This window comes from Gopherus flavomarginatus, chromosome 1 (assembly GCF_025201925.1).
Source record: "Gopherus flavomarginatus isolate rGopFla2 chromosome 1, rGopFla2.mat.asm, whole genome shotgun sequence".
NCBI classification, from domain to species: Eukaryota; Metazoa; Chordata; order Testudines; family Testudinidae; genus Gopherus; species Gopherus flavomarginatus.
In genome coordinates this window covers 116,395,482-117,478,192 of record NC_066617.1, presented here as the reverse complement: position 1 = coordinate 117,478,192, position 1,082,711 = coordinate 116,395,482, and the positions used below count along the sequence as shown (strand labels likewise).

Sequence of the window (1,082,711 nt, the reverse complement as noted above, 5' to 3'; positions counted from 1 at the left end):
GGGGGGGGGGGGGGTGTCAGGACCGATGAGATATATAAAAGAGATATGAATAAAGTAAATGTTTTGTTAGGATAATGCAAATTTAGCATAACGATAATGCAAGTTACACCAAAACATATAACAGGTCTAGATTTCTAAAAACATATTTTTTTTAAACATGTATTTAATTTAAATTGACTTATGAAAAGTAAGCCATCATGGGATAAGAAGAAAGCCCTCTCATGGGTTAGTAACTGGTTAAAAGATGGGAAACAAAGGGTAGGAATAAATTATCAGTTTTCAGAATGAAGAGAGAGAAATAGTGGTATCCCTGGGGGGTCGGTACTGGGACCGTTACTGTTCAACATACTCATAAATGATCTGGAAAAAGGGGTAAACAGGTGACAAAATTTGCAGATGGTACAAAACTATTAAAGATAGTTAAGTCCCAGGTAGACTGCGAAATGTTACAAAGGGATCTCACAAAACTGGGTGACTGGGCAACAAAAATGTAAGATGAAATTCAATGTTGATAAATGGAAAGTAATGCACATTGGAAAACAATCTCAACTATACATACAAAATGAAGGAGTCTGAATTAGCTGTTAACACCAAGAAAGAGATCTTGGAGTCATTGTGGATAGTTCTCTGAAAACATCCACTTAATGTGCAGCGGCAGTCAATGATTCCCAACATTGTTAGCTTTTTTAAAAAGAACAGAAGTACTTGTGGCACCTTAGAAACAAACAAATTTATTTGCCCATAAGCTTTTGTGGGCTCCAGCCCACTTCATCGGATGTAGCCCACAAAAGTTTATGCTCAAATAAATTTGTTAGTCTCTAAAGTGCTACAAGTATTCCTGTTCTTTTTGCGGATACAGACTAACACAGCTGCTACTCTGAAACTTTTTCTTTTTAAAGAAAGAGATAGATAATAAGACAGAAAATATCATATTGCTTCTATATAAATCCAGGGTATGTGTACACCTTGAATACTGTGTGCAGATCTGGTCATGGCATCCCAAAAAAGATACATTGGAAATGGAAAAGGGACAGAGATGGGCAACTAAAATGATTCGGGGTATGAAACAGGAGGAGAAATTAAAATGACTTTGAATTTTCAGCTTAGAAAAGAGCTGACTAAGGGGAGATATGATAGAGGTCTATAAAATTTTGACTGGTGTGAAGAAAGTGAATAAGGAAATGTTATTTAATCCTTCACATAAGACAAGAACTAGCAGTCACACAATGAAATTAATAGGCAGCAGGTTTAAAACAAATTAAAGGAAGTACTTCTCCACACACCATTAAGTCAATCTGTTGAACTCTTTGCCAGGGGATGCTGTGAAGACCAAAACTATAACAGGATTAAAAAAAGAACTAGATAAATTCCTGGAGAATAGGTCCATCAGGGGCTAATAGCCAGGATGGGGAGGGATGCAACACCATGCTTTGAGGGTCCCTAGCCTGTTTGCCAGAAGCTGGGAATGGGCAATAGGGAATGGATCACTTGATGGTCATCTGTTCTGTTCATTCCCTCTGAAGTACCTGGCCTTGACCACTGTCGGAAGACAGGATACTGGGCTATATGGACCATTGGTCTGACCCAGTATGACCATTCTTATGTAAAAATTAATTATAATAATAAAAATGTTTAGTACAGAAACTCCCCAACATAATGACCTCTCAAGATAGCAACAATGTGAGATAACAACCTTGGCAAATAATGCATTTTAAAAATCGTGGCCTGCTAGGAAACATATATATGTACGTTTCCATTCCCAGTCACAAATCTAGTATTCTGGAGCAAAGTCACTAAAATATAGTCCAACAAACAAATGTTTACTTAACATGCCCCTTATTTAAGCCGTTAGAGGTGCTTTCACATGAGTACACCTCCCGGGTGGGGGTCAAGAAGGCACCTTACTCGTTACTCCAGCTGCTCACTCTTCGCTCTGGCCACAGCTGTTCATTGTGCCACCGTTCACTCCACCACTCAGTTGCCAATGGCCCTGCGCAGTCACTTTCTACTGCCACCTGCCACTATGACCTCTGCAAGTTGGTCTCTTGAGGTTCTACCCAGCTCTCAGTAATTTCAGCTGAGCTCTCAGTGGGGGAACCTTGTTGCTAGTGCAGTCTAGGCTATCTTTTACACAAAAACACTGTCCCCACAGCAGGACTAAGCACTTGGACCTGATTATCAGTGATTTCAGCTGCAGTGGTCACTTAACAGAACAAAAGACTATCCAAGGAGCCTAATCAGCTCTGTTTTTAAACAGTGGAGAGGGACAGGTCCCCACCCTCTCTTTTGATGCCCTCAATCAGCACAAGCTAAGTACAGTTTAGAATCATAGACTAGAGTATCAGGGTTGGAAGGGACCTCAGGAGGTCATCTAGTCCAACCCCCTGCTCAGAGCAGGACTAATCCCCAGACAGATCTTTACCCCAGTTCCCTAAATAGCCCCCTCAAGGATTGAACTCACAACCTGGGGTTTAGCAGGCCAATGCTCAAACCACTGAGCTATCCCTCCCCCCTAAAAAAAGCTGAAACATCCAGACAGGAACATTAATGTTTTACAAACCCTGGTACAGGCAGAGATCCACATGTACTTCTTCTAGTGTTTGGAAAGGCCACTGACAGATGAGACAGTACTGTGACCGGGTAGCCAGGCCTCCACTGTCTATATAAATATGTAGCTCTGACCAGCATCAAAAGGGCTCCTTCCCCATGGAGAGGGGATCACAGACCCAAGTTCAACTGCCCTTTACTCATACAAAAAGAAGAACCACATTTCATTCCCAACCCCACCTCCACCCCCCGCATTCAAGTGATTTGTAACCCAACCCCAGCCAAAATCTATCACTTGGGCAACACAGCTCTGTTTGCTGGATACCTAGGTAGATTAGGTGTGAAAGTAAACACAATCTGGTCCTGAAGCCTTTCCCCCATATCATCATTAGCTGTCAGGGAGAGCTCATTTAGACTTTGCTTACAAATCATCATTTGAAATTATTAGGTTGCCAACATCACTGAAATGAATGCACTGACATTGTCATAAAACACAACAGCTGTATAAGGAAGCTACTCTATGTTCATACTTTTTAAAATCTGTTATACTTTCAGATACACGTATTTTATCATACACCGTATATGCTTTTAAAGTGTGTATTGTTTCAATTTCAATTCAAATTTCCAAACAGTCACTAAATTGGCATGTTTCAGAGTAGCAGCCATGTTAGTCTGTATTTGCAAAAAGATACACCTTAGAGACTAACAAATGTATTTGAGCATAAGCTTTTGTGGGCCCACTTCATCAGATGCATAGAATGGAACTTATAGTGAGGAGATATATATATACATACAGAGAACAGGAAAAGGTGGGAGTTGCCCAACCAACTCTAAAAGGCTAATTAATTAAGATGTGCTATTGTCAGCAGGAGAAAAAAAACCTTTTGTAGTGATAATCAAGATAGCCCTTTTAAGACAGTTTGACGAGAAGGTGTAAGGATACTTAACATGGGGAAATAGATTCAATGTGTGTAATGGCTCAGCCATTCCAGTCTCTATTTAAGTCTAAATTGATTGTATCTAGTTTGCATATTAATTCAAGTTCAGCAGTTTCTATTTGGAGTCTATTTTTGAAGCTTTTCTGTTGCAAAATTGCTACCTTTAAATCTGTTACTGAATGACCAGAGAGGTTGAAGTGTTCTCCTACTGGTTTTTTAATGTTATGATTCCTGATGTCAGATTTGTGTCCATTTATTCTTTTGCATAGAGACTGTATGGTTTGGCCAATGTACATGGCAGAGGGGCATTGCTGGCACATGATGGCATATATCACTTTGGTAGATGTGCAGGTGACCGAGCCCCTGATGGTGTGGCTGATGTGAATAGGTCCTATTATGGTGTCACTTGAATAGATATGTGGACAGAGCTGGCATTGGGCTTTGTTGCAAGGATAGGTTCCTGGGTTAGTGTTTTTGTTGTGTGGTGTGTGGTTGCTGGTGAGTATTTGCTTTAGGTTGGGGGACTGTCTGTAAGCAAGGACAGGTCTGTCCTCCAAGATCTGTGAAAGTGAAGGATCATCTTTCAGGATAGGTTGTAGATCTTTGAGGATGCGCTGGAAAGGTTTCAGTTCGGGGCTGTAGGTGATGGCTAGTGGCGTTCTGTTATTTTCTATCTTGGGCCTGTCTTGTAGTAGGTGACTTCTGGGTACTCTTCTGACTCTGTCAATCTTTTTTTTCACTTCAGTAGGTGGGTACTGTAGTTTTAAGAATGTTTGATAGAGATCTTGTAGGTGTTTGTCTCTGTCTGAGGAATTGGAGCAAATGCGATTGTATCTTAGAGCTTGGCTGTAGACAATGGATCGTGTGGTGTGTCCTGGATGGAAGCTGGAGGCATGTAGGTAAGTATAGAGGTCAGTGGGTTTCTGATATAGGGTGGTGTTAATGTGACCATCGCTTATTAGCACAGTAGCGTCAAGGAACTGGATCTCTTGTGTGGATTGGTCTAGGCTGAGGTTGATAGTGGAATGGAAATTGTTGAAATCATGGTGGAATTCCTCAAGGGCTTCTTTTCCATGGGTCCAGATGATAAAGATGTCATCAATGTAGCACAAGTAGAGTAGGGGTGTTAGGGAATGAGAGCTAAAGAAGCTTTGTTCAAAATCAGCCATAAAAATGTTGGCATACTGTGGGGCCATGCGGGTACCCATAGCAGTGCCACTGACTTGAAAGTATATATTGTCCACAAATGTGAAATAGTTGTGGGTGAGGACAAAGTCGCAAAGTTCAGCCACCAGGTTTGGCATATAACTAGTTCACAAAACGGGGCGGGGTGTAGGGAAATCACTGCTGAGGGGTGCTGCTTTGACACGAGGGGGGAGGTATCCCAGTGGGCAAGTCTCTCAGACAACCTATGGGGAACAAGTTTGTCACAATTCAGTTAGGGACAAGGGGGGTCTCTGCATAACACTGCTATCCCCACTTGGTGGAAGTGGTGGAGGGGTCACCGTTCCCTTTCACCCCCTAGAAGAAATCTCCACAGTAGTAGCAAAGTATCCACATGCATAAGTATATGCGGCATCTTGCCCAAAGCAACAAAGATTTAATAGAAAAACAAGGCACATTTTAAGTATATTTTTAAATAAAGTTAAGATTCCCAATATAACAGGCCTTGTTATAATATAAAACCCACCACAATATCACACCCAATCATATTTTTAAAATACAAAGTTCTGAGGGCAGAGGAACTTATACATTAAACTTTTATTACAGTTATATTTGTACATATATGTACAACATCCATCACACATCAAAATATATTTGAGACTTGCCTTGTCATGGTAAGCTCATATGTATACAGTGCAGTACAGTACATCAAAAAAGCAAATACAGATAGTGAGACAAATACTGTTTCGCTATATAATTTAAAAGATAAAATTTAAGAAGCAACTACTACACAGAAGTAGTTCAAAATAGAGGTACAAGAATGGTTCAAGGTCTCAAATACCTGCCTTACCATGAAAAATTTTAAATCAATTTATATCATACAACTGGCCAGAAAAAATTCTTTAAAAAATTTTTCATTGGCACAGGCCTGGCTACTGCTTCCCTCCGCTCCCATTGGCTGGAAACGCTGAAATGCGGCCACTGGGAGCTGCGGGTGGCTGTACAAATGTAAACAAACTCTGGCAGCCTGCCAGCAGATTACACTGATGGGCTGCAGGTTGCTCACCACTGATCTAAATCCTCTGTGAAACGGAATTAGCTTTGTCTGCCCAACTCTACTATTTAGTTATCAAAGAGATGGTTAAGAAGTGACTTGATCGCAGGCTGTGTAAGTACCTACACAAGAAGTTTTCTGATGGTAGTGAGGCTCTTTAATCTAACAAAGGCATAAGAAGATCCAGTGACTGAAAGCTGAAACTGCAAAATGGAAATCAGGAGCATATTTTTAACAGTGTGGGTAATTAACTGATGGAACAATTGACCAAGAGATGTGCAGTGGATTCCCCATGACCTGACATCTTTAAATTAAGATTGGATGTCTTTCTATAATATATGCGCTAACCCAAAAAATTATGGGCTAGATGGAGGAATTGTTGGCTAAAATTCAGGGGAGTAAAAAATAAGGAACAGGACTTGGACTGATTTTTAAAAGAACTAAATATGTCTATCTTAAATAATATTTTAAGAAAAGAAATGATAACTGTCTACAAGTTTTACTAAGGAAGGAGAGGAATTATTAACAGCAATGGAATTAAAATAAGCAAAGAAAAATATATGTATTCGCCAGCTAGTCCACAAAAACTGGCGCTAAAAGTATGGCGCGCTAGTGCAGGGCATTTGTTCCTTCTTGAAACTTATTCAGAATTGTTTTCTTAGAAGGGTTCTTGGTGTTCCAGGTTACTTACCGATTTGTGACAACTTACTACAATTTGTACTTAAGCAAATTCTGTATCCTAAAGGCAAACAATGTTGTTTTTCTTTTTAAATACTGTATTGGAGTTAATATAATGCTGGATACCAGACTTCCAAAAATGTTCATTTGCTGGAGGAGAAAATTAATACTTCTAATTGTCTAAGAATGGTGAGATTAAATTCAGCCTTCCATATCTCACATTCTTGGGTCTATGGGCAAAACTGCCATTTGTTCTTATGTGGCAATGCCACACCCCGTCCCAGTCATGATTCTGTGCTTAGTTAGGAAGAGAAAGCAGGCTCTTCAAAGAATCTGCTGCTTCCTTCCTGCAAGGAAGAGGGAAGAGAAAGGACAGAAGGGTTGGGGATTGGGGAATGCCCTGTCAAAGACTTCAGTAATTTGCTTCCCCCCGGGATCAGTTCCTTTCTGAGTGACAATTCCTCCCCAGAGCTGCTTCTAGGGTGGCACATAGTTGTGCTGTCCTTAAACAAGGCGAGAAGTTAGGTCATAATCTAGACTTTATTGAACTGATGAGACTATGAAAGAGTCAGTCAGTTGTTTCTTCGCTGGATTAAAAAAGGCAGTGTTTTTCTCTGGACACTGCTGTGAGCACAGAACCAAATTTACTGTTGTAGATGGAGAAATGGAAGTCTGGCTCTACATTAAACAGAAACACTAACAGATCATTTAACATACAAGCCCAGTCTAAAAAAGAAAATAATAATTTTACATTCATGTCCCACCCTGCGTGTATTGTATTGTAACATACTAATATGTATGTGTACCACTGCTCCCTACTGGTGGGATGAAGAAGTACTCATCTATGTGTCATAGGCTATATAAAGTAAATAGCTAATGGAGATTCTCCTGTAGTTCAGGTACTAGGAGCCTGTATAGTTTGTGTGAAGCACAGGACAATCACTAGGTGGCTATGGATTCATTGCTATATTATTCTAATTGTGCCTCTCATCCTGGTCATAAGCAGGGGTGCTGGAACAATTTGTATAGTGGGGGTGCTGATAGCCATTGAATCAAACTTTAAATCCTGTATATAATGGAAACCACGTCAAACCAGGGAGTGCAGCAGCACCCCAGCACTCCTAGTTCCAGCACCTATGGTCATAAGCAAAGATCCTGCTTTGTGCCCTTGATATCATCAGAAGATAATGTTGCTGAGCTTATAGCCTAGAAAATTTTGCCTCTTGCTGCTGCTTCACATCAAAGGAAATCTGCAGGTGATCACTCACCATACCCCTCAACTTCAGCGCATCCAGATGAGGGAGTACTCAGAGCAACTAGTGCTTCAATTGAACATGAGGACTATCCATTTCTAAGTATTGTCACAGATGGGTTGTATGGCAGGCTGATGTCTGCAGAAAGCCATGCCTGTTGAATGTAAAAACAACCAAACAATATGGCCCCATCCCTGGGGCATTTCTTTCTCTGTACAATCGAGACTCTTCCCAGAGATATGGTGGCAAAGTCCAAACAAACAGACAGACAGAAAGTCTTGTAATAAAGTATAAATCAAACAAAATGGTCCCATCCTCAAATATCTTCCTCCCAGGCATTCCTGGTAAGATTCCAAACTCTCCCCAGAGATCTGGTGGCTAAAGTAAATAATAAACACCTAGAATTTATTTGCAAAAAGAAGAGAACGCCACTGCAGAATCTCCCTACCTAGACTCTCCTACTATCAGGCAAGAGGCTGTGCCCTTCTCAGTATGTCTTCCTGTGGAGCCTACAAATCCCAGAAGCCCCAGGGGGATCTGTATTTCCCAGATTCTGTTTTGTTGAGAAAAGGTGGGAACATTGACCTCCCAAACTTCAAGCGTTCTTGACAGACTCAGCAGGCTGGGTTTTCTCCCAGAAACTACCCCCTCCCAAAACCATTTTTTCTCTCTCAGTGCTTGTGTCTTTTGACCCACACATTTGTCTTTGAGCAAGCCCCTTGGAATGAGGTAATATGGCTCTGCACACTTTCCCCCTAAATCTTAAGGAGCCAGTGTACCCCATGACAGTACACAATTTACAGCCCTCTGTCCCTCTTATGGCTGTCCAGTGTTGGGGAAGGAGGGGAGAAGTAGCTGTCCTCTGCTTCCCACAGAGAAACTGTTCCTGTTGTTGGTTCGCCTTCCTCTGTTCTAGCAGGTGCCAGTGTGCCTTTCACACTCTTTCATGCTCTCCTGATGAGAGTGGTAGATCTCCTGTGTCATCTGAAGAGGGAGAGGGAGAAGTGGGATGGCAACAGCTATCTCTTTATCCCCTGCAGGAAGAAGTCTGGCAAAACGGAGATATGACAATAAAGCTTTACGGTGATCTTCATATTTCTTATATTTTTAATTATTTTTATCCTTGGGTACAAAAGGACATGCTTGTGATCTGTTTTTCCTGGTGCATATTCGGCTGTAAGCATTTTGTTTTGTTCACCTTTGATAAGATGGGGAAGGTAGTTGCGGTCCAGTGGATATGGCACATGAATCGGAATCTGGGATCCTATTTTTACCTCTGTCATTGACTCACTGTGACCTTGGGAAAGTCAGTATTCAAACCTCTGGTTTCCAGAAATTTAAGTTTATAAAATCTACTTACCCCACCAAGCCATCTCCTCCAACCCTGCCTGAGGCAGAATATGTCAGATCAGATCATGTATATAACATTTCCCTTTGCAACTTACAATGCAATGGAACTTTATTTCTGACAGAGTCTTCAATACAATCTGTATCCTAAAATGCAGTTAAATAAAAGCAGAGTGAGAAAATGTGTGTAATTATACACAGCTGTGTGTAGATACCATTGGGACAGCCCCTTTAGAGATGATGATAGACACTTGCCCTGTACCAGATGGAAGATATCAGACTTCCTCCAAATGGAGACCTGAGGTTTCTTTGGGATGCTGTGTGTACACCGGCAGATGATGGCAATTGGCAATGCTGTCTCTATTTCTTTGGCCACAGGTTACAGCTTGGTCCCACAGGGTGCACATTCTTCACAATAGTTAAGGGATGGAAATGGCAGAATATCTTATGCATTTGAACTGCAAAATTTAGGCATTCAGGTATTTGGCTCAGAAACCAGACTAACATCTTTAATCTTACAGGCTACCATGAGCTATTTAATTACCATGAATGATCAAATGATTACTTTCACATTTCATTGAGAAAACAGCATCTCCCGCTAACACCAGGCTAGCATAGGGCATTTGTTAAATACAGACTCAGAGGAAAGAGTGCTTCTTGCTGAATCCCCAACACAACCTTAGTGTTTCTTTGAAGTCCTTCATCTAGGTAGCAATTTAGCCTGCCTCTGTGCTGTTTTGTTAGAGCTATGAGTGTTACAGCACAATGCCATATGGCTACAATAATTAATAATAGTAAATATTTGTTATTAGCATTCTTAATTCATACGTCTCAAAGTGCTTTACAGGGAAGGCAAGTATCATTACTCTCGTTTTATATATGAGGAGACTGAAGTACAAAGATGTAAAGTGACTTGTCTAAGGTCAGTGGCAGTGCTGGAAATAGAACCCAGGTCTTAACTCCCCATCCTGTGCCTCTGGATCACACTGTCTATCTAGCAATGTGAAAATTAAAATCCACTACTTTCTCCATTATTGGCAAGGGGTAGTTCCTCTTTGGTTTTCATCTGCTGCTTCCCCTTCCTTGGCTTTGCACACATCAAGCCAATCTAAATCTGCTCTGATTTGCATTCTTATTACTATCGCAAGGAGATTCTTTTGTGTGAGGGTGCTACATAAATTGTCCTTTAGCTAGAAATGGGCTGAACCAAACTTCTGGATCCCAACCCACCGAACTTTGGGAAAACTCAAAGCCAGATCATTTGAAAAAAATCCAGGGAAAATTATCTGAAAAACTGGAGGATGGCGATTTTTATTAGAATCCTTGTGAATGTTAGGTTATTTTTAATATAATTCTCAATGATCAAGGCCTCCAAATAACTGGGGTACAGAGAAGCTTCCAAATGTTTGGATACTTCTCTGAGCCTATAGAACAGGGTGGGCAAACTATGGCCCATGGGCTGAATCCAGCCCACCAGCCGTTTTAAGCCAGCCCTCAGGGTCCTGCTATGGAGTGGGGTCTGGGGCTTGCCCCGCTTCGATGCTCCAGCCGGGACGCAACGTCAGAGGCCGCTCCACGCGGCTTCTGGAAGTCTCATGACCCTTCTCCTGCGCTCCAGCCAGAAAGCGGGGTCAGGGGCTGCTTCACATGGCTCCTGGAAGGAGAGGCATGGCCCCCCTCTGTCTTCTACATGCTCCAATGGCCCTGCTCCAGTAGCCCCCTCCAGTGTTCCAATGGGAGCTGCAGGAGCAGTGCCTGCGGACGGGGCAGCACGCAGAGCCACCTGGCTGCACCTCAGCATAGGAGTGGAGGAGGGACATGCTGCTGCTTCTTGGAGCCGCTTGAGGTAAGCGCCGCCCAGAGCCTGCACCCCTGAGCCTCTCCACACAGCCCAATCCCCTGCCCAGCCCTGATTCCCCTCCCACCCTCCAAACCCCTCAGTCCCAGCCCAGAGCGCCCTCCTATATCCCAAACTGCTCAGCCCCACCCCAGAGCCCGCAGCCCCAGCTGAAGCCCTCCCCCCCCACGCCCCAGCCTGGAACGCCCTCCCACACCCTGAACTCCTAATTGCTGGCCCCACTCTGGAGCCCACATCCCCAACCAGAGTCCTCACCCCCTTCCGCACCCCAACTCCAATTTTGTGAGCATTCGTGGCCTGCCATACAATTTCTATTCCCAGATGTGGCCCTTGGGCCAAAAAGTTTGCCCACCCCTGCTATAGAAGAAGCCCTTCAATCAGCCTCATACAACTCCCTCCATCAACAGGCTCCCCCTACTGGATGTTGTCTTCATGAGGAAGGAAACTCAGTCATCTGCTACTCTCCTGATACCTTAAGGAGAAGATGGCAAGTCTATATCCTTTCTGGCATAGTCATGGAACATTTCCCACACTCTAGTTGGAGAAGGGGGTTGTGGGGCACCTCATGCCATATCTCTCCAACAGAAGGCCTCCAACTTCTTCCTGTTTATTTCTTTAAAGTTGAAGAGGCTTGACATTTCCCTTCTCCCTTGGGTCCCTACTGTGTCATCACTTCCACTTGCAATCATTTACACCCACAAAATGTACTGTGGTGCAGTGCTGGAATATGTGTTAAGATTCCCTTATATGAATGGTCTTTAATGTAAAAGCCAAGTGAAAAGACTTTGAATTACTGGATTTATTAGCAATGCCTGGGGGGTGTCACAAGTATGTAACACCTTTAAGCACTGATGCAGTGAGAATGGAAAAGAACAGGGGGGTGAGCTTAGAGGGAGGAAGAAATCTTTTTAGATATATCCAATGTGCAGTGTTTTATTACTGAACAGGAAATGTATAGTATCCCCAGACTGGATAGCTCACACATTTGAACTGATCTTGTGCTCAGGCTAGTTCCCATTGAGGTTTAATTGGAGTTGGGTCAGGGCACTGTATTCACATTTTTCCATGCATGGAAAATTATTTCTGTTACTTTGAATTACTATACCATTAGCTTTGGCTTTTATATAATAAAATAAAATCAGGCCACCTTTTGTATTCCAAGAAATTGCTCTCTTCAATGCCAACAAATATATTGATTGTTGAATAAGAAACAAAAATTGGATTACAAAAATAAAAAGTGGACATATCTGTAAAAATAGGCAAACTAATCACTAAGCATAGTTTTTCTTTTTTGTGGGTTTCTGGACTCTTCCAATACTTTAAATATGAAATATGCATTTGCAGGATTCTCTGATGGTTGAAATAGTGCGTTCTGTAAAAGCTGCCATGTTTAATCAGAAATAGAAGTTGTAAAGATTTAAAAATCTATTTTTCTGGACTATGGATCTTGTCCATTAATTGGAATTTTTTGTTCATTTGAAATTTGTCAATAAAAAACTTGGAATGTCAGTAAAAAAATGGGAAGTATATTAGTAAATGTTTACGTTTTGAGGTTTGCCTCTCTGATTCCTCTGTGCCTACAAATGAACTCTGAAGATGCCATGAAGGGCAGGAAATGTCCTGTGCTAGGATCAGCATATGTTCCATCCATATTTTACTAATTGAATTCTGTTATAATTGCAAGAAAGTTAAGAGAGATTAGTAGATTTTGCTAATGGGCCTCTGTTCAAGCACCTTTTCATTATTCTCCATTATCACCACAAGAGGGTGCAGACTGGATCTCACTCCTTGAAAATCTAGCCCACATTCTGGTGACAAAGTCATCTTTGGTACAGCTCCAATGACTGCAGTGGGTTTACACCAGAGAAGAGTTTGGCCCCCTGGGCTCTGAAATAAATAACAAAACAGAATAAAACAAAACACACACATACACAAGCAAGAGAGAGAGAAAGAAACCTCAGTGAGGGGTATTTAATGGTAAAGAGAAACTGTACATCTGAGGTGAGGAGGATTGAAAAGAGCTGGGCAACGTGACCATTCGTGTCCATGTCGAAGGGGAGAAATGGAAACAATGGTAAGGACTGAAGTGCAGCGTTCATCCAGTCCCCTGCGTGCATATATGGCTCTCTCACACACTCCACTGACATACACATGGAGTATATTTCTTTCCCAAAGAGCTCAATAGGGCCAGGAGACAGGTAGCAGGTCCTCATCCGCAAAGACAAAGTGGGTTACAGTGGAGGGAAAAAGGATCTCCTTGACAGACACCCTAGACAGGGCTTTGGCAGATTTTTCTCATTGCCCTTGAGGTACAGAAGAGCTAGATGCTAGTTTCTTTTAAACTCTCAGGATACAGTAGTCCTTCCCAATTGAAGATCACACCTTTCTCCCTCACTTAGAACAGGTGATCTCCCTACCACTGTGCAGGAGTCCTCATTCCAAGCACTCTACATGATACCTTGTATTTTAATCCATATTCTTCAGCACGAGACCTGAGTGACTTTCCCTCTTGTTTGACAAAGCACCACACTTCCTTTATAGGGAGCAGAAAATGGGTCCAAGTCCTCTTGTTTTGCTTGTCCAAAGGGCTTGGGGGCATGGAACATGAATAACTAAGACTCTCCCATGTCTGATTGTGACTCCAGATGTCCAACACCATGTAAACTTTTGAGTTTTAAACCACGAGATAGCAAAGGGAACCCACTTTTCTCTTCCATGTCTCTGACCATGAATCAATCCCCTGCTTCTGGAGTGAGGTGACTATGGGGGGAGTTCCTTTTGAGCAACTCTTTGGTTCCTTTCACTCTGGATTATAACATCCAGGGGGAGAAGGGTTGGAGGGCAAATTCCCCCTTTGCTCCACAGCTGAATAAAGGGAGTGGCAAACTGTCCAGTCCGATGGGGAAATTTCAAAACCAAAATGTCTCTTAAATAAGCTTCTTTAATTATTATCATCTATTTATTTATACAAATATAAAATATATTTATATAGATTTATATAATATAGATTTGTTGCTTTGGTGGCTCTTTCATTTACAGACATACTGGTCGACGATCTCTGTGCACTTTTTACACTTGACAAAGCAGCACCAGTGGAACTTGCAGTGACAGCGCTCCACCTGGATGCTCTTGAATTGGTCATAGCCCCGGCCACAGCACATCAGCTCACAGCCATCCATGCCCTCTGAGGTCTTGTTACACAGCCGGCCCTGAGTGCCCAGTGAGCCAGTGGTCTCATTGCGCAGGCAATAGTCAGGGCTGGAGTCAATGTAGACCAGGTCCTCCTGCGTAGGTGAGTTGAAGCGGTTGTTTACCAGCTCCAGCTTGCCCTTGCGACTGATCCTCATAGCAGCTGCACTGTCATACTTCTCCTTCAGCAGGTCACCCACCTTGCGGAAGTCTGCCAGCTGCAACCAGCAGGTCTTGAGGCTGCAGGAACCTGAGACGCCATGGCACTTGCAAGCCACATCTGCCAGCTTGTATACAGCCTGCAGGAAGAGCAGATGGAATCAAACAAGAGCTGCATTAACCTTTATAGCACTGGGAACTGGCATAATTGTGCTGAGCTCCTGTTACTTGCGTACTTGCCCTGACCATCCCCCCAGTTCTCTCTCTCCCCAGAACAGACACAATCCTCCTTAGTCCTTTGGCATTGCCATCCTCAGTACAACTGATCCCTGAACACTTCCACTTCTGTCCAGTGTCCACACAGATGTGGGTCTGCCAGCCACTTTATCTTTCCTAGCTCCTGACCTGAGGGCTGAGTCAAGCACAGGAAACAGCAAGGGGAGAGAGTCCTACTATTGGAAATGCTCCCCAGTTTTCTGGACTAACTTACTATATCCACCTCCCCTCAAAGTCCATAGAAGCAATCAATGCAACAAAACACCTGAGAACTTGTCAATTTCCTATAGGTAGAATAGGTAAACGATGCTATAGTTCTAGCATTATACCCCATATCCTCTTGGAATAAATTCATGTACACAGGCTCTTTCCCTCTATCCCCATTCAAGAGCTTTGTTCACTCTAAATAAAGTTTCTGGAGGAGTCACTCTCTGTCAAAGAGGAACAGCTGGGATGGTAATAACGATGTGAAAAATTAACAGATTCACACCAAGCGTGTATAAGCAAGGCATTCGCTCTCCAAGGACAATTCATGTTTCTTCAAAGCATCACTATTCTGTGTACTGCGAATAATAACAGCATAGGTTCTATAGATTTAAGTGCAACTTTTGCACCACCTTGTGTCAAGTTATTCCTCTACACCAAAATAATCCCTCAGGGCTTGTCTACACAACAGGGACTACAGTGGCATAGCCAAACTCAACCATAATATAGACGCAGCATACAGCAACAGAAGAGTTTTTTCTGTCACTAGATAATCCACTTCCCTCAGTGTTAGTAACTAGGCCAACAGAAGCATTCTTCATTGAGAGTAAGGTTGGCATAGCTACAGCATGAATTTTTCATACCTCTGAGAAAGTGTAGATATATCAATCTAAATTTTAAGTGTTGATCAGGCTTCAGTTTCCTCATCTGGTGTCACAGTATGGCTGGTCTAAATTTTAAACATTTAAAAAGCAACCACTAATTTTCAAACCTTCATTTAGGAGTGCTCAACTTGAACTACTTTGAGCCTGATTTTCAGATACCAATGGGTGCAATACATCTGAAAATCCAGCTCAAAGTATTTCAAGTTGGACACCCAAAATTAATTATTGCCTTTGAAAAATTTAGCCCTGTGTGCATTAATCTCTTAAAAGCATGTGTGGAGATGATGTGAGGAAGAAGAGTCATGATTCCTCTCACCCTAATAAGGAGAGAGACAGACATTAAAAAACCACAAGAATAGAAAAGCTCATAATCAGTGGGGAAAAAACTTAACAGGTTGGGTTTGTTCGTTACATTGAACAGAACTGTGTAAATGAAACCAATCTCTCAACTAGTTTAGAGATTCCACAGTATTGTTACTAAGACTACTAGTGAGCAGGTGTATAAAGTGTGCCTAAGCCCTAATATGGCTGACAGCTAGTAGAGATTCTACTTTAGCTCAAGTGGTAAATCCCTTAGGGCCCAGTCCAACTCTCAGGGTACGTCTACACTACCCACCAGATCAGTGGGTAGCGATCAATCTCTCAGGGATCGATTTATCGCGTGTAGTGTAGACACGATAAATCGATCCCTGATCACTCTCCTGTCAACTGCTGAACTCCAGTAGTGTGAGAGGCGGAAGCAAAGTCGACAGGGGAGCAGCGACAGTCGATTCAGCGCTGCGAGGACACAAAGTAAGTGATTTTAATTTGATCTAAGATACATCGACTTCAACTACACTATTCTCATAGCTGAAGTTGCCTACCTTAGATCGATTCCCCCACCCCCCACCCCAGTATAGACCAGGCCTCAGAGAAGACAATGCTCTGAGCCCCTAGAGAGGAGGGGCTTTAGTTCCATTCCTCTGTGTGTGATTTATTGGTAATTGCCCTTCATAGTGTAACATAACAGCTAAAGATCTGAAGCCTCTGGACTTGCCGTGGATTGGACTATAACTGTGCAACATCAACCACATAGCTACCTAAGGATCTTTGTGCTGAACTACACTTGAATTTTCAGAGCACCAGACACTTCCTATATCCTAACTGACTTGCCTGCCTGCTTGTTATATGTTTGTGTTAGCACTTCTTGGTTATTGTTGGGTTAAATCCCAAATTACTCATGCCTCTGTTGCCCTTGCATATGTTTTTATAAAGTAGTTTGTTTCTTCCTAATCCTTGCTTTGTTCCTTTAGAAAAACATTGCAACTTGATCCCCCTCAGTTAATGTCATGGGACCTTCAGCGTTTACTCTGACTTGGGTTTAAATGGCTGATTCTCAAAACATCTGGGTAATGATTATGCTGTGGAATGTGTATGCTACCAGTATGCACAAGCCCCTAAGGAGAAGTAAGCCTGGTCCCACTTTGCTTAGATACACAGTCCCCCATCCATTAACTGTGGAAGTCACCACTGCATTAGTCCGAAAATGACTCTCCCTTTCTCTATTCCTTAGCTCCTGGGATGGGGAAAGGGTGGGAGAAATTGTAGGTTCTTTACTGGCTGAGTTAAGATCAAGGTGAAGAATAACAGAGCCCATAGGAAGCTGTAAAAACTGGGTCTGATCAATGGGCCTGCCACAGAATCAGTCTGAAAGTATGATCAATAAAAATGTTTAAACTCCCCTCTCCACAAGCCCAAGTTCCTTTCTGATTCCTCTCTCGTAAGAAGGGGGATGGGAAGAGAATTAATGGAGAATTCCTATGTGGTTAATTAGATGGCCCCCTCCCAGCCTCACCTGGCACTGGATGGAGTGACTGATGATTGACGCCTGCTATATGTTGACTGGGTAAACAGTGTGGAAGGACAGACTGCCAAAGTCTGAGAGACAGAGAGATAGATAAGAAATTAGGGAAATGGAGACCAAGTGGAGAAAAAGACAGATGGAAGGAAAGGACATGTTGAGATAACAGTCAAAGACAAACAAACAAGAGCAATAAAGCCAGGAGCCAGTACCTCAGAAACTCCAGAGTGGAGTGGAGAGGTGACGGGGTCAAGACTGTGTCTGAAACAGAAAAGAACATTGTTCTCTTCACATCCCAACCCTGACCTCCCAGCTCCTCCCCGTTAACATGGGTAGGGGAAAATTCCCCCTCCACCATCAGAGCTCCACACACAAACCAGGCACTGGGGGAGGATATCTCAGTGGTTTGAGCATTGGCTTGCTAAACTCAGGGTTGTGAGTTCAATCCTTGAGGGGGCCATTTAGGGAACTGGGGTAAAAATCTGTCTGGGGATTGGTCCTGCTTTGAGCAGGAGGTTGGACTAGATGACCTCCTGAGGTCCTCTCCAACCCTGATATTCTATGATTAGGTAGAATTCTCTCACATGAGAACTCTGTCTCTTAACCAAGATGAGACAATATGGCAAAACTGCCCAGAAACCAGAGGGAAAAAATTTCTCCCTTCAATTCAAACTCTGTCTAGAAGACAGAAATCACACTCTCACTGAAAATCAGAATGGGGGTAGAACTTGAAGGCCACTTGCCAATGACCACTGGTCCCTCAGAGAATGGGTACTGCTTGTGGCCAGGTGAGCCACTCACTCATGCCCGTCACGCCAATCGGGGTATGGGCTGCCAACCACAGATCTTGAGAGTCCTCTATCCTGGGCCATTCGCTCTAGCTGGTTCCAGGTATAGCCCATTTTTTTGCTATCAGCCTCACGTTCCATGTGCCTATGGTAATCCTGGTTGCAAGAAGGGTAATCGGCTTAGTGGCTTCCTCACGGCTTTTACCACCCAGCGTCATGCATCTTCGAGTTGAAGACCGTTCTTTTTCCAGGGTAAAAGTCTCTGTTGTCTCTATTGTTGGCGTTTCTGTAGCAGGTTGATTTTTTACGAGGTGGAGTTGCTAGCCCCACGCCCAACCCTCCTCCTTTATCCTGACTTGAGACAGGCAGATGGCCCCAAAGGACCTCTCTGGTGGAGTTCAGGTGAGCCATGCTGTGGTTTTTTATATGGTCTCCACCCTTCTGACCGTCTCTTCCCCTTCCTTTCTGTCTCTATTTATAATATATGGAGTGCCATGATCCCATATTTCTTCATATTCCCAAGCACAAAATCTTTAATGTGAAAACTTAGCACAATATAGAGATTTACCACTGTGTTAGTAAGTCACAGGTATAGGGAGGCAGGCTGGGCCACTACTCCATGGACTGGACTCCATGGACTGCCACTCTGTGCATTGGCAGTATGCCAGACTCAAGCACAGGAAGCTATTCTTCTTGCTCTCTAATTGTTCATGTTCAACCTCATCAGCTAGAAATGTGTGTGTGTGTTTGAGAGAGGCAGAGACTTTCTGCCTCATTGGGTCTGATTGTGTCATTCTCCTCTAGACTGCTTACCTGCAGCTTCGATCACTCATTGAAGTGAGCAGCATATTAAAGGATCATTGTCCTGGAGACAGGCTACACATTTAACAGCAATCCCTAGAGGCTACACTTTTGTTTTAATTTTTCACCTAGTTATCTCACCTCTCCCCACATCACCTCTATTCAGAAGGAACAAGTAAGATGCTTGTTCCAAGGAAGAAACTCATGGGAATTAGTGTGTTCCCCGTGGCAACCCCTCATCACTAGAATTCAGCCCAGCCAAATACATCTCTTAGCTCAAACATAGTCACTTTTAGGCTATGTCTATACTACTGACTTTACAGTGGCAAAGCTGTACCACTGCAGCTGCACCTCTGTAAGGCCTCCTGTGTAGCCACTCTATGCCGACGAGAGAGAGCTCTCCCACCTCATAATTAAACCACCCCCACTAAGCGGCGGTAGCTATGTTGGTAGTGAGAGAGTCTGCCACCAACATAGCACTGTCTATACCAGCACTTTTGTCAGTGAAACTTATGACGGTCAGGAGGGTGTTTTTTTCACACCCCTGACCGACAAAGTTTTATCAATAAAAGTGCTAGTGTAGTCATAGTTTTAAAGTGAGATGTAAGATCATGCTCTTTTCTATATTTTAAGACCAGAAGGGATGATCTAGTCTGACGTCCTACATAACACAGTCAATAGAATTTCATCCAGTGATTCCCACATCAAGCCCAATAATATGTGGTTGATCTTCAGCATATCTTTTAGAAAGACACCCTGTCTTGATTTAAAGACTCCGACTGATGAAGGATGCACTATGTCCCTGGGTAAAGCCTTTGTTCAGGCTAGCTGCTAACTGCAGACCATGAATAATCTCCTAACCCTTAAAGCGCTATCTACAAATTCAAACATAACCACAACCATGTAGAAAACAGCAGCCCAAACACAGTTAAAATGCGATTGTGTCTAGTACTGAAGACAAGACCTGACTGTTTGGCCATGGCTACACTAGAGAGTTGCAGCGCTGGTGAGGGGGTTACAGCGCTGCAACTTAGGATGTGGCCACACTTGCAAAGCACGGCCAGCGCTGCAACTCCCTGGTTGCAGCGGTGGCTGTACACCCGGTCGAGCCTCGGGTGTAGCGATTCCAGCACTGGTGATCCAGCGCTGGTCAGCAAGTGTGGACCCCACCAGCGCTTTTATTGACCTCCGGGGTATAAGGAGGTATCCCAGAATTCCTGTCCACAACAAACCGGAAGAAAGGGAGAGCTCGGAGTTCAGCCAAACTGCTTATTTAAAAAACAAACACAGCTCCTGTTTGCTGAGCGAGCGGAGGCAGGCAGGGGAATTACTTTGAAATGTTCACAGCTGTTTGCTTGAAGAGAGAAACAGCACTCTCACACGGCAGAGGGGGAGGGAGAAGTCCATGTTGAGCAATTGCTTATCTGGTCTGACGGGTATTTAGGAGTACATAATTTGCATTTAGTGAATGAGAGAGGAGTGGGGGAAGGGAGTCAGAACTTTTAAAATGATTGAAGGTAGGCACTGTGTGTCTTCCAGTCCTTAGAACTTGCAAGGCAGGGAGCTGAGAACAGTGTCAACTCCAAAAATCCATTCTGTCTGTCTCCTCCACGCTCCCTGTCACATTCCACCCCACCCCCCTCTTTTGAAAAGCACGTTGCAGCCACTTGAATGCTGGGATAGCTGCCCACAATGCACCACTCCCAACAGCGCTGCAAATGCTGCAAATGTGGCCACACTGCAGCGCTGGTAGCTGTCAGTGTGGCCACACTGCAGCGCTGGCCCTACACAGCTGTACGAACACAGCTGTAACTACCAGCGCTGCAGAACTGTAAGTGTAGCCATGGCCTTTAAGCTGAATCCCTGAACTATGATACAACTCAGCTCTGTACAAAGCTATAGCACTGTTTGAGCTTGTGACACAGTTAGATTCCTGTTCACATGACAAGACAGAACTTGATGTTAACCATGTTGTGGGACAAACATCTACTAATTTGATCCCCTCACATAGCTATTATTGTAGTCTAGATGAACTCCTAGTCTACTGGCTGCTATTTGCTATGTTTGATCCTAGTGAGAATAATTAAACATTTACATGGTTATTTAATGAAAAAACTGCAGCAGCCTCTCCAAATATAGGGCAGTTAAACCCTCAGCGCTTTGAAGAATAAAGAAATGTTAGGTGCCAGAGCTGTCAGTCTGCTGCCTTTCACCAACTGCAATTTTATCTCAACATTGGTTTTCCAAAAGGAGTGATCAGAAATTCAAAAGCCCTTAGCAGTATGCTGACATCTGTGCTTATGACACATGATGATTCCACGGTCAAGAAAGAGAATTCTGGCTAAAAGACTGTTCTAGTTCAGTGGCAAAGTGAAAGCAGCAACTAGAAATAAAAAAGCAATATATAACAAATGGAAAAGGGGAGAAATAGATGGCAATCAATATAAATTAGAAGTTATGAAGTGCAGAAAATTGATAAGGGAAGCTTAAGACATCAGGTAAAAATCCATGTCTTGCACAGCTAAGGACAATAATGAGTTTTTTTAATATATTAGGAACAAAAGAAATCCTAGTAATGATATAGACCTGTTACTAACTAGAGAGAGTAAAATTGTTAATAATGATGCAGAAAAGGCAGAAGTGTTTAATAAATATTTCTGATATGTATTTGGAAAGAAGCAGGATGATTTACTCATATCACAGGATACGTAAATACCTTCTAATCCATTAGTAACTGAGGAGGATACTGAACGACATTTATTAAACATTTTAAAATCAACAAGCCTGAATAACTTGCACCCAAAAATCCTAAAGCTGGTTGAGGAGATCTCTGGCCCATTGATGTTCATTTTCAATAAACTTTGGAATACTGGGGAAATTCCAGAAAACTGGAAGAGAGCTAATGTTATGCCACTATTCAAAAAGAGCAAGAGGGATGACCTGGGTAACTAATAATAAGGTGGATTAGCTGGACATTAGTCCTAAGCAAAATAATGGGAAAACTGATAGAGAATTCCATTGATAAAGAATAGGAATACAATTAACGCCAGTCAACATGGTTTCTTGTCAAACAAATCTGATTTCATTCTTTAATGAAATTACACGTTTAGTTGATAAAGGTAATGGCATAGATGTAATATGGTTAGACTTTTGTAAGGCATTTGACTTAGTACTGCGTGACATTCTGATTGAAAAACTAGCAAGATATAATATCAATAGAACACTCATTAAATGGATCAAGAACTGGCTAACTGACAGATCTCAAAAAATAGTTGTCAATGGGAATCATTATGTTTCTAGTGGGTTCCACAGGGATAGGTGCTAGCCCCAACATTATTCAATGTTTTCATCAATGATCTGGAAGTAAATAGAAAAACACTCCTGATAAAATTTGCAGATGGCACAAAGATTGGTAGAATGGTAAATAATAAAGGCACGCATACAGAGCCATCTGGATCTCTTGGTAATACAGGTCTATTCAAACAAGAGGCATTTTAATACAGAAAAATGCAAAGTTATGTATCTAGGAATAAGGAATGCATGCCATACCTACAGAATGCCAGAAACCGGTGACTCTGAAAAGGATTTAGGGATCATAGTGGGCAAACAACTGAGCATGAGCTCCCAGTGCAATGCTGTGGCAAAGAGGGCTAGCGTGATCCTTGGCTATATAAACAGGAGAATAGTGAGCAGGAATGGAGAGATGATTTTACTTCTGTACACAGCATTGGTGAGACCAGTACAGAAACGATGCATACAGTTCTGGTGTCCACATTTAAAGGAGATGTTGAAAAATTAGAGAGGGTGCAGAAAAGAGATAAAAATTATGTGAGGGTTGAAGAAAATGCCTTACAGTAAGAGACTTAAAGAGTTTGATCTGTTTAGATTGTACCTCATCGAGGGGAAATACAGGGTACCAAAGGATCTTTAACCTTGTGGAGAAAAGCACAACAAGAACCAATAACTGGAAGCTGAAGCCAGACAAACTCAAATTAGAAATAAGTCACAAAATTTTAACAGTGAGGGTTATTAACCATTGGAACAAACTACCAAGGGAAGTAAGTGGTGGATTCTCCATCTCCCGATGTCTCCAGATCAAGATTGGATGCCTTTTTGAAAGATGAGTATTAGCCAAACACAAGTTATGTTTCAGTCAGACAAAAGTTATTGGGCTCAGTACAGGGATAACTGGGTGAAATGTAATACTCTGACAGACTGGATGATCTAAAGGTCCCTTCTGGCCTGAAACTCTGTGAATCTCTGAATGACAGGTGAAAGAAAATTCAGTGTCACAGGAATGCCCCCAACCCCATCCCACTACCAAGGTCACACTTTGGCAACCCCAGTAAGGTTGTATGTTGGAGGAAAAACTGGCTGAGGCCCAAATCCCCAAATGTGCCTGGGCAGTACAAAATTGATTTAACAGGGCTGAGGATCTGGCCCTGAATGTCCATGGCACCCAGTGGTTTAGCAGACAAAAGGCTTTGGACAAACCTTGGAGCTCTTCACTGGCCCTAATTCACTTGCTGGCCAGAGAAAACTACAGTAGAACCTCAAGATATGAACAGTGGGGTTACAGACTTACTCATCTACTGGACACCCTGTGAAACCAGAAGTCCTCAATCAGGCAGCAGAGTAGACAAAATAAAAAAAACCAAATACTGTACTGCCTTAGTGCTTCAGCCATTGGGGGGCTTGCGGCTGCAACTGCAGTGTCGGGGGGGTCAGGGCTCCAGAGCGGGGTTTTGGGGTTTCTGACCCTTGGGAGCACTGGGGCTCAGGGCTTTAGACTGGGGGGAGTGCTGGGGCTCATGGCTTCAGCCCCACAGCTCCGTTCCCAGCTTCAGCCCCGCAGGGGATGTTGGGGATTGGGTCTTCAGTCCCGCATCTCTGCTCCTGGTTTCAGGGGCCGGGGGGGGCGTGGGGGGGCGCCAGGGCTTGGGACTTTAGCTATGTGGGGAGCACCGGTTTCAGCCCCAGCGCTCTCCCCATAGCTAAAGCCCTGAGCCCTGGCTGCACAACTGCCTCCACTGGCTGAAACTGGGAGTGAAGCTGCGGGGCTGATGCCCCAAGCCCTGAAGCTGGGAACTAAGCTGCAGGGCTGAAGCCCTGATCCCTGGTGCCCCTTCCTCCCCCCCGGCTGTAATCAGGAGCGGACTTGTGGGCTGAAGCCCCGATCCCCAGTGCCCCTCACAGGGCTGGAGCCCCAAGGCCCAGTGCTCCCTCCAGGTCTACAACCCTGAGCCCTGGTGCTCCCAGGGAGCAGAAGCCCTGAGCCCCCCGCTGGGAGCCCTGGCAGCTCCTAGGGTCAGAAGCCCCAACCTTCCATTCCACCCCCCCCGAGCCCTGACACACACACACACACACACCCCGCTCAACCCTGTGGCTGCAGCCCCAACTCCCCCGAGGCTGAAATCTGCAACATCTTGTTTGGAGTTATGGACAACCTCCATTCCCAAGGCAAGACATCTATAACTCTGAGGTTCTTCTGTAAGTGCCAAACTGATCTTGACTGTAGGATTTACAAAGAAATGGTGAACCTAGGACACTGCACCATACCAAGGGAGTTACTGGTATCCTCTGGCCCGTAACTGACTGACTAATAGTGTTCATCACCACCCATGAGTGACTTGACACCCAAACACACGAGTTCTTGATCTGCCTCTGCTCCAACCAAAAGGAAAGGGCCAGCATCCAGCTTACCCTGCGACCAGCCTCATTGTTCTGCAAGTTCATGAGTGTGCGAGCCTGCTCCTCCGACCCCTTCGCGTAGTTCTTCTCCCTCTCCCTGGCATCCACAAACTCCTTGGCGAAACGGTAGCCATACTCCACATTATCCCCGCAGCCACCCCATAGCCAGTCTCGGGGCAAGTCCTTGGGACGGGCTGTCCGGCTGCAGCCACAGGTGGAAAGCTCTCCTTCGCGGCATGCACGGCTGATGGCATTCACCACCCCGGCGGCACTAACGGCATAGGTGAAGGCGGTCTCTCGACTACCTGGGAGAGCAGGAGGAGGAGAAGATTAACAAAAGACAAACCTCCTTTGATAAATACAACACCCGTCATGGGGAGACCTAATAGACTGTACAGCAATGGAAAGTGGTATGAGCCGAAAGGCACAGGACATTTGAAATTAGGTTGGGAAAAGGATGGGATAATGTATTGTAAGGAACAATTCTGCACTGGCAGATAAGAGATGGATGGGATGGGCAATTCAAACAGGAGCTGTTCATAACATAGGTTTGCATTCCTCACTTTGTTTGTATTTAAGGAGTCCATCCACAAGACTCCGACTATCCTATTCCAGCAATTTTAGTGTAGTCAGTACCAATAGCAAACCCAGCTCTCTGACATACCTGGGCTGGGGTCTCCTTTATGGCCTGAGGTTGTTTCCTGGTAATGATATACACAGTGAAAAATAAAACATTTAAGGGTCTCATTTGGGGAGGAGGTATACTTGTGGAGGGGCTGTCAGAGAAAGGTTACAATTATTATTAATTTTATTATTTATTATTTGTATTCCAATAGTGCTTGCGCTGTTAAGCACCCTGGAAGTGAAGTCCTTTATTTACAGAAGAGACAGCAGCCACCCAAGCTCTCTCCCCCTTTCCCCTCCCCCCCCCAACGTGGATCCATCAATATGTTTTAATCCTGACCTGGAGGTAATGCGCAAGAAGTGGGAGGGTAATTCACTCTCCATAAAAATTCAGTTCTTGACCTATTTGGTGAGACTGCAAATAAGTGGGGACGAAGTGCAAGTAGGCCTTATCTACACAAGAAAGTTGCTCTGGTTTAACTAAAAGTGATTTTAAACCAATTTAGTTAAACTGGTGTGAACCCTTGAATAGACGCTTTTGTTTCAGTTAAAACCTTCCTTATTTTATTTTAGCTAAAGTGAATTAGGAATTGGCTTAAGCTAAACCAAAATAAGCCATTCTTAAACCGAAGTAAGAATATCCACACAAGGGACTATGCTAGTGTAACTATAACCATACCTGTATAACTATATCAGTATTATTGTTAAAACTTTCCCATATAGACAAGGCCTATATTAACTGGTCGACAACCTTTTCGTTTAGACAAGGTCTTAGTTTCAATACCTGTCCTCTAGGAACTTCCCTGCTTTGAGGTGTCCACCTTCCTCTGCTCAAATTATGTATCTTAACTGTATTGTCTGTCCAGTTTAGATTGTAATGCTTTGGGGCATGAATCATAGCTCCAGCTGTGTATTGTACAGCATGGACAAGAATGTCAGCACTGAATATAAAAATAAGGAACTGAACTGAGACTCTCCAAGACTTCCATGTATGTCACCAAACAGCTTCAGGTGATACAGAGAATGATTACCTGAGCTTCATTTGCACCAGCAACCTAAGTGTGAAGAGCTACAGATCCAAAGTACTAGTACCAATCCCGATATCAAACTGCCCACTAATTTTCTCAGCTGAATTAGGCCTGGTCTACACCTAAAACTTAGTTCACCCTAGCTACGTTGCTCAGGGGTGTGAAAAATTCACCCCAAGAGACATAGGCTATGTCTACACTGCTCTCTCCTGCCAGCAAAATAAAACCAAGGAGGGGCAGTAGCTTTGTCAGCAGGAGAGCATCTCCCAATGACAAAGTGCTGTCCACACCGGGACCTTTTGTTGTTAAAACTTCTGTTGGTCGCGGTGTGTTTTTTTCACAGCCCTGACTGACAAAAGTTTTAACAACAAAAGTGCAGTGAAGACATAGCCTTAGCTAAGTCTAGCTAAGAACTAAGGTGGATGGAAGAATTCTTTCATTGACCTAATGACAGTTTCTTAAGGAGGTGGAGTTACTACAGCGATGGAAAACCCCCTTCCATCGCTGTAGTAAGTGTCTACACTATAGCACTACAATTGTAGTTCTTATAGTGAGATATACCCTTAGAGTATCACCAAAAATGGATATTTAAAGAATACATTGTAAATCATGCATCAGGCCTCCTTGGCAGGACTGAGCTGGTGGTTTGGGTGTCCTCTTTTTCCAATTTGCACATCCTGAGAAACCGTCATTATTAGCAACTTAACACCAGTTTAGTGGTTAACGACCCAAGACAAAGACAGGACTGTGAGGGGTACCACCCTTGCATAGAGTGGTTTGTTGGGAAAATTTTCTAGTGAAATGCAAACAAGGAGAGGACTTACCATATAAAGAGAACCCCCATGAAACCCAGTGGTACAGACATCTGTGACATTTTTCGGGAGTGTAGGAATGATTCACAGAATCACTTTCTCTTATGGCAAAGTAAGATGTGCTATTATGTCTAGCTTTTGTTTTTCTACTTAGTTCAACACAGCATGTCAACTGCTGTTATTGCATTGATTTCCTTGTTTCAGAAGGAGAGGAGGAATAGCTACCAAATAAGCTGTGAAAGAGGTCCACCCTTCAGCAGATAAGTATTTGTATGAATGTATAGCATCCATGCTGCAGCATATTTATGCCACAGTGCATGTGGTGTGTGCAGCAACTGTGCTGTAATGTATCTGAGTAACTATACCAGTATGGATAAGGCTTAAAAATGGTACAATGCTTATACAAGTGGAGTGAGAGAAGGTGGATGAGCTAATATCTTTTATTGGAACAACTTCTGTTGGTGAAAGAGACAAGCTCTCGAGTTACACAGAACTCTTCTTCTGGTCTCTCTAATAACCTGGGACCAGCATGGCTACAACAACACTGCAATATACAGTAGCCCTATCTGTCTCAGAACATTAAACAGACAAGGTGAGTGAGGTAATATCTTTTATAGGACCAACTTCTGTTGGTGAAAGAGACAAGATTTCAAGCTTACACAGAATTGAAGAAGAGCTCTGTGTAAGCTCCAACGCCTGTTGGTCCACTAAAAGATATTACCTCACACACATAGTCTCTCTAATATACAGGTATAGTTCATTCCTATACAGAGAGGAGAATAAGCTATACTGATATAAGGCACTTCTATATCAGTTATTATAATTATATCCACACTAGGGGTTTTACCGGGTACAGTAAAAGCTGTTTCTTCCAGCACTTCACCAACTGGGAAGCTCTATAAACCGGCATTTCTGATCTTCATTGAAATTCCAGTTTATAGTCTGATTGGCGCGGGTTCAGCAGGGGATTGGGGTGCAGGAGGGAGTATGGAGCACGGGCTCTGGGAAGGAGTTTGGTGCAGGAGGGGGCTCAGGGCAGCGGGCTGAGGCACATGATGCCGGATCCAGGGGGACGCTCACCTCGGGCGGCTCTCCGCAAGCAGCAACCTGTCCCGGCTGCTCCTAGGAGGAAGCGCTAGCTCCACAGCTCTCATTGGCTGACAACTGCGGCCAGTGGGAGCTGTGGGGGCGGTACCTGCAGGCAGAGGTAGTGTGTAGAGCTTCCTGCCGCGTCTCTGCCTAGGAGCAGCCAGGACAGGTTAGCGCTTGTGGGAAGCTGTCCAAGGTAAGCGCACCTTGAATCCAGCATGCCGTGCCCCAACCCACTGCCCCAAGCCCCCTCCTTCACCCAAACCCCACACCCACTCCTGCACCCCAGTGCCACACCCCCTCCCACACGCAAATTCACTCCCTCTTAATTAACCGGCATTTTTCACTTACCCGCACTCCCTATTCCCCCAACATGCTAGATAAAACAGCTTTTACTATATAACTATATCAGTAAAAAAAAAATTCACACCTCTAACCAACATAAGTATACTGGTACAAAATCTATAGACCAGGCTTTATAGCATATTCAGCTGAGGAGTCTGACAGCACCAGTGCCCTGGGCGCACCTGCCTGATGTATATTTAAGATCCAGGTCCTGAAAGTATAAAGTAGACATAAACCTAAGTTGCAAAATTCAGATCTGGATTTCAAACCCATTGAAGTTTGAGGGTGCATGGACCTACAGTTTTGATACACCCCAGATCAGTCATGAAGCTACAATCAGGTTTAGACCAGGATCATCTCTAGTACAAAGTAAATATGTAGATCTATCTATCGAGGTTTTTGTAAGGGATGGCACAGTGGTGTGTGAACACACGTGGGTGCACTGATATCACTCCATTCAAATGGCCTTCATTACAATGGTTAGCCCTCATTTCAGACCCAAATGTACCTCTGTTCCACACAGATATGGAGTCATGTCACATGTTTAGTAAGTTATTTTCATTAAAAGTGAGCAAACATGAACAGAGGTTACAGAAAATGTTATTTGGAGTAATGCGATAAACCCCACAGCATTTTAAGCTTCCTGTTTTTATATCCCCCATTCTCGGTCTGCATGCCAAGGCCATCTGAGTACTGTGATTGTCCGTGCAGCATTTGCTCTATACTCTGTTCCCAAGTTCTCTCTGCTTTCCTAGGTGTTTTTAAGGTCTGTCTTCTGAATGACATTAGCAATGGAGTGCTCCAGTACCTTCTCTATGGAGCTCTACTGCCCTCCAGTGTCCACTACACAATCAAAGCAGTGGGAATAAACTAGGGCGATATTGGGATGTGATAAGACAGGCTGTAGGCATCAACTGTGAAAATGCTAACTTGAGCTTTAGACTCTCCTTTCGGGACTCAAAGGTGAACCAATCCCAGCAAGTCTTTTCAAGGGGATTGCCTGGAAAGGAAGGAGAGGCAGACCTGAACTTGGTGGAAGAGTGAGGCAAAAAAGATAATGAGAGCTGCCTAAAAAGTGTATTTCTAAGTTTTTATGATGAAAAATTGTCTTATTCTTTTTTAAATTGCAGAACATGTTTATTTTTCTTACATTTTCCAATTTTGACAATTACTATAACAAATATTAAATACTAAAATTCTTTTGGTTTTTCCCCTTCTCTCCCTTTCACCTCTTTTTCCTTTTCTCCCCTTTTCCTTTTTCCATGTCACCACTGAAAAGAAAGGTGGGCAGAAAGGAAGGAAAACCAACTAAAAACTCAGACATTTTTCATGGAACATATCATTTTTCAACCAGCTCTAGAAATTATAGGGCTCAACTGGATGACTTGGGACAGCCCAGTCAGGAGAGAATGACTGGATTGGGGTGGGAACAGAATATGGTTTCCTCTCAGAAGATACTCCCAGTAGTAAATTCTTTACATTACATTATATGTTTCTTTATCCTCCCCTTTAAGAAATGCAGCCTTAAGAATATATGAAATCTATTATAGGGCAGGGATCAATTTCTGAAGGGCAATTTCTGTACTTCAGTGATCAGAAATTGCTCTTTGCCAAACTAGACTAGACCAAAACCTATAACAATACTCAAAGAAACAGTCGCTTAGAAAAACAAATATAACACAACAACCAGTTAAAGCGCTACACATCCCTGAACAAAATCTGCATGCTAGCAGACTGCCTTACCACTGTAAAATATACAAAACTAAGGCAGACTTACTAAACATAGAGCAAGGCTATGTCTGCACTACCACTCAAGTTGGCAAAATTTATGTTGCTCAGGGATGTGAATATTCCACCCCAGAGTAACATAAATTATGCTGACATAAGTGGTATTGTGCACAGTGCTATGTCCACAGGCGCTTCTCCCGCCAACATGGCTACCGCTGCTTGTTAGGGATGGATTAATTATGCCAAGGGGAGAGTGTCTACATAAGAAATCTTACAGTGCCACAGCTGTATCAGTACAGCTGCACTGATGTAAGCTCTCTAATGTAGACATAGCTCAAGTAACCATAAACCAGGGCCTACCATTCTAAGCTGTGGCCAAACTGTGCTTGGTGTAGTCTTTTGAGGGTGAAGGGAAAAGCTGCCTTCACACAGCTTTTCCCTTCACTGTACAATGTACTTCCTGGATTTGGGTGCTTATGGGCAGCCCCCAGCATGGCCTAGAACAGTGCTTGGGGCTTCTTTAATTTATGCCCTGATTGCTGGCTGACAGACCAGAACCATTGGAGCATTCTGGCCAGACCCTCTTTCTCCTTACTTATCCCTTCTCCTCTCCCCAGACTCTGACATGCTCTGTACCACCACTGGAGATATTCCCCAGTGAGGAAATGCATCTGGTTTCCAGCCCCTTTATGCCACTGGAACAGCATAAAGGAACCAGGATGCAATACAGAATTGAAGCCTACAGGTTAAAAATGGAATAAAACCACAAACTCAGAGAAGAATGACTTTACACCAACATGCTACAGAAGAGATTGAAATGGCTTGATTTCTACTCCAATATCAAAAACATATTTCCTCAAATTATCTGAAATTACAGAAGACATTTAATAAAAAATCAATCCAAAAGAACTGTACCTAAGCCTAGGAGAAGAGAGACAGCAGCAATAACATCACCCTATGTAGCAGCTTGTCATTGACAAAGGGCAAGTCTACATTCCCCCCCCCCCAAGCTGATCTAACTTATCTAGCTCAGGGGTGTGAAAAAGACAAACATACACCCCGAGTGATGCAAGTTACAGCACCCTAAGCGCTGACCACACCAGTGCTGTCAGCAGAAGATGCTCTCCCACCGACATAGCTTCCACCTCTCGCAGAAGTGAAGTAATCATGCTGACAGGAACGCGTGCTCTCATCAGCATAGAGCGTCTTCACCAGATGCACTACAGCAGCATAGCTGCATCAGTGCAGCTACACGAATGTAAGTGTAGTGTAGTGTAGACATGACCTCAGTAATAGACAATAATGATGAATTATCATAAAACTCATGACACTATGAAGCCCAGTCCTGTGCAAGAGACACCTCAGATTTATAGATTTGTAAACTTTTGCAACACCTATATCACTTTTCTTGCCATTCTACTGTTTTCAGTTTGTATCTGAGTGTGCACCCTCATGAGAATATACCAGGAACGAGGTACAGAGGGGACACGTTCAAATATCTGTATTAGAAGTTAAGTTTTTAAATAGTAGACACACCACAAACCATGTCCCCACCAGCCACCACCACCACACACACACAACTAGACACACATGCACACCACCACACATAAACACACCCCCTCTACCACAGACACCCACCACCACCTATACCATAACTAGCAAAAACATCTACACCAATACTGCCACCAGACATCCAACACCACAAACACCATAGCCATCAGAGACACCTATCACCACATCCACACTAGACACTCACACAGGCCACCACTGTTTTACCACCAAAACCAAAGAGTTGGCAAAGTTGCCAGGATCATTGTAATTGAAAGGATGGGGAGACAGCCTTTCTCTGTTTCTACCCCTTCTCCATTTCATTTTGGCTCCTTTCCCCCCATAAACCCCACCCTCCCTGTGTCCTCTGTTCATCCCTTGACCCCCTGTTCCTTCACCTCTGGCTTTTGCTTCCCTTTTGTTCACTCTGCTTCCCCACCCGGGTTTGGACTTGTCTCCTAACTCATGGACAAAACTGTGATGGGTGGAGAGGTACTGAAGGGGAAAGGAATCTGTCTCTACATGGGACACTTCCCAAGCCTTTGTTCCTGTGGAATTGCTGTAACTTTTTCTGGGAGCCAAAATTTACCCCAGGCTTTGAATCCCGCTGAGCAATGCCCACCAAACTAAGGGGTGTGTCAGAGGGGTAGTTCCTGTTATTGTATTACATAGCTCCATCCTCAAATGCATCCCTTCATGATGATTCACTTTTCATTCCCTGGAGGGCAGATGTTAAAGTTTTAGGTTCCTGTCCCTCCATCTGTCCTGTTTCCCACCTAGTGACTCAAGAACTTAAGAATGGCCATACTGGGTCAGACCAATGGTCCATCGAGCCCAGTCTTCCGGCAGTGGCCAGTGCCAGATGCTTCAGAGGTAATCACCAAAACAGGGAAATTATTGAGTGATCCATGTCCATCCCTTGTCATCCAGTCCCTGCTTCTGGGAGTTGGAGATATAAGGACACCTGGAGTATGCAGTTGTCCCCCTGACCGTCTTGGCTAATAGCTATTGATGGCCCTATCCACCATGAATTTGTCATCTATCTATCTCTCTGGCAGCTAGCTAGCTATCTAGCTAGATACACCAGATATACTTTTGGCCTTGGCAACATCCCCTCACTCTCCTTCCGGAGGAGCACAGGAACGTGCGTATGGCCCTGGGTACGTTCAGGAGAGTGGTGTGGGAGGCTGAAAGTTCGAGTCAGGGAGTGGGAATCAGAAGGGGTGTGTCCGGGAGAGGCAGAGGAATGTGAAGGGGCTGGACGGCGAGAGAGAAGCCGCTGGGGCTTGACAGGGTTGGGAACCTGCAGGCTCAGTGACAGTGACCAACCCTCCAGCGCGGTGACTGAGTTTGTCAGCAAAGCTCCGCCGGCGGCCCCTGCGCTCTGCAGCCTGGGACCGAGCCTGCTGCTTCAGAGCGGAGACACGCGGGCTGCTCTCGGGGCAAGGAGAAGCTAACGCTGCATGTATTGTTCCCGGGCCGCGTCCAAGGGAGCCTCGCTAGGAATCTCCACTCCCAGGCCTCGGGTGCTGAAGACCGAGGATTCACGCCATGCGCCATTAAATGGTATCCCTGAGCCCATCATTGGGGTGGCGGGGCTAGTGCTGCATGGGTCGTTCAATGGTAAATAATTGGCGTGGTGGGTGGGGGTGGGAAGCGTCCTGACTGAAAGGGGCGGGATGCTGGGGGGTGGCCTACTACCATTTTAACACCTTCTCTTTATTGTCCTGGCGGTCGGACACATCAAACTGCGCCCGGATTTCTCAGGGCCTTGCCAGCGGAGGATTGCATTTCAAAAGGAGCGGGGACAATGTCCCCAGGTCACACCTCGATTCAAGCGCGGCAATGGCCCGTCAATGCGCCTCTTACCGCCAGCGGGGTAGGAATTGTCCAAACCTCCCTCCCAGGTAAACAAGGGCTCCCACGCAGGGAGTGCACATCTCGCCGCTTAGCAGGGCTGCGCTCCCTGTAGCCGGGGGCTCTGGGGCCGTCAACCTGGATCGGCGGTTACTGCTTTTATCCTCTTCCCTCGCCACCCTCCCCGATCAATAAACACAATCAACGCCCCCCCCCCCCAAAAAAAAAGCCCGCTAAACCCCAGCTCCGCATTACGGCGTTCAATGGGCGAGGGGAGGCCATCCAGGCCGGTGCCCCTGGACAAGCGCGAACGGAGAGAGGTGGCTGGACGCGAGGGCTTATGCGCTCCCTGCTCAATTAAGAAGCACGCGCATTTCAGGAAATGGAAACGGTTCGTTCAATGCGGATTTCGAACCTCCGCTAATGGGTGGCCCTGCTGCTAAATGTGTATTTGAACAGACCAGCCTTGCTCTACGTCGCCATGAGTATAGGCAACAACCTCCGAGCCACCCGCTCCCCATCCTGCCTCTGCTGCCACCCTTACCTATTTTCATTACCCTGCCAAAGACAGAGGTATTGTCCACTGTGCTGCAGTTCCACCTCCTCTGCCGGAACTGGTACTGGCACTCCTTGATGGCATTTTTGGCTCCTTCTCCGATGTACACCATGTGTTCCTGGTAGAGCTGGCAGAGCTTCCTCTGGCCTGGGGAGAGCCCGGGGAGTTGGCTGCACACAGGCTGGGCTCCTATAATGTACATCTCAGGTCTCTGAACTGGGTTCATCGCCAAAGACCTGGAATGAGAAAAAAACATCAAAAAAGGGGAGAGAGGGAACCAAAAAAATAATCAGCGAGTTCCGATCTTGGGGTGTCTCAGGCCTAATCGGGAGTCCGTGCCAGTACCTTCCTGCCAGCCAGAGGCTGAGCCTGGGCAGATCTCTGGTGCGGCTCTACCAGATGCTAATCTTTTCCAAGGCTTTGGCAGGAACAAACAGCGCGTTTGTAACCTGAGTTAAAACATAAAGAGACACTCGGGATGGGGAAGGCAATGCGCTGAGGCTTTGCACACACAAAAAAAGAGTTCATCTGTTTCTGAGAACTGCTAGTAAGCGCTGCCTCCAACTTAGGACATTTTCCTCTCCTAGAAGAGGGGTTTGTCGAGAGTTGGACACTTAATAGGAAACCTTAACGATCCTTTCGCGTGGGCTTTACCGCAGAAGGGCAACCAGCCGAGATCCCTGAAATTCTCTCAAGCGGAATTGGGTGTGGAAGGGACGTGGGTTTCTGTGGAAGGGACGTGGGTTTCTCTCCAAGGTGGGAGGGGGGCGGATCTGAAGACTTCTTGCAGGTACAGCAAGAAAACCAAGAAACCCGCCGATTTTCCCTCGAACATGGGCACAAAGCCACCGGAGCCCGGGGGAAGAGCAGCCCTGACTCTCCTAGCGGGCTGCAAAGTCCCACTTCCCTACACTGGAAATCACCTGCACCCCAAAGGAGGACAACGAATGGAAAGCAGTGACTTGAGACTCACCACCAGGAATTCGCGTCCGCCAGAAGCTGGGTGCAGCTGCAGAGGAGAGCGACGGTGAGCAGCAGCCTTGTCCCGGTCATAGTGCGCTTTTCCCGGCTCCGGCGCCCTTGGAAGAGCCCTTGAACCGACAAGCTCCAAGACAAGGCTCCCTGCAAAACGAGGAGCAACCCCAGAGAGGGGCCTGAGTCCAACGGGCGTGCGGGGATCACATCAGGGTCGTGCTCCAGGGAAGCCGAGCGCCCCCTCCCAGGTCTCTCTGCTCCAAAGCTCTCCGGGCGGGACCCCTTGCGCACAGCCAGTCCTGCCTGCAGACCCCTCCCCCGCCCTGCTTCCTTCCCCAGTGACCGGCCAGCAGCACTCCGGGACCTGCAGGGCTTTTATGAGGGTCCATCTGCCTTTGATTGGTCCGCACTCCAGGGTCCCTGGGAATGCACACTTCCAGGGCTTGTCAGCTAGTGACACTTGGGGAGGGGAGGAGAGGGAAGAGCCCTGCAAAGGGAAGGACGAGGGAGTGTGAGGAGAGAGAAAAGGAAGGGGCAGCTTGAGCTGGGAGAGGGTGCACTGGAGAGAAAAGGGAAAGGAGAGAAAACCAGCAGCCTCCTCCCCATTTTTTTACATAGCTACCCTAACATCCCCACCCCTTCTTTACGTGCACAGTAGGGTGCGATCCAGCCCTCCCACCTAGCCAGCCGCCTGGAGATCTTCCAGGAATGAGGGCAACCAGGAGAGCCTGCAGAGCGAAGGGCAAAAAAGAGCTGCTAATGCGGCTAACGCTGGTGGGGGAAGAGTGAATCATGCACTCCCCTCTTCATCAGGTCTTTCTCCGCCCTGCCGCAAGCAAGACCCCTCCAGGGGCCCCTTCCCGGGTCGAACAGAAGGCGCTGAGAGTTGTAATAACCCCAGAGGGAAAGACCTGGCCTGAGGCCTTTTTGCAGTCGCAGATGTAATGATGAAGCTCCTGGGACACAGGAGTCACTGGGGCAAAGGGTCTGATCCCATCTCAGGCTGACTGCAAAGGAACTGGCTGCTGGCCAAACCTCTGTTCCAGAAGTGGATGGGACAGAGCTCGATCTAACAGTGGAAACCTGTATCCCTTCACCCGCCCAGACTCGCTGCCCTTCAGTGTGAAGCGCTGCAGAGAGGGGTGGGGGGTGGACAGGACAGCACCTAAAGGGCACCCATACCTAAGACCCCCACCACCCCCATCCCAAGGATGCCTCTCTCCTTGACATTCATATTCTCCAATGATAATACCCCCGATAAATACAGAGTGACAACCCCTGGTGTCCCAGGCACCAGCCATGCAGAAATGCACCCCCAGAGGCAATACCCCTGGACTCACGCAGGCTACTGTCTCTTCCTTTTATCTGCCCCCCTCACTGAACCCGAGAGTCTCTCCAAGTTACTTAGCCCCAGTCCAGAGTTGGGGATCCAGAGACAGCCCCCTTCTCATGGTATTTCTTCCTCGGGTATCGGTTTGCTGGAGGAGGGCGCACAGGCAGGTGTGTGGGGTTGGCAGGGGGGCCGATCAAAGGGAGAAACTCGCTCCTTCCCCTTTGTCATGCAGAACCGCTTCGGAAATGATCTGGCCTCTACGGCAGCAAATGAACAGCCCCCTCTCCTCCCGAAAATAGTTCTCCCCTTCAAAAGGACCCCATATAATACCCCCCAATCCCGTTCCCCCAGGGCAGGAGGTCTGTGAATGCACTGGCTGGAACAGCTAGAGATGGAGCAGAGATAGGGCTGGCACCAGAGCCTAATGACTTTATAGGGGGGAGGAGGGGAGCCGGTCCAGAGAAGAGGAACGAGAAAACAGCTTCAAAGGCTCCTCTTGTCCAAACATCCTTCGCCATCCCCTGCTCAACCGCACCAGGCAGCTCTGCGGCAGGAATAACCAGACAGATCCTCACCCGCTCCCAGCTCCACTCACTCCTCAGGTAGCCAAGGCAAACACCACACTTCCCCGCGCCATCCCCACCACTCCTGTCCGCTCATCGGCCCTGCTCGCCGCTCCCACTGCCCCCCCTTTCGCACCCCCCCAACACGCTCACAAATCCTTCTCCCCCTCCGCCGTCTCGCAAAGGGGAGGGAACCAGAAATCGCCACCCCAGACGCCCTCTGCCTCATTCCACACACAGCCCTGTCTCAGCCCACGCCTAGCCCGCCCCTCCATTCGCGCTTCTCTATCCCTTCCCAGCTCCAATGGAGGACACCCACAGACTCCTACGCCCCCAACCACGTCCTCCTCTTCCGGCCTGCCAGCTCCAGAGGAGCGCAGGTGGCGGTGGTTCTGCTGCAGTGAGTTTGAAAGGTCAGCCTGCCGCTCCCCTCCAGTGACTGTCAAGTTGTGCCAGAAACGTGTACGGTCCAAGCTCTGCAAGTTACCTGCCTTTCATACAGCCTCATAAACACCAGCAGGGACATTAATCACCAGACTCAGCAGCTCATTCCACCCAAGGGTTTTGGTGGGGGGGTTAACCCAAATTCCTATCTACGGTGAAGTTGCTGTGTTTGTTTGTACCAGGCTTCGCTTACTCCACAGTCCAGATGTGCTCTACCTGCAGCTGGTGACCTGTCTCACCTGGCAGGCAGATGTGAGGCTGCCAGCGCCAGAATTAGCCTCAGGACAAAAAGGCCTTGTGTGACCCAGATCCCAGAAGAGAGGCAAGCCACGCTGCCCAGGCACAGCAGGATCCATGTCTGAAGAAAACAGGACTACATTATTCCCCTCTTATACCTCTTCCCTCCTCCTACTTGTGTGTGTTGGAGGGGCTGTGAGAGTGGGGGTGTTTTTCAGGACTGTTTTTGTCAGTGATGGCAAAATGGATAGTTTCTCTTTCCAGTCTGGGGAGGAAGGAAGTTGTGGGGAGGTGAATGGTTTTTCCATGACAAACGATGAATCTGCACAGAGGTGGTGTGATGTCGCCCAAAGGTTTCCAGACAGCCTCAGGTATAGGAGCCCTTCTTCCTTAGTGGAGGAGAGACTGCCTATTATAAGTGAAGTCCCCCACCCTTAGCAACAGAGGCAGAAGGAGGGGAGAACTTTAAAAAAAAACAAGACAGAAAAGGGAAACAACAAGGATTTGTACCATGCTGTAGTAAATAAATGACTCATGCTGGGAAAGGAGTAACTGTCAGTTTACTCATAGCCAATACTCCCTATAGAGCCGTGTGCTGGAAGAATCTGGGAATGGAGTAAACTGTCAGCTCCCCACAAGCCATCCTCTTGATTCTTCCTGCTAAGAATGTGGGAATGGCATGGTATGAACCTCTGTGAATAAGTGTACATGTGCAGAGCCGTAGAAGTCCAAGGCACAACTGTGGAGCTACTTACCACAGGCTTCATCTGTGACTTTGGGCCTGTGGCTTAATCTTTTGCATAGTAGAACTGTGAGGCTTAACTCATTGAAGTTTGTAAAGTCTTTTAAATCCTTGAATAGACGTACAAAGTACTCACTATTAATTAAATAATTGTTAATAAAGAAAAGTTTTAACAAAGCTGATGATGACATATCACAGTGAAATATCCTGCAATTTCCCAGCATCAGTGGGTAGTAGCTGACAGCAAAGCAAAACAAAACAGAGCAAAGCAAAGCAGTGATCTCATTTTGAAGCATAAGAACATAGAAATTGCCATACTGGATCAGACCACTGGTCCATAGTCCAGTATCCTGTCACCGACAGTGGACAGCACCAAATGCTTCAGAGAAAGGAGCAAGAAACCCTGCAACAGGATTCTAGGTGGATTCTGCTGCTAATGACTGTCATTGTAGTGTGGTAATCTCTGTGGAGTTAAAATGTGAATTGTGAAAGTGATTCCTCCTTCAGATCCCACAGATAACTTCTTTGGTGACTCTGTTTATGGCTTCAGCTAAAGTGCTAATAGCAGGTGAGGTTTTGTTGAATAGCTCAGCCTAGGCAAGCAGCTCCCAAACTGTGGCCTGCAGAGAAGTTTGGTGGTGGTCTGCAAAAAGCTGTTTGGTCACATTGTACTATTTCATTTCCTTACTGCCAGCTGCTTCTAAAGATGTCCCTAGGGCCTTTGCTGCAAACTTCTTTTAAGAATCTTGTGCTACATTTTTTAAACCTGCATTTCTAAAGCTGACCCCTATATTAATATTTAGGCACTCGGATAAGTGTCCTGATTTTCAGAGGGACCAAATACGGATTGACCTAATTTTAGGCATCCTAGTTTGAACATTGTAGCCTTATTTCATTCAATATGATCTATCAAAGATCCATCACCACTTTCCTATTATTGGTGTATTTGCATGAGGGATATTGTGTGATCACAACTAGAAGAGGGGTGTCCATGAGAGAATCTGCTAAGATTTGATGCATACTATAGGAAAGTTGAATCCTGACCCAGGCGACCTTGAAATCAGACCTGACAAATCCAAAAAGCCACCCCTACAATCTTCTGATCTTCGCTTTTTACTTGGGGAGGTCCCAAGTATGATACTTTATCAAATGTGGTAAACAAAACACTGAAAGAAGTTTTAAGTCTCTTTCTGCTGCAACTTGTGTGATCATCATTCCTGCTTCTTGTCCAGTTTCCTCCAGACTGAGCGGGACTGGACACACATTCCTCCCTTTGCAATCAGAGCCCCTTTCAAGCTCCTGTTTATTCTCACAACTTGACTCTGGAGCAATTCCTGTTTCTAAGTGCTCACGATGTCCAATGAATCCAGGAGCATTTACTGCTGTCTAGATGGATCCTTCCTCCCAGTACGGGCATGAGACCACCTATTCATCAGGAATAAAAAAAAGATTCATATAAGCAGAGCCTCAGGAAACCAAGGTCCAGCAATGGTTCCATTATTGGGGAAAAAAGCCTCACTTCCTAGCCCAAAAGGGGAGCTCTGGGTCCATTGTCTGGCAGGAGTACTTCATGTAGCCATAAGGAGTGCTCTAACTTCTGTGTCTGTAGAGAGGATTCCTAGGTTCTGTTAAGAGAGGCACCACAGGTGGCCCTAGAGCCATAGGTTCCAGCAGCCAGATTTATTTTTACTGCTATTTTAGTGAAGGGCTTAAAAGCCTTGTTGCTACCATCAATTCAACTGAACTGATGTTAGAACCAGTGGAGAGGTTGCTTTTTTTTTAAGTTTCCCAAGGCCAAAGTGTCTCCACCAGCCAGAATTTTAAATCACCTTTTATTCTTCCACCTTGTGTTGGGCTGCAGTCTTCATCCAAACTTGCTGAAGTTGAACTCTTCAGCTATTGTTACTGAACTTTCAGCTCCTTGGGCCCAAGTGGGTTCTTCATTATAAATCTTTCGAATGCTAAGTTTGTTGTTTTGTCTTGTCTTTAATTATTATTAACTGAACAGCAACCAGGCTGACTGCATTATTTCAGCTCCAGCTGGGGTTTTACCAAGGTATTATAAAAATCTTTTGAAAATATCCCCAGACACAGATCCTCCATGTCTGGCTGTCTTGTGGCATTCCCTGCTTTGTTAAATTGCTTCTCCACACAATCTCTCCATTTCCAGAGAAAGGGGCTATTATTCTTGCCAGACTCCTCCAGCTCACACTGCTTCTTGTCTCCTTTGGTACTTGTGCACTGCAGTATTTATCTTTTTAAGTGCTCATATGCTACCTTTTTCTGCATCTCAGCACTTGTCAGCCTCCCTGGCACATCCACAGTTCCTTTCCTTGTTGCCTTGCTGCAACTTTAACCTTCTTCTTTTCCATACTTCCTCTGGTCAGTGTTATTTAGTTTCACTGTCATTAAGGTCAGATACAATCCAGAAAATGCCAAGATATACCTGCCAGACTCAGCATACCCTGTGACAGCTGTCTGAGGTGCATAACCAGGGAAAGAGAATGGAGGGGAATAGTGAGAAAACATGTTTGTTAAAAGCAATCAGAAAAGGACCCGATAATAGGCTGGATCAGCCATGTTGAAGCCAGAGAGGTGCATAGCAATAAAGCAGTAATAAAACAAAATCACTTAACACTTACATGACACCTTCTTCCCAGACCTCAAAGCATTTAAAAAGGTGGGCAAATCGTCTTCTACAAATGGGGAAACTGAGGCAAAGAGCAGCTAAGTGACTTGCCTAAGGTCACACAAACAAGTCAGGATTAAACTCAATAGCCTGTTCCTTCATTCCTGTGCCATGCACAGGAATTAGGGTGGCAGACAAAGTAGCTTTAAAACACCTTTGCTCTTACCAAGTTCCTGGCCCTGCTTGGGGCCCGCCCAGACTCCTGCTTAAATTAAAGCAACTTCAGGGCTGCTGTAACTGTAACATTCTCCTAGAGCTGCCCACTACCTAAGAAAAGCAGAGCTCAGTAAATTCTAGCCATGTCCTCAATGTCAGGGGCTAGGAAGGGGAGACAGCACAGAATCATTTTGGCAGCTGTACACCATCCTGGGAACCCCTTATGTTTGAGGTATTCCCCAGAGAATGAGGTCCCCGGTCACCTAATTCCCATCTCTGTGCTCAGTCTTCTAAACCACAGTTGTATGTTGGGTCCAGTAGAAGACCTGAATCAGAAATACTGGACTAGACACGTGTGAGCTGGATGGGGCACATTTTGCCCACACTTTGGACTTTGTTATTCCTATTACTGAGAGAACTCCCTGGTTTCTGGGAGAGCAGCATATCAGCTTTAAACATGGACTCACAACCTTCTTAGTTTTTTCTACTTAAATGAATAAATCATTTAAGATTGTAAATCAGTAATAAAATGTTTATGAACAGTCTAAAAATTACTGAACACTATACATTTTAAAAGACAAAATATTATCATTTAATGGCTGTTTGGTGATTTGACATAATTTTGGTGTCACAATCCAATTTCCACTCACAAAAACCACCTCAATTTGTACTAATTAACCCCTCTTCAGAGGGCTTCAGAACTCCCCTCTCACCCGACAGGAGATACATCAAGTCAGGGTTGAAACATAAGATAGGACAGGGTTGGGGAAGCATTCACTGCTGCTGCCCAATGCTATATGTGTTCTGTGCACAAAAGAGTCCAGTCCCCAAGGCTCTTTCACAAGTGCTAAATTTATATGGAGGATTAAACACTTGAAAGGGAAAACACATTACATTAGAATGAAAGCAACATGGAAAAGATTTTCTTCCTTTACTTGCCTGCCAACACCTGAGTTCAGAACTGATGTTTCACCTACAATAGTTGATATCATCAGTCCCTCAAGCTGTGTAAGGAATGCAGCTCCCTGCTCTGCTAGAGGGTTAGTGATGGCCACAATATTTGCAAGAGAATACAGAAATGTAAACTCAAATTTTGGCATGAAAGCAAGTATAACAGTCCCCATTTAAGATTAGGCTAGATACCAGGGCAACGTTCTTAACAGTAGGAGCAACTGGGCAGTGAAATAGCTTCCCCAAGGTGATGCACCTTCTCTGCAGAGATTCAAGAACAGGTCAAACAAGAGGAACATGCTGGATGACCATCAAGTGGTGTTTTCTGACCCTGATCCTGTAAGACCTTTAACTCCCACTGAAGTCAGTAGGTGCTGAGGACATTGAACATTTCTCAGAATCTCACAGAACTGCACCCCATGTTTCTGTTCACATATCTCAACTGAGTTTTGTTCCATAATTTGTATTAACGCTGTGAAAAATAGCAAAGAGTGTACAGTACACAAGGTACAGAGTTATGCTGTTGTTATACAGCTTCAAGTTCCCCATGAGCGAACAGCCTAGAGAAACATTTAGAAGCTCAAAACAAAAGAGTTACTATCTGTAAGTGTCAGTCAGAGGGATCAGTTGTCTCTCATTTGTTTCTTTTACTAAAACAACTACCAGTAATTCCTGACACATGACTACAGCTACCAATAACCATGAAAAATATTAAGCCCAAATCAGTTCTATTTCAATGTAATTTTTCTCTCTCTGTACTTTAAAATCTTTAGAAATAGTTCCATAAACTCCCTGTAATAATAATAATAATAATCACAAAACCTTACTAGCATTAAGAAGGTAATCCCCACAACACCTCTGTGAAGTATTATCATCCTCATCTTACAGATGAGAAAACTGAGGCACAGAAAGGTTGCGTGACCTGCCTAAGGTCACACAGAAAGTCTGTGGCAGAGCTAGGAATAATGACCTTGATTCAGCAAAGCACTAGAGCATAAACTTAAAGTTAAGCATGTACTTAAATGTTTTGCTGAACTGTGGCTAAAATCAAGATCTCTTGTCTTCCATTTCCATCCTTTGGCCATCCAATCATCCTCCCATTGATTAGGCAATATTCCTGCTTGGACACAAAGCACTCTATCCCATAAGTAATAAAGAAAATACATTGGAATTAAAGCTATAGTTATCTCATATTACCTAGTTACATACATTTACTGTAACTTGGCCATTTCCCAAGCAAAGAAAACCCTATTTGCACCACATATTTAATAAAGATTTTAGTATAAACAGAATTTGTAGAAAATACCAAAGCACTACAAATAAGGTCTTGTCTACATGAATTTTTTTTACCAATTTAACTAATTAGTTTAGAAACCTATGTGGTTAAAATCAGTGTAATTTGTGTGAACAATCTTATTCAGTTTAAAACTGTCTTGTATTGATTTAGCTTACATTGGTAAGGAGACAACTTAAGCTAAATCAGTAAGAGACACTCTTAGGACAGGTCCATACACAAACTTGCACTGAAATAACCAAATCAATTTTAATTCATCCCATTACTTATTTCTGTGCAAGTCAATGTGTGGACACTCTTATTGCAGAGCAAAAGTATCCTATTTAGAGCTGACAAAACTGAAACAGGACACTTTTACTCCATGGAGTGTTCATACATAGATTTGCACCAAAATGACTTATAGTGTGAATTAAAACTGATAAAGTTATTTTGGTACAAATTTATGTCTAGACAAACCCTTAAACTGAAATAAGAGTGTCCACACAATTGGGTTGCACTGATTTAATTCAATCGGTTTCTAAACTGATTTATTTAAATCAGTACATTTTTGTCATGCAGAGAAGACCTAACATTAAGGTGTATGGGCATGGGTACAGATACCTGAATTCACTCTCACAAAAAGGCACCTCTGCACACAAGTACCTGCTATTTCACATGTAAGGTTTTTGCAGTGGCAGCTGGTACACCCTTCTCTGAAGCTCTAAACTTCTGTTCTTCAAGACACAAAGGAAAGGAAAATTCAAAGCTAAATTTAAAAAATTACTAAAAATGCCAGTGTACTTCCCCCCCCATATTTCTTCCTTCTCAATGTCTGTCATATCCAGTTTGCTCAGTTTTCTAGTCAAAAGAGATTTCTTTTAACTGCCAGAGCTGTAAATACACTCAGAAGCTCAACATCTAGCTATCCTCTTTCCACTTCTCCCATCAGCACGAGGTGTAAACTGCCAGCTTTGTGGGTGTTGCAGGAACCATAACAGAATGCAGCTCACTCCCCCCACAGCTGTGTTGGATCTGCAGGGCTAAGAGGAATGAAAATTTGTTTTACATCAGTGAACTCAGCAGATATGATGAAGTTCTGGCAGGACTGCTCATCTAACCATAGGGACACTTTAAAGATCCAGTTCCGCCCTTTATTCCACACTGATGCCAGACTCTCAAAAGACCTCAGTCTCCTGTTTAGGCACCAAGATAAGTGGACAGATTTTTCCAAACAGCTCTGCACATTTTTAAAATCAGACGATAATTGCTGTAACAGGAATTTCCAGGTGCAGAACCCTTTGGAAAATTTAGCCTAAACGGATATCTAAGTGAGAACTGAACTGTTCGGAAAATCTGGCCTAGTCTGTGGATGCTGAGCACTTGAAAATCTGCTCTATAGTGCCTACATTTTGCAGCCCATGAATACTGATCTAAAATACGTGCAATTCCTTCACTAGGTGCAATGATGTTGGAAAAGGATGCCTTGTTTAGATTTCTATTTGTTGGTCTACAATGAATCTTGGTTATTTTCACACCTCAGATGTTACCGCACTGTCATACTCCCGCTTGGGGAAGAACAGAAAGTGTTATTGAGTAATTCTTATTCACAATGAAATGGAAATGTGTGTGTTGGGAGGACAGTGACGATATCATTAGACTTCCTAGTTCGTGACACTCGAGCTACAGTTGCGCTGGCAGTCTCAGCTACGAGATACAAGGTGAGATCTTCAGCTCATGTAAATAATCATAGCTCCACTGAGCTTACTTACATCAGCTGAGGATCTGACCCTGTGTATCTAATGGTAAGAGCAGTGGCCTTTGAGCCAAGACCTTAGATTTTATTCCTAGCACGTCTTCTGATATGCGGTGGGATTTTGGGACGCACAAGTTCATAGAGACTCTGATTCAGTTTCTTCATCTGTCAAATAAAGATATCTATTTCAACAGTGGTGTTATAATAGTTTGCAAAATGTTTCAAGATCCTTATATGAAATAAATTATATAAATGCAATCTATTATTATTATTAATTCCCTATTCAGAATTATGTCTAGGCAGAGAATTATCAAACACAAAGGATTAACTTGTGTGAGATAATTTTTTCCACTAACTTAATAAAACTGTTTCTTATGACCTTTAACTTAGAGGAAAAGCAAACACCCCCACAAAAAATTAGTGGGTAACAACTCAAATAAGGATTAATAAAAAAAAATCAAATCTTGGAAGGCAGTTATTTCATAATGTCATCCAAAAGGTCATTGACAATATTGAAGATTTCTTCCATGATTATCTTGTACACTTCTGTTCTTCTTGGTTAATGAAATATTAAATATGATGGATGGAAAGGGACAGGGGAAGTTCTGTGGGTGGAATGACTATTCATCTGGAATGCAAGCTGGCTTTGTTGACCAAATAAAGATTAATGTTCGTCCATTGGAATAAATGGTTCTCCCATGGAAATAAAGTAGGTTTGAGGCAGGAGATAAGTGGGGGGAGGGGTCATTTTTTGGCAGAGGAAGGGAGAAACGCTTACTGTTGTGCAGGAGAGTTGCATTTCATAACGTGTGTGTATGTGCATGTGGTTTGTGGGGCAGTGTAGTCCAGAACAAGCCTGTACCTGTGTCAGTGGATGAGTTTGTGCTTTGGAGTGTATGCTGGAGAATGCAAGAATTCCTATGTAGGATATATGCTCTTATATTACTACAGCTAGTAGAGATTTTTCTTTCCTTAAGTTGCAGCCTGTTTTTTAGAATGGAAAGTTCTTTAGTCTCTCTCTGATGCTACCTGTGTGTGGTTCAGCTGGCAAGCATGGTACCTTTTGTTTGCACTCAGAGATTCCTTACATGGGAAGTAATGTACCTATGGGTTAGACGGGAGACTGGCAGTCAAGAGTCCTAGGTTCTATTCCCAATGGCATTGTCTTGCTCTTTGCCCTTGGACAAATCGGTTAGTTTCTCTGTGCCTCATTTCCCCCATAACACTTACCAAGCTTTGTAAACATTTTTATGTCCTTGGGGTAGCACTGTATAAGTACACAGCGCTAACATGGTTATTTATTATTACATGGAAATATCTGAGAATTGTAGCAGTGTGTGTTCGAGACCATCTTCTAGGGGAAGCATATGTGGAACGTGATTGAGAATATATTTGTATGTTGCACATAATAATCATGATATATTTTCTTTTATGCGATGCTCCTTGCAGGCAGCTCTCTGGACATTTAACAAAATGTAACTAAAACCACGTAGTCTTAAAAATAAAGAGAATGAGAGAGAGTGTTTCATGCAAAGGTTAAACAAAAAAATCTGTTTAATATCACTTTGGGGATTAGAGAAGTTAGGGTAAAACAAATATCCAGAACAAAGTCTGAGCAATTGCTTCCAGGAAAGCATGTGTATGTGTGTGCGCCTGCACATCTGCATATTCAATATGTCTTGCTGGGAAAACCAGGGGAAAACAGGAAGCTGAGCATTTTCAGTGCGGGGATTAGATGGAAACATGTGACCCAATCTAAGTAAAATACAGTTTGGTTGCCAACTGACTTGCTAAGATGCCATTGCTCTCTAGTCTCCATTGAAACAGAGCAGGAGCTTCGCCTTGTGGTTAAAACACTGGATGGGGAACTAGGAGATCTGTGCTATAGGCCTTGCCCTGCCCGAGACTAAGTATGTGACTTTTGGAAAGTCACTTACACCCGGATCTTCCACAGTATTTAAGATCCTAGCTCATATTCATTTCAGTAGGAGTTTGGTGCCTCAATATCTGCGAGGATCTGGGCATTAGGCCAAAATGTCCAAAAATATCTAGTGATTTCAAGTGCCTATATTTTTGGCTGGAGAAAACTTGGGCCTGATTTTCAGAGGTGATGGATACCCAACGCTCCATATGAAGTCAACCAGCACCTGCTCAACACTTCTCAAAATCAGGCCCTTAAACTCTCTGTGCCTCTCTTTCACCATAGGTAAACAGGGATAATACTAAGCTGATTAGCCAGGGGTACTGTGAGGCTTGAAGCACTAATGGTCGTAAAGAGCTTTAAATGCTCAGCTGAAAGGTGCTAGAAACATGCAAAGGATTATTATTAGTCTCACGTTCCCATAGTCATTCCACAAATATTTTCACAAGTTTCAGTGTGTCTAAAGAGTGTGATTGTGTTTTCTGCTTCAGGGAATTAAGGAATAATCTTAGTAGTAGTAGAGAAGATTCATTGCTTCCAGGAAGACCAGGATGAACATACATTGGGGTGTACTGGCAATAGGGGTTGAACACCACTGCTAACAAGACTAGGAGGAAATGGAAGAGCTCACGGCTGAAAGAGTGGAAAGAAATCTGCTTTTTCATACAAATCAGTCATTTTGCAGACAAAGAAACTCAACTGAAACAACTATTTCTAGCCTGCCCCTCCCTTCACACACACATTTTGGGAGTTGGGAGTGGGTGGGGACTGAAGGAAGCTCTGCTCTCATTTTATACGAAAATGGCTTGTCCTATGGAAAAACATGATCTAACATAAAATGAATGTACTGTAAACAGAAGAGTATTTTGCATACACCTACATCCTCAAACAGCATGTCTAAGACTTCTGATGTACAAAGATAAGCAGCATGTTTCAGGCTAGGCTACGGCTCAGATCCAAGCACCAAGATTGCTCCAGGTATCACAGAATGGAAAGATCAGGGAATACAGTTTCTGAATGGCACTTATCTCTGTTGCAGGGCTTCTCAGGAAATGCAGTGATGAATTTCTGATAGCCTGGCAGATTTGACACCAGGAGCCTCTGGACTAACTATTGCTTTTATGAACAAGGTGTCAAACCACGCTTCCCCTAGCCAATGCTAATATAAACCCCATGGTCAGCTGAAGACAGCATTTTGTATATTTTACTTGGAATTTGTATTTGCTCTTCCTTCACAGTGGACTTGAATTGTGACTGATTTTCACAGCAAGTTCCCAGAGCAGTACTGCCCTATTTTGCAGCTTTCCTCTGAGACGTGGTTTGGAGCCAATATTTATTGGGCAGAGACATAACTTCATGAAATTCCAGTGAACTGCCAATTTTAGAATGTGATTTACTATTGGGAAATGTACTGATGGCTCTGTTCCAGAGAGGGAGTAGTTAATAGTTAAAATTAACTACTGCATGTAGTCCAGGGACAGGAGAATATCACACATTAAAATCCCTAGAGTTAAATGTAATTCTTCCATGAGCCAGCCTCACTCTTGCTAATGCGTGAATTACCCCTTCCTGTACCAGTATGGTCCCATGTGCACCCGAAAGGATTCATCTGGGGAAGGGTGGATATTGGTATTAGTGCATGCACTCCCTCGAGTTCTGCCAGAGGGGAGCAACTTTAAGTTCTACTGATAGCTGGACCACCCATGCCCTCAACCCAGCTGGTACTGCCCAATATTGGGGCTGCTCTGGCTGCAGGCAAGTTCTCTGGCAGAGGGGAAGTGGAGGACACTTTGCTTTGCCACAACCCCCTCCTCTGAGGGCTTGCCAATACTGGTGACCAAGGGCTTGGCTGGGCATTTGCACTGGCATGGACTGAATCTACTGGAGTTCCATCAGAGATGGTTTTGCCCTTCGTTGTAACATTCTGAACTAGGTGGGGGTGGCAGCCCATCCCAGAAGAGGCAGATTGTATAGTCATGTAATGATCTGTTCAATGTGTCCCCTCGAGTGACTGGTCCACAGAAGATAAAAATCTGGTACAACTACAGGAGCTACTCTTTTAGCTCAAGTAGCAGAAGCTTATGCTTTAGCAATGGAGGTCTTGGATTCAATCCTCCTTGCTGAACCATGAAGTTGATTACTACATGAGCAGTCTGTTTACTCTTCAAGACATTGCCATTAATACTTATCGCATCAGCCATTTTCCCCTTCTTTATCCCTTTTTGGTACCAAGAATGAAAGAAAGATACAGCCACAACCCTTTCATGGCTTCTACTACAATGAATTATCAGTGTTGCAGTTTGGGATTTCATACTCCACTTTAGTACTTTCCCTCTAATATTGATATTTTAAGCCTCATAAGTCCCCTTTTACACATGGGGAAAATAACACACAGGAAGGGGAGTGACTTGAGTATGCACAAGGCCCAAGTCTTCTAGAGCCCAGTCCCTTGCTCTAACCACTATACCATCCTGTCACACAATAGCAGAAAAGCAGCACATCCCCTGCGTACCATGGCATTTAATTGTAATTTCCTGGATCATATATTTTTGTTCATCAGACTGTCCTGTCTTTTTATTTATATGTGGCTTGATCCCTGTGTATTATAGGAGCATTAATCACATATCAACATGGTGGTAATGTAACTCCTTGCTCTCAGTCCTGTGTCTCCTGGAAGTATTGGCATTTTTTTTCCAAGGTCACATATTAACAACAAACCTTGTGCCCAACCGCCTTCGAAAAAGGCCCAAATTTAAACCTGGTGTTTACTCTGAGATATCAGGTCTGAATTTTTCCCCCAAACCTTATTGTACATCCACAGTGCCCTGTATGTTGAAAGATTCTATCAACACTGAAACAGGTCGATAATTGGCAAATCAGGATTACTTTATTCGGACCGACTTTAGAAAATGTAACAGAGAGAATATTAATTTTTAGCCCCTTAATGTATCATAACTGTATTATCTGTATTACACTTACACACACACACAAACACACTATCTGTAGGTTTTCTTTCACAAACTCTTCAATGTGATCTGATATTTAGAACAAAAGTCTGCAAGAGAAGAGGAACATTATGTTTTAATCCCAAAAAACACTGTCTGATTATATATTATTATAATAGCTGGCCAGAAAAAGGATCAAGTGGGATGATGCACAATGCAGATTCCAAAGTAATCCACCCATCTGACAGATCCTGCTCTGATGTATATGTAGTCCATAATCACCCTGGTTGCATTCATAGGCACAGATCTCTATTAATCCTGGAGACCTCTGACATGGAATTATTTATTACTGTACAGAGGTACTTCACAGAATCATTTGTGCTGAACATTTAAGAGATGAAAGGAAAGGAACCCCCACCTTACCCAGCTGCAGTTCCTCTGCCACTTTATTAACTGTAGGAAAATTCTTCAGTACTCCTGGGTGCAAGAACTAAGGATACTGGGAGTGCTGCCACACACCCCTGGCTTTAAGTGGTTTCTATCATATACAGGCTTTACAGTTTGGTTTAATGGCTCTCAGCATCCCTGTCGATATGGACTGGGTCAACTTAGCCTATGAAATGGAAGAGTAGCAAATGATCTCCAAGATACACCCTCCAGAAAATACCAATGCCATGAAATGTCAGCACCTTCTCTTTCCTAGTTCATGTCAGGAACTGGTGACTAGAACAACTTTGGCTGTAACTGTCATAGTGCTACAGGAGCATTGTGGCCTGGTCTACTTGGGAAAATTACCCCCAAAATTCATTTTAAAACTAGTTTAACTAAACCAACTTTAAAACCACTTGCGGCCACAGCATAGACAAGACTCCAGGTGGAACCTGCTGAAGGAGGTTCTAAAATTGGTTTGCTAAAGACAGCTCAGGCCACCTGGAGTGTGGTCTATGCTACAATTCCAGCCAGCTTTAAATTTGGCTTATCCGGTTTTTCAAGCCATTTAAAATTGAGGGAAATTTCCTCAGCATACACTGGGCCTTGCAGAAATGTCCCACACTTAGAAAACAAATATCCATTGCGGGGCGGGGTGGGGGGAATCTCAAGAGATAGAAAAGTTAAAGTCAGCATCAACTAATCACAGAAACTCAGCTAAACTCCTACATATGTGTGTGTGTGTGTGTGTGCGCGCGCATGAACCTCTGCTTTGGGGAGGCAAGTCCATCGGCCCCGCCCCCTGGCCAAAGCCCTGCCGGATCCCCAAAACCACCCCTGGAAAAGAAGCAGCCCTGACTCTGAGGGGCCCCTGCGACTGGAGGAGCCCTGGCCCACCCACCCCAGCCACATCGATCTGACCTGCTGCTGCCCACTCCCCGCACCTCACTGTACTGAATCGACCCACTGGCCTTTCCCCCAGCACTGGGCTGGCCGGGCAGGGCACTGCCGGCCTCTCCCAGTGCCAGGCCAAGCCATCATCTCTCCCCCCCCGGACTCCGAGTGCCTTCTGGGCTGAGCTGCCAGCCCCCCTCCCAGAGTTGGGCCAGGCCAAGCTGCCGTCCCCCTAACACCAGCTCCTCCTGTGCCTGAAGGCCCTGCTCCCCCGCCGAGCTGCTGGCCCCAGTGACCAGCTGAGTCTGCTCAGTCCGCCAGCCCTCCGCGTCCCTCCTCAATCCCCCACCCCTAGGAGAAGGGACACAGCGAGAAGCGGGGATGGGAGAGGGTGTGGAGTGGAGAAGGTGGTGGGGGTCTCGGGGAAGGGCTGGAGCCACCACGGCCCAGGTGTCCAGCAGCGGATTGGAGGCAGCGCCAGGGAAGGCAAGGTCTGGCCTATTATACGTGCCACCCGTGTGTGTGTGTGTGTGAGAGAGAGAATGTGTGTGTGTGAGAGAGAGAGAGTGCCTCCTGCAGGTTTCTCTGCCCTTTTGGGGAAAGCTGATAGCCCCTCTGAATCGAATGACTGCCCTTCAGTAGTTGGGGCTTGGTGACTGAAGGGAAGAAGAAACTGAATGTTAGAAGAGAAACAAGGAAGATGGAAACATCCTCATTATAAGGAGATGGGTCAGAGGGAATGGAGTTTATCAGGAAGTTAGTTTAGGGGCTGGATTAGGGTCAGCTAGGTGGGGTGAGGAATATATTGCTTTAGGAGCTGGATCAGGGTTCAATGGGAGTTAGAGAGCAAAAGGAAGAAAGGGGTCCGAAGAACATTATTGTTTTAATAGCTGCCAATAGTTTAATAGGTGCCATCATTCCCTTGGAATCACAGCAGCCACCACCCACTGGCAGGGGAGTTGGTATCAACTGGAAAATTTCTGTGGCTAAATTCAGGATGGATTTTTCCATATCCCTGGTTGACGCTCTATCACTTGGAGTGAAAGCGGGGAAAGAGCACAGGGATATGTAGTGGGACACATTTCCACCCATCAATAAGGGGTCAAAGAGCTCCTTTGGGCACAATCAGCCCAATCTGGCATACTTATGAGGCTTGTCAAATCTGCAGTCTCCTTAGAAAGGAGGATCCAAGCATGGGGCAGGATGGCACTCAGAGGGAAGCTGAGCCAGAGCTCCCTAACCCCACAGAATAGGGGCTGCTTACCCACAAAGCTGCTGAAAAGTGTCTGCCACCTGAACGCTCTGAAGATGTAAAGAGAGACCTTCTTCCCGTTGTTTTGCCTTTTGTTTGCAGGGTGCCCAGCCTGGGTCCTACTGGACACAAGAGAGTGAGTGGCCCAGACTCACTTCACAGACACTACTGACCTCTTATCTTTCGGGGAACCGCTGGGCGAGTCCAGATAGTTTTATGGGCTGCAGCATTATTTGGTTTGCCCTTACCTTTTTTTTTGGACTGCTTAATGCCTAGTAAAGAGTTGCTTTCCTCACCCCCAAGACTTTGGTCAGAGAATCTCACTCTGCACCTTAAACTGGCTCAACAGAGACACCTGAGGCTAGAGAAGGATGTCTGTGATGAGAGGCACCCACCTTCACCCCCAAAGGGATGCCCTAAGAGTACAATCTCTGACCAGACCTTTATTCACTATCTTTAATATATGCTTCATTTGAACCATGCCTGAAGGAGAAAGAGGGAGAGAGAATATTGTATTATGAATTAAGAGGCAGGGGAAACAAATAGGGACAGGCTAAGACAAGAACTGCAGAAAAGTCCATGGATATCATGACCACACATGTGATATAAGATATAGAATACATGACAGGGTAGTTTTATCAGCATGAATAACTCACAAGGGCTGAAGCCACAATGCAGTTATGCAGATCACCCTGAACAACTGCCAGTAAAAACTATCCAGCCTGCACCAAATACCAGTGTAATTTGGGGTGATCGGGAGGGGGGAGGGAATGAAACATTTATCCGTTAAGTCCTTTCAAAAAGAGATAGTGGCTGTTTGGAGTTGTTCAAGGGTTTGGAATGTTAAAAATAGTTCCAGGGGATAGATCAGCAGTCAGAGTGCCTACGCGGTTTTTGATAAATGCAGTTTATCAGGGGATGGTGCTAGCCATCTATGTGGTAAAAACATTTGTACCACATGAGGTCAGGATAAACATGGCATGAATGTCTTTATTTCTGCAACTATGGGTTAAACAGAGGAAATCATGTGATAAATTGCATTTATTGTGCATTTTGACCATTCCACTTGCATGCTGATATTTTAAAACTCTGAGTGGTTCCAAAAAGTCATCCTTTAGATAAAATAAAAGCTTACTATAAAAATGTTTTCTTTTCCCTCCTACCAAAACATGGTGGATCAAGGATTAAATTTCACAACCAGTCCAAGGACCAGAATTAGTTAATTTTAGATCGGTCACAGATTTAAAAGGTTGGATACCCTATGGTCAACCAGGATTTAAAGATTCTTGCTACATGCCATGGGAGAAAGAGATTTCAGGCTCCTCAAGAATATGCATCATCTGTTTGTAGCCTTTGCTAGGCACAGATGGCCTATATTAAAATCATGACACCCCAATACTGGATAGAAATACTGTTTTAAGTAATTTTTTAGGCCTTAAATGGCCATTTTTTCTACCACTCTAATTTGTAAGATAGAGGGATTGAAAAATAGTAATTAAAATACACAAAAACATTTATAGGATAGTTTTTTTTCTATCTGGAATACACTATAGTATAAAGGTATAAAAGTTACATGGACGTTCATTCAGGATGACACATAACTCACTTGTAGCTTTGCCACTTATGTAAGGCAACTATCCCAACATTCTGTAAAGTCATCCCATGTTCTGTTTCTTTCATCTTTTGCCCAATGTGCATAGAGCTCAATCCTGCAGACATCTCATACAAGTTGTTTCTCTGACTTTAACAAAACAATTCTTATAAATAAGGGTTGCATGACTGGGCCCATATGGTGTAAATATCATGATATGCACTTGGAATGGTTAATGTATCAGGACTTCCATTACAATCCATTTTCATTTGCTCCGATCTTTATGTAAAATCTCTCTTTTTGGCTGAGGTTTTCTATGATTGGTCTAAACAGAAAAGTGGATTTTATTCATTTAGAGTAAAATCTATTCACACAGGATATTTTATTATTAGGGAGAGGGTAGAAAATAGTCTTTCCTGTGTAAAACAGATAAAGCCTAAGGGCCTGATCCTGCTGACGTATCCACACAGGAAATCGCCACAAGGAGCCCCAGTTGACTTCAGTGGGGCTGCACATTCATGTTAGGGTCCCCCCAGGATAAGCATATTGCAGAATGAGGGCCTAAGTTTTTTTTCCCCACCTAATAACCACAAAACTAAGTTAAATTTTACAAGTTTAGATCCCAAACATGCAGTAAGATCTGCAATAACAGACTCTGAATGGCCACGCAGAAACCCACTCAAGTTAATATAAGAAATCACGTAAGTGGATAAGAATGCAGGATCAGGGCCCATTTATTTCCTGGTGTCTATTCATCACTGAGAACTAGTTTCCTAGCAAACATGCAGAAAGAATTATTATTATTATTATTACTACAATTATTATTTAAAAAAATGGCTTAACACAGGTGCAGTACAAAATGTCCTCTGAATTTAGAGTTAATATGCTATCAATGAACTACAGAATAATGTATAATTTATAATATCAATAGGAGTATGGGTGTTTTACAGCTATTTCATTGTGGAGATTCACAGTTATTTAATATTCAAGCCTGGCACTGCACAAATCAAGAGAGAGATTAGCTTTATAATCTCCCCTTTTACCTAAAAACAAAAAGTCCCAAGGGAAACAGATGTAAAACTATAACATTCAATTTATGGCTGTAAACACTTAAATCAGGAAATGCATCAGTGATGGTTCTCATAGTAAGCTTAATTTATGACTGCAACTTGTCTATGCTAGGTGAAATAACCATTGGTGAGATGGTTTTCACCAATTATCTCCCCAGAATCAGTACTGAGAACAGTTTAAATTCCTTTTCTACACTGGAGACACTGACAAAATAATTAAAACTAGTGCTATCAATTCAGCCAGGCTCATAGGAGCTGTAGTATAATCTAGGCTCCAGTAACCAGATCAGTTTTATTAGTGTTTTAGTTAAATGTGCTAAAACTTCAGTTACAAAAACAGTGTCAAGAATGAGTCCTAAGGCTTTCCCCTGGCTCACTGGGAATTTTGTTGTACTTTTCCAACAGAAAAAGGCAATATTGTTTTCTGAAATTGTTTTGAAAAGTTTTATCTGGCCTATACTAGCACTTAAGCTGTTTTTAATATAAGTGCAGCTGCATCCATGTTAACTGTTTACTAATGCACAAAAGGCTGTTAAGACCAGGCAACTACGAGTCTCAAGCACTCTTTCTTGAAATGCCTTTTAATGACCTCTGCCAGATCTACATTAGCACTTACACCACTTTCAATATTTGTTCACATGCCCCATTGCTGAAAACAATTTTCAGTCCTGGTTTCACTTCCTAGTGTGGAGCCAATGGACTAGCCAGCCTGGTGGTTTAATGTCACCTTGATATACAATTAACCAAAGCTCTCAGCTCACATATTCCTATGGAGCTTCATGGGAAATTAGGCCTAGACAAGGGTGGAAAAGGGTTTTTTAAAGGCCATGTTAGCTAGCACTTCCCCGAAAAACAGGGCAGCACCATGCTTGCTGGTGGAGTTGAAACCCAGAGCCCCAGGCCTGTTAAGACACAAGCTGCCCTGCCTACACCAGGGCTCTAGTTCTCCCAAATCGGGACAAAGCAAGGGCGGCTGGGGCCCTTAAAGCTGAGCTGAACTTCCCAGACATATGGCTACGGTGTTTCCTGGCTGGTGGGGGTTGGAAGCTGTGACCTTAACCTGCCAGCAGCCCGTAGCGATGAGTGGCAGCGGGGAGGGGGGGTGACACGCTGCCCTGCAGCGTGAGGGACGGCGGGGGCTCTGGGGACACTTGCGGAGGGCAGGGACCAGCGTTGTGGAAGGGGCAGCGCATGGCTCTTTCAGTGACCGCGGCCAGGCCCCTGGTCTGGGTCCCGGGGGCGCTGCTGGGCCGGACGGGAGCGGGGCTCGGGCTGCGGCCCGGGGACGGGGGGATGGTTCCGCCGGGAGAGGAAGAGGCGCCAGGTCTAGGCTGGCTGTGGGGGAAGGGAATTCCCGGCCGGGAGTTCCCGGGGAGGGGGCAGCGCGGTGGCGGCGGCGCGGCAGGGGTTAATCCGCGAGCGCAGAGAATGAGCCGCGCTGTTTCCAGGGTGACGGCTCGCAGTGTTCCGGATCGTACCATTGTGCGGGGAGGGGGGAGGAGAAGGCTTCAGCCGTCGCCAGACCCAGCCCAGCGCCGCCTCCTTCTCTCCCCCCTCCCCCCGGCCTGAGCGCGGCGCCTGGGCCCAGCGGCGAGCGCAGCGCGGAGGAGCGAAGCAGGCGGATCCCGTCGGCGGCAGCACGGAGCCTGGGCCCAAAGCGGCGGGGTCGGTAGCGGCGGCGCGGCCCCTTCTCCCCCCGCGCGGGGCAGCGGGCGGCCCCGGGCTGCGGGGCTCGGAGACAAAGGAGGCGGCGGGGCTCGGAGCCGGCACCAGGGACCGAGAGGAGCCTCCGGGAGCCCCCGCCCGGGGTAGGCGGCACAATGCGGCACGGGGCGGCCCGCCCGCACCGGCTGCAGCAGCGCAGGGGCCGCAGCGCGGCCCGCCCGGAGCGGGGATAGAGGCGGCGGCCGGAGCCCCAGAGCCGGGCCGGGCCCCTCCCGCGAGCAGCGTCCCCCCGGCCTGTCACACGGGGCGGCGATGTGAGGGCCCCGGAGCCGGCAGCAGCCACAGCCGAGCAGCCGGGACCCAGCGGAAGCGGCAGCTGGCCGGGCCTGGAGGAGCCGAGCGGCGGGGATCCGGCGGGCGCGGCAGCCGGCCGGGCCCGGAGGAGCCGAGCAGCGGGGATCCGGCGGGAGCGGCGGCCGGGCCCGGGTGTGCGATGGAGACGCACATCTCGTGCCTGTTCCCGGAGCTGCTGGCCATGATCTTCGGGTACCTGGAGGTGCGGGACAAGGGCCGGGCGGCGCAGGTGTGCACGGCCTGGCGGGACGCCGCCTACCACCGCTCCGTGTGGCGGGGCGTGGAGGCCAAGCTGCACCTGCGCCGCGCCAACCCCTCGCTCTTCCCCAGCCTGGCGGCGCGGGGCATCCGGCGGGTGCAGATCCTGTCGCTGCGGCGCAGCCTGAGCTACGTGATCCAGGGCATGGCGGAGATCGAGAGCCTCAACCTGAGCGGCTGCTACAACCTCACCGACAACGGGCTGGGCCACGCCTTTGTGGCGGAGATCGGCTCGCTACGGGCGCTTAACCTGAGCCTCTGCAAGCAGATTACGGACAGCAGCCTGGGCCGCATCGCCCAGTACCTCAAGGGCCTCGAGGTGCTGGAGCTGGGCGGCTGCAGCAACATCACTAACACCGGCCTCCTCCTCATTGCCTGGGGTTTGCAGCGCCTCAAGAGCCTCAACCTGCGCTCATGCCGCCACCTCTCTGATGTGGGCATTGGGCACCTGGCGGGCATGACCCGCAGTGCAGCTGAGGGCTGCCTGGGCCTGGAGCAGCTCACGCTGCAGGACTGCCAGAAGCTCAGCGACCTCTCACTAAAGCATCTGGCCCGAGGGCTGGGACGCCTCCGCCAGCTCAACCTCAGCTTCTGTGGGGGCATTTCAGATGCGGGGCTGCTCCACTTGTCCCACATGAGCAGCCTGCGCAGCCTCAACCTGCGCTCCTGCGACAATATCAGTGACACAGGCATTATGCATCTGGCCATGGGCAGCCTGCGCCTTTCGGGCCTTGATGTTTCCTTCTGTGACAAGGTGGGGGACCAGAGCCTAGCCTATATTGCGCAGGGTCTGGATGGGCTGCGTTCCCTCTCCCTCTGCTCGTGCCACATCAGCGATGAGGGCATCAACCGTATGGTGCGCCAGATGCATGGGCTCCGCACGCTTAACATTGGCCAATGTGTCCGTATCACTGACAAGGGCCTGGAGCTCATTGCGGAGCACCTCAGCCAGCTCACAGGCATTGATCTTTATGGCTGTACCCGCATCACTAAGCGGGGCTTGGAGCGCATCACTCAGCTGCCCTGTCTCAAGGTGCTCAACCTGGGACTTTGGCAAATGACTGAGAGCGAGAAGGTCAGGTGAGAGGAGGGGACACCTGGAAACCTCCATCCTCTCTGGAGGGACTCACTGACTGACTGACTGCTGCAATGGAGGGGAGAGAGAGAGAGAGAGAGCAGAGGCGGGGAGGGGGACCCACACATAGAGCCATGCTACCTGCCCACTCCAGCACTGGAAGGAGGGAGGGGTAGAGAGAGCCCACCCCTATGCTTTCCATGCCACCTACCCACCTCTGCACTGGCTGGGGCAGGAGAGGGAAGAGAGAGAACCCCCATTTCTTCCATGACATCCCCAGCCCTCCATTGGGAATACAGTACCCCTTTCCTCATCCTTCTCTGCATTGGGGATAGAGGCCTGCAATTTTATGCACTGGGGCTGGAGATACCCCTCCCCACTCCAACTCTGATTCTACCCCCTCATGCACTAGGGATTGATGAAGAAAGTCCCCCTATTCTTACTCACCTCCAGTCCTGCTCAGTTTTGGGAATAGGGACCTTCTTGAATGGGGGTGGGAATGGAAATGGGAACACCCCCCCAAAAAAAAAATATATAAAAAAAAGCTTATTAGCTGCATGTTCCATATCCACTGACCCCAGTCCTCCTGCACTGGGTACAAAGACACCCCCTTGTCATACCATTCCAATTCTTTTTTTTTCCCCATCCCAGCTGGGGACTGTGACAGAAATAGCCTTTCCCAGCTATACATATTCCATCAATTTCCAGTCCCACCCCCATCTTCACTTCTATCCCCTTTTGCCCTATGGTTGGATACTCCAGTGCATTGGATATAGAGAGAGCTACATTGGTCCCCTCCCCTCCTGAGTTGAGTATAGGGACATGATTTCTTTGCACCCTGAACTGTGGTTGGAGAGAGAGCCTAGACCCTCCACTCTTTTCCCATCTCCCTGCATTGGGGATGAAGATAGACTCCTAATACTTCTCCCTCCTCCTTGTACTGGGGATGAAGACACAATTTTCCCCTTACCCCATTCCCAGTAGAGAAGATGACAGATCCCAGTCTCTTCAAATGTCCCACCTGCATTGGAGGGATGGAGTAACCTTAGCCATTTATTTTCCCTTTCATTTTTCTCTCTCTTCCTCCCTGCCTTTTCTTTCTTGGAAGTGGGGATAAAGACATATCCAGCCACACATCCATTTCCTCTCTGGGGGTGAATGGGGCAGAGGGGATGACCAAGCTCCTATCTACCCAGGGGATTTAAGGAAGAAACTCCAGCTTCATTTTTGCTTTCATTTGAGATACTGTGACATGGTTTTATTTTGAAATGCGTACAAAAAAATTACTACTACAAAACAGCCTCTTACCACCACCACCATCCCCTTGCTTACATCCTGTTTCTGATCCTAGTTTTTCTCATCCTTTCTTTCTTCAGTATTCATTTTCTTCCATGGTTTTATTTTTAAAGACATTTGAAGTTGCTGTTCTTGTGGATTTTTAAGTACGTTTTTTTTCTGCTGAATATATTCTATATATATAAATATATATATAATGTCTGGCTACCTCGTTTTAATTTGTTACTTATTTTTCTCAAAAGCCCTGGAATTCTTACAAGAAAGAGATTTTGAGACTGAAACATTTTTGTGCCTAGACTGGAAAGATGCCCCTTGGGTTTGTAAATTTTTTTATTTTTTTTTTTAAAAAGCTTTCCCTAATGTGCCCGACCTTCACATTTTGACTGTGCCTCTCCCTCCCTCTCCACTGGGGTTTGGGGATCCAACTGTGCTTCTGCATTTTTATTCCCTTAGCACAAACATGTGTAACATGTGAGAATCCATACTGAGGATTGGGGTATTGAAATGTGTGAAATGCAAGTTCAGTTTCTTATATATATATATTCCCCTCTCCCTCTCAGTTCACCTACAAAAAAAGGTCACTGTGTGAGGCTTCCTGTTTGTAAGTGGGGAGAGGAGCAGAACAGGCCTGCAGGGCCTGAGGCTGCAATGTGAAGAGGAGGAAACAAATTCATCTGTCTTATCTCTGTTCTGTCAGTAAAATGGAGCTGGTTCTTTAGATTTTTTTAATTATTATTTCAAAGAGGAAGAATAATTGATTAATTTTTAAAGAAACAAATGTTGTCCTTCTTTCTTTACTGATTTTTTTAAAATTCAAAATCTCAAACCCTCCACAGTAACAGGCCAGACCATGGAGTTAAAGCAAACCCAGAGACCCCCTATGGATTAATTGTACTGTTTGTGAATTTGTATAAAAAATAACAGATCCTCTTAAAACATTTTATATTCTTACAGTAAAAGGTTAAACTGATATTTATATAATAAAAGAGGAAATATGAAGTATGTTTTTGAAAAAAACAACTGTATTTGTGTTGTCTTTGGTTTTTTAAAGGTAGGTATCTTGTCTATTGGTTGCAAGAAGCATGGTGCGTAGCTTATAGAGGGGTTTGGCCTGTGCTCTTGTCTTAGTCTTAGTAAAAGGAAACAGGGAGTCTGGTCAATCCTGTGCAGGATGTTGAGTAACATCATAATTAGAAGTTTACAAGAGAGCACTGCTTCCTTTTGGAAGGACCAATATCGTGTATGAGAACAGCTGACTTGCTCAGAGAAATTGAGTGAAAGTAAAGATTAATGTTGGGGTACTAGTACATTTTGGGGTTGGGTAAACTGCAACTGATAAAATTTGCTATGAAGGGACATGGGGTAAAGTGATGTATAGTAGATCAAACTTGACACTTTATGGGGAAAAACGTTTTAAAAAACGTGACACATGGCAATGTTCCCGTTTCATTTAAAAATCCATGAAAACTGGTTTTCTGCTCTTTCTCCACACCCAAAAAGACCCCAAATATTTTCCTGCAATATTAATAACAAACTTGCGGTCTTTTGCTAGTGCATGAGAACTTGGAAGTGAATAACTAGAAAACTGACTATGCTGTTTCACTTTTTCATTGTACACACTGAGATAAAAGTAGAGGAAATGGGAAAAAATTGAATTTTTAACATTGTTCTAATAATCTAAGATGTCCTTTTGTACCATAGAAATCTTTTTTAACGCATGACTTCTAACCTGATGCGGTCCCTTTTAGACTTCTAGGATGTGATGTTTGTGTTGTTTTTTGAGATAGGGGCTTAAGCTGTTTATAGGGCATGAAACAAAGCTTTTCTCCCCTCTAAGTACTGCAGCAGGGCTTTCTCTCCCCACCCACCCCCCTTTTTTTTTAAAAGAAGGGTTGGGGTTAGAGAGAATGTGAAATGATGGAAGGAGCAAAGCCATTGTTCAGGAAAGTTAAAAGAGGAGCTGTCCTTGCTTGCTTGTTCAGTCATGCATACTGAATCTTGCCATGTGAGGGTCCCTATGGAAAGGAGGAGGGTGATTCTTCCCCTCTTTTTAACATTCCTCTCCAGGCCTGGCTGTATTTAAGCTGCTTTCCTCCATGCAGAGGAGGGGCGGTGGGGGATGGTCTGGAGTTCCTGTACATTTGCATTTTAAGTACTTCTAGTGCTGTAGCAGGCTACTTTGTTTCATCCAAACTATTCTATCCTAGCCAGCTTCTCTCAAGTTACATCCATGTAGGTGAGCTCTCCACAATACAGCCCTAGCAAAGAGGTTATGGCTGTCTCCTGTTGTAATCTGTTCTGGCTTGTATATTTTGATGTATTTTTGACAAACTAGAACATTCATAATTCCTTCTTTCATGCTGCAGACACACACCCCCGCACACACTTTAAAAAAAATTCCACTTCCTGTTAGGACGGCAAAGTTTCATTGGGTTCTCCTCAGCACCCCAGGGAGAAGGGCCAGCACCTAGAGGGCTGCAGGATTATTTTTGTAAAACTACCAAGCTTTCTGTTGGGAGTTCATCACAAAAGCTGCATTGTTCCCTTTGGGGAAAGCCATCACAATTGGTTCTAATTGAGCCTGACACTATATCCATCTTGCTTTACTTGGAGAGGTACTGGATCTTTTTCCTTCCCTTTAAAAAAAAGAAAAAAATTACAATTATTTCTTGACCAAAAAGAGGATGTGTGAACCCTAGTAAACAATAGGAATTCCAGACCAGGTTCCAGTAGATATTTGATATAGCTAGCCATGGTCCTTGCGAGGGATAGCAAATTGTACCTCTCTTTTGCTAGGCCACAGGCTTACCAGATTCTGACAAAAATACAGACAGCAAGCTATAGTGTACAGATGATTTGTTCTCCCCAATCACAAGATAACGATAATATTTGAAGGCAGATATCAAAATTGCACATGCATGCATCTTCTGTGTGGTCCTGAAGTCCTTCTAAAGTCAGGAACAGGATGGCTCTGAGGCAAAAATGTTATTTATCACTTCATCTCAGAAACAAGCTAGGTGGACGAACATACTATTTAAATAGAACCCAAAATCTTTAGGAAATTGTGCTGCAACTAGAGTCCCGTAGTATTAGGAACAGCAGACATTGTTCCCTCTTGAAATGGACTACTGTCTCAGAAATGACAATGCTCTCTTGGTCCTAAACATAAGTCTTACTATTGGGAATGGTCTGAGCTGGAGCAACGTGTCTATTTACTTGTAAGGAGATGGTTTCTAAAAAAGAGACTGATGCTAGTAAAGGGGGAGAGGAGACTAACCAATGACTCTCCTCAATATATCATTCCCCAGTGTAACAGAGGAACTAATATTTTCGCCCTCCAGTCACTTCTGAATTCAGATCGAGGTCAGTGCAAAGTTCCCATCAAACATGACTCATTTAGAAGCAGAGATAGAGAATAGTAAAAATGTTATTTTGAAGTGAATTGGAAGGAGGAGAGGAAGGTGATCAGGAACAGTCAGCATGGATTCACCAAGGGCAAGTCATGCCTGACCATCCCGATTGCCTTCTATGATGAGATAACTGGCTCTGGGGATATGGGAAAAGCGGTGGACTTGATATATCTTGACTTTGGCAAAGCTTTTGTACAGTCTCTCACAGTATTATTGCCAGCAAGTTAAAGTATGGATTGGATGAATGGACTATAAGGTGGATAGAAAGCTGGCTAGATTGTCTTCCTCAATGGGTAGTGATCAACAGCTTGATGTCTAGTTGGCAGCAAGTATCAAGTGAAGTGCCTCAGGCGTCGGTCCTGGGGCTGCTTTTATTCAACATCTTTATTAATGACCTGGATGATGGAATGGATTGCACCCTCAGCAAGTTTGCAGATGACACTAAGGAAGGAGAGGTAGATATGCTGGAGAGTAGGGACAGGGTCCAGAGTGACCTAGACAAATTGGAGGATTGGGCCAAAAGAAATCTGATGAGGTTCAACAAGGACAAGTGCAGAGTCCTGCAATTAGGACAGAAGAATCCCACGCACTGCTACAGGTTGGGGACTGACTGACTGGCTAAGCAGCAGTTCGGCAGAAAAGAATCTGGAGATTACAGCGGACAAGAAGCTGGATATGAGTCAACAGTGTGCCCTTGTTGCCAAGAAGACTAATGGCATATTGGGCTGCCTTTGTAGGCACACTGCCAGCAGATCGAGGGAAGTGATTATTCCTCTCTATTTGGCACTGGTGAGGCCACATCTGGAGTACTGCATCCAATTTGGGTCCCTCACTACAGAAAGAATGTGGACAAATTGGAAAGAGTCCAGCAGAGGGCAGCTGGGGCACATGACTTCCGAGGAGAGGCGAAGGGAACTGGCCTTGTTTGGTCTGCAGAAGAGAAGAGTGAGGGGGGATTTGATAGCAGCCTTCAACTACCTGAAGGGAGGGTTCCAAAGAGTATGGAACTCAGCTGCTCTCAGTGGTGGCAGATGACAGAACAAGGAGCAATGGTCTCAAGTTGCAGTGGGGGGTGGGGGCAGAGGAGCAAGGTCTAGGTTGGATATTAGGAAAAACTTTTTCACTAGGAGGGTAGTGAAGCACTGGAATGGGTTACCTACGCAGGTAGTGGAATCTCCATCCTTAGAGGTTTTTAAGGCCCAGCTTGACAAAGCCCAGGCTGGGATGATTTAGTTGGTATTGGTCTGGCTTTGAGCAGGGGGTTGGACTAGGTGACCTCGTGAGGTCTCTTCCAATCCTAATCTATGATTCTATGAAGTCAATTCATGTCATCTAATCTTTACAATTGAAGTCAACAGAAAAATTCCAGTTAACTTCAGGTCATTATTATTAATCATGTTTGCTATGTCGCTGCCTAAGGGCCAACTAAGAATGAGAACCATTATGCTAGGCACTGTACAAACACAGCAGTTCTGTCCCTGCTTTGAAGAGCTTTCAATCTAAACCGACAAGACAAACACAGGAGGGGGGGAAGGGACGAAAACACAAGCAGAGTCAACCATGTGATGGCAGCATAAGGCAAGATAGTTCCAGGGTTTGTCTAGGGGGCTTTGGGTGTGTTTAGTTAAGAGGGGATGAGCTAAGTGGAAGAGTGATGGAGACAGAGGGTAAGATGGGCAGATACAGCTTGAAGATGAGGGAAAGACCTTGAAGGAGGGGCAGGGTGGAGCAAACAGCCACTCAGCACAGAGCAGAAAAAGTCTAGTTAAAACTATGGAAAATTCTCTGAAGGTCCCTGCTCTGGCTGCTTCTGCAGGTGCCCCTACTGGCTGATTACTCCCCCATGGAGGGTGGGGGGCACTACCTGCATTCTCATGTCCCCAGGTAGGTGATGATGGTTTCCCCTTCACAATTTTGAGTCAGTGTGCAAATGTATATTAAGAAGAGTCGTCTTGACTAAGGTCCCATTTTATGCTCTCCTCTCAATACAACAATCCCTATTTTGGGTGCTTGTCATACAGGATGAGGCCCCTTGTCTCCCCATCTATAAAATGAGAATAATTGCTTCACAGAGGTGTTGAGATTTAATATAAATGGCTCTATGATTTTAGGATGAAAAATGCTGTAAGTGCAAGTTATTCTGTAGTTGTACTACAGCTCGTTCTTGAACCTGGTGATGCATGGAAAGAGAAGGGTTAAGGTGAAAAGTAGGTGGCCAAGTCATCTAAAAAGTTTTTGGAATTGAAAACTGAAGTTAACACAAGCTGCTACTAACAACTCAAAGGTATGTTCTGTTAAATCTGCAAGTCTCACTACAAACACAGCCTGGTTCAAGCAAAGGGGAGTCTTTTGTTTTCTCCCTCTCTTCTTCCATAAACCCCACTTCTTTGGCCAGCAGCTCTTTAATATTGCCATCTGTGGAGAAAAGATAATCGATAAACTGAAATGAATGGCTAAGGCTGTATTTGAAGACCCCTAAGGATATCTGCTGGGCACTATGCCAATGCTGCTGGCATGATTGCATAATGCTCCTTGTCGTGTCCAGCCATAGAGTCCTTCCTGCTGAATTCCCCAGGCCTAAGCTGCATGAAATAAAGAATGAGAGTTTTTTCAGGTTTCTCTGCCAGAACTTAGATTCCTTCCACATTTGGCAGTGACACTAGTGCTTTTTCCCCTCTTTAATTAAATCTACCAAAGGCATTAACTAAATGTCAATTCAACCTTACATGGCATTGTAATGATTTCAAACCAATCCAGAGCTGACTTGTCTTTTCAAGGGGAAATGAAATTGGAGTGAGTTTGAGAGTGAGACTAATACTAGTGAGCAAACACTAAGCTTTTCACTCCATCCACGCTTGTCCAGGCTCTAAGCATAGATTTTCACATGGCAGGTTTCTAAGGGCTAGTCTACGCTGGCAACACTGAAGTGCTGCCATGGCAGTGCTTTAACGTGGCTTGTGTGGTTGCGGCGCTCTCCCAGTACTGTTGGGGGGGGGGGGGAACCACCTCCACAAGGGGCATAGCTGCCAGTGCTGGGAGTGTTGTCTACACTGGCACGTTGCAGTGCTGAAACTTGCGCTCGGGGGTGTTTTTTCACACCCCAGAGCGAGAAAGTTGCAGCTCTGTAAATTGCCAGTGTAGACAAGCCCTAAGTTAAAACCAAATTCTTTTCACTATCATCTAAATGAGGATTTAAACTGAAGTAGCAAGAGGTGTATGGCTACTGTATTTAGCAAAGATTAGATTTTTTTTTTATGTTCCTACCTGCAGAAAAAACAAGTTACTGGCCCAAGGACAGAGCTGTTCTGCTATAGAAGCAAACAGTCTCTCTACTAAAGGCTCTATTGTAGGTCAATTCCCTTCCCTCTTCATGATTCTAATTTCTCTAGAAAGAGCTATCCCAGCTGTGATTTGGAGATTAAATGATTTCTCCCTATCCTCTTCTTTTTAACTCCATCCCTTCTGTCTGAGGTGGTTTCTCTTTGCCTTAGTGCAAGGTGTCTAAACGTTTACAACACCATGGGTACCTGAAGAAGCTTGCAAAGTCTCCACCTAATTTGTAAGAGTGTAGAGAAACATCCTTTATCGGAAGTATACAACAAACCGTATTTACTTACAGCTGCCTTGAGGGGTAAACTAAAATGACTTGCATTAAGCAGTAATAGAAGCCCACCCACTCTCTCCTTCCTTGACAGTTACACTCATTTCTAAACACCCCTGGTTTAGACAGACTAAGCATGTGCATTTTTGCAACTTCCCCTGCCAAATGTGCAAGAACTGTTCAGTTAAGACACTTTTTGCTCCATCACAAGGGAACCATCTTTCCTCTCCCAGAATGTGCTTTAATTTGGAAGATGTAGTTATTGCTTCATAGTCTTCCCAACAGAAAACCCTGGACAAGCGCTGCCCTTTCTGTTACCTTTTGCCATTTGGCTGAAGTGACAAATGTGCTATAAATCCCTCTGTGTTTGTTTTTACAGTGAGAGAAAAGAATGGATCTTGTGAAATAGTGAAGAGAGAGAATTACTTCATCTGATTTCTCTAACAACTATCCTGAATACTGTAGCAAAACAGAATGGGGCAAAGTAAAGAAGATGCAGTTCAAGAACAACTTGGATCAGAGACTGTTACACTGAAATATTTCATCTGGGGCAGGGAGAGTGAGACACAGAATAGCTAACAGCTTTCCCAGCTGAGATCCTGGCTGGCACCCAGAGAGCAACTAAGTCAATTTTGCTTGCCAATTTATTTCCCTCCCTCACAGTAGCACCCCCTGCCAGTTACTGAAACAGCTGATATTAGGGTGGGGAAGGAGTGAATTAGCCCAAGGAGGTGCCCATCTTTACTCCCATATGCCTCCAAGGTTTGAAGTGCTGATTGCAGCAGCCCTTGCTCCATAGTGTTAAACTTGTGTGTTTAAAGGGTACTGCAGTCAATCTTGCACTCTGGACTACAATGGGCACAGGGCCCATAAAAGTATGGACCAAAAGTCTTGTGCCCTAGACCACAAATTGCTAGTGCAGAATCTCTTTGGTACGTTGTCCAGTACAGAAGAGGTGAGGTTTCTTCCCTGCTTGTATAGCCTCTCTGCTTATGCTTAATAGGTCCCTACGCTCTTTGGCTGGAAGAGAAGTGAATATACTCTGACTGCAGCTATTTCTAAGACAGCCCTTCCCCATAACTCTGGCCCTAGTGCTGGGTTCTGAGGCAGTCCCTTATTGGGATGGTACAATTGAATGCCAACTACCGCCTCCTTCCCTCAAAACCGCCCCGTCCTGTTCCTTCTGACAGCCAAGATGGGCCACGGTCAGGGCCGGCTTTAGGCCGATTCACCCGATTCCTGGGAATTGGGCCCCGCGCCTAAGAGGGCCCCGCGCTTTAGGCGCCTTTTAAATTTTTTTACTTACCCTGGCTGCGGTCTGCTCCGAGGTTTTCCATGGCCCCACTCCCCTGACCAAAGCACCGGCAGGAGCATGGCTGCCCCACAGCCCCGCTCTCCCAGCTGGAGCTCTGACCAGAGCACCACAAGCCCCACGACCCCGCTCTCCCGGCTGGAGCTCTGATTGGAGTGCGACAAGCCCCGCGGCCCCGCTCTCCTGGCTGGAGCTCTGGCCGGAGCGCGACAAGCCCCGCGGCCCCGCTCTCCTGGCTGGAGCTCCGGCTGGAGCGCAAGCCCCATGCCCCCGGCTGGAGCTCCGGGCCCTTTAAATAGCCCCCAGAGCCCTGGGATAGCAGGGGGCTCTGGGGGCTATTTAAAGGGCCAGGGCTCCAGCTGCCTCTGCCACCCCGGTCCTTTAAACAGCTGCTGGAGCCCTGCCGCCCCCATGCATCTCCTAGGGCTCCCACGGCTATTTAAAAGGTCCGGGGCAGGGTAGAAGCAGGGGAGTCCTGGGCCCTTTAAATAGCCCCCAGAGCCCTGGGATAGCGGGGGGTTTGGGGGCTTTTTAAAGGGCTGGGGCTCCAGCTGCCTCTGCTGCACCCCCTGCCCTGCCCGCACCAGCCCCGCCCTCCCGCTGCCTGCAGCCAGCTCTGCACCCCCTGCCCACAGCCAGCCCCTACCAAACCCCCTGCCCTGCCTCCAGCCAACCCCTGCCACACACCCCTGCCCGCACCAGCCCTGCACTGCCCGCCCTGCCCTGTCTCCAGCCAACCCCTGCTGCACCTCCCTGCGTGAAGCCAGCCAGTCCCATACTCCTGTCTCCAACCCTGCCAACCCCTGCTGCACCCCCCTGTGGCTCTGCCTGAAGCCAGCCCACTCCACACTCCCCTGTCTCCAGCCAGACCCTACCTCCAGTTAGCCCCTGCCTCGAACCAGCCTCATGTCCACTGCTCCCCTGCAGTTCCCAGGCCAGTAACCTGCACACCTGCTTCAATGAGGGGGGCAGGAAGCAGCGGGAACCCACACATGTGCACGCCCCCAGGGAGTGGCAGGGACCCACACATGTGAAATAGCAGTCATTAATAACCAATCAACAGCATATATGATGCAATGTACATAATATACAATTTCATTATTTATATAGTTATGGAAAGTAAATAATACATGGAAGAATTGGAAGGCTTTTTTTTTACACTTCTTTCTTTTTAAGTCATCCCTGCCAGGGCCCCACTGAAAGTGTTCGAATTGGGCCCCGCACTTCTAAAAGCCAGCCCTGGCCACGGTACAGGCAGGGATCGGGGTCACAAGGCAAGATGGCAGCAGAAACAAGAGTACGGGAAGGAAGACAGGAGGTAAAGACCAGGATTAGAGGGCAAGGGGTTACTAGCAGGAGGCAGACTCAGGGATGGTGGCAGGGGGGTAAAGAGCAGGGTCCAGCAAGTGGCAGGGGACACTAAGTGCACTGCCACAGCTGAGAAATGGGGACTTTATTCCACCCACCATTCAGCCCATCTCTTTATTCAGAAGATTGAGCTTCATTACTATTGGAGCTTTTGTAATTGCACAAGGGCATTAAACACCAAGTGGGCGCATTTTTATACCTGGAAATAAAATATTGCAAGCAGCCTCAATCCATTCTCTGCTATTCCTCACCATCCACCCTACAATTAGCTATGAACTGGCCCAGCTGAAAAATCGATTGCCAATGTATTTACTGGTTACATTATTACACTGCTCAGCTTCCTTCCGAAATACTGACAACCCCTAACAAAGCTGGTAGCGCCCACACTTCTCTCTCCGTTAAAGACCGTATACAGCTCCCTTCTAGCAGGAGGATGCCTGAGCAGCCTGTTCCCCCAGAGCCTCACTGCAGCCCGCCCCGCGCCGCCGCCTCCCCCCCAATCTGTCAAATAGCAGGAGAGGTGAAGGCGCCAGTGGTGCTGGTTAAAGTGCGGCTCCACTGTGGCCTCAGGAAAGAATTAGCCTGGCAGGGGCTGGTGAGCCTCCCCCGACTCCCGAGGGCAGCACATCCCACTGCGCGCAAAGCGGGGAGGTGGCCGCTGGCAGCACACGCCACGCTGCCGGGCTCCGGAGCTAACAAGCGAGCGGCCTCAGCGCGCTGCGGTTCCCACCGGAGAAGCGGAGACCCCGCTGGCGGCAGGGCCCGGCAGGGCGCGCTGCCCAGAAGCTCCCGGGGCAAAGTGCCTGGTCTGCCAGTGCGTGTGCAGCGGGGTGGGCGGGAAACCCACCGCCGCCCGCCCTCTCTGTGGCTGGCGGTGTTGCTGGGGGGTCCACGGGGACAAAGCCAGGAGCCTCCTTGCTCCAGGGCCCCTGCTCCCAGCAGCAGCGCCACGGCCGCGGGGGGCGGCGCTGGTTACTAAAAGCGTCCGTGGGGCGCTGAAGCCCCGTCCCGGTTTGCTCTGGCCGCACAGACCACGCAGCAGCACTAGGCGGCAGCATTGCCCACCAATTGGGGCCCGACTGCTCGCCGGCCCCAGATCCCCGCCAATCCCCACCTCGCCTCCTGCCCAGAACTGCATCCCTCAGCGCCCCTTGTCCTCACACTCTCCCTAGGCCAGGGCCGCCCAGACGATTCCGGGGGCAGTCGGCGGCAGGCGGCTCCGGTGGATTCCCGCAGGCGGGCCTGCCGAGGGTCCGCTGGTCCCGCGGCTCCGGTGCAGCATCCGCAGCCATGCGTGCGGGAATCCACCGGAGCCGCAGGACCGGCAAGCGGGCGCGGTGAAATGTCTAGAGCCGGCCCTGTTCGGCGGCGGGGGGGGGGCCTTCCGTTCCGGGACCCGCCGCCGAAGTGCCCCGAAGACCCGTGGGGGGCCCCCCGCCGGCGAATTACCGCCGAAGCGGGACCCGCCGCCGAAGTGCAGCCCGCTCGTCGGCGGTAATTCGGTGGCGTGGGGCCCCCACCGCGGGTCTTCGGGGCACTTCGGCGCCGGGTCCCGGAACGGAAGGGCCCCCCCGCCGAAGACCGGGCTGCACTTCGGCCGCAGATCCCGCTTCGGGGGCAATTCGCTGGCGGGGGGTCCTTCCCCCCGGAGCTGAAGGTCCCCCCCGCCGGCAAAGACCGGGAGCGGAAGAAGCTCTGGGGCCCGGCCCCGCAAGAGTTTTCCGGGCTCCCTGGAGCAAGTGAAGGACCCCGCTCCAGGGCCCCCAAAAAACTCGTGGGTGCCCCTGCGGGGCCTGGGGCAAATTGCCCCTCTTGCCCCCCGGGCGGCCCTGCCCTAGGCCAGCTCCCTGCATTTGCGGTTGTTGACCCAGGGCCGGCGCTTCCATTGAGGTGAATTAGGCAATCGCCTAGGGCGCCAGGATTTTCGGGGGGCGGCATTTTGCCGGGGGGGGGGGGCAGTAGGCGGCTCCTGTGTACCTGCCGCGCCTGCGGAGGGTCCATTGGTCCGTGGCTCCGGTGGAGCTGCCAGGCATGGCTACAGACGGTCCGCTGGTCCCGCGCCGCTCCGGTGGACTTCCTGCAGGCACGGCTGCAGCAGCTCCACCGGAGCCACGGACCAAGGGACCCTCCGCAGAAATGGCTGCGGCAGCTCCACCGGAGCCGCGGCAGCGGCGCGCAGGGCGGCAAAATGGCCGTGCGCCTAGGGCGCGAAAAACTCTAGCGCCGGTCCTGAATTGACCCACATAGCTCCAAGTCACCCAGGGACTGCCTTGGGCCCTCGCACTCATGGTTCAACTCCCCGCATTTGCAGGGCTGGGGACTCCTACACAGGATACACACACAGGCACACAAAAATCTCCATCCAGCTTCCCGAGCTTTGCATCTTCAGCGTTTGGGATGCAAAGAAATCACACAGGGATTCCCCCCACCTGGAACCTCTTCCAGGCTGATTAATAAATGGAAGACGAAGGACTTGAGCAATAAGGACTAGATAATAACATAAAAATGTATCACCTTGAACACTGCATGCAGTTCAGGTCACCCCATCTCAAAACAGATATATTAGAATTGGGAAAGCTTCAGAGAAGAGCAACAAAAATGATTAGGGATATAGAACAGCTTCCATCTGAAAAGAGATTAAAAAGACTGATATTGTTTAGTTTAAAAAAAAGACTACGAAGGGGATATGATAGAGGTGTATGAAATCATAAATGGTGTAGGGAAAGTGAGTAACAAAGTGTTCTTCATATGCTTGTTCATGTTGATTCCAATCAGTGCGTGCATGCCGCGTGCACAGTCGTCGGAAACTTTTTCCTTTAGCAGCTCCCGTCAGGTTGGCTGGGGAGCTCCCTGTAATGGCGCCTTTATGGTGCTCAAGATATGACCCTGCCAACCCAACCCCCCTTCAGTTCCTTCTTACTGTCCATGGCAGCTGTTTGAACTGTGTCTTGCTTGCCTTGCAAGTGCTCCCTTAGCTTAATTATCTAGTTCTCCCTTTGTTTCTTGTATAGTAGTTGTCCTTAGTGTAGTTTAGTATAGTTAGCATAGAGGTTAGTGAGCGGGATCATCCTTATCCCCTCACCCCCAAGGCTTTAAGTCATGCAGTGTATGCCACAAGCCCATGCCAAATAGCTACCCTCATGACTCTTGCCTGAGGTATCTGGGGGAGGTGCATCAGTCCGATGCAAGATTTGCAGGCTTTCAAGCCCAGAACTAAAAAGAAGCGGGATTTCCATTTAATGCAGCTGCACATGGAAGCTGCACTCCGTCCAGCAGCCCCTGACTGCCAAGGCCTGGGCCTAAGCACATCAGTGCAGAGCCCTCTGGCATCAGTCTGTGAATCGGTGCCGAGGAAGGACTCCAGCACGAGAGACCCTCAGCCCTGGCGATCCCCGGTGGCACCGCAATAAGGAGCAGTGGCCTCACACCACTCTACTTTTCCAGTGCCCCACAACCGCAAAAAGTCTGACAGAGGGCGCTCTCCTCAGAGAGCTGCAGGACTGCCAGGGGATGCTTCGCTCCACCAGAGGAAGGACCCAGCTCCCAGGCAGCAAGAGTCCATGCCGTTGACTCCGGCGCCCCAGAAGGCACCGTTGAGTCCGGCTCACAGCGACTCTCCAGCAGGGCAGTGCCATGTGGGGGTGTTGGAGCCGCCCTCCACCCAAAACACTTTTGAGGCTGCAGGAGATCTCATCGAGATGACTGCAGCTCAACCCCTGGCTATTAGAGACAAGCCTCCAGCACTGTCGAGACCTGTTACCATCCAGAGGCAAGCCTGCCATGATGTGGCGCTCCCAGTCGCTGGACTAGCACCGCACCTGAAGTTTGGCAAAAAGGCTTGAATGGAAAGGAAAGAGACAGGAAGGACCAAGGTCCACCTATCTAAATGAGGTTCACAATACAAAACAGTGCTACAGCTATTTGGAGAAAGTACAGGCATCACATCATAGATGAGGAAACAACAATCTCCCTCTCCATAGTTTGGCAGAGTTTTAATCTAGAATATTGCATGTATAGTTCTGCTGACAAAAGTACTAGAAATATATTGATAAACTGGAGGGAGTTCAGCAAAGAGCAACAAAAATGATCATGGGGCTGGAGGTGCTGAAATGTGAGGCAAGATGAACCATTAAATATAACAATCCCGATCTGCTCTGAACTGGGCTAGATGCTCCATGTAATGGGGCTGCCCTCTTTCAAAGGAATTTCCCACTCTCCAGTAGCCAGTACCCAGAGCCATTCCACCACTGGACTATAGGCTGATCTTTCCACCAACCAGGAATCCATCAAGGAGGCTAACTACTGTAAGACGCAACAAAGAGTCCTGTGGCACCTTATAGACTAACAGATAGTCTGTTAGTCTATAAGGTGCCACAGGACTATTTGTTGCTTTTTACAGATCCAGACTAACACGGCTATCCCTCTGATACTGTAAGACAGATCCCCACCTCAGTCCCAGCTGGACCTGAGACAGATCATACTTTTTGACTTGATGAAGAAATTGTTTCACAAAAGGATTGGCACTAAAACTGAGAGTGGGAGTGACAGTGAATGTTTGAATCTGTGGAATATGGGCATTGGGGAGGGAGGACATGGGGTGCTGAAATTATGTCAACTGTTTGAAATGGGCCACTTTGATTACATTGGCCTCATTAGCACTACACAAGTGATTTTTCCTACCTTGGTATTCACACCTTTGTGTCAACTATTGAGAATAGCCCACGCCCACCTTAATTGAGTTGGCTCATTAGCACTTACCCTGCACTTGGTAAGGCAACTCTCATCTTTTCATGTGCTGTGTATTTATACCCGCCTCTGTATTTTCCACTCCATGCATCTGATGAAGTGGGTTTTAGCCCACAAAAGCTTATGCCCAAATAAATTTGTTAATCTCTAAGGTGCCACAAGGACTCCTCACTGTTTTTGCTGATACAGACTAACATGGCTACCCCTCCGACTCCGGGACTGGTTTTGGTGCAGTTGTCTTCAGTCAGGTATTTGGGTTATCATGAACTAAACTGGGGATCAGCAAGGAGGTGGTGTAGTTGTGCCATTTGTGTCTAGGTTAAAACATCACTTGCCTCCGCACCTTGTATGCATGTCCTGGCATGGGTTTAAGATAGGACTTGTTTTAGTATACTGATCACCCTGCTGTACAGCAAAATCCCAGCATGAGCCAATTAGGTTCCTCACTTGCAAACTGCATGGAGACTATTTAAAAATACAGTAACAGAGGCTCAAACTAAATGTATACTCCAAACAAACAAAAAAATGCCACCATGGCTTAACAGCAGAGTAGAAGACGCAGTTAGAGGCAAAAAGTCATTCTTTAAACAACTGGAAGTCAAACTCCACTGAGAAAAATAAAAAGGAGCATAAAGTCTGGCAAGTCAAGTGTAAAAGACTAGGAGAGGATTTGATCAACTTAGCAAAAGACACAAAAACTGATAGCAATTTTTTTTCAACTACATCAGAAGCAGGAAGCCTGCCTAACAGTCATAGGGGCCAGAGGACAATCGAGGTGCAAAGAAGCATTCAAGGATGACAAGGCTATCGCAGAGAAGCCAAATCAATTATTTGCATTGGTCTTCACTGCAGAGGATGTGAGGGTGATTCCCATACCTGAGCCATTCTTTTTGGGTGACACATTTGAGGAAATGTCCCAGATTGAGGTGTCAGTACAGGAGGTTTTGGAACAAATTGACTAATTAACCAATAAGAAGTCACCAGAACCAGAGTTCTGAAGTAACTTGGATATGAAATTGCAGAACTACTAACCGTGGTATGAAACCTATTGCTTAAATCAGCCTCTGTGTCAGATGACTGTATGATAACTAATGTAAAGCCAATTTTTAAAAAAGGTTCCAGAGGTGATCCTGGCAATTACAGACTGGTAAGGCTAACTTTCGTATCAGGCTAATTGGTTGAAACTATAGTAAAGAACAGAATTCTCAGACACATAGATGAACACAATATATTGGGGAAGAGCCAACATCGTGTTAAGTAAGGGGAAATCATGCTTCAGCAATCTATTAGAATTCTTTGAAGATGTCAACAAGCATGTGGACAAAGGTGAGCCAGTTGATACTTGGACTTTCAAAAAGCCTTTCACAAGGTCCCTCAACAAAGGCTCTTAAGCAAACTAAGGAGTCATGGGATAAGAAAGAAGGTCCTCTTATGGATCAGTAACTAGTTCAAAGATAGGAAACCAAGGGTAGGAACAAAATGATCAGTTTTCAAATGGAAAAGGTAAATAGCAGGGTACTGGATCAGTGCTGTTCAATATAAATCATCTGTAAAAGGGGGTAAACAGTGAGGTGGCAAAGTCTGCAGACAAAATAAAATTACTCAAGATAGTTAAGTCCAAAGCTGACTGCAAAGGGATCTCACTGAAGTGAGTGACTGAGTAACAAAATGGCAGATGAAATTCAGTGTTGATAAGTGAAAAGTAATGTACTTCGGAAAACAATCTCAACTATACATACAAAATGGTGGAGTCTAAATTAGCTGTTATTACTCAAGAAAGATCTTGGAGTCATTGTGGATAGTTCTCTAAAAAATCTGCTCAGTGTGCAGCAGCAGTCAAAATAGCTAACATAATGTTAGGGACCAGTAGGAAAGGAATAAATAGACAGAAAATATCATAATGTCACTATATAAATCCATAGTATGCCCACACCTAGAATACTGTCTGATGTTCTGATTGCCCCATCTCAAAAAAGATGTATTAGAATTGGAAAAAGTACAGAGAAAGGCAACAAAAATGATTAGAAGCAGGTACAGTTTCCATAGAAGAAGAGATTAAAAAGATTGGTACTGTTCAGATTGGAAAAAAGACAACTAAGGGGGGGATATGATAGAGGTGTATAAAATCATGAATGGTGTGGAGAAAGTGAATAGGTAAGTGTTGCCCTTTCAGCTAACAGAAGAATCAAGGGTCACCCAATTACATTAATAGGCTGCAGATTTAGAAGAAACAAAAGGAACTACTTCTTCACACAATGCAGAGTCAACCCGTGGAACTCGTTGTCAGAGGATATTGTGAAGGCCAAAAAGTATAATTGGGTTAAAAAAAAAATTCGATAAGTTCATGGAGGGTATGTCCATCAATGGCTATTAGCCAAGATGGTCAGAGATGCAAACCCATACTTCAGGTGTTCTTAAACCTCCAACTGCCAGAAGCTAGGACTAGATGACAGGGGATGGATCACTCAATAATTGTGCTGTTCTGTTCATTCCCTCTGAAGCATCTGGCACTGGCTACTGTCAGTAGACAGGATATTGGGCTAGATGGACTGTTGGTTTGACCCAGTATGATCATTCTTATGTTCTTACTATTGTGGCATTAGGGTCACTGAATGCATCACTGAAGTGATTTCAATAACCATGTAGAGGATTTCATGCCACCATAGTGACCATGGGGACTATCGGAGGTAACAGACAGCTCAATTCATATAGCTGGGCACACTGTTGATCTGGTATCTGGATTGGAGGTTAATGAAATGAAGGTTACACATATACATCATGGACTGACCATTGCCTTTTACAATTTGAGGTAGGGGATTCTCTCTCTCCTGCTAGGGCAGGGAAATGTTTTGATGCTCCACCCTTGGAGGTTAATGGAATCAGGACATATCCCGGGGAAGAAAGTTTTGTTCCTCTGACAGATCCCTCCATCAAGAATTTCATAGGACTTTAAAATACTCTTTCATCCACCACTGAGTGAGCAGGAAATAGACATTTTCTTCTCCAGCTTCATCCTCACAGGCTTACTAATGACTTGCAACAAATGAAGTGAGAAGGAAGATGCTTAGGGCATCAGCAGCAGAAATTTCATGCCAAAGCTGATCAGCTGTAATATAAAGATTTTGAAGTTCGGCTGTGCGGTGAACAGATAACTGGTTCTTTACCTTCACCATATCATCCAGAAAAATCTCAGCCTGCAGATTAGTTTGGGATTGTCGATAGCTTGGTGGCTGGCCTGAATTCCCCCAGCTGTGATGAAATGTTTTATTTTGTGGACAAAACAAAACGGATCAGATTCAGAGTAAGCAACCTGCATCCATGGAGCAGAGCAATGTTTTTGGGGTGATAAATGATAAAATCATCTGTACTTGAATTTCAGCTAGTTTTGCTCACTAAGATATTGGAAGTAGAGAGAGAATTTTGTGTCACAACCTGTGATTTGGGTCTAAGCCCATTCTGACTGGAGAAGACTAGCGGGAAAATATTATGTCCATGACTATTTCCACCAGTAACCACCTTTCTTTGCTTTGAAAAAGCACTAGTTTGGCCTTTGTTCAAGAAACCATTGCTTGCTGTTGATGAGCTGGGCCAATTATCATCCAAGCTTTCATTCTTGAGTAAGATCATTGAGAAGACTGTGGCAAGAAAATTCACAGAGCATTTAGAGATCTCAGATCTCCTTGATCTTTATCAGTGAATGATCTTCTGGCATTGCACGAAGATCAGGTGTCCATGCTGATATTGTTAGAACCATCAACTGCCTTTGATACTGTTGGTTAGGAGGTGCCATTAACTTGTTTGGGAATGCTGTCAGGAGTGGATGGAGCTGCCCTTCTGTGGCTTCTTATTTTCTCTCAGAGATCACAACAGTTAGTTGCAGGCAGTTGCTTCACTTTCCAAAGGCAAGAAGCCGCAGGGGACCATTCTGTTACACCTTTTCTTTAGTGGCTATATGGGGCCATTGGGAGGGTTAGTAAGGAGGCATGGGCTGTGGTGCTTTCAGTATGTGAACATCATCCAGCTTTACGTCCATCTTGTTTGACCCAAACAATGTGATCACCCCCTTAAGACTGGAGCATAGAGGAGGGCTGGCTAGCTAAAGCTTGATCCAGACAAGATTCAGGTGATGATGGTGGGTTGAGGGAAGCAGTCAAAGGTGATGGAATAAAATCATACTGGTTCCTTTGATTGAGAGTGTTCAACTGCCATTGGTCACACCTGTTCACAATTTAGCAATGGTGTTAGCTTCCTAACTGCTTTTGAATTATCCCATTATAGCAAATAACCAGGACAGCATTTTTTCCATCTGTGCCTGACCTAGAGGTTGCTACCTTTTCTTTCAGATGTGGATGTGGTTACTGCTATCCACACCTTTGTCACTTCTGGATGACTGCAATAGCCTCCGTTGCTGAGTCTTCACTAGGAAAAAAGTGTGTTATCTCAACCTGCTCACTCATGTGAAAACTACTTACTGCCTTGTCTTCACTAGGTTTTCAAATCATGTTAGCTAACTCGAGATGAGAATGCACCTGTTTCCTGGTGAATACAAGGATCATATAGGGGGTAACAACTTGAATGCAGCTGAAAACTGAAGCTGGTACAGAAGGAAGTGGCCTGCTTATTAAACTGTGTTATCTTGTCTTGAGCACATATGATACCTCTGTTCCATGACCTACCCTAGTTGCCTGTGGGGTTTCAGGTGACATTGATTTTGACTAAAAAGCCCTAAACTGTTTGGGACCTGCCTGACTGAGACTGCCTCTTTCCCCATGCCACACCACCACAGATGTGAGAGCCCGAGATGAACCCTCTTTGGTATACAAAAGAGGGAGCTACTGATGTGGTGTTCTCTGTGCGTACGCCCAGATTCTGGATCCTACATCCTTACCCCAACGCCACTCCCATATAGCCCAAATCTTTTGCCATTAAGAGCATGCTGCAAAGACCATTTATTTGCAATGGCTTTTGGAGAGGTCTGAAGGTACAGAAATTATAATGGAATAGGCTATATTCTGTCACTTCAATGATTGTTTATGTTCTTTTAATTTTGTTGTGTGGAGGTTGTGCTATGTTGCTGGATGGCTGTTCTGCAAATATTAAGGTGCCTACAGATGTAGAGGGAAGTCCTCTTTTGCATTTGAATTGAAAGAAATAATAAAAGGTCATTCCTATCTTTTAACTTTTATGCAATAGTTATGCTGACACTGTCCTTTTCAGTCAGGAGGAGCGGAGAGAACCACAGGATTTAATTAGCTCTTTATAGCGCATTTCATTCACAGCTATCAAAGTACTTTACAAAGGAAGGGACGTATCATTATTCCAGTTTTTCTGATGGTAAACAGAGGTCCATGGATGTGAAATGGTTTGTCCAAGGTCATACAAGAGATTAGCAGCAGAACCAGGAAAGAACCCACCTCTCTAGACTTCCAGCCCAGTGCACTGAATACTACCTCACAAGCAGCAAAGGCTGCACTGCCTTTTCAGACTCTATAAAATAGCACCTAGAAGAGATAGACAGGACAGAAGAGCACTGACATGCAGGAAAGCTCCCAACTACTGCCATTACCAACCCCTTCCAGCAAGAGTCACTGTATGGACTAATACGTGAATGCTAGTTGTAGAGTAGATCCTAGCTATTATACTCGCAGTAGCAGGATTTGCTGTAGCATAAATTCATTTTTTTGAAGTTTTTCAGTCATTGTGGATTGATAAGTTTCCCTCGTAAAGTGAACTTAGCGCTGGTGAAAGGTGCTGACCAGACAGGCCTGGAAACGGACAATTTCTAGTTACAGAACAGGTCTGGTCTATAGCATAGGAAGCAGTACTGTCAGCTGCTCTGGCTAACTGTCCTCACCAATGTATCTTTGGCCTTGTCTACACTACACGGTAAGTTGATGTAAGTTACACAACTTATGTAACTTAAGTTGACGTAGTTTACATCCACTTCCCATGGTGTCTACACCACACTATATTGGTGGGAGATGTACTCCCATTGACATAGCTTCTGCCTCTCATTAAGGTGGATTACTGCAGTTGTTGGGAGAGCAGCTTCACCAAGCCCGTTAAATCGATGCTGCATCGATTGCAGCAGCGCTGATTTAGCCCCGTAGTGAAGACAAGCCCTTAGCCTGAACTTGGTGGGACCACATCTAGAGGTGAGAGGCCTAGACACAGTTTGGCCACTGGGATTGCTAACAATGTGTCTCATTAGTGCCAGTTATGGTGGTGCTTTTTAAGAATAAATGTCCTGAAACCCCCTTCATTTCATTTCACCAAACAGCAATCAGATCCCAGTAACTTTCATTCTAGTCACCTGGACACCACTGCATTAGAATCTGTGTCTGAGCTTTCCAGTCCCCACCCCCATCTCAGTAGATTTCTATGCCCAATATACTAGGATGACATCTCGGTTACACACCTGCCAGGAACTCAAACAGAAGGAGGCTGTATATGAGTGGCTGGGTGTAACTTGCATCCTTGTTCTTAGTGCCAAAAACAAGCACGTTAATGCTAATCTACCCCCGTCTCACAGCTCAACTGCTTTTCTGTGACTAAGCCCTTTATAATGGTTTTACTAAAATCCCCTTTTGATGGAGAAAATCCCAGCTGGAAGTTTCAGGCACCAGCACAATGTGCAAGTCTGCGGGTCCCTTTCCCTAGCCTCACAAAAGCCTCTAATCGAGTGGAAAATTTGCTGGAGGCCAGAGGTTTGGGTCTGCAATTATTTTTAAGGGATTACCAGGAGAGAATGGGGGTGTTTATGACCCTCCCTCCCTCTCTTTGTTTTTTGCTCTGCGCCGCTTTCAGACAGACCCAGCCAAAAGCCTTGACCACTGCAGCTGCAGAAATCACCATCCGTCTCAATCACAGTTTCATCTCTGTGTGCCCACAGGACCAGATCCCAAACTCCAGTTCTAAAGAACCACCACTCCACCTCTGTCATTTCCCCGGAAAGTCCTCACCAGTGAAGAAATGCAGCATTCTGAACACCTGTTGGTCAAAGCGCTTCAGAAACTGAACCAATTCCAGCTCTGTGTGCCTTGCTAAACTAAAAGAAAGGGATTGGGAGGCAGTGTGGTCTAGTGGATAGGACATGGGACTGGAACTCAGGAAAGGTGATTCTTTCTATTCCTGACTCTGCAAACATAACGTCCATGATGCCTTGGACAAATAATTTAATTTCTCTGTGTCTCAGTTTCACCATCTTTAAAATGGGGATAACAACACCTGCTTGTTTTTCAGAGAGTTATGAGACCTACAGATAAAAAGGGCTAATGGCCAAGATTATAAAAAGCAACTAGAGATTTTGGCTGACCTATCTGAATTACCTTAAAGGGGCCTGAATTTCAGACAGTGGGTGAATCAGCTCCTGTGAAAATCAAGCCCTTTTAACGTGTCTCAAGTTGGGCCATCCAAAAATTGAGGTACTCAGAATCAGCAATCATATTGAAAATTTTGGCCTAGTTGTTTATTCATTATTATTGGAAACATGGAGTTAGATAAAGAGTTAGTTCTCGTTCCACCTGCTCCTCTTAATAAAAAGTGACATCAAGTACAACAACGAGGAAACCATTATTTTCTAGTCTCTAAGCTGTGAATCTTTTGCATGGCCTACCATCCCAAAGCCTTCTATGACTGCTCCACTCTTCAAGATCCTTCTCTCTGTATCCACACAGAGTCTGCTCTCCACACATAGTGCTGGACACCTTCCAGTCTCCATTATGAAGTAAAGGCTGCTCTCCATCTACATAGCCAGAGATTCTCTTCCCTATATCAGCAAACAGAACTCCAAATCTCAACCAAAGCATCTCAGGCCTGATGTGGAGCATCCCTGGCTACTCAAGTCCTGGACCTCTCTTGAGAAGAGACTATTCTCTGTATTGTAAAAATAGGGGGGTTTTATGTGATATAGATAAATGTGCCCTAAATATTATTATGAGCCTTCCAAACATAAGGTGATGATAAACAGTCAACATGGATTTGTTAAAAACAAATCATGCCAAACCAGCCTATAGCCTTCTTTGACTGGGCAACAAGTCTTGCGGATACAGGAAGGGCGAAGCACTAGAAGTGATTTATCTCAACTTTAGTGAGACTTTCAGTACAGTCTCACATGCCTATTACAAACCTATTATAAGATGGGTATACAAGGTTGGGAAAGCATACTCAGAAAGGAGGGAAGCGTTAGTATCATTATACAAGGCACTAGTGAGACCTCATCTGGAATACTGCGTGCAATTCTGGTCTCCCATGTTTAAGAAAAAAGAACTCAAACTGAAACAGAAGCAGGGAAGGGTTATTAGTATGATCGGAGGAATGGAGATTCTACCTTATGAGAGGAGACTCAAAGAACTTGACTTGTTTAGCCTAACCAAAAGAAAACTGAGGGGAGGCATGATTGCTGTCTACATCAGAGGGATAAATACCAGGAGGGAGAGGAGTTATTTAAGTTATGCACCAATGTGGACACAAGAACAAATGGCTATAAACTGGCCATCAACAAGTTTTGGCTGGAAATTAGATGGAGGTTTCTAACCATCAGAGGAGTGAAGTTCTGGAACAACCTTCCAAGGAGAGTGGTGAGGGCAAAAAACCTAACTGGCTTCAAGACTGAGCTTGATACATTATGGATGGTATGGTATGATGAGACTGCCTACAATGGCATGTAGCAGATCTGCGTCTGCTAACAGCAAATATCTCCAACAGCTGATAATGGGACACTATATGGGGAGGGCTTTGAGTTGCTACACAGAATTCTTTCCCCGGTGTCTGGCTGATGGGTCTTGCCCACATGCTCAGGGCCCAACTGATCGCATTATCTAGGGTTGGGAAGGAATTTTCCCCTGGGTCAGACTGGCAGAGACCCTGGAAGTTTTTCACTTTCTGTGCAGCATGGGGCCCAGGTCACTTGCAGGTTTAAATTAGAGTAAGTGATGGATTCTCTGTAACTTGAAGACTTTAAATCATGATTTGAGGACTTCAGTAAATCAGTCAGCGGTTATGGGTTTATTACAGGAATGGTTGGGCAAGGTTTTGTGGCCTGCAATGTGCAGGAGGTCTAATTAGATGAACATGATGGTCCCTTCTGGCATTATTGTCTATGAGTTTATCAGTGCGTCACAATCAAGCTGGAAGGGTATATCAAGAGCGTCCCCAGAGATCTGTCCTGTGTCCGGTTCTATTCAATATCTTCATTAATGATTTGGATAATGGCATAGAGAGTACACTTACACAGTTTATGAATGATACCAAGGTGGGACCTATTGCAAGTGCTTTTGAAGTACAGAATTAGAATTCAAAATGATCTAGAAAAACTGGAGAAATGGGTCTGAAGTAAATAGAATGAAATTCAATAAGGACAAATGCCAAGTACTCCACGTAGGAAGGAACATTCACATATACAAACTGGGAAATGACTGCCCATGACGGAGTACTGCAGAAAAGGATCTGGATGTTACAGTGGACTACAAGCTAAATACAAGTCAACAGTGTAAAGCAAACATCATTCTGGGATATATCACCAGGAGTATTGTGAGCAAGACACAAGAAATAATTCTTCCACTCTACTCCACACTGATAAGGCCTCAGCTGGAATATTGTGTCCAGTTCTGGGCGCCACATTTCAGCAAAGATGTGGACAAATTGGAGAAAATCCAGAGGACAGCAACAAAAATGATTAAAGGTTTAGAAAATATAGCCAATGAAGAAAGATTGGAAAAAATGGGTTTGTTTAGTCTGGAGAAGAGACGACTGAAGGGGAACATGATAATAGTGTTCCAGTGCATAAAAGGTTGTTACAAAAAGGAGGGTGATAAATTGTTCTCCTTAACCACTTGAGGACAGGACAAGAAGTAATGGTCTTAAATTGCAGCAAGGGAGGTTTAAGTCAGACATTTGGAAAAACTTCCTAACTCTAAAGATAGTTAAGCACTGGAACACTTTACCTAGGGAGGTTGTGAAATCCCTGTCATTGGAGGTTTTTAAGAAAGGTTAGACAAACACCTGTAAGAGATGGTCTAGATCAGAGGTCCCCAAATTGTGGGCTGCATCAGTGAGAAAAGGAGAGGCTTATTAACTATCCTCTTCACCCCAGTTCCCCACTTTCCTTTAAAACAGTGTTTCTCAAACTGGGGTCGCCGCTAGTGTAGGGAAAGCCCCTGGTGAGCCGGGCCGGTTTGTTTACCTGCCCCGTCCGCAGGTCCAGCCGATCGCAGCTCCCACTGGCCGCGGTTCGCCGCTGCAGGCCAATGGAAACTAGGTGTTGCACACAGATGTACTTTCTCTGCAAGGGTGTATGGATTTCATTGCATCCACAGGAGCTTCTATACTCTAGCGATTACTTCGGTATAAGTCACTCAGGGATATGGAAAAGCCATCCCCCCTGAGTGACAAGTTACACCAACCTAAGCGCCAGTGTGGACAGCACTATGTTGGTGGAGGAAGCTCTCCCACTGACATAGCTACTGCCACTCAGGGAGGTGGGGTAAATGGGAGAGCTGTAGCAATTCTATTGTAGACTGGAGGTGAATTGCAGCTCTGGTTGCATTGTACATGGATCCTACCATGCTAGGAGAGTGACTCCCAGAATTAGAGCCCTAGTGCACAGACCCTGCTGTTCTCAGAAGCTAGGGCTGCGAATCCTGGCACTAGTGTCCTGGTGTTTGAATCCTCCTCTGTGGTGTTTTTAACAAGAACCAGTCAGGAGCTACTTGGACACAGAATGAAAAGTCTTATTTTTCCTCAGACAGAGATGACTTTGCTTATATTGGATTCAAGGTGGGGGTGAAGGCGGGTTCAGCAGAGGGATGCAATTCTGGAGGCTTTTTATTTTAATAGATAACTATAACTACAGGGGAAAACCTCTGTCAATACCAATCCTATGGAAAATATTGCTCTTGCAGGCAGAAGAGAGACTGGTTATGTTTGTGTATTCAGGCACTGTATATATGAAAATATTTTAGAGGCCTCTATACTTAGCCATTGTGGTTTAGATCTTTCCCAGGCCAGGGGTAACTGTGTAAGCATGTAGTCAGCACTAGCCAAACAAGTACTTTTAAAACTATACTATTATTAAGTCAGCTAAAGAAGGTTTCTTGTTTTTGAGATCTGTAACCCAAGATCCAATCGTTCAAAAAAACCTTCCAACATTTACTATGAAAACTGCTTTTTAGTATCTCTCTATATATATGCAGCCAGACCACCTTGGGGGTCATGATATCACCTGGTATCACCAGCCAGGCAGTGGTGAGGCTGGTCAGTACTCCAAGGAAAATCCAAGTGCTGCAGGAAGTGATGTGGGTGACTCAGTGGGCAGTACTCTTCCTCAAGTCAGTACTGAATCAGTGATCCAGCATGATGCTAGACAGTGCTAACCTGCTGGAGAGATGCTATCTTTCAGATGAGATAAATGAAGGCCTGACCACACTTGTGGTCATTAAAAACAACATGCCACTTCTCACAAGAATTGGAGTGTTAACTTGGCCAGATGCCAACATGAGTAATTACATTTGGCCTTGCTACATTTTTCCTGAAATTTCTGTTAGAGACAGTATTTTTCCCACTTTCTGGCCTAAATTGTTGCACCGTTCAATAGCAGCTGTGTTTCACTCAGAGGTGGTGGCACTTCGGTGATGGGTGAAGTGTTTCTATTGCATATATATTTGTGAACCATTCTGGGATTTTTCAAGATAAAAGGCATTAGGGAAATGAGAGATATTTTTAATGGTAGTTGTAAAGTTTTCTGCATTTGATATTTTTATAGCCTTTGGTCTTTTTTTCTATATAATCCAAGGGTGCCTTATTTCACACCTCCTTTCAGACATGAGTTTTCCCCTCTGATATACAGAAGCTCATGAATCCTGCATATACATAGTAAATACTGTAAAGGTGTTGAACATTAATGGGATAATTGACACTGACAACTCAGCAGTCTGGAATTAGATCAACAAATGTCCTCTTCTTCCCTAACACCACAGGCCTGTGATCACACACTAGGTTTGCTCTGTGGGGTAAATTTTGGAGATATGTGATACTTTCAGCAAGACGCCCCAAAACCATAAAAAGCAACTGGTTCTGGGATTTGGCACAAACTCAGCCCACGTTTGCTGAAAGGTGTGTGACCTTTCTCAGCACAGATGGGACTGAGCTACAGTTCTGCATTATAACCTGTAGTCTGGACAAACACAAAGCAAGATCAAACTCGGCAGCTATGACTGAGGAGCACTTTGAAATTTTATGTACAATCTAAGCAGAGATGTGTAGCAAAATTCAGAAATTACAAACTCCCATGAGTGGAAAGCAAATAAAATGCCTGCAGAGACCCCTTCAATCCAAATTGCACAGTTGCACACAGTTTGAATCAACCTGCTAAAATACACACATCCAAATTGCATGTGTAACTGCTCAGTTTTGCCTATAGGTTCTCCATTTGCAAGTCAGGTGCATATTTTGGAACATTTTATCCCATCTTTCTTATGTCAATTCAGTTGATAGGCACTGGGGCTTGATAGCAGACATGACAAATGTTATCACCTGGGCAACCACTGAAAAGAAGAAAACCACAGTGAGAGTTGGATCAGAACAGCTGCAGTGAACTAGCTAGTGTTTATATGTATGGGTACCCTCTACTGGATGGAATCCAGTTTGCTCTACTATGTGTCATAGGCCCTATACTGCTAACAGACATTCTCCTTTAATTAATTTGGTAAGGGCCTGGACTGTTGGAACAGGGAGACTTGAGTTCTATCCCAGCTGCCACTATGAAGTTCAAAGTATGCCTGGTATGCAATATAGGAGAACTTGGGAAGTCCTTAGGAGGCCACAGATTTGTTACAATATGAACACACTGTTTGGCCTAGCACAGTGGGGCTTAACACTCAGCTTGATGGCACTTTTGAAGACTGCAACTAATCAAGTTCCCTGGCACTTTTGAAGACTGCATGCAAACTGCCAGGGAACATTCTAGTCATCAGCGGGAAGAACTTGATTGATTTTGGTGTAGATAAGAAAAGCAGAACACCAGAAAAGCCTGATCTCCATGTCCTGCCCATTCGATGCTGCAGGCAAAATAGCATTTTGAGGTCAGAGGCAACTCTGCCAGTTACCATGTCCTCCCTCCTGTTTATTTGCATACTTCAATTTCATTGGTTGAAATGAGTCAGCAAATGAAACTACCGGTCAAGGCTGAGGTGCTTTGACAGAGTTGGGGGATAAAGGGATCAGGATTGGAATAGTAGGGATTGCTTCAAATCAGGACCTTTACTTGTCCAGTAGTAGCGAGGCTGGAGATTTTCACTATGGCTCCCTTCATTTATCTTTGCTTGGTCTGCCTGCAGTACCAAATGGGCACTGTCAAGGGGAGAGATGACCAAAGCAGGCAGCAGGAGGGAGGGGTGATGACTGGCTGATTTACCTCTGATGTCACGGTGCTATTGTGCAGGCTTCTCTGTCTGCAGCACCAAATGGGCACGGTGTCAAGGGGAATTTGTTGTTAATATTAAAGTGATAAAATAACAAGAGGGAAAAGAGTGGCTTAAACAACTTAACGACAAAAGTAGGGTTAGTGGCAGTATCCTGTGCAACTGTTACAGGTTCAAGGATAGAGACGTATTGATGACCAAAGATGTCAGACTGGCATTCCTGGAGAATGAAGTACTGTATTTATGAACAGAACAAGTGCAACAGTACAAGCTCTCTCAATTCTGATCTGCAGAGATCACTTGTAGGGCATGAATGTATGGCTCTGTCACACACCTCATTTAGTTCTCTGTCTCAGTGCTGAGATTGCCAGCAAGGGGGCAATTAATGCCAACAATGGCATTAAAGTAGTTTTGGCAATTTGGACAATTTTCTCCTAGGAGCTAGATTGAGACCATGAAATTATTTCTCATAAACCACAAATCAGCCTTCAGGTGATATGCAACATTCAGTTACCACTAATCTGGGCCAGATTTGTACTGATCACCTAGAGGTAGAAAATATTCTATTACCAAATCCCCATTTAAGAACATAGGGACTTGCATACCAGATCAGACCAATTATCTCTCTAGCCTGGTATCCTATCTCTGATAGTGACCAGTACCAGACATTTCAGAGGGGGTGAGGGAGAATTGTAACCTAAGGAAAATGTCTTGAAGAAGAAATGTTGATATTCCTTATAATAGATATTAATTTTAGCCTAACTGTGGATCACATTATTATCTATATAAATGTATAATCCTCTCTGAATCCTACTAAAGTTCTTGGTCTCACTGACATCTAGTAGCAATGAGTTCCACGTTTATAATGTGTTGTGTAAAAAGTATTTAAATTTTACCTATGTCAGCTTTATTGCATTTCAATTTCACTGAATGTTCTCTTGCCTTTGTATTATTTAAAAATATATACAGGAATGTCTGGTTTACTTCTCATTAATCTGTGTACTTCTGTCATGTCTCCACTAACTCATCTTCTCTCTAACTTACATACTCCTAACCTTTTTAGTCTCTCGATACCTCTAAGCATTTTTGTCACTTGTACCTGAATCCTTCTATTTCTGCAACTTTTGGGCGGGGGGGGGGGAGAAGGGGGCTATGGCGTGGCCAGAAGAAAAGTGTCCTAGTCTAGCACAGATCCCATTAGTCCTTAAACTGAACAGACCCAGTGCATCTCCACGCACTGTTGGCCTCTCTTCATCTAATGAGCAGGTCTAAAGGTTACGCAACAGAAAAAGGGAGCAATGGAACAGCATGGTATTGCACCAGATGCTTTCACACTGCAGTTCACACTAGTGCAAGAGAGGCAATGCCCTGCTGTTCCATGTCAGCCAATGCCAGGAAAATGAAATACAGCGGCAAGGCACAAACCTTATTCTCTGCTGAGAAATGGATGCAACAGTCCCAGCTGTGAAGTTCCACAACCACTCATTAGTGAACATCAGAGATAGTCATTTTCAGAGACTTGTGGGGTGGATAGGCATGTCCCATTACAGTTCTCTGTAGATTGTGTCTCCATATGCTCAGATAGTTGAGACACAGTTAGGGAGGTTCCCAGATGAAGACTGAGAACCCTCCTGGCCCTGTCTGGGCTGGGAGATGGAGTGTGAGCAATGGTCAGTTACAGGCTACCAGCTTTTGGCTCTCATGTAGTGAACACTGGGTATACAAAACCATTATACCACGGATCATTAAATAGCACCTTCTGTCTAAAGATTCCAAAGCACTCGACAATTTGATTACAAATTGTACAGGTCAGGATCATTTTACCCACTGGTGTAATGCAGCTATTCCTGAGGTGGAACACAGCAGCTGCTTAATAGCACGTGACACAATAAATTAGGAAGTGAAGAATACCTACTTGAAAGTACAGAAGTTTAAGGGGCCTGTGTAATTACCCATATTGGAATTTGGGCAGGATATTACGAATTAACAACCCTGGTTTTGTGAAAAGTGCCCCAGGATTTTTAATAAGAACAATTGGTCAGGCCCCTATTTTTACATCCCATGTGAATGATGGTGCCCTCCAACAGCACAGTACCCCCTAGCTCCCTGCTGAAACATTGGTTCAATGCTAATAAAGAAAAGGGCATCTCATGCATCACTTCTTCAGCCTGTGGGTCTTCCTTTGATGTTTCCTATCTAGAATACTAACTTAGTCCCATTTTGCTCAATTTAGGAAATCATAGCCTGAGATGACAAAGCAGGAGTGGGGAGCAAAACATAGGCGAGGAAGTTAGTGCTGAAAGCAGAGAGCTTATAGCAGTGGGTCCCAACTTTTTGTGTTAACTTCCCCCATGCCCTGCCCTGCTCTGCCCCGCCACACACAGTCTGCGTATTTATCCTACATTCACCACTATGGTAAAAGAGTGCAGTAGTGATGGCCCCTGTATTCTCTTGCACCCTGCCCCCAGATCAGTTGCCACATCACGTCTTTTTCTGTCCATTTTTTCTTTCATTCCTGTCCTTTTAAATCGCAGTTACCTTCTTTCTTGTTTTATTTCTCCTCTCCACTCACCAGAAGGCTACATGCTGCCTTGGGTAGAGTAGAGATCCTTTGGTGACAGCTGCTCATGCTCTCATGGCTGAGTGGAGTGCTGTCCTAAGCTTAGGTTGCTCCTTATAAGTGCTGCCCTGTATGCATGACCCATTCTCATGGCCACTGACATAAGAGGCCCCCGTAGGAATGAAAAGGAAAGCAGTGGCTTTTAAAAATATACCCATTGTTTTTTGTGCATATTTGCATAGGGAATTGAGATGAGGGGATGGGTGTAAATCACACTGATTTCCCTGCCCACACTGCTCCTTTTCACTGTCTAGTATGTATTCCCTCACGAGAAAGGGTCTGACTGACATGGGTGGGAAACAATAGTGTTGAGTCTCAGAATTCAAAAAGAGATTATCCTCGTGGTGCACCTATTTGTCTCTCTCCCTGGATCCCAAGCCATGACCTCAGCGTCAATATGCTGAAACCCTGATCTAAAGGCCAAAACTCCAAAACCCACCAATTGCCTTCAGACAGGCAAGGGCTCAGATGCTAGTTTCCATGTCAATAGCTTTATTGGCAGGACAAAGCATCAGATTGTTGCCAAACTTAAGTATTAACTATGGCACTATTACTTGGTGCTGTGGGATTTTATGTAACATGTCCATTGTTCCAGACGTGTTGACTGAGTCCACCAATTTCAGTTTTCACTGCTGGAATCAAAGGAGCCAAGTATGCCTCCGCCGGTGATTCTGGGTATATCTACACTATGGGCGCTACAGTATCACAGCTATGCTGCCACAGCTGTGCTGCTACAGCAGAGATGACCTGTATCCACTGATAGTGTGGGGGGTGGGGTGAGCCCACAACCCCAGCACAGTCACACCATATGACCAAACAATTTGGGGGGGGGGCACATGACCCTGCATGCCCCTCCATACGCCACCTCTGCACTGCAGCATTATAATGTAGACACTTCCCACACCAACAGAAAGGGATTGTCTTTCAGTGTAGTAAATCCACTTCTCCAGGAGACAGTAGAATTCTTCCATCTTCTGAGCCAGAACTTCACTATGGGTTAGGTTGAGCTAATAATATTGCACAGGGCGCAAATTTTTCCAGAGCCCTGAGCGATGTAGCTAGCATGATCTAATTTCTAAGTGTAGACCAGGCTTCAGCGTATGACCTTGGGCAAGTCATTTACCTTTCTATGATTCGGTTTGCCCATCTATAAAATATAAATGATAATACCCACCAAAAGGGGTTGTGAAGATGAATTAGTTTTCACTTCACTTTCCAGATGTAAAGTGCTATGCATTATTATTTAGAACTAAAGAACAGAAAATTCAAGAGACAGAGCTGATCGGTTTGTAAAATAATGTCTGCTAAAGACTATTAATTTATTAGCTTCCCTCCCTAACAACAGCAAAGAGGACAGGACAGGATGGCCAAAGGGACAGGATAGCCACAGTCTGCGATAAGGGCTGAAGAAAAATGTCACAGCCTCTCCTCTCAACAACACTATGTTATAGAGAGTATAAACAGCGCCCAGCTAGATGATAATGATAATGGTCTGCACTTCCTGCACCACCTCACAGACATTCATTTGCATTGCCGTTATGAGGCAGGCTTCACACACGGGAAAAATGAAGTACACAGATTTGTCCAAGGACAGAGAGCTTGGAATAGAACCCAGGAGCCCTGATTCCCAGTCTTCTGCTCTAACAACTGACACCTTCTAAAGAAATCTAGTTTTATAGGTCTGTATTGTTTTAGTGAGGAGTTCTGCAATTTATTATTGGAGGCCCCCAATGTACTAGAAATACAAAGGAAAGTTTCAGTTTTGTGGGTTACACATCATCAGAACCTTGGGATAAAAATAAAGCCATATATGGGATAGTTTGAGTTTTAAACATTTATCTTGTGTGCCAACAAGACAGCCAAACACACAGCTTGTTGCTCTTCTCACAGCAATGTCAATCAGGAGTCACTCAGCTAAAAGAGATGAAACAGAGATCAGAATCAGGCCTAAAAAGTGTAAATTTTAAACATCTTTAGCTGACAATTCACTTCACTTCATTGACTGTCTTTATGGATTTCTTAGATGTACAAATTTCGGTGTCCGAATACAACAGCAAATCCAAGAACTCCAGGAAAGTTTGTTGTCATGTCTGCACCTCTTTCTATTTAGAATTATACTTAGTATCATACCAACTCCTGTACCCAGTGAGCCAATGTGTTTAAGCTATGAACTTTTGTTTTTCTAAGGTGACTTGTCCAAAGACAACTCTTCGTTCTTATTGGTTGTTGACCAAGAAAAATATGGCTGTCTCAATTTTATTTTTGTAGCCAAAATTAGTGTGTTTTTTTGTTTAAAAATTAGATTTTATGTCCCTCCTTCAAAGACAAGCTGCTGATCTGAACTTAGAAGTCCTGTGTGAGTCGACTGACCATTGAATCCAACCAAAGGCTGAAAATTAAAGCTGGCTTCTCACCTTAGGTTCTACATGAACTCAACCAAACAACGCTGTGCACCATACCACATTTCAAGGAGAAGGTAGATATATTTAGCTTGGTGTACACCCTTCCCAAAATGCAGCATGGTGTACAAACGGTTGAGCAGAATAAAGGTAGGAATCTAGCAGAAATGTCTGTTACTTCTCGTGTTCAGTATGGTGGGGGGGGGGGGTTGTTGGTTTGGTTAGCTGGTTTTGTTTTGTTTTGTTTTGTTTTAAAAAACAAGGAACTTGAACTAGGAGACAATATTCATCTTCAGGTCAGCCAGTGAACCCAGGACTTGTGAGGAGATCCTGGAAAGCATCAGTTTTAATTGACCTATATAGCAGATTTGTTGATCTATATAGCAGATTTGAACAAATCTGCTATATAGATCATATAAAACTGATGTTTGCTGTGCCTGCAAGGCTTGCTGTGCCTGGAGGAGGAGCTTAAAAGGGAAAACCTACCACAGGAAGGGATGGTGAACAGGGAGGAGGCTGCCCCTGCCTTGGACAGCTGAGACAGGCCTGCCAAGAGGGAGACACCAACAAACCTCACTGCTCCTGAAGCTGCACTACCCAGCTTCAGATCAACATGCCCCATGAGGAGGAGTTGGAAGTAGACCCGTGTAGACTAAGTTCAAATGGCTGACCTAGGAATAGTGCCTGGATTCCAGGTGACACTTGCTTTTTTTCAATTTCCCATGGACTCCCCTCTCCCATAAGGGAAGAAAGAACAGAGAGGACTTTTATTTTTTTTCTGTTTGTTCCAAGAATCCCATGGGTGTGAGCTGGGGTCGGGGGGGAGAAATAAAGTACAAGGACCTGAAGTGGAGTCTTGAGGGGACCCCTGCCCCTCAGAGTGCCCTCTATCTACAGCAGTCCCATAAGATTTGAGGGGAGAGTGGGTGGAGAGGAGACTGCATCAGAAGTCTCCAATTAAGTTACTTATATGTCAATAATATTTGAACACCTCACATTCTTTTAAACGTATTTCTCCCATAACACGCCGGTGAGGTGGGGAACTGCCATTATTTCCGTTGTACAGATGGGGAACTGAAGCACAAAAAGGCTTACTAAGGTATTTAGGTGCCTAAATATACAGATAGATACTTTCATAAATCCTGTTAGGCACCTAAGAGAGAGTAGACTTTCAATGGGAGTTAGCGAATTAACCTGTTTAGACACTTTTGAAAACTCACTGCGTGCTTGTCTGCATCTTTAGGTGCCTAAATGCCTTTAAAAATCTGTCCTTAAGTGATTTGCTCAAATTCCCACAGGGAATTGAACCCAGGTTTCCTGAGTCCTGGGCTAATGCCCCCACTACTGGGCCATTCTTCCTTTCTCCATGTCAGCCCCAACGTAAAGATGTTTGGGGGGGGAAAATAAAGAAGCTGCAATCCTATATTGTGACAATTTATACTTTAAACCACATTAAAGGCAGGGAGGGAGCTGAGGGCAATGTAATAGAGGCTTTCCAGTTTGGAGGAATCTCTGTTTCAGATCATAATTTTCCTCTGTATACAGGAAGATGCAGCCCTGCCTTTATGGAAAGTGCTCCTACCTACAGTACAGTGGGAATCGGAAAGCCTAAGATTTTTGGATTGACAGCCTTACCCTGAATTTTTCTTGGTCATTTTAAAATGAAATAGACATTGGGAAAAAAAGCCCCTTTTTGTTTAAAATTGTTCAATCTGGAAAATAACCCATTATCTGTTGGAAGTGAATCTCGATGTCGGGGCATCTGGAATGCTCATAACCTGTCTCTGCAGCAGCATGAACGAGGCCTTTCTCTCTCTCCACTCAACAAATGAACCAAACTAAGGGCCTCAGCCTGCCACTCTGACTCACATGAGTGACCTCACTGAAGTTTAAGGGAACCCTCCACCCCACTGAGGGGAACTCTTCAGTTCAGGACAGGACTAGGCAGAGCATGACTGAATGAGAGGTTTTAGTGTAAATGCAGAGTAATTTTTCTTGTCCTCAAATAGAAGCTATGACAGGGCTTGGAAATGAGTATGGCCATTGTGCCAAAGGGCTTTAGCAACTCAATCAGTCCTCAAGTGCAAGTGTAACATCCACAGACCCAGTTGTTGGCAAGCGGGATTGAACCTAGCACCTCTGAAGTTTAGTATATGAGTCTCTATCCCATGAGCTAAAAGTCATCTGTCTCTTAGCCAAGATTGTAGCAGATTCATCAATCTCTAGATGTCTAGGAGCCACTAGAGGGGATGGAATGCCACTGCAAGCAGGCATGGGCTATATAAGGACTGTTGAGAAAGACAGAACGTTACCAATTCTTTCCTGTGACAATAAACGTGGATTTTTGTGGGGGAGGGACTGTCTTCCATGGAGATTGCAATCCAGGACAGAAAGGAAGAGGAGAAAGACTAGGCAATGACCTTCTTTTATACCATGAAGGCTGAACATAAACTTTTCCACAGCTCGTCAAATCTACTCCCAAGTCAGCCAGGGGTGAGAAGTGAGCATTGGTCTAGAATGATCCAATGTGCCCAGATGAACCAGGATTTATTACTAATCACAGAACCCTGACCATGTGGGCTGCCCTGGTGGCCCTAGAACAAAAGACCAGACTGGTGGGAAATGAATCAGGGTCTTCTATATGGGAAAATAGAGCACTTCTAGCGTACATGACAAATCTAAGAGTTAACCAGGCCTTAGAAATTGCTAGGTAACAGTGCCCTGCTTTAAGATCACTGATCAGTAGAGCTGCGTGAATAATTTGCAATCTATAATTTAATGAAGTTTGACTCTTTTTCCTCTTCTCAGATTTTTCAACAGCAATTTAGAATTTTCTCAAATTTTACTATCCAAAATTACTTGGCAGATAATTCCTACAAATAATTCCTGGTATATAGATTGTTCGTGAATATTTTGTTGCCAGTACACAATAAGTGAAATTCAACTACTTGGTTAGCTTTGATTGAACACATAGTTGACAGGTATGGTTTCCGTTCCTCAAATGGAGCAATGCAACTCTTGGAATCAGGTTTCTGATGCAAATATTTGCATTTATAACTTCAAAATACAAATTCCATCAACACTGTCTATTTGCTTATAATGTACTGTTTCTATGAACATTCCTGCCAGTAAACACATTTGCTAAAACATTAGTGGAGATCACATACAAAATTGTACAAAAACAATCAACCTGAATTCAATTTTTTTAATTCTAGAAAATATTAGTGGAAATGTTTGAGATATTCACCTAGCTTTACTGATCTGATCCAATGACGTAATGTTTGTAATAGTCTTGCCAGAGAATACACAGAGGAAGTTTCTGTGAGAACTAGTCTTTCTTCCTTTAAGAACATGTCTCCTTTTGGTGTAGATGAATAGATATCACACAACTGTTTGTGAATCTGGCCTCTGAATTTTCAATTGTCTTTGCTCCAGACACAATAGGTTGGTGATAAAAGTGGGACCAATTGCATTTTAGAAGAGGAGCGAGAACAAAGCAATGCAAAACAAAGAAAGAAATGGCTTGTTTCAGAGGTTGGTTTGGATTGTGCTTTGATGCAGCTTCAGAACAGAGTGTTAGCAATTCTGGGGAGAACCTGAAAGAATTTTTAGAAACAAATGTTACAGGGCCTGGCAAAAAACGGTTCCTGGCAGTAGTGGGACCAAAGGTGTGTTTTTTGTTTTGTTTTGTTTTGTTTTTTGTATGTGTGTAAGTGAGAGAGAGACTTCTTAGCTAGAAGATGTATGCTAGTTTTCAAGAGAGCCTGGTTTGGACAACAGCCAAGCAAAAGATTGTCTCAAATCATAGGTTTAAAACACCCAGCTTCCACATGAGATGTCTAACTACATTGGAAGAACAACAGAGATCTAATTTGTATATGGAGTATGCAGCAGGAAGCATAGGAAACAGTTTAGAAGGAAAATTTATTTTAGTTAAGAATTCTGAATATTCATTTGAAAGCACAACACAGAGTAAGAAAAATTAACTTCTCTCAGCCTCTCCAAACCAACTATGTGGACACAACCAAGAATTCAATTTGCAATGAATTACAAGTCATCACACACAAAACATTGGAATAGTCAGCCAGAAGAACCAGTGGGAATACACTTTCGTAGAGCTGGTCAGAAAATGAAATCTCTGTAGGGTTCCCAACTGTCTAATCACACAAACCCGAACACTCTTGCCCCACACCCTTCGCTGCCCCTTCCCCGAGCCCTGCCCCTTCTTTGAGGCCTCGCCCTTCTCACTCCATCCCCCCTTCCTCCATTGCTCACTCCAGGGCCGGCTCTAGCAATTTCGCCGCCCCAAGCACGGCGGCATGCCGCGGGGGGCGCTCTGCGCAGCTCCGGTGGACCTCCCGCAGGCTTCCCTGCAGGGGGTCCAGTGGTCCCGCGGCTCCAGTGGACTTCCTGCAGGCGTGCCTGCGGATGCGCCACCGGAGCCACAGGACCAGCGGACCCTCCGCAGGCACGCCTGCGGGAGCTCCACCGGAGCCACCTGCCGCCCCTCCCGGCAACCAGCAGAGCGCCCCCCCGCGGCATGCCACCCCAAGAACGCTCTTGGCGCCCTGTGGCCTGGAGCCGACCCTGTCTCACTCTCCCCCACCCTCACTCACTTTCTCTGGGCTGGGGCCGAGGGGTTTGGAATATGGGAAGGGACTCCGGGCTGGGGCAGGGGATTGGGATGCATGCTCTGGGAGGGAGTTTGGATGTTGGGAGGGGGCCCAGGGCTGGGGTTAGGGTGCAGGAGGGGATGTGGCGTGCAGGCTCCGGGAGGGGGGTCAGGAAAGGGGCAGCAGATGGAGGGTGCAAGCTCTGAGAGGGAATTTGGATGCAGGAGGGGGCTTAGGGCTGGGGCAGGGGTTGGGGTGCAGAGTGGGGGCTCTGGCCAGATGGTGCTTACCTTGGGCAGCTCCCAATTGGCAATGCAGTGGGACTAAGGCAGGCTCCCTGCCTGCCCAGGCATTGTGCTGGAAGCAGTCGGCACGTCCCTGAGGCCCCTGGGGGGGCAGGGGTCTCCACGTGCTGCCAGTGTCCTGAGCACTGACTCCGCAGCTCCCATTGGCTGGGAACTGTGGCCCCTGGGAGCTACAGGGGCAGCGCCTGCCTTACCCCTGCTGCGCTGCTGATTGGGAGCTGCCCAAGGTAAGTGGGGCCAGAGGGCTCCATGCACCGCCCCCCCCACACGCCACTCCTGGAAGTGGCCAGCACATCCTGTGGCCCCTGCGGGGAATAGGAGGCTCCCCGCGCTGCCCAGACCTGCAGGCACCACTCCCACAGCTCCCATTGGCTGCAGTTCCTGGCCAATGGGAGCTGTGGAGTCGGCACTCGGGGCGCGGGCAGCACACGGAGACTCCCTCTCCTCCCAGGGGCCATGGGGATGTGCTGGCCACTTTCAGGAGTGCTGGAGGACCAAGGCAGAGAGGGAGCGTGCCTTAGCCCCCCCTGCACTTCTGGACTTTTAGTGGCCTAAAATCTCCCAATTTGGGATCTGTGGCCTCCGGAAGATAGAGCCTGATTCCAGGAGACTCCTGGCAAAACCGGGAGGGTTGGCAACCCTAAATCTCTGTAAACCTCACCTAAACTCAACCACTTGTCCTGTGTAGATGCAGGATAACATCTTTAGCTCAGGTCTAGGCCTTAACTCAACCTGATAAAATTGATCTGAAGGTACTACCCTGCATCTACACTAGGACAAGTGTTGAGTTTAGGTGCGGTTTAGATAGTTTGTGTTGTCTAGGCTTGACCTAAACTTCATCAACATTTTTCTGGTCAAGGTGGGGCCCTAGTCTAACAAGTTCCCTTGGGACATTCTAAATCTTTCCAAAAAAGACACAAAAATGAAAATGTCAGCATAGTTACTGAATAAAACCATGACATTGTACCAAGCCCAGATCCTGCAAGATTAGAATGAATGGGTGGGTCAGCTAGATAGTGTACTAGGAAAGCCCCAGACTGGCTAAATTTGTAAAAGAAAAACACTGTGTAATTTCATTTTATTTGTTCATTGTATCCATTTTCTATGTTGAGTGTAAAACAAGATTTCAGAAAATTAGAAGTGTAGAATACATAACACCCATGAAATAATTAAACCATTTTAAAAAGTGAACTTCCAAGCGAGACAAATTTGGGTTTGTGTCCTTTTTCACTGTTCTGTGATGTACAAAGAAGTTCTGAAAGCTTTTGTGACCAAATAAGAGAATCCTCTTGGTTTTTTCTTTAAAAAAAGTCAGATCTTGTCTATCTTGGAGATGCTATGGTTAAGAACTAGTGAAACAATGACATAACACATAAGAAATGAATACTAAAATTTGAACAATTGACAAGGAAAGAATTTTAGTCAGACTGTTTAAAAACACTGATTTCTGTTTGTTTTTGTTAATGCCTGCATAACCCCAACAATTAAAGAACACTTGGGAAAACAATTATTTTATTAAATATTCAAACTCTAAGCCCTTCCCATTAAGCTGTAATAACTTGCAATAAACATCTTAGACTCTCAAAAAATCCTCCAACAAAACCAAGGAAGTCTTGACACTTCTAGATTTAAGGTAAAAAGCAAGCAGCCTTTTTTTCTACATCAGAGAGAAACACATTTTATTTCTTTTTCAGGTCACCTTTAAAAGTTGTATGCAACAATGTCTGGACACAGATTACTGATCTGCCTAGGACAGTTTGTTCTAATTGAATATCTTTGCAGGAGAGTCATGTAGTCAAGAGTTCTGTGAGTGTTGGTCTGAACTAGTCTCTCCTCATTAGAGATCGCATCAGCATTCTTGCTTGTGTGTGGTTGAATTAATCTCTCTCAATAACAAACAGTTTTTCTAATTCTCCTTTAGACCAATAGTTTTCAATCTTTTTTCATTTGCAGACCCCTAAAAAAATTTTGAATGGAGGTCCGTGGACCACAGGTTGAAAACCACTGTTCTATGGTAATGACTACCTTTCATGGACATAGCCTGCAGACCTCCAGGGGTCTGTGCACCGCAAGTTGAAAACCACTGCTTTAGACTCTTAAGCAAAAATTTTCAAAAGTGACTAATAATTTTGGGGAACCAATTTCAGATGACTTACAGGGGCCTGATTTTCAGAAAGTGCTAACCCCTCACCTCTGAAAATCAGGTCCTTTTAAAGTGGCTCAAGTCAGACAACTCAAAATTAGAACCACCCAAAATCAACAGTCCTTTTTGGAAACGTCGGCCTTAATTACCTCTACTCCAAATACAACAGCACTAACCACAAGGCCATTGGGTTAGTTCAAGGAGTTCCAGTCTATCATGCCAGGAATCAAACTATTTCTTTCATGTGGTAGACTAAATCAATCAAGAGTTTCTTGCATGGTTATGCAAGGCACTAATGATTTCATCTTTCAGTCTTTCTTTAGATATGTAAGGGCTGCAGGGTTGGACTGTAAAGGCTAGTCTCTGGAATAGGATTTTAAAACAAATTAATTCAACCCAGCAGAGAATTATGTCCTTCCCTTCTCCACTTCACTCCTCTCTCCCCTGCTCTTCAAAGGCTGAGGTGTATATAAAGGTTTTCCTATGTAAATTAAAAACTACAGCAAACTCAAAGGAATCAAATTCTAAACAAAATAGAAATAGACAAGGCATACAGTGGGAAATATCTGCCAACCGCATCTCTGAGATTCTGACAGAGGCTGAAAGAGAGACACTGTCCCTTTAAGGGTTGCCTCCGCATGCCTGATCTCTGGGAATGATCGGAGCTGCAGCATAAACTGTGTGGATTGTAACAGGCAGACAAGAGGTTTCCTGAAGCCCACTGTATTGTATATATTCAGAGAGGGAGTGAGCAATCAGGGGAGGGGGAGGAATAGGGACCCTCCACTCCTGAGAGCTGTTAGGTTTCTCATTGTACAGGCAGATTTAAAAATAAAACCTAGAAAAGGGAGAACTGGCTTCCCAAAGTCCTAGAGAGTATGAGTGTCTAACATATATCTGTTTGAGAGAGGGACTGAGCTACAAACTATGAGCCCAAAGCAGCCAGGAAATGCTGCAGCAAGAGCCAGACCCACAGCTCAGCCACAAGAGAACAGGTCAGTCTGGGATGCATGAGACTGGCTGAGGAGTTATATTTAGACAGGTAAACATACACAGTAGAAGAGATGGGATTCACACAGACCTAGCCATCTGCTTTTGCTGGGTACCAAGAGGAGCACCCACAGCAAAACCACTGAAGGATAAGAATCTGCAGCCTAGAGCATCACTGAATATGAAGTTATGGGACAGACTAACAAACTAGCACTTCTTCCCCATTATCCTCTGCATTCCCAGCGCCTCCACGTGGTTTTCATATTACATGGAAAGATTTTTCAGGGGTGTGTCTGTGTGAAATTGCAGTCTGAAGATAGCAGCAATGTTAAGAGCAAGGTGCCTATGGCAAAGTAGGACTGTACTTAGCTGAAAGACGTCTAAAGAAAACCATACTAAGAGATGCAGGAGGTGATGCTGACAATCAGTAGGCAATGCTTTCCCCCTCTGCTGCTTAATTCAGATCCAATACCACACCCTTGAATAGTCAATGTTGTTTAGACTGTTAAAAAAGCTGCCATGCTTTACCGTAGAGGTGGCTGCACTACCAAGGGTAAATTAAGTCAGCCCTATGTATATATAGCTTGTAGCATGTATTAGTTTCAGCTTGGAAAGCACTTTGGGATGAAAGGTATTTTATAAATATAAGATTTATATAGCTACTCTGTGAAATGTGAAACTGCTGTGCTAAATGACGACAATCTGCTTCCGGCTGCCCCATCACTCCACCTCATTATACACAGAAAAGTTCACATAAGTTTTCTAGATTGGGATGCCAGAAGGGGCCATCAGATCATCTAGTCTAACTTCCTGTAGAATACAAGCCATAGAATTTCATCCAGTTACTCCTGTAGAGACCAATAACTTGCGTTTGGCTAAAGCACATCTTCTAGAAACAGGGCGGGTGCAAGGATGTTTCACGCCCTAGGTGAAACTTCCACCTTGCACCTTGTGGCAGCTCTCCACCTCCCCTCTGCCCTGAAGCACTCCCCCTATCCCACGGCAGCTCCCCGCGGCCCGGGGAGCCGTGCGGCAGCTCCCTGGCCCAGCTCACCTCTGCTCCGCCTCCTCCCTGAGCATACCGTCACCGCTCCACTTCTCCCGCCTCCCACGCTTGCGGCGCCAATCAGCTGTTTGGTGCCACAAGCCTGGGACAGAGAGAAGCAGAGTGGGGCGGCGTGCTCAGGGGAGGAGGCGAAGCAGAGGTGAGCTGGGGTGGGGAGCCGTTCCCCTGAATGCCACACCGCCCCTTACTTGCTGCAAGCAGCCCTCCCTGCGCCCCTCTGCCCCAGGTTCCTCTGCCTAAATGCCGACGACAACCGGGGCAGCCGAAGATCTGGCCACCGCGGTTGCCACCGAAGGACCCAAAATGCTCCCCCCCAAATGTTAGCGACCTAGGCGACCACCTAGATTGCCTAATGGGTTGCACCAACCCTGTCTAGAAACGCATCCAGTCTTGATCTGAAGATTTTAAGAAATGGTTACTCCACCACTTCCCCCTTGGTAGTTTGTTCCAATGGTTAATCATCCTCACCGTTAAAAATTTGTGCCTTAAATCTAATTTGAATGTCTGGCTTTAATTTCCAGCCATAGTTTCTTCTTATGCCTTTCTCTGATAAATGAAAGAGCAGTATAGTACCTGCAGTTTTCCCCCCCATTAAGGTACATATACATCATAGTCAAGTCATCCCTTAATCTTCTTTTTGATAAGCTAAACAGACTGAACTCCTCAAGTCTCTCACTGTAAAGTACTTTTTCCAGCCCACAAACCATTTGTGTGTCTCTTCTCTGCACCTTCTCCAATTTTTCAGCGAAGTCTGCCTTGCTTTTATCAATAAGTTTATGTCCCTTTCTCTATAAAAATACTGTATGAGCCGCAGTTAGTTAAAATTGTGCTGCCGTGAAAGTTTTGGCTATTTGAATCCTGATTTTAAAAGGATTACTGAAGTGCTTGTTATGTGTTCCCAAGTTATTCTGAAATGGTTTAAGTGACACTCAGTCAATTTATACTTAAGTTTTGCTTTAAAAAAATAGAAAAAAAACTAATTAACACAAATGTTTATACTGATTCCAATAAACAGGGTATTTCTGATGATTTGCTGCCTTGCATTTTTGGAAATCCAAATCCAACACCATCATAGTAGTGCAGAAGCACTCTACAGAATGTGAAACGTACCAACCTTTTGATCCAGAGTGAAATGGAAAGAGCATTAAAGGTGAAGAGTAACAGAATTGCCAACTCTTGTGAATTTATTGCAAGTCTCACAATATTTGGCATTTTACTAAGAGCCTCAGCTCCTGTAGACAAGTGATTACATGAGAATCTTGGCTTTCATGTAAAAAGGTAAGTTTCAGGAAAAAAAACCTTGAAAATATTCTTTGCCCACTCCAAAATCTCAAAGAAACCCAAAACAAAACAAAAACCCAGAAGGGAAATAAAGAGAACCCCAAATTAAAAAAAGCACATGATTTTTAAGCCAATCACACATTTTGGGGGGCTTGATTTAAGATTTTTCAAATGTTTGAAGTTTGCAATAATGACGTGAACTAGATTGTAAAATCCTTTCAACTTCAATACTCTGAGGTGGGGATTAATAACATGTGAAGACACTGTAGTTTTAAGTACCGCATGTGATATTTATCTTAGAAAAAGGTGAATTCAGGGCGTGTTTAAAGAGAAGAGAGTGCTAATATTACAGCAACATAGTGAGCAAGGAGGAAACTACTTTCCAACAGGAAGGAATCCCTCGCTGACACTCCTGGGCATAAAAACACACGTGAGAGATGGAGCCTGGGAGCACAGGAAACCCACAGATGGAGAGAGGCCAGCTTGCCTATTCAATTCTGCCTCATACTCTGAATTGGCAGTTGGATCTCACAATGGTTTTCCTGCCGTATACTTGTCTAATTCTTTAAAAGAAGAAAAATAAATGGTAACATACACTAGTTTCTGACACACTTGGTAATTTATTCCATATATTGACAATGCTTGGTATATAATGAAATGCCATCTTACTTCATATAAGTTGATGACTAAGACAGTAGTGTAAAAAAGAACCTCTCTCTTTCCCCTCCATCCCCTTCTACTTTATTAATCCCTCCAGAACTTTGTAAACTTAGTCAGGCCTGAGTCTTTATTTTCTTTTTTCTAAAGGATATGCACTTTGTTTCACTCCCTTTTTAAAACAAAACCTGTGCATGTGATAGAGGATGGACATGTGCTAGCAAGCAAAAAGTGCTATGACAAAATGACAGCCATTTCAAATAGTCAGTGCATGGCCGCTGTGCATAAGTAAGTGCATGCATGAGGGAGAGAGTGTAAGAGCAAGAGTGTTTGTGCACATGGGTGAGAAAGTCTAAAAATGCGAAGTGAAGACCAAGGTGCTGCCAGTGTCCATGCACCCATGCATACTGGGTAGGGTAAGGGGATGTCTATGCAGACATGCAAAGGGAAACAGAGCTTGTGTGTCCCTGCATATGTGCATGCCTGAGATCATTTATGCACCAAGGCTCATATGAAACTAGAGAGGAGAGAGAGCTCAAATGTGTGTGAAAGAGTATGTCCTGGCACAAAAGAGAGTGTATATGTTAGAAAATATATGTGCCCATGTATATATTGGATGGGGGGAGATATGCTTACCAGTATCATCTAAGTGTGTTGGCATGTGCAAGGAACATGTTGATAGGCATATATAAGAGTTCTTTGAGTGAGCAAGAGAGAAAGAATTGGAGCAAGTGGAAGCATGAACACTGGTATATGAAGTGTTGTTGTGTGTGACACAGAAGGAATTGGCTCACATGAGAATGTGTGCATTGGTACAGATGTGAGCATCCACACTTGCATGCCTGGGAGAAAAGAGGAGTGTGTGGGCGCACGCACATATGTATGCCAGTGCTAGTGTGTATGTGAGAAAGGAGTGAGGTGTATGTGTGTGGAAGTATGTGCGTGTGCACACCAACAAATTCTGTGCAGAGGTGGGGGAACAAGTGTGTTGTGTACACATTCAATCAAGTTTGGAAAAAGAGATTTTGTGCAAATATGCATGTGACATTGCACAAGAGAATTGGTGTACTTGTGGAATGCCAGGATAAGAATGAGCATGGATGTTGGTACACAGGCAGATGAAAGCTGTTGCACATATTTATGCATGAGAGACTGAGAGTTCTAATTGGCATATTTTTGGGAGCATGTGTGTTGGCATACATGAAACAGATGGGACTATGTTGCTGTACGCAGCCACATAAGCCGTCAGTACAATGATGCTTGTAGAAAACATGTGTTGATGCACTTGTGAAGCTGGTGCAGGAGAGAAAGAATGCTGATGCATGATGATGTCATCATGTTGATGTGTGTGCAAGAAAGGCACACATATGTTTGTATTCTAACGTATATACAAAAGGGTGTATGCATGCATGTACATCATTCTGGGATGTATTAGCAGGAGCGTTGAAAGGAAGACACAAGAAGTAATTCTTCTGCTCAACTGGAATACTGCGTCCAGTTCTGGGTGCCACATTTCAGGAAAGATGTGGACAAACTGGAGAAAGTCCAGAAAAGAGCAACAAAAATGATTAAAGATCTAGAAAACATGACTATGAGGGAAGACTGAAAAAAATTGGGTTTGTTTAGTCTAGAAAAGAGAAGACAGAGGGGACACGATAACAGTTTTCAAGTACATAAGTGTTTTTTTACAAGGAGTAGGGAGAAAAATTGTCCTTTTTAACCTCTGAGGATAGGACAAGAAGCAATGGGCTTTTGCAGCAAGGGAGTTTTAGGTTGGACAGTAGAAAAAACTTCCTAACTGTCAGGGTGGTTAAGCACTGGAATAAATTGCCTAGGGAAGTTGTGAAATCTCCGTCATTGGAGATTTTTAAGAACAAGTTAGACAAACATCTATCCGGGATGGTCTAAATAATACTTAGTCCTACCATGAGTGCAGGGGACCAGACTAGATGACCTCTTGAGGTCCCTTTCAGTCCTATGATTCTATGAGGACAGTGAGGGGGTGCACAGGTGTTAATTTGCTCTCGTTCACGAGTTTGTGTGTGTTCCAATGTAGACTCACAGACTTTAAGGTCAGAAGGGACCATCGTGTCCATCTAGTCAGACATCCTGCACATTGAAAGCAACAGAACCTCACCCACCCGCTCCTGAAATAGGCACATAACCTCTGGCTGAGTTACTGAAGTTCTCAGATCCTGATTTAAAGACATTAAATTACAGAGAATAGACCATTTACTCTAGTTCAAAGCAGCAAGTGACCTGTGTCCCATGCTGCAGAGGAAGGCAAAAAAAAAAAAGCCCCCCAAAAACACAACCTATGGGTTTATATGCTTGCATCCATAAGCCATGACACAGGCACAAGGCAGACCTAGCCTGCCTAACAGAGGTACAGGAGGATGGGATTGCTCGGCAGGGTAAGTAATGGCAAGTTTCCACCTCTAGGTCACCAATTCAAATCCATCTCTGGTTGGTAGTAACTGAAAGCTATAACCTAGTAAAATCCGCCAGCAGCCTTAGTCCAGGTGCCGGTAGACAAATGCACTGAGCATAAAACCCACTATTCTGATGCCTCTGTCCCAGCAGAGGGGCCGATGATTGAATTAGTCCCAGAAACTGAATTCTCTCCCCAGGCCAGGGCACGCTGACAGTCAAGGTGGGAGCAAGGCAGCACTGCTCGCGCCCAGCTGTGGAGAAAGGACCGTAGTCTCAGTTTGGTACCTTCCCCCCAAGATTTAAATGTACCGCAACAGCCCCCGCTGGAGGTCCAGGCCTCCCGGAATAGCGGACACCTTCCCGCTCCCGGAGTCCAGGTTTCGAAGATGCCCTGAGCAGTCCCAAGTCGCGAGCCCCAGCCGGGGAGGGCTCAGAGCAGAGCCCGGCCCCCGCTACCCCGCGCCTCCCAGCACAACGTCCAGACGCCAGTTCGGAAAGCACAAAGTGACAGAAAGTTGCGGAGAGTTTCGCGCCCACCCAGCGCGTCTGGGCTGGCGAACGAGGCGGGGGGCGCGGGGCCAGGGCTGAGCAGCGCGCGCCGCAGCGAGACACCCCGGAGCACAACTCAGACTCCCCCGCAGCGACCCCGAGGGGCAGCCCCCCCCTCACCTGCCTGCTGCAGGGGCCACAACAACGCTAAGGGAGCAGGCAGGGCCGGGGGGAGCTCTCCTGCCCCCCCCCCCCCCAGCAGCAGCTCCAGCTTTGTTCCAGGAGGGGGAACAGCGCAGGGCTCCAGCCGTGCAGCCTCGGGGACAGAAACCGCTTCCCCCGCCACCTCATTCAACCTGAGCTGGGCCCAGGACGAGCTGCCCGCCCCTCTCCCTCCGCGGATCCCGCTGCTGCCCCGTGCCCCCAGCCGGCCGGGCGGAGTTCCCGCTCCCACCCGCTCAGCGGCACCCGGCCTGGGACCGCTCCTCGGACTTACAGCCTGGCCCAGTGCCTGGGGCTCGGCACCGAGAGGCTGGGCCAGAGAATGGGAAGGGGCCAGGCAGAGCCCCCGGCCGCGGGCTGGCAGCCAGCCCGCCCCTCCCCGCGGCCGGGGGGGATTAAGGCACCGGGAAAGCGTCCAGAGGCGGGGCTGGCTCAGCCCAGAGCCCCCGGGTCTGCCCATGGCTGTGACACCCTCCGGCCGGCCTCGCCCGCCCCCTCCTACCTGCATCTCGCGGCTCCTGTCAGGCTGGCTCCGCAGGCAGCAGGTGAGTCCCGTTCCCGGGCAGAGGGAGCCCGGCGGGGGGCGCGGGGGAGGCCGCTGCAATGTCAGGAGACGCACCTGCCCCCGGGGCCGACCGGCTCTCGCTGCCCTTTAGCCTTTAAATCCGAGGCTCATCCGAATCCCCCTGTCCCAGCACTTTGGCGCCCCCAGTGCCCGGGCCGCCCGGCTCCGCCGCTGGCGGGGGGCTGCTCCCCGGTACCCGCTCTCTCGCGCTGGGGCTGCCCCGGGCTCTTCTCCCTGCAGCCGCGGGGACCGGGCTTAACTTGCGGCCGCAGTTTGTGGCAGCTGCGGTGCCGAGTGCAGGGGCCGGAGCAGGGCAAGCAGATCCCGGGGGCTCTGGCAGCCTCCGCCCCGCCTCCCCCACGCCCTGCGCCAGCCCCCGGGCCGGGCCCGCCCCGCCTCGCACGGTCCGCAGCTACACAGACAGAGCCTGAGCCGCGGGGACTCTCCTGCCAGAGCCTGGGATCCCCGCCTCGCCCGGCCCAGGAGATACCCTCGATCCAGCTCCACTCCATCCCCAGCCCCCACATCCTCTGCAGGCCCAGGTCTTCTGGTCACATTCAGTCCCCAATGCCGGACCCTCCTGCTCCCCGGGGGACACACCCAGAGCCCCCCACTCCCTTCCGGAGACACCTCCCCATTGGGCTTTAAACTTCCTGTAAGAAGCCAAGCATGTCTACATCCCCTCTCCAGAGCCCAGGGCATGGCATCCTTCTCCCTCCGCCCTCTAGTGAAACAGACACCTCTCTGGGGCACCTGGCACTGGCCACTGTCGGTAGACAGGATACTGGGCTAGATGGACCTTTGGTCTGACCCGGTACTGCCATTCTTATATTCCAAGATGCAAAGTAGTCTGGTTAGGGAATGCAGATCCATAGGCCAGTGAAACACCAGATTATGTTCTATATACCCCTGACTAAATCTTGGGTAGTCTGGAGAGGGGGCTCTGTGGGGGACACAGCTGTCCTGGGGCAGAGGATATCAGCATGTGGCCTGAGACCAACATGGATGGGGGCAGTGGTGCATGGCCCGGGACCACCACTGGTGCTCGGGGGGAGGGTGGCAGCACGCAGTCCAGGACCACCATTGTTGCTCCAGGGAAGGAGGGTGGCCTTAATCAGGATACACATTCAGAGTGTATTAGGATTCACACTCAAAGGTAGGACTATCAGACTTCACATTCACACTGCAATAGGTTCTACATATTAGTTTCCATATTCAGGATCAGAGTCTGTTTTCATTTATACTGGTATAAATTTGGAGGAGCTTCAAATTTAGCAGAATCACTACAGATTTACTCTGGTGTACCTGAGATCAACATCTGGCCCTCAGGGTTACATACCAGCACACTAGTAGCAAGATTTACATTCCCAGTCTCTGAGTTCAGTGTCACTTACACACTAGTGCAATAATACCAGGATTTGCAGTCTGGCATATTGGGATCCTCGCATCAGAGCTCTAGTATCAGGATTCCAAATGCAGCAGGGCTAGCATACAAGTGCAAAGGTGCAATAAGTGGGCTAGATTCTGATGTCAGTTACACCAGTTCAAATCCAGAATAACTCTGCAAGGGAGTTACCCCAGGCATATATCTGGCCAACTGGAATCACTCTCTATTTAAACCATTTTTACTGAACTCAGTCTGGTTTAGCAAATGTAATTTGAGGCACACATCCGCCCATTAGTGTCTGCTTTCAAACAGCTTTGAGCTTCTGTTCATGTTCAGAGAGGAAATATTTATCTGGGCACTTTTAGAGAAATAGGTAAACATCTGAATGCAGGATATATAGTAAAAAAATAATTGAAGGTTTTGGCTGTCTTAATTTATGACCAAATAATCCAACGTTTCCCATCACTGCACTCAGTTATACCTTCTTTCAATGTGAATTAGGGAGAGCAAAGGTATGTCTGGGAATAAATAGTAACTCACTATTTTTGGTAGGAAATAAGGAACCATTGTCCTCAGGACTTTATAACCAGAAACATAATAGCTGTTATGGCAAATACCAGCTAATTAGAGGGAAACACCACCTCCAAATTGCACTGTCTGCAGTGAGTGGTGGGTGCCAGTTTTTCTCACCTGGAGCTAAATGTGTTTTATGAGATGGGAAGTTGTTCCCTGTGTGTTTGCAGAACTTTAACTGTTGAGCATCCAGTCTCCAGAGAACAAGGCACAGAGCATTTTGTTCACTAATACATATTGGGACTGGCTCCAAAGGATCCTCTTTCTGAGAAGTGGTGCTTCTCAGAGCTGATGTATCAATTTGTACTGGACCATTTGGTGTACTACCTAATTACTGTGCTGCCTGTCTACCCTGGTCTGGGGAGGTCCAGGTGCAATTGGTTGTTAGGGGCTATTGAGCCAAAGCTCCACCACTAATGCTATAACTGTGTAGTGTGTCTGATGTACTGCACAGGGACTCCTGTGGGGGTGGTACTTCTTTAAGCCCCTGGAGGCTGCAGTACAGCTGGCTACCGTTAGGAGAGTACTTGAAGGCAAAGGGAGAAGGCACAGAGCTGGGAATACATATAGAGCAGGGGTGGGCAAACTTTCTGGCCCAAGGACTGCATTGGGGTTGCGCAACTGTATGGAGGGTCAGGTAGGGAAAGCTGTGCCTCCCCAAATAGCCTGGTCCCTCGCCCCCATCCAACCCCTCCCACTTCCCACCCTGACTGCCTCCCTCAGAACACACAACCAATCCAACCCCCCCTGCTCCTTGTCCCCTGACCACCCCCTCCTGGGACCCTTTCCCCCTATCCAACCCCTCTACTCCCTGTCCCCTGACTGTGCTGACCCCTATCCACACCCCCACCCCCAGACAATCACCCTCTGCTCCTCGTCCCCTGACCACTCCATCCCGGGACTCCCTGCCCCTAACTTCCCTCTGGGATCACACACCCCTTATCCAACCCTCCCTGTTTCCTGTCCCTTGAGTGCCCTTCTGACCCCTATCCACATTCCCGCCCCCTGACAGGGTCCCCAGGACTCCCACTTCCAACCCTCCCCGTTCTCCATTCCCTGACCACCCCCCCAGAACCTCCACCACATCCAATCGCCCCCTCCTCCCTGACTGCCCCCCAGGTCTCCCCACTCCCTTACCCAACCCTCCTGCCCCCTTACCAGCAGAAGGAGCTCGCAGCTGCGACACCTGGCCAGAGCCAGCTGCACTCCCCATGCTGCCCAGTGGGAGTGGCAGGCCAGAGTGTGGCCCGCGTGGTGGTGTGGCTGCAGGGGAGGGGGGACAGTGGGCAGGGGGCCTGGGACTAGGCTCCCCAGCCAGAAGCTCAGAGGCCGGGCAGGATGGACCTGCGGGCCAGATGTGGCCCGCGGGCCATAGTTTGCCCATGTCTGATATAGAGGCTGCAGTAAAGCTACCTACAGAGGCAAAATATAGGGCTGGGTGCACGTGTTTCTGGTAGTTGCCAGCCATTGTAGTCCATTCCGCACATGGAAGGGGAGGAGAAAGGAATAGGGGTTTGTATGAGGTTAATTGAGAGCATATCACTCCCTGCTGCCACAGTCCTTCCTCAATGCCTCTGCTCCTGCTTCTTCAGATCTAAAAGAAGTAGGGGAGGTTTCTGATCCTGGTGGTAGTGGTGGGTGTCAGGTACAAGAGGGAAGAGTTCTGAGCCTCGACAGTTGTGTGTGTTTGTATGTGCATAGAGAGGGGTATGATGTTCTGGGCCTGGGAAGCGTTGGGTGAGAGAGAGTTTGGCACTGAGGGAGTGGTTCTGAGCTGTGAAGAGGTTGATGCGAAGAGGCAGACTTCTTAGCCAGGAAGGAAGAGAGGTGTATGAGTGAGGAGGTTCTGAGTTGGCGGGGGTTGGAGAGAGCTGAGGCGGTTTGGGGAGGTTTTGAACTGGCAAGGGAGCAGTCGTGGCTGGTAAGACTGAGTGCAGGGAAACAGAGTGGTTGGTGAATGAAGATGTGGATGAATTGGTAAGGCATGTGTGTGGGTGGGGGACACAATAGGGAAGATGGTAGGGAGTGATACGGGGATACATATGTTTTTTTCCTACCCAACCCCTTAGTGTAAAGTGTCCCAGTTTTTCATTCTGGAAGGGGAAGAGGGTGTCTCTTTTTCTTTCCACTGCCCACAAACTTCTCTTATCCCCTACTACAAAGATTTTCTGTGATACCCGGACCATACCATCATAGTTTTTGTACTTTAAATATATGATCTACTTTCGGGGGAGTTGGAATGGGAAGTACACTTACTACCTGGAACCTCACCAGCTACTTTGGGCACGCACGACAAGTGAGGAGATTTCCACTTCTGTAAAATCCATGGAAGAAGATGTCCAAACTCATCTAAAGAGCGAGATGACTCCTGCTTGGTTTAAAAAGCCTTACCAGTCAAAACTGAAACTGTGAGGAGAGTGAATTTTGTCCCATGACCAGAGATTAGGATGTGAATGATAATGAGAGGGGACAGTGTCACAACAGATCTATGCTTTGTATCAGCAGGATTAGGAAGCCTGCTGCATCACACCATTTGTAGTGTATGATTTAACCCTTACAGTACCTGGGGAAGAGTACAAGTCATGTTCAGTTCTTCTGTCCACCCTGTCTCCCAATGGCCATAAAAGTAATGTTTTCCCCACACCACTCTTTCTCTTTCACCAAGAGAATGGACATTGCCTTCCTCCCCCCAACATGAATGAGAATGATCTAAACTGCAGAAAGAGGGAGGGTAGATTTCTGACCAATCTGTGTTCAGTAAGAGATGAGACACTTAGACCCACTTGATAAAAGAAAGACATATAAAAAGTATATTGAATATAAGTCCCTCTCTTTATGCAGCATGAATCTACAGACTATTTTAATAATCTGTGCAGCCAAAGATGCTAACAAATATGAGATTGAGACCTTATAATCAGAGATCAAGCAACACATCCCCAAAGTACCTTTAGCCAAAGTTAGGCCCAGAGGGGTATTTCTGTGGTCCTCTTGAGCTTCTATCTCTTGAGCAGTTTCTCTGTCAATTTAGTGTCTGTTCGATAAGATGCCCTTTCTCCAACCGCACCAAACCCCATGTCAGGCTCATGCCTACTCAGTGCTACCTTTTAACATTTTACTTGTACCTTTCTTTACACTTCCTCTTACTGGGACTGATGCTTTGTTTTTAATTCCCATCCAGCTTTCTCTCTAGGTTGGAGACTGGTAGCAGGAGGCAGGTTAAGTGAAAAAGGTAGGTTGTGTGGATCTGTGAGAGTTTTCAATAGCAAAGGATGAGAGAGAAGACAGGACTTACAGAATCATTGAAATCAGAGCTGGAAAAGATATGTCCAGCTCCCTGTCAAAGCAGGCCTCATTCCAGACAAGATGCCTGACTTGCCTTGCCTCGCTGGTATTAAAACCTTCACTGCCCCACACCCATCTTCTTTTCTTGCCCCTTGTCATAAACAGATAAGAAAAGTTAATAGCACAGAAGTACTTTATATCTCTTTGACTATAAAGGGTTAACAAGTTCAGTAAGCCTGGCTGTCACCTGACCAGAGGACCAATCAGGAGACAGGATACTTTCAAATCTTGAGGGAGGGAAGTTTCTGTGTGTGCTATTAGAATTTGGTTGTTGTTCACTCTGGGGGCTCAGAGGGATCAGATGTGCAACAAGGTTTCTCTCCAATCTCTCCAATACAGGCTCTTATAAGTTCAGACTAGTGAGTACTAGGTAGATAAAGCGAGTTAGGCTTATGGTTGTTTTCTTTATTTGCAAATGTGCATTTGGCTGAAAGGAGTTCAAATTGGTATTTTTGCTGAAAAGATTTTAATTTGTACTTGTATACTTAGGCTGGGAGAGTATTCCCAGTGTCTATAGCTGAAAGACCCTGTGCCTATTCCATTTTTTAAAAATTTATAAAGATAATTTTTACTGTTTTTTCTTTCTTTAATTAAAAGCTTTTCTTGTTTAAGAACCTAATTGTTTTTTTATTCTGGTGAGACCCCAGAGGACTGGGTCTGGATTCACCAGGGAATTGGTGGGGAGAAAGGAGGGAAGGGGGAGAGAGAGGCTAAATTCTCTCTGTGTTAGGATTACTGTCTCTCTCAGGGAGAATCTGGGAGGGGAAGAGAGAAGGAGGGGGGAAGGTGCATTTTCCTCTCTGTTTCAAGATTCAAGGAGTTTGAATCACAGTGGTCTTCCAGGGTAACCCAGGGAGGGGAAGGCTGGGAGAGGCAACGGTGAGGGAAAGGGTTTACTTTCCTTGTGTTAAGATCCAGAGGGTCTGGGTCTTGGGGGTCCCCGGGCAAGGTTTTGTGGGGACCAGAGTATACCAGGCACTGGAATTCCTGGTTGGTGGCAGCGCTACAGGTTCTAAGCTGGTAATTGAGCTTAGAGGAATTCATGCTGGTACCCCATCTTTTGGACGCTAAGGTTCAGAGTGGGGATTTATACCATGACAAGGTGTGCAGCGTGTGGGATAGATAGATAGATAAGATAGAATCCAAAAGCCAGTGAGGTTTTTATTTCTCTCCCTGCTAACTATTTGCAGGCAGACTGAGAGGTTTGGGTTTAGAAGCAAAAGCCAGTAGGATTTTTTCTTTCTCTTTCCCTGCTAGCTGTGTGTAAAGCAGGCTAGAGGAGATTGTTTTAAAAGCAAAAGTCTGCAAGTTTTTTTTGGTCTCTCCCTTCTGAGTACTCTGAAGGCATAGGCATTAAGTTTAAAAAGGGTCTTTTGTTAAACAAAGGGACTCCAGTTGTGAGTCACCATACACCAGCAAAACACATTTGCAAATGAATGGTTTTTTTTCTTTCTAACTCTGTCGGGAATAGCTAGATAGAAGGAGTTAAAAAAAAAGTCTCTGTAGCTAAGCAACCTGAAGAAGGCAACAGAAAAGCAGCATTTCAAGCAGTAAACAGCAGAGGGCGCCCCAACACAAAAAAGCAGGAAACATGACTTCCAGGGCAAAATGGGATGCAGAGGAACAAATCAAAGACGCAGACCACAGGCGATACATGGAAAAAAAACTACAAGAGATGGAGCTGAGAGAAAGAGAAAGAGAGGCTACCCACAGGAGAGAGCTGGAACTCCTGAGGGAGGCCCACTGACAGGCCCTGGAATTAGAACAGGCTAAGCCACAGAACACAGCCAATCCTAACAACACTTCACCAGTTGTTGTTCCACATCCCAAAAAATTTCCCACCTACAAGGCAGGTGATGACACTGAAGCATTCTTAGAAAATTTTGAAAGGACCTGCCATGGGTACAGCATCTCTGAAGACCAGTACATGATAGAGCTGAGGCCACTGCTCAGTGGACCCTTAGCAGAGGTGGCGGCTGAAATGCCTAAGGAGAACATGAACGATTATAAACTTTTTCAAACCAAGGCCAGATACAGAATGGGGATAACACCTGAACATGCCCGTCGGCAGTTCAGAACCCTAAAATGGAACTCAGATGTGTCATTCCCCCGACACGCCTACCACATTGCAAAGAATTATAATGCCTGGATATCAGGAGCCAATGTTAAATCTCTGGATGACATGCACCTCCTAATACAATTGGAACAGTTCTTAGAGGGTGTTCCTGAAGAAATAGAAAGGTACATCCTAGATGGAAAGCCCAAAACGGTAACTGAGGTGGGGGAGATTGGAGCCAGATGGGTGGAAGTGTCAGAAAAGAAAAAAGCTACTATCAAGAGGAGCGAATATCACAGGGGTCACACTGACAATAAACCCTATACCCGAGGGCAACCCAAGACCCCACCTGCAACCCCAGGAAAGCCGCCGATGCCCTATTCTCTCACCTCACCAATCTCCAGTAACCCACCTCGGCCCAGTGACCAGTCAGCTGGGCGATGCTTCAAGTGTAATGAACTGGGACATATAAAGGCCAACTACCCCAAGAACCCCAACCGAGTGCAGTTCATTATATCTCCATCACTCCAAAGATCCCCAGGCCCAGATGCCTCTCGAATACCCTCGGAGCGAAGGGAAATTTTGAGAGTGGGCGGAAAGAAGGTTATCGCGTGGAGAGACACAGGGGGCACAAGTGTCAGCTATCCACCAATCCTTAGTGGACCCCAAATTCACCAACCCAAAGGCCCAAATGATAATTTACCCCTTCATGTCACAAGCGGTAAACTTGCCTACAGCTAAACTGCCTGTCCAGTACAAAGGCTGGTCAGGAATGTAGACTTTTGCAGTCTATAACAATTATCACATCCCCATGCTACTAGGGGAAGACTTGGCCAACCAGGTAAAGTAGGCCAAGAGGGTGGGAATGGTTACACGCAGCCAAGCCAGGCAAGCTTCCAGACCCATCCCTGTTCCTGAACCATCCACAGAGGCCCCGTCTGTGTTAGCAGAGACCCAGACAGAGGTAGTGGACCCGGATTCCCTGCCAACGACTGCAACAGCCATAGTACTTCCAGTCCCAGACCCGGACCTGGAAACACAACCAGCACCAGAACCATTGCCAGCACTGACGCCAGTGCTTGCAAATGCACCTTCAACCCCAACGCCAGAAAGCGCCAGCGAGTCTGAACTGGCAGAAGCAGCAGACAACCATACCCAAGAGGCTCAGCCAGAGCCTGAAATACCCCCTGGTGCACCAGCGGAGAGCGGTTCACCAGCATCGGAAACAACACCATCACCTACATCGCTTCCAGAGGGACCAAGCCCAAGTCCACAGTCTAAGGAAGAACTGGTGTCTCCAGCTTCAAGGGAACAGTTCCAGACTGAGCAGGAAGCAGATGACAGCCTTCAGAAAGCTTGGGCGGCGGCACGGAGCACCCCACCGCCTCTCAGCTCTTCTAACCGATCCCGGTTTGTTATAAAACAAGGGCTTTTATACAAGGAGACTCTTTCTGGTCCTATTGGCATCCAGCGGGGGTGGGTGGGCAAAGCCCGCCCACTTCTAAAGGACCTCCCCCCAGCCTGAGGGGAGGACCCACAGGTCTGGGACACCAAGTAATTACGGGGGACAACTAATGAAAAAACAGGATGGGGAGTGAGGTCAGAGGGCTAAACGAAGGGAACCTGAGACTCTTTCTGGTGGACACCGGGAAGACTGGCATCCACAAAAACAGTTGGTGGTTCCAACTAAGTACCGGGGGAAGCTCTTAAGCTTAGCCTATGATCATCCCAGTGGCCATGCTGGGGTGAACAGAACCAAAGACCGGTTGGGGAAGTCCTTCCACTGGGAGGGGATGGGCAAGCATGTTGCAAAGTATGTCCGGTCTTGTGAGGTGTGCCAAAGAGTGGGAAAGCCCCAAGACCAGGTCAAGGCCCCTCTCCAGCCACTCCCCATAATAGAGGTCCCATTTCAGCGAGTAGCTGTGGATATTCTGGGTCCTTTCCCAAAAAAGACCCCCAGAGGAAAGCACTACATACTGACTTTCGTGGACTTTGCTACCCGATGGCCAGAAGCAGTAGCTGTAGGCAACACTAGGGCTAAAACTGTGTGCCAGGCCCTAATAGACATTTTTGCCAGGGTAGGTTGGCCCTCCGATATCCTTACGGATTCAGGGACAAATTTCCTGGCAGGGACCATGAAAGAACTGTGGGAAACTCATGGGGTGAATCACTTAGTTGCCACCCCATACCACCATCAAACCAATGGCCTGATGGAAAGGTTTAATGGAACTTTGGGGGCCATGATACATAAATTCGTGAATGAACACTCCAATGACTGGGACCTAGTGTTGCAGCAGTTGCTCTTTGCTTACAGGGCTGTACCACATCCCAATTTAGGGTTCTCACCGTTTGAGCTTGTGTATGGCCATGAGGTTAAAGGGCCATTACAGTTGGTGAAGCAGCAATGGGAGGGGTTTACACCCACTCCAGGAACTAACATTCTGGACTTCGTGAGCAACCTACAGGATACCCTCCGACACTCTTTAGCCCTTGCTAAAGAAAACCTAAAGGATGCTCAAAAAGAGAAAAAAGCCTGGTATGATAGACATACCAAAGAGCGTTCCTTCAAGGTAGGAGACCAGGTTATGGTCTTGAAGGCGCAACAGGCCCATAAAATGGAAGCATCATGGGAAGGGCCATTCACGATCCAAGAGCGCCTGGGAGCTGTTAACTACCTCATAGCATTTCCCAATTCCCCCCTAAAGCCCCGAGTGTACCAAGTTAATTCTCTCAAGCCCTTTTATTACAGAGACTTACAGGTTTGTCAGTTCACAGCCCAGGGAGGAGATGATGCTGAGTGGCCTGACAGTGTCTATGACAAAGGGAAAAGTAACGGTGGCATGGGAGAGGTAACCCTCTCCACAACCCGGAAACGTCTGCAGCGGCAACAGATCAAGAAGTTGATGCACTCTGCCGTGAAAGTTCCCTAACATCAACTGGTTAAAAATTGTCCTTGCAATGTGAAGAATCTTGTAGTTTTACTTAATTAGTGGCATATGTAAGGATGCATGTGCTTATTGATCTGTTTATTTTAAGGGAGGGAAGTTTCTGTGTGTGCTTTTAGAATTTGGTTGTTCACTCTGGGGGCTCAGAGGGATCAGATGTGCAACGAGGTTTCTCTCCAATTTCTCCAATACAGTCTCTTATAAGTTCAGACTAGTGAGTACTAGGTAGATAAAGCAAGTTAGGCTTATGGTTGTTTTCTTTATTTGCAAATGTGTATTTGGTTGGAAGAAGTTCAAATGTGCATTTGGCTGAAAAGGAGTTCAAATTGGTATTTTGCTGAAAAGGTTTTAATTTGTACTTGTATACTTAGGCTGGGAGAGTATTCCCAGTGTCTATAGCTGAAAGACCCTGTACCTATTCCATTTTTTAAAAATTTACAAAGATAATTTTTACTGTTTTTTCTTTCTTTAATTAAAAGCTTTTCTTGTTTAAGAATCTAATTGTTTTTTTATTCTGGTGAGACCCCAGAGGACTGGGTCTGGATTCACCAGGGAATTGGTGGGGAGAAAGGAGGGAAGGGGGAGAGAGAGGCTAAATTCTCTCTGTGTTAGGATTACTGTCTCTCTCAGGGAGAATCTGGGAGGGGAAGAGAGAAGGAGGGGGGAAGGTGCATTTTCCTCTCTGTTTCAAGATTCAAGGAGTTTGAATCACAGTGATCTTCCAGGGTAACCCAGGGAGGGGAAGGCTGGGAGAGGCAACGGTGAGGGAAAGGGTTTACTTTCCTTGTGTTAAGAGCCAGAGGGTCTGGGTCTTGGGGGTCCCCGGGCAAGGTTTTGTGGGGACCAGAGTGTACCAGGCCCTGGAATTCCTGGTTGGTGGCAGCGCTACAGGTTCTAAGCTGGTAATTGAGTTTAGAGGAATTCATGCTGGTACCCCATCTTTTGGACACTAAGGTTCAGAGTGGGGGTTTAAACCATGACACCCTGCAGCCCCCTAGCACACTACATATTCTCAGCTGTTATCCACATGGGAACCAGATAGTTTCCCATAGGCTTAAAGCTCATGACCTGGGAACTCATGGTGCCCAACAAAAGGAAATTTCAGATAAATACCTGGAAATATTTCCTAATGTTGACATTTATTAAGCTGTGGAATAGTCTCCCCAAAGACATAGTTGAAGCTCCATCCCTTGAGTCATAAGAACAGGAATAGAGCATGGGAGAATACCGTGTATTATATGGAACATTTCTGCACTAGTCCCTGAGGAGATGTGGGAAGGAATGGACTAGAAGACTTAAGTAGTTTCTAGTTCTAATTGCTATGAACTTACAATGGCTCTTCTAGCCCCCAAGTGTAACCTTACTCATTAAAACACAATCTCATCCACTGTCAAGTGAAAAAGGATTCTTCCTGGCAATCATCACCAAGGGCTGGTAAAGTCTGTTCTGAATTCTGGAAGGCAGATGTGAGGAGAAGCAGAGGCCAAATGGAGGCTCCATGGGTCAGGCAGGACTTGCCCTCTTTTGAATCAGATAACCTACAGTATATGCTTTGGCTGCTGCAGTTAATTGGCTCAGAGTTCACTTATATGTATTAGTTGCATCCACACCTTTTCAGATAGCACCAGCCTCCAGTAATACAGACCATGAAGCAACTTTCTTATCAAGAAATCTTTGCAGCTATATGTCATATAACTTTTCCAGAGATAGAGGCTTTTCTCTTTCCTGCTCTGTGTGATGTGCTACTCTGCTCACTGGAAGGATTCCCTGGGACTGGGAGACATTTCCCTCAGCGGGCTGTTCCCAGCAAAGTCCAGGTTGGCAACTTGCCAGGAGACAGAGATTTACAGCTGTTTTGCATAAGGTTTTGCACTTGGAGCTAGATGGAGACACAGCTGATAGTGTTTGTTCACACTCATATCTTCCTTGAGAGACAGCCTGTTGTCTACATTCACCAGCTGTAAAATCTGTGGCCCATCTGCTTTGCCCTCACCGGGCAGTTACAGGGGAAGGGCAGTTGTGGGAAGCACATTAGGACTCCACAGCTGCTTGGGGCATTGAGTTGCACTTTGGCTACCCTGCTTCAGAAGCATCATAAAGACATACGAGGTACAGGAGCTTTGTCCTGTCCCCCCTCATCCACTTGATCACCAAACAAAGGGAAAAACACAATTGTTAAGGAATTACCAAAAAACAGAGTTATTAGCAACCTTTCACATGAATTCAAGATGAAAAGACTCTGTAGTAGCCAGAGAGATCCTGAGATTCAGGAGAGTAGGTTGTCTCTCTCTATTGACTTGCTCAGCATCATACACTAACCCTGTAGCAAAGCTGGAAATAACATGGAGAGCTCTTGATACCCAGTTCTGTGCTTTAGTCATTAGACAAGCTCCTCTCTCTCTGTGACCATTACAATGGAGTTTGTGGATTCAACAGTCCTCCTCTACCCCAAACAAGAAACCCCAGGTCATGTGGCAGCTGAAATGGGAAGGGTAAAACAAGGAAATTTCCAGAGAACACTGCAGGTTCAATGCCAAGTGAAGGACAGGAATGGATCAATGGAGTTGTTCATACACAGGGAACTAGTGTTTCCTCACTCATTTTTTATTGAAATTGATTCTTGGGCTCAATTCACTAGTGGAGAAGCCCGGGGCAGACTGGGCCAGACAAATCTCAGATGCCACAGAGGTCTCACAGACCCTAAGGAGTATAAAGGATTATCATTCAGGCAGATTTCTACCCCAACCCAAGAAAACCTATCATCTTTCTCTCTGATTTTAACGAGACATGGTGGTTATTTCTGTATTACAGCCTTGGAAAGTGGGTGTAGGCAAAACTTCAGGACCAACACATAACAGGGGCTTACCCTGAAATTGTGGAGGCAGAGATGCTTTCACTCTGCTCTGGAACAAAGACCCCTCCCCACATTCTGGAAAAGCTATTGCAGACCACTCCCATTCCTGCATTCAGAGCCAGATCTCAGGATAACAAGGACAACTAGGTGACAGGAACATAAGAATTCCCATACTGGATCAGACCCAAGGTCCTGCCAATCCAGTTTCTTCTCTCTGACAGTGATTAGCAACAGATGCTTCAGAGGAAAGTGTAAGAACCTTGTAGCAGGCAGATGTGAAACAATCTGTTCTCCACATAGGTCTCATCCTTATCTCTAACAGCTGGAGACTGGCTTAAGTCCTGAAGCAGGAGGTTTAATATCCCTTCCAAAATTAGAATATAAGAACTGACATAATGAGTCAGACCAATGGTCCATCTAGCCCAGGATCCTGTCTCTGACAGTAGCCAGTACCAGAGCTTCAGGGGGAGTGTACATAACAGGGCAGATGGAGAGATTTGCCCCATCTTCCCATCCCAGCTTCTGGCAGTCAGAAGGTTAGGGTTGCCCCGAGCACTGGGCTTCATCCCTGACCATCTTGACTAACAGATGAATTTATCTAGTTCTTTTTTGAACCTCAGTTATACTTTAGGCCTTCACAAGATCCCTTGGCAATGAGTTCCACAAATTAATTGTGAATTATGCAAAAAAGGACCTCTGTTTGTTTGTATTAAATCTTCTGCATAGTAATTTCATTGGATGACTCTGGATTTTGTATTGTGGGAAAGGGTTAATAACTCCTCTATTCACTTTTCCCACATCATTCATGATTTTATAGACCTCTGTAAAAAGATTCTCTCTGGGTGCCTCCCTAGTTGGGCTGGTGCCCCTTGCCACGCTCAGTTACTACAGAATCATAGAATCATAGAGTTAGAAGGGACTGCAAGGGTCATCTAGTCTAACCCCTGCCAAGATGCAGGATTTTTTGTGTCTAACCCATCCAAGGCAGATGGCTATTCAGCCTCTTTTTGAAAACCTCCAGTGAAGAAGATTCCAGGAGTTCCCTAGGTAGTTTGTTTCATTGTCCTACTTTCTTACCCTTAGGAAGTTTGTCCTGAGCTTTAATCTAAATCTTTTATGTGGTAATTTGAACCCATTGCCTCTTGTCCTTCCCTCTGTGACAAGAGAGAACAATTTTTCTCCATCTTTCTTATGGAAGGCTTTCAAGTATTTGAAGACCATTATCATGTTCCCTTCTAATCTTCTCTTTTCCAAACTAAACATACCAAGTTCCTTCAGCATTTGCTCATGTGGCTTGCATTCCATCTCTTTGATCATTTTTGTCATTCATCTCTGGATCCTTTCCAGTTTCTCTACATTCTTTCAATACAGTGGTGACCGATATTGGACACAGTACTCCAGCTGAGGCCTAACCAGCATCAAGTAGAGTGGTACTATCACCTCCTGAGAGGTGATACTATACCTCTGTTTATGCAACCCAAAATGGCATTTGCTTTTTGTGCGACAGCATTGCATTGTTGACTCATCTTGAGGTTGTGATCCAACACTACTCTCAGATCCTTCTTAGCAGTGGTGCTGCCAAGCCAGTTATCCCCCATGCGGTACTTGTGCATTTGGTTTTTCTCCCTAATTGTAGCACCTTACGTTTGTTTTTGTTGAATTTCATTTTGTTGTCTATAGCCCAGTTTTCCACTTTATCAAGATCCGTTTAAATTTTAGTTCTATCATCCAAACTGTTCACAACCCCCCAGCGTTGTGTCAGCTGCCAATGTGATCAGTATGCTCTCTATTTCTACATCTAGGTCATTAATAAAGATGTTAAATAACACCAGACCCAGAACAGATCGCTGTGGACCTCCACTTGAGACGTTCTTCCAATCTGATGTCATTCCATTAATAGCTACTCTTTGTTTGCGGTTGTTTAACCAATTATGTATCCACTTAATGGTAGTTCTACTGAGCTTGCCTTTCTCCAGTTTATGAGAATTACACATGGGACTGTGTCAAAAGCCTTGCTAAAGTCCAGGTATAGTATGTCTGCCACATTCCCTCTATCCAACAAACCAGTTACCTTGTCAAAGAAGGAAAGCAAGTTGGTTTGGCATGATTTGTTCTTAGTAAATCTGTGCTGCCTGCTATGATCACCCCTTCATACTACAGGTATTCATAAATTGAATGTTTTATACATTGCTCTAGTAGCTTTCCAGGTATCAACTGATCTATAGTTCCCTGGCTCCTCCTTTCCCCCCTTTTTAAAGATGGACGCTACATTAGCTCTTCTCTAGCCTTCCAGGACCGCTTCTGTCATCCATGAGTTTGCCAATATTATTGCCAGTGGTGTCAAGATTTCTTCAGCTAATTCCTGCAGCTCCCTGGAGTGAATAGCATCAGGCCCTCCTGACTTGAATTCATTCAAATTAGACAGATCTCTGACGTGTTCTTTACTTATCGTGACCTGCATCTTTTCTCCTTTATTGTCTTTGATAACTTCACTAGTTGTCCAGTCATATGTTCTTTTTTTTGGAAGACTGAAGCAAAGTAGGAATTGAATATCTCCGCCTTCTTATCATCTTCCATTACCAGCTCACCTTCTCCATTAAGCCATGGGCTCACACTATCCTTGATCTTTCTTTTTTGTCAGAGGGTTGGCCCAGTACAGGCCACAGCCTCTTAATCTTTGTAGTGGGCCCTGCGCTTCTGGGCCTACTTAGCTTACAGGTGGGGGACAAGCAAAAGTTCAGTTTCAGCACACCCCCCCCCGCCCGCTAAAGTCAATAAATAGCAAAAATGTCAGAGGCATCACCTTATTTCAGGCGTGCCTGGATAGCAGCTTTGTTGCAGTCCTTATGGCTGGGTAGCCAAGTCAAGGTATGTCTACACACATTTGGGGTCGGGAAGGAATTTTCCACCTCCCCAAGAGATGGTAGCTAGGTCAACAGAAGAATTCTTTTGTCGACCTAGCATTGTCTACATGGGGATTTAGACTGGCTCAACAATGCCACTTGGGTTATGGATTTTTCACACTCCTGACTGATATAATTAAACCAATCCAATTTTCTAGTGTAGACCAGGCCTCAGTCTCTCCCTACTGGCTCATCCCTGGGGCTCGCTGGACTCCTCACACAGCTGGCGGGTGTGTGTGATTGTGGATTCTGGCAGTAGAGGTCCTTTTGCTGTCTCAGGAGCCACTCCAGTGGTCCAGCTGCTCACTTAACAGGGCTTCCCCTGTTGCAGACTCCAGCTTCCTTCTTGTAAAGCCCTCCTCCCTACTATACATGACTGGCAGGGCTGCCTTATCACACACAGCCTCCCAAGCCCCTTCCCTCTCCGTGCAGGGTTTATACACCTCCTCCCAACCTTTATCATTGTAGTGCCCCTCTCTACCTGGTTACCTCCTTTAATGGCAATCTGCTTACAGGTTTTGATGGACAGGTCTGGGTTTTTTTGGATCCTGCCACCCACTCAGCAGGGTGTATCTTTTTTCTTTTTTTTCCTGTGAAATTATTTGGCAGTGCCTCCACCCCCTCGCTCCTTACTGGCAGGGGCACCAGGCAGCTTGGGCAGAAAATTCTAAATACAGAGTAATCCCAACTTACTTGCCAGATAGTTGGAGACTTCCAAGAAATAACACAAACACATAAAAATATATTCAACACAATAATTATATTAAACAGGAGACAAATACAACAGGGTGAAACACTATTTTTAGTGCCCACACTGAAAATACTCATTACTTGTGTAACAAGTGTAAAATTAGTGTCCTGTTGGTACGCATAATTTTTTTTTCATTAAAGTATACGATATTACCAGTGACCTGGAATATGAGGTGAATAGTAAACTAATTACATGTGGTGATGAGATAAAAGTAGAAGGAGTGGTTAATATTGTACCATGGAGTAAAACTGCAGAGGACCTAGAGAGTTTAGAAAATGGGCAAAGACTAATGGGTTGAGATTCCGTTAATGCAGATAATACACTAGAAGAGAAAAGGCATCAGGTCGAAATGCACAGAGGGAGAAAATTGCGTAGCACATAGTGATGCAGACAGAGTGTTGGAGAAAAGAGTGCCAGGAAGCACAGTACATGCAAACATGGCATGTGATAGTGTTGTTGTAAAGAGGCAAATGGTGCTCTGAGATGGATCTACACCTCTCCTAGGCAGCCCCAGCTAGCTGACAATTCCTTGTTATTCAGCAGTAGTAAGACCACAGCTAATTTCCTGTGTTCATTTCTGGGCCTCACAAAGGCCAGAGCTCAAGTAAAGAGCATAAACAAAGGCACAAAAAAAAAAAAAAAGGGGGAACGGGAAAGAAGGAAGTAAAATGAGGTGAGACCAAGAGTAAAAGACTGAGGTTAGAAAAAACAAAATCCAAGTTACATTGAGTTTACTGTGAAACTTTTGCCAATCAGACAATGGAGTGATCTCCCATAAGAAGCTGCTGACATACCATCACCATGTGTGTTTAGGGGATACCTGCATAAGGTTGAGAAACTAGTGTATGAGTTTCCATCAATAAGTTAGACAGAGGAACTCCTGTCATTATGTAAGGGTGGGTGCCTCTAGACAACACTTTCAGACCTAACCTCGCTACATATGTTATAACGGGCGTGAGGAAGAGATGTATACAATTTAGTGATTATAATTTCTCTCTCTCCTATGCAGGAGGACTTATTGCACCAAGGGTTTACAGGAAGAGTAATATGGAAAACAGTACCAATATTTTGCAGTTATACAACCCTCTACAATGTTTCTAAAAAAAGATTTTCTATAAAACGTCTCACAAATAGCTTACTCACTGGTGTGGTATGATACAAAGATTTTATTGGTACTCATTTGGGATGGTCTGTATAGGTCATGGCTTTACCACTGATGAGTAATTCCACACAGCAAATGCATGCCATTATAACCTTTGTACCAAACCACACTGCCATGCAGTCTTTGCTTTGAAGCTGCCCTTCATAGTTAAAAGTCCTTGCTTGGTAGCCATATCTTTACAATGCAAGACAAAGGGAACGTAATTAAATTGTTTAGACATTGTGTCTCCTAAACATAATAGACTCACACAAAGAAATTAATAGCACCAAGGCACATATGGTATGCTGAGAAAAACAAACCCTAATAACTAAACAGATTACCAGTCACAGCCACAAAATGAGGGAACTCTCTGGCAGTAGTGGTTTATTTTTCTTGTAAGATATTATGACGAGCGTGGCATAAATACCTGGGTACCAGCTAAACAGCTTTATACGGGATAGTGACACTCCAAATGCAGTGGGTCCCTTCATGCATGGAAACACTATTAATTCTAATGAAAGGACTAATTCCCAGTTTTTGAATGGGTCAATAATAGAGACGGGTATATGAAAGCACAAGGAAAAGTTCTAAATAAATAACTGAACCAGTTACTGGTGGGTCTGATTGAGGGCATGGAATCGCCAGCTGATAGGAACAGAAGCTGCCAAAGCAGGAGCTGCTGCACTAGGCAGGAAGGGGGTAAAATGGGGTTCAGACTGGACAACCCCTTTCAGCTCCTCTGTGAACCCAGAACTGTGCAGGGGAGACTGTGGGGCCACTAGGGTCTAGTTGATGCCTCCCCTCCCGTGGGGCGGGGGGGCATTAAAGAGAGCAGCCAACCAGAGACTCCAGCCAGTAGACACAGGAGCTGCCACAGGAAAGTCCTTTTTCACCTTTGGACATTCCAGTGAAACTGCAGAAAGGGCTCTGTCTGTCCCTATCCTGTGCTGTTTGCACCAATGCTCCCCCTGACCCCGCAGAGGTAGGGTGATCAGATGTCCTGTTTTTAAAGGGATAGTCCCATTTTTGGGGACTTTTTCTTATATAGGCGCCTATTACCTCCCACCCCCTGTCCCGTTTTTTCACAGTTGCTATCTGGTAACCCTACCCAGGTACATTTACACAGCCAAGGCAGCGAGCGTCTGAGCCTGAGGCGACAGGCTGGGGCTGCCCTGCTAAAATCAGCTGTGTAGAGGGTGTGGTCTGGTGGGGCCCTGGTTCTGAAGCCCAGGAAAGGGGTGTTGAAGTGTGAGCTGCAAAGTAAAAGCGCTGCCGAGTCCAACTCAGCTATGTGTAGTGTGGTAGCGGTGCACCTGGGCTGGGCAGCCACTGCCCCCACAGCACCTCACTGTGGGCGAGTTCACGCCACACCTGTCCCCCATCTTTGCATTTAGCTGGCCCCCACCCTCCTCGTGGCCCTGACATGTGGCGCTCTTTGCGGGCAGCCCCAGCTCCCGCGGTGCATGCGTTCTGCCCGGCCCCTCCTGAACCGCGACTTATGGCAGAGTGTTGGTGTTGCTAACGCTTGCGCCTTTTCCCATAGAGACGGGGTTGAGCCTGTTTGGTAAGGACTATTGAAGCTCCTGTCCTCGTGCAGATTTGAACCCTCTGATTGGCTGCCTGTCTCCCTCTTGCCTGCCTCCTCAGGCATCACAACCAATCACAGCCGCTGGAGGCTGAGCGTGCTCGCTCTCTCTCCCGCCTCAGCGACCCAAAAGCAAACTCACAAGAGGCGAGCTGGAGAGTCCCGCCCTCCCCACAGCACGTGGCCTGCCAAGGGTCAAGGAGAGCAGAGGCTCGGCTCGGGGCTGAACCAGGGCCTGCAGAGCACCACTTAGGGTGACCAGATGTCCCAATTTTATAGGGACAGTCCTGATTTTTGGGTCTTTTTCTTATATAGGTTCCTATTACCCCCCACCCCCTCTGGATTTTTCACATTTGCTGCCTAATCACCCTAGCGCCACTTAAAGTGCGTGCAGGCATCTAATGCTCCCCCCAGCTGAGCTTCCCCTTCAGGTGCTGCCCCCCTGGCCCATGTGCCCCACATCCCCCGCCATCCATCATAGGACATCCCCCGCCAACCCCTCCCAGGAGCTCCTGCTTCCCCTTTCCCGCCCTTACCGTACCCCTCCCTGCTGGTGAGCCTGGTGATGGGTCTGTCCCACTTCACAGCAACTCCCCAGTGCTGAGAGGAGCCATTGTGGGTTCGGCCATTGGCAAGTGAGGACCCAGCCTGTAACAGGCTTTGCACCCAGGGCAGGAGCCAGCTGCTGTGCAGGGTTGCCACCCATTCAGGTTTTACCTGGACAGTCTGGTTTTTGGCTTATGTGTCTGGGTGCCATTTAGGGCTGCCAGGTGTCTGGCTTTCAACTGGCAAGTCTGATCAAAAAGGGGACCTAGCAACCCTAAATGGCACCTGAACCAAAAGCCCAGGTATCATTGGGCGGGAGGAGGAAACAGGTCATTAACCCGTGTCAGCCCTTGTTTATCTGGGGCCACCTCCTACCTGCAGGTAGGCTCCTTGAGAAGATCCAGCAAGGGGGAGGGGACTAGAGGAGTGAGTGATGGGGGCGGGGTCTCGGGGGAAGAGGCAGGGTGGGAGCGGGGACTCGGAAGTCTGGTCACCAGCAATTAAAAAGGGGGCAACTGTACTGCTATGCACTCCTGCCAATGAAGTGCTGTGGCCACTAGTTACGAGACTGCTGTGTGTGCGGGCACACATGCGCACAGCAAAACCCCAGCAAATGACAGCTCTTGACTGGCAGCCACCAAACTGGTAGAAATATCTACCAGGCTGGTCAAAAACCGGTCAGGTAGCAACCCTTTTTTCCATGTACCTACTTAAAAGTGGTTGAGACATGGCCTGGGTGGGGTCCCTGGTTGTGTGGCCTATGAGAACTGGTGGACAGGATTGATTGGGAGGTTGCGGGGGAAGAATTAATTGCTGGGCCTGGGACAGGCAGATATGGGAGGTGAGAGCTCCTGCAATGGAGTCCCCAAATCCCCTTACCTAATACATATGGGAGAGTAGGCAACACTGAGTCTTCTCCCCCACAAAAATCAGGAGATTTCATTTTTAAAATGTTATTGTGTTTTTGGTCTGTCTTTTGATTTTTGAGCTCCCCCTGTCCATCCCTGCTCTGTATGAGTCACAATCATGATTTTTGGGGGTCTGGCTCAGGTTTTTTGATCTGTTGAGGTTGGCAATACTGCAATATTGTCTCACTTTCTTTTAATTCTCCTGTTGGCCTGTCTTTATCTATCTATTTTCTCTTACATTATCCTTCGATTGTGTGCACTTTGGAGCAGGGACTGTTTTTTTTGGTTTGTGTTTGTTCGCCACCTAGCACAGTGGGGTCCTGGTCCATTAAAACTGGCAGTTAATACTGTAGGGCATGTTGCAACACCATTATATTTTTAGGGGCAGAACCTCAGCTGGTGTACATGAACATAGCTCCTCTGAAGACAGTGGAGCTGCAGCTGCACCCATTTACATTGGCTGAGGATCTCGCTCTTGATTTCTTATTATGTTTATTTGGTGTGTCTCTTTTTTTCTTTAAGTCTCTCTTGGCCTTTTCCTATTAGAAACACAATAACTAACTATGGAAGCACTGTCATGGATGTGGACAGTGGTTAAGGATATCCAAAATTATGGCAGTAAAGTCAGAGTTGGAGTTTTTTTATATTCATTAACATTTTATTGAATTGTTTACACTAATTGCAATAATACCCAAACAATCAGTTACATGCTAACTGAACAACACTCTATAATACATTATGCCATGACAAAATTGAAGATCTATTAATGTCATGCTTGAACATGCCCAGCTATTGTGCTTAAAGCTGTAACATGATGAGCATAAGAAATATTTTAGTATTGAATAAGGGATTGTAACAACAAAACAAAAAATGGGGAAACTTGGCACATTCATCTCCAACCTGTCACTAGTTTGTTGCATGCAAACACAGACAAAGAGAAGATGAGGTCACAGTTACCTCAGATGACTTCTTATTTGCTATACGGATTTAAGGCTAATTTTCAAACGAGGTAGTAGTCCTCCATTTTGTCACTTAGCACAGAGGAAACCTTTGCTTTGCCCATATCAAGTAGCGTATTAACCTGCTCCTCCATTTCATGAAGATAAGTATTTGTATTGCCAATGTTCTCAAGAAACAGCTCTTTCTCCATTCATGACTGTACTGAATTAGGTCCCCCAAAAGGTAAGGGTGAATGTAGTCCATTAAATATCCTCCTTGAGACAACATCCCTAGCTGGGATTACCACCAGGCTGTCCCAGGTTGTGCAGACTAATGTTGCATTTTGTGCATTACACGTCTGACATCTATCATCTGGCAAAATGCTTACACAATGTAACCAGGTGGGGATCCAGCAGGCTCTGTAGTCCAGAAGCCCATTCCATACCTGAACATTGCTTTATGTGTCATTATTAGAGTATGTAGGTGTGTGATTGTGCTCACAAGACAGTCAGACACGTCCTCATTTACACCAACAAATAATTATGGGTGGAAAAATAGATGCTGTTTTAAAAAAAAAAAATTAAAAAATCATGCTGCTTGTACAATGTAAGGCTAAGCAATGGGAACTGTTGGGTGCTTAGTACTTAAGAGACTAACATTAGGCTCTTGTTTTTGAAAACTTGGCCATAGTAATTAAGTAGTAGTAATTACAGCAGATGACCATGGACAGAGAATTCCTTTTAATGGGATAAATTCACCTCCACAGAGGAAGTTATTGTAGTTTCCATTTGCTGATAGCCATTTGAATCTTGTTGATCAGTGGAAAGAAGTTCTCCACAACAATATGTTATAGATCAGCAGGTATTATTTATCCCATTTGCCATACAATTTTCCATTATGGGAATCAACTTTTTTGTACACAATCCAGATAACAGCCTGACTTCCAGTTTATCCTAAATTAAATCCCCAGAAGCCAGAGACACTTTAAAAGATAGGGACTAGACACTCAGGTTAGACAAAGTAAGCAAAACATCATGTGCACAAAGCCAAAGATTCTGCATAATCCCATTAACACTTTTGCTGTTCACTTAATTTTATATCATAATTGCTAAAAGTGCTACAGCTAAGAAGTGAGAAGAGGCCATCCTGTCCAAATACCTTTTCTAAAACTAAAAGGGGCATGAACACATACTGTTGATTAAGATAAGATTCAAATACATTGATGTTTAAGAGATTCACCCAAGAAATAAATTCCTCCTGAGAGCCAAAAGCAGGCAGATCATGGAACAGAAAAGGCTATTCAATATTGTTGAACCCCTTTTCTGCATCACATCAAGTGAAATAGCAACCAGGATATCAGATTTTTGTACTTCAAAAGGATAACCAGTAATCCACTCACACCATCCACTGAGTATTAAGCTTTAATAAAACAAATTGCTACAAGTCAGTAGGAAAAGAGAAATCCAATCCTAGAGTCCAATCTTTGGCCAGAATTTTACAATCAATATTGATTAAAGACAATACTGGCCTTTATCCATAACAATCAAACACAAAACAACATTTTTTAAGACTAACAGATAGAGCAAGATTTTTTTCCAGACACAATACATTTTTCTCTATTTGGCTTCACCTGAAGGTATCTAAAAGGAGATTTGATACCTATCAGGCAATAGCTTATAATACTTAGGTGGGACGCTGGTTGGATCAGGTAACTTACCAGTTTTTTTATGTGCATGTTTGATCCCCATCCACTGTAAGAGATGTATAAAGGGCTGAGCTGAGTACCGCACCCTTACTTTGGCTCTGGTAACACCATAACCCTGGAGAGTTTCCAAGCTTCTCAAGCTTCCCCTGGCTGCTGCTGCACCCTGGCTTCCTGAGTAAATAGTTGTACATGGTTATCTCCACAGCTAGGATAGAGTAAATAAAACTAAAGCCAAAATACACTAATCTACAGCAATAAGGGTATCAGCATTAAGTCTCCCTAATTTCAAACGTGGCAGTGGTTCAAGATTTCCAAAATAATTTTGTGAGTTTGTTTTCTTATATTTTAATGATTGAATAAAAATAACCAATATTATGAAAATACTAGACCATACAAAAACTACGTGAATCAAATTGCATGGTGACATTTCAAACGCATGATATGCCAAAGTTAAGCCTGCATGAATAACTTCTATCTCTGTGGCATACAGTCCTTAATCATATGCATCACAAGTCCTCTACATCCTTACGTAGCACTTTGGATGCCGCATACATATCCATAGTATATATGCATGGGAGGATTAATATGCTCCCTGAAAAGGTTCTGGCTGAAGGAGAGAGCTAATTTTCTAGTCAATAAGGAGCAATCATAGAATCATAGAATATCAGGGTTGGAAGGGACCTCAGGAGGTCATCTAGTCCAACCCCCTGCTCAAAGCAGGACCAATGGAGGAGATGCATTAGTTCTTTTGTATTAGTACCAGATTGGCTCTTCCTGTGTTTTTTTTTTCTTTTAAAGTGGCTTCGTGACAGCTCTCAGACAATCTATGTTGGACCCTGTATTTGCTGCACCATCAAGGTTAATGTTTAACTGCTTGAGGAGACAGGATTCTTATTCACTACGTGAAGATTTCAATTATCAAAGCCATTAGGTGTAACTCAGTGTAATTAAAGTTCAAAGTACTCAATGCACAGGGCAGTGTCAGTATGTACGGGGCTCCGCACTAGCAACTGTAATCTTCAGGGAGGTCTGCGTTCAGCACAGGAGTGGAGATGGAAGGAGAGGCAAACTCCAGGGCACTTATTCAATCAGAGGTGTTTTCTTGCTTTAGCCATCCTGCTCAAGTGTTCTGTATAGAAGGGCCAGATACTCTGTCAAGGGAAGTAGCTGAGCATATTAAAAACAAAAAACACTGCAGGCTTGGTGGGGCTCAGGATTAGGGTATGTGAAAGGCTTTAAATTACAGAGTCTACAAAATGATTGCACTGGAGTCCTGCAGCACAGCCTCTGGAACCAAATGAGTTTTATAGACCCATTAAAGGAAGAATGACTAAAAGGATAGAGGGGTTTGAACCAAACTTGGTTCTGGATCTGAATTAAATTTTTATAATGGGCTAGACCAAAACCCCAGCTCCAGGGCAGGTTTGGAGCTTGAAGTCTGAGCCTTCCTAAGTAGTCAGATCTGGCGCATTTTAGAGACAGGTGTGGACAGAGATTTGATTGAGGCTGAATGCTACTTGAAGACAGTATATGGGTAGAGCCCTGCGATACAAGTTTATATCCACGGATGCAGATATGTGTAATTCCTTATGTGAAGAAATTAATGTTTGTGGGTGTAGTGACTAACTTTTGGGAGAAAAAACATATACATCCTGTGCACTGAATGAGACAGGGGTCCTGTGGGGAAAAAAATAGAATGTTAGAATGTAATTAAAACCTGTTATCATACTGTATGTACACAAGGGTAGGGGCAAATTAAGGATAGACAAATAACCTAAATTCTGGCATTTCTAACTTTGGAGTGTTTGACTCTACAATCTTAACATTATTTTAATGTAGCTTTTAAAATGTAATTATGTACTATATAAAATAATTGGCTACACATAAAAGTGTGTGTATACGCAGGCATTGACTCCATGGGTCCTTCAGCCCTGGAGGACCCACAGAAAAAAATTACACCAGCAGCCAGCTCCCACTCCCCAGCGACTCCCGCCCACTGGCGGCCTTGCTGATCAAATCCTCTCCCTTGTTCCCAGTGCCTCCCGCCCGCTGCTATCAGCTGTTCCATGGCATGCAGGAGGTGCTGGGTGGGGAAGGAGCAGGGAGAGAGCAGAACTAGGTAGGAAGAGAAGAGATGGGGTGGGGTGGGGGGCAGAGTGGGGGTTGAGCATCCCCTGAGCAAGGAGGAAGCCGGTGCGCTTGTGTGCGTTGATATGATATACTGAAAAAAATCTATCTTTTTTTCCCAGTACTTAGCACTACAAGAAAATAGCTTACTCATAAAGTTAAAAACAGTCTGTATGTGTTGTATAATAGCATTTAAGTTGGTTCATGTAAATCCCCAAACTTGTGTCTCCCTAAAAAACACACTGTTACAGAAAATGAAAGATTTGTTCAAATTGGAAGATCTTTTCTGGAGAGGTTTTTGGGTTAGAGCAGCAACTTGCCCTTTTCTAAAGCAATCGAATGTCTGTCTTATATTTTCTCGGGGGCTGCTTCTGTAGACACTACACTTGCAGAATGTCTGTTAAAATAAATGATAGTTTTATATAAAGTGGTTGTAGGTTCTGATCCTAAATAGTTTGTCTAATTAATGACTAATTTAAAGCAGCTTTAATATTTATGATGGTTAAACACTAGATACTGATAATTTATTTACAATCATCCATATCTAAAGTAAACCCCCAATATCAGTTGCTGCACCCTAGAGCTTCACACTCACAATAGGTGTTTGGTTTACTGAAAGAAGGTCCTTAAATTAGGACCTACCTGTACAAGTCCTTTAGGCTTATCTACTATAAAGGGAAATTGGTAACCTAAACTATTTTTATTAAATATGTCTCTTTTCCAGTAAGAAGCTAAAAAGGGTTCAACACTATTTCTGTGACTGGTTTAACCCAGACCTACCATCTTACAAGCCATGTTCTAGTCTAGGATACATGATTTTAAACACTGTAACCTGGGAGACCTGGATTACACTGACTGGGAAAATGGTATTGAAAAACTAGTAGCACCTTGTAGGGAAAAACCATATTTAAACATGATTCTGCCTAACACTGGGACTTTATACACACACGTATACAGGACCCTAAAATACTGTAACTGTTGGCACTTTATACAGGATGGATTATATCAATCCGCCTTTATGTAATTTGCATTAATTCCATTCAGGGCCGTCCCTAGCCATTTTGGTGCCCTACGCAAACCCGCCGCGGGGTGTGTGTGTATGGGGCCCAGGCTGCTGGCGGAAGGTGGGGCTGGCCCCAGGCCTCCGTGGGGAGGCAGGAGCAGGCTTGGAGGATGGGGGGAAACTTCTCCCCCAGCACAAGCCGTCGGAGCGGAATGGGCTGGGGCCGGGTCACTACATTTCCTCACCCCACCTCACCACCCCCGCTGGTGAGTACAAGCCTGACCCTGTTGCAGTCTTCAGGGGAGTGGGGGCGGGGCTGGGGCAGGGGTCATGGGGAAGAGGTGGAGCAGGAGCTGGAGCAGCATGCAGCTGCTTAGGGCACCAGGAAATTTGATGCCCCAAAGTTCCTGGTGCTGTACGCAGCTGCGTACTTTGCGTATGGGTAGGAACTGCCCCGTTTCCATTGTTTGACAGGACAGAAAGTGCTTGTATCAAAAGCTGCGGGTGGTAGGTTTCTATTGTATATAGCACAGCACAAGTGATAGTCAATAGAAGTGTGTGTTGCATACAGATAAGAAGTGTAGGTGTGAGGGGAATGTGGGTGGCCAGTACATGTGGAGAGGGGCCGCTACTGTGACCTATGTTTGAATATAGTGTAAGAAGGAGTAAGAAAAAGTTTAAACTTGTTTGATCACTGGGTTGGGCATTCTAAAGTATCTAGCCTTTCATTTAAGTCTTGCTTGTTTTTTTATCACAATAACAGCAGTAAACACAAAAGCGTATTCAGGATGCCTTGTACTGGTTTACTGCACAACACATAAAATGTAACCCAATAACCAGCATGAACAATGTGTTATGATGGGCCATCCAAAACATAAATCAGACTGCAGGGATACAGCAGTTCAACATACCAACTAGGGTGAGTGTGCATTAGCACAATTGTACTCTGGCATTAATGGCTCTTGTCTGCTTGAAGATGTTCTCTCACAGTGACTTTCACTTGTCCTAGTGTTTGAAAGGACATATTCAGAAATAGCACTTGCATTATTTTTCAAGCTTACAGATATCCCATTTTACAGATTGGTTAAATTTACATGCATGTGATTTCATTCAGCTAATCCAGACTCCTACATGAGCACAAGGCACAACATTGCTTGACTGGAGTTGTGAGTTTCTCTTTTTAACCCAAGACACTAAAGTGAGCGAAAACAGGTTTAGGCCATGTTTACACTGACTGAGGATTAACACTGCTGCGATTGATGCAGCGGGGGTTGATTTAGCAGGTCTAGAAGTGAAGACCTAAATCAACTGCAGAGTGCTCTCCGGTCAATTCTGGTACTCCACTGGAACGAGAGGAATAAGGTAAGTTGACAGGAGAGCGTCTCTTGTCGACGCAGTGCTTTGTAGACACTGCAGTAATTGACCTAAGTTACATCAACTACAGCTATGTTATTCACGTAGCTGGCATAGTGTAACTTAGGTCGACTTACCCCGGCAGTGTAGACAAGGCCTTAGAATCAAAAGGCCGCTGGACTGTTCATAACAGAGAGCACTTGAAACTTTTAATTTCTGTATTATTTTTCCACACTGTCTGTGTTGTGTTTGACTGACAACCAAGTGATTGAAATCCAATTGGTAAAGGAAGTGGAACTGCCAGGGACGCAGAGACAGGATGCTTTCTCCTGTCACAAGTGAAAGTCTCCATCATAGAAACAATAATTCAAGGTCGTATGGGTCTCTTGAAGAGATGACAAATCAACAGAAAGCAGCAGACATAGAACCAGCAAAAAACTCGAGTGGAAAAATCTGCTGTGTAGATGGATAAAAGGAGAAAGCAACATTCTTCCAAAGAAAAATTCATTAGAAGCAAAAATTCATTAGATGTGACTTTGATAAGGAGCATCCTCCTCAAAGTGAGAGTATAGGTAGGAATGATCTGTTGGGGGGCATTTAAAAGGGATATTGTTCATCCCTGTGGAGACCTGGGACTCAGTGTTGCAGCTATGGCTAATTCCCTTTAGAAAGGTTATAAACTCCAGAAAAATGAGGATTTCTGAAGGCAGTGATGAAACAATCACAGGCAGAAATTGCTTGTGCTCACAACATGTTGCTGGAAATAGGACACTCAGTAGAACCCACTTTTTCCATTCTGCGAGGCCTGGCATAGATCACTTTGTGGGACCTAGCACCATTCTCCTCATGTTGTTGGGTATCTGATGCCTGGGTGATAGAGCTTTAATTTAGTTAGCACATGGGATGTGCTTGTGAGCATTTTATTCTATGGGATGACGACTTGTTAGTTTTGCACTAGATGTGCTTCCAGACATGTGACCACATAGGAGATGGTTCTGAAATCGTCTCCATATAAGGTGTTTGCTTGAGATTCAGGCCCTCTCTGGAGCAATTCTTTAAGTTAACTTACTTTGGAAAATATCAAGTGGGAAAGATGGGAGCGACTGAAATAGAATAGCTCATTCTGGATACATTCTGCATCCCCAGTAGGAAACAAGAACCCTCCCTAATACAAAATCTGTGGGGAGAAAACATTACACAAGAACCAATGGGACTGAAAGAAAGACAGAACAGAGTTTTTAAATAATTTTATAATTTCTTGATGAATTTAGTTTGTGAATAAAAAACAAGAAAAAATGAACAAAAAGTGTTTATAATTATCAAGGCAAAGTTGAATATAACACATTTTCTTTGCAATTTCATTATCCTGTCAGTAACATGACTCCAGCAATAAAACACATACAAGTTGAAGGCAGCGTGCACACTTGCATCACAAACATCAATGTCTCCTGCTGCTGCTTTTCCAAAAGGAACTCAAGTATGTCAGACTCTATATCCAAAGCCATCTCCTCCTCCACTAAAGTGCAACATGTCTCTTCCAAAGCAAATAAGGGACCCCTGGCTATAGAGTGGGTGTCCCACAAATTTTATTTCTTATGACAATCCACTGGGCTACCCCCAGGAACAATTTGGTAAATCAGAATCTGGTGTACTATCCATCAGTTAGTGAAACAGAGAGAAACATTAATACTGTTTTAGTGGGCTTGGAGCAGCATGTTGGATCAGCACAGAAATGGTTCCCCTGGCTGTGGACCCATCTGAGTTATCCTCCTTCAGAAATCTATATGCACTTTATCAGTATAGCAGCCCCAGGAACTACTGTAACAAATACATCAATAAATGTTAAGAGAGACAATTACTGAACTCAAAACTTAAATTCTGCAAGTCTGTCACAGGTACAGGCCAAATGGAAGTTAATGCTTTTCACAAATACTGAGGTTACTAGGTAAAAGCGAAAGTGTTATTACATACACTTCACTAAGACTGAGACCTGATCGGAACCATTGAGAGCTGCGTGAATGGGGAAAAGTAGAGCAAAGGGTAGGTGTCTAATTCATGTTTGGCTCGAAATTTAGATTTATAGAGCCAAGCTTTTACAAAGTCCCAGACTAGAGCCTATTAATAGAAATGGTTCCCTGATTTTTATTTTTAACTGAAACAGTTGGTTTTGAACAATAAACCCAAACAGTGCAGGACATGAAAGTGAAAATGGCTATTCAAAAAAGTGAAACTGATTGCCTTAGTTTGCAATGTCCAAACTAGAAAAAGTGCAAAAAGTAAACAAACAGCATAGTGAAAAATAGAATTGTAAAAAATACATTCATTTAAAATAACTTAAGGTGTCACTAACAACATGAGTACAGAAATGAGTCTGTTTACCAATATGCAGTTTTAAGTTGACAAAGTATTTTTATATAGTCCAGTCTTTGAAACAACTGGAGCAGAAAAAGGCTGGAAGCCCTTTATTGCTGCACAAAAGATGCTGGATACAGTTTTAAAAACAGGCACCTGCAACGTAAGCATTGCACTATGTGAACTGGTAACTGTAGAAGCCAATATACATTTGCACATACCCACATAATTTATAGGTGCAGTTCAAGTGCCAATGTCTGAAAATTTGCCCCAAAGCATCCAATCCATTTATATCAAGGAGTGATAACCTAAAGGACATGATGGGCTGATAACTTTACTAGTAAAGACTATTTCCCCCTCCCATTTCTATACTCTGTGGTTAGTATGTACAGTGTAAAACAGGGGGCGGGAACATACAGTATGGGGTTATTTCCTAAAGGCCAAACTAGTTTTGATGTTACTAGCCTGTTAAAGGCAATTGATTATTATGAGCCCACAAATCCTTTTCCTTACAAACCCAGGAGGAGGAGTCAGAGCTTTGCTGTGTCATAACTTGAATTCCTTTTATTTACATTTATTATTATATTTTTAAACACACATCTTTTTCAGTTCTACTACTATCGCTTTTTTAAAAAATCTGACAACAGACACACACTGTTGGTAACTGTCCCAGCCAAAAGACCACACAGACAATATTGACAAGCAGAAAACAAAACAGGAAAAAATACCCTGAAAAAGTCAGGGAAAATACCGATGATAGGATTACAGCACTCGCCACACACACTGGAAAAAGTCAGGATTCTTGTGTTTATGCATTTGACACTAAAAAGTTTTGAAAGTTTTCTTTTTTCTTTTTTTAAAAAAATTGCACTCAGCCATTTTGTTCAGAAGGATCTGTTGTAACATAGGGTTTCCTCCTCTTACATGGAAAAAACCCCCATTAAAAACATTATTTTGTTTTAAAAACCTAACACTCATTTTCTGCCATGACCATGTGATTGGCAAAGAGTTTATCTTGTCAGTTCAGCACAGTCCAAAAATTGCTCTTTGTCTGATCCTCCCACCCCACTAGCTTCACTGGGCAGTGTTATTTATCCAGAGCCTTCTGTTTCCGCTGTCTGGGTCAGTGCAGATGCTCAGTTGAGTAGGGGCTTCTTTTAATCCCAGATATCTTGATTGTACTACTTTCCTTTTTAGTTCAATAGAAGTCCTTGTGGAGTATGTATACTGGTGATGTAATAGAACTTTTGCTTTATATTGGAATCAACAGAGGATTCTTTATCACACCACCCTCTGTAAGGAAACGTTCATGGCAGTGATTGACAGTGGGATGTGTGGGGGCTGCTCCATTTACCCTTTATCAGATATGAGAATTTCCTAACACAAACATTAGCAGCAGCTATGGGTGGGAGCTATAAGGGTGAGGAAAAACAGATACCACTGGGTTTAGAAAACAGGGTGTGTGAGGCAGGGGAGGTCTATGACATTAGCACTCCTCTGAAGAGAGGTCTCCGTTCTTCCCTGGTACAAAATAATAGGAGACACAAAGTATCAAAAAATTGCTAGAGGAGGTATTAGTCCAGAAGTACACCTGGAAACGGCACATATAGATTCTTGTATCTCACAACCTTCATCCTCCACCCCTAGAGATTGGCTGAAGTTTGGATTTTTCAAAAAGGGTTTGGCATTTCTTAGGGGGAGATCTAGCCAAAGGTAGTCCACATAAGAGACAATACCACAAGTCTAGAGTTTCACCTGGCATGTAGCTCATCAATTCTTCCTCCAATCACAAACAGTGTCACTGGTTTTGCAGATCCAGTGTTGCAGTGTCCGTTTCATTAGTGTTTTTAAACCACATTTGGTGCAAAGGAAACGATCTTAGATTCTTGATGCTCATGACTAGGTGGGGTTTGAAGAGCTCCACTAGTATCTACACTCAAACCCTGATAACATATCCCATTTACTCTATTATTGAGAGTTTCTCCAGTTCTTAAACCTCTCAGCTTCTCTGCAAATAAGCACTTTAATAGCTTGAAAGAAAAAAAATAATTAAAATGAATAAAACTCCATCATAATTTTATAGCAAGCGGAACTCCATTAACGTGACAAGAATAAGCAAGATTCTGCGGATTCTTTTTGTAAGGTTGTCCTTGGAAACTGGACTCTGGGGCAGACAGGGCACATGAATTTGCTAGGAATACTACTGCATTGTAGAGCTGTCTTTCCTGGGTAATTGGCTTGGTCTCCCTGGAAGTTGAGATGGGGAAATACAAGTTTAAAAGAGCTGCGATAGGCTGGGCAACTGGGTGACTGCACACGTGCATGCGGGGACACCCTGCCCCCATGTGCATGATATGCCATCTCATGATTGATCCTATGTCCCCATAATCTATGAGTTACCCTAAGGGTAATGGCACGGCACTCCATAAAAGAAAAAATGTTGAGACGGGTCATGTTCAGAATTAATGGCCAGCCATCTCTCCCTGAATCAAGCAGCTCCCAGGGCTATTCAGCATGATATGATCTCTATCTAAGCAGGATAAAAGAGATTATCTGTAACAGTTCACTAGGGATCAAGTCAGATCAAGTCTGCTCCCAGATAAGATCTGGCTCACTCACTTCACTGAAGGCTTAGATCAAGGTTTACAGTGGCAGGGCTAGGAGCCCAACAAGACAACAGTAGGTAATGGAAGGAAATGCAGCAAGGCACAATATTTCAGATGGAGAAAAACAGCAGATGTGTTGCTTGAAGATGAAAACCAATGGCCAGTGTGAGAATTATCCCTGCTTGACAAATCCCTCCAAAGAACATGCTGGGAGCAGCATGGAGTGCAAACAGTAGGATTTACATGGCTTTCACTGCACAAACCTTGCACCCATTTCATGAGATTGACATGCCTTTGTTGAGGCAGTTCCAGTTGTACAGAAATGCAGCCACATGGTGGCAGCTGAGTTAAAGACCCTAGAAGTCCCAGCACTGAAAATCGGGGGTTTCCTGTGATGTATGGGCAGTGCAATAAAGGGAACTGAAGTAATAGCCACAAATGACCACTATTAACTCCACTCCCCTACACACAAACACTATCAAGGAGCATCTCAGTAAGAGGTTTACGAGTAGGAGTCATTTGAACCATCAATAAGGAAAATTCCACAGCTTCTGACAGAAAGAGGATTATTTTACAGCAGGGAACAAGGACAGCTGGAGATTTGACCATATAAGCTAATGGGACAGTCAGGAAGTGGTGGTGGGAAGATGCTACGATGATGGCTGTGATGGTTTTATAGACAGCATTAAATTCCTAAAGTGAGTAATTATAGGTGACGAAGAGAAACCAAGAGGAAAGATTTCAAAACAGTTTCAATCAAAACGTGCTGACTCAAATAATAAGGCCAAAGGAGCGGCTCTGGTATGAGGCATGGCTCAGTGGTATGTACAGTCACTGTCTATATGCCTTCCGGTACATGCTGTTTCACCCTTGCAAACAGGTTCCCACTCCTTTCCCGTTCAGTGACAAAAAAGCATCAGACACTGCCTATCACTGCAGTGAGAACTAAAGCTGTATTTCCTGATTTGCAAAGCAACAAAGGCTCAAAACAAATAAATGTGAACATCTTAGGAAACTCAGGAGGGAACACTGTTACTGATCCAGTTCCCTCTAAAATGTTCCCTTTTACACCAATGAGAGGAGAAGACTGAATACCTTTAGGTGATTTGCTGTTGACAACAGATGACCCACTACGTCCTTTCATAATGAGAAAGGTAGAATGAGCTTAGATATGGTTTACTTTAAATCTATTCATTATATTTTATGGGAATGGCAGTGAAAAGCCTTTTCCTGCCTTGACTTTCAGTGCTATTTTCAGATAAGCGCAGGGTGAGTGTTGACTCTTACGTCTTTGCCAATCATCTTCATATCCAGAGGGGTTAGTCAACCCAAATATGGAAAAAATGGTGGAGAAAACTGCTCTGCAGATTTGAAAGACGAGGAAATGGGTTAGCTTACTGGGACTACAGCATTTTGGGCAGTGAAAGGGCTCTGTGATGTGGGCTCAGAATTTCATGTGCGGGAGAGGAAATTAAACTGCAGGCTCCAAATGGTGAAAGGCATCTACTGAGAGACTGCCCTAAAGGCTTGGATTATGGACATTTAATATCAGATATTTCTAGACTGTGAAAGATCAGTCAGAGCTAGAGCCGAGGAATCAGGAGTCAAGACGTTGACTACTGATGCATACCTGCTGGGAAAGCAGCTGAAGAGCCAGCAATCTCTCCACTATGATATTGGTTTTCAAATCTTTCCACCTTCTTCTTTAACGTAACAAAACTCTGTTTTCTTAACCTGGAATATGAGAGCACCAAAAATTCAAAAGGGGATAATTCCTTTAAGGGGCATTTAGGGTGATGCCAAAAAGTTCTGTCCTGTGAATATTCACAGGGGCTCACTGAAGACTTGCAACAAAACCATGTCTTTAACATCAGTGAAAAGTGCATGAAAGAACATTCAGAGTCCTAGCCATGATGCAGATTCTGATTTGCTAATAGAATGACAAACAAATCAGCTATGTGAGATCACATTACTTAGCAGCAGGGGATTTAGTAAGGTAAGGGGTGGATGGACCTATGACTAAGGCCTCATCTACATACAAACATTGCACTGGTTTAACTAATGGTATGATTTTAAACCAAATTACTTAAACCACTGGAAAGCATAGTGTATATCAGGGGTTCTCAAACTAGGTGTTGGGACCCCTCAGGGAGTCATGAGCTGTCAGTCTCCACCCCAGCATTTATAATGGTGTTAACTATATTAAAAAGTGTTTTTAATTTATAAGGGGTGTGTGTCACACTCAGAGGCTTGCTATGTGAAAGGGGTCACCAGTACAGAAGTTTGAGAACCACTGTGCAGATACTCCTACTTTGATTTAAAAATGGCTTATTTCAGTTTAGCGTCAAGCGATTCTTGAGATAAATCAAAATAAACCTGATTTAAATTGAAGTAAGAGTGTTCACACAGCCTGTTCTACCAGTTTACCTAAATTGGTTTAAAAAAAATCATACTTTTAGTCAAACTGTTGCAACTTTCTCATGTAGACAATGTGTAGGACTCCTCTCCTGGAATTCACGAAAGCCACTGCCTGAAAAATTATCAATAGTAAGAGAGAAAAGTAAAGTTCAGGAACTTCCCTGCTGCCCAGAGCCTGTTTGAAGGAAGGAAGCTCTCTGTAAACAAGAATTTACAAGATACAGATGAGGTACACTATGATGCAAAATAACTAGGACAGACCAAGGAAGCCAACTAAAAAGAACATTCTTCTGAAACAAGCCATTCTCAGTACTTCAGAGCCAATGAACAACAAAAGTGAGGCTAAATAAACAGAAATCACCAATCAGAAATAACCCATATGCCTATCTTGTCCCACAGTTACTGCATGGAAGTGACCAATAGGACCACATAAGGAGACTTTCCATAAGAAATCACTAATTTAGAGACAGACAGCAAATCCTGAGATAGTTAGTGGATGCTGACCAGCTATGGGTCTTGATCGGTGTTCTCAGTTTTAGTATTAAGAAATTCAGACTTTCAGTTTGTATGGGAAAAAAAACCAGCAACAAAAGACAAGTGCTCCCCCATTCACTACCTCAAGAAAAAGTCATAGCCACTCATGTCCAAAAGCCCTCTTCTGTGCTGACTGGATTCAGCAAGTCTCTGCTTAGATGTATCCAAAAGCCTCAATACCAACAAGAGAAAGTTAGCTGGAAAGCGGATACCAAAGTAGAAAGGCAGTGAGAGGATGAATGCAGACACGATTCAGTAATCCGAGACTGGAAGAACCAAGATAACATGTAATTTTATAAAGTTTTTCTTTCTTTCTTTGTAAAAGGTGCACCAAAATTTCCTGTTCCCTTGTCCTTCTTTCACAATTCTCTCCATTCTAATGACCTCTTGGACAGATTGGGCTTGGTCACTGAGCGTGCTGTTCTGTTCGGGCTAGCAGCTGAGGTCATGATGACTCCTCAAGTGCATTGACGACTTGCTCCAGAATGTCAGGGCAGTGATCTGCTATCTGCTGTAGGATGGCATTGGCAAACTCCTGCAGCTCAGCGCTGTCCCTCTCACCCTTTTCTAATTCACCATGAAGCTGCAAGAAAAAAAATAAATCCATTTTAGACCATTATTATTATTTGTATTTTGGTAGCGCCTAAGGACCCCTTCATAGTTAGCATTATAAGGAAATTGAATAAATGAAGTCCTTGACTCAGAGACTTCACAATCTGGGTTTGAACATCAGCTTCAGAGAGGAAGCCAGCAGCAGTGTAACATTCTGATATTTTTCTCTAGTTACTTCTCCACAGGCTTGTTAGAGCCCTGAGGAGCCTGAGCTTTCCACACCCTTCTTTATGCTTTTTACCATAGACGACTAGCATTGTGATGCTGCCATCTTGTCTACAGGGAAATAGACTAGAATAACTATTGGGCAATATCTCCCTGTATCCCCTTGTGAGGATACACTATTTCAGAATAAAAGTCACTTTATTCCAGAATAAGTACTGTGATTTGTGAGTGCAGTAATTATTCTGGAAAAAAGTGTTAAATAAACTATTCTGGAATAGTGTCCACACAGGGAGCTATCACGGAACAGCTTATTCTACAACAGCTATTACAGTCAATTTTCCCTTGTAGACAAGCTCTTAGTCAATATGAGAGCCAGTTAACCCATCCTCTGCTAGCCACAAGAGTCCCTGTTAAGGTAGGAACCACATCTGTGGTATTAGTTGTGAATGTTTAGAGCTGTCATTATGGGGCACAGAGCAAGGAGGTAAGAGTCTGTGAGAATAGAAGAGTCGTGCACTGACCCCGACCATAAGGTCTCTGTAATTTCTACAGTTTCCACCTTGGGAGCTGAAGCACGCCGCCTTCTACTGTAGTTTTGGCTCCTGCAGGCATGGATTGTGACAGCAAGAATGGAATCAAGCACAGAAAGTAAGTTACAAAGCAATTTTTAATCCCTTTGCTTAAAAGATTTATAAGGGGGCCATTGTAATTTACATTTTTTCTGAAATTTGTCACAGTGCATGCTTCCAGCCCAGAAGTGTTTTTATTTGTTGAATATGTGCAGCAAAAATATGCTTCTCTTTATTACATATTTCATTAAAAAAAACCCTGAGAATATCAGAGAGGCATTGTTAAGTACCCAAATGTTAGAAAAAGCTAAAATTACAATTGCTTGCATAACCCTAACTCTTTCCCTTTGAGTGAACTTTAAATTACATGATACCATGCTACTACTTCTGCAGAACACCTTCCTTATTCAGTGTACACTGCATAGAAAGGATGGGGAAAAAACCTTCTTAAAACAGAAATTAACAGGAATGCTGCACACAGTACAGCCACTGTCAACCAAAATTTTATTTTCTCTATGGAAATTAAATACTTACTTTGTTCAGAGAGTACATCTCCTGTCTTATTCACTGTGCCTTGTCCGGGCTGTGCAATGAGGACCAAACTGTTTCAGTTACACCACTGTACGTTTCCAGTTCAATTACTCTGCATTCACACTATTATAATTGCAACCAGAATTTGGCTAGAAGGAATAATAGATTCTCAAACCCTTGCGTCATTCATTGCACAGTCTCCAAATTGTGCTTTTGAAGTAAGTGCTGTTATTTCATGATATGTGTTTAACAGGTTTCTATAGGTAGACTCACCAACTAGTTCTGTGTGTAATGATACTTGTGGAAGTAGTGGAATCTTAATAAAGAAAGGAAAATGACTGCCTTCTCAATGAGAATTATCTAACCAGGAATTGGCAAAGTATGTTCTTATCTGTGACCTGAGTATGGTCCTAAAGAAGGCAACCACTATATGATTAAACATAAGACATTCACATTTTTGTTTCGTTGTTAGGACTAACATTTGTTATGGGTGGATAAGGTTCTCTCAGCATTTCTGATGTTTCTCAGTACATTGCTCTGAAGGCAAAAGTTAGTGTTCTTTCAGGTGGCTGTTACTATGTTTCTATACTTTCAAAACTTAGGATTTTTAACACTGAATTTCCTGTTTCTAATACTATTAAACAAATATTACTACAACATTTTTGTAAGGTTTATGATTATGTAATATACTTTTGAGAGGGGCTTATGCCAAAAATCACAAATGCAAAAGCAACCTGATCATGACTCTCAAAATGACATGAGCTGGGTAAGTGCAGTGGAGGAGACAGAAGGGAATCTATAACTGCTCTCAAACGAGAAAGGAAGGAGGAAGGGCATTTAGAACAAACTCAGCATGGCTTGGAAACATGTTGGATATGTGATTAACTTGGCCCCAGTAGATGGATGACAGCCTGGCAGCTCTAATGGAATGGAAAAGTCTAGGAAATGTCCAGTACTCAAGCAGGAATGAAAGAACCAGCACAGTCACCTAAGCAGCACTAAATTGCAAGGCAAGATACTTGGCTTCAGGAGCTGCTTTAAGTCTCATGTTGCTCAGGTCAGTGAAACTCTAGCAACTCAGCTAGACTCTGAAGATGCTACAGTAAAGCACCCACTACTGTCAAATTCATAGAATAGCATTGATACTGACTTTGGCTTCACTCCCCCCCATCCCCCATATGCCAAAGTAAGTCTTCCTGGTGACAGTTACCAGAAGTGTTTATATGCATGGAGGTGGGGGAGAGGGAGGGCAAGAGAAGCTTAAAGAGAACAAAAGGGAAAATGACTTACATAATTCTGCTTCTTTGAAGAAACAACACCCTTGTAGGATTCCCATTAATGGATTTTGGCTCTTTAATGCAAGACCAGCAGAACTCCCCTAGCGAAGAGTTTTTTTGAAAGCAGTATTATCAAGGGAATGCATGAGCCAGGATCCCTACTGGTTGTCTTGCACCACCACTAAGAGTATACATACTGCCCTCTGGCCATTTCAGTCAGATGCTCCAACTGAGTGTGGGGTGAAGCTTCCAGGAAGAATGAACTAGTTCAAGGTGATCAATAGAAAATAAAACACACCTCAAAAGAGAGAACCTCCAATCTGTGAGGGGAAGTGGATGGACAAGTGAGACTTCTGCACAGTGATATCTTCAGAGAAGCAGAATTACAAGTTAAATCATCTCCTCTTTGTTAAACATGCTATTTGTGTCAGGAGTCTCATTTCTGGAGAATAATCTCTTCAAAGAAAGACAGAAGTAGAGCTCCAGTGAGCGACAATAGTTAAGGTCAATGCCAACAGTGTGAACAGGGAGGGTTTATCCATATGTATACACAAATTCATGTCTCAAGATTACTAAGATTCCTTGCAAACTCAACATAAAAAATGTACAACCTATAGAAATAGGTCACAACTGAAAGAAAATCCAACTGAAAATACGGGACTTAGTGAAGTAAAGCAAATCATTTTGTGGGTAGGAGATGTTTGGCCTTCTTTACCTTGGAAACTAGTTTTGGAGCATGAACAGTCTAGAACAAGATCCTTCCCTTCCAACATTGAATACATGCAATAATGCTTTGTAAATAAGCATGGGCAGAAGTCTGTATAACTATTTTGCAGATGTATGTGATGGAAACATTTCTGAAAAAGCTGTGGTGGCACAACCTTGCCTCGAACTGAATAAGCATTGAAAAGGCTAGTTTCAGGGCAGTCAGATTGAAATGTGAAATGTAATCAGATCATCCACTTAGACACTATCATCTTAGTAATATGACTGTCCAATGAATTGGTGTCAACAGAAGCAAAGTTGAGTGGACTGTCTATAGTCTGTGCCAAACAGAACCCCAAGGACCTTTTATCATCAAACTTATAGTGAAAGTTGTCCATCTTTGTGAAGCCAGAGTATAGAAAACTGTTGGTAAAACAATAGGCCCATTAAGATGGAACTTCATCATTATCTTGCAGAAGAATATCATATGAGTCCAAGCCCCACTTCATCCTTTGAAAAATCTATATAAGGTGTGGCAAGACACATCCTCTATCTTGCTGGACTTAGCGCTTCCCCCTCTGGCAGTGGTGGGGCCTAGGGTAAATCAACCCCACTCTGGACAGTGTCTGTCTTCCCCTTCTGTATTTTCTTATCAGTATTTTCAAAGTAGGCCTCAGGGCAGGCCCAAGGAGTGCTCCTCTAGCAAACAAAAAATAAACCATTTTACAAACACAAAACAAATGGGGATACCCTTCCCTGCTCCCTTGCTGGGGTGGTATTGTCCTATTGCTGCCCCTGGGGTGTCAGTCCTTCCTCTAAACGGGCACTCAGCTTTGGTTCTTTCCCCCCTGTAGGAAGGAGAGCAGCCTCTCTCCCTGGAGCAGCTTGCCTCTTTCTGCACCTCTCTCACCAGAGGAGAGGTTTTTAAAGGTCTCAGGAAACCTTAATTGGATTCGGGTGTTCCTAATTGGCCCAAGATAACCTTTCTCAGTTTATAGGAGAAAGGGCCTTTACCATTCTAGAGCTAATATACCTGCCTTCCACCACTCTCTTCCAATTGTCCTGCCTGACTTTGTCACAAAGGCAAATCACTCACCAGAGGTTCTCTTACTCTGTGAGCTGATGCCACTGTCATCAGGAAAATTACTTCTATGAAAGACAACTCACTTCTTCTGGGTTTGAGTTCAAAAGGAGCTTTCATCCACTATGTACGGACCACACTGATATCCCACAACAGAAGAAATTTTATAATGGAAAGTGGGCTTTAAAAGCCCCACATGAACCTGCTACTAAGGGGATATAAAGACAGTGGTCTACCTTAGGCTATGATAGACAAAAATAGCTATCAAATGTATCTGGATTGAGTTAGTTTTTAAGATGGATGCAGACAGATGAACAAGGTATTCCAGCAGTTTCTGAATTGTTCAAGTAAAGGGGTCTGACTTGAGCCTGATTTCATCACACTGCAGGCAGGAACCAAAGTATCAAGGAGAGAGTTTCCAAGATGGAATGGAACAAGATTCTCTTGTTCTGAAGGTGATCTGAGTGTGACGCTCTCCTGATGTTATCTGGACCTGTGATCTGCTAGGTCACTCCAATCCTCCAGACTTACCCTGCTCTGCTGTTCACGCACAGCCTCTGGCATGTAAGCTGCTTGGATTGTGCAATATCCAGTATCTCCAGTCCCAGACACAATCCTAGGAACCTCCGTCTTGCAGCGTCCAGTTATGTCCGCTGGATGCTGCAAGCTTATGAGAGTTCATCAATTTAACAAAGAAATTGATAAGCACCAGGCTTGTTATCCCACGGGGAATCTCTGACATGCTTCAGGTAGTACAAACAGATTTATTAACTACAAAGATAGATTTTAAGTGATAATAAGAGATAGGCAAAAAGTCAGAGTGGCTACCAAAATAAAATAAAATATAAGCATGCAGTCTAAACTCTCAACCCTATTAGGCTGGGCAACATCTAGACTAAGCAGTTTTTCTCACCCCACTGGATATTGCAGTCCTTAATATACAGGTTTGTTCCTTACACCTGGGCCAATCTTCTCTGTTGGAGTCTTGTCTTCTTCTCAGTATCTTGCTTGCAGAAAAGGTGGGGGCAGAAGGGCTCAGTATATGTCCACTCTGTCTGTTTTATACCCTCAGTCCATGTGCTTGGGGAGCACAAGTCCAGGCATGTCTGAGGAGCATTGATGAGTCTCTCCAGGCACGGTTGAGCAATTCCCCTAGTGTGTCCTCATGCAGGTGAGTCATTGCATTGTAGCTCCCTTGCTGGACAATGGCTGTGGATGGTTTGTTTGATACCCCGCCTGGGCACTGGTTACTTTCCTTGCTGTTGCTTCTGGGGAGCTAATATCTGGCTGATTCCCCAACTTACAGCATGTTTTAGTGACCACTCTACAACACAATTCTCATAACTTCATATGCGTTAATGATACACATATATGGATAGAGAAATGACTTTCAGCAGATCAATACCTTTCCCCTAATACCTTACAAAGCATGCTTTATATGTAAGATCACCGAAAATGAGGAAGATGGGGGTTACAGTACATTCCCCCAAGGTATAGAATGTCACACTGAGCCCTGATTCTTAGCCTGACAAGATTGGCTTTGGCCATTTACAACAGGGCTGAAAACCATACCTGGATGGGCCAGCATAAAGTTGTTAGGATAACTGAACTGCTTTCTCCCTTGAGATTTGCCAGTACTTTGCTACCAGTGGGACTAGCACAAAGGTGTACAGAAGCCACCTTCCAGAGTCAGTGGACAAGACATCTCTTCCTAGTGAAATCTTTTCATTGAATCATAGAAATGCAGGACTGGAAGGGACCTCAATAGGTCATCTAGTCCAGTCCCCTGCACTCAGAACAGGACTAAGTAATAGCTAGACCATTCCTGACAGGTGCTTGACTAAACTGTTCTTAAAAACCTCCAACGACAGATATTCCACAGCCTCCCTAAGCAATTTGTTCCAGTGCTTAACTACCCTGAGAGTTAGGAAGTTTTTTCTAATGTCCAACCTAAAGCTCCTTTGCTGCAATTTAAGTCCACTGTTTCTTGTCCTATCCTCAGAGGTTAAAGAAAACAATTTTTCACCCTCCTCCTTCTAACAACTGTTTATGTACTTCAAAACTATCATCATGTGACCCCTCAACCTTCTCTTCTGCAGACTAAACAAATCCAATTTTTTCAGTCTTTCCTTATTGGCCATGTTTTCTTTAATCTTTTTTGTTGTTCAACACTGGACTTTCTCCAATTTGTCCACATCCTTCCTGAAAGGTGGCACCCAGAACTGGACAAATACTCCAGCTGAGTCCTTATTAGCATGGAGTAAAGTGGAAGAATTACTTCTCGTGTCTTGTTTACAACACAGCTGGTCATACATCCCAGAATGATGATAGTTTTTTTGTTTTTGTGCAACAGTGTTACACTGTTGACTCATATTTAGCTTGTGATCCACTCTGACACCCAAATCCCTTACCGCAGTACTCCTTCCTGGGCAGTCATTTTCCATTTTGTATGTGTGCAATTGATTATTCCTTCCTAAATGGAGTACTTCACATTTGTCCTTATTGAATTTTATTCTATTGACTTTAGACCATTTCTCCAGTTTGTCCAGATCTTTTGAATTTTAATTTTATCCTCCAAAGCACTTAAAATCCCTCCCGGTAGGTATCACCCACAAACTTTATAAGTGTACTCTCTGCCATAATCTAAATAATTTATGAAGATATTGAACAGAATCAGACCAAGGAACGATCCTGGTGGGACCCCACCTCAATATGCCCTTCCATCTTGACTGTGAATCAGTGTAACTACTCTCTGGGAACAGGTTTCCAACCAGTTATGCACCCACCTTATAGTAGTTTCATCTAGGTTATATTTCCCTAATTTGTTTATGAGGAGGTCGTGGCGGACTGTATCAAAAGGCTTATTAAAGTCAAGATGTACCACATCTATTGCTTTCCCACTCTCCACAAGATTTGTTACCCTGTGAAAGAAAGCTATTGGGTTGGTTTGACATGATTTTTTCTTGACAAATCCACGTTGACTATTACTTATCACCTTATTTTCTTCTAGTTATTTGTAAATTGATTGCCTGATTATTTGCTCCATTATTTTTCAGGATACTGAAGTTAAGATGACTGGTCTCTAATTACCCAGACTGTCCTTATTCCTCCTTTTACAGATTAGCACTATATTTGCTCTCTTCCAGTCCTTTGGAATCTTTCATGAAGTAAAAAATTGGCACCCTCTTCTTCAGATGAGTTTTGAAGAGATCTACCTCTGGTGTTCCGTACTTGAGAAAGATCTAATCTGCCAGGATCCCTGATCCAGAGACCACTCATGAGAATCTATCACAAACTGAAAGTCTATCTGCTGTTTTGTTTTCCTTCCATGCCAGGCATGTGGAGAGCAGGGAGCAGGTTCTGGGACATAGCTCACTCCAACACCCAGAGGGCCTCCTAACATAGTAGGTACAAATGGATATCTACAAGCATGCTTATATAGGCTGTGATGGATCTGATTGTCCCTTTACACTATGACCTTATTGGACTCTACCATTTCTCAAAGTGCAGGGCTCCCATCATCTCCAAGATATTTATGTTCAAATGCTGTTCCTGGGGAACCCAATTTTTCTGGTTCCTCTATGTGGACTCTCTATCCTAGGTAGGATGCATCTGTAGACACTACAATTTAAATGTTCAGAAGCTCATTCCTAATTGCAGATTTCACCTAAATTATCACAATTTCAGAAAGATCCAAAGGTCATCAATTAGCCAGCTGGGATGCAAGAGTCCTTATGGGCTTCTTTTGGGATCACAGGGTGAACTGAGGTTGACTAATATGGAGGCATGCCTTAGGAACTTACATAAAACCCAATATACATAGCATGGTCCAACCTGTCATCCGCTGGTTCTTGCTTATGCTTTTTAACCAGACTGGGGATGTCTTAGATCCTGTATTTGGGCAGGAAGGCTTTGAGTTGATCCATATCTAGGAGTGTTCCTATGTACAAATAATTGTCAGCTGGGGACAAGCTGGGACTTTGAATAGCTTATGAACATTGGTGATCCAAGCGTGCAGTAGTGACCTGGATTGATTTTATAATACCCCTTGAGTTATGTCCTTGAATAGCCAATCATTCATATAGGGGCATGTGTGCATTCCTAGCCTGTCCACATAGGCCACAACTGCTGCCAAGCATTTCATAGCAACATATTGTGAAAAAGGTAAGGCACAAATCTGATACACTCTCACTTTGCATGAGATATATTTTTATTTAAACATAAGTAGTAGGGCTGTCGATTAATAGCAGCTAACTCACGTGATTAACTAAAGAATTAATTGCAATTAATTGCACTGTTAAACAATAGAATACCAATTGAAATTTATTAAATATTTTAGATGTTCTTCTACATTTTCATATATATTATATTCTGTGCTGTAATTGAAATCAAAGTATATATTATTTATTACAAATATTTACACTGTAAAAATGATAAACAAAATAATATTTTTCAGTTCACCTCATAAAAATACTGTAATGCAATATCTTTGTCCTGAACGTGCAACTTACAAATGTAGATTTTGTCTGTTCATAACAGCAAGCAAAAACAAAACTGCGAAACTTCAGAGCTACAAGTCCACTCAGTCCTAATTCTTGTTCAGCCAATCGCTAAGACAAACAAGTTTGTTTACATTTAAAGGAGATAATGCTGCCCTCTTCTTACTTACAATGTCACCAGAAAGTGAGAACAGGTAGTTGCATGGCACTTTTGTAGCTGGCATTGCAAGGTATTTACGTGCCAGATATGCTAAACATTCGTATGTTCCTTCATGCTTTGGCCACCATCCAGAGGAAATGCTTCCATGCTGATGACACTTGTTAAAAAAAAAATACGTTAATTAAATTTGTGACTGAACTCCTTGGGGGGAATTGTATGTCCCCTGCACTCTGCCATATATTTCATGTTATAGCAGTCTGGGATGATTACCCAGCACATGTTTATTTTAAGAACACTTTCACTGCAGATTTCACAAAACACGAAGAAGGTATCAGTGTGAGATATCTAAGCATCTGAAGTGCCTTCCACAATCTGAGAGGGATGAGGTGTGGAGCATGCTTTCAGAAGTTTTAAAAAAGCAACACTCCAATTCAGAAACTACCTAACCCAAACTACCAAGAAAGAAAATCAACCTTCTGCTGGTGGCATCTGACTCAGATAATGAAAAGGAACATGCATCGGTCTGCTCTGCTTTGGACTGTTGTTGAGCAGAACTCGTCATCAGCATGGACGCATGTCCCCTGGAATGGTGGTTGAAGTAGAAAGGGACATATGAATATTTAGTGCATTTTGTCTGAGCGACTGGCTGAACAAAGAGGAGGACTGAGTGGGACTTGCAGACTCTAAAATTTTACATTGTTTTATTTTTGAATGCAGTTTTTTTGTACATATTTCTACATTTTTAAGTTCAACTTTCATGATAAAGAGATTGCACTACAGTACTTGTATTAGGTGAATTGAAAAAACACCATTTCTTTTGTTTGTTTTTTTTACAGTGCAAATACTTGTAATTAAAAATAAATATAAATTGAGCACTGTACACTTTGTATTCTGTGTTGTAATTGAAATCAATATATTTGAAAATATAGAAAACACCTAAAATATTTAAATAAATGGTATTCTATTATTAAACAGTGCAATTAATCGCAATTAATTTTTTTTTCAATCTGTTGACAGCCCTAGTAAGTAGTATCCATAAGGTCCAGAATATGTTACAAATTGCCAGCCTCTAAGAGAAGCGCACTGACTGTTTCTTTCAAATATATTCTTTCAAAGGGACTGGTAAATCTCTCTTTGAAATGCAGTATCAAGAGTCTGGCTTGTCTTTCTTCCGGTCACTGCAGCCTCCATCACTAAGCTCTAACGAGGAAGGTGAGGAGACACAATTGTGAATGTTCTTGGGAAGGATGTATTTTCCGGAAAGCCTTTGAAACTGGGGCAGCTGTGTGAGGCATCTGCTACGCTTTCTTCCAAAAAAGAAACTAAAGGCATGGCAATTCTACTGGCAGAAGGAGGGAGTTCCTCACCCACATACCTCTCGACTGAGGTCATGTAGACACTTGGAGAAGTTTTCATTCAAAACTATCTTACAAACACTATCTCAGACAGTGTTTGTAAGAACTGGGGAAAGGTCGGATACTCTTCTGTGCAGTCACTGTCTTGGTGCTCCTCCATAGGATGACAGTAAAGAATTTGGCATTAGAAGGATCCTCCTTGTTATTTGAGTCCTTTATCCTCAACATGCCAACACTCAAGCAGCTGGAATGGTCTAGCCAATGTGAGGCTCTGGGAGAGAACAATAGCAGTTGTGCTGAAGCCTTTGCCACAAGAGGCAATAGCGTTAGGGTAAGAGCTTCCTGCATTGGCTTCACATATCTTAGGGTGAAAGAGTCAGTTTTTGTGTAAAAAGAGCTTCCACTATGCCAAAAATTCCTATAACCACTGATGCAGGGCCAGACAAATGACTCAAATCTGATATTGTGTGCTACCTTGCAGAGAATCAGAAGGGACTGGGTCACACCATCAAACATATACTGATGCCTAGAATGGCCATACCCCTCTCTGGTTTATGCACCCAAATGCAGGAAGGAGAAAATCTAGAGGCCCAGTACAGAGCCTCCCAGAGTTGGGGGCTTTGGTATCGGTACACTGGATAGCTCCTTGCCACTTCTTCGTGCCTCCTACCTTGATCACATGCATGGAGGCTTCAGTGAACCAGAGCCCACTACCACCAGCGTCAAGTGCAAAGGCCCCAGATATGTTGAGGAGCCATTGCTTGGTGAAGTCTTGAGTCCTGCTGGTGTCATATACTTTGATAGTGAAACTATCCTGCTCAGCTTATTTGGGGGAACAGGCACTGTGAATTGATTTGGGTGCAATGGCTCAGAGTCCTGGCACTCAGTGGTCTTCAAGTCAGGATTTAGCTTTAGAGTTTAGCCTTTGAAGCATTCCTTGCTGGTCTTGTGGCCGATATAATGGAGTCTTCCCAAGGTGCCTCAAGGAATGTTGGAGATGCATCCCACCTTTCTTCAGCACTTGGATGACATCTGCAAATGTATCTGATATCTTTATAGATTTTAACAGATTCCACGATAAATAATCAACATTCTTTCACCCTGCCTCACAAAACAAGGGTTGAAGCTGCTGAGTGGCCTTCCTTTTTCCTTGAATTCCACACCTTTTGGGAAATGGCTGACAGTGGTGTGGTGGGTCAGGGTGCCGCCCCTTGCCCCTATTCTTGGACATTGTGGGCTCCACTAGTGCCCAGGTGGGAGAGAAATGGGAATGGGGAAGGGACCCAGGTCTGCTCTCCTACCCTGGGTCTCAGCCCCTTCAGCTTTGTGGGCTGCTTACCCTCTCTCCCCTTGGGTAGGGTTACCCTGAGTTCCCTGAGTCCCTCTGCTCTGCTTGAGCAGGGTTTCCCTTCTCCTGGTCCTCTGGCTAACAGCAATACTCTCCAAACTCTAGTCAGCTCTCCTTCCCTCTCCCTGTCTGACTGAAGCAGAGGTTTTTTATTAGGTCTTGGGCAGGGCCTTAATTGACTCCAGGTGCTCCATTTACCCTGTAGTAACCTTTCCCTAGTCCACAGGGACTAAGGCCTTGATCATCCTAGGGCTTACATACCTCCCATCTACCACTCTCCTGCTGCTCTGTGGCCCTGCTGTATCACAACCTGAATAAAAGAAAAAGGCCCAGGTGTATTAGCTCCAGACCAACAGACACAACAAGCACCAAAATTTAACTGTAAGGTGCTGAGGCATGCAATGAACTTTGGTGCCGGAGCATCTAAATTGTGGTTTTGGTGTACTGAGAACAATGCCGTAGCAGGACCATCTTCCTTACCAAAAGAAAAAAAACATGAACACAAAAATGCTGAAAGAAGTACTGTGCACTCGAGTGCCTGAGTGTTGGGGTGGGTGCTGAAGTTCAAGAAAAACAGGCACCAACCAAAAATATGCAGAACCATTACAAAATTGTGCTAAAGCACCCAAGATGGAAGCCTAAAAAATTCAACAGCTATACTGGATCTTACTGAAAGACAAGGTTACAACAAGAAAAAGGATCCCTGATGAGGCATCCTTCCCATAGTCAGTCTATATCATTCCTTTTAGTGACAACCAGAGAAGCTAAGCTAAGCTTTCATTCAGCCAGACTCCTTAATAAGAAAGGAATGTCCAGTCCTCCATGCTATAAATCAGATAAACCTAGAGGTTCAGCAATCTCAAACTTTGGGGAAACATTCTCTGAAATGTCTGTTATACCTTGATCAAATTTTTCCCCTGGGCTCCCAGCTCTCGTGAATTGGATGCAAAAGGAAACAGTTCTATCTTTGCCCAGACTTACCTTTCCCTGTGGTGATAAAGAAGCACAAGAACATGTCAATGTTCACTCTTTTTTGTTTTCTTCCTCAGCCTGGGACATGATGAGAATTACACACTTCCCTTATGGAATTGACCAAAGACGGGCTAGGGTAAAAGGCCATGTGTGGGTGTAGGTGATGACAGGTAAAAAATAGATATCACAGGAAGAGAATGAATAACAAGGACCTCAGCGAGCAGCTTCACAATGATTTATATTTCATCTCCACATGAAGGAAGGGGAAGTCTCTGCCCGGGTCGGAGTAGAGAAGCAGTGTCCTCAGATAATGCATAACAGATTCAAACTCTCTCCCCTTCTACTCCCTACCTGGTTTCAGAACTACTTCCAGGAATGCTTCACATTTATTCCATTACTGAATAACAAACAAGTCACCAAGAGGTTAGTTTGCACTGTGCCGTATCTTCCGAGGTATTTCTCAACTGTGTGTGTGTTGGGTGGATGTAGTGCTGACATGTGGATAAGTTGGTGACCCTTTCCCACCTCCTCCTGCAATAGGGCACCTTTTGTTGTAGAATGTTAACGTTTGTTTTTATGGGGGAATTTACCCCTTAGACTCTCAGTAAATAAGATGTTACTTCCCTCCCATTACTAATCCTATATAAACACTGAAGGCAGAAAAACAAACAAGAGAGCTGTATTCAAAACAGGAGAGCAGGAGCTGTGGACAAGTAAAATAGAGCACAGGCAATTAATTACTGCAAAAGGAAAAACAAAAGATATCAACCAAAGGATATTCTAAAGCAGTGGTTCTCAGCCTTTCCAGATTACTGTACCCCTTTCAGGAGTCTGATTTGTCTTTCATACCCCAAGTTTCACCTCTCTTAAAAACTACTTGCTTAAAAATACAAAAGTGTCACAGCACACTATTACTGAAATATTGCTTATGTTCTTATTTTGTCTGTATGCATTTTAGTTTGTACTGACTTGGATAGTGCTTTTTATGTAGCCTGTTGTAAAACTAGGCAAATATCTAGATGAGTTGATGTACCCCCTGTAAGACATCTGCCAGGGCCGGCTCTTTTTGCCGCCCCAAGCAGAAACAAAAACAAACAAAAAAAAGAAGCTGTGATCGCGATCGGTGCCAGCTCTACTGCCGCTTCTTCTACAGCGGCAATTCGGCAGCAGGTCCTTCACTCCGAGAGGGAGTGATGGCCCCACCACCGAATTGCTGCCAAACAGTCCCATGTGCTGCCTCTCTCTTCATTGGCTGCCCCAGGCACCTGTTTGCTAGGCTGGTGCCTGGAGCCGGCCCTGACATCTGCGTACTCCAGAAGTACACGTACCCCTGGTTGAGAACCACTTTTCTAAAGGGACTGAGAGAGACTGGCCTACAGACACAATATTGGCTTCTGGATCTGGACTGTCCCCCCAAGTTTCGGTGTATTTGGATCAGGCCATATTGTATTTGTTGTTGAAGATGTGTTTAGGATCACAGAAGTGAGAGATGAAAAGATCTATTTGTTTGATCCATTTGGGCAATTTGCCCCCAAGAGAGGACATATTAGATGAAAATCAAACCATACTACATGTTATCCGAACAGTCAGAAGGCACACTTCAACTTCTACATCTCTTCAAAACCAATTAGTATGTGTATATACACAATAGAATCTATGATATATCACATAAAATCCTTTATTTCACAAATGATATATGTGATGCAGTAGGGAGCGGGGCGGATTGACCTGGGAATGTTGTCTAGTTTTGCTGGGACTATCTGCATCGCGGATGGGAGACCAGGGGATGACTCCACTTGAGCTTGAGCCTGAGCCTGTAACCTGAGCTGGGAGGGGGTTGGACCCAGGTGACACCTTTGCCTGGGAAACTGGACAAAGGCGGGGGGAGGAGCCGGGGGGAGGAGGAATGAGACTGCTGCAGTGGAGTTTCAATCCATGTGTCCCCAAAATCTCAGGCACGTGTGGGTGGTGGTGAGAGGATGGGCTCATATACACAAAATGGGGTCCGCTATGGCTTGGAACAGAGCCTTAGGGAGGAAGGCCCTGGCCTGACTGGAGTCGAGGACTGCCTCAATAAATTCTATGTGCTGCACTGGGATTAAGGTTGACGTTTTCTTGTTTATTACCAGCCCCAAGTGGAACAGACTAGACTGAGAGGCCTCTGCACCTAATCTCAGGACCAGCCCATTACCAACCAGTTGTTGAGGTATGGGTAAGTTAGGACTCCCCGACATTGCAGGTTAGTGGCCACTGGGGTTATATATTTTGTGAATGCTCTCGGGGCCGACGAGAGACCAAAGGGCATCACTGTGAACCGGAAATGGTGCTGGCCCAACATGAAATGGAGGAAGCGCCGGTGCCTTGGGAAAATGGAAATATGCGTCCTTTAAATTGAGGGTGGGGTACCAGTGTCCCGGATCCAGGGAGGGAATGATGGAGGCCAGGGAGACCATGTGAAATTTCAACCTCTTAAGAGATTTGTTGAGACACTGCAGGTCCAAAATGGGTCTGAGGCCTCCTTTTGCTTTTGGGATTAGGAAGCAATGGGAGTAGAATCCTTTCCTTGACATGGCCCAAGGGACTTCCTCCTCCGTCCTGAGGTGGAAGAGGTTTTCGACCTCTTGGATCAGGAATTGCTTGTCAGAAGGTTTCCTGAAGAGGGACGGGGAAGAAGAGTGAGAAGGAGGGCCTGCTACAAACTGCAGGGTATAGTCCGACAAAATCGTGTCGAGCATCCAACGGTCCGAGGTGATACAGGACCAGGCCAACTGGAAAGGGCGGACGTGGTTGAGCAAAGAGAGGGATGGATCCAGCAGATCGACTGGAGCATCATCTTCAGGTGAACCCTCAAAATGGCTGCTTTTGGCCTCCCTGGTTTCTGGAAGGGTCAGGCTGTGCAGCTGGGCAGGAAAATGACGGATATCTCTTCTTAGACCCCATGTCCTTCCTCCTGTAGGAATCTGATCTGGGAGCTCTCCAGGTTCTAGAGTGCAGAGGAGGCGGAGGGTGGAATGGCTTCCTGGCCTGCTGAGGAATGTGAAGACCCAAAGAGCAGAGGGTGGCTCAGGAGTCTTTAAGGCCAAGGAGCCTCGAGTCCATGAGCTCAGAGAAGAGCCCTGCACCATCAAACGGGAGGTCCTGAATAATGGCCTGCATCTCTTGGGATACCCCGGAAGACTGCAACCATGAGCCGCGTCTCATGGCCACTGCAGATGTGACTACCATGGCTGCTGAGAGAGTAGTGTCCCAGGCCATTTGAAGGACTCCCCTGACCACCACCGTGGCTTCGTCCACCAGAATGGCAAACTCCTGGACATGATCCTGTGGGAGGACCTCCCTGAACTTATTCAACGAGTCCCACAGGTTGAAATTATATCTGCCCAAAAGGGCCTAGTGATTCGACACTCTAAATTGAAGGCTGGCCATTGAATAAACTTTTCTGCCAAATAAATCAAGTCTTTTGGCATCCCTATTTTTGGAGGTGTCACTAACATGGCCCTGTCTGTCCCTTTCATTCACCGCCGAACCTACCGGTAATGTCTCTGGGGGTGGGTGGGGTGCTTATACAGGTATTAAAACCCTAATGCAGGGATGTAATATTTCTTTTCTGCTTTCTTGGAAGTTGGCGGAATAGAAGAGTGGGTTTGCCACAATGACCCGGCAATCTTGAGGACCTCTGGGTGGATAAGCAACGCAGCCTGGGCAGGGGTGTTGGCTGAGCCTGCTTCGATTTGTAAGTTCAAGTTCACAGCCACCCTTAAGGTGCTCCTTAATGTCATCGGGGGACTGCTTATATGGGATGGCTCTGTCTTCACCTCATCTGGGGTGACGACGATGACTGCATCACCTGTGGAGGAGTGTGTTCCCCTTCCTTGTCCGGGAAGGGGTCCCTGGGTGCTGGGGTCCAGTGCGCTGCCCTCATAACAGATGTGGCATCGTGCTTCGACTGCAGTGCCATGGCTGGTTTGTCCGAGGCAGCCAGGAGGGTTGGTGGGAGTACAGAACCGGCATCACTGGCATACCCCACGGGTTCCAATATGGCCACTGGAAGGGCCACTGCCCTTGCTGTGATGTAGCTGTGGTGTTAGCGTTAGCATCTCCTACGTTAGCGGTGAATCTCCCCTTCAAGGCAAAGGGCTGAACTTTCAGTCCAACTTGGACCACTGTCCTTCTGGAGATCACAGTGGAGCCATCAAGGCATGAGACTACTGGCTACTCTGGTTGGTGACTGCTGAGGCAAGGGTGAATAATGATGCCTGCTGGAGGACCAGTACCATGGGAAACCGGGGCCGTAACGACGAACGGCCCCTCCTGTGCAGGGAACAACATCTAGGAGACCATCTAAGGGAGGGCGATTGGCACCTTGGTGACCTGCAGCCAGAAGCTCGTCGGTATGGAGACTGGCACCTTAACTCCGATGTCCCATGCCTAGTAGGCACGGAGCGTGTCCAGGACCTGGGTCTTCTAGCTGGAGAGCCAGGATACAGTGTCAGGGTCCAAGGTCCTGGAGATGGGATCTGTGCCAGCAGTCCAGTCCACCATCCTATGAGGCTGCACCACGATCGGCTTGCCCTTAGGTGTTGGGGACTTAGCCGAGTCTGCCACCTGGTGTGGCACCTGTAGTGTTGGTTGGCTCATTTGGTCTTTAGATGCTGGGGCCGCTTTGGGCACTGATGGCCCTGGAAGAGGCCAGGGGGACCCTTGCCACTTCCCAGAGTTGGGGGTGGATCAGTGGCTGGGTTGGGTGGGGTCTGATCTCAGCGGTGCCCCCATTAAGTCCAGAAGTGGGTGCACTGCCTGACACAGATCCTTTGCTCAAAGTCCTCTTATTTTTCGGTGACGAGGGACTCCTCTTCTTTTGCCTCTTCTTCAGCATCGGTGAGGGGGAATGGTGCACTCCACACCAAAACCGAAGTACTCGGCACGGGATCCACAGTGGAGGGCTCTGATGCAGGGCAAAGCGCAGCCTCCATGAGGAGGGCCCTCAGGTGGATATCCTGTTCCTTCTGTGTTTGAAGTCGAAAGTTTTTACAGATCTGACACTCTCCTATGGGATTCCCCCAAACACTTCAGGTAGCTGTCATGGGAATCACTGACAGGCATTGGCCTCCCGCACCGCCGACTTGAAGTGGTTTCCATTATATACAGCATTTGCAGTTTTTTTCAATGGCTCTCATCATCCCCATTATGCAAATTGTTCCAGTGCCCCTGGACGGTGGTGCCTAATATACTGACGCATGAGTGTGGCACTCAAGGGGATGCTGCAGCCGACCCTATGGATACCGCTAAGGCAAAAATCTCCAACAACTGTGCACATGGGTGCGAACACACCTAGAATGGAATCAATATGAGCAAGCACTTGAAGAAGAACCAACTCTTATACAAAGGAGACTCTCTGAACAGCTTCAATAAAGGCTACATCCATTGAACAAGGCACAGGGCAACTGAACACCTTATTGCTAGTACTTGTGAAGAAGTGGGTAGCCCCTGGAGAGATCAAGCACCCTCCTCTCCTCTCCACCTGTTCGTAGTGGTCCTTCTTGAGAAAACACTGCAGCAGTCCTTAGGCACCAGAAATGGAAGCTAGGCAAGGACAAGGAGGACACCAAGGAGGGGAAGGAGGGCGGGATGTGGAATACGTCTGAGCAACACATCTCGAAGAACACCAGTTATGGAACAGGTAACTGTCCTTTCTTCTTCGAGTGACTGCTCATGTGTATTCCACAGTAGGTGACTCCAAGTTATATCTGTTGCAGGTGGGAAGGAGTTTAAGGGTTTCCGGGACACAGTACCGCCCTACCAAACCCAGCATCATTCCTTGCTTGGGAGATGATCGCATAATGCAAAGAAAATGTGTGGACAGAGGATCACATGGCAGCCCTACAGATATCCTGTATTGGGACATGAGCTACACAGGCAGTTGACGAGGCCTGAGCTCTCGTTGAGTGCGCCTGACAATTGGTGGTGGGGGAACCCTTGCCAGGTCATAACACGTGCGCATGCACAAGGTGATCCAGCAGGAAAGGCGCTGGGTGGAAATTGGTTGCCCTCTCATGCGCTCAGCCAATGCAACGAACAGCTGCGAGGATTTTCGGAACAGCTTGGTCCGGTTCAGATAGAAGGCCAGTGCCCTTTGCACATCGAGCGTGTGAAGGCGACATTCCTCGTTGGAGGAATGGGGCTTGGGACAGAGCACAGTGAGGAAAATGTCCTGTTCCAAGTGAAAGGCAGAGACCACCTTCAGGAGGAATGAGGGGTGTGGGCGAAGCTGGACCTTATCCTTGTGGAAGACTGTATATGGGGGTTCCGAAGTCAAGGTCCTGAGCTCCAAGACACGTGGGGGGATGACATAATAGCTACAAGGAATGCTACCTTCCATGACAGGTGAAACCAAGAACACGCGGCCAAGGGTTCAAAGGGAGGTCCTGTGAGACGGGATAACACTAGGTTTAGGTCCTGTTGTGGAACGGGGGACCTAGCATACGGGAATGAATGATCCAGGCCTCTTAGAAAGCAGGAGGTCATAGGGTGAGAAAAGATTGATTGGCCCTGCACCGGCAGGTGGAAGGCTGATATAGCCGCCAAATGTACTCTGACAGAGGCAGGAGCTAGTCCTTGGATCTTAAGGGACAGGAGGTAATCATAGATAATCTGGAGCGGTGCAGACGATGGAGAGGTTCCCTGCTTCACCGCCCACCTAGAGAATCTGGACCACTTTTCCAGGTATGTCCGCCGTGTGGACGGCTTTCTACTTTCCAGCAGGACTTGTCTGACGTCCTCTGAGCACCTACCCTCCTCTTCATCTAATCACTGAGCAACCAAGCTGTCAGGTGGAGCGCGGCTAGGTGGGGATGGAGAAGGTGGCCTCCTTCCTGGGAGAGAAGGTCCGGGTGAAGCGGTAGCCTCCATGGGGGGGCTGCTAAGAGGTGCAGGAGGGTCCCATACCAGTGTTGTCGGGCCCAGTCCGGGGCTATGAGGATAACTTGTGTCCTGTCTGTTTTTACTTTTTGCAGGACCTTGCTGATCAGGGGAAAGGATGGGAAGGCATAGAAAAGCTGGCCCGACCACTGCAGGAGGAAGGCGTCTGAGATCGTCCCCTTCCGCACTCCTCCCCTGGAGCAGAACTGGAGACAGCGCCGGTTCTGGTTGGTTGCAAAGAGGTCGACCCGGGGAACTCCCCACTCTCGGAAGAGCTGGTGGATGACCTCTGAGTGGAGTGACCACTTGTACTGGTGGGAGAAAACCCTGCTGAGGCAATCGGCTCACACAATGCGGACGCCGGGTAGGTGGAGGGCTCTCAGGGAGATATTGTGGGCTATACAGAATTCCCTTGCCTGTTGATGTACTACATCACAGCAGTATTGTCCGTAAGGACTCTGACCACCTTCCCACGAAGGTGCATGCTGAAAGGTACGCACGCCAACCATATTGCCCTGAGCTCTCTGGCATTTATGTGGAGGGACAAGTCTGAGGCCGACCATCTCCCTCGGGTTTGAATGTTCCCTATATGAGCTCCCCATCTCAGATCCAAGGCACCTGACACCAGGTCTAATGATGGGGAGGCTTCCCGGAAAGGGACCCCTTGCAACATGCTGCTCAGGAGGGACCGCTGCTGTAGGGAGGCAACTACCTGGGGCGGTACCGTGATAACCTTGTCCAGTCCATCCTGGGCCTGGGAGTACTGGGAGACTAGCCAGAGCTGGAGGGGCTTCATTCTGAGCCTGGCATGGCGGACCACATATGTGCATGCCGCCATGTGCCCAAGGATCTGAAGGCACGCTCTTGCCGTTGTCACGGGAAAGGCCGTGACCGAGGCAATCTGACCTTTGAGGGTCTCAAACCTGCCTGGAAGCTGTGGCCCTTAAGGAGTGCAGCAGCGCCCCTATGAATTCTATGCGCTGAACTGGGACTAACGTAGATTTGTTCTCGTTCACTACTAGGCTGAGATCTGCGCATCTGGACAGGAGCAGTTCCACATGGGCCTGCACCTGGGACCGAGAGCTGCCCTTGAGAAGCCATTTGTCCAGGTATGGAAAGGTATGAACCCCTTTCCGCCTGAGGTAGGTCGCTACCACTGCCGTGCACTTGGTGAAAACCCTGGGTGCTGTGGATAGACCAAAATGGAGGACCATGAATTGGTAGTGATCCAACCCCACCAGGAACCTGCGGAAGCGCCTGTGCCCCTCAAATATATGGATATGGAAATATGCGTCCTGAAGGTCCAGGGCCGCGTACCAATCCCCCAAGTCCAGGGAGGGAATGATAGAGGCCAGGGACACCATGCAAAACTTGGAGCGGACCATAAACCGATTGAGATCCCATAGGTCCAAGATGGGCTTGAACCCCCCTTTTGCCTCTGGGATCAGGAAGTACCGGGAGTAGAAGCCTCTGCCCAGGAAGTGTATTGGTACTCTTTCTACTGCCCTCAAGTGGAGCAGATGCGCCACCTCCTGCCCTAGGAGGCAGGCATGCTCCGGGTCCCTCGGGCTCACTAGGGGTGGTAAGATGGGGGCGAAGTGAACTGCAACACGTAGCCATTGGAAATGGTGTTGAGCACCAATTGGTCCGAGGTTATATGGGACTACTCCACTCAGAAGGCAGACAATCGGTTGCAGAACACAAACTTTATTAATTGAGGGGTCTTCCTGGCAACAGGCCTGGTGCCCCTCCGCAAATAGTCAAAATCGCCTCTTTCCCTGCCTCTTGCCCTTAGAGGGCCCAGGCTGCAGGGCAAAGTGGGACTGACATTGTGACCGATGCCTCTGGTCTCTTGGCCTCTTGGACGGGGGCTCATATCTGCTCCGTGCAGGTGGAGCCGAAGTTTGCGGCCTGCGCTTATCCTTAGCCACCAGGACATAGAGGCCCAAGGTTTGCAGGATGGTACGGAAATCCTTCATCCTGTGCAGATGGACATCCATTTGGTACACAAACGGCGCTTTCCCATCAAAGGGCAGGCCCTGCATGAGGGACTGGGCCTCCACCGACAGCCCAGACAGGAGAAGCCAGGACGCCCTGCGCATGGAAATGACGGAAGCCATCAAGTGGGCTGCTGTATCCAGTGCTGCCTGGAGGGTTGCTTTTGCTGCTGCCACCCTTTCATCTACCAGAGCCTTGAAGTCCTTTTTGTCCCACTCCGGGAGAAGAGGTTCAAACTTTGGCAGGAATCCCCATAAGTTAAAGTCATACCGTCTCAGTAGGGTCTGATTGGCCACCCCGAGCTGAAAGCTTGCCGAAGAATAAGCTTTCCTGCCAGAAGTATCCAACCTTCTGGAGTCTTTATCCTTGGAGGTAGGGCTGGCTGTGTCATTCTTGGTGGTTTATCGATTCCACCACCAGAGAGTTAGGTGCCGGGTGGGAATAGAGGTACTTATGGTCCTCAGCTGGCACAAAGTACTTCCTCTCCGCCTTTTTTGGAAATGGGGGCCAAGGAAGCAAGAGTTTGCCACAAGGTGGTGGAAATGTTGGCTACTCCCTGGTGGAGAGGCAGGGCTACACGTCCCAGTGCCGAGGATGACAGCACATTGAAAAGGGAGTCAGATGGACCTCCATCTCCTCTGCATGGAGCTGGAGGTTGGACGCCACCCTCTTAAGGAGGTCTTGATGTGCCCTGAAGTCCTCCTGTGGAATGGGCGGCAATGCCGTAATGGCATCATCTGGTGCCGGAGAGGGGGTCAGTGCAGAGCCGAGAGTCTCAGGCGATACCAGGGGTTCAGTCCCCAGGTCGGAGTCTGGGCGCGGGGCCACTGACTCGGGACCTGTTGACTTGTCCCTCTGCTGAGGAGGGGAGGCTGAAGGCACCTGGGAGTTCCCGAGTGGGTTCCCGTATGGGCAGGCATCTGCGGCCACGGTGCCCATTGACACCACTGTCCTTGCCATGGTGTCCCTTGTCACTGACTGATTTGGGGGCCCAGTGGTGCCGTCTGTTCCAGCTGAGCCACACAATCTGGTGTTCGGCGGCTAGGTGCTGATGCTGAGGTCATCATTGAGTGCACGGTCTCATAGGAGCGGCAAGAGTGACAGTGTCTATGACGGTGCCTTCCACGGGACCAAGACCTTGATGCCGAGGACTGGTACCCGTCGGAAGTGCTGCTCTGGTTCTCGACCCGACGCCAGGAGCTACGATGTTCCTGTGACGGTGAATTGCGAGAGGAGTCTCGAGTGCAATGCCTGGCAGAGTGGGAGCATTGATGTCGATGACATTGGGGCCGGCTGCGGTAGGCATCTGTGGGGCCTGTCACGGTGCCTGTGGCTGTCACCGCGCAGCATGGTGGGGCCTCGAGACTCCCGTTCGAGTGGCGAGCTGGTCAATCTGACTGGTGTAGAGGGCTGGCATGAGCTGCGAGAAGACCGTGTGGAACGACGTAAGGAGCGGTCCTCGGAGCGAGAGCTGCGCTGTGCCAGCGAGGTCTGATGAGCACCCATTGGCGGCTTGCCTTCAGACCAAGGGCCCGACACCAGCGGTGCACCGGGTATCAATAAGCTCAAGATGTCTCGCATGGCCTGTGCAGCCTCTGGCGTTGACGGAAGCCTTACTGCAGGGGAGGCACACGTGGATGGAACTGGGCTGCTCCGCTCAACACAAGTCCACTGAGGGTGGATCGAGGGCTGCCCGGCTCAGGACCAGCCTCACCCCCTCCTTTTCTTGGCGCCACTGTGAGATGGAAGTCTTCCTTTGCTCTTGGAAGGGAAGCGGTGCCGGCTAGTGGAGGGGACTTTGCTACACACCAAAGACTGGGTGCTGGGCGCCGAGTCCACTTGGCATGCTGGGGTAGGGGCCAGCGCCGATTCCATCAAGAGAGTGCGAAGCCTGATGTCCCTCTCCTTCTTAGTCTGTGGCTTGAATGACCTGCAGATCTTGCAGCGCTCACTCATGTGAATTTTGCCCAAGCAGCGGAGACACTCAGCATGCGGATTACTTCTGGGCATAGAACGGCGACAGGAGTCGCACGACTTGAAGCCTGGGGCACGGGGCATGCCCCGAGCCCACTCTAACTACTTGAAACACTACTAAACGTAAAAGTAACTGTACCACTAATGTCAACTAGAGAAGCTGCAGCAAGGCTGGAGCAAGATGTTCTGACTACCTTCACCGGCTGCAAGAAGGAACTGAGGGTGGGGGGAGCACACAGATCCCCTTATAACATGATATAGAGGCACCACTCCAGGGGTCACAGCGGTGCTCCCCCGCTACGGGTACTGCTAAGGGAAAAACTTCCAACACCAGTGCATGTGGTGAGCACGCGCACCTACTGTGGAATACATATGAGCAATCACTCGAAGAAGAACCAAATGATGTAGTGTGGGGAGTTTAAGAAAACTAGGTAATTATTGACATTTATGGAATCCTTCACCTCCCATACTAAGGAATTGTGCTATTGTACAGAATTTAGGTTTACAGCACAGCATAATCAGTAGCAAATGAAGCTCCAATAAGACAAATGGTGCCAGAGGCAGCTGTGATTATCATTTTATGACCAATTCTTGAGATTGTAAAAAAAAAACAACTGAGGATCAAGCTAAAATTATTTATGGAGATTCTAAGGTTTTATACTTCCTCAAAAATAAAAGAACTAACCTTCTATTAAAATGGACTATAACAAGTATAAATATTTGTTTATTGAAAGAAGTCATCACTGTTCTTATTACCCTATAGCTCTCTATAAAGCTTGACTGTATCTTGTAAGACAGTTTTATCTCCCTTCATTCCTGTTCTAAAGTTAAAAACATTGTTATTGGTTGGTATTGTATTATTTTAATTTAAAAGTAATGGATATTCTAGTACACCTCTACCCCGATATAACGTGACCCGATATAACACGGGTTCGCATATAACATGGTAAAGCTCTGATATGCTGCTCTGAACAGCTTGTTAAGGGTGCTGGACCAGGCCGGGGCCGAGGGGTTTGATAAGGGGCAGAGGGTCTTGGGGGTGGTCAGGGGCTTCCCCCCTGCCCAGGGTCTGGGGGGCAGGAGCTGTAGGAGGGCACTTTTGAGTGGCTTGGGGGATTAGCAGTGGGGGCCGAGAGCAGCACGTTCTGCTTCCCTCGCCCTGGCCCCAGCTGTGTCGCTTGGGGGAGGGCGTTTGGGGGAAGGGATCCCCCTCGCACTCACCAGCAGCGGTGGAAGTGGAAAAACCTGGCCCCAGCCTGCTCCATTCCGCCAGCTCCCAGCCGCAGTGCTCCGCTTCCCACCACAGGTGAGTACAGGGGCATCGTTTCCCCAAGCTCCCTGCACTCACCTGCAGCAGGAAGCGGAGCGCTGCAGCTGGGAGCTGGCAGAGTGGAGTGGGCTGGGGCCACCTCACTCTGCTTCCTGCCGCCGATAAGTGTAGGGGGCATCCTTTCCCCAACCTCCCCACACTCACCTGCATCGGGAAGCAGAGCGCCACGGCTGGGAGCTGGCGGAGTGGAGCGGACTGCTCTGCTTCCTGCCGCTACCGGTGAGTGCCTGTCAGGCGATGGGTGGGTGGATAGGGATCGGAGCAGTCAGGGAACAGGGGGGTTGGGTAGGAGGTGAGGTCCTGGAGGTATATTAAGGTTTTTAGTGTTAAAGAGATTAGGGAGGGAGTCTCTGGAGGGGGCAGTCAGAGAACAAGGAACGGGAGGGCAAAGCAAGTTTGATATAACGCGGTGAGATTTTTTTGTCTCCCAAGGACCACATTATATCGGGGTAGAGGTATATTTAAAAAATATGAAGTAGATCATCACAGGTTCTCTCCACCTGCCCAAGCCCAAAGCCTTAAATAAATTTGCAGATATGGATAACTATAGCTAATTACATTAGATAAATTCTATATTAATTCTTCTTCCTTGAATTTTGAAAATACTGGTTATACTCTGCAAATAAGTATGGATTAGTGTAATTATTATTATTAATTTTTTTTTTTTTTTTTTTTTTTTTTTACAGAATCCACGAGTTGGCCGGGCCTTAAAATACAGTACCCTTCCCTAAAGAGATTACAAAGTAAGAATACAAATGACGTGACAGGGGTAGGCGCAAGGAAGATAACAAGTTAATAGGAAAGAGGGCAGAGAAGCATGACAGGGTGAACTAGGTAAAATAATGTGGTAGGTCAGTAAGGGCTAGTGCAAAGTAGAGTAGAATAAAGATTTTTTTAAACAAAATAATTAAAAGTCTTTGTTGGCTAATTTATTGCAGAAGAAGAAGAAGTCGGTCTTAAGGGAAGATCTGAATGAGGAAAGGGTAGTTTATATAGTAACTATATATAAATTATGTTTATTCTTGCTTTCACTATTTTTCCCATGACATATGTTAAGATATATTTGTTTTATATGTTCAAAATTCATTCAGGATATATGCAGTGTTGAAAGGGTAGCCTAAATTAATGTATAAAGTGCTTTGATATCCTGTGGCATGAAAGGCATTAAAAATAGTAAGTGCAGAATATATTTTGGTTAAAAAACTGGAATTCACTTACAGTAACTGAATTTTGTTATACTGAAACTTTGCTGCTAGTAAAATTAAGTTAAAGACACAAATTGTGCCTCTAGGAATGCAACAATTCCTATCTATCTGATGATGAAGGTGGTAAGTGGTGCAGCCAAGAAGAAATATCACCTCCCTTTCCTTCTCTGCTGTGGGTGAGCAGGAGAGGGATACATAGGAGTCTCTAGCTGCTCCTGGTCTTACTGAAGCTATTCGCAGTGGAGAGGGAAGGGAACCAGGCCTTGCTACAATGATTCCCAAGGCAAACCAAAGATGTGTTTTCCTAAGGGTACATCTACACTACAGGATAATTTCGAATTAACTTAAACCGGTTTTATTAAACAGATATTATAAAGTCGATTGCACGCGTCCACACTAGGCACATTAATTCGGAGGTGTGCGTCCATGGTCCGAGGCTAGCATCGATTTCCGGAGCGTTGCACTGTGGGTAGCTATCACTATAACTATCCGGCCAATAACTTCGATTTGCGGCCTCACTAACCTTAAATCAATATGTTAATATTGATTTTAGCGTTACTCCTCTCGTTGGGGAGGAGTACAGAAATCGATTTTACGGGCCCTTTAAATCGATTTAAAGTGCATTGTAGTGTGGCTGGGTACAGTGTTAAATCGATTTAACGCTGTTAAAATTGGTTTAACAGTGTAGTGTGGACCAGGCCTAAGACTTCTCTTCCCTGTACACAGCCATCAGTGCCCTATGCAATTATAGGAGGCAAAGAGATTACATGCCACAACTCCCAAGTGCAGAAAAGGGATTATTTCACCAGGTAGGCCTTTCTTCTGCTAGAGAGAAGCTCCACTTATAACATCACCTTGCTCTTTATAAGCACCTTCATTTTAGAATCTCAGGTTTTGAGTAAAACCAAACCAAACAAATCCTTTTCACTATAATGGGGTGCCACTCTTTATTAGCTGGATTTGAGGCTTTTAGATAAAATTTATGACAGTAATTCAATTACCCCATGAACATTGTTTATTACTACTAATATAGCAGTTTTATTTGACATTCTGTGTCTTTCTGTCTCTCCCATTCCTGCCCTCCAACCTGTGCTGGTAGACACTATAGCAACATATTTAAACATTGTTTAATGATTGAGTGTCCCTTTATGACTTCCTTCTCTTTGTAAAAATACAAAGAAGAAGGAAAAACAAAAAGTGAACTATAAATCATAAATGTAAGGTATATTAAGGTTTTTAGTGTTAAACATCTTTATACAGGAATAAAAAGGAATCACTTATCCACCACTTATATATAGCCACCTTTAAAGTGAAATGCACTGGTTGCTATGTTTTGCTGGACAACACTATACAACAGGTTAAGACAAAAGATGAAAGACAATAGTATATCCAATGAAAAATGCTAGGTTATGATAGAACAGTATATCTGATGTTAGAAAAATAATAATGCCAGAATATTATATCCAATGAAAAATGCTAGGTTAATATAATTATTCAAGTTGGAATTTCTATTTCTACAGATGAAGACCTAATGCCTAACACCTCTTCTCTTTAAAAAGTTACCTAATTTGTTTAATGACAGGTTGTCAGGCCTAAGTTGACGAAGAGAGAACACATCCAGAAGCACAGTGCCCCTTAAAACATTTGGGGGCACTGATTCAGAACTGACTCAAAGGGAATGTTTCCTACCAAATAAATCAGCAACATAGCTCCTGGAAGCTCCCTGGGTTTTTCCTTTATTGTGCCTTATTCTGGTTCTAACCAGGCCCAATTTAGCTTAATTTCTAATATCTCCTATGATCATAAATCCGCGGTATAGGCTTCAGGCCTTCATTAGATATAGACTGGAATTCTACTACACTAACTCAACATTAAGAACTGTTTTTATTAATAATAATAATTTCAAAAAATCTGTTGCTAAACCAAAGGTTTATATGGCATCCCAATTGCATTGCCATTCAAGTGTAAGGTTGACTTCATGGTACTACAATGAAGCTGTATGTTATACAAGGAAGACACTAACTTGTCAGAAACACTTAATCTCCAGCATCCACATGACAGTTTTTATGTGAGAATGCACAAAGGTACTTTTCACCCACTTTCTGCTGAAGCATGTGGTGTATTGACAGACACTATTCCATTACCTATCTATATAATAGATTCTACCGGTCATTGTGTATTTGCTGGATGTATGGGAACTTTATAGCTACTTCTGTTCTAGACTCTCCTCTCAGGAGAAGCCCCAGGAAGTTGTGTAGGAGTGTTAGCCTCAAAAGAAGCTCACAGCATTCTTGTCCCAGCCTCACCCAGCAGGGTATTAAAAGCACTGGCTATGATGAAGCACAGAGCTTCTACTCACAGTTACAACCAATCCAGGACTAGCCTCTGCCAACAGAAGTTGCTGCACTGAAATCACAGCTAAAAAAGTGATAATATGTAAAAGAATTCTAAACAATTTATATTAAAAAAATCTGATTGGTAAGAGAGTGGGTACATTTCCCTTGTTCTTAAACACTATTGGTTTTCAGTTTAACATGCCCACTCTAATCACGTTAGTGTTATTAACATTCAAGTGGATTAACTTTTTTCCCACTGGGACTGGGGGAGTATTATCTCCTAAAGAGAATATTAGAGGGGACAGGCCTGAATTTAATGCACCAGATTTGAAGTAATTTACAAAACTTATTAAAATTCCAAGGTGTGAATGATTGCTCCTGTGGGGTCTTCTGTGAATATGGAAAACTAACCCTCTTTCTTCCATGGGAATACTTTAAATACAAAGGAAAAATGCAGTTACGCAGATAAAAGCACCAAGACTTCAATAAATAAAGTACTTCTTAATTTGAAAAATATTCTTTGTTTGTATTTTGACCCACAAATCCTGAAACAAAATCCAGTTGAGCAAGGGGAAGGTAGAACGGGCTGTGGCATTCTCCAAGCTGGAAAGTTACCTGTGCAGAGGTTAACAGCTTTTAAGGGAAAAAGGTGGAAGAATCAGATAGTTGTGTTTATGCAGCCATACAGGGTGAGGGTACAGTCTGGTGTATTTCTAATACATATGTCTACCAAGGCAGAGGACCTACCCCCACATCTAGGCAGGGCTGGTGCAAGGAAGTTTCGCGCCCTAGGTGAAACTTCCACCTTGTGCGCCCCCCGCCCCAGCCTTGCGGCAACTCCCCACCCCCTCGGCCCTAAGGTACCTCCCAACCCCCGCAGCAGCTCCCTCCCTCCGGGAAGCCATGCACTACCACCGCACCTCAGCTCACCTCTGCTCCGCCTCCTCCCCAAGCACGCCACTCCCTGCTCTAATTCTCCTCACAGGCTTGCAGCGCCTAACAGCTGATTGGTGCTGCAAGCCTGGGAGGCAGGAGAAGTGGAGCAGCGACCGCACGCTCAGGGAGGAACACTGTAAAAAAAAAATTGGGGGCAATGGTAGCACCGGCCCTGCATCTAGGTTCTGTTACAGACAAATTTACCTTCAAAGGCCTGTTCTTTCTGAATTTTTAGGGTTTGTTGGCATTTGAAAATTAATTTGGATTAAGGTTAGTGTGAATTTAAAGTACAATAGCTATTCCTGAGACAAGAGTGCTTTGTTCCTGTTTAGCTTAATCCATTTCAAAGCGGAACAAACTAAACAGGAACAAGGCATTCTTAATTCAGAATAAGAGTGTCCACATAGAGAGTTATTCAGGAATAGCTATACTGGAATAACTCCATCTGTAGACAAGTTCGTCCATTAGCCTCCTATAATTTAGCTGCTGAGTTGCTGCTTCATTTTTTTGGACTATAATTCAGCCCTTGAGCCAAAAGTTCAAGAAAGAAGTTCAAACATCACAAAAGAAGAAAACCAGAGCAAAATCTTCTGGCTAGAAATCAGGATAGAGCTCACTGCCCCACAAAACACCCTTTCAACAGAATACATCTTCCATTGGTGTGTGTATGTACTGGACACACATCTGAGAGTGTATATATGTGGAGCTCTTTTATGACCTGAAAATCAAAAAGCAACCCTACAAAAAGTGGAAGCCTGGACAACTTGCTAATGATGAGTGCCAAGGAATAGTACAAGTATGTAGGGGACACAATCAGAAAGGGTAAGGCACAAAGCGAGTTACACCTAGCAAGGGAAATAAAAGACAATACGAACAAGTTCTACCAATACACTAGCGGAAAGAGAAACATTTAATATTTAGTACTATTTAGTAGGGAGGGAGCTAATAATGGACGACATAAAGAAGGCTGAGGTGTTTAAGGTCTATTTTACTTCTGTCTTCGCTAAAAAAGTTATCTGTGACCATATACTCAACAAGGGGGAAGGAATGAAAGGTAAAATAGGAAAAGAACAGGTAACAGATTATATAAATTAGATGTATTCAAGTCGGCAGGCCCTAATTAAATTCACCCCATGGCTCCTGATTGGCTCTCCACCTATATAAACCTAAGAGGAGTTCCAGGAAGCGTCCAGGCAACAGTATGGATACCCTATAGCTGCCATGACCATAGGCACCAACTTTCTGGGCGCTGGTGGGTGCCCGTGCCCGCCCTGCCCCTTTCCCCACCCCTGGCCTCACCCCGACTTCACCCCATCCCTGGCCCTAGCCCCACCCCCATTCCAACCCCATCCTCAAAGTCCCTACCCTAACTCTGCCCCTCCCTGCCCCTATTGGATCCCTTTCCCAAATCCCCGCCCAGTCCCGCCTCTTCCCGCAGTGCGCCGGGTTCCCCTTCCCTCGTTCAGCTGTATCACAGCGCAAGTGCTGGGAGGGAGAGGGGAGAAGCAGGACGTGGCGGCCTGCACAGGGGAGAAGGTGGAGGTAAGCTGCAGCAGGGGGACAGGGCAGAGCCAAGAGGAGCTGCCAGTGGTGCTGAGCAGCATTGGAGCATCCACGGAGTCAGCACCTATGGCTATGACATTCCTGATTCTGACCTTTGCTTGATCTGGACTTTGCCTTCTGACTTAGACCCTGAAACCTGACTTAGACTCTGACTTTCAGTATCAACCCTGGCCTGGAACCTGACTACACACTCCTCTGCTACTCCCTGCCTCAGGTTTGCCACTGCTCTGACCCTTAGTCTTGAATGCCTGTATGGGATCCTGACAGGTTGCCTGGACCACTCTACCCAATGCTGATGGCTTACCCTGGGGCAGCATAGAGGCAGTGGGCCATTCACTGCCCAGCATGCCCCAGAGGATATTGGAGCTGCCCAAACAGGTGGACTACTCCCAGGAGGAGCTCCCCATGTCTTGAACCAAGGAGGACTATATGCAGTATGCTACTTGCCAGCGCCAGGAAGGTCCAGCATTTACTGTTGGCCAAAAAGTGCAACTGGCCATGTCATAAACTGGACCACCAATATCTCAGGCCATATCTCATTGGCCAGGTAATCAATTCAGTGACTATGAAGTTTCAGTTACTCAGATCCCTCAAAATACAACCAGTGTTTCACATATCCTTGTTAAAACCCTACAGACAATCCATTTGCTTAGCAGGCTCTACCACCACTCCTTCTGGTGCAGATCCAAGGACATGATGAGTATGCAGTCCAAGAGAGATACTGGACATGGCTCCCTCTGGTATCTTGCGGACTGGAAGGGCTGTGGCCCATAAGAGCGTTCCTGGGAGCATATGTCCCAATTCCATGCCCCATACCTTGTGGCAGCCTTCCCTGAAGCCCATCCAAACAAACCTGGGTCAGCAGCAGGCACTTTGTGTGTGTGGGGTAATGTAAGGTCCCAGGACCGGTGCTAGGGGTTTTAGTGCCCTAGGCGCATGGCAATTTTGCTGCCCCGTGCGCTGGTCCCGCGGCTCTGGTGGAGCTGCCGCAGTTGTGCCTGCGGAGGGTCCGCTGGTCCGCAGCTCCGGTGGGGCTGCTGCATTCGTGCCTGCGGGTGGTCCACCGGAGCTGCGCAAGCAGCCGACCGTCCGCAGGCACGACTGCGGCAGCTCCACCGGAGCCGCAGACCAGCGGACCCTCCGCAGGCACAACTGCGGCAGCTCCACCGGAGCTGCCTGCCGCCCCCTCCGGCAAAATGCCGCCCACCAATAATCCTGGTGCCCTAGGCGATTGCCTAGGCCGCCTAAATGGAAGCGCCAGCCTTGTAAGGCCCTGTGGGGCTAGAATCCAGGCCTGCAGCCTGTCAGCATTACATGCCTTTTCTATTCTATTATGATACAGGCTTTGACAAAATACCAAGCAAAATGGGATCCTCTGTTCTGTTGCTTGCTTATATAGGTCTCACGATGTCATTAGAGCCCTTTAATGTGAGATCATATTTACCTACATAACACTCTCTGTGTATTTCATGGACATGACATTATAGAGATGTGATATACTTGTAGCTAAACATATCGAAAATTAACTTCAGTACAGTGGTAGCTAGAAAGGCTGTGAATCACTATACAACATATGTCTGTTTGCACATATCTGTCCCATGGTGTGTGTTCGCTACAAGAATGTATAGCATTAATGTCAGAGTACATTCTTTCTCCTGGCTATACACATAATCTACTCCAGCTGTCTGAGTAAGCAGAATTTGATGGTCTTGGATAAAGAGAGCTTTGTATAAACATTAATGCTAAGAAGGGACCATGAGATGCCAGAAGCTCCAACATAATGGCTTCATTTCAACCCCAAGCCTCATCCCTCCATTCACTTTCATTCTCACAACTCACTGAGTAAAAAAAATTCAAAACACAAGTTCACATTCTCTGATGAAATGAATATTGAATTGTCCAGTAAGAAATTGTCTGGAGATGGGAGAAAGAAATATAAATATGGAAGTTAATGGACCACTCTGGAGTTCATAGACCACTATGGAGTCTTAATAACACACAATCTCAGACATGAACATAAGGCATCAGATCAATATTTTAAAAATAGGTATCTAAAGTTAGGCTCCTCAATATTTTGGCTCTTAAGCAAGAGCCCTGATTTTCAAAACTGCTGAACATGCAGCAGCCCATTTTAGATACTTAATTATGAATTTAGGAACCTAATTGAAGGCATCAATTTTTAACAATCTTGGTCTTCGTGCCTAAAGGTCAACCAGTCAGAACCCAGCATTAATATTGCCTGGCAGGCCCACACATTCACATACTGCAATGAGATCATCAATAAGGTCACGGCTTCCGTGACCTCCATGAATTTTGCAGCGCTGGTGTGGCTGACCCCAAGATCACCCCAGCAGTTGGGGAAGCCCTGGGGCCAGCCGCACTGGATGCTGCTCTGGCAACTCCAGGCAGCTGGTCCCCAGCGCTGCCCTGGAGTAGCGGTCTGGGACCAGTGGCAGTGGTGATGGGTCCCAGGTCGCCCCTGCCACAACAGTGGCAATGGTGGGGCTGCCCCCGTGCCCACAGCAGTGTGGCCACGGGCCGCCCCCTGCCCGGACCCGTGACGGAGGTGCCCCAGGCTGCCCCCACCCAGCAGCAGCAGGGCCCTGGGCTGGCCCCCACAGCAGAAGTGTCACCCCACGCTGCCCCTTCCCTCCAGCAGCACTCTTCAGGAGCCCCCCTCCCCAGCAGGTAAGATTTAGTCACAGGTATTTTTAGTAAAAGTCACGGACAAGTCATGGGCCATGACTTTTTGTTTATTGCCCACGGCCTGTCCATGATCTTTACTAAAAATACCCATGACTAAAACGTAGCCTTAATCATCAGACATACCTTCATTAATCACTGTATATATATTTGAGGTAATATGCTGGTTCCTAAGAACAAATTTGTTCTGTACTTTCCAATGTAAGTATGCTACCAACTACACAATATTTAAGATTAATGTGATTAGGTTATATTATTAAAAAAGTGGTTAAAATCTATTAATTGGTGAAAGTGAAGGGTAGTGACTTTTCACAGTGTTCCATCCTACAGAATTAAAGTTTAGGTAACATACAGGTGAACAGATTCAGAATGGTTCCTACTGAGCATATTGCCCAACAGTGAGTGAATGCAACATGCCCTCAGTTGGAGCAAATACTGTAAAACAGATACAATACCTAATAAAGATTAAATGGCTATTGTTTTAAAAAGTAACCCTCTCACAATCAACTGAAGAACGAGCCTTTTCTAGCTGCATTCACCTCTCATGGATTCCCTTCACAGCATCTCTGTCACATCAGCAAGGTCTGAATAAACACTTCAAAGGTTCTACTACTGATGGACCTGTAGAAGGCTCACCTGTTCTTGGGTCATCTTCTGCAGCTCTTTCTCCCAAGCTGCCCGGTCATCATCCAGGTGGTAGGAAGCAGGTGGGGTGAGTCCACGCAAAATCAGGGGGTCACGGTCATGGCAGAGGGCTGTCAGGTGTCCAATGTACAACTTCAATTTGCTGCGATTCTGGTCAAGTTCTAAAAGGGGCTGAATTATCTGAGATAAGAAAACAGGAATAGTCAGGGTCGGCCTGAGACCCAAGCCACTAAGGAGTCAAAGACCAACTCCTAAGTTATAATCTCAACATCCCATAATATTTTTAAAGCTGTAAGAACACTGAATGAAATCCCCAAACCCTTCTGTCCTGTAAAATCTGTTACACTGGACTAAAGCAGGAAGAAATGGAGCATTGAGGGCATGATGATGCTGGCTGGCTTGTTAGTATGAAAAGTAGAGTATTAACTGTATAGATTTAGTGTGTCTATTGCACAACACCACTCCAGTTATCACAATTCCCTGCTTTAATTTTTTTAAAGTGAATTTTGTGTTGGTGAAAGGTGCCAGATTGATAGACCTGGATAATGAAGTCTGGTATTAGCCACAGGACAGCTTGCCTGTCCACAGCAAAGGCAAAGGCACAACACCACTCCAGTTATCACAATTCCCTGCTTTAATTTTTTTTAAAGTGAATTTTGTGTTGGTGAAAGGTGCCAGATTGATAGACCTGGAAAATGAACTCTGGTATTAGCCACAGGACAGGTTGCCTGTCCACAGCAAAGGCAAAGGCAGAACAAATTCCTCCCATGTTGCTTTACACACATGCATCGATCTTTTTCTGAAGGGATCTCTTCTAATGATGCCAATTAGCATGAACTGAAAAGTCACGTTTCTGAAATACAGACACCTCTACATTAGAAACTTCACTTACACATCATGTCAATACACAGACCACCAAACAGTCTTGAGATGGTGATGACATTCAGTCATTACCTGAGCAAAACTTAATGTGATGGCCTAAAAATGAAGAGCTCTAACAAGCACTATTTTATTTTATCTAATCTAAATCTAATCTATGTTCTTACTTCCAGTCCTTTGGATCATCCAGTCTCTTCTCTGAAGAATCACTGTTTACCAAGAAATGGAGACCAGATGAATAAATGCAGAGTCTCACACTAGCATACTGGTTTAAACTGTTCTAGGTTTTTACAAAGGTATGTTTAAAATTTAAACAAGCAGGATTATGGCTCTGTGGAATGTGGCCAATCAAAAATTGAGGACGTGGAAGGGCCAGGCTGTGCACCTCCTCTCAAAGAAATGAGGTGCTGAATCTGTATCTGCTGACATGCACCAGCTGTGAGAGCTGCAAAGCCTTGCCAGAAAGCTGGCAACTGTCAAAATGTTCCCATTTAGACAAGGCAGAGGCTGCACCTGTTGCTTGTCAGCAGGCTCATGGTGTCTCTTCAATGGGACACCTCTGACCTGCTAATGAAGGAGAAGCGTGATAATCTCTGAGTCAACAGAAACAGGGTGCTGGTATTACTTTCAACAAAGACATTGAATCCTACCCCCTGTAACAAGCTGTTCTGGCTCACTTCTTTTGTTTCCAACACTGAATGGATTAAGTTCTGTGGTGTGAGAGGAGCTGAGAGCAACAGCTAAGTAGTTAATGGGTGTCAAAATCCTTCTGATGAGGACACAGCAGCACCCAGGAACCTACAGCAGAAGGTTAGGGTCAACAGCATCTTAACACCTCATAGGAAATAATCTGGGAGAAACCCTGGCCTAGATGACAAGCTGAGAAGTAGAAAGATGCAGGTGAGGGAGGCTGGACAAAAAGACTAAAGACTAGGAAATCTTTTGAGGATGACTTGACAGGCCAGAAGGCAGGAAAGCTAAAATGATGAATATTTACCTCATGTTTATGCATTTGCTTCTTGCACACAGATGACACAACATTAACCAAACTATAGAATGGGGAACATAAGGTTCTGTGTGAACCCCCATTTGTCAGTTTGGGGGTAGCAGTCACTAAAGGCGTACATATGTATATATAATTGATAGGTGTGATATGTCAAGACGGCAAGTCACAACAGGACAGGACTGATCCACTTTTGTACAGAGCAGTGGGAAGGTATATTCCAGTAGCAACACAATTCTTCAGGTTTCACTTCCATGTCCAAATACAACTGAATTTCAGTCCATTACACATTCATCAGATTTGTTTATTTAGTGAATACCTGACATAGTAGCATTCCATTCCCCCAATTTCTTCTAGTTTAGACCTTCCATACTATTTCCTACTAAAAACCCACTTCTGAGATTAATTGCATTTCCTAAAATGGCAGACTTGAGCCCTCTGATTCTCTTGATGTGTTCCCTATCTTTGTTGCTCTTCTATTCATCTGCAGGTTGAGATATAATGGAGACATCATTTTCTGTAAAATAATGACATGCAGAAATATGGACATGAACAAGCTAATGTCTAATGATTAGGTGGCTAATCAATAAACTTTCTAATCACCTTGTATTCTCTTTCAGATAACAGATTCTATTAGGCATGCATGGGATGTGTGGATTTCAAGCTGACAAGCCAGTGTCACAGATCTATCTAACTATTCTTATTCAGTACAGCCCTGTGTGATAAGGAAGTAGCAGGACTATCTGACTGATCATTATAATGGATTTTAGGATGGAAACTGAACTTGATTACTCAGGGACAAGATCCCTTGCAAACCAGAGCACATTTCTGACTGTCCCCTTCATCTGCTTACCTTGGGAAGAGGTGTGCCTCCCTTAGTGGAGATTAGCCATATGAGGCATGTGAAAGTTCTTAACTAACAGAGCTCCCAGAGCTCTTCACAGAGCGATCATTTCTGTCCCTTGGGACTCATTAAATCCTGCCAGTCAAGTAGGAAATGCCTTTATCTCTGCATTCCTCCCATATCTAATTTGAGCCGGCCACTTAGCAAAAGGCACTGTGCTTCCCACAGAGCAGAGCTGCCACTACCTTATCTCAAGAGGGTGCAAGAGCACTTGCTAAGTGGAAATGCAGAGCAGCACTGGATTCATAAACCAGGCCACATTTCTGCATTCAGCTGTAGAGCTTTCTAGGGAAACACTGGATGAACTGGCTTCCCTAGAAGCATAGAAATATTTTCCAAAACAACCAATCTTCAATAACTGTCATGATACAATTAGACCACTTCCATCAGAGCACAGAATAGAGTCTGTTTAACAATTCTTACACACACACACACACACACACACACACACAATCCTCAAGCTCAAAACAGTATTAATGCACAGTTAAGGTTGAAAATGTATTTTACCTACCACAAAAATGCACTACAATGTTAAAGTGGAGACATTAAATGCTTGACAAATCTAAAATAAGAGCAAACCATTTTAAAGTTATCAACTGACCAAGAAATGTGGGAATGCCTTTCAAAGCAAACTCAATTCAAAAATAACTTGTCCAGAAAGTTTCCAGAAAGTTTTAACTTTGGACAGAGTGAGCAAGACAAATTTAAATCTAAATGTAGTTTTGCAAAAGATATAAAGGAGTGAAAATAGGGCTTAGAATGAAATAGCTGCTGCTACCTTAACTGTGGAGCTGCTATTGCTGTATCTCAGTTAACCTATATGATAGTGACAGTATTTAATAGCTTTATTTTGGTAAAAGCTTGTCTTAGACTTGATAGTCATGAAGCATGGATAAGACAAGACATGATATTTGTCCTGAATGTGGTTGGACAGACCTATCCAAATGTTTGCTTATTTCTTTTACTGGGAGAAACCAAGACACCTCAAATATGGAGACTGTGGTGTCCAAATGTTTATCTGAGAGACGTCAAATATAAATATGCAAAAATATGTAGGAGGATGTGTGAAAGGGCCAAGTGTGATAGTAACTGTCTATAAATGGGTAGAGAATGAGAAATATTTTAAGGTAGGTGTAACTGCACTCACACTTGTCAGAACCTGACATGCTGATCAGATGCTGTAATGCTTTTTTGTGCAACTGTGTGTATATGACTCTGTGTGTATGGGAGGAGGAAATAGAAAAAATTAACAGAATCACATTGGCATTGCAGTCAGCACACTCTGCTATATTCATGCTTGGCATTGGCAGGACTGCTCTGGGTAACCCTTCAGCAGCATGACAGTCCTGCTATCAAGTGTGTGCATACTTACTGTGGATAACATTGTAATATCCATGAAGGAACAAAGCAGATAATGGGCCTTCAGTTTCACAATCAAATAATTCACTGAACTGATAGTATAGTGGGCTGGAGGACAATCTATAGCTTCTTTTCTATGCACTTTGGCTGAGTCCCCTTCCCCATGTCCTGTTTAACTCAAACACAAAATCATTATAATAAGGAACGCAGAGTACTGAAAGGACAGAAAAAGATGAAACAAAGAAAAGATAGTGAAATTGGGAGATACTCTGGAGGTCAAAATAAAATTAAGTGAGATCAGAAATATAAAATTGATCTTTTAGCCTCGTGGAGCAGAAACAGAAAAACGAATGGAGGGAACAGGAGCTTTCTAAGGAGTGAAACCATTCATGACACACTCTATATACAGTTTGCTATCTGGGATTACAGAGTTTTGGACTGATCCCGACCTGATGGTTTCTTTTGGTAGCCTGTAAGGATATAATCCTTAAAAGGAGTTCCAAAATAATGAAGAGATCTGACACAGTGCATGACTGAAATGCAACCAAGCTGAGGCTAGCCTCCTGTGGACAGCTTTTCCCCATCTATCAACCATTTCTAACAGAGGTATGCAGGGATGGGAAATTATTTTCAGCCACTCTGATGTTCAGACCTTGCTTCAAATGGATGCAAATATGCTGCACAGCAAGTGTACTCCTGAAACCTACCACTGAATACTTGCAGACAGGGACGAGGCCATAAGTGTCTATAAATCTGAGGCATCTGGCAATCATAACTACTTGTTAAAGAGCATGTAAGAAGGAAAAGGACCTAAAAAAAAGGAGTGCAGGTGGGAGGTAGGGATGGGTGGGAGAGTTTAGCTGGTGGCTGCAATCCCAGAGAAAACAAATGCATCTGTGATTTGATATTAATATTATCAGAAAGTGAGATCTTGGCTATTTGTTGAAATGCAAGCCAGAATGTTTTTCTTTCTCCAGTTGAAAGAGCTGAGAAAAAGCAAGAAAACAAAATGATATCATCTGGAAATATTTGCATGAGCGCCTGAATTAATCCTGCTCCTTGGTCAGAGGATTCCAGTTTGTTCAGCAATCACTGCAGGGGTTCAAATCCAGCCATGGTGTCACCACAAAATTCAGTGGAGTTATACAAGGCATGAATTTGGCTCAGGAAGTGCAAAGCTTTCCCCAAATCATAGCAATTTATCACTAATGTCTTCCCTTCATTATTTTAAATGGAAACAGAAGAAAGCTCTCAAAAACACACTGCCTGACCTAAGTTCAGCTGCTGCTGCACTGAGACACTTGGTTTCTTCAGAGAGACTGTATTACTGAAGCTTGGGGGCAGGTTCACTTTCCTGTAGATTTGTTTTTTTATAAGAAAAATGGGTTCAAATCTACCCTCCATCACACACTCCTCACAAAACCAAAACAAACCAAAACAAATGAACAAAAAAACCATGTGAGGAGTTGGAAGAGATCTTGGCTGCTTTGGCAGAGCTGCCTTTCTTAGTATCGTTTCTGCCAGAGTCAATCAGGAAATCATATTTATAAAACATTCTTTCTGAAATTTTTATACACCATGAACAAATCCCACAGATTAACATTTTCCAGAGCTCACTCCCTTCACCTTGGGAAAAATCCAGACTCTGGGGGGAAAAACAGGGAAAACACAAAAGAAGGTTGCGTTCTCCATCAACTCTCCCTGTTTAGAGAGTAAAATACATGAAGAAGATGAATCAAAAAGACTTGCAATGAGTTGCCCTAAGGATTTTTAATGTGTTTTAGAAACCCCTAGCTTTTCAGACGTTGGTCCACATAACAAATCTATTTTACTTGTTTAACCCCACTGGCAGTCTCCACTTACAAAAGGCTGTGGGGATCTGAACAACAGAGGAAAATTGAGGAGTACTGCCTGACTTAAATGGGGAACCAAGTTTGGAGCAGAAGAGACTTCTATAGGTCAGAACTGAGGCATACTGACAGAATTGTGTGTGTGTGGGGGGAAGGGGGGGTTATTACTAGAAGAGCAGGGAGTACTATAATTCAGGATGGAGGTGCTTTGGCAGAGCTGGAGGCGCTGTCTGCACACAGCCAGCCCTGCCTGAATTTAACTGTACTGTCAACTTGTCACTTTCATGAGCACTAACAGACAGTGAACACTCTCCCCCAAATGGCTAGTATCACAGTGCACACAATACAAGTGGTCCTGGTCTCCCTTTTCTGTAATGCTCCATACTGTTAATTGTCTGTCTCGTTCTTAACTGAGGAAAAGCAGAAAAGTTAGTGACTTAAGGGCAAGATGAGATCAGAATATGGCAACTTCAAAAATGTTTCTTTTTGTCTATTGTTTTTTCTCTTCTCAAAAAGTCTTGGAGTCTGGCAACTCTGCAAAATGGTTCTGGAACAAAACAGGATTGAGAGAGAGAGAAATGGGGGTGGCTAACCACATGAGTTCAGTGATGCTGTAGCTCCACACTGCAATTCAATGTGTCAGGAACTACTTGGTCTGGGAAATGTCATTTTGTTAGTTCCTTTAAGTTGTGACAGTTTTCAAGTTAAAAAGGCTACTTTTCAACACTAAATACAACTAACAAAAAACCACATAACAAACCAGGGGTTGGGGATAGATATACTTGTGAGGTATTTAGTGTGTGACAGTATTGGCATAGAAGAGGGAAAGTGTTCCCCCTGGCTAATGAAAATGGTAAGACAGCCACTCTGAGAAAACTGTTTGCAGATTGTGTGGTGAAACCACAGATTTAAATACTTGCTTCCCAACATAATTTTTCTGGGTGTAATCTGGGGGCAAGTGAAAGTTCTGATTCTACACACTTCATTAGATTTTATGTTGGTGGGATCCTTTCTGCATGATGGAGAAGGACTTTGAAAAGGGGGATAAGAAAGAAATAGGAGAGTCAGTTGATGTCTGTGCTTTCCATCACACACACTTTCCAGCATCTGATTCTCTAATATGTAACCGTTGAGTAGCCAGAGACCACACCTCTCAGTCCATGTTAAATATCAATTGTCCTTACTGTTCTGGTATTTCATCTGTTCCTCCTTCCCGTTACAAGGAATAATAGGGAGTAGTAGCAGATACAGCCTTTGCTTGCAAATATAACAATTGCATTGCATACACTCTGGGGATCTGTAGATGTGCGCGCTCTTATCAGGGCAGGCTCTAGGTTTTTTGCTGCCCCAAGCAAAAAAATTTTTGGCACCTCCCCCTTTTTTTGGGCTTTTACACGTGGTTGCACTTTTCAATGTTTTTTGTTGTTGTTTTGGTTTGGGTTTTTTGACTGGGTGCGGTACTGATGCAGCATTGGGCAATGACTGCATCTGAATCTGCTTGAGCTGCGTATATCTGCCTGAATTTCTTATCGAGACAAAGAAACTGAAAAGCCCCATGGGCCATGAGAGCATCTGAGTAACTTGTGCCGCCTGTAATACGCACGGAGGGGAAATACAGACTAGAGAGTGACATTTCAAGAGGCTTAAATCACTGCTTGCTTTGCTGCCCCGGTATCACGTCTGGGTCTCTTGAAGGAAGGCTACGGGGTTGTGCAGCTGCGATCGGAGGCTGAGCGAGAGCCCTCAAAAGGGGACAGTTATCTCTGGAGACAGCCCTTGGCTTTCCCGGGCACGCTCAGTATTTCAGTCCTAGTAGGAGCTGGGCTGCTGCTTCTGAACGCTTTCTGCTACTTTCGCTAATTAAAAATGAGCCTGACGTTCCCCAAATCATTAACTGAAACGGGTAAGGAGCACGCTGGAGAATTGCCTGCTGTCTGACGGGTGCTAATTCCGACACTGCTACTTGATCAAAGGGTCAGGTAATTGTCTTTAAAAAGTTGTGCCAGAATGACAGGCTTTCTCCCAGCTCAAATTCATTTCCAAGGGGGCGGGGGAGGGAGAGAAGAAGGGGGAAAGCCGGGCTAACTCTTGAAGGGGTATTTCATGGCACTCTCTCCTGGTGCGTCTCCCTGAGCCCCACTGGCTGTACTGCAAAACAGATGGTGTTATTGGCAGCCCAGGGCTTCCTTCCCGGCCCTAGTAAGTTCTCGGTGGCTTTCTCGTTGTTCCCTGGGGGACTCGGGCTGTAGGGTTTTAGGAACATGAAGTCGCTCTTGGTAGACTCCGGGTTCAGGCAGACTTTGTAGCAATAGCCCGGAGGGCCGCTGCCAGCCACATCCAGGCAGTTGGTTGACACTTTGTTGCCCGAGGAGAGCTGGGGCTTGATGTTGGAATTTTTGAAGATGTCAGCAGGAACGCCACTCCTGGAAATGTGCTGCCCCAAGCACGTGCTTGCTTTGCTGGTGCCTAGAGCCGGACCTGACTCTTATCACAGTTTCTGTACTCTTTTGTCCCTTATAGTCTGTTATAGTATTGATCAGAAATAGAAACCCTTCCCTAAGTAACTGCCAGGGAACACAGTCTGTGCTTTTCCTGTTCAGAGGACTTACAACTCTCCTGCCCATTGGTGAGATGAATCTGTCTCTCCTCCCGCTGACAGTCTGTGTGCACAGTGCTCTTCTAGCACTTCACCTTCCTCATGAACCTTTTCAAGCAATGTCACATGAAATCCACTGTATATCTGACTCCCTTGTCTCTTGGATTCATCTTTAGTTGCATGTTATGCAGTCAAATGGATATCCTAAGTACAGTAACATGGCTCATCCCTGTGTTATATTAAGCAGAGGGATGTGGTCTGATTGCCTGGGCCAGGCTACTGTGAGCTGGAACTGAATCTTGGTGCATCTCTCAGTAATTATAGTCTTTACCAGCCAGGAAAGTACAGCTTCTAGATTGGCTGCATGCCCTTATCAGCTCTTATTTTAGTAACTCCCCTCACAAACCTATTTTCACAGTTACTATTGGAAATGACTTCATTCTCTTATTAATGCTCCCCATATTGCTAGTCCCATTTTCTGTGTCATTTCCTCTTCTCCCAATTTATATCCTAATAGTATTGGAAGCAATGCATCCTGCCTTTCTTCAGCTATTCCCATACGTGTATCTATCTCATGGATGTAAGATGGGTACCTGAACCTGAGTCCAGTCTTTTTAATGGTCACAACTATTAGCTCACTGTTCACAGAAACTTCTAAGCTTGCATGTCTGTTCTCCAACAGACGGACAAGAACTACAAGAGCTCTGGATAGTGAAACAGTAGGAAAATGACCAGCGACTTCAACACAGTACCATAAGCCGCAACAGTTAAGCCTGAAAGAAACCACGATGTTTGGGTTCACAATGCACAGCTGGTACAGAAACCAAACCGCTAGCAGACGAACTTGTCAAGTGTAAGACAGAGAAGAAACAAGATAGTCATGGAACTCTGGGAACAATCGCCTTTGGTTTAAATGAATGAAATGATTTACTGAAAAGCCCAAATCTCTATCAAAATGAGCTATCTGTTCTGAATGTTTTAGAAAATATTGTTCTATCTGTGCTTTTCTTTGATATGTGAAGGTAGTAGGAAGATGATTCAATCGAGCTACACTTCAATCGTGATCATTTAATTCATCCCAGATTTACAGATAACAAAATTCCATCTGGAAATCTTAGTCTCATCATCCCAAAATCAGGAAGAAGAGGAATGATGCATCAAAAAAGATCAGTTATTTTGTGCTTGTTGATAAGACATAAAGGACAAGACATCTTGAGGATAGCAAATTAGCACAGAGTAAAAAACAAGTTAATGAAATAAATGTATGAACTAGAGAGAAGGGTAATGGGCAGAAGGCATTCCAAGGGCTGGAATGTATGTTAGTCTGGAATAGGAAAGCCCAGAAAAATGAGAGATGTTACATGTCAGGCTGAAGGACTATATGCTAAAGTGGGCAATGAACTAAGACAGAAGGTGGGAAGGAGATGACTTCTAAGCAGAATGGTAAATAATAAAACACAAGACAAAATTATCAGGTTCAGAAATTGCTTACTAAGAACTAGGACAGTAGTAAATATTTGCTTCACTGCTATGGCACTGGTACCTACACCACAGTACTCAAGTCACTAGGAAGGACAAGCTTTCAACAGAGCCAATGGAGTTATAGCAGAGAAGATGCAGTATTAATCCAGTAGGCGGGAAGGGCTTGGAAAGAACAGTTACTTACATTATAGTAACCACAGTTTGTCACGATGATGTCATCTGTATGCATCCCACTGTAGGTGTACATGTATCCTATGTGTGCAAGACTAGAACCTTTGGAATAGCAATGTCTCTTGTGCCCCACTGCCAAAGGTATAGAGGACAAACCAGATGAAGCCATCCCTCAGTTCTCCCACTAATTTTGAATCTCAGATAAGAAGGACAACAAAAAGTGGGAACGGAAGATGGGTTTCGGAATCCACCTGGATGACAGCATCTTGAAGAACCACAGTTGCTATAAGGTAAATAACTGTTCTCTTCTTCAAGTATGTGTCCATGGGGATCCCCACTCTAGGTGACTGATAAGCAGTGACCCATCTGGAAAGTGGGACTGAGGAGCCCTGACTGTCACTAACTGAAAAATGTTATAGCACTGATCTTCCAAATTTGGTATCTGATCTTGCAATCAGGTCAAAAACATTGTATTTAAGAAAAGTAAGATGATTATTCCACATAGTTGCCTTGCAATTTTTGCATACAGGAATGTTCCTGAAGCAAGCAGAGGACATATCTTATGCTCTAGTGGAGAGAGCTTGAATATTTGGAGGACCATATGATAGCACGTTGATATACACTACATAATCTATTTTGAACTTCTCTGAGAGGAGATGGTTTGACCCTTAGAAGCACTAGAGAGGGCAATAAAAAGATGAGAAGAAAGTATAAAAGGCTTTTATTCCATCATTAATCAATTAATGGTGATTAACTGTGTGATTAAAGTATCAGAGAGGTAGCCGTGTTTGCTGCTTTTACAGATCCAGACTAAGAGTCCAGTGGCACCTTATAGACTAACAGACGTTTTGGAGCATGAGCTTTCGTGAGTGAATATCCACTTCGTGCATCTGACTAAGTGGGTATTCACCCACGAAAGCTCATGCTCCAAAACGTCTGTTAGTCTATAAGGTGCCACACGACTCTTTGCTGCTTATGTGATTAAAAAAATGAATTGAGATTAATTGCACTGTTAAACAATAATAGAATACCATTTACTTAAATATTTTTGGATTTTTTCTACATTTTCAAATAGATTGATTTCAATTACAACACAGAATGCAAAGTGTACAGTGCTCACTTTATATTTATTTTTTATTACGAATATTTGCACCGTAAAAAAACAAAAAAAATTATTTTTCAATTCACCTAATACAAGTGCTGTAGTGCAATCTCCGTCATGAAAGTTTAACTTACAAATGTAGAATTATGCACAGAAAAATAACTGCATTCAAAAACAAAACAATGTAAAACTTTACAGCCTACAAGTACACTCAGTCCTACTTCAGCCAGTCGCTCAGACACTCTTATGTTACCATACATAAAACCATACTACTACTGGTAACAATGAGCAGTAACAAACCAACTATGGCACTCCCATTTCCAATGGCTAGCAGAATTTAACACTTGAGAAGGATAAAGGGCCAGCGTTGATGCTCATATAAAATGAGCATACTCTAATAACGAATGAAAGAAAAGGGTACCAAAATAGAAGAATAAGAGCACCTATGGGGAATGAAAGGATAGGGTGGAAAGAATCCAGAAGGTAAGGCAGTGAGGCTACAGAGAAGATTGTCATGGTGTATCACAGTTCTGTTAGATTTGCAGTCTCTGAGCACACAGTACCAAACATTGCAGCTGTATATACAGTACATACTTGGAGAGGCAGTGCCATGTATCAAGAGAGTGTGTCTACAATACTGCTGTCATGCACTGAGTTAAGTATAATTAAACATTACCAGTAATGTGGGTCAGGTTCAGATGTTACACTATAAACATTTAGTTACATGTAGTAAATGTTTTGGTGGCCTCTAGTGTGTGTTTGTCTGCACTACAGGGACATAAATTCTAGTGTGTACTGGCGTGTTATGCACTAACCGGACCATGTGGACGTGGCTGGCGAGCATTAAAAGTTCCCTACTGAGCATTAACGTAGTACAATTTGAAATGAGGCTACATCAACATGCACAGCAGAATTCTTAGTGTATGCCAGGAGGGTCCACACAGGCCACGGAGTGCCACAACACACTAGTGCGCACTAGAATTTATGCCCCTCTAGAGCAGACTAATGCACCATGTATAAAAGCCCTTTTACTTCAGTACTGAGCAGAAGTGTATAGATGCCCATGGCTAGAACAATTTCTGGAAAAAAACAAAGCTGGCTTCCTATACTATCAATCTCTTGCATTAATGAACTAAATAACTAAATTTTACAACTGCAAAAATAAAAAATAGACTCTGTGGCCAACAAACCTTCTCTTTCTAGCATATAAGAAGTGGGAAAGGCTGTGGCACACTCTCCCCTTCTAGTATACATGGAACACTCTGCTAAAAATGTTATCACACTAGGGACCACTGGCATGGGAGGCACTTATTACTCTCAACCCTGCTGGGGTATATATGAAGGGCTTGTGCTTGACAGTCTTCTCTGTTGGGATATATGGGAGGAGAGGCCTCTAGCTACCACATTATCCACAGAATATGCTGTTTCTTCTTTGCTTCTCTGCTGTGGCATGGAAGCTGAAGAAAATGTATGTGCTTAACAGACAGGCAACCCACATCTGCCTTAATTTGGCAAACTCCTAGGCCACGTCCAGACTAGGAATTAAAATCGATTTTAGATACGCAACTTCAGCTACGTGAATAACGTAGCTGAAGTCGAATTTCTAAAATCGAGGTACTCACCAGTCTGGACGGCGCGGCATCGATGTCCGCGGCTCTCCGCGTCGATTCCGGAACTCCGTTCGGATTGATGGAGTTCCGGAATCGATGTAAGCGCGCTCGGGGATCGATACACCGCGTCCAGACTAGACGCGATATATCGATCCCCGAGCAATCGATTTTAACCCGCCGATGCCGCGGGTTAGTCTGGACGAGGGCCTAGTCTGTGAAAATGGTAAAGAAATTCAGCACACTCATTTTCCTAAGATTTCTTCCTTTCTCAGTACATAGGATGGTCAACGGAAAGATCTTTTTGATCAGTATCTGCTACACTATCTTTTTAATTTGGAATGAACATCAGTTCGAATGACTCCTACCTTCAAAGTGCTTTCTTCCTTTTTGCCATCAACTTACCTCATCTCTCCATCCTTAATGGCATTCTTCAGCAAGAGCTTTACACACATCCTAATTGCTTTACACACTTAACACCAGACACTGACACACAAGCATTGCAAGAGAAGTGACTCAAAAGGAGTGTGAGATCACCAAGGAGTGTGAATTAATCACATTATCAATTTTTTTTCCATAAAAGGGATTTCCTCAATTCAAATCCCAAGGCATGAAATTAAAGTTTGACTGTCACAGGTGGAATAAATTTTCCAGCTGATTGACTTGATGTGCGCAATGACACATATGTAATGTGGCAATAAATCAGGGGAATGTAGAGAGAAATTGGAGAGTCTTATTTTTTCTATTAATTTTCTAAGAGTCCCCTATTCTGAGCAGTTGTTATTAATTGCTGCCTCCTCTGAGTTAATACATATTTGGGGCAACTTGGTGCTTTGGGTCATCTGTCTGGCACTGTTCTCAGCAGCAGAGCTCAACATGCTCAAAATATGTAATCTCCGGGTAGAAATATTACCTCTGAGCTCATTCATTACTGACCAGGATTTAAAAAAGGTTTGGTTACAGTGCAAATTGCTTTGTGAAAAAACAAAAAGAGTCTGACTGGAAACATTTTCCACCATGAGGTTAATGGCAAATTGTAGAGGACACATTTCCTGCTCTCTTTCACATGAATCATGGTGTTGCTTTGCATATACACATATAAACTCAATTACATGCCCTGGAAAGTTCTCCCGATAATATCATGAAACAATAACTTGATTCTTAACACATAGAAGAAATAAAAAACACAACAAATAAGTAGGAAACATCCACATGCATAGACCACGTGAGAAAGGGAAAGGAAACACACCCGGATTTCATGAATCACACAGAAGCAAGATGCAAGAGTGACTGTGGGAAACTTTTCTACTGGTAAGGAAAGCTGATTCTCACCATTCTGAACAAAATGGCTGAACTAAGAGCATCTGATTGGCTATGCCCAAATACCTTCCTCCTCATCCTATTGGTTGAGAGATGACAAGGGGAAAAAGCCCCAGAGCAGCATGGGAATGAAATAAAGAGTTGGTTAGTATTTAAAGCACAGACATAATTATAAAGTACTACTAGTAGAAAAAAGTGGCCTCCAACTCCCTATGTCCTCTGAACTGCTGCTTTCCAATAACTCGAACCATTGGAAATAGCTTTCTTAATTCTCTTTTAAACTTTGCTCAGTTACTCAGAATTTGTTTACGTAAACTGAAAATGTAACCTGTCCCCCACTGCGAGATCATACATGAAACTCTTTTGGTTCTTAACCTGTTCATGCTACCAAAGTCTTCATTTTCAGTCAGGTGCCATATACACATTTGGAAAATGCCCTTATTTCACTACAACATTTCAGTGTGTAAAATAGCAGATTCTTTTCTACTCCCCAGGAAATTGAGATTTGGAGACCACTGTTTTGATCTTCAAGATTGATAATCCTTCTCTCAAAGAAAATAGATCTGACACCTGCAAAGAATGTCCTGGAGGCCTGAAGCCACTCATTCATGATGTTCTTCATTTACAACACCAGGAAGGCGGTTAAGTAGTAAGAAAATTTTATACTCATTCCTGTGTTTGCATCACTTTTATCTCCTCAAGAGCAATGAACACCATGTCTTCAACAGTTTTTCACAATATTATTTTCAGAGAGAGTCTGGTGTAGATATGAAAGGAAGTTTTAAAATATGGGATTTTGGGGTGTGTGTGTATGTGTTTAGGCTCCTCCATTTTCTACTTTCATTCTCCTCAGAACTGCCATGTTACAATGACTCATTCTTCAGCAGACCAGGATGAGTTCCAGCTCCATTCAGAACCATCAGTGCTACTTACAGGTCAGCCAAAGGATTGAGAAAGGTAAGGTATTCCCATCTCTCAGTCTAGGGACCAATTACAGTTTTTGAATGTTTTAATTAACCTGGAACACGTGAGGTTTCAATGTGAAATTTGTAATTAGGTTGGCAGTCTCTGTGTTACCCAAGGGATGGATATCAAATACATGGCTGATCTTAGTAAATGACACATGAGGCTCTACTATGCCTTAGAAATGGTAAATTGATCTTCTTTCAGTTCATGACCCACTGAGCTTCAGAAGAAACAACTTGTGCTCATCTGGCATACAAGTTAGGATTCCTTCTGGGAAATGGAAGTAATTGCCCACACACAATCCAGAGACCAATAAGCTGACCCTGACCAAGATTTCCTGCTATTCACAGAGATAAATAGTTCAGGACCCTTCTTATTAGAGGTGATTATTCTCACGAGTCCCAGCAAGAATGGTGAAGCCACTCCAAGCACTCCAGAACAGGTGACTCGTATTACTGAAATCTGAACGTGCTTGGAGACAGCTCCTGCTTAAGTTTCATGGGATAGTCAAGACATTAACATTCCTTTGTCCCCTCTTCACCCCACTAAAGACAACTCAGCACTTGGGAGCATTTGTACATCTTGCAAGGGTCTTCAAGAAAGCCAGCAAAACAGCTGCAACCATTTCTATCTTCTAATTTCACTCTGGAATGTTGTTTTTGTTTCGGATACTTCATGCACGTTGGGAAAAGCTACATATGACTCAAAAATAATCAGGCCCGGTAGTTAAAAGTCATTTTAAAAGAGAAAAGGAGAGAAGTATTACCTGGTCTGGAGAGGGTTTGTGGTTGGTTTGGTTGGAATGGGATGAGGATTTGAGGTGGTCATCCTCATAGTTATCTGCCATTAACTTCATGCGATTCTGAGTCTATGAGGGAAAAAGAATGAGAAATACATTTACTTTCAACTGAGTAAATTGAAAGTGCTTTAAGGCAGAGGGCAATAGTCAAGGAAATGCATTTTATAACACTGTGCACTATTCGGTGCATGCCAGACAAAGCCCATGAAAATCATTGACATTCAAAGTACACAATACTTGTACAAAATACACAACGTACTATAGATTAAGTGTAGCCACAAAGCAAAAGTAAAAATTAGTCAGCACATACAGGCCACTTCACTTCACTGTGCAGCTAAATTAGCTTTGTAATTAACTCTCTCATCCTCTGAGTTGCACCTAATAACGATTGCACTGTGCAAATGTGTACAGGGGAATTAAGTTCTTGATTAAACTGCTTAAGAAAAAAGGCATCAATGTGGACAGCTCAATGAAAACATCTGTTAAATGCGAAGGGTTGGTCAAAAAGAAAACAAGCTATGAAGCCATGTTAATAAGGGGATACAAATCAATACTGAAGATATTATAAATGGCATAATATAAACCTACGTGCCAGAAAAAGTACACTCTCCATTTGAATACTCAAATTTAGTTTTCAAAAAGGACATAGCAGAAATGGAAAAAATCCAAAGAAAGGTAAGAAAAATTGAGAGAGAGTTTGTCATGTGAGAGTTTATAAAGATGAGAAGTAATTACTTTGGAGGGAAGATGAATTAGAGGTAACATAATAGAGATATATCAAATAGCAATTACATGAAGTCAGCTGGGAACTCCTAGCTACTATTTCATAATACAAGAACAAGGTATGTCCAATGAAATTAAAAGGAAACAAATTTTAAAACCGATCAAATGAATTACTTCTTATAATTTTTACACAAAGCATAAATCACATATGCAACTCATGGCAACATGATATGGAGCTTCAGGGTTTAGTAAAATAAAAAATGTTATATTATGTATATCAATAATACCACCACCCACAGTCAGATTAGACAGGATAAAATTTCCTTGACCAGGTACTAGCCACTGCTAGAGACACGATACTGGAGCAGACGTATCCTCAGTCTGGTCCAGTTTGATAATTCCTATGCTCCTCTTTCCTGAATTGCACTTAAGGTAAATTCTGAGGCAATAGTGAAAAAGTAAATGTGTTTTGTATGGGATTTATTTAGTCAGTGGTTCTCAAACAGAGATCCATGGAACACTTGCTGGTAGTCTGAGGAGAGTTGGCGTATGACATGGTGCCCGCTCTCTTTGTTTCCAGCTGCTGACCTGCTTTAAGAGACAGTTAAAAATATATTAAATACTAACCTAACATTACTATCCCAACAAGCAAACGCAAGGGGAGGTGTCCCTGAGACTAATGCTCTATTAAAAAGTGGTCCTCAAAGTGTGAAAAAGTTTGAGAATCCTACATTAGAGAAGATAAATAACAGTTTTATATACGTCTTTATACATTCATAGCTAAAGATTTACTAAATAATAATATACATTAAATGAATGTTCAAAGCTGTTTGGAGATATACCTGTTAGTGATTCACTCTCTCCATAACTGAATAGTTTCTCAGTAGATGCTGCCACTTTAATGATCCTTCTTAGGATAGAGAATTTAGATTTCATTTGACTGCATGTTGAATAGCAGGGGCTTTCAAAGTTGTTGTAGACAAGTTCTAAATTCTAGATTTTGGGTTAATTTAACAGTGGTTACCACTAAACTGCACTTGAAAAACCAACAACTTAACCTTACAGAAGGTTTTCTCCATTAAGGCAAATAAGATCTGAATTACCAGTCCCACTCTTCATCAGTCAATAGTAATACTATTTGCACTTTCACAGCACTTTACAAATAACTAATTAGTTAGTTGTCAAGATGGCAGCTTTCTCTGTGGTTACGGTTTTTATTATATTTAAGAGTAAATTGTTTTTAAAATGATTTCCTTTTAAGTAGATGCACAGATCAGAATCTCATCAATTACACTTGAAATATCTGATCTTGATTGTTGATAAATCAGAAAATAAATAAAACTGCCTCTCAGTTAACTTACATGAACTAGGAAGCATTTGTGAAAGAATGCATTATGGGAACTGATATATACTTAACATGAATTTCAGTACAGCAGCATTCATTGGCTGCACAAAATGAAAGCAATGACTTTGAGAAGCATTGCATGGTTGACAAGTTTCAATGCAGGCTAACACTTGTAAAAACCTTCTTAGAGCCATCATAGGAACAGAAGGCTATACAGAGATAAACATTGGAAAAAGAAGCCTCTCATTCACAAAACCTGTGATGTGGGACTGAAGACATTATACACATTACTGATTTGGTTTCAAGTGGCTTTCACAATGATTCAATAGGAAATATACTACTAGAACTTAGCAATTATACAGCACTTACTGTGTTTAGAGAATTTTACAGACTGTAAGGCTGGGTTTTTAAAGGAACCTAAAAGAGTTAGATCCTCAATCCATTTCAATTTGATTTAGGGGCTTAACTCCCTTAGGCTTCTTTGAAAATCCCAACCCAAATTAAACCTTGCAACACCCCGGTGATGAAAGTAACATATAAAACAGTTCACCTAGTCAGTTATTTTCTGTATTTCTGTTTTTGTTTTTTTAAGTTTTCAAAAAGGATTCTCTCCCTGATAGCCTAACTTCACTTTCTGCTACTTCTGCTGTTAAGCTTTAACCTTGTTCTGATATCCAAGGCTCAGCATGAAGATGTTACAAATTCAGCATTATGATTTCACTAGAAGTTCTAGATGACAGCCATTAAAGAGATGGAATACACATATTTTTGAAATTTAGCAAAAAAATCAAGATAGAATAACAAAAGTCTATTTACTGGTAGGATACCATTTGAAATGATTTTTTTTTCAAGTATGAAAGTTCTTTGTTAAAGAACTCAGTCAAAGCAAAGTCATTTGGTTAATAATGAATGATAAAATCTATTCCCAACTCCATGCATAGGGCTGAAGAATAAGGAGTATTTTTATAAGCCTCTGCCTATTGGGCATGGAAACTAAAAACTTCTATGGACTTCTGAAAGCTAATTGGGGACTTCTAATTAGGAGTCTGCTGAGCACCTGGAATAACTGTATTGAGTTCCTCTCCTACAGCTATTGAATACGCAGGATGGAAATTTCTAGAACATAGCCTTACATAGGTGGAAGTGTTTATGAGGAAAAACAGCTTACTATACTATGGGGAAACATGTGAGTAACTTTCCCCCCTCCCAACTCCAGCATCCTGCAGTCTTAACTGCTATGTCATTGGGCTACTACACAGTCACTTCCTTTCTCACCTTATGGGGTTGTGGTGTACCTCTCCTCAGACCCCATGGCAAGCATTCTTACGCCACTGTAAAAAATTTGCGAACACAGTGGTCTAACCACTATATCCTGTGGGAAGGGAATGAGTGAAGCAGACACATCTGTGGCATTGGGAATGCCTCAGGCGGGAAACTGCAGGGTTAGCTTTCAGAACGTGCACACGTAAGAGCTGCGCCTTAGACTGAAGTTTTTGCTTTATGTTTCTTTGGGAAGGTAACTGCTGTGTGCATGTGCCACTCAAAGTTAAAACTGAAAATGGATATAAAACAGCACTTCTGTGTTAGAAACTGACTATGCTAGGTGTCTCAGTTGTCCCAGATGTTTTACTGATATACTACACGCTTCCTCAGGTAAGAGATTCCTTCCCTGTGCACCACCAATCACTTAAGAAAAAAAGAGAAAACCAACAGAGGACATTCTTATATAATGATTAATATGAAATAAGATCCTCTCCATCAAAAAAATTAAGTCTCAATTATGGTATCCTTTTTCACATGACAGGGGTGTCAAAGCCTTCAACAGGCCTCCATGGACTCTCAGCTGTTAGTCTCTGAAGTATGACTTCTGAAAGAGCATTGGGTTTGTCGCTTGGTTTAAAATATTTCCTCCATTGCTATGATGAGCTATACCAGCAGCACTAACTCATCTTGTCCTCTGTTTGTAAAAGCCTCCATGAATCTGCTACTTTGTCACTACTTCCCTCCCTACTCCCTCCACTTACTCAACACTGGCCTCTATTCTGCCCTTTCACACAATCTCACCACTTCAGTTACAAGAACCATGCCTTCTGCATCTCAACATCTGGAACAGCCATCCAGTATCCATCTTCCTCACCGATTCTCCCTCTCAGTTCAAATCTCATCTGAAAATCTCTCTTTTCTTCCTTGCCTGTATCTCTTAATTTCTGTGTGTCTGTTCGTTTGTTTTAGTTAACCCAGTGGTTCTAAAATCTTTTCATACTGTACTTTACTTTTTTAGACAGGATATTCTCTGTAGGAATGTGGGACCTAAGTAGGGTGTTCAAAAAAGACACATCTCTCCCACTGAAATTACACCAGTTGGTTACATATAATGGGAAAGTATTAAAGAGAAAACATGATGGATGTAGCTGTTTGATGACACCTCTTTTAAATGTGTTACTTATTTCCTCTCTCCTGATGCAGGATTTCTCATTTATTAGTATGGGATTTCTCCCTGCCTTAAAGTCTACAGGTCATTCTATAGTTTGCTTCTGCTCACCTTTTGTGTTCACTAACACTCGAAATTCTGGTGTCTATCTACAGATTTTATCACAGTTAAATTAACCCTTAACAAAAAAGACTGATATGGAGCAGATGCACAGAATGTAGAGATGTAATATGGAACTTAGTGGTGAAATACTTTAGAAACTCTACAGGAGACCAACACAGGGGAGCAAATAGCCAGAACTACCACTACCTGAAGACTGACAGATGTTAGATCACTGAACATCACGGGTCAATTTAAAAACCACTGATTTAAATCTATATACACACTGTATTTAACTCTATACTACATATTAGGGCACAGTTTGTATAAAATGTTACATTAAATAAATTTATACTGGATCATGACCACACATAGCTTTCTTTAACATTTGTGAAGGATGCCCATTGCCTGGAAGACACCTTTACCTGGCAAGATTTTGAACTCAAATTTCAACTTCAGGGACAGATCGAGCTTTCTCTCCAGAGAGGCCTTTCAGAGACTAGGGAAAGCAAGAGAAGAACTAAGGCTATAAAAGCTACACACTGTCTGCATTCAGCCGGTTTGGTTAATATTCATATTGCACTAAGTTATTTTTATCAGATGTACAGAGAGGTTCCCAAAAGACTTGAATCAGGATGGGATACTCAGAAAATCTATTCTCCCATTACAAAGCATACTAGCAAAAATGACTATTCTCTGACCATGACATCAATGACTATTCTCTCAGTTTTGGTAAAACATCTGATTAGTGGAGTTCCTGGCTCTTCTAACTAGCCTAAACAAGCTTTGTTAATCCTTTAATGTAAAGTTTAAAAAAGACCCAGATTACATCATGTTAATATAATGACTATACTTGTGAGAAATGGATATGTGGTGGAGACAGTATGCCTGTCAGTGAGTTAAAGGAGTCATCTTCTACAGGCTGCTCTCTCACTTCATTTTTTTTAGTCAGAGTTGAGGGTTTCACTGAATGCACAGACATGCAGAAACAATGTGTAAATAAATCCTCCTCCTCACCGCTGCAAAGATAATGCACAGACAATCAAAAAAGGGCCTGATTTTCAGAGGTGGTGAACTTCAACAGAAGTTGTTGTGTTCAGCATCTCTGAAAATCAGGACACTTTGATTGTTAATGCCCTCTAGGGTGTCCCAGCAGGTATTCAACATGGAGACAGCAATGCCCTATACAAATGCCCTCAGGATCTCTCTACTGGTATCCACTGGGGCAGACACAAGCAGAAGACAATCCCTGTGTGAATCACCTTTCTACCCATGATTTCTTTGCAGGGATAATATAGTGCGATGCCTTGTTTAATGTCCCCTCATGATTTTACTGCAGAGATCAAGGAACGGAGTGAATTGATTTACATGCTTCACCCTCACATTTAAAATATTTAAGATCCTGCAGAACGTTCTCCAAACCTGATGGAGAGGTTACATTCTGACAGGTCATCTTTATTTGTGAGGCTTAAAAAAGGGACATCTTTAGCTGGGTTTAGATGCCTTCTGGGGATGTTCAGTATAACCAGTAGGGACCTCACTGCTAATTAAGAACAGATTGATGTGATCAGCAGGAGTCCAGGGAAAAGCCTTCTATGTTATCACTAAACTGGATTACCAGAACTGTCTTGCTTCATGAAGTTTCGTTTTTGTTATTTCAGCAAAACAGCATATGCACAATTCATCTGCCAGCATTTTCCAAGATATGCAGGACTGAGCATAGATTATATCTGAGGTAAAGACTTTCCAATCACCTGCTTATAATGTTATAGATTTGTTATATAACCGAGTGGTATACTTTGTCAGCCCAGTTATCATGTAGTTTTAATTCATCCATATTGCTGCTCATTTGCCCACATTTTTTTCCTGGAAAAACTTGGCTGCCACATGTTCGAAAAGTTCAACTTCAAACAAATGGAGGTATACCATGTAGTACTCCTGCAGCTCAGGTGTTCACTTATCTCCAGGGCAATACATAACATGTATATATAATATGTGTTGATCTTTTAAAAACTGAATTGAAATCTCCTCTGTTCAGGGATGCCTCTTGGAGCAATACTGGTGCCTTAGGAAAGGCACATGTTACTAACAAGATCTCCTGCTGAAAAGTCTACTGTGAGGTACTGGTTTGGATTCTGCAAAGCTAGCACCAGAGATATAAACGTCATCCCAAACCAGATCTTGAGTTTGGGATTCCCCATAATGGAGTATCCATAATTTAACAAGTTAGTATATGTTCTCTCACACTTCGTTTACAGTTCTCTGGTTTACTAAACAGCGATAATGAGACTTAACTCCCTTCTTCTCCAGCCATTTCTTTTACAAGAGCTCAAATCACCCCAATCCCAGCTTTCAAGTAATAAAGGTTGTGTGTTTTAGTTACATCTGTTCTAAAATAAATAGCAGTCCTGTTCATTGCTAATGATCCTGAGGGGTGAAAGGTATGTTGTATCTTTGACATCTCAGCACCACATCTAAAGATTCCAGGCAGGAAGGTGTTTTCCTTTATTTCTGAGACCTGTAAAGAAGGGTTGGAGTCTGAGAATGTTTACCACAGTGCTGGTTTACACAAATAGTGTGGCCTGTGATTCAAAGTCTTAAGACAAGATCAAAAGGACATATATAGCATCCCATGATTACAGCTTAAATAAGTCTAGGATCACTGATACCACACAAAGTCATGAAATACATCTATTGAAACTCATTTGAAGACGGTAACAATAAGTAGAATGAGTTGCTCATTTAATCCTTATGATAAGAATGAGACAGTTGGTTACACCTGCCCTTCTTAAAAGTAGCATATAAAAGCCTTAATAATCTATGCTTGAAATACATGAGAGAATGTCTCTGACTCTGTGCCCCTGCCTTAGTTGGCCAGGGCAAGTCTGATCCCAATCCCAGGCCACAGATAGGACTGAGGTTACTCTACTGTGGAATTATCTACCAGAAAAGGTAATACCAGTGTCCCTTGCTATAGGGTGCCCTAAAAGCAGGCAAACACATTTATTTAAGTTGACCCAGCCTTGATTATTTTCAGCTAAATCTCACCACAACTTGTTTTTCCTCTCCCATCTGTTGTTTCCTCTCCAGTATTTTTTGCACCAGTTGGGAATTGATTCCTTTTGCTGGTAGGATGGCTTACATTGAAGGTTTTGGGTGTTTGATTCTAAATTAGGTTCCTGTTTTTTCTGGTTGGATATTTGGTCTGTTTCAGTTTTTTTTAATTGATTTTAATGTTTTGAATGTTGGGCTTTTATTGTATGAAGCCTAGTAGCGTATAGAAAGCCTTCCTATAAAATGCGTTAACTACAGATCAATTTCACTGTAAACTCACGTTCAGAAGTTTGTATCACATTAGTTCATGGCTTAAGATGTATGCCAATTAACCTGCCTGCCTGAATCTTCCTTATGCTGCTGATAGTATCTGGGTAATTCTTTCCTGCTTTTGCAAGTTCAGTATTAGGAGTAATATTTAATAGAAGAAAGGTGTGTGGTATTTGATTGTCTTTAGTAAATTCATTTTCTCTTATGAATCTCTTCACTACACATTTTGTATTACATCAAAATCTGGTTTAAACTGTTATACTTTAAATTGTTTCAAGTTGTGACAGTTTGGAAACAGTCCCTAAATTTATCCTTGTATTAGATATAGCAATGCCATAGATGCTGCATTTTCTGACATTCTGTTCCAAAGTTCCTCCAAGGAAACTGCCATTCAGTAATATTCTGGGAGACCAGACTGCCACATATCTTCAGCTGAACAGCCTCTCATATATGTCTTGTATGTCCACTGGATGTTTAATATTTACAATTTACTCAAATTCTGTATTCTGTTTTGACCCATGGAAATATGGGACCTCATCTGAGAGCAAAAAAATACCACTATCTGTATCCAAAAGCATTTTGGTTTCGGTGTCAAGGAGTTCCTGTTCTTTATCCCAGGGTGCAATTAGTTTATTTGCAGGCTATAACAAAACTTAATACATTTTAGAACGTACAGCTCCCCTTATGTCAGCTATGGTTCCTTCCAGCCATTTTGCGGCACTGGGAAGGGAGATGGCAGCTGCCATGTCAGAGACCTTAAACCCAAACTTAACAGGCTTCTCGCTGTATTTCTCCCCTGGTCAGAATTCAAGTTTCTCTCTCCGAGATTCTAATCAGTAGCTGCTCCAAGCTAAAAGTTTCAATTTTTGTTTCTAAACAAGAGGATAATTTATTGGTAGAGTAAAAGAAATGAAAGAAACATAAAATAAAAGATAGGACTGTAAATGAACCTTTCTATAAAACGTCATTAGGTTATCGCTATACTTACGTTACAAAGCAGAGTTTAAGGTTTCTGGACAAATATCTTTGAGGTGAAGCCAAAGTCGTGAATATGTACCAGTAACAAGCATAAAATCCTTACAAGAATGTTTTAATTAGTTAAAAAGATGCCATTAAAAAGCCAGGGGTTTCAGAGACAAGGTTACACTTCTGAAAACCTCTATCATCTGAAAACAAAGGTAACCAACTACTTTAATTCTGTCCCCACAGAGGACAACGGGATTAAGGCTTAGCCACTCAGTTTTCATTAAAAAAAAATATTTAAAAAAAAAATTAGCCTCTATGATTGCAAAGAAAAGTATGTGATTATGCCTGGAGTGTATCAATGAAGGGACATCCTCCTGAGTCCTCAGACAGCCCAAACCACTGGTTCTCAAACTTTTGTACTGGTGACCTTTTTCACATAGCAAGTTTCTGAGTGCAACCCCCCTTATAAATATATAAAAATGTGGTTTTAATTTAACGCCATTATAAATGCTGAAGGCAAAACAGGCTTTAGGGTGGAGGCTGACAGCTTGCAACTCCTCATGTAATAACCTCGCAACGCCCTGAGGGGTCCCAACCCCCAGTTTGAGAACCCTTGGCCTAAACAATAGCTCTGAGAGGAGTGAACTTCCCTATGCATCTCAGTGGAATGTTAATTCCAAAACTCATTGTTCTGGTGGGCCCAGGCCAACACTTCCCATGAAAAGACTGTGTGGCAGAAGGAGGGCAGTGCCACAAGCCCAGCCCACTCAAGATGATGGACCCTGGCTGTGGATAAGTACTGGGGGTGCCTCCCTGCTGAAACTACTGCCTCTTCAGGAATGAAAAGGGATGCTAGCTCCCATTCCTGCTGCCCCAAGACAAGGAGGGCCTCTGCTTCTATTGCCAGCGCTGCCTCTTTGGGAAAGAACGGAGAGCCTCCTTGCCATATCTATTCCAGGTGGTGATAGTGGGGGACGGGGGGTATCACCATAATGAAGGGGCAAGGCCGTGTGGATGGAGCTTGAGATGCACCACATAATGGTGCATCCAAGGCACTGGACTGCCTTAATCCAGACCTGCTATAGAGTGATACAATCCTCCCATCTTCATTTCTTTGAAGCTGGAGTATAAAAAAAAGTGCATGGTAGAACACTGGTTTCATACATAGATGATTCCTTTACTAACTGTGATATTTTTGTTCTTTTTCTGTGTTTTTCAAGATCTAGGCCCAAGAGGTTTGAATATGGATACATGTTAGCACTTTTTCTAGTGACATCTAGGATAACTTGCTGGCAAATCAAATCATATAACCTAATGCTATGAAGTACTGATCACCTCCTGTGAAGTACAGTGCATCCTCAGCATGTTGTAAGATGGGAGGCCTTTATGAAGAGTATGGAATTATTGTCTCCTTTATGCTAATTTGCCCAATCAGGAATTTGCAAAGTAATTTTTTCCCCTGTGGATTGTGAAAAAGGCCAGAACTGGCACAACCACTCTAGAATTAAGGATGAAATATTCTTGTTTTTGTGGTTGCTGACAAGATGAAATTTTTTTTTAGAAATTGATAAAATAGTCTGCCTTTCTCATTTTCATGGGAAGAGATACAGAGTTAAGATAATCTGGGTATCTTCACTGAATTTTGACACTTACAAGAAACTCAAACATTTGAAAGTATAACCGTAACTCTGAATTTCCTGTCTTAAGAGGGGAAAAAAGAGAATTATAATCTAGATGAGTGTACACAACGACAAGCTGGACTCTGCTGCAAGGTCCTTAGATTTTGTGGCACTCTGATGGAAAAATTCTATAACTGTTTCAGGTATGGTACAAATAGAGATTTTTACTGATTTAAATATGAACATGAATGTAATCAGTACAGCTCCCTCTGTTATTTTTATATTAAATTCCATTTATTTTACACCTTCACATATTCAGTTTTTAAGATGCTGCAGAATGTTGTCTGGGGGCAGGGATCAACGCTCTGAGATTGATCCACTGGCAGTCGATTTAGCGGGTCTAGTAAAGGCCTGCTAAATCGACTGCAGATCACTCTCCAGTCGATCCCTGTACTCTACCTCCAATGAGAAGACTAAGGTAAGTTGATGGGAGATTTTCTCCTGTCAACCTCCCCGCGGTGTAGACCCCACAGTAATTTGACCTAGGAGTACGTTGGCTCCAGCTACGTTATTCATGATAGCGTAGACATAGGCTGGTTTCTCTGAAACTCAAGCTATTAAAATAAATGGGGCAGTTTTAATCTCTCAGTCACTGTTTCTCCCTGTCTGTGAAATTCTGGAGCGCATTTTTTTTTGTGTGGCAAGAATGAAACTCCATAGATGCAGAATACATGATAACTGACTACAATGTTCTTCAAAGGATTCTCAACCCTAAATTACTGACGTTTTCTTGCAACCTTAACTTCACTTTGAAGTTTATTTTTGTCAGGGATTTCCTTGGATTATTGAAATGGTCCACTAGAGATTAACCCCACTTCAGGTAAAATACTAAGAAGAGTTTATTTAGATAAGAGATATCAAGTGGTATTAAAATACTAAATAAATTGCCGTTACTTGTCACACAGATTCTAGGAGATGCATCTTCTATTCTTGGTCTCAGGCTGATCACTTCAGTATTATGGTATCTCATCAGGTCAAGTTTCGTTACTTTTAGACTATCAGACTTTGGTTCTCTAAGTATTTCACCTACTATACCATAGATCTTTCAAAGATCTGCTACTGTCAGAATGGCTATTCTTTTCTTTAGGAGAGTGGAAGAGCAAAAGTGAAGGATTCAAAAAGCCATATGGCAAGAAGATCTAACCAGCACAGAAAAATTAATGATGTGTGAGGAGTTTTCTTCAATTTCATTTTCCTAATCTGGGTTTTCTAGAGTTAGTAATTTACAGAAACAAAAACAGTGAGGGAAAGCAATTTGGATCCAAAAGATGGGGTGTTTTGTCAACTGAAGGGAAAGGTGAGAAGTACAGCTTTAAGTCTCAGACAGAAGTTGAAAGACACAGTTCAGCTGTCTGTGTGCTCTTACAGTAAGCAGTATTTACAAAATTGTAAAGTCATCACAGACCTTTGTTGTAACTATAGTTATGAGTCTGCATTAACACTCAATATGAATAAAATAGTTAGCAATATATTAATGGTTAATAAAGGAAAACAATCTATGACCATGTTTATGTTTGGAACTCTCACCCTAGTTTGGTACCGAAAAAAGCTGTTCCCTGTAGTTTTAAAAATCAGACTTAAGACATACTTGCTTTTTATGGATTACCCAATGACATCAGGAGAGTGTTAGCATGAAAAGCAGCGTGGGAAAGGTGTTAGAGAAGAATCGTTTGCATTGCAAAAGCATGGAATCTATAACACAATCAAGACTGTAATCATTACAGCACTCTAACATCAACACATTTCATTTTTTAACCAACTGTTCTTCTTGTCTTTGATTTTACAGAAGTTTCAGTTCAGAATGGAATTTTCTAAGCAAGTTGTGCCCCCCTGCTATATGTGGATTGCTCACAGACCCTTACACAGAGCAGCATTAGTTGATATTGTTAGAAAGTTTCAAAACATATGCTAGTTTGACAGTGCCTCTATAATAAACAACAAGGATCTTTCCTCAGCCAGAGAGGAACCTTAGATTTTATGCATTTAGATGGCATTAAACATTAGTGAGTTTCAGTAAGCTATTATCCCCAGTCCCCCCAGGTTTTCACCAGAACATTTTTAGCCTCACATTTTTGTTGTTATATGACCCAGCACTTCAATAGCCTTTGCCTGCAGCTTCAAAGAGTCCGTAGAGAGTAGTATACCCTCCTCGATGAGCTGTTCTTGGCGAAGACAAGTTGCCAATAGACACAAATTCCTAGATTCTAAAGTGATGTGAACTGCTCAATGTCATCTCAACATAGGCCGTCTGCAATAGCCCATAGCCCAGCTGTGTGTGTATAAATGTGTGTCTGTGCTTTAAGATATAAACAGCATTGATAGCAACATTATTTAAAAACTTTGTGCTTGTGATTTAGTTCTGACAGATTTTCAAAGTTGGCTGCAAAAAAACAAAAAAAGTATAATTTCAGCCTTCTCTCTCTCTGCCTCACTTTCAGCCTTTATGATAATTACTGGAGGGAGAAGTACAATAAACTGTCTTCCTAAGCAGCAGGAGAAGTTTTGCTACACTAAATTATATTAATGTTAGGAATTTTCTTTGTACAGCAACTTGCGAGGTCTGGCATCAGCTAAAAACAGCACTGCCCCATATGCAACATACAAACACACAGACATAAAATTCCTGTCTGTCCACACCATCCCTGTGTGTGGTCCACAGACAGAAAATTCCTATCCATCCACACTGTCCTTGTGTCTGGTCCACAGACAGAGAAAAAATTCCTGTCCATGCACTATCCCTCATATGCAGTATGCAGACAGAGGATTTCTGTCCATCTGCATGTCCCCCTCATGCAGTATATGAACACAGATCATTATTATGTATCAACTTTTTTTTTCTACTAGGGTTATTTTTTCATATCTAACCTTCATAACATTCAGGTAATGATGCCAAGTGGCAAGATTTAAAAAAAAATACAAGTTCTGTACTGTGCTTGTGTTGACTTTTTTTTTTTACCAAGAAGATCTCTCTCTCTCTATAAAATTTTTGACAGGAAAAGAGTGGGGACAAGTGTCAGTTTGGTCACATCAGCTTGCTCCAAAGTGTCTGAAAATCAGCCAGCATTCCATCTTGCACATCTACTCCCAATCTGCTGCTCCTCCTACAACCTGCAGTATATTACCCTTTCTAATCAATTAGAAGCCCACTCATAGGGTTGAAGGACATGATAACATAGTCCTGGAGCAAGCTCGGGTTATACAGTCCACCTCTCCTGTAGAGCCACCCACATAAAAAGAAGGTCCTTGGAACATGGGATGAAAAATCAAACCAATCACTCAGTCTTGCCTCTGCTGTTTTATCCTCTCAGTCTGAGGTCAGTAAGCCTATGTGAAGCAATGACACAAATCATGCAGCACTGACAGAAGCAGAGGAAAAAGTAGGGATGACGAAACAAAAGGATAGGGGCAGAAAACCTAGACTGATTTACTTGCAGCTGGAGGACTTGAGAGGGATCAGGGAAGTCAAAGGATTTATAAAATCCCCATAGTATCATAAAAGGCAGCAGGCTGACAATAGGAAGGACAAGCAGAGTCTGATGGTTGAGAAGGGTGGAGAAGAGGAAATGAAGAGTTATATCAAAATTTTGAAGAAGTATTTTTAAACATCTGGAAACGATGAGGAGAAAGATGGAACAGATGGACAAAGAGAAACTGGTCTGAGTCCAGATTTCCCCACATTTTTCAGCCTCTAGACTCTTACTCCAGTCAAGCAGAACTCACTGAAACCTAACCTGCCTCTTAGTGGGATATAGAAGAGGTTTGAAGGGGGACACAAAATAGATTTAAAAATCTTCCCAAAATATTAAGGTACATTACTTATTACTTCCACAGAGCAAGTAAACCTCTGCAGTCTTCCAAGTTTTACACAATGAATATATGTGTGTTTTTTATGGGATATTAATTTTTTTTAAACCAACATTTATGTTAGCAGTTGGCAGAATTTTGGTGTTCTGGTTTAGGTAATGGAAGCAAAGCCATGGTTTTATCTGTCAAAATCTGGGAGGCACTCTGGCATGGTATCAGAGTCCACAGCTGAGACACAGGCAGATTTGGGAAAAGATTTGTTTTTAACTTGTTAAAAAGATTAATCAGGGCACAAATGGTGAAATTATGCATATAAATTCCAAGTTCCTAGTGAACAGAAAAGAACAGCTTAGCAGTATCTTTGTTGTAAAAACAAGACAGATACCTGGACAACTCATGCCTTAGAATTTATGGAGAACACAAGCAAGCCCAAATGGGCTAGCTCCCTTTGCTTTTTATCCAAACAGCAGTTGATAAATATTTGCATGAAATGCAGCTTGGGTTGGCAGGTAAACATCTGTATGAATGTTTGTGAAGGTACTAGAAAAGAAACATCTGGAGCCAGGTAAAGGGCAAAGTCCTGTCATATATTAAGGTCAAACAATAAGAAATAGCAAACTAGCAAAATGGCTGTTCTTCATAGTGGATTCAAGATAAGAGATCTCCTGCTCCCTTCAGACATCAATATTGTGATAACGATTTCATCATACATTTGGGAATTCAAACTTTATGAAAGTTAAGATGTAAACTTCCTCCTAGACCATTAGCAATTGAAGGGCCTACAGTATGTTACTACAAAGGTCATTTACTCTACATTTGAATAATTTGTTAGAGCTGACCAACTATTTTCTTATGACCATGTGACAGCCATGCTTTGGCTATCCCCACTAGCAGTAGCGAACAAGAGTAAGAAGACTTTTGATATTTAAGACTGAAGCTTACTTTCCATTATAAATCTAATCTTTAGCTACTTCTTAGCCATTTCTGGGCGTGGAGAGACTCCAGGGAATGAAGCCTAACTCAATAATGCGATGAGGAAGCAACTCTCCCACCACCTTCATATCCCTGGATTTGAGGAATCATGTCACCTTCTCTTCTCAGAAGTAAACTTGTTTCAACACAGATCCACTTAGAGGCAGCTAGAGCTGGCCTAAATGCAGAATTTCTGGTTCACAGGAAATTTTAGTGTTTCAAAATTTGGGTTTATTCGAATGCAGAAAAAAATATTTATTGCAAACTGGAAATTTTTAAAACGGGATTTCAGAAACACCAACATGTGGTGTTTCCAAAATGAAATGTGCTTCCTGGGACTCTGAAATTAACATGATACTTGCCAGTTTCACTGCTGCCCATTACTTAATAGCAGCAATGAAACTGACAAGAATCATGTCAATTTCAAATAGCAGCTGCCAGGGCTTTGAGGGGCCACAACTCTAGGCAGCTCTTCCATATGGATTATTCCTTGGCCAGCTGGCTCCCTGGGCTGCCTGACTCTTGGAGTAGCTGACTCAGCAGGCCCCTGGTGTCATGCAGCCCAGGAGTCTAGAAGCCCTCTGTGTAGAAGGGCTATCGCTGAGCCAGGGACCCTAGAAGCCCAAGGGTTCCCAGCTCAGAGGCAATCTGTGTGGCACAACTGCCCCAGAACCGTGAAACCTGAAAAGCCAGGGTCCCAGTCTGTCCACACATTGGAGCTGCTGATCCTAGATGCCCTGAGCTTCCTGGCACTGGGACAGCCCATGAGATGGGTCTACCTTGGAGTCACAGACCCTAGAACCCTGGGGTCCCCAGCAGCCCACCAGGTGAGCTGGCAGGAAAGCAGGAAGGTTTCTGCTGGAGCACTGCCTGGTTCATTGAATGTTCATTGAACCTGATATGTTTGTGCAAAACATTTCAGGCTCAACAAATTGGCATTTTTAGACAAAACCCTGTTTCATCACCCTAGAGGAGTAGAGTACAGTATTTCTATTCTAATGGCAACATTTTGAAAAGGTCCACCCTGAATGGGAAGGAAGGAAATGACAAGTGGCAACAGAATCTTCACAGTCTCTTACACAGGCAGAAGACAGTAGATCTCTCTCTCTCTCTCTCTCCTTCCCCCCCACCCCCGCCAACATTTTCTCCCCTATAGAAATGACACATGGTAGCATCTTTCCTCTGGTAAAGAAATTCCTTTATCTCAACAGAACAGGGTGGAAAGGGAAAGTTACACGCCTAAGGAAAGAGAATCCATGACTTCTGTTGCGCACCAGTACAAAATTACATTTTTTATTGGTGCATAATGAGTGTGATTGGGCTCCCCCTTGCCTGTTTACGTAGAACATGCAAGCAGTGTTGTTGGTCATTACTTTTCTGTTCTGATTCCTTATGAACTGTAGGAAGTGGAGGCAGCCATTGTGGACAGCATGGAATTCTAGCAGATTTATGAGTAGCATTGTCTTTGCTGCGGACCATAACCCCTGAATTGTGTGATGTTGCAGGTGTGCTCCCCACCCTATGGGGGACACATCCATTATCATAATCTGTGATGGAGGATCCTGTGTAAATGGGATCCCCGAGAACACGTTGTGTGGTTGAGTCCAGCAGGCTAGTGATTCTTTGACTTTGGGAAGCATTGTTAATCGTCTGTGTAATATGTGCTTGTTTGGTCTGTATATGGTTCCTAGCCATCCTTGTAGGCAGTGCATATGTAACCATGTGTGTTTCACCACAAATGTGCATGCTGCCATGTGGCTCAGAAGTTGGAGGCATGTGTGGGCTATAATCTGTGGGCTTGTCCTCGCTATAGATATGAATGTCTTTATCATGTTGAATCTGTCTCATGGAAGTGATGCTTTCGCTGCCACTGAGTCAGGAGAACAGATCCTTCTGATACAGAAAGTGGTGCAGCACCAAGAGCTTCGGTACCAAACAGTGAGGCGCCAATTGTATTGCAAGTGCAGTGTGCAGAGCCGGTGCAGTCTGTGTTGGTGTTGTTGCACTAGCAGTATTGGGCTGTGGCATTGTAATTGGGGCGGTTGTCAGTGCAGACTCCTTTAGTGCTGTTGGTGCTGTGGTGGAGATGGGTGGCTAAGACCCAGAGGTGAAAGTAAGCTGGTATGGTATGGTACAGTGTCAGGACTGGACTGGCTTCTCCGGCGATAATTTAAAGGGCCCAGGGTGGCAGGGCTCTGGAGGTGATTTAAAGGGCCTGGGGCTCCCCACAGCGGCCCTTTAAATTGCCTCCGGAGCCCTGCTGCCGCTACCCCAGCCCGAGCCCTGACACCCCAAGGTAGTGGCGGCAGGGCTCCCACAGTGATTTAAAGGGCCCAGAGATCTGCGGTGGCTGGAGCCCCAGGCCCTTTAATTCTCCCCGAGCACTGGGGCTCCCAGCCACCTCTGCAGCTGGTAGCTCCGGGGTGATTTAAAGGCCCTGGTGCTCCCAGCCACAGTGGGAGCCCCAGGGCCTTTTAATCTTGAAAGGCCCCACCTCTTTTGGTTGAGGCCACGCCCTGCTCTGGCCTCCAGCGTACTGGTAAGTTCTTTAAGTTACTTTCAGCCCTGCTCAGAGCCCTTAGACTCCACACTGGAGCATTAGGCTCCGGCGGCAGCCGACGCACAGGCGGTGCCAGACATGCCCAGTGTGTCATAAGTGTTGAGCCGCAGTGCTGCAAGCACAGATGAGAGCAATTTGGTCGGGGACTGTTTTCTGCTGGTCTGTTTTCTCTCAGGTGAAGAGGATTTTTGTGTGGATTTTTTGGTATTTGGAGACGGTGGTGGTGAAAAGACTGGCCAGGAAGAGGTTTCCTGCCCTGGATTGGAGGCTGGTCTTAATGACTTTTCCATTAAAATGAGTTTCAGCTTCAGGTCTCTACCTCTGTGTGCCCTCACCCAGTTTGTTACAATGGGCACATTTCTGAGGAATGTGAGCTTCCCCTAGGCAACGAACACATTGAGTGTGCCCACTGACACAGGCATTGCCTCTCTGCACATGCATCTTTTAAATCCTGGTGAACCAGGCATTTCTCTAACTTAATACCAGTTGTACTAAAGGAACAAGAAATACAAAAATTGTTTTTGAAAGGGATGTAAAAGTCTAAGAACTGAAACTTAACCTATCTAAACTATCCTAACTCACTAATTTACCTAACAGTAGAAATGAAGGTTTTTAATGGGACTGCTGAGCTCTGTCTCAGGCCAGGGAAGGTTGAGAAGGAACTGAGGGGTCTGGGTCACACATGCTAGATGACGTGCCAATGGCACACGAGGCAGGCACCGTGCATGTGCAACCTGTACAGGCACTGCTACTAAAACTCTCAGAGCAAAGGTGCAGGGATGCACCATCGCCTGGAGTGGAGCACCCACAGGGATCTCTCTCAAAGAAGAACTATCACTTCCTTGCACTGTGACATGATTGATGCCTGTCATATGCACAGCCCAACACTGAACAGACTCTTTTTCGGTGGCTCGGGGGTGGCATGCTGCATTGCAAATTCAGAGTTAATTTCCGGATTTCTGCAACCTGCTGAATATCTGTATTTTGGTTTATTCTCCTCCATATATATTACTTTGTATTTTTCCCAATTCAATCTCATTTTGTTATTTCCTACCCAGATTTCTAACCTCTCTCTCTTTTTGTTTTGCATTTTTCCACTACATTTTCAGTCTCATTTAAAAATATTACCTTTATCTCCCAACCCTCTCTCTCACACAATTTTCTGGAGAAAACCCCCGCACTTCACTCTTCCACACTAGCCATTCTCTCTGTATCCTTTGTTTCTTCAGCCAGAATCTAGAGAAAGTGCTGTCATGTCTCCCAAGTCAACCCTCCTTAATAACTTTGTTTGTTTCTTACCTATTTTTTAAGTATGGAGACAGTTTCTTGCTGTACGGTGTGTTGTGATACTCTATTTAGGAAATGCTATTAAAAAGCTCTACTATATACTATGGAAAGATTCTATATGAACATGCATGTGCAAAAACATAGTTTGAGCCCCTATATGGGTATAGGGGCATCAATGTGTTATTGAATTGGAATCAGATCTAGTTTATATGTAGGCATGTAGAAAGCGTGGCAGGAGATGGTCATAAGGGTTGAAGATTACTGATGGCTAACGGTGGTATGTCATTCTTTTTGTTAGCTAGTAAGGCCCCATGCTACTGAATCACTGCTTTATTTAAGAGAAAGTTTTAAAGTCACAAGCATGTTATGCCTCTTACCAAGCTACATTTAATTGCAGACCTTCTGGCTTGTTTTATGGCTCCAGTATGAACCAGTGAGTGGTAGAAGGGTGGGTTGATGTTTTTGGATCCCTGTGCCCAGTGTTCCGGTATGGTATCTTATGCTTTCCAATGATAATCCATAATCCTTTTGGAATTGCATCCAGCTATTTTTAGGGCTCATACATAGAGTTGGGTGATATTTTTTGGCTGAAACAGTTTTTTGCCAAAAATGCAGATATGGCAACACCTAAATGTTTCATGGTTTTTTTGGTCAGTTTTGCCAAATTGTTCATTTTGAGAAAAACAAACTAAATTCAGAAAAAATCTAAACATTTTATTTTGAATTTTTAAATGAAATGTTTTGATTTTTCAATTTGAAATGACTTTTCCTTTCAAAATTTCTTTTAATTTTATTTAAAAAAACATTCAAAGACATTTTAAAATGGTCAAAAATGAAACAATTCATTCGACCCATTAATGAAGGTTACTTACCTATAACTAAGGTTTCTTCATGATGAGCTCTGTATATTCACACTTATGGAATGCTCTGACCACTGAACTGAATAAAGACTGCATGCAGTACGACTTTCACCTTTTTTTTTTCATAAGCAATAAACAACTTTGGGGACTAGCTAAATTGCTTAATCAGTCCTGTCTAAATAAAAACCTAAAGGCTTCTAACATCCAGAGTATGTAGGTTAGCCTCCCCCTCTTCAATATGAAGTTTGGGAAAGAACACTGGCAAAATTTTATAGACTGGTTTATATGAAAATATGAGATCCTTTTACGTAAATACATTGGGTTTGTACAAGAACTGTGTGAAAAACTAAATGGCTGATCAGCCATTAATGCACCTAATTCACTTTGGCTATGTCTACACTACAGCAGCACAGCTGTATAGACGGAGCTGTGCCCCTGTAGTGCTTCTAGTGAAGATGCTCTAAGACAATGGGAGAGAGCTCTCCCGTTGGCTTAATAACGCCTGCTTCCATGAAGGGCGGTAGCTATGTTGGCAGGAGAAGCTCTCCCACACAGCACAGACCACAATGCCGCTTAGGTTGCTATAACTTATGTCACTCAACGGTGTGGATTATTCACACTCTTGTGTGATATAAATTAAACTGAAGTAATTTATAGTGTAGGCATCGCCTTATATGCCTTGCAGAGGTAAATGACTATCAAAGTCACTGTCTAAATAGACAAAATAAATTACAGCTTCCCAAAGGCTCAGAGTGAGCTCTTATCAATTGTGAGAGCACTATGTTTAAATCCCAAGATCGTATAGGATATCTTATTGGAAGGTATAAATTACTGAGGCCTTTTAAAAACCTTTTAACTATATTATTACTAAAAATTGATTTTTCCCTCCACAGGCACATGGTATGCTGATATGGCTGAGAGATGAATCTTCACTGAAGATAGTGAGAGAGCTCATTTCTCAAGGTATAACAAACATTGTAAAATGAAACTAATTGGTGTTGCATATGGATCTGCATCAAAATATTTTCTATTTATGACTAGAACATCTTTGTGTTGACTCTTCCCTGGAATATGACAATCCATTTTGCACATCTAATGAACAACATTTTTCTAACAACCCTAGAGCCCTATTCCCCATGTTAGATGAAGAGACTGAAGATCTGGATGACAAACCATCCAGTGTTTTTTCAACAAGTCCTGTAGTAGCAGCAGAGGTGCTATTCGTCCTCTTGACAGGTGCATTAAGTCTGGATACCATTGTTGCCTGGCCCATACTGGCGCTACTAAAATTACATTGGCTTTGTCCTGTCTTATCTTGTTTATTACTCTCTGGATGAGTGGGAATGGGGGAAATGTATATATTAATCCCTGATGCCAGTGTATTTAAAAGGCATCTGATATTGAGTCCCTGTTGCTGTCTGGTCTTGAGCAAAATTTCTGACACTTCCTGTTGCTGTTGGATGCCCACAGATCTATTATCAGATTCCCCCATAAACTGAAAAGATGCACTACTGTTTTGTCGTTCAAAGATCACTCATGCATCTGACATGCTGAACAAATGGATTGCTGCTGGGTGAACATCCAAAGACTTTTGCCTTCCTCCATAACTATAGGGAATGAGTCCCCCCACCCCTACCACCTTTGCTTGTTCAGATCATACAACATCGTCATATTGTCTGTGACCAACTGAACTCCCTTGTGTTTTACCTGCTGTTGAAATGACTTTAGAGCCAATCTGACTGCTCTCAGCTCTAATACACTGATATGTAAATTCTTTTCGTTGGGTGACCAACGAGCTCTAACAACTCGTTGTTTAAGTGAGTCCCCCATCCTAGCGTGGATACATCAGAGGTAAGTATTGTTGGAGTATTGCCTTCATTACATTCTGATCATTTGACTGCTACATTAGCAATGTTAACATCTGCTGTGGAATTATTAATTTCTGAAGAATGTTGTCTAAACCTGGTTCAAAACTTACTGCTAACCAGTGCTGAATACCCCTTATCCTAAAACGAGAATATGGTATCACTAATGTGGTTGATGCCAACAGACCTATCAACCAGAGAAAGAGGAGGATTGACTGTTGCGGGAATTTGAGATAGACCTTTTATTTTTATAAATCTTTCCTCTGCAAGAAAAGCTCTTGCCATGGCTGAATCAAGTATGGTCTACAACGAGGGTCCTTGGGTTGGACTTGAAGACAACGTCTCGTAAATTATTTGTAATCCCAGACTGGCAAAGAGGACACATTTGTTTTTATTTAATGGGATGTCCTCTTATACAACACTGTTATTAACCAATCAGCCAGCCACAGATACACAAAGATCCTCTGCCTTCTTAGATATACTGCTACTACAGATAGGCATTTTGTGAACACTCTGGAACAAATCAAAAAGAGGACTTTGTACTGAAAATGTTCCTCATGACAAGGTCTTCCTGAAATATGGAAATATATGTCTTTTAAATCTAGATCTGCAAACCAGTCCTGAAGGGAAAGAGAAGGGATGATAGAAATTAGAGATAACATGTGGAAATGAAATTTCGTTATATAGTTATTAATTTTCTTAAAACCAAAATAGGGTGAAGATCCCCAGTCTTCTTTAAAATTAAAAAATAACACATATAAAAACCTCTCCCTCTCTGATCTGGTGGCATCACCACCATTGTTCTTAACTTCAGTAAAGATTGAAACTCCGCTCTTAGTAAACCAAGGTGAGCTCGATCCCTGGTCAGGGATGACATAGGGGGTTGTGGTGGGGGAAGACTCTTGAGCTGAATTGTACAGCTGCATGCAATAACTTCCAGGATCCACCTGTCAGATATTAACAACTCTCATTTGTGATAAAATTGGGACAAACAGTCCCCAAATTGTCCAGCCAGAATGGTTTATAACTTCTGTGACAAAGCTCCTCCTCTACCTTGGTGGGTCCTGTGCTTATTGGCAGATTTGCTCACCTCAGTGATCTTCCCCACAGTCTGAATCAATTCCTCCTGTGTCTGATCAGGAGTTGGGAGGTTTGGGGGGAACCCGGGCCCACCCTCTACTCCGGGTTCTAGCCCAGGGCCCTGTGGATTGCAGCTGTCTATAGAGCCTCCTGTAACAGCTGCATGACAGCTACAATTCCCTGGGCTACTTCCCCATGGCCTCCTCCAAACACCTTCTTTATCCTCACCACAGGACGTTCCTCCTGGTGTCTGACAACCCTTGTACTCCGTAGTCCTCCAGCAGCAAAGCCTCTCACTCTCAGCTCCTTGCGCCTCTTGCTCCCAGCTCCTCACACGCACTTCCTCTCCTCTAGCTCCTCCCCACCTGACTGGAGTGAGCTCCTTTTTAAACCCAGGTGCCCTGATTAGCCTGCCTTGATTGGCTGCAGGTGATCTAATCAGCCTGTCTGCCTTAATTGGTTCTAGCAAGTTCTTGATTACTCTAGTGCAGCCCCTGCTCTGGTCACTCAGGGAACAGAAAACTACTCACCCAGTGACCAGTATATTTGCCTTCTACCAGACTCCTGTACCCCACTGGTTTGGGTCTGTCACACTCCATAGACTTATGTAAAATCTGAGACTTTGTAGGAACCACAGCTGATGAAATAAAAGAATTCTTCCCCTTCTTACTACAAAGCTTATAAAATTTCTCTCCTGTTAATATTCACAGGCTTGATATCGAGGCTGATGACAGTAACTCTTCCTGTTAAGGAGCGAATGTAGATGATGATGAATACTGTCTTTGATAACTAAATGTTAGCGCTCTAGACTCTCTTATTCACAGGAATGAAACCTAGACATCTAGCTGTAGATCTCACATTTTTAATTATTTCTAGTATTTCATCCATCTGTATGCTAAACAGACCTTCCCCTTCAAAAGGCAGATCTTCAATCCTCACCTTCATTTCATGGGATAAGTCTACTGAACTGAGCCATGAATGCCATCTGAAAGCAATGGCTGAGTCTACTGCCCTAGCTGAAGACTCAAATGCTGCTCTCAAATGATGCTTGGCAACATTCTGTCCTTCTGTGAGCAGGTATTCACCAATCTTCTATGTTCCTGAGGTAAAGTATTAAGGAATGGCAACATCCTACCGCATAGATATCTTTTGAAACTGTTTTTTTCTTTGATTCCATACCAAACAGGTAACTATACTATTATTATAACAACTACTAGCAGTGTTTAACTGTGTAATAACTAACATTTTAAACTAGTGAACAATCACAGATCTGGAAGAATTCCAGAGCTCCACACACAGACTGTTCAGCTGGTCATGGTTAGAAGGAACTGTGGCAGCTGGAGCACCATGCCCTTTTATACCTCCACCCTGGAATGCTCAACATTCAATGAAGGGAGGGGCTAGTGAAGCCCCTGGGCACTCCAATGGATACTGCTAGCTATAGCTCTAATGTTCAGGCTGAAGCAGTTGGAACATCCCAAAAGTGGCAATATGCAAAGGACACGCGAAGGGGAATATTTTTTTTTAACTTCTCAAAACTGTAAGTGAACCAAAACATTTTCCATTCAGCTTTATTCATAAACTGTGTGTGATACAATTCTTCAGAAGAAGACAATACATTCTGTCTTTCCAGAGAGGGACATCTGGTTGCAATCTTGACATGTAAAATGAAAGAATATGGGAACTTTTTCTGATAAAACTGCCTTGTAGCGGATGAGATCCCATTTATTTTCCCCAATCCTGAATCCTTTAATACAGTGGTTCTTAAGCTTTTCCATATCAGTACCTATTTTTCCACATCATGACTGTTCTGAGGCTGCACTTCTTCCTTTTAGTTGCTATCCACCCATCCCATTTAGTCATGTAGGGAGTTGCACCTCATAGGCTGAGAACCTATGTCATATTCCACCCCTGAAAGAATCATTTAAAAATGCCAAAGCCAATCAGTAAAGTATTTAGCAAGGTTTGAGCCAGTTCAGCTAAGAAAACCTTGTATCTTTTGTGAGCTCACACAAGTGATTCAAAACTTTGTCACATGAAAGCCAACAAACTTCAGTGTGGAAGAGGAGATGTGGATAATGAGTGCTCATTTCTTCACACAAAATAAGACTGAGGCATAGATTGGCGGGCTTACCTTTAAAAAAATTCACAACTTTTAAGTCTCATCAAGTACGTTTTTCAGTTCCACTGGTATCCGCTTTGGCGCTATACTTTCCCAGTACACTGAACAATATGTTCAAAAGGCAAGATTGGGTTCTAGTCACAAAGTTGCTGAGTTTTCATGCCAAAGCTCAGGCGTCATCAATTGAAATACACAGTGATGTCAGTCTAACCCAGCTGCAAGAACTAATTGTTCAAAAGCTTCAATAAATTTCCCCTGAGGAGCATCCTGTCCGTAGCAAACAGGAAGTCCTTATATATGGACTATTCCCAAGCAAACCAGCCAAATGTTAAAAGTTGGGCACAATATGACATCTGCAGTTTTATCCAGTTGTATTGACAAGAACTGCATCTTCTGAACTCTTCTAAACAGCTATTCCTGAACAATCTGCAGGGATGTCATTAATTCATCAGCTAACTGCATCACTGAAGAGGGAAACTGTTTTTACCTGATTGGTGGCAGCAGTTCCCAGCATAACGTCCAAGACACAAAGCACAATCAACGTTTCCCCAATTACTTGAAGCTTGGTAGCTTTCACTATTTGTAGAACTCTGTGTAGCCCCAAAAGCTAGTCTCTTTCATCAACAAAAGTCAGTCCAATGAAAGATATTACCTCAATGAAAGATATGACCTCACCTACCTTGCCTCTCTAAGAACCTTTTGTCAGGTACTGCGACAGCTGTTCTGAAATACCCTGGTAGGTGACAAACGTTCTATTATATGCTTTGCTCCAAGTGCACCAGAGTGGAAAGTTAGATTGCAGCACAGATCCACAAAATAGAGGAAAGAGTAAGGAAGAGAGGATGGTTGCCACTGTCCTGCTGGCTCCATGGAACACACGCTATAATCCAGTCAGCTTCCTCTTGTGAGGAAGGTGGAAAGCAGGAGGCAGCTGCAGGCAGGTCCCATCTGGGCAGGGAGACGAAACAAAATGTTGGCCTCCTGGCTGCAGCAACATGGTGAACTCCATGCCAAAAATACTGCATTCTGTGGCTTATTGGAATGATGTCAAATTCTACGATCACCAAATTGCAGACTCTTTGACAGAGATGCATGGGAGCAATTCATACTTTTTAGAGTATCATTTCAGACAGTCTGCAGATTCAGGTAGGCACCACTGCATCAGATTAAACTTTCAAGATTCTCTCTGTCAGGGCAGGAAATATATCTATTTGTTATATAAAAAGGCAGGAAAGGAAAAGGGAAGGTGGCTGTTACCTGCTCAGGGGCTGTGACCCACAGGTTGAGAACCCCTGCTATAATGCATTCCCATGATTTAAGTGCAACAAACTGCCAGCAAATATATAATATAGGTGTGGTTTGTGCAAGGCTAGTAACAGGATGTATTCACAAACTAAAGAGTTACAATTTAAAATGACTGATCTCACAGTATTATTATTTATTATTGTATTACCATAGTCATGGATCAGGACTCCATTGTGCTAGGCACTGAAGAATATGACCTTCAGATTTCCATGTCATCAGCATAAACTTTTAGAAGAACCAAGCTCATTTTCAAGGCTCTTGGCTTTATCACTTTCCCCATATCTGAGATTCCTTCCCATTACAGACCTCTTAGGGTACAATTTCCTGGGCTGTCAAGTACCAGTAAGATGGTTATAGCTGAGAGGCTGTGTGGTCTAATGGCTGTGGCACCAGAGTGGGAGACAGGAACTCCTGAGTTCTAATCTGGCCTCTTCCACTGATTCATTGTGTATCTTCAGTTTCCCTATCTGTAGAGTAGGGATGATGATACTTCACTTCAGAAAGGGCTTTGTGATGAAGAAATGTTATAGAAGAGGCACTGGGTGTTATAAAAGCTATATATAGCTATCTAAGTGGCACTGGATGTTGTAAGGAATTATTTTATTTATTAGTATTTGTATGGGGCTTTGAAGAATTAAAATGCTGTACTAAAATTATACTGCAGCCATGAATCTTAATGAATGAGAGCAATATCTGTAATAAACCAAAACAGTTTTTCTTTGGGCTGAGAGTAAACACGGGAAATTTCAGCCCAAAAAATTTATTTTAAAAAAAGTTACAATTAACTGAAAACAAAGCTAATAATACTTTGCACTTCTATGACGTCTTTCATCTGAAGATATAAAATTACTTTACAAACAATTTATTAAGCCTCAGTACCTCAGTGAGGTAATGAACCTGCCTCCTCAACTAAAACTATGGAATCACTACTGAAATGTAACAAATAACAGACTTGACTGCTAGTTGAAGTACAGACGACATGCCTGGCTTGCCAGCATATTCCGTTGAGAGTAGGTGTGAAGGGAACTGAAGTCAGTGGCAGCAAGAATTTAACCTGTGCACAGTTTTATTTTAAAAATATAAAAGGACGAAGGGCAATGCTGAAAGGAGGAGGGCAAAAGAGTGAGAGTAAGTATTAATTCCATAGGAAGGTAAATCGCTGCCATAGGAAAAAATGTTGACACAGCATTGAATGTTGCTGTATGGCATTGTGGCATTTCTTGTGTTCTCTTGTGGCTATGTAGTCTGAGGAGCAAGGTTGCGAACAGATGTCACACAGGAAAATACAGGCTCCCAATGAAGACTGTCAATCATCCTTGGCCCTTTTTTCTATCAGTTTTTTGCATCTTTGTCAAAGTGTTTACAAATTTTATTGACAGTTGCTCTATATTCAGGTTTGCCCTTGGCTGTGTCTTTGAAGTTATCAATATTCATGAGGTGAGAGTCTCCTTAAGGGTGTTCTTGAAGCATTCACATTGACTGCCCTTCCTGAATTTTCTGAGTTTCAGCTTGCCATAGGACTTTTTCAGGAGTCTCCAATCACCCTTTCTGACAACTTGACTTGTCCGCCTAGGATGAGGTGTGATCATCATTGCCTCGATGCTGGTTGTTTTTGCTCTTTCAAGGATGTTAATGTTTGACACTTTGTTTTGTCAGTAGACCTTCAGAATAGAGCAAAGACATTGCATGTGACATTTTTCAAATTGTTCAGTGTGTATGCAGTATGCCATGTTTTACACCCATATAAAAGAGATGCTATCATTGCTGCATTGTATATCATCAGTTTTGTTAACAGTATGAAGGTGTGCTGGTTGAGTATCCTGTGGTAAAGTCTTCCAAAACCTTAGCTTGTCTTTTGCATTGTTTGATACTTTCTTGACCCAGGGAACTGTCACTTGAGATGGTATTGCCCAGGTATGTAAAGTGATTGATATTCTTTAGTTTTGTACCATCAAAGGTGATGTTTGGTTCAGTGATAGTGCCTCATGCCACTGGTTGGAACAGGACTTCAGGATTTTCCAGGCTGAAAGTGAGTCCAAACTGTTTAGTTGCCTCTGAGAACCTATCAAGGATAAGTTATAGGTTACTTTCACTATGACTAAATAGAGCACAATCAACTGCAAAAAGGGCGTCACATATGAGTTTCTCAAGGACTTCTGAAGAGTTATCCATCAGTCCTGCAGCTTATGTGGATATCCTTTTGAAGGTTGTCAGTTGTGTAGTTCAGAACCGCTGCAAAGAAGAGACCAAAGAGGACCAATGTCTCAGCACACAGTCTAGTTTCACCCCAGTAAATATGGGGAATGACTTAGAGAGGCCGTCATCTGAGAGGACTTGACCAGTCATGTCTTCGTGGACTTGACGTATGATGTTAACAAATTTGATGGGGCATCCAAACTTTTCTAGAATTTTCAGAGGCCATTTCCGCTCAGTGTCAAATGCTTTTTTTTTTTTTTTTTTAAATAAAGATCAATAAAGACAGCATATAGTTCCATGTTTTGTTCAATTAATTTTCCTGAATCTGGTTCTCAACAAAAAATCATGTCTGTGATGCTCCAAACTGATCTAAATCCACACTGGATCTCTGGCAGAAACTTCTCTGATACTGTTTCAACAGGCTGATTGAGCAAAATACAAGCAAGGATTTTACCATCTACAGATAGGAAGGCGGAAACCTGGTAGTTGTTGCAGTCAGAGTTGTTACAATTATGATTACATAAATAAAGGTATCTTTGAAATCCTGAGGACTTCTCAGTTTCCCAGACAGCCTTAATAATTTCATGTAGATAGTTGACAGTGTTGGGGCCTGCAAGTTTGAAGATTTCCGTGGTATGTTGTCTTTGCCTGGTGATTTACCTGACTTCATTTGTTTTTGCACTTTTTCAAAGGTAGGTAACTAGACGATTTCTTCATGCTGGGGGTCCTGGGTTCCTCTGCACCTGTGAGTTGACAACAGAAGGATGGCTGAGTAGCTCAGTAAAGTGCTGTGTCCATCTTTCACAGATGCCTCTCTTGTCCTTGATTAAGGTAAATATATCTAAATGCTTTAGTGGAGCTGGCACAAAATTTGATGGGCCATAAATGGTCTTCAGTGAGTTAGAAAATAACTTTGTGTTGTTAGTATTGGTATAATGCTGTATTTCTTCTGTCTTTTCCAGTCAGTTACCCTGTAGAACACGAAGCTATCTTTGAGCCTTGGTTTGCAGGTTGGACTCGTTGTTTCTCCAAAACTTAAACGCATTTTCTTTTCCTTGTGGATATTTTGGATTTCACCACCATTTTCATGAAACCAATCCTGGTGCTGTCTTTGATTTTTACATAGATTTGAATATATTCACTTTTCAAGCGCGTCATTAGGTGATGATATGATGCCATCAAATTTTCCTCTACGTTTCCCTGCAGTTTTATTGATGCAATGGATGTCTCAAGTTTGCAATGTCCAATTTCGGTTTAATCTGTACAACGTTTCATTGATCATCCTGTGGGGGATCCAAAAATTTGCTCTTCTTACTGCTCTGGTGATTTTCATTGTCATCACTGGGTATAGATTGGATTATGTCATCCCAATGAGAATAGAATTGTTTATTTCTTCTGTATTGTTCATGACTGGATCATAAGCATTGATAAACACTGATCTAAAAGTGACTGGAAAAAAAAACAACCCGGGGAAATGTGAGTGAAGGTGGTTTGTTTTTAATCAGTAAATGTGAGTTTTGTTGTTCTTCAGTAAGCTCTGTTCAAGGGTATGGGACCATCTTGCTCACTGTGCCAGCTCAGCCGTTGTCAGATTCCCTGGTTCTGCTCCTAGCATGGCTCCCTGCTAGACAGAAACAATTACTGAGGAGCAAAGAGTGGCAAAACAAGAAGCTTTGTGACTGATAATCTGCGTGGATTACAGGCCTACAACAAAAGCCACAATGCTTCAATTGTATAACCAGTAGCACTGGATAAGAGCCAATTACACTCACTTCAGCCAGAACTTTCTTATGTTCCTATCATAGAATCATAGACTAAGGTCAGAAGGGACCATTATGATCGTCTAGTCCAGGGGTGGGCAAATTTTTTGGCCCAAGGGCCACATCAGGGTTCCAAAACAGTATTGAGGGCTGGGTAGGGAAGGCTATGCCTCCCCAAACAGCCTGGCCCGTGCCCCCTATCCACTCCCTCCCACTTCCTGCCCCCCTCAGAACCCCTGACTCATCTAACCCCTCCTGCTCCTTGTCCCCTGACTGCCACCTCACGGGACTCCACCCCCTATTGGAATGTGGCCCTGCGAACATGGGCAGAGGACTTAGGAGGAGCAGGGGCAGCCACACAGCCAGAGAGAAGCAGTGGTTTCCCCTTCAAAGCACTGCTTCTCTCCGGCCAGCTGTGCGGCTGCCCGATGCTCCTCCTGAATCCTCTGCCTGCATACGCCGCGCTCCCGCCACCCGCACCGCCTGCCTGCTCCCCTGCCCTCGCAGTGCAGCCTCTCCCCCACTGTGGGAGGTACGTCGGTGCTGAGCTGCCCAAGTGCCCGGCCCTGAGCCCCCTGTTGTTGGGGGGCCCTGGACCGGGGCACCCTGTGTTCACTGGTATATCTGCTCCTGAGCCGCAGCGCCTGGCTGGATCCAGCCACGCCACCGCACTGCCAGCACAGTGAGCTGAGGCTGTGGGGGAGGGGAAACAGCAGGGGAGGGGCCAGGGGCTAGCCTCCCTGGCCAGGAGCTCAAGGGCCGGGCAGGACAGCCCCATGAGCCAGATGTGGCCTGTGGGCCGTAGTTTGCCCACCTCTGGTCTAGTCTGATCTCCTGCACAACACAGGCCACAGAATCTCACCCACCCACTCTCCTGTATCAAACCCCCAACCTATGTCTGAGCTACTGAAATCCTCAAATTGTGGTTTAAGGACTTCAGGGTGCAGAGAATCCACCAGCAAGTGACCCGTACCCCACGCTGCTGAGGAAGGTGAAAAACCCCCATGACCTCTGCCAATCTGCCCTGGAGGAAAATTCCTTCCTGACCCCAAATTAAATGGCGATCAGCTAAACCCTGAGCATATGGGCAAGACTCACCAGCCAGACACCCAGGAAAGAATTCTCTGTAGTAACTCAGATCCCACCCCATCTAACATCCCATAACAGGCCTACTTCAATAGCTTCTTGAATGGGATGTGTACGAACACAATGCTTTCCCTCACTGTCTGTCTGTTCACTCCTATGCCAGCCCCATTGTCAGGACACTTAAAACCATGCTACAAAGACAACGCATCTTGGCAGCTGAAGTATCTTTTTCTAAATCTTGATATAGCTGTACTTGCAGTGCTCGGATATCTGGTGATGGTTGTGGTATAAGAACCTGAATAGAACGCTTTACACTGAAGCTACTCCCTAGATGAAGATCAGGCTGTGACTGTACCAAAGCTGAACAACAATACTGTTGCCGCCAACAATATTTCTTACAATACTTCTCTTTGCATAAAATTTTCCACATGAAGAGGACATAAGTCTGTGCATACGCTGTGGTTCTGAACAGGATGAACCATAATTCAGAAATCATAGAGAGTTTTCAGTCTTATCCAATAAATGGTGGGAACTCTGATATACAAGTTTTGTAAATATCTAAACAGATAGATCCAAATTCCAGGAGCCACTTATTTTGAAACATTTATTTTAACTTCTCTCTATTCCATGCAGGGAAAACAATGGCAACAACTTATTTAAAAAATTCAAGTGTACTATCTAGATCACCTACTGGCATCCTTTGACAGGGCCACAATTATATGGCCTGAATCAAAGTCAGCAGTAGCTTGCTCTTTTGGAACTTTGACGATGTTTTAGTCTCATCAACTTTTCTACACTCGGATCTACTTGCTGTTCTACTGACTGGGATACATGATAACAGTGACAATGCTGCCATTTTTAGAAGAGAAGGTTACTTACCAGTAACTATGGTTTGAGAGTTGCCTTCATGCATTCACAATTGTGGGGGCACCATCTCACAAGAGCGAATACACAGACATTTCAAAGAGCATCAGTTACCAGAGTATCAGCATTTTGTGCTATGTCCGGGGGTGGCTCCAGGCCCCAGCACGCCAAGTGCATGCTTGGGGCGGCAAGCCACGGAGGCGCTCTGCTGGCGCCGCAAGGGCGGCAGGCAGGCTGCCTTCGGCGGCTTGCCTGGGGAGAGTCCGCTGGTCCCGCGGCTTTGGCGGACCTCCTGCAGGCGTGCCTGCGGAGGGTCCACTGGTCCCACGGCTTCAGCGGACATCCTGCAGGTGTGCCTGCGGAGGGTCAGTCGAAGGCAGCCTGCCTGCCGTGCTTGGGGCGGCAAAATGCCTAGAGCCGGCCCGGGCTATGTCATCAATTTTCTTTGTGGCAGATGAAAAGGGAATTCATTTTTGGATTGGGTAATCTTTAACAGCAGACATTGTCCTAAAACCTAAGACAGATAGGGCAAAACAGGATCTATCTGTAACCCTAAAAGGTTCTGTACAGTTTCCTCAATAAGTGTTAATAAAAACCTGCCAAAAGCATGGAAACTCTCATGTAGTTACATGGTAGTAAGAGAGGAAACTGCTCATCTATCAGTCTCTTCTGACCCAGTTTTACATTCTTCTATTACAAAGAGAAATGCCTCTACCAGTGGAACTTTACTTTGGAAAAGTTCATAGTAGGAGGAGTGTGTGCCAGGTGTCAAACTGCTGGGTTTCCAGGGAAACAGGTAACTATGGAAAACTAATATTTTGCATGAAAGCTATTCTAGAGTCTAAAAAGCTTCTCCTCTCCCCCATTTCCTAAAGAAAGAAATTAACTTAAGAAACAATGAAATATTTGCAATGCCTTAGCCTCATGAGGGAAGTCAGACAAATCCTTGTAGGGAGGAAGCATAAAGTAGTTCACAAAAGCTTGTTTCAGCACTTAGATGGCTATCCTGACATGTAAAATTCTCTGTAAGTGTTAGAAGGTATTATTATTACAGTCCAGTGTTTGTCCACACATGGCTCATTTCTATGTGGTGGAGCTCATGAGTGGTGAATAATGGCCCCTCATTTCATGCTGCTCTGTGTATGAAGGGGATGGGGGGGAGGAAGATACAGAAGGCCAAGGAGATTTTAATTGTATGTACTCAAACCTTCTGCAAATGCCAAACAGTCTGACCACAGAAGCTGAATTTTGGGCAGCTAGAGGCTTGTAATTGCTCTTTTCACTACCCGCAAGTCAGGGACCCTGGTGACCAAAGCCTGCTCTGCAATCATAAAATCACTGTGAAGTCTATAAGTAGTTATGGGCCAGTGACTGCAAATGTATTACAGCAACAACTGAAAGGTTGGCTACTTGACTGTATTTGCAGTATAAGCATTGTAGATCACTACAGGTACACAGAGGGTATGGAGTACAGGGCAGAGCCCTCTTGTTACTGAGACAAGCAAATGAGGGTTTGTCTACACAGTGGGAAATGTACTCTGTGGGGGTATGATTTCTATATCACACTAATGTATTGGACCTCATGGACTTTGCTGGTGCGCACTAAATATTCCCTAGTGCCCTATTCAAAACACACTATGTTAAAGTACACCAGCAGGGTTTACATGGAACAATTAATGTGCAACTTGTTAGTGTGCTTTAGAAATCACATTAAAGCGCATTAACCCACTGTGCAGACAAGCCCTGAGAGATCAGCAGTCAGGCACTATACAACACCAACAGTTAACCTCCGGAATAGTCAAAGAAGCATTTCACTTTTAAATGGAGAGGTTCTGAGAATGTCATTTTGTCAGCTATACATGTTCAGTGTCACTTTCTTCTGCCTTCTTTCTAAAACATGGTTGGAACTTTTTTTTTTTTTTAAAAACTGTCATGTGGTTCAACAGGATAATGCAGCTACGATGACAGTGGAGCAGATCCTGCCCGTATTGCTAGTGAAGCAAACAAGATCACCTTGCCTAGGCAGGTATGGGGAGGACGACCAGTGAGCCACTAGTGAGAAGTTTGAACAGATGTTTCTCATGCTGTCAGCGGGAAGAGATGGAGGCAGAGGGGAACGATGGCTCATTCTCCCTTCATCATTCCAGAGCAGAGCTTGTGAGAACTGACATGGATAGCAGAAATCTTTTTATAACTCAATAACAAACCCTCTTCTCCTACCTCTAGGTGAGATTTCTTCTTTTCCTGGACAGATATTCAGGATAGAAAAGCTCTAAGAGCAAACCTCAGCAAGTGACTAATTCCTCATGGACAATGGCGATGTTTTTGGTGAATATTATGCCTAGGGTGACCAGACAGCAAGTGTGAAAAATCAGGGTGGGGGTGGAGGGAGTAATAGGAGCCTATATAAGAAAAAGACCCAAAAATTGGGACTGTCCCTATAAAATTGGGACATCTGGTCACCCTAATTATGCCACTGAACACAATTAGTGTCTTTTTATAATTAAAAATGTACTGAATACTGGTGAAAGATGCCAGATTAATAATGCTCCATCTGTCCACAGGACAGGTACAGCACATGCAGCAGTAGTGTAAGCTTTCTTTATACTGTTTGACCCTTTCAAATATGCCTCAGATCTCCCATGGATGAGGAAGATCAGGGGTGAAAAGGAGTTCATTGATCATACGCATTTAATCCTTGGTACCTATTTTGAAATCACCAATAAGATTACAAAGGTATCACTTAGAAAACTGTAGTGGTGGTTTTTGTGATACGGACATCTCTCTGTCCACTATGAAATAAAAAGATTGCCAAGCACTGGTCATATCTTTTATTAAAAAATGCTACAGCATTCTCCAGTAATACTCAAAAACACCCCAGTAACATTGTTTTAAGCTGCTATGTTAATTTATATCAGGAGTTCTCACACTTTATTGCACCGCGACCCCCTTCTGATAACAAAGTTACCACATGACCCCAGGAGGGGGCTGGAGCCTGAGTCCTGCCGCCTTGGGTGCTGGGAAAGGGGCCGAAGATTGAGCCCCGCTACCCTGGGGGGGGGGGGGGGTAGGAGAGGGCCACAGCCCAAGCCCCGCTGTTTTGGCTCGGGGTGGAGCTCAGGCTGCAGCTTCAGCCTGGGATCCCAGCAAGTCTAATGCTGGCCCTGGCGACCCTATTAAAATGGGGTTGCAACCCACTTTGGGGTCCTGACCTGCAGTTTGAGAACCGCTCGTTTAGATAATTACTGCAGAATACTTATTTATTTTTTACGCACATATGGAATGGTTACAACAGCTGTTCACTACCGACCTGAACTGGATTCAAACCCGTGATCTACTACAGATATGAAAGGTTTGAGATCCCTTTATCAATTTATTGAGCCAACCTATTGCTACTTCTGTATTCAAAAGGGAGTGAAAGTTATTATTACACATTTATACATTACCACCAATATATATGATGCTTCTCAAACAATTCCAACTGAATAACAATCTGACTCTGAGCTCCCACGCTCATGAATTGAGAATCCCCATGGATTGGAGCCTCCAAGCAACAGCATTATTATTATTAAACATTTAAACTGTGGTTGCGCCTAGAGATCTCAACCAGCTTGGAGCTCTGCGGTGCTAGGCACTGTACACATATAGTAAATGACAGACCTTATCCTAGAGATCTTATTCCAGGAAACCTCCACAGGTCTCAGTATGAGCCCACAGAGACGAAAAATTCAGCCTATTCTCATATGCCTTCCATTTACAACTCACAGCTGTGGACCAGGACTTTAAGCTGTGATAATTACTGTATGCTGCTTGTTAAATCTTAGTTTGAGAAGAAAATGAATCACAGAAACACAGGCCATTCTTGGACAGATGGCTGGTGGATGAACTGCATTAAAGGAGGCCAAAGCTCTCTTGATTTACATTAATTCCAGTGTGGGTGCCCGCTTGACACGCACTGCAGGGGCTTCTCTCTGACTTATAATTAGAACACACTGGCTGGCACTGACCACAGCACATCTGGACTTTGTTAGACAACCTTCAGCTCTGTTTTCTTGCATCAGCCCTGGCCCCCTCATCTGAAGCAGACTCTCAACCACTGTTTCACCATGAACCAGTCAAGGAGACAAACTACTTTGGGAGCAAGTAAATTGGGACTACGTTAGTTGGTAACCCTTGCCTTCCAATTCGCCTCCCTTTCTTCTGATGATAGAGGAAATCCCTTCATGGAGGTTGACAACCAATCCTAAGCAGGCAGCTCCATTTACTGGAAAGCCTGGTCAATGCTGACTGCTTCATTAGGCAATGTTTCTATATCGAGGCACATTCCTGCAATTCAGGGACTAGAAGCTTTAAATTAAAAAAAAAATTGATGCCTTATCTTCTTTCTGAAATGCTCCCTCATCTAAGCTTTAGTGCACACAAATTAAAAAACCAAAATGTCTTTGGCAGGACTCCTTCCTTCTCTTTCACAGTAACACACAAGCAATGTCAGTGGGTGGGAACATGATATAGTGTGGGAGAGGCACAGAGCAAAGTTGAAGGAGAAAATTGCTACAAAATCTCTCTGAACCAAAGTACTTTCCTCCTTTGATGAATCCATGTCTCTCCACTGAAGTGTTTTAAATCAAAGAAAGTCTTGCTTAGTCTGAATGGCTAAAGAGCTCAGGAATTGCTTGTTGGGAAGTAAACTGGGGCTGATCCGTTCATGGATTAATTTCTGATTTGAGGAGATATAAACAATCTATATATGTTGTTCTCTTAAGAAAAGTCAATCTGTACACACATTACCAACAGCTATGAAATTATACAAACAACTAATGCTTTCTGCCAAAGTCAAAAGAAAAGCACTATTTGCATTCTACCATAGCCAGTTAAATGGATCTATTCAGGCCCACTATACTATCAGGACACGACATTACTTCCTCCCCCCAAAAGACTTCCCCCTAGAGTCCCTGTCTGTTTTGCAAAGGGATTCACAAGTCAGGCTCGTGTTGTCATATAAAGACATGCATGCCCTTAATTGAAAGCTATCCCTCACCATTATGTTCAGTATGACACTCTGGAAGCTCACATGCTGAGAAGCACTTTCCACCACGATCAAACTGGGTATATGCATATTACATTTGAGTCTCTTGCTAGCGGAATGTTATCTTGCTGGAAAGTGACAGTATTTATGCCTCTACCAGTAAAGTTGAATGTTATGAAATTGTAAAATCAGTTTCTAAACTGCTTTAATATTGGTTAAAAATCAAGAAAAGAACTTTACTATGTGAACATTAATCATTTTATTTCAATATTAAATGGAAAGTGTAAAACCATTGTCACTAGAGCACTACTGCCTTCTAAGGAGGAAGTGGAGAAATCTCTGATCAGAAAGCACCCCTGGTTCTGTCCCAGTACTCAGCAAGGCAGTATATTTTTAATTTATAAAGTTATATCACCCATGATAATAATTCCGTACCACCAGCCCACATGCCTGATTCTGTCCCTTCCCACCTGTTGCTTGAGCTGTTGCACCAGACGGTCCTTCTCTCGCTTCAGTGCAGCCACTTCATCTTGGGTCTTCTTCTTAGAGGATGAAAGCTCTAGCAGAGCAATGTTGGCATCTTTTTCACTGATGGCAGCTAGAAGAGCTTCTTGTCTGGGGGGGGGGGAAAAAAAGAATACAGTGCACTGGTGTCCTTAAAAAGTAAGGGGTATCTATGACAACCTGTACTCTTTGTTCATCCTTTTATAAAGTTATGATATATATATATTTACAAAATATGACTTTTGAGGTCTGACGTGAAAAATCATAATCTGCTGAACAGTATTGTACTGGTAAAATATGCGTGGCAACACTGTATGTAAAGTTACAAGACTCTACTGTATAACACTGTTATAACAGGCTCCAAGGTTAAGAAAAGCAGGACCAAACCAGTTTTTCAGAGACAAAGACACAGTGGCACTCCAGGCAGGTGCTAAAGGGCTATCACCTGCTTAAGCAGACATTCTCCAGCAGGGGGGAAGGGGTAAGTAAGAAAATTACATTCCATCACAGGGACAGTTTAAACTTCACGTCCACAAGAGCCTGTTTCGTTACCATAACTCAGCAAGGATATTTCTAGCACAAGAAACTGATTTATAAAGAGGGGAGGAAAATGCTGGATTTCACTATCCTTTTTCATCTCTGCTCATGGCATCAGTGACTCTCAAAGAACTTAAATTGGGGATGGGATGGGGGAATCCTGGATGGGGGGCCTTTTCAGCCAGTACAGACTGCTGTAAGCTTATGGTGAGAAAAACCTTTTGCTCTTAAATTCACTTAGCTTATTAAGTATCAGAGGAGTAGCCGTGTTAGTCTGGATCTGTAAAAAGTGACAGAGTCCTGTGGCACCTTATAGACTAACAGAAGTATTGGAGCATAAGCTTTTGTGGGTGAATACCCACTTCGTCAGATGCGTGATTATGTTCCAATACTTCTGTTAGTCTATAAGGTGCCACAGGACTCTGTGTAGCTTTTTAGCTTATTGAGTTAGTCATTTAGCTTGTGTATTATCTTTTTATTTTCTTTGTAACCAAATCAGACTTTTATGCCTCATTACTTGTAATCACTTAAAATCTATCTTTCTGTAGTTAATAAACTTGTTTTATTGATTTATCTAAACCAGTGTGTGTTTGGATTAAAGTGTGTGGGAAACTCCATTTGGGATAACAAAGGCTGGTGCATATCATTTTCCACTGATGAAATGATGGACTTTATACAAGCTTGCACTGTTCAGCAGTGTGCTGGGAAATAAAAGATGCACATTTCTGAGGGTACAGTCTGGGACTAGAGAATCTGCTGGTGTTCTTCTGCAGTGTAATTCGTGGGTGACTGCCTAGTAGCACTCAATGTTGTTAGCTGGGAACAAGTTACATGCTGGAGGGAGATTGTGTTAACTGGCCAGGACTGGCTGTTCACCAGTAAAGCAGTACAAAAGGGATCTCAGGTTGGAGGAGACACAGCTATTCAGCAGTCCAGACTGTACCCTGGGTATTGTCACAGTACAGAGTTGGATATATGTGTACTGTGGAATGCTGTGATAGGGAGTGTGATTCTAGGGCCAGGATTAATTATGACATTCACCAAGGTGGTATCAAACTCTGGGAGACTTACTCTACACCAGTCAATGATGCAAATGGCTTATAAAAGACCCTATTTTGCTGTGTATCGAGACTATTGATTCAGTAGGTAGGATCGATAACCAGGTAGGGTGGGAGAAGAGTGATGTGCTGTGTTCCTGTTCAGAACTTCCTAGTTTCTTAGACTCAGCTCAGCATTGTTTTAGGTTAGGTTTTCATCATTTCTGGGTACTTCAGACTGTTCTAAACAGATTCCCTCTATTGTAGGGATTTCTAATATATACTGGTGTGATATATAAATATATAACAGAGTGGACCATTGTGTTCCATCTTCTTAAAATATATTGGCTATTCGTGTAGCTATTTGAGGAGGAAAGTGGTCTGTGGCAAATTAGCTGCACTTATTTTTGCAGTGCACAGTATTCCCAGAAGCAAATGAAGATAACGGGAAGATACAGGCCCTGTTCTGTTATCAGAGAGATGATGAAGAGGCCGCTGGCAGAAAGCACTGGGGTTGACTGAGAGCTGGCAAAAGGGGACCCTCCCTTATCAAGGATGCTTTTGCTGTCCTATGACTTCCCCTGTCAATATTCAGGATGATGAGGAGCTTTTGTCGGCTTTCTGCATTGAGCGACTGAGACAAATGTCGGCTTGTCTTCAGAGCAAACCATTGATAGCTTAGAGAGAGCTGCATATTAGCTAAAAAACTAGTGCAGGATCCTGTGGTCACAGTTGTGTGATAATTAGACATAGAATTTTACCTTTTCCCAACAGCATCGAACTCTCTCATATTCTCCTGCACTTTGGGAGCATCTTGTGGATGCTAGGAGACAAAGACTATGACCTTGTTTCAAAAATCTACAGAACACATATCAATTGAGCATACTTGTATATGTTAAGGTGAATTCCTGTTTATTTTATATTGTTTATTTGCAATCATATCTCCTTACTTTCCTATTCAGTCTGAACTCTAACCTAAGTAGGGTTGAGCCTGGTCAGCGCTTGTAAGGAAATCCCTGGTGCTGAAGAAACTGTTGTCCTGTAGGTGGCCCTCTTCTCTGAGTCAGTATTGAAGAAAATACAGCAAGAGGTTCATTTGATAGATTAAAGATCACACAGCACATTGCATAAGAGTAGGGGTTGACAACTCTAGTGTCCCGGCCAAAATTCAACACAGACTTTCTGAAACAGAATTGCTGTATAAAGTTACATGTGTCTTTCCAAGAGAGAGGAGAACTGACCTAGAGTATGAGATTAATTGAACAAGGCATCTATTTTATTTTGATTCATTTAAATATGCTCAACAAACATTATGAAAAATTAAGATGAGGCCTTCAAAAATTAGTAGATTTTCGAATGCATTCCAAAGTTTTTCTGTCTCCTCAAATTAAAAGTGGCGATGTCAAGTGTTTAAACTTGGTTTATATATTAGTTCAATTATAACTTATGCACAGGACTATTACCTTTACCATATTGGATTGCAGAAAATTTTAGTTATTAGATGTTGACTATGTTTGGTCTCTGCATGTGTTACAATTTCTGTTGAGTCTGGTCAATGTTTCAAGATCCAATTAACCTATTCATTTGTTAAGTGAAAAGCATTTCTAGAGGTCATCATTGTGCAGACAGCACCTTTTGAATGCAAACTGTCATTAAGCTTCTAAGTTAATTGCAGTGATATTCTCTGAAAATCATGGGTTACTTATACTGCTTTTAAAAGAGAAATTATGTTCCCTTACTGCTGCTTGTAAACACATTCAATAGAAGATGGAGTCCCTGTGACTGAAGAGGGCAATGTCTACAGCAAGTTTTCCTTGATGCTGAAGAGAAGGGTACAGGGAGATATGCTCCACAAGTGTCATCTGAAGAGGTATATGTGAAAGTCTCTCTGCTGGTTTCATGCTCCTAAGTTAGAGGCTACCTCTGAGGCAGCTCCTCCTGCCTGAAACAGACTTGTCTCAATACGGTCCTATCAGAGTCAGCAAATACTACCAGTAAGGGAGAATCTATGCTGATGTCCTTGCAACATAAAGTGGAAGCCCTCTCTGTAGCAGGTGCAGGCTTGAAGGCTGTATTTAGATTATACCATCAGACAGCTAAAGACTATACTATTGGGCTATGTTTACACTAGAGAGTTTACAGCAGCACAGCTGTATCAATGCAGCCATAGGCACCAACTCTGTGGGTGCTCTGGGGCTGGAGCACCCACAGGGAAAAATTGGTGGGTGCTCAGCACCCACCGGCAGCTCCCCGCCCCAGCTCATCTCCATCTCTGCCTCCCTCAAGCGTGCCCTGTGCCTGCTTTCCCTCTCAGCTCCCAGCGCCACAAAACAGCTGTTTCACGCAGTGGTGGGGGAGAGAAGGGGGAACACAGCATGCTTGGGGAAGAGGCGGGGACGGGGATTTGGGGAAGGGGTCCAATAGGGCAGGGAGGGGGAGGAGTTGGGGGGGGCTTTGGAGAAGGGGTTGGAATGGGGGAGGGGCGGGGCCGGCACGAGCACCCACCAGTGCCGGGGAAACTTGGCGCCTATGTATGCAGCTGTGCCACTGTAAGATCTCTCATGTAGCTGCTCTACGCTGACGGGAGAGAGCTCTCCTGCTGACATAATTAAACCACTTCTAAAGAGCGGCAGTAGCTATGTCAGCAAGAGAAGCTCTCCTACCGACATAGCGCTGTGCACACTACCACTTATACCAGCATAACTTATGCCACTCAGGGGTGTGTTTTTTCATACCCTGAGTGGTATAAGTTTTGCTGACATAAGTGGTAGTGTAGACAAAGGCTCCTAAAGGACCACCCTCCAACTGGGGGAGCGCAGCTTGTTTTGGCGACACCCCTGACACATGGATGTTGCAAATTTAAAGAGAGGAGCAAGATTGTAAATCTAAGCAAAGTTAGGACTAAGCAAGATAACACGAAGAATCTTTCTTTCTGGCTTTTTGAGATAAAAGACTTACATAGAAGGCAGTGAGCACTAGGGTTGCCAACTTTCTAATCGCAAAAAACCGAACATCCTAGCCCCGCCTGCTACATTCCTCCTCCCTCGGTGGCTCGCTCTCCCCCACCCTTACTCACTTTCACTGGGCTGGGGCAGGGAGTTGGGGTGCGGAAGGGGGTTAGTGGTCTAACTGGGGGTGTGGGGTTTGGGGGTGGGAGGGGGCTCCGGGCTGGGGCAGGGAGTTGGGTGTGCGAGGGGCTGGGAACTCTGGCTGGGACTGCAGGCTCAGGGCTGGGGATGAGGGGTTTGAGGTGCAGGAAGGGGCTCCAGGTTGGGGGGTGGGGTCGAGGGATTCAGAGTACGGAATGGGGTCTGGGGTGGGGCAGGCGATGAGCAGTTTGGGGTGCAGAAGAGGGCTTCAGGCTAGGGGGTGGGGCCAAGGGATTCAGAGTAAGGGAGGGGGCTGAGGCGGGGGGTTGGGGTGCAGGAGGGAGTACTAGCTTTGGGCTGGGGGTGTGGGCTCTGGACTGGGGCCAGCGATGAGGGGGTTCAGGATGTGGGAGGGGGCTCTGGGCTGAGGTGCAGTGGGGGGTGAGGGCTCAGGCTGGATGTGTGGAGTCTGGGGTGGGGCCAGGGATGAAAAACTTGGGGGGGGGCTCAGAGCTGGGGCATGGGCTTACCTCGGGTGGCTCCCAGTCAGTGGTGCAGTGAGGCTAAGACAGGCTCCCTGCATGTCCTGGCTCTGCGCTGAGACCCAGAAGTGGTCAGCAGTAGGTCCGGCACCTGGGGCCCAGGAGGCTCCGCGCACTGCTCTTGCCCACAGGCACAGCCCCCCGCCCCAGCTCTCATTGGCCATGGTTCCCAGACAATGAGAGTGTAGAGCTGGTGCTCGGGGTAGGGGCAGTGCTCAGAGCCCAGGGTCTGCCCCACCTAGAAGCCAGACCTGCTGGATGCTTCTGGGGCGCAGTGCGGTGCCAGGACAGGTAGAGACTACTCTGTCTGAGCCCTGCAGCACCACCACCGGACTTTTAATGGCCCAGTCGGCACTGCTGACTGGAGCTGCCAGGGTCCCTTTTTGACCAGGCATTCCGGTTGAAAACAGGACACCTGGCAACTCTAGTGAGCATGTGCTCTGGAGGCCAGAAAGAAAGGTGTGTGAATAGAGGCACACCTCTCAAAATTTGATAATAAAGGGCTCTTCAGTCTAGGAGACAAAGGGATAACAAGATTCAATGGCTTGGAGTTGAAGCTATATAAATTTAGACTAAAATGACAGTGCACACTTTTAACAGGGTAATTAACCACAGGAACAACTTACCAAGAGTTGCAGTGGGTTTTCTCTCACTGGAAATTTTTAAATCATGACTGGATGTTTTTCTAAAAATGTGCTCTAGTTCAAACAGGACTTAATTCAGGGAAGTCCTATGACCTGTTATGCAAGAGATCAGACTACATAGTCAGAATAGTCCCTTCTGGCATTATAAATTATGAATCTCTGAAACACTGGTCTCCTGACAGATCGATTTGCTATCATAGACCTGACCAGAACTTCATAATAGCATCAATGAGTAAAAAGAACTCTAAACAACTAATAAAACCTTAAACCAGACTACACCAACATTAGCAACTATATATCATAGAATCTCAGAGTTGTGAACTGACCAGTCAACCACACACCTCATTTGGAACTGGAAATACGGAACCAGGCAGCAGCAGAGAAACAAACAAAAATTAAAGCAAATACTGTGCAGTACAGTACTGTGTTAAATGTAAACTAATAAAAAATACAGGGAAAATTTAAAAAAAAGATTTGATCAGGTTTCTGTGCTTGTTTAATTTAAATTAAGATGGTTAAAAGCAGCATTTTTCTTCTGCATAATAAAGTTTTAGGTCAGTTGTAAACTTTTTGAACAACCACCAAAACATTTTGTTCAGAGTTAAGAACAACCTCCATTCCCAAGGTATTCGTAACTCTGAGGTTCTAGCGTACACTAAACCTGATTAAGACCACAGAAAAAACTGAGGTCTATAAGCAGAACCAGCTGTACTGTTGCTTCCCAAACATTTGGAGCCTCAGGTAAAAGAAAAAGGCATCCATGCTGGCATGGTATTCTAGCAATACGTGAAATACGTGAAACACAACTCTACAGATGGTTTAAGTAATGGTAGGTTTATTGAAACAAAAATCTGGCAAACAATGAAGTAGGGATCAAAATCATATTAGCGTTGCTTAGAAAAGTCAAAAGTCAAAGGCATCTGTACTTGTCTGCTAACATTTTGAGTCTGGATGTTTCATCAGAGACTAATCTTAAAATATATATAACTGCTACTATTTTTCACTCCTCCATTCTGCCTCCCCTCCCCAAAATAATGTTTGACACGAATTTAGCTGCTAATATCTGAAGAGCATTAGGTTTATGAGGTTTAGCAGTTCAAAATAGTAATAACTAAAAATCATATCAGAATCTAAATAATAGAAATACAAGATAGTAATCAGAATGACATCATTTTAAAATTTGATCTCATTGTCTAACAGGACCCAGAAACAAATGCTATCCACAAATGGAAAGTGAAGACTTCAAGTTATACATAGTGCACAGAATTTCTAGTCGTGAGAGTTTGAGATATGTCAGACTGTAGCACTGTCACTTCTCTTTGGTCTAGCAGTGTTTTTTGCTATATGTCCAGAAATTGCTATATTAAGTCCCAAACCTTGGGCTACCATAATTTTCATTCCCTAACTTAAGGGTAATTGTCTAAAAATATCCACTTGACACTTGAAAAAGAGGAAAAATGACCTCTACAGTGAAGGAGTTTAAGATGTTCTCGTTAGGAAGTTTCCTGTTTATCCTTGTCTCAGAATTTCTCTATCACATATATAATCCTGCTTTGAAAGTACCTGCAGGAGTGGATTTACCATGAAACAAACCATGCGGTGGTATGGGGCCCCCAATGACAGGAGGCCCCCCAAAATGCAGGATAGATCTCACCTGACAACCTGACCCCGAGTCCTGGCCAGTGGTGCAGCAGGACTCGGTCAGGCACGTGGCCTGCATGCCGTGGCCAGTGGATCCACACTGCTCCCGGAAGCGGACGGCTGCTGGCATGTCTCTGCGTGCCCATGGCGAGGGGGAGGGTGGCTCTGCGCGCTGCCCCCTCCATGGCCAGTGCATGGAGACCTGCTGCTCCCCTCCCCCAAAGGGGTGTGCAGAGATGTGCCAGCAGAAGGGCTATGGTGGCCCTCTGCTTGCTCTGCCTCCCTCCCTCCACACCACACTCGGAAGCAGCTGGCATGTCCATGCGGCTTCTGGGGTGGGCAGGGTGGTGGTGTTTCCCTGCACTGCCCGTGCTGAGCGCCGACTCTGCAGCTCCTATTGGCTGGGAACTGCGGCCAATGGGAGCTGCGGGGGAGACGCCTGCAGGCAGTGGCATGTGGAGACCCCCTGGCCTTCTCCGCCTAGGAGACGCTGCCAGAGGGGTGTGTGTGCCAGTCATTTTGGGAGCTGTGCCATCTGAGGTAAATGCTGCCCTCCCTCCCCCCTGCCGCCCCCAATCCCCCGCCCCAGCTCAAAGACCACACCCAAACTTCCTCCCAAAGCCCGACCCAGCCTAGAGCCCACACCCAGCACCCAAACTCCCTCTCAGAGTCCAACCCATGCATCCTCTCCTGCACCCCTCCTGCAATCAAGGTACCTCACTTTATTTTCTTTTACTTCCCATCACTTATAAGATAGGAGGAGGATGAAGAAAAAAAGAATTAAAAACTGGGAAGGTGGGAGGGGAAGAGAGAATGTTCTTTTTCTCGGCTGGATCCTGAGGGGGGCTCCCAAAAAATGAAGCTGTGCACAGGGCCCCACAAACTCTAAATCCGCCACTGAGTATCTGAATTCTTAGTGGTAAGGCTGCTCTTTAAAGGGCCTGTCTACCTGGGGAATTTACTGCCATAATTATACCTCTACATTTATACTGGTATAACTCTATGGATGGACACTCTTATTCCAGAATAAGAGTGTCCACACAGGGAATTATACCAGTATAACTATAGCAGTATAATTATACTGGTAAATTTCCCTGGGTAGCCTTCAGATGACGTTTTCTCCTTAAGAGAACTGCATTTCAGGATACTGCCAGCTAAGCTCACAGCTGAATTATTTTAATGACAGAAGATGTAAGAGATTGAAAGCAGGATAAAAAAAAGATGATTTAAAATGTTTACAGGCTCTGGAGTGGTGGGCTCATGTAATTCAATTTTGATTTTACTGAAGTTCAGTGCTTTGTCTACAAGATACATTAGAAAGAGATACAGTTCCAGGAAACCTTGTTTGTTATATTACTTGGTGGCTCTATGGATAACTAGCAGGGTGATATATCTCTGTTGTCTTTGTGCATAAAAGTATAATCAGAAGAACTCTAGACCTGTCTCTCTATTTTTAATTTTTTTGAGGAATGAGTATTATTTAAAGGAATGCCTAGAGAAGGCCTCCATTCCAGTTCCAGAGGAACATGTGCTGTGTGTTCCTCCCTATCTGGAACAGCAGAGGGGATGTTTGGGGCTATTCCTGGAGGCAAATGTGTCTTCAGTGTGTAAGCCTCACTTGTGGAAGAGTTGTAGGATGAAAGGTGCATTCAGTACCACTGCGCTGATCTTGGCTCATCCTGCTAAGAGAGTCTGCCTGCACATTTTTCTCCTCTGCCAGGTGTAGAACCACTGGATGCATGTAATGTACACATCTGCTAGCATTTCATGGCCTCCTTGCACAGAAGAGAAAAGTAAGCTTGGCCTTGTTTTTTCAGATAATACATAATGGTGTTGACTATCATAAAGATGGTGGAAGGAGTTGGAATGTCAAAGAAAACTCTCCAAGGATGCAATGTCTGCTGTTCAATGAAGAGTTCCGCCTCTTCAGGGATGATCAAAGTTCTCTGAAGATGTCCATATTTGGTGAGTTGACTAGGCAATCCAATGTTGTAAGAGTCTCATGTGCAGCCATGCATATGGTGTCACATAGGAGAATAATGCCAGGGGTCCCATGTGCCTCAAATAATTTTATTCTTTGGTAGGGCTGAAACTTCAGTGTCTGATGTACGCTGATGAACCCTTACATAAAGTGGAGTTCAGCACTGGATCCATAAAAGTGATTCTCTGATTGGCAAACAGGGTAGCTGATAAAGTTTGCAGCGGACACAAAAATTGGGGGAGCGCTAAATAATGAAGAAGATATGTCATTGGTAAAGAACATTCTGGATTGCTTGGTAAGCTGGGTACAAGCAAACAATATATGTTTTAATATGGATAAATATAAACGTATACATCTGGAACAAAGACTGTAAGGTATACTTAGAAGAGGGGAGAAACTATCCTGGGAAGCAGTGATTCTGAAAAAGATTTTGGGGTCATGGTGGATAATCAGCTGAAAATGAGTACAGGGTGATGCTGTGGCCAAAAGGGCTAATATTTGGACGCATAAACAGTACTACTTCAGTAGAAGTAGTGAAGTTATTTTCTCTCTCTATTTTAGCAATGGTGGAAAACTGTGTCCAGTTCTGATGTCCACAGTTCAAGAAAGCTGTTGATAAATTGGAAAGGGTTCAGAGAAGAGTAAAGGGTTAGAAAACATGCCTTATAGTGACAGACTCAAGAAGCTCAATCTATTTAGTTTAACAAAGAGAAGATTAAGGGATGACTTGATTATAGTCTATAAATACTTTCACAGGAAACAAATATTTGATAACAGGCTCTTCAATCCAGCAGAGAAAGGTATAACAAGATCCAATAGCTGGAAGTTGAAGCTAGACAAATTCAGACTGAAGTAAGGCATACATTCTTAACAGTGAGGATAATTAACCATTCCAACAATGTCCCAAGGTTCATGGTGGATTCTCCATCATTGGCAATTTTAAAATTAAGATTGGATGTTTGGTCATGTGCGAATTGACTATTCCATGGTTCACAATGGATGCCTATGAAAAATCAGCAAAATGCTAATCACCAGTTTGCAGGGGCTGGAGGAAAAAACAAAATCAGAAAGGGTTACCTGGTTTAGGAGTAAAACAAACTTTTAAAACTATATCAGGGGTGCAGATGAACGCCCGCATCCCTCCCATGTAGTCCTTCAATCTGAGAGGACAAGCCACCAGTGGGCTTGATCTTATCAGAAGGGATCTCAGCCAACCTGGCTGAAAATGCAGGGCAAAGATCTTTTATAGGAGATAGGGGAATGCTTTGTTAGTTAAGGTTAGGCTCTAGAAAGTGTGTTTTATATGTAACATTTGTTTCCAAAATTCTTACTTTCTACCACTTGGATCTATGTTCTTTGATAATAAACTTATTCCTGTTTTCACTGTCTCTCTCTCTCTAGTTAGCTAGCTTGCTATGTGTTAAGTAAAGTGGTGATCGGACACTCAATCTGACAAGCTGGTGTGTATTATTCCTTTGGGAGTAGCAAATAGAGTTCTGTGAGTGTTCAACGGAACAGGGGCTGTGCATTTCAGAGGGACACTCTGAGGACTCAGGTGCTGGAGTGTGTCTATCACTAACCTATACAGAGATGGTGAGGTCTGTGGAGACCTGGAAGGTAGTGCTTGTATTGCCAGAGGCTGGTGGATTCAGGGAGCTGATCCACAGCAGGCACAGGCAAGACTTCCTCATGCTAAGTGCAGAGGGTAGCAAGGTGCCTCACAATACTGGGTACTCCTGGGCAGCATCACAGGAATGAAAACACAACAAAGAGAACTATGCCATCGAGTATGCCTCCTCCAGGCACTGAATGTGGACGTCTGACTCTAACTAGATAAGTGGTGCACTCATGTGGCTTGGTTCTCACTATAACTTCAGAACCAAACCAAAACCTTAAGGGACTCCTCAGTCAAAGGGAGAGGGTTTTGTGTGTGTGTGTGTGTGTGTGTTGTTTTTTTAAAACAAATCAATTATGTACAATTTAAAGACTAAATCCTACTAACACTCAGAGCTACAAAAAGAGAGCACTAAGTAAAGTTTGCAAAGCAAACTGGACACAGAAGGGTTCCCTAACACTTTCCATAGCAGAGGGAAAGGAACAGAGATGGTTGGGCATTGTATAAGTTCTGGCATTGAATGCTGATGTCATTGGGGGGGCTGAGCAGCCACAATGGACATGGCTTTGATAGAGTATCTGTTGAGTGTAAAGGTACCAACAGGCTGTGTGATGAGGTCAGTAATTGTGCATACAAAAAAAGAGTTAATCTACTTAATCTCTTCAGAGGGGTAGTCTGTATCAGCAAAAACAACGAGGAGTCCTTGTGGCACCTTAGAGACTAACAAATTTATTTGGGCATAAGCTTTCGTGGGCTATAACCCACTTCATCAGATGCATGGAGTGGAAAAAAAGTAGGCAGGTATGCACTCCATACATCTGATGAAGTGGGTTATAGCCCACGAAAGCTTATGCCCAAATAAATTTGTTAGTCTCTAAGGTGCCACAAGGACTCCTCGTTGTTTTTACTTACTCTGTAGATTTATATAGCCGATGACATGAGAGACCTTGTGTTAAAAGTTCTCCACAAGAAACCCTGCAGTTTTCTGTCATGGCACATCTAAAGTTGACAATTTTGATGCGATAGTGACAAAGGCTTCTTGTCTATAACTTCATTAATATTTTCCCTGTAAAGGCCCACATTGACTGAAAATGATTGAAATGTATGTAGAAGTATATTAAAGGCAAGACTTCATGGACTGAGGAACTTAGTCATATACAAAAAAAAAATTGCAAATAGCCAGTTTGGGTGAAATTTCTTTTTTGTACTTATGGACAAAAAATGTGCTAAAAACCTAAAAGTTCTTGTGCTACTGGGGTGTTTTATGAATCAATATTTTCTACAATCATCAGTTCAACAGGTAATGTGCAATAAATTAACATGTCTACCTTTTGGTAGAAAGTATAGGTCAAGATATTACCCAATGCCCATAATTTGTTTTTCTTGGCAATACTCACCTTTCACTGTAGGTTGGACAATGTTACCATTTACCCTCCAGAGAAGTGTTTGTACATCGACCTAACTACATGAAATGATAGTTTTTATACATCTGATACATTTTTCTAAGTAAATACCTAAAATATTACTATTTTCCTTGACAACTAGCATATTATCCTCAGCAGCAGCACTGAAAAAAGTACTATACAAACCTTTTTATTAGAATTCCCTTGTATATTGGCATTTATTTCTCAAATATTTATAAGTGAAAGCTTATCTGGACGGGTATGAATTGACTTAATTATTGATATAAATCAAAATGTTATTTTCTTATTCAAATCCAGTGTTCACTTTGAATTATGTATATTGCTGTTGGCACTGTAGTGGTTAATTCTCAGAATAAAATACATTTTTTAATTTCCCAGTCTGAAAATCATGGCATCCTATTAATCAAAGTCACTCTTGTTGGACTTGTCATCATTGTGAGTGACAGGTTCAGCAGCTTTTTTGTCAATGTTCTCGCACTTCTGACACTTACACAAGTCTGGGTAGGAGAACCCACCAGCAAGATAGGAAAATCTCCCTGTTTGACATTTTACATGCTTGCAGTCACAATACAATGTCTACAAAATATTAATCAATAATGTGGCTTTAATTCCCAACACCAGTCAAGAAATGCAAATTAACTAACAGTGTGACTTAAGACTGATGTTTATGTCTGCAACATCTGTAACAGGGCTCCTAATTATCACAGCCTGGTCGTCCCTGGCAGCATGTTTCACATGAAGAAATATACCTGTCACATTCTTCATCAGGGCCGGCTCCAGGCTCCAGCACGCCAAGCGCATGCTTGGGGCGGCATGCCACCGGGGGCACTCTGCAGGCTGCCGGGAGGGCGGCAGGCGGCTCTGGTGGACCTCCCGCAGGCGTGCCTGCGGAGGGTCCGCTGGTCCCACGGCTCCAGTGGAGCATCCGCAGGCATGCCTGCGGGAGGTCCACTGGAGCCGCAGGACCAGCAAGCGGCAGAGCGTCCCCTGCAGTGTGCCGCCATGCTTGGAGCAGAGAAATGGCTAGAGCCAGCCCTGTTCTTCATGGTCACATCTTAATTCATCAACAGCTGTTACTGTCTGTGAACCCTTTTGCACAGCGAGGCAGTGTCATTCCTCTCCATCGGCTATGTGGAGAGTGATGTCCTTGCTTACACCTTACATATCTGCATCCCTCCACGTGATGTACAAGAATTTCTGAAGTGCTTCCTTATTGTTGTCATCAGAAAGAAACTTCTTCCACAGACTGGGGATTTTCTGGTCTGTTCTGTAGCTGTGTCTAGTTTGGAAACCACTAGCTGCTTGGCATGATTGTTCCATATTTTTGATGCTAAGATCAGGGTACAGATCTGGGACAAAGTCTAAACACGTACACTTGTACTTTCTTGCAAGCTTAATCATGTACACTAAAATCGTGTCTGCAAGCTCACCAAATGTTGAAGGAACAACATGTAGTGCTTGTATGACAGCTACTCCATCAAAGATTATTTCACATTCTCTTGAACATGGTCAAGTTGACCATGAAGGCAGTCTCCAGCTTTGGACTGAAGAAGATTGAGCAGAGCTGATTTGCTGTTTTTTGCCAAAGTACTGTCAGCTAGCAAGAAGGTAGGAAACAGCTCCAAAAGAGTAGCACAAGATTTCTGAGAGATCAATTTTCCTCCTTTGACCAAATACAGTGGCCCACAATGTGCTACCTGGGCCACAGAGGTGGGTGGCAGGGCACCGGCAGCCTGGATCCCGACCCCGGATCTCTGCCACATGGGGCCGGCCAGCTGCCTGCCCTGGACTCCTGCCAGACGGCTGCCCTGGAGCTTGCAGGGCCAGCTGGATGCCCAGGACTCCACAGGGCAGCCCCAACCTTGGACCCCCACAGCATGGAGGTGGCCGGCTGCTCACCCTGGAGGTCGCGGGGCCAGCTACCCCTATCCTGGACCCGGGCTGCATGAGGCCAGCCAGTTGCCCCGATCCCGGACCCCCCGCCGTGCAGCTGCTCCAGACCCTGGAGCTCACAGGTCCAGGTGGCTGCCCCGGATCTTGGACTCCTGCCACATGGGGCGGGCCAGCAGCTCTGACCCCTCCATGCTGGGCAGATGGGAACCTGGCAGACCCCGGTACGTGGGCCGGCCTTTAATACAAAGCTGAGCTAGGTGGCAGCTGTGTGCTAATTGGGCTGCACGTGGCCTGCAAGTTCAGAACTGCTGACCTAATACAAGAAGCCTTACAAAGTGTTTCTTTAAAAGCAGCAAAGAATCCTGTGGCACCTTAGAGACTAACAGACGTTTTGGAGCATGAGCTTTCGTGGGTGAATACCCACTTCCTCAGATACATGTAATGGAAATTTCCAGGGGCAGGTATATATATGCTAGCAAGCAAGCTAGAGATAACAAGTGTTTCTTGTCATTATGAAGAATCAAGTGTTTGCCAGCTACTTTTGCTTTTGTTTTTACTTGATCACAGAATGTTTACAATTTCTGGCTTTTGATAAAAGAAAAAATGTCCTGAGTAACAGAAAGCAGCCACTGGTTCAGGAAGTCTATCAATCAGTGCAATTTCACCTCTCTCTGGAGCAGTAAACAAGTTGTTTGTTATCCTACTGGCAGCAACAACACCTGAACTCAAACATGTTAGTCCATTTTGAGGAGCATTAAAAGGACTGATCAGACATTCAATAGTGCACAGAATGCTCACTATGGCTGACTCATCATTCTGAATTCTTGTGCTATCAAGATTTTTCCGTTTGTGTACTTCTGGAGTCATGCCTCGGTAAATCTTGTTATCCACAACTCCTCCTGGTCTACAATGAACCTCTGGTGGATGATAGTGGCACGGAAAACCTTGTAGGCTTTGCTGTACATCTTCTCAGCACAAGAAGGTAACTTTGGATGTGCCGTGACAGAAAACTGCAGGGCTTCTTGCATTGAACTTTTAACACAAGATCTCTCAGATTTCACTGGTCTACAATTTTTGAGATGTCGTCTGCTTCAGAGATAAAATGTGATATTTATTATGTATTTTGATGTGCTGAATTCAAATATGACAATTAAAACAACTGATTGGCTACTGTTTCTAAGATATTTAAGTTTTTACATTTTATGTCTATGTATATTGTGTAGATAGTAGAGTTTTAATCATAAATTGTAAACTTAGGTCTTTTCATGTGTTTATGGTTGCTTTACATGATAATATTTCACCTCTCCTGTTTATGTAACACTTTAAAAATCAGCAAAAGGGTTATATAAATAAAATTTATTATGAAACAAAAGGCAAAAAACTATGATGTACATAGTTTAGTCCTATTCAGTGTCTACTCGGTGCTTCTTGGCTTGTCGCTTGTATTCATTAAATGGAGCATCTCTTGTCACTGTCCAGCAATAGTCTGCAAGCATTGATGGGCTCCACTTGCCCTGATAGCCTGACAGGAGATTCCACTGCTGTAGTCTGGAGCCCAACAGCTCTGCCTTACTCTTGGGTAGTTCCAAATCCCTGACAAGGTCATTCAGTTCACCTTGTGTTATGAGGTGTGGTTCAGAGGAGGAGGATGGGAGAAAATGTGGGTCCTGTGACATTGATGGTTCAGGACCAGAAGTTTCATCCTCTTCCTCGTCTGACTCAAGTGAGAATGATTCTGGTGCATCAGGAACCGGCAGTCCTTCTCTGTGGGGTACTGGGCGTATAGCTGATGGAATGTTTGGATAATGCAGAGTCCACTTTTTCTTCTTTGACACATCTTTCCCAACTGGAGGCACCATGCAGAAGTAACAATTGCTGGTATGATCTGTTGGCTCTCTCCAAATCATTGGCACTGCAAAAGGCATAGATTTCCTTTTCCTGTTCAACCACTGGCGAAGATTTGTTGCACAAGTCTTGCAGCATATGTGTGGGGCCCACCTCTTGTCCTGATCTCCAATTTTGCAGCCAAAATAAAGGTGATAGGCTTTCTTAACCAAAGTGGTTATACTGCGCTTTTGTGATGCAAAAGTCACTTCACCACAAACATAACAGAAGTTATCTGCACTGTTCACACAAGTACGAGGCATCTCTGCTCACTTTGGCTAAACAGAAATGTGTCCCTTTGCAAAATCAAACACTGACAAATAAGAGAGCACGACACTGCATGATTTCTAGAGCTGATATAGGGCAATTTGTTCAGCAGAGTGATGTAAGCTTCCCTATGATTGCATCATCCATGACTTCTAGGAATAACATGATGCAATTCATATCATGTATGATGCAATACCAGCTTCTGATTGCATCATTCATTGTTTTGCCTAAAAAGCAAGTACTGTCCAAACCCAGTCATAGATTTATTCATAGATCCAGTCAAAGATGTATTTTAGTCATTTTTGGTTTAAATTTAGATCTCTTCCCTTTATAACTCACTTATCCTCCGCCATTCCCAAGTCAAGGGTCGTATATACTGACCCAATAGCATATCTTGAAAACTAGAGCCAATCACCAATTTTAAGCATCATTTTCGTTCTCAGTGACCCAGAATTAGTAAAGTTGGATTACATTTATTTCAGAAGCATTTTGGCTGTAGAGCAGTGTTATTGGTTTTATCAAATTTCATAGAATTGCCCCTCTTGCTGGAATGGAATGACAATAGTAGGCCTCACTATATGACCTACAAGTGGCATCCCAAAGGCTCAAAGAAGAAATACACAGAACAGATGAGGCTTTTTATGCTCACATTTGAGGAAGCTGATTTAGTGGTTAGAGTGACCAGTACACTGAGATTTATTAAATATTTCTAACCCCCCTACTGGAAGAAAAAGCAAGTAACATATACTGCACCTCAAACAGATTCAACTACCATGTGTCATTAATACACAATATTAGTTGAAAATGCCAGAGTGTAAGATGTGAATGCAATCACTGTAATGTAGTGAAAACCATAGCGCACCCCCTACTATACTATAACCACCATTCTTGTTCTATTCCTATGCTTCCTCTCTGGTGAACCACAGAATACTGTTGAAAAAGGGAGTATAGGCCTTCCACACTATTAAGAAATCCACAACATTGCATGTCTAACATGCTGTATTCTTGGATAATGAGTTGCTTGCAGCAGAAGTCCAGTGAGAAGTCATAAAAATCATCCATTCACTGCACCACTGATGCTTTAACTACCAGACCAGCCAAGTTCGTCCTCTGACCTTTACATTACACCCTAATAGAATCAAGATGTCTTTAAAATTGTCCTACTGCAGCACTTTGGTTTCAGGAAACTATAAAGATTCCTCCCCCAGTTCCCATCCTGGCAAATCTCAAAAGGACGAAGCCTTTTGGTAAATATTAATGGAGAGAGGATTTCTAAAAGAGTTTTTCTACTCTACAACACCACTGCTTGTGACTGTGATGCTGGGGCACTTCATAAATGGTAAAATTAGGATGACAGGCTTTAATCAGTGCTGGACTGATGGTGTTTCAAAGGGTAAGCGCTGTGCATGTTCATACATACAGTGTATGTGTGTGAGAGAGAGACAGAGAACACGAATGCCATACAGGAATATTAGCAGTCCATCCCTTGAGTATTGTTTTACTTTGAATGATCTTTGACTTTACTCATGTGCAGAGTAACTCTGATAGCATGGATGGCACTATATGAAAGCTACACTAATATCAGCAGTTTGGGGAGCTTTCACTGTGAAACTGGGATAATCACATGTGCTCTAATCTCATCATAGGAATCAAATCTGGTTTCTTTCTTGGTAGAGGCATAGTATTAAACTGCAGTGTTAGAGAATCTGTGACTTGAATCCTTCTTTTAGGTGTTATTTTTAACTGATTTGTTGATGTAAGCAAGAGCATTGTGCTACTTTTGGTTACCTCTGCAAGCTGTCCAGTCACTTACCGAATGAATTTGCTGTCTCCTCACCCCAGAGACAACTCACTTATTACAGCGGCATCTCAATATAGTTTGTTACACTCTCCTCTCACTTCCTGTGGAGGTGGTGCTTTCCGAGCAGGAGTGCTGTGCACAGATACTTTTCACAGCCTTTACCCTAGTGACAGCAATATAACGAACTGCGGGGCAAAGAGTCTCTTTTAAAATTATCAGTACGGTGATGCTTGGAGAGAAATACAGGTGAAAGCTGAGAACACAAAATTGATAGACCTCATGTGAATTATCTATTTAATGAAATTTGAACTAACTGTACAAGACAGAATCAATTCCAGGCTCTCTGTGCGCTTGATAAATTCTTAAAAATACAATTCATACATAACACACAACAACTGACCCATAGGGATCACTATCCTGGCAGAAACATAATCTAAAATTAATAATAAACCCCACCAATAAAAACTACCACTGGAATTCCACGCTCATCTGTCTCTTATTTCTCTGTGGGCGAGGAAATAAATGCAGGCCTTACAGTATGCCTTGAAGGTTAAACTCAGGCAGTTACCAACCAATGAGTGAAAGGGATTCCAAAGGTATTGGGCCCAAACAGTAAATACTTCACCAGCAGCATCTTCTCTTTTATACCAGTGGAACTTTAGCTTAAGTGATAATGTTGACTGCAACTATAACAGTGTCTCATGAGAAGCAAGGCAGTCTCTTAAACAGGTGGGTGCCAGGCCATTTAGGGCTTCAGAGATCAAAACTAACATTTTAAAAGCAAGCAGGTAACCAACAGGGAGCCACTGCAGGCCAGAGCATTGGTTTAATATGCTCAGGAAACGACACCCCATTTGAGAAGTGAGTTGCCAAATTCTGCACCAGCTACAATTTCTGCATGGATTTAAGATGCAGCCCCATATAAAGCACATGGCGACCATTTAACACCAAGATGACAAAGGCATGCATGATAGTTTCAATGATCACATCTGAAATAAACAGGATCAAACAGTGGGCATACACCTTCACTCAAAAGGGCCAACATTATTCCTGCCATTCCCTCTGTTTGCTTCCCCCAACTAACCAATACCACTTTCTGTTTGTCTGGATTGTGTTTCAGCCATTGTGTTTCATACCCTAATCTCCCCCGGACACTAGGTAATGCAAATGACTGCTTCAGCAAGATAAACTGAGATGGAACTAAAAAGTTGTGTACTATGCGCACACTAAAGGTACCTCAACCTATACTTCTGCACTATCCATCCCAATGGCCTTCCATACAAAAGTAATGACACTTGAAAGGCAACAAAGGATCATCAGGTAAAATGAAGGTTACTTGTAACCAGAGTTCTTTGACATGGCTCTGCATATTCACATGTATGGGTATTGTGTTGCCTCATGGTGCCTAACAGTAGAACCTTCTTCTAGCAGTGTCTGTTGGAGCACTCACGCACCTCTTCCTATCCGTCTCCTCAGTATCCTCAAAAGTTCTGAGGGCAAGGTTATATAAGGGGGAGCAGCACCCTCTATCGTCTCACTTCCTTCCATCAGCAACACAGATACACAGAACAAAAAGGACTTTGAGAAAGTGGGAAAGGCATGTGGGAAGTATGAATATGCAAAGCCATCTCAAAGAATTTCAGTTACAAGTAAGTAACCTTCATTTCTTCTTTGAGTGGCTCTGCATATTTCCACGCATGGGCAGTTTGATAAGCAGTGCTGAAAATAACCTAGAGGAGGGAACAGAGCCCTAGTTGAATAGAGACTGAAGCACCACCCTACCAAATCTAACATCAGCCTTTGAGGCCAAACCAAGAGCATAATGTTTACAAAGGGCGGTCTACACTAGGGGCTAGTTTACACTGGCAACACTAAAGCACTGCTGCAACTGTGCTTGAATGTGCCTTGTGTCATCACAGTGCACAAACAATGACATTTTTTCCCACAAGATGAACTGATACCAGGCAATAACTGCTTGACAATTTGCCACCTTAATACCAAGAGAGGAAGAATAGAACACCTTTTTACTTAGAGACTCAATCTTCCCTTCTCCATCAGCAGCAGTGGAATGTACTTGTCTAGACTTCAACTTGCTACTGGCAGTAGCCATGACCAGTGAATTAGGAACAATGTATATGTGAAAATATAAAAACTCCTCCAAGGATATTTGATATAAGTTGTCTGCTTTCTTGGAAATAGGCTGGCAACAGTGGACCAAACAGACTTAGCAGGCTGCAGCACATTATCGAGAATTGGTGGTAACTTCCTGCTCTCAGAGGTTGCCCCAAGAATGCCAAACACCAGATTGGAGGTTTCCTCCACAGCTACTGAAGGCAAATTCAATGTGGACCACATGAAATCCACTAAGTCAAGAAACTGCAGAGCATCTTCAGAAGGGGAAGAGGCAGCAGCCACTCCAACATGTGCATCCAGTGACAAACCAGGATCATGGTCTGTATCAGCATGCTCTTGTACAAAAAGAGGCGCTATCTCCTCATCATGTTCTTCACACAGAATATCAGGCACCACTTGTTGAGATGCAGATGGATCCAGGGGAACTGGATCCGAGGATTCCTCTAGCACCAGATCCTTTACAAATAAAATATCACCTCTCCACTCATGAGGAGATTGACTGAAATAATCCTATGGCAGCTACCAACAAGGCCATGGAGCCCAGGACTGCCACTCTCCCTAGCAACTGGGATTCAGGAAGAGGAAAAGATGGCATAAACTGGGAAGAAACAGGTCTCTTTATTCTTACCAGGAGACCAGTGGCACCTTGAAGACGAACAGATTTATTTGGGCATAAGCTTTCGTGGGTAAAAAACCCACTTCTTCAGATGTATGAAGAAATGAAGAAGTGAGGTTTTTTACCCACGAAAGCTTATGCCCAAATAAATCTGTTAGTCTTTAAGGTGCCATCGAACTCCTTGTTGTTTTTGTGGATACAGACTAACACAGATCCCCCTGATACTTTATTCTTACTGCATCCTCCTCTAGATATGGATCCATGACAGAATGCACCAAAGACAGCAACAAACCTGGAGGGTGGACAGAAAAAGAGAGAGAAAACTCTTTGTGGAGACCCTAAGGAGTCTTAGGAGAAGAAAGTATAGATAGATGAGCAGAAAGACTAAATCTTCTCTGCTCTCTTTTTTTCAGATGAAGATGACACAAACCTTGGAACTGGTGAAAGTTATCTCTTCCTTGAGACTCTCTGTTTCTCACTTGGATTCAGGGAATGCATGGAAGCCAAACGATGTACATCAGCCGCCAAAGTCAAAGTCCTCATCAGATCTGAAGATGAACCTGGAACCCGATCAGGAGCTGAAGCCAGCGCTGAAGACTTGGATGGCATAAGATCTGAGGAAATACTAAAATCCACCTCTTTGGTTCTCAAAGGTGAAACCTGAACCAGCACTGGAGTCATTGAGGCCCTGCTAGAATTAGATGGATGTGACAAATCTGACGTGTGGTATCTGGCACTGATAGCAATGGCTTTCTTTTCCCTTGCCTTCCTCTTCAGAATTGACACGGCTAGAGCTGACAAAATGGTGCTCAGATCCATAATGGGTAGTCTACCCATCTCCATCAATGGTACCTTCAAAGACCTCACTGCTTGAGCAGCAAGATCTGGAGACTAATCTGATGAGAGTTCTGATTTGCTGCAACCTTTAAGCTGCTGCAGTTTTTGGAAGAAGTCATAGGAGCCAAAACTGGTGTCTTAGATCCTGGTGCCGACAAGTATACGCACTTAGAGAGTTTAGCGTCAAGGGCCTCTTAAGGAAAAGCACCTGTAACCTGTTCTGCCTCTCCTTGCGCATTCTGGTTGTGAAAGTCCAGCAGATGGAACATTCAGGAGAGTAGCCCTCTCCCAAGTACTTAGGCACCTAGCACGGTTGTTCAATGCCAGGAAGCCAGCTGGGCGCAAAGCATATCTCTTGAATTCCGACTTCTCCTACCTCTTTAATGATGCCATAAACTAATAGCTCAGCTCCAGGTTAACTATCTCCACTTAACACTAAACTAAAACTATACTAAACAATTAGCAAGACAGTAAGAATGGAGAAAAACCTTGGATCCAAACAGACTGGATAGGTTCACTTCCATCTGGCACAGTGATTGGAAGGAACTGAGGTGGGTAGAGGGCACTGCGCTCCCTTATGCAGATTCAACCTCAGAACATTTGGAGACACTGAGGGGAAGGGTACGACAGATGTGTGTGAGTGCTTTCATAGACACTACTAGAAGGTTCTACTTCTGAGCACCACTAGGCGCCTGTAAGTGGGAATACGGAGAGTCACTTAAATGAAGAAATACAAGTTTTCTCCACTCAAAAAGGGAAGCTATGGTCACATATTGGCACTCCCTTCACTCTTAGTACACAGAAGCTGTGTAACTGATGAATGTTAAATTTAGGAGGAGGAAAGAGAGCTACTTGGGCTGTCCTTATTCTAAAGGAGATACTAATATGTTTGGACTTTCCCTCATATACTATTTCCAACTCTCGAAATGGATACACAGCTGGTAGAGCCATCTGTCACTACTAAGATTAATAGGCAATGAATGCTTTTCAATGTTTTTGCGTTCAACGTATTCAGAATATTCATTATAGCTCTATAAACTTTATATACTACATTTTTCAGTATTTTAAACCTGGCTTTCCTTAAGGCTTTCCATCTTGTTTTTAGAGCTGGATTCTGATTCTGTTCATATTCCTCAATACTGAGCATACTTCTTGCCAGCTGTTCTGCACAGCTCTAGGCTCCTACCTAGCACAGTTCAGAAGCAGAGTTGCTAAAATCCTTTCTAGGACACAATCAGATTGCCATATATTCTTTTGTTGTCGATGGTGGTTCAACAGGACACAGAAGTCTAGGAACTGTTTCTGTAATGCATTAAAAGCATGCATGCCCATTTCAATAGGAAGAAAAGCTCAGTTTTCCCAGGTTTCACCGAAGCCACTGACAAAAATTATCTAAAACTAGAAATGAAGGACCGTCCATCCCAATCCAGTGCTAACCTGCCAATTTTCAGCTCCACATTGGTTTCCTGCCTGCCTCAAAGGAAAGCCTATTTAAATTAAATGAATAGTAGGCAATCAAGTTAGTAAGAATAAGCCTGTTAATACAGTCCATTTTGTAAACAGATCAGACCCTCAGTTAATCAGGAGAACCATAGTAAATGAATAGCTCAATTCATTTATGAGGAACTGGAAAAGGAACAACTCCCTTCCCAGTAAAAGTACTTTCAAAGGGGTAACAATAATTGGGCTCATTAGGTAGAGGAAATCATGCAGATAATACTGCTGGTGATATTTTAGAGGAAAATATTACCTTACATAGACTGTATCTAAACAGTTAAGGAATTTCCACAATTTTAATGGTTTAGGATTAAAGTGGGAACCCTAACCTGAAACAGCTCACATGTGGGCACCTGGTGGTGAGGGGAGGAACAAAACAGAGAAAAAACTTCCCATAATGCCCAATAAAGCAGAAACACCCTCACATACAGGAAAGCCAATCCTGTACTGGAGACTCTAGCAAAAGCATATCAAGATCTCTGAATGAAGATAGGCTGTTCAAGTATAAGGTTCTCCTTTCTCTGCTGCTGTGTGGCTTAACTATAATCTTTTAAGACAAAAGCAAAACACTTGTCACTTCATGACTTCTCAGGCTTAGTAATAATACCAGCTAGTCCTTAATACCACTTTTCATCAGTAGATCTCAAAGTGCTTTACAAAGGAAGTAAATAGCATTATTCCCATTTTACAGATGGGGAGTACATTAGAACAGTGGTTTGCAACCATGGGTATGTGTACCCCTGGGATATTCAGAGGTTTTCCAGCAGTACATCAACTCATCTAGATATTTGCCTAGTTTTACAACAGGCTACATAAAAAACACCAGCGAACTCAGTACAAACTAAAATTTCATATAGACAATGATTTGTTTATACTGCTCTATATATTGTACACTGAAATGTAAGTACAATATTTATATTCCAATTGATTTATTTTATAATTATATAATAAAAATGAGAATGCAATTTTTCAGTAATAGTGTGCTCTGACACTTCTTTATTTTTATGTCTGATTTTGTAAACAAATAGTTTTCAAATTAGGTGAAATTTGGGGGTATGCAAAACAAATCAGAGTCTTGAAAGGGGTACAGTAGTCTGGAAAGGTTGAGAACCACTGCATTAGAATTTCTATGCATATAAATTACAAAAATAAAAAGTTTACAATAGAAACCTCCTCTGGGAGGTAGGCTCTAGCTAATCAGGAGTCAATCATAGCTCCCATGAACTCTATTGTCTGTGATGGAGTAATTTGTAAGCAAGTCCTAGGTGAGAGAACATGGAATGACATAGGCTAAGGCTACACTTCAGTCTTGGACCTGCCTCTGATGAGTCAGCTAGGTATGGGAATATGTGGATTCCCTGCCTCTTTAATGTGCTGCCAGCGCTGCCAGGCATTTAGTGAATACTCTTGATGCAGTGGAAAGTCCGAAGGGCAGAACCCTATATTGGTAACAGTTTGGCCCCATTTGAATAGGAGGTACGTCTTGTGGTCTAGATGGGTGGCTACATGGAAGTATACATCCTGCAAGTCAAGAGCCATGAACCAGCCTTGAGCGTGCAGAGATGGAATTATGCAAAAAAGCATTACTATCCTGAACATGAGATAGCAAGTGTATTTGTCTAGTCTTCTCAGATCTAGGATAGGACGAGGATGCCCTTTCTTCTTTAGAATGATGAAATACTGGGAGTAGAAGCCTCTAAACTGAATTCTGGAGGAATCTCCTCTATGACTCTCATGAGAAGAGTGAGGAATAAAAAGTGGAACTGGATGGGGTAGCTATGGTGAGGATCTCTAACATCCATCTGTCCAATGTCATGGAAGATTATGCTTGGTGGAATGGGATGAAATGGCTTCTGAAGGTCACGCTTTCTAGATTGTTAGGAGCCACTTCAGAGCAGTCTTGTCAAATTTGCTGATGTGTCATAGGAGTGGGGTGCATTGTTGAGGAGAAAGAGGGCTATTGCCCTCTGAGGTACCTTGGTTGCTTTTTGGCATGATATTTGGTAAGATGGCATCTGATGTCTCAGATGGGCTGAAGACAGAATGACTTGTGATATGGAGATGGGGTGTAAATTCCTGGAGAGCAAAAATAGTAGCCTTTGAATTTTTCAGCAAGTGCAGAGCAAGTGTTTGTCCTCTTGCTGAACAGCTCTGATCCCTCAAAGGGCAAGTCCTTGATCATGGTTTGCATTTCTTGTGTGATGCTCAAAGGTTGGATCCAAATTGGCCAGCACATGGGCATAACAGTAGCCATAGGCCTGGCCTTGGTGTTGGGGGCATCCAGGGCTGCCTCCCGGGCAGCGTTGGTCACCAGTTGATCATCCTTAATTGCTTTTAAGCTCCTCTATGCTTTCATGCAGGATTTTTGTGAAGAAGGGTATCATTCTGTTCCATAACAAGAAATCATATTTGGGCAGTAAGGCCTGGCTATTAGCCATACACAACTGTAAGAAAACCAAGGAGTAGGACTTTCTCCCAGAAAGGCCAAGGTGCCCATTAGGGTCTTTGTCCTTGGGAATACTTTTGCTTAACTTCCACTTTTCTTGTAGTGCCAACAAGACTAATGCACTTGGGTTGGGGTAGATGTACTCAAACCCCACAGGAAGTACTTGGTACCTAGTCATCCTGGTGACAATCCAGAAAGCACTGGAGGTACTTTTTGAGAATCTGGTTCACCAACTCTGTCTGCCTCTTGGTGTGTGGATGATGAGTGGAGGAAAAGAAGAGTTCTACCCCCAAAAGTTTGAAGAGCTCTCGCCACAAATGGGAGACAAAGTGTGGATCTTCATCTGACACAATGATGGTCAGTAACACATGGAGTAGGAAGCTGTCTTCAAGAAAGAGGCAGACATTTTCTGGTGCAGGAAGAACCATGTGAGAGGGGATAAATTGTACCATCTTGGGCAGGAGATTGACAGAGACCAACACCACTGTATATCTATGGGAACAAGGAGGGAACCAGGGACACTACCAGTGCTGAGATGGGGTGGGTAGAGGCTGAAGGAGACTGAACACCCTTCCACTAGAGTTCTTGGTCCAGGAACAAAGGTTACAGGAGTCAGTGTATTTCCTGACATATGAATGTTTACTTAGCCACCAGAAATTTTGTAAAACAGAGTCCCTGGTTTTCATTCAGCCAAAATGGTCAGTGAGCCATGAATCATGACATAATTCAAGAACCTTGAGTCTAGGCTGGCTATCGGGAAAAAATGCAGTCACTAAGGTAGAGAATTCCATCCTGTAAGAAACTCTGAACCAGACTTGGTGTCTGCATCACCCAAGGTCTGGCAGGTCTGGGCTGTGAAGGGGTCATGAGGCAGCAAAGACTGAGTGAGTGACATTAGTTCTCTGTGCACTGTTTCAAAGGTGAAATTGGATGGCTTAAGGATGGTGGAACATGGTGCCATGCATAACTTGTCAAGTTCATCTTTGTGGGAAAGGGCATCTGCCTTCCTGTTTCTCATGGTATTTCAAAACAAAATCAAATCAAGCAAAGAAAGTGGGCCAATAGATCTAGCGCTGGTCTACATTTCTGGCTGTAAGAAGGTGATCCAGGTTTCTCTGGTCAATAAGGACCTGAACTGGAAATTGGGCTTCTTCAAGGAGTGATGCCATTCCTCAAAACCTTCCTTAATTGCAAGCAACTCCTTGTCTTAGCTTGGTTGGGGTTAGTTTTCTCACACAGAAAGAACAAATATGGAGTTGGTTTTGGGATCCTGCTTGTTGGGCCAACACAGCTCCTATAGTGAAGTTCAGTGCATCAACCTACACAATGAAAAGTTTGGTATGGTCAGGATGGACAAGGATGGGAGCAGTGGTAAAAGGCTTCTTCAGCTGTTCAAAGGCAGACTGGGCCTCAAGGGACCAAAAGAATCGGCTCCCCTCCTGAAACAGTGTCGTAATGCGAGCTACCGGGCGGGAAAAAACTCTTGATGAAATGACAATAGATGTTGGGAAAGCCAAGGAACCACTGTACCCCAGGAACATCACTTGGAGTGGACCACTTAGAGATGACACACTTTGATTGGATACATAGTTAACCTGTCAAAGGATACTATGCACCCAAGAAACTTGATTGTACTATGATCAAATTCACTTTTCTCTCATTCATAATAGACAGTTTTGGTAGAACCTCTCCAGAATGCAGCGTACATATTGGTCATGAAGGACCTGGTTCTCAGAAAAGATAAGGATGTATCTAGATAGATCACTACAAACTGGTCCATCCTGTCCCTAAACGTATCATTGATAAAGTGCTGAAAGATTCTGCAAGTACTATGTAGCCTCAGGAGCATCACTAGGTACTCGAAGGACCCACAGTGGGTGCAGAAAGCCATCTTCCATTCATCCCTTCCCCGAATACAGACCAGGTTGTAGGCCCTGCAGAAAATCCTTGTGGACATGCAGCCGATGAAGTGGGTATTCACCCATGAAAGCTCATACTCCAATATGTCTGTTAGTCTATAAGGTGCCACAGGACTCTTTGCCGCTTTTGTGGAATGAAGTCTCTTGAGATGTTCATTAATGAGTGGCAAAGGGTATCTATTCTGAGTAGTATCACTGTTCAGAGGTCGATAGTCCATGCAAGGGTCCAAGGGAGTCAACCTTCTTAGTGATCAAGAAAATTGGGGGGCCTGCTGTGACGTAGAGTGGCAGATGAATCTCTTTTTCAGGTTCTCTCTAATGTATTCTTTGAGTACCTCCTACTTGGGCTTTGAGATAGAGTAAATATGACCAAATGGAATTTTGACCCTTGGCTGGAGGTCTATTGGGCAGTTATAGCAAAAGGTGGGGTAGGAGTATGTCCACCCTTCCATTGTCAAAAATGTCTGCGAGGTCCTGGTATTTCACCGGAATTGTTTGGGTAGCCAATGTCTGGGTTTCAGAGTCCACCCCCACTGTTTTAGGGTCCCCAGAGGGATTGTGCATCCTTAGGGTCAAGCTGCAAATAGCTTCCGATTTGAACCTGGGTTGAGGGAGGCAGCACTGTACGCAGAATGTTGACCAGAATCAAACCTCACCAGCCTTCCAGAGGATATATGGCTCATGAGTGGTAAGCCAGGTGATCTCGAGGATGACCAAAGAATGTTGGGAACACATCAGACCAAATTGCAAGGTATAATGGCATCCCTGAAGGGCTGTGACTTGTCTCATGCAAGATAGAATCTGAGGAAAGGATGAATTGTCAATGGCTTCGACCAGGTCATGGATGGCTTTGTGCTGTCAGAATTCTATGTGCAAAATATGAGTCCATAAAACAACTGAAAGTACTGGAGTCTACTAGTGGTGTCAACTTGACCTTCGACATGGCAGAATGTCGCAGACAAAGCGGAAGTAGAAAGTGTATTGGATGTTGATGGACAGCCATGGGGGCCATATTCGGTCTTAAGAGGAAGACAGCCAGCCTAGTCTGGACCCCCTCTGCTGGGGCTAGGATCTGGTGTTTCCCAACCAAGATGCAGACCCAGCCCTTGCCAGGCAGGAGGAGGAGAAGTGCCCCGACTCCCTCACAGTAAAGACAGAAGCCTGATGGTCAGCACTGGGCTGTTTTAGGGTCAGAGAGTCAAAGCTGGGCCATGCTGACCTTCATGGATTCAGACTGGGCATACGTGGAGGGGCAATGAAGACTGGCTAACTAGGGTCATAGGGAGAGGCATGGATTGAGTGGTTCTCTTTCTTTCCCAGCAGCATCCTGATAACCAGTCATCGATCTTAATACATACTCGATAAATACATCCAGGCAGGTTAGGGGGAAAGGGTCTACCCACGCCAGCTCATTCTTGACATAATCACTCAGGCCAAGGCAGAAGTGGTAGCACTGAGTGGATTTCTTCAATTTGTTGTCTACTGCAAATCACTCAAAGTTGGCAGCATAGCTGCTACCAGCAGGACTCCCTGCTGCAAGGCCTGGAGAGTGGCTTCAGCTGTGTGCATAGAGTTTGGGTCATCAAAGATCACCGACAGTGTGGACAAACTCCTCAAACTGACCCTGGAGATGACTAGACTTCTCAAGCAAGGAGGATGTCCAGGCCAACACTTCCTCAAAGATCAGACTAAGAATGAGTCCCACCCGAGCACAGTCAGTGGGGAATGTCTGAGGATGCAGCAGGAACAGGAGCTGACACTGGTTCAAAAACCCATGGAACTTTCTGCAGTTACCATCAAACTTGTCAGGCAGCAGGATCTTTGGTTCACAGGGGGCATGGAGCATGGGGGTATGGTATTCACCTGCAAAACTGCAGTCTAGGTCTGCAGGGCTATAACCCAAGCCTGTAGACTCTGCAGCATCTCCACTAGTTCAGTCATGGAGATGTTGGCTTTCATGAGATCCATTGTGGCAGCATAGCCTGGTTCTGTCTTTTTTGGCTGCTCAAACAGTCATGAACCGTGACATGGGTAGTCATGCCTAATGGTTGGAGCAGGAGCCGGAAGTCAGGAGCAAGAACCAGGGGTCAGAACCAGAGCCAGAAACTGAAGCCAGGGATCAGAGCTGGAGTCAGGAAGCCAGTAGGAAGCAGGTCCAAAGAGGACTGGAAGAAGGCTGGGAACAAGACAGGCACAGGAGCAATCACAGCTGCAAGCATTAGTGTTGAGCTGCCAGAGATCAGGTGTTGCTGTTGTGCTTAATAGAAGGATTTCTGGTTTTCTTGACCAATCAACAGATTGGTCAACCAGGCGGCACTATTGTGATTGTATGCTGCCTGGAGACAGGACAGAGCAGCTGCAAGTCCTTGTTCCTGAAAGCCGTATTTGAACGGAAGTCACCACTTTATCAGGTGATGAAGACAAAAGATCCTTTGGTTGTGATTCAGGGAACTGGTGCTTCTCTGTCCCTATATCTGGCACTCTCTGTCATGGCTGCAAAGCAAACTACTCTTGAGATCTCTTTAGCCCCTCGGTGATGAGCCTGGCTCCCTGAACCTCACTCTGGGCAGAACCATGTAGTCCAACCACTCTTAGTTTGGATCTCTGAGCTGCAGCCTCTGTGGTTACCACCCTGTGTTACTGACATAGGCTCAACTTGGTTTTGGCACCTGTAATAGTTTCCCTTTGGGATCCTGTGACAGTATATTCTAAAAGCAATACAGAAACACCATCTTCAAAACACAATATTATTCATTCATTCCTCAAAGTTACAAAACCTGTATAGCAAAGGGTAAAAATAAGAAAATGCCTACATGTATGGGGTCCTATTTACACCCTTGACCTTCCCTGCTAGCTACTATAAGCTCCCCTCAGCCTAGCTATCTCCAACTCTGGCAGGGAGAAGCAGCTTGTCCTGCTGTAGGAGACTCTCTGTCTCTCAGTCAGTCTGTCACCTTTCACAGACCATAGGTAGCCTCTGGCCACTCACACTTGCCCACCTTTTTTTTTTTTTTTTTTAATAAAAGATCTTTGCGGTTTAGGATCCTCCCTAATCCCAGTCTCAGGCTTGGGAACAGTACACCAGTACACCCAGATGGAGCCACTAGTACACAAAGATGGAGCCAGTTGGGGGCATTCCCTAATTTATATTTGGGGATAATTCCCCAATTGATGGTTCCACTCTGTTTCCTCAAGGAGTCTTATCTTTGCCATTTTTTCATTTCTTGTGTGTGTCCCCATTTACAGCCTCCTTTGATTTAACTCCTGGCATTTGGGTAGGTTAATATCAAAACAGATTATCTGAAGGGCATATGATATTTATAAATGATATTTCACACAGCTCCCTCATTTTCTATGCTGGCATAGGTGGTCTAGCCAGGGATGCTAATTGGCAGACTGACCTTTTCCTTGAGTGCAGTGGAGACTGGCTTTTGGATGCCTGAGATTGTGGGCTGCAAGAATGTGACTGGTTTGTTGGGTATTGGCCAGTCCAGTGCCATTCCTGATGGGCCAGTGGTACCTGAGCCCTGTAGAGTAAGATGGTAGTCTCTCCTTAGTGTCAATCACTAAACTCAGAGAAGGCAGCTTTCTGCTGGAAGACAAGCAGAATTTGCATTGGTGATGGTGAGGAGGAGCAGACTTTGTTCAAGGGTTGCACCAAAGTACATGGAGCTCTTAATACCAGTGCCAGTAGGTGTTTTGGCTCCAGTGTCTGTCTAGGTTCTCTTCTGGGCTCATCATCTACAGTTTCATTGATATCAATGGATGTGTTTCAAGATCTGTGCAATAGAAGTTTGCTATGTTGTAGGCTGTTCCTTCTCCCCAACCCTTGATGCCATGTGGGGCATGGTGCATTTTTTTTCTGGAGGCTTCATGTTATTGGTCATTATGGGGGAACACTAAGCACTGTCTGGAGTCTCTACCTCTGTGTTCAGACTTCACCAGACTTCAGAGCCTAAGATGTTGGCACTGGCTTTGGTGATGATGTTTAGGATGACTTTGTTGCTGGTGATGTTGGTACTGGTGTCAGTGCAGGATCATTTCTCAATGTCGCCTTATCTGTTCAGTCTTTGGTGTCACTTGTCTGCTGAGTGGGCTTCTGGATGAAGCTGGCTTGTCTGCCAACAGAACTCTTGAGCTTGTCTACTCATGGACAGTTCCAAAAGATGGAGCTTTAGCCTCATGTCTTGTGACTTTTTAGTTCTTGTGGATAATGACAAGTAAAATAAGCATCTGCTCAGTATAGGAGATTTCCACAAACAGAAGTGACACCTGCTATATCCATCTTTCAGAGAAATTAGCCTACCAGCGAAGGACAGGGCTTAAAGTCCACATGTTTTGAGTTTCCATGTTAAGGGCCCTGCATGATCATGGGTGGGGGTGTCTGAAAGGTACAGTTCCATTCAGATAGATGTAAACAGTTCACAGCAGTGAGTAGAGAAGTACTTCTGAAGATTTCCTTTAAGATTTGTAGACGCTGAGTTGGAGTTAAGAATTAGCAGGTCAGACACTAGCCAGGTTCTGTCTTCCTGCTATAGGTGGTAAGAGGGAATTGAGGGATGGTCACATCCGTCCTGCCTTCTATGCCCTTGTATGGGAGCATGAGGTACATGAGTGGTCCCAACGGACACTGTTAAAAAAAACCACAACACCTTCTGGTTTAATGCGCATGAGGTGCATGTGCATCTTCAGTAGGATCCAGACAGACACATACTTGAAGAACTATTATTTGTCATTTAGTAACATTCTTGAGAGGAAAGCTGGGTGTTAGTGTGCTCTTAAATTGGCTGTCTTTGAGAATGACTAGCTCCATCATGTATCCCTGGCAAATTAGTTCTAAGAAACACTGACCTCTGGCACAGACCAAGAGAGAATAAGATGAGTCCAACCCTACTGACAAAAGGCTAAAGGGTGGACAGATGATGAATCCTATATACAGAAAATAGATATGAGCACTGTATACTAATTGCTCCAGAAAGCAATGGGACACAGGAAGAATTGCTAATTGCTCCTGGATGGGACACAGGAAGAATTTACCTCCTTGCTGGAATAAAAAGGTAACAAAAATGACTCATTTGAGGTTGATGTAATATTCAAGGTACACTGAGAAAATATTTAACCTAACAAGTTCAATCTTATGCACTCATGTAGCCTAATAATGGACACCTCTCTCCGGGATTTAGTCTTTTCCCAACCTGTCATCCTTTGTCTCTGCCCATAGCTCTGACTCCTGAAATCCTCCATTTATCTAGCTGCCTATTTAAAGTATTATTGACTATTTAAACACCTAATCCCTGCACTTTGTCACTGTTTTGGTATTTACTTAACCTTTCCTAGTCTGAAATGGATAATTCATGTTGTCCACACCACATTTCTGAGGGCTTATTGCTTTTTTCCTTCCATTTCCAATGCCTTCCAGGTCTATTTGCTGTGACACTAAATAGAACAACTACAGGGCTATATATTCATAGAGTTTACAGCCAAAAGAAACCATTATGATCATCTTAGTCTGATCTTCAACATAACACAGACCATGGAACTCAACAACGTAATTATTGCCTCAAGCACGTAACTTGTGTTTGAGCTATATTCTATCTTCCAGAAAGTTATCCAATACTGTGACTTGATTTAACTACTTCAAGTGTCCTATCTCCCTAGATCAGTTGTACCAATGGATAATTATCCTCACAGTTAAAATTTTGTATCTTATTTCTAGTCTCACGGTTTTTGGAATTTATTTCTAGTTTGTATAGTCCCTCTCACTTCTCCCTGCACTTCTCCCCATAGAAAAAGCAAAACAGTTAAGAGCTAACAATACCTTTATTTAAGGGCCCTTGATTTCAAGTTCTTTATTTAAGTGTCCACATTAAAAAAAAAATCTAGACTGCTGATTTTAACTGGAACTGCAGATTCCAATACATCACAATTATACACAACTACCATGATGTTGATTAAGGATCAGCTGGATGCTGATGTATAGACTGGGTACTCCCAAACAGAAAGATGCCTCCGTGCTGCTGGGATCCTCATGGGCTACTGATTTGTCCCCATAAAGCACTTGAGTAGTCTCCCCCTCCAGGACTTTGACCAACCACTGCTTTGTAACACCACTGCTCCATAAGATTCTCATCTGTCTGAAACACATCCATCACACAAACTATACATTCCAAAATTAAAATCTACAACAAAATGCCATGTTCCACCACAAGAACAGTTTGCTGGTCACTCATGGTTATCAAGTTACTGCCTCCACAATTAAAAGTTGAAAGACTGTTTCCAGTTCCAAGTTCTTACTCTTTTTCCAGCTTCTGCTGGATTGAAGGGGGCTCATGTGTGGTCTCTGCCCAAATGAAATTTCAGTGTGCTGGAAAGTTTCAGGTTAATCTGACAGCCACTTATGAAGCTTTATTAAAGGATATGAGTCAACCATATCACAAAATATGAGTGTCAAGTAATCTTCAACCTTTGCATTCAACTGGTGGATAAAGCTGTGTGATACACAACCAATTTGTTTGTTTTATAACAAGATACACATTGTGAAAGGTTTACTTAAATATCTAGGGCTGTATCTATACTAATACTTTGCAGGAAATCTCCCACCAACACAATATCACTGGTGACAGTAATATGGGAAGCACTGAAATAGGCAGGTCACAGCCATTTTTACCAGTATTTAACCCTACATGCCCAGAGGACACATTAGTAAAAATGCCTGCGCTCTATTAACACTAGAACTTCCACCAGTGTCTCCTCTCAAGGTGATGCACTGTTGGGGGAGACCTCAAAAATACTAGAGAACACAAGGTTTAGCAATGCAGTTACAAGAGTTGCTTGCCAGAGCTTTCCTGAGATGAAAGCTGCTCTTGCACACCTCATGATTATTGGATACTTAGATAGCAGATAATTGGTATATACACCTCTACCCCAATATAACGTGACCTGATATAACACGAATTTGGATATAACGTGATAAAGCAGTGCTCTAGCGGGAGTGGGGGGGGGGGGGGCGGGACTGCATGCTCCAGCGGATCAAAGCAAGTTCGATATGATGCGGTAAGATTTTTTGGCTCCCAAGGACAGCGTTATATTGGGGTAGAGGTGTAACTGCAATGGAATGGGACTAGGCAGCCCAGTCTAAGCTCTCTTTTTTAGGCCCATGTGCATCAATTCTCAGTCCTTTAATGCAAGTATAGACTTGTGTGAATTAACACTGCAGTATATTTTGACTCACTCATGGGCTCTGAAGATAAGCAACTTTCCAGAGGTTTCATTTAAAGCAATTTGCATGCTGTATCAAGTAAAGGTCACAATATCATTATGTTTTCTGTTTTTATTATATGAAGTTTCTGCTCACCACTCTTCATGGGAAGAGCCTGGAACTGAATGCTGTACAAACAGCTGGGGGAAGGGGAGATGTGTGTACACTGCTCCAGAGCAAGCACTGTGAGCCTGATATAAACCATGGAAATTTAACTCATGACAGTCTTTCATTATCAGATCATGGCTGGTCATAATAATTCCACATCTATACAGCTTTTCATCCACAAATCTCAAAGTGTTTTCCAAACAAATGAAGCCTCAACAATCCTATGAAGTGCACCATATTATACCCATTTTACAGGTGGGCAACAAGCACAGGCTAAAGGTCACAGAGAAAGTCACTGAGTTATTGATGGATCCTGGAATAGAGTTCAGAAGTAACAAACCCCAGTCCTCTAGCTATAACCACCAGATCTTACTGATCCGCAGGTTGCTACAAATTCTGATTAACACACTACCTAAGTCTGAAGTGCTATTGGTCCTGTAACAGCAAACAATATGAAACTGCCATAGGAACAGCCTACATGAGAAAACACTCTTCTGGATGCAAATTTATTAGGTACTGCTCTAGTACATTTCAACAAGCGAGAAAATCAAGCCCTCTGAGTTAGACAGGTGTGATACCTTTAAAAAAAACTAAACTAGCTCTATGCTACAGAAAGAGGATGTAGTGCCCATCTATGAAAAGGGAAATAAAAACAACCCAGGAAACTACAGACCAGTTAGTTTAACTTCTGTGCCAGGGAAGATAATGGAGCAAGTAATTAAAGAAATCATCTGCAAACACTTGGAAGGTGGTAAGGTAATAGGGAATAGCCAGCATGGATTTGTAAAGAACAAATCGTGTCAAACTAATCTGATAGCATTCTTTGATAGGATAACGAGCCTTGTGGATAAGGGAGAAGCGGTGGATGTGATATACCTAGACTTTAGTAAGGCATTTGATACGGTCTCGCATGATATTCTTATAAACTAGGAAAGTACAATTTAGATGGGGCTACTATAAGGTAGGTGCATAACTGGCTGGATAACCGTACTCAGAGAGTAGTTATTAATGGCTCCCAATCCTGCTGGAAAGGTATAACAAGTGGGGTTCCGCAGGGGTCTGTTTTGGGACTGACTCTGTTCAATATCTTCATCAACGACTTAGATGTTGGCATAGAAAGTACGCTTATTAAGTTTGCAGACGATACCAAACTGGGAGGGATTGCAACTGCTTTGGAGGACAGGGTCAAAATTCAAAATGATCTGGACAAATTGGAGAAATGGTCTGAGGTAAACAGGATGAAGTTCAATAAAGATAAATGCAAAGTGCTCCACTTAGGAAGGAACAATCAGTTTCACACATACAGAATGGGAAGAGACTGTCTAGGAAGGAGTATGGCAGAAAGAGATCTAGGGGTCATAATGGACCACAAGCTTAATATGAGTCAACAGTGTGATACTGTTGCAAAAAAAGCAAACGTGATTCTGGGATGCATTAACAGGTCTGTTGTAAACAAGACACGAGAAGTCATTCTTCCGCTTTACTCTGCGCTGGTTAGGCCTCAACTGGAGTATTGTGTCCAGTTCTGGGCACTGCATTTCAAGAAAGATGTGGAGAAATTGGAGAGGGTCCAGAGAAGAGCAACAAGAATGATTAAAGGTCTTGAGAACATGACCTATGAAGGAAGGCTGAAACAATTGGGTTTGTTTAGTTTGGAAAAGAGAAGACTGAGAGGGGACATGATAGCAGTTTTCAGGTATCTAAAAGGGTGTCATCAGGAGGAGGGAGAAAACTTGTTCACCTTAGCCTCCAATGATAGAACAAGAAGCAATGGGCTTAAACTGCAGCAAGGGAGATATAGATTGGACATTAGGAAAAAGTTCCTAACTGTCAGGGTAGTTAAACACTGGAATAGATTGCCTAGGGAAGTTGTGGAATCTCCATCTCTGGAGATATTTAAGAGTAGGTTAGATAAAAGTCTATTAGGGATGGTCTAGACAGTATTTGGGCCTGCCATGAGGGCAGGGGACTGGACTCGATGACCTCTCAAGGTCCCTTCCAGTCCTAGAGTCTATGAGTCTATGAGATGTGGTTCATTAGGTGACTAACTTAGATCCAGTCTAAACTACAAATATAACCATGTCAAGGGACTTTGTTACAATATAACTGCCATTTAGTTGGCAACAACACTGTGTGGGAGAAAAACGAGTCTGCGCTCTGAGTCTGAAGCAACAAGCCAGAGGCAGCTTTATTTTCGAGCAACTGCAAACTCAGAGTGAGGACTTGTTTTTCTCCCACAACTGTTAAAAAGTTTAGTTTGGATGGGATCCAACAATGTTGTTATTGGGTCTTCTGACAGGACTAATTTCTTACAGCAACTAAATTAAAAGATGATTAAATCCTAGCTACATTATGTGAGGATGTGCATATGTTTTCTTAAATTGGCTGCAGGAAGCCTGGCAGGAGGAGATCGGGGAAGGTTTGAGGTAGAAGCTCTACAGAGGAGTACAACATTGGTTTTCAACCTTTTTTCATTTGCGGACCCCTAAAACATTTCAAATGGAGGTGCAAGCCCCTTTGGAAATCTTAGACAGTCTGCAGACCTCCAATGGTCCATGGACTGCAGTTCTATGGTAACGACAACCTTTTGTGGACTCAGACATTCTGCAGCGGGTCTGTGGACAACAGGTTGAAAGCCACTGGACTAGAAGAAAGGGACATATTAAGGATAATGCTATTTTCTTCATTGTAATGACATTCCTTGTTATGTGATAGAATAATATGACTTTCTGTGAGACCTCCCCTAACTCCCTCCGAGCTATTAAAAATGGCTAGGTGGAAACACTCACTGCAAGGACATGCATGTGGGTCTGCACTGCTTAGGTGACACAGAGATTCAAATGTGGGCAGAAACAAGAGAGAAAGAGAGAATGAATACATGTATGATATTTCACATTAATCAGGCAGCAACTTTCAGTGCTGAGGCTGCCCTTGAGAGGTGGGTATGTTGCACAGGCCAGGGATAACTCAATGCTGTGACTGCCATAATATCATATCCACAAGGAGGGGGAAGCGTTCTGGCTGCTAGTGAAGGAAAGCAAGTAAAAAATAAGAAGTGAAAAATTTCTAAAGAAGTGAAAACATTTCCTGAGATTCCAAGAACTTCTGTACGTATGTATGTAAGTATGGAGCAATGTAAAGGTGTTCTATTCACATTAAATCTTCATAGTTAAAGCCAAGAAGCCAAGACTATTAAAGCAAAAAGCTGTTAGACTTATAAAAATGAGAACTGCTCACTCCAGCCCATGTAAACGAACTTTGTCAAATTAGAGAGGAAACATAGTCTAGTGATTAAAACAGAGACATGGGAATCAAGAGAAGTGGGAACTATTCCTGACTGCCATAAGATCTTGAGTGACCAAGGGCAAATCATGTAACTTATTATGCCTTTGTATATAGGGATAATATTATTTACCTAGTTTATAGGGTGGTTGTAAGGATTCATTCATGTTTATAAAACACTCTGAGATCCTGAGACGGAAGGCTCTATTAGAACGCAGTTGTTATTATTCGTAACCCAATAGCAAAAGGCAGTTACCAAAATCCCTGAGCTTTTACTGAGAGTAATATGATTGCAGAGACACTTCACTTTTTCAAACAAGCAATTCAAGGAGCTACACAGGCGACAAAATTAAGGAAATAGCATAACACCTGGGAAATGTAGGGATTACGCTATCCCCAAATGACTAACAGATACATTGCTAAGGTCTCTTGGGCAAGACAAGTGAAACTGTTGGTCCCGAACAAACTTGTTTTATGGATTTATGGCAGATTCCTAGTTAAAGGCTCATCCAGGGTGGGAGACCATGTGCTGGTTACATTTTTGCCATTCCTCTCGTCGTATGGCATGAATAAATCACAGAGCCGAGGTCAGAACAGCCAGCCCATAAAGTAATTCATGGAACCGTCTGTACTGTCCCCCAGGACTATGTAGTTTATTACTGTAAACCTCAGAACAAGATACAATTTCCTGTCTCAAGGAGCAGCCTTTAAATCAGGACACCTGGACAGCCCTGGAACTGCTTACAGAAACAATAGGTCTCAGCCCCACCATTGCCTCTTGCTGCTGGGTCTGCATTTGCCCCAGGCCTGTTGTATTTAACACTAAATACCAGCTTCAGAAATGACCTGGTTCTGCAACAAATTATTGCAGTGACAAAATGGAGGAGTAAATTTACTGTATTAATCCCATCCCCAGTTCTCCAGCAAGAAATAAATATTCTCCGTGTGCTATTTTTTCTTTCCCTTTTCAGTTCTGGGTCATTACAAATTATTTGCATTAAAATGTTCAGAAAACAGAGGAATACAAGACTTAGGGCATGTCTACACTACAAACTTAAGTCGACCTACATTAGGTCAACTTGCAGCCACCGCAGTAATTCCTGCGGTTGTGCACTTGCACACCACCTTCCTTTCACCGGTGGTGTGTATCCTCACCAGGAGCGCTTCCACCAACCTAGAACGGGTTAGTGTAGGGAGCTGGGAGCCCGGGTTTTCAGCTCCACTCACAGCTCCCCACTGGGAGCCTGGCTGCACCATGGGCTCACTTTGCCACCTGACCTCCGTTCCCTGTTTTCCACTAGAAGCCTGGCTGCCCCCTCTCTCGGTTCCCTGCTTGGAGCTCGGCAGACCCCATGGTTCTCAACTCCACACTTCCCACTGGGAGTGGGGCAGCTGCCCAGAATCTCACCTCCCTGCACCCCACTGGGAGTGGGGCAGCTGCCTGGCTGAGAGCAGCCAACTGGGAACACGATAGGGGCAGTTTGGCTTGGAGCGGGGAGCATGGACAGCAGCCTGCTGGGAGTGAGGAGGACTCTTTTGTCAGTTTCAGGGTCACAGCATGGAACTGTGAAATTGACAAAGAAGATAGTCAACAGCCAATGTAAGTAACGCAGAGTCTACATGGACAGAGTTGCCCTAACTGCACCAACATAAGCCCTACGCCTCTTGTGAAGGTGGAGTTCTGATGTTGGTGTAAAAGGGCACTTACATCGGTGGGAGCAAGGCTGTAGTGTGTACCCTGACAGTTAGGTCGACATAAGCTGCTTTATGTAGACTTAATTGTGTAAGTCACTCACTCGTTTCTCTAATAATGAGCAGGTTAGCAGAATATCTGCTGGAGCATTTTGCACATCTAAAGAACTTGCTGTGCAGCCTGGGTTATAATGTGCATGTTATGAATGTTATAAAGAGCACTTGGGTACAAGCCTTTGATGTAACAGCTTTATACTTTTGTTTTTTGGCACCTGGAAATAAAAACAAACAGTAACAGAGTACAGCGTTGCTAGACTCCTGAATGCTCTCATATTTAGCTCAAAATAATATGGCTCTAAAGCCATGTTATAAGTTTTCAGGCAAACAAATCAATTTGAGCCAAGAAATAAAGGAATAAACACCTCCCACTGTAAACACTAGATCCCTCTCCCTCTAACCACTCAAATTTCACAGTCCTTTAGGGCAGGAGAGGAGTTACCAGTCTTCCTTTGTGGATATATGGCAGTCTCCCAGTTAAGGACTAGCCATGTGCTGGTTGCATTTTTGACATTCCCCTCAGGGAACCACAGGGATTTATTTCAAAGAGAGGCCTCTTGAACTTATGCTATACCTGGCCACTAAAGTTGAACAAAATGAAAATTTACTCTGCTTCCTTCAAACCTACGGCTGATGTTACAATACACAGTGACTAATTGCTCAACTATCAGTGAGCATTTCATTCAAAGAAATCTTGTGTGTGTGCATGGTTTGTGAATCAGCAGTGTAATCAACAGTAGGGAGTGAAGTTGCAGTGTTCCTGCAAGAGCTGTGAGTTTGCTGTGAAGACAGTGCATTACACTGTACAGTCACTCTAAATCAGGGATCTCAAACTCAAATGACCACGAGGGCCACATGAGGACTAGTACATTGGCTCGAGGGCTGCATTTACTGACACCTCCCCCATGCCGCCCTCGGCCCCGCTGCTCCCACTCCACCCCTTCCATGAGGCTCCGCTCCTGCCCAGCCTTTTCCCTACCCACATTCCAACCCCTTCCCTGAAATCCCCACCCCAACTCCGCCTCCTCCCTGCCCCCAGGGGGAGCAGGAGGAGTGTGGCGGAGGCTCAGGGCAGGGAGTTGGGGTGTCGGGTGCAGGAGGGGTGAGGGGTGCGACAGGGGGTCAGGGTGTGCAGGGTGCGGCAGGGGGCTCAGGGCAGGGGGTTGGGGTGCAGAAGGGGTGCAGCAGGGGCTCAGGGCAGTGGGTTGGTGTGCAGGAGGGATGTGGGGTTCAGCAGGGGGTTGGGGTGCAGGGTGTGGCAGGGGGCTCAGGGCAGGGAGTTGGGGTAGAGCAAGGGGTAGGCTCCGGCCCGACGCGCACTGGGGGCAGGGCAGGCTCCCTGCCTGCCTGCCCTGCCCCCATGCCACTCCGGGAAGCCGACAGAACCTGGGGAAGGAGGGGCACAGGGATGTGTGTGGCTGTTGCTTCAGGCACCGCCTCCAGCAGCTCCTATTGGCTGCGGTTCTCCGTTCCCAGCAAAAGCCATAACTCAGAAAAAAAGGTAATAAACTGGCCGAAGTCTGAAGGACCTGGGTAATGTTATGGGAAAGAAGGGCATGTGTGTGTGAACAGGTGCAATGATTTGTTTTCACACCATGAACAGATACAAGCATTCGAAAAGTCATTAGCTCTGTTGCAAGCCTGACTGAAAAGTAACCATCTGAGCTACTACATGTTCCCACTACTGTTACAACACACTAAGGAGAACAGCATCAGTGAAGAAAAGTGAATGAAATGAGAAGTGTCATACAGTTACCTCGTGCTTCTCTGTTTGACAAATTTTAGTCACGACTTCCCTGCAGAGGAGTGTGAAAATCTGAAGGAGAAGTGTTGGATGAAAGATCTTTTTCCTTTCAAAAATCCTGACTCAATAACTGAGCTAAACTTGATGCCTACGCAAGAAAAAGAGCTCCTACAACTCACCTGCAATAGAACACTCAAAACACGCCAGAAGTCATTACATTTGTCATTGTTTTAGATAAGTGTTTTCAAAGACTATCTACTGTTAAGTCAGATTAGTGTTCTGTTGTTGCTACAGTTCACAACAATCTACATGTGTGAACTGGGATTTTTAACTTTGAGAAGTTGAAAACAAAAGAAAGACACCGACTCAACAGCACACTTGATATGCAGATGGCACTTTTATCTTGTGATCCAGATTGGAATAAGATCATGAAAAATAGGCAGGCCAACTGGTGAAATTAAGTAAGTGAAACTCAACCGGATAGTCTTTTTTACTGTATTTCAAAGTGTTTGACAAGTAACGCTGATGTCCAATTTTAGTTATTACTTGAAGCGAAGTGGTTAAAGCTAGCATGTACTGATTTCCCTTTATTGTGATTTTATGAAAACTCTAGTCATAAGATATTATTGTTTTGGGTTGTTTTTCTTCTACTAGGTCACAAGAAAAAAAGTTTGAAAACCACTGCTTCAGAAGGCTCAATTGACCGAAGAAAGAAAAGACAAAGTAATCTTACTTTAGAGTTTTCTTTTTCTTTACAAGAATTTTAATAAAAATGGCATGGGTCTATTCTAACAGAAAGTAGCAAAGCCACACATTTTAACAAATAGTTCTAATGATAACTTTAGATTTTTGTTGATAGAAAAATAAAAACCAAATAGTCAGAAAACATGAAGGGTGAAAGAAATACTGTCTGCATTGAAAACAATAGCAAAACTCCTACTGACTTCAGAGGGACCAAGATTCTATCTGAAGACTGTATAAGGAGAGCAACATTTTTTAAAAATGAAGATTTTAAACTATTCACTAAGAATCATCTGTGAAAGGAACTGTCAACATTACATCAATTTGTAAAAAAATACACAGAAAAATTACAGAAAAAAAGCATTATTAAGGCTGCAGTCAAGCACTCAAAAATTAGGAAGTGGCAGAATAAAGGTTGTTTGTGCAACCTTAATTCATCTCTCTTATGCGTATCCATTATGGTATGTCTAAGTGAACACACAACTGTTTTTTTTCCATCTTTAAAAACCTTCTTTTCCAGATGTAGCAACCTAAGCCACTATGAGAATGGAGTACCTTTAACTGCTTAACAAGTGATCCCTTAGTCAAACAAGAATCAACACCAACAGACTCCCCAAAATATCCTACCTAATCCTTTGCTTGAGGGATATTAGCCAGGACATAAAGTAGTGCCTCAAGGGTGCAGTGGGAGGGAAAGGTTGGAGCCTTATCTGGAATGCATGTCCCTGCAGCCCATGCCGCTTCCTGCAGCTCCAATTGGCCAGGAATGGCGAACTGCGGCCACTGGGAGCTGCTGATGGCCATGCCTGCAGAAGGCCGTGCCTGCGGATGGTCAATGTAAACAAACTGTCTCGCAGCCTGCCAGTGGATTATCCCAAAGGGCCATGTGCGGCATGCGGGTTGCCCACCACTGATCTAGACTATAGTCTCCTATTAAAATTTAATAACTTCAGACCTGTGTAAATCATGGAGTCCACTCAATGTGCTTTGACCCTGGTACTCAGGTATGTTACAACACAAAGGATATCAGCCAGAGATTCCATGAAAGGCTAAACAGCATTCTAAGTTTGCCAGTTCTTTCAAGTGATACTTTTCAGGCTGCAGTCAAGAGACAAGTGGACTGGAGTTTTTTTCTCCCAAGGCTAGTGTGTCCTATTAAACATTACCCTTGGTGTAATATGGTAACTGAAGTTTATCACAAACCATAGCAAGGGGATTAACAGTACTAACTTTCATGTGGTTCCAGAGCTGTGTTCCTAAGAGAGATCAACGCCTTCTCGTCTCACTGCAAAGAGAACAGTGTATTCAAAGATGTATGAAAGCCCTTCTTCCCCATTGAGATACTGACAGAGGCCAGTGCATGCTGAAAGCAGAGGTCATGCTGAGGGGAGAAAAGAAAAAACAGCCTGACTGGAACAGATAGTTTCTTCACAGAAAAGTCAGCCATTCACATTTTCTGTCCTGTACACCACACTGTGGAAAGACTTTGAGGTAGTTCATTTAAAAATAGAGTTAGGATTCTACTTTTAAAACTTAAATAAAAACATGGGCAAAAACTAAATATAATCTACACTCGCGTATCTGAAAATTTTGCAAAAAGTAATGCCCAAGACAACTCTCCATTGCCAGGTCTAAACTAGGAAAAAGGGTTTTTATTTTGGTTTTAAACAAGATCGCTATCTTGTAAAATATTAGTGTAGTCAAGGCAAGTTGTAGTTTTACACCTTGATGTAGCTGGCCAGGATGAACCTAAAACCACTTCCTTTGCCTACACTAGGATATTACAACAAGAAAGCTAACTCATATTAGCTATCTCACTCTAAAGAAGCCCACCTTTTTCCCTAGCGTAGGCCCAATGAATAGTGGAAGAGTGCTGCCTAAAGAGAAAATTTCAGCTATCCCAGCCCAAGCTTCCCACAGTGCAAAGTGATATAATGAATGAAACTAAAGCAGCAAATCTGGGGGAAAATAGGAGAGACGCGTGTATGATGAGGGTAATTGGTCAGAAGAAACAGATTCCCAAGGACAGGTTAGAAAAGGCAGCATATGACAGAGACCATAGAAGGTTAGTGGGAATCCAATTTCCTCTTTACCAAGAAGTATGCCACAAATGTTTGATGGGTGATGAACCACAACACAAGAGATCTGGCAATCTGCCTCCAAGAAGGGCACAGACAGAAGTTATTACTGATCTCAGTTTATATCCTACATTTAGTTTTCTAAATAAAGCACCAACAATTTTCATATTTGCACCTCAGGAAGCCTTACAGTCCTGAAATAACCGATCTCAGTCCAACAAGCTATAAGTGCACAGATCTAAACAAGGTATATATAGGACTTCAAACAAGTCCTGCTGATCCAGGGTCTGAGTCTCTCCCTAATCTCACACATCACTAATTTAGTAAAGACAGTGAGAATCCTTCCAGAATCAGTGTAAGTGGTAAAGGAACATCCATGTCAGTCAGTCACTTTTTTGGGGAGTAGTTGGAGAAGAAGGGGGCTTTGAGTGCAGATTGGTTACACAGCTTGTTTGCACAGGGTTGTGCTGACCTCATGGTAACTATTCATAAGAGATCCCCAGAAGAGTTGTAAAGTCTGCCTTAAGCCCAGGTGCTATAATTGCTGTCTGTCAAAACAGGGCTGTTTTCTTAGCAAACATTTCAGAGCGCCCAGTGCTAGGTTGATTAGTTGGGGGTGGGGTTGAAGAGAGGAGTGTATGCATGGTGAATGAGGGACAGAATAAGACTGATGACCTGTAGACGTAGAGATTTTATTTCATTACAACACTCGAGAGAGTCTTTAATTCTCCAATTTAGAGAGAAGTCGTGCCCTTTGAAGGAGAATGAAGTAGGCAACAGGAAGTAATTGTACCAATACCATATATGTTCCCAACACAGGAAATGCGAAGCAGTGCAGGAACCAAACAAACGAACAGAATTTATCAGTAGAATGATTGGTGCTGCTGCTCCTAGAGCATGGAGTTCACACAGTGAGGCAATTCCCCATATCTTAGAAAGGAAGGTTCTCTTTCACCATATTCTTCATTCAATGCTATAGAGGAGTTAATCTCTTCGGTGGAATTTCTGAGACTTTTCCTGTTTTGTGGCAGAGCACAACTGCTCTGTGGACCTACATTTGATGCAGAATTTGTCTCCAATCTAATCTGTTATGTGTTTGTAACGTGGAAAGAGAGCTCTGGTTCCCTTAGGTGCTGGCAGCAATACTGGCCACACAGACTCTGTTCAAACCACAAAGTCAGATCAGCTAAATGATTTTTTAAACACGCTGCGCCTCTGCAGGTCCCAGACACCTAACCATGTGAACACTAGAAAAACTACTTCTTGCATGAATGCTGACCTAGAAACTTAAGGACTTGGGAGAAGACAATATAGGGGGTCAGCACATGGGAAAATGGAAGAAAATTAGGAAATTGTAACAGAGCAAGACTTCAGACATCTTTTGCAATTAAAGAAACTCTTTATAGACCCTTGAAGTGGCAGAAGGCAGTAGCTGTACATTTAGCCTGTGACTTACAACTTCCTACCTTCACAGCATGGTTAGGAAAGGCAAAGCAGATGGAATTAATCTACAGCCATATTAGTTCCTCACAAACCTCCTTAGCAAAGACCCGCTGAAACAGGTTCACAATAGCTTTCCCTGTGCATTGTCTGTACTTCTGTGCTTTCCATCAGAAGGCGCAGCTCCTGAACATCCACAGTATTCAAGCGGCACTATTCATACTGCTCAAATTACTGCTGTGTCAACACTTACTTGAAGTCCTATGGTTTTAAGGGTTTGGCATTTGGCTGTAAAAATTCACTCCAGGCTGAAATGTAGAGCATGAGTGCTTAGCCCTCTCCTGACTCTCCAAGCCAGTTTTTCATATACAGCTTTTTAAAAAAAAGCATACAAAAGGTTGACCTTTTTGCTTTTCTATAACTCAAAATGGCTTCAATTATAATTACCACCTTTGGCAAATGATAATTGTGGAATATCAGAATACATACCAATATCTTTGCACTAAAAAATATCTAAAATAGTTTCAGTTGAATCCAATTTGGAGCAGGTTTCCACTGGAGTGTACACACCCTAATTACATTAATACTTGATGGATCTGAATGACTCCAGGGGGCTATGCCATTCTCTCGGGTAAATGATACCTCTCCAATCCCATTTAATTATACTTTGAAGGAACTGCTCAACAATATAGAAGAACTGGTCAATCCAGGCTTATCTCGCATGGTCAGCAGAGTAAATAATATGCATTTTATAAAACATTTATAACTATTTAAGAAAAAAAGAGAAAAAGATAAAACCCTATGTTTAAACAAAACATTAACGTTGTAAATCAGATAAATTAAAATAACGTAATAATGTGATGAAACAATTTCTCTGCCTTCAGTGGTATATGAGAGAAATAGAGCCATCAAATGTTTCTTTCACTTCTCTGGGTTTTTCAAGGGTGTAGGACATTTTGTTCCTAATTTCTTATAAATGAATTAAATGTGCGTGAAAAGAACTGGATTAACAGCATTGGTGACTGAAATCCTCTGTTTATACACAGGTTATTTTGCACTGCCACAGGTCATGGCAGTGCAAAATATTCCACATCTACTCATCAACAAATGTAAATCCTATTCTGGATGAACAATTTGTAGTCTGAGAGGAAAGTTCAAACTCCACAGCTCAGTTCTGTCACTGTCCTCTTGATTCACACCCTCCCTCTGAAGGTAAAATACTCCACTCATCCCTAAACCAAGCCCTTGAGCCAGCTAAGAAGAATTACTCACCAGTGACTGGAGTTCAAGTAACAACAGTCTTGGGATGCAAATATATACTTCACACCAAGCCAGGAACCAGAAAGCTCACCATTTGGGGGCCACAAAGACCCTGTTTTGAATGATGCAACACTCTCTGGGAAGATACATTAGGAAACTTTGTCTCCTACAAACCCTTTAGTTCCTTCCATCCTCTCAGAAGCTAATGCAGATTCTGAAGGAATGTGAGGAGTGTGTATACATACACATATACATACACACACACACTCTCTCTCTCTTTGGAGAACTCAAATTATGCAAGTAACAAATCTCCAAGTAGGTGGGAACAATGAGGATATTTAAACAATGACTGCTTTCCCAAACTGAACATCAGATGTCAATGAATAAAGATGTGTACTGAGCTGTAAGCAGCAGCTCTACTTGTTTCTACAAGTAGACATTTAAAAAACATATCCTAGAAGTTGCTTGAAACGGGTAGAATGTGCACTGATACCATTAGGGACTGGGACATTTACTAACAGGTCTTAACTTAATTTGACATGTGCTGGGAGGAGACAGTCTATTGTCTATCGGTGTAAACCCAAATAATCTGGGGTATTTACAAAATAGTTTTATGCCATTATGATTGTTTCTAAGGGTCGTTTTTAGTATTTTAAGTGCGTAACCTTGCACTTTTGGGAAACAAAACTGGAAAACAGATGGATTCAGATGACAGTGACCATTTTATAAATACATTTGGGGTGAGACTGCAGTATCACCTTGTGTTTATGGGAGATTAAGAAAGATCAGCCATTAAATTGAGGGATCGAGACAGCCCAGAGACAGATCCCCCTATTACATGGGTTCAGGTCTGTTCCGATGTTGGACTCTTGGGCCATCAAGCCCTTGTGGCCACGCAGGAACGGACCAAATAGTGAACGACTGCTATGGCCAACTGCTTGGCTAAGGGTTGAAGAAGCCATTAAATTCTGGATTGCACTAACTGTCCTGGTTGATGCTACTGCCATAAAGAAAGCATATTTAAGGGATAGCTAAAGGAGGAATTGATCTTTCAGAGGTACAAACGGTATGCCATTAGTTTTGCTAAAAGGCTTAATAAAAAGGCATCTGTCAGGGAACTGGAACTTGGTCCTTTTTCCAGGACTGGAGTTCTTCCATATTGCAAACAGATCTATTTTTGTTGTTCACTATCCATGGAAGTATTCTGAAATACCAAATTTATCTGGACTATAACTTACCTAAAAGCCTATTAAAACTATAAATAACTATTCCTAACAAAAATAGCTGACAAATTAAAAGAAGGACAACAGGGAGTTCTGGCTCACTGCTTCAGCGTCTGGAGAACAACGAATAGTTCTGGGGGCCATGACTCCCTATAACACCTCACATACAGTGCTCCGTCTGTGGGAACCTCACAGGTCTAAGCTTTCTAGGGAGCTCCAGACATGATGTGGAGTGTGTATGCAGACCCCTAAACCAGGGATCTTTACCAGCAATAATTAAAGAAGTTCCCCGTTTGCTTGTTTTTTGTTGGTCAGTGCTACTATCAAACGTTATTTTAGCCTTTATTTCTTTGATACTGCACATACAACCTATATAATCGGCTGTTAAATGTGCCTGTATCAGATGCTGCCATCTCTTGCAGGAAGAGGCATAAAGACGGCTTTCTTTACACAAACAGCAGAAAATAGTTTCACATTTAAGAAGAACAGGTAAGGAACAGACTGATTTTACACACTTTCCATGCAAGTTTCCTCTGTACCTCATAGCAGAGTTTAAGATTGAAAGTGAGCTCTCTGCAGTGCTTAAAAGAAATGTATCAGCTCTAATGAATTCCCATTGGAAACATTCTATTCCCCAGAGTTCTCTTCTGGATTAGACTTTGTTTTACTGACTAATTCCTATGGATTAGGACCTCCAAGTTCCCCGCTGTATTTGAAACCATAGTGACCACAATTGCACTGCATATGCTGTCCCCACCCTGCTCCAAAAAGGTCACAAGAAGATTATGAAATACCACAAATGTGGGTTTGGAATGCTGCAATCTAGCAAACCAAACACCAATAAAAGACAGAGCCAATGCCACTAAAGAAACAAAAGACTGAAGTGTAGTCAAATTATGAATCAGCCTGGCTAACCTTCCAAACACACAACCAGAGGGCATTTGGTTAGTAAGGAGAGAAGATACTATACAGAAACTGCAACTAGAAAGGTGTGACTCAATTACTCAATAAAAAAGGGAATCCAGCTATAAAAAGAAGGAATAGGATTGAGACAAGGAAAATAAGCACTAATGAAAAAGTATCAACTATGATTACTATATACAGTTTCATAAGCAATCACCATCATTGCTTGAGGCAGCATCATACACAGCTTCAGAAATTGGTGGTACAGGATCATGGCTAGGATTTAAAATGTGCTATGGTTCTATTTAAACTATAGGTTGATGAATATTTTCCAGCTGATGGCCAAATTGGCAACTCAAACGAGGCCCAAGGATGACACTTAATTTGAACAAAACAGCGCTTTTAACACAGTAATGTAGCCTGCAGAGATTATAGGTCTCAGCATGCAATACAGCAACTTGATTCATGTGGAAGGCTTATCAGATCACGACAGTGTCATGCTGGGACCTGTAATCTCTGTGACCTGCAACTCTGTATGGAACAGAGAAGTTACAGGTTACTTTTTATGGGGCACTCTTTGGACCTCCTGGATCTAAACCCATGTGCCAGTTTATGAAGGCCTGCACAAGATAAATGAATCAAATACCAATGGTCTATGACAGTGGTCACCAACCAATCGTGACCTCCGACGGCAGTGCAGTGGGGCTGCTGGTAAGGTAGACTCCCTGCCTACCCTGGCCCCACACTGCTCCCAAAAAGAAGCCACTGCAGCCTCGGGGGAAGGGGTCTCCCTCTGCATGCTGTTCCTGCCTGCAAGCACCGACCCCACAGCTCCCATTGGCCGTGAGAGCTGCAGGGGTGGTACTTGCAGAGAGGGACAAGTGCATGGAGCCACATGCCCCCCGCCCTCCCACCCCAGGGACCACAGGAGCACGTTGGCCCCTTGTGGGAGCAGTGTGTGTCTGGGGTAGGCAGGGAGCCTGCCTTAGCTTTGCTGCGCCTGGACCAGGAGCCACTGGAGATAAGTGCTGCCCAGCAGGAGGCTGCACCCCAATCCACATCCTTGAGCCCCTTTCCAGAGCCAGCACCCCATACCCGCTCCTGCACCCCAACCCTCTGCCCCAGCCCTGACCCCACTCGCAGAGCCAGCACCCCATACCCGCTCCTGCACCCCAACCCTCTGCCCCAGCTAGGAGCCCGCTCCTGTGCCCAAACTCCCTCCTAGAGCTTGGACCCCTCACCCACTCCTGCTCTCTAACTCCGTACCCCAAGCTCAATCCAGGGCCCGCACTCCCTCCCAAATCCAACCCCCCTGCCCCAGCCTGGTGAAAATGAATAAGGGTAGGGGAGAGCGAGTGATGTGGGAGGAAAGTGGAGTGGGCGGGGTGGGGCTTTGGGGAAAGTGTGAGGTAGATCCTGGGTTGCCTTTAGATTCAAAAAGTGATCTTGGGAGTAAAAAGGCTGGAGACCATTGGTCTATGATGTACTAGTTAATCTGGATTCACTCCTGGTGTGAATGGCTGCAACTCCTTTCAAGATACTAGAGTGATAACCAAGGCCAAATTTGGCCCTGTAACTGTAATGGGAAATATTTTCCTAGAGCTCTATGTACTGGATGACAGATTCATACTTTAGACTCATTCTCCTCAGGTCTGGGTTTGTGGTTAATATTTGTTGCTTCCTGCCAAAGTCCCATTACCATGCCAATTATTGTAATATCAAGTATGAGTGAAGAGTATCAGAACTGAGCATTGTTCACATAGAATTCAATGTAAAATTCAGGTTCACAAAAAGCTTATCAGTTGAGATGGAATATCTTCAAAACACTCCAGATTCTTAACTAGCATATCAATGAAAATTCCTTTGTATTCCTGACTTTTTCCTGGTTGAACTAAGGGTATCCAAAGTGTAGTATATGGAAATTTGAAATGTTGCCCACATCTTCCATAGTTTAAAATGATGTTAAAAGAGAGCAAATCTATGACTGGGTCCAAGTGTGAGTTCATCAGCTGTTGTAGCATCTCAGATTTGATTTACTCTCATATTCTGAAACTTCAGTAATTTGAGGGACCTTTGCGATATCCTTTCCCACAACATATTCTAAAGAGATCTTCTTTTAAATACAGCACTCATTATTTTTTGCATAAAAAAATAAACAGTAGCAAAGAGGACACGATGGGGAAAGTTCACCATGCAAAGGCTGAGATATCTCATTGCTTCAGCCACAAGACAATAAAAGAGATTGGTTGAGACTTTTATGAGTTCTGATGGCCAATTCCACTGCTGCTGGCTGGCTGGCTCACAGGATTTAAATATCTCCTTCTCAAGTTTTATAACTTACTTCCCCCAGGAATTGTTAAGCTATTTTCCAGAGTCTCCTTAGAAGGAAAACCATTCACTCTGGAAATGCAGGGCTAATGTGTTGCTCCCTTACTCTGGAGACTCTCGCCTTGGCTGAGCTTCCACTATTGCCTATCAGATAGCATAGGAGTGAAGCTGATTTCTGTAAGTCAACAACTCTAATCAATCAAACTCTAAATATCAGGATGCCAGGTACCAGACTTTGCTCACAAACATTACTAAAGGCAGGCTCTTATTTCCTGAAATTAATGGAAAAACTTCAGATAAATCAAAATAATAGTGCAACACGAAAGGGTGCAATGGGAAATTCTACTTAGAGAGGCAGTGGGTCAGCATCAGACACCCAGTGTACGGAAACCTACAGCAGATACCGCTTTTTCAGGATGGACAAAAATCAACCTGGCTCAACACTGGTGAAGAACTATATGAAATCATTCTTCCAATAAGCCCCCATACTGTCTCCCCTCAATTAATACTCCATTTCTTTATTAACAATTATAACTGAAATGGTGTTTCTGAGTTGTAATCAATTATTTTAACTGAATTTTTTTGGGGGGGCTTGCTGGTACACAACAATGTTGAGAAGCTTTGGAGGGAGATAAGATTAAACTTCAAAGTATTTAGAAAAAAATCATCCTCAAACTTATGAATGAAACCCCTCTTCCCCAATTCTAGAATGAGCCGAACACTGCTGTCTGCCTTTTTACACAAACAAATAAATGTGACCTCATCACTTCCATCCTCAAACTACACCACTGACTCCAAATTCATTTCAGTTCAAAGTTGTATTCTGTGTTTTCAGTGCCTCTATGGACTTACATCAACCTACTATACATGAACCACGTCTCTACCTCCCTTTCTGCACCATCATATCATCTAGCACCAGTTCTCTCTCTGCTCCTCTACATACTACTGGTATAGGAAACTTCTGCTCTGTAGCGTCTGTTGTCTGGAAGCACCTCTTGCATCTACCCAACTCACTGAATCTGCATCCCCTATTGCCTATACCTCCAAATTTTTCTTCCCATCTGTTAATTTCCTCTGAATGTCATTTGGGGACTATTTATATTGACAAGTTTATACTGTGTAACACAACAAAGTTGTATAGTATGAACTATGACCTTTCTGAATCCCTCCTCAGAGTGCTCCAATATATTTTTCCTAATTGTAGCCTTATAGACCTCAATGCCTTTCTTTATCCTGGGTGCAATCTTTCCAACTCCAAAGCACTCTCCATACAATCCTGAGCAAAGATAATAGAAGAACTCATGCACAACTGTTTCTATTGGCAATTGCTTTGTAACACAGGACTGGAACTGTAATCTTGGTTTTCATCTTTCAGCATGAGATTCATAGATTCCTAGGCCCAGAGGGACCATTGTGATCATCTAGTCTGACCTCTTGCAAAACAAAGGCCATAGAAACTCCACAAAATAAACCCTAGAGCAGATCTTTTATAAAAACATCCAGTCTTGATTTAAAAATTGTCAGTGATGGAGAATCCACCATGACCCTTGGTAAATTGTTCCAAGTATTTGCTGAGTTCCTATTATTGCATTCCAAAGGCTTGATTTTGAACTTCTGGCATCTGAACTATGTTTTTGTTCCCAGTATATTCAATGTGTCAGGTCCAGAGCCTAGCACTGCTATCAATTTATAATAAAACATTAGGGCAACCCCCATACAGACCAATGAGAGTTATGGTCTCTCGCTCAGAGCAGGCCACTGAAATTCAATTGTCAGACCAGCCACTGACTGAGACTTTAGTAAATGCATCTGTCTCTACTGTGACCCTTGTTCACCTATCTTCCTTGCCTGTTTATTCACTTGCTGCATTTTCTTAATCCAAGTTGTAAGCACTCTGGGGCACAGACTGTGTTGTTTGGATAGTGCCTCGTATAAGGGGCCCTTAACTCCTGTTGAATGTCCGCAGGCAATACCGCAAAAATAACATTAATAATTTCCACTGCCTGACTAGATTAGTAGAAAACTAAATAACATGTAGAGAGGGTCTTTTTGAGCATAACTAATTTACCACAGAGATTGGTAAATTTGAATGAACACTCCCTTTCTCCTGTGGGAAAAATTACCCTTTGTACTGACAGTTAGTCTCTTAATAAAAGACTAGAGAAAGAACACAGTTGTATTTATTTATCACAGACCTGTGAGACATCTAAGCTTTAAACAGTCATGACCAAATATAAGCCATTAACAATTTAAGAAAAAACAATCAGACAAATACAATATATAACCAGAAAGCAACACAGACCTCATTCTCCCAGAAGGATAAATTTCCAACCAATTAGAGGAATAACAAACCACAAAAAGGAATTGTCCTAATTCTGACTGAACCTAGGAACAGGGATTAAACTCAACTTTGCATTGACCATAACTGCTAAGCAAAGACATAGTTTGAGTGACAGTTGAAGTCCCTGAATAATGAACATGCCCAAGCTACCAGCAATTTCTTTAAAAGCTTTCCCCTATTCACAATATCATTTCAGTCTTGTGTGGTTGTGTTTCAACCAGCTCCGTGCCAGCCAAATAAAAACCATCAGCTAGAGTCTGATAGCTGAGACATTAGGTCAACCCGAAGAGGAAGTCGCTAATTGTGTACCATCATATTACTAATGATGCTGTGATCTGTACTCTCTCAATGATTTCATCCAGCAGTCCCATGCATGTTAGGCAGTGGGACACACAACATGAAACCCTGGAGATCATTTAAGTGAAGATGAGCAAGTGCCCATAATCACCCTTTGTGCCCGCCACTTCCATAATGAACATAGCATCTTGAGGGAAGCCACATAAGGGATGTGGCCTTGTCCGCATCATTGTATGATCAATGGGTCAAAGGCTGTAGAAAGGGTCTAACAATCTGCAAGGATATTTTTTGTTTTTGTTCTTTAGCAAGGGATAAACTATCACGTTAACCAAGATTGTTTCAATGCTACAACATGACCTAAAGTTGGACAAAGAAGCAGTTTGCATTTAGAGCTGGTTTTAAAAGCAACAAATCTCCAGAAGTGGAATTACCCTGATCTGGGGGAACGTAGTAGACTGGCCTATCCTTCTGTTAGAGTGGAAGGGGGAAAAAGCAGTATTTATAATAGAATGTGAAAGATGCGAGAGTCAGATTTTAAGTTTTACCACTATTCCTCTCTTTTTTCAAGCAGTTTTTTCTACTTTCTTCCCCCCAACCCCCCCAAAAGAAGCTGTCAGTCTGCTCACCACAGTTATAATGAACTGTGATGCCAGAAAACTTGATCATAACAGAAACTTCAACAAACTCATGGAAAAAATCCAGGAAGCTTTTGTCATAAACAGATAGCTAAGGGTTAATGTCTCTTTCACCTGAAGCACCTGACCAGAGGACCAATCAGGAAACCGGATTTTTTCAACTTTGGGTGGAGGGAATTGAGTGTCTTTTGTCTTTTGTCTGCCTGCCTGCTTTCTCTGAGCTTTGGAGAAGTAGTTCTACTTTCTAGTCTTCTGTTTCTAAGTGTAAGGACAAAGAGATCAGATAGTAAGTTATATGGTTTCTTTTCTTTGGTATTTGCATGAATATAAGTGCTGGAGTGCTTTGATTTGTATTCTTTTTGAATAAGGCTGTTTATTCAATATTCTTTTAAGCAATCAACCCTGTGTTGTATCATCTTAATACAGAGAGAACATTTGTATGTAATTTTCTTTCTTTTTATATAAAGCTTTCTTTTAAACCTGTTGAAGTTTTTCTTTACTTCAGGAAAATTGAGTCTGTACTCACCAGGGAATTGGTGGGAGGAAGAAATCAAGGGGAGATCTGTGTGTTGAATTGCTAGCCTGATTTTGCATTCCCTCTGGGGGAATAGGAAAGTACTTTTTGTTTCCAGGATTGGGAACAGAGAGGGAGAGTCTCTCTGTGTAGTTTCACAGAGCTTGTGTCTGTGTATCTCTCCAGGAGCACCTGGAGGGGTGAAGGGAAAAAGGATTATTTCCCTTTGTTGTGAGACTCAAGGGATTTGGGTCTTGGGGTCCCCAGGGAAGGTTTTTCAGGGGGACCAGAGTGCCCCAAAACACTCTAATTTTTTGGGTGGTGGCAGCAGGTACCAGGTCCAAGCTGGTAACTAAGCTTGGAGGTTTTTCATGCTAACCCCCATATTTTGGACGCTAAGGTCCAAATCTGGGACTGAGGTTATGTCATGGTGGCAGCGGTGGGATCTAGACAGAATCCAGAAGCCAGTAGGAATATTATATTTTTCTTTTCTCTGCTAAGGGCTTTTTAGCAGAGAGAAACAGTTGGTTTTAAAAGGGAACCAGAGAGAATTTTTTTTTCTGCTCTCTCTGGCAGTTTGTGGCTTGCATGTTAAGCAAGAAGCCATTACCAGACTGTTAAGGGTCTTTTGTCATGCAATAGCCCTCCCATTAGGAGGCAAGTCCAGCACTATATGAATGCAAATAAAGTGGTTTTTCTGGTTTACTTTCATTGAACATTAGCTAGAGAGAGAAAAGGAAAAAAGCACTGTTGCTAGGCAGACTTCAGGAGGCAACAGAGCCTGCAGTTCAGAAGATAAACACCGGAGGGCACCCCAACACAAGAAAACAGGAACCATGACTTCTAAGGCAAAAATTGAGGCCGAAGAACAAATCAAAGAAGCTGAACACAGGCGAGAGATGGAGATGAAAGAAAAGGAAGAAAGCATGAAACTGGCAGCCTTCCAAAGAGAACAGGCAGCCCAAGAGGCAGCACACAAAAGAAAACTAGAAGAAGAAGAGGTAGCCTACCGAAGGAAACAAGCAGAAGAAGAGTTGGCCCACAGAAGGAAGCAAGAAGAAGAGGAGGCGGCCCACCACCGAGAACTGGAAAAACAACAAAAAGAAAATGAAGAGAAGGAGAAACAGAGAAAACATGAACTGGAGTTGGCCAAAGCTGGGCTGCATGTGCCAGCCAACCCTAACAACCCGGCGCCAAATATTGCTCCACAGCACAGGAAATTTCCCACCTACAAGGCAGGTGATGACACCGAGGCCTTCTTGGAAAATTTTGAAAGAGCCTGTCTTGGGTACAACATCCCCGAAGACCAGTACATGGTAGAATTGAGGTCACAGCTCAGTGGACCTTTAGCAGAGGTGGCAGCTGAAATGCCTAAGCTGCAAATGAATGACTATAAACTTTTTCAAACCAAGGCCAGATACCGAATGGGGATAACCCCAGATCATGCCCGTCGGCGCTTCAGAACCCAAAAGTGGAAACCCGAGGTGTCATTTCCCAAACACGCCTACTACATTGCAAAAAACTATGAGGCCTGGATAACAGGAAACAACATTCAAACCTTGGAAGAACTAAACCTCCTCATACAAATGGAGCAGTTCTTGGATGGTGTTCCTGAAGACATCACACGGTACATACAAGATGGAAATCCCAAAGATATCGCTGAGGCGGGGGAGATTGGAGCCAAATGGATGGAACTGGCAGAAAGCAAGAAAGCTACTGTCAAGGGGAACGATTACCCCAGGGGGCACCCAGACCATAAACCCTACAACCGAGGACAGCCAAAGACCCCACATACCACCCAAGTAAAGCCACACATACCCTACCCTTCAACCTCACCAGTCTCCAGTAACTCACCTCGGCCCACTGACCCATCAGATGGAAGATGCTTTAAGTGTAATGAACTGGGACATATCAAGGCCAACTGTCCAAAGAACACCATGCGAGTGCAATTCATTACACCACCATCACCCCAAAGATCCCCAGGCCCGGATGCCTCTCAAATACCCTTGGAGCGAAGGGAAAATTTGAGAGTGGGCGGAAAGAAGGTTACTGCGTGGAGAGACACGGGGGCACAAGTGTCAGCTATCCACCAATCCTTCGTTGACCCCAAATTCATCAACCCAAAGGCCAAAGTTACAATTTACCCCTTCATGTCACAAGCTGTAGACTTGCCTACAGCTCAACTGCCTGTCCAGTACAAAGGCTGGTCAGGAATGTGGACTTTTGCAGTCTATGACAATTATCCTATCCCCATGCTACTGGGGGAAGACTTGGCCAACCAGGTGAGGCGGGCCAAGAGAGTGGGAATGGTTACACGTAGCCAAACCAGGCAAGCTTCCAGACCCATTCCTGTTCCTGAACCGTCCACAGAGGCCCCGTCTGTGTCACCAGAGACCCAGGCAGAGGTAGTGGACCCGGATTCCATGCCTACCACTGAAACAGCCACAGCATCTCCAGTCCCAGGCCCGGAACTGGAACAGCAACCAGCACCGGCGATTGCAACCCCATCTTCAAACTCAACGCCAGTGGGCGCCAGCGAGCCACAACTGGCAGAAGCAACAGACAGCCATACCCAAAAGGCTCAGCCAGAGCCTGAAATACCCTCAGGTGCACCAGCGGAGAGCGGTTCACCAGCAATGGAAACAACCCCATCACCTACATCGCTTCCAGAGGGACCAAGCCCAAGTCCACAGTCTGAGGAAGAACTGGTGACCCCAGCCTCAAGGGAACAGTTCCAGACTGAGCAGGAAGCAGATGACAGCCTTCAAAAAGCTTGGGCGGCGGCACGGAGCACCCCACCGCCTCTCAGCTCTTCTAATCGATCCCGGTTTGTTATAAACCAAGGACTTTTATACAAGGAAATTCTTTCTGGTGGACACCGGGAAGAATGGCAGCCGCAAAAACAGTTGGTGGTTCCAACTAAGTACCGGGGGAAGCTCTTAAGCTTAGCCCATGATCATCCCAGTGGCCATGCTGGGGTGAACAGAACCAAGGACTGGTTGGGGAAGTCCTTCCACTGGGAGGGGATGGGCAAGGACGTTGCCAAGTATGTCCGGTCTTGTGAGGTATGCCAAAGAGTGGGAAAGCCTCAAGACCAGGTCAAGGCCCCTCTCCAGCCACTCCCCATAATTGAGGTCCCATTTCAGCGAGTAGCTGTGAATATTCTGGGCCCTTTCCCAAAAAAGACGCCCAGAGGAAAGCAGTACGTACTGACTTTAGTGGACTTTGCTACCCGATGGCCGGAAGCAGTAGCTCTAGGCAACACCAGGGCTAACACTGTGTGCCTGGCCCTAACAGACATCTTTGCCAGGGTAGGTTGGCCCTCTGACATCCTTACAGATTCAGGGTCTAATTTCCTGGCAGGGACCATGGAAAAACTGTGGGAAACTCATGGGGTGAATCACTTGGTTGCCACCCCGTACCACCATCAAACCAATGGCCTGGTTGAAAGGTTCAATGGAACTTTGGGGGCCATGATACGAAAATTCATCAACGAATTCTCCAATAATTGGGACCTAGTGTTGCAGCAGTTGCTGTTTGCCTACAGGGCTGTACCACATCCCAGTTTAGGGTTTTCACCATTTGAACTTGTGTATGGTCACGAGGTTAAGGGGCCATTACAGTTGGTGAAGCAGCAATGGGAGGGGTTTACGCCTTCTCCAGGAACTAACATTCTGGACTTTGTAAGCAACCTACAAAGCACCCTCCGACACTCTTTAGCCCTTGCTAGAGAGAACCTAAAGGATGCTCAAGAAGAGCAAAAGGCCTGGTATGACAGACATGCCAGAGAACGTTCCTTCAAGGTAGGAGACCAGGTTATGGTCTTGAAGGCGCAACAGGCCCATAAGATGGAAGCATCATGGGAAGGGCCATTCACGGTCCAAGAGCGCCTGGGAGCTGTAAACTACCTCATAGCATTTCCCAATTCCTCACTAAAGCCTAAAGTGTACCATGTTAATTCTCTCAAGCCTTTCTATTCCAGAGACTTACAGGTTTGTCAGTTTACAGTCCAGGGAGATGATGCTGAGTGGCCTGACGGTGTCTACTACGACGGGAAAAAAGACGGTGGCGTGGAAGAGGTGAACCTCTCAACCACCCTGGAACGTCTGCAGCGGCAACAAATCAAGGAGCTGTGCACTAGCTTCGCCCCATTGTTCTCAGCCACCCCAGGACGGACTGAACGGGCATACCACTCCATTGATACAGGTAATGCTCACCCAATCAGAACCCCACCTTACCGAGTGTCTCCTCATGCCCAAGCTGCTATAGAACGGGAGATCCAGAACATGCTACAGATGGGTATAATCCGCTCATCTACCAGTGCATGGGCATCTCCAGTGGTTCTGGTACCCAAACCAGATGGGGAAATACGCTTTTGCGTGGACTACCGTAAGCTAAATGCTGTAACTCGTCCGGACAACTATCCAATGCCACGTACCGATGAGCTATTGAAAAAGTTGGGACGTGCCCAGTTCATCTCTACAATAGACTTAACCAAGGGGTACTGGCAAGTACCGCTAGATGAACCTGCCAAGGAGAGGTCAGCATTCGTCACCCATGCGGGGGTGTATGAATTCAATGTCCTTCCTTTCGGCCTTCGAAATGCACCCGCCACCTTCCAGAGGCTGGTAGATGGTCTACTAGCTGGACTGGGAGAATTTGCAGTTGCCTACCTCGATGATGTGGCCATTTTTTCAGACTCCTGGCCCGAACACCTACTACACCTGGAAAAGGTCTTTGAGCGCATCAGGCAGGCAGGACTAACTGTTAAGGCCAAAAAGTGTCAAATAGGCCAAAACAGAGTGACTTACCTGGGGCACCAGGTGGGTCGAGGAACCATAAACCCCCTACAGGCCAAGGTGGATGCTATCCAAAAGTGGCCTGTCCCACGGTCCAAGAAGCAGGTCCAATCCTTCTTAGGCTTGGCCGGATACTACAGGCGATTTGTACCACACTACAGCCAAATCGCTGCCCCACTGACCGACCTGATCAAAAAGACCCAGCCAAATGCAGTTAAGTGAACTGATGAGTGTCAAAAGGCCTTTACCCAACTTAAGGCAACGCTCATGTCTGACCCTGTGCTCAGGGCCCCGGACTTTGACAAGCCATTCCTAGTAACCACGGATGCATCTGAGCGTGGTATAGGAGCAGTGCTCATGCAGGAAGCAACAGATCACAACTTCCATCCTGTCGTGTTTCTCAGCAAGAAACTGTCTGAGAGGGAAAGTCACTGGTCAGTCAGTGAAAAGGAATGCTATGCCATTGTGTACGCCCTGGAAAAGCTACGCCCATATGTTTGGGGACGGCGGTTCCAACTACAAACTGACCATGCTGCACTAAAGTGGCTTCATACTGCCAAGGGGAACAACAAGAAACTTCTTCGTTGGAGTTTAGCTCTCCAAGATTTTGATTTTGAAATTCAACACATCACAGGAGCTTCTAACAAAGTAGCTGATGCACTCTCCCGTGAGAGTTTCCCAGAATTCAGTAGTTAAAAAGTGTTCTTAAAATGTAGAAGTCTGTTAGTTATATACTTAGGAGTATATGTAAAGCTGTATGTGTTGTATTAATCTGTTTATTTTCAAGTTCTAGAAGGAAATCGCCGCCAGTGAGCTTCCCCACTGTCTGCAATTTGGGGGGCGTGTCATAAACAGATAGCTAAGGGTTAATGTCTCTTTCACCTGAAGCACCTGACCAGAGGACCAATCAGGAAACCGGATTTTTTCAACTTTGGGTGGAGGGAATTGAGTGTCTTTTGTCTTTTGTCTGCCTGCCTGCTTTCTCTGAGCTTTGGAGAAGTAGTTCTACTTTCTAGTCTTCTGTTTCTAAGTGTAAGGACAAAGAGATCAGATAGTAAGTTATATGGTTTCTTTTCTTTGGTATTTGCATGAATATAAGTGCTGGAGTGCTTTGATTTGTATTCTTTTTGAATAAGGCTGTTTATTCAATATTCTTTTAAGCAATCGACCCTGTGTTGTATCATCTTAATACAGAGAGAACATTTGTATGTAATTTTCTTTCTTTTTATATAAAGCTTTCTTTTAAGACCTGTTGAAGTTTTTCTTTACTTCAGGAAAATTGAGTCTGTACTCACCAGGGAATTGGTGGGAGGAAGAAATCAAGGGGAGATCTGTGTGTTGAATTGCTAGCCTGATTTTGCATTCCCTCTGGGGGAATAGGAAAGTACTTTTTGTTTCCAGGATTGGGAACAGAGAGGGAGAGTCTCTCTGTGTAGTTTCACAGAGCTTGTGTCTGTGTATCTCTCCAGGAGCACCTGGAGGGGTGAAGGGAAAAAGGATTATTTCCCTTTGTTGTGAGACTCAAGGGATTTGGGTCTTGGGGTCCCCAGGGAAGGTTTTTCAGGGGGACCAGAGTGCCCCAAAACACTCTAATTTTTTGGGTGGTGGCAGCAGGTACCAGGTCCAAGCTGGTAACTAAGCTTGGAAGTTTTTCATGCTAACCCCCATATTTTGGACGCTAAGGTCCAAATCTGGGACTGAGGTTATGTCAGCTTTAAAATAAATAAAATAAAATCTATATGTACACATACATAAAATGAAATGTCCCCTGGACTGAAATCTGTCTTTTCACCTTCATTCACATACAGTTCCATGAGGCACGCCCTCACATAAATGTGCATTCTATGGAAGGCAGTGACCTTGAATTCTGATGCCAACCTTCTAAGGGGAGGGAAGAATTCATTAAGTAATAGAAAGGGACTAAGCCAGACTGAAATAGTTACTGGGTAAGATCAGCAACTCTGACCAAACCTCTTTCTTGGACATAGTTTAACAAAAAGATTTCTGGGCAGATAATCACTTGGCATTTTCCAACCTATAATCGTGTTTAAAAACCGCATTCTGGCTTCCTTGAGCTATGTCATCGGAAGCTTAATATGAAGAGGCTCTGAAAGCTTGACAATATTATTAATATGAACTCCTGGAGCACTGACAAATGCTTAAATTAAGTCATCTGTTTTTCTTCTAAAATTTTTCTTAAATAAGTGGTTTCTCTGACTCTCACATGTTAGGACCTTATTTGTTTGTTGTACACTCAGCTAACCCTGAAAGAAAGAGAGGGAAATGTGTTGGACTGAGGACAAAATGTTTAATGTCTCTAAGACCATGTCCTGCCTAATCAGGAAGGAATTTGGAAATGAATTCTGGGGCTTCTCTATGGGGCAGCTCTCACCTCTTGGGCTTGATTCCCTATTGCCCCTTTGTAAGGAAGGAGGGACAAGAGAGATTAGAACCATGCAGGATGCTGTGACTGAAAGGATGCCAGCATCATTTTGACATCTACACATACATGCCCCAGCAACCATTTTCCCATCCTCAGGGCAAACACCCATACTGTGATATACTGATATGATTTATGGTCCAGGCATTGCAATAACAGGAACAAATTAGGAATGCGTGAGGAGCCATCACTGTTGCTTTGTTTCAAACTACAAATTAGGTCCTTGATATTTAATTATGAAATGTTTGAAAAATTGAATCTCATGCTGGGCAGCAGAGTTTGATCTTAGTGTCCAAAATGATTCTGGGGAAAATTCTGACAATGCTGCATGGATTAAAGAGGACTATTCTGTGAAAAACTCAGGGGCAATAGCTGGCAATCTTTTAGATAGTCTTTTTTTGAGAACTGGCTTCTGGGGGCAAAGAAGAATAAAAAAAATTTGTGCTGAAAAATTATCAGCATCTATATGCAACACTAGTGTTGTTATTTTTTGGAAGGGAGGCCAGAGAGGCGAGTAAGGAATATGAGAATAAGTAATTTGAGTGGACACACCAGAAACCACTGTATGGGACTCATTACCAGGTAATTTTAAACCACTTTTCCATTCAAACTAAATATAGGAGAACAATGGGAAGTTTTAAGACAACACAAGCAAACCAAAATAGGAAGAATGCTAAAAACAGATGTGCTCACTGTTATATTAATTTATTTGCCAACTGCACACTAACCAAAATCACTTATATAAAAGGCATTATGTTTATGAGACCACAGATATGGTTTCCATATATTTTCTGCTTTACTAAATCTCCCACATTCATCAGTTTTGAAGACTACTTCTTCACTTCCTACATCAAAATACATAGGCTACAAACGAAACATTAAAGCAAGTTGCAGGTATTTCCCTGGTAGCAATTAGCACCACTAGTCAACTATAGATACTGTAATCCAGCTGAGATAGTGGTGCAATTAACATAAGAGACTAAGAAAAGGGTAAAAGAAGTAGGGAGCCAGTCTAAAAAAACAAGTCTATAAGGGCACGTCTTCACTACAAAAAGGGTGTGTTCTTAATCGGGTAAATTAACCTACATCAGCTAAATTCAAATTAAAACAGCAATGAAGACATGGCAACTTAACTTTTAACTCAAGTTCGCAGCTTGGGAGTTCAACCCCAGGCTCTCCCTATAAGCTTTAAATTGAGTAGCACACCCAAGTTATAAACCAAGTTGCTTTGTTTTTCCTGTTTTTTTTTTAACCCAAGTTTGCAACACACCTGAATTTCGCAGCAAAGACATACCCATAAACTGCACCCATGCTCAACAGTTTCATTTGTATTGTGGATAGCACTGGTGGAGCTGCACTGTGTCAGGCCAATAACAGGAGAACTTCTGAAAATGCTGTGAAGACAAGGGCCTTACTGATTTGCCAAGCGGACTGCATTAGTATGTTTGCAACATACAGCATCTTTACAGCCTGTCAAACAACCCATCACATTCACTAACAAACTGACATGCTTGAAATTGTTCATTCACAAAATTTTTTGATGACAATTGGCTTTTTATAACAAAACTTTTACGAAAAGCTTTTGTTTCTTTTTTTTTTAAAATCCTTTCCCTTTATGCCTTTCTGTTTCCTGTTGCCACTTAAACTTTTTTAAATTTCCCCAACTTTGAAAAAGTTACAGAATGAAAAATTAAAACTAACTCTGTCATACACAACAGTAAAAAATAAAAAACCCCACACAGCCTGAACAGTTATTTTTATTGTGGCAATAAAGGGGGAAAAAAAGTAGAAAGGGGAAAACTCCAAACATCTGAAATTACAAAAAATCTGAACTTTTGGAAAAATATTTAACAAACAATTGTTCTATTTCAAAGCCTATAACAATTTTTTGTGACATTTGTGACGGATTGGAGCCCCCTTTCGGGGTGCCACTGGATGTGCAGGGATCCCACTGAGCCCACCTCTCCTACCAGCCTGGGTTTCCCTTGTACTGTGTTCCTGTGACGGGCCCTCAAAGACCCTTTCCAGCACACATGCAGGCAGGGACATACCCAGCTGTAGAATCACAGAATCTACGATCAGCTCTCTGTGAGAGGACTCAGCTAGGGGATGCCCAGCACTCCTGTACACACACTCTCTGGAGTGCGAACCCAAAATTATATTGTATTGCTCTGTAGAGAGATCTGTACCATGCAAGCTCATAAAAAAAATCGCTCCCTCTCTCAATGTGGAGGGATATATGCATAGCTTTTTACCACTCCAGATATGAATTGCACAAACTAGGTTTTGAAATAAACAAAAAATAAAATTTACCTGTTGCAGTTAAACTTAAGTGATTGTAAGGGATAGCAAACAAATCAAAGCAGATTACTGAGCAAATAAAACGAAACACACAAACTAAGCTTAATACATTAAAGAAATTGGCTACAAATAGTAATTTCTCACCCCAAATGTTGTTTTATGCAGGTTGCAAAGTTTCTTAAAGGTAAACTGCACTGCTTGCAGCTTAAATCTCAAGGTATTTCCTTCACAGGCTGACCTCTCTCAGCCTGGTTCCCAGTCCTTCTCCCCAGATCAGTCTTAGGTGTTTACAGCAGTCATCCTGGGCGGGGATTCAGTGAAGAACCGGCAAGTGTGATTAACCCACTCTCCAGCCTTAAATAGAATTTCCATACGACAGAATTTTTTTTGTTTCCCAGTCTGACCCACCCTACACTCTCTTAATGGAAAGACACTGAAAGCCCAAGATGGGGGTCTAGTACCAAATGACACGATCACCTGACCCTGTAGTGTCAAAGCAGCAACCTAGGAAGCATACTGTCTGGTGGGCATTCCCCAAGTACACACACACGTGTGATGGTTACATAGTCAATATTCCTAACTTCAGATACAGAAATGATACATGCATACAAATTGGATAATCACATTCAGCAAATCATACCCTTTCCAATGATATCTCACATTACCTATTTTGCATAAAACATCTTACTTATGCCATATTCATATTATAAAAATATTTTTTATGAAGAATACGGGGTGCAGCGTCACAACGTTGTTTTCCATGTTTTGACCAGTTCTAACAATAAAGTCTATTGCTTGAAACTGATTCTTTTTCTTTGCTGTTTTAAATATGGAAGTAACTGAAGGTCATCACCATCATGTGGTTTTTCAAGAGCACATTAAATTCATTTATAAAAGCACACAAAATGAAAGAAAGTTTCCTATTGGATAGAGACACCATATCTTTCCTGTTAGGTCTTGTTTATCCACAAAAAGAGTGCCAATACAGATAAAATGGTGCAACTACTCCCACTTTGAACATAGTTATACCTGTATAAAGGTGCTTATACAGGTATAGCGTATTCCTATAAATTTAGAGAAATAAGCTATACCAATAAGGCACTTTTATACTGACATACCTGCACTCATATTTTACCAATTTTACTTTCAGTAAAAATCACACACCTAACCAAAATAGTTAAATTGGTATTCCCCCCCCCGCCCCGCCAAAATGGTTACTAACCTTTTCTTAACTGTTGTTCTTCGAGATGTGTTGCTCATGTCCATTCCACGTTAGGTGAGCATGTGCCGTGTATACCGTTGCCAGATATTTTTCCCTCAGTGGTGTCCGTTGGGCTAGCTCTAGCACCCTCTCATGCCATGTGCTCATGCACCAGTATAAAGGGCCTGGCTGGTCCTGTACCCTCTCAGTTTCTTTTTGCCAGCAAACTCTGACAGAGGGGCAGGAGGATGGGTCATGAAATGGACACGTGTAACACATCTCAAAGAACAACAGTTACGGAAAAGTTAGTAATCGTTTTTAATTCTTCAAGTGCTTGCTCGTGTCCATTCGATGTTAGGTGACTCCCAAGCAATACCTGAGGAGGTGGGCTCAGAGTTCATGGACTTGAGGGCTGCAATACAGCTCAATCAAACTTAGTGTCATCCATAGCTTGCTGGGTAATGGCATAATAGGAGCAGAAAGTATGTACGGATGACCAGGTTGCTGCCCTGCAGATGTCTTGAATGGGGACCTGGGCCAGAAATGCCGCTGATGAAGCTTGATCTCTCATTGAATGGGCTGTCAAGATGACATGTGGTGGGATGCCCACCTGCTCATAGCACATGTGAATGCGGGAAGTGATTCAGGAGGAAATTCTCTGGGTCAAAACTGGTAGGCCTTTCATTCTGTCCGCTACTATCATAATGAGCCAGGAAGATTTATGGCACAGCTTGGTTCTCTCAACGTAGAATGCTAGAGAGCGTCTAACGTCCAGTATATGGAGATGTTACTCCTTCACATTCTTGTGCAGTTTTGGAAAGAAAATGGGCAGGAAAATATCCTAATTACTATGAAACTCTGAGAACATCTTTGGGAGGAACATTGGGTGGTGGCACAGTTGAACCCTGTCCTCATATATGGAGGTCCTGACGTAAGGGTTCTGATTTCTGAGAACCTTCTGGCCAAGGTAGCTGCCACCAGGAAGGAGACTTTCCAGGGTAGATACAACAGAGGGCACGATGCCAGAGTCTCAGCAGGATCAGGTTTAGGTCCCATGCAGGGCCAGGCTTACGAATTTGAGGGTAAAGCCTCTTTAGACCTGTAAGTAAACAAATGGACATTTCATGAGAGAAGACTGACCTAACATCCACCAGAGGGTGGAAGGCTGAGATTATTAATAGATGCACCTTGATCGATGAAATAGACAGGCCTTGTTGCTTCAGATGGAGCAGATATTCCAGCACAGACTGGAAGGGTGATCGAGTTGGTGAGAGGCCTTTTTGGGAAGATCACACCGAGAATTTCTTCCATTTGGCCTGATAAGTTGCTCTAGTAGACAGGTTTCTACTACCTAGCAAGACCTGGTGGACTTGTTCCAGTTAGGCCATTTCTGTCAGACTCAACCATGGAGCTTCCATGCAGTCAGGTGGCAGGCCTTAAGGTCTGTGTGGTGCAAACAGCCATGATCTTGCAAGATCAGGACCAGGAGGGGTGGGAGAGGCAGTGGGTTCGCTACCAAGAGATCCAGTAGCGTGCCGAACCAATGTTGGTGTGGCCATGTAGGGGCTACAAGAATAACCCTTGCTTTGTCTTGCTTGACTTTCAGAATGATCACGTGTACCAGAGGCATAGGGAGAAATGTGCAGAACAGAAGCGCTGTCCACAGGAGTAGGAAGGCATCTGAAAGAAAGCCCATGCCATCACCACACAGCGAGCAGAACAGCTGACATTTCCTGTTCTGCTTGGTTGAGAAAAGGTCTACATGGGGAAACCTCAACCTCTGGAAGATGGATGTGGTTACTTTGGGATGAAGGGACCACTCGTGGTAGGAAGAGGAAGACCTGCTGAGGTGATCTGCCAGAGTGTTCTGGCTCCTGGAAGGTGGAAAGCTTTGAGGTGAACAGAGTGTTTCACATAGAAGTCCCACAGGCGAATGGCCTCTTGACACAGGGTAGTTGAGCATGTTCCTCCCTGTCTGTTGCTGTAAAACATGGCTGCCGTGTTGTCCATGAGCGCTCATACGACTTTGCCCATGATCTGGGGTAGGAACACCTGGCATGTTCAGGAGACTGCCCTGAGTGCTCTGATGTTTCTGTGCAAGGAGAGCTCTTCCTGTGACCACAGGTCCTGAGCTCTGAGGTGCAAAATTAGGGATACTGCTGGTTGAGGTAAAAAGAGAATGCCCATACACCCTGACCAGGGATCCCACCATCAGCTGAGGGAGGTGAGGACCAGGGCAGGAACTGCAAACACTGAGTCCAGGTGGCGATGGCTCGGTGAGCATACCGAGGCCAGCCAAGCTTGAAGTGATCTGAGGCGTAGTCTTGCGTGTTGTACCATGTAAGTGCACATGGCCACATGACTTAAAAGTTTGAGGCAAAAATGGGATGTTGTGAATGAGTGGGTCTTCACCTTGGATATCAGAGCCAATATTATCTGGAAGCAAGCCTCTTGGAGGAAGGGTCTGGCCCGGGTAGAATCGAGCACTGCACTAATAAACTCTATCCTCTGGACAGGGACGAAAGTTGACTTTTGCTTGTTTATCAATAGGCCTAGGGCATGGAAGGTAGCTTGGACCAGACTGATGCTGGCTTTAACCTGGGCTGTGGACCAGCCCTTGATCAGCCAGTCGTTGAGGTAAGGGCAGACTTGAATGTCTTGCCGTCTGAGGAAGGCCACCAGAACCGCCATGCATTTTGTGAAAACCAGAAGGGCTGCTGACAGGTCAAAGGAGAGGATGGTGAATTGGTAGTGGGTCTGGTTTACGATGAACCTGAGACCTTCTGCGGCTCTGGAAGATGGAGATCTGGAAATAGGCATCTTTCAAGTCAAGGGTGAGGTACCAGTCCCCTGGATCCAGGGAGGGAATAATGGAGGACAGGGAGACCATGTGGAACATCAGCTTCCTGAGACAGTTGTTGAGGTGATGCAGGTCTAGGATGGGTCAAAGACCCTCTTTGTCCTTCGGGATTAGGAAATAGTGGGAGTAAAACCCTTTCCTTCTCAAGTTCTGAGGCACCTCCTCCACAACTCCTTCCCTAACTTGGGCTTTCTGGACTAGAAGTTGCTCATGAGAATGGTCCCTGAAGATGGACGGGGATGGGGGATGGCAGCAAAATGAAAGGTGTAACCTTCCTCCACTGTACTCAGCACCCAACAGTTCCGCCGAGCTGAACTAGGATAGTCGGTCTAAAAAACAAAGGGCAGGGGGCAGGATTCAATATAGGAACTGCTGTAACGCCCTCAGGTGCCCCTTCAAAAGTTCTCCTTGGGGTCTCCCAGTTATCTGTGGAAGCCTAGTAACAAGGTTGAGATGAAAGTGGACGGTTGCTATTCTTATAACCTCTGCTCTTGGCAAGGTGGTGGAGCTGAGAAGTGGGCTGGTTGCTGAGATCGGAAATGTTTCCTCAAAGCTGCTGGGGAGTAGAGGCCCTGGGATCTGAGGGTAACTCTGGAATCTTTCAAGCCATGGAATTTCAAATCCATCTGTTCAGAGAAGAGAGAGGTTCCCTAAAATGGAAAATCCTGAATGGATTGTTGAACCTCCAGTATCAGCCCCAAGATTTGGAGCCAGAAACACCTTCTCAAGACCACAGCTGATGCCATTGTTCTGGCTACCATGTCAGCTGGGTCAAGGGTCACCTGGAGGAAGACCCTGGCTATGGTCTTTCTTCCTCCATTAGAGCAGAGAACTCTTGCCTGGATACCTGGGGAAGCGAGCCCTTAAACTTTGCGATTGAGTCCCAGACGCTGTAGTCAGACCTCTCAAGCAAGGCCTGCTGGTTGGAGATGCAGAACTGTAACCCTCCAGTAGAATAAATCTTTCTACCAAACAGGTCCAATTTTGAGTCCTTTGGTTTGGGGAGGTTGAATCTTGCTGTACCTGCCTGTCTCTTTTGTTGGCTGCTGTGATCCCAAGGGACCTGGGAGGGGGATGAGTATTGATACCCCTTGGCAGAATATAGTACTTCTCCGCTTTTTTTTTTTTTTGAAGTGGGGGGCAGAGACAAAGAGGTCTGCCATAGGGATCTGACTGGATCCATAATGGTCTCGTGAAGGGATACGGTCATCTTCGATGGGGCCACTGTGGTCAAGATGTCGATAAGGTTGTGTGAGGACTCTTTAGGAACCTTCACCTCTAGCCTCAAGTTAGAAACCATCATTTTCAATAGCTCCTGGTGAGCTCTAAAGTTGTCCTGTAGTGCCAAGCTGTTTGGTCCTGACACAGCTTCGTTTGGGGAGAAGGAAGTGGCCTGCACCATCAGGGGGCCTTCCTCCTCTTCTTCTGCAGTAACCACATCACACATGCCTAAGTTCTGAATGTCGGTACTGGGCTTGGTACTGGAGTCCAAGTTGGGTGTGGCAGAAGGGTCATTTTCTTGGACACCACTGAGTAAAATGTCTGGAAGGCAGTCCCTGTCTCGGGGGGAAATCTTACAGATTCCAAAATGCCCATTGGACCTGCATAGGTCACTGGCCTCTGCACCAGAGGAGGCACCTGCACAAGGATCTGGTGGGATGTATGTATACTGGTAACAGCCCCTTGATTAGGTGCAGGACTCCACCTCCGACTTTGAGTCAGTCTGTGGAGACCCTGGAGATGCGGTACTCCTCACTTCTGCTGACCAGTGTCAAGGGTTCAGAGATGATTGTCAGAGCAGTGAAGTCTTTATCGATATCAGCAGGGAAAGTTTTCCTGTGGTCAATACCTGAGGATCTGGTGCCAGATAAGAGCTTGGGGCAAAATGCTCCCTTTTGCGTGACTATCTCACTGGTGCCAGAAGTTGCCCTGCTGGGGTTGGTGGTATCAGGAGAGTCATCAATTCTCTGGCTGCTGCAAAGGCCTTGAGTGGACTGCATCACAATCCCATTGGTGCCACAATGTCCACTTACGGAGCGTGGGTGGAGGAATGGTGTAATGCAGGTCACACTCCGCTGGATAGCCCTTGCTTATCCTTCCTCAGTTCTGTGGAGTGTCTCCTCTCGGACCGTTATTTCTTGTGCTTCTTTCTCAGCATAGGTGAAGGCAAACAATGCCAAGAAACCTGTGCTGCTGGAGGAGCACTCTGCACTGATGTCGAGGTATTCAGTGCCAAGTCCAACCGTCTTGGCTCTGATGCTGGTCTGAGCGTGGCTTCCATGAGGATAGCCCTTAGTCTAGCCTCCTTGTCCTTTTCTGAATGAGGCTTGACCTCATGGCAGATCTGGTAACACTCTCATATGTGGGTTTCTCTGAGACACTTCAGAGAGCTGGAGTGTGGGTTACTCATCGACATGGGCTTGCTGCAGGAGGCACAGAGTTTGAAGCCCGTAGACTGGGGCATGTCTGGCCCCAGGGATGGATGATGCCCCTCTAAGCTAAATTAGGGAGTCTAACTATATACACTACTACGAAAGAATAAACCTGAAGGTAACTACATTTGAGAAAGAAAGGAGGGAATAATAGCACCACTGAATGAACGCCTTGCTGAGGCAAGAGAAGTTGTTCTAACAACCGCCATGAGCAGTAAGAAGGAACTGAGAGGTGTGGTGCTGGCTGGTCCCCTTATACCGGTGCATGAGCGTGCAGCATCAGAGGGTGCTAGAGTTGGCCTGACAGATAACACTGAAGGAAAAATCTCTGGCAACTGTGCACGTGGTGCACACGCACCTAATGTGGAATGGACATGAAGAAGCACTTGAAGAAGGAGTGTTTAGACCAGGCCTTAGAATGGAATGTTAATAAGCATTTATTTAATAAAACACTAGGTTTCAATCATGGGCTACAGAGGATTCTGTGTTCATGATCTCCCCCTGCACAACCCGCTAATTATGTAAATGATGGTCAGAGAGGTTTACTCTCTAAGAATGAGTTCTCCTTGCAAACAATAAGGATAGTGCAAGATCCAGAAGCTCTTATAATGGTTTTTAACAAACCAACCAACCAACACCACAGACTAAGGATCTCATGTTCATAATCCCAGTGGACTCTTACTGAAGACTAGTAAAACCTCGAACTGTCTTTAAGTCTGACAGGAATATGTCAGTCAAGAAAAAGGGTCTTGGTTCTACTGCATATTCATTGCTGGGTATATACAAGGAATACTTGGGCTATCACACTAACCTACAGCACTTTTTCTCAATGTTATGCTTGGACATACATACTACAAATGCCTGTGCGTAGGGTCAACTGGAAGGAGAAGGGGTTATCTTATATTAGAACTGAAAGGCTCTGCAGCTACAGGAACAAGTGATATGTTATGGTAGATGATGGAAGTATAAACATGAATAGTAGCGAAACAATAACAATAGAAAAAAGTGAGAAAAAATAATGCCTTTAAAACTATTTTTTTCATGCAAAAACTGTAACTAAGAAGCATTCATGACTGAATGTTGTGGTAAAGAACAGCTAGCAAACGTTGCCAGAAGTCAGGACTAACATCAGCTGCAAGAATTAAGTTCTGCAGAATTTAATTTGGTATGTTAAAGAAGACTCACATTTTATATTTGTATTTGATAAACAATTGTATGTTCCGGCCCTGTTTCTGTCACTGCCTCTATCCGAACGTACAGCCTGGTGACTGCAGCCAGCGACTGAATCCTCTATAGGGCTGCAGTGCTGTGAGTAACACAGTATATAAGCTTTGCTAATATCCACTGGTGATAAGTTACATTTCTGACGCTCATCCAGGAAAGTATACCTGTTAACTTCACTTTAGATGGATTCTATTACAAAGTGAAAATCTTGGCAAGAACTGGGGTGAGACTTGCCCACTTGTCTGGGTCCCTTTCCCATCCGGCCAACTGGGCAGACTTTTTAGTTCATTATCACCTCATCAGTGTTTCTGTCAGCTGCCAACAGTGAAAAAGACAAGCCACTTACTAATTCCTGGCCTTTCTGCCTCCTGTCAAGCAACAGTAAATCGAGAACAGATGGATGCTCTTTAACCCCCTACATCCAGTTGCCCTCTTTAATCAGTCCAATCAATCCAATCAACTCAGAACAAGGAATGACTGACGGACACTAGATATACCACCAAAGAGGGACCAGAAAAGCTGCTCAAGAGCTTCATTGTTACAAGTCAGAGCATGAGGAGAACAAGAATACTGACCCACCTTTGATATACTAATGATGAGAGAGACAGTCTGGCAAGCGCACTAAGCTTAGCAGGTAAAACAGCAGGAGGGATCTTCCGGTCAAAAGGGGGAAAACCAGTGGATGAAGGGGTTATGTGATGTGGGGAGATAATTAACTATTCAGGATCCCAATTAAAGGTTTGTTTTATTATGCAGGCTAGAAATGAAGAGCAGCGGCCCTTCAATCTCAGCAAACTTTGTTTCTTTTCTCTTTTTAAGTGGATACAATTCCTTAATCTTCCCCAGGGTATAGCTTTGCCTTGGCTGGTTCTTGCCTGCATTCCAAAGTGTTCTGCTTTACTCATACAGTCAGGACAGAATATAAGCTTGTAATGTAAAGCTTGGACCAGTGGGGAATGTTCCTAGGTAGGCAGCTCTTGTATTGGTGCAGCACATCAAGAGGATTTCTTCTACCGTCTACCTTTCTCTTTGCTGGCACATTTAATTAGCAAGGTCTAAACATTGCATGTGAAATACTTCTACAGTCTGAATACGGCAAACTGTAGGCAGTGGAAATGGAGGTTTGCTATGTACAGACCTTCCATAGCATTTTAATTATCCTAACATATTTCACGAGACATTAATAATAAAAATACTACTACTTTGCACTTCTCTAGTCTTGCATCTAGAGATCTCAAAAAAGCTTTACACACAATGAATGAAAGAAAACATTCACAGAAGCTATATGGCAATGCAGTATTATCTTAATTTTACAGATGGGGAAACAGAAGTTCCAAAGTGGTAAGTGACTTGGCCAAGGTGACAGAGAATCTGTAGTAGTACTGGGAACAGCATTGAGAACTTCTGTCTTTCAGTCCTGGGTTCTAACCACTAGACCATGTTTCTGCTTAATTAAAAAGAACAGCAAAGGACTTTCATCATTTTGATGTTTAATCATAATCGAGAGGTCCACTGGGGACTCTCTGCACAGCTTTGAATCCTGCTGTTTTACTCTTACTCATACTGGGGCACCATAATTTTAAAAAGATAAACAAGAATAAGTTCAAAGGACAATAACAGAAATGATAAAACATTTGGAATAGTAAGGAATATGGCAAGGGAAAGTTCAGATGTGAGTATAGCCGTGGATAAGGCCATACCTCTAGATTCATATTTCTGGATTTCTATGTTGCCTTAGATACAGATGACCATGGAACCAACCCTACTGTCCTAGATCAGACACATGTCAGGAATTGCATTGATCACAATGATGGCTTCAATCATACTTCTCAGACCATGCTTATAGCATTATGATGGGCACCTGCTATTAGCCTCCAGAGGTCTCACCTGTGAAATCTCACAAGTATCCATCCTCTCCTTGATTCTCTTCAGCACCTATATGAAATCATGGGATGGAGGAAGGTAGTGAAGTGGCTGTGAAACAGCATGAACTAAAAAGCCAGAAACACACAAGTGACATCCTGCCCTATATTACCTTCACATCAGATATAAGCAGTGACAAACCCCTGCTATTCAAGGGCTAGACTGAGATCAGCAGTTGGATGAAATGCAGCTGATTAAAGCTGAATCCTGGAAAAGCTAAGGTGATGTTGGTGGGGATAAGGAAACATTTAAGAATACTCACCACCTTTATAAACACTACTCTCCATTGAGAACATCTGAGCTCATATTAAATTAGTCCGCAGTCTTGGTGTCCACTTGGACCCCTCACTGCTTATAGTTTTCCCAGTAGCCATGGTTATAAAAAAATCCCACCAATAGATGGATAGTAAGACAACTGTGTCCCTTCCTGTTGGATTTGGACTTAGCCATGGCAATCCATGCATTTATGACATCTAGGCTTGATTACCGTAATTCTCTGTACCTAGATATGAAACCACTAACCTTAAAAAAGTTAAAATAGATTCAGCACACAACAGCTCATCTTCTCAGGAACTTTCACTGCTTAAAGCACCTCTCCACATTGCTCTGCTCTCTTACCTGACTCCCCACTGAATACTAGTTAAAATTCAAAATTATCCTCATCTTCAAAGCTTTCAGTGAGACAGGCCCACATATGATCATGACCTCAACGACAACTATGTTCTTCTGGAATAACAGAATTGGCAGTGTGATGCTGGTAGACCAGGTGAGAGCTCTTGCCAACATGGCTTTAGGCCTCTGCAGGCACTGACAGATTCACTGCTGGAAACCAGTCTGTTTCACCTGTGTGCTAATATGGTTAAGATGGTTTAGTGTTTAGACTTTATGAAATGCTTGTAAATTGCTGCCTGCATTAATCTCACGACTCTATGACATGCTATATGGTAATATTTAAATTTTTGCTTTTTTAACAGTAAAAAATGTTTGCTCTGAAATGGACAACCAAGTCAGAAGGGATCATCTCTTGCCTTTTAAGATGACCTATCAAAAATAAATGTGCCATGTGGCTTTGTTAATTGCCCCCTCACAATCACGAAGAAGCTACGTGCAAAAGGGCTTACCCCATCAGCTTGAATTCTGGAAGAAGGAAATAAAAATAGCTGACAATAGCTTTCACAGGGCCAGAGCGATGGAACAGAAGCAGAGATCCCCAGGGTCAAGCTGGGTTAGCCCTAAAAAGACATTCAGTGCTGACAGATTACTACATTCTGTCACCTTTTGAAATCATAGACTAACTCATTTGCTTATACATGTTTGTCTGTTTTAACCTTATAACAACGCTCTCATTTTTTTCGTAGTTAATAAATCCTTAGAAAGTTTACCATAAGAATGTCTACAAGCATTGCCTTTGATGTGAGATTTAAGATATAAATTGACCTGGGGTAAGTGACTGGTCTCTTGGGACCGGGAGCCATCTGAATATTTTGTAAACTTTGGTGTATAGCGATCATGGTAAGACTGTTATAGTGCTTTAGAAGTTCACATCTGTTGCTAGGTTGTTGAAATCTAATTATAGAACACAACCATTTTGGGGTCTCTGCCCTGATTTTTGACAGTCTGCCTGAGACTGGCACTCGTAGTCATGAGCCATTGCAGACAACGTGACAGTCACCTCTAGTGCAAGTCTTGTGTTTGAATGAGAAAAGAGGTCTCTTGGTAACTGGTCCAGGAATTTGGCACTTGCTCCCAGAAGATATGAAGATACAAACCTTTGCACCTTTAGTATAAAACAGAAACGCTACTCCTTCAAACTAGCCTTTCCCAAAACAGTCTTATAATGAACAAAATGGACGACAAAAAAAGGACGAAAGCCCCAATCCCAATTCCTGGTGACTGTTCAAGAGCGTGCGTGTGTGAGAGAGAAAGGTTTTGCTGTGTTTACTTTATATTTTGTGAAGTGCTCAGACACGATGGGGAAAATTTTGTCAAGTGCTTAGATACCATGGTGATGGGTGTTGTACAAGATCCTCAACAGAGGAAAAAAGATTTAGTTTGAGAAAAGATTACCTAAGGGAGAGAAAACGTCTGTCTTACAAATACAAATCTTACAAACAGATAGGGATCTCTTTTTCTCAGTTAAATGGTAATGGTCTTAAGCTGTAGCAGGTAGATTTAGATTAAATATTAGGGAAAACTAAGTACAGTTTAGTGATGGAAAGAGCTATCAAGGAATACTGTGGACTCACCATCACTGAAGAGGATGAAGGCTAATCCTGAGCCAGATACTAGGGATGCTTTAGGAATAAATTAAGACAGCCTTTCTGCAATATTGGAGGATGGAATAGGTTCATCAAAAATCTCTTTCAATCACTAGGATTCTAGTCACAGATATTGTGCGGGAGTGGTGTGAGAACCAGTGCTGTGGGATAAGACATTGCAAAGCATATGGGAAAGTGTGCAGTTTGAAATATGTGATGAGAACAGTGAATCCTATTCTCTGTGGAATTCCGGTTGAAACCATAGTGCAGAACAGAATTATCAGACACGTAGGTAAACACGGCTGTGACGTTCTGTATCTCGGAGGAATACCCTGTACCCCCATATTCATCCTTATAAAATGATTGTGTGGTATCTAATGCAAAGTTTGTCATGTTGGGTGTCTTCGGAAGGCTCATGATGCACAGAGCATTGTTGCTATAGTACTGTTATAGTAATTGTTGTTATAGTGATGTTATAGATTGTAATTTCATGTATATAGTTATGAGGCTGAAAATGTGTCCTCATGGCTTAAAACAAGCCCAGGGAAAACTCTCCAAGAGTAGAGGGGCAATTCACACCTCATCAGGGCATGTATGGGACAAACCCAGCCCAGACTCACAGGAACAAAGGACACTGGCCTAGGCAGCAACAAAGGATCTGTTGGACTCTCGAGTGAGTCACCTCCCTTCCTTTGGTCAGTTTGGGACTACGATGAGGTAATGCTCGCCTGACTCTGAAGGGGGGGAGACAAAGCCAAGAGGGAAGAACGAACATGATAAAGGGAGAGACGTTTGCCATGCTCTTCCTCTCTTTTTCAAACTCCATCTACAGACATCACAGCCAAGTGACTCAAGTGCTGATCAAAGGGGAGAGCCTGGCTGAAGGGCAACCAGCCAGCCTGTGGTGAGAAGCATTTAAGTTTGTAATGGCACTGAAAGTGTTAAGATCAGCTTAGAATGCATTTAGCTTGTATTTCATTTGATACAATCTGACTTGTTATGCTTTGACTTATAATCACTTGAAATCTACATTTGTAGTTAATAAATTTGTTTGTTTATTCTACCTGAAGCAGTGCATTTGGTTTGAAGCATGTCAGAGACTCCCTTTGGGATAACAAGCCTGGTACATATCAATTTCTTTGTTAAATTGACCAACTCATGTAAGTTTGCAGCGTCCAGCAGGCATAACTGGACACTGAAGGACGGAAGTTCCTAGGGTTGTGTCTGGGACCAGAGATATTGGCTAGTGTCATTCGGTTGCACAACCCAAGCAGTTTACATGCCAGAGGCTAGGAGTGAGAGTTCTCGCAGCAGAGCAGGGTAAGGCTGGCTCCCAGAATTGAGGACCTGAGTGACCTACCAGATCACTGGTCCAGATAACACCAGGGAATGTCACAATGATACGTTGGGGAAAAGCTAAAACGACTTTTGTAAAGGAAAATCCTGCCTCATCAATCTATTAGAATTCTTTGAGGGGGTCAACAAGCATGTGGACAAGTGTGATTCTGTTGATACAGTATACATGGACATTGAGAAAGCCTTTGACAAGGTCCCACACTAAAGGCTCTTAAGCACAGTAAGCTGTCATGGAATAAGAGCAACAGGCTTCTCGTGGATTAGTAATTGGTTAAAAGATAGGAAACAAAGGGTAGGAATAAATGGTCAGTTTCAGAGTGGAAAGAAGTAAATAGCAGAATCCCCCAAACTTCGAGTCACTCTGGATAGTTCTCTGAAAACATCGGCTCAGTGTACAGCAGCAGTCAAAAAAGCTAACAGAATGTTAAGGAAACATTAGGAAAGGGCATAAAACAGAAAATACCATAATGCCACTATATAAGGGCAACAAAAATTATTAGGGATATGGAACCGCTTCCATATGAGGAGAGAATAAAAGGACTGGGATTGTTAACTTTGGAAAAGAGATAACTAAGGGGGCGAGGGATATGATAGAGGTCTATAAAATCATGTATGGCATGGAGAAAATGAGTAGTTAAGTCTTCACATAACAGAAGAACCAGAGGTCACACAATGAAATTAATAGGCAGTAGGTTTAAAACAAACATAAGGAAAGACTTCACAGAATGCACCTGTGAAACTCATTTCCAGGAGATGTTGTGAAGGTCAGAAGTATAACTTGGTTCAAAAAAGATTGACATATGTCCATGGAGGATAGGTCTATGCATGGCGATTAACCAAGATGGTCAAGGATGTAATCACATGCTCCGAGTGTCCCCAAACCTTTGAGTGCCAAAAGCTGGGACTGGACAACGGGGGATGAATCACTTGATAATTGCCCCATTCTGTTCATTCCCTCTGAAGCATCTGGAGCTGACCATTTTCAGAAGATAGGATACTGGGCTAGATGGACCATTGGTTTGCACAAGAATAGCTATTCTTATGTTGCTATGTTCTTATGGACACATAAGTGGATCCAGCTAAAATGAAAATCCTAGCAACTACAATAATGACCACAGTTTGGAATTCAGTGGTGAGTGATGAGGAGAAATATTCAGAAATTGCAGAGTTTAGGCATATTAGAAAAACAGCTATTACCAATACTTCTTGCCTCATATGTAGAACACCTACATACATGTACCTCCAAGTATGCAGGACTTATCCAGATTACAATTTTTCCTACTCAGTTTTAGCTTTTTTTTAAAAACACAACACAGAATACCAAAAATGGTGGGAGAGATCCTATTTACAGTACCTTGCATTAGCTGCCTGGCTAAAAGTCAGTGGTAGGACTCAGACATTATGAACATGTGATCAAATGCTAGACCAATCCTACCACATCTCTGCTTTAAATTACATTTTGGCAAAAACCAGGAAGTTTTGTTGCTTCTGAGGTCTCTGATCATTGGAAAAACTCCGAATACTGTTTTGAGAAGTTTAACCAATTTACCTTAAGATTTAGATGGTATGTGAAATACTAACACTCACTTGGCTAACCTTGGCTTGGAACATCTCATTAACAGAAGGGCAATTTTAACCTAGCAGTTATCTTTAAGAATGCTTTTTTCAAGAGAAAGTTAAAATAATGCTTTGATAGCCTTATGGTTATGAATTAGGGCAATGTTGGAAAACGGCATTTGCATTGAATATCCAGTGTTATAATACTGCACAAGAGACTGACCATTACTCAGATGCAGACAGTGGTAACCTTCTGTAAAGCTGTGAGTTATGGGAGGAGAAACAGCACAGCACATGAGATTTCCCAGTAACACAATACCAATGAGGGTGGAGAGAAGACACGGAAAGGAAACCTGAAAGGCCCTGGATAATCTATATTTATTCAGGAAGATGACATTCTTGCTGTAATATAGTGTAAATTAATAGTTAAATACAGCAGCTAGAAATGTTGCCCTCTCACAGTTTACAGCACTGAAGAACTTTCCACCTGAGCAAAAATCACAAGAAGTTCTTAGACAGAGCCTGCCAGAGTCAGAGCTTTTTCAGTTACCACTGATTTAAACAGATATTGAGGACACTCAACATTTTGAAGGACTGATCCCCATTGCTATGTTTACTGCTCATGGCAGTGTGTAGGGATCAGGCATAATAGGTGTGGTTACATACAGCAATGAAAGGCAGGCTGTTTCCACACTTGTCACTGCGGTGTGTAGCTACACATGGCAGTGAAAGGCTCTGACAGCAGAGAAAGGTTTGGCAGCTCCCCGGTGCAAGAGCCTTTCACTGCAGCAAGGAAAGGCTCCAGCAAGGGGGAGGCAGTGTGACACTACACTGCTATAAATAGTGTGTAGATGTCAGAAGCACTGCTTGGGCATGTAGACAGCCATGCAGGGTATGTATACTGGGGGTAAAGGAGTGTAGGACACTCTACTCTTCTCACCTAAGCATGCCTCACTGTCTACACCACTATTTATACTCATGCTAACTGGATGTGCAGTGTCTGTACTTTACTTGCCACGATAAGTGTAGGTATACCCTAAGTTTGCTTGAGGACAAATAGGGGTAACACGAAGCTTTGACTCTATTGCTATTAGAATTCAGACTTTTTTATTTAACAATTCAGAATCCCTGGGCTCTTCATACTTCTGTGGTATCATAGCATATGTTTTTAAATAAAATATGTCTTACATACTTTACAAAGCCTTCTTACATGGTTTGCTTTCCCAGGAACATTTTCAGCTGGATATGCAGGCAAATTGACAAACACATCTGGTACAGAGGGCAACCTTAAAGAAGTTCCACTGGTTTCAAAGGGTCCACTGTTTCCAGAGATGATGATCTTATTTTTAAAATGGGAACTTCCATTAAAACCAGCAAAATCTTTAAAACCAATAGAACTTTTAAAGTATACTCACTATGCATACAGACACATATAGCAGGATCAGCAATGTCTATATATTATAGACTTTAAGGCCAGAAGGGACCAACTTTGATACATAACTTGATGACTGCATGTCCAATCTGGAGTTTTCCCTTCAAATTGCTCCACATTTCCAGCCAGGTTTGTGGGAATTTTGCTGTGCAATACTGAGTAATCACTAGACTGTGGAGTGTCTGGAATCCCCTCCTCCTTTTGCTTGTTATTTCTTTCCAGTTATTGCAAACAGAAAGCTACATAACTCATACATTAACTAAAATAAACATTTACAGGATACTTGCTCCTGATGTCAAAGTAAACCCAGGGCCTACACTCCCCAGTGATTAATTCAGCCTTAATCAGAACATTGTTTTCTTCAATAAGAAGAAAACACCAAATCCTGTAATAAAGTCCCTTAAGTTTCCACTGAAATACGAACTAGACCTGGGGTATGAACTCACCTCACTTCCCTGTAAATTTAAATCTTAAATTTGAATTAAACAGCTACAGACAAAAAAGTTTCTAATTGACCTTTTTTTTAATGCAATGTTTACAGAAAGGATGGTAATCACTGGAAGTCGAATCATTTTGCCCTTTTTGAAATGAACAGTTGTAATATTACAATTGGATTGCCCACCTACTCATCATTAAAAATGGACTTTTGGTTAAGACACATTACTTGGAATTATAAGATCTGCAGTTAATTTCTGGCTCTATTACAGATAGCCCTGTGTGACTTTGGGAAAGTCACTTAATTGACCTGTGCTTCAGTTTCCACGTCTATAAATTAGTACAATACTTAACTGCCTTATAGTAGTGTTTTGAGGACTATTTCACTTGATGTTTGTGAAGTGCTTTGAGACTCTTAGTGAAAAGTGCTACATAAATACAAAGCACTGTTGAAAAACAATGCTCTAAAACTGAAGAATGTATCTATAATAAAAATAGCAAACAAGCCTTCCAGGTTGTAAAAGATCTGAGAAGGAAAGATGGACCAAAGTTAATGTAATTCAAGACGAAGAAGGAAACAGTCTTACAGAAGAAAGGGACACCATCGATAAGTGGACAAACTACTGCTCTAATCTATACAACCACCAGACAAATGGAGATCCTAGTGACTTAGATAGTCCTGTTTCAACAGAGGAGGAGGACTTTCCAATACTACGTGAAAAAGTGGAGACAGCTGTGAAATCACTCAAGAATGGAAAGGCTACAGGTATTGACAACATCCCAGCCGAACTGATGAAATTTGGAGGAGAAATAGTAATAGATGTACTCACCAAAAACTGCAGCAAGATCTGGCAGACCAGTGAGTGGCCCTCCATGTGGACAGTCACTAATCATCACACTGCCAAAGAAAGGCAATCTGCAATTGTGTCAAAATTACCGGCGCATAAGTTTAATTAGGCATCCCAACAAAGTGATGTTGAAAGTCATATTGAAGAAATTGAAGCCACAAGCAGATAATATCATCGCTGAAGAACAGGCTGGCTTTCATGCTGGAAGAAGTACCATAGAACAGATTTTCAACCTTTGGTGTTCTATGTGAGAAGTACTTACAACACCAGCAGGACATCTACCACGTCTTTGTTGACTTCAAAAAGGCGTTTGACGGAGTATGGCATGAAGCTCTCTGGGCAACCATGAAGAAATACAATGTTAGTCATAAGCTTATTCTTACCATTAAACAACTGTATGCCAAGGCCAGCAGTGCAGTTCTCATCAATGGCACAATAGGAGAATGGTTTCACACCACTGTTGGAGTCAGGAAAGCTGCCTTCTTTCACTCACACTGTTTAACACTACTTGGAGCTCATGACTGATGCCCTAGAAGATCACATATGCACAGTCAGCATTGGGGGAGGGAGAGGGTAATCTCAAATATTTGTTACGCTGATGACATTGATGGCCTGGCAGGCAGCAAAGATGAACTTGCCAAACTTGTGAAACGATTGGATGAAACCTCTTTAAAAATATGGCATGGAAATCAGTGCAGAGAAAACCAAGCTGATGACAAACAAACGTGATGGGATCAGCTCACATAATCACTGTCAGTGGACAAGAGCTGGAGACAGTGAAACAGTTCAAGTATTTGGGGGCAATCATCACTGATGAAGGATCCAAGGCAGAAATACGGGCAAGATCTGCGGAAACAGCAGCAGCGGCAAAGCTAAAGCCAATTTGGAGGAATAAGAACATTTCCCTGGAATCCAAACTGAAACTGCTGCATGCATTGGTCATCTCCATTTTTCTTTGTGAGAGAGAGACATGGACCCTTACGGCAGAACTTAAATGGAAAATACAGGTAGTAGAGATGTTTCCGTAAAATCCAGAGCATCTCTTACTTCAACCACTTCACTAATGAAGGGGTCTGCAGCATCATCACCCAATGCGCTGGGTCATATGAAGACCTCCTCATGACTGTAACAAGATCATCTGGCCTATCCAAGATCATCCGGCCTATCCAAGATCATCCTTCAAGGGACAGTACAGGGGATCAGAAGAAGAGGTAGACAGAAGAAGAGATGGACTGACAACATAGGAGAGTGGAGAGGAATGGACTTCGTGGAGACTCATGCACTGACACACAATTGTCAGGGGTGGAGACAATTGGTTGATCGCTCATAAATGATGGTGCTCCAAGGAGCAATGTGTTTATGGGAGTGATGACGACAACGATGAAGTACAAAGAATCATAACTAAACTTGAAGGCAAACCAAAACTATAATACGGCAGCACAATTTAAAAACTCTCCCTCAAGCTGAAATACTTCAACACGATTGGGGAAGATGCTATTGTATCACATCTTGGGTTGGCAAGCTGATGCCTGTTGACTACAGATGCTGGGTGCACATTTTGCAAATCACAATGGGCTGTGATTGACTGCTAAAGAAGGCTGTCTGAGAAGCTAGTCACTGGAACTATTTCACAAGAATATTTTAAACTCTTTCCTCAAAGCAGAAATTATGGTTAACATTCAAGCTAGCAGAACTAGTATGACTTGTGAAGACATGGGTGAAAAAACAGTTACCTTTTCCATAACTGGTGTTCTTCAAGATGTGTTGTTCATTTCCATTCCATATTAGGTGTGTGTGCTCACCACATGCATTGGTGCCAGACGTTTTTCCCTTAACAGTATCCATAGGGGAGTGGCTCTGGTGGTCTCTGGAGTGGTGTCCACATGGCGTGGTATAAGGGGCGCCGCAGGCTCCCCATACCCTCAGTTCCTTCTTGCTGGAAACTCCGAGAGTGGGGAAGGAGGATGGGTTGTAGAATGGACATGAGCAACACATCTTGAAGAACACCAGTTACAGAAAAGGCGGGAAAGAGTTCTGTGGCAGCTTATAGACTAACAAACATTTGTTAGTCTATAACAGGGGTCGTCGGCAAGCTTTCAGAAGTGGTGTGCCAAGTCTTCGTTTATTCACTCTAATTTAAGGTTTCACATGCCTGTAAGACATTTTAACGTTTTTAGAAGGTCTCTTTCTATAAGTCTGTAATATATAACTAAACTATTCTTGTATGTAAAGTAAATAAGGTCTTTAAAATGTTTAAGAAGCTTCATTTAAAATTAAATTAAAATGCAAAGCCCTCCGGACCGGTGGCCAGGATGTGGGCGGTGTGAGTGCCACTGAAAATCAGCTCGCCTGCCGCCTTCGGCACCCGTGCAATAGGTTGCCTACCCCTGGTCTATAAGGTGCCACAGAATTCTTTGCCGCTTTTACAAATCCAGACTAACACGGCTACCCCTCTGATACTTACAGAAAAGGTAACTGTTTTTTCTTCTTCGAGTGCTTTCTCATGTCCATTCCACATTGGGTGACTCCAAAGCAGTACCCCTGGAGGTGGGTAGGAGTTCACGGATGTGTAGTTGCAACACAGCTCTGCCAAACCCAGCGTTGTCCCTGGCTTGCTGAGTGATGTCATGATGAGCCATGAATGTGTGAACAGAGAATCACGTTGTGGCTCTACAGATGTCCTGGATAGGGATGTGCGCCAGGAAGGTCGCCGAAGATGCCTGAGCTCTCGTTGAGTAGGCTCTGACACTTGGGGGTGGCGGCACCCCCACTAGGTCGTAACAGGTCCTTATGCACGAAGTGATCCAACTGGAAATCCTCTGCGAGGACACCAGAAGGCCCTTCATCCTGTCTGCTGCAGCAATGAAGAACTGAGTTGATTTACAGAAAGGCTTGGAACATTCTAAGTAAAAAGCCAAGGCCCTTCAGATCTCCAGTGCGTGAAGACGCTTCTCTTCACTGGTCTTGTGCGGTTTGGGACAGAACACCAGGAGAAGATGTCTTGGTTCATATGGAAGGTGCATACCAACTTAGGTAGGAAGGCCAGGTAGGGCCTCAGATGAACTTTGTCTTTGAGAAAGCCATGTACGGTGGTTCTGAGGTCAAGGCTTTAATTTCAGAGATCCGTCTTGCTGACGTCACCGCTACCAGGAACAGGAGCTTCCGTGACAGGTGGGAAAAGGAGCAGGAACCCAGCAGCTCAAAGGACAGGCTGGTGAGCCTAGAGAGGACCAAGTTAAGATCCCACTGCGGAACAGGAGCCTGTACCTGTGGGTAAAGTCTCTTGATCTCTCTCAAGAATCTGACCACAATGTCATGGGAAAACACTTATCTGTCCTTGGATTGGCAGGTGAAAAGCAGAGATGGCTGCAAGATGCACTCTAATGGAAGAGTGTGCCAGGCCCTGGTTCCTCAAATGAAGCAGGGTAGTCCAGGACAACCAGTATGCAAAAATGCGAGGGAGAAATGCCACGCTTGGATGCCCAGCGGGAAAACTTTGTCCACTTGCCCAGGTAAGTCAGTCTAGTTGAGGACTTTTTACTTCCCAGGGGCACCTGCTGGACTCCTTCCGAACAGGTCCACTCCTCTGGGTTCAGCCACACAGCATTCATACTGAGAGGTGGAGGAACTCAAAGTTAGGGTGCAGGTGACCCTGGTCCTGTGACAGCAGGTCCAGTTGGTTGAACAGGGGCCAGGGAGGGCCTGCTGTCAGGCTCATGAGCGTGCTGAACCAATACTAGTGAGGCCACGCTGAGGCAATCATGACAACCTGCGCTTTCTCTGTCTTGATCTTTGCCAGGACTCTGCTGATGAGTGAAATCGGAGGGAATGCGTACATCAGGTTCCCTCATCATGACAGGAGAAAGGCATCAGAGAGGGAGCTTTTGCTCAGACCTTGCCGAGAACAGAACAAGTGGCATTTTCTGTTCTGTCTGGGGGTGAACAGGTCCACTTGGGGAGTTCCCCACTTTGGAAGATCATGCAGGCTACCTCTGAATGGAGCAACAACTCATGGTGAGAGAAGAAGTCTCTGCTGAGCTGATCCACCAGCGTATTCTTGACACAGGGGTGCAGGTTCCAGGCAGTGCTTACCACAAGCAGCTGCCAGAAGCATGTCCTCCCTCCGGCTCTGAGGCGCAGCCAGGCAGCTCTGCGTGCTGCCCTGTCTGCAGGCACCACCTGTGCAACTCCCATTGGTCAGGAACTGCAGCCAATGGGTGCTGCAGGGGTGATGTCTATGAACAGGGCAACGCGCAGAGCTGCCTGACTACATCTCTGTGTACTACGTAGGAGCTGGAGGGGAGTCATGCCAGCTGCTTCCTGGGAAAGGCATGGAGCAGGGTAAGCCCCCGACCCTGCTCCCTAGTGGGAGCTGAGGACCAGATTAAATGGTCTGATGTGCTGCATGTGGCCCGCAGGCTGTAATCTGCCCACCCCTGGTCTGGTAGGTCACCCTCGGGTTCATGTTCAAAATGACCATTTGGCCCCTTGCTTGGCACAGGTCGAGCCTGACTGGGCAGAGGGTCGAGGTGGGTGGCTCCGGTGTTGCTTGTAGCCCTTGGCTCGTTTGTGGGGCTGGTCCTGCTGAGGCTAGCTCTCCTGGCCCCGAGGCTGCTGTGGTTTGAACTGCTTATGCACTGGGGCTGGGACGTAAAGACTCCGGGTTTTCAGGCTGGTACGGGAGTACTGGAAGCCATGCAACTTACTGTCTATTTGCGTTACAAATAGGGCTCAGCCGCTGAAGGGTAAAGTCCCGCATTGACTGCTGAGCCTCAGAGGACAAGCCAGATAGGAGCAGCCAGGAGGCTCGCCTCATGGAGATAGCGGAAGCCATGGTGCGGGCAGCAGCATCAGCGGCGTCTGACGCCACCAGGAGGGCTGCCCTGGCCACAGTTGTGCCCTCATTGAGGATTGCTCATAACTCTTTTTTGGAAGCCTCAGGGAGCGATCCTTCAAACTTGGCCATGGCTTGCCGTATTGAAATCATACCTGCCAAGGAGGGCTTGGTGGTTGGCCACTCTCAGCTGAAGGTTGGAAGGCAAATAAATCTTACAGCCAAAGAGATTCAGCCTCCTCACGTCTTTATTTTTTGGGGTGGCCCCAGGTTGCCCTTGCCTCACTATGTGGCTAACTATCTCTACCACAAAAGAACTGGGGACAGGGTGGGAGTATAAGTACTCATGCTCCCTGGTTGACACAAAGTACTTGCTTTTGGCCCTCAGAGATAGAGGCCAAGAAAGAGTGGATCTGCCACAGGGCATTAGAGATTTTAGAAACCCCTTCATGAAGGGGTAGGACTACCCTGGCAGGAGCCGAGGACATCAAACAGAGTCCAAGGGCTCTTCTAGTTCCTCTGCCTGAAGCTCCAAGTTGGAAGCTGGTTCGATTTGGTGTCATCCTGAGGAACTGGGTGAGGGGGCCCCATGATATCCTTGTCTGGCAATGACAAGGACAATGCTGGTGCCATTGGAACCTCCACGTCCATTGGTGATCCAGTAGCTTGCTCCCCCGGGTCCTACTGGACCAGTGGGGTCTTACTTCCTGAAGCCTTGAGCACCAGAGGGGGACGAGATATGGGTGATGCTCCCGACACGGATTGGGCAGCCTGGGACAGTTGGATGAACCCCCAAAGGTTCCCTGGGTACCAAGGCACTGGCCACTGCGCTTGGGACCATGGAACCAGTTTTGGTGCTGTTGATGCCGGCATCACCATAGGTATCGGGGTTTAACCAGCAGTCAGGGAACATCACTTTATGTCGGAGCTGTTAGCAGAGTGGTTAGTACGGGGCGACCAGGAACAGGCAGAGCGGTGGCTCTTGTCTGACCGCTGCCAGTTGCTGCAACCCGAAGCTGACCTGTCTGAGTGAGTCGGGCATCTTGGTCAGGGTTTCGGAGACTGATGGTGTTCAGCAGATCTGTGTGGGACACCCGGTGATCCACGCCCCATGCTGCTGAATTGGTACCAGGAGGCTGAATGGGACTGGGAGCTACTATGGGCTGGATGTTGGGAGGAACCTCCTGAGAAAGAAGATCTGCTCCTAGGAGACGGGGGATGATGGCCGGGCAATCGGTGGTCTTTGCTCCCCAATCAGTACAGTGATTGGTATTGGCCTTTGGAGACGGTCGGGGCCGGTCCCGGAGATCTTTCGGGGCGGCACGTGCCGCAGAGGGTCTGTGCCAAATGAATTCCTCAATCGGTGCCCCCAGTGCGGGGATCGAAGTTGGCTCAACTGAGCCTGCCTCTCTAGTCCCGAGGCGTGATGGCTTTGAGCAGGCGAGTAATGGTGGGATGTCCCTCTCGATGGAAAGAGTTGAAAACTACTACTAAGGTTTAACTAAGAAACTATTAACTATATACAACTATTTTTCAAAGTTCACAAGAACAGAGAACAAAACAACGCTAGCCGAAGCAGCAGATGTTCCAGCACCATCACTGGCAACAAGAAGGAACTGAGGGTGGGGGGAGCCAGTGGCACCCCTTACACCATGCCATGAGGGCGCCATTCCAGAGGGCGCCAGAGCCAGTCCCCTATGGATAGTGCTAAGGGAAAAACTTATGGCCCCAGTGCATGTGGCGAGCACATACACCTAATATGGAATGGATATGAACAAACACTCAAAGAAGAATTGGGTTTTTGGTCCTTCAGTTAAAAGTTCTGGAACGCCATGAAACTTGCTTGTTGTTTTGAACTGGCCACACAAACTAGGGCAGAAACAGAATGAATTCCATTTATAGTTAGCTCTGATTGGAGGATAACAGCATCTCCTCTTAGCCACTGAGAACTCCCATGCAGAGGCCAAAGTCACTGAGTTGCAAAAGGGAAAATGCATGCTAGGTGTATGCTAAACATATCTGCAATTACACATGGTAAGATATAGTTAGTACGTAGGAGGTAGCGTGGAAGGACAATTTTGTAGTTTGACCACCACATTGTAACTAGACGATGCATTTCCTCTTTTTTCTCCCTATACAAGTTGTGCTCGGGAAAACAAGCTACAGAGAGTTGCAGGAGAGTAGTATTTCATCTTAGAGCCCTGTTGCTGAGTGTAATTAGCTGGACAATTTTATACAATCAGAGTGAACTTTATTCTGAAGCAGACAGTAGGTAAAGTGTTTCTGCTGGCATGAGCTTTAGAGGAGAGAAAAAACAAATTAGAGGGGCCACCAAGCTGTTAAGCTTCCAACATGTGTATTTTGGTAATTCACTGGACAGCCATTTTCCAAATATAGCTCTCATATGTTAACTGACAACTTACAGCTCCATCTTGCACACAATCAAGCTAATATTCCTCAGAGAAACAGAATGGATCACAAATCAACTTCGTTTCAGTCTTGCAAAACTGGCATTTAATAAAACAATGGATGAAAGAGCAAACACACAAATTCAGAATGAGTTATCCCCAGACTACCCCTATTATATGCATGCTCCACGAAGAATGCTTAGATTGTGTTTCTATTTTTTAAGGTGCTTCACTCTGTTCTGTCACTTTAACCACTTCGGTATTATGCAAGTTAAACACAAAACATAACTAACAAAGAAACTAATCCACATGGACCTGCTAGAATCAACCTTCCCACTGGGAGCAGAGGAGTCAAAGAGCCTAGGGTCTGATTCAAAGCACACTGAAGTCACCGGAAAGACTTCCTGATATTGGCAAGCAGCATAAGCAGATTGGTGGAAGAAGAAAGCAGAAGAGGGGATATGATTTGAGAAGAAAGAGTGAAAGTTTGGGAGAAGAAGAAAGACAGCAGTAAGAAGGGAAAGAAAAATGTCAAGGGAGAATGAAGAAATGATGAGAAAACAGGACATATTTTTTCACTAGTTAGGGTAGGTTTAGAAATAGTGGCCAGAAATATTGATCTTGTCACATTTAAGTAGGCTTTATTTTTAGAAATAACCATTGAATGAAGATGAATTTTGGTCCTTCACCATACAGTTTCTAGGTCACTGACATACACAAGGTGCTTGGGAGCTTGACTGAAAAAAGATCTATGATTACAAGTCATTAGGAGCTAACGTTCACAGCAGTCTTTTCTAATTGGGCATCCCCTGACAAGAAAATTTGTATGAAGCATGAGGAACACCAGGGGGTTGAGCAATTTTGAAAGAACACTGGTCACTTTCATTCCACGTGGCACATTATCACCTGAAAATTATTACATACATTGTTATTCCTGCACTTCTTATGTGCAAATATCATCTTTAGTTAGAAATCCTTCCTCTTATGGAAACTTTCCAGAAACTACAGGGAGTTAATTGCACTGATTTATAAAATAAAGAGAACACATGTAGACCTCAAAAGGTGGTTCACACAAACACAAATGTCCACACATGCACTGTACATAAATGAGTATTCAAACACAGAAAAGGAGATCTACAAAAGGATAATGGCCTTCCCTTTATGGAAACTAAGGGCAGGCCTTCACTAACTGCCAGATCGGTGGGTAGTGATCGATCTATCGGGTTGATTTATCGCGTATAGTGTAGACGTGATAAAATTGATCCCTGATCGCACTCCCCGTCAACCTGGAACTTCAGTTGGGAAGAGGCGGAAGCGGAGTCGATGGGGGAGTAGCAGTGGTCGACTCACTTCCGTCCTCACAGCCAAGTAAGTTGACCTAAGATACACCAACTTCAGCTACTCTATTCGCGTAGCTGAAGTTGCATATCTTAGGTTGACCCTCCCGCTAGTGTAGACCTGGGCTAAGTCTTCAGCTTTCCCTCTCTATTCCCAGTGCATGAAAAGGGGACCATAATCCATGTGTAAATTTTGAACCACTAAAACTACCTCTTTGTTAATTGTGGTTAAAGGGCTGCTGGCTCTGCTTCAGTACACAGGATGATCTTCTCTCTCTCAGGTCTATCTGAGTTGCATAATGAATGAATACATCTGTTTGCAAAGGAATACTGGATAAAATCCAGTCCTGGTATAAATGGGAACAGCTGCATGTAAGTCAATCGAGTTGCACCCGCATACACCAGAGATTCATTTACTCCACCATATTTCCCAAGAGAGAGGAGAATATAAAAAAGTCTCCTGTCAGCCAGGCTGTTTCTAGGCACTGTTGACTGTACTTCTCAATTTCCCACAGTAAGGAAGTGCTACTCCCACACTACAAGTTGTAAAGGAGGTGAAAACTATGGCGGTTGAGACCACTGGGGCGAAGCATTGGTGTGAGGTTGCTTGAAGTGGTTGTTCACAAGTACAGAACTACTCGATTAACTGTATCTGCAGTCCAAAGCCTCTTTCTATTTGGGCCAAGTGAAAAGCTGACACATTCTAAAGCTCAGTGCCAAACACCCTTTTCATTCTCCAACAGTTCACTAGCAGTTCTGCATAAAATGCTGGTTTCTTTTGGCTCAAAAGAGAGCTTCACCTGCAGGGTTTCATTTTTCTCTTTGACACCTTGCTGTTGATTTTCCTTTAGAGCACAAAAAAATCCCTCTCCAGCACCTCTCTCACAATTACACAATAGCTCCTTTGTGGTCCATGAAAGCCTTAATGATTGTATTTTATTTGATTGTAGATCTGATTAATTTTGAGTTTAATTTGCAATCTTTGCTGGGATCTTGAGGGCTGGGAATCAGAAAGCACACTGCACCACTGTACTTTGGACACTTCTAGTCTGCCAATTTGTTTCAAGCCTCATTTGAAACAACAGTTATGAAACTGTAGTCCAAAAACAGCTCCACATTTATCAAGGCAAGGCACAATAATTGGTTTTGTTTTTGTTTTAAATGTACATGCCACTGGCTAAATTAATCTCTTTCTACAATTCCTATGCCAAGGCCCTCAGTAATACTGTGAACCTCACAAACAGCAAGGTAAGGCAAGTCTGAAAGACCAACTTAGTAAAGAAGTAATGCATACTGCTGTTCTCTTTTTAGAGTAAAGAACTGAGGATGTGAGCATTTTTAATTGTATATATTGACATTTACTAGAGGTGGAAACTAAGATTTAGAAGAGCCTGTAAGACAATGTCATTTGTGGGAGGAGGGTGAAAAAGAGACATGTATCTTATTTGCACAACAGTTTTTATTTTTTTAAATATGTTTGAAAGTCTACACCCTACAAAGCTGGGCAAAATTCATATTCTGCACTGCCTCTTGGGTGAAAGAAGGATGTGGATTACAAATATGTATTGTATAAATAAATGGAATTCCAACCTAAGATGAAAAATATTTGAGTGCTAAAGCAGAGAGGGATTTTGTTGTGGAGGGATGGCAAGAGATAGAATACATCCCCTCTTCAAATGGAAATCAAATGAAAAGCTGAAGAGTCAAGACAAAAGCAGCAGCAATGCTATGAAGTTTGAGAAACATAATAAATCAGGGACAGGCACATGGGACACTGATCATAGGATGCAGAAATAAAACTTGCCTTAGTGTCTGAGTCAAACTGTGGATCAGGTAGAAAGTTCAAGGAAAAAATAAAAAAAAGCCAGCAGAGTAGTGCCTTATAACAGATGTGATGAACAGGAGTGGGACCAATAAATGATAATTGCAAATCACTTCTGTAAACAATCACCCAACTTCTCTCTGTGCAGAGTATACATATTCAAACTGACTGCCATCCCCAGAGGCTAGAGGGTCACAGGGTCAGCCCAGCACTTCTTCCTCCTATGTTGGCTGATCTTCATAAGCTGCTCTGCTGGTTGAGACCTGAGGTCAAGCTAATCAGTCTGCAGGGCATGAGGGACAGTTTGTAACACTAACTGCAGGATGGAAACTATAATTATATATATAATCACACTCTTGAGCACAAATGCTTCAGCTTACAAGGCCCCTGCTTCTTTCTGTGGTCTAATGAAGACAGGGCTTCTGATGAAGCACTACAGAGCAGCAGTCACAACCAGCAGGAAGTGCATTCCAGTTAAAAAGAAAATAAATACTGTGGCAAATGTAGTGAAAAGAGGTTCTGACCCTTCCCTTCAGACAAAAAAATACTAAATTATATAGTTTAGAAAAATGAATCAATATTTTTCAATAATATAATTATTCCTTGATTGTTCACTAGAGCAGTGTAATGTATACTATTCAATTAGAACATAATTCATTACACGTCTAACCTGTAGCTGGACTCATTGTTACAATTCAAAGTTTACTGCATGGGCTGCACCACAATGCCTATATCTCACTTTGCTCCATTGTCTAACATACTTTCTTCTTTCGGACTAGATAGGGTTCTATTTTCAAAGAAAACAAAAAGAGGATTCCACAGAGAGAATAACTGAGTAGGTGACTGAACAGAAAGAGAATGATTTTCAAACTAAGAATGACCAGATGATGTTGAAAAGCATTCTGTGGTGTATTATATATGGCACCTAGACATGATGGCCATATTAAAATGTAAACATGTTAGTTTAGATAACTGCATAGTATGGACAAGTATCAGTTCCTGTAAGACTGTAATGTGAATTCTGGATTCTTTGAGAAATCGGTTAAACAGTCACTTCTTTAGATTCTGTTTGTAGCTTTCTAGACATTAATTTTAATGTCTGAAAACAGTAAAGACTGTTAGAACCGAACAACTCAGTCTTAATGCAGTAAAAACTGGGGGGTGGAAGGCAAGTCCTAGGAGCCAATGATCTAGAACTTATAACCTCCAAGATGCTTCTGGAGCACATTTACCAAGTCCGTTTGGAGAAATTACTCCAAGTGTTAGAAGCTGACAACAATGCAATAGTTTGATTGGGGAATGCACTTGAGGTCCTATTCCTGAACTATTACTGACTTGCCATGTGGTATTGAGTGGATGAGTCACTTTACCTCTCTGGTCTCGGCTTACTCATTTGTAGAATGAGAATAGTATTTACCCACCTTTATAAAATACCTTAAGATATTCAGATGAAGGACTCTATAAGTGCAAAATATTAATTATTATTATTATTATAACGACAATTTTCTGTTGTTGCTTAGTAGGGACCATAACTAGCCCAAGGTCATAGGATACCTCCTGCAAATAACAAAAGAGGACCTCTTCATTTTTACAAGATCACAAAAACTACATGTATGTTAAAATCTATTAACAATTGAGGGATAGAAGTGCATTGGGTGTCTCCATATATGCAAGTTCTAGGTATCTAGAACCAGAGGATTCAATAATTTGGACCTTTCACAATAAAAAGGACTTCCCTTATACTTATATAAACTACATACAAAGTGGATTGATACTCAAACCCAAAGTTTCAGTAACTCTACAAGCAAAAATCAGTGTCAAGAGAAAAAGAATTGTTCCCATAAGAATTATGTGGCTCAAAAAGGTTTTACTGATTTTGTTGAGACCAAATTAAAGACATCTTAATAAGAATTTTAGACACAGATCCTCTATGATAAATCTGATCATTACATGTTAGGTAGAAAATCAGCTACTGGTTTATAGAAAACTATAAGCTATGTAGAATGTCAGAAGAAGGCATTTGGAAAACAGATTTAGGAACACAGGAATTGTCATGCTATCTCAGACCACTGGTCAATCAAGTCTAGCATTCTGCTTCTATTTGTGGGCCAATATAAAAGATAACATCTCCCCACCTTCACAATTCACATAATAGTGTACTGCTACAAATTGGATTGGGGGAGGAGAAGGAGAAAGCTTGTATTGAATCTTGCACGCAATCAGCTTGAATGTGAAAGGATGATTTTTTTGTACTGTGTCTAATGTGTTCTCTTATGGTTCCTACATAAGCTGGTTTGATCAGCTCTCATGGACTGAACTCCGGCACATGCCCTCACATACAGATACTCCGCCCCAAAAAGCCTCACTCTCTTGAAGTAACCTCTACCAGGAAAAAAAGAAAATGTAAAAAGGAGATTTATCAAAAATTCCATGGACCTGCAGGTTGTTTTTTGTTTGTTTAGTTTTAATACATCTAATGGTGATTTTTCTGCTGGGAAAATCCCCCCCAGAGGTATACCCCAGATTCCCATGCAAAGTGAGGGCACAGGTCATGGGAAGTGAGGACAGTTCGGAAGATCTCCCTAATACTTTAGTCACTGCATCTACTGTCGAGTTGCTGGAACTCATCTTCCAAGATTCAAGGGAGAACCACCTGGCTCAGAGGTTATTTCTATTATTATTGCAAACTGACCCCACAGCTATGGAAAAAGGAATTTCAGACCAGCTCCAAACCTCATATGGAGTTAGGCTCTTCCTTATCCCTCTCTCTTCCAAAATACCACATTGCTATTTTAAAAATAATGAAAGAAAGAATGACTTACATATGCACAGCAGCTATATGAGCACATACAACCTTTGGGATTTCTCTCCTTGTATTCTGAACCATGTTGATGATGTCCGCATGGGATTTACAATGGCTCAAAGCTACTATTGTTCACACTACATTAAATCTACGATATATGCAATGAGATACCATAATATTTTCACTTGGAACTTTAAGTAACCCACAGTTTGGCTGTATTTAATGAAATATGCAGTGCTCTTAAGAGTTGATTTATACGAACCAATATTTACAGTGCACGTTTATCAAGGAGGAAAAAAAAACACAGAGGAACCTATGATCCTTTTGACTTCAACAGAAAATCAAAAGTGCTTGATTTGGTTTAGTTCAGCAAGGCCCCTGGAAACACCAAAATATTATGGAATTATAGATGGCGATGAGGTCAATGATGTGACTGAAATGTCCAGTTTAGGGAACATACTATCACTACAAATCCAAATCCAAATATAACTTCTGTTTGAAAAATAAAACAAAAAGCACAGGTGCGTGAAGAACATAATTAAAATGCATCATTTCTAACAGAACTGCGTAATGTGTCTGATTACAGAGACTGCGAGAGTATAATAGGAATATTTAGTGCTAAAGGATGAAGATGCAGAAAAAACAGGGAGAAGGGAGCAGATTGGCTTACTTTAGGGCTGTGTCACAAACAATCTATGTTATTCAATATCAGTCACAATAACACTGCCTTTTCTTTCATTCTTTTGATAAACCAACATAAAACAATTTGACTAACTGCCTCCAAAAAAAATGATTCCTCTATTTCTGTGACAAAAGTGAAGATCTGCCAAACCAACTCTGTTCTGAGCAGTGAGAGAGATTGGGCACTAATGACCCTCCAGATGTTATGCAGTACTGCACCTACCCTAAAGCTCATCTGCACACATGGATTCCCAGGATAGGGAAGGAGAAGAGGGACAATCGTTCATGCACAGTAACACTACGTAAATCTCCAGGAACAGTGGACAATAATATTCCAGCTCCTTGTACGCATGTATAAATGTTTTTCAACAGATGGGAATTTTCAAGAGAATTTCTATGAGCATTCTGTAATAATATGAAAGGAAAAATGACCACAAAGTAGGCTAGACCTAACTGAAAGATATACATCTATTCTAGCTAAGAAGCTTTCTGACCATGTCATCTTCCCTCACTTAAAACAAACAAACAAATAAATAAATATAAAAACCAGATTAAAATATTACAACAGGGTTTTTATTCTCAAGGCTGAGTTTGTGCACTCTCTTTTCATATTCTGACTTAAAAGCAGTCAATTACATTGAATTGTCTTTCTAGAAACCTGGTTCCAGGAGATACTGAAAGGATCAGTTACACTGAACTCAGCCCCTAGCAAAGAGATCCAGAAGAAAAAAATCTCCAGTGGAATAGCATGGAAACAAGAGCACAGTGTAACAAAATTCTCAGGAAGTTAACGGCTGAAAGAACCTCCTTTCTCAACTCCTCCCTACAACATTAATAGACTGAGCAATTACTGAGTGGAACAAACCCCTTTAACACCACCTGGTGCACTTTTCAGCAGTTGGTCTTGCTCCCAGGCCTGTCATGGCTCATTTAGATAGTATAGTGCATTCTCTCTATAAGGCTGTTCTGAGGGACCATGGAGTTCAAGATATAATGAGATATGGTGGTGTTTATCGTGAGACAGAATGGAACGGTGAGCCATAGTGCCAGGATTTTAGTATCTGAAGAAGCCCTGGAACAAAAACCTTTTAAAGGAAGGCGAACTATAAAAACAAACAATCTGTAGAAGATAAGAACAACTTTCTGGCAGTTAAAGATAAATGTGGTAAAGACAAATAGCCCTCTTTCTATCTAGGCACATGTGAGGTGGTACCATACTTACACGATTCATTACAGATATTATTTAATTGCTTCACAGATCACCTTTACTGTGAACTTTTGAGACCAAAATTCACAATACAGTTGGCTTATGCCAAATCATTTGATTAAGAGAGTTTTGTGCTATTACACAAATCATCATTCAACCTGTTCTAGGGTCCAGAAACCTTTTACTGTTGATATCACCAGCACAATCATTGTCCACCACATGCCAATATTTATTTCACTGGACACAAAGTGGTAAACTACCCACAGTGATGACATTGTGCTGACCATCTTTACAGGGTGCTTGGAGGCTGAATCTAACAGACAGTGTAGAAAAGCAATAGAAGTAAACAATGTCAGAAGCCCCAAACAAAAAAATGAGGAAAAATATAGATAAGGTTTTCAAATGAGACCTTTTAACAATATATTTTATAACAGTAATGAGAACTGAGGCATTCGGACTAGGGTGCAAAACTGGGTTTTTTTGAGTTGTAAAAGTAACCCCCAGAGACCACTAATGCCAGAAAACATGCAAAATCCATATACTCAGAGTATATATACACACAGACACACAGTAGGTGAACACTACATACGTTCTTTGTTTTTCATATGATTCTGAGAAATTCACTCTGAGAGATACAGCATTTCCACATAAGGAGCCAGGCACTCAGGCAGCGGCACAGACAGCTGCAGCGGCATAGGAGGCGGCGAACAGAGCGGCTAACAGGGGAGTTTCAGTGGGAGTGCTGTTGGAGGAGCAGGTTTTTGTAGTTTTTGTAGTTTGTGGATTGTATTGTGGAGTTTGTGTGTGAGTGAGTGTGTGTGCAGGCTGCTAGGGGCTGTGTGCTGGGAGCGAGGCTGAGCCCTGAGTTGGGGGCGGGGCTTACCTGATTAGGGGTCCTATATAAGGAGCCAGGCACTTAGGCAGCGGCACAGACAGCTGCATCGGCATAGGAGGCGGCGAACAGAGCGGCTAACAAGGGAGTTTCAGTGGGAGTTTCCAGGGGGAGGTTACAGGGGAGACCAAGGCAGAGAAACCAGGAAGGCAGACTAGGGAAGAGGCAGGGGTCTGCCAGCAGCCCAGCGCTTGTTGGTGGCCTGCGGTGCGGTGTGAGGCGTGGATTGCCAGGCACAGAGTTGGAACGATATGATGGAGGCGGAGGTAGCAGGTGCAGACACACTGAGGATGACCGGATGCGGTAGCTGCGGCATGTACATGGTCCTAGAGGGGGCACCTGAAAGGAGTTTCATCTGCATGAAGTGCTGCCTGATAGAGCTGCTCGAGGAAAAGGTAAGGGGACTGGAGATGCAAGTGGAAACTCTGGCTGAGTTTAGAAGGGGATTTGAGCAGATGATGGAACACAGACATGATGAGGCACAGGGGACAAGCTCAGACGAGCGGACAGAAGCAGGACCAAAGGACTCTGAGGAGGGGCTGCTGGGTGAGGAAAGTGGACAGTGGAAGCATGTGACTAGGAGAACCAGGCAGAGGAAAAGACAGGCCAGCGATGGAGAAATAGAACTCAGGAACAGGTTTGCTGAGTTGGAAAATGAAGATGGAGTACAGCAGGCTGCTGAAGGAGAAAGGGTGAGGAAGAAGAGGCGAGCAGCTAGTCCTGCAGAAGGAGGGGAGGAGTCAATGGAGGCGACACCAAGTACGAGCCCAAGGAGGATTGTAAGGGCGAATACAAATCGAGAGGAATTGCGGCCAGCTGCTGTGGGGGATAGACCGCAGAATCGCATTGTCGCCAGGAAAAGGCAAGTCTACGTGATTGGAGACTCTTTACTGAGAAGAGTAGACAGGCCTGTAACTAGACCTGATCGGGAGAACAGAAGGGTGTGCTGTCTGCCAGGGGCTAAGATACAGGATGTGGACCTGAGGCTGAATACAATCTTAGCGGGAGCGGGAAAGAATCCGTTGATTATCCTTCATGTGGGAACGAATGATACGGCTAGTTACTCGCTGGACTGTATCAAGGAGGACTATGCCAGACTGGGGAAGACGCTCAAAGAAATCGAGGCTCAGGTGATCTTCAGTAGCATTCTGCTGGTTCCTAGAGCGGGGCGACGAAGGAGTGACAAGATTATGGCGATCAACAGATGGCTCAGGCAGTGGTGTTATAAGGAGGGCTTTGGGATGTACGGTCACTGGGAAGCGTTTACGGATAGACGACTGTTCGCTCAGGATGGACTTCATCTAAGCAAGGAGGGAAATAGAATTCTAGGATGGAGGCTCGCCGACCTCATCAAGAGAGCTTTAAACTAGGAAGTTGGGGGAGATGGTTGGGAGATGTTCAGGAGATCTCCACGCCGGAATATAACCTGGAGAGGGAAGTAAACAACGTGAGAGGGGATACCCTTGCGGTCCAAAGAATTGATCCAAGGAGGAATAGTGGAGTAGAAATCAGAGTAACGGGTGATGCTGGTGGTAGAAGGTCTGTGCACGACGGGGGAAAGAATGTCACTGACGCCAAACGCCAAAAATTAAAATGTCTGTACACTAATGCGAGGAGCCTAGGTAACAAGATGGAGGAACTGGAGCTACTGGTGCAGGAAGTGAAACCGGATATTATAGGGATAACCGAAACCTGGTGGAATAGTACTCATGACTGGAGCACGGGTATTGAAGGCTATGTGCTGTTTAGAAAAGACAGGAAGAAAGGCAAAGGTGGTGGAGTACCCTTGTATATCAATGATGAAATTAACTGTAGAGAAATAAGAAGCAATGGAATGGATAAGACAGAGTCTGTCTGGGCAAAAATCACACTGGGTAAAAAAGCAACTAGAGCTTCCCCTGAGATAGTGCTTGGGGTGTGCTATAGACCGCCGGGATCTGATTTGGATATGGATAGAGACCTCTTTAATGTCTTTAATGAAGTAAACACAAAGGGGAAATGTGTGATTATGGGGGACTTCAACTTCCCGGATATAGACTGGAGGACAAGTGCTTGCAAGAATAATAGGGGTCAGATTTTTCTGGATGCGATAGCAGATGGATTTCTTCATCAAGTAGTTGAAGTACCAACGAGAGGGGATGCCATTTTAGATTTGGTGTTGGTGAGCAGTGAGGACCTCACAGAAGAAATGGTGGTAGCGGACAACCTTGGTTCGAGTGATCATGAGCTGATTCAGTTCAAACTAGATGGAAGGATAAACAAATGTAGATCCGGGATTAGGGTTTTCGACTTCTCGAGGGACAATTTTAAAGAGTTAAGGAAATTAGTTAGGGAAGTGGATTGGACGGAGGAACTAATGGATTTAAATGCGGAGGAGGCCTGGAATTACTTTAAGTCGCAGCTGCGGAGACTGTCGGAAGCTTGCATCCCAAGAAAGGGGAAAAAAACCACGGCAGGAGTTGTAGGCCAAACTGGATGAGCAAGCAACTCAGAGAGGGGATTAGACAAAAGCAGAAAGCTTACAGGGAGTGGAAGAAAGGCAGGATCAGTAAGGGAAGCTACCTTGGTGAGGTCAGAACATGTAGGGATAAAGTGAGGAAGGCTAAAAGCCGCATTGAATTGGACCTTGCAAAGGGAATCAAAACCAATAGTAAAAGGTTCTACAGCCACATAAATAAGAAGAAAACAAAGAAATGGGGCCGCTATACACTGAGGATGGAATGGAGGTTAAGGATAACCTAGGCATGGCCCAACATCTAAACAAGTACTTTGCCTGAGTTTTTAATAAGACTAGTGAGGAGTCTAGCGATGATGGAGGGATGATAAACGGGAATGTGGATATGGAAGTGGATATTACCGCAACTGAGGTAAAGGCCGTACTTGAACAGCTCGATGGGACGAAGTCGGAGGGCCCGGACAATCTCCATCCGAGGATATTAAAGGAACTGGCGCGTGAAATTGCGAGCCCGTTAGCGAGAATTTTTAAGCAATCGATAAACTTGGGTTGTGCCGTATGACTGGAGGATTGCTAATGTAGTTCCTATTTTTAAGAAAGGGAATAAAAGTGATCCGGGTAATTATAGGTCTGTTAGCTTGACGTCTGTAGTATGTAAGGTCTTGGAAAAAATTTTAAGGGAGAAAGTAGTAGTTAAGGACATAGAGGTCAATGGTAATTGGGACGAATTGCAACACGGATTTACTAAAGGTAGATCGTGTCAAACCAATCTGATCTCCTTCTTTGAGAAGGTGACGGATTACTTAGATAAAGGAAATGCGGTAGATATAATTTACCTAGATTTCAGTAAGGCGTTTGACACGGTTCCGCATGGGGAACTGTTAGTTAAATTGGAAAAGATGGGGATGAATATGAAAGTTGTAAGGTGGATAAGGAACCGGTTAAAGGGGAGACTCCAGCGGGTCGTATTGAAAGGTGAACTGTCAGGCTGGAAGGAGGTCACTAGTGGAGTCCCTCAAGGATCGGTTTTGGGACCGATCTTATTTAACCTTTTTATTACTGACCTTGGCACAAAGAGCGGGAATGTGCTAATAAAGTTTGCGGAGGACACAAAGCTGGGGGGTATTGCTAACATGGAGAAGGACAGGGATACTATTCAGGAAGATCTGAACCACCTTGTAAACTGGAGTAATAGAAATAGGATGAAATACAATAGTGAAAAGTGCAAGGTCATGCACTTAGGAATTAATAATAAGAATTTTAGGTATACGTTGGGGGCGCATCAGTTGGAAGCGACAGAGGAGGAGAAGGACCTTGGGGTATTGGTTGATAGCAGGATGACTATGAGTCGCCAATGTGATACGGTTGTTAAAAAAGCAAATGCGATTTTGGGATGCATCAGGCGGGGTATTTCCAGCAAGGATAAGGAGGTGTTAGTACCGTTATATAAGGCGTTGGTGAGACCCCATCTGGAATACTGTGTGCAGTTCTGGTGTCCCATGTTCAAGAAGGATGAATTCAAACTGGAACAGGTTCAGAGACGGGCTACTAGGATGATCCGAGGAATGGAAAAACTGCCTTATGAAAGGAGACTCAAAGAGCTTGGCTTGTTTAGCCTGGCCAAAAGAAGGCTGCAGGGGGATATGCTTGCTCTATATAAATATATCAGGGGGGTTAACGTTAGGGAGGGAGAGGAATTATTTAAGTTTAGTACTAATGTAGGCACGAGGACGAATGGGTATAAACTGGATATTAGGAAGTTTAGACTTGAAATTAGACGAAGGTTTCTAACCATTAGGGGAGTGAAGTTTTGGAACAGCCTTCCGAGGGAAGTAGTAGGGGCAAAAGACTTTTCTGGCTTTAAGACAAAGCTTGACAAGTATATGGAGGGGATGTTATGATAGGATCGTTAATTTGGGCAATTGATCTTGGATTACCACCAGACAGGTCTGCTCCATGGTCTGCGGGGAGATGTTGGATGGGATGGGAACTGAGTTACTGCAGAGAATTCCTTCTTGGGTGCTGGCTGGTCAGTCTTGCCCACATGCTCAGGGTTTAGCTGATTGCCATATTTGGGGTCGGGAAGGAATTTTCCTCCAGGGCGGATTGGCAGGGGCCCTGGAGGTTTTTCGCCTTCCCCTGTAGCGTGGGGCACGGGTCGCTTGCTGGTGGATTCTCTGCAGCTTGAGGTCTTCAAACCAATTTTGAGGATTTCAATAACTCAGTCCTGGGTTAGGGGTTGTTATAAAATTGGATGGGTGGGGTTCTGTGGCCTGCCTTGTGCAGGAGGTCAGACTAGATGATCATATTGGTCCCTTCTGACCTATGAGTCTATGATATTGCCACTGATCTGACCTGCATGTTTCCTGCAATCTGGAAAGGGACAACTTTTCATATTTCAGGACTTTGCAATTAAAATGTTTACAGTTCAGGTGTCAAAATCTAACAGATAACTATTTCCAAAGGAAAAAAAAATATATATATTTTATACTAGAAAATAAAAAGAGACAAAATGCAGTAGCAATATCCTGTATGTGTCATTTTCACCAAGTGCCTTCCCTTCCACAAGAGACATTTTCAGTCAGAAAACTAGGGCCTGGTCTACATTAAAAAGTTATGTCAACCCAGCTACATTGCTCGGAGTGTGAAAAATCCACATCCTTGTGTGATGTAGTTAAGCTGACCTAAGACTCAGTGTAGACAGTGCCAGGTCAATGGAAGAATTCCTCTGTTGACCTAAGCTACCACTTCTTAGGGAGGTGGATTACCTACGCTGATCAGAGAACCTCTCCTGCTGGTGTAGGTAGTGTCTACACTGACGTTCTACTGCAGCTGTGCTGCTGTAACATTTCAAGTGTAGATAAGCCCTAAGACTATGAGGGAAATAGCTGCAGGTAGAAATAGACTAACCAGAAATAGCTGCAGGCAGATGTGGTTATTCAAGTCTGTCCCAAACAGTAGTTCCACAGACACACGCTGCTCCCTGTAGGATTCTGGCTTGTTTAAAATTAAACAAAGTAATTACAGGTGAAGTGACAGCTACCATTGTTTTGTAAAGACTTGTCAGGGAATTAAGTGCCGAGTGGCCCATCTAACATATATCGCAGTATACAGTGGCATGGAGGGTTTTGTTTGGCACTGGAAGTTACACATTGTAGATGTTAAAACAATACTGCCATATGGAATAGGAAGAGAATGTGAAGTGACTGCATTCTACACCCACAATTGTTGACATATGTAGACCGTTTGCAAGCCTCTCCTGCAGTAAAGAATCCATTTTCTCTATTGCTCTGGAGGAATAAAGTGCATATAACTGAAAAGTACAATGAATACTTTTCACAGTGACCATTACCAATTAAGCTGGTATCTTTAATTTCCAAGAATCTTAAAGCAGAGTGGCAGCTTTTGAGTAGCTAACAAGCCTTGGTCAAAGTGTCTAAACATCCTGTAAACAGATGTATATCCCAGCTGGCTGTAAAGTTAATAAGGTATAGTATGTGTGTATATTACATCATTTTATTATATATAATGTACATAAGTTAACAAATACATTTATTCATCAGCTTCCTAGCTTATATACGTGCGCGCACGCACGCACACACACGCTTACCAAATGGAAACCAACAAGAAAATGCCGGAGATTAATTCTCATGGGATCAGATGTAAAAATGACACAGATCAATTCTCATCAGATCAGCAAGGTACAGCACTAATTTAAAAATCTTTAAATAACCCAAACAGGGATGATTCTTTAGATGTCATGGGAACTTAATAGAAATAACTCAAAACAAGAAAGACTCATTCAAATATTAAAGTGGAGTTTGCTTAAATGAACAAATGCTAAAGAATCCAAAATCAAGTCCAACACATTCCATTAATAAGCCATGCATTAAGAAAACAATCAAATCCATACCCCACCAAAAAAAAAAATCTAAAATAAAAACTTTATTAAAAATATCCATTAATTTAGTTTTCAGTACTAACAGAAGGCACCAATTTGAAGACTGAAGTCCTCTATTTATCCTTAGAATAAACTGATTCTAGATGGTGGTGGTTGGGTGAGTAAATGGAGACCAGCCAAGCCTGAAGGGGCCTGAGGCATAGCCTTGCATCCTGCACCACGTGTGTGCATGAGGCCAAGTGACCTAAAAATCTCAGACAGAAATACACTGTCATAATGGAGTGGTTCTTTAATAGTAATAGGATGAAATTTAATAGTGAAAAGTGCAAGGTCATGCATTTAGGAATTAATAACAAGAACTACTGTTATAAGCTGGGGAGGCATCAGTTGGAAGTAACAGAGGAGGAGGACTTTGGAGTATTGGTTGCTCACAGGATGACTATGAGCCGCCAGTGTGATATGTCTGTGAAAAAATGGTCTTGGGATGCATCAAGCGAGGTATTTCCAGTAGAGATAAGGAGGTGTTAGTACCATTATATAAGGCACTGGTGAGACCTCAGCTGGAATATTATGTGCAGTTCTGGTCTCCCATGTTTAAGTAGGATAAATTCAAACTGGAACAGGTTCAGAGAAGGGCTACTAGGATGATCCAAGGAATGGAAAACCTGTCATATGAAAGGAGACTCAAAGAGCTTGGCTTGTTTAGCCTAACCAAAAGAAGGCTGAGGGGAGATATGATTGCTCTTTATAAATATATCAGAGGGCTAAATATCAGGGAGGGAGAGGAATTATTTAAGCTCAGTACCAATGTGGCCACAAGAACAAATGGATATAAACTGGCCATCAGGAAGTTTAGACGTCTAACTATCTAACTATCACAGGAGTGAAGTTCTGGAACAGCCTTCCAAGGGGAGTAATGGGGGCAAAAGACATATCTGGCTTCAAGATTAAGCTTGATAAGTTTATGGAGGGGATGGTATGATGGAATAGCCTAATTTTGGTAATTAATTTGTCTTTGACTACTAGCAGTAAATATGCACAATGGCTTGTGAGGGGATGTTACATGGGGTGAGATCTGAGTTACTACAGAGAATTCTTTTCTGGGTTTCTGGCTGGTGAGTCTTGCCCACATGCTCAGGGTTTAGCTGATTGCCATATTTGCGGTTGGGAAGGAATTTTCCTCTAGGGCAGATCGGCAGAAGCCCTGGGGGTTTTTCGCCTTCCTCTGCAGCGTGGGGCACGGGTCACTTGCTGGAAGATTCTCTGCACCTTGAAGTCTTTAAACCATGATTTGAGGACTTCAATGGCTCAGACACAGGTTTGATACAGGAGTGGGTGGGTGAGATTCTGTGGCTTGCATTGTGCAGGAGGTCAGACTAGATGTACATAGTGGTCCCTTCTCACCTTAAAGTCTATGATTCTGTGATTCCAGCGACATAATAGTGTGAAACCGGCCTTCTGGGAGGAAGGCCTTGGCCTGGGTGGAGTTGAGCACTGCTCTGATAAACTCTATCATCTGCACCAGAGTGAGGATAGACTTCTGCTCGTTTATTAGCAGACCCAGGGCCTGGAAAGTTAACTGTATGAGGTGGATGCTGGATTCTACCTGAGCCTTGGACTGGTCAGCTAGCCAGTTGTCCAGGTACAGGTAGACCTGCACCACCACCTGTCTTTTCAGGAAGGTCTGCCGCTACCGCCATGACTTGGTAAACACTTGTGGGGCTGCCGATTGGCTGAATGGGAGAACTGTGAATTGGTAGTGGGCCTGGTTCACGACAAACCTGATACCTTTTGTGGCTTTAGAAGATGAAAATGTGACGATTGGTGTCCTTTATATTGAAGGTGTGTCATAAACAGATAGTTAAGGTTTAATGTCTCTTTTACCTGTAAAGGGTTAACAAACAGTGAACTGGACACCTAACCAGAGGACCAATCAGGAAACAAGATACTTTCAAATCTCGGTGGAGGGAAGCTTTTGTTTGTGTTTTTTGGGTTTTGCTTTGTTCTCTCTGGGTTCTGAGAGTAACCACACGTACCTACAGGCTCTCTAATCTTCTGTTCAAATTTAGTAAGTACAAAAGGTAGAAAGGCGGTTTAGTCTTTTTGATGGTTTTGCTTTATTTGCAAATGTGTATCTGGCTGGTAGAAATTTAATGCGTATCTGGCTGGTAGAGTTCTAATGTGTATTTGCCTGAAAGTATTTTAAATGGTATTTCTGCTGGAGGAGGCTTTTTCTCCAGTTTCTATAAGCTGACAGACCCTGTAACTTTTACCATCTAAATTGCAGAGATAGCTTTTACCTTTTTTCTTTTTATTAAAAGTTTTGCTTTTAAGACCTGTCTGATTTTTTTCCCCTTGTTGAGGCTCAAGGGAATTGAGTCTGTACTTAATAGGGAAGGAGAAGGGTGGAATCCCTTTGTTTTAGATTCATGGAGTTTGAATCTGTATTGCCTCTGGGTGAGGGGAAAAGAGGAGGGGGAGGAAGGTAATATTCCTCTCTGTGTGGTGATTCAAGGAGTTTGAATCACAGTGATCTCCTGGTGTACCCAGGGCAGGAAAGAGCTGGGAGGGAGGAAGGAGGGGGAAGGGAAATGGTTTATTCCCCTTTGTTGTGAGACTCAAGGAATTTGAGTCTTGGGGTCCCCAGGGAAGGTTTTTGGGGGGACCAGAGTGTATCAGGCACTGGAATTCCTGATTGGTGGCAGCTTATCAGATCTAAGCAGGTAATTAAGCTTAGAGGAATTCATGCTAGTACCCCAACTTTTGGACTCTAAGGTTCAGATTGGGGAAAGATACTATGACATGATGGCAGCGGTGGGATTCGAACCCACGCCCCCAAAGACACTGGAGAAAAAGCCTCCTCCAGCAGAAATACAATTTAAAATACTTTCAGCCAATACACATTACAACTCTACCAGCCAGATACACATTACATTTCTACCAGCCAGATACACATTTGCAAATAAAGCAAAACAATCAAAAAGACTAAACCGCCTTTCTACCTTTTGTACTTACTAAATTTGAACAGAAGATTAGAGAGCCTGTAGGTACGTGTGGTTACTCTCAGAACCCAGAGTAAACAAAGCAAAACCCAAAAAACACAAACAAAGGCTTCCCTCCACCAAGATTTGAAAGAATCTTGTTTCCTGATTGGTCCTCTGGTTAGGTGTCCAGTTCACTGTTTGTTAACCCTTTACAGGTAAAAAAGACATTAACCCTTAACTATCTGTTTATGACAAGGTGGCGTACCAGTCCCCGGCATCCAGGGAGGGGATAATGGAAGCCAGTGGACCATGTGGAACTTCAGTTTCTTGAGGTAGCCGTCGAGTCAGCACAGGTCTAGAATAGGTCTGAGACTGCCCTTGTCTTTCAGAATTAGGAAACAATGGCAGTAAAACTCCTTCCCTCTTAAATACTGTGGAACCTCTTCCATAGCTCCTACTTGGAGGAGGTCTTGGTCCTCCTGGACTAGAAGATGCTCATGAAAGGGGTCCCTTAAGAGGGATGGGAGGAAGCGTAGGTAGAAATAAATTGGAGTGTATAACTCGTTTCTGTGGCGTTCCATACCTAACAGTCTGTGGTGAAATGAGAACACGCTGTGCTGAAGTGGGACAGGTGGTCCGAAAAAAAAGAGTACCCGGGGTCTGGAACAGGAACTGGTATAACACCCTCAGGTGTGCCATCAAAAGGTCTGTTTCAAGCCCCCTGGGTGTCTGGGCAGAGCAGATTCTTGCAGAGAGGCAGATGGGAGTGGATATCTGCACTTAAAAAAACCCCTGCTCTGTCTCTTCTGCAAGTCCTGACGGGATGATGGGGCAGAGAACTGGGAGGGTTGCTGAGGCTTGTCAAGCTTCCTCAAAGTTGCTGGGGTATATGGTCCCAGGGACTTAAAGGTAGCTCTGAAGACCTTCAGCACATGGATCTTTTCCAAAAAGAGTGAAGCCCCTTCGAAGAGGAGGTCTTGGAGGGATTGCTGGACCTCTGTCGGGAGACCAGAGGACTGTAGCCATGAGCTCCTATGAGTGGCAACTGTGGAGGCCACGGACCTGGGTGTCGAGTCCACCATAATCAGGGCTGCCTACAAGGAGGCTCTGGCTATTACCTTCCCCTTCTCCACCAGCGAGAACTCCTGCCTGAACTGTTGGGGAAGTGAGTCTTTGAACTTCAACATGGAGTCCCACACACTGAAGTCATCTGCCCAGCAACACCTGCTGGCTGGCGTTCCTGAGCTGAATTCCACCAGTAGAATAAACCTTTCTACCAAAAAGATCCAGGTTTTTGAGTCTTTTGCTATAGCTGTCACCCCTTGTAGGCCCTACCTCTCCCTTTCACTGGTCACAGAGACTACCAAGGACCCCAGGTGGGGATGAGAGTATAGGAACTCATAACCCTGGGCGAGCACAAAGCACTACCTTTTGGCTCTTTTTGAGGTGGTGGGGAAGGGAGACGGGGGTTTGCCACATGATCCATAATGGCTTCATTGAGAGGTAGGGCCACTTTCGATAGGCCCGTAGCGGCGAGGATGTCAACCAGGCTATGGGAGGATTCTGTTACTACCTCACCTTGCAAGCTTAAGTTTGAGACCAACATCTTTAGCAGCACGTAGTGGGCCTCGAAGTCGTCTTGCGAGAGTGACATTCCTACCACACCACCTTGTCTAGGAAGGAGGCAGCCTGCACCAGCAGGTTGCCCTCCTCCTCGATCTTCTGTGTGGACAGGATCCGGCAGATCTGGATCATAAAGGTCGATGCCAATGGGATGGAAGTGCCTTTTTCTCAGAGGCCAACGACTAACAGTGTGTTGAGTGGGGTCCTGGCCCAGGGGGAATCCCCAGAGGTTCCAAAAGAGCCACAGATTTCAAAAGGATTGGCATAGGTCAGTGACCACTGAGCCAAGCACTTGATGGTACTCCTGTGCCTGGGTCCAGGGAGGGGTAGAGCTGACTGGAGGAATAACAAAGGCAGCTCCTTGGACAAGAGGAGTACAACCCAATCTCCGACTCAGATGATAAGCCCTCCTTTGGGGATCATGGAGGTGCAGTTTCTATTAGTGTCAGGGCGAGTAAGCTTGCACCAGGTCCACAAAGGACTGTTTCCCTCTGGGCAGTACTGCGGGGTGCAGAACTGGATGGCAGCTAGAAGCGACATGCTCTGTCCTGCCCACTGGCACCAAGGACACCAACTCTTGTACTGCTGGTGACAGGGGTACCGAGAATGCCAGCAGGTCTCTGGCCATGGCAAACACCTCTGGAGTGGACGACACCATGATACCGCTGGTGCTGAGCTGTCCCTCTGGTGCTGATGGCTCATCCGGGACCAGACTCAATGGTGCCTGCAAACAGACCAGGGTCAATGGGACTGCCTGTGATGCCAAGGCAGGAGAGTGGCTTGACTTAAGTAGCATTCCGCTTTGCTCTTCATGCCTGGCCTTCTTTAGAGTAGGGGAACCTCTCCTCTCGGCCATCTGCTTCTTATGCTTCTTTCTTAGCACTGGGAATGGTGAGTGGTGCTGGGACTCCTGCACGGAGAGAGATGTGCCCCACACCAACCCTGAGATAATCAGTGCTGAGTCCGACTGGCTCGGTTCGGAGGAAGGTCTGAGTGCCGCTTCCATCAATAGGAACTTTAACCTTGCCTCCTGGTCCTCTTAAACTTGTGGTAGATCTAACAGCGATCCCCTATGTGAGCATCCCCCAAGCACTTTAGGCAATGAGAATGCAGGTCGCTCAAAGGCAGAGCCTTGTTGCAGAAGGCACAGGGCTTGAAGCCCGGTGACCAAGGCACTGGGAACGGACAAAACTCCTCTAACTGACGGAGAAGTGCCAACTAAACTTACCTAACTAAACAAATAACTATTTACACTGCAACTATACACAATATGAAGAAATGAAGAACAATGAAGGCCACTGAGAACAGTTTGCCACCGCAAGGACAGCAGTTCCAGTGACCATTACAGATGGTAAGAAAGAAGTGAGGTGGTGCGGGGTCAGTTGGGCCCTTTATTCCGGTGCTATGAGCATGCAGCACCGCGGGATGCCAGAGCTGACTCGATAGGTACCACTGAGGGAAAAATTTCCAGAGACTGTGCTTAGGGCGCATACACACCTACAGTGGAATGGACATGTGCAAGCACTCAAAGAACAACATTTAAGTTGCAGTCAACCACTTGAAAGTTAAGAAATGCTAGAATTTAGGCTTCCTATACAATCTTAATTCTGCTCCCTTAGGCATATGCATTGTGATTAGGGTTAAGATTCTGTCACAAGTATTTTTAATAAAAGTCAGGAACAGGTTGTGGGAATAATCAAAAATTCATGGAAGCCCATGACCTGTCTCTGACTTTTACTAAAAATAACCTGGGACTGGGGAGGAGCAAACAGTGTGGTGCCAAGGCTTGCAGCTGCTCCAGCCCTGCCACTGATCCTGTGGCATAGGCTGACCGGCGCTGCTCCAGGCCCAGAGGGGCTGACCCAACCCCAGCTGCTGCTCCAACTGGCTGGGGACTGCTGCTCTGGCTGTTCCACCCCCACTCTAGCAGCCCCAGGGCTGGCAGCTGGCCAGCTGTTCCGGGGGCCACTGTTCTGGTGGCCCTAGGGATGACTGCTGCCTGGCTGTTCTGGAGGCCACTACTCCATGGCCCTTGGCCTGGCTGCCAGTCAGCTGTTCTGAGGGCCACTGCTCTGGCAGCCCCAAGGCTGAAGGCTACTTCAGCCATGCCCCAGAAGTCACAGTGATCTTGGAAAATCATGGAATCTGTGACCTCCGTGACAAAATCATATCCTTAATTATGATACAATCTTTAATTACAGAACTATATCATATTTTTCCATAGGACCCCTGCCTCATTCAGTGGACAGGCTGGACAGTGCTTGGGTAATGAGGTTGCTGTTCAATATTTCTTTGGGACTCATTACTCTGTGTGGCACCTACCTTTATTTACTCCATACAACCCAAACTCTGCAGTAAATACAGAAGTATTCATTTCTTTTCTAGAGCATTTATCACCTAGTGTGTGAGTGCCTCATAAATTAATGAATTTATTTTCACTGAGAGATAAGAAATCATTATCATCATAATTTTACAAATGGGGAAACTGAGACAAGACACTTGCTTGATGGTACACAATGAATCAGTAAGAGAGCCAGAATTAGAACTCAGGACCTTCTTGACTCCCAACCCTATGCCCATACCTCCAGACAACACTGCCTTATGGCAGAAATACTGAGAACAGTTCCCACTAATGTTTGTGTCAATTGTGAGTGCTCAGCACTTCTGCAAATCAGGTCCCAAGTGTCTCAAATTTGGCACTTAGAAAATGAGCACATACAATTAGTGTCCATCTGCCAAAATTTTTGGTTTAAGTGACTTGCATAGCATCACACAGGAATTCTGCGGCGGGGCTAGAAAAGAATCCTCCCTTGTGCATTCACCTGCATTGGCAACCTATCTCTTCCAGCAGCCTTTTGCCTCATTCTCTGTACACACTTCAACTTGTAGAACAAATGAGGTAGGAAAAAATAGCCTAATTTGCTGCTATGCAAGCCTGACTCATTCTCTGACTACTGTCCACTCTATGCACTGAATGAGGCAGGTATCCTGTGGAAAAATAGTATGTATTTGAGTAATTAAAGATAATATCATAGTGCATACACACAAGGGGGTTGAACTAAGGTTGCATGACCAACCTAAATAATGGCATTTCCTAACCTTTAAGTGCTTGATTTTATAATCAAAACGATGTTATTTCAGAGGAGATTTTGTATATACTGTCATAGGTTGTTGTTAGCTGTGTGGTTTATTTATTTTAAGAAAAAAGTAAAAACAAGTTCTATTACGTACAACTGTAATAACTGCTCCATTATCCATCATCATCAGGGCTTGAACTAAGAAACTTTGGCCTTGTATCACAGAGTTCTGCATCACTTGAGTTACCGGACTATATACATTAACTGCCTACAGGAGAAAGCTGTTATCTTGTAGGATGGGGTGGGAGATGGGCTGCTGAAGCCATGTTCTGAATCTGGGAGGGCAGCAGGAGGGAAACTCTTGCCGTGGCTCTCTTTCCTCCAGTAGGCAGGGCCGGCGCTTCCATTTAGGCGACCTAGGCAATCGCCTAGGGCGCCAGGATTATTGGGGGGCGACATTTTGCCGGGGGGGGTGGCAGGTGGCTCCGGTTGACCTGCCGCAGGCGTGCCTGTGGAGGGTCCGCTGCTCCCGCGGCTCTGGTGGACCTGTCGCAGGCATTCCTGCAGACGGTCTGCTGGTCCCGCGGCTCCGGTGGACCTCCTGCAGGCACGCCTGCGGCAGCTCCACCAGAGCCACGGGACCAGCGGAACCTCCGCAGGAACGCCTGCGGCAGGTCCACCGAAGCAGCGGGAGCAGCGCACGGGGTGGCGAAATGGCCCTGTGCCTAGGGCGCCAAAAACACTGGCGCCGGTCCTGCCAATAGGGATGTATGTGTGTGGAGGGAAACTCCTGCCCAATATAATCCCCCAGAGAATGGGGCAGAAGAGGCTACTGGGACCTTTTGCTGAATCCAGGGGAGCCTAGTCTGATTTCTTTTCCCCCTCTACGTCCCAATGCTGTTCTATCAGCAGTATGGCTGTCTGTTACCAGGGTTCTCAGTGCTGTTGCTTTGGCCATGACATGGGCTCAGCCTTAGATTAGACTGTATGTGTTCAGTTATTTTTGCATGTTGCCAAAATATTGATGACAATGCACAGAACAGAAGGGAAATGGTGATTTTCAACAATTTATAACCCAAGACTAAACAGAATGGAATGGGACAAAAAATAGGCATTTCACTATCCCAAAGGTTTTCTTCCTGCCAATTTTTAAAGACCTGCTGCAAACACTGGAGGTGTCAGAGTTTCTCAAAAAGGTCACTAGTATGTTTTATATTGGAAAATGTTAGGCAACCTAAATATAGGAATCCCTACCAGCTTCCTCTATAATGAGTTACAACAAAATGTAAATCCCAGAGTCAGATGAATAAGGGTATATGAGAGAATCATTTTCTCTAGAGACTGGATTTCCACCTTTGCAGCAGTTCACATTGTGGTAGAGGTGTATTTTAATGAGCATATTATTCCCTCACTAGTATAGAATGACTCACTCAAAACTATATAGTCCATTGAATAAACAAAAATTCTACTTTGAGTAACGATTTTGTAAATGCCTATTATCTCTGTAACATACTGTCTAGCATACTTATCTTTTCTACTTTGAAGATTGTCGCTATAGCCTGAAGTTAGCATTTAAGTCATCTGTATGAGGTGCACACACTCAAATCCATGCTTAGATCCCTTAATGAATTATTGCACAATCAGCAAACAACTATAGCTTGTTCTTAGGAATATCAAAACCAGGTGGCATTATAGTATAAAACTTCCTATTTACTTAAGAAAAGATACTTCTGAGTTGAGGAAATACAAATTCTATACTGAAGTATTACATTTAAAATACTCTTGGCATTGCTTCAAAACTGCAGAAGAGTCCTTTTCAAAAGCTATTTAAAAATAACTGATCCTGGTCTCACATTTCATGCATCAGTCTAGTCCTGAGCACATTTTTATGGTTGAGTTGAACCTCTGACTTGAGGGGATATAACAAAACACTCCAAAACTTCTGTAGCACATTCACTACAATATCAAACAAGAAAACCCTTCAGAAAATATGGCAATTAAAAATTAAAAATAAAGGTGGCCTTGCTTCAACCACTCAAGCCAAAAGAGATGAGTTACAAACTGCAGTACACTCTCTAGTTTATCTGAGAAGTATTTTTAAGTTTTCCAGTCTCAGTTTTCAGCACTCTCTTTCTCTTCAAAAGCAGTGGATTGTGAAGGTTGAACAGGAAAGGGTACACTGCAGTTCTTTCTTATAAATGTAAGGTACTATTTTATGGATTGGGAGACAACAGTAGAGACTTGTCCATAACAAAGAGGCTTATGGTAAGGGTGCATTCTAACATACTGAGGTTTAGATGCCTTTGTCAGCTTTACAGAACTTTAAGGAAGACTAAAGAAGTCTAAAACCTGTTCAACTACTTCAGTGTACAAATTTATAATGCTTTTTCCGTCTCTGTCCATGTGTTGACAGCATTAATTTTCTCTCTACTGCTCTCCTCCCTTCTTAGGTCACAATGGATCTATCAGTTTATTTGGTTCCTGAGACTCACTTTCACTCTATGCAATAACTTTCCAACAATAACTAACTAGTTAAGATAGGTCATCATTTAAAAGAAGTGAGTGGTATGTTAAAGGTACTACAGCTACCCAATTCCAAGTACATTTCAGGATATACTGAATATTGTATATATTTTAATGAGAAGGTTTGGCACAGCAATTTGGCAGGAGAGTGTGATGCCAGAAGACTGGATATGAGATGTATTTCAAGTTACTTTGGATTCCCACATCAACTTAAGAGCTATTCCTCCCATCCCCCAATACATCAGCTCTCAAGGCAGTGAAATTTATAAGTCAATAAATGTTTTATTAAAAATAAAAAGTATGTTTTTTAAGAACTGCAGTCTTGCAGTGTCCCAGTGCCAGAACTACGTCAGATTGTATTAGGTAGCTGAATATGAAGCTGTAGTGGGGTGGTCACTCGCTCCTGCCCTGAGGGGCTTAGAGCAGCTCAGCAGAGGGCTGTGGCTGGGGCAAGCAGTTCCCAGGCTGATTGGGGAAGTAGGCACAGCTGGGAACCATGCCCCAAACAGACCACAGCTGGCCCCTATAAAAAGGCTTTGAGCCAGGAGCTGGCAGACACTCTCTCTGCCTTTAGAGGGAGAAGGGCCTGGCTGCTGTGGAGTGTCCCTGGATACCCAAGGTGGAGCAGGGCTGGGAGAAGGCAAGAGTAGCTGGGGAGCTCTGGCCTGGAAACCTCCCAGGCTGCTGGCCTAGTGCAAGGCCAACAGGTACTGGGGGTTGCTGAGGGCAGCCCACGGGTAGGCAGAGGCAGCAGGTCCAAACCCTCCTTGATGAATGGCTTATACTGCAGTCTGCCCCAGGGAACAGAGGCTAGTTGGTGACTGGCAGTAGCCCATGATTGAGGCAAGGCAAGATTAGAGGGTTGGGGGTTCCCCTGGGTGGGAAGACCCAGAGATTGAGGGGTATTGCTAGGGGGCAGCATCCCAAAGACAAGGGGCACCAGGTCCAGGGAGGGACATGGGGGCGAGCGACAAGCAGGACACCAGCTTACAGAGGGCGCCCAAGCTGGAAAAGAGCTAATTTCTGAGCTGACCAGCAGGAGGCGCCGCAGGGGTGAGTCCTGCAACGCCACAGAAGCCATATTAAAAAGAGTGTGGGCTCTTAAGTTAGAGCTTCAAGACTCAAGCCACCTCTCTTTCCATTTTGTAAGAGCTGTTTTTCTATCATTTTGTTTCCTTTTTTCAAAAAGGAAAGAGGTTAACACAGAAAAGTTAACTAAATAAATAATGGCTCAAAAAACCACAGTGGAGAAACCACTGCAAGTCCTGCCAATAAAAATATTCCTTCTCTTCAGGGCTGGCTAAACAATTGGAAGTGTTTTTAATGAACTGCCGGCAGTGCTATCCGTCATTGTGCTAAATGGATTCATGCCTTCCTAAACAAAAGATAACCATTTATCTGTAAGGGAGGTCAGAATTTAGGAAGTATTTAAGTCTTATGTGGGATTAGATTTCTCTTTCCCCAACACTTCAATGCTTGGCCATACTGAAGACTCCATGTGTGAGGGGTGGCAGTGAAAAACATACACAAGTTCAAACTCAACTTCAGTTAGGTTTTAGCAGTGCCAATGGATCAGTCATACGATCTTGAAAAATCTTCATCTGGCAATACAGCAGCTGTGCTTTGATTCAGGAGATTACTGTTACCTTGGTACTTATTTTTATCCTTGTCTTTTCTTCCCTTCTATTGATTGCTACACTTACTTGTGCCTTGCCTTAAGTTAGATCATATGCTCTTTGAAGTAGAGCCCATGGGGCCATGATTCTGATTTAGGGCCTTTGGGAACTAATGCAAATAATATCACCAATGTATAGGAAGAAAGTGGATGACAAGGGAGGAAGAAATATATATTTCATTCCAAGTGGAAAATCTAGTCCTAGTCATGTACACAGCTCCTAGTCAGATGGTTCCTTTGAAGCTTTGAGTGAGAACACAGATAACTAATTATCTGTAAAGAAGTGCAATTTAGTAACTGTCTTTAGATCACCAAAAGCAGAGGTAACAGGAGAAGTGAGGAGATGGCAATACGCTGCAGGCATAAGAAATGGAAATAAATACTCACTTCATCTCCAGAACCTCTTCCAAATGTTTCCTCCTCTCTGCTCGTAGGTTGGTTAAATGGGTCTCCTTCTCAGCTAAAGACTGCTGGGTAGAGGACAGCTTTGCTTTCATGGACTCCAGCTCTTGCTTCACTTTCTCCATGGCCATCATCAACTCCTCTACCTAAGAGTTTTTTGTTTTGGTTTATTTTTGGGGTGGTGGGCAAGGGGGAGGAGAAGAGGAAAGACAAAAAACAGTACAACGTGATGAATAGAAATTTACTGGACATCACAACTGAGATTAGAGCCAAGAGTCTGCAAACAGGCATGTAAATATATGTGTACAGTGTACTGCACATAAGGAAGAGAAAGGGAGGGCAAGAAGGCGCAAGTAGCATCTGCATACATAAGCTGCGCCTACACATGACTTTTTATGATGTTTTAACACGTTAATTAGCAGATGTTGATTCACACAATTTGGTCACTTAAATCTACAATTTAAAGACCAAGTACAAACCTTCAATTCAAATGTTATTTCCACCTTAACGTATATATGTGAAAGCTGGAAATGCCACCAAAGATATAGAAAAACATCTAAACGCCTTCAGAGGCAAACATCTCAGGAAAATACAGGTATTAAATGGAATTAATTGATGATAAATACCAAGATTTTTCAAGGAATTCAGTAACTTCTTATCTGCAAAGTTATCCAGAAAAGAAGACAAAATATGTGGGATGTGTGTTAAGAATGAAGCCAGACAGTCTGGCAGGAGTGCCACTGTGCAACTGGAGGAACACATAAATGGGGCCAAATGAAAGAACCTCTCCATCAAACAGTAATTAGAGAGGGCTAATTTCTGGCACTTAACATAGAGGATAGGCAAAAATCAGCTCAGGATAGACAAGGATGGTGGAGCCTTGTTCTTGCTCTATGTGATGTTTGACAGTATGGGAATGATTCAAATTCAGAACTAACATGATTGTAAACTTTTGTGTAAACATTACATAGATGTTCCTTCCAAGTCATGTTTTACCCAAGGCTTCACTAGAAAAAATGTTTGGGTCCTACCTTAGCTAGAATTTACAATTGTGTTAATTAGCAGGTGTTAAAACACAACTAAACATTCAAATGCCAATGTATTCTAACACAGAAACATTACCAGATATTATTTTAATAATTTTGCAACAATCTCAGGAGGCATGAGGATTTCTTGCACCCAGACTCTTCAATTTAGGGTGCCCTAATCAACCCCCCAGTCACAACCAACTCCTCAGGGAGGGCTCAGCAAGGAATGACAAGTTTTATAAATGTGTCTCCAACTGGAAGAATACAGATCTTAATATTGCCTATAGGTAAAAATATTTTCTGGGTTAAACCTGTGACCACACCTCCTCTCCACACCTTAAATAAATTCCTAACATTACATTAAACTCAGCTCCTACCAACATCTCTTTACAAGGGTGATTCAGACTGGATACTGACTAGGCAAGCACTGAAAGATGTGCTGTATGAAGAACAGCAACCTGGTTTCTAGAAAATTCAGTATGCCTACATGTAAGTAGGCCCATTTGGCTAGGGTACAGCACATCTCTCTCTAGTCATACGTATTTGAGTACAAAATATATTTCCATTTTCTTACTATTTATTCTCAAGAAACATTTTACTTTCAAAAATAAAGGTTTCACTTTTCACCAGAGATCTTAACCATTATATTATAAATCTGATTTCCAAATAAAAACTGCAGTTCTTACAGATGTGAAGAAATGAGTTTCCCCAGAGATCAGAAAAATGAAAGAGACCTTAAGTGACACAAAGTTAAAATGAAACTCACTGTAAACTGGTTAATATATATAAAATAGCCAGTTTTATTCATCCAAACCAGGCTTTTCCTGTCTGAGGTGGAGTACTATTTTTGTGCAAAACAGATCAGATGCTTTGTCTGTCTTGAAACTGGAGAGAAAAATTCCACAGAATGGAAAAAGTAGTGTGGTTAAAAAAATGCAAATAAAAAGTGTGTAAGTAGTGGTGAAAAGCAGAAAGAAACATCAGCAAGGAAACCGAAGATAATGTCTAGAAAAAGGGAAAAGCAGGGAAGCCAAGGTGTATAGCAAGTCAGCCATTTCCATTTCATGGTTCCACAATCAGAACTATCTGGATAAACATTTTGTTTTTAATTGGGGGAGGGGAGAAAGGGTGTGTGCCAACCACAAAACCATCTTTTTAGTAACAAAAAGTAACCTCAACTAAACAAGTGCATAGCCAATGTCAACAAGCACAAGGGCTTATGTCAGTTTGCTACTTGCCAAGAAGCGGCAACAAACCTTTCTGTAATTAGGGGGGGAAGGTTTTCAGCATCCACCAATCCATTCCTAGTCATATTACAAGTCTGCAACACTAACACCAAGGGCTGGCTTAATGTAGCCTGCAGCATCCATGATGAATCTGGGTTATTCACACGGTACACTGATGCCAGCAGCTGATATCTGGGCCAAGGCTCCTCATGCAGAGTAGTAAGATCTAAACTCTGCAACCAGAAAGGATTGAATTCTTTGGAGGCTGCATTATCACAGTTTGCTAATCTTTTTGAAATATTCCATTTGGCAATTTTCTTAATTGTATGTTTTTGCTAAGTTACTGTACTCATGAAAAGCAAACAGAAAACTAGGTCTCCTAATGCCTCAGATAGGTGAAAAACAGCTGGACATTATAATGTGCTGATGAACTAGTTCACTGAACTGTCACCATCTCTCATTGTGCAGAAAGAGAAGTTATAGTCACCCCAGTGATTTTATGTTAAGCTTTTTCTTCGAAAAGATACAACTGTGCCAAATAGGGATGAATACATTTATAACAGAACTCTCTCAGATACACACAATTATGCACTGTGACAAAGTTCCTCCTTTACCTTGGCGGGTCCTGCGCTTATTGGTGGATTTGCTCACCTCAGTGATCTTCCCCTTTGGTGGAACCCACAGTCTGGGTCAACTCCTCCTGTGTCTGATCAGGAGTTGGAAGGTTTGGGGGGAACCCGGGCCCACCCTCTACTCCGGGTTCCAGCCCAGGGCCCTGTGGATTGCAGCTGTCTATAGTGCCTCCTGTAACAGCTGCATGACAGCTACAACTCCCTGGGCTACTTCCCCATGGCCTCCTCCAAACACCTTCTTTATCCTCACCACAGGACCTTCCTCCTGGTGTCTGATAATGCTTGATTGTCTGATAATTCCTCAATCCTCCGGAAGCACACCCTCTCAGTCTCAGCTCCTTGCCCCTCTTGCTCCCAGCTCCTCACACACGCTTCCTCTCCTCTGGCTCCTCCCAGCCTGACTGGAGTGAGCTCCCTTTTAAACCCAGGTGCCCTGATTAGCCTGCCTTGATTGGCTGCAGGTGTTCTAATCAATGCAGCTATCTCCACTGCCTTCTAGAAAGATCTTAATTGGCCCCAGGTGCCTTGATTAACCTGGAGCAACTGCCATTTGGTTACCACGGTACTCGGGATTTGTTTAGCTTGGGGCTAACATACCTGTTCCTCAGTACTTTACTGTAGCCATCTGGCCTTGCCCCATCACAGCACATTCAGGTCATTTCATTGGGAACATTTAATTAAAACTTAAACAGGAAAGAACAATATTAGTGACATGTTGACTCATCAATTTTACTGCACCCAAGTCCTTGCATATCCCAGGGCCAGTGCTGGAATAAGTGGCACAGAAGCATTGACTGAAGGCAATGTGTAGGTCTAATTTTATTTATTTATTCATAATTAATGCTACTTTTGATTTTTTCCCCTAAGATTTCATATAGTTACTTATGTAACAGGACATACTGAAGATAAATTTGAGGTTCAGAATTACGCCAGTGATATACATGTATCATCAAAAAAAAATTTTTTTTTTTTTTACTTTAATGCTGGGAATTGCACTTGACTAATATAATTTAGCCACTTGACAATTCAGCATACTGCATATTCACAGCATACAGCATATTCACAGCATGTGCTGGACTTTGAGGAACTTGGTATGAACTCAGGATATAGCAAGGTTTATACATGTCTTCCTCGCTTCTAAACAGACATTTTTCTTCATTGAAGTTACACTGGCTTTCTCAATCAACCCCACCTTCTTACTGATGGAGTCCAATTTGCCTTCCTCCAAGTTGTTTAAGATGCTCCTGAAGTCGTGTTATTTTTCTTTTGCTTCATTTACATCTACCCTCAAATTTGCATTGGGTTAACTTTGTCCATCTAGCTGAAGACTAGATCTTGCTCCTTCTTTGGTCTATTGACATACACCCAAAGGGCTCAGAGGTCATTTGAAAATGAAATATGCCATTCCCCTCTCAGATGAGTTGTCCATGCTGCTTTCACAGGTTTCAGATCCTGCTGTCTCATGAGGACGGGACTGAGCTTGAGTCCTGAATTCAGATCCCTGCATTGTAGTATATTGCCAGGACCGCACAGATATATTGCTTTTCACTTCATGAAGCATGAGAAATTAAATTTTAATATGCAATATTGCATCCTTAAAAAGAGCCAGTTTTTTTTTTTAAATCTTGCTGCTTTAAAATGGAAGAATTCAGTTGCTGATTTAAAGGACAATGGGACAGACATCTATGTTCAATATTCATTTCAAATGCTATTGACAGGATAAGAGTTGGAATTTGAGAGAATACAGATGGTAGATACTCACTATTAGCAACAATTTTAGCATTACCTTTGTGCAAATCCAGCACAGTGTTTATTTTCCAAAACTCCAGAGTGACCTGGTATATTTTCAATTACTGAACTTGATCACATTGAATGACACACTTTTTCAATATGATTAATGTGAAAAGCATCATGGGACACAAGAGACAAAAGATGTTATAAACCTCCACTTCTCATTAACAATAGAAAGCTCACACCAAATCAAAAAGGACTTGAAATCAGAAGTCAGGAATGAGATAAGAATTTGTAAGGGAAGAAAAGAGACTAAACTTCCTCACCATCTGTCATTCTATCTCTCTCAGAGAATGCTCTCCTAGTCCTTCAGGTCTGCTGCTATTTGCCGCCCTGTCCTGCCCCCTGGATTTTTTAAAACAGGACTGTGATTAAATAGGCACTATATATTTCTGCCATTATTTTTCACTGAATTGAACTGATGAGAGGGCATGGGAGACAGTCAGAGGGAAAGGAAAGAGTCCTGGCTCCATGTAAACTTACCTGGAACCCAGAAAGCTTTCCAAGAGCAGATGTTAAGACATGGAAAAAGCACAGGCCAAAGCTGGGACTTAAGTATGTAATTTAACTAACTTCAGAAACCTATTATAAGGAAAAAAACACTGGGCCTGACAGTGTGCAGTGCCAGCGGGACCAGATGGTTTGCTTAAATCATAAGCTAATAAACCTTTACGCAAAATAAAGAGGGAATGAATTATGGTTTCACAACAGACCCATTTTCTTTAAGAAAGCAGTGGGGTGTTTTAGGTGCTGTCAAAGACTACATCCAAGACATTTTTCAACCGTGTTGTCTATTGTGCTGAATAGAGAACACAATTTTCAGAACTCTCACACAGATACTTGGAAAACTGTCCAGTCATCACTTCTTGGGAGAGATGAATGCAAGAACTTCAGAAAAGGTTTCAGAAAAATGATTAACCAGTATCAAGTATAATTCTCATCAGTCAACAGAAGTTAAAATCACTCATGCTATTAGAAGCCAAGGAAGGCTCTCAATTCAACAGGACTGCTGAAAGTTCTGCTGTGTTGGCAGGGTATGACTAAGAAAAAAGCATGTAGTTGGGATTCTGCCTCCACCATGTGGGATGGAGCTTTGGCTCAGTGACAGCCCTGTCAAACCCAACACCCACATATGTGTTTGAAAGCCTTCCGATGAAGGGATTATGGCCACTGGTTTGTCAATTATGAAGCTCTGATAAACATTATAGGCATGTGGCCATTCTCCAAAAAATAATAATTGTATTTTTGGAGTTTAAAATACCCACCTGACACACACACATCATATATCATTTTAAAGCTTATTTTACCTAAGTTTAGATGAAGCATGAAGCGGAGCTGTCAAGTGCTGCCGCACACCTCTCAATGAGATGAAACAATGGTACTCAAAATGAGCAAGGGTTATTTTCTGCAGTTTTAGAAATACTGAACCATGACTACGACTACAGGTTTTACTTACCCACCTTGAAGTGGTGTTTATTGGTTAAAGCTACCAAATAACCACATATTAGAAGATTTTTCTGAGTTTTGCATGGGTATTTTTTTCCAGAAATGATGAAGTTGTTTTTATATGGCAAAAATGGTGAATACCAATATTTTGCAACATATAACATGAAATGTGTTCACATCGCATACTCTTAATTGTCAAAGTATCACAAATGTGACTAATAGTTTTCTATATTTTCAGTTGAAATTTGCTGACTAGATAAATCTTATACTGAAGGTTGTGTACCAGTAGCAATAGATTGCTTTCCCTCAGTTTGTAATGCATCCTGGGTAGATATAAATGCACATGAATCCTAATTTAATGCTTCTGCATCTGTAAACTTTTGATTGTACAATTTAGCATCTAGTCTGCCTTGTAGACTCAATGACTCAGACTTTAAGGCCAGAAGGGACCATCATGATCACTAGTCTGACCTCCTGCACATTGCAGGCCATAGACCATTACCCACCCACTCCTGTTATAGACCCATAACCTCCGGCTGAGTTACTGAAGTCTTCAAATCATGATTTAAAGACTTCAAGTTACAGAGAATCCACCATTTACACTAGTTTAAACCTGCAAGTGACCCAGGCCCCATGCTGCAGAGGAAGGTGAGAAACCCCTAGGATCACTGACAATGTGACCCAGGGGAAAATTCCTTCCTGTAGCACCATGGTGATCAGTTAGACCCTGAGCACGTGGGCAAGATCCATCAGTCAGACACCTGGGAAAGAATTATCTGTAGTAATTCAGAGCCCTCCCCATCTAGTGTCCCATCACTGCCAGTGGAGATACTTGCTGCTAGCTGTTGCAGACTGGCTACATGCCATTGTAGGCAGTCTCATCATACCATCCCCTCCATAAATTTATCAAGCTCAGCCTTGAAGCCAGTTAGGTTTTTTTGCCCCCACTGCTCCCTTTGGAAGGCTGTTGCAGAACTTAACTCCTCTGATGATTAGAAACCTTCAACAAATTTAGGTTTGAAATTAGATGATGGACTGTTTATATCCATTTGTTCTTGTGTCCACATTAGTGCTTAACTTAAATAACTCCTCTCCCTCCTGTTTATCCCTCTGATATATTTATAGAGAGCAATCATATTCCCTCCCTCAGCCTACTTTTGGTTAGGCTAAACAGCCCAAGCTCTTTGAGTCTCCTCTCATAAGGTAGGTTTTCTATTCCTCTGATTATACTAATAACCCTTCCCTGCACCTGTTCCAGGTTGAGTTCATCTTTCTTAAACATGGGAGACCAGAATTCATACAGTCTTCCAGATGAGGTCTTACCAATGCCTTGTATAATGGTACTAACACTTCCCTGTCTCTACTGGAAATAATGTGCCTGATGGTGAGGTATTTAATTTGCAATTGCCTATGCATACAGTACTAGTTTTTGAAATATTCTAGAAACTAGCTTTTTAATTCAGTGACACTTATGCACAGGTCAGTATTACTGTGAGAGATGACAATAAATGGCTTCACATTGGGCTTCAATCAAAGTGCTCACTAAACAAAAATGGCAATTGTGATACTAACATATAGATCTAATTTATCACAAGTCTGTATACTTGTACAAAATGAAAAATGGTGGTGGTAATGACAGTAATGCTAACAATATACGTTGGAATTTTACTTCTACAGGGAAGATACAGTATATTAAGACACGAAGAATACAAATCCCCTAAAGCTTACATCAAAGAGAGAAGGACTCTCCACAAACTTTGAAGAAAGCGTCGTTGTTTGTCAAGACAATCAAAAGAATGTAAAACTGTCAAAAGCCACCAGTGCTGTACAGAACTCTGTGATGCTGGCGTCAGAAATAAGGAGAGATTAATTGTATTGGCAACTACTGGATGAGTTTTCTAGTTTACTTGATGTGCCACTAATACTCTATCACAGGGGTTGCTTTCAGACATAAAACAAGTTGAATTTGACACATGTCAAAGTGGTACCTAACCCAGGAAAGAAAACAATCTGAATCTGATTGGAGAGCATCATGTTCACCTGCTTCTATAGCCACCAGAGCAAGCATGTCCTACAGTAATTGGTCCTGTTGCATTGTTTGCTTGAGAAAAACACACAAGAAAGGCAGGAAACTTCATAAAATAGAAACTTTTGAGAAAGCAACCAAGGGAGGCAGCACTTCAAAGAGATGACACGTTGCTCAGAGTATTGTGGAAGACTTGATTGTCAAGGATGCAGTTTATCACTCAACATGCCTTTCTTCCTCTGTGAGCAAAACAAATCTTAAAGCAAAACCATCTAGTTATGCTACAACAATACAGTTACCTTATGATATTGCATTTTATCAGCTGATTGAAGAGATGGACAGTGATTTTATGTTCAGCAAGAAGACTGTTCAAACTTCCATAAAGATACAAATCTCCATTACTGTCAGATACAGAAACTGCAATATATTCTAGTAGCAAATTACAGGCAAGATTAGAAAAACACTATGGTTCTGCAATTTCATTTGATGCACAGCATGGAGAAGGCAAGTCTACCATTGTTCTATGCAGCGCATAACATTAGCTGATGCTATCCTATCCAAGCCGCTAGTAACCTGAAATAAGAATTTAAGTCATTCAAATGTTTTGTGGATGTTATGGATAGCATTGTGGATGCCAAATCAACTGACATGGCCACAGTCTATACTACAATTCTGAAATACAAGGTAGTGTCAGCAGCTCTAGGACAGCAGCATGCTGATCAGACCATGGATCAGCAGCTATATGCTTAGAAAGTGAATGGGGACCTTCCAAATAAACTTAGTACCAATGCGATCCATGTGGTTGGTTTTCATACCTTGTACTGTTTTACTACACGTATTGGGAAATTTTTGGGGGATGCTGGATTGCTAGGCTTTCTTGTTGATTCCAAGGTGTATGCAGCTTGTACTGAAGATCACATGCTCTATGTGGCTTCACTCTAGCATTTGATGCTCTGTGTGCTCTGACACCTTTATTCATTTGTTAAATTGTATGACTAGGAAGGAGTATATTCATGTAGTTCCAGCATTTGTCTTGTAAATATTGGCTGACACTCAAAGGGTGTTTGAGTCTTAAGATATTGAATCCTTACAAAATGTCATTGAAGAGTTTGATGAGGCTGTAACAGCATATGCTACCACTACGGGAGGAATTTCAGGCCTGAGGGATGACCAGTCTCCCACATTCAAGTTCTGGGATCATTTTCTCCAGGTTATGCAGATACGAGTTCTAAATATCCACGCAGAGCAAAAGGGTTATTAGAAACTTCACCTAGATACACATAGTGCTATGCTTACATACTTCTTTACTGAAAACAAGCCTAGCTATGCGAGGTGGATACCAATCTACATCTTTGATATATTAAATCTCCCTGAAGTAGTACACAGTGCCTTTGAATCTGGAGAATTTGCTATGCATCAGACTCTTGGTTCTTTCAACTGAATTTGGAGTAACATGGGAATAGAGATAACTGTCATCAGAGATTCAAAGGCAGCAGTAGGATTGTAGGACTCACAAGAAAGAAGCCAGCCCCTGTCAAATGGACCCTCACAAGACATGTCCTCAGTGAATATACAAAAGCCATGAGAGAAAGAAGGGGCCTAAGAAGAAGTAATGAAGACGAAGTCCACAAACAAGTCCTTGCCTCTCCACTGCAGAGGGATGAGGAACACACTATACCTCTTACCAATGATGTCATTAATAATATGACAAACCCATTTGACCCTGGATCACATTCAGAGGTGCTTATCAACATTCCTACTGACCTGCAGGTAACCTCAGACGAATAAGATCTCTAATGAAAATAACAGATGTTGTGAAAAACAAAAGGAGAGATTTGTGAGAGGTGCTCTTAATTCTGATGGGACACATAGCTACTTTAGCTCAGTCAAGAAATCTGGCATTAAAACATTTGCTGATGAAACCAAGATCACCAAATTTAAGTGGGGGCAAGGAAGCACTGCTATGTAGCTTCGTTGGCCATGAAGTGATTATTCCTGTCAGTCTTTGTCTACTTAAAAAAAAAAATATAAAAAAAATAGTAAAGTAAAAAAGAACAGTACAGGAGCAGCATACAAAATTCCAAAACATAGATTCCAAACTTCATCACCTAATCTGAAATGACAAGGTGATTTTAAATGGGGAAAGACAATGTGTATTTTAGGCAAAAAGCTATAATCATCTCAACGACACAAAGTCTTCAACACACTCCCTGGCTTTTGCCCTCTGTATCAGCTTTACACAAGCACCAAATCTAAAAGGGCTCTGCTTCTGTTCTCTAGAAAAGCTTCTCTTCTCCCCCTCTCTTCCCTCCCTCCCCGTGCAACAGTGGAAGGTGAAGACCTAGTTACTAATACATCTCTCTTGGGATACGTTTTTATATCAGTGATAGTTTTCTTTTTGTTTTATTCTTTGTTTGGGTAAGGAAAATCAAATACAATTGACTAGTTAAAGGACAGAAGAGATTATAACTTCCATTTTTTGGGCTATTAGACCTATGTTGTCCCATTCAGTAGGAATTGCAGATGCGCCTATTCCAGTTGGCTATGACATAGATCAGATCTCACTTACAATGAAAGAAGTGTAAATCAGTATAAATCAAATGGCAAGTGACAGCTTAGGAGTAATTGATGGGGACATTTTATAATTGGTTTAAATATTTGCTTTAGGGAAAGAGTGAAAGCAATTCAATGAAGCTTCTAAAAAATGACTAGAAACCAAGTATTGATTGGCAAGAATGCAACATATGGTCATCTAACCTTACTAAAGGGCTTCTCCTAACCCAAAGAAAAGGATAGGAAAGGAGTATGTAATATCATAGGTTTTAGCCATTTTCAAGTTGCTATACCTGGAGGTGGTCTTCATTCATTTATATTTCAGAAGAAAATCAGAACTACATTTCTGGCATATAATCACCAGTTAAGTGAAAATGAATGAAATGTGTGTATGCATGTACATATATATATACACACACACACTTGCACTCTAAAACCAAATTTGAGTTGGCGGCATTTTATGAGAAGGAGTTTCACTGAAAACACCCAGGAGAGGTTCAGCCAAAGAGAATGTAAACTGCTTATAAAAATCAGTGAGAAGCCATCTGGCTCCAGTAGTTCCACCTCCAGCCATATCTTGGATTACTGCCTTGATCTTATATAATTTGGTTTATCAAACTTCTCAGTAAAAGATAACTGAAGAAGGGCCAAGGACTCATTAAAAGCAAACTATCCATCTGTTACAGATCAGAGTCAAAATACTGACTATACCTACAGGTACAGTCTCTAATTTTATAGAGCACTGCATTTCCCTTATAAACCTGCATTCCACCTGCATTTCCCTTATAAAAACATTATCTACAGTGACCTATATCTCTGGTCGAGGAACTCACTCAATTTACAAGAGCTCATACTGTTAAAGAATTTTCCCCAACATACAACACACCTGAAAAGGTGTATTTTGACTGCCTTTCAGTTACAGGAGTGCAAAGTAAAAAAGGGTATTTGGATTTCTTTTGTACTTCTGGAACATGTATGATTAAAATAAATTCTAGACGATAGATGATAATGCATAATAACCAAATTTTAATTTTGTTTAATTTCTCTATTCTTACAATATGGAAAGGCAGCCAGGGTAATAAGCATTAGGAAGTGATTATAAAGGGCCAGTCTGGTGGCCTAATGGCAGCTACTATTTTGGGAGAAGGTGCAAATCAGAATTTGGGTCTGAAATTCCTCTTGCATTGCTCTTTAGTGACTCCTTCTGAGTAATACTGAGGGCTGGGTTTTTGAGGGAGCTGAATCTAAACGGCTGGGGCTTCACACTGGAGAATCTCTGAAGGTGGTGGATGGCATTAGGGGAGGAAAATGAGTGAGGAGATCCCAGGTGAGTTTTTTTTTTTTTTAAATTCATTAACAAATTTTCAGAATTTTTCCTGATCATTTGATGCTATGAATTATACCATGGACACATATGATACAGAATTTTAGGTGCCTTGATAACATGTCAACATTCCTTACTGATATAACATGAGTCCTGAAAGAGTCCTGAATCTCATTAGAATAGTTTAAACAGAGGGCAGAGGAGGAAAGTATTAACACAAGAAAACGGCACACTTTTGATGTAAACTCTTAACAGCCAGGAAATCCACAATTTAGCCTCCTATGTCCTTATCAAACCCTTTTCAGTAAACACAGAGCAGAGATACATGCAATGGCCAGGCTTAATAGAGTTAAACATAGAAGCAACGTGTGCGAATCTGGGTGCATGAACTTAAGTACCTCAATTAAAATATCCTGATTTGCAGAGGTATTGAGCATCAACATCTTTAAAGGAACTCGTTGTTAGATTCAAAATCAGACCACTAATTTAGAAGTCTAACTTTAGGTCACTATATTTTAGAAAAAAAATGGCCACAGTTTCAGCCATATGTTTGAATGCTTTAGCTTCTCAAAGTGACAGGTCCTAATGCTATTTAAGGTTATTTTGGCTGGTCGGAGGAGAGAGATTCCATTACCAGTTGGTTCCTGTGAGAGAACAGAACTGGGTTATTGTCATTTACAACTACTGGCTAAATTCTAAAGCCCACTGCTCTTAATATTCCAAGGCAACAAATGCAAACAAAGTAATTTTTACCATAATGAGGTACAATCATTTCAATGACTTTCAAAATATTAGAGATGGCGCAATTTTCTTTCAAATGGCAGCAGTGCAGGCCTCTGATGTGCGTCATTGATTGCTTAATAGTTCTGACTGTCTTTATTTTTTCCTAGATTGCCACACCATGAAGTCAGACAATACTTGGATAATACAGCACCGTATTAGGGGATGGCAGCCCGATTTAAGATTTTAAAATTGGCCGTAGTTAAAAAGAAGCTACTATCTCATTATCTTTGGAATAGCAACCTACAGTGAGATTATCAAGGCCCAATCTGAAATGCAAACATTCTAATACAACGCTCAGTAAGCCAACAAAAATGAAAAGCTTCAGAAGTAGATCAGAGTGCTAGATGAACCAGCGTATTAGCAATTGATAGAGGCAAAAGATTTAGTGTTTCACTTTTAGGTCACTGGTTTGAATCCATTCCTGTTTATAATGAATTAAAACTATTTTATCTGATAACTGCTTGGTGTCTTATGTGAAATAAATTGGTAATTTCCTATTCCTAATAAAGAGATTTCCACTTGGGTCGTGTAAATGATGCAAAATCCAGGATATGTGGGGAAAATGAACTGAATCCTGCAGAATCTGTTCACAGGGGGTAGTAATGGATCAATCCCTGTAGGTTCATTTGGACACTTGGCTTTACAATAGCTCACATCTCTAAGAAAATCCAGACACCAACCCCGTGTGACATCTTACACAATTTAGATGTTCACAAGAGTAGCTCACTAGTCTTCTTGATTTGCCTTGAGCGTCTACTGTCTCCAATTCTATGGTTTCCAGGGTGAATGTGGCCACCCACCACTGTGGTTTCTTAGGGAAACTAGTTAGTATGGATTTCTGTTTTCTAGCTATTGTATTACAGATTAAAGACCTTTCTCATGGGTGTTGACTTAGAGCTGCCACCTCTTTCTCTCATTGCTATATGAAAAAGATACTCATCTTGCAAAGTTGCGATATAACTCTGAGAAGATATGTTCTCATGCAGCAAGGCCCAAAATAAATGCAAGACAAAATAATTTACCACCTAGGTATGTGCAAATGGGAGACCTATGAAATTGCACCCAGGTCCTTAACATTGCTCCCTCATAGCCTAAGGTCTCTTATTTGATGTTTTAGCTAAACTATAATACTGATGTTTGTAACATTGCACCAATTTCCATGCCAATTTAACAGGATTCCTTCCTATCTCCATTGAAGACCGAAAGAAGGGGAAGCTTGTCTGTGAGGAACAAAGCCCAGATGAAATTATTTGCAAAAATACTAAAAAGGCACAAAGTGACAAGCTAAGGAAACTGCATTTTGTATTTATACGTACATATCTGTTTGCGAGTACCTTTAAGTAGCGTGAATAATTTTTAAAAAATGTAAATATATTTTAAATGAAAATTCTGCTTTTATTTACATGTTGCTAGTTTACTTTCTTCCAATTTCATAATGTTAAATTGACAAAGTGGATGTTTTGTGCTTGTTTCTTTATTAGGTTTCCTAATTATCAGAAAAAATTCCAATGTTGCATAGACTTTTCATACTTAAAATGCTCATCTACAGTCCAGGGTCATAGTAACATCCTTGCCATGAGAACACCATCTTCAAAAAGAAGATTGACGAGAAAACAGCCAATGCACTATTTGCCAATGTCATCTCTTTCCAATATATTGAACTTTCACAAATCAAGAAAGCTAAAATTCTTTGACCAGGATAATCTCCTGCACCAGGATTTGCAGTAGCTGGCCACCATTTCAAAGTGATTCACAGAAAGACTGAATGTTTTCACAAAATGTCTGCTGAGTGACTACATGAGTAAACGCGTAGATGATTGGTGTTCTGTTCACAACAAACTTATTGTGTGTACAACAGCAACTGCTGAAGGAGGAGCTATTAACTTGTATAAAAACACAATTCCTCTGGTCTTCCAAATTAAACGGAATAGCTGACTACAATCCACTAGTGATACAATCAAAAGTTGTGACATATGTTCCATATGACTAGTTTTGTGACGGACAAAACCACCAAGGTGACTAAGAGGAGGAGAGATTTACCAGAAAAAGAAAAGTACTATACATTCTAAAAATATTGACAAAAGACATGGAAGAAAATAACAGATCAAACCTGCAAGTGTGCAACCTGCTTATTAGCAGATCCTTGTGCTCACATTGCACAGAGACCTATTGGCTTTAGTGGGCCTCCAGATAGATACAGGGTTCTGCCCAAGTAGATACAGTTGTAGGATTGGAGACCATGTGATCAAATTCTTTCCCCAAACTACTCTGCAGCTACCAAATACAAAAACAGCTAAGCGACTATTCTTGTGCCATGCCTCACAAGAAATAAGGCAGAGTACTCTTAAAGATTGCCTAGAAGTGCACTTATATTGCAAAGTGGCCCAAGTTAAAGAAAATATGGAAAGTGTAGAGTAAATATTGAATATGTTGTTTGACAGAAGGTAATAAATATTAATCTAAAGAATCACTCCAAATATTGAAATTGGTGGTAATAGCACTTGATTCTATTGAATTGCAATTAGATGGCAAAATGGGTGCATTCTGAAAGTGTTGCGTTATCAAGCTTTAGTATCATGTAACAGATGATCAATCACAATATATGCCACTTTTCATTTACCACAGAGGAATCAATACTTGCTTTTAAATAAAAGGCCTGTACTGGAAGTGGGTTTTTGCCAGCAGTAATTCAATGGCAAGCCAACTTTCCTGCATTGCACAAGTCATAGTCCCTCCAATTAAATACAGAAAAACTGTAAGTTAGTCAGTAGTGGAATGTTCAACTAAGTTTTCTGAGAGAAAACAAGATGTCTCAACTATTAACTTTTATAGTTTGTGCTGGTGTTGAATGAGTACAGTAACTCCTCAAATAAAGATGTCCTGGTTAACGTTTTGTTGTTACATTACTGATCAATTAGAGGACATGCTCGTTTACAGTTGCACAATGCTCCCTTATAAAGTTGTTTGGCAGCTGTCTGCTTTGTCCACTGCTTGCAGAAAGAACAGCCTGTTGGAGCTAGCTGGTGGGGGCTTGGAACCAGGGTGGACTGGCAGTCCCCCTGTCAGCTCCCCATTCCCCTAAGTTCCCTGTGCGCAGCCACCTAGCATGCTATCAATTGCTGACAGTTCAACTGTCCCTCCCCCACTGTCATGTGCTGCTCCCGCCCTCTGCCTTGGAGCTGCTCCTAGGAGCCTCCTGCTTGCTGTGCAGGGGGACTAATATCAGGGTGTCCCCCTCTCCCCTGCTTACCCCATCTCCATAGAGCAGGGGGGCACATGATAGGGCTCAGAACCAAGGGTGCTAGCAGCAGCTGCTGTCTCAACTTCCAGGTCTACTTAAAAAGGCATTCTACTTAGAGTGGGCAATGTGCATCTTTCACACACAGGGTATGTATCTCTGTTTGCCATGCTGTCTCCCCTCCCTCCATTCGTGCTGCTTTGTAGAGTATGAGGCTACATTAACAACAATGTGTTAACCCCTGAGGGTTTAGCCAAGTTCTAGTTCATCATTTAGCAGTAAGGAATTCCCTGCAATATATCTGACCCTCTGACTCCACCACCTCAACCAAGCTTCACAATTATCATTGCTGTGTACCATAGTAAATTGTTTGTTTAAAACTTATACTGTGTATACATATATATAATACATTCTTTTGTCCGGTGAAAAAATTTCCCTGGAACCTAGTCCTCCCCTCCTCCCACATTAATTCTTATGGGGCAATTGGATTTGCTTAACATAGTTTAGCTTAAAGTCGCATTTTTCAGGAACATAACTACAACGTTAAGCAAGGAGTTACTGTATCAGAGCAGCAGCCATGTTAAGTCTGTATCCGCAAAAAGAACAGGAGTAGTTGTGGCACCTTAGAGACTAACAAATTTATTTGAGCATAGTAAGGAATGGACACAAATCTGACATCAGGATTCATAACATTCAAAAACCAGTAGGAGAACACTTCAACCTCTCTGGTCACTCAGACTTAAAGGTGGCAATCTTGCAATAGAAAAGCTTCAAAAACAGACTCCAATGAGAAACTGCTGAACTTGAATTAATATGCATACTAGATACCACAAGTTTAGGCTTGAATAGAGACTGGGAATGGCTGAGCCATTACGCACATTGAATCTATTTCCTCATGTTAAGTATCCTTACACCTTCTTGTCAAACTCTCTGAAATGGGCCATCTTGATTATCACTACAAAAGTTTTTTTTTTCTCTTGCTGATAATTGCTCATCTTAATTAATTAGCCTCTTAGAGTTGGTAGGGCAACTCCCACCTTTTCATGTTCTCTGTATGTGTATATATATCTCCTTACTATATGTTCCAGTCTATGCATCTGATGAAGTGGGCTGGAGTTCATGAAAGCTTATGCTCAGATAAATGTGTTAGTCTCTAAGGTGCCACTAGTACTCCTGTTGTTTTTGCAAGTTACTATACGTTCGTGTACTGGTGTCCTGCATTCAAAGCTTAGAAAGAGCAATTGGAACAGACTAGGTTTCAAAAGCGTTTTTTCTTCTCAAGCGTTTTAATTCTGAAAGCCTTTGAAAACCCTCAGCAAACTTGAATAATGAGTACGTTTCTTCCTCTGAGGAAGGAGAGCCTCATTTTTCTCAGACCCCTTTCTCCGTGATTTGGACACTGGAGTCAACTAATGCAACAGCAGATGAGGTTAAGATCAGTTTTACACTAGACTTATATTGGTATAACTACATTGCTCAGGGGTGTGAAAAATCCACATCCACATCCACGAGCGATGTAGTTATACTGACCCAATACCTTGTCTAGACAGTGCCATGTCAACAGGAAAGGTTCTCCTGTGGACATAACTACTGGCTCTCAGGGAGATGGATTAACTAAGCTGTCGATGTTGTAGTGTCTTCACTAACGTGCTACAGCAGCGCAGCTGCACCACTGTATGTGAAGACAAGGCCTAACTAGCTCAGTTAATTCATGAGGTGCTGACAATTAAGGAGGTTAACTGCCTCAATCAAATCAACAGGTGCTGATAACTGAGGTGTTAAATGGCCCATTGGCAGGCATGTTTAGAAAGGATCTCATTAAAACGAAAAAATATAAAGGGATATTTCCCATGCTTTTCATGGTCCCGTTTAACTCAATTATTTGCACTGTTTTAGCTAGGAGTTGGTGGGTTCCATCTCCTGAACTTCTCTGTTCCAGACACTGATGGCTGCTAGCTGTTCAAGCAAAGCTAGTGTAATAACCTTAGTCCCAGATTTGGACCTTAGCGTCCAAAATATGGGGGTTAGCATGAAAACCTCCAAGCTTAGTTACCAGCTTGGACCTGGTACCTGCTGCCACCACCCAAAAAATTAGAGTGTTTTGGGGCACTCTGGTCCCCCTGAAAACCTTTCCTGGGGACCCCAAGACCCAAATCCCTTGAGTCTCACAACAAAGGGAAATAATCCTTTTTCCCTTCCCCCCTCCAGGTGCTCCTGGAGAGATACACAGACACAAGTTCTGTGAATCCAAACAGAGTGAATCTCCCTCTCTGTTCCCAATCCTGGAAACAAAAAGTACTTTCCTATTCCCCCAGAGGGAATGCAAAGTCAGGCTAGCAATCCAACACACAGATCTCCCCTTTTCTTCCTCCCACCAATTCCCTGGTGAGTACAGACTCAATTTCCCTGAAGTAAAGAAAAACTCCAACAGGTCTTAAAAGAAAGCTTTATATAAAAAGAAAGAAAAATAAGTACAAATGTTCTCTCTGTATTAAGATGATACAACACAGGGTCAATTGCTTAAAAGAATATTGAATAAACAGCCTTATTCAAAAAGAATACAAATCAAAGCACTCCAGCACTTATATTCATGCAAATACCAAAGAAAAGAAACCATATAACTTACTATCTGATCTCTTTGTCCTTACACTTGGAAACAGAAGACTAGAAAGTAGAACTGCTTCTCCAAAGCTCAGAGAAAGCAGGCAGGCAGAAAACAAAAGACCTTAGACACTCAATTCCCTCCACCCAAAGTTGAAAAAATCCGGTTTCCTGATTGGTCCTCTGGTCAGGTGCTTCAGGTGAAAGAGACATTAACCCTTAGCTATCTGTTTATGACACGCCCCCCAAATTGCAGACAGTGGGGAAGCTCACTGGCGGCGATTTCCTTCTAGAACTTGAAAATAAACAGATTAATACAACACATAGACCTTTACATATACTCCTAAGTATATAACTAACAGACTTCTACATTTTAAGAACACTTTTTAACTACTGAATTCTGGGAAACTCTCACGGGAGAGTGCATCAGCTACTTTGTTAGAAGCTCCTGTGATGTGTTGAATTTCAAAATCAAAATCTTGGAGAGCTAAACTCCAACGAAGAAGTTTCTTGTTGTTCCCCTTGGCAGTATGAAGCCACTTTAGTGCAGCATGGTCAGTTTGTAGTTGGAACCGCCGTCCCCAAACATATGGGCGTAGCTTTTCCAGGGCGTACACAATGGCATAGCATTCCTTTTCACTGACTGACCAGTGACTTTCCCTCTCAGACAGTTTCTTGCTGAGAAACACGACAGGATGGAAGTTGTGATCTGTTGCTTCCTGCATGAGCACTGCTCCTATACCACGCTCAGATGCATCTGTGGTTACTAGGAATGGCTTGTCAAAATCCGGGGCCCTGAGCACAGGGTCTGACATGAGCGTTGCCTTAAGTTGGGTAAAGGCCTTTTGACACTCATCAGTCCACTTAACTGCATTTGGCTGGGTCTTTTTGGTCAGGTCGGTCAGTGGGGCAGCGATTTGGCTGTAGTGGGGTACAAATCGCCTGTAGTATCCGGCCAAGCCTAAGAAGGATTGGACCTGCTTCTTGGACCGTGGGACAGGCCACTTTTGGATAGCATCCACCTTGGCCTGTAGGGGGTTTATGGTTCCTCGACCCACCTGGTGCCCCAGGTAAGTCACTCTGTTTTGGCCTATTTGACACTTTTTGGCCTTAACAGTTAGTCCTGCCTGCCTGATGCGCTCAAAGACCTTTTCCAGGTGTAGTAGGTGTTCGGGCCAGGAGTCTGAAAAAATGGCCACATCATCGAGGTAGGCAACTGCAAATTCTCCCAGTCCAGCTAGTAGACCATCTACCAGCCTCTGGAAGGTGGCGGGTGCATTTCGAAGGCCGAAAGGAAGGACATTGAATTCATACACCCCCGCATGGGTGACGAATGCTGACCTCTCCTTGGCAGGTTCATCTAGCGGTACTTGCCAGTACCCCTTGGTTAAGTCTATTGTAGAGATGAACTGGGCACGTCCCAACTTTTCCAATAGCTCATCGGTACGTGGCATTGGATAGTTGTCCGGACGAGTTACAGCATTTAGCTTACGGTAGTCCACGCAAAAGCGTATTTCCCCATCTGGTTTGGGTACCAGAACCACTGGAGATGCCCATGCACTGGTAGATGAGCGGATTATACCCATCTGTAGCATGTTTTGGATCTCCCGTTCTATAGCAGCTTGGGCATGAGGAGACACTCGGTACGGTGGGGTTCTGATTGGGTGAGCATTACCTGTATCAATGGAGTGGTATGCCCGTTCAGTCCGTCCTGGGGTGGCTGAGAACAATGGGGCGAAGCTAGTGCACAGCTCCTTGATTTGTTGCCGCTGCAGACGTTCCAGGGTGGTTGAGAGGTTCACCTCTTCCACGCCACCGTCTTTTTTCCCGTCGTAGTAGACACCGTCAGGCCACTCAGCATCCTCTCCCTGGACTGTAAACTGACAAACCTGTAAGTCTCTGGAATAGAAAGGCTTGAGAGAATTAACATGGTACACTTTAGGCTTTAGTGAGGAATTGGGAAATGCTATGAGGTAGTTTACAGCTCCCAGGCGCTCTTGGACCGTGAATGGCCCTTCCCATGATGCTTCCATCTTATGGGCCTGTTGCGCCTTCAAGACCATAACCTGGTCTCCTACCTTGAAGGAACGTTTTCTGGCATGTCTGTCATACCAGGCCTTTTGCTCTTCTTGAGCATCCTTTAGGTTCTCTCTAGCAAGGGCTAAAGAGTGTCGGAGGGTGCTTTGTAGGTTGCTTACAAAGTCCAGAATGTTAGTTCCTGGAGAAGGCGTAAACCCCTCCCATTGCTGCTTCACCAACTGTAATGGCCCCTTAACCTCGTGACCATACACAAGTTCAAATGGTGAAAACCCTAAACTGGGATGTGGTACAGCCCTGTAGGCAAACAGCAACTGCTGCAACACTAGGTCCCAATTATTGGAGAATTCGTTGATGAATTTTCGTATCATGGCCCCCAAAGTTCCATTGAACCTTTCCACCAGGCCATTGGTTTGATGGTGGTATGGGGTGGCAACCAAGTGATTCACCCCATGAGTTTCCCACAGTTTTTCCATGGTCCCTGCCAGGAAATTAGACCCTGAATCTGTAAGGATGTCAGAGGGCCAACCTACCCTGGCAAAGATGTCTGTTAGGGCCAGGCACACAGTGTTAGCCCTGGTGTTGCCTAGAGCTACTGCTTCCGGCCATCGGGTAGCAAAGTCCACTAAAGTCAGTACGTACTGCTTTCCTCTGGGCGTCTTTTTTGGGAAAGGGCCCAGAATATCCACAGCTACTCGCTGAAATGGGACCTCAATTATGGGGAGTGGCTGGAGAGGGGCCTTGACCTGGTCTTGAGGCTTACCCACTCTTTGGCATACCTCACAAGACCGGACATACTTGGCAACGTCCTTGCCCATCCCCTCCCAGTGGAAGGACTTCCCCAACCGGTCCTTGGTTCTGTTCACCCCAGCATGGCCACTGGGATGATCATGGGCTAAGCTTAAGAGCTTCCCCCGGTACTTAGTTGGAACCACCAACTGTTTTTGCGGCTGCCATTCTTCCCGGTGTCCACCAGAAAGAATTTCCTTGTATAAAAGTCCTTGGTCTATAACAAACCGGGATCGATTAGAAGAGCTGAGAGGCGGTGGGGTGCTCTGTGCCGCCGCCCAAGCTTTCTGAAGGCTGTCATCCGCTTCCTGCTCAGTCTGGAACTGTTCCCTTGAGTCTGGGGTCACCAGTTCTTCCTCAGACTGTGGACTTGGGCTTGGTCCCTCTGGAAGCGATGTAGGTGATGGGGTTGTTACCGTGGCTGGTGAACCGCTCTCCGCTGGTGCACCTGAGGGTATTTTAGGCTCTGGCTGAGCCTTTTGGGTATGGCTGTCTGTTGCTTCTGCCAGTTTTGGCTCGCTGGCGCCCTCTGGCGTTGAGTTTGAAGATGTAGTTGCACTTGCTGGTGCTGGTTGCTGTTCCAGTTCCGGGCCTGGGACTGGAGATGCTGTGGCTGTTTCAGTGGTAGGCATGGAATCCGGGTCCTCTACCTCTGTCTGGGTCTCTGGTAACACAGACGGGGCCTCTGTGGACGGTTCAGGAACAGGAATGGGTCTGGAAGCTTGCCTGGTTTGGCTACGTGTAACCATTCCCACTCTCTTGGCCCGCCTCACCTGGTTGGCCAAGTCTTCCCCCAGTAGCATGGGGATAGGATAATTGTCATAGACTGCAAAAGTCCACATTCCTGACCAGCCTTTGTACTGGACAGGCAGTTGAGCTGTAGGCAAGTCTACAGCTTGTGACATGAAGGGGTAAATTGTAACTTTGGCCTTTGGGTTGATGAATTTGGGGTCAACGAAGGATTGGTGGATAGCTGACACTTGTGCCCCCGTGTCTCTCCACGCAGTAACCTTCTTTCCGCCCACTCTCAAATTTTCCCTTCGCTCCAAGGGTATTTGAGAGGCATCCGGGCCTGGGGATCTTTGGTGTGATGGTGGTGTAATGAATTGCACTCGCATGGTGTTCTTGGGACACTTGGCCTTGATATGTCCCAGTTCATTACACTTAAAGCATCTTCCATCTGATGGGTCACTGGGCCGAGGTGAGTTACTGGAGACTGGTGAGGTTGAAGGGTAGGGTATCTGTGGCTTTACTTGGGTGGTATGTGGGGTCTTTGGCTGTCCTCGGTTGTAGGGTTTATGGTCTGTGTGCCCCCTGGGGTAATCGTTCCCCTTGACAGTAGCTTTCTTGCTTTCTGCCAGTTCCATCCATTTGGCTCCAATCTCCCCCGCCTCAGCGATATTCTTGGGGTTTCCATCTTGTATGTACCGTGTGATGTCTTCAGGAACACCATCCAAGAACTGCTCCATTTGTATGAGGAGGTTCAGTTCTTCCAAGGTTTGAATGTTGTTTCCTGTTAGCCAGGCCTCATAGTTTTTTGCAATGTAGTAGGCGTGTTTGGGAAATGACACCTCTGGTTTCCACTTTTGGGTTCTGAAGCGCCGACGGGCATGATCTGGGGTTATCCCCATCCTGTATCTGGCCTTGGTTAGGAAAAGTTTATAGTCATTCATTTGGTGCTTAGGCATTTCAGCTGCCACCTCTGCTAAAGGTCCACTGAGCTGTGACCTCAATTCTACCATGTACTGGTCTTCGGGAATGCTGTACCCAAGACAGGCTCTTTCAAAATTTTCCAAGAAGGCCTCGGTGTCATCACCTGCCTTGTAGGTGGGAAATTTTCTGTGCTGTGGAGCAATATTTGGTGCCGGGTTGTTAGGGTTGGCTGGCACAGGCAGCCCAGCTTTTGCCAACTCCAGTTCATGTTTTCTCTGTTTTTCCTTCTCTTCATTCTCTTTTTGTTGTTTTTCCATTTCTCGGTGGTGGGCCGCCTCCTCTTCTTCTTGCTTCCTTCTGTGGGCCAACTCATCTTCTGCTTGTTTCCTTCGGTAGGCCATCTCTTCTTCTTCTAGTTTTCTTTTGTGTGCTGCCTCTTTGATCTGTTCTTCTCTTTCTTTCATCTCCATCTCTTTTTGTTTTATTTCCAGTTGTCGCCTGTGTTCAGCTTCTTTGATTTGTTCTTCGGCGTCAATTTTTGCCTTAGAAGTCATGGTTCCTGTTTTCTTGTGTTGAGGTGCCCTCCGGTGGTTATCTTCTGAACTGCAGGTTCTCTGTTGCCTCCTGAAGTCTGCCTAGCAACAGTGCCTTTAGTTAATTTTCCTTTTCTCTCTCTAGCTAATGTTCAATGAAGGGAAACCAGAAAAAACCACTTTATTTGCATGCATATAAGTGCCGGTACTTGCCTCCTAATGGGAGGGCTATTGCATGACAAAAGACCCTTAACATGCAAGCCACAAACTGCGAGAGAGAGCAGAAAAAAAAATTCTCTCTGGTTCCCTTTTAAAACCAACTGCTTCTCTCTGCTAAAAAGCCCTTAGCAGAGAAAAGAAAAATATAATATTTCTACTGGCTTCTGGGTTCTGTCTATCTCCCACCAGCTGCCACTCATGTAATAACCTTAGTCCCAGATTTGGACCTTAGCGTCCAAAATATGGGGGTTAGCATGAAAACCTCCAAGCTTAGTTACCAGCTTGGACCTGGTACCTGCTGCCACCACCCAAAAAATTAGAGTGTTTTGGGGCACTCTGGTCCCCCTGAAAACCTTTCCTGGGGACCCCAAGACCCAAATCCCTTGAGTCTCACAACAAAGGGAAATAATCCTTTTTCCCTTCCCCCCTCCAGGTGCTCCTGGAGAGATACACAGACACAAGTTCTGTGAATCCAAACAGAGTGAATCTCCCTCTCTGTTCCCAATCCTGGAAACAAAAAGTACTTTCCTATTCCCCCAGAGGGAATGCAAAGTCAGGCTAGCAATCCAACACACAGATCTCCCCTTTTCTTCCTCCCACCAATTCTCTGGTGAGTACAGACTCAATTTCCCTGAAGTAAAGAAAAACTCCAACAGGTCTTAAAAGAAAGCTTTATATAAAAAGAAAGAAAAATAAGTACAAATGTTCTCTCTGTATTAAGATGATACAACACAGGGTCAATTGCTTAAAAGAATATTGAATAAACAGCCTTATTCAAAAAGAATACAAATCAAAGCACTCCAGCACTTATATTCATGCAAATACCAAAGAAAAGAAACCATATAACTTACTATCTGATCTCTTTGTCCTTACACTTGGAAACAGAAGACTAGAAAGTAGAACTGCTTCTCCAAAGCTCAGAGAAAGCAGGCAGGCAGAAAACAAAAGACCTTAGACACTCAATTCCCTCCACCCAAAGTTGAAAAAATCCGGTTTCCTGATTGGTCCTCTGGTCAGGTGCTTCAGGTGAAAGAGACATTAACCCTTAGCTATCTGTTTATGACAGCTAGTGATACCAGAGCTCCTCCAGAGTGCTGTGGATTTTTCAGGAATCTTAAATTGACTACACTGCTTTAGCTCACTTTAAAAAAATTCCTAAACTCACATAAAGCATTTATTTCAGTTTGATGTTACTTGTGACTTAACAAGGTTGTCAGCTCAGGGCTCATCTACGCAGCAAAGAAATGCTCTCTAGGGAGCTGTGATTCCTAAGGTGCATTAACATGTTGTACATTAACTATTCTGTGAATACCCTGCTGGTATGCACAAAAGATCCCTTAGTATGCTTTAACATAGTACTGTTTTAAACAGCACTGTGTTAAAGTGCATCAGAAGGGTCTACATGGACCAACATGTTAGTAGTGCACTTCAGAAATCACACTCAGGTAGAGCACATTATGCACCATGTAGACAAGCTCTCATTCTTTTCTTTGTATTGTACTAGATAGGAGACAACTGGCTGCAAGTCTGATAGGGTGAAACTCCATCTCTAGAACTCACTTGGATCCAGATTTCTTGTGAAAGTAAAACTCTTTGGGTAATCCTTAAATGCGGCCATCAAGAAAGCAGAAAGTAAAACTCTTTGGGTAATCCTTAAATGTGGCCATCAAGAAAGCAGACAATCTTGGAATGCTCCCATTTGAAGAAAAAGAGTAATACTAATATCCCTACGGCAAAAGCTACAGGTGAGACAAACCTTTGTGGTTTCCTCCTCTCTAGAGCAAGAAGGAAATGTTCTTGTCCTCTGACTCCTCTTAGGCTACGTTTAAAAGTTAGTGATGTGATCCCCCTGTTCGTGCAGACATACTCATGCTAATTCAGTGCAACTCTAAATATCAGTGCAGAGGCGGTAGCAGGCATAGCAGCTGTGGAGGTACAGTTGAGCTGCACTGAGTACAAACCCATCTGGAATGTGGTGGATATGTACTCACCGTGGTCCTGCTACCGCTACTAGTACTACTACGATTACACTGCCATTTATATTTGTACTGGGCTCGTGAAAATATGCATACACGAGCAGGGGAATGACACCCTTAGCTCATGGTGTAGACAGCCTTAGATGAGACAGTGCTCCAGTGGGTTTGATGTAGATTATGTATACAAATTCAAGATTAAATTCAATTATTTATGTTAAGGTCTATGATGGTATCTCTGCAGACATTGTGTGTGTGTTCTCTCCAGGCTTCATCCCTCACCCAATGTAAAGCTCAAACAGTTTTCTCTATACAGAGTGGGAAACATCAAATTGCAGTTCTGAGACATAGAAAGCCTCTGCAAGTACTCTTTCAGTTCCAAGCAATCCTTTGAGGGGTGGAGTACTTTCAACCATTGCATCCAGGAACTTACCAGTGGAACCACAGATTTGGGTAACTTATTTATGCCTGTGAAAAAGAAAGTAAAACTCTTTGACCCTTGTGGCCACCACTTAAAGTTGTTTTTTTTTTGGGGGTGGGGGGGGGGAAGAGAGAGGAGAATAATTTGTTCTTTTGATAAAAAAAAAAAGATCTTGCATATGCTTCCAGTAGCTCCTAAGAAACAAAAGCTTTTCTAACCTCCATCAATAAGTGCTAAAGCCTGTCCAGCCTAATTGGAGAGTAATTTTGAAATCTTCTCTCAGTTCTAGGTTCTTATTTGCACTGGAAAAAAAGGTCCTATATATCATGCATAAAGGATACATTTTAGTTTCTTCCTAAAGCTCATTTTCCTGCCCTTGGCTCCAGAAAGGGGAAGCCTTCTGGATTTGGGGTCCATTGCCGTACTTTATCTGGGCAGGAAGGTCTTGAGTCCTACCTTTGACAGCACTGGGTTCCTTAAAAATATAGGAAGGATTCTGTTCCATCCTATATTTGCCCCTTTACAACATGGCTATTGATACTCTCTCTTCAATATGGAATTTAATTCCTTACTTTTCATGGGAGATTATGAAAGGTTATGCTCACTAGTTGTTGAGGAAAGAATGGTTATTTACCCTACAGCAACTTGTGTATCTTTGAGATGTATTTTCCACAGATTCCACTCTTGTGCACCTGTGCCTGAGATCAGATTCTTTGGAACTGCAGTGTCCATCAGGGCCATGCCTGCACTCCGAGTGCACTCCTGTTCTCCACAACTGAAATCATAGAGGGTGGGGTGGGCCGCAATCCATATTAAGTTCCTTTGCCTTAGAATCCCATAGGAGTAGGACTCTGATCAGCAGGGATAGAGGACAGTTAGTGGAAACCACTTGGACAACTCATCTCAAAGAACCACAATTTCCATAAACTATTTAATCAGTATTTCTTCAAGTGATTGTCGATACAGAGTCTCTTCTTTGTAACTAACAGGCAGTTACCCTCATGCTAAGAGGCAGGTGAGCCTACTTGAAGAGTGATCGTAGGACTGCATCTGACCTGGAAACCTCCACCAGGGGATAATGAATAATAAAAGTTTGGATCAAACTTCAAATTGCTGCTCTACATATCTCTGATATGGGGACGTTATCCAAGTTGGTAGCAGACATCACCTGAGCCTAGTGGAATGAACTCTAACCTGTCCAGGGATCTCTCTCAAACAACACTCAGCAAGTCCTGACGCAGTCCGAGACTCACTTGGGTAGTCTCTGTGACAACACAGATTGTGTCTTAGCCTTTTCAGCACATGCCACGAAAAGTCTAGGTGTTCACTGAATGACTTGGTCCTACACATCGAAAACAGACAATGCTCTCACAACATCTAACATACGAATTTTCATTTTGCTCAGGGTGGAGTGTGGCTTCAGGAAGAAAACCAGAAGGTGCCTAGACCGATTGATATGGAAATCTGAAACCACAATAGGCAGAAACTTTAGGTGAGGCCAGAGAGGGACTATGCCAAAGACCATATATGGGGGAGGAAGGGGGAGCCCTGAGGGCCTAAATCTCTTCTATCCTCCTAGCTCATGTGATGGCCACCAAAAAGGCTGTTTTCATTGACAGGTGGTAAATAGAACAGGTCACCAATGGCTCAAAGTGGGGTCCATCAGTCTAGTCAACATCAAAGTCTCAGAAAGGAGGGGATTTCTGAACCATGAGACAAACATGGGAGAGCCCCGTCAGGAATCTTCCCACTGTAGGGAGCAAGAAAACTGTATTGCTTTAAACAGGAAGACAATTCACAAATATCGCTGTCAAGAGCACTCATATCAAACTAGAAGAGAGGGCTGATTGCTTCAGGGAAAGTAATTAGTTCAGTATAGCTAGAACCTTGGCTGCTACTGGCAAAAGATGATGCTGCACTGCCCAAAGAGAAAATCACTTCCATTTGGCTCTCTATGTCAGTCTGGTCGAGGAGTTCCTGCTTTGGAGCAAGATCTCCTGAAATTCACCAGACACACTTATTTCTGTAAATGTTACCCAGATGGCATCCAAGCTGTCATGTACAGGGTTGCTAGATCGGGATGCAGAATCCAGATGATGTTCTGAGAGACCAGATCTGGCACGACTAGTAAGGTGACGGGTCATCATAATGATAGATTCATATGGTACAAAACTCTTAGCTGCAGAAAGACGGTATACAAGCAGGTCGTGTGACCCAGGGTCCTTAGGTGGTCTCAGTGACATGCCCACGAGGTAGATTTGAAGATAAGCTTCACTACAGGTATGAGAGGGTTGGGTTGCTCTGCCCCTTTATGACTTTGGTATGGGGCATGAGGACTCGGAGCACAATGGAGACTCCTGTTCAAAAGACTCTGAATTCAAGTGTATGGGACACACTTGCACCGTAAGTGTAATGGGCATATGGATAATCACTTGAAGGAGATGGGAAACTCTTAGCTTATTAGCAGCTGCTGTGCTGTTTATGGATACAGTTAACCCAGTCAGTCTCAGACTAAAAAATTCTTTTCTCATGCAAAAATATAGTTGTGTTGTTTAAATTATTTATATGTTCTCGTCAAATTTTTGGGGATGAAACTTCAAAAGCACTCTCCTGAGGTTAACTTTTAATAAAAGTGCACCCAAGTTGCATGTGTGATTGCATATGAAACTGCAAAGGTAGCAATGGGAAACTGAAAATCTGTAGGTAAAGTAATTCATTTTACATTAAGTATCAGAGGGTTAGCCGTGTTAGTCTGGATCTGTAAAAGCAGCAAAGAATCTTGTGGCACCTTATAGACTGACAGATGTTTTGGAGCATGAGCTTTCCTGGGTGAATACCCACTTCGTCGGATGCATCATTTTACATCAGCAACTTTGCTGCACATTCTTGAAAATTTTGCTACTGCATGTGTCTTTTGGGCACCTAATTTACCACCAACTCACTAATTATTCTGAAAAATGCCCCCAACTTTATCACCATAGTGATTGTAACATTCCACTTTTTGGGGTGCTTTTTGTTTAGTGATATGCTATAATAGTGTGTTAAGTCAGTTATCTCCACACTTCAGTATTTGAAGATGCACAGCATCTGCTGCCTTTAATTATGGCTCTATACACACTACTATTGAAGCCATGCTAGCAATAACCACATTTAAGCAAACTTATTGTTTGTGGGGTTCCAGTATTGTTTTCCTGACCAACGATAGGTGGAGCAGTCCCCCCAAAACCTTCTAGTTCTTATATTAACTGTAAATTAGATGGCTTCCTTTGGCCTGAGACTAGTATGTTATACCTTTTCTCCCTCTCCAAAGAGGTAGCGGGAGTCTCCCTCTCCAAAGAGGTAGCGGGAGTCTCCCTCCAGTTATATTTTTGATACCCCTTTTTAGAGTCATTCAGCCACCAAAGTGTCAGTAAAAATTTCCCTGCCAACCAGTTTTATATTTAGAACAATATGGTTATGAACTACAGAAGCCAAATATATCAGCTCTTATAACATAAGGTGGGAAGAGATCTACCATGGCATTCTTTGCCTACGCAGCGGAGGATATTTTAAGCATGACAGGTAGAACAAACTCTCCTTCAGGTGAATCTTCTCTAAGAGGCCACTGCTCTTTTGGTTCCACTGCTCTAGAAAGGCCAGCATAAGTGGTCAGTGAGGACAGTAAATTTAGGGAACCAGCTTTATTAGAGAGAACTTAATGCCCAAGAGTTGTAGAATTTCTTGAATCCTGGGATAATGGGGCTGATATTCTTGGCCAGTGAGAATCTCTTGGTAAGATGTTGCTGTGACAGATGGACCCACATTGAAACTCTTGAAGACAGCTCTCTGTGTGGATGTGCAATTGGGTCATAATAAAGTCAGTCTTGACAAATGAAAAAGCTCTCATCCATCAGGAGTGCTACCATAGATTTCACTGCCAGAGTTACCTATAGAGCTGAAGAAATCTGAACCTGCCAATTGTCCAAGTAGAGTAGAATATGGATCTTCCATTTCCAGACAGCCACCGTCAGCATGATCAGGACACTGTAGAACAGTGCCAGACAGGATCAAAGACCAAACAGGAGATGCATATGACACCTTTATTTTCCTAGAGCAACCCAGAGGAGCTCTGATGTACAGGTATGCATCTTTTAAATCTGTTAATGCTAAAAAATACCCCGATTCTACTGAGGCTAAGATAATTCTGACGATCTCCATTTTTTAATAATTTTGATTGTACAAATGAATAAACTACCTGAGCTGAAAATCAATGTTATATTTCTAATAAATTCTTAGATACTGTCAACAGAAGGGAGACCATCCCCATAATCTCTTGGAACTAGTCTTACTGCTTGAATTTCCTACAAATGGACTGTCCTCGTGATCTTCTACCATTTCTTTGGGTCTGAAGGAAGAGGGGATGGATTCAAGTGATCTGAAGTCTACCTCCAGCAGAACCCAATAAGCAGTGGTTATCAGTCTACAGCTTATCAGGAAAATGACTACCTATCTCCCAATGGAAGGATGGAATTACAGATGGCTGTAGTGTCTGGTGGAATGTAGTTCACTTGTAGGACTCAAAAGACTTTAGGCCATCTAACCTTAGTTCAGGCTGGAAAGGATCTCCTAAACATATGTCTGAACTGGGACTTCAGTGAGCTGAATACAGTCTCTCAAAACGGATGACTAAGGCTTTCTATTTTCTTAAAGTCAGATCTCTGCTCTATCCAGGGTGGATAAAAATCAATGATTTAAAAAAAAATTTTTTTTTTGGATAAAATGCTATTTAAGGAAAAAATCTATCTAAGATACTGTATCTTAATTAAAACTATAGCTCAAAGATATCACCATGGAATAGGGATTATAAATTCTAATTCTATCGCATAAGATAATATATTCATATAATGTTTAAGAAAAGTTTTGTAAATGAGTTCCAATAGTTCATAGATTAGGGACCCAATCTTATGGGATTCCAGGGGCTTCTGTATAGATTATTTAGGTTCATCTTTCTATCTACCCAGTGGAACTCAGTGCTCAGTCTAGAAGATACCATCAGAGATGCTTAGTTTTGCAGTGGATTTGTCTCTCCAGAGATAACATGCTTGTTAACAGCAAAAATGTTTTTAAATAAAATAAATAAATAAATAAAATACAGAGGTGAGAAATAACAGACCTCAATCCTATTGTCCCTCTGAAAATTTGCGTACACAGAGTCAATCCCTCACCTCTCTCTAAAAGTGCAAAGTTTCAAAAAAGTTCAATGAATAGAAGATTGTTGGGGGGGCGGAATAGATCTGGACAAGGAGAAGAAATCTGGAGATAAATGTGAGAAGGGAGGGACAAGCAATAGAAACAAAAGTGAAACTGTTTGAGCAGCATATTCCAGAAGTCTTAAGGTCTTTCTGAGTGTAGCCTTCATAGATTTGAGATCTACCATACCATTCTCTCACTAGAAGGGAAAACCTATAATGGCAGCAGGCCATAAAAGAGACCCAGTTTGGGAATATTTTAATGAAGTTCCCTCTACCTGTGGGTAAATCAGGCATGCGTGCAAAATGCAAACAGTGCAACAAAGAAATGCAAGGCCTGGCTGCCCGAATGAAACAACACCATGCATCCGAAGAAGTGGGCTGTAGCCCACGAAAGCTTATGCTCAAATAAATTTGTCAGTCTCTAAGGTGCCACAAATACTCCTGTTCTTTTTGCAGATACAGACTAACACGGCTGCTACTCTGAAACCTATCATGAGAAGTGTTCCTTCTCAGGAGGAAGCTGTGTTGAAGATGATGAAAGGAATATGTCTGAACATGCTGGATCTTCAGGTTGGTAAACTTTTTCATTTCATACTTTTTTCTTACGGACTGCCTGTCTTCCTTCTGAACTATTCTTGAATTCTCATGTTTGAGCAAAAAGTATAGTTGTTACTCTATGATGCTATCATTTCAGATGCAGTAGTGATAAAAAATAAATAGCTGAAACAGGCAGATCTTTCTTTTACATTTCACCTTTAAAATAGTACTACGTGTAAGTGAATGCAACGAGTAATACTAAATGAGCAGTATGGTGGTAATAATTAAATAACTGCATTGACTTATTTTGTGTAGGAGAATCCATTCTCAACATACAGGATTCTGAAGACCATCCACCTTCAAGATCACCACAATTTTCTATATTTTCAGAGTTATCTACCAATGATAGTGTCTCAGTCACATCATGTAGGTCACATAGCCACAGTATATCATCTGTAGCAAAAAGAAAAAAAAATTTCCATTATCCAGAAACAACCACAGGTAAGTTTGTGATAAGAACCAGCAGATTACAAAAAGAGGTAATTGATGCATAAACAAACAGGGCAATTTTTTCAGCAAACTCTCCTTTCCATATAATTGAGAACCCACACTTCATTAACATGGTTCAATCGTTAAGTTCAGAATACAGTTCACCCAACAGAGCAGATGTCGCAGTCAAATTGCTGAATAAAGTGTATGAAAGAGAAATTGAGCAGTGTGCAAAAGGTCTAGAGGGTGAAATTGTTAACCTGAGTCTTGATGGGTGGAGCAATGTCCACAATGGTCCTGTTGTATGTGCTTATGTGACAACAGAAGAAGGGAATGTCTTCCTTACAGAATCAATTGATACATCAGGAAATGCACGCACAGCAGAATACTCACAAGAAGTAGCAGTAAAAGCTATAACAAACTGAAAAAAAATTCAAATGTCTAGTACACAGCTTGGTCACAGACAATGCTGCAAACATATCTAAGATGAGAAGACATTTAGAAGAGAGTCCCAAGCTAATAACATACGGATGCAGTGCTCATTTCATGCATCTCCTAGCCAAACACTTCAGTGTTCCAGAAGTAAAGGCTAATGTTGTTGAAATTGCAAAATACTTCTGTAACAACCACTCTGCAGCAGCTGCTCCAAAAAAAGTGGGAGGAACCAAGCTAACTCTCCCACAAGACGTGCAATGGAATTCAGTAGTGGACTGTTTTGAGCACTATATCAAGAACTGGCTTAATTTGATGACAGTTTGTGAACAAAACCATGAAAAAATAGATGGCACTGTCACAGCTAAAGTTCTCAACATTGGGATTAAGAGAAAATGTTGAACACATGTGGAGTACCCTGAAACCTATTTCTGCAGCCTTGAATCAAATGCAGGGAAATAGCTGTTTTATTGCTGATGCTGTTGAAATTTGGAAGGAACTGAGTGAGATCTTAAAAAGAGAAATATGCAATGAGAGAACTAAATTACAAGCATTAAAAAAACCGAATGAGACAAGCACTATCTCCAGCTCACTTTCTTGCAAATATTTTCAATACTCGGTACTAGGGTCAAACCTTAACTGCTGAAGAAGAGGAGTTAGCTATGACATGGACATCCAGCAATCATCCCTCCATAATGCCAACTATAATAAACTTCAGTGCTATGGGTGAACCATTAATGAAATAGATGTTTGCTGATGACGTTTTAAAGAAAGTCACACCAGTGAACTGGTGGAAGTCACTTAAGCACTTGGATTCAGAGACTGTTGAAGGTGATAATCTCACTTTTAACAGCAGTAACTTCCTCTGCCAATGTAGAAAGAATATTTTCTTCCTTTGGACTAATTCATTCCAAATAGAGAAATCGTTTGGGACCTGAAAAAGCAGGAAAGCTTGTTTTTCTTTTCCAGATTATGAACAAACAGGAAAATGAAGGTGAAGACGATTGAGTTAGCTGCACAAGCCAATATTTTAAGTTTTCCATGTTGACCTGGCTAACAGTCAATTTAATTTTTGTTTTCTTTTTAAAAAACTGTTTCATTTAACTATTTTAGTTAAAAACAATTTTAACAAAAACAAACCGGATTTTAAAAAACTTGAACGTTTAACTAATTTCAAAAATTCATATGCTTATTTTGTTAAAATATTATATGTTTGCTGTTGAAGAAAAAATCCAGAATACATAATGTTGTTGTTTTAGTTAAATAAAACAATTTACATGTCTGTCTGGTGATGTTCTCCTCCTAATACAGCATGGCAAGAAAATCCTCCAAATATGAATGATTAACCTGTTGAACTGGAGATGGTTCACCTCCCAATGACTTTATAAATATCTCCTTCAATTACCTTTGGTAAATGAAGTAACCAAATCATTCATTTTCTGATATAGCTGTAAAACTAATCTGAAAGTTTTCAAAATAAATTATTAAAAATGTACAGTGTGTACCTTCTAAAAATGAAACCTATTTCTATGTCTGAGTTGTGAAGAATATCTATTAAGATTATAACAACCAACAAGAACGCACTTTTGTAGAAATCCATGATTGAGTTTCTGTGACTAGTGATTTAAAACATGATTTAAATCAAATTGATTTAAATCAAATCCACCCAGGCTCTATCCTGCAGGACTTTATCCACAGAGCCCTGCAAATCCATGGGTATCCACTTTATATCCGTGGACCATTTTTTGTGGATAGCCACTTGGATGCGGATATAAATTCTGTATCCCCACAGGGCTCTGACGGTAAGAGCCGGGTGGGCAGCTGTGAGGAACTGCAGCACAGATCCTCCATCTGTTCCAAACTAGTGCCCTAATAATTGGACCATCTTTTCTCTCTCATTGGAGGGAAGGTATGTAATCTCTTCTGGCCAGGTTTGTGAGGTTAGCAAGACTCCTGATTCTGGCAAATGGAAAAAGATCCGACATGTCTTGTAATCTTCCTGCATTACTCTGATCCATTATGAGGACTTCAAACTTCTGAATTATCCTGTTACTCAGAATGGTGAAACCATCATTCAGTCTCTTTCTGTTTCTCACTCAGTCAGTCTGCTGTCAGATTGAGTTCTCTTATCTAAGCAGGAGTGGCAGTGATAGAATCAAAAGTCTGATTTACACTCAATTCTTCTGGTGTATGTAAGGCTGTGGTGGCTCACTGCAGTTGGTTTGGAACCACTGTCTAGGCACCGAGTCTGAAAATTTTGTATTCCTGAGTAGGTTAATGTAGTGCATAATTTTTGCAAAATAAGCATAATTTTTACTTACAGGGCATTTAGAAAGATTTACAGCGAGCACTACTGTACAGCAGAGAGGCACAGCACATGAGATTGCAGAGCGTACAGCTAGACAGGACTGGGGGTTAACACAACAGTATTAAAGAGAAGGGGGAGGGATGTACATAAATGAGGTTTCCTCATACCTTGAACCATTTAAAGCCAAAATGGTTGGCCTTATGCACTGTTTCATTTAATAGCTTCAGACAGGCAGTGAGTTGCAGAATGGTAGAAAATAAGATGAGCAGAATAGAGGGAAGAAAAAGCATGCAATTAAAAGCGAATTATAATTAGTATAGTCAACATTAACATTTAAAAAACCACAAACATACATCACACATATCCAATCTAAAGCTGACAATACATTATCATAGTTGCAACACATAAAAGAATCTGTCATTAATCTTCAAAACAAAAACAGAATCCCAGACTTATAAAATTCTCAATTTTCAGAGGAAGATTTTTTCATAATTTATATAAATCTCCACAGAATGGGAAACAACAAGGACATTTTTAAAGTGAAGAAGGGAATGTGAGAAGGTTAAACAGCTGAAAGGAAATCCCCTTCCCACTTTAGAACAATGGCTACTTGCCATCCCTCCCTATTACCTAATTGCATTTAATACATACTGAAGCAAAAAACTGTCAGGTAAAATAGGACAGGGCAGTCGACTTGGTGCTACGCAAAGTCACTGACTGACCAGGTTGGTTTTCTCTTAACACTGTCTGCGAGTAACATAGCATTAGTTAAGGTCCTCTCAGTTTACAACCTTGCTGGAAATAAAACACAGCTGTCATATATGACCCTGCTGGGGGTGCTAGTCTTCTCTCCCATTCCTGCCACTTCCCACTCCTCTCTCCTCCCCTTTTTCTTCTTTTCAACAGCAGTGCATTCAACCCTTCTCTTTCCTTCCATGTTGCTGTCATCTACCATCCATCCAACTCCTCCTTTGCTTTCAGATCCAGGCTCTCTCTCTTCCTCTTCTCTCAATCTCCCACATGTCCTCAGTCACTAACTTCCATGTTAATAACCCATCCAACCCCTTGGCTGCACATTTCTTTACCTTCATGTCTTCATTTGACCTGCAGCCCTGGTTCAACTCTTCCATTCACCAAAAGAGGTGTTCACTTGAGATGTTTTTCATCAAGCACTGAACTCTCTGTTGCTGAGTTTCCCCCTCTCCAATCATCACCTGGTCTCTCTTAGCATCGCCCTCCAGCAATCCCCATCATGCTTTGCCACCTTCCGTGCCTTGAAGTCCATCAGTATTGATGACTTCTCATTTGCTCAGAATGATCTTCACTTGATCTAGTTGTTGATACCTTCCATGCTTCTCTTTCCTTCACTCTTGATTCTTCTGCCCCTCTCTCCTACTTGTAAGTTTTCAGCACCATCTCTCAGCCCTGACTCACTCCCAACTTTTGCTTCCTCTGCTCCTACTCTTGTGCTGCAGAGCATCTCTGGTGGAATTCCTTTGACCAGACTGACTTCCTCTATTAGAAATTCATTCTCCTCTCTTTCAGTACTGACATATTCGTAACTAAACAACTCAACTTCCCCAGCTTAAACGAATCCACACTTGCAAACTCAACTGCCTTTTTGTCACCTTTGACTTACTCCTCAAACCCTTCACTTCTCTGATTACTTCCAAGAGGAAAATTACAAAACTATGCAACTTTCTCCCTGCGGCTTGCCTTTCCCACATCTCTCTCCTTCTCTGTAATAGATGCAGAAGCTTCTCATCTGCTTTCCTCCTGTAACCCCTTCACTTGCCACAATGACCCCATCCCATCTCCCTAATGCCCACCCTCATCCCTTTGCCCTTAACCTCTCTTTCTCCTCTTGCTCTTTCTCCTCACTATACAATCACACTTCAGTCTCTCCAATCTTAATACCCCACCATTGACTCCACTTGTTTCTCCAACTGCTGCCCCATCTCCCTTTCATCTGTAAGCTCACTGAAAGTTCTGTTTACAATTGCTATCTGGTGTTTCTCTCTTCAATTCCATCCTAGTCCCTCTCTGATCCTGCTTCCACCCCAATACTCCACTGAAACTGCTCTTGCCAAGGTGTCTAGTGACCTCTTCCTAGCCAAACTCAGAACCAGTATTCCATCCACATCCTCTTTGAATTGTCAGCTGCATTGACACTGACTATGCTCTGCTTCTTGAAATCTTGTCTTCCCTTGGATTCTGGGAGTCTGTCCTCTCCTAGGTCTCCTCCTAACTCTCTAATCTATCCTTCAGCATGTCCTTCAGAAGATCCTACTCATCCTCCCCCATTTCCTAAGACCTCTCTCCTTCTGTCCAAATTAAAATCTTGGCTTCTCTCTGACATCTCATGGATGTCTAGCCATCAGATCAAACTCAACATGGCTAACAGAGAGCTCTTAATCTTCCCTCCTCACTACCTCCTCTCTCATTTACTATGTTCACCACCACTATCCTGCCTTTTATTAATGCTAGCAACCTGTTTTCTTCAACTTGGACCTCACTCCAGGTCCTCACATCCCCACTATGTTTAAATCTCGCAGATTCTTTCTGTATAACATATCTAAGAAACAGCCTTTCCCCTCCATCCACCGAGTTACAACTCTTATGCCAGCTCTCATCATCTCGTGTCTCAATTACTACAATATCATTCTTACTGATCTTGATAAATGCAATTGTATCCTTCTCCCCACAATATCCATTCTGAATGCTGCCATGAAGATCAGTTTCCTAGTCCACTGCTTTGATCACAGAATCATAGAACTGGAACGGACCTTGAGACATCATTTAATCCAGTCCCCTGCACTCAAGACAGGACTAAGTATTATCTAGACCATCCCTGAAAGGTGTTTATCTAACCTACTCTTAAAAACCTCTAATGATGGAGATTCCACAACCTCCCTAGGCAATTTATTCCAGTGCTTTAACCACTCTGAAAAAGTTTTTCCAAATGTCCAACCTAAACATCCCCTGCTGCAATTTAAGCCCATTGCTTCTTGTCCTATCCTCAGAGGTTAAGGAGAAGAATTTTTCTCTCTCCTCCTTGTAACAACCTTTTATGTACTTGAAAACAGTTATTGTGTCCTCCCTCAGTCTTCTCTTCTCCAGACTAAACAAACCCATGTTTTTCAATCTTCCCTCATAGGCCATGTTTTCTAGACCTTTAATAATTTTTGTTGCTCTTCTCTGGACTTTCTCCAATTTGTCCACATCTTTCCTGAAATGCGGTGCCCAAAACTGGACACAATACTCCAGCTGAGGCCTAATCAGAGTTGAGCAGAGCGAAAGAATTATTTCTCATGTCTTGCTTACAACACTCCTGCTAATACATCCCAGAATGATGTTTGCTTTTTTTTTTTTTTTGCAACAGTGTTACACTGTTGACTCATATTTAGCTTGTGATCCACTACAAACCCCTGATTCCTTTCCACAATACTCCTTCCTAGGCAGTCATCTCCCATTTTGTATGTGTGCAACTGATTATTTCTTCCTTAGTGGAGTACTTTGCGCATTTGTCCTTATTGAATTTCATCCTATTTACTTCAGACCATTTCTCCAGTTTGTCCAGATTATTCTGAATTTGAATCCTATCCTCCAAAGCACTTGCAACCTCTCCCAGCTTGGTATCATCTGCAAACTTTATAAGTGTATTCTCTATGTCATTATCTAAATCACTGATGAAGATATTGAATAGAACCAGCCCCAGAACTGATCCCAGTGGGACCCCACTCGATATGCCCTTCCAGCTTGACTGTGAGCCATTAATTACTACTCTCGGGGAACACTTTTCCAACCAGTTATGCACCCACCTTATAATACCTCCATCTAGGTTATATTTCCCTAGTTTGTTTATGAGAATGTCATGCAACACAGTATCAAAAGCCTTACTAAAGTCAAGATATACCACATTTACCGCTTACTACTCTCCTCAAAGCTTGCTACCCTGTCAGGGTACTGAAGTTAATCTGACTGGTCTGTAATTCCCTGGTTGTCCTTATTTACCTTTTTATAGATTGGCAGTATATTTGTCCTTTCCAGTCCTCTGGAGACTCTCCTGTCTTCCATGACTTTTCGAAGATAATTGCTAATGGCTCAGATATCTCCTCAGTCAGCTCCTTGAATATTCTAGGATGTACTTCATCAAGCTGTGGTGACTTGAAGACATGCGTACACAACCATATCACTCTTCTCTTTGCATCCCTCCCATGAATTACTCTCTTCTCAACTGCATGAAATATCAGAGACTTTTCTTCTCTTTCAAGATCCTTCAGGGCCTATCCCCACCCTACCTATCATCTTTCATACTAAGATGTCAACTCTCACCCGACTCTGGCCCACAATACCAGTCTCTATCATCCATTTGTTATATTTTCAATCAAACACCTTCAAGCTTTCTTCCATGCTGCCCCTCGTGATTGGGAGGAGCTCCCCATAATCATCAACAAAGCTAACACATACTCTTCCTTCAAAATCCTTCTCACAACTCCTTTTCCGTTATGCCTACAAAGAACTTGACAATGACTAAGATGCTGGTCTGCTGAGACCATTGCCTATCATGCTGACCACTAATGTTTCACTGTTTCTTTGTACTCCCCATTCATTGTCCCTTGTCCTACACTTAGATTATAAACTCTTTATGACAGGGACCATCCTTTTGTTCTGTGTCTGTACAGCGCCTAGCACAGTGGTGTCTTGTGTCTATGTTTAGTGCTCCTATGTGCTAAGGTAATACAAGTTAATAATAATACAACATATATAGTACAGAGCGTGTGAACACGTTTACACACAGGAATATATATTTGATGTATACATGTCAGAGCGGAATGTCACACAAACCTCTCTTTCAAAGCACTGAACACCACACACTCATATTTAGTTTCAGGAAAGGACAGAAATGGATCCAATTAGTGAATGTCTGCACAGTGCTTTAGGATCCCCAGATGGCAAGGTACTATTCAAGGGCAAAGAATGATTACTACTACTTCATTGTCAGGCTGTACCTCTTACATGCCCAACGGCAACATCAGTGACTGTATAAGATTGCAGACCTGTTTCTCAGCATCAGTCCTGGCTGATTCCTCTTGTGCTAGCACCATTTCCCGCTCTGCAGTTATCTGCACACTCTCTCTCAGTGCCTCTTCCAATTCTTCAATCCGATCATCCTTTTTACGCAGGTTATCCTGGAAAATGATGGGAGACCAGGTGAAGTAGACTAATTTGGAAATAAGAATCAGAGCCCATTAACAACCAAGTGCTATGCCAACTAAATAGCTGCTCTCCCTCCCAGGATGCAATTCCACATCAAAATATCTTCGCAAAAAAGGAAGGAAAAATGAAGTGAAGGAAGAGGAGGAGGAATTGTATAATACAGTGAAGGAAAAATCTAGCAAAGCAAGACAAATGTGCTTGCCCTCTGCAACTGTGGTACCACAATCCTTTCATATCAAATAGTACAGGTATGAGAGGGTTGTTTGTAAAGAAAAGATTAGTGTGCAGTTCCAAAGAAGCTTAATAGCCAGCAGTGGTGGGACAATAGCAGCATTTGAATTCCCTCATGCACTCTCACTCTCACAGGCAGGTGTGGCAGAAGGGAAACATTGCATTGCAATTTTGCAATTCACTATGTCCAGATGGAAAAAAATATTTTATTGTCTGAAGCAAATGTTAACCTAACAAGAAAACAGGACAAATATCTGTACAGTTTCAGCCAAGTTTAGCTTCAGTTTTCCATCAAATACTGTTGCATGAAAAACCCACTTGAAGTTCTGGTGGGAAGTCCAGTTTGGATTTCAGGCATCTGAAGTGTAATATCCCCATATACTTCATTCTTTGATTAAGAATATCTTCACAGTTGCAAGTTTAGGTATACTGCATATATTCAAAGGCCACTGAAATGCACTACAGGGTCAGGAGGAAATATCAAAAACTATTTCTTTACACATACAATGTAATTTGGAAAAAGTAGTATCAAGGGAACTGCATTCCAGTTTTTACCAAGAGAATCTGCTCATGAGATATTTCTGACAGTAAATGCACTCCTGTGTTTGGAGTGGTAGCTTGGCCACAAGATTGAAAAACAAGCCATTTTAGGCTGGTCAGGATACTTTGATTTCTTGAAGTGTTGCAGCCGCTGATTTAAAAATAATCAACTAAAACAAGCAAGCTGGGGACACATTCTATGCATCTTTGGTGTTGCAGGCTATGTTAGCTCAGACAATAATCACCAGCATTAGAGATCTGATTTTAAAGTAACTACAAGGACTTCTCAGACTACTTCTCTGCAGTTGCAGGCCTTGTAATGGAGGGACCATACTTTCTTATGGTATGTCATAAGAGCAAGCATATGAACACCTTGCTTCTCATATCCCACTTGCTATCTGAAAAGCAGCTGAAATGAGGGAAGAAGCGGTGGCAAACTTATCCCTTTGTTTTCTGTCCTTTCAGATCTTCATGTTGAAATCTTCCCACTGTTCCTCTGGAAGTATTTTACAGCACACAAAGTGTGAGGAATAACAATTGATTTTGAAGAGGTTTGGAAAGAGGTTTGGTTCTGAATCCACCATTCTGATAATGTTATTAGAGTTTAAAGAAGGATCTTATTCCTAGATGTCCATCTCCAAGGAACTGGGCTGTGTCCCCCACAAGAGCTGAGCAGTGCAGATTGATGCTGGTTCTCTTTCAAGCTTGTCACTTCTAATCATCCTGTTCCAATACAGCTGCATATCAGCCTGCCAAGAGAGCTGTGCAGATCTCTGGCACCAGTGCCAAGTGGAGACAGTCTAATGAGACCTGTCCAGCCAGTAGGAATCTACAAAATGTGGCTGGCTTTCAAAAAGGTATTCGAGATACTTTCCTATAGTGCTTGCTGTTCAAAGAAGAACATTAATTAAATGGATTTACAGGGGGGCAATGGCCAGTTCAATTACAATAGAGTTTCCGACAAAACTAATGAACAGGTTCTCACATTAAAAATTTATGCTGCATGAGTCAAATTACACCTTTTGTTGAGTCCTTTTGATGCACTGATAAAATCTTCCAGTGTTCTCAAAACTACTTAGGGGTTGCAATTAGTCAACTCAAAGTCATCCCCTCAAAAAAGAATGAAACAGTGAGTTCCCAAAAAAATCATCATAGAGTGTTAATTCTGTCACGCTTGAAAAATGTCAATGTTGTTGACTACACTCTTTCAAATCTTCTCCCTGGTTAGGCTGTAGAGTTTGGGACTGTCCATTCCATTTCGCTGCACAGGATCTGGTAATGCTCATCTACACAGCTGTGTGCAACGGGAAAGTGGTTTATAAGAAGGAATTTGGCATATAAACTTAAATCTACACATATGCGCTCTTTTGTGCCCAAACATTTAAGAGCTCTAGGTACCCAGCCTAGTAAATTGCTCCATTCAGAAAAGTAAACTTTGGAGGACAGAAATAAGAGCTATTGGGTCCTATTGGTGATGCCAGAACAGGCTGGAACAGTGCTTTGGTACTTGCATGTGAAAATCTTTGCTGCTGTGTCTATTTGGAAACTGCTGTTTGAAATAAATGTGAGAAAGATATTTTGCATATTAATGTTATCAGCAAAATCTCTACAGCATGTGTTTAATTACTTTCCCTAAAATGACACTCAGACATACAGGCATCCTCTGAAAACATTTATGCAGATGCTGGAGTGCTAGGCAATACTGGAAAATGCACAGTGTGCATTCATGCAAACAACTGTCAACACCCTCTTCACCTTCAGCATATGAGCTACCTACAGTCTATTCAGTAAGTAGAGTTTAGTTATAACTTTGTTCTTCCAGTCTATCAGACAAACGTTCTGAGAAAACTCATGGTAATTTCCCCTAACTCATATTCACTCCACTATGAGCCTTCACACCTGTCCCTATAAAACAATGTCAAAGTCAGAAATGAGTAGCAGAGCTTGACAAATCCACACAGTACTGGCATTCCAAAGCACAGCATAGTGAGTTTTTGTTAGACCACAGCATTAATTATTCTGTTCCTCGCTCCTTGGTCCATCAAATAAAAAATTATGGTCCAAGTTGTTTCTAGATGTAAATCATGGAACTGGAGAGAAGAAAAATAGAAAAAAAAGTCAGTTCTGTAGTAAGTAGCAAAACCAAGTGATAGATGAGGCCCTTTATGGGAGGAAAATCTCTCTTGCAGATTTTTCTGTTTTGCACGTAGGTATCACAATGATTGGGCAATTTATAAAAACCTAAAGAGAAATCTCCAACTTTCACCAGAGAGCTACATGAACATAGAGGAGGAAAAAGTCGTCTTGTGCGAGTTTGATTTTCATAATAGTTGATATATGGGGGTCACAAATGGACTTAGACATTGCCCTTGAAGAAGGAAGAAATAAAAATGCTTTGCACTTTCAAGTGGATCTGAGTTGAATGGTGAGTGACATTTGCTTTTTGGTGCTTTGTTGACAAACTTGAGTAACATTTAGTAGTTGAGCAAAGTGACAAATGGATACAAATCAACATTTTTGTCCTCTGCAGAAACATCTACCACCTCAGCATTCTCCACTATGCTAACAATACTAACAGGACAGTTATAAAATGGTAGACCAAACTGCAAAGTACAGAAATTATATGTAAAATGTTCCCCAAGGCCATCCTTACAGAAAGAAAAGGAGGGCTGAGAAAAAGACAGAGATGGGAGCAGGTGTTTGGGAAGGTTAGGCTCCCAATTCAGGGATCACAGTCTTAGGGTGAACCCAAGGGTGGGCTGTTTTTATTTCTGCTTTCCATTTACATAAAAATTTTACTTTCAGTAACGCTGAGGAAAAAGATATTACTGACGACAACGGTCTTTTTCCTACTGAATCACTCCACTGGTTTATGGTGCCCTTGTGGAAAAAAATGTCAATTTTTAATTCTATGGATGTCCTGGGAAACTCAAGATGTATTTCTACGAGACACCTCTTTGGATAAAGGAAATCAGAAACAGGGCATGGCCCAAAGTAGTAAGAGAAAAATAACAATCACATGATTTTTCAGATGCTCATACATCAGACAAGTTAACTGATCCACTGGAGTAGTGGATTGGAGGGGAAGAAAAGCTGTCTGACACATGCATTCATTACGTTTTGATATTGATGGCAAAACTGCAGGTACGTAAAATAAAAACAATAAATTGTCAGTGCTTCTCCCTGAATTATACAACGCATCATTTGGTATTTTGACCTGCAATAAGCTGAAGTCCTGAGAGTTTTTACAGATTGACAGTAGTTTCTGACTAACTCTAAGAACACCATTCAGAAAATGCTGTTAAAATTATGCTGAGAAATTCCTTCAAAAGTTTCAGTGTGCGTGCACACACATATATATAAAATAGGAAAATGTTTGAAATGAAAAGTAAAAAAATAAAAATAGAAGAACCATAATTTAAAATGTTTGACAGCAGAAGTTAATGAAACATGGAAAGAAGAAAACAGTAAGAAAATTCTGCACTACTCAGAACAAAATCTCTACAACCACCTACCTCAGTGAGACAGAATGGGAGGGTGGGGAAGAGAGGTGAGGACAAGCCTCTCCACTTCCAGATAGTCAAATATGTCTGTAAAATGTCATGCCAAAGAATGTGATCGGAAACATACTTTTATCACCAAGAATTAATTACACAGAAGCTGACACAAATGTTAAGCATCACTGAAAAACACACAGTGGCCAATGTGGATGGGATAAATACAGATGAAACTAATTCCATTGCTGGAAAACAATTGAACTAAGTTTGCCAACTGAAAGAAACAGCACAGAAAAGCAGCAACAATTACACACAAAACTGTAGCCCTATAATGGCTTGTGCACTGATTAACAACAGGCAACCACATCTAGTCCCAGAAGAGTATAAAGCCCCACCAGTAGGTCTGAGATCAGAGAAACATCACTGAAGACAAAGTCCCTTTTGGGGTAAAATTATATCAAACAGAAGTAATCCTAGTAGCAAAATACAACTACATCTAAATGCTTCTCCCTAAAATATATATAAATTGAAAAACACCAGGAATTTGCAAACTGCAAAAGAATAGGCATACTAGAAAGACAGACTAATTGGATACATAATCCAGTCACAATACCGTGTTTGGCCATGGCACAAGTAGTGTGAGCCAATTAATTATTTTGGAGTTCGGGGGGGTGGGGAGAGGGACAACAACATTGAGACTAAAACTAAAATTAACTCAAGCACAACTTTATTCTTCACATTCCTGGAATTTATTTTCACCCTGTTTTGATAACTCATTTGGAAAATTCTTAAGAAAATCCATGGAAGGATGCACATTACTACTGCAGCCTCAAGGATTGCGGCAACTAGGTTTCAGAATATTATGCAAAGAATTGCCAACAATTGTCTGGGAAATCTGCAGAGTCAACCTTTGATTCCTTCAGAGTTTGTGTCCTTAGGCATCTTCTGTGCTATCACTCAAAGTTGTGAGAATTTTTAAAAAGACTATCTCTGAAAGCGAATCAGCCATATTCAACATCAAGAGCAATCTAAAGCACAGAGAGGTTTGTACGTAACAATGGAGCAGGATCCTGACCGATGCTAACTGAAATAACAGGTCTATTATAAAATTCTGTACTCCCCACATGCCTTGCTTCCCTCTCTGGATTAGCCTGAAAGTAGATTTTATTGAACCTTAGAAACTGGAAAAAAAGAAAGAAAGGAAGGAAGGAAGCTGTAGATAAGTGTTAAACAGAAGGCCCAGAATCAAAGTAAAAGGAAGAACAGGTTAAGTAAGACTAGCAGAAACTGGAAATTTCTCTCTCATATAGCTACCACGCATTGGACACTTCTTTCCTGTTAGTTTAAGTTTGGTGCCCCAAAAATGAATCGGAACAGTATGTTGATATTATACAGGTATTTCTCACTAGTAAAAGCCTAGACAGACGAAAAGTTCATGCCAATACTAACATCCAGGTTTACCATTTAGCAGTTCGTACAGGATGCCAACAGCTTTAACATTTCACTCCAGCTGCTGCAAATTACCACTTCTGTATTTGTTAAAGCCAACAGGGGCCATGATTCTGTACCACCACACTGGGTCACTGCCTCACCCATGACTGACAGCCATTGCTGAGATTGCTACTGGTAACAATGCTCTGAAATGAGCAAATAAGGCTTCCGTAATTGTGTTTTTGTGGGGGATAAGAGGGGGTAGACTACTGTAAAAAGATTTCATCACCTATAAATCAGAAGTGTGACTCAGACTCCTAAATTCCTGTGGGTTAAAGGCAAAACCAGCAACAGATGTAACTAACAGCACTTCAAAATACCAACGAGAAGCTTGAACACATAAGTGACTTCCCTGATGACCCCCATACACCCTGCTGAACTCTGCTTCCTGACGTCAGTCCTGTCATCATCATTGTACTAATATATCACAGTAGTTGTAAGACACACCTTCTGCCCCACTTCCAATCCAAACATTCAGTAAGAAGAGAGCAGGCAAAGAAACAGGCATGGAAAAATGTCTAAAAAAGTTCATTCCCATCCTCCCATACTTAAATTAAAAATAAAAATACTTGTTGGTACAGTAATTCTACAGAAGTGTTTACACAGCAATTAAATGGCTGAATTTATTGAGTCTCTTCGTTTCTCAGCTACAGACAACTATTTCAGAGGGTTTCACATTTATCACCCCAGACAAGCAGTTTCCTCCCCCTTCAACACTCCTTGTCCCTTTCTGACTCTTCACTATAGTAAAGTAGCAGATTTATTTGTTAAGACTGAAGAGCTGCTTCCTTTAGAACAAGCACCACTTACCAGATAGGACTAACATGTTAGGAGGATATTAATGTTAACCTCTGTTCATTTTCCTTAAAGTAAAGAGACAGTAATTCCTTATTACCTTTACCCTAAACATTCCTCCTCCTCCCTCTCCCATCCCAATAAAAGTTCATTCAAATCATTTGATATGTCAGATTCAAATACCAACAACCCTCATGCATGCTGGGGGAAAAAGAAACAACTGAAGACAGATGCATCAATGAAGCCAATTTCAAGAAAAGCAACTGTTTCGGGTGCAGACAGGATTCTGTTACACATCAGATATTTTTTATTCTTCTTCTTCTTCTAAGGAAATGCTTTTTCTTAAACATTAAAAGATGTCCTTTCTTTTCTCAACTCTTTTCAGTCAATGCACAGATCAGGATTGTCTCAACTATTAAAAACTGAAGTCATGACAAGAGATGCATTTGATTCTAAAAATAAAAACAACATACATTTGTACAGTCATACATTGTGTGTATAATAATGAACATTATAAAAAAACTGTCCTGTATCTTAATCCAGTTAGATCAAACAATATCAAGACTCTTTTTGGTTTAGTTTACTACATAATAACGAGGTACCATGCCTCTGGCCAACAGTTTAGTAACCATAAGCATAATTATAAGATGAAATAGCTTTTTGTTAAAAAAATAATAGACATTTACATTAAATAAACAAGATGGGCTACAATAATACAGGATAATTAGATTGTGAGTTTCTTGCATTGCTTTGGTAGAGAAGTCCTGCTTCTCCATAACTGAAAGGGTTCTGGTGACATTTTAGTTAAGATTTATTTTCTTAGGCGCTGATCCAAAGCCCATTCAAGTCAATGAACATCTTTCCATTAACTTGAATGGGCTTTGGATCAGGTCTCTAGATCTTCCCTGGCAGTTTATGTTGACACCAAGGTCCATCTATTGTTCTTGATATAGAACTCAAAGATGTTCCTTATCTTCAACGGCATGGCCACCTGCTTTAGAGGAATATTAGAATCTCAAATAAATTAGGGTCAATTGTTCAGGAAGAAAATGAATGATTTATAGGTGCTGCATTGCTCAGTTGACTTAATCATGCAGAATACCAACCTGTATAAGAACTGTGGACCTGAGCACAACACTGAAAAGGCAGAGTTAAAAATTGGGTTTTTAGAAATTAGAATAATGAAAAATCCTGAAAATGCCTCAGAAGATGGACAGGACCAACAGAAGACACTAAGCTTTTCCTTTTTGGTCATTCGTGGTGAATTTCCCACACTGTTTGAAGAAAAAGTTTCTTTTAAAGACATTTTCAGCTGTATGCCATCCAGATTATGTAAATATATGTAGATGTCTTCACCTGGGCTATCAAGATTACATCAGTACGGACTAAAAAAAATTCTTGTCATTCTGAAAATATTCCCTTTTTGCACAACACTTAAAATGCTTCTGTAGGTGGACTGGATTAAGAGGAGAAAGAAAAATGTTTATTTTCCCCCTCAGGTGATAGTACACTCCTGTTGATCTAAATGGCCTGAGGGATATCTGAAAGTTTTGGATAATGTGCAGTTCAGAGAAACTAAAGTGATATTAACTAACATAGGGCTACATGGGGACACACTGTGCATTCTGATAAACATAATTTTTTAATAAGCGGAATTTGGATAATTTGAATAAGAGAGTTACTAACCAGCTCAGAAATTGTTGTTCTTCAAGATGTGTTGCACATGTCCATTCCACTCTTGGATTTGTGTGCCTAGCGCAAGGGCATCACGAACTTTTTCCCTCAGCGGTACTCACTGGGACACTTTAGGGTTCCCTTGCTGTTACGTACTGGTGTGTGCAGATGCTCTGCATGCAGATACAAAGGACAGAGCCACCCCTAGACTCCTGCAGTTCCTTCTTGCCAGAGATCCGATGTAGAGGAATAGGAAGGCAGGTTGTGGAATAGACATGTGCAGCACATTTTGAAGAACAACAGTTACTAAACAGTTTTTTCTTCGAATAATTGTCATGTGCATTCCATTCTTGGTGATTCACAAGCCATAAGAACAGGAGATGTGATCACAGTCTATTTCAATAAAGATTGGAGAACAACCCGTCCAACTCTAGCATTGTCACTGCAGTCTTGAGCCACAGAGTAGTGGGAGAAAAATGTGTGGACTGAGGACCACATTGCTGCTCTACAAATGTCTGCAACTGGAACCTGTACCAGAAAAGCTGGATGAGGCCAACTGCAACCCTGTCAAATGAGCTGCAACTCTGCTAGACGGATTGACATTAGCTAAGTCACAGTACATATGTATATAGGAGGCATCCAGGAAGAAATTCTCTGGGTAAAGACTGACTGTTCTCTTATTCTGTCTGCCACTGCTACGAACAACTAGGAAGATTTATGGAAGTGCCTGGTTCTGTCCAGGTAGAATGCTAGAACTCTTCTGACATCCAAGGTTTGCAAACGCTCTTCTTCCCTGCTTGAATATGGTTTTGGTAGGATACAGGCAAATAAACTGGCTGATTGATGTGGAAAGATGACACCATCTTTGAGATAAACTTTGGATAAGGACACAGGTAAACCTTGTCCTTAAAAAAAAGATTGTATGTGGAGGCCGAACACTGAGAAATACAGCTCCCCTACTCTTCTGGCCAAGATAACGGCCACCAAAAATGCTACCTTCATTGATAGATGCAGCACAGAGCAGGTAGCCAATGGTTCAAATGGGGAACCCATAAGACTTGACAATACTAAGTTTAGATCTCACAGGGGAACAGGGTCTTGTACTTGAGGATATAATTTGACTAAGCCTTTCAAAAACCTTATGAACATGTCATTGGACGAAAAAGTGATTGTCCACTTTAGGGAGGAATGTTGAAACAGTTGTCAGATGTACTTTGATTGAACAAACTACCAACTCTTGGTGTTTCAGGTATAATAAGTAGTCCAGGATATGTTGAACTGAAGATTGGCCAGAGATACCCCATACTAGTGACACTATATGGAAAAAATCTCAATTGAGAGAGGTAATTAGCTCTTGCAGAAGGCTTTCAATGATTCAGCAGAATCTCTTGAACCTCTTTTGAGCAAGACTGCTCTCTAGTATTCAGCCACGGCACATCCTTGCAGTTAAATGAAGGGATCATGATCTTGGGAAATTAGGTTGAAGTGTAGGGGATGTGGAACTGGAGGCTTCACTGACAGCGCCAGGAAAGTGGACAACCAGTGTTGATGGGCCCATGGTGGGGCTATAAGTATGACTCTGGCATGGTACTGTCTTATCATTAGTAATACATGTGAATGAGCAGGATTGGTGGAAAAGGGTGGAAGAGTCAGCCTGATCATGACAATAAAAACACATCTGTCATATGACCCCACAGAGAACAGAGCTTCCAACAATTTCTGTTGGACTTTGTTGCAAACAGGTCTCCTTGGGGAAACCCTCACTGCTGGAAGATGGATCTGGCCACATCTGGACAAAGACACCACTCATGGTGACTCAAACAATTTGCTTGGGTGATCTGCTAGATCATTTTGGACCCCTGGCAGGTAAAACGCTTCTAGATCTATTGAGTTGGCAGTGCTCCCAGAGTAGAGTCTTCTCTTGACAGAGTGGAAGAACAGGCTCTGCGCTGCTTGTTGAGACAGAAAATTGCTACCATATTGTCTTGTGAGGACTAACATGCTGCTTCCCTTGAACTGCGATAGAACTACTCAGTACAGCAGTGTGACAGTGTTTAGTTCTCTGACATTGATATGTAAAGCTAAGTGTTCTGAAGCCATAGAACCTGACTCTATAGAGAACCCAGGTGGGCTCCGCATCCTAGGGCAGATGCATATGTCATTAGTGTGAGCATCAGTTGCGGGTGGGCAAATGGAATATCTATACTTACACTGGTTGAATTTTTCCACCAATCTAGGGAGGTAAGGACATGAGAGGTCACTCCCACCACTAAGTCTAGCTGATGGCGGTTTGGAGAGTAGACTGATGCCAGCCAGCCACTCAGAGTACTCAGGGGCAGTCCAATGTCTTGGATCACATAGGTGCAAGAGATCACATGTCCCAGAAGCCTCTAACGGTTTTGTGCTGTTGTGACCAGGTAAGAGTTCAAACTTATAACAATTGATCACATTGCCTAGAATCTGGAGTCCGGTAGAAAGGTCCTGCTTTGAAATGAATCCAGTACAGCACTTATAAACCCTATCCTCTGGACCAGGGAGAGGAGACTATTTTTCTGTGTTGATCAATAGTTCCAAGAAATTGAATGCTGAATGGATCAGGACAACACTGCTTTGTGCTTGCAGCGCAGACTGGCCCTGAACAAGTCAGTTGTCCAGAGAGGGGTAAACCTCAACTCCCAATCTTTGGAGGAATGCAGCTACTACTGGAAGAGTTCCTAAAGGGTCTAGTTCTATCCAAATCAAAGGGCAAAGCCCTGCGTATATCCAACATATGCATTGTGGATTCAAAGGAATTTGCATACGGTTTAGGAAAGAAGGTTGGTAGATGTACAGATTCATTGATGTGGAATGATGAATGTACTTTTGGAAGAAATTTGGGGTGTAGTCGGAGGATAACTTTGTCCTTAAAAAATAATGTGTAGGGTGGGTCCGCCATGAGAGCTGCTATTTCTCCTGCATGTCTGGTGGAGGTGATTGTGACTAAAAATGCTGTTTTCATAGAGAGGTGTAAGAGAGAGCAATGGGCTAGGGGTTCAAATGGTTGTTGTGTTAAGCAGGTTAATACTATGTGAAGATCCCAGGCAGGGGTAGGAGATTTAATGTCCGGGTATAGGGATTGGAGCCCTTTGAGAAAGTGCTTGGTGACTGGATGAGCAAAAACAGAAGTATCGTCAATTTTTTCGTGAAAAGTTGTAATAGCAGCTAAATGGATTTCGATGGAACTGAAAGAGAGGTGGATTGCTGAAGGTCTAATGGGTGATCAGGTATGGATGAGGTGTGGATGTGGGAAGAATTTGGGCTGATCGAGCATCATTGTGTGAATCGCTTCCACTTTCAGAGACAGGTGGTGCGAGTAGATTGTGTTCTGCTATGTAAAAGTACTCTTTGAACCTGTTCAGAGCATGTAGGAACCAAGCTTTGAGATGAAGCATGGATAGGTTAGGGTGAAGAAATCAACCGTGTTGTTGTGACAGGAGGTTCGAAGTGAGGGGCAATGAAAATTGGTGGACGAATTGACATTCTGGTGAGGAACGGATACCACGGTTGTCTAGGCCACAATGGGGCAATCAGAATTACCATGGCACAATCTGTTTGTATTTTTGTCAGAACTCTGTAGAGAACCAGTATCAGGGGGAAAGCATACATTAAGTCCTAAACCCATGAGATTAGGAATGCATCTCTTAGGGAAAGTTTGCCCAGTCCAGATTTGGAGCAAAATTCGGGACATTTCTTGTTCTTCACAGTCATGAAGAGGTCCAAGATTGAGTAGCCCCAAACGTGGAATATGTTGCATATGACTGTGTCATTTATCTCCCATTCATGATTCCAGGGAAAACCTCTGCAGTGGTATTCAGGCCCCCAGGAAGATAGGTGGCTGATATCTGGATGTTGTTCACGAGGCACTAATTCCAGAGCTTCATAATTCCTGTACAAAGCGAGTGAGATCGAGCCCCTCCCTGTCTGTTTGCATAGAACATGCTTGCGATGTTGTCTGTCATTATCTGAACATGTTGGGTTCCGAATGAATTGGAGGACGCGATGGAAGGTGTTGCGTATGGCTCACAGTTCTAGGATGTTTATGTGTAGGGAGGCTTCGGTGGAAGACTATAGCCCCTGGGCTGTGTCGTGGGACATCTGTGCTCCCCATCCTGTGAGGGATGCATCGGCAGTCATTATAAAGGATGGAGCATCCCTGGAGAAAAAAAGAGACTCCTGAACAGAGGTTGGAGGGAACTGTCCAACATCGGAGGAAGTCTTCAGCTCTGAAGAGAATGGATAAAGGCTTGTTTAGAGCATGTACATTTGGTCTGTAAACTGTTGCCAACCAAGCTTGGAAGCACCACATGTATAGGAGTGCATTTTTGACCACGAAAGTACATGAGGCCATGTGACCTAAAAGTTGCAGGCAGTCTCGAGCAGTGACCTGGGGACTGTGATGAAGTTTCGTGACCAGGAGTTTTATGGTGTTGAAACGGTCGAGCGGGAGAGTCGCTGTTCCCACCCGGAAATCCAAGTGCACTCCTATGAACTCCAGTTGTTGGGTAGGAGATAAGGTGGATTTGTTTTTGTTTATTTGTAGGCTGAGGGACAGGAAGCAAGTGATGGTAAGCTGCTTGGATTGAAGAGCTTCATCGAGCGTTGAGGAGACAATTGTCAAAGTAAGGAAATATTATAACTTCCTGTTTTCTGAGGTGGGCAGTGACTACAGCTAGGAGTTTGGAAAAAACTCGGGGGTGGTGGATAGGCCAAAGGGCAACATCCTGTATTGAAAACATGTCGCACTGAGGGTAAAACGAAGAAAATGTCTGTGGGCTGGGTGAATAGTCACATGAAAACAGGCATCCTGTAGACTGAGGGCTGAAAATCAATTGCCCTGCTCCAGTGCTGGGATTATGGTGGCGAGGGTAACCTTTTTGATAAATTTGTTTAGCCGCCTGAGGTCAAGGATCAGTCGCCATCCCCCGGTTTTATTTTCTGTTAAAAAGTAATGTGAATAGAAACCTTTCCCTCTGTGTTGTTCGGGCACAATTTCCACTGCTCTCAGTTGAAGGAGAAGATGTACTTCTTGGAGGAGCAGTTGCTCATGAGAGGGGTCCCTGAAGAGGGATGGGGTGGGTGGGTGGGTGGGAGGCAGGGAGAGGAAAGGGATGGAATAGCCAATTGTGATGACCTCTAAAGCCCCCTTGGTGGTGGTAATATTTCACCATTGATGGGAGAATGGGCACAGGTGCTGACCAAAAATAGGGGCAGGCAGTGTAAGCACTGAGGTGGGAGTATTGTTTTCCATACCCTCGACCAAGGCGGGGCAGCATGGTCACTGGTAAGGCTAGTATCTATATTGTCACATTCTGGTTGTAGGGGTTTGAATTCTTAGAGATTGGAGGGTTGCCGTTGAGTCCTCAATGGAATGGAGTACATCATTCATTGTGGAGGCAAAGAGTTTGCTGCCGTCGAAAGGGAGATCCTCAATGGTACTCTGGACCTCCCGAGGAAAGGAAGAGGATGAGAGCCATGAACCTGTGGCAGTGGATCTTGCTGCAGTATTGTTCGCATCAAGGGCAGCTTGAAGAGCGGTGTGGGAGATGATTTGTCCCTCGGAAACTATTGCTGTAAATTGTTGTTTCTTTTCTTCTGGAGTGTGATCGATAAAGTCCATGAATTTATGGTAATATTTTTCCAGAATGGCTGTATAATTAGCAATGCAAAATTTCAGTGTGAAAGAAGCATATACCTTACGTCCAAACAGATCTAATCGCTTACTGTCCTTGTCAGATGGGGTGGAGCAGGGAAACTGGTGTTTGTTCTTTTGGTTGACTGCGAGTTTGGCGCTGGATAAGTGAAAAGGAATTCCGAGCCCTTGGAAGGGATAAAGTACTTCCGATCTGCTTGCTTATGGATAGGTAGGCTTGCCACAGGAGTTTGCCAGATGGCCTTGCCAGGTTCTAAAAGGGCTGCGTTGATAGGTAATGCAATCCTGGAAGACGAAGAGGGCTGCAGGATGTTGGTTAGCTCATGTTGCTGTTCAGGGACTTCCTACAGTTTAATTCTTAGCTCACTGGCAACTCTTTTAAAGAGGCCCTGAAATTTTAAGAAGACAACCAATGACGTAGGGAGAGGAGGAGCAATGCTTCATTAGGAGGAACAACTGGTTCTATTTGGTTAGAGGCAGGCCTTGCTTGATCCTGTGGTTGTGACAGGACTGCCTGATGTCTTGAGTCAGTGCAGGTTCATCAGCTGGCGGTACCAAGCAGGTCTCATGCCTAACTGCAGTGGCATAATGAGTGTGGTCCCGAGTATAAGGTGCCCATGGAGCCCAATATTGCCACTGTGGTGGGAAGGGCATGGGTGGTGCCATCCAGGGGTTTACGCACCATGGGGAGGGACCCTCAGAGTAAGATGAGGTAGCTTTTTTATGACCTCTCTTGATTGGGGTCTGTGGACAGGAGATCTGATAAGATGAAAATTCTCCCTGCAGCTCAGATTCCTCATCACTGGAGGAAAGCTGTCCGGACTTTGCCTGAGTGTCCGGAGAGAAGTAGGTGTTAAGTAGGAGTGACTGCAAGATATGCAACACCAGTAGGTCCCTTGACTGTGCGAATTGCGGTGCCGCACAGCTTCTGTGAGGTGAGGGCTGCACGAGAGGAATTTGTTGAGAAGAAGGGTTCCTCTGCACCAGTGTCCTGAGCCTTATGTCACTGCCGGCCAGCTCAAAGGATGACGGTGCCGGGAGAATGAGAAGAGCCTGTGCAGGGTCAGGCAGGCTAGTATGCATCGACACTTCTTCCATTGCGGTGCCGAATGGTGCCATGAGAGAGGCAGGCAACTGGAAGCCTGAAGCCTTGGCACTGGAGTGTGGTTCTACTGCAACAGACACAGGTGGGTTTCGCCCAGCACGTCAAAAGTGCTCAGCTGAGGAAACAGCGTGAGGGAAGTAGTGGATCTGCCCGGTAAACTCTTGTCCCTGAAAATACCCTTTGCGGATGAGAGAGGCTGCCACTTTTTTAAAGTGTTCTTATCTTTTTTTTTGGGAGCGGGGGGGGGAGGATAAGCGAGGCTGCGGAGTGCAGTGGAGTCAGCGCCCGGATCTGAGGCTGGTCTGAGAGATTTTTGAAGCAGGAGGAATTTTAACCATAGCTCCCTGTCCTTGCGTGCCCTGGATTTTAACTTGATGCAGTGGGCACATTTCTGGGGGATGTGGGACTCCCCCAAACATTTAATACATTTTGAGTGGCCATCTGAAAGAGGGATGGCATCACTGCAGTTAGAGCAGTACTTAAAAACTGGGGAGCCAGGCATGTTGGAAGTGGCTGCCGCTGACAGGAACAAAAAGTTGTTTTGTTTGGTGGAGTTTTTTTTTTTTGTTGTTTTAAAAGAAAAGAGAAGGGAAAATGATATCTAACTATAACTGGGAAGTTAAACTAATGAAAATTAGTTGAACAAAGAGAGACAGAAATTTCTCTAACGAGTCTGCTGAGCTCTGTCTCAGGCCGAGGACAGTAGAGAAGAAACAGAGGAAACCAGTGGCGCATGTGTACTATTAAAGCACACTCAGTGTGGGGGGCAGGCTCTGTGCATGAGCGACTGCTATGAGTACTGCTGTGAAAATCTCCAAGCAAGGCACAGGGACACAGCAGCACCTGGAGTGGAGCACCCACAGGGACCTCTGGAGTGGAGCACCCACAGGTACATCTCTCGAAGAAGAATGATAGCATGGGATATTAGGGGGTTTGGAAGACACAAATGGTCTTTGCAGTGGGACTGGATTACAATCCATGTGAGCTATTAATGCAGATACTTAATCACACAAAAAGCTTTGATATCTTTGAACACAGGGTGCTAGACTACATAGCCTACCAACATAAAGTTTAATAAGCAAGGAAATGTTACTGAACACCCATCAGTGCCCCTTCTCAACCTTATAGTCCACCCACATATCTCCTTCTCTGGAACCATCAACTAGCAGCTTTATCTCCAAATAAATATCAATCACAGACACACGCAGATTTCATTTTTACATAATTAATTTCTACATAAAATATACCAGCTTTATATCAATCACTAATACTGATCACTTATTCAAGTAATTTTTCCTAAGCATTACAGAAAAACATATCACATTCACCAATTGCAATCTGGCATACTTCAACACAACAGTAAAAAAAAAAATCTGTGTACAATTTATGAAATCCACACTAACTGTATATTAATAAAAATAAACATGAAACAAATAAAATGTGATTGGCCTTCAAGGGTGTCAAACAATCAATCAGGAGGAGGGTGGGGATTGTGGACCATGGGTGACAGAAAGAAGGGAGTCGTGGATGAGAAGAGAACTGATGAGTTGAGTACAAATGGAGTATTGAATGATTTACCTGCTTATTTCCTTGCTATTTATCTTTCTGTCTCAATCTGGACTCTAAATTCCTGTGTTTTTGCGTGGAAATACAACAATAAAATGTAATGCCCCAGAGTTCAGGTTACTAATGAAATTTAATTATCTCTGGAGGGTTAAGAATTCAAAAAAGAAGCAGCTGCCAACAGATTCAGTAAGTTCTTTTCTTGCAGCTACACGTTCAACAATTTTCCAGAGAAGCTGAAAGGACTGATGCTGACTTACAGTGCTTTGCAGACTTTTGTCAGTCACTTTTTCCATACATGGGGCATAAATTTCTAGTCTAAGTCATTAATATTTGTTTAACGTTCCACAAAAAAGATAAGTGTTTTCATATATCCTGAAGTGTGTGCAAGCCTTTGCCTAGAGGGAAATCTAATAGAGAAAGCACTGGTAAAATGTAGAATAGGATTATTTCTAAAGAAAGGACAAAATAAGGTTGGGGGGAGGGGTGCGGAAAGCTTGATAAGCAGACACAGAAAGAATGTAAAAGCACAACAAGGGAATGTTTAGGTTTATTACCACGGGCAAATCAATCATGCTAAAAGTTTTAGAGTAAATATCGAACCACTCATCATAGAAAATGGAACTCAAAATAATTTATTCCAATTTATTTAATAAGCTTTGGAAAGAGTAAATTCCAACCTTCATATGAGCTGCACAATGAACACTCCCTCGCCCCCATCGGCCACAGCCAGTGAAAAACAGGGCAAAAGCTTTCTTCAGCAATGAAAGAACAGAATTCACTGCAGCAGAATGAATATTTTTATTCTCCAGAAGGGACTAGATTTCGAAACAGCAAATGAAATAAAGTTTAAAAAAAGAGAAAAAACAGAAGATGGTAAAACAGAAGATGGTAAAATGCAAATTTATTACCATCTTTTGAGCCCATGAAACAAAACACCAAAACGTAAAGATCTGGTTTTTCCCTTAAAGTATTTCTATTGTTTTGCTTAAACCTATCCCTTAATGTTTTCTATTCTCAGGAGAATTCTCTCACAGGAGTCACAGTTTGTTGTCAACAATCACATTAATCTCTCTGACAGTTTTCAGCAAAGGGTTTTGAACCAAGATACTAATCTTAAAAAAACCCACACACTTGCAAGGAATAACTAGTGGTTGACATTGTTGGCACAGAGTCAGCAGTACTATCTTCACGGTGTTTAATCTCTTGCCTGTTATAACGGGCACCAATGCATTTCCTTGCCAACTAGACAGCGGAGTGCATCTAGCTGGTCTCATCTTCCCAAACAACTAGCACTTTTACAGTCAAGTTTAAGAACAAAGGGAGTGTCTAGAGCAGGCCTGTACAACTTGTACTGTGGCGAGGGCCATATTACTTCAAAGAAAACAGCTGAGGGCCGTCCCTCGCCCCAGTGCCGCCTGCCCCACCCCTCCTCCTCCCGAAATACATCCCCCACCCCAGCGCCACCCTGCCCTATGGAAACACTCTATTCCCCGCCCCCCGAAGTATAAAGCCTCACCGCCACTGCCCACCTGCCTGCTCGTCATCCCTCCATGAAATAAGGGGAGGGGAAAAGGGGGACAGTTTGAAGGGATTTTCTGGGGCTATGAACTAAGCCGGGGAGGGGAAAGGGGGGCAGTGTGAAGGGATTGGATGTGACTGTCCAACACACAAACACAGGGGCCACAGGGAGCCTGGGGGGGGAGGGGGTGGCAGTGTGATAGGGGCTGGGGAGGGGAAGGTCCCTGGACCAGGGAAGGGGGCAGCAGTCAAGATAGGGCAGGTGCAGCACACACACACATCTCCCCTGGGGATTTCCTGGCTGCCCACAGACAGTTCAACATTCCCCCCTCTACACACAGACAGTTCAACATCCCCCCCCTCTACACAATCACTACGGAGGCTGCCCTGGGACCAACCAGCGCAGTAGCCACCCTGCTCCCAACCGAAGAGGGGGGTTGGGGGAGGTCTCAGCTCAGTCCCCTCCTCCCCCAAGCTGTGGCTCGAGCCCAGGCCAGGCGCCCCTCCTCTCGCTCTGCCCTTACCAGCTCTGCCTCATGCCCAGTACTTCCCACCTCAGTGGGCCCCGGAAGTGATGCACCCACTGTACGCCAGGCGGGGGGAGCGGGAGATGGAGACACGTGCGGTTCTGGCCATTAGGGCGGTTCTGGCCATTAGGTCACATGAGGGGCTGTGAGGTAGGGCCCCCCCACAGGCAGTGGGCGACCCCAGCAGCCCCACCCCGCCGCCTGCCCACAGGCCGCACAGTGAGCCTACGTGAGCCGCATGTTGTGCAGGTCTAGTCTAGAGAATAATAGTTCTGACTGAACAGAGAGCTATACTAAGATGCAGAGAGCCCTACTTCATCTGTCAAAAGGTGTCAAGTTTCTTAATGGCTTTCTCCTAATAAAAATCTCAATGTATAGTTATCAAGTACTGGGATACTTGAGATGCTGCCTATTTCTTGAATAAGCAGGGTTTACCCCACACAAAATTACTCCAAGAAGACTCTTAAATACTGCAGAGTATTTTTATACAATTCCAAAAGGCAGAATTAAATACCTAAGTATTACACTTTTTAAGGATACTCCACAAGGTAGACAAGGTGAATTTGTCTCCCCAGTACATGTTAAATATTTATATTTATACTTTATAAATATAAATATTTAAATCCGTTATAGAGCAAATTACAGAGTAAAAACAAATGGAGCAAATGCATATGCACCTGTTAAGGATCCACTTATTCTTTCTAAATGTCAAGTCTGCTCTCTCAGGCTTAGCCTTTGTAAATGTTATAGTAACAGGCCCTCTCTCTAGAGCATTATCTTCTAGACTAATAAAATAAGAGGCAATCCTGTAACAACCTAGGTAATACCATAAACACAGTCACCTAGAAATGACAGATACTACTTCTGTGTAACTGCCATATCAAATCAGACAACAGGACTGTCTGGTCTGATATTGGGTAATACCTTTTATACTTCAGAGGAATGCAAAATCTACACCTGCGTTCTTTAATAATACACCCAAACCATTCATACATGTATGTATGAGAAATAGCCACTATTTAAGTAGTCTTCATTAAAAAGTGTAAAATTTTTGCTTACCCTCATTATCTTGATGTGTAATATTACAAACATTAAAAGCAATAAAAATACTCAGACTTTTTACACATTTATCAGACAAAAAGCCTGGAGATAATATTGCTGTCATATTTCATGAACTGCTCAATATGTGCATTACAATAAAGTTAGTTTTTTAAAAAATCCCTCAAATGTTAGAAAACCAGGAAATGGCAGAGTTAGGGCTGTACTTCTTAAGCAAGGCACCCAAAGTATCTTAATTCTGCTCCTATTAAGATACACTGAAAAATGTAAATGAGACTTAAGGAAGCATTTTGCGGCGGGGAGGGTTAGAAGAGTGGCACTGAGAAGCCTCCTTAGGTAAATGTAGATTAAAACACCAGTAGGTTCACACGTAAGGTGGACAGGTGAGAACAAAGGGCTTGGGAAGATTTCTTCCTTTCCTGTGGACCTCCAAATGTGTCCCCCACCCCATCCTTGATTTGCTTGAGGTGACATGCTGGCACCCCTTATGATCTTCCTTGAGACCAAGTTATATTTTGTGCTCTTTCTGCAGGGAAAATGGCAGAAACTTTTGTTTTTAAAATCAAAGCTTATGAGCCCATCATTCACAATGTCGAATGTCAAGTTTCTTGGAGCCAAAGTCCTATAGCATAGATCCAAAATGAAAACAATCTGATATTTCACTTTATACTAATTTTTGGTACTGTGCATTAGTTCTCAACTAGTCCAATGAATAATTTCTCTGCGCAGCCATTTTTTTTTGTGCTATACATTTACAATACTCCCTTTGCACTACCTGAACAGTGAAAAAAAAAGCAGAACAGGGTAGAGACTGAGACTCTAAGCACTGATGAAGCCTTTTGAAATCAGATGTTCAGCCCTCAGGCTGAAAAGCCCGAACAATAATGCCCCAGATGCTATGTGGAATAATACACTGAAACAATTTCCAATACATTTTGTATTCCCAACAGAAGAACAATCCCTCACAATGAGACAGGCAGCCAAAAGGATATAATCTACTGCCTTTCCATAGGCCATTGACAAAGGACTTCGTGATCTTCCTCTCCTGCAAGCAGAGAGCTTGAGAATGGCAAGGGCAGGAGCGAATTTTTCTCCATGCACCTGTGAACACAAAACACGAATCTGTGTCTGTTGTAACTGGGTATTCTGTACTAGAAATTACAATCTACTAGAGTAGATAGTTGCATCTACAGAACATCAAATTCTTTGCAGTACACTGCAGTTGTTGATGGAGACTAAACCTGCTGCGGAGATTACATTTGTACAACATCTGGTGCAGTGTCATCCTTTCTCCACCGTAGACTTATATCCAATTCTCTGATGCATAACCAATTAACTGGTGAGTCTGATGCACTACCAATTTGCTTTCAGAGCTAATGAAGCATAGTCAGTTTGCAAGGAAATCTTAAATTTTATTTTTGAACAAAATGTCTTCAAACCAACCCCTGTACTTTATCCCATTAAATAGTAAGTACACTACAAGTTTTAATATTTGAAAGTTAGCCATTTGCATTATGGTATCCTCAAAAAGCTGATTTTTTTAAGAGTCAAAAAAGTTATATTTTCTAAGTTAAATCATTCCAAAAATGGCTAGAGCGATTAGTTTCAAGTATTTTAATAGTTCTCCCTGGATTGAAACTAAACATGTTGGTTTTCATATTGAAGGAGATTTTGAAAAAGTTAAAAGGGAGTCAAAAACAAAATAGACAGGGTTCCATAACCATTGGTCTAAAACCTTCATCAGTACTGCCACTATTCTGCACTGTTCCTTTTGAACTTTAAATGAAAACCATCCAGTCCTGGTGACTTACTACACTTGCATTTCCAAAATGCAGTCTCCTCTTTTAGTGAAACCTAACAATTGTGCAGTGTTCACTGTTACCCAGTGGAACTCCAACACATACCACCAAAATTAAATCCACCTTGCTCTACGAGGCTCTAAAACAAACTGCTCAAAAAGCAGTTGTTCATGATATCAATAATTTGCTTTAACAATCCCTGTCTCAACATGCCACTCAGCTAGCTATTATAGCAGTTACAAATTCTCCAATTTTACTATTTCAGTATATTTTAAAATTTTTTTATCTCTTTTGACATATTCTCGTTATCATTCTGATCAAAGTAAAATACTACTTTTTGTGCTTCTATCACCTGTGATTTATGAATAAACAGATTTTACCCATGAAATGATGGTCTTCCTTGTGTATAACTACAATTCTTTTGCCTCCCCCTAGTTAATTTATTTTTTAAAATTAGTTCACATCTTGAAGACACCAATTATTATGGTCTCCCTGACAAGTCAAACATTCCAGCATTGTATTTAAGCTTTCATTTTATGAATTAAATGCACAAATGCCTTTCTGATTATAGTACAGCTATGGTTAATAGGTCCATTCAGCTGAAATCTGAACCACTTGATCTTCAACTGCCCTTGGACTGGAAACAAGTTAAATTATTTTGTTCCTCATCACATCTACAGCCATATTAGTACATTAGTCATATTACTCTTAACGTTGTAGTTATGTTCCTGAAAAATGCAACTTTAAGAGAAATGATGTTAAGTGAATCCAATTTCCCCACAAGAATTAATGTAAATAGTGGGGGTTAGGGTCCAGGGAAATTTTTTTCACCAGACAAAAAACTATATATGTGTACGTACACACACACACTCCTCTATAAGTTTTAAACAAATAATTTAATATTGTACACAGCAATGACGACTGTGAAGCGTGGTTGAGGTGGTGAAGTTATAGGGTGGAGGAGGGTAGGATATTTCCCAGGGAATGCCTTACTGCTAAATGATGAACTGGCACTCAGCTGAGCCCTCAAGGGTTAACATATTGTCGTTAATGTAGCCTCACTCTACAAGGCAGCATGAATGGAGGGAGGGGAGACAGCATGACAGACACACACCGTGTGTGTATGTGTGTGTGTGAGTGAGAGAGAGAGAGAGAGAAGCGCAGTGCCCCTTTAAGTATGCTGACACTATTCTAAGTATATTGCCTTAAAAAAGATCAGGAAGTTGAGATAGCAGCTGCGGCCGCAAGCTCCCTCCGCCCTGAGCCCTGTCCTGTCCCCACCCTGATCTATATGGAGAAGGGGTAAGAAGGGGGCAGGAGTAGGGGGGAAGGGGACACCCTGACATTAGCCTCTCTCTTCCCCGCTCCCCTGCACAGCCAGCAGGAAGCTCCCAGGAGCAGTTCCAAGGCAGAGGGCAGGAGCCGCACATGGCAGTGAGGGGAGAGGACAGTTGAACTGCTGGCAGTTGATAATCTGCTAGGCGGCTGCTGCACAGGGAACTTAGGGAAGCAGGGAGATGATTAGGGAGCTAATGGGGGGCTGCTGGTCCACCCTGGCTCCAAGCCCCCACCAGCTAGCTGCAACAGGCTACTTTTCCTGCAAGCAGTGGACAAAGCAGGAGGCTGCCAAACAAAATTATAAGGGAGCACTGGGCAACTTTAAACAAGCATGTTCCTTAATTGATCAGCAACGTAACAACGTTAACTGGGACGACTTCAAGTGAGGAGTTGCTGTATTTCTATCCAGCCTGAACTGCCCTCTGCATCTGATGGCTTTCCTTCAAATCCTAGTTTTAAATTATTCCCCAAATTTCTGTATTCACTGGCAGCAATCTGGCATGCTTAAAAGTTTAGACTGAGCCCCTTCCAGCAGTGCAAGACTTCACTGACCCAAAAAATTCCTAATGAACTTTCACTCTTCTTCTCTGAAGTCTTCTTGTCCATGCATGGGAACATTCTAGTTCTCTATCTCACTGATGATAAGTGTGTATCTAGTAATACTTCTGTCTTGAGTTTCAGCTTTCTATGATAGATACTTTATATCCTAAACATTTCTTCCTTGACTCCTATCCTGCATTTCCTTGCACCTTGATATCAACATCTATGTAATCAGCTTCCTTCTCAGCACCTGTCTATAAAGTGACCAAACTTGCTGGAGAGAACCAGCATTCTTACAATAAATTTTCATAGCCCTCACAAAATAGTTCTCAACTATTCAGCCTCCTCTAGCATAATGCTCTGGTGCCCTGTTAACACCACAACTAGATGCTTCTGGTTTTTAACTGGCATGATTATGGCTACCTATTCAAAGAAATAGGGGCAACAAGCTCTACCACTCTCCCTCAAACAATCCTTAAAAATCAGTGAGTGTTGGGATTGAAATTTTCACTTTAGGAATTCAAGACTAGATGTATTCCACTTTGGCTCTCAGATCCTTGAGTTGCTTGAATTCATTATGTGCATATATATTACTTGGCCTCATGATAAATACTTAAAATTATTGAATCTGAAGTAACAAACTTGACAGCTTTATCCTGATTGAACTGCTATTCACCAATTTCCCCTAGTTTTGCTTGGGTCGCAGTGCAGTGGCTACTGACTTACCGTTTACTGTACAAGGGCTATTAAAACAAACAAAAACCGCACAACTGCTTGGACTGAAAATTCTTTTACGGATATATTCTCTCCCTAATGCTCAAATTATCATACAGGAGTTATATAAACAAACATATAGAGGGAGCAATATACTCATTACGCTAGATGCATGAAGTGAAAAATACAGTAAGCGATATATATATTACAGCACTACAAAAAGTAATTTTCCTTCTGTTGTTACTCACGCCTTCTTGTCAACTGTTGGGAATGGGCAATGTCCACCTTGATTGAATTAGCCTCCTTAGCACTGACCTCTCACTTGGTAAGGCAACTCCCATCTTTTCAAGCACTGTAATATATATACTGTTTACTGTATTTTTCACTCCATCTGATGAAATGGGTTTTAGTCCACGAAAGCTTATGCCCAAATAAATTTCTTAGTCTCTAAGGTGCCACAAGGACTCCTTGTTGTTTTTGTTGATACAGACTAACACGGCTACCACTCTGAAACCTATTACGCGAGATATTACTTCAGTACACAAGTGCTTAGCAACAGTCACTAAAGGCAACAAAGATGATGCTAGAACTGAAACAGTGACAGTATCTTCCTACTTCTGCCTGAAAACTCCAACAGACCCTGCTCTTGAATATCCACTCAATATTTCATGAAACTTTCATGATTTCAGATGTTTTCCAATGGGTCTGTGCCAATTTGCCAGTTCCTTGAAGCAAAAGTTTTTACGTTGCCCTTTTCTACTTAGGACCAGACGCCTATTTTATCATCCAGTTATAGACCAGGCACTCGTTAACCTCTCAGAACTCTGGAGAATTGTGGTTTTAAGGGAACCCAGAAGGGAGGGACAAATTTAGAAACCCATTTATCCAGTTCAACAGAATTGAGATGTTATGGTTTCCACTATTCCGGTGGCTCCCCTCCCCCCACACTCTCCCCGCCCGCGCTCCCCAAAATGCCAAATTTCCATCATCAGAGCTCTCTCTATAAACGAATAGTTTGTTACTGGACTCAGGAAGAAAGAAACCACAGGCCTGTTAGGGACAGAGACAGGAGTGGAATATATGCTTGAAAGCATGTTTATTCGGCTGGATTGCAGATGGCCAGTTTAGGAATACGGATATCATATTTTTAAGCATTTCATAATGTCTTCTTATTAATTCCAGCCAAAACCACCAAGACCAAAATTATCTGAAATTGGTGCTTATGTGTCCTGAACCCAAAACCAACAATGTTTGCATATAAAATATATATATTTCCCCCTAGATTTAATTTTTTTAATCAATTAGCAAACAGTGTTCCTGAGAGACTAAGGAAAAGACAGGCTTCCATGTCTAAGGAACTGAAATGTGGTATTTGGTAGATTCTACTTCCAGGAAACCAAAATGCTGAAGTCCTAGAGAGACAAGCTGCAAGCAAAGAGCCCTCCTAAAGGAAAGGGTTTTATTGGACCAGCCCCTTGCCATTAAACACTCCATATTTTACTTTAGTCTGATATTTTTATTTACATCTAAAACCCTTTCTCATCTCTGAATGAAAGCATTCACTTCACCCTTCTGTGAACATGGGGAAAGGCTCTCTATAAATTATCCCACCCAAATGAGATGCTGGCATCCAGGTGACAGGAAGCTGACATACCAGTAACAAAACGAAACTCCTTACCTCTCCTTAATCCAATTGACCTTTATGAGTGTTGCTGTGTACACATTTTGAATGGCTAACTGCTGGGGACCATTACAAAGAAACCCTGAAAAAAGACATATTATTCCCCCCCACCTTACCCCCAACAAACCCTCAAACCAACCCAACCTATCATAGCAAAAAAAAAGAAAAAAGAAAAACCATCACACCACACCAAAAGAATGCCACATAAGCTGGAAAAGGCTCCTTTGTCCTTGTCAAATAAACAATCACATTTTATAACTTCATCGCAATGTGCATTTTTGAAGGCTTTGGGTGGTGAGAGGTTATAACCATTAAAGTGAGAATGATACTGATCATAACCAAATAAAACTAATGCTGTACAGACTTCTGTACATATCTTAAAGGTTTTATATGTGCATCAGCTCATGCTATGCCAATCCTGAGTTCTCATATGCTTCTGCCAATGCATATTTTTATCTTAAATTTATTTATGCCTGATTAAGCAGAATATAACACGCTACAAGTTTCACTGGCAAGATGTACCGTACAAGAAGTTACCGCAGTCATCTGTCTCAAAATGAAAGGGCTGGATTATCACAAGGAGTAGATAATATGCCAACAAATTATATACTGTGGCATTCCCCTTCTCAGGTTTTGTTTCTTTCTTTATTCAGTTGTCTTGGTGCTATTATAGGAATCCAAATTAATATTGAAAAGCCAACCTTTCAGATAATAACAAACGAGTAAAAAGGTTATCCAATTCATTTAATTTCCTTCCCTATTAAAGGACACTGGTTACTTATTCCTAGATTCTCATTCATAGATTTAAGGTGGTTACTTATTTGCAGATTCAAATTTTAAATCTGTAAGTTTTCATACTAAAAATATGCCAATTAATATTTGTACTTATTTTCAGAAATACACTGTTCCATGACACCTTTACTGCACAAATGATCCGTAAGTACAGTAAGGAATCATAATACTACCTAGCTCTTATATGCACTTTTCATCAGAAGATCTCAAAGCACTTTACAAAAGGTGGGGAAAGTGAGGCCACAGGAAGGTGACGCAGCTTTCCCATGGTCACCCAACAGGCCAGTGGCTGAGACAGAAACAAAATTCAGGTCTCCTGAGTCCCAGTTCACATCTACAAGGCCACATCTGACCATACAAAGTATGAGTGACAAACCAGTTCTCTGTAAAAGGATATCTATAGATTATTTAGACAATTCAGGAAAGAAATTACACTTTTCCTTGACCTGATGCTTGATTTCTGAGCAAAAGCTAGTCACCTGACATCTCTTCCCCCTATCACTGCACAAATCCACAATAATCTGAGTAACAGTATGTGAATCTCTGTGTGTGGCAATTACCAAGCATACTACAATTTGACGGTGAATTTTCAGAGGAAAATATTCTGCACAGAAAACAAGTGTCACGTCAGTGGGCAGAATGCCATTTTCTATCCAGAATTGTATAACTTTACAGAAAACATTATATAACATATCACTTCTAGGACTAAGCCAACATCTTTAACATGTAAATAAGGAGTTGTGAGCTACAATAGAAGGACAAATTTCAGTCTACCCTTCCCTATATGCTCCATTTGCATGGGAGGGAAATAGTGATGAAAAGGAAGAAACAAGTGAGAAAAAAGAGTGCACTTTTGAAACCTGGAATCATTGCACAACAGAAATGATAACCTACCTGGGATGGCACAACTTGATAAGTACCACCATGCACTAGATTAACAACTCAGACGCCAAATACACATGTTTTCAGAATATTTACATAAGCATTGTTCAAAAACCTAAGTAAACAAAAAAAAATCTTCAAGGAAAATTTTTAAAAGACTTTGCAAATACAAAGATGATTGTGTAGTCTGAACATATGCTGTCACGTAGCTAGGGCCTTGTGGATTTCTGTAGCATTGTACCCACAGAATGCATTGGCATCTGTAGAACTCCCATATCCAAGGCTTTAAAAAAGTCTAGTCATGAGATCACTATGTGCACTTGGAAGTTAACTCTTTGAACACGTGCTCTGTACAGGACGGGCATTGATGGAAAAACCACAAGATGGCACGGCTGAGAACATTGTACACAGGGACAGACCCATGTCTCTGTAGCTCTCCCTGAAGTACTGAAAGGATTGAATCACCCTACCAGACTCCTACAGAATAGAGCAAAAAAAATGGCAATTTAAATTAACTGCGGAATTTGCCTTTTAATGAACAATTAGGATTATGTCCTATGTCTTTATTAGTTGAATGATATCAAATACCTGAGAATAATGAGATAGCTGTGGTCAGGGTTGGACCAATTGTGCAAAGTCAAGCAAAATATTTACAAAAAGGATTGATCTATAGAGTGTTAGAAATCATAACTTTTAGAATATGACTTAAAAGGCAGACTACTTCCACATTATACTTACGATGGGGAAAGGAAAAGAAAATGATTTTTTAAAAGCTGCAATTATTTTGAAATACTAAAGCAATTTTACTTGAAAGTTTTTTGAACAACTCTCTTCATTCTCTACCTTTACTTCACTGTAGCAGTTGTAACAGTGATATTACAGCACTTGATTATTCACTGTTTGACATAATTTCTGATGTTGGTATCAAAGTTAGGTGAATGGAAAAGTGTTTCTCTTGCTTTCAAATTGCCAACTTTATTTTGTGGGAGGCTGGTGACTTTATAGGTGGTGATACAGCAGTGCGTTGACAGTTTAATGGGTAAAGGGAAATATGTAGCAGACTAGTGGGTACATCTGGAACTGATGAGGAGTGGAGTAGGATTCAGTGCCAACTGGAAGCTCTTGGTAATCACAGAAAACATGTGATCCTCCACATGACCCACAATACATTTCCATTGCCACAGAAATACTTACTGATGCTGTTGTGTGTTTAATCCTTTATTTAATGAAGAAAATCCAGCAAAATAAGGTCAATCCTTTTGGAAAATACCCCAAAGCAACTAAAGAAAGAAGTCCTTAGAAGTAGTTATGATGCTGAAATCAACATCCTAATCGTAATATCCATTTGATAAAACCATTCCAGCGATCCACTTTACAGTTCAATTGAATCCCTGTTTACTTACCATAAAAATGAATGAAACTGCAGAAGACAGAGGCAGCTATCCGCAGTGCTGTGGAGTAAAACTGTTCTTTTAAACACATACCAATTAAAAGCAAGGCACCAGGTGCGGGGGGAAGAGGAGAGAGAAAGCGCACACGCATACAAAGGAGAGAAGACTGGCTATCAGCCATATCCTCCCAGTTCAGATTTTTATGCTACCTGAAGCTGTTGGGAGCTGTCATTGAGATTGTCCTCCCTCCGTCTGGCCTCTTCTAGCATCTGTGCGCTCTTCTTTTTCTCCACTTGCTCTTTGTGCTTCAGGTTTGCTACCTTCTTATTTTGGTCTTTGACTTGCCTGTGAAGTAAAAAACAAACACTCAGAGCAAAATCCAGAATACGTTTTCAGTCAGTTCTGGCTCTTGTGTGTCCTGGACCCAAGAACAGTGGAAAGACCAGAAATATTCTTCCTCATCTTGCAGAAGTTCACAAACACTCCAGCTTCCAACCCACACTCAATTATAAACTCCATTTAAAGAACATTTCATTTTACTCACCACTATTAAGAGAAGTGACTGGAAGTTCTTGGAGTAATTTCAGATTGCATCACCCCATTAATCTAAAACTTCAAACCGCTACATCTGTAGGACTCGTTGATCAAAGACATACCTGCTCTCTGGTGACTCATCACAGTGTATTATACACATATATAGAAACCCATATTACCTTGTGTATACCATTGTACTTTATTCAAGGAAGTGGGGGAAGCAAGAGGAATTTAAAAAAAATCTCACAACTCAAACATACAGGAACATCTTCAAGGTCCAGGCCATCTGCTTCAAGCAGTAAAACTATTTTCTCCAACCTCAAATTCTACTTGTTTACTAGATATTTTGTGGTATATTCCCCACCCCCATCTTAGAGAGACAAGAAAGTGTGCATAATTTCCTTTTTCACTTGCATCTGTGAATTATTCTTGATGGTTCTGGCAACTACCACTGCCCGCAGAAGGAGTTTGGCTTTTCTGGGCATTAAGACACATGGAGTATGGAACCTAATTACAGACCCTTTAAGATCAGTCTCCTGACCACAGAAAACTTAAGTCTAAACTTTTTGTCCAATCAAAATAAAACAGACCAGCTTTGCTTCCTCAGCCCTTTTCTCCATAATTACATTTGGAGTTTGGACTCTGGAATAAAAGACAGATTCTTTAGTCCCAAGCTTTCCCCCCAAATATCATACAACTAGCATAGAGAACTCTTTAATTTAATGTTTAGAAAAAACAATCATAAACTAGCTTCCTTTTTGGTGCATCACACACACAGAAGGAGAAGAATGTTCCTTCTGATAGCATTTCAGAAAGACATTTAGAATAGATCACAAACAGCTTTGGCTGCTTTGATATTTCCTTCAGAGCTCACAACAAAGAGATTACCTCTTCGCAGTATACACCAATTAACTGATTTATAGGCTGGTCACTGCTCTGCAGTGCCATACAAAGAATTTGGGTTCAATTCCTAGGCTATGGTTTTTGCTCCCTGAGCCAGCTGGGGCTGGAATAACTGCAGCGATAGCAAACTCATTGGTGTTGCTTTGCCTACATTCTCATCACAGAGGAAAAAACAGTGCTGATGGCTTCCAGAGACAGTGTCTTCTAGCTCTTCTCAATCAAGGAAGATGACCAAGATGAGGTGTCTTGAGAAATATGGAAGAGGAAATCCTTTGCTTATGACATTATAGAATCATTGGTGTACTTATAAGTGCTCTTTCCAAAAAACTACAGCTGATTCTACTAGGGATTCTACATGGACACAAGCAGTATAATTGATAAGTTGTTCTGGGCTAGTGCTGCATCATGGTAATGGGCACTGAGTCCACTCTGAAAGCTGATCTGGTCAGTGATTACATAACTTTTCTGAAATACTTTGTTAGCACTGAACTGAGCTTGTACAACACAGTTATTTCTGTACTGTTAAAAAAAAGATAGAAAGCAGAGTTAATTTATAGAAAATATAGTTAAATAATCCCAAAACACAGTTTCACATGGGTATGCTAATTACATTCCTACATTAAGGATAGGTGTATGGATTTGCTTTGATAAATTTGATAAAGCTAAATTTATCCATTAGAAATATTCCTTGTTATCACTATTTGCTGGCGCACTCTGAACTACAGAAATAAAGGCGTACCACTGATTAAAATAAAAAATAGATTATCTTCTGCAAAGTCCAAGTCCTCTGCATTAAAAGGTCCCTCTTGAAAAGCAAGCTGATTAAATGAACTTTTGACGTGAAGTTTGCTGCCCAGGGTCTGAGCCAAAAAGCAAGAATTGCTAATGAATTGGCTGCCACAGTGTATGTAAAGGATCATCTGAATGTTGAAGAAGCAGTCAGCCAGAAATTCTAAGGCAAACATAAGTACGTCCTAAAGGCAGATTTAGAGAGAGCCCAAACTCCCTAGTGCCTTAAACCACTTGATCCAAGCCAGAGTTATGGAAGCTGCATAAAGTGCAACCTAGGGCAATCCTACTGTATCTTTGATGGAAAAAATCATGTGGCTGTAGTGAAGACCTTGAATGAGAAAGGGATTCATAGTAAACTTGGTTGTAATGGTTCAACTATTGTAAAAAAAAAAAAAGGACAGGTCACATATGCCTTGGGCAAAGAAACCTATAACTTGAAAAAGTGAAGTAACTGGGAAGGTGTGGGGAATGTGACCCAGCCTCTTTCATTGCCCACATGAACTGCATGTTGCCTCTTACCCTGCCAATAGAAGCACAGATGATCATAAGCAGAATAAGGACAATGGACTTTAAAAAAGCAGACTTCAACACACTCAGAGAACTGGTAGGTAAGATCCCGTGGGAAGAAAATCTAAGCGATAAAATTATTAAATGTGAAACTGCCAATTATTCCAATCTGAAGGAAAGACAGAAAGAACAGTAAAAGGGCAAAATGGCTCCAATCAGGAACTCCTTAATGACCTGAAAATCAAAAAGGAATCCTACAAAAAGTGGAAACACAGACCAATTGCTAATGAGGAGGACAAACGAACAGGAGAATCATATAGGGACAAAATAAAAAAGGCTAAGGTGCAAAATGAGTTATGCTTAAGAAGGGACATAAAATCTACTAAGATGTTCTTTAAATACAGTAGGAGCAAGAGTAAGATGAAGGAAAGTGTAGGTCTTCTACTTAGTGTGGGGGGAGAGCTAATAACTGACTACATCAAACAGGCTGAGGTGGTTAATGTCCATTTTGTTTCAGTCTTCACTAGAAAGGTTAATTGTCACCAGATACTCAAGAAAATAAATATTTTAATAATAAAAGGAATGCAAGCGAAAACAGAAAAAGAACAATTTAAAGAATAGTTAGATGGCTTCAAGCTGATAGGGCCTGATAAAATTCATCCTAGGATACTTAAGGAACTTGCTGAAGCAATCTTGGAACCGGTGGCAATTCTCTTCAAGAGCTCATGGAGGATGGGAGAAGGGCAAACATAGCACCGATCTTTAAAAAGTAAAACAAAGAGGACCTGTAGAGTTATAGAACAATCAGCCTAACTTTGATACCTGGAAAGATACTGGAATAAACCAATGAACAATCAATGTGTAAGTACCTAGGGGATAATAGGGTTATAAGGAATAGCCAGCATGAATTTGTCAAGAACAAATCATGCCAAACCAACCTGATTTCTTTCTCTGACAGGTTTACTGCCCTAGTGGATGAGGAGAAGCAGCAGCAGCAGATGTGACACACAGTCCCACGTGACATTCTCATAAGCAAACTAGGGAAATGTGATCTAGATGAAATTAATTGAAAGATTGTATTAAAAAAGTAGTTATCAATGGTAACTGTCAAAATGGGACAGCATATCTAGTGGGTCCAGAGGGGTTGGTGCTGGGTCTGGTACAATTAAATATTTTCATTAGTGACTTGGAGCGGAGAGTATGCTTGTAAAAATTGTAAATGATCTCAAGAGGGGAAGATATGCAAGCACTTCGAAGGACAGGATTAGAATCCAAAATGACCTTGATAAATTGAAGAATTGGTCTGAAATCAACAAGGTGAAATTAAATAAAGACAAGTGCAAGGTACTTCATTTAGGAAGAAAAATCAAATTCACAACTACAAAATGGGGGACAACAAGCTAAGTGCTAGTACTCATAAAAAAGATCTGAATAGTGGATCATAAATTGAATATGAGTAAACAATGTGATGCAGCTACCAAAAAGGCTAATATTATTCCAAGGTGTATTAACAGGAATGTTGGATGCAAGATGCAGCAGGTAATTTTTCTGCTCTACTTGGCATTAGCGAGGCCTCAGCTGGAGTGCTATGTCCAACTCTGGATGCCACAATTTTAGGAAAAATATGGACAAATTGGAGAAAATCTAGAGAAGAGCAACAAAAATGATAAAAGGTTTAGAAAATGATCTATGAAGAAAGGTTAAAAAACTGTGCATGGATCGTCTTGAGAAATGAAGACTGAGGGAGGGACCTAAAGAGTCTTCAAATATGTTAAGGGCTCTTATAAAGAGGATGGTGATCAATTATTCTCCATGTCCACTGAACACAGGACAAATAGTAATGGGCTTACTCTGCAGCAAGGGACATTTAGGTTAGATATTAGGAAAAAAAACTTTCTAATTATAAGTGTAGTTAAGCTCTGGAACAGATTCCAAGGAAGGTTATGGAATCCCCATCACCGGAGATTTTTAAGAACAGGTTGGAAAAAAACATGTCAGGGATGTTCTAGGTTTATTTCATCCTGCCTCAGTGCACGGAGCTGGACTTGATAACCTCTTGAGCACTTCCAGCCCTACATTTCTATATATGAAGGCTTGTTATACATGCCCAATGTATGCCCTTCAACTATTTCCCAATTTTTTGCACAGAAAAGGTGTGTAAAACTCACTATACAAAGAAGACTCTTCCCTTTCCTTCAGAGAACTCTGCTTCCGGAGAGCTGGAACCAGAGCAACATTTATATAGTGCATTTCATCTCAAAGACTCTGAAATTTTGGACTCACAGGAAAAAATAGTTACCTACCTTCTCGTAACTGTTGTTCTTTGAGATGTGTTGCTCATGTCCATTCCAAGTAAGTGCATGTGTGCCGCATGCACAATTGTCGGAAGATTTTTGTCCTAGCGGGACCCGTTGAGTTGGCTGTAGAGGCCCCCGCAGTCACACCTTCATGGCGGTGTATATAGGTCCCTGTCAACCTGCTGCCTCTTCAGTTCCTTCTTGCCAGATACTCTGACAGAGGGGCAGGTGTGTGGGTCTTAGAATGAATATGAAGAACCCATCTCCAAGAGCAACAGTGATGAGAAGATAGATAATGAGTTTTTCTTCTTCGAGTGCTTACTCAAATAGGTGACTCCCAAGAATCTCCTAGAAGGAGCAGTCAGAGTCCAGCAGATCACAAATCGCAGCACTGCTCTGCCAAATGTGGCATTTGTAGTTGGCATCGAGATTTGTTGCATGGATTGGTTTCTGAGTTAGAGTTACTATGGTGCAGTGTGCAGTTACTGGTGAGAATATGCTTCAGGTTGGCAGGTTGTCTGTGGAGGCCCCTGGAGTCACGCCCCACTACATGCATCCAATGAAGTGGGTATTCACCCACGAAAGCTCATGCTCTAATACGTCTGTTAGTCTATAAGGTGCCACAGGACTCTTTGCTGCTTTTACAGATCTAGAGTAACACGGCAACCCCTCTGATACTTCTCAAAGAAGGAGATAAGTTTGGTTTGGCACGATTTATCTTTTATAAAACCATGTTGTAATTTGTCCAAATTACCATTGACCTCAATGTCCTTAACTACTTTCTCCTTCAATTTTTTCCCCAGAACCTTGCATACAACAGATGTCAACCTAAAAGGCCTGTAGTTGCCCTGATCACCTTTTTTCCCTTTCTTTAAGATAGGAACTATGTTAGCAATTCTCCTGTCATACGGTACAACCCCTGAGTTTACAGATTCATTAAATATTCTTGCTAATGGGCTTGCCATTTCATGTGTCAGTTCCTTTAATATTCTTGGATAGATTATCTGGGTCCCTTGATTTAGTCCCATTAAGCTGTTTGAGTTTGGCTTCTACCTTGGATGTGGTAATATCTATCTGCATATCCTCATTCCCATTCATGTCTGTTAGTCTCTAAGGTGCTACAGGACTCTTTGCTGCTTTTACAGATCCAGACTAACACGGCTACCCCTCTGATATTCATTCCCATTTTTCAACCTACCATTATCCCTAAACTCCTCATTAGTCTCATTAAAGACTGAGGCAAAGTATTTGTTTAGATATTGGGCCATGCCTAGATTATCCTTAACCTCCTCAGGAAGGTGGCTACAACAGACATGCACTTGGTGAACACCTAAGGGACTACTGATAGGCCAAAGGGGAGAATTCTAAACTGATAATGGGTGTTGCTGACCAAAAAGTGGAGGAACTGCCCATGTGACGGTACTATTGACCTGTGAAAGTACGTGACTTTCAAGTTGAGGACAGCGTACCAGTCCCCCGAATCCAGGGAAGGAATGAAGCCAGAAAGACCATGCAGAACTTCAACTTTTCCAGGAAATGTCAGGAATAAACAATCCCCTTGCCCCTGAACTCCTGAAGGACATCCTTTATCGCTCTGGCTTCTAGGAGCGTTTGCACCTCCTGTTTGAGAAGTTGCTCGTGAGAAGGGTCCCTAAAGAAGGACAGAGAAGGGGGTGGGAGGGAAGAAGGGAACAGAATTGGACAGAACATCTAATTCTACCATGTGTATGACCCATTGGTCCAAAGTGATTCAGGCCCAGGCATGTTTGAAATGGGATAGATGACTAATGAAATGGGGAAAAGGATCTGGGATTCTGCCTAGTGCATGGCCCCTGGGAGCACCTTCAAAAATTTTGCTTGGGAACTGAAGACTGCCTTTTTGAGCCCTGGCCCTGGCCGGAAGAGGGCCATAAAGAATTTCGTCTATTACTCCTGCCCCACTTTCTATTGTAATTTTATCTGGGAGGAGTAGGGGAGAAGCATGGTGGAGGCTGAGGTTTAAAATACTTTTTTAGTGGGGCTGGTGTATGGAGCCCCAGAGAGTTCAGTGTTGCTCAGGAGTCCTTGAGACAATGGAGCTTAGAGTCTGTCTGTTCTGAAAACAAACCTGAGCCAATGAAGGGCATGTCTTGAATTGTTTGTTGGATGTTGTGTGGGAGGCCTGAAACCTGCAGCCATGGGCTCCTTTGCATGGCTATAGCAGTTGACACTGTGTGGGTTGTTGAACCTAGTGCAGCTTGCAAGGAGGTCCTTTCTGTAACCTTGCCCTCCTTGAGGACGGCCCCAAAATCTGACCAAGATTCAGCTGGAAGCAACTTTTTGAAATTAGTGTTCCAAGAGTTAAAATTATAGTGATGAGGACCGCTTGCCTATCCTGAAGCTGGAATAGACTTTACGGCTGAAGAGGTCTAGCTTCCTTGCCTCCTTAGATTTGGGTGTTGGTCCCTGCTTCCGTTGTCTCTCTTTCTCATTTGCAGCTGCCATGACTAGTGTTCCCAGTTGAGAGTGGGTAAATAAGTTGTACCCGCACAAGGGTACAAAATACTTTCTTTCCACCCCTTTGGCTGTGGGGGGAAAGAGAGGCAGGAGTCTGCCATAGCGTCTTGGTAGTGTTTTGGATGGTCTTAATCAGGGGCAAGGGTACTCTTGAAGGACCCTCGGGAGTCAGAATACCCTCATAGGTTCAGTTGTCTTCTCTGACACTTTCTCTGCCTGAAGGCCCAAGTTTTGTGCCACCCTTCTGAGTAGCTCCTGGTGAGCTCCGTTGTCCATAGCCAGCAAAGTGGCAGAAGAGACGGCTACTGCCTCATCTTGGGAGGATGAGGATGCCCTTGGTGGCACTGGATCCTCTTGACCCTTCAAATTCACGGGGATCCTCCTGTGCTGATGTTTCTTGTACAGTTCCAGGGGTAGTACCGGTCCCTGTCTCTGTGCTGGCACCGGTGATGGCTGCAGTGCCAGCTTGGATGCTGGCGTTCAAGCCATGCAAAGGTTCTCATGCCATAGAAGATGTCAGGGGAGCCTGCCTTTCCAAGGTGTTCGACAACAATCTGGAGCCTGGCCCCTGGGCTTGATGATATGACCACGGGGTCCAGATGGGCCACTGGGTTGGTACCTGCCATTGGGGTAGCCAGGTCATCACGGGTATTTGTTACCCCTCTTGCTGCCTTGAACGGTGTTGAGGGCAGTGCCATCTCCACTTTGAGACTTACGACTCCGGTTCTGAATCTGAAGACAAGTTCAACCTCGGTGACTGGGGTGGCGGCGGAAAGCAGTGCTGAGGGGAGGGCAACCAGTGCTGCATCATGGCTGGTTTGCCCTTGGAAGGCACAGCGCTTTTCTGCAGTGCCAGTGCTGGGGACTGTGGAGCTGTTATTGCTATAAGGCTCCTAGCCCACCTCAAACATGTCCAGGGTGGATGGAACATACAGCTCCTCTACCTGGTTTTCCTGCGTGGGGGAGTCCACTAGAACCAGACTCAATGGACCTCTCTGAGAGGCTGGAGTCAACGGTGCCAGTTTAGTTGGAGCAGAGGCTGAGTGTCTCAGTATGGGATGCACTCCACTAGCATGTTTCCTCTGTGGCACTGGCAAATGCAAGTGGTGCAGGGTAGCTGCGGAGCAGGTCTTCAGTGCCAGAGAGTGGCGAAGCCGAGGGTCTCTAGACCTTGAGTCCTTTTTTGTCACTGCAGCCTCTCTTACTGAGGTTGGTGCACTCTGCACCAAAGTGCTGAATTCAGGTCCAATGAGGGCTGGGGATGGAGAGCTGACTCCACGAGGAGTCATTTCAACCTAAAGTCTCTCTACTTTTTGTTTCTTGGGCAGAAGCCTTTGCAGATCTTACAACTGTTGGTCTGGTGGGCTTTCCCCAAGCACTTTAAGCAGGAGTCGTGAGGGTCTCCCCTTGGCACAGGCTTCTGAGAGGGAAAGAACGTGGTGGGAGAAACCCCAACAGGAACTTATCTAACTATAAAACTACTTGAATACACTAACTGTACATTAACTATTTACAGCTACAAAGAAAAAGTCCATTAGGGGATCGCTTGCCATAGCAAGAGAGAAGAAAGCAGCTCCAATGACCGTCACGGATAGTAAGAAGGAACTGAAGAGGCAGCAGGTCAGCAGGGACCTACATACACCAATATGAAGGCGTGACTCTGGGGCGCCACAGCTGACCCAACAGTTACCGTTAGGGGGAAAGTCTTCCGATGACTGTGCACGTGGCACACACACACCAACTTGGAATTGATATGAGCAAGAACTCAAAGAAGAATAATCTACCCACTACTGAAATTAAGTAGATTCTATGGCAGAGACTGACAGTTAATAGACCTCTTGCATATGGGATGGAATAGGGGCATGATCTGATGGGGAGAGCACAGGAGCAGAGAGAGATAAGGACAAGCTGCGGGGGTGGGGGGCAACAGAAATAGAAGAGTTTATAACCAACAGAATACACTACCCTACAGAACCTGAATCAAACCACGGATTCCTATGTCCCAACATTTCCCCTCCTGCCAGCAAATACTTGTGAAGCCCACTGGCAAAGTGTGTTTTTCATCCCTTACTAGTGCTGGTCAACACACAAAATGACAGTCTTCTACTGCTGAGAATTACTCATTCAGTCCAAGTGGATGAAAAGTGTGCTGAAGATCTACCAGTTCCAAAGTTTAGGGGTATCAATGTGGTTACCCCTATGTGGTATGATAGTGTTTTTTTTCCACTTTCTTAAAAAACAAAAACAAAAAAACAAACAAAAAATGGTAGTAAATTACATGAAAAACCCCATATTAGAAGAATGTTGAAGTTGCAAAGTTAAGCACTCAAAATTTAGCACACGCCAGATTTAAGATTGTCTATGCAGCCTTAATTGTTCCTTCTTGATCACATACTATTTTTTCAACAAACTCTTTCTTCTTTCAGTGCATAGGATGGACCTGATCAGGGGACAAATCAGGACTGTGTAATAAAAGAGGATGTTGCCTGTGTCATTTGGTGCAGAAGTTGGAAGGCGTGTAGTGAACGAAGCAGGGGATTGCAGGAAGACAAAGGATGGTCTTTATGTGAATGTGGCCCTGGAAAAGTGGACGCTATCCTTGCCTCTGCCACAGAGTTCCTATGTGATCCTAAGCAAGTCTCTTAAACCAGACTTTACAGTGGTCACTAATTTTGTACACGTCATTTTCTGTGTACCAAACTTGACACCCTGTGGTCTGATCTGCAGAAGTGCTGAGCACTCATAGCTACAACTGAAGTCAATGGGAACTGTGCTCTGAACATATAAACTACTATATTATGCTAAATTCTCTGATGAATCAGGTCTGGTCATCTCAAATTAGGCACCCAAAATTATTGGAAACTTTTGAAATTTATCTCTATGCCTGAATTTCGCATCTGTAAACTGGGGATATTATCATCGCTTCTTCTCACAAGGGTGCAGCATATTCATTAATATTTGTGAAGCACTCAGGTACTATAATGAGGAGTACCACAGAAACGCTAATAAAGAAAACAACAACTGTCTTCAAAACAGGGTTTGACTAGCGTACAATAAATAAGGCCTGGGACGACAGATTTAACAAAGATAAAAAAATATTGAACAGCTAGCTGCTTATTGATTACCATCCATTCTACACCCTGAATGAGGCAGGGGTCTTATGGAAAAAATAGCATGTGATCATGTAATTAAAGACTGTATCATAATGCATAGACACAAGACAGCCGAATTAAAGTTGCTCAGGAAAGGACAGTTACCTGTTTCCGTAACTGGCATTCTTCGAGATGTGTTGCTCAGGTGTATTCCACTATAGATGTGCGTGCTTGCCATGTGCACCGGTTGCGGAAGTTTTTCCCTTAGTATCCGTAGTGGGGGAGCACCGCTGTGACCCCTGGAGCGACGCCAACATATCGCGCCATAAAGGGGGCTGTGCGCTACCTCCACCCTCAGTTCCTTCTTGCCAGACAACTCTGACAGACGGGAAGGAGGGTGGGACATGGAATACACCTGAGCAACACATCTCAAAGAATGCCAGTTACAGAAACAGGTAACTGTCCTTTCTTCTTCGAGTGATTGCTCATGTGTATTCCACTATAGGTGACTCCAAGCTATACCTGATGGATGCGGGTAGGAGTTTAAATGTAAAGTTTTCTGAAGACTGGATACCACTAAGGCTATAACGCTGCAGCCTAGGCTGGAGCAAGTTCCGACTACCTTCACTGGCAGCAAGAAGGAACTGAGGGTGGAGGGAGCGTACAGCCCCTTTTATTGCGCGATATGTCGGCGCCAGTCTAGGAGTCACAGTGGTGCTCCCCCACTGCACATCTATCATGGAATACACCTGAGCAATCACTCGAAGAACCTTAATTCTGTCATTTAATGTCCTTCTTGTGTAATTTTTTGTGTGTAATTATATAAATAAAACAATCATAATTTAGAATATTATCAAGTTAGCACCTCAGAACTGCACTCCCGGTGGCAACAATGTAGTAGCTTTATGACTATTTTCCATGTGGACATACTAAATACCTTCCTCTAGTTATCCTGATAGGAATCCAACAGGACTATGTGCTGCAACCGGGCACACTAATGATTAAATAGCATCAAGAAAGTCACCATTAATTAAAGAATGGATGAACTTGACTAAAAGATGTAGAGCATTAATTACAATAACTGGTAATTGCTACAGAAAAATCTTTGTTAAAGTGGAGTTCAGAGGAAAAAAGAATGGCATAGATTTTAATAAACATTGGAAAGCCAATACATTTTCATAAGGTAAAACTTTAAAGAAAGACAAGTATCTGAATGTATGGAAATGCCGAGTTAACTTGATCTCAGAAAGAAGCTTATCTGAGTTATCCACAAATCAGACAGTAAAATTAGTCTTTGGTTAAAGGTAACACAAGCCAAAATATGCTTTTTTAAAGCATATTTCATTAGGGAGGGAAACAGGACTTATACTGGAAATAAAGTTTCAATCTTAACTATGGATAGGCTTCTGCTTCCAGATCAAAACTCTGAAATATTATATGGTTCCCTAAAAACATTAAGGCCTCCAAAGTGACAGATCTTTTCCAAGGTCTCCAAACCTACCCTGGTTAGCAACTTCTCACACCAAATTCCAGGTAAAATGCAATCTATTGGAGAAAGACAAGGACAGTCAAAATCAAAGAAACAAAGCCCAAGATTTAAAAAAACGACTAATGATTCTGGGTGCCTCAATTTTTGGATGACCAACTTTTAAGACACTTAAACAGGGCTTAATTTACAGAAAGAGCTAAGCATACTTTTAAAAGGTCCGCAATAGAAAGAAGAGTGGAAAAGACCAGAAGACCAGTGGGAAGTGTGTAATATACAACTTTGGGGGTTCTTAAATAACTTTGATCCTGAAACTTAAATCATGGAAAAATTTCTATCCAGTGTTCCAAAAATGGACACCACAGAGGATGCTATCAACTTCTGAAAAGAGCCATGCTTAAATCCAAGAAATAAAAATATTGTAATTAATACCAATCTTGTCTTTTAATCAATCGATTAATCAGCCATACTTCTTGGCCACAATATTTGAATTCTTCAAAATCTTTATCCTCACAGAAGCTATTATCACCACTGGAAAAAAAGGTGGGTAACTGACGCACCGGGAGTCTAAGTGACTTGTCCAAAGGCACACAGGAAGTCTGTGACGGGGCAGGAAAGGTCTCCTGATTGCCAGGCTTGTTATCCTAACCACTAGATTATCCTTCTTCTCCATCTACCATCATGCATAAAGAAAAAAAAATCCTAAAAGCAGTTAATGTCATAAAACCTGTAATGGTAACAAAATCCTGATATTTTCTTACTTGAGCCCTGTCACAATGGCCAGCTGTCAAATGAATTATATCAAAGTAAGAATCTGAATTGGCAGAGGCACAAACAGCAGAAACTCCCAGCAAAGCTCTGAGTTGTTTATGATTTAAAATCATATAGTTTCTAGGACAACAATGCAGAAAAGACGTATTGAAAAAAAATCTCCAAATTCATTTGGATCCTTAAGCAATTTGAAAAAAGAGTACAAATCTAATTGTGTCTTTTCACCTGCAAACCTGTTGAAAGATTTTTTAAAAAAATGTAATTAAGGTTTATTCCTTTTGTTTACCAGTTCCCTTTTACTCAAACTGTGGATGAACTTGTAGTCTCTTCTATATTAAAAATAAAAAAAAAATCCAGATTAATGTTAATTTCAATTTTTCTACCTTCAGCAGCAACACACACACGTAGAAATAACCATAAGAAGCTTATTCTTTTTCTTACAGGAATTTTCATGCTACTTATTAAAGTGAGGTAAGGCTTTATCTTAATTATTTTAGATGGGAATCATATGTTTGTTAAATAGAAGTTGACAATCTTGTTAACACTGAAAAGAATGCAGAATGAAATTTCAATGTTGTTTATACTTTTATTCAGACCTTTGCTATAAAAATCTTTCCTATATATTTATGTGCCTAAAGCCCTACAAAATATTTTAAAAACCATGTATTTAATACTGTAAATTTACAGCACATTGCATAGTAACACACTTTCATTGCCTTAAATGGCTTACAATCTAAGAAAATAAGCAAGCACACAGGTTATATTTCATGTAAGAACTGTATGCTCCAGGATCTCAGGAAAAGACAGATTTTGTGCATAAGTAGCACAAAGCGTTGGTCCTGTTCATTAGGTTTAGGTACTTGGAAAAATGCTACTACACTGAGAAGTTTAAGAAGTAGACAGGGTGCCAGAGACACAGCGTGTAGCTAGTCATTTATTGGTGTAGCATTACCACCACCCACAGGACAATTCACTGTTCTTGAAACTACTACTCTTGACAGACAGCCTAGCTGCATGTGTTTCAGTCCAGAAAAGGATCACACACTTTATTCCTGGACATTAATTAAACTGCACACTGAATGTGCTCAGCAACTGAATCACTGGTGTAGAAACTACAAAAAAAACCCAACCTCTACACAACTACCTATTATCTTGGTTTAAATAGTTGGCAAACAACCCATACGTTATTAGATAATACAGTATTTTAAATTTATATAGCTTTTCATCCAACAAGGTCCTCAAAACCCTCTGCAGAATGGAGATGCACAGAGGGATGATTTCCTCCATCAGTGGGACAAAACAGAGCAACTATCTGACAGAACATAACACTACAAAATAGTTTAGGGACAGGAAATGAAAAATACTCTAAATCAACAAAAATTGTAAGATGAAACATAGGTAGGCAGAATGTAATTAATCAAGTTGGTCAGAACATCACTATTAGCAAAACAAACAAAAGCGTGAGATTTTGAATGATCACAAGTGGTCAGAACCTTGATGTTAGATTTCATTATTTATGCAAAAAATCAGCATCATCTTCAGCAGTACAGTGGGGCCCTGGGGTTGATTTAGTTCAGTACTAATTCAGAGGAAAGAGTCCAACCTGCTGAATCACCAATACCACTTCCTAGCTAAATATTATATATCTGGTCTTAGCCTTGCCTAACCTGTGAGCTAACATGAGATCATAGCACAAGATGGTATGGCTGCAGTGACACACAGTTGGATTTCCTTGCGTAATCATAGGACTAGAAGGGACCTCGAGAGGCTATCTAGTTCAGTCCCTTGCACTCAAGACGGGACGAAGTATTATCTAGACCAGAGGTTTTCAAACTGTGATCCACAGACCACCAGCATTCCACGAGCTACATTCAGGTGGTCTGCAGATAGTTCCCTGTAAGGTGTGTGACTGGGCAGCTGCACACAAGAGAATGAAGGGCCGCCCACCTAATTAACGGAGCCACGGCTCTGCTAATTAGGTACCTGGACTGTGGTGAAGACACACATGTAAGGTGAAGTGGTGGCTTTGGGGGGAATAAGAAGGAGGTGAGAGGGGGCAGTGGGGTAAGAAGAGGGGAATTTAGGACGTGCAGGGCTGCAGTGGCCAGAGAAAGAAACGTCTTTCCCGAGCTCCAGGGCTGTGGCTGCTGGGGAGAGACTGCCCTTCTTCCTAGCCTCAGCTCTGTGGCTGCTGTGGTGGAGGAGAGACTCCCTCCTTCCCAGTCCCAGTTCAGGGGCTGCTGCGGTGAGGGAGAGAGGCACATTCATTGCATTAGAAAGGTAAGACTACTGATATGAAAATATGAGTTGTGTACTTTTATTTGTAGAACAAAAAAGGTTGTTTTTTTTATATAGCACTTTTATCCAAAGTACTTTACAATAGTTAGCTAACGGTACAAAAAACATTTGGAAAGATCATTACGTTGTCCGCCGAGACCCGCAGCAATTTTCAAGTGGTCCACAAAAAAAAAAAAAGTTTGAGAACCACTGATCTGGACCATCCCTGACAGGTGTTTGTCTAACCTGCTTTTAAAAATTTATGATGGAGATTCTACAACCTCCCAAGGCAATTTATTCCAGTGCTTAACCACTCTGACAGTTAGGAAGATTTTCCTAATGGTCTACCTAAACTGCCCTTGCTACAATTTAAGCCCATTGCTTCTTGTCCTATCCTCAGTGGTTAAGGAGAACAATTTTTCAATTGCAGACTTAAACCCAATTTTTTCAATTTTCCATCATAGGTCATATTTTCTAGACCGTTAATCATTTTTGTTGCTCTTCTTTGGACTTTCTCCAATTTGTTCATATCTTTCCTGAAATGTGACACCCAGAACTGGACACAATATTCCAGTTGAGACCTAATCAGCGCAGAGTAGAGTGGAAGAATTACATCTCGTGTCTTACTTACAACAATCCTGCTAACACATCCCAGAATGACGTATTCTTTTTTGACCTGTAATCCTGATACATCGGATAAAATGTGCATATTTCAGAACATGTTGTAGTAAGAACCTAAGGAGAAGCTCTCTCTTGTGAAGAGGTTTTTACATTGAAAGAGAGGAAAAAGGTATTTCATGGCCCTATTGCTCCATCTTTCTGCTGTTCAAAATCTTATCTCCTTTTCCTGCTTTGTTTTACCAGTGTCTACTCTCCCAGATAGGAGAATCAGGGCAGTTTTTGAAAAGTAAAACAGCTTACCCTCAAAAATCAAAAGAAATGTTAAGCTATTCAAACACTCAGTCCTGTTTCCAGAGAATAGGCGATCACATCACACAAACTCATCACCATCACTTAGTAATAATATTTCATGGTGCAGTTTTTAATTGTAGTTATTACATCAGTGATTCAGCGGCTGAGAACATTCTGTAGGTAGGCAGGCAGTCTATGCAAAGTGGCCAAATACTAAATTGGCCATGGACACTAAGTTCCTACTCTTACTCCTAGAAAAATAAGATCAGGGTGAAAGCCCACTGGTGAGGCTGTGCATTGAAGCTTGTGTAGCTGCTGCCCATGTTGTACTAGCTGTGTGAATAAAAGAATATATAAGATTTAGCCTCCAGGGGAGTCAGTGCAAGAGAAGAAAGATGGATTAGGGGGGACGAGAGGTGAGACTGTGGAACCTTCTTCTGGAGTCTTGTACATTCATGCATCCACTGACTCCTTCTCAGAGCAATGGGCATTGTCTGCTGTTCTCTGCTTGGTGTTTCTCTCTGGACTCTGTTTAGACTTTGTGACCTATACCTCCAACACTGTCCTCCTCCACATTTTTTGCCCCTTTTAATCTACTGATTCCTGGGTTCTGTGCCTTCCTCCTCACCTGAGAGGATAGGTCTTTTGTTGCTTGGTTGATCACTGCCCATCAATCCAAGTTATCAAAAAGGCTGAGACTTTTCATCAACACTAAATTAATCTAAAAATAAAAAAGGTAGTTTTTGTAAAAACCATTGTATAATTAAAATACAAACCACCTTGCACTGCTATTCAAACAACTGATTTTCCAGTCTAGCATTTCTCGTCTCTATTCAGTTTTGGTTTTGAGCCACATATCTAACAGCTAGCAAGCAGTCATAGTTGTCAAGGAGTCACCCTTGTTCAGATTGGCAACTAGCAAGCTCAAGAATTCTATTAGAACTTCTGTTTGTGAGTTTCTCCTCCCCACAACCTGTCATCATTTTTTTACACTACTCCTCGCTGTTCAATGACATTTTTGAGACAAGGAAAGAGATGCCAGCAGTTTGTTGCTCTAACAGATCCTGAAAATTAAACTGGTCTGTTGTATATGTGCCAATAAAAAGCCTCAGGAGGGCTTTAAGAGATGAGAAAGGTGGGCTTGGTTTCCTGCAGCTAAGGAAACTCAGATTTTTAAAGCACAATGCATGACAGATAGCACAGGCTGGGCAAAGGAAGCCAAATAGAAAGGCTGGAAGATAGTAACTTGCCCCAAAATTTAGGAATTGGAGCTCTGTAGTGTTCAGACTAGCAGGTGCAGAAATCAGACTCCAGAAGCAGACCGCCTTGTGCAACTCTGCACAGGTCCTATGCTTTCCCTGTGTCATGATAAGAATTACCTACAAGATGCCATAGTCTTTCTGGTAGAGTCTACACAGCACCTCCCTAGTTAATCCTGTGGCCTTTACCACTGAAGAACCAGCTGAAGGAAAAAGAGTAATGAAGCAGAACACCAGATATAATGATCAGCTAGAATTTAAAAATTAAAAGCAAGAAAGTTTTGTAAATGGCATATTTATGGAAGGATCAGGAAGACGGTTGAGCATGAAAAGAGACCCTAGTGGTTAAAGCTACCTTGGGAAAAAAACCCCATTCACAAACTGTTTTATGGATGAAAACCCATTTTAGTTGAACTACGGCCACACAGTATTTTGGGCTGAGTGGGATCGTTACCAATAATATTTGGCCTCCTCTATCGAGGATACTGGCAAGCACCAACCAGTGAAGGGCCATGAAGATACAGTTAGTTGTACAGAGAGCTAAGAGAGACTGCACTCCATTTTGCCTACAGCAGGAGCAAAAAAAGATAGCTGGTCTCAGAACAGTTTGTGAAATTGGCACTCAGTCTATGCTTCTAGTCCAGCTCTCCTGCAGGAATACGGAATGAAGTGAATGCTACAGTGTCTTCTCTTAAAGGATGATAATGCCCTTTTTCTCACTCCTCATGGTTGAAGAGGCTTCCAGGAAGAGTAAACAAACTACTCTAGTCTCTTGGAACATTGACTGCTTCCCACAGCTTGCCATATATAACCTAACCAGAACTCAGGAGCAATTTTTAGCATTTTTTTTTCACATCCTTGTACTGAGCTCTTTGAATTTATAGGTGTAAGATCAAGTAAGGTAAATAAAACTAAAAACCTCAAAATCTTCATGTTACAGAGGCTGCTGTTATGAGGTGCTGTTTATAGCTATCATTGGACTGCTGACAAGCACAACGAATATGCAAGAGGAAGCTAAGTAGGGAGTATACCATTAATAAAATGGTTTTCGTCAGCGTGGATTGAGAAGATGTAATCTCATTAGACCAATGGATTTAAAAAAAGATACAAAGAATATACACCAAAGGAAAGCTGAACTTTTACTATGAATGAAATGGATAGATGGCAAATGACCTAGTGCATTAAGTGTCAGCCCCCTATTTGTTTTATTCCAGACTAACAAAGATTATAGATAGATAGAGATTTGGGGGCCCATTTGTTAGAAAAAAACAATACCAATAATTTAAGGACAGTGTTAACAAGGACAGTCAGTCTCCCAGCAGATACATCTGTTCTGATGTTTTCTTTCTTTTGTTTTTGTTCAATGTGCAAATAGATGCAAAGCCAAAAATGACATTTGTAAAATTATTGATAAGGTCTCACTGTACAGATTCCTTCGCTCTGCTACATGCTGAATTATTTGTATTTGTCCCTAACAGCGCAGGAAAAACTCCCCAAGGTGCTGTTCTTCCTAACTCTAACTCTGGTGTACAAGCCAACCACCCTGTGACTAGATCACATGAAGCCTGTTATTCTCTACTCAAGAGGCCTGTAAACTTCTGCACACTTTGACTGAAAAAAGTATTTTCTAAAATGCAATTAAATCTTCTTTATGAATGACATTTTATTGAGGTTTTAGTAGGTATTTTTGTTATCTGAAATCACACACATCTGCTTTTAACACAGCTCCCACTGGCCAGAAAAGAAAAGTCAAAAGACACACAGTTTCTTTTCCTTAAATGAGAGTATTCAATCACTTGATTCTTCCCCCTCCTAAAATCACTCGTTATAATAAATGAAATCTTATATTTTTTTAATAAAAAATAATTTAAAGATCTAATTTTTAAAATATGAAATGTCATTTGGGCAGAGTACATTTTTAAAACAAAGTCCAAAAGGTGCTATGCTAAAATAGGACAAACCCAGAATATGGCATATATTAAAGAAATTATCACTATGGAAATGTCCTCCACACTTTAAATATCTATTTTTGAAAGTCTACCAGAGTAGCTGCAAAACCTGAAACACTCAAAAATAATAACTACTATTTTTGTGGGTTTGCAATGTTTTGTCTTTGGTGTTGCAGAACCAGCCAGCTCAGGGCATGTAAATTAACAAAACTTATCCCACATACAAGACAACAGATAAAGAAAAGACTATTACTTAGTGTAAAACAATTATGGCTCTTTGAGATGTTACCCACATAGATTCCATTCTTGCTATGCATGTGCCCCACACACTCAAGACTGGATTCTTTTGGCCAGCAGTGTCCTCCTCCCAATCACCACCCAAAGGCATGAAGGGCAGAGAAGTTCCAACCATCTCTCAGTTCTTTTTCCAATACAAAATTGCAGAGGAGTAGGACTCTAGTAGTGGAGGAGGACAACAGGTCATGTAGGCAACACATTCCAGACAACAACAGTTACTATCAGTTAAGTAATTCATCTATGGTTGAGTGAGGCTTGGAGAAGAAAACTGGGAGATGAATATATTTTTTTATATGAAATTCTGAAACAATTTTGGGCAAGTACCTGGTATGAGGCCTGACAGTAATCCTGTCCTTATAAAAAACTGTTTAAGGGGGACCACCATGAAAGCCTGAATCTACTCTATACTTCACGCTGATGTAATGGCCATTAAAAAGACAATACTTATTGATAGGAGGCATCACGAACAGGTAGTTGCATGTTGTAAGAGAGGAAACGATCAACCCTCTTAATACTCTATTAAAGGTCCTAAGAAGTATGGGGCTCTCAAACGGAGAGAGGGAGGGAAAGAGGGGACATATGACATTAATAAGTCTCTTAAAGAATTGTGCCATTATAGGGTAAGAAAATGCAATATTGCAGGTAGGATGGCTATGTGCAGATATTGCTGCTAGATGGACCCTTATGGAATAGAAATAAATTCAAATTGTTTACTGAGATGATCTACTAGAGAATTCTCAATGCCTGGGAGATATAGAGCCAGTGGCACGAACCAACAATGAATACATCACGTACAGAGCTGAATGGCCTCCTGACATAGTGGAGGACCTGGCTCCTCATCAGACAAAAAGCAAAACTGTGGTATTGTCCATCAGCACTTGATGAATGTGGATCCCTGGAGTAAAGGAAGGAATGCATTGCACGCCAGGCAGATGGATCTGAGTTCCAGGACAGTTATATTCAGATATGGTTCTTGAGGGGACCATAGGCTCTGTGTTTGAAGGTGATGTAGATGAACCCAATCATCCTTAAATGTAGGCCTCAGACACCAGAGTCTTGGTAGGAAGAGGTAGCAGGCAGGGTACTCCCTTGCACACCTGTTCTTCTACCACTTCTACCAGTTTAACAAAAGGGACTTCTTGCAGGATCAAGATCAGCATGTCCATGTAGTCTCTACTGGGTAGATACACTGACTTCAACCAAGCTTCCATGGAGTGTACATGAAATCTGACAAATAGCATCACATAGGTGCACAAAACCATATGTTCCATAAGTCTGAGGTATGTTCTTATTGATTTTGGGGAGAAATTTAAAGTTGGTTGGTGAAGTTCACTGTAGCTAGGAATCTTTCTTGTGGAAGCGAAACTGTCACTGACCTGTAATTATAATCTAACATGGCTCCTATGAACTTTATGCTATAAATCAGAATAAGTTTAGATTTTTTTCTGACCTCCAGACTCAGTGTGGGCAAGGCCTTTAACATTACTTCAGCAGCTTTGGTCACTTGCTGAGAGAACTTCCCCAGAGCAATCAGTCATCAAGATAAGGAAAGATCTGAACCCCAAGTCTTCTTAAGTGAGCTGCTATGACTGCAAAGTAATTGGTGAATGGTCTTGGTGCTGAGGAAAGGCCAAAGGGCAGGACCTGGTGAGATATTCCTATTAGGACCATGAGGAATTTTCTGTGAGCTAGATGTATGAATATATGAAAATAGGCCTCTTGGTGATTGGGACCTGCAAACCAGTCTTGAGGATCTAATAATGGAATTAAGAGCAATACCACCTCCTTGAATTTGCAACCATGGATGAAAGTGTGGAGATATCAAAGTACCAGGATGCCAATCCTCTTTCTTCTTTGGAATGAGCAAATAATGGGAATAAACCACCTTGTCCCTGAACCTTTCCACTGCTCCAAGATGTAGTCAAGTCTCCACTTCTTGATTCATCAGAGATGGTCCTTGAAAAGGGATAGGCAAGGTGGAGAGAGAATAGGAAGGGACTGGAGTTGTATGCAATTTCCATTATTATCTCTTGGACCCATTTGTCCATGGTGATACTAGTCCAGATCCCCCCTCACCCCTCTTCAAAAACAAACAAAACAACAGCTGTTACCAAAAGGGAGGGAAATTGATAGCAATCTGCTTGCCAGGCTCTCAGCTGTGCTGTGAAATAGTGTTGAGAGAAAGCAAATGAGTTTGCTGTAGCTGAGGAAGAGGCAGTGGTTCATCTTTGTTGAACCTCTGTTTCTTTCTCAGTGAGTTTATGTTCTCTCTGGGCAATAATGGCATGGAGGAGAGGGATACCATCTTAAGGAGGGTTGAAGTCTGGCTTGCTGTACACTCCAGTCCCAAGGAGACAAGTCCAGAGAAAACAAAGTAGCTTTAGAATCTTAACAAGTAGAGGGCCTCATTAATGTTTGAGTTGAAGAGGTTGAGTCTTGAAGGGAAGACAGTCTATCAATAATTGAAGTCAGGAGACTCTTTGCATCTTTGCCAATTTGGCTGTGGTGCATGCAGCTATATTAGATGCATCCAAAATAGCCTGCAGAGAAGTTGCCCTTTTCATGATGTATTTTAATTTTTCCCTATGCTCCTGTGCGAGTCTTTTTATAAACTGAGACAATCTGTCCCAGTGCAAGCAGTCACATTTTGCCAGAAGCACCTGGTACTAGGCAATACACATCTGGAGACTGACAAAGGACTAGACTCTTCTGTCAAACAGATCTAGTCTCTTAGGGTTCTTTTCCTTTGTTTTAGAATGCCCTTGGGTGCTTGGATCTTTCCTGAACCACTGCTGTGATAATTGATCCTGGTACCAGATGTGAAAAAAGGTAGTCACAGTTGTAGGGTAAAATTTGGTCTTGGAACTTATATGTATTAATGCTGGAATGTGCCCTAAGTCCTTTGCAGGCTCTAACAATCTCTCACTAATAGGTGTGGAGACTCTACCAGGTTTGGAAAGGTAACAGTTTGAGTGACTTCTCCTGCACTACTTCCATGTTGGATGTGGTTCACGTTTCATTAGTTCTTGGAACGTCTGTTTGGAAAAGGCACAGAAGGACTGAATAACTCATTGGAGGTAGAATAATTAAATTGCTGCCAGGATCACCTTCACCTGGTGTTTCTTCACCTTCCTGTTGATTCTCTTCACTTCTCTCCCTCCTATCTTTCTAACTGACTTGGCTGGGAAGGAAGGGACTCTAACTGCAAAAGAGGTGGGGCAGAGTATGCTGGCTTGCTGACATACAGTTGCATATCCTTTGGTGTCCTGTAGGTCTATGACTGATAAAAGCATATCGATATTGGACTTAGGGACACAGAGGATGGATATCAGGAGGCTGGTTTCCTGTGAGACCAATGCCTTTTCCTGCTCTCTAGTGGGTTTCCCATGGAGGCCAGAAGGCCTAGTGGGCAGGCCATAGCTCAATAGTTTTTCCACCCCCAAAGTCCTGGGATGGGCTAGCCTGATGGTCAGTGGGCCCTGCAGTCAAACTGTGGTCTGTCATTCCCCAGATGGATGGGGGTGAAGGGAGAGAGGTAGGAGAACCTGGACCCTCCTTCTTCACTGGGTCCTGACCCAGGGGCTAAGGGAGAGAGGTATGGAGTGTCTCAGTCATCTCTTCCTAGTGCATCTATTCAGCTCAGTTGCTGAAATAAGTAGGGCTGTCAATTAATCACACTTAACTCACGCGTTTAACTCAAAAAAAATTAATCACGATTAATCGCAGTTTTAATCGCACTGTTAAACAATAGAATATCAATTTAAATTTATTAACTATTTTTGGTGGTGATTCTACGTTTTCAGATATCAACTGGATTGATCGGTCTTCAGCTGTAGTTAAGACTACGCCAATCACAACACATCTGTCACTCTTCTGGCATTCTTGCCTTTCTTCTCCACGTGCATCCAAAACGTTTAACAATGTCATCTTCCCATCTTCTTGGAGGCCGACCAGGTGGTCTTTTCTGCTCTTGCAGGTACCACTCAGTAATGACTGCGGTCCATCTATTGTCTGTGAACCGTGCTATGTGGCCCACCCATCATATCTTATTATATCTGCTTTCCACAATATCTTTCACACCGCTGTGTTCTCTAATCATTTCATTTGGGATACGATCCAGAAACAAAATTCCCAACCTAGCTCATTCCATTGCCCTTTCAGCTACCGACAGTCACTGCTGTTCTCTGTCAGTGCCCATGTTTCACTGCCATACAGCATGGCTGGCAGCACTGTTGAACTGAAGATATTTGTACGTGTGGTCTTGTCGATTTTTCCTTTGAGGATGTCCTTGATGGAATGAAAAGCACACCATCCTGAGCAAATCCTTCATGAGAGTTCTCCATTCATGTCTTGGCATATATTAACTTCTTGGCCCAAATATATGTACTGTTCTACTTCAATTTCTTCTCCTATTACCATTATTTGGGCTTTTCGTAAGATGTCTGATTGCATGTATTTCATTTTGCAACGGTTCATTTTCATATCGACCTGACCGCTTTTCTTGTCAAGTCTTCATAGCATACTCTGCAGTTGGTTGGTCCTTTCGGCAATTAGTATGATGTCGTCTGCGAATCTGAGATGAGATAATCGTTCTCCATTTATATTAACACCACTTCTCCAATTGATCTTGTTCATAACCATTTCAAGGCAGGTGGTAAATAGTTTAGGTGAAATCGTATCTCCTTGCTTTACGCCTTTCTTGATTGGGATGTGGAGTCGAGTTTTGAGGCGAGTAATGTCTGTTGTACATCCAGTATTCGCTTCCTTCAACAAACTGATGTACTGCGTGTTAATGCCCTGCTCTGCGAGAGCCTTTAATATTGCGCTGAACTTGACACTATCGAAGTCCTTTTCATAGTCAACGAAAGCAATGCACAGTGGGAGTTTGTATTCCCTCGCTCTTTCTAGGAGCCGTCTAAGGGTAAATATATTTGATTGTGCTGAAATTTCTTCAAAATCCTGCTTGCTCTCTCGGCTGTGGTTCATCCAGTCTCTGCGAAAGTCGGTTTGTTATCATCTTAGTAAAGAGTTTATAGATATGAGAAAGCAGCCATATAGTGCGATAGTTCTTAAGATTTTCTCGATCCCCCTTCTTGTACAGCAAGATAGTATTCGACTCCTTCCAGCATGATGGTATTTTTACTTTTCTGATATATCGACTGAATCTTAAAGGGAGGGCCTTCCAAAGTTTTTCGCCTCCTATGGAAATAATTTCTGACGTTATTCCATCTTTGCCTGAAGCTTTTCCCTTCTTCATCTGGTGCAGTGCGCTTCGGACTTTGCTGACAATTATTGGGGGGATGCGTTCTTCTGACTCTTGGAGCATTGGGACAGGGACGTTGATTCTTGATTTGAACAGTTCTGTATAGAAGTCCTTGCAGATCACCTCCATCCCTGCTCTGTCAATTACTGTCTCTCCATCCATGTTCTTCAATGCTGTTACGCTCAATCTATACTGAGTCAATTCCCGCTTGCATGTCCTGAGGTTCTTGCGTGATTCAGCGGTTTTAAGGAGCTTTTCTTTCCGGAAGTTCTCAAAGTTGTCCTTCAGTTTTTGTCGTATAAGCTTGCACAGAATGGAGTAATCGAGGTTGTTATCCGAGCTCCTTTACATATTTCTCCGCTTCTCTAACAAGCTTTTCGTTTCATTCGAGATTCTTTCCTTTGCCTTCTTCATCTTTTCAATTTCAGCTGCTTTTATGCAACGTCTCAGCTTGTCAAAGATACTATAATCCTCGTCACACTTTTCCATCTGGATCCAGTCAAACCCAGAAATTGCTTTCTTCAGCTTTGCTTCATCGAATGTCTTCGGGGCTGTTTCCTGTTTGCCATCTATAAAGCTTTCTTTTCCACTACTTCGTCGAAAATTAACTTCGCTCTAAGCAGGCAATGGTCACTGCTGGTGTTCAAGGGCTGCACTATAGAGACATCTTGAACGATGCACCTTTTATTGACTAAAATATAGTCGATTTCATTCTTACTCTTCGCTTTTGGTCCACCTTTTTGCAATCTTCTTCCGGTACCAGGTGTTTGCCACGCATAGTTCTTTCATTTCTGACATAGTTACCAGCCTTTCTCCTTTTTTATTTCTTTCACTGCTGCCTTATCTCCCTCTGAATTTTGTGCCAGCTTTCCCTCGCCTGACCTTAGCACTGAAATCTCTCATCGTGACAGTATAAGTGGACTTTTGCACGAGGGCTCTTTCGAGCTCTTGGTAGAATTCTTCCACTTCTTCGTCCTCACTTGCACTTGTGGGAGCATAGGCCTGGATGACCTTGAGGCTAGCTTTTGACTCCATCTGACGATGCAGCATACCAATATGTGATATTAGCTGGCATGATATGACTTTTGAAACCCAATCCTTACTGACAATAAATCCAACTCCTCCAACATTTCTAGCGCCATCTCCCTTTCCGAGCCTCACAGCGCTTCCATCCTTCCAGTTGACTTCCAACTCTTTCTTTCGTCGGGTTTCACAGATACTGAGGATATTATATCTTATCCTTTTCTTCTCCTCCATCAGATGGTTTAACGTTTCCTCCCTTGCCAGCAACCTACAATTGTAAGTACATACAGCGAGCATTGTCCTTTTTCATGTTGGCCTACCACTTGACATTTTTAGCAACCTCTCGTCGCTCAATTTCCACTCCACCACCGAAGAACAGATTGATGACACACAGAGAATTAAGACCCATTTACTCATATTGTTTTAGCTGTTAACTTTAAGCCATCCCACTGGTTATATTGATATACTAATTTCAATTACAACACAAAATACAAAGTGTAAAGTGCTCATTTTATACTATTTTTATTACAGATGTTTGCACTGTAACTAACAAAAGAAATAGTATTTTTCAATTCACCTTACACAAGTACCATAATCCAATCTTTTTATCGTGAAAGTGCAATTTACAAATGCAGATTTTTTTGTTACATAACTGCACTTGAAAACAAAATAAGTCCACTCAGTCCTACCTCTTGTTCAGCCAGTCACTCAAACAAATTTGTTTACCTTTACGGGAGATAATGCTTCTGGCTTCTTATTTACAATGTCACCTGAAAGTGAGAACAGGCATTCACATGGCACTTTGGTAGCCAGCATTGCAAGGTATTTATGTGCCAGATATTCTAAACATTCGTATGGCCCATCATTCTTCAGCTACCGTTCCTGAGGACATGCTTCCATGCTGATGACAGTCATTAAAAAAAAATGCATCCACTAAATTTTGACTGAACTCCTTGGAGGAGAGTAGTATGTTTCCTGCTCTGTTTTACCTGCATTCTGCCATGTATTTCATCTTATAGCAGTCTCGGATGATGACCTAGCATGTTTGTTTTAAGAACACTTCCACTGAAGCTTTGACAAAACACAAAGAAGGTACCAATGTCAGATTTCTAAAGATAGCTACAGCACTCAACCCAAGACTTAAGAAACTGAACTGCCTTCCAAAATCTGAGAGGGACAAGGTATGGAACATGCTTTCAGAAGTCTTAAAAGAGGAACACTCTGACGCAGAAACTACAGACCCCAAACCACCAAAAAAGAAAGTCAATGTTCTGCTGGTGGCATCTGACTCACATGATGAAAGTGAACATGCATCAGTCTGCACTGCTTTGGATAATTATCGAGCAGAACCCATTATCAGATGGATGGATGTCCTCTGGAATGGTGGGCGAGCATGAAGGGACATATGAATCTTTAGTGCATCTGGCACAAAAATATCTTGCAACACTGGCTATAACAGTGCCATACGAACATCTGTTCTCACTTCCAGGTGACACTGTAAACAAGAAGTGGGCAGCATTATCTCCTACAAATGTAAACAAACTTGTTTGTCTGAGTAACTGGCTCAACAAGAGTGGACTTGTAGGCTCCAAAGTTTTACTTTATTTTTGAATGCAGTGTTTTTTGTACATAATTCTGCATTTGTAAATTCAACTTTCATGATAAAGAGACTGCACTACAGTACTTGTATGAGATTAATTGAAAAATATTAGTTTTGTTTTTTACAGCTGTCATAAACAGATAGTTAAGGGTTAATGTCTCTTATACCTGTAAAGGGTTAAGAAGCTCAGTAAACCTGGCTGACACCTGACCAGAGGACGAATGGGGGACAAGATACTTTCAAATCTTGGTGGAGGGAAGTCTTTGTTTGTGCTTTTTGTTTTGTTCGTTTTTCGCTCTTGGGACTAAGAGGGACCAGACGTACATCCAGGCTCTCCAAATCCTTCTGAATCAGTCTTTAATGTGTCAAAATTGTAAGTAATAGCCAGGCAAGGCGAATTAGTCTTATGTTTGTTTTCTCAACTTGTGAATGTTTCTTTTTGCTGGAAGGATTTTTACCTCTGTTTGCTGTAACTTTGAATCTAAGGCTCGTGGGGGGGGGGGGTCCCCTGTGGTCTATATGAATCTGAATACCCTGTAAAGCATTTTCCATCCTGATTTTACAGAGCTAATTTTTACTTTTTTCTTTCTTTAATTAAAAGCTTTCCTTTTAAGAATCTGATTGATTTTCCTTGTTTTAAGATCCAAGGGGATTGGGTCTGAACTCACCAGGGATTGGTGGGGGGAAAGAGGGGTGATGGTTAATTCCTCCTTGTTTTAAGATCCAAGGAGTTTGGATCTGTGTGAAGCCTCTCAAGGCAACCCAGGGAGGGGAAAGTCTGGGGGGAGAGGTTAATTTCTCCTTGTTTTAAGATCCAAGGGGTTTGGATGTGTGTTCCCCAGGGAAGGTTTTTGGGGAACAGAAAGTGTGCCAGACACTGAATTCTGGCTGGTGGCAGCGTTACCAGATCTAAGCTAGTAATTAAGCTTAGAAGTGTTCATGCAGGTCCCCACTTTTGTACTCTAAAGTTCAAAGTGGGGAAAGAAACCTTGACAACACCACAAATATTTGTAATAAATAAATATAAAGTTAGCACCATACACTTTGTATTCTGTGTTGTAACTGAAATCAATGTATTTGGAAATGTATGAAATATCCAAAAATATTTGAATAAATGGTATTCTATTATTAACAGTGCGATTAACTGCGCAATTAAAAAGATTATTTGCGCAATTAAAAAGATTAATCCCTTGACTGCCCTAGAAATAAGTATTCCCCAGCTCTTGTCCCAACGTTCAGTTATTCTCCCTCAGCAGAGAGTAGGAGGGGGGAAAAGGTCAGACCCCTCCTCCACTGGTTGTGGTCTTATCCACAGTCCAACCCTTTCTCCTGTGGATCAACCTGTTCCCAGAAGCAGAAAACTTGCTTCCTCCCTTCAAACTGCCTCTACTTCACTCTCCTACCTACTTGACAGAATCCCCTTCTGAGCAAATCCTCCACTTGGAGCATGCTCTTCAGCTGCTGAGGAGCGGGAGCCTCTTGGCTCAGTACTGCTCCTTCACCCCAGTCTCCGTGTGGGGTCTGTAAATTACATTACACACCCTCCCACTCAGATCTGGCGGTGTTGGTTGGTCTATGTTGACAAATCTTCCCCATCCCATGAGAAGAAGTCCGCATTCTTGTGGTATTTTCCTGCTTGATACAGCACCTCAAACTGATATGGCTGCAGTGAGGTACCCCATTGTATGATCCAGGGGTTGTGCTCTTTCATGGCATGTAGCCACTGGAGTGATGCGTGGTTTGTCACCACATGGAAAGGCTGGCCCCATAAGTAATAGCAGAGGGCCCTGAAAGCCCACTTCACTGCCAAGGTCTCCTTCTCAATTAGCAAGTATGAAACCTCTCAGGGGAACAATTTATGGCTGAGATAAAGAGGATGGGGGTGTTCCTCTCCATCCGCTCTCCATGCCAATGTCAGAGTCATCAGTTTGTAAGACAAAAGTCTTTCAGAAATCAGGGTGAGACAAGTCAGGCTCTAGAGCCAGTTCATCCTTCAATATTCTGAAAGACTTAGCACAATCTTAAGACCAGAAGACCTTTTGGGGGGACTGTACCTTTCACCAAGTGTGTCAGTGGGGCAACAATTGTGGTGGTTTGTGGTGAGCCATCTATAATACCCTGATAACGCCAGGAAACATAACACCTTCCACCTTTTTTGTGGTGGGCTCAGAGCATTCTGCCACGGCTTGCACCTTCCCCATCAGTTGGCCTGGACACCCCCTCCACACTGTTTGCCCCAGCTATGTCACCTCTTGGATAGCTAGGTGGTACTTGGATGGATTGGTTGTAACCTCCAAGTTTTTAAGGGTCTGCAGGACGTCAGCAACATGCTTTAGATAATCATTGCAAATCTTGCTATGGATGACAATATCATCAATGTATGTGGCTGCATATTGGTGGTGAGATTGCATCATCTTATCCCATTGTGTCAGAAATGTGGCTGCAACACCATGAAAGCCCAAGAACATAATCTTGAAATGGTATAGGCCAAACGACGTACAGCAGATTGTCTTCTCTCAGGACTCCAGAGTCAAGAGGAACTGCCAGTGAGACCCAGGGTGGTGATATATCTGGCAGCCCCCAGCCTCTCCACCAAATTTGTGGATCCTCAACATTGGCTATCTGTCAAATTTTGACACAATACTGACTTTGTGGAAGTTAAAGAAAAATCTGGTTGTCCCATCCTGCTTAGGCACATACACAATGGAACTCTGTCATTTGCTGTGCGACTCCTCCACTACCCTGAGGTCCTAGATGGCCCTCAGCATTCTTTGTATTGTTTCTGCGACAGAGTACTCACCTCTCAAAAGCATCCTGTTGGCTGGATGCAATCCTTCACTCTTTCCTTTTCCTGGCACCCCCTATAGTTGTTAGCCTCATCAGGCAGATGTTCAGTGGCTCAGCCCTGTGGCTAAATATCACAGTCTAAAATGGAAGAATGGATGGACCCCTTCCAGGGTAACAAAGGTTCAACATGGACTATCACTGTGCCCTTGTTGGTGTCTGCAGCCCTGTCTATGGGTGTGGTTCTCAGTCCCTCCTGGGCTAGCTTTAAATCTGTCTCTGCCCTGTTATGAACAGGGTTTCTCAACCCATGGGTTGGGACCCAAAATTAGGTCACCAGAATGTTTCAAAGTGCTCTTCCACAAAGTCAGCTCTGTCAGAAAATAGGTGGTCTCAGTCAGTTAACATAGTCCTTCCTGTTGTTTAATCTTCTTAGGGAAAGTTCAGCTAGCACTGGTGGGGTCATCATCTATGAAGGTTGACATTCTATCCTTTGGGTCCTCACCTCCCACCAAAGTCTGTGGCCCTGCCGGCCCCAAGTTTCCTAGTTGCCATCAGTCTCTTCCACAAACCCCTTCAAACTTTAGTACGTCCCTAGAAAATTTCCAATCCCCTCCAATTTTTATAGGGTATGCGAAATTTGTGGATACCCCCATGCAGATTTCCTCATTGTGGTCCTGCACCTTCAATGGCATCCTCATTGTGGAGCGAGGGCGCACATCCCTATAGATGCATTCCAAATAGGTGGTGCCTGCGGCATCTGTTTCACGTCCTGCCAGACTTGACCTCACCTGGGTTCGTCTGCAACCCAAGTCTATCAGACCTTGTGCCTTCACTCCATTGACTTGTACAGGAATGAGTAATTTCTTCAGCTCCTTCTTGGGGGCCCTGGAGTTGGCCACCCAGATTTGGCCATAGTTACAATCCAGGTACAAGTAGTCCTGGTGAAAGTGTCTTGGCTTGCAGCATGCAAAGCAATCCCCCATCACCAGGGGGATCCCCAGTTGATCTCCTGCATTGCCGCTGGCTTTGGGGATGATGTCCTCCTAGGACCAGCTGTACTTCCTAGTGTTGCACTGAGAGTGAAATCTATGTGGACAATCACTTAAGGAACTACTTATTTAGTTGGAGGTGATTGTGAGAAGAATGAAAAATGCAGACAAAATATATTATTCCAATGAGCTCCAACAGGACTAACATCTTAAATGGATTTAGAAGCCTAATGACCTAGTGTTGCAGGCAGTTGCCCACTTGTGAAGCACGATGTCTCACAGAGAACTTGACACCTATGGTCTGGCCTCATATTGGTTATATGTCAACTTCCAGGCGTTAACTCTGAAGGCCTACATGGAAGAAGGGAACAAAAGGGTAGTGCAGGGGTGTGATTAAAGATAAGGCTGCTCATCTAGCATTTTCGTAAGCCGTAACAGGTATCTCACATGAATGCCTTAGGTATAGCTTAACTCAGAATGCACAAGCACATTCAACTCTCATAGATTCTCAAAGGTTCGGGGACTTGCATAACATCCACATATCTTGCTAACCACTGACTAAAAGACCAACACACTATAAACTTATTTACTGCAGGCAGAGATAGAAGTACATAGACACACACTGAATAGGAGCAAACACATAACATGAAACTTTAGGGAAAGTGCATGCCAGCGAGGGTGGCAGTCGAGACTTGGGGCATTGCACTAAGTGAGGGAATGAGAATGGGGGCCCTAAGAAGAAAAGGGTTTTTTTTTCGAAGGGGAGGTAGCACATATAAACAACAATACACCCATCCAACATGTGTGGCCAGGGCTCTGCCCATTCTGCACTGCTAATAGTCATTGATGGACCTATCCTCCATGAATTTATCTACTTCTTTTTTGAACCCTGTTATAATCTTGGCCTTCACAACATCCTCTGGCAAAGAGTTCCACAGATAGACTGTGTGTTGTATGAAGAAATACTTCCTTTTGTTTGTTTTAAACCTGCTGCCTATTAATTTCATTTGGTGACCCCTAGTTCTTGTGTTAGAGAAGTAGTAAATAACAGGTCCTTATTTACCTTCTCCACACCAGTCATGATTTTATAGACCTCTATCATATCCCCCCTTAGTTGTCTCTTTTCCAAGATGAAAAATCCAAATCTAATTAATCTCTCCTCATATGGAAGCTGTTCCATACCCCTAATCATTTTTATTGCCCTTTTCCGAAACTTTCCCAACTGAGATGGAACGAACATCTCCACACAATATTCAAGATGTGGGCATACCATGGATTTATATAGAGGCAATATGATATTTTTTGTCTTATTATCTATCCCTTTCCTAACGATTCCCAATATTCTGTTCGCTTTTTTGACTGCCACTGCACATTGAATGGACGTTTTCAGAGAATTTTCCACAATGACTCCAAGATCTCTTCCTTGAGTGGTAACAGCTAATTTAGACCCCATCATTTTATATGTTTAGTTGGGATTATGTTTCCCAATGTGCATTACTTTGCATTTATCTACACTGAACTTCATCTGCCATTTTATTGCCCAGTCACCCAGTTTTGTGAGATCCCTTTGCAGCTCTTTGCAGTCTGCTTTAGACTTAACTATGTTGCATAGTTTTGTATCATCTGCAAATTTTGCGACCTCACTGTTTACCCCTTTTTCCAGATCATTTATGAATATGTTGAATAGTACTTGCCCCAGTACAGACCCCTGGGGGACACCACTATTTACCTCTCTCCATTCTGAAAACTGACAATTTATTTCTAACCTTTGTTTCGTATCTTTTGTTACCAGTCCATGACAGAACCTTCCCTCTTATCCCATGATGGTTTACTTTGCTTAAAAGCCTTTGGTGAGGGACCTTGTCAAGGGCTTTCTAAAAATCTAAGTATACTATAGCCACTGGATCCCCTCTGTCCACATGCTTGTGTCAAATATGAGCATAGCAACTGATCAAGGAGTGTAGGCACATTCAAGGAGGCATACACTATGTTCAAAGTACACTCTGAACCAGACAGTGCTCCAATGATGTATTTTACTTTTGAGCTCTTGCCATCTTCTGTATTCTGTAAATCCTTGTGTGTCGTTTTTCATGGTGATGTTGTTCATGGAAACCAATACATCAATTTGTGTTTGCGTTGTGAAGTGGGGGACATGACAAGACATGCAATGTAGTTCAGTCCTCAGTGTTTGTTCATTTTTTGAAAATCCAGAGTTCTGCATACTCAACAGGCGAGATAATGTGAATATGGCAGAGAACACAGTGCAGGTGTTCAAAAGATAACCCCTTCTATGACTTAGGTGTCTAATCAAAAGTGGTAGCATATTCAGAACAGCCAAATGAGAGCACTTTGTCCAATCACAGTGCCCATCTCATTACTTTGAAAAACTTCCTTTAAGTAACCTGCTGAAAGTTAGAGAGTAAAAGTAATAGAGTGAGGAACAAAACGTAGGAGTCCTGACATCAGGAAGACTAATAACTACTACAGCCGACTACATTTGTGCTGCCCATGATGCTCAGAGTTAAATTATTTTCCTTTCCAGTGTTCTAACTTAAATATATTGATCATATTAATGAAGTAAGAAAATTCTACTGTTGGAGCATAGAATGAGATATCAGATACAGGGCAGGGAAATTGCTGATCTTAGAAGAATGGAAATCTGGGTTTACAAGTAAGCTTATAAAATTTCTCACAGAGCTGCTTTCTAATGAGAAAATGTATGCAAAGCTACACTCTGTAGAGAGTTTTGTGCTTTGAAAACTCAGATGTATGATAAGGTCACATGTCAATTTACACATTGGGATTCCACTGTGGTAAAGCACATCTACCTCAGAGAAAATAAAGTGGAAATGGTCCTTCTGTAATGACATCTACTTGGTATGCAATACTGTATGTACAAAATTTCATAACACAGTATAAAAAGAACTATACTTACTTGAAGAATAAGTTATTTAACAAAAGGAGTAATAGTAGGACACTTGTAATTCTGCACCATCAGCTAATGACTCAAGTGTCAGGACCACAGGAGTGTGATCCTGATTTACTGGATCATATGAGTGTGAGAGACAGACACATATACAAACTACAGTAGTTTGAATACTACTCCAGGAACTCAGAAGTTGTGAAAACCTTGTCCAGTAGCTAGTGCCCTGTGGCATCACATTGATAGGAAGTGTGGCATACTGGTTACTGGCAAACCTGGAAAACTTAAAGGAAATTAAAAAGATATGTTGTTCATACATTTATAAAGTGAAGTGTTTCCAATTTACTGTACTGATCACCAATTGCTAGGAAAAAGATCGCTACCCTAAATACCTTACAATATCCATGGCGATATGCCACACACAGGAAGACGGTACTTATCTTTTTCTTTATATATATGTATTTTCATCATTTATAAACAGCAAACTCATACCTCAAGTTGGATCTTTGTTGAGAGTTATATGACCAGCTATCAAAAACCACCCATGCCTTTTTTTTTTTTTTTTTGAGTCCTCTGTTCCTCTAGCCATTATGGTAGAAATTGAAGCCCAGAGGCCATTACTGCTTATCTATCATTTTGTAAGGTCAGCTTTACATAGCAGATACTTATGGCAGCCAGGTATGAGTAGAGTTGAGAGGGGAGGATGGAAAATGAGTGAGTGAGTGAGTGTGTGTGTGTGTAACCACCACAGAAACAAAGGAACAAAAAGACAAGTTTTAAGTTTGTCCTGGAAATCAAATCTTATTCAGTTCCTGATAAACAGAGTATTATTGCTCAATCCAGACTCCACTGTAGTAACTGATGGTGCTATACTAGTTATTTTGGATCATATCTATAGCTGTGACCACTTGCATTGAGAATTGGTTTGAGCCTAAATTCACGCACTAGTCACAAAATTCAACATATATTATAGGAGTCCATCTGATCATTCTTATACCGAGCTAGATAAATGACAGAAAATTACTTTTGGCAACTGTAAGTTTCAACTTAGCTTTTTCTATCAAAGCCATATAAATTAGGTATCTACTTTGCTTAATAAATACACATAAATTATCCATTAAAGAAAAAAAATAACCCTCCAGATATTTTTCTTTGATTAACTGTAATCTGACACAAAGATTATGCAAAACCTTTAACGTTTCATGAAGTTAGAACAACAACTTCTCATGATGCCACTCTAGATAATTTGTTTACTTTTGGACGTGTTAACATGCAGATATGTTATAATTTAAAAGGTGGTTTTATATAAACAATGTAAATGAAAACACTTTGTTTTGCCAATTTTTCTCCAAAAAATCACAAGAGACTCTTCTGCCCCTAAATCATTCCACACAAAGCTCTTCAGAATGCATAGCACACAACTGACACACACATGAAGGAAGTGCTTGTGTGTGCATATACCTCAAACGTTGCACCATTTCAAATCTCCAAAAGAAAAGTTCAAACGTAATGAATACAAAAACTAAAAACAGATCACTAATACAGGAAAAATAGGAACTTACCTATGTTGCGCAGAATCAATCTAATACTAACTTCACTATGAAGCTGGGAAGAGGTAAAATTACAATATTTGAAGACTGGAAAAAAGTGAAAGTTTATGAGATGATGTCTAGGTCCGAAGAAGACACAAAAGAAAAACTGAACCCTTCAAGGAAAATATTAGAACTTCCACTTCAAACTATGGAACAAGACTCTTAGAATCACAAAGTTTGATGGCTATCATACTGGTATGTTGAAGGAAAACCACAAATTCCACTGGCTATTTTATTTATCTCCAGAGGTAAACCTGATTCTCAAGCATCTTTTGGGAAAGGGGCAGGGTTACTAATTATCTTTCTGGATTTATATTCAATTCTTTCTTTTTTTAAAGGATTTAAACAAGTTTAAAAACAGAAAAAAGGCCTATAGAATTGTCATGAAATACTAAGTAAAACAGGCATTTGGACCTTTCCCTACCCTGCCTAATTCATGTTTGATTTTAAGAATACATGCATATTAGCTCTTCAAGAGTTACTTCAGGAGGAAAACAATAGCACAGACATTGAAGGACCAAAGTTCTGCTTTGAAACAGAAAGTCTTAGAATCAGATGTATTTAAGGATGTCTCTATTATACTGCTGCCCCATGTAATAACCTTTCAAATATTAAGGGTCAGAAGAATATAAAATGAACCAACACATTCTTAAATCTCTCTGGCTAGCCCAGAGCCTGATCCTGCAATGTGCTGAGCTACCATGGAAGACTGAAAAAAATCTGTAGAATAAGATTACATCTCTATTAACTGTTGTAAGTAATAAAGATGTAATTGTAACACATACCTGTGTATGGAATACTTCCTGTTCTAACAGCAATTTAACTGGGAGCTATCATAGTAGTAAGTAGGCATTGTACTTTTAACAAAGAAGATTTACTGATTTCATGAATAGGTGGTTAACTGAAAATGAACAGAGAAAGGAACAGTCAGAGAATACTGTAATGCACTAAGCACTTCAAAAAGGATGGTTCCTATAACCTTACCGACCATACCTGTCATCAGTAACATGTTCAAGCCTCCATAACCCACATCTTTCTATCTGAGAACTAGTATACTAAAAAGGGGCACATTTATGAACTGTGCCTTTGAAGTACATGAAGAGTTATCTTTACATCTTAGGTTTGTATTAGGACTGGGGATGAGGGGTAGAGTGAAGCTTCTATTCTGAGGTGGTACTATATTTTAAATTTTCTTTTACCAGGTTACGGCAGCCTGGAGTTGTTCTGATTGCCACTCAGTTTATACAGGCACATCTTGCAATGGGCTCTTATTTGGAATTACACTGTGTACCTGACTAACAGCCTATATCCACCAACAGTTCCTTTCCACTTCGCTATACAAGATATAGAGTGCTCTTCAGGGTTTCCTAGTGGAATCAATATTCTATTTTAGAGGGCAAACAGTTCCTGAAAACCATGTGCTTTTAAGATCCTAGTTTACCTGCCTGAAAAGGTGATATTGTACTTAAGTTTGAGTTTGTACTGAGAACTTTCAGCAAACCTGAATGTAAGAAACAGGGCAATGGAAGATAGCTCTGACACTAACCTCTCTGTACTCATTGTTAAAAGTATTACTTCTTCCATTCTTCATCTGGATAGCGTAAGGTTTAATTCACATTTGCAAAGTCTTTGAGACCGTTGTATGAATTATGTTAAACAAGTCAGGCCACCTGCACTAATATTCCTAAATTTGGATTAGGCTAAAGCTTCGTTAGAGGATGCTTAACGTTAGGTACTAAATCCAAACAACCTGATTTGCAGAGATAATGAATTCATGAGAACTCATTATCAGTTCTCAGTGAAATCAGTTAAAGGAATCTTAAACTGCCCAGCACTTCTGAAAAATAAAGTCATTTTTACGCTGGTTTAATGGCGTTTTTCAAAGTTGACAGTTGTCACCGTGTATTTTAGATTATTTATTTTAATATTGCTCAGCACCCAGAGACAATATGAAGAGTGCTCGGATGAATTAAAAAACAATTACAAAAATGGCAGTGAAAAAAGCCTTTGCTATGCAAAAACAGGATTTCAGACTTAAGTACCAATAGGTCAACATTAGCTTTGTCGGTCTGGAGGATAAATTAATTTTCCTCTGTCATTTCTTAGTTTCTGCTTTTAAATCGATGAAAAAAAAGAGAGCTTCTATTTGTATTTTTAATGGTTTAAACTACTATTTAAATTACTTTATCAACATTTGAGATCCTTTTAAAACAGGATCCTGGCACAAATCTTCAGGGTATACACAATTACCTCATATTGCTCAGTTTGGTGAAGTGCGATAAGCTCTCCCTCACCCTCCTTCCCCATTGATAGGTCATCTAATTTGAACGTAGACATTTCTAGTTTGTTTTTAAATTTCCCTTGTACTTATGCTTTATGGTTTCCTGCTTCAGCGATGCCAATATATTTCAATCCTAACTTGAAATATACCTGATCAGTATAGAACCAGATTTTGCTAGCCTGGCCTTCCATAGTTCATTATCTGTCTCTATATGGCATTTGCTGTTTTCTAGATTTTTATGATACATAAAGGATCACAGGATATGACTGATTTTAACCATGTGCTTCTCATTATTTTCCTTCTATTGTAGGTGTTAATGTAATTCTCACTCCCTCAGTTAAGCACTAGATAGCTCCACAAGAACAGTTACCACCACCAATGGGAATGCTTAATAGCTCACAATGAAATTCTGTGGTAAATTTGCTTAACCAGTAATATTTTCAGAGGTTCTGTTTATTTTATTATTTATTTTGAACTATTATTGTACCCATCAAACTTCTAGGTTATATAATTTTAAACACATTATAATCATGTATCATAAAGACCTCTCCAGTCCTCATAACTATCCCATAATCCCAATTTGCCCTAACAGTTGTAATCTCCTCAAAAATGAAACCGGATTTGTTTGACAACACCTATCTTCCATAAAACCATGTTGATGGCATTAATTATACTCTGACCACTTAAAATTGAATCCTGCATCAGTTTTTCTGTTATTTTGCCAAAGACTAATGTCAGGGTAACTGGCCTATAGCTGTCTAGGTCATCTCACTTGTCCTTTTGGCACATTAACACTCTTCCAGTCTTCTGGAATTTCCCCAATATTCCAAGATTTATTAAAAATGAACCTAAGCAGGCCCAAGGTCTCCTCAGCCACCTTTTTTAGGAATCTTAGGTGCACGTTATCTAGGCCTGCTGATTTATAATAAAAATGTTTATCCTTAGTAGATATTGTTTAACGTACAACATCCTACTTCCTTCTAAATACAGATTGCAAATATTTATTTATTTAAAATACTCCTCCTTGCCCTCCTGAGTCCTGTCAGACACAGATTTTCTCTGGTGTCGTTAGTGCCCCTTATCGATTTTCTGTATTTCATATCTTCTAATTTATTTTGATTGCTATTTCCCCTTTTTTCCTTTTTATAATTTTTTTTTTAATATACACACATGGATATAGGCTTAGGAAGCCATCTTTACTAACCCTCTTGCTGAGGATGAACTTTTAACGAAAGTTATCCTCCTTTATGACTGTGGAATTGTGGCTTTTTGACCATCTAGCAAACTCTTCTTAAACTCTTCCCAACTTTCATTCAGATTTTTCTCTGTTTTCCCTCCCAATCAATTTTGTATGTAATTTTCCTCATCTTTGGAAAATTTGCCCTTTGAAGCACCAAGTGTGTGTGTGTGTGCATATTTATATTTAAACACACACACCTGTTTGGGACTGTCCTCTATTTGCCTATACTGAATGCTATGATCATTGGTTCCTAAGCAACCATAACCTTCCAGTTCAATGGTCAATTAATATTATCATAATAAGGTCCACAACAGCGTTAACGCCTGTTGGATGAAATACCTTTTTGTTAGAAAATGACCATCTATACTTTTTCCAAACTTTTATGTTTTACAATTAGCTGCAGAAGACCTCTAGCACTTCTTACACTGAAGTCCAGACGCAGGTACCAGCACATTGTTCTCCCAACATATCCAGAGCTCCTGAGGACACCACTTGCTGAAATTCACACAAAGGAAGACCTAGTATTTGGCTCCTCTAGATACTGTCCTACCTCCACAGATGGAGACATTTTGGTCTGAATCTGACCTCTACCCCCCATAAAATATGCATAATTTCCTCATAGGAAGGATTTATATCATCAGACAGTCAGTTAAAGTTAACTAGACTATAAAGTCAGATAAATCTACTGAGAGTTTGCAGATGCTATAATGGAGATAAAGAACCATTTCCTTGCTTCTCCCATAGCCAGGGTACCAGGATTCAAAACAGCTTTATGACTCAATCAACCATGTTCTGCAAGAGACTTCTGCCACCAGTTCTCTACAATCTTCCCTCTCACTTTCTCATTCACAGGTCAGCCGCAAACCACGGAGACTTGTGAAGATGAAGCCAGGGAAGACGAAGCCTAGGGATTACTATAGCAACAATTGTCATCTGTTAGCAATACAGTACTCTCCTTCGGAGCCTTTTTGAATCACTGAAGTTTAATTAGGAGTCCCTGGGAGCAGTTCAGGAAAGCAGGTCCCTTGTCCCAACAGTATGCTGTGTGCTCTAACCTCAGAACACAGGAGTCACTGTTCAATCCATGACATGGGCGCAATATTCAACTCTCCAATTGTTAATCCTGTCCCAAACACCAGATGATTTAGAATGCGGCCAGCTGCATGCACTGAGCCTGCAACCACCTGGGAAATCCCCACTGTCACTATGGTAGCCATGAAATAACTGGGCACGCTCAGAAGATAGATCTATGTGGATGTTAAAGTTACTGAGCACTACCTACCTTCGCATGTCCAAACTCCTCTGTACTGAGGACCATTAGGGTGTAAAAGGGCAATTTGCACACCAATAGCAACCCCCATTTAACTTCAGCCTAGAAACAGATACACCATTGGATCTAATTTCAGGTCAGGGATTCAGACTTTAAGGTCAGAAGGGTTCATTATAATCACTGTTGGATGTATACAGCATAGTCATACATATCCTTGATATCTCCTCTTGGATTCAGAGAAAACTAATTATTCAGATAGAACTAACTACTGAACCAGTTTGGGTGTATCATCCAGGCTGGTCTCAGCTATTCATGCAAAGCTGGAGGCCTCCGACCTATACCAAAACACAAATAGTTGATGTTTTATATTAAGCCATTGGTATTACATTCAATATGAATTAGAAGCAATGATCACCAATTAAACCCTTTTTTTCTGAGGTTCCAGACAAAACAAACAGCACCAGAACTAAGCCTATGTTTACACTGTCGCCTATGTCAGCAAAATTTATGTCGCTCAGGGGGCTGGACTGTTCACACCCGAGTGACATAAGTTACATTGACATATGTGTTCGTGTACACACCACTACATCATCAGCAGAGCTTCTCCTGCCGACATAGCTTATGCTACTTGCAGAGGTGTTTTTTTTTATGCCAGCTGGAGAGGTCTCTTCATCAGCATAGAGCATTTTCACCAGATGTGGTACAGCTGTGCCACTGCAAAGCTGCATGTATAGAGAAAGACATACCCTAAGTGTCTCACTCCAGCTTTTTTTTTTCCTTTTATAATAATTTTCCCTGACCACCACCAGATGATCTCAAGACCTAAATACCAAACAATTTTCTTCCCCCAAACTCCATATCCCCAGCACACTTAACTCTTGTGATGCTCTTTGATGTACACTGGTTTGGAAAAAAAAGTTGTGTCAATTGTTCAAGTTTTGTGTTCTTCTAAAATTCATTCTTCACCTTTCAAAGCCAGCACTCCCACTTCCACAGATTGGACTAGATTCCTGGTTCTCTGTTTTAATTCCTGAAGTGGTTTGGTTCTGGCCTTTTGTTAGATCTCAATTTTAGATTAACCCACAGCAGTCTAATAAACAACTTTCTTAAAAGTGGATACTGACCTTGAGGTGAGGCTGAAGGGAACAGCAAATCCAGGAAGGAGATGCGAAAGAGAAAGAGTTAGAGAAAGGGTTAACGAGAATCCTGTTCAGAGATAATACAGCACAAGAAAACAGGACAAAAAACTAGTGCAGCATTAGAGACAGAATAACACACACACGAGCAAAGTTCCTCCTAGAACAAAGTGCACCAAGGTTTGCAACCTCTCAGTTAACAAGACACACATTCTAATTAGATTACACTATTCTACTTAGAGATGAGTTTCTCCAGAGCACATTATCTCTAGTATAAATTGTTTCTTGGGGCAGGGAAATGAACCAACTTCAGATACCTCTGGGATTGCACGGAACACCACCAGCCAACTTCCTTCAGGAATTTTAATTAGATTTTTTTTAAGTGTGGATCTTAAATACAAGGTGGTGCTACAACCCTGATAAGTTTCTTTAGGCCACCTTCCTTTCAGGCTTTACTTTTCTTTCAATGAGTATGAAAAATGCATTATCTGGAACCACATTCCCTGCCGATGACTCAGGTTTGTTGAGAGAAACCTGAGTCAAAATTAAGGCTGCAGGTCTTAGTTTATCCTGTCATAGCTAAAAAGAAATCTAGCCCATCTTTATTAGTTTTCACACTAGAACAACTTCTCATAATGGAAAGAGAATTATCAGCCTCTCCTTCCCACACTGCTGCTGTCTTAACTCAGACAATCAAATTCCACATAAGGTGCAATCTAGAAACAATAATGAACAAACAGGCATATCTTTTGACAGTTCTCTCCAACGATGTTCAACAACAAGGCTGACTAAGATGACATGCTGGAGTTTCCTGTATAGCAAGAGGTCCCATGGGTTCGTTATTGCCATTCTGGTGTAAACTCCAATATCTCCCTTTCACAGATACCCATTGTCAAATTCACTGATGATAGTGATATGCTCAATAAAGATCCAGAAACCCAAAATAATCATTTTACCACAGATTTGAATATTTATGCTCTATTATTTTATTTTATATTTAAAAAAAGGATTGATGACAAATACATTTCCTGCTCTCAAAAACATCAATTCGACTTTTAAATACATATGGGATTCTATAAACTAAACTACAGTGGCTAGATTGTTCATTATCCCAAGATCAAAAAGGAGATACGTGTGATAAAAATTCATGCAGAAAAGTTGAAAGGCTATAGGTTTCATGCCTTTCGTGTAGATAACTGTAACTTGAGTTTTATGATTCTTTATTTCTGATATAAATATTTTCAAAAATAATGATGACAGATATCAAATTTGTGTGGGTGACACCCTTCAAAATGAGCTATAGTTGAGAAGTATGGCAGTGGCTTGCAAGAAAGAAACTAATAAAAAACAACTTACTCTCATATTTTAAAACAATTATCTTTAAAAGTTTTTTAAGGGAATATACTTGAAACTGAAGGCTGTGTGGAGTGGCATTTATAGGTATGATCTTGAAGTAAGTCATTAACACTCCAGTCTCCTCAGTCAATCCAGCTGAAAAATAGTGTATATAAAACAGGCCTCTTTGATATTCAAAAGTTGCAAGTCTGTTGAGGCTGTCCTTAAATTTAAGAGTTTAACTCCACAATTATAAACAGTCAAGTAAATTAAAAAAAACAGAAAAAAGGGAAGACAAATGTCTGGTTGACAACAGAGATTATGGGACTTGCAAGAAGAAAAAAGGAGGAAAGGAAAATTTTAATCATATGTTGAATCCAGACAGTGGAAGTTTAGGAATTTACACTTTGTGCACCAGCGTCAGTCTGTAGTTACTCATACTATGGATATTGTTTCCTTCAAGATCTCAGTAGAAATCAGCATAGAACTAGGGACTAGAAAAAAAAATTACACCATTCAAAAGAGGGAGTTTTGAACAAACCACTACGTTCTTCCAATTGGCAGCAAAGGTATCCTCTTTTGCCAATGAAAGAGATAGGCAGACCAGTGTTGGAAAAGCTATGTGCAGAGAAATGCTATTTAACTAGTTGCACAGGATTTGTACAGAGAAAATGACACCCCATCTTCAGTTTACTAAGGAGCACGATATTTCTTACCAAGAAAACGGAAATATATGTTATTGCTGATTCATGGCCTCTGTAAGGGTTTAATATATGAAATACGTGAAATAGGATTTTAGGCGTCTTTAGTACATATCTAGAATAAAAGGGAAAGAATACAATGTGAATAGTTTTCTAAAAACATAGTAAAGCTATCTGAAAAGTTTGCAAATGTGCTGTTCCTTGCAGCGTGAAAATAAGCCAAAGTATAACATGTACTGAACAAGGAGCAATGGTCTCAAGTTGCAGTGGGGAAGGTTTAGGCTGGATATTAGGAAAAACTTTTTCACTCAGAGTGGTGAAGGACTGGAATGGGTTCCCTAGGGAGGTGGTGGAATCTCCTTCCTTAGAGGCTTTTAAGGTCAGGCTTGACAAAGCCCTGGCTGGGATGATTTAGTTGGGAATTGGTCCTGCTTTGAGCAGGGGATTGGACTAGATGACCTCCTGAGGTCCCTTCCAACCCTGATATTCTGTGATTCTGTGAAAATAAAGTAATGGGAAATTTAGCAAGCATCTTCCCCAAGCAAGCAGGGTCGGATAAATGATAGATGTTTGGCTACAAAGCAATATTTTTTTTGCTTCACACAGCCAATTTCCCTTCAAGCAAGAACATACAGAGCATTCCTTACAAGATCCAGAGTAGCCCTTCTCCCCAGCCTCATTAAGTGTGCACTCTGTGACATATTTTACATAGGGAGACAACAGATTTGCAATGTCAGATGCCAGTCTCGAAGGAACTGCTTGCCTTTTAAGAGTTTATTTCAATTTATATCAAAATACAGCCAGCTTAAACCAAATTTCTGGGTAACAGATGGGCAAAACTGATTTGATGCACATCATTTTACTATTTAATCATGGAGAAATATATATTCTAAAATATGTTGATTAAACTGGAGGATTTATTAAATACATAAAATAAATTAAAGTTTGAAGGGGGTAGGAGGAGAATAGCTCAGTGGTTTGAACATTGGCCTGCTAAACCCAGGCTTGTGAGTTTAATCCTTGAGGGAGCCACTTAGGGATCTAGGGCAAAATCAGTACTTGGTCCTGCTAGTGCAGGCAGGGGGCCGGACTCAATGACCTTTCAGGGTCCCTTCCAGTTCTAGGAGATAGGTATATCTCCATTATTTTTTTTTTTTATTATGGCCATAATTTATTCCTTGTGCCTGAGTATGCATATTCCTCCATTTGACTGTAGCAAGGAAAAGAGGAGTCTGTTCCTTTAATTCCATATACAATTGAGAGTAAAAGTATAATGCATGCTCTACATTGAATTTTGAATGCACAGAGGAGAGGGGCCATGGGTATTCTTTTAATTCCACTTGCTTTGGTGGTCATGGGTCCTGTATAATAATGTGTGTGTGTGTGTTCTCTCATTCCAGCTGAACAGGGGAAGGAGAATACTGTCTTGGGGTAGTCTCTGACATTTTGGCTGTACTGAGAGAGAGCTTTTATGACTGTACTTTTGTGGGAGAAAAGGGAAGACGACTAGTCTGTTCCTATCACTCTAGCAAAACTCAGGAAGGTTAGTACACATGTTCCTTCACAGCAGATGTCTTGGGCAGAAGGGGTGTTAGTGTTTATTTCACTTGTTTTATAGCTATTAATGGACCTTTCATCCTTGCTGTAGTGTGTGACAGATCTTGGGGTCTGTTCCTTTTTATTCCTAATGTAACAAGGGAGAGATTTGCCTAAGTTAAATAAATTTTTATATCTATTGAGATGCACTCGCACATCCATGTTTCAGAGCAAGGGCATCACTCTGGTGTCAGGGATGTGGCTGTTGCCTTCCCCAAGGAAATTCATCCAAATTCGGCTGAGATTCTGAAAAATCAGTTTACACATGCTCAGTAGAGACTTATTACGAGTTTGTATGCAGTGTCGCTGTAGCCATGACAGTCCCAGGATATTAGAGAGACAAGATGGGTGAGGTTATATTTAGAAATATTTACAAGACAATGGACAACTCTCAGATATCTACACCAAATGCATTGCCAAACGTATCCATTTCATCCTCATCCATAACAATTTAACATTAGAAAACGAACACTTTTTGTCCATACCATGGGAATAGCCATGAGTACTAGGATGGCTCCTCGATATGCCAACCTCTTCATGGCCACCTCGAAGAAGAATTCCTGGACAAATGCACCATGAAACCAATGATATACCTGAGATACATCGATGATATTTTCATCGTCTGGACAGACAGCCTAAACTTCCTCAAATATTTCCACTGCAATTTCAACCACCACCACACATTAAACTCTCTCTGGAACAGTGCCACCCTAGCATCAACTTCCTGGACATAACCATCAGCTTCAACAATGGAATCCTACAAACAACCATATACAAGAAATCTACGGATCACCACACCTACCTTTGTGGATCCAGTAACCACCCCTAAGACACCAAGAAATCAGTTACCTACAGCCAGGCACTCAGATTCCACAGAATATGTCCAAAGAGAAAGTCCAGGATATACACCATAACACACTTAAAACCACCTTCAAAACCACCATCAGAAAAGTAGATTTCACCATGGAACGGGCCACCCAAATACCCCAAGAGAATCTGCTTCAATATAGAAATAAAACCCCTCTGACCGCACATCCCTAGTTGTCACCTAGCACCCTGCACTGGAACCCATAAAGGATATCACAAAACAACTATGACCCATACTCAATGGGAACCCCATCCTGAAAGAAATTTTTCGGAACCTCCACTTCTGGCCTTCAAACAACCCTCCAACCTCATCATCAGGAGCAAGCTCCCCACAGACCATTACACATCAACTCAAAGCGGCATCAGACCCTGCCAGAACAACAGAAACCTGTATACATTTATCCACTGCTATGCTGATCAACACCCCCACAATACATCTTTCAAGATCCATGGATCCTACACATGCCTATCACAATACATGGTATACCTCATCCAGAGCACTGAATGCCCCAACAACAACTGTGTGGGTGAAACCAGATAATCACCACCCTCTCAAATGAACTCACACGGGAAAATGATAAGACAAAAAATTCCTATCACCTGTAGGTGAACACTTTTCACAAAGTGATCACTCTATGTCTAACCTATCAGTGATCATCCTCAAAAGAAACTTGCAAGACACTTTCAAAACACAAGCCTGGGAGCTTAAATTCATTACTCTGTTAGACACTAAAAATCATGGACTGAACAGACACACTGGATTTATGGTTTATTACAATGATCTGTAATCCACTAACCCCCTCTTTTTGGCTGCAGAGATGTTAATGGGCCGCACTACTTTGAATGGTCCCTTAGAATATGTGCTAACTACTTATGCTAAACAAATCTGTCCCACCTTGCACTGTGCTGTGATGCTCTGAGTAAGTTTCCCAGACCTGAAGAAGAGCTCTGCGTGGCCTGAAAAAGAGCTTTTCTCTCTTACCAACAGAAGTTAGTCCAATAAAATAAATTTTTGAGTCTTGTCTCCTTATAACAAGTTTGACAGTTAGTTTTTCTAAAATTTCATCTGCACTGAGCGTGCTTTATCCTGTCCCAGCTCCTACATGATAACCAGGCTGCAAATATGCCACTCCCCACAGAGTGATTGAGCATGTTCCAGGGACTGGAACTCATACAAGAAGACTTTTGCTCTCGTCCTCTCAATGTTGGTGCTCAGATAGTATGAAGGAGGAAGAGAAGTAGTAGACTTAATATAATGAAGGAGAAGGAGAGGAACAGAGAGAGGTTACTGGGAAAGAAAAGCCAGGGGTGGAGCTGTGCAGCAGAAAGATTAGAATTAGGAAGACAAGAGCAGAGGGACAGAGCAGGAGCCAAAGGATAGAAGCAGAGCAAGAATTCAAGGAAGAGGCTTAAAAGGAGGGAAAGGGGGTTCGAGAGCAAGAGCTCTAGGGATGAGGGGGACAGAGCAGGGGAGACAGTGGCGGCAACTCAGGAGAGGATGGATAGGAGCAGAAAGTGAGGACAGGGACAGGCTGGGGGCACATGGAGATGGAGGGTCTATAACCCACTAGTGTATACTCCTTCCAGAACCTGGAATTTAACTCAGGAGAGTCCTGAGTCTTTATATTATCTTAACTTTAGGTGTGAAACCTCACTGTCTAGTTACTTGTCTCACCCTCCTTTAGTGGTTGGTCCACATAGCAGATAACACAGCATACTACTGTTAACAGTTACTTTGCTCTAGAGGCAAAGGGTTTGTACTGTTGGTCTAAAGGTCCCAACCTTACGGATGACCAATGTAGGGGTCAGTATAATTCCACATGTTGGAATTTCTGTTTTTCAATTTGCCTCCTTAAAAATCTCGGAAGTTACACAAAATATTGTGTTAAAACAGTGGTTCTCAAACTTTTTGTATTGGTGACCCCTTTCGAATACCAAGCCTCTGAGTTCGACCCCCCCTTAGAAATTAAAAACACATTTTTGATATTTAATACTATGTTAAATGCTCAATTTAAACTCTATTGCTTAAAATGAATTTACCTTTTCTCATTGCTTTTAAATTAAGACTAAAACACATTTTTATCAAATTAAATATAAGTGGAAAAGTTATTTTTAGGTAGAATTTTATTTTAATACTTGACAGCAATTAATAACTTGAAGCAAGTAATAACCCTACGCATGGCTGGGCTCCGCCTGACAACTCCAGTACAAGGTTCGGGGCTCAAAGCGTCCTGGCTGCCTCAGCTCAGGGCTCATAGCACCTCTCTTGGTTGGGGGTCAGGACTTGCAACCCCTCGTGGCCATCGGACTCAGGGATCGCAGCCCCACTCCTGGCCAGGGTTGGGGTCTGAGCTCACAGTCCCGGGGAGGGTCGGATTCAGGGATCGCAGCCCCGTGCCTGCCCGGAGCTCACAGCTCCTGGCCAGGATTGGCATCAGGATTCCTAGCCAAATCGGGGGTCAGAGTCAGGGCTCGCTGCCCCGCGCCTGGCCAGAGCTCACAGCCCTGCTCCTGGCCAGGGTTGGGGTCAGGGCTCACAGCCCCATGAGGGGTCGGAGCCAGGGCTCGCTGCCTGAGCCTGGCGCAGGGGTCGGGGCTCACAGCCACGCACCCCTGTCGCTGTCAGGGTCGGGGCTCACAGCCCGGCGCAGGGGTGCGAGTCAGGACTCATAGCCATGCGCCCAGGTCAGGGCTCGCAGTCCTGCAGCTCCATATAGGGGCCGGGGCTCACAGCCATGTGTCGCAGTTGGGGCTCACAGCCTGGCGCAGGAGTCAGGGCTTGCAACTTGCAGCCGCACACTGAGGCTGGGGCTCGCGACCCCCTGCACAACTGGGTCACAACCTCTAGTTTGAGAACGTGTTAAAATAACATTATGAAATCAAGTACTCAAAAGTTAGGAAAAAATAGAATTAAAGGTGGCCTGTGCAACCTTAATTGGGGCCCCTTGAGGTAAGCATTAAGATACAGTCCTTACCTGCATGATCACATATGATTTTTTCCAAAAGGAACCTTGCCTCATGCAGTACACAGAACAGACTTGCTCAGGGAATGAAGGAATAGTTACTTACCTTCTATAGTAATAGGATTTCTTCGGGATGTGCCCCCTATGGGTGTTCCACATCAGGACGTGCATGTGCCTGTGAACTCTTAATCAGAGATTTTTGTCAGCAGCATCTGAAGGACGGCAGGTCTTACACCAGTGCAAGGGTGTATAGGGACAGGGTGGACCTGCCACCATTCCAGTTCTTCTCAACCACAGAAACCCCTCAAAAGACTCCAAGGCAGAGGGGAAGGCGGGTGGGTAGTGGAGCACCCATAGGGACACAAGGTAAATAACCTCTTCTCCTTTGAGTAGAGTCCCTATGACTGCTCCACGTCAGGGGATTCCCAAGCAGTATCTCAATTATGGTGGAAGATGAGGAGGAGGCAAATTCAGTACGTACTAAAGAACAGCGTCATTGAAAACTGCACCAGCTCTAGAAGCAAGCACAAGAGTGTAGTGCTGACAAAACATGTGCACAAAAGACCAGATGGCTGCCCTGCACATGTCTGAGATGGGTATGGTTTTCAGTAGGGCTACTGAGGGAGCGTGAGCTCTGGTAGAATGAACTATCACCCTCGGAGGAGGCTTCATAACCAGTTAAGATGCACCCTGTAACCCATTTTGACAGTCTTGGGGTGAAAATTGGATGGTCTTTCATTCATTACGAAATGGAGATAAAAAACTTAGGTGAAGCCCAAAAGGGCCTGGTCCTGTCTAGGTAAAAGGCGAGAGCTCTTCCTACATCCAGTGTACAAAGGCTCATTTTTTCTCTTGAAGAGTGAGGCTTGGGATAAACATCAGGAGGTGAATCTTATGATGAATGTGGAATTCTGAAGAAACTTTAGGTAGGAGGTGAGGGTGTGGATCTAGTGTCACTTTACCACGATAGAACACCATGTACCCTGGGTCAGCAATCAATGCTCCAAGGTCCCCTGCCCTCCTGGCTAAGGTGATAGCTATAAGGAAACAAGGTCTTAAGGGACAAAGGAAGGATGGAACCATGCCAATAGGTTCAAATGTATGTTTCTTCAGCACATTGAGGATTAAATTTAGGTTCTGAGGTGCAACTGGCTCCTTGACAGAAAGGAAGAGGTTGAACAGGCCTGTAAATATACCTCATAATGGTTGGGTGGGTGAAGACTGAAAACCACTCAATGAGGGAGTGAAAAGCTGTGATGGCAGATAGGGGAATTTTAATGGAGCTCAGCAATAAACCTGTGGTTTTTAAATTCAGCAGGTAACTGAGAATGTGTGTTAGACAAGCCTTGAGAGGAGGTATAAATCAGTGGCTGCACCAAGTTTGGAAACATTTGCACTTCTGCAGGTAAGTTTTCCTTGTTGTGAGTTTTCTGTTATGAAGCAGTACTGTTTGTGCCTCTGGGGAGCAGTATTGTTTTACACTGGAGAGCCATCTAGTAATCACATCTTGAGATGAAGTGCTCAGAGGGCAGGGCGGCGGAGGAGATTCGCTGTCAGGGAAAGGCAGAGCTGCAGTCACAGAGACCTGTGAACTTGCTCTGGGAAGTTATGCCTGTTGAGAATGGCCTGTTGATTAGCAACCCTCAACTGGAGGCCCCCTGAGGAATACACCTTCCTGCCAAACAGGTCCAGACACTTCGCTTCCTTGGCCTTAGGGGCCAGGGCTTGCTGTCCATGGCGCTCTCTCTCATTTACCACCAAGACTACCAGGAAACATGGGCTTGGATGGCAAAACAAGAAGTTGTACCTCTTTGACGGGACAAAGTACTTGCGCTCCACACCCTTGGCTGTTGGAGCGCTGGAGGCCGGGGTCTGCCATATAGTCTTATAGTTCAGCTGTATGGTCTTAATGAGTGGAAGCACTATTCTGGATGGAACTTCCACGCTCAAAATGTCCACCATGGGGTCCTCCTGCTGCACCGTCTCCTCGGCCTGTAACCTCAAGTTATGAGCAACCTTACGCAGCAGCTCTTGGTGGGCTCTGTGGTCTACTGGCTGAGGCCCTGATACCGCTGTGCCTGCCATCGCTTCATCTGGGGATGATGAGGAGGTCAGCAGCTGCTAGGCTTCCTCCTGCTGGTCCCCTTGGTCCCCCTCACCGAGGGAGGGGCTTCCGGCTCGGGCCAGGACAGCTGACCTTGAGGCGGCACCGGACTCAGTGCCAGTTTCTCCGGTCTCTCGTTCAGTGAAGGTGCAGGTGGTCTGGACACCGTAACTTCCTGCACGGAGGAGCATCGGCGGCGGGACCAGGACGAGTGCACCGAATAGCTGGCCCTGGAGGGAGCCCTCTACTGCTGGTAGTAGGCCCAAGGGGTCCAGAAGGGCCAGTGTCCTGGCAGTCCCCACTGGGATTGCCCCCCAGCCTGGTGTTCTCTGTTGTCCGGTGCCTGGTGCGGGTAACTGCATCAGCCAGAGTCGGCGCCGGACTCTGGAGATGCTGAACACAAAGGCTATGGCGGTGCTATCGATCTGTGCTGGTGGGAGGTCAACAAGAGGCTTCTTGCCAATAGGGAATGGGACCAGTACCGCTGCTCATAGGACCGGGACCAGTATCAGTACTCCCGAGACTTGGACTGGGACTGGTGACTTCTGGAAGCCTTCGGTGATAACTGGCTCGCCTTCTCCTGGTGCTGGTCTCTGGGGGGTGGCAGAGAGCATCGGGTCCTTTGCACTAAACCTGTGCGCTGACTCGCCTCCAGTACTGAGACTTGCCTCTGCGTCAGGGGTAACAGAGTCCACAGACTCGAAGCTCAACCAGGACCAACCTCGGGAGCGATGCCAGGACGATGTCCTCGAACGGCGCACCATTGCCGGCATTCCCCTTGATGGCACCTCTGGTCAGGAGGGGGCTCACCGCTGACAACCCGATGAGGTCCTTTGCTGCCTCAAAGATGTCAGGTGTGGAGGGCTGATCTATTACTTCCTCGAGCCCGTCGTCCTCACTGAGTTCCCTTAGGGCTGGACTCAGTGGTACTTGTGGTGCCGGTGCTGCCAGCGCTGGTACAGCGTCCATCACACTCTTCCCAGTGCCCGGGCCCCTAAATGGCACCGGTCTCCTTTGTGGGGAACATCCGCGCCCTTCCTTTGATTTAGCCTTGGGCCGCACAGGGGAGGATGAGCGGTGCCGGGACCTACTTCGCTCTGAAGCCGATGGCTTGCAGTGCTTATCCAGCATCGGGTCGCTTGACGACTTCAGGGCACTCCGCACTGAGGAGGCTAGAGCCGGCGTCGGGCGCTCTGGGCCTGATGGCTGCAGCGTGGCCTCCATCAACAATTGCTTCAAACGAAAGTCTCTCTCTTTCTTTATTCTTGGCTTAAACGCCTTGCAAATCTTACACCTCTCCGTTTGGTGTGCTTCCCCCAGGTAACGTAGACAGGAGTCGCGGGGGTCACTAACTGGCATAGGCTTGCGACACGTGGTGCAAGCCTTAAACCCATGGGCCTGTGGCCTGGGGCGGGTGCTGGAAGCCTCGAAGCACCTAATCTATTAAGTGTCCACAACAAGGGAATGCTAACGAACTGATAGCAGCTAAGTACTCTAAAGCTAAGGGATTGCTTCTTGTACGAGAGCAAGAGGTTGTTCCAATACCGTCACGGACAGTAAGAATGAACTGGAGGGGGTCGAGCCAGCAGGGATATATGCACAGCGCAGTGGCGCCACTCAGGTGGGATGGATGTGAACAAGCACTCAGGCGGGCGCACACCTAATGTGGAATGGACGTGAACAAGCACTCAAAGAAGAACTGCTGGCACTTCCTGTTCTGTCTGGACATGAACAGGTCCCCCTGGGGAGTCTCCCACCTCTGGAAGATGGCACTGACCACCTCCAGGTGGAGTGACCACTTGTGGAAAGAGAAAGACCTGTTGAGGCAATCTGCCAGCACATTCCAGGTGCCTGCGAGGTGAGATGTCTTGAGGCAGATGGTACACTGCACACAGAAATCCCATAGCCGAAGAGCCTCCTTGCACAAGGCTGAAGTGTGGGCCATGCCCTGCTTGTAGAATATTGCGGCTATATTGTCCACCAAGATCTGCACCACCTTTCCCTCAAGTAGGACAGGAATGCTGGCAGGCCAAGCATATCGCTCTGATTTCCTTGACAGAACAGTCCACCTGGGACCAGAGGCCCTGAGTGCTGAGGTCGCCGAGCTGGGCTCCCCACCCCAGATCCCACACAAAGACCAGTGTCACTGAAAGGTGAGGGGCTACGAAGGGGCTCCCGCTCGACACTGACCGCGGATCCATCCACCAGTCCATAGATGATAGGATATGCAACAACACTGTGATGACCAGGTCCAAGTCATACCTGCCGGGTATGTAGAACAATGCCAGCCACATCTGAAGGGGTTAGGCACAGACACGCATGCTGTACAATGTAAGTACACGCTGCCATGTGACCTAGCACACTGAGGCATTCTCTGGTGCTTGTGAGTGGGTGGGCTCTGATATCTGTGATAAAGTCCGACATCGCTCTCGACCAGAGTCTGGTAGGAACTGGCTTGAGTGGAGTCCAGTACTGCCCCTATAAACTTTATTCTCTAAAATGAGGTTAGAATTTATTTCTGTTCATTTATAAGCAGTCCCAGCTTTCAATAGGTGGCCTGTACCACACTGACACTGTGCTGAACCTAGGATCACGAACAGTCCTTGATTAGCCAGTCATCAGGGTATGGATAGATCTGCATGGCTTGATGTCTCAAATAAGCTGCCACGACTGCCATGCACTTTAAGAAAACTTTCAGAGCTGATGATAAACCGAAGGCCAGTGTGGTGAATTGGCAATGGCACTGACTCACCACAAACCGGAGGAATCTCCTGTGCCCACAGAAAAAAGGGATATGGAAATAGGCATCTTAAGTCGAGGGCGGTGCACTTGTCTCCTGGATCCGAGGAGAGGGTGATGGAGGCCAGGGAGACCATGAGGAACTTCAACTTCTTGAGATATTTGTTGAGTCGACACAGATCCAGAATGGGTCTGAGGCCCCCTTTGTCCTTCAGGATTAGGAAATATTGGGAATAAAACCTCCTTCCCCTCAGCTCTCAAGGAACTTCCTCTATGGCCCCCATACGCAGAAGGGCTTCCACCTCCTGGGCAAGAAGTTAATTGTGAGAAAGGTCTCTGAAGAGAGACAGGGATGGGTGGATGAGATGGAGGGGTGGAGGAGAAACACAGGGTGTATCCAACGACTACTGTGTTGAGGTCCCAACGGTCCAAGGCAACGTGGGACCATGCACCAAGGAAATAGACAAGTCCAGGAATAGACAGGGGGATGGATCCTGGGGCAAGTGTAGTACATCATCCTCAGGTACATCATGAAAATGCCTGCCACAAGCCACCCCGGTGGCTTGCGGAGCTCAGCTAGGAAGCCAGGGTGGATGGAGTGGGTTGGTGACTTTTATAACCTCTGTCTCTTTTCTTGCAGGGATTTTAGCAAGATGGGCCTGAGAATCTAGGAGGTGGCTGTGGCTGGAAGTGCATCCTGGAAGCCGGCATCATGAACAAGCTCAAGGAACACAGAGTGGCCTCAAATCTTTTAGACCACATAGGCTGATGTCAGTTTGTTCCGAGATCAGTGCATTGCCCTTGCAAAGAAGGGTCTGGACCAGCTACTGAAACTTATGGGATAAACCCTAAGGATTGTAGAAATAAACTGTAATTGACCTTGCCGCCAAATCAGTTGCGTCCAAGGCGGCCTGGAGAGAGGGTCTGGCCACTGCCTGCGCTCTCCCGTAATGTCCAAGAATTCCTGTCTCGTCTCCTGAGGCAGGAAGTCCTTAAATTTGGCCATTGAGTCCCAGATATCAAAGTCATATCTCCCCAGCAATGCTTGCTGGTTGGAGACACGCAGTTGCAGGTTGGCTGTTGATTAAACCTTTCTCCCTAATAAGTCCATCTTTTTAGCTTCTTTATTTTTAGAGGTTGCACTTGTTTGTCCCTGTCTGTCTCGTTTGTTGGTAGAGACCACTAGTGACCCAGGTGAAGGGTGGGAATACCTGTACCTGTCCTCAGCAGGGACATAGTACTTCCTCCCTGCCCATTTAGATGTTGTTGGCAGAGAAGACAGGATTTGCCAGAGTGCCTTGATCAGCTTGAGTACCCTGTCATGCACTGGGAGTGCCACAGCCAATATATCAAAAAGGCTGTCCATCGGCTCATTAAGCTCCTATGCCTTCAACCCCAAATTCGAGTTGATTAACAAGCATTACTCAGAGAGGAGGGTGTAAGGATGAAGGTGGTATTGTTTGTAAAACCTCTGTCCCAAAGAACTTGTCAGCAAAGGAGTCTTGGACCAAAGCATAACGTCTCAAGAATGTGTGGATGGAATGCCACATAGCTGTCCTGCAAACATCAAGAAGGGGCACCGCTTGGAGTAATGATAGTGAGGTGCCTTCTGACCTTGTAGAGTGAGCCCTTACCCTGTATGGGTGAGGAAGCTGTGCAAACTGATAGAGTAGGGTACAACCAGAGATCCATTTAGTGATTCTCAGAGGATATAGCTTGACCTTGGACTTATTCTGCTACAGTAATGAATAGTTTAGGTGACTTACTGATCGATTTTGTTCTCTGCAATGCAAACGTGCATCTTATGCCAAGAGAATGAAGTCTTCTCTGCTTGGGAGAGGCTTGGGGCTTCAGAAAAAACACAGGTAGTTGAATTGACTGGTTATTGTGAAATTCCAAAACTATGTTAGCAATGAATTTTGGGTACAGCGGTAGCAAGACTTTGTCCTTATGTAACATTGTGTATAATTTTTAGGGCCCGGAATACACCTACCCTCCTGGCCGAGGCAACAACAACAAGGAAGGCAACATTCATGGACATATGAGACATGGACTATGTAGCTAGCAGTTTAAATGGTGGCCTAGTGAACGCAGAAAACACTAAATAAAGGTCCAAGTGAGGGGGTGATGTTTTGTTTTGTTTTTTTTTACTGGTGGGAAGGTTCTGATTAGACCTTTCAAAAAACTGGCTGTTCCTTGCTGAGTAAAGATGCAGTAACCGTCCAAAGCAGGTAACATACACTGATTACCACCAGCGGAACCCATAGCAAACTAAAGGAAAGGCCCGTCATCTTCAGAGTGAAAAGATAATCCAAAATAGCCATAATGTCTGCTGTTTCTGGAGATATGTAGTTTTGCTGAATCCAGACACAGAAATCTTTGCATTTGGCAAGATAATAGTTCCGATGAAGTCCTTTTTGCTCTTATTAAGAATGATTTGCATGGCTTCAGAATAAGAACATTTTAAGTTTGATACCCATCCAAATACCAAGCCATGAGAAGTAGTACATCAAGGTTGGGATGCTTGATTCTGCCATTCTCCTGGATCAAGAAATCCAGAAAGAATCAAATGCTGATAGGTGGACGGGACAACATTTGTAGAAGACTTAGACATCAGAACTGCCTGGGCATTTTCAGTGATTAGGATGACTTATGCCCTGTCCAGTCAAATCTTCTGTAGAACCGAGGTAGCAGGGGGATGGGAGGGAAGACATAACTGAAGTGATCTATCCAAGGTAGTAGGAGAGCATTGCCTCTGGAATGCTTTTCCTGAGCTCCTCCGGAGCAATATAAGCTGCATTTCCTGTTTGCCTGGGAGATAAACAAGTCCTCAGTGGGGGTTTCCCACTGAGTGGGAACTCTATTCATTAATGAAATGTGTATCTCCCACTCAGGATAGATGGTGAAATGCCGGCTGAGGCTATCCGTCAACAAATTCTGGGTTCCTGGAAGGTACACTGCCAATAGAATGATATGGTTCTTGATACACTAGTTCAATAGGGTGACCACTGCCACATACAAGGAGACTAATCGTGCTTCTTCCTGATTACTTATGTAAAATTTGTTTATTCTGTCTGATATTATGAGTATATGGTGAAACTGAATGAATGGTAGGAATGCTTTGCATACAAATTTATAGCAACATAAGCTTTCATGGGCTACAGCTCACTTCATCGGATGCATGTAGTGAAAAATACAGAAGGAAGATATATATACAGACAGGGAATATGAAACAATGGGTGTTACCATACACATTATAAGGAGAGTGATCAGTTAAGGTGAGCTGTTGTCAGCAGGAGAGAAAAATAACTGTTTGTAGTGGTAATGAAAATGGTTCATTTCCAGCATTTGACAAGGAGATATAAGGAACTGGGGGCGGGAGGGGGGGGAAGGAGGAGATAAGCGTGGGGAAATAGTTTTACTTTTTGTAATGGCCCATCCACTCCCAGTCTTTATTCAAACCTAATTTAATGGTGTCCAATTTGCAAATGAATTCCAATTCAGCAGTCTCTTGTTGGAGTCTGTTTTTGAAGATTTTTGTTGTAATATTGTGACTTTTAGGTCTGTAATCGAGTGGCCAGGGAGGTTGAAGTGTTCTCCAATTGGTTTTTTAATGTTATAATTCTAGACGTCTGATTTGCATCCATTTATTCTTTTACATAGAGACTGTCCGGTTTGGCCAATGTACATGGCAGAGGGGCATTGCTGGCATATGATGGCATATATCACATTGGTAGATGTGCAGGTGAATGAGCCTCTGATAGCGTGGCTGACGTGATTAGGTCCTATGATGGTATCTCCTGACTAGATGTGGACAGAGTTGGCAACAGGCTTTGTTGCAAGGATAGGTTCCTGGGTTAGTGTTTTTGTTGTGTGGTTGCTGGTGAGTATTCGCTTCAGGTCTGGGGGCTGTCGGTAAGCAAGGACTGGCCTGTCTCCCAAGATTTACATGCATTCTGGTCTCTCCAAATGCCCTCCATCATGTGACTGTCCATCTGGGTTCCCCAGTCTCACAGGGAGGCATCTCTAATTACTGTCTTATTAGGTTTGGGGGACAGGAAAGGAACACTTACATATACTTGTCCGGGACCATTCCATCAAGTTAGCGAGGCCCTCACCTTGGTAGGAATTGTCATTATGGTGTTCATGTTGTGCTTACTTGGTATATATACTGTTTGGAGCCAAGCCTGCAGGCAATGGAAGTGCAGTCTTGTGAATGATGTGACGTAAGCACATGCAGCCATGGTGCCCTGGAGATAAAGGCAAACCCAAACTGATATTGAGCATGACCTAGTCTATTAGGTTGTTAATGGTGTGATATCTGTTCATTGGGAGATAAGCATTCACCCTGAGTCTAAGATTGCTCCTATCAATTCTATACTCTGTTGGGGTCAGGATAGACTTTTTCACATTCACACTCCTAGGGATAACAGAAGATGAAGCAGCAATGAGGTTCATGCAAGGGCTTCTAGGAGCGTTGGGCCAGTTAGATGCTAGTCATCTAAATATGGGAAGACAATGAAGCTGCTCCATCTGAACTGCATTGCTACTACTAGAAACACTTTCATGAAGACTCTGGGTTTACTTGCAAGACCAAATGGGAGCACTCTGTATTGATAGTGCTTGGGACCCACAATAAATCTGAAGAATCCTCTGGGGGTAGGGTGAATACCCACATGAAAGTATGCATTTTTACTATTGATAACTGTGAACTCTGTGTCCTTTTCCAAGGAAGGTGTTATTGATACCAGTGTAGCTATATGGAATTTTTGTTTACAAACAAAAACACTGAGCCATCACAGGTTGAGACTAGGTCTCCACGCTCCCTTCTTTTTGGGACCTGATACATATTTCAAATAGAACCCTATTCCTTCTTGTTGAAGAAGTACCTGCTCTATATTCCCTGACAGAGGAGAAATTCTACCTTCTGGAGGAGAATCTCTGCATGAGAAAGGTCCCTGAAGAGGGGCAGAGAAGGGATTTTGGAGGGGGTAGAAAGAGAAACTCGATGATATAGCCAGAATGAATGAACTCCAGAACCCATCTGGTTGCTATTGCACTCCAGTTGTGGGAAAAGAGTGCTAGATGGCAATCAAAGGTTATGTGAGGATTCGGTGAAAATGGCATCAATAGTGGTTCACAACTCAGAAGAATCACATAAAAACTATCATCTGGCTGGGGGTAAAGTTGGGTTGATGTGGTCAGTGTGGAAGGTGCAGAATATTGTGGCTTGTGCACCTTGTCTTTTATGGGGCAGTTCATAGGCTTGCTGGTGGTAAAAAGGTTGAGGCATAAGCCTTGGTTTATAGGGATGTTTGCGGTATTTCCTCTTTGGGGACACCATATATACCCAGGGAGTGGAGGATTGCGCTAGAATCCTTTAGTGAGTGCAACGATTTATCAGACTTTTAATTGAAAAGGTCAGTCTTGTTAAAGGGCAAATCTTCCACAGTGTTCTGGAACTCACTGGGAAACCCTGAAGACTGTAGTCATGGTTCTGACCAGCAGCTTGCCTTCATAAATAAGGGCCTGTAATTGAGCCTGTCCCTCTGAGGTAATTTGGCCTTAAAATCTAGGAATTCTGAATACTTTAGAAACTCATACTTAGCCAACACCACTTGATAGTTCTATATTCTAAACTGGAGGCTAGTAGATGTAAACATCTTCCTTCCCGGTAGGTTCAAAGGCTTGGCTTGATCAGAAGGGGTGGCTCTTGGGTGCTGTTGTCTAAATTTTTTGTGTGACAACCTCAACAGCTAGGGAGTTTGATGTGGGGTGAGTACACAGAAACTCCACTCCCTCAGCCAGGACAAAGTAACACTTCTCAGCCCTCTTGCAGGTAGGGGCACTTGTTGCTGGTGTTTGCCATATGTTCCTTGCTAGTGCCAATACTGCTTCATTCACTGGGAGTGTTGTGTGGCTGGATCTTGTGGGTTACAGGATGTCCAGGAGCTTGTGTTGTGTGTCCTCTAGCCTCCGCTAAGAAAAACTGGAATTCGTCCACCACTCTATCTAGCAGGTCTTGGAACTGTTTGTGGTCATCAAAAGGGGACAGTGAAGCTGGAGTGACCACCTCATCAGGAGATGAGGAAGACATCTTTGTCAATACTAGTGGGACATGTGAATCCAGCTCATTATCTTCCTCTTCAACAGGATCAGGAGAAATCTCCAGTTGTTCTCTCAGAGTGTAGGGATGGTATGACTCAGTATTAGATAACACAGACCCTGGGTATTATGCATATGGGTCCCATGGTCCACATGGGTCCCACAGTAGGGCCCGCAGTATAAATCAAAGGTGGGCTATGGAGGCAAGGGGTATCACTGGACCCAAGGCTTGGGGTCCACCACCTGCCCTGAGAGAGTGTAGAATCGTGCAATTTGGTACAAATGGAGCCTTGCTCTTATGAGTTTTTATCTTATCCTGGGGACTTAGGATGCTTTATGTCTTTGTGGGCTGAGTGCGAAGACTTGCCTGACATGGACAGTATCAGATCTGTCCTCTTTGGAGTGGACTTAGAGGAGGATCTGCTCTTCTGCTTATAAGAGCATTCCCTACTCTTCTGACAGCCCTGAGAGGGTCCATAGATGTAATCTCTCTCACTCCCGAGTCAGGCACCATGGTAGGAGAGGCGCTTCTCTCTGATTGGTCGGTATACAGGAGTCCCCCGGCCTGGGACTGGCTGGGGCCTCGTATCTTTTTCCATGAGGTACTTTATAAGCGGCAATTCCTGCATCCGATGGGTCTGGATAGGGAAGAAGCAACAGATATTGTACCTCGCAGAGATATGCACTTTCCCAAAGCAGCACTGGTGGTTGTCACTGACCAAGTAGAAGCGGGGACAGAGGAGACAGTTTTCGAAGTGTGGTGCTCTGGGTATAATCTAATTACCATATTAGGAACCAGAAGGATTCCATGGGGTGGGGAACCTAACTAATCACTAACTATAGTATTAAAAACAATTTACACTACTTAAGATAAAACTGAAACTCTGAAATTTTAACAGGTTTGAAGACAAGACTGAAGAATACAGGAGAGGCTCTGGACATAGAAAGTTCTGACTCAAACCATGCAGCAGTAAGAAGGAACTGAAGAGGCAGTTGGTCCACCTCACCCCTTTTGTCCTTGGTGTAGAGTATTACGACAGCAGGGGAGCAGATGTGGACCAAAAGAGACTGTTTACAAGAATTCTCTGGTCTTGGGTGCATGGAGGAGGAAGTTACTCACCTTGTGCAGTAACAATTGTTCTCCGAGATGCGTCCCCCTATGGGTGCTCCACTATAAATGTATTTGCACCTCTGTGTCCCTAACTGGAGATTTTAGGTAGCAGTGTCCTTTCGGCCTGGGTATGCACCACTCCCCACCCATTTGTGGTCTGCCTTGAAGCTATCAAGCACTGAGTGAATGAACCACCATCAATTCATTCTCTACCACAGAGCTCCTTATTGATAAATGCAAAGTAGAGGGGAGGAGGGAAGATTGTGGAGCACCCATAGGGAAATACATCTAGAAGAATCATGATTACTGCACAAGGTGAGTAACTTCCTCTTCTTCTTTGAGTAGTGTCCCTATGGATGCTCTGCTGTAGATGACTTTACAGCAATATCCCCCACGTAGGGTTGAGGCTTTGGAGTGGAGGCTGTTACTGAAGACAGTATTGTGGAGCCGAAGATGGCATAAGAGACTGAGTCTCAACTGTTCACATAGTGTTCTGAGAATGTATGGGCAGAGGCCCAGGTTGCAAATTTCTGAGATAGGGACATTTTAAGAGACCTGAGGTAGAAACTGATCTGGTGGAGGGCATATGGATTCCCAACCGAGGCAGCAGATGCACGCATGGTAAACGTGATTAATACAACCGGAGACCCATTTTGAGTCTTTGAACTGATATTGTGGAATCTTTTGATTTTTCTGCAAATGAAAGGAAGAGTTTAGGAGACTTCCTTAGTCCTGTCCAAATAAAATGCTACAGCTCTCCTAACATGTAGCATATGTAATATCGCCTCCCTGTTATCACAATGTGGTTTTTGTGAATTAGCTGATTCATATGAAAGGTGAAGGCTACTTTGGGGAGGAACTTGGGAAGCAGTCTCAATGTGACTTTGTCTTTAAAAAAGACCATATGTCATCAGCGATGCCATTTCCCCTATCCTTCGTGCTGAGGTAACGGCCACTAGAAATGCGGTCTTCATGGACAAGTGTAACAGAGAGCAAGTTGCGATGGGCTTTGAAGCGTGGTCTCTCAGAACTAGATCGAAGTCTCAGATTGGCATGGGCGGTCTGACATGCAGGAAGAGGCTTCTCATGCCCAAATAACAGTAACACCAGAAGAAGATCTAGAAAGGCCCTTCAGTCATGGCTTTAGTGATGTTACAAATGAAAGTTCTGCTCAGGTCTCTTCCACAACTTGTATAGTTTTCCTGACACTGAATGTAATGCAGTTAAATCCTGAAGAGATAACGTACAGAAGCCATTCTAGTATCAAAAAAAGTGTTTAACATGCCACATGGCATTTGTGAAAAATACAAATTTCCATTTAGTTCCCCCAGGCTAATTGTTTTTCAAAGTGACTATCAAAGCAAACACAAAATATATGTTATTTTCAATACTAGAGCTTAAAAAGCCCCAACAGGTGCTTGGCACATTACAAAATGGAAGGTCAGAAAGTAACACATTGCTGTCCTTACTTATTTTACATCTACTCCTAGGGCATTCTGTGGCAAAATATTTAAAATTCTGCAAATTTTATTTGTCAAATAAATGTGCAGGCCCCATCATGGCATTGAGAAGCACAGGCCACTGGCTGCACAGAGGTTGGAGATCACTGCACAGCTACCCCCTGGGATATGGACTGAGTGGTGAGGCTGCACCCAACCCAGACCCAGTACAAGGACTGGCCCTGCCCTAGAAACATCCCGGGGCCCTTTCCCTCCATGCCAGGTGCACCAGGTGTGGGCAGGCAGGATCAACAAGACAGGATCCAAGTGTGGAGGGGCTTAATGTGGGGGGATCCAGGTGTGGGTTGAGAGGATTCTTTGTGGGGCAATCTGGCTGTAGGCAGCTCAGTGGGAGATCTGGATGTACAGGACTTGTTGTGGGTTCTGGGTGCAAAAGTAATTAGACTCTGCAAGAGTGTCCAGGTGAAGGTGGTTGAGGCTCAGCGGTGGGGTGGTCTGGGTGTGGGGGGATAGAGCTCGGCGGGGGGGGTCTGGGTGTGGGGGGCTCAATGGGAGGTCCAGATACTGGGGGAATGGGGCTCAGCGGGGTAGGGATCCAGGTTCAACTGGTCAGGGCTCAGTGGGGTGGGGACCCAGATGTGGGTGACTTGTCGGGGTGATCCATGTGCAGGCAGAGCGGGGCTCATCGGAGTGTGTGTGTGGGGGTTCTGAGTGTGGGGGGTGAGGCTCGGCAGGAGGGTCTGGATGCATGGGGCTTGGGCAGATTAAGGGGGGCAGATTCCTGTAGAGGGATGCCTCCCCCTGCAGCTGAGGAAAGACGGATACAGGAAGCGGGGGAGTTTGCAGAGCTTCCTGCAGCCAGGGGAGAAATCTGTGGGTGGGTCTGATCCAGCTCCGGATGCCATGCAGGAAAAGAGGTAGTCCCGTCCTCCCCAGCCCAGCTCTGACTAGCAGCTGATCCCAGTGCAGGGTAAGAGCCACCAGCTAGATCTTCCCCAGTCCTGCTCCCTGACCTGCAGTGATTTATCTCTCTGCCGGCTGCCCTGGGCACCCGAAACATACGCTTTTGTGGCTTCCCTTTGCTTCTCCGTCAGAAAGTCATTTTTCGGCGGTAAAGCAAAGAAATCTGTGGGGAAACACAAATTCTGCACATGTGCAGTGGCGCAGAATTCCCCCAGGAGTATCCATCCTGACATTTTGCTGAGGGAGAGAAGAGACTATATTGAGACAGAAGCTGTTTCCATGCCTTCCACGAAAACTATTGCTAGTGATTCTGATCCCAAAGGCCAGTGGCATCACCACACGTGACATAATTCCCCAATCAGAAAATGAATAGGATTTAGAAAAATAAAGCACCATGGCGTGAATGTAGAGAGAGAGAAATAACTGAAAAGAAGTGCTGAAGTTAAGTATGGTTTGGACAAAAACAGTCTACATGAACAAGAGGGAACATATTTGGAGTTCACTTCTGTTTCTATGAGTACATGGAATTCCACCACATACGTCAAAGGGACTTGCAGCAACAATTAGCATTCCAGGCCCTAAAAGTCTTTTTGCCTAGTCTGGGTTGGAGGTCAGTCATATTTCAACAGTTTATTAACCAGAAGCATAAACTTAATTTATTTCTCTTCCTCAACTAACACAATAATTTCAGCAACTTTTCCTCCCATCTCCTTTTCCCTTATAGTTCAGATGCATTAGCTCTATTTTCTTAACATCCAGTCAGAGAACTGCAGCCAGGCATCTTTAAACTTGTTTAACAAACTGAGGTCAAGGACCAAAGAAGCAAAATCCAGAGCAGATTTTCCCAACACAGGCTCTTAAGGATTACTGAGAAAAGAAGAAACTGAATAATCAATTTCCACTTCCATCAGCCCCAATTCTCCCTTGTACCCATACATCCCTCTTACCTCTCAAGTTCTGCTATCTTTTTATCTTTATCATTCTTTTCATTTTCCATCTCCTTCAGGATTTCCAGGAGACGATCCACTTCAGCTTGAGCCTTACTGGTGTCTTCCTGGTACAATGCCACCTCCCTCTCCAGCTGCTGGAATCGGTCATTCAGCTCTGGGCTGGCCTTGGCCTCCAGTGTAGCTTCATGAGCCTGCAAAGAAATCAGTTCAAGAACCATCTCTCACACATGTATAACATATCCGCAATCATTGCAGGGCACAAAGTACCCAAATAGCTACTTCTAAAAGATAAATTCATACATTAAAACGGAAAACGTCATGGGCACCAAGTTCCTGTAAGTTACATTGCATCAGTGGGATAGTTAATAGGAGATGAATAATGAAATAGATATTTTGTATGGGTTTTTTTAAAGAGAGCTTTGATATTTAAATTTGCACCATGCTGGCAGCTCAGAAAGAAAACAAGTAATTTCAAAATTTTTTTTTTTCCAAATATATGGCTATTTAGTCCCATCTTTTCAGCATCCCAACAAAAATCTACAAACAAAAGCCTAATCTGCATCTGACGCTGTTAGCAGCATTAACTGTGCTCTTTAAAAATAAAAACTGAAGCTGATCTCTTCATGAGGAACAAAAACAGTGCAGGGTAATGGGATATTGATAGGAGGGGGCAGAATCAAGGAATATAATTATACTTATAAAAAAGTAATGTGCTTGAGAGTATATTTAGGACTTGGAGAGATGGAAGTACAAGGACTTCTAGAAACTACATTTGAGCGCACAGAAAAACACTATAATGAGAAGGCTCAGGACAAAGTGACCCCAGCAAAGAGCCTAGTTCCACTGTTTTGTGTACGGGAACAGTGCAATGAGTTTATTTGGAACTAAACCTTGTTCCGCTGAAAAGTCATTAGCTTATTAATAGAGTGAATCTGAATCCAACAGTTCCCAAGTGTGGTAAAAATACAGAGAAATGGATATACATACTGGAATTTAAACTAATAAACCAAGGCTTAGATTTCCAGTTAACACAGAACAGTTTTCAGCATATCTGGAGGGAAGTAGGTGGAGATGACCTAGTCATCTTTATGCTATCCTTCTACTCCTCCTTGACCTCGGATGCTAAACTAGTCCCTGATGTAAGTAAAAGCAGCTTCAGGCCTGGTCAAACTTGATCCACTGGACCGCAGTTTCCCAAAAGCTGCTCTGCCAGCCAAGACTACCAGAGCACACTGTAACACCTATGACATAGCTGATATTTCAATTCCCTTTGCACTACTGTGGAAAGGGGATTGACAAGGTGCCAAGATTTTGACCCAAAGTGTGGCAAACCTAAACCCATTACACTGGGAGTCCAAGAACTACTTTTAAATGTAATCAAGGCTGTAACTACAGCAGTATATAAATGTCAGTATTATAATTTGCTGCTTCCAAAGGAGCAAATACACTAACAGAGCAAACATAAAAGGTACTATACGCAATGCGTCCTAGGAGAGACCACAATAAGACAGTAGTGGGTTAAGCCTGATTTTTCGCCATAGACATAGCCTGAATTCTTCACAACTGAATATGGTTGCATCCCCAACCTCTCAAAATGTTTGTTTTAACAAATGCTCCTCCAGACCCTTTAAAGTAATCCAAAGTACATAATCAGATAATCAGGAAATGTGAAAAAATGTAAAACTGGGCTGCTAGCCAGATAACTGAGCTCTCTCATCTCAAATAAGCTATAATGGCTAATGGAGATCTACTGTCAGGACTCTCCTATTTAATATCATTCTGTGTTAATAAAAGTATCTTGACAATTACCCAAGAGACATTACCAAAAGAAGAAGGAAGTACATTTTCCATTTTAGAAAATGGGACAAGTCAGTGTGTCTAGTTCTTATAGAATTAGAGGGCTGTTTACACTATACACTATATTCATTACAGGTAAAGACACATAACACAGAATGCTGGTATGTAAGATACTCTCAATCACACACAACGAAAATGGCATGTGATCTTGTGGAAACTGGAAACCAGTTTGTGGTTATGAATTACTGACTGGCTTTGGTCCAATTTGTGGGTTACACAGACAATGCATTTCATATGACCATGTCCTAAATCCTACTGTATTCAGTTATCATACAAGAGAGAAAGCCAATGCATTTAGGTTTTTTAAAAACTTGGTTAAAGATCTAGAAGAGCAGAAATTGGCTATAATCTCAATTTAATACTATGGGGCATCCTTCAACACCACACTTTTTAGACTGAAAAAGAAAATTCAAATATAAACAATATCATTCCTATAATATACAAAGAAGCAAAAAGTGTACCATTAAGGTATAATCCACTAATTTCATCATCAGTGTACAATGGAACACAGTAATAAAGGCATTAAGGCAGCTCCTCCATTGTGCCTGGGTACCAGAAGCAGCATGGTTTGGTAGTCAGATTTAGAGACTGGGAATAACATAAGGATTCTATTCTGGACACCAACTTGCTGTGAAAGGTGGGAAAAGTAATTTAATCTTTCTTTGTCAGGGATAACATTCAGAGTTATAAAGCACTCAGATACTTGAAAGAAAGGGATGATCAAGTACTAATGAGAACACAGTCTTTCTCCTTTTTAAATGCGCAATTCCTAGCCCATTTGTCAAAATCTAACTCACATTACCACAGTTGTATGATAGCAAACAATACAAACATTGCAAAAACAGTTTTATTTATAGACTCATTTTCACACACAAAACTTTTTTGAACATTGCTTTTGGACTAAAATCAACCATGTTTCATCTCTGTTCAATGGTGAGTTTTGGAGGGGCAGTTTGAACATAGCTATCTGAGTTATGCAAGGATAATAAAAAAAAACACCCTGTTTTCTCCTAATTCCAAAAATTACCACAAATTTTCTCCTATACACAGGAGTCAAAAATAGCTTTAAAATGGCATGTAGATAATCTTCACTGAGGAGCATGTTAATAAGCAAATGTGAAGGGAAAAAACACTGACCAGATTATAAAAAATTGAAAATAACTAAAAATATTTATTTTGTTCAGGGTGGATAGATCACTTCACATTCTCCCTCCCAGGCCTTATCAATGACTCAGTTGACACAGGATATGCTGCACTCAAGCTGCTCCTGGTACGCTTTCCATTATGGCTACTGTAAATAGCTCAGTGAAGAAAACAGCAAAGTACTGGAAAAAAGCCCCAGTGCTTTAACTTCAGGAACAATCAACAGGAGAAAATCATGGGTGTTAAAATATTGTTTATCCCAAGAATTTATGGTGTTTCCATAATTGTTGCTCGATGCAATATTTGGCAAATTCTAAACTTCGATTTTAAAATAATTGTCTTCTTTGATTACCAAGGAAGAGCCAAGATAAATAATTATGCTGGTGTCCTGTAAACCCAGCTTTGAAGAACAGAGACTTCATGCAAAAACAGTACCTGCTGCAAAAGTTGAAACTTACGGCTTCAATACACAACATTTTTGTATCGCTTTAACTATATCTGTTTGAAAACAGTTTAGTTAACGCAGTACAACCCTTAAAAGTTATACATTTAGTGGAATAAGCTACACTAGTATAAGTACCTTTATCCTGATATAACTGTGTCCACACTACGGTTTCCACTAATTTAACTGTTTTGATTTAAAAAAAAACAACAACACACTCCTAACCAAAATCATTACATTAGTACAAAAACTGAGTGCAGACCGGGCCTTATTCCTCCCCCATGCTGTTCACTTCAAAGATGAAGAAAGTTCTCTCTTTCCACTCCATCTTCTCATCATCTCATTATCCATCATCTCACGGAGGTGCAAACTTCAAACATTAATTGAGACTCAAACATCAACATTAAGTACAAGAAATTTCATAAACTCTTTGGACAGTTTTTTGCATTTAAATATAATGAAACAGGAATGATGCACATTAAAAAAGAATATCAAAAATATGTTCAAGGTTGTTACAAAGAGGATGGTGATCAATTGTTCTCCATAGCCACTAAATCTAGGACAAGAAGTAATCAACTTAGTCAGCTCACAGCAGGGGAGATTTAGGTTAGATATCAGGAAAAAAATTCTAACTATAAGGATAGTTAAGTACGGGGTTACACCAGGAGAGGTTGTAGAATACCTATAACTGAAGGTTTTTAAGAACAGGTTAGAAAACCACCTATCAGGCATGGTCTAGGTGTGCTTGATCCTGCCTCAGCGTAGGAGTATGAATTAGATAATCTCTTGATGTACCTTCCAGCTTTACTATTCTATAATCCTGTGAAATGCAAGAAAGTTGAAATTTCTATTGCCAAATTAACCTGGTCATGTTGCACATTCTATATATTTCTGCTATATCATCTTTTCCTGCTGTTACATTGATTTTTTAAAATAAAAATAGTTCTTCAATGTAGTATTTGAACCCTGCACAAATTCTCCAAGTATAGTGCCTCCAGTGTTCCCTCTACTATTTTCCATCTATGTACATAATGAATTTTGTTATGTGCAGCACCAATATCAACGTAATGTGTAGATGTGTGCCACCAGTACAAACAAAAACCCTAAATATATATTTTTAAACAGTTCATAGGTATGGAAGAAGGAGAAAGAATATTAAAACAAGGGATAATTAACAAGGAGCACTGCATAAGATGTTTATTTAATATGAAATCAAATAAAAAGAAAATTAACACTGCCCTTGGAGTACATGTATTTTATCATTCTTTCTAACAACTCAAGCTAGTAAATACACCAAAATTTGGCATAGTGAAAACAGCTATTTAAATAAAACAAAGGCATGGCCATTAAGTGTAAGCATAAAAAATATGCACCAGAAGCCCAATTTAATAACCTACTCCTACCATAGATCACTAAGTCTTCATGGAAAGCTGCGTTCGAAAAAATGAAGCATCTGCCAAAACACTAGCATGTTACATACTTTTGCAGTTCTCAAAACTATCCATCTTGCATGCATATTATCTGCACACATAGCTCAGCTTTAAGATACTATACAAATCTGAGTCAACTAGAAATAGTCATGCTCTCATCGCAAATATTAATACAATATTTTCTGATACCGGAAAGGAGAGTAAATGGCATTCACTCAGGCTTATACAATTTCTATGGGATGTCAACTCTTAATTTGATTAATACTTCACACAGAGATCCCTGCTTAAGAGAGCTTGCAAATAAGGTCTTCATCATGTAAAACACCTAAGCACCAAACCTAGTTTTTGCTACATATGAGTCAATGGGAGTTCTAAGAGCCAGAACTATACCAGATAGCAAAGATCTGGCCTTAACAGTTTCCAATACCTCTCTCTGCATGGGGTGCAAGCCACTTGCTGGAATCTTCTGCATATATCTCTTTTAATCAATTCCTTGCCACTGGAGGAGCCTCGAGAAGTGGTGCACCTCAGGGCTTGTTTACACTTGAAACACTGCAGCTGCATTGCTGTAGTGCAGGGGTTGGCAACCTTTCAGAAGTGGTGTGCCAAGTCTTCATTTATTCACTCTAATTTAAGGTTTCGTGTGCCAGTAATACATTTTAACCTTTTTAGAAGGTCTCTTTCTATAAGTCTATAATATATAACTAAACTATTCTTGTATGTAAAGTAAAAAAGGTTTTAAAAATGTTTAAGAAGATTCATTTAAAATTAAATTAAAATGCAGAGCCCCCTTGGACCGGTGGCCAGGACCTGGGCAGTGTGAGTGCCACTGAAAATCAGCTCGCGTGCCGCCTTCAGAATGCGTGCCATAAGTTGCCTAACCCTGCTGTAGTGCTTCAGTGTGGACACTACCTAGGCCCACAGAGGGGTTCTCCCATCAGCATAGGTAATCCACCTCCCTGAGAGTAATTCTCCCATTGATTGAGCGCTGTCTACATTAGGAGTTAGATTGGATTAACTAGAAAGCTGAGGGCTGTGTGTTTTTCACACCCCTCGGTGATGTAGATAGGTGAATCTAACCTTTTAGTAAAAAGAACAGGAGTACTTGTGGTACCTTAGAGACTAACAAATTTATTTGAGCATAAGCTTTCGTGGGTTACAGCCCACTTCTTCGGATGCACAGAATGGAACATATATTGAGGAGATATATATACACATACAGAGAGCACGAAAAGGTGGGAGTTGTCTTACCAACTCTGAGGCCAATTAAGTAAGAGAAAAAAACTTTTGAAGTGATAATCAAGATAGCCCAGTACAGATAGTTTGATAAGAAGTGTGAGAATACTTACAAGGGGAGATAGATTCAATGTTTGTAATGGCTCAGCCATTCCCAGTTCCAATTCAAGCCTAAGTTGATTGCATCTAGTTTGCATATCAATTCCAGCTCAGCAGTTTCTCACTGGAGTCTGTTTTTGAAGCTTTTCTGTTGCAAAATTGCCACCCGCAGGTCTGTCACTAAATGACCAGACAAGTTAAAGTGTTCTCCTACTGGTTTTTGAGTGTTATGATTCCTGATGTCAGATTTGTGTCCATTAATTCTTTTGCATAGAGACTGTCCGGCTTGACTAATGTACATGCAGAGAGGCATTGCTGGCACATGATGGCATATATCACATTGGTAGATGTGCAGGTGAATGAGCCCCTGATGGTATGGCTGATGTGATTAGGTCCTATGATGATGTCACTTGAATAGATATGTGGACAGAGTTGGCATAGGGCTTTGTTGCAAGGATAGGTTCCTGGGTCAGTGTTTTTGTTCAATGATGTGTGGTTGCTGGTGAGAATTTGCTCTGGGTTGGGGGGTTGTCTGTAAGCGAGGACAGGTGTGTCTCCCAAGATCTGTGAGAGTGAGGGATCATCTTTCAGGATAGGTTATAGATCTCTGATGATGAACTAGAGAGGTTTTAGTTGGGGGTGAAGGTGACAGCTAGTGGTGTTCTGTTATCTTCTTTGTTGGGTCTGTCTTGTAGGAGGTGACTTCTGGTACTCATCTGGCTCTGACAATCTGTTTTTTCACTTCAGCAGGTGGGTATTGTAGTTTTAAGAATGCTTGATAGAAATCTTGTAGGAGCTTGTCTCTGTCTGAGGGATTGGAGCAAATGCAGTTGTATCTTAGAGCTTGGCTGTAGACAGTGGATTGTGTGCTGTGTCCTGGATGGAAGCTGGAGGCATGTAGGTAAGTATAGTGGTCAGTAGGTTTCCGGTATAGGGTGGTATTTATGTGACCATCGCTTATTAGCACAGTAGTGTCCAGGAAATGGACAGCTTGTGTGGACTGATCTAGGCTGAGGTTAATGGTGGGATGGAAATTATTGAAATCATGGTGGAATTCCTCAAGGGCTTGTTTTCCATGTGTCCAGATGATGAAGATGTCATCAATGTAGCACAAGTAGAGTAGAGGCATTAGGGGACGAGAGCTAAGGAAGCGTTGTTCTAAGTCAGCCATAAAAATGTTGGCATATGGGTACCCGCATGGCCCCACAGTATGTGTACCATATGTGTACAATCATAAAATTTGCAGATGACACAAAATTGGGAGGTATAGCCAATACAGAGGAGGACCAGAATATCTTACAAGAACATGTGGATGACCTTGTATACTGGAGTAATGGAAATGGGATGAAATTTAACAGTGCAAAATGAAAGTTTATGCATTTAGGGACTAAAAGCAAGAATGTTTGCTATAAGCTGGGGACTTATGAGTTGGAAGTGACAGAGGAGGAGAAAGACCTGAGTGCAGTAGATGATCACAGTGTGATGTGTCTGTGGAAAATGACTAATGCAATCCTAGAATGCATCAGGCAAGGTATTTCCAGTTAGAGACAGGAAGTGTAAGTACCATTATACAAAGCACTGGTGAGACATCATTTTGATATTAGTCTCCCATATTTAAGAAAGATGAATTCAAACTGGAACAGGTGCAGAGAAGGGATACTAGGATGATCCGAGGAATAGAAAAACCTACTGTATAAGAGAAGACTCATAGCTTGGCTTGTTTAGCCTAAACAAAAGAAGGCTGAAGGGAGATATAATTACTTTCTATAAATACATCAGAGGGATAAATACCAAGGAGGGAGAGAAGTTATTTAAGTTAAGCGTCAGTGTGGACACAAGAACAAATGGCTATAAACAGACCATCAACAAGTTTAGGCTCGAAATTAGACAAAGGTTTCTAACCAGCCTTTCAAGTGGAGCAGTGAGGGCAAAAACAACAACAACAACAACAACCGTAACTGGCTTTAAGACTGAGCTTGAAAAGTTTATGGAGGGGATGATATGATGGAACTGTCTATGAGGGCATATGGCGCATCAATGATTGCCAGTAGCAAAAATTCCCAACTGTTGGAGATGGGACACTAGATGAGGATGGCTCTGAGTTACTACAGAGAATTCTTTCCCAGGTTTCTGCCTGGTGGGTCTTGCCCACATGCTCAGGGTCTAACTGATCTTCATATTTTGGGTCAGGAAGGAATTTTCCCCCAGCTCAGACTGGCTGAGACCACGGGGGGTTTTCGTCTTTCTCTGCAGCACAAGTTACTTGAAGGTTAAACAAACGTCTGTGGTGAATTCTCTGTTACTTGAAGTCTTTAAACCATGATTTGAGGACTTCAGTAACTCAGCCAGAGGTGATGGGGCTATTTCAGGAGTGGGTGAGGTTCTGTAGCCTGCAATGTGCAGGAGGTCAGACTAAATGATCACAATGGTACCTTGTCACCTTAAAGTCTACAAGTCAAAGCAAATACTACAGGTAGCTTCAACCCTACCTACAGGTGGTGAGATAGAAATGAACGGAAGGAGGTGGACATGCCCTTTTTATGCCCTTGACTAGAAGCATGAGGAGAGCAGGAGCACAAGAGCTGCCTGGTGGTACTGCTGGCAAAAGTTTGTTTTCAACAGAGCTGGTGACATTGACCCTTACTTTCACTGGATTCCAGTGTGTCCCCCGTACCCAAATCGCAAACACCTGCAGTGGAATGTATATGTGTACAATCACCAAGAACAACAGCCTGAAACCTCACAAAAATAATTCTGGTTTGTATTTATACACAAGCACAAACAGATTTCACTGAACACTGTCAAAACTAGTAGAGATCTCACGTCTCTAAGAGGTTTAAAAATATGATTAATATAAAGAAAACAAGCCAAGTCTCTGATGCAAAGCAGTTATCCCCCTATTTGTGTGATGAATTAATAAAGAATGCATGATTTTGAAACAATGACTTTATTGCCTCTGAAAGCAGGGATCGAAGGGGGGGAGGGCGGTTGGCTTACAGGGAAGTAGAGTGAACCAAGGGGGCGGGTTTTCATCAAGGAGAAACAAACAGAACTGTCACACTGAAGCCTGGCCAGTCATGAAACTTGTTTTCAAAGCCTCTCTGATGAGCAGGGTGCCCTGCTGTGCTCTTCTAATTGCCCTGGTGTCTGGTTGTACGCAATCAGTGGCCAGGCGATTTGCCTCAACCTCCCACCCCGCCATAAACGTCTCCCCCTTACTCTCACAGAGATTGTGGAGCACACGGCAAGCAGCAATAACAAAGGGGACATTGGTTTGGCTGAGGTCTAATCCAGTCAGTAAAATGCGCCAGTGGGCTTTTAAACGTCCAAATGCACATTCTACGACCATTCTGCACTTGCTCAGCCTATAGTTGAACAGCTCCTTACTACTGTCCAGGGTGCCTGTGCATGGCTTCATGAGCCATGGTATTAAGGGGTAGACTGGATCCCCAAGGATAACTATAGGCATTTCAACATCCCCAACAGTTATTTTCTGGTCTGGGAAGTAAGTCCCTTCCTGCAGCTGTTGAAACAGACCAGAGCTCCTGAAGATGCAAGCGTCATGTACCTTTCCTGGCCATCCCATGTTGATGTGGATGAAACATCTCTTGTGATCCACCAGTGCTTGCAGCACAATTGAAAACTACCCCTTGTGGTTTATGTACTGGCTGCCAAGGGGTCCGGTCCCAAGATAGGGATATGCATTCCGTCTACCACCACAACACAGTTAGGGAATCCCATTGCAGCAAAGCCACCCACTATGACCTGCACATTTCCCAGAGTCACTACCCTTGATAGTAGCAGCGCAGAGATTGCGTTGGCTACTTGGATCACAGCAGCCCCCACTGTAGATTTACCCACTCCAAATTGATTCCCGACTGACTGGTAGCTGTCTGGCATTGCAAGCTTCCACAGGGCTATCGCCACTCGCTTCTCAACTGTGAGGGCTGCTCTCATCTTGGTATTCTTGCACTTCAGGGCAGGGGAAAGCAAGTCACAAAGTTCCATGAAAGTGCCTTTACGCATGCGAAAGTTTCACAGCCACTGGGAATCATTCCAGATCTGCAACACTATGTAGTCCCACCCGTCTGTGTTTGTTTCCCGGGCCCAGAATCGGTGTTCCATGGCATGAACCTGCCCCATTACCACTATGATGTCCAAACTGCCAGGGCACGTGCTTTGAGAGAAGTCTGTGTCCATGTCTTCATCACTATCATGATTGCATTGTCATCGCCTCCTCGCCTGCTTTTGCAGGTTCTGCACATACTGCAGGATAACGTGCAAGGTGTTTACAATGCTCACAACAACAGTGGTGAGCTGAGCAGGCTCCATGCTTGCCATGGTATGGCTTCTGCAGGAGAGCAGAGTTGCAGCGGAAGCAGTGGATGATGACGGATGCCACGAGAATAGATATTTATACCGAATGATGAGAGGACCTGTGAGGTGGATTCATGGCACCAAGAGAGCAGAGTTGCAGCTGAATCAGTGGATGACTGAGCTCATTTACTCTATTGAGCTCAGTCATCATTTACTCAATTGAGACTGAGCTCATTTACAACAGCAGGAGAGCAGAGTTTCAGCGGAAGCAGCCGAGGACAATGGTTTGCAGACCTACTGCACCGTCTGCTGCCAGTAGCACCCAGGACACAACAGCAGCGGTGACTGTGAGCTGAGCTGAGCTGAGCTGAGCAGGCTCCATACTTGCCGTGGTATGGTGTCTGCATGGAAAAAAGTAGCGAAACAATTGTCTGACGTTGCTTTCACAGAGGGAGGGGTGACTGACAACATGCACCCAAAACCACCCGCGACGATGTTTTTGCCCCATCAGGCATTGAGAGCTTAACCCAGAATTCCAATGGGCAACGGAGACTGCGGGAACTGTGGGATAGCTACCCACTATGCACCATTCCGTGAGTCGATGCTAGCCACAGTATTGAGGACACACTCCACTGACCTACTGCGCTTAGCGGGGACATACACGATCAACTGTATAAAATCACTTTCTAAAGATTGTCTTCTATAAATTTGACCCAATTTCCTAGTGTAGACATACCCTTACTAACTTCAAGCAGAGGGCTTCCATAATTGGGACCACAGCTAAACCAACATAGCATCAGCAGGAACAATGTTTATCCAAGTACTTTAGTAACATACCTCCTTACTGTAACTTAATCAGCATCTTTCAATGCACTGATGTGAGTGATTAACCAGAAAGTTTTTTTGCACAAGAGGCCTATTCTATTCTATTGCAATCTTGCTGTGACAATGCACAGACAGTAAAGGTGACAGAAATGCTACAGGATACCACAAGCAACTGACATGAAGGGAAACGAAAGGGTTGCACGACATCAAACTGCCCAAATAGAAAGTGAAGCTAAGCAAAAGTAGGAAAACAAGTACAAGCACCTCCCAAGGCAGCTATTCAGGTATTTGAAATTCCCTTCTCCCACCCTTATTTTCTATGCACACTCCCAAAATATCTCACCAATTATGTGTTGATCCACGAATATGAAGGCACAAGTGAATATTCATGCAACAGATAAAAAAACAAATGGGGCTGGCAATGGCCCTCCTGTTTGCCAGGGAACTTACTGGCTTGGATGGATGGCTCAATAAAACTTCAGGATGCTAAAGGGAGAAAAAAAGATAGGAAAAGGAAGGGGAAATTGGAAAAAAGGAAGAGTGTGAGAGAAAAAAAGATGCAACAAGAAAACAATTTAAAGACAGATGTAAACACATTAATTTATTACAACACTTAAGATTGTGGTGTTTAGTAATAAATCCTAACAATTTTGAAATATTACAAAATTTGACCACTTAATCCTTGGCATTGTCAGAGCTCAAGGCTTTATCACAATATTCACTCCCCTCCTCTTTCCAGCTGTTTCTACTCAACCCTCAAACACTTTGCTGTCTTATGCTGCATTCAGGATTACTGATGACATATCAAATAGTTTAACAGATTGGGCAGGACTTTTATTTCTAATGCCTCATTTAGATTAATTATTAAATAGGTAAGTGGTTCAGGAAATTATCTTGAAAAATAACAAAGCAATGATGAACACAGCTGATGGAAAAGAAAAATTACAGAAAGCCTGATTTCCCTGGTAACCATTCTCTAGCTTTCTTTCCTGGGTTGCTGAACCAAGCATATTAGGCCTGTTTCTTTTTTAATAAATGAATCACTATTACTGAAATTGAATATTAATCAGCTGTGAATGAAATATAACACTTTTCTTCTAATCTACAAGTGTATTTGTAAGATTCTAGTCATGACAGGAAACTCTTTCACAAAAAGAAAAGCCCTATAGACCAAGTCAGTCTCAATTGAGTCAGATCTTAAGAAACCCACAAACTGGATGAACACTTCACATATTCTCTCTCCCTGGAAAGATATTACATCCTTTAACTGAAAGCAAGGACATCATAGCTGAAGAGAATCTCAGGAGTATGCCCAAGGCATTGACTTGCTAACTCTGGAGGGGATTTTCCTGCCACAGAGCCAGCGTTAGCATTCTCCTCTGGTGCAGAGCCTCTAAAACTGCTCTCTGGAGGGGGAATTTTGCTACCAGATGCTGAAGGATTCTTCTCTTCACCAAGGTCAGCGGGCCCCTTTCAAATAGGGTTATCTGAGAGCAGAAAAAGCTCTTGACTCAGTGGTTGTAGGCAAAGAAGATATGCACTGGCAACAGGGGCGGCTCCAGGCCCCAGCACACCAAGCACATGCTTCGGACGGCAAGCCGCGAGGGGCACTCTGCCAGCGCCGCGAGGGCGGCAGGCAGGCTTCCCTTGGTGGCTTGCCTGCGGAGGGTCTGCTGGTCCCACGGCTTTGGTGGACCTCCCGCAGGCTCGCCTGCGGAGGGTCCGCTAGTCCCGCGGCTACTGCCGAAGCCGCGAGACCAGCGGACCCTCCGCAGGCTCGCCTGCGGGAGGTCCACCGAAGCTGCGGGACGAGCCGACTCTCCACAGGCACACCACCAAGGGAAGCCTGCTTGGGGAGGCAAAAACCCTAGAGTTGCCCCTGATTGGCAACAACTGTAGGAAAGGATTTGCTCCTCCTTGGAGCTGATTCTATTGTTAGGTCTCCCCAAGCTGACAAAAGCACTTCATACTAGAGGAGAAAGGCAAGAGGGTAGGAGAAGCTGGAAAAGAGAACACTCAGAACTAAGAGGAAAAGATTATCATTTGAACAATCCCCCGGTAGGAGGGAGGCATATATATTTGAAAATGAAATTTTCCTAAAGGTGTTACTGCACAGCTCTGCAGAGACAAACAATTCTGAAGAGAAACTTTTGGACCAGGGCCCCATATGGTTTATCACCTACCTCGAAACTTCAGCTTCCTTCATCACAGCAAAAATGGAGACCCAGTTCATAAGCCTAACTCATTGGAATGCAAACTCAAGAGAGGCCATGGTGCCCTTTCAGCATTCAGAAGCTCCTGTACTACTTTGTCCTCCCACTTTTTTTTTTGTCTGTATTGTTGGCAAACAGCTCAACAGTTCTCAGTACAGGAGTGAATGACGGCAGAGGGAACAGAGTGTTCAGAATACAGAGATCTGTATAGTCACAGGACATTACTGAAAAATAAGGATACAATGATTATGAAAATAGCTGCATTGGCTAATTATTGTTATTACCCAGAAAGAGTACAAGAATCCAGACAAAAGATGCATCATGGAGGTGAATGCCTGGCTGCGAAGATGGTGTCGCCAGGAGGGCTTTGGCTCCCTTGACCACGGGATGCTATTCGAGGAAGGACTGCTAGGCAGAGATGGCATTCACCTTTCGAGGAGGGGAAAGACCCTATTTGCATACAGACTGGTTAACCCAGTGAGGAAGGCTTTAAACTAGGTTCGACGGGGACAGGTAAGCAAAGCTCACAGGTAAGTGGGGAACATGGAGACCTGGGAGATGGGTCAGAAACAAGAGGAAGCGTGGGCTATAATGGCAGAGAGAAAGGAGAGTCAGGGCAAAACTGGGAGGCAAGATCAAACCAGTATCTTAGATGCCTATATACAAATGTGAGAAGTATGGGTAATAAGCAGGAAGAACTAGAAGTGTTAATAAATAAATACAACTGTGACACTGTTGGCATCACTGAAACTTGGTGGGATAATACACATGATTGGAATGTTGGTGTGGATGGGTATAGCTTGCTCAGGAAGGACAGACAGGGGAAAAAGGGAGGAGGTGTTGCCTTATATATTAAAAATGTACACACTTGGACTGAGGTGGAGATGGACATAGGAGACAGGAGTGTTGAGAGTCTCTGGGTTAGGCTAAAAGGGGTAAAAAAAACAAGGGTGATGTTGTGCTAGGAGTCTACTACAGGCCACCTAACCAGGTGGAAGAGGTGGATGAGGCTTTTTTTAAACAATTAACAAAATCATCCAAAGCCCAAGATTTGGTGATGATGGGGGACTTCAGCTATCCAGATATATGTTGGGAAAATAACATCGTGGGGCACAGATTATCCAATAAGTTCTTGGACTGCATTGCAGACAACTTTTTATTTCAGAAGGTTGAAAAAGCTACTGAGGAGAAGCTGTTCTAGACTTCATCTTAACAAATAGGGAAGAACTCATTGAAAATTTGAAAGTAGAAGACAGCTTGGGTGAAAGTGATCATGAAATCATAGAGTTTGCAATACTAAGGAAGGGTAGAAGGGAGTACAGTAAAATAGAGACAACGGATTTCAGGAAGGCAGATTTTGGTAAGCTCAGAGAGCTGACAGGTAAGGTCTCATGGGAATCAAGACTGAGGGGAAAAACACCTGAGGAGAGTAGGCAGTTTTTCAAAGGGATACTATTAAGGGTCCAAAAGCAAGCTATTCCACTGGGTAGGAAAGATAGAAAATGTGGCAAAAGACCACCTTGGCTTAACCACAAGATCTTGCATGATCTAAAAAACAAAAAGGAGTCATATAAAAAATGGAAACTAGGTCAGATTACAAAGGATGAATATAGGCAAACAACACAAGAATGCAGGGGCAAAATTAGAAAGGCAAAGGCACAAAATGAGCTCAAACTAGCTATGGGAATAAAGGGAAACAAGAAGACTTTTTATCAATACATTAGAAGCAAGAGGAAGACCAAGGACAGGGTAGGCCCACTGCTCAGTGAGCAGGGAGAAACAGTAACAGGAAACTTGGAAATGGCAGAGATGCTTAATGACTTCTTTGTTTCGGTCTTCACTGAGAAGTCTGAAGGAATGCCTAACATAGTGAAAGCTTATGGGAAGGGGATAGTTTTAGAAGATAAAATAAAAAAAGAACAAGTTAAAAATCACTTAGAAAAGTTAGATGCCTGCATGTCACCATGGCCTGATGAAATGCATCCTAGAATACTCAAGGAGCTAATAGAGGAGGTATCCAAGCCTCTAGCTATTATCTTTGGAAAATCATAGGAGACGGGAGAGATTCCAGAAGACTGGAAAAGGGCAAATATAGTGCCCATCTATAAAAAGGGAAATAAAAACAACCCAGGAAACTACAGACCAGTTAGTTTAACTTCTGTGCCAGGGAAGATAATGGAGCAAGTAATTAAGGAAATCATCTGCAAACACTTGGAAGGTGGTAAGGTGATAGGGAATAGCCATCCTGGATTTGTAAAGAACAAATAATGTCTGTCATAACCTATTCCCAGATTTGGACCTTAGTGTCCAAAATATGGGGGTTAGCATGAAAACCTCCAAGCTTAGTTACCAGCTTGGACCTGGTAAAGCTGCCACCACCCAAAAAATTAGAGTGTTTTGGGGCACTCTGGTCCCCCCAAAAACCTTCCCTGGGGACCCCAAGACCCAAATTCCTTGAGTCTCACAACAAAGGGGAATAAACCATTTCCCCCCCCTTCTCCCTTCCAGGTGTTCCCTCCCTGGGTTCCTGGAGAGATACACAGAAGCAAGCTCCGTGAATCTAAACAGAGGGACGCCACCCTCCCTGTTTCCAGTCCTGGAAACACAAGTACTTCCCTCTTCACCCAGAGGGTATGCAAAGTCAGGCTAGTAAATCTAACACACACAGATTTCCCCCTGACTTCTTCCTCCCACCAATTCCCTGGTGAGCTACAGACTCAATTCCCTGGAGTTCCCCACTAAAGAAAACTCCAACAGGTCTTAAAAAGAAAGCTTTACGTAAAAAGAAAGAAAAATACATAAAAATGGTCTCTCTGTATTAAGGTGACAAATACAGGGTCAATTGCTTAAAAGAAATATGAATAAACAGCCTTATTCAAAAGAACACAATTCAAAACACTCCAGCAACTACACACATGTAAATACAAAACAAAATATATAAACCACAGTCCTTCTGTACTTACAACTGGGAAACAGAAGATTAGAAAGCAGGAGACAGAAATCTTCTCATAGCCGAGAGAGAGTACAGGCGGAAGACCAAAAACAAAGGACTCACACACAAACTTCCCTCCACCCAGATTTGAAAAAGTCTTGTTTCCTGATTGGTCCTCTAGTCAAGTGTTTCAGGTTACTCCTTTCCAGGTAAAAGAACATTAACCCTTAGCTATCTGTTTATGACAATGTCAAACAAATCTGATAGCCTTCTTTGACAGGATAACGCGTCTTGTGGATAAGGAGAAGCGGTGGATGTGGTATAAGGTATTTGATACAGTCTCACATGATATTCTTATCAATAAACTAGGCAAATACAATTTAGATGGGGCTACCATAAGGTGGGTGCATAACCGGCTGGATAACCGTACTCAGAGAGTAGTTATTAATGGTTCCCAATCCTGCTGGAAAGGTAAAACAAGTGGGGCTCCGCAGGGGTCTGTTTTGGGACCAGCTCTGTTCAATATCTTCATCAACGACTTAGATGTTGGCATAGAAAGTAAACTTATTAAGTTTGCATATGATACCAAACTGGGAGGGATTGCAACTGCTTTGGAGGATAGGGTCATAATTCAAAATGATCTGGACAAATTGGAGAAATGGTCTGAGGTAAACTGGATGAAGTTTAATAAAGACAAATGCAAAGTGCTCCACTTAGGAAGGAACAATCAGTTTCACACATACAGAATGGCAAGAGACTGTCTAGGAAGGAGTATGGCAGAAAGGGATCTAGGGGTTATAGTGGGCCACAAGCTAAATATGAGTCAACAGTGTGATGCTGTTGCAAAAAAAGCAAACGTGATTCTGGGATGCATTAACAGGTGTGTTGTGAGCAAGACACGAGAAGTCATTCTTACGCTCTACTCTGTGCTGGTTAGGCCTCAACTGGAGTATTGTGTCCAGTTCTGGGCACTGCATTTCAAGAAAGATGTGGAGAAATTGGAGAGGGTCCAGAGAAGAGCAACATGACCTACGAAGGAAGGCTGAAAGAATTGGGTTTGTTTAGTTTGGAAAAGAGAAGACTGAGAGGTGACATGATAGCAGTTTTCAGGTATCTAAAAGGGTGTCATCAGGAGGAGGGAGAAAACCTGTTCACCTTAGCCTCTAATGATAGAACAAGAAACAATGGGCTTAAACTGCAGCAAGGGAAATTTAGGTTGGACATCAGGAAAAAGTTCCTAACTGTCAGGGTGGTTAAACACTGTAATAAATTGCCTAGAGAGGTTGTGGAATCTCCATCTCTGGAGATATTTAGGAGTAGGTTAGATAAATGTCTATCAGGGATGGTCTAGACAATATTTGGTCCTGCCATGAGGGCAGGGGACTGGACTCGATGACCTCTCAAGGTCCCTTCCAGTCCTAGAGTCTATGAATCTATGAAAATCAGGCTCCTAAAAATCAGAGTTCAGGGGACTGCATAACTAGGAAAAAAAAAATACAAGTGATGTCAATAACTTTGCAGCATTGCTTGCACTCTAGTGACAGAGACTACTCCATTTTACTATAATGTTAAATACCTTCCACACCAGAAGTGGAAGCCTGTAGTGACTACGTTGATTTCTCAAAGGAGTTCATAAAAGTTTAGAGATTAACAAAAGATTTCTCAAAAGGACTGACAAAAGATTAAACCTCTTTCACCTGACAGCCCAACAGTTTCACCTTTGATGTCACGGTCATGACTTTTACGACATTATATTTCAACTTATTTGAAACTGTTTAAATTATGGACTGGAAACAGTTCTGACAAGAGAGAGACCACTATTCAAACTGCAATTGGGTTGTGTTGAAAGGAGATTGCCTTGGTCTGTGAAGTTTAGGAACTCCACAAGGAGAGAGAGACTCTCATATAGAATTCTCATGCAGCACAAGACTAGTGTGGCTCTAATCTCAGCAAAAGGTGGTGGAAAAAAGGGAACCGTAGATGTTATTACAGATCTCAGTATCTTCTATATGCAAATGTACCCGTATTTACTCAAATTTTTAGTCCTATGCTTTGAAACGGTAGCTTAGGACCTCACAATTGTATTAGTGACCCAAGAAGATCTCTCTTCCCTTCTCCAATTCAATTCTGTATTGAAATTTTTCTATGTAGTCTTTACCTGCAATACTAACTAACTATGATAATTAAAACAGTATCTTAGCTCCCAACACTAGCACAAGTTACTAAAGTTGTTTTAAATTTAGTTTTTAAATGTTTGTCAGTCAGAGCTGGTTTATGTATTTTTAATTGTTTTACAAACACACAGAAGAGGCTAATCCACCCTGAAAATGTCAAATTGTTTTAACGGCCACTTGAATTGCACTTTGGAGGAGGGGAGGATCTTAAAAACTTACTTCAAAAGGGTATTTTTTCACTTTTTTATAAAAGGCAAAAATGGATCAAATGGATTTTACTTAAATTATTAAGAATTTACCTCTGGGTTAATACCAAACATGGAAAATTTCAGCAAGTTATGAGGAACTGAGAGGGGGTATTAATTAAATATTTGGACATATCCGTAACTATAATATGTACTACAGCAGTGCCTTCTAGCTATATCTTCTGAGCAACAATCAATGTTTGTGGCATGAATTAAGCAGCTGCAGAAGACTCATGTAAAGTTGCTCTTTCATACATTCACAGGAAAAGTATCCCAATTACAGCTTCGGTAAGATTATACTTAAGCAGATTTAGACACCTGATTGGAATCTCTTCTTTGATGTAAGCATTCAGAACCTGCTGAGAGAAAGGAAATGGGCTAGCTACTAGGAACACCTTGAGGAAAGGCAGAAATTCTTTTCACAGCATGAAAGGAATGCAATGGCACAAAGAGAAACGATCACAGAGAACCCACAACAGAATCAGGTATTGAAAATAGCACCCAGAGAAGAAATTCATTCCAGGCCTTGCTCAATAGAGCTCAAGAGACAACACTGGGGGGCCTTTGCATAAACAATAATTGCACAAGTGCCTCAGCATGCAGCAGGTCGTTATAATACAGAGGGAGAGGTATATCTGAGTTCATGGTGTAGTCCTGGGGGAATTCTGCATCAAAAAATAAAAAATCCTGTGCACACTTTAAAATTCTGCATATTTTGTCAAAATAACACAATATAATCACAGCATTTTCAATTATTTGCTGACAAGTATTTTTAAATACATTACCAAAATAATGGAAAATGGTGTGACTTTTTGTTATTGTGTTACTTTGTTATTTTGACTAATAAAATGTGCAGAATTTTGCAGAATTTTAAAAGTTTGGTGCAGAATTCCCTCAAGAGTACCAGGGTTCTGTGTGGTGCAATCTAGGTGCAGGCAGCTCAGTGCAGGGGAATCTGAATGTCCAGGGGCTTGGTGCGGGGATCTGGGTGTAGTGGTAATGGAAGTCCACAGAAGAGTCCAGGTGAAGGTAGTTAGGGCTGGGGGAGGGCTGGGGGAGTGGGACTTGGTGAGGTGGGGGGTTAGGGTGCAGATGGTTGGGGCTCAGTGGGATGGGGTCCAGGTGAGCGGGGATCCCAATGCAGGGGATGAGGCTTGACGGGGCAGTGGTTTGAGGGTTCAGTGGGGAAGTTCTGGGTGTGCGGAGCTCCTGATGCAAGGGGGGCTTGGGAGAGGGGTCACTGTAATAGGAGCTACTCCCCCTGTCCGCCCAACCCCATGCATCCTCAACCAGACCCCCTGCCATGCACACATATACACACCCCACTGTGCAGAACTTCCTGCAGCCAGGGAAAGTTTCTGGGTGTTGATCTTACCCAGACCAGGCTGCACTATGAAGGGAAAAGAAGGGGAAACCCTGTCTCCGTCATCCTCTCCCACCCAGATGGGACTCATACTCCTGGGCAGCAGGGGCATCCCCAGCCCTTCCTCCCCCTAGTGATTTACCTCTCCCCCCCGGCTGCCCAAACAGACATGCCTGAACTGCTGGGGAGGGGTGAGTGAGCACTAGTGAAGCTTCTTTTTGCTTCCCCACATAAACCATTTTCTGCAGAAAATAAAGAGAATATGTGGGAGATGGGGACATTGTCTGCTGTGCCGCAACGGCGTGAAATTCCCGCAGGAATAATAGTGGAAGGGTAGGACACAGCACACACTAACAGGTAATGACAGATTTTAATATTTTACCTGCACATTCCAAAAGTTTATCCACCCCTTTAGTTCACCCTCCCCACCACCACATCTTCTTCTCTTGTCCAGCTCCTTCCTCTGCTTAGGATACAATTAACAAGCAACTGTCCTATACATACAGGAAAGAATTATTACCATTCTAACAGAATGGAAAGTCATAGATTTTCTTCAATTTGAAGATGAGTATATATTTGCCTGTATGTGCAATAAACTAAATTAATGCTCCCTATTTGTTCCTCAGAAACAAGTACCTGTCACAGTTCAGTTCACCCTTTGCAGATTTTGAATGCAATTTACATTTGAACTATTTTCTTATTCTTAACCATCAGGAAAAGGATCACAGATGAACTGATTTTCTTGATAATTTACTGAAAATGAGGATGGATTATTTCAAAAATATTTAGCTTCTGATCTGACTCAATGTCTCCTTGTATCACTCTTGGCTACCCCCTACATAGACTTTCCTCTCCAGCATAGGGATCTCTAAAATGGAGAGAGAGAGCACAATGAGTTCCCGAGAGAATTAAAGAGAGGTATTGTCATGGCACTGCAAAGTAACAATCTTCATCTTTTAGCTAAGTGTTTCACTGGAGTTAAGCAACTTCCCTTACTCTTTCCATCCAAGTGAAGCATCACGGTATATGCTGAGAGTGTAATTTCAGTAGGCACACTGCAGTACAAAGTAATACATTCCCAACCACTTCACCTGCATAACTTAATTCTCAATCTTTTTTTCAGTAAGAATAGCTTTATTTCATGCATGCTCACCCAGTCAGCAATACTACTGCATAAGTAGTGTGTTGTAACTATAACTTCTCCATTACTGCTGTCTCTTTAGACATTAAACAAAAACGATTACTAACCTTCCATAACTGTTGTTCTTCAGGATGTGTTGCTCATGTCCATTCCAATGTAGGTGTGCGCATGCCACATGCACCGCTGCCAGAAAGGTTTTTCCCCTCAGTGGTATTTGTCACGTCAGCTCGGGTGTCTCCTGGAGTCACGCTCTCATAGCACTGCTATATAGGGTTAGGGTCCTGCCGCCCTGCCGTCCTCTTAGTTCCTTCTTGCTGGTTAACTCCGACAGAGAGGTAAGGAGGATGGGTTTTGGAATGGACATGAGCAACATCTCGAAGAACAGTTACAGAAGGTTAACAACCATTCTTTCTTCTTTGAGAGCTTGCTCATGTCCATTCCAATGCAGATGACTCCCAAGCAGATACAGTAGGAAGGTTCAGAGTTCAAGGACAAGCAGACTGTAGCATGGCTCTGCCAAATCCAGCATTGTCTCTGGCCTGCTGAGTGACAGCATAGTGAGTTGCAAAAGTGTGTACCGAAGACCAAGTTGCACTCTACAGATACCCTGGATTGGAACTTGTACCACAAATGCGGTTTAAGATACTTGCGCCCTTGTGATGTGTGCCGTCAGGGCTGGAGCAGGGACTTTCGCCAGATTGTATCTGCACGTGCTACAAGAGGTGATCCACGATGAAATTCTCCAGGCTGAGACTAAGAGCCTTTCATCCTGTCTGCGGCCACCTCCATGAAATGCTGAGTAGTCTTCCTAAATGACTTAGTCCTTTCTAAGAAGAAGGCAAGAGCCCACCTGAAATCTAGTGAATGGAGCCTCTGTCCCTGCCTGTTGGCATGCAGCTTTGGGTAGAAAATTGGAAGAAAAACATCCTGGTTATTGTGGAATTGCAACACTACCTTTGGGAGGAAGACTGGGTGAGGGCGCAGTTGGACCCTGTCCTTGAAGAAGACTGCGTATGGGGGTTCCGAAGTAAGGGTCCTAATTTCTGAGACCCTTCTGGCCAAGTTAATGGCCACCAAGAAGGCCACCTTCCAGGACAAGTAGAATAGGCAGCATGTTACCAAGAGTTCAAATGGAGGACCTGTGAGCCTTGACAATACCAGGTTGAGGTCCCAGGGTGGGATCGGCTATCTCACCTGGGGATACAGTCTGTCCAGCCCCTTGACAAAACAACTACAGAGCGAGTTTGCAAAGATGGATCTGCCATTCACTCATGGGTGAAAAGCCGAAACTGCGGCCAGGTGGACCCTAACTGAAGACACCAATAGCCCATGCTGCTTCAGGTGCATCAGACAGTCCAGAATACATGGTACTGACGCTTGCGTGGACAAGACCCTTTTCTGCACTGACCAGGCGGAGAACCTTTTCCACTTTGCCAGGTACGTGGCCCTAGTGGATGTCTTTCTGCTCCCTAGAAGAACTTCTCAAACCAGACCTGAGCATGCTAGCTCCAGGGGTTCAGTTTCCAGGCAGTGAGATGGAGGGACTCAAGCTCTGGGTGATGCAGAAGTCTGTGATCCTGTGAGCTGAGATCTGGAACCAAAGGTAAGGTGATGGGTGTTTCCACTAACAGGTCGAGAAGGTGGTGAACCAATGTTGGTGAGGCCAGGCCAGGGCTACCAAGATCAGTTTCATTCCTTCCTCTCTGATCTTCAGCAGAACCTTCCATTGAGAGGCATGGGGGAAGGAGGAATGCATAGTAGAGATGGCTTCTCCAAGGGAGGAGAAACGCGTACGCGAGCGAGCCTGGGCTGTGATTCTGCAAGGAACAAAACTGTAGATACTTTGTTGTGTCTGGTCACGAACAGATCTATCCAGGGAGTTCCCCACCTCTGGAAAATGTCTTTCACAAGGTCTGGGCAGATAGACCATTTGTGACTGGAGGATGATCTGCTGAGGTGATCCACTACCTCAGGCACTCTCAAACTTCATTGCACCCTGACCCTCTTCTGACAGCAAAAATTACTACGCGACCCCAGGAAGGATGACTAAAGCCTGAGCCTGCCCAAGACCCCGCCTCCCCAGGCAGGGGGGCCAGAGCCAAAGCCCAAGACCCACCAGCCCAGGTGCGGGGAGGGGGAAAGGCAAAGCCAAAGCCAGAGCCCCACCAAAAGGGGAGGCCAAAGTCTGGAGGAGGCCAAAGCCTGGGGCTTCAGCCCCAAGCAGGTGACCTGTAACCTGAGCCCTGGCATCCAGGGCTGAAACCCTCAGGCTTTGGCTTTAGCCTAGGGTGATGGGGCTTTGGCCCCGGGCCCTACCAAGTCTAACACTAGCCCTGGTGACCCCATTAAAACGGGGTCAAGACCCACTTTGGGGTCACAACCCTCAGTTTGAGAACTGCTGCACTAGCTCATTCTGTGACCTGGGAGGTAGGCTGCTTCGAGGTGGATTGAGTATGTCGAAGTCCCACAGGTGGAGAGCCTCCTAGCATAGGTGAGAGGAGAATGCTTTACCCTTTCTGTTCACATAGAGCATCACCGTTGTGTTGTCTGTAAGCACCGATACACATTTGCCTTCCAGCTGGGATTGGAACATGTGGCGGGCAAGGTACACCGCCCTGACCTCCCACATGTTGATGTGTAGCAAGAGCTCCGCCTGGGACCAGAGACCCTGAGTTCTGAGAATCCCCAGATGAGCCCCCAAACCCAACATGGAAGCATTGGTGACTAGAGACATTGACAGATGCAGTTTTGAGAATCAGACACCTGTGTATACTGTTGCCGGATCCACCCACCATAGGAGGGTGTTGATCACTGAAGAGGGAAGTGTGACCACCATATCCAAGAAGTCCCAGCCTGATTGGTATACTGATGCTGGCCAGGCCTGAAGAGGTCTGAGTTGCAATCTTGTGTGTTTCACCACACAAGTACATGATGCCATATGGCCCAGGAGTTTCAGGCAGTTTCTTGCTGTGGTGATGGATGGTTTCTGAGGCTCTCTAAGATCAAACGCAGGGCCCAGAACTGGGCCTCCAAAAGGAAGGCTTTGGCCTGGACAAGTCCAGCACTGTCCCTATGAGGTCTATCCTTTATATGGGGAACAGCCTTGATTTCTGCCTGTTTTACCAACAGGCCTAACTTCAGGAAAGTTGACAGTATTAGCATTATGCCTTCCTCCATCTGGGCCCTGGACCAACCCCTCTGATCAGCCAGTTGTCAAAGTAAGGATATATCTGAACCCTTGTGTTTCCTTAGGAAAGCCACGACAACTGCCATGCACTTTGTGAAAACACAAAGGGCTGCTGACTGGCCGAATGGAAGTACAGTGAATTGGTAGTATACTTGGCTGACAACAAATTGGAGGAATCTTCTGTGGCCCTGGAAGATTGAAATATGGAAGTAGGCATCCTTCAAGTTGAGGGTGGTATACCCGTCCCCTGGATCCAGAGAGGGGATAATGGAGGCCAAGGAGACAGTGCAGAACTTCAGTTTCTTCTGAATCTGTTGTGGTTTTGCAGGTCCAAGATGGGTCTGAGACCACCGTAGGCCTGCGGGATTAGGAAATAAGCATAGTAAGCCACCCTGCCCCTTAGTTCCGGAGAAACCCTCCTCTACCATTCCCACTTGCGGGAGCGTTTGCACTTCCTGGAGTAGAAGCTGCTCTTGAGAGGGTCCGTGAAGAAGGATGGGGAGGGAAGGTGGGAAAGAGGGGAAGAACTGTACTGCAGGGTGTACCCCACTCTCATTGTGCATAGCATGCAACAGTCTGAGATGACATAGGCCCACACCTGATAGAAGAGGGACAGCCAAATAACAATATTTGGGGAGGATGGATCCAGACACTGTCTCCAGAGTGCCTGTTGGTTGGCACCAGGCCCCCCTCCCCTGTGGAGTAGATCTTTCTGCCAAAGAGATCAAATTCCCGGTGTCCTTGCCCTTAGGGGGAGGCCCTTGCTGTCCCTGTCTCTCTCATTTGTTTGCCGCTGATACCACTAGCAATCCCTGGAGGAGGATGGGTGTATAAATATTCATATCCCTTTGGGGACACAAAATACTTTTTCTCCACCATCTTTTCCGTGGGTTGCAAGGAGGCTGGAGTCCGCCACAGGGCCTTAACGGGTTCCAGAATGGCACCGTTCAGAGGCAAAGCAACTCACGATGGGCCCGAAAGGGACAAGATGTCCACCAGGAAATGGGAGGTTTCTGAGATTTCCTCCATCTGGATTCCCAGGTTCTGGGCTACTCTCCTGAGGAACGCCTGGTGTTCCCTGTGGTCATCCTGAGTGGACGCAACTGAAGTGCCCACTATCGTCTCATCAGGGAAGGAAGAAGTTATGATGGTTACAGGGCCTTATTCCTGTCCTTCAGCACCTAGTTCGTTTCCTGGCTCAGTACCAGGTCCTGATCCCTGTACTGAGGAAGCTCTACCCTCTCATGCAATGGAGTACAATCTCCGTGACTGAGACCCTTGGACTGGATGGAAAGTCCAGGGAGTCCATAAAGGCTATTGCACTGTGCTGGCCAGGCCACTAGTGGGAACCCTGGGCTCATATCAGCCGTCAGGTATCGACAGTCAGACCAGTGCCAGCTCCTGCAGGAGGTGTAGGAATCCACCTCAGAGTCTGACTGCGAGGAGTCATTCCTTGGTGACCACAGAAGAGAAATACTGGTTGGTACCAAAGAGCAGTGCTGGGAGGGGGGAGACGGGTGCTGTGCCATCACCACCGGTTTTCCCTTCAATAGCATCTGGGGCCTCAGTGCCATAGCCGCTCTCATTTCAGATGCCGATTCATGCCTGGTGTTGGATGGCCATACAGAGAGGACAGTAGCTCCTCTGCTGCCTCAAATACCTCTGGTGTGCATGAAAGCACTGAGTTGCACTCTGATGGCTCTACCTTGGAGGAGAGTCCAACGGTACCAGAGTCTTGAGCCTGGAATCCTTCTTCAGAGGCAACAGTACTAGGCTGGCAGCGATTGAGTCCAAATGGCCCAGCACGGGTCTCTCTCTGCTGGTTTCACAAGTCTTGGAGTTGGGGATGCCTCCAGTTTGTTTTTCTTTGCCTCTCCTGTGGCCCTGGTGACTGAGATCGGTGCCAAGTGTCCTTGTGAGGCATAGACCTCCTCTGCAGCAGAGAGTCCTAATGGTTTCGAGAGTCCTGACATGCAGACATGGAGTCCTTCCTCAGTGCTGGAGAGGCTGAGCTATGCTGCCTGTCTCTCACCAAGGAAGAGGTGCTCAGTGCTGAGTCAGCATGATTTGGCTCTGAGGGAGGACAGAGAGCCATCTCCATAAGGAGGAACTTGAGTCTCCGGTCCCCGTCCTTTTTGGTACAAGGTCTGAACCCTTTACAAATCCTGCAGCGCTCCTGCAGATGAGACTCCTCCAAGCACTTAAGGCAAGCAGAGTAGGGGGTCACTGATTGGCATGGGCTTATGGCAAGCCTCACACAACTGAAACCCCAGAGACTGAGGCATGTCTTGGTGCCAGGGAAACCCCGGTGAGCGGAATCCAACTCTATTAACTACTAACACACACTAAAACTGTACAAGAGGCAAACAATCTTGTGGCACCTTATAGACTAGCAGTGCCACAAGATTCTTTGCTGCTTTTATAGATCCAGACTAACACGGCTACCCCTCTGGTACTTAAAACTGTACAACTAACCACGATCTATTAACTATACACAGGGAAAAGAAACCAAAGTTCACTGAATAGAGTACTTGTGTGAATATAAGGAAGAGTAGAAGATGCAGTGACCATCACGGGTGGTAAGAAGGAATTAGGGGGCAGCGGGTCGGCAAGACCCTATACAATGGCACTATGAGGGCGTGACTCCAGGGGGCACCAAAGCCTACCCAATGGATATCACTGAGGGAAAAACTTTCCGGCAGCAGTGCACACAGTGCGCACACACCTACACTGGAATGGACATGAGCAAGCATTCAAAGAAGAATCTCTATAACCAATCCCATAGGGCTCTCAGCTATAGTAAATGTTTCCTCAATAATCATTATTGGTACATTGATATAGTATCTGAAGGTGGTAGGCTGGGTTTATAGACAGAACTGAAGCAGAAAGCAAATAGATGAGGTCCTGCAGGACTTCTGGAATACAGCTGTACCACTGTAGGGGGTATAAGCAGCAGCCCAGGTTGCTGATAAAAGAATCCAACAATCCCACCTTGGTATCTCAATTCTTTGTTGACACTAACCAAAAGGATTGTATTTGCTTCATTTTGTGCAGTAAAAAAAGGAAGATTGGCAAAGATGAGACTGTTTAACACTGCAGCACAGTTTCCTATATGTATGTAAATCAGGGAAGCAAGCATGAATTTTTACCTTCTTCAGCTGAGTTTCCATTTTCAGACACTCCTCTTTCTTCTGCTCCAATGCAATTTCCAGAGTCTTGAGCCTGGAATCCTTCTTCAGTCCTGAGGAAGCCAGGGATGAGGCATGTTCCTTCAGATCCAACAGGGAAGCCTAAAACAAGCAAGCAGAACACAACTGCTATTGAGTAAATGATCATTAGGCACAATATCACAACTTTAAATGTCCTTTTTGTCTTTGTTCTCCTGTGTCTTCCACACATAATGTTCTGGTTTCCGCTTTGGAAAATAACCTAGGACAGCTTGGTTCACTTCAGATTCTCAGGGTAAGAGAAAAAACCCAGTCAAAACTCCCTTAAAATTCAGTTGCAATGACATGACAGAAGTTTTTTTTTTTAATGGCATTATTATTTTCGTAGTAGTGGTATTAAACAAATCACCACCTGTCTTTAACGGATTCAACCACTGTATCATAGATTAGATGATGTTCATGTTTTTACTGTGGTAGCGCTTAGGGTGTGAAATTCACTAACCCCATCCTACTTTCTCCATAATTCGCAACTTTTCATATATATAAATACAAAATTACATGGTTTGATTGCATTAATTGTAGTAATTGGGGTTTTAAAATAAAATTGTAGGTAGATTTGAGTGTATAACCCCTGGAGATGAATGGAGGAAATTTACACTTCTACTAGTGAAATTATATTAATTAGTCTGGCTGTATAGACATGACACAGCGGTCCATTTTATCAACAGCAAGATGGCTCTTCACACCCACAAGGTCTAGAAATACAACTTGCATAAAGTTGCAGAAGATACAGCAAAATCTACAGGAAGAACCTTTATCTGTGAATTTTCCATACACACAGGTTTTAGCTGCTTGTGCTCTTAACCCCATGTGCTTAATGAGAAGAGGGCATATATGTTGCAGCGAGCTGAGAAGATGCTATTTGTCCTGTCTACTGATTGTAGTTTCACATGTCACTGATCTGCAGCTTTTTTAAAAGCATAGCATCAATAAATCCTTCCTCTTTCTCCCATTTTCTTCAGTATGTTTAATAGACACTAACTAGCTCGATTTCAGAATTACTGAGATCCGTAAGTGCTGCCAACAACTTTACCAACTCCCAACTTCACTGAGAATGCCAGTGATCAAACCACATCATTTAATGGGACAATGTGGTGAGCCACACCAAAAGGTCTGACACAAGTGTCTCTTCAGTGTATAAACATGTTGCAGAATCAAGTCTATAGAACATCCTTTCCCCCTAGACATACCCCCTTTACAATAAACAACTAACAACAGAGAAGGTTAATGTTGCTAGTGTTAACCTCTTTCTCAGAGAGATCTCCTTGCAAGAGGCTGACTTTTTCTTTCAGGTCCTTAAGATCTTTTTTATAGTTGTCAATCTCCTCTTGTTTTTCTCGCTCGTCCCTGTCCCGTTGCTCCTTCAGGCGCTCAATAGTCCGCTCCTGACAAAAGAACACAGTACCCTGTGATGAAAATCTCTTTGACTCAGTTTAACAGGTAAAAATTTTGCTTATTTCTGAGAAGACATCATACCACATCTCTGCTTATTAGTTTAAGGGGAGAAAGTGCGCAGAATATTGCTGGTCATCTCTACTCTCCTCCAACAGACCTCAGGAGGGAAGAAAATATCATGAAACTTCTCTGGTTTCATGATTAAGAAGTCCCAGGCTGCTTGTTATTGCAAACTCTCCAATCACTGAATGTCTAATAATATTATTAGAGTATTATCTCATTTATCCAGCTCCTGACTAAACAAAAGTTCAGTCAGGTCACTTGGCAGCAAGAAGCACCAAGCATTACACTCTTACGTATTCAAATCCTATTTTTCCGAAGTTTGCATCCAAAGAGATGCAATATACAAGATGCGAGACATGAAACCAATGTGAGGATGGGATTAGCAATAAAAACAATTCTTCCATACACCAAGCATCAACAGATGCTCATCAAGGTTAAAAGCTGATGTGATGTGAGTGTATTCTATTTACAAAATAAGTCTCAACTGCAAGCAAGCACAGCAACAAAGCTTTGTATTCCGAGTCTGACAGACTGAGGGAGCCATGGCCCTCTCCCTGAAGGAACTGAGACAAAATATGCAGTAATGCTAAAGAGATCCCTTTTAGGAACAGAACAGACCCAGCTGTTCCCTCAGTCAACAATCCCCTGCTATGCAAGAATGAAAAATGCAATGAGAACAACAGGACAGCAAAGAAAGGAGACTGGGTTGTAGTTACATCAGGATCACTGAGTTCTGTGTGATTTAGTTTTGAGAACCAAAAATATAAGATTCAGATGGTGAACTTAAAAAAAAAAAGAAAAGACCCCCCCGCACCAAAATAAAAAACTACGAAACATATGAGAGAAGAAAAAAATAAAAATAAGACATCAGCCTGACCTGAAAAGGTGAAGAATCCAGGGCCTGTCACCTAGAATGTGCCTTCTAGCAGCAGTGCTAAAGATGCACAGCAGAAAAAGATGACAGCTCAAGCAATACTCCACAAAGGTCTATACAATATTAGCACACTATAAGCAGCAGCAATTCTTTTCATACAGAGTTATATGATGGACCTAATCAGTGGGGTAGCAGCATGAGGCATAACTCCCTACATCATGCCATTGTAAAGACAATGCTACAGAATGCCCTCCCCCTAAGTCCTATCCCTAGCATATGTATTGAGAACTGTATTGCTGCCTTAATTCAGATTAGGCCTGTCAACAGCACATGGCTGGTAGTCAAAATATCTTAAGATGTATTCTAGTGAGAAATCTATTATGCTTAACAGCAGCTGCTCCGCCTGGATCAACAGCATCCAGATGGAGGCCCTTACTCCCACAGCTCCTAGAGAACAGTAAATGTCCAGCTACACCGTAAAGGTATCTCTTCTGTTACCTAGAATTCAAGGCAGTGCCAAAGAAGTTTGGATTTACAGAGATGATTAGCAGAATGAATTTTGGATTTAAAGGACTTGTGCCCTTTACACTCACTTTCTCTGCAAGTGCTTCCTCCAGTGTGGTCAAGGCAGTGTCAGTGTTGGTGGTGTCAGCCTGCAGGGATTTTACTCGATCCTTCAAACTGCTCATCTGTTTTTCCTTGTCTCTTAACTGTTCCTGGAGATTTTCAATCTTAATTAAGAAAAGACAATTAAGAAGAGTATGAATGAACAAGTTTAATGGTATAAAAAGCTTTATAATATGTTCCTACAAGAAATATACAGCTGTTAAAACAGCAACATGAGTATTCAGTGTTTAGCAAAGGGAAATATAGTTTCAAATTCACGTGCAAGGATTTATCTCCTAGAATCCTATATCAAAACAGAAAATACAGTTAATGGTAAAGAATATGATTCAAGAATTAGAGCACAAGAACAGAGCACTTGCGGAGAGACAGGGAGCAATATTTTTAATATCTACGAAAGAGAACTCTGAGCAGCAGCACAGTGTAAAAATACTTTGAAAGTAACAATGTCAATGAAGGAAAGCAATTATTTGCAATCTTGGAAGATGGTAAGATTAGGTGTAATGTACTGAAAGAAAGGAAGGAAAAGTTTACTTTTGATATTTGTGAAAATACTGTCAAAGTAACTGGGAAACTGAATAAACTCCAAAAGGAAATGTTCAAAGAACCATCACTACAGATATCAAAGAACTGAACATCAGTGGGAATAATTTAGTGAGTAGTCTTGAGTAGTTCAAGAATTCTTTCTGAACATAAATGGGAGGCACTTGGCTACGTACACCATCACCTAAATATTTAAAAATTAGGGCAAAAAAGTTTACACAATCATTGTCCTCCCACCTCAAACACAAAACACAAAACTAGCAGATCTCCTTGTCTATGAGACCATCTATACTAGGAAAACCGTCTTTATTTTAAATGAGGGGAATTAAAGTATTAGCAATCAGTATGCATCTAAGGCCTTGGCTACACTTGAGAGTTACAGTGCTGTTGGTGGCTTTGTAGCGCTGTAACTCACTCCCCATACACACTGGCAAGGCACATACAGCGCTGTATCTCCGTGGCTACAGTGCTGCTTGTACTCCACCTCCCCGAGAGGAATAAAGAGTATAGCGCTGCTACTGAAGCACTGGGGCGCCAGTGTAAACAGGGAATAATCTTAGTACGCTGTGACTGACCTCCAGAAGCTTCCCATAATCCTTTTAAGTGAAGGTCCTGCTTTGTTTTCTTGTGATGCCTCTCTTTGTTTTGTTGTGAACTCCGGGCTCCGTGCTTACCAAAAAGAACAAACACAGCTACTGTTTGCTGTGAATGAGCAGAGGCTGGGGGGCTCCCTTTGGAATGCCCACAGCTAGTGTTTGCTTGAAGAGGGGGGGGGTGAAGGGGGCTTGAGGAGAGAAGCAGCGCAGTGGGCGGGGGGGGGTGTCGGTTTCGGAGCGACTGCTTATCTGGTCTGTGAGGAAAAAAACAAAAAACAGTTATCTACCCTTTAGTAACTGTTGTTCTTCGAGATGTGTTGTTCATGTCCATTCAAAGTAGGTGTGCACGTGCTGCGTGCATGCCAGCCGGAAGATTTTCCCTAGCAGCGTCCGTAGAGTCGGCCCGGGCACCTCCTGGAGTGGCGCCACCACGGTGCCCTATAAAGGGGCCTGCCGACCCCCCTCCCCCTCAGTTCCTTCTTGCCAGCACTCCGACAGTGGGGCAGCAGGGTGCATGTTGGAATGGACATGAACAACACATCTTGAAGAACAACAGTTACTAAAAGGCGGGTAACCGTTTTTTCTTCTTCGAGTGGTTGTTCATGTCCATTCAAAGTAGGTGACTCACAAGCCTAACTTTAGGAGGTGTGGTCGGAGATCACTGCTGACTGGAGTACTGCGCGACCAAAGGCTGCATCATCCCTAGCCTGGTGCGTGATGGCATAGTGAGATGAGAACGTGTGGATGGAGGATCACGTGGCCGCTCTACAAATCTCCTGAGTCGGAACCTGAGCCAGGAAAGCCGCAGAGGAGGCCTGCGCCCTAGTGGAGTGGGCCGTAACCGGAGGGACAGGGGTCTTAGCTATATGGTAGCATTCCCAGATGCAAGTCGCAATCCACGAAGAGATTCACTGAGAGGAGATCGGGAGCCCCTTCATCCTTTCTGCCACTGCGACGAAGAGCTGGGTTGAGCGTCTGAACGGCTTAGTATGCTCTATGTAAAAAGCCAAGGCCCTGCGGACATCCAGGGAATGTAGCCTCTGCTCTTCACTGGAGGCGTGTGGTTTCGGATAAAACACCAGGAGAAAGATATCTTCGTACATGTGGAACTGTGAAACAACCTTGGGTAGGAAAGCCGGATGAGGTCTCAGTTGGACCTTGTCCCTGTAGAAGACTGTGTACGAGGGCTCAGATGTTAACACTTGAAGCTCCGACACCCGTCGGGCTGAGGTTATCGCCACCAGGAAGGCGGTCTTGTATGACAGGTACAGCAGGGAGCCAGAAGCTCAAAGGGAGGCCCCGAAGGGACGGAGAGGACCAGATTCAGGTCCCAAGCAGGGGTCGGCTGACGCACATGCGGGAAGGGCCTGTCCATACCCTTGAGGAAACACCCAACCAGTGGGTTCACAAACACTGAGGTACCCCTCTCTCCCGGACGAAAGGCAGATATGGCCGCCAAGTGAACGCGAATGGAGGAAAGGGAAAGGCCTAGTTGTCGTAGGTGAAGCAAATAGTCAAGGACAGCGGGAATTGGAACCCCCAGCGGGTCGTGACCCCTCTGACTTGACCAGATGGAGAAGCACTTCCATTTAGCCTGGTAGGTGACCCTAGCTGACGGTTTCCTGCTACCCAGCAGCAACTGCCAGACCTGCTGGGAAGACTGCAATTCCACTGGGTTCAGCCATGGAGCATCCAGGCTGTGAGGTGAAGGGACTCGAGGTTCGGATGGCGGAGGGAGCCCCTGTCCTGCGTGATCAGGTCCGGGAACAGGGGCAGCGTCAGGGGCGCCTGAATGGACACGTGCAGGAGTGACATGTACCAATGCTGGCGCGGCCACACCGGAGCTATCAGGATTACCCTGGCACGATCCTTGCAAATCTTTAAAAGCACCCTGTGTATCAGGGGGATCGGAGGGAAGGCATAGAGCAGGCCGTTCTCCCATGGCTGAAGGAAGGCGTCAGACAGAGACCCCCGACTGCGGCCCAGAAGGGAGCAAAACCGTCGGCACTTCCTGTTTTCCCTAGAGGCAAACAGGTCTAGCCGGGGAAAGTCCCAAAGCTGGAAAATTGAGCGCACAACGTCCCATCGGAGGGACCACTCGTGACCCTGGAACAAGCGGCTGACGGTGTCCGCCAACCCGTTCTGCTCTCCCGGAAGATAGAATACCGTCAGGTAGGTGGCATTGTGGATGCAGAGATCCCACAGCACGAGGGCTTCCCTGCAGAGGGGAGAGGAGAGTGCACCCCCCTGTTTGTTGATATAAAAGACTGCCGCCGTGTTGTCAGAAAGGACTGAAACATACCTGCCGGCCAGGTGGGACCGGAAGGTCAAACACGCCAGGCGGACGGCTCTCAACTCCCTGACATTGATATGCAACTCGAGGTCCTCCGGCGACCACAAGCCCTGCGTCCTGAGGCGTCCCAGGTGTGCTACCCAACCTCGATCCGAGGTGTCTGTCACCAAGGAGAGGGAGGGCTGTGAGGCAGCAAAGGAACGCCCATGCAGACTCATCGCGGGTTGAGCCACCACAGAAGCGAGTGCAGCACCAAGAGGGGAACAGACACCACTGAGTCCAGGGGGTCCCTCACCGGGCGATAAACTGTCGCCAACCAGGACTGCAGCGGGCGAAGCCGGAGTCTGGCGTGGATCACCACATAGGTGCATGCTGCTATGTGGCCCAACAGCCGGAGGCAAACTTGCACCATGGTGACCTGGGTGCGGTGCAGTCTGAGGATGAGCTCGGAAATTGCACGGAACCTGGACTCCAGCAGATATACTTTGGCATGTGTGGAGTCCAGAACCGCTCCTATGAACCCTATGCGTTGCGTCGGAGACAGAGTGGATTTGGCATCATTCAAGAGGAGGCCCAGATCGAGAAAGGTCTGCCTGATGAACAGCACCTGGGTCTCTACCTGCTCCATGGAGCAGCCCTTTATGAGCCAGTTGTCCAGGTAGGGGAATACCTGGATGCCACGCCTGCGCAGGAAGGCCGCCACGACCGCCATGCACTTCGTGAAGACCCGGGGAGCAGCTGACAGGCCAAACGGGAGCACCGTGAACTGCAGTTGGACGCCGGACACGACGAACCTGAAGTACCGGCGGTGCCGTGGAATTATGGCGATGTGGAAATAGACGTCCTTTAAGTTGAGGGCGGCATACCAATCTCCTGGATCCAGGGAGGGGATGATCAAGGACAGGGAGATTGAGTTTTTGCACAAACTTGTTCAGCTGCCGCAAGTCTAGGATGGGTCTCAAGCCTCCTTTTGCCTTTGGTATGAGGAAGTACCGGGAGTAGAAGCCTTTGCCCCTGAGCTCCCGCGGGACTTCCTCCACCGCCTCTGCCTTTGTGAGGGACTTCACTTCTTGAACCAGAAGTTGCTCGTGAGAAGGGTCTCTGAAGAGAGATGGAGAGGGGGGTTGGTGAGGCGGGAGAGAGGAAAACTGGATAGAATATCCCCTCTACCATGCGGAGAACCCATTTGTCCGATGTAATTCTGGACCAGGCACAGAAGAAGTGAGACAGACGTGACCCAAAGGTAGGGGTGGGAGGATCCAGAGTCTCGATCGGTAGGTTGTCCTTGACCGTACCATCAAATAGGGGGTCTAGGCACAGATGGTGGTCTCGAATGGCCAGACGCCTGGCCGGAGGGGTGACGTTGAGGATGTCTCCTGCCATTTCTACCCCACCTGCGTTCCAGCTCCTGGTGAGCCTGTGGCTGGTATGGGCGAGGGGCCGCCTGCGGCCTAAATTGTCTGCGCTGGGTTGCGGGGGTTCGCAAGCCGAGCGAGCGAAGCGTGGCCCTCGAGTCCTTTGAACTATGGAGACGTTTGTCCGTTTTCTCTGAAAACAACATCTGCCCTTCGAAGGGGAGGTCTTGGATCATCTGCTGGACCTCACAGGGCAGGCCCAAGACCTGGAGCCAGGCGCCCTGTCGCATGACCAAGCCCGTGGCCAGAGTGCGCGAGGCTGAGTCCGCCGCATCTAAGGCGGCCTGGAAGGAGGCTCGAGAGATCAGTTTGCCCTCCTCCACTAGGGCCGAAAATTCTGATCCCGAGCCCTGGGAAAGGAGCTCCACGAACTTCGACATGGCCGAACACGTGTTGTGGCCATATCAGCTTACTATTGCCTGTTGATTGGCAATGCGGAGTTGGAGTCCCCCCGTGGAGTACACCTTCCTGCCAAAGAGCTCAAGTCTTTTTGCGTCTCTGCTCTTTGGCGTTGACCCCTGAAACCCTTGACGCTCCCGCTGGTAAGCCGCATCTACTACCAGTGAGTCCGGGGGAGGGTGGTGTACAGGTGTTCGTGCCTTTTAGAGGGGACGAAGTAGCGCCGCTCCGTTCTCTTGGCAGTAGGGGCCAATGAGGCTGGTGTCTGCCATAGGGTGCGGGACGTATCCGCTATCGTCTTTATCAGCGGAAGGGCCACCCTGGAAGGCCCTGAGGGGGCAAGGGTGTCCACTACAGGGTCCATGTCCACCTCGATCTTCTCCGCTTGGATTGCGAGCCTTTGAGCTGCTCGCCGGAGCAATTGCCGGAGAATTCGAGTGTCCTCGAGGGCCAGAGCCACAGCTGTGCCCGAGACTGCCTCGTCCGGGGAGGACGACGAAGAGATTACATGGAGCGGCCCTTCCTCCGGTGCGTGCGGCCCCTTGGGGTCCTGCAGCACATGGTATTGAGGTTGTGGTGCCGGTTCTGAGTCCAAATGCAGCACCGTGGCCGGTATCGGGGTCGCCAGCGAGTGACTTGGCGTATCATGCGGTGCCGACGGGGCCCGAACTAAAGCCGCTGCCGGTGCCGCTGCCTGGTTAGGGGGTGCTGAACTTGACGAAGGCACACCCCTGCCCAGCGACGGTGCCGATGCGGGAGGCAGCTGCGCCAGGGCCACTGACGTCGAGGACACCGAAGCCGATCGCGACCGAGGGCCAAATGCCTGGCCTACCGACTGATGGTAGGTCCAGGGAGTCCAAAACGGCCACTGCAAGTGTGGCTGCCATTGTTGCTGCCACTGCTGGTAACCCTGGTGGCTCGCCCCCGACATCGATCTCCTGCTCCGCGACCTGCTGGAGCAATAGGAGTCCGCCTCTGAGTCTGAGGTCTCTGAGTAAGAAGACTTGATGGGGAGCAGCACCTGGCGCCGAAGGTGAGCGGTGCCAAGGTGGCGGGGAGCCTCTCCCCTGGTCCGGTGCCGCCTTTGCAGCTTGGTGCGCAGAGGGAGGCGATAGCATGGCCGGCTTGCCTTTAGATTGTACTAGTGGGCAGACCACAGTAGGCAACTCCTTACGATGCGGGGAGGTTGGTTCCGGGAGACCCATCAGGTCTGATGCCACCTCGAAAGCCTCCGGCATCGACAGGGGTGCGTATGTCTCCACTGAGGCCCGGAGAATTGGGCTGGTCCAGACTCGACTGCCCTCTCTGCGGTGCGGGAGTCGATGGAACCTTGAGAGGCTGTAGCCCAGCCTGTCCACTTAGCCCCACTGGCGGAGTCGGCCTCGGGTCCTGGTGGGGAGAGTGATCCCTCACCGGCTTCTTTCTCTTGGCGGGCATCGGCGAAGGTGAGCGGTGCTGCACTGAGGCCGACCTCCTATGACCCAACTCCGCCCAGTGCCGGGTCTTGGACGACTTGGGCTGGGCCCTAAGTCCTGATGCCGGTGCCGGGGCACTCCACACCAAGGACGACGTGCTGGGGCCCGCCTCGGCCGGCTCTGGGTCCGAGGGTGGTCGCAGGGCCACCTCCATCAGGAGGACTCTAAGTCTTTGAGCCCTATCCTTAAGAGTTCGTGGGTGGAAGCCTCTACAGATAGAGCACCGGTCCTTTAGGTGGCTCTCTCCGAGGCACCTCAAGCATGCAGAGTGCGGGTCACTCTTAGGCATGAATTTCCCACAGTCCTCGCAGAGTTTGAAGCCGGGGGACCCGGACATGCCCCAGCAGGCGACGAAGACTGTGGAGGGGGGAACCCCTCAACTATGAAAACTATATACAAAGATCTATCTAACTAACTATCTATATAACTGAATACACGAACTAAACGGTACGGATAGGAAACTGCCAGATTGCTACGCAAGAGAAGTTCCAGCTAGCTGTCACCGGCGGTAAGAAGGAACTGAGGTGGTGGAGGGTCGGCGGGCCCCTTTATAGGGCGCTGTGGTGGTGCCATTCCAGGGGGCGCCAGGGCCGACCCTACGGATGCTGCTAGGGGAAAATCTTCCGGCTGGCATGCACGCGGTGCGCGCACACCTACTTTGAATGGACATGAACAACCACTCGAAGAAGAAACAGCTGTTTGCTTTCAGTGAGTGAGAGAGGGGTGGTGGAGGAGGTCGGAACTTGCAAGGCAGCTGCTGACAGTGTCGGCTCCAAAAATCCACTCTCTCTCCCCCACACGCTCCCTGTCACACTCCACCCCCCCTTTTGAAAAGCACGTTGCAGCCACTTGAAAGCTGGGATAGCTGCCCATAATGCACCGCTCCCAATGCTGCTGCAGATGCTGCAAATGTGGCCACGACAGTGCGCTGGCAGCTGGCAGTGTGGTCCGACTGCAGCACTTTCCCTACTCAGCTGTACGAAGACAGGTTTAACTCCCAGCACTGTACAGCTGCAAGTGTAGCCATATCCTAAGTTTATACTTAAAATTTAAATGTGAGAACAACACATGTCGCCTGAGGACATATTTTAAAGAGAGAGAGATACGAAAGGTTACAGTAATGTAACTTGCTGGAAACATAAGTACGAGAAAACTGGAGATACCTCCTTCTTTAAATTCCATTGTACAGATTAAGTCCTTATTAGTATCTGCATGCAGCACTAGTGATACCTGAGGGTTAAACAGAATAAGCCTCAAAATGAACTCAAGAGGTTCTGAAACAAAAGTTTCTCTTGATATGCCCTTACAGATGTCATTGCAGCTCAGCTGAGCCAGGTAACATCCTATGCAGTGGTCCATGTGGCTGCTTTCAACCTCATGAGCTTTCAGAGTTCCATCAGCTGTCTAGAAAGATCGACTGTTTCAATAGCCAATAATGAAAATACACTGCAAAGAGATGTGAGAGCTATTCTTAGATTCCTGTTTACTTCTGATGGGGAAACACTTTGGGAAGCATGATTCTAACAGGAGGGACAGACAGTGCACACAGATGCTTTCTGCTCTGAGCAAGATACTGCAGGAGACGCACAGCTAAGCAACTAAATACAGACATGTGTTAACCAGCTGGCCAAGGCGGCACACAAACTGAAAGGCATGTGTTCATTTGCATGAACTTAGTCTGACCAGGATCATGTGACATCTCAGCCACACTATAACATTTGACTACTGCACCCTCTCATTACTGCAGAACCATCTATCTGCATTTACAGAAAGTGGCAGAGTACTACACTTAGTATGAACCTTGTATTTCTAGGCAAAAAAAAAAAAAAAAAAGGTTACTCACCTTCTCAAAACTGTTGTTTTTTAAGATGTGTTGCATGTGTCTATTACACGGTAGCTAACTTCCAAGCTGTTCTCAAAGTGGTGGGGTTTCAAGTCTCATCGGAAGAGGGACTGTATGACTATTTTCCCCATATTTGCTTCTTCCCTTGTGCAGCAGTAGGTGCTTAGTATCTAGTAAGCAATGTGGATGGAAGAGCGCATTGCTGCCCTACAAATATCCAGAATAAGGACATGTCCCACAAATGCTGCAGAAGCTGAATGATCCCCTGTAGAGCATGCTGTCAGCTTCTCAAGAGGCATTATGTCCTTGGCAGCAAAACACAGTGATGCGGCTGATAATCCACTCTGATAGTTGTTTCAGAGCAGTAGCCGTGTTAGTCTGTATCAGCAAAACAACAAGGAGGCCTTGTGGCACCTTAGAGACTAACAAATTTATTTGGGCATAAGCTTTTATGGGCTAAAATCCACTTCATCAGAGGCATGAAGTGAAAAATACAGTAAGCAGAATATATATTCTAGCACATGAAAAGATGGGAGTTGCCTTACCAAGTATGTGTGTGTGGTGGTGGGGGGTCAGTGCAAACGAGCCAATTCAATTAAGGTGGAAGTGGCCTATTCTCAATAGTTGACAAGAAGGGGTGAATGTGAAGGGAGGGGAAATTACTTTTGTAGTGCTAATGAGGCCAGTGCAATCAAAGCAACCTATTTACAACAGTTGACAAGAAGGTCTGAGAATCAGCAGAGGGAAAATTACTTTTTGTAGTGACCCATCCACTCCCAGTCTTTATTCAGGCTTAATTTGATGGTGTCCAGTTTGCAAATTAATTCGTTCTGCAGTTTCTTGTAGGAATCTGTTTTTGAAGTTTTTTTGTTGAAGAATTGCCACTCTGAGTAAGTCTGTTACTGAGTGTCCAGGGAGACATTTCAGTCTCCCTAGACACTCCATAAGAGACTTAAATGTGCTCCCACCATTAACAAAATCATGCAAGGGAGAGATTCTCTCAAACATGTGGTCTTGGCTCATCTTCCAGTTCAGAGACGACAATACCCTGTCCTGGACACATACAAGCTCATACAGATGGGAAACTTGAGGGTGATAGGCTGACTTGAGCCAAGCTTGCATTGCTCTGTAATGGAAGCTAGTATGAGGGGTCACATATATGCATGCCACCATGTGACCTATAAGTCTGAGGCAGCTCCCCACTGTGGTTTGTGACTGATCTTTGAGCAATTTGCAGAGGGCTCAAATAGTTTGGAATCTGGCATGAAGGAGAAGTCAAGTCCAGGATCACTCCAATGAACTCTATTTGTAGAGCAGATAATGCTGAGTTGCCTTTGTTTTCAGGCCCAGGATGCTGAACAGTAAGATAAAGACCACTGTCCATTACACTATCAGACATCTGGAATGACCCAGAACCAATCAACTGTCCAGGTAAGGATACATTTAGACATCTATGGAGGTAGATTACTACCACTGCCATGTACTTGGTGAAAACCCTCAATACTGTTGACTGATCAGAGGGCAGATAGGAAAAATCATTACCAATTCACCAACCACGAACCTTAGGAACTTCCTATGATCATGGTGGACTGCCACATGGAAGTAGCCATCCTGTAAGTCAAGGGCAGTATACCAGTCTCTCAGATCTAGGGAAGGGATAATAGTAGTGCAGGACACCACATAGAACTTCAACTTCTTGATGTATTTGTTTAGGATCCAAAGATCTACATTGGGTCTGAGACCCCTTTTGGCTTTGGTCATTAGAAACTATTGGGAATAAACACCTGTGCCTTGATAAAGTGGAGGCAATTCTATAACACCCAAAGAACACAGAGTCTGCATTTCTTGTCCTCACACAGACTCACAAGTGGTGTCCCTGAAGGACAGGGAAGGCAGATAGGAAAGGGGGAGAGCAAATGCAGGGTATGTCTGATTGCACTGTGCTTAGCACCCATTTTTCTGAGGTGATGATGTGTCATGCATGCAGGAAATGGGATAACCTATCTTGGAGGGGAGGGAAAGTGCCAGTAAGATCCATGTGAGTATGCTCTCCTCCACATAGAAGTCAAGCAGGGAAACTGAAGGCCTATGTTTGTCTGGATGATGAGAATGAAGTGGTAGGGGATGGAGGCCTCCTTCTCTGAGACCTTAGTCTCCTTCTGAAATGATCAGCCTGACAGAAGAAGAAATGCTGCTTCCTCAGCTAGTATTGAGAACAATACCTAGTTCTCTTCAGAACAGACGTGTACAAACCTAAGTACTTTAGGACTGCTAGGGTCTTTTAGTGCATTAAACTTCATCTGTTTTGGATGAGAATAAGGCATAGCCCTTGAAAAGGAAATAATCTGTTTGCTGCACTTCCACAAGGATGACCAACGACTGCAACCAAGAGGAAGGACACATAGTCATTGCTGTTGACAGAGCCCTGCCAGCAGAATCCTCCACCTCCAGGGAAGTTTACAAAGATGAACAGGAGACCAAATTACTTTCTGCAACAAGAGACTGGAACAGCGTTCCCTCTAATTTTTTACGTCCATGTGCCGAATGAATTTTGTTATGTGCACCAATATGGAGGTGATGTGTGACGCATGACCTTCATGTTGGTGCACATAACAAAATTCATGTGGTGGGGGTGGGGCTGAGGGCTTCAGAGTGTGGGAAGGAGCTCGGCTGGGGCAGAGGGTTGGGATGTGGGGGGATAAGGGCTTTGGCTGGAGGTGCGGGTTCTGGGATGGGGCTAGGGCTGAGGGTTTTGGGGTTTGGAAGGGGGCTCAGGGCTGGGGCAGAGGGTTTGGATGAAGGGGGTGGGCTCTGGGGTGGGGCCGTGGATGAGGGGTTTGGGGTGCAGGCTGGCCCGGGGAGAGAGGACTCCCCCCCAGCAGCTTGGGGCTGGGGGAGAGGTGCATCTCTCTGGCCGCAGCAGCTCTGGCGGGGCTGGGCCAAGGGAAGGGCTCCTCTCCCCTGGCTGTGGCAAGTCAGTGCTGGGGCCGGCGGGAGAGTTACCTCTCCCCCGGCCGCAGCAGGTCCATGCTGGGACCAGTGGGGAGGGGCAGCTCTCCCCGCCACAGCCCTGAGCGGGGCTTAATAGGCAGCTGCACAGCTATGCAGCTGAAAGGGAAGTTAGGACTGGAAATGTTCCCTAGAGCATTCTGGCAGCTTATTTGCAAGCTGTGATACTAAATAATCATATCTAACAATCTAACAAGAGATCAAGCTTTTTTGCCTCCTTTTCTTTGGGGGTAGCCTTAAGTCCAGCCCTCATGGCTTCTCCAATTCAGTTAGTGAGCTTGATGTAGGTAAAACTGTTCAAATGGAATCAGAGAAACCAGGGAAGTAGCTGGTCTTGACAATCCCTTGGAGGGCACTGGAGTGTATGGCTCAGGGCTGTGAGAATCAGTATGAGCCAGTACAAAGCAATGGCAGGCTGAGGGGGGGCGTGCTTCCTTCAGTACTGAAATGACTGTGTAGGAGTCCCGCACTCTGGACTTTAAGGAACACGATACTGACTTCTTCTTATGCTTCTCAGGCCGGGACTGCTCCAATGTTCTGTGGAGTCTCCTGCGGCTTCCATCTGCTGGTAAAGCTGGAAGAGCACTGGGAATGGCTCACCAATGAGCTCCCCTTGGATGACCAAGGTGGCATAGATGCTGGTTTAAGGACAGTCTCTATAAGAATATACTGAAGGCCTCTTCCCACAACATTTTAGTCCTAGTCTAAAAGCACCATCAGATCAAGCATCCGTCTCTTATGTGGCCCTCACCCAGGCACTGTAGATAGCATGAATGAGGATCACTGACAAGCACAGGCTTTCAACAACCAGAACAAGGTTTGAAACCTGGAGACCTTGTCATAGGATCTCCCAGTATCAGGCAAGTTCCATCTGACTTAAAAAAAAAAAAAATGAACTGTGATGAAAAAGAAAAATAAGGAAGAAAAACCATCCAGTGAATGAAAAACATTACCAGTAGGTAAGAATAAAATAAGAAACACAACTTTGTTCACAAGGAGTGAAGCTGTGATATCACAATACTGACTAGCTACCACAGAGGGTAAAAAGGAACTGAAGGAGAGGTCGGGCTGTTCTGTCCTTTATACCCTCTCTGTGAGACTCATAAGGAGCCAGGAATGGGTGGGGCTGAACAAGAGGTGTTAGAGAAAATGTTCTGGCATCGAAGCACAATACACACATACACCTACAGCCTCCCTTTGTGTCTCTTCAAGGGGGGAGGGATAGCTCAGTGGTTTGAGCACTGGCCTGCTAAACCCAGGGTTGTGAGTTCAGTCTTTGAGGGGGCCACTTAGGGTTCTGGGGCAAAAATCTGTCTGCGGATTGGTCCTACTTTGAGCAGGGGGTTGGACTAGATGACCTCCTGAGGTGTCCCTTCCAATCCTGATAGTCTATGATTCTATGATAATGGACATATATAAGCACTTGAAAAAGAACTTTCTGTTCTTCCAATCTGCATGTTTTGCACATTTGAGGGAAATGAAGAAGCTGGTTAAATATACCTGGTATACCTACCAGGCATATTTAATCAGTGTCTATCAAGTAGACCAATGGTGTCTCATTGTTTCCTTGTACTGCCCCTTTGGTCTATCTGTATCTATCTGCTGCTTCTTATCTTATACTTAGATTATAAGCTCTTTGGGGCAGGGACTGGCTTTAGTTCTGTGTTTGTACACAGTGCCTAGCACAACGGAGTCCTAGTCCATAAATAAAAAAATAAATTAAATATTTAAACCATGTTAACAGCTATCCATCAGCAAAAGAAAATGTGCTTCAAACAGATCTGCTCTCTCCAGAGTCAGACAATGGCTGGTCCCTAATAAGGATGCATCCTTAAAAAAAAATTTTAAATGGCAAATAGCCACTTGATGGGCTTATGGAGGGAAACTAGGTCCAATTCCACACATTTAATAACGAATTTCCCTTTTGAAATAGTATTCAATGAAAGTCTGGTTATCTTTATTCCAAACTTCCCCAAAACCTGAACTGAAATGACATATATAGAAACAGAAGTTATAGGTTCTCCAAGACTGTGCATTCTCAAGGAAAAACTGGGCAAAAACATCCTTTGTTTCTACCCACACAACTGCTCAACAGAATAAAAATTGACCATCATTCTCTACCTACTGGCTCCACGAGCAATGTAACATACCCCTCGTCAAAGGATTGCACAACGTACACATTAAGGATATTTGCTTTCATTTTCCTTCCTCTCCATCCCACTAAAAATATTTGGTAAGCAAATGACTATATAACCAACAAAAACAGACCAAGTATTCAAAACATGCTTCACACTTCATGTCTCCAACAAAGAATGAAACAGAACATGCTGGGGTCTACACACCTCCTTGGGAGATGGAAAGGGCTGGGGGCTTGCATCAGCAATTTGAACTGAGAAACAGTTTCACATGTATCAAGTTTACTCTAAAATGGCCTTTCAACATAAGGAATGTAAATTTCTACCCTATATTTTCCAGACTGGAAAGACAACAGAGATATCATTATCATTAGATTATCAAGAGCCTTTATTCCTACTGTAAATTCTAATTTTCCAAGGAAAAGACAGGAACTGATGAACAACTGATGCTGACTGGTAAGGTACATGCTGGAATGATCTGCTCTGCATACCAATTTCCTCATCGGTAAAGAGTTATTGAAATCTTTCGTTTGGCTTTTTATCAACATTGCCCATTGTTGGGCACTATGTTTCAACCTGGGGGATTTATTTCTAGTCAGGCAGAACTGATTTCTCTGCCTTTAAGGTCCTAATTGCTGGCATTCCAAGGGCAAGGAGACTAGACCATTTCTTGCAAACACTTGAGGAAAATATCAGCCCAGGAATTAGAAGGGGCAGCATCTGAGTCAATACTCATAGAATCTATGAAGTCTCCAACCTGCAGGGTCTAAAGATTGTTCATTGTAATACTGCAGGTTGGCTAGAGACCAACCTGGACATAATGTTGACCAGCTGCCAATAAGACCTCATTTGAAAGAATAAAATTAGAAGGAGGTGGAGAGATTGCTCAAGCCCTTGTTTTGCTTGCAAGATGTTTTAGTGGTCCCTTTTGTTGTACGTTCTGACAGAAAAGGAACATCTGGTACATTATGAACACTACTAATTAGGCTGTTTGCCCAGGAGAAGGTTAAGAGATCTGCACAAGAGGAGGGCACCTTTCCTGCACAATTCATAAAGCTCTGATTATGAGTGGAAGTGACAATCTTTATGCTACCTCTTGCAGCAAGCCTCACCCAGTTTCTGCTTTATCTTTGGCCACTAGAGACACTGTAGGTCTCCTACTCTCTCCCCTCATGACCTCTGACCAAACATAGGATCCCTTCCTGCAAATCTCTTAAGGTCTCTTGGAGAAGAAACCTGCTCCTTTGGAACCTTACTGTATGCAGAAATGTAATCTGTGAGTAACACTGAGACTTTACAGTTGCCTGGAAAACTTTGTAAAAAACTATGACAACACTCCAGCAGAATTCCAAAAGAAAACTAGAAATGCCACCAAGTTTTACAAGTCCCCAAGATCCTTAAATGCTGTCCCAGAGCTTAAGTAAATAACATCACCTCTCTGTGCCTCAGTGTCATTATCTGTAAAATGAGGATAATGACATTTACTTCCTTTGAAAGGTACTTTGGGGTCTACAGTTGCTTTGAAAACTACTATGTAAGAGCTAGATATTATTAGAGGTAGAGTACTTTTAAATGTGGTTTTCAGCTTTTCATATATAGTTTAGTGCACTAGATCTCAAAGTCTTCCTACACAACCTCATCTGAAGTCTTTTGGACAGACTGTTTGGTATCTAAAACATGGCATAAAAGTGTTAAAAAAAGGTTTTAATCACAGTTTGAACAGTTTTCTATGGCCAATATCTTCAAAACTGCTTGTTTCAGTAACCACAAATTTGATCAAAAATAGTATAGTGCCCACGGGCCACACACGTCATATTTGAAGCTGCATTAACTTTTATTGGGGCTTTTATACCGAGAGCAGTGAGCATATAACAAAAAAAAAAAAAAAAGTCTGCCTTATTTATGTTCTGGAATACCTATCGCCACTCCATAATTAAAAAGGAATTAGGGTTTCACTGACAGATTGCATCTTTCAGTTGAAAACAAATACTTAAGATAATTCATTCCTTCTCTCCTAGGCTGGCAGAGGATAGTGCAATGGAGAAACAATATGTTGAATGTATGAAAGTAAAGTAGGCAGAGAGTATCTTATGTCACTTCGTAGCTATCACTCTGACTGCTTTATGAGTATTAAGATCAAAACAGAAGCTACTTCCAGGACTCTCATGTAGAAGAACAGTTGCTGAAGCACTGCATCGAAACCTGAGGATAAAGTACTTCGCGATCCATTAATAACTCAGCAGGATGTTAATCATCATCATCTACCAGGGCTAAACATTTTTGAATCTGCAGGCCTGGACAACTTGCACCCAAGAGTCCTAAAAGAGTTGGTTGAGGAATCTCTGGCTCATTGATGTTAACTTTTAATAAATCATGGAATACGGAGGACATTCAAGAAGACTGGAGGAAAGCTAATGTGCCCATATTCAAAAAGGACAAGTGTGATGACCCAGGTAACTATAAATCAGTTATCCTGACATCAAGCACAGGCATAACAACAGAAAAGCTAATAAGGGATTCAATCAATAAAGAATTGAAGGACAGAAATATAAATCATTACAGTCAACATGGTTTTATGGAAAATCAGTCTTGTTAAAAGAAACCAGATTTAATTAAAAAAAAGTAGATTACAAGTCGGTTGATAAAGATAACTGCATAGAAGTAATATATTTAGACTTTGGTATGATGTTTGACTTAATACCACGTGCTGATTTAAAAATCAGCACTATAAAATATCAACAAAGCACACAAGAATTGTATTAATAACTTAATGGGCAGATCCCAAGAAGTAGCTGTGAATGGGGAATCATTGAATGAGGGTGTTTCTAGTGAGGTTCCATAGGGATTTCTGTTAGGCCTGATGCTATTCAATATTTTCATCCATGATCTGGAAATAAATATAAAATCGCTGGTGATAAAATTTATGACTTACACATATTGGTGGAGTGGTAAATAATGATGAGGAAAGTGGCAGTCAGTCATACAGAGCCACTTGAAGGACTTGGAAACCTGGGCCCATTCAAAGAAGATGCATTTTAATACAGCCAAATGCAAAGTTTTGCATCTAGGAGCAAGGAATAGAAGTTATATCTACAGAATAGAGGACTGTATACTGGAAAACAGTGACTATGAAAAGGATTTAGGGGTCATAACAGACAGGAAACTCAACAAGCAGTCCCAGTGGGATGCTGAAGCAAAAAGGGTTGATGCGATCCTTGGTTGTATAAACAGGGTGAACAAACTAAGTATGAGAAGGCAACTGATTTTATCTCTGTACATTGCATTGAGAAATTTTATGGACAAATGATAAAGCACAATTGGATGACCTTGCTTTTGCTGACAACATTGGTCCTGCTTAGCTCAACACATCCCTTAATGGAAGAAAGAATCAGTTTTTTGCAGATGAGCAAAACAAGTTGGTTTGTTCATCAACAAGGGGAAGACAAAATATATGGCTAACACTGTCACAAGGTAACTTTTGAGTGGTATGTCATTTTTACCTAGCTAGGGAGTAAGATGTGCAATGATGGTGCCAGCATGCTAGACATCAAGCAACAAATATCAAAAGCAGCAATTTCCATAAAATTGAAAGGATTTGGAAAAGTAGCATCATTAAAAATTCATATTTTTGTGCCAGAGCCAAACAGAATCATATCTGTCCTCCTTTATGGAGCAAAGTCATGGAAATCTACAACAGAAATAGATAAGAAGAGCAACATATTCCAAAGTAAATATCTGTGGAAGATATCCAGAATCCACTTGCAACATCAGAAATTATAAGTAGAACAAACCAATTTTAAAAATCAAATATGGTAAGGAGACAACAATGGACCTATTTATAACATGCTTTAAAGAGGCCACCAACATGACTTCCACAGCAAGTGATATTATGAATACCACCTGGAAAGAGGGGTAAGGTAGAGAAATATTATATAGAAAACAAAATAAAGAAGCCAGATCCATCCACATAACAATCTGATGCCCAAACAGACCAGCACAAGACCAAAATAAGTGGCAGAAACGGTGGACACCTTATGCATCTCAAGGTACACGAGGATTACAGTGGTACAAGTACCTTCACAGGAAGAAAGAAACACATACTGTAGGGCCCTGGAATTTACATCCTCTGGTTGAAGCAGTAAGATTTTTTAATATTTTTTCAATTTTGGGTGGTTTTATGCAATTCTCCCTCCCCCACCTACAATCTGGTAAACAGTGTTTAGATTATTTGGCAAGATTCAGTTCGATTTAATAAGCTCAATAAACTTCTTTACTTTGCATATAATCAGCTGGTGCTGAGTGCCATTAAAGAGTCGCCAAATTATGCCACAGGGATAACTACATTTCCATGATGTATACAGGGATTACATTTGTCTATCAGTTAAATTCCAAATCCCTTAGGCCAGGTCAACTACTCTAGACAGTAATGGTCAATTATTCAGTGTAGGTCACAAACAAAATTATAAGACTGTTCAATTAATCTCAATTATTCTATCTAGGGCCAGATATTATATTTTAATTTTACGTATTTTTCCCCCTTGGAAGTGAGCTCTTACCCTTCTACCACCACATCCACTTTATTTTTAAAGGTGTTCATTACCGAAGACTCATTTGAATTTTGTTTTAAAACAGAAAGTCCAAAGGAAAGTAAATAAACCTACAAGAAAACCCCAACCAGAGCAGTATCCTATAAAGGCACTTAAGACAGCCAAAGTACTATATTTAAAAAATTGACTGCTATTCTAGTAAGCACCTTATTAAGTGTCTTATTAAAATCATTACTCAAGACTCCTCTACAGGTTAAAAGAGAATACAGTCTCTCAAGATGCTGCTATCATCCTGGAATTCCACCACCTTTGAGGTATTATGTAGGGAATGCTGGATATCTCCAGAGCACTTTGGAACTACCTTGACATTGACAAACCCATCATAGCAGGATGCTAGTAATTCTTCTACCAAGTTTGGTGTATACATCTTTTTGAAAATAAAAAAAGGTCAAGGGTGATGTTTGAGGGGGAAAGAGGTTTGAGATGGGGAAGCTTCACAATGCAACAATACATCCCACACAATGCATACCCAACTGCTGCTGTTTGGCCCTTTGTTGAAGATCAAAATTAGTTTCCAAAGAATATTGACAGTACCAGAAAAAGGATCTGTTCTTGCTTTTTCATGGGTATGAATGTGTCCTTTTCACTCTTACTCTTATGATCCCATATACAGTAACTCCTCGCTTAACGTTGTAGTTACATTCCTGAAAAATGCAACTTTAAGTGAAACGATGTAAAGTGAATCCAATTTCCCCATAATAATTAATGTAAATTGGGGGGAGTTAGGTTCCAGGGCAATTTTTTTCACCAGACAAAAAAACTATATATTATATAGATGTACACACAGTATACATTTTAAACAAACAATTTAATACTGTTCACACCTATGATGATTGTGATGCTTGGTTGAGATGGTGAAGTTAGAGGGTGGAAAAGGGAGGGATATTTCCCAGTGAATGCCTTATTGCTAAATGATGAATTAGCACTCGGCTGAGCCCTCAAGGGTTAACACATTGTTGGTAATGTAGCCTCTCACACAAGGCAGCACAAACACGAGGGAGGGGAGAAGCATAGCAGACACACACCTTGTGTGCTGGAGAGAGAGACAGATGCACACTACCTCTTTAAGTAAGCTGACCCACTCTTAAGTGCATTGTCTTTTTAAGTGGATCAGGAAGTTGAGACAGCAGCTGCTGCCGCAAGTGCTCTCTGTCTCTCTCTGTCAGTGTTCCCTCCCTGCTCTATATCGAGAAGGGGTAAGTGGGGTGCAGGAGCAGGGGGACACCCTGACATTACTCCCCCCTTCCCACTGCACAGCAAGCAGGAGTCTCTGGGAGCAGCTCCAAGGCAGAAGGAAGGAGCAGCACATGGCAGTGGGGGGAGGAACAGCTGAACTGCCCATTGATAACCCGCAGTTGCTAGCCTGCTGGACAGTTGCAGCACAGACAACTTAGAAGTGCGGGGAGCTGATAGAGGGAGCTGATAGGGGAGCTGCCGGCCACCCTGGTTCCAAGCCCCCACCAGCTAGCTGCAACGGGCTGCTCTTCCTGCAAGAAGTGGACAAAGCAGGCGGCTGCCAAACAACGTTAGAAGGGAGCACTGCACAACCTTAAACGAGCATATTCCCTAATTGATCAGCAATGTAACAATGAAACAACGTTAACTGGGACGACTTTAAGTGAGCAGTTACTGTACACAGAAACTGCCATGAAACTAGCATGAAGTTCTAAAATATTTCAATTTACAAGTAATGCATTTTAGCTACACAGCTTACAGGTCATTCACTGGCCAAGAATTTCTGATTGAACTCTCTATAGAAAAGCTTATATTCAGACATGTATGTAGCTGTTATTGTATAAAAAAAAGTTCACAGGACAAAGAAAAGGAGCATAAACAAGAAGGCTAGCAATTACTGACAAATGATATAGTTAAGTATACAATACATGTCTGGATCTTGAAGCTAATCTCGCCTTGGTATCCGTTCTATAAGACTGACCCTCACAACTTGAAAAGTGAGAAAGGAGGAGGAGGAAGAGAAGCTGCTACATCAGAGCTTGATTTAATGACTCTTCAGATGATTATTTCGTGCCTTTGGTGCTGCAGCTAACAGACAGCTGGCATGGATCCAAAATGCCATTCTCCACTCTACATCTTTTCACAGGTGAGGATACTTTGCAAGTATATTCATGTTGAATTTAAGAACAGTATTTAAGTTTACAAATCCTCTTTAAAGAACTTTTTTTCCTCTCTGTTTACTTCATACTCTACTTTCCTCAGCATACTTATCACTTCTAATAATGTGTAATGACGAGTCAAACAGACCCACTAAGACCCGTCACAAAAACTGAAACAACTGGATTGCAATTATGGTATCTTCAGAATAGTCGAGAATCTTTTCTCCATTGTGTTATCTCCCACTTCAAAGTGAAATTAGAATTTAAAAAGTACTACCCACTCCACTCTGTGAAGCACTGTATTTCTGTCCCGAGAGGATCTCATTGCTGGATTTTAAAACCAAATTCTCAGAGTTTTATCATCACAACCACAGTCCTTCTATACCACCAATAAAGGACTAGTGTCTCCTTCAAAACCTTTCTAACACAGGTCCAATCAGTCAGAGGTGTCAGTTTTGGGATACTGAGAAGCATTTCTTCCTCAGAAGGGTCTAAATAGCCTTTGGAGTACTCCAAACCACCACTAACAAAAGAAGTGAGATCTCAAAACTAGGAATTGTATTCTGATCTGACAACTTCAGGATTTTGGAGCACCAATCTAGATTTCCTTGAGTATTGCCACAGTACATCATCAATGACTTTCATAGCATTTACTTAGAATACATACAAATTAGGAATGAGTTAAATACCTAGAAAGAAATAAGTTAGATTAAAAAAAAACTATTCTGACATGGTTCAATCATAAGACTTGAGAACTGCCATACCAGGTCAGACCAATGATCTATCTATATCTAGAGCAGTATCTGTCTCTGACAGTGGTCAATACCAGACGCTTCAGAGGAAAGTAAAACATGTAAAACATGAGGGGAAGAGATAGGGTGTTTTTTTCAAACCACAGGAAGTTAATGGATGGCTTATGTCTTGAAACATGAAGGTTTGAATTCGCATGTTTAACCTATGATATCTAATGCTGAATCTCATTAAGTTCTCTGCCTCAGCAATAATTTTTGGCAGTTCACTTCTCAGGTTGATTGTGCAATGTGTGAACAAAAATATTCTCTGTTTCCGATTTTTTAATCTTTAAACTTCCTGCTTTCATACCCTGAGAACAATTTACTAGACTGGGGTGGGGGGAGGGGGGTTTCCTAACTTGTCCAGAGGCAGCTAAGACTTCAAATTCGGTTGTCTGAGAAGAAAACATAGCTGTCCCAATTTCTGTGCTGAGGCCTCTTTTCTCAAATAAATTAAAATAAAATGTTGCAGCTTTAACTATCTAAACTCATCATCTCTCTGCATTCTGCTTGAATGGAAAATTGTGCCAGGATTTCTCATTTCTGTTTTCTTGTTCTTAGTATATTATTAACCTTATAAGATGGGCTGTCAAACGATTAAAAAAATTATTTGTGATTAATCGCACTGTTAAAGAATAAGAGAATACCATTTTATTTAAATATTTTTGGATGTTTTCTACATTTTCAAATGTATTGATTTCAATTACCACACAGAATATAAAATGTACAGTGCTCACTTCTTATGATTTTTTATTACAAATAATTGCACAGTAAAAAAAAGAAATAGTATTTTTCAATTCACCCAATACAAATAATGTAGTGCAATCTCTTTATCATGAAAGTTGAACTTACAAATGTAGAATTATGTACAAAAAATAAGTGCACACAAAAATAAAACAATGTAAAATTTTAGAGCCTACATGTCCACTCAGTCCTACTTCTTGTTCAGCCAATCGCTCAGACAAACAAGTTTGTTTACATTTGCAGGAGATAATGCTGTCCGCTTCTTGTTTACAATGTTACCTGAAAGCTACAACAGCTGTTTGTAGGTACAGCTGTAGCCGACATCGCAAGACATTTGTGCACCAGATTCTCTAAAGATTCATATGTCCCTTTCATGCCTCAACCACGCTTCCAGAGGACATAGGTCCATGTCGATGACTGGTTCTGTTCGATAACGATCAAAAACAGTGCGGAGCAATGCATATTCATTTTCATCATCTGAGTCAGACGCCACCAGCAGAAGGTTGATTTTCTTTTTTGGTGGCTTGGGTTCTGTAGTTTCCACATCTGAGTGTTGCTCTTTTAAGACTTCTGAAAGCATACTCCACACCTCGTCCCTCTCAGATTTTGGAAGGCACTTCAGATTCTTAAATCTTGTGTCGAGTGCTGTAGCTATCACATTGGTACCTTCTTTGCATTTTGTTAAATCTGAAGTGAAAGTGTTCTTAAAACAAACAACATGTGCTGGGTCATCATCCAAGACTGCTATAACATGAAATATATGGTGGAATGTGGATAAAACAGAGCAGGACACATACAATTCTCCCCCAAGGAGTGCAAACACAAATTTAATTAACGCATTTTTTTTTAACGAGTGTCATAGGCATGGAAGCATGTTCTCTGGAATCGTGGCCAAAGCACGAAGGGGCATATGAATGTTTAGCACAACTGGGACATAAATTCCTTTCAGTGCCAGCTACAAAAGTGCCATGTAAATGTCTGTTCTGATTTTCAGGTGACAATGCAAATAAGAAGCAGGCAGCATTATGTTTGCCTTACTTTGCAGAAATTAAATTCTCAGATACTGAGAATCAGCACTGAGCCCATTGCAATAATTTATTTTCTATGCTACTGTAAATGATAATACTTAAAACTATAATTTTCATTAATATCCATTTGGCTTGAAATCCAGATCTAGTCACACTGAATAGAACTAGACTAGTTCTCCATTAGTGCTGCCTACTGATGCTACTGAGTGCTAATTGTGACGGTGTCTTTGAACGTTATGTTCCTGGCACCCACTAAAGCCAGTAGGAAATGGCATGATAGAGGTAGAAAGTAGTTTCACTTGGGCCATTCACCCATGTCTGAGTCAAGCTCTGGAAAGTGCTTTGCTAATGTGTGTCTATGGGCTTGTTTTGGCTAAGCTTAAAGCAGAAAAACCACATTCTACCACTGCAGCACCACAAGATAATCAGGAACAATATTTCCACCAAGATCAATATATCCTGAAAGGAGGTGACCTCATGAATAAACATGCATGTGCACTGTCATTTCATATGAGTTTAGTGTTATTTAAATGTTATTTTAGAGAATCAGTAACACAGGACACTCTCCTTTCCTTCTCAATCAGTACCTGTGTTGGGTCTAAACTTTTGGTGAACTTTGGGGAGCCAAAACACACCCAGACTGACTGTCTCTGCATAATCCTTCCTGAACCCTTTTGAACAAAGCACTGACCTGCAAACTACTCATGACACCCCCTTTCCCTAGTAGCCATTAGCCTTTATCTCTATGCATTTACTTGTTAACTTGCTTTTCCTGTAAAATCTTGATTAATTATGCATGACCATTATCTTTTGTTAATCACTTTGTTTACTTCTGTGTATAAATATTGATGCTCACCCCTAATAAAGGGGCCACACTTAATCTAAAGCTTTTTAGAGCTAAGGATAGTGTGAGCCCGTTGATCAACGCATTGGTGTCTGGTCTCTGACAGAATTGTGTGCCCCATACCAACTCCGCACGAACTCGGGTGCTGGAGAGGTGAGTGAGGACTTGCTTTATTACCTAACAATTTGGGGGCTCGTCCGGGATTCCTTCTGGTGCGGTACCTCTGTCCAGTGGTCAGACCACTCATATATGAATTGGCAAGGCGCCACAGGAGATTTCTCCCAGCCAATTCAATATTGAGGGGTCGTGTATTGGACAGCAGGGTAAACGCCAGTTGGAGGGCTCCTGTCAGACACCATGGGTCAAGGGACTAGCGTGCCTCTTGAGAGTCCGTTGGGGATTGTAAATAAGTTATGGAACGAAGGGAAACTCCCAGTACAGACAGGAATGTCTAGGAAGAAGTTGTACACACTATGTGTAAGGAATTGGACTGGGTATACCGCGGTATTGGCCGACCCGGAGATGAGGTGGCCTTCGTATGGCTCTTTCGAACAGGCTGCCTTAAGAGGAGTAAAGAGCCAGATCGAAAAAGACCATCCGGGACAGTTATGTTACTGGTTTTGTTGGGACACAGCAGCAGAGCTGTGGAAATCTTTAAAAATTATGGCAGTCAGGTACTCTCCCGAGAGTGAACCCCCTCCAGGTTATTTCGATGAAGGGTGTAGACCACGGCGTGTTTTGACTCGTCAGCTGGTCCCCTCTGCACCTGCCCCTATTCCTCCGCAGGGGGACTCTCTCCATGTAGCAGAGGGGAATCTGCAGAATCCCAGATTGGAATTTCTGCAGAAGGATGAGGAGGAAATGGAGGGGCAAACCTCGGGAGGAGTAGTTACTAGGCTAATGTCCAAACAGATACAGCAGGGTGCATCCCCCCCCCCCGAGGATAGCCCAGAGGATGTCCCCGTCAAATCTCTTGCGAGTAATAAAAGTATAGTTAGAGAGATGCCTTTACAGGTGCACCACCAGCTCAGCCCATTCCCCAGGCCTGGATCAACTACGGGAAACAGCAGCAGCCGCAGCAAACTCAGCCTCCTCAATGACGGTACCCCGGGGGCGAAGACAAACAATGTGATGGTCTTATTTCCTTAATGTCTTTAGCCGGCTCCTTTCTCACTTTCTCCCCTCCCAGCAAAGAGCCTCGTTTAACCCTTTCAGTCCAGGGACTGCCTGTCTCTTTCCTCATTGATACTGGGGCTACTTTCTCTCTTTTAAATCATGCCCCCTCTCCCTGGCTATCCTCTGAGGTTAAAACTGCGACTGGGGTGGAGGGCAACCCACAGTCTCTGGGACTCACTTTGCCTTTGAATGATTATTTATGCTGATAAATGTTTTCCTCACCGTTTTCTTTTTTCCCCAGCTTGTCCGATCCCTTTGATGGGCCGGGATTTACTCTGTAAGCTTGAGGCTACTTTAACCTGCGCTCCTGAAGGGGTAGGATTATTGATGACAGTGTTAGGAGATTCGGCCCCTACTCAGGGTAATTGGGAAACACCCCCCTCTCTCTCCCCTGACCTCACTGACTTGCCTTCAACCCTCTGGGGAATTTCTGACACTGATGTTGGCCTGCTCCTTTCGGCAGAGCCCGTAAGGATTCAGGTGAAGCCTTCCTTAACCCCCCCGTCAGTCCCTCAATACCCCCTGTCGCTGGAAGCCCGGGAGGGCATCCGCCCCATTATCGAGGGATTCATTGCACAAAAGCTAGTCCGCCCTCAGCGCACTCCCTGTAACACCCCTATACTGCCTGTCAAAAAGCCTCCTAAAAAGGACGGAGACCCTGTTCGTTGGCGCTTTGTACAGGATCTACAAGTTGTTAATCAGTATGTGGTCCCTCTTCATGCAGTAGTTCCTGACCCAGCTACTATCATCAGCCAAATCCCCTGGGATGCTGAGTGGTTCACTGTTATTGACTTAAAATCAGCTTTTTTCAGCATTCCTGTGCACCCAGACTCTCAGTATCTCTTTGGTTTCACCTGGGAGGGACAAAGTTATGTCTGGCAACGACTTCCTCAAGGCTACAGAGACAGCCCCACGATTTTCAGCCAGTGCCTCCGCCACGACTTGGAAGGTTTCACCAGTCCGCAGGGATCCACATTGGTCCTATACGTAGATGACATCCTATTAGGTAATCGCGAAGAAGCTGCCCTCCGCATCGATGGTAAGGCACTTTTATTATACCTACACACCAGAGGCCACAAGGTAGACCCTAAAAAGATTCAGTGGGTCTCACAAAAGGTCCGATATCTGGGCTTCCTGTTAACCCCAGAGGGAAGACAGATGGACCCAGCCCGCATAAAGACTATTCAAAACTGCCCTCTACCGAACACCAAGAAACAACTTCGAGGTTTCTTAGGATTAATTGGCTTCTGTCGCCCCTGGTTGCCGTCCTGCGGGGAGTTAAGCAAACCGCTCCACCGACTCACTGCTAACCTTGCTCCTGACCCTTTGCAGTGGTCCCCGGACACTATTCAAGCCTTTCAGTTACTCAAGGACAGTGTGGCCTCCTCCATGTCTCTCCGCCCCCCCAATTACAGCAAACCCTTTCACCTTTTTGTCCACGAGAGGGGCGGAATTGCTAGTGGTGTCCTTACCCAGCTGAGCGGGCCCCACCATTTCCCGCTTGCTTTTTACTCTCAGCAAATCGACCCTGTCGCTCAGGGAACCCCATCCTGCACCCGGACTCTGGCAGCAGCTGCCCTGCTGATCACAAAGGCAAAGAGCCTAACCCTGGGTCATTTTACCACGGTTTGGACCTCTCATGCCTTGTCAGCCCTTCTGCGTAGGGGCACAACCCAAGTCTTTTCGGCCCATCGTCAGCAACAGCTAGAGGCCGAACTCTTAGAAGACACTAACCTAATTTTTGAAAGGTGTGGACCCCTTAATCCAGCTACCTTGCTTCCTGACCTGCCAGTCCTCCAGGATCAGCACGACTGTGTGGAAGTAGTTTACAGCATCTTACAGATAAGAGACAACCTGTTTGACGTGCCACTGGACAACCCCGATTGCATCCTCTTCTCGGACGGAAGCTCCTTCTATGTTGATGGCAAGCGTTTCACTGGTTATGCTGTCACCTCTGAATGGGACATTCAAGAGGCCGCCTCACTGCCAGGCAACTGGGGAGCCCAAGCCGCTGAACTCTATGCCCTGGCCCGAGCTTGCCAGTTGGCCGCTGGTAAGACCGTTACCATTTTTACTGATAGCAAATATGCTTTTGGAGTTGTGCATTGTCATATCCACCTCTGGAAGTTTCGAGGTTTCCAGACAGCTGCCGGTAAACTCATTCAGCACCTCCCCCTCATCCACAAGCTTTTGGACGCCCTCCAAAAACCCTCTGTCCTGGCTGTAGTTCACTGCCGGGCCCATACTAAAGATAGTAGCCCCGTTACCCGTGGGAATGCCCTGGCTGACGCCTCCGCTAAGAAGGCTGCCACCTTACCTTTAGCCATGCCCACATTGGCTATTGCAGCCTCCTCCTTTACTCCACCGCACCCCGTACCAGTACCCGCTGCTGAACTACAATCGTGGGAGAGCCTCGGGGCCACTCTGGTCAAAGGGACCTGGCTTATGCCAGATGGCCGAGCCTGCCTCCCTCGCTCCACATACCCCGTGGCAGTTCGCTGGCACCATGATAAAGGGGGTCACTACGGCACGCACGCCCTCGTGAACACCATCGCTCGCTTTTGGTATGCTCCAGGCATTCAACCCTATTGCCTATCAATAGTGAAAGCATGCAGCACATGTCAGCGTAATGGACCTGCTCCACCTCTTAACAAAATTAAGGGTGGAAAACCTCCGCCTGCTGCTCCATTTCAACATCTTCAAATTGACTTTGCAGATATGCCAAAGGCTTTTGGGAAAAAGCACCTCCTTGTTTTGGTTTGCCCTCTGACTTCCTGGGTCGAAGCTTTTCCTACTGCTAATTGTACTGCTGCCACAGTGGCGAAGATTCTCCTTAGAGACATTGTACCCCGTTTTGGCATCCCTCTTGTGCTCGACTCAGATCGCGGACCTCACTTTACTGGTCATGTCCTTGGCCGTTTAGAACAAGGACTGGGCATTTCACACTCCTTTCATACACCCTACCACCCCCAGTCTAGCGGGAAAGTTAAGCGTATAAATAGGGAACTTAAGTTTACATTGGCTAAATACTGTCAGGAAACAGGATTAAAGTGGCCTCAGGTACTTCCCTTGGTCCTGTTTCACCTTCGTACTCGCCCAACCCGCGCATTGGGATTATCCCCCTTTGAACTGCTCTATGGACACCCCCCTTTCAAAGGCGGGGCGCTACCACGTGCTGATGTTTCACTATTGGGAGGGGATCATTTAACCACGTGTCAGTTTCTCTCCCTACAGGCTCGCCTCCGTACCCTTTGGAAAGCCTCGCAGTTTTCCCAGACCGTGCCGCTGGAGGAACAGATCCACCCGTTCCAACCAGGGGACTTCGTCTGGGCCAAACAGTTCGTTCGTGACGACACCCTCCAGCCAAGGTTTACTGGACCCCACCAGGTTCTTTTAACAACCCAGACTGCAGTGTTCCTGGAAGGACGCAAATCTTGGATCCACCACTCCCATGTCAAGCCAGCCGTAGTGGACCACAGTGACGGACCAGCAGCTCTTGTCACCACTGAGGACACTGCCTTCGACCAGTGGACCAGCTTACCTCTCTCAGACATTAGACTTAAATTGACTCGAAAAAAATGAGAGGACCCTTTATTCTCACAACTGTATGTTTTTTTATGCTTTTTTAGTTTATTTTCTGCTTATGAAGAATGCTGTGTTTTTGTAAATGACACCTACTCTGACACTTTTCAACGTACCAAACACCTAAGGGAAATGGCTAAAAACTACTCCTCTGGCCAGCCACCTTATGATTGGTGGGGAGCCTTATGAAATTGGCTGCCCGGATTTGGGTGGGTTAAAAAAACTCTTGGTGGGTGTTGTTGGGGCCATAGTAGTCCTTATAATACTGTGTTGCTGTATTCAGTGTGTCCCCTCCCTCATAAACTCATGTAAGTCAGTTTATTCTTTTCCCACTTCAGCTAAAAGCCTTACTCTCTTCGAATTGGCCCAGGCTGAAATTGCCAAGCGGCCCTTGAGATCTTGAAATAGGGTGTAGCTTTTTGATTAATAGTTATCTCAAAGCTACAAATGGAGGAATGTTGGGTCTAAACTTTTGGTGAACTTTGGGGAGCCAAAACACACCCAGACTGACTGTCTCTGCATAATCCTTCCTGAACCCTTTTGAACAAAGCACTGACCTGCAAACTACTCATGACACCCCCTTTCCCTAGTAGCCATTAGCCTTTATCTCTATGCATTTACTTGTTAACTTGCTTTTCCTGTAAAATCTTGATTAATTATGCATGACCATTATCTTTTGTTAATCACTTTGTTTACTTCTGTGTATAAATATTGATGCTCACCCCTAATAAAGGGGCCACACTTAATCTAAAGCTTTTTAGAGCTAAGGATAGTGTGAGCCCGTTGATCAACGCATTGGTGTCTGGTCTCTGACAGAATTGTGTGCCCCATACCAACTCCGCACGAACTCGGGTGCTGGAGAGGTGAGTGAGGACTTGCTTTATTACCTAACACCTGTGTAAAGTGGTCTAGCAGATTGTCAACTTCTACAATGTGGTAATAGGGCTATTTTTTCCTCTGTGTTTTTATTTTAAATCTGGATGGGATGGGGCAATTGTAAATATGAGAGGTGTAAGAGACAGAAGGGATAAAATTCCTTAAGAAAATCTGATTTCACATTAGCTTAGTCTATCTGGCCCTCAGGTCCTTGATAAATGTATGACTGTACCTCACTAATGCCTCTGAAAACACTATACTGATGTGGAGGCTTCATGTGTGATGCACGGAAACATAGAAATCCCAGGATGCAGGGCTTTGCCGCAAAAGGCATATTACTTGTCTTTTTCTTGGCCTTTCCCAGTTTGAGAAACTAGGTAAAGCCAGAATCACCACATGGTGGATATTACCCCTATTTTGTGGAAGCCAAATTAACTGGGAAGTGAGAATTCTGGAACTGGAAAAGGCAGCTCAGCCCTTTTGTTCATCATTCTGCATGAAGCAGGGTGAGACTAGGGTGCTCAGAAGATGATCAAGGACTAGCATTATAAAATTTATGCTATTTCATTTTTAAATGCTTGAAGTGAAAAAAAACACTTACTGATTAATTAAGCTTGTTCACTTGGAGAAACAAAAAAAAAAAAAGAGTTCCAATGTTTGTTATTGTCAGTGAAATACCCTAGATTCCTCATCAAATTTGGTCCTGTGTAGAGACAGGAATGGCAGTGCTCTTCTCCTACACTGCCTTTGAGGTCACTCACCATTTAGAGGATGAATACCACCCTATAAATAAGTAACTGCTAAAATAATTCAGCACAGATATGCATGTAGCATGGCACTTCACCCCACCAACTCATTATGGCACAGGGAGCACTAAGAATAGGCTGAGAGCAGGAAAGTATTAGCTCACCAAAAGAGTACTACAGATAAAAGAGGAGTTAGGCAAGCAAAAAAAAAAAAAAACTCAGATACAGAATAGATGGAGGATATCAAGAAGGCATAGAATGAAGGCATAGAGGATCTGGGCCTGAATACAAAGGGAACGTTAATGACAATTTAAACTTTCATCTACATTATCATTTAGAATCAGTCAAGCAGGAAACAGTACAATTTTAACACAGATTCTAAATGAGGCTCAGATTCAAGCACTCAATTACATTTTCTAAGTCAGTGATTTATTACAAAGATAAGAAATGTACTGTAACATAAAACCATATTAAACCACAGGGGAGAGCCTGAGGGAGAAGGGGAACTTTACTAATCCCATTGTAAGGCCTGCACAGCCAGCTGCTATTGTCCTGTTTCATGCCCTAGGCATAAAAAATACAAAGGGGAAGGGAGGAGATACACAGGTACATGTAAATATTGAACTCTAGAATACACATGCTATGTTAACTATCAACTGTCACTAATACTGTGGGGTCACTTCAGAGCACAGTGTCAGGAAACTGAAAGAAAATTCTACAACCAATTTCACTAGTAGTCTCTGCTTGGAAGGAATTTGGGAACATATATACATTACATTATTTCTGTTGTTTGACAAATCTATTTTCCATTTTACACTAAGCACTGTACCATCCAAATCATTACTGCAGTGGCTACTGAAAATTAGTTGCAAAGTGAATAGTTAGAAACCGAGTACTTACAAAATAATAGGGAAAAATAAAAAATTTATTAAAGCTAATGTTAAAAAAATTATATAATACACAGGTTGAGAAACGAGTATCTGTACATCTAGATATGGTGCTTAGATTACCCACAAATACAAAGTTTGTTTTTAAAGTCATAAGATACATATAGTGCATAATCAGCAAGAACCCCAATGTAGGTGAACAAATTTAAGAATACAGTTTAGATATTTAGCATCCAGACATTCGGATACATTACTCATGAAAAAAGTTATACAGAGAGTTGCTGGCAGAAAGCGAAATATATCAATGAATGAAGACTGTCCCTCAATAATTGAGAATTTAGAATAGGTTATCCATTTAGAGGAAAAAAAAACAGTCCATCAGGAAGTTACTTTCCTGACTGCGCTTCCTCCTGATATTGCCAATGTCACATGATATGTTCTCTGTAGATTCCCCTCAGCCCCCTGATGGCATCTGACACCATGAGTTGCCACATCAGGCAAGTATAGCGTTGACTGACTCCACAGTCTCTCAGCACTCGTTTGTTACCAGGGTCCCATGCGCCCAGGGCTCCGATGATCAGCGTGTGAGTTTGGACCTTGTAACCCCAACCCTCAGAGTGTTGGCAAGAGGGGCGTATTTCTCCAGCTTTCAAGATCAGGCACCGTGGAAAGCCAGGGTCCTGTTCTCGAAGAGCACTGTGACATCAACCATGATGATCTTCTTCCGGTCCTCGTTGGTGATGACGATGTCCAGTCGCAGCTGGCTGTTGGTTCTGGTAATGGCAGAGTTCACAGCTACCTTCCCCACAGGTTGTCGGATGGCTCTGACCAGGTGATCTTGGATGGCATTGTGCTGCAGCTGCCAGGCTCTGGAATGGGGCATGCGGCTATACAAGATGGTGGGGTAATGTCTTGCTGGCGTTGGCGGACAGCTCTGTTCAGTGGGACGCAGTTGAGCCGGGCCCGGTGCATGAACCTCCAGCCGGCAAAATTGGGTGAAACTGCCTCCGGAGAGGAAGTGGTCGCTGGTGTTCCACTTGCGTGTCACCTCGAAGGCCTTGCCCTGGTTCGACTTCTGTTTCAGGTTTTCCACGTACTGGCAGCGGATGGCATCCTTCAGGGTCCTCTCCAGCTTGGTTCTGGTTCTCAGAGTGATGATGGTGCACTCCGTGTTCTTTACCTGGGGCACCATGACTCCCATCTCCTGGCATTCCTTGCATTACTACTACTAAAGCATCCATAAATCTTTGTTTCCCGTACAGAACAAAAATATATGAATATATACAACTTATTACTTCTGTAGCACTTTTCACATGAGAACCTCAAAGCACTTTTCAAACATTAGGCCTCAACACATCCTGCGAAATAGGTAAGTACATTAAATGTGTATTACAGGTTGTTAAAGTAACTTTTCCAAGTTAACATAAGGAGTAGTGGCAAAGCTGAGTGAGAGCAGAACTCAAATCCAAGTCACAGACATGCTGCCTAATTACTGAACAACAGTCCCTATCCATGTTAACAGGATATAAGTGTTGCATTTGTACAGTTCCATAATTTCAGTCTTTCCAAGCATAACAAGTGGGACCTCACTCCACCTTGCTTGTTTGTGTAAAATATGCAGGTCACATTGTCCATCATGACGCTGACGTGGCAGTGTGCGATCAGTGGGAGAAAGTGTCGGCAGGCACTGCAGATCACTCACAGCTCTAGGAGGTTGATATGTAGGGTAGGTTCAGTTAAGGACCACCTGCCCTGCCCCATTTGAGCGTGAAGGTGTGCTCCCCAACTGATGAAGGAGGCCTCAGTGGTTAGAATCATGGTAGGTCACAGTTACAGGAAAGGAATGCCAATACAGATGTTATTGGGCTGTGCCAACCAGAGTAGTGAGTCCTTTACTCTCATTGGCTTGGATATGCGTTTGTGCAGGCTGTGCCTGTGAGGGACATATATTGTATGTTGCCACACTTGAACGCATCACATGCACAGCTGTGTGTTTACCATGAATGTGGCTACTGCCATGAATGTGGCTGCTGCTATGTGGCTGACTAGCTGGGAGACACGTTCTGGTGGAGATCTGGGGGCAGGCTTTTACCTTGGATACAAGGTCAACAATAGCCAAAAATCTGTAAGGTTGAAAGAAGGCTTTGGCTTATATGGCGTTGCACTGGCATTAAAGTAGATTTCTCCAAGGTCACACAAAGGCCTAGCTCCGTAAAGAGGTTCATTGTCACCTTGAAGGTGTGAAGAGCAGCGGTTTCAGAGGGGACTTTGAGCAGACAGTTGTCTAAGAACAAAAAGATGGTGATGTCCTGTTTGCAGAGGTAGGCAATGACTACCACAGGACCTTCAAGAACACATGAGGGGCCACTGAAGTGGTAGTGCCTTGTACTATAGTGGTCAGTGCCCATGGTGAACCAGATAAAACATCTGTGATCAGGGGATATAGTAATAAGGAAATAAACACCTTTGAGATCAAGGGCTGAGAACCAGTCCCCCTATTCCAGTGCCAGGATAATGCTGGAGAGGGTAACCATCTTGAAGGGTTCCAGTTTGATGAACTTGCTGAGGTTTCAAAAGTCCAGGATTGGCCACCACCCACCCGATTTCTTCTGGATCAGAAAATAAAGCCAGTAGAAACCCCGTCCTCTGTGTTGGGAAGGGACAAGTTCTATGGCTCACAGTTGCAGAATGAGTTCGTGAGAAAGGTCCCTGAAGAAAGACAGGGAGGGAGGGTGGTGGGGTAGCATGGATAGGAAAGGGGTTTTTTTATCTTGTTTTAGCTCTATCCATGTTATCCCAATATGGAACACAATCAGGTCCTCTGAAGGGAAACTGGCAGAAGAAAAAGTTTTCCCATTGTGCAGTGCTTCTAGATTTGCTTCTGTGGGTATTAGATGTCATCAGCAGCCTCTGTCCACTTCTGGTGGCAGTGAAGTGGAATTGATGACATATTGGATGAACTTGGTTGAACTAGGTGTCGTACAAGCATGTATAGTTTGTTCAACTTTTATTAAATGCTTCTCCCTCCCACCCATTCCATTTCCCCCACACACACACCCCTACCTGCCTCTCCCTTTGGAGATCAGAATGGGGCTGAGTGCTTGTTTTGCAGCGGGGAGTAGAGGAACAAAATCTTGGAAATATGGACATTTTCATTACAGAGGAGTCTTAGTTTGCACAGAAAAAAACGATGACTGGACAATATTTAAATTTGGAAATAATACCTGGAAACTAAGGGTCTTACAGTTGAAAGAATCTGATTATTATTATAAGTAGTAGTAGTAGCAGTAGCAATACTGCAGCACTAAGGAGACCTGGTTATGGACCAGGACCCTATTGTGCTAGCCATGGCTTATGTAAAAAATCCTTTAAGCAAAGTGATATGCTGTCTGTTAAAATTAAGAAATATCATCTCTAGCAGTAAAGTTGTCATAGCCAAGATGTTTTAGGGTAAATTATGCTCTTAAAGAATGCTACTGTCAAGCATCTGTGGCCCAAAATTTTATCTGTTTTAAAACTGTTGGAGGAAATCCTGTGATTCTAAATAATTATTCTAGATATTTGATCTTTTGTTCAGGTAACTAAAGAAATAGTTGTTTTGGAGATTCACAAAAATCTTTACTGTGCTCTACCTACTCTCTTTGCAGCAAAAGCTATCTAAATCCTTCTGAAGTTGTTGGATACATGCCTGGACTGGTTGGCATAAACAAATGTGTAGTGGGTTTTGTGCACTACTAAGATCACTGCTGAGACTGGTATATAAAAGATGCAAACAAGAAACAATGCCTTCCAGTAATTCGAAAGAGGGATAGTGCTGTTTACTAACTGGCTAATGATAAAATCAAAAAAGATTAATTTTAATTCAGCACTTTTATGAGAGCTATAAATAATGCAGAATTTAAATAAATGAAAAAGTCCATTGGCATCACCACTTATGTTGATATGCAACAAAATGTGATGTCTTAGATTGTATTAGGCAAACCTAATCTAGCTCACATTTCAAGTACTAGAACTGCTCCACTTTGGAATTCTTACAATTACAATATTTTTAAGACAGCACCTTTATTTAATGCAATTTGAAAAGATAATATAAAATATAAGGAATATGGAGCGTGGGAAAGTGATGCACAGCTCTCTCTCCCTCTTTCACTGGCAGAAAATTAGTTTAACAGAGCAATCAGTACCTTTGAAGGAGCCTTGTGTTTTCCTTTTCAATGAAAATAAATCTAGCAGAACAGCTTATACAGTATGTTGGTTAGGGTCCACAGAAGGAGAGAATGATGTGGAGAGGATGGGCAGGGTATCACTACCATTCACTCATCATTCAGTATCATCCTCCTTGCTACATTGGTCTTGGAAGGTAGATGGGATCAGGAGGAAATAGAAAATTTTCAATACCAGATAATCAAAGCAGTCTGAAAGAACCACTTCTGAGACTACAGACACGTGGCTATTACTGTGAGACTGTAAAGTATAGTACCATGACAAACCTGTGTTTTTGAGTGAAGGTTGTATTTTGTCTCTTAGGGAGTTTATACCACGCTCTGCAGCAGTTTGTTGTGCAAAGTAGCTGCCTCATGACAAAATATAAGTGCATTTTCGGAACATGGCAGTTTTTTGAGGCAACTCCCCAGAGAGAATCTGATATAATCCTATTGTGTATTTAAGAAGAAACTCAGATGCAGACTGGCTCTGCTGATGATGTCATTTTAAGTGAGTTGCAGACACCACTGATTTGGTCAGCTGAAAGTACCTTTTTGTGTGCACTTGCACACACATCACACATCATTTAAAATCTTATTATGTCTACTTTAAGATGAAGTATGATGTGGAGCTATGTAGTGGTGCTGTTATCATAGAAATAGAGATAAACAATGACACAATCAACATGTTAAAATAACCAGTTTGAAATATTTGCATTCATTTCTGTTAGGTTATTGACTCTCTGTGTATTATTTAAAGACATAAAATTGGATTACTTTGCATCTCAACAACAATCTAAAAGGTAAAACAAAATCTAATAATTCTGTACATGTATCACTGAGCTGGTGACATTTCTAGTCAACATCATTATCTTTTCACTATTATGATCTCTGTTGAGAGTGCGTAGGTTATCACAGTCTTCATTAGATTGGCATGTACACAGTTCTATATGGGGAAGATTGTTCTGACTACAGACACAGTTGCTTATGCAGCGACCCCTACCGATGCAGGTACAAACAAGGTCTGGTAGAAGCTCAGATGCCATGGGGCCCTTGAAGAATACAGGAAGTACTTCATCATCCATGTTTTTCTATCCATGTTGCAATGGTGATCCAATATCTGATTTACATATGTGCAAAGACATCCAAATCTTTGTTTGCCAAGGTGTTCTTTTGACTGCTCTTCAAAACTGTCCTCATGTGGTGTGAGTTTGGCCAGGCACTCGTCCTTTTTGATGGATATACATAGGCACAAGCAATTTGGGTCTCTGTTGGTCTCCTTTTGTTTCTTGTGCTGGTCATACAGCACTGCTACTGACTCCCTTGCTGCAGAAATTGCAGCTTATCTGTCACACTCTCCCAATTTGGCTAGCTCTGAGAAGCGGTAAGCGTCCTTTGTTTTCACGATATTAAACAGAGATTTTTCTCCCCCAATACCAAGTAAGGATGATGGAGTCCTATCCTGTTAATGCATGTGCAGCGGGAAATATGTTGTAGAAGTCAGGAGGGAGTGCATCACAAATTGCAGGCACAGGTATGAAGCGATGCTTGCCAGTTGTGCTGCTGCTGATGCCTGTTGCAATCCACAAGGTATTTATGTACCATTTTTGGAAAGTAATGAACAGCAAGGGCCAAAACATCTGTAGCAGGTGACATAATTACTATGGTTCTTCTTCAAGCAATGTCCGTATGGGTGCTCCACTACATATGTATGACAGCGTCCCTTGTGCCTGGGATTGGAGATCTTCATCAGTGCTTGTTGGGCCACACATGCACACCCTTCCTGTCTCACAGTGTGAGCAGGATGTGTATATATAGCACTGTGTGGACTGACCGCTCCCCAGTTGCTTCTCTATCGTCTTTGGTCTGGAACGGAATCCACAGCAGAGCCTGCTTCTTCTGTTCCCTCAGTAGAAGGTGCCTTATCTGACAGTTGTAATGTAGTTAGAGGGAAGAAGAAGAAGAAGAAATACTATCAACTCCCCCTTTTTGTTTGTTTTGTTTTCACTTAAGCTATAAATAATGATAAAGTTAAAGTTTGCATTTCCCTGCTTCCTACCCTTCCAACGGAAAGCCTTTTCCCCTCACCTTTATGCCTGGATCTCCTGGGTTTAAGAAGGGCATCTCTTCTGGGGCAGCCTTCCCAGTAACATCCAGCTACCTGCAGTGCATTCCCTATCTGGAAGAGGGGCACGTACCACAAAAGTGTTTCCACCGTCATGACTTGACTGCCAGTGACAGAAAAGACCAGAATATTCACTTGCGCCTTCTCCTCATGGAGAAATCACTGTGTCCAGCTTCACACCCCAGCCTGGACACTTCCCTGTTACAGCCCTCACACACAGCTAGGTTGTCTCCTGACCCCTGTTCTCCATGTCCTTCTAAAAGAAAGTCTTCTCCCTGCTCATACGTGAAGAAACAGACTTCCTTGTCACCCACTGAGATGCTGGCTGCTAGGACTTCATCTCCTGCGAGGTCGATAGTTCCAGGTCCCACCTGAGTACCTCTAGCAGTGGCGCCAACCAACGGTCCAAGGACCATACCTGGGCAGAATTACAGCCCTCAGCGCAATCTCTCAATGCTAAAGATTGAGATGCAGCACACCAGCCAAGACAACATGAAATATTAATAGCTTTACTGGCAACAGCCATTGTATCAGGAGATGTTTAAAACCATACAAGAGTCATAAGGCCTTTGATTCATTGTGTATCAAACTAGAAGATACAGATTAAATCCTACTGTGTCAAGATTGCCAGTTGTAAATGCTAGTGATGGGGTGGGGGTGCGAGGCTAGATCAAGCCAGCAAAAAAACAAACAAAAAAAACGAATAGACTGCAGATAGAAACAAAAAAGATTAAAGTTCGTACACATTTTCTATAACTGACAATTCAAACTTTCATTAAAAGATCTGACAAACAATCCTTGGGAAAACCAGAATTCTGACTTGTATAAATGAAGACAGAAAATGGATTTCAACTTCAGAAGAAATGCTAAAAAAATCTGCCACATGTTATAAATAGCGCAGGAAATAAGGATATTCACGTTAGAGGACCAAGTCCACTAACTTAAAGATTGAAGCAATCCTCATAAACCTCTGTCAAGGTGATTCCCCACTCTGGCACTTTGAGTGCAGAAGGTGGAGTTCCATAAGGATTTTAAAAATTAATACTGGCCACTCCAGGCTTGTATTAAACTCCCAAGGTTACAGCTTTTCTCTGAGCTTGGATGGGTAAATGCTGCCACCACCCAAGTGCAAAAAACCCCTTTGAGAAGACGCACACTTTGGTTTTCCTTGCTGTGGGGCACCCTCAAGCCCTTTCACCCCCACTCCAGGGAAGAGCTGAGAAAGAAAACTAAAGAAATCAGCTGTTGCCATCAGCTAATTAAACAACACATGCACAAACCTCTTAGTGACACACAAAATTAAAAACAAAAAGAAGGAAAATACATCTGGAATTTAGGCTTTTTGCTAGGTTTTAAAAAAACAATTACAAGGATTAAGCATCAAGATAGCTTCTTGAGGTCCAGTTTAAAGGTTACAAGCAAAACAAAAGCACCTTGGGTTAGCACAGAGGCGTTCACAAGCCATAAAGAAATAAAAGGTAAACCTAATTGCATCTTCCTAGACATTTCCTGATCTACTTACATATTTGGGGTTTTAAATAAGTAGTTTCTAGGTATGATCGGATGATTTTCATACCTGGTCCAAAACTTTTTATGCGTAGTTCCAGCCCTGTCTCTGCTCTCCAGGAGAACACAGACAGACAAAGGGGAAGTTTTTTCCAAATTTTAAAAAGTTCTAGCCCTTCCCATTGGCTCTTTTGGTCAGTTGCTCACTCCCTTCCTCTTACTTGTGGACTTTTTAACTCTTTACAGGTAAAGCAAGTAGAGAACAGCTACTAACAAGGATTTTATAGCTAACTGGCTGGCTGGCTGTCGATAAAAGGGAGCTGCCCCCCCCTTCATTTATCACAACCTCTATATATGGTCTAGCAACATTTTGAACAATTATTACACATCCAAGCTTCTCGGTCAAAAAGTACGACAGGGAGCTCAACCAGTATTGAGTATGATGCACTAGGGCTCATTTAAACACATGGGTCAAAGCCACTCTTGGTATAACTCCACTGAAATCAGACTCGTTTACATCTCTAAAAAGTAATAAGTTTTTAGTAAAAAGCCAAGTCCATAGTAAAAGATATGTGGCCTAAACGTTAGAACAGGGGACTGGAAGTTAGGATTCCTGGATTCTATTAATAAATAGTACTGTTTTACTATGTGACCTTGGTCAAATTGCTTAAACTCCACCTGAATTTCCCCTTTTGTACAAGGTTAGCTCTTCTCAAACTCAATATTGTCTTGAGCCCTCAAGGTTCATAGCTTAAGCCACTAAAAATCTGTTGGTCAGGTGAGAGAAACTGGTTGAGCTGGCACATAATCAATTCCTTGAACTACCAAAGTAACTACATCCTCCACCTCCCCACTGCCAATAAGGCAATGGGTTGAAAAGAATGAGTTTTCAGGGCGACATGTCCACCACACAAATGCTTCAGTCATTACAAACAGTAAGATAGAAGCAGAAGCAATATATAGGATCACTGAAAGGTTAACACTGGTTTTTTCTCTGTTTTGCTTTTGGGTTGTTTTTTAATTTCCCTTCAAAACTTTGACTAAGCTCACAAGTTTATAATGAACAATCTTCCCATTACATCAATAAATTCACCCACTAATCTCAAAAATGTAAAAAAAGGAACAAAGGGACGTTTTGGCAACCTTGGATATTTTGTATGAAGAATGAGGATATATCAGAGGACACAGAACCTTGTAGGTCTGCGAACTTACCTTCTTCTGAAGAACGTTGACCTTGCGTTCTTTCACATCCAGCATGTCCTTGAGGTCATGTATTTCTCCTGCTTGAGTCCCTTTCTCCTCAGCTATCTCCTGGATCTGCTTTGTCTTCTTATTCAGCATGGTCTCTTTTTCCTCCAGACGTAATCGTAGTGCATCCACCTGAGTTTACACATGCAGAAACAAGACTTGTTTAGACAGGAAAGGAAAGAGTTATTAGACAAGTGATACACCATTTCCACAATAAAATGAGTGGTGGCAAACCCTAGATAAGAGTCTGGTAAATAATCTCCCATTAAGACTGTGAAATCCAACAGCCTCAGCAAAGACTGTTACTAGTCAACAACGATTTATCACACTAAGAGTACTTGGAGACCTGATGCCTATATAAACATCAATATTTAATAGGGCTGTTATTAATTGCACTGTTAAACCATAATAGGATACCATTTGTTTAAATATTTGGAGATGTTTTCTACATTTTCAGATATATTGATTTCAATTACAACAGAATCCAAAGTGTACAGTGCTCACTTTACATTTATTTCTGATTACAAATATTAGCACTGTAAAAAAATAAATCTTATTTTTCAATTCATCTATTACAAATACTGTAGTGCAATCTCTATTATGAAAGTTGAACATACAAATGTAGAATTATGTACAAAAAATAACTGCATTCAAAAATAAAACAAGGTAAAACTTTAGAGCCTACAAGCCTACTCAGTCCTACTTCTTGTTCAGCCAATTGCTAAGACAAACAAGTTTGTTTACATTTACGGGAGATAATGCTGCCTGCTTCTTGTTTTGAATGTCACCTGAAAGTGAGAACAGACATTTGCATGGCACTGTTGTAGCCGTCATTGCAGACAGTTAAGTGCCAGATGCACTAAAGATTCATATGTCCCTTCATGCTTCAACCACCATTCCAGAGGACATGCATCCATGATGATGATAGGTTCTTCTCGACAACGATCAAAAGCAGAGTGGACCGACGCATGTTCATTTTGATCAGAGTCAGATGCCATCTGCAGAAAGGACAATTACCTGTTCCATAACTGGCGTTCTTCAAGATGTGTTGCTCATGTCTATTCCACAGTAGGTCTGCATGCTCGCCATGTGCACCGGTGCTGGAAGTTTTTCATTTAGCAGTACCCGTAATGAGGGAGCACCGCAGTGACTCCTGGAGTGGCACTTGTATATTGCATTATAAGGGGGACCTCGCGCTCCCCCGACCCTCGGTTCCTTCTTGCTGGACAACTCCGACAGTAGGGAAGGAGGGCAGGGTGTGGAATAGACATCAGTAACACATCTCGAAGAACGCCAGTTACGGAACAGGTAACTGTCCTTTCTTCTTCGAGTGATTGCTCATGTGTATTCCACAGTAGGTGATTCCAAGCTATACCTGTTGGAGGTGGGTAGGAGTTCACAATAGCCCGGGACGGAGTACCGCCCTGCTGAACCTGGCATCTTCCCTAGATTGGGAGACGATCGCATAATGCAAAGTGAATGTGTGAACTGAGGCTCAAGTGGCTGCCCTACAAATGTCTTGGACAGGGACATGGGCTACGTAGGCAGCTGATGAGGCCTGAGCCCTCATTGAGTGTACCCTAAAGATCGGTGGAGGGGGAATCCCTGCCAGATCATAGCACATGTGTATACATGAGGTAATCCAGCGCAAAAGACGCTGGGTGGAGATAGATTGCCCCTTCGCCCGCTCAGCCGAAGCAACAAAAAGCTGCGAGGATTTCCATAACGGTTTGGTCCGATCCAGGTAAAAGGCCAGCGCTCTACATACATCGAGCGTGTGGAGGCAGAGTTCCTTGTTGGAGGAATGGGGCTTAGGACAGAGCAGTGAGAAAGGTGCTCTGATCCATATGGAAAGCGGAGACCACCTTCAGGAGGAACGCTGGATGTGGGCGAAGCTGGACTTTATCCCTGTGGAAGACCGTATGGGGGGTTCCGAGGTCAAGGCCCTGAGTTCCGAGACATGGCAGGCTGATGTGATTGCCACAAGAAAGGCTACCTTCCCTGAGAGGTGAGACCAGGAACACATGGCCGGGGTTCAAAGGGAGGACCCGTGAGTTGGGACAAAACCAGGTTCAGGTCCCATTGCGGCACAGGGGGTCTTACGTACGGGAATGAGTGGTCAAGGCCCCTAAGGAAACGGGAGGTCACAGAATGGGAGAAGACCAAGTGCCCTTGCACCAGTGGGTGGAAGGCCGATATGGCCGCCAGGTATACCCTGACAGAGGCAGGTGCCAGTCCTTGGGTCTTAAGGGATAGGAGGTAGTCCAGGATAAGCTGGAGAGGCACAGAGGAAGGGGAGACTCTTTGCTCACTCACCCACTTGGAGAACCTGGACCACTTTGCCATGTATGTCTGGTGTGTGGATGGTTTCTTACTTTTCAGGAGGACCTACCTTACCTGCTCCGAACATCTGCCCTCCTCGTCATCTAGCCACAGAGCAACCATGCTGTCAAGTGGAGCACGGCTAGGCTGGGATAGAGGAGGTGGCCCCCCATCCTGGGAGAGGAGGTCCGGGTGAAGTGGCAGCATCCTCGGGGGGCGAGGGGGTGGCGCCAAGAGGCAAAGGAGGGTCCTGTACCAGTGTTGGCGGGCCCACGCTGGGTCTATAAGGATGACTTCCACTTTGTCTGCTTTTACTTTCTGCAGGACTTTGTTGATGAGGGGGAACGGCGGGAAAGCGTAAAGGAGTTGGCCCAACCAATGCAGGAGGAACGCATTGGAGATTGCACCCTTCCCCACTCCTCCTCTGGAGCAGAACTGGGGGCAATGCCGGTTCTGGCGGGTTGTAAAGAGGTTGATCTGGGGAACTCCCCACTCTCAGAACAGACGGTGAGCGACCACTCATACTGGAGGGAGAAAACCCTGCTGAGGCAATCCGCTTGTCTATTGCGGTCGCCCAGGAGGTGTACGGCCATTAGGGATATATCGTGGGCAATACAGAACTTCCATAGGCTCAGGGCTTCCTAGCAGAGGGCTAGGGAGTGAGTTCCACCTTGCCTGTTGATGTAGTACATGGCGGTGGTGTTGTCCGTGAGGACCCTGACCACCTGAGCTCTTTGAAATTTATGTGAAGGGACAAGTCCAGGACCGACTACGTCCCCTGAGTTTGCACATTCCCTGTGGGGGCTCCCCAACCCAGGTCCGACGCATTGGTCACCAGGTCCATAGATGAGTTGATATCCTGAAAGAGAACCCCTTGCAGCATGTTGCTTGGGTAAGACCACCATTGAAGGGAAGCCAGTATCGGGGACGGAACCATAAGAACCTTGTCTAGCACGTCCCGGGCCTGAGAGAATTGGGAGGCTAGCCAGAGTTGGAGGGGCCTCATTCGGAGCCTGGCATGGCAGACCACATACGTACATGCCATCATGTGCCCTAGAATTCGAAGGCACACCCTTGCCATTGTCACCGGAAAAGCCATGACCGAGGCGATGAGATCTCTTCGGGCTTTGAACCTGTCCAGGGGGAGAGAGGCAGTGGCCCTCAAGGAGTCCAGCAGCGCCCCAATGAACTCTATGCACTGAACTGGAACTAAGGATGATTTGGTCTAGTTCACAACTAGGCTGAGACAAGTGCATGTTGACAGGAGCAGCTTCACGTTGGTCTTTACCTCAGAAAAAGAGTCTCCCTTGAGAAGCCAGTTGTCCAGGTATGGGAAGATCTGTACCCCTTCCCGCCTGAGGCAGGCCGCTACCAGAGCCTTATATTTTGTGAAAACCCTGGGTGCCATGGATAGGCCAAATGGGAGAACCGCAAACTGGTAGTGGCCCATCTCCATTAGGCAGCGTAGAGGGTCCCCAAAACTCCCATCCGGGTGGTGACCGGGACAGTCTGGTCAGCGTCCAGGGCGGGTGTGAACTGCCGGACAACCAGTCACTGCGCGCCAAACAGTGCAGGGACTGGTCCTCGGAGCAGGAACTGCAACCCGCAGGAGAGGTTTGATGGGTCCCCAATGGGGGTTAGCCCCAGGACTGGGGACCCATAATTGGTTGCACACCTGGAACCGGGAGACTCAATGTCTTTTGTGGCCTGCATCGCCTCCGGCATCGACAGTATCCGTACCGGTGGAGATATGCGCATGGACGGCACTGGGCTACTCCGCTCAACACAAGTCGGAGGCCTTGAGCCCGGAGGGGACCATGGGCTGCCCAACGTAGGTCCAGCCTCCCTTCTTTCCTTGTCTCGCTGCGATGTAGGGCCCTTTCCCTGCTTCTTGGAGGTGGAACAGTGCTGGCTAGTAGAGTGTGTCTCATGTACCGATAGAGCAGCAGCATGAGCCGAGTCCACTCAGCGCGCCAGAGTTGGGGCCAAAACTGATTCCATCAAGAGAGCACAGAGTCTAATAGCTCTCTCCTTCGTTGTCTGTGGCTTGAATGACCTGCAGATCTTACAACGTTCGCTGATGTGAGTCTCACCCAAACAGCGGACACACTCAGCGTGCGGGTCACTCCTAGGCATAGAACAGCGACAGGAGTCGCATGACTTGAAGCCTGGGGCATGGGGCATACTCCGAGCCCACTCTAACAACTGAAGTAACAAATCCATGTATGGTACCACTAAGGACGAGTAGAAAGGCTGCAGCAGAGTTGGAGCACAAAGTTCTGACTACCTTCACTGGCGGCAAGAAGGAACTGAGGGTGGAGTGAGCGCGCGGTCCCCCTTATAGCACGATATACAGGTGCCACTCCAGAGGTCGCCGCGGTGCTCCCCCAGTATGGGTACTGCTAAGGGAAAAACTTCCAGCACCAGTGCATGGTGGCGAGCATGCACACCTACTGTGGAACACACATGAGCAATCACTCGAAGAAGGAGGTTGATTTTCTTTTTTTTGGTGGTTTGGGTTCTGTAGTTTCTGCATCAGAGTGCTGCTCTTCTAAGACTTCTGAAAGCATGCTCCACACCTCCCACCTCTCAAATTTTGAACAGCACTTCAGATTCTTAAACCTTGTGTGGAGTGCTGTAGCTATCGTTAGAAATCTCTCTTTGGTACCTTCTTTGTGTTTTGTCAAATCTGCTGTGAAAGTGTTCTTAAACAAACATGTGCTGGGTCATCATCCAAGACTGTTATAACATGAAATATATGGTAGAATGCACGTAAAACAGAACAGGAGACATATTTCTCCACTCAATGAGTTCACACATTTAATTACCACATTTTTTTTTTTACGCGCATCATCAGCTTGGAAGCATGTGCTCTGGAATGGAGGCTGAAGCATGAAGGGGCATATGAATGCTTAGCATATCTGGTACCTAAATATCTTGCAATGCTGGCTACAAACGTGCCATGCAAACGCCTGTTCTCACTTTCAGGTGACATTGTAAATAAGAAGTAGGCAGCATTATCCCCCGTAAATGTAAACAAACTTGTTTGTCTTAGCAATGCTGAACAAGTAGGACTGAGCGGGCTTGTAGTGAGTGCAGTATGTAACAAAAAAACCAAACAAACTACATTTGTAAGTTACACTTCCACGATAAAGAGATTGCATTACAGTACTTGTATGAGGTGAACTGAAAAATAATATTTCTTCTATCGGTTTTACAGTGCAAATATTTGTAATAAAAAATAATATAAAGTAAGCAATGTACACTTCGTATTCTGTGTAGTAATAGAAATCAATATATTTGAAAATGTAGAAAAACATCCAAAAATATTTAATAAATTTCATTTGATATTCTATTGTTTAGAAGTGTGATGAATTGTGATTAATTTTTGAGTTAATTGCATGAATTAACTGCGATTAATCGACAGCCTTTATATTTAAATATCAAAACATAACCACAAATTTTAATCCCACATGGCATATGGTTATTGGATTTTATATGTATACTATGAGATATTCACTTAAAATATCTGATCTCTCTCTCTCTGTAAGTCATAAAACCGTAGGTTAAGCAATATTTTGTTCAAGGTAGGGAAAAATAAATGACTGAAAATTTAAATTTCTGAAGTTCTAGAAAATTTGAATATACCAGAATACCTAGTGCTTGCCTAAAAAGAAATTAAAAACCCCAGTTCTTACAAAACCAAAAAGTTTAAAAAAATAAATAAATGAGAACTGCAGAAGACAGGATTTTCCATTGTAGATCAGGACAGTTGTTTTTCACTGGTCACTGATGGTGGCCATTACCAAGTACTCCAGAACAGCAGCAACAATTTTATCCCTCCAATGAGATATACCATTGTGCAATGCAATACTGTACACGGGGATCATTTTGCCCTATAATATGAGATTTGACACAATCTGCGGTATGTGACTCTCTTCAGTAAATCCACAGGTTGACTGTGTAATAAGTAATATATACATTTCTTTTTTACCACATCTTTTAGACATATCCCTTCTACATTTACCAGACATTCATCTGACATCATAATCTTATATTAGTATTTCAGAATTTTCCCACCATGTAGATGCCATTATTATGTTTTCTTCTTGGTAGTGGATGTTCTCACAATTTTAAGAAAAATTTCCCTCATTTCAAACATTCCCAAAATACAGAGATACTAATGTTAAGTAACAGTACTAAGTGGGCTGCTGAATGTTCAATCATCTGCAGTTACACTACACTGTATTAGTTGAGCCTGGAGGTAATATAAGCACGGATCTCTGACTACTGCACATCACTATGTGAAAAGAGGGGAAACAATCTTATGGTTACCTGAAGATTTCCAAAAGTGTTTCTGGTTTAAACAGCTGCTGAAGTGTCAAAGATGGGCAGCAAGTCCCTTGGACCTCAATACCATGCAGCACCTTAATAAAAGAGGGTCTTTCTGCAGGACATATCTTTATGCTGAAGATGAAGGGGGGAAAGGACCACATTCCAGAACTTTGTGGGCCATCATTTGGCAATAAAATGATGGCTCACACTTTGACCTCCCATGGTGTCACCCAAAGGAAAAATAAGTTAGGGAACTTCCATGGCATTCACAAAGAGTTGTAAACTGACAAGCCTCTGTTTTTCCCTCTACTTCTCTTCTCCACCTATTAAACTAGACAGAGCACACAAGGCAAACAAAAACAAACAAAAAAGGGCGGGGGCAGGAGAAGGAAGCAGACTTTTGAATATACATGCAATCTGAAGAAAAAAGCCACCATAGAGCAAAGAACACTCTCAAAGACCATTGTGGAATATGAAATCTGACAACACCAGGTTGCTCAAGATACCAAATCTGACGAAGTGGGTATTCACCCACGAAAGCTCATGCTCCAAAACGTCTGTTAGTCTATAAGGTGCCACAGGATTCTTTGCTGCTTTTACAGATTCAGACTAACACGGCTACCCCTCTGATACAAGATACCAAATGAAACCCACTGACCCTTATCCACTTGGCATTCAGGCAGAGTTCAAACCAGGCAGCTTGGCTGTTAATCCTATTTGACAGTGTCAGATTTGGTTCCCATTAGCTGAATCCATTACAGGATATCAGTCACGGTTAGTAAGTAGGGTGCTTATTGAATCCCTTGCCCCTTCTGCACAGCTCAGGCTGACAGAGACATGAAGTAAAAAGAAAACGTGGACAAACTACAAATGAGGAAAAATTAAACAAATAGAAAGTTAGACTTTGTGTATGTCAGTCCAATTTCCTTAATTTCTTTCTCCTAACTGGAAACACTCATCAAAGCCACAGCATCTATAGTATAACTCTCAAAGAAAACCCTTCACTGTTTTGTCTGGTCTCTATTATATGGAACACTGAGCCCTCCTCTGTGAGGAAAAAGTAGCTCAGGTCTTCAAGTCAGCACTGCAATCCCGGCTGCCTGTACTCCTGGAGTCTTCCTGCTCACTTCAAATCATTAAGATCGCATTCCTAATTTCTTATCCATTATGTAAGACTACTGTGTGTGTGAGGGAGGGAGAGGAGACAACAAAATATACTGTGAATGAATACCAATGTGATGTGTACCATATAAATACCATAGATAAAGTAGTTATTTTTGTAAGAAAAAATTCAACAGGCAGATCCAAGTGACTGAAGATTGTTTTTGAATCTCATAAGCCACAGTTTTTGCTACTTTCACTAGCTCCCAGTGTTCAGCCTGTGTAAACAGATCAAATACATTGTTTCAGAATCTTCTAATCCTCAGGTTAACAGCCTTCATTCATTCTTGAGGAAAAACTAAAAATTTCCCTCATAACCAATGCCACATGCCCCCCAAACGGTTGTTATATAGCAAATGAGACACCCCACTTACACAAATCCACTGAAGTGAAGTACTAAGTAAAGGTTCCTCCTCAGAAGACCTTCCATCTTCTGATTGATTGACCCCTTTGAACTCTATATTGGCTTATGCTTCGGAGTAAATTGAACTCCTTGGTTTATTTTGTGTGAGGTCCCTGCTTAGAGAACCACAGAAAACACTTTCAGGAAAAATCCTCAAAGGCTGGCAAGACACACAGTTATCACCCTACCACTGTTCTTGGCAGAATGATCCACTTGTTTATTCACACCAGCTCAGTTTATGGATGGCATCCACCCAGCCTGCCAAGAATTGAGGTCTGTGGCAGCCAGGTGATGCCAACTTCAACAAAGTCAGTGCAAGGCTTCTTCTGCACACACAGAAATGGCTGTGAAAGCAGCCACTGGGGTTTTGCCATCCCTAGCCTGATTTCTGCACCTTATGCAGTATGAGCTTAACCGAAGGGTAACCTGCCTATTTGCATATTAAAAGACAGTCATGTCTTTAATTACATAATAGTGCAGAGGTCCCTCAAGCGTGGGGCGTGCCCCTCTAGAGGGGTGTAGAGGACCACTCGGGGAGGGTCGTGGCAGGGCACAGGCCAGCCCCCACTGGGGCAGAGAGGGCCACCCCGGCCCTCCTTACCCCAAGCTCTGCTCCGGTCCTGCCCCCAGCCACATCCCTGGCCCAGTCCCCAACCTCAGCGTGGCTCCACTCCCAGCCACACGCCAGCCCCCAGCCTCAGCCGCTGGCCCTGTTCCCAGCCCGCAGCCTTGGCCGCTGGCTCTGTTCCCAATCCAGAGAGAAGGTTGGGGGCGAGGTCGGGAGCAGAGCCACACGGCTGCCAGCCCCCACTGCAGCCTAGCTGCGGCTCTGCCCCTGTCCCCAGCCTCAGCCCCATTCCCGGCCACAGAACCACCCCAAGCTGCAGCCCCAGCCTTGGCCCCCTTACTCCTGTCCACATCCCTCCCCTCCGGAGCTGCAGTACCACTCCTGGCCCAACCTTTGTGGGGGAAGTGCGAGGAGGGTGCAGATGAGGTAAGTGGGGGCGCAACTCTCAAAAGTTTGGGGCCTGCTGCACTAATGGTATGGCATGCAAAATACTAATGGAGAGATAGGGTGGTTTCTGGCCCTTATATGATTACATGCTTTCCAACCTTTCTGCATTAATCATCTAACTTCCAAGGGCACAAGAGTATCTCAGATAGGTCAGTTGCCAGTATGCACCTTCAAACTTCACTTAGTCTCTTGACTAGAAACGCGCATAGCCGGAACAACAGACTTCAAAATCCTCTCTTCAACAGGGTATTACCAACTCTCCCCAGATGTCTGCGCACACACAATTAACCTGTTGAAGACTGATGCCTATCTTGTTATAAGTCAGTTTGTTTGTTTTGTTCAATACCTGTGTTTTGAGGAAATTTTACACAGTGGCAGGATGCAGTGCTGTGTATCTCACTACCTAGTATGGATAGTCATATACAAAACAAGAAAGAGCACTGATTCTGAAATGTCTTCTATAAGAAGTTGGAATTAAAATACCCATAGCTCCACCAACGCTTGTACGCCTGTGCTTACGTCGTCTTCTGCTGGGAAAGAATATAAACAGAAAAAATGCAAGACATGACAGAACATTTATATGAATAGCGGGGGAAGAGTTTTGGTAAACTGTTTTTTTCTGATAATCTGTAGGTAGGTTGAAGGCTTGATCATGAGACTATTACTCGGTTATAAATTTGGGGAAAACTGATAAAGTTTTCAAATGCACCTAAGTGACTTAAGAACATAAGTTACATTTTCAAAAGTGACATAGGCACTTCAGAGTCTAAAGCAGGGGTCAGCAATCTTTCAGAAATGGTGTGTCGAGTCTTCATTTATTCACTCTAATTTAAGGTTTCGCATGCCACTAATACATTTTAACGTTTTAGAAGATCTCTTTCTCTAAGTCTGTAATATATAACTAAACTATTGTTGTATGTAAAGTAAATAAGGTTTTTAAAATGTTTAAGAAGCTTCATTTAAAATTAAATTAAAATGCAGAGCCCCCAGGACCGGGGGCCAGGACCCAGGCTGCGTGAGTGCCACTGAAAAATCAGCTCAAGTGCTGCCTTTGGCCCGTGTGCCATAGGTTGCCTACGCCTGGTCTAAGGCTATGTCTACAGTGCGCACCTTACAATGACCTGGCTGTGCCGCTGTGGCCACACCATTGTAAGGTAAGCAGTGTAGCCGCTCTTTGCTGCTTGGAGAGAGCTCTCCCAGCCACAAAATAAAATCACTTCCAATAAGGGGCAGTAGCTACGGCAGCAGGAGCACAGCTCCCACTGACAACACTCTGTCTGCATCGGAGCTTTTCATCATTAACATTTTTGTCTCTCGAAGGAGGTGTGGGTTTTTTACATCCCTGAGCGACAAAAGTTTTAGCAACGAAAGTGCCAGTGTAGACAAAGCCTAAGTGTCATTGAAGGTTAATGGGACTTAGGCTCCTAAATATTTAAGCTCTATTGAAAATTTTATGCAATGTTATCTTTGTTGTATAGTAATGATCAGTATCTCTTCATGAAACTGGTATTTTGTAATCATATTTAAGAAACAGTGTACAAGGTCTTCACTAGAAATTAAGCCACATTTGACATGTGATATTAAATGACTCTCCCCTCACCTCTTCAAACCAGAGTTGAATATAGGTTAGTCACTTGTGCAGATAGGGCCAAATTCTGATCAACACTCAACGCAGAAAAGTGTGAACAGCTCTTATCAATCTCTAACCAAGCCCTATGGCTTATCTACAATAGCAAAATGCTAAATTATCCTTCTTTACTGGTACAGCTCCATTGGTAATAATGAAAAAAGTTCTAGTGTACACAAGGCACCAACACTTACCATTGTAATGTCTAGTCCTGCTTCACTAGAATTTGCTGACACCAGTGGAGCAATTAAAGTGTCAAATTAAGTGTCTAGCTTTTGTTCATGTAGATGCACCCTAACTGGTTCTAACAAGGGCTAACTATTCATTTTTCATTACGTGTTGAACACAATTTGCTCTTGCTTATGCCAGCAGTCAGAGTTCGAAGATGATTGAGGGTTGTTTGGAGGGGAAAAGCAAGCTGTATTTAGCTTCTAGAGTCAAACACACTACTTCTATTCTGCTGTAGAAAAGGCCCGCTGAAGCATGAAACTGCTAAATGAAACTATATTTGAAAACTTATCAAAGCAATGTCTGGTTACTCTGTTTTAGCATCTTTCAAATAAATCATTATTAAACATACTTTTTGCGAGAGGTGTGCGAAACTATCTCCCCAGCCAACACAGACAAAACTATGTTTGTTAACGAATTATGAACAGAATTGTAACTAGCAAGGCTTGGTGCTTCATTGCAGATAAGCAATTACTTGTGAAACAATCACGCTATCTAGATAAGCTTGGCAGAATTCAATTTTATTTTCTTACAATTTTATTAGATAATATCCATTTTATTTTAAAGCTTTTATCTGTTTATTTAAATTTTCACAGTGGTGGGATATTATGGAAGAGATGTGAGGCAATAATTACTGAATGACAGTAGATGTTGTGATTCAAAAAGTTAAGGCTTTACAACCATTAAAACATTTTGTCAACACCACATGTCAAAATATCCAAACATCCTTAAATCTAGCTCTTAAGCAGGATTCTTTTTACTTTGCCTATCTGTAAATTTCCAATTATTGACCAGAGTGGATGAAAATCAATGATTTTTTTAAAAAATAAAAATAAAAAAAATCGGATTTTATTGATTTAAATCGGATTTTTTTTTTACAAAATCCTTTTTGAGGAAAACACTTATCTAAAGATTTTAATTAGGATACATTATCGCTCAACTATCTCATCATGGAATAGGGATTATAGATTCTAATGCTATAGTATGCGACAATATATCCATGTAATGTTTAAGAAAAGTTTTGTAAATGAGTTCCAATAGTTCATGGATTAGGGACCCAATCACATGGGTTCCAGGGGCTTCTGTATAGATTATTTAGATTAATCTTTCTATCTACCCAATTGGACTCAGTGCTCAGTCTAGAAGATACCATCAGAGATGATTAGTTTTACAGTTCTCAAACTGTGGATTTATATCTCCAGAGAGAACATGCTTGTTAACAGCAAAACTGTTTTAAAATAAAATAAATAAATAAATAAAATATAGAGGTGACAAATAACAGAGCTCAACCCTATTGTCCCTCTGAAAATTTGTGTACAGAATCAATCCCTTACCACTCTCTAAAAGTGCAAAGTTTCAAAAAGTTCAATGAATAGAAGATTGTTGGGGGCAGAATAGATCGAGACAAGGAGAAGAAATCTGGAGAGAAATGTGAGAAGGGAGGGACAGGCAGTAGAAACAAAAGTGAAACTGTTCGAGCAGCATATTCCAGAAGTCTTGAGGTCTTTCTGAGTGTAGCCTTAATAGATTTGAGATATACCATACTAATCTCTCACTAGAAGGGAAATCCTATAATGACAACAGGCCACAAAAGAGATCCAGTTTGGGAGTATTTTAATGAAGTTCTTCTACCTGTGGGTAAGACAGGCATGTGTGCAAAACGCAAACAGTGCAACAAAGAAATGCAAAGACCTGTCTGCCCGAATGAAACAACATAATGAGAAGTGTTCCTTCTCAGGCAGTAGCTGCGTTGAAGATGATGAAAGGAACATGTCTGAACATGTAGGATCTTCAGGTTGGTAAACTTTTTTATTTCATACTTCTTTCTGAAGGACTGCCTGTCTTCCTACTGGACTGTTCTTGAATTCTCATGTTTGAGCAAAAAATATAGTTGGTACTCTATGGTACTATCATTTTAAATGCACTAGAGATAAAATAAATAGCTGAAATAGGCAGATCTTCCTTTAACTATTTCACCTTTAAAGTAGTACTGCGTGTAAGTGAATGCAATGAGTAATACTAAATGAGCACTATGGTAATAATAATTAAATAACTGCATTGACTTATTTTGTTTAGGAGAATCCATCTTCAATGTACAAGATTCTGAAGACTAGCCACCTTCAAGATCAACATCATTTTCTATAGTTTCAGAGTTATCTGCTAATGATAGTGTTTCAGTCACATCATGCAGGTCACACATAGCCACAGTACATCACCTGCAGCAAAAAGAAAAAAAAAAATCACCATCATCCAGAAACAACCATAGATAAGTCTGTGATAAGAACCAGCAGATTGCAAAAAGAGATAATTGATGAAAAAATTGTCCCGTTTGTTTATGCAACAAACTCTCCTTTCCACACTTCATTAACATGGTTCAGCCATTAAGACAAGAATACAGAGCAGATGTTGCAGGCAAATTGCTGAATAAAGTGTATGAAAGAGCAATTAAGCAGTGTGCAAAAGGTCTAGATGGTGAAATTGCTAACCTGAGTCTTGATGGGTGGAGCAATGTCCACAATGATCCTGTTGTATTTGCTTGTGTGACAACAGAAGAAGGGAATGTCTTCCTTACAGAAACGATTGATACATCAGGAAATGCACGCACAGCAGAATACTTACAAGTAGCAGTAAAAGCTATAACAAACTGTGAAAAAAAAATTCAAATGTCTTGTATGCAGTTTGGTCATAGACAATGCTGCAAACGTATCCAGGATGAGAAGAAATTTAAAAGAGAGCGAAGAGAGTCTCAAGCTAATAAGATACACCTCCTAGCCAAAGACTTCAGTGTTCCAGAAATGAAGGCCAATGTTGTTGAAATTGCAAAATACTTCCATAACAACCACTTCGCAGCAGTTGCGCTGACACAAGATGTGCGATGGAACTCAGTAGTGGACTGTTTTGAGCACTATATTAAGAACTGGCCTAATCTGATGACAGTTTGTGAACAAAATCGTGAAAAAATAGATGGCACTGTCAGAGCCAAAGTTCTCAACATTGGGCTTAAGAGAAATGTTGAACTGAGTGAGATCTTAAAGAGAGAAATATGCAATGACAGAGTTAAATTACAAGCATTAAAAAAAACAAATAAGACAAGCACTATCTCCAGCTCACTTTCTTGCAAATATTCTCAATTCTCAGTACCAGGGTCAAACTTTAACTGCTGAAGAAGAAGAGTTGGCTATGACATGGACATCCAGCAATCATCCCTCCATAATGCCAACTATAACAAACTTCAGAGCTAAGAGTGAACCATTCAAGAAATAGATGTCTGCTGATGACATTTTAAAGCAAGTCACACCAGTGAACTGGTGGAAGTCACTTAAGCACTTGGATTCAGAGACTGTTAAAGTGATAATCTCACTTTTAACAGCAGTAGCTTCTTCTGCTGGTGTAGAAAGAATATTTTCTTCCTTTGGACTAATTCATTCCAAATAGAGAAATCGTTTGGGACCTGAAAAAGCAGGAAAGCTTGTTTTTCTTTTCCAGATTATGAACAAACAGGAAAATGAAGGTGAAGATGGCTGAATTATCTGCAGAAGCCAATATTTTAAGTTTCTCTTGTTTACTTGGCTGACATAGTCGATTTAATTTTTGTTTTTTTTAAATATTTCATTTAACTATTTTAGTTAAAAACAATTTTAACAGAAACAAACCTGATTTTTAAAAAAAAACTTGAATGTTTAACTAAATTCAAAAATTCATATGCTTGTTTTGTTAAAATATATTTTGCTGTTCAATGAAAAAATCCAGAATACATAACGTTGTTTTAGTTAGATAAAACAATTTTAATGACAATTTTAATGGTGATGTTCTTCTCCTAATACAGCATGGCAAGAAAATCCTCCAAATATTAATGATTAACCTGTTGAATTGGAGATATTTATGAAGTCATTGGGAGGTGAACTATCTGCTTCAATTACTTTTGGTAAATGAAATAACCAAACAATCATCCATTTTCTGATATAGTTGTAAAGCTAATCTGAAAAGTTTTCAAAATAAAAAAACTTAAAAATTGCATCTTCTAAAAATGATACTTACATCTATCTCTGAGTTGTTAAGAATATTTATTAAGATTATAACAACCAATAAGAATGCACTTTTATGTAGAAATCTGAGTCTTCCTGACTAGTGATTTAAATCAAATCCACCCTGTTATTGACTGAAATATTTTTTCATCTGTGTGCATGTGTACAAAGAAATTGACATTTGCTAACAAGTACAGATAAACTAATTTTTCGAAACCTATATACAGATTACCACTTAGGGCTAGTAACCCTCCCCCACCATAGTTTGAAACAGATTCCAATATGCACAGAAACTGTATTTTGGTGTAACAGCATATTAACATAGTTTCAAAACACTATTTCAAGCCCCAGCATGGATAAGACTTTAAAGACTTTTCATTTAACACATTCAGTGTAAACAATACACTTCTTAGGGGCTGTATTAGTTTCTTTGCTGAATATGAATCTCCTCACTTGCCATATGGAATAGGTTCAGGTCACAGAATCACGCCAACTTGGATAGAATATACAAATAATGCACAATATTTCAACAGATTGAATTAACTTCCCTTTGAAGTTGAATACCTCCCACCACTGATCCAAACAAAAGGGCTCAGTAGGATATAATAAAAACCTTATATTGATTGAGCCTTTTAACTCCTAAATAAATATTGATTTTTTTTCTCTCTCTTTATATTCTAAATTCATAGAACTATTTGTAAAGGCTCATTTACAAACTGAGAAGTTAACTACGGTAGCCTCTCCACCCACTTGCCCTCAAGGTAAACAACTCCAAAACAGGACACTGTAACTCTTAGTTCCAATATGGCACATGCCAAGTTTAATCTCTGGGCTATCGAGCCTGCACCCTGCGTCATCTCTGCATTCTGTTTCTATGGAAGAATAAAAGGCAGAGGCTCCGGGAGAAAGCCATTTCCCCAAAAACGTTCATCTAAAAATACCTTTAAAGTACTTTCCCCTATGAAAGTTGGTTTTAATGAATCACTGGTTGCAGAGAGTGCCTTGCTAACATTTTATTTCTTCCACAGTTCCTTCTACTTTCCTACAGCTACCAAGTTATATTTCCTGATTGGTCACTGCAGCATTACCGGTTGGAGGCCAAAAGTATTTCACTCCCCAACTACTACAGGGTCATGAAATTCTCTCTCATTTCCTTTTGACCCATCATCTGCATTGGAAATTCACTACCTCAGACCAAAAGAATAGCAGCCAAAGTTAACCAAAACTACTCCTAAAATGCTGTCCAAATGGTTGGATTTTAAGGGCAACAAAAGGTTCTGTTAAAGGTCTCTCAAGAGGATGTGATAGTAAGCCTACGACAGGAAACCCCTCATAGGTCAATATTTTTAATCAACCTACATTAGTTCTACTCTATAATTTTATGCACAATAAAGTAAGCAAGCTTTCAGGAAAGTAATAGAGCGTGTTCCAATAATGACCTAGATATTTTTTAATACTTAAGAGTGCCAGACCTGATAACTCTCCGCTAACCTTCCTCACATTACCAATTTCTCTTTTGGTAAACTCAGTGTTGGTGAAAGTTGCTGGGTATATCTCAGCTGGCAGCAGTGGAAATTTCCCCAACACTAAACTTTACCAATGTGTCTCGACAGTGGGAGTGATCACCTGTTCATGACTACTGAATCCTTGGCGACTCTGTGAAGAATGTCTACAAATTAATGACAAATTGAAATTAATGACAAATTTGCTTGTTGGAAAGGGAACAACTGTCCTTAGAAGTATGGAAGAAGAGGATTTATAGCAGGGGTTGGCAACCTATGGCACGCATGCCAAAGACAGCACATGATCGGATTCTGAATGGCATGCTATGGCCGGCATCGGCCCCTCTCAGCCCACTGCCGAATCCCAGCAGCAGGCTGAGCGGGGCTGACGGCTGAGACCCCGGCAGGCCGCAGAGTGCCATTAAAAATCCTGCCCAGCCCAGCTCACTCTTCTCCACCCCCCCGCCTACCACTCTCTCTGGCGGGGACAGGGGGAGAAGCAAGCTTGGTCCTGCCAGTTGATGCTGTAGGGCAGGCTCCACTGGCAGCCAAGTTTCCCCCTCCCCCGCCTCTTCCCCCAGCACTGTGCCCCACCTCCTCTCCCTCCCTGCTGCCGATGACCCTTGCGAGGGACGGGAGAAGAGGTGCCCCAGTGCCCTTGCTGCTCAGACCAGGAGGGAGGCGGAGAAGAGGCAGGAGCGGGGCTTTGGGGAAAGGGGGTGGAATCAGGGTGTATCCCTCCAGCCCCCTGCCATGAGCCGCTCAGGGCAGGGGGCTGGGGGCAACCCCCAATCCCAGCCCACTCCCTAGCCCTCTTCCCTGACCCCTGCACCCCTCCACAACCCCAGCCCTGACTCTGGCACCCCCCCATACCCAGCCTCCTCACACCCCATGCCTTGACTCCTGCACCCCCCCTCACACGCCCCGCTCCCTGAGCACCAAACGGGAACTCCTGCACACACAGACCCACATTCTCACCTGCACCCCTCGCACCAAATGGGAACTGCCCAGGTAAGCGCTCCACACTCAAACCTCCTGCCCCAACCCTGAGCCCCCTCCCTCATTCTAGCTCTTGCCCCGACCCTGCATCCCAACTACCAGCCTGTTCCTTCACCCCCAGCTCTGTGCTCAGTGCACCCTCACTCTCAGCTCAGTGCAGAGAGAGAGGAAGAGAATGGGCCAGAACCAGGGAGAAGGTAGGTACCCACTGTATGTGGGCAGGGCCGGGACCCCAGACAGGCAGGGGGCTGAGCAGGGCCAGGACCCTGGCTGGCAGGAACCAGCGGATGGAAGCCCAGACCAGCAGCGGGCTGAGCCACTCAGCCCACCGCTGGTCTGGGGTCCCGGCCCCTGGTCCCACTCAGTCCGCTGCCAGCCTGGGGTTCTGGCTGCTGGCCCCTTGCCAGCCAGGGTCCCGGCCGCAGGCCCCGCTCAGCCCGCTGCCAGCCTAGGTGAATGGAACCCCAGGCCGACAGAGGGCTGAGCAGGCCGGCAGCGTAAGATCAGCATTTTAATTTAATTTTAAATTAAGCTTCTTCAACATTTTGAAAACCTTGTTTACTTTACATATAACAGTAGTTTAGTTATATAATATATAGACTTATAGAGACAGACCTTCTAAAAAATGTTAAAATGTATTAGCGCCATGCAAAACCATAAATTAGAGTGAATAAATGAAGACTTGGCACATCACTTCTGAAAAGGTTGCCGACCTCTGGTTTATAGAAACACTAATGGATAATTCTTTGATTTTCACTTTCATGTTCATCTCGCACAGATATTGGGAAACAGCCTGAGAATCATCATCATCTCTTTATGTAGGCCAAACAGATATGAGACTGCAACAACTTTCGCTCAAGAACACCTTGAACTGGGTTTGAACTAGCAGCAAAGACAAAAGCTTTCAAACAGCATCCCCAAATCCTAACGTTGCTAAAGTTTAAACTGGCACAGCAGAGCTGAATGTATGATCTTTCTGAATCTCCTGAGAAAAGTAAGGTGCTCATGGCTTAGAGACACAGCCAAATCTGTTCTTGCATTGCACACAGATATGAGACAGTGCCTTGGAGAATACTAGCGCAGGAAAGTTATTTCCAAGCTTTAAATGATTAATATTACAGGTGAGATAATGTAAAGTTATCATTCCCCAAATCACAAAAGCTTTAATATTACTGCTGTTACAAGCCACAACTAAGCTAAGACACAAATATTCTTCCTAATCAGAGTGGATAAAAATAATTTAGAAAATAATTTTTAAAAATATGATTTCTTAAATTTAAATTAAATACATTTTCTTTTAAAAATACATCTGTTTAATATTAAATTTGAAATTATGACAACATACGTTCAGGCCTAAACTTACTATAAAGTTACTTACATCAATTTAAAAAAAATATGCTCCTCAAGTTTTAATGAGTTCAGGTTTTTTGTTTTTTTTTTAAACTGAATCAACAGAAAACATCTTTAATTTTTGAGGTCAACTCAAGCTTTATAAATGTCACAAAGTCATGTACTGCATTAAGCAAGAATCTATATTATTTTCAGTCCTTACTACACAATGCATGTTGGTATTCACTTTTTTCCAAATATAAGTACTTCAAGGATTTTTTGTACAGAAAGTTTTTGCCTTAATTACTGTTGGTTTCAGTTTAGCTAGCAAAGATAATATTTTCTTTGTTTGGACTAGTTCATTCAAAACTGAGAAACCAACTGAGAGCTGAAAAAGCACGAAAGTTTATTTTCCTCTTCAAATTGGTGAATAAAAAACAGATGGGAGAGGATGAGATCTATTAATTCTAAAAACTTGAAGGATATGGGGCCAATGTTTAAAAAGTATTTATCCTGTTTAGGCACCTAACTCCTATTGACTTCAATGGGAGTAAGACAGCTAACCTACTTCAGCACTTTTGAAAATCCAACTAAGCATCTGCATTTTTAGACAACTAAATATCTTTGAAAATCTGGCCCATGGTTACAGGCACAGCAGTTAATTCCCTAACTATAGTTAACACTTCCTTTGTTTAACGTATCAGTTGTTTTTTTAATGCAAAACATCTTTTTATAACATGTTTTGTTTTCCTCATGCATTTAATACATTTGAAGTAGTTTTATTTAAATTAAAACAAATTGAAAATTCTAGCTTTGTGCATTTTTAGCTAAGATCCAATTTCTATCCAAACGCAGCCTGACCGAAATCAGAAGTAAAAAATTATCTAGTAAATAAGAAACGAGTCATTCAACATTTTCTAACACAATACAAATGTAGAAATGAAGACTCTGAAAAAAATGTATGTTGAGTTACATAATTGCTTAAATAAATATGTATACATATAGTGTATCATCCAGGATAGCAAAAACAAGTATCAAATTTAGTGTAAAGACTATATTTAGTTGTATTTTGGCATGTTTTAATGGTTAAACCAACCAGTGAGAATTAACTTTTTTTTTTTTTGGTGAGGGGTGGCGGAGATAACTAAAAAGTACAAATGTTAAGCAAGATTAAAATCAATTATTTAAATCAAGGTTTGCTTGCTAATTTAAATTGCGATTCTAATTAGTGATTTACATCAATGTGATTTGTATCAATCCACCATGTTCCTAACATATAGGAAAGTTGTCATTCTGCAGCTTCACTCTCTCACAAAAGCTATTACAGAGTACCCACAAATATCCATTGTAAAAAAACCTTTTCTTCTATATGTGCCAATCATAGCCATAAATTTACCAAATACAGCTAATAAAAACATCCCAAATTGGAGGGGAGAAGCACATATAACTAATTTCATAGTCTGTGATATGGAATGTCTGTATCATCATTATCCTACAACTCTTTCACACACACCTCCCCCGACTGAACACAAGCCACTCTTGGCCTATTATTGATTTCGCTGTCATGAATGTCAGAAAAACCTTTTCTGATACAATGGCGCCCTCTTTTGGATCTTTCCCATCACTGTATTTATCCAAGTTACTCAGCTGAAATGCTAGAGCAGGGGTCGGCAATCTTTCAGAAGTGGTGTGCCAAGTCTTCATTTATTCACTCCAATTTAAGGTTTTGCGTGCCAGTAATACATTTTAACATTTTCAGAAGGTCTCTTTCTATAAGTCTATAATATATAACTGAACTATTGTTTTAAGTAAATTAAATACGGTTTTAGAATGTTTAAGAAGCTTCATTTAAAATTAAATTAAAATGCAGAGCCCCCCGGACTGGTGGCCAGGAACCAGCCATTGTGAGTGCCACTGAAAATCAGCTCGCGTGCCGCCTTTGGAATGCATGCCATAAGTTGCCTATCCCTGTGCTAGAGTCACACAGCAATTTATGCCTCTTCTTGAAGAATTTCCAGAAGTAGCAGTTTAATTCCAGTGCTCATTAAACTTTAGAAGTGCAGATGTACACTTTTTTCCCAATATAACACAAGAGTTTAAAGAAGATTTATCAATCCCAAAAGTTCCTAAATTAAGAAAAAAATATTTTCAGAATGTGTGGTTTACTCTCTGAAGCATGGCATGCACGTCTCAGATGTAAATACAAGCTTATGTGCACAAGTTCCACTATGTGCTGACGGCGGTAATGAAACCACAAAGGCAGCCAGTAGAATGCTCTCAGTTCCTCCACCTTAGAATTATAGAAGATTAGAGTTGGAAGACACCTCAGGTGGTCATCTAGTCCAATCTCCTGCTCAAAGCAGGACTAACACCAACTAAATCATCCCTTTTAGCTATATGATCAGCCATTGCAAACCCCCTCCCCTTTCCTTCAGCCCAGCCATGGCAGATTTCAAGATAGCAACCTGTTCTTAGATACAGCTAATTGCACATTAGTGCAGCATGTATATATATGCATATGCACACACTCTTGTAGAATTCCTTCCCTACTGAATCCCAAATTTCTAATGGGTGAAATGATTTGTTCAGAGCAAGCGACATTAAAACACAGCCACTAATATTGGACATACTGGAATGCAGCAAAACTATCTCCGAGGCAAGAAGGATTTTAATGCCCTGTAGTTCCCTGTAGCAGGAAACAATCAAGAAAGAAAAAACACACAACCCTCTCTGGATTTCCTCCCCATTTCCAAAGTCCCAAATAGTCCACATATATAGAAATGTCCATTTCACCTCTGTCTGCAGGATGGCGGCTCTCTGTTCTTTAGCTGTAAGGGATTCTTTCAGCACCTCGATATGCTGCTTGCTGTCAGAGAACTGGTTTGTGAGGGTTTCCAGTTTCGTCTGCAAGGCCAGCAGCTCAGTGTCCTTGCGTGACAGTTCCTGTTTCACCTGACCAATCTGAAGGAGGAATGAATGTGGGGAAGAGGAAAAAGAAGAGAGGATCGATAGTTAGCAATCTATACCTTTAACACAGCAATAAAAAATTAACATCCATAAAACTACCAATGAAGAGAATGATATTCTAAAGACCAAGTCTTTAGCTGTCTGTAAGCCTAGCAGAAAGGTCTCCACAGAACATCAGGGGAAAAGGAAGGAAGTAAATCCCATTCAGTTAGCAAAAGGTGTGCATTTAAACAGAGTGAAATCCATGTTCAGCCACCCTATAAGGGACAAAACAAAATCAACTGTTTACCGGGGTAGTCTTTTAATGAAGAGGAAACAGAACTGTACCGGATATGTACATTGCTCTGGTAGTAACAGTGCATTATAAACACTTAAAGAGATTAGATATGTTTGGGTATACCTCTGAGTGATCTCTTAGATGGGTGTTTGCCTTTTGTCACTTGAACTGGTTTTTTCTCCCACCATTTAAGCTCACCAATCCAAATCCATCTCCAGAGAGAACGTCAGTGAAACATATCTTTCATTTTTACATTTGGTAAAACTATCATTTCACCCTTCTTGACGAGAGAAACTTCCCTGTATTCGGGCTCACTTTAAGAAAGATTCCCAAGTATAGTGTAAAACTACTAACACCAAAATTGGAACAAATCATACTCAAAAAGTTGCATTTGGAATTGCCATACAATGAAAATCTCTATCCAGATTTAGAGTCCACTGAAGATGGTGGTAAAATTCCCATGGTTTCAAGAGACGGAGAATCAGATTCTCATCTCAACGAATAATGAGTGAAAAATTTCATCTGCACAGTAGTAAGATAAGATTAAAAACCTAAGTCTAAAAACAACTATCACCCAGGACACCTTTGGAACAAAAGCTGAAGGCAAGCATACATGCTGAAAGATAGGGACTGGTTGAGGCTACAAACTGATACAAATCCAGGATTATAATTGGAAGTTTCTGGTTTTGCCTCCTCCTCTAAAAAGAGTAATTTAATCTAAGCCTAACATTTTGATCTAAGAAGGAGAAACGGGTCTTTATAAAACCAAACATGAACAGAAACGTTTTAGAACAATTTACAAACAACTTCCCCAGCAGTGCTGGAAACCCAAGCCCAAGAGCATGCTAAATACATGCAAACCAGAAAGTGAAGCTGATTATAAACTAAAATGAAACTGACCAGACCAATTTTGTTTTCCAAACTGAGTGAAATACATAACATGAAAAAAGCATAAATCATATTTTTACAAGAATAAACTATATTTTAAAAACAGTCAGTGTTAATAATCTGAGGTGTTAATAGCAATACAGATGTCTTAAAAATAATCTTTTGAGTCCTTAGATGAAAGTAAGGAAATTTCCTTATATATTGACAATACCCTGTTGATGGACGGATATTTTAAAAATCCTCTTTCTTGGATGCTGTTGAAGTTTTTCTAACCCTTTTCACCTCAGATCTGTGTCCTGGAGTAAAATGGTCTATAGGGGAGATGAGTGTAGGTGTGTAGAAATTGGTGAGAGTCTAAAATTTCTTTCTCCATTTTTTAATGGAGAAACTGGAGAGAAGTTAAAGAGAATTTCATTTAGAGGACTATTAAATGGTAAGTCATTAACTTAATTCTGACTTTAATGTTCATCTTACACTAGATGCTAGACACCTTAGTTCTTTCTACTGATAGCAAATACTTCAATAAATAGATCCCTCATTCCATTTAGCAGGGAGGTACCTAAGTGTGAACTGTACCAGTTTCTGCGGTCAGCCTCTCAAACTTTTATTCCTATAGAACAACAAAAACCAGATGCGTTACCTTGGGTACAGCATAAGAAATGGAAAGTAATTACAGAATTTGGGGCTAGTTCAGTTTTCTTACCGTCTCTCAACCAAAAAAACCCTATAAGCTTCAGATGGCACAATATTCTCCAATTCAGAGGCAACACAAATTAGAGTAAAATCACTGGTCAGTTTTGCTTTTGAAAAAAGAGAATTTACTTTGGCTCCACCTGAAGAAGAGAGAATTTAGACCAGATATTTTAACCTGATGAAGTTTTACCTGCATACAGATAGTACACAATATTAATAGTCCTAGGCAATGTCATAAATTAATTGTCCCCAGATGCAAAATTTCAGAATATTGAGCCCCTCCGAGCTATCATGCTCAAGCTCTTTAGGAAGGAATGCAGTGCATACCATTCAAAGCTGCACAGGAAATGAAGGCAGCCTAAAGCGTTCACATCCCTCTGCTCTTGAACACACACTGATCACCCAGAGCATTCACGTACTTTACAGTAAGGAAAAACTTAAATGTATACTGCAGAAATGATATAGGGCCAGATTTTCAAAAGTGCACAGATCTCATTTAGGCAACTACATCAAGAATATATTTTCAAAAAAGTGTTCAGCAGCTTCCACTGTTACATCTCTGGAGAGAGATCTGAAAAAGCTCCACACATGCTGTAGAAAAACTAAGCCCTTATTTTGGTGTCTAAATAAAACTGCAGCTCTTCTAAAAAATCTTAACTACAACTGTGGGTACTGAGCACTTTTGAAAATCTGTCCCAATATGAAAGAACAAATTACCATCTGGTTGAATCATTCTATTTAAGACAACAAACAGGGTATTCAGAGTGTGTTTTGAACAGTGATGCTACAGATGCCAAGCTGATGTGAACAAGAGGCAGATACAGAGCAGAGCAAACTGGTTAGTTCTACTGTCATGTAAAAGAAGAAAAGTGTAAGCTACCAGAAAGCCACAGACCTAGCAAAGACCCAGTGAATGGCCACTGCACACAAAGAGATGAATCTTACGGCAGAGACCTCGGCCTGGAGACCAGCCACTCTTTTTTTCAGCTCCTCCCCTTGAGCCTCTTTGGCACTTAGCTCTTCCTTCAGTTGCTCTACCTGCCACGACATTGTTATTCTTTTCAATGTTTATCATTTATTGTCTTCTAGTTGACTGTTTCAGCCATCACAGTGACTAAATGTGACAAAGAACTACACAGCAAGATCATGACTGGTCACTCATTCCCTCATCCTTGCTGTCATGATCACAGGATTTTAAAGGCAAGAGTTTCATCACTACACTTAAAAATTGACACTACAAACATGATTACAGTTAGATTTATATATTTCAGATCTAGGGTATATTACCCAACCATTTTGAAATTGGGAGCAAGTAAAAAATTGAGACAGAAATAGTGAGAGAAAAATCATTCACTTCAAAGGTGTAAACGAGTAATATGCCAGGAAGCAGCTGTTGACATCAATACAATACATTATTAAAAGGACAATTATGTGCATTTATTAAGCAAGACAAGACAGAGGGATATGAGAAGACGACAGGATTGTGGCTGGACATAAGCCACAAGAGGGATAAGGCTGTTAAATCAACAAACGGTAGGGAGGAAGTTGTCAGCAGGACAGAAGTGTATGTGATGTATGGAAGAGATCCAGAAATTGATCACAAAGAAATAGGCTCATAAAGTCTGTAAAGGGAGAGGACAAGGTGACATGAGTTTCTAACACAGTGAGGGGGAAATAACTGGATATGGTAAGGCAGTATGAAGGCTTGGAAATTCATATAGACTTTGCACATGCCTAAAATGTTTCCCCCTCCCCCCTTTATTTGGTAGTGGTAACTCAACAGGATAAAAAGTACTATTTAAAAAACAGACTTTTTCCTCAGGTGAGTCAATGTACTGAAGTGGTGGGAGCACTAACGAGTCTTATTACCATATACATTTCTGCTTTAGGGGATTGTAATCTTTGTGTTTAACTTTCTCCAACAGGTTAGAACTGTATTGTTTAAACAAATCATTTCATTCCAGGACAAATACAGTGGTGAGCACTCCACAGTATCCAGCAGAAACAAAGTATGAAGTGACCTTAAACTCTACATAGTCCAGCAAGCAGTGTTGATACCAAGCTCTGTGCCAAAGTACCTGTGTTTCTCAATGTCATCCTGCCTTGCAGAACAAACATACTCATAAGTTTGAATGAATCTTGGCATCACTGCTGTAGTAGAATCTGCTCATTTTATGACAACACTATTGGAAGGACAGTGTAATAGAAACCCTTCCACTACAGGTCATACTCAGCCCAGACTTGAAATAATCCTAAATCTCTTGGTATGTCACAGTTATCTAAGAGGTCCAACGGGAAGAAATACTTCTCTCCCTCCATAAAGTATGTTTGAAAAGGCTACTAAACTAAGGGCATGTCTACATAAACACCTGTGCCTTAATTAACCTAAACATGCCCTTAATTAACCTAAACTATAAAAGAACTAGATAAGAACTAGAAAAGAACCAAAGATACGCACAAATCTCAGTTAAGTCAATGGAAGCTGTGAGCGTAAACCTAAAGGCAGAACCTGGCCCACAGTTCTATACTTTTCCTGAAATATTACATTTTCTTTTGTTAAATATTCTAAGGCTAGTCTCGTCATTTCAGAGTAGAATGCAGATGCATCCTCTCCTATATCTCCCAATGCCCGCAGTACAGGGCAGGTCTCAACTCTACCCCTGGATTTGATGACATGAGTAGTACTACTTCTCCCACCTGTTCCCCAAGGCTCAGAGTTCATTATGCTATGATCATTGTTCTCTCCTTACCTTGTTTTTCATAAATTTGGAATGACTACGGTACACCTCCATTTGCTTCATTTCCTCCTCACGCTCTTCTGTGCTTAGAGCTCCATTTGACTTCAGCATCTGAATCTCCTCTTCCAAGTCACGGAGGCCACGTTCCATGGAGGAGATTTTTGAGTCCTGAAAAGAGTAACGTGCAGTTATACGTCTCATTAACACACCATAAAAGGAACAATGTATGAGTGCACCAGTGTGGTAATTGCCTCTTGTAGCGAGGCGGTGTGGCTCCCCTCCTCCCCAGGGAGGGTTGAGCCCCGTCAATCACCCCCCAGGACGGAACCGCTGGGAGGAAGTCCCGCCCCTCAAAGGGTCAGGCAGCGACCCGGAAGGATAAAAGCCAGGCCTCAGCCCTGAGTCAGGCCCCGGCCGCTGGCAAGAGCAGACGTGCCCGCTGACCCTCCTCACCGGGAAGCCGCTGAGGCCCGAGGGAGCTGCCCCGCAGTCGCTACGACGAGGAGCTGCTGGAGCTGCCCCGCAGTCGCTACGACCAGGAGCTGCCGGAGCTGCCCCGCAGTCGCTACGACCAGGAGCTGCCGGAGCTGCCCCTTCCCCACTACGGCCCCGAGGAGCCGCTAGACCAGACCTGGTCTGCCGTCCCAGAGGTATTCCCGGACCTACCGCCCTGCCCGGACTGGGAGGAGCCCATGGTACTGGACACCCCGACGGACCAGGTAGGAACCAGAGGGGTGGCTGGAAGTAGCCCGGGGGCAGCTGACTACAGTCAGGCTGCAGAAGGCCCTGCGCCTATGTCAGTGTGTTTCGGTCAGGATCTCCCCACTGACCGCCACTAGCGGAGTCAGCCACTACTAGGGCCCCGGGCTGGGACGCAGAGGAGTGGGTGGGCCTGCGTTCCCCCTGCCACTCGTAACCGAGTGGCAGACTCCCCCCGCTTCCCGCCTAGTGTCACTGCTCTGCCCTGCTCCAAAGGCCAGAGCTAGCTGAACTGTGTGGTGCCCCGCCCGAGCCAAGGGCTGGGCCCCCTTTGACTTTGCCACTGCTCTGCCCTGCTCCAAAGGCCAGAGCTAACTGAACTGTGTTTGGTGCCCTGCCCGAACCAAGGGCTGGGCCCCCTTTGACTTTGCCACTGCTCTGCCCTGCTCCAAAGGGCCAGAGCTAACCACTGTGTTTGTTGGTGCCCCGCCTGAGCCAAGGGCTGGGCCCCCTTTGACTTTGCTACTGCTCTGCCCTGCTCCAAAGGGCCAGAGCCAACTGCTGTGTTTGGTGCCCAGCCTGAACCAAGGGCTGGGCTCCCTTTGACTTTGCCACTACTCTGCCCTGCTCCAAAGGCCAGAGCTAACTGAACTGTGTTTGGTGCCCTGCCCGAACCAAGGGCTGGGCCCCCTTTGACTTTGCCACTGCTCTGCCCTGCCTCAGAGGGCCAGAGCCGGTAACGGTAACTGTATTGGTGCCTGCCTGACCCCAGGGCTGGGCCCCTATTATGTAACTGTGTAGCTGTTCGGTCCCGCATACAGGGCCTGAACCGCTGGAGCGGACTGCGATCCCGAGGGCAGAGGCCCTCGGACGACGAGACGAGGCTGGTGTGGCTCCCCTCCTCCCCAGGGAGGGTTGAGCCCCGGCGCCCCCTCGCCCACACCCCTTAATAAAAACATTCCCTGAGTAATTACTCTGCACCTGTTTAAACATCATCCCTCTGAGCAGCTAAGACTGGCTGCCTGAGAGGGCACTTTTCTCCAGTTCTCTCCATTCTGCAAGCAAAGGAGTTTAAGCCTGTGAACTAGGTTGTTGTTACGGGTGGTATATGAAGAGAACACTAAGTAAGAGACTATGAAATAGTCACTTTGCAGTCCTGAAGTGATATATACCAGGGAAATTATTATGGTGACAGTAATAGAAATAATGATAGCCACAGTATTAGCACAAACAACAGATTCATAGTTACCCTAAGCCATGGATGTGCCACAAGTACAAGAGAAGAGAGCTTGTGAAACAAGTTAGTCTCAGCTTCTACTTACTGATGTGGTCTAGGTGACAAATGAGGAACACATTAAATACCATAAAGCATGGAACGGATGGACTGATATCAATCTATTCCTGAGTGGATGAACATGTAGGGGTTGCTGAACTAGTCCAAATCTCTCTCATACTTTTTCAAACATTTCTATGTAGTTAAAAAATACATACATGTTACAAGTAAGCAATCCAATCTGTTGTCTTTTTCATGCTGTAACAGAATGAATGGAGGTCTTACAATCTACTTGGTTTATTGTTGACATGGCAGACTCAGGGGTTAGAAACAACAAGAAGACATGGTTACTAACCTATTCTGTAACTGTTGTTCTTCAAGATACGTTGCATATGTCCATTCCATTTCATGTGTGTGCACGCCCAGTGCACAGCTGTCAGATATTTTTCTCTCAGTGGTACCTGTCAGGGTGGTGCATGTGCCCTCTGCTACTGCATGATGGTATAAAGGACAGAGCTGCGCTCAACCTCCCTCAATTCCTTCTTACCAGACAGACTCCAGTAGAGAGAGGAAGGAGGGTGGATATATGCACCACATTTCAAAGAACATGATAGTAACTGTTTCTTCTTTGACTGACTGCACACGTCCATTCCACTTCAGGTGATTCACATAAGCAGTTCAATCTGGAGGGGGGGATCGGAGTCTACCTGAATAAAGACTGAAGGGCCACACAACAAACTCGGCATCATCTCTAGATTGTTGAGAAACATCATAAGAGGCGGCAAAGGTATGCAAATTTGCAAATGTCCAGAATAGGCACTTGGGGAAGAAGGGTATTTGCAACCTCTACAGCCTTCGATGAATGTGCTAACACTCTCTTTGGAGGGGTTACATTGGCCAAGTCATAGCACAAACATATACAAAAGAAATCCAGAATGAGTTTCTTTGAGAAGAGTTGGGACCTGCCCTTCATCCAGTTTACAGCTGCCACAACAACAGTGAAGATTATTGGAATTATTTAGTCCTGTCCAGGTAAAACGCCAACACTATCCTAGTCTTCTCCTGACATCTAACATGTGAAGTCTCTCCTCATCCTTATGAGTATGAGGCTTAGGGGAACAAGCTGGTAAACAGGTAGCCTGATTAATATGGAACTGAGACACCACTTTGGTGAGGAACTACAGATGAGGGCACAGGTACAGCTTGTCCTTTTAGAAGACTGCATAAAGAGGTTCAGACACTAGAGCCTGTAATTCATCCACTCTCCTGGTTGATGTAATTGACACAAAAAAGGCTACCTTCATTGAGAGGAAGTAATAAACAGGCAGCCAACAGGTCAAATGGAGAACTCATTAGCTTCATTAACAGCAGGTTTAAGTCACATGGATCCTCTACTTGGGGATATAAACAGTTCAACCCTTTAGCAATCTGATTGTCACAGGATCGGAAAAGCTGAGACAGCTGCAAGGTGGACCTTGATGGAACAAATGGGAAGAATCTGCTGTTTCTGGAATATCAAATAGCTCAACACATGATGGATCAGAGCCCAGATAGGGGAAAAACACCATTTTGCTGGGACCAGATGGAGAATCTCTTCCACTCTGTCAGGTAAGTATATCTAGTATAAGGTTTCCTACTATTTAGAACAACAACTTGAACTCCATTTAAACAAACATCCTCCTGAGGTGTCAGCTACAGAGTATGCAGGTTGCCGAGTGGATGGCCTGAAAATTAGGGTAGAGGAGGTGACCGTGGTCTTGAGAGATCAGATTTGGGTCCAACGGTGACGTTAATAGAATTCTGTTCGAGAAGGTCAGGAGATTGGAAAACCAATGCTGTCAAGGCCAAACTGGAGCTATAAGTATGATTCAGAAGGGCCATACTGTACTAGTGGGGGAATTCTGCACCAAAAAATAAAATTCCGCGCAAAATATTTTAAAATTCCGAATATTTTATTTGCCAAAATAACACAATATAATCAAGCCAGTTTCAATTATCTTGGTAATTTATTTCAAAATATCTGTCAGCAAGTACATCTGTAACAATACAGACCAACAGTAAAGCAGTGTAAAGACTTGGAAGCATCAGGGGTAGCAGAGGAGCTGATGGAGAAGGAAGGAGTCTGGACTGAGCCTGCAGGTTTGTTGGGTGTGGGTGGGAGAAGTATGGAACAGTTTTTTGGGGAAGGGGAAGAGAGGCAGGATTGTTAGGGATTTGGGGAACCTCCCCCATGCAGACCCTGGCTGATCCAAAACCTCTGCCATTCAGTCAGGCACATCTGTCCCTATTCCTGCACCCCCCCATCCCAGTGGGTCCTTGCAGCCTCCTCTCCCCTTCCCATGTGGCCATGTACCCCTACTCACATTCAGACTCTGGCTTAACTCTGTCACCCCACTAGCTTCTGAGCCCACACTCCAGTCTTCCCCCCCCCTCCCCACTAGCTGTTCTGGACCCCAGTCTGGGAACCCCCAACAGCCCTGTCTGCCACACTCTGTCCTAATCTGGCTCCATAAGCCAGGTGCTGTGATGAACTTCTTCTGGGGGAAATATGTGCCACTGCATGCACACAGAAAAAATCTCCCCCCTTTCCCGCCCTGAAAATACAATCTGCCCCAGAAGTGCTGCAGTTCTACCTTTTGCCCACCAGAGGCGATTGTGGCACCAGAACAGACTGCTGCTGTTCTGGCATCACAGTGGCCTCTGGTGGGCGAAAGACAGAACTGCAGCACTTCTGGGGCAGATTGCATTTTCTGAAATAAATAAATATATAAATAAATAAAATAAAATTATGCGGGACACATGAATTCTGTGCATGCGCACTGGCGCAGAAATCCCCCAGGAGTAATACTAGATCAGCTCAACCATCCATCTAGCCCAGTATCTTCTCTTCTGACAGTGGCCAGTGCCAGATGCTTCCGAGGGAATGAACAGAACACAGCAATTGTTGAGTGATTCATCCCATTGTCGAGTCCCAGCTTCTGGGAGTCAGAGATTTAGGGACACCAAGAACATGGGGTTGCGTCCCTATTCATCGTGGCTAATAGCCATTGATGGACCTATCCTCTACAAACTTATCTAATTCTTTTTTGAGCCCAATTATGTTTCTCACCGTCACAACATTTCCTGGAAACGAATTCCACAGGTTGAGTGAGCACTGTGTGAAGAAGTTCTTCCTTATGTTTGTTTTAAACCTGCTGCCTATTAATTTAATTACGTGACCTCTTGTGTTCTTGCATTATGTAAAGGCTTAAACAACACTTCTTTATTCACTTTCCCCACACTATTCTTGATTTTATAAATCTCTATCATATCCCCCATTAGTCGTTTCTTTTCCAAGCTGGACAGTCTCAATCTTTTTAATCTCTCCTCATATGGAAGCTGTTCCATACTCCTCATCATTTCTGTTGCCCTTCTCTGTACCTTTTCCAATTCTAAAAACTGGTTACTAACCTTTTGTAACTGTTGTTCTTCGAGATGTGTTGCTCATGTCCATTCCATGCTAGTTGTGTGCATACCACGTGCACAGATGCCTGAAATTTTTCCTTAAGTAGTATCCATTAGCCCCCTCTCGAGTCATGTGTATATGCGTCGGTATAAAGGATGCCACAGGCCCCACATCCTCTCAGTTCCTTCTTGCAAGTAACTTCAACAGAGAGGTAGAAGGGCTGATCATAGAATGGACATGAATAGCACATCTTAAAGAACAGCAGTTATAAAAGGTTAATAACCATTTTTTAGTTCTTCAATTCTTGCTCATGTCCATTCCATACTAGGTGACTCACAAGCAGTATTCCGGGAGGTGAGCTCAGAGTTCATGGATATGTTGACTACAATACTGCTCTCCCAAAATGGGCATCATGATGAGCCTGTTGGATGATGGCATAGTGGGAAGCGAAGGTATGAACTGATCGCCAGGTTGCAGCTCTGCAGATGTCCTGGATTGGTACCTGCGTGAGAAATGCTGTCAGTGAAGTCTAGGCTCTTGTGGAATGAGTGATCACAATGGCCGGAAGTGGAATCTTCGCTTGCTTGTAGAAAGCTCAGATACAGGTAATTTATCAGGATGATATCCTTTAGGATGACACAGGTACCCTCTCATCCTTTCCTCTATTGCTACAAAGAGTTGTGTGGACTTATAGAGAACTTAATCCTCTTGATATGAAAGGTGATGGTCCGCTTAACATCCAATGCATGATGTTCCTCAGCGATCTTGTGAAGTTTTGGAAAGAAGACAGGTAGAAAAACATCCTGGTTGTTGTGGAATTGCAATGCCATCTTTGGTAGGAAGGTGGGATGGGGCTGCAGTTGGACTTTGTCCTTGAAGAATATAGTATAAAGGAGTTCTGACATCAGGGTGTTGATCTAAGAGGCCCTTCTGGCCAAGGTGATCACCACCAAGAAAGTTATCTTCCAAGAGAGAAGCAACAGGGAGCATGATGATAACAGATAGAAGGGAGTCCCCAGGAGCATCAACAGAACGAGATTTAAGTCTCATGGGGGGGGGACTGGTTCGTAAACCTGAGGATAGTCTTTTCAGCCCCTTGAGAAACCTGACCGTCATCTTATGGAAGAACATTGATTCACTGGAGGGTGCAAGGCTGAGATGGCTGCCAAGTGAACCCTTGACAGAGCCAGACCCAGACACTTCAGATGGAGCAGATAGTCCAAGATAGACTGCAGAGAAGAACGGGAGGGAGAGAGGTTCCATTCAGAGGCCCAACAAGTGAAACGTTTCCACATGGCCAGGAAGGTAGACCTGGTGGAAGGCTTTCTACTACCTAGCAAGACCTGTCGAACATAATCCGAGCAGGCCTGTTCTTCAGGATTCAGCCATGCAGCAACCACGTTGTCAGGTGCAGAGAAGTGAGGCCTGAGTGAAGCAACTGGTCGTGATCTTGTGAAATCAAATCCTGGCAGAGTGGGAGCACGAGTGGAGCTGCCACAGAAAGGTCCAGAAGCATAATGAACCAATGTTGGCGTGGCCACACTTGTGCTATCCAGATAACCTTCACCTTGTCCCATTTGATTTTCAGGAGGACCTTGTGAACCCAAGGGATCGTTGGGAAAGCATACAGTAGGCAGTCTGACCACTAGCGGAAGGTATTGGACAGAAAACCTTGCTGTGCCTGCACAGCAAACAGAACTGATGGCATTTCCTGTTCTGTCTGATGGCAGACAGGTCCACCAGGGGAGGCCCCCACTGCTGGAAGATGACACTGACTTCCTTCAGGTGAAGAGACCACTTGTGGTGAGAGGAAAAGGATCTGCTGAGGCAATGCGACAGTGCATTTTGGGCTCTCAGGAGATGTGATGCCTCAAAGTGAGTAGTGTAGTCCACGCACAAGTCCCACAGCCAGAGGGCATCCTGGCATAGGGCTGAAGATTGAGCTCCTCCCTGCCTGTTGATGCAAAAGAGTGATGCAGTGTTGTCCGTCAGGACCTGCACCACTTTGCCTGAGATATGGGGAAGGAACACCTGGCAAGCCAAGCGTACTGCCCTGTGTTCCCTTACATTTATTTATATGCAGAGAGAGTTTGTCCTAAGAGCAGACGCCCTGGGTCCTGAGGCTGCTGAGGTGGGCTCCCCATCACAAGTATGATGCATCCAAGACTAAGGTTACCGACACTGGAGGACCAGCAAGGGACACCCCTTCTATTACAGATCCTAAGCCTCTCCACCAGGTCAGCAAAGTGCAGACTGGAGGCAGAATAGTGAGTATTGAGTCCAAGTGGTGTCTGCTTGCGGAGTAGACTGATGCCAGCCATATCTGGAAGGGTCTGAGGCACAGCCTTGCATACTGCACCATGTCGGTACATGCTGTCATGTGTCCCTATAGTTTAAGTCAGACCCAAGTGGTTATTATTGGGTGGACTGTGACCTTGGAAATCAGGTTTGACATAGCTCAAAATCAGGCTTCCAGGAGGTAAACTTTGGCCTGGATCAAGTCGAACACTGCCCAATTAACTATTATCTGAACCAGGAGTAGAGTTGACTTCTGCTCATTTATCAACAGACCCAGCGCTTGGAAGGTGGCCCATACAGTACTGATGCTGTGTTGGACCTGTGCCTGACCTTTGATCAGCTGGTCATCAAGATCATCTTCTTCTATGATATGGGTAGACCTGCATGCCTTGATGACGCCTGAAGAAGACTGCTACCACTGCCATACACTTCGTGAAGACCTATGGGAAAGCGGTGAATTGGTAGTTGCGTTGACCCACTACAAACCTGAGAAATATTCTGTGATCATGAAAGAGAGATGTGGAAATAAGCATCCTTTAGAGCAAGGCAGTATAGCAGTTTCCTGGATCTAGGAAGGGAATGATGGAGGCCAGGGAGACCATGTGGAACCTCAGTTTCTTGAGATATGTTGAGGTGACCCAGGTCTAGCATGGGCCTAGATCTCTCCCCTCATTGGGATTAGAAAATATCAGGAGTAAAACTCCTTCCCTCTCAAGTCTCAAGGAACCTCCTGTATAGCCCCAAGATGTAGAAGGCTGGCACCTCCTGGATGAGAAGCTGCTCATGAGAAAGCTCCCTGAAGAGGGAAAGGAGTGTGGGATTGGAGGGCAGGGTGGATGAAAATGGAAGTGTGTGCCAACTGTTACTGTACTCAGTACTAAATGAATGGTATGATGTTTTATATGACCGTGCCAGGCTGAAGGGTGACAGGCAGTCCAAAAACAAAAGAGGAGATGGATCTGGAATTGAGATTGGTATATCTCCCTCAGGCATACCTTCAAAAGGCCTACCTAGCCCCTGGGAGGCTGTGGTAGGAAGGAAGGGTTGGCGTCACTTATAACCCCTCTTTCCTCTCCTCTTGTTGGACTCCTGCCTGGGAGGCACCGTGAACATGGGAGGCTGCTGGGGCCTAAAGTGCTTCCTTGAAACTGGAGGTATGTAAAGGCCCAAGAAACAAAGGGTGGCCCTTGAGTCCATCTGTTCTGAGATCAGAGAGGTGCTCCCAAAGGGGAGGTCCTGGACAGACTGCTGTACTTCACAAGTGAGGCCAGAAGATTGGAGCCACGAACAGTGCCTCATGGTGTTTGCAGACACCATAACCCTGGCTGCTGAGTTGGCTGCATCCGGTCGCCTGGATGGAGGTCCTGATCACACAGTCTTTCCCTCCTCTAGGATGGCAGTGAACTCCTCCCTTGACTCCTGCGGCAGAGAGTTCTTGAATTTGTATAATGAGTCCCACAGATTAAACTCATATCTCCCTAGCAGAACTTGCTGGTTGAATACACATAACTGGAGACTGCCCGTTCAATAAACCTTACGTCCAAACAGATCCAGTCTCTTGGTCTCTATTTTTGGGGGTAGCACTCAAATGCTCCTGTCTGCCCTTCTCAATTTTCATCAACCATAGCAGAGACCCTGGGGAGGGAGAAGCAAGGGAGGGTAAGTAAAAGGTACTCAAGCCCATTGGCTGGGATATAGTATTTCTTTTCTGCCTTTTTTGAGATAGGGGGCAGAGAAGGAGGAGTCTGCCCCAGTGTTCTGACGGGCCCATCACCACTTCATTAATGGGCAAAGTCATTCTGGAAGGAGCAGCTGCAACCAGGATGTCGATTAGGCGGCGTGCTGACTCCTTAAACTCCTCAACTTCTAGGCCTAAGTTCGCAGCAACCCTTTTCAGGAGCTCCTGGTGGGCCCTGAAGTCATCCTGTGGGAGTGGTTTACTAGGGCCTGTGATAGCCTTGTCTGGTGATGTCATAAACAGATAGTTAAGGGTTAATGTCTCTTTTACCTGTAAAGGGTAACAAGCTCAGTGAACCTGGCTGACACCTGACCAAAGGACTAATCGGGAGACAAAATATTTTCAAATCTTGGTGGAGGGAAGTCTTTGTTTTGTGCTTTTTGTCCTGTTCTTTGTTCTCTCTTGGGATTAAGAGAAGCCAGACATGTAACCAGATTTCTCCAATCTTACTGAACAGTCTCTCAGGTTCCAGATAGTAAGTAATAGAAAGAAAGTGGATTAGATTTATGTTTGTTTTCTTTATTTGCAAATGTGTATTTTGCTGGAAGGATATTTCACTTCTGTTTGCTGTAACTTGTACTTAGGCTGGGAGGGGGAGTCCCTCTGGTCTAGGTGAAGCTGAGACCCTGTAAACGTTTTTCCATCTTGATTTTACAGAGATAATTTTTACTTTCGCTTTCTTTAATTAAAAGCTTTTCTTTTAAGAACCTGATTGATTTTTTTATTTTTGTGTAAGACCCAAGGGGACTGGGTCTGAACTCACCAGGGAATTGGTGGGGGAAAGGAGAGAAGGGGGAGGAAAAGCTTGATTCCTCTGTTTTAGGATCCAAGGAATTTGGATCAGTGTACTTCTCAGGAAAAGTCTGGGAGGGGGAAGGAGGAGGGAAAGGTTAATTTCTCTCTGTGTTAGGATCCAAGGAGTTGGGATCAGTGTCTCTCTCTCAGGGAGAGACTGGGAGGGGGAGAGAAGGGGGGGAAGTGAATTTCCTCTCTGTTTTAAGATTCAAGGAGTTTGAATCACGGTATCTTTCAGGGTAACCCAGGGAGGGGAAAGTCTGGGAGGAGAAAGGTAGGGGGGATAGTTCATTTCCCCGTTTTAAGACCCAGGGGGTTCGGGTCTTGGTCTCCCCAGGGAAGGTTTTGGGGGGTCAAGGAGTGCACTAGACACTGAAATCTCTAGTTAGTGGCAGCATGATAACAAGGAAGAGGCCTGTGCTGGAGGAGAGGCTTCCTCCTCCTCTACCACCACTTCCACCATCTCCATTGGGGCCATTTCCTGGATGTCGGCACCAAGGTCAGTATCAGAGTCAGGGTCTGGTGCCAGGCAGAAACAGTAGCTCACTTTTCTGACATCACCGAGTATGTGCGGTGGGAAGGGGGCCCATGTACTGGGGGAAAACCCCAAAATTCCAGTACTGTCACTGCGTCAACCAATGGCCTGGTGGCCAGGTGCTGGCAGGAGGGCCAGTACTGAAGTCAGGAGTGTAGGCTGGGTACCTATAGGTCTTGGGTGGAGCAAAAGATTCACCTTCAGATTCCGAAGAGGATTCCTTCCCTGGAGACCATGGCAGTGCAGTACCTGCTTGCGCCTCTGTGCAGTATCAAGGGACCAGAGACTGGCAATGGGCCAATGACTACTGCAACAGGACCATGGAGGGCTTGCCCCTGGATGGTGCCACAGTAGTCAGCACCACGGTGGAGCTCACTGCACTCTGCACCTTTCTGTCCTCAGTTGCCTTGATTGACGAGGGGTCTTGAAGGCTTGGTGGGATTGGGTCCTTTGCTGCCTGGAAAGCCTCAGGTGTTGAAGGGGCCAGCAGATGCCCAACCCCACAGCTGTTCCCCGGAGTATGTGACTGGTCCTGTATCAGACTCAGTGGTCTAGGTGGAGTTGGCAGCACCATCAGAGACTCTGGGGAGGAGGTGTAGTTCAACACTACACTATGCTAGTTGCACCCCATTTGTCCCCCCACTGCACCAGAGAACACCCTCTCTTGGTGTGTTGTTTTTTATGCCTCTGCCTTGGCACTGGGGATGGAGAGCAGTGACAGGAAGAGCATGGTACCAGGGGAGCGCTCTGCACAGGTATCGAAGTGCTCAGCATTGATTCGGTTCAGAGGCTGATCTGAGGGCTGCCCCCATAAGATTGGCCTTCAGCCAAATGTCTCTAACCTCTCTCATGCGGGGTTTGAAATCCTGGCAGATCTGGCACTTCTCTTTAACATGGACTCCCCCAGACACTTTAGAAGACTAGTGTGAGGGTCACTAAATGGCATCAGCTTACTGCACGAAGCACATGGCTTGAAGCCCGGGGACTGAGGCATGCCCAGCATCTGGGGCAAAAAGTCCCTTGACAATGGGAACAATTAACATCATTACTGTATAAACTAACTCTAACTAAGAACTATATACACTAGCTACAATTCCTATATAAAATACGAAGAGAGAAAGCCATACTACAGCAAGAGGGATCATTCCAGCAACGTCAAAGGCGGTAAGAAGGAACTGAGAGGGCACAGTTCAATTTCTTCCTGGGCATGGGTACCTGCTTGGTGGCCATGACAGAGGCTTAGGGGATACCAGGGGTGGTAGGCGCTCAAAGGAGAATGGTGAGGTACATGATGTGATTGTGATATGTATAAGCCAACTCTGAATCAAAAGATGAATCAGCCTCTTCCAACCAAGTGGAGGATTGTTCCTGGATGTTGGGATTGATGTCAGGAACCTGGAAAAGGTGGCCCTGCAGAGAACACAGCTGATTTCCCTCTGGATAGCACCGCATGAAGAGGCACATGGGAGTCCACGGTACCACATGCTAGGGTAAAGCCACCAGTAAGGCTACAGTAGCAACTGTCTGCGCTGGGCGAGAAGACTCTTGCACGGCCAATGAAACTAGTACCGAGAGACTCAGAAGGATCCCTAGCCACTGTATAAGCCTCTGGAGTCAACAGTACTGGGAAAGTCTCTTAGTGCTGAGACATCAAGGGCAGCACTGTTGCACTAGAAGGAGCCACTTACTGGCCAGTCTGAATGGGCAGGGGACAGTACCAACAGACCTGCCTGAGCAGTTGACTGCTTCAGAGAGTGCCTTGGCCTTGAACACAGTGTCTTTGTCCACATTCTTTGAGCCAGGGGACCTTGACTCCCAGATACTTTGTCCTTAGATACCATCTTCTGCTGCCTCTTCTTCAGTACCAGGGAAGGAGAATGGCCATGAGGATCAGCAAGACCAGGAGGTGCACTTCTGATGGATTCTAATGTGTTTGGTACCTACTCTGAGCAGGAAGGCTCCAAGGGTGTGCACAGAACTCTCTCCATCGCAGAAATGTAAAGCTCCCTGTCCTTCTTGGTTTAAAATTCCTGAAAATTTGGCATGAATTGTGAATGTGAGTATCCCCAAGACACTTCAGGCAACTGGAGTGTGGGTCACTCACTGGCATTGGTTTTTTTTGTTTTTTCTTTTTAAACAAGAATGGCAGGGCTTGAAGCCTGATAATCTAGACACGCGCCAGCACCAATCACCCATGAACAGAAACTGAAGTGTTTAAAAAAACATTTTAAAAAGAAACTTACTTTTGTAATTACAGTACCTAACATTATTTCTACTAATGTACTAAAATGAGTACCAACTATATATAAAACACAAAATGAGGAAAAGACTTGCAATAGCAAGATCACACATTTCAACAACCATCATGGGCAGTCAGAAGGAACTATGAGGCATTGGGGGTGCCCTTTATATTGTGCAGCAACACAAGGCAACAGAGGGCACATGCACTGCCTCGATGGGTTACAGCTGACGGAAAAATCTGACAACAGTGCATAGGACATGCAAACACCTGAAATGGAATGGACGCATGCGATCACTTGAAAAGGAATTGATGCACACAGAACACAGAGCCCTTATGCTCACTTTTACACGCATGCCTATTCATTTATAAAATGCATCCTCTAAAAGTAGACATGTCTGTTCTACTCAGCGTCTCCAGGGACTACTAGCAAATGCATTCCCTGGAAAAACTGCAGGGTTTGACACTACCCCCCTTTCTACCCTATGCTCACCACATACTATTTTTACTTGTTATTTTCGCCACCTAGATGCATAGATTGATAAGGCCAGAAGGGACTATGATCATTCAGTCTGATCTCTTGCATAATATATGCAATAGAATTTGATTCATACACATCTCGAAGTGTAGAAAGGGGGTTATTGAGGCATGCACTGCAGCTAACAATCTGAGATAGAAAGGGGAAAAGACCAGCTATTTGTTTTCAAAAGGAAAACTGGCTGGCCTGTTAGGAAGCATGGGGAAAGGATTGGGAGACTCCAGAATGGAAAGGAGAGAAATGACTACAGAGAAAGTTAATATTGGAGAACAAGAGTGAGAAGTGGTAAAAGGAAGTGTGTGAATGCAAAGATGAGTAGGAGGAGAAAGTATTTATTAATACTACACGTTTCATGCACATTATGGAACATACAATCTGGCAGACAGTTACATGAAGATGTGTAAATATATATGCAATCCACTTGTGGTCCTTGGGATCTGTGATGGTGTGGACCTGTCCAGCACCAGCCCTGAAAGGGTTAAGTGTTTTGTAGGCTGAAGAAGCCCTGCCCCTCTGACTCTGGTGGGCATGCTCAACCTGAAGGCAGAGTATAAAGGGAAGCAGCCCAGCTCAATCTGGGCACGCTGCTGAAGGGGGAGGATGCAGATTCTCACTAGAGAGCAGCTACAGGTCCCAACTACAGAGCCATGGCACACAGAGTTCCAGATGGACACCAGTCTGCTTGATGAGCCAAGAGAAAAGACCATGCCAGCAGAAGGGTACACCACTTGAGGACCCCGGAAACCTAGGGAAACCGGGAGCATTACCAAGAGCGAAAGGGTAAGCAGCAGCCCAGGGGACTTAGACTTTCCTCCTGTGAGTGACCTGAGGAACCAGTCACCGTGTTTCAGGAGTATCCCCACTGACTCGGTGGTAAGCACCCCGCACCACTGCTAGGGCCTGAAATTAGGACTTGGAGGACCAGGGAGGGCCTGTAGTAGTAGGATTTTTGAGGCCCCCTACCCTGGGTACCACACACTGGGGTTGCCCGCCCTGACCCCCACACCAACAGGCCATTAGGCCACACTGCCCTGAGAGGAAGGGCTGCATTATTGATTCCAGCCATTAGGTTACGCTGCCCTGAATGAAAGGGTCACTCTATTGACTCTAGCCATTGGCCACGCAGCCCTGTGCGGAAGCACTACTTTATTAACTTCAGTCACTAGGCAATACGACCACATTTTATAGTAAGGGTCATCAGCATAGGACCTAACCAGCTGTGGGACCACCTCTGACCTTTCTTTTGACCACATGTGACCTGACACCCCAACAAAGGGGCGAGGGGAGAGAGAATCTACCCTGCGACAGGCTCTTACAAGTTGTCTATGTTGCTCTAAATCCTGCATCACTAGTTTAAAGACTAAACCACAAAACTGCATCTAGCTATAATTCAGGATGAAGGTAGTACTGATGCATCTTTCTGACTGAATCACCTGCTTCACATAAGATGTTTTGGAACGCAAATATCTAATGTTGCTTTGCACTCTGGGTGCCACTAATACTATTTCAAAAGTTCAGAAAATACTGTGATGGGAAAGAACTCACACCACCATTAAAAGGCACCCACTTATCTCCTCATACTGTTCTTATAATACAATGGATTATTGGCTGTAAACTATAAATAACACTCCAGGTAGATGAAAAGCAGACATCTACCATGCAATGAACTAGTTCTCTAACCTGCCTGATCAATGAAAATCTCCAAGATTTTTTTTCATTAGTAACACTGGACCATGCATCGTATCTGTTGCTGTCAGACTTCTCATGCTTTATGCTATCTGAAAGACTCTATATACCATTCAAAAGAATAGGATTCCCATCTGCCAGTGTTGACTCTCTTACCTTCATCTCAATAACAGTTTGTAGAGCTTTTGTCTTGGCTGAGTCAGGGGCATTTTCAAACCGACGATGCATCTCCTATAACAGAAGAACAAGGAGGAAAAAAAGAGTGAAAACAATGATATTTCACTCCACTCCATGGACTCCAGGGAAAGTTATCAGAACCCTCTCTCTTTCTAATGCAGCAGAATTCTACCCTTCTACAGCCTTCTCATGTTTCCAGCCCTTAAATCTTCTTTTCACATCATAGAGGACAAGCTGCAGTCCAGTGAACAGAACTCTAGCTCAGTTACACAGGCACAATAGAAACTTGGTTTTTGACCACCGAAATAAAAATATTCAAAAAACTGTAAAACTGACATACTCAAAATCTCCACTACCTTGCTGGTGAGTGAATCCTCCGTTCTTTAAAGGCAATTGTCTTCACATAGAAGACAGAACTATTTTAAAGAAGATTAATAAAAACAGCAATAAACTGGTTTATGTTTAACATGCTGTTGTGAGCATCTGTGTTGATAATACTCCTTTCCATATTTTCCACCCCCAGAGTAGCAACCACTTAGTTACCTATGATGAAAATCTCCCTGCACAGAGGCTGAAAGTAGCTGAAAAAACATGATTGGATAGCAAGTTGCTCCAGAGGCTCACAATGTGCAAAGGGGAGGATGACAAATACCTGTGTGATATTTCTGTAGATATGTAAAGGGCATGCACTCAGGTTGCTAGAGTGTTCCAGAGAGCTGCCTAGAGAATACAAATGGCAACAAGCTGAACTGCTCTACAGCACTTTCCAAGTTGCTGCAGGATACAGATAGGTAGCTGGAGAAAAAACAGATCTGTTATAGAGTATCTGTCCCTCTTCTCTGTATTCATCTTCAAAAATGAACAGCAGGCCTTTATATGTTAAATGTATGCATCACCCTCATGTCACACACTATTATATTAAATACAATGAGAGAAATGTAGGCAACCAAAATATTGCCACACCGAGAGTTCACTGTGCTATGGTGCACACACATCTAAATTGTTATTGCACTTTACCTAACATAACAATTTAGATTTCCTGGTCCAGACAAAAAGAATATTCACTCACCTTTTCCATAAAAATGGTAATGAAAAAGATAGTATTTTATTTGTTTTGCCCCCATATAAACAAGCAAGCAGAATTTGCAAAGCTGATTTACATAGTGCTTTCAAAAGATATGCAAAGATTATTTAAAACTCTGTCAGGTAGCTAAGTACCTGCTGATAGGGTAACTGAGGCAGAATGGTGAACTGATTTGACAAATACCACAATGGGAGCCTATATCAGAGCAAGATTTAGCCATCTGGAATTCTTGTCTCTCAGTCTCCAGTCCATTCCATTTCTTGCCTCTAGAACACAGAACTTTCTAGATGTTTATACCTGTATGTGATGACATACGGCCAACAATGTGTGTGTGTCTCTCTATATATAATTTGCGTATTTTCTGAGACGCTATCTTTACAGATAAATGTCAGTCTAAACTGAAAACCTATTAGTAATAGTCAGCTAGCAAATAAACCAGTACACATACGGTTTAGGCCAGAAAAATCTCTAAAAATACATGCTACTCTCAGACTTGACAGTGAAACAGAGAGCCGCTTGTCAATGTTTTCACTGAGGCCACACAGAAGAAAAGTCACACAATAATACCAGTTTAAATTCCATAAATATCTGTTAAGTGGCTTTGAGTAAAAACTGTCCGAAACCGGCGGCCCCAATTTATATCTTTAAAAATTACTCAATGAATTTAAAGTCTGTGTTTACAACTCCATCAAGAATGAAAACATGTTTAATGGCAGGTGAAGAGAACAGAGTTTGAATTCCATGTAATTTATCATTAAAAATCATTACTCTTTCTTTGACTTTCCTAGTTCTCAAACATGTAGTTAGGGGGAAGGGTACTGAAGAGAATTCTCTGCAATTTTGAACATGTGGAAAGAAAGACCCCATTAATGCAAAGTGTCCTATTTTGAGCTACAAGAATTTTCCCTAACTGCCTCTGGCACACAACTTACAAAACTTCCAAGTCTGTTTCCTGTATTATTGTTAGGAAGAAATGCAGTAACTTGTTACAAAAGAAGAAAAATCTTTCCAATATGTTCAATGAAAGAGGGAGACCTGGAAGAGCAAAAGGCAAATACAGAGACTCTGCCAAATAATTGTATTGTACAGAATGTTATTTTTATTCACTAGTACTGAGTACTTTCCAAACATGCAAAGACAGACCCTACCCCAAGAATATAAAGACTGGGATAAAGACAACAATGACTGAATGGCAGGAAACAGATATAACGCCCCATAAAAGCAGTTTCTTTTAGGGGGTTCTGATAGTAACCTTTATCTTTAAATCTTGCAACCTTTATTGGAGAAGGGGAGGATAGTTCAGTGGTTTTAGCACTGGCCTGCTAAACCCAGGGTTGTAAACTCAATCCTTGAGGGGGCCATTTAGGGATCTGGGGTAAAAAAAAAATTTGTCTGGGGATTGGCCCTACTTTGAGCAGAAAGTTGGACTACATTACCTCTTGAGGTACCTTCCAACCTTGATATTCTATCATATCAATCAGCCTCTAACACTTACATTGTTTGCAATAGGACTTTGTTCTTTAGCACAAGAAAAATTCCCACCAGCATGGAAAAGTCTATGAAAATCCACTCTGGTTTGGTTGAGCTATAAGATGTTGAAAATCACCATTTCCCATCTCTGGAGTGTGGTATTAATGTTTAATTTTGCTCCCCTGCCTCAGCTGCAGCATCGATTGCACTGGGAACCCCAAGGAGCAGAGAGTCAATCTAGCTGCTACTGTTGCAGCAGTGAACCGACAGAGATGTATAGGATGGGCTCCAAGACAGCACAGTGGCCAGAAGCACCATCTCTACCCTCCCTGCCAAGGGTGTGACAAGAAACCATGGATCAGAGAAAAGGCAAATAATAAATTAATAATAGGGAACCAGGAGAGCATGAGTTCTAAACTTCACTTCTGCTGACTGTTGTTAATTCTGTACCCTTTCACGACCTTTATTAAGCAATGTCTTATATTCCACTGAGAGCTTATATAGTTAGAGAATAGAACTCAGCTCTTTAATATCTCAAACCCAAATATCATGGTCTTAGCCACATTGATTCACGGAAAGAGCCTGCCCTATCTTTGTCTCCTTTAACAGGAGAATACTGATACACCGATCACAAAGTATGTCTGATGAATAGTTCACAGAGGATAATTATGTTAGCCAGCAGAAGAAGGCTAAGTCCTGTTGCCCAAATGGTAGAAGTATGTGCTGCAGTGTTGAAGATTCCGGTTTGCACTGCTCTACAGCCAAAATGCTTCTGAAATAAATATAGTCTAACTTTACTAATTCTGGGTCACTGAGAACGAAAATGATGCTTAAAATTGTTGATTGGCTGTAGTTTTCAGGATATGCTATTGGGTCAGTATATATGACCCTTGACTTGGGAATGGCGGAGGATAAGTGAGTTATAAAGGGAAGGGATCTCAATTTAAACCAGAAATGACTAAAATACATCTTTGACTGGATCTATGAATAAATCTATGACTGGGTTTGGACAGTACTTGCTTTTTAGGCAAAACAATTAATGATGCAATCTGAAGCTAGTATTGCATCATACATGATATGAATTGCATCATGTTATTCCTAGAAGTCATGGATGATGCAATCATAACGAAGCTTACATCACTCTGCTGAACAAATTGCCCTATATCAGCTCTAGAAATCATACAGTGTCGTGCTGTCTTATTTGTCAGTGTTTGATTTTGCAAAGGGACACATTTCTGTTTAGCCAAAGTGAGCAGAGATGCCTCGTACTTGTGTGAACAGTGCAGATAACTTCTGTTATGTTTGTGGAGAAGTGACTTTTGCATCACAAAAGCGCAGTATAACCACTCTGGTTAAGAAAGCCTATCACCTTTATTTTGGCTGCAAAATTGGAGATCAGGACAAGAGGTGGGCCCCACACATATGCTGCAAGACTTGTGCAACAAATCTTCGCCAGTGGTTGAACAGGAAAAGGAAATCTATGCCTTTTGCAGTGCCAATGATTTGGAGAGAGCCAACAGATCATACCAGCAATTGTTACTTCTGCATGGTGCCTCCAGTTGGGAAAGATGTGTCAAAGAAGAAAAAGTGGACTCTGCATTATCCAAACATTCCATCAGCTATACGCCCAATACCCCACGGAGAAGGACTGCCGGTTCCTGATGCACCAGAATCACTCTCACTTGAGTCAGACGAGGAAGAGGAAGAGGATGAAACTTCTGGTCCTGAACCATCAATGTCACAGGACCCACATTTTCTCCCATCCTCCTCCTCTGAACCACACCTCATAACACAAGGTGAACTGAATGACCTTGTCAGGGATTTGGAACTACCCAAGAGTAAGGCAGAGCTGTTGGGCTCCAGACTACAGCAGTGGAATCTCCTGGCAGACTATCAGGGCAAACGGAGCCCATCAATGCTTGCAGACTATTGCTGGACAGTGACAAGAGATGCTCCATTTAATGAATACAAGAGACAAGCCAAGAAGCGCCGAGTAGACACTGAATAGGACTAAACTATGTACATCATAGTTTTTTGCCTTTTGTTTCATAATAAATTTTATTTATATAACCCTTTTGCTGATTTTTAAAGTGTTACATAAACAGGAGAGGTGAAATATTATCATGTAAAGCAACTATAAACACATGAAAAGACTTAGGTTTACAATTTATGATTAAAACTCTACTATCTACACAATATACATAGACATAAAATGTAAGAACTTAAATATCTTAGAAACAGTAGCCAATCAGTTGTTTTAATTGTCATATTTGAATTCAGTACATCAAAGTACATAATAAATATCACATTTTATCTCTGAAGCAGACGACTTCTCAAAAATTGTAGACCAGTGTAATACTAGGAAGTTGCAATTTACTATTAATGGGGGTGAGTGCCACACAGGAGAAATCTGTTCTAACCCTCCCTCTACCACTGACTTTTTATATGACACTGGACAACTCACACGTCAAAATTGTGCATTCCTTATTTTCTGGTTGTCCAGTTTGGGAAACCTGAGACTTAACTTGCAAAGTGCTGAGCACTCTCAACTGCAACTGAAGTCAATGGAAGCTCTGAATGCTCAGCACGTCCGCTAGTAAGGCAGTATAGTCTGGTGGAATGAGCCCACGACTGGCAGTCTGGAATTTTAATTCTGGCTCTGCCATTTTCACTGTGTGCCATCAGGATACTCACTTTGTATTTGTCTTAGTCTCTTCATCTATAAAATAGGGATAATCTTATCTTTCACAGGCATTATGAAGATATAAATTCATTAAATATTTGTGATGCACTCAGATGCTACTGTGAACAAGCACCACTAAACATCAATGTAAATATAATTTCATGTACGATCAGAGTTTGGATGGTGTGCTGTAAATAAGACATAGGACCACACACTGAGATGAAGACAGAAAGAAATACTGAACAAATGCCTCATACCCAAGTACCAACCATCTTGATAAACGAATGGGGCAGACACATCCTGGGAGAGAAAAAATGATATGTGATCAGGTAATTAGAGACTGTATCATAATACATATGCACAAGAGGAGGACAAATTAAGGTTGAATAAGAACATAGGACTGGAAGGGACTTCCTAGAACAAAGGTCAGTCCCCAGTATACAAAGTAATCACATATAATCCTGTATATAAAAATCAAGTTCCATCTAAAAATTATAGTTAGGTTGTTTGCCCCCACTACTCCTAGGGGAAACTGTTCCAGACCCTCACTCTTCTGATAGATAGAAACCTTCTTCAAATTTCCAGCCTAAATTTAGTCATGTTGATGTCAACTTTGTCCTTTATCTTAAATAGCTGTTCTCCTTCCATGGTATTTATCCCTCTGATATATTTAGAGAGAGCAATCATAGTGTCTCTTAGTCTTCATGCTGCTAAGGCTAAACACAAGACAAGCCCTCTTAGTCTCCTCTCCTAAAACAGGTTCTTCACTCCCCTTAATCTGGCACGCCTTCTCTGTACCTATTCCAGTTTGATTTCATCCCTACTCAACTAACAATTCCTGTATTAATCCCTGTCTTGTCCACCTTCACTAATAATTTCCCATGAGGTACCATGTCCAATGCTTTACTGAAGTCCAGACAGATTAGAGGTATACATCTCAGAGCCTCAAGTGTCAAAGGACTTGTTTACACAGGGACACTCAGGAAAGTTCAGGTAAATCAAGTAAAGCTATAAAGTCCATGTGCCTAAAAGTAAACATGGTAAACCCCATTGTGGATGCTCTCATTCAGGAAAAAAGTGGCTGTAGTTCCTGATGCACTAAGTCTCCAGCTTGGAGACATGCTGTGTTATTGTACTATATGTACCTACTAAAATCAAATAGAATGTCTTTTTACTAATCCCTAATAATACTTCTAATAAACATTAACTCCATAAACTAAAAATAAATTTAAGAAAACTGTGTTCTAAATGGAATACATGTTGTGCTAAGGTTTTCCATATAATTTATGCAAAGTCAGACATTAGATGAACCCAATAGTCCCATCTGGCATTAGTCTGACTTCCTGCATAACAGAGTCCATAGGTTTTCCCATAATTAATTACTTCTTCAAGTCCAATAATTGTGGTTGAGCTAGAGCATATATCTTTTTTTAAAAACTAGGGCTGTTGATTGCAGTTAACTCACGCGATTAACTCAAAAAAAATTAATCGTGATTAATCACACTGTTAAACAACAGAATATCAATTCAATTTTTTTTAATATTTTGAAGGTTTTCCTCATTTTCAAATATATTGATTTCTATTACTATACAGAATACAAAGTACATGCTGCTCACTTTATATTATCATTTTTATTACAAATATTTGCACTGTAAAAATGATAAACAAAAGAAATAGTATTTTTCAATTCACCTCATACAAGTACTGTAGTGCAGTCACTTTAACCTGAAGTGTAACTTACAAATTATTTTTTTTTGTTTTCTAATAGCATGCAAAAACAAAATAATGTAAAACTTTAGAGCCTACAAGCCAACTCAGTCCTACTTCTTGTTCAGCAAATTGCTGAGACAAACAAGTACGTTTACATTTACGGGAGATAATGCTGCCTGCTTCTTATTTACAATGTCACCTGAAAGTGAGAACAGGCATTCGCATGGCACTTTTGTAGCCAGAATTGCAAGGTATTTACGTGCCAGTTGTGCTAAACATTTGTATGCCCCGTCATGCTTCAGCCATCATTCCAGAGGACATACGTCCATGCTGATGATGCTTATTAAAAAAATAATGCATTAATTAAATGTGACTGAGCTCCTTGGGGGAGAATTGTATGTCTCCTGTTCTGATTTACCTGTATTCTGCCATAGATTTCATGTTATATCAGTCTCGGATGATGACCCAGCACATGTTTGTTTTACGAACACTTTCATTGCAGATTTGACAAAACAAAGAAGGTACCAATGTGTGATTTCTAAAGATAGCTACAGTACTCGACCCAAGATTTAAGAATCTGAAGTGCCTTCTAAAATTTGAGAGGGACGAGGTGTGGAGCATGCTTTCAGAAGTCTTAAAAGAGCAACACTCTGATGTGGAAACTACAGAACCCGAATGACCAAAAGAGAAGATCAACCTTCTGCTGGTGGCATCTGACTCAGATAATAAAAATGAACAAGCGTCGGTCTGCTCTGCTTTAAATCGTTATCGAGCAGAACCTGCCATCAGCATGGATGCATGTCCTCTGGAATGATGGTTGAAGTATAAAGGGACATATAAATCTTTAGTGCATCTGGCACGTAAATATCTTGTGACGCCAGCTACAACAGTGCCATGCGAATGCTTGTTCTCACTTTCAGGTGACATTGTAAACAAGAAGCGGGCAGCATTATCTCCTACAAACTGTAAGCAAACTTGTTTGTCTCCGCAATTGGATGAAGTAGGACTCAGTGGACTTGTAGGCTCTAAAGTTTTACGAGGTTTTATTTTTTAATGTAGTTTTTTTTTTTGTACATAATTCTACATTTGTACGTTCAACTTTCATGATAAAGAGATTGCATTACAGAACTTGTATTAGGTGAATTGAAAAAAACTTTTTTTTACACTGCAAATATTTGTAATAAAAAATAAACAAAGTGAGCACTGTACACTTTGTAATCTATGTTGTAATTGAAAACAATATATTGAAAATGTAGAAAACATCCAAAAATATTTAAATAAATAGTATTCTATTATTCTTTAACAGTGCGATTAATCACGGTTAATTTTTTTTAATCGCTTGACAGTCCTAGAAAAAACAAACTTGTTTAAAATTTCCAGTGATGGAAACACTTGGTAAGTAGTCCCAACAGTTAATTACCCTCACTGTTAAAAATGTGCATCTTATTTCTAGTCTGTATATATCTAGCTTCAATTTCCAGCCATTGTGGATTTTGTCCTACCATGGCTTGCTAGACTGAAGATACCATTATCAAAATTTCTGTTCTATGTTATTTCAAAGTAACATATGGTTCCTGAGATCTATCATGCATCAACTCAGAGGATTTTTAATAACCATTTGAAAACAGATATCACAGTGGCTTCTCTCTAAATAACCGAGGAATCAAAGGTCTCACAGTTTTTCCATGTACTAAGTAAATCACGAACAAAATGTACTTTCAAAAAACAAAATCCTATCGAATTAGTGGAATAGCCAAGAAAGGTTCACACCACATGTTTAGTAGAATATTATGAGAAGAACTATATTCCTCTACTGATGTTTGGTTCATCTTTAGTAAAGGTTCACATGCAGACAGAGAGCAGTCACTGGAAAGCTGTGTATGGCATTTAAATTGTGCCAAGCAGGTAGACAAGGAAGCATCACTTCCTTAGAAGGAAAACATCAATATAACTAATTCCTAAGGCTGATTTTCAAGATGAGCAATTAATATAGCTTAACAACAATACTGTGTCTAAAATATAATTGTGATGAAGTGTTCTCTGTGTGCAATGGAACATCCAAGGGCTGACAAATTCCAACCATATCTTTTCTGACCAGAAAAATGTCAAAAACAGTTGAAACTTAAGTCATAACCTGTCATATAAATAGCCCTCAACAAGAAGCAGCACCAGTGCTCAGTATGAAAAATATTAGTTCTAACTTAAAGTTATTTGTATTGCAGTAGCAGCTACCATGTGATAGGTAATTTCCAAACATAGACTGTTCCTGCTCTGCCAAGATCCTACAACCTTAGATGACAACCAACATATGAAAGATGAGGGAAAAGGATACCATCAAAATATGCACACTTTATATGTTACATAAAGAAAAAAAAACACATACAACCACCTAATTAAAAACAGTAAGGTTGCAAAAGTCAAGCACTGAAAAGTTAGGGCATGCCAGAATTTAAGTGGCCCAAGCAACCTTAATTCAGCCCTCTTGAGCGTGTGTGTTATGATGGAGTCTTTGATTATATGATCTCACTCAAATTTTTCCACAGGAGTAACACCTCATTCAGTGAAGGGTCAGTTATTCAATATTTCTTTTCATCCATTTCATTCACTGTGTGGCCACCCAGGCCTTACCTAATGCACAACATCTAACCCGAGCACTGAATATAAAGTTATTCATTTTTTCATGGGCATTTCTATGGTATTCTCACAGTAGTATATGCGTGATTCACAAACAATTGATCTTCACAACACCACTCTGTATCAACCTAATTTTATAGCTGGGGAACAGAAGCACAAAGATATTAAGTCCAAAATTATCAGTAGTCCAATAATTTTGGTTGCCCTATTTGTGACACCTAGGGACTGAATTTTCAGACCGTTTATCATGTTTATAGCACTTTGTATATTCAAAATACATTTTCAAAGGATGTCAGTTGCAGTTGTGAACAATCACTACTTTGCAAATCTGGCCCTGGATGTCCCAGGGTTCCTAGAAAATGAGTAACACACAATTAATGGCCAATTTAGAACATCTTGGTTTAAGTGACTTGCCCAGCATCACCTAAGACCCGTGTGGCACAGGCAGGGAGGGAATCCAATTCTCAAGAGTGACAGTTAACTTCCTTAACCATGAGACAATCTATTCTCTTCCTGCAATTGCCTGCCTCATTCACCACACACATCTTCCAACTTCTGCAACAAATGAGACTGAGATCTTACAAACTACTGCCTCATTCACAACACATTCCTGATTTATTTCCTGAGTACTGTTTTAGAGGAGAGTGTTCTCTATTGGTTACAAACAGCTTTCCCCCTGTTATCCTACTTTCCTGTCCTCCTTACCACTACCCCATCTTCTGTACCCTCATCCCAGTTCAACTCCTATTCAAACATTCCTCCCTCAGCCACTTCATCTCCCATCTCAGTCCACCTCTGCTCCTACCCAATTCCCTTTTTTCTGCCTACCTCCCTCTGGCTTCTACCTCCCTTTCCACCATCAGGTTCCTGCAAACCCAAAAACAAACAAACAAGCAAACAAGCATCCCTATCACAAACTTCTCTCAGCTTTCTGATCAGACTCTTTCTCTTCCTCCTGACTGACAAGATGCCAACAGAAGGAGAGCACATGAAAGAATCTCCCTGAGGCCTTCAGTAACCAGGAGGAGTAAATACAGGGAAATTCTGCTCAGCACCACCCCACACCCAAGCTCTGGGATAGAACAGGTACAGTCTGGTTAGCATACAGGAGATGTGAGAGGATTAAGCATGCTCAGTGCAGACCAAATCAGAGAATTTAGATACCCAACTCTGACAATTCTCTTTTAACCCTGTGTGAATGGAGATGTTTTCAGAGGCTAATTATATGGCCAAATTTCCATAGATTTTCACAGGACAGGAAAAGGTTCACTCTAAACACAATAGCAACTCTCCTGCCAAATTTCAAATCTCTGCTTCAAATCATGGAGGTGCAAGAACTTCTCAAAGAAGGAGACAGAAGAGGAGTGTGTATTTCTTTGTTGGTAACATAGGCAAAACACATTTTTCTCCAACCTCATTCTCAAAAACTGACAGAACTGTTTTAGCTAAATCTTAAAAACAGCCTGAGACAGACTCCTGGCAAAGTTTGGTAAAGGCATAAGCAAACGACAACATAGTCCTGTAATGGAAAGTGTCAGGCAACATTAACTATTGGTGGCGCTATCAACTCCATATATATTTATATACACATTCATTATGACCATTTAAAATTGCATTCAATGCATGTATGCAGAGTTTCTAGAATCTGCAATTTTAAGAACAGGTTAAGAGGCAGCAGTTGAGAGACTTCACCCACTTACTCCTCCTCCATCCCAATAGTCTATATTTGAAAGTGTGATCATTAGAACACATTCAATTCAAATACTACAGCTGTTGGACTTGGTGTTCCAAATCGTGCAGCGGACTTCAAAGCCTGGCAAATTTGAAACAGACGACTGAAAAGCAGATGTACACCCTGACCTCTTTCTCAGCCTAGTCATTCTGCTGCTGACTGCAAGACATCAATTCAATTATCTGTGAACACTGAAGCAGAGCCCTTAAAATTGCACTTAAGCAGCATAGGTGTTAAAGTAATCATACTCTGGAGACACAGTTACAATTCCTGTACATACCACATGAGTGACTGCTTGAAATGCACACTTATGTATGGTGGAGTTTTTCCCCTTTAAAATAGGAATCCAAACATCCATTGATACAACACACTTAAAATGGGAGTGGGGAGGGCCCAGAGGGCAGATCCAGGACATGCAAAAGTTAAGGTCCACACTTCAACTTGACCATGAAGCACATACAATATATATTTCTCTGCTCCCTCTCCCCAGAGCCCAGCTGCGAGGCCCACCCCAGCCCAGACACACACACCCCCTCTCCCTCAGAGCCCAGCTGCAGGGCCTCCCCAGCCCAAACACCTGCACCATCTTCCCCACCCCCCAAGCCCAGCTGCGGGGCCCCCCACCACATACCTGCTCCTCTCCCCCCCAGAGCCCATCCAAAGACCCTCCCTGCCCCATCCCAGACACTAGCATCCCCTCCCTGGCAATGATCCAGGGGGAGAAACAGCTTTATGCTAGGTCCCAGGCTTGCATGGAGTTTCCTGCACACCACCATCACCTCCCCTTGGGGCCTGCCGAGAACTGGAGCTGCCGGGAACCCTCCAGTTCCCTTCCGCTCCCCCAGCAGTGTCTTCTATTTGTGAGCTGAACTCTGCCTGGTCCAGCAACCCCTAGTGGCAGCCGGCAGCTCTGCAGCCCATTTTTGTGGTGGGGGAGGAAATTCTGCACACACAACATTAATTTCTGCAAAATTCTATATTGCACAGTGATGCAGAATTCCCCAAAGAGTAAACATAATATTCGACTGCTACATAATATTTGACTGCTATATATATTTTGTCCACTAGATGGTCCAATTCCCTGTCAACTACAGCTCAGGCTACATGGGAGGCTGGGGGAATTATGCGCCAAAAAATTAAAAATTCTGCAAAATTCTGCCTATTTAATTTGTCAAAATAATGCAATATAACCACATCAGTTTCAATTATTTTGGTAATTTATTTTAACTGCTATACAGAAAATAGTCACAATAACTATTCAGCATTTCCTAAACACATGAAAGTTAAGTTATAAATATTTGGTAACCATTACCCTGCATTCCAGTTATAATCCTGACAGGCTACTTTGGGAAGAGCTTGGTTCTGATTGTCCTGACATTTTATTGACTGCTTGATAAATGTTTTATTTTCCCCCAACCTTTTAAAAAATAAGTAAAATAAGATCCTGTAATCTCACCCCATTGTGCGACTCTGGCACAGGAAAAAAGGGAGAAATCACATAGATCTTCCTAGCTGAGGATTCCCTTACTGTCCCTTTACAATAAGGCTCCTTTACAGTACTCTGGCAATGTAAGGCACTATAAAACATTTTAAAGTGTTTTATGCTCCTGTGGGAATTGACTGAGAAAGGGAACAACTAACAAACAATAAGAATATTAACAACAACACAGGCAGGCTGCTACATTTCTGCTCTGCCTGAGGGGATAGAGCCTGCCTCACACCTACCTCTGAACAACTAGACGCCGTACCCTTCCACACTGGGCAAGCTAGACGGACAGAGTCTCTCTTGCGCCCAGGCACGCACAAACAACCCCGCCCCCTCGTGGCAATTAATGTCTCTCCACGCGCACACACACAGCCCTACCCTCTGTGGTGATGTACATCTCTGCTAGATGTTCCCAGCACTTGAACAGACATGCCCAGGCTGCAGGGAAGGAGTGCGTGTCACCCATAGATTTCTTTGCTTCCTCATTTTTCTGCAGAGAGTAAAGAAATCTGTGGCTAATATGAATTTTGCATCCATGCAGTGGTGCAGAATTCATCCAAGAGTAATAATAGTAAATGCTGAGGAGTACTCATCTCTCCAAGGTACCTTGGAGATAGGAATGAAAAGTACTTCACCATTTTCACATTACCTCCTGCAGTAAAGTAAGCATTATGTGTTTCCACTCTGGTAACACATTTAAATATAAACCTTATTGTGTTACTGTGAACTGCTTGATGTGACCTGGGGTTTATCCTGCAATAAGAAACAACAAACAGCTCATACGTATTTTACTGTACATCCATAATTAGGACCCCTACTTAGACATTTGAGCAAATAGAAAGATGAAAAGGATTAACCTTTTTTGTGACCCTTAATAGTTTTCAGCAGGATGGATAAAAATCAAAGATTTTTTAAAAAGCCAACATCAGATCTTTTAAAAATTTAAATTTAATTGATTTTTAATAAATCAACCTATTTAAAGTTAAATTTGAAACTGACAAGCTACATTAAGGCCTAAGTTTATTATAATAATTAAAATAATTTAAATTAAATGTAAAAAAATAATTAAGCAGTACAAGTTTACTGCTGACTTTTCATGAGAGTTAAATGACTGAACTGATGGAAGTCACTTGCTAAGCACATGCAATCAGAGTTTAAGTGCTAATCCAGCTTTTGACAGCAGTAGCCTCTTCTGCGCGGCAGAGAGAATAGTTTATATTTAAACAAATTGCAGTGCATTTCAGCTCAGTGACTAGTTCATTCAAAGTTAAGAAACTAAATGGGAGTTAGGAAAGTTTGTTTTCTTCTTCCAAATATGTGAATTAGAAAAACAGGGGTGAGAGAATGAAATCTTCTAGTTCTAATATTCTGAAGGATATGGTGACCAGAAACAATCAGTTCAATTCACTGCTGACATAAAACTACGACTTTGTTTAATAAATCAGTTTTAAATGTAAAAGAGTGTGATAAAAATGTTCATTAAAAAGCTTTTCTTCTATACCCAGCATATTTAAAGCTGTTTTATTTAACAAAAAAAATATTGTTTTTGTGCATTTTAATTTCCATCCAAATACAGATTGATACAAATTACAAGTAAAAAATTAATTTCTTTTTTTTTTACTAAGTAATTAATCATTCACCATTTTCTAACTTAATAAAAATGTAATAGTTAAGAATCTGAATAAACGTAAGCTACAATTGCTTAAAAAAAATGAGTACAGATACAGTGCATCCTCTTGGTTAACAAAGAGAAGCACCAAATTTAGTGTAAAGTTTAGTTGCAAATCAGCATGTTTTAATAGCTACCTACCAACGAGAATCAACCTCTCTTTAGGAAAATAACAAAGTATAAATGCAAAATGTGATAAAAATAACTTATTTAAATCAAGGTTTCCTGCATGCTGATTTAAATCATGAGTAAAATCAGTGATTTAAATCACTGGTTTAAATCAAGCCACCCTGCTTTTCAGACTGATACTTTCCTAGATACCGTATACTGTACAAGCTGTAGGTATGACCTTCATTCTTTTTCCTAGATGTATGACATTGCATTGGGTTGTACTAAAATGCTTCTTGTTTGATTGGGCTCGGCTAACTAAGTGATCCAGAGTGCTCTGTATAACTACCCTATTCTCATTTATCACTCCACCAATCTTTTTGCCATCTATAAAATTTATCAGCAATGATTTTACATTTTCTTCTAGACCACTGATGAAAGTGTTAAATATCAGGCCTAAAACACATTCTTGTGGAACTCCATTAGAAACATCCCCACTCAATGAAAATACCCCATTAACAACTACTTTTTGAGATTTATCAGTTAGCCAATCCTTCGACCATTTAATGTACTTCATTGGTACTATATAGTATTAACTTTTTAATCAGAATGTCATGTGGAAACTAGTCAAATGCCTTACAAAAGACTAGATATGTTACATCTACACGGACACCTTTACCAACCAAACTTGCAATTTCAAAAAAGGAAATAAGGTTTGTTTGACAAGACCTATTTTTCATTAAGCAACTGTAGCCTACTAGTTCATTTTATCATTCATTTGTTGTGTGATGTCAAGATTAACACATGATGTCACATATAATCTTTGTATGCTAAACAAATTTAAGTTGTAGGATTCTAGAAGTATAAGACTGGTAAGTATTTAGAAATATAATTATATATTAGTAGGGCCCTACCAATTTCACATCTGAGAAAAACGTGTCATGGACCATGAAATAAGCCCTTCTCCGTGAAATCCAATCTCCCCTGTGCTGCTGGGAGTGCCTCAGCCGGAGGTTCCTAGCTGCTAGTCCCAGTTGCGCTGGGAAGGGACAGGATTTGCTCTTCCCCTGCCTGGCCATTCTCGGCGGGAGATCAGACTCACCTCTGGGTAATTCCCCCTACTCTAGGAAGCTCTGGGGCTGGGAAACAGCATTGGAGCTTCCTGCAGCGAGAGGAGGCTTCCAGAGGTGGAGGTGGGTCTGATCTTTGACTCCCTAAGGGAACTGATGGGCAGGATCCCCTGGGGGACTAATAGGATGGGGAAAGGAGTCCAGGAGAGCTGGCTGTATTTTAAAAACGACTTATTGAGGGCGCAGGAACGAACCATCCTAATGTGCAGAAAGAATAGCAAATATGGCCGGCGACCAGCTTCCCTTAACAGAGAAATCTTTGGTGATCTTAAACACAAAAAGGAAGCTTACAAGAAGTGGAAACTTGAACAGATGACTAGGGAGAAGTATAAAAATATCGTTCTAGCATGCAAGGGTCCTGGGGATGTTCAACATCTTCATTAACGATCTGGATGATGGGACCAATTGCACTCTCAGCAAATTTGTGGATGACACTAAACTGAGAGGAGAGGTAGATATGCTGGTGGGTAGGGATAGGGTCCAGAGTGTGACCTAGACAAATTGGAGCATTGGGTCAAAAGAAATCTGATGAGGCTCAGCAAGGACAAGTGCAGAGTCCTGCATTTAGGATGGAATAATCCCATGCACTGCTACAGGCTGGGGACCAACTAGCTAAGCAGCAGTTTGGCATACAAGGACTTGGAGATTACAGCGGACAAGAAGCTGGATATGAGTCAACAGTGTGCTCTTGTTGCCAAGAAGGCTAACAGCATTTTGGGCTGCATTAGTAGGCACACTGCCAGCAGATTGAGGGAAATGCTTATTCCCCTCCAGCACTGGTGAGGCCACATTTGGAGTACTGCATCCAGTTTTGGTCCCCCCACTACAGAAAGGATGTGGACAAATTGGAGAGAGTCCAGAGAAGGGCAACAAAAATGATTAGGGGGCTGGAGCACATGACTGATGAGGAGAGGCTGAGGGAACTGGGCTTGTTTAGGCTGCAGAAAAGAAAGAGTGAGGGGGGATTTGATAGCAGCCTTCAACTACCTGAAGGGGAGGTCCAAAGAGGACAGAGCTCAGCTGTTCTCAGTGGTGGCAGATGACAGAACAAGGAGCAATGGTCTCAAGTTGCAGTGGGTGAGGTCTAGGTTGCGCACTTCCAACAGCATAGGGGAGATCAGACCCAACTCCAGGAATTTCATCCAGCTGCAGAAAGCTCTAGAGCTGCTGCCCAGCTGAAGAGCTTCCTGAAGCCAGGGGAGGTACCCAGAGCTGGGTCTCATCTCTCCTTGAGTGGCCATGCAAGGGAAGAGCCATTCCTGTCTCTCCCCAGCCAGCCAGGACTAGCAGCTAGGCGAAATCAAAGTCACCTTCACCTCCAGAAGCCTCCTCCAGCTGCAGGAAGCTCTGCAGCTCCTGCCTTCAGAGCCCAGCACAGAAGTGAGCTGGCAATCTTATAACCCCCTTAGAACATCTTTGCAATCCCCTTTCCCCCATGGTTATAAAACTGTGAAATTTCAGATGTAAACCAGGGTGGATACAAATCAATGACTTAAAAAAAATGGATTTTTTTAATTTAAATCAGATTTTTTGATAAAATACTTTTTGAGGAAAAAACCTATCTAAAGATTTTAATTAAGATACATTATTGCTCCACTATCTCATCGTGGAATAGGAATTAAAAATTCTAATGTTATAGTATGAGACAATATATTCATGTAATGTTTAAGAAAAGTTTTGTAAATGAGTTCCAACAGTTCATGGATTAGGGACCCAATCTTATGGGGTTCCAGGGGCTTCTGTATAGATTAATCTTTCTGTCTACTCAATCGGACTCAGTGCTTAGTCCAGAAGATATCATCAAAGATGATTAGTTTTGCAGTTCTCAAACTGTGCATTTGTGTCTCCAGAGACAATATGCTTGTTAACAGCAAAAATGTTTTAATATATATTATATTATATTATATTATATTATATTATATTATATTATATTATATTATATATTAATATATAGAGGTGAGAAATAACAGATCTCAACTCTATTGTCCCTCTGAAAATTTGTGTACAGAGTCAATCCTTACCACTCTCTAAAAGTGCAAACTTTCAAAAAGTTCAATGAACAGAAGATTGTTGGGGGCAGAATAGATCAGGAAAAGGAGAGGAAAACAGGACAAAAATGTGAGAAGGGAGGGACAGGCAGTAGAAATGAAAGTAAAACTGTTTGAGCGGCATATACCAGACGTCTTGAGATCTTTCTGAATGTAGCCTTCATTGATCTGAGATCTACCATATCATTCTCTGATTAGAAGAGAAATCCTATAATGACAACAGGCCATAAGAGAGACCAAGTTTGAGAGTATTCTGTTGAAGTTCCTCTACCTGTAGGTAAGACAGGCATGTGTGCAAAATGCAAACAATGCAACAAAGAAATGCAAGGCCTGGTTGCCCGAATGAAACAACATCATGAGAACACAAGAACATAAGAATAGCCGTACTGGGGCAGACCAAAGATCCATCTAGCCCAGTATCCTGTCTACCAACAGTAGCCAATGCCTGGTATCCCAGAGGGAATGAAGCTAACAGGTAATGATCAAGTGATCTCTCTCCTGCCATCCATCTCCATCCTCTGACAAACAGAGGCTAGGGACACCATTCCTTACCCATCCCGGCTAATAGCCATTTATGGACTTAACCTCCATGAATTTATCCAGTTCTCTTTTAATGCTGTTATAGTCCTAGCCTTCACAACCTCCTCAGGTAAGGAGTTCCACAAGTTGACTGTGTGCTGCGAGAAGAAGAACTTCCTTTTATTTGTTTTAAACCTGTTGCCTATTAATTTCATTTGGTGACCCCTAGTTCTTGTATTATGGGAATAAGTAAATAACTTTTCCATATCCACTTTCTCCACATCACTCATGATGTTATATACCTCTATCATATCCCCTCTTAGTCTCCTCACTTCCAAGATGAAAAGTCCTAGCCTCTTGAATCTTTCCTCATATGGGACCCTCTCCAAACCCCTAGTCATTTTAGTTGCCCTTTTCTGAACCTTTTCTAGTGCCAGTATATCTTTTTTGAGATAAGGAGACCACATCTGTACGCAGTATTCGAGATCTGGGCGTACCATGGATTTATATAAGGGCAATAATATATTCTCAGTCTTATTCTCTATACCCTTTTTAATGATTCCTAACATCCTGTTTGCTTTTTTGACCGACTCTGCGCACTGCATGGACATCTTCAGAGAACTATCCACGAATGACTCCAAGATCTTCTTCCTGACTCGTTGTAGCTAAATTAGCCCCCATCATATTGTATGTATAGTTGGGCTTATTTTTTCCAATGTGCATCACTTTACATTTATCCACATTATATTTCATTTGCCATTTTGTTGCCCAATCACTTAGTTTTGTGAGATCTTCTTGAAGTTCTTCACAGTCTGCTTTGGTCTTAACTATCTTGAGCAGTTTAGTATCATCTGCAAACTTTGCCACCTCACTGTTTACCCCTTTCTCCAGATCATTTATGAATAAATTGAATAGAATTGGTCCCAGGACTGACCCTTGGGAAACACCACTAGTGACTCCTCTCCATTCTGAGAATTTACCATTAATTCCTACCCTTTGTTCCCTGTCTTTTAACCAGTTCTCAATCCATAAAAGGACCTTCTCTTTTATCCCATGACAGCTTAATTTACTTAACAGTCTTTGGTGAGGGACCTTGTCAAAGGCTTTCTGGAAATCTAAGTACACTATGGCCATTGGATCCCCCTTGTCCACATGTTTGCTGACCCCTTCAAACGAACTCTAATAGGTTAGTAAGACATGATTTCCCTTTACAGAAACCATGTTGACTTTTGCCCAACAATTTATGTTCTTATGTCCGACAATTTTATTCTTTTCTATTGTTTCGACTAATTTGCCCAGTACCGACATCAGACTTACTGGTCTGTAATTGCCGAGATCACTTCTAGAGCCTTTTTTAAATATTGGCGTCACATTAGCTAACTTCCAGTCACTGGGTACAGAAGCCAATTTAAAGGATAGGTTACAAACCTTAGTTAATAGTTCCGCAATTTCACATTTGCATTCTTCCAGAACTCTTGGGTGAATGCCATCTGGTCCCGGTGACTTGTTAATGTTAGGTTTATCAATTTATTCCAAAATCTTCTCTAGTGACACTTCAATCTGTGACAGTTCCTCAGATTTGTCACCTACAAAAACTGGCTCGGGTTTGGGAGTCTTCCTAACATCCTCAGCCATGAACACTGAAGCCAAGAATTCATTTAGTTTCTCCGTAATGACTTTATCATCTTTAAGCACTCCTTTTGTATCTCAATCATCGAGGGACCTCACTGGTTGTTTAGCAAGCTTCCTGCTTCTGATGTACTTAAAAAAACATTTTGCTATTACTTTTGGAGGTTTTGGCTTGCCGTTCTTCAAACTCCTCTTCGGTTTTTCTTATTACATTTTTACACTTTATTTGACAGTGTTTATACTCCTTTCTATTTACCTTGCTAGGATCTGACTTCCACTTTTTAAAGGAAGTCTTTTTATCTCTCACTGCTTCTTTTACACGGTTGTTAAGCCACGGTGGCTCTTTTTTAGTTCTTTTACTGTGTTTCTTAATTTGGGGCATACATTTAAGTTTGGCCTCTATTATGGTGTCTTTAAAAAGTGCCCATGCAACTTGCAGGGATTTCACTTTAGTCACTGTACCTTTTAATTTCTGTTTAACTACCCTCCTCATTTTTGCATGGTTCCCCTTTTTGAAATTAAATGCCACAGTGTTGGGCTGTTGAGATGTTCTTCTCACCACAGGGATGTTAAATGTTGTTATGTTATGGTTACTATTTCCAAGTGGTCCTGTTATTACCACCTCTTGGACCAGCTCCTGCGCTCCATTCAGGACTAAATCTAGAGTTGCCTTTCCCCCTGTGGGTTCCCGTACCAGCTGCTCCAAGAAGTAGTCATTTAAAGTATCGAGAAATTTTGTCTCTGCATTTTGTCCTGAGGTGACATGTTCCCAGTCAATATGGGGATAATTGAAATCCCCCACTATTATTGAGTGTTCCTTCTCAGGAGGAAGCTGCGTTGAAGATGATGAAAGGAACATGTCTGAACATGCTGGATTTTCAGGTTGGTAAACTTTTTATTTCATACTTCTTTCTGAAGGACTGCCTGTCTTCCTACTGGACTATTCTTGAATTCTCGTGTTTGAGCAAAAAATATAGTGGTACTCTATGGTACTATCATTTTAGATGCACTTGTGATAAAAAATAAATAGCTGAAATAGGCAGATCTTCCTTTTTCTATTTCACCTTTAAAGTAGTACTGCAAGTCAGTGAATGCAATGAGTAATACTAAATGAGCAGAACGGTAATAATAAATAACTGCATTGACTTATTTTGTTTAGGAGAATCCATCCTCAACATACAGGATTCTGAAGACTAGCCACCTTCAAGATCACCATCATTTTCTATAGTTTCAGAGCTATCTGCCAATGATAGTGTTTCAGCCACATCATGTAGGTCACACATAGCCACAGTATATCACCTGTAGCAAAAAGAAAAAAAAATCACCATCATCCAGAAACCACCACAGATAAGTCTGTGATAAGAACTAGCAGATTTTAAAAAAAGATAATTGTTGATTAAATTGTCTGGTTTGTTTATGCAACAAATTCTCCTTTCCACACGATTGAGAACCCAGGGATGTCCGGGGAGGGGGGCAAGTGGGGCAATTTGCTCCAGGCCCTGCTGGGGCCCCCATGAGAGTTTTTCGGGGCCCCTGGAGCGAGGTCCTTCACTCGTCCCAAGGGCCCCATAAAACTCTCGCGGGGCCTGGGCCCCTGGAGCGTCTTCTGCTCCGGGTCTTTGGCAGCAATTCAGAGGCGGGGGGCGGTCCTTCCACCCTGGGACCCACCACCAAAGTGCCGAGTCTTTGGCGGCAAGGGCCCCCCGCCACCAAAGACCCCAGACCACCTGAATCATCTGGGCAGCCCTGTGAGAACCCACACTTCATTAACATGGTTCAGTCATTAAGACCAGGATACAGTCTACCCAACAGAGCAGATGTCACTGGCAAATTGCTGAATAAAGTGTATGAAAGAGAAATTGAGCAGTGTGCAAAAGGTCTAGAGAGTGAAATTATTAACCTGAGTTTTGATGGGTGGAGCAATGTCCATAATGATCCTGTTGTATGTGCTTGTATGACAACAGAAGAAGGGAATGTCTTCCTTACAGAAACAATTGATACATCAGGAAATGCACATAGGAGAATACTTACAGCTTTTATTGCTACTTCTTGTAACAAACTGTGAAAAAAAATTCAATTGTCTTGTAAACAGCTTGGTCATAGACAAAGGGGCAAATGTATCCAAGATGAGAAGAGATTTACAAGAGGGCAAAGAGTATCCCAAGCTAATAACAGAGTTGCAGCACTCATTTGATGCACCTCCTAGCCAAAGACTTCAGTATTCCAGAAATAAAGGCTAATGTTGTTGAAATTGCAAAATACTTCCACAACCACCACTGCGCAGCAGCTACTCCGAAAAAAATGGGAGGAACCAAGCTAACTCTCCCACAAGATGTGCGATGGAACTCAGTAGTGGACTGTTTTGAGCACTATATCAAGAACTGCCCTAATCTGATGACAGTTTGTGAACAAAATCATGAAAAAATAGATGGCACTGTCACAGCCAAAGTTCTCAACATAGGGCGTAAGAGAAATGTTGAACACAGGCTGAGTACCCTGAAGCCTATTTCTGTAGCCTTGAACAAAATGCAGAGAAATAGCTGTTTTATTGCTGACACTATTGAAATTTGGAACGACACGAGTGAGATCTTAAAAAGAGAAATATTCAATGACAGTTAAATTACAAGCATTAAAAAAAAAAATGGGACAAGCACTATCTCCAGCTCACTTTCTTGCAAATATTCTCAATTCTTAGTACCAGGGTCAAACCTTAACTGCCGAAGAAGAGGAGTTGGCTATGACATGGACATCCAGCAAACATCCCTCCATAATGCCAACTATAATAAACTTCAGAGCTAAGAGTGAACTGTTCAAGAAATAGACATTTGCTGATGATGTTTTAAAGAAAGTTACACCAGTGAACTGGCGGAAGTCACTTAAGCACTTGGATTCAGAGACTGTTGAAGTGATAATCTCACTTTTAACAGCAGTAGCTTCTTCTGCTGGTGTAGAAAGAATATTTTCTTCCTTTGGACTAATTCATTCCCAACTGTGAAATCGTTTGGGACCTGAAAAAGCAGGAAAGCTTATTTTTCTTTTCCAGATTATGAACAAACAGGAAAATGAAGGTGAAGATGACTCAGTTAGCTGCAGAAGCCAATATTTTAAATTTCTCATGTTGACCAGACTAACACAGTTGATTTAATTTTGGTGGTTTGGTGTTTTTTTGTTTTTTAAGCATTTCATTTAACTATTTTAGTTAAAAATAATTTTTAACAAAAACAAACCTGGTTTTAAAAAACTTGACTGTTTAATTACATTCAAAAATTCATATGCTTGTTTTGTTAAAATATTATAGATTTGCTGTTGAAGAAAAAAATCCAGAACACATAACATTGTTGTTTTAGTTAAATAAAACAATTTAAATGTCTGTTTGTTGATGTTCTCCTCTTAATACAGCATGGCAAGAATATCCTCTAAATATTAATGATTAACCTGTTGAACTGGAGATATTTATGACGTCATTGGGAGGTAAACTATCTGCTTCAATTACCTTTGGTAAATGAAATAACCAAACAATCATTCATTTTTGATATAGCTGTAAAATTAATCTGAAAAGTTTTCAAAATAAATCACTTATAATATATAGTGTGTACCTTCTAAAAAATGAAACCTACATCTGTCTCTGAGTTGTGAAGAATATACATTAAGTTTATAACAACCAACAAGAATGCACTGTTATGTAGAAATCAATGTTTAAATTGAGTCTTCCTGACTAGTGATTTAAATCAAATTGATTTAAATCAAATCCACACCGATGTAAACATCTGAAATCATGAAACTGACTATTTAAAAACCCTCTGGCCATGAAATTAACCGAAATGGACCATGAATTTGGTAGAGCCCAATGTATTAGCTGGTAGGGCTGAAACTCAAGACCTACAGGCTGAGGCCTGTAATATTTTAGCTTAGGCATACTTAGGGTGACCAGATGTCCTGTTTTTAAAAGGACAGTCCCATTTTTTTGAACTTTTTCTTATGCAGATGCCTATTGCCCCCCACCCCCTGTCCCATTTTTTCACAGTTGCTATCTGGTAACCCTAGCCATACTATGATTTAAGCATAAGAAATGCTTGACGTAAGTAAGTAACCAAAAAATAACCCGATGCCAGAAGGTTATGGAAAAAAATTTACCAATGGATGGTATTGCAAAAAATTAGTCATAAAATTAATTTTAGATCACAATATGACCTAGAGGCACATTTTTTCTAATATGTGCCTTAGCCACATGATAAAGGTCGTGCATCACTGCTAATGAGAATAAAAGGAACTATAAACAGATTATTAAAAAACAGGATGCCCCAATATTCTTGGGGGACACAATACAAATAAGGAAAAAGAGTGGACACTTTCATGCACATGCACATAGCGTATGTGTAGTCAGAATCGCAAGATAAAAGAGGGCTCCCAGATTGGGTAAAATTAATCTCCTATGGGGAAACTCCATCAGGAACCATCCCTCTATTGATGATCAATTGGCAAGGCATCCATCACACCCTAACAATACTGTGAAGGATGTGAGTATGACGATATTTGTTACTTGTGCATAGGTCTTTATCCAAGCATATGGAAATCCTATAATCATAACCTTAACTGTAACTTTAATAAAACTTGTAAAACGGACTAGACCTTGTACTTGTAAATGTATATGTTGTCCATATCCTTGGTCTGTGTGTGTTCCTAGAGGCTCTAAATCTGAAGAATGTTGCAGAGGTGAGTTTCACTCTGTTGAGCTTGAAACTGTAGCCACTAGAGCCGAACCCACAATGGTGTAATACAACATTACTAAATTCACTTTAAATAAAATAAAAGGCTACACCACATTGACTGGTATTAGTTATATTCCAATTCTGTATTGACTGAAACCCATATCAGCTTTTCCAATATTTAGTCCAGGAACGTTGGGGTGGTTGGACTGCACAGCAAAGCAATATCTATAGATGCTGCTCACGGCACAAGACATGGAGGAGTACATGTGCAGTCCAATGGGCACTGCTACTAAAGATCTCCAATCCCAGGTGCGAGGGGGCTGTCGCACCTACAGTGGGGCACCCACAGGGACATCACTCAAAGAAGAACTTCAAATAATAAAGAAGCCACCATTTACACTAGTTTAAATGGAATTATTTTTTCTAAATGCGTCAATTCTATGTACCAGAGAAGGCAATGAGACAATAACTTGAGTAATATATTATGAAATATCTTGCCAGTCCCTCCTCGATGCTTCAGAATTGGATCGGCATCAAAAAGCAAAGTTCCAAGTGTTGATTGCCTAAGATACAGAATAAGACTGACCACACAGTCCTCTCTCTCTTCTCCACAAGAAATCCTTTCCTGAGAAGCCTAGGGATTAAATAACCCAAGATATAAGACTTCCAGCTATTCAACTACACTACGAAGACTCCTTATCTCCTGTCTCACTTCCAACACCTGCTGCTCTGCAGCAAAATCTCTCTCTCTGTAAATAGGTACATCTTCCTCCTGACTTCTCACTATTGATGCTGGTGCTTAGAGAGGGAATAAATGGAAGCCTGTAATGGCATCACACCCACCTCTCACAAGCGCCCCCTTCTGGTTGGATAGGTCTGCAGTCTTTCAGCTTATGGTGACCTATCAGTGGTTTCTCAGGCAGTTTTTCAGTGACTCAGCCCTCCGGCCAAGTCTCACACACTGTCTCTATGTGAAACAAAAGAAACCCCTTCTGGGGTATACAGTCTTAAACTTGTCCCAGCCCTGGTATGGGTCCATATCCCCAGGGTTTCCTTGTGGAAACACTGTCTTTTGTGGCCCTCCCTGGGCTCAGTACTTACTCAATATCAGCAGCCAGCCACAAGCTCCTGCTTTGCTCCTCTGGTCCCTGCCCATAATGAGCTGTCTGTGATCCTGCTGCTCCTTCAGCCAACCAGGAACACAGCCCTCTCTCCACCAGCTCCAGGCAGCAACTGACTCCTGCTCTGTCCTGCAGCTCTTTTTATATAGCTCTCCTGGGCCACGACCGGCTGCTTTCCCTGCAGCCACTCTAGCCCACTTGGAGGACTTCTCCACTGCTCCTTTCCTGAGATAAGTGTGGCAGGATTCTGAAGCCTCCAAGAGGGGGTCTCTGGGCCTAGTCTACCCCCATCACAAAGCCATTTTAGCTTCTGCAGAAATAAAAGCCTGGAGTGGGTAAAACAGTATCAATATTTACTAAAAAGACAAGAATTCTGAATGGAGAAAGTCTGAAAATATAATATCTTCACTCCAGGCATTCAAGAGCTTACTGTTCTAAATCTGGCCAGGAAATTCTCTGGATTCTACCTTCCTTATATATAGAAATCTGTAAGAGCACAAATGTAAATGGACAGGAGATGGACAATGTATAACAAGGAGGTATGCAACCCTTCGGTTGCTGCAGAATGCCCATTTCAGAAACTTTGTGAATGATCCTGTTCCCTCCTGTTTCCAAAGGATCAGGTTTGGGCCCTGTGTGTAGACAGACAAATAAGCCAGATTTTCAAAAAACATACTAGAACAAAAGGCCTGTGCAATGATGTGACTGATCTGTGTGTGTAAACTGGATAATTATGAACCTAGTTATATCTATGTTCAGTTACCAAATTTTTATGTGCAATCAACTTTTTGGAAAACTTTGCCTTTGTTGAATCCATGTATCGACAGGAAAACGCCAGCATTTTCAGAGTTAATCATTACATTATCTACAGGTAATAGAGGAAATACAGTGACAAGAAATTTAATGACACTGGCTGAAGACCGAGGGATGCACATTGCTGATTTTCATGCATTTCTCTAAGACAGATAAGCACTGTTTGTAGGATTAATAGCCTACATTTCATTTTAACTGGTTGTGGGTGATTTGTACTTAAGAATGCTTGACATCATATGTCCACAATATAAAATACATATCTAAGTATTGTTTTGTTATAAATTTTTGCAACAGTGTTCTTTTAAATAATCTTTTTTGGCTGTGCATCTGAGGCAGCTAATGTTTTTTATCACAAAAACCCTACACAGCAAGTCAACTGTTTCCATGGAAACTGCAGAGTGATCATCCATTAATGCTGCCAAGATGTCTCTCAGCGCTTTCCTAAATACAGGTAGATGTTTGCTCTCAATTAAAAAAAAAAAGAGGCTGAATGAACATTACATTCCCACGATAGTGAACTTCCACATGTGGGGAGTAAAGGCAAACAGGAGCTGGAGGAGGGGAGGGGAGACAAAAACAAATGAGAGGTTTTAATTTAGGAGACAAACTCCATCAGATTATTTTTTAATCTACAGCCTATCCATCATGGGAAATGCTGTTCCCAAAGTGGTGAAAGGGTGAACATCAGAAAAGGAATGGAAGCCATACAAGCATGAATCAGCAGAGATTAACACTAGGAAGGAGGGACAGGAAGATTGCTCATGGAATGAATTACTTTTTAGATTAATTAACGTCTGGGTCACTCACCTCTCTCAGCATATTGTTTTCCTTCTCCTTCTGTTCCAGCAGGCTCTCCAGGTGGTGGACATGCATCTCTGCTTCAGCCAACCGTCTTGTCCGCTCATGATCCTCCTCTGTGGCTTTTGAAGACAGTCCTTTACTCTGCAACATCTCCAGCAGCTTTTTGATGGACTCATCACGGGCATTTAAGGTCTGCTTCTGAGTCTCAATGCGCAATTCCATCTCTTCTAAGGTTTTGCGCAGCAGGAAAAGTTCCTTGGCCTGGCGCTCATGCTCTGCATGAAGCCGTTGGAAGTTCTCCTCTGTCAGCTCTGCAACAAACGGTTCACTGGCTCTACTGCTGCTGTCCTGCTGGAACAGCTGGTTCAGGTCCCGCTGGATCCGAAGCTCATCCTGGAGAGCCTGGATCGTCATCTGCATGTGCTAGAAACAGAAAACTAAGTCAGTGAATTAATTCCCTTCCTTAGTGAAAAACTGGAAACACATGGGCTGCTTGAACCTCTTGACCAATCAGTCAGAAGGAATATACAACAGCTGACAAAACTGAACATTTTTGACAGTAGATAACTATAATTTCCCCAACTTTGGGGGTGGAGGGAGAGAGATATTGAGCTGCAAATTTTAAGGTCCTGAATGATGGAGAAAGATTCTCTTGCACGTAATTCCCCTATCTCCACCCATCTGTGCAAGTCAATGTTCAGAATGGAAGAGTATTACTAGGAAAAATCAGTGTACTGAAAAGTATAAATGAATACTTCGCTACTTTGTTATTCTTAGTTCATCTCACTTCAGCATCAAAGGTCCAAGAATTAGAGCAATTCCCTTGGACATCAGCAAACAAACAAGGAATAAAGAGACACTGGTTACTAGTGCTGACCTTTTAATAGAGTGAGGGAGGAAACACTGTGGTAGATCATGAAGGAGCAATATCAGATTATTTTTAAAAATTGGTTATATATTTTGTTTCCCATCCCTCAAGAATCATTATTATTAAAAAGATGTCAATGTATGACTGCAGAACAATTCGCTCTATTACAGTGCAACCACCACCATCTCACTCCCTCCATACACAGAGGTAGAGTCTCAGAGTCTCGTTCAACTGATTCAGGCTTGTAGGGCTCCCGCTATGGGGCTAAAAATAGCAGTGTAGATGTTCTGGGCTCTGAAATCCAGTGAGGTGCGTACATCTCAGAGTCCAGGCTCCAGCCCAAGTGAGAATGTCTATGTTATTTTAGCCCCATAGCGTGAGCACCATGAATCCAAGTTAGTTGACCCAGGCTCTGAGACTTGCGTCCATGGGGTTTTGGGGTGTTTTTTTTTTGTTTGTTTGTTTTGCTGTGTAGATGAACCTGCTTTGTGAGTTGGTAAGCATTATTCCCATTTACAGAGAAAAAAAACAAGGCACTGAATGAAATAATATCCAGGCAATACAGGAAGTTCGTAGGAGATGCAAAAACAGAAACGATGTCTGACTGACAAATCTGAAACAACCACAAAACTATCCTCTTTTCTTGGGAAAGGCAAAGAGACTGACACAATTCAGTTTGCCTTTGAACAGGCCAACTGAATTGAATTCTGAGGCCTTCTTTGACACTAGAAAAATAAGTGCCTACGTTACAGCAATTTCCAAAAACAGCACAGATGCAACCAGTGGTAGCCATAGCGTAAGCACTAGAAAGGACAGATTTCATGACAGTCATCTCTTGGCTGCTGTTGTACAGGAAGCAAAATAGCCCAGCAGTTTATAATCTAAATAAAATTCAAATAAGCCACTCTGGGAAGGGACCTTATATTTGAAAGTAAAATACAGAAAGTGAATTTCACAGGAAGATGTATAATGCATAGGAGATGTAATCAAGGAGAATGTAGGATTCCTCCAGTAATTTGTTTGTTGAAAAAGGGAACAGGGAGGAAGTGATACGGTATTTGCTACTTCATAAACACATGAATTTAGTCTATCTTTGTGGTTTTAACAGCTACTGTTGTAGGGACTGATGTATGAAGGCAGTCTGTGGGACTGTAAACAACTATTTCGGTACTACTTTCCTCACTATGTGAGGCCTGGTCTACACTACGCATTTAAACTGCATTTAGCAGCGTTAAACCGATCTAACCCTGTACCCATCCACACAACGAGGCCCTTAATATCGATATAAAGCACTGTTTAAACCGGTTTCTGTACTCCTCCTCGACGAGAGGAGTAGCGCTGAAATCACTATTGCCATGTCGGATTAGGGTTAGTGTGGCCGCAAATCGACAGTATTAGCCTCCGGGCGGTATCCCACAGTGCACCATTGTGACCGCTCTGGAAAGCGATCTGAACTTGGATGCACTGGCCAGGGAGACAGGAAAAGCCCTGCAAACTTTTGAGTTGCATTTCCTGTTTGCCCAGCGTGGAGCTCTGATCAGCACGGGTGGCGATGCAGTCCCAAATCCAAAAAGAGCTCCAGCATGGACCGTACAGGAGATGCTGGATCTGATCGCTGTATGGGGAGACAAATCTGTTCTATCTCAGCTCTGTTACAGAAGACGAAATGCCAAAGCATTTGAAGAAAATCTCCAGGCTATGATACAGAGTCCACAGCACAGTGCTGTGTGACAAGCGTAATGGAAAGCCAAAGAATCAAATGGACACTCATGGAGGAAGAGAGGCGGGACTGAGGACTCCAGCTATCCCACAGTCTCTGAAAAGAATTTGCATTCTTGGCTGAGCTCCCAACGCCTGTAGGGTCAAACACATTGTCCAGGGTGGTTCAGGGTATATCTCGTCAATTTACCTCCCTCTTCTCCTCTGTGAAAGAAAAGGGGAAAAAATCGTTTCTTGACTTTTTTCAATGTCACCCTATGTCTACTGCATGCTGCTGGTAGACGGGGTGCTGTGGCAATGAACAGCAGCATCCTCTCCCCTCCCCTCCCCGGTGGCAGACGGTACAGTACAAAAGGACTGATAGCCGCCCTCGTCATTATCCCGTGAGTGCTCCAGGCTGGCCTCAGGTGAGGTCGGCCAGGGGCGCCTGGGTAAAAATAGGAATGACTCCCGGTTATTCCCGGCAGATGGTACAGAACGGCTGGTAACCGTCTTCATCATAGCAACTGGGGGCTGAGCTCCATCAGCCCCCCTTTTCATGTCTAAAGAAAAGATTCTGTACAGCCTGGACTATTATAGCAGCGAGAGGCTGGGCTCCTCTCCCCCACACCGTTTAATGTCCTGCCTGGACTATCATAGCAGCTGGAGGCTGCCTCCCCCTCATTTTATCTCACTAAAAACTCAAGTGTTCCTTATTCCTGCATTCTTTATTACTTCATCACACAAATGGGGGGACACTGCCAGGGTAGCCCAAGAGGACTGGGGGAGAAGGGAAGCAATGGATGGGGTTGCTGCAGGGGCATCCCCCAGAATGGCATGCAGCTCATCATTTCTGTGAGATCTGACACGGAGTGGCTGTGCTCTCTAGTTCTCTGATGCACTGGCTCTCTAGTACACTTGCCCCATATTCTAGGCAGGACTGAATCTATTTTTAGATAAAACATAAAGGAGGGAATGACCCGGGGAGTCATTCCCATTTTTGTCTTTGCGTCCCTGGCCGACCTCAGCAAGGCTAGCCTGGAGCACCCATGACAGCAGCAGACGGTACAGAATGACTGATAACCGTCATCTCATCACCAATTTACAATGGCACAGCAGACAGTACAGAACGACTGATAACCGTCTCTGCTACCTTGCAAAGGCAAATGAATGCTGCTGTGTAGCACAGCAGTACCGCCTCTGTCAGCGGCATCTAGTACACATACGGTGACAGTGACAAAAGGCAAAACAGGCTCCATGGTTGCAATGCTATGGCGTCTGCCAGGACAATGCAGGGAAAAAGGGTGCAAAATGATTGTCTGCTGTTGCTTTCACGGAGGAAGGATTGAGTGACGACATTTACCCAGAATCACCCGCGACATTGTTTTTGCACCATCATGCATTGGGATCTCAACCCAGAATTCCAATGGGCGGGGAAGACTGCGGGAACTATGGGATAGCTACGGGATAGCTACCCACAGTGCAACGCTCCAGAAATCGACGCTAGCCTTGGTACATGGACGCACACCGCCGAATTATTGTGCTTTGTATGGCCACGTGCACTTGACTTTATACAATCTGTTTTACAAAACCGGTTTATGTAAAATCGGAATAATCCTGTAGTGTAGACATACCCAGAAAGTTCAAACACTCCAAGCCCCGTTACTTGGGGTCTCTCCCCCCGCCCCCAAAGGGAGTTGTCTCAAGCTTTTGAGGTTTATTTGACCTTTTCTTCTATTTGTAATTTTATACTACTTGACAGTTACTGTTTCAGTTCAGCAGAAAATAGTACTTAAGTTATAATGATGGTTCTGGATCTCTCACACGGTTGTATTCCTGAACAAGGATGATTATTTGTTGTGTGCTGTAAGGTAAAGTGTATGTGGCAATCTGAATTTCTATCCATGCATTTACTTGCAAAATGGAAGAAAACTTATGCCCTGAGCACACCACAACCTGGAATTGTAATGCACTTCTAGCTTTCAATCTTCTTTGAAACAAATTGCCAGCGTCACTTCTCCAAGCTGCATTCCAGACAAAAATGTCACACTTTAAAACTCAGAAGAGCAACAGCAAGCATGTTAGGTGAATGAGGGGGAAGTCAGGCAGCCAAACTACTACAGTTTATCCAACTCATCCATACAGATTAAATTGTAAGAAAAAATATCATGCACTCACATTGTCCTAATTTTTACCATTGCAATACCAATGGGGCTGCACTGATAGCAAGAGAATTTGCATCAAACAATTGAAAAGTGCTCCACTAAGCTCAGTGCAAATACCTACGGCAGCCAGTCTATACACCAGAATTGAACTTCTCTTTATTAGGGAAACTATACTCATCCCATTTCAAAACACAGAGCATGGTAGGCGTAACATCCATATTTTACATGTACCCACTCTGACCTCGCTTTCCTCACTTTCCTCCCACCAGGAAGGCAAGAGAAGCAGCTTCCTCTGAATCACCACATGCATTAGAACAGCAGAGTGGTTTCCTGTACTGCCACAGAATTAGTCTTAGGCTATTCATAACCCTAACTAAAAAGAAGTCACCACAACAAACTTCCGAGACTTGAATTTTTATAATCTGATTAATGTAGGATCACGTCCCAGGCAAAGCTGTACCCCCGGAAAACATTGCCACCTATTCCAGTATAAAACATCTTCCCAAATTCAGCATGAATGATTTACCACAGATGCAATCAACATCTGAGCTGAGAAACTGAAAGCTATTTTTAAGTGGTTCAAATACGGTAATTGTAAAAGAGAAAAATGTTGATGCCAATAGAAGCAGCACTTATGGAATTCATGTCATTTCAGATTCATAGGTGAGGACAACGGAGTTATGCCGTACCCAATGGAAGGGTCAGTAACTAGCAAACGTAGTCGAAGTATGTTTCCTAGGAAGAAAGAAGAGAGCTAAATGCTTTACAAATAAGAGATCAGCAATATGTTTATGAATTACTGCTTACAATTACAATTAAGTATTCTGCATTACTTAATTGAAAAAAAAGAATACACCGTTACCTTGATATAATGCCACCCGATATAACATGAATTTGGATATAACGTGGTAAAGCAGTGCTCTGGTGGGGTGGGGCTGCGCACTCCGGTAGATCAAAGCAAGTTCAATATAAACACGGTTTCACCTATAACACATTAAGATTTTTTGGCTCCTAAGGACATGTTATATCGAGGCAGAGGTGTATGCAGTGTAGCAGTAAATTAAGAAGCAGGAAATTTTACATGCTCTCCGTCCCAGTACATTATTCTCTATAGAGTTCTTTTATCGGCGGGCTAATAAGCTGCTTTTCTGTTTTTGATACCAATGGAACAGTGCCCTGCTGGTATGAACTATAAGGTGGTTCTTCAGGTGGGCATAGCTGTTCTTCTACAACATTTTAAATAGGACATACTCACTTCCCTCAAACTGAGTTTTACCACTGTTTCTCATCCAGTTCTCTGCCTGCATTCTTTAAATCACTGCAATTCCTTGGGAAAGGAAGGGAACATATTATTTATAAATCCATCTAATATTGGCCACTGAAAAGCTAAGCCTAGTTTCAGATCCTGAATTCACTTGAAACCTCACTCAAGCTTGAAAGAGCCCACTGCAAGTGTCTCACATGATCTCAAAATAAATGTAAGACTATTTTTGTAATGCCTTTAATATTTTCAACATTCAATACTTTCAGTTTCCATGAAGAAGATGCTGTAGTTTTTAACATATTGTTATTAGAAAGCTCAAATTTAAGAGTAGATAAAAATTGGAACCTACAGTACTTGACAGTGTCTTTAGATTTTACTGAACATAAAGACTTCTCTCTTCAGTGAGTTAGCCCTCTGCAGATGAAAAGGTAGTGAGAATCTTTGAGAGGAAATGCAAGTGATTACCCTGGAGGTCTTAGCAGGATAGTCAACTCAAAGCTCATATAACTCATTCAGTTCTTGATGTGCTGGCACACAACTCTGAACCTCTGGGTCTGATCAAAATCCTGTATAAAGAAAAGCACCATCACAAAAGCATACTATGTTGCTCTGTATATTCAATACAGTTCCAAAAGCACTGACATAAATGAACTGGTGGTGTGGCAAGCCCTAGTGCAGCGATCCCCAATCTTTTTGGCTGGCGGGCGCCAGCCGAAGAACCACTGCGGCAGTGGAGCACTAGCCGAAATGTGGGTTGGGGATTCCTGCCCTAGTGTGACTTCCCTCCTGTTGAAGGAATGCATGACTAAAATAGAAAGGGAGCAACACACATCCTCTTCCTCCTGTCTCAGCAGCCAGGTCAGGTAAAGGTAAAAAGCGGCAACACACACCTTCCCCTCCTGGCAGTCAAGACAACGAGGAGCAAAACTTCCTTTTCAGCAGCCAGAGGAGAGGAAGGAGTTCCTCGCCTATCCCAGCACCAAGGGGAAAACCATGCCAATGTTACATAATACTGTCATGAATGAATGTCAATATATGACACAACTAATTATTTACTGTGACAGATCCATGACATATACATGCCAGCACATCATCAGGATGACACACAAGTTTTTTGTGGTTCTCTGCAGCTCTGTTCAATGACCAAGCTACTCTCTATCAACTCTCTAGATGCAAAATGCTAAGTACTGGGAAAGACCGAGTTAACTTTGTATTCTTTGTAGCTTGTACATGTACCTTTGTGATCAATAAAGCACAAAAAGCTTACAGGGAAAAAGGAAAATGGACAGAAAAGTACTACATAAATTACAGCAAACTAGGTTTATCAAGGTGTGATGTGGTGTCCACCCCACACAAGACACAGCAGATTAAATTCAGTCAATTAACCTCTTATGCTGCACCTGGAGCACAGCCTGGAATCAATAATGCCTAATGGAAGGTGAAGTTCACCTGGGAGGGAGCAAGTTGGGCTTGTATAAAAGGATAAAGCTGAGAACAGAAAGGGGCTGCAGGGGAAGTAGTCTGTAGTTGTTCCTTGGGAGAAGGGAGGTTTGTTTGGGGCTACAGTGTCTGCCATGATGTCAAAGAGGGGAAGTAGTCCCCTGGGAGGGTCAGCAAACCCAGGGCAGTGGAACATAAGATAAAAAAAGGGAGCAGGAAGGAGTCCAGGGAAATAACAACCAAGTCTGGGAGCAAGCAGACTACAGTTGCTGGATATAGGGTCCCTAGGCTGGAGTACAGAGTAGTGGGAGAGTCCAGGTTCCCTCCCAGCTGCTCGGAAAGCAGCACAGGGCCTAGCCTTGGAGTGAAAGACTGTCTGGAGCAGTATATAAACAGTGATCCAGTGGGACTTCGATGCCCCTGAAGAGTAGAACTATACAGTGATCTGTCCAAAGGGCTAAATCACAAAGAAAGAGCACTGCAAGTCCTGGAGACTGAAGTGAAATGTGGTCTGAGCAACCATCAGAAAGGGGGCATCAGACTAGAAAGGAGTTAATCCCCAGACACAAGGAGGTGCTCCAACCCCGTTACACAAGGTTAAAGAAAGCCTCTGAGAACAGAAGTTGGAATGACTGTATGGTGTCTTCCAGGGAGATAAAGCTTTACCAGCAAAGGGATTGCACCCAAGTTCTCCCTGTCTCAAATGCTTAGTAGCCAGAGAAATTGGCAGAATCTACATGAGATCATGAATTTGCTTTTCCTGTCAGCATCTCAGCACACATGAAAACTAGAAGTCCTCACTAACAAGCTACCTTTATAAGTCTTCCCTGAAATGAAAGTATTTGAAAGTATTCCAAATGACAGGAAAAGGATGAGCTACACAGAGCTGGGCAGCAACCATGCTCCAAATATTAGGAGAAACCAGGGCCACTAAAGCAAAACTCAAATCACAAATCAGGAGAGAAAATAAGAAAGTCTTTCTTTCTCTCATTCGTTCTCCAAGTGTTATCATTTGTGCAACATTTCTGAGATACAGATTCTGCTGAATGCACACTCAAGGCAAAAGCCTGTCTATCTGAAGGGAGTCTCTGCTGACATTCAGCTGCAGCCGATGCAGAGAAACTGACAAAAGGGCTAATGTCAGGTGTCCAGCAGGGCCCTGATGAAACAGAACTTGCTGATTCCAAAAACAATGCATGCTCACTGTAAGATGGCTCAGGGGCACCAGGATCCTTATTTGTATGAAAATGACAGTGATTTTTATAGTGCGTAGCTTAGCTTGGAAGCAAAGCTATGATTCTAATAGGATTTAATTTAAGTGGGAGCCAAACAAATTAACTTGTATATTAAGAAAACCTTACGCTGATTTATCTCTGAGACAGCAGAAGAGCAAGGAGGTAAACAAATTCTATAGATAAAGAGCTTAAGATTGTTGGTAGTACATCTGTCTGCTGAACCAGACTCACATGAACGATTCATCTGGTTTAAGGGGGTGTCATGAAGTAACAACACATCCACAAGAAACTGTAGAAGAAAAGCACCAACAGTAAATTTAAATCCTAAAAAAGAACAGGAATAAACAAATTGATGATAGTCCTGTAGTCCAAAAGAAACCAAACTGAGATGCAGACATCTGACTCTTAGAATTTAAAGTCTGCAGAACAAATATATTTTATCTGAGTGCTGACAGATCCAATAACTACTTCCTGAAAATTCTGTTTCGCTGCCACTTTTGAACCTTAATACACTTCCATCAGGTCACTGGGCTTCTAAGTTATATATTAATTTGTTCGCCTGGCAGAAGTCACAAACACTCTAATATGCTAGAGCAGTCAAAGGAAAGTTATTTTTATAACTCTAAGCCTAGTCAGTACCAGCTACCATTCAGTGTCTGAATTTCTAAAGGTATCCACTCTCACTCTACTAAAAGGAAACCTCAAAGTTAGGACTTTCTGAAAACATAAAATCTAAAACGTGATCCTATTTGACTAATTTCTTGGTAAGCTGCTACAGACAGATTGCCCTGAACAGATTCATTTTTTAATTAAAAATATCAAGAGTTGTGATTAAGTATTTTCTGTGCCAACGGTGGGTGCATGGAACAGCTTTAAATCTGCTGATACAGGTGACATTTCAAGTAAATCTTATGAAATAAGATTGGACTAATTATTTGAACCTAAACTTCTTTTCTGCACATAACTGGACATTTTGATTTTAGGAGGGACAAAACAATTCACTTATGTGATGGATATAAAGGCTTACCAAGGCAATCTTTAAGGAGAAATAAAAAAATACCATGCCTTCTATGGAGTATGAATGTCTCTCAACTACAAAGAGGTATCTCTCCTATACCAAGCAGAGTGGACCTTGGAAAGACGTTTGCACACTCATGATCTTGGTGGCATTACATAATTTAAAAGGTAGTATACACACCTTCACTGGTAACTGGAATAATCTGAGCCATACAATAAAACAGCTCTTCTATCTATGGCCTGAAGTGGGTCCATACCATCTGTTGCATTACACAGCATAGGATGACAAGTACTCTGTGTTGTGCAACAATATGAAAAAACTTTTCAAATCCAGACAAGAAATAAGCCTTTCAAAAAAATCCAAATGCAGACATGCTCAATATAGAGTGGTTGGACTTTGGCAGCTAAATTCCCCAAAGACTTTTATCTGTACTGAGCATGGTCCAACCCAGAGATGCAGGAACTAAGAAGGTTTTTCCCCACAATCGAGGCTCATGACGGCTGAGGGGTGGGTTACTGTGGTGCCAGGCACAGGAACTGAGGGACAGAGAAAATGTCTCTCTCGTGTTTTGAATGCTCCTGCTGCCGGTATCCTGATACCATAAAAGAGAAGGAAGCGATCTGACTGAAACGCACAGGGGTAAGAAGCTAAGCCAAGCTAGAGGGATGAAGTAGGAAGTGAACAAATAAATGATAAGGTGTCTGTGAGGGAAGACGAGAAGCTTGACAAGGAACCTGGGGGGAAAAGAGGCAGGAACATGGACAGGGAGCCAGAAGAAGGTGAGGGGAGGCTAAAGATCAGACAAGGAGACTGGGGGCAAGGGAAAGGGAGACAAGACCTGACACAGGGATAGGCTGGAGAAGACACAGGCAGATACGGTCAGGCTCAGGGAAAAATGGGGTAGAAGTATTTATGCCCTGTAGAACACACTTGCTCCAGAACCTGGAATGAAATCCAAGTTGCATTCCATTGCAATCAGCAAATACCTGTTACAATTATTGGCAAAGTTTTGTGTGTCAACCTCCTCTAGTGGAGGAACCACACAAAGGATGACAACTGACTACTGCTATCAGTCATACAGTTACCTCAGAGTGCTGTGCTCTGGATCTAAAGATTCTAACCCTGCTGACGACCCATGTAAGGGTCAGTATGCGTTCACATGACAGAATTTGGGTTTTTTCAGTTTGCTTTTTTAAAAGCCTCAGAAATCACTCACAAAAACTACGTTACAAGAATATTAACAGTTCAAAATCAAGCACACAAAGTTAGTAAGTTACAGAATTAAAGTTGCCTAAGCAACCTTAACTGGGACCCCTTGTGAATATGCATTATAATACAGTCCTTAATAAGATGATCACATATGATTTTCCATAGGTCCCTTGCCTCTTACAGTGCACATGATGAACTCTGGGAATGAATCCGGGTTATGTAGTGAATGAGGCTCTTGACTGTAAGACCTCATTTATTACAGAAGTTAGAAGATGTATAGCGAGTATATAAGGGATGGCATGAAAACAAAGAATGGTCTTATGGTTAAGGCAGCTGAATGTTACCCTGGACAGTTGGATTCTTTTCCTGAGAGTGATGCTTGATAAGTCAATTAAACCAAAACTTTTCACAGGTGGTCACTATTTGTGTGTTCTTCAATTTCTGAGAATGAACACACTCACAGCTGCATCGGAAGACACTGGGAGCTGTGCTTTCAACATATAAAGCACTATAAAATGCTAAATACTCTGAAAAAAATCAAACCCTAGGCAACTGAAATTATGCACTCAAAATTAGCAAACACTTTTGACTTTAATGTCTGCACCTCTAATTCCCCACCTTTAAATTGAAGAGGGATTGCTCAGTGGTTTGACCATTGGCCTGCTAAACCCAGAGTTGTGAGTTCCCTCTTTGAGGGGCAAGGACGGCTCTAGGCATTTTGCCACCTCAAGCACGGCAGGCAGGCTGCCTTCAGCGGCTTGCCTGCGGAGGGTCTGCTGAAGCCACAGGACCAGAGGACCCTCCGCAGGCACACCTACAGGAGGTCCGCCGAAGGCAGCCTGCCTGCCACCCTCGCGGTGACCGGCAGAGCACCCCCAGTGGCTTTCCGCCTCAAGCATGTGTTTGGCGTGCTGGTGCCCGGAGCCGCCCCTGTTGAGGGGGCCATTCAGGGAACTGGGGTTAAAAAAAAAATCTGCCTAGGAATTTGTCCCGCTTTGAGCAGGGGCTGGACTAGATGACCTCCTGAGGTCCCTTCCAACCCTGTGATTCTATGATTTCTATCCACTCATCTCAGAGGTTTTGTTCGTAAAGCACTCATACCATGATGATTATCAGCAAATTAATAATTCTGTCTGCAAACCAATTAGGATAAATCAACATATTGAACACCTGCTTATTAATTGAGTGCTGTCCCTGTTCACTGAATAATGGGGGAGGGGAGAACAGGGCTGTAGAAAAAAATAAATACTATATGATCACAAAATCATATAACAATGCATGGGTACAAGGGAGCCAACATAGGATATACAGACAACCTCAATTCTGGCATTTCCCAACTTCTGAGTGCTTGACTTTGCAACTGAATACTCTTTTAACATAATTTTTTACACATGTGTACACACACACACACAAGGCAGGGCTGGTAGCGCTGGCTATTATTAAGGTTGCCTTACAATTCTTGTTATAAGACCCTGTTTTTATTTGCTTGTAACTCTGCAAATGTTGTGAAATTGGGCTCCAATTTCACATGCCAGGTGTCTGCCTCCAGCTGAAGTTTTCTGAAAAATTTTACTCAAAACAGTTGAGCCGAGTGGAAAAAATACATTGTTCTGCAAATGTTAAAAATTTCTGGAGACCTTTTCTTTGAACAGCTCTAGAGGCCCCATGCTTTGGATCAGGAATTTGAAATTTGGCAGAGGGGGTGCCCTTTGTGTCAAAGAGGTGCATTTTTCCATCCCTCTGAAAATTAAACTCTATGAATAGGTTTGGCCAAGTTATGCGCCTTTAAAAAAAATCAGTTACTACATGCTTAGTAGACGCTTGGATTTTTAGCAGAGATTCCAAAGATTCGATCATCACTGAGAATGCTGGAGCCTCTCATAGCTCCCAGCACTGACCAACCTATGCATGTGCCATCCCCATAGCTTCCCATAACCCCATGAGCATGCTCCCTCAAGTCCAGGTCTATAAGGTTGAAGCTGGAATTTCCCTGTAATGGCTCTCCAGGCCAGGCTGGGTCCAGGCACTGGAACTGAAGGCAGAAAGCGGTTCTCTCCTGTGCTCTCAATGATCCCATCTGCTGACACCGAGACAGAAAGGAAGAGGAAGCCATCTGATTCGAATGTAGAAGTGACAAAAGCTAGACCAGGAAGGAGAGAAAGGAGTAGATTGGAACAAGGAGTCTGGGGAGACAGGGACTAGAGGAGGAAGATAAAACTCTGACAGGGACTAACTGGGCAAGAAGACTGGGACTTGGAGCCAGGGTAGTGGGAGGTTTGGAGTGGTTGGGTGGAGAAGCTGCAACTGGGAGATGGTGAGGGAAATGGGTTGGTAAGAAGGCTGTGAACCCACTTGGCTGATGGTGAGAACACTGAGATCAGACAAGGAGCTATAGGAAGCAGGGGGGCAGACTAGGTCTGCATGGACAAGAAGACTGGGACTAGGAACTGATGTGGGGAATGGGAACAAGGGAGAAAGATCAGACAAGGAGCTAGGTGCTGAGCGAGAACTAGGAGTAGCTGGCCAAAGAGATGAACAATGAACCAGGCAGGCAATGGGAGGAGACTAAAACTGAATGAAGAACACATGGGGTAAGAAAAGGACTGGGAGCCAGTTGGAGGGCGGAGCGGGGAGCGACAGACTGGATGACAAGCTTGAGGGGGGACTGGATCTAACTGAGTAAAGAGAGTGGGACTGGGCGTGGAGAGCAGGAGAGACAGAGTTTGGCCTTGGACAGTGAGCTTGAAGGGGGAGACTAGGACTGGCTGGACAAGGAGATTGGGATGAGAAGCCTGAGGACTGGAGACAGTGACTGAGTAGCCAGGAGAATAGGACTGTGAGAAAAGAAGCTGAGGCGGGGAAGACACAGAATTGACACAGGGACAGGTTGGAGTGGCAGTGCAAATATAGTCACATTTGGAGTGAAAGGACAGAGGAATCTGTGCCCAACAGACCACATTCTTCTCCAAAGCATGAAATGGAACCCAAGATTTCTGAGTCTCATCATTCCTATGAAGTCAGGAAATATTTATGAAACCCCATGCATATGTGGGATGCAGTCTTTAATTTCATAATCACAGAAGAATGGTTTCCCAGAGGACCCTGTCTTGTTTAGTGCATGTGATGGACCTGTTCTGCTGGTGCATCAATATTGTGGAATGAAGGAGGCTGTTGTCTGTAGGATCTCACCTTATTTGTTATAGAAGTTGGAAGGTGTATTAAATGAGGCAGTGGACAACAAAACAAGAAAGGATGGTCTCACGGTTAAGACAGCTAAATGCAGTCTAGTCTTGCAGGAATCTGAACGCCTACAGTAAAGTTTTTGAGAGCTTCCAGACTAATGGCAGGAATCAAGGCTGGCTCAGCTACAAGGAATCAACCTTCAGTATCTTCAGGACTGCTCTCTCTCAAAATCAAACCTGGCATGGGACTACCTGTGGTTTGACTTCCAGTTATGTTTAGAGAATTTCTAGTCTTCACACAAGAAAGAAGCAACAGTTGCTGGAAAAAAAGTGTTAAACACTATAGTGTCTCGTAACTTTTTTTAATTAAAAAAAAGAGAGGAAATTTAATACTTAGTTTCTCACTCTCTTTCTGCTCCCAGGGAATGCTAGCGATCTTGGATCATTTTCCATGCTGAGACAGCTCTGAGTTTCCCAGAATAAGATGATAAATGGCCAGTACTTCTATCTAGCTCCATCTGCTGGCCAGAAGGTTTAGCCTATAGTCCCAGACAGGAGATGAGAACACAGGGGAAAAAGAACGGTTATTCACATTACAGTAACTGTGGTTTCTTTTCAGATGTTGCAGTCAGTTTGGATCCCACTGCAGGTGGGTGTGCATCTCATGTGCACAAGCTTGGATCTTTTGAATAGCAGTGTCTACTGGGGCCACCATGTATGTGCCCTGTGTCATCTCATACTCCCATACTAGGGCATAAATGGTGGAGCATCCCCAACCCTCCCTCAGGTCCCTCACAATCCGAAGCCCATTACCTGAGGACTCCGAAAGCAGAGATGGAGGGCAGATCTTAGGATCCACACCGATTACATCTTGAAGATCCATAGTTATTGTACGATAAGTAACAGTTCTTTCTTCTTCAAGTATGTGTTCGTGTGGATTTCACTGTAGGTGATTGGTAAGCATGAGAAATATCAGTTGCATCAACCAGAGACATGAGTACAACTCGCTTGACCTTGGCATCTGATCTAGCAGCCAAGTCCATTGCATAATACTTGACAAACATGAGATGGTTGCTCCACACAGCAGCATTGAAGACTTCAGATATTGGGATGTTGCAGTGGAAGGCTGAGCCTTGGTGGAAGCAGCCTTGACAGCCAGTATGAGACAATGTGTTATCCATTTTGAAAGCTTCTGGCATGAAATGGCTATACTTGTGCAACAGCCAGCTGTAGCCACAAATAGACACGGGCACAACCTGAAAGTAGTCCTGCCGATATACTATCAAAGAGCTCTGGATATGCCTACGGTATGGAGCGTAAGGTAGGTTCCCAACACCATTCCAAACTGCAAGGAATTGTCTGTGTAGCACACTACACTCTGGAAGACCTCATGGATCCCAATGGAAATTGAGAGAGGAGAAATCAAGCTCTCAAAACTTCTACAATCCAACCTGGGAAATCCCGCAAACTCTTGGAGCCTACCCTCTAATACTCCACATGTGTAGAAGCCACATTGTTAATTTTTCAAATGTGGATCTGAAAGGTAAGCAGCTTCCAAACCAACCAATTTAATTTAGCAAACTGGCTACACATATAGCACAGATGCCTCAAAGAGCTGTCGTATCAGAAACAAGCTTTTCCTGGATTTCATGAGTGTTCCTTTAATCACTGGTGGAGTGTTTGATGTGAGGTTGTTCAGAAAGTCTTGATTGATCAGGAGCAGACAAGCAAACAATTCAATTCCATTACAAAAATAAGGATATTAATGAAATTTTTATTCATATTTTCATTCGGGGGGGGAGGCCAGCATAGCCACTATTGCCCTGGGTTATGAAGCTGTACCTAATGCAGCCAGGTAGAAGACAGTTGGACTAACATCCAATATCTGCAGTGGGAGTGAAGTGGAATGTGCCACTGGCCAGCTGAAAGCCCGGGGAGATGATTTATTCCCTAGCAACCCTAGCATGGATTGATAATGGAACAAAGTTGTTCCTGTCATTCTTGCATTGCTCAACAGAGCATCCCCCTTCTGGACAAAGTCCAATGACCAACATCCACATGTTAGCAGTGCTTGTGAAAGCACATAGAGGCACTCAAGGTGTGAATGACCAATCATAGGCATTTTGTTGTTTGAGGTTCTCCTGATGTCATCTCAGAGTTTTCATGCCTAAAAAAAGGGGCTGAGGTGATTCCTGCATTGTCTTAGTTGCCTATGAAGGGCACGTGCAAGGAGTCGTCCATTCTTTCAAGTAAAAATATCTCCCTCAATTAAAATCACTGAGTCCCTGACCATCAGGGGAGAAAGAAACATTTTGCTTCAGCAGTGATAGCAGGTTCAATTTGGACTGGCGCACACTGAGAAACCTTCTGGCCTTATGAAATGAGAGGCCAGTGGAGGTAAAAAGAAAGCAAAATGGTGGGCCAAGAGGCCTCTTATTGTCTGCTTGTTCTTCCACATCTGGGTTGCTGTCCGTCTCATCACTCTATGGCCAGATACTGAAGGAATAAGGTGGAAAGAATGACGACAGGGATGATATCAGGCAACAAAGGCCAGTTATATAACCTAGCTATTAGGGCGTGGTCACCCACAGTGGCAACTGGAAACATTAGCCCAACAGTTAGAGCATCACAACCCACAGCTTTTAGGAGAGACAAGAAACCCCAATCCCGCCATGACAGCTTCTCAGAGAGCAGGAGAAGGGATATACAGCTATAGCTTGCTGAGGGCAGCTTTCAGTCAGTCATTCTCAGTACGGCGGTCAAGCAGTTAAAAAAAAATTAATCATGATTACTCACACTCAATAATAGAATACCATTTATTTAAATAGTTCTGGATATTTTACGCATTTTCAAATATCTTGATTTAAATTACAATGCAGAATACAAAGCCTACAGTGCTCACTTTTTATTTATTTTTATTACAAATATATGCAGTGTAAAAAGACCAAAATAAAGTATTTTTCAATTCACCTAATACAAGTACTGTAGTGCAATCTCTTTATTATGAAAGTTGAACTTATATATGTAGAATTATATACAAAAAAACCTGCATTCTAAAATAAAACAATGTAAACTTTAGAACCTACAAGTCCACTCAGTCCTACTTCTTGTTTAGCCAACTGCTCAGACAAGTTTGTTTACATTTGCAGGTGATAATGCTGCCTGCTTCTTATTTACAATATCACCTGAAAGCGAGAACAGGCATCCGCGTGGCACTGCTGTAGCCAGCGTTGCAAGATATTTATGTGCCAGATGCTTCAACTACCAGAAGACATGTGTCTATGCTGATAATGGGTTCTGCTCGACTACGATCCAAAGCAGTGCAGACCTACGTATATTTATTTTCATCATCTGAGTGAGATACTACCAGCAGAAAGGTTGATTTTCTTTTTTGATGGTTCAGGTTCTGTGGTTTCCGCATCAGAGTGTTGCTCTTTTAAGACTTCTGAAAGCATGCTCTACATCTCGTCCCTCTCAGATTTTAGAAGGCACTTCAGATTCTTAAACCTTTGGTCGAGTACTGTAGCTATCTTTAGAAATCTCACAATGGCACCTTTTTTGTGTTTGGTCAGTTCTGCAGTGAAAGTATTCTTAAAATGAACAATATGTGCTGGGTCATCATCTGAGACTGCTATAACATAAAATATATTGTAGAATGGAGGTAAAAAAGAGTAGAAGACACACAATTCTCCCCCAAGGAGTTCAGTCACAAATTTAATTAATGCATTATTCTTTTAACAAGCATCATCAGCATGGAGGCATGTCCTCTGGAATGGTGGCCGAAGCATGGAGGGGCATATGAATGTTTAACACAACTGGCACATAAATACCTTGCAATGCTGGCTACAAAATGCGAATGCCTGTTCTCACTTTCAGGTGACATTGTAAATAAGAAGCGGGCAGCATTATCTCCTGTAAAAGTAAACAAATTTGTTTGTTTCAGCATGTGGCTGAACAAGAAGTAGGACTGAGTTGACTTGTAGTCTCTGAAGTTTTACATTTATTTTTGAGTGCAGTTATGTAACAAAACAAAAATCTACATTTATAGGTTGCACTTACATGATAAAGAGATTGCATGACAGTACTTAGTATTTTTCTATTCACCTCATACATTTCTTTTGTTTGTCATTTTTACAGTGCAAATATTTGTAATAAAAATAATAATACAAAGTGAGCACGGTCAACTTAGTATATTGTGTTATAATTAAAATCAATATATTTTAAAATGTAGAAAAACATCCAAAATATTTAATAAGTTTCAATTGGTATTCTATTGTTTAATAGTGACATTAAAACTTCATGATTAATTTTTTTAATTGAGATTCTTTTTTTTTAATTAATCGCATGAGTTAATGGTGATTAATTGACAGCCCTAATTCTAAGAAAAACTCAGTATGCACTGGCTGAAAGAATCTGTTTGGCCAGGGTGGAAGGGGAAGGCGCATTGTTTTGTTTTTTATAATATATTCTACTATTTGAGCCTCTGTTTCTGATTTGGGCAGCTGGCCTTCTGCTCACACGGAGAAAAATTCCTCCTTTGTGTGTATGCACAAACGTACATGCCCAGAGGAATCAGTGTGTCTGTGGTCTACTCTTTGATGGATTGATCTGCTGTGCTGTACTCTGTAACTGTGTGCAAGGGAAACTGGCTGGTTTTATTTATTTCAATTCCAGGAGTTCATCCTTATAATCCTGTATCAAAGTGGAGAATGAAATTGGACTGAAAGTGTGTTCCAAATATACTTTGTCACTAGCCATCTCCCAGCTCTAAAAGAGTCTGTGCTTACTGTCTCCAAGCTCCACATGGGCCCCTTCTGGGTCTCTTAAGAAAGATACTGGCCCAGGGTACAGGAATGGGCTTCCCAGAAGTTCTACTCCTCTCTAGTGCACAGAATCCAAATGAACCCAGATGAACCTATTTTGCCCCTAGAAGCCCCAGCCTGAGATATCAGTAGAGAACCCTTAGACGGTTTGTTATCGACGGAGAGAGCTGGGCTAGAAAGTCCCTTACTGCACTCTGGCATTGGCAGTGTCCAGTGACCTCTATCTCTGGACCAAGGTTTAGGTGGCATCTCTGCCATGGCATGCTCATTAACCTCTACCTCCTGGATAAGGTCAGAATGCATTTTAGTTAGACTAAGATCTCTGGGGCAGGGACCATCTTTGTTCTATGTGTATACAGCACCCAGAACACGGGTCTTGGTCTGAGATTGGGCCTCCTAGGTGCTATTGCAATATAAACACTTAATATTATCTTCCCAAATGGGTCTTGAGGCCTTTGGCTCTATGAATCTTGGAGGCAGCCATGAACTGACTGAGGACTCATTGTGGTCAGGCAAGAAAATACCTCACATCTCAATTACCCTACATGTCATGGTGGTGTTCATTTAGTATTCTTGTGCTGAAACAGTTCCTCATAATGAGATTCATTTCCTCAGAAAATAGACAATGCATGACTGCCCTCCTGGATATATTATTGTCCTTAGCCTTATAGGAGGCCGTCTTTTGACCTTTGATATTCTCAGAACACTAGTATCTAGTCTTGATAATGTCCAGTCTGGTGAGATGACTTGATATTCCATTTGATTTGATTCTTGCCAAGGTCCTATATACAGATGTCTTTGCCCAAAAAGCAATTTGAGTCTTAACATCTGCCACTGAGTAGGTGAAATCTGTCTTGTAACTCAGGTCATCAGATATTGTAGATCTAGAGCAGATAAGATCATTTATAGACCTGTTCCAAATAACTGAATTATACTGATAGTCCTACACCAGCGCTATTCTGACATGGTCTACATCAGTGGTCCCCAAACTTGAAGGACCGTGGCGGCAGTCAAGTATCTGCCGATATGCCGCCGAATTCCGGCAGCATTTTGGCGGATGCTCGACCAGTAAAACCTGCCAAGAGCGACCACTCATGGGAGTTGGCAAAAGTGGTCGCTTGTAAGAGGCTGTCTCTCTTCAACAGCTGGCACATCAGAGTGGCGGTATTCTATGGCCTCTACAAGTAGTCGCTCGCGACAGGCGGTCTCTCTTCAGAGCTAGTCTCTAAAGCAGGTCTTACTGTATATATTTATTCAGTTCTTGGACTCCGCTTAGCCTTCTAACAAAAGCATATCAACTAAGGTATGTTTCTGATAATAGGAACTCTTCCTCTGGGAACCAGACACAGACCATCAACCTAGAGAGCAAACTTTGGTTACTACTGACTGGCTTGGATCTGAATCAGTAATCGAAATATGAAAGGATCTGTATCATTACTAATCAACAAGTCAACACTATTTTCTCCCTGCAATTCTAATGGTATTTAAAAGTAAAACACCAGATTAATCTAACTTCTTTACTTGCACATGAGCATCAAATGTCAGAATTGCCCTAGGATTCAAGTTTAACAATTGTTCTAGAAAAGCAGCAAACCTATGGATGTATTTTAACTTCACCTAAAAATACTTAATTGAAAAAAAGTATTGACAAATTGAAACTATTCAAACAAATTCAGAGCTTCTGATAAAAAGCACAAACCACTGAAAAAAGCACAGCAGATAAAGCATGTAATCAGTTTCCTGCGTCTGAGTGCATTTTACTGTTAAATCCAGTCTCCAAGCCCATTTTCCCCCTAAGATGCCTAGCCAGGCTTTGCAGCTGTGCCCTATTGTGCTGAAATCCTATAATACAGACTAGTGTCCCCCATCCAGAGCTGGAATAGGAATCTTCATGAGAAGAGATTGAAGGCATAACGTGTACTGCTGTGCAGACACCTTGTAAGCAATGTCGTTCTTAGCTGATGGAACAGCATTTAGAGGGGGAAGGAAGGACAGAGTAGATGGTAGAGATAGTGGGAGAGGAACAGAGACTTAGCAGAATCATTTTTGGGACTCTGGATCATATTGGTTAATAGTATTCCTATAATGATTATAACAGCCACTCAAGAGTACTGGATCAGTACATATTTATAAATTGAAATAAATATCTTATGTCAAGGATGATAAGAGCATCCAGTCCCATCAGCTGCCTTATCAGCTACCCAGGAGCAGTGAAACTTAACTCCTCTCTCTCTCAAAAAAAAAGGGGAGAGGGCAGACAATTGCTTATAGATCAAAGAATTTTAACTCATTCTTCATTTACTGTTCCTCTTTCTCCTATACTTGTTACCTATCTACTGCATATTTGTCAGTTGTACTACTAATGCAGAGAACCATACAAACATTTCAGAAACCACTGGTATGGAAAAGATAATTGCAGATAATTACAGCTCAAAATAAAACTCATGTCACAAACTTAAAAATGTAGCAAGAGAATTAAAGAAACCAAATAAAGCAAAGTCAACATTAGGCAAGGCAAAGATCTCAATGAGACTTAATTCTTAAGTCATTTCTTATCCTACATTCATATGAAGACCTCTTTCCCTCAAATCATCACCACCTCATTCTAAAATTCTCTTTTACCCAAGAGAGAAAGACTAGTCCAAACTTGCAAGTTTTCATTCAAATTTATCAGTCCAGGGAAAAGTCTTCTAGCCCATCCTTAATGTAATGAGAACATTGTTGTCTGCACTGAGATGTAGCACTATCACACACTTTGTTGCCTAGTGGTTTCCCTTATCTTCCCATCTTTTCAGGGAGGGGGAAAAAGGAGAGGATTAGAAAAATTCTAAATTGCCCAGGGGCAGAGTTGGCAGCTCAGTGGATGAAGTACTGATATCATATAAAAATGAGGAGTCCTTGTGGCGCCTTAGAGACTAATACATTTATTTGGGCATAAGCTTTCGTGGGCTAGAACCCACTTCATCAGATGCATGAACTGAAAAATACAGGAGCAGGTATAAATAAATGAAAGGATGGGGGTTGCATTACCACATGTGAGGTCAGTCTAAGGCAGTGGTTCCCAAACTCGGGTTCTTGAACCCCTGGGGGTTTGCGAAATGTTACAGGGGGTTCTCGGGAAAAAATTCCCTAATGGCGGACAGAGCTGTCCCTAGGGACCCTGGGCAGCACAGGGCCAGCAGCCCAGAGCCCCTGGACTTCCAAGAGCTAAGCAGCTCAAAGCAAGCATATCTATCACACTGAGGAGATTTAAACTTCAAGACTCCTTATAAGAAACAGAAAGGGAGGTGAATATTTTTGCTGTTTTAAAAATTAAATAGGCAGCTAGTATTGTTTTTAAAATTATGAAGAACAAGCTTAAGCTTTGTTGTAATGTGCGCAGTTTGCCTGGACTGCTCAAGACCTGAATGCTTGTGTAGGAGGAACTTTTTTGAGTTGGCTTCTTAAATACCTTTATGCTGTTTCACATCTGATACTCCTTGATGAAACACAGGAGCCTTGTCTTACAACAGGCTTATTCAAAGTGATACAAGTTACAAAAGTGACATCTTGGAAGAGTGTTGCTGTTTTCATAATGTAATAAAAATACTGTAATGATAAATATTAATTAATAATGAATAGTTTGTAATACGCATGTCATAAAACAACTTTTATATTTCCAAGATCGCTGCTTTTATAATTTATACTCAGATAAAGGAGAAAATCCCTGGAAATATTCACTTTTAAGAGGGGGTTCACGAGACTTGACGTGCTCGTGAAAGGAGTTCACAGGCTGTTAAAGTTTAGGAACCACTGGTCTAAGGAGAGAAATCAATTAACAGCAGGATACCAAGGGAAGAAAAATAACTTCTGAAGTGGTAAGCGAGTGACCCATTATAGACAGTTGACAAGAAGGCGTGAGAAATTTAGTATTGGGGAAATTAAGTTTAGGTTTTGTAATGTCCCAACCACTCCCAGTCTTTATTCAGGCCTAATCTGATGACATCTAGTTTGCAAATTAATTCCAGTTCTGCAGCTTCACATTGGAGTCTGTTTTCAAAGTTTTTTTGTTGAAGAACTGCCACTTTTAGATCTGTCCAGTTTGGCAGTCTCTATGCAAAAGAATAAATGGACACAAATATGACATCAGGAATCATAACATTCAAAAACCAGTAGGAGAGCACTTCAATCTCTCTGGTCACTCAATAACAGACCTAAAAGTGCTGATATCACTGCAAGGTGGAGCTTCAGAGTGCTAAATACTAGGCCAGCATGCTTCAAGTGCAGCATGTAGTCAAGGATCTTCTGTAATGGAACCTCTACTGGGTCCAGTTTGTCTTGGACTGATCATATGGAGAAACTTTTCCATTTTGAGGAGTAGGTCTTCCTTGTGCACGGTTTCTGCTCTGCATGAGAACTTCCTGTATCTGTATGGAGCAGTCTCTCTATCATCCCATGGCATCTAGCGCAATGATGCCAGGTCTGGGTGCAATATCTGACCATGATTCTGGGATATCATGTCTGGACAGGCTGGAAAATAGATGGGAAGCCAAATAGACATCTTCAATAGGTCTAATAGCCAAAATGCCTTGGGCCATAAGGAGCTATAAGAACCAATGTGGCTTTGTCCCAGCTCACCCTGGCTATCACTCTGGGAATCCAGGGTATCAGTGGACAATCATATAGGAGGCTGAGCATACAACGTAGCAGAAATGCATCTGACAATGAACCTGGTCTCATGACTCTTCTGGAAGAAAGCTTTGAATATTTGATGTTGTTCTTGGTGGGAAAAAAGATCTGTTGATTGAATATCAGCTCTGCAAAGTACCTCCACAATAACCATTTGTTATTGGTTACTGCATGTTTGCCCACAAAGTCTGCCAGGTTGTTGCTGACTCCTGGAAGGCACAAAGTCAGTGGGATTATCACATAGGAACGACATTATGTCCATCATTTGAGGGCTTCCTTAGAAGGGGTGATGAATAAGCAACTCCTTGTTTATGTATTGAATTAATGATGCATTCTGTAGTATCTGCACTGCGGCATTTATGTGGTGGCCTGCATCTACAGATGATTTAGACAGGCTCTCCAACCTGTTCCTGATGTGTCCATAATGTGTCCCTCTGTTAGAGAAGGAACAAAGAATGGAACTCCCTTTCATTCATTCTTGGGGCCCAGACACTAACAGGACTTCAGGTGGGTCTGGGATTGTCTTGTAAACTTAGTGTGTGGACAGACAACACACTGACCTCAGTCAGAGTTTTAGTGGCTCCAGGAGAACTTGGACAAATGGTGTCACATACCCAGATTTTGCCTACTAGTTCCTAGCAAATAAACACTGTCGTAGTCAGATTTGACTTGCAGTGGTTTATCATTGATTGAAGAGAACATAAGAACGGCTGTACCAGGTTAGACCAAAGGTCCATCTAGCCCAGTATCTGTCTACTGACAGTGGCCAAAGCCAGGTGCCCCAGAGGGAGTGAAGCTAACAGGTAATGATCAAGTGATCTCTCTCCTGCCATCCATCTCCATCCTCTGACAAACAGAGGCTAGGGACACCATTCCTTACCCATCCCGGCTAATAGCCATTTATGGACTTAACCTCCATGAATTTATCCAGTTCTCTTTTAATGCTGTTATAGTCCTAGCCTTCACAACTTCCTCAGGTAAGGAGTTCCACAAGTTGACTGTGTGCTGCGTGAAGAAGAACTTCCTTTTATTTGTTTTAAACCTGCTGCCTATTAATTTCATTTGGTGACCCCCAGTTCTTCTATTATGGGAATAAGTAAATAACTTTTTCATATCCACTTTCTCCATATCACTCATGATTTTATATGCCTCTATCAAATCCCCCCTTAGTCTCCTCACTTCCAAGATGAAGAGGCCTAGCCTCTTGAATCTTTTCTCATATGGGACCCTCTCCAAACCCCTAATCATTTTAGTTGCCTTTTTCTGAACCTTTTCTAGTGCTAGAATATCTTTTTTGAGGTGAGGAGACCACATTTGTACACAGTATTCGAGATGTGGGCAACCATGGATTTATATAAGGGCAATAATATATTCTCAGTCTTATTTTCTATGCCCTTTTTAATGATTCCTACCATCCTCTTTGCTTTTTTGACCGACTCTGCGCACTGCGTGGACATCTTCAGAGAACTATCCATGATGACTCCAAGATCTTTTTCCTGACTCGCTGTAGCGAAATTAGCCCTCATCATACTGTATGTATAGTTGGGCTTATTTTTTCCAATGTGAATCACTTTACATTTATCCACATTAAATTTCATTTGCCATTTTGTTGCCCAATCACTTAATTTTGTGAGATCTTTTTGAAGTTCTTCACAATCTGCTTTGGTCTTAACTATCTTGAGTAGTTTAGTATCATCTGCAAACTTTGCCACCTCACCGTTTACCCCTTTCTCCAGATCATTTATGAATACATTGAATAGAATTGGTCCTAGGACTGACTCTTGGAGAACACCACTAGTCATCCCTCTCCATTCTGAGAATTTACCATTAATTCCTACCCTTTGTTCCCTGTCTTTTAACCAGTTCTCAGTCCAAGAAAGGACCTTCCCTTTTATCCCATGACAGCTTAATTTACTTAACAGTCTTTGGTGAGGGACCTTGTCAAAGGCTTTCTGGAAATCTAAGTACACTATGGCCACTGGATCCCCCTTGTCCACATGTTTGTTGACCCCTTCAAAAGAGCTCTAATAGATTAGTAAGACATTATTTCCCTTTACAGAAACCATGCTGACTATTGATCAACATTTTATGTTTTTCTCTGTGTCTGACAATTTTATTCTTAACTATTGTTTCAACTAAGTTGCCCAGTACCAACGTTAGACTTACTGGTCTGTAATTTCCGGGATCACCTCTAGAGCCCTTTTTAAATATTGGCGTTACATTAACTAACTTCCAGTCATTGGGTACTGAAGCCGATTTAAAGGATAGGTTACAAACCTTAGTTAATAGTTCTGCAACTTCACATTTGAGTTCTTTCAGAACTCTTGGGTGAATGTCATATGGTCCCGGTGACTTGTTAATGTTGAGTTTATCAATTAATTCCAAAACCTCCCCTAGTGACACTTCAATCTGTGACAGTTCCTCAGATTTGTCACCTACAAAAGCCAGCTCAGGTTTGGGAATCTCGCTAACATCCTTAGCCGTGAAGACTGAAGCAAAGAATCCATTTAGTTTCTCCATAATGACTTTATCGTCTTTAAGCGCTCCTTTTGTATTTCGATCGTCAAGGGGCCCCACTGGTTGTTTAGCAGGCTTCCTACTTCTGATGTACTTAAAAAAACATTTTGCTATTACTTTTGGAGTTTTTGGCTAGCCGTTCTTCAAACTCCTCTTTGGCTTTTCTTATTACACTCCTGCACTTAAGCTGGCAGTGTTTGTGCTCCTTTCTATTTACCTCACTAGGATTTGACTTCCACTTTTTAAAGGAAGTCTTTTTATCTCTCACTGCTTCTTTTACATGGTTGTTAAGCCACGGTGCCTCTTTTTTAGTTCTTTTACTGTGTTTCTTAATTTGGGGTATACATTGAAGTTGGGCCTCTATTATGGTGTCTTTAAGAAGTGCCCATGCAACTTGCAGGGATTTCACTTTAGTCACTGTACCTTTTAACTTTTGTTTAACTAATCCCCTCATTTTTGTATAGTTTCCTCTTTTGAAATTAAATGCCACAGTGTTGGACTGTTGAGGTGTTCTTCCCACCACAGGGATGTTGAATACTATTGTATTATGGTCACTATTTCCAAGCGGTCCTGCTATAGTTACCTCTTGGACCAGCTCCTGCGCTCCACTCTGGATTAAATCTAGAGTTGCCTCTCCCCCTGTGGGTTCCCGTACCAGCTGCTCCATGAAGTAGTCATTTAAAGTATCAAGAAATTTTCTCTCTGCATTTCGTCCTAAAGTGAAATGTTCCCAGTCAATATGGGGATAATTGAAATCCCCCACTATTATTGGGTTCTTAATTTTGATAGCCTCTCTAATTTCCCTTAGCATTTCATCATCACTATTATTTGTCCTGGTCAGGTGATCAATAATAGATCCCTAATGTTATATTTTTATTAGAGCATGACATTTCTATCCATAGCGATTCTATGGAACATGTGGATTCGCTTAAGATTTTTACTTCATTTGAATCTACATTTTCTTTCACATATAGTGCCACTCTGTGCCCCCCGGCACGACCTGTTCTGTCCTTCCGATATATTTTGTACCCCGGAATGATTGTGTCCCATTGATTGCTCTCAGTCCACCAGGTTTCTGTGATGCCTATCATATCAATATCCTCCTTTATCACAAGGCACTCTAGTTCATCCATCTTACTATTTAGACTTCTAGCATTTGTGTACAAGCACTTTAAAAACTTGTCCCTGTTTATTTGTCTGCCCTTTTCTGATGTGCCAGATGCTTTTTTATGTGACTGTTTATCATCTGATCTGGCCTTTACATTATCCTCTTCCGTCCTCTGTTCCTGACTATAACCTGGAGATTCCCTATCATTAGACTCTCCCCTAAGAGAAATCTGTGTCCGATCCACATGCTCCTCTGCAGCAGTCGGCTTTCCCCCATCTCCTAGTTTAAAAACTGCTCTACAACCTTTTCAATGTTTAGTGTCAGCAGTTTGGTTCCATTTTGGTTTGGGTAGAGCCCATCTCTCCTGTAGAGGCTCCCCCCATCCCAAAAGTTTCCCCAGTTCCTAATGAACGTAAACCCCTCCTCTCTACACCATCGTCTCATCCACGCATTGAGACTCTGAAGCTCTGCCTGCCTACCTGGCTCTGAGTATGGAACTGGAAGCATTTCTGAGAATGCCACCATAGAGATCCTGGATTTCAGTCTCTTCCCTAGCAGCCTAAATTTGGCTTCCAGAACATCTCTCCTACCCTTCCCTATGTCATTGGTACCTACATGTACCACAACCACCGGCTCCTCCATAGCACTACACATAAGTCTGTCTAGATGCCTCGAGAGATCCGCAACCTTCGCACCAGGCAGGCAAGTCACCATGCGGTTCTCCCGGTCATCACAAACCCAGCTATCTATGTTTCTAATGATCAAATCTCCCATTACTAACACCTGCCTTTTCCTAGAAACTGGAGTTCCCTCCCCCGGAGAGGTAACCTCAGTGCGAGAGGCAACCCCAGCACCATCTGGAAGGAGGGTCTCAACTATGGGAAGGTTTCCCTCTGCTCTCATTGACTGCTCTGCTTCCCTGGGCCTTTCTTCCTCCTCAACAGCACAGAGGCTGTCTGAGCGGAAGTAGGACAATTCTACAGTGTCCCGGAAAGCCTCATCAACATACCTCTCTGCCTCCCTTAGCTCCTCCAATTCCGCCACCCTGGCCTCCAAAGTCCGTACGTGGTCTTCGAGGGCCAGGAGCTCCTTGCACCAACTGCACACATACGCCACTCGCCCACAGGGCAGGTAATCATACATGCTACACTCAGGGCAATAAACTGGATAGCCCTCACTCTGCTGCTGGGCTTCTGCTTGCATTGTCTCCTAGTTAATGAAAGGGTGGTTTAAAGAAAGGGGTTTTGAAATATGGTTTGGATTATAGGATTTAAGGGGACTACAAGGAAACAGGTAGGACCGACAACGGACCCCCCCGTCCCTTCCCACTCCCCTTCCAAACTCCCTTGCAAAACTCCCTGTTAGCAGCCCCTGGTCACTTGTGCGCAGCTTTATAAAGCCCTGGCCTGAGTTAATGCCCCGCCTACTGATTAAGGCTCAGCCAATTACCAGAGGCTTTGAGCTTTCAAACCTTCCTTTGAAGCTCACGGCCTCCAACTGCCAGCCACAGCACATGGTCCTTCAAACCACCAAACAAACAAACAAACTGACAAACACAAGCTCAGCACACAGCAAGTAACCCCCAAACACAAACACACACACACTACAGACAATCGCTTACCCCACAGATGCTGTATTTGCTCCTCCTTAACCTGGAGAACTCCCTTGCAAAACTCCCTGTTAGCAGCCCCTGTTCGCTGGTACTGGTAGATGTGGATTTCTTAAATGTGCTGACACCACCTGTAGGCATTTCATGACAAATCTCACTGCCATGGAGAGTCTGAATGACAGTATCTTGGTAATAGCTGGGCCATGCTTTGCATATTAGGTACTTCCTGTGGACCAATGGATGGCTATACAGAAGTACACATCCTGCAAACTGAAAGCAACAAATCAGACTTTGAGCTTGAGGAGAGGGAATGATGGAGGCAAGCCTTACCATCTCAAAAGAGAGATGTTACATGTATTTATTGAGTCTTTTCTAGTCTAGGATCGTACAAAGACTACCTTTCTTCTTCAGAATAAGCAAATACCAGGGGTTGAAGTCTTTCCCCCTATAGTCCGAAAGTACTTCCTCTAGGACATGCAGTGGCTGAGTGGTTAGCGGCTCAACTACAACCCTGAAGGTCGTGGGTTTGAGTCTCACTCAATCTCACACTGAAAGGCCACCTCGAGTTTAGTATATCCGACTGCAAAATGGGTAAGAAGTGAGAAGGTACTCTGAAGAGAGATAAGTAGGGTGTATGGAGTCAGACTGGATATGCTCTCTAACACCCCTCCATCCAATGATATGATGGGCTATGCCTGCTGGAAGGGGGTGAGGACTTTGGAAGCTTACATGCTCTGGACAGGCTATGTTGTGATGGTCAACAGTTTTGTCATATTTACTGGCGTGTCATGGGTACACTGTCACCAAGACACTGGTGTATTTTTTTTTCTTAGAAGAATAATTGAGCTGTCTGGCTTTATATGACTGGTTCTTCTGTCTCGTTTAAGGCTGTAAGCAATATGGTTATGATAAGGGGCTGGGACAGAGATCCCTAAGAAGTGAAACGCAGCCTTTGAGTTCTTCGAGGAATGAAGAGCATTGTCTGAATTTTTGCTGAACTCATCCTTTCAAAAGGGTAAATCCTCTGTAGTGGCTTGCAGTTCCTTGAGAGTGCTCAGCACTACTAGCCACAGGGCCCTTTACATTGCCACCACTGTAGCCATGGATCTGGCCATGGTGTCTGTAGTATCTACGGCGGCTTGAAGAGTCACTACTATAGAGTCGGAGCTTTGTCAAAAAGGATATTACACTGTCCCAAGTTAGGAAATTATATTAGACCAGAAGGACATGACAATTTACTCCCTATAGTCGAAGGGAACCAAAGGAGTAGGCATTCCTCTTGAATGGGTCAGATTTCTTTAGGTCTTTGTCTTCTGGGGTGCGTTTGCTGGATTTGGATTTTTCTTCAACTGTTGAGATGACCAAGGACCCCAGGTTGGAATGGACATAAAAATATTCAAACACCTCCGGCAGGATCTGATACCACTTTTCCACCTTTTGTGCTATGATGTGGATGGTAGTGGGTGTTTTGCCACAAGGCTTTAGCAAGGTCAAATAATCCTGAATTTATCACAAGAGCAATTCTGGCGGAGCCTGATGTAATTAATGTATTATTCTCAGAGTGTCCTCTTTTGGTGCCAGGCTTTCGGCCCTGGCAGTGTCATCATCTGTTTCAGTGCTGACGGCGTCTATTTTTAGTAAATTTCACTTTGTTTGCACTATGCAAATAACAGCTAATAATTTGGAGAATATGGAAAAAAAAAAAACTGAGGATGAAGTTACCCATTTCAATGGCAACAGTCTGGAAATACCAGGAGTTGAAGCCTTTCCCCCTACATTCCAGAAGTACTTTTGGTCAACAATGTTGCTGGGCGCACGTGGTAAGGATTTTAACAAACTAGACTTGGTTCAAGGTAAGTTTTATTCATTAGAAAGCATTTTATCTTAATTTCTCTTGTAACCATTTCTGACTTTAATACCATTTAATTCACTTAAAATCTCTCTCTCTGTAGCTAAATTAATGTTTTTAAATCAAAACTAATCCAGTATTGTGTTTCAGTTGAGCTGTTTGGGTAACTCCAGTTAAAGTAGCAAACTTTTGCATATTGGCACCTTACAGAGGCAATAGACCTCTAATACTGAACTGCCCAGGAAAAGGCTGGACAGTGCAGAACACATGTTTTTGGGGTCACCCTGCAGGTAGTAACCAAGGCTGCTGGGTTGCTGACAGGCTGCTGGGATTAGAGTTGCTGGACCAGGGCTGTAGCTATACACAGACATTCAGGGTGTGACTTACATGCTGCTTGGCTGTTGGTGAGCTGCCCAGGTTGGGAGCTACAACAGCAGAGCATTGCGAGGCACCCAGTGTTGCAGGACACATGGTGACAATCCCTCACTGGTCTAGACTGCACCCCAGAACATGACATGTAGCTGATATATCTGTTGAGGCCGCAAAGGCCAAGAATGTGTCTTTCCCCTCCCTCATATTTGGGAACATGCCAGAAATAGAAGCCCTGACCCCAGAGTTCTGGAAGAACCTCCTCCACAAAGCCAATAGAGAGCAGATCTGTTCAAGGAGCAGTATCTCAAAAGAGCCGTTCCTGAACAGGGATGGGAGAGGTGAGGGGAGACATGGTGAACAGGGGAGTTTCAGTGGGAGTTCTGTTGGACGAGCAGGTTTTTGTAGTTTGTGGATTGTATTGTGTAGTGTGTAGTGTGTGTAGTGTGTAGTGTGTGTGTGTGTGTGTGTGTGTGGAGGCTGCTGGGGCAGTGTGCTGGGAGAGCAGCGGAGCCCTGATTAGGGGGCGGGGCTTACCTGATTAGGGGTCCTATATAAGGAGCCAGCCAGTCAGGCAGCAGCATAGACAGCTGCAGCAGCACAGGAGCCAGCAAACAAAGCTGTAAATGGGGGAGTTTCAGTGGGAGTTTCCAGGGGGAGGTTGCAGGGGAGACTAAGACAGAGGAACCGACAAGCAAGTCAAGGGATAGGGTGGTGGTCTGGTGCCTGCTGGGGGCTTGTGTTGTGTTGACTACCAGGCGGCAGGTGGGAAGGCCATGACTGATACAGAGGCAGCAGTGAAAGACACAATGAGGATGACTGGATGTGGAAGCTGCGGCATGTACATGATTCTGGAGGGGGCGCCTGAAAAGAGCTTTGTCTGCATGAAGTGCTGCCTGATAGAGCTGATGGAAGAGAAGATCCGAGGACTGGAGATGCAGGTGCAAACTCTGGTTGAGTTCAGAAGGGGGTTTGAGCAGACGATGAAGCACAGACACGAGGGGGCTGAAGGGATAAGCTCAGATGTGCAGATGGAAGCAGGACCAAAGAATTCAGAGGAGAGACTGCTGGGGGAGGAAAGTGGATGGTGGAAGCATGTGACTAAGAGAACCAGGCAGAGGAAAAGACAGGCCAGTGAAGGAGAAATAGAACTCAGGAACAGGTTTGCAGAGTTGGAAAATGAAGAAGGGGTACAGCAGGTGGTCGCTGAAGGAGAGAGGGCAAGGAAAAAGAGAAGAGCTGATAGTCCTGCAAGAGGAGGGGAGGAGTCAATGGAGGCAACACCAAATATGAGCCCCAGGAGGATTGCAAGGGGGAATAGGAATCGAGAGGACTTGCAGCCGGTGGGTGCGGGAGATAGACCGGAGAAGCGCACTGTCACCAGGAAAAGGCAGGTCTACGTGATTGGAGACTCCTTACTGAGAAGAACAGACAGGCCTGTGACTAGAGCTGATCGGGAGAACAGAAGGGTGTGCTGTATGCCGGGTGCTAAGATACAGGATGTGGACCTGAGGCTGAAAAGGATACTAGCGGGAGCGGGGAAGAATCCGTTGATTGTCCTTCATGTGGGAACGAATGATATGGCTAGATACTCTCTGGAATGTATCAAGGGAGACTATGCCAGACTGGGGAAGACGCTTAAGGAAATTGAGGCTCAGGTGATCTTCAGTGGGATTCTGCTGGTTCCTAGAGAAGGGCGACAAAGGTGTGACAAGATTATGGCAATCAACAGATGGCTCAGGCAGTGATGCTATAAGGAGGGCTTTGGGATGTACGGCCATTGGGAAGCATTTACGGAAGGAGGGAAATAGACTTCTAGGATGGAGGTTCGTTGACCTGATTAAAAGAGCTTTAATCTAGAAATTTGGGGGAGATGGTTGGGAGATGTTTGGGAGATCTCCACGCTGGAATTTAACCTTGAGAGGGAAGTAAACAAAGTAAGAGGGGATATAGCCATGGACAGAAGAATTGGCATAAGGAGGAAGGGTAGTGTAGATAACAGACTAACAGGTGATGGTGGTGGTAGAATGTCTGTGCCTAACAGGGTACAGAATGTGAGTGAAGCCAAACGGCAAAAATTAAGATGTCTGTACTCTAATGTGAGGAGCCTAGGGAACAAAATGGAGGAACTAGAGCTACTGGTGCAGGAAGTGAAACCAGATATTATAGGGATAACAGAAACATGGTGGAATAGTAGTCATGACTGGAGTACACGTATTGAAGGCTATGTGCTGTTTAGGAAAGATAGAAATAAAGGCAAAGGTGATGGAGTAGCATTGTACATCAATGAGGAGGTTAACTGTAAAGAAATAAGAAGTGATGGAATGGACAAGACAGAGTCTGTCTGGGCAAAAATCACACTGGGAAAGAAAGCTACTAGAGCCTCCCCTGAGATGGTGCTTGGGGTGTGCTATAGACCGCCGGGATCTGATTTGGATATGGATAGAGACCTCTTTAATGTTTTTAAGGAAGTAAACACTAATGGGAAATGTGTGATCATGGGAGACTTTAACTTCCCAGATATAGACTGGAGTACAAGTGCTAGCAAGAATAGTAGGGATCAGATTTTTCTGGATGTGATAGCTGACGGATTCCTTCACCAAGTAGTTGAAGAACCGACAAGAGGGGATGCCATTTTAGATTTGGTTTTGGTGAGCAGTGAGGACCTCATAGAAGAAATGGTTGTAGGGGACAACCTTGGTTCGAGTGATCATGAGCTAATTCAGTTCAAACTAGATGGAAGGATAAACCAGAATAGATCTGGGACTAGGGTTTTTGATTTCAAAAGGGCTAACTTTAAAGAATTAAGGAAATTAGTTAGGGAAGTGGATTGGACTGAAGAACTTGTGGATCTAAATGCGGAAGAGGCCTGGAATTACTTTAAGTCGCAGCTGCAGAAACCTGCATCGCAAGAAAGGGGGAAAAAACCATAGGCAGGAGTTGTAGACCAAGCTGGATGAGCAAACATCTCAGAGAGGTGATTAAGAAAAAGCAGAAAGCCTACAAGGAGTGGAAGAAGGGTGGGATTAGCAAGGAAAGCTATCTTAGTGAGGTCAGAACATGCAGGGATAAAGTGAGAAAGGCTAAAAGCCAAGTAGAGTTGAACCTTGCAAAGGGAATTAAAACCAATAGTAAAAGGTTCTATAGCTATATAAATAAGAAGAAAACAAAGAAAGAAGAAGTGGGACCGCTACACACTGAGGATGGACAGGAGGTTAAGGATAACCTAGGCATGGCCCAATATGTAAATAAGTACTTTGCTTCAGTCTTTAATAAGGGAAATGGGGCGCTTAGGAGTAATGGAAGGATGACAAAGGGGAATGAGGATATGGAGGTGGATATTACCATATCTGAGGTAGAAACCATACTTTAACAGCTTAATGGGACAAAATCGGAGGGCCCGGACAATCTTCATCTGAGAATATTAAAGGAACTGGCGCATGAAATTGCAAGCCCATTAGCGAGAATTTTTAATGAATCAGTAAACTCAGGGGTTGTACCATACGACTGGAGAATTGCTAACGTAGTTCCTATCTTTAAGAAAGGGAGAAAGAGTGATCCAAGTAACTATAGGCCTGTTAGTTTGACATCTGTAGTATGTAAGGTCTTGGAAAAAATTTTGAAGGAGAAAGTAGTTAAGGACATTGAGGTCAATGGTAATTGGGACAAATTACAACATGGTTTTACTAAAGGTAGATCGTGCCAAACCAACCTGATCTCCTTCTTTGAGAAAGTGACAGACTATTTAGACAAAAGAAATGCGGTAGACCTAATTTACCTAGATTTCAGTAAGGCATTTGACACGGTTCCACATGCGGAATTATTAGTCAAATTGGAAAAGATGGGGATCAATATGAGAATTGAAAGGTGGATAAGGAACTGGTTAAAGGGGAGTCTACAACGGGTCATACTGAAGAGTGAACTGTCAGGCTGGAAGGAAGTTACTAGTGGAGTTCCTCAAGGATCGGTTCTGGGACCAATCTTATTTAACCTTTTTATTACCGACCTTGGCACAAAAAGCGGGAATGTGCTAATAAAGTTCGCGGATGACACAAAGCTGGAGGGTATTGCTAACACGGAGAAGGACCGGGATATCATACAGGAAGATCTGGACGACCTTGTAAACTGGAGTAATAGTAATAGGATGAAATTTAATAGTGAAAAGTGCAAGGTCATGCATTTAGGGATTAATAATAAGAACTTTAGATATAGATTGGGGACGCATCAGTTGGAAGCAACAGAGGAGGAGAAGGACCTTGGGGTATTGGTAGATCACAGGATGACTATGAGCCGCCAATGTGATATGGCCGTTAAAAAGGCTAATGCGGTTTTAGGATGCATTAGGCGAGGTATTTCCAGCAAAGATAAGGAGGTGTTAGTACCGTTATATAAGGCGCTGGTGAGACCCCACCTGGAATACTGTGTGCAGTTCTGGTCTCCCATGTTTAAGAAGGATGAATTCAAACTGGAACAGGTTCAGAGACAGGCTACTAGGATGATCTGAGGAATGGAAAACCTGTCATATGAAAGGAGACTCAAAGAGCTTGGCTTGTTTAGTCTAGCCAAAAGAAGGCTGAGGGGGGGATATGCTTGCTCTTTATAAATATATCAGAGGGATTAATATTAGGGAAGGAGAGGAATTATTTAAGCTTAGTACCAATGTAGATACAAGAACGAATGGATATAAACTGGACACTAGGAAGTTTAGACTTGAAATTAGACGAAGGTTTCTAACCATTAGAGGAGTGAAGTTTTGGAACAGCCTTCCAAGGGGAGTAGTGGGGGAAAAAGACATATCTGGCTTTAAGATTAAGCTTGATAAGTTTATGGAAGGGATGGTATGATGGGAGAGCCTAATTTTGGCAACTGATCTTTGATTATCGCCAGATAAGTATGCCTAGTGGTTGGTGATGGGATGTTGGATGGGATGGGATCTGAGTTACTGCAGAGAATTCTTTCCTGAGTGCTGGCTGGTGAGTCTTGCCCACATGCTCAGGGTTTAGCTGATCACCATATTTGGGGTCGGGAAGGAATTTTCCTCCAGGGCAGATTGGCAGAGGCCCTGGAGGTTTTTCGCCTTCCCCTGCAGCGTGGGGCATGGGTCACTTGCTGATGGATTCTCTGCAGCTTGAGGTCTTCAGACCACAATTTGAAGACTTCAATAACTCAGGCATAGGTTAGGGGTTTGTTACTGAAGTGGATGGGTAGGGTTCTGTGGCCTGCTTTGTGCAGGGGGTTGGACTAGATGATCACATTGGTCCCTTCTGACCCTAGAATCTATGAATCTATGACAAGAACTAGATGGCACAGCCTGATCTGATGGTGCTTAGGACTTAGCTGTCGGTGAAGATCCAATTCCAAGCACTGTAAAAGCAAGCCAGCCTGTCTCCGGACAGAGAAGGGAGCAATAACTGGAACAATACTCTGGACCAAGGAGTCAAAATGGGCCCTTGGGAAGCACCAAGGGAAGGCATGTCAACTGGCCAAATCACGGACCCAAATGCCTCCTCCTTTGGGACTTATACCCCTTTCTGGATAGTCCCACTGTCGAGGGGGAGTGAAAGGCTGCCTCAGTGTGAGCTGCAGATAATCCTGCTACTGACAACCATGGTAGCGGCACCTTTGCACTGACAGCATATACATCCTCAATCACTGTACAGTAGCCCTAGAATCCTTGAAGGAGTGCAGAGGCTCATCTGTCTTGTCTGAAAAACAACTCTGCCATCAAAGGGCAAATCCTCTATGCCTGTTGAACATTGGGAGCAAAGCCCCAATTCTGCAGCTAGGGGGGCATTCTCATCATCGTCACTGCTGAGGCCATGACTCTGGCTGAAGTAAATGTACCATCCAAGCACAGACTGCCAAGAACTCTTAGCCAACAAGCAAGTTTTGTTAATAAATGCTTGAAATTTCTCCACTGAGGATTCAGGCAGCTGATCTGCAAACTTAGACATAGCTGTCCAGTTCACAAAATCATATTTGGAAGCAATGCCTGCTAGTTAGCAATGTACATCTGTAAGGAAGAAGAGGTGTAAGGCTCCCTGTCCATCTATTTAGAAGTCCTTATCCTTGCAAGTGGATTTAAATCTGCTCTGCTGGTCTCTATCATTCACTGTCGTTACAACCTCAAATCCCTGCACCAGTATGAAGTAGCAATTATCTATGCACTTCACAGTAGGAAGTACTGAAGCCGGCATGCTCCAGAGAACTTTAACAGGCTCTACGATTGCATTACTAACAGGGAGGGCAACTTTCCCAGGGGCAGACAGCTGCAGGATATCCAATAATTTATAGGTATTCTCCTGAAGGAACTCTGCTCAAACACCTGGGAAGCAGCCGCATGCTACAAAAAGTCCTGGTTCGCCTTGAAGTCCTCCAGTACGGAAGGCGAGGAAGAGCCAGGTACCGAAGAATTATCTGGGGAAAAAGACAAAGCAGTTTACTGTGCCAGAGTCAGATCCTGCTCCAGGTGTGACGAACCTGACAGGACAACTCTAGAAGACCCACAAGAGGAAGGTTAGACTGGCGGTGGATCAACAGTTACCGCCACAGGCCTGCTTGGTGGTCTTGGACTAAGGAGTGTCCCACGGATTCCATGGAGGCTACTGATATGGATAGGGCACTGGTGGCTGGTAGGCCCTGGGCCAAGGCCCCGCATCCCAACAAGACAAACGCCAATCCTGGTACCCATAGTGTTCCATAAACGAACCTAATGTGGGTCAGGTGATGGAAAATCGTAGGAGGGAGATCCCGACCTGGATGCCAAGTCCCAGGCTCCAGGGGAAAAAGGTGGAGCCAGCCTTGAGGGTACGAGCAACCAATCTGATTTGTCCGTAGCCCAAACTGAAAAGGGAATTGGCACAGACCATGGAAATGGTACTGCCAGAAGCAGTATTAACCCCAAAGTCAGAAGCAGTACCAAGGTGGATAAAGGTGCTGAAGTGGAGGACACTGAGTGCTGCCATGGTAACACTGGCAGCACCGACAACAGGAGTGCCGAAGAAGTTGCTGGTGCTGTGGAGGTGACTTGTGCTGAGCCCAGCATCGGCTCTTCTTCCACTAACTATAGAAGGGAAACATCAAAGTTCAGTGCTGACAGACCCACAGGTTCAGCAGCTTACCCTCCCAATAGGGCTATAAATGACACAGCACTGGCAAAGTCCTGGACCATGGGAGAGGTCAGGACAGAAAGGCAGAGGAGGACCGTTGCCAACTGATATGCCACCAATGTAAAAGAAACAGCCAGTGCCAGAATCACTCTCATTGGTACAGGACTCAATGGATGCCCTGTGGCTGGAACTGGAATCAATGGTATGGGCTCTCTGACCTCCCTGTGCAGTACCTGGGAGCGGTTGATAGGACCCTGCTCCATCCCATGCTCTGCACTCCTTGTGGAGAAGGCAGATGAGTGAGTCACCACACAACCTGGAGTGGCCACGATCAGTCTTCTGCAACCTTTTCCTCAGCATACTCAATAGGGAGCAACTCTTCCATCTCTTCAAACAGGCACCAGCTCCAGGACACGAAGCATCAGCAATCTCAGAACCCGAGGGTGACCTCCAATCCCATGCAAGCCTCAGTAATGAAGCAGGCCATATGGACTGATTGAGCTGGTGCGGCTTGAGACAAAAATCTCTCATCACCTGAGTCCGTTTCATGAACAATTTGCAAATTGAACAACACTCCGTGATGTGGGCTTCGCCTGAACACAACAAGCACTGCATTTGGGGACTGCTCCCCCACACGATGCACAATGTTGAAACACTGGTGAGGGGATCACCTGAGAAATATTTAAACTAAGCTAACTAATACTATAGTAATGACACTGGTTAACTATATACAACTAGAAAAGTCACTAAGAAATAGAGAGGCTATTAGGTTAGAAACCATGCAGAACTCCAACTTCAAACGTGTGGTAAGAAGAAACTGAGGGGGGGTGTGGTGGCACCACCTCACATAGCCAGTGGAGGGGCTGTGGCCATGAGGGGTGAGTGCTACTCCTCTACAGGTACTGATATGCAGAATTCTCTGGAACACACAGAAGAAACAGGTTTGTGCAACAATCCCTGTAGCAATCACTATAAAAGTACACATGGTAGATCTAAAAATCTGTTGCTGATACCATGCTTCTGCATAAGCTTTGTGGTGAGACATCAAACAGCTCTTCAAATAATCAATAAAGTTTTAAAAAAATCAATATATAAGTAAGACAGTACAAAAGTTAAACAATATTTAAGCAACACCGCTTAAAGTAACTCTAGACGCCACCTGGACTCTTCATGAAGCATAACAATCAGTATCCTGAGAGTCAGACAGCCTTACCAGAGTACCTGATTAATTTAAGAGAAATTTAACCCTCATACTCCACTTACATCACTTCACTTACAACCTGTGATTGTGCCTGATACATTAGCTTTCTTCTTCACAGGACTAAGATTGGCAATGAATCACCATCACTTCAGCCAATGGCCAACCTTTTCTGTGAAGCAGAAAGCCCTGTAATATGAGCTGATTCCTCAATGTCCCACCCTCTTCACCAAGTTAAAAAAATCAAAATCATACATACCCACTGTAAAGGATGCCACATCTCTTATCTCCAACCAGTAAAAGAAATTATCCTGGTTCGACAATAAATACTTACACTTTTCTGTTACATTCTAGTATTCACTGCTAATAAATTAACAAACATTAGCAGGCTAAGATTTATATTGTACCTTTTATCCTTAAGAATCCCCAAAAGTGTTCAACACACTATATACAATAAAATCTTTGCTAAGGGCCACAGTCAATAGCTACCACTTTTAAAGTTTCCAGTAAAATGTCAGTACATCTTTAATTTACTATCCTCTCCTACACAACTGCTTTTTGCTGCTCTATTAGTTGGTCTCTTAAGACAATGTACAAGGGAATATCTTGTCTATTCAGCACAGTAGTCTATCCACCACTGAAAAGGAACCACCAATAAGTATAACACTGCAGCCATTCTGCACCAGTAACATTGCACAACAGATTTTTAGATTTTGTTTAAGAAATGGACTTTATATTCTCCAACTGAAATGGGAAATTTTAGGAAGAAGGAATGCAAATTATCTAAGACTATTAACTGCCAGCAAATCCTTAGAGAGGTTTCTCCTTTATCTTTCAGGAAGAGTGGCACAAGAACCTTGATCCTAACAGATCTCACACATTAAACAGACAACCGATCTAGAGACATACGATAAATAGGTAGCAGCTGAGAAATGAGCAGCACTCAAGTCTGATCTTTCCAGTGACATTTCCCCCACCCCACTCTCTCTTGCTTATATAGATTATACTCATCGTTGCTAATGTTCTACTTGTGAAACTTGTTCAACTCATGTTTTAGTTTCAAGCTCTAAGTTATATTTGTACTGCAGTACTGCCTGGAAGAGAGAATCATTTTAGCTTATCTTGCTTATTTTCCCCGCTATTTAAATGAACCAACATTTAAGTTTGGGATTTTTTTCTGCTCATCTTTTGAAATATTATGCTGCAATGAGTTTCACAAGTTATATGCTAATTAATTTCCTTTTTGAGTTTTAAAAGAATAGCCTTTTAAGTTCATCAAGTTCTCATTTTATTATAGTAATGATAAGCAAGAGTTGCCAAATGTATCTTGTTAAGTTATTCGTTGTTTTATATCTTTTACTTTTCCCTAACATGTTACTCAGTCCTAGGTTCTAAAATATATTTTTTAATAGAATCCCCTTCTCTACCCAAACATCTCCAATGACTGTGCCCTTATTTGAGACCCACTTTTTGTTTTGTGGGGGAGGAGAGTTGCTTCTAACGAATTGCCCAACTTATATTCCTGAGGGAATTCTGTGCCACTGCATGCGCACATAATTCATGTGCCATGCATAATTTTTTTCCTGCAGAAAATAACTTCTGTCGGAAAGTTGCTGCAGTTATGCCTTTTGCCCACCAGAGGTCGTAATGGCACTGGAACAGAGCAGCAGCTCCCAGGCCCTCCCCAGCTGTGATAGGGAAGAGTCAGGAGACGGGGGATATGAGGGGACAGACAGCATGGGGCACATGGGGCTGCTGGGAGGTCACAGACAGATTCATACGGGCTAGTGGGGGAGGAAAGACTGGGGCAGGGGCTGAATGGGAGTGGAGGTGCAGGGTCATATGGGAACAGGGGAAAAGAGGTACAGGGCCACAGGGAGAGAGGGTGGCTGAGGGGGGAGCACAGAGACACATGGGGACAGGGGGAGAGGGGTGTAGGGCCACATGATGGAATGAGGTGGCTGAGTGGGAGCACAGGGACACATGGGGATAGGAGGGAGGAGGTCCAGGGACACATGGGGATGGGAGGAGTGGGTACAAGGACACATGGGGATACAGGGACACATGGGGACAAGGGCAGATGTGCCTGACTGAATGGTAAAGGCCAGGGTCTGCATGGGGGAGCCTTCCTAACAAGCCCTCCCTGCCCACCAAAAAAAAACCTGTTCCATATTTCTTCCACCCACACCCAAAAACCGTCCAGGTTCACTCCCAGGCTCCTTCCCTCTCTCTCAGCTCCTCTGTTACCTTGCACTTCCCCAAGCCTTTGTCCTGCTTCCGAGGGGAGTGGGAAATATAGTTCTGTATTGTAGCTTAAATTAATTACTCAAAGTTCTGTATTTATATGCCCAGTAAGGAATCTATTTGTCAAAAAACATTTCCTGAATCTTTTTCGTTGTCTGTATTGTTACAGACATACATGCTGACAGGTATTTTGAAATAAATTAACACAATATAATCACACCAGTTTCAATTATTTTGGTGTTTTGACAAATAAATTCTGCAGAATTTTAAAATATTGTGTGTAGATTTTAATTTTTTGGCACAGAATTCCCCCAAGAGTAGACTTCTTATTCAAAATGAGGATGTATTAACATTTTATTTTGTGGCTTTTAGACTCCTTTCTAAATTACTTTCTTCCTTCATCCTAAAGGGAAAAAAGGTTTAATTGAGCTTAAAATTTAATTTAAAAAAAATAAGATTGATAAAGCTTAACAGAAGAGTTTTCTGAAATCTAATTTTTAAATATTCTATAGGGAATATTTTAAACTAACATTTCCCAATGTTTGCAACCCAAATACACCTCTAACCTGCTATAACGCAGTCGTGGGGAGCCAAAAATCCCTACCGCGTTATAGCTGAAACCCCATTTATACTGAGGTAGGGGAGACAGGGCTCCGGCGGCAATTTAAAGAGCTCCGGGCTTCAGCCACTGTGGGGAGCTCCAGGTCCTTTAAATTACCCGCAGAGCCCCACTACCACAGCCCCAGGGAAGCGGCGGCAGGGTTCCAGTAGTGATTCAAAGGGCCCTGGGCTCCCCACAGCAGCTGGAGCCCCGAGCTCTTTAAAGCACTGCCGGAGCCGTGCTGCTACCGCGCTATACGCAAACTCGTGTTATATCAGGTTGCGTTATAGTGGGATAGAGGTGTATTAATTTCACTTTCAAGTGATGCAGCAACTAGAAAGTACCTAGAAGCACAAAAGTTAAACTCACAACCTGTTTTCATTCTCCATGGTGAAATAAACGCAGAAAGTCAAAGTGATACAATGAAAATTAACTTGGATTTTTAAAATCCTTTCAGTTTTAATCAAGAGTTATTTTTAACAAAATAAAGATTTTTTAAAAAATAAAGAAATCCAATCTTATGCAAAGGTTTGTACATAAACATCATGTTACAAACCAAGGAACAGAAGACTAACAAAATATATTTCAAGCAAGTATCCTCAAGGGACAGCAAATATTTTCTTTTATTTTGCACAAATACTACTTATATTTTATGTTTAAGTAACAAAACCAGAGACCTAGATCTCTTAATCTTGCTCAGACACTCATGTAGTATTTCCAGCTAGGATTCTAAATCCTCTTCACATCACATATGCAAAGTAATACTGCCCAGAGTTTACTTGTGCTCATAATAACCACCCCAGTTCAGTTTATAAACCAAAGCTCTATCCCACAGAGCGCTCTGTTAGAAAAACCCGCAGTCCCACAGACAGGATTACCCAGTTCTGCCTGAAAACAGCAAGAGCTTTGAATGCCCACGCTACAAAATGTATTGGGATGGCACAGCTTAAATATTAAATCTTCTGAGTCAGTTTCCTTCCTGTTAAGCTATTTTTAAATTTAAACATTTATTAAGCTCTAATTAGGAGAGGAGTTAAGAGCAAAAAAGATCTGCTACACAAAACTTTGTAAAGTCCCAACAAATCAATAAATAACTGGGGAAGCGCCAAAAAAAATTTTCTATTGTAAAAAATATCCAGTTTATATCTTCTAGATCACAGCAATGCTGCTGTTTTTGCCAGAGATCAATAATGCTACATCATTCAGTGCAGTAGCCCCTGCTTTTGTAATGGACTCTTTTCTCTTCCCCTCAGGCAGCTTCATTTCTTTTTCTGTTCATCTTTACTGGAACACTGGCTGAACCCAACACACTTGAGAACTGACACTATCTTAGCAAAATACAAGTTGGACTACACAACAGGGAAAAGGTAGGAGGACAAATTACCAGTTTACTGGAACACCAATCAGAATGGTAAAGCTGGCATGTAAGGGTGAACATCCATGCACACCTGGATGAGGAAGCAAATGAGGAGAGCTGAGATGCAGCCTCACAGAAACTTAATTAAAAAAAATCTTAAATCTTAAAAGCTTTGGCTAGTTTTCCTTTTTCTACAGCCAGCATTTTATGCTTTTCCTACTGCGTCCCAACCCTTTCCCCCCAACCTGCTTTTCAAAAGAGGTAAGAAATTTTTCAAGTAGCAGCCAGATCAGTATAACAGAGGAGTTGTGGGTAGTTTATTTTAAAGCTCACTGGAAATGAGAGCTATCGCCTTACCTTAGACATTAAGGAGGAAGGAAAAAGGAACATTTTTTTTTTAAAATTAGTATGTGAAAGACTAACAGCCCTATACTGCAGAGTGCACTGGAAGAGTAAACTGGCTGCAAGGTATCTACAAGATCTTACCAACTGAGAGTTAATCTTTTGCTGTGTCTAGATCCCATGTACAACATGAATCACTAGATACTCGGCAGTCAGAAGCACATGCAAAATATGGGCTCATCCTTAGCAGGGTCTAACTCCACCCACTACAAGGGAGAAGACACCCCTGGGTTAGAGGTTCAGCACATTCCCTCTTCTCTCCCTCCCGCACCTTCATAGCTTCATTTAAATGGGGGAGGAGTTTTGTGCTGGGTTTTCCATGAGGGAGGCTATTACTGGTTCAGCGAGACCCCAACTTCCATGCCAGTGTTAGCAATAAACACATACTGCATCAACTAACCATCTCAAACAAACTGCTACTTAATTCCTTTAACCCTCCCAAAAACTTCCTATCTTGCCATCCACCAGCACTCATAGGCACTGTACAGAGCAACTATCAAGATCAACAACACTATTAGAGCACCCTTACTTTGGAAATAGTATTGCAAAACCAGTGAGCCTCTGATCCTCCTAGCAGAACAGGTGTTGCACTAGAGGAATGTTTCTTGGAAGTAGGGATTGCAAACCTTCATTTCTCTTGAACCCCTCAACAACTCAAATTCTTGCTTATTTAGCTCGTTTAAAGGGAATACTTGCAAAAAGAAATATTCCAATTTTCCACCAAAGCAAATGGCAATGTGTGTCCATCAGGAGAGATTCATTTGTTCACAGGATGTTATTTAGGGTTACTGATTGTGGGATTTCTTAGTCAAGCTGATTCTGAGATTAATTATTTGACTGACCGCAGGATTTTTCTGCCCACAGCTGTTTCCCCAATAAGGCACTCCATTGTCAAAATTACAACTACTGTATATTCCCACACCCACACATGCATAGTAACCAACAGGTTCTGTTAAATCTACTTCTGCTCCCATTGAAATCAATGGTAAAACTCTCAAGGACTTTAATGGTGCAAAATTAGACCTAGACCCTTAAGGAGTACAAACTTGATGCCCACATGCAATTCAACAACAGGACAAAACCTGTTATTCATAAAATGCTAACGCCACATCAGCAGAATCTAAGATGACAAATCTACTAAAATGAAAGAGACTTGAGAAGATTACCAACATCCTAGCATGTGTGTGTTCTGTAGTATAATGTCACCAAAACCATCTGGCACTGCAGGTGTCAGCTGAAGACATGGTAGGGAACCTGTTAGACCAGCATTTCAGTGGTAAGCTAGCTAGGACACTGTCTTTACATTGAAAGCACAGAATGAAGATACATTTGATGATCACATATTGGAGAGGCTAACAGCAACCAGAAAAACAAGGCAGAGCCTATATATTCTGCCAGACTCTTCCTTGACCCATACTATTCTAAGTCATCACCCCACATCCTCATTTCTATTAAAGCACTTCTCATTCCTGAATCTAGCTAGGCTGGAGATACGGTAGGGAAAATATTTTGATCACTTGCCCATGGACAGCCAACACTTCAAATGTGACAGGTTTCAGAGTGGTAGCCGTGTTAGTCTGTATCAGCAAAAACAATGAGGAGTCCTTGTGGCACCTTACAGACTAACATTTATTTAGACATAAACTTTCGTGGGCTAAAACCCACTTCATCAGATACATGGCGTGAAAAATACAGTAAGCAGTATATATATTACAGCATATGAAAAGATGGGAGTTGCCTTACTAACTTGTCAACTGTTGAGAATAGGCCACTTCCACCTTGACTGAATTGGCCTCGTTAGCACTGACCTCCCACTTGGTAAGGCAACTCCCATCTTTTTATGTGCTGTAATATATATACTACTTACTGTATTTTTCACGCCATGCATCTGATGAAGTGGGTTTTAACCCACGGAAGTTTATGCCGAAATATATGTTTTAATCTCTCCTCGTTGTTTTTACTTCAAATGTGGTTGTTTAGCAAAAAATCTTTCCTTTTAACATTCCTGAGAAAGTAAGACAGCAGCCAGAAAATTTAGGACAAGCAAATTTTCTTGTTATTTGGATTGTCTCAATATATTTCTCTGTATTCTTTCTGCTGTTTTGGAGCATTATATCGAGTTTCTAATTTTATTGGTCTTGCTTTTAGTGTATCAGACTATCAAGGTCTAATGTTTTAATTTGTACTGAAGCAAGGACAAATCTAAATATCACTTTCGCCATCAGTCACTTTGAATTAGAGTTCAAGCTATATAAATTTTTTTCAAATTCAAGTGGAAACTGGAATACCTACAAAACCTTACGGATCAATCAATCTGTTCTGAAATCTAGATCTGATCTTACAGAGTCAGCACTCACCTAGTCATCCAGCCAGTTGTTGTTGCTGAGTGCTCAGTGTTATGTATACAAATATGTTTTGTTCTTGATCCTCCTCCAAGTCAGTAGAGAATGGGCTGATTGAATTGGAAAACACCTACTATTGGGTCATCCATACATCAAGTCTTGGAGTGTGCTTTACTACATGAACACGAATGGGGCTTGTTTTGATTAAGTTTGTTATGGACAAATCTATATCTACGACGGCAATGCAACACAATGAGAACAGTACTTCTTCCAAGAACAATACAGTCTGAAAGGCAAGTGACCTATGGTTAAAAGTTTTGTTAAATATACATTTTCATTGTCATTTGTAATTTTAGAGGCAACCACTGATCTTCACTTAATACCTATGTAAATTGATCTAACAGATCACCAGTCTATTCTGTACACTACATAATGTCCACGTCTTTTTTTTTTTTTAACGGCTCTATAACACGGATTCTGCATGGAGTCAAAGCATTGAAACCATAATGTGTGGTTACTATAATTTGGTGAATCTTAAATCCTCAATACTCAATGGCAGCTTCAAGCATATTGATCTGATTTTTCTGAAGTTTTGACTAGAGTTTTTTTACACCTTCAAACTGGCTGTTCCTAAGTATAAGTTTTGAAACACATGGGCCAGGATTTTTTTTTATTGCTTAGTCCCTACGTAGCAATTTTCTAGATTTTGCAAAGCCTGAAACAACAAAACCTCTCCTTGACAACTGATACTTCAGACACAATGGTGATTAAGTCAATAGTGGACTACAGCGTGCCAATGTTTGCCCGGCTTGACCTCCTTAATTAGGCTCTTAATTCTTACTACTTTTTCCTGTGAGAGTTCATTCGAGAGCTTAGTGATTGTCTGGTTTCATCCACATAGTTTTTACTGGGACATTTAGTGCACTGGATGAGGTATACCACATGTTGTGATAGACATATGTAGAACTCCTGGATCTTGAAAGGTGTGTTGCGGGAGGTGTTGATCATTGTAGCAGTGGAAATATGTCTGCAGGTTTTGCATGTTGTTCTGGCAGGGTCTGGTGTTGCTTTCAGTTGGTGTGTCCTGGTCTTTGGGGAGCTTGCTTCTGACGATAAGCTTGGCGAGGCTGGGGGATTGTTTGAAGGCCAAAAGAGGGGGTTCAGGAAAAATTTCTTTCGGGGGGGGGGGGTCCCCACCAAGTATGGGTTGTGGTGGTTTGATGATACCCTGTATAGGTTCCAGTGCAGGGTGGTAGATGACAACTAGGGGTGTTCCATTGGAGGGGGTTTTATTTCTGTATTGATGCAGATTCTCTCAGGGTATTTGGGCGACTTAAGTCACAGTGTAGGTCAGGGGTCGGCAACCTTTCAGAAGTGGTGTGCCGAGTCTTCATTTATTCACTCTAATTTAAGGTTTCATGTGCCAGTAATACATTTTAACGTTTTTAGAAGATCTCTTTCTATACATTTATAATATATAACTAATCTATTGTTGTATGTGAAGTAAATAAGGTTTTTTAAATGTTTAAGAAACTTCATTTAAAATTAAAGTAAAATGCAGAGCTCTCCAGACCAGTGGCCAGGACCCGGGCAGTGTGAATGCCACTGAAAAATCAGCTCGCGTGCTGCCTTCGGCACACATGCCATAGGTTGCCTACCCCTGGTGTAGATGCAGCTAGGTTGATGGAAAATTCTTCTGTTGACCTAGCCACCACCACTCATGGAAAAAGTCCATTCTTTTGCTGTAGGAAGCATATATATTATAGTGCTACAGAAGCTTAGCTGCAGTCTCAGAGCTATGCTACTGTAGCACCATAATGCAGACATGGCCTAAGGTAGAAAGGTAGAGGGAAGAGTGGTGATGGTTCAATCATCAACAGTTTAGGTTTTAATTAATCCTAAAATCTTTGCGCACACTAAACTACTGGCACTGCTTTTCCTTCACATAGAACAGATTAAAAAAAGCAGCAAATAAAGTAAAGCTGGTAACATGTCCCAGTATTTTATTGCCAACGGGAGGAGGGACCTGAGCTACCTTTATGGAGAGTTTCACTTAAGTTTTCTCTCGTGTTTATATAGTTCAGTATTACAGCTCTTCATGTTTGCTTGCTCAAATCATCATATTCCTTGATGCTACCAGAAGTAACAACATTGTCCACAGTGAAATCATGCGTTTTCCGCACAGCCTGACTCAGATAGACAAAAAGCCTCTAACACTATACTTTAGAAGCAGATCCTGTAGGAGTTCAGTCACTAAGTATTTCAGCAGAAAAATTTCCAGGATTTAGGCAGCAAGCCAAAATTTACAGTTAAACACAGAAACAGAACTAAAAAAGGGAGAGAGCAGCACTGATAGCTGCTAAAAATGATTCACTAATCACTTGCTAGGGAACCATGGGTACGCATACCCTGCAATTAAACACCTGTGGCAGGCCTCTGTCAGCTGACTCGGGCTTGCAGGGTCAGGCTGTGAGGCTGTAAATTTGGGGTGTAGACATTCGGGCTCAGACTGGAACCCAACTCTCAGACCCCAGAAGGGGGGAGGTCCAAGAGCTTGGGCTCCAGCCCAAGCCCCAATGTCAACACCACAATTTTACAGCCCCACGAGCCTGAGCCAGCTGACGTGGGCCAGCCGCAGGGATCTAATTGCAGCGTAGACATAGACTCATAGACTCCAGAACTGGAAGGGACCTCGAGAGGTCATCGAGTCCAGTCCCCTGCCCTCATGGCAGGACCAAATATTGTCTAGACCATCCCTAATAGACATTTATCTAACCTACTCTTAAATATCTCCAGAGATGGAGATTCCACAACTTCCCTAGGCAATCTATTCCAGTGTTTAACTACCCTGACAGTTAGGAACTTTTTCCTAATGTCCAACCTAAATCTCCCTTGCTGCAGTTTAAGCCCATTGCTTCTTGTTCTATCATTGGAGGCTAAGGTGAACAAGTTTTCTACCTCCTCCTGATGACACCCTTTTAGATACTTGAAAACTGCTATCATGTCCCCTCTCAGTCTTCTCTTTTCCAAACTAAACAAACCCAATTCCTTCAGCCTTCCTTCATAGGTCATGTTCTCAAGACCTTTAATCATTCTTGTTGCTCTTCTCTGGACCCTCTCCAATTTCTCCACATCTTTCTTGAAATGCGGTGCCCAGAACTGGACACAATACTCCAGCTGAGGCCTGACCAGAGCAGAGTAAAGCGGAAGAATGACTTCTCGTGTCTTGTTTACAACACACCTGTTAATGCATCCCAGAATCACGTTTGCTTTTTTTGCAACAGTATCACACTGTTGACTCATATTAAGCTTGTGGTCCACTATGGGTATGTCTACATCTACAATTTTGCAGCGCTGGTTGTTACAGCTGTATTAGTACAGCTGTATAGGGCCAGCGCTGCAGAGTGGCCACACTTACAGCAACCAGCGCTGCAAGTGGTGTTAGATGTGGCCACGCTGCAGCGCTGTTGCACACCGCGGGGAAGGAGACCTGCTTGGAGGGGGGGGGTCGGGGAACGCCAGAGCACACCGCGGGGAAGGAGACCTGCTTGGAGGGGGGGGGTCGGGGAACGCCAGAGCACACCGCGGGGAAGGAGACCTGCTTGGAGGGGGGGGGTCGGGGAACGCCAGAGCACACCGCGGGGAAGGAGACCTGCTTGGAGGGGGGTTCGGGGAACGCCAGAGCAAACCGCGGGGAAGGAGACCTGCTTGGAGGGGGGGTCAGGGAACTCCAGGAGCACACCGCGGGGAAGGAGACCTGCTTGGAGGGGGGGTCGGGGAACGCCAGAGCACACCGCGGGGATACCTGCTTATTCCACGGAGGTCAACAAAAACGCTGGTGAGTGTCTACACCTGATGATCCTCTACACCCGAGGTACGACCGGGTGTACGGCCAGCGCTGCAAACAGGGAGTTGCAGCGCTGGTAATGCCCTGCAGGTGTGTACACATCCTAAGTTGCAGCGCTGTAACCCCCTCACCAGCGCTGCAACTTTGTAGTGTAGACAAGCCCTATGACCCCTAGATCTCTTTCTGCCATACTCCTTCCTAGACAGTCTCTTCCCATTCTGTATGTGTGAAACTGATTGTTCCTTCCTAAGTGGAGCACTTTGCATTTATCTTTATTGAACTTCATCCTGTTTACCTCAGACCATTTTTCCAATTTGTCCAGATCATTTTGAATTTTGACCCTGTCCTCCAAAGCAGTTGCAATCCCTCCCAGTTTGGTATCGTCTGCAAACTTAATAAGCGTACTTATTACCGTATGACATCCAACACACCACTCTCCTTTCCACCCACCAAACCTGTACACTCGACTGAGTAGTCAGTACTGCATGAAAGTGAGATTCCAGTGCCAACTACCTGAAAGAAATGTTACCTTAAAACTGATATTACTGTGTTTTATTACTTCTAAAAAATTTTTACTGCAAATGTAGAGATCAACATAAGATTCTTCACTGGGAAAGCTGTATACTAAATAAGCATGAATACCTGTACACTTTAAAAAAAATATATCAGTATTTGCCTTAAAACACTACACCTCTTTGGGACGAAAAAAGCACATTCCTATAAACCATAGTGGAGTCTATCAAGATGTGAACATTTGCTGGATGGGGCTGCAAACACATGCTACTAGGAAAACAGAGAGAAAGAAACAAATAGGAAGAGCAACTGCTCAAAGCAAATAAACAAGATTTTGTTTATAAAGAAATTTAGTGCAACTGAAAAGTTCCAACAGTCCTGTAGACTTAAATATCCTATTTATCCACAGAAAAGGCAAAGAATAAGTATCAGAAGAGCAAACTTCCCCACAATGGCCCTGCATAATATGATAAAATTCTGCTCTAGAAGAACCACATCTAAAAGATAAAGGGTAAGTTTAATAATCAAAAGTTGCAGGTTTGCTATGTAGGCACCTGCCCACTAGTAAATATACTGAGACCAGTTACTAAGCAAATTTAAGCTACTGAATAATCAGTCATCAGATAATTTTCTGCTACTACCCAACAAGGATGGACTGAACCAGTAAAAAATGGTTACCCACTTTTCATAATTGTTGTTCTTCTAAGTGTGTTGTATTTGTTCATTCCATTCTAGGTGTCCGTGCATCCACATGCACAGTCAGAGATTTTTCCCTTAGCAGTATCCTTAGGGTTGGCTGTGACGCCCCCTTGAGTGCCGCACTCAAGTGTCGGTATATCAGGCACCGCTCGCCCTACTCCCTCTAGGTTCCTTCTTGCTGGCAACTCCAACAGAGGAGCAGGAAATTGGGTAATGGAATGGACATGAGCAACACATATTGAAGAACAATCGTTATGAAAACGTAAGTAACCATTTTTTCTCCTTCAAGTACTTGCTCATGTCGATTCCATTCTAGGTGACTCACAAGTAGTGTCCATGGAGGTGGGCTCAGAGTTCACAGTCTTTCAGCTTGCAGCACAGGACTGCCAAAGCCAGCATTGTCTTGAGCTTGCTGGATAAGCGCATAGTGACACGTAAACGTGTGGACAGATGACCAGGTAGCATCCCTACAGATCTCTTGGATTGGCACCTGTGTCAGGACGCTTGTGCCCTAGTCAAGTGTGCCGTCGCTATCGCCAGTGGAGGCACCTTTGCCAGCTCGTAACAGTAGCAGATGCAGGCTGTGATCCAGGGCAAAATCTACTGGGCAATCTTTCATTCTGTAACTGCAATAAACAACCACGTTGACTTATGGAATGGCTTTGTTCTATCTATGTAGAAGGCCAGCGTCTTCCTGACGTCCAGGGCGTGTAGCCTGCGCTCCTCATCTGACGTATGAGGCTTTGGAAAGAAGATGGGTAAGTACATGTCCTGGCCGGTATGAAACTGGGAAATGATCTTGGGCAGAAGCGTTGGGTGCGGTCCCAGCTGGACCTTATCCTTGTAGGGCGGTTCTGAAGTAAGCACTCTGATTTCGGACACCCTGAGGGCCGATGTTATCACAACCTGGGAAGAAACCTTCCAGGAGAGATGCAGGAGAGAGCAGGAAATCAGAGACTCAAAGGGAGGCCCCATGAGTCTCAACAGCATGAGATTCAGGTCCCAGGGAGGGATGGGATCCTGGACATGCAGTTAGAGATGCTCCAGACCTTTCAAAAACCGGGCCAAAATGTCACAAGCGAAGACTAACCTGCCTTAGGGTGGAAAGCCGAGACAGCAGCCAGGTGGACCCTGATTGATGAAAGGGACAAACCTTGAAGTTTGAGGTGCAGCAGATAATCCAGGATCTCATGCAGTGAGGCCTGAATATGCCATTCCGAGGCCCAGAACATGAATCTTTTCCATTTGGCCAGGTAAGCTGCTCAAGTGAAGGATTTCCTGCAACTCAGCATGACCTGCTGAACACGAGCCAAGTATTCCTGTTTGTCCAGGTTTAGCCATGCAGTAGCTATGCTGTCAAGTGCAGCGCCACCAGGTTCGGGAGCAGAAGGTCGCCGTGGTTCTAGGACAGCAGATCCAGCCAAAGGGGAAGCTGTGGAAGGGCAGATACCAAAAGATTCAGCAACGTGTCAAACTAGTGCTGGCGAGGCCATGCAGGGTCTTTTAGGATAATCTTCGCCTTGTCCTACTTGATCTTCACAAGGACCCTGTGAATCAATGACAGTGGAAGGAAGGCATACTTCAGAGCCCCCAAGCCCGGGATGACAAATGCATCTGATAGGGAACCCCTGTCCCTCCCCCAGTTCGAACAGATTGGAGCACGGTACTGAGGCCGAGGCAGCGCACCAAAGGCATTTCCTTTCCTCCCTGGAGTTGAACAGATCCACCTGGGGAGTCCCCCATCTCTTAAAGATTATACTGACCACCTCCGGATGGAGTGACCACTCGTGGCAAGAAGGTTCCTGCTGAGGTGATCTGCTAAGACATTCCTGGTTCCAGGCAAGTGTGCGGCTACCAGATGAATGGCATGTCGCACACGAAAATCTCAAAGGCGGAGAGCTTCTTGGCAAAGGGCTGATCACCTGGCTCCGCCCAGTCTGTTGATATATTACACTGCAGCAGTATTGTCCATCAGGAACTGCAACTCCTTGCCCTTCAGGTGGGGCAAGAAAGCCTGGCTCATATCTATTCCATTTTAGGTGACTCAAAAGTAGTATTCACAAAGGTGGGCTTGAAGTTCACAGTTTAGTGGCTTGCAGTACTGCCCTGCCAAAGCCAGCATCGTCCCAGGCCTGCTGGGTCAGCGAACAGTGAGACGTAACGGTATGGACATACAATCAGGTAGCTGCTCTGCAGATGCCCTGAATAGGCACGTGGGACAGAAAGGCTGCCAAGGAGGCCTACGCCCTGGTAGAGTGGGGGGGTGACTATCACCAGAGGCAGCACCTTCACTTGGTGATAGCAGAAGCGAATGCAGCCCATGATCTAATAAGAAATTATTTGAGTGGATATGGGGCAATTTTTCATACTATCAGCCAGGGTGAAGCATAATTGTGTCGACTTATGGAAAGACCTGGTTCTGTCAATGTAGAAGGCCAAAGCCCTCTGGACATCCAAGTCCTGAAGCCTACGCTGCTCCTCCAATTTATGCGTTTTCAAGAAGACCACCAGTACATAAATGTCCTGACTTGAATGATATGGAGACACTTGCCTGGGGAGAAATGCTGGGTGTGGTCTGCGATGGACCTTGTCCTTGTAGAAGACTGTGTACGGAAGTTCCAAGGTGAGCGCCAGAATCTAGGATACTTGGCAGACCAACATCACTTCAACCAGGAACGCGACCTTCCAAGAAAGGAGGAGGAGCGAGCACAGAGCTATAAGCTTGAAGCGGGGACCCATGAGCAGCAACAGTACCAGATTCAGGACTGGATCCCTGACCTGCGGGTAGAGACGCTCTAGTCTCTTGAGGAATCTGGCAATGATATCCTCAGTGAAAACAGACCTGCCCTCTCAACGGTAGGTGGAAGGCCAAGATGGACCTTGACTGATGAAAAGGACAAGCCCTGGACCTTGAGATGCAGGAGGTAGTCAAGAATAAGCTGCAGAGAAGCCCGTTCAGGACATACACCCTTGTCCATGATCCAGCAGGTGAACCGCTTCCATTTTGCCAAGTAAGTCAACATGGTAGAGGGCTTCCTACTTCCCAGAAAGACGCACTAGACCTCAGCCGAGTATTGCTGCTCCTGTGCGTTCAGCCACGCAGGAGCCAGGCCATCAGATGTCCGACACGGATCCTCCGTCCATGCCCCCATTTCAGCAGAAGACATGGCATTTCCGGTTCTGCCTGGACATGAACAGGTCCACCTGGGCAGCCTCCCACCTGTGGAAGAGGGAACTGACCACCTCAGGATGGAGGGACCACTCAGGGCAAAATGAGAACATCCTGCTGAGGTGATCTGTCAAACCGTTCTTGATCCCTGGAAGGGGAGCGGCTACGAGATGGACATTGTGCTGCAGGCAAAAGTCCCAAAGCCAGACGGCTTCCTGGAAGACGGCAGATGACCTGGCTCCGCCCTGCCTGTTGATATAGAAGACCATAGCTATATTGTCCATCAGGACCTGCACCACGCTGTCTTGAATCTGAGGTAGACAGGTTTGGCAGGCCAGTCAAACCACCCTGAGTTCTCTGACATTCATATGTAGAGTGCGCTCGCAACTGGATCAGCAACCTTGAGTGCTGAGAGTGCCCAGGTGTGCTCCCCATCCCAGGCGCCAGAGACCAGTGTCACCCACGAGGCTGGGATCACAAAGGGCACTCCGTCAGCACCGATGCAGGATCCTGTCACCAGGCAAGGGATCAGAGTACTTCGTCTGGGACCCTGACCACTTTGTCCATGCTGTGGCATTTGGGGACATAGGCTGACACTAGCCATGCTTGAAGGGGTCTGAGACCTAGACTTGCGTGCCGAACCACATAAGTACACGCCACCCATGTGGCCCAATAGTCTCATGCACATGTGGGTAGTGATGAGTGGGCCTGCACGCTCACAATGAGGTCCGCTATGGCCTGGAACCGGGCATTGGGGAAGAAGGCCCTGGCCCAAGTGGAGTCAAGGACTGCCCTGATGAATTCTATGTGTTGTACTAAGTTTAGTATATTTACAATCAACCGCAGGTCATGAAAAGTGGAACATACCAGGTTGAGATGCCTCTGCACCTGATCCGGGGATTGTCCCTTTATCAACTAATCGTCAAGGCATGGGTATAGTTGGACCCCTCAACATCTCAGGTAAGCAGCCACTGGCACTATTCATTTGGTGAACACTCTCGGGGCCAAGAAACCGAAGGGCATCGCCCTAAACTGGAAATGGCGCCCACCCAACGCAAAACGGAGGAAGTGTCAATACCCCAGGAAGATGGAAATATGGAAGTAGGCATTCTTCAAATAGAGGGCAGCATACCAGTCTCTCGGATCCAGGGAGGGTATGATGGAGGCTAGGGAGACCATGTGAAACGTCAACTTCTTGAGAGACTTGTTGAGGCAACGCAGGTCTAGGATGGGTCTTAGAGCCCCTTTTGCCTTCAGAATTAGGAAGTAGTGGAAGTAAAATCCTCTGTCTTCCATGTTCTGTGGGACTGTTTCCACTGCCCCCAGATGCAAGAGGTTTTTGACCCCCTGGACAAGAAGTTGCTCGTGAGAAGGGTCCCTGAAGAGAGACAGGGAAAGGGTGTGGGAGGGATGGTTGGCTGCAAACTGAAGAGACTGTGTCTAGCACCCAACGGTCCGAGGTGACACAGGATGAGGCCAACCAGAAAGAGAGGAGGCAGTCAAGGAAAAGGAAGGCTGGATCTGGGGCACTGGCTGGGGCGCCATCCTCGAGCGCACCCTCAAAATAATTGTTTCTGGCCTCTCTGACTCTTGGGAGGGTCAGGTTGCGCAGACGAGCAGGAGGTGGATGACTAGCGCCTCTTAGGCCTGTCGGAGAAAAACTCAGTTCTCGCTTTTAGTTTGGGTGCAGCAAAATCAAATACTTTATTATTTCTCAAGCAATATTAATTGAGGGAGGGAGTGCCCTAGGACACTGGGTTGCCCCAGCCCCGGACAGGTCTCTCCATAGGTAAACAATTACAGCAAGCATTTATACCTTTGTTACAGACAATAGCAAGCAATATTACAGACAATGATGAGCAACAGATGCATTTTGTTTATGCATAGGCCATCCTACTATTTTATTTTTCTCAGCTTCTGGGCGCCAGCCTACAGATTTAATTATCAGTGCAAGGTCGTAATAACTTCTCACACAGTTCTTTTCTGCTCGCCTCACACAATCCTCGCTTCTACAAGTCTCACGTCATTAGGGTTACAGCTGGCCTAACTCTTGTTAATAAACTGACATGCATTAAGATCCCCTACAAATTCTTGTCAATTCTTTCCCTTCTTCCACACTCCCCTCTTTTGTACTTCTAGTACAACAGACATTCTCAAATCTCTATTTGCATTAAGCCATCGATTTCTGATTTTACATCAGATATTTCAACCGTAGGGGTTTTCATTGGATGAAATGACAATGCATGATTAGCATGGACATGAAAGGTATTACTATTACTACATCTTTTACAACAACAATAACATAATCCTAAACTGACTAACAGCAATGCAAGCAATAACATACTCAGAGCAAGCATATGATGAGGTTGTTGTACAATTCTGGTTACAAAGCATAATACATCATACTTAGTACACAAAGTAGATACTCTATAAACTGTATGAAAGGCATTCTTTTCAGCTTGATATATATTCTGAAGTATGTGAATTTGTCCTTGTAATTCAGAGATTCTTTGAACCTCTGGTAACAATGAAAGCAAATTTTGAAATCGATCAGGCATTACTTTAATCCAGTTAAATGATACCTGAAACCTAAGAGCTACTTGCAACATTCTATCTGCAGGCCAGTAAATGATATGATTGCCTGCAGCAGTGGTAAGATTAATGTGTATATCTTGCAATGTGGTGGCTTTGACATACACACAGCTATCATTAGCTTGAAAAAGTGGGTGTCCTGTCAGGGTAGTTCCTTGTCCTTTACCTTCCCAGCAGACGCTACCATAAACAGTGACAACTTCCCCTGGCTTCAGTTTCCGTACACACTGAAGCTGTGGTGGTTCTAATGGCCAAAATGTCCATTGATTTCCTAATCCCATCCAAATATCAGTTGTAATCCCAGGAGCACTAACTAAAAATCGATTAGGCAAATCAGGTGGTCTAACTTCCCAGATATCTCGATGAATCACCCAATCCCATAAGCATCCTCCCCATGGACCTGGTAGGATTCAGTACGTGGGAGCCCACACTCCCTTAACCGGACCATATGCTTGGAAGGAGCACTGTGAATGTCCACACTTCCACTCAGAAAGTCTCCAAGTATGTCTCCATGGCCACAGATCAGATGGTATTCCTGACGTGTCTGTAAGGGCAGTGGGCCAAGCCTGGTGCTCAAAATCACTCCGAATGGCCATCAGCTGGTCATTCAGGAAATCCTGAATTTCTGAACATGCTAGATCCCACTGCAATGCCTTCCCAGCCTCAGTGATATTCAATACCATCTCTCTCAGTAATTTCTGGGTCATAGAACTCGTCTTCTTCCATCGCTTCCTAGGATCTGGCAAAGAAGAGTAGTGCCGGACCGAGTCTGTCCGCACAGAAAGAGTCAGCCGTGGAGGACTCCAGCGCGGGAAGAAGATCAGATTCCATTAAGAGAGCCCTCAAGTGGATATCCCGCTCCTTCTGGGTACAAAGGCAAAAAAGTTTTTAAAGACCCGACACTTCTCCTTCCTGTGACTTTCGCCCAAACACTTGAAACAATTGCCATGCGGATCACTGATGGGCATTGGCCTGCTGCATGTCGAACACTACTTGAAGCCGGGCAAGCAGGGCATGTCCTGCCTGGGGCAAAGTCTCAGCCAGGACTCTAACTGCTAACTAACAACTATACTTAACAGCTACTTTAACACTATCAACAAACTATTTACAAAAGGCCCTAAGGCGCGAAGTCCATTGTGGACAAGAAGAAAACCACTAGCCCTTGCTATGCAAGGAAAGGCACTCTGACTAACCCCCACAGGCGGTAAGAAGGTACTGAGGGGGTGCAGGACCTACCAATTAGTCAGCTTTTAATTTGTGCTATATTAAAAAAACCTAGAATAATATACAATTAATCAAAACGTTGTGCGGCATCAAGTCAATCACCTTAAAGAAGTCTAAGTATATTTCTTTAACACTATTAACCAAACTTGTAATTGCATCAAGAATGATATCAAGTCAGTTTGACAGGATCCATTTTCCACAAACCCATGTTGAACACCATTGAAAAAAGCATATGAGGAAATAGTCTGTATTCAGTTCAGGGTCTGGAGGGTATGTGATAAAATAAGGCACACAACCACACACTGAACCATTAAAAAAAATACTGAAAAGCTACCCATTCAGTGATCACCATCTATCTTATGCATTTAATGAGGCTCCAATCCTGTGGGAAAACATAGGAAATCATAAAATTCTGAAAGACTGCATCACAATGCATTTGCACACAGGGGCTGAATTAAGATTGTATTGGAAACCTTAAATTTAGTATCTGCTAACTTTTGAATGCTTGATTTTAAAAAACTATTAAATGAAAATTAAGCTTGCAATGTAAATGTATTGATAGGGCAGTTACACCATACAGACTTCATAGCAAGACACTTTATTCAGGAAGTGCACATTTATCTATCTTCCCCTTAAGCCTGACCCCCTTCCACACATACAACTTTTCTATAAAAAGCAGGAACATAAACACAGATGAACGCCATTAATTCAACGATAAGACTGTACACAGAGTTAAAATAAAATTGAAAAGCATAATATAAAAACCTAGAATTCCCAATTTTTATTTTATATGCAATATCTAACATTATATGAACAAAAATATTAGCAAAACATTTTTCAGTTATATAATACTTTCCTTACAGACAATCCTTTCCAATATGTTCCTCTTAAAGGCTGACATTTTCTAGGCTTGATCTCTGTCAGAAGGTGATTTATTTTTAAGGTAGAGCAAAATCCCTTTGACTATTTCTGAAGTACAAAACAGTGAAAACACAAATTTTCGAGTTGTAAAAGATTCTAACCATAGTAATTGTTTGCACACAAAAAACTAATAGCCAAACTGTTTAAAATTTTAAACTTGGCATGAACAGAGCTCCATCTGAGGACTAGAGGCCTCCTTGGATGACAGAGGGAAGATTGAAAATAAGTGAGTGAAAAATAATTTCTGAATATTGCCAGGGCATACCCGTTAAGATTTTAGCAGACCTTATTAAATCCTGCCTCCTTTACAATACCACTACAAACTTGCTCTGCCTTGGCATGACTGGAAGTCTTGTCTCAGAGTGGGATACAATGCTCTCAAGCTGGAACAATTTACACGGGGAAGAGTAAATGATTCACTGAAACAGTACAATTCTCCTCAAAAAGGAAAACCTTACCATCAATACTGGAGAATCACTACATCTTAAATATAGTATATATTATGCTAGTTTAGAGTCTCTCCACAACTTGTACTGTTTCTACTCACTTCCAACTGTCTAGCTATATCATACCTATCCTTTAGGGAAAAAAAGAGTTAATTTCTTATGCTTTCAAGGAAGTCAAAATTGTAATCGAGGACAGACTTCCAGAGCCAGAGATACTGACCACTGGATGTGCATCATCAAGACAGGAAAGGGAGAACTGAGAAATAAATGCTGCAGCTTCTCTCTTGAGGAAAGAATAATGAAAATACATGTATGCAGTGTAGTTGTAGCTGTGTCAGTCCCAGAATATTAGAAATATAAGATGGGTGACATAGTATCTTTTATTGGATCAACTGCTGTTTGTGAGAGAGAGAGAGAGACAGAGAGAGAGAGAAAAAAAAAACTTTCGAGCCACACAGAGCTCTTCCTTTCTCAGACCTGAAGAAGAGTTCTGTGTGGCTCGGAAGCTTGTCTCTCTCACCAACGAAAGTTGATCCACTAAAATAGATTACCTCACACACCTTTATCTCCAATGACAATATATGAAAGCTGTATGTCAAAAGAACCCATATTTAGGGAGCAAAGTCAGCTATATGCTTCATGAAAATCTAAGTGCTTTATATGCCATTTATGAAATAAATATTCATTGGCTCAGTGGAAATGAAATCCACAGACTGAAGGCAACAATATGAGAGAATCCAACAGGACGTCATCCTTCCTGTGAAGAAGTTATATAGAAGCCCATGCAGAATTTAATTGTTAATGATATGCCACTAGAAACAGCTAATGCCTCTCTATTCACCCATGGCTTTTTGACCTAAAAACTGAACTGACTGCACTGCCCAAGGACCAACAAGTAAATCTGGCAACCAGCTAGGCTGAATGAAGCCTGAAAAATGCTCTGGGAATAAACTGAAGGGGAAGAAAGAAAGTGCCCTTTACGTACAAGCAGAGATTAAACCCTCTACAGAACACTTAAGACCGCACTCCAACCAAGCAGGCCCACTAAGTCCTTCTATAGTACTTGTATAGAGCTATGTCCACCTGCCCTAATACTAGAAGGCTATATTTTGGTCCAATGGTTAAAGAATGGGACAAAATAAAGATTCCTTTAGTTCCACTGATTGCCATAATGACTTTGAATTAATCACTTAATCTGGATAAATCACTTAATCTTTGATCCAGTTTACTCATCTGTAAATAATGATTTACAAAGACGTTATCTAAAGAGAATAGCATGACACTTACCTCACAGGATGTTGATGTATAATTAATCTATATCTGCAAAGCTCTTTTAGAGACAGATGTAAGATTTGTACAAATCCAAAAAAATGGGCAGGCATAGTGAGGGACTGGGCTTTGCTTCTAACAAATTAATAGATTTCTTTTGGCAAATGAACTCACAAAAACACATTTCCTACTGCAAACCAGGGTCTGCCACATCTGTCCACCTCATTACTTAAAAGAACGAAAATGTTCAGGTAAGCATAGAAATTTTATTTACTGTTTCCAGATGCAAAGAGGTCAATCACCAGCACACCAAGCTGATTTACAATGAATGAGGATATTTTTGGGTGCAAGATCCCTTTGCTTACTTCATTTTCTGCCATGTAAGTCTTGGTGTTCATCTTCCCCCTCAGTGGATAATGCATTTTGTGACAGGAAACTTTGCTCTGCCAAGAAAAGGAGAAATTTTCTGGAATATGGCTGATAGTTTTCTTCCTAGTTGACTTATGAAAACCCCAGACGCACTGACAATTGTGACTAGAATAAGTCTGTTATCCATGGAAAGACCACTTCTCCTAAACCTCAGTGAATCACTGGTGTGGTCTCTCTTTCTGTTATCCATGCCCCAAACTGAAAGGATCCCTTCAAAATAAAAAAGGCTGATTCTGCGCGTTTCCAGATTGAAAGAGTAGAGAATATATAACTGTACCTAAATCTCTGCCAACAGATTTAGACTGAGTGAAATGTAGGGGAGATAGCCAGAATCACTAGATAAATCTTATGTGGCTGTGTATGTGTCACAGGATCCTTGGGGTACAACCTGGAACTGGGGTACCTTTGTGCCCTCTTAACTCTCCAGCCTGAGCTGTGTCTCACAATTTTTTGATAGTGACAAGCACCAAACCCCTCCAGACGCTGTAATCAATCAGGATATTAGGACATGGAATCCCAGCTAGATTGCATGAATGCTTCTTGGGCCACTAACAAATTACACAGAGAAAGGCACCAGCAAATCTCCCAAGCCCCCAGTCTTGCACCCCCAGAATATACCATCTTATTCTGGTCAGAAGCCTGACCAGTGTAGGTTCTTTGCCCAGTTCAGCCCTCCTTCGATGTGGAGAGGACATATACTAACCTTTGTAAACTGAGCTAAGATTTCCCAAGTGCTTCAACCAAAACACATGGTTTTAAGTAAACATAAAACAGATTTATTAACCACAAAAAGATAGATTAAGTGATTACAAGTGGTAGGCACAAAAGGTCAGAGATAGTTACTAAAGAAAATAAAAGGTAAGCGAGTAGTCTAAATCTTAACCCTTATTAGACGAGGCAGTATTTGGATCAAGAAGTTTTTTCCCACCCACTAGATATTATAGTTCTTAAAACACAGACTTCCCCTTTAAGCCTGGGACCAGTCTCCTCAGTTCAAGTCTTTCTTTTCCCAGCATTCTTGTTGCTTCCAGAATAGTCAGGGGAGGAGAAAGGCAAAAGCATGATGCTACCGTCCCCTATTTTATATCCTCACTCCATGTGCCTTGAAAGAAACTAATCCAGACGGGTCCTGGTGAGCTTTGCTGAGTCACAGGATTGAGCAATCTCCCATTACGTGGTGCTTCTCTTACAGAATTGTAAATCCCTTGTTTACAACTCCTCTCCTGATTAATGGTAATTTAACACTCTCCTGAGAGTGGATCACCACTCATGTTGTCACTGTGGAACTAGAGACTCTCAAACTTACAACATATTTCAGTAACAACTATACAGCAAAATCTCATAACTAAATACACATTAATGATATACGTATTTGGATAAAATAATGGGTTTCAGCAGATCATGACTTTGCGTACAATATCTTACATGACATGATTTGTATGAAATATATCAATTATATGATGGGGTGAATCTGGGGGTTCAAGAATGTGCTTTGAGGTACAGAGTGCCACAGTATGAGATCAGCATTCTCCAACAGGCTACAAAAAGAACTGAATGTTTGCTTGTTCTTCCTTATGTTCATCTTCATCTTATCGCTCTTCTGACATTAGATTTTGTACCTAAACGGTATTCATTATCAGCCCAGGCCTATGTATTTTTCTCCTCAATACAAATGATACATCAAGAACTATATCAATGTGTTTTCCAGCTTTCTCTCTCTGTATAGCCCTCTGGTCAGAAAATTTATCCAAGTAGAGAAAAAAGTGAATTTCCTTCTTCCTTAAAGGTTAGTATTAATACTACCATGACCCTGGAAGAGACCTTGGGAGCACATCAGATCAAATGGTAATGACAGAAATTAGGAAAAGAAAAAAGCTGCCAATCATATACAAAACATAAGCACTGCCTGTAGGATGGGTCAAATTTGAATGTTTTGTGGATAAACCTCTTTTAGGAACCTATTCAGATGTTTTAGAAGGAGGCTTCTGTTTGTCCTGAATTCTGAGGCTAGAAATAGGATGGAGAGTGGGTTGCATTATTCTAATCTGAAGTAGATGGATGATTTCATTCATGTCCTGGCACTTCCATGGGTTGCTGAGACTGGAAATGGAATAAATCTCTTCCTGTAACTCTTCCAAACCACCTTCAGCAGACCTTCTCTGGACCAAGTTCAATGACCTCATTCAATATTACAGGCCACCTATTTGCTTCCAACTTGGTGCCAACTGGGGGTCTAACTCCAGATAGGGCTGGTTGAGAGTCCTGTAGACAGCTCTGAAGCAACAGAGATCCACTACTGACCTCCCCTTAGTAACCTGCACTTGTGCTAGCTATAACTTGCAAAGAGACGTCTCTCCGGTTGTACTTCAAGGACTGTTTCAACTTGTCGTATTGCAAGGAGGAAATATTGTTAACCCAGTAACATGCCTAGATCATTGCTCGCAACTGGAATACCAATTGTTATGCTTATTGCTGAAAGCAGCTAGAAAGGTCTCTCTGAAACCATAGCACAACTAACAGACCATGACGGGAGGGGGAAGTGGGTGACCACGAGGAGTACACATGACCCTGTGCCCTCCTAACTTGAGCTTTTTCCTAAGCATGCAGTTTTGCAAGATGGAAAGTCTGGCAATAGTTAACTATTGCGATGTGAAATATAGCTGGTTAACTGATAGAAAGCTACACACTACAGGCTGGAAAACGTCACACTTAATTTAGCTTCTGCTCAGACATTTGTTTGTTTTTTTATGAACAAGCTAAGTAATACTAACAAATTGGGTCTAAAAAGAGGATGAAATGTGAGCTTTAGGGACACCTGGACACCTCTCAAGTTCCCCTGCAGACAGAAGGCTGGCCATTGGAGGTCTACATGAGACTTTCGTAGCTCACTGGGAGGCCTAGGAAGGACAATAAGGGAGAGGGCATGATCCAGACTTTTCTGCCACCTCCTGTTGAGATCTGCCACTAAGCAGCCAGTTGCGCAGGTAAAGGCAGACAAGGATGCCCCTTCTTTTCAGGTGTGTCATGACCGAAGTGACGTACTTTGTAAAGAACGTTAGTGCCACTGACAGTCCAAATGGCAGTAACTTGCACTGATAATGACTGGATCAGGACATGATCTGAGATACTTCCCTGGGTCCAGATGGATGGCTAAGAAATAGAGAGCCATGAACAACTCTTGTGCCTAAAAGGAATAGAATGATGGAGGCAAGCATTAACCATCCTGAAGCTCAGGCAGCATATGTATTTGTTCAGTCTCCTCAGGTCTAGAATTAAATGACGACCCCTTTTCTTCTTTGGGATAAGAATATATTGAGAATAGAAGCCTCTTCCCCTATACTCACCTTCTATGGCTTCTCGCTAAAACAACAAGGCTACTTTTCCTAGTGACAGGTTCTTGAGATAAGGGTCCTGAGAGGGATAAGGATGAGGCACGGGTAAGATGTGGATAGGGTAGCCAGGGCCCATGATGTCTAGCAGTAATTTGTCAGCTGTAAGACTGTACTGCAAATGTAGTGGAAGGGGGGCAAGGTAACTTCCAAAAGTGGTAGGCTCTATATCAGCTCCAGTGTGGCAACCACAATAGCTCCTTGGGTAGAGACAGTTTGTTGTTTTCCCTCCATTGTCGACTCTGGTTAATCCTAGGGATCAATGTCTGACTCTGGTGTGGGAGTTCTTAACAATGCCACTGGTGAACAAGAGATCCTTCACTTTCTCGAAGCATGGGATGGGGATCTGCTCTGGGACACGATTGTCATCTTCTATGCCAGATCCTCCTCCTCCTCCTCCTGTGCCACAGTAGCAGTCTTGCTTGCGTCCCCTGTCCTCAGGGCAATAAAAGACTTGGAGAATTTTTCCCTGGACTGTTATTTATGGAACTTTCCTTGTGGGATGAACCTGCCTGATGTTTGGAGCTAAGTTGATGCTCATAACTGGTTCATTTCTCAGTGCTGCCCTTTGTTGTCAAAAGCATAGATGCCAGATCCACTGATACTGGGGTCAACGCCACAGTTACCAACATCAAGACTGCAGGTGCCAAAGCAGAGTTGAGGCCATCAGCACTGAGGCTGTCAGTGCCAGCATTCTCACTGATGCCTTCTTCTTACCACCAGATGACAGAGTATGGTGCACTTCTTTGGTTCCATTTTTTGCTGTTATTACCTTCTCTGGGTCCAAACTGAGCCTCATGAGTTTCCTCAATAGGCGCAGCTTGAAACATGCATCCCTGCTACAGGTCTTCAAGGAGAAATACCAGCAAACCAAACATTTGTCCAAGATCAGACTTTTCCCTATGCAGAAACAGCATCTACAGGATGGTAGTTGGATTAATCTTGATTTTTTGGAATGCCAGTAGTAATCAAATATAGATTAAATGGATTAAGGAGAACAGCAGCTTTCTTCACAGCAGTATGGAGGTGGGGAAAGGTTTGCAAGCTCTAAAGAGAGTAGCAAGTCAGACACAAGCTGGGCTCCATCTTGCTGCCACAAGAGGTAAGAAGAACTGAGGGAAGGTCACAGCTGATCACCTTTTATGTGCTCACGTGGGGACATGAGGCAGAATATCATGTATGCAAAGCCCTGACAAATACACTATTCAAAAGACTCCAATCTTGCACGAGGTACATGTGTACCTATCGTGCGAGCCACACTGACACATACTAAAAAAACCACTTTAGTTTTCCAAAACATTTCCCACTGTATCACTAATATAGCTGGGAATCTATTTGCCTGATCATCTGATCTCAAGAATCAAAGCTGCATACATCTTTGTGAAACAGATTTATATCCCATTGTCTTTTTCAGGGAGAAGTCCTTAGGCCATGGGCTATTCAGACTGAGATGAGCCATGGTTTATATTTAATTTAAAAAAAAAAAAAAGGGGGGGAGGGAGGAAATACATCTAGGAATTCAGGCTATTGCTAGATTTTAAAAAGAGCAACTACAAAGATAAAGCACCAATAGCTTTCTTGAGATTCAGTTTAAAGGTTACAAGCAAAACAAAAGCATCTAGGGTTAGCACAGAGGAGTCCACAAGCCATAAAGAAATAAAAAGAGATAAACCTAATCATGTCTTCCTAGACATTTCCTGATCGACTGACATATCTGGGGTTTCAAATGAGTAGTTTCTAGGTATGATACTGAGGATTTTCCATACCTGGCCCCAAGCTTCTTACAGTATAGCTCTGCCCTGTCCACTTCTCCCTGGGAGAACACGGACAGACAGACAAAGGCGGAGTCGGTTATCAATTTTAAAAAGTTCTAGCCTTCCCATTGGCTCTTTTGGCCAGGTGCCCACTCACTTCCTTTTACCTGTGCCTAGCAGTGAGACTTTTTAATCATTTACAGGTAGAGCAATTAGAGAACAGCTAATGATTAAATGAGATATATCCAGGTAAATGCTGCAGCGAAAGGCAGAACAAAAAACCAAGGTCATTGCCAATCTTTCTTGGTGAAAATTACTTCTCAACCCCACACATGGCGATCAGTTAGGCCCTGAGCACGTGAGCAAGAACCAGCCAGTCAAGCACCTGAGAGAGGGGGAGAGTACTCGGTGCCACCTCAGAACCCTGGCACACCCTGCCCAGTATCCCACCTCCAGTACAGGCCATCCCTGATGCTTCAGAAGAAGAAGATTTAAAAATATATAAGTCTCCTGAAGTACATTGGGGGGAAAAATCTCTTCCAGACTCCTGCCGGTGGCTAGCTGAAACCTTGAAGCATGAGCTTTAGGAACACAACGCAAACCGGAAGTGAGCCAAGGGTGTTGAGCCCTGCTCCCTACCTTCACAAACAACTCTGTTATACAATTGCACTCAAATTTGTTTTACCCTCTCTTAAAACTAATTAAGTTGTTTGTCCCCACAACTCCGACTGGGAGGCTGTTCTAGAACCTCACCCCTCTAATGGTTAGAAGCCTAATTTTCAGTCTGAATTTGTTCATAGCCAGTACCAACCTATTTGCTTTTGCGCTAATATTGTCTTTTAACGTGTCCTGGTATTTACACCCCCAACGTATTTATTTAGAGCAGACGTCTTTTTGCTAGACTAAGCAAGCCAGTCTTCTCTCATAAGACAGGCCCTCCATTCTCCTGATCATCCTAGTACCTGATCTCTGCACCTGTTCCAGTTTAAATTCATCTTTCTTGAACATGGGTGACCAGAACTGTACACAGGATTCCAAACGAGGTCTTATCAGTACCTTGTACATCGGCATTAATATTCTCTCTCTATTGGAAATGTCTCGTCGATTACATCCTAGGATCACATTTGCCTTTTTTCTACACCAAAGTCATATTGGTAGTTCATAGTCATCCTGTTATTGACCCTCACACCTACATCCCTCCCCTCCTCCTGTCACATCTAACTGATAATAAGAATTTATTCTACAAGCTTATTAGACCCAATGTGCATGACCTTGCACTTCGTACTATTGAATTTCATCCTATTTCTGTCACTCCAGTCTTCAAGATCATCCAGATCTTCCTGTACAATATTCTGAGCCTCCTCTGTACTGATGCCTCCAAACTCTGTATCATCAGCAAAATTTCATTAGCACACTCCTACTTTTTGTGGCAAGGTCATTAATAAAAATATTGAATAAGACTGGTCTCAAGACTTATCCTTGAAGAATTCCACTAGTAACTTCCCTCCAGTCCAATAATTCACCTTCCAGCACAATCCGTCACCTTTTCCCCTTTAGCCAATTTCCTATCCCACTTCCAATGCTTGTATTGAGTCCGATCTTCTCTTATTTAACTAATAATTTCCCAAGTGGTAACACATTAAATGCTTTACTAAAGTCCAAGTATATTAGATCTGCTGCACTTTCCTTATCTAAGAAATCAGTTATATTCTCAAAGAAGGAAACTAGGTTATTCTGGCATAATCTACCTTTAATAAACCTGTGTTGCATTACATCTCTTATTTACCTCTATGAATTTAATTTTTCTTCCCCTTATTTCCTCTAAAACCTCATATACTACTGGTCTGTAATTCCTCAGATCACAAAACCAATCCCCCACAAACTCCCACATAAAAATTTGCCCCAAAACTCTGCTGTTAGCTGCTAGCTGTTCACTGCTCCAATGTTTGTTAGTGACTGGCTCTTAAACCTAGCCAGACTGGATCAGCAGCACCCCCTGGATAAAAGATATCACCAAGCACTGAATCAAGATACACACCTGGAACCAATCACTGAAACAAATCACTCTAGAACAGAACACAAAAATCACCACTGTCCTTTCAGGCCAAACCCCCACAGAAACCCTGCTGTTTGCTGCTCCAATGTTTGCTAGTGACTTACTTTTAAACCTAGCCAAACTGCACTGATCTTCTTTGTAAAATGTTTGGAGATAGACAGATGATGCTATATAAGAGGTTGGTGATGTTATATTTGCAATACTGTCCACCTATGTGACCACAGGATGTCAGATAATAGCTACATTTTTATTTACTTTTACTACTCTGAAGTCATCTGAGAATTTTCATGCGCAAAGGAGTGGGGGGCTGAAGTGATGCCTGCCTGGATTTGGCTGTCTATGAAAGGCCTATTTAGGGTGGAGACCATTCTTTCAGGTAAGTATCTCTCATTAGAACTATTCATCAGAAATTTGAAATAAAGTTTGGATTTTTTCCTCAAAAAAGCTGAAGCGGGAAGGTGTCCAATTGAGCCTGCCTGTCATTGTGGAGGCAGGACAAATTAGAGGGAATTTCAGGGGGAGGACCATTCCCCTGCTGCCAGGGACTGATAGCTCTGATTCTGCCCCCAGCCATAAGCAACATGAGGCACCTATTGTAGCAGATTTGTGGACTTTAGGACAAGGAAGATCTTTCTATTTGAGTTTGTGTTGTTCTCATAAAAAGAATGTTAATTGGGACCTGAACTTGCCTTTTACAGCACAAATGAACGTTTTAAGTGTGAAACTTCTTAACAGAAAACATTTTTATGTAAAATCTGAAATACTACTGAATTAGGAAACTAAAGTAGCAAATAAAATAAACCCACTTTAGCAACGTAAGACTATAAGATGGGAAGTAAATAATTAGTAACATGTAAATAAAAATATGTAAGTAAAGAAATCAAATAAAAATTGTTTTAAGATATCAAAAGATTGATTTTTGAAATTTAATTGATCTTGGTTCATGAGATATCCAGGAACAGATTGAGATCATCAGGCTGTCTCAGATTTATTCTTTATTACATTTTTTTTTTTAATCTGCAGCTTCAGGTTTGGGCTCAGTCGCTCTGTTGAAATTGGACAAATAAATCTCATGGTATTTTAATTCCATAACTGCATCAGCATAACTTGTCAGGTTTCTGAACAATGCTTATTTAAGAACACTTAAGATGTGCTCTGTGCAAATATTTGAATGCCCAAAATTCAAAAATTCCTTTTGATGATCACTTGTGCTATGGTTGATGTAGTTGTAAACGTTCATTGGAGGGGAATCCCACATAAAAAGGCTTGGATATAAGTGAAGTGAATTAATTCCAACATTCAAACAAATAAGAAAAGCTTTCACAATATTTGCCTTGCTGTGGATAATAAAGCCAGATTTCTTCCCCTGACAGATATTTCTTTGGTTTACATAAAAATACACTACCACTTCACAAAAGTCTTAACTGCAAAGACTCCTTTCAGTATTGTGCTCTTCAGTGCATCAGTATGTGTCAATTGCTCCCAGCCAGCTCAAAAAAAAGTTTAATCACAATGTGGGCTGGTCTACACTAGAAAATTAGTTTGACAGCTCAAGTCAACAGAAGAATTCTTCCACCCACATAGCTACTACCTCTATGGGAGGTGGAGCACCTATAGCAATGGGAGAACCCCTCCCATGGGCATAGGTAGTGTCTACACCAACGGGCTACAGCAGCACAGCTGAAGTGCTAAAGCTGTGCCACTGTAGTGATTTAAGTGTAGACAAGTCCTGTGTATTTCACATTACTACCACAAGAGGCTAGAATATTGTGATTCTCTTCTGTCCCTTCTTCCTCCATCAATGCTATTTATCAATATTTTGGGGAAATAGTATTGATTACACAGAACCTAGTGCAAAAAGGCCTCAAACCACAACAGGATCTCTAAGCATTACTTCAACAAACAATCATGTTATAGTAGATCAGGAACCTGCAACTCCTGGCTCCCAGATTCTGTTCTTAGCTCTGTCAATGACTTACTTTGAAATCTTAACCAAGCCACATTTATACATCTGAGTTTATATATAATCTATCTGTACCATTGTTACCTGCCTCATAGGGGTGTCTGTGATGCTGAGTTAATTGTAAAGCACAGTGGGATCCTCTAAGACACTAATGCAAGTGTTAAGTATTAACATTTTTAAATGGCCTAGAAGGCAGTATGGTAGCTAGGCGCATTACTGTGTTCATCTCACTACAAAAGGTGACTCAAAGCACCCAACAGGAACAAGTGAGTCTCCAACCACCCTACAAAAATATAGCCAGGAAGAGGTCCACAATAAACATGAGACCTTGAGTTTTGCTGCCAATATTTTTATTTCAATCTAACATAGCTTTGAACTTTTACAGAAAATCACAGCACAGATTGCAAAAAATACCTAGCAGGCACTCTGACAGAAGGAAGTATTGGTGAGACCACTGCCATTTTTCAATTTTTCTGCTACTTGCAGAAGAGAAAGGCTGAGGACAACTAGAGAATTATCCTTGCCGCACAGAGGATGTGCTGCCAAATTAACCTTTCACACCCTACTGCTTACAAACCATTGCATCCTGGTTCCAACTCTTGAGTTTCAATCACTGTGGATCACTGCCTGCCACAAATATTTCCTTAAACTAACTCAAACTGGTAAATATAGGAAATAAAAGCAAAGAATCCTTATGTTGGAAATTTGACAGGAGAAAACTACAAATACTAACCAGTTCTTCCATCCCTCCTGCTGGCTGAGTCAGCAGCGGTACTTCACAAGACTTCTTTCTTCAAATATTTGTTTAGCTGCTGACACTGGCCTCTTTGGTAATTTATTCCATATATTAAGTCCTGTTACAGTAAAGAACTGTCAACTAAATTCTTTTGGTACCTAACCCTTACTTTACTTAGACATACATTTCTACACTTAGCATTAATACGAGAATTTTTCTCTTTTTACTAATCCCCCCAGAGTTGCATAAACCTTAATCAGGACCTTTTCTTCATGTCCTATGCCCCGGCAAATAAAGTTCCATCTAATTTCCTTATTCATTTTGATTAAGATTCTAGGGACGTGTAGCATTTCAGCTGGCTTTTCAGCTGTACCTTCTTCATTTCAACCCAACTTTTAGTAATATGCAAATATGGCCTCATATATTATTATTACTGCAAATGTGAGCTCATGTATCCCTTAACAGTGCCATAAAAATCTTGCAATTCATAACAATGGGACCCAAACACTTACATGTATCAGTGATGTTTCTTCAGACTTTTGCCACTGACACTCAGTCATCGCCTGTCAGTCCCCTCTGCAAACACCTCTCCCTTTTCTATTATATTCATGATTATGGAAATAACCTACTGCATCGTCCATTCCTGTACAAATACACAATCCCTTGGACCTATTAGCTATTAACCTAGTACGGCACTTAATCTTAGCCAAAAGGCTTATGCTGAGCCTCTGTGCACTGTGTTTAGTAAACCACAATAGGAATTAGGTCAGCTCCAATCTCTAGCGTAGCACAATCTTGAAGACTCCAAGATTTAGAGCATCCAAACTTCAGTGAGGGTTAAAACATCCATTAAAACTGAGGATAGCAGTACAGCAAGGGTCAGTACGGAGGTTGGATTTAATATCCATATGAACACTTTGACCTCCACCACTCTCTGCCTAATGACTTTCACAAATTGAAGGAGAAAACATGAGCTTGCGTACTAGTATAAACTTAGTACTAGCCTACAAAACTGGGACAATTGCCTAAAGTAGAGGACTACTGACAAATACCAGCACCATTTCTTCTCATCTATTAAAGATTACTAGAAAAATATGGTGGTTTTACCATCCTTCCCCATGCAATCTTTGCCCATTTAGGATGACTTGAGGTTACAGTATCTTCAAGAGGGGCAATGTATAGAATTTTCATGTTTACTCAGTCAGATGCAACACACTAAGGAAAACAACATATATATTTCCCACCTACTCCATCCTGCTATGTTTATTATTACACACTTTAAAAGAACATTCAGGTTATAAAATCAAGCACTCAGAAGTTAGGAAATGCCAGAATTAAAGTCACCTGTGCAACCTCAATTTACCTCCTCTGTGCACATGCGTTATGATACAGTTTTTAACATGACCACATACATATTTTTTGCCACAGGACCCCACCTCATTCCACGTACAGGATAGACAGTGCTCAATGAATAGGCAGATCTTCAGTATTTCCTTTTATATCATTTTTTTTTTTAATGTGTAGCCCCCCAGGCCTTATTTACCAAAAAAAAAAAAAAGTAGCAAACTTTGATGGTAAGGTAGAAAAAGGATATTTCCTGGAGTGTTTTAAAAGGGTGATTCAAAACCAGATTTAAATCCAAAACCAGAGTTTTAACAATCTTAGGTGAATAGTTAGCACAGTTACCATAAGGAACCTGATGTCCTGACGTGATGAAATTCTTCTACATACTCTGGAGAATGCTGGAAGAAAACTGCTGCTGCTATCCACACCCTAAGTATACCAGCTGGCAAACCAAGAGATAAATGAAGGTAGAGGCATTCTGTGGGAAGGCTAGAAGTGTCGGGTAATAGGGAAATACTTCCTTCCTTGCACCAATGGGAGAATCTTTCACAAACTTGAGGCGAAATTCTTTCTGCAAATCGGCATGGAACTGATCACCCTATTTTAAAAATGTGTGTCCTTCACACATTCCCTATCAAAAGCCAGGCTTTTAAACCTTTATTGATTCTTTATTAACCTGGACATGAGGAGCACTGGACGTAATGCATACAGGATGGAGTTTGGCTCAATTTGGAAGAGAGCATTAGTAACTACTGTCTTTGTTCTCTTTTCCTGGAGAAAAATTTGGGGACCTTGTTGTTTGCTATAATGTGAGTAAACCCAGCAATGGCATTCACAAGGAAACTCCCAGCTGATGGAAGATCTCTGGTTGAAAGAACCATTCTCTGTGGTCTACCTTGCTCATGCTTAACAAGCTAGTTCTGAAGTTTTCTCATTTATGCTGAATGTGCACTATGAATTCTTTATTCACCTCATTTCTTTCTGTAGAGAGGCAGACCTGATCCCTACCCGCTTGTTGACGTAAGATATGGCATTTTCCATCACAATCAGCACTGAGCTGCTCGGGAGAAAGTCCACCAGTAAGCACAGGACACATAGATGATCACTCAGTTCCACCTAATTAATACTGTGATATTTTCTGTCCCTAACACATTCCCTGAATTGACCTGTTCTTAACATGGGCTCCCCAGCATTATACGTTGTCAATGATGGTGGACATACATGGGATCCTTTATGGCTTGCCCTCCTATGAAATTTTCTTTACCAGTGAAAAAAGTGCATCAGCATTCAAAGCAGGGTAAACTCATGCAATAAATAGGACAGACATCTGTAATGGTCTCATAATGCTAGGACCACTGCAAAATACCTGTGCAAGATACCACCGTGCCTAGGACATTCATAAGGGCCTGAAAGCAACATCCTGTGAGAGCCAAAAATTTGGACTACTTTCCTCCATTAGAGTTTAAGAACCACAGCAATGGAATTCCTGACATCTCCACTTATGGAGGGGCAAAGCACAATGAATCTTGGAAAACTGATAAGCACTTTTTCTTGAAACCTGTTTTTCTCTAGTTTTCATAAGACAGGAAATGTGGCAGACCATTGTTCCATTCTCTTCAACACACACCGGTTTGACCTTGGAAGAGGTGCTAAGTAAAGAGAGGGATCAAAGCTATAGTTTCCCCCACCATGCCTCCCTTTACATGGATGTAGAGACAGGTGAAAATATGAGGGGTTGGCTAACTGAAGAACTGGTCCAGAGTAGTGGCACAGGAAGCTGAATGAACAGTCTTCTCTGTTGAAGTAGAGAGGACACCTTTGCACTTCTGTCAGTGTAGCTTATGGACAGAGATTACTGCCAGGGGATCCTTATGCCCAAGTCAAGATGCAAAAAAATCAGCGTATCACACAATAACTGATTGGGATTTGACAGACCAAGCAAGCATACCATCCATTTGGACCTCAAAGTAATTCAAGGCATAAGCCAATTGCTGTAGGACCAACTGGGGTAGAGTACAAAGAACACTTTGTTTTGGAAAATGATTTCTTCGATTTCACTGTTCTGTATCACTGGATACTGCTGGAACATGGTAGGACCTCAATAAACTGCAAGTTCCCTTCAGAAACTTAACCAAATTAAACTGATTTTCCCCCAAAAGGAAAAGAATTTTTTACTTATAATTTCAGGCTCCAAATGCTGGAAGAGAGTTTAAAATGATCAGTTCTCAAGAGGACTCTGATACAAAGATCTGCCATGTTCCTGGATCTAAAGGAAGAATTATGTGGGAGGGAATTCCAAGGATAGGTCCCTTACACTGGCACAAAGTGACTGATTATTTTAAAGATAGATGCCACAGCAAAGACTAGTGGACATCAGGATGGAAAAAGCCAAGGTAGATATTAATGAACAGAAAGCTAACTAGAGGGAGGAGGAAGAGCTATAATACCAATGCAACAGCATGTACCAATGGCAATCAGACTAAACATTAGCAAACAATAATAAATTAACCAAAAAGTCATTTGGTGCAGCCAGAATTAGTCCTTTTGTCAGAACAAGGATGCCACTAACAGCTCAGCTAAACACAGCAGTAGGGGCTAGTAACAAAAAACCTTTAGATGCTATCAATGAAACTAGGTTTTAAAAGGCACTGGGGGATACTCACACTTCAAGATGATGGGAAATGGAGGTTATTTCAAATGGTAGGGATGCAAGTAAAGACAAGTCTTAAGAGCAACATACAGAGAACATTGCAGAAAAATATTGCAATAATGCATGAATTCATCAATTAAAAAAAGATTGAAGGAAGGTATGAAAACTAATAGCCAAGAATAGAGAAGCTGATGAAAACATGAAGACTTTTAGACTGCCCTTTACATCCTCCAAGTGTCTGCCTCAATAAGGTGAAAGCCTCTTCAGAAACATTCTCATGGTTAAGCTCTGACACAGACATCCAGGGCCCCTAACAACTGAATGACAATATATCAAAGTAAAAAGATCCTTTCCAGCAGCCAAACATTCCTTCAGGAGAAACATTCTGTAATTCTTAACACGTACAAGTCACTGTGGAAACAGAAATTTCAGTGCAGGATGTTTGTGAAACTGCAGAACCTGAGACCTTATTATTCCACCCCAAGATAGAGATCAGAGATGCCCATAACAACAGCAGGCTCAAAGTGGGAGCATAAATTTTACATAGCCCACTACTGCCCCATTGCATTGAAAATATATTTTTGAGAAGTTGTGTTCAACTCTTGTAATCAGAATACTCTAGATGCCTCAGCACTAAGCTGAGAAGAGTGATCACATGCCAAAAACAAGTTTCTGTTATTAGCTCCAAAAATTTCTCCCTCAACATTCAAGTCTTCTTTAACCTTGGCGAAAACTGAGTACTCTCATTTTGGCTTCCAGCAAAGAGAAAAGCTGTTACCTAATTTGAACTGCTTTGGAAACCCTGGCAAACAACCTACCATAAGAATTCATGGAAAAATAACTACAGGTGGTATGGTCATCTGGTCCAAATGCCTATCAACGACCCTGTGAGAATCATCTTCGACTTTGACCCAACAAAAGCAAGATGAAAAAGGACACACACACCGGAAGATCTAAAACATGATGGTTGGACAATATCAGATCCCTGCCTCAGGACAGACCATAACAGAGGTGCATAATATGTACAGAGGCCTCTTGATTGTCCAAGCAACAGCATGAGAACTAACCAAGGTCTGCGGCTCTCCTTCAAGGCAAATTCTATATTAAATACCATAAAGCAGCAATGATTGTGACCTGGAATGGATGTGCCATGTGTTTTCCTGCCAGAAGTCAGAAGTGACTTCTTCTGTATGAAGTGGTGGCTGTGCGGAAAGAAAAGGTTTGTGGCCAAGTATTGACACTACAGATCAGCAGAGCAGCTGAATTGTTGGACTACCAGATTTGGGACTCATCATTACCCCAGATTCAAGAAAGACAGAAAGGGACTAATGACTAAGGCCATGGCTACACTGGAGAGTTGCAGCGCTGGTGATGGGGTTACAGCGCTGCAACTCACTCTGTGTCCACACTTGCAAAGCACGGCCAGCGCTGCAACTCCCTGGATGCAGCGCTGGCTGTACACCTAGTCTGCCTGTGGTGTAGCGATTCCAGCGCTGGTGATGCAGCGCTGGTCATCAAGTGTGGACACCAACAGTGCTTTTATTGGCCTCCAGGGTATTAGGAGGTATCCCAGCATACCTTTTCAGCCACTCTGCTCATTGTTTCACACTCCACTGCCCTGGGCTCAGGTGACCCGCCTTTTAAATGCCCCAGGAATTTTAAAAATCCCCTTCCTGTTTGCTCAGCTAGGTGTGGAGTGCAATCAATCATTCAATCAATCAGCGACCATGCCTCCACGCCCCAAACGAGCCCCAGCATGGAACACTTCCGAGCTGCAGGACCTCATCAGTGTTTGGGGTGAGGAAGCTGTGCAATCACAGCTGCGCTCCAGCCGGAGAAATTATGATACCTATGGGCAGATATCAAAGTCCTTGCTGCTAAGGGGCCATGAATGGGACGCGTTGCAGTGCAGGGTAAAAGTAAAGGAGCTGCGCAGTGCCTATTGCAAAGCCTGTGAGGGAAACCGCCGCTCAGGAGCTGCCCCCACGACCTGCCATTTTTACAAGGAGCTGGATGCCATACTTGGGTGTGACCCCACTGCCAATCCGAGGAGCACGATGGAGAGTTCAGAGCAGGGAGAAGCGGGGGAGGGTGTAGACGAAGCGGAGAGTGAGGCTACTGGGATGGAGGGAGACACCCTGGAGTCCCAGGAGGCATGCAGCCAGGAGCTCTTCTCAAGCCAGGAGGAGGCTAGCCAGTCGCAGCAGCTGGAACTTGTTGGTGAAGAGGAAGCAGAGGAGCGTGTTCCCGGTAAGCAGATTTTATTTTTAGGATGGCAATGTTTTGTGAGAGGAGGGTGGGGGTTATGGCTGCCTGCATGCATGCCTAAATGTGGAATAACCCATTGATTTGGTCTATCACGTCTCTGTAATTGGCCTCGGTAATCTCTTCAAAAGTTGCAGCCAGAGCGTGGGCAATGTGCTTGCGCAAGTTTATAGGGAGAGCCACCGTGGTCCTTGTCCCGGTCAGGCTAACTCGTCCGATCCATTGTGCCGCGAGGCGTGGGGGGACCATTGCTGCACACAGGCAAGCTGCATAGGGTCCAGGGCGGAATCCACATTGCTGTAGAAGACCCTCCCTCTCTTGCCAGGTAACACGCAGCAGTGATATATCTGGCAGTAGAAAATCCTGCTGAAAAAGTAGTGATGATTGTTCAATGCAGGTCCCCAACTATCTGCCCTCTGCTTTCCCCACTGCTGCTCCCCAACTGTCTGCCCTCTGCTTTCCCCACTGCTGGTCCCCAACTGTCTGCCCTCTGCTTTCCCCAATGCACAGAAACCTCAGCCCTCTGGCAGTTCCCCTTCCCAGGTGAAGTCGCGGCAGAAACACTCACCCCATTGCTAGACATGCCTATGCCTTCGCTGCCGTGGCCTCTCTGTGCTATGTTAGGTATGTGGGAATGATGCTACAAAGTCTACAAACTCCTTCACTGTGATAATAAACAATGTAGCCTCTGTATTAAATGTTTCTATTCATGTTTTTTTAAGTGACCTTGAATAATCCAGCCCTATCACCGCCTGCGCGAAGGTTACAGAACTTGAGGAAAAATCCTAGAAAATCAAAAGAAGATTTGATCAAAGAAGTTATGAATCAGTACGCCAGAGACAGTAAGAGGCTGCAGGACTGGAGAGAGAAAATGCATGAGTGGAGACAAACACAGAGCAGGAGAAAGGAATTGGCTACCAAGAAAAGCACAAAGCAGCTGATAAGCCTCCTGGCTCGCCAAACTGACTGTATGCAGTCTCTCGTAGCCATGCAGGCAGATCAGTACCGTGGTAACCCCCACCCTTCCCAAAGCTCTCTCCCTTGTTCCCCAGTGTTTGCACAAAACAACTTTCTCCAGCAGCCTGGTTCTTACCACCACCAGCTGCCCCCAACAACTGTACGTTCACCTACCAGCCCTGATAACTGCAACCCTTACCCTATGCACTCAACCCCCATCACGATGCAGCATATTAATCCTGAAGTGCAGCAGGCATTGAACAGCAATCCAAGCAGGACATATTCATACCTCTGAATGTACAGTCCACCATCCTACCCACCCTGCCCTTTTATGTACTGTATTTTGAATAAATGATTTCTTGGCTTAGGAAACATTTTTTATTATTGAAGAAAGTGATAAATACTGTACCCCAAGGGAAAAACGGGCACAGCAAAGGCACCAAACATTACTGTTGGCTTTCAGCCTCAAATTGCTCCCTTAAGGCATCCCTAATCCTTGAAGCCCTTTGCTGGGCCTCTCTAGTAGCCCTGCTCTCTGGCTGTGCAAATTCAGCCTCTAGGTGTCGAACCTCGGAGGTCCATTCCTCACTGAATCTTTCACCCTTCCCTTCACAAATATTATGGAGGGTACAGCACGCGGATATAACAGCAGAGATGCTGCTTTCCCCCAAATCTAGCTTCCCGTAGAGACACCTCCAGCGCGCTTTTAAACGGCCAAAAGCACACTCCACAGTCATTCTGCACCAGCTCAGCCTGTAGTTGAACCGGTCCTTGCTCCTGTCAAGCTTCCCTGCATACAGTTTCATGAGCCATAGCATTAAGGGGTAAGCGGGGTCTCCAAGGATCACAATGGGCATTTCGACGTCCCCTACTGTGATCTAGTGGTCTGGGAAAAAACTCCCGGCCATCAGCTTCCTGAACAGGGCACTGTTCCGAAAGATGCATGCATCATGCACCTTTCCAGGCCATCCTGAGTAAATGACAGTGAAAGGCCCACGGTGATCCACAAGCGCTTGGAGAACCACAGAGAAATACCCCTTGCGATTAATGTATTCTGATGCCAGGTGGGGTGGTGCCAGAATAGGAATATGCGTCCTATCTATTGTCCCTCCACAGTTAGGGAAACCCATTTGTGCAAAGCCATCCACAATGTCCTGCATGTTCCCCAGAGTCACGGTTCTTCTTAGCAGGGTGCGATTAATGGCCGTGCAAACTTGCATCAACACTATTCCAACGGTCGACTTTCCCACTCCAAACTGGTTCGCCACCGTTCAGTAGCTGTCTGGAGTTGCCAGCTTCCAGATTGCAATAGCCACCCGCTTCTCCACTGGCAGGGCAGCTCTCAATCTCGTGTCCCTGCACCGCAGGGTAGGGGCGAGCTCAGCACACAGTCCCATGAAAGTGGCTTTTCTCATCCGAAAGTTCTGCAGCCACTACTCATCATTCCAGACTTGCAGGACGATGTGATCCCACCACTCAGTGCTCGTTTCCCGAGCCCAAAGGCGGCGTTCCACGGTGCTGAGCACGTCCGTTACTGCCATAAGCAATTTATTGTCTTGCGCGTCAGGCGAATCAATATCATCGTCTGACTCCTCACTGTCACTTTGGAGCTGAAGGAATAGCTCCACTGCCATGCGTGATGTGCTGGCAACATTCATCAGCAAGGTCCTCAGCAGCTTGGGTTCCATTTGTAACAGAAATAGCGCTGCAGACTCACAATGCCGCCAAACTGCTTGGAATGTGTAGCAAAGCACCACGGGGCGTTGGAACAGGAAGCGTAAAGACCCGCACCCTTCCGTCCCCTTCCCATAAGCCACAGCGCCAAAATGGGATGAGGTGCTCTATGGGATAGCTGCTCACAATGCACCGCTCCGACCAGCGCTGCAATTGCTGCAAATGTGGCCACACTGCAGCGCTGGTAGCTGTCAGTGTGGCCACACTGCAGCGTTGGCCCTACACAACTGTACGAACACAGCTGTAACTCCCAGCGCTGCACAAATGTAAGTGTAGCCATATCCTAAGGAATAAAAATGTGGAGAGGGGTCTTGGAAGTTTGTAGTAAGTTCTTCCTTTGTAGAAATAAGATGCAAATTTTATACTGTCAGGGTAATTAATCACTGGGACATACCAAGGCTTGTTTTAGATTCTCAATCACTGGGAATCTTTAAATCAAGATTGGATGTTTTTCTAAAAAAATATGGTCTAGTTCAACCACAGTTATTTGACTTGAAGCAGAAACTAAATTATTGGAAGTCCTACAGCTTTCCTTACACAGGTGGTCGTACAAGATCACAGAGGTCTTTTTAGACCTTAAAATCTACGAACTTCAGTTATTGCCCACCTACTGGTAAGCACAGAGCAGCACAAACAGAGTTTCTGCAGCTGTTACTCACCTGCAGGGGGCTCAGGGTTCATACAATACATGAATGAAACTATATTCTCCTATGAAAGAAAAAACATCCTGAAGACACCTTAAGGTAAATAGCAAACTGGCAGGCTCTCTCTTTACAGAAGTAAAGATTCAGCTCTCACTTTCATCTTCTGTTTACCTAGAGTTCACTACAGAAAATGTACCTTTTGTCCAGAAGAAAAATGCCTTTTCAATCCCACTAATTCACAACAGCAGCAGGTGTGTTACATCCAGATATGGGAAAAAACAGTTACCCACCTTTTAGTAACTGTTGTTCTTCGAGATATGTTGTTCATGTCCATTCAAAGTAGGCGTGCACGCACCGCGTGCACACCAGCCGGAAGATTTTCCCCTAGCAGTGCCCGTAGGGTCGGTCCTGGTGCCCCCTGAAGTGGTGCCTCTATGGCGCCCTATAAAGGGGCCCGCCAACCTTCCACCCCCTCAGTTCCTTCTTGCCGGCACTCTGACAGAGGGGCAGGAGTGTGCGTGTTGGAATGGACATGAACAACACATCAGTTACTAAAAAGTGAGTAACTGTTTTTTCTTCAAGTGGTTGTTCATGTCCATTCAAAGTAGGTGACTCACAAGCTTAACCTTACATGGTGGGGTCGGAGGTCACTGCTGACTGAAGTACTGCACGACCGAAGGCAGCATTATCCCTAGCCTGGTGTGTGATGGCATAGTGTGACGTGAACGTGTGGATGGAGAACCACGTGGCAGCTCTACAAATCTCCTGAGTCAGGATCTGAGCCAGGAACGCTGCGGAGGAGGCCTGCACCCTGGCAGAGTGGGCTGTAACCGGAGGAATAGGGTTTGTGGCTATACAACAGCATTCCCATACGCAGGCCGCAATCCACGAAGAGATCCTCTGAGAGGAGACTGGGAGCCCCTTCATTCTATCTGCCACCGCAATGAAAGGCTGGGTCGACCGTCTAAACGGCTTTGTCCGTTCAACATAAAAGGCTAGGACCTTGCGGACATCCAGGGAATGCAGCCTCCGCTCCCTACCGGAAGAGTGTGGCTTTGCATAAAACACCAGTAGGAAGATATCTTGTCCCATGTGGAATTGGGAGACGACCCTGGGAAGAAAAGCCGGGTGAGGTCTAAGTTGGACCTTGTCCTTATAGAAGACATTGTATGGGAGGGGGTTGGATGTCAGTGCCCTGAGCTCTGATACCCTCCTTGCCGAGGTGATCGCTACAAGAAAAGCAACCTTGTATGACAGGTACAGCAGAGAGCATGAAGCCAGGGGTTCGAAGGGAGGACCCATGAGGCGGAGAGGACCAAGCTCAGGTCCCAGGTAGGAGCTGGTTGACGGACATGCGGGAATAGCTTGTCCATGCCCTTAAGGGAACAACCAACCAGCGGTCTTGCGAACACCGAGGTGCCCCTTCTCCAGGGTGGAAAGCCAAGATGGCCGCTAAGTGAACTCGAATCGAGGAGAGGGAAAGGCCCAACTGTCTCAGGTGCAGCAGATAGTCTAAGATAACAGGAATCAGGGCCCACAATGGTTCCTGCCCTCGCTGACCAGACCAGATGGAGAAGCGTTTCTATTTGGCCAGGTAGGTGGCCCTGGTCGAGGGTTTTCTGCTACCGAGCAGCACTTGCCTGACCTGCTGGGAGCATTGCATCTCCACCGGGTTCAACCATGGAGCAACCAGGCTGTGAGGTGGAGAGATTGCAAGTTCGGGTGGCGGAGGCAGCCCTGGTCCTGCATAATCAGGTCTGGCAGCAGGGGCAGCGTCGGGGCACTTGGGTGGACATGTGCAGGAGCGACGTGTACCAATGTTGGCGCGGCCACATCAGTGCTATTAGGATTACATGGGCGTGATCCCTGCGGATCTTGAGAATTACCCTGTGTATCAAGGGAAACAGAGAAAAGGCGTAGAGCAGCCCTTCCTTCCAAGACAGGAGGAAGGCGTCTGACAGAGACCCTGGGCTGTGGCCCCAGAGGGAGCAAAACCGCCGACACTTCCTGTTTTCCTTTGAAGCAAACAGGTCTAACTGGGGACGACCCCAGAGCCGGAAGATTGAGCGCACTACGTCCCAAAGAAGGGACCACTCGTGGCCCCGGAAAGAGTGGCTGAGGGCATCCGCCAGGCCGTTCTGTTCCCCCGGGAGATAGAACGCCGTCAAGTGGATAGCATTCTGAACGCAAAAGTCCCACAGTGCGAGGGCTTCCCTGCACAGGGGAAAGGAGCATGCACCCCGTTTGTTGATATAGAAGACCGCTGATGTGTTGTCCATGAGGACTGAGACATATCTGCCGGCCAGGTGGGACTGGAAGGTAAGACAAGCCAGGCAAACAGCTCTCCGCTCCCTGACGTTGATATGCAACTTGAGGTCCTCCTGCGACCACAAGCCCTGTGTCCTGAGATCTCCCAAGTGTGCTCCCCATCCCTGATTCGAGGCATCCGTCACTCGGGAGAGGGAAGGTTGAAGGGTGGCGAAGGGAACACCCAAGCACACTTCCTGTGGGTTGAGCCACCATTGGAGAGAGCTCAGCACCACCTGAGGAAGAGTCACCACTGAGTCCAGGGAATCCCTGGCCAGGCAGTATAGTGTCGCTAGCCAGGATTGTAGTGGGTGGAGCCGGAGTCTGGCATGGCTCACCACATAGGTGCATGCCGCCATGTGGCCCAACAGCTTGAGGCAGTTTCTTGCCGTGGTGGTCAGGGCGCGGTGCAGACCAAGAATGATTTCTGACATGGACCGGAACCTGGACTCCAGAAGATACGCTCTGGCGTGTGTTGAGTCCAGAACCATCCCTATAAATTCTATCCTTTGGGTAGGAGACAGGGTGGACTTGGCCTTGTTTAAGAGAAGGCCAAGCTCGAAGAAGGTCCGCCTGATGAAAAGCACCTGAGCTTCCACCTGCTCCTTGGAGCGGCCCTTTATAAGCCAATCGTCCAAGTAGGGGAATACCTGGATACCCCACTTGCGCAGAAAGGCCGCCACGACTGCCATGCACTTCGTGAAGACCCTTGGTGCCGCCGATAGGCCAAACAGGAGCACTGTGAACTGCAGATGGGCGTCGGCCACAACAAATTTGAGGTACCGACAGTGTTGGGGGATTATGGCAATATGCGTCCTTTAAGTCAAGGGCGGCATACCAATCTCCTGGATCCAAGCCGGGAATGATCTAAGACAGGGAGACCATGTGGAACCTGAGCTTTTTCACAAACTTATTCAACAGCCGCAAGCCCAGGATGGGTCTGAGGCCCCCTTTCGCCTTCGGTATTAGAAGATACCAGGAGTAGAAGCCTCTGCCCCTGAGCTCCTGAGGAACTTCCTCCACCGCCCCCGCTGTGAGGAGGGACCGCACTTCCTGAATTAGAAGTTGCTCGTGAGAGGGGTCCCTGAAGAGGGATGGGGAGTGGGGCTGGTGGGGCGGGAGGGAGGAGAACTGGATAGAATATCCCCTCTCTACCGTGCGAAGCACTCAACTGTCCGACGTGATTCGGGACCAGGCATGGTAGGAGGGGGACAGACGTGACCCAAAGGTAGGGAAAGAAGGATCCACAGTCCTGATAGGTAGGCCGTCCTCAACCATACCATCAAATAGGGGGCCTAGGCCCCGATGATGGTCTCGTTTGGCCAGATGCCTGGCCGGAGGGGTGGTGCTGGGCCGCCTCCGCCCATTCCTGCCCTGTCTGCGCCCAACCTCTGGACGATTCTGAGGCTGGTACGGGCGCGGGGCCACTTGCAGCCTAAACTGCCTACGCTGGGTTGCTGGGGTATGCAGGCCCAGCGAGCGAAGCGTAGCCCTCGAGTCCTTTAGACTATGCAGACGCTTATCCGTTTTGTCCGAAAACAGTGTCTGCCCTTTGCAACGGAGGTCCTGGATAGTATGCTGGACTCATAGGGGAGGCCTGAGACCTGGAGTCAGGCTCCCCGACTCATGACCAGACCTGTTGCCATGGAGCGTGAGGCCGAGTCCGCTGCATCTAGGGCAGTCTGAAGGGAGGCTTGGGAGATTAGCTTTCCCTCTTCCACCAAGGCCGAAAACTCTGCCCTCGAGTCCTGGGAAAGGACTCCGGCAATCTTCGACATGACAGAACATGTGTTATGACCATATCGGTTTACAACAGCCTGTTGGTTGGCTATTCGTAGTTGAAGGCCTGCCATGGAGTACATCTTTCTACCAAAGAGGTTGAGCCTTTTGGCGTCCCTGTTCTTTGGTGTCGACCCTTGGAACCCGAAGCTCCCTTTGTTTAGCAGCGTCTACCACCAGGGAGTCCAGGGAAGGGTGGGTGTACAAATGCTTATGCTCCTTCGAGGGCACAAAAAAACACCTCTGTTTTCTTGGCAGTAGGGGGCAATGAGGCTGGCGTTTGCCATAAGGTGTGGGACATGTCCTCTATGGTCCTGATCAACGGTAGGGCCACCCTGGATGGTCCCGATGGAGCCAGGATGTCCACTACCAGATCTATGTCCACCTCAATTTCCTCAGCCTGGACTGCGAGGCTCTGAGCCGCTCGCCTGAGCAGTTGCTGAAGGATCCTAGTGTCTTCCAGGGCCGGTGCCGTGGCCGTGCCCGCGACTGCCTCATCCAGGGAAGAAGAAGAGGAAATCACTTGGAGCGGACCGTCCTCCGGCTCTTCCAGCCCTTTGGGGTCCGGCGGCACACTGTACCGAGGTTGCGGGGCCGGGGCCGGTTTCAAATGTGGCACCACGGCCAGTACCGGGGTCGCCAATGAATGGCTTGGCGTGTCTGGCAGCACCTGTTGACCACGAACCGCCGCCGCCGGTGCCGATGCCTGGCTAGAGGATGCTAAACTCAGATGTGGCACACCCCTGTCCAGCAATAGTGCCGGTGGAGGAGGCAATTGCGCTGGGGCCATCGATGCCGAGGAGACCGAGGCCGACCTGGAGTGAGGACCAAACGCTTGGCCCACCGACTGGTGGTAGGCCCAGGGGGTCCAAAACGGCCACTGAGAGGGCGGTTGCCATTACTGCTACCACTGTGGTGGGTGCCGCTGGTGACTCACCCCTGAAGTCGATCTCCTGCTCCGCGACTGGCTGGAGCAATAGAAGTCCGCCTCCAAGTCTGAGGTCTCTGAATAAGAGGACCTGGGGGGAGCGGCAACCGTCGTTGCTGGGGAGTGGCGTGGAGGCGGGGAGCTGTCTCTCTGGTCCGGTGCCGCCCAGGTGGTGCGTTACGGAGAGGGAGGCGACAGCATAGCTGGCTTGCCCCTAGACTGTACTGGGGGACGAGCTATGGTTGGCAACTCCCTGCCACAATGCGGGGAGGCCAGTAACAGGAGTCTCAGCAAGTCTAAGGCCGCCTCGAATGTCTCCGGCGTCAAGGGGGGACGCACGTCTCCGCTAAGGCCCGGGGATGATGGTCGCTCCGGACTTGACCACCCTCTCTCCAGTGCAGGAGTCGACGGAGCAGCCGGGGGCTGTAGCCCAGCCTGTCCACTTGTACCAGCGGAAGGCGTCGGCCTGTGGAGGTCCTGGCGGGGCGATCACTCCCTCACCAACCTCTTCTTTTTAGCGGGCACCGGGGAGGGCGAGCGGTGCCGCACTGAGGCCGACTTCTTATGACCCGACTCTCTCCGGTGCCAGGTTTTAGAGAATTTGGGCTGGGCCCTAAGTCCTGATGCCAGTGCCGGGGTGCTCCACACCGACGATGACATGCCGGGCACCGCATTGGCCGGCTCTGGGTCTGAAGGTGGCAGCAAGGCAGCCTCCATCAGAAGAACTCTAAGTCTTTATGCTCTGTCTTTGAGAGTTTGGGACAGAAGCCAGTGCAAATAGTGCACCGGTCCCTTTGGTGGCTCTCCCCGAGGCACCGCAGACAAGCAGAGGGCAGGTCACTCTTTGGCATGAACTTTCCGCAGTCCTTGCAAAGTTTAAACCCAGGGGACCCGGGCATGTCCCGGCGGGGCGACAAGTAGGTGGAAGAACCCCCAACAGCAAAGAACTATCTAGATAGACTAACTTTATACACAAACTATAAACACGAGGTTTATGGACACTGCTAAACTTGCTATCAGCAAGCAAAGTTCCAGCTAGCTGTCACTGGCAGTAAGAAGGAACTGAAGGGGTGGAAGGTCGGTGGGCCCCTTTATAGGGCACCGTAGTGGCACCACTCCAGGGGGCGCCAGGGCTGACCCTATGGGCACTGCTAGGGAATAATCTTCCAGCTGGCGTGCACGCAGCATGCACATACTTACTTTGAATGGACACGAACAACCACTCAAAGAAGAAAAGGTAGACACTGAACAAGCGAATGAACATGCCTGATATGTAACAAAGCAGACAAATTCACCCACAGAACCTCTTTTCCCTGCACATGGCCACCAAAATCTCTCTTTGGAAGAAATTATACCACAGAAGGTAAGCAACAGTGAAGTATGGATGGACCAGCAGCCAATGTCTTTTACACACATCAGAATATCTCTTAACATGGAGCCTGGCTGTTCTTTCAAGCTTTCAGTCAGGAGATAAAGGCTTTATTTTGGAATATTTTATGTTCCGCAAGCTTAAATAACAGTATTCTAGAAATATTTTCATGTTTAAAAATTTGTACTGGGAATATTTTTCTATCCCTCAACCTGTAATGTTAAATGCCCCAGTTACCATGAGTACAAATGAACAGGCCTCAAAGGGAAAGAAAAAATTACTAAAGTTCAATCCTCTGAAAATGTCCTAGTAACTCTGCTATGACTAAATATGCCAATATTTTAAGAATGGATTGCTTGGGTCCTTCAAGAGCTAGAAGCAAGAACATGACCCATTAGAAATCTGGGAATCTCTCATTTCCAAGCAATATAAAACTCTCATTTCTATCCTTGCAGTGTTCTAAGAAATTAAACCTTAAAATCTGTCATTGGTCCAGGACTGAACACAGACCATCCCTGGGTCTCAGGGCACTGTGAGACTGTAGCATGGAGAAGATTCCACATTTGATGGGAAGGGAAGGAAGGAAATGTTTTGTCAGGTTGAGGGATTTTTTTTGTATTATTACGGTGTGAAAGTTTGGAAGGTCCCAACAGAGGTACTGATGTATTAGTGGGCAGAGTGCTGACTAAGTGGTCAAAAGATACAGTACATGGTAAATATAATTTATCACATGCATATCAACACTATGTGCAAAAACATACACACAACTTGAACAAACCATGCCTGGCAGTAGTCAGTGGGCTGAAGAGATAAAACGCTCAGATTTTAAACATTTGATCATTCAAGAAAATATTGCACTTTTACTCCTTTGGTAACCAATACAAATATTTAGTTGAAGTTAAGAAGCACTGCATGTTCAAAAACCATCTGCTGATTACACGTGCACTTCAATATCTTGGTTGCGCTGACAGATAGTGCATCCAGCCTGAAAGCTAAAATTTGAAGCTGATTTGAAGCTTCCGAGAAGCATGTGGGTAGCACAGAAACAGCAATATTATATATCTATATCTATCTATATAGATATAGATATATAGCCACATTTACATGCCTTTTCCAAATTTGGCGCTTAAGGAAAAACAAAATTTTAAATAAAACTTATTTTTTCACTGCAAGTATATTATCTGCTTAATGTCTCCATCCGATTGATCCCTAATGTTCTGGGAGAGGCAGCATGCTATCCAACCTACCCACTATTAAACTTTTCTATAAATGATGTCTAGATTCAGCAATGGTCTAAGACTACCTAACCACATATACACTTTGTAAAGATCAACATGATCATGCTTCCTTACAAAGATTCAGCATTGCTATTAACTGTAACTATGTCAGAGAAAGAAGAAAATCTTAAATTAGAAAATCAGTTCTGTTTGACAGAAGTCTAAAGGCCATAGACTTATGGCTTATTTTATTTTTTTTAAAAACGTCTTCTAAAACTAAGGTAATTTAACCATCCCTTATGTTCAAGAGAGATGAGGTGTCAATAAAGGATATCAACATAGTAATAAAATCTATCCAGAGACTATGTGGTATGCATGTGAAAATAAAAAGATATACTCATGGTGGGAAGGGCAAGGAGACTTCAAGATGACCTTAAAATGATGGCATAAATCAGCCAATCTTGGCTTCACAAGCAGAGCTGGTGCGTACACTTGGATTTGCCCTTAACTAGATTCTGTACAAAATTTAAGCTCTACCCCTACCCACAGAGAATCTGAGAGCTTCACTAAAAAGGGACTGTTGAAATACAAGTGTTGACATTGAACAAATCAACTTCTGCAAGCTTATTGGAAGATAATGTAAAGGGGAACAAATTAAACAAAATTTTATTAATGCAATGGACAGATCCCAGCTGCACAGATCACAGAAAAATCCCTGGTCCAGAGCCTAAAGAGAGAAATCTGTTTAATTACAGGAAATCCTATTAAACTGATCTTCCTTATAAAAGGTGAAATGACCAACTCCAGAAGGCTATAGAGAATATAATGAATGCAGAGTTTAATTAGGGCATACTGCTAGCTGACTATAATCTATTAATTAGCATTCCTAGTTTCTACATCTCATTGCATGTTTCACTTTGCTTTTAAATTGCACCCTTCCTTTTTTTGGACCAAAGTTATATAATCCCAGCATTGTGATAATAATTACAGTGGGCGCCTAGGGAAGAGAGTCCTGGCAATAACCGTAAGTGTTTAATTAGGGTGCTGGTGAGGGGAAGGAGGGGAGAAATGATGTGGAAAAAATCAGTGTTCTCCAATCTCTACATATGTTCTTTATAACATAATAATCTACTGATTGTTCCGAAGAGTTTGAGTTATTGAACAAGCCAGCCATAGGCTATATGTTGCCTTCAAGATTTTCATAATGAATGGAAGTTCAGAAACATCAAATCTTGAAATAATTCACTTTAAACCACGCTGACCTAGAAATAGAAAAGAATGCATCTTAAACATATGCCAGTCACCTTATTTTTTGTGGCATTTTCCCCCATACCCACCTTCCAAAGCTAAAACAAGGATTGGATAGCGGAGTGAGTATGCCAGTAGAGCTTCAAGACTCTAATCACATCTGAAGTAGAGCAAACATTTTCTTTAAAAGATGTGAGATGGATGAAAATTCAACAGGGAAATATCCTGATTGTTGTGAAAAATCAAAACCAGATTAGGGGTAAACTCTGAGACTGCACACAGGACTGGTTTGCCACATGAAAAAAAAGGCTTTTTCTTAATGGAGAGGACGGATGGTTCCCCAGCTCAACTGGCTAAACTATTAGCTAGAAGGTATAAAGGAAAGCAATCAAAAGGGATGGAGTTTATTTGCTGAAAAGGAGGAACAAAGACTTCAGAACTAACATGAGATTTCAAGGAGATATCTCTAGTCTCGCTGGTGTGGGTTTAGATGGGAAGCTACATTGAATTCTTTTAACTAGAGAGTGAGAGCTTACTTTAAAGTCCTCGACCTAACCTGTTGTGATAATTAAGCCTACAAATTTACCCTAATTGCAAGCTCAACAGTAAAAAGTAAGTGAAAGTTCATAGTGTCACAATAACCTATAATAAAACTGCTGATGGGAAGAGTTGCAAAGGGGAGACAGGAAGACTGAATTAGGACAAACCAGCAGGCCTACAGATATAATTCCAGGACTGTAATGCCTGGTAAATAACAACACTGTCAGACTGAAAACCAATTAACCAAAATTAGTATGTAGGAAATCAGGCCTAATTGGTGGACAAAATAATGAGGGGAACCCTTTTGGGGTTCTTAAAAAAAAAAAGAGAGACTGTAGGAGAAAAATTGGCTACTGAAGTGACCTTCATAATCATGGCTGCCATCTCCACCCCTGCTCTGGGACACCAGTCTGTCATCCTGAGAAGCGTCCACATCAGACTGGGCCAGAGAAAGGGAATCAAATGACATTATCACTTCCACAAGCTCCATCTGAATCCTGAACACCATCTGGGATATGAGACTGTCTCCCCTAACCCTATATATCCTTTTCCTTCCCTACCTATTCTTTACTTTCCTATCTCTCTCCTTTTTCATTCCGTCTAACAAGAGTCCAGCTTAGTCAACCAGGACTGCATATTTTACAGCACTACTGTAAGCCTATAACCAGAAAGAGGCAGCTAAAAGCCATACCCTAAACAGCTTGTCTCCCTCAGCAACAAAAGCTATTCCAATAAAAGATATTACTTACCCACCTTGTCTATCTAATGCCTGGTCTACACTAGTGCGGGGAAATCGATCTAAGTTACACAACTTCAGCTCTGCAAATAACGTAGCTGAAGTCGACGTACTTAGATCTACTCACTGCGGTGTCTTCATTGCGGTGAGTCGACAGCTAATGCTCCCCCATCGACTCTGCCTGTGCCTCTCACTCTGGTGGAGTACCAGAGTTGACGGGAGAGCACTCAGCGGTCCATTTATTGCATCTAGACTAGAGGCGATAAATCGACCCTCGCTGGATCAATTGCTGCCTGTCGATCCTCCGGGTAATGTAGACAAGCCCTCTGAGACTGTCAAACAAAATTTCCTTCTAAAATCTCTTTCCAGCTCAAGGAAAAGGGAACAGGGGATGCTGTAAAATGAAATCCTTATTTAACACTACATTTCAAATGCTTAAACTGTTTTTCCTTTTCTGCATCTTTAATAAAAGTTCAAAAGTATTTTTAATTATATGTTAACCATAGTACTAACCAACTGAGGCCTCTGTATACCAAACCCCAAATCTTGTTTAAAACTATTTAATGTTGGACAGTGAATGGCTTTTGTTAACACCTCTCGCCCAACAGAACAAACGCTAATACCCCCACAGGTGAAAATTTGCTCTTTATGGGTGCCAGAAGAAAAATCTAGATTACTAAAATTCTCTACCACTGATTCACTTTATAGCTGGACAAGTCATTACAAATGAGTAAAATTACAGCACAGAAAGTTTAAGGTACAGTCAGCCCTACTAAATCAGAGGTCAACAGTTGTTAATAGGGTGCAGCCCAAACAGTCTGATTTAGTTTGTGTAAACATGAACAGATTGCATTATCACACTAACAAAACAAAAACAAAATCACATCTATGTCATAAAACACCGATTGCAGAAGGCATCAAATAGGCACAACTCTCTGTAAGAAGCCAGATTAAAGCAGAAAGTTGAGTTCTAACTTCTTGGAGGTAAACGATGTATCTAATCTTGTCAGGCACTCCAGCCTAGTCTACACTACAAATAATACTCAGTTGCTGACAACAGGTGCAGCTGAACAAGTGCTGAATAAAGTATAACAGCAAGAGGAGCCAAGGACAAACTGTTCAGCAACATTTCAACAATCCCCATACCTGCAATTTTTAGCCAGTTTCTAAAATGGTACCAAATACGCTTTAGCCTTGGCTTCACTTAGACAATGTCCAGCAGCAGCTCAACAGTACCCTCTGTCAGCAACTGATACATTTTTAACACATAAAATGCTTCAGATATTACAGGAATAAGCACTATAGAAATATCAATCAATAGAGAATAACCTGATATTTAAAGGGAAATAAATTAACTGGTTAATATCAATCCACACCCAAATACTACATAACACACAACAGCACATCAAGTGACCCACGCTCAGAGGGCTTGGAATTCTGCTAGCATAACTTTTGTTCAACAAGTGGCCTTATGGTTTGAAAATATATTTTTTTTAAACATATTCCATTACCTCAGGAAAGCCCTCAACCCATTCTGCCTAACTAACTTAGAGGTGGAATCCAGCGTAGAGTCCAAGAGTAAAACAGAAACAACCCACTGATTCAGTCCTACCTTCTCCCACCCAAACCATATAGATACACACACAATGCAACAATGACCTTGCATAACTTACCTGGTTTTCTTCCTGCACCACTCTATACTGCTCCTTCCAAATGGTGATTTTGGAAGCTTCATCTTTTCTCAAGGCTCTCTCCTTCTTTAGCTCGGGACTCCAGAAAGTCTTGATGCTGTTCATGGAGGAGCTCAGCTTGCTTTCTTTCACCTCCACATCCTTGCGCAACAAATCATTTTCTCGTAGCACCTCTTTGAGCTGTGTCTGCAGATCCATTATAGTGTTATCCCTGGCCTGGCGCAGTGAGTGAGGCACAGTGGATGCCATGCTCACTGGAGGGAGGTGGTGGTCTCCAAATGCAATAGTATCACTGGCAACCCCACTACTGGCAATATTGGGGCTGCTACCCATAGCAGTCATCCTAACACCATAAGGCAGCCGCCCCCCAGATCGGCCAAGAGTCATGGTGCTTTTAGGGGTGTCGGCACCCACATTCTCATGGTCACTTAGATACATAGGGCCAGATGCGGCATAGGCAGCATTTAAGGATTGAATATTTTCCATGGAAAGCGTTTTCCCACTCCCACCCCCAGCACTGCTTCCAGAGCTCCCACCTGTGCTGTTGGTTCGACGATGACCCAAGCGCGGTGATCTTGGCAACCTTGGTGAACGCCCAGGACTCTGGTTGCTTGGTTCAACCTTACCAACTGACCGAGCACTTCCATACATGACTGAACTGGTGGTGTGAGGTGACTATATAAGAATCAAGCAGGAATGAGATAGAGATACTGTGAGGTTTTTCTATGGTTGCAAGTCAGCTTAAGGCCAATCACAATTTATAATAGATCCAGTTGTCCATTTCTGAAGTCACGTACTCATGGTGTTTGACATCATACCTGTATCAATTAAAAAAAAACATATTCAATACCCAATATCTCAAAAAAAATAACAGCTTCCTTCCATTTTGACCCACCACAAGCGGAAAGTGTCCTCTATTAGTTACTTCTCAATTTCTCCATAATACTTCCAACTACTTGCAGCTGTCAAAAATGCAACTTTTCAAAACCTCAAGAATCAAACTTAAAGTGAGTTTTATGATTATAGGCTCTTTCTCTACGTTGTTGTCAATGAAAAATGACAAACCTAACAGAGATGCCTCCATCATTTTTCATATCATTTCTTTGCCTATGGTCATGGTCTAAACTCCAAAAGAACAATCTAATCTTTTCCCCCTTTCAAATTGCTCCCCTCCCTCCCTAAACTGTAGCTTCTGTCAGGAAACTCAATTTCATAAACAAATTTGAACCCATTTGACATGTATGAATCTTTCCCGGGCAAGTGCCTCAGCTTTTGCAACTTGAGATTTTATTTTTAAATGAAATATCTAGACCCCTTGGCTGTAAAAATGATCCCGTAAATATAAACCCAGTGTAAACTAATATAGTGCTGTTTTTCCAAATTCACTTACAGACAGTTCCAGGGCCTCGGTCACTCCTCAGAGGGGCTTTCTAGTCTACACTGCTGCCATTCAGAACTCTGTGTCAGCAGTGACACTGACAAGAGTCAAGTCGCTGCTGCCAGTGAAGCTCTAAGCAGCAATAGATGCAGGCACTAGAACTATTATGCTGTGAGGACTCCCTCCACAAACAAAAGGCATGACAAGAACAGCAGATCCCTCATTATCATCCTTGGAGCAACTCAGGGAAAGGCGAGAATAAAGCCAACACTGTTCCTTCTTCCTTTCAGCAGCTGTGAGGAGACTGCAGAAAATGTAGGAAGTGATATGTTTTGTGATGAGATTATGTTTCTGGGTGACCAGATGGAAGAGACTGATAGGATAAGTTAAGAGAGAGAATATGGTACTAAAGGAGATGCTTGGATAAATGGAAAGAGAAAAAATTATAGGTATTACAAAACATAATACGGGAACAGGTAACAGGATAAAGGTAGAGAGAAGAAAAAATTGGGAACATACACTGAAAACACTGCAAAGAAGATAACAGTTTCTGGTTTAAGGGAAAGAAGAAAAAAGTGGAGTAAAAGCAGAAAAAGGAACAACAAAACAAGAGGCAGTGAATCACATTTTAAAAATAGAAGGTTAAATGACAACGTACAAACAGTATACTGCTGTTTCCTTTATATATTTCAGAAGGTGCAATAGCACAGGAAATATTCACCTTGCTCTAGGGACTGATTTTCAAGTCCTGTTCACTAACTACTGCTAGCAAAAACTGTAAATAGGTGTGAAAGTATTTGTTCACTTGAACCCTTTCTTCAAGAAATGATCACAATGTATCTAAACAGTTGACTATGCACTAAGTTTGGCAGTAACACTGCTAAAGCTTACTTTAAAAGCTCAGACACAGAGAAGTGAACTCAGTTTATAACACAGTAAGCTATTTGGCTACCAAAACCAAAACACAGTAGCTCACAGATTTTTTAAATCAGGAATTAGAGATGGCAAAGCCTTCTTAGTTCACTTATTCCCACATGAGTCAGAGGAGGATTCTTCCCTTTCACAATAGTCTACAGTGTCATAAAATTAGGCTGACCAACTGTCAAGAGACTATGCTCTAGATCTTGAAATAAAACAGCAAAGTAGCCCATTTCTTTGAACAAGAACTTGACAAAAAGTCAGTTTGATTAAGTCATCCTCAGTGTATGGACTACTAGTTTGTTCATACCTGCTCTGCCACATTGGATAAGGGCATGCAAATCAGATTGTACTATTTCCAAAATAGAATCTGAAGCACATTCATTGAGGGCTTGTCCACATGAGGCCTCAGGAAAATTAATTCAAAGTAACTAAAGGTGTGAATTTAAAGCAGATTAATCAAATCACATTAAATGTGTGTGGACCCTCTCATTCAGAACTGAAATGGCTTTAATATGGTTCATCTGAGCTATACCTAATTAAGGCCACTTAAGAGTATGGGAGTAAGGCCAGCATTTTGCAGTGTGGATGCAGATCAAGTTCAGGTCACCAGATTCAGGTCTGGAGATTCCACCAACACTATCCCACTGTTCTCTAGAGCTGTTTTCCCAAGCCCTTCCATCCCAAACCTTCCCACTCACTTTAGAAGAACCAGAAGAAACCACTTGGTTCAAATGTAGCTGCTCAGCATTTAACCCTTCATTTACACACACGCACACACAGCTCAACTGGAAACTGTTAACCCTTGTGTGTACTACCTATGGCCAACAATAAGAAAAAGTCCTGCATCAAGCATGTTGCTAGCTAGCCAGAACACAGATGGATTCTGGTTAACCTCTGGCACAAAGCGAGAAAGACATTCAATTTCACTAAGAGTACAAGAAATGATCAGATCTACAAAGCTATATGTGAGCAGCTGGTGGTGTTGGGAATTGATCAGACCCCAGAAAAATGCAGAAAGCAAATCAAGTGGCTGAAGACAAACTACTGCAGGAGTCAGCAACCCAATAAGCGCAGGACCCACCAAGGTAGAGGAGGAACTTTGTCACAGTAGTTAAAAAGCACAGGAAGGACATCTAAAGGAGGAGAGAGGGGCTAGGAGAACCCAGGGGAACTCAGGTCTCTGGATGATGAGATCACGTCCTCTCCCTGGAGAAAAGGCTGAGGTTGAAGGACACTGGAAGCAGAAGTGCTGCACGTGGATTGTGAGGATGCCTTTGTGGTGGCAACATAAATAAAAACTCAGAGAGGTGTTGACAATCAAGAGGCATCCATGACTATCTGATAATGACCTCACACCAGGAGAGGAGCTTGCCCAGTTACAGATGTTGAAATCATTTCAATGTTTTGTACATCTACCTCACCAGGATGTGCGAAGGCTTTCAGTGTTGCTCCACAGGACATGGGAAGTGGCTACTGTTTTGTATGTGAAGAAAATAAAGCCAGATGATAAAGGTATTATGTTTTGACCTTGAATGAAAGCAGCCCCTTTGACAGAGGAGACAATGTAAAACAAATTTCCACTGTCAATAATGTACTTTTTTTTTTCCCTCTTTCAAGGCACTTTGCACAGGAAAAACATGCCACCGCAGCCTAGGGGAGATTCACCTATTGCAGGCAAAGAGAAAGAGTCTAAGATGAGTTGAAATGGGAGAGATTCTAGATAAAATTAATCAGCAGCTAGAGTTCCAGAAGGATAAGGACGCAAGGGTGGAAAGAGAGAGAACAGCTGCACAGCATAAGGAGAGACTGATGGAAAGATTCAGGCCAGTTTGTTTACCTGTTGCGTCAGCAGGTTTGGCCGATCACGGCTCCCATTGGCCGCAGTTCGCTGCCCCAGGCCAATGGGAGTGGCAGGAAGCTGCGGCCAGAACGTCCCTTGCCTGCGCTGCTTCCTGCCGCCCCCACTGGCCCAACACGGCAGGTAAACAAACTGGCCTAGCCCGCCAGGGTGCTTACCCTGGCAAGCCGCATGCCAGAGGTTGCCAACCTCTGAACTACTGCAAAGTCAAAAATTCAGAGCGCCTCTGAAATACTCATCTTCCTGTCCCTTTCACAAAGAATTTGATGGCGTACTGGGAATTGTAACAAGCAGTGGGCCCCACAGTGAGGCATGACAATCTGCTAAGCAAGGATGGCACCCTTATGATTTCTGAGACACAGACACTGCCACAGGACAGACAGCCATCAGATGCAGTGCAAGAGGTGACAATGGTGCCGAGACGAGTAACTAAATAGCTACGCAGCTGGAGCAGCTACAGCAAATCCTGGGTCTGTAGTAGGAGGCGCTGTTTGAGGACGGCCCTGGGCAGTGGCTCACTACAGTTAGATAGTGGGTGGGGTCCCGGGGGCAATTAGGGGCAGGGATCCTGGGAGGGAGCAGTCAGGGGACAAGGAGCAGGGGGTTTGGATGGGTGTTGTGTTCTGAGGGGGGCAGCCAGGGGGCGGGAGTGGGAGATGTCAGATAGGGGACAGGGGCTAGGCTCTTTGGGGCAGCACAGCCTTCTCTACCTGGCCCTCCATACAGTTCTGCAACCCTGATGTGGCCCTTGGGCCAAAAAGTTTGCCCACTCCTGGCCTATAGCATTCTGGGGTAGCCAGCTTCCAGACAGGTATAGTGACCTGCAACTGGAATACCATGGCCTCCCTCATGTAGATGATGTGGTGCTTGGGGTTGGGGCAAGCTGCTCCAAACCTCAAGGAACATCTGCTTCTTCATACGAAAGTTATGGACCCGCTGTTGGTCATCCCAGGTCCACATAGTAACATGATCCCACCAGTTCACACTTGCGGCCCTGCTCCAGAAAGGCCAGTCTACACAGGGGAAATCTGCAGCTAACGCAACAGGCTTGAGTAGCATTAGCTGGATCACAACTAGCATGGCAGTACCCACCTCTGAAAAGTGCCTTTGGTAGGTCAAAAACCTGCCACTGAAATATCCATGAGCACCTCATAGATTCCACGTGTGATTCCAGAAATAGAACTGACAGTGAGATGGGGAAGTTCTTCCAGTGGGTCAGGATCCGTGTTGGGACAAGATCCTGGCTCTGACTGCCAGGAGCATATGGACACAAAATGGCTCAGCTGGATGTGTTGGCAGGCTAAAACCACACAAAACACTTCCAATCAACTCCCGCAGGAGGGACAGACAATTTCTCCCACAACGAACCAAGCCCTAGAGCAGGTACAGCTGGTGAAGGCACTAAGAATGCTGGGATATGATGGTATATGCCCGCAGAAGCTGAAGTTCTGACTCAACTCTGCATAGTGCAGTATGAACACACCAGCACAGTTGAGAGACCTGGGTTTCCAAAGCAAATGTGAATGCTGAAGCGCAGGGTTGGAAACACCAAATCTGCACACGTGGGTCATACAGATCTGGGTTTACTATGCTATGTAGACATACCCTTAGGGTTCATCTACAAAGCGGGTTTAACCTGAAGCTTTTTCATGAGCGTCAGGTAACACACGCATAGGAGCCACACCAATGGCATGCATATGGAGCACACGTTCCATCTTTCAAATTGCATAGCATGTACACACAACAGCTTGCTGCATACTGAGGACAAGGTATTCTTTGAGCATCCCACAGACCTTTGCTTCATTACTGAGCAATGTGCATTCTGGGATGTTTCTTGCTGTGAGTTGTAGGATTCAAAGCAAGAAGCTAGGCAATCTCATATTTTTTTAAAAATCCCATGTTTCCACTGTACCCATCCCATACTTTCTTTCTGGGTGGGCTAGCCCCATTTTCAAGTTGCTGTCGGTCAGCACGGACCAAACACTGCTCTGCACCACTATGATAGTGATCATAAAATACATAGAGGCTGCCTGGGATCTATTTAAGCTATGAAAGCTGAATGAATTTGGCTTTGAACTTTCCCCATCACACCACGAAGCAGATGTGGCAGCAGTGGCAACAGCTCCTCCAGCAGCAGAAAGATTCGGAAGTGGAGAAAGCAGGACAGGGACCATAAAGAAGAGGACACTGAGCAGCTGATACTACAAGACTGGGTCCTGGAGTAATTTCACACAACGCAGCACCATTTCTGGACTCAAGCAACTAGTGTGGTTTGGTGGGAAAGGATTGTTTTGTAGATATTGGATGACCAGAAGTCAAGAGAAAATTTCAGGATAGGAAACGAACCCCTTTTTTGAGATGTGCAGTGAACTAACCCCAAAGCTGCCGTGACAGTAACAACATCCAGTGCCACACACCTGTGGAGAAACAGATCATCATGGCCATTTGGAAGCTAGCCACCCCTAAACACTACCAGTCCATAACCAACCAATTCAGTGTGAGGAAATCAACTGCTGGGCCTATTGTCATGCAGATTTACCATAGCATCGAAGATACAGTAACTCCTCACTTAAAGTCATCCCACTTAACACTGTTTCGTTGCTGATCAATTAGGGAACATACTCACTTAAAGTTGTGCAATGCTCCACTCTTACGTTGTTTGGCTGCCTGCTTTCTCCAGCCTCCCTACAGCCCCTCTCCCCCGAGCCTCCCATCCGCCACCAGACCCCTCAGAACAGCACCTTCCCCCACCTCCTGCTGGTGGCAATCAGCTGGCTTGCAACGTTTTGGAGGCATGAGGGAGGGGGTAGGAGCCAGGACTAGGCACGCAGGCTCCCCCTCCTTCCCTTGCCTCCCGAACGTGGCAAGCTAGCTGACTGCTCTAAGTAGGAGGGAGGAGTGGGGACTTGGCAGGCCTCCCCCCACTACCCTCCCGAATGCGGCAATCAGCTGGCTTGCGGTGTTTAGAAGGGACAGGAGGGAGGGGGGAGGAGCCAGGATGCAGCATGTAAAGTAAAGGGGGAGGAGGTGGGGGGGAGAAGAGGAGGGTCAAGGGTGGGGGCTTAGGGGAAGGGGAGGAGTAAGCGGGCTGAGGGTTGAGCTCCCCGCCCCTGATGCTTGCAGAGTAGGAGAAGCTGCCCTGGAACCTAACTCCCCCTATTTACATTAATTCTTATGGGAAAATTGGATTCACTTAACATCATTTCACTTAAAGTCGCATTTTTCAGGAATATAACTACAATGTTAAGTGAGGAGTTACTGTACTGTTGCATCAGGTTATAAAGGTTGGTATTCTCAGGCAATTGTGTCTTTCTGTATGCATGGTATTCCCAAATTGTATTGGGACAGCTAATGGCATTATGTACCAATAAATTGTCACATCACTATAGCACAGAATTTATAAACACAAAGGGTTATTTCTCCATAGTGCTCCAAGGGTTGGCTGACCACTATAGCAGGTTTACAGACAAATGCAGGGTGGTCTGGAAGGTTCCACAATGCGAGGATCTTTCAGAACTCAGGTTTATTTATATTAATGGAAAAAGGAATATTTGCCCCCAGGATCACTGTGGACATTCATAGTGCAGAGGCTTCTCCGGTTATCTTAGGAAATGCAAAATAACCTCTGCTTCCCTGGTTAATGAAGCCATTCTCAGGCCACTGGGATGGAAGGAATTTTTTTCAACTGACTCAGCAGTGCACAGTTGTAGTGGAGTGTGCATTTGGCTGTCTGAAAGGAAACTGGTACTGTTAGTAGAATAGATTGGAATGTGTTGTTTTTTTCCTGTTGTTTCCAACCAATATAGCAATGTTACATTTTAATTGCACCAATAATAAAATAATTTTAGTACAAAACAATACATTTTAAAACAACTCTATTAACTAACAACTGTAAACAAACCTTTAAAACAGTGAAGCTAAAACTGAAAGTGCAACAGTGCTCTAAAGGGCAAAACAAAATTCTGGGGGAAAAGGAACATTAAAGTAACAGGCAAGTATATGCCTTGCCTGTGCCTCTTCCTGTTCATGGTACTTCTGAGGATTGGTAACTAGGTACAGCCAATTATCAGTTATGGATTGATATTTTAAATATCTGAAAACCAAACTGCCAAGCTTAAGTCATCTTATTAGCCAAAGACAAGGCATTACAGAATGAAATGGAGACACATATACCACACCTTCTGGGAAGCACTCTCACAGTACTTACCTTACATGGAAGGTCTGCTTCAAAAATACGCATCTAAGATTACCTATATTTACAGTACAGTTGCTTACAAGTTTGAGAGCATGCTATACATCACCCACCACTCTGTACTTGTTTTCCCATACCAACCTGTACCTCCCTTGTCTTTGTTTTGGATACCACATTCCAGGAGTTTTTTGGGGTGTGGAGGTACCTCCTACCTGTACCAAGACACTCTATTCATACATTTTGTTTCTGACTAGTTCTGTATTTGCTTGCGCCAAGAGAAAAGTTCAGCTATTGAGTGTTATAGGACGTATCTTAGCATGAGTGACCAGCATTCTGGGAAAAGAAATACAATTCACAATTGTAGTTAATGTCATTCCTGAATACATATTAATGTGGTGTGCCATACACATAAATATATCCTGGGTAACAGGATGGATGATTCAGCTCAAAGTTATCACGAGTCCTGGAGGGCTCAGAAGAGCTGGGTGCCCAGATGCAATTGTCTGTTCACTCCATGAAGGAAATGGCCTCTGGGAGCACTGCTGCTATGGAACAGTAGGGAGGAGTTACTTGTATTCCTGGGCAACTTAGACAGCAGTGACCATGAGATGACTCAGTTCAGAAACCTCACAAAAGGAAGAAAGAGCAGATACGGTTGTACCTCAGTGCTTGGCTGTAGACAATGGATCGTGTGATGTGCCCGGGATGGAAGATAGAGGCATGAAGGTAGGCATAGTGGTCGGTAGGTTTTCGGTATAGGGTGGTGGTAATGTGACCATCGCTTATTTGCACTGTGGTGTCTAGGAAGTGGACCTCCTGTGTAGATTGGTCCAGGCTGAGGTTGATGGTGGGGTGGAAGCTGTTGAAATCGTGGTGGAATTTTTCCAGAGACTCCTTCCCATGGGTCCAGATGAGGAAGATGTCATCAATGTAGCATAGGCAGAGAAGGGGCTTGAGCGGACGAGAGCTGGGGAAACGTTCCAGGTCGGCCATAAAAAATATTGGCATATTGTGGGGCCATGCGGGTGCCCATAGCTGTGCCACTGATCTGGAGATATATATTGTCATCAAATTTGAAATAGTTGTGTTTGAGGATAAAGGCACAGAGCTCAGCAGCCAGTTGTGCTGTAGCATCATCAGGGATACTGTTCCTGACAGCTTGTATTCCATCTGTGTGTGGGATGTTTGTGTAGAGAGCCTCTACATCCATGGTGGCGAGGATGGTGGCGAGGATGGTGCAAATAAGCGATGGTCACATTAACACCACCCTAAACCGAAAACCTACCGACCACTATGCCTACCTTCATGCCTCCAGCTTCCATCCCGGGCACATCACACGATCCACTGTCTACAGCCAAGCACTGAGGTACAACCGTATCTGCTCTAACCCCTCAAACAGAGACCAACACCTACAAAATCTCCACCAAGCATTCTCAAAACCACAATACCCGCACAAGGAAATAAGGGAACAGATCAACAGAGCCAGACGTGTACCCAGAAGCCTCCTACTGCAAGACAAACCCAAGAAAGGAACCAACAGGACTCCACTGGCCATCACATACAGTCCCCAGCTAAAACCTCTCCAACGCATCATCAGGGACCTACAACCCATCCTGGACAATGATCCCACACTTTCACAGGCCTTGGGTGGCAGGCCAGTCCTCGCCCACAGGCAACCTGCCAACTTGAAACATATTCTCACCAGTAACTGCACACCGCACCATAGTAACTCTAGCTCAGGAACCAATCCATGCAACAAACCTCGATGCCAACTCTGCCCACATATCTACACCAGCGACACCATCACAGGACCTAACCAGATCAGCCACACCATCACCGGTTCATTCACCTGCACCTCCACCAATGTAATATACGCCATCATATGCCAGCAATGCCCCTCTGCTATGTACATCGGCCAAACTGGACAGTCGCTACGGAAAAAGGATAAACGGACACAAATCAGATATGGCAATATACGAAAACCTGTAGGAGAACACTTCAACCTCCCTGGCCACACTACAGCAGATCTTAAGGTGGCCATCCTGCAGCAAAAAAACTTCTGGACCAGACTTCAAAGAGAAACTGCTGAGCTTCAGTTCATCTGCAAATTTGACACCATCAGCTCAGGATTAAACAAAGACTGTGAATGGCTTGCCAATTACAAAACCAGTTTCTCCTCCCTTGGTTTTCACACCTCAACTGCTAGAACAGGGCCTCATCCTCCCTGATTGAACTACCTCATTATCTCCAGCTTGCCTGCATATATATACCTGCCCCTGGAAATTTCCACTACATGCATCTGATGAAGTGAGTATTCACCCACGAAAGCTCATGCTCCAAAACGTCTGTTAGTCTATAAGGTGCCACAGGACTCTTTGCTGCTTTTACAGAGGAATATATGAATATTGCTCAAGCATGCAGGGGTGTAATTAGGAAGGCTAAAACGCAACTGGAGTTGCAGCTAGCAAGAAATGTGAAGGGTAACAAAAAGGGTTTCTACAGGTATGTAAGCAACAAGAAAAAGGTCAGGGAAAGTGTGCAACCTTTAATGAATGGGGGAGGCATCCTAGTGACAGATGATGTGGAAAAAGCTGAAGCACTCAATGCTTTTTTTGCCTTGATCTTCACAGACAAGGTCAGCTCCCAGACTGCTGTCCTGGACAACACAGTAAGAGAAGGAGGTGAGCAGCCTCAGTGGTGAAAGAGCAGGTTAAGGATTATTTAGAGAAGCTGGACATGCACAAGCCCATGGGTCCAGATCTCATGCATTTGAGGGTGCTGAGAGAACTGGCTGATGTGATTGCAGAACCACTGATCATTATCTATGAAAACTCATGGCAATAGGGGGTAGTCCTGGACAACTGAAAAAAGGCAAATATAGTGCCCATCCTTAAAGGGAAAAAGGAGAACCTGGGGAACTACAGACCAGCCAGCCTTATCTCAGTCCCAGGAAAAATAATGGAGTAGGTCCTCCAGGAAACCATTTTGAAGCATTTGGACAAGAGGAAGGTGATCCGGAACAGTCAACATGGATTCACCAAAGACAAGTCATGCCTGATCAACCTGATTGCCTTGTATGATGAGATAACTGGCTCTACGGATATGGGGAAAGCAGTGGACTTGATATATCTTGACTTAGCAAGGCTTTTGATATGGTCTCTCACAGTATTCTTGCCAGCAAGTTCAAAAAGTATGGATTCGATTAATGGACTATTGGGTGGATAGAAAGCTGGCTAGATTGTCAGGCTCAGTGGGTAGTGATCAACGTCTCAATGTCTAGTTGGCAGCAAGTATCAAGCAGATTGCCCCAGGGGTCAGTCCTGGGGCTGGTTTTGTTCAACATCTTTATTAATGATCTGGATGATAGGATGGATTACACCCTCAGAAAGTTAGCAGATGACACTAAGCTGGGGGGAGAGGTAGATACACTGGACGGTAGGGACAGGGTCCAGAGTGACCTAGACAAACTTGATGATTGGGCCAAAAGAAATCTGATGAGGTTCAACAAGGACAAGTGCAGAGTCCTGCACTTAGAATGGAAGAATCCCATGCACCGCTACAGGGTGCGGACCAACTGGCTAAGCAGCAGTTCTGCAGAAAAGGACCTGGGGATTACAGTGGATGAGAAGCTGGATATGAATCAGCAGTGTGCCCTTGTTGCCAAGAAGGCTAATGGCATACTAGGCTGCATTAGTAGGAGCACTGCCAGCAGGTCGAGGGAAGTGATTATTCCCCTCTATTCAGCACTGCTGAGGCCACATCTAGAGTACTGCGTCCAGTTTTGAGCCCCCCACTACAGAAAGGATGTGGACAAATTGGAGAGTCAAGCGGAGGGCAATGAAAATGATCAGGGGGATGAGGCACATGACTTATGAGAAGGGGCTGAGGGAACTGGGCTTGTTTAGTCTGCAGAAGAGAAGAATGAGGGGGGATTTGAAAGCAGCCTTCAACTACCTGAGGGGAGGGTTCCAAAGAGGATGGAGCTCGGCTGTTCTCAGTGGTGGCAGATGATAGAACAAGGAACAATGGTCTCAAATTGCAGTGGGGGAGGTCTAGGTTGAATATTAGGAAACACTATTTCACTATGCGAGTGGTGAAGCACAGAAATGGGTTACCTAGGGAGGTGGTGGAATCTCCATTCTGGGAGGTTTTTAAGGCCCAGTTTGACAAAGCCCAGGCTGGGATCATTTAGTTGGTGTTGGTCCTGCTTTGAACAGGGGGTTGACCTAGATGACCTGCTGAGGTCTCTTCCAACCCTAATCTTTTCTGATTCCCAGTATTGTATATTGTCCAGGGGCTGAAGAACATGACTGAATCCTGGTTTACAGGACTGCTGTGTCTGCTGCCCCAACAGCAATATGCTTTTAAGTACGGCATTTTGGCTTAGTATTGAACCTATGAGTTGCCTCTGTATCTCCGTGTCTTTTTTCACTCTCTTTGGCCATGGTAATGCTTTCCCTAGCAACTACCACACTATCCTTGGCCACTGCCACAATCTCTTGTGAGAGCTCCCTTTCTGGCCACAAATATTGCCTCCATGTCTTAAATAAATACATTTTAAAAAATAGTAAAGATTATGTAATGAGATCCACAACATTTTGTCCCAAGTTTTCAGTTTTTGTCTCCTCAGGTTGGCCAGCCACTCAGCAGTCAATAGAAGCCCTGGTCTTGAGGGTCATGCAACTGCAGGTGTGCTGGCTGTGAAGGCAAGAAAAAAAAGGCTGCAATTGCTCCTATTCCAGACAAGCTATGATAGCATTTTTTAATATACATGTGTGACTTTACCTTCTTGAGATTCTGGAAGGACAGAGATGTTAAGGAGAGTGCTGGGTGCAATGGGATGTGTGTGTGTGCACAATATATACTGTTTGGCTTTGCCACTATGCCTTGGAGGCTTGGGATGGGAATTATGTTGCTGGTCTGGCTTTGCAGTTGTGTTCTGCCTTGGAGGTGCTTTCATACCCATCCAATACCATGTGTTAGGGAAAGCAGGAGGCAGCATCTGGATGTGAACTGGGTAATTAACCCTGTTCAGCTGTCCTGACTCTCAATGACATTACAGCGAGACCAGTGACTAGGAGGCAAAGAATGGCCTTATTCAAAAAGGAAAAGGGCAGGCATGATATGCTGTAAAATTTATTCACCAAGATGCAGCCACACCCCTGAAATGTCTCTTGCAGAAGTAAAAGGGAGCTATGAGCTTTACCCGGGGAAAGTCACTATTTGGCTATCCCCCATAACATCAGGACAAAAACTGAGCAATTTCTTAGTCTTAGATTCTGCTTTATCTCCCCTGCAGACATGAAGAAAGTGCAGAGAAAATCAGATAGGATTCTGCAATGACTGTCAATTCTTTTCCCATAAGAATGCTTGTTACAGGGCATTTGTATCTCTGTAGGGAGCAGTAATTTTTGTATCTTTATAGGCATGTGATATCCATGCGTACCTCATGTAAACTGAGAAACTATGCAAACTTTTCCTGTAATCATCAGTAATTTTGCGCACACTGAATCTGCTGTGGAAGGGGTGTGGGGTAGAGGCTACAGCTGCACCATGCTGCCAACCACCATTTTGAGATGACAAACAGGAGTTGCTCAGGGAGGCTTTGTGGGGGGCAAGGCAGAGGAAGAGCATTCACTGGGCAGGACACATGAGGGGAGGGGAGGAGAAGAGAAGGAAAATAAGTAGATTGGTATTTGCCCTCCATGGTCCTCAAAACAATCAATAGTCAGTACTTTAGCATATGACAAAGGGAAATTACTTAGGTGGAGCAGCTGCCAACTTGGAAACACTTGCAGGGGGACCAAGCAAATAGTGTGTGCAAAGGAGGGAGGCAGGCCTGGAGACTCAAAGGATCCCAGCTCACATCTCCCTAATATAGCTGAGGCCATGAGGCACCCATAACAGAAATTAGCATGGCAGCACAAAAATAATAAATTGTAAAGATAGGTACTCTGACACACTACAATTCCTGCCTGATGATCTGCCTCTTGGGTCCTGGTCTGGATTTCTGGCTGGGATTCAGGCTCATTGCTGCAGGACAGGAATCGGGTTGGCTTTCTATCTGGGACCTCAGTTCCAAGGAGATTCTGACTGTTAGGGAACAGCTCCCCACTGGCCTCCCTGTGCTTATTCCCTCATAGTCTTGCTAGTTATTCGTAGTGGGGGGACGAAGAAAGAGGTGAGGAAGGAGGGGAAGAGAAAAGACTGCAGATTCCAAAACCTCTCTGTGTTGGGTGGTTACGTAGTTATGTAAAATCCTGTCCAGTTCTGGTACATGTGCCCAAATGGATTTTTTTTTTGTCATCACTAATTTTAATATATGTCCTTCTGAGCTGCTTGTCTTTATCCAGCACTGTTCACCACCCCACTCATCTGCTTTGCAATGTCCACAAACAAATCTTTATTTTTGTTCTATTCACAACTACTTCCAGTACTGACGCTTCATCCCAGATAGCGATAAGAACCATTGTCTCAGCACATGTCCATGCAGCTGCGCAAAGCATTCTATAGGGCTTCTATAGTGGAATCACAGCAATGCTGATACAGTGGAATCCAGAGATAAATCGGAAAAATCTGGCCCCCTGCAGCTTTTAAATGGTGCGACAGATGTGGCCATTTCCTGAAGTATCCTTGAAAAACCTTACTGCAGTGGTCCCCAACCTTTTTGCGGTCAGTAGCACATTCATGTTTTCAGAAGAGTGTGGTGGGCACCAACAATTTTTCAAGGTTTATTTTGTATTTCTACATTAAATAATATGAAAAACATTTAATATTACATAATATATGAATCCATAAGATAAAAAGGGTAATTTTACATGTAAAAAGGTATTAATTAAATTATTCGGCAATTACTCTTTCACCTTTCCATGTGAATTTGCTCTTTTTTATCTACCTGTAAGAAAAATTGAGTTTTTACAAATCAAAATATCAAACAGTTTTCATCTTATTTATTTTAAAAAAGTAAAACATTGTTGAACTGCTGGTCCAAATATATTTATTATTTTTACTTTAACATAGAATGAAGCTTGCAGCCCTGGAGTTCTCTGTCCCCAGCAGGCGCAGGGCCACGGCTTCTCTCCGTCTTAAGCCGCCACCCCTCGCCTGCCAGGGACCGAGAACACTGGCGCCTGCAGCCTACAGCCCTGGAGTTCTCTGTCCCTGGCAGCGGGGGGGCCGCAGCTTTTCTCCGGCTTATAAGCTGGAGAGAAGCTGTGGCCTGGTGCCTGCCGGCAAGAGAGAACACCTGCGCCCACAGCCTGCAGCCCTGGAGAAGCTGGAGAGAAGCCACAGCCCCGCACCTGCCAGGGACAGAGAATGCTGGCACCCATAGCCTGCAGCCCCAGACTACTCTGTTCCCAGCAGGTGCGGGGCCCCTGCTTCTCTCCCCTGCTGGGCACTAGGCGAGCCCTGCGCCTGCTGGGGACAGAGAACACGGTGCCTGCAGCCCACAGCCTGCAGCCTCAGTGTTCTCTGTCCCCGGCCGTGGCTTCTCTCCAGCTTAAGCCGCGGCCCTGCGCCTGCCAGGGACCGAGAACATCGGTGCCTGCAGCCTCGGAGTTCTCTGTCCCCGGCAGGGGAGGGGCCACTGCCTCTCTCCCCTGCTGGGCGCTAGGCGGGCACACATAAATGCCCCGGCAGGCGCCATGGCACCCGCGGGCACCACGTTGGCTTCCACTGCCTTACTGAATAACATTTATGTATATATTTGAGTCCATTGTATTAAATGCCACGGTTATATATTATTATAGGCCAGGATGATCACAGGACTATATTGAACAATGGGGCAGAGAATGATTTTTTTCGGACCATGTGTGCAAAGTAAAATTCCTGGGAAATATCTAGGGGGAGGTGAATCCAAATGCCTTCCACCAGATATTTAATGATCCAAACTTTTGAATCTATGCCCTGAAGAGAGCACCATTTTCTGCTAATCACCTGTTCCCAAAGGCTGGAGATCAAAGGCCCAAGTTGTATTACACACGCATGCGCACACACGCGCGCACACACACACACACCAGGCTGATCTGCGCAGTCTGGATATTTGTTCTATGCTATGACTGTTATGAACTTGTAACCACAGGAAACCACATTATAGGGTCCAAAGGACTGACTCCTGCTCAAGTCCTTGCTGGAGCTGAGGGGGTGGTCTCTGGCAAGCTTATTAGTACGTGTGTAGGTTATTTGACTGTTTTGATGTTTTCTCTGTAATGTTTTCACCTTAAGAATAAATGTGCTTGCTTATAAAGAACTATGTGGTAACTTAATTGTGGGCAGTTATGTTTATAGCCTCGGAAGAGAAAGCAAAGCACACACACTAGGCCTGTTTAAGCAGCAAAGAGTCCTGTGGCACCTTATAGACTAACAGACGTATTAGAGCATGAGCTTTCGTGGGTGAATACCCATGCATCCAACGAAGTGGGTATTCACCCATGAAAGCTCATGCTCCAATATGTCTATTAGTCTATAAGGTGCCACAGGACTCTTTGCTGCTTTTACAGATCCAGACTAACACAGCTACCCCTCTGATACTTGGCTGTTTAAGTAGTCTGGCTAGCTGAGAACAACTGTGTGTAGGGAACTGTGCAGCCTGGAAAAAAACAGTTTAGAAGGGAGAGAGAGATGGATCTCAACCCAAGAGTGGTAACAGTTGAGGAGCCAGAAGCCTAAAAGTACATGTCCTTTCTGGGCCAGAGGGGAAACAGAGGTACAGTTGCCATGAACTATGACAGGGACATCCTGGCAACTTAATACCAAAGCAGAGGAGAGCACACAGGGAAAGAGAGAGGTCAGTAACTGTCATTCACAAAGCAGTGTGTGATAGCTGATGTACACATGCCAAAATGGTGCACAATAGCATTGTGTCCACACAAACACACAGAACTAATTCAATCTGCAGCAAACTTAGTTCACTTTGCAGAAGGACTCCAAAGTTTGCAATAAATGTGGAGTTAATGCACTGTGACTGATTGTGCTGAGTATACACAACTGTTTTCAAGCCAGGTTAATTGAACTTAACCCAGTTTAAACCCCTTAAATTCAGAAGAACACTGTCCACACAGGAATTTAATGTGGTTTAACTAACCCACTTTAAATTCACACCTTTAGTTCATTTTGATTCTCTTTCTCAAACTTTTGTATAGACAAGCCCTAAGTCTAAGTAAAAGGGACTAAAAGTGTATTGTCCTGTGAATTTCAGTTTATCAGAACACTTTCCTAAAAATGTATGCCTTCTCTAAGCTACAGAAGACACAGGAAAAACCATAGCAATATTGATACAGTACAAAACTGGAAAATAAAAGTGCGAACACTTCTGAATAATAAATTTAAGGTAGTCTTATTAAAAAACTTTTAGTGTGCTAATTGTAACTCAATCACTCCAGAGGGCAAACTTAACATAGATTCAAGAAATTGCCTCCTCTTTGCCTTAGCCAGCATCTTGTCAAACTATTAATAGCTTCTTTAGTAAATGAAAATGACTGTCATGTCTCTGACTGAAAAGTAACTTCCCAAGTAACAGAAGGTAGCTGCTGCCACACAATCTGCTGTATCATAAGGACGTAATATCTAACATTCAGATTTATACTTTTACACCTTCAGTGAAAATGAGAGGAGAGAGCTAATTCAGCTCTCAAACAGCTTTGCTTAGTGGGTAGGGAAACTCCCCTTTACCACTCATAGAATTGAATTACCTGAGCTATGGAAAGCAACAACATCTTAGACAATTCAGAACTAGATGCCTGGTGGAAACGTAACTGAATTCACTGGAAGGATTCTGAAAGTGGGCCTACATAAAGGAATTCAAAACAAAGGGGGGGGGGGGGAAGTGTCAGGAAAAAAAGAGGGAAAGGGTTTTCCCAAAAAATATATAAAAAATTTCATCCAAGTGAAAACTTCCAGACATTTTATGAACAGCAATGTTCACTACACAGTGATTGAGTGCCTTAGGAAACGACAAATTTCACAACAATTTACAGATGTCCCAACCAAAATAAATAGGAGACTAACGAACTGCTATTATCTTGTGCACAGCACACAAGTATAGAATTAACAGTAACTGTCTTATTTCTGTATTCTAGAATCTAGGGGTTTAATTCAATTGGGAAGGGAGGAAGGATCACTGCTCCTTGTTAAAGAGAACCAGTGAATAATACATTTGGGAAAGGGATGAAAAGGGAGTTGTCTTGAGAAATGTTTCCAAATGAACCTGTGCTGAAAATCCTATATAAACAAGGGATTGTATCAGTGGAATTTGTACTTATTTATTACATTCAAAACAAATACTAGTTACCCCTGTGGCCCTGACAACAAGAGAGACTGAAAGGCATGAAGAAAATTAAAAAGGAAAGACGACACAAAAATAGCAATCAAAGATTGATTCATCTTTAGCAGACATACAGTGCTTTGGCACCAATTCCACATCTCTTTTATAAATTATGTTTTTATTGTAATTTGAATGTTATTTCATTTTTTTCCTTTTCTTTTTTTTTAAATTCACCTATCTGAAACATCAGCCAACCAACAAAAGCCACTGTGAGGAGGAGGGGGTTGACTTGTGACTGTATTTCTTTCATGTCTCACAGAGAAATCTCTCAAGAAAGTCTTTCAATAATGGTTAGAGGATCTCCAGGTGACCTTGATTTGCCATAAAACTGCTTCATTAACATAGAGACAACAATTTCTGACCCTAACAGTCTGAGGAAGAACACAACTACGTCACTTGTGATAAAAAAGTGTTTTTGTTTTGTAACCCCAAATGATAGCCACCCTAGGCAGTCTCCCAATTTGACTGATTAATTAAAGAAGAATAAAATGTAAGATGTTACACACACACACACATTCTGAAATAACTGGAGTATGTGATAATCTGATTTCTCTCTCCTCTTTCTGGATCCAGCTCTGCTTTCCATTTGCCAATTCATCACTTGCCTTTGTTAGCAGATAGCAGAAACAAAGCAGCTACACCTTGCTGCTGTAAGCTTCTTCAAACTAGTTACTGTATGAGTGATTATTTTTACTAAGAAAAAATGGGGGAGAGCAGCCTACAGCCTTCATTTATCAGCACAGGGGAAAACCTAGCTTAAAGCAAGACAGCAATGAGCAGAAAATGGCATTGTTCTAAAATCAGAATATACTCCTACCACCCACAATCCTCTGTATATGAAAGGCAGAGCCACGTTCTGCCTCAAAGCTCATTTCAGGTCTCTACCGTGGCTTCAGGTACACATTTCCTATCATGAAATCTATTAGAATTAACAATAAAATCTGGTGTAATCAGGAACAACCTGCTACATACTATTTTCACTTGAAAGATTTGTGTTTCTGCTAATAATGGATATTTTTCTTTAGACCTTTTACCATTCACAAATGTTATATAATCAAATATACTATAAAAACAAAAGCTACGCTGAGTTCAGTTTTAAAAAAAAAAAAAAAAAAAAAAAAAACACACCACTTTTTTAGATTAAACTTTTTCCAGTCCAAAAGACCTTCACCCCAAAATATTAATACCAGGCAAATCAAGACAAGGCGACTTAGTACTGCTTTCCTACCTTGTGGAAACCGTTGTGCACTCAGTGTCTTTTCCAGGCTTGCACAGAAGCACTAGCTTGGTGATTTTATTACTGTCAGCTTATTCTCAAGTACAATCAGGTAAATGTATTCAAATTAGTGTTGTCACCCAAATTCTCCTTCCAGAGGCATCTGTCTTCTTACTCACTAGTTAGGAATCAGATTGTTGTGGGTGGAGAAGTCAAGACTCTAACCACACACTTTTAGCATCAACCAACATGTAATATGTGATACATAAAAATTAATATGTACAAGACAATAAATTAAAGAAAGCAGATGCTATAACAAAAAAAACCAATAAATAATGAAAATCAATCAAGGATGAAAACCAACGGTGATATTAACTCTGATTAAAATAATTCTTACTCTTCTAACTTAAGAATGGGATTTTATCAGGACAATGATTAGAAGATTGCAGCAACATGTAGCTCATTCTCACAGTGCACACACAATAACAGAACTATTTCCTCAGCAATTGTGATACAGTTTCTCTCTCTCCCCCTCACTCTGGGTGGAAGTAGACCCTTAACTTCACTATAACAGTAGAATCATAACTGTAACCCTGTTGCCAATGGCCGTAAAAAAGCCCGAGCTCTTACTATTGCTTCCTCCATTGCGACCCACCAGTAACTATACACAGGTAGGTATTTATAACTCTGATTTTTACTAGTGTAGACAAGGCATTTGTTCAGAGCAACATATGTACCACCTCCTGAAATTGCACTGAGACCCAGCCATAGATACATGAGATACTTGCAAGAAGAGCAATAATATTATTTTCTAGCATTGAAAAGACGTTAGCAGTTTTATTTGTTAAGCTCTTTATAGCCTCTCATCACTGGCCAGCAGTATGCTGAAGCCTGCTTCCAGCAAAATGATTACAGATTTTCCTGAAACACATTCTGTTTATGTTTAGAAAATCTAAATGAACCTGAATGTTCTCTTCACTCCAGGAGAGTCAGCAAGGTCTCGATCTTACCATCAGACAAGGTTTTGCTGTCTCAGTGTCTTCACTGTAGAAATTATTGTTATCAGCTGATCATAAAATACAGCTATCTGGACAGTTGCATGTGTCTGTACTAAAGTGAATATATGCTGTCCAGCAAAACAAGTTAGACACTTTAAATCTACCCATAGCTTCCAGGTAACATAGCTAGGTAAGTGCTCTGGAATAGCTGCAGAAGAAGGAAAAAAAAATCACCCAAGATCTCTGCCAATCTGACCTGGGGAAAATTCCTTCCCAGCCAAAGCATGGTAATCAGTTAGACCATAAGCATGTTGGTGAGGCCCACAAGCTAGACACAGACTTGGAAAAGAAGAGCCCTCCCCATCTAGCATCCCATCTCCAGCAGTTGGAGATGTTTGCCACTAGCAGTTGCAGATGGGCCACAAGCCAGCATAGGCAATCTCAACATATCATCCCCTCCATACACTTACCAAGCTCAGTCTTGAAACCAGTTAGGTTTTTTGCCCCCACTACTCCCCTTGGGATGCTGTTCTAGAACTTCATTTCTCTGATGGTTAGAGATCTGCGTCTAATTTGAAGCCTAAACTTATTGATGGCCAGTTTATTATATCTTTTATTCTTTTGCAAACACTGTTCTTTATCTTAAATAACTTTTCCTTCTTTCTGGTGTTTATCCCTCTGATGTATTTATAGAGAGCAGTCATCTCTCTCCTTAGCCTTTGGTTGGTTAGACTAAACAAGCCAAGCTCCTTAAGTCTCCTCTGATAAGACAGGTTCTCCATTCCTCTGATCATCCTAGTAGCCTCTCTCTGCACCCGTTCCAGTTTGAATTCATCATTTTTAAACATGGGAGACCAGAACTGCACAGTATTCAAGATGAGGTCTCATCAGTGCTTTGTATAATTGTAATAACACTTCTCTATCTCTACTAGAAATACCTCATCTAATGCACCCTACTATTACATTAGCCTTTGTTATGGCCACATCACATTTACAGGATGACTACGACCTTCAATTGATTAATACACCCAGATCTTTCTCCACCTCCACCACTTCCAACTCATATGTCCCCAGCTTATAGCAAAAATTCTTTTTGTTAGCCCCTCAATGCATGACTTTGCACTATTATATTTCATCCCACTTCTATTACTTTAGTTTTCAAGGTCATCCAAATTTTCTTGTATGATATTCCTGTACTCCAGATTGGCAATATCGCCCAAATTTGTGTCATCTGCCAATTTTATTAGCACACTCCTACTTTGTGCAACAAGTTCATTAATAAAAACATTAAATAAGACTGGTTCCAAGACCGATCCCTGAGGAAATCCACTAGTAACTTCCCTCCAGACTGACAGGTCACCTCTCAGTATAACATGCTGTAGTCTCCTCTTCAACCAGTTCCTTATCCACCTTTCAATTCTTGTATTAATCCCCATCTTACTCAATTTAACTAATAAGTTCTCATGTGGAACTGTATCAAATACCTTACTAAATCCATGTAGATTAATCTATTGCCTTTCTTTTGTCTAGAAAATCAGATATCTTCTCAAAGAAAGAAATCATGTTGGTTTGACAAGATCTACCTTTTGTAAAACCATGCTGAATTTTATTCCAATTTCTGTTTACCTCTATGACTTTAACTACTTTCTCTTTCAAAATTTGTTCTAAGACAGTGGTTTCCAAACATTTGAGGGTCATGCCCCCTCTTACCTGTCAGTGCAGCTGGAGGCAGGGGGAGAAGAGATACAGACAGGGGTAAGGAGGTTGAGGCTGAGGCCACAGCTGGAAGTGGGTTTGGGGCTGTGAGCGGGCTGGGGACGGAGCCACGGCCAGGGGCCAAAGCTGGGAGCAGGAGCAGAGCCGCAGCCAGGCAGCGATGGGGGTCAGCAACTGGACCCAGCTTCACTCCCAGCCCATTCCACCCTTGGCCCTCAGCCAGGAACGGAGCCACAGCCAGGGGCTCAGGCTGGGGGTGGGACTGGAGCAGAGTAGGAGGTAGGGAAGGACCAGGTGGCACTCTCTCCCTGCCTCCCGCGGGGGCTGGCCTGGCCCCGCTGCACCCCCCCAAACGTTCCTCCACACCCCCAGGGGGACGCACTGCAGTTTGGGGACCTCTGATCCAAGACTTTGCATACAACTGAGGTCAAACTAACAAGCCTGTCATTTCCCAAATCACTTTTCCCCCGCCCCCTCCTAAAAATAGATACTATCTTAGCAATTCTCCAGTAATAAGTCACACCTCTGAGTTTACAGATTCATTAAAATCCTTGCTCTTGAGTTTGCAATTTCATGCACCGGTCCTTTAATTTCCATCCAAGGAAATTATCCAGGGTCCCTGATTTGGTCCCAAGCTGTTTGAAGTTGCCTTCCACCTCAGACATGGTAATTTCTATGTCCATATCCTCATTCCCATTAGCCACGCTGCCACTACTTCTAAATTCCTCATTATCCTTATTAAAACTGAGGCAAACTATTTGGTGAGGTATTGGGCTAACAACTGTGTGCCAGATTAGACCAGTAGAGGAGTAGCCCATGATTAAATTCACAGGTTAGTAACCATTTAGCCAGTCATGCCACTAACTAATTATTGGTGAAATAAGGGCCTAATAAAAGTTTATAACATGGTCAGAGAAACCGTGCTAATTCTCATCTAGAAAAGATTTTAAAGCATTCCTGGTTAACAGTTCTCCTGTAATATAAACAGGGCCTCTTTTTAACATTTTTATTCTCACTTGGTTTCAGCTAAACTTGTTTTAATAAACTTTGGCCAGCCACCATGGAAAAGATCCAATCATATTAAGTAGCATTCAAGAACCATGCTCTATCCCAAGTTTTTGGGCTGTGCCGTGACTATAGGTGTACTGTGTTTCACACAGCTCCCCCATTACAAGTGATCATAGATGAGCCACCAGTGGCCGTGTGTACTGCAAGTTTTACTTATAATGTTCACTATATACTACCGCCCTAGCCATATTAGTATAGTCAAGGTGCTAGTTTGTTTTTTTTTTAAACTAGTCTCATGTAACTCTACTCAGTACTGAGCTAAATGACAAAGCGATAATACCATTATGGGGTGTCAAATTCATTCTTTAGAGCTGGCCAAGGCATAAGTGCAGAACTATGCATTACCATTATTCAGCCAAAGACATCAAAGGGAGGTCTGCAGAATAATCAAGGACAGAATATGACAAACATATTCTTACCTTTACCAACTGATATGTCTGCTTCTTTTCGTATTTCACCATCCTCCTTACTTTGTCTTTGTGGATCTCTCTGCTTTCTTTTTCTATCTCTACACATGCTACTTTAAAGCCACTCCCAATTTTTCCCTAACACCATCAGCTTTACTCCCACACCATTCCCCACTGCCTATAATTAAATGATCCATGATAAAATTTGCTGATGACAACATGCAGTTTCATATTTAGGCTTAGGATTTAATACTCTAGTTAAAGTGATAGGGGGAGCAGGCAAATTCACTTTTCCCAGAGCTATTGTTTCAATATGTCTGCAGACTCAGGAATGTAGCACTTTATCAGTTTACACTCACTTTTCATTTGGAAGGTTAATTTACAGCCACCACAGATTAAAAACTCATTATTTTATAATGACACATTAGATTCTGCATGGTTTGGATAAAAATACCTCAAGTCAAACAGGTTTCAGTGTAGCAGCCGTGTTAGTCTGTATCCGCAAAAAGAACAGGAGTACTTGTGGCACCTTAGAGACTAACAAATTTATTCGAGCATAAGCTTTAGTGCGTTACAGCCCCACTTCATCGGATGCATGCCCACAAAAGCTTATGCTCAAATAAATTTGTTAGTCTCTAAGGTGCCACAAGTACTCCTGTTCCTCAAGCCGAACAGTGTAGCTGACATTCATACCATAAATAACATGACATTCAATAACAGATTTAAAAGTAGCCACTCTTCAAAAAAACCTTAAAAAATAGACTTCAGAGAAAAATTGCAGAGCTACAATTCATTTTCAAACTTGACGCCATCAATTTGGGCTTGAATAGTGACTGGGAATGGCTGGCTCACTACAAAAGCACTTTTCTGTCTCTTGGTATTAACACCTCCTCGACTATTATTGGGAGTGGACCACATCCACCCTGACTAAATTGGCCTTCAACACTGGTTCTTCACTTGTAAGGTAACCCTTCTCTTCATATGTGAATATATATTTATGCAGGTATCTGTAATTTTCACTCCATGCATCTGAAGAAGTGGGTTTTTTACTCACAAAAGCTTATGCCCAAATAAATCTGTTAGTCTTTTAAGGTGCCACAGGACTCCAGACTAACATGATAGACTAACATAATAGATAACATGATTGCCCCATCTAAGGATAAATAATTATTTTTTACATTAGACATTAAATGCAGTTACCAATGGAAAACACTGGGGTTGGATAACTGGAATTCAAAATGGGGGAGAGGGGAAGAGCTACTGTATTGGACACAAAAACCAAAGAGTCAAGATACATTTATTACATCCACAAGCCCTGAGTAATGTCACCAGAGAAGACACAGACACCCCCCCCCTTGTCCCCCGTCGGGAGGAAATAGAGGCAGGTTGCTACGATGCGATCCCTGCCGTTTCCGTTCCCCGTGCTGTCCCGCAGGAGCAGAAGGTGTCTGAGGGCAGAAGGAGCACAACGCCCCAGTCAGACACAGTTGCGAGGAGCTACAGGGGGTGCGAGGCGCCGGCAGGGCTGCCCCAGGCCCCGCGCCTCCCCCGCCACCAGGGAAGAGAAGGGGGCAGGCAGAGTCCGCTCCCTCCCAGCCGCCCCCAGCCCCACCCGAACCCCCCTGTTCTCCCCGCCTGCAGACAGGCCACCCGACCGGGGGGAGGGATCTCGGCCACTGCCGGGGCGAGACCCACCTGAGCTGGCGGATCCCCCAGTACCAGGCCGCCCCCTGGGCTCCAGCCTCGCATCCCGGCCGCATCCCACCCCGCAGCCGGCGGCTCCCGGTCCCCGCAGGCCCTGCCCAGGCTCCCCTCGGGTGGCGGGGGCCCGTCTCTCACCTGCTGCCAGCCCGCCCGCCCGGTGGCTCCGGCTGCTGCTGTCAGGGACGGAGGGGGGAGCACGGGGGCAGCGACACCAGCCAGCCTCGCGCTCGGCTCCTCCCCGCCCGCTCGGCTCCCTCCCGCGCCCCCGGCTCGAGACACTAAGTCCCGCCTCCGGCGCGAGCCTGCGAACCCCGCCCTCCTGCCGCCGCCGCGCGACACACCAAGCTCCCGCCCCCTACGCTGCGCACCAGAGCTCCGCCCCTGCGCGGGCCTCTCCTTCTGGATCACCGCCTGCGCCGCGCGAGCTAGGGCGAGTCTGACCGCTGGGCTGCTGCTGCTGGACCCTGAGCGCGCGCGTGCGCGCCGAAGTGGCTGTAAAAAGACCGTCACGAGGTCAACGTCGTCCCTGGCGCGTCCAGTGTGGGCGGGAAGTTTGTCTTTTTCCGCTTGCCGTAACCACGTTCTCCATAAGGGAGAGCTGCTGCTGAAGGAAGGAGCGAGCCCCGCCCCCACTCACGCACAGGTATTGAGAGATCCAGCCCCATGGGGCGTGGTGCCCGCCCTTTATGTGGCCTCCCGGTGGATGCACAAGCGCCTCTCTCCTGCGCCCCCGCCGTGATTGGCTGACAGACCCTTTGGGGCAGCGCCCGCCCCCACCTTGCCGGGCCGGTGCAGACGCCGCCTCTCGGCCCAGCGCGCGGGGCCTCGTTATGGGTAGGGCGCTAAAGTCGCATCGGGCAGGGCAACGGCTTTCCGCGCGCTCGGGGGCGGAGTTGGAGGGGAAGGAGGTTTCTCTGCCCACAGAGTTTGGCGCCGTCGTTGTCCCCCGGCGAGCTGTCGGTATGAGACGCCTTCGCCGTAGGTCGTTCAGATCAACGTGATCCTCGACTGGGAGAGTAGAAGGAGCGGGGGCGTCTCCCAAGGCCAGGCCCCTTATGACCCTGACATGGGATGTTGCGGTAGCTGGGGTAGGTGTAGGATCCTCCTGCTCCTTTCTTACAAGGAGGATGAAATAGCTGGTACTGTGGACATTTAGGGTATGTCTGCTCTTTAAAGCTCAAAATGTCCCTTGTTTGTGCTAAAACTCTGGGAGCGTCTACACTTGTTAATTATCAGAGAGGTAGCCAGGTTAGCCTGGATCTGTAAAAGCGGAGGAAGGGGGTATTCACCCACGAAAGCTCATGCTCCAAAACGTCTGTTAGTCTATAAGGTGCCACAGGACTCCTTGCTGCTTTTACATTTGTTAATGACTTTTTGCAGTGAAGAAAACCACCTTCACAAGAGGCGTACACCTCTTACCACTGTTCTTTTTGCATTGCTGTGAAAGTGAAGACACATTCTAGCAGTGTAAACACCTTTTGGCCTCCAGAGGAGATCCCACTGTTCCAAAAGCGACCACTCTGGCCAGCATCTCTGCTGCTCTGACGCGTGGACATCTGCCCCTCCATCTGTAAGCCCCGGGAAGTTTGAAGCTCCCTTTTGTTTGTAGATGTAGTGAGGCAAGCAGCCAGACAGCAGGAGGTTTTTTTAAAAAATGCCACAGAAGAAACAAGGATGTAATGGGGCTCCTGAGAGACTAAGCAGGGCAATACAGGGCACTTCTGCTCCCTCCCTCCTCCCACAAGACCTATCGAGAGAGCTGCACCGTGGGATAGCTGTCTTACAGCGCTTCTCTCATAGGGGATGGAAGTGCTGATAGTATAAACGCTCTCTGACACCCAAGGAATCGAATGAGTACACAAACCAGTGCTTTACGTTCACTATCACCAGTGAAACTTACAGCACAAAACTCTGTAAATGTAGACATACCCTTAAATTATCATCACCAAACATCTGAGCAGTGTAGAGTAACTCTCATCTTTCAGAAATACTGCTACAGGCTCTATGGGCTGATCTAGATGTCTCCGTGTTGGTATGTGTTTTTGCAATCATAAAAGCTAGAGACTGGGTTATGTTTTTATTTTTAAAGTGAAATTCTGGAGAACAAAATAACTGCTTGAGAGCGCTACCAATACGCCATACTGCTATGTACCAACCCAAGCCCTGTCTAACATACAAAATATTTTACAGCGCAGTCTAAGGTCTGATCTATACTATAGACCTATATTGGTATAACTGTTGCTCAGGTGTGAAAAAGCCATACCCCTGAGCACTATAGTTGCACTGACCTCACACACATATATACACACAAGTGTAGACAGCACTTCTCCCGCCAACATAACTACTGCCTCTTAGGGAGGTGGATTAATTAAGCTGATGGAAGAGCTTTCTTCCAGTGACTTGTGGTCTTTGTTACAGTACTACAGCGGTGGCAGCTGCGCCAAAGCAGCATTTTAACTGTAGACTTAAGCTGAGACAGCATGCCCCTTCTCTAGTAGAAAACAGGAAAAGCTGTGCATAAATGACAGTCTGCAGCATGTGCTGCCACACATGTGAGCAGCAACCTAAGGAAACGAGTACTGGGTCTTGCACAGGACTGAAGTATTCTAGCAGCCTCAAGTTTAAAGACTATATTTTGTAACTTTAAATAATTTTCAGTAAAGAAAGACAACAACAAGCTAGGGTGGAACAGATGCACAGTTAAGTCTCAAGAGTGAGATGCATAGTTAGTACGTACTAATATCCCAGATTCATTTAGGGTTTACTGTCCTGCTTGAAATGCTATCTTTGTGCCTGATATAACAACTACATTTTTAAGTACCTGTGGCTTGAATGACTTCATACTACTTTTTTAATATTATAAAAGCAAGGATGTTTCTATTCTGGTAATTGCATTCTACCAAACTAAATTCCCACAACACTTACACATGGATATTGTGTTTGTCACTGCCAGTCCCAAACAATCATACAGTGTTCCTGTGTTCTGTTACGGAGCTATGTTTTTCACTCTAGAGATGACTTGAATTGGTTTGTGTAAAACTAGTATCTCAGTCTGAGTTTGTAAAGCGCTTTGGTATTCTTCTGGAAGAAAGGAGTTATATAAAGTAAAGTTATTCTGAGATTTTTAAACACCGAGTGTGTGCTCAATAAGGGTCTGCTCTTCAGGACAAGCCGTTTTCTTCTACATCATTTTACAAATGTGAAACTTAAAATACTGAATGATGTGACCAATTTGAAAGGTTACTTGCGTCAAGTAAGCTGCATAATAAAAAGTCCCCTATAACATTTACACACAAAATTCCACTACAATTTCAGTTTGATGCTGTAACATTCCCAGTTTGTCCTAAACTGTTATGCAACATTTTTGTGCCCTGTTAAAAACACGTACAATGTTCCACTTCAAAGATTGCTCTATACACCACTGAAATGCAGCTATCTGCATATAGTTTATATATTGGTTTGTCTGTAAAATGCTGTGGGAAGGAAATATTGTAGAAGGAAATACCCTATATAATTATAGATTATCTAAAAATAAGAAAAATGGGATAAATAGGAATTTAGAACAGAATGCACTGGATTGTCTCCAGTACCGGCCAGCTAAGTACCTCTTTGAGCTCACGTTTGACTAGCTTGCTCTGGGTGGGATCTGTGGAATGATTGTTATTGAAAGAATGTAAGAGATTTTCACTCAGCAAACCATTGCCTCACTCTGAAGGAAATTTTTTATCACATACAGAAAAAAGGGGTAACATGCTGGGGAGGAAGAAAATAAGAGTATTGTGAAATACAGATTGCATGAAAATTTGTTTTAGGCCGTGTGTGTGTGTATATACACACACACACACACACACACACCCCTCTACCTCGTTATAACGCTGTCCTCGGGAGCCAAAAAAATCTTACTGTGTTATAGGTGGAATCGCGTTATATCAAACTTGCTTTCATCCACCAGAGTGCGCAGCCCCCCCAGAGCACTGCTTTACCATGTTATATCCAAACTCATGTTATATCAGGTCATGTTATATCGGGGTAGAGGTGTATATAGACTGTGTGGCCCTTGAATGATCATTTCCCACAATAGCTATGCTCAGTTGGAACAGTGAAACTGGTAGCCATTACAGGGAAACTTGTGAACCACAGGGAGAACTTTCTCAGCTTCTGGGTAAAAACTGTGGAACTCCTTACCACAAGAGATAAGAATAAACCACATTCACCTCACCACTTTCAGAACTCTAGCCAACATTAATTTCTTTGATTTGGCCTTCTCAAAACAATTACTTTATTTTTAAAAACAACAATCTACAAGCAGATTACTCTGACACATTTAAAAAGCTTATGAGGTGTTAAGGTACTACAGTAATAGGCACTAAAGAAGAATACTTGGTTGTGGAATTTCCTGCCAGCTCAGGTCAGGGTAAAAAACTGTAGAGCCATGATCATTTTTGGAGCATAGTGCAAAACCTATATTTTTGTGCATCTCTTTCCTTGATGATGGAGGGGGAGGGCGGACTGCCTGGGACCATTACAGGGCAAATTTGAAGAGAATTACTTGTAAATAATAAAAATGAGGAATCCTTTTGGCACCTTAGAGACTAACAAATTTATTTGGGCATAAGCTTTCGTGGGCTATAACCCACTTCATCAGATCCATGGAGTGGAAGATACAGTAGGCAGGTATAAAAATACAGCACATGGAAAAAATGGGAGAGTTGCCTTACCAAGTGAGGGGTCAGTGCTAACAAAAGCATCTGGGGTTAGCACAGGCCAAAATAAAGAAATAACCTGATTGTGTCTACCTAAACATTCCCTATCCCAATTAATCCTGCTAGGTATGAAAAATAATTTTTCATACCTGGTTCAAACCTTCAGCAGCCTTCCTACTTACAGCATTGCTGCTCTGTGTTCCTCCAATCCAGAGAGAGCAACAGACAAACAAACTTTCCCTTTGTTTCCCCATGTTTAAAAATTCTAGCCTTCCTATTGGCTCTTTTGGTCAGGTGCCCACTTTTTTTTTTCTTTAACTGAGGGCCTTTTTAATCCTTTACAAGTAAAGCAAGTAAAGAACAGCTACCAAGAGGGATTTTACAGCTAACTGGCTGGCTGGATGTCCATCAAAGGGAGCTATCTCCCCCTTTATTTATCACACACCCCAAATCACAGATGGTACTGGCCAGCCTGGTTCAGGGTAGGTCCACACCAACTGGGATTTCTTCCTGGAGATTAGAAAACAGAGTTAATAAGATATATGCACCTCTAATTTTACTAATAATTACATGAAGAACTAATCAGTACTTTCTACATTTCAAGGACTACAATGACTTAGAATGCAGGGACATTTTTACTCAGCTGATTCTGGGAAACCTCCCCGGTAGAGCACATCACCCACTTTGTTAGAGGCTCCTGAAATGTGTTATATCTCAAAATCAAAGTCTTGAAGAGGTAAACTCAACCAGAGAAGTTTTTTGTTAGTCTCTTTGACTGTGTGAAGCCACTTCAGTGCAGCATGCTCAATCTGCAAGTGGAACCGCTGTCCCCAAATATATGGGCGTAGCTTCTCCAGAGCATACACAATGGCGTAACATTCTTTTTCTGAGACTGACCAGTGCTTTCACTCTCAGAAAGTTTTTTGCTGAGAAATGTGGTAGGATGGAATTGTTGATCTGGTTATTTCTGCATTTAAAACTGCTCCTACACCATGTTCAGACGCATCTATGGTTACGATGAACGGTTGGTTGAAGTCCAGGGCCCTCAGTACAGGGTCAGACATAAGAGCCACCTTAAGCTGGTTAAAGGCTTTCTGACACTTTTCAGTCAACTGGAACTGCATTTGGCTGTGGTTTTCTGGTCAGGTCGGTCAGTGGGGCAGCAGTTTGGCTGTAGTGTGATACAAATCAGTAATATCCAGCCAAGCCCAAGAAGGATTGGACCTGCTTCTTTGGCTTAGGGATAGGCCAGTTTTGGATAGCATTTACCTTAGCCTGTAGGGGGTTGATAGTACCTTGACCGACCTGGTGTCCAAGGTGCGTTACCCTGTTTAGGCCTATTTGACACTCTTTGGCCTTAACAGTTAATCCCGCCTCCTTTGTGCACTGGAAGACAGCTTGGAGATGTTCCAGATGTTTTGCCCATGAATCTGAGAATATAGCCACATCGTCAAGGTAGGCGACTGCAAATTCCCCAAATCCAGCCAGAAGGTTATCTACCAGTCTCTGTAAGGTGGCGGGTGCATTTTGCAGTCCAAAAGGGAGCACATTAAACTCACACAGCCCTACATGGGTGATGAAGCCTGACCTTTCCTTCGCTGGGTCATCTAGCGGCACTTGCCACTACCCCTTTAGTTAAGTCTAAGGTAGAGATGAACTGGGCACATCCCAGTTTCTCCAATAGCGTATCTGTGTGTGGCATTTGATAATTTTCTGGGCAAGTTACAGCATTTAGCTTATGGTAGTCCACGCAGAAGTGGATTTCCCCACCTGGTTTGGGAACCAGAACTACTGGAGAGGCCCATGCACTCTCAGAGGAGCGGATTACACTCATCTATAAAATGTCCTTGATCTCCCTTTCTATTATGGTTTTGGCTTGAGGAGCCAGCCTGTAGGATTGGGATCTAATTCAGTGAACATCACCTGTGTCAATGGAGTGGTATGCCCATTCTGTCCATCTTGGGGTGGCTGAAAACATTGGCGTGAAGCTGGTACACAGCTTCTGGATTTGCTGTTGCTGCTTACGCCCAAGGGCCATAGAATGGTTCACCTATTCCGTGCCTTCATTGCTTTTTCCTTCATAGTATACTCCTTCAGGCCACTCAGCATCCTCTCTCTCCTGGGCTGTAAACTGGAGAACCTTGATTTCTCGGGAATAAAAGGGCTTTAGAGAATTAACATAGTATACTTTAGGTTTTAGGGTAGGGTCTGGGAACACTATGAAGTAATTAATAGCTCCCAGGCATTCTCAGACCATAAATGGTCCCTCCCATGACACTTCTATCTTCTTCACATGGAGCACTTTCAGGATCATGACTTGGTCACCTACTCTGAAGGAAAGCTCTCTGCATGTTTATCATACCAGGCTTTTTGCACTTGCTGAGCATCCCGTAGGTTTTCCCAAGCAAGGGCTAGAGAGTCTTTGAGGGTGTTTTGCAGGTTGGTTACAAAGTTCAAAATGTTAGTTCTTGGAGAAGATGTGACCCTCTCCCATTGCCGCTTCACCAATTATAATGGCCCCTTAACTTTGTGGTCATAAATGAGTTCAGAAGGTGAAAATCCAAAACTAGGATGTGGTACAGCCCTGTAGGCAAAGAGCAACTGCTGCAATACTAGGTCCCAGTCGTTGGAGTGCTCATTCACAAATTTACATATCATGGCCCCCAAAGTCCCATTAAACTTTTCCACTAGGCCATTTGTTTGATGGTGGTAAGGGGTGACAACCAAGTGGTTTACCCCATAAGCTTCCCAAAGAAGTTTCATGGTCCCTGCCAGGAAGTTAGTTCCCAAATCTGTAAGAATGTTGGAGGGCCAACCTACCCAGGCAAAAATATCTGTCAGTGCCTGGCTCAGGCTTTTGCTTAGAGCTACTGCTTCTGGCCATTGAGTGGCAAAATCCATGAAAGTCAATATGTACAGCTTTCCTCTGGGTGTCTTCTTAGGGAAAAGACCCAGAATATCCACAACTACACGCTGAAATGGAACCTCAATGATGGAGAGTGGCTAGAGAGGGGGCGTGACCTGATCTTGGGGCTTTCCCACGCTCTGGCACACCTCACAAGACCGGACACAGGTAGAAACGTCCTTGCCCATGACCTCCCCAAACAGTCTTTGGTCCTATTCACCCCAGCATGGCTACTAGGGTGATCGTGGGCTAAGCTCAAGAGCTCTTCCCTATACTTAGTTGGAACTACCAACTGTTTCTGAGGATGCTAGTCCTCCTTATGCCCACCAGAAAGGGTCTCCTTGTATAAGAGTCCTCCTATAACAAACCTGGACCTACTAGAAGATCTGAGAGGCAGTGGGTTGCTCCGTGCCACTGTCCAAGCTCCCTTGAGTCTCTCATCTGCTTCCTACTCTGCCTGGAACTGCTTCCTTGATGCTGGAGACATTAGTTCCTCGCTGGGTTGTGGACTTGGGCTTGGTCCCACTGGAAGCAATGCAGGTGATGAGTTGTTTCCATTGACTGTGAACCGCTCTCCGCTGGTACACTAGGTGGTATTTCAGGCTCCAGTTGAGCCTCTTGCGCTGGTTTAGCTGCAGGTGCAGGATCTGTGGTGCCCTTTGGCGCTGGCTCCCCTGTCTCTTGTGGGGTTGCAAGCACAAGCTTTAGTGCTAACTGCTCCACCAGTTTTGATTCTTAGGCTGGTTCTGGTTGGGTCCCAGGAACTGGATCTACAACTGTTCCCATAGACTCTGGTCGGGGGTCTTCTTCCACCACCACTGCCTGGGTTCCTGTAGGAGGCTCAGGAATGGAGTTAGGTGTGGAGGCCTGTTTAGCCTGGCTGCAGGTGACTATCCTCACCCTTTTTGTTAGCCTCACATGGTTGTCTAAGTCTTCTCCCAGCAGCATGGAAATGCGATAATCGTCTATGTCCCTGACCAGCCCTTGTACTGGACAAGCAACCTGGCTGTTGGCAAGTTAAAAAAGTTGACCTTAAAGGGTTGCACCATCACTTGGGCCTCTGGGTCGATGAATTTGGGGTCCACTTGTGCACTAGTGTCTCTCCATCCAGTAATCTTCCTCCCGCCCACACAGTTTCCCTTCACTCTGGGGGTATTTGCGAAACATCTGTGCCTGAAGGCTCTTTGGTGGGACTCCGGGGTGATGAGTTGCAGTTGGTTGGTGCTTTTGGGGCAGTTGGCCTGCACATGCCCCAGCTCATTAAATTTGAAGCATCACGCAGCTGACTGTGGGCTGGGCGAGGTGGATGGTTGGAGAGTATGGTCGTGGGACAAAAGGGCATCTGGGGCCTCCCCAGCTGCGTGGAGGGTTCCTCCTTGCGAGTTGGGGTTTTGGGCTGACCCTGATGGTGGGGTGTTGTCTCGGGTTACGCCTTCTGGTATCCGCTTCAACTGCTACTAGCTTTCCTCTCCGCCACCTCCACTCATTTGTTTCCAATCTTCCCCCACCTCAGTTACAGTTTTGGGCTTCCCCTCTAGGGTGCGCCTTTCTAGTTCTTCAGGAACACCCTCTAAGAACTGCCCTATTTGCATTAGGAGAGAGAGATCTTCCAGAGATTTAACACTTGCTCCTGATACTCAGGCATCCCAATTTTTTACCATGTGGTAGACGTGTCAGGAAAATGCCACATCTGGTGTCCACCTTAGGGCTCTGAACCGCTGACGGGCATGGTCGGGTGTTAACACCATTCTAATTCTGGCCTTTTGTTTTAAAAGTTTATACTCGTTCATGTGTTCCTTAGGTATTTCAGCTGCCACCTCTGCTAAGGGTCCACTGAGCTGCGGCCTCAGCTCCACCATATACTGGTCTATAGGAGTATTGTATCTAAGGCATGCCCTTTTGAAATTTTCTATGAAGGCCTCTGTATCATTGCCTACCTTGTATATGGGAAATTCCTTGGAATGGGGAGCGGTACTTGGAGGAGGATTGTTAGGGCTACCTCAGTGGTGAACTGCTGTACTAGGATTGTTAGGGCTACCTCAGTGCTGAATGGTGGTACCAACGCGGTGCCTGCGGGTGCCATGGCGCCCACTGGGGCATTTATGTGTGCCTGCCTAGTGCCCAGCAGGGGAGAGAGGCCACGGCCCTGCCCCTGCCGGGGACCGAGAACTCCGGGGCCCACAGGCTGGGGGTGCTGGTGTTCTCGGTCCCTGGCAGGCGGGAGGCCACAGCTTCTCTCCAGGACTGCAGGCTGCGGGCGCCAATGTTCTCAGTCCCCGGCAGGCACAGGGCTGCAGCTTCTCTCCAGGGCTGCAGGCTGTGGGCGCCGGGGTTGTCTGTCCGTGGCAGGGGTGGGGCCATGGCTTCTCTCCAGCTATCCACGGCCCCACCCCTGCCAGGGGACAGAGAACTCCGGGGCCGCAGGCTGCGGGCTCCGATGTTCTCGATCCCCAGCAGGCGCGGGGCCGCAGCTTAAGCCGGAGAGGAGCCGCGGCCCTGTGCTGCTGGGGACAGAGAACACCGGGGTTGCAAGCTGTGGGCTGCAGGCACCATGTTCTGTCCCCGGCAGGCGTGGAGCCCGCCTAGTGCCCAGCAGGGGAGAGAAGCCGGGGCCCCACACCTGCCGGGGACAGAGAACTCCGGGGCTGCAGGCTTCGTTCTATGTTAAAGTAAGAATAATAAATATATTTGGACCAGCAGTTCAACAATGTTTTACTTTGTTAAAATAAATAAGATGAAAACTGTTTATGATATTTGTTTTGTAAAAACTCCTTAATTTTTCTTACAGGTAGATAAAAAAGAGCAAATTCACATGATAAGGTGAAAGAGTAATTGCCGAATAATTTAATTAATACCTTTTACATGTAAAATTACCCTTTTTATCTTATGGATTCATATATTATGTAATATAAAATGTTTTTCATATTATTTAATGTACAAATACAAAATAAGCCTTGAAAAATTGTTGGCTTCTGAAAACATGAATGTGCTACTGGCCACACAAAGGTTAGGGACCACTGCTATAGTTGAACCATTCCTTACTACTGTCCAGACAGCCTGCGTATGGCTTCATGAGCCATGGGAGCAAGGGGTAGGCTGGGTCCCCCAGGATAACTATAGGCATCTCAATGTCTTCAATGTTCATTTTGTGGTCTGGAAAGAAAGTCCCAGATTGCAGTTTTTTTAACAGACCCAAGTTCCTAAAGATGCGTTTGTCATGAACCTTTCCCAACTGTCCTACATTCATGTTGGTGAAACACCCCCTGTGATCCACCAACACTTGCCTTTCAAAAGTATCCCTTTCTGTTTTATGTACTCTTTGGCAAGATGGTCTGGTACAAATATGGGGATATGCGTGCTATCTATCGCCCCATCGCAATTAGGTAACCCTATCGCAGCAAAACCATCCACTATGTCTTACACATTTCCCAGACTCACTACCCTTCGTAGCAGAAGTTGATTAATGGCCCTGCACACTTGGAGCATAGTAGCTCCCACGGTTTACCTACTCCAAATTGATTCCTCACTGACCAGTAACTGTCTGGCATTGCACGTGTCCAAATAGCGATCGCCACTCACTTCGCCACTGTCAGAGCAGTTCTCATTTTTGTGTTGCTGAACTACAGGGCAGGGGTAAGCTCTGAACAAAGTTCCTGGAAGGTGGCCTTCCACATTTGAAAGTTCTGCAGCCTCTACTCATCATCCCATACCTGCAAAATGATGCAGTCCCACCAATCAGTGCTTGTTTCATGGGACCAGAAATGGCTCTCAACAGAGTGCAGCTGCTTGCTCTGTGACTGCCAGCAGCAACTGTGAATTATTTTTTTTTCAATGGCTTGCAGCAGGGTTGCTTGCGGGACATCGCTTTATGTGTGGCGGACCCTACTTCAGCTCTGGAAATACTGCAGGAGAAGGCACAAGATGTTTGAGATGCTCACAGCAAGAGTGCACAACTGAGCAGGCTCCATGCTTCTGGGGTTATGGCATACACATGGAGGTTTTAAGGCACGAAAACCACTGGGTTGTTTGCCGTTGATATGATGGAGGGAGCACAGTGCATCATGGGATGTTGATGCAATGTTCCCATTCTCTCCTGCGACAATGTTTTGGTCCCATGAGGCATTGCACAAACTTCTCAAAACATACTGCGGCAAGTTGCACTTTGGGTTAGCTACCCACGATGCACTGGTAGTGAGGACGCACTCCATTGAGACAATGACCATGGTTTGGCCACACATAATCAACTTAATTAATTTGGAGGCTCATGGTCGAATTAGATGAAGTCGACTTAATTTTGTAGTATAGACAGGCCCTAAGAAAAATCAGACAAAGGAGTGGGGAATTGTTAGTGGGGAATTGAAGTGTCCACATGGAGAGTTAGTGCAGAATAAATATTGTTTTAAATTCACACTCTAACTTCCACGTAGAAAAAGCCCTGAGGGGAACAATGAATGCGGGAGATAAAACAGGTTGAGGCTATGGATGGAGAAAAAGGTAGCAAAGGCCCATCTCTACCAGAAGTTAACAAAAAGTTATAACACTGTAGATTTTGCTTAAGAAAAGTGGTTATGTTGCAGGGATCTGTTAGATTTGCTCTTGGGAAGCAAAAAGTGAATTATTAATCATAAAATGAATTTCCATTGGAACTGCAGTTGTTCATTAAAATTCAAAGTATAATATTGGTATAATATCCAATGCATCCTGTATGAGGGGATTCTGCTGCATGCTTACAGTGGAGTGGACTACATACTAAGTCTCTTCTAGCCTACAGTCTTAAGTCTTCAGTGAGACAATTGTATCAGTTGCTTTCTATTCAGATGTTTTGGGGGGGTTGTTTTGCCAGTGATGATGATGACGATTCACTGTTTGTTATTTGTTTTCTTTCCTTTGTCTTTAGGAATGTCTGAAAGTCAGGGGACAAACAGTGGAAGTCACCCCAGCAAGATTGGTTCCAGCAGTGGTAGCTCTGCTGTGTGCTTTGGACAGGTCAGTCTCTCTCCATCTAGAACAGAGCTGGAAGCACTTAATTGTTTTTAATGCAGGATGCTAGTTGTATGTTAAAATCATACCTGCCGTCCTCACCATGATAGTCTTCATCCTCATTACATTTTCCCCTGCTGGTGGCAGAGCTGTCTCTCCAACACACATAGCTTTTATCTGAATTACTCAGAGAAAGCGCCTTGAATTATTTTTTAAAAGACAGGAAGAATGTTTTCCTTTCTCTGATGGATTGGACTGTGTCGTGGAGTAGGTACACCCCATTATGGGGCAATGGGTTGTGAAAGGGATCAAAGCAGAGATTTTAGCAGTCCAAGTGGCTTGGCCTCCCATGTCGCTATAGCTGCCCTGGCCCCTAGTATAGTGTGGCCCAATGACCAGAGTCCACAAGGCTGTCCTTTTGTTCAGGGCTGCTCGACCTCATGGCCCAAGTCTTTCTAGCAGGCCTGTAGCTCAGAGCAATATGGCCCAATGGCTAAGGTCAGTAGGGCAGGCCTTCTGCTGCGTGGTTCACCCCTCTGGGCATCAGCTACCCCACTGGTGAGGCAGCCAGGTAGGGGGACTCATGCCCACCCTGCTCCACCAGATCCCAACCCAGGACTAGGAAACAGTGCTTCCACAGTCAGTCTTGGTCACCCAGTACCTTAGTCCTGATCCTTGTATTGCTTCCTACCCTTCCTTCCAAGTCTGGTAGTCTTATGGCCTCCGTTCTCTCCTCTATCGGCAGCGGTGGTCGGCTAGGGGTCCGTTGGAGCCTGAGCCCAACTTGCTTCTGTATCTTGGTTGTGCGGCTATAATATTTGGTTCATTGGTCAGTGAAAGATGGCTGTGGCTCCATGCAGCCCAAACGGCATCATGACAAATTGATGTAAGCCAAATAGGGTAGGGAAGGCAGTCTTCTCACAGGAGGCCAGTGTCAGGGGTATCTGCCAGTACCCCTTAGTTAGAGGTGATCTTGAGGTGAACTAAGCACTACACAGCTGCTCGAGGAGCTCATCTACACGAAGCATTGGTTAGGTGTAGAACCAGGAGATAGTATTAACTTTCCTGAAATCAATACAAAATCTGATGGCCCCAACAAGCTTTGGGACCAGTACTATCAGATTCCACCACTCTCTCTGAGATTCCTCTACCCCCCTTAGGGACAGCTTACTTTCCAGTTCTTTTTGGATGGCTCCCTCCATCCTCTTAAGGAGCGGGCGGTGGTTGTTTCGTACCTTCTGACCCAGGAAGGTCAGTCAGTCACCTTGTGTCAGGAGTTGTGGTGGCCGGTGGCCTGGGTTGGGGGAGGCGGCTCCTACATTGGCCTTGTGTGGTCCCCGCTTGGCTGGATGACCTCAGTTTCCTGTGTTCCGTGGTCTACAGGCTTGCTGCTCTGACCCTCAGCGTTCATGTAGTCTTCCGATAAGAAGACAACTTCAGCAAGGGTTGCCGGGCAGGGCCGTTGTACCCATTCCTTCCCCCGGCAGGTAGGATCTGGGTAAACTGCTCCAGTGCTACCATCTCCACAACTTGGACTCTAATCCATTTCTCTGATTCCAGCCATCACCAGCAGTAGTCCCAGAGTTGCTGGGCTGTGGCCTGACCTTTGGCAGGTACTATTTGCAGCAGAGTCGTTGGCAGTACATGTCAGGACTGACATCAGCCTGGTCCAGGATGGCTGCCTTCACTTTGTTGTATCCCAGTGCCTCATGAGGGTGTAAGTTCCGGTAGGTGGTCTGGGTTGGGCCAGTTAAGTATGGTGCCAAGAAGGTAGCCCACTGTACTGGTGGCCACTTGGCCTGGCGACCCATTTGAATGTTACAGAGACGGCCTCAGGGTCATCACTGGACCCCATTTTAGTCACATGAACTGGTAGTCCCGTCAAAACATTCCTCGCCTCTGGTCCAGTTGGTGTGCTTGGTGTTGGGTGGCCAGTTCCTACACCATCTGGTGCCGCTGCTCCTACTGTTGCACCATTAGGAGCTGTTGCTGTGATCTGTTCTAGCAGCTGGTCTGGTCTTGCTTCTTGTTGTGCCGCATGCTGCTGCTGACTCTCCAGCAACCACTTCAAAATCCCAAGTGGGCTGGCCTCCTGTGTTGCCACAGCTGCCCCAGCCCCAGGGCAGCACCGCCCAGTGGCCAGAGTCAATGCAGCCACCCTTCAGTGCGGGACAGTGTGGCCCAGTGGCCAGATTACATAAGGCTGTCCTATTGTTCAGGGCAGTTTGGCCTAATGGCCCAAGTCTTATCTAGCAGGCCTGTAGCTCAGGGCAGCGTTGCCCAATGGCTACGGTCAGTAGTGCAGTTCACACCAGCGGGGCAGCTGGAGTAGGAGGACACAGGCCCATCCAGCTCCACTGGTCCCAACCCAGGACCCTAAGGAACTAGTACTTCCACGTTCAGTCTTGGTCACCCAATACCTCAGTCCCAATCCCTGGGTCACTTCCTACTCTTCCTTCCAAGGCTGGTAGTCTCATGGCCTCCCCGTCTGTCCTCCAGTAACGGTAATGGTCAGCTGGGGGTCCATTGGAGCCTCAGTCCGACTGGCTTTTAGGTACTGGAGCTCCAGCAGTCTCCCTTTAGGAGCCTGCAACACACATCTGCTCTCATCAGTGGCCAGCCCAGATTGAGCTTCTCCCTTTTATACACTGGTTCATCTGAAGGAGGCTCAACAGGTGCATGGAGATGTCGCTTCCTCAGCCCACAGTGTGAGGTTAACCCTTTCTGAACCTGTGCAGGGTAGGTACGCCCCGTCACAGACTGGTTTATCTTAAGAGTGGATGACATGCCGCAGGCTTTCTTATAAAAACATGCATTCTCCTCTATTGGTGGAGAGAAGGTAGCTGTTTTCACTCCACCATTGGAAGAAACCTACAGAGTTTTCCTTTGGCCTTGCATGGTGAATTCTCCTATCCGTGCCATTATTTCTTCAGTTAGCTGATGAATATGATGTCTTTGTATATATGTACACAATGTTCTTTTCCCTTTTGCCTGATGTATATTTCTGTATAACTGCCAGAAAAAGAAACGGACAGTTATTCCTAAAAAAAGTTAAATGGAACAATACATTGAAATCTAAATGTTAAAACCTCATGACTGTGCATTAGAATTTTTTTGTTTAAGTTTCATGCTGTTTGCTGAATTATATTGCCTGGCAGGATGGGAGTTGGCACAGCTCTGAGGATCCCTTAAAATTCCACTCTAAGTTTTGTTTTACAGGTGAATAGAGCAGCAAGATTGAGGTTTAGGGAAGATTCCCTTTGGACAAGGCCAGCTCCATTCCTTAGTTAGGGGGAAGCGTGGTGCTGTTGAGTAGAAAAAGACATCTACACTACTGTTCAGAGAGGAGCTGGAATTGAACTCAGTTCTCCCTGCACACACCTATATCTGTGCAGAGCAGGAACACTCACGCCACATTCATGAACACATACTTAAGCCTATCTGTATCTGTTGCAGAGTGTGTATACATTATAGCTAACATTTCTGCCAGTGCAATAAGTAGCGACACCTAGTTGATCTTCTGACTAATATGAGTGGTGCTGATAGAGATTCCTTCTATGTTTCATTCCCCTGCAGCCTGGACTGGACTTTGCACATGTTACAACTGCTGTAGAATTTCATAGGGATGGGAGCAAGGGTACTCCTTCAGACTGGTGTGCTTGTCTGAGTTCTATCTCTTTGTAATTGGTATGTTTGCTGCTTGGGAGAACTGGAGAAAAGTTGTATAGAATTTAACAAAGATCATTGATCCATCTAATCTAGTTCTTTGCAAAAACAAGCAATATCACCAGCATAATACACCTACCCCATGGAACAAAGTAACTTCCTTCCTGAGCCCTTTGACTATCCTTTACATTCTGAAGCATGAGTGTTGAATACTCATCTTCTCCTGGAAGATTGGAATAAAGAAAAATGGGATGAAACAGGTGCTGGGGAGCTAATAGAGTGAAGAAACTAAAGCTATCTGACTCTGCTATGCTTCTATTAAAGTACCAGTATACAGCAGATGAATACCAGGCCATCCAGAATGCCTTGCGTCAGAGGCTGGGTCCAGAGTACATCAGTAGCCGGCAGGCTGGTGGAGGACAGAAGGTACAAACAAGTGTGTATGCAGAAACATTGTGGGTGGGGAATGGGAGAGAGAGAATTCATCACTATGTCCCTAGCTCAGCCACTGATTTCTTGACACCTTTGGCAAGTCACTTAACTTTCTCCTTCAGTTTCTTCATCCTTTAAATTGAAATAATATTTACGTAATTCATAGGATGTTGGGCGTTATTAATTGTTCAGTACTTTGAACATGTAAATCACTATATAAATGCTACATTTTGTGTATAAATTATTCGGGTTTTTTTTCCCCTGTTTTGTGTTCACTAAATCTGCCTCTCTCAGTTGTGCCATCTTCTTCTGGAGCTTGGGCTTGGAAGGGACCAGCTCTTTTTTCATTGTTTGCACACAGGCAATCAAATGTTTCTTGAAATTAACAGGGTTTCTTAGTGTGGTACAGCTATGACTGTAAAGGCCTTTTTAAAATTCACTGTTCCTCTTTTCAGGTTTGTTATATTGAGGGTCACAGGGTCATCAGCCTGGCCAATGAGATGTTTGGCTACAATGGCTGGGCTCATTCGGTCACTCAGCAGAATGTTGGTGAGTATCTTTTTCCAGGTTCTGAGGAATTGTGTTCCTATTGCTTCATACTGAGGGTCTCTAAAGTGGTAGAATGTGGTCCCTGTTTGAGAAACTATCTTTCCTGGAACCTGTTCAGCTGAAACAGCAGGAAACATGTCTTCAAAGTGACAGTCCCTGTAAAAGACACAGATTAAATTTTGGAGCCTACAGGCTCCTTGACAGTTAGGAGAAAGCAAAATAGAGTAATGGTGAAACCCCTGTCCTGTATGTAAAGAAAACCTTGTTTATGTTCAGTAGCTCAACTTTGTGTAATGGCATGTCTGAATTACTGAAAATGAGTTTATTCAGCCAAGTGGGGATGATTGGGCCAAAGCATTCCATCTAGACTCTTCCACCAGCTTAACCCTAGCAGCCCTGAGCTCTAATTTTTCCCACGCATGTGCACAATGAATTTTGTTATGTACACCAATATGGAGGTGATATGTGACATCACCTCCATATTGGTGCACACAACAAAATTCATGTGGCGGAGGTTGGGCCGAAGAATTCGGAGTGTGGGAGGGGGCTTAGGACTGGGGCAGAGTGTTGAGGTGTGGGAGCATGAGGACAGGGGGTGCAGTAATTTCAGTAATTCAGGCTGTGGGGTGGGGCCAAGGATGAGGGGCTCAGGGCTGGGGAAGAGGGTTGAGGTAGGGATGAGGAGGGCTCTGGCTGGGGATGAGGGGTTTGAGGTGCAAGCTGCCCCGGGGCTACAGCAGGGAGAGAGGACTCCCCTAGCTCTCTCCCTCCCCGCAGCAGCACCTGGACTGGGGGGGAGAGGCATCTCTCCCGCCCACATCCCTGAGTGCTTGCACGGTACTTAATAGGCTGCTGTGCGGCTGCGCAGCTTAGAGGGAACTTAGACCCTGAGCCAACTGTCAATACCATGTGCAACTGCTACCCACAAACAAACATCTCAAAACTTATGCACCCCCCACTTCAACTATGGAACTTCCTGCAAAATACTTCCTTGTGATCAGCATCCAGGTCTTGAGAGTCTTCGAGTAATTGCTCATATGTGTCCCCATATTTGGGATACCTGTAGCCAAGTGCACAAACTCAGAAAGTTTTGGCTAACAGTGCCTAATTGAGCCATGCACACACTCCTTGATGCTGTGCATTGTGCAGATGGCAGAAAGGAGACCAATCCTAACTGCCCTGAGTTCTTTCTGAACACTGCAGGAGCAGCAAGTTGAAACACTGCAGTATCCCCAGTGCTTTCTTCAGTCTATTCTCCTTTGAGTTTTTTAGGGTGGCCAGTTAAGTTTGCACTCTTAATTGTTAGGAGACACTGTTGCAGCTTTGTTTGGGACCAAACTCCATTGGCCCTGACCCTATGTTTTTAGGTTCTGGTCAATTTTACATGGTTCAGGCCTAGTGGTCTCTCTTCATTTACCATTCATGTTGTGGCTGTTGCCAGTAAAAAGACTAGTTGTAGTCTCTCTGCATTGTGCAGTGTGACAATGGTGACCATGAACAGTGCTTTTAAGTGCCTTAGTAAAGGACAAAATCCATATTGATGCTTGGTCTGCATCATTTTCACCCCTCACACTAGAAAGGAGGAGGGCCACCTCAATTTCATCTGTTGGAGAAGACACTTGAGGTTCATACAACAGAGTGCAGTACTGAAAGATCAGCACATTCACTTTGAGAGTCTAAGTCAGGTGCAGAGATTGCAGTGAGAAACTCCTAAACTGCACCAGCATTTCAGCCTGGTGATTGGAACGTTGGTGCTAGCTTCCTCAGTAATGAATTCTGATAAGAAAGCCGGAGAGTTACAAAGATCTGAGAAGCACATTGTTAGAACAGTGTCAGTATAGTGGATCCTCAACATTTAAGGGACTGACAGCCTGCTGGCGCTAGCTGTTTCTCATGACATTGAAATAGAGTGCAACCCTTTCATGTCACTCCATACTTTGATGCAGTGTCACTTGTTATGGGTCAGTATCAACAGATCCCAATGGAAAGAATAGTTACTCAACTGTTCCTAACTGTGGTTTTTTGAGATGTGCTGTCCACATAAATTCCACCCTTGACCCATTTGTACATGAGATAGGATTAGTTTCGCCAGTACTATTCATTGACATGTGGTAAAGGGAGCAGGTTGCTAAGGACTCAGAAGGGGAACTGTCTACCTTGCTAGTACTATATTAAGGTCTCAGGAACAAGGGAGCTTCCCAACAGGGTGAAAAACCATGCATGAGTCACTACAGGACTGGAAACTACAATGTGGCCCTAGCTAGACTGGTGATGTTGAGATATTCATAAGAATGGTAGAAATGCAGGGCTGGAGGGAATGTCAAGAAGTCTTCTAGTCCATCTCCCCACACTGAGGCAGGATCAAATATACCTAAACCATCCCTGACAGGCTTTTGCCTAACCCTGTTCTTAAAAACTTCCAGTCACATGGATTCCACAACCACCTTGGGTAAGCTATCCTTATAGTTAGAAAGTTGAGTGTATTGAGATATGGTTCACGGCTCTTGCTTTGCAAGATGCCTATTTTCAATCTATAGCATCTAATAAACTAACACTAAACTAAATCGTAATGATCTAAGGCAAGGGTAGGCAACCTATGGCATGTGTGCCGAAGGCGGCATGCAAACTGATTTTCAGTGGCACTCACACTGCCCGGGTCCTGGCCACCGGTCCGGGGAGCTCCATATTTCAATTTAATTTTAAATGAAGCTTCTTAAACATTTTACAAACCTTATTTACTTTACATACAACAATAGTTTGTTATAGACTTATAGAAAGAGATCTTCTAAAAACATTAAAATGTATGACTGGCACACGAAACCTTAAATTAGAGTGAATAAATGAAGATTTGGCACACCACTTCTGAAAGGTTGCCAACCCCTGATCTAAGGTGAATCAAACAGTATGCAGGTGAGACCATCTCTCTTAGAGAGAGATGCTGTGGAGTGACCAGCCAATCAGAATAGAGAAACTTGGTATTTTCTAGCGGTATTGATTTTTCTGATAGCCAGTTGCCTGAGCAGAGTTTTAAAACTTCCCCGCCCCAACCTCACACCAGGTACTTTTGCAAACAAGTTCTTTTAGGTGGTTCCCATTTAGGGCATGTCTGTACTATGGGCACTGTAGTGGCAAAAGTGCAGCACTGCACTATGCCTCTATAAGGCCATCGAACGAATGCTTCTTACGTCATGTGAAGGAGTTTTTCTGTTGCTGTTGGTAATCCCTCTCTCAGGCATCAGTAGACAGAAGAATTCTTCTGTCGACCTAGCCATGTGTACACTGGGGGTCGTAACTATGGCTCACAGGGCACGGAAGGTAGGTCGATCTAAATTTTGTGTGTAGACCAGGGCGTAGTGTTTAAGCTTTCTGGGGGTACGTCCAGACTACCCACCGGATCAGCGGGTAGCGATCGATCTATTGGGGATCAATATATTGTGTCTCGTCTAGACGTGATATATTGATCACCAAACACGCTCCCATCGACTCCGGAACTCCGCCAGGGTGAGCGGCGGAAGCAGAGTCAACAGGGGAGCCGCAGCCCTTGATCTCACGCCGTGAGGATGGGAGGTAAGTCGAAATAAGATACTTCGACTTCAGCTACGCATATCTTACATTGACCCTCCCCCTCCAAGTGTAGACCAGGCCTAGGAAGATGAGCATGAGACAGAAATTTCACCCTGTGATATACTGTTTGGGTCTCCATTTTAACTCTATCTCCTTCCTGCTCTCCCCAGATTTTGTTGATCTCAACAACGGCAAATTCTATGTGGGAGTTTGTGCATTTGTGAAAGTTCAACTGAAGGTAAATGGATGTATTTTTGTTTGCTCCATCTGTTAGTGAACTGCTAGTTATTTAAGAACCATGAATGACGGTACTAGTGTGTGTGGAGCTGGACTGGAACACACCATGTTACTGTGTCAAACCAGACAGTCCTGTGGACCCCTGGAAAGCTGAGCTTACTATAGAATAAATACCAATCCACATTAGAGATATATAGTCAGGTGCGTGAAAGCAAAAGTTCCAACAGTACTGCCTTTTTTTTTTTTTTAACTGACCCCACAGGATGGGTCATACCATGAAGATGTGGGTTACGGAGTGAGTGAGGGCCTGAAATCTAAAGCGTTGTCCCTAGAAAAGGCAAGGAAAGAAGCAGTGACAGATGGACTGAAGAGGGCACTCAAGTAAGTGGAGAACCAGTATGTTGCCCTTCTGCTTGCACGTTTCCACAGAATAAAATGTTATTCTCAGTCATGGCAGGCTCTCTTGTTCCTCAGGTGCTTTGGAAATGCTCTTGGAAACTGCATCCTGGACAAAGACTACCTGCGATCAGTGAATAAACTTCCTCGGCAGGTGCGATATGGGTGGCTTTGGAGAAGAAGAAAGCAGAGTAATTTAGTTTGCCAGGAACCTTTAGTAGGTCATTGGTTCCATCCCCCTGTATCGACAGGGATGGAAATCATTATTTCTAAACCATACTTGCTAGCTGTGTGTGAGAGAATGTGTTCAGTGACAATAATTCCACAGCCTCCCTTAGCTGCTAGTTAGTTTGTCTGAACTGTTCTTTGTAAAAGATTTTCCCAGTAGTTCATCAAAATAATGCCATTCTGATGCTGAAGCCCATTGCTGTTTCTCTCTCTCCATGGGTCTTGTTTACTCTGTTCTAGTCAGGTGGTCATACCATTCCCATCAAATGGTACCTGAGCACCAGACCATTCTGTATCATTACCAGTAGCGGGTCCAGCTACACCCTTGCTGATAATAGTTTAAATACTAGTGTAGACAGGGATGAACTATTTCCAGGCTCATCTCAAACCAAGTTACTCAAATCACTGTACTGTGCTATGTACAGTAGAGCTTCTTTTACACTAGAAGTTTTTCATATAGTAGCCCACAGTACCGCCCCTAGTCCACCTTCACCATTTGTAGGGCACAGTGGGAACGCTAGTCTAAACAAAGTGCTGGCAGCCACTGCTTTTCCCTTACACAGCTGTCGAGAGCTTCAGCTCTCCCTGACAGCTTGCAAAATACCAGTGCAGAAATCTTCAGCATACAGACAATTGAAAATTTAGAGGCTAAGAAAAATAAACTGAATGTAACACTGCACTGGTCTACTGTACTGATTATATTATTCATTTTTATATTTACTATAATAAAACTTCTCCAGTTTTTGATATACTTGAAGCTACCATAGAATTTCCAGTATACTGCAGAAATGAGAAGGGCTTGCCACAGATTTTAGTTCCAGTTTACAGAGAGTCCTGTATACAGAAGTAGAGCCGTGGGCATGCTTATCTTAGGGAAGGAGCCAGGAGAAGCAGCCAGCAGTACCTGTTGGAGGGTGCCATATTGGAATCAGGTGGATTGGCTTGGAGGTGCTGATTTATAATCTCACTCAGGACCACATGGTGGCTGAACTGCAGTATTGCAGCTTCCTGTGGAATTAATATGGAAACTGCAAACTCTGAAATTGTGTGTGGGCAGGAGGGATCTCTGCTATTTTTTGATTGTCTTAGAGTTGGCTGGTTTTAATAGGCCAGAGACAGCTAGAGTGACATTTTAATGTTTAAAACCAAAAATGAAAGAGTTGGAGGGGGAACTGATTGGTTGAAGCCAATGGGCCATGGCCCTGCAAATTTAGTTTCCAGTCCATAAGCAAAGTATTTGAGGCCAGAGTTCTACTAAACTTTGTGCTTCATTATGAGATGAGGCCCTTACACTCCTTATAAGAGCACCCCTTTAACTACTGTCTTTCGTCTTTTTCCCAGATTCTGAACATGCCCAGGTCTCCATCTTGTCTCAGACTGATTTTTTCCAGACCTTTTATAGTTTCTGTTGCTCTCTTCAGGGCACACTCTGGTTTGTCTCTTGAGTGGTACCTAAAGCTAGACATAAGCTTTTTGACTTAACCAAGGCTAAACACTGAAGAATAATATCTTACTTTTTTACATGGAATTTCCCTTTTTAGTGGCACATCCGCTATAACCCTTAATGCCTTCTCAGTATCCTCACTCATCTGTTATTTCTTCACTAGTATTATGATGTAAAGATTTCTAGGGTATCCATCATCATAGGTGATTGCTGTATGTTGAATCAGTTACACTTTCTGTAATAAATATAAATTATTAGAATGTTATTCACATGTGAAATCTGTTTATTGCTGGAGCAGTTTTCATTAAAATAAATCTTTGTGGCTTTTCAGTTAGGGATTGCTATTTGCCATGGCTAACGGTGGTTCAGAGATACGTACGGTAATTGCTCTAAGCTAGTGTCAGTAGCACATTTCCATCTTCTTAGACTTCTGCACTTACACGTCCAGGCTGGGTGGTACAGTGTCTTCCTCTGTCGCTCTGTCTAGCCGCCCTCCCCAAATGTGCGCAGTTAAAGGGTGGGGTGTATTTTTCCACTCCTGTGTTGGAGGGTGAAGACAATTCTCTGGCCTGATCTAATCCATTTCTGTGCACACATTTGTGAAGTTAACATTATTGTAATAGCTGGGGTTTACTACCTTGCCTGCCTCCATACCATGGGGATTGGCCAGATTCTACTACTTTTCTATTTTACAGTTCTCTTGTGGGTTGGTATGGAGGCAGTGCTAGCTAACAAACGCTGCTGACACTAATGATGGTGCTCTGCAAACACCCACATTAACTCCTTGCAGAATACAGAACCCGAACAGTGCTTGGCAAATGGGAAAGGACAGAACCTGCCCAAACTAATTTAAGAGCAGCTAGAGAAAGACACACAAACCATGAAATGCTGTTATAAGAGGCTTTGAATCTGTAACTTTTGAGTTGATGAGGGAGGGGGAATTGAATCATAATCCATTGACCATTTGTCCTAGTTGCCTCCTGAGCTGGATTTGGCCAAAGCAAAAAGGCAAGACTTGGAGCCTGCAATAGAGAAGGCTAGATACAGTAGCTGTCTGCAGAAGCAGAGTGCAGGGCAACCCCAGCACTGTGAGAGCGTGTCCCCATGTAGACCAGGACAGGAGGTGGCTTCCTTAAGCACAGTTGAGCAGGAGCAGCAAAACAACTCCAGGTGAGTGTTAACCTGAGAATTTTTTTAGTTTATTAGTTGTATCGTACTATAAATGAGCACCCATTCTAATCACTCTTGGCACTTAAAATATACAGACTCCCCCAGTCACTCCCAAAATTCCATCTCCCTATAGCTGCAGAAGCATGTATGAGTCGTGCTGAGTGGAGCTCCCTGAGCTTGCAGCTGGTTCTCTCCTTAATTCAGACAATCCCATCTGATTCATAGCTATTATACCATCCATTTCTCTAGAGACTAGCAATAGGCTTTTAGGGGGCATCCAGTCATAAGGGAGTGCTGAATTACAAGGTGCATAGCACGGTCTGTCTAAGCCAGAGAGTACATGAGTCCAACAGCTCAGCAGCAGGCACGAGAAGAACCTGGAAGGTCCAAGGCCGTTAAATCTCTACGTCTGCCTGCACATAACCACACAAGGTGTCTAATAATCACCTACACATGCAATATTTGCATGGGACAGAGCTCAAAGTGCAAAGCCTACTACGAAGTGTGATAAACGTTGTCTCATACCTAATTCAAATCAGTCTCTTCTACTGGAGTAAGGGATAAGTTTGTGTAAATGATTGAGAGAGGAGAGCTGGGTTCTAGCCAGAGCCTTCCTGTATGAACTTGGACAGGGCTTCACTGTGCCTTAGTTTATACATCTAGGCACTCTGAAGTTGTAAATAGTTAATGCTTGTAAAGCGTGTTGGGACATGGGGGCCCTTTCAGTGGAAGGTGTGATGGAAGTGTTAACTACTATTGTATTTTCCCTGGCGTGCTATTGCTATAAGCATCCCTCTTCCTAATGTGTAAGTGTAGCTGGTCACCATCCAACTGTGTGTTTATTTCTTGGGACAGACATAACATCACCTTAGTCTGTGGGAGTGATGCCACTTACCAGCGGAAGTTACGACAGAAGCAGCTTCAGCAGCAGTTCCGGGAGCAAATGGAGAAAAAACAGCTGGCAGCAGCCAATCCAGGCAGCAAACAGGGTAAGACACACCACTGCGAATCTGCAAGTCCAACCACCTAGGCTATGTCTATGCTACAGCCATGACTGCAGCTGCGCCACTGTAAGGTCTCCTATGTACCTGCTCTATGCCAATGGGAGAGCTATTCCCTGGGCATAATTAAACCACCCCCCAACAAGCAAGGGGTAGCTATGTTAGCCAGAGAGCATCTCTGGCCAACATAGCATGGTCCACGCTGGTGATTCTGTTGGTGTAACTTATGTCTGGCAGGGGTGTGGGTTTTTTTCCCATCTCCTGACTGACAAGAGTGCTAGTGTAGAAACAACACACCCCCACCCAGCACAAGCATGGCTGACAAGGTTAACCCCTCATCAGCTGCCTAATTTTACCACCTCTTGCCTGAGTGAAGGAATCTATAAAATAAGGAAATCTGTCATTTTTAAAACTTGTTCCCTGTAGGGCAGGGATGTGGGCTCAGACTGGACATGACCAAACTTGCCCCATGTCCTCTTAGGAAACGTTAGGTAGTGCTGCTGTAGAGCAGCAACAGGAAAGACTGAACACCAAACCTCTGCTCATGCTGCAAGAAATATCAGGATATTTCCCTTGTCCTCAGTAAGCCTTACAAATACCCCCTCCATACCCACCTGTCCAGCAAAGGCAAGCAGTGGGTATAGGATACCTAGTATCTGGGATCAGGTGCTGCTGGTCTTTCTGATCTTACCTGGCTCTCTTCCCCCTCGGAAATTAGGTGGTGTCCTTTTGTGTTTCTGGCACTAATAGCTCCCCTTTGTTACCTGTGCCCAGCAGCATCTCATCCCTCACTGGTGAAACACAGCACTCCAGCAGCAGCACACCAGGAACCAGCTGCAGAAGAGGAGTTCTTTGCAGGTTGGCAAAATGTTAGTTCACAGGGGTGAAGGCAGGATTTAATGAAGGGATTGGGAAAGTGGCATAGGCACCATCTTTACTTTAGCAATAGGATGTGGCAACCCTAACCCTTAAAGGGGGGAAAGACATGGGCAGAGGTGTGAGTTGATTCATGGCCACACACTTAAACCTCTCCTAGTGATAAAACAGCCCCTACAATTAGAGGGTCACTAGAGGGAACCTGCCTCTAGGAACCTTTTTTTTGTAGCCATTAGGGTTCACGCAGATTCCAGTCTTGGTGCATATACAGGTGAGATCAGATTCTTTTCAGCAAGTAGTGTCTGTTAGGGCTGCATATGTGTTCTTTAACCCTAGACCTGAAAGCAAAGTGCAGAACAAGCCCAGCTGCACTTCCTTCCATCTTACTGCCTGTAGCTGCAAGACAAAACCCTTGAAGTGTCTGCTTCTCTGGGGCAGTGTGTTTTTTCCTTTTAGTTTCAGTTAGAATGAATAGGCAAAAGGAAACTAACAGCAAGCTCCTTTATAGTTTAACGCCTCTAGGGGTCAAGTGAGGAAAGGGTGCACTGGTACTGGAATTGCGCTTCTTTGTCTGAGCTGCCATACTGTTGTCTTGGTGTTGTGTATGTCTTTGACTTGTTCCAGATGACCCTGAGCTTTGGGACATTCCCTTGGAGACCACTGCTCTCAGTGATATGGAGAGCCACAAAAAAGGCGCTGTAACAGCCCAGGCTCCTACAACACCTCTTGAACACTATCACATGATGACTCGCAGCAGGACCCCTCAAACAATGAACCATAAGAAACCATACGAGAGAACTGCACAATGGCAGGTGTCCCCTAGGCACAGGCCTTCCAACCCCTCTTCCAACCAAGGTGCACCAGGTACGTACTGTAAGAGGAGTGTAAGTGGCTACAGTGAAATGTAGACAGGAGGAAGCCGTGGAAGAAAGTAGAGGTGATCGTGCTGAGTAGCAGCATGTGAAACTGAGCAGGGAACACAATGAAGTTTGTCAACACTTTGCACACATTCCAGCACATTGACTAAGTAACTGTCCTGGCATGGAACTCAGTTGTGTGGTTCTGTACATGGCTATCCTCCCCCCTAGACTGTTTTACACTTTCAAACCCCCGCTAGCACTTCCTTCTTCAGTCTTGGAGGGCTGTTAAGGGTAAGGGGGAAGAGAGATTTTTTTTGTTTTTACCAGAACCTGAACATAAGACTTAAGCTCCTTCAGGGAGAGAATGGGAGACAGATCTCCCCAGAAAAGGGACTTGGCCATCCTACATGCCCTTCTAGGTGAGGGAGAAAAAGCACTGGAAAACATAGGTAAGTTTTGGAAGCAGAAGAGCAGAATAATTTGCCTACTAAGGACCTGTTGTCTTATTCAGCAGAGTGCAGCCCATACAGGAAGAGCCAAGGCATGAAGAAAAGAAAACTGGAACCCTCCTAACAGACAGGACAGCACCTGAATTATGTTAGTTTCCTCGTGATTATTTGAGCACTACAACCATATTTTCAGAAGCATATCATGAACCTGTTTAAACACAAAGAAAAATCTAGTGCATTAGATCTGTGGCTTTCATGCAATGCTGATCGACAATCTTCGGTCATAACTCTTTACTTACTTTAGCCCCTCATAATGTGCTTGATGTCCCCTCTTGTGGTTAAAAAGTTTGATGCATCGTTTCTTCCTGAGTCAAGCAGTTTGGGAGCCTGCCCAGTGCCGGGGCCTGTTATTTTAACTCCTTTGGAATGACACAAGATGCAACTCTACTCCCCCGATAACTGAAGGGTGCCCTACTACTTTACTTCCTCTATGATGAAATGCAGTTTCCTTTAATGTGGATAACATTCAGCAAGATCAGATCCTGGAAAGAATTATTTGAAAGGAGACATTAGTATGTGGCTGTATGTGTTACAAAGGACTAAGATTGACTAGTTCTTTTTAGGTACTTGTTTTTATACTAAACTTTATCCCCTTATCTTATGGAAAAATGTGAATAAATATGCAAAATCAGAGCATTAGTTGAGTAATCTAATTTGTAACTCTGCGAGGGAGCAGCAGCATGTTTACTTGGAAGATAAAACAGTCACCAGGGCAGGGGACTTATTCCTGTTACAGTAACAGCTCATGGTTTAATGCAACTCAGTGTTAAAACCCACTTGCTTTCTTGAGGAAGACAGAAGTCTGTACCATAACCTTACAAGTGAAACTGAAAACTCAATCCCTAACCAAGATGCCAAATCCCATTTTATAATTCTGAAATCTACAGTGATCAGAGAATCTAAAATAACTTACTCTATTTAGACAGCAGTAATGTGAAGAGAGCAACAGAGGGCAATACTGGCGATCAGTGGCACAAGTTTACACCTCTAAGAGGTGGGCAGCAGGGACAACAAGCAGCTGTAGAGCAAGGTGGTTATCACCCTCTCTTGTCCCTTCATTCTCACTGGAAGTGCAGCTGTGGTTAATTCTGAGCCCTCAGCACTTCACCAATAAGAGGTAAATGAAAAAGAGCAACCTAATGAGTAAGGGGGAAGTACAGGTTAAAACCAAAAATCAGTCTAGCTTAGTTAAAAGGGAAGATTACTCTCCTAAAGTGACAAGGTGTAAAAATGATCAGATTCTTCAATTCCAGTTGAAGGGTGGGAAAGGAATATCACTAGCCTAAATAGGATGAACTTAAAGTTCCAATCAAGTAGTAGCTCTTCAGTCCATTTAACTGGATCAGTCTCATAGTAACATTAGTGCCGTGTGTGAAACAATAACTTGTCCAGCAACAAAATACATACAGGAACAATGCTATGAGCCAGTGGGAGGGGAGGTTGAGCAGATTTATGCATATGTGAATAATTTGGACTGATTTAGTGAGTGTTTTGTGCTCCTCTGCCTCGCAGCTGCTCCCACTACACATTTCTCCTTTCAACATCTACCCATCCTCATGATTCTCTCCCACACATATACTTCCTACCTCTCAAAAGCAGCAAGTTTCCAGCAAGAAACTAGTTGTAGGAGTGAGTACAGGCCAATGTCCTCAGTAGCCCACACTTTACTAGCAGAGGCTTTCCTCACATCCAACACATCTTCCTAGAACATTTAGCTAATTCTGGAACTCTTGTAGTTAGTGTCTCCAGAGAGAATACATAAGACCTAAGTACAGCTGAAGTCGACCAGTCTTATTTAGCAGTTCACTACTACAGCCTTTCTGGGATCACCACAGGTCTGGGAGGAGAATGCTTGTGTCAACAAAAAAACTCAGTATTTGACAATAGTGTGAGTTCACACATCCACACTGTTGAAATAATACAGCACTTTTGTTAGAAAGGAAACTTGCAGAGGGCACATGTGGGCAACCCAAAATTAACCAAGGAATATTGTGGTCATAGACTCAGGTTCTGAACATAGTTGAACTCCTAAGGACCAGGCTCCTGCAACTGTGGTCTGACCCTGGCCACAGTATAGGGGCACTGTTGTGATGCAGATATAGAGGGAAGTGTCCCATCTCACTGCATCACCTGTACACCTTGCTCCTCGTTAGAGGATTTTCAGTCCGTATTCACAAGACTTGCACTTGCTTGATTTGAGTTCTTACACGACCACAGCTTGAGATGGTATGAATCAAAACAGAAGTAGTTTTTAAAGGAAATTCACTAATTGTTACAAATGAATTTTTAGAAAGTCAAAAAAGCTTTCTGCAGCCAAAGCCTCTCCACAACACACATCTTGAGTAACAGTGCCTCTTCTGGGGCAAATCACTGAAATGCCCACTTAACTCAGGGCCTCAAGGAGGACTGCACCGAGCCACAGAATGAATCAGCATATTGTCAGTTTAGCTCCTCAACTCCAGTACCCCCTCCTAGCTCCCACAATGGCTCCTTGAAGAGGACCCTCAACAAAAATAAAAACAAAAAAGCATCTGCCCTTTTGCAGTGGCCAGAAGTTTGTGGTATAGAATAATTCTGTAAGTTCTCTCCCCACTGCTGAAAGCACATCCTGCTTCTAGGGAGAAGGATGGGGATGGGGATGGGGCACAGCAACAGAGAAACAAGAGCAAAACTAACTGCAGAAAGGAGATTTTTCAGATTCACAGACTTTAAGGTCGAAAGGGACCATCATGATCATTGCAGGCCACAGAAGCTCACCCACCCACTCCTATAATAAACCTCTAACCAAGTTATTGAAGTCCACAAATCCTGATTTAAAAGACTTCAAGTTACAGAAAATCCACCATTTGCACTAGTTTAAACCTGCAAATGACCCATGCTGCAGAGGAAGGTAACCCCCGCCTCTCCCAGTCTCTGCCAGTTTGACCCAGGAGAAAATTCCTTCCTGACCCCAAATTTGGTGGCTCAGTTAGACCCTGAACATGTGGGAAAAAAACCTTTTCAGCAGATACAGACTCTTCTTCGGTACAGAAATGCCAAGAGGCAGCATGAAACCTTTATAAATTGGATATTAGCTAATTTCCAGTAAACTGGGAAACTTGCCAGTTCTCAAAAAAATTATGAATGAGTATAACCTAAGAAAATCACACCAGGAGAGATTCTCATTGCTGCATGTCAAAAAAAATGAATTAGCCTTTGCCTCCCTCAAAGTTGACTCAGATTTTGTGGAAATTTATTTTCTGTATCTACTTACTGTCCCTTATTGTTCCATACTACTTGGAGAATCTTTGGTCTGTTAAAGGGCAGAGAGTATTGTTACTGATCACTGCTTTTGAGAGGTTTAGGGTCTCAGAGTGGGTTGTAGTATTTTCCTGTGATGAGGTAACAGGAGCCCATCTGCAGTTAAATACTCCAGGTGACAGGAGAAAGGAGAAGTGGGAACCAGCTGAAAATGAAAACCCACAGTTCAACAAAAGCAGGTTTGGTTTATTTGAATGATTTCATTAAATATTCTACAAAGGTAACAAACTGCAGCACAAAGCGCAATCGTACAAGAAGCGCAATGCCTGGATTTAGTGCAAAACATACAATTAACTACGGCCACGGAAGCCCAAAGTTTGAATTCATTTTATTTGTGTGTATTTGTTTTTTTTACAGTGTACACCGTTAAATAATGTAAAGAAAACATTTGTAATTCAGAAACAGATTTTATGTGGAAAAAAGGTACTCAAAGTGTAATATTAACACAAAATAATTTAACAGTTCAGTAGCATTAGTTTATTCCTCTAGACTTCAGTTATTTCATCCACAGGAGGGAAATCAATGGTAAATAAAACCAGTTCTTGCATAACGTTAAGTGAAAAAACGACCTCAAACTTATTAAATCAAAATAATTAAATAACCATGTGCTGCATTCAGCTGATCAGTTCTTCTGCCACGAAGTGTTGCCCCACTCCTGTTACTGCTTCAGCCGTATAATTACTCCATTACACAGAGCACTGTTTTCCCTACCCATACTTGGTGTATTCAGGAGCCTCCTCTCCAGTCATTTTAACCAGAAAGCAGAGGCTTTCTGATTAATTTTACCAGCAGACATTTTCTCTTCCTCTTCCAACCACACATACACAACGATGAGACCTTTTCTCTCATTCTATGGTTCTACAGTGCCTGTGTTATTTACCAAGAATTTAAATAAAAAAATCTACTGAGCAACTGTTAGAACCCAACCACCTTGCCACTAGCCTCCACCCACAGACTCTTCATTTCCAACCTATACATGCCAGTGGTATCCTGGCTGACAAAGCTGCTGTAAACATCAAAACCAGGTGAAGGGAAAGAAAAACAAATGCACAGGATCTGTTTAAGAGACAAGAGCAAAACATCCACAGAAAGTATAAATTCCCTAGTAAGACCCCCCACAAGGGAGCAGTGCTCACAGAAAATTCATGTAAGGTTTCCTTGGTGCAGGGACTTCCAGGACACCACTGAGCTACTCCCAAGTAGCAGGAAGCAGTACTTTGACCCTTCATAGCTTGTTGCAGCACTACAAAGTAATACTGGTTGGTTGCAGTATTATTACATCGAACAGGGAACCAGTATTTTTCAGTATGAAAAAGGGAAAATGAGTTGAGCAATAGAAGGTACAATACAGCTACTAAAAGATGGCACAGTTAGTTATGGTCCTGGTACCAGTTTGAATTCTTTAGAGTGAACAAAATCATAAGTCCTCTGCATGCTTAAAACAGGGAATTCCTTGATGCCGGCTGTTTCGAGTGCATCCATTGCCGGCAATGGACATTGCACCAGGAAAGTCTACTCCTAGCACGAATGGATAAAAAAAGGTAAGAAAAGCAATCCCAGCAGATAACTCCATCCCCCTAAGGGTAATGGCTCCACCTCCATACACACCCTCACCTAGCCACTTTCCATATCACAGCTTAATAGTCAAAACACCTTTAAAGCTGAACTTCTCCAAAATATGCACTTTCTTCCCATCCTCTGTTCTGATCCAGCTCTCTTAAGGCTCTAGGCAATATTTGTTAGTTTCACTTCAGCTTCCTCTTTCCCCTCCATCACTTCTGCCTATCACCCCTTGTTACACTAGCACTGTGCCATCAACTTCTTACTCTGTCAACATGGACAGGTTTCCCCACCACCCAAAGCTCTGTTCCAACCTACAGCCTCAATGGCTCTCCCTCCATCCAGCACCTACCCTATGTAAGTTACAGTATGACTATACTTAGTTAACCCTTTGGTATCTCAGTCACTAGGTACAAAATAGTCCATTCTTCCCTTAACTTGCTCTCTGACCAGCTGGGATCTGCTGAGAAAGCGATGCTAACTGCAGAAGCAATAAAAGTCCAAGGCACTAAAATATCCAGCAAGCATACTGGGAGAACAGACAAGTATTCAAGTACATTAATTTATACAATTTTACATTCACATTTATCTAATACAATGAAAATACAAAGGAAAAAGTTAAAGTGTCTCCAATAAGTATAGGATATAGCTAGCTTTTTTTCCATTTTTTCTTTTTAACTTTTTTTAACCCTCTATTTTCCACTCATTTTTAAACTACTGTTGTCCAACAACATTTATATATCACAGTGTTTCCACATCAAAACTGATGGTAAGTACTTGTCCGCAGGGAACTTTTTAAAAATTATTTTTAAACAATTTAAATTGCTCTAATGCTGCAGTCAAAGCTGTTAATATCTTTTACTTAAAGCAGTAATGACCTCTCTCTCAAGCACGGGCTGCACTGCAAGTCCATTTGTGTGCCTTACCACTCAGGAGGTAAGGATGATTGTTTGGGGAGAGGAGAGAGATTTGGACAGCTTCTCTCCTGGCCTTGATTCTTCAGGGAAGATGAGAAGTGTGTTAAAACCTCATGCTAAGACTAAACTCTCCATCTCTGCACATGTGGATTCAGACTCAAACAGAAGTACTTTTACAGTGAGATCACATTGATCCAGTGACTTCTATCTTCATTGCTCATCTTATACAAGAGCAGGAGTGTTCACGCTCATCACCCTCCTCCCCCTTCAGACATGGGGAATCTCTCCTTACCGAGAGCTGACAGCAATGGTTGGAAAAGGGAAGCTCATTCCCATTCTGGCAGAAATCACCATTTCAGTGCAGCACTAGTAGCCTTAACTCCCTCCCCATCTCCTGTCCCAAGTTCTACCCAGCAGTCTCTGGGTCCGGCTAAGTGGTCCGCAGGTTGGAGCCTGGGGGGTTGCTGATGGATTTCTGCAAGTTGCTGATATTGAAGCTTTGCAAAGAGGCAGCTCCTACAGGCTGGAATTGACCAAGGGGTGGTTGTGCTGTACTACCTGTCCCACTCCAGGGAGCTGCAAAGGGCGCGGCTGGGTAACCGTACTGCTGTGGAGGGCACAGAGCCTTTGTGAAGTGACCTAGAGAGGTAGCTGATGCTGCAGAGAGAGGCGTAGCACCCAGAGAGGATGACATAGAAATACATAGCTGGCTTGGTGCTGAGAACTTTCTTGCCATTCCAGGGCCCTGAAAAAAAACCCAGCCCCCAAGAAAAGTTAAGTGTGGCTGAAGCAGTTCCCCTCCATTCACAGCCCCTTTCATGTAACTGAGTTAAATAGGTGCTTCTCAAAAGACATCATGACTCTCCCCACTCTAGTGCCTGAAGAACAGGTGGCAGGAGCCCTCCACATGTAAGCTATGGCTCATTCTCTCCTAGAGCACTATTTTAGCCTGGCTACATGGAAACTTTTCTTTACATGTGTGTTTTGATACTCAGACAACAAGTTATGTTAGCAGTGACAGCTCTCCATCCATGCATGTTCAAGCGGGAAATCTCTTACCTCATAGTTGCTATGCCCCTTGCCACCTCTCTTTCCTGAGAGGTTCATAGCATCACGGGCCCAGTTGTCTACCAACTTGTGCAGGTCATCTGTGAAAGTCCCTTTCCGGCTGGAAGTTATGACAGGAGGCTGAGACTGGGGTGCCTGGCTGTTCACTGTACCCCCAACTGTGTTGGTGCTGCTGGTCCCTAAAATTAAAGGCAACAACAGAATCAAAAGCCAGGTTACAGCTAGTTTTCTAGAAAGTTTAGGAATTATGACAATAGTGGAATAGTACAGAGCAAGAGTTTAAAAGCCATGCACATGAATTCTACATTTTGATTCTAGGACATGTTGAAGGAGGAATTTACAAGGGCTCATTTAGCTATTTTCTCTGATTAAAGATGTGTCTGTTTTCCAAGAAGTGCTGCAAGTAGCAGTTGTGTAGGAATTGAGTGGCTGCTGCCCACATCAGGCTCCTCTTTTGGCAGTGAGGGAGGAGGGAAGATTGGGTTTCACACTGAGTAGCAGTACTCGTAATGAATAGCTGCTCACTTCCCCTGGCACCTTGTTTTTTAAAAAACGAGTAAGTAACAGCTACTGTTTGAGCACAGTTAATTTCCAACTCTGCCCACGTGATACAGAAAGCAAAGTAGTAGTACAGTCAGCACAGCTAGCTGCTCTGTAGCCCAGTGAACTCGTCTCTGCAGGATGCAGAATGCACCAGGAACCCAGATTATGCGAAAAGAACATCAGGCTGAAAGACACAAACTGCAGGCACTACTGCACTCAATAACTACAGGACTCTTGTCCAATGGAATAGTGCACACAGATCCATACTATATCCATCAGACAGCAACTGCAGTATGCAGGGCAGCCTGTACTTCAAAAACAAAAAAACAAACCAACCCCCCTACACACACCCAAAAAAACCAACGTTCTTTGGTGGATTCCAGGAAATCTTTTTTGCCACCATGATTAGATTCGCCATTCAGAGCAGCAAGCGTTCCTTGTGAAAACAGCAAATTCAGTTTGATGTTGGAGAACGGAGAACAGCTAGAACATACATGGAGAAACTATTCTATTCACACGTTGACTAAGAATAAAGAAGTCCACATAATGCTGAATTTCAGTTCTGCTGGAGAGTTTGAGTGACCTTCAGTGAAGAGGCAAGGAGTTAGAGCCTCTTCTCATCCCTCCTCTGTCTCATGCATCCTCACTCACCTCAGGCCTCATTTGCAACTGCAGAATAAAAAGCTGCATTCAATTTTAAGTTTTTGTATGGCACTCATTACTGTAGTCTCTAAGCACTTCACATATATAATGAAATAAGCCTCAACAACCCTGAGAGGTGAGGAAGTGTCCTCAGTTTACAGATGGGAAACTGCATCACACAGTTAACGGTTTTGCCCAATGTCACACTGGAGTTTGTAGCAAAGATGAGCAGAACCTAAATCTACTGAATCCCTGTCCAGTACGACAAGAAGTTATTCATTGTAAACAGGAGTTCTTAGAGATGTGTAGTTCCCATCTCTATTCCACTGAGTATGTATGCACACCAGGCACCTGTGACCAGAGAATTCTTGTAAGTAGTGTTTGTTGGCCTGCTCCTGCACCCCAACTCTCCTGCTGTTCCATGCCAAAAACAGGGGCAGGGGAGACTGACCATCAGTCCATTCTTTCTCTGATGCAAATCAGGTCACGGTCCAAAGCAGATGGGAAAAAAGCGGATACTGGAATACAGATAGGAACCGCACATCTCAAAGAACGCCAGTATCTTCAAAGTATCTTCCCTTTCCTTGTCAAGTGCTGGTCCTGATGTATATTTCACGGTGGGTGATGGGCAAGCAGTACTCAGACAAGAGGACAGGATGCAGGTGGTAAAGCTGCTTGCAGAACAGCTGTCCCAAAGGATGTGTCAGTGAAAGAGTCCTGGACCATGGCATAAATTCTCAAGAACGTGTGGCTGGAACTCCATGTAGACACCTTGTCTGTATTAAGCAGAAGCACCTCTTGAAGTGATGTTATTGAGGCTGCCTGTGCCCTTGTAGAGTGAGCATTTACTGAGTGTGGAGGAGACGGCTGTGCCAATTGATAAAGAGTATGATACAGCCAGAAATCAACTTAGAGATTCTCTGAGAGGATACAGCTTGTCCTAGTACTCATTCTGCTATAGCAGCGAACAGTCTAGATGATTTTCAATCTGTTTTGTTCTCTGCAGGTACAAAGATCAGATTATGTCAAAGAAATGAAGTCTACACGCCTCACAAGAGGCATGAGGCTTTGGGAAAAAACAAAGGTAAGAGAACTGATTGGTTTACGTGAAATTTCAAAACGATCTTAGAGTGAATTTCAGGTGTCGTCGTAGCAAGACCATCCCCAGTGGGGGGATGGTTTCTTTACTGACAGAAAGGTTCTGATCAGTCCCTTCAAGAACTGGGCTGTTATTGGCTGGATAAAGAGTCATCATTTGCTAGTGAATCCACACACTAACTACTGCTAGATAAACCCATAGCAAATTAAGGGCAAGATCTTACCATCTTGAGGGTAAAATGATAGTCCAAAACAGCGGGAATATCCACTGTCTGGTGGAGATGTATGGTTTTGCTGGGCCCAGACAGAGAAACATTTCCACTTGGCTAGGTAACATTTTCTGGTGTTTTTTTCTGCTATTATTAAGAATAATTTTCACCACTTCAGAGAAGGAATGTTCTAGGCGCGACACCAATCCAAATACCAAGCCATGAGATGAAGAGCATCTGGGGTGGGATGCCTTACCCTACCACTTTTCTGGGTCAAGAGATCCAGAAAAGTCCAAATGCTGTTAAGTGGAGAGGATGACATTTGAAGGCGGCTTGGAATCCCAAATTGTTCAGGCCATCTTGGGTGATGGAGAATGACTTGTGCCCCATCTAATCAAATTTCTAATAGAACTCAAGGCAGTAGTGGGATGGAAAGGAAGGCATAGCTGAAGTGATCTGTTGACAGGAAGAGTGCATCACTTCTAGAGTACTGACCTTGGGTTCCTCTGAAGCAGTACATTTTGCACTTCCTGACAGGTTGGGGAGCCCACATGGTCAGGTTCCAAGTGGGGGCTCCCCACTGAGTGAAGATACTGTTTACTACTGAATCATGTAACTCCCCCTTGTGATCAGTGGTGAAATGCCTGCTGAAACTGTCTGCCAGTGAATTCTGGATGCCCAGGAGGTATATTGCCAATAGGGTGATGTGGGTCTGTATACACCAGTTCTATAAGTTGACCGCTTGTATATACAGGGGCAAGGAACATACCCTCCCCATTTGTTCATATAGAAAATGGTAGTTATGTTGTCCGTCTTTATAAGGATGTACTGGGATTGTATGAATAGTAGATATGCTTTTAGCAAGCTTCCCATACTGATCTCAGTTCCAAAAAAAATACGGTTACTCACCTTTATAACTGTTGTTCTTCGAGATGTGTTGCTCATATCCATTCCAGTTAGGTGTGTGCGCCGCGTGTGCACGTCTGCCAGAAACTTTTTACCCTAGCAACTCCAGTGGGCTGGCAGGTCGCCCCCTAGAGTGGCACCGCCATGGCACTTGATATATACCCCTGCCGGCCCGCCCGCTCCTCAGTTCCTTCTTGCCGGCTACTCCGACAGTGGGGAAGGAGGGCGGGTGTGGAATGGATATGAGCAACACATCTCAAAGAACAACAGTTACAAAGGTGAGTAACCGTCTTTTCTTCTTTGAGTGATTGCTCATATCCATTCCAGTTAGGTGAATCCCAAGCCTTACCCCAAGGCGGTGGGGTCGGAGTGAGAAGTCGCGGCATGGAGCACTGCTGAGCCGAAGGCCGTGTCATCTCTGGACTGCTGGACCAGGGCGTAATGGGAAGCAAAAGTGTGGACCGATGACCAGGTCGCCGCCCTACAGATCTCTTGGATCAGCACTCGGGCAAGGAAAGCCAGCAATGACGCCTGCGCCCTGGTAGAGTGCGCAGTCACACAGCCCGTAGGGATGTGAGCCAAGTCATAACAGGTCCTGATACAGGACGTTACCCACGAGGATATCCTCTGCGAGAAAATAGGAAGGCCCTTGACACGGTCCGCTATCGCCACGAAGAGCTGGGGGGACTTGCGGAACGGTTTGGTCCTCTCCACATAAAACGCTAGTGCCCGGACATCCAGCGAGTGGAGTTGTTGCTCCCTGCGGGACGAATGGGGCTTTGGGAAAAAGACGGGAAGGAAGATCTCCTGGTTAATGTGAAAGGCTGAGACCACCTTGGGGAGAAAGGCAGGGTGCGGTCTCAGCTGCACTTTGTCCTTATGGAAGACCGTATACGGGGGGTCTACCGTGAGAGCCCGGAGTTCCGACACCCGTCTAGCTGAGGTGATGGCCACTAGAAAGGCGGTCTTCCAGGAGAGGTAGAGCAGGGAGCAAGTCGCTAACGACTCAAATGGAGGGCCCATGAGCCGAGCCGGAACGAGGTTGAGATCCCATGAAGGGGCAGGGGGACAGACCTGTGGGTAGAGACGTTCCAGCCCCTACAGGAATATTGCCACCATAGGGTGGGAGAAGACAGAACGGCCATCTCCTCCCGGATGAAAGGTGGAGATGGCCGCTAGGTGAACCCGAAGAGACGATATCGCCAGACCCTGGACCTTGAGGGACCAGATGTAGTTCAGAATGTTGGCGATGGAAACCTCCATAGGGAGAAAACCCTTCTCCGAGCACCAGCAGGAAAAACGCTTCCACTTGGCTGAATATATAGCTCTAGTGGAAGGCTTCCTACTACCCAGGAGAACCTCCCGAACCGGGGTAGAGCAGCATAACTCGGAGCTGGTCAGCCACGCAGGAGCCACGCCGTGAGATGCAGAGACCGAAGGGCCAGGTGACAGAACCTGCCGTGGTCCTGGGTGATCAGATCCAGGTGAAGGGGCAGGGGAACTGGGTTGGTTATTGAGAGGTCCAGCAACATGGGGTACCAATGTTGCCTGGGCCACGCTGGGGCTATCAGAATCACGCGAGCCCTGTCCCTGCGCACCTTGAGGAGAACCTTGTGGACCAGCGGAAACGGAGGGAATGCATATAACAGATGGGTCGCCCATGGGATAAGGAAGGCGTCCGCTAATGACCCGGGCTCCCGAGCCTGAAAGGAGCAGAATGCCTGGCATTTCCTGTTCTCCCTGGACGCGAAGAGGTCCATCCGGGGACGACCCCACCTCTGGAAGAGTGAGAGGGCGACGTCCGGGCAAAGGGACCACTCGTGAGAGCGGAAGGATCTGCTCCAGTGATCCACCAGTGTGTTTCGTACTCCAGGTAGGTAGGAGGCCGTGAGGTGAATGGCATGGGCTATACAAAATTCCCAGAGCCGCGTCGCCTCCTGACATAGGGGAGAGGATCTGGTGCCGCCCTGCTTGTTGATATAGTACATGGTCATCGTGTTGTCGGTGAACACCGCGACACAGCGACCTTGAAGGTGATGGACGAACGCTTGACAGGCAAGACGGACTGCTCTCAACTCCCGTATGTTGATGTGGAGGTCCAGTTCCTGTGGGGACCACAGGCCCTGAGTCCTCAGGGTTCTGCTGTGCGCCCCCCAGCCCAGATCTGAGGCGTCCGTCGTCAGGGATGCCGAGGGTTGGGGCGGATGGAACGGGAGCCCTGCACACACGACGGACTGGTCTAGCCACCACCGGAGGGAGTCCAGTACCCCCTGGGGGATGGTGACAACTGTGTCTAACGAACGTACAGGCCGCCCGGTACTGCGCGATGAGCCAAGATTGGAGAGGCCTCATGCAGAGTCGAGCATACGCTGTCACGAACGTACAAGCCGCCATATGGCCCAGGAGGGTCAGACATGTTCTTATGGAGGTCAGGGGGGCCGCCCGCAAGCGCAGAATGATGGCCGATAGCGACTGGAACCTGGGCAATGGTAGCAAGGCCCTGGCCAAGGTGGAATCCAGAACGGCCCCGATGAACTCTATCCTCTGCGTGGGGAGCAGAGTGGACTTGTCCACGTTGACAATGAGGCCTAGGGCAGCAAAGAGGTTGCTGATCCTGCGGACGTGGTCGCGGACCTGCAGCTCTGATGTGCCGCGGACCAACCAGTCGTCAAGGTAGGGGAACACGTGAATGCGGCTGCGCCGAAGATGTGCGATGACAACTGCCATGCATTTCGTGAATACCCTCGGGGCCGTAGAAAGGCCAAATGGGAGGACCACAAATTGATAATGCTTGTGGTCGACCACGAAGTGAAGAAAACGCCTGTGCTGTGGAAATATGGCGATATGAAAGTAAGCGTCCTGCATGTCGAGGGCGGCGTACCAGTCTCCAGGATCCAGCGATGGGATGATGGTCCCCACGGATACCATGCGGAACTTCAACTTCACCATATGCTTGTTGAGTTCTCACAGGTCGAGGATAGGCCTGAGGCCTCCCTTGGCCTTGGGGATCAGAAAGTAACGGGAATAAAACCCCTTGCCCTTCTCGCTCTCTGGAACCTCCAATATGGCTCCCTTGCTGAGGAGCGTCTGTACCTCCTGACGGAGGAATTGCTCGTGAGAGGAGTCCCTGAAGAGGGACGAGGGTGGGGGGGGGGGCGATGAAAACTGCAGGCAGTAACCGGCCTGTACAGTGCATAAGACCCAGCGGTCTGATGTTATTCAGGTCCACGCCTGGAGGAAAAATGAAAGACTGTTGGAAAAAACTGTGGGGAAGGATCCGAAGGGGAAACTGGTACTGCACCCTTGGGCGCACCTTCAAAATGAAGGCTTGGGTCCGGGTGGGGCCTTGGAGGAGCCTTGGTTCTGCCCACCTTGGCCACCCGACTGTCTGCGCCTACTGTTCCTGCCCCGGCGCCTATTAAGGTCCTGCCGTGGATGGAACTGGGGATACGGCCGGCGTTGTTGCTGCTGGTTCTGCGGCCAGAAGGGTCTGCGCTGCGTCACGGGCGCGTGCATCCCCAAAGAGCGCATGACGACGCGATTGTCTTTAGAAGCTCTTTAGCCTGGGGTCTGTCTTGTCTGAAAACAGGCCCTGGCCTTCGAAGGGGAGGTCCTGGATGGTATACTGGAGCTCCAGTGGAAGGCCAGAGACCTGAAGCCAGGATATGCGGCGCATCGTAAGCCCTGAGGCAAGGGTCTGAGCGGCCGAGTCTGCAGCGTCCAATGAGGCCTGCAGCGAGATCCTTGCGACCTACTTGCCCTCGTCAAGAATCGCCGCAAATTCTTGACGTGCCTCCTGCGGCAACAGCTCCTTAAACTTGTCCGCTGCTACCCAGGAGTTAAACGAGTAGCGGCTAAGGAGGGCCTGTTGATTGGAGACCCTGAGCTGTAGCGCCCCCGCCAAATAGACTTTACGGCCTAGGAGGTCCATCCGCCTCACCTTCTTAGATTTGGGTACTGGGGCCTCTTTGTCCATGGCACTCCCTCTCGTTCACCGACTGTACCACGAGGAAGCACGGTGTCGGGTGGACGTGCAGGAATTCATAGCCCTTAGAGGGGGCCATGTACTTTCTCTCCACGCCTCGTGTGGTAGGAGGGATGGAGGCCGGTGACTGCAAGATAGTGGTGGCGTTGGCCTGAATGGTCCTAATGAAAGGCAGGGCAACCCTGGTGGGAGCATCTGCGGAGAGGATGCTGACCACCAGATCCTCGATCTCAGCGACCTCCTCCGCTTGTAAATTTAAGTTTTGCGCCACGCGCCTGAGGAGGTCCTGATGTGCCCTGTGTCGAGAGGGGGAGGGCTGGAGGACGAGGTGCCTGCCACTGCCTCGTCAGGGGAAGATGACAAGGAGACCCCTGGCAGCAGAGCGCCCACAGGGGGTTCCATCTGGACCCGGCCCTCCGGCTGCGGAGGGAGCTCTGGGTCCTGGTGGCTGGACCTGTCCTCGCCTTCCAGAGAGAGAGGGGGGCGAGACAGCGTTGACTTTGGTGGTCTTCGGTCCGCCGCAGGCCGGGGAGAAGTATGTTGCTGATCCTGGGCTTGATGGTACGCCCAGGGAGTCCAAAACTCCCACTGCTGTGGCCCTTGGTCTTGAAGCGGAGGGTCCTGGAAGAGGGCCGCGTGTCTGTCCGGGCCCAGCGTATAAACACTGTCCGCCTGAGAGAAGACCGATGGCTGCCTCGAAGGCCATGGAGGTGCCAAACTCGGCTGATAGGCCTCCCTCAGTCCCGACACCAACGATCCTCTCGGTGCCGAGGATCAGTACCGGGAGCCATACCGGTGCCGGGACCAGGACCGGTCTGGTACTCGGTGCCGGGATCCGGACCGGGACCTGCCTCCAGCTTGGTGCCGGGATCGGGACCGCGATCTACGTCCGATGCGGTGCCAGGATGGCGCTGGGGACCGGGACCTACCACCAACGTGGTGCCGGGAGGTCAACCGGGACCGGGACCTGCCACCGGCTCGGTGCCGAGAGGTCGACCGGGGAGTTGATCGCCGACACGAACGGCTCCTAGAGTATCGGTGCTGGTATGGAGAAGAGCCAGACCGGGACCGTACCGACGTCGACCTGCGCCGCGAGTGCGACCGGTGCCACCTAGGAGAGCGGTGCTGGAACTGCGAGCGGCGCCGAGAGCGCAAGCGTCCAAGTCGTCAGGGCCTCGAAGGCGATCGATGCCTGGATTCCAAAGATGGCACTCTCAACGTCGGCTTGCCTCTGGAGATGACCCGCACCGGGGTTGAGGCTGGGATGGCTCAGTCAGAGCTATCAAGTCCCACGCCAAAGCGAAGGTCTCCGGCATGGACGGGACTAATGGCTCGACCCCAGATCTTAAGGGGGAGCTTAGAGGGGCCGGACTAGACAGACCTTCCGGGCCCGGAGTCGACGGCAACCCTGCAGACGGTGCCACAGCAGAGGTAGGTGCCGGGCGCTCCACTTGAGCCTGCCGAGATGATGTCGCAGACGTCGAGGGTCTTTGATCGGATCCCAGTGCCGGGGATGGGCGGTGCCGGGGTGTCTTTCCGGTGCCGGCGCGGTCCGGTGCCAGTGTAGAGGTGTCCGGCTCCGTTGACGGTACCGGATTCAGTGCCGCTTCCATCAAGAGAGTCCGCAGTCTTTGATCTCTCTCTTTCTTTGTTCGAGGCTTAAAGGCCTTGCAGATGCGACACTTCTCGGCGATATGCGATTCCCCGAGGCACTTCAGGCACGCATCATGGGGATCGCTAGTTGGCATCGGCCTCTTGCAGGCCGAGCACTGCTTGAAGCCCGGCGAACCAGGCATGGGCCCGGTGCTGGGAAGGGCAACGGCCCAACCCGCGAATAAGTTCTATAAACTATATACAATAACTACTAATTACTATACAACTCCAACTGTATTATTAAACTATTTACAACTACAACTATTGACAGTAACGAAGGAGAGCTAGGGACGTGGAGGACAGCAAGCCACACTACACAGTTCCAGCAACCGACACGGCAGTAAGAAGGAACTGAGGAGCGGGCGGGCCGGCAGGGGTATATATCAAGCGCCATGGCGGCGCCACTCTAGGGGGCGACCTGCTGGCCCACTGGAATTGCTAGGTAAAAAGTTTCCGGCAGACGTGCACGCGTGGCACGCACACCTAACTGGAATGGATATGAGCAATCACTCGAAGAAGAACTGATGTTTCAAAAAGCTAGAATGCACATCCAAGTGCCTTTTAATGTGCGATCACCCACGTGGGCTCACCAACCTATCAGGGAGGCATCTATTTATGGCTGGGTATAGGTGAATAAAAGGGAACTCCCCCACACACATCCAGAGTCCCTCCACCATGCCAAAATGGGGCTCACCTCAGAAGAAACTGTTACTGTGGGATTCGTGCTATACTTGCTCAGTGTATATACTGTTGGAGCAAAGCTTTCAGGCAACAAAGCTGGAGTCAGGTGAGTAACATTATGCAAGTATATAACTCCATAAGCCCAGGAGAGTAAGGCATACCTGAACTGATGTTCGAGATTTGCATGTAACCAGGTCTATGAGAGCACCCATGGTGCAAAATCTGTCAGTGGTGAAGTAGGCCCTTTCCTTCATTAAATCCAGTGTTGTGCCTCTAAATTCTATGGTGTGTGTCGGAGACAAGGTAGACTTTTCCATGTTTACACAGATTCCCAGGGATGCTAGAAGCTGGAGCAGCAATGAAGTTGATGTTAACAGTTTCAGGCAAGACCTACTGGTTAGAAACCAGTTATCCAAATACATGAGGATGGCGGAGCCACCTTGTCTACACTGAGCTGCTATTATTGAGAAAACTTTCATGAAGACTCTGGGAGCAATTGTGAGCCCAAATTGGAGCACCCTATATTGACAGTGGTGGGGATCCACCACAAACCTAAGGACTCATCTGTGAGAGGGGTGAAAGCCACACAAAGTAGTCTCTTTCATTTCAAGGGCTAAGGTGGGTGAGGTAAAGTTTACTGGACCAACTTCAGTTGGTGAGAGAGACAAGGTTTCAAGCTTACATAGAGCTATGTAAGCTCAAAAGCTTGGCTCTCACCAACCAAAGTTGGTCCAATAATACATACTATCTCATCAACCTTGTCATTCTAATATCCTGGGACCAGCACAGCTAAAATACTGCATATATCAAGAACTGAGAACCATGCTGAGGGATGGTATCAGTGTTAATGTAACCATGTGGAACTTTAGGTCAAGATGGATCTCCAGCCTCCTTTCTTCTTGGGGACTAGTAAATACTTTGAACAGAACCCATTTCCTTGATGTTGAGGTGGGTTGCTATATTTCTCCTCATCGGGGAAAAACCCCTGTATTTTCTGACAGAATTCCCTATGAGAGTGGTCCTTTGAAAAGCACAGAGAAGGGAGTTTTGGGGGAGGTGGGCAAAGAAACTCAATAGTATAGCTGGAATCAGATGATATCCAGTACAGATTTGTCTGTTATTTCCCAGTTTGGGGAAAATTTCACTAGCCACCCCCCTGAAATGAATCTCAGAATCTGGTGGCCTCAATATTGGTTCAGAGCTCTCTAGAATCATGTCAGAAACATTGGTAGTCATGACTGGAGTGGAAGGCACCAGGTATTTTGGTCTCTGCATTCTTTGTTGTTTGCAAGATGGCTCATAGGAGCATTGATAAAACACATTGGGGGTAAGGACCTTGATTTTTAAGGCTGTTTGATATTTTCTCTTTGGAGCAGGTGTATAAATACCGAGGGAGCAAAGAGTTGCCCTTAAGTCTTTCCATAAGTTCAGAGACTCATCCGGTCTTTTCATTAAAGAGATTAGTTTCACCAAATGAGATCTTCAGCTGTGCTCTCAACCTCCATCTTGAGCCCCAAAGAGTGTAACCATGTTTCCTGCTGCATCACAATGGCAGCTGCCAGGGATCTCTACCATAATCAGCCACATCAATTACATCCCACACAGATCCTGGCCACCACTCTGCCGTCAATAAGTGCTTGAAATGAGCAATTTATCCTTAAAGTCTAGAAACTTATGAGCAGTTCAAGGAATATTATTTGGCAAGAAAAGTCTGATAATTTGATCCTAAACTGTAGACTGGTAGATGTAACAATCTTTCTCCCCATAAGGTTGAGACATTTGCCTCCTTACCTGCGAGGGTGGTCCTTGGTGCTGTTGCTTGGATCTTTCAGTGGCTGCCTGGACTACCAAGGAGTTAACCCACCCTGCTCTGAACAAGAACTCTGTTCCTCTAGTCATGACAAAGTCTCTGCCCTCTTGTGAGTAGAGGCACAACTTTAGCTGGTTCCAGAATGGCTCCATTGACCAGGAGAGCAACTCAACTGAAACCTGCAGTTTGGAGGATATCCAGGAGCTTATGATCAGTGCCCTGGACTTTCTCTAAAGAGATCTGAAGCTCTTCCACCATTCTCCATATAAGCTCCTAGGACGGTTTATGATCATCCAGGGGAGACAGAGAGGCTGGAGCGACCACTTCATCAGGTAAGGAGGATACCCTTGTTGGAACCAGATTATCTTTCCTGTTTCCATGGACTCAAGGGTTCAGACTGGCCCCTTGGAGAAGGGTGGTATGAGTCCCCACTGGAACTGAGATTCTGGGTAACATGCGTAAGGGTCCCAAGAACCCCAATAAGGGGTTGAAGCCAGGTTGTGGTGACCGCCAAGGCACTGAGTACCACTGGTCTGAGAAGGAAGATCCTACCTGATAGTCGAGGCTGATTCCAAGAAATTCTCAATCTCCTGTCTGGGCGGAATTTCCCTGGGTGGAGCAGAAGCTGCTCCACCAGTCTATCTGACCCTTCTCAAGATGAAAAAGTTCAGATATAGGTCCATCAGCAGTGCCAACAGATCCACAGAGAGAAATCCATGACTAGCAGACAGGACAGCCTTCTCCCAGAGTCCTAGATTCCCACAGGCACTAGTTTCTCTCTAGTGAGAATCAGTCCTGATAACAAGGGAGACTGTGAATCCAGGAGAATGAAGCTATCATCAGCAGTGGTATAAATCAGTGATAGATTACTATTTCTAAAACTGTTATTCCATACCACTGAAGTGGTAGTTGATAGCAATTCCTTATGGGGTTGTGCTAGTACTATTAGTGAATGAGTCTCTGACCTGACGGTAACCAACAGTTCCCAGTCCTTTGGGTTTTGGTGCTTCAGTTTGGATGGTACTGCAGTCAGTGTTAAGGCTGGAACAGAAGCCGATACTGAAGGTATTCTCACTCCCGAGTCTTTTGACTATGCCTATGTGGCTTACGAGAGTCTAACCTCTTATGGCTTAGGCATGAAGGCTCACTTGACTTGGATGGGGGTCAAGGAGGGATCTTTCCTCTTCCAGGATTGGGGAGTATGAGAGAGTGCTCTTTACTCTCATGAGGAGGCCGAGTCACAAGGTCCTTCCCTCTGCCCTTCTCTGCACCGGAGTCAAAGAACTAGGAGACATGCTCCTTGTCAACTCTGGGAGGGTCTCCCCAGTGTTAGTCTGATTGGAGTCTCATTGCTTGCTTCATAATTTGTTTTTGAAGTCAGAGCTCTTGCCCCTGCTGTGCTAGGCTGGAGAAGGAGTGGCAGATACTGCACTTGGTGGAGGTAAGTGCCTCCTTAAGGCAGTAGAGGCAGCACTGGTGGTGGTGATCACTGACCAAAAGGAGCAGGGGCAAGCAACAGTTTTTGAAGCCCAGAGGTCTGGGCATAAGCCAGTCCCATGCCAAGAAGTTTCCCCAGGGTGGGGATTCTAACACTAGCTAACTATAACTCTCAAAAACACTAAAAAAAACCCTAAGGATAATGTAACTTTGAATATATTTACAAGATGGAGAAAAGAGAAACTCTGGACACTGTGGAGGATTCCAGCTCAGGCCCTGTGGCAGTAAAAATGAACCAGAGAGGCAGGCGGTCAGTCTGCCACGTCTCGTATACACTCGGCGCAGACCATGAAGGGAGCTGAAGCATAGGTGCAGACCAATGGACAGTACTTGCAAGAACTCTCCAGTCTCAGGTGCACGGTGTTTATGTGCACCCCCAGTGGAAAGCACATGGGTCCGGCACTCAAAGAACCACCATTCTTCCTCAAAATACAGGGAAGATGCACACCAGTGCTGAATCAGCAAACCTTGGACACCTGCCTCTCAACTAGAATTAAGAGGCTTGCAAAACAATTACTGCTGGCTTGCTACTAAGGTTACAACAGGCACAGCATCAGGAATAACCCAGGTGTGCTGAACAGATATGTCTGACAAAAATTATCAAAAACCTCAGCACTGAAATCACCATCTCACTCCTGAACAAGGCTAGAAGCCAAAACCACTACCTGAAATCAATGAAGCTGTTCTCTGTTACTGACTTCCCTAGACATCTCTCTTCAGGACCCTCATACCTGAGAAAGAACATCAGCCTCTCCAAATCTCAGCTAGAATGGCTCGTTATGATATTGAAGAAGAAAGGCAACATATCATTACCTGTAGCAACTAAGCAATGTGCTACTAGAGTGAGTAATGCTATCCCCTCTCCCAGCACTGTCTAGAAAACATGAAACCCTCTCTCTACCTATAGTACCTAATAATAGGTGTGTAATCTTTAGGAGCAAGAAGCCCCATGCAGCAACATAGATGAAGGGGGAAGAGAACGGAGGGCCTCTCTGACAAACGTGGTGGGAGTTCAAAAGGAACAGAGTAACAGGACCATACTGTGTAGAGTGCTAAGGAAATTGTGATGGAACAATGAAAATCTCAAGCTTGTGTAATGTGAAAGGGTCTGGAACAATTATCTGACAAGGCAGCAAAGCAAGGGAAAGGGTGAAGTTGGAATCCACATAAACAGGCAAGAGTGACAAAGCAAAAGGTACTTAACAGGAGGTACCAAAACAGACAGCAAGATAATCACATTCCATAGTCAAGAGTTCATGCAGGAACCAGCACCTCTCAACCCCTTCCTGATGGCCAGTCATCTGCACCCCGCTGCTTGATACATTTATACATTGTAAACCCAGTTACATTTTGGTCAGGAATTACAGCTCATACCCCAGTGTCTCCAACCTAATCCACAGACACGGGGTTGGGAGAGACAGGCACATTTAGTCAAGAGACACCGGAGTGTATTTGCCTGTAAACGTGCAATGGGATTTACAAACATTTTGAAATGCTTGCTTTGAGTAGCTTCTGTTGTCTACAAAGTGATTTTGTTAACTAATGAGCACTTGTCTCAGCCTCACAGCAGGGACAGAGTAGGATTGGCCTGTGCCGTAAAACATGAGCTAATAATACAAGGCTCATTTCTTATCAACAGCATTTTATTAAACATTCTCAGGGATTTTAAATCTCAGAAACGGGTTATTGTGCTCTAATCCAAACCTAAAGCCATCCAGAAGAGTCTGAAAGGGGAGTGCTTAGATTCATGGCATTCAATGGAAACAACCCCTCTAGTCCTGCTCAGCCACAGCAAACGTCCCAGTTTCTTGTCTGGTGACATAATGAAAGATTTGAAAAGAAAACAAACAGACTTCTCCCCTCGGCCCATTACTCCATCATGCTTTCATTCTCTGCCCCCTTTTATTTCCTCCCTTGGAAACCAGCCTGAGCACCCACCCTCAAAGACAACTTTAGATAATACCAGCACACTTAGATTAGGCATATCTAAACTGTTCCTGTTTTGGGTGCACAGGTTGAAGCCGATTAATGGCTTGTCCTCACGCTTTAAGATCGTGAAGGAGTTGCTGCAATGGAATCAGGAGACAATGGTAGGCAAACCCCTTCAGCATAGTCATTACAAGCAAATCCTGCTGCATAAAGGGGTAATTTTAGCACATCAGCACTGCTGTGTGCAACTGATCCTGCTTCACAATTCACTGTCATTACCAATCAGCAAGGAGTTCCACAGCTAAGCTGAGGGCCAGCAAGCCTCTACAGTACTGAACAGCAGTTCATTTCCCACTGCAAAAATGAATAGGCAGCCAGAACCTATTAACATGTTAACAAAGGAACACATGTTAGAGGGGATAATCGAGACAGAGACAGATGCTGTGCTGGAGACAGATTCACAGAGGTTAGGCTTCGCTGATCAAAGGGAAACTCATGAACAGGGACCAGAAATAACAGAAGATAGATAATTACTACAGAGCTGGTTGCAAGGACAGACTTTTTTCACCATCTTCCCTGAAGCACAAAGAAAGAGTAATTTGTTAAAATAAGAGAAACAGTGAGAAGTGTTTAATATCAGCAAACAGCACATAAAGCCCAATGAGAAGGAGGAGACGGTACAGCTGGACACTGCCACTGGCTGCAGTTACATTGACAGCCCAGTGGATGTTATATGGAAATAACCAGACCACAAGACAGTGTTTCATCATTTCTGCTCTCGCAAAAACAAGACTAATATGTTTGTTCTGAAAACTAGTGTTATCTTAAGAATGTTAGGGATATGCTGGTGGTTAGGGCTGGTTCTTATTGATCACTGGCTGTTTGCCACAAGAGCAACAGCAAAAAATCTCCCACCTCTATCTGGAAAGGGAAAGCGTCCCTCATGGCTTTCATTTGTCTGAGAATTTGTGGGGTACTCAGAGGATCCAAGTGTGGATCATGTACTTTCACCATCTGTCACTACATCCCCCTTCCATATTTTCTGAAATGTTAGTGCAGGACTTACGGAGAACCCTACTGGGCCTGTACCAATCAGCTCCTCCAGCTGCACAGTTAAAAGCATGTTATTCATCAATGCACTGTTTCCTCTTCATTGCTGTTCCTAACTAGGTGTCTTTCCCCCACCCTCCAGAAGTGGCTGAGACAGTATATCAGATTCCAGGAAGCAAGCAACCTGTAAACAAACTGAGCATTCAAGCCAAGCTGCGCTATCGGAAGCATTACCCACTTTTACAGGACAGCTACAATAAACCTTTTAGAAGGTCCATCCACCAATGTCAAATTTCAGGAGTGAAAACAATTCATCCCACCACAGCATGCTACCTGCTTCTCAGGAGAGGCTTTATAGTTTGCCTCAAGAGGACTGACAGCTGGACTGAGGTTGTGACAAGCTAACAGTACACTACCATGTAAGAAAGCAGTAAGGATAAGTACATCCAGCTCACAATGCTAATCTCAGAGGCTGGGAGTGAAGGAGTAACACCCCAACTGTTCTTTACATTACCCTCCCAATAAAGGCATAGGGAAAAATAAATATATACTTTCCCAGATTTTCTAAGAATTTAACTTCTTCCAGGAAAAGAAACTATCAAGCTTGGCAATCCAAATGGACATTCTCTGCACATCTCTTCAATACCCTTAATCTACCTGCTCAAAGCTTTTAAAGCTGTGTTGTTTGGAAGCCAAGCAGCAGGGAGAGATGAAAAGTTACACGAGCAATTATGCACTAATAGTGCATTTAGTCCCAATATTGCAAATTTATTTATGGCAGGATTTAAATTATTGCTGAAAAACTCAACAGTTAAGGACTCTTCTCACCCTCCTCTCAATATAAAGAGGATAATTGTCAGTTCCATTGCAGCTGTCTCTGTAGAAGGCTTGCTCTGTAACTGTTGCTTTGTTCATTGGAGTTCATCCACAAAGATCTCTAGCCCAGCTGAGCTGCTGCATGCTGTAGGAGGACAAATGCTACAAGTCTGTGGAATGTGTGTGAAATGTGGCAAATGAAGGCCATTTCACAGGGCTGCTCACGTACCCGGTCATCTGCGGAGGGTGGGGAGGGAGAGAGAGAGGAGCGTCACAGCATTCAAAGGTCCTGTCTACATTGGAAGCATAGTGGGATTTTGTATCACTCCCAGGAAAAAAGCATAGTTTTTGCAGCCTTAGCCCATGCATTTAAATACTTCAAATAACCACATCAGAAGTTTGAGGCTCATAGGTCAAAACCCCCATCCTATTACCTCCCTGCCCCCTCCGCTTTTAAACTTGAACTAGTTTGCTAGGACAGCTGGAATGGCCTTAAATAAGAAGGATGCGGAGTTATTTTTTGTGGGCTAGGAAGAAAGGGGTGTTTTGAGGAGTTTCTCTCACCACAACCCTCTACCTATGGCATGTTTAATCTGCCTCCAATCCTCAATACAAAGCCCTTTCTGAACATAGGTCCTTTGGCTACTAATATGGAACATGATCATTTGGCCTGAGTGTTCCTTTGCACACATGGCTAATACCTTTAAACAGTGCAAGTTTTAGTCACTAGTTACTCAGTGATTATGAAAAGTGTAAATGCTGATTACCTCAGCATTTACACTGAGCACTTCTGGGAACAGCATGCAAAGATTTACCCACCGTATAGGGAGATGTGTTGGAGGAAGAAGCCATACAAAATTTATTTCACGTTTTCATTAAGGCAGCTACTTTTTTCTGTTAGGAAAGACAGTACACACCATACACCCCCATTGCTGTAATTTGGAATGGGCAGCCCTCTCTCTGCCACCCTCAGTGCTACTGAGGAGAACCAGATTTTTCCCCAGAAGTCTCCTTGGTGTCAACAAGTACAATCTGTAACAATCATAACTGAAACCACAAGGCAAGATCCATATATTCATATATCTTGTGACCTCCTCCTCCCAGTCTCTGCTAATGCCTTGAAGAACAACTATTTCCCACATACAAGTTTTCCTAAAAGTTTATCTAAGTTATTTGGCCCTTGTTAAGGTCTGTACTGAACAAGACACTTAACATGAGAACCCAAACTTCTAAGGTGTATTAAGAGCTATTAAGCAGAGCCATGAAGTGGAGGGAATACAAGTAGGCAGAAGAGAATGGGCTGCATGAGACATCAGATCCAAGCAGCAGGAAAAAAAAAAAAAAAAAAAGAAGACAAAGAAGGAGTAAAGGTGTTACACACAAAGAGCCAAGCAGGGCGTACTCAGAAATCGGGTCCTCCTGCCACCAGGCTTGAACATCACCCGCTCAGATGCACAGTTAAACTTCGCACAGCCTGTGATAAAACAAGAGAGGGAAGAACAGAGAGAGGAGAGAAGAGACAGAACACAACTACAAGACGTTAGCAACTTGAGGTTGGATGGGTGAAATGCAGTAACATGGCACACAAGAACAAGCCTCAAGAGATGGAGTAGGGGATATGTACACAGTACAAGGAAAAAGGACTCTTCCTCCACTCATAGGTCGAGTTTGTTTTTTGCTAAAAGAATGCTACCTTCCAATACCTAATCCATTAGGAATAAGACTCAGCTGTGGAGTGCAGCCTAACTCCTGGCAAAGGCATTCTCTCAATTACATAAGACACTGCACAACTTCAGGACACAGGAAGTTACACATTAGTAGCCCCAACATTTCTGAAACAGGTTAGTGGAGAAAGGGAAGAGAATCCCCAGAAGGAAAGGTTTCTGAAGGAGCAGCTTTCCATCTTCCATTCTTTTATTTATTGATCCTTTTCTCCTATCAATGTCTACATTTTACTCCACACATTAATTCAAACAAAACCACCACCAGCTTGTTGAGACTGCTGCATTCAACTCGTCTCATGGGAACATTTATAATGGGTATTTGTAAAATAGTGTATATGGAAAAATGGAACAATTGTCAATCATAGAAATGAATAAAGCAATACACAAATAGACCAACAATCTTTAATGAGTGGAAGAAAGGAGGCCCCCAAATATCAAGCAGAGCCTTCCAGAGACTAGTTAAAGCTCTAAAACCTTATCAGACGGATTAATGCCCAATCTGGGTGCTATAAGGAAAAGAGCTATTAACTACCCCCTTCCACTGTGTGCTCATATTTTACATCCTTATCTCCAGAATTTTTTAGTCAATAGAACTGCAGAGTTAGTTGCATTTTCTGAAGGATTTTTTTTCAGCCTCTTCAGGTTTTTCTAACCTTTCAGTGCTGTCATTAGAGCAGAAGGGGCAGTATGTTACCCCCTCATTACCTCACCTCTGATTTTCCCAACCTGAAAACTTAGAAATCTAACTGCAAATAGTGGGCTGGGCCTCACAAAGAGAGACTAACACCCTGATCAGTCTCTAAACACAGGCCATATCCTGAAGTCAATCTACTGTATTGTGAGGCTGATAACTCCCTGGTGTAAGACTTAGCATTAATTTCATAGAAGTTCTTACCTTGGCCTGGTGCAGAAAGGCTTGGTACCGAAACAGCGCCATCACTGGTGAAGGCAGAGTAGAGGTTCTCACTAGAAGGAGATGGCTTAAGGGGCTGTAACAGATGGTTCTGCCCAGTCTCTGGGACATTTCCAGGAGGATGAAGGGTCTGCTGGGGGGGCAAGACTGAGGGAGCACTCTGAGAAGACAGGTTGCCTATAAAAAGAAATAAGAATCAGGACACGGGACAATATAGACATTCAGCTTCCCCACCTCACCTCAGAGGCTTTTCCACTGTTCCCATTGGACAGAAGGAAGTGTGTCTAGAGCTTGGGAGATTTAACAGGAAAAATCTGCAGTGAATAATTAGAACTAAAATCTATCACTGGGAGGGACTTGTAGGAGTGATAAGGGAGAAATGCTGAGAATGTAAGATCAGCAGGAAAATCCAAGGGAAGGGCCTTCACCCTTTTGCCAAGATTCTTATATCTAGATTATCTTGCCTTATCAAAGGATACAGAGGGGGACTTTGCTGTTGCTGAGAAAGGAGACAGGAGCAGAATTTGGAATAACCATTTTTTAGAAAGGCTTCTAATTACAGCCCTGCTCTGCCTCAGTGTCAAGATAGCTCCTCCATTGCATGCAAGAGCAGAATTACGCAGTGCAGGTGATGGAGCATGGGGAGAAAAGGTGTCATTACTTAAGATGCCAATTACCGAGAATCTTGTTTTGAAAGCAAAATACTGTTCTATAGTAGTTTTAGTTCATTCATTGGTATAGAGAGTCATCTTCTGTTCTGTGAGCCCTTTAGGTCAGAATACACTGCTCACGTAACAGTCCCTAAAGAAGATACAACAGCAGGGATTTTTGCATCTCATTCTCAGAATAGTGAAATATTTAAACAAGTCTTTGGGAGTGTCACCTATAAATCCGATCTTTTAAAAAAAAAGTTTGGTGTTGTCGTCATGTGAGAAGCTGACAGCACTGGAGATAGAAAATCCCACTTATCCACAAAAGAGATACAGACAGTGCAAGTTTTCCCAAAATACCCTGCCAATGCACTACCACCTTGACCTGGAGGGACCTCTTCTGTGAGTAAAATGGACAGTGGGTACTGAACTTCCATTCAATCTTTGGTCTTTGCACTGAGACTACTAACAGGCAGGCCAATTAATGCTAAAATTGCTAGGCAGACCACCAAACCATTTCACAAAGACCACTGATGCAGTTTGTGGAAGGAAAATTCACTTGAAGATATGTGCCCTGCTGTGTCCTCTGGACTCAGCCCTGAGCATAGCCACTTCAGCAAATATTTCCATTCACAATGCTGGCCTTCCCACATCCATGTGCTAAATGGCATTCACAGGGTTTTAGAGGGATTTTTGCATGTGCTGGGGAAGGAACTTTGATTTTCATGGACCTAATTTTCTGACTACTGTTGCTAGTTAGGAAAACTGCTGTGTGTTTTAATAAGAATGGCTTCCCTCAAAATCCATCCTTTTCCTCATTTAATCCTGTAATTACACGAGATGCTTAATTTGTGACATTGCAGTCACTTCCACAGCAGACTCATCTCAATGAAGTTATAATCTCATTTTTTGAGAACGAGATGCTGTGCTATTAAGCACCTATTAAAGAAAATAAAGACATCTGCAACAAGGGTCAAAGGAACAGAAATACCACCAAGTACAGCAGTGGTCCCCAACCTTTTTGTGGCCAGTAGCACATTCATGTTTTCAGAAGAGTGTGGCAGGTGCCAACAATTTTTCAAGGCTTATTTTGTATTTGTACATTAAATAATACGAAAAACATTTAATATTCTTCCTACTCTGGGTTGAAATAATACGTACGTTGTCTCTTATTTGAACCATGGTCTATTGTAAAAAGAGTTTAGACAGAATCAAAAAGGTGCTAATAAACAATTTACGCTGTGTGTCACATTGGGTACGGAAACCTGAGGGTGCCTTACCTAGCAGCTGAGGGCTCTTATTACCCTGGGAGCTGCTGCGGCTGGATTTGCTGCCTTTTCCTTTAGTAGGTCTCCTCCTCCTCCCTGAGAGAGGAGCAGCTGGGGGGATGATTACTGCAGGGGGGACCTTTCCCAGTTTGGTGTACAGCAATTCAATTTCCTGCTTCTGGCGATTGTGCAGCTCCTGGATCTCTTTATAGTGCCTAAAGAGTTAAAAGCATGAATAAGAACTTAACAGTCCTGTCCCATCCCACTGAATGGCTTTCTTTCTGAGGATGGAAAATCTTGGCCACAATTAGCAAGCTGGATGCCCCACACACAAAAATCACTTGCTTCATTCCCCTTATAGGAATTGTAACTTTCCTAAGACACGAGTACTTTGAAATTTCCACTAGGCTTGGTATTGTCTCAGATTCTTCTGATGTTTTATATGTACAAGATCTAAAACTGCCAGCTATCCTTAAAAATATGCACATACACACACACGTACATGGGTGGGTGTTCTTCACAGGCACTTATGCAGGAAGTCTAGCCTATCTTAGAAAATAACAAGAACACAAGCAGCTCAGTTTTCTCTGACATCTTTGTCCCTATCCCTATGGGCTCAGGATAACATTTTCAAGTGCCCTTAGGTGGTTTTGGAACTTAAGTTCCATTTTCAAAGGAGACACTGGCACCTGACTAGGTCAACTTGTGACACACATTTATACACAAGAGATATCTGTTAAAACTGAGCATAAAAAGTTTGTGTGTGTATTTACAGAAAAAAGTTACCTCGTAACTATTATTCTTCCGACATGTGTTGCTCATGTCCATTCCAATTAGGTGTGTGCGCACCACGTGCAGTAGTCGGAAAGTTTTTCCCCTAGCAGCACCCGTCGGGTTGGCTGTGGAGCCCCCTGGAGTGGCGCCTTTATGGCGCTCAATATATGACCCTACACCACCTCAGTTCCTCCTTGCTGGATACTCCGACAGAGAGGAGGGTTGGTGGGTTTTGAATGGATAGGAGTAACACATCTTGAAGAACAACTGTTACCAGAGGGTAACCGTTTTTTCTTCAAGTGATTGCTCATACCGATTCCCAAGCCTTACCTAGGCAGTGGGGTCAGAGTTATGGAATCACTGATTAGAGCACTGCTCTGTGAAAGCTGCATCATCTCTGGCATGCCAGATGATGGTGTAGTGAGGTGATCTATGTACTGAGGACCAAGTTGCTACTCCACAGATTTCTTGTATCGGGACCTGAGCCAGGAACATAGCTTATGAAGCCTGAGTCCTCATGGACTGTGCAGTAAGAGCCGGGGCTGTTAATTTGGCCAGCTCGTAGCATGTGCAGATGCACGACGTGATCCAGGAAGATATTCTTGGAGATGGGAGCGGGAGTCCTTTTATCCGGTCTGCCAGTGCTATGAACAACTAGTTCGACTTCCTGCGCTTGATATAGAAGACTAGTGCTTGCCTAACATCCAGGGAGTGCAGTCTCTGCTCATGGCTACTGGAATGAGGCTTAGGATAAAAAGCAGGAAGGAAAATGTTCTGACTAACGTGGAAGTGTGACACAACCATAGGAAGACAGACCAGGTGAGGTCTGAGTTGCATCTTATCCCTGTGGAAAACCGTATAAGGTGGGTCTAAGGTAAGGGCCTTTAACTCAGACACCCTCCTTGATGATGTAATGGTGACCAGAAAGGCAACCTTCCACAACGGACAAAGAAGGGAGCAAGTCGCCAGTGGTTCAAATGGGGACCCCATTAGCCTGGAGAGGACCAGGTTAAGGTCCCACATGGGGACAGGCTGTCTGATCTGGGAATGCAGCTCTTCCAGACCCTTGAGGAACTGGCCAACCATGGAGTTGGCGAAAATGGAGCATCCAGACGCTCCCAGGTGGAAAGCCAAAATAGCAGCAAGGTGTACCTTTATGGAGGACACTGCCAAGCCTTGCCGTTTCAGGCACAGAAGGTGCTCTAAGATAAGAGGTATAGGTGCCTGAAAAGGGAATGTATGATGCTAGTCACACCAACAAGTAAATGTTTCAAACTTTGCCAGATATGTGGCTCTAGGTGGGAGCTTCCTGCTGCCAAGTAGGACCTCCCTTAGCTATTCTGAGCACAGAAACTCCATGGGGCTCCTCCATGAAGCTTCCAAGCCATGAGATGGAGGGACTGCAGGTTGGGGTGATGAAGACTACCATGGACCTGAATGATCAGTTCAGATAGGAGAAGCAACATAGTCGAGGCATCCCCTGACAATTCCAGGAGTGTGGTGCACCAATGTTGTCGAGGCCATGCTAGTGCCGCCAGAATTCTCTCTACCCTGTCCCTGCAGACCTTTGAGTAGGATCTTGTGCACAAGAGGGAATGGGGGGAAAGGTGCAGAGCAGGTGGCCTTCCAGGGCAGCAGAAATGCATCCGTGATTGAGCCTGGGCTGTGTTTCTGGAAGGAGCAGAACTATTGGGCACTTTGTTGCTCCGGGTGTTGAACAGATTGACATGATGACACCCCCACCTTTGGAAGATGGCACGTATGACATCCGGGCAGATGGATCACTCATGATTGCAGAAGGACCCGCTGAGGTGGTCCGCCAGCACGTTCTGAACTCCTGGTAGATAGGATGCTTCCATGTGAATGGTGTGGGCTATGCAAAACTCCCACAGCCAGAGGGCTTCCCAACGTAGAGGAGAGGAATAGGCTCCACCCTGCTTGTTGATGTAAAACAAGACAGTGGTGTTGTCAGAACTGCTACGCATTGACCTTGTGGTCAGTCCTGAGAGGTCTGGCACGCTAGTCCCACTGCCCTCAGCTCCTTGATGTTGATATGGAGGGCGAGCTAGTCCTGCAACCAAAGGCCCTGTGTTTGGAGGGCTCCCAAATGCACTCCCCATCCCAGAGCTGACACATCCATTACTAAGGACAAGGAGGGCTTTTGAAAGGGACTCCTTCGCACACTGTCCGAGGGTGGAGCCACCATCGAAGGGACCTGGCACCTGTCCCGGCATCATAATCACTGAATTCAGGCTCTCACCTCTTGGGTGATAGGCCGAAGTGAGCCACACCTGTAGAGGTCTGAGCCTCAATTTAGCATGCTGGGTCATAAAAGTGCAGGCTGCCATGTGGCCGAGAAGACTCATGCATCCCCTTGCTACAGTGGTAAGATATTGCCTGAGGCCTTGAATGATGTCTGTCATGGCTTGGACTCTGGCAAAAGTGCTCTTGCCTGAACTGAGTCTAACAACACCCCGATGAACTCTATTCTTGGGGTCAGTGACAAGGCTGACTTGTTGAAGTTGAGGAGGAGACCCAGTCTCTCAAATGTGGATCTGACCAATCAGACTGGAGAGTCCACCTGTCCCTGGTACAGCTCCTGAGCAGCCAGTCATTAAGGTAGGGTATATCTGCACCTGCCTCCAATGCTGCAATGCAGCCATGACCAACATGCACTCGGTGAACACTCTGGAGGCTGCTGAGATGCCAAATGGAAGGACGGTAAATTGTAGGAACCATCTGTGTGCAGGCTGAATAGCTATATGGAAGCACGCGTCTTTCATGCCGAGGGCGGCATATCAGTCTCCCAGATCCAGAGACAGCATAATTGTACCCAGGAAGACCATGTGGAACTTCAACTTTACCATGAACTTGAGTCCTCACAGACTTAGAATGGGTCTGAGACCCTCCCCCACAGCTTGGCTTTGGGGATTAAGAAGTATTGGGAATAGAATCCCTTGCCCCATAGATCCTGAAGAACCAACTTGCTTGTGAAAAGGGTTCCCTGAAGAGGGATAGGGAAGGGAGGGTAGGAGCAGAATTGGAGAGAATATCCTGCTTCTATGGTACAGAGAATCCAGCAGTCCAAAGTTATTTGGGCCCAAGCACAGTAGAAGTGGGACAGATGATTCAAGACAGACAGGGAAGGATCCAGAATTGCGGCTGGTGTGCTGTCCTCAGGTTCACCTTCAGAAAGCCTGCTTTGAACCAGACAATGGTTTAGTCGGGCCTGGGCCCTGGCCCTGGCCCTGCCCGGGCAGGGGGTGGGAAGGCTTGTGTCTGCCATTCTTGTCCCCCTTGCTATAAAAGTCCTGCCTCAGCCGAGGAGGATAGCAGCGCTGCTGCTGCTGAAGCTTGAAATATTTACGTTGGGTTGCTGGGGTATACGTACCCAAGGATTTCATGGTAGCCCTGGGGTTCTTTACGCTATGCAGCCTAGAATCATAGAATATCAGGGTTGGAAGGGACCTCAGGAGGACATCTAATCCAACCCCCTGCTCAAAGCAGGACCAATCCCCAGACAGATTTTTGCCCCGATCCCTAAATGGCCCCCTCAGCGACTGAACTCTCACCCTGGCTTTAGCAGGCCAATGCTCAAACCACTGAGCAACCCTTCCCCCTCTAGAGTCAGTCTGCTCTGCAAACAGACCTGCCCCATCAAAAGGCAGGTCCTACATGGTCTGTTGAATCTTAGGCAGCAGTCTCGAGGCCTGCAGCCATGAGCTATGCCTCATGGCAATACCAGAGGACAAGGTGCATGCCACTGAGTTTGCAGCATCCAGTGAGGCTTGTAAAGAGGTCCGTTCCACTGCCTTGCCCTCCTCCACTATCACTCCAAACTCCTCCATGGATCTGTTGGCACCAGCTCCTTAAACTTGAGCATTGAGTTCCAGGAGTTGAAGCTGTTATTTACTCAGAACTGCCTGCTGGTTGGCAATCCTGAGTTGCAGCCCCACCATGGAATACACTTTGCACCCGAATAAATCTAGGTGCTTGGTGTCCTTGGACTTAGGCGCTGGAGCTTGTTGTCCCTACCTCTCCTTTTCATTTACTGCAGCCACCACCAATGAGCAAAGCTGTAGGTGTGTGAAGAGATATTTGTACCCCTTAGATGGGACAAAATACTTCCTCTCCACACCCTTTGCGATAGGAGGGATGGAGGCCAGGGTCTGCCAAATGGTCTTAGTATTGGCCTGTACAGTCTTGATGAGGGGTACAGCCACTCTCAACAAGACTTCCAGGGCTAAGATGTCAACCATCGGATCCTCTGACTCCACCACCTCCTCGACATGCAGGCCCATATTTTGTGCTACCCTACGAAGGAGGTCGTGGTGGGCACGGCTGTCTATGGGAGGCAATCCAGAGATGGAAGTGCCTGCAAACGCTTCATCCAGGGAGGATGAAGCGGCAGCTAATGGGGGAACCGGGTCTTCCTGACCCTCTTGGTCTCCAGGGGCCTCCTGTCCGCCTCTCTGTCAGGGCCAACCATACCTGGATCAGGCTCAGGAACTGGAGTTGGTTCCAGGGCAGGTAGTGCAACCAGTACCTCCTCAGCACCGCTAGGGGTGGGGCGACTGGCTGATGCCTCCAGCACCCACAGTTCAGAGGCCAAACAGGAACCTTTGGATTGGGCACCCTGGGCCTGGTGGTATGCCCACGGGGTCCAAGATAGGCACTGCGCTGGGCTCTGCCACTGCACAGGCCACAGCCCTGCCCTCACCTCAGCCCTTCCACGGCCTGACTGGTGCTGGCCCCACTGAGTACCTAGACCCGGTCTTTGAGTCCGAAGATGGGGACTGGGACCGCAACAGCCAGGGTGGTGCTGAGTGGTGCCGCGAAGCTGACCAATGCCGGGATAACTGGTGCCAGGAGTGGGACCTGCTGCATGATGGGGATCAGTGTCACGATTGAGAGCACTGGCATGACCTGGAGCCATGCAGAGGGATTCCACTGGCAGTGCTGAGGGACGAAGCATCGCTGATTTGCCTCAAGACAGTGCCACATGTTCTGGTACCAGAGGCTTGGCTCGAAGGACCGAGAACCGTGGTGCAGTCATGGCAATGAGGTCACTCACAGCCTCAAAGGTGTCTGAGGAGGTGGAATTGCCATCCACTCCAATGATCTGACTTAGGGAATCCAATGGCACCAGACTCAATGGTCCCCCTTGTGGGGCACAAAAGTCAATGGTACTTGCTCCAAAGTCTTCGTCCCTGGGTGCTCCTCTCTGGGATGTGCCCCATTGGCCAGCTCCAAAGGGGTGCATTTTTGAGTCTGAGATCCGCTCCTCCCCTGCTTCCAGTGCCACTGCTGCATCAGGGAATGGGACCAGTGCTGGGTCAATCCTGCTGGTTTTGGTGCCAGTGAGTGGCAGAGTCACGGGTCTCTCCCAGAGTCCTTCCACAGTGCCACTTCTACCACTGCTGCTAGGGCACTGCACACCCATGAGCCTGATGCCGGGTATTGCCGTGCCGATGTAGGTTGCAGTCTAAGTGCCGCCTTCATAAGGGGCTGCTTGAGGCAAAAATCTCACTGCTTTTTTGTTCCGAAGTGAAACGTTTAACAAATCCTGCACCTGTCCGCTTGGTGTGCTTCCCCCAAACACTTAAAGCAAGCGTTGTGGGGGTTGCCCGTTATCATGGTCTTGTTGCAGGACTTGCAGGGTTTGAACTCTTGAGACTTAGGCATACTCTGAGTCCCAGCAGGGAACATGGTCAGGGCAAAGGGGAAGACCCCCCACTCCCAACTGCTATCTGCTGTAACAACCAAAAACATTAAAACAAAGCTTAACAAGGCTAGGAATAAACTGCAAACTAAACTAAACTGAAAGCTGGGGAAAATGAGGAGAGCTTGCTGAGCAAGTCACTGCAGTTCCAACGACCATTACTGGCAGTAAGAAGGAACTGAGGCGGCACTGGGTCAGCAGGATCATATATTGAGCACCATGAAAGGCACCATTCCAGGGTGCTCCACAGCCAACAGAAAGGGTGCTGCTAGGGGAAAAACTTTCCAAAGACTGTGCATGTGGCACACACACACTTAACTGGAATAGATATGAGCAACTCTCGAAGAAGAACCATCACATTCATTTATCAGTAAACTAATTTTACCCTATGTGAAAATGGGCAATTACTACAGAAAAATACCGTATATACTCATTCATAAGCCGAATTTGTTTAGTAAAAAAGGGAAGCACCAGAGAAGAGGGTTAGCTTATGAATGGATATAGAGGGAGAGGTGGGACACAACCCCTCCCGCCAACAGAGGGTGCAAGGAGAGGCAGCACAGCCAGCAGAGCCAGAAGGGAAGAGGCGGGGCCAGAGTCTCTCCACTTCTGGCCATGCCGCCCTCCCCCTAGCCTCTGAAGCAGCTGCAGATCCGGGGCTGGCAGGCTGTGGCCACGCCACCCAGGCCATCGGAGCAGGCTGCGGCCAGGCCAGAGACATCCTCCCCTGGCCCTCCCCAGATAAGTTGGGAAGGGATGGGATGGGGAGAGTGTGGGGTCCCGGGCTAGGGTTGGGATCATGTGGGGGGTGGTCACAGGGGTTACTCCTCTGACTCCCAGCTTCTCCCTACAAAAAATTTCCCACAAGTTGCTGTCCCAGCCTGTCAGGGTAAGCAGCTGGTGCGCTGGGACACTTTGTTCACTTAGGTTTACCTCTGTGCCTGCGGACGCTCGACGTAAACAAAACCATCTTGGCCCACCAGCGGCTTATCCTGATGGCCTGGGAGCCAAAGTTTGCTGACCCCTGAATTATAGGGTCGGCTTATGAATGGGTTATAAAAATTTTCCATTTTTATTTATCCATCTTGAGGGTAGGGGGGGTCGACTTATAATCAAACCGGCTTATGATATTTAACAGAGGCTCATTCTAAAAATCAGTCCTTTTTCCTCTTTCCTTTATGAGCACTCTGACCTGCCATACAGAGGAGAAATTCAGACTAAGCAACTGTTACAGTTCACACAATCATTCTCAAAGAAGAAATCTTACTTTTCCCGCAACCGGCGTAGCTCTGATTTCAAGTCTTCATCTTCAATATCTGACTCGTCGCTGCTCATGTAGGAAGAATTCAATGAGTTGCTAAAGCTTTGGATGGGGAGACTGATCTTTGAACCCAGTGGTTGGAGAGAGTCTGGGCTACCTGAGCCATCATCCAGTTCCTGAGCCGCTCCACTCAGGAAGGCAGCCTCCAGATCAGATGATGGCCCATTCATAAGCGGAGACTGCCTTGGCTCCATCAACTCTGGCACCTCTTTCTTTGGAGTCATAGGTGGAGGAGAAACTGGTTCTGAATCCACAGAAAGAGGAAGAGTCATTGGGGGTTCGCTCTCCAAACAGGTGACCTCATCTTGAGTTCTGGACACAGAAAAACGACCCACTTGGTCTGTTGTCGTCACTTGAAAGCGCCCAACTTTAGTTGGCTGCCCAGCCTCTGATGGCAATTGTATGGCAGGAAATGTCTGGGAAACAACATCTGTCACATCGAAGGAGGTACCGGTGGTAGCCTCTGTTGTCCCATTGGACGTCTGCTTCACAAGCGTACTCTCTGGACTGCTGCCAGACAAAGATGAATCAGAGGAGCTTGTCTCAAAATGCACAGGCTTAGTTTCTTCAGGTTTACTGTCACTCTCTCTCAGTACATTATCCACTGCCACAGACACCTAGAAGTGATGGAAACACTAAGTGAGCACAGCATTCTGAACCCTTCACAGCAATGTGTGTGACAGGCTCTAGCTGACCTCTATGGTCAGAAACATGTCAAACTGGGAAGAGTAACCAGCTGCCTTGAGCACAGCAAAGCAACACAAGTTGTCTTCTCCTTTTCCTGGCCACATATCCACTCATCCCAGAGTTCTAGGTAAAGGCAGGCTAAATGTCATCTGGTCTGGATCTAAGCCATCTCAGCTTGTTTGATACACACCCACGTCTGTTCTTCCAAGAACTACATCTTTAAGTTTGGTTGTGAAGAAATTTTACTGAGAGAATGATACACCAGACTGCACCAATGTCATATTAGCCATCATGTGGCTAACCTTAAAGATCTGGACTACTAATAGCAAAGTCAACACATAATTAAGACTTATTTCAAGGCTTCAGTTGTCTCAGAATGCCAAGGTCACAAACCAGAAAATGCTGCAATAAAAGTGTGATATTAACCCTGATTGGGAGTAGAGTTCATGAATAGAAAGATGAATTCATGTCAGACTCGATACTGGCAATTCCTCCCAGTAAAATGGTGCGCCAGGAGCTGGTACCAATTAAGGCGGGCAAGATTCTTCAAGGTATTTAGGCACTGCTTCACTCAGTGTTGCAATGCCCTACTGGTTCACGAAACTAAATCTCCTTTTCAAAGGTGGTTTAGGCACCTATGTGCCTAAACCACTTCTGAAAAGGATATTTAGGGTCCAAAAATCAGGTGGGCATTGCAATGCTGAGTGGAGCAATGCCTAAATACCTTGAAAAATCTGGGCCCTACTGCGTTGCCATAACAGAAAGTGAGATTCCTTGATCAATGCCCTGGCCACAGAGTAAATCTACAAAGTAACATTTTTCTACCTGAAATCGTCCCATCTTAAAAACTCCAGCTCCTGCAGTGGTAGTTGTTGCACTGCTCTCTGCATCCTGTGATGCTGAAATTGAGAAAAAAAAGGGTGGAAGGGAAGAGAAACTTAGAGAAGTTTGTGCATTTATCTTTTTCTCCTACTTGAGACAAACACTTTCTCCCTCTGCTGCACCCAGTCTGCTTTCTATAATGCCATCATTACTTGAACTCACCACCCTTTCTTTAACCTCCTATCTGACTTCTAAGTGCAGGAATGAAGAGCGATCATAAGCAATAATTCAACTAAACTGAGCTACAATAAAACAGCCTGCTCGATTTATGTATTTTTAGATCCAATAAAGTATTAGTCTGAAACGTCTGAGGACCAATCTCATACTGGATTGACCAGTTACATAGCAGAACACTCCACTGGACTGATCTAAATCTTTGTTTTCCAATTCCGCCTCTTAGGGTCATCTGCTGTGTTCTATTTTGAACTACTCCAGGGTTTTGCCTTACCCAGTCCAAATGCTAAATGCCTTCAAACTAATGGAAGATAACAGCTTGGCACCAGGTGCACCACAACTACGTAATTTACTGAGAAGTCAATTCATTAACTTCACTTCTTTGAAAAAAGTGTAGAGAAGGAAGAATGTCCTCTGTTACAAAATAAGGACAAAATTAACACAAGTGGTTTTGTATTTGGGGACAAAGGGGAGGAGATGGAATTATCTGGACTTTTACAGCAACTTGTCTTTATCCATACCCAGTGTTAGAAAGTTATTCAAATTCCAATAACCCTTGGGTACTCCACTTCATACTCCGGGGGGGGATTCTGTATCAAAAAATCAACAATTCTGCAAAATTCTGTATATTTTCTGTGTCAAAACACCACAATATAATCACACCAGTTTCAATTATTCTGGTAATCTATTTCAAAATACCTATCAGCAAGTATGTCTGTAACAATACAGGCAACAAAAAAGATTCTCCCATGAGAAGAGAGTTAAAGAAACCCGTACAACAACCCAGTTCTTATTTCTCTGTTATGCTTTTGTCAGGCCCCTCAGTCTGGGTGTGTTACATGTGCCAGCAGGGCACATCCTTGGGGGGGAACTCTGTCCCTCTGGTCTTTTAGTCAATTCTCATTTTTTTCACCTTACTTCCTCAGGGTTACCATGTTTCAAGTTCCCAAATAGAGAACACTGCTGGAGGGAGGGGGAGCTGTAGAGGGTATTTGGGGGGAGCTGGAGGGGTAGGGTGTGTACTTGGAGAAGGTATTTGAGGGTGCTGGAGTGGGCTGCACAGGGCCCCCTGGTTCAGACCTGCGCACACTGCCTCTAGAGCCCAGCCACAGGCTCCGCTCCACACAGCTTCATTACTGTCCTGCAGGGCAGAGATGACTTGTACTTGCTGATTGGGGGGGGGGGGGGGGGAAAGGAAAGGGGACACGCACAATTCAACCGTTCAGCCGCCCCTGGAACAGCTCCAGTCACACTTCTCCCCTGCAAGCTCCCACCCAATCCTCAGTCTCCTCTCCCAGAAAGCAGTGGCCCCTCCCTGCAGCTCCCAGCTGTTGCTCCTGCCTGTCCCTGTGGGGTGCAGCTTGCAGGCTCTAGCAGCTGCCACGGAGGAAAGGGGCGGGCCTGCCTGCACCATGTGACCAAGCAGAAACCCAGGAACTGCAGCCTGCCTGCACAGCGTGATGTGGGGAGCCAGTCTCAGCCGGGAGGAGTGGGTGTGCGTGCGTGAAATTCTGTTCACAGAATTCCTCCAGGAGTACCTTCACTTAACTCCCAAGCACTGTTCCCTAAAGAAGGTGGATACTTTAGAGCCTGATCTAAGACTTTTTGCAGAACTGCTGACCCAAAGGCAGTGTCTCCCCTAGGAGGTGTGTACTAAGGCATAAAGTTTTGAGATGGTATGGACCAAAGACCATGTGGCAACTTTGCATATTTTTTTCAATAAGAACCTCTCAGCAGAGTGATGGAGGCTGACTGAAATCTAGTGGAATAGGCTATAACCCTAAAAGGAGACTGAACATTAACAGCCTCACAGAAGGAGGGGATACAACCAGAAATCCACTTAGAGAGTCTTTGGGTAGAAAGAGGGGCCCCTTTAATTCCAACTGTGCAAGAGCCTGGGAGAGGCCCTAACGGATTTCGTCCTTTCCAACTAAAAATTCAATTCTCTCCTGATGTCTAAAGCATAAGGGCTGCCGCCTCCTTTGTCAGATGAATATTAGGGTAAAAAACTGGTAGGTAAATGGCCTGATCAATATCAGAGTCCACGGTTACCTTGGGTAAAAGTAAGCTATGTGGCCAGAGATACTTTTTCATGGAAAACTGTGTAGAGGGAGATGGGCCAATTCTCTAAGCAGATATAGCCACTAAAAACACAGCTGTCACAGACAAGCATAAAAGGGAACACTCAGCTAATGGCTTAAAGGGAGGCTTCATGAAAAAGCTGAGGACCAAGTTTCAGTCCCATGCAAGAGTGGGTTCTCTGACATATAGAAAAAGGTTAGCTAACCCTTTGATCAATCTGGAAGATGTGGAGTGAGCAAACACCAAAAAAACCTCTTCAACAGGAGAATGGAAAGCTGTGATAGCTGCTAAATCAATTTTAACAGAACTCAGAGAAGCCTGAATTCTTTAAACTCCACAGGAAACACAACCAAAAAGGAAGAATCAACAAGGGACAAAATTCACCAATAATGGAACTTCTCTCTAGGTAAGTTTTTGTAGCTTATGTTTTTCTGCTACTCAACAAAACCTTCTCTACCTGTCTCAAACTTCTAGCCCAGAGAAATATCTAGAAACCAAGCACTGAGCTGCAGCGTGTTCAAACTGCGGTGAAGAACATGCCCAGAATCTTGAGTTAGCAGCTCAGGAATAGTCACAGTAGCTCAAGTCCCGGGCAAGATGTGAGGCAAATCAGGTAGGGAAGCCAAATTTGCCTTGGCCAAGTCAGTGCAATTAGTATGACTTCGGCTATGTCCTGCTTAATTCTGTTTAGGACTGATGAGCAGTGGCAGTGGTGAATAGGTGTATAGGAGGTTCATCAACAAGGAAAAGAGGAAGGCAACTACCTGAGATTGAGGTCTTAGCCCACCCCAACCTGCAGCAGAATTTCTGGCACTTTGTTTGTTGACAGTGGCAAAGGGATCTATTTCCAGAAAACCCCAAGTACGCAATATACAGTTGAGAATCAGATTGTTGGTTTCCCACACCTGATCCTGGCAGAAGCATCTACTCAAGCAGTCTGCTATGATGTTCTGAATGCCTACTAAGTATGAGGCAGAGACAAGTCTGATTGGCTATGCACTAGTTCTATAGTTTTAAATGCATCTTTATACAAAGAAAGGGAGATCTTTCTCTTTCTTGGCAAACATATAGTATATGCTGGCTCTGTCCTGAGCTTCATGGACTGGTCCTTCATCATGAGAAGGAAGTGTTTGCACACACAACAGACCCATTTTCATTCCAAAAGGTTGATATTCAGATGGATTCCAGGGCAGTCCATGTGCCTTGAGTGCTATGCATTTGAAGAAGAGCTCTTGGATCCTACTAGAGATGCATCTGATGCTGCGGTGCAGGGAGGCAGAGTAAAAGGAACTCCAGCACAGACCTTGCCTGGGTCTTTCCTCCAATTAAACAAATCTAGAACCTGATGAAGAAAATGACACTAGTTTGTTCAGACTTTGTCGGGGGTGTAAACAGTTCTCAGCCACCCCTGGAAGTAGTGTAGCTGCAACCATGGCATGACAAAGGTGGGGTGCCAAATGACCTAGGAGCTGCAGACAAGTTCTGGCTATTGTTTGCGGTCTCATTTGGACCTGCAAGATCAGATTCGTGAATGCCATAGGCCTGTCCATCAGTAGGTAAACTCTGGATGCTTTGGCATCTAATGTGGCTTGTATAAACTCTGTTCACTAAAGAGGTATCAAAGTAGACTTCTCCTTGTTAAACTGAAGTCTAAGCTTGTCGAATAGCGAAATAGCCTTCCTCACTGCAAAAAACTTTGTTGTGAAAGCGGCCCTTGAGGAGCCAACTGCTTATTGCAATTGAACACCTACCATTGCCAGAACCTTCGTAAATCCTTTGGGGGCAGTCAAGTCCAAAAGGGAGCACTCAGTATTGGAAATCACCCCAGCCAACCACACAGAGCAGAAACGTCTTGTGAAAAGGATGCATCATGATATCAAAATACACATCCTGTAAGTCAACCGCTGAGAACTCATCTTCCAGCTCTAGAGATAGTTTTATTGCTGCACGTGTCACCATCCTCAACTTGTGTTTTTCGGGAAGTGATTAACAATCTGAGATCTAAGATGGGTCTCCATTCACCTTTCTTTTTGGGAACCAGAAAGTATTTGGAATACTCCTCCCCTCTATGTTAAGAGATGTAGAACCAGTTATCTGCCCATGTGGAGAAGGGATAGGACTATCTCAGTAGATGTTCATGAGATGGGACCCTGAGAAGGGATGGGGAGAGTGAAAATGAAATGCAAAACCCATCTGTCAGAAGTAACCTGCTCCCATGCGATCAGAAATGGGAGAGAGAATCCCCAACAGTGGGAGGGAGGAGGCAGAATAATACAGCTTCACATCCTGAAGGGAGGACAGTTCTTGACCCTCGACCAAATCAAAATTGACTCTTAGGTGACCAAGAAGAATGAGTTTGGTAGTTGTGGTGGCAGACTTCTGTCTCTGGGAACCCAAGTCTCCTCTTAGGCAGTTCCCAAGGCCTGTGATAAGCAGGCAACTAGGCTGGGCAGGATCTCTGCACCATCTATGACTACTGAATCTCCTTTTATTTGCAGGTGTGTAGTTGCTGAGGAAGCCCTTGAATACTTGCATTCTCTCTAGGATTCACTGGTGCACTCACTGAAGAGCTTGAGCCCATCAAAAGGAAGGTCTCTACAACTTCCTTCTGGATTCCTGAGAATCACATCCAGCAGGCAGGATGCATGACAATCACTGTAGAAACAGATCTGATTGTCATTTGGGCAATGTCTAGGGAGGCCTGTACCCAAGTTCCGGCTAACAAATGACCTTCTATGATGATCACCTGAAATTGCTCAATAAAAATTAATTTTTCCATAGTTGGTGTGGTTATATTTTGCAATCAATCAATCAGAGCTTGATAATTGGAGATTCTAAATTGCAACGAAGCTGAACAGTAACTTTTTTGACCAAAGTAGTCTAGGCATTTGTGGTCCTTATGTGTAGCATCTTTGTTCACAAAATCCACCACCAAGGAACTAGGTTGAGGCTGCGTGCATGAACAAAAACTCAGTGCCTTGAGCAGGAACATATTTTTTATCTGTCCTCTTATAAGTTGGAGAAATGGCAACTGGGGATTGCTAAATTGTTTTGGCAGGTTCAAGCAAGGCCTTGTTTATAGGTAAGGCTTCCCAAACAGAAGTGGCAGAATGGATGTCCAAGAGTTCGTGCTGGTCTCATGAACCCCCTCCAAATCCCTTTAAAGGGAGTCAGCAATTCTCTTCTGACCTCTTGGAATTGCTTAATCATCAGCATATGGGGGAGGGGAGAGCATCACTGCCTCATCAGGTGAGGAGAAAAATGTTAGTCTAGTAAGCAGCTTCCTGATCAGCTTCTTCTCTCCTGTTCTTTGAAAGATTCCTCCTAGGGTAGAGACTGATTTGGAGGGACAAGAAAAGTAGGTGGTGGTTGTCTATGATACATTCCCACGAGTGTAACTGGGTGCTCTAGAGAACTGTTGTCTATAGGCAGCCCACTGAAGGAAGCCATAAGGAAAAGGAGGGGACACCCAGGATTGATCATACAAGAGGAATGAGGAGTTTGTCTGAGCCTTGGAGCTTTTCTCTCAGAAAAAAAACCATCAGAAGAGGCAGCTCTTGGCTGCTAATCGATCAAGCCTCTGACAGAAATTTGAGCATCTGAAGAATATAGTTCCTCGCAGTCCAAGGAAGGAGCAGACAGGTATGACCTTGAGGGAGGTTGCCTGTCATTTTTAGTGGGTCCTGGGAGCCAGGCAGTACTAGTGACACACGAGGCCTCCAGTACTGACAGGCGACTCTTGTTCATCTGAGACACACAAGCCACAGCAGAATATGAACTCCTGCAGTACTGGGTGAGTGAATCTATGCAGAAACCTGGCAAGACTCCACAGAGTGGTGGTGGTGGCATCGAGGATGACCTTGGCTTCGCTGATGCCGGTCGATCAGCTTGAGACATTAACTTGGAGTACTGCAGGCAACTTAGAAACAGGACCCATGTTCAGTACTGACCTCTTTGACAGTCTTTTGGATCGTTAGCACCACAACCATGCTGGTACTGAGGAATGCTGGGACTTTAAGGTTCCTGCAGATTTAGATGAGGTCTTGATAAGAGGAGACCTTCGAACCTCAGTGGTATGTTTTCTGGGACATGAAGTCACTGAAACAGCAGGTCTGTGTGGTGACCTAGGCTTTTTTTCCAAAGCTTCTGTTCAAAACAATCTGGAGCTCGTTCCTTCTGGAAATTTTGGTACTATCCTTTGTGGTTCTCACCTCGCAAAGATCTAGTGGGTGAGGTGGCGGCAAAGGTTAATGGGGCGCTGTGCTCACTGGAAGATCACTCTACCAGGGGGTTTCTGAGTCTGAGGCAGGTTGAAGGGAGCACTCCATCATGAGAAGCCTAAGATTAATCTCCCTGGCTCATCTAGACTTACTCGAACCTCAAACAAATTTTACTTCGGTGGGATGTTGGTGTCTCATAAGCAGCAGACACAGTGAGAGTTACCATCACTAACTGGGATGGACTCCCGGCAAGCAAGGCAACCTTTAAATCTAGGTAACATAGGCAAGGCATAACCAGAAAATTAGTTCTGTCAAAGGAAAGCAGGCCCAAGTCCCCTTCTTCCCCCCCGCCCCACCACAAAGGAGTCTCTTGAAGAAGTCTCAACAAAAACTACAACATTAACAGGGGGTAACTAAGACCTAAATAACATGTAAAATCTAGAAGCTATTCTATTCCCTAAGAGGCAGCTAATTATGAAGCAGGCACCAGAAGATGCTGTTTCATGCTGAGGCAGTTGAGAAGGAACTGAGGGTGCTTCATCTGACACTGCCCTACATACCTTCAGTACGGGGCATGAAGATAGTTGGGGCGCATGTGTGGACCTAACTGGCACTGCTACCAAAAGGCTCCTATCAAAGGCACGAGGCGCACATGTGCACCTGAAGCACAGCACCCACAGGAATATTAGATAGTACCCCATGCCATACCACAATTTCAAGCCAAAATTGGTCTTCACTATAGTTATCCCTCTCAACATATTATGGCACTTAAATACAATACATGTAATCTGGAGGTATAATTAACTGGCATGTCACTCATGAAGTAATGTAGCATACTAGAGAATGATACAGACTTCTGTTTAAAATGGGACAATAGTGGCAAATTCAGTTAAGGCCAGCTCCTTTAGGCATTTTTATCCACTGACAAATGTTGATTACCCAAGCAGTAAGCCAGTATATTAATACAGAAATGAACAAAGGAGATTAAAAGACTAATCAAATGCCGAGAATCATTTTTAGTCAGTATAATATTCTCATTTTAGATCTTCAGGGCCAGATTCTTGGACTCCCCTCCCCCACACTCCAGCTGCACTGCACTGTTGGACTAGTGAACTAGCTACCTAGCTCTCTAATGAAAGAAATTATTGGGTGCCCATAATGGCTCTACACAACTACTCTCAAAGCCTGTGATGTAGGGGGCTGTGGCTGAGGAAGGAGGACATGCACTGAGCACCTCTGCACTCCAGCAATACGTGCAGCTGGGATGCAACTAGGTCACCCTGAGAGTGTCGTAAGTTGTAACAAAGGCTGGCCTGGTTCCAGTACTGGGGGCATACAACCACTGCCCATCACACCAGTTGTGCAACTGTGAATCTGGCATTCAAAATTTTTAAAATTGCTTTGTCATCCTTATTCAGCAGATGGTCCAACATGGTGTTCCAACTAAAATGATTCTACTAAACTTCAGCAAGATGGAGAACGTATTCTCAGGTAGGAAAGCAGTTTTCCAGGGGAATCTATTGCAGGCAGCCCTACATGTGACTGTTTTATTACTGTAATAAATCTTGAATGTCTGCCATAAAACACTGGCTGCACGAGGGAAATCTCTCAGAACATTGTTAGCTCTTAACTGGTTTTGAAATACTCTTAACAGTACAGGAGCACTCTTCTCTTGTAAAAAGGCAAGTGAAGTACATTGAACTAAACTGGCAGGAGAACATGTTTGGCCCCCACAAAACCTTTTCGTCTACAAGTGAATACATTATCGAGCCAGCAAGTGAGCTAGCTAGCTACACCGTTTTCCCCCCCCCCCTTTTGCTGAAATGTTTGCGCTTTATACCTGAAGCATTCTGGAACCTTTACAGGACTGTCCAATCATTAATTGTTTAGCAGCTGGATATAAATTTAGGACTGGAAAGTCCACGGTCTGCTCCTCAACTTCTCTAAAAGAAACCAGAAAGCAAATCTTTTTCCCCAACACTGCTCATACGAAGATTTCCACTTCTTTGCACAGTGGAAAGAAGGGAAATACCTAAAGATCTGTTGATAAGGCACAGAAGGATCAAAACTAGCAATACAGTCTGCTCACTCTTGCTGACTATACAGTATGAGAGAGAGGCAGCATCACTTCACAAATCCTGACATTGGTCCTTAGCAGTAGGTTTAGTGGAGAGTCCTTGTAAATCTTGATTTAGCTTATTTTTGGAGAGTTGTAAAAATCAAATAAGCTAGCATATCCCTTGCACCTCTCAACCTGCAGTAAGAGAATTTTAGTTCATTTCATCAAAAGCAAATGCCTTTCTAGTTCCTCTAATAAAGCCTGCAGTTTTAGGACAGCCATTTAACATCAAATCCTCTTGTTCAGAAAGCCCACTCACATTCCTCAGAAGACTGAGGTGGCAAGTGTCAGCATAAATACCTTCTTTCAGGGGCTGTGCTGGTGCAGACACCATTCCAGTAACCGCTGTAGAAGCCATTGCTAGCACAGGCTATAAAGACAAAAAAAATCCTTTAGCTGTTGCATTGATCCTTCTCACAGCCTACCTAAAGCATCCTGCAATATTCAATATTTTTCCATCTTGCTTAAAAATAAAGGAATGACCATGGCCAAAGGTAACAAGTAATCTCAATGAATCTTGCAATAACTATAAAGATATATGTTTGTGTTTTCAAATTTTATCTCCAATGGTTCAGCAGAGCTCCTCCTCCAGATAACTTGAGGGAGTTTTAGTACCATCTACATGGGGAAGTTGGTATGAAATAGTTAAGGGTCCACGTTTAAAGGGCAACAGCTATTTTAAATTAAGGTCACATGCATTCTGAATGAGAGTCCACACGGGTTTAATGCAATTTAACTAATTCACTTTAAATTTACACCTTTACATTCAGATTAAATTTTCCTGGGTGTACCCATGTAGACAACCCTTTGATGTGGAATAAGTGTGTCCACACAGGGAGTTAGTGCAGAATACCTACTTTGCGCTAGGTATTCCAGTTGTCGTGTGTCCCCCCTGCCCTCCACGTAGACAAGCTCTTATTTACTGTAGTAGGAGCCTACATTCATCTGAATACAGTACCTCCTTTCCAAATGACTAGTTTTATTTTCATATTACATCTTAAAATTTGCAATCACCCCTTACTGCATGGCTCCTTAAGGACCAAACATTACTTAGTAGCCAGCCATAAGGAATACAAAATTCAGCACAAGCAGCACCTTTTGCCTCAAGTACATCAGAATCATTTCTTTTAGACTCAGAAGACAGTCACATGTGATTCTTTATTCTGATCTCCTATATTGCTCTATCCTCAGAAAGGCTCTCAGTTTCTTAATGAATGTTTGTTTGTTTTAGCAAGGTACCTCTAGCAACAGGCCAGAAAGTCTATTAAAAAGCCTACCAGACTTACTAGTTTGTAAGTCATACAAGTATGTTTCCCTGCACAGCACTCACTATCTTTTGAGGCATCAAAGACCAGAGAGAGTTTGACACACTGCTTCTGAAGGCAACTATCCAAGAGCGTAAAAACTTAAGGAAGCACTATTAACTAGAGGCTTTAAACACCAACACTGCAAACTTACACAGGCAGGAGCAGAGGTCGCTGGGACAGTCTCCGGACTGAGGGTTCTTCTCAACTGAGCATCCAGATCTTCTAGAGGCTGCTGGGACTGAAGCAACAAGGAAAAAATAAGCAGCTGCCCCTTGGCACCAGCTATGCACATGGCAAGATTTAACATCAAAAGCGACTTAATATTGCAAAATCGTATAGCAAAAAATAGTTTCAATATCTCCATTACCTCTGCTTCCTGCATCATATACAGATAGTCAATTAAGCTACACATTTAAACCCAAAAATAGGAAGGAAAATTTAAGTAGTAGCTCTGTTTTTCTGAAGATACTATGTTTGGATTCTCATTCTTAAGAATGGACTGAATGTTTAAGAGCCTCCGAGCTCTCATGTTTGTTTCCAAGAGCAGTGGTTCATGGCATGGGCCATCCCAAACGTTCCTCACAGGTAGTATGTGCTACAGAGCTCACCAAACCAGGTTACAGGTTAATTAATTTGCCTTCTTCCAAAGATACCATCTGGGCAGGAGTGAAAGTAGCTCAAGGGTTATCCCTAAACAAAAGAGTAACAGTTACATTGCAAATTGAGACAAGAGCTATGCCAAAGCCAACTATGTAGATGAACAGAGTGCTGCTTAAAAAAATAAGGAGGTACCTCCAGAAGTAGCAGGTTTAACATTTCAACAGCCTGAGGTGGTGTCTTAAGACAGACTTCTAAAGAGGACATCCCAAATAAAAAAAATTCAAAAGGCAAGAAAGTTTGGACTCTAGTTCAGAAACAGATTATGCAAGACAATCAAGAATCTCTCTCCACAGAGACTAGGTTCTAAGTAATAGATTTTTGTAAACATATGGAGGACCACGTAGCTGCTTGCACATATCTGAGTGAGAAACATTCCTGAGGCAGATATCAGAGACTCCCCTGTCTTGAACTAAATAAGCCAGCCAGTTCATAAGCAATGAGAAACGCAACGCATCAGTCACAGACACTAATCTTTTGAGTAATGGCATTATCCACAGAATTAGTGTCACAAAAAAGACCTTTTAATTTTGAGTGCATACTTAAGGGCCATACCAAGATGGGCATATAGTAAGTGGGAAAAAGTTGGCAGGATGAGAGGCTCATTAAGGTGGAATTCTGACACCACCTTGGAAAGGAATCTCTGGCAAGTCTACAGCATCACTATTCTTGTCAACTCTGGTAGAAGGTGGATAAGTTATTAGGACCTGAAGCTTGTTCCCCTTCTGAGCTGAAGTCATTGCAACAAGAAAATGACCTTCTGTAAGAAACTTTAGTACTGAATGGCTCAGAAGTGTCTCAGGTAAGACAACTTCATTTGACTTCAGTCATCTTACAGCAGAGACAAGAGCCAAAGCCAATGTAGATTTTTAGGCTTGCAGATCATCAGAGATAAAAGGATTCTTAAAGTTGCCTCATTGACATCTTGTCAGCAATGGTGGTGAAATACTCCAGACTTGTCCTGGGAGATCAGAACACTCACATTGATAAGGCTGCAGATGCAGAAATCCCAAAACATCTTTTCATTTGCCTTCCTAGGACTTTCACAGGTCATCTCTGGTCCAACTCACACAGCCATCTTACCTGGAACCCGATCTTCAGCCTAGGTTTACTTATTTGGTGTATGCGATCCAGTCAAGCCAAGCCATAGTGTTCTTATCAACGATGTTCAAGGCATGAAGACCTACAGGAAGCTGAGTCATTTTGCAGTCCTCAATGTGTGTCACGGTTTGTGGCTGCCCACATTGATGTAGTGGACTGTCTCTTAAATGCCACTGAAATGCTACTGCAACACAAATTCCATGTCCAGTATGAAACCGGTTCAGAAGGCTCCATCGCCTTAGCAGTAAATCAAACCCAGGTTGACACTGAGTGGGATCTGAGACAAGATAATTATTTGTCACTTTCTCTGTGAACCATAAGCTTGCCACACGTCCTCTAATGTAAATTCCTCAGCCGGTAAACTACGTTCAGCTCTCTGCGCATTGGGGCATGATGTACATTCTACATTGGCCAGGACCACTGACACACTGGATCCCAAATGGACCTTTCCTCCCCATCACCCACACTGATCTCCTTGTTTTCTAACACCCTACACTGGATGAAAACACAGAGGGGTGGAAATTTGAGGCCAATAGAAAACAGGCTGATTCAAATAGGCTGAAATATAATGAATTCCTCGAAGTCTACTCTGAGGCTGTATTACAGACCAAGAGAACTTTCCTATCAGCCTCCATTGAGGCTGCCAAATCCTATCCCAAGCCAAAGTCATCATTGTACTGCATTTTGCAGAAGAAGTCCCCTGTATTGCTTGCTTCCATTAGTATTTTGGTATCAAGTTCTCTCTATCAGGCTATTATGAATGCATTGTTACCATGGTCCAAGTTGTCAGGTGCTGGCTACTGCTTATCCTTTCTGCTGAATTGGTGGTGTCCTGGATTCTTTCTGACATGGGGCAGGAAGGCTTTGAGTTGAACTATATTTAGCAGGACTCCTATATGCTCCATTTGTTTGTTAGGGACAAGCTGTGACTTTGGATAGTTTATCATGAGCCCTACTGATCCCAATGATGATACAGATTGATATTTCAACTGCTTCCAGAGTGGCGTCCTTGATCATCCTGTTAGATTAGAGGAATATGTGCACTCCCAGCCTGGGCAACAGGTCATGATTACCTTTAACCATAGTCCTTTGGGAAACCTTTTTAAGAAAGCAAAAAGGAGCAAATACCAAAAAAAGTCTTCATAAAAAAATTGTATGCATGACATCAAAGTGCTGCACGCCCATATACAAGACAAAGTATGTAAATGTCTAAACAGACTAGAACAGGTCGTGGATCTTCTGGTGTCTCTGACAACTATCAGTGCTCCCTGGTTAGAGGGGGCCAAAAGGCCTTGACTCCTGAAAATACAATTTAAACATCACAATAAAAGGAAGGAATGTAGACTATAATGGCAGCCAGGAAGGGACACTAAGAGAATTCCAAAACAATGTGTCACTGGATGGGCTGAAGAGCCTGAACAGTGTCTGAATAACCACAATCCATGGAAGGGAGATCTTTTGTTTACCACAATCAAGAAGGAACTGACTGGAAGGTTACGAAGACAATGGTTAAAGCCCTGGGCAAAGCATGACCACTAGTAAGGGAGCAGCTCATACTCCACCACACTACTTCTACTCTTTGAAACCAAACCATTTTAGAACTTGGGTAATTCTACTTTTCATGCTTTGGAAGCATAAAACCTGCCCAAATGGTATCTTGCAAGAACAAATATAACCTCCAGTATGTCAACCCAGCTTTCAGAAATAGTGCAACAGCTAAGATGACATCACAGTGTCAAGGGATTTAATATTAAGTTTATACTACATAGTGCAAACTTTCTTTTTTAGATTACGGCTTTATGCTTGACATGCACATTTAAATGGTTTCACTTAGGAACTGGCATTTATATCACATTGATTTAACTAGCATGACACACACAAGTAAATTCCCTTTGCTGGGTATATGCTCCTCTCCAACACATGGCATGAAAGGGAACCAAGATGAGTTAGAAGGGCCCATTTCGTGTTACTTTTCTCAGAAGAAGCCTGAGACCTACAGCCCTTGAGCATGTCAGGCTGAGCAGGGAGAACATACTGTGATGCCAACAGGCAAAGCTTCCATCAGGCACCAATAAAAGTCTTAGCTGACATCTGAGAATATGCAGAGCTGAATTCTCATTTAATTTTCATTCCCTGCTCATCCAGCCACTGGCAATAGCCCACAAGGCAATAACAAAGTTCCATATTATAGCCAAAATGGCTACAACTTTTAAAGTACTTCTAACTTGACTTTAATATATTTTATATAAATATAAAAAAAAAAATGGCTTTAAAAAGGCAGTATTGTTTCAAGTCTATAACTCAAATTTGGCTGAAGGGATTTTCCTTAAAAATATTCCAAAAAATAGGTCATCTTTGGCACAAACCACAAACGGAAAATTTCACTTCAAAAAAAGTGAATACTTCAGAAAGTTGTGTGTAAAAACCATTAGGTTTATAACTGAAATTGTTTTGCAGTTTTAAAGCAGTCATTGCCAGATGCCTGCTTTAACACACAATATTTCCTCTTTTATAAATCTAAATCTAAGAAATAGGGATTACATTTACAGATAAAGTACACTGGAAGAAAAGTCCAGTTTGTGTTTATTCCATAAATAAACCTTCTGACACTAAACGTGCTGTTTCTAAAACACATTAAGAACAGGATACAGACTGCTTACAAGTCTCCATCTTCACTGCTTTTATTTTTAGCTTTTCTTTCATCATATATTGTATGTTTCTTCTTTAATAATATGCTTAAATTTTTTCCAAACTACTTCATTGCACAGCAATTTAAAATTTCTAGAAATCTTTTATTTCATTGCAGGTCTTGACTGCTTTTTTCCTATGTTCTCTTGAGTTCCATAACCCCTTCTATGAATTTTCTTCTATTTTACAGAAGGAAGCAACAGCTGTCAGTCAGAAAGGTTTGTCTTGGTCTTTAAGGCAATAAATAGCCGCCTCAAAAGTTCACAGACAAGGCAAAACATCCACTAGTCTCCCTGGAAGTTCTCATCTATCTATACACCAGAAGGTGGCCAAAGATAGGTCCCAGAGGTTTGCTTGAACTATAATCTTCAATCAGCATTAGAAGATTTATAGAATTGCACCAACTCTGATAGACTAGGAAAAGGAGACTATTAAAAACTCACTGAGTTCTCAGAGCCAGCAGTCTTGGGTTTTCAATAGCTAGTTGGGTATTGCAATATTTATTGCTCCCTGCAGAGCTAGAACTTTGCTACCAGATATTCTGTGTTCTAAGCAGAGGACAGGTTTGTGTAATACTTCTGAAGTTAAGTTTCATGACTTCATTTACATACACCTAATTCATGTATCCACTGGAAAGAGGATTTCAGCATCACTGGGAAAGTTAATTTACTAGTTTTGCTTTAGCTCGCTGTCCTCCTCAGGGCTGGCCATTCCCAGTGTGTTTTCTGCCAACACTGGGATTTGCTGAAAGAAGTTTCTGTACGTAGTTTATGAAATGCACATTTGAAATAGCTACATATTATGGAATACACCACCTTCAGTCTCACCCCTTGAGCTCTGCAAGTGGTGTAGCTAGCAACACCAACACTCAAAGACCAAGTGATTATTGTTGCCTTGCAAATACTGTTACGAAGACATATTTGGCACATAACTGACTTTGAAACACAGCTACTGTTCAACACTGAACACACTTGTCTGTAAAACAATGGCTTTTAAGAAGCTCTCCCTCAATCTCAAAACAGAAGTAAAAACATAAGCTTGAGTCATTGCACCCAGAGTTCAAACATTAAGGTCCAGTAATCCAAGGGGAAAGTTTGCTGCCTTTCCAGTGCACAAGTGACTCTAGTCACTACTACACAGAAGGGGTTACTCAGTCAACAGAGAAAGTGAAGAAGCCAAGACCATGCAATGGAAAGTTTAATTGGAACATGCTCTTTGAAAGAGAAAGGAGAAGTAAGACAGAATCTGCCAAGTCATGTAGCACCTGAGTTAGTGAAGGTCCTGGAAAGGGTGGCAGCTGTTCGCTGGATGGAGTGCCAGCTGGAAGTTCAAAACCTACCGGTAGCACCTATGGATAATGAACAGGAAACGCAAGTCCATCAAACAAAGAACAGTAGAAGCAGTCAGAAAGTTATAACAACTCACATCACTTAGTAGAAACATTTAAGAATTCCCTGTGGAGACTTCCTATGGAGGCAAGGAACAGTGTTAAGAGGGAATTCATTGCAGCTAGGATCTCTCTTGCATTTTTTCTTTGAATGGCCACAGGGAAACAATCTGTGTTTATGACTGAGGCAAGTGGTTTTGTTTTTATTTTTAAAAAAGCCAGGAATCTTGACACCTTTACAGCAAACCCATGAGAACCACTGCAACAATCATAATTTTCCAATAGAAAGCTTTGTGACAACTAAGCAAGGCAATCCAGAATAGGATGTGGCCCCTACCCAGTTTCCCTGACATCTCTATACTGAGATTTCACTGCTGCTTAAGAGTGGCAATATTCATGTGGTTGTAGTAAATCGCTCTAAGCAATAATAAAGAACCTGAGATGCTTTTGATATCTGAGGAAGTCTCCATCCACCGAGAAATATATTATTTTTAACCTCCCTGGGTCAATTTTTTACCCATCATAAATAGCTACCTGAAGCTACTGACTGCCCAAGCAGATGACCAGAACATGCATCTTGGTAAGGGGAAAAAAATCCAACCAGGTTATGTAGAAAGTTAGAGCAACTGGAAAGGGTAGAACGAGGCATGCATGCCTCACAGCAAAGTCAGACAGCACATTCCAGTTAGTCATTGCAAATTGTTACAAAAGTGGGAGGACCTAATAACTAGGAGGCTCTGTATGGATTTTTTCCAACTCTCCTCCCCTCCATTATGTCCAGATCTCCCTCACCTCTTGCATCACGTTGCCTGCATTCTATTATTTCTAGTACACTAGATTGATCAGAGCTAGTGTGGGTATGTCTCCTTGATTTCAGAAAACACCCATAGTAAGTGGCACGATAACCTAATGCAGGGGTGACCAACCTGTGGCTCTTCAGAAGTTAATATGCAGTTCCTTGTATAGGCACCAACTCCGGTGCTGGAGCTATAAGCACCAACTTTCCAATGTGCCAGGGTATGCTCACTGCTCAACCTCTGGCTCTGCCACAGGCCCTGCCCCCACTCCTGAGCTGCCATGCCCTCACTTCTCCCCCTCCCCCTTCCCCCTCCCCCCGAACCTCCTGCACACACAAAACAGCTGATCAGGAAGTGCAGGGAGGGAGCAGGAGGTGCTGATCAGCAAGGCTGCCAGAGGGCGAGAGGCACTGGGAGCAGGAGGGGGTGAAGCTGATGGAGGGCTGCTGATGTATTAGTGTGGCTCTTTAGCAATGTAAATTGATAAATTCTGGCTCCTTCTCAGGTTGGCCACCCCTGACCAAATGATATTTAGATGTAGCATTTTATGGCAGCAAACCGTGATAGACGGTTCTTTGTTGGATAAAGCCTTCTTCGATCTTTAAGCAAGTGGGAACTAGCTGTGGCAGAATCTAGTTCAGGGGCGGGCAAACTTTTTGGCCTGAGGGCCACATCAGGTTTCGGAAATTGTATGGAAGGCCAGTTAGGGGAGGGGGTCGTGGCCCAGTCCCCACCCCCTATCTGCGCCCTCTCCCCGCCCCAGGACTCCTACTCCATCCAACCCCCCCTGTTCCCTGTCAGCCCTCCAGGACCCTTGCCTCATCCACTCCCCCATACTCCCTATCCCGACTGCCCCTGGAACTCCTGCCCGACTACCCTCAGCTGCCCTATCCAACCCCTCCTCTCATTCCTGACTGCCCCCCCAGGACCCTTGCCCCATCCCTTCCTCTGACTGCCATGGGAACCCCTGCTGCTGACTGCCCCCCGCCCAGCCAACCCCCCCCTCATTCCTAACTGCTCTTATGCGACCTCTGCCCCACCCAAACATCCCTTCTCCCTGTCCCCGACTGCCTCTGGAACATCTGCCTCAACTACCCACCACCACCCCACCTAACCCCCCTCCTTCCAGATTGCCCCCTGGGGACTCCTGTCTCCATTCAACCCATTTCCCACCCTCTGACCGCCCTGACCCCTACCCCCACCCACCACCCCGAACTCTGCTGCCCTCTATCCAACCCTCCATTCCCCCTTTACCACGCTGCCTGGAGCACTAGTGGCTGGCAATGCTACAGCCATGCCACCTGGCTGAAGCCAGCCACACCGTCACCACCGAGCAGCACAGCGCACCAGGTCAGACTGGGCTCTGCAGCTGCGCTGCCCCAGAAGCTCCGCCACTCAGAGCACTGCACCAGAGTGAGCTGAGGGGGAGGGGGAACAGCAGGGGAGTAGCCGGGCGGGGGGGATAGCCTCCCAGGCCAGGAGCTCAGGGGCTAGGCAAGAAGGTCCCACGGGCTGGATATGGCCTGCGGGCCATAGTTGGCCCACCTCTGATCTAGTTGATACAAAAATCACAAAAAAATTCAAGGTACATTTACTCTTGAAATTGATACACTTAAGCCACTGGAATAGCATTCATGTACTGTTTTACAGCACCAACTCTTTGAGCTACATTAACCATTTGAAGGCAGAACACTCCCAGGTGCTCTCCCCAAACTCCATCATATTACTTAACTGTATGAATTACTCCCAGTCAGACTTCATAAAGCTGAAGTTGAGCTTTAAAGTACATATCAGTAATTTAAGAGAAAAGAACTTTACAAAGATGTAATTTTCCAAAACCAACATTAAAAATTCAAGGAACTCAGTTGTTTGGATTTAAATTTAACCATTTGAAGTTATGTCTATGCAGTTATAACATTCCAAAAGTTCCCATCCTTCTTTTGTGTTACCTTTTTTTTTTGGCGTAAGATGCTTCGCTCCCTTTTTAGTTTAATCTGAATTTCCTATGCTTTAAGTGTTCTTCACCCACCAAATAAGTACCTCTACAACTTTCTCGTAAAGCTTTTTATCATTACATCAAGGCAGGCAATTCTCTGTGCGTTTCAACATAAAATAGCACAATGAGACCCTGGGCCCAACTGCTGCTTCTGAGTGATTCTGTAATATAATTGCTAAAAACCTAAAAAAAATAAAACGCATACTTTCAGTCCAGCATACTGACATTTTTGCTTTGGGATGTTTTAAGACCTAAGTTTAATATATTTGTGCCCTACACAGGAGACAGGGAACAGGACACCCTGTGAAATTCCACACCTCTGAAGAATACTGGAACCCAGAAAGAAGCAGGGAAGTTTGTGGGTACTTAGGAGCCCTGCATGATCGGTCTCCCCAGCCTTTGCACATCAGCCCCACTACAATCTTCTACCTCTGTACCTTTAATTTTTGTCCTCAGAGCACATCTACACTTTGAGCTGGGGGTGCGAGTTCTAGCTCAAGGAAACATACTTGTGCTAGCTCTGATCAAGCTAGTGCAATAAAACACAGAATGTACGCACAGCGGCACAAGAGGTGGTGATAGTGGGGTGAATGGCCACATAGTTGGGGTGGCTAGCCCCCACTTCATCCTACTCCCCCACCTCTCCTCCATGGCTACATTATTTCAGTGTGCCAGCTTGATCAGAGATAGCATATATACGTCTCCTTGAGTTGGAAATTATATCTATAGCTGGAAGTGTAGAAATACAGCTAGTCTCTGAGTCACCTTCTTGAGGTCTTGTTGAAGACTAACAGATCTATGGACCTTGACAAGTCAGCAGAAACCATGGGCCCAGTATGGATTCCTGCCCTCAATAGCACCTGTACATTTATCAAATCTGAGACAGGGAGCAGGAATATGTAACCTGGGTGAGGAGGAAAGTAAGTAGAGGCAGATGACAGAAGATGGCAGGGCTGCGGGATCCACTGGGGTCATGGAAACCTGAAGATCTTAGGAGCTCTTGAGACATTCAGATGGAAATAAGGAGGGCTGGAAACCTTAAGTTAAGATTGCTATAGGAGCTAATCAAATCAGGAGGCACTTGAGTCCAGCTGCTTGTACTTGGCTTAAGAGGGAAAAAGCATGCCAACACTGTACCTGCACTAAAAATAGAGAATAGACTAATAGACTGTACAAATCAGTTTGGATAACATTCTGTTTCAGCCTTGTTTCAGAACAAGAGTCCTTTCCAAAAGGTTATTCTCTCGTATACTTAACACCATTCACAAGAGTGCTGGATTCCTTACCGGTACCCTGCTAAGAGGTGGCTTTGAGGGAGGGGTCACTGGTTTCACTGCTGTTGTTGCAATGCTGCCTGATGCTGGAACATAGGTGACAGGAATGCCCACTTGACCAGGTGTGGCAACTGGTGTCGTCATCACTGGTAAGCCAGCTGGTCCAAGGGGCAAACTAACTGGTGGTATACTAGAGCTGGTAGTGGCGGTTATAGGTTTAGTTGGGGCAACAGCAGTGGTTGGTATGCCAGGCATGACTGTAGTCTCCATTACCAGTGATGTCTCCAGAGATACTGGTGGATGTGTTGCTCCAACATTGCCATGTTCACTGAATAGAGATCGTAGCTTTTCTTCCAAGGTCTTTATGTCATCTATGCCAGGAGCTTTGGGTTGAGTGTCAACATCAGCCTCCAGACATTGAGTATGAGGTTGATTGGGCAGCGGAGCAAGTTGAGGTTGACTGTGTATCAAGGTCTGCTGTACTGCAGGCAAGTTAGCAACTGGCTGCGTCAGTGGTAGGATGCCAGATAAAGGAACTTGGGGTAATATGGGGGTAGAGATTGCAGGTGCTGCCTGGGGTAGGACAGGTGTTGATGCAACTGCTGATGGAATGAGTAAAGGATGCACCACAGAAGGCTGAGGGACTGAACTAGATATACTTGATGCCACTGCAGAGGACAATGGTGCAGAGACAGGAAGGGACAAGCCAGCTGCACTGCACAGCTGCGGTTTATCTACTGACTGTCCATTCTCAGGCTTTGAGTGTAGCACACTTACAACTGTTTCTGCCAGACTGGGGATGGAGCTACTGCTGCTGAGCTGAGGAGTTTCTGAAGTCACATTATGAGCCAAAGTTGGGGCTACAGATGTTTGCAGAGCTGCCACAGACTCCATACTACTTGAAATCTGTTCAGCAGGCGGAGATGTCACAGGTGGGGGTACAGCACTTGGTGCACTAACACTGGGGCCAGCCATGACAGGAATCTGTTGTGCTGGTGGCAATGTTAAAGAAGCAGGTGCGCTGATATTAGGGACAACTTCTTCAGTCAGTGGTTGAGCAGTCTGCGAGGCAACAGTTAATGAAAAAGAAGCAGGTGCACTCATACTCGAAGTCACTCCACCAATTAATTGGTGCCCAGACTGTGATGTTGTGGGAGAGCTGGAGCCTGAAACATCTGTGGTTGGTGCAACTCCAGCTGGCACCTTTTCTGTAGGCAGGGGAACAGACTGAGCAACTGGAAGAGAAATACCAGTGGTGGAGGGGGGAGATGCTGGGAGAGGAGCCACTGATGTAGATGGTAAACTCCCAGCCACGTTAGCAAGTACAGGTGGAAATGGTGGTATAGTTTGGTTAAAAACTGGAGGAGCTGTACTGGGTCCTTCTGTCATCTGTGCATGCCTGATCTCAGAGAACGCTTGCTGCAGGCTGAGTGATGATGCAGAATGAGACAGGTTCATCCCAGGACCATGTGATGGAGAGGAAGCAACTGGAAAAAAAAATCCGGTCAGTACACTTGGAGACCTTTATCATGGTTTACCTACCATTGCTAGATTAACACCATTCCAGTATAGTGCATTATGGCATGATTTACGTAGGCTCTTCAAAAGAGACCTAGGATTACAGAGCCAGGGGATATATTGCAAATCATAATTTAAGATGTGCTGTGAATCCTATAGGAGCCTAGCATTGGAACAGCAATGGGTAGCATCAGTTAACAGACAGATCTAGAGGAGAAAAGTCTTGCATAATACTGCCCAAAAGCATTTTTGGCTCTAACCAGCAGTCAGTTCCTTATTTTCAGTGTTTTGGGTTTTTTGGTTTTTTTCCCCCTAATGTAAGGAACTGGTCAAGGTGAGTGAGGTAGTATCTTTTATTGGACCAACTTCTGTTTTCAAGAGAGACAAGCTTTTTGAGTTTACACATAGCTCTTTTCGGGTCTGCGAAAAGTACTCAGTGTCATAGCTAAATACAAGGTGGAACAGATTGTTTAGCATAAGTAGTTAACACACATTTCAAGCACAGCTGAAAACTTTTCACAAATATTCTATTTCATGAGTCCTATGCACTAGTTTTTCAAGATATGACAAAATATTTTCCCACAGAATGATTTGAGATAGAAGACAAAGATTTTATCCCTGCTGCTACCAAATGATTTAAAAACTTAAGTTATAGAGAATCCACCATTTATACTAATTTAAACCAGCAAGCGACTCGTGCCCCATGCTGTTGGGGAAGGTGAAAAACCCCCAGAATCTCTGCCAATCTGACCTGGGGGAAAATTCCTTCCTGATCTCAAATATGGCAATCAGACTCTGAGCATGTGGGCAAGACCCACCAGCCAGATACCTGGGAAAGAATTATCTGTAGTAACTCAGAGCCCTCCACATCTAGTGTCCCATTTGCTATTAGCAGTCACAGATTGTGTCTACAAAAGCACATAGCCAGTCTCATCGTATCATCCCTCCATACATTTTTCAGGCTCAGTCTTGAAGCCAGTTCGGTTTTTTGCTCGCACTGCTCCCTTTGGAAGGCTGTTCCAGAACTTCATTCCTGTGATGGTTAGAAACCTTCATCTAATTTCAAGCCTAAACTTGCTGATGGCCAGTTTAGATCAGTCTGTTCTTGAGTCCACATTAGCGCATAACTTACATAAATCCGCTCCCTCCCTGGTATTTATCCCTCTGATGTATTTATAGAGAACAATCCTATCTCCTCTCAGCCTTCTTTTGGTTAGGCTAAACAAGCCAAGCTCTTTGAGTCTCCCCTCACAAGGCAAGTTTTCCATTCCTCAGATCATCCTAGTAGCCCTTCTCTGCACAAGGAGAGGGTGGAGGGGAAGGGAGCTTCCTTTTCCCCATATGATTGGAGGCGTGCTAACAGGCCACTTCACCTTGAATGGTCCCTTGAAATGTGTGTTTACTACTTATGCTAAACAATCTGCTCCACCTTGTATTTAGCTGTGACACATTGTGTGCGTTTCCCAGACCTGAAGAAGAGCTCTGTGTAAAGTCAAAAGCTTCTCTCACAACAATGGAATTTGGTCCAAGAAAAGATATATCATTTATCTTTCCCTCACACAGGCACCGACTTCCCCTCTTATCCCGTGGGTGCTCAACACCCCACCACTACCCCCCGGCCCCACACCTGCCCTGCCCCTTCCCCCCCCATTCCAACCCTTTCCCCAAAGTCCCCACCCCAGCCCCGCCTCTTTCCCTGAGTGCACTACGTTCCCGCTCCTCCCTCTCCCTCCTAGAGTGTGCTAACGCTGCCAAACAGCTGTTTGGTGGCGGCCAGGCAGGAAGTGCTAGGAGGTAGGCGGAGGAACAGGGATGCGGCCCGCTCAGGAAAGGAGGAGGTGGGGCAGGGAGTGAGGGGAGCTTGGCTGCCAGTGGGTTCAGAGCACCCACTCATTTTTCCCCGTGGGTGCTCCAGGGCTGGAGCACCCATGGTCTCTCTAACTGATACAGCTACTACAAGAACTGGTCACTCAGGTTAAACAACTTGTAGCTGGCATCAAATAAATATTAACAATCAAAACTTCAGAGAGCTTTGGGTAACTTACCAATATCTGAAAGTTCCTTTCCTGCAGGAATAGGAGAGGTGAAAAACTGCTGTTCTTTTAACCGACTCTCTGGGACAGGACTGACAATAAACCGTCTTCCAGCAGAATGGACAACCTGGGTGAAAGAGCTGGGAGGAACACCTAAACAATAAAGAGAAGTTAAGTATTTAGCGATGTGCTGCATCTCACTCATTACAGCATGTCCTGCCAGATTGTGCACTCAAGCATATAAAGGTAGCGCTCCTCAGCTGGATCAAAGTTAGCACTAGGAAACTGTTGGATAAGTATTATAAAGCTTACCAATTCTCTGCGGCATGAAAGATACAGGATCTGGCTGTTTGAACTCTCCCTCCAATTTCTGCAAAGATAAAATAATAAAATTTAAATTCAAGCACCACCTCAGTCTTCCAAAAAAGCTTAAACACAAGTTTAGTGGCATAACTATGGTATTTAGTGTACTGCTACTGTAAGTAACACTGTGATTTTGAGTACTTTATCAATTTAGTCTACCACACTTTGCCCCTCCCCCATACACCCCCAAAACTCTGTTCCATGGGAACATGTCACTATTACATCTAAATTACCAAGACAGGAAAGTTTGGAAACATACCTATTTTCCTGCCAGGCAGACTACCCTGGAGCCAGGACTCCCATAGGTTGCAGTTGTCTCAGCTCCAAGGCAATCCTGGAAGCCCTCACAACCCCCTTCCCCTGCCTGGTGGGATGCCAGGATGCTGGACAACTGGAGAGGCAGAGCAATCACTTTGAAAATGTCCAAACAAGAGGTCTGATTTTTTTCTAAATATCATTTCATTGTTGTTCCATTTCGGAGCAATTTTCTGAAATTCTGAAATTTCCTGTGGAACAGGAATTCCAGTTTCTGGCCAGTTCTACTTATGCCACCACATTGTTTACAACCTTTGTTTTGAGAATCTGGCTGAAGCAACCAGTCACCCACTTACCTGGGACCCTGGAAAGAAGCAGTCATCTTTCGTTTGCATACTCTCCAAGCCCTGATCACCTTCCGGCTCTACACTGACATCCTCACTGAGCATTTCATCAGCTTTCTCAATGATCTCTCGTACCTGCTCTACAAATGAATCTCTCTCAGTTGCTAGAATAAATTCATTCTGCACCTGTAAATGAAACAAAACAACAAGGACTACTGTCATCATTAATGTTCCTTGTCTGTCTATACTTTTAAACCCCTTCAAACCTATATATTGTATATGGATTCTGTCTATGCAATTATGCCTTCCTTTCAGTGTTACCCTTATTCTCCGTTGGCCATTTTTGTCACACCAACTTATTGCAACTTGCTTTAGTTTAGACGGTGACCTCTTCGGGGAAGAGATAGTCTGTATTTTTATAGCCTCAAGTGTAACAGGACTCTTATTTGGTCCTCTTATTTGTATTACAGTAGCACTAAAAGTCTCACTCATGCAGGTAAGCTATTGTCACTTCATCACAGGATTTCTGCTTGGCATAAATAGTTTAATTGAAATTTACTACTTCTGCCAAACTATCTGTTCAATCTTATATTTAGCTGTGAGACACTGTTTCCCAGATCTGAAGAATAGTTCTGTGTAGCTTGAAAGTTTCTCTCTCTCACTAACAGAAGACTGTTCAATAAAAGATATTACGTCACCCACCTTGACTACTATCCTGGGACCAACACGGCTACAAAATCATTGCATAATTTAAGTCAGGCAGTCCAACTAATTCCTAATACAGCTATTGATTTAATATTCCGTAAGTATTCAAAACAGCTCTCAAATGTTTAGCTGCAGTCAAAGAAATGAGGGACTAAGGTCACTGAAACTTGAAAGTCCTCTGCGAGATCTCCTCACGAAGTGCTGGGAATGAATTTCAATTCTCTTCTCTGCCTGTTCCATGTCTTTCATAACTTGAGTCAAACAATCATGATGAACCAAGTTGCTTCTGCACTGGCAAACTATGTTTAAGCTGAACCCATATCTCCCAGAGAACAGACCAAATAACTTCACAAGCTTAATTCTGTGACTAGCCACATAAACCAACTGTATATTTCAATTGGGCAAAAACATCAGTTACTACAAACTCTTCTGTTCAAAGACTGATAAGCATGTTTTTAGTGATCTGTTTTTCACTGACTGAAAATGGATATTATCAGCAATGCCATGATATTCTATTTCATGAGTCCTATGCACTAGTTTTTCAAGATATGACAAAATAATTTCCCACAGAATGATTTGAGATAGAAGACTTAAAGATTTTATCCCTGCTGCTACCAAATGAAATGGGACCAAGTATATATGACCCTGACCAATCAATTTATTTTCTACATGATAAAAACAACAAGAATTCATTCAGACTTACTTGGAAACAATAACTGAGGTAACTGGTGTATGTTGAGTGTATTTAATGTGGATAGTGTAATTCTATAGCTTATAGGTGTACATTTCATGACAACTTTGGAAGAATCTTCCTTTTACAATATTTTGTGTGTGTCTCATTCAAAGATTTGACATATATTGTTAGCACCTCAAGAAAAACCTATTAATGAGTAACTAGAGTCATACAAAACCTTTTCCACAATGAAAACTTTCTGTAAATGTATTCAAATTATCTACTTACACCTCTACCCCGATATAATCTTGTCCTCGGGAGCCAAAAATCTTGCATTATAGGTGAAACCGCGTTATATCGAACTTGCTTTGATCTGCCGCAGTACATAGCCCTGCCCCCCCGGGGCAGTGCTTTACCGCGTTGTATTCAAATTCGTGTTATGTCAGGTCGCGTTATATCGGGGTAGAGGTGTATATGTATTACTTTAAGTGGCGGGAGCGCTGATATGTGTTTTGTGCAGGTTAGTCAAAAACAATTTTTCTTTAAAATTATTATTAGTACACAACTGTCCAACTGAGCATTGAGTAGCTGAGAGGCTATGAGAGAGAGCAAGTCACCATGAGCTCAAAAGGAGGCCTAGTCAAGGCTCAGAGAACTAAATTAAGATCCCAGGTTGGAGCGGGTGTCTCGTGTGGGAAGAGATTTCCAGCACCCTTAAGTAACCTACGCGTCAGTGGGTGAGCGAACAGAGTATCTGTCTACTTGACAGTGAAATGCCATTATAGTTGCAAGATGTACCTTAAAAAGGAACAGAGTTTTGATGAGATGGAGGAAGATAGATGTTTGGTCTATGTGCTTAGACCACCACCCAATTTGGAATCACTTCCCTTTTTGCAGGTAAATATGCAGAGTGGTCAATTTTCAGCTGTGTAATAACATGTCTTTTACTTCATCAGAGCATTCTACCTCTAGATCCTGGAACCAAAAAGGAGCCACACCTGGAAGCGGAGGATCCACATGTTGGAGTGAAGGAGCTGTCTGTCATGTTGAGAGAGCAGGTGAGGAATAAGTTGAAGAGGATCTGGAGAACACAGTACCATCTGTGCCAGGTAAGGAAACCAAACTTGCCATGGACAGGAGGGGGCAATAAGTATTAATTCTGGCTGTGTCTCATCATATCTTGGACAGTAGAGGAAATGGGAGAAAAGGCGTATAAAAGGTTCCTGTCCCATGGGAGGATGAGCGCATCTCCCAGAGACTGTTTTCCCAGGACTGCTCTAGAGCAATTATGAGGACATTTCTTGTTCCAATATGTAGCTAAGAGCTCTACAGTCAGGGTTCTCCAAAGGGTGAATATGTCATGAATAGGGCTCTGTGTTTGGCACCAAAGTCACAGATTCCGTAACTTTCCATGATCTCTGTGACTTCTGTTGGGGCCAGTGTAGCCGACCCCAAGGCCGTCCAAGTAGTTGGCTCTGAGGCCAGCTGGCCCCAGGGACAGCCACTCCCAGGCGCTGCTGGAGCAGCCCCATGCAGCTAGCCCCAGGGACCACCAGAGCAATGGCCGGTGAGACTTGCTCCAGGGACCACCTGAGCAGCAGTCCCCCAGTGGCCAGTGCAGCTGCTGTCCGTGGCCCCTGGCAGCCAGAGTAGGTGCTTCCCTGGGCATATATGGCATTCTCAACAAGGTAGTTGTCTAGGTACAGGTAGATAATGCCTTTGTTTGCAGGTGTGCCACTATGACAGAGAGCCTTGGAGAATACCCTGGGTACAGACAAGAGGCCGAACTGGAGCACCTGTATGGATAATGGTCTTGCCCAAAGTTAAGCCATGTGCGATGGTCATATTGAGATGTGGAAATAGGCATCTTGTAGGTTGAGGGCCAAAAGCCAATCTCCTTGCTCCAGATCTGGAATAATGGCTGCTAGCGTGATCACCTCGAACTTCTGTACCTTCACATATCTGTTTGATGCCCTTTGATCTAGAAAGGGTGTCCTACCTTCCTTTGCCTTGGGAATCAGGGAATAAATGGGAGTAAAATCCCTTGCCTCTGAGTTCTGCTGGGACTGGTTCTATAGCTCAGATCTATCTCCTGGCAAAGCAGGTTCTCATGAGAAGGGTCCCTGAAGAGTGATAGCAAAGGAAGGTCCCTCACCAAAGGCTGTTATGTAAATTAAGCTGTCATGGGATAAAAGGGAAGGTCCTTTCATGGATTGAGAACTGGTTAAAAGACAGGGAAAAGGGTAGGAATTAATGGTAAATTCTCAGAATGGAGATGGGTAACTAGTGGTGTTCCCCAAGGGTCAGTCCTCGGACCAATCCTATTCAATTTATTCATAAATGATCTGGAGAAAGGGGTGAACAGTGAGGTGGCAAAGTTTGCAGATGATACTAAATTACTTAAGATAGTTAAGACCAAAGCAGATTGTGAAGAACTTCAAAAAGATCTCACAAAACTAAGTGATTGGGCAACAAAATGGCAAATGAAATTTAATGTGGATAAATGTAAAGTAATGCACATTGGAAAAAATAACCCCAACTATACATACAATATGATGGGGGCTAATTTCGCTACAAGTAGTCAGGAAAAAGATCTTGGAGTCATCGTGGATAGTTCTCTGAAGATGTCCACGCAGTGTGCAGAGGCGATCAAAAAAGCAAACAGGATGTTAGGAATCATTAAAAAGGGGATAGAGAATAAGACTGGGAATATAGTATTGCCCTTATATAAATCCATGGTACGCCCACATCTTTAATACTGTGTACAGATGTGGTCTCCTCGCCTCAAAAGAGATATTCTAGCACTAGAAAAGGTTCAGAAAAGGGCAACTAAAATGACTAGGGGTTTGGAGAGGGTCCCATATGAGGAAAGATTAAAGAGGCTAGGACTCTTCAGCTTGGAAAAGAGGAGACTAGGAGAATATGATAGAGGTATATAAAAATCATGAGTGATGTTGAGAAAGTGGATAAGCAAAAGTTATTTACTCATTCCCATAACACAAGAACTAGAGGTCACCAAAGGAAATTAATGGGCAGCAGGTTTAAAACAAATAAAAGCAAGTCAGTCAACTTCACAGCACACAGTCAACTTATGGAACTCCTTACCTGAGGAGGTTGTGAAGGCTAGGACTATAGCAGTGTTTAAGAGAGAACTGGATAAATTTATGGTGGTTAAGTCCATAAATGGCTATTAGCCAGGATGGGTAAAGAATGGTGTCCCTAGCCTCTGTTCGTCAGAGGATGGAGATGGATGGCAGGAGAGAGATCACTTGATCATTGCCAGTTAGGTTCACTCCCTCTGGGGCACCTGACATTGGCCACTGTCGGTAGACAGATACTGGGCTAGATGGACCTTTGGTCTAACCCGGTACAGCCGCTCTTATGTTCTTATAGGGTGGAAATGCAGGAGGGACAAGAAATGAATGGCATAACCCTTTGAAATAATCTCCAAGAGCCATCTGTCCCAGATGCTGTGAAAGAAGGTCAGGTGATTGCCAAAGAGATGTGACAGGTGCCCCAGAGGGATGTTTCAAGGCATAGTTGTTCGGGCCCTTGATCAATCTGTCAAAAGTGCTGAAAAGATACAGTCAGAGGTCACACATTGGGGTGCTGTTTTCGCTTTTGTACCCTGAGCCTCTTGCACTGCCGCTCGTAATAGCGCTGTGAGGGTAGGTACTGAGAAGGTCATGACCTGTATTGTGGTTGAGAGCCATCTCTTTTGTCCCGCTGTAGATTCCCATGGAATCCTTTAGGGTGTGGAGAAAGGAGCTGGTAATATCAGTGAAGAGCTTGGGCCCTTTGAATAGGAGATCCTCAACTATAGTCTATACCTCTCTGGGCAACCCAGAAAGGTGTAACCATGACACCTGCCTCATCACTGCCATGGAAACCTAGCAGGCTGCTGTATCTGCTGCATCTAGGGTGACCAGATGAGAGGAAGAAAATATCAGGACACGTGTGGGGGGGTCGCCGGTGGAGAAAAAAAACAGTGCAAAATATCAGGACAAACTCCTAAATATTGGGACAGTCCCAATTTTATCGGGACGTCTGGTCACTCTAGCTATATCCAATGCTATCTGTAGCACAGTCCTGGCCACTAACTGGCCCTCTATGACAATGACCTGAAGCTGCTCTTTTTGTGCCTCTGGTAAATGTTCGATGACATAGTGACTTTTCTAATCTCCATCATATGGGGTCAACCTGGCACGATGTTGCTTGCCACATGCATTAATCACATCTACAGCAATTGAATTGGGTTGAGGATGTAGAAACAGAAAGTCTGCCTCTTTGAGAGGGATGTAATATTTCTTGTCGGCTCTCTTGCAAGTCATGCAATGGAGGCTGGTGTCTGCCAGATGACTTTGGCAAGGTCAAGAAGTGTGTCCTTAAGTGGGAGGGAGATTTTGGAGAAGGAGGAAGTTATGCAGAATATCTACCAGCTTGTCAAGTGTATCTGCTACCTCCTGTAGGGGAATTTGCAACTCACCTTCCACGCTCTTAGTAAGATCTTCAAAGTTCTTAAAATCATCAGATAGTGATGGGAGGAGGTATTAAAGCCTTATCTGGTGAAGATAAGAAGTCTGCTGGAGGGATAGCCTCCCTTTCAAGCCTTTCCTCCTCTTCCAGTTCAGGGACTAGAGATAGTCAAGCTACAGGAGACAGTCTCGCCAACTCTGTCTGACAGACATGGACATGTACAAAGCGTGGGATCCGTACATCACCGAAGGATCCCAATATGGCCACTGGGGATGAGGGAAGGGGGGTAATGAATGTGCACAAGGAGGCCCACACCAAGATTGCATGTCAGTGCAACGATGGAGTTGATGAGATCCCTAGTACTGTGATGGTACGCCACAGTGAGAGGTCAGGGAAATAACCATGCTCTTTGGTCACTGTCAGACTCAAAAGGTAAGATTGGTGCTGACCAGGGCATTGGCAGTAAATGTCCCCAGTGATTCCAGGCATGGGGCTCCAGTACCAATTAATGGGGATTGTGGTTCTTCCATGACCTCCAGGTCTCTAGGGCATGGGAATTCTTGCGGTGCCGCCAATTCACTTGATACTGTGGATGAGTGTTGGTGGTAAACTGTTGATACTGATGGCTGATTATGTGTGGAACACTCCAGAGACAGGAGCTTTGCCCCATTCAGTACCAATGCTTTACTTGGTGCCACTCCCTTAGAAGTAGTATGTACTTTGTCCTCAGGAGGTGGTACCACTGCCTCGGAGTCTAAGCCTCTAGTCTCTTTAGGCGGTGTGGTGAGCGGAGGCATCTTGATACTTCTGTGTACTGAACTTCGGAGCTACTGGTACAGAGGTGGCTGGGCACACTGGGGAACCCCTCTGGCTGGCCAAAGACTCTGTTTGGGGGCTTTGAGCCCTTTGTCTTGAGCCCTTAAGGGGGGAAATCTGCTGATTTTTTCCACGGTTCTACCCCAATGGAAGTTAAAGGCTCCAGGGACGTGTGTCCTGGAGAATGTTTGGCACTGGAGTCAGCTGGTGGGTGAAGTGCTCTCGCCATCAGGAGGCATTTTAACTCCAGATCCTGGTTTGGCTTTTTTTGAGACCTCGCCTTGAGCTGTTAGCAGAGGTTTTGTGGATATACGATTCTCCCAATACTTTACAGTGATATCACCCTTAAAAGCAAAAAAAGCAGATTTTTCTTTCTTTTTAATTAAACAGAGAGGTTAGAGAGTCTAAACTACTAAATTCTCTCCGGGGCAGGAGGGGGTGTAGAGGGTTCCCCAGAAAGGGCATGAAACATGAAATAGAAGGGGTTTTTCCCCCTTTTTTTTAAATCCTGGAAATTAACTATTAAGGGAAACAAAAGGACTAAAACTACTACTACTTATGCTAATGATGCTGAGAACAACAAGACACCTGCTCGCTCCATTTGAGGCCAAAGGCAGTAGAGAAGGAATTGTGGGCAGTTAACTCACCCAAGATAGCCTCCAGGCAGATCATGAGGGAAGGCAAGCAAATGTACAGGCCGAATAGACACTACAACCTAAAATCTTCAATTAGAGGTACAGGGGCTCAGATACACCTACCATGGAGCTCACATAGGGACACCACTTGAAGAAAATTAAGTTTCCCAGCGACAAGAACGGGACTGCACTTGGAGGAGTATGTTTTATATTGTATTTCTAGAAATAGAGTTTACTGTTTATTAGCTCAGCTCACAAGCAGCAGTTAGTAAGAGATATTTAAAATCCTATAGTACAGGGGTAGGCAACCTATGGCATGTGTGCCAAAGGCGGCACGCGAGCTGATCTTCAGTGGCACTCACACTGCCCCTGTCCTGGCCACCGCTCTGGGGGGCTCTGCATTTTAATTTAATTTTAAATGAAGCTTCTTGAACATTTTTAAAACATTTACTTTACATACAATAGTTAACATATTATAGACTTATATAGAAAGAGACCTCCTAAAAACGTTAAAATGTATTACCGGCACACAAAACCTTATATTAGAGTGAATAAATGAAGACTCAGCACACCACTTCTGAAAGGTTTCCAACCCCTGATATAGCACAAAGTTAAAACTGTTTTACTTGAAGACACTGAAGTTTTAAGATAGAAGCTGACCCAAATCCTCAGATGAACTAGTTGTGCAAATACTGGACCAAACGTTGGCTTTGGACACTGTTCTTTACCACTCAGTCATTAGGGAAAGATTTTGCTTCTAGTATTAGTAATGTGACTGGAAGAGGAGACAAAGATTGTAGTGCACAGGGAAGCCATAAGAATAGTAGTAATTCAAAAAGACAGGTTAGATGAACTCTAATCTAAAGTGATTTGTACAACTAATATGGTTAACAAGATCAGAGTCAATTCTCCATCTGCACTGGAGATGTAGCTCACCATAATTATTGCTATTTCCTCCGGGTTGTCACCATCCAAGTCAAATTTGAAAGTAACCATTTTCCGATTGTGTGTCTCTAGCTGGCACTCAACCACCCGATCACCCTTGTTCGAAACCTGAAAGAGAAGAAATATGCTTTCTAGCCTGAAATGCAGAACACAGTGGATCACCACAAACAACTACTGAGTACAAGTGTGCAGACATCTCTTGTTCCTAAAGCCAGGTGCACAAAAGCAATATGAGATCTCCAAGAGGGCCAACTGTACTGTACTCCTCCTTGAGCAATTCACTTTCCTTTCTCAAACAGAGATCAGATGCACTGAAGGGCAATGATCCTTTACGGATTCCCAACTACATCAACCTTCAAGCCCTCTTGCTCAACATAGAACATCTTTCTCTAGAACTCTGACTGCTCTTTCCTGCTTATGAAAAGAAACAGAACAAAAAGTCTGCCCCAACATTTCAGGAAAGTCATTAATGGTAATAGTGAAGATAGGATGAGGTTTCTGAAATGAACTTCAGCCCAGTCAACACAGTCTGACGGCAAGGCCAATGGCAAAGCAAACCTTCTGTAGCAACTACTAGTATCACTGCTTCCTGAATGACCATGTTCTGCTGTGCTTAATGCTCCGCAGCATGCCTAATAGCTCATCTTTGGAACAGTATCTGACCTCAAAAGCAGGAAGATTATTTTTTACACTCCTGTATAGTGTATGGCACCAAGAAAAGAGATGGGGTGGAAGCCTAGCCACTTCACATGGGAGGCTGTTATCAGAATTTAGGATACAAGGGAAACAGAAAGGATACCCCTCTTCAGGATGGTGGGTAGGAAAGTTTTGTAAAAACTCAAGACAGACATTACCCACTACTACAGTCACTGAAATAAGCCACAACTCACATTGAGAATTCTCAGTTTTGGTCTAGCAGTCTTCTCGTGCCGAGAGCGGCTGCGTACAGACTTCCGATAATGGCGTTTGGTGGTCCTCCCTTCATGTCTCCCACTAGATCCTGGCACATTCTCATTCCCATCACTCATGCCCGAAGCAACATCAGAATGTGCACTAAAAAACAAAAAATTAATTTTAAGTCTTAATAATTTTCACAAATATTTGAAATTCTTTAGTGTGTTATGACAGAATTCTCCCCTTAAACCACGAGAGGGTGGTCTCTTAAGAGCAATACTGGTTACTCTTACGAGGACAGGGTATGAGGAGGATAATCCTTTAATCACATATGGTTGCTTGAATAATAAATATGTAACCACACATGAAAGGAAGGGATCCATAAAATGTTTGTAAAATAATCCATTTAAATGCATCTTCTGGATGAAGTATCAAGCTCTGCAAGGCTCAACCCCTGAATAACTATGAGTATCACAGGAATGAGTAGCCTCTTTGCTTGATGCGTAATTGCAATAGATTAGCATATTAGGTGTGACGTTACCTGATTAAGATAGACCATGTATAATTATTGTTGCTACCACTGTTATACAATTGCAACAAATCTTGTACAAAGTATGACATGCGAGGTGTCAATGGAAAAGTTTGATTTGCTGAATATGATTATCCTATTAGTATGCACATATCCTTTTCATTTCTAAAGTTATGCATATTGACTGTATACCTGTATTTCAAATGTAGTAACTCCCACAAGATAGTTTACATCCAGTCTAGCCAGCACATTCTGAACAGACTATTCAAGCTGATGGCCCATCCATGAACCCAGTGGGCCATGGAAAAAGCTTATCGCCACCTGTGAACTTTCCAGCCAGAATATGGGTAATGGCCCCTGCTATAACTCCTCGAAACATGCAAAGGTATGTGACCAGCTTATGTGACACTCAACTCCATCTTGTGCCTTTACTTTTCCAATGACTGTACTGAGAGCAGACCCATCATATGACAGAAAGTATAAAAGGCCTCACATCTCCACCTGGCCTCTTTCCCACTCTGATCTCTGGACTATGGACTTATACTAATGAGAGCATTCTAACCAAGAGACTGAGGGACCTTCCAATCTTTTGAAAGAAACCAGAGACTTAACAAGCCAGCAGTTTTATGCCATCACTGCTTCAAGCCTGATCCAAGAACTTTGCAATTATTGCCTGTATTTGATTCCTTTAGTCATTTTTAACATCTCTTTCTTTCTTTCTTTTTATAAATGAACCTTTAGATATTAGATACTAAAGGATTGGCAACACATGATTATTGGGTAAGATCTGAGTTATATATTGACCTGGGTATGTGACTAGTCCTTTGGGATAAGAACCCCCCCCCCCTTTGGTTGATGAAATTGGTTTTAAATAACCACTCACCACTAAGTCTAGTGTCTGGAAGATGGAACCAAGGCTGGGGTACCTTAGGAGATTGCATTTCTGACTGCTCATTAGAACAATGTAATGAGACAGAAAATTTACTTTTGTTGCTGGTTTGGTAAATCATATGGAAGAATAACCACCTGTTGTTTTTTTTTGTTTTTTTGTTTGTTTGTTTGTTTTGGGGGCGGGGGGGCCGGGGGAGTGTTTGCCCTAATTCTCAGCAGTTTGTCATGAATCTGGTATTCTCAGTTGTGACCCACTCAGGCATGGTAACATCAGATCATTGCACACAATCTGTGTGCCTTCTCCAGGCCCTGCTTAAAAAGAGGAGGCTTGGAGGAGTTGGAGAAATCTTCTAGAAAAAAATGGAAGTTATTCCCTCAGTTTACGTAGAAAATCTCTAATAAAGAAGAGATGCCAAACAGCCACCAAGGGAAGAAACTCCTCTCAACCAAAAAGTTCAACTTGGTAAAACCCACTGGTTACCTGTCTAGTGAGGAGACCAATGGGGTAGTCTGTGCAAGCTGTTGCTGTGCTGATGGTACAGATTCTGAAGGAGCAGCCTGTGACGCTCCCTGAGTACTCTGCGAAGAGAAAAACATTCAAGTACGCCGATGAGTTATTCCTTCATTTTTCACCACAATCAACCTTTTAATATTTTCTCCCCAATCAAACTTCAAACCTTGAAAGCACCATTTCTCCAGAACAATTTATAACAACCAGGGTCTAGTCATCTCAAATCTGATACCCAAGGAAGAGGGCTCTAGTGCAAGTCTCATTACAGCGCGCCTGGTGAGGTCAGCCATTCCATCTGCTACATTGTGATACTACAGCTTGCCATGCAGCCAGCGTCTTACTAGCAGGCTGTGCAATAAGGAAGCCAACGCAGCACAAAGACAATTCGAATCTCTCCCTCAACAGCAGCAAGGCTGCAGGGAACATGTATAAGAGAGATTCTCAAGGGCTACCAATGGCAAAGTTTCTTTGAAAAGACCAAAAAGGATCTAGAGTACTAGCAAGAAGAAGAAGTGAAGTGTTAACAGGTTTTTGCCTCTGGGTGGCACACTCACTTCCCAACAGAACAGCCAATGGCAACAAGGTCCCCACATTGGCATGACATTCTGCTGTAAGAAAAAGTCATTTGAGAGATTAGTTCATTATGTCCAACTGAATACTATCACAGAAGGGGTTAATTTCCCCCACAAACAGTGCAATGTAAAGCATGCCCTGAAATTTATAGTCTACACACAGAACTTGCAGAAATTACATTTACCTCTAAAGCTCCCTGCTGTGAAGACGCAGATGAGACCTGCTGTGCTAAACTCACTGCAGGCTGTGGCACTTGAACCTGTCCTAGACCGCACAGAGGAACTAAAATGTTCTGTTCCACATAAGGCTGCACCATTGCAGCAAGATAGCCTGGCTGAGCCAGTGCATCAGCGGGTAAGGGAGGGGACAGTACTGCAGAAGGTAAGCGAACAGAGGCCACAGCAGAGGAGGGAGCAACATTTGAGTCTCCTGGGTATTGTGGCAGCCGAGGTGGGAAGCCCTGTGACAGAAACGAGGAATCTGAGTTAGTGCATTTCAGGGGAAGTTAGGAAATCAGCAAGAAAGGCTGAAAAAAGAAAACATGGTAAGTCAAGCTGCAGGGGCATGTTCCAACCTGACACCCTTCCAGAACGTTCAAGCACCTCTAAAAATTGTTTTCCAAGAGGAAAAGCGCAGACTGCCCAGAACAATCATGTAGCATGAACCAGCAAATTCTCTCAGAGCTCTCACAAAAGAGAATGGTTTCAAAGTCCCTAGCAGGTAAATGAATTTTCACCTTCCAATCCCCCTCATAGTTATCCATAAAATCATGAAGTGGAAAATCTGAAGAGCTTGCAGGCTGAATGGCCACTAATCAGACAGGATACGCAACTGCTGCTGGTAATCTTTCATAACTAATAGCTAATGTTCCTACAATCTCTCCCCTTTCCACTCAGGAGGTAGGTTGACTTTAGTGCCAAGCAACACTGCTACCCACTGCAAGTAAACAGTACTTGTTATTATCTGCTGTTGGACAGCACATTTCAATTACAATAGTGGTAAATATCACGTTGGGCCTCTATTCCCATCACTATGCAGGTTGTCCCTTTTATACCCTGACTGCAGTAAATGTTTAACTTCTAAATAATCAGACACTGATTAGCTCCTGTCCATCATCTCAACATTCTATGTTTGCATCTGATACTTCACTTATGTTCAGGGCTCACATAGTTTGGTTTATTGCTAAGATATCAATTTTCCCCCAATGAGTTGTGCCAAAGGACTGGTGTTGCCAGATGGCCCACACAATGTCTTTCCAGGACATAAACCAGCATTTTGATGTCTTTGGCAAGGGTGATAAAATATTATCAATTTTCAAATTCATAGCTGTCACATACAGCAGAAAAAGAGACTAGCTCTTTCAGAGAAACTCCATTGCCAATAAATCCATAGTTAGGTGTCCAAAAACAAATAAAATTTAATGAAACTATGCCCTCTTGCATACAAGTGAAATGAGAGAAGTCGTTTGTTCTATTTAAAAAAAAAAAAAAAGAAGAAAACATGTGGCTTGTTCTCTCCTGCCAAATTCGGGTATTGGCAAGTATCTGCAGCACACAGATCAGGTCTAGTGCCCTAGAGGAACAGAAGACAAGGAGACCTCTTGCTGGCTTGCAACAATACCTGATACAAAGCATCTCCAGCTGGAAGTGCAGCTTCAGCAGCTTGTCCAAGGCTGGCTGGTAATCCCATGGACTGAACAGCTGGCTGCAGGAGCTGTGGGAGAACCTGGCTGGGCAGCTGGGCCGCAGACTGTAGAACAGCTGGAACCTGGCTAGGGACAATAGTTGATCCTACAGGGATAGCAGCTGCTGTAGAAGATGTGGCCAGAGTGAGTAGTGGCTGGTTAATGCCAGCTGCCATAGAGATAGGCAGAGACTGGAAGCCTGGCTGAGCCACTGACACATGAGGCGTTGCAATGGGGAGCTGAGAGACTGAGAACTGGGGGAGCAGGGAAGTTGATGAGGGCTGTCCGATAGGAAGAAAATGAGAGCCAATGGGGATGGTTGGGGCAACTGAAGGTTGAGAGAGAGAAAGTGCTGCAACAGGTAACTGAGGTTCGCCTTGGATGATCGGCACTGCTTGGGAAACAGGAAGCTGGGGATGCAAAGAAAATAGAGATAGACTTTTTAGGAAGCAGGGTCGCAGAAAGCAGATTTTTAATTTATGAGTCAAAGAAAAAAGAATTACTTAAGTTATCACACCCTTTAAGAGTGGAGTGGGGAGAGTGGCTGGAGAGTTGATTGCTGTTCCAAAGGGTTCTCATTTTGCCATTTGTTCCTGAGGATCGCTAAACCACCATCTGCAACATGTACCTTGTGCTAGTGTGGAACAGCAAGATCTGAACACTGCTGTAGCACCAACATGTATGTAAACTGACTCTGGTTCTCTCTCATTCTAACCCTCCTTTCCCTATCGGGAAGAGATGCAAACCCCACAACAAAATGGGGAAGTCTGCCCATTGTGGGCACGGGCAGGAAGCAATTGAGAGTGAAAAGCCACTGTCAGTATACAGAGAATGGCAAAGGTCACGTCAATTGAAGCCAGCAATCAATTGGAAAAGGAGTTAAAATGAACAAGCAACAAAAACCCTTTAAATTTAACAAAAGCTCACATTCACAGTATCAAAAACTGTGAGCCAAGCTGAAATAAAACCATTCAGCAACAGAAGCATCCTGTCCAAGGAGTGAAGGAGGAAGACCGGTAGAAAAGAGGACGACAGTTCAGAAGAGGCAGTGTCCATGGCACATTAACTAGAGAACACATTTTTGATTATGAACACACAAATGTAATTTGGATGGAGTAGGTTTCTCCTACATGAAGTGTCAACAATGCCACATGAAACTCCTCAAAGTGCAGGTGACACATTATTTTAATCTTTGCAGAAGTTGTGTCTTGTTGTCCCATTTCATACAACCTGACAAAGATATCTATGCAAGAAAGGCCTCCCTTTTAAGTGCTGTTGCTCCTCAACTGAACTTCTGCCACATATTCCAAAGAAGGGATTCCAGGCACACAGACATTTCTGTTCCTGCCAAATTTTTTAACATAGTATAATAATCGTGTCACCTCCAGCAGTATTTTCTGAACCATTAGGGCAGAAGGCAGACCAGTGAAAGGGGCAGCCAACAAAGCAAGAGAGGAAAAATCTCCAAATTTTGCAAAAGACCAAGTTTAATTACCTGAGTTCCAGCTGGTACCTGAGGCATCGGCATGACCAGCGGAGTCTGAGTTTGAGAAACTGGTTGTGATGGGGTAGCTCCACTGGAAACGGATGACTGCTGCAACTGGTACTGTCCTGTCTGCTGGGAAGGAGCCAGCTGCTGTGCACTCTGTTGCAAGGGGGAAAGATGGCAAGAGATTATTTTGTCTTCAGATAAAAATGTTCCTCAGATTTAGATGTGTTTAGGTAGACTTTCCTAGTTTTCACTCTTGTTAAATATAGGAGATAACCATATACGATGTTTCTATTCTGCAGAATTAAAACTGCTCTGGCACCAACACTGAGCCCTAATTTTTCACTAGTTACAATGGAAGCTAATGCTTCCTGTTACAGAATTAGTGTAAGTGCAAAAACAATTAACAGAATATTATTCAGCATAGAAAATATTTCGTATCACAAAAGCCAGATGATCAGACAGGGCTACCTAGAATAGGTAGATGTCAAAGCTGTCAAGAGAAGATGTACAGTTTCTCAGTGGAATCTCTGTTGTGTACCTATCAGAAACACAAATGTGGGAACAAGTATAGTGGACATTATCCTACAGTTACACTAAACATAGCTGCTTAGCATTAAGGCTGTCCAAAGAAGTCAAGAAATTAAAAAATTAAGTCTGAAGTCTACTTGCTACTACACTTTACATCATGACAATAGGGTTGTACACTATACAAACTTCAATGTCAGAAGGACAAAACGGTAAGCGCCCATAAGATTGGTGTTTCATCTTCATGTTTCACCCTGCTCAATCATTTTGTTAGATCTTAAAATTACTTAAGAGTTAGTCTGAGCTCTTTTCAAATAAAAGACTAAACACCTTCCTGAAAGGCACAGAAGACAGCATTCACAAAAAGATCCTACAAAATAGTTGTATCAGTGCCAAGTAAGAAAACTTGTCTTTCAGTTATTCAGCCCTTTGCCCAAAACCCAGGTATAAGTCCTTTTATCATACCTTATGAGAAGGTGCCACTGCACAGGGAACCTCATTGAGAAAATAATTGAGAAAATTTGGAAGGCCTGATTCTGCATGCACTATAGTCCACTTGAACTTAGATTACAAAATTTCACTTTCAGAACCAAGCGCACACTGGAACTAGATGTGGTAAACTTGAGGTAGAGAGTAGAAGACGAACACCTTTGCCTACTCAAGCATATCAAGAGGATCCCCGTTCACATCTGACAAGCTTCAATTACATACTTGAGTCAAAAATAAGCCATCATGTATAAAAAAAGTCACTAGAATATAAAAAAGTTGCAGTTGTGCATAGCATCTGCACTAACAAGCCTATATCCTTTCAATTTTAACAAGAATCCTCTTCCCTTGCCCACAATCTGAAACTTTAGAATTGTTTTAAAAGTTATGAAAAGGCAATACTGAAAATATTTGAGAATAAAAGGAAGAGGAGATCCTTCTGTTCACTGTCTCCCATAAAAAGTAAGCTGCAACTTAAACTTACTACACATCAGTCCCAGCTTTAGGAACGGTTATTCTTACCTGCTGACTTTGCTGTGTAGGCTGGCATGGCACCCCCACTGATATACTACTCGAGGCTGGCTGGCCTTGCACCTGTGTCTACAGGAAAAAATGGAAACAAGTAGAATCAGACTGGGCAATTATTGGCTTCTGCAACAAGCATCTAATTTCTGACTAGGATGGTCTAATTGGAACAAATTTCTAATGATACACAACAATACTATGGCTTAATTTTAATACAGAGATATTCATCAGAGCAGAGCATTATGGGGAAGTGCTAAGCTCTATTTTGTTATGCTTTCCAGAACAACTAATACAAAAAACCTGTGCAACCCAAACAGCCCTCCATATCAGGCAAGTCAGCCTACCAGGTTCATCCTTCTGCAGTGTTTCTTTAGGATCTACGTCAGACTGTCCTGGTACCATAGCTGGCAACAGAAGCATTAAACATTTACACACTGTGAGCACACTTAGGTGGCCAGGGGTAAAAGAAAGAAAATGAAAAAAAAAAAAAAAAAAAAAAAGGATATGAAATCTGTATCCTTGAGCATCAGCTGAAGAAAGATACAGAGTTTAGACCAGTATTAAATCAAGCGTGCATGTCCTCAGCTCACTTTGAAAGACATATCAAAAATCCACACCAAATCACTTCCAGATTCTCAAACCCTAATAAATGTTCAGAGCCTATCAATTGGATCAGCTGTTGGAGAGACAGAGGGTTCCAGTCCACAGAGTCCTAGCTAACACAAAAAGACAACTTTGAATGAATAAGCAAATACAAGAATGGATGAATGACATTACAAGTGAATGCGGAAGAGACTGAAGAAATGGTATGGCAACTACCCCCTCAGCAGTTTCGTTCCCACTTGACTAAATATCCTGTATCAGAAACTGGGACATACAGTAACTATACATCTCAGTATAGCCCAGAAAAGGAAGGTCACACAGCTCCCTTTCTTAGTTTGTGTCACTTCAGTAGGAAGGCTGAAAAAGTAGGAAGTGTCTAGTGCATTTAGAAAGTACTGTATGAAATATTCTTTCAAATAACTAAAGCCACAAGATTTCCCTTAGACAGTGTACAAACCTGCAGTATATTGTGTCCATGAATACTTTTGGAAAACATTCCTGTGATTTAAGAAAAAACCTTCGAAAACAACGCCATCCAGGGAAGCCTTTTCTTTTACTCTTTTAATAGTTTCTTGAAGGTTTTGCCTATTCGTTACGATTTAAATGGTACATACCAAAGTAAGGCCGCTTCAACATGAGGCTACAGTTTAAGTCCTAAATCATGCACTATTTTAACACATTAGTCAAGAGCTCTTAATAAAATCTCACATAGGGATTATCTTCCTTATTTTGGGCTACCTTCCCAGCCATTTGTTTAGTCTTTAACATACATAGGAAACCACTTAACTGAAGTTTAACAAACTAGTGTTTATAGGGTAGTATAGTCCCAAATTGTTTCAAAGCACTTCACTAGACTTTCATTCTGCTTACACTGAAGGTTCGCTATGCTCTAAGTGGGCTCCCTTGGAGTTCAGCAACTGTCATCTAACAGATTGGTGCTTAAAAGCTGCATTCTGAAACAGCTATCACCACAATCCTCTACTTGTGTTGAGTGGGTGGGAAGAAAAAAGTCTCCACTATCCTTGAGGAAAGCATTCATACTGAATCCCTGGTTCCTGACCTTTCTACATTATATACTGCAGAACAACTAATTCCTTTTCTTCCTAAACATCATCTCCATTCCAAAAAACAGGCTAGTCCCCTGCAACTGCAACAGTGAAGAGAATCCTAACTTCACTTTTGAAATGAGTGGAGTGAGGGAGAAGAGAAGTCCACTTCTAGGTAGGTCCTCTCCTCTCCTGGCTCTTGCAAGTTAAAGTACTACATGTATCAATAAAATACGTAAATTCCAACCACGTTTAAGTTTGTTTCATTTTTAAACAGTCCCAAATACTGTCTTCATGTGGAAATGATACCTTATGAATATCAAGCTTAGACAATTTGTGCAATTGGCTTTTGTTTATATTTTAATTTATCAAAATAGTTAACTTGGAAAATAAAATTTTCATAAGTAATTTTCAGAGTACTCTTTCAATAAATACATTCCCAAATCTGTGTATATTTACGGACACACCTCATCCCCTGAAATCCCTTTGAAACCTAGTACAAGTTTCACCTGCATCTGGACAGTGGACAGATAAATTGGCATTTTAGTTGTTCTATCCTACACAGTATGAATAATATTTTGTTAAACAGTATTAAATTCTTTAATTGAAGACACTGACTGCATGACCAGAGAAAGCATGATTCTTTGGTCACAATATTTCTTCCCACAGAATTAGTCATACCTTATTGTACCCAATCCATAACCTTTTCAGGATGAAAAGCCACCCCTGAATTTCACTCCCCTGGATCTCTGAGCTGAACATCAGCTAGGAAATGATAAAGAGTACTGACTGACTATTTGCTACAAATGTCAGAAGGCCCCACCTACCAAGATTTAGCCTGGGCTGAAGGCAGAATGATTAGCTGTTGATGTCTCACTTATTTAGGTGAGACCTGGTAAACTACTGAGATCCTAGTATATTAGGGATAGAGTGGGAACATATCCTCTGAATTCCAAGATCTAGAACAACTTGGAGTAGGGAAGGGAGAGGAGAAGGAAAGAAGGGAAACCTGGCTCTTAATTGTGTAAAGGAGGACTTAAACAGAGGAGAAATTCTGGAATGGTTCGCTCTCATAACCTGAGGGTAGAGTGCAGGTGTTCCGGATGAAAGCGAGGTGGACAAGGCCTGCTGAGCTGAGGCTCCCTGTTGGAAACAGATGAAGAACTGCGACTCTTGAAATACCTTCTGAGGCAATGGGACAATGGGCAACGAGAAGTCTGAACCAAAAGCTGTAGACGACACCCCTGTTGGGGGAGGAGACTGGAAATCACCAGTGTCAGAGGAAGTCAGCTGTGATGAATCACTTGAGTATTCTGGACTTCCTTCTGGCCAGCTCTGTCTGATAGATCCCGCTCTGGGCACTGTTACCTCGGGAACAAGGTAGTTACACAGTTCCTCTGTCACAGGCTGGAGGCGACCATGCAACCCTGTTGCCTGAGCGGACTCCTCCTGATTAAAATCCATCAACCCCCGGCAGGTTCTGTAAATATGTTGGGGTAAGATACTCCCTTCTCCTGGAGCCGAATTTGGCGTGTGTACATGGAACTCAAAAACACAGCTTGTTCTGCCATCACCACTGTGAGTAAGCACAGCAGGTGCAGAATGAGGAACAAATACCTGGTGAAATTTCATCTGTGTGGAATCTGCACTTAATGGAGATGAAACACTGGACAATGGTGAAAGTGGGCTCATTCCAGCATCCAGCCTCAAGCTCTGTAGATGTCTTGGCAGGAAGGTCTGCCCAGATTGGTAGTCATAAACAGAGCTCTCAAGAGGGCCACCTTGCACATGCTTCTGTTCAGGCACTTGTTTCAAGTACTGTTCAGTCCCATAGGAATTATATGCTACTGTATCATAATGCTCTGGCAACTGTGGCTGGTAGGGCATGCCCACTAAGTACACTGCTTCTTGAGGCATTCTATAGTGAGCATCCTCAGGAGGTGCTGAACTGACTTGCACATGTAGGGGCTCTCCAGTGACCTTATGAGCTGTAGTGCCCAGCGTAACGACTGCCTCTGGTGTCCAATTTGTGGGGCTACCACCAGATAGAAGTAAACTCTGGCCAGTTTTCAGCAAGGGCTGGAAGTGGCATGTTTGGGCTTCCAAGAAGGAGGTACTCTTGCGCCGCTGAGAAATGGTGATCTTCGGTGGGCAGACAGGTGGTGGCGAGAAAGACACTGGCCGTTCATGAATGGTTGGGAAAAATATCTGTGAATCTGGGAACGTTGGTGTTCCCCCACACGGTTGCACCAGAGACTGAGGCTGTATTGATATGAACAAGACAAGTAATTTATACATTTAGAAATGAAAGGACATGAACATGCACAGCTCTCTAGGCAGCTTTGTGTAGTAACCTTATAGAATGACTACTCCAAGTTCATGATCAACACCACATATAATGCTTTGGAAATTACAAAACGTAAATATCCATTAAATACATCCATGGCAAACATGACTGCATATGGAAGTGTTTGCTTTTCCTAGAAGCTGCTTTTCCGTAACAGCCCCCTTCTTCTCATTCACCAAAAAAGGAATTTGCTGCAGACAAATGAAACAGACTTACTTTCACGGTACCTGCAACTGCTTTAAGTTAAGCCTTTGAGTTACTGATTTATGTGCAAATTATATCAAAAGAACAAACTCTGAACTAGCTAGCAGTGAGGCAACTATCTCTTGATTTTGTGTTTACAAGGTACACAAAAAAGGCAAGGAAGGGAGAAGAGATCTTCAGTTTTTAGTTACTTAACTTGGATTATCTCCCAAGAAGATGTAGTGCTGTTACTCTCTCAGAAACCATTCAGCACTTGCTATATGCTAAATGGCAATGGAATGAATCTTCTAAGGTCACAAGATTCATCCACCTCTTAAGAGTCACTCATGTTGCATCATCTTTGGATTCAGTTGATTTCAACTGCCCTTCACATTTGTGGTACTCGATAGGCAAGCTATTAACACGCTTTAGAATTGACTAGACTACTCCTGCATCTCTAATCTGAATAGACCTGTACTAAATCAGCAGTGCAGTTCTCAAAAGGAAAGTTATACGCTTTTTGATTAAAGTGTTAGGTTCGGCTCATCCTGGCTTTTTTCCCCCCAAGGGCCAGAATGAAGAGTGAGGAAAAGTTGTACTGTAATTTGTAATAGTGATGCATTTTTACTATATATGTCACTAATTTTCACTAGCACCTCATTTTCTACATATTTATTTAATTGCTCTTGGGAGAACAGCAGCAACCATGAAATCACTGACTATTACAGGCTATTGGAGTCAAAGAAATTGCCAAGAAGTTACTTCCAATTGGCTAGAAGTTCAAGTCAGTTAGGAAGATCTGGTTCAAGGATAATTCAACAGCAGGGTAACAACCAAAAGCATCTATTTCCAAATGTTCGGTGAGATGCTTTCATCTCACTTTGCCCCAGCATATTGAGCCATGATGCAATATTGCCCCTCTTTTAGGAGGATTCTACAAGAGCTACCAGCAACTGATTTCTCCATGACATTGTGATTGATTATAGTGAGCTCAAGGAATCAAACAGATCACTTAATATCCCCTCTGGAAAACCAGCAGAAAACTCCCATAGTGCACGGTACAGTGAATAAGGACATGTTCTTTATACTCTATTCCTGTGTTCTGGAAACTGATTCTGTATTCTCTAACTTCCCCCTAAAAGGAAATATTTCCTCAAATTAAAGAATAAATTGAAGCCAAAAGACTTCTAACTTCAAATGGAATCAATTACTCTGGAAAGACTGCCTTCCATTCATGCTCTTAGCATCTAATATCTGCTCTAACAGAAGCAGTTTTTCCATCTCGAAAGACTTTATATAGGAATCAATGGAAACTTAACTGTAACTTCCCTCCAGAATCAAACAGAAGAAGGAAGCTGAACTGTTTGCTACTCCTACTGATAGAAGCCCTTCTGATTTGTTTTAACATTTTAAATCTAGAAGGTCATTGTCACCACTAACACACAGTGCTCTGGAGCAAACCAGCTGCGACTAGTAAGTTTTAATACCTGGTCGTATTTGACATTAACCATTTTATCCAGGAGGTGAAAGAATGTCACTGACTGCCTAAAAGCAGAAGCAGGTGCATTAACCTTATGGGACAGAGACTAGATTGTAACTTCTCTCTTTATCCTCTGTGATACATTCAGTCCTTTCCCTAAAACTTTAATCAAACTTCAGGTGCCAACATTGCTCATTAGTTGTTACATAAGCATGATGCTTCCCAAAGAGAAGGAATCAGCACTCTAGTTGCATAGGGCACAGGATTTAGAAAAAATAATAAAATAAATCAGCTCCTCTTTACTTTTATTAAATCAAACCAGGATGTATTTAATGGTAACTTATCTGTGTGCGCCAGGAGGCGTATAGTAACACATACAGGACTGACAAAGAGGGAAGGCAGGCTGGAGCGACGGTGCTTGTGTGGAGAGGCAGAGTGCATGGGCAAGACATTCTCCAGTGCTTTAGAAAGCTTTTCTGCAAAGGTTTCCTCGGGGGCAGTTCGAAGGCAGGAAGGAGAAAGAGGTGCACACAATGCCGGCGGTGGGGTAGAAGGAATACTGGGAGGAATGCAGGGCAGAGAGGGAACAGCAGAAAGATGGGGGACACAAACTGACATGCTACGACCAAGCTGAGGCTAAGGAGGAAAACAAAATTAAGAAATGAATGCTTTAAAAATTAAAAAAGTTGTACAACTAATGAGCTAAAACAAAAAAAATCATCATATATGTGTCATTATGAGACTAATGCCGATTGCTATGTGAGCAAAAGGATACAAGGGAGTTTAATGAAGGCCAGCACACAGGGAACAGGAAGTGTGCACCTCTGAGGATTCAAGCTTGCCTTTCATTATTCAACACTGAAGAGGGTTCAATTAGTGCTCCTACCAGAAGCAATTTGTATGTTCACACGAAGAGCACGACTGACATATTGGAGACACTTTCTCGCTGCACACTCGTTTCAGGAAGCTTTGAAGTGGTATTTCCAGTACCAAGCAATTCTACACATGAAAGACCCTAGGTGCTTAATGCACAGCCTTCAGACGTCCACACTAGGTTGAGTGGGGGAAGGTGTGTATGTCAAAGTCAGTGGTACTTGTCTCTCCAGTCTTTCTGCTTGCACAAAACTTATTTCATTTTCTAGAAAGGAGTTTAGCTTCCTATACATATAACCAGACTGATAGGATACGTTCAGTGCTTTATTCAGTCAAGTGATTACCATAAGAAGTTAAGCATCATCCATAATATGAATTGTGGAGCAAAAAGCTAGAGTTTAATATTTTGAAAAAATTGCTTCTGTAATATTAGTTTTACTGCATTTTCTAGAAGATGGCTTTGTTAAATAAAGAGCCAAGATTTTGTGATTCTGACACAACCCAAAGCCATTAGGTCAGAATCTGACCCAATTAAATACTTGTAAAAAGGAAAGAAGTGGAAAGATGGAAGCGTTAGTATAGTAGCCAGCCCATAATTTCAAGATTTGTTCTGCTAGTCCTTGAAATTTCTCATAAATGAACTGCCCCTCACCTTCAGATAATTGAACTCCAAAAGCTTAAAAAAAATTCAGATTGGTGGTTTTCTGGAGGTCTACCACTGATTTTAGCAAGATTTTTCAGATTACTATCTGGACTGCTCAGAAGAATTGTTAGTGGGTTCCCTACTGTTACTCTAGTCATTCAATCTGGAAGCCAGCCATGTCAAGCCTGGAATGTTTTTTGGTTTAAGCCACATCCTTGGATTGAAATATGGGCAAGTAAGAGAGCAAGCAAAGAACTACTTTAGATGGCTTAGAAGGTTCATTTGTTTAAGAATCAACAGCACCACAAACCTTCAGGTTAAGTATCTCTGGAAAGGACAGAGAGGCCATTTATTCATCAATGCGATTGGTAAGTTTCTTCAGAAAGACTGACACCACTAACAACTCCAATAAAGTTTTCTGCTCTAGAAACCAAAACAGAAACCTGAGGACTCCCAAGACTCAACACAAAACAGTTTTGTATTCTCCAGATATGGTACCATTATTTGCTTCTGAGTTTGCAAATAAAGGAGCCAACGATGACTGTTGAACGGAAATATAAATACTACAGCAGTGAGGGGCAGGGTTTAAGAGCTCCTACAAAAAGTCAAAATTGAAAACGTATCAAGGGGGGAAAAACGGGTACCAAATAAAGGGTAGCAGATGAACTTAGTGGAAAGGGTATTTGTGGCCTTTGCAGACTTTCCAGGGAAAGGAATATGCATGGCAACTGACAAGCAACTCAACACAAGCTATAAATAAAATGGCAACACACAAATGTGGGATCTCTTCAGTCTGGAGTGCTTACATGCAGCATTCTATAATGGTTCAAAATTCTTACCTGTGACACCTGTAATCAAAGCCTTACAGAATATACACGTAGCAAGTTCACATTTATAGAGCAGCTCTCACTAAATTATTCTAATACCTCTGTCTGTCCTTTCAAGGACTCTTGATCCTTGGAACTTCCATGCTCACTGTTAAGTGTAGCTGAAGCACCATCCTATCCTGAGTGAGTCTAAGCATAGACTTCATGTGAGATAACACCCTCAAATTAGGGTTGTATCAGTCAAGACAGATACTAATCCACCCATTTTACTCTAAATGCATGCAAAAAACCTCAGCTTACTCCCTCTTCATCCTAAATGAAGTGCTGCATTTGAGAAAGTCTGCATGTAGCCTGAAGTGTTTCACCTCCCAGATAGAGTCCACATTTGCATACAAGAGGCACAAGCTTGGCAGATTTCAAGTTAGTTTTTTTTTTTTTAAATATAATTGACATAATAAAAATGCTTAAAATATACATTGCTATTATAGATTTAAATTGTCACAGTTGTGCAAAACTATAGGTTTAAGCACTTTTTAATAATTGATTTTAATTTTCACAGTTGTGGAAAATTATGGAGGGCAGACAATTACTTAATTACAGTAGATGTGAGGTTCAAAAAGTTAAGCTTTATAACTGTTATAACACAAACTGTCAATATCTCAAGCCAAAATATATAAAGTAAGTATCCCTAAATCAAGCTCAACTTCTCGAGCAGCATTTTTCTTACTTCGCCTATCTGTAAATTTTGATTTATGGAAATATTTTTTCATCGTTTGTGTGTATAGTAAATTAACAACATTTACCCATAAAAATCTTACCCTTCCAAGCCTAAATATATACACTGCAAATTGAAAGGCAAGAGGAAAGTTTGCCACAAAACCAAACAGAATGAATTAATCCATAATGTTGCGTGTGCTTTTTGAGGTTTGTGCTTACCACTGTGGGGGGCTGATATCCTCCATGTTGTTGAGACTGCACTTGGCCAACTGAAGTTGTATATCCCTGGACTGTAGCTGTTGAGATAGTCTGTTCATGCTGGGAACCATAGGACACAGTTTGTTGGCTACTCACACATGATTCAGTTTGAACAGATGATCCCTGACCACTGTCAACTGCCCCATCAGCTGAAAAAGACCACAAGATTTCAGTTTCAAAAACCATACTGTAGATTCACAAGTTTTACAGTCTTGCTTGAATATTACAAGCCAAGATTTTCAAAAATGGGTGCCTAAAGTTAGGCTCGCTGGATTTTACAAAGTGCTAAGCTCCCAGCAGTTCATAACTGAAGTCAGAGCTTATAAGTACTTTGCACTGTCAATCAGGTCATTTATTCAGGTGTTTAAGTATGAATTTGGAAGTCTAACTTTAAGCACCCTTCTGAAAATCTTGGCCTTAAAAACTTTATTATGTGCACGCAATAACGTCAGTCACACAACCTGCCCTCACTACAGTATGTCTTTCACCTCCTCCAGGCTCCGCAACATGTCCTATATTGAACTAAGGTCTTCAGGGCAGAGTTTACTTTCATTGTGTCATTTACAGTATCCAGTACACAGGCAGTTTTTAAATATTTTACTGATTAAGAGGAGAACTGGTCCAAAACTGAGATTCTCTTCCTCCAATATAGCAAACCTATATATGGGTATATCCCTGAATATTCCATCTCAGAGCTCCACCTCCACCTCTGAACTAAACTCATCTGTATTATCGGGAGATGAATGTGGAAAGCCACTGACAATCATTTCAACAGCTCCTTCACCTAGACAGAGTTATCAAAAAGTTATTCCAACTAAATGTGGAAATAAGAAGTTTGCTTTTGAAAATGTTACGAGGTCCTCTCTGCTAACCAGGGGTTCTTTATTATTATTAAAAAGGATGAACAGCCTGATTGCCTTGCACACATAGCTATATCTTTCAAATCTGAGTATATCCAAAAAAGATCTTAATATCCAGCTGCCTATACAGGGCAAATAGTAACTTATGTTTCTCGCTCTCATTTTATTAGTGCATATATGGATGGAAGATCAACTAGCCTCTCACTATTTTCTCTTCCTCTTACAATTGAGCAGGTTGAATACGGCTTAAAACCCAGAGCCTTGGGCATGAGCCCGGGTGGCAGGCAGGCAGGGAAGAGGGAAGACCCCTTCCAACCTGCTAAACTTAACTACAAGCCTAACTTTATAACTATAACACTATTTACACAATACTAACTATATATATTATAACTAGAACAACTATCTAAAACTGGGAAGCAAAAGCTAGGGAGAGTGGAGGACAGCTATGCCGCGCTCCACAGTTCCAACAACTGGCACAGGCGGGAAGAAGGAACTGAGGGGATGCTGGGTCGGCTGGGGTATATATCCAGTGCCATTAAGGTGCCACTCCAGGGGGCTCCACAGCCGACCCACCGGGTGTTGCTAGAGTAAAAATTCTCCAACAATTGTGCACGCAGCACGCACACACCTAACTGGAATCGATATGAGCAAGCACTCGAAGAACAGCAAACATTACTTTGGATACCCCACTGTGGGCAGAATTATCAGCATCATATAACCTGATTTTTCATTTGAAAAGGAAATCGGTAAGACTCCCCAGAAGGAAGGAGAGTAAAATTAAAGGGGGTGGGAATACATCCTGAATGGCCTGAGGCAATACACTTACACAGAACAGATATGCCGGGCTGTTGATATTGCAATTGTTGGTGCTGATCAGCCTCTGGCTCTTCAGGCTCTACTTGTGTGGACACTGATGCTGAAGTAGTGGGGATGGCAGTGATGCCAGCAGCAGATGGAGGGTGCTTTGCCGCTGTCTGGGTAGCATTTGTTTGCAGCTGCTCCAGCTGCTGCTTCTGACTGATTTCTTCCTGCTTTCTTTTCTCCTGCTCTTCTCGCACCAACTGACGCTGCTCTCGCTTTCGCTTGATCAGAGACACTCTGTCCTTGATCGCTTTGGCCATTGTCTTGTGATCCCCTTCACAGACATACCCTGACTCCACCTAAAGCAGGACACATGGATGTTCGATATTACATCTTGCCACACCAATACAACAAGTACAGCTCTGTTGTGTAATCTTCAATTTCCCAGACTCCTCTGAAGGTTAGCTCAAAACACAACCACTCTCTCACCTGCTTATGTCTGCCAGGACAATAAAAGGATGGCAGGTTACACCCCAACTTCTGAAGAAAGTGTGTGAGTTGATCTACTCTGAAAAGTAAGAAATGCCCAAAAATGGCATAAGAGCCCTTACCATTTCTTGTGCTACATCCTCTGGGACATCTCTCTCCAAGTCAAAGGAAAACTCTATTGCCTCATTGTCCTTGTATTTGCCCTTAAGCTTTTTGATATCCTCAATTCGTAACCAGAGCTTGATGGCAATCTTCTCTCCATCATCTTCCTCTGCTAGTTCTACCCGCACACCAGTCTCTTCCTGGAAGAAGGCGTGGTTCAAAAGGTCCTTGATAGCATATCTATACATACCAGGACAGAGAAATGGAAAGGAATAGAAGATACACAATGATTAGGTTTTGACAAAATTAGTAAGGAACATCATCTTCCTTGAATGGCGATCCCAAAAAGCTTACTCTCAGCTTTTCATACTACTCCCATTAACTCCTCTGTTTGTTTTTTGGGATGGGGGATTAAATCTGCTTTTTCAATTTTTGAAACTTTTCAAAATGCAATAAAAGATTAATCCCAAGATGATGCAAAAGCATGCAACGGTCAGTGGCTTAAAATTCACTTGCATCTCAACTACAAATACCTAATCCTATCAGCACATCATCACGTTAATTACTTAAAATAATGGCCAGCATATCATAAATAACTCTTGAAACAGTATGGCTTTATGAAGGTTAAAGTACCATAATGCATCTGTTAGTCCACATACTGGGCACAGCGGACACTGCTATTTAAATAAACAAGTCAGTATTCTATTCAAGATGGCCTCCAAACCCTAGACCAGTCATCTCCTCACTGGTTACCCAACCGTATCATTCCGTTTGAGATCTGTATTTATTTCTGACAGCTCTGGCAACCTATCATCCCTCTCAGCAAAAGTAGTAACATTACCAGTGCTGGAGAGAGCCTCACCTATCTTCCTTCCCACAACTGGTAGATGTCAGTGACACTGGGCCTCAGCAACTACGTGGGAGAAGGGTATTTGATGAAAGGAATAATCCTTCATTTCACACTTCCTCTTACCTAGGTTTAATTATGGCCTTATGCCCTACATTTAGGCCTTCAACTTTAGTGCTATTTGGGAAGCATCGGTGTAGATTATATTCCGAACAATATATCCCTGCAGGAGTACAAATGGTGATGTCAACCTGTACAGGCACAGTAAGACAGAGCATCACTGTTCTCTGCTACAAAGAGTAACTGGGTTTGAACACCGTAGTGAATAATCAAATCAGCCAACACAATGTGGTCAGTATAAAATAGCCCAAATCAAACTCAACATCATGTCAGTCAAGACTGCTCTCAAGACCTCAACATTTTATCAGAATTATATGTACGACACTATCTGGAAAGCTTCCAATACATAGTATCTGAAGCCTTATAGGACTATTCCGGTGCTTTAGTCTGTGCTGAAATACAACTGCCCAGGCCTCAAAGACAGTGAGCTTACCTTTCATCTTTGTTTTGTCGGATGCATCCCTCAATGATCTCCTTCACTTCAGGAATTGCTACTTTATCAAAGCTAGCTGGCTTGACTCCCTGAAACACACAGAAGTACCAGTGAGGATACAGCAACAAAGAAGCCCATTAATTAATTTGCAATGATGTTTAATATGAAGGTTGTTTCTGCAATTCTTAAACACAGACTCATATTCTGTATACACGGGGCCAAGTTCATATCCCTGGTATGAACTACAAGGATAAATCTGGCACAGGATGTCTTGTTCCTCAATCATTCATTACTGATCTTTCAAAAACAGATTCATCCTTTTTCTCTACCAGACATCCCCTGTATAATTTGAGGGCTTTAGCAGTTAGGCGCTACTCAGACATTTTAAACTTTAGAAGAATTTGTTGACTAGAGGGGCACATGTCATCTCAGAAGGGAGCATCTTCTGTGCAGATCTACTACACTAACCCACGTGATTACTTGAACACACGCAGCAAAGAGTTACATTGCTTCCTAGAATGGTTCCAAATTACAGTTACACAAAGTTTTAGGCATAGATTCATCTTATAGGAAAAAATTCAGCTCCATAAACAATCTGTCTGGATGGTTATGTAAATTGTTCAGTGTCCTAGACAGACTGATTGGAGACTTCCCTATACCTCAGCCTCTCAATCAAAAATAAATCTGATAAGGCAGGACAGTCTGACACCACAAACAGATGTTATGATTACGCACACAGCTCTAACTGGCAACACTTCACTGACTTTTAGCAACATAAGGGCAGTCTTCTGAAAAAGAAAAAAAAAGAAAAAAAAAGAGTAAGCAAGATCACCTCTTACAGCACTTTTTCCATAAGAATCCTATGGAAGCCAGTGCAGATATAGATATATAGATATATGGGGCTAAATTCCCTTATTTCCATTTGACCAACATCCCCATTGATTTTGGTGGCGGCTGTGCACACATTAAGGAAAGCAGAACTGGGCCCACAAAACTTAATTTTACTCAATCTTCATCTCAACTTAATATTAAAGATGGCAAAATAAACTATTAACTTAAATTCAGCTACCAGGTCTGTTACTTATGGTGTTGGTCACTGCACTATCTGTATACCTGAAGTATCAGCTTGCACCTCTGGTGGATCACAAAGAAACCAAGCACAGAGTCAGCCCTGAAGTAGCAGTCTAGGAACAGGGCTATATGAAGTATTTCAAGCCTTCATGGGTTGTGTCCTGAGCACCTACAGACATTCTCCATTTATGATACATTAGTTAGGGCAATGTTCTCAACCTGGTGGTTACAACATACCACTCTGCCCTTCCCGGTATTTCATAATGGGAGGGAGGTCATAGTTCGCTGGCTCTCAACCTTTTCCCTAAGAAACTCAGGCTAACAGTCCCTCACTGAAATGGAAGGGGGCTAACTTAGTATTGTCTGTAGCTTCCTAGACTAAATTCCCTTCTCTGTTCGTCTGAGGGTGGTTTGTGGACCTTCCAGGCATGCTACACAGCTTATTTTCTTTCCCAGACACTTCCAAGGAACGGAGAGGTGGGTTCCAACAGGGATGGATGAGTGAGGGGGAAGCACTGGAGTCCAGATTTCTAATGCCTTCGATTATTAGCTGTAGTTTTAGTATGCATTGTTCATGCACCTAGAGTAATGAAGAGGTGTATTTAATAACCAAAAATTAAGTATGCTGGATGTATTTCACACAAAAAATCCAAACATCTGGTTGATTGTATTCTGGAGAGCCTGTTTCCTTGCTCTAGCTTACAGATCCCTGCAGTTAAGATTCATAAAATTGAAGAGCATAGTGTGACAAAAGTAAGCCCCGGAGCAGGGGGTCTCAGTGAACATTAAGAATGCTTTTTAAAAGCTTTTTTGAAAATGAGAACTTTATCAGAGGCCAATGGCTCAGCTGATAAGACACTAGACCACAGCTTATAAAAGTAAACTTGATACAGCAACATAGGCACTCAATCTCCCAGTTTTCCAGCTAAACATTAGCAAGCATTGTACTGCATTGCAATAGATCTTAAAATTATCTTAGGCCATGGCTACACTTACAGTTCTGCAGCGCTGGTAGTTACAGCTGTGTTCGTACAGCTGTGTAGGGCCAGCGCTGCAGTGTGGCCACATTTGCAGCGCTGTTGGGAGTGGTGCATTGTGGGCAGCTATCCCAGCATTCAAGTGGCTGCAACGTGCTTTTCAAAAGAGGGGGTGGGGTGGAATGTGACAGGGAGCGTGGGGGAGACAGAGAGAGTGGATTTTTGGAGCTGACACTGTTCTCAGCTCCCTGCCTTGCAAGTTCTAAGGACTGGAAGACACACAGTGCCTACCTTCAATCATTTTAAAAGTTCTGACCCCTTCCCCCACTCCTCTCTCATTCACTAAATGCAAATTATGCACTCCTAAATAGCTGTCAGACCAGATAAGCATCTGCTCAACATGGACTTCCCCCTCCCCCTCTGCCATGTGAGCGTGCTGTTTCTCTCTTCAAGCAAACATCTGTGAACATTCCAAAGTAATTCCCCTGCCTGCCTCGGGTCGCTCAGCAAACAGGAACTGTGTTTGTTTTTTAAATAAGCAGTTTGGCTGAACTCCAAGCTCCCCCTTTCTTCCGGTTTGTTGTGGACAGGAATTCTGGGATACCTCCTTATACCCCGGAGGTCAATAAAAGCGCTGGTGGGGTCCACACTTGCTGACCAGCGCTGGATCACCAGCGCTGGAATCGCTACACCCGTGGCACGACCAGGTGTACAGCCAGCGCTGCAACCAGGGAGTTGCAGCGCAGGCCGTGCTTTGCAAGTGTGGCCACATCCTAAGTTGCAGTGCTGTAACCCCCTCACCAGCGCTGCAACTCTCTAGTGTAGCCATGGCCTTAATCTTTAACATTCTCCCCAAATTGCTTTTTTTTTTTTTTGGTCTCTAATCATCTTACTGCTTAAAGTACTAACAATTAGCAAAGCTAAGTTCTTTAAATATGGTCACTTTCCAAACTTAAATTGAGAGCAGGTATTCAGATTACTAAAGTAGTTACTTTGGCTACATAATCCACTGTATAATTTATACCCCACGTATTTCGAGCACAGGTGGCTCCTCAGGTTATGTTTACACTACAACTAGTAGTGTGCCTCCCAGCCCAGATAGACGGACACGTGACAATAGCAGCCGGACACTGTGGCACAGGTTAGTTACTTGAGTACAGACTGGGGGGTGGGGGTGAGAGTGTTAGGCAGATTAATATTGTGGCAGCTAGCCTGTTGCACCACCCATGCCATGACAGATACTGCTATTTTTAGCACACTAACTCCAAGAAAGCCAGTGTGGCTCTGTACCCAGGCTGGGGAGCACACTCCCAGCTGCATCACAGATACATCCTAAGTAACTATTGTCCTGAAAGCAGCAAAAGCCTGCATATACTCCAATTTACATCACTGACAGCAGCAACAGAGGTAAGATGTCAGTTAAGGATCTTTGGGTAGATCTCATTTCAGAAAAGCGAAGAAATAAAAATACAAAAATGGCTGGCACAGCTGGACATAAGCTTAAGGAAATAAATGAGACAGTTTCCTGTTCATGGTACTTCATTCTATGCTCCATCCTTGCAACTGCATCAATCTTGTAAGTGATGAGGAAGTTAATAAGGAGGTAACTACAAATGTTACCAAGTTAATGACTGAAAAATACTCTTTGATATTTGAAGTTCAGAGATTAAGTACCTTTACTATTATCCACTGCCTTAGGCTGTAATCAGTCAGGAAGCCCCTTCTCAACCAGAAAGACCTGGCTGGAACAGATAGTTCAGTGGTTTGAGCATTGGCCTGCTAAACCCAGGGTTGAGAGTTCAATTCTTGAGGGGGCCATTTGGGGATTGGTCCTGCTTTGAGCAGGGGGATGGACTAGATCTTCTGAGGTCCCTTACAACTCTAATAATCTATGATTCTATGAATTACTAAGCATACTGTAACAAGGGAGAAAATGAGGAAAGAGGTCCTGTGCTTCAAGTGACCTTGGCATTTCGTGTGTGCAACCATACACTCTTTCAACAGGCCCTGGAAAGCTTAAGATACTCAAGGGCATACTTTCAGTTTCTTGGCTCAAGCAGTTCATATTAACTAGTTGAGGGTATGCATGTGTCATGTATTTAGAAGCACAGTTCCCACCTCTTCCCCTTCTCCAAGCCCATTAGGATGAATCAGGAGCAGGGACAAGCCAATAGATTTTTTTTTAGAAACTGCGAGTTCTCATTCCTGAGTGGTGATGCTCAGTTACAACAGCACTGAATACCTGCCACTACTTTTGTGCTTTACTTGTGTTTGTTACAAAGAATAATGAGATGTTATAAACAGCAGATTCAAGGCACTGACATACATTTAAACAGGTCTAGAAGAGGTACCTGTAACAATACACAAAAATTGTCTTTTGGGTGGACATCACAGCATTTAAATACTTCCTTGCATTGATAATGTGCCTGTCAACATGATATCCAGACACTATCTATAATAGTCAGGTCTTTAGCTATTAATACAGAATGGACCAAGCTGTAATATAGAAGTTATCAAGATTAGCTCAGAAATCAACACAAGACCCAGCTCATGTATAATTAGAAAGGCTTTGATGAGGCAGATAGAGTGGATATTTTAACTGGATAAAAATCAAGTTTGTGTTTTATTTTTTTTAAACACACCACTCTGCATCCACATTTACAAAAAAGCGAGATCACTAGTTGAATATCTTATTCATCTTTCAGAGTAGGTTTGTGAATTTATAAAATCAAACAAAGAGGGTGCTCTAAACTCCAACAGCAGTCTCTAATGTTCCTTGAACAGATCAAAACAAGCTAACATAGGTAACTAAACAAACTCCAGAACATTCTTTCAAAATAGTTCTGAATGCCCGGAAGAGAAACAACTGTGTTGTATTTTGCATGATCCGTATCACGTTGTTCATATCCAGATTGCATCCAGAAAATTGTAGCAATGAATGCTTGTTATCTTCCCTTACCAATTCAGAAGTGTTACTTGTATGTGTTCTTATGGAGCAAATAGTCTATGCTAAGTGATTCTAACACCAAATTAAGCTAAAAGTAGCACAAACAAGATAGGTAAAAATGACGTATCATGATTTAGGATGGTTTTGTTTAGATTTTGAATAATATTTAACCCACTTAGCACTATTTTGTTACTTGTAACTAAAGCACCAAATTTAAAAAAATGTTACCTGTGCAAGACCATTAGCTATCTAAAGAAATGTTTCCAATAAGATATTCTGGAAGATCAGTTTTAAAAGTTCATAGGCACTGCAACCTTCACTCACTCTCAGTTTCTGTACAGCAACCGTCTGTATTACAGTATGATAGTTTTGTTATAATTATTCAGAAGAGAACAAGTCACCTCTCTCTGCCAGGCGCAAACAAAATAAGGTGAAGAATAGCCTCAGTTTTCATTACTCCATTATATTTGCTGTTCCCAAAACTTGCACCCCCACATAAGACATTCAAGTTTGTCCTAAATACAAAATTAGGTCTCCCACTAACTGAAACCAAAGCATAGTTTACGTTATGTTAAGTCAGAACAGTCCAGCAGACTTGTTCATGACACGCTCCTGCTACAATTGCCTTCCTTGAGCTACATATGCCTTATCCAGTACAGTAGAAATTCCTACCCACCTCTTTAGCACTGTCCTTGTGAGAGCAGCAACAACAGTGGGAATGAATGACGACAAACACCGGGCAAATCTCTCTCTTGGTAAAATCCATTACGAGAGACACAGACACCAAAAATGGGATGAAAGATAAAAAAATTCCAATATGAGGGTCCGTTAGGTATAGACTTAACGCACAGCAGAAGGAAAGCAGACGTCAAAATTAAAGGGGAGCATGGTTTCTTGTTTCAAGCTACTTATGCTTCCCTTAGCCCTGTACATGAATTTGCAGAAATCAGAGCTCTGCTCTGATGGCTGCTTGCTCCATTCCAGGCCCCAGAACAGAAATGCTATATGCTAAACAGGTAAGCTTACTCAAGTGTTCCTCCATCACCCCTCCCCTAATAGCAAAGGCATTACAGGGGAAAGCAGAGTGGGGATCTTTGCTTGCTTTATGCCCCACCTCCAGTCTCGATGGTCTGCTTATTCTCTGCCCATGTTTGCTGCAATAATTAACTCTGCACGTAAACTAGAACCACAATGTTTGGCTTAACTCCCACCTAGCAAATTAGATACTACTGCACTGAAAGGAGAGGGTCAATGTCCAGTACAACAACCTGACCAAAGTTTGTTGGCACTATTTAATATATTAAGCAAGCAAACAGGCACTGAGCTGTGATTCAGGACATATTTCTGCCTACCAAGTCAATCCAATTAGAGTATGGTGCTAACACCTACTTCAACACCAGAGTCCTTTTTCTCAACATTTAAAAGTATATTTCCTTAATGATTAAAGCACTTACACATTCTGCACCCTTCCTGGCCAGCACTAAGAGTCTACCACAGGAACAGATAACATATATTACAGCTGCAATCATTCTTAAGGTGACTCCCATACTTCACACATTTTATTCCCTTGCCTATACTACTTAAATTCCAGCCCCCAGCCTCACATATCCTGTACTAGATTGCCCAACTTAAAGTACTTCAAAATTCTCAAATAGAGTATCATTCATCTATGCAACTCTAGTAATTTAAGAACTTGGGAGAGCCTACACAGATGTTAGACAAATAAAAAAAAAAAAGTACCAAGACCATACCAAGATGAACAAGGCTTGTAAGAATTCCCTAGTAGTTACAAGTGCTGTGAATCTCTTGTTCACAGCTACAGAGCCACTATTTTAAGGTGAAATTAAAAGCAACCTTCCCCCTCTGCCTACTCCTCCCTCCCCCACCAAACTAAGGTCTGATCTGAGCAAATAAATCCCAGCCAATCAATGAGGACACACGGCACATCATTTAAAAGGCTATCTTAAATTTCTGAAGACAACCTCACCCCAAAAATCTTCTTGGTACTTCCTGGTTCACTGCAGATATAAAAAATGCATTCTATTCTATATAGGATTTTATACTGTGCTTATCACCATAGTATCTGAGCACATTCCAATAGCACATTAAGCACATCCAAATTCTGTTACAATGAGACACTTGGTATTTGATAGCACATTCTAGGACATCTTCCTTGAAGATCTCCTTTTTACTGACAATCACTGATGAGAAAATTATTAAAAGGTCATCTGAAATACATAGCAGTGCTGACTGCTCCTCACAGCATTGTCAGACATTTTGCACACAAATATCAGCTCCCAGTTTTGCTTAATGCTTTTGCTGTTATGATCAGTACTACAGCGTGGCGTTTAATAACTCATTGGCAAGTATGACATGCTAAAGTAGTTTCCCCTGCAGTCCTCTTCAGTGAACAGAAATGCCTGTTTTTTACAGTCAGAACAGACTAAAGTTGATTTCGTGGGAAAAGAATCTTTTATTCCTTGTTCCATTTCATTCTGTAGAATTCTGTCGGCATTTTTCTGGTACACTATGCAAGTTGCACTGTGCACTTTAATATTCCAATTTTTCAACCCCCTACTGAAACACTGTGTTTCCCTTATTCCTTTGAAAAAGTAGTTTAAGGTCACAGCTCAAAAGGAATTTTACAGCAACTGCTTTAATCTCTTTTCCTCAAACATAATGTTCAGACTTAGGCAGTCCAGAGGCTAATAGAATCAGTGACAAAGTCAAATTACACAAACAAAGTAATTAAAATCTCCATTATTTTTTGTGAGGCTGTTAAGTTGCTGGTTTGAGCCAGTTATGGGCTGCTACAAACCATTAGTTTAAGGAACTCAAACACAGCCAATGATTCCAGTGGAAAACAAGTCTCCAATTCATCCCCCAAAGGGCCCTAAGCAAAACTATGCAAGGCAATTAAATTAGTTTACCCCATGATACTCTAAAATACCAACACCTGCTATTAGTTATGTCTCCAACCCAGGAAGCCTATAAGCTTAACCATTTCTTCCTTTGACCACCTCCTCCAGTTTACCCCTAAGCAAATAGAACTCAGAAGGCTCTTTCCAGAAGCTGCCCTTCCAGCTCTGCTTTTGACTTGTGCACAACTAGAGATTACTGAAAACTACCATCTACATCTGGAAATACATCTCCCAGTACAATTTTCATCTCGATCCTTGAGCTAATCCAATCACATCCTACATTCCCCTTTACTGACTTGAAAAAGGGACATTTTAGCTATTTATTCAGTCAAAGACAAGTGACCTGTAGAAGTTGGAGTTGAGATCTGTACTAAAATAATTACAGTATTTCTGATTTAGTGACTAAATTAAAGCCAGTTTAAGAAAGCTAGCTTCATTGACTCCATTATTTCAATAGCAACAATTCAAAATGTGTATCTAAAACAGTAAAGCCAGTACTATGAGATACTGAAGGCTCTACTTTCTACCACAATATACAATTTTCCAAGTTACCTCAAACCCTGGACTTAAAAAAATTAAATTCCTTCTTACCAAGAGCAAGCCAAAACACATTCTAATGCAGATTAGCAAATTAGACTGTTCACAGAATGTACTTGAGTGAACAAGGGTACTTCCTCGACCAAAGACATTGTCGTCCATAAATTCATAATTTACAAAAAAAAAGTTTGTCTCCACCTCACTGCTTCCCCCACATAGCCTTGTCACCCCAACTGCTATTTAAGTACAAAACCCCCAGACATCTCTGCCAATGCAACTTAATCCTTATTTACAGCACCTTTTGCTATTCCATGTCTACCCTTCTCAGCATAAACTGTCAGCCATGCCAAGTTGTATTATTTGGCAACAGGCACAAATGGATACGACCTTGTTTGTGATCAAGGGCAGAACAATGCATTAACAATGCATCCTTGTAGGTCCACATTAAATAGTCAAAATATGAAGTTAAGATGGCTAATTGTTACTTATGCAGATTTACCTGATTTTGTTTCTTTATAAATATAGCTATCTATTGTACACAGTGTATTCTGGGCACTTATCCCAAAACTAAAAATCACAGATCTGAACTCAAACCTAGAACACAAGGACATCTGGAGCTCAACTATATGCTTTCTTCAATCTACTCCACAGATTGCTGCAGTGCAGACTAGTTGAAGTTTCTTCACAATTTTTTTGTCTACCCAATGTAGAACAAGTTGCAGTAGTGCAGCATGGAGGTCATGAATGCATGTTATCATCAAGCCTCTCATAAGACAAACAGATGGAGTCTTCTCACTAGCAGGCAATGAAGACGGTGTGCTTTAGTGATTGCTGTTATTTGACTCTCCAGGAGTCAGTGATGAGCCCTGTATGTGCTATGCTGAATACTATTCTACATGTTATAGGGCAAGTGCTTTTCATTGCAGACAAGGTAGTGGTGTTTATAAGCACATCGAAACAGTTACTTATTAGCATGACTTCAGTCTTTCTGGGATTTAATTCAGAACTGACACTTCAATTCTCCCACTACCCACAGTGTGAAGTATGAGAGTAGGAGCCTATGCTAGTTAAAAAAAAGCAGAACTGAATCTTAACATATGGCTGCCATCTCTACCCTTATATCATATCCCTGTAAAAGTGGGGCAATATAGATGAGAATAAACCGTGTGATAGGAATGAGCCCTGAAAGAGACTCCATATGTCAGTGCTTTGGGGGAAAAGTAGCAACAGTAACAAATTATACATTAATTTTACAGCTGTTACTTCAAAAAAAGTCACCACAGATGTCAGACTTAGCATTTATTTACCTCTTAACACTTGCTATAGGCTTTCACAATGATTACCAATACAAACACATTTCAAATGCTGCAGAATATGACAGTTTCAGCAAGCAGAAACACATACATACCTAAAGACTAGCTTACCTCTTCCCTCAAAAAAGTATGTAAGGTATTTAACCTTCCTCCATCATTATCCATCAGACATCACAGCATGTCTTATCATTGACTCTTCAGAAGACCTCTTCTATGCCACTGGAAAGCCCAAAACCCTCCTTCCCTATGGCAAAGGCCTCAAGGATCAACCATCTGGATGAACTTTTCTTTTCTGGAAGCTTCTACAAAGTGATATGTTAATGTAATCCCCCCCTTTTATTTGCTAGGTCAACCAGTAATTAATAGACAGGATCAATAGCATAGTAAGTAATATAATATATAGAGATATACCTATCTCATAGAACTGGAAGGGACCTTGAAAGGTCATCAAGTCCAGCCCTCTGCCTTCACTAGCAGGACCAAGTACTGGTCTTGCCACAGATCCCTGAGTGGCCCCCATAAGGATTGAACTCACAGCCCTGGGTTTAGCAGGCCAAAGCTCAAGCCACTGAGCTATTCCTCCCCCACAATAGCCATCACACAAGATGACTATGATGAGACTATGTTCATTCATCTATAGTGATTTTCCTTTCACTAAAGTTTAAAAAAAATATTGTGGGAGATAAAAATCTCAATATTGATGCAAAAGTTAAGGAAAGTATACTTAAATGTTGGTTATTACAAACTTGTATTTGTAATGATTGAAGTTTAAGAAATCTCCAGGATTTCATTTTCCGTCAGCGTGACAGACTTCCATGGCATCAACAATAACATCCCCATAATCCATAAAACCTGTTTACACAGACTCTGAAATACAGTTTTTATAACTTCTGTTTTGCTTTATTTTCGGTGTTATTTTATTTCATGGTATGTTTTGAGAGGTTTTAAATGCAAGTTATGAATGTACTGCAAACAGCAAGTCTTAAGTCCCAGGACCATTTTGGTCAGAAAGGCTAGCAGACCAAGCAAGATTGTGGGTATGTCTACACCAAGGGGAGGCAACTTATGGCATGCGTGCCAAAGGCGGCAGGCAAGCTGATTTTCAGTGGCACTCTCACTGCCTGGGTACTGGCCACCGGTCTGTGGGGCTCTGCATTTTAATTTAATTTTAAATGAAGTTTCTTAAGCATTTTAATAACCTTATTTACTCTACATATAACAGTTTAGTTATATATTATAGACTTAGAGAGAAAGAGACCTAAAAACGTTAAAATACATGACTAGCATGCGAAACTTTAAACCGGAGAATAAATGAAGACTCGGCACACCACTTCTGAAAGGTTGCTGATCCCTGGTCTACACTATAATCCCAGGTGCAGTTGCAGCTTCAGCTCAGACAGATATGCTTGTGCTCACATGGCTAAAAACAGCAGTGTAAATATTGTAGCATAAGCTTCAGCAACCCAAGCAGGTCCCCAGGGTCTGCAGCATGCTTGCAGAACCACCACAGCTGTGCTGCTATTTTAGCCACACTAACACAGGTAAAGCTATTACAAGTATGTTTACCTAAGCTGCAATCACCCCTTGAATTGCAGTATAGCTATAACCTGTCTAATCAAGGACCAAATCCCTCTGGTACGAGATAAAACGCATCTCTATACTAAATTTGTATCTCAAATAACATACCTTGTAGGAAAGTTTAGGAATGCATTGAGTTAACAGCCATAGAATCAGGCCTTTTCACGTACCCTTTCCTTTTACAAAAGAATTCTAGAAGTTTTTATCCTTGACACTTTAAGTAAAACATTGATAGCTCGAAATGTTTTGTAGAAAATCTTTGTAACTTCTCAATTACGGTTTCTTTCCCCTTCAAGGTGAAAACCTTGCAATTCCTTAAATACTTAGGAGGGCATCAATTTCTTTCTAGATGTCTATTTTCAAAATATTTTCTTTCTAAATGCAACCATCAAATGTAACAGCTTTCTGTGCAAATGGCAAGATTTTTATATACCAATATAGAATTCAGCAACCTTGCTACAACTGTTTATTAAACAGAAGCCATCTGAATACAGAATATTTATATTATTGGAGAATAAATTAATTATTTTGCAATGCTTAAGCAACTTCCTTACCAGACTTAGAAAGACAAGAATCGCCCCTTCCAAGCCTGTTCAGAGAATGCCTACTGACATGACTATTTAAAATTAACGATTAAACTTAATTCTTAAAGACTATTTTGGGAGACTAAAACCTTATATAGAACATAAATGTGTTTGGATCCATTTGAAGCAGAATTTCAACTTCTGTTAAACCCTGATGGAACTCAAACGCTCTCAAACAATGGACTGAAAAGAAAAGTTAAAACTATTTTTAAAGATGTTTTGAGAACCTCCTGCCACAAAGGTAAAATAACCATCAAGAAGAGCAGTTACAGCATGTGGCATGTGTATTCACAGGCTGCATATTCTGAGCCAAAGATGCTGCCATGATCAACCGGCAAAGTTGTTGAGCCCAGAAGGTATGAGAGCAGCTAATTTTTTAATTTTGTCAGAATCCAGAACAGGTGTTTTCCTCCTTCAGTGAAACATGGAAAGAATACAAAATACCTCTGAATTGACCAAACAGCAGCATAGTCCACTCTCATCCCTCAACTATACAGTTCTCCTCACAGCTAATTTTATTGATCTCTACAGTTAGCTGCTTGCAACCAAAACAAAATGGAGTACAGGACAGCATCAAGAAGCAGCAACCTTCCAGTTCGGAATGGTTTCTTCAGCATCATGGGGAAGATGAAATTTGTAACAGCCTTGCCAAGGCATTAGATTAAAACTTTTTGTAATGAATTTAATGGGATATTGAAATGCTATTGTAATATAAGATAGCAACAGTTTCTCCTGTTAATCAGCAGATGGTTTACATATTAGTGTTTAGGAGACAAACTGGCCTTAGTAAATAGAGAAAAGTAGTGGAATTTAATTTGAAATTTAAGATTCTTAATATTAATTTGTTTCCCTGTCTCAAGACAGCTCCCTGAATAGCTTCTTTCATGTAACAGAATTTAAATAATTTCTTTAGTTTCATAGGACCTAATTAAGACTACTTACCATTGCCTATTTATAAATGATTTAGTCTATCCATGCTATACCAAACAGGATTTACCAACCCTCCTTCACCCATCTATACGCAGTTTTAGTTATCTATGATACACTGAGGCCGTGTCTACACTATGGGGACTACAGCAGCATACCTATGGGACCACAGCTATGCTCAAATAGCTCCATAGCACAGACACAGGCTACAGTGACAGAAGGGATTTCTCACATTGTTCTAGGACACCACTTCCCTGAGTAATGGGGGCTAGGTCAACAAGCATTCTTCCATTGACCCAGCTGCAGCTACACTAGGGGTTAGGTCACGATAGCTACAGAACTTGGGGTTGTAGGTTTCTCACATCCTTGAGCAGCACAGCTATCTCAGCCTAAGTTTTAAGTGTAGAGCACTTAATCCTTAGACAGGATTAACTACCAGTTTGGGGGAAAAAAGTATACTTCAGTCTTAACTAACCAAAAGAAGACTGACCCAACTAGAAAGGAGCCCACTTTCAAAGTATAATCTCTATTAAGAGCTCAGACACCAAGCAGGGATTGCAACCGAAGTACGGTAATTATTATTGCTCGTCTGTTTTGTTTTTCTCTCTTTTCCTTTAATAAAACAGTCAGATATGATTGTAATTATTTTGCTTGTTTTTCAACTGTAGGGTCTCCTAAGGAATGGCAAACAGTGGGAAACACTTCCCTGAATTGGTATTGAGAGAGGCCACTATTAACATCTGGCCTATCATTTCCTGTTTCTCTCAATTATAAATTTTACTAATTTGGAGGATAAGATTACTTGGTGCTCAAAAACCTGAAAATACCCATTCTACCCCACAATATGAACACTCTCTTAAAAACTGAATGGTCTATACTTGATGTTTACTTACAGTAAAGCCGTAGAATATATATGAAACCAAAAGACTGGCAACATCAGATTTTTCAAGTCCCAACGATCTCACTCTTAGGATAAAACAGACATTTGCTGTGTGAATTACACTGTCTGGTTTGATCTCAACTGCTTTAAGGAATTCATTTAGAAAAATATTAATCTGATCTGGAAGTTATTGGAGATATGATTTTGCAGTGCTCATCAATAAAGACTGTTACCAAGATTTATGAGAACCACATTCATTATTTGCATTGGCATTAGGACATTATGTAAATTATAAACTGAAGTTATGCCTTAAAACTTCCATATGGCTGAATATTTAGGATTATGAATTAAATCAGAAAACTGTGTGGCTTGGTGGGAGTAACTAATTATGTTACAGAAGCACAATAGGAACTTACAGGAGGAGCTGTTCATTGCTTTTTGTATCTTAAAAGTTTTGTTTTAAAATGCACACATTTTTTATAATTCAAATCCTTTAGAAATCAGCTTATTTGTTAAAGTAATCAGGAGCCGGATTCCCTAAACCTAATCAAAGACATTTCAGCTAAATGGAAACACCAATCTCAACATTTCCTCTAACTGCAGCCTACAAGACAGCACAGTCGTTGACTAGTGTATAATGTGATGGGGCATTGCAACATCAGCATTAAAGACTGGAGGCAGGAAACAGCACACAATGCCTCACTACCTAGCTCTCAAATACATTCTCCACTGTGAGGTACCAAATACTTCTAAACAAGGACCTTCAGGTTAACAGGGTACTAAGGGACAAGTTCTTTCACTGCAACAGAAATGACTACAGTTTGGAAAGCTGGACTACTGTTTGACTTTCCAGTGTTTACTCTTACACAGATACTAAAGATAAAATGGACCAGTTTAACAATCTATTGTGTGTTCAGCTTTTAACCTTTCACATGGCACCAAAAAAGGAACAAATGCCTCTGTTTTTGGATTTGGGACACATGATTGTGCAGACCCTGGGCTGATCACAAGTGACCCAGTCGTAGGGATTCTAAGAAGTTATAAAACTTTTCCAAAGGAAAAGAAAAGAAAGTACACACACTAGTTTCAGTGCCATACATTTAGAGTCACTGCATTAAGACACTTTCAGAAGCAAGCTTGCCTGGATTTTTTTCAGTCAGTATACCATTCCTATGCATTCTGGAAACTGAGTTATCTGGTTACATACCCTGCTCTGCTACAACCATGACAGAAAAAGCATATTCTAGAACTAGTTTTAAAAGTGAATTTATTGAAAACAGGGTCTTCAGTAAAGCCACAGGAATGGATGAGGTGGATTTACAGCTGAATGAAATCAGCCTAGTCTAACAGCCATTTAAAGTTTCTATCAAAGATAGTCTCCTAGAAAATCCATAACATTAGTAATATTCTTGGCAGCTTTCAGTAGGAATATTCTATGTTCAGACCTTTTTAAGATGAGATCCTACAGGATTCCTATGCTGCATTGTAAACATCACTCAAGGTGATTCACCCATTTCCTTATCAGATTGAGGAACATCTGATATCACTATTGGTCCTCACTTTCAGGAATATGCTCAAAAAACAGCTGAAGAGGAATTTCCTCCTTATTAAAAGCCAAAAATTTACACTGCCTTCATTAGAGAACCCTGGAAGCTACCAGAAGCAAAAACACGAATTGTATGATTTTGCTGGGGACAGACAGGGTTAAGCTAGATAGTTGAATTCTGTAGTGCAGGGGTCAGCAACCTTTCAGAAGTGGAGTGCCGAGTCTTCATTTATTCACTCTGATTTAAGGTTCTGCGTGCCAGTAATACATTTTAACTTTTTTAGAAGGTCTCTTTCTATAAGTCTATAATACATAACTAAACTATTGTTGTATATAAAATAAACAAAGTTTTTTTAATTAAGAACCTTCATTTAAAATTAAATTAAAATGAGAGCCCCCCAGACCGGTTGCCAGGACCCAGGCAGTGTGAGCGCCACTGAAAATTAGCTTGTGTCGCCTTCGGCACGCGTGCCATAGGTTGCCTACCCCTCGTGTAGTGATTTCATGCCAGCACAGAGAGGAAAACTACCTATCCAGACTAAAACATCCTTTTTAGGCACACATTTGGAAAATCTCCCACTAAAGCAGGCATTTCAATAACTTTTATAATTAGGATCCTGGACACAGAAAAAGGGCCAAATCTAATTTTCAGAGATAGACTTGTCCACATGAAGTTGCCATTTCTAATTTCTATAGATAATTCTCCAAATAAACAGAGGGAAATATGATGAAAACGTTGCCTAAGTATTTTGGTGAATTTTAGTATGTATCTTGTTTCAGGGCCTCTAAAGATTTGAGGTGTGGGTGTTTACTCAAAGCTATTCTCTTTGTACATGTAATTGTATTCTTGGAATGAGGCAGGAACAATTACTACTTCTGGGAGAATTTTGCACTAAAAATTAAAAATTCTGCAAAATTCTGCATATTGTGTTAAAATCAACAATATAATCATGCCAATTACAATTATTTTGGTAATTTATTTCAAAATATCTTTCAGTAAGTATATCTGTACAGACCGAAAGAAAAGATTCTGGTACTTTTTTTTGACAAATAGATTCCTTACCAGGCATATTAATAGAGAACTTTGTGTAATTCATTTAAATTACAATACAGAACTGTTTCTCCTGCACCTGTCAGAAGCAGTGCAAATGCTTGGAGGAGTCAGGGGTAACAGAAGAGCTGAGGGAGAGCGAAAGACCCTAGGAGTGAACCAGGATGGTGTCAGGTGTGGGTGGGAGGTCTTTCTTGAGAAGGAGGGATTGTTAGGTTGTTGGGAAGCCTGCCGCATGCAGAACCTGACTGACCAAGCCTCTCCCAGTCAGTCAGTCAAGTACATCTGCCCCTGTCACTGCACCCCTCATCCCCATGGGTCTCTGCAGCCTCCCCACCCCTCAAGCTCAATTCTGTTACCTCACTAGCTCCTGAGCCCATGCTCCAGTTTGTGTCTCCCCCCCACACACACTCCACTAGCCATTCTGAACCCCAGTCTGACACACACGCACCCAGCAGCCCTGTGTGCCACATGCTGTCCTAACCTGGCTCTGCAGGTAAGACGCTGTGATGAACTCTACTCCTAGGGGAATTCTGCAGCACTCGGCATAGAATTTTGTATTTTCCTGCATAAAATATATTTTGCCTCAGAGGTGCTGCAATTCTGCCTTTCGCACACCAGAGGCCGCTGTGGCGCCAGAACATCCAGCTTCATACATGTCTGCTGTTCTGGCGCCACAGCAGCCTCTGGTGGGCAAAAGGCTGAACTGCAGCACTTAGGCAAAATGTATTTTATGCGCCAAAATACAAATAGTGCAAGACAGATGAATTCTGCACGTCTGCAGATGTGCACAATTCCCCCAGGAGTAAACTACATTAAGTCTGTGGCCCAACTTCAGCATTTTAGGATTATGGTACTAAACTGAGAAGTGACTTTAAAAAAGCACTTTAAGCAGCCAATCTGACCTTTTTGACTACTTAGTCTGGTGATTTCAACAACAATTTCATTACTTATTTCTATTAGCTCTGAAAAGCCAGCAGCTATGCAAGAGCCAAGTTATCTTTTCTTCTGGCTCACACCAGTGGAAGTCTTATCTTCCAACTGCAGGGCCAAATACTGTCCTCACTTACATCTGTGCAGCCACAGTGAGGACAACAGAACTGCACAGGTGTGAGCAGGATATGAAGACAGCAGGGCTGCACAGCTTATGACCAAAATTTTCTGAACATGGGTGCCTAAAATTAGCCTCCTACCTCAAAGCGGCCATATTTTCAAAGGTGTTTGGACACCTGCAACTCCCATTAAGTGCAAAGAAACCTGGATTACTCAGCACTCTGAAAATCAAGCCACTTTTTTAAAAGTTGCTTTAATATAGGTTTAGGAATCTTGCTTTAGGCACTTGTATTAGTAAATTTTAGCCCAAGATTTTAATAATTCAATAGTCTCCATAGGACTATTTACGTAGCACAATACAAAGCCCCTTCTTGTTTTGCTTTCCCTCATGTAGGTCATATCCAGTCTCCAAATTTATGCTCTTTTGTACAGGGAAGCACCTTATCTGGTATATGAGGTTTTTAGCACAGTTTTGGCTGTTGTAAAGTAATTTTTGGTAGTACTACACAGGTGTAACTTAGGGCAAAATTGGTCCACACAATCTAGTAGTTGTGGTATGTGAGCCAGAAAGAGCTCAAGTTGAATCTTTGACTTTTGGCTGACATTTTGACTTGTAACCTGGACACACTTGATTAGAGTCATTAACACAGATCTTTATAAGACTGCTTTTAGAGTTGCTTTTCAGAAAAAATCAACTTAATGAAGTGGCTGGTGGGCCCTTTTCCTCCCCATCACATCTTCAGGGAGTAGCTTTCCTTCTGTGTGAATGAGATAAGGCTCTCTCACTTCTCCTACTATATGTGGATTCTCCCCCATTTACCCCTCTCCTCATTCAATTCAATATGGATAGTGGTGCCAATAGCAGATTTTTGAGGGGGAAGGGAGTTAGCTACAGACCATCCTACTTATTTTGAATAGTCTCAGGAATGCTGAATCCTGCTCCTTTCTCCCCACCTCAGCGACTTCACTGATGCGACGCTCGCTGGGCAACAGAATATGTCTACTTCAGCATTTGTAAAGGCACAGATCTTGATTGGGCCCTGGGGCACCATCACAACAAAAGAATGAAGGGGTCTAGTAACAGTAAAAACAGAGAGGAAGGCAATATAACTATGTACGGATTATCTGCTTTACTGAGTACCTTATAGTTTAATGGTAGGCCTAGGGTTTTCAAATCCAGTCCTGAGTGGAGAGTAAAATTGACTTCCTAGGCCTACCATTAAACTATAAGGTACTCAGTAAAGCACGTTAAATAGCCTTAAAAACTGCTTAAACCATTTGTTTCCCTGGCCACTTACACCATCCACAGCTATTTTTAAGAAGCATTTTACAACCAGGCTTAACACTTCGGACTGTCTAAAGTTAACGCAGTCAAATCTGGTTAGTCCAACTCATTTTAAACATGATTCACACTATCAGTTTCACTACTAAGGTGTAGCACAGGGACAATTCTTCATTTTCACTACCTAGAATGTACTTCACTAATATGAGCCATATTTAGGGAATGCTCTTCTATCCAGAGAAATATGGGCCAGTGTTAGAGGAACTAGGCCATTAAGTTGGAACTGACAATACCAAACAAATCCAAAGAGCTATGCTGTTCCCCATTAGCCAGGGAAATGGTTCACTTTTCACTGCTGTGCCTTCTTTCATGGTCCTTCTCCACCTAGCTGCTATAGCACCAAGGAACTATGACTCTACAAAAGAGCAAAGCCCCTGATATTCTATGCATACAGTATTCTTTCATTAGTGGATCTTAGAGCATGAACTCTCACATCTGTAAATCAGATTTTATTTTATTCCAAGTTGGTGATGAACATTTCAACAGGCTGTCTATAAAATGTAATGAAGTCTTACACAATCAGCCCTTGGTCTCCCACGTGGAATACTGAAGCCTTCCAAACTCGTAAGGCCACTTACGATGAAAAACACTGCCTAACTTAATGAAACCTGGAGTACACAAAATGGACATGTGATGACAAATACCTAACACACTTAGCTGATGACATATGAATTTTCAAGGTGAACAATACAATGCAGGAAGCTCAAGGACAGAGTGTCCTTTGACAAGCAACTGAACCCTCTAAGCAGCTGCAAGTTCTCTTTCACAAACATGAAGAATCTGCTACCACTCTCTAAGTAATACTTGAAGTCTTTGCAAAACCTGAACTCCAACAGAAGATATAGAAAGCTGGCATGCCTGCAGTCCTAGCTGAAAGGAAATTTGTTCCCTTCTGAAGTAGCATGTGGGTTACTCTACTTGTTGCACTGAACCAAGTTACACAAGTTAAAAAGTATTGGGAGGTGAGTGAGAGCGCAAAGTCCATTTTTACTTACAAGTTATTTTTCCTGATCTTTCTACCTTTGTAAGGTTACTCCAGCTTCTGCACAGCTCTCATGTTTGTATTTGAAGGAAAATCAGTGCACACTTCTTAAAAGGTGGCTAATTTTCCTATAGTTTCTGTGCAACAGGATCACAAATCAGTGTCTTAGGTAGTTGCTTCTGCTTCTTCCACCCTTAACTCTTACTGCCTATATAGCACAATGCAACAGAAGTTAATTTCATCCAAGTCTCTCTTTCCATCTCTTCAAGATATTAACTGAATTTTAGTTTGCATTAAGCTGACTTCCCTGACAATTTCTTGGGAAAGTACAAAAGCGCCAAATGCCATCCAAGTTGCTTCACTCCTCTCTCTACACCAAAGAATCTCAGTAATGACACACAGAATTCCAATTCCAGTTCCAGACCTTCCAACACAGAAACTGGAAATGGTATCAATTGTACAGAATTGTGTGAAAGTTCTATGTCATGGAGGAGTGTCCACTAAAGACCAGGACGGGACCAAACTAACTTTACTTTTCAAAAAGTGCCCAAATGTAATGCATGCTAACACTGTTTTTTCCACCTTTCAACCAGCCTCACCCCAAGAGAGCATTCCCCCACAACGTTGCAAAAAACGGAACCCAGGTCTTCACAGCAACAGCAGCTAGTGCACAGACCATGCCTTAGTGAGAACAGAGGCATTCCTAGAGGTTCTTCAGAAGGATATACATGCACGTACCTAGATCTTGGAGGATAGCTCATCTTCCTCAATTATTCAGCACTATTACCTATAGCACAATCTACTTTAAAGGAACCATAAAGCAACCAAAAGTCCTGTGGCACCTTATAGACTAACAGAAGTATTGGAGCATAAACTTCCGTGGGTGAATACCCACTGCATCTGACAAAGCGGGTATTCACCCACGAAAGCTTATGCTCCAATACTTCTGTTAGTCTATAAGATGCCACACAACTGTCGCTTTTTACAGATCCAGACTAACATGGCTATCCCTCTGATACTTAAAGGAACTGTGACACTGCACCCCATATTTTTCACAGTGATACTGTGATATAATAATGACATAACTTATTTTATGCAAGATGAGTCATGTGAGATGTCACTGGAAAGATTATGATTATCCTGTCTGTATGCATGCATGATTTTTGTATCTGATTTTATGAATATTGACTATGTATCTATTTCAAATGTAGTTACACCAGGGTAACACCCACGAGACAAGATGTTTTTAGTCTAGATAGTGGGTGGGGAAGGACCTATTCAGGGCCATGAGCCATTAGGGGGAAAAAAAAAAAAAAAAAAAAAAATCGGCGTTAGGAGAAGCTTATCTCCCACCTGGGCAGCCTTCCTGAGAACACTACAGCCTCCAAGTAATAGCTACTATGACTTTATAAAGACATGTGATGTGACTGCATGTTTCTAAACTCCATCTCGGGATGTCAGTGTTTTTCCACAGACTGGTCTGGGAACCAAGCTCTGAAACAAAGGGTTCCCGCCATATGCAAAAGCTATATAAGGCAGAGTGTGACATCATCTGGTGTTCTTCACCCCCCACATCAGAGGACTCCTGGAAATACCAGAGGGAAAACGACTGAACTGTGGAGGGAGGGATAGCTCAGTGGTTTGAGCATTGGCCTGCTAAGCCCCAGGTTGTAAGTTCAATCCTTGAGAGGGCCAATTAGGGATCTGGGGCAAAAATATGCCTGGGGATTGGTCCTGCTTGAGCATGGGGTTGGACTAGATGACCTCCTAAGGTCCCTTCCAACCCTGATATTCTATTAAAAAAAAGCAACTGCTGGACCCAAGCTAAAGAGATTTTTAGCCTGTGAAACGAAACACCTGCAGATTCCAAGCTGTACGGTAAGTGCAGCTTGCCCCAAAAGAAAGAATCTGCAGCCTGCTTGCATCATCTCTTAAGGTGAGAATCTGCTATTCATACTCAATCTATTTAGTATATTAAGTTTAGTTTGCATTTTTTGTTTATTTGCTAGGTAATCTGCTTTGATTTGTTTGCTATCACTTATAATCACTTAAAATTTATGTTTTGTAGTTAACTTATTTTTGCTTTTATCAAAACAGTGGTTTTCAAACTTTTATACTGGTGACCCCTTTCAAATATCAAGCCTCTGAGTGAGACTCCTCCCTTATAAATTAAAAACACTTCTTTATATATTTAACACCATTATAAATGCTGGATGCAAAGCGGGGTTTGGAGTGGAGGCTGACAGCTTGCTACCCCACATGTAATAACCTCACAACCCCTGAGGGGTCCCAACCCCCAGTTTGAGAATCCCTGATCTAAACCAGTGTGCTAATCATAACTCAGGGGCAAAAGACTGTTGATAGTCCTCTCCACATTGAGGGAGGGGGTAAATTTTATGAGCTTGTGCTGAACAGTCCCCTGTGCAGTGCAAGACAGTACAATTTTGGGTTTATATTCCAGAGGGGGTGCCTGCCTGAGGAGCTGGGTGTAGCTTTCCCATGCAGAGACTGGTCAGAAAGCCTGCTTGTAACTGCAGCTGGGTGTCCCCCTACCTGTATGTATGCTGGTGAAAGTGCAGGCTGGAAGAATCTGCAGCTTGTCACAGCGGTACAGTGTGGGCGGGAGCCCAGGCTGGTGGGCCAGGGGGCTCAGTGGTACCCCAGTTCCAGGTGGCACCTCGGGGGAGAACCCGTCATAGGAACTTCTGTGTTCTCAGCCGGGAATTTTTAGGGCTTGGAAGTAATAGTTTTGAAGGTGAAATGAATGTCACATTAGCAACTAGCTTTAGGTCCACAAGAGGCAGACATGGGTCCTGTTTGTTTTTCTCAAAAATACTATATGAAAAAACTGAGGAAAAAAGAGCAAATAAGGTTAGTAGTAGTTCAGTAATTTCCACAGAGACCATCTCTGTCAAACTGGGTTCAGTTAAAATCAATTTTACATATAGAATAGGGGATAAATGAATGGCAAGCAGAGGCCCAGAATAGCAATGGAGAGCTGACATGGAGATTCAGCTCCAGGGATGCCACATCTGGGAGGCAAAAAAACCCTAAATCAAACAGGAGAACCACATTATTGAAATAAGTTCTTGTTTAAAGGTCATAAAGGGCCTACCCAGGTCTGAGACATTTCAGCATGTGAAACTCTCATTACCTGATGACTGGGGGTCTGGAAAACCAGGTGTTTAAAAATTAAAAGTGATCAATAGTTCAGGAGTCTGGCATAGAACTACCACTGATAGGGCTGCCACACAAGCAGAGCATTTGTTTTCTTCTTAGCATTCTAAGATATCCCTTTTGGAATGAGATCTAACTAAACCAGGGGGAAGCAAGGCCAGAAAGAAATGCCGCAAGAGCAAATTAAGCATGCTTGCTGTCCACTCAGTGGCACACGGTAACTGAGAAACTAATAGTAGCCTGGATACAGCTTGGGTTGGTGTTCAAGTATTCACTGAATACTCTCATTTGTCCAAGCAGGTTACAGACAAAACCTCATCTGAAGTGATCTTGTCCACTGAGTCAGAGGTATAGTCTCAATTACCAGCCAATTTGCTTTCTGTGCTTGATTTGGCTCCTCCTCCTCACTTGCTCTGACATGTTGAGCAATCAAGGATTTGTCTGCCTTGAGGGCTCCCCTCCTCCACTTTTCCACAGTGATTCTTGCCAATTGCCCACTCTAGCTCCCTAACAATGCTTGAACTTGGAAAGCTTGGTAGGGTTAGAGTCCATGGCCCTGTCTCAACTGGACCACAGAAAGCCAGTTACCCAGCAAATGAGAACATGCCCTGCTGTAGATCAGTCTGACAGCACACACATACCAGATTCTAGAAAGCACTATCTAACTGAAAACCCACAGTAGGGAGGGAGAACAAAAGAGTTCAGGCTCAACTTTAAGAGGAAGCTTGAGAGCAATGGAGCAGAGGAAGAAAGAATAGAAACCTCCAAACCCTTCAGCTGCTCCCTAAAGAAAGCTTCTTGTGGAAGCCCTGCTCTAAATACCCTGCAACCAAGGGCTGGGTCCACAACTACCTGCATAAATTTGTTCATGGTGAGAGTGAGAGCACAGGGAACACCAGGTTACAGCTCTACAAAGCTTGTCTATTGACATCTCCCCTCTCCAGCCCAGATGATGGCCAGACTGAGCTTTAATTTATACTGGCCAGTCAGATTTTAGGGTTTGTAGGCCTTCTAGAGTCTGTACCTGATTAAAACTTATCCATGATTAAGGCTACATTTGTCATGGATGTCACAGAATAAGTGACTTCCAGAAACCTCCTGTGACATTTTCTGCTTCAGCCCCTGCTGGCTGCAGGACTGGAGCTGGCAGCCAGCAGGGCCCTGACAGGGTTCCAGTGATAAGTGACAGCCTTCTCAGGGCCTCCCTGCAGGTTTCCAGCGACAGGCGACCACCTCCTCAGGTGGCCCCTCTGAAGGGTTCCAGCGACTGGGGCAGCCTTGTGGGGAGAGAACTCAGCAGCTTCCAGCTACCATGGTAGCAAGGGAAACCATGGAGCCATGGCAGCCAAATTCACAGACAGATCACGGCTTCCGTGAATTTTTGTTTATTGCCAGTCACCTGTCCATGACAAAATCTTAGCCTTATCCATGATGAATCTGGCTGCCTGAGGTCTCTCTTTAAACCCTAAAAAAGAGAATGAAAACACTGTCCATTTCCCTGAATATTTCTGATTTAAGTACAAAGGAGGGCTGCTCTTGAAGTCTAATGGGTAGCAGCAGGCTTTTCCCTTTGTGTTCTAGATTGGGACCAAAATTCTAAAGGAGATATCATGGTTAGCTGAAATGGGGACAGGCTTTCCTGTAAAAGCTAGGACAGATGCACAGAGCCACCTTGTCATTACAGAAGATTAAAGATGGAGGAAGACTGGAAAAAGCAGAGAGCTCTCCCATGTTCCTGGTTGAGTTGATTGCTATCGAAAAACTACCTTGTGGATGAAAACCACAAATCTCAAAGATGATGTTCAAAGGGAGGTTCATAAAACCTCTTCCAACTAACTGAAGGCAATGTAGAGCCAGCTAGAGGGCGAAGTTATGCCACTCAAAGTATGACTAGAATAAGAAGTCCCCTACTGATAACACTTTATAAAGAGTTTAGCACAAAGACTTAAATCCTAAAAGAGGTAAGAGCTGGGCTATTGACTGAAGATTTCTGTAGTATTTCTGGGCCAGAATCCAACTTAGGCAGGAAATCCTTTGCCTTGTTTCACACAAGTTTTTTTTTAAAAAATCCTCTAATATAAAGCAACAGAGGCATTTTTCGAAGGTACAGCACGGTTTGGGCACCCAAATGCAAATCCCAAACTCTTACAGCCGTGTTCTGTTATGAAGCAGGTAGAGACCATGGGCATCTGATTTTGCTATAGAAAAATCTTGATATAAGGGGGCCCATGACAACTCTTAGATACTGGGTGAGCATTAGTATGTCTGCCTACCAACTCCACCTTCACCAGGTAATTAGATTTAAAGAAATCCCACATCAAGCTGTTTTCTTAGGGTATGTCTACACTGGAGCTGGAGGTATAATTTCCATGTTAGGTAGACATACCCATGCTAGCTTGATCAGAGCTAGCAAAAATAGAAGCCTCAAACTCCAGTGTAGGTATACCCTTAGACCATTAATACAAGTGACAGAGGAGGAATGTGAAGCCCAATGGAAATTCATCCCACGTCAGTGCTGCAGTGTCTGGGACTTCAGGGTTTGGGTACTTGGTATTGAGTTTCTTGGTGGTTTGGTCTACAAGAGGAATTCCCCATTTGGGGGAAGGAGGGGGGTGTTGCAGTACTTGCTTTGGTAACCACTCTTGGAAATGTCTTAGATAAACATAAGCAGTCTGCTGCACAGTTAGCGTCATAGGGCCTTACTGACTATTGCCTCCACCCAAGAGAGCAAAAAGGTCAGGACTCCCTTAGCAAGACAACACAAAAAAGCAATCCAGGTGGTTCACAACTACAGCTACAGCTACAGCCACAATGTTGCAGTTAACGCATATGTTTTCTATATTAGCCAGTACACTTTGAGGGTGTTTATGTGCAGCCGTCTCCCCTAGGAAGCAGGTCATCCTTCACTGAGCAGGTTATCCAGGATACCTTCTCACCCACAGGCTCACATCCAAGGCAATGTGTATCCTAGCTGGGACTAAGGGAATGCAATAAAAGTACTTTTCCCCCATCCCCAATTTGCTACAAGACCAAGTCAAACAAACAATTCCAGTATCTCCTGCATTGCTTGATTGGCACAGTCTTGTGAGAGTGTACAAATAAATCAAACCTTCAAGCAAGGACACAAAACCCTCTTGGAGGGTAGGGGTGAGGGGATTACTGCTACATGACATTCATTAACACTTGCAGGCCAGATGACAGGCCAAATGGAAAAAAGTCAAATTGGAAGTAACCTCAAATCTTAGGTACTTCAGGTGGGATGGAGCAACTGGGATGATATTTAATCACAAAGATACTGCACATTTTCTTCAGCGTTTCTAGTGAATTTTGTTTTCTCACTATCCAGCCATTAGATTGTGAGGCTTTAGGAGCATGGACTGTATTCGTGTTTCTTCCAAAGCTAAGCACTTCATTCACAAATGCTCACCCCCATCTCTAAAGTCACCACAAGATTAACAAGAGAAAATATGGAAACTCATTGGGTTCCCACCAGTAGATAAAGGAAATTATCTGTTGGCAAACCAACCAACAAGGTTCTTTACTTCCAAATTGGAAGGGTTCCCGCCCCCCCTGAAAAAAATCAGTCAAGGAACAGATCACTTATAGATGACAGAAATTCCAATTCTGAGGATTACTATCACCCCCTCTTTTTTATTTTTCTGAATATTTAGCTCTGAAGACTGATTACTTATCCAGCATGCTGCAAGACAGCAGTATTATCCTCATTAGAAGACCTTCAACTATTTCACATTATACTTAAAAAAAGCCACCACTGAAACAAATTGAATTGGAGGTCCCATCATTCCCAACTACTCAAACTTACACTCTTGATTTGGTGCCACGGCTGGTGGCTCAGACTATTCAAATATCACCATCTGAATGTCTGTGGCAACAGAAACCTCCATAGTCTGACCCAGTGACATGTTTACAAGGACTCCATTTGGCACCTTTGTTTCACTTCATTCTGTGAGCCAGTTTATCTGCTGATAATGTACAAGATTTCCAGTAGTCAACTATGGAAAGTGGCCCAACAGCAAAGAAGCCAAAGGCAATTTAGGATACAATAAAGTATTAACTTACAATGACTCAAAAACAAACAGATGAGGATCTGCATTGGCAATCAGTTAATCCAGAGTTCCCTAGATTTGTGACCCAAGTTTGTTTATTCCAGAGACTAAAGTTTCCAACTACCAAGGCAAAAAGCACAAAATTGTCATGGGTCAGAAAATATCCTGAGATAGTGGAGTGAATTTTACTTTGATATAGTACCTTGTTATGTAGTTTTACCTGAAAGTAGGATATCAGACTGTGTATGAAAGGTCTGATTTCTAATAGCATATTAAGTCCTGTAAGTGATTTTCCTTTGAGCACTTTTCCACACACTTCTAGCATTTCCGTAGATTGAGCTAAGCAAGCTTCTACATTTTCACCTAGAGATGTGTCAGCTTGTCTTTTTCACTTCTTGCACTGTGTGAAGCTATCCAGCTTCTTTTGTTAGCGGTAGCACCAGCTCTCGAATCAGCAGAGAGGTATGGGAGACTTACGCTGGTCACTCGACGGTAGATCTGCGCTGCATTTTGGCACTCAGAATAAGGATATTCAGACGTGGCCATCTCAAGCATACACATCCCAAAAGCATATACATCAACGGATTCATCGTATTTCTCCTCATACATCTCGGGTGCCATGAACTCTGGGGTACCTTAAATTAAAAGAACGATTCAGACTCTAAATGTCTCAAAGCGAGCAGAGGCTGCTGGCGTTACTCACCGCAGGAGGAAGCGGACGGGCAGACCTGTGAGAGAAGAGAAAGTGGAGGCAAAAAGAAGAGGGAGGAAACCCTTAGTCACTCTGTTGCATTAATGTACCCCACGGGTGTCCCACTGCAAGGCCTTTATAAGAAATTAGATGAGAAGGTCCATATTTTGACTGCTTTCCACACGTTACTCAATGTAAGGGCAGAAATGGGAAACTTTGGCTACAATAAAAATTGGATCAGGAGATGACCAAATTGAAGACAAATGGAAAAAAAAGTAAAAGACTAGCAAGACTGCAAACCAAATACTAGGGAGAGTTAGACACTTACCTTTCCTCCCTGTAAGAAAGGAGGCAATGGGGCTTGTTGCAACATACCCGTCTGACCTCTGCTGTAAACGAATAGTACTGGTAAGAGCCCACAGCTAGTCTCTGACCTGTAACACTCCATTTACTTTTTGAAGTGGAACTGTTCAGAAAAAGGCCTTGCAATGAAAAACCCAGTCACTATAGATAAAGCTTCACGAGGAATGAATAAAAGTAATTTTCTGCAAAGGCCACTCACCAGAGCCCTTTTCTTCACATACTTACCTTCTCACCTGCAGTATATTTTATAGGCCTACTGCAGATACAGGCAATAGTGAGGAACATCCTACAGGCAAAAAATACTTAGAAATACAGAGAGATTGAGTTACAGGCACATAGTGCGAGATTCAACAAGTCCTAATTGTAAAGAGTTTGCAGAAGATGCACTGCCCCCTAATGCCTCAATCACAGCACACTCTCCACAAGTGAAGAGATCACACTGTATGATCAGGGCTCCTCCAAGCCAGAGATGGAAGACTTTAAGCAGTGAATTATTTCCTGCAAGCTAACCAGATTTAAGACTGTTTGAAGATCAGTCAACCTAGCTTCCCTAATCCTTTCCCACAACCCATAATCCAGAAGTCAATTATATCCAATTAGCCATAGGCTAACAATTGCTAGCAAGAACACAGAGGGATATGATTGAAGCTCTAGGCAGAAAATTAACACATGGTGAGGATGTGTTTTGTAAGGAAGTTTTATATATTGCCATTGTATATTTTTCCACTTCTGTCAATATTTAAACACTATCCTGATCAGGAAGCAGGAAACATTTTAATAGTGACAGCATGCAAAACATCTGCAAACTTATATCAGTGTATTCAGAAGAACAGGTAAAGGACCATTCAGCAATATAAATGTCAGCAGCACATTAAAAAGGATCATCTTGCTCCCTTGTTAGTCTAACTATAATGCACACTATCGGAACAAAAGTTGATAAAACCAATTTTCTAGGATGATCCAGTGGTGTCAGTTTCAAACTAGCCCGAACTAAAATAGGGTACTCTACAACGTTAGATTGACAAGCTAGCAGATTTGGGTATGTGGCTAGATGCTAAGCTAGGTATCAAGATATATTATTGATAGAAAGGGAGAGCTGTCACCAAAACCACTATGTGCACACTCAAACTAACTGGCAATAAATACAATTTCAAAATTTACATCTGTTTAATATCCCATAATCCAGCTACAGTGGTTTTATCAACAGTGTTCAACTAAGCTGTGGGGGGGGGCAACAGAATAAGCCTATATTCCCAAAATGCTTCCACAGATTGTATCCAAATACTAGGAGCACAGATACCGAAACCCTGCAACAAAAGATATTTAATCAGTACAGCAGAATGAGTCCCACAATTCAGAAGCAAAACCAGTATCGCTTTTCTGATCTCAGATCAGGTATTTTAAGACGAGTGTACTTGAGTGAAATTTCTTCTGGGAAGGTCAAGTTTTCAAGTAAGTGGACTGGGTCTACCAGCCTCCAAAAACAAAATAGGCTTACCTATCACACTCTTGGCAAAGGAAGCTCGTTTCAGGGTTGCCAGACCCAGGTCTCCTATCTTGACTGATCCAGTGGGGCCAGTGATGAAAATGTTGTCACATTTTAGGTCTCGGTGGATAATGGGAGGAGTGCGTGTGTGCAGAAACTGCAAGCCCTTCAATATCTGACGGCACCAACTTCGTAGTACTTTGATTTTCATCACTTTAAACCTTTTCAAATACCTGAGAAAAAGAACAGAGTACAAGGGAACACATATTTCAGGTTCATTCGTTAAGTTTTCACCATTAATTCTGCTAATTTGTAAAAACAACTAATGTACAGTACCGAATCTAGCAAGTATACTAGAATTTACATGTGGCCTATTTATTACATTTAATGGACTGATTTCAGCGCACAGGATGCTTAGGAACAATACTGTTCCACAGCAGTGTCCGCACTCCCTATTGGCTGCGGAGCTGTAAGCTATGGAAGCAGCGAGCAGGTTTTTGGAGATAGGCAGGATACTGGCTCTGCAGATCCACTGATCATTCCTCTCCTTGGCAAGGGTGGACAGCAACAGCTGTGACTCAAATATATTTCATGCTGTCTTTTAGACAGCTGCATTAGTCCGGCCCTGCTGACAGAGAGACTGCAGTTCTTTAAAACTTTCAGAAGAGGAAAGACTAGTTAAAGTTCAAGAATTCATAAATAGCTAGTTCTGTCCACTTCCAAACCTCAGCTCTGTCTTCTACTTTAAGTCTGCCTAGATGGCCCCAACGTGGCCACAGCCTTTAAGCAAGTTGCCCTCCATATACATATTTTTAGTGAGCCTCAGGGCTGGCTTGGCCTATCTAGTTACTTCAGCATTTTGCTGTTTAATTTTATTACCCAGGAGGTGACTACTGATGGTTCTGATGGATAAAATGGAACTCCAATTCTATAGTTGTAACAAATCACCGATTTGACAAAATATGACTTCAAATGCAAATAGCTGAAGGTTTCATTTTTTTAAATCCTGGTTCTAAAACCCTTTATCTCCAATTATTCCTTATTAAAACTGACATCTTCCATGCTGCACCACCTGCTTAGCAAAGCTACCCTCCCCCTCAATTCATTTTTCCTCAAATATAGTGCTTAAGTAGCTAGGTCTGATCACTCATAAATATGCCTTTTCCTGGACACAGCAGAGGAAAAACGCTGGAGAAGGTCAAATTCTGAATGAATAGAAGTTTTGTTGGGTAGTGAATGACAGCTATGAAGTCACCACAGCAACCACTCAGCTACTGAAATATTAATCCAAGCAACTCAGCCAGGGACCTAGGGTACAGTTCAAACGTGCCTCAACTTGACTAATCAAGTTAACTGTTCTCAAAGATCTCAAGAGATGTAGGACAGGATTTAAATCACTTAAAACCCACCTGAAAACACCATCTGGACTCATTACAGAACTCTGGGAAAATGGAGAAACCTTCTAGCCCAAAGAACGCACATACTGAATGGACAATACAGACTCAACAAATCCAAACCACCTTTCAGAGAAGACACGGCACAATCTCAAGTTTCTTGACACATTATTGCTTGTCTCAGACATGGGTTTCAAAAAAAGTCTATATACAAGAGAGTCAGGCCAGAGATGGAACTTTTGTTTCCAGGCTTGTTAACAGGCTTCCTCTGTGCCCACTTCTCTACAGATTTTTATACCAACCCCATCACCATAGTCTCTGAACACCAACGAGTAGTGCATTAAGCAATATGACTAACATCTTTCATGTATGGGTTGGTGTTCTCATCTTCTCCCTAGGAGAACTGTGTGTGCAGTGTAGGGTTTTCTTTGTTTTTAAAAACATACATGTGGCTTGTGTTTATATTAGAGAAAAAAAGGTTGACGAAATGTACTTTGCACATGCAGAGGAAGGTGGTGATGATGGTTCCCAGTTTATCCACAGTCTTGGACCAATCCTTGAGATGGCTGTCTCCTGCACCACTCCAAGACAGTTGTCTTAATTCCTGTGACCAGCACCGAGGTCAGTACTATGTGATGCTGTAAGACTGCGATCATCATGTTTACCCCAGAGCACTGCCAGTGTGAGCTCTGGTTTCTGTGTATCCACTTCATTAGAAGAACTGGTCTTGATGAAATCATTTGGACCATTGCCCGCATAAGATCACAGACATTAATTCCCATTACTAAAATTTCTCTGGTTCAAAGAAAGCCCTTGAAATCAAGCTCCCAGTGATAACCCTGCTGTAAAACAACTCTGTAAAAGCAATCAGGAGCCAAATCTAGAGGGAAATCAGAGCACAATTTAAGGAGAGAACAAGGGCAGAAAAAAAAGCAAGCCGAGGAAGAGAGAGCCAATGAAAGAGGCTCTGGTTCATATCAGCTACCACTCATGATTTTGGCTTAAATACTTCTTGCTACTGACACAGTCATTCATCTTTTTAATGCCTGTTCCAAGGGTCACATGGTAGAGGCACTCTAGTTCAGCTTTTGGAATCTCCAGTTACATTCTTGATTCTCAGATATGTTGGTCTACTGCCAGCTCCTCAGTCCTAAAGGAGCTAGGCTCTTACCATCATCCTGCAGGATTGTTGTAATTTTCCAAAAACATTGTCATAAGCTACCAATCACGTCACTTTTAAAGCTCACACAGACATTTTAAAAGGAAAAAGACAACTTTAATCTGTGTTTTAAGATGTATTGTCTTCATTGGAAATGGACTAGAGTAGTTACTAGGCAGAGCTACTATCTGGACAGTAATTACATTGTTTTGGACATCAGCAGCAAGTCAGAACAAATGGAAAGTCAGATTTGCAAACTCTGCATTCTTAAGTATTCATTTAAAAGACTACCTGAAATGGGGAGGAAATGGTCTTAATCCCTTTATGGTGTATAAAGAAGGACCTGAAAGGGTTATTTTCTCCTCACTGGTTGATTTTTATACTAGAAATTCAGATAGTCTAGCCTGGAAAAATGACTACTATAGAAACTAGATAAATATCACGAGATGAATGGAAGCTGAACAACTAAAAGGAGAAAGGATTTTAGTCAAGACAGTTTAGAACTTGGTTTGTTTTTGTTAGCACTATCATTCCTGGAAAAAGGTCAGATGTGTGAAAAATTGGGCACTCTCTCCTTCAATTAGAGTGTGAGTCTATGCTACTCTGAGATTCCCTAAAGACCAAAATGTACATTTTGAAGGTAAAACCACAGCAGAAAAAGCCACACAACTAACTGTATCAGACTTTTCACAGCATAAAGCGAAAGAAAAGAACGTCAGGTCATTGTGACACTGCACCCCATATTCTTCAGTGATATTGTAATATTATGACAATGTATTTTATGCAAGATAAATCATGTGAGATATCATGTGAGGTATCATTGAAAAGGTTATAATTTACTGAGTATGATTACCCTATTTGTATGCATGTATCTTTTTGAATCTGAAGTTAGAAGTATTAGGCATACTTTGTTTATTTGCTAGGTAAGCTCCTTTGATCTGTTTGCTATCCTTTATAATAATTTCAAATCTATTTTTTGTGGTTAATAAACTTTTTTGCTTTGTCTAAAACCAATGTGTGGGAGTCATAACTCAGGGCAGAAAGCAGTTGTGTATTCCTCTCCACATGGAGGGAGGGGGCAAATTTCATGAGCTTACGCTGTATAGTTCCCTGTGCAGCGCAAGAGTATAGTTTTGGGTTTAGACTCCAGAGGGGATGCCTGCCTGAGTACCTGGGAAGTTCCTTAGCTGGAGTCTTCCCATGCAGGGCCAATCACAACATCTGCATGTAACTGCAGCTGGGTGGGTCCCTACTTGTATGTGGTCAGGGCAGATTGTCACAGTACAATGTAAAGGGAGCCCAGGCTGGTGGGTTTGGTGGGGGGGGGGGGGCGGTCAGTGATACCTCAGTTCCAGGTGGCATCTAAGAGTCATTTTTTCCTTCTTTTAACAGTTAAATTGTTTAAAAAGAGAACCAGCAGGAAGTCTAGTCTGACATAAAAGTGCAATCCTTCCTCTGAGTTACATGAGCCCCATTCAGTTAACAGAAAAAGAGAACACTTTCTAAACATGGTTTTGAAAAAACTTATAAATGGCTCAGCCAACTAATCACTGCAGCTCTCTTTTAAAAAAGAGCAATGAACATTTCGATGGCTTTAAGAAGCAGTTCTTAGATGAACATTATTTTTGAAAAAGCCACATTAAATAGCTGTTAGGGAATTTAAATTAAACCTCAAATCGTAGGGCTTTCACACCCTGCAGCTCCTGCCCAAGCTCAGGGATCTGGGCTGGGGTCTGCCACCTCTGACAGCTCCAGCCCTCCCCCTCCCCCTGTAGTTCCTGCTCAGGTTTGGGGTTGCTGCCACCCCCCACGGCACCAGCTGAGACTTGGGGTGCCCTGCCCCGGTTCCTGCACAGGCTCCAGGTTTCTGCCCCTCCTGCTGGCTCCTGCCTGAGCTTAGGGCTTCAGCCCCCATGGCTCCTCTTGGGGCTCAGGGCATCTGAGCTCAGGGCTTCAGCTCCCATGGCTCCTGTCAGGGCTCGGGGCTCCCATTTTTCAAATTGTCCAGGGCCCCTGGGCACAGGCCCCATGGGCCCATGCATTAATCCACCACTGGCTCTGACTAGCAACTAGAGCCCCTGGCTGGGGTGCTCCCAGCAGCACTGGTGAGATCAAGCCTACCTCCACCTCCAGGAGCCTCCTCCAGCTTCAGGAAACTCTGCAGCTGCCGCCCTCGCAACTGGGCTCTGAAAGCAGCACAGAAGTATGGAAATCTTGCAGCCCCCCTACAATGGCTTTGGGGCCCCGCACAATCTCCTTTGGATCAAGACTCCCATGGTTAAAAACACTGAAAATTCAGATATAAACAGCCAAAAAACATTAAATTGACAGTTTTAAGGCCTTGTGGCTGTGAAATTGATCAAAGTGAACCATGAATTTGGTAGGGCCTCATGGTAACTCATGGAGTTTAGCTTAATGACAGTCCAAACCAAAGGGTAATCAGGACTAGAAGAAGAAGGACTGTGGGTGGGGCAAGTCACTGTGTAAATAAATTCCTTAAACAGAAGCTACATATATGAGAAGCTTCCAATTAGCAGAAATGTTCTGCGCTACTTTGATGTTGGCTAGTTTTAATTTAATGCTAAGGGATGGATAGCTCAGTGGTTTGAGCATTGGCCTGCTAAACCCAGGGTTGTAACCTCAACCCTTGAAGGGGCCACTTAAGGATCTGGGGAAAATCAGAACTTGGTCCTGCTAATGAAGGCAGGGGGCTGGACTCGATCTTTCAGGGTCCCTTCCAGTTCTATGAGATAGGATCTGAGCCTTTCTAGTGCCACAGGTAAGGTCTTAATATGCCATAGACCTGTACTTGAGGCATGGACAGTGGGTGGAGCCCCTCTCTGGGGAGACTAGCCCCCAGCTCCGCCCCTTCTGCCCTCACCACGGCCAGAGCCCTGAGACCTTGTGTGGCCAGAGCCGCAAGACCTCACTTTTGGGCACATGAGCCCCAAGCCTCCCTCCCCAGCCCAGAGGAGCTCCAGGCTGGCTGAATCCCCAAGGCCTCTCCCCACCACCCCAGGAAAGAGCAGGTCTACGTGATTGGGGATTCCTTACTGAGAAGAATAGATAGGTGTGTAACTAGAGCTGATCCAGAGAACACAAGGGTGTGCTGTCTGCCGGGTGCTAAAATATGGGATGTGGACTTGAGGCTGAAAAGAATTTTAAGGGGAGCGGGAAAGAATCCGCTTATTGTACTTCATGTGGGAACAAATGATGCAGCTAGATTCTCACTGGAACATATCAAGGGAGACTATGCCATACTGGGGAAGATGCTTAAGGAAATTGAGGCTCAGGTGATCTTCAGTGGGATTCTGCCTGTTCCTAGAGAAAGGCAACAAAGGTGTGACAAGATTATGGCAATCAGATGGCTCAGATAGTGGTGCTATATAGAGGGCTTTGGGATGTATGGCCACTGGGAAGTATGGACAGAGGACTGTTCTCTCGGAATGGACTTCATCTGAGTAAGGAGGGAAATAGACTTCTAGGATGGAGGCTGGCACAACTGATTAAGAGCTTTAAACCAGGAATTTGGGGGAGATGGTTGGGAGATGTCCAGGTAATTGGGAATTTAACACTGAGAGGGAAGAAAATCAGTATTTGGTCCTGCTAGTGAAGGCAGGAGGCTGGACTCGATGACCTTTCAAGGTCCCTTCCAGTTCTAGGAGATATAAAATATAATTGGAGATATACCTAAGAAAATAAAGAAAGAAAGGATACAGCTGTAGGTAGGAGAATAGACATAAGGAGGAAGGGAAGTGTAGATACCAGTCTAATAGATACTGCTGGTAGAATGTCTGTGCCTAATAATGTCAGTGAAGCCAAATAGCAAAGATTAAGATGTTTGTACACTAATGCGAGAAGCCTAGGTAACAAAATGGAGGAACTAGAGCTACTGGTGCAGGAAGTGAAACAGGATATTATAGGGATATCAAACATGGTGGAATAGTAGTCATGACTGGAGTACAAGTATTGAAAGCTATGTGCAGTTTAGGAAAGACAGAAATAAAGGCAAAGGTGATGGAGTAGCATTGTATATCAATGAGGTAAACTGTAAAGAAATAAGAAGTGATGGAATGGATAAGACAGCGTCTGGGCAAAAATCACACTGGGAAAGAAAGCTACTAGACCCTCCCCTGAGATAGTGCTTGGGGTGTGCTACAGACCACCAGGATCCAATCTGGATATGGATAGAGACCTCTAATGTTTTTAATGAAGTAAACACTAATGGGAATTGTGTGATCATGGGAGACTGGAGAACAAGTGCTAGTAGTAATAATAGGGCTCAGATTTTTCTAGATGTGATAGCTGATGGATTCCTTCAAGTATTTGAAGAACCAACAAGAGGGGATGCTATTTTAGATTTGGTTTTGGTGAGCAGTGAGGACCTCATAGAAGAAATGGTTGTAGGGGACAACCTTGGTTCGAGTGATCATGAGCTAATTCAGTTCAAACTAGATGGAAGGATAAACAAAAATAGATCTGGGAGTAGGTTTTTTTATTTCAAAGTGCTAACTTTAAAGAATTAAGGAAATCAGTTAGGGAAGTGGATTGGACTGAAGAACTTGTGGATCTAAAGGCGGAGGAGGCCTGGAATTAACTTCAAGTCGAAGTTGCAGAAACTATCAGAAGCCTGCATCCCAAGAAAGGGGAAAAAATTCATAGGCAGATGTTGTAGACCAAGCATCTCAGAGAGAGGATTAAGAAAAAGCAGAAAGCCTACAAGGAGTGGAAGATGGGAATGATCAGCAAGGAAAGCTACCTTATTGAGGTCAGAACATGTAGGGATAAAGTCAGAAAGGCCAAAAGCCATGTAGAGTTGGACCTTGCAAAGGGAATGAAAACCAATAGTAAAAGGTTCTATAGACATATAAATAAGAAAACAGAAAAGTGGGATCGCTAAACACTGAGGATGGAGTGGAGGTTATGGATAATCTAGGCATGGCCCAAATATCTAAACAAATACTTGGCCTCAGTCTTTAATGAGGAGCTTAGGGATAATGGTAGGATGACAAATGGGAATGAGGATATGGAGGTAGATATTACCACATCCGAGGTAGAAGCCAAACTCGAACAGCTTAATGGGACGAAATTGGAGGGCCCAGATAATCTTCATGCAAGAATATTAAAAGAACTAAAACATGAAATTGCAAGCACATTAGCAAGAATTTTTAAATCAATCAGTAAACTCAGGGGTTGTACCGTATGACTGAAGAATTGTAACAATAGTTCCTATTTTTAAGAAATGGAAAAAAGTGATCTGAGTAATTATAGGCCTGTTAGTTTGGCATCTGTAGTATGCAAGGTCTTGGAAAAAATTTTGAAGGAGAAGGTAGTTACGGACATTGAGGTCAATGGTAATTGGGACAAAATACAACACGGTTTTACAAAAGGTAGATTGTGCCAAACCAACCTGATCTCCTCCTTTGAGAAGGTAACAGATTTTTTAAACAAAGGAAAAGCAGTGGATCTAATTTACCTTGATTTCAGTAAGGCATTCAGTTCCACATGAGGAATTATTAGTCAAATTGGAAAAGTTGGGGATCAATATGAAAATTGAAAGTTGGATAAGGAACTGGTTAAAGGGGAGACTACAATGGGACATATTGAAAGGTGAACTGTCAGGCTGGAAGGAGGTTACTAGTGGAGTTCCTCAGGGATCGGTTTTGGGACCAATCTTATTTAATCTTTCATAACTGATCTTGGCACAAAAAGTGGGAATGTGCTAATAAAGTTTGCAGATGACACAAAGCTGGGAGGTATTGTTAACACAGAGAAGGACCGGGATATCATACAGAAAGATCTGGATGACCTTATAAACTGGAGTAATAGTAATAGGATAAAATTTAATAGTGAAAAGTGCAAGGTCATGCATTTAGGGATTAAACAACAAGAATTTTTGTCATAAATTGGGGATGCATCAGTTGGAAGTAACAGGAGGAGGAGAAGGACCTTGGAGTATTGGTTGATCACAGGATGACTATGAGTCGCCAATGTGACATGGTGTGAAAAAAGCTAATGCAGTTTTAGGATGCATCAGGCAAGGTATTTCCAGTAAAGATAAGGAAGTGTTAGTACCGTTATACAAGGCACTGGTGAGACCTCATCTGGAATAGTGTGTGTGGGTCTGATCTCCCATGTTTAAGAAGGATGAATTCAAACTGGAACAGGTACAGAGAAGGGCTACTAGGATGAGCCGAGGAATGGAAAACCTGTCATATGAAAGAAGACTCAGAGCTTGGCCTGTTTAGAAGAAGGCTAACCAAAAGAAGGCTGAGTGGAGATATGATTGCTCTCTATAAATATATCAGAGAGATGAAATATCAGGGAGGGAGAGGAATTATTTAAGCTTAGTACCAATGTGGACACAAAAACAAATGGATATAAACTGGACACTATGAAGTTTAGACTTGAAATTAGATGAAGGTTTCTAGCCATTAGAGGAGTGAAGTTCTGGAACAGCCTTCCAAGGGGAGTAGTGGGGGCAAAAGACACATCTGCCTTTAAGACTAAGCTTGGAAAGTTTATGGAGGTGCTAGTATGATGGGATAGCCTAATTTTGGCAATTAATTCATCTTTGATTATTAGCAGGTAAATATGCCCAGTGGTCTGTGATGGGATGATAGATGAGGTGGGATCTGAGTTACTACAGAGACTTCTTACCTGGGTGCTCAGGGTTTAACTGATCGCCATATTTGGCGTCGAGAAGGAATTTTCCTCCAGGGCAGATTGGCAGAGGCCCTGGAGTTTTCTTGCCTTCCTCTGCAACATGGGGCATGAAGGATGGAGGATTCTCTGCACCTTGAGGTCTTTAAACCATGATTTGAGGACTTCAATAACTCAGACATAGGTTAGGGGTTTGTTCCAGGAGTGGGTGGGTGAGATGCTGTGGCCTGCATTGTGCAGGAGGTCAGACTAGATGATCAAAATGGTCCCTTCTGACCTTAAGTCTATCAATCTATGAAACATGGGTGCATATCCAGAACTTTATGTAGAGACTTCAACTGCATTTCACAAGAAAGGCTCTGCAGAGCCATTCATTTATTAGAGACACCACTGTAATATAATATGGAATTAAGTTTAAGTATTTTAGGAGTTCATTGTATTAAAAATGCAAAATGTTTATGTACTAACAAAGGGACTGTATGTAATTCCATGAGGGAGAGCACAACCCTCCAGGAACTAAGAACAGCACAGGACAGTTAAGCAAATTCACTCAGGATGTAACACCTCCTCAGAGCTATGACCTGGAGAAGGGCTTGCATATATTGGTTTAAAACTAGATTATCCAGGGATCAGACAAAGAAAGGACTTTTGGTTAAACAGCCTGAGTTAAAAAGGACTCTTGGCCTTCCTTCTGATCCAGGAAACACAGGACCTAGGGAGCCCCAATCCTTAGGGACAGTTGGAAGGTCTTTGGCCCACTGCAACCCCATAAGACTTAGGTGTTTGTTTGAGCTGAAGCTGTGATCAACTTGTGTCCAAAGGAAAAACAACTTGGGGGGGGGGAGGGAGAGGAGGGGCAGGGTTTGAAGGACTAATCACCACCCTGAGCCCTTGTTCGAGTGAGGGGGGTGATGTCTGGTAAGCTTATTAGCATGTGTGTAGATTCTTTTACTGTTTTAAAAAAGTGTTTTCACTGTAATGCTTTTGCCTTGAGATTGTTATGTCATTGTTCATAAAAGCAGTCTGGTAATCTAAAACTCTGGGCATGTATACTATGTACCATCTCGGTGCAGAGAAGCAAAGCAGGTCTGCTTAGACACTCTTATCCTGGGGAACACCACAGTGAAGGCAAGGAACTGTTCAGCCTGGAAATAGCCAGAAACATGTCTCCACCCATGAAAAGCGACAGCTCAGGAGTCTGAAGCAGGTGCCCTTGCTGCATCACAGAGGGGAAGTAAGGTGCAACTGCCCTGAACTGTGACAGTCACCTCCAATCTTTCCAATAGGCCAACAACCAGTCTACATTAAGGATCTATAGCAATAAATGTAGAGCACAGCCTTGTTTGAAGGCTGAACCACCAGGGGTGGTGAGAGGAGAAGAAACGCAACCCTTTCCTGAACAGTTCCTTGGCATTGCATGGGCAGAAAAACATTCATGATTGTAGGACTTCAGAGTAACAGATGCAACAAAGGATAAGCACTTCCCCAGCAAATGTAATCTAGAATTCTCAGTGGAAAAGGTATTTTTCCTGCTCTGTGTTCATTTGTGGCCATCAGTAAACCCTCACAAAAACAAGCAAGTCAGAGTATTTTGACTGAATGGATTATGAACTTGTTTACAGACTGTTTCAAGCTCCTACAGGCTGCCTATTTATTGACTAGAAATCAAGTCCTGTCACATTTAAAGGGCAATTAAATTACTCAACCCCCCCAAAACATTATTCCAGTTCCAAATAGACAAAAACTGTGCATATGTTCAATGAACATCCAATTATGTCTACCCTAAACCCAAGGAAGTTGCAAAACTGCACTGAAGTGGAGGGATAGCTCAGTGGTTGGAGCACTGGCCTGCTAAACCCAGGATTGAGAGCTCAATCCTTGAGGGGGGCATTTAGGGAACTGGGGATTTGTCCCGTTTTGAGGAGGGGGTTGGACTAGATGATCTCCTGAGGTCCCTTTCAACCCTGATATCCTATGATTCCATAATGTTCTCTGTGAGCTTGCAGTCACCACTAGAGGGCTTCCTTGCAACTCAATTTTCTAATGCTCACTTCAGCTCAGGCTTAAAAAAGATGTACAGTTTTACAGAGAGCTCAATTTCAGTCTGGAAGTTCAGACATTCACTTACTTCTGAAATTCCCCATAAATTTACCATTAAATAAAAAGCTTTTCAAATAATGCATAGAAGAAAGGAAAGTTATTTGTATTGTGGAAGCACCCAGCGACCCCAATCAAGTATCAGGGCCTGATTATGCTAGGCACTGTACAAAGAAGCATTCCCTGTCCCAAAGACCTTGTCTCTCCAATATTTTGGAACCAACAGGGCTACACCACCACTACATTTTAAGCATAACATGGGGGCAGGGAGATACAAAGAGATGAATAGGATCACTGCTTGTATCCTCAATCCTTGAAATTAAAAACAAACCAATAAACTTTTTCTGCCTGTGTATATTAGAAAGTGATATGAGACAATTTATCAATGTCACTACCTCAAAGGATGGCCCATTACTCTAAGATGCTAATAGCATCCAACCTGAGCAGTAATTTTAGGATTACAGAGAAAGCTTCAGTTTGCCTCACTTTCAGCAATGGGTCTTTGGCCTTAGATATTCTCAAAAGAAACACTGGTTTCCATTTTATTTCAACATTCTCATGTCATGCTAATCATTATCTCACACGTCTCTTGTGCCTGAGCTCACTTACGTTTTCAACGTTCCAGATGTCATGAGTTCTGTCACGAGAACAATACATTTCTTTCCCTTCACTGTAGACTCCCAGGAATCATAGAACCGAACAATATTAGGATGCTGGAGCCCTTTTAGCATTTCAGCTTCCTCTTTAAATCTCTGCCGCTCTGACTTTGACAGCTTACGATCCTAGCGGGGGGGGGGAAAAAAAAAGAGGTTATTTATAAAAACCTATCCGAAAGTAGTCGTCGACTTTAAACACATGGGAAGGACAGCAAGCTGAAACGTGACAAGCTGCTGATTCTTGCACATTAGTAAGATTCTGGGATAAGAGGAGACTCTGAAGTCCACTCAAATTAATTCTCTTACAAGCAATTCACTCCACCTAGTTGTCAATTGCATATTTCATGTTCGTTTTTTTAAAATGCAGTATATAAATGCAGAATTGCAGATGCATTCTATTACTACAGCCTCTTACCGGATTTAGTGGTTTATGCCAGACGATTGCTCTCTGGAAAATTACTACTCTTAGGACTTCTGTACACTTACAGCACTGTGGCAGCGCAGCTGCACCAATGCAGCTGTAACACGTATCATAGAATCATAGAATATCAGGATTGGAAGGGACCTCGGGAGGTCATCTAGTCCAACCCCCTGCTCAAAGCAGGACCAATCCCAGAAAGATTTTTACCCCAGTTCCCTGGAAGACACTACCTATGCCGAAAGGAGAGCTCTTCCTGTCGGCACAGGTACTCCACCTCCCCAAGAGTCAGTAGCTAATGGGAGAAGCCCTTCTGTCGACATAGCGTTATCTACGCCAGGGTTAGGTCGGTATCTTCCACAGCCAAGCAATGTAGTTATACCATCATAAGTATGTAGTATAAATCAAGGCTCACATACTCTGAACCTATTTTTCTCCCTACCCCAGCCAAAAATCAGATTCACGGCTACTAATGCTTAGGGGAAGGGAATACAGTGGTCCAATACATTTAAGGACCCCCAAATATTAAGAAATATGCTTCAGAATTGCCTATTTTGTATGCAGATTAAACAAGTTAGGATTTCCCTGCTGCAAGCAGATCAATATCAAGATTATAGGACTGAATTCTACATTTAGAGATTTAGGACTGGTCCACACCTAAAACCTAGATCGAACTAGCTGTCAGTGTTAACTCTCTCTTGCATGAGAAAGCATAAGCCAACATAAGCTCCATTACAGACGACACTATAATTTAAAGACAAGTGCAAGAAGTGTAAAGATTTTCCAGATGAAAATGAAGAAAAAAGAAATCAAGCACTCTTAAAGGTCTTCAGAGCTCTTAACTATAAGTTATACATACAGCTCATCATTACCTACTTTGTAAAAAACTACTCAACCACAATGGCCTACTTTAAAACACGTATCTCAAATATTGAATTACCAGTATATTTTATACTCCAGTTTGAGCATTATCCTAAAACAAAAGAAAGAAGTGATATGACTGAAGGGTCATATGACAAGTTATTTGGCTTAAAAGTAACTTAATATTCAATATTATTAATTCTTCCCATTTTAGGAATGAATGCATATCAATTTGTTACTTTCCAAGTAAAAACAGAACATAAGCTTACTGCATGTGTGTCTTTGGCAAGTGTATGTGTTTATAGGTCTTGTGTCACTGTATGTCTCAAGCATAGATTTAATTTTGCAGTCTGACTATGAGACTAATAAGACCTTTCTGTCCCCCAGAAATAAGATAGATAGTAAAGGCTCCAGGTAAGGATCAGTTAAAGGTTAAATAGCACTTGTTTCTACAGTATGAATGAATGACAGTAAAAGCAATGCACCATATTTTTAAACACACAGTCTGCATATCTGTTTATCAGCAGGACTGATCATATACATATGCTTCCTAACAGAAGCCCTCAATATTTGGACCAACACATAAAACCTCCAATATGAGACTCTCTACTCTCAACATCGGGTGTATCACAGTCCTGGCCACTGCTCCATGGCTTTGACCACACACACACACACACACACACACACACACACAGTTGTGTTGATACCACACAATAAATATTCACATACTGAAACTAGTTCAGTTTGCAGATTGTCCAAAAACCAAAAGAGAAATATTTAGACTATTTTAAATCAGCTGTTATTATTGAAAAAAGTCTATCAAGCTTTTAAGTTTATAACAAACAATTATAGCCACAAACTTAGCAAAACCATTCAAGACTAATGGTCTTGAAGGTCAGGAAATAACCTTATTTCTCTCTACTACTGTCTCGAGTTTCTCTTAAAATTGGCTAAAAGCATTTTGAATGCTATGGTTTTCTAGGCATACAGTGTTCATGAGAATGCATTTTTAAAAAGAAACTTTATGCTACCTAAAGTGACGTTATCACAAACTTTGCTAAAAATCAGTTTTAGACCATAACTGTTACATTAAGCTCTCACACTGTAGCTACCCAACATCTAATCTCAAACTCAGATGATTCAACTTCCTCACACCATTGCAATACCACCACCAAAGCTCAAAACGGAATTTAACTAGCATTGCTTCTGGCCACATACATACCCATAAGAGGCACGCACATGTTGAGCCATTTTGTCCTCACTGGGCACATCAATGCTGATGTCATGTCCCTACAGATGTAACTGTTGTGCTGAAGACAGACATTCAACACTGAACACTGGCAAAAAGTCCCAGCAAAAGCAGTGAAGTGAGTAATTCAGCATCTGCTTTAGAAGTCACCCTACCCTAATTGTTCGGGACAAGTTTGCACACTTAATGCATGCCAGCAAGTTACAAGCTGGGGTAAGTAGCTGTCTTTTCACAAGTGAGGAAAAAAAGGTGTAAGTTTTACTGTTGCAATACTCTAATGTAATATTAATTTTGAAGACCTATGGGGGAAGGGCAAAGGGAGGAGACACCACTTATCCACTGAACCACCAGCAAGTACCAACTTTACTTCACTACTATCCTAGGGCAGGTCTACATTTAAAATGCTGCAGTGGCACAGCTAGTAGCACTTCAGTAAAGACCCTACTACACCGACACAAATAAATTCACCTTTGTGAGAGACAGTAGCTATATTAATAGGAAAAGCCCTCCTGCTGACATAGTGCTGTCTACATTTAAGGTTAGGTCAGTATAACTGCATCACTCAAGGGTGTGGATTTTTCACACCCCAGAGTGATGCAGTTATACTGATTTAAAACTGTATCACAGACCTGGCCTTAGTCACATTAGTTTCCCTTCCACTCTCCATAATCACACCCATTACTGCTACAAGCCTTAAGATTCCCCTCAATGTTAAGACATATCCATGCAGGCTTATAGAAGAAACGTTGATATTTAGAGGTTAATTTTTCAAGAATACATGGACAATTATGTGCTTAGTTTGTGCACGTGCAAATATTACCAAACCATGTATTTGCACACACAGAGGACTAGTTATGCATCAAACTGGTCATTTGCACATGCAGCAAACTGCATTTAGTTGTGCATAACTTCATATTTAAAAAATTAGTCCTCCAATACTGTAACAACTGGCACAAGTTTAATATTAGCCTAAAACCTATTAGTTCTATAATAAGACTTCTTTGTGTGTGAAGATGGGCTACAGCAACTCCCATTGCCTATTCACTTTTCAGTACTCTTCTGTTTAAACTGAGCTGTTTGAGGGCTTGTCTACATTTACAGCAGTGCAGCTGCACCAGTGCAGCTGTGCCACTGTAGTGCTTAGTGAAGACACTACCTACACCAATGGGAGAGCTAACATCAGTATAGGTACTTCACCTCCCCAGCAGGTTGCAACTATGTCAATAGGAGAAGCCCTCCTTTCGACATATCACTGTCTACACATCAGTGGATAGGTTGATATAACTACATTGTTCAGAGGGGTGGATTTTCCACACCCGAGTGAGACAGTTAGACATTTGTCTGTAGTGTAGACCAGGGCTGAGTATGTGAAAACCTGACTGCCTCTATCTTAAGGTCCCTAGTCTTCCTTGTACAAATATATCACTTCACAAGAAAAGCAATCGTCTTAATAGCCACTGTTGCTGAACAATTGGACACCTTTATTGAATCCATGAAATAATCCACCTATCCCACCCCCGATATGGCCAACCGTGTTAGAGAGGTACACTTCGGCAAGAAAAGTGGCAAGATGAAAGAATTACAAAGCAGAAGTCACTAATATTGACATAAAAAATTTCTGTAAGACAGTGGTTCTCAACCTTTTCTATTTCAGGACTCCTCCTCCTGTCATTTAGCCAAAATGGAGCTAGAATGCCCTCCCTTTAACAATATAGGAAGGGTGGGGTTGTTACCATCTCCAGGATGAAAACTTATGCTACAGAAGAATCATTACCCCAATTCTACCTACTAAAATGCATCTACCAAAAATGGAAAATGTCAGGTTCCACATATCTGATGACTGTCAACACATTTTACAAAGCTCATCTTTTATCTCTCAAAATGTGAAATGGGAGGAATTGTAATTAAGAGGGGATTGTTTGTGACAGGTTATTTAAGATAAATTCCTGCATTTGGGTTAAGTGATTTCAAGGGTACCTGAATTATATGGACAGGAGCCCTATTTAGCATTTTTGTAAATCTGAATAGGTATCTAAAGTGATCATTTCAGCACATACCTACTGCTCCGAGTCACTATCAATTCCAGGCATTCCAACTAGATGTTCAAAAACCAGCAGATTAACATTAACAAACCTCAAGTAGGGTAAGTAAAGGAACAAGTCAAGCACCCAGAACACTAAAAAACCCACACACACACACACACACGAGGAAGCAATGGAGAGGTGTTTGCACTCAGTTCAGCAGCGTAGATCCAATTTTAGTGAAAAGAGAAACAACTATGAACAGCAGAAAGGACTAGAACTTGACATCCTTCACTTCAATGAGTTAACAGAAACCCATGCTACTGTCACTATAAGCAGCCTTTGAGCGGAGGAAAATGGCTCATTCATTTAAATGGAAAACTTACTTGAGTAAAAACAGCTAAGAAGCCTTAGGATAGAATAAAGCAAACATCAAAACCTAGATTTTACAAGAAATAATGAAATCATTTGGTATCTTCAAGCCATTGGAGTACATAGGCAAGGCAAACAAGCAGTTAAATTCATTTTAGGAAGTGAAATTGAGAAGGGTTTGACAGCCTGTATATTTTTAGTGTTGCATAAAATGGACAGCATTGTTCTTCCTGAATTGATATCTACCCCCTAAGGACTCAGTGTCATATCCCAACCACAGGGTTGCCTTCAGAACCAACTGGAGCAGATGCATCAAGCCCACACTGTTCATTTCATTCATTCCTTTCCACCTACATTAAATTGTTTTGACAAGGCAGAACAACAAAAAAGCAAGGCTACCCGGCACGTGATGAACTTCTGTGGAGCCAGGATCCTGGAACAGAGACAGGCAGCAAGAGAAACAATTGTTCAGCTCAGTATCATTCAATTTTTTTTTCTTGGCAGACGCTATTTATCCATGTATTTTCCATTGAAATTTCTTTCAGTTGGGAGACAGATGTCTGTATCAGCGCTGTTGTACATTGTGCAATGACCGGTAAACATTTAAAAGACCCACTTTAGTCAGCCATGCCAAGCAAGATATAGCTTCACCAACCCCCTTCCCTCTTGCATTTTGTTCATAAAGAGAAAACACTAACTGAAACAGCCATCACCCTCCCCCATCTTTAAGGTACCTTATATGAGACAGACACAGATAATGGAATAGCTTAAGTTCTCATAAAAAATACTTGCCTCTTGGCAGCTCAAAGTATGCACATATCCAGTGAACATTTACAGCTGGGTCTTGATATGTTTGTTTGTATTTGGCTTTCCTGTTTTTAGGGACAGTTAATACATCAGAGATCCCAAATAGGTAGCTTCATGTACAAGGAAAGGAAAGGGGGTTGGCTAAATATATCATTTAACCATTATGTGCATGTTACCGCTACCTTTTAAATTATGAAATACTTTAGTGGCTGGGCCACATTATGAATCAACTGAACAGTTCATTCAGTCTGGAAAATCCACATTTCAGAGTCTCTCTGTAGCATGTCTTCTGAGTACATAACTTAGAGGCTCAGGGTTGGGCAGGGGCAGAGTTTAGTATTTCCCTTTTTGTAACAGTCAGTACTAAAACAGCATAGTTAGCCTTCTAACACAAGTGACTGTTTACACTTACAGTAAAGCCTAGCTTGGTTTACATCTGACACATCTATTCAAACAGCGCTACATACTGCAGCCACATTGCGCTTTGCTCTACCAAAAACAAACAGAAGCAGTGAACAGGATCATGGACAGCAAAATTCTTAGACAATAGAAGCACTTACAAATAATGTTTCATTGTTATCAGTTTTCTGCCTACTTGCTTGTAACAACCAAACAATCAGATGTTTACGACACCTGTACACAATGCTGTGAACACAGGGGACTGGCAGGAAGAAAACAATTGCCTAAGAGAAAGTTCTAGCATAGTGAGAACAAAGCAGGACAAAAGTGTGTTCACATTAAGGTCTTTTTTTAAACCCCGATTCGTTCATCTCATTTCACAAAGTCAAGGGAGGGCCTAGACTTAGGGTCCAATTCTTTATATACACCTTTCACCAATCACTAGGTTATTTCCCCCCAATGAAAAACAGCACCCCAAATAGGCTTTCACATAGACAGCTAGAGACCAAGCTCCTGTGAGTTGCTATATTCATGGAATGCCACAGGAGCAAGTTCTGAATTAAGCAGAAATCTTATGCACAGTTCTTATCTTGGAATTTGTTATAGCCAGTCAATGTTTATGCGATAGCCACTTGTGTTCCATTTCTCCTCCAAAAGACCGCCTGTTGGAAGGCTCTCTGGCAACATGCCATCTATGAGCACAATCTTTGGTAAGACTGATTTAAAAGGAGACACCCTGCACTGGGCCAATTTAGTCAGCCTCACATCACATCCCTCCTTGCAACCTCCTCTCACTCAAATACTGCTTCTAAATTTTTGGTCTTCACTTTTGATAACCTACACAATTGATTCAGATAACTGTCCTAGTTTATGATCAAACGAATACCTACTCCCACAACAGTACTCCAGTAGTTCACCATATGAGGTATGACTTTTCAGTTTTTCCCAATAAATAAAATGTTAATTGCAGCAGTATGTATTGCCTTTCAGAGTTTAGTTTTTCAGGACTTGAGATGTTTCCAATTGTCCAGCAGTTCCCAGGTTGATCCCTATAAAGAACTGTTCCTTGTCCTGCACCCTAAAATCATTACATAACACTGATATGGTAATAGCTCAAAACAGAGCTAATCTAAAGCTTTTTGTGAAATCACTGGATCATCTTTGGACTTGTGCACATTGACTTACTGCTGCAGGAATTCTATATATGTACAAACAAGATCTGAATTAATATTTTTCTAAAAAGTAATCAAAGTCCCTGCACAGAAGCAATCACTATGCACAGGTAGATATAAGGAAGAGAAGGTTACTCACTCTGTGCAGTAACTGATGTTCTTCGAGATGTGCGTCTCTGGTGGTGTTCCACTTCAAGTAACTGCACCCCTCCCCCTCTGTCAGAGAATTTCTACAGCAGCACCCAGTTAGGGAGAACGCTTGTGTGGCCCATCTCATGCCCTCAATGTGGATTAACTAGCATTGTGTGACCAACCCCCACCTCCACCCCCGCCTTTCCTTCTCTACCACAGAGGACCTTCTGATCTCCCCTCTAGTTTGGAGTTGAGAGTAGGTAGTGGTTTATCCACTGGGAAACATCGAGGAACCTCAGTTACTATACAAAAAGGTCTTTTTCTCCAAGTGACGTCCCTGTGGGTCCTCCACTTCAGGAAACTGTAGAGCAGCGCCCCCACCCCAATGGAAAGGAGGGGCTTCAGAGATGGATCTGTGATCAATGACAGGACCATGAAGCCTCAAAGCGTTGGATGTCAAGTCTTGCTCGATTGCATAGTGCTTAATGAACATGTGGGCTGATGCCCAAGTGGTTGCTTTACATAAGTCCATAACAGGTATTTTATTTAGGAAGGCTACCGACTTGGAGAGCAACCTGGTGCAATGTGTTCCGGTGGGGGTTGTGGTTTGTGTTAATGGTAGCAAAGGTGAATGCACTTTGAAATCCATTTGGAGAGTCTCTGCTTGGATACGGCTTCTCCTTTAGAACGCTCCTTAGGAGAGAGGAACAGCTTTGGTGACTTCCTTAATGGTTTAGTTTGTTCAAGAAAAAAAAAAAAACTAGTGCCCTTCTGACATCCAGAGCATGGAGTGTTGCTGCTTGCATATATAGGGAGGAAGGCAGGAAGATGGATGGGTTGGTTGAGGTGGAACTAAGTGTGTACTTTAGGTAGAAATTTAGTATGTGGTCTTAAAGTGACTTTGTTCTTGAAGGAGATCATGTACAGGGGGTATGCCATGAGAATCCTAGGTTCTCCCATGCGTCTTGTGGTTGTGATGGTGACAAGGAAGGCCACATTCATTGATGTAATAGTGAACATGTAGCAAAGGGTTCGAACGGAGGTCTGGTAAGAGAATGAAGCATCAAGTTAAGATTCCACGGAAGCACTAGGACTCTAAGTTCAGGATAAAGGTACCAGAAACTTTGCAATAATTGTTTTGTAATTGGATGGGTGAAGACGGAAGAGCCATCTACTTAATGATGGAAGGTTGTGATAGCTGCAAAATGTACTCTAACTCAGCTCAATGAAAGACTTGGGTTTTTTTTTGTTCCAGTATATAGTCCAGAACTAGTGGTAGAGTGGAGATGGTGGCTCCAATTTGTTTGCTCTGGTACCATGTGTGGAATCTCTTCCATTTATGGAGGTAAGTAGAGCATGTGGTCAACTGCCTACTATTTAACAAGATATCCTTCACATCTTCTGAATAGGTCATCTCTTCGCCTTGGAATCATGGAGGAGCCATGCCCTCAGGTGGAGTATCTCCAGGTTCGGGTGCAAGATCTGGCCTGCATCTTGTGACAGGATATTTGGAAGAAAGGAAAAAACACATGGTATGCATGCAGACATCTGCTGCAAGTATGGGAGCCAAATTTGTCTGGGCCATGTGGGGGCTACCAAGATGACCCTGGATTGGTTGGTTTTGGTCTTCTGCAGGATACTGAAGAACAGAGTAGGAAGGAGAGATGAGACCAATCTGAGGAGGAAGGTCTCACCCACGGATCCTGGCCTCAACCCCACCCTTGAGGAAATTGTTCGACATTTGCTGTTCTGACTTGTGGCATACAGATCTCTGGTTGGGAAGCTCCATTGTCAGAATAGGTCCTGTATCACCAAGGTATTTATTTCCCATTCATGATCATGGGAGAATTTTCTGCTTAACATGTCCACTCTGATGTTCTGATAATTCAGGAAATAGGAAGCTGATATGGTGATGCTGTGATGGATGTACTAGTTCCAAGGTCTTAATGCCTCAGTGCAGAGGGAATGTGACCTCACTCCTCCCTGTTTACGTAAAATATGCACGCAACTTTGTTAGGATCTGTATGGTTTTGTTTCTGATCATGGGCAGAAAGTATGAAAATGCATTGCAAACTGCTTGCAGTTCCACTATGTTTATGTGCAGCGCTGACTCCAGAGAAGACCACCTGCCCTGTACTTTGATATTGTTCAGATGGGCACCCCAGCCCACTAAGGAGATGTATCATTGGGGGGTGGGGGAGGAAGTCTGCAGAAAGGGGATTTCAGCACACATTGTGTGTGAGTCCACCACTGTAGCAAGTCTAACTTTCTCTAGTATGTTGAGGGGCTTGCTCAGACTGCTTGTGTGGAGTGTACACTGTGCTGAGCCACCCTGGAGGCAGCACATGCGTAGCCTGGCATGCGTTACAACACAGATGGCTGCAGGTGCGCGGCATGATAATTGGAGGCAAGTCCTGGCAGAAGTCCATAGGCTGTTCACCATAGTGTTGATCAGATTCAACAGTGTGGCAGTAGTGAGGCTCTCACCTCCAATGGAGTTTAGATGAGCCCTAATGAATTCTAGTTCTTGTACTGGTGTCACTGTTGACTTCTGAATGTTTATATGGAGTCAGAGTTTTGTCTTGTGTGGCTTCTATGGCCTCTTCCCAAGTGGAGGCCTTGAGTAGATTGTCATTTAAATATGGGTATATCATGACCCCTTCTTGGCAGAGGTGGGCAACCGCCGCTGATAGAACTTTGGAAAATACTCAGGGGCTGTGGAGAGGCCAAATGGCAGCAACAGTGACCTTGTCTCAAAACATATCAGAGGAATCGCCTGTGTGATGGCTGTATGGTGATGTGAAAGTATGCATCTTGAAGGCTGAAAACCAGTCCCCTGGTTTCAGTGCTGGGATGCTAGTTGCTAAAGTCCTGAACCATTGTGTTTTGATGAACTTGAGGTTTCCCCAAGTAAAGAATGCACCTCCAACCTCCTCTCTTTCCAAGTTAATGGGAACAAGAGTCCTTCCCTCTGTGCTGTACCAGTACTGGTTCTATCACACCCAATTGCAGGAAATGGTATACAGTAGAACTTGAGTTATGGTGTCAATGTTAGTCTCTGGTAGTGAACTCAGCACCACTCTAGTTTTGAAAGCATTGGAGCAGAACATGCATTGAATCCTGAACTTAAGACCCCATTAACAACTGGAATGGGCCCTGCATAAATTCCTTCCAGGCAGCGGAGTCAGCTAGGCTCTCTGGAGCAAGTCACAAGAGATTGTGTAGTTGATTCTAAAGGGGTATTATGTCTCAAGGATAGACCAAATCGAGACCACTGAATGCAACTGCACAGAGCCGGGAAACAGAGGTGTGTAGCCAAAACCTTTGATAGAAGACCTCTATTCATGAGAGGAAAGACTGTGCTGGAGATATGTGCACCAGGGAGATGTCCAAATGACTGCACCAATGCCTCAAACAGAGGAGGGTTGTGTACCAAGGACAGCACTGAGACCAGTAAGATGTCTCCATAAGTGATGTGCATCAGCAGATAGAGGAACAAATGTCTCCTTTTTCTCCTTGGACTCCTTTCACAAATCAGAATACTCCTCTCTTTGCTTACCTGGAACAGGGCCATGAGAAGGAAGACTCTGGAAGCATACTCACTGGCAGAATCGACTACAGCAGTATAGACAGAGTCTACAGTGCCAGAGCAGTCTGTTTTGATGGTGCTTATGGTGCTGGACAGTGCCAGACAGGAGGATCATTCCCAGTAAGTGTTTGCCTTGGGGAAGTCAAACTTGGGCCTAACAGATGGCAGCAAAGACCTTGGCAAAGAGGAGGACCTTAAAGTCTGAAGGAATGCTAGGATGGTCCAGGTGAAGGTTTAGCACAGACAAGAGCACCTGCAGTCTTAACCATCTGTCCTTCCTTATCTGGGGAGTAAAAGGTGAAGCTATTTCTTCACTGGGACACTACATGAGCATGTTCCAAGCACATTAGACACCAAATATATGGTCTGTCTCTCGAAAGACGGCTGAGCAGGTTAATCACCTTTTGAACCCCTTTTAGGGTTCAGGACGCAAAGTCTTAGGTATAACCCAAGTGGCCCAAAATACTCTAACAATACTATGATTAACTAAATAACAGTAAGATGATAGATTAACTAGCTCAAGAACATAAAGGGTAGTTCTTCCATTTAGCTCTTGGCTATGGCAGCAAACCACTGAGGCAGTTGTGGGGGGTGCACCCCCTTATACAGACTGAGCTAATTGTCATTTTAGCACAGCACTACTGCACACACACTCAGCAAACAGCTTTGATTTACATTTCCACAGCTTACCACTAGATCCCATAAGTAAGAATGGGCAGAGGCCCTCGAAGAACGCCCCGTTCCCTAGTCTCTCTCTCCGAGTGGTCTTCCTCTAAAAAACTACTGCCTGCCACTATTCATAACTTACCAAAGCAGCATTCTGAAACAAATGCTGCTATAACAAGATGGACAATTCACTGCTGCCCATGGTGTTATAAAAAACATTCAATAGGGAAAGTGTCAGTTCTAATGAACTACTACGCAGAATTACAAGCAACAGCATTGCACTAAAGCCATCTGCAGTCTCAGGAAGAATCACTTATTAGTTTATATCTGTAGGTTATCTGCACAACCACCAAGGCTGGAAGCTTAACTTTCTGAAATGAAAGCTTTAATTCTGTAGAAATTGATGGATGTGGTTTTCTAATAAAGTTACCTGTGACTATCTAAAAGTGAAACCCTTAAATATTTTTGCACACTTTAGAAATTAGATAACAGCAGACACAGAACTGCCCTCATCTCTAGAATAGTAGCAACTTCAAATGTAGTACAAACCACCCAATCTCTTAAAGAATGTTTAGAATTTCTCACAATCAATTCATATATAGTTTAGTATTCTCTTCAGCCCTCTGCCCATGAGTGGTAATGGAGATAAATATGTCCCCTATTATGTCATCATGACCTGTTATGGAATCACTCTACAGTCCTCAGGAATCTGACCTGAGAATGACAAACCAGTTAGACTTCAGTAATTTTATTCTTTTCTCTTCCTCCCCAAGCAGCATTTATGCTTCCTTGCAATAAAGTCTTAAAGAGCTACTGTGATCTGCTCATTTTAAAGCTAACCCCAAAAGGCCATTAGCTTGTTAAAGGACAACACTTACATGGATTTTGATGTTACCAATTACAGTGAAGTTAAACAGCTGCGGAGAAATATTCTTCAATAGCTCCCCATATAGATGCTCTTATTTTGCACTTTGGATTTACCACCACAGGAACCCGCAGGAAAGTAAAAATCAAGCAAATCAAATAAAGGTGTGAAGTCAATGCACAAATTAAATCACATTAAACCCCCATGTGGACACTCTCATTCAGAAGTAAAGTGGCCTTAGATTACTGTCACTTAATCACAGGCCACTTTCAAAATAGATGAAGCTAAACCATACAAAGATATCCTTAGGCCTGGTCAACACCAGGAATTTACTTTGGTATAGTTATATCTTACAGGGGTGTGAAAAACCTGCTGCAGCATTTTAAGTGTAGACAAGCCCTTAGTGTAGAATAAGAGTACCCAAAAGGGGAGCTAGTGCGGAATAGCTATTGTGCTTTAAATTCACACCCTATTTTATTTCACAATAGCTTTCCATGTAGAAAGTCTTGTGTGTTGGTTATTTATTTTCTCCTTAAAAATGGCTACTTGATCCCCAGAAAACATAGGTAAGGTGGATCTGCAAAAAGTGTGTGCACTACATTCCCATTTTGGAACTGAAATGCTACTTGAACTGGATTCTTGCTGGCCTTATTGCATGGTCAAGAGGTCAGCCAGAATGTCTCATCGCCTCATCAGTAAAGTTTTCTGGAGTTTGTACTGCATGTCATTTTGCAGTGAATCAATTTACCTACACCACCCCTTACCGTCTCATCCCTCCAGCGCCGATGCTTCCATACTCCTGTATTTGCCACCTACTACTCCAGCTTCCCATCCCCCTCATCCCTTTTCAAAGCTTGCCTGCAAGGATATCTTATTTTTAAGCTGCTGCCTCTGATGTCCAAGCACCAGAGAACAGCAGAGATTCTTCTGTCTGCAGCACCTCGTAATTATGGGCACTGATTTTCCTGTGGATCACTCTTTTCCAGTGTTTTGATCTGCACCAAAATCAATAAGGTTGTGCCCACTGATGCCTAGAACCTCCCCTGAAGTTTTGGAATAAATCAAACATGCAGTTTAAAAGGATTCACATTACAGACACGTCAGTGATGTGTAAGAACTCTCCTCCAGTAGTCCAAAATTTTCAGAGACTGATTTTTATGAAAACGTATCAGTATTTCCAATATCTCCAACTCCAACACTTGCAAGCGTGACGTACAGACTAACCGAGCACTTTCATAAAACAAGTCATACAAAAAAGTCACTAGGTGTTGACCTTACACAGAACAGAAATATTAACAGAAGCTTCCATCACAACATTTATGTACAGTAGGCTAGATAATTCATCTCAGATGAAAGCACAGGAAAGAACGGAGTTTGTAGCATCAAGTTCTTTAAACATTTGGATAATTTAAAAGCTTACCATGCAAATGCGTTTTCCTTCAAGAATATTCCTTTTAACACAAATCCTGCTGTTATTTCAGTTGAAAGTCATCATAATCTGTTTATATTTATTGGGCTAGACTCTGCAAGTGAGAACTGCAAGAGTGTAAGACAGCACTCAAGGGAAAAAAAGCGTAAAAAAAATGGGAGGCAACCAACCAACCAACCATCTCTTGTATTTTCATACTACATGCCCTGGGGTGCAGGCTCAGTTTTACATCTGTTGACCTTCTACATTTGCTGAGAGAACTGTGAGAAGTTCGTAATCCTGACAAAGAAATACATGCAGAAAACGTAAAGGAAAGCCTTAGTTTGCCCTCACAAACAGAGCAGTAATTAAGTGTGACTCATGAGTTGATGAGATGATCTCAAGATGGAGAAGAGAGCAAAGGGTGAAAGACAGAGCTCTGGGGAATCCCAACAGAGTATAGGAGCAGAGGACGACGACAAACCATTAAAGACACTGAAAGAAGAGTCAGAGCTAAAAGGAGACGCAGGAGAGGACAGTACTTTGAAAGACCCGTGAGGATAAGATGTCACGAGGAGGAGATGTTTGACAGTATCAAAAACAGCAGAGAAGCAAAGGAGTATGTGAATGGAGAAGAAGCTCTCTGGGTCCTCCAGGAAGAGGTCATTAGACCATAGTGAGTGACTCCTATAGAGTGGAAACTTCAAAAGCTAGACTGAAAGGAATCAAGACAGTAGGAGCAGAGGAAATCAGTGCATTGCATGCTTCACAGATTGTACATAATCAAACCCTGAAGATTTTAACATTATGCTCAGAGTTGCTAAAGTGAAGATAAAAGGTGACACGCTTCTACTACATATAAACGAGCAATACACAAAAAGGATCAATGAGATTTCTGGATTACAAATAAACCAAGAAAGGGACAGCCCCTTCTACACCATAAGGGAAGGTACCTTGATAGAAGTTGGACAGAATTCAGAGAAAAATTAAAAGAAAGGTATTGGATCATTTACACCAGTACTTAAACTTTTGTACTGGTGACCCCTTTCACATAGCAAGCCTCTGAGTGTGACCCCTACCCCAAACAAAGTTAACACATTTATATATTTAACACCATTATAAATACTGGGGGAGGCAAGGCAGGGTTTGGGGTGAAGGCTGACAGCTCATGACCCCCCCCATGTAATAACCTAACAACCCCCTGGGTGGTCCCGATCCCCAGTTTGAGAACTCCCGATATGCAGGAAGTGTTTGAGAGCTAAAATACATATAGTGTGGCTGAACCACCAAGGAGGCAGCGTAGGACAGTCCTCTGTAAATTTATCAAGGACAGACATCAAGGAGTGATGGTGTAGCTATGTTGGTCCCAGGACATGAAAGAGACAAGGTAGGTGCAGTAATCTCTTTTATTGGACCAATTAAAGGTATTACCTCACTTACTTTGTCCCTATTAAGGAGTAAGAAATTTAGAATTATCTAAAGCAGCCAACTAGAAAAAAAATTAGGAAATATTTCTGAGTATCAGCTTAGTTTCATCATTACTAGGTATTACAGACTGCACAATTGTTGTTACTTAGGTCATAGAGTATTTGTTGGACTGTATGCAATTTAAATATTCAAGTTAATACATACATCTGTGGAAAAAAATCTATATTTAAAAATCAGGAAAATACTGGGGAACATTATCACAACCAATCCAGCAAGAGGACTGACATGTCAAAGGAAATTAGGAATTAGAGATGAAAATACCTATGAATCAGTTATTCAGAAAAGCCTGTTTCTCATTACACTGTCCTTTAGTCACACACTGTCCTTGGTCTGATGCCATTTCATATTTCAGTATCTTGAATAGGAACAGTTGGGAGGATTGTTGTCAAGACTCAAACTATAACCTTCGAGGTTGTCATGGTCCAGGAGGCCTACATTATATGGGTCACCATGCCCTCTACACAGCTTCTTCCTTTTCAATTCACCTACTACACTCTGCCAGATCAAATACATCTAATCAGTGCTTCAAACATGATTGTGCTTTGCGAGCTTAGCTTACAACTAATTAATGTTGAAAAGGATATAAAAATATAAGTGCTTTATAACACATTTTTACAGAGTGAAATATGTCTGACCAATCTAGAGAGTTTAAAAGCAGTTTCTGGCTATACAGTTTTTCAGAAATCTGAAAAATAATGGGGTGGTTCAGTGTGCTAGATTGCATGTTAATGAAATGTTATGCCTGAATGACTGATAACTAGTTATGGGTGCCATCAGCATGCACACATGTAATCCACATACAAATGGTGTCCATTGTGAAAGCCATTAGCCCAAAAGGAAGTGACATACTTTAGAAATGTTCCTTTCATTCAGGAAGCAGACACCTACCTGCACACATGCAGAATTCATGTCCTCCACAGAATTTTTTTTCCTCCACAAAAAATACATTCTGCCAGAGAGGTGCTGCAGTTATACGTTTTGTCCACCAGGGGCTAGTGTGGCATCAGAACAGAGGGCAGTTGCTCCCAAATGGGAGCAGCCAATCACCAAGAAAGAAGAGGCTGCATTCCTCACAGTGCCCTATCCATGGGGCCAGGTGGAGGTGGCATGGGCTTTTGGAGGGACACATGGGGATGGGGCAAATGTTCGTGACTGAATGAGATGGGCTAAGAGTTAGCCAGGATCTGCATGTGGGAGGTTCCCCAAACTCCCTAACAATCTCTCTTCCCACCCCCACCGCAAAAAAAAACAAAAACCAACCACCTGTTCAATACTGCTCCCAACCATTCCCAACAACCCTACAGAGATTAACTCCCAGGCTTCTTCCCAACAATGACTTACCTCTCCCTAAGTTCCTCCATTTCCCTGGACTCTCTCAAGCCTTTGCGCTGCTTTTGAGTACAGGAAATAAGTTTCTGTGCTGTAGTTTAAATGAATTACTCAAAGTTCTGTATTAATATGCCTAGTGAGGAATTTGTCAAAACATATTTCCTGAATCTTTTTTGTGTCTTATTGTTACAGACACTTGCTGACTGTTATTTTGATAAAAATTACCAAAAGAATTGAACTGGTGTGATTATATGGTGCTATTCTGACAAAAAAATTAGCAGAATTTTTAATTTTTTGATGCAGAATCACCTCAAGAGTATGTACCGCACCATAGCAAAAGAAGAGATTGCACAATCTACGAGAGAGAAAATTCACAGGATGAAACAGCAGGGGGATTGCTGTTTGACTAAAAACAAAGGATTGTTAAAGTATATCTAGGAGGGTATAAAAATGCATAAGATCCTTCACCTGGGAGGCAAGCTGACAGAGTACTTCTCTCATGAAAGGAGGATCACAGCAAAGCCTGGCTGAGAAGTGCTGCAAGGATCTTGGGTAACTCTCATCCTACAAGATGAGCATATCTAGTTAACTAAGTCTAGGCTCTACAATGCTATTATGATTTTATTTCATGTGTAACCATTTGTTTCCAACACTTGTACTTGCTACTAGAATTTCTATGCTTTGTTAAATAAACTAATACTTGAGTTCACTACAAACATATCTAAGTGCTGCCTGTTAAGCAGAGCAGTGGTCTGAAATGAAACTGGTAAACTGAAGCAGCAAATCTTTAAATACCGTGAGCATCCAGTGGATCAAGGGCCTGATACTCCAGGGAGATACTTAGAGGGCTCGAGGGTTGGCATGTGCCTATCACTAACCTGTAGAGACACAGAAGGGCCTGCAAGGCCTAGAGGCTTGCAGAATTGGGGACTTCACCCCCTGCAAGCATAGGTAAGGCTTCCTCACACTAAAGGCAGGTGATAGCAAGGTGCCTCAAACATGGGTGCCCCCAAAAGCGTCACAACTGGGCTCTCCATCATACCTTCATTTGAAGTCTCAAATCTGACTGCCATATGTATTTCAGCGCACTTTCACACCTTTGGTTGAGTGAAGCCTCATACCTCTACCCTAAAAAGGTACGAAAGTATTATTCTCCTCCTGCAAATGAGAGGTTTCAGAAGTCCATTTCTGGCATAGCTCAGAACAGAATTCAGATTTGAAACACTTCAGAACAAGGTTACAACTCCATGCTTGTCTATGCTATCTCACCACTAGCTCTCAACCACGCACAGACAGGAAGAAGAATCCAGGGAACCTCATCGCAACATTCCACTGCTATATCAAGTTATAACGTAACTCAGTGGCACAGGGCATACTATATCCTCTCTAATGATTTATCCACACAGGCTAACAGTTACTGCCTTGTAGCTCAAGTGGTGGAGGTGTATACTGGGAATCTAAAAGTTTAAGGGTTCGAATCCAGCTGATAAACCATGGAAGAGACCCCATAATAATGGGTGTGTAACCAAATTTTTTTTTCAGATTGCTTTAGAAACCTGGTCACACCAGGTCTTTTTTTAAAATCAAGTCAACAACAAAAGGCAGTCTTTGAAATTGTTTTCCACTACAAACCCTATCATCACTTGTCAATTATGGAGTGACACGCAGCAACAGTATTTTATGTCAGTCATTTGTCATGTACAAAAACAGCCAGTGTGACATAGGTTAGTTAAGGTTGGAAGGCATGTGCTGAAGCGGTTTGTCTTGCTACAAAAGAAGAGGAAAGTCAAGAACCTGCAAGAGAATAGCAACCCAACAGCAAGATTACATACTACCACTTCTGGCATAAGACTTGAAAAAGAAATCATTCTACCTGACAGAGGTGAACATGACGTTAATATACTACCCAGTACAATATAGAGGGCATCGCATCTCCCCAAATCAATGGAACCATTTTTTGGAAGGCTAGTATTTCCATTTAACCTGAAACATGAAACTAAAGTGGAGAATTAGTTACATAAGGGCTGTGAAACAGCCAGGCACTCCATACTGGCATCTCTGGCAATTGTCTTGCTCTCCAAATACCTCAGCTTTCATTTTCATTTGTTCACACACCCATTAGGGAGTCTCTGGCATGGTTTGTCAGCAGGATTCAAACCTTTAAACTTTAGCTGTTCTGGTTGCAAAGAAAATCTCAGACACCATAAGCCAAGGCTTTGGGTATGTCTACACTACCCACCGGATTGTCGGGTAGTGATCGATCTATCGGGGATCGATTGTATTGCATCCCATCTAGATGCGATACATCGATCCTCAATGTGCTCCCTGTCGACTCCGGAACTCCACCAGGGCGAAAGACGGAAGCCAAGTCGACAGGGGAGCAGCGGCCATCAATCCAATGCTGCGAGGACACGAAGTAAGTCAATTTAAGATGTGGACGTCAGCTACGCTATTCTCATAGCTGAAGTTGAGAATCTTAGATCGATCCCCCTCCCTCTACCCAGTGTAGACCAGGCCTTTGTCTAAACACGAGTTGTACTGCTTTAATGGATATTGGTACAACCCACTCACCACACCATGCCCACTGTGGTGAAGTTTTCAGGACAGATGTGTTTTATAGCAGCATAGCTATTCTCATACAAAAAAAAGTTTTTATCAAGAAAGCCAGGCCCCTGCTGCATTAGTATTGGCTGCTCAATGTGTGTTAGACTCTTGTTCCTATATGGGACACAGATGAAGTCTTCTAAGAAGGCATAGGCATGAGCCCCTTTCTGTCTAAGAGCCATTAGCAGAACCACCAAGACATTCATAATACATAAGGCTATGCAGAAAGGCAAAATGGAATCACATTCAAAGTCTGGGCATGCAAGGATCACCCCGGAAAATGGGCATATGCTGCAGAGATCCTTAGTGTTGCTGAAACTGTATACTTAGCTATGACTCCACTTGACTCATCTCGCAACTCGAGCGGGATAGGACTCCAAACACTGAATTAGGAGTCCAACATACTATTCATTCTGCTTTGGGACACAGTTATTGGGGGATTTCCCAGTCAGACTTGATCACATTTTGCAGGAGAGCTTTTAGGAGTCTAATTTTGATCCAAAGAAACGTTTTACTTTGTTTTGCTGTCTGACTAAAAGGCTCATAGAGAATCAGAGGACAAGAAAAAAGGTCTAGGTAAGAAATGAACTGAGGCTTTAAAAGTATACTTGAGGATTTTTTTTTCCTATAGCCCTCTTGTTTTACCTCCAGTCTGACTTTAAGAGCTGACCTCTCCCCTCAAAGAACAATCTGCGTTGTTGTGCCAGATTCTTGATTTTACCCCCTTGTGAAATTATATTTTGAATCCCTTTTTTTTTTTTTTTTTTTTTTTTGATACTGAAAGACTTACTGGTTTCTGTTGAAGGGTTTTTTTTGTTTATGAAAGACACCAGTGCTTGGGAAAGTGACTTCGTTTCTAGCACACCTTTGGTCCAAGACTAGAGTTCTGTGACTGAGGTTAAAATGGGACAGTTTATTAGGACAGCCTCTTACGAAGGCTGTAATGCTCAGACTCTTTTGTTGGCAACAGAGCAAAAGAATTTGCCAGTGAGGCAGGGTTGTGGGACTCATAATTCAGACTGACCTATAGGAATGCTGCTGCTTTGATCCCCTTGCCAGGGCACCTAGATCAAAGTCATGAAGAGGGGATGCAGATGCCTTCCTAGGCATGTTGTGGGGGGGGGGTTTGCCCAAAATTGCAAGTCTCATGAAGTTACAGACAGGAACCAGTCACCAAGTTAAAGGGGTGAGGATAGAGGAGTTCCCCAGGGGAATCAGTTTTGACCCTAGTATGCACTGAATGCCACTGACCTATTGCTTTCCCTTCCCAGCTTGGAGACCCTGAAAATTGGCCCCAGGGTCCCTGCTGCCATCTTCATAGACCCCTGTATCTTCAGTCTCTCTCATATACAAGATCACAGAAGAAGATCCATTGTCTGAACCAGTCACCACCAGTGGTCGATGAAACAGACTCAAAAATCCAGTAGCAGCAATTTTTGCCTGAGAGAAAGCACCCTTTTACTACTTTCGCTACTTCCTGGAGTGGAGAACACACACCACTTGTTGATCCCCTGCCAGAATTCCTTGCCTCTGCAGTCACTGGGGAGGAAGCAATGAGCAATTCATCCTGGGCTAGGCCAAAGTTTGGAGGGTAAGAGGAGGTGCCTTCTCCTGATCATAAAACCAAAGACCACTACCTTCAGCATGCTATCAAGGAAGTGGTGCAGCAGGAACAGGGTCTCCCTTTAGGCTTCTTCTCTGCTTGTTTATTGTCGTAGGATAAAACAGAGGCACCTGCTACAGCAGTGCCTGAAGAATAATAGGAAGCCATCTACCCCAAAAACTAGCCAGAGAGATAGGTACAGATTCAGCCAAACTGAATTTCTGGCTCATTTTAGATTTTGTTCTAGGTTAGAAGAGTTTTAGATTCAAAGAAATAGTAGAATTCTGATACATGGAACTCTGTACATCCTGCAGCTGGGAAAGTAGAATAAGACTGGTAGGCTGTTGAACAGATAGGACTAACAGGTGTTAGCTCTGGCTTAAGGGCAACAGTTCTACTTCCAAGGCTGAAAATAGTCTCAAAATTTGTGTGTCCAGCATCTACAAAATTGATGGTAATACACTTCAGAAGTTTTTGAAGAAAGGAAACAGGCGCACAAAGCAAAGCAGCTCTGAGCAATTTGTCTATAGGGTATGCCAAGTTTTTAATCTTGTGCTTCCAGGACATGCTCAGTCTCATCCATGGCAAGCCCCATGAAAGCCATTTTAAAATCAAAGGCTCTGTGGCAGAACTTAAATCCAAAGATCCAGACCAATGATGGTAAAACCAATCCAAGATTAGTATAAACAATCAATTTTACCCTGGCTTGCTGGGCAAGCTATTTAGTTTCATACAAGCCAGCCTCACTGCTTTCTACACATCAAAATATTGATTCAACTCTATGTTCTTCCAATTTTAAAAAAAAACAAGAATATTTTCTAAGGGAGTCATATATATAAGCCCATAAAAATCTATCTGCATGCAACTGAAATACATCTTTTCATCTCGCATCTAGTCTTAGGACCCTTATTCCAAAACAGTAAAGCTTCTAAACCAATACCCAATGCAATAAACAGCCTAAAAAGGGGGTGTTTCCTCAGGACAGCAAACCTTTCAAAAGAACTGTGTATTTCCTCTGTCCCATATCACCTGCACTCACCACATCAGATTCCTGTGACTGGTAAGAGTAAGTTAGGCTGACAAACTCTTTTCTGCCCACACTCTCAAAACTGTTCCCTCCCAATTCCCTCACCAGCCATTCCCAGTTTCTCCTCCATCCACAGCTCCCTGCCCAACCATTGTCTGTTCTCCCCGCCCCCAAACCCCCATCCTAGCTCCTCATCTCTTTCTTCCCCCCCCCACACCCCACTCCCCCAGCGGTGGCCACTTCCTCTCCTTGCCCCATCTCAGTCTCCTTTAAAATCAGACTAGATGATCGAATGGTCTCTTCTGGCTTTAATCTACGAATCCTCCACTGCTTCCACATATCCAATTCTATTCTCCTTGAGCAGCCAGTCCAAGTTTCCCTGTCCTCCCCCACACCCCACTCACCAGCCTCCAGTCCCAGTCATGTGTCACCCACCCACCCACAACCCTGTTCCAACATATTCCCCCCTAACCTACTGAGTTCTGTCTCTTATCCCCCTATGCATTCAAGTCAGCTTCCTTCTCTACACAACCTGGGCATCAGGAAGGAGGAGCATAGAGAACACACAACAGGCTCTCTACCTTAAGTTTAGCACAGCCACAAGGAAATGCCTGCTCAGCATGGACTGAAACTTGGAGTTCCAGCAAGTCTCTACTCAGCATAAGTGAACTGCAATTTTTAAACGCAAAATTTTTAACTTGGTTAATCTGGGCAGATTTTTTGTTTTTTTGTTTTTTAAAAGGGCCAGCAAAAGGCACATCCGTAACAAAGGCCACCAACCCACCCAATTTTATATCCTTGCTCCACAGCATGGGGGTGCTAGACTTTTTCAAAGGCAAAGGTCTCTGGAGTTCAAGAGTGGAAAAAAAAATTCCCTATCTTCTTTTTGAAATGACTGAACTCTGACCAAAAATCTTCAAAACAATTCAGCCTGATGCAGACACCCTGCACAGAAAGTTTCAATTCAGAGGGTTAAAGTTTCACAACCTTACAAGCAACTGAAAACAAGGCTTTATCCCAGAAAGTGGCAGACAACCTTAACAGGCTCTTCTCAGAATAATGGCTCCAAGACCTCCAGCAACAAAAGTTCAGCAATGGAGAGCCCCAAGAATACAGAGTAGTACAGGACCAAGCCGGAGTGTCAGCAGCAACTTTTCCCCAAAATCAGCATCGAAGATTTATCAGGGTTTATCTAGATTAATAGTTTGTGTGCAGCAAGCTGGGGATGTAAATCTACACTGCACTATCCAGATGCTCACTGTCTGTGTGGACCCTGTGATGATACATTAGAAGTTCTCTAGTGCATATTGACCTATTCCACTTTGAAACGGGAGTTCATTAATGCACTAGGGAACTTTTAGTGCACAACAGCAGGAGCCCCACGGACAGTTATTGTGAGGTACACTAGTGCATTGCAGATTTACACGCCAGCTTGCTTCACACTAACTGTTCATCTTGACAACCCCTCGACAACTTTGCACCATGCCTTCAGTAAAATTGTGCATTCATGCTGCCAATTTGATCTCCCTTTTCCCACAGCAGTTCAGAAGTGTACAATGAAAGTGAGCAGGTATAACATGTGACTTGACTTTGAACATTCAAAAAGTGAAATTGCTCTTTAGTAGAAAACAACATCTTTTAAGATTTGACATTGAAGCATACTCATGCAGAATTGTACTAAGCTAGAATTTAATACAGAGACTATCGGTATAATTGTATCCTCAACTCTTAAGTTCTCAAACAAGGACTTGATTTTGGACTGTTGCTCTTCTCCAGTGCCTTGGTTAAAACTTGCATGGCTTCGGTAGTGCTGGACACCATCCATTCTATCCAAGTATAACTTAGGATAGACAGTGGATGCATCATGTCCATTGTAAGCAATGGGTACTTTTTCTACTGTAGAAAAAGCTTTAGGAGTCCTTCTGGGAGAACTGTGCCTAACATGATTTTGTAGCATGGGGACCAAGTTATCAGTTCTGCAGTATTCCATCAGTATGGAAAGCAGAAGATGCAATTTCACATGAGCTGCAATTATATAGCTTGCTAATCATTTTGACAATCTGACTTTAGACACTAATTATGAATCCCTCCTTCCCCCCACCCATTTTCACATTAATGCAAGGGCTTTATGACCTTATTTGTACTATGGTTCACCTGTAAATGTTTGATGCTAACTAACTATTTCAATGATAGGTATCAATTATTCTTTAAGTATTTGTCCACATGTATCCCACTCTTAGTATTCATGCACCTCATTAGCCAAGTATGGATTATTTTACGCATCAGTGTCTGTAGAGGCATGCCTGCGCCCTTCTAGTTGCCCTCATACCCCACACCTGAGAGCATAAAGGGTGGAACAGGTCCCGCCACCACCCCTCAGTTCCTTCTTACTAGCTGCAGCAATGGAGACAACTTTTCCAGTGTCTGCCTCCTCCTCTGCAATTCTGTACAGTGTAAAATGGTTTAGAGGCCCTTAAAGTCAGAATATTCAGAGTTAGTAGCACCACCTATTAAGGTTGCCAGACACTAGCTCTGTCTAGCAAAATAGAGCCTAGTCATCTGGAGGCCAGCAGAGGAGTATTGCTAACTACCAGATACATCTTGCAAAGTATGAATGCACTGGGACAAACTGTCTCCATTTATGGAAAGTCTCATGCATAGGGAAGAACTGAAATCCAGGGGGACTACTTCCCTGCAGACTGCTTTAGAGGAGTCTGACATAGCTGCATGCCACACAGCCACATTGGAACTAGGAGGATCTTTGCATCACCACAAGTCATCAGGAATACCCATAGTGGTCCAAACCATGAGAGAGGATTTTCCATTTGATGGTTCCATCTCTTCAAGTCAAAAATTGAAGAGACCTTCCACTCATTAAAGGATTCTAGAGCCTTTTTGCATCCTCTGGACCTCTACACCTCAACCCCAAGGAGACAGCAAGACAGATTCAAACCTCCGTCAGATCCTTCTGCTCTACACGACAGCCCACAGAGGGAGGACACAGAGGTTCCAATGAAAACTACCCACTGCCTCTTCAGCAGCTACAATGCATTCAATGTCTTCCTCTCAACAGGTTTCATACAACTCTTGACAGCCCCTCAAAAATATCTGGAGGCTCTATACTTGTTCCCCACCCCGCTTCTGACAAGAGCTTCTTCCCCCCACCACTGGAAGCCTAGACTAGGATCACCACTAACTTCTGAGTCAGAGATTGTTAGCAATAAATATTACTTACAATTCCAGTCCATACCTACCCGGAACCACCCATGTTCTGTCCCACTTCTGGAACCTCATCTCATGAGATACTATTAAAGCAAGAGGTGGACTCTTCTCCTGCATCTTGGAGAAGTAGAAAAAGTGCCCTTCAAGTTCAAGGGCAAGATTCCCCCGTCCTCCTTTTCCCCCCTCATCCCAAAGAAGAAAGGTGGTTGGTATCCTATTCCAATCCTTCAACATCTCAAATTTATCAATCATTTCAAGTTTAGGATGATCACTCTAACTCCCTAATTCCCTTGCTAGATCCTCAAGACCAGTTCACAGCTCTCAACGTTCAAGATGCCTATTTTCATAATTTGTACATCTGGCCCTAGGAAATCTCAGGTTCCTACTAGGAACATCTCATTACTAGTATGGGGTTCCCCCCTTTGGTCCTTTCACAACAGAGTAGTCACCAAATGGTTGGCAGTTGGATGTTCACTTGAGACATGGCATCCACATCTACCATATACTTTTGACAGGTCAATCGGGGAAGTTCACCCCAGCAAGCGGCTAACTCTGTCCCAATAACCTTAAAGCTCTTCACCACACTAGGCTTTAAATTCAGAACAAACACTGATTCACAGCAGTGTTTGTAAGAGCCATGTTAGATTCCAGGTAAGGTCAGTGAAAACTTATTTTCCACATGAAAGATTCAAAATTGTAGAGGGTCTCAACCATGAACTTTCCCCAAAGACATTAGTAAGAGCATGCCTCAGACTTACGGGACATATGGCCTCATGCATCTGTGTGATAATGTCAGAATTCTCCTTCAACTACATTGACCTCAACCATGCTTGCACGGATGTATCTACCCAGCAAATAATATATAGTCGTGGTCCTGCAAGAAATCTTCTCCTTGTTAAATGTGTAAGAAAGACCCACTTGAGGTAGGTAAAGGAGTTCATTTCTCTGAACCTCCACCTATCTATCAAGAGACTGGTGACAGAAGCCTCCACTCAAGGGAGGTTCATCTAGGTCACTTTCAAAACAGAGGCTATGGTCACTTCAAGAAGTACATCTGCACATAAGTGTTTTTATTGGACCAGCTTCAATTGGTGAAGGAGACAAGAAGAAACTCAGAAGAAACTGTGCAGCTAGAAAGCTTGTCTCTCACCATTTGAAGTTGGTCCAATAAAAGATAATACTTCACCCACCTTGTCTTTTTAATATCCTGGGACCAACACAGCTACAACATCCCTACTACATACATATTCTGAGACATTTGCCATCTTCCTGGCGTGCAAAACATTACTACTTCTACTCTGGGGATCCATACTCTGCACCTGCTGATTGATAACATTACAGCTATGTATTATGACTGAGGAAGAGGGGCCAGTCATCTTCGATTTAGCTCTCTTCTTGATGGATTCATCACTGGATCATACTGAGGGCCCTGAATCTTCCAGGCATTCATAACTCTTGAAGGTCGCAGACAACCGCGTGGTCAAAGATGCAATGGTGCAGAACATCTTTCATAAGTAAAGATTCCCATCAATAGATCTATTTGCCACAAGCCAGAACAAAAGAAGTGTCAAGCATTCTCTTCCAGAAGGATTTCCTGTCCAGGTTCACTGGCCATCTGATGCCTCTGTCATCCCCTGGTGCCAGGGATTAATGAACACCTTCCTGACAATACCCACGACACTGGAGATCTTGAGGCAAAGTGCACGGTCCATTATCATGATATAAGAAAGAAAATAAAAGTGGTCATACTGGGTAACAGCAGTGGTCCATCTGGACCAGTATCCTATCTTCCCACAATTGCCAGTGCCAGACACTTCAGAAGGAATAAACGATGAGAGCTCACTCAATAACTGTCGTGTTCTAAGTCCCAGTTTCTGGAACTCAGATACAGGGAAAACCAGAGCATGGGGTTGCACCCCGTGACCATCATGTACCTATCTCTGGTTATCTAATTATTTTTTTAACCCAGTTATACTTTTGGCCTTCACAACATCCTCCGGCAATGAGTTCCACAGGTTGACTGTGCATTGTGTGAAGTAGTACTTCCTTATGTTTGTTTTAAACCTGCTGACTATTAATTTCATTGGGTCATCCCTGGTTCTTGTGGTATGTGAGGGCGTGAATCATACTACTTTATTCACCTTCTCCACATCATTTATGATTTCACAGACCTCTATGATATTCCCCCTTACTCTCGTCTCTAAATTGACCAGTCCCAGTCTTTGTAATCTCTCCTCATATGGAAACTGTTCCATACCCTTAAATCCTTTTTGTTGCTCTTCTATGCACCTTTTCCAATTCTAATACTTTTTTTTTTTTTATATTGTGAGACCAGAACTGCATACAGCAGTGGTGTGGACATACCATGGATTTATATAGTGGCATTACGATATTTACTGTCTTATTTTCTATCCCTTTTCTAATGGTTCCTAACATTCTGCTAGCTGTTTTGACTGCCACTGCACATTGAGCTATCAACCATGAATCCACGATCTTTCCTGAGGGGTAACTGCTAATGCAGGGGTAGGCAACCTATGGCACGTGTGCCGAAGGCGGCATGTGAACTGATTTTCAGTGGCACTCTCACTGCCTGGATCCTGGCCACCGGTCCGGGGGGCTCTGCATTTTAATTTAGTTTTAAATGACGCTTTCCTTAAACATTTTAAAAACCATACAATATATAGTCTAATTATATATTATAGACTTAGAGAAAGACCTTCTAAAAACGTTAAAATGTATTACTGGCACGTGAACCCCTAAATTTTAGAGTGAATAAATGAAGACTCGGCACACCACTTCTGAAAGATTGCCGACCCCTGAGCTCATGTATACCCCATCATTTTGTACGTATAGTTGGGATTAAGTTATCCAACTTGCATTGCTTTGCACTTAGCAACACTGAATTTCATCTGCCATCACCCAGTTGTGTGTGACCTGTTATACCACTTTGCTGTCTGCTTTGGACCTAACTATCTTGAGTAATTTTGCATCATCTGAAAACTTTGCCACCTCACTGTTTATGCCCATTTCAACATCATTTATGAAAATGTTGAACAGTAATAGCCTCAGTATAGATCTTTGAGGGACCCTGCTATTGACACCTCTCCACTGTGAAAACCAACCATTTACTCCTGCCCTTTGTTTCCTGTCTTTTAACCAGTTATTGATCCATGAGAAGATCCTCTCTTATCCCATGACAGCTTACTCTGCTTAAGAGCCTTTGGTGAGGGACCTTGTCACAGGCTTTCTGAAAGTACAAGTGCACTATATTCACTGGACCCCCCTTGTCCAGATATTTGTTGACATCTTCAAATAATTCTATAGATTGGCGAGACATGATTTCACTTTACAGAAGCCATGCTGACTCTTCCACATACTATGCTCATCTCCATGTCCTGCTAAGTCTGCTCTTTATTACAGTTCCAAACTATTTTCCTAGTACTGAAGTTAAGCTTACCCGCCTGTAATCACCAGGATTGCCTCTGGACCCTTTTTTAAAAATTGGGATATTAGCTAATCCTCCAGTCATCTAGTAAAGAGGCTGATTTAAGGAATAGCTTACATACCATAGTTGTTAGATCTTCAATTTCCTATTGCAGTTCCTTCAGAACTCGTGTGAATACCATCTGCCCTGGTGACAGCCCCAGCACAGTGAGTTTTGGTATTCAGATGTGGTGAACCTCTCAACACAGCCTGCCCTGATCATATTACCTGCTCTGCCAAATATACAGAACAAAAATCCTGCACCGAGATCCCGCTGGTTTACATCCGAGCCCAGTTGCTGACTGGCAGCCCACAAAAGAAGTGTTCCCGTGAACTTCTGAACGTTGTGCTCTGAACCAGGAAAGCCTCAACTAAACTGATTTAGTTTTACAAATGGAAGAGGTTTTCTATTTAGGCATCTTAGCACCATTGTCTTTGACAATAGTCCAGTATTGCTGAAATGGGTATTTGTTAAGCCTGTAACAATATAGATTTTCTATTAATTCCACAAGGGTCCAGTAGCAGCAGTATCTGCACAGTGCCATCCCATGCTTTTCCCTGTTTGGGAGCTCCCTTCCCTCTTGGGACGTCAAACAATTAGAGTTGATGGGTCCCCACACAGTGAGTCCTTAACAAGCAGTTCCCTATACCACCTATTGATGAAAGCAGCCTGTTAGTAGTCATGATCTCATCTTGAAAGACAAGGAAGACCCGTGCCCTCATGGCATGCATCCCCACCACCATCACCCCACACACACAGACTTTTACAGTGTTTCAGAAGGACAGGTACTCTCAGGCTTCGTCTCAAGTTTTACTTCCCAAGGTTGTTTCAGAGTTCCATATGAACCAATTAGTTACCTCCCAGCTTCTTTCAAGCCTCACACAATCTCAAGGAAAACGAACTTCATACACTCGAAGAAGTAAGGGCATTGTTATATTACCTTAACAGGATAAAAACATCCAGGGAACATACCTAGACCGAGCATGAGCTTTGCAAGTATGGGTCTTCCAACTGTATAAGAACATGTTAGGAGTTAACCAGGTTAGATCCACCTACCCATTAAAGCTCATTCCTCCAGGTCTCAGGCAGCCTCAACAGCCTGTTGGAAGAACAGAGGAGGACAGACAGGGAGCTATTCTGTAATAATTTATTAATGCTCTTTGCTAACCTGGTTATTGGAATCTTTACTGTATGAATATATTGGTGTAGTTGAATAGCGATTAAGGAAAAGCCCAAGCAGAAAGGAAAAGAACGTTGAAAAGCCACTTGTCTTGAGACAAACACTTGATTTTGTTAAGTGACAGTGTCAGGACAGGAAAAGATCTGCGCACACCAGAGGTCAAAAGAACTGTGGCAGGTTTAAGAAGAAACACTATGGAATGATGAGGGAACTGTTAAGAGGAAATAAGCTGAGACACAAGCACCCACCAGCTGTGGTGTCTTAAGTAGTCCCGCCTAGGTTACCTTCAGGGATGGTAAGCCTTTAGGTAAGAAGCTGGGTTTGAAATCTTTTTTAATCTTAATTATTTTAACATAGTAACAAAAAACAATACTGTAGTTTTAAGGGGGCTGTTTTGTCACTGAACACAGACTCTGAAGGGAAGAACTGCAGGTGTCAGAACTCAGTCAAACCTGATGGATAAGCACAGCTAATACACAGGGTATCATTGCCTAGGGATTGGACTAAGTAAGTGTGGAATTCTACCACAAGGTCTGACACCTGAATGGGTGCACTCAGACCACAAAAAGGGACAGGTGACACTACCCCATAACTACGAGTCCCTATTTCTGAAATTTGTTGGGCAACAACCTGGAGCATGGTCCACACTTTTGAGAGACCCTAATCTTCACGGGAATCTTCCAGATCAGATGTGTGTCAGATCCCACAACCAGGTAGCTCTACTCCTCTGGGATTCTGTACTGGCAAAGGAAATTAGGAGTTGTACTCAATCTATCCTTTATGCCCTTAGATAGGGAGGTCACTAGTGTGGGCCCAAAGGACACTGCTGACCAACTCGATCCAATCTCACACACAGGATGCATGCACATCAAGAATGGAATCCATGTAGACAAAACATCTCCAAAAACTAGAGTTACTATAAGATAGGTAACTTTACCAAGCCAGTGAATACTAGCAAACAAAAGGGAACCAGTTCTGGTTAATGCTTGCACATGACATTTTTAGAAGGTAGTCTGCTACAGAACCATGCATTCAAGAGCACCTTTAGGAGTATCCCTTTCAGTCAGATGAAAACTTTACAAGTTTCATCTGATGAAGTGAGTATTCACCCACGAAAGCTTATGCTCCAATACGTCTGTTAGTATATAAGGTGCCACGGGACTCTTGCTTTTTACAGATTCAGACTACCTCTGATACTTTACAAGGTTGGCTCTTTTGCTTACTCCAAAATTCTGACAGCTAGTAAGTTCAACTGGAAAGGATTAGTGTGTTCTCACACACACCCCCACTTGATTTTAGCATGAGCACATTACTATTCAGGGGAGAGGGGGACAGAGGAAGCAAGAACTAAATTAATTGTTCTGATAATTTCAGTCTTCACTAGCCAAGAACCACAGCCTCACATATCACACAAGAACTTGTCTCCACAAGAACTATTCTATCAAATTAATGACCATGGCCATTCTCCCATTAAGGCTTTTTTCAACCATTTACTTGGTACTTAACTTTTTATGGCACTTAGTTTCACATTATGCTCAGCAGTGCATGTAACACATGGCCAATGGCCATTTGCAGTCTCCCAAAACCCATTCCCAAAACTAATGAATAAATTAAGTCTCATTTATAGTCTGAGGGAAGTAGATACCTTCCTTAACCTGAAAAATAAGAGTTAACCCCTCCATTTATCAATATCAGGTAGACTCATTTAAAAAAAAAAAAAAAAAAAAAAAAAAAAAAAAAGAGTACTGTTGATAAGTGGCTCCTTGCTATCTCCAACGAAATAAAGTCAGGCATCCCTGTCTTAGCCCTAAATGAGTTACATTTAAGCAATCCCAGTACTGTTCAGTTCAAGAGAGACTAAAGAATCCCAGAAGAGTCCACTACCAAAACTAAGCCCACGTCCAGACCAACCCGCGGCATCGGCGGGTTAAAATCGATTGCTCGGGGATCGATATATCGCGTCTAGTCTGGATGCGATGTATCGATCCCCGAGCGCGCTTACATCGATTCCGGAACTCCATCAACCCGAACGGAGTTCTGGAATCGACACGGAGAGCCACGGACATCGATGCCGCGCCGTCTAGACGGGTGAGTACCTCGATTTTAGAAATTCGACTTCAGCTACGTTATTCACGTAGCTGAAGTTGCGTATCTAAAATCGATTTTAATACCCTAGTCTGGACGTGGCCTAAGAATAGTATAGTGAGACATACTCAGACTCTGAAAGGGAGGAGGCAGGGAAGGAGTTTAACAGCAACCTCTCTGGCTGCTTTAGGCCACGTCCAGACTAGGGTATTAAAATCGATTTTAGATACGCAACTTCAGCTACGTGAATAACGTAGCTGAAGTCGAATTTCTAAAATCGAGGTACTCACCCGTCTGGACGGCGCGGCATCGATGTCCCCGGCTCTCCGTGTCGATTCCGGAACTCCGTTCGGGTTGATGGAGTTCCGGAATCGATGTAAGCGCGCTCGGGGATCGATACATCGCATCCAGACTAGACGCGATATATCGATCCCCGAGCAATCGATTTTAACCCGCCGATGCCGCGGGTTAGTCTGGACGTGGGCTTAGAAATGGCATCAGTGGCTTCTCATCCTACAACAGCCCACAGGAGGTGGTCACTATGAGGACTCATGACTCGAAAACAAACGATTTTCTGAGGAATTATGGGAGGTGGAATTTACAGTTCTAAGAGGTCCTACTTCACCCTCTTCCCCCAACAAAAAAAGTGTGTTATTGAGTCTTGCCAGTAACAAAAGCTGCTCATTAGTTTTATTTCATCAAAACAGTTCTGCAACTGTCCAACATTTTCTCCAATTTTATTAAAGCAACGCCTAAAATCCTAGAAAGTGACTCCTTAGCTACTAACCTTAGCGCTTGATTACTTGCAGCTGTTACATTGAATATTTACACTTGAAACAACTGAGATATTTCCATCTCATCCTAATGATTTGAGTATGACTATTCAAAATAGCAAACTACAACTACTTCCACACAACTCAGGCAAGAGGAAAGGGAAATTGCTGAGTCTGACTGCCATTGACCTCTCCCTACCCCCCCCACCCCCCCCACACACACACAAAAAGAGAACTTTCAGTTATTGCTTATGTTTTGGTCATCTGAGAAGTAAGAGAAGGCAGATCTGAAATATAACATCCTTTCAGCTACAGTCCAATCTAGTTCTGGGTTCCCCCCCTTTCCTGGAAAAAAATGTGAGGAGGTGGGAGAAGCAAGGATAAGAAGTAGATTATTGGGAAAAGAAGCAGTCTACTGAAACACACCTATGGATTAGATTACCATCTGGAAGTCATAAATTTGGAAGCAGATAGATTTAAGTGTCAAGATCTCTACAGGTTTGAACTGTAGTCGCAACTTCTGTGACTAACAATTCCATGGCTGCAGAATCCATTTTCTTCCACAGAATGTTAGGTCATCACAGGAAAAAACATTCCCTGATCTGCCAAGTGGCTTGTAGAGAGACTAAATGCAGATTCCTGATGGGCAGGCTTGGGGACAAAGCACTATTTCAGGCAATACCCACATACCTTTCCTTGCTCACACTTTCGATGGAAACAAGCAGCATGTTGCATGAAATAGGTGAAAAACCAGAAGAGAGGTCTACCCAGGAGAAAATGCTACACCTAACAGGCCAACATTACCCCCACTCTCACCACAGAAAGTAAGGAGGGGATTCATGCAAGAGAAGAAAAAAATTCTTCTGCACTTCTAAAAAATTCACTTAACTCCCTCCCCCAAAAACAAGCTGAACTCCCGCACTTTCAGATGCCATTCCCATAACAAGTGATAAAAAGCCCTACACGACTACCAATCCAGCAGAGTTAAGAGTTTACATATCTGCAAGAGACACAAGCCACACACCTAGTTCCCTCCCCGATTTTTAAATCCTCCTTGTCCACTGTGACTGCCCTCCACAATGCAGTTATGTATTGTTTAAGCTTCAACAGGAATTTGGCACTAAGAAAAAGTTGAACAGGATGTTACTTATTTTCAACAATACATTTTTGAAAGCATAATAAGGTTACTATTGTAATTTGGTATTTAATTTGAGAAAGTTTACTATTAACTGGTGTGTGTGTGTGTGTGTGTGTATTATATAATAAAAAACACGAGTTTTATTGCCCAATAACTACAGAATAGTTATCTACTGCAGTTTTACAAGTTGAAATTAAAAGTTCCCCAACTAAGTAATTCCACTGCTCTGCAGAATTTGTCACTGGTCACCAAAGAATGTAGGTCCAAACAGGGCCCTGGCTAGATTAGAGAATTCTCCCATCGACCTAGCTACTGCCCTAGGGGAAATGATTACTTAAGCTGATAGGGGAACCTCTCCTATCGGCATAAGTACTGTCTTCACTGAAGCACTGACCCAATGCAGCTGCACTGCTGTAGCATTTTAAGTGTAGATAAGCCCTTAAAGAAGGAAAGCATGGAGTGTGGGAACCTATGAGGTCCAACCAGGTATCTTGCCAAATCTTCAACCCAGAATATGTAAGGGTTCATTAAAATTCAGCAACACTAATGGCAGCAAAGAATCCTGCGGCACCTTGTGGACTAACAGATGTTTTGAAGCATGAGCTCTTGTGGGTGAATACCCACTTTGTCAGATGCAACAATTAACACTGTAATGGTTAATCAGTGTCTTAAGTGGTCACTAGATCGCAGCTGTTTTGTCCCAAGGTATCACAAGAGAAAAGGGACAGATCAAGTACCATTGTTTGGCTGGAGGAAATACAATGCATGATCGTGAAAGTCACCCCATTTTTCCACTTCACCCAAATGTGGGGGAGCAACGTTAAGTAGTTTAATTCTAACTTCAAGACAGTTTCTAACTAACACTTTTGTCCTTCATTAATGAACCCAATGTGTTCTCTTTAGATGTTTCAGAAATTTCTAAACCACCATGAAGTTTTTTACGAATTTTCTAGTCATTCAGCACTAACCAATACATTGATATTGCTGCAAGACTAAGTGGTTCATCTTCTCCCCCAATTAAACAAACTGCTTCAGAGACAGCTAATTATAATTGCTTTAAATCTCATCTTGTGCAAAAGATGAGCCATGCAGCTCACTCTGTAATATGTGATCAGAGGCAACACACATTACCAGGACAATCCAGTAAGTCGCCAGATATTCTAATTAACTGTGCCTGACCCTGCTGCCACACATTTTGGAAACAATGAGTGCACGTAAAACTACAGTGATTCTCATGTTCAAAGTGTTTCAAAAATATTAAATCCACAATAGCCTAGTGAGAGTCAAATAAGCCCGATCCTGATTTTGTGTGTGTAAATGCAGGCATGACAAGGTTAAGTGACTTAATCCAAGTCAGTGGGAGTCACTAGAGCTAGGAGCAGAATCTGAAATCGAAGTTTTAGTCTAGAAGTTTGAGTGCAAAAGCAGATGCTAGTCTGCATGAAAATAAGTAATTTTCACATTTGAACGTTTACTGGCAGATTTATGCCACCCTGCTTCACACATTTTAAAGTTTCACAATTAAGTGTTAGGTTTTTGTTTGTTTGTTTTTTGTTTTTAAGACAAGATCATATAAATTGTGGAACTATTGTTTGCAATTCTCCAACTTTCTATTTCAAATGCTTCATCAGCCCTCAAAGTTCCTTAAGAGGAACTGCACAGTCAGCAGCACTGAGTCAGAACTAGTTTTATTTTCAGGTCTCTATCAACTGGACAGCAGACCTCACTTCCATTTTACACTTTGTAACAAAGGAGCTTGTACTGCTATGACTACCCAAGCCTAAGACAAATAATGTCTCAGGTTGGAAAGATGTGATATTTTTTTAGATGGTATTTTTTCCTAGTTTTAATGAAACATTGGCTGTAAGATTAGACATTTGTCCTACTTCAAGCAAGTGTCACCACATGCATTAAAGCCTCTAAAGAATAAGTCATTTTGCCAGTCAAATTGAGAGTGCAGCAAGAGAGCCAGTTCTCTTTTCTTCCCACTCAGTATTTTAAATATTGTCTACACCTGGTCCATGACAGGCACTTTATATTCCTTCTTGTCTTTCTTTATATATGTTGTAAAAGTATTACAGCACACTTCTCTTAACTATAGAACCTGCTTGGCACTTTGAGGGTTACTAAACGTGGAGTGGTAGATACGCTGGAGGGTAGGGACAGGATACAGAAGGACCTAGATAAATTAGAGGACTGGGCCAAAAGAAACCTGATGAGGTTCAACAAGGACAAGTGCAGAGTCCTGCACTTAGAACGGAAGAATCCCATTCACTGTTACAGACTAGGGACCGAATGGCTAGGAAGCAGTTCTGCAGAAAAGGACCTAGGGTTTACAGAGGACAAGAAGCTGGATATGAGTTGACAGTGTGCCCTTGTTGCCAAGAAGGCTAATGGCATTTTGAGCAGTATAAGTAGGGGCATTGCCAGCAGATCGAGGGATGTGATCATTCCCCTCTATTCAACATTAAGGCCTCATCTGGAGTACTGTGTCCAGTTTTGGGCCCCACAGTACAAGGATGTGGAAAAATTGGGAAGAGTCCAGTGGAGGGCAACAAAAATAATTAGGGGGTTGGAGCACATGACTTATGAGGAGAGGTTGAGGGAACTGGGCTTGTTTAGTCTGCAGAAGAGAAGAATGAGGGGGATTTGATAGCTGCTTTCAACTACCTGGAAGGGGGTTCCAAAGAGGATGGATCTAGACTGTTCTCAGTGGTAGCAGATGAAAGAACAAGGAGTAACGGTCTCAAGTTGCAGTGGGGGAGGTTTAGGTTGGATAGTAGGAAAAACTTCTTCACTCAGAGAGTGGTGAAGCACTGGAATGGGTTACCTAGGGAAGTGGTGGACTCTCCTTCCTTGGAGTTTAAGGTCAGACTTGACGAAGTCCTGGCTGGGATGATTTAGTTGGGAATTGGTCCTGCTTTGAGCAGGGGGTTGGACTAGATGACCTCCTGAGGTCCCTTCCAACCCTGATGTTCTATGATTCTAATCTGGTAGAGGTACCAAAAAAGCAGATAGCTGTACTTTTTTTTTTTTTTAATAGAAGTTGCTGTACTCAAATAAGGTTGAAAGTATCTTGACTTTGTAAGCAGTCTAAAAGACTATTTTAGCTCTTGTATACAAGAAACTAAGAAGCTTTGTGAAAAATGCAAATCACAGGCCATTACAATAGTGCCCACACAAGGCATGGTCTACAAACAGTAAGTTACAATTTAAGGCCCTTGGAAGAAGCTTCCGAAGATCAGACTGAAAAACTTACCAAATAGACAATAAAGGAAGTCATCTGTCATACCAAGTCATTAAGTTTTGCCCTGTCCAAGACAATACGAAAGTGACTTAGAGCTTGTCTACACTGTGCTTTCACCCACACTAGAGGAGTCTAAGTTCTAATGCTCACTGGAGTGTCATGCGCTAACTGGCACATGTGGACCCTGCTGGAAAGCATGAAGAGTTCCCTTGTGCTCATTAATGTAGTCTCAAAATGAGCACTTTTGCTAGAAGATTCCCCTCTGCATTTTCAACATTAATTCCAACAGCTCTTAAAGCTTCAGCCAACAACTGATGTTTTAAACACCATGTAGCATAGAGCAGCCCAGAGCCAGTCCACATAAAAGGGCAACACCAACCCAGAGCCCTTTCTACCTTGGAATCAACAATGAGGACCACTAATTTACATCTGAGCCATGTAAGCACAGAAGTTTTACTGTAGACAAGTCCTAGAATGCGTTTGTACTCCAGAACCAGGCCTTTCACCACTCCTGCTCTACAAAACATTCTCTAGTAATATTTTTTTTCTGATGAAGGGGACTACAGCGTTTTGTGCATGTCTCCAGGGCACAAGCCTGGACAGATGATATGGAGGCCCTGAAATGCCCATGCATCAGAACCCCCCTCTGGATGCCACCAGTAAAATCCAGTGGAGAAGAACCACCAATGCATCTACTACCTGATCTGCCACAGGAGTTGCCAGAAAGATACTAAATATTAGTACCTGACTGACTTAGGGGCTCCATTCCAGATTTTCTGTCTGAGTTTACTGTCATAGCCTTACATTCTCCTGAGTTCACCCATAAGGCAGTGGGGCTTTTTTCTGTCAGGAGTTGCTCCCGTTGCCTGTTGTGCATCTGAACAGCAAAATCTCATCGTAAAATTTGAATTGGCCTGTAGTTGCCATCAAGATGAAAAATGCAAGTGTCCACTGTAAAATTTTCAGATGCAAACATTTTAGAAAGGGCCAAGTCATTTTCAGATTAGCAGCTGAATCAATATGCATGTGAAGGATGTTTGTGGTTTTTTCACTAAAAAAGAAGGCGCAAAGAGGAAACTAGAGCTCACTCTGCCATCAGCTACTTTAATTTTTGCTGTTAAGTTTCCAGCACACTACATGCTTCTGGTAAATCTGACAACTCACTAAACCAGTGAATTGTATATTGTTTTCTGCATGTGACCAGCATGAGGTTTTCCCCAAAGAGCACTCTCTACACAACAGCTCCCTACTTGCCTAGATCCCAAGTGCAATACTGAAGTGAAAAATATTGCTGGAAGCTCAACGTGGGGGATTTCTAACAAATTCAGTCAGTTTTCCCCACCAGTATTTCTGAGGTAGTTAACCTACAGTGAGACCAAACCAGGTCTGCATTCAATAAGTCTCAACTGCTCCCTCCAACTCAAGACAGAAATCATTTCTCATGGTTCCTTCCCCCGCCTAAAAGTATCTTATGTTGAGTGGGTCCAAGCCAGCTAGAAACGGCTAAGAATATAGAACAAATCATTTCAGCATAGAGAACTTACAGGATTTCAGAAGATAATGCTTCCCATATATGCATAACTCTTGATAAAACAGGTTTATTCAGAAAAAAATTGCTGTTACCCCAAGGAAACTGGGCAGCATCTTGAAGTTACATTGTAAACAGCTGACAGAGGGGTGAGAAAACTAAAAATATATCAAGGCTTTAAGAAATAAAGCCTCATAAAAGCTCATCTGGAGAATAAAGAAATGCTGATATTCTGTAACATTTAACCAAATCCTAGCAGTAACACAGAAGCTGCTATTAACAGATGCAGGTTACATAAGCGCATGCAGATGTTTAAATCCTTAAGATAATCGCCTGGATTTCATCTTTTAATAGCAATATTTATATGTTCTAGTTTGTGTCAGTCATCTTAACAAGGACAGAAATAGTCAATGTTTTCATATTGTTCAAGATACATATGTTGGAGTCCAAGCAACTCACCAGAAAGAGTTACTAAGGCAAAAATAATCCATCTCCTGTTAGGGCTGTTAACACTATAAAAGAGATCAGACAGAGAAAAAAAGCAGCATGGGTAACACTGATACCAACTCAGTAGATATTTAAATGGCTAAGCAAGGCTGTCTGGCCAGACCAGCTGCATTAACAATACCAGACTATGGTCATCTGTCACACATGGTATAGTGTTTGTCATCCAAATGCATCCCATCACAACTATTCTATTTAACCTATGCCAAAGCACTCAAAGACCAAGGGTCCTATGCCTCTACTGCCAGTGAACACAGGCATACTACAGATTATGGGCACATTTCACAGTCATTCACTGTGTGGGTTCAGGGAGAGAAAGAAGGCAGACAACTAAAAATGGGAAAAAGTACATCTAACTGGCAGGGAAAGAAGTAGATTACACTCAACCTATCTTCAGCTACTGGTGTAGCAAAAGTAGGAACTGGTACAGCCATTTAGATGAAGAGGGAGTTCAGAAGTCATGAGACAGAATCTCTCCTTTCTGTATCAGTGGCTTAAGGAGCCCTATTCTCCCATCATAGTCAATGGGAGTTATGCTGCAGTGGGAGAATAGGCACTCAATGTTTCACAGTCTGATGACTGCTCACTGACCTAGTTGAAATAAGTCAGTTGGTTCTTGAACTATTCCCATTAGACTTTGCACATCATAAATCAGCACAGATAAAACATTTTGTTGGCTGTCTCAACAGATATGCCAAGAATGGAAGAGGCTTGGTGGGCCTTCCACCTCATTTTAGTCTTACTGGTAGGACAGAAGGCACAAGCTTGTAGTGATGCTGCCTACCCTGTGAATCACTAGATGGCTCTAGTATCCCAAGTTCAGGCATTTAAAACAGCACTAAACAAGCAGCAGAGGGCACCATATCTCCTTCTGCACTGAAAGTATTACTAGCTTTTTCCCCCACAACAATTCCTTCCTCCCAGCATAAGCCTGCTAAAACACCAGGTTCTCTTATGTGTCACTCAGCAGTACCTAGTCATTTTAACCAAGAGATGGGCTTCAAAATAAGGATATATGTTCTGCAGCCTGATATATTTCTACTTTTCAGGTAAGCTCAGACATCAATGCAAGCTTCAGCTCAGATCTGAAATTTTATTTTACAGACATAACTCTTAAATGGAACTCACCAACCTCCACCACAATATTGTCAAAGTTTTCTTCTACTGAAAAATCCTTGATCACTTTTTTTTTTAATCAAGTATTTTAAGAGCATTTTCTAAGAAACCTTGAAAATAATGCAGTCTGGAGTGAGCCAGAGATTTTTAGCTAGCTGCCGAATGTTTCTTTAACAGCATGCCCACTCTGTTGTGAATCAAAAATCCCATGAATGTGAACCTTTTCTTGCACCAGACAGCATGCATCTCAACAATCCTGGGCAAAACAACTTGGAATGCCTTAAAACCACTGGGTGGGACACTAGGCTAAGGGTTAGATCGGATGACAATGTAAAAAAGTGCACAAGGATGGTGGATGACCCCATTTGGATTGTCCTGGTCATCCTCCTCTTCCCTCTCAGTCACCCCTAGCCAGTCTGATAATGACTTATTCGAGGAAGGGTGAATCTAGGCGCTCTGTGGTGTATCTTCACATGATCATGCTGCATTCGTAAGTGTGGCACACACTTATATGCATTCAAGTTTATGAAAAGACAATATTTAAACTTCAGTGGGTATATTACCCTCCATCGTAAGGTTTTTCAGCATTTTTCTATAGTTGATTAGGCAACTGTCTCAAGTCATACATGATTGCCAAACAAACCATCTAGTGCTTTAATGCTACTACTTTGACAGTGAACCTCATTTTATATCCATCCAGTTAAAACTACACAAGTAATAGTAGGTAGGCACAGTAACATAGGACTTGCCATACTAGATCAGACTCAGCCAATCTACGTCCAGTATCCTTTTTCTGATAATGACCCATACCAGATGCTTCAGATGAAGGTGAAAGAATCCCACAGTATGCAGATGTGAGATTATCTACCCCCTACATAGATCTCATCCCCATTTCTATTAGTTAGAGAATGGCTTAAACATAAAGCATGAGATTTAACATAACCAGTAGCAAACTTTGGAAACTATAATTCTGATATCCAGAATAGCTCCTCAGTTTGAAGCAACATACTTGTCCCCTGTAGTGTCCCATCTCCCATATGGAGACGCCTCAAATTGTATTCTTGTACATAGGAAAAGAACTGCCTTCTTCCAAATTAGATTGGGAATTTGACAAAGATGCTTTGCTGCCCCAGAACTTTTCAATGCCATCATAGACTATGCACTTGACCAGACACTATGTAAATGCACTTTTGAAATATGCCCTGATAAGAACCTCACCAACACAACACGAGCTGTTAAATCAAGGGAAGCTAGTTGCAGCATTTAAAGTCCTGGCAAAGCTCAGTGGCAAAAGTCAGCCAGAAAATTAATTGAGGTAAAAGCAAAATTCTTCCAGTTGATTGCTCTGAACACTGAGTGCTCAAGCACCTTAATGGGCAGCCACCCAAGACTGTCAGTGATTTCACCAACCTTGCCTTTGGCATAAGTAACATGGGAAGCATTGAAAAAGCATTGCAAAAGCACAGTCACTAGTGGGGCACCTTATTAAGAGCATATTCTGGAAACTGACCACCCTGCTAAGCAGAGAGACGAGGCTAAGCATATACAATGCTTTGATGGTCAGCACTCCGAAACATGAGACTGACACATGGCCGCTCACTGTCACGATTGAAAAGAAGTTGGACACCATTCAAATAAATCTCCAAATAATCAAAAGCCTCAAGTGAGACAAATTCAAGTAGAATGAAGAGATCTGTTTCCTAACTAACTAGGTCCTGCTTTCTCAAATGGTTGCCCAATGCACTCTCAGGTGGTATGATCATCTGCTCTGAATGCCTACCAACTTCTCTCCAAGAATCATCTTCTACTATGACACAATGGAAGCAGATGGAACACACCCTGGAAGACCTAAAACCCATCCCTTACTGGCATCCTACCCCATAATCCACCAAATTTGGCTCAGGACAGAATGTCACGGAGACTTATAATGCATTCAGTGACCCTAAACTGTCCAAGCAACAGCATGAGAACCAACCAGTCTGCACAGACTGGCATATTAAAACCTGTGAGCTACATTTTACATTCCACTTATTTGTACGTGTTAACAGACTTCATCTTTGTATTAAGAGTTGGAGCTAAATTAAAAATTAAAAATTAGACTGCATCAAATTACCACTCAAGAATGAAACCTACCTCATACCCAGCCAACTTCTCATATCCTATTTAACTATTTATATAAGGATAAATCCTACTCTTAGAGGTTTCCTTATTTACATTTTCTATCACAGCCAGAATGTTCCTTCAGTGAAATTTGTGTATGAAGAGACGTTTTGTACATCACTGCTTCCTGCAGTAAAATTCAAGGACTGCATGCTTTATCATCATTTCTCCCCCCTGCAGTTTATTTTAGAGTAATGCCAGCTGCATGTAAACAGAAATGCAGTTATGTTTGTATTCAACTGCTTTACCATCAATGCTAGGAAAGCAAGGACACCTATCACTAGGGGTGGTTGATCCCAAACCTAAATGTAGTGGATTTGAGTGTGTAGTCTAACTGGAATTTATAGTTCTACAACGTAGGCCTGTACATTAGAGCTGAGCTAACAATGAAAATTAGAGATAGCAACAAATTCAGATGAACTTCATGTTCAGCTTTTACTCATTTAAAACAAAACTATCAGAACACACTACTGCACCAGTTTCACCTCCGGAATGGACATCTATCTTGCATCACAGTATGTTAAGGTTCAACGTCCTACTACTAGCGCCAGGACTGAGACATCTGTCCATGTGAAAGATAGATGATTTAGCACAATACCCTGATTAATTCTACAAAGATGCCAAATACAGGAATGGCAAAGGTGGCGCATGTTAGCAAAGCTTCGTGAAGATACGGTTGGCTGTAGGGGAGGGAAGGGGCAAATACTGGTGGACTGGAGCATTGCTCCAGCTAATATTACTTTCGCTAGCACCTTGGAAGCATTTCCACAACCAACTTAAAATAACTTTCACATGGCGGCTCCTGTATCACCCCTTCCCCATTAAAGGGAAGACCCTTTCCAACTTAAAGGTAATTATTCAAATTCCTCACACATATCAGGAAAGGAGGGATTAATTATTTTAAAAGCAAGCCGAACACACGCTGCACTTTCATGATTAAAAGATACACAGTATTAGTGCTCCTTTACAAGTGATAAATTCTCATAGCAATCCAACATCACTCAGAAGATTCTCAATTCAAACCAGTTATTCTGCAGGTCTGTGTTATTTGATGAACTTAAGTAGACTACACAATCCCACTCAAAACTGACTCAATGAGAGGAAAGGAGGGACTTACCTGGAGGTTCACAGACCACACCTCAGACTTACATGAATAATCAACTGGAACTGTGACTTCCTCTGACCTACAGTTACTCAATAATACAGGGTTAAGTTTAATGTAACAAGAATAAGGCTTCATGTATTCCTAGTAGCAATGCTACGGAACCAAAAGAAGCAGTTAAGAATTGTTTTTCATTTTTGAACAATCAGATTAACCAGCCATGTTAAAAGTTACACACAGCTATTTTCCCTTCTTTGAATTACTGCCATTCCATTCACAAGTAGATATTCAACTGATTTTGTCCTTGCCATTTACATCATGAAGCCTATGAGTGCTGACCCTAACCTCTTTCTAGATGCAGTTATAACACGTCCAATTATGACAATGGAAGATGCACTCAATGCATGTAACCAGTGGAAGGAGAATTTAACAGAAATGAGAACCAAAGCATTTGGAGCGAAGCCAAAATATCCTAGAAGGCTGCTTACTGGGGTTCCATTGAATCAGTCCCAGAGCCCCAAAATCCTCAATATCACAGATTCCCACCTTCCCTGTATAAGGAAAGAGAAAAACAGAAATTTCACCCAGGTTTCCTACCTGGCAAAAGGGAAGACTGCCATTAAGCTACACACCTGTAGCCTCTGGAGAAACAAAAATGTTTACTTTTCCATTTATGCTACTATTCTCAGCCTGACAAACACAAGGGACACCACCATGCAGTCATCCAGGCTTCTGAAAGACAGTGTGAGATTTTCCACAGTGACTTAGGTATTTAAACCCATTTTGAAAAATGACTTTTCCCATGTTCTTTTTGAAAAAAGAGACACCTGAAAATTTTACCCTTGATCTCCCTACCAGGTTCCTAGTTTAGAGTCAAAGACAGCTGTGCCATCCAGTTAGAAACCCCACAGTTAAACAGACATTCTATTGTCAAGTCCTTTCTAGGCTTGCCTGCGTAACACACCAAATCCTTGAATGCTCTAGCAGGACTGTCCTCAGTGCTGTATAATTTGAACACTTCATGATCAAAAATATTTAACAATTTTGATAAACAGTAAAAAGATAGGAAAGGCTAAAATGCCAATCAGCAAAGACATTTCAGATAACTTAGGCATTAAATGTATACCCAAAAGACTAAGTTAAATACATACAGAAGTTGTGGTAGGCTTCCACACACTGCATTCGCAGTTCCCCCCCGCCCAACACATGCCTTGCAAGTAAGAACTGCCATGTTTTATCCCTCTGTCATCTTTTCCAATTGCATGATACCATGTATGTATCAAGTTTTACTTACACCAGGTTAGGCTGCTGTATCATGCAAATGAGCCTTAGCTAGAAAACGGTGTCTGTGGCTACACACTATGCTTAAGTAAATTCTTATAAAGTTCAGATGTGACTTATTGTGGTAGCACTGGATACAAAAAAAAATCCTGAACTAAAGGGACACCTGCCATGCTCACCATCTCTCCTATGTCTAGAAGGCCCTTTCAGCTCCCAAATTACATAGCAGTGCTAGTGTTTGATAGCTAGGAATAAATTGACATTTTGGACAGAGTTCTTTTCAAAAGGAAAAGTAAGATGTAATTGTTTGAATTTCTTCCCCTACCTTACTAGCTTCAACTATAGACAAAAGGTAGCTTTTGTATTTTAAAATACTTTTCAAAGCACCAAAACTATGAAAAGGTTAAGCATAAATTGGTCACAAAGTCAAGACAGCCCTAAAAGAATCAGAGCTCATTTGTGCTCACAAAATAAATTAATCCACCTCAGGCTGGCATGGAATTCACTAAGTCCTCCTCTCTGCAACACTCCTTGCATCAGTAGATCATCCTTACAAAGCGTAAGTTCATCCTTGCAAAGCCATACAGTTGAGTCTGAGTGAAGTGAGCAGATCAAGAAAATGTCAATGTAAGTGACAGAACTACAATGACATCCTCCTACAATTATTACTGAAGTTAATGTGTAGCATCACTAAAGACCACTGGCTACAGCGTCCCTCTCCAGCCAAAACCACCGAAGGCAGTGAGGAATCACCACACTCATGGCCTTAAAATATCTTATTTACCATGCATCACAAGTTCATTTCTGTAGTTGCTAGTTTATTTCTACCACCTGTAGGACAGTTCTCTATTCATACCCTGTACCTTTGTCACTCACCCTCTGGAGTTATCACACCATTGGTACTTAAACTGCAAACTGAAATATTGTAATAATGTAATCTACAACCCACTCATAGCCTTCCAGCAAAACCTAATTGGAATTCATCACCCTTTACTTACTCTATAAAGATTTTCTTCCCTCTATTTTCCATTGTTATTCCAACCATTGTGTTATTTTTGAAGTGTTTGATAAAAGAATGTTTAACTTCAAAATCTTGGTTAAATCTGTTTTATAAAGAGACTTATTTGTAAATAAAAGGTATGTGATGTTTCTAATAGCTAATTTGTTCCTATAGTATCCCATAACCATTAGTACCTCCTGACTGTCACGCTATCTGCTGAAGCCAGAAATTATCACTATCAAGTTGACAATCATTTCAGGTCAATAAACAATATCTGAATATTAAAATGAATCTGAGATGAACTCACAGAGCCTTTTAAACAGAGAATAAGATTAGGATTTCAAATCAAAGTTATATCAGACTGCATAAAGAAAACAGATGATGCACCACTCAGACTGTGCACTGAAAGTTTAGGTATCGCCTAGCATCTGAACGGACATCAACTATTAAACACAGACAGGACCAATGACAGCAGGACCTGACTAGGTTTTAGGATTTATTTAAAAAAAAAAAACAAGCTTGCAAAGCTATTACCACAAACCTGTTCGGTATGTGGTGATGCACAGCTACTCAGCACACTGGCAGAGGGTGTCATTTGCTTTCATAATGCATGCTACAAATACAAGCTGAGAGTGGTCTCAGTCATTTTTCAGTTTGACTGTGAGAGTAGGTAAGTTACTCTGTGGAGGAGGAAGAATTTTGGCACATGAGATACTGCAGCCAGTCAGGAGAGAGCACTGAGATCATGCACTTGATCCCGCAGAAGCAATGGGGAAAGATTACTTTCTACTGCTGCCTTTCTTCTGCCCCCTCCAATTTTTTAAGAGCAGAGATGCTCCATTCCCCTATTTCAGATATTTGTAACTGGTAGGCCAGGCTCTACCCTTCCCCCTAACCTTTCTGCACAGCAACCTACCTCTTATTTAGTTATACATGCTCCAACTCGCCATGGAGCTGAAGTTGCTGCTGTTGCCATCATGAGACTGGGTTTCAGCACAGCCTTTGCTTTGTCGAAGCAAAGAGCTGGCAGGTACAGCAACATCTTTGTACCAGTTTAACCAGATAGTTACCTGGAAAAGTTGAATTTCAACCTTTGCAATTTTACAAAAGGCAAGCATTTACTTTTCACTGTATTAACAGGTAGCCATGGGACTTAGGCTGAGTTACTGGGAGTCATAGTACACTACCTACTCAAGTTTAATTTTACGTTGGTTTACCTCTGTATTATGTGCACTTTGCTAGCATATTTCTTAAACATCTCCTGTAAGATGCTGTTAGCCACACAAGCGTTTCCCCTACCTCATACAATTTTTCTTGACATTAATGTCAAATGCCAATTTTTTTTAAAAAGTTTATCTTAGCTGGAGGTAGACTTGAACTAGATTTCAATAAGTATGAATGCTAATTTTATAGCTTGAACCCCTTTATCCCTCAAGTAAAGGATTTTGTGCAACTCTCCAAATTACCTTTAGAAGACATGAAGGCTAAGTGCTCCAGCAAACTCAGTGCAGTTACCCTTTCTGAAGTCTCAGTGCTTGGACAACCTCATAAGGGGGACGAGACCTTTAGGGAATCGAACAGGCAGCCTAGCTCATGGGAGAAGTTGCTCCCTCCATTCAAGGAATGGTTGGCTGGATGGCACCTAGGGAAAACTGTGTCACCCATCTCTGATGACAGTTGACCTGTCATCTGAGGATTCTGCCCTTCTCTTGAGGCTGCCAGCAGGGGAATGACTGTGCTTGGGGAAATTGCACCTCTTTTACCTGCAGTTCACACCAGGCAACTTCCACAGTAGTCTCCGTGTCCAGCCCCTTGTAGACAGTTTTGAAGGAGCCTCTTCCAATCTCAATATCGAATTTGAGGAAGCGGCCGTCAAGGGAGAAGCCCACCGCCTTGGTTTCTAACTCCTCGATATCCTCTTGCTGTCGGTTCCGCCCCTCCTGGAGCTCCCGGCTAGCGGTGGCTGCACTACCTGTCGTGTTAGTATGTGGCAGGGGGGCGGCTTCCTCTGCCTCTGCTTTGGGCAGTAGGGGGGCGATGTCCTCTGCTGCAGGGGGCTCCTGAATGGTTTGCTCCTCGTGGGGAAGCGACAGAGACGGCTGCTGCAACAGCAGGGGGATGTGGGTGGCAGAGACGCAGGGAATCTGGCTAGCAGGCTCAGGAGGGGAGCCCAGCAGCGGGATGATACTCCCGGGAGTGGCGACGGCCGGGGCTGCTGCCAGCTGCAAGCTAGGCAGCTCCAGAGCAGTAGCATTGGAGTCGCAGATCACGCTACGGCGGAAGAAGCGGTGCTCGGTGGCTGCAGCCCCACGACTGTCCTTGTCCATGGTGTGACGGCGGCGCCGGTATTCCTCGCCCCGGCCCCCGCCTCCCACCTCGCCGCCTGTTCCTCCGGCCCCCGAGCCATCATGGTCAGCGACGGCTCCAAGCTTCTCCCCCACGGAGCTGTCCGAGCTAGAGCCGTTCTTGGGCGGAGGCGGCGGGGGAGCCAGGAAGCGGGGGGCCGGGCTGCTGCTCTCTGCGGAGCCCTCCGACATGGTGCTGCGGGGCAGCGCTGCTGACAGGATGCGGAGTGGGAGGTGTCACTGAGCGGGGAGTGCGTCCGGCTGCTGCAACAGAGGAGGGTCCCAAGGGCTCCTCACAGCGGGGCTTGGCGGCGGCTGCTGGGCCAGCGGCGGGGTGGCTCCCTGCTTAGCGTCCACATCCATCCTGCAGCGGGGAGCAGTGCAGCGGGGCCGACATGGAGCGACAGCAGCGGGGCCGGGACACGGGACTAGGGGGGAAGAAGACGAGAGGAGCCTGAGGTAGGTGCCGCGCCAGGAGAAGCCGCTGGCTGCCTGGAGCGGGCCAGACCAGCTGCTCTCTGAGAGGAAAAGCGACTGGCCCCGCGGGCTGCGGGTGGGAAGCGGGGCAGGCCCAGGCCGGGAAGCGGCTGCCCCGAGGGCGCAGGCCCCGCACTCCCCTGCCGCGAGAGGGGAGGGCAGGCCCGGCACGGCACGGTCCCTCGGAGCCTGGGGGGGGCTCTCGCCTCACACGGCGCCCATGGCGACCTCGGCCTGCTCCCGGTAGGAAGTAACCGCTCGCCGCGGGGCCGGTTCCCTCGCTGCCTGCCGGCGCCTCACGGGGAGCCGGAAACCCCCCTGGCGGGGCTCTCACCGGGGCCGCCCGCGAAGCCGCCTCCTCCGCAAGGCCCAGGCCGGGGAGCCCGGGTGTCTCCCTCGCGAGAGTAGTGGGGAGGAACCACTGCGCCCGGCCCGGCTAATTCTCCGCGCTAAATGGCGACTAGCACCCGAAACGGACAGACATAGACAGCCCCGTGGAGCACGCCCCCTCCTTCCACCCCGTTCTGCGCCTGCGCCGGAGCCCCATGCTTCCTGGGAATGGTAGTTTTTTCATCCCTCCTCTGAGGGAACAGAAAAGCTGTCAACCTACAACTCCCATCGCGCACTGCGCTGGTGCACGGCATCACGGGAGTTGTAGTTTTCTTCTTGCGGGCTACTTACAGCTCGAGCCTGGTTGCTCCTCACACAATACTGTGGTAGAAGCTGTGCTACTGGGGCGGGGCAGGGCTGGAAAAGAGGGGAGGGAATCATTACAAATGGATTAATTCTCGGAGAAGAAAGGAATCTCTCATCATACTCAGTCGACTCAGGGCTACAATGCAATATACATTATATGATTTAATAGATTGAATGCTACTATTTTCACTCTCCGAGTTCTTTTTCAAAATCTAAAAGCAATGAAAATGTTTCCATGATTTGTTTTTATAAATTAAAAGAAAAATATTTTTTATCTAACCAAAAAGGATTCAGGGATAGCTCCTCAGCTGGTGTGAATTGGCATAGCAATGCGGAACAGGCCCTTCAACTTGTAACCATTCCCATTCTGAAGCAGTTTATCCAACCCACACATCACACAGCAAGCAACTAGTGCCTGAGACAGAAAATAAACATAAACAAAAGTGAAACTGACCAGTGTATTTTCATTTCTATATGCTGAGCACAATGGAAGAGATAAACAAACAGTATAAATAGTGAAGGGTATGAGAGATTTTAAATTCGGTGTTCATAACAAGGTGTTACATGTAACCATGTAAGTAAAATATATTTTAAATATAAGATTTTTAATCTGACTGTGGGCTCAATCCTGCAAAATGAGCAAAGCACTTAGGCATACGCTTGATTTCAGCTATGAGGGCAGTTAACCATTAAACACATCATTTCCTGGATCAGGGCCAAAGTGTTCAGCACCTTACCGGATCAAGCCCTGAGTCCCTTAAAGGTGGTGTTTCAAGTTCCCCTTCTACAATGAATGATTTTTGCCATATGTATTATCAGGCATTTAGCTTCATATTTTTAACCAGGCCCTCTCTAGCAGGTCTCCCATTTTCCTTCCACAAAACCATACGCACATATAATTGTGGAAGCTGTGTTGCACCCACAATTATTTATTTGTTTGTTTTTTGTAGTCACAGTTTAGGTCACTTGGACTTGTGACCTAAACAGCAGGAGCAAATAACTGCTGTGCAAAAGTGTGCCCCCAATTATTTTGCAGCTCCTAAAAGGCCAGCATTCTTAAATCTGACCCTTAAAAATGATCATTAGTCTAACTGTCACAGTTTGACACTCAGCTCCAGTTATTATAGTTTAAATGGGGAAGATATAACACTCAGAATAATAAGGAAGGCAACATGAACATTCACACAAATCAGGAACTTCCAGAGAGTAAGAGGCACTGGTAGAAACAACTCATGTGCTTTATTTATAAAGTATTCATCCTTTGTATAATGCACCAAGACCAAACATTTCTTCTTACACACAAGAGCAGTATATTAAAGTGAATGGGACTACTCTCATGAGTAAAGTAAAAGGCTTTGGACCCAAGTCTTTTATGCAACTGCATTTTTTAAATAACTGTAATAGAAATATTTTTGGAGATTTTTCTGTATAAACTATATATTTTATATTGGACAAATTAACACATATATTTCAAATACATCATTAAAAAAATTAAAACCAGCTAATATAGAAAATTGTGCATCACATCTCCCACAGAGAGGGCCCGATTCAGTCTATGTGCCTACATAGACTTTCAGGTGGTCCACAACACTGAACAATACATAACACTGAACTTGAGTGATTCTCTCACATACATATAGTCTTTATAGATGTTGATTGTAATACTGCACTACAAATGGAGCACCCATTATTTTCTGTATATCCATATACATATCTTATTAATAATAAAAATAATAATTAAACTACATAAATGATGAAATTCAACTCATTGCAGAGGGCCCATGTAAAGTCCTACTTGTGCCACTTAGATCCTTATGAGTGGGGGGCACGATTTGCCTATAATTATAGAAAGTGCTCCTTCTTTTAAAGTGTAATACGAGCAGCTCCACTGTGCAAAAGGGGGAATAGGATTGGGAAGGTCATACAGAGAGTTTGCAATCCCTTAACAGCATGGATACCAGTCTGTGAGGGCTCCAGGTTCAGGTTTGTGTTTGGGAGCCTGCGACAGAGAATGGACAGGGATGGAAGATCCACAGCTATACAGATCTCCTGATTCTTTTCCTCTCCAGGAGGTAGGGGAAGGAGTACGGTTGCAAGCTATTCCAGCTACTAGGCTGGAGCAGTGGCTGAAGAATGGTTTTGCTGCAGGTTTATGGCCTAGGAGGCAAGAATCCTTCTTTCTTGCCTTCCGAAAACATCCACAGCCCGCAACCCAGTTATCCAGGCTGGGTGCTGAGGAAAAAACATTGATCCTGATTTATCTTTACATTAGTCCAGTTTTATGCCAGTATAACTCTATGAACATAAAGCTGAAATACCATTGGGATAAATCAAGCTTCTTGGTCTTAACGCATGGTTTAAGTGGGGCTTATGTGTTGCGTATGGCTTTGTCTGGGCCCTCTGCTCTGGGTTATATGTCACCCACAGTTATTAAATATATTTGTCCAGTGTTAGTTAAGTGAAACCCTTTAACAGAGAACTTTAAGCTTTGCAGGGTCTAAACACAAAAGGGCCTGAGGCTGACACATCAGAAACTAGGAGCGTTATGTAAATAAGCATGTCATCCCAAGGGTCTGATTCTGCAAATGCTTAAACTCATGAGCAATCCCATTAAAGTCAAACAGGGTTATTTACCTGAGTACAATATTTTCAGTACTGACTCTCAAATTTCCTAACTTCTCTCACAGCACCTCCATTGGTGAGAGGTGGGAGTAGTGCTCTGCCTCTGAAAGGCATAAAATGCTTCCTAGGCATTAAGTGACATGCGGGGACATGCCCCTTGCTATACATGATGTACAACAGATGTACTCAGTGCTTCCCTTTTTGCAGCACAACCATCCTGCAGCAGTACCTGCACTAATCTTGGCCCACGAACATCTTCTCTGTGGCTGCTAGCTCTGCCTACTGCCAGGAAATCAGAGGACAGGATGTGGTAGCAAAAGGATGAGGGCAGAACCACAGGCTATGTTCATACATGGATTGATGTAATCCTGAGGCTGCAGAAACAGCCATTTCATGGCTTGGAAGGGGGAAAACTCTTTTCCCAATGGAACCCAACAAAATTCCCCAGCCTACAACTTACTCTGGTTACTCTGGCTGATTTGGCACTAAATGTTGTATAGTACTATCCATCTAAATAGGGTTTGGTGCAGCCCGAAATGGGCTTCATTCTCACGTCCAGCCACGTTCCAGTTGGCCCAGAGCTGAGTGAGAGCAGAGGAGAGGATTAGCACTACCTTTGCTCCTTCCCTTTCCTGGATTCTTCTGGCATCTCATTAGGCCTCTAGAAGGTTATGCAGCTTCAGCTCTGACTTGAGTAGCACCTGGCTGCCTATTGCCCCAACAGTTGCTCTCCAGCAACTCCCTCTTTCCTGATCATGGACCCTTCCAACTCTCTGCAACAGGGGAAGCATCACAGAGACATTATGGTATCTCTATGTCATATGGAGATACCTCCTATACTGGGAGAATTCCTTGGTGGCCAGATTTACCAGTTTTACAGTCCCTTTGCCCAAATGGGGCCGGCATGATGGGCTCATTGCATGACAGTTAATCTGGCCCATGGCAGCCAATTATAAAACCCTCCCTGTCTTCAAGATGTAGGATCAGGTCCCTGTCAACAATACATGTCAACTGTCATGACACGATCAGCTTGAAATATAGCTGATTAAAACAATTCAGTTAAAAGTACTTTCAAGTACTTCAGCTGTCATTGAGCTCCTCTGCCAATTTTTGTGGTTTTACAATTAGTTTTCTCTATGTTTTAATAGTATTTTTCTCTCCTGTTGCTGTGGGAAAGACCCACACAAACAACAGAAGAGTCTGACTCTACTGTAGAAACTATATACAAGGGAAAGACTGCAATGACTTCAGTGGGCTTTTGATTAGGCCCAAAGTGCTATCACATATATAAAGTAAAAACATGTATTTTTTCTCTAATCTGTTCCAGTTATAGTCATCTTGTTGTTACTTGTAACAACAATAGATAAAAAATAATTCTGATATAAGTGTGACTTTAAAGTTGACTGGGACTCTTGAAACAGAAGCTGTTCTGTTTTGTTTCATTTTGTGTAATGCAGATTTCATTTGTTATTGGCATTCCTGACTTGCCCATGTGACGCAATATTAGTGTGAAACAGTTATTATATTTTTCCCACTTATGCAATACCTTACACAGTACAATTAGCATGTGATTTTTTACTGCATAATTTAAATGTTAAAAAAAAACGTGCTTTCTACTATCGCAAAGTTTGACTGCACATTATGGAGCTATGATAGCACTCCATAATTAAGATTGTAACTAACATAATCTTGCCACCACAATTTCCTCACAACAACTCCTTTCTTCTTGCCTTTTATCATGTCTACACTTCCGTCAGAGTATTTATTTATTTGTTGTTTTTTTTAAAGCTACAGGTTACTTTGACTTATTTCAGAACTACAAGAACTTGAGTAAGAGTCACTTTCTGGAGAGTTTAATTTGTTCAGTATATCACATTTAATTGACATCTTGATTGAAAATCTTCACATTTATTTTATTTCTTTGTTTTTAATGAGGATTAGGGATTTACAGTGGTGTTGGAAGGTTGGGTGGTTCATTTTAGAAATATTAATTGGAAACTCTGAGAGGCCTCCAGGGTCTCTGATGGACTTAATTAAGTCTCCAAGATCCCTGGCACTGTTAATAAAGTCTTCAGTGTCCTGCATGGGACTTATGAAGGGTTTACAGACTGCAGAAGCAAAGACAACCTTCAGGACTATGACACCCAGGAACATAATAAGTCCCGGTGGCCTAAGTTCCCTCTTAGTTGCATGGCTGTGCAGCAGGCTATCAAGGGCCATGCAGGTGCGCAGCCACAGGTGCCTGGCCTGAAGAGGAGAGAGGTAGGGGGCGTGCAGGGCTGCAGCGGGGAGAGGCGCTCTCCCCTGGCCCCGGGCCGTTGCGGCGAGAGAGGGCCGGAGGGAGTCCTTTCTCCCCACTGTAACCTGCACTCCAAACCCTCATCCCAGGCCCCATCTAGAGTCCGCACTCCCAGCCAGAGCCCTCACCCATCTGCTCCCCAACCATCTGCTCTAGCCCCGAGCTCCTTCCTGCACCTAGGGCAGTGGTTCCCAAACAGGTTTGCGAAATGTTACAGGGGGTTCTTGGGAAAAAAATCCCTAATGGTGTCCAGAGCTGTCCCTGGGGATGCCAGGCAGCACAGGGCCAGCAGCCCAGAGCCCCTGGACTTCCAAGAGCTAAGCAGATCAAAGCAAGAATATCTATCACTCTGAGGAGATTTAAACTTTAAGACTCCTTATAAGAATTGGAAAGGGAGGTGGATATTTTTTGCTGTTTTTAAAATTGAATAGGCAGCTAGTATTGTTTTTAAAATTATTATGAAGAACAAATTTAAGCTTTGTTGTAACGTGCGTTGTTTGCCTGAACTGCTCAAGACCTGAATGCTTGTGTAGGAGGAACTCTTTGAGTTGGCTTCTTAAATACCTTCGTGCTGTTTCACATCTGATACTCCTTGATGAAACATAGGAGCCTGGTCTTATAACAGGCTTTTCAAAGTGATACAAGCTACAAAAGTGAGATCTTTCATAATGTAATAAAAATACTGTAATAATAAATAATAATTAATAATAAATAGTGTGTAATAAACAAGTCATAAAAACAAATTTTATATTTCCAAGATCACTTCTTTTATAATTTATACTCAGGTAAAGGAGAAAATCCCTGGAAATATTCATTTTTAGGCGGGGGTTTGCGAGACTTGACATTTTATTGAAAGGGATTCACAGACTGTTAAAGTTTGGGAACCACTGACCTAGGGTGACCAGGTGTCTGGTTTTGGACTGGAATACCCAGCTGAAAAGGAATCCTGATGGCTCCAGTCAGCACCGCTGACTGGGCTGTTGAATGTCCAGTTTGCGGGGCCACAGCAGGACTGGCAGACTCCCTGCTAGTGCCGCGCCACGGCTCGTGTGGCTCCCGGGTCTGGAAGCAGTTTAGGGGCTGTCAGCGGAGGTCCACGTGCTTCCCCATTCCCCCACCCACAGCTCCCATTGGCTGGGTCAGGGCAGGGGAAGAACTAGCACCACTCGTGAGCACTCAACAGGCAGCTGTTGAGGGGTTGCCTGGCATGCACTTTTCCCACTGCTGCCCGGCCCTCTTCCCCTCATGCTCCTCATGTGGCTGGGCTTGAACTGCAGTGCATGCTCTGCTGTGAACTGCGGTCTGTTGCCCCATCACTGGCACCCAGGAGTTGGAGGTATGTGTATCCCCATCTCTGAGTGCTGTGAATGGGGCTTCAACCCCATCCCCTTTCACTGCATCCCTCTCCGTCCCAACGCCCCTGCACCCCCATACCCCCATCACTACATCCCTACCTGTCCCACATCCCCCATCATTGCATCCCTCTCCCATCCCAGCCCATCCTGCCCCCACACCTATCCATCCCACCCCATACCGCTTACAGCACTCTCTCACCCATCCTCTTCACTCCCAAAGCCGCCACCCCCGTATCCCTCACCCCCAACCTCTGCACCCCATTCACCTTCATACACTGCTGCACTCCCATTGTGTACCTATATACCCCTGTGCCCCTCACATCTTCATGCACTTGTAGCCTTCTGCCTCCCCCTGCAGCCCCATCCATCCCACATACCCTTCCACCCCTTTCTCTCTACTTCACTGCCCTCTCTCATCCCCACCCAGCTCTTGTCCTTGGCCTCTTTCCAGGGGTGAAAGTAACTTAAGGGACTTACCAGCATGCAGGGAGGCCCGGAGTGGGGAGGGGAGGAGGGCCTCAACTGGAAGGGGTGGGGCTTTGGGCAGAAGGGGTGGGGGCGGGGTGCCAGACTTCCCTAGCCAGCTCTTCAGCACAGCCGGGCAGTGATTTAAAGGGCCTGGGGCACTGGACCTTTAAATCACTGCTGGAGCCCCAGGGTTGTGGCTGGGAGCCCCAGGGCTCTGGCGGCGATTTAAAGGAACAGGGGCTCCAGCTACATTAGCAGTGGCCAGAAGCCCCAGGCCCTTTCAATCACCGCCGTAGCCCCATGGTAGTGGTAGCCGTGGCCATGAGCCCTTTATGTTTGGCTGTGTACTGGCTCTTACCAGTACGCCGGACTGGACTGGACCGGCTTGCTTTCACCTCTGCCTCTTTCCCTCCCCATCCTCTCTCTTTTCCTCCCCATTCACGTCCCTCTTTTTCCCCTCCAGTCCACGCTCCTCCCTTCCTGGCTGAGTGATATAGTCAGCCCCTGGAAAAGTGTATGAAAAAGTGTCTCTGTAAGCAAGTGTGTGCATGCATGCATTGTATGTGTGTAAGAGACTGTGTGTCTTTGTGTAGGGAGGTGCGTATATTGCCACGTGTGTATACCTATGCAAATAAAATTTGCAGCCTAACTCTCTGACTTTTATTCATTTTGCTGGCTTGCACACAAGACAATTTATGACATAAAATATGTGTGTATTCATTTCATAACATTTAAAAAAGAAGGGAACTCTAAAAGAAAGGTATTATTTCTTAAAAAGTGAATGTTGTTGACTAGTAATTGCAGAAGAGCCAATGTATCATATATTTCTCCCCACCTTTGTCTAACAACATTATAAACTCTTTGTTGCAGACTCTCTCTTTTTACGTGTATGTCCAGCACCTACCACCCAGGAGCCTTGATCTTAGCTGAAGGTCTCTAGGCACTAAACAACAATTGTAATAATAAATAATGTGGAAGTATATGTGTTAGTACATGCTAGATGTGTACACATGAATATACATTTGTATCTGCATCTAGGTGTGGGAGTCAGTTTCTATAGATTTATTTTGATAGGTATCTGGACAGGTGCATTTCTGTGGTTGTGCTCTATGGATTTGTATTTGGGCTTCGGGAGTGGGCCTTTAATGGATCGATTGTAGCTGTGATAATGTGGGGTCCTAATTCCACACATAAAATGACAATAACTTTAGTGAACAAAAAACATGGAGCTCGTTACGAAAAATGGGAAAAGGAGAGGGAATGAATCATGAAAACCTTTGTGAAATTTCATTTTTTTCAAAATTACCCTTTTTGACTATTTTGCTGCCAGCTCTACCATCCTGTAACAAATAAAACCTGAACTTAGCATAATACATCTGTCAAAACAATATATATATATGCCTGTTTGGGCCTTGCAGTGAAAATGAGCACATGAGAGAAGATGGAGGAGAGCAAGAGACAGACGGATGGGGGATGCAGTGAGTGGGAGGCAGGGCTCAGGCAGAGGCATGGCCTCATGGAGGGGGCAGGGCAAGGGTGTTTGTTTTTCTGGAATTAGAAAGTTGTCAACTCTACCCGCACCCCAAACTTCTCATTCCCAGCCACACCCCAGAGCCCATGCCCGCAGCTAGAGCCCTCACCCCCTCGCACCCCAGCCCTCTGCCTCAGCCCTGAGCTCCCTCCCACAGTTTGAACTCCTCGGCCCCACCCCATGTAAAAAATTAGAGGGAAATTGCCTGTGGCCCAGTGGAACCTGGATAACCCAAGAGTTTATGGTCCTGCAGGGCTTAAAACACTAAAGAAGTCCCCTATCTTTCACCTTTCTTGCCCTTCATAGTTTATAAATTCAGAAGGAATACAGAGTGCACTATGGTTAGAACACCTGCAGAAACTGTGAGCTCCACTGGGCCAGAGAGAGAGATCAAGATTGGGCCTTACATGGAGTTTATAAACTTCATAGGAGCAAGACTTGAGTCAAGAGTATGTGTTGACTAGAACAAAAAGATTGATGTAAAGAATATGTTAGCTATCACATTCTAATGCTGTAGTGCAGACAAGGGACATTATACTTTAGCATGTGCTTGCTGGTTGAGTTGAAGCCTAGGCAGGGTAAGCCCTGCACCAAATGGCGCCCCAGGCAAAGAGCATCTTCGGCACCGCCCACCCCCTACCCCCAACTTTTGGTAAGCTTTTGAACACCTTACAGCACCCAGAGCCTGGCATATACACATACCTTAACGCAGCACCTCAGGCGGTTGCCTGTGTCGCCTGCCCCTAAATCCAGGCCAAAGCCTAGGCTTGCCTCACATTCCTTTGTCTTGTCTGCTGGAAGAAGTTGTTTAATTCTATCTTATTCATCTATCTTTCCCCTCTCAAGAAAGGGGGAAAGCCAAGAAAGAACTGATCAAAGTTCTTTGTAAGCATATATTCAAGCTACCTGAATGCAACATTTCTCTCAAGAGCTGGTGCAGCAATGCACAGATGGCTCCTAACCAAAGTCTTTGATTGTCAAAATACAAATTTCAGTTACATTAACCACTATTTTTAAACTGGAGCTCTTTGTACTCTGCATTGCTGTCTACTGGTGGTTTATATTTAATCAAATATTTTCTTTATTATTAATCTATCAACATATATACAAAAACATGGTCCCTCCAAGGAAACAGAGGTCAGGGGAAAACAAGAATATTAAAAAAAAAAATCTGACATAATACTTACCTGAGATAAAGTTAAATTATTTTTACTGTCCTACTTCAGAGCTACCAAACCATAATGATCAAATTCATTATCTCCGCCTCTTTTTACGACAGCTGATTGCCCTGTGTATTATGTTTCATTTTCGTGCCATGGTTCTTTATGTAGCATGTGTGGCCAGGTGTGGAGGTGGGGAGAAGGATGGGGGGCATGCAGCAGCCTGTAATCTTTGATTTAAGTATTCCCAATTAATAGTTTAAAGATAAGGAATAAATCCAAAGTGAATTCTTTAAGGTTCCAGCCTCTAGGGTGGTTACAGATAATTTAATTTAATTTAGTGGAGGACGGTGAATAACACGCGTGATAAAATGAAAGAATTTATTTAAAACAAACTAGTCAGTTAAAACGAACAGCCATTACAGCATAACCATACACTGCATTTACAAGTCTATTGCATCTTACGCTGGCGTTACATTCCGCAGTCAGTGCGTAAAGCAAAAATTGCATACAGTCAAAATTACATTGAATGTAATGGCGGGTGGAGTCGACTGCACTACAGGTACAGTATTAAAATTGTTATTTTTCTCTTTTTTTTTTTTTTGTTTTTTGTTTTTGCCAACCATGTAAAGCTGAAATTGTGCATGTTAAATGCGCATAAGGTGCGACAGACCTGTATATTCACATTCTAAAATGAAATGATGCATCTAGGGATTACCAGACCTTAGATAGTAAGAATGGGTATAATCCTTTCTCTAACAGTACCTTGATGTACCTATCTAAAGTTAGCATGCTACCCTTTTTATAATCAATTATAATAATGCCTCTTAATTAATTAACATTAAATCCACCTTTTACCATAGCTATATTTCCATAATTAAATTTTATACTTTCTCACTGGCTATTTAACATTAGAACTGAATTTTGTAAAAAAAAAAAAAAAAATTGATGGATAATATAAATGTTTATTTTTAAGCATTTTTTATTTTTACCAATTTAAATTTTCACAGTTCTGGGAAATTCAGGGGTGTCAGACAATAGGGATGGTCAGACAACAATTGTAGGGCTTCTTGTGTAGAGTAGCCCAAAAATACCACTGATTTCAATCAGAGGAGTAGCAGGCCCAGCGCACAGCACAAGCCACTGCTCCAGGTCCTTCAAATGCATGTGAAAATCATGAATCTGTTTCTATGCTATCTGTCCTGGCTGTAATACTGGAATATTCTCAGCATTCCTGAAAGATGCTGAACATTCCTGAGGGGAACTGAGTGCTCTCAATTCCCATTGAAGCCAGTGGGAGTTACAAGCACTCAGCACCTTACAGTAGTGCTCAGTAATTGATAGGAACAAGTCTTTAAAGTAGAGATACTATGGAAAAAACAGTATGTGATCATTTGATCAAAGACAGTTTCACAGATCTTTAGTGAGCTCCTTGGATCATTCCTTCTTCTCTCTTTGGAAAGCATTTGGAACACTGTTACTGGAAGAAATAGTGTTCATTTTGTGCATTTTACAGAAGTTTATGAATAGTTAATTTAATTGTTTCTGCTACAGAGTCAGTTAATCAATTTTTCCTGCTGTTTGTCTGAGTCTTTGAAAAAGCATAGCAAGGTGGGGTGTCAGGAGTGGGGAGAAAGGGAGGCTGGAGCATCCTGCACTCTGGAAATCCCAGACTGGTGGATGATCCCTGAGGGCTGGTCTGTAATGGTGACTTTTGCAATGGAGCAAACCCTTACAGTGATATACCTCCCCAGAGTAAAAATTAATTTACACTAGTGCAGCTTTGAAATTCACATAAATTTCACCACTTTTTACAGTAGTGCAGTGTGCTTGCACTGGTGTAATTACTTTGGTTTAACTATAGTGCTGCAAAACTCAGCAGTGTAAACCATCCCCTAAGAACAACGGCTTGCTAGCATAGGTTAGAATAGCTTGCTCTAACCTGCACACAAGGCTGAACAGAAAGATCAAAGATCAAAGATCTGTAACTAGCTCACTGAGAACATCCTGCTTTCTGCTGAACTCCATATAAGCTGAATGCAGCAGAGAATCTAGTTCATGTTTTCCAGAGTTCTTGTAATGCTTCTGAATGCCCTAAGAATCTATGTGGGAAAGAAGGGCTCTGGAGGAGATAGCTGTGAGGGTGTGCATGCATAAGTTAGATCCTTGGCACAGTTCCCAAACTTAACTGGCCCCTTAATATAGAGCTGAATTTACTTAGTCCAGTGTCAGGACTTCAAAACTTTTGGCAGCTCCCTGACAGAATTTCAGGGCTGTAACAAATTGCTAGTGAATAACTCCATAACAAAACATTCTGTCCTCTCCAAAGCACCCTTGTGCACTAGATCTCATCAAGAACACTTGATGAAAACAAATGTGAAGTTTCTAGGCCAACCCATTTATAGAAACAATGTGACAAAAAATGTAGATGTATTTTCAATAATGAAATAACACCTATTGTTTTCTACAGTTCTTATCTCAGAAACAACTTGTCCAATTTATCTCAACATTTCCATAAAAACACTCCTCAGGCCAAAGACCACACATGGAAAATTCAATGACCATTATTAATATATCAGCAGCATCACACTCTCTCTCTATATATATATAATCTGATTCTCCTTTTACTTACACCAATATAAATCAGGAGTTGTTCAAATTAAGTAAATTATTTACACCAGGGTAAAACCAGTGCAAGTCAGAGGAAATTGAGCTATAATAATTGTAACATATATGTTAATACTCTTTTCTACCATGCTTTTTAAGCTCCTTTCACCAAAAAAAATAAAATGATCCCTAAACAAATGAAGGAGAGAACTATACAGGTAATATCATAAACCAGGCAATCCAGTGTATGAAGTATAAAAGCCTTTACACAGTTGTGGCAATTTATAAAAATACTTTCAATTATACTGTTCTAAAACAAATGTAATATTGAAATAGTGTAAATTCAATATCAGGTCTTCCTTGGATTACACAACTATTGACATAACTTAGTGTGAAGTATAGACCAGGGGTAGACAACTTATGGCATACGTGCCGAAGGCAGCATGCGAGCTGATTTTCAGTGGCACTCATACTGCCTGTGTCCTGGCCAGTAGTCTGAGGGGCTCTGTATTTTAATATAATTTTAAATGAAGCTTCTTAAATATTTTGAAACCTTATTTACTTTACATACAACAATCATTTAGTTATATATTATAGACTTATAGAAAGAGACCTTCTAAAAAGGTTAAAATGTATTACTGGCACGCGAAACCTTAAATTATAGTGAATAAATGAAGACTCAGCGCACCACTTCTGAAATGTTGCCGACCCCTGGAATAGACTGTCAATACTATGTTTCTTGATGTAGTGATGTCTTCTGTCTCATTCTTTGAAACAGCTGGACCCTGACAAGTTAGCATTCTTTTTATCTGGCACGGGGGAGGAATCTGAACTCTGCAGGGTGGCCTTCCTCTTGAGACAGTGAGAGAGTGGTGGCTGACAGTTGCTGGCAGGGGTGGCTCTAGGGATTTTGCCACCCCAAGCACAGCAGGCAGGCTGCCTCCAGCGGTTTGCCTGCGGGAGGTCCTCCGAAGCCGCAGGACCAGCGGACCCTCTGCAGGCATGCCTGCGGGAGGTCCACCGAAGCCACGGGACCAGCGGACCCTCCGCAGGCAAGCTGCTGGAGGTAGCCTGCCTGCCGCCTTCGCGGCGCTGGCAGAGCACCCCCCCCGGCTTGCAGCCCCAAGCACGCGCTTGTCGTGCTGGGGCCTGGAGCCGCCCCTGGTTGCTGGGCATTTTCCTCTTCAGCCATGGGGGATCAGTGGTGGAACCAGGGTGTGCAGCCTTTTCTTCTGGTGGTGGACATGACCCTGATTGGATAGTCATGTCCTCTGACACCAACACATTTCTGATCATTACAAGGGCTTCGACTATGTCAGTCCTGAGACCTCCTTGCACCATCTTAGAGTCATTTTTTGGGTCTTTCTGCTTCATTTCATATTATTTCCCATCTTTTTCCCTGTCCACCTTCTCCATTTGATAATTCAGCCTGTTTTTCTTTGAGTTAGTGAGTCCAACTTCATACATTTAATATTTCCATCATTCTGTTAATTTCCCCCATTATCTGTTTCTTGTCTTTATGCCTGAGGTCCTGATTTTAATTTTTGTAATGTTATTATTCGCCAGCTTCAGTCCCAATTACAGGCATTTAACTTAGTTTTTCAGACTCATATCCTCTTCCAAATCTTTCTGATCCTTCTTTTCCATCCTCCTTTCTTTCTCTTTCTTTGGGACTCATTTGATTTCCTCTCTGTCTATTAACAACTTCATTGTCAGGAATTTTACTTTTTCTCTTCACATTTCTTCTTCCCTCAGCCTCCTGTTCTCTCTCCTGTCTCTCATTGCAAAGGACACTTTGTAAAACATAAACTTTCCCAAAGCAGTTTTCTCAAAAAAATGGCCATGCTCCAATTGCTTCTCTCCACAAACTGTTAACTGCAGACGATGGCAACTGGGCAAACACTATGCATTGTGGGGACACAGGTGACTTCTGTAAAGTTCTTCATAATTACATGATTCCAAGTGCTGTGATTAAAACATGCAGCAGTGTATGCCAATGCAGTTTTAAACTCTTGGAATATATTAAAAGTCCTGAAAATCCTTAAATCAAACATCAGTAGCTAAACAGATTTCAATACAAGATCATAATGATGGCTATTTGGTGTGAATTTCTGGTGAAAAACTTAAATCTGCAGTAAATAGATGCAAATATTAATACCTCTAATTTATTGGTGATAAACTATTATTTCCAAAACATCTTGTGTTGCTGGGAACATATTTGCAACATAGATCTTCTTTGCTGTACTGAACAGCCTCTGTGAAGAAACACTGTTTGTCTGGTCCAAGAAATGATCTTCAGTGCCAGATAAATTCAGCATAAACTGAGGCAGACATACCATGAAAGACTGAGATTGTGTAAATTCTGCACTTAGACGTTGCAGGAGTTCTTGTATGCAGTGAAAAATTCCAAGACAAAGCTCTGCTTCTCTCACAAAAATTCAAAATGGAGGCCCTCCCTTGACAAAGCGTCATTATTCCTTGCATTTGAATTTTTAGTGTTTTATCACTGCACTTTTCAATATGCCACATGACAAATGATATGTCACTCTTTAATGATCAGATTTACTGTCAGATCATCAAAGAAGGACCAAGTTAACAACCATGTGGCTATTTTATTCTTGTGTGTGGGATCACTACTTAACTCTTTTGAACAGTATGAGATCTATTGATAAAAGTGCTATATAAAAAGTTAGATATTATTTGTTATTATTATTATTACCAAATATAAATACTTGTTGGTTTTCATTAGCCATCTTCTCTTTTCTGCATTTGTATGTGGCAACAGAACGAGCTCTGTAAAGATCACCTGTATCAACCCATCTTCATCTCTTTTTTTTCAGCCCTTCTAATCATTCTTGTTTGTATCTAATCATCACTTGTGTCACCTAATTCTACATGGACTAGAAAGAGTACACCTTCTCTGACAACCACTTGGCCGTTGAATGGGGTGCGTATGGTGAGGGTGGGGACAGGGTTGTAAACATCCAAGAGAGGAGTTATTTATAGGGTGATACAAGGAAGTAGCAACAGGAATACTGGGATGAAAAGGAAAATGTATGCAGAATATCAGGAAGAGCTTTCTGACTGATGGCTGTGGGATAGTCTCCCAAGAGATGGGAGTGGATGCACCTTTACTTGACATGCTTTAGGTGACAACCCCCAAATGGTGCCCACACTCTGGTGAAATTAAAAAAAAAAGCTTAAATAAGAGACATACATAATTGAAGACTCTTAAAAATCTATACTTATTATTTGCACTAAATCCTATAAACAGAACCAAGTAGCCCTAACACTACCAATGGAATGAGCTTATAACTGCTAGTGAATGGTATTGGGGCAGGTATCTAATTCAGAAAAAGTATGACATATCTTGGATTTCATTTTCCTCCCCCTCCATTCTCACATTGTAATTGCGGACAATTCCATAGCCATCCTACATATCCAGTTTCAAGACCTGGTTGCCTTCTCTTTGTATTCCTTTAAAATTGATACTATGCCAGGGTATCAGACTGTATCATAATTTTATCTGTGTAGATTGGTAGCATGTGTAAGGTACTCCTGAATAGAAGAGGAGAGTAATCATCATCATACGTAAGTGGCCTGCTGTTACCATCTCAATATACTCAGCTGGCTTGGTACAGATTTTGTAAGAGTGCAAACTTCCAACAAAATGTTCCAAACATTGAACTAAGTATTTTTAGGAAAGTATATTTATTTAGTATAGTAGTTTGGTTCCATCCCGTCCCCCCAGACCCCCCAAGTGCCGCAAGTAAGAATGAAACATTTTGCCTTAAAGCTCTGATGATATTTAGGAAAATATGTTCTGCATTTTCCCAAGGACTGTATTTAATGTAGTCTGTACCACTTTATCTATGCAGAAGCACCTTCACTCTAAACTCGCAAGACTGGGATAACACAGAACCCTAGCGCAACCTTAATTATTTTTCTTCTACATTTTCAGTAGCTCCTGCTGATGCAAATATGATGATGCCCAATGCACAAAAGGAGAAAATGTCAATGGCTCCCTAAGATGTCTCCACATCCCACTAGTGAGAATTTGAAGAGACAAAGCAGGACAAACACACAGTCTCTTAGCAACTTGAGAAAAGAGAAAAGATGCCGAGGGACAAAATATTCCTGGAGCTGAAGTGGGAGATAAGGAAGGAGTTAAAGCTGCAGGAGAGGGAATGAGTGAAGGAGACTGCTGAGACATCTGGCAGATTACAGAATGCAGGACAATTAGGGACTGAGACTGCAGGTGAAAAAAAGAGACCTAAACCAACACAAATACTTTTATGTATGCTATTATTTTTTCCTATTTATACAGTTTGCTTGTCATAGCATGAACACAACAACTTTAATAACATGTAAAATAGTGCATGGAACATGAGATCTATATCAGGCAGATGGTGATAAAAAGTTTGCCTTCATTTATTAGGCAGAAGATAGAGAGATTTCATGATGTCATGAGAAAGGAACACCAAGATCTTAGCTGAGCATAACAACGTAGCATCTCCTCCACCAGCTTCAGTTAAGTAGAGTACCTTCCAGTCTAACAACTCCTATTTTATATTCTTCACACCCTCCAGACTTCCCTCTCCCTAATCACTGACTTCTGCACCCTCTCTCCATCCACTCAAGCAGTTCATCTTCCACGTATTATTCTGATTGTTTGGACACGGTACTTCTGCATTAAAGTAAAAGACGGTTACTCACCTTTGTAACTGTTGTTCTTCGAGATGTGTTGCTCATATCCATTCCAGTTAGGTGTGCGCACCGCGTGTGCACGTTCGTTAGAAGATTTTTACCGTAGCAACTCCGGTGGGTCGGCAGGTCGCCCCCTGGAGTGGCGCCGCTATGGCGCCTGATATATACCCCTGCCGGCCTGTCCGCTCCTCAGTTCCTTCTTGCCGACTACTCCGACAGTGGGGAAGGAGTGTGGGTGTGGAATGGATATGAGCAACACGTCTCGAAGAACAACAGTTACAAAGGTGAGTAACCGTCTTTTCTTCTTTGAGTGATTGCTCACATCCATTCCAGTTAGGTGAATCCCAAGCCTTACCTAGGCGGTGGGGTCGGAGAGAGATGTCGCAGAGTGCAACACGGCGGAGCTGAAGGCTGCGTCATCCCTAGATTGCTGAACCAGGGCGTAGTGGGAAGCGAAGGTATGGACAGAAGACCAGGTCGCTGTCCGGCAGATTTCCTGAATGGGCACGTGAGCAAGAAAAGCAGCCGATGAGGCTTGAGCCCTGGTGGAGTGCGCAGTCACGTGGCCCGGGGGGGCGTGCGCCAATTCATAACAGGCGCGGATGCAGGACGTTACCCACGAGGAAATCCTCTGCGAGGAGACGGGTAACCCCTTGACACGTTCCGCCACCACAACAAAGAGTTGGGGGGTTTTGCGGAATGGCTTAGTCCTTTCTATGTAAAAGGCGAGCGCTCTACGGACGTCCAGTGAGTGTAGCTGCTGCTCCCTGCAAGACGAATGGGGTTTCGGGAAGAAGACAGGTGGGAAGATCTCCTGGTTAAGATGGAAACCCGATACCACCTTGGGGAGGAAGGCTGGGCGTGGTCTCAGCTGCACCTTGTCTCTATGGAACACGGTATACGGGGGATCTGCCGTGAGGGCTCGAAGCTCTGAGACACTTCTCGCTGACGTGATGGCCACCAGGAAAGCGGTTTTCCATGAGAGGTAGAGAAGAGAGCAAGTCGCTAAAGGTTCAAATGGAGGGGACATGAGCCGGGTCAGAACCAGGTTAAGGTCCCAGGTAGGAGCAGGGCGGCGAACCTGGGGGTAGAGACGCTCCAAGCCCTTAAGGAATCTAGTCACCATGGGGTGAGAGAATACCGAGCGGCCATCCTCGCCTGGGTGAAAGGTGGAGATGGCTGCCAGGTGAACCCGGAGAGATGAAATCGCCAGGCCCTGTTGCTTGAGAGACCATATGTAGTCTAAGATCTGAGCAATGGAGACCTTGGTGGGAACGAAACTCCATTCCGCACACCAGCAGGTGAAGCATTTCCATTTGGCCGAATACGTCGCTCTGATGGAAGGCTTCCTGCTGCCCAGGAGCACCTGCCGCACTGGGTAGAGCAACAGAGCTCAGACCGGGTCAGCCACTCAGGAGCCATGCTGTGAGGTGGAGCGATTGGAGGTCCGGGTGACGAGCTTGCCGTGGTTCTGAGTGATCAGGTCCACATGAAGGGGCAGTGGGACAGGGTCAGCTACAGAAAGGTCCAGCAGCATGGAGTACCAGTGCTACTGAGGCCACGCTGGAGCTATCATGATCAAGCGGGCCCTGTCCCTGCGCACCTTCAACAGGACCTTGTGGACGAGCGGAAATGGTGGAAAGGCATATAGCAGGTGCGTCGTCCACGGAACAAGGAAGGCGTCCGCCACCGAACCCGGTGAGAGGCCTTGGAAGGAGCAGAACATCTGGCATTTCCTGTTCCCGCGGGATGCGAAGAGGTCCATTTGGGGAAACCCTCACCTCCGGAAGAGGGAAAGAGCCACATCCGGGTGAAGGGACCATTCGTGGGAGAGGAAGGACCTGCTGAGATGATCCACCAGCGTGTTCCGCACCCCCGGGAGAAAGGATGCGATGAGGTGAATGGAATGGGCTATACAGAAGTCCCAAAGTCGTAAGGTCTCTTGACACATGGGGGAGGATCTCGTGCCGCCCTGCGTGTTTATATAATACATGGTCGTCATGTTGTCGGTGAGCACAGAGACACAACGGCCCTGCAGATGGTGACGGAACGCTTGACAAGCAAGGCGCAAGGCGGACCGCTCTCAACTCCCAGACGTTGATGTGGAGGGCTAGTTCGCGAGGTGACCACAGGCCTTGTGTTTGCAGGAGCCCGAGGTAAGCCCCGCAACCGAGGGAGGAGGCGTCTGTTGTCAGGGACACCGAGGGTTGGGGTGGATGGAACGGGAGCCCCGCACACACCACAGACGAGTCCAGCCACCACTGAAGGGAGTCCAAGATGTGTTGCGGAATTGTGACAATCATGTCAATTGGGTCTCTGGCCGGACGATATTGGGCGTTGAGCCAGGACTGGAGGGGTTTTAGGTGGAGCCTTGAATAGTTCGTTATGAACGTGCAGGCCGCCATGTGGCCCAGGAGAGTAAGGCAGGTGCGCACCAAGGTTAGGGGCGCTGCTTGCAGTCTCTGTATGATGGCTGCCAAAGTTTGGAACCTCGAGGGAGGTAGAGAGGCTGTGGCAAGGGTGGAGTCCAGGGTGGCACCGATAAACTCTATCCGCTGTGTGGGAATTAGTGTTGATTTCTCCACATTGATCAGTAGGCCTAGGCTTATGAACAGGCTTGTGACCATGCGGATGTGCCTGAGGACTTGCGCCTCGGAAGTCCCCCGGAAAAGCCAGTCGTCCAGGTAGGGGAATACGTGAATACGACTGCGGCGAAGGTGAGCGACGACTACAGCCATACACTTGGTGAACAGTCTTGGGGCTGTAGATAGGCCGAACGGGAGGACTGCGAATTGGAAATGTTGCCGGTTGACCACAAACCGGAGGAACCTCCTGTGTGGTGGGAAGATGGCTATATGGAAGTAGGCATCTTGCATGTCAAGGGCGGCGTACCAGTCTCCAGGATCCAGGGATGGGATAATGGTCCCCAGGGATAGCATACGGAACTTCAACTTTAGTAGGTATCTGTTGAGTTCCCTCAGATCGAGAATAGGTCTGAGACCTCCGTTGGTCTTGGGGATTAGAAAATATTGGGAATAAACCCCCTTGCCCCGCTCGAACTCGGGAACCTCCTCTATGGCTCCTTTGGCCAGGAGCGCTTGTACCTCCTGTAGGAGGAGTTGCTCGTGAGAGGGGTCCCTGAAGAGGGACGAGGGAAAGGGGTAGGGAGGAGTTAAAGCAAATTGCAGGTGGTATCCAGATTCCACCGTGCATAAGACCCAGCGGTCCGATGTTAGCTGGGACCACGCAGGGAGGAAAAGGGAAAGACGGTTGGAAAAAGGAGGGGATGGATCCATAAACGAAACTGGTACAACGCCCTCGGGCGCACCTTCAAAAGGAAGGTTTGGGCCCAGAAGAAGGCTTGGAGGGGTTCTGGTTTTGGCCCCCTTGGTTGCCGGATTGTCTGCGGCGACCATTCCTGCATCACCGCCTGGTGAAGTCCTGCCTCTGCCGGGGTTGGGGGAAGGGCCGGCGTTGCTGCTGTGGCCGGAAGGGTCTGCGCTGGGTTACAGGTGTATGCATCCCCAAGGAGCGCATAATGACCCTATTGTCTTTTAGGCTTTGTAGCCTAGGGTCAGTCTTGTCAGAGAACAGGCCTTGGCCCTCGAATGGGAGGTCTTGGATGGTATATTGGAGTTCCGGGGGAAGGCCAGAAACCTGCAACCAGGAGATACGGTGCATACTAACACCAGATGCCAGAGTACGCGCGGCTGAGTCCACAGCATCTAGGGCAGCCTGCAGGGAAGTTCTCGCGACCTTCTTGCCCTCATCCAGGATCACGGAGAACTCCTGACGCGCGTCCTGAGGGAGCAGCTCTTTAAATTTGTCCGCTGCGGCCCAGGTGTTATAACTGTAGCGGTTAAAGAGGGCCTGCTGATTAGAGACGCGGAGCTGGAGGGCCCCGGCAGAGTAGACCTTGCGGCCAAGTAAGTCCATGTGTCTCGCCTCCTTGGACTTTGGGGCTGGGGCCTGCTGACCATGTCGCTCCCTCTCATTCACAGGTTGGACAATGAGGGAACAAGGGGAAGGGTGGACATACAAGTATTCATACCCCTTTGAGGGGACCATATATTTACGTTCCACCCCTCATGCAGCGGGGGGAACAGAAGCCGGAGACTGCCAGATGATAGTGGCGTTGGCTTGGATGGTTTTAATAAACGGGAGGGCCACCCGAGTGGGGGCATCCGCTGACAATATGTCCACCACTGGATCTTGTATCTCCGAGACCTCCTCAGCCTGCAGGTTCATGTTCTGTGCAACACGCCTGAGGAGGTCCTGGTGCATCCTAAGGTCAAGTGGAGGCGGGCTGGTAGATGATGTCCCAGCAACAGCCTCGTCCGGAGATGATGACGAGGAGAGACCCGGGGGAGTGGGTCTGTGGAGGGCTCTGTCTGAAGGACTGCGTCCGACTCCGCAGGGGGTTCCGGGTCTTGAGGCTGGGACAACCTTTCCTCCGCGGTAGGAGGAGGAGGATGGGAAATCGTGGCCTCATGGACCCTGTGCTCCGAGACATTGGAGCCTGGGGGCCCCGGCTGAAGGCCTTGGGCTTGATGGTATGCCCAAGGTGTCCAGAACCCCCACTGCTGCGGTCCATGCTCTTGGGGCTGGGGTTCGTGGAACAACGTGGCTGGGACATCCGTGTCCGGGGCGTATAGGCTATCCGCCTGGGAGGACACAGACGGTTGGCGAGACGGCTGGGGGGAGGCCAATTGAGGTTGGTACGGGCCCCTTGCCCCTGTTGGTGGAGACCTTCTCGGTGCCGGAGATCAGTACTGGGAATCATAACGGTGCCGAGACCGCGATCGGGACCTGCCACCAGCTCGGTGCCGGGAGGTCGACCGGGATTGGAAACGTCGACATTGCGAGTGGCTGCGGGAGTCTCGGAGCCGGTAGTGGTGTCTAGAACCGGAACGGTGCCGAGAATACCGGGAGGTGGATCTGCGCCGTGAGTACGACCGGTACCGCCGTGGTGAGCGGTGCCGGGACTGCGAGCAGCGCCTTGACCGAGATCTTCCACGGGACCTGGAGAGGTGCCAGGACCTAGGTGGAGATTGGTGCCGGCTCATCGACTCCCGGGATGGAGGTCTCATGGCTACCAGTTTGCCTCTAGATTGAAGAACCCGCACCGGTGGTGCCGGGGGTTGAGGCAGAGCAGACTCGGTCATCGCGATCAGGTCCCTGGCCGATGAGAATGTCTCTGGTGTAGATGGGACCATCAGCTCTACCACGGGTCTCCCTGGGGAGCTCACCAAGACCGGACTCGACAGACCTCTCAGGCCCGGAGTCTACGGTATTACTGGCGTCGGGGCCGCGGCAGGAGTCGGTGCCGGGCGGTCCGCACGAGTCTGCGTCGCAGGAGTGGAAGCCGCTGATGTTCGTCTGTCGGGACCCGGTGCCGGGGAAGGCCGGTGCCGAGGCGTCTTCGCGGTGCCGGCACGGTCCGGTGCCAGCGCGGTGTCGTCACTCGGTGCCGAAGAAGGAGGGTTGAGAGCTGCCTCCATGAGGAGAGTCTTCAACCGAGGGTCTCTCTCCTTCTTGGTCCGCAGCTTGAAAGCCTTACAAATGCGGCACTTCTCGTATATGTGTGATTCCCCAAGGCACTTTAGGCAGGCGTCGTGGGGATCGCTCGTGGGCATCGGCTTTTTGAAGGCCGAGCACGGCTTGAATCCTGGTGACCTGGGCATGAGCCCAGGCACTGGGTGCAGGGAAGGGCTAGGGCCCGAACTCGCTAAACTATATACACAAAAACTAATTGACAACTAAGAACTAAGTACTCTACACACTAACAACAACTATATACAACAAATGAACAAGGAGAAGCTAGGTACGTGGAGGACAGCTATGCTGCGCTCCACAGTTCCAACGACCGACACGGTGGTAAGAAGGAACTGACGAGCGGACGGGCCGGCAGGGGTATATATCAGGCGCCATAGCGGCGCCACTCCAGGGGGCGACCTGCCGACCCACCGGAGTTGCTAGGGTAAAAATCTTCCGACAAACGTGCACACACGGCGCGCACACCTAACTGGAATGGATATGAGCAATCACTCAAAGAAGAACCTACAGATTATATCCTTACCTGAACCTTGGTTTGTCAGATTTGGTTACTGCGTATTCAATGTTTGTCATAAAATCTGTGGTGTCATTTTTGTTGTTCTGCTAGAGGAAATGACACCTTATTTTAAATGCTTTGATGAGTGTCAGCAAGAGAGGTATATTAAAATAACTGGTGTTTATGCTATCAGAAAAATGTTCTATGTTCCCACCCGTTCCCACATACATGATGAAATACTCAAACATCATATTGGAAAAATGATGACTAACATCAGCTAATTCATTGCTCAATCTGTTGCCCACAGCAGCTACTGGACTGATTCAAACCTGCTGGCACAGAAGGGTGCAATTTGTAGCCCTAGAGCCTGAGGGCAAATTAAGTCCCAGAGGTTCTCTTGGGACACCACAATTTTAAACTGTAGCCAGAACTCCACAAGACCCTATCAGCAGAATGGAATGTTCTGAATCAGCATGTCCCCTGAATACCCTGGCCATGACCCTCCCTGGCCAGCACTGTCCATTTTTGGTGCAGTGTGCTAGCCAACTTCAGGCTCCCTTCTAAAGCAGCGGCTGCAGCCTTTCTGCTGCTGCATCTCTCTGGAACACAGGGACCCAAGAGGAAATCAAGCTCACTGGATCTGGATGTCCATTTATATTTTTCTCCCCATATGCTGCTGCAGGACCAGAACCTTGGCAGAGGGCTTCCTGTATCACATTAGATCTTGTGACACTTGCAGCAGTGTTGGACTCTAGCACCCTAGGCGTTTCCAGATGTTGAGATGTAGTAACCCGTCCTGACTTTTCATTCCAGTCCTTACAGAAAACCTCCATTTTGTTTTCTGAAATGCTGGGCCAAATAAAACATGGCAAAATAATATCATGGACAGAGAAGGCACCTCTGGCCTCAGATTTTTCTTCCAGAGTCAGTTCACCTTTTGACTCTAGCTGAAGCAGTAGGTGGAGTAATCCTGGTATAATCCAGGCAAGGTTTCACTAGCATCAAATTATAAGCCAAGCAAGTTTGCCAATAATTGTTTTATGAACACAGACCCCCTTTTTCTCTGGTTTGTGGTGGGAAGAGTGTCTCTTTCTGTCCCTTCTCATACAAGGCAGAGTTCTTTGTGATGACTGGTGTTCGTTGGTGGTACCACATAATTGTAAGAGGTTTAGGCCTCTGTTAGCTATGCCTTTACTCTATCCCCTGGTCCATCCCCATGCCGGGTGGCAGCCTTTCTTTCGTTGGGGTTTGACTTGACCCTTCTTCCAATTCTCTTTCTATACCTTCTTTCTTGCAATTATAGTAATTGTGGACAGTTCAATGAAAACCATTCGGTGCACTGTGGTATTAAAAATACAAACAAAATGTTAGGATGCAAAAGGAATCAGATGGAAAATAATACTGAAAATATTATAATGTCATTATATAAATTGATGGTACATCCTCACTCTGCTCAGTTCTGGTCGCCAGCCCTAATTTCAAAAAAAAGATATAGCAGAAAAAGAAGGGATTCAGAGATGAGCCACAGAAATTATTAGAGGCATAGGAAAAAAATCGTTTGAAGAAAAAATGATTTTTGCACCAAGGAGGGTTTCTCTGGGATAAAGGGATGGCTGCCAACTTTTGTGCTAAAGGTTTCATACAGAGTACAAAACTAAGTGAGGAGTTTTGCCTGTGGCTTCCTATTGTTTAAAGCTGTCAGTACTATGCTGAGATCAGTATTGTTATTGGTGTACTTAAGAATAACATAAAATAGTAGATGAGTGGAAAAAGGGGAGCGGTGAAGGAGGAATAGGAAATGCCGGTGCTGCTGGAAAAGCAAAATATGTAGGATTCTTAGTTAGACCACTTTTACATCAGTTGAACACCACTGACTTTTTTGGAGTGATTCCTGATTGACATTAGGAGAGGAGAATCATGCATTTATAAAGTAAAAGGCATTTAAAATATGAACAAAAATATTTAAATATAATAAATGGGGTTTTGAAGTGGGTTTTGTTTTATTTTATTTTATTTATTTATTTATTTTAGGTTTTCTTAGCTGTGGAACAGCAAGTTCCATTCCTGGCAGGCTCCACCAGGTCTGAACTAAACAGAGTCCCATGCAGTTTTTTAGGAGGGTGGGGATCTTTCAGACTTTCAAAACTAAAGCCCAGTCCACTCTACACTTTTCTTACAAGATGAGTTTCGCTCAAGTGTGATTGAACAAAATTTCTCCGTCCCGTTTATAGTGCAACTTGCTGTGCACGAGCAGGCTGCTTCCCTCAATCCCACAAGACGCTGCACTTCAATGGGTCAATGGCACTGATTCTGAAAATGCTTTTATTATCTTACATTTTGAAAGGTGTTCTACAAATATACATTGTAATGTTATTATTTTTTTTAAAATTGTGCTACATTTTAGTTCCTGTTTCTGTTTCTGCAATTCAGTTTTCTAACATTTTTCTGTTGTTTAACCAGACACTCTAGCATGCAGGCATCAGGGATGGTTTAAAGCACAGAGTGACTCAGTTTTACATACATAAAAAGCTCACGCACATGTGTAGGGCCCTACCAAATTCATAGCCATGTAAAACGTGTCACGGACTGTGAAATCTGGTCTCCCCCTGTTAAAAATGGTCTTTTGTGTGTGTTTACCCTGTACTATACAGATTTCACGGGGGAGACTAGTGTTTCTCAAATTGGGGATCCTGACCCAAAAGGGAGTTGCGGGGGGGGGGGAGGGGTTGCAAGGTTATTTTTGGGGGGGGGGTCACGGTATTGCCACCCTTACTTCTGTGCTTCCTTCAGAGCTGGGCGGCTGGAGCGCGGTGGCTGTTGGCCAGGGTCCCAGCTCTAAAGGCAGCCTCCCACCAGCAGCAGTGAAGAAGTAAGGGTGGCAATACCATACCATGCCATGCTTATTTCTGTGCTGCTGCCTTCACAGCTGGGAAGCTGGAGAGTGTCGGCTGCTGACTGAGGGCCTGTTCTCATCTTTTTCTCACTCTTCTCCAGCCCACATCCCTCCGTGCCAGCGCATTGTTGCCCAGCACACTGCCAGAAACCTTTAGAGAACAGCTTGGTTTGACACTCTCAAAGTAGGGAGGTGCTTAGGGCTCCAACCCTATATTTACAGGTGATCAAAATAAAATTTAAGTTTCATGGGAAAACATATCAGTCTGACTCTTTGAGCTGTCTGACAGAATTTTCGAAGCACAGTTTTCAAGGAAACAAATGACTGTTTATGTAAAAATAGTTCATATATTGACGTAGAGAAAAAACAAAACTTAGAATAAAGTACAGAGGGATTTTAAATGTGGTTTTTTATCTTTGCTTCAGAGCTACAGAACCAAAATGAGTGACAGTCCTGCCAGAATGGACATTCACAGTCCCCCTTTCGCATGGAAGCCAACCATTCCACTAAGTATTAAGTCACACACAGACTGTGATTGTCCCTTGCCTGCTTATGTCACAGTGTTCTATGTAACACCTACACCTTGGAATAGTCTAGAGACTGACTACCTCTGTGATAGGATCACAGATGTCTAACATAGTCAATGTTGTACTTCACATTTCTATGAAACTGTGATATTTGTATAGAGTGGCTCTATTATCATATTTCTTGGCATCTTCAACTCAGGCTTTTCTGTCCTACAATAACAATGTGTTTAATGGGCAAATGAAAAAATAGAATATTTTTCCTTTGGGAACATTTTTTTTCTATCATAATGATAGGGTTAGCTAGAAAAATTCCTAGTTTATTCCAAAATAAACTGTTAATGTTCTAAACTATCTTTTGTAGATTTCTATCTAATCTAATCTATCTAAAGTATTTCCAGAGCACCAGTTATGATAATACATTACAGCACTGCTCTGTGTGAAACCAGTTGGGGGTCTCAGTCCAGTCCCCAGTGGACAGCTATATCACAAAAAGCAATTAACACCTTTGTTGTCAGTCCCAGCAGAGAGGTCAAGGACTTAATGAGACTGGCTTATGAATTCTGCTCAGAGTTAAGACATATTATCAGGGACCAGTATGAAATTGGGTTCTACTGTTGCTTGCGGTGTAACTGTTCTGTAGATGAAAAGAGGACTCCATTGCCTGGGGCTATCAATCTGGCACCTTCCAAAGTATGAAATTCACTAAGACCTACGTTTGGGTTAAGTGGTAAGAAGTATTTATTTTATTTGCTGGCATGTCTAGGGTGCTTATCACCTGGTATATAACTGTTGGCACACGCAGAGTTGCCAACAGTCCCTTATAATAAAGGATGTTCCTTATTTTTTTATCTCTGTACAACAAGATTGGGAGTTGCTGAGTGCTGCAAAAAGGATCAAGAAATGCCCTGGCAAATGTAGGTGAGTACTGCTTATTATTATTAAAATAACGGACTGTTGTCTTAGCACACCTTCCCCATCCGTCCTCCCAATAATAATTAGTATTGGGAGGAAGGGTGGGATGGGGTGCTAAGAAAACAGTCCCTTTGTTTGAAATACAGTGTTGGCAACCTTAGGCACATGTAACCAGCCTCTGGGAATGGAAGGTCTTGGAGCACAGAAATTAGATCTTTTAATTACATAGTGTGGTGGCAGTGGTGTCCAACCCTATTACACAGGAGGGCCACATAAACCTAAACACAACCTTGTATGGACCAAATAGATTCTACATATTGTAGTAAGATATAAAGTCACCTGTATTGAGTTATATTTTAAGTTCAGCTTGTTTCGTATGTATTTAGATATGTTGTTTCTATATACAGTATTGTGTAATTACACACTTGTGTAAACATGATGACAAAACACTAAAGAACCGGCTATTAGTATAGTGTTTGAAGCAGGCCATGGGCCTTATGAAATGGTGGGCCGTGTATTGCCCATGGGCTTTAGTTTGGGCATGATCCAACCTAGGGCATGGTCCAATGCCCATTCAAGTCAATAGGAGTCTTTCCCCTGACTTCATGCCCTGTGAATCAGGCCTGTCACAGTAGTCCCTCCGAGGGTGCCCCATGGCTCTTGGCGGGGCCCTGCACTCATTCAGGACTCTGCTCTGCTGTGTCTGAGTGTTCCACCACATCAGTCCCATTGTAAGAGGCTCAGTCCTCCAGCTGAGTCCTGGATAGTCTACCCTTTCCACAAAAAGAAATTAACACAAATGAATTGTTCCACAGGTGGACTAAGGGTCTCTTTCTTCAAAGGGCTTCTGTTAAGATATGGCCCCAACCAACCTCTCCCCGAAATCATAGAGAAATAGTCCCATCAAAGGTGGCTCAGCATCAGGCCCCCCAGCCTTCTTCTTTCAAGTCTGCTCTCCTCTCTGGTCTGCTACCAACTGTGCTGCATTTTCTCTTTTGAAGCTCCGCCCTCCTAGTCTGACATCTTTCACAGGTGTGGTGTGGTGGGCCCCATAAGCCCACAATAACTCATTAACCTAGTGTTGCCCGGTATGCGGTTTGTATACTGCATCACACGGCCCTTAGAACTTTTGAAGTATGCATGTGTGCAGTCTTAGGATATCTTTAGCGTTCATGTCACAAAACCATCACTGCATCAGAGTTCAAGAAACTTGAGCACTTGGCATTGAACTTCTGTGATTCCTAGAGGTGGTCCCTTCAAGTTAGGGATGAGACACATTGGTAGGGTAGCATGGAGGAAAGTTTACACTGCCACTGGTCATTCTGTAGCCATATTACAGATAAAGAGAGAACTTTGTTTTGGGGTGCTATTTAGCACTTCCCACAAGTACAGTACCATATTCTTTTTAATTTTATTGTTTCAAGAAAATAATAATTTAAAAAATATAGAAATAAAACAGAAAGAGGAGAAATATGAATAATCCCTCTAAGGATTTCTTGCTATAGCCTAGGACTGACTGTTCTTGGATTCTCAGCACTCCTAACATTTCTATTGCACCTGTCATCCAAAGATTCTACAAGCACTCTACCAGATAATCACTGGTGTGTATATAGTATCTTTCATCCAAAGATCTCAATGCACTTAATAAACTTTACCAACTGCATATTAATTCTATATACAAATTGATTTTCACTCACCACTGAAATTCAGCCATCTTTGGGATGGAAGGTAATATTTTAAATAGGGCATAGCAATAGTACTTAATTGTTCTGGGCAGAAAGTTGAGAATATCATCTTTCAAGTGAAACTAAAAGGGAATTTTAGACAGGCAGAATTTCATTACCTATCTAGAATTTAGTCAGGGTAATAGGATTAATGATACCCCTCTCTTCAAAAAAAGTGTCATGGGATTCTTAATTGCCACAGATAGTCAGGACCCTAGTTTCAAAGCTGATCCGAAAGACGACACTTTCCAATAAATAGCCTGCTGGGAATTAACTCAGTTTTGACTGACAAGAAAGAATGCCACCTATTGAAATAACAGCGTCACTTTCTGTGGCACTAGATTTTCCTTGGGGGATGTAACCCCATCCCCCAACTTCTAGCACATAGAAACTGGTAGCACCATGAAAGATGGATTTGCAGGTCCACTGAAAACAGATAGGGAGATTTCTCTCATTTTGTACCAGTTCCCCTCAGTGCTTTCAGCATGATTTACACAATAGTGGGAATAGGTTTAATCAGTCATCTGCTGGCTGTAGACTAGTGAGGAGAGCTTATACATTGTTTTTGATGTGGCAGACAAAACTGATGGCAATTTTTTTCAGTTTACCTCCAGACACACACACACACAGAGGAATGGATATGCTGATGTAATATGTTACAGGTCCTCCCTCTGGGCTGATCTGCAGAAGGTATGAATCTCTTATAGCCCCCACTTCAGTAGCCTTGCTGCTTTAGCTTGTTATGTAGCAGCTCATGTTTTTAACTCTAGAAGTCCCTGGTTCAATCCCTGGTATGTTGGTCAAGCTGGCTGTCATCACACTGACCCAGAAGTGGTTTTCTTCATGCATGCTCAGTGAAAGGTGTCTATGCAGACAGACTGCACCCCATTCCGCTCTCATTTAGTAATTGTGATGGGATTTCACAGGTGCAGTGGAGAGCAGGACTTGGTTTATTTAAAGATATTCATTGGACTAGATTCAGATCTCAGCTACACCCGTGTAAATTTGGAGAATCTCCAGTGAAGCCAAATGAGTTACTTCAAATTTATACCAGAGTAAATGAAAACAAAATATGGTTCCATAATACTTTAGTTAGGCCTGCTCCCTGCATGATTCCCAGTTCTACAATAAATTATTCTAAACATTTCTCATCCCAGAAGACTAATTAAAGAAGCAATGCTTTAACAACTGCTTGTCCTCACAGAAACATAATTTCTGACTTGGGATACACAGATGAATTCTGCTGTTGATGCTCTCTGGTTTTTAGTTTCCATGAATTCATGTCCCAGACCTGGTCTCAAAAGGTGCTGAACATGTGCAGTGGTGATGCCTGAAAGCAAGTGCATCATTGTTAATGCAACATAAAAGCAACTGAAGTCCAGAATTTACTGTACAAAATTTGCATTAATTTGTATATGTAGAGAACCCTGGGCCAGTTTCTTAGATTGTTAACTTTTAACTTGTCTTTGTATGTGTTGGTACAATGCTTAGCACAATGAGTCTCTGATCCTGATTGAGTGCTACTGTAACAGAAATATGTATATATTGTTATTACCTCAGTTCCCCCAGCGTAAATCAGAAATAACTCTGCTGAAGTAAATGGAGTTGTTACATGAGTGCAAAACTGGTGAGACTTAGATCGGAAACAGGACCACTGGGGGAAAAAGGCCATGTTTCATTTAATTAATCCTTCCGGTCTGACACTTTGGAGTATCCACTCAACTCACAAGCACATTTGTTGTTTTAGGAGCATTGTATTCAACAGTAGTAAATGTTCTCAGAAACCAAGACAACAAATGAGAAATGAGCACACACTGGGGCTGATTTAGATCTCACACCGGTGTAAATGAGAAGTGATTCCAACAATAACTGTGTTTGTTCGGAATTAAGCTCTCAGAAATAAGCAGAAGAAAAGACACTGTTGGGACTGAAATTCATACATCTTGAACTACAAAGTTTTAATTGCATGGCTCTTCAAAAAGTTTCTTCAACAAATGTCATAAATGCTATGGAATTGATAATACAAAAACAAAAACATTTTACTAGGTTTCACATAAGCACTGCAAAATGCAAGGTACCTGTCAGGCAGATTAAGAATAAGTTTTTGATTTGTAATTTGCAGCACAAAAATGAAGTTTGTCTGCAGGTTAAGCACACATTTTATATTCAGTTACTTGATTGTCTGAAGCCTATTGAAGCCAAAAGAGAGTATTTCCACTGACAGACCCTAAGTGAAATGACTTCAATACCATCACTTTTGGAATGCTATATGTAGCGGCTCTTCTTATTTTTTGTCTTGGCTTTATGCACTGTCCTTACCATAGCATTTGTAATACTAGGCAATTTAATAAATAGATTGTCTGTAAAAGGTGGGAATTTCTCAGTTGTATTGGAGAAACTTTTTGAAGATTCTAGAAATTAAATCCTTATAGTTCCCTATTTTGAGGGACACAGATCCTATCAAGGAGGGACAGCATGTTTATAGCTCACCAAGATGAAACTTATTTTATCCCCGAGACTCAGAATTCTGTCTTCAGCCCAGAATCTGATGGCAAAGGATCAAACAAATATAGAAGTTAGAAATAATACCAATAACCACATTAAGTTTTCCCATCTTATCTCCCTTTGTAGGATTTTTCCCTGTTGTTGCATGCTTACTAGCTGGGATCTGTTGCGAAGCCTAATAGATCATACTGTTAGGTAGGTTTTCTGATATTCAGCCAGAGTATTTCTTTAATTTAATTCCTTTGCTCCTAGTTATACCCGTGTGTACCTCCCTAAATTCCCCTCCCACCTTTATGTTTACAAAAATATGCAGATTATTTTTCTCTCCCAGCTCCTTTCACTCAGGGCTAAATCCAGAGCCCACTGTTATCAGTAGGAGTCTTTCAGTTGACTTCAAGGGGCTTTGGATCAGGCCATTAATCATCATTTAGCCAAGCACTGCATACTTAACTTTTAAAAAGTTTCTTCATAAACTAGTCTTTCCAGTACCCCAGTAAATTTTTGTTATTCTTCGCTGAGTCGCCTGCTGTTTGTCAATATCTTTGTGGCAATGAGGTGTCTAGAACTAAATGCAGTGTTCCAGGTGCAGAGATGTATAGAAAGACTTGTGTCTCTGCCTTTTTACTCTCCTCTTACCTCATGATATCCTCTTAATGTCCACATTGCCAGGGGTCTCATGTTATTTGACTTTGGGTGCAATGGACATCAGATAAACAATAAGTAGAATCCTTGGCCCTAAGACTAGAAGTTCAGTAAGAAACATTTGGGTTTTGAGGCAAAAGTTTTATGTAACTGGCTCCTGGATCTTTAATTGGTTACAGATTTCACAGCTGATGTATCAGATTTTTTATTTCTGTGTTTTATCTGGGGATTTTGTCAGGTAGGGTAAGGGAGAGAATAGAGGAGACTGAAGTTTTTTACATGTTTAACTGGGGCATTAACCTGGTGTAATGAGGTGGAGTGGCCTCATTCCAATGCAGAGGGGGTTAAATCACCCTATTGGACTCAGCTTACCCCACTCCATCCCCCTCACAGGAAGTACAGGGTTGGGGCAGGAAGTATAAGAGAAGGGCCCTGCTGCTCAGTGAGAGCCAGACCAGATGTCCTTTCCAGGAAGCCCATGACTGGTTGTGGTGGGTGATGACTCCTGAGATCTGGCCTGAAGAGAAGGCAAAGTGCTGTCCCGTGGAGGAGCCCCACTAGATGCCGGTAGGAAGTAGTCCAGGGAAATCAGACTTTGGTCCTGTTGTGTTGCCAGGACGTAAGGCAGTGACCCCATGTTTCCACGTTAAGCCTGTGATGGGGTTACCTGTTGCTTCTAGTGACTTGGGCTGTGATCTGGTGGAGTAAGGTGGGCTTGGGTCCCCCTACCCCAGGCCCTGTACTTCAGGTTGGGTGAGCGCTAACCCTTAGCCCGGACAGCCTGAGCTACTGACTGATTGCTCAGCCCTCATTCAGGAACAGTTGCCCAACTGCAAACCAAGATCCCCGATACACTGATCTGGCATAAGTGTTGATTCTCCTGATGCTGCTGAAGGGGACACCCAGACCCTGACATTCAGTAAACATTACACATGAGAATGAAGAAAGATGTGTCCATGATTTTTTTTTTCAGGTTCACCACACAACTTCATTGTTGGGTTAATTCCTTACCGTGCTTTTCATCTTCCTAACCCACATCAGGAGACCACACTGGAAAGAAGCATGAGAGTCTGAAAGAGGGAATCAGTTATCTGTTCTTTCCAGAGGCCTTCCTTCCTGCAGATGGGAATAACTTCCTCTGAAGCCAGTGAGAGTTATTTTGATCCTGTGAGGGAAGAATTAGGCTCCCCAAATGGCCCATGGTTGTGGGGCCCCATATGAACATCAAAACTTAGACCCTCATTCTGCCTCAAAATCATGAAATCTACATCTAGGTTAAGTCTTTTTTGCCATGGAAGGAATTCCATGAGAATGGATCACAGTGTTCAGAGGTGGAGATTTGGAGAGAAGAGGTTTTATGTGAGAACACTGGGAGGAGAGAGTGCAAACAGGAACACAGAGAGGTAGGTCACTGTTCTGACCATTTCCCAAGAAACAGACTCAGAGGAGTCTCCTGGAAGAAGAAAAAGTGAGTGCATAAGAGGAAGTCACATGGGATTAGTTTTCTGACCTTCTCTCATCCTCACACTGGAGGATGGGTTTGAGAGCTGCCAGTCACAGCAGGGTAGGAAACACTACTAGGGTCAAAGTCAGATCTGGGGTAAACTGGTCCAACTGCATTAAGGTCAATGGAGATACTCTAAGGATGATTTTGTCCATATGAAGATAGTGAGTTTTTAGATTCAGAGATCCTACTGAAAGAGAAGTTCTTCTGGATGTTTGGAGGGTCAGGGGGAGGGTTTATGATGGCTATTGAAAGGCTGAGTTGCTGGTAACTATAAAGTAGCAGTAGCTGGGCCCTCTCCGGTGTCGGGGGTGGGAAATAGGTATGTAAAACAAGACTCTGTGGTTGAATATAAACACAGAAAAATACTAAATCGCAGGTGTGGGAAGAACTGAAACAGTCCCTTTAGTCTTATAATTCATATCTACAGGTTCCTTCTCTCCCTAGCTTCTTCGTCTCCTTCTCTTTTCTAACACAAGGGCACCTATCTCTGAGTGGAGAGCACAATACCAACTTGCTCGGAGACTGAAGACTGCATCTTGCAGATTGCAATCACCCTTCCCATGACACATATTTGTGTTTTGCCTTTTAAAATTTTCCATCAGATTGATTAGAATCCTTTATTTGGTCTCTATTGATTTCTGCTGGTCTCCATTTGCTTCTGCTGGTCTCCCAGTTTGAACTGAAGAATCTGTAACCATATTAACTCATAGCCCCAAAAACCAGTAGCCCAGAAGATTTGTTGCTCTGTTCCTAATCCTAATTGTCATTTGGAATCAGTAAGAGCCAGCTGAAACCATTCAGCTGTAAGTTCCAGTACATATGCAGCCTATGGAAGGTACAGTGTGTGGAGTAGCATGCATTGCATTGCTCTATCTTGATCCAAGCAGAAGGCTTTGCTCACTTCTTCTTCAAAGTACCCAGGGTGACGAGATTTTGCCTATTTCTTGAGTGATATCCTCTCCTGACACTGCTGTGGTTCTAATGTCAGCATGAGGCAGGGGCTGGAGCGGCTTCCTTAATCCCCATTTTCCAGGGCGGGTGATGGTCTAGGAAAAATGATAAGCAGTCTGGCATCAAAGCCTTAAATTGAGGCTTCACCGAGATCTACTGCCCCTAACTCATCACCGTTTCACCTCTCTGAATCCTTCACTGAAAACCAAAACAAAACAAGACTGCAAAGTTTTCCTGGGAATTTCAGGAGCCATTTAGTAACAAGAGGTTTATCTGGTAATTGGGAGCTGATCTCTTGCAGCCTGGCCCATCCTCACCACAAAATTAAAATAAATTTAATTCTGCAGAAACAATCTCTTTCTTGTCTAGTAACAATCCTGGGTCTTCTGTCTGGAAGTAGTGTTTTTCTCTAAAGGGCAGGCAATTCACTCTGAGTCAGATCTCACTGTAATTGTAGACTGTGCCTTGAACTCCCACTATCAATCTACACATACAGGAGCTGCTTTCTCCACTGCCTAGAACTTTGCATTGCCATTTTCACCTTTGTAAAATGCCACCAAATCAGAATCATGCTGCTAGCCTTTTACACTCACTCATCCTGGGTGTGAATGACTACACAAGATGCATGCAGAGGAAAACTGGACCAAGGGCCTCCCTGCTTCCACACAACCACTATCCATCTCTAGTCTGACTAGATCCTCAGCTAGCGTAAACTGGCATAGTCCCATTGGCTTCATTGGAGCTACAGTGATTTACTCCTACTGAGAATCTGCCCCATAGTCTCACCCTTCCCTACTAGCCAGGTTGAGAACTGAGTCCAGAGCCTAAAGGTAAGGGGTTTTGAAAGGTGAACTCTACAGAATTTCATTTCATAGGCTACCTGTGCTGTAATGTAATATCCTTGAACCGGTTAATTTGTAAAACCTTCAGCTCTTGGAAACTGCTTAAGGAGCACAAGCTAATGACATTTTACTTGTCTATTAAAAAAACATTCATCTGGAGCAAGTAGGTGAGTAGAATTCCAGTGTTCTGTCTTAGGGTATGATCAGCCAATGAGAGTTTATTCTTTTGATACAGTGCCTCTGTCTTGTTTTCATTGGCTGAGGATCTTTTCACTCGGTATCCTGAAGGGAAAGTTTATGGATTATAAGGCCAGAAGAGACCACTATGAGCATCTAGTCTGAGGCCATATGATTTCCCTGAATTTGTTTGAACTAGAGCATATCTTTTAGGTGGACTTCCGGCAGAATGGGTCTGAACTCAAATACACCGCTACCTCAATATAATGCCACCCGATATAACACGAATTTTGATATAACGTGGTAAAGCAGTGCTCTGGGGGGGCAGTGCTGTGCACTCCGGTGGATCAAAGCAAGTTCAATATAACATGGTTTCACCGATAACGCGGTAAGATTTTTTGGCTCCCAAGGGCAGCATTATAGCGAGGTAAAAGTGCATATCCTTGGTCCTGTAGTTTCAGTTAAACAATTGAATCAATCTCTTAATAAGAACAGTTGTTTTTCTTCTAACTCTCCATGAGTTTCTTTTCCTCCAGTCAATACAATACAGTCTATATTCCCAATGGCCACCACAGGAGGAACTGATCCTGCAAGTTAATATTTAGACACTTAGACTATGTCTACACTAGAAATGCTGAAGTGGCAGCATTGTAAGCTCTGTAGTGTAGACACTTACTATAGCAATGGAAGGAGTTCTTCCATCACGTAGGAAATCTGCCTCCACAAGAGGCAGTAGCTAGGTTGACGAAAGAATTCTTCCATCAACCTAGTGGTGTCTACACCAGGGGCTTAACTACCTTGTTCAGGGGTATGAGGTTTTGGAGCATAGACCAGCCCTTAGAAGCCTACATCTCATTGAAAGTCAGTGGAACATAGGCTCCTAAATGCCTACATTAATTCTGAAACTGGGACTTAGGCTCCAAAATCACATAGGCACTTTTGAAAATTTTAACCTCTCTAGTATGCCCTACAATATGGGTTATCAGTCTGGGCGTTACAATGCCCCAGAGAGGGCCGCAAATGGGTCATGATCATCCTCCTTTTCTTTGTGACAAGATTGCAGAGGTTCCCCAAAACTGTTGGAGGGAGAGTCTCAAAAATATTTTCTCTTGTAACATGGGGTCACGGTATGGAAAAGGTTGAGAACTACTACCCTACAAACACACCTGTTCTCTTAGTCAAGGCACAAGATTTAAGGTCCCTCTGGAGCATCGTGATGCATCTTAGAGCTCCCAGGGAATGTTTCTGTACCTCCCTAAAGATAGCATGGACTCCTCTCTGCAACCTGCAGTCTCTGCTGGCTAGTGCTGAGGGAACGGGGTCATGGCTTCACCTTCTTACTCAGTCCTGTTGCAGGTACTAGCACCATGAGTGGTACTAGCATCTTAAGTGCAAGAGCTCCCTTTGTACCTGGGCCCTGTGTGAGGGGTGGGGAACAAAGGGAAGAGGCTCCTGTACCCTCTCACCCCCTAGCATAAGAGCTGGGTACAATCTGGCCCCAAATGGCAAATAGCTCCACAGTCACCTCATACTGCTCTCTTCTCTTTAGAGACTCTTTCCCCACCAAACTCCCCTTTGCATCCTCAAGTGTGTATAAGAATTATTCTCTTCTACTCTGTTCAATCATCATTAGTTACACCAACAACCAGCTCTGGAAATCTCTTGTCTTTCTGGTGCATTCAAACTCTGTGCAGTATTTTATGTGCCCTAATTTACACCTTCAGCCATGTTGGTTGTGAAGAAAAGGCGTGGAGCTTAAAAGCTTGTCTTTTTCACCAACAGAAGTTGGTCCAATAAAAAATTATCACCTCACCCACCTTTCTCTCTAAGAATTATTAAAGGCATTTAAAAAGTCGTATTTACTCTTCTTTGCAATCAGAAGTAGTGATCAGAAAACCTTTTCTATTACACTGGGATTTTCCTTTGATGAATTTCATCTTCCCCTGGCAGTTCTGAGAGTTAAATGGAAACAGACCCATTTTCCTGCATGTTTAGACTCATAGCTTTACTATTAATATGATATACAAAAATAATCTCCAAGAGAGATTTTGCTGTTTGAAGTTGTATCATTTTAATGCATTTGGCTCCAGATGCCCTTAGAGAAGCTGCATAGAGTCATTATTACTAATATGCTCCTGCAGAAAGATTCTTTCATGCTATCTTGGATTTAGCTTTGCTTGTCTGGGAGGACACAGGAGTTACTGTAGGTCTTGCTTAATTTCTCTGGATATTCTGAAAACACAGTTTAAGAGTATTATTCTTTGGGATATCTCCCCGGAGAGCAAAGCAAAAGTTTCAGCATAACACTTAGATAAGTGCTGGAGAAAAACTGGTTTAAAAGACACATTGTTATATATCTTGTGTTCTGGTCTGAAATTAGCTCCATACTAATTGGTCTAACGTCTCCGTACTAACGTCTTTGGTTGTCTTCTAAAATAATAGCTGGACACTTCATTCAATTGTTACCACAGAATGATATTTCCGGCCTACCACGATATAGGTAAGATACCTAAGGACAGCAAAACTTTGGCATGAACTCCTGGGTCTTTCCTCATAGACTCTATTCACAAAGAACAAGCTTAACATGAACTCCTCTCAGGAGTAAGTTTGAAAGATGTGGTGGATGTCAGAATCAGATAAATGATTCATTAACATACTGCGTCTATATATAATCTGAGCTGTGGCATCTTATTATAGACATCTTTCAGGAAAATAATTTAGAACAGGTAATTCTTTGTACTAGTGCCTCTGTAAAAGTATGCTTATAGGGAAACTGGTAGGCAATACAGAAAGAGATTTCAATCCCTCCCTCTAAATAACAAGAAGAGCAAATCACTGCATGTTGTTTTCAAAACTTCTTACGGAGAATTAAAAAAATCAAATGGGAAGCTGCAGTCATGACCGTCTGATGTAGATTAGGATTTAGAAGCCTGTATTCTGACCCCCAACCTGTGCATCACAGGGTAAAAGTAACAGTCACTGACTTCCATGCTAATGATTACATGTGATGGACAGCTGACTTTAAAAACGGTTGTTAGATAAGTCTCTTATGTAAACTGATGTACACAGTAGTCACCTTTTAAGAGAACCAAAAATGTTTTTTAACTTTTTCAGAAGTACATTACAATAGCTTTGACAGCTGCTTGTCTTTTTCATGCTTTCACACAAAAACTACATTGCCTGGCTCTCAAGGTACATGATGGGAGGAAAGTTGTTCGTATAGATAAGCCACAAGACTGAGAGTAAGATGATCTGGGTTCTAGTCCTGACTCTGCTACAGATTTCCTGTGTGAACCTTAAGCATGTCACTAACATGTACCTCTGTGCCTCAGTTTATCCATCTCTAAAATGGGGATATTATTATCTACTTCACAGGGATATTGTGAGGCTAAATTCATTAATGCTTTGAAATGATGCCACAGAACTGCTAAGCATTAGTGTAATTGTCAAACTAGGCATCCATCTCAGCCTTTTCTAGAGCTTTGCTGTAATGCTGTTCAGCAGTGAAGGAACATGACTTTCTGGCCCAAATCTTCTCAGCCCCTAGTTTTCAAACCATCTTCATGTGGTAGTCCTGATATGAACAGAGGGGCTCTGTGGCTACAGAGAGGGTTCAGGATTGTTGCTAAATGCTCTGTACAGTCTGTGCCATGACCCTCATGGTACACTAGCTGCATCACAGAATTCCAGCCTGAGTGATCTCACAGGGCTCAGCTGGACCAAGGGAGTTAGTGGAGATACATAGTGAACAAAACTGTCATAGCAAATCTAAGAGGGATGTTTATTCCATGGACCATTCAGCATTTTGAAGACAAAGAATTTGTATGCCACCCCCTTCTTCCCCTGCACTCTTGTGCCAAGATGGGCGTCTCACATTAGGCAGATGAATAGCAGGTCTGTTTCAGCAGCTGTGCTCATACCCAGAGGAAGAGATATAGAGTCCCTGGGACTGCAGAGTCCTAAGCTACTGTGCAGTCTGTAGAAGGCTGCGGAAGAGACCTAAGGGCAAAAGAATGGCATCAGAAGGGGAAATCATCAACCTTCAAGTGAGTCCATCTTGGGGAATTACCAAGAGGGAAGTGGGAGGGTAGAGGGAAGCAGTATCAATTCCTGTCATTTACTCCTCTGTGTTGGAACTGTTCTGAAACATCTTTGCTGAAATTTTCAGCCCCCTTTGGAGAGAAGCTGATTGCAGGTTCATCTCAACACGCTGCTAATGAAAGGGCTTATTAGCTCCTTATTGGGAAGGAGACAAGATGAAAGAAGAACTGCAGAATCTTACTAGAAAGAACTATTTTTATGGAGAGAGTGAAACACCAGAGGTGGTTAGCGTCCAGGTCTGAGAGGGAAGCAGTGCGTATTTTACTAGCTGTAAGAGTTTGAGCTGTTCCCCTCCTCACAAAGCCCTTCTGTGTTTGGCAGAAAGTGCTCCCAGTCTAGAGAGGAGGAAAAGAAATACATATAGCAAATGCTGAGAGAGAGCACAAGCCGGGATTTCCTATGTGGGGTTGATAGAGAAACAAAACGTACTGGTAAAGCTCCTTCAGTCCTATGTGTTTCTTTTTGCAGGTGTTTGTTTTGTAAGAAGGGTGTTTCTTTGGACTCAGTATGTCTTTTAGAAAAGGGCAACTCTCCAAGGGTTTGGAAAGAAGTTATTAGAGATTGAAATCAAACCCCCTGATCAGAAACATTTGCCAAATTTGGGAAAGTTCAGATTCGCATCTGCACCTGGCAGCTGGCCCCTTCTCTAGAACTACTCCAAACATAGTCCTAGACTCAACTCCCAGTAGGGTGACCAGACAGCAAATGTGAAAAATCAGGATGGGGTGGGGGGTAATAGGAGCCTATATAAGAAAAAGACCCAAAAATCGGGACTGTCCCTATAAAATCGGGACATCTGGTCACCCTAACTCCCAGATTTGGGGAAGTTTGAATCAGTATCCAAACTTTGTAGTTGACCTCCACCTTTAGAGTGGCCTAAGCCAAATTCTTAGAACTGAACAGAGAAAAACCTTAGGGAAGTTTAGATCTAGGTCAAACTCTCTAGAGACTATAATGCAAAGAATTGGCCTGTTGTTATGGAAATCATCAAAGGAGTAATGAAGAGGACTCATTCCCACAATCCCAAAATTTGATAAGAGGGAATGGCAGAACAAAGAGACTAACTGGCTGGGGCAGGGGCCTGATGCAGGCAGATTCACAAGGTCACTTCAGCAGTGGAATGAGATGCAGTGCAAGCTCTTAAAGGGCTGGAATGGGTGTCCTCAGATACAATATGAGGAAAAAAGAGCCGTATTCAAAGGTAGCTTTGCCAAGTGGTGAAGCTGGATACTGCTATAGATGCTTCTGTTTGATCAGGAAAGAGAGAGGGGTGATCTTTTCCAAAACAAGGTAGAAAGGGTGAAGGCAGAGAGGTATACAAACCAGAATAATTGTAAAGGGAAACAGGTCAAGAAACATAAACTAAAGACAAGCCAAAACCCCTGCATCTGAATCTACCACACTTGGGAAAAATTCAGATTTGTATCTGAGTTTTGTGCATGAACCCAGCCTCCATAACAGGACAAAACAACCCCCTGGATCCAGATACTCCTGACATTCAGAAAAGTTTAGCTCTGCATTTAGATTTGAACCTTGCAGCTTGGGTCCATCTCTAGTGTGACTGAAGAGCTGTTAAGGATCGCTTCAGTCAAGGGAGCAACTGAGAAGAGAGAGATGGTTTGAATTTCAAAACTAAAATTAACGTGTTTGTTTCTGAACCAGGCAAGGGCAGGATATCATACGCTTCTCTGCAAAATCCCACAAGACAGAATGTTTTCCTGAGATTCTCCTAATGGCACCTCATGGGGATTTTGCTAAACCAGACTTCACAAAACTTAGGCAAATATTCATAGGTTCCTGCATACTTGTCACTAGGAAACCTCCTGGATGATACTGGCAAAGGAAAGAGAGCATTATGGATCATGTAGGTGAGGAAGTAGAGGGGTCCTTGGACGGCCAGAGTGTAAAATAGCCTTAAAGGCAGAGCAAAAGAAGCAGGAGATGAAAGAGAGAAAAAAAAGAAGAGGGAAAGATAGTGTATACACGCTTTAATTAAAGGCACTTTTGACAGTACCCCTGGGTTCTTTGTTCTGGCTAATAAAATGCAGGTGTCCACTCTGAAGTCCAACTGCTACAGCCCTGGAGACCCCTGCAGGTATAAGCACTGCACGCTCTGGGGCAATCCCACAGCTGCCGCATGACTCTTTATCTGAAAGAACTACTGTATGCTATTACAGTAGTAGCCAAGAATTCTAACGTACATTTATATTGTTTTCATTTGGTTTTATTTTGTAGGCATTCTATGCCTAAACGGCTGCTCACTGCCAACTAGAATTTTCATAGTGACTCACATTTAGAGGCTTTCCATTTGAGAAAAGAATTCAAAACTTATGATCCTTTAGCCTGCAATGGAGGAGGTATTTAAGATTATGAAGGCTCTAGTGAGAACTGATTAGTCTCCTCTTTTTTTAGCCTGTTCCATAACACAGGAACAAGCGCTCACTAGATGAAGTTAACAGAATAAAAATAAATACTTTTTCTCTCAGCATGTAGTCAGCCTGTGGAATTCAGTGTGTCCTGGAGCAGGTCAGAGAGTTAAATATTATAGCTGGCACTAAATAAGGGACAGGATAATTTTATGACCAATAATAACATTTGGAGTTATGCAAGCTACATGAGGCACTTTCAGATCTCCTACTTCAGCTGGTGGTATATGGACATCAGGAAGATTAGCCCTTCTGCCACCAAACAACACTATATAATTGCTGAGGTACATTGAAAAGGATACCTGCCAACTGTCCCAGTGTAGGAGCCACAGGTGCTTTCCTAACAGCAAAGTAGCTAGCATTTCCCACTCTCTTTGCCCCCAAAACTCTTCCAAATCCAGAGCACTTCTATGGCATTTATTTTTCAACTCCCACTTCTAGGCACACGTACAAAATATCATACTACACACAGATCCTAAAATGAGACATTGTCAACATGAAAAGTGCTCTATATCAAGCTAGAATTAAATCCCTCCCATCCAGCCAAAACCTGAGTAAACAGATAAAACTATAACCCGAATTCAAAGGTGTATCTGTATTTTTCACCCCAAACATCTCTATTTATGGCTTTCAGATTTTGCCAGCAATGGAAGCTTCATTTTTCTCTATAAAATATTTGGTATTGGCTGTTGACAGGAAGTCAGACTAGGTGGACCAGTTTTCTGATCTGTTATGGCAAATTCCAAGCTGAGATAACTGGGAGCTGAAGCAGCATTTGGGATATTGACATAAACAAAACAAAACCCATCACCAGGCAGCCCATCCTGCCTCAGAGTTGGTGTTTGATACCATGGTGATGAGTCCTTTAGAAATTAAGAGATTAGTGAAATGTATTAGAGTTAGTTGAATACCACAAGATAATATCAGTGAATTTATGCTCCAATTCTGACTGGCCATTCAGTGAGATCATAGTTGCCACCTTATTGTTTGCTATCCATAGATATCTGTGTGAATGGGTTTGGGTTCAAACGGGTGCTCACAGAATGAATGTTGTTCATATTCCTGTGTGAACAATGATATTTGAAGATGACCATTCTCTGTTCACTTTTGCCAGTTTTTTACATAGCTGTTCTTCTTTAAAAGTTCCAGTCATCCAGTGCATGGGGCAGAAATGATACCTTGCAATCTAAGTGATCGATCACACAGTATAAATAAGAAAGAACGAACACATGAAGTGAGCAGTTTGAGAGCACCCCATAGGCTGAAATTTGCTTGCATAAACGATTGAGTGATTACTTACGAATATCAAGTACATTTCCAGAAATCAGAATGGATTCATAAACAATTTGTAACCAGAAAAAAAAGAGTTAAATTCATTACATAATTTACTCCCAACTGGTAGTTTGACCAGATCTAGATTAAATAGATTTTAAGCAGGCAGATTAATAGAATTTGCATGACTTAATGAGTGGCAGCTGGGACTTTTCTAAAACATTCACAAAACGAATGGAAAGTCCCACATAAATCATAAATTCTCTCTCCCACATCTCACTTTCACACTGTGCCTGATGAAGGAATGTAGTGGGTTTGTTCACAACTGGATGAGACTTCTGTTTATTCTTGTTTTTGTGGCTTCAAGTTTTGACCTCAGGCAGCGTCGTGATTACAAGTTCTCTGTCTGGGTACATAGTTGTCTGCTTCTTCTGCAGGAATAGCCAATTTGTGCTTTCTAATGCTGCAGAGACTTTTATCCTCATTTAGCAATTTCCAAGAAAAACACTTCTATCCCAATATAACGCTGTCCTTGGGAGCCAAAAAATCTTACCGTGTTATAGGTGAAACCGCATTATATCAAACTTGCTTTGATCTGCTGGCGCGTGTAGTCCTGCCCCCCTGGAGCACTGCTTTTCCACATTATATCTGAATTCGTGTTCTATTGGGTCATGTTATATCAGAGTAGAGATGTATGACAATGTGATATTATAGTCCAAGCAGTGTTCCTGTCCCAGAGGGCTTCAGTAATGTCATTTGGGCACCGGGCAGAATTATAATACTGTATTTTAATAATGATACTCTGCATTCATACAGATCCTTTCATGTGAAGATTCCAAGTGCTTTACAAACAGTAAGTAAGCCTCATAATATCCTTGGAAGGTAGGAAAGGATTATCTCTATTTTTCAGATGGAGAAACTCAGCCACATAAGTGACTTATCTAACTGTGTGCGGTAGTTATTCAACAGCAGAGAGAGGAATAGAGCCCAAGAGATCTCCTGTGCCCCCAGCCTCTAACTATTAAATATCCTTAACTCAAACTGTGAAATTTAGGAATACGAACAGATTGTATATAACGAAAAGTCTAGGGTAGGATGGGAGGAGTGTAGAGGGCTAGGGAGAAAATTCACTGTGAAAACACAGCTCTTCTAATGTAGTCAGCAAAACAAGAGATGTGAAATCTGATAGACTGGGGAAAGGGAAAGATCTTATGTCTGTTCCCCAAGTCATAGAGACTGTGATTCTGCACAGTACTATCCAGGCTATTCTCCAGGCTGCCTGTAACACTAATGCTAGAAGGCTTGGAGACGTGGTGCTAGCACATCGCTGTGGAGAATGGGATTTTTTTACAGCAGTACTAATTTGATCTTTGTTCTCGAATAACGTTGTGATATTTCTCCTCACTCCTACAGATTCCTCCTGCTCCCCCTCTATTCCTCTCCCTGGGTGTGGACAGCAGCTTTACTTAGAATGGGAGGGGCACAATGGAAATTTTTCAAGCACGGTATTTTTTGGGGGGGAGGAGGGGTCTTGAAAAAATTGAACCAGTGCTAAAGGAGATCTAGAAACTGAGAGCATTGTGGAGTGTGATGTGTTCATATACACACACAGATTAGGGACAAGATTCATCCATGGTGTAACTCCATTAAAATTAGAGGCCTTTAACAAGCATTAATTTGGTCCCAGGTGCTCCACCTCAGGGAGGTTTGGTGAGAGAAAGGTATCAATATTTTAATGAATGTTATTGAGGAGTCTTATCCACGTTACTCATTCAGAAGCACAGGACCACAATAGGGTTACAAATGTGCAAATATATACGAGAGTGGAAGATATTAATGGGTATTCTCCGATTATATGCAGAACACACTAAATACTGAATTAATCCTGCTGACTGTCTGTAATTCTCCCTGAAACAATGTGCATGAAGAGGGATCACTGGATACCTGATCTCCCCCAAATACCACATTCAGAGACCCCATCTGACCGTGTTCCCTCTCCTTCTAACCAAATGCTCTCCTTCATTCCCACTGTTAGATATATTGAAATATATAGAGAAATACTGTTAGATGTATTTCACCTTTTATACACTGTGCACATGGGCTCCCTCATTGAGTGGATCGCTGTGCAGCAGAGAATCTGGCCCTCTGTGTCCTGACTTTGCATGGAAATTGACAGTGCTGCATTACCCCAATACATCTTTTGCTAGGTATCAATGCAGTAACATTCTCTTCTTGTTTTGTCACCTCCCACATACTAAGTGGAGGTGTTCTGGCACTGTAATGTGATGGGAGATCCTCGAGGATACCTAACTGCAGGAGGGAGTGGTGTTTAATGTTACAGTAGGTGGGACTTCTGATCATTTGTAGGCATCATAGAATCCATAGCATTCTTTGGAAGTTATATTGGGCCAAACCCTCAGCTGGTGTAAATTAGCATAGCACTACTCAAATCAATGGAGTTTTGCGAATTTACATAACTTGGGGATCTGGCCCTGCTGTTCTGGCCAAAGTGCAACAGGGGTAATTATGTTCTCCTACCTAAACTGCCTCTGCAGTTTCTGCTGGAAAACAGACTCTTGACTTCCAGTCTTTAACTGTTGTATAAGGCTACTGTGTGCTGTTAAACAGCCACTCCACTTAACCCTAGGGGTGGATGGAGTGAATATCCTGTGTCAAGTTTGAAGATTAGTTTATAAAGTACTTTGTGATGAGAGTGCTACTGTACATGAAAACAAGATGTTATGTTTACTCTGTGCTGCCAAGCAACAGTTTGAATAATCCATGGCCTCACTCATAGGTAAGATTAGCATAACTCCTGCTGCTACCAGGACCAATATTAGAGGAGGAAAAAGTTAATGACTCAACACAAATGGTACCGTGAACTTTCCCTCAGGTACAGTGAACTTTCCCTCCAGTGCCTGTAAAGGTCACTTGCCATGCTGTAAATTACTCAAGTGAGAGGAAACAGATCCTGAAGATTCTTAAACTTAAGCCATGCTGGTAATGAAGTCTGACCCTTGGCCTGCCTGAGTGGAGGACTGAGCAGGTGTAGCTGTTACATAAGCAATGTCCCTCTCTATGCAATGGAAAGGGCTAGTGATGAACAAGCCTCACAGGGTTTGGGTGAAGATCCAAACATTGTATCTATGCAGGTTTCTAAAAAGTAACCTACCTCTCAAGAGTGCCTTCAGGTGCCAAATCTGTCCTTAGGGTAACTCTACTGAAGTCAATGGAGTTACCTCAGGGATAAATTTAAGCCCTTAAATCTGAAATTCATGCAACAACAGGCTCTCTCAGGAGGTTGTGGATGCCTTCTTAGAACACCCTTCTTTATAGTTATTAAATATATATATTGCAGTACTGCCTAGATACTTCAGCCAGATCAGGGCCTGATCATGCAAGGCACTGTACAAACATATAATATATGCACCAAACAGTTTTTGTGAACCCTTTGCACAACGACCGGTGCAAGATCCCTTCTCAACTCTAACCAATATGAGGCACAAGATGACAAACTAGAGCAGTTTAGTCTGTCCCTGTTCTACAGTATCAGACCCATGAACCCAATCCTGCTCCCACTATGTTTGTACAGCTCTGAGCACTCAGCCAGAGCTCATTATATAAAAATACTATCATCTGCTTCATTGCCTCACAAGTCCTCCTATCCCAGCCAGGATCCTGAAGTGAACAAAAACTTTTATGAACATTTCAGAACCACCAAAAACAGTTAGTTCAACTCTGGAACTAAAAATAGGCGAAGGTTCTGAGAGTTTATTGTATAATAATCTGGAGTAATTTACCCACCCCTAAAGAGGACAAAGGTGCGGTTGAGTCATCACGATGCCTTGGGCCAGGGGGATTCCAGAAACGGATCATATCCAATGCTGCAACATTCCCCAGGGTGAGCAAAAGCAGTGCTTGTGGATGTTGTGGCATAGGGTGTTGATACCCGATGAAGTGGGTATTCACCCAAGAAAGCTCATGCTCCAATACATCTGTTAGTCTATAAGGTGCCACAGGACTCTTTGCTGCTTTTACAGTGTTGATACTAAAATCAGCCAATAGGATGAATGAGATGGAAGCACATGCTTCTTTGTCAGCAGTGCTTCCTGTGGACAAGGGGACCCTGAAATGTTTGGAAGCATGCAGGGTGAGACACAACGAGTTTGGGGAATGAAAGCATGTTAAGAGTAAAATATAAGTGTTTTTCTTTGTCTGTTGTTAAAACTCACAAGAATGGAGGAGGAGGTAGTGGAGGGGGATGAAAAGCTTGGGAGAACCACAAAAACAGCAGGTGCATGGAAAGAGAGATGAGACACTCTGCGGCTGAAGAGGCAAGACAAACCCATGTGGTTCTTGGGGAGAGGAATGGGGATGCCGAGGGCCTTTGCATTGAGTGGTACCATTTTCACGCAGAAAGAGGCAGCAAGTCTGCACAGCTGCACCATGACCATGAACGAGGGGCAGCTTAGAAAAACAAGGTCAGCTGACAGGCAGAGTAAATAGGCATGGGGACAAAAACATCTCCTCTTCCCTGTGCTCTTCCCTCCAGCCCATCCTGGTTTGTTTGGCAGCTTTTGTAGGTCAGTGGCCTTTGGTATTTTATTGTTTAGTTTTAGAGACTCCGCCTCAGCACACGGTAAGCGGGAGGCAGTCCAAAGCCACTTGGGAGCTCCCTTCCCTCAGAAGGGGCAAAGGAGAACACATGGCCTGTGAACTCCCCCACCTGCTCACAGGAAGGAACATTACAAGGCTGACAGTCCAAATGCCAAACAGCGAATGAGCCCTTGATTTCTGCTTAACATCACGGGGACAGTTGTATGCCTCTGAACTGAGGGCCAGGCTGTGGTAAAGTCCCCTTTAGGGAAGGGGTGGCCAACCTGAGCCTGAGAAGCAGCCAGAATTTACCAATGTACATTGCCACAGAGCCACAGTAATAAGTCAGCTCCTACCCTCTAGCAGCCCCGCGGATCAGTGCCTCCTACCATCAGCTGTTTTGCATGCGCAGGAGGCTATATGGGGGAGGGGGAGGAGTGAGGGCATGGCAGGCTCAGGGGAAGGGTTGGAGTGGGGGCAGGGCCTGGAGCAGAGCCAGGGGTTGAGCAGTGAGTACCCCCTGGCACATTGGAAAGTTAGCACCTGTAGCTCCAGCCCCGGAGTCAGTGCCTATACGAGGAGCTGCATATTAACCTCTGAAGAGCCACATGCGGCTCTAGAGCCACAGGTTGGCCACCCCTGCCTTTAGGAGGTCTCACCCTCAGCACCAGCATGGAGTGTAGCCATCTCTGTTTTTTTCCAGATGGAAAAGCAGCTCTCCTCAGGCTCCTCCATCCTCAGTGTATCCCTTAAGAGCTCCTCCATGGTCCTGCTAGCCCACCACGCGGCCCCTGCCTCCATATACAGAGACCTATGGTGCAACCCCACTGGGCTCCTCATTATTCAATGCCAGTCGGTATGAGTAGAAGAATGGGTTTTGTTCAGCATATAATCATAAGCCTAAGCATGGCTATGGTGATTTCCTGATCGTCCAGCTAAGATGATGAATTGTGATCTCAGAATAAAATAAAACAAATCTTCCCCAGAGCGGATGGTTTTTGCCAGTAAATGCGTCCTTTGTAACTTACAAACCAAAGCAGATTAGCCAGAATGGGTAAGAAATGGTGTCCCTAGCCTCTGTTTGTCAGAGGATGGAGATGGATGGCAGGAGAGAGATCACTTGATCATTACCTGTTAGGTTCACTCCCTCTGGGGCACCTGGCATTGGCCACTGTCGGCAGACAGGATACTGGGCTGGATGGACCTTTGGTCAGACCCAGTATGGCTGTTCTTATGAATGATACTCCATATTGGTTTCCATGTCTTTCCCTAACGAGAACTGCACTTTATTGTCTACATCAGTCTGCACCTCTCCTCAGTTTCCACGTTCTCCCAGTTCTTAAGAATTGAGACGCTGTACCCATTCATCTTCCCAACTAGAGATGTATATGCTATGGTAATACAAATAATATATAATAATCATCACCTACCCTGCCATCCCAACAATTTAAACAAGAATTTAACTATCTTCATCTTTCTTCATGTTCTTCTTCTGTGAGCCAAACTCTTATGCTCGAACTGCCCCCGAGAGTGCATAATCCTTTTACTAGAGCCTGTCTCAATTACACCAAGACCCCTTTTATAGTAGGTGTCATTTACATCCACTTTAATACCTCTTTACACTATTAGAATGGTGTAAAGTCACCTTAGTGCAACTGAGAATCAGGCTAATTTTCGGTGCGAGTCTCTGTGTTAGCGCCTGTCCTTTACCCTTAGTTGGATCTCAGGTGCCTAGACGGTATGCTGATGGGTGCTCTAGAAATACATATTTAGATGGACAGCAAGTCTCTAAGTCCCTTCCCTCAGCACCAGCTTTTGTGCTTCTTGCTTCCTTCCCTGCTAGAGCTGGGCCCATCCAGTTTTCACAGCTTCTGAAAGAGTGGCTAAATCTGCTGCAGTAGCCACTAGATCTAGGGGATGTAAGACAATCTTTCTGAAGACTGGTGACATCTCTCAGAAGTTGTGGTTTCTACACCTGCCTCTTCAAGAGAGGTGCTGGCTCTCATTCTCCCTGGCCTAAATGCATACCTGTGCAAAGTGGATGTCATGAGCTATCATTCTGATTCTGTAGCATTTTATCCCCACTTTGTGCAGGTGTTAATGATGGCAGCAAGGGCAACGCAAGAAAAAAAATCAGACCCACTGTGTTAATTTCAGCAAACAATCTGGACCAGAATTTTCAAATTTTGCCCCCCAGCAAGGCCCCAAGATTGCTATTTAGGCACCTAAATAAAGGAAGTAGAGGGACCTGACCCCCAAATCTGCAGCTGTCATGATCTCCAGTGAGAGCCAAGTGTGCTCAGAAACTCTGAAAAAACAGGCCACTTGTTTGGGTGCTTGATTCTGGATGTAGGGGCATAACTTGGAGCCAACATTTTCAAAGTTGTCTGGTTAAACTGGTCAGGGCTTACTTTCTTGTCTGTAAAATGATGATAACATCACTTACCTGCCTCACAGGGAAGTGAAGAGCCTGAGAGCTCATATTTGTAAAGCATGTTGAGAACCTTAGCTAAAAAGCACTACCAAAGGGCTAACTATTATTATACAAAGTGCCTGCAAAAATCTGCCTGTGGGGTATACCGTCATGTACAGATGGAGATATGTCCACAAGTGCAGGATTTGTGCTGGTACAAAGGGTGCACGGGTGTTTTTAGTGGCATATTCATTGGGTCCACATTTGAAAATATGGCTTGGGAGTCAAATGTGTATAAAAACATCTCTGGAAGGATGGGATGTTCATGAATCATCTGTACCTCATAGCACTCACCAGCACTATCATTTTGGATAGCCCCCAGGCTGGGACTATGTAATAAGGAGTGTGAGAACTATGGCTACAGAAATCTGAGACTAATTTCTTTTTGCCTGGGAGAAGGATACACTCATGGACGCTGCAAGAGATTTGCATGTTAATGGCTACAGTTATAACTCATTGCAGCTTGTACACTGGGCAAGTCATAATTCCCTGTCATGTTACATAATGAAGTTGTGTGATGTTATAATTATGGTTGTAAAAGCATTTCTATCCTGAGCTCTTATATTCATGCACTTATAAAATTTCCCCCAAAATAAAGCCCTTTGGATTGAAATTTCTCATGCGTATTCTCAGCTGAAAGGTAAATTGATTCTGGAAAGTTTTGTGAAATCCCATCAGCTGTTTTTGAGTGATAATAGCATGAAAAAAAGTTGTTGAGTTTTGGTTTCACCCTTTAAAGATATTTTCAGGTTTTTTACTTTGCACACAGATACCGCAAATATAGCATTTTTTTAAAGATCCCAAATTCACCACAAACTTTATTCCTCTGAAAGGACTTGTTTTTCTTCAATAGAAATGAAAGTGAAAGTACTCACCGTCACTATACTGTGTCTTTGTGTTGGAAGGATTCCTATTCACAGGCAATAACACAGTAATGCTTTACTCTTCCATAGCATTTTCTATTCCAAGATTTCAAAGCTCTTTGAAAACATCAATGAATTCAGCCTCACAATTCCCTTATGAAGTAGGAAGTCTTTTTATCCCCATTTTATTGATGGATAAACTGAGGCACAGATGGATTAAATTACTTTCCCAAGATCACACAGAAAGTCAGTGGCAGAACTAGAAATGCAAGACAGGTCTTCTATCACCTAGTCATGAGTTTTAAACAACATATAGTGTGATAGATTTTCTTAAATAAAGCAGTAGCACCAAGGAGGCAATCTGCTTTGAGCTTTGGCACATGGCTTGGGATTGATTAATATTTGGTGGTCCTGGTGACAGCATCAGTTTTTCAAAAAATTATTATTTTTTTAATCCATCACCATAGTATCTGGGCACCTCACAAAACCTACAGTAAAATATTAATTGAAGATCTCAATGAGAGGCTGAATATAACACTCTTCTGCTACCTGTAGCAGAGCTTTACCAGTCAGCTGGGAAACAAACGTAGGGCTCGTCTACAGATAAAGCGCTGGAGCTGCAATACATCTGGTCAGCATAATAAAACCACCTCCATGAGAGGCAGTAGCTATGTGGCGGGAGAAGCTCTCTTGCCGACATAAGCACCAGTGTGGACAGCACTATGTCACTGTAACTTATGTCACTCAGGGGGGCGGTTTATTCACACCCCTGAGCGACATAAGTTATGCCGACATAAGCTGTAGTGTAGAAGAGCCTTAGTAAATTGGAAAGGCACAGAGGTGTGTCTTGCACCTTTTTTGTGGCCAGATTCATGCTTAACCATATTTCTGCAGGGAGCGATTCCAAAGCTTTAGTATAACTGAGAATCAGGTCTCAAGTTGGGGAGGAAGGAAACCTTCCAAAGAATAATCAGTGCCCTCCCATCTTCCCAAGTCTGCAGACAGATGAAATTATAGCTATTTAAAAAGGTGTTGAATGCCCCCATCCATCTCACTACAACATAATGATGATTATTTAATTTACCACATTTATTTCACTGTTGATCATTTTACCATCTGGCTCCCTTGGGATAATGGGTAGAGGCCCTGTGCTGATTTGGCTGTTTGCTCCAACCTTCCTCCTTTGCCCCCCTCCATCTCCCTCACAGTCTCTTCACCTCAGCTTCACTCCACACTAGTGACTGGCCCCTCTTGCCCATCCCTCCCCTTCCCTGTCTCTCTCACCCTCCTTCCCTTTCTATGTAGCTGATCCCCTCCTAGGTAAACACAGCCAAAAAAAATTAATAATCATGGCACTAACATGACATTTGCCACATTATTCACTCTGCTTGTGTGTTTTATCCCTTCCGTGTGTCTCTCTTGCTGTGATGGGGCACATAGGCCCCACATAGGCAGCTTAATGAGGCATCAGGCTCACTCTAGCAACCAGAGGATTAAGGAACGTCTGTTGGCCCAACTCTGCTACATCTGCAATACACATCAGGCATGGAGAGGGGCATTAAAAGGAGGAGACCTAGCTCAGCTCAGGGCTGAACAGGGAGGAGTGCACAGCTCTGCTTCGTCCTTGATGAAAGAAGCCTGGTTCAGCCAAGATCCTGAGACACTGCTACCTGGACAAGCCTCCCACTGGATGGGACAACTAGACTCAGGAAGACTGATAAGAAAAGGACTAACTGAGACAAGCTCTGTGAAGAAGGGTGAGGTCTGCCAATGAATCCCAAGACTAGCCTGATTTTGAGTTCACTGGTTTTCCTTTCATGCTAGACCCTAATACCCCAGAAGAGGTCCTTAAATCATGATCTGAGGACTTCAGTCATTCAGCCAGTCAGAGATTATGGGCCCATTGCAAGTGTGGGTGGGTGAGGTTCTCTGGCCTGCCACGTACAGGATGTCAGACTAGATGATCAGGATGGACTCAAGTGTGCCATAGGCAAGCACCGTAGCCATGGACCTGCGAGGAGCAATACTTAACTGTTGGGGACCTGCAGCAGGGTGAGCTGCCCCAAGGTGGGCCACAGGAGGGGACTGCTTAGGCAGCCTGGTTACACTTGTTTATTTAGATGATGTCGCCTAATTGTTTCCTTGTACTCTCCCATCTATGGTCTCTTGCCATATACATTAGACTGTAAACCCTCTGGGGCAGGAACTATCTGTTCTGTTTGCACTTAGCACAATGGTATGTGACTGGGGCTTGGAGGTGCTACGATAACACAGATTACAATAAAATGCCACTTGTGATACATGGAATCTATGGCCCTTCTTAAACAGAAGGCATTTAATAAAGAAAAACATAGAAATACAGGCACAAGGAAAGGGATTTCCACACATGAACTCCAGATTTTTCTGATTTGTTGACCAGGTACCACACCCTGTCTGGAACTCTGTACAGCACAGCGAAACAGCTAGTGACTGAATAGTGTATTGCAAGTAAACAGAATACACCACCATTTCTTTTCTCTTGTTCAGACTAGCTTTGACCTCTGTCTTGATGTTCATGTGCTAGATTCTTGGGAGCTGGTGCTGGGCTGATTCCTTAGGCAGACCCCATTTTTGGCATGTAATTGTGAAAAAGTTGCTTGAGGAATATACACCATTTCAGTCTCACTGGTGAGTTTTGTCAAAAGGCTCTTGCTTTGACGTGGTGGCTCCACATATATTTCTAAGGAATTTGGAGCTCTCACAAACTGTGGTTCTCCCTCTGGTGTTTGCTGTTCAGCTGCTCAGCAGCTTAACCTTTAAAAAACATTGTGAAGAGGATCATGGGCACCAACTCCATGGTTCTCCGGGGCTGGAGCACCCACAGGAAAAACAGAGTGGGTACTCGGCCCTCACTGGTAGCCCCATTGATTAGCTCCTACCCTTCCCCCCCAAGTGCTTCCTGCACGCTGGCAGGTCCTGCCAATCAGCTCCTCCCTCTCCCTCCCAGCGCCTCCTGCCCACTGGGAACCAATCAACTGTTCAGCAGCATTCAGGAGGCGCTGGAGGGGGGAGGAGTGGGAGCAAGAAAAGGCAGTGGAGGGAGCAGAATGGGGCAGGGTGGGAAGATGCAGGGTAAGGATGGGGATTTGGGGGAAAGGGTGGAGTGGGGCCTGGAGTGGAGTGGGGGTCAAGAACCACCTGGGAACTGGGGAAGTCAGTGCCTCTGAAGTGGATTACTTGTGAAAACTGTCAGCCTATTTAAATCCTGGGAATGGTGGGCAAAGCCCACCAGAACAACAGAAACCCCCTTCACAAATGCGGGCAGGGCCTCAGAACTTAACTGAATAGAGAGACAAAGAATGAAAAAACAGGGCTAGGGTGCAATCTGTCTGTCTTCTGCGAAAGGCGGGTGTGAGCCTACAGGAACAAAAGGCCCACCTCCCTTGGAGGAGGCATGGGCCACAGGATGAGGAAACTACTAAATATAGAGGGCAAGAATGACAAAACAGCGACATGGGGTAAGGGTTGGGCGGACCTGGAGACTGAAATTCTCTATCCATAGAAAAGGGACAACACAAACTTCCCCATGATACCCTGCCAATCAGCCACTAGCCTGAGCTGGAGGGACTCTATCAAGAGTGGGAGGTTAATTTAGTCAGAGTCTGCTGCAACAAAGGGTACAGTTAGCACCAACTGTGCTGTGGATGATGTTACAGAAGTGCTCTCTGTCTGTATCTTTACACAGAGTTCCTAATAACCACTAGGGGCTGGACTCATTTCACAAAGGCCACTGAAGAACAGATAGCAACAGCTCTTGGTGACTACCGGCTTGAATCCGTTTTCAGCTGGTGATGTAGAGTTAAATGGCTCAGAAACCCATTACCAGCCCGCTGAGCTTTCTCTGGCGATGAACCTCAAAGCACACTTCAGAGCTGCTGAGCTCAGTCAGCATTATAAGATTTACTTTCGTTGCAAGTTGAGTGGGAAAACAGTGATTTGCTGGGAACTAGTAATGGGGGAACCATCTCAGAACTCTGGGAGTAGGACCACTGTGTTGGTGAGTTCAGGTGTTTACAACTCGGGTGGGGCAATGCTGATTTTAATAGGTAATTTTAAATCATTTCCTGTTGGCTCATTCCCACAATGTATAAACTGCAACATTATATCTCCTATGGGAGAAGCTGACTCAGCCACTTGGCTGGCTGCAGAGAAAGGTGTTTGTCTAGCAGACTAATACACCCATGGCAACCAATGGCAAAAAGCAGAGAAGAGATGCACCACCACTTGGGCACGTATGAGAGAAATCTACTCCTCTTTACTGTTATCTGAGTGTAATTCACTTTCTTGTCTGGTTCACTCCCTCTATTTTCTTCCTGTCTGATGAGAATTGGTTTCTCACTGGGCTAAGAGTAAGCAGTATCCTGTCTGTCTATTAGTAATGTGCCCAACATCATTGTACCTGCACCCTGAAGTGGCTTCTGCTTTTGTTTACTTTATTAAATACCACAGATATATTAAAAAGGGAAATGCACATGCTAAACTCAGACTGTTTAAAATGGTTTTGGACTGTTATCTTGGAGTTAAAACATAAAGTGGGAGCAATGAGCCCTAGGTTCTACTCCATACTCTGCCATTGATCATGTCACTTAATTGTTTTGTGTCTCAATTTACTGTGTGCATGTTTGGGTACCTCTACATTATAATCAGAGGACAGATTGCAACTTGGATAGACATGCTTAAAGATAGCTTTAATAGCTAGCACAAATACCAATAACAGGGGGAAGATGCAGTGGCACAGATGTTGGCATGGGCTAGCAACACCAATAGGTACCCAGGACTCTGGGCAGGTCTGTGCAGCCTGTGCTGCTGCATCTTTGCCACTATTTTCAGAAGTGCTAGCTAAATTATAGCTAGCTCAGGTATGCCTGCATGAACTGCAAACCACACTTCCAATTCCATGGTAGGCATACCCTAAATGTGTGTACATGTACTTATAAAGAGTTTTGTGATCTTCAAATGAAAGGCACTATACATGTCCAAAGCATAAGTCTGCTAGAGAAGCTCAGTATGCTGTGTTCCACTTCAACTGTTTTCAGACTCTGTTCCCTGCATACACTTTGCTGGGATAACCAGATAAAGTTTCTTATTATCTGTCCAGTCCTTACACTTTCTGAAGCAGATTCACTGATACTATTTGACGAAGGACACCTATGGGAGGGAAGTCCTCCTTAACACAGGGCAAATACAAAGACTGAAGGGATTCTGGGATTTACTGATCGCAGCTTTCTTCCGGGAAGATTTGTGTTACTCCTGGAGGGATTCTGCGGGACTGCCCGCAGGAAACACCCTCCCGCAGATTTCCTGTGTTACCCTGCAGAAAATGGCAGGGAAGCAAAGGGAAGGCACTCTGGGGGACGGGGGCATGAGGACAGTTTTTTGGGGGGATTGCCCCCTCCAAACAGAGGCGAGGCAAACAAGGTTACATGCTACTGTCCCCCACCCTCTTCTGCTAGCGCAGAGCTGCTCTGCTGAAGGAGGCTGTGTCTCAGCTCGGCAGACTCTGCAGCTGAATGCAGCCTCCTGGGTCCTAGCGCCAGTCGAGCTCCCCTTCCGTGTGCTGGGAACCTTCCTGTTCTTCTTCGAGTGATTGCTCATATCCATTCCAGTTAGGTGTACGCGCCGCGCGTGCACATTCGTCGGAAAACTTTTACCCTAGCAACTCAGTGGGCCGGCAGGTCGCCCCCTAGAGTGGCGCCACCATGGCGCTCGATATATACCTCTGCCGGCCCACCCGCTCCTCAGTTCCTTCTTACCGCCCGTGTCGGTCGTTGGAACAGTGGAGCGCGGCTTAGCTGACCTCCACTTCCCTAGCTACTCGTATTTCTCGTATATAGTTACGCAGTTATAACCCTTTTATTTATATATTTGTATAGTTATACGTTTTCTTTGCTAACATGGTTAGTTTAGTTAGCGGGGTTCGGGAAGTAGCCCCTTCCATGAACCCGGTCCCGGAGCCCATGCGGGGCTCACCGGTTTTTCGAATGGGCCGGCGTGCCAGAAGCCGCGGCCGAAGGGAGATCCACACGACTCCTGTTTCAAGTGCCTCAGGGAATCACACTTGACAGCTAAGTGCCCCATTTGCAAGGCTTTTAAGCCGAGAACAAAACGGTGTGGGATTTTCACTTACCCCTCCACCTGGGGCGCCGAGCGATGATCAAGCGGCGGGCAGTAGCGCCTCCTTGGCACCGGACCCCGCCGATACTACCAAGGCCTTTCGGCACCGGCCGTCGCCGGCACCGATATCGGCTCGGCACCGCTCCCTTCTTCCGAGGTCGAGAGAGCCTACGATTCCTGCTGGTGCCTGATGGCTCCCCGGCACGCGCCGTGGTTGAGACCCCCTGCTCCTGCTGCTTCCGTGCCATCTGCATCGCAGCCAGGGAGCTCGTCTAAGTTGGATTACCTGGCACCGACACCTGCAGAGGCACCGATGACGTCGACACCGTCGTTTCCAGTCCCCCAGGGCCACGGAATCCGGTGCCTGGCAGCTCCCCGGCACGCGCCGTGGTAGAGCTTACTGCTCCTGCTGCTTCCGTGCCAACGGCACCGCAGCCAGAGAGCTCATCTAAGACGGATCACCCGGCACCGATGACGTCGGCACCGTCGATCCCGGTCCCACGAGGGCCGTGGAATCCGGTGCCTGACGGCTCCCCGGCACGCGCCGTGGTTGAGCTCCTGCTCCTGCTGCTTCCGTGCCAGCGGCACTGCAGCCAGTGAGCCCGTCTAGGTCGGATCGCCCGGCACCAACACCTGCTGAGGCATCGACGACGTCGGCACCGTCGATCCCGGTCCCGTAAGGGCCGTAGAATCCGGTGCCTGACGGCTCCCCGGCACGCGCCGTGGTTGAGCTACTGCTCCTGCTGCTTCCGTGCCAGCGGCACTGCAGCCAGTGAGCCCGTCTAGGTCGGATCGCCCGGCACCGACACCTGCTGAGGCATCGACGACGTCGGCACCGTCAATCCCGGTCCCGTAAGGGCCGTAGAATCCGGTGCCTGACGGCTCCCCGGCACGCGCCGTGGTTGAGCTACTGCTCCTGCTGCTTCCGTGCCAGCGGCACCGCAGCCAGAGAGCTCGTCTGAGTCAGATCGCCCGGCACCGACGCCTGCTGCGGCACCGATGACGTCGGCACCGCCGATCCCGGTCCTACGAGGGCCGTTAGGATCCGGTGCCTGACGGCTCCCCGGCACGCGCCGTGGTTGAGTTACTGCTCATGCTGCTTCCGTGCCAACGGCACCGCAGCCAGAGGGCTCCTCTGAGTCGGATCGCCCGGCACCGACGTCTGCTGCGGCACCGATGACGTCGGCACCGTCGGTCCCGGTCCCACGAGGGCCGTTAGGATCCAGGGCCTGAGGGCTCCCCGGCACGCGCCGTGGTTGAGAGCCCTGCTCCTGCTTCCGTGCAACCTGCATCGCAGCCAGAGGGCTAGTCTCGGTCGGATTGCCCAGCACCGACGCCTCTGAGGCGCCGACAATGTCGGCACCGTCGATTCCGGTCCCACAAGGGCTATCGAATCCGGTGCCTGACGGCTCCCCGGCACGCGCCGTGGTTGAGCTTATTGCTCCTGCTGCTTCCGTGCCGACGGCACCGCAGCCAGCCAGCTTATCTAACTCGGATCGCCCGGCACCGAACCTCGGTACCGTCAACCCCGGTCCCACAAGGGCCGTCGAATCCGATGCCTGACAGCTCCCCACTATGCGCTGTGGTTGAGCCTGCTGTTCCCTCCACGCCGGAGACGTTACCGACGGCGAGGAATTTCATTGCCATGACAGAGTCGATGCTGCCTGATACAGTCTCTTCAGGTGACCGTCCTCTGTCAGCACAGCAGAGCGGCACCGTTCATGATTACGGTCCCGCAGGCACTCCAGGTTCTGTCGACACGCCCGGCACCATCGGCAGTCCCGATGCTGTTTCCTCATCGGTACTGGTCACACTCGCTGCACCGCCCGGTATTCCGTTCGCCGACCCGCTGTCGGCACCGTTCCGACTCCCGGCGCCGCGGCGGATACCTTGACTCCTGTAGTCTCTCCCCGAGCCTCGAGATCTCGGTTGACCTCCCGGCACCGTTCTGGTTGCGGGTCTGGATCTCGTTCCAGGTACCGGTACGCCTCCCGGTGCCGGTCCCCGGTGCCGAGTTGGGCAAGGTCCGAGTGAGTCAGAGACTCTGCCTGTGCCTTCTTTAGTACCTCCGTGGCAGTCCGCACACGCATCTGTGTCATTCCATATGCGCAGATTCTATGCTTAGGACCATGATCCTGACATGATGGCCAGCGGGCGCCCGCCCCAATGCCGAAAGAGGCTTGGCGCATGGGCTTGCTTGGCCGCCAGGGTACTCTGCAGAGGCCCTACAGTTCTAGGTAGCAAAGCAACAAGCCTTGCTTAGCTGCAATACTTATAGCACCGGGGTGAAGGAGTTTTTCCTTCAGACCTCCCGCCAGGAGTCCGCTGCCGTCTCGGAGGACAGAGGAAAGGAGGTTCCCGGAGCGTCCCTCCAGGCCTCGTTGGACGCAGCAGACACTGCGGCCAGGACTCTGGCCTTGGGCGTCGCCATGAGGTGCATGGCTTCAGGTTTCAAACCTCCGACGGGAGCTGCAGTTTGCCATTCAGGATTTACCCTTTGTTGGTAAAGGCCTCGTCGTGGCAGGGACAGCCCCAGGCTGCGAAGCCTGGTGGTCAATGGGCTCCTAATGCGCTCTCTAAGCATGCATACGCCGGCGATTAAACGCAGGCCTTTCTGGCCCCAGCCGCCATACTCTGTGCCTAGCCAGAGGCAGAACTTTGGCTAACGGCAAGGCCAAGGTGGTCGCGGACGAACGTCAGGCCCCCTAAAGAGCCAAGGTCAAGGTCCCTCGTAATTACCACTGGGACCGGAGACGAACCTTCCAAGGTGTACCTGGGGACAGTGTATCAGCCCTGTCCCCCTTCGGCGGGCGAAAGGGGCGAGGGGTTTTACTCCCGTTATGCCCTAGTCCCCCACGCGGGCACAGGTCAGACCTTCCTGGTCCTGCACGGACTCAACCGGTTTAGAATGAGGTTGAAGTTCTGCATGGTATCCCTGGGAACCATTATTCCATCCTTACCTCCTGGGGGCTACTATGCCGCCCTGGATATGAGGGACGCGTACTTTCGTGACGCCATCTTCCCTCCGCACAGGAGGTACCTCCGCTTTATAGCCAACGGTCACTCTCCTGGCTTACGGCCATAGTCGCCGCCTACCATCGATTCGCTTATCCGAGGAGACTCTGAGACACAAACCGCTCAGTGCGTGGACATCGTCACGGTCTTATTCACAGGCCAAGGCCTGATGGTTCCTATAGAGCAATCCACTCTGGTTCCCACGCAGAGGTTGGGCTTCCAAGGGGCTATCCTGGTCTCCTACCCAGCTGGAGCCTGCTTATCACACCTGCGGTTTTAGGCGATGGCAACAATCATAGGAGGTCGAAGGGCTTTCCCAACGACCTCGACTTGTTCTTGTCTCAGTCTCCTGGGTCCATGGTTGCCCGCAAGTTTGTATCCAAACACGCCACGTTCCGCCTCCGTCCTCGCCAAGTCCGGCCCACCTCGGCGTACCGCCCGGACAGGGAGCCAATGGTCATGGTGGTCACCGTTCCCTCGAACACCATAGACTCCCTAGAGTGGTGGCTACCTCCCTCCCTGATGTGGGCAGGGATGCGGTTTCATCCGCCCCAGCCCTCACTGCCCGGACGACGGACGCGTCATCTCTCTGCTCGAGTGCTCATGGTCACCCCCGGGCTTAAGGCCTTTGGTCTTCTTGGGAGCTGGCATTCCACATCAATGCCCCAAAAATGGGAGTAGTCCGCCTGGCGTGCCAGGGGTTCCGGCGGCAGCTGCGAGGCCGTTGAATCTCGGTGTTTACGGCCAACACAACGGCCATGTGCTTCATGAGTATCCGGGGAGGGACATTGCCCCCCCCCCTTTTTTGTCAGGAGGCCATCCATTTCCGGGTCTTTTGCATGGCCCATTCGATGGAGCTGGCGACGTCCTTTCTCCCAGGCGTTCGGAACGTCTTAACGCTTTGCCTCAGCAAGTCTTTCTGGTCTTACGAGCGATCACTCTGCCCCATGTGAGGCGTTCGGCTTTCCGGAAGTTGAGATGTTTCCTCACACAGACCTGTTCGCTCACTGCGAGAGCAGGAAATGTCAGATGTTCTGCTCCTTCCAAGGTCTCTCCTCAGGATCGATCTTGGACGCATTCCTGATGCCGTGGAGAGGCCAATTGCATTATGCCTTCCCACTGTTCCCACTGGTCCGCTAGGTCCTGCTCAAACTCCGCAGGGGCAGAGCGTGCATCGTCATGATCACTCCAGAGTGGTCCAGGCAGCACTGATTTACCATGTTGCTCGGCCTGTCAGTAACAGACCTAATTACCCTTCCACCCCACCCAGACCTCATCACTCAGGGCGACAACGGGCTTTGTCGCTCGGTCCTGCAGCTGGTTTACCTCACGGTGTGGCTGCTGCGTACCTGAGTCGGGGTGACGGGCAGCCTTCCACCTGGTCAACGGTCAGGGCCAGGTGGAAGTGTTTCTTCTACGGCTGCAATACGCTCGATCTTGCTCCTGCTGAGGTCTCGATCCCCTCTATTTGGCCTGCCTCTGGCCTTCAGCGGCAGGGCCTGACGGTATCATTGCTGAGGATACACTTAGCAGCCTCTCTACCTCCCAGCAGGCTAAGGTGGCCGTTCCCTGTTCTCACGATCTATGGGTTCGAGGTCCCTCAAGGGCTTGGAGCGCTCGCACCCTCGGGTGCACCGCCCAGCCCCGACCTGGGAGCTCAGCCTCGTTTTAACCAGACTTATGTCTCCCTCAGTCGAGCCGTTCACGACTGGCCCTCTGCTATGCCTGTCCTGCACGACAACTTTCCTCGTAGCTGTTACGTCTCCTCCCTAAGGGGTTTCGGCCTTTCATGTTACCCACAGCTCAACGCAATGGGCATAACCATTGCACTCCTTGGGCATCTGTGGAGGGCTTGCATTTATATTGTGCTGACAGACCCATCTCCTAAGGTGCCCCGGCTCTGTCGCGGTAGCGGGCCAAAGGAAGGGCTTGCTTGTTTTCCTCTCAGAGGATCTCATCTTGGGTGATGGCGGACATCCCCACTTGTTATGATTTGGCTCATATTTCACCAAGCCACATCACCATGCATTCTACCAGGGCTCAGGCTTCGTCTGCCGCCTTGCTGGCTCGTGTACCTACCCACGAGATCTGTCGCGAAGCTCCATTGGTCCTCGGTCCATACCTTTGCTTCGCAGTATGCCCTGGTTCAACAGTCAAGAGAGGCTGTGGCCTCTGACTCGGCAGTTTTCATTCTGCCGCATTTCACTCCGACCCCACCGCCTACGTAAGGCTTGGGATTCACCTAACTGGAATGGATATGAGCAATCACTCGAAGAAGAAAAGACGGTTACTCACCTTTGTAACTGTTGTTCTTCGAGATGTGTTGCTCATATCCATTCCACACCCGCCCTCCTTCCCCACTGTCGGAGTAGCCGGCAAGAAGGAACTGAGGAGCGGGTGGGCCGGCAGAGGTATATATCGAGCGCCATGGTGGCGCCACTCTAGGGGGCGACCTGCCGGCCCACTGAGTTGCTAGGGTAAAAGTTTTCCGACGAATGTGCACGCGCGGCGCGTACACCTAACTGGAATGGATATGAGCAACACATCTCGAAGAACAACAGTTACAAAGGTGAGTAACCGTCTTTTTTCTATTCTGAGCAACAGTGAGTGCCCACGGTGGGGCTGGGTAAGTGGGTGTGAGGGGAAGAGACAGTGGGGAAGAAAGGGCATGGAATAGGGCAGGGGAAGGGGAATGTGGGAGTGAGGGGAGGGGGATGGAGAAGAAAAGGGGATAGGAGAATAGCAGGGGGAAGTGGGGGCCCGGCATACAGTGTCCCCTCGGCAGTAGCTGAGGCTCCCCTATTAATCAGGCCCATAGAACCCTCAACCTGACAAACCCTAGCCCCCTACACCTGGACCCCTACAGTGAGTCCCCCCCCCCAGGGTCCTCCCCCTCACTGATCCCCAACCAGCCACACCTGGATCCCCACCCCATCAAGTCCCACTCTCCCAGCACCTGGACCCACACTGACCCCCTGCTGAGCCCCATCTCCCCACACCCAGCCCCCTCTCCTGAGCCCCAACCACCTTCACCTGGATCCTCTGCAGAGTCCCATTGCCCCTGCACCTGGAACCCTCCAATGAGCCTCTACATCCAGATCTCCCACTGAGCCACCTGCACCCAGATTTCCCCACACAGAAACCTCTCATCCTACACCTGTATCCCCCCACACTAAGTCCCTCCACACTTGGATCCTGCTGGGCTGAGCCTGCATACTCACACCTGGTGTGCCTGGGGCAGAGGGGCGGGGCCCCAGGGTGTTTCTGAGGCAGGCCCAGCCCTTGCACTATCAGGGTCAGGTGCATCCTCACTGCCGAGTCTTGTTACCAGAGGAGGTGGGGGCTTCAGGGTGATCTCCTACCTCAGTGCAGCCAGTGGCCTGTGCTCCTCACTGGCCATGCTGGAGCCACATTTATTTACTGACAAATAACATTTGCAGAATTTTTCAGAATTTTAAAATATTGTGTGCATAATTTTTAATTTTTGGCACATAATTTTTAGGCACAGAGTTCCCTCAGGAGTATAATGTGTATACCATGAGGCCTATTCTCCTCTCAATACACTGGGGATGGAGAATATACCGTTGTGACTTCTGTAGCTAGTCTCTCTGGACAAAAAGCTCTGGGACTAGTCGATTAGTTACTGAGCAGCCTTTGGTCTGATTTTCACCTGGGGTACCTCTTGCACTTCTAGTCAGCACTAATATACCGTAGTCTGGGAACAGAGAGAGGGCCATGTTAGGTGAATGAGGGCTGCTGTTTCTCAAGGGTGAAGGTATTAGGCAGGTTGGTACATGCTAATTTTGCAAAGCTGTAAATAGGGAGATGTATAGGAAGAAGAATGGGGCAAACCTTTTAATAACAGCTAAATACACAAGGTTGGCAGAGTTAAGAGCCTCAAATAGGCTTTGGAAAGAATTATTTAGAATATTTTTTTTCAGAATATGCTTGACTTCTTCGGAAGGATCAACACATACATGAATATTTGGTGCCAGATTCAAGGACAGAGGAGAACAAGGGTGAAAATTCTACTAAACAAATATCTTCCCAAGCAGGGGTGTCCAGCATCTATGGAGGAATGTAGAGTTAGGAAGATGGATTATTGGAAATTATATTCTAATTTACTGAGGGAAGGGAACTTTTTTCCATACCCCCTTCTCTGATGGAGTATCATCTCCACTGCAGAAGTGTTCCTATATTTAGGAATGCCATAGACAACATGATGGAAGGATGCCTATGGTAACAGCAACAAGAAATGAACCTGCATGCATTTTTAGCTTGGAAGGGTGACTCAAGGGATGGGGGGAGTGGGAGAAGGGCAGCACAAAGCAGCTTCATGAGACCCTGTGCGACTTATAGGAAGTAAAGCTTATGGGACATGCAACACTGTGAGATGTAGATACCCTGAGACAAAGAGAATTACTGCAAAATAGCAAACCATGGGGGAATTACTGCCGCCTTTGCCTCCCCTGCCTTTGTGTCTGGACTTGTGTATCTAACTAGATGTGCTATTGAGCAATAGGAGAGCAGGAGTACTGACTTCTTTGAGGATCTTGAGATAGCCCTGAGGCAAAATGTCTGCTCCAGATTCAGACTTCCTATCACCTCCCTTCCCACTCACCCAACCCCCTACTCCCAAAAAATTCATGAAGTTATTTGGATCCAAAGTTTTGTTCAACCCATTCTGATAACTAGCTTTTGCTGCAAAATTTGGGTTCTGGTTCTGAAATTCAGAAATCAGAGGCATTTGTTTTGCACTGACACACTCCCCTCCAACTGCCCCCCTTTTACAGACTCAATAGAGGATGGATATCAGATATATTAACAAATGCATACCAGTTTCTGAGTGTTCCTGATTGTTTCCTTTGTCCTGCCTTGGTGACTGAAATTTAAGTGCTTTCTAGGCTTCAAGAAATTGCATATTATGTAATGATAATGTTCTAGTTGATAGGCATTCCCTTCGACATCCCAGCTCACAGACCCTTGCTCCCTTAACTCAGACTTTCCCCCTGCCTTGCACTAAGTTCTCATTTGCTATACTCACTCATGCAGCCAGGCCCAGCCCACAACATTTTGGCATCTGAGGTGGGGAGCTCAAATGATGCCCCTTCGCTTGGGTCAAAACTTTGAAAGGTCTCAATTCTGCCTTCTCCCTGTTCTACTCCTCTCATGGTACTGCTCTGCTACCTACCCCAATAAAGGAGAACTAACACTTAAAATGCCTTGTTCAAAAATTTGAAGTAACACTCAACTTTCAAATGCCTGAACAGCAAATGTAACTTTTTTTGTCTGCATAATGAACACTGGCATTTTTATCTGTTTGAATAATCAAAGTGGTGCATTCCCTGCCTTCTTGGTTGCAAAGAATTGAACTGCTTCCTGCTGATGGTCCACATTCTGGGCCAGCTCATGCTCTGTTGAGATGGTTGCAAGGCCGACCAGCCTCTCCTGTGTCATTGTGGAGCATAGGTGCATTTTTATTAACTTCAACTTGGAGAAGCTGTGTTCTCCACTGGCAACTGTTACAGGAAGTGTTAGAAGTATGCACAGACCAACAAAAGTATTTGGAAAGAGGGTGGTCATCTTATTTGTGCACATATATTCCAGAACAGCCTTTGGAGTTGATCCTGTTGAAATGTATCTTGAAAGGGCTTTCAGTTCATCACCTAATCACTCACATCAATATCGTGCATGTCATCATGTGTCAACGCTGTCTCTAGTGCCCTGCATTACTGGTGTAGGTCTTCAGGTATAGTGAGGAGTTTTGAAGTATCGTACAACATCCCAAATATACTGCTGTGTTTCTTGGGCTGCATGAAACGTTCTTCAACTGACTGTATTGCACAATCTAGCATCTGGTTAAAGAATTCAACTATGAATTGTTGTTTGGGGTCTCTTATGGGATTATCCCATGCCTTGTAATCAAAATGCCATCTTCTTCGGTGACTCTCGTATTCTCGAATGGGTGGGAAAATAGCTTCAGTGTGAAGTTTCTCTACCAACTTCTGTGCACTCTTCAGAACATTCTGAAATCCCTCATCTGACTGATAAGACTGTAGGTATAACTTTACTTTGTCCAGTTGTTCCACTGCTCCAGATATATCAAGGTCAACACCTTGGAGTTGGAAACTACAACATTTATTTCAAACAATATGTCATGCCACAACACTAAGCCACACAGAAATTTGAAGTTATGTATGTTTCTGGTGATTCCATTTCCCTCTGCCACTGTTCTCCCATGAACAATTCCTGTATAACGTTGTCCTCCATAATGGCAACCATGGCATCATCGATCTTTCCAATTTGGTGTCTGACAGGCTTTATCGCCTCCACTCAACTTTCCCATCGTGTGGCACTCAGTGGTTTCAGTGTCAGAGAGGATGTTCCCAGATGTTGCTTCAAAATTTGCCATCAATGAGCTGATGCAGAGAAAAATACATAGATGCTCTGAATTACATTAAAAAATTCAGCAGCCTCACTAGAAGCTGATGCTGCATCACTGAGCACCAAGTTCAGTGAATGAGAACTGCATGGGACAAAAAAAGCTTGAGGGTTTAACTCTCAGAGCCGTGTCTGCACTCCTCTGTTCTTTCCTCTCATGTTGGCACCATTATCATAGCCCTGACCTGACATGTCAGCTATCGCAATTCCCATATCTTTCAGCTTTTTAAGAAGCACATTTGTCATACCAGCTCCTGTTTATTATTCAATGTCAATACATTCTAGAAAATGCTCTCTGACAGTCACCATTGCAGGGACATTTTCACTAGGTTCTGTTGTTCTTACAAAACACACCATTAAAGTCATTTGTTCCATATCGCTGATGTCAGGTGTGCAGTTCAAAATATCTTGCCGACGTCAGATCTGCACAATCTTCTGTTTGACTTTTATTGCCAGTAGCTGTATGATCTCATTTTGAATTGTTTTTCCAAGGTAGTGGTGTGTGTACATTTCTTGGGTGGTGACTCTTTTTTGATGCTCCCAGAGTACAGCATCAAACTCAGCCCTCAGCTCCATAATTTTAAGGAAGTTTCTATTGTTTGGCACATACAGCTGATCTGAAGTGCCACGCAGTGCTAGGTTTTGGGTAGCAAGCATTCTCACAATGGCAATGAGCCTTTTCAGAACATTTTTCCAGTAAAGAGATTCTGATGCAATCTTCTCTTGATGCTGATCATCTATGGTGGCCTTTAACCGTAGTCTCATCTCAAGCTCTTTCCACCTATGGAATGTTCTCTGGTGATTTGCTGCCTTCTCATGGCATGCCAGATTTCTAGCCAGATTTTTCCAGTCCTTTGTTCCTGTAGAACCCAATGTGGCTGGAACATTAGACTGGAAGAGTTTGCAACAAAAACAGTATGCAGCATTCTGGGTTTTTAAGTACATAAGCCATGGCCTCTCTACTTTGTCATCACTGGGGATTTTGTGCCAATAATGTGTTTGATGGAAACTTCTATGTTCATTGTTTTGGGGGAACATGAAGTTTTTCACTTGCTGTGGCCCATGCAGTACAAGGAAGTCCCTCAGGCTACTGCTCAAGTGGGTCCACAATTCTGTATCATCTAGACTTAAGGAACTAAACTGAGCAGCAGCTGTTTCTTGCGCCTCCACCACACTCTTCTCTGATCTACACTTTTCTTCAGGAATGTGCATGGTTACATCCATTTGAGATGGAGATATGGATGCTGCAGTAGCTGCCAGGTCACCTGCACTCTGACTAACTGGAAGATCAGACATCTCCTCACCACTCACATCCTCACTGGGGCCGGAAGGCTCAACGTGAACATTTGTGTCTACGTATCTCAGGGGGAGCTCCTCCCTGCTTAGATAGAAAAGCTTCTTTTGCTTTCTTTCTTTTTCTGAATGCTGCCCCAGAGGGGGGTTTTCTACTTTCACTCATGACTGCTGTTCTGTGCCAGCTATAGTGGCTCTCAACACTCAGTTGAAGGGGACAAATAAGCAGGCTGGTAGCAGGGCCTGAGTGAGGAAAGATATCAGCATCTTAAGGGCCTAGCTGGCTCCTACTACTTCAGCTGACTGCCTATTCTCCTCAAGTGGGTTCAGGGAAGCAGCAGGAAACAGGAAGCTCCCTCAGAAGCTGGTGTTAATCAGTGAAAACTTCTGGGGATGCTAGAGAGGTACATAAGTGGCTCCTCCTCCTTTCTCTCCCTGCAGCTCCTGCTGCTTTCTGTTATTCCCTCTCCCCTTTTCTCCTGCCTGCCTATTCTGTCTCTTGTGCCCTCCTTCCTGCAGCACAGCCCTCCACCATCTCTGTGCATCTACAGCAGAGAGAAGACATATGCTCTAGCAGCAGACAATTTCCTACACTCTGGGTCCTAGTGGTGCCCACCCCCACAGTCTGGCAACTGAGGCTGCCACCTCAGTTCTCCTCATGGTAAGCCCAGCCCTGCAGGCAGCATGGCCCACAAGATCCCTGAAAAAGTCAACCAAAGTGACTGCTGCAAAACAAAGTCCTTACTGAGAGAGCACGGGGATCTCACTGATTTCTGGATGTATTGTGCCACAGCTCCCGTTCCACACCTATCAGCCTCCCAAGGTCAGTTCTTTAGTGTTCAACCTCTCCACAGCATTTAGACTTCACTGTAAAATCATGGGCCTGATTCTCCACCAGTTTGCCCTTTCACACTTTTGCAAAATTGGATGTAAAATGCTACCAAACCAGAATTTCCCACTCATTTACATCAGTGTTAGCATTTTAAACCCACTTGGCACAGGTATTTATTTTTTAAAAAACCCTAGTAGCAAGATAGTGTGTGTGTGGGGAAAAACAGGCTAAACTCTAAATGTGGCACCTGAACTACAAAAGGAAAGGGGCTGACATTGATCTAATTTGAGAACTCAATTCAAGGACACATGAGAAAACAGTAAATTTAGAGAGGATACCTAGGAATAGTTGTTGAAAGATTCAGAGGGTGTTCCTTTTGGCAGGACATCAGGTTCAAACAACAAGCACTGAGCTAACAATAACAATAATACTTTCTACACATAGGTAGTGCCTTTCATTTAAGGACCACAAGTGCTTTTACAAACAATTAACGACAAGTTCTGGAAGAAAGGGGAATAGAGACTGTTGATAATTTGGTAGGTGCCACAGATTCACTGATGTTGAAAGGTGGGCTTTTACATACATCTGGCGTTAGAGGAGATGGGGTCCCCATGTTAGTATTTGTGTGAAGGCCTTGTGAGCATTCTTTGTAGTAGACTTGGGTAAACTTAATAGGCCAGTATTTTATTTTTTCAATAACCCAGATGCCTAAGTGGTTACATGCAAAAATGTGTGTGCATGTGTGTAATCAGGTAACCATGCAAGCAAAAGATTAAATTGCATGTACTAGAGAGGCATTCGGTGCTTGCAGGTACAACTACCTGGTTTTGAATGTGCATTTTCATATACTGCGCTTGCAGTTGCCTGCATGCAGATTCATGTATGTTTTCTGGGATGAATTCAGTGACATGTTTATGGAAAATATCCATATGAACATATGAAAGGAGAGAGAGGCCCAAACTGAAACCTTATCTCTAAGTACTCCCAGACTCTGAATCCAGTCCCAAACTTTGCAGTTTAGGACTATCTCTACTAGAAAGCAGATCTAGCCTGTGCTACTTGCCTTTTCATAAGAACAAAGAAACAGGGCCATCCTTAACACACCTCCACTGGCTTCTTGTCCCTTTCAAGATGCAATTCAAAATGTCCCTCTGTTTTTAAAAACTTCCAAGGACTTGCTCCATCCTACCTCAATCATGTTGGGCCAGATACATATGGAAGTCTATGGCAGTCTAAGATAGTGTACAGTTACACCTTCTTTCAGGCCACTAGGCACAAATTACACCATGCGGCTTGTCTACATAGCACTTTATTACAAGCCAGAGTGTGAAGCTACATTGTACCAGTTTGCCACACAGTAACGTCCCATGCGGACACTGCAATAGCACACTGAATATCCTGGAGTGTGGCGTAAGCCTTTAGAGTACCCCGTGATTTTGGCACCGTATCTCTTGCTTTCTCTCCTCATTCACCACAGTCCTTATTTCTGTCTCTTAACACAGTCTCATCATATTTCACACAGCAAGAGCTGATGATAAAGTGCCAGAGCCTTGTGACTTGTGCCCCTAAATCACTTAGCCACTTTTGAAATCTCCACCCAGAATCTGCATAAAAGAAACTGCACAATGTGAGATATTTCTCTGTATTGCATTATGGTAATACAGACGCTCCCCGGGTTATGCAAGACCCGACTTACGCAAATTCATACTTACGGGAAAAGTTCCATAAACCAGAAATAGGATTTTTGAGTTGTGGAAACTTTTGCATAACGTACAGGTATACATTTCCAGCTTACTCAAAATTTGAGTTACGCAAGACTTTCTGGAATGGAACAATTGCGTAAGTTGGTGGGGTGTCTGTAACTCTGAAGACTATGGCATGGTAATCAGTTTGAGGCATGAGTAACAGAGAGAATGAAAATCAGAGCCGTGCGGATGTCACAAAACTATTCACTTTGTTTGTGGTTTAATTGCTTTTATGTGGATGATTGAACTTTTTTTCTCTTGGTATTTGGAGTAACAGTCAGGACTGTTACCAGGGCAAGGAGGGCAGCCACTCAAGGTGCAAAAATGTCCCATTCCCCCCAGGAGCTGGTGGATTGAAAGCTGCCTGGCCCACTCAAGCTCCTGGCTCTACGTGCTATGGGAGCTGGGGTGCTGGCTGGCTGCCTAGCAGCCCTCCCTGTCCTGCTTCCCGAGCCTGGCTGCCTCTACACGGCCAGGCACTACCCAGGCAGGGTGGATGGCACAGCTCCGAGCTGCTCCTCAATGTGCTCTTGCCTCTTCCCCAAAGGAGCCCAGCGCTGATTGGCAATGCCCACTGGAGCTGGCCCCTGCCTGCCAAACCCGACTGCCATGAGATGCTCCCTGAGGTGCTTGCTTGCTGCTGCCCTTGTGCTCCTGGTTCTACTGCTGCTCCTCAGCCCAGAGGTGACACACAGGGCAGTCATGTGGCTTATTCACACCCCTGAGCGACAAAAGTTATAACGACGTACATGGCAGTGTAGACATAGCCAGAGTCTGGAAGTGAATTAGCAAATAACTGCTTTAGTGAGAAGCTAAATTCAACTATTAGAGCAGGAAAAAGAAAAGACCGTCACCACTATCTGTGTCATTCACTAGAGAAGCTTCTGCAGCCTCCTGTCTTAGAATCTTAAGGAAGATATATTTTCTACTATACAGGTGTTCATGGAATCCCATTACTCCAGACAATATACCTAAGGCCTGTTTATTTGAGTATAAATTCTTTCAGATCTTATCCATCTGTGTGACTCATACTCACTGGGCTTCTCTCTGTCATCGGGCACTCTGTGAGCAATCACAGCTTCTACTTCAACTGGGGAGACATCCCAAGCCAAGATTACAGGTACAGTGTGTGCCCGAAGGTATTGACACCTGGGCAAGTGGCTAAGCCTGCTTCTCTGCACCAAATGGCTTTTGCAGTTTGTGACTCCATAGAAAGCACTCAGCATCTCACTTGCAGGATTGGGCTCTGATCAACAGCACATTCAGACAATGACATACAGCAGTTTTGAGAGAGAGAGAACACTGTCCCATGATTATTTTCCCCATGCTGTATAAAACATCTGCCCAAATGCTTACCAGTTAGGTACACACAAAATGAATTTTTCCATGGTCATTTGCAAAAGCCGCTCCTGCTCAGCACAATATTGATACTAACTTTATTATAATTATTTGTATTACCATAGCTCCTCAGAACCCCAGTTGCAAGCCAGGTCCCTATTGTGGTAGGCTCTGAATGAACACAGAACAAAGACAGTACCTGTCCCAAACAATTTACAAATTTAAAAGGGTGAATTCCTTCAGCATCTACTGTGTCCTAAGTTATAGTGTCTCAAAAAGGAACTTATTCCCTTTACTCTGAACCTGTAAACTTGTAGACCACTGAATATCACTTCCAAGGGACACAAGTGCAGGTCTTTATTTCTTCAGACAAAGGTGGGCCTGTACCAAGCCTAGTTCCTCAAGCTTCATACCCTGACCTTCCTTTTTTGGGGAAGGCTATCAAGAAAGTTGTGATGAAGCAACTTCGATATCATTTGGAATCCTCTGATTTTCTTGGCCCCTTTCAGTGTGGGATAGGATTCATAGCTGCCCAGCATTTCTGAGCGATCAACAAGGTCAGGTGTTGATATCAGTACTTTTGGCTGAATCAGCAGGCTTGATACTATTTACATTGATGTTTTGTTGACTCCCTTGTAGCTCACAGTAGCAGAGAAGTATAACTCTTTAATAATGGTTCTGTTCTTTCCTCCTACACAGAGCGCCCAGAAAGTAGTTATTAATTATACTGATGTATTTACTAGAGCACCACAGCTGTATTTATCTCCAAAGCACCCTATGTGCAAGAAGACAAGTTTCCTGTCCCCAAGACTTTATGATTTAAGGGCACAGTCATGCAAAGTGATGAACACCCTATATTCTTAATTACTTCAATGGGAATGAAGGATGCTCAGTACCTTGCAGGACTGATCCCTAAATTAGACAAAGGAAATTGATGTAACAAGTTATTTTAATAAGCATTGTTGAAGTTTGGCAGTTATCGTGTAGCTCCACAATTTCTTTCTGAAAATACTGGGTATTACAAAAATGTGAGCTTTTAGGAGGGATTTGAAGGAGGCACGCAAGGTGGCTTGTAGTGGATCAGGGAGGCTATTCCAGGAATACTGGGCAGCAGGAAACAACTGCGGAGATTGTTGCATTTGCAAAGAGCGAAGCTGCATGGAGGTTAATTTGAACAAATCGAACTTTATTAAGCCCGTAGACTGCTCTGTCCACATGGCTGATTTGTTTCCAATCTAACTCCACACATTCCTTGCTTCCTGGGTGTCTCCTCAGTAACAGTCCATGGGTTGTCTGACTCTAGTTCTGCTGAACATGACACAGAGATGTGAGTAGGAGGAGAGGAATGGTTTGCTGTGGCCAAACGCATTGATAGAATATAGTGCATAAGCAGGGGTGTAGTATGAGTGAGGGCAAGCGTTTAGGTGTAATTTAGACACATTAAACAGCTGCCTGAAAAGCCCCACCTATCACCACTCCTGTTGAACTTCCATGTCAGGACACTGGAGGTAAGATGGTTTGGGCTGAAATGCCTTCAGCATGTGGTGGAGACACAGACTGATATCCCCCTTATTTTTTAAAATCAGACCTGGATGGTGCAGTCTCTTTGTTAGTTTTCTCTTATCAAAGCTCCTATTGCCATTTGGTGCTGAATAAGCAAAACCTTTTGTCAAGGAAAAAAGAAACCTGTTGGTGGTAGGTAGGGAGGAGGATTAGGAGAGGAAGGTGGGTGTGGTGTCTACTCCTGTTATAAAGGGGCGTGTCTATCCTCTTACAAAGAGATCTGTAAGCCAGGGGTATTGTATTACATTGTATTATGATAATGGAAATGTACTGAAGACTTTTGTGTAGTGTCAGCAGTATGAAGCATGTATAATGGAGAATATGAAACTGGTTGTGTTATACTGTAATATTAGCTTTGTTTATGGTTTCATTCCTTTACATACAAGTGATCCTGAATTTCCAAGTCAAATTGGTGGCCAGAACTGCCTCTTTTCCAACTGCAGTGGGCTAGGTAGTTGCATCCCATTTCTCTCTGATGCAGACCCCAATTCTACAGTGCAATGATTTCTCAAACAGATTACTACAACATGCTCTACAAAGGGGTATATCCTGGCAAATTTCTTAAACGCTTCAGAGAGCACAGAAAGGGACTGCTGGCTTACTTACCCATGTCAGCCACATCAAGCATACAAGACCTGCTTTCTAACAGCTTCCCCGGTTTCCAATTTGTTTCTAGATGTAATTTCAAGTGGTTGACTGTGATCTTGAAAGCTCCATATAATTTATGTCCTGGCTGTAGAAGAGGCCACCTCTCACCAGGTATATGTAGCCACAATAATTCAGATCAGCTGGGTGATTTTGCTAAGATTCCATAGGTTTGAATGTCTTGGGGATAGCAGCAGAGCTGTTTTGATAGAGGCCCTTGTTCTGTAATGTGCAACTAGTCCAGGCTTGCGCGGCCCATGGAGCCTCAGTGTGCGGCCCGTGGGGGGATTCTAAATCCTCCGCACACAGCGCTCTGCGGGCAGCCCAGAGCCCTTTGAATCCCGGCCGCGGCTGAGATTTAAAGGGCTCAGGGCTCCCTACAGCCACGGGGAGCCCTGAGCCCTTTAAATCCCAGCCACAGCTGGGAATCAAAGGGCTCTGGGCTGCCCGCAACCCTTTAAAACTCAGCCGCGGCCAGGATTCAAAAGGGCTCTGGGCTGCCCGCAGAGATTCCTGGCCGCAACTGGGATTTAAAGGGCTCAGGGCTCCCTGCTGCTGCGGGCAGCCCAGAGCCCTTTGAATCCTGGCCGCGGCTCAAGCGGATGGGTTGGGGCTGTGATTTAAAGGGCTTGGGCTCCCTCAGCGGCAGGAGCTCTGGGACTTTTAAATCCCTGCCCCAGCCCTGGAAAGCTCCGGGTTCCCCCAGCCAACGGAGCCCTGGGCCCTTTAATTTGCCCCTGAGGGCTCCCAGCCGCCTCTTCAGCTGGGAGCCCGTGGTTGATTTAAAATCAAGTATCACCTCTCCACCCCCAACCTTCCTTTTTGGCCCACAGCTGTTTTGGTGGGGTGGCGCTGGGGAAGGAGGGTTTGTTTCTGCAGGGCTGGGCGGTGCTGGAGCAGGGTGTTTTCGCGGGGCCGGGAGGGGCTCGGGGGTGTGTGTGTGTTTCCGCAGGGCCACGGGCTTTCGGCCCTCAGCTGTTTTCTTTGGCGTAATGTGGCCCTCACCGCTTTACGAGTTGTGCAGGCCTGAACTAGTCCATCGGGGCCCAAATTGTTTAGTATCTCACACTGTGAAAATGAATCACTTGCGCTCTTGCCTGAGTGAGAGTTGACTGCTGGGCAGTTATCAAGGTTTTTTTGTTTTTTTTTTAATATATTGAAGTCCATTTTGTATGATATTAACCAGTTGTGGGGTTTTGGAATTTTTTGTGTATATATCCAGATGTTGTATGAATGGGTAGAGCCCTGCACAGATACAATGTTTGTATCCACATCTGATCCACAAAAATGGTCTTTAGATCTCCACATTTGCATCCGTGGATGCAGATATTCACAGATTTGCAGGGCACTATGAATGGGAACATGTTATCAAGGTAAGAGGCCTGAAAAAACTAAAACAATTTCCCCTCATGTTTCACACTGCCAAACTACATGTTTTCTGTACCACATCACTGGATAGCAAGCAGCCTCACCTTTAAGATACTTCTGTAAAGTTACTTACAGACAATAAATAATGATCCCCTCCTATATTTTTCTATTCAGCTCTCTACATCACTAAAAGTCAGCATTATCACATGCTGTTTTACATATTCACACTCTGTTCATTACATAAAGGCCCAGTTGTTTCATTATCTGACCATGCTTTCAAAACCAAAAACAGACATTGTTATAGTAACATGTTTTAGGGTGGCAAAATTCTTCTACAAAAGACATTTGTTCACATTTTTAAATGTGTGCTGTTGTCGCTACTGCCAGTTTCTGCCTCAGCAGTGACAGATGTGTATTTCTTGGGGAGGAGGATTTTTTCTAGGAGTTTAGATTGTACCGAATGAGTTTTTCATGAAAAGTTGAACAAGTGTTGTTACTGGTCACCTGGAGAAAAATGAACAACTGGTCAGTGTGTATTACAGATCTTCCTCTGTGCTCGATCCACAGAAGATGCAAGTCTGTTACTTCTTTTTTCAGCTTGAGAGCCTAGTTCTTAAACTCAAGCTGTAGAGACTTATGCTTTCACATCTGGAGATACCCAGTTGAATCCCTGAAGTCAGCTCAAATAGCAGGTGTCACAATAATATCCTATACTAGAGCTGTGTAGGAATTGGAATTTCTGTTCTGGGGAAGTTCAAAGTTTTTCTTCTGTTCTCACTTGGAAAGAAGACAAATAATTTTGAAATATCCCATGAAATGAAATTTCAGAAAAAGGTAGTGTGTGTCAATCAAAACATTTCAACAAAATCAAAAACTTCGTTTCAGTTTCAATGCTTTAAAAAAAATGATATAAGAAGAAATTTTAGAAATTAAAAGTAGTTTTGAAATGAAAAATCAAGATGTTCCATTTCAAAAGTGTCAAAATGGAAAATCTTGACCTCATTTAAATATGTTTTAATTTTTTGCCCCTGAAATAAAATTTTGTTGAGATCTACATGTACACACAGGAAGCTGCTTTTGTCAAAACCAAAACATCTTCTGGTGGAAAACATTGACAATATTTTTCCATCAGCTCTAGTCCATCCTCATGGGATTTTCAGTTCCAGAACTGTTAATCACAGTGAGAACTTGTTCCACTAGGCTGGTTGTTTCTGGTAAGCACAGAGCAAATTCTACTCTGTGTAGCAATATGTCTTGAACTAATATTTTGTAGTTAAAATACAATTAAAATGTTTTGATTGATTCAATGACAATAGGAAATTTCAGGTTTTCTGAAAAAGCATTGGGTAGAAAACTGGGATTCTCCCAGTATAAACAGAACATATTTCCCTTTGTTTGCAGTTCTTTTTCCAAGATCTTTTGAAGATGTAAGACTAGCAGAAAGTACTCAACCATCTAGGACTTGCTTGTTGATTATTATTACACACACACACACACACACACACACACACACACACACACACACACACCCCTTGTTAGCATTTCTGGGGTGCTAGGACAGAGAATGATGTTTGGGTCATGCTGATGCATTTTACATCTTCTCCCAGTCCCCTTTCCCTGACCCAAAGACCAGCCTACCAGCTCCCTCCAATTCACCTACTCAGCTGAGCTTTTTGAGCTTGCTGGCCTTCATAAGGATCAGATGCTCTTCAGGCTATCCCCTGGCCCCAAGCCTCTCAGCCTCAGCTGGGAGGGAGCTGGTGAGTCTCCCCTTAGAAGAACCAGTCATCCTGTGACATATCTTGCCCCAGGAGCCTTGCTGGGTCCCAGGATAAGTTCTACTCTCGATACTCTCACCCACAGTTCAGTCTCTACCTTTTAAAGCATCCAGCTCAGCTTCCAGGGTCTCTAATGTCTCATCCTTTTCTGCCAGGCTCTGGCTCTGCAGGAGGATTTCAGTGCCCAACTTCATCGGCTCCTCCTCCTGAAGCAAGCATTGGTGCTGCTCACTGTTCTCTTCTTTTACTCCAAGGCAAACCAGCTCCTGCTCTCCTTATGGCTTGCATCTAAACCTTATCCCTGGACGAGCATGTTTCTTCCAGCTCCTGCAAGAACTCTGCCATCTAAGTTGGTTGGCTGCTAAGTTGTGCAAAGACTTCAGCCCTATTCTTGTCAGCCACAGAAACCCTCTTCCCCCAATTTCTCATCTACTCCTAGATTGGTTTGCTCAGTAGCTGTCCGGAGTGCTACCATCACTGTCATGTCTGCCCCACACACCACCTCCAACTTCGTGCTGGCCTATAGATCCAGTCCTCTACATCCCCAGTGTGGGATAGGACCTCGGGGCCTCCTGCTTCACTTCAGGTGCCTGGGGCTGACATGGTTCAGTTAACAACCTGTGCTGTTCTCCTTCGTTTATTCTGAGGCCTACCTGTCTGTCCTTTGGGGCAGAGACTGAACTTTCCTGAATGTCTAGAAATTGCATTCTGAATGCTATCATAAACACAGTTAACTAGAGCAATTCTTTATAATTGCAAAATGACTGTGTCCATAGTGGTCTCATGTTGAACCAGCATGAATATCAAGAAAAGTACACGCCAAAGTTCAGCCCTTCCCAAGCCTTTCAGTGTGAGAAACCCTGTAATACAACCCAAGCGGAAGAAGTAGGTCACCACATCCTGAATGTGGATGAAGCTTAAACACACAGAGAAGTGAAGTGTAGGTAGGCTCATTAATCTATGCAACAGGCAGTGACTCTGGAAATATTTTTAAGTCATTTGTCTTCTGTGATGGGGTGTTTGCCTCACACCTGCCCTGAAAGGGTTAAGGAAGCTGAGAAAAGGCCACTTAGTGAGACAGACCACACAAGGGGCTTAGGCTGGAGAACAAACCCCTGACTGAAAGATGAAGCTCAGTTGAGCAGATGTGGGCTAGGCAATTATGAAGCCAGGAAGCTGGAAACAGAAGTGACTGTAGTGAGAGAGTCTGTAGTTACCCTCTGTGCATTGGAGAGGGAAGGAGGGAACCCAGAAAAAGAATAGGACCCTGGCCCTGAGGGACGGGCATACCTAGAGAGAGAAGGGTGAGAAAAAGGCCTGTGGGCGGGGGTAGACAGCTTGGGGAAAGAGCAACAAGGTTGGAGACTGAGCAGACCATGGCTGTGTGTTGTAGGGGCCCTGGGCTGGAATCCATAATAATGGGTGGGCCCAGGTGCCACTACCAGCCACTGATGTAGTAACGTAGCCTAGACAGCAGATCCACTAAGACTCCACACCCTGGAAGGGGGATGCCACTTAGTGACCTGGCTGGAAGGCCAAGTCATGAAGAGGGAGGGGCCACAGAGCGTGAGAGAGAGAGAGATCACAAGGAGAGGCGCTGCACCTGCAAGAGAGATAATCCAGGTGGAGGTACCACCTGTGGTGAGTGAGTACCCTGTGACATCCTGACTAAGGGACCAGATAAGAATAGCTAAGACATTGCTCTTAAGGAGATTGAGGAGAATTTCATTCCCCTCAAAAAGGACATGATACATTAACCGTCATGCTTTTGCTAGGGCGTGCAGAGGCCCAGGGAAAGCGTGAGAGCCTTTCTGAGGGTCCTGTATCTACAAGTAGCGCATTGTAACTTCGGCTTCAGTGAGAAAGAACCTGTGAGCAGTTGTCCAATAGTAGAGGTTTTAAACTAGGAACTTTAACTGTAATTTTCCTTAATGTTGGTGCCCTCTGGGTGCCAATGGCATGGACACCTGAGCTAGTGAAAATGCAAGTCACCCAGTGAGAGAGAGTAGTGGGTGGCAGTATGGTCCAAGAAATAGCAAAGAAATAATTCATTTGGGGAAAAGGGAAGTACCATTTAAAAAAAAAACACCCTATGGCTCTTAAAAGAACTAGTAGTGGGGGCAGAAGACATATCTGGCTTTAAGACTAAGCTTGATAAGTTTAAGGAGGGGATGGTATGATGGAATAGCCTAATTTTGGCAATTAATTTGGCAACTGATCTTTGATTATCACCAGGTAAGTATGCCCAGTGGTCTGTGATGGAATGTTAGATGAGATGGGATCTGAGTTACTACAGAGAATTCTTTTCTGGGTGCTGGCTGGTGAGTCTTGCCCACATGCTCAGGGTTTAACTGATCACCATATTTGGAGTCGGGAAGGAATTTTCCTCCAGGGCAGATTGGCAGAGGCCCTGGAGGTTTTTTGCCTTCCTCTGCAGCATGGGTCACTTGCTGGAAGATTATCTGCACCTTGAGGTCTTCAAACCATGATTTGAGGACTTCAGTAGCTCAGACATAGGTTAGAGGTTTGTTACAGGAGTGGGTGGGTGAGATTCTGTGGCCTGTGTTGTGCACGATGTCAGACTAGATGATCATAATGGTCCCTTCTGACCTTAATGTCTATGAGACTAAATTCCATGGACAGAAATCTAGCAGGGAAGCATATAGAGAAGATACACATGATAAATGTTAGTCACATTGTTCAGTGCCCTACTAGAAGGTGCTCAGATACTATAGGGATAAGCATGGTATAAGAACCTACATAATGTCAGAATAGATTGGACAGACTGCATCTGTCCTGCCAAGTGGACTTGCATGAAGGAAATGTAAGAGAAATCGCTAGTAAGGGCATATCTGTTACACAAAGGAATGAGGGAAGACAGGCAACATGGACCCTTGCTCTGATCTATTTCCTGCAACCTTTGTCCAAAAATGGCATTCATGAAACAGGCTTGGACTCTTCATCTCAAGGTTTGCAATACTGTCATATTTTAAATTGATCCTGGGGGCGAAGTAACTGATTTATAAAGAGACAAGCCTGACCACTAACTTGTAGTGCTCAATAGCCTAGTGGAACAGATAAGTTGCCCGGGACAGTTCATAAAGTGAAAAGACAAGGAGTGTGTATTTCACACCTTGGTCATTGCATCATAAGTAACAGCCAAGATTGAACCTCAGCCGTTGAGATGGGCCTCTCAAAATGCACATAGGAAGTTGGGACAGCATTAAACAAAAATAGTCTTCTTAAAGAAAAACTAGTACTGCACAGATTCAACTGAGAGTCGGGTCAATGTGTCCTGTTGCCCAGCTCATCCCAGAAGATGCTAACTCTGCTGTTTTCAAAGAATAGAGATCATCAGTGGGCTGACATCATTCTGTCCCCCTACAATGACTGTTATGAAAGAAAAACAGACACATCTCTATCTGCCTAGAAATAAAGAGGTTCAGCGAAGCAGGAAGAAGGGAAAGGTATGTTCTTCCTGCCATGAAAGATAAACTCCTACTGTATCTATTGGGTGTCTGGGAAGTGGGCGGGCGAAGCCCGCCCACTGCTAAAGGATCCCCCCTCAGCCTAAAGGGAGGACCCACAGGACCACAGAACCCACTGAGTTCGGGGGACAACTAATAAAAGAACAGGGACAGGAGTGAGGTCAAAGGGTCATAAGAAGGGAACCTGACGGGGACACCGAGCAGAGAACCCCGGACAGCGCCCACTGCTCCTCGAAGGCGTCAAGGGAGCCAGTGGACGCCGCCCAGAGGAACTCCGCCCGGATGCGTGAACGGACCAGGGATCGGAAACAAGCCCCACAGTCGCTGGGGTCTCCATCGGCCAACCTCCTCTCTCTGGTCGCGTGGATGGCCTTTTTTGCCAGGGCAAGGAGGAAGTTGACCAGGAGGTCCCGGGACTTCGTGGGGACACGGATAGGGAGTGCGTAGAGAAGGAGGTGAGGGGAAAAGTGCAGCCAGAAACGTAAAAGGATGTTAATGAGGAGCCGGTGTAGGGGCTGAAACCGGGCGCACTCTAAGTAAATGTGCGCCAGGGTCTCCCTCAAGCCACAGAAGGGGCAGGTGTCCGGGACAGGAGTAAACCGCGCCAAGTACACGCCCGTGCTCACGGCCCCATGAAGGAGCCGCCAACTGATATCCCCAGTGGGCCTTGGGACCAAGGTGGAGTAGAGGCTGACCCACCGGGGCTCCTCACCCTCCAGAGGTGGCAGGAGGTCCCTCCACTTCGTATCGGGGCGGGACACGAGGGTGAGGAAGTGAAGGGTGTGGAGCACGAGCGCGTAGAGCTGCTTCCGAGGCGCGGTTTGGAAACGGACTGGCTGCAGATCGTGCAGCCGGCTTGCGGAGAAGGGGCAGGGGGGCCGGTCTGGCCTACGGGGCAGGGGCCCGATGAAAAGGTCCGGAGGGCTTGGGGTAGGGGCTGGGCGGGGCGTGCCCTCCCGCAGGACCCGGTCGAGGTAGGCCCGAGCAGCGGGCGGCAAAGCGGCCTCCACCTCCTGGAGTATGCGCCGGGGAGTGCAAGGTCTGGAGAGCCCCATGCGTTGAGCGAGCGTCAGGGGATCCAGCCAGCCTCCCCGGTCATAGTCCAGGAGATCTCCGACCCTGGTAGCTTCCGCCAGGACCAACCTCCGGCGCACCGCGGGGGACTCCGCCACCTGCACACGAAGCTGGGGATTGTGTAGCAGGGGCTCCGCGAGGAGGTCGGCCCCCTCAGTGGCCGCCACGGACCTGGTCGCAGAGAACAGCTTCCAGGTCCGGAGGAGGTCCTGGTAGAAGACCGGCAGCCCGGAGAGGTCTCGCGGAAGACCCCTCGGTTCGAGATAAAGGAGCTGCCGGTCGTATCGGAGCCCTCGGAAGCGGCGCAGGAAGGCGTGCGCCAGGGATCTCCACGCTGGACTACCCGCACCATAAAGGAGCCTCTGCAGTGCCTGGAGGCGGAAGACGTGGACCTGAGTGTGCAGGCACTTCAGGCCCTGCCCTCCCTCCTCCAGAGGCAGGTGGAGTACCCCTGCAGGGACCCAGTGCAGTCCTGGCCAAAAGAACTCCAGAACCACCCTCCGGAGGTCGGCCAGGAGACCCGGGGCCGGGACCAGGGTGTTGAGCCGGTACCAGAGCATGGACAGGACCAGTTGGTTGAGCACCAGTGCCCTCCCTCGAAGGGAAAGGCACCGGAGGAGTCCTGTCCATTTCCGGAGCAGCTCTGCCACCCTGCCCTGCAAACTGTGCCAGTTCTCCGGCGGAGACGGATGCATGGCGGAAAGGTAAACGCCGAGATAGAGCAGCGGACCCGCGCTCCACCGGATGGCCTGAAGCGCGGGTGGGAGGGAGCCTGCCTGCCACCCGTCCCCGACCACCAGGCCAGAGCTCTTGACCCAGTTGACCCGGGCGGAGGAGGCCGCCGAGTACACCGCCTGGCAAGCCTCCACCCGCGCCAAGTCGCCCGGGTCCTGGACCACGAGGAGCACATCGTCGGCGTACGCCGACAGGACCAGCCGCAGCTCCGGCTCCCGAAGCACCAACCCCGTCAACCTCCTGCGGAGGAGACAGAGGAAGGGCTCGATGGCCAGGGCGTACAGCTGGCCCGAGAGGGGGCACCCCTGCCGCACTCCCCGCCCGAAGCTGACCGGCTCGGTCAGGGTCCAGTTGAGCCTGACCAGACACTCTGCGGAAGCGTACAGCACCTGGAGAAAACCCACAAACTGGGACCCGAAGCCCAACGCTCGCAGAATGCCCAGGAGATACCCGTGGTCCACCCTGTCGAACGCCTTCTCCTGATCCAGGGACAGGAGGGCGAACGACAGACCATCCCTGCACCCAAGCTCCAAGAGATCCCGGACCAGATAGAGGTTATCGAAGATGCTACGGCCCGGGACGGTGTAGGTCTGGTCTGGGTGGATCACGTCCTCCAGCACGGACCCCAGCCGCAGCGAGATGGCCTTGGCGATGATTTTGTAGTCCGTGCTGAGGAGCGAGACGGGACGCCAATTCCGTAAATCGCGGAGGTCCCCCTTCTTCGGCAATAAGGCGAGCACAGCTCGCCTGCACGAGAGAGGGAGGACCCCGCCCTGCAAGGACTCGGCCCAGACGCTGGCCAGGTCTGGGCCGAGGACGTCCCAGAACACGCGGTAGAACTCCACGGTCAGCCCGTCCATGCCCGGAGACTTGTTGGTGGGCATGCGACGGAGGGCGTCCGAGAACTCGGCCAGAGAGAGAGGCAGCTCTAGCCGGTCCCGGGCGCCCGCGCTGAGCGTCGGGAGCCCGTCCCAAAGCACTCTGCGAGCGGCAGGATCAGTAGGATCCGGAGAGAAAAGGTGCGCGTAGAAGGTCCGGGCCCTCTCGCACATCTCCGCCGGATCCGTGAGGGGGGTGCCGTCCTCCGCCAGAAGGCAGGTGACGTGCTTCTTGGCCCCCCTCCGTTTCTCCAGGGCGTAGAAGAAGCGGGAGCCGCGATCCATCTCCCGCAGGAGGCGGATGCGGGAGCGAACAAAGGCGCCCCGAGCCCGATGGTCCTCGAGGACCCGGAGCTCCTCCCGCTTCTCCTGGCACGCTCCGCAAAGGGATGGATCCTCGGGGCTGGCGGCCAGACGCCTCTCCAGCTCTAAGACCTCCCGTTCCAACTGCCCTATCGCCGCATCCCTCCGTCGGCTGACGCCCCGGGTGTAGTCACGGCAGAAGAGCCGGGCGCGCACCTTCCCCACATCCCACCAGCGCCGTGCCGAGGGAAAGGCGCACCGCTGCCCTCGCCAGGCCAGCCAGAACTCCCGGAAGGACGCCACGAAGCCCGCATCCTCCAGCAAGCTGTTGTTGAAGTGCCAATAGGCCGGCCCCGGCCTCTCCGCACTGAGGGAGGCCGTTACAGTGACGAGGTGGTGATCGGAAAAAGGGGCCGGCCGGACGCTGGAGGACCGGGCCTGTGAAAGGTGGAATCGCGACATGTAGATGCGGTCCAACCGAGAGTGGCACGACCGATGGGCCCCCACCCGGACATAGGTGAACGTAGAGACATCGTCTGGGTGGTGGTCGCGCCAGACGTCAACCAGGGAGTGATGGTTGACGATCTCCCGGAGGACGTCCGCGGCGGCCTGGCTCTGCTCCGTCCCGGAGCGGTCCCGCTCCTCCAGGATGACGTTAAAATCCCCGCCCAGGACCATGCACTCACGAGGATCCAGGGAGCCGAGGAAGGCGGACGCCTGCTGATAGAACGGCAACCGCTCCGGGGCCGATGTCGGGGCATAGACGTTCACGAGGTTCACCACGAGCCCCTCCAAGCGGACCCGGAGGTGCAGCAGGTGACCCGGCACAGCCTCGGCAACCCCCAGCACCTCCGGCCGTAGGTCGGGGGAGAACAGGGTAGCCACTCCAGCACTACGGGTGGTAAGGTGGCTGAAGTAGACCCCGTCCCCCCACTCCAGCCGCCAGCTGGCTTCGGCGGCCGGATCCGTGTGGGTCTCCTGCAGGAAAATCACAGAGTACCCCCCCTCCCGAAGGAAGGAGAGCACCTGGCTCCTGCGGAAACCCACCCTACAGCTCCGGGTGTTCAACGTGGCAAAGATGATGGGCGCCATGAGGAGGGCTGGGGGGGATCCTCGCCGGCAGGGACGCCCACGGCTCCCAGTGGGCCGCGCAGCAATCCGTGACCCACCCCGAAGGTGAGCAAGGAGTCACGGAAGCTGCGGACCCGGTAGTAAGTCGCGGCACCCTGCTTCCCGGTCCTCTTGCCCTCCCCCATGAGGGCCCTTGCGGCCCGGAGGATCTGGTGGAAATCCCCCCAGCGCTGGAGAGCAAGCGCCACCTTGTTGCAGGAGCCCCTGACGTCTTCCAGGAACTCCCGCAGCTCCTCTCGCAGCACGTGGGGGGGTGGGGTCACCGGCCCCTGGTGACCCACCAGTGGGGCCTCTGGGACAGCCCCGTGGCCCACGGGGACGGGGAGGCAAGGGGCGGACCCCCGACGTGGCGCCCGATGGGCCGGCGCCAGGCGCTCCGCCTCAGACCCCGGCTCGATGAGGGGCGGCGGAGGGAAGAGTGCAGCCCCGAGGGGGTCGGGGCTGTGAAACGTAAAGGCCGCTCCCTGGGGGTCTCCCTGCGGGAAAGGGAAGGAGACAGCCCCAGGGGCGGCAATAACAGCGTGGGAGGTGGAGGAGACAGGGACGGGGTCAGGAGTAAGGGCAGGGCTGGGGTCAGGAGCAGGGTCGGGAGGAGGGGCAGACATGGGACTCTGGGCCGCAAGAGCTGAAACGTCAGGAGGCAGCTCCTCGCGGCCAGGCGCAGGGGTTTGAGGGGTAGGGAGGGGGTCCCCGGGGACACCGGGTTCAGGCTCAACCGCTGGCAGGGCAGCCTCAGCGGCGAGGGATGCAGAACCCTCAGTGGGGCCCCCACCCAGGAAGGAAACCGGTTGCCCCGCGCCACCGAGGGATCCCCCTGGTGGCTCGCCTCCCGGCCGTGAGGCACCGGCCCTCGCCTCAACAGGCTCGGCGGCCGTCAGCGGGGTGCCCTCCGCGGCTGGGCAGGCAGAAGAGTCCAGGGGGCCCCCGGAGGCGGGAGTGGACGCAGCAGTCGGGGCGATAGGGCACAGGGAGGGGGAATCCGGGGTGAGGTTGGCTAGGTCGGGGCCCGCTGACAGAGGGTCGATCTCCCCCAGGGTAACCGGGGTCAGACCCAGGGCCTCGATCTCCTCAAAGAGGGAGGGGAGCTCACCGCCCACCACCCCGGGGTCGTCCCCACTCGCACCTGAGGTGACGCTCACCACGGGTGTTGTAGGGGGCACAGGCGGCACGGGGATAGGAGAGGACTCATCAGGGGCCTCCGCCGGGAGGGACTGCGGAGGAGGGACAGTGGTACTCTCCAGTGCTGCCACGTCTTCCCCAGCTGGGACTGGCATATGGTCCGATCCCGTGGGCATGGCGGAAGGCTCGGTGTCTGCAGTCCCCTTCCTAGTCTTACGGGGGGCTTCCGCATCAGATGGCGCGAGCGGAGCCCGAGCCTTCCGCTTGCCCCGCCTACCCTGTACTAGGGTCCAGCCCTCCATGGCTTCACCTGCGGGCTGGTCGACAGGGGTTGGGTCGGAGGGCAGGGATGTTGGTTCACGGACTGGGAGGGGTACTGGTGGGACAGCTGGAGGAAGGGAAGATACCCCCTGGGGAGGGCCCTCTCCCACGGCCCGCGGTACCCCTACCGCAGCCTCCTCCACAGGCCCCGCCAGGGCGCAGGCATCGGAGGCGGGGCTCTCCCGCTCGTCTGGGCATGCCGAGGGAGGTACCCCTGCAGCCCGAGCGGGAGCAGTGATGGATTGAAGAGGAGGAGGGGCGGCTCTGGGCTCCGGGTGGCCAGGCGCACCGGCGATGACGGGGCCGGCAGTCTGCCGGGGCTCGGGGGTCCCGGGTGCCCCTCCGAGCTGGGCCAAGGGGCAGTCCCTCCGGACGTGCCCCGTCGCCCGGCAGAGGTAACACCGGGCCTCCCCCGTAGAATAGTGCACCCGGTAATGGGCCCCCTGATAGGGGACCAGGAAGGACCCCTCGAGCGCCTCTCCACCACGCGCCGCCGGCAGCAGTTGAAGCTGCACCTGCCGGCGGAATGAGAGGACGTGACGGAGGGCGGGGTCCTTGCAGCCCAAGGGGAGAGGGCTCACGATAGAGATGGGCTTCCCCAGAGTCGAGAGGGCGGGTAGCAGGGCGGCATTGGGAAGGAAGGGAGGGACGGACGTCAGAACAACACGGACACCCAGGTCCTCCAGCGGCTCTAGGGGGACGAACACGCCCCCCACCGCCAGGCCCTTCTCCACTGCCTCCTGGGCGGCAGCCTCCGAGGCAAGGAAGAAGACCACCTTGCCATACATCTTGGAGGCCGCCACAATGGCCGTGGGCCCCACCACCCTTGCCAACGCCCGCACGTAGGTCTCCACGTGGGGCGAGGCGGGCACCAGGAGGCAACGGACGCCGTGCTTCCTGGTCAAGGTGGGGAACGGGCCCCGGCCGCCGTAGGTGGTACTGGAGGCAGCGGTCGGGGGAGATGACGTAGCGGCGGGCTGGGGGGCCGCCGCCACCTGGGCGTATGCCCTGGGAGCCGGAGGAGGGGCACCCGCAGAGCTGGTGGAGGGAACAGCGGGGAGGGGCGCCGCGGCCGATGGCGGAGCCGCGGCAGTGGTGGCAGCCACTGCCATGGAGGGCTTAGTCTGCCGAGCAGGACCCTTCCCCTTCTTCTTGCCCTGGCCCTTTCTGCCAGCTGGGGGGGATCCCCCAGAATCTGAGGGGGCGAGGGACGTGGCAGCAGTGGAGGTCACCCCAGCGCCGGGCGCTGCTGGCGCTTTAGCGGGAGAGGTGGCAAGTGGTCCGGCAGCGGCGGTTGAGGCTGAGACTGGGGGGTTTGGGGGCAGAGCAGGCGGGGGAGGGGGGACAGGGGTTGTCCCAGGAGTCCCACCCGCCGCATCTCCCGCCATGGTGAGTAGGGAGGGAGGGGGAAAGACCCGAGAAGGGGAGGGGAGGGAAAGCAGGTCAACCACTCCTCCCTGCTAGGCTGTAGGCAGGGGAAGAGGGTGCCAAAATGGGGGAGGGGGGTAGAGAAGGGGACTATCAAGGACTGTGGGGGGGGGGGTCAGTCACCGACACAAGACTGAAATCCGGCTCCTCTAGCTGCACTAGGGGAGGGGAGGGATACAACAGCAGTTGGGGGGTGCAGTGCAAGAGGGGCAAACTCAAACGGGGGAAGCACAAGCGCACTAAAGGGGTTTGGGCGCACGAGGGGAGGGGCAGATCAGGACCAAGGGGCCAGCTTCAGGGCCGGGGCAGGACAAACAAAGCTGCAAAGGGAGACGGGCGGGGCAGGCAAACAAACTGAAGCTGGGGGGGGGGCAAAATGCTACAAGGGGCAATGGGGCAGGCAACAAGGGGCAAAGCTAGGGGGCCTGTTGCAGAGGGAAAGGGGTCAGTCCAGGGGAGGGGAGGGTGCGTGCACCCACGAGCACTTGTGCAAAGTCAATAGGGGTGGCTGGCTGCTGCTGGAGGCCCAAACGGTGGCAATAGGGCATGGCACGCCAGGCAAGCAGCTGAGTCCCAGTGGTGGGGACCTAGGCAGATGGCAAGCAGTCTGTGGTGGTGGTGGAGGGGGCAGCGGTGGTGGTGGGGGTTGGGGGGGACACAGATGGACCAGGGGGCAGGCTCCACACCACACCCCCTGTGCCCCCACAAACACAGTCTACACCCCCACCACTAGAGCACAGTCAAAGAGTTACTCAGTTCCTGAGGGCCCCCTCCACAGTGGTCTCCAGAGTCTTCCTGTGCGCTCCCCCAGCAGCCTGTGGTCTTCTCAGTCCTCACCTTCCTCCAGGCTCCAGTAGCTCCCAGGCAAACACAGCTCCAGCAGCAGCAGCAGCTCCTTCTCCAGCAACCCTGGTGGCCAGGCAGGAAGGACCCCACGTAGGTGGTAGCAGCAGTGGTGGTGGTGGTGGTGATGGGGTCCTGGCTTCTCCCCCCGGAGGTGGAGGAGTGGGGGCTGGCCAGCAAGGCCCCCCCACCTCGCCCAGCAGCAGTGGCAGCAAGCAGCAGCAGCAGTAGTAGTCCAGCCAAGGAGCACTCCAGCCAGCAGCAGCAGCCCAGGAAGGGAGAAGGGGCTCTAGCCAGCAAGGCAGCCAGAGAAGGGGGAGCACTCCAGCCAGCAGGACAGCCCAAGCAGAGAGAGTGCTCCCGGTAGCAGAGTGGGACCCTGCTCCTGCCCTGAAGGGGTTAAAAGCAGCTCTGGGAAGGGGGCTGGGCCTGGAGAAGGCAGCCTGTAGGCTGGGGCCCGAAGCTTGGGCTGATTGTGGAAAGTGGGCTCAGCTGGGGCCATGCTCCAATCAGGCCCAGCAGGCCCCTATAAGAGGCAGTGAAGCCAGAAGGCCAGGACACAGAGTCTGTCTCTGATGGGAGAGGGAGACAGGCCTGGCTGCTTGGGAACTCACCCAGGGGGCCTAGAGGAAGGTAGGGCTGGGGAAACGCCTTAGGGGCTGGAAAGCCCTAGGCCAGCAACTCCCCAGGCTGCAGGGCCTAATTCTAGGCCTCCGAGGTACTGGGCTTGCAGAGGGTCAGCCGGAGGGCAGCCAGGCCAAAACCCCTTTGCCTATGATGAGTGGCTGATACTGCAGTCTGCCCCAGGGTGTGGGGGCTAGATAATGACTGGGCAGTAGCCAATACTGAGGCAAAGTGGGGATAGTGGGGTGGGGGTTCCCCCTGGGAGGGGGGAGACCCAGTTAAAGGGGCACCGGGGTCCAGGGAGGGACACGGGGGCCAGCAGAGGGTGCTCAGGGCTGGGACTGAGCTAATTCCTAGAAGTCACTAGCAGGAGGCGCTGCAGGGGTGAGTCTGCTTGTCTACACCTACATACTGGGTACAACAGTAATTCTTATCAGCGTGTGCAGCTAGTGGATTCTGGCAAATTCTGGTCCACCTTGACAGTGCCAAGCTGACAACTTTTCTAAAGCTATTTTGAAGATACAGCTTTTGATGCCTCTTACTGAGCATCAAATACACCAGAACTCTTCCAAAGTAACATGACTGAAATTTTGCAAGGCCCCTGGGGAGTCTATATACATGACACTTTAAACATATGGCAAGTCAGAGGAAGAGTGTAACATAAGGCTTACGCAAGGTCTGAAGGTAGCTGAAGTTGCTGGACTAAAATTAAAGAAAAGTTTACATTGCACAATCAAGTATCATTGTTAGACCATGTGACTGATTAAAAAAAAAAGGGAGGTACAAACAGATCCATGATAAAAGTCAAAGTGATAATTGGAAATCCACCACCTAAAAAATGTTTAGAATTGATGCATGGTCTGTGTCGGACCAAATAACTAAATTCATTCTTAACCTTCTTCAGAAGGCCAAACTCTTTATGAATTGTTTAGAACAGACTTTGTGTGGATCTGGCATAAAGGCCAGGAGTGTACTGCTAAGGATTTAATCAATCTATTGACCATAACCTCAGTGCTGGCATGTTATGGTGTTTCCAAGTCTACAAATGTGTCAGCAGTGGTTGGACTGATCAAGGTAATCAGTCCAGGAAAAAACCAGGAAGCTTTCTGCTGTTTCTGAACCCATCTGGACTACTGTGTGATGCTAGTAGCAATGGTACTGCACAACCCAGCTGTTATGAAGGGATGAAAATTGATCTGAGAAGAGTTTTGCTAAATCCTATTGAACATGACTCTCCATCTTTTGGAATCTGATAATCTAGGTGAATCAATAAAGCAATCCTCAGTGCCAGAAGATAAACAGACCTGGATGAGCAGTCAAGACAGTGACTCATGAAGATTTGTTATTAAATATTGTCTTGTTAGATTGTGTATACCGGAAAAGTAAAAGAGGTATGCATGCAAGGGAGGGTGTAGCAGAGATCTGAGGATGCAAGTCCTTTTTCTTTAACTCAATTGCAGAAGTGGGGATGGGGAAGGTTTGTGGCAGAAGCTCTATCACCACACAGCAGAGGGGGGCAAATGGGCAGGGGCTTTAGGGAGAATACTGTTTCCCTTATACTAATAACTCCTTTTCAGAATAGAAAGAAAAGTGACTGTTTCTTCAACCTTGTCACATGACAGTCCGATCTATGAACACACTTGATGCTGTAATCTCTTACTCCTACATCTCTGCCATTAATGTTGTACTCTCAGATAGTTTAAAAACAAAACCTGATATACCTACTGGGTTAGTTGGGAAGATGGAAAAAAAACACTAAGTCTACACCATGCCAATAATATTAGATGGATAGCTTCATCCACCACTGAAATGTGGCACCTTTAGGGTGGAAGGCAATGCTGTTTTAACAGTGCCCACCACACCTTTAAAGAGTTTAAAAGAGAAAGTGAAGAGTCGGAGTTTTTTTTAATTTTTTTGGTTAAAAAGGCCAGAAGGCATCATTATATCATCTAGTTTGACAGTATCTAATGGGCAATAGAATTTCATCCAGTTACTCCTATATTGAGCCCAATAACTTGGGTCTGGCTAAAGCATATCTTCAAGAAAGCCATCCAGTCTTGATATGAAGACAAAGAGATGGAGAATCCACCACTTCCCTTGGTAGCTTGTTCCCATGGTTAATCACCCTCACTGTTAACAGTTCTTAGTACTAATTTGAATCTGTCTGGTTTTAAGTTCTAGCCCTTGGGTCCCATTAGGCCTTTCTCCACTAGATTAAAAAGAGCCTTCTAGTACCTGATGTTTTCTTCTTCTGATGGTTCTTCTTTACCATAACAAAAATCAGCTCTTGATTATCTTTTTTATAAGCTAAACAGATTGATCTCCTTAAGGGTCTCAATGCGAGGGTCAGTTTTTCCCAGTTCTTTAATCATTTTGAGGCTCTTCTCTGCATTCTCTTCAATTGTTCAGCATCCTTCTTAAAATGTTGACACTAGAATTATATCCAGTGTCCATCTCACCGATGCAGCATAGAGGTAAAAATCACCTCCATACTCCTATGCCCCACTCCCATGTTTATACAGCTAAGGATCATATCAGCTCTTTATGCTATAGTAGCGGTTCTCAGCCAGGGGTACATGTACCCCTTCAGGTACACAGAGGTCTTCCAGGGGGTCCATCAACTCACTTAGGTATTTGTCTAGTTTTACCACAGGCTACATAAGAAGCACCAGTGAAGCCAGTACAAACCAAAATGTCATATGACGACTTGATTATACTGCTCTATATACTATACACTGAAATGTAAGTACAATATTTATATTCCAATTGATTTATTTTATAGTTGTATGGTAAATGAGAAAGTAAGCATTTTTTCAGTAATAGTGAGCAGTGACACCTTTGTATGTTTACCTCTGATTTCGCAAGCAAGTAGTTTTTTAAGTGAGGTGAAACCTGGGGGTACGCAAGACAAATCGGACTCCTGAGAGGGGTCCAGTAATCCGGAAAGGTTGAGAGCCACTGTCCTATAGCACTGCACTGGGAGCTCATGTTGACCTATATATCCATTTTGACCCCTAAATTCTTTTCAGAGTCACAACTTTCCTGGATCCAGTCCCCTATTTTATAGATATGGCCTATATTCTTTGTTCCTAGATGTATGACCTCACATTTTATTTTCATGAGCCCAGCTTACTAAGTGATCCAGATTGTACTGTCTGATTGCCCAGTCTGATCATTATTTACCATTGCCAATCTTTGTGCTAGCCACAAACTTTATGAGCAGTGATTTTATATCTATTTCCAGCTCACTGATGAAAATATTGAATAGCATGGGGCCTAGAACTGATCCCTGTAACATCCCACTAAAAACACTCCTATTTGATGACTATTCCCCTTTGATGGTTACTATCTAAGATCTGTCAGTTAAGCAGTTCTTTATTCATTTAACATGCTTTATTTATATTGAATTTTTTACTTCATGTATCACGTACTAAGTCAAACACCTTACAAAAGTCTAAGTATGTTGGTCACTGCATAGATGTATAAACCAAACTTATTATTTCATCAAAAAATAAAATCAGGTTTGGTTGACAGGCCCTATTTTCCATAAAACCATGTTGATTAGCATTAATTATATTCCCATCCTTTAATTCTTTATTGATTGAATCTCACAAGAAGTTTCCCCTTATTTTGCCCAGGACTGAGGTCAGGCTAACTCTTATAAATGACACAAGTTATTCCATTTGCCTCCCACTCTTCTAGAGTTTCCTTCATATTCAAGACTTATTAAAGATTAACATCAGAGAGCCAAGTCTTTTAGGACTCAGGGGTGCAGGTTATCTGGGTCTGCTAATTAAAGCAGATGCTTTCTAACATCCTTCTTAATTACTAATGGACTAGAATATACTTCATCATCCTCATGGCACATGAGTCTATTAACCTGCTTCTTTCCAAATACAGAACAGAAATATTTATTTACCACTTCACAATCTTACCATCTTCCTCTTGAAATGAGTCTACAAATTTGTTAGGATTTCTTTTGTTCTTGCTGTATTTAAAAACTCTCCCTTACTGTTCTTAGGGAAAAATCCATGGCTGTTAAGGCTCTCTTTCCTTTTCTATTGATTTGCATTGTTTCCCCTTTTTTCCCCATTTGTTATATATATTTATTTCAAAGTGTTATTTTTCACTTCCCCGCTTAACCAGGGTAGGGTGGCTACTTTCACAACTGTGGAATCGTAGCTTTTGGGACATCTTAAAATAACTCCCAGTGTTCACTCACATTTTTCTATCTAGATTTTTTTTCTAGAATCAACTTCACTTAATTTCTTCAGCTTTTGGGAAACCACCCCTTTCGAAGCACTAAGAGCATTCTGGTGAAATTTCAGATATAACTGAGGCAGAAACTAAATAGTGTACGTGAGTGAAATTTGGCCAGGGTCCTGTGATTAACATGCCAACTCTTACAAAAATTGCACTGGAATAATGATCACAGGAAATTAGGTCCTTGCTTTAACCATTCAGCAAAATACAGTGCTTCTAGCATCCCTTCGCACTATACTGGGACATAGGTTCAGTACTGGCTCAAAGGCATCACAAACAATCATTAATACTAATCATTAACATTTCCTGGTGCCTCCCATCCACATATTAATCAAGAGCTGCTTAGTTATGAGATCAAACATTTTGTTATTCCCAGTGATACAGTTGTTGGAACAAAGGTGAGGATAGAGAGAAGACCCGAAAGGCTCAGAAAAGCATCCAAATTTTCAGTGCTTACCCATCATACCTTCTGGATGTCTTCCAATTATTAATGGCAATGACTGACCAGGTGTCGCCCCTCACGAGCTATGGGTGAATTAGAGTTTTACCAGAAAAAGTTCTGGCTGTGGGTTGATACAGCAAGATCATCTATAATGAAATTTGGAACATCTTGTTCATTGAAGCAAGCAGCACAGAACATTAAAAAAAAAAAAAAAAAAAGGATGAGGTCACCCTCTTGTTGCTGTTGCCTTGCTACTGAATTCTGGCCCTGATTGAATGCGGTGAGCAGGGGCAAACCCCAGAATTTTTCTAAAGAGAGGACCCGATTACCTGCATGGCTACCCCAAATTTGAGTGGTGTTGCAATGTTGTGCACAGGGTCACAATGCCACTCAAATTTGGCTCAGCCACCCCTCTGTCATGCCATCAGAGACGGGATTCCACTGTTTCACCACCCAGCTATGGCCTTGGATGAATGCAGTGAAGCAGCAACTGGGTGTCTTTGGCACTGGGGTAGAAGGTTACTGAATTTCAGCAGGGCCCACAAAGTGGCCAATGACTAAGAGACTAAAGCCCTGATCCTTAAAGGTATTTAGGCTCCTAACTTCCAGGGTCTGGGCCTAAATGGATGTTTTGTTCTGTCTGAGCACTGTTGCTCATGAGAAAAATAGCTACACTGAGAAATGGCTGCTGTTCTACCTGTGGAGAAGAGAGTAGGTAGGAAAGCTAAAGATATGAGACACTGTGTGTGGAAGGGTCTGGCTAATAGTGATATGCACAGGTGAGACAGCTGGTCAGAAAGGAAAGAACAATCCGGAGTTTCAACAACTGGCTGATTCATCCCAGAAATATTTTATATTACTACTGCAGGCAGTATAATGACTGTTGGGGAGTGTACTTATGCATAGTATTACAGTGTAGTAATAATAAAACCATAGTTAGATTTAATTTCATTGCCAAAAAGAAAAAAAAGTTTCACATCAAGATAGCCATTTCATCTTAGCTAACTCAATGTAAAATCTCATTGGAGACAAGACACTATAGTTTTTACCCTGACATAGCTAGTTGAAGTCAACCTATACCCTTCACTGGGGATTGACCTCAACTAGTTTTGTCAGGGTAAAAGCTACAGTGCTTTATTCCCACTCAGATTTTACATTGCTAGTTAAGATGAAATAGCTATCTTGATGTGAATTTTTTTTTTTTTTGGCAGTGAAGACAAAGCCTGTAAGACTGTGCAAGAGAATTGTGTTTAACATGGGGGGAAACTGATACCTGCTAAATCTTTTACTACAGGAAAAAAGCTGAAATAGACTACAAGAGGGCTTTTATTTTTCTGTGCAGTTGGAATTTGGAAATAAGAAAAGATGGCTTTTAATATTGGGTCCTTATTATCTCACTGATTTTGGAAACCTTTTGGAAATTATACACATGAAGACTCCACATTAAACTTCTAGTCTAGTTTGTGTGACCTTTACAGTAGATACCACATTTATATTTTTCCATTTTAGAATTTGAGAACAATGATTTTTATTTAGTAATAGATTTGCACCAATTTGAAATGGCCATAATAATAATGATGTTGCTTCATAGGCTGCCACCTGTGCAGATACATAGCAGCAGAGTCATCAAATTCCAGTGGCCCTATTTACTTTAGTGTCACCAGTTTGAAAAACGCTGCTTTAACTAAAGGTGACATTCTTTAGAGTCCATCTCTTTTACATATGACAGCAGATTCAGTTTACATGGCCACATTTAATCTAATGTTGACACTTCTCCATAGTTGAATTTGCACTGCAGCTGCCATGTCCATTCACTACGTCGCTTACAAAGAATGATGACAGTTTGCTTTTTATATTCCTTCCCTCGCACCCATCACCAATTTACAGTTTCTTTAAAAATTAGGGAAAGTCTCAAGAAAAAATTTGTTTAAGGTAAGTTATGGGCGCTCTGGGATATTTTAATAACATTTCCCTCAAACACTGACAAGCTAGGCAATACAGAGTTATGATCAAGAACTACACTTCTGTCTACCTACCCCAGTATAAAACTTATCAGTTCTTTCCTATTACTATCCTTCTACAGCATGCTTAACACACTCAAGGCTTCATAAACTACCATGCAGCCTTAACTCAGACATACATGCATGTTGAAAGTAACTTCTTTTAAGATACAATTCTCTTTTTGGATTTCTTGCCGAGCAGGGGGCAGGGCGGGAAATGTGTTTTTCTTTTATGTAGGTTTCTGCTAGGTACAAATAGTTTCTCCAGTATTGCCACAAAGGAAGGTTACTGGTTTCCATAATGGGAATTGTTATGTATTTCTTGTTTTGGTCTGCCTCATAACCGGGAAGGTGATGCAGTATGTTTGTGTGGTGCTTCTGTTGAGAGCAGTGCTGTGGCTTTGCCAGTGGAGATTTCATAGAGATGCTGAGTTCTGGTGGCGAAGATGAGAACAGTGAAAATGCTAGTTAAAAGGTCATGTTGGAGGCAGTTGTGGTTGGCACTGATGCTCACTGTGGTATTAAAATATGCATGTTGTGTCTTAATGAGTGGAGGATCTTTCTTCCAAAAGGCTGTCTGGTGAAACCAGAAGCAATTTTCATCTTTCCCCTAGACGGGGAGTGTGCTGCTTTCTACACGTGAAATAATTATGAGCTGAATGTGAAGTGAAGGATCACTTCCTCCTGACCTACTTCTTAGGCAATAAAGTAGAACTCAGTGCCCTCCTGTTTGGAAAGGTAAGGTTATCTCCACATTCCTCAGGCTCCCTATAATCCTCCATTGTTTGGTGCTAACTGCCCAGCTAATTACTGCACCTGAGATACAATTTCCTTTCACAATTTCCTTCCATCTCCTGTCACCACACAGGATGACTGACTAGACTGGTTTTTTTAGGCAGTTGTGTCCCTGTTTACACCTGTAAATAAATGTCTCACTTAAAATGTTTACTTTTACAGAGTACACATTGAAAGTGACAATGCAGGGTTGGCTTGGGAAAGAGGCAGATCAATGTGAAACACTAGTGGACTGTGTGTCTGAATTGTGGTGATAGCACAGTGGCTAGTAGAGTCTATTGTACTCAAGAGGCTGAGGGATGCATCTTCTTACTTGGTCCCTGATCTATGAACCCAACCATCCTTTCCACTGACTCCTAGGGTGTTAGATTAGGTCCAGAGTCTGAGTGTATGAATGCTGGTACTAGTTTTCTGGAGTTAAAATCTCAATGCACAATTATGGAAAGAGAGGCATTGTGCATCACTTCCACTACACTAGTGGTGCATGGATCCCACTGCATGCAATAATTTATAGACCCGTCTGCCTCATCAAGATAATGCTAGGAATGCCAAATGGACATTGTTTCACATCTCCCCAAGAGCTTGTCCTATGGTCCAGTAGCCATAGTATGGGCTGACATTCTACCCACAGATGAGGGTATAAATAAACAGAGAAGTGATGCACTGCAATGCAGTCTACATTCTTACTGGAGGCTGAAGAATTATTCCTGAATTTTTTAGTTACATTGTTTCTTCAGATGAGTGAATCTGGTGGGACAGTTGGATGCAGAAGAAATTCCCACTAGCAAAATGTAACAAATCATCTGTTTGTTAAACACACGGCTGATTTCAGATCTCATTTCCAACAATGCAAATCAGGAGTAGCTCCATTGAAATCAATGGAGTTACAGTGGCACAAAAGCTGTGTGAGAAGAATCAGACCCAGTAACTCTTTTTCTGACTGCTTTGCTTAAGGTAAGGCCCTGAAAACACACCTTTTCTTGAGTCTCCTGCAGGATATAGCTTGAATGACACACTGGATCTGAAAGGCTGGATATCTGAATCACCTGCCAGACCCTGCAGTGTGTGAGTGAGAAGAGTAGAGAGGTTGAGGTACTGTTGAATTGCAGCATCTCTAGTTAGAGTGGAGACTATAGCTAAAATGCAGAAGAACAAACCAGTGAAGATAACATGCCATTCTAATTACTCTCCCTTCCCCCCACCCCAATCTTCCAAGTCTAAAGATTATTTTTCTAACTTCCAGTGCTGCAAACCACCAGGAATCTGAACATTCAGCTAGGTTCTTAACATCCAGGCTTTCAAATCCATAGTTGCTATGAAAAGCCTACACATTGTAATGAAGAGTTTGGCTAGCAACCATAAATTATAATGTGACCATATTAGAGTCCATATTTGTCTGATCTCAGTCTGTTTCCCTCCAGAGCTACACAATGCACTGACAAAGCTCTTTCCACAGAGAATATATTTCTGTTGTCAAGGAACCAGTTATCGGAAATATCCTTAATGAGATTTGTTACAATAATTTTAAAATAATTATGCCAAATCCCAGCTTAGTCTAAACACATACAACTTTCCTGCCTTGAATGAAGTTGTGTTCTCTTCCATAAAAGTTTGAATTTGTCCTCATTTTCTTAATTTATTCCTCTGACTTAATTAGAATGCTTGGCATTTTAAGACTGGCAAATATCTGTAAAAATAAGGAGATTCACACAAGAACCAAGAAATTTATACAATGCTATTGATACCCCACATTGTTATATGCTTTTGAAACTTGGCAAACGCTAGTAACCCACAACATTTAACTTCATGCATCCCATCAGAGATGCTTGTAGAGAATACTTGGTATTTGCTGGTGAGATAAAGTACCCAATGCTGATGTGTTACAAAGGACTGGACAGCAAACTGTAAAGACAATGATTGCAGAAAGGAGGCTGAAGTGGTTTGAACAGGTTGCATGGATGTCAAATTATATTCCTAGCTCTTGACTGGGAAGGTGAAAAGCCCTGGTGGGAAAACAGAAAGAAGGGGGAGAACAGATGACATAAGAAAGCCATTGAGAAAGATGCTGATGTCATGGGAACAGGTTATAACAGAGGAAGAAACATGGCATCAGACTGGTGAAGGTGGAAAGACTGGGTTGCCTCATGTGTCACAGGAGCATCTAGTAAATAATTAAAATGCGTATGTTTTTTAGAAGATGTCTCCATTTATACAAATATGGTCTGATTCACAGAAGCACTAGTATTCACAAATCCCACTGAAGTCACCAGGATGTGCAGAGGCTCACCACTACTGTCCATTAAATGCCTGATCCTGTTCCCCCTCTGAAGTCAGTGGAACTTTTCCCTAGCTTTCAGTGGGTCAAGCATAGAGTCAGATCAATGTCCAACAGGATCTTTGATTTAGTTGTGGGAACTGACTCATTGTTCAAAACAAATTTGCTTAAATACTGCTTGGGCTAGCCTAACGCAAAGTGTCTCCCTTTGAACTTCAGATACACCAGCAGAGTGAATCTCATCGCACATTTCCAATCTCAGCCTCTTTCCAAGGGACTAAGTAGTTGAAAGTTCTACACAAGCTCCAGTTTAACCCTCTGCTGTATTGCTAAAGAGAACAGTTTGTGGCTGAGAGAAAATTAACAATTCTTCTCTTACAAAATTTAAAATAAATACTATGGATAAATCAACTAATGTTCCTTGCACCAAGGACTCTACACTGTTAGCTCCATTTCTCATGGGTCTCATTTACCACTGTCCCATGGATTTCAGGATGGGTGACATGACAACAGGGGTGGCTCGCTTACATGCCCTGATGGAGTGATCTGAGAGAGGCCTCTGCAAAGTCCTGGAACCCCTGCAGTGCCAACCAGGAAGTCAATATGTATCTTCCTCTCAACATATGCCTCATGTTTGTACAGTGCTGTAATGGACTGGATTTTAGCCATATGAGTGTCTTCAATAGCCTGCCAATGTCAGTCAAGATGCTAGATTAACTCCTTTCTCTTCAAGTTTCCACAGAGCACCTGCCATACTAAAAATACCAAAACCTAGACAGGTCCCATTTTTCTGAGATTCTAATGAGTCTCTTTGACAGCCTATTCCCTTCCCTTGTTCCCCCCATCCACAAGCATGTTCTGGGTTACTGGCAAATGCTGAGTGTCCCTTCTTCCATTACACTCTGGTCAGGAGTAGATTTGCCTTTGAATAATTGGACTGGAGCATTCAGGGCAGGATGAATAGCTTCCAAAACTGAGACAGATGAACAAAATTCTGCTATTGCTTCTACCCTGTTCATCATCATCAAGTTAAGTGATGTTTAGGTCAAGGGTGAGTTGGGTCCTAAGACACTACAAAGAATCTGATAATTAATATTACCCTAGTAGAACTGCACTGGTGGGAGAGACTATGCCTGAGGCACAATCCCTTTCCCAGCTCCTTGTGCAGCCTTCTTATCTGGTGCACCACTGCGGAGGGGATGGCACAGCCATGACCCCCACATTTCCCCCACTTTGGGGTGACTTGCACTCCTGGGTGCTCCAGGAGGAAGCTACTATTATGGACCTTTCAGAGGTGGGAGTGAGAAGGGAAAAGGCTCCTGTACACCCAAGCTGTGACTAGGCACAACATAGCACTAAACTGACAGGGACTAGGTTTGGAAGCAAGAAGTATAGGCAGCCCATGAGGCTTGTCAGGTAGAGATCAGACAAGCCTATGAGACTCAGAAGACTTCGCTTCAAGACAGAAGGGAAAGTCTTTACTGAGATAGCATTTGGGGTGTGGGGTGGGGAGGAAGGGGTTAGAAATCAGGGGCAGTGTGGTGTTTGGAAGGATAGTATAAAAGGCCGCAGAGCATTTAGAAAAACCACCACAAATTTATGAAGCTCTAATTTAACCTACATGATCAAGAGAGGGAGAACTCTCCCAGCAGGACAATCACTGAGTGACACCTTCATCCAATGAAACAAATTGGAATTATTACATCATTAGAATGCTTTGGCTGTCCTGGAATTGTTACCAAGGTTTAATATTCTACTTACAGTTTACTCCAGGATTCTATTCTCTGCATAGTTCTAATTTTATTCTCTTCATAGTTTTTCCCCCTCATAGATCACTTATATCAGGAAAGTTCATACGGTGTTAGCTCATAGATGTTATATTTTCAACGGTTTTAAACCCTACAGCATCAGTTCTGAATCCTGAAAAAGGTACATAACATATGTTGAAATAAAACCTAACATTTGCCTTCTGAACTCTTCACCCATAGACTTCATCCCCTAATCATGTAGGCTACTCAGCGCAGCTTCCAAATTACACAAGTGCACTTGTGGTTTCTCCCAGAACTAGGATATTATCCAGATAACATATGACCCCTTTTAGTCATTCTATCTAAATCCATAATGCACTGAAAAACTGCTGGTGGTACATTAGCCACAGCACAGGGTAACTGATTATGTTGCAAAATAATCCTTTCAAATGCATTCATAAGTGTATTGTTTAGATTTACTACCCAGCACCACCTGCTGGTTAGCTGGTATCAAATCTAATTTGGTCACACTCTCCCCCTCCTCCCCCCATCCCTCCTCCCATAAACAGTGGGACAAATCTTGATTTTTAGGAGTGGGATATTTATCTATATAGGACTTGCCATTTGACCAGTTCAAAATAATTGGTCAATTAACAAGTCAAATATTTTAAAGCACTAATTTATTAGAACATTAACAAAAAATGAAAAACCACCACAAGACTGTAAAAGCAGCAACGAGTCCTGTGGCACCTAATACACTAACAGACATATTGGAGCATGAGCTTTCGTGGGTGAATACTCACTTTGTCGGATGCATCCCACGAAAGCTCATGTTCCAATATGTCTATTAGTCTATAAGGTGCCACAAGACTCTTCGCTGCTTTTACAGATCCAGACTAACATGGCTACCCCTATGATACTTGATACCACAAGACTATGGTCTCTAATAGGTTTAATCTTAGATAGATATTTATGCCTAATTATAAGAGACAAGTTACTTAACTGAGTTATTTTAACCCAAATACACTCAAATACAAAACAATGAAATTAAGTTCTAACAAAAGTAAAATAAAAACTATAGAAACGTAGGGCTGGAAGGGACCTCAAGAGAGTTATCTAATCCATCCCCCTGTGCTGCAGCAGGATCAAGTAAACCTGGAAGATCCCTGACAGGTGTTTGTGTAACCTGTTCTTAAAAAACCTGCAATGATGGAAACCTCCATCCTCCCCTGGAAGCCTTTCCAGAGCTTAACTATCCTTGTAGTTAGAATGTTTTTCCTAATACCTAACTTAAATCTCCCTTAGTGCTGGTTACTTGTCCTACCTTCAGTTGATGTGGAGAATAACTGAAGATTGTTAAAAGGGGATGGTTAACAAATATGTTAAGGGCAGTTACGAGGTTCCCCTTCAGTTTTTTCTCAAGACTAACCATACCTAGTGTGCGTTTTGTTTTTAAAAAGCCTTTCTTCACAGGTCAGGTTTCCTACGCCTTTTATCATTTTTGTTGCTCTCCTCTGGACTCTCTCTGGTTTGTCCACATATTGCTTAAAGTGTGGAACCCACAACTGGATACAGTATCCCAGCAGAGGCCTTACTAATGCCAAATTGTGGGACAATTACCTCCTATGTCTTACATATGACATGTCTGTTAATACACTCCAGAATGATATTAGCTTATTTCACAACCATTCCATGATGCAATCAAAAAAAGTAGGCATCTCCCTATATCAAGGCATTTTTGCTGGAATATTTGACCGTGGTCAATTAGGTGGTCGGCTCACTAGTCTGTAGACATTCTCTGACCCTTCAGTTGATCAGCTTGCCAAGTCTAGAGCCATAAAGGATCAAATGTTTTAACTGATCCTGCTTGATCTGACAGTGAAGTTTGTACCTGGGACCTACCCCTGAACTTCTACCACGTGAGAAAAAGACTAAGCTGGAAAAAGATACACAAACCTCATGTGGACTAGCCTCTAAATGGGACACATGCCCATCTTCTTCTAGAATGTGTTACGATTGTCACCAAATGTTCCTCACAAAATTTTCATTCCATGTCGTTTTAGATACATACACAAAAGATGGAGCCCACTAGCCAGGAACAAAAATGGAGAAGCTATTCCTTACTTTTCTAGCTAGTACCGTTAGTTGCTGATTTCCAGCATGACTCAGTGAGTAAGGCACTGGCCTGGTTTGCAGAAATTTTAACTGGCTTTTCTTGAAAAATAATTTAGTCCCACATCCCTTAACCATCATTTATTTGAACATAAGTCATATTTAGTACCCATTTCCTCTGCGTTTCAATGGTTTGGTTAACTCTTGGTCAGTCTAAATTTAATTTCTTAATCTAATTTTGACTAAAAGAATACAAATGTTGTTTATCAATGTAATATTAGATCATCTGATCCTGACAACTTACTTGTGCTGGCATTTTGCCCACTATTCTAGCTATTGCACAGTCAATATGGTCAGAACTACATTGATGGGTTACTATTTAAGATGTCTGAATTTAGGTTACGATATTCAAAGCCAGCCAAGTGATTTAGCCACGCAACTTCCATTATTTCAATAGGAGTTGTGTGGTTAAATCACTTAGTCTGCTTTGCCTGTATCAGTTTTAGTCTTCCATAATTTTTCAGAAATAAGATATTCTTGCTCAGTAGCCATTTCCATTCTGATGCATGCACCACTTCAGTTCATAATGTATGTAAACTACACTGAATCATAGTGTTCATTATATAGAGTCTCATATTAGTTCCCTCAGTTTTCTACATTTGGCTTCCCTGTTGTCATCAGGGCGGGATGGAGACTGGAACCAGACATGCTCTGTGTGCCATATTCTAAACACCAGCTACTCTACAAGCCACACAAGAAATCCACCAGGAAAACCAGAGAAGACCAAACTTGACATTTCTAATGTTAAAGAAAAACAAGCAGAACACCCCTACTCCCACCCCCATCCCTTAAAAACAACCCACTTTCCTGGCCTTCACTATTCATCATAGTGAAGTGAACAATCCCAACTTAAAAAGCAAGTATTCACAGGCGACCATTGAACACTGGAATCAAATATTTCCAACTTACATGCCTGAAGTTTAAAACCCACATAGAAGAAGCCTGATGCTCAGTTGTGCTCAGCTCAAGTTATCCCCATGGACAAGCAGATGGATAGACATTAAGAAATGGCAATGAAATATTCTGTTACTGGTGACAAGCGAAGAGCTCACGTGTGAACAGGTAAGTTGTTTTGCTAGGTTTCTGTGCCCTGCTGCCCTCTTGTGGAACAGTAAGGGCCTGCTCGGATGTTCTTTGTGGATGGAAGTGTTCATGCTCTGGGAAGGAAAGCTAAGCTAGTCCAGCTGCAGAACTTTGATCCAAAGCCCCTGGGTGCTATTATTTAGGTTCTCCGTCTGAGTGGGAAGGAAAATATTTCAACATGAAAAATCACTTCTCTCCCCATCCTGTTCTCCAGGGGTGACCTCCTGATAAATCATTAGAACCTACAGGGCTGGAACCATGGTTCAGGGCCACCAATGCCTCCGCCTTGCCAAAAGAGGGTTAGGCTGGTCTTCAGCGGGAGCACTCTGTGTAACTGGGTGCTACAGGAAGTACTGCCCAGCAGGATCAGGGTGGCAGCCTCAGACACCTCCCTCATTGGCTGATACCAGTATATATACAGGGAAGCCATAAAGGGGAGCTATCTGAGTAGCAACACAGACTTCTGGCCTGTCTCTGTTCCAGACCCTGCCCATGGGAGACCCTACAGTCTGGCTTCTGACCCTGCCTGACACCTGACTCAGTTTGGTCTACCCTGGACTCTGACCTCCCAGTAGCTGGCTCCTGCTCTGACCACTAGGGATGACCATCCACATCCTGGTTATGACAGGTGCCTGCCGCTTGAGCAGTCTAATCTAGGAAACAGCATGAGAGTATCATGGTAATCCTGCTGCAGCGATCTTGCATTGCAATTCAGGGTGAGAGTTCAGAGAAGCGGGATGGCCCTACCTGGATTTTCCAGTTGGTTCAGAAATGTAAGTTCTCTGAACAGCTGAATTCCAGGGCAAACCTCAATATTTCTTTGGTGATATCTCATCCCTAGAACAATAGCTCTGCTCAAAAGAGCCTGTGTCATGGAGGATTATGCATGCAGAGAAAAAAAAAAGGGAAAGCTGGAGAGAAAGGGCTGAAGGAACTGGACTAGGACTCAGGATGATGATTAAAGGATGTGAGGCAAAGCTGTATGTTTCAGAGAAACTTGTTCAGATTCTGGATTCAGTTCCCAGCTCTACCATTGACACTTCCCATGTGACTTCGGGCAAGTCTGTGCCTCAGATCCCCATTTGAGGATTGAGAATATAATCCTTTCCCCATGTCTTCACTGGTCTTGTGTATTTAGACTCTGAGCTCTTCAAGGCAGGGACTCTCTCTTACAGGGTGTTTGTACAGGATGTAGCACAGTGGTATTCAACCTGTAGTCTGCAGACCCCAGGGGGTCCGCAGACTATGTGTAAGATTTCAAAAGGGGTCCACACCACCATTTGACTTTTTTTAGGGGTCTGCAAAAGGGGGGTGGGGGTTGAAAACCACTGGTCTAACATAATGGGGTCCCAATCTCAGGGGTTTTCTCTAGGCATTATATGAGTAAAGATAGCAACTACAACGTCAACCCAGCCCAGCTCTGGCCCTCCTTGCCACCTAGCTGAGGTTGGAACTGAGGTGGCACAATCATCCCCTCACAGTTTGTCCAGAATGCGACCAACCTGAGGGCCAGTCCTGGACCCACTGACCTCAATTACAAAACTCCCATTGACTTCAGGGGGCACAGGATTGCACCCAAGATCCCCGTAACTGGATGTAAATTCCACCAAAGCCTTGCCCAATGGGATAATACCTTCCCACCTTTGGTTTCAAATACTCTATTTGATACAACCTTGTTGTCGACTGACCTGTTTTGCAGCACCTAAACAATATGCTTCCAAACAATTGCTTGGTCCACTGGCACAAAAAAGAGAAAAGGAATTTAAATGAATGAATCTCCTCTCAGTGAAAAAGCTTAGGGACAGACCTTAAATAATCAGTATCCTAAGTGTAGCTGATAAATGTCTCTAAAAGCAGCAGAGAGTCCTGTGGCACCTTATAGACTAACAGACGTTTTGGAGCATGAGCTTTCGTGGGTGAATACACACTTCATCAGATGCATGTAGTGGAAATTTCCAGGGGCAGGTATATATATGCAGGCAAGCTAGAGATAATGAGGTAGTTCAATCAGGGAGGATGAGGCCCTGTTCTAGCAGTTGAGGTGTGAAAACCAAGGGAGGAGAAACTGGTTTTGTAATTGGCAAGCCATTCAACAGTCTTTGTTTAATCCTGAGCTGATGGTGTCAAATTTGCAGATGAACTGAAGCTCAGCAGTTTCTCTTTGAAGTCTGGTCCTGAAGTTTCTTTGCTGCAGGATGGCCACCTTAAGGTCTGCTATAGTGTGGCCAGGGAGGTTGAAGTGTTCTCCTACAGGTTTTTGTATATTGCCATTCCTAATTTCTGATTTGTGTCCGTTTATCCTTTTCCGTAGCGACTGTCCAGTTTGGCCGATGTACATAGCAGAGGTGGTGTCTAGGAAGTGGACTTCCTGTGTAGATTGGTCCAGGCTGAGGTTGATGGTGGGGTGGAAGCTGTTGAAATCGTGGTGGAATTTTTCCAGAGACTCCTTCCCATGGGTCCAGATGATAAAGATGTCATCAATGTAGCGTAGGTAGAGAAGGGGCGTGAGTGGACGAGAGCTGAGGAAGCGTTGTTCCAGGTCAGCCATAAAAATATTGGCATATTGTGGGGCCATGCAGGTGCCCATAGCTGTGCCACTGATCTGGAGATATATATTGTCATCAAATTTGAAATAGTTGTGTGTGAGGATAAAGGCACAGAGCTCAGCAGCCAGTTGTGCTGTAGCATCATCAGGGATACTGTTCCTGACAGCTTGTATTACATCTGTGTGTGGGATGTTTGTGTAGAGAGCCTCTACATCCATGGTGGTTAGGATGATGCAAATAAGCGATGGTCACATTACCACCACCCTATACCGAAAACCTACCACAGGAATCTCTGCTGCTTTTACAGATCCAGACTAACACGGCTACCCCTCTGATACTTGATAAATGTCTGATCTCCTAATTTGTGCATTAGTTGCGCTCAGCTATATTAATGAAAAATAAAAATTGTACTTTTCATTGCTGGGGGCCATCTCATGTCTTATTGCTGGGCAAGTTACTTTCTCCAGAGGCAGTAAGAGTGTTGATAGCCAAGGACTGGGAGGCAGAAGGCCTGGGTTCTACTCCTAATTGCCACAATCTGTCATGTTACCTCTCCGCTCCTTTGTTTCCTCATCTGCAGAAGAAGGGATAATGATCACATGGGAAAGGTGTTGAGCTCCTTGGGTGATGAGTGCTGCGTGTGAGTAAAGTAGTAATCCTTATTAACAGAAAAGTTACACTTTTAGAAGCCTATTCCTCCAATCTCATCTGCACCTTATTATCTAAGATTACAACTGAGACCAGGCCCCTGCTCTGCAAGATGCTGTACGTATATAAAGTAGGAGCCATTCCCTCCCCTGAAAAGATCTTAATTTAGATGGACAAGATAAATAAAAGTAATATTATCCGCTTTTACAGATGGGGGGGCTGAGGTGCAGAGTTTAAGTGACTTGCCCAATGTCATGCAGGAATTCTATGATAGTCCACAATTTATCCCAGATTTCTCAAGTCTCAGTCCAATGCCTTAACCCACAAGGCCAACCTTCCACTCATAAGAAAAAACCCACTAAAAATATAATTAATAAATGGGCAGCTTGCCAAAATAAATCCCAGAACAGGTGCAATACCCTAGCTCAGACAATAAACAGAATGTACCCATAAGTGCAATAAGTTGACCTCACAGAAAGCAACATAAACTCAGCAATGTAAGGACAAAACTAAGCAAAGTCCTGAGCCTTGCTCAGAAGATGTTTCAGATGTACTCTGGGGTACCTGGAGGTGCTCACATGGACACAGTGGAGAATTGTGCCTCCTGCTAAGCATGGTGTTTCTTGTCCTTTCCAGACTACGTTATGGAGAGATCAGCAGTTCCAGTCTTGACAAGACAGTTTCAGTAACTATTGCCACAGCAGAACATCTAGAAACAGGGACAGCCCTCAAACAGGCGGGTTTAGTGGAAGGCTTTAATACTGACTTAGTTGAAAAGCCATTGCTGTGCAGCACTGTGCATTTTCTCACATAAATGTGGTAGCCATTTGCTAGACCACTCCTCTAATGTGTTTAAATCTCTTTCCAAAAACAATCCATTCTGTTGCTCAAGCTAATAACAGTTCCATTTTTTTCTGCCACTCTGCAGGCACATCTGTTATTAAACACCACACTGAAAAGAAGCAGCCCACTGTGGGCTTCCCTACGCTACCACTCATTGATAATGATAATTACCTGCCAATTTAACCAGCTTGCTATCTTTATTCAATATCTGACAAAAAGCCCAAAACAACCCCACCCCCACACCAACCATTTGTATATTGTTCAAGGGTTTATTCAAGTCAAGATGGGCAACAGCACCTGTTTTTTGCTTTTAAATGACACAGAGCCAGCTCCTCAGCTCGTGTAAGTTTATACAGCTCCACTGAAGTGAGTAGATCTGGCCATTTAGATCCAAAGATCCTTTTAGTCATACGACTAAATCAGTCACCTGTGTAACTTTCCTGACTTCAATGCACTTAAATCAGAGATTATCTGGTCCATGATGTAGTATATAGAAATAATACTTGGCACTTCTTAGCCATACATTTCACAGGACTTCACAAAGGTGAGCCATTCCCATTAACTTCATTTGACAAGTAGGGAAACTGAGGCACAGACTAATAACTTGACATGTCCAAGACCCCACAGCAAGTAAGTGACAGAGACAAGAATAAACCCAGATCTCCTGACCTGAAGCCCAGTACCCTATCCACCATGTTGTCTATGTTGTTTCAATATACCTTAGCAAACTAATGAAGTAGCCACCGGAAGCTCAGTGTTCTCTCAATATCAGAAATAGATCTGACCCCAAGCAGCAGTCACCCAAATCTGAAAGAAGTTCAGATGTGGGGAACCAAACTTCAGATAGACAGACACTAGCCAATGGGTGACTAAAATGATGGGCATGAACACACTTTACCTTTGAGTCTGTCTTCAATCTATGCAGCCCAGGCCCAGCTTTTCTGAATATTTCAGAACATAATCTATTCAGGCCTGGGGATTTATTCATCTTTACATTTTTAGCTTCGTAAGCACAATGCAATAGTTACTGTTGTGCCTCCCGGCTGCTCTTCATTGTTGTATAGGCTCATTTTCTCTGCTAACCTACTTTTAAATTTCTCATGCAAAGCTGGATGGCCGGTTTTAGTTTCTACTTGCTTTCTCAAGCACTAGGATAAATCTACCTCGGGTGTTAAACAGGAGTTACTGCAGTGTCTAGCCTGTACATCCTGGCTTTAATAGTTGTTCCAGCTTCCAGCTAATGCTTTTCAGTGCACTCCCAGTGTTCCGCATATTAAAGGGGATTCCTCCTCCATGCAACTACTTCTGTTCATCAACCAACCCTCCCTGCCTTCCCCCCCCCACCAAATCAGCAAGTGGTGATTGCTGGGGCCATGCTGTTCTTGGATTTCAAGTTCATTAATTCCTCTGGATTATGGAAATAGGCTCCTTCACCAGCACTCCCTTCAAAGCATCCTGACAACTTAGGAAGGAAAGTTATCTTTCTTCTAATAGCAACTCAATCCTGCTGCCTGCCAGCTGATTCCTGGACATCTTCAATTCAGTATTGTAAATACACTTAACTAGGAGGATGGATATATAGATATTTATTTGATAGGACAGTTATTTAATGATACATTATTTATGTTGCTTTGTAGCCCAGAAAGCCATATGGCAGCTGAGATTTGAATGGATCTGAGAACATCCTAGCACAGCAGTGCAGAGTGCCATTATGTGTAAGGAAGAAAGAAGGAACACCTATAGACACAAGGCAGGGGAGAAAAAGGAGATGGATCTGCACAAGAGAAAGGCAGAACTCAGTGGAAGGAGAGGTGAAAGAGAAAAGGGGGAAGTACTGAGTGAGGAAGCAAGCAAGGGAAGGTGATGCTAGATCAAGAGAGAGAGAAGAGAAAGGGAAGCTTATGGGGCAAGCCAGATACTGAGACAAAAAGACAAGAGGAGTTGGAGAGAGGCAGAGCACACATTTGATCCAACAAGCAGGTCTCTGCAGGCTGTGAGCACCCAGACAGACAGCTGGGAAGTGGAATCCTGTTGCAGTGTCAGCCGGAGGGCAAGGGCAAGAGAAGGAGTGTGAGTCTACGTGCAGCTATGTTACTTCATTACTCACCCAGGCTGCTCTTCTGAGTTCCAACTAGTTAGAAGACCCTTCTGCGAGCCACAGCCAGGAGACAGCCTGAGCTTAAATATTCCTTTCCAGACATTACCCTGAAGATTTTAAAGGCTAAATTCCTTATCTTTGTGTGGTGATAGGTTTCCATTTTAATCTTCTGTTCTTGGATATCTTCATTACAGTAAGAAGTAATCAGATGAGCTATTAGGCAGACTCTCAGCAGGTATAAATCAGGGAGGCTCCATCGATCTCAACTGGCTGGCACACTGGTTGAGAATTTGACCCATTTTTAAATATTACAGTAGTACTTAGGAACTCTAATCAAGGAGGAGGGCCTATTGTGCTAGGTGCGAAACAGAGAGGAAGACGACATTCCCTGTCCCAGAGAGTTTACAGTCTAAGTGCCAGACAGGACATAACAGGTGAATAAGACAAAGGGGTTTGAGTGTGAAAAACAGGCATCTCAGCTGGCCACTTGCCTGACCTTCCATACCAGAAGTGGAGCTGGCTCTAACCCCTCAGGCTGCTATCAGCTTGCTGGAAAGTTCGTTTCTGGTTTCACAATTCTCTTTTGAGTGTCTGGTTACTAAGACCACTCCTTCACATTTAGGTGCTGCTCTGACTCCAGGAGGGCTGCATCTCTTGTCATCACCGGGATACACGAGCTCTCTGAGAGGGGCTCGTGATTAAGGCCCTCCAGGGGCTTTACATACCAGAAAGGTATCTCTATCCTGATTCCTGGGCCTGATCCAATGCCCGCTGAAGTCAATGGGAGTATTTCCATTGATGTCAATGGGCTTTGGGTCAGATCCCTAGTGAGCAGAATGGGTGGTGATATTACAAAACCCAACCACTATAATTGACTTCCTTGCTGGAAGCCTCAGCAGAGAGGCAAAGAAGGGAATGGGCTCTGAAGACTGAATTCACCTTTTGCTAGTAGCCTGCATGGCAGGGTTTATTATTACTTTTATCTGATGAACACTGCCAATGTGTTTGTTCTGTACAAAACCCAGAGATAGGCACAATCTCTACCTAAAGTGATTTATAATCTACACATTTTAAATCATTGTCCGTACTGCTCTGTATGTACATGCCCTTGTATATGCCTAATAATCCAGGACCATTTATGTCACCTTTCTACATATCTGTCCATGTCTTAGCACATGCACGCTGGCATGTATCTCTTTGATGAGGGAGCTGTCACAGGGCATGCTAACCTCCAGAGCATCTCTTTGCACTAGGCCATGGCACACTGGTGGTTATATTAGCACCACTTTGTCCATGCCTGTTCTGAACAGTGGAGCTTTCATAGCCTAGCCCTCCAGCCCTGTCACCTCACTGTCCCATCCCTTTCTAGGGTTAACAGGAAAGTCCAAAATAGGAAAACTCAGAGTCTAGAGGCCTGCATGCCAAGCCCTTGGTCCCCAGCTGGGGCTCATCATTCTTGGCTCTTGTCCTGTACTTCCTTTTCCTCTTGGTCTGGAGGAGAGGTAGGGGGAAATCAGGCCCACCTACCTGCCCACCCACCCTCTCCTCTGGGTTCCAAAGGCAGCCAAGGATTGATCCTTCAATCCCTCACCACTTCTATCTACTATATTGCTCCTACCTTTTTCCTGTTTGTCAGCATCTTCCACAGGTCTGGTAACTCCCCTATTCCCAACCTTGTATTTGTGGCTCAACAGCACTTTTCCCCAACCAGCTACTGAGGAGCTTCCTCAAAGCAGCTCCTAGCAATGCTGTGTCCTCTCTGGCAACAGCTAGGCAGTATTTCAAACAGTCCTTCTGGTATCCCTCATTAAGACAGGAGTCCCTCATCAACTCTCCTCCTGGAGCTGGAGTTATAATTCAGCCAATCCCTCTGTTTCTCCCTAAGGCAAAAATCCACCAACTTTCTTTCCTGGAGCTGAAGTTGTAAATTAGGCCAGCTGTAGGGCCTTAGCTAGCTTCTCCTTCAGCTGGCCTCTCTTTTCCAATTGGTCCTCAGGTTCAGAGGGTTTACAAGGCAGACCTCTTTCTGTTACAAGGGAAGAGGCAGCGTATATGCAGTGCCCCTTCCCAAGGCTCATCCCAGCTGGCTGAGAGAGCCGGGAACCTTGCCCAGCTCACTTCTGCAAGGCTTCTGGTCCCCAGCCCTTAAAGAAACAGTAATTGGATTTCCTTCCAAACACTATTCCCACGACTGCTTCTTCTCTACCAATAACTATTTTTGTCTTTTACCATTTTTCTGTACCTGAATGAGATCTGTGTAGCTTGAAAGCTTGTCTCATCCACCAGCAGAAGTTGATCCAATAAAGATATTACCTCTATCTTGTCTATTTGATATCTCCTAGGACCCTTTATATATCAGACTCCACAAAATCTTAAAGGGCCACACCACAGGACATAGTGGGCTGACTGCTATGCCACACTACCCTTAAGGAGACAGACTATCCTGTCACAGAGAGGAACATGGTTTAGTGGTTAGAAAATGAATGAGGGGGAAGCATAGTCTACTGGCTAGAGTAGAGGTGGGGAATCAGGTGTATCCAGATTTTGTTCCCAACACTATCATTGACCCTGTGCGTATTTAGGCATGTTATTCAGGTCAACATTTTTAAAGTGGCTTCTTATTTTCAGTACCCAAACTTGACTCACTTTGGAGTCGATATTCAGAATTACTGAATAGTACACCCCCAAACGCCAGATGAAATGGTCTGGAGCTGCAGGTGCTAAGCATCTCTGAAAATCAGGTCATAAGTGTCTAAAACAGGGCACCTAAAAATAGAGGGGTATTTGAAAATGTGGCCTTTAAACCCTGCATCAATTTCTTCATTTTTGTAAAATGGAGATAAGGATACTTTTGTACGTTTCAAGGTTGTTATTATTATGTTTTTAGCTTGGTCAATAAGTGTTTACAAAATACTTTTAAATTGTCAGAAGGAAAATGCTATGGAAGTGCCAAATATTTGTGTGTGTGGTGTTCTCTATGCATGTTTTCATATGTTTGCTGATGTGTGTTCTTCTGAATTCAGATGTTTATTTGCTAGGATCTATGAGCGAAATGCATGTCTCTACTCCTTTCCCTGTGTGTGCATTACCTCTCTCTCTCTTTTTCTCTCTCTGTGGTTTATTTGGCATTCCACAGCAGCTCCTTTGGAACTGATGCTCAATAATACAGTGTCTCCCTAGACACTCCCTCTGGCGGCAAACTCTCGTGAAGAAGATTATCATTCACATCTTTCTTTTTCTGTCTCATGCTGTTCCAGTGTCTCTTTTAGTCTCTCCTCACGAGTGTAATAAAAAACAGATTTGCAATAAGAGCTGGTCTGAAAAAGGTATTCCTTCTCATGGAAATTTTCAACGAAGAAAACTTTTGCTTCTGCTGAAATTTCCTATGTACATTTTCAAGGTTTTGGCTGAAAACCAGAAAGTTTTTGGCCATAATATTTTGACAAAAAAATTAAGTCTTCATGAAAAGCAGATACTTCTTACAAAAAAAATTGTTTAATCAAAACCCTCCTTTTCCTTTGAAAAACAGTTTCAATAGACATTTTTCTACTAGCCTTTCTTGCAATGGAGTTGGCCTATGTGACTCAGTATGGTAGTAGGCAGAGGCAGTTTGGTGCACCCTCTTGTGGTTATATGGAGAATATACTGTAACTGTGACTTCATAGTTTGCTACAGTACGTGCTCAACTGAAAAAGTCATAACTTAAACCCACCCACCCCCATTTCCCTACTCTCATTTCTAACACCATCAACAAAAAGAAGTTAATCAAACCTACATTTTAAAATGCATTTGTTTTAAATGAAGGAATGAGGTTTTATAAAACCTTTTTTTTTTTTTACACAAAACCTAAACATTGGACCCAAGCAACCCAAGTCTATCACTTTAATAAATAATATCATTGTGTCATATTTCACAAAAGGGAAAATAAAGGGAATTTGTCCAAGATCATAGCGAGTTTTGCACCAAGGATAGTAGTGTCACGGGCAAGAGGTTTGCTTAATTTGGAACAAATAAGGCAGGGACACAGAGGACCTGGGTTCTCTTTCCAACTCAACTTGTTCTATAATGTTTGGCAACTCTCTAGTGGCCTGTGATATACAGGAAATCATAGTATGTGGTCTGGTGTTCCCCTTTACCATTAAACTCTATGACTTTACGTCTCTGTGGCTCAGTTTCCCTGTCTGTAAAAGAAGGATAATTATACTTGTCCATCTTTGTGATGCATTTTCAGTTGAGGTTTGCCTCATACTGGTCATTGCTATACATTATTACATATAGCCCAGCTTCAGGACAGTGCCTGGTGTCTGATTGCACTCTTCCCTGACAACATGGAGGGAGAAAAGTAGATTTCCTATGCTACAGGAGAGTGAATAATTTCAAGATGGGACAAAAGCTCAGTTCTTTCAAGTCAACATATAAAATACATCAATGAACCCTCTTGCGTGTACTTGGCTTTGCTTTATCTCAGGCGGCTGCTGGCTTTGATAAGGCTCATATTGTCAGCAATCCCAGAGTAAAAGGACAACCTTGAAGCCACTTCAGGGCTGTCTTTATCCTGTGAGCAAATGTAACATTGCTATCCAAATGTTTATAGGGAAGTCTGGCATTACTGTTGTAATGGGGAGAATCCTCTACAAAGGCCAAAACCTGAAAGCACTGAATTTCTGCAACTCAGCTGAAGTCCATGGGAGCTTGAGGTGCTCAGCACCGCTGACCAATCAGGTCATTTATTTAGTTGCCTGAAGATAGCTATCGGTGCCTAACTTTTGGCATCCAGTGTGAACATTTTGGTTACACTGCAGTGACGAGCTAAGCAAGGGGTAAAAGAACCACAGACGCAGAAGAGGAAGCACTGATTGGACAAGCCAGACCTTTGGCAGTGAGTGAGCGTGTGCACCCATGAGAGATATAGCCCTGTCTTTGGTCCCAGTGAGACAGAAAAAAGTTGCTTGTTTGTATTTTATGCCCATTCCAAACACATACAGCTCATCACCTTTTCATACTGCACCATGCTAGTCACATCCATTTAAACAAGGAGATGAAAGAGGACCCAGGGAACTATAGACCTGTCAGCCTAACTTCAATACCTGGAAAGATACTGGAACAATTTATTAAACAATCAGTTTGGAAGCACCTAAAAGATAATAGGGTTATAATGAATTGCCAACGTGGATGTATCAAGAACATACCATTTCAAACCAACCTAATTTCCTTCTTTGATAGGGTTACTGGCCAAGTGGATAGGGGAACAGTAGCCATTAAATATCTTTATTTTAGAAAGGCTTTTGAGACAGTCCCACATAACAGTCTCATAAGCAAACTAGGGAAATGTGGTCTAGATGAAATTACTGGGTGGAAATTGGTTGAAAGACCATATTCAAAGAGTAATTATTAATGGTTCACTGTCAAACTGGACATTATCTAGTGAGGTCCTGTGTGGGGTCTGTCCTGAGTCCGGTACCATGCATTACTTTAATTAACAATTTGTATAATGGAGTGGAGAGTACGCTTATAAAGTTTGTGAATGACACCAAGTTGGAAGGGGTTGCAAGCACTTTGGAAGATAGGATTAGAATTGTGTGACTTTATCTGATAAAATAGGACCATGTAGATCATTGTTTCAACCACTGTTATATATTTACAACAAATCTTGTACAAAGGTTGTAAAGTAAGGTGTTTATGGAAACGGTATGATTTGCTGAATATGATTATGCTATTTGTATGCATGTGTCATTTTTGTACTTGAAGCTATGAGTATTGTCTCTGTTCCTGGATTTCAAATGTTTGTTCCTGGAGTAACACCTGCACATCTTGAAGGGACTATTCAAATTAAGTGACTCATCAAGGGACACTTAACTCACAATTGATCATGAGAGATGCCCATCTACACTAAATGGACTTTCCTGTGGATGTTCCATCTGAAGTATAGGTAATGGCTTCCTGCTATGACTAAGCGAAATTGTGCATAGACATGTGACTTGCCGAGGTGATGCCAAACACCATCTTGTCACCTGTGATTTTTCACCAGCTGTGCTGAGGGCTTTGTTTGAAACAATGGGTTTCCCTCTACATGGCAAAAGCTATAAAGGCCATGGAAACACCTCCATTTTGCCTCTTTCCTGCTCAGACCTCTGGACTATGGACTTATACTAATGGGAGCATTCTAACCAAGGGATTGAGGACCTTCCAATGATTTGGAAGCAACCAGAGATTTGACTTAAGCCTGCAGTTTATTCCATCACTGCTACAAGCCTGATCCAAGAACTTTGCAATTATTTGATGTATTTGATTCCTTTAACCAACTTTAACTCTCACCTTTCTTTTTTCTTTTTATAAATGAACCTTTAGATTTTAGATACTAAAGGATGGGCAACAGTGTGATTTTTGGGTAAGATCTGAGATGTATAGTGACCTGGGTGTGTGGCTGGTCCTTTGGGATTAGAAGAACCTTTTGTTTGGTGAGACTGGTTTTAAAGAACCACTCACCTTTAAATCCAGTGTTTTTGGTGGTGATACAAGGACTGATTTTCTGACTTATTAGCCAGTGTGGTGAAACAGAAGTTTACTTTTGTTGCTGGCATGGTATATCTCGTGATATATCATGATACACTCCAGTTTAGTGGTGTATCTGCCCTATTTTGTCCTGAATTTGGTATTCTCAGTTATGACCCCCAAACGCATGATTACATCTTGACAAATTGGAGGACTAGTCTGAAATCCACAAGATGCAATTCAATATAGACAAGTGCAACATGCGACATTTAGGAAGAAAAGATTAAATGCACAAATACAAAATGGGGCATAAGTGTCTACACAGTAGTGCTGTTAAAAAGGATCCTGGAGTTATGGTGAATCACAAATTGAATATGAGTCAATAATGCGATACCATTGCAAAAAAGGTTAAAATCGTTCTCGGATGTTTAATAGGAGTGTCGTATGTAAGAGTCAGGAAGTAATTGCTCTACTCAGCACTGGTGGGTCTCAGCTAGAGTACTGTGTCCAGTTCTGGGTGCCACACTTTAAGAAAGATGTGGACAAACTGGAGAAAGTCTAGAGGAGAGCAACAAAAACAATAAGTTTAGAAACCTGACTTCCAAGGAAAAGTTACAAAAACCGGCCATGTTTAGTCTTGGGAAAAGAGTGAGGAGGAGCCTGATAAAAGTCTTCATATATGTTAAGGGCTGTTATAAGGAGGACAGTGATTAACTGTTCTCCTTGTCCACTGAAGGTAGGACAAGAAGTAACTGGCTTAATCTATAGTCAGAGTGTTTTAGGTAGGATATTAAAAAACTTTTGAACTGTAAGGATAGTTAGGCATTGGAATCCAAGGGAGGTTGTGGAATCCCTGTCATTTGGGATTTTTAAGAACTGGTTAGACAAGTACCTGTCAGGGATGGTCTTCTAGGTTTACTTGGTCATGCGTAAGCACAGAGGGCTGGACTAGTTGATGTCTTGAGGTCCCTGCCAGCCTTACATTTCTATGATTTCTCACTCAAGTTAAAGGGCTCAGTACCAGATTAAAAAAGGAAATGTTTTAATTTGAAAAAAAAATTGCTTTATTTGTCTCTGGGTAAGTGACTGGGAACAGATGGCTAAGCCTACTTGTGCCAGTCTTTTGTCTGACAGAAGCACTGTCTTTGCTTAGCTTCATTGTTCTCACATCCTTAACTTATCATTACACAAAGAAGCTATCAATGCCTAGTGTTATCCCACTGGGATGATGTGCTGCCTCCTCGAGAATGGGGGAAAAAACCACAGGAGAAAACCATATAAATGGAACAAAATACAGTTGCTTTACTCTGGCTCAGTATCCCACTCTATGGCTCAGGACCCCACTCTATGGCCACCAATTTGTTGTCGCGAGTGGACCCACTCGCTGGGTCCCACATGATTCCAGCTCAACTAGATACAGGTAGTGTCTAGTCACTGTGTCAAGGTTTCTTTTCCCACTCTGAACTTTAGGGTACAGATGTGGGGACCTGCATGGACACTTCTAAGCCTAATTACTAGCTTAGCTCTGGTATACTGCCACTACCCAGAATTCCAGTGTCTGGGGCACTTTCTGTTCCCCCAAAACTTCGTCCCCTCCTTGGGTTGCCTTGAGGGACTTCACCAATTCCCTGGTGAACACAGATCCAAACCCCTTGGATCTTAAAACAAGGAGAAATTTACCAACCCCTTCCTTTCCTCCTACCAATCCCTGGTGAGTCCAGATCCAATCCCCTTGAATCTTAAAACAAGGAAAAGGCAATCAGGTTTTTAAAAAGAAAGCTTTTAATTAAAGAAAGAAAAGGTAAAAAGTATCTCTGTAAAATCAGGATGGAAAATGCTTTACAGGGTAATCAGATTCCTATAGACCAGAGGGACCCCCCCCTAGCTTTAGGTGCAAAGTTACAGCAAACAGAGGTAAAATCCTTCCAGCAAAAAGAAACATTTACAAGTTGAGGAAACACAAATAAGACTAACACGCCTTGCCTGGCTAATTACTTATAAGTTTGAAACATGAGAGACGGATTTAGAAAGATTTGGAGAGCCTGGATGTACGTCTTAGTGAACAACACCCAAAACAAAGAACACAAACAAAGACTTCCCTCCACCAAGATTTGAAAGTATCTTGTCCCCTTATTGGTCCTCTGGTCAAGTGTCAGCCAGGTTTACTGAGCTTCTTAACCCTTTACAGGTAAAAGAGACATTAACCCGTAACTATCTGTTTATGACACACTGTTTCTAGATCTGGGACTCCAGGACATCCCCCCAGGCTCCGACTGCTTGTCAGACGTCTTTCCTTGGACATGGGATGCCACTGTCCAGCTGCCTTAGACCTTGAAAGCAGTGTCTCTCCTGAGCTCCCCGTTCACTTACACATGCTTCCCCAAAGCTCCACCTAGGCTGTGGGCACTCTGGGCTTCTAGTGTAACCCCTCTGGAAACAAAGTGGCAGGAAAGCAAGGAACACGGGCTTAGCAAAGGAATTTCTTAACCACAGTCTAATCTGAAAGCACTTGAGAGTTACAGAACATTAGACATAACAAGAGTTCTCAGATGCACCCTCCACTAGTCTGAGCTCACCCCTTCTTTTGAGTTCAAGGGTCAGCAGTGTTTCAGCATGCACAGAGTCCCTCCTGCCCTCTGTCTCCTGTCAGTACTTAAATGTGGCAATGGTTGGCCCCCCTCTGTCCTGCCCAGAGCAGCAGAACCCTGTTCTTAAATAGAGCCTCTGTCTCTGAGCCATGTGGACAGATGGTATAGTTACAGATCCAGCAGTCAGGTCTGTGTCCCCACTCTATGTGGGCTCATGTAGAAAAACCATTGCTTCCTGGGAGTGGGTCAATAATTGAGAGACAAACAAAATCAGTGGCCCTAGCTTGCAGTGTGAGGTGTTAAACACTTCTCCTGAGCTGTGCCCAGTATGATAGGTTGCCCTCAGACAAGGTTAGCCTAGTAGTCAACATCTCTTCAAAAAGAGCTCATAATTTGATACAGACATATCCTATAGTGTCACAAGAGTATTCTCCTGCCAGGAGAGAGGGATCAACAGCTTACAGCACAGGGAGCTAAAATTATCACCTTCAGGCTGCAGCTGGTTCTCTCTCATAGACTTAAAGGGACAGCTAATGGGAGATCCTATGAGGAAAAGCTCAGATAAAATGATAAACTCAAAATGGGGAGTTCAGTAAAGGCCATGTAGTCAGAAAATCATGAGGTGGCTGATTTTCCAGCTTTCTAAAGGCTCTGGTGGATATGGATGAGAAATAGCCTGCGTTTTCCAGAACTGCAGCCCAGCATGCTATGGATTTCAACTAGTTATATCTTTCCTTTGCTCTGCTATGGTGTTAGATTATCAGGGTTGGAAGGCACTTCAGGAGATCATCTAATCTAACCCCCTGCTCAAAGCAGGACCAATCCCCAACTAAATCCCCAAGAGGTCCCATCAAGGGCTGAGCTTGCAACCCTGGCTTTAGCAGGCCAATGCTCAAACCACTGAGCTATCCCTCCCCACCACGTTCTGCTGATATATTCCGATCCTTCAAGATCTTAGCTCTTTCCTTCACTTGAGATTTGCTACCATGTCACCACACTCCCAGTGAATATTTAATTAAAGATCATCATCTCCTTCTCCCCCCTGCTTGTCTCTCACACTCTCCCGGCCCAGTGGCCATTTGGGTCAGGGCAATGAGTCTAAACAAGCTGCAGGACTCAGAATTCAGTCAGGATGGCTGACAAAGGCAAGGGAGAGGAATTAGCTGATTGGATGTAGTAGTAGCTGGCTCTTCTCTGTACTCTTTATTAAGTTGGGGTAGCCAAAGGTGCAATCTGCAGGCTGAATATGGCCCAGCAAGCCCTAAAATGGATCATCCCACAATTGCCTTCATGCCCACTACAAGCTGCAGCTCACAGACTGCAAGTCCCAGCTTCTCTGACTGAGCTTGGCTAGTATCTGGTATTTACAAGTGTACCCATCACTCCATGCCTCTTCTGCTTCCTGTAGAGGCTGACCTACACCTACAGACCTTGTGTGTCTGTGTTTTAAAACAGCTGACAGTTCCGAGGAGTGTTTCAAGAGTAGGAACATAGGAACTGCCAGATTGGATCAGACCCATAATCCATCAAGTCTGGTATCCTGTCTCTGACAGCAGCCAGCACCAGATGCTTCAGAGGAAAGTGTGTAAGAACCCTGCTGTAGGCAGACCTGGAGTACCTTGTCCATGGGGGAATATTGCTCCCTAATCCCCCATTAATGTAAGGTTGCTTTGTGCCTCGAAGAATGAGGGTTAAATATACTTTCTTTCATAACTCCTGGATTTTGTTAAGCCATATGACTAACACTGGCTATTCTTATTAATCATAAATATGTCCAGTTCTTTTTTTAATCCTGCTAAATTTGTGGTCTCCCCAATTATCATGTAGCAATGAGATCCACAGGTCAGCTGTGGTCGTGGGGAGAAGGGTTTCTTTTAAATTTTCTGCCTGTCAGTTTCATGGAATGTGCCTTCTGAAAGCTTTCTAGATTTACCCCCTTGGTAAGCCAGAATGGACTGGCCAGTCTGCTTAGAAATCTTACTCTCACTCTCCCTTCTACCTAGGCGGGGAATCCTGGCTCAAGGAGGGACAATCCAATCAACATCAACCACTATGCAACTAAGAAGAGTGTGGCAGAAAGCATGCTGGATGTGGCGCTGTTCATGGCCAATGTTACACAACTCAAAGCAGTGCTGGAGCAGGGGGTTTCATTCCAGTATTATGCCACCCTGATATCGCTTATCAGCATCTCTCTCTTCTTCCAGGTGGTGATTGGAATTCTTCTTATTATCATTGGTAAGATATCTTCTGACCTTCTGTTTGCCTGCACTGTCAGCAGCAATCAGGGTCATGGAAGGAGGAATGGGGTGACTGGTGCAAAGACCCACATTATTTTTCCTTCAAATTAGAGAATCTACCAGCAAATGCATTTCTTCCTTCTCCATCTTAGCCTTGAGCTTTACCACTCCTTCACTTCTCTGCTTTCCCATCACTGCACCCCTGTACTGGGGATGGGGAATTGTTTCTGCCATCTCCCCACACTGCACTCCTTCATGTTGCACTCCTCCAGCATGACCTGCACCACATCCTTGCACTCTGCCCTCCTCCATACTGTCCCTGGCTTGTGGCCTAACAGAATGATTCAGCCTGCAGTTCTATCCAACCCTCATTTAATTGATCCCAAACCTGTCCTTGTGCTGTGTGTACAAGAGCTAACTGGGGTTGTTTCAGCTGGTCCTAGATATGTGCCCAAAGGCTCCCTGCTGTTGTGGTTTGTAGCGGTTCTGTGGTCCTCCTCCCTGTCAGATTCAGAGAGAGGCCACCCTGTCTCACAACATCAAACAAGCAGCAGTCAATTAGCAGACTAGGGCTCTGGCCCTCTGGTCAGGGCAGAGTAACAGGGACCCTGTAGTCCAGGAGACAATTTACACTGTCTGTAGATCTGGCCCTCTGGGCAGGGCAGAACAATGAGCAGTCTTTAACCAAAGCCTCCTGGCTTGGGTAGACAGCAATTAACACCTTGAGCTCAGTCTTTAGCTTTAGCTTCAGACTTCAGGCTGGAGCAGACAGCAGTCACAGTCTAGGGCAGAGATCCCCAAACTGTGGGGCACACTCCCCTAAGCGGTGCAGAGGAACGTTCAGAGAGCGTAGCTGGCCCAGGCTAGCCCCCCTGGGGGGCAGGGAAGGAGCACCACCCAGCCCCTCCCCGCCACCAGCTCTGCTCCAACCCTGGACCAACTCCTGTCCCTGTGCCTGGCCCCGTCTCCAGCCTCAGCCGCAGATCCACACCCAGCCACAGGCCCAGCTGCCAGCCCCCACTGCAGGCTGGCTGTGGCTCTGCTCCTGCCCCAGCCATGGCCCCTGGCCACATCCCTGCTCTCAAACCCACCCTCAGCTGCAGCTGCAGCCCCCTTACCCCATCCATGCCCCACCCCCCAAAGCTGCAGGCCCTGCTCCCGGTCTGGGGGGTTGCGAACAGGGGCAAGGGGGGAGCGTAACCCTGAAAAGCTTGGGGACCACTGGTCTAGGGGCTTTCAGCCCCCTGGCTGGGACATGCCAGAAACAGGACACAGGCCTGCTAGTCTAAGGTAGTAGGCCACCTCCCCAGAGGTGGTTTTGGCAGCAAGGGGTAGGGATACCCATGCTCACACTGCTCCACCAGGTCCCACCCCAGGGCCCTAACAGTGTCGGTGATCCTGCCACCTGGTCAGCGGGGAAGTCACCAAAACATGCTGACTCATTTCCCGGCAACACAACTGGACTAAAGTCTGGTTCCCCTGGGCTACTTCTTACCACCCATCCTTGGCGTGGCTCCGTAGTCCATGGGTCCTCAGGCTCCTCAGGGTAAATGGAGGATGGCAGTCCCAGCAACTCCTCTCCACAGTCAGTCTCCTCCAGGGGCAGGGCACTGCACAGCTCAGTCACTGGTCCAGAGTTCAGCAGCAAGGTACAGCAACTGAGCTGAAGGGCCCATCTTGTCTCGCCCCCTGCTGCCGGCACAGGAGACAGGGTTGTCTTGACTTTGCTCACCAGGGGCATGGGGCAATTCCTCCCCCTCAGGCTCAGAGGGAGGCCACTCTGCCTCACTACAGGGTGCCAGCTCTGTCAGCACACGTGTCTCCAGGGCCTCCCACACCTGCTCTGGCACCCTTCTCCACATACCCACTTTGAAGGAGGAGCTGGAGGAGCCAGCTCTCCCTAAGCACCTTTCCCTTCCCACTGCCACCTCATCCAGTGCCCTCACCACTTGTGGAAACCTTTCCTGACCCTCATTGACAAGCATACCAGTGCCTCTATCGTGTGTCTAAAAGCCTCCCATTGCCTCCTCCCATGATACCAAGAGCCCTTCCCCTGCACCTCTGGGCTGGGCTATGCTAGAAAGTTAGGTTGACCCAGCTAGGTCACTCAGGGGTGTGAAAAATTTGCAGATTTACCACAGTAACAGGAGACTCTCTTCTGTCACTGTAATAAGAGTATACACTACAGTGCTGCAGCAGCACAGCGGCAGCTATGCTGCTCTAGTGTTTCTAGCTTAGACATAGTCTTACCTGGCAAAAGTTTCTACAGACCCCATCAGGCCTGGAGCCTCCCTTCAGCTGATAAACACAGGCCTATCGTTGTCAGCACTTGTGTGTGTTCCTGTTTGGCGCTGTAAGGAATGACAATGGAGCATGAGCCTGGATTATAGACAAAGGTAACTCCCTTGTTATTTACGTAGGGCCTGATTGTCAGATTGACGTCATCAGGAGCTGTGGGTGTGCTTCAGAAAACAAGGCCCCTCTTGGTAACTTGCACTGTTCTTCCCCCTTGCCCCCCACTCCCAAACCCTGTACTATAGTATTAATAAAATCATCCTCCCAGCTCCAATCCCTGGGACAACTTGCTGCCACTACCTCTCATGCATTCAGCAGTCTGACCAGGACATGGTTCCTTTAGGCCAGGGTTTCTCAAACAGGGGTCGCCGTAGGGAAAGCCCCTGGCGGGCCAGGCTGGTTTGTTTACCTGCCCTGTCCGCAGGTCCGGCCGATCGTGGCTCCCAGTGGCCGCGGTTCGCTGCTCCAGGCCCATGGGAGCTGCTGGAAGCAGCGGCCAGTAAGTCCCTCGGCCCGTGCCACTTTGCGCAGCTCCAATTGGCCTGGAGCAGCGATCCGCGGCCAGTGGGAGCCACGCTCGGCTGGACCTGCAGACGGGGCAGGTAAACACACCGGCCTGGCCCGCCAGGAGCTTTTCCTACACGAACGGCAACCCTTGTTTGAAAAACCGTGCTTTAGGCCATAAGGCTTTGAGCCAGTTTTCAATTCTCTCTTTGTTTTGTGCTGTGTTTCAGCTCGGCTGAACCTGAATGATGTGTCAAAGCAGCATCGCCTAAATGTGCTCAATAACACTGCCACGGCTCTGATCTTTATCACCGTCATCCTCAACATCTTCATCACTGGCTTTGGCGTGCAGAAGACTGGTCTCTACCCTACCAGGAGACGTTACTGAGGCCTGGAGCGCAAGGGAAGCAGGTAATGAAGGGATGAGGGTCCACTACTACCCCACCTTTGGAAGGGTCAACTCCTTTGGCAGTCAAAGGGTCTCAGAAATCATCAATGCTGTTGTGGAAGGGAAGGCGGGGGACAGCCCTACACATACACACATGGCTCCTTTTGTGCATAGTGTTGTCCCTTGGGAAGCCTGGGCTGTGTGACACAATCTCTCAGGAAAAGGAATTTCCTTGCTCCGTCTCTGAAGCAAGGATGTCATGAGTCCACATTTATGGGATTCATCAGATATTTGGTAGCAGCAGTTGGTGTCCAGCGGATAACAAATCCCAACCTGGATCATGATAGGCACTATGAGAGGGGAGTCAGACAGTGGAAAGGAGGGTGTGGCAGGTATGTGGGAAAGCACTTGGTTCCCAAGAGCTATTCAGGCAGTGGGAGAGATCAGAAGAGGGACCAATGCTGGCAAGGGTGGTGGAAGGAAAGAGAGGCAGTAGGGAGGGAGCTTTTCAAAATGGTCACTGTTATGTGGTGGTGGTAGCTATTTTAAGAATCTGATTTCTGACCTTTATTCCTGGATGAAAGTCATGTGACTAGGAGTCCAGACAAATGGCTGGGTTTCCAAATCAAATCCAAACCAGGGATCACAGCTTTAAATTAGAGTGGGCTCTCAAGCCTGACAGGGAGCTAATGGCTTGTAGCTCTTGCCTTAATGGTTCCCACCAATAGGGTGACCATATTTGCCTATACTGAATATTAGACACCTGGTAAAATTACTTGTATTCAAGTGAGTTCAATGGCAATCAATCGTACAAACATTCAAATTAACATTAAGTTGACTGAGCCCCTGTTAAAAAGAAATACCGTTTAGTTGGATTCTTTTTATTTACCTACTTATCTTTAAGGCTTTAGAGCTCACATGAGGAGGGGTGACACACACACCTCCCCGCCCACATCCCCCGCCCCACACACACACATAGGGAGAGGTCACACACACATAAACACCCCTCTCTCATACAGGGTGTGTGTGTGTGTGTGTGACTGACCGACCTGACCCTCCCTTCCCCGTGCTCTCCGCCCTCCATGCCTGGCTGGGCCCCCGGGACAGACCCGCCTCTCCTGGTGCCTAGCATTCTGTCTTCCCATGGCAACATGTGGGCAGAGGGTATGCAGGGTCACATGCCTTCCCTCCCCAGATTTCTGCCAGGGTTCACACCAGAATGTGGCCAGCAGCAGCCTTTCAGCACTGTGCGAGAGGGAAGGGACAGGAGCTGCTTCCAGCTGCATGGGAGGAGGAGGAGGCGGCATGACCTGGTCTGTCTTTGCAGAGCTTCTCTTCCCCCCACCCCCACACGTGTGGCTGGAAGCAGCTTGTCCCTTCCCGCCTGCACAGTGTTGAAAGGCAGCTAACACCTCCAGGCTGGCCACTGATATAACCCAGCTGCCTCCTGTCCCCGCACTACAGGGTGAGCAGGAAGGTGTTAAGCCCAAAGGATGCATTGTGCACCAGGGGCCCAAGGAACCTGACTGCAGGGGCTTTAGCAAACCAAGCCAGAGAGATGGCTCAGCAGGGGAGGGTACGTAGGGGACAGAGCAGCCCCACACTCCCTGGGGACAGGGCCCAGGGAGGGGTGGGGGTGGGAGGTGCAGGTGAAGAGGATGCTAAGCCCCTGCCCCAGGGGCTGCTGTGGACCCTGCAGGTTTGGGGCATAAACAGGCTGAAAATCACTCCCATGCTGCTCCAGAGCTTAGCTAAGGGGCAGAGAGGCTTCCCTGTGCCAGCGCTGTGTGGGGCTTTGTCACTTGCAGGGTTATCTCCTCCTGACCAGTGCCCCAGGCACGAGGGTCTTGGGCTTTCCCAGGATGCCAGCCCAGCCAGAGGCAGTTGGGGAAGGGAGGAGCCTGCTTGCCAGGCTGCTAGTGAGCTGAGTCCTGGGACATTTCAGGAGGGTTTAAATACAGTATTGTCACTTTAAAAATTGGACATCTGGTCACCCAACCCCCAAGGATTCTGGGGCAATGGCCAGCAGGAGTGTCCCATGGAAATTTGGATTGGAGAGGGAGGTGGGATCCTGGATTCAGTGCAGAGGCACAAGGCTTCCATGAAGATGGCACTGGCTTTGGAGTTTGCAAAATCTGTGGAATTTAGAGGCTGAACACCATATTGATTGCGGCGGCAATTACTTCCCCTTTGAGTGTGATAGAGAACAACCCCTACAGATTAATACACAGGGAACCATACAACATTTTTAACTCCCCTCTCTGGGTTTTACTTCCATAGGAATCAGTCAGGACTGGTTCATAGAATGTTTTGAGATTCTTCAGCTTGAAAAGCATGAAATAGCATTATAAGGCCTCTAAATGCTACCATAAGCCCTGATCCTGCAACACTTATGCGCATGTTAACTACAAGCACAGAAGTCATCCTACTGGACTAGAATGATGCAGTGCTAGAAGAGACAGGGATAGGGTGATCACAGTTGCTGGATGGAAATAAGGGAAAACTAAATGAAAACTAAGGAACAATGCTTTATTTTAAGGGACATTTTAGGGAAACCACCATTTCCCTTACCATAACATGTATTTTCTTTCAAGGGTATGTTTCTACAGTCTTCAAGTTTACGATACAATTATCATAAGCTTCAATGTTTAAAATGGTCACAGGACATCCCTTAAAATAAGGGACAGGCAGTCACCCTAGCTGAGGATCCAGTATCAATTAAAGAAACTACTTAGGGCAAATAGCATGAAAAAACGTTACCATGGTGGCATGCTTTCTTGGAATGGCCCTGTAGATGGGCGGGGGCGGGGGGGGAGGGAAATGGGTTGCGATAGGTAACACAGGCAGAGAGTAGAGGGAAAGCTGTCCTGGGATCCTGCTTATGAATCTTCTATGAAATACTTGCTGACCTGAGGAACCTAGTAGATTCTTATCTTGCATCTTTTGTTTTTCTTGCAGGTTGTGTGTGTGGCACCAGCTTTAGGGTCCCTTCTTTCAATTTTTTTTTACTGACTCAGCAGAATCCTACCAGCTGAGTGGAGACAGAGAACTGAATTACTCTTTAAAAATTGTTTGCAAAGTATTTTATGCAGGTTGTTTGTATAAAGCATGTGTAGCTTTGCAGGAATGAAATTTCCATTGATTTTTTTCAACGCTAGTGCAAGCTGTACAGTGATTTCTAGAGAACTTCACAAAAAGTTGCAAAAAAGCACTTTCCAAACATGCTCCTGTGCATAGGTAACAACAAACTTTTCTCTGATTTTAATTCTCTGCTTCTCATATTCAGTATTAACTAATTTTCTACAGGGGGCTGAGTTCCAGGCTGAGTTATATTTATTTGATAAGCAAAACTAACCATACCCTGGCCATATATTTTGTAACTGGCAACACTTAAAGAAACACTATCGAACAGTTTATGTCTCAAATATAGGTTGGTTGGTGGGTTGTTTTTGTGGGAGGAAAGGAGCAGGTGAGTGTGTTATGATGACTAATAGGAATAAAAATGTTTTCTTCAAGGTTGCTTAAAAAAAAATCAAATGAGATGTTTTTTGAAAACCATTGAACATTCCTCTGCAGTGCAGGAAGCTTAAACCCCACAGCAAATAGATACTTATGCTTAGATACCACCACAAGGACCTTGTTAGAAATCCTCTATGGATAACATGGGGGTACTGTAGGAGAAATAGAAAATGAAGCTTACTAAACACAGAAAGTGAAATAGACCAGTCTAGCTTCACTTGTCTACATTAACTGAGGTGCAAAAAGTAAACAAACAGCATATACATGTTCAAGAGCAAACTGGGTTTAAACCTTTTTTTGGTGTTATAATTAAAGGTTATCAGTAACAGGTATGCTGTTAAATATGATTTTTATCCTGCTAGTCCTGATGAGAATTCTACTGTATTGGAAAGTGGTTTTACACAACCTCAAAGCAATAATTAAAAAAAGAAAGAAGTTTCTTCAGATCATACTGAGCTATTTAGCAGGTTCTTTCTGGCAGCCTGATTTTTGTATTATTGGTGTTACACTCAAAAATTGGATATTTTTGACTTGTCAGTTATTTGATACTTGAGTACTATCTTTTCCTGTTTATTAAATGATTTTTCACTCAGAGTCAGAATTCAATATGGGTGAAATCCTATGTATCCAAGAAACCGATACAAAATTCCTAAGGTTGACATCGTGTACTTTCCCATCACAGCTGGATAGGAAAGGCAAGGCAACAGCAATTGCATGATGATATTCACATATTCTCCTCAGAAGAGCTTCTAAGAGATAGTGGATACTGCTAATATGGCCGTTGCTGACATGAATTTGGCTGGTGTCACTGTTTACCTCCCACAAGCTGAGACAACCTCCTGTGTGTTTGACTTTTCAGATCTCCTTCCAGAAATCTATTCTGTTGCATTTCAATTTAAATCGGAGGTATTAGCTTCATCCTGGAGACAGGGGCAAATGAAATTTCTATAGTGTGTTCCACCCACAAATAGCTGACTATAGAAATGCAGGGGCATCATTACATTCCTAACTCTCCAGTAATTTGTCTTATAGGATATTGCCTACTGATCCTTCTGAGGGTTCTTCTATAGGTGAAAGCCCTATGGTGGGTATTTCTTAGTAGTAGCTGTGACAGACTGTTTAGATTTTCTTGCTTCAGATTATACACACAATAATATTAATGATTACTTTGTCGTCATCCACCTGTGGTTATTTTGCCCAGGGGTAACTAAAGCTGCCTCATCTATGTGCTAGAGGCACCATCTCTAAAAGTTAGAGGGTTGTTTGCTCTCTGTGCTTATTTCACTCCTTGGACTCTCTATGGAGGCAGCCAAGAAGTTGCTAACAGGTGCAGCAGTGAGGATTTATGAGGTCGATATTTCCCCACTAGCAGCTAGAGTGTGAGGGTATTTCAGACAGGCCACCAAGGAACTATCAGGTCATGGCTTTCAACTACTACTGACCTGACTGGGTTTAGGCAAAGGTGACAAGCTTCATATCCTTTTCTCAGGTGCCAATCCACCCACTCCCTCCTGGCCACAGCCTGCTCCACAGAGCCAGGGGCTGAGCAGTAATGGCTGAATGTCAAACAAATGACTCAGCAGAGGAGGAAGAGTAAACTTGGATGGCCTTCTCTCTCACAGAGATGCCAAGTCATGTAGTGCTGCATGTGAGGCATATTTGTGTGGAGACTACTTCCCATTACTGAACATGACACAGCAGGAGACCAGCACACAGTGGGCAGAGGTGGTCTGCCCTTTATCACCTCTTGATCATGGAGTCAGAAGCACTGGCTCTCCTGGCTGCCTTCTCACTTCTATGTATCAGACCTCAGCTCTGTTCTGACCTGCTTGCACTCCCATAGGCAGCAGGGAGGTGGTTGTTTGTTTGTTTTTTAAACCAACCTTTTAAATAAAAAACGTCTATGAAAGAACTGATCTAATGTTTGTCCACTGTCTCTAACAGTGGCTGGGCTAAGCTCTGTGTTCCTTCCTGCACCTTACTCCATGAGATGGCCCCTGCCAGCTGAGGCAGAGATTGGTTTATCATTATGACTCTGTCACATTCCCTATAGTGCTCCTTCCTGCTTGGGGTAGAAAACTAGCCTGTATCAATGTTCTGTTCCATTTCCTGTGATGCATCCCTGATTAATAGGAGAGAAGCTCCTCTACGTCCTCCTGTCCCATTCCCTGCAGCCCCAATTGCTTGAGTGGGGGAAAAAACGATCATGATCTGACCCCTGAATCTCCCCTTTTTGTGCTGGTCTCTGAAGCACCCCTGCTGGGGTACAGAGTGATCTATATCCCATGTATTACCTTTGTCTTTTGCTGGGTGAGACAAAGAGAGGAATATTTGACCTTTAATCACTTAAGAGTGTTGTTGGCAGATGTCTGAGGAACACACACAGACATAAGTGAGCTTTTGTAGGAAGAAACTGTATTTATAAACCCCTTGGGGTGCCAGCCTATCCCCCCTCCTAACAGAGGGGAGGCCTGGGAATCATCTTAAAGGCACAAAGCCATTTTAAGGTGTGGAATTCAGAGGTACAGTACAGAATTAAAACACCAGGCATTGGTGTCTGGATAACATTTCAGACATTTACAAGCAATGAGAGAAGGCAAGACATTCACGAGGGAAACATTAAAGACAATGACAAAACAGTCACATCATGTTCACACAACAGATTCTTTCATGATAAAACCCATTCTATCCCAACCCCTTTGTTGGATTGAGAAACATCATGGAGTTCACAAGGCAGTGGAAAGGGTCGGATGCCTTCAAATAATGCCAATGGAAATGAGATTGAGTTTATGGAGAAGCCCACTTCCCCACTTTGGTAAAGCCAGGCTCCCCGTAGCTCTTTTGTGATCTCTGGG

General features: G+C 43.9%; 7 protein-coding genes across 35 annotated transcripts; 4 read left to right on the top strand and 3 right to left on the bottom strand.

The window, feature by feature from the left end:
• Positions 1-12,816: 12,816 nt before the first annotated feature.
• On the bottom strand, positions 12,817-107,582 carry WNT5B (Wnt family member 5B). The gene is made up of 5 exons (XM_050937071.1): positions 107,481-107,582; positions 35,013-35,161; positions 34,028-34,275; positions 24,465-24,757; positions 12,817-14,327 (listed from the first exon to the last, which is right to left on the bottom strand). The coding sequence occupies exons 1-5, from the start codon at positions 107,484-107,486 to the stop codon at positions 13,869-13,871; spliced, it is 1,155 nt and encodes a 384-aa protein (XP_050793028.1). The 5' UTR covers positions 107,487-107,582; the 3' UTR covers positions 12,817-13,868.
• On the top strand, positions 56,686-60,180 carry FBXL14 (F-box and leucine rich repeat protein 14). The gene is given in 2 exon segments (XM_050937070.1): positions 56,686-56,808; positions 56,810-60,180. Coding segments are annotated over 2 exon segments (1,932 nt in total). The 3' UTR covers positions 58,619-60,180.
• A 35,218-nt stretch (positions 107,583-142,800) lies between the features above and the next one.
• Positions 142,801-747,555, bottom strand: ERC1 (ELKS/RAB6-interacting/CAST family member 1). 13 transcript variants are annotated; one of them, XM_050918047.1, is made up of 20 exons: positions 747,503-747,555; positions 716,555-717,390; positions 623,888-624,304; positions 596,515-596,589; positions 581,125-581,280; positions 579,329-579,412; positions 576,343-576,510; positions 554,568-554,735; positions 514,389-514,526; positions 512,708-512,848; positions 511,386-511,526; positions 495,432-495,467; positions 483,630-483,823; positions 419,272-419,407; positions 390,074-390,205; positions 349,729-349,889; positions 232,316-232,460; positions 194,459-194,560; positions 178,445-178,633; positions 142,801-144,154 (listed from the first exon to the last, which is right to left on the bottom strand). In XM_050918047.1, exons 2-20 carry the CDS (start codon positions 717,221-717,223, stop codon positions 144,017-144,019), a joined length of 3,390 nt encoding a protein of 1,129 aa, XP_050774004.1. In that variant the 5' UTR covers positions 717,224-717,390; positions 747,503-747,555; the 3' UTR covers positions 142,801-144,016. The 13 variants fall into 13 exon arrangements, with proteins under 13 accessions (XP_050774004.1, XP_050774009.1, XP_050773985.1 ...); XM_050918052.1 differs by lacking the exon at positions 747,503-747,555 and adding an exon at positions 742,723-742,803; XM_050918028.1 differs by lacking the exon at positions 747,503-747,555 and adding an exon at positions 742,490-742,595.
• LOC127031963 (zinc finger and SCAN domain-containing protein 29-like) lies at positions 700,851-702,066 on the top strand. Its single transcript, XM_050919042.1, has 2 exons — positions 700,851-701,407; positions 701,933-702,066. Exons 1-2 carry the CDS (start codon positions 700,885-700,887, stop codon positions 702,058-702,060), a joined length of 651 nt encoding a protein of 216 aa, XP_050774999.1. The 5' UTR covers positions 700,851-700,884; the 3' UTR covers positions 702,061-702,066.
• On the top strand, positions 742,849-770,542 carry RAD52 (RAD52 homolog, DNA repair protein). Of its 4 annotated transcripts, none has more exons than XM_050918862.1 (12): positions 742,849-742,894; positions 754,860-754,948; positions 758,933-759,034; positions 759,496-759,589; positions 763,324-763,391; positions 763,653-763,771; positions 763,865-763,940; positions 766,432-766,628; positions 767,484-767,617; positions 768,404-768,487; positions 769,130-769,369; positions 769,877-770,542. In XM_050918862.1, the coding sequence occupies exons 2-12, from the start codon at positions 754,862-754,864 to the stop codon at positions 769,936-769,938; spliced, it is 1,263 nt and encodes a 420-aa protein (XP_050774819.1). In that variant the 5' UTR covers positions 742,849-742,894; positions 754,860-754,861; the 3' UTR covers positions 769,939-770,542. The 4 variants fall into 4 exon arrangements, with proteins under 4 accessions (XP_050774819.1, XP_050774834.1, XP_050774825.1 ...); XM_050918877.1 differs by lacking the exon at positions 742,849-742,894 and adding an exon at positions 742,902-742,997 and having other exon boundaries at positions 768,407-768,487; XM_050918868.1 differs by lacking the exon at positions 742,849-742,894 and adding an exon at positions 742,902-742,997 and having other exon boundaries at positions 769,880-770,542.
• Positions 770,543-773,339: 2,797 nt separating this feature from the next.
• WNK1 (WNK lysine deficient protein kinase 1) lies at positions 773,340-951,400 on the bottom strand. 13 transcript variants are annotated; one of them, XM_050917889.1, is made up of 31 exons: positions 949,839-951,399; positions 902,199-902,371; positions 890,289-890,509; positions 888,214-888,371; positions 860,784-860,872; positions 859,404-859,623; positions 858,818-859,151; positions 857,093-857,280; positions 850,986-852,065; positions 848,152-848,229; positions 846,622-846,771; positions 845,063-845,536; positions 843,627-843,902; positions 842,840-842,937; positions 840,935-841,097; positions 840,036-840,152; positions 831,807-831,980; positions 831,145-831,202; positions 830,845-830,985; positions 828,059-828,768; positions 823,092-823,175; positions 817,533-817,619; positions 816,375-816,444; positions 807,423-807,496; positions 805,857-806,527; positions 798,106-798,308; positions 796,158-796,352; positions 794,920-795,012; positions 792,207-792,248; positions 776,711-776,898; positions 773,340-776,396 (listed from the first exon to the last, which is right to left on the bottom strand). In XM_050917889.1, the coding sequence occupies exons 1-31, from the start codon at positions 950,610-950,612 to the stop codon at positions 776,082-776,084; spliced, it is 7,698 nt and encodes a 2,565-aa protein (XP_050773846.1). In that variant the 5' UTR covers positions 950,613-951,399; the 3' UTR covers positions 773,340-776,081. The 13 variants fall into 13 exon arrangements, with proteins under 13 accessions (XP_050773846.1, XP_050773817.1, XP_050773788.1 ...); XM_050917860.1 differs by having other exon boundaries at positions 827,555-828,768; positions 949,839-951,398; XM_050917831.1 differs by having other exon boundaries at positions 827,294-828,768; positions 949,839-951,396.
• A 39,605-nt stretch (positions 951,401-991,005) lies between these two features.
• NINJ2 (ninjurin 2) lies at positions 991,006-1,081,772 on the top strand. 2 transcript variants are annotated; one of them, XM_050919087.1, is made up of 5 exons: positions 991,041-991,120; positions 995,690-995,726; positions 1,072,917-1,073,148; positions 1,076,180-1,076,360; positions 1,079,296-1,081,772. In XM_050919087.1, exons 3-4 carry the CDS (start codon positions 1,072,995-1,072,997, stop codon positions 1,076,335-1,076,337), a joined length of 312 nt encoding a protein of 103 aa, XP_050775044.1. In that variant the 5' UTR covers positions 991,041-991,120; positions 995,690-995,726; positions 1,072,917-1,072,994; the 3' UTR covers positions 1,076,338-1,076,360; positions 1,079,296-1,081,772. The 2 variants fall into 2 exon arrangements, with proteins under 2 accessions (XP_050775043.1, XP_050775044.1); XM_050919086.1 differs by lacking the exon at positions 995,690-995,726 and having other exon boundaries at positions 991,006-991,120.
• Positions 1,081,773-1,082,711: the final 939 nt, after the last annotated feature.

Coding starts and splice junctions, on each gene's coding strand:
- ERC1 (XM_050918047.1), bottom strand. CDS start 717,223: ATGTATGGAAGTGCTCGGTCAGTTGGTAAGGTTGAACCAAGCAACCAG. Junction 624,305..716,554: donor TGGTGCAGGAAGAAAACCAG/GTAAGTTATGCA, acceptor TTCTGTTTCTAG/CACATGCAGATGACGATCCA. Junction 144,155..178,444: donor AGAAGATGACCCAAGAACAG/GTGAGCCTTCTA, acceptor TTTTTCTTGCAG/CTTCATGGTGAATTAGAAAA.
- WNT5B (XM_050937071.1), bottom strand. Junction 24,758..34,027: donor TGGCAGGGTAATGAAAATAG/GTAAGGGTGGCA, acceptor CTGCTCTCCCAG/GTAGTCGAGAGACCGCCTTC. Junction 14,328..24,464: donor ACAATGAGGCTGGTCGCAGG/GTAAGCTGGATG, acceptor CTCTTCCTGCAG/GCTGTATACAAGCTGGCAGA.
- RAD52 (XM_050918862.1), top strand. CDS start 754,862: ATGTCTGAAAGTCAGGGGACAAACAGTGGAAGTCACCCCAGCAAGATT. Junction 759,590..763,323: donor GGTCACTCAGCAGAATGTTG/GTGAGTATCTTT, acceptor TGCTCTCCCCAG/ATTTTGTTGATCTCAACAAC. Junction 768,488..769,129: donor AGAAGAGGAGTTCTTTGCAG/GTTGGCAAAATG, acceptor GACTTGTTCCAG/ATGACCCTGAGCTTTGGGAC.
- WNK1 (XM_050917907.1), bottom strand. CDS start 950,612: ATGTCGGAGGGCTCCGCAGAGAGCAGCAGCCCGGCCCCCCGCTTCCTG. Junction 848,230..850,880: donor CACCTGCACTCTACCCTCAG/GTTATGAGAGCG, acceptor TTTTTCCTGTAG/ACACAGGTGCAAGGCCAGCC. Junction 806,528..807,422: donor TTAAGATGGGACGATTTCAG/GTAGAAAAATGT, acceptor CATCACTTCTAG/GTGTCTGTGGCAGTGGATAA.
- NINJ2 (XM_050919086.1), top strand. CDS start 991,088: ATGGCATCAGAAGGGGAAATCATCAACCTTCAA. Junction 991,121..1,072,916: donor GGGAAATCATCAACCTTCAA/GTGAGTCCATCT, acceptor CCTTCTACCTAG/GCGGGGAATCCTGGCTCAAG. Junction 1,073,149..1,076,179: donor AATTCTTCTTATTATCATTG/GTAAGATATCTT, acceptor GCTGTGTTTCAG/CTCGGCTGAACCTGAATGAT.
- LOC127031963 (XM_050919042.1), top strand. CDS start 700,885: ATGCCTCCACGCCCCAAACGAGCCCCAGCATGGAACACTTCCGAGCTG. Junction 701,408..701,932: donor AGCAGAGGAGCGTGTTCCCG/GTAAGCAGATTT, acceptor CCCAATGCACAG/AAACCTCAGCCCTCTGGCAG.